At 40.0% G+C, this 1153433-nt stretch overlaps 2 protein-coding genes and 1 long non-coding RNA gene across 3 annotated transcripts; 1 reads left to right on the forward strand and 2 right to left on the reverse strand.

The window, feature by feature from the left end:
- Positions 1 to 112502: 112502 nt before the first annotated feature.
- On the reverse strand, positions 112503 to 895515 carry LOC126456873 (dynein axonemal heavy chain 7-like). Its single transcript, XM_050092694.1, is given in 56 exon segments — positions 112503 to 112834; positions 131273 to 131416; positions 155624 to 155761; positions 164034 to 164185; positions 170333 to 170567; positions 210953 to 211119; positions 222115 to 222271; positions 258171 to 258390; positions 258502 to 258653; positions 277578 to 277730; positions 283518 to 283663; positions 303524 to 303707; positions 339954 to 340145; positions 340224 to 340402; positions 362792 to 363018; positions 373077 to 373268; positions 394428 to 394561; positions 405992 to 406145; positions 452516 to 452744; positions 454620 to 454961; positions 464199 to 464421; positions 476348 to 476575; positions 493754 to 493934; positions 499739 to 499968; positions 514800 to 514958; positions 542274 to 542414; positions 557003 to 557116; positions 584971 to 585129; positions 585131 to 585370; positions 585472 to 585684; positions 607830 to 607977; positions 626041 to 626192; positions 628391 to 628566; positions 639345 to 639468; positions 639545 to 639742; positions 639830 to 640051; positions 640374 to 640505; positions 646669 to 646848; positions 655153 to 655324; positions 661099 to 661259; positions 694207 to 694455; positions 694552 to 694697; positions 695583 to 695748; positions 729262 to 729492; positions 733993 to 734129; positions 750510 to 750651; positions 781234 to 781349; positions 782500 to 782737; positions 808734 to 808932; positions 823958 to 824184; positions 824342 to 824495; positions 825892 to 826304; positions 837068 to 837271; positions 857522 to 857737; positions 857823 to 858126; positions 895303 to 895515. Coding segments are annotated over 56 exon segments (10581 nt in total). The 5' UTR covers positions 895485 to 895515; the 3' UTR covers positions 112503 to 112627.
- LOC126456874 (uncharacterized) lies at positions 563245 to 955873 on the forward strand. The gene is made up of 4 exons (XR_007585395.1): positions 563245 to 563329; positions 926791 to 927013; positions 931102 to 931272; positions 955755 to 955873. It is a non-coding gene; the product is annotated as an uncharacterized LOC126456874 (long non-coding RNA).
- A 128755-nt stretch (positions 955874 to 1084628) lies between these two features.
- LOC126456871 (ankyrin-1-like) lies at positions 1084629 to 1088139 on the reverse strand. The gene has a single exon (XM_050092693.1). The coding sequence runs from the start codon at positions 1087412 to 1087414 to the stop codon at positions 1085399 to 1085401; it is 2016 nt and encodes a 671-aa protein (XP_049948650.1). The 5' UTR covers positions 1087415 to 1088139; the 3' UTR covers positions 1084629 to 1085398.
- Positions 1088140 to 1153433: the final 65294 nt, after the last annotated feature.

Here is a 1153433-nt window from a genome sequence, read left to right on the forward strand (position 1 = left end):
ATGACCACAGATGTTAAGTCCCATAGTGCTCAGAGCCATTTGAACCATTTTTTTTCTGCTATTCAGACACCAAAATAATCCACGCCGGACGGAGCAAGAATGACATACAAAACAGACTAGCACAGGCAAAGCGCCATTCCTGGCGAAAAGAAGTCTGCAAGTATCAAACATAGGTAGTAATTTGAGGAATAAATTTCTGAGAATGTACGTTTGAGGCACAGCATTGTATGGCAGTGAGACATGGACTGTGGGAAAACCGGAACGGAAGAGAACAGAAGCATTTGAGATGTGGTGCTGCAGAAGAATGTTGAAAGTTGGGCAGACTGATAAAATAAGGAATATGGAGGATTTCCACAAAGTAGGTGAGGAAAGGAATATACTGAAATCACTGAAAAGAAGACAGGATGAAAGGACAACTGTGAAGACATCAGGGAATAACTTCCATGGTACTAAAGAGATCTGTGTAGGGTAAAAACTGTAGAGGAAGACAGAGAATGGGATACATCCAGCAAATGCTATGTGTTGTGACTTGGCAAGACAGCCAAGCCACTACGAGGTGAAGCCGAAAGGCACGCGTTTAAGCTCACGCAGGCTGGCGTGAGGTCTGGAACAGGACACGGAAATGAACTAGCAAAAACAGGACGTAGCTGTGGAATACTTAAATTTAATCCATAATTGGTGAACATCGGTCTGACGGTACATGCATCACAAGATAAATAGCAAATGATAATGGCGCCTTGCTAGGTCGTAGCAAATGACGTAGCTGAAGGCTATGTTAACTATCGTCTCGGCAAATGAGAGCGTAATTTGTCAGTGACCATCGCTAGCAAAGTCGGCTGTACAACTGGGCGAGTGCTAGGAAGTGTCTCTAGACCTGCCGTGTGGCGGCGCCCCGTCTGCAATCACTGACAGTGGCGACACGCGGGTCCGACGTATACTAACGGACCGCGGCCGATTTAAGGGCTACCACCTAGCAAGTGTGGTGTCTGGCGGTGACACCACACTATGTACGAGGGTTGCCCAGAAAGTAATGCACCGCATTTTTTTGTCAGATGAGAACAACGATACGAATGAGAAACACTACGTAAGTATTATTTGAAGTCTCCTGAGTTAGCGCGCCAAGTTTCCGCCATTTCCGACAGATAGCATAGCTGCAGAACAGTTTCAAAATGGCGTCTGCAGGTGATGTGCGTTACAAGCAACGTGCCGTCATTGAACTTCTCACTGCAGAGAAAGAAACCGTGGGGAATATTCACAAACGCTTGTGCAAAGCCTATGGAGCATCTGTTGTGGACAGTACAGTTTGTCGCTGGGCACGGAAGGTGAGGTCATCAGAAGGCGGTTCGGTGGAGCTCCACGATTTGCAGCGGTCGGGGAGACCATCCACGACTGTTGCAGCGAGCTGATGTTGGCATTCGCTAGGACAAACGGATTACGAGTCGACAGTTGGCGCTGCATCTGTCAATCTGCAAAGGAAGTGTGGATGCAGGTATCTGCACTCTTGGATATTCAAAAGTGTGTTCAAGATGGGTCTTGTGGTGCCTAATGGGGGATCACAAACTGCGCAGAAAAAAACATTTGTCTTTATTTGTTGCAAGATTTTGAAGCTGGGGGAGTTCTTCTTGTCCCGGATTGTCACAAATGATGAAACCTGGGTTCACCATGTTGAGCCCGAAACAAAACGATAGTCAATGGAGTAGCGATATTCCCACTCCCCACAGAAGAAAAATTCAAAGCTATTGCATCTGCTGGTAAGGTCATGATCACTGTGTTCTGGGAGTGTGAAGGTGTGATTGTCATTTATGTAATGCCAAGAGGCCGTACCATTGATTGAGAAGCATATATCAACACATTAACAAAACACAAGAGGCTGTTCCGACAACACCGGCGCCACAGCAACCCAGGAGATGTTTTGCTGTAACGCTCGGCCTCACAGAAGTCCAAGGACTGCTGAACATATCGGAAAACAAGGTTGGACAATGCTACCCCATCCACCTAACAACCATGACCTAGCCATTGTCAACATATTAACAAAAAACAAGGTGCGAGGTGGCGTAGTGGTTAGCACACTGGACTCGCATTCGGGAGGACGACCGACGGTTCAATCCCGAGTCCGCCCATCTTGATTTAGGTTTTCCGTGATTTCCCTAAATCACTTCAGCTAAATGCCGGGATGGCACCTTTGAAAGGGCATGGCCGACTTCCTACCCCATCCTTCCCTAACCCAATGAGACCGATGACCTCACTGTTTGGTCTCTTCCCCAAACAACCCAACAAAACACAAGACGCGGTTCCGACGACATCGGCGCCACAGCAACCCAGGAGATGTTTTGCTGTAACGTTCGGCCTCGCAGAAGTCCGAAGACTGCTGAACATATCGGAAAACAAGGTTGGACAGCCGTGCGGTTCTAGGCGCTACAGTCTGGAACCGAGCGACCGCTAAGGTCGCATGTTCGAATCCTGCCTCGGGTATGGATGTGTGTGATGTCCTTAGGTTAGTTAGTTTTAATTAGTTCTAAGTTCTAGGCGACTAATGACCTCAGAAGTTAAGTCGCATAGTGCTCAGAGCCATTTGAACCATTTGAAGGTTGGACAGTGCTACCCTATCCACCCAACAGACATGACCTAGCCCCCTCGGACTTCCACTTGTTTGGGCCATTAAAGGATACCAATAGTGGAAGACATTTTGAGGACGATAAGGAGGTGATTCACACAGTGAAGCACTGACACCATCACCAGGACAAGGATTGGTACAGAAACGACATACACGTCCTTGTTTCGTGCTGGAGGAAGGCCGTACAATGGGATGGAGATTATGTGGGAAAATAGGGTGTGTAGATAAGACACCATTCTTTCGTGTGTGTAATTCTCATTATGTTCAATAAAGAATTGTTGAAGAAAAAAATGTGGTACATTACTTCCTGAGAAACCCTCATATCGCTTAAACTGCGTATTTTTGCAGTACACTAGGAGGACTGCTGCTATGTTCATATTCATCACAACATAACCACAGACAGTGGTGGTAGAAGAGAACAGAGATGAAAAATGCCTGCAGATGAGGGTGGAACAAGACAGAACTAAAATAAAATTGTCTGTTATAATAAGTAAGGATTTCGAGAACACACACACACACACACACAATGCAAGTGGCTTATCGTAACATGCAAATATAAATACAGTTTAGAGATCTCTATGAAAATTAGAACTTAGCAGCAAAATAAAAGGGGTTATTTCCCAAAATATGTAAGATTTACAGCACAAAACAAAATTTTGTACGCACAGAACGGAACGGGCTCCTCGTCATGCCGTGAAGGCCAAAGGGATGTCTGCCGGCCGCTGTGTCATCCTGTGCTTTGCTGCGTCATGCCGATGCAGCCGGAGGGGCATGTAGTCAGCACACCGCTCTCCCGGCCGTTCTGCAGACTTTTCAGCCCACGGAGCCGGTACAACACAGTCACGTAGGTCTTCTATTGGCATCTGAGGCAGAGCGCACTACGTATCGATCCTCAAACCAAGGAAAAATCCTCGGCGGCACGGAGAACTTAACCCGGGTCCTCCATATGGCAGCCATCTACGCTGACCTCTCAGCTACGGAGGTAGACAAGCACACAACGGACCCTTAGAATTACATATTTCCATATCTAAATTGTATGTGTTGCTTATAAAAATACCGGCAACACTCTTATTGACACTACTTAAATTTAGTTATAAGTTAGTTGACGACTGCAGTTCGGTCTTAGTGCGACATTAAATTCACTTAAATTGATTGGTAAACACACATGAGCACTACTGTAGTTCTGGCATACAGCCTAAAGTGCATTGAGAATTATCGAGGTAAACCACCAGTTATCTGTACATGCCGGAACACATTTTGCATAGCAGTATGATCAGAATGTAAATGTTTTTTGTTGATATGACAAAATCCTCTGGGAACATGGAGGTGTTTCTTCATCATTTTGTTTCGATGGCACAGTGGAGTAAGTTCATCACTGTTTGGTTAACCACTTAATTTGTCTAGATATGACTTAATATATAAGACCTATCTCACAAGCCAACTGTGTAATAGTCTACTCTCCACCAAAGATACATAGGGTTGGTATCTCGAAGGTGTACTATAAGCAAGTTTGGAAATAAATAATGTTGTTGATATCCTGGATGATGTTGGTCGACCTGACAAATGATCATCATTGGCGATGGTGAGTAAACTAAATTTAAGGGCCATATGTGGGTTATCTAGGAAGTTTTTGTTCGGATGTTGAGCACGTAATAACGCTAGATGTAAGCAAAATCATAATACAGTCCACAAGTAATTGCCTGTTTCACTGCTTCTGCTAACAGATTACATGGTTTCGAGGTAAGCCATACTTTGTGTTACATACACTGAAGCGCCAAAGAAACTGGTATAGGCATGTGTATCAAAATGCAGAGATATGTAAACAGACAGAATACCGCGCTGCGGTACTCTACACAAGACAACAAGTGACCGGCGTAATTATTAGATCGGTTAGTACAATGGCAGGTTATCAAGATTTAAGTGAGTCTGAACGTGGTGCACAAGCGATGGGACAGAGCATCTCCGAGGTAGCGATAGTGGGGATTTTCCCGTACGACCATTTCCCGAGTGTACCATGAACATCAGGAATCCGGTGAAACATCTGATCTCCAACATCGCTGCGGCCGGAAAAAGATCCTGCAAGAACGGGACCATTGATTACTGAAGACAATCGTTCAATGTGACAGAAGTGCAACCCTTCCGAAAATTGCTGCAGATTTCAATGCTGGACCATTAACAAGTGTCAGTGTGCGAACCATTCAAAGAAACATCATAGATTTTGGTTTCCGGAGCTGAAGACCCACTTGTCTACCCTTGTTGACTGCACGACACAAAGCTTTACGCCTCGCTTGGGACCGTCAACACAGACAGGGGACCGTTCATGACTGGAAACATGTTGCCTGGTCGGACGAGTCTCGTTTCAAATTGTATCGAGCAAATGGACGTGTGCGGCTATGGAGACAACCTCGTGAACCTATGAACCCTGTATGTCGGCAGGGGACTGTTCAGTATGGGGGAGGCTCTGTCATGGTGTGGGGTGTGTGCAGTTGGAGTGATATGGGATCCCTGATACGTCTAGATACGACTCTGACACGTGACACGAACGTAAGCATTCTGTCTGATCGCCTGCATCCATTCTTGTCCAATGTGCATTCCGACGTACTTGGGTAATTCTAGTAGGACAATGCGACACCCGTCACGTCCAGAATTGCTTCAGGGTTTTCCAGGAACAGTCTTCCCAGTCATGAACATTACTGAGCATATCTGGGATGCCCTGCAACGTGCTTTTCGGAAGAGATCTCTACTGCCACGTACTCTTACGGGCTCTGCAGGATTCATGGCGCCAATTCCCTCCAGCACTACTTCAGACATTAGTCGAGTCCATGCACGTCGAGTGGCGGTACTTCTACGCGCTCGCTGGCGCCCTGCACGATATTAAGCGGGTGAACCAGCTTCTTTGGCTCTTCAGTGTAGTCGTTTATTTAAGAATTTAAATGGCAGTCACCCTGTAAGCTGACTGTCATTGCCGCACCCAGCAGTATACAAAGTAACAGTGCTCACTCAGTAATCTGACCGTCGATCTCTCCGCTGACCATCATTTTCGACTGACCATCGTTCTTCACAAACTACCGTTCCCCATCCTTTAAACCGACCATCATTGACCCAATGATATCCATTTTTATATTTGAAACCCTTTCGAGGTACCCCGTCAATCCTATCTGGTAAGGATCCCACACCCTACAACAGTATTCTAAAAGAGGACAGACAAGCGTCGTGTAGGCAGTCCCCTTAGTAGATCTTAGTAGAAGTGATAGTCATGGGAGCCTGGAATGGAGTAGTGTTTGAAGGAGCAAAAGAAACGGTAACAGAAGAGAAGGGACTTGCGACAAGGAATGAAATAGGAGAAAGACTACTTGAGTTGTGCAATAAATTTCACCTAGTAATAACGAATTCTCTGTTCAAGAATCACAAGAGGATGAGGTATACTTGGAAAAGGCTGGGTGATACGGGAAGACTTCAGTTACATTACATCATGGTCAGACAGATATTCCGAAATCAGATACTGGATTGTACGGCGTACCCGGGAGCATATATAGACTCCGATCACAGTATAGCAGTGATGAAGAGTAGATTGAGGCTTGCGAGATAAGTTAGGAAGAATCAATACGCAAAGAAGAGGGATACGGTGCACTAATGTGTGGGGCGGCGGGTAAAATTAAAATGTGTGACGGTTGTTTATTACGCCGCCTTTATCTCGCGAGCCTGGCAACTAATTTTGTGGTCAGCCAGAAAGCGAAGGAAAACATACCGACCTTAGTTTCCAGTCTGCACTGCCACATTCTGGTCCAGCCCACTGAAAGAAATGTTTCTATTCTCCTTCTACTTAGCGGGAACAGGACTATGACTTTAAATGAAAGTATAAAGTTCTAGTTCATACATATATTGAGTAAAGTCTGTCACATACACACTTTGAAATTCACTATGTTCAATTGACAGTAACTCTTTCTGTTCTAAGCAGCACTCTTATCAGCTCAGAGGCGACCTGTAAGGTACATTCCTACCATTTTGTCTTTCGCCCTGACTACGAGTACTCAAACAAATGTTCAACATAAATGCTCGCCACAAAAGTGGAAATAATATTCACCACTTGCCCCGCGGTTTTGTAATTATCACGGACGGCACACTAACAGTTACTTTAGCGAATTCTAAGCGATGCAGGACGGTGTACAGTCCTCGCGAGTTCGGTATCCGTTTTTACCCGCAAACAAGTGATTTGTCACAATCCGTCTATGACGTCATCCGAGACAGAGCGCGATCCGATGTTTAACAGACGTGGATCTTACAGTGGCTCAGTGCGAAGTGAACCTTTACTGCCTTTCGGGCTGTATTTATATAGGTACCGCAGGGGACGGCCGAGGGAACATCTGTTGTCTACTGCCTTAACACACGGCAGCAGCTTCAGAACGACCGCTTTCTCGGACACATAATCTTTAACAACATAGTTATGAATTAATGCAGAATATTCTTAGTTTTTACATGTATTTGGGCAAGTTGTTTTAAAGCACACAAAAAGTTTCAGCTCGTTTGAATAAAACCTTTGCATTCTACAATTTTTGTAGTGGAACTAACGATAGATCGTTACCTCTGAACCTTTACCTTTACTAGAACTTGTGTTAGCTGCTATCAATAATACAACTCTAAAATTTTATATAGCTCTATTATTTAGTAGGTTTTATCATCTGCTGTAGCCAAAATTCTTTACTATTACAATAACAGGTACTTCAGCTACTACAAATGGGTCTATTTTAGTTACAAATCTGGTTTTCACTTAATTTCTCAAAAACTATAAGAGGTAACTTAACGTGATCTCTTAGTTATGATTTTGAGGCTGAACTGAAGCATAAAACAAATTTTTACGTTTCGAAGTCCAGTTTTTAGCGCCATACATTTTTCTGAAAAACGTTGATTCCGGTCGTAATTTTCGTTCTTTAGCTTTGAAACTTGCACCACTTATTTATGAGCTCCACAGTCACCTTGTGACCAAATTCTGGCTTTCTAGCTTTATTATTTAGCGTCACTCATTTAAAAAAAAGATAAACGGCATTTTTACGGAACTATCAAGTCTAGGTACATAAGGACTTGATACTTGAAACGATATTACAATAAAATATATGATAACAAAGTTTTAAACGTAAATTTTGACTTTTAATTTATACTTAATTGTGGGGCAATACTTGCGCTCTACGCGCAGACGCGTTAAGGTGACGTGTCACTACTAGCAGTGAACTGGGGTAAGTCCCGGCACACTCGCTCGCCTCTGTATCTCACACACGATACAGAGCTTGGTTTGCTTCATAAGGAACGACGAGACACGCTTGAAGTTGTTTAAGGCTGTAGATACACCAATAAGTAATAGCTCAGAGGGCAGTACAGTTGAAGAGGAATGTTCAAAATGTTCGAATGTGTGTGGAATCTTATGGGACTTAACTGCTAAGGTCATCAGTCCCTAAGCTTACACACTACTTAACCTAAATTATCGTAAGGACAAACACACACACCCATGCCCGAGGGAGGACTAGAACCTCCGCCGGAAACAGCCTCACAGTGAAGAGGAATGGACATCTCTAAAAATGGCCTCACAGAAGTGGGAAAGAAAAACACAGATACAAAGAAGGTACCTGCGAAGAAACCACGGGTAACAGAAGAAATACTTCAGTTGATCGACGAAAGAAGGAAGCACAAAAATTTTCAGGGAAATTCAGGAATACAGAAATAGTCACTGAGGATTGAAATAAATAGGAAGTGCAGGGAAGAAAAGACGAAATGGCTGTATGAAAAATGTGGACTGGCTCAGCATATACTGTTGAATCCTCCCTTGACGTCAAGTATGTGGGGTCTAGGAAACCTGCCTTCTCGGATCGCTAAACAACATTCAAACAAGTCGCATTAATGAGGTTTACTTCGAAATGAACAATAACGGTACTTAACTACTTAACTTTGACAATAACTCGGAAGTGTCGCAAGCAAAGGGAGACATGCAAATAAACAATGTTCTTCATTATATACGATTCCTAAGTCGCAGGCCTTGAAGTGCCTAAAGCCGGCCGGGGTGGCCGAGCGGTTTTAGCCGCTACAGTCTGAAACCGCACGACCGCTACGGTCGCAGGTTCGAATCCTGCCTCGGGCATGGATGTTTGTGATGTCCTTAGGTTAGTTAGGTTTAAGTAGTTCTAAGTTCTAGGGGACTGATGACCTCAGAAGTTAAGTCCCATAGTGCTCAGAGCCATTTGAATTTTTGAAGTGCCTAATCTTGATGCTGTTGTGGAAGTGGCCCACGACCAGTCGGAGCGGCGCTTATGTCTTCTTCGCATAGAGGCCGCTGCCGTCTCGTTGTCGTCCTGGAGAGATGTTGGTCAGCGTGCAATTTTCTGACGTCTTCTTCAGAGCCCTCTCTGCTCTCTCGTTTCCGATGGGCGTGACGGCGCTTGACTTTACGCCGGAACATACACAACAGCCAAAATAACCTTCGGTGAAATTAAAAGCAAGAGTGTTAACATTTAAGAGTGCAATGGGAATTCCGCTGTTAAGTACAGAGGAGAGTGTGTGTAGGTGGAAAGGGCACACTGAAGGCCTTTATGAGGAGGAAGAATTGCCTGATGTGATAGAAGAAGTAACAAGAGTGGATATAGAAGAGATGGGTGATCCAATATTATGATCAGAATTTCAGAGAGCTTTGGAGGAATTATGATCAGAAAGGCAGAAGCGATAAATAACATTCATGATTGGGGGAAGTGGCAACAAAACGACTGTTCAAGTTGCTGTTTAGAATGTATGAGTCTGGCGACATACCATCTGACTTTCGGAAAAATATCATACACACAATTCCGAAGACTGCAAGAGCTGACATGTGCGAGAATTATCGCACAATCAGCTTAACAGCTCATGCATCGAAGCTGCTTACGAGAATAATACACAGAAGATTGGAAAAGAAAATTGAGAATGTGTTAGTTGACGATCAGTTTGGCTTTAGGAAAGTTAAAGGCAACTGAGAGGCAACTCTGACTTGCGGTTGATAATGGAAGGGAGACCAAAGAAAAATCAAGACACGTTCATAGGATTTGTCGATCTGGAAAAGGCGTTCGACAGTGTATAATGGTGCAATATGTTCGAAATTCTAGGAAAATAGGGTTAGGCTATAGGGAGAGACTGGTAATATACAATATTTACAAGAGCCAAGAGGAAATAATAGGAGTGGACGACCAAGAACGAACTGGGCAGATTAAAAAGGCTGTCAGAAAGGGCTGTAGTCTTTCGCCCCTACTGTTCAATCTGTACATCGAAGAAGCAGTGATGGAAATGAAAGAAAGATTTAGGAGTGGAATTAAAATTCAAGATGAGACGAGATCAATGATACGATTCCCTGATGACGTTGTTATCCTGAGTGAAAGTGAAGAACAATTACATGATCTGCTGAATGAACAGTCTAATGAGTGTAGACTATGAACTGAGAGTAAATCGAAGAAAGACGAAAGTAATGAGAATTATCAGAAATGAGGACAAATAACTAATGACGGACGGAGCAAGGAGGATATCAAAAGCAGACTAGCACTGGTAAAAAGAGCATTCCTGGCCAAGGGATGTCTACTGGTATCAAACACAGGACTTCATTTGAGGAAGAAATTTGTGAGAATGTACGTTTGGAGCACAGCAATGTATGGTAGTGAAACATGAACCGTGGGAAAACCGGAACTTCTGTGTATAATCTAAGCAATTGAGATGTGGTGCCACAGGCGAATGTTGAAAATGATGTAGACTGATAAATTAAGGAATGAGGAGGTTCTGCGCAAAATCGGAGAGGAAAAGAATATGTGCAAAACATTGAGAAGGGGAAAGGACAGGACGATATGACATGTGTTAAGATACCAGGGAATGACTTCCATGATACTAGAGGGAGTTGCAGGGAACAAAAACTCCAGAGGTACATGGAGCCTGGAATACATCCAGCAAATGACTGAGGACGTAGGTTGCAAGTGCTACTCCGAGTAAAGAGGTTGGCAGAGGAGAGGAATTCGTGGCGGTCCGCTTCAAACCAGTCAGAAGACTGTTGCTACACAATTCCTCAGTAGTGATCGAGGTAGTCACGACAGTACGTCAGCTGTTCAAGCTTTGAAGGCCCATCATGAACAGGTCGGATAGCTTATCATTTTTTCGAAGTTTTCTCAATCACACGGGTGTTCCTCCTGTGAAGATCGAGAATCCGTGAGGAGAAAATGTGTTTATGATTAGTTGTAACGCCTTTTGGGATGGAAAGGTAATGTGTTAATTGATATTCGCCGTCAATCTGCATAGCGACAGACTTCATCGAGAAAGAGTAAGAACGCTGATGTAAGTCGTAACTATGAAATTGATATCAAATGAAATAGGGTTAACAGATATAGCGAGAACGCCAACATTCACATAGATCTGGGTAAGTGCAACACCTGTTTATGTTTGTGGGGTGCACACTGGCTGAAGAGGAGAAGGGCACACAGATGGTAACACTGAAGATCTCACAGGCACGTATGACACATTCAAATTATCTGAAAACCATCTTCAGCTGGAACAGAATTTCAGACTACCGTGATCACAGTACACGGCTGTTTGAAAGACATTTCGATTGTCTTCCGAGTTGCATCAATATTTGGACTGGGTTCAGAAGAAAGTTTTCCAATTATGTTCCCGCAGCTTCATTATACTTGATAAAATATTTGTAACCTAACGGAGGTTACTTAGAAGTCGTATAAAGCTATTTGGATTTACGTCTCCTATTTTCTCTGTTTTATGAGACAATTTACTGAAATTATTATATCAACATTTTGCGTAAGGATTGACATAGTGTTATAAAAAGAATTGCCCGTATCCATAATTACTGAATAACTATGTTGCTAAAAACGGTAGTGTGAATATTTTTGTAATAACTATAGATCCTGACTTAGTAAAAACATTTTATGCACTCATAATGCAGTGCATACTTCGTCAGGATGATAATTAGATGTGGCAGTGATATGTGGTTAGTTCGGTAACTCACCAGAGGCCAGCAGAATACGTTTTTCAAAGCAAAATTGCAAAAAACTAGAGCTGTAGAGTACGCAGTAAAGACTGCAGAGTTGTAAAGACGAGAGTAAACATTATCAAAGCTCAGGAATTGCAATATCGTGCACACTTGCTGCAGGCGCAATTTCGAGTGCCGCACACGACTTAGTCACAGAACGTTATTACGGCATGAGGATAAACTAAGTTACTCCCAACAGTAAGTAGTACCACGCTAAATACCTAAACAGCCGTTTCACTTGGCCCACTCCAAATTGCGTTACTCTCGAATAAATCTGCCATTTATTCTAAAATTATGAAGTGGAAGCGTAAGAGGAATTTCATTCTCGTTTATGGCGCTGCACAGACGGTCATATGGTTAAACGAAAGATAAAACGTCGTGGCGGTGCGGACGTGACACCGGCCATAAAAAGCCACATTCTGGCCGAATTACACATGTCGCTCGCAATTAAAACCCGCAGCTGCAGCGGCAAATTTTAATTCTCGTTATCTCTTATGTACGCGCCTGCCAAATATCACCCCTTTTTTTTCTTTTTAAGCCACATTGGAACAATGTAAAATAAAAGAATTCACGTTAGTTAAAACTTTATTTCGATAATGAATGATATTTATCTACACTGGAAAATTCACTGATTTTGCAAGGCTCTGTCCACTGAGCGAGGTGACGGACTGCTTATGACGCTGGACTGGTTCTGGGAAGAGTGAGATTCAAATCCTTGTCCCGCATCATAGATTCACGTTTTCCGTTTCGCTCTAAATAGTCGAGATGGTTCCTCTGAAAAGGGTTTGGCCGATTACACTTCCCAGCGGTGTCATATAACTGTGGCCAGGCCATTGTCCAACGATTTCGTCGCCGACTGAACGTCAAAGATTAATGTTCCCTTCTTTTATACTCCCCCCCCCCCCCCCCCCCCCGCCCTCCACCGTTTAGCCCTTTGCACTTATATGTTGTTCTTACTTCAATAAGTTATTTTATATGACTATGAATTTATATATGGCTAGATACTTGGTTGGCACATGTAATCGATGTTATATAACTGATGTGACCTCCTAGATTTGTACTTACGGACGGTCTGTTCATACATTTGTATAGAAGGCTACGTTGGTATGTTCTACATTATATGTGAAGGTACTTTTTGCGTCTTTTAGTCTTCTCATTCTTCCTTCGATTTTATCGTAAACTGTATAAACTTTGATTACACAATCATAATAGTGATACACGAATCCTGCACTTTTGTCATATTAGACACTAAGTTTTAGTTAAGTACATTGACAACGTATTTTTAAATAGTTTTCTATTAATAACTTGAATGAAGTTTTGAGTGTAATATGAACTTTAGGTGTAGGTATACAAGGATATATTACTGTGTGTGTGGTTTTGAAACCTTCCAATGTCACCTCTCCCCCCCCCCCCCCTCCCTCCGCCCTGGATGAGCGCATATTTTACAAACTTAGAGGCTTTGTATAACAGATTGTGTTCTAAATTTATTTTTGTCTCACACTGCTGTGGTTCATTTTCGAATAGTTCGTCTTACAGTTGATCATTGTGCATACATGATGTAGTGGGACGCGAAATTGAAGCGTCACCCATCCACCAGTGTCAGCCCAGTTTGCAGGTGAATATAAGTTAATTTAGTGTTTCTTTTATGTATTTTTGTAATATTTGTAATAGTTGTGAATTGTCTAAAGTTCTGTATTTAAATTTTTATGTTTCATGTACGGAGAGGGCGGCGCAACGAACGGAGACAGCATCTTCACTGCCGGGGCAAGAGAGAAAATTGCTGGCCACTATACGTCGCGGGTCGACAGCCAGAGAGCAACAGAAGATCCTGACACCGAGTTGTTGCGTCGTGCTTCTAAAACTGAAAAAATAAGATTTTGTAATTTTGTACAACAATGATGTCATAGAAAGTTTAATCATGTTGTAAATGGTCGGTCCTATCTTGTCAAGGCTCAGGTTCACGTCTACATGTAGGAAGATAATGCTAAAGTTCAAATACGTGTTCCGAGAATTTATTTATGAAGAATTATGTTAATGAATTATTAATTTATTTGACAAGATTATTAATTGTGACAACGTTCATCGCGAGTTTGAATCTGGAAAGTTTATTCAATGTGGCTCTAATATTTGCAGTAATATAATTTCTGAGAAGAAACAAAACGACATCTAAATTGAAAAAAAAGTTAGCACAAACAAATTGGACTGAGTGACGTAATTCTTCGCATACGACTCAAATGATGATGTTTTACAGTTTCGTTCAAGAACCATTCAGAGACAATTTAAAAAGAATTTAAATAATTTTGAAGTGTGTTGTAACTGACGTTGGTGACGAAGTCTGCGCATGGTCATATGTCAAAAGGAAATCATTTATACAAAACTTACGTCGTTACACTACAATGAGCAAACACGTTCACTCTCAGTATTATTCTTAGAACTGGCTGCTTGTCCACATCCCACCCTGTCCCACGTCCTTTGTGTTAAATAGATTAGTAAATTGTTTGATATATGATTATGTTATGAAGATCTTTATCTAAAATTGCTTTGCTGCCTTGCAACTGAACGTGATCTTACCTCTACTTCTGGATGTGTATTCGTTTAAGACATATTGTACTTCAGTACAGGAGCGAAGGAGGATTTCTTCATACCTTTTGTTGCTTTTGACATCTTGTGCTTCACTACAAGGACGTATGCATTTAATTTCATTACACTAATGAATTATGTAATTATTTCTAATGACTTGACATGGAATTTGGAGCCTATTCACTGTACTTCTGTCGCATTTGGATTGTAATATATTTCCAGGAAGATAATGTTACTGTGATACTTGGCTGCGCTATGTGCTTGATATATTAGGTTTGGGTTTGTGCACAGTTTCTTATAACATGTTTGTATGGCACATATAAGCAAAGAGCATGTGCACGTTATGCTTGTATTTCAATAAAAAATCTTATACTTTATGTCTAGGTTTGTGCAGAGTTTTTGTATTTTATTTGTATGCAATACATATGTAGGTAACATGCGCGTCTCAAACATATATGATGTTCAAGTCCGGGGACTGCGCTGACCAGGGAAGACTGCAGTTCAGTTTCATGCTCCTCATACCACGACTGTACTGCCCGGCTGTGTGAAAGGGTGCGTTATCGTCCTGAAATACGGCATCATTCTTGGGGAACAACATTTGAATCATGGGGTGCACCTGATCACATCCCGGCCGTTGTGGCCGTGCGGTTCTAGGTGCTTCAGTCTGGAACCGCGTGACCGCTACGGTCGCAGGTTCGAATCCTGCCTCGGGCATTGATGTGTGTGATGTTTTTAGGTTAGTTAGGTTTAAGTAGTTCTAAGTTCTAGGGGACTGATGGCCACAGATGTTAAGTCCCATAGTGCTCAGAGCCATTTGAACCTTTTTTTTTTTTTTTGCACATGATCACCTAAAATGTTCACATAATCGATGGCTGTAACACGGCCTTTGATATTAATGACGGGACCAGGCAGAATACCATGGTATGGCTGCCCACACCATCACAGTTCCACCCCCATGTTTAACCGTTGGAATCATGCAATCAGGATTATAGGCTTCTTTTGGCGTTCTCCAGACATAAACCCGGCCCGATATTGGAAATGACGAAAACGTTGACTCGTCGTAACATATGACTGGTTTCCATCGATCAGCCGTCCAGGATTTATACTCCTAACACCAAGTTTTATGCTTCTTTGCGTTGGTTGTCGTCACTAATGTTTTCAGCATAGCAGCTCGTCCATTAATATTCGCTTTATGGAGTTCTCGGCGGACAGTGTCGATAGATACGGGGTCGCGAAGATGGCTACCGAGCTCTGCAGTCACTTTAGCCGCCGTAGTTTTGTGTTGTTTTAACACAATTAGTGTTAGCGCACGACGATCTATCATACTTAGTTGTGATTTGCGCCCACTATTACGTTTACACGATGATGTCTTTCCAAGTTTTGTGTAGGCTGTCATCACTGTTGAAACAGTTGCTTTTGAAACATTCAATAAGGTGGCAGTCTTGGTTACTGATGCTCCAGCTAATTGGGCTCCCATAATCTGCCTTCTTTGGAAATTAGGTCTTTCATTCCACGTCGACCTCGGCCTCTGAATGCAAATACGAAGTGTACACTACTCGTAAACAATCTGCACTCATGCTAATCCGTACTGAACATGCAGAGTTCAGCGCGACACGTGCATTACCTACATTGTTGACCGTCAAACACAACCATCCCATTGTTACCACTGTTCACATTATTTTGTGTTTCCCCTGTATCTGGCTGAGAGCTCGCTGAACTCACGAACGGTAGACACGCTACCCTGCAGTCTCTCAGAGAAACACAACTCAAATAATCCACATTGCATATCTATAACAGTTCACGGAACGTCTGTGCGAAAAGTTAGTTCAAAAATGGTTCAAATGGCTCTGAGCACTATGGGACTTAACACCTATGGTCATCAGTCCCCTAGAACTTAGAACTACTTAAACCTAACTAACCTAAGGACAACACACAACACCCAGTCACCACGAGGCAGAGAAATTCCCTGACCCCGCCGGGAATCGAACCCGGGAACCCGGGCGCGGGAAGCGAGAACGCTACCGCACGACCACGAGCTGCGGACGAAAAGTTAGTAAAGACCAGTTTGCTAGTTAAAGAAAACAAACCTGTAGCAAAAACTCAAAGAGTCGCTTAAAACGGAACAGTCAACTTGAACACAGTTGATTTGCGACTGCGTGAGTACATCTTGGAAACCAGTCTGGTTACTGCACCAGAGATTCACTAGCCGCCTATGACTTCAGGTACACCAAGAAGAAATACACAAAATACCAAAACTCTAACGTGATCAATGTGTATACTCTGCGAACTGTTAAGTGTGGTAGATTTTACTGTACCACGTATTATGGCGTCTTTCCTTTCCATTCACTGGTGGTGCAGGGAGAAATGACTGCTTACACACAGCCGTGTCGGTAGTTACTTGCCTAATTTTATCCCCACAATCTGTTCGTGATAGATGTGTAGGGTCAGAAAGTTCTTGACGTTCCTGAGTAGATTCCTACGAGGTATACGTTGTATCTTAGAGAGTGTGTTAATTAAAATTTTTCGATGTTCCTGTTACACTCACTCGTCAGTCAAATAAGCCCTTTACCACTGGCAGCACCCAGCTCGATATCCACTGAGCCCCCTACGCTCGATCAGTATTCAACTATGGACCGCGTAACCATTTTGTATGCAATCTCTTTCAAGCTGCAGTTTCCCAGTAACCTCTAAATGAAGGGTAGCTTAGCGTTTATCGCCGATAGCGTTTGTAGCCGATGCACTTCCTATCTCTACAGTTGCTACTGGCGAACCTTTGTTGACTTAGTTGTGACTAACGTTGTAGTAAAGGATTCCACACATTTACGTTTCGTGAAGTCGACTTCTTTGCACGCCCTTGCATTAAAAAATCAGTACAGCACTGATATTTTGCCGAGATAACTCGATCTTACTGAAATTTTAAATGGACAGAATTTCCTTTGGTAGCCGAATGTCGAAAGACACCTTTTTTGTTAAATGGAAATGTCGTGTGGGTAGGGCCTCCCGTCGGGTAGACCGTTCGCCTGGTGCAGGTCTTTCGATGTGACGCCACTTCGGCGACCTGCGCGCCGATGGGGATGAAATGATGATGATTAGGACAACACAACACCCAGTCCCTGAGCGAAGAAAATCTCCGACCCAGCCGGGAATCGAACCCGGGCCCTTAAGATTGACAGTCTGTCACGCCGACCACTCAGCTACCGGGCCTGACACCATTTTTGTTAGGACAATAGGACAACAGCTGGGTATGCAACTTCACGTAGAACTAAATTTTGCTACCGTTAAGGGTTTCAGGGATGGGTTAATAATTTAGAATTCCATTCCGCTTTCGCCAGTCAACTTACAGAACGAATTAAAAGTCCTCGAAAACATCGCTCAGAATAATGGATATAATCCCAGTATAGTGAGACAGTTGTTCAACGAAAAAAACACGAAAGAAGACTACCACCCTTTCCAGTTCAGGTACCCACAATCAACACCAGGCAACGAAATACATATCAGTTCCCTTTATAGGTAACGTACCCTATAAGGTAGGTCGTTTATTAAAAAACCTAGGGTGTAAAGTTTCGTACTCTACCACCACCAACCTAAAAAAGAATTTAGTTCATTCTCTGGATAAAGGTACTGATAAATCATCGCTGTCAGGTGTGTATAAGATCACGTGTGCTGAATGTCCTTCTTATTACATTGGCCAGACAGGAAGGGCCCTGTCGGTTAGGTTAAAAGAGCATCTGCCGACAAAAAGCGGTGATGGAACACCAGGATCTACATTTGCCGAACATCTGGTCCAAAAGGCGCATGCTCCCAAGCCTCTAAAAGACGCAGTGCTTTTGCAGAATGAAACCAAGGGATGTAGGCTAGACACCCTCGAAGAATTGCAAATTTTTAAACATCTTATTATTGATAGAGACAACTTACTTAATGATCAGTTGCAACTGAAAAATAGAAGTTATTTCGAAGGATTTCAACTCCAGTGGAGTTGACGCACAGTCCGCTTCGAATGGCCGATGCTGTTTCCCTATCTGCTTTGTCCCTTTATTGTAGTGCGATTGCACATGTCTGTCTTTGTATTTCGTAATATGCTTGTTAATGGCACATAGTTGCTAAGGCGTTTTTATGTTAAAGACATTTTATGCTTAGCACGCATGGTTTCGACACTAATTTTTTAGTTACTGTAGCGGGGCTTCGCCCTCTTACTATAATATTTAAATGTAAAAAAAATTTTATACCTTGGCTTTGTAGTTTGTTCTCAGGTAAATTGTTTAATGTTGCCATACCAATAGATAGGTTTATCCATTTGTAGGACGGCTTTCAGTCACATTTTGTTTACATGTATATTTGCCCTAAATAATTTTGAGACAATTTGTCTCTCGCGCCTGCGCTTGCGCTCGCGCATGCGCTTGGCCGCGGCCGAGCCTCGCCGCGAAACTGCTCGCGACGCCTAGTTTCAGCGCCGCTCACATGTGGTCCTTATTTCTGGCCGGCGTAGCTGCGTCTACGTTCGCCTTAATGGCTTTAATCTTGACAGACATAATCTTATGATTATGCGTCTTTATTGTTATAATTTTTAATCTGTGACATGGCCAGTGTTTGGCTCTCAAAATAATTTAATTTTTTGTAAGTATCACGATTTCTTTATTATTCAATCATTAGACTGATGATGCATTTCAGTGTGTAATATATGTCCGTATGTGGTTTAATTTATAGGTTCTGAAGAAGATTCCATTACTGGAATCGAAACCTAGGTAAACGAGTAAAAATTACCTTGCAACTGAAGGTTGGAAAAAAAATTGTTTATTTTCTAGTAATTTGTTCATTAATGTTAGCACTAGTCATGTAAACAGACCTGTTCCACATCATTTCGATAAAAGAACCGTTCAAGTGACGTATGGAATATGAAAATAAATTACGACACAATCTATTACCATTCTATATACAGGGTGTTTCAAAAATGACCGGTATATTTGAAACGGCAATAAAAACTAAACGAGCAGCGATAGAGAGACACCGTTTGTTGCAATATGCTTGGGACAACAGTACATTTTCAGGCAGACAAACTTTCGAAATTACAGTAGTTACAATTTTCAACAACAGATGGCGCTGCGGTCTGGGAAACTCTATAGTACGATATTTTCCACATATCCACCATGCGTAGCAATAATATGGCGTAGTCTCTGAATGAAATTACCCGAAACCTTTGACAACGTGTCTGGCGGAATGGCTTCACGTGCAGATGAGATGTACTGCTTCAGCTGTTCAATTGTTTCTGGATTCTGGCGGTACACCTGGTCTTTCAAGTGTCCCCACAGAAAGAAGTCACAGGGGTTCATGTCTGGCGAATAGGGAGGCCAATCCACGCCGCCTCCTGTATGCTTCGGATAGCCCAAAGCAATCACACGATCATCGAAATATTCATTCAGGAAATTAAAGACGTCGGCCGTGCGATGTGGCCGGGCACCATCTTGCATAAACCACGATGTGTTCGCAGTGTCGTCTAAGGCAGTTTGTACCGCCACAGATTCACGAAGAATGTCCAGATAGCGTGATGCAGTAATCGTTTCGGATCTGAAAAATGGGCCAATGATTCCTTTGGAAGACATGGCGGCCCAGACCAGTACTTTTTGAGGATGCAGGGACGATGGGACTGCAACATGGGGCTTTTCGGTTCCCCATATGCGCCAATTCTGTTTATTGACGAAGCCGTCCAGGTAAAAATAAGCTTCGTCAGTAAACCAAATGCTGCCCACATGCATATCGCCGTCATCAGTCCTGTGCACTCAATCGTTAGCGAATGTCTCTCGTGCAGCAATGGTAGCGGCACTGAGGGGTTGCCGCGTTTGAATTTTGTATGGATAGAGGTGTAAACTCTGGCGCATGAGACGATACGTGGACGTTGGCGTCATTTGGACCGCAGCTGCAACACGGCGAACGGAAACCCGAGGCCGCTGTTCGATCACCTGCTGCACTAGCTGCGCGTTGCCCTCTGGGGTTGCCGTACGCAGTCGCCCTACCTTTCCAGCACGTTCATCCGTCACGTTCCCAGTCCGTTGAAATTTTTCAAACAGATCCTTTATTGTATCGCTTTTCAGTCCTTTGGTTACATTAAACCTCCGTTGAAAACTTCGTCTTGTTGCAACAACACTGTGTTCTAGGCGGTGGAATTCCAACACCAGAAATATCATCTGTTCTAAGGAATAAACCATGTTGTCTACAGCACACTTGCACGTTGTGAACAGCACACGCTTACAGCAGAAAGACGACGTACATAATGGCGCACCCACAGACTGCGTTGTCTTCTATATCTTTCACATCACTTGCAGCGCCATCTGTTGTTGAAAATTGTAACTACTGTAATTTCGAAAGTTTGTCCGCCTGAAAATGTACTGTTCTCCCAAGCATATTGCAACAAACGGTGTATTTCTATCGCTGCTCGTTTAGTTTTTATTGCCGTTTCAAATATACCGGTCATTTTTGAAACACCCTGTATGTACGAAGATGGTGTCTGTTCTTCCGGACATTTCCGAAAGAACAGATACCATCTTCATATATATAGTTAAGGCTCATAGGCCATTTGACCATCTTCTCGGTGGTAGATTAAGTGAAGACTCAACTTTCGTGTCCGGGATCGGTGGGCCACGGACCTCGTAGCAATGGGAACAGCCCCTCACACTCCGACCGCGCGTGGACGCCGCCAGCAGCCCCGACCGAACTACGCGCCACGGAGACTTCCTCGCAGCTCCACGCCAGCCGACCAACTGACCGCAGACGGCACAGCCGGAACCTATAAGCGCGAGGCCACAGATAGTACAAGGGTGCGAATATCGATACACGCTGCTGCTGCGACACGTGGAGAGAGAGGATAACAACGTAAGCGCGATAACCGCTGGAGACTAATCACAGAATAGCAACCAAGGTCTAATGCAAAGCATAACACGAGCCAACCACGCCTCAGTGGGTTTGAAGTAATTAAATTAATTTTATGTCCAGTTAGCCAACTCAGGGATGATCCACACATGGTCCACTGTTTAATGTCAGATTGCCTTGAACTATCGATAAATGTGGCTCCTCTTGGGTACAGTGCTTACGACTTTCTAGTCGTTTGGCAGACAGAGAACTATCATAGGCTAGCTTGCAGGCGCAAATAGTAAGCAGGCGAAAGTTTGTGATCTCTGGCTCTCAGGATTGTTTATATACTAGAATTAAAACGCCAATCACAATGACTGTTGGCACATGGAAGTGGGGAGTGAGTAGCTCCTGGAACAGTTTGGACCTCTGCTGGATCAGTAGAACTGGAAGGCCGTCTTGCTTGGCAATTTCTTCGTCCCACCTTTGGCGATAGCGTCAATCACCTGGTCCATAGTAATTGCCACCACCAATTAGCGTCCAGGGTTTGTTGTACGTTCCCAGATGTCGCATCATCGCGGTTCTATCGTCGTAGAATTGTCGATAGTGATCAGCAAAGATGGAGATAATAGTCGCCTGTGTCCTGACACGGCCACTGTCTTGCTTGAGGAGGGTAGTGATAAGCTGTTGACGATGATGACGTTCAGATGTGGTATGGAGTATAGATGGTATTTCCTCAGGAGCGATATCCTATATGCATGATCTCACCACCATACCATGCAGCTCATTGCATGTCAACGAAAAGAGCTTGACCTTAATGCATTGTTGTTCCCCATGAGATTTGGGTGATGTAGGTTCGTTGTAGAGTTCCCACAGCATAATTTACTCAAAATTAATGGTGTCGCGGTACCATGCAGCCAATTCCTTTCCACATTGCACCAACTCCCTCGTGATCAGTGGTTTGGCACAATTGAGCCACTACATCAGTGCAGAGGGGTACCTCGGAAGGTGGCGTTCACAGGAGGTCGACAATGGCGTGAGGCCCTATCGTCAAATTGGGTCATGAAGGGGGGGATGTGTTAAGCTTCCACGACCCACGACTGTGACATGCTGATTGCGGTGGAAGTAGGAGGGAGCTGATAAGCGTGCAGCGGACACTTAGGACTGGAAGGTGTTGGAGACATAGATCTATCCTGATTGCAAATGGCTTGTAAGATGTGTGGGGCCATGGACCTCGCCACGGATCTTCTCCTATGTGTCAATAAGGCGGAGTTCTTCCACCATTGTACGTAGAGCTGGGCATGGTGAGTGGCTCAGATGTTGGTCTTTTGGATATAATGAAAGTCGCTTCCAAGTATAGTGTGGTCGAAACAGCGAAGGAATAGGGGATGGGTAGGGGGGGGGGGTGATATCGACATAGTAAAAAACGGAACGCTGACGTCCGTTGGCTGTGACTGTTGGGGCATATGGTTTGAAAACGCTCATTCTGAATGTGGGGTTGGCCGTGCTCTGTGAGGATGGGAGTGTGATCACATCTATGACTGGTAGCCATGGTAGGATGTAGATCTTCATGTCACGCCTGGCGTGATCACAAACAGACTGATACAAGTAGTATCCATTCGTAAATATCCGGAATCGTTGCAATATGCACCTCCTGTAATAGGCCAAAGTCGATGTCTGACGAGCGAATCATGTCTCGGAGTAATTGTATCTTCACTGTACTGAAAATCGTGTTAGTATTGACTGTGCCCACTCTTTACACTTCGCGGGGCTGCTGAAAGTTGATCCACCATCGCTGAGAGGGGTAATGACTTTAGTCAATGGGTGACATTACCCTACCACAACCGACCGTAGGGAGCTAACTGGGTGCGTGGCCCCAGTGGGATCGTCGACACATCTTCTTCATCATCTCCCCATGCCGTTGTAGTGCGGGAGTGTTCGGTGTCCATAGGGTTTTCCACTGTGAGGGAGTAGTTGTAGGATGTAGATGGGGAGTCGACTATTCCCCCCGCGCGTTGTTCGTTGTGCCGTCCACAGAAGGGATGGGTGTCAGAGTAAATCGTCGTGCAAGGTTATCCATGACGGTCACCATTAGCTTACATTGGGAGGTGGGCGTCATCATTATGAGTGACGTCATCGTTCTCGTGCATGGAAGTATCACTATTTCCTCATATAGACCGGCACCTCCGCTTGCGCCGCCTTGGAGAATGTTGCTTGGGAACATGTCCTTCTTCGTCACATGGCGGAAACGAGTCCTGCCGTCAGGCTTCGGAAGCTACCGTCGGCACCACAAGGGAGCCAAATGCGGACACGGTGGCGTCACTGGTTGTGGTGTTAGGTGAGGGAAGCTTCTGTGTGGTGGCCTCCTTGTCTATTTGTCCCTTGGCGTTATCCAAATCGTCATTCTGTGATGGCTGTTGCCAGCTGGGGTGGTTAAGCGGTAGACTTCGTGAAACAGTGGCGGCGGTAAGGGCCACTGCATACATCACCGGCAGAGTAGTCAGGTTCGGTGGTGGCGTCACATTAATAGGTGGTAATTGTGCGATCCGTCGCCATAGACATTCCGACCGATGTACTTCTGTTCATCATCCCGAGCAGCGCGGCTGGCTCTGCAGCCCCCGATACGGAGGCAGGAGAGCACATGGCTACGGAGACCAATACGCACTTGTCGGACACCATTCAAGACGTGGTCGAGGACCATGCCTAAAGAGCGGAGGGCAGTTTTCACACTTCAGCAGGTAGCTCAAAAGGTACCTCGAAAACTTTAATTGTTCGGACGTCCAGACTCACGTGATCGGCGATCACAGTGCCCAAGTTGCCACCTGAGTGGCAGAGGTGGAATTCACTCTTAAGAAACATTCTAGATCAAGTGCTTTGGGTGGTGCAAAGTTGGGGAAAAAGATGAATCGTAGCGTTGCTTTACGTTGTTGGTTCGCCATATTGTCTTGATAGTACAGCCGGCGCTCGTGTAGCGGCCGATTTAAGCAACAAACACAGGCAAGTGTTGCTCTGCGAGCGGAACACAGTCACGCGGCCACACTATAGTGCTGCCTACGGCAGACTATGGCTATCCAAACACGACTCACGACTCGTCCTCACAGCTTCACTTCTGCCAGCACCTCACTTTCTGTCTTCTAAACTTCACAAAAATTGTCCAGCGAAACTTGTGGGACTTGCCCTCCTGCAAAAAAGGATATTGCGGAGACGTGACTCAGCCACAGCCTGGGGGATGTTCCCAGAATGAAATTTTCACTCTGAAGCGAAGTGTGGACTGATATGAAACTTCAGATTAAAACTGTGTGCCGGAGTGAGATTCAACTCGTTAACTTTGCCTTTCGCGATAAGATGTTCTACCGACTGATATACCAAAGCACGACACACGACCCCTCCGCGCGGCACTTGCCCACGAAAGACAAAAGTCTCGAGTTCGAGTCTCAGTCTGTCACACAGTTTCAAGCTGCAAAGAAGTTTCATACCAGCACACACACCGCTGCAGGGTGAAAATTTCATACTGGAACTGATGCTTTAGTTAACCGCAAGATGTCCGATGGAGCTTAAGTCAGGGCACGATTGCTCCTTTCTTAAATTAGTATTACGAAGATGTTACAGAAAAAACGTAAAGGTGGCCACACTGTGAGAAGAAGTTTGTTGTGCGCTCATTTTGCTACCACAACACTTCCATCTGTTTCCACTGTCGCCACATCACACCCAATAGAATACTCTTAGCCAGGCAATCAACAGCTCCACTCAGTCTCTACCGAGTGCCACATCACTAGGGTGACTCATCGACACATAAAACGTTCATCCTATGTTTTACTGGCCATTAATGTTTGCGTCACATTCGCCAGATGTGTCAGTCTTCCTCGAGATCCGTGTCTTCCGGCTAGCAACGAAGCCATTAATAACGGCTCCTTGGCAGGTACAGTGACTAACGCTAATATTCGGGCACTACGCGATTTTTACTTTGTAGTATTATATTTTTACTTTTAACAAAACAAAAAAATGTGAAGTGCTATATTAAAGTAGATGTCCGGTAAATAATTGTATGAAAATTTTTTACACAACTTATAACAGTTGCTAAATAAGACGAGTTGAATAAAATAGTGTTGTATTTCCACGTTAATTTAATACTCGGGTAGATGGCAGTGTATCTCTTGTTTTGATCTTCTACGACACGTTATTAGTCAAAAAATGTTCAAATGTGCGTGAATTCAAAAATCAAATGGCTCTGAGCACTATGGGACTTAACAGCTGAGGTCATCAGTCCCCTAGAACTTAGAACTACTTAAACCTAACTAACCTAAGGACATCACACACATCCATGCCTGAGGCAGGATTCGAACCTGCGACCGCAGCGGTCGCGCGGTTCCAGACTGAAGCGCCGGCCGGCTGCGTAAATTCCTATGGGAACAAACTGCTAAGGTCATCGGTCCCTAGACGTGCAAACTATTTACACTAACTTACGCTAAGAACAACATACACATCCATGCCCGAGGGATGTTATTAGTCGACCACAATACTATTGCACCTGACAGTGAGGGCGCATCGGTCGGTTCGTGTGTTTACCTCTGCGTCTGAAGCCCGTCAGAAACTGCTCATCTGTTCTAACGACCAAACAATTTGCTTGTGATGCTATTCGGATCTCCACAGTTCATACAACAGTCGAAAAATGGATGGTTGGGGGGTTGGGTTGTTTGGGGGAGGAGACCAAACAGCGAGGTCATCGGTCTCATCGGATTAGAAAGTCGGTCTTGCCCTCTCAAAGGAACCATCCCAGCATTTACCTTGAGTGATTTAGGGAAATCATGGAAAACCTAAATCACGATGGCCGGACGCAGGATTGAACCGTCGTCCTCCCGAATGCGAGTCCAGTGTGCTAACCACTTATTTGTAGAAAGCATTTGAATTAGCTAATCTAACTAAGATATATTTCAGAATACCTAGGTGGCAATTGAAACTGAGTTTTACCCAGGACGCATGGTACACACAGCAGGTAGAGCATAGTCGAGCTTTTTCCTGAAAAAGCTGTAACTTTTATTCGAAATGGTTAGCAAAGTTAATGATTTGCAAATGTCCTCTTTGACTAATCGAATCCTTTTGACCCTTGGAGCAAACTTCTGACCTGATTGGTCAAAAATAGTTTGCCCAGTGCTCGATAATTACAGGAGACACAAGTGCATTCTTTTGCTTTTTCCAGCGTACAGGCGACATTTCCTTGACAACAACTGACGTCTTAGATCTGTATTACGTGCTCGCAGTTCCACGCACAATATTTTTCAGTTGAGCATTTCTCCTCTGTAATGTCGCTACTGAGTTCTGTAAACTGGCTTTTTCTGGATCATTACAAATAACTTCATCGGGAAACGTACATTTACCAGCACTTTTCTTCCGTTGTGAAAACTTTTCTAAAGTCACTAAGCTTCTTTCATGGATCTCACGTTTGTTGGAACGATCCGTTCTTCTTAAGGGCGTAGTGAGCTATAACTCGAGCTTCCACCAGAACGCAAATTACACGATGGAAATCCATCACTCTTAAGCACTCGCTTATGCGGTAAAGACTCTAACATAATCAGTTTCTATGAAACGACGGAAGCGTAATCTAGCATTTGCTACATTCACAGCTCTGCTCTACAGCATTTCGACAGCCATATCTATTGCAGACTTGCATCGTTTGGGAATGTACGAATAACTACTTCAGTCCTTTCAATGCTGTGATTGTATTACGCTGAGGTGACAAAGTTCATGGGATAGCGGTATGCACATATACCGCTGGCGGTAATACCGCATACACAAGGTATAAAAGGGCAGTGTGTCGGCAGAGCTGCCATTTGTTCTCAGGTGATCCATGTGAAAAGGTTTCCGATGTGATTATGGCCGCACGATGAGAATTAATGGACTCTGAACAAGGTCAAGAGTGTGAGGAGAATACAAAATTTCAGGCATTACCTCTCGCCACGGACAACGCAGTGGCCGACGGCCTTCGCGTAACGACCGAGAGCAGGAGCGTCTGCATAGTCGGCAGTGCTAAGAGACTAGCAACAGTTCTTGAGATAATAGCAGAAATCAATGTGCGACGTATGACGAACGTATCCTATAGGACAGTGCGTCGAAATTTGTCGTTAATAGGCTATTGCAGCAGACAAACGACGCGAGTGCCTTTGCTAACAGCACGAACATATCCTTTTGGACAGTGCGACGAAATCTATCGTTAATAGGCTGTTGCAGCAGACAAACGACGCGAATGCCTTTGCTAACAGCACTAAATCCCTGCAGCGCCTCTCCTGTCGTTGTCACAGTTTTTACGTACAGACAGACATTACGACCATCTCCGTAACAGCGTTTCGATACTCTTTGCAAAGCAATACAGCTGCGATTCGAATAGTTATTGGTAGGTTTCTAGAGGTATGTGGCACCGCACTTCCCGTAAATTGCGGGCTGGTGGTTTATCGGCGCGGAGGTGACGTCCTGTGGCATCACAGACGAGTTCCATCAGGTGATTTTGGAAGACGAAACTTCAACTACAGTTCACGATCCTCGAACTACTTCCTACTGGAAGACGCCATCGCGTTGTGTAAGATCTGAAGCGAGGAAGGATGTAGATGCTCCATAATAAAGCTCATGTAATCCACAGCTGTCTTGATGATTTCTGTTCCTACTGAAGTCCCCTGGCTGCACCATAGCACAATACCGTTCCCACCAGCATGCTTCCGTAGCGTGTGTCTCGAGCATCCGTTCGCCTGGATGGCTACCATCAACCATTTGTAACGAGAACCGTCATTCATCTTAACAAGCTGCACTATTCCATACATCAATGGTGGTTCAGTCTCAGTACCTCGATGATCCCCTGCCCACTGCAGTCTTAATCGACGATGTCGCTGGATCTACGTGGAAACACGAAGGGCTCATCCACTGCAGAACCCCACATTACGCCATACTCGTTGAACAGTGTGCTCTGTTTGCTCTGAAACAGTTGAGCCAGCACCAGAATTGTACTCTGTCATCAGAGATCGCCACAGACCGGTGCCTAACCTGCTTTACAGCGCAGATAATCCTCCGAACTCAACATTCTATGATTATGCGTAGATGTGCATCACCTCAATGCACAGTCTTGGCTTCACCTTCCTACAACCACTTTCCAAGGATGCTCATGACAATAGTATGCCAACAGCTCACGAGCTACACAGATATCGAGGTGCTCGCTCCCAGACGATTGTGTTCATAATACCAGCTGGTGGTTTGCAGTCTCGCGTTGGGCAGCAGCCATAACATTTTCGACTCACGAATGTACATATATAAAGGGTGCTTTAGCTAGCCGCACCCATAGGTTTTATGCAATCTGCAACACCCCCAAAAACGACTCGTGAAATTTTCATATTCTCTTGCAAATTATTAGTCATACATAAAAAGTGAACAGGGCCTTTTTGTGCGAAATTTAATTAACTTAAATTTTGTAGTGGAATACGTTTTCGCTGGAGACCACCAAGAGCTGTTGCAGGACGAATTGATTATATGGCTCCTTCCGTGTATAGAGATTTGTAGTGGAATACGTTTTCGCTGGAGACCACCAAGAGCTGTTGCAGGACGAATTGATTATATGGCTCCTTCCGTGTATAGAGATTTTATGACTACGACGAGTGGGACCTGAAGATGGCATCAATATAATGCCGAAACTGGTAGCACATAGAAGTTCATGAAATAACATAAATTTCTACAATACACACAGCTGTTGGTAAACTATTGCATCAAGAAGTTCATCCACTCATGTCCATTGTGGATTCCGACGGACTTGGGCAATTCCAGCAGGAGAATGCGACACCCCACACGTCCAGAGTTGCTACGGAGTGGCTCCAGGAACAGTCTTTTCTTATTATAAACACTTCCACTGGCCATCAGTTTCTTTGACTCTTCAGTATATATATATGACATTCTTTCGGAATTATTGAGACCCTCAGCAGAACATTTTTTTAACTCATTTTTTTAACTCCATCCGAACAGGCCTTGGAAGTCCCAACAGTACCGACCGATCACCGTGTCATCCTCAGCCCACAGGCGTCACTGGATGCGGATATGGAGGGACAAGTGGTTAGCACACCACTCTTCCGGCCTTATGTCAGTTTACGAGACCGGAGCCGCTACTTCTCAATGAAGTAGCTCCTCAATTTGCCTCACAAGGGCTGTGTGCACCCCGCTTGCCAACAGCGCTCCGCAGACCGAATGGTCACCCATCCAAGTGTTAGCCCAGCCCGACAGCGCTTAACTTAGGTGATCTGACGGGAACCGGTTTACCACTGCGGCAAGGCCGTTGGCCTCAGGGGAACATACCACGACAAAACTATTCCACTTGCTATGCAAGATAAATGAGATAGGTGAGCTACTCTCAGACCTCAAGAAGAAAATTTTACTCCAAAGATGGCAGATACCGACAGGAAAGACAGGTGGAAGCCGACTTCGAGGAAGATCAATTTGGATTCTGGAGAAAAATTGAAAACATGAGACTACACTGACTCTACGATGTAGCTTATAGGATAGACTGAAGACTTCCTTAGAAGAGACTGAAGAAAGGCAAACCTATGTTTAAGGCATTTGTAGATTTGGAGAATGTTATCAATTTTAACCAGAAGAGACTCTGTAACTGCAGAAATTTGCGGAATGCAGAAAGTTGGGGAGTGAAAGGTTATCTACGACTTGTACAGAAAAATTACTGCGGGTATAACAACTGGACACGTATATTGTGGCAGGAATGTGTACTGAGCAAGGAGCAGAGGAAAGCAAGGAGAGATTTAAAAAGGGAATGAACGTTCAGGAAGAGCAAATAGAAAGTTTGAGATTTCCCTCTGACACAATAATTCTGTCAGAGATTTCAGATGATTGGAATAGGAAGTGTCCTGAAAAGAGGTTGTAAGATATCAACAAAATTAAAAGCAAGATACTGGGATTTAGTCGAGTTAAATCAGGGAATTAGATCAAGAAACGAGCCAATGGAAGTGGTAGTGAGTTTCGTGGTTTGGACTGCAAAATAAGTAACGATGGCCGAAGTAGAGAAGATATAAAAATGCATACTGGCACTGGCAAGAACAGCGATTCGTGAAAAAAGAAATTTGTTAACATTGAGTATAAATATAGTGTTATGAAGTCGTTTCTCAAGTATAGTGTTGTCTTTTATGGAGTCGAAACGTGGACGATAAACAATTCAGACAAGAAGAGAATAAAAGTTTTTGTAATGTGACGCTAAGGAGCAATGCTGAAGATAGGAAGTACTGAATCGAAACGGCGAGAAAATAAACTTACAACACAACTAAAAGCAGGGATTGTATGATGGGATATACCCTGAGCCACCAAAGAATTGTCAGTTTATTAATGGTGGGAAGCGGAGGGGGGAGGAGGTGATAACCCAGATCACATAAGAAACAGATTGACCGTCCTTACGGCGGAACAGGCAACCGTAAAAATAGTTTTCCCGTCGATCAACAGATGTCGCAGGCGACGCTACAATGCTAACTGACCTGTACATGTCGCGGAATTGGCAACGCTGTATCTTCGGTGACGTGAATGACACTGATTTGTGTTCGGCTAGAGCGCTGCGCGCGAAATGCATTCCTCACACAGCTGACTGTAGACCATGATCGGCTATATTTTTTCCCGAGTTTTCAATCGAAGAATGTAGATTAGCTCCTGTAATTCTACAAACCAAGTTTATTTCTACTGTAGGGATGCTTCTCACAATCATATGCGAAATGAAAAGTAATACACAATCTGCACTCGCGCAGACCTGTTACTATAAGCAATGTTGTTTTCAAGTGAAAGGTGTGTGAGGATTATTAGTGCACAGTTAAAAAAAAAATTAAAATAAGCGGCGTCTATAGTTTGCATGCTATGCTCGTTCTCTTCTATCCTCCTCCCTTCATTCCAATATAAACGTTTGTTCACATGTATAAACGAATGGCAGTGAACATTGGCGAATTATCTATGAATACTCTTTTGCAGCAGTGTAAACGAGGTTTTACACTCGTTCACTTCGTTCGCTCTGGTATATACCAGGATTTAGAGGGACCGATGACCTAGCTGTTAGATGACGGCTGTTATTCATTTATTTCACTGTTGCCATCTCAGCTCTAGAGCCATTTTCAAGTACCAAGGGAAAAGTCTTGTATGGCAATGCTTCTTAAATTGTTTACCAAATGTTACTACACTATGCTTTGCATTTTGTTATCCATATCTTATATTGGTTTCAGTTTTCACATTGCACACAAAATCGCCTCTACAGCCAAAATTACGATAGTGAAGGGAATAAACAGTTAGAAAAAAGTCCAAATCGCAGCAAAGATTTCATTTAAAAATTGTATGATATGATTCTCGTACAGGAAGGGCTGCCACGTTATATCAGAATATAAGATCGATAAAATTTAGATAGGATCGAATGCTTAGGGCTCTTTATTAATTCTTACTCGTAACTAATTTATAGATTTACCTGAATTTAAAATCCACTCGCGTAACCTTTCTTCATTTTTGACGGGAATCTGAACATTTTTAGTTCAGGATTTGTTCGTCTACTCCTTCCACAGTTGATATACTCGCAGGCCCTCGGCATGATGACTCGATCCACTACCACCGGTATGTCAGAAACAGCTGTACTTCACAGACGCCAAATAGTGGAAAGCTGCACGCGTTCGGCCGATGTTGCCACATATTTCACAGAATGGAGTGCCATCTAGTGGTTGATTCCACAAGTAAGGGTGTGACGCTGTTGCCGCCTGGTGGCCGTTCCCTGACAAGGGTTGCCTGCTAGACCAAGCAACGAAACTCACTACCTCCTGGAAAGCTTGGATTGCTTGGGCAATCTGTTTCTTACGTGATCTGGGGTGATAAGCATTGTAGAGCGAGGCTAAGGTTTGAGTACGTAATCAGGTTCCAGTATACGACGGGGGACCTAAAAGAAACCGGACTCCCGAGGGCGCTGCCACTCTTAGACGTAGTGCAGGTTTCTCACGCTAGATGGTGTTAGTAGAGACCTTCATGAAACAGCTGTGCAGACGGCGTCAGTGTAGAGCTGAACGTGCAAGTGTGGTATTGTGTTTCTCTGACTGTTGGCGGGTTACCTCTGCGAAGTCGTTATGGCAACTTTAAATGAACAAAGAGTGCGTGTGAAATTTTGTTTCCTGCTTTAAAAAAAACTGCAACGGAGACACACCAAATGCTTCAGGAAGCTTTCCAGGAGGTAGTGAGTTTTGTTGTTTGGACAGCAAAGTAAGTGACGATGGCCGAAGTAGAGAAGAAATAAAAATGCGTACTGGCACTGGCAAGAACAGCGATTCGTGAAAAAAGAAATTTGTTATCATTGAGTATAAATATAGTGTTATGAAGTCTTTTCTCAAGTGTAGTGTTGCCTTTTACGGAGTCGAAACCTGGACGATAAACAATTCAGACAAGAAGAGAATAAAAGTTTTTGTAATGTGACGCTAAGGAGCAATGCTGAAGATAGGAAGTAGTGGAAGAGGACGCTATGAGCTGCACACAGGTTTTCGAGTGGTTTGGGCGTTTTAAACGTGGTGAGACGTGTGTTGAAGACCAAGCTTGTTCTGTACGCCCTTCAACATCGCGAAATGTGGAGAACATTGATAAGGTCCGCCAAAAGATCAACGAGGATCGTCGCCAAACGATCGACCAAATTTCAGCAGAGACAGGAAACAGTTGGAGCTCGTGCCAGCGGATTTTGAGTGAGGATTTGCACATGAGACGTGTTGCTGCTAAATTTGTTTCGCACCTTCTCACACAGGAGCGAAAAACCATCCGCATCAATGTGTGTCAGGAGTTGAAAACAGAGATTGCACGTGATCAAAACTTCTTGAACAAAGTCATTACAGGGGATGAGAGTTGGTGTTACGGGTATGACGCAGAAACCAAGCAAACGTGAAACCAGTGGAGGACTACCAACTCTCCCAGACCAAAAAAAGCAAGGCAAGTGAGGTCAAATGTGAAGACGATGATCATTGCCTTTTTTGATGTTCGTGGAATTGTGCATCGAGAATTCGTACCCAATGGCCAGACTTATCCAGCACTTTTACTTGGATGTTTTAAGGCGTCTGCGAGAGGATGTGAGGAGGAAACGCCCGGAAATTTGGCGATCAGGTGACTGGTTTCTGCCATCACGACAGTGCTCCAGCACAGACGGCCTTACGAGTGACCCACTATTTGGCATCTCAGAGGTGGTCTGTCGTTCCCCACGCTCCGTATTCGCCGGACCTAGCCCCGTGCGACTTTTTCCTATTTCCATGAATGAAAAAAACGCTAAAAGGAGAGCGTTATGACGACATGGAGGCGGTAAAAACAGCTTCGCAAAGGGCACTGGACAATATAAAACTTGAAGAGTCCCAAACATGCTTCCAAAAGTGGGAAAAGAGACTTTACAAGTGCACCGCATGTAATGGAGAGTATTTTGAAGGTGACTGAAGTAATTTTGTAAAAATGTTCATAGATAAATTTTTTATGCCAACAATCCGGTTTCTTTTGGGTCCCCCCTGGTATATAGGTTTCAGATGTTATGCAGAGATGAAGAAGTGTGCATAGGACAGACTAATCAAACCAGGCTGCCAACTGAAGTTCAAGATAAAAACGTGAGAAAGATAGTCCTGAGCTTCGTAAACGTCGCCTTCAGTGCCGGCACTTCTTTGCATGCAATCTGGAACCCCATTTCTACAGTATTTCGTGCAGAAGAGCAAATTAGGAGCCGACATTACGTCGTGCTCCTTTGGTGTGCCCTCTGGTTTCCGTGTGATGGTCTTTTCTACGGGATTCAGTTGTTCTCCGTGAAGACAGGAAGTCGCAATCAGTCCGTTGCGGAGCGAATGCCGGCCCACAGAGGGGCGATAGAGAGGAAGCCCCTGCGATTTCCCACTGCTTTCTGGCGAGGTAATAACATTTTAAAGCCGGAGGAAATGGGTTGCTGGGGCAGGCGGCTAGGTGGCCGCAGCTGCGCCCGCCCAGGAAGTGGCAATCCTTTTATCCGCCTGTCCGGCGCGGCGGCCCGCGTGCGAGGTGCCCGCCCCTGGGAGACCGTCTCTCACTTCTCCCCCCTTCCTGCTTTTCTTTCTTTTATTCCCCGTTCGGCTCCTTGTGTGACTCTTCCGTTCTCTCTTCCTCTGCGAAATCCTGATTTCTTTTCCGCTCGGAATGAGACAAAAGAAGTGTTAGCAAAAGAGTAGTATGTGGTGATCGACGATTTATCGTTCTTTTATTCGTAGCATGTCTCCGTAGTATGTATAGACAAAAACACACACACATATATAAAGTAAGCGTTTCCGGACACATGTCCACATAACATATTTTCTTTCTTTGTGTGTGAGGAATGTTTCCTGAAAGTTTGGCCGTACCTTTTTGTAACACCCTGTATACATATACAAAAACACAAAAAATGGTTCAAATGGCTCTGAGCACTATGGGACTTAACTTCCGAGGTCATCAGTCCCCTAGAACTTAGAACTACTTAAACCTAACTAACCTAAGGACATCACAGACACCCACGCCCGAGGCAGGATTCGAACCTGCGACCGTAGCGGTCGCGCGGTTCCAGACTGTGGCGCCTAGAACCGCTCGGCCACCCAGCCGGCACAAAAACGCACACACTCATATACAGGGTGATCCCTTGTTAGGGACCGGGCAAAATATCTCACGAAATAAGCATCAAACGAAAAAACTACAAAGAACGAAAGCCGTCTAGCTTGAAGGGGGAAACCAGATGGCGCTATGATTGGCCCGCTAGATGGCGCTGTCATAGGTCAAACGGAATAACCGCGGTTTTTGAAATAGGAACCCCCATTTTTTTGTTGCATATTCGTGTAGTACGTAAAGAAATATGAATGTTTTAGTTGGACCACTTTTTTCGCTTTGTGATAGATGGCGCTGTAATAGTCACAAACGTATAAGTACGTGGTATCACGTAACATTCCGCCAGTGCGGACGGTATTTGCTTTGTGATACGTTACCCGTGTTAAAATGGACCGTTTAGCAATTGCGGAAAAGGTCGATATCGTGTGGATGTATGGCTGCTGTGATCATAATGCCCAACGGGTGTGTGCTGTGTATGCTGCTCGGCATCCTGGACGACATCATCCAAGTGTCCGGACCTGTTCGCCAGGTAGTTAAGTTATTTAAGGAAACAGGAAGTGTTCAGCCGCACGTGAAACGTCAACCACGACCTGCAACAAATGATGATGCCCAAGTAGGTGTTTTAGCTGCTGTCGCGGCTAATCCGCACATCAGTAGCAGACAAATTGCGCGAGAATCGGGATTCTCAAAAACGTCGGTCTTGAGAATGGCACATCAACATCGATTGCACCCGTACCATATTTATATGTACCGGGAATTGCATGGCGACGACTTTGAACATCGTGTACAGTTCTACCACTGGGCACAAGGGAAATTACGGGACGATCACAGATTTTTTGCACTCGTTCTATTTAGCGACGAAGCGTCGTCATTCACCAACAGCGGTAACGTAAAGCGGCATAATATGCACTATTGGGCAACGGAAAATCCACGATGGCTGCGACAAGTGGAACATCAGCGACCTTGGCGGGGTAATGTATGGTGCGGCATTATGGAAGGAAGGATAACTGGCCCCATTTTATCGATGGCAATCTAAATGGTGCAATGTATGCTGATTTCCTACGTAATGTTCTACCGATGTTACTACAAGATGTTTCACTGCATGAGAGAATGGCGATGTACTTCTAACATGATGGATGTCCGGCAGATAGCTCGTGTCCGGTTGAAGCGGTATTGAATAGCATTTTTCATGACAGGTGGATTGGTCGTCGAAGCACCATACCATGGCCCGCACGTTTACCGGATCTGACGTCCCCGGATTTGTTTCTGTGGGGAAAGTTGAAGGACATTTGCTATCGTGATCCACAGACAACGCCTGACAACATGCGTCAGAGCATTGTCAATGCATGTGCGAACACTACGGAAGGCGAACTACTCGCTGTTGAGAGGAATGTCGTTACACGTATTGCCAAAAGCATTGAGGTTGACGGACATCATTTTGAGCATTTATTGCATTAATGTGGTATTTACAGGTAATCACGCTCTAACAGCATGCGTTCTCAGAAACGATAAGTTCACAAAGGTACATGTGTCACATTGGAACAACCGAAATAAAATGTTCAAACGTACCTACGTTCTGTATTTTAATTTTAAAAACCTATGTGTTACCAGCTGTTCGTTTGGTGTCACCGCCAGACACCACACCTGCTAGGTGGTAGCCTTTAAATCGGCCGCGGTCCGCTAGTATACGTCGGACCCGCGTGTCGCCACTATCAGTGATTGCAGACCGAACGCCGCCACACGGCAGGTCTAGAGAGACTTCCTAGCACTCGCCCCAGTTGTACAGCCAACTTTGCTAGCGATGGTCCACTGACGAATTACGCTCTCATTTGCCGAGACGATAGTTAGCATAGCCTTCAGCTACGTCATTTGCTACGACCTAGCAAGGCGCCATTATCATTTGCTATTTATCTTGTGATGCATGTACCGTCAGACCGATGTTCACCAATTATGGATTAAAGTAAAGTATTCCAGAAGCTACGTACCTTTTTTGCTAGTCTCTATTCCTTTAACTGTTCCAGACTTCACGCCATCCTGCGTGAGCTTAAACGCGTGCCCTTCGGCCTCCCGTCCTAATGGATTGGCTGTCTTGCCAGTCAACAAAAGTTCGTCTAAAATTGTGAGTCATATTGTGACTATTACAACGCCATTCATCACAAAGCGAAAAAAGAGGTCCAACTAAAACATCCATATTTCTTTACGTACTACACGAATATGTAATAAAAAAATGGGGGTTTCTATTTTAAAAAAACACGGTTGATATCCGTTTGACCTATGGCAGCACCATCTAGGGGGCCAACCACAGCGCCATCTGGTTTCCCCCTTCAAGCTAGACAAGTTTCGTTCTTTGTAGTTTTTTCGTTTGACGCTTATTTCGTGAGATATTTGGCCCCGTCACGATCAATGTACCACCACAGAGACATGCGGCGAATTGTATATTCATCTTTTTTCCTTCCATTCTTTGCTTAGTACTGGCTTCCCATCTAAGATCTTGATATTCATATAGCTATTTCTGTTTCTGACGAAGTCTTTCTTATTTATTTATTTACGAGAGGCGTTCCATAAGTAAGTCTGAAAGCAGGTCAGTTTTCTTCAATATTCCAATTCACCACATTATTACCCACTATTTTGGCTACAAAATCTTATTTTTCAACTTAATCTTCTAGAATGCGACCGTCTTACGTCGCCATACTGTGAGGGCCTGTATGCCCTCATCGCCTGTGACGATGTTGGGCAAAAAATTGTCACGATTAGCCTTGTGTTTGTTGTTGTGGTCTTCAGTCCAGAGACTGGTTTGAAGCAGCTCTTCAAGCTATTCTATCCTGCGCAAGATTCTTCATCTCCCAGTACCTACTCCAACCTACATCATTCTGAATCTGCTTAGTGTATTCATTTCATGGTCTCCCTCTACAATTTTTACCCTCCACGCTGCCCTCCAATACTAAATTGGTGATCCCTTGATGCCTCAGAATATGCCATACCAACCGATCCCTTCTTCTAGTCAAGTTGTGCCACAAACTCCTGTTCTCCTCAGTTCTATTCAATACCTTCTCATTAGTTATGTGATCTACCCATCTAATCTTCAGCATTCTTCTGTAGCACCACATTTCGAAAGCTTCTATTCTCTTCTTGTCCAAACTATTTATCGTCGACGTTTCACTTGCATACATGGCTACACTCCATACAATTACTTTCAGGAAAGACGTCCTGACACTTAAATCTATACTCGATATCAACAAAACTCTCTTCTTCAGAAACGCTTTCCTTGCCATTGCCAGTCTACATCTTACATCCTCCCTACTTCGACCATCATCATTTATTTTTCTCGCCAAACAGCAAAACTCATTTACTACTTTAAGCGTCTGATTTCCTAATCTAATTCCTGCTGCATCACCTGATTTAATTCGACTACATTCCATTATCCTAGTTTTGCTTTTGTTGATATTCATCTTATATCCTCCTTTCAAGGCACTCTCCATTCCGTTCAGCTGCTCTTCCAGATCCTTCACTGTCTCTGAGAGAATTACAATGTCATTTGCAAACCTCAAAGTTTTTATTTCTTCTCCATGGATTTTAATTCCTACTCTGAATTTTTCTTTTGTTTCCTTTAGTGCTTGCTCAATATACAGATGGAATAACATCGGGGATGGGCTACACACCTGTCTCACTCCCTTCCCAACCACTGCTTCTGTTTCATGCCCCTCGACTCTTATGACTGCCATGTGGTTTCTGTACAAATTGTAAGTAGCCTTTCGCTCCCTGTATTTTACACCTGTCACCTTCAGAATTTGAAAGAGAGTATTTCAGTCAACATTGTCAAATGCTTTGTCTAAGTCTACAAATGCTAGAAATGTAGGTTTGCCTTTCCTTGATCTACTTTCTAAGATAAGTCGCAGGGTAAGAAATTCCGCGCAGACGGTCCTTTGTTCCTATTCATAGCCTTCTGTCACGCGGCGAGGAACCCAGTGGGCACACACGTCTCAGTATCCCAACTGGTGGCCCAGTGTGTCAGCACTACCAACAGAAACGTCCAGTTGAGCAGCGAGCTGCTTGAATGTGATTCGTCGATCACCTCTAATAATGGTGGATTCAGTCTTGCCGGAACGTAACCCGCGATTGTAGTGTCGGCGGTCAGAGGAATTCCTGAGGATTCAAACTGTACGGCACGTCAACGTCGAAACTACGACGTGACGTCACATCTGGTTCGTGAAATACCCACTAGAGGCTCTTGTTCGTAATTCATGGTAGATGTAATAAAATGCCGAAATTTAGTTTAAAGCAGCTTGCAATGACTCCTGCAGCACTTGATTATGTGGAACAGAAACAGCAAGCAAAAAGGTCTGTGTGAGAAAAATGTTAAGAAATCGAGACTGTGGAGGAGAGTTCCACCTCTTTATAAAGAGCTGGAAGAGGCGAAATAATCATTCTATTAATATTTCAGAATGTCTAAACATGTTTTTTTACCTGTTAAGCAAGATACAAATAAAAATTACGAAGAGATATTTAAAATTTAGGCGTCCAATGTCACCACGGCAGAAGCTGATGGTTTGCCTAAGGTATGTCTACAAGGGCCGTTTTGCTGAACTAAACAAAACAAATATGGAGTTGCTACTTGTCGGCAGCAACAGGGAAATATCACGTGAATCCGTCAATCACACTTCGAAACATTCTTCCGGAGAAACCTTGACGTGAAGCTCACGTGATGTGACGTGTCGATGACGTTCCGTTGACGGCGTGTGTGAATGCCACCAATTGAACTACAGAGGAGAATCTTTTGACATGACGGATGTGACGGTTGTGGCGTCATTCCTTTCGACACATCGAAATTAAACACATAACCAGTTTGTAGTTGCCAGACACTTCTTTATTACAAACACATGTTGTTAATGAAACCAAGAGTAACACGATTATAATAAAAGGCACATGGCCTACAGAACCACCCACCAACAGTAATCAAATTGGAACATTGATGTATTTAAATGTGACAGCCCCAGATTTCTAAAAATTTACTCAAGCAATTTTCACTAATTAAAACACCATAAAACCCTATTAACAAAATTTAACTGACATAACTGAGTGCTTCATGACTTACATAGGAACTGGCTTCCACATCAAATTCTAAAGGTGCTTCCATGGACTGATTTTAAACAATTGTAATAAATTAAAAGTATTATTGGATTAATGCACTCGACTAAGCTTCTCTTTATTATTACTCAAAGGTACGAGGTTCACACACATTTCATGGCCAGCATATAATAAAAACATATTAAATAGTCTCAGCGTGGAGCCATAAGCAATTTTCACTAATTAAAACAGCGTTCATCAAACCACCATTAACTGACATAACTGAATGCTTCATCACTTACATAGGAACTGGCTGTCATACAACCCATATCAAATTATAAAACTGCTTCCATGGACTGATTTTAAGCAATTATAACAAATTAAAGGTATCAGATTAATGCAATCGACTAAGCAGCTCTTAAGTTTTACTCACAGGTATGAGGTTCACATATATTGCATAGCCAGAATATAATAATAGGATACTAAATGGTCTTAACATGGAACCATTACAATTTTCACGTTGAAAATTAGTGATGGACGCGAGCAGACCGAAAGGTGCTACCATATAGAGGATATTCACGGACGAGAAGGTAAAATGGAGCTATACTCAACTTTGGGCTACAATTAAGCTTCCATAAAACCACAACGGTCCACCGGAAAGATGGAATTGTAGGACACTAACAACGTAACCATAGATACCGATCCAGGTCCTTAAATTTCCCTCTTCCATCATGATATCTCGATCGGAGTTTGCTAGCGTCGACGACTGCCAATAGTCTGAAACATAACCACATCAGTGCCAGACAACATTCTGGCGTATCAGATAGACAAACATATCTGCACAACTTGTTCCAAATAAACCTTTAATTATACACGGCACCAATGAACCCAAGTCTGACTAATCTAGATGAGCACTTGCCCAGTAACGGCTCTTAGAATGTGATTAGCCATTTCTCTAGAACAAAGAAATAAAATAATAACATAGGAACAGGAAATAGGAAAATTATTTCGGGCCCCTCTTGAACGTCAGGCACGGACTTGTGTACTATTTGGCATGACCTCTAGCTACGCATTATGCACGGCCTCGTGCCTATTTGTTGTGCGTAGCTAGTATTCCCTTAAATACCATCAACATATCAGGCGCCCAGACCAAGTACAGTAACAAATAACTGAAACAACCAAGATAGTTTTCAGTGCACTCGGGTATTCAATTAATGTGAACAGAAGGCACCAAGAAACAGTTCGATGACTCCAGTTGATTCACTTTGGGTAACATGTAACAGACGCGAAGGAAATCTGTCTTTCACATCTCCAGGAAATCCCAGTCACCATCGGCAGCGGATCTGCATTCAAACGGCGGAACACGCCGCGGCAGCTGCCCACGCTCCTCCATCGCACAGACTCGGCCACTCGCCAGCGCCACACGTCACTGTACCTCACACAGCTGATACCCGAACGCAAGTCCCTGCAGAGCGCGCGCGCCGCAGTTAAACAGCCATCCGCCAAAGATGCGAAGAGGACAAGCAGGCATCGAAAATCGACTCACAACGATCGGAATGACAATCGATGGAGACTGGCGCCAGCAGCGCACCAGCTCAACCTCCACCCCACGAACACGGGGGAAGCCAAGAAAACGGCGGAATAGACTAGGAGGTGTCCCAGTCCCCGAGCATAAGCTGACTCAGGTGGACTCGAGATTTACAACCAAATACGAGGTCCCTGACCTCATAATTGATGGGGCCCAGAATCTTCACGATCCAGCAAGGACCTCGGAATCGTGGCGTAAGTTCCCCTTAAGACCGAACCCTGTGCTCAGAATGAGATTTTCACTCTGCAGCGGAGTGTGCGCAGATATAAAACTTTCTGGCAGATTAAAACTGTACCGGACCGAGACTCGAACTCGGGACCCTTGCCTTTCGCGAGCAAGTGCTCTACCAATTGAGCTAACCAAGCACGACTCACGCCCCGTCCTCACAGCTTTACTTCTGCCAGTATCTCGACTCCTACCTTCCAAACTTTACAGAAGCTCTCCTGCGAACCTTGCAGAACTAGCACTCCTGAAAGAAAGGATATTGCGGAGAGATGGCTTAGCCACAGCCTGGGGGATGTTTCCAGAATGAGATTTTCACTCTGCAGCGGAGTGTGCGCTGATATGAAGCTTTCTGGCAGATTAAAACTGTGTACCGGACCGAGACTCCAACTCAGGACCTTTGCCTTACGCGGGCAAGTGCTCTACCAACTGAGCTACCCAAGCACGACGCACGCCCCGTTCTCACAGCTTTACTACTGGCAGTACCTCGTCTCCTACCTTCCAAACTTTACAGAAGCTCTCCTGCGGACTTTGCAGAACTAGCACTCCTGAAATAAAGGATATTGCGGAGACATGGCTTAGCCACACCCTGGGGGATGTTTCCAGAATGAGATTTTCACTCTGCAGCGGAGTGTGCGCTGATATGAAACTTTTTGACAGATTAAACCTGTGTGCCGGACCGAGACTCGAACGAGGTACTGGCAGAAGTAAAGCTGTGAGGACGGGGCGTGAGTCGTGCTTGGGTAGCTCAGTTGATAGAGCACTTGCCCGCGAAGGGCAAAGGTCCCGAATTCGAGTCTCGGTCCGGCACACAGTTTTAATCGCCCAGAAAGTTTCGAACCCTGTATTACTGACGACATCCCTCACAATCACGACATCGCCAATCCTCCCCTGAAAGGGACCTCTACCCTCATTGTACCAAGCTGTTTCACGTTGGTGGGCTAGATCGATGTTATGCTTGGCCGGTAGCCAATTCTCGCGCAAGCTAGCAGGGGGACCTGAAGTGGGAGCTCATTAATCACCCGCAAATTAGAGAGAGGGCAGTTGGGAATGTAAGCAAACATCAATCGACTGGGTGCAGTGCCAGTAGACTCGTGCATGGTTGATCCAAGGCAATTTAGTGTCCCATCGAGTAGGTATGCGGGAATAAAACACAGAGAGCGGCCTTAAGATTACAGTTAACACGCTCCCCGAAGGAAGCCTTGGCATAATAGGGGGTGGTAGTTATATGCTTAATCCCGTTAGTAAGACAGAAACCCTTGAAGATCTTAGACGATAATGCGGGAACATTATCACTCAACAAACTCTTCGGAGGACCAAACCAGGAAATTATACGTGACAGCCGCTGTACCGTAATCTCGGCCGTTATGCCTCGGGTGGGTAGAAGCCACGTAAAGGGGGAAAAGGCGTCGACAGCAACATGTACCTGTTTCCCCTCTTGGTATGGGGTAGTGGTCCGATATAATCGATAAAAATGCGGTCAAGAGGATACTGCTCCCTAACAGACTGTAGTAGGCCAACATCCCTCCGTCCAATGGAGCGTTAAACGCTGTTCGTATAAAAAGACCACCTACCGTCACTCAGTGGACGTCCAGTTGCGCTACTGGCGTGCAAATTCCACGCTTCGTCGCCGATGAAGATTAGTCAGCAGGCGCCTGCTGCAAAGGCCCATACACAGTAATGTTTGCTGAAAGGTCGTCGAGGAGACACTGGTGCTAGCCCCTTAGTTCATCGGAGCGGTCAGTTGCTCAACAATCGCACATCTGTTCGCCCGTGCGCATCTCCGCAGCTGTCGTTCATCCCTGTCTCAATGGCCCGTGGTGGGCCACATTCACCCCTCTGCCGTTTTTGGATAGCGCCATTTATGCGCAGTGTACTTCAACCTTGGTGGCACGCGACGGTTTACACACTTAGCCGTTTTGGAAATGACTCCACACTTGGTCCGAAATCTAGATTTCGTGTCCATTTGGATGTCAGATTAATCACCCCGTTTCTGCTTTACGACAACGACTGCACTGTTTTCCGCATCCTTTATACAGGGTACTACAAAAAGGTACGGTTAAACTTTCAGGAAACATTCCTCACACACAAATAAAGAAAAGATGTTATGTGGACATGTGTCCGGAAACGCTTAATTTCCATGTTAGAGCTCATTTTAGTTTCATCAGTAACGTGATCAAATTGTAAATTTTCACAATCAACATGTGTGGGCTGACGAGAATCTGCACGCAATTGTGCAATCACGTCATCAACACAGATTTTCTGTGAACGTTTGGGTAGGCATTGTTGGTGATGTCTTGATTGGGCCCCATGTTCTTCCACCTACGCTCAATGGAGCACGTTATCATGATTTCATACGGGATACTCTACCTGTGCTGCTAGAACATGTGCCCTTACAAGTACGACACAACATGTGGTTCATGCACGATGGAGCTCCTGCACATTTCAGTCGAAGTGTTCGTACGCTTCTCAACAACAGATTCGGTGACCGATGGATTGGTAGAGGCGGACCAATTCCATGCTCTCCTGACTTCAACCCTCTTGACTTTCATATATGGGGGTATTTGAAAGCTCTTGTCTACGCAACCCCGGTACCAAATGTAGAAACTCTTTGTGCTCGTATTGTGGACGGCTGTGATACAATACGCCATTCTCCAGGGCTGCATCAGCGTATCAGGGATTCCGTGCGACGGAGGGTGGATGCATGTATCCTTGCTAACGGAGGACATTTTGAACATTTCCTGTAACAAAGTGTTGGAAGTCACGCTGGTACGTTCTGTTGCTGTGTGTTTCCATTCCATGATTAATGTGATTTGAAGAGAAGTAATAAAATGAGCTCTAACATGTCCACATAACATATTTTTTTTCTTTGTGTGTGAGGAATGTTTCCTGAAAATTTGACCGTACCTTTTTGTAACACCCTGTATACCTTCCACTGCTAGCGGCTCCACCTGGCTCTGAGCACTATGCGACTTAACTTCTGAGGTCATCAGTCGCCTAGAACTTAGAACTACTTGAACCCAACTAACCTAAGGACATCACACACATCCATGCCCGAGGCAGGATTCGAACCTGCGACCGTAGCGGCCACGCGGTTCCAGACTGAAGCGCCTGTAACCGCACGGCCACACCGGCCAGCAGCGGCTCCACCTGCCATGTGTGAGTGGTTATTGTACGTTGACGCGGGACACAGGCGATGGTCACATTTATGTGATCGGAACGTATGTATATAGTGGTATGAGAGGAAGGTGGCGCAGCGAACGTCATGTGACCAGTTCGTAGTGTGAGTAGTTGTTGAAATAGGCATCGGTGCGAAACTCGTTCTGTTTATCAGGCTGCTTGCTTCTTGAAACGTAAATTCCTTTTTATCGTTTCGTCGGTAGTTACATGGCAGGTTTTATAGATTCTGTAATGACTATGTCATTTCCTCTTTTCGTCTACTAACAGTCTAAGGACGGCCACTGACTAGTCGAAAGCGGTTACGGTACTGTGAAATGCTAGTGTGTTTCTGTCGTGGAAATACAGAAAAAACAAAAGACATAGTCAGTCACTCACTATCAAAAAACAGGAAGTTTTTTTGTTTGTTTGTTTTTAGAGGTCGAATGTTCCTGACACCTATCCCGTGGAAGATTCCGAGAAGGAGAAGGACGTAAGGACTCCTCTACCGCATGTCCATCTCGTAAACTATGATCTACTGAACAGGTTTCACGTTATTGCACTGAATACCTTTCACTCTCGAAATACGTACCATGCAACAAAGACAAAGGTCACAGTAAACAGCAGCCCTTTACTTCAAAACCTGCAACTTTCGGGGAAACAGAGGGAGCGACTACAGTCACTTCCAGTACATTGTTCTATTTAACTTGAGGGTGCATATTTTATGATTGAGCCGGCCGGAGTGGCCGAGCGGTTCTAGGCCCTTCAGTCTGGAACCGCGCTACCGCTACTGTCGCAGGTTCGAATCCTGCCTCGGGCTTGGATGCGTTTGATGTCCTTAGTTTAGTTAGGTTCAAGTAGTTCTAAGTTCTAGGAGACTGATGACCTCATAAGTTAAGTCCCATAGTGCTCAGAGCCATTTGGACCATTTTATGTTCGAAAGTGGTAGCCAGCAATGTCTTGGTAACCAACAATCATGTAATTAAATAAGATGCAAAATCTTAAATTCTAAGGTAAACAGAATTTTGCAGTAGATAGTAATTCTGATAAAATGCCAAAACATATTCTGAATCTCTAGTCCAAATAAAGATGTCCGCAGTAGAAATACCATCCCACCTTTATACCATAGTCACACGTTACCGAAATTTTTAAAAAGAAAATTATGACCATTAAGATTTATGAATATGTCATAATGTACCATTCTGAGAAGGAGCTCAACGGAAGTAGCGTGCCAGGTACTAAGTTAGTGGTCAAAATCAGGACCCATCAAAAACTTTGTGGCACAAGACCCATTGAAGCAGAAAAAAAATGTCAAGCTTAATAGGAAAGAGGCTACAGCAAGGTTACTTTCCAATTCATTTATATTGCTTGGGTCTTTATGAACAAATGAAACAGTTGGTGGTGTCATCCAGCTCTTGCTTGATTTCCCTCAAAAAAGAAGACTTTACTAATAACCTAATGAATGCAGTTCGCCACCTCTGTTTCTCGACCAGTACTCCCATGGTACATAAAGAGATACTGAAAAATACACAAGTGCAACATATAAGAACGTTTTGCAAATATTAATGTTGTAGGTTCAATTATTTGCTTACCATAGTTATAAATGTCGGTGAAAGCCTCATAATTATGAAATGGTAAGAACACAAAACCGACCGTGATATTCTTAGATGCAGTATGATTGCTAGAGAACACTGTAAACCAGTACCATAGTTGCTAAACAGTGAATAGTTTAAGTATACACCGCATATGTATGCACTGAACTTATCACTGTTACTCGTGTGTGCTGTTACCCACCTATTCTGCGTCTTTTCTCACGACACTGGTTCGTTAAAAGACCACTTCTTAAACTACGCGGTTACAATATACCTGCAGTGAGACTAGGCCCATAGTCAGGAAGACGACGGTCCAAATCTGCCTCCCGGCCATCCGTATTTAGATTTGACGTGACCTCCACAAAATGCTTTAGACAAATGCCGTGATAGATCCCCTGAATAACCATGACCTAGATGCTGCCAGTATCCGAGGTTGTGTTTCGTCACTAATTACATTGTCGCCCACGGAGTGTTAAGCCCCTATGTTCCTTTTTTCGTACTAAAAGCTTGGAAACAACTCAGAAACAGTAACAAGAGTCGCACTTGTTTCGACTTTGCCGTATCCACCGAATTATAGTTACTGAATACACTTATTTCGTTCGAAGATCTTCTTACCGCAAAGACAAAGAACTACGCTGCTGGATCTTTTAAATGGGAGGAATACTTCGAATGGTTATGGTACTGTGAGAAGCCAGATAGTCTTGCACAGTCTCTTATGCACAAAAACTCTAGTTTTGACTAAACGTACCGATTGAATTACGTGATAATCATGGGTATTTGCTATCTTAAATGTTTCTTGAGAGCCTAATCAGAGAGCAACATGTATGAAATGACACGTACTGTAATAAATTTAACAAGCCTTAAATACTATCTTATCTCTAATAACGCAATGCCTGATTTCTGCATCTGGATTAGTTGCCGTTGTAACGTCTAGTAAGAAACAAAAACAACATATTATGTAGTAACGAGAAAATTATATGTATCATATTGTGTTATTGTATAAAATTATGTATTTTTTTTTATTATTTATTTTTGAGAATATCTGCGTCGGCGAGTAATGAAACCGCCACAGACGCTAAATGTCGAACAAAGATTAAAATAAGTAACTAGTATATAATACGTGACGAATAGCAATTTCTTTGTCTTCTTCATCTGGGATATCCTGTGTCGTAGTAGCGAACGCTAGTGTAGCATTCTTTTGTCGAGACTAAGCAATGTACGCCATTACGTGTGAATTCACAAAGGTCTGTAATCACTGAGATATTTAAAGGTTTTAATAGAGTTGTTTAAATGAAAACTTGTATTATTTATTGTTAAGCTTGCTTGCATATTATCCCATCCTGCTGAGACATTTTTCAGTTATATAAATATTATCTGTGGTGCTGAACTGCGTGGAGAACGAAGAGCCGCTGCCGCGGCGTATTTAAACGACTTACAATATAGTCGAGCATACCGCAAGGAAGCGGTAAAATAATAGTAAAATAATATTATTTCTTTTAGCTCCCAGACTGGCAGTGAAGATCAGCAGATTTTATGATGTGTTGCAGATTGACGCGGGCTGCTGATAGGATATAATTTACAGTGCAAATAATTTAATGTACCTTCAGAATCTGATAGGAATCTTGCTGTGCTCCGTTCTGATCTGGCAAACTTTATAGTGACAACGTATTTTTTAATGAGAGTCTCATGTTCTTGGGCTAGTCGTGGTATGAAATAGCATTTTAACGAGAAATAAAATCCACTGCGAACTTGTGTTTTTGAACGATCACACGGACTGTAACATCAGTGCTCATAACAAAGTAATTTCAACTTTTAATCACTATGAAGTAGGGAAGATATATTGATTCTTAGCATGAGTTGCAGTTACGAAAAATCGTTCCTTAAATTGTAGGCCAGATACAGAACAATAAGACTTCCATATATACATTTTATTCCGCTAAAGGGTAATGATGATAAAGAAAAGCAAAGCACAGCATTATTAACAGATATTTCGCGGCTCTTTTCGTATATGCGATAATAAAAAAACGTGAAACTGTCGCCCAAAAACGCGGGGCCCGAATTTGCAGTGGCCACAAATATAAAATTTTATGTATTTTTCTTTCAGCGTTGATTGTTATGTATGTGTAGATATATATGTATTTAGTGATAAATGTATGTATGTATATCATGATCAATGCTATGTATTAATGAATGTGTAAACACTCTTTCATGACAAAACGTACTACTGCAAACGAGTCTGAGAAGACGATCCTGATAGTACTGAGAAGCGGTAACGACTACGTAATCCGGGGGCAGCCGAACCCCGAGATAAGATAAACTAAAGGTAAGACTACAGTGTAGTAGTCCTGTTTGTAGAAGTCGAGCTCCAGTGAAGTGATCTCATTTCGCTAGTGGTGTGCATATTGTGCGTAGTTTGATGTTAGTGTTTGTGACAGGACAAAGTTGATGGTAGATAGTAATTTTTAGTGTGCAGTTAGTGTAGATAAATTAACGTATTTTGTGTGCAAGGGGCAAAACTGTCAGACTTTGTGGTTTAGTAAGCAATTTATGAATATGGTTAAGTTGCGTAGTCAACGTCCGAGCAATATGGATACTGAGGAACAACAATTAGTTAGTGCAGGAAATGTGGAACCGGGTACCTCAAGTAGTACTAGTACTCTCTTTGAGGATATAACATGTGAGAATGTGGGGGCAGAGGCACAGGAAGTGGTGCCACCGCCCACTAGTCCTCAAGGGGATGTAGAGAAAGAAGTTGTACCACCACCAGAAAAGCAGGAACCAGAGAGTGGTAATCTGCCTGGTGGGTATTTGCTTCAGGCTATATTAGAGCGCGTGCTGAATTACCAGGCAGAATTTGCGCAACAGCAAGTCGAGCGAGACCGCCAGCAAGCTGAGCGAGATCGCCGGCAAGCTGAGCGGGACCAGCAACTTGTGCAATCGTTAGAAAACATGAAAAAAGAGATTGCAGATATGAAACAGAATTATGAGTCGATACCTAAGGCCGTGCAGGAGCTGACTGAACAGGTCAACAACCTGCAAGTAGCAAACACTAACAGGGTAGACGAAATAGGTGTATTAGCCAATCGAGTAGAAAAGCTAGAAACAGATTCCACGCAGCTTGTAGAGCAGAAGTGGAATGAACAAGCAACTAAAATTGAAACAGAATTCAACTCATGGGTAGAAGTGAAGGAGTGTGAGATTGACAAGAACATTAATTCCAAAGTACAAGCAGCCATAGCAAATAGAGGATCCGAATCGTTCAGTACCGCAGTGAATAGTCAGGTACAGAACGACGTGCAAACCATCAAACAAATACTCAGTGAGGATATTCCGCAGTGGCAAGTGAATATGAACAAACGGATATCCGACCTGGAGAAGGGTTTAGCACAAAGCAGAAAACATTTGGAACAGGAACCTCTGTCGCCAACAGCCCATGGTTTTGGCAACGCACAAACTTATACGCGATACAACAATGGGGAATCTGTAGTCGATAATGCGAAGAGCTGTAGCTTCGGTTCGGAGCACACAGCATATGTTCAAGGAGCAAAACCATGTAGTTCAAAAATATTAGTGGAAGAAAGTTTAATCAAAAATAGACAATTTCAAACGTTTACTACTGAACGGAAATCAGTACACCCAGTAGTATTCATAAAAAGCTTTAAAAATATCTTGCCCAGTGTGTGGAACGAAACACAGAAAATTCAATACGTAATGTCGTACATTCAAGGTGATGCAGCGTTGTGGGCTACAGAAGTAGCAGACAGCTGCATGACATATGAACAGTTCGAAAGGGCATTTCTATCGAAATATTGGTCGCCTTGTATACAAGAGCGGCTAAGAAAAGAAGTATATAATCCCGAACCGTACTCACCTCGTCTGGGGAATTTTAGACGGTATTTTGAAAAATATATAAACAAAACACGCTACTGGGACGAGCCTATATCACCAAGAGACATAATAAGACTACTAAAATCACATTTACCCATTCATATCAAAGAGAAATTAATACACGTACCAGAAAGCGATATGGAAAACTTCCTGTCTGTTCTAGATTCTATAGACTTGATACAGGAAGACGCAAAATCAGCGTGTGATCACTCGCGGAATAATGGGTCAGGATGTAAACATGACAGAAATAGTAGTGCACAAAACCACAACCATGGAAATGGTGGGGGTGGTAACAAGCGGCAAGAACATTCGCAAAATGGTAGTAATGGTAGAGGCCAGAACGGGTATGGACAAACAACCTATAACAAAAGGCGTCGATTTGACGACCGGTACGAATCTGGAATGTCAGGGACCAACCGCTGGAAAAATGCGCGAGGTCAGTGGCAGAGCAATTATAGTGATAGTAATCGAAATTGGCAGCAAAATCAGCGAAGAAGCCCAGAGCGACAGGGTAATGACCGGTATGACAACAATAGACCACCGCCGCAAAACGCGCCTATTGCGCAGCCGTGGCGGCCGACAAATCAGAGTGTACATATAGTGGAGGTCGCGGACAATAGCCTTCCAAGTACTTCACAAGCAACTAATCCAACAAACTAGAATCGGCCTCGATATGCTCTCCATCGATGGCCGAGGGATGGAGTGAGAGCAACACGAGTGATAATAATATACCTGGGATACGTATGCTGCGATACAACGATGGTGTCAGTATGGATAAAGATCTACTGAACGAACCACACGAATGTAAGAAAGATAATAACGAAAATGTGCAAGCTATTATCGAAGCGAAAATCAATGATGTTGCAGTGAATATAATCATCGACACAGGTGCCTCATTAAGTGTAATGAGTATGGAGTTATTTAAGGCACTGGGAAAAGGACATAGCATTCCGACTTTCCCGGTTAATAATTGTAAGGTGTCTGGAGCCATTGGTGCACAGAGCCAATCAGTTAAGTACCAGGTGCAGGTGGAGATTTGTAAGGAGGGCGAAGCCATAGTGAGCTCGTTCCTCGTTGTTAAAGGATTGAAGGTGGCCTGCATTCTGGGAGTAGATTTTCTCCGTGAGAGGGACGCATTGATCGACCTCTCCTTGGGGAAATTAAGCATAGTTAATAGGGGTAGGAGGATTGAGTTATCTATGATGAAATCGAAGGAGGTACTTGTGCCGTGTTGTAATCGAATCAATATCAAGGGTAGGAACCCTTGGGTACTACACCTTGATGATTTGTCACATGCAGCAGACCTCTATTACCCGAATTTAGAGGATCGAAATTTTGAAACAAATGTTGAGGCATTTCAAACCAAAGTGCAGGAATCTGAAGGTTTAAGCGGTAAACAAAAGCAACAGTTGACGCAGCTGCTATCGGAATACACTATGGTATTTACCGACCGACCAGGAATAGTCAAAGGGTACCACTATCACATAGAGGTGATGCCCCACAAAACATACTGTCGCGCAACTTACTCCATCCCTTGGTCGAGGAGGGAATTAGTAGCTAAAGAGATTCGTAAGATGTTAGAGTGGGATATCATTGAGCCCTCCTTCTCTCCATACAGTAGTCCTCTTGTAGCAGTGGCGAAAGCCAATGGAAAAATCAGGCTAGTGTTAGATGCGAGGGACATTAACAAAATTATCATACCTGTCCGGACTCGCCCTGAGAATTTAGATGAGCAGATACAAAAATTTCATGGAGAACAGTACTTGACCTCGGTCGATCTGAAAAGTTCATATTGGCAAATTCCCCTTACACCGGAATCCAGGAAGTACACAGCTTTCATATTCGGAGGGCGGAGTTACCAATTCAAGGTACTTCCCTTCGGATTGAATGTGAGTGCTGGAGTGTTTATTACTGCACTAGACACGGTACTGGGTCCAGACTTATTAGAAAAAATCACTGTATATGTTGATGATCTGGTAATCGCTACTGCTACTTGGGACGAACATATGGAATTGTTGCGTAGAGTACTAGAGAGATTTAAGCAAGCAGGTGTGACAGCAAACCTAGAAAAGTCAAAATTTGGACGAAATAAAATTAAATTTTTAGGCCATCTTATTACACCACTTGGTATACGCCCAGACAACAAAAAACTAGAGGCGATCCGAGAATTTCCAAGCCCCCGCACTAAGAGGCAATTGAAAGCATTTCTTGGGCTCACGTCTTTTTTCAGAAGGTTCGTGCACAATCAGTTGTTAAATGACGCGTCGCTACTAAATCTGCTACGAAAAAGTGTGCAGTGGGTTTGGACTGACAAATGTCAACAAGCTTTTGAAGCGATTAAAACCGCCCTACTGAATGCAAATATTTTGCAGCACCCAGATCTGTCAAAAGATTTTTGTCTTGCGACGGATTCATGTTCCAATGGCCTGGGAGCGTGCTTATTTCAGTGGGAGGAAGGAAACGACCCGACAACAATAAAGATTATCGGCTTCGCCAGTAGGACTTTAACTAGCTGCGAGAGAGCCTACTCGGCAACCGAACTGGAAGCACTTGCAGTAGTCTGGGCTGTGAAAAAGTTTAATTATTATTTACAAGGGAAGGAGATTAAAGTGTATAGTGACCACCAGGCGTTAAGTTTTTTGATGTCATGCAAACTGTTCCATACCAGACTGAGGAGATGGATGCTTGTCTTACAAGAATACCGGATAAAGATTATGTACATAAAAGGCCAAGATAACGTAATAGCGGATGCTCTGTCGCGACTGCCGGTAGGATTACCGGATTTAGCAGAAATGTTAGAGCAATCCGCGGAGTATAAAGTGCTGTTAGTGCGTGACAATACTTACATGAAGGATTTTTTATATATATGTAAAAACCTGTGCGAATTACAAAGGGCAGATCCGATGTGGAAAAAAATCATTAATAATATTGAAGAGGGTGTTAACAGTAGAGATGAGCAAGGTTTTAAAATAGTGAACCATATTTTGTATCATAAACTTAATACGAAAGAAGACTGCTGGGCGGTATGTATACCTAACCAGTCGGTAAAAGTTATGATATGGCACACGCACTTGGCATGGGGCCATGCAGGGATTGGAAAGTGTGCAGAGATCATGGCGAGATACTGCTACTTTCCTCGTATGAAACACCAGATTCAGGCAACAGTTAGAACTTGCGTGATATGTCAAAAGGCAAAACATTATAATAGATCCACTAAGTTTGAATTACATCCCATAGTTCCACTCAGGCCGCTTCAAATAGTATCTGTGGATGTAGCCGGTCCTTATCCCATGGCCAGAGGAGGTATGAAATATATACTGGCCTTGTACGATATTTTTTCCAAATACTTGGCAATTTATTGCATAAAATCAGCTACTGCCAAAACCATGGTCAGGCGGATCAGTCAAGAATACTTGCCCCAAGTGGGAAAACCCGAAGCCATAACGACTGATAATGCTTCTTATTTCACGGGTCGAACTTGGAAAAATTACCTACGGGAACAAAATATACAGCATATTCTGGTATCCCGGTTCCATCCCGAAGCCAGTCTAATTGAAAGAATATTCAGAGAATTGAATAAGTTTCTTAGAATCTACATAGGGAACCGACATACAAAATGGCCAGGGCTAGTACCGAAATTTGTAGAAATACACAATTTAACACCCCATTCAAGTACAGGCTATCCACCGGTAGAGATATTGAAGGGATTTAATGAGACACCGAATGAATGGCTCACGCCTTTGCCGAGACTACCAGTCAAGGCAGAAACAAGGGAGGAAAAGATGAAAAAGATATGGAACAGACTAACCAGCTGTGCGGCAAAGAGGAAAAGGAAGTACGACCGAGGTGTAACTAACGAACAGAAATATAATGTAGGAGATCTAGTACTTATTTGTAACCACGCTAAATCCTCAGCCACCTTAAAACAGAATAGTAAGTGGCAATTGCTATATTCAGGGCCTTTTGAAGTAATAAGCGTGCCACACGAATGTAGCTATTTGTTAGCACATCCCCATACGGGGAAGATCAAAGGATTGTATCCACGTAAAGATGTGAAGTTATTTATTCAGTGACATATCATATATAAAGAGTAATAGTTGTAAGAAGATTTTAATTGTGTTTTAGAATATAAGTATGTTAGTATTAAGAAAGAAATTTGTGTGTAATGAAACTTGGAGGAAGTGGATTCAGAAAGTAGGCAATAGCTTACATAGGAAAGATTTTGTTTACAGACAATTAGAGCCATTTAAAAATTATAGGCTCATTAAGCAACGAACAATCTTCTTGTTGATAAAGTGAGGATTAATTTCTTGAATCATTATACAAAGGATTAATTTCTTGAACCATTTTCTATGTGTAGTATGTAAGTGCAATTAATGATGCAATCTAATATAGTAAGGTAACTGTTGTAATTGTATTAGGATAAGGAACCCTGAGAGAGAGAGTCTTGACTAGCCAAACATGGACTCTGTAATATGCAACAATTATGTGATGTTTGCTGCCAGTAGTGATATGAGAACGACACTGGAGCATAAGCTAATCAAAAAACAAGCCCGTTCCGTGGAAAATCCGCTTTGTATATAACAATGCTTCAATTGAAGCCTGTGTACTTGGTACACGCCCTTGAATATTCATTACACGATACGCGAATTAAGTCAACCAATGTGGAACCTACACTGTAGTCATATAGGAAAAATCATTAAAAATAATGCTAGTGCTAAATGAAGTATTTATTGATCAATATGCCCAAGTCAAGCTGTCATGCACATGGTAAAATCTGTTTGATAGATGGGTGATAACCAGGCAAGCTACACTGATAAGAAAATTAGAAAATTTCACAAAAGGGCTATATACGCCTAGTAACAATATGAAAAGTGTGTTGTGATAAGGTAAAAACAAATAGACGCCATGTAGATGAGAGTGAGTATGCGAAGAACAGTTAAAAGGTATTAAAAAATAAACTGTGTGCATAAACAATGGAGGAAAGGACGGAATATTGTGTGTAGCAGGGACAGAAAATGACTGTTGTATCTGCACCAATATATACGTCGATAAGTCTAGTGTTGAGTGACAGACTTTCCTAGTGCAGTGCTCAACGAACAATAGACAGTGTATAAAAACAGTAGTTATTGATCCGTTCGGAGTCGAGTTAAACGAACCTAGCTCGACGGGGACATGTAGTATGTGTGTTACGAAACATTTTCACGTGTTGAAAGACGCTCTGGCAGTGTACCAACCGTGGAGTGAGTGAAAATGTGTAGTACAATGTGCGTGTGACGAACCTTGAATACCAGTGTCACAATGCCACAAGAAACCTGTTATCACGCCAAACCATCCTGTGCATACCAGTGAAGCGACGGCTTACTGAACAATAATCGCTTTTAACAAGTTGCATCTTCTTCCACAGCTAGTAATCTGTGTCCTTAAAGGCAGTACACCGTTGTGGAATGTTTGTTTCATGCGCTACAACGGGGAGCCATGTGGAGAAGCCGAGACGAGTGCCGTGCCGCCAGCCAGCCGGTCGCGGTAAACCACTGCCACTCACCGACATCGGCGAATGGTTCGCCGCGGTTCGCGACTGCTTGGGCGCCACGTCAGCACGACGTCGCTGTTACTGAGAGCAGGTCGTCGAACCCAGCGGCCGTCGGCACGCGGCGTTCCAGACGACGCGACTCAACAATTGCTTCGCGCCGCCAGCTCCGTACAACATTGTTGTCATTCAAATGAACTACCAAATATGTGTTTAATGCACTAACATGAATAGGGTTTAGTGGACACGAAATGACGTGACAAACATTTGTTTTTTTTCTTGAGTTATTCAATACGGACCCAAAGTATTCATTGGTTCAGTGATATATAGATATAATATGTTTTCGTCATGTTAATGAAGTATACTCGCATGAATGCTAGACATTTTAAACCAATTGTCGCGAGTAAGTGCAAGGACGATTCATGATACTACTGTAAAAATGTGTAATAAGTGACTTTCATTACAATCCAAAACACAAATATTATATGGGTAACAAAGAGACTAAAGGTTTAACATGCTCTCACAAATAGCCTTTGTTATATGTGAACATTGGATAGAATCTGAACTTTTTGTGATCAAACTGGGTATTAAAACAAACCAGACGAGATGACCATGGCTCCGGCGCAGTTTTCCCAGGTTTTCTGATCGCACGTAGCCCGAATGGGGGAGCCAAATAAATGTAATGACCCTGGGACTAGGTTTATGGTCACCTCGCAAAGTGTAAGAACAGTACAAAAAGTGTAATTAAACCTACAGTGTAAAAGAACTAAGAAGTTTAAAGTGAATGTTCTAACCAAGGTAACAGACAATAACCAAACAGACGTTAGTGGCAGCATATTGCCGAACATTCTTAACGTTAGTCAATTGCTGCCAGGGGGCATTGTAACGTCTAGTAAGAAACAAAAACAACATATTATGTAGTAACGAGAAAATTATATGTATCATATTGTGTTATTGTATAAAATTATGTATTTTTTTTTATTATTTATTTTTGAGACTATCTGCGTCGGCGAGTAATGAAACCGCCACAGACGATAAATGTCGAACAAAGATTAAAATAAGTAACTAGTATATAATACGTGACGAATAGCAATTTCTTTGTCTTTTTCATCTGGGAGTCGAACGAGTAAGATATCCTGTGTCGTAGTAGCGAACGCTAGTGTAGCATTCTTTTGTCGAGACTAAGCAATGTACGCCATTACGTGTGAATTCACAAAGGTCTGTAATCACTGAGATATTTAAAGGTTTTAATAGAGTTGTTTAAATGAAAACTTGTATTATTTATTGTTAAGCTTGCTTGCATATTATCCCATCCTGTTGAGACATTTTTCAGTTATATAAATATTATCTGTGGTGCTGAACTGCGTGGAGAACGAAGAGCCGCTGCCGCGGCGTATTTAAACGACTTACAATATAGTCGAGCATACCGCAAGGAAGCGGTAAAATAATAGTAAAATAATATTATTTCTTTTAGCTCCCAGACTGGCAGTGAAGATCAGCAGATTTTATGATGTGTTGCAGATTGACGCGGGCTGCTGATAGGATATAATTTACAGTGCAAATAATTTAATGTACCTTCAGAATCTGATAGGAATCTTGCTGTGCTCCGTTCTGATCTGGCAAACTTTATAGTGACAACGTATTTTTTAATGAGAGTCTCATGTTCTTGGGCTAGTCGTGGTATGAAATAGCATTTTAACGAGAAATAAAATCCACTGCGAACTTGTGTTTTTGAACGATCACACGGACTGTAACATCAGTGCTCATAACAAAGTAATTTCAACTTTTAATCACTATGAAGTAGGGAAGATATATTGATTCTTAGCATGAGTTGCAGTTACGAAAAATCGTTCCTTAAATTGTAGGCCAGATACAGAACAATAAGACTTCCATATATACATTTTATTCCGCTAAAGGGTAATGATGATAAAGAAAAGCAAAGCACAGCATTATTAACAGATATTTCGCGGCTCTTTTCGTATATGCGTTATTACGAAAACGCGAAACCGTTTGGAACAATGTTCCCCGGTGGTATAGTGTAATAACGTAGTGTAGTCACATGGCTGTACCTTGAAGCTATTAGAGGACTCACAAGAAAGTAACATTTTGCGGAATGCATAGAAATTAACAACTACTTCCACTTTTTGTTTTCATTCGATGTTACTTTTCTCAGTTTAAAGAAATTGATGTACTTGCACGTTATTCACTGCCTGGGTGCCAAATTTTCTGTTTTCACGTTTTTCGAATTGTCTTCTTGTGCTACTTCTGCACGTGGCATAATGAAGGACATACTGTAGAATGTGTACGTTTCTCCTCTTCCCATGCTCTTTAAGCTAAGAAATAAGTCTTGGCTCACTTCGAATTTTGTTACAAACATTGTCCCATTCAGATAATACTGTCGCGGTGCATCGTTTTCTTTGTCATAGTGTGATTTACCCGTTTCATATCAGAACTGTGAACTGTTCATTTGCATGTTTACTAATTGATTGTTTGATTTCAATCTGTGAAAATGTGTGTGAAATCTTATGGGACTGAAATGCTAAGGTCATCAGTCCCTAAGCTTACACACTGCTTAACCTAAATTATCCTAAGGACAAAAACACACACCCATGCCCGAGGGAGGACTCGAACTTCCGCCGGGACTAGCCGCACAGTCCATGACTGCAGCGCCTTAGACCGCTCGGCTAATCCCGTGCGGCTTTAATCTGTGAACCAACATTATTACCTGCTCTCTGTGCCACCTCATAAGGACCAGGGCATAAGAATGGTGACGAGAACTGTTTGGCACCACAGCGAACACAGCTCTCCACTGAAACTCTTGCTCTTGCAGCTTTGCCAGTTACTGGGACAGCAGTTGCACCATTTAAGCTAGGACACCGCTCGCTTGACATAGCAAGGTTGGAGACAATTCCCCCACGTGCACAGGTGGAACAGCACAGTTTCCGCATAATGCACGGCACCACATCTAAGGTTCTGGAAGGCGTCTCGCCCGACCCGACGTCACACCCCTTCCCCCACCCCACCTTTCTCAGAACACACCACTGCCTTCGCTTCCTCTGGAGTGTTATGGATTCATGGCCTGCCTTCCTTGCTGTAGTGGACCATCTCCTTTGCGTCTCTGCACCTCCCGATGTCTCTCTTCCGGCTATCTCCAGCCAGCACTGGCTGGACACTGACTCTTTAGGTTCTATTACCCTTCCACTCCAGGGTCACTCACTCCACTGCTCCTCTTCCAGCGCCTTCTACTCCGGCGTCTCCTGCTCTGGCGCCACCAACTCTTGCGCCACCTACTCCTGCACATCTGGGACCCACGCCGACAGCCCTAGCACCTCATCAGGTTACAGCGCCATGGCGCCCTCACCATCTGCCAGCCTGATGCTGTCCTTCGTCAGTAACATTCTTGTGCTTCCTGTGTCTTCACCTCCTGTCCCCTTCGGGACCTTACCTTCTCGATCCGCCTCTTCTGATCCAGGCTTGTCACCTCCTTACACATCCTTCGTTGTTCCTCCTTCGTGTCAATGAAGCTTCACACCCGCCCTTCCTCTCTCGAATCTCCATTCTCACTGTGGATCTCGCCTTTTACACATTCTGCCTTCTGTGGGAACCTTCCGGGTGGCACACTGTCCTGTTCGCCACCACTGGATGTCGTACATTGGGGTCATGTCATGCAGCCTCATGAACTTCCCGTGCCTCCTCGGATCTTAGAAAGTAAGTTTTCCAGTTCTGACGCAACCTCTGGCTACACCATCCTCTTTGACCCTAATATCATCTCCAGCTCGGCCATGTCTTCTGGCCTGCTATCTCCTGCGCCACAGGACCCGCTGGCTCCTTCACCAATGGTCCTAGCAGCTCTTCTGAAAAGGCCCCCATTATCTCTTATGTCATAGGTCCCAATGGTTCTTGCGCCATAGGCACCAACGACTCCTGTGCCAAGGGCCCTACCGGATCCAGTGCCACAGACTTCACCTCCATTGCCCTCTTTCACCTCCAGCACCTCTGTCCTCAGTGTGGATCACGCCTGTCTCGTGTTCTCGCCTTCTTCTCTAAGAGGCACCTCTGCAGCTCACATTCTACCTTCTGTAGGAACCTGCCCAGCGCCACCCCATCATGTTCGCCATCACCAGACGTTATTGATGCAGCCTCATGTACTTTCCTCTGCCTCTTGTTCTCTGGTTTTGGAAGATACCTTCTCCAGTTCTGACACAACATCTGGCTCTGACATCCTCTCTGGTTCTATTGTCACTTGTGGCTCAGCCACATCCTCTGACCTACCATCTCCAGTGTTACGGTTCCTGCTGGCTCCTGCACCGGGGGCCCTACTGGCTCCTGTGCAGAGGGCCCATCGTCCCCTGTGCCATGAGTGGCACTGGCTGCTGCGCCGTGGACTCCACTGACTTCTGCGTGAAGGAATCTATGGCACCTCCTTATACATCTCTCGTCATTCTGCCTTCCTTTCTGCTTGTTACTGAAGCTTCACGCCCCTTCCATTACCCTCTTTCGCCTCCCAGACCTCTACTGTTACAGTAGAACTCGTCTGTCTCATGTACTTGCACTTCTGCAACTTGCTTTCTGCCTTCTGAGGGAGCCAGCCCAATACCGCCCTCTCCTGGTCGCTACACCTGAATGTCATTCATTGGAGTCAACTCATGCAGCCTCAAGGCCTTTCCTCGTCCTCTAGTGTTGGAAATTTCACTGCAAAATGTTGCCACACCAGATCTCTCCGCACTTGGCTTTTTCTGACTGTGACTTTGCCTGTCTCTTACTTTCCACATCCACATCCCATCTAACCAAGCCCAACACTGTCATGCCACTTCACCCACACCAAGGCCTGGGCCTACATTTTTCTGTGTGGGGTTTCTCTGTCCTTTTTCTTGAAATGGATCTTCCGTTTTCCTTTCGTGCCTCATCAATGCACATGTTTCTTTTCTGTGTCTTCTTCATGGTCATGTCTTTCCTCCAGAGTCTTTTCTTCACAAGTTCCAATCCCTTTCTTCCTCACACTTCATCAATGCCACAGCCTCTGATGACTTACACTCCCTGGTGCACCCACACCCCACATTTCCTCTGCGTGCTTTGGGTTGACTTTGTGTGCATGATCACTTTTCATTTCCAGCGCCTGCCTCACAACCACCACCCAGGGGCACCTCTCTACCCCACCTGTGCTCCTCCTGTTTCCCTCCAGCCATCTGCAGCCCGATGGCTTCACCATCTCTTTTCAAGGGGAAGGGGCTGTAGTTTCTGGCTACTCATCTGCCGAATACCATTACGAAACACTTTAGTGACCTGTGGGGTGCCATACTCGTCTGTGTCCTCACCAAAGTCAGACATATAAGGTCTTCCCAGTGCTGTTCATATACACCATGTGCTTACAAACAATGGCAGTTGAAAACAGCAACACGCCACTGTGTGTACACGCCAGACTCCACGAGAGGCACCAGCATCACCCGCCAGCAGCGCACACAGCTGTGACATTTACATGTCATGTGGTATCTCGCGAAAATTCTTCCACCAGATTATTTAAGATGTCGCATGACCACTAGCCGACAGCACCCACACGCCAGGCTCAACAGTGCCTGTTCTCTGTGGCTCATCTGTTGGCAGCGTCTCCAGCAGCAATCTTCAGCGCCACCCAGATAACCAAACGGACGTCGACCCAAAGCGGCCCAGGACTCCAACCTAGACACCAACCAGCCTGCACTCAATCGAATCAGACACCAACATGGACATCGGCCAGACTACCATACAGGACATCGAATGGATATCAACCGGACACTGACCAGGCAATGACCATGGACATTGAGCTGTAAAACAGTGAAGGACTTTATCATCTACAATGAGAGACATCATCGTTCGATCAGAAGTGGATATTATTTCCTGTTTCATGTCAGAACTGTGAACTATTATTTGTATTTTTACTAATGAATTTTCCTTTCATTTCAACCTGTGGACCAAAATTATTACTTGCTGTCCTTGCCACGTCATAAGGACTAAGACATAACAAGATGTCCGACCTATTTTAAAATATTAGTTATAAATCTTTAAATATGCAATAGTTCGAATGAAATGTAAATGAAACGCTTGATCCATGACTAAAGAATTCTTGTTGCACTGATGAGTAAGTTCATCATCGCCAACTTTCGTATTGTCCTCCCTTCTAGAAAATGTGCCCTATCGAATGTTGCAGTAACATACGCTTATTACTAGTCAGTAAAGAGGCCAAAGTACCGGGTGATCAAAAAGTCAGTATAAATTTGAATATTTAATAAACCACGGAATAATGTAGATAGAGAGGTAAAAATTGACACACATGCTTGGAATGACATGGGGTTTTATTAGAACAAAAAAAAGAAGTTCACAAAATGTCCAACAGACAGCAAAACGTCAGTAACTGCGCATGAGACTGTAGCGGGTGCGTATATGCACGGGGAAGTCAGCGCTCGTTCAGTCGCACGTCGCACCGGCATTCCGTACGCTACTGTTTGGTTGGCACTGAGGCATACCCTCCGATGCTATCAGTACAAAATCCATCGGCATCATGAACTGTTACCTGTCGATTTAGTGAAGCGGAGGGCATTTGCGGTGTGGGCGTTTCAAAAGATGGCGGAAGGTGACGATTGGTTGAGTAACGTGTTGTGGACCGACGAAGCTTATTTCACGCTCCGAGGGTCTGTCAACGCCCACAACTGCAGAATTTGGGCTACCGAAAATCCTAGAACTACCGTAGAAACTCCACTGCACGACGAGAAAGTCACGGTATGGGTTGGATTTACCACATCTACCGTTGTCGGGCCTTTTTTCTTCGATGTGTGATTCTGGTTTTGTAACTGCCGCCGTAACGGGTGAGAGGTACGCCGATATGTTACAGAATCGCATCATCCCCAGCCTGGCTGATAAACACCTGTTGGAACGTACGATGTTTATGCAGGATGACGCTCCACCCCATATTGCTAGACGATTGAAAGATCTCTTGCGCGCGTCGTTTGGTGATGATCGTGTGCTCAGCCACCACTTTCGTCGTGCTTGGCCTCCCGGGTCCCCAGACCTCAGTCCGTGCGATTATTGGCTTTGGGGTTACCTGAAGTCGCAAGTGTATCATGATCGACTGACATCTCTAGGGATGCTGAAAGACAACATCCGACGCCAATGCATCACCATAACTCCGGACATACTTTACAGTGCTGTTCACAATATTATTCCTCGACTACAGCTATTGTTGAGGAATGATGGTGGACATATTGAGCATTTTCTGTAAAGAACATCATCTTTGGTTTGTCTTGCTTTGTTATGCTAATTATTGCTGTTCTGATCAGATGAAGCGCCATCTGTGGGACATTTTTGAACTTTTTTTTTTGTTCTAATCAAACCCCATGTCATTCCAAGCATGTGTGTCAATTTGTACCTCTCTATCTACATTATTCCGTGATTTATTCAGTTTTCAAATTTACACTGACTTTTTGATCACCCGGTAGATACTTTATGTGTATCTGAAGAAACTTTAGAAACAGTACATTAGCTGATTTAGTCAATGATTTCGCGAGCACCAACACATAATAGAATTCACACTTAGCAACGAAATACTGCATGTATTGAGGCAAATAAATATTGTATGTACTGAGCCAAATATCTTTTTCCCATCTTACCAGAGACACAATGCTCATCATTGGAACTGCTCCTCGATTATGAATATCAAGGATGTATTCGAATTGCGGTCATTTGCTGCCATTTTAAGAACCTTCAGCGTAAATATACAGAAATAATTTCGAACATAAGTACGTGGCAGCTGCTGGTGCCTGTATCAGTAGGCATGCTGATTGCAATAATGGTGACAGATATAATTATATTATGTCATAACAGAGTCTTTCCCCATTCTAAAATTACTTTTACTATGACAACAGTACTATGTTTCTTGCCATTGGTTGTGTTTTATTACTCATACATTACAATGCTAAATAATTTTAAATATAACACATAAATTCCAGATTATGATACCTTTATGCACACTTACAAAAGTTCTTCTCTTCCTTTACCTTGTAAAACAAATATTATAATGCCGTGGAGAATGAGTAGCCCAGCCTCGAGCAACTGAGGTCGGATTCTGTTCACTTTTTGTGCAGGTTTTGCACGAAGTTACAATAATGTGCTGCTGAGACACTCGTTCCAAATTGGCCTTAATCTGTCCTTATGATTCCTTGATGATCATAAGCAAAAATCATCATTTGCTTGAGCTTCGACTGAGCGTGCCAAAATTTTTTTGTACGTGCAGAATCTGAACTCTCCACTCATTGTACTATGATTTCAATTACTGCTCAGAGTCTTCAATCCACGTTTCAATAACGACGACAGTTCGACACAAGAATTCTTAACCTCCACGGTCGAATCGTTGTTTGAGCAAGGTTGCAATGCCCAGGTGTTTCTGCTTCTCTTCAGAAATTAAACGCTGTGGGATCCATCTCGCAGAAATTATTCTCTTCTTCAAATCATTTGTCAGAATACAGAATACTGATGTGCGCGGAATTCCCGTGGCTTCAGAGAGTTCCTCAAAAGTCGCACTGCAATCTTCTTGAAGAGCATCTGCCACAAGTTCCACACTTCGTTCAGCTACTGCCGGTTTGGCCTTCCGTGTCTCGGATTGTCGTCTATCCTGATACGAGCACCACGAAAACGATTAACCAACGAGAAGCTATACTGCCGTACACTATAAAACCACCACACACTTCACTTAACGCACTATGGATTTCTGTTGCATTTTTGTTTCGAGGATGATGTACAATCTCTAGTCTTCAATAGTCATAGCACCCGAAATTCCTTCAGGGTCCATTTCTGCCTCTCGCCAATTTTATGTTAGAGTACACAGCGGGAAAAAAAAAAAAAAAAACGCGTGCTTCTTCCTCAAACTCCCAACTACATCTGACGTAATTTTCGTTGTTGTTGCAACAAACAGTCCACAGTAGTACCAAACTGCGCACTATTTATGAAATGTCCCTCGTATATGTGTTGTAGCAGCAAAAAGTTCTGAGAAAGTGTTTCTGTTCGTAAATACGATATCAGTTTTGTGTAACGCGGCGCCTGATGTGCGGGAATCGTGTTGAAGCACCGTGCTGCAGGTTGTTTAGTTGTTCCATGAGAATGAGGCAAACGGCGGCGGCAGTGGCGGCGGCGTTCACAGAGGCCAGGAGGTCACTGCTCAGAGCCATCAAGCCTGCCGCCCAGAGGCGATGCCCGCCCCTGGAAGGCTGGCAACCCGTGTCACCCCCTAGCTGCCTCCTCGCGGAAAGGAATCGTTAGCGCCAGGATTTCACCGGGAACAGATCCCGACCATTCACCCCCTCCACAGTACGGAACAAGTCCCACCTATTCACCCTCTCTGCAGCGACAATGTATATTCTTTGGAATCTTCCCACAGAGTGCATAGTCTTTGGTGTTCATCGCATGTTTTCAGTTGACCCACGTGGTTTACTGCGTTTGTTTGCACATTATAGTAGCGAGAAATGTTTTACCGCTTTATAGTATTTGTGTATTTGCAGTATTTGTATCTTTTAAACCATTTTCTTGGACATCTTAGCAGAGTACTTGCGCAGTGTATCAGTTTTTGCGCGTTTCCTTTGTGACTTTTACAGCGTTTGCTTTGTTGCTGTACCACTATTTTGCAACAGTGTTTTGAAATGAGTGCTTTTAAATGTGACATTTGAGGAAACGTGTACAGTTACCGTAGGCGTCTTAAGCCGTATATTTCCTCAGCGAACCCACAGAAGCTGAGTGAAATAATGCCTCCTGTTAAAAATAACGAACGTTCGTCTACCTATCGGTGCTACTTATGCGATAAGGATTTTACTTAAAGTAGTTTACAACACCACCAACAAAAATTCGTCGAGAAGGGCAACAGAAACGTTGAAATGTACGATGTGTGCATTTAAAACTGATTCTAAAAAGTGCTGGATAGATCCTTTCCAATCCAAACATGACATATGTGTGAAGAAACATTCCATTCATTGCTGAAACCACACTAGTCTCAGTGTATTTTTCGAAAGTGTACCAAAAATGATATTTGGTACCCTCAAACAACAGTAATCGTTTAATTGGGGTTTTAACTTGTTTGAAAACAATTGAGAAAGATTTAAATTTTACATGAGGCTGGGACACATGCTTTTATCCCTTTAAAAGATCTTCAGTGTTTACTACAGTGAAACAAACTCTGACTATTTCAACCATTTATAATAGAGTTAACAGAATGAAATCATTCATAACCACTGAACTTTTTCATTACTGTTGAGCATATCACACTACTAAAGCCAACTGAAAATTTGAACTATCAGATACCCAATTGCATGTCACCTACAATTTGTTTCCGCATTTGCTTTATTCCAATGTGTTAAGTAGTTAGAAGAATTTTACTGAGTCAATAAAGATTTGAAGTGGAGCCAGTGAAATTCCAATTTAATTTTGTGCTTAACTGTTCATTTATTATTCTCTTGGTAACTTATACACATTAGAATAATATGTAAGAGTGTATGACGTTTTCCACTTCCAGTTTCATCAGTACAGTAAACAATTGCCTTTTCTTCAAGTCATTTTCTTAAATACATAAAGTATGTATTTACCCATTTGTGTGTTTCAGTGTTAATTTACAAAGTCATAACGTACAATTTCTGAAACTGTACAGTGTTTCACACCATAATGAGATGTAATTTATATTTTTACTGGAAACAGGCTGATGAAGGTTTACCCAAAGTGGATAAAAATCATGACTTTTGGTCTGTTATATTTGGTACAAAATGTTACTTTGCTATTGTATTGTTTCAGTAAATCATTTAGAGACTTCGAAAAAATTTCATTCAATATTTGGAAAACGCCTCTTTCCATTTTAGAAACAAGGGAATAAAATAGTTCATTTAACTCATTTACTCCCATAATTTTATATTTAACATAGTAACTGCCAACGGCCACAGCAGAGGCCTCGGGCATGGATGTGTGTGATGTCCTTAGGTTAGTTAGGTTTAATTAGTTCTAAGTTCTAGGCGACTGATGATCTCAGAAGTTAAGTCGCATAGTGCTCAGAGCCATTTGAACCATTTGAACCACAGCAGAGCCTGATGCTGTTTGTCCACCAGTGTGGTTGTGAAAACCCATCAATGGCGTGCTGCATTCAGTGTTCTGTGAAGTAAACACTATAATGCTCTCCAGATTTATTTCAGTGAGATTTTTGTTGTTCATCAAGATGAGGTGAGGAGTGCACACTGAAGTAATGAACAAATTACCATTTATATTGCAATGGCCTACGTAGTTACCAGCCCAGTTTCAGTACCTTAGTATCTGATTATCTGCAACATGAGAAGCTAGGTGTTTACGCATTTAATCAGAAAAAATACGTCAGGAAAAAATCTTGAAGTGGTGGGAATATTCTCTGATGGAACCAAAGAAATCCTTAACTGAAAGTTATTATAACTGAATTCCGGTGGAGGAGATGACAACGACATGCTGGCAAGGTGCAGGTGTGTTGGAGTAATACCAGATCCCTTCAAACACTCAAGTGCACACTCTCTGCACCATCAGGAAACATACAGTTTAAATAATATCATGGTATGGAAATGGCACACTCTTCTCCTTCATACCTAATCCAAGCCAGAGCGGTCAAGAAGAAACACTCAAATTCTTTCATTGCCTGTAGCAGGAGGGAAAATTTTCTTTGTATATGAGCAATGGGTTATTATTAGACTTTTCTTGGACAAGCTGCCAGGAAACAACGTAAAAAAATTATTTAAATTGCTTGACAGAGATGGGAATAAATTTGGATGACCAGGAAAGGATAATACAAGTATATTTGGCAAGAGTCTATCACAGAAACTTGGGAAAGCCTAACTTTTTCTATATTGAAATTAAATGTTTCTCGCTTGATCTGTTATCTTAATGCTCTTCATTTATTCGTAAATGTGACCCTGCACAATGGTTTTAACATTTTTAAGTACATAATTCCAATCCTACAATGTAAGTTACGTGGAAGAGTTACGTCTGTGACGTTAAAATTTACATCTGTCACATTTAACATATTGACTTCCACAGAGCCAGCAGTATGAGTTAATTGCCTTATCTTATATTAACACTTACTTTCAATTTTTTTAGTGGAAAATGAACACAGACTGCATCATGAAATCTTGATTGTATGCTGTTCATATTAAGGTCCAACTACACAAAAATTGCTAGTTTTCAGATTTTATTTTTGTGTTAGTTCCTCACTTTCTATTTTACAAATGTTATGTTCATAAGAATAGAAATTTAAAATTATTCCACCTAAATCTCCCTCACATCCTGTCATCAGCTCTTGGTCAGTGAAACTAATTTAATTCCTAAGTTGTGGAATATCCAATGACAGAACAAACAGTGGCAATGGCTAACATATTACAACGAAAAAGGAAAATGCTTCTTTAGTTACACTGCAGTGAAGTATACATGTACACTGCAGTAGTGTCTTCAATTTGTAAAAAACTGATTTCAGGTCATAATTATGAAATTGCAATACATTAAAAAGTTATGCAAGTGTGTAGAAGAATTTTAATACTTTCTGGAGTGAATGTTAATTTAGTATCTTGTTAGCTGGTAAATTTTGCTACAAAATTACAAGACACATTAGTAGGAAACAGCTGAATTGGCCCTGTACTTTCACAGCAAATGTAGGTGAAGACAGCTTAGTACTGAATTCTTTACCCAATATCTGGGCGAATATCCTATGAAGAAACAAACTCCTGTGTGAGAAAAGTCACCCAAAGCTAAAATCAAAACCTGTACTCACAAAGAATAATTTGAACTAAGAGAAAGTGGAACCACAACATAGTTGAAACTTAAGCTCAGAATTCAGACAGTATGTCTTAAACACCAAGTTTGACTGTAATTCCTAAATGCAGCCAAATTATCTCGTTCTTGTTAGTTCGATGCAAGCCGTTTCTGTGTATGATTCGCTGAGCAGTTCTGCTGGAAAGTTTTAAGGTTGCAAAATGAACTAGTGTAGCTTGAAGAACACAGCCATAAAACACTGCAGCATTTATTTCCTGCAAGCCCACACTGGGAAAACATACACATCACCTTTATCAAAGAAGAAGCGAGAAAAAAGAACTGGTTTGAATGACACAAAACTGCATAAAACTCTTGGTTGACAACAGACTCTACAAATTATAGCAAGAGACTATTTTCCTGAGATGTTTGCAATAGCATGTAGGACACTAACTTATCGCACAGCAACAGCCACAATTCTTTATAGTCCCTAAATTAATCTCATTTATAATGCACAGGGATGACATTGGAAGAATTCAGAAGTTAAAATTCACACATTACACAAGCAAATAGTAATGAAGTAACTCATATGTGTAAATATCTTACTGCTCTCATTAGGCATTTCTACTTTGTCATTCTTATATTCTTTAATTTTCATGAATTAATTGTAGATAGATAAGCAAAACAATTTTTACTTGTTTGTGTGTAATGTTGATTTTAGGCAATCGAGTCACTGATCTGCTTCCTTTGCTTACTACCAACATAACAGGTCCAAGAGCATTTTTTTTCCACATTGTATCACTACACTTACATGCGACACATCCTCTGAAAACGAATTTCAGAAACCCCTTTTCGCCGTCACGTTTACACGTTAAGACTGAAGCGGACTTGCTATCCCAGTTAAATATGACCCCTGGAAAACTGCTGTTACAGTTTCTGATTTAGTCAGCACAATCGCTGTTTCTTTTCAATTAGATAAGGTGTAAAAAGGTTCAGTCCAATATTTCTAATTATAGTTCACTGTACGAAAAGCCACTCTGTCCATATTAGCCGAAAATTTTTAATAAGACAAAACCTGACAGCCCAAGCACGTTTCTAAATCGGTTGCGTTTACATGGGATCGAAAACTGATAGCGGAACTGGAAAACCGGCAACTAGAAACGGATTTCCAGATTCGATTTTGAAGTGTTTGCATTAACAACCAAAAGCGGTATTGGGAAAGATGTTTATGAAATCCGGTTTTGGGAGTTCCATGTAAATGGGGTGTATATTGGCTCTGTTGTTTCCCTAAGGAACATATTAAACTAACTTAATGAAAATTTGTCCTTATTGACATTAACTAACATCACGTTAGTTTTTTTGTTTTCTGTTACTGGTAATATTTTCAATTCACTGTACATATTCTCATTTATTGCAATACGCATTCATATTGTATTGACAGACTTAAATATCTTACTGGTTAGTGAATATCATAACAGTCCTTGGAGGAAGTTTCTTCGACTGACATATCTGTGACGCTGAGATTTTTGATGTAACTTCCAGTAGGCAGAACCGATGGCTGGTAAGGAGCAGGACTTAGACTATGGATATGTATGGAGCGGGGCGAATGGGCAGGACTTGTTCTGGGTGAAATTCTGGCTCTAAGGACTCGACCTCGGAAGGTTGTTCCTGCTCCCTCCCCGACACACAGTAGACGACAGCCGAGCACGAAACCCTGTGTCACCAGTATTGCTGCCCACATGAAGAACCACAAGAAATTGTCCCACAGCGAGCTTGTTGCTGTTCCAGATGTCAGCTTCAGCAGGCGAAAGAAGCGCTTCGAAAGATCCAACGCGATTGCAGGACCTTAGGGATGGAAAAAACCGCCCGGATAAAACCGACACCGCTATTTTGGTTCTAAATAACCTCTGTTTTTCGGTATTTGGTCTCGGCTATAACATGTGTTGTTTCTCATTTTTTACTAATAACCAAGTAAAAAACGATAAATATGTTTCACATTACGTCAGTTGTTGGGGGTGATCTGATAGTTATATCATTTTTGAGGAATCAAGTTTGCCAAGATCCCTAGCAACTATTTCTATTACTATGACCAGTTTCAACAGATCTACACTGTCAACATCAGATCTGGAAGCCACAAAAAGAAACATCCCAAGTGAAGGTGGCTTAAACACATACAATTTCATGTAATCACTGCATACACTACTTCAGTGTTAGAGTATACCTTGCAACATTATGAGATGTACAGGCTTGTTACAATAATGAGAATGACATAGCAAAGTAGCGTCAAATAAAACGTGACAGGCAACATCAGCATGTCACAAATAAAATGATATACTGTCAAAAGATGGTGGCATGGGAATGGGGGAAGTAAATTGGTCTCTTACATGATATTGCAGAGTATGTTCAAGGGATGTAAAAATAGCTGAGCAGGAAGGGAAGATTAGAGCCCTTAAGGCTGAACTGGATAGTGCTAGGGAGGAACTGATGAGGTTAAAGGGGTAGAAGATGTAGTGCTTCGAGAATTTCGGGGTAAATTCGAGAAACACTTGGCTCTCCACCGTCTAGAACACCCGATTTTTTAATGGCGAGGGTGAGACAGCCTTTTTACTGCGCCACACATATCTGTGTGTGCAGGATGGACAGTTGTCACGAGAAGCCAGGAGCTGCGTCAGACGAGCGGCCCCGGCAAGTGGTTACCAACAGCACCCTGGAATTTATGTCAAAAAGTCAAGGAGTGTTTGTATAATATTTTCAACATTAATTTTGAAAACCAACAGCCTCAGTTGCAAAGTTTACCTAGATTTACCTAGGTTTCAGTCAGGATAACCCAGCCTTCTTCAGAATAAAAGTAACTACCGTTTGTCAATAGTGAACATCGTCAAGCTACAACTACAAATTCATAAATTATCGTCAGACTGTAAAAACTTACCTGAAGCTGCCTCGGCCCCACTTCGCGACCGCGATGCGGCAGCCGCGAGTGCTGTATTGGAACTGACCATAGCGTCATTAGGACCGCTTAGGCGGACGCAATACCTTGCGCCTGCATGTAAACTGTGTGATAGGTACTTGTTGGGACAAGACACGAACCTAACTCCTGACCTTGAATTTACTAGTAAAGTGAAATAAAAGAAAGGTACAGCTGAGGAAAAGGACGTGTATGTTATCCTGTGCAGAACGTACTTAGATCGACTGTCTTAACATTTTTGAAGTATTCGTTGGTCATGATATGAGGGTAGACATCACGTGCTGATAATGGCTCTGAGCACTATGGGACTTAACTATTGAGGTCATCAGTCCCCTAGAACTTAGAACTACTTAAACCTAACTATCCTAAGGACATCACACACATCCATGCCCGAGGCAGGATTCGAACCTGCGACCGTAGCGGTCACGCGGTTCCAAACTGACGCGCTTAGAACCGCACGGCCACACCGGCCGGCGTGCTGATAATGTATGGCCTGCTTAAGCACGAATTTAATCACCTAAACAAAAAAGAACTTAGAAGTGGGAAGGATAACATAAAGCCAACATCGTCATTATTATGACTAGGTCTAAAAAATTTTATGAGACGTAAATGTTAAGCATTTGCTTAGCTATGGTTACAACGCATGAACATCCTATTGACTTAGCACACAAATGGTCATGAATGAACTTGAACAAGTCTAGATCTAATCTGTAACATGCGGCAATACAGGCCATGTAAAATAGATGGTCATTATTCAAGATTAGTATATTTGACCTGAAATGGTCTAGAATCAAGTCAAAATAAACTAATGCACGTGCCTGATTGAGCTTCATGACGAAGTTATGCTTATGAGTTGCAGAAAACACTAAAGTAGGGGATAATGTGGTGGCAATGGGGTACTCAATTTGTCTTCATGGAGGTGATCCACACACATACTGTAAAAACTGTGTGCGGAATCCTGCCATCATAATTCAGGTCTGGTGACCACTGCCATTGAACTTAGAGAATGACAGTGGAATTAAATTTAAAGGTAAAGTGTACTTGGCGAACATCGTTCCGGTCAACAAACTTAAAATAATTGACCGACAAAGGTTAATATGTACTTAAAAAGCTAACCTAAACTATGAGAGGATGACGGGAAAATGGTTAAATTATGATGTGATTTGGCGAACAACGCTCCAAAGGACACCTTTAAACGTCATCGAGTAAGATCAATTCAAACTGATTCGGCTAGTCTGAACCAAAACTTCGTATCCAGTAGATTGTGGCAAGGCGACGTTACCCTCCCGTGATACTTATATGGATATGACTGCCATTAATTATGTTAATAAAAAGTTGTGTATGACTAGGTGATGGCATCACTTCTATCATATACACATAATATTGACCGCAATCGGTCATATTGAAGGATTATGTAGTAGCACCTGTATTCTATAATGTGCTAGTGACTTGGTGATCGTCATTCTGATTACTACACGTACATACTATTGACCGACGAAGTTATTATCCGCTAATTAAATCAAGTGTTGAAACCGTTCTTAACTCTAGAACGTGCGTTAAATCAAGTGTTGAAAACGTTCTTAACTCTAGAACGTGCATCCCAAATATCGGTTGACCATCTGTGTGCATGTTCAACGTGTTCAATGCGCCAAATATTAGCCATTTACGCTGCTACCCTATATAATAATGAAATATTAATTAGGTAACTGAATATTCCTATAGACACCTTCATAAATGGATCCAAAAACATTTTACGTTGTCAAACTAATATACCTAGCTATTCCATCTACGGGAGTACAGACAAATGTTGACAAGGGCAAAGCATACCTCGCATTAAGATTACGGTGGATGAAATAATGGTTGTAAACCTTCAAAGAAGCTTCTATTTCGCAGCTACAGTTGGTCGTTAAGAAGGTTGTTTTTGTCATGTAGTAAATGTTTAACAATTTCGATTTCCTCTAAAATGTCTAGTAAATGTTTAACAATTTCGATTTCCTCTAAAATGTCTAACCTTGCACCTTTTATTTCACAATGCAAGAGCTGAGTATTGTAGGGGCGGGGGGTTGGGTGCATGAGCCAACTGAACTAAATGTTCAGCAAATGTCGAACCACGTGTCCAATCTCCAGTTTTAGTCGGAATATGCTCCTTGTACCTTGCTAATAAGGCTCTTCCTACGTGGCCAATGTAAAATTTCGGGCAGTCGCCACACGAGATCTTGTATACTCCGGATAATGACAATTTATCTTTAGACTTTTTTAAACTATGAATCAGATTCTTCTGAAGACTATTATTAGCGGAAAAAACTGTCATAAATCACTGATTTTTTCAAAAGACGCCCAATTTTATACGAAACTTTGCCTATAAAAGGAATATGTACTATGGCAGATGGAATAACATCTGGCACAGTACCTAACGTGAAAGCTGTCATCGTTCTGTTATTGTTTACTTTCTTGTTTTTCGGGCTCATATCCGTTATTTCGGGCTATCGTTTCAAGAGTTACCAGTTCGTGTTCTAAGGCTTCCACGGATAAAGGAACCGACATCGCTCTGTGTAAACTAGAATGAAAAAAATGGCATTTTATGCGCTAGCGGGTGTGCCGAATCAGCAGGCATAATATTATCCGAAAACGTACATTTCCTAAGGATGTCATATTCTATGTGATTATCTTCTGTAGATATCAGATCTAAGTAGTTCAATGTCCTATTGGGCGACTCCTTCTCAAGAGTAAAATTAATTTTCTCATGGAGATCGTTGAAGGCTAAAAATATCTGACCTGTGTCTTCTTGGGACGCGTCAATTATTAAGAGAATATCATCTACATATCTTGCATAGAACTGTATTTTCTTGGCTACTCCTACATTACGTTCAAAAAATTGAGATTCCATCGCGTTCATAAAAAACTCGGAAAGAATGCCTGCTAGCGGGCTACCCATTGCTAGCCTGTATGGCTGGCAATATAAATTATGATTGAAAGAAAAATAGTTATATTTCAGAACGATGTGCAGGGGATTCATGAGCTCGTGAATTTCAACATCTGGTAACTTCTTATGAAAACGTAAGTTGCGCTGTGAAATATTTAAAGACTGATCTACAGGTATATTGAAATATCTGAGGGTAAGGTAAGGAGGAATATCTGAAGGTAAATTACTGTTAATTACATACTATAGCCATTATGAAATATTTTTATTTCTACAGAAGTTGTTAATTTTTCCCCTTTATATCCTCCGGGGTACATCCTGCCCGTACTTCCCAGCTAATAACCTCCACAATTTTTTTCTGACTCTCGCTTTTTCCTATTCTGCTTTCGTATTCAGGATCTCGCAGGTTACACAGTGCTTCATCCGCCTAGTACCTTTCTATAAATTTCGTTGTTGCTGCAACGTACCATGTAAATTTCGATGCCATGCTGTTCATATTGCATATTAATCACCTTGTAGACAAAATTAATTGCAACCTCAGATTTTTTGCGGAAGGTGCAGTTATCTTTAATGAAGTACTATTTGAAACAAGCTACATAAATATGCAGTCTGATGTTGCTAAGATGTCAAAGTGGTGCAAAGATTGGTAGCTTGTTTTAAATGTTCACAAATGTAAAATTTTGCTCTTCAGAAAACTAAAAAACATAGTTTCTTGTGATTGTAATATCAATGAGTCACTTTTTGAGTAGGCCAACTCATACAAATAGCTGGGTGTAGCACTCTGTAGGGATATGAAATGGAATGACCACATAGACTCAGTCGTGGGTACGACTGGTGATAGAATTCTGTTAATTGATAGATTACTTGGGAAGTCAAATCAGTTTACAAAAGGAGATTGTTTACAAATCACTCGTGCGATCAGTTCTGGAATATTGCTCAACTGTGTTGGACTTGTACCACATAGGATTAAAACGGGATATTGAACGAATACAGAGAAAGGCAGCACGAATAGTCATAGGTTTGTCTGGTCTGTGGGAGAGTGTCACAGAGATACTGAAGAAACTGAACTGGCAGACTCTTAAAGATAGACGTAAGTCTACTAACAAAGTTTCAAGAACCGACTCTAAATGATGACTGTAGGAATATACTACAAACCCATATATCGTTCACATAGTTATCGTGAGGATAAGGTTAGAATAATTACAGCATGCACAGAGACATTCAGTCATTCTTCCCGTGGCCCATACGTGAATGGAATGGGAAGAAACCGTAATAACTGGTACAATAGGACGTACTGCCTGCCATGCACTTCACGGTGGTTTGCAGAGTATAGCTGTAAATACAGATGTAGCTGTAGCTGTCAGACAGCTTCAGCGATGCTAGCGTTCCTAGCGGTTACGCTTCTCATTGCAGTAAACAGAAGGCGGTACGATTTCTTTCATCGAATATAAGGCGAGGGCTAGAACTGATCAAATAAATTGGACGAAAGGTGACTTTAGACAGAAGTTCCCTATTACACGACGTCCAGTATAATGGACAAATCAACTCTGTCCAATAAATTTGATAGTGTAATATCAGCCTAAGGTAGGGAAGAGCGATAGTCGATAGCACTATCCATATTTTAGATCTGTCCATGAGCTTGTCGACTATCGACAGTTCGTGTCAGTTTTCGTTGTATGATTGAAAATCAAAATATCCTTCGTTTACACTACATGGTGGTTAGGTTGTGTGTAATTTCATATATGTGATAGGAGGGGGTCTTTAACCCCCCACCCCCTTTGCCTCTTGTTTTAGCGATAGCCGTCCTCCTCAGACTGCGGTCACAGGGGCACTGATATCGGTGGATTTCGCCGACGACCGACATGGGCCGAAGATGGCCGATCGATTCAAATCAATACGCCACGTGCACGGTTACAATGTAGCCATATTTCTGACGACAAAGGGCGAAACGCAAACCAGTTTTTTTTTCGGTAATAATTGCCGACACGACACGGAACATGAAGTGTGAGAAACTGATAAGTTTAGTCAAAGGTGGAGATTACGGCATCCTGGACGTAAAAAAATATAACCAGAATACATTTCGGACTCTATGGATTGAAATCGCAGGTTTATTGAAAAAATCTTCATCAGAAATTTTTGATGTGAATTATAGCTTGGACAAATAATTTGTTCAAGTGACGAGGATGGCTTATCTTTTGCTTAAAGTAACTGTGGTGTCTCCTTTTGGGTTGTGGTATGTGGACATCAGCTGACTACAAATTGTTATTACTGCTTACTGGCGGTGTTTTTATGGCAGTAGGATGGTGATCCTGTTACGTGATTTGCAAATGTGGCGTACGTATTTGTTTCCACTTTTCAGTGCTTTAGGTGTTCAGAGTATCTTACACTCAACTTCATGTCTGTCGATCTCATGCATACTGAATGGCAGTCATTAAACGTTAATTGACGTGTGCCTGCACAAAATCAAATAAATTCAGCAAAACAAATTTCGGTTGAGCCCCTACTTGTAGAGGTGTGATTTGAGGTCTATTAAAAGATCCAATTCTCACAGTAAAGATGCAGTTCTGGTTCAAGTAAAACCAGATGTGACACATTGATATTTGACATCTGTCGATTACATATTTCTAATAATTAGGCCTTACCACGTTCCGAAAAGTACAGTTTCAAAGTTTTTGTGTGATATGTTGGATGTCATACGATGCTCTAAACACTAATTTAAAATCTAATATTGTCACCCTTGCGCCTCAGACACATGTACTAAGAAATTTTTAATTTTTTCTATACCGAATTTTGAAGCTGTGCAACTGCACTAAAAGAGAGTTATATTTTTTATTTTCTTTATTAAAGTACCACTCAACCTGAAACAATGTTGCCTCCAGGAATATCGTTACTTCCTTTCTCAAATCCACCGGGTAAATGCTTAAAGATCAGCGCATTGTACTAGAATCTGATTACCCGAATATCATGCCAATGCTGCATTAATTTTCACGATTTTCAAACAAAGTGAGCTGCTGTGAAACCACAAATCTATCTTTCATTAATCAGATAATACTCGTTTCCTTACAAACAAATTTTATCCACGCATTAGATAACAGAAACATGTACTTTCACCACGTAAATTAACCATTATGTGCTCATAACATCATTGGCAAAAACTTTACAGACCGAAGTCGCACAACCTGCCGCTGTTATCACATTAAACGACACTCTGAATAACGTATTTTGGAGAGATCATTAGCGCAGTGTATCACTAAAACTACATATTTTTGTAGTACACTCGCATACATATGAAGAACATCAATTACGACCTATTAGTTTCTAAGGTGGTGGTTCCTTCTGACGTTAATCGCTGGTGAGACAAGGAAAGTGGCTTCAAAGATAAAGTGTTTTTAACATTTGCGGCATGGTGTTTTTCCCTTCATCTCTTGTATTCTTAAAACTTGTTTGGTACTTCTAGTAACTGAGGAGAGAGTGTACAGTATTTGTCACGTTCGTTTAGAGAGAGATACAGCTCATTGACATGCATCTTTTTATTTATTTATTTCAAATAATTTATTTATTTATTTCAAATTCCATGAATCCATACAGTGATGAAGCACAGGATGAGGAATGAGTCAGCTTTACTTCTGTATAGATTAACAACAAACATTAGTACAATGACAAGAATGTAGCAATATGGTGACATAAGCATGAAGGGTGAACTAAAATTAAATAGATACAATTCAAATAAACATGACGTGACTACCAAAATAACTGTTGGTACAGAAAAAAGAAAATTCGTCCATTAATCGTCTTAGGTACAGAAGACGAATTGCATCTAATATAATATAAACAAAGACCAGAATATAAATAGGAAATACTATAAAAAATTACAAAGGCAGTCACTGATTACACCTACACTGGAGAGTAGAGGACGTATCCCTAAGGCATTTTCTTAGTTTAAATTTATGTGTAGGTGCGGAATTAATGTGGGCTTTGATATCATAAAGTTTTAAACATGGCTGCGTTGTCAGCGACCGTTACAAGGTAAAATTAAAGCAATTACAGACCTCGGTTGCGAAAATGAAGTCTTTCTGACCTAGGCTTCGGCCACTTCTAAGACTACATTCATCAGAAACAAAACATAATTAAATGGCATGTCATGCAATCGAGTTCAATGCTATGATATGCCACCCGATCAGAAAAATAGCGCATTTGTACTTGGTGTTGGCAACTGTACTTCATTTACAAGCAATTTTAGAACATGGAACGAGAGGTTATGTCACGATCGCATGGGTAGAACTGACATAAAAAAATCGATAGAATTGCGAAAAATGACGGAAAATAAGTATAAATTGAGGGAAGATACACTGAAATGCGGGGAAATTGAGGAAGCACTTGCGTGTCTTCTGGTTGGCGCAGAACAATTCTTGTACATGCGAACAAGTATGCGACAACAAGAGGAATCCGAGAAAACGTCGACATGGAAGCGAAGGAAACCAGGGAAACAAGTCACTTTTTTCCGTTGAGGCAGCATTCTACTGTATCTGTATTGAGGTAACAGTGATACTCGCGAGTTGACCACCGTATTTGACGCTTTTCAGGAAAACAGTGAACCATCTGCCTCTTAACTCATATGCACCTGCGTTAAAGGATAGCAGAGAGCGGACCGTGTGATAGATTGAGATGGAGTAGTAATGAGGTACGATTTAATGGCAGACTTATGATGTATTGTAGAGAGGGAAATGTTGCTACAGTTCATACGGCCATTTTTTCAGCTGTTCTTTCAGGATGCATTAGTCGTGCGACATAGCCTGCGTTCAACTCGTATACAACAACGTGTTTTGTATGTTGTGACTTAGAGCACTGTCTACTTGCGATCGATAACAGCGAACCTCTCGGTCATCAGAGAACTTCCATCTCATGTGTGATGAAACCGGAACGTTACCATCCTGTTTCGACACATTCCTCTAAACGAACGAAGATTTACGCCATGTACTTCATTTCCCTGTCGCATCTTGGGTATAAAATCGAGACTTCAGTTTCATAAGTAAGATGATTCTAAGTTAGCGATAGGTGTTTGTGAGACACTGCAATCCCCATGTATACATCTACTTGACAGGTGTGCTGTTCACAGAGTTAGTGGCGGCATGACTTGTAACATCACATGTCGGACGCTGCTGCTATGCGTTTATCTGTTTCCTTGTAAGTGGTATTTTCCGTTACTAACGATCATTTTATATAGTACTGATGTGAGCACAGTATAATTTCTGAACCATGATCGGATGTGAACAGTGGGCGCTATATATCTCTGGAAAGCTATACTGTGCATGTATCACACAGAGCCAATGTTTTAAGGAAGTAGTTTTTCCGTTTTACAATTTGTTATCATAGTTTATCGTAGAGAAACCTGCAAGAAGGATGTATGTCATGTGCTGGAACAATATTGCTTACGTTGAAATATTAACAGCACTGCATTCCACACGACCAACGGATCGGAAACTGAAGCGATCTACCGTTATAGCCTGTTTTAAGTGCAGAACCGTGTAGCCTTATGAGTGTGTGTGAGTGTTTATGTTCTTTCTTACCAACACCCTCCTGGTTCTGATTCCAGACACTTGAACAATACTTTAGAATTGATAACATAGTTGATTTAAGTAAAATGCTTCTAACTTCATCAAAAATGGTTCAAATGGCTCTGAGCACTATGGGACTTAACTGCTGTGGTCATCAGTCCCCTAGAACTTCGAACTACTTAAACCTAACCAACCTAAGAACATCGCACACATGCATGCCCGAGGCTCGATTCCAACCTGCGACCGTAGCGGTCGCGCGGTTCGAGACTGTAGCGCCTAGAACCGCTCGGCTACCCCGGCCGGCTCTTCTAACTTCATCCATTTCACCATTAAGTTAAGCAGTGGTTTTGACTTTGTACATATGTATTGTTAGCGTTTTCCTTTTCTTTTTCGTTTATAAATGTATAGCTATGGTGTTCTTTTAATCATTGACAAAGGTCTTCTTAGGCACTTGTGGGTTTTATTGTTGTTCTGAAGAAGGTCTAGTTATCTACTCCGAAACCTGGGTTAACACTTCATACTTCCCAAAGAAAGCAGGTGTTGACAGATGTGAAAATTACCGAACTATCAGTTTAATAAGTCACAGCTGCAAAACACTAGCACGAATTCTTTACAGACGAATGGAAAAACTAGTAGAAGCCAACCTCGGGGAAGATCCGTTTGGATTCCGTAGAAACACTGGAGCACATGAGGCAATACTGACCTTACGACTTATCTTAGAAGAAAGATTAAGGAAAGGCAAACCCACGTTTCTAGCATTTGTAGACTTAGAGAAAGATTTTGACAATGTTGACTGGAATACTCTCTTTCAAATTCTAAAGGTGGCAGGGGTAAAATACATGGAGCGAAAGGCTATTTACAATTTGTACAGAAAACAGATGGCAGTTATAAGAGTCGAGGGGTATGAAAGGGAAACAGTGGTTGGGAAGGGAGTAAGACAGGGTTGTAGCCTCTCCCCGATGTTGTTCAATCTGTATATTGAGCAAGCAGTAAAGGAAACAAAAGAAAAGTTTGGAGTAGGCATTAAAATGCATGGAGAAGTAATAAAAACTTTGAGGTTCACCGATGACATTGTAATTCTGTCAGAGACAGCAAAGGACTTGGAAGAGCAGTTGAATGGGATGGACAGTGTCTTGAAAGGAGGATATAAGATGAACATCAACAAAAGCAAAACGAGGATAATGGAATGTAGTCGAATTAAGTCGGGTGATGCTGAGGGAATTAGATTAGGAAATGAGACACTTAAAGTAGTAAAGGAGTTTTGCTATTTGGGGAGCAAAATAACTGATGATGGTCGAAGTAGAGATGATATAAAATGTAGACTGGCAATGGCAAGGAAAGCGTTTCTGAAGAATAGAAATTTGTTAACATCGAGTATAGATTTAAGTGTCAGGAAGTCATTTCTGGAAGTATTTGTATGGAGTGTAGCCATGTATGGAAGTGAAACATAGACGATAAATAGTTTGGACAAGAAGAGAATAGAAGCTTTCGAAATGTGGTGCTACAGAAGAATGCTGAAGATTAGATGGGTAGATCACATAACTAATGAGGAAGTATTGAATAGGATTGGGGAGAAGAGAAGTTTGTGGCACAACTTGACCAGAGGAAGGGATCGGTTGGTAGGACATGTTCTGAGGCATCAACGGATCACCAATTTAGTATTGGAGGGCAGCGTGGAGGGTAAAAATCGTAGAGGGAGACCAAGAGATGAATACAGTAAGCAGATTCAGAAGGATGTAGGTTGCAGTAGTTACTGGGAGATGAAGCAGCTTGCACAGGATAGAGTAGCATGGAGAGCTGCATCAAACCAGTCTCAGGACTGAAGACCACAACAACAACAACAACAACAACCTATACACCATAAAGTGGTGCTAACTTCTTCAACATGTGCGCATCTGGAGAAATCTTGTGCACTTGGATGGGTGAGGAGTCAGAAAGGTCCATTCATTCACGAGACGTGGAATGTCGCGGTCTACTTCTGGTCAGTTCCAGATTAAATCGGTGACGGTGCTGCAGGGTGGGTTGATCAAAGACAGTGCGAAGGGGTCTTGAGTCTCTAATTTTATCCTAAGACTGTGCGAATGCTCTGTGACTCCCATCTGCATAGAGACATTATAAGTTATACACTATGCTCGAGGTGCTAGAAATATGTAGACCACTGTCTGGTATACTTTGATGATGTATATGTTCGAGGATTAACAGTGAATGGCTGTACTGCACAGTCATCTATCTGCATTCGCAATGATGCTCGCAAAGTAGAGAATGGGCGGTTTAGGAATGATAATGAAATTGGGAAACATGCTGTCATATCACTGTTCGGTGTTGAAATTACTGTGAAATTGCTAAAATTGTTCACACTATCAACTGTGATGCTTATTATTACAGTGCATTGATGGTGTCTTTTCCATCCCATCCATCCACTGATACTCTGTTGGTCACCACATAATAATTGACTAACATGGTTTTTTGAGATGGAGAAAGAGTTTCAGTGGAGGGGCAACACCTTCTGGAGATGGTTAACACTGAAACAGTGATCACGTATGTGACTACAAATTGAGGAATCAGTCAAAACGAAACACAGAGCCATCAGTTATTCAATCACTGTGACAAATGAGTTTAAATGTAGAAGTTGTCAATCACCTTTGGACTGCATTTTGGAAACGCTCCACAATGCCACCAAACTCTTCCAGTTTCCTTGTGTTGTAACTGTCTTCTATTTAAAATAATCCGATATGTGTGATGTGTTATGGTAGCAGCAGTAACAACATGATTTACATGATGCTACGTCTAGTTTTCTGCAAGGGGCAATGGATCAGAACGTGTTAATGTCGGTTTAGAATCTGACACAGACCTCGAAGTTGTGGTGGAAAAGCAAAATGTATGACAATGTACAAAGCGTTTTACAGTAGAAAAAAAAGCAATGTTTCTAACAATGACACAGGGTTACCGGGGGTGTCTCTTGCGACTTACAGTATAGTCTGTGGGATATGGTCGTCCTCCTACAATACAGGTGATGAAACTTTAAACTGGTTTGTGTATATTTAATAGGATCGTCACATGTGCTTGGTGCCACCACACATGCGCAATTTGTTCTTGATGTATGGGAGGAAAGAGATGAGTTAAAAATCTTATTTAGTTCTCTATCAGATGAAGTTAGTGGAGCCTTCATAGTTCGTAATTTTTCTCTATTGGCTGGTACAGAATAACGATGATAGTTCTTGATATATGGGAGGAAGTTCTTGATATATGGGAGGAAAGAGATGAGGTAAAAATATTATTTAGTTCTCTATCAGATGAAGTTAGTGGGAGCCTTCATAGTTCGTAATTTTTCTTTATTGGCTGGTACAGAATAACGATGATACCATGTTGGAGTGATAGAGGTGAATGAGCCCTGAGGGATGCGAATCTCCTTCGGACTGCAGTATCTGTATGTAGTTTGGAGAAGCACCACAATGCAGTAGCAAAATCCTCATCCTTCTCCCAGTTCCCGTACTGTCGGTTATACTACCTTGTGTTGCAGGAGCGGGCTTCGTTTGGCGCTGACCTTACACATCGTGCACAATTGGCAGAACTACGACAACAAGTTCCCGCTTCCATCGAATGGTCAAAGCACAGTGATGTCACACTAATTCAGCTTGGCCTGTTTCTACACGGGCTGCAGAAGGTGATAGATATAGCTTTCTCTGACTTCTACTCAGTTCTGACTTGAATTGGAACAGCCACATGTGGAAAGCTGCAGGGATGGTAGCGCAGAGTAGCAAGATGCGTAGGGGCTACCTAAAACCACATTGGAATTTTATAGTAGTAGATAGGTGCGAGAAAGGTGACTCGTTTTGACATATGAGTGTGCCAGAAATATGATTCATTAGTGGATGTAATCATTAAAGAACTTCTCCATAAGATCCAACGCAGGTATGTGGTTGAATGGAAAGACTTGATTCCAAATCCCAGACAACATTTATAGTGGATAACGTAACCTGGAGATCTGAAAAGCCTGTGTACATTTCTTACAACCTCAATCAGCACACCATCTACTCTTTGTGATCCTTCTCAATCAACATTCACCTATAACCCAGTCGATATACCACAGAATCTCTGACGTGGCATTGAGACAGAATGTGTTACAAATATTGGAGAAATATCTTGCGGCAGCGTGTGGGAGTTGCAAATACCGGCTTCATACCACGTTCCTTAGCCAAAACACATTCTAAATTCGGTAATTTTATTACAAGGTTGCTCCATCAGCGACGTGTAACCACACTGTTGGTCTGATAATATACACTCCGGGGACCACCATCTATATTCAGTGTTGTGGGATTTGGCTGTAAAAACCACATCATTTGGAGGTATTGCCACACCTCGATTTATAAAGTCAGTATATCTTTTAACATGGATACTTCTCTGCACCTGTAGAACCAAGACTGCTTGTGACAGTAATATGGTTGTTGCAATCCTGTTTTTTCAACATATAGCGGTTTGTAAGACGACTACACATCTGTTTCTAAGACACAGTGGTAGCACTCGCAGGAAAAACTTGTGAGACATATCCACCCATCGCTGATATTCTCTCAATATTGTTTCGTATCATCTGCAATCAGTAGTAGTATACTTAGTAGTAGGGGACGTGTGATAGGTTCGCCATGAGCACCAGGCTTATAGAGTATGTAAGTGTGTTCTCATATGTCAAAGGAAATGACTATGTCCTGTCATAAGGAAGGTATGGATTTGATGTGGAATACTGTGATAGCAAAGAGAAAAGTATGTCATGTCATAAGAATGGTACAGATATTTCTCTTTCCAGGGCCACAGCCATCAGCAGGGTGTATTTCCGTTACTTTGCTCATTGTTGAATGTCGTCCAATTGAGATGGTGATCGTAATATTTAATTGTAAGTATAGTGATCAAATATGTATGTGGTCAGTTTGCTAGGACGATTCTGTCTATATGTGTTTGGCGTACGGCGGCAGCAGTGGCCTGTGGCGGGAATGATTCGTGTTTCCAGCTAATGGTAGGAGCTGTCTGAATGGAGAGGCCTACTGGGATGCATGAATGTAGCTGACTTAACCATGGCGTCCTCTAGATGGCCGAATAGCGGACTAATACTTAGGATGTGTTGGATAACTTTCGTGATCACATGGAAATTTGAGAAGATTCAATATGGACATGTGTTTGCGCTGGACCATTATTCCCTCCCATGTTAATTGCCTGGTTGACTGCTTCTACGCGTTTCGTACCTTTATTTAGTTGAGTGGACATCGATTGTGGTGTGTGCATCTAGCAAGTGAAAGGCGGGTGGAAGACACGTTTGCTGGTTTTTAGACATGCTAAACAACTTAGTTGACTTTGTAAATTATAAGAATGATTTGGAATCTGTTGCATCACCGACATCGGTATTCGCAAGTGGAAATCTCAGTTTCCTCTAATTTTTTTTCTGAGTTCTCATGTAAAGTTCTGACCTTGTGGGACAATCTCTACTGCTACCTACAGTGCATGTGCTTATGCTGTCTGTCTTTGCAGTATATGTACAGGTGTCTGGAGGTTGATAGCTAGATGAATGATCCAAAAGAGGCAATTTTGAATGGTGCAGGATACGAATTGTATGTTTACTACATCGACACAGTATGCAGTGATATATTGTCAGATTGGAGATCGGTTTCACACTCTAATATTCAAGCTTCTGTCCTCAGTGGCAGAGCAGTGTAATTGAGTAAGAGTCTTTCCGTATTTGACGATCTGTAGGCCATTTTTGCAGGGTTTAATTGTCAGTGCCATATGGTGATCTGTACAAAATACATCTGCCACTGAAATTCTCATCTGCAGATAGACAAAAAAAGGCAGACAGTGCTTCCACAGTGACGGCATCAGTAATTTCGAGGGTAAATTCAATAAGAGCTGATCATAATGCTCCATTTGTTCACAATACATCCTTCATGCCAAGACATAGAAGCCTCTACATACCAGTGAGAGCGTTTGCGTTTGAGAGATGTTTGTTGAAAGCAGGACACAATGATTTCCAAGAAGGGTAACACATGATGGACAGGGTGCCACATTACAATCATCAGGAGAAATGCATTCGGTGTTATTCTGGGCTATATTCGTAAGCAGGTTCTGTCAGGACAAGAATTTCCATGCAGACAAGCTGAGACATGACGAAAGCTCCTACAAAAGCGACTATTAACTATTTCTGTGAACTTTACAATTTCCGAGAGGTCAACTTGTCACTTATTTACATAGCCATGTGACATCAGTATAACAATGAGAACCTTTTAGATGCGCCTGCGATGGTGAGGCACTACATGACGATTTTGTGATGATGTGTCAGCCACGCTTGGCAGGTAAAGGCGTGCAATGCCAGACGCAGCTCACATGTTCCATTAGGATCGCTAGGAACTGTGCACCATGAGCTATTTTGGGAAGCATTGGAACAGAATTCTATAGCGCCACCTGTGATGTCAGGATAACATTGAGAACATTTTAGCCACATCTGCAAAGGTGAGCCTCCATGCAAACATGTCTCTCGGCGCTGGACTCACAGCTATATGCCATCGGGCCAGCCATGGTGGTTAGGTGACCATATGCGCATACAGACACATAGACATGTGACTTCAGTATAGCACTCGAAGAATTCTAACTGTATGCCTGAAAATAGATGCGTCTCTCACCTGCTTCTGTAGGCGGCAGCAGCGTGAGAGTGATGGCTGATGCTCCAGCGCTAGCTTGCAACTGACTGGCCCAGCAAAGGGCTTGTCCAGTGTCGGTGCATGCACGCATTGGAACAGTCCGCTGATATATCGCTGTTGATGATAGTTCAAAAGAGTTTTTTACATGCACTGAGTGATTATGCACACCATTATTTTCGGCCGTTTAAGCATTGTGAGTGTGTTTGCAGAGCCTTTATACCTTTTACATTCACTAGTTTTAGACAAGTTTCAAGTTGTTTGCGTGTCTGAAGATCAGTGTACTGCATTATTTCGATAATTAGGAGTAGCTTGCAGGTCTGTAGGCTATGTGGTGCGTTCCAAAGCACATCAGGGCGAGTGTTTTGTATCAGTATAATAAATGAACCACGTGAAATCCATCCCTAAATAAACTGTTCAAAATGAATAAAGTACACTCCTTCCTCTCTCCAGCAGCCCAACACAGGCTGAGTTCTTTTTCCACCATTTTGCCCCCCAGACCGCCATCTTGGATTACATCACAGAAGGGACAACAGCTCTCTCTGGTGGCGGTACTGTGCACTAGGTCAGTTGGACTCCAGACCTCATGGTGAGCAGTTTATATATCTCATACATATATCATATTTGAATGTGCATGCCTATACCAGTTTCTTTGGCGGTTCAGTGTAAAAGGATTGCGACTTTGTAATAATACATTGAAAGTAGACATAAGCTTGTTTGACTTGTTTGTAAATATGAAAAGCAGTCTGACTAAAAGGGACCGTCTCCACTCACAATAATTAGCATGTGTGTAGTCTCTATTTATGAATCCTTGGTCATAATCAGACTCCAAACTATTGCTACAAATACTAGACGAAAAAATATAGTACACTTGTAAGGAATGCTTTTCTCATTGTGCCGTGGTGCAAAGCAAAAAAACTTCCAAGTATTATACAAATTAAGACATGCCACACGAAACTTTGTTTTAGCTCCTTTGTTGTAGCCATTAGCTATGATATTTGACATGACTGAACCTGAAATTTGACTTCCAAATGCCAAATTCGCCCGTAAAACTAGGTGGCCCGTATATTAAAAAAAAATCGTACCCGCAAACAAAATACTCGGCGTGATGGCAACTGTAAAAGCATTTGCCACATACAGTTGCTCCTATGAGACACCATGCCGAGTGTCAACTTTGTTTGTGTGTTTAATACACGTAGCAGCAGAGCCGCCGTCAGTCTTAAGATGTTACTGCACTTGAACTGGCGTCAATGTACAGTTTGCGACACGTGTAATCAGAAATTACCTTTAACTTTCTGAACTACCAACAGTAGTAGTTTTATAAACATGTTACTCTCTAAAGGGAGCTCCGTATTACCACTGTTAACAAGAATCGGCATTTACCCTTCAGTTCGATGTAATTGTCCAATTACTTCGAATTTAGCTATTGACTATACATTTCAGTAACCAATTGTCGTTTTGAACAGCAGTATTGAATGAATACCGTTAAGGAAATACATCAATAGAAGTCGATGACAAATATGGTCAATGGTATGCAGTACTCTTTGCTATCGGCTAATAAACTGGTACAAACCATGATACGTTTCCCACTAACATGAATTTTGAAGTGGAATTAGTCGGCTTTCGATAAAAATTCACTCCGAAACACTCGACGTTTCTAAACAATTAATTATGTGACAGTTAAAGATCCTGTTTGGGGAAAAGGAAGGAACGTTGGTGTTCAATGACTCGCTGAAATGCGGTGGGAAGAATATGATCACTACCCCTCAGAGAAGAATGGAAAGGATATCAGCGTTGACTTAACTGTAGGAACTATTTTAACATGAGCTACAGCAGGTCACAAAGGACTCAGGATTGCTGGGCAGGGATTTGAAGCCCACTTGTCTTAAATGCTAACCTGGCATCTTAATCCCTGGTTTATTATTATTATTATTTGGTGTGGCACACATTTTTTTATCAGCCTGGAAGGTTCAATGAAAGCACTACCAATTAACGAGTTCTTTATTTATCCGTCTTACCTGTGTCACCACTACAACAATAGCACAGGAACACACCCGTCAACTGCACAGAGACGTCATACATGAAATGTGAGCTCCATTTAATTTCCTCAGCAATTGTACGAAACTCCTATGGAAAATTCTCTCTTCCCAGTGAATTTCAAATCCATTTGCCTGGGGTGGCAGGGATGGGGTGGGGGTGGGGAGGGCGAGTGGTTTAGATCGATGCCAACGTGTCTGTAGATGCTTCTGGTGACCCGTACTTCAGGAACTCCTGAAATGACTCATGTGAGTGCCTATTTTGTAATTGTTGAAGTGAGGCTCAGTGATTATCAGAATGTGACGAGAAAGTTACCCTGTTACCTTACCCATCATGGTCAGTCTGCCTAATAGGACATTCCAGCACGATAATGTAAGATCCACACTGTAGTTCCCACCACAAGTACCTTGATCCTCCTTCGCTGGACTGTCCGCTCCCCTGATTCACCACTCATAGACTAGCTGGAATGTGTTGGAAGACTGATACTCCTATTTCCATACCAGCCTCCTGCCAACAATCTTCATGAACTGACAACGTGTGTTGTTCCTCAAAGTGATATTCAGAGGCTGCAACAAAAATATGAGTTAAGTGGGAGGAGGGCACACCTCATACTAATTCTGATGATGCACCTCAATTCCTAATAGAATGAAAGTTTAATCATTTAATGCCATTATGGGATGAACATCACGACAAAGTTTGGTTAAATATCAGATTGGTGCTTCATCATGTAACATCTGCTATTTCAGTCAGTGTTCTTTAAAATGTCTTACATTTTGTCTCAATATGTCCCTTTAGTCATTTTAACCTTTTTCCATTTTTTTACTTTTACAAGGTAATGGGGGAAATGAATACCTGCATAACAGCATCCTGTTTTGTAATCAATGGTGAGACCAATGGAGTAAGATAAAGATAATTCTTTTTTGACTTTCCATATCTATTTCTGAAAATTTTGGCGAGACTATTTCCATTCCGGAAGGAAGTGAAAGGATTTTCTTCTTTTCATTAGCCACATACCGCCCACTGCACCACTCTTTGTTTTTAAGTTTGTAGCAAGTTTTAACATTTGCCATGAACAGGTACCTTCCTTTGGTCATCAGCAGAGCTTGCACTTTCAAGAGTATCAAATCGTAAAACATGCATGCACTCAAGCAGTACCATGTTGTCAAACATGCACGATGAGGCAGCAAAATAACATAAACATGCGGTATCAAAATCCAGTTCAATATTTAATTCTATTTTCTTCTGGAACAGTGCACGTCAACCAATTTCTCCAAATTTTCTTCATTTAGGCTAATTGGGTTATCAGAACATTTTTGTTTACAGAAAATGATCTTTTCTTGTCACAGAAGTGACAGGCACAAACATTAGCGAAGAAATTTTGTACACTGCGTTTTGCGCGTCTGTTTACCTTTTTGTTGAGGATATTAGTGGGTTGACATTGTTGTATTTTAAACATACTGTTTCAGCTACATGATATAACGTGTGGGATAAACACATAACATGCTTTAGGTTAGGATTCAATATTTAAATGGTTTTGTGACCTTCAACCTATGCCAAAAGGACTCTTTCTTATTTAAATTTATTGGCACCAAGTATATTGATTTCTCCCGACATGTAGCAAACAGAAATTGGGTGCTTGTGTTCACTCTGAAGTTTACGGACTGACAAAATTCGCGAAATTCCTTGTCTTCTGCACTTTTGGCATAATTCATGTGAAGAAACACCAATTAAATTGAATTGAATTGAATTGGATTTATTTGCCTGTAGACAACTGTTGTGGTGTATAAGGCATTGTCATTTGTTACACAAATTATACAAATGATAGATACATAATTCTACAGATGGTTATACAAATGATTATACAAAAAGTTAACATATATAGATACTATTACATAAATATTGCATATCTTCTACTCATCCATAATTAGTTACACTGGTTGCACGAACAAATTTTGTTGTATGTCATATGTTACAATTTTGTTAGTTCACAATCACATTCGTTTTTTGTTATATAAAAGAGCATCATATTTTTCATTATATAAAAAAAAGAGTATCATATTTTTCATTGTATAAAAGAACACCAAATTTTGTTGTTATATATGAATTCACTTGTACTCTTCTCTTTCAGCGATGTCTCTACCACCATTTTAAATTTATTTTCATGCAGCTGCCTTGTGTCATTTGAAAGTGTCTTAAAAAATATTTTGCAACCATGTACAAAATTATTTTGGACTTTATTCAAATATGTCCAAGGAATGTCTAAGTTCCTATTTCTAGTTTCATATGAGTGCACATCTGACCTGCTTTCATAAATGTGGGCATTCTGTTTGGCTTGCACAGGTGCTTTGACTATGTACAGGGTGTTACAAAAAGGTACGGCCAAACTTTCAGGAAACATTCCTCACACACAAATAAAGAAAAGATGTTATTTGGACATATGTCCGGAAACGCTTAATTTCCATGTTAGAGCTCATTTTAGTTTCTTCCACCTATGCTCAATGGAGTATGTTATCATGATTTCATATGGGATACTCTACCTCTGCTGCTAGAACATGTGCCTTTACAAGTACGACACAACATGTGGTTCATGCACGATGGAGCTCCTGCACATTTCAGTCAAAGTGTTCGTACGCTTCTCAACAACAGATTCTGTGACCGATGGATTGGTAGAGGCGGACCATTTCCATGCCCTCCACGCTCTCCTGACGTCAACCCTCTTGACTTTCATTTATGGGGGTATTTGAAAGCTCTTGTCTACGCAACCTCAGTACCAAATGTAGAGACTCTTTGTGCTCATATTGTGGATGGCTGTGATACAATACGCCATTCTCCAGGGCTGCATCAGCGCATCAGGGATTCAGGGATTCCATGCGACGGAGGGTGGAGTCATGTATCCTCGCTAACGGAGGACATTTTGAACATTTCCTGTAACAAAGTGTTTGAAGTCATGCTGGTACGTTCTGTTGCTGTGTGTTTCCATTCCATGATTAATGTGATTTGAAGAGAAGTAATAAAATGAGCTTCTAACATGGAAAGTAAGCGTTCCCGGACACATGTCCACATAACATATTTTCTTTCTTTGTGTGTGAGGAATGTTTCCTGAAAGTTTGGCCGTACCTTTTTGTAACACCCTGTATAGACTGGGGACTGTAAGTATTCTGTGCTCAATGAAGTACTGTCTGCAAGAAGTTAATTTGCTCAAACCAAAAATACATGTAATGGCTTTCTTCTGCGAGAGGAAGACGTCTTTTGGCCCAGAAGAGTTTCCCCAAATAAGTATTCCATAATGCAAATGTGTATGGAAAAAGGCATAGTATGCCATAAGCATGCACTCCTTAGTTACACAATCCTTATGTTTCCTAAGGAGATATAAAATGCTTGCCAACTTACTGCAGAGCTCTTCTGTGTGGGTATTCCAGCATAATTTAGTATCCAGATAATAATAATAGTAATAATAATATTTATTCAACATCAAAGAATCAAATACAATCTGTAGAAATAATACAGTTTCAGGACATCATACAGATTATTCTTCTGAATGCGGCAGTTTATAAATTACTGTATCATACTGGTGCAGGTCACAGTTGAAATTTGGATTTATTGTTTTCACAAGCAATATAACTTTCAATATGTATACACCTATAATGGTAAGCACACCTAATTTTGGGTACAGATTCCAACATGATTCTTGAGGTTTGTCACCACAAATAATTCTGATAACTTTTTTCTGTAGTATTAATAATGTACTTAGGTTGGCTTGAGTTGTTGCACCCCATATTTCTACAGCATAGTTTAAGTTTGATGAGAATAGGGCATGGTAGGCAGTTTTTAGTACACACATGTCCTTACAATATTTGCTAATCATATTTATAGCAAACACATTCTTTGACAGCTTACGTGCTAAGGAATCAATATGCATGTCCCATTTGAGGCTGTCCTGGATTGTAATTCCCAAGAACTTAGTCAATTTTTCCTTTTTTACAATGTCATTTCCTATGGATAATTTCATATCAAATTCTATTTGTTTCCTTGTGTTAAATTCCATCATTGCAGTCTTTGAAGCACTTACATTTAGATGGCTTTCATTAAAATACTTGACTATTTCATTAGTTACACTGTTGCACTGTACCTCCAGACTCTCATAGTCTTTGTGTTTACACACTATTGATGTGTCATCTGCACACAATATTTTTGTACAGTTAGGAGAACAATACTGTATATCATTAACATAAATCAAGAAAAGAAGGGGTCCCAAGACAGAACCTTGAGGCACTCCATATTTGATATTAGTAATTTTAGGTTTGTAAGACCCACTGTTTGTTTTAAGCAAGACAAATTGTTTTCTATTGCTCATATACGATTTTATTAGCTCATAGCCAGTTCCTCTGATACCCAGGTTCCACAGCTTGTCAAGTAATATGGTGATGTTGACACAATCAAAAGCTTTTTCTAGATCAAGGAACACTCCAGTTACATACTCCTTGTTCTCTATGGCCGTTATTATTTTGTCTATTAATTGTGCTGCTGCTACTGAAGTTGACATGTTTTTCATAAAGCCATTCTGATTTTCAAATATTAAATTGTGTTGACTCAGGAATGTCATTAGTCTAGTATAAATACCTTTCTCAACTACCTTAGAAAATGCAGGTAAGATTGAGATGGGGCAGTAGTTTTGAATTTTAGATTTATCACCTTTCTTGTAAATCGGGGTTACTTGTGCTATCTTTAGACTATCTGGGAAACAACCTGATGCAATTACATCATTTAATGCTGTGGCCATGGCATCAGATATAGACAATCCATCATAGCCTGCTGATTTTGTATTTTTTAATGACATTGGTATGTTTTTGACTTCCTTGCTATTGGTTGGGGCTAAGTATATGCTTTGTTTGATTGGAATGCCCTTATATTTATGCTGAAGATTCTCAGAATTGACAGATTTTCCAACAGAAGAAAAGTACTCATTGAAAACATTTGCAATCTGACATTGGCATTTCATGATATGCCCTTTATGGTATATGGTAAAATCACTTGTTGATATGTCCATACAATCCCTAAAGCTATTTAGTTCTTAAATTCTACCTTTAGTCTATTATTATTGTTATTATTTATCATTGCATATTGGAAAAGTCTAAGTTTCTCTCTTGCTGTTTTTACTTCATGATTAATCCAGTTTTTTTTGTATCTTTTTGCGGTCATTTACTGTAAAGGTCATTTCTGGGCATGAGACATTGAAGCAATAATCAAAATCTGACGAAAACTCACTGAAAGTAATGCTGTTTTTTTCACCACATTGTAAGCTTTTCAGCAAACTGTTGAAATCTTTAACATTGTTGTCATTGGTGATTATTTTTGTCACATATTGTTACTCTTTGCTATTGACGTGAAGATTTTCAGCTTCTATCAATACCTTTATTGCGTGGTGGTCAGAAATGGCAAGCTTCAGAACTGATGCACTGCATGTAAAGTGGGACATGTTAGTTATAATGTTGTCAATGCATGATTTTACACTATTGACCTCTCTAGTGGGCTCATTTATCAGAAATGTTAAAAGTTAAATTGAGCTAGTATTAGCATTAGTTTTTTAGATACAGAGTCATTGGACAGCAAGTCAATGTTTATATCTCCAGTTAGTATTATGTTAACCTAGTCATTTTTATTGCAGTGTTTACTATCAATGTCAACAAGCAGGTCATTAAGAACATCAAAGAAACTATCTAGGCTACCAGAAGGAGGTCTGTATAGGCCTATAATAATTAAGTTCTCTTTCCCCCACTTATAATTAATTGCTGTAGTTCTATTACACCCTCAATGCTGAAAGCACTTAGATCTGTTACACCATACTTACTACCACTGGCTGCAAAGATAGCTACCCCACCACCACGTTTCTCTTTTCTACTGAAGGCAGAGCAAAAGATCATGGAGAGTGACTTACATATACTAATTAGCTCATCTGTGTACCAGTATTCACTTATAACTCAAACATCAGGGTTATCAATTGCTGCAATGGTATCCAACTCATGCTTATTGCCAAGACTTTGAAAGTGAGTTTGGATTGTTGATGATGTGTTGGTAAATGTGCCAACACCTTGTAGATAGAGGCGGCCTAAATGCACGCTATCTAACGCAGACGGGCGTGAATTCTGGAACAGGATAAATAGTGAATGCTAATAAGAAAAGTATGCAGCTCCTCGAATACTTAACTTTATTCTATCCTTGTGGTACATCGCTCTTGATAATACAAATAAGACTATCTTCAGATACGGTTAATGGCGCCTTGCTAGGTCGTAGTCATGGACTTAGCTGAAGGCTATTCTAACTGTCTCTCGGCAAATGAGAGAAAGGCTTCGTCAGTGTAGTCGCTAGCAAAGTCGTCGTACAACTGGAGCGAGTGCTATCTCGTATCTCGAGACCTGCCTTGTGGTGGCGCTCGGTCTGCGATCACACAGTGGCGACACGCGGGTCCGACATGTACTAAATGGACCGCGGCCGATTTAAGCTACCACCTAGCAAGTGTGGTGTCTGGCGGTGACACCACAGTTGAACACTTAATGGACATGTCACCCTACAAGACTGGTTTTTTTTAAGAGTACAAGGGTTCCCCTGTAAGATATTAGGGCTAAGTTTCTCCTGCTAGGCCATACAGGGAGATTTAGAGCTACCAGGCTGGCTTGTCAGTTGTAGCTCTTTGTGTGGCAAGTCCCGTTTGAGTGGGTTGTGCCATTCCATAGCAATGCACTTATTTATGCCTAACAATTTTACTGAATGTCTTGGTTCTTTTGGTCCATTGTTAATATCTCTAAGGGAAAAGAAAATGTGTTCAGTTTTGTTTTTATTAAATGATAGTCTATTTTCCTGGAACCACTGAGCTGCTTTTTCCATCATTGAGTTGATCATTTGATTGACTACATTCGCGTCACTATGTGATGTTATAAAAGTTATGTCATCGGTATACATTACAGATTTATATGTTGATAAGCTGGGCAGGTCATTCACATACGCAATAAATAAGAAAGGTACAAGTACAGGCCCTTGTGGGACTCTGTATTTCACCATGAGGAGGTCAGATTTGTTATTTGAGTTTAAAACTACCATTTGTTTTCTATTTGCCAAATATGTTTTCAGTAATAATAGTTCTACATCAGTTATTCCATATTTTTCAAGTTTTTTAATTAAAATGCTGTGTGGGACAGTGTCAAATGCCTTGGATACATCTGCTAAAGTTGCATATGTGTGTTCCCTATTTTCAAAACAATTTAATATTGATAATAAAAGATAGTGTAATATATACCATAAATGTCTATTCATGCAGTTATATCTTTGAAATATCCATTTATTCCTCAAATGGCCAAAACATTCAGACATCCCTTTATTATGCTTTTGCATGAAAATCCGGACAGTAGTCATTAGTCTTCTTACTGGCACTTGCACCCAATTATCTCAATTACTTGTTGGATATGTTCCTAGCTCTGACTTCTCCTGCAGTTTTTATCCTATAAAGCTTTTTAAAGTACCACGGCAGTTGTTTCTTTATGTCTTCACACATATCCTGTCACCCTGTCCCTTCTTCTCATCAACTACCAAAATAATGTTTTTACATCAACACTGTCATCTGATTACACTGGAGAAGTGGAATATGTTTTTCTGGATGAATAACTTGTATTACCACAACACAAAGCAGTTCACAAATGGCAATGTTTTCAAGGAGTGGCTGAAACACCAGGTATGGAAGAATAAAAAACTTCTCTTGGTATGAAAAATGTTTGACTGTGATTGGTGATTATGTGGAGAAGTAATATCAATATGTAGGAAATATATTATTAAACATTGCATTTTTTCCTTTTTTGTCATCCAGCTAATTAATTTCTAAGTAGACCTTGAAAAATATCAGAACTGGTTCTCTGTGATTATAATTTAGTTGATTCTAGTCATGAATCATTGTCTCATTAGAGAGAGTTTTTGAAAATAGATATTTTTTATTGCTATCATGATTGACCACTGGGCTCAGTGTTGGGACAATGCTATCACATTACAGAACAGCCTTTCCTAATTGTACTCGATGCAGCTAAACACTTTTGTTGATAAAAAGGAAATCATCTCCAGTAGCCTTAGAATGTGACACAATTTAGGATCACAGGATCACACTGGTACACCCTTGAGAAGAAAAAGAATAATTTTCATGATATGAAGGTCACCAGTGCTGGTTCCTGCCCCAAATATCTTTCTATGTCACACTATTGGGATATATCATACACAAATGTTAGTTTAGTTTGTAAATCAAGAGTGTTTTCTTGTGTTTTAACTAAACGGGGTGAGACTAGTACAGTGCTCTGAAGTTATATTTCAGAATTCGAATGAAAAGGTTGCGTATGAAGAAGAAGACATTATTCCACTGGTAGAATGTAGTCCATTGTCAAGCACATGCAGAATTTCAGTACACAAAAACGTTCCATGTTCGAGAATATAGCATACATTATGTTTGTTTGGCCTCTATCCCTATCAATTACAGCAGATTCATACCTTCAAGGAGGCGATGAAGGTAGACAATTGGAATTTTGTTGTTGCCTAGTTGCAAATAGTTAAGTAACTCTATTAATACTATTTACTGAAAAAGACATGTTCACTCATGGCCATATCTCACGTTAGTGGTCTTACAAAAATCCACATCCCTTTTGCAGGTACATTTTCAAGAATTCTTTCAAATGTATGATATGGTGTGACAGATGATTGGCTGTATCACTTGTGGCTTTATTGCATCATTTTACAGTACTCAGTTATCTAGACTTTTTTGAAAATAAGCTTCCAGCATTATTGGAAGAGGTTCCTATGGCTACAAGGATGTTCTTTCAACGTGAAAGGAACCCTACACATTCTAGTTTTCAATGACACATTATTCATAGCTAACAGATGTCAGAAGATGGATCAGCAGATACGGTCACACTTCTTAGCCACCACAGTCAATGGACCTAATGCCTTTAGATTTTTGCCTTTGGAGAATGGTTGAAAGGCGAAGTGTACAATGAAACAGTAAACACAAGGGACAAATTGATTGCTTGGATTATGAATAGTGCTGTCCCCATTCCAAGAAGACCTCAAGGAAGCTAGACATGGTGTTGCCTTTGCTTAACATCTTCTGTGGAGTAGTATGTTTACAGCTGTATCTCTGAAAAAATGGCATTTGTAATACAGAATGCTTTTAGAATGAGATTTTCACTCTGCAGCGGAGTGTGCACTGATATGAAACTTCCTGGCAGATTAAAACTGTGTGCTGGACCGAGACTCGAACTCTGGAAACATCCCCCAGGCTGTGGCTAAGCCATGTCTCCGCAATATCCTTTCTTTCAGAAGTGCTAGTTCTGCAAGGTTCGCAGGAGAGCTTCTGTAAAGTCTGGAAGGTAGGAGACAAGATACTGGCAGAAGTAAAGCTATGAGGACAGGGCGTGAGTCGTGCTTGGGTAGCTCAGTGGTACAGCACTTGCCCACGAAAGGCAAAGGTCCCGAGTCCGAGTCTCGGTCCAGCACACAGTTTTAATCTGCCAGGAAGTTACAGAATGTTTTTGTTGAATTACTCTATACTACCAGTTTCTTGTATATCACATGTTCCTTTTGAAACTTGGTACAACTGATTGCTTCAGACAATAGGCCTCTTGTTCTTCTAAATTAATTAAAACATAGATATAAACGCATCGATAAATTATGACATTAATAATATGTGAGTTCCATTTGGAGTGTTTTACATTAAAGTCATCTCCAATGAAATTTTTACCCCCAGAATATTTTACCCAAGATGATGCCATCATCATTTACCCGTACAGTAGAGCTTCATGCCCTCAGCAAAAATTATGGCTTTCAGCTGTTTGAAGTACAAGCACAGCAAGGTTGTTTCGGTTGGTGTTACAAGACCAGATCAATCAATTATCCAGACTCTTGCCCCTGCAACTACTGGAAAGGCTGCTGTCCCTCTTCAGGAACAATATGTTTGTCTGACTCTTAACAGAAACCCCTCCATTCTGGTGCACCTGATGTATGGCTATCTGTATCGCTGAAGCACACTGGCTATCTGTATTGCTGAAGCACACTAGCCACCCCACCAATGGTGAGGTCCATGGTTAATGGGGGGATTGCTACCTTAATATTTACACAACCACATTGATATTTATGACAGAACAATACTTATCTATGAGCTATAAGGAAAAGGATCTGTGTACAATGAACGTCTTGCCATGATATTAACTGGAATCTTTAATTCTTGATGAAAGATAAACTTTCAATTCTTTACATAATCATATAAGTTGTAGGGGAGGCAAATAACACCTATTTTTATTTTTATTTTGAATTTATAGCATCTCTCAATTTCCGTCTTCTTGGAAACATTTGCTCTAGTAAGTGGACAGGCACCTGTCGATGAACAAGCTAGATGTAAATTTAAAAATTAAGCTTTAAAGAGCCTCCCACTGTGTCTGGTGAATTCAGTTGTCTTCTAGCTGACAGCCAGCTGGCCACATCAGTCAACCTCAGAAGGAGAAAATGGAGGAATGTTTGGTGCACCTGTAACTGTTATTGACCTGTATCCAGTCTTAACGTAAGAGCTGTGTCATGATTTGTTTCACTTGTAAATATTCAGTTTTGGTACAAATTGTTGCTTGTTTTGGTAGTACATACATTTGCAAAGATAAAAAGATAGTTGATAGATGTTATATTTGAACATTATGGGGTAGTCAGTAATTGGATACTCAAAATCAAGATTTGCCAATAAATGGACACCTATTTATTCACTTGTATGTTTAATATTTTCTTTAAAGCTGATGTAAATGAGGGCTCAATGAATTCTTTACTGCAGCATATATGTTCCAAGTTCAGTTCACAAAATCCTGTCAGTATCTCTGGCCAGTTACTCAACAACATGTGTTCATTCAATGATGGGAGTGGTACCAATTAACACAGATCATGAGATTTTTCCATGATTGATTTCATTCTGCTAAATACAAAATTACTATGCAAATTAAATATCTTTCACAGTTTCTATGCTAAAAATTAAGCCCCGTTCAGAAATGGTTAAAGAGGTGTTTGTAAGAACTTTCAAGAAGTGAAACTTGGTACAACCGATTGCTTCAGACAGTAGGCCCCTTGTTCTTCATGACCTCTTTCAAGTAGTTGGGGCAAATAGGAATAAGAGGTGTGACAAGATGGCGGCACGTATAGACATACTAATAAACCGATCCGTGGAAAATTACAAGTTTTTAAATCCTGTGTGTGTAAAATGTAGTAAGAAGGTGAAATATGGTGTTAAATTATGTTCTTGGTCACAGTCTAAGTTTAAATGCCTTAGAAGAAAAAAACATGACCTGTGACAGTGGAAATGTGCACTGTAACTTTCGTTATATCGTGTGTTTGCAAATGGAATGCGAAGAAGAATGCACTACTTCTTCCTTAAAATACGATATTATGTTAGCTAAACTATATGTAGAGAAGCTTGAATCAGTGATAGATAGTGTACAGAAGCTGGAAGAAGTGATAGACCATTCAAAGTGTAGTGAAACGGTTGTAAATGAACAAAACGGTAACTCTATTAGGCCTAAAAAGTTTTGTCATGTCAATTGTAACGAAAACAACTTTCGTCTCCCAGAAGCAAATAAGTTTGAGTTTTTAACGTATGATGAATATGAAGTATGTGAAAAGAGCCAAAGAAAGGAAGTACTTTCATCAAATGCAGTGACCAAAAATCATTTCAGTAGGCCTACGAAGGCCTGTAATAACAAGCAAGGAATTACCAGAAAATACATGGAACATACTTATCATGCAAACAAGATAACTACCGATACAGGTAAGAAGAACAAGGAAGATATTTTCATACTTTCAGACAGTCATGGAAAGGGCTTAGCCGACAATATGCGTAACATGCAAACTACGTTCAAGGTTAGTGGAATAACGAAACCGGGTGCCCCTTTACGCGAAGTTTTAAAAAATTGTGAACATTCTTTGAAGCCGGGAAGCAACTGTTTAATAATAGGAGGTGCTAATGATGTTTATAGGAATGAGGGCAAACTCGCCAGAAGAGCTCTAAGGAATACATTACAGAAAATTACAGATGTTAACTTCTTCTTTGCCAGTATCCCACAAAGACATGATCTTATAGAACAATCCTGTGTCAACAAAGAAATCACAGTTACTAATAGGGAATTTGAGAAAATCTGCCGAAGCCTCCCAAATGCCACATATGTCTACATACCATCTACAGAGAGAAGTCATTTTACCAGGCATGGGCTTCACAGAAATAAACTCGGAAAATCATTCATTAGTCGAGAAATCCTTAATGCAGTGAAGGCAGTTAAGGACAAGAATAGCATGACCATACCACTTCCACCACCAAACACAGCAACTGAAAATTTCAAAAGGATTAATGGAAAGTCTCATATAAAGATGTGAAACAAATACTAACAAAGAGATAGAGGGGCTGGCCAGTACTTACCTCAGCTCAGTACAGCCGATAGATACACAAAAAACAGAACCGAAAATTACAGAAAGGGAAGTGGCACTAGTAGTACACCAACTAAAAAACAGAACCGAAAATTTTCGGTTCTGTTTTTTGTGTATCTATCGGCTGTACTGAGCTGAGGTAAGTACTGGCCAGCCCCTCTATCTCTTTGTTAGTATTTGTTTCACAACTGAAAATTTCCAACAAGAAAATGAAACTGAATCACTGACAACAGGTCCAGCACTAGAATCTCCACTTTCCTCAAAAGCAGCTGAGATAAATGATGCAACTAGGAGAGAAGTTTCCAAAGCAGCTTCAGCAGAAGCAGCTACATACTACGCAGCTGCATCATTAACAAGAAAAAAATGCCTGATGTGCCAGCAGCCAACGACCTTTCATCAGTATTGGCCCCTCCTCAGTCTTCAACAGTGAAAGACTTTTCACCAGCTTCACCATCATCAGCAGTAACAGAAGCAAACAGAAGAAGCACAAGAACCAGGAAACTTACAACTCTGCAGGACTTTTGGTACCCGACCTCAGTTACAAGACTAACATAAGGCAGATACCTTCAGATGCGCCAACTTCCAAGTCTAACTGGCAACAGACTCACCTCCACTGTCATCAACAGAAGAATAACCGTGCCACCAGCTCATCTAAAGGATTTTTTAGCATCAGGTCTAAAGGGAAGGACGCCACCAAGATAAGTGAAAACAAATGCCTAACAGTGTTTCACCAAAACATTCAAGCCATAAAGGACAAAGCACAATAGCTAGAAGTAGAATTGGAAACTTTTGATAGCCAAATTTTGTGTATCACTGAACACTGGTGCAAAGGAAAAGAAATTGAACACATTGCTTTAGCCTCATATGACCTTGCATGTTACTATAGCAGAATCTCAATGAATGGTGGAAGTCCATGTATCTATGTAAAAAAGGTATGTCATTTAAAGTTAGATATGATCTTTTAGATCTAGGTGAGGACAAACATGTTGAACTTTACGCTGTTGAATTAATATGACCTGGCATAACAAAAAAATTAGTCATATTTCGTGTGTACCACTCTCCCAGTGGAGACGTTGATATACTCTTCTCTAAACTGAATCAAAGCTTAGACAAGGTTTCTGGACCAAAAGCAAATGTAATTATCTGTGGGGACTTAAACATTAATATGATGAAGCCTGATAAGGCTAGCAACATATATGTGAATATTCTAAGCTGTTATGGAATATCCTCCCTTGTTAATTGTCCAACTAGAGTAACAAAAGAATCTTCATCTATAGATCATGTAGCTACAGATATTGATAGTAAAAAATGTCATATTGTTGTCCAAAACCTGGGCCTATCAGACCACCTCTGCCAGATCTTAAAAACAACATTCATGTAGAAACTCCTCCTAAACTGCGTACATACAAAAGAATGTTTTCCGAATCAGCCCTGTATGAGTTTAAATCCCAGCTAGAATATGAAGATTGGGGGGAAATCTATGCAGAAACTATTGCAAATCAGAAATTTATCAAGTTCATGTTAATTTTTAAACTGAGCTTTGAAGAGGTGTTTCCCAAAACTCTTTATCAAATTAAAACTACAAAGAGAAATCAATGGGTGACTACAGGTATCGAAAAATCCTCAGAATCTCTTAGATATCTCAGCTCCATAAAAAATAATCAATCTAACCCAGAAGTTCTGCAATTCTACAAAAAGTACTGGAAAATATACAGAAAGGTGCTGCTAGCCACAAAAAAACTTTCAAACAACAAAATATTACTTCAAGCTGAAAACAGGAGCAAAGCAGCCTGGAACATCATCAAACAGGAAACATCTAGCTCTGCTAAAAAGGACCTCAATTCACATATTAAAAACAAAGATATACCAGTAGGTAACCCTAAAAAATTAGCTGATTTTGTAAACTCATATTTCAGTAGTATTGCAAAAAAATTACAGCAGAAATTTCCAGATATGTATGATTTACTGACTCAGAACCAGCCAACAAACTCAATGGTGCTCTTGCCAACTACAGAAAGGGAAGTGGCACTAGTAGTACACCAACTAAAAAATAAAACTTCAGTAGGACTTGATGAAATCCCAGTCTGTGTAATTAAAGGCCCCATTAACAGACATAATAAATGAATCTTTTGAATCTGGATACTTTCCGGAGTACCTAAAACAAGCAAAAGTTATACCTATCCTTAAAAACGGAGATGTGGAAAATGTAGAGAACTACAGGACGATTTCTATACTGTCTATCATTTCTAAAATAATAGAAATACTAGTCAAAAAGAGACTGCTAAATTACCTGAATAACTATAACCTTCTTTCCAATGACCAATTTGGTTTTATGCCCGGAAAAGGCACACAATCTGCTATAGCACAGTTCACTAAAGTAATTTTAGAAGCATCGGACAAAGGTGAAAATGTAAGTGGTATCTTTTTGATTTGTCAAAGGCCTTTGATACAGCTGACCACAAAATCTTACTTCATAAATTAGGGCCAATAGGAATAAGAAGTGTGACAAAGAAGTGGTTCAAATCATACTTGGAAAACAGAGTTCAACGAGTTGAGATATCACAAGTTTCAAACAATTCCCTTGTAAAACACCTGTCTGACCCAGAATATGTGAATATAGGCCTCCCACAGGGAAGTGTATTAGGCCCAATATTGTTTCTTATATACATTAACGACTTCCCATAAAGTATCAGACATGGAGAAAAAATATTTTTTGCTGATGACAGCAACATAGTAATAACAGGTGAAAATCCAACGCAACTGTCAGAAAGAGCAAACGAAGCTCTCAATGATGTCCACAACTGGTCTTTAAAAAATAAAGTACCCCTAAATGTAAAGAAAACTGACTATATTAACTTCTAATTGAACAAAAAACACAATGCCACTAGAATAAAAGTTAATAACAATGAATTAGAATGTGTAACAAGTATCAAATTCTTAGGGATGAACATAGACAGCCAATTGAAATGGACAAACCATGTCAACATTTTGGCAAAGAAATTATCTACAGCATGCTATGCTCTTAGAATCCTTGCACCGGTATGCAATAATGCCTGTCTTAAAATAACATATTACGGATATCTACACTCAGTCCTCAGCTATGGGATCATGTTTTGGGGAACAACTGCCAGTAACATACAAACTGTGTTCAAAGTACAAAAAAGAGCCATAAGGATAATAACAAACAGCAACAACAGGGCCCACTGTCTAGAATTATTTAGAAAACTAGGGATTCTAACTGTTTCTTGTGAGTATATCTTTCAGAACATAATGTTCATTAAGAAAAATCTCAACATGCATAACACAAACAGACTAATACATGACCATGAAACAAGATCTTGTCACTACCTCCATCTAGATAGAAAGAACAAGGCAAAGACGCAAAAAAGTATATTTTATAATAGGATAAAACTGTATAACAAATTACCACAGCAAAATAAAGAAATAAATGAGCCCTCACTTTCAGACAAAAGCTTCAAACCTTCTTAGTAAGTAAAAGTTGTCATACTGTAAAAGAATATTTAACATAGATGTAGATTATTAGCAACATATGACATGATCACCAAAATTTGATGTAATTATAAATGTGTGTATGACTAGTTATAAAAACTAGACAAAATATGAGAAATCTGTTTCACTGTAAATGTAAATGTATGCTCATGTGTTATAAACTGACAACATCCATACAATATTTATCGTTCCACGGATGGATAAATAAATAAATAAAATAAAAAAAGTTGCTTCTGATGTAAAATACACACTTTCCATGTCTGGGGGAGAACACCTAAACTCTCTTCTTCCAAGACTCTGCAAAGTCTTGTCTTTGCATACAAATAGATCTATGTGAATGAACTTCTCCCTTGAGCACAACCAAAAATGTTCAGTTGTCTGTGTTTCTCTGCGTTCACAATGGTCATCTTCAGAGTATCCAACTTAAACATGTTTAGTTTGCATTTATCTTGCACTTTTGTACCTGGAAGGAGCCTCCATGAATGATTGTTGTAGAGATAACACAATTGCACATTCTTGGAAGTGTTGAGCTAGTGCCAACAGCTAAAGCTTCTTCCAGCACGAAACTTCAGAGAAAAATGAACAAACATTTTCGATTACAACATAAAACTGCTTATCCATCTCTCTCTTCATATAAACCCTTCTGCTGGTAAATACCTTATCAGTTTTCACATTTGTTTTCCCTTTCAAAATTAACCTTAATTTCAACATTTCTTGGAAGTCAGAATGACATTTTATTTGTGGTGACATAATAGGTTTTGTGGGTGACAGTGACATAATAGGTTTTGTGGGTGACACACATAACATACTTTCTTTTCAAAAAAGCATTGTGAAGCAACAGAGATATCACAGTTGATGTACAAGATCACAGTACTTCTATACAAGTAATTTGTTTCTACTAACAGATGGCGTTTTTGTTAATCAACCAAAATTATTTAAAACACTGATATAAACACATCGATAAATTATGACATTAATAATATGTCTCCTTTGGAGTACTTTGCATTAAAGTCATCTCCAATGAAATTTTTTCCCATAGATTGTTAGCAGGATTCCACGAGGGAGGTGTTAGACCACTATAAAGGTGATTTGACCTATTGATGTACTTATAGCAACACCAGTTACTAACATGTTATCTAATTCAGGCAGCTGCACCAGGACGGGTTACAACAATGATGTAGATGGTGGCACCACCTGCTGTTTCTGTACCTGTGTGGTACCAACAGAAGTTCACCGCCTGCACATTTACCTCAGGTTTGACAAGTGTTTCACTGATAAGATAAATCTCAGTTACCTTGTCTCTAAGGAACTGGGGAAGCTCACTAGCCGGAATTATAATTTTGCAGCTCTGGAACCCAGACAGCTGACCCTGTGATTGGTGTATTATCCTTTTGGTAGTGGGTAGTTACTGCATTAATTGCTTACAGAAGTGGACCAAAGAACTGGTGCCTGCCAGTGTAGACACATGCAGGTGTGGACAGCATACAAAACACTTTCCATCACTTCCGCAGAGACAGCAGCTTTCTGAACGACCTCCAAACAAAATCAAACCATTGATGGCAGCAGTGCTTCTCTTTGAAGGCCTGTCAATGAAAAATATGGGCAACAGGGCTTCGGATGAGCAAAAGTTGGTGAGTCAGTCAAACAAACAGCTTGTGCTTGAACTCACATAGAGCCCAGCTACCTGACAACATGATTTGAGCAAGTTCAAGTATGAGCTATTTGTCTATCAATTGGATCCTGAAAATGATGAACCCTTATGTAGGTACAATGATAGTTCCATTTATCTGATGCAAGGGAAAAATCATGCCAGTGATTAAACCAGCCAAAAACTAAATAATCTCAAGAAGTTCACCCCTTTATCACTTCCGCGCCATCTGTTTAACATTCTGGAGAGATGAAGAGAATGATGTTGAAATGAATTTCTGACTCTGCCAACAGGAATTTCATTAAAGAACAATCAGGATTAAGACCAGGGAAGTCATATAATAGTCAAATACTTAATATAATCCAGTTTATTGAGGAAGAGTGTGAAAGAAGGTAGATTACAGGTGTTGCTTCTATCAATCTCACAACTGCCTATGACACCATGAATCCTAAGAAACTAGCAAGAGGCTGTGCACAACAACTGATGTAGTTTATTTAGTGTTTGCTGCACAACAAATGATTTCTTTGTCAATATAAATGACAAGTTTTGTCACCATAAATGATAAAAAGAGCCAATGGACGAGACAGAAAAACAGCCTTCTCCAAGGAAGAGTGCTGTCTCTGATATTATATAACATACTTGACAATGATTAGCCACACAATACTGGAACCCTGTGCACCAACTATGTTGATGACATAGCTGTCACTACTCAGGGAGTGACATCTGAAGAGGAGGGAGGAGGAGGAAACAGAGCACAAGCTCAGGTTAGGAAAGGATGGAGAAGGTTAGCAACCCTGCCCTTTTGAAGGAATCATCCTGGCACTTGCCTTAAGCAATTTTAGGGAAATCATGGAAAACATAAATCAGGATGGCCGGATATGGCCTAAAACCATTGTCCTTCCGAATCTGAATCCAGAGTGTTAACCACTGCTCTCAAGTAACTTTCTATTTACTATGATGACAATCACTTGAAACCAAATATGGATAAAACTCAAGTGCATTCCAACTATGCATTAAGGAGGCAAAAAGAAAACTCAATACCACCTGGAAAGGATGCTGTTTAAATCACTGTGTTCACCACAGATATACAGAGCCTTAAGTTACAAACAACACTGTACAGACATCAGAAAGAAGGTATCATCAGGAATAATCTCATCCGCAAACTGACAAACGTCACACAAGGAATGCAATCCAGCATCTTCCATGCATCCACTCTTGCTTTGTGTTTCTCTGATGCAGAGTATGTGTCTCCAGTCTGGAGGAACTCTGCACATGTTAATAGACTTGATGTGGCTCTTCATGGGACAGGCTGCACATTCACAGGATGTGTAAAACTAATACAAGTCAATAAGATCTTCCCCCTCATGTGAGTATCACCTCTAGCTGTAAGAAGACAGGCAAGGCATAGATTGAAAAGAAGAAGCAAAAAAACAAATCCAAGGTGTCCATTGTTTGAAACCCAGAAAAAAGCTTTCTCTTTGCAACAGCACCAGTTCCAACTTCATCAGAAGCCCACCAAACTGAGCTGTGGAGCCCAAAGTCCTCTGTAGGATTATGGATGGCAAAAGAGAAGCTGTTATTAAGCTGCCATCGCCAATATGGGACTTGACTTGGAGGATCCTCAACAGATTGAGAACATGAGTGAAAAGGTGCAGCCGGCCGCGGTGGCCGTGCGGTTCTAGGCGCTCCAGTCCGGAGCCGCGCTGCTGCTATGGTCACAGGTTCGAATTCTGCCTCGGGCATGGGTGTGTGTGATGTCCTTAGATTAGTTAGGTTTAAGTAGTTCTAAGTTCTAGGGGACTGATGACCACAGTAGTTGAGTCCCATAGTGCTCAGAGCCATTTGAACCGCTTTTTGAAAAGGTGCAAAATTAACTTGAAGATGTGGGTATCAGTGATGTAGATGAATTATGGGCAAAGTTTAAGCAGATTATAAATTGTTGTCTGGAAATATATTTGCTTAGTAAGTGGATAACAGTTGGAAAAGATCCACCATGGTTCAATAACAATATTGAGAAGATGCTGAAGAAGCAGAGGCTGTTACATGCTCAGATAAAAAGAGAATGCAGAAACGCTGACAAGCAAAGGTTAGTAGAGATTCGTGCATCTGTAAAAAGATCTATACATGAAGGATATAACTACCACTGTCACACCTTAGTAAAAGGTCTGCCAGAGAACCCAAGAAAATTCAGGTCCTATCTAAAACTGCTAAATGGGTCTAAGTCTTCCATTCAGTCCCTTGTTGACCAGTCTGGTGTGGCAGTTGAAGATAGCAAAACGAAGCCCAAGTCTTAAATTTCACATTCAAGTAATTGTTTACACAGGATAATTGTGCAAACATACCATTACTTGACCAGACAGATGACATAGTAATAAGTATCCCTGGTGTAGATAAACAAGTAAAAAATTTGAAAGCAAATAAATCACCAGGTCTGGATGGAATCCCATTCGGGTTTTACAAAGAGTACTCTGCACCATTGGTCCCTACCTGGCCTGAATTTATCACAAATCTCTCACCCAGCACAAAGTTCCAAGTGAACAGAAAAAAGTGCAGGTGGCTCCAATATATAAGATGAGTAAAAGAACTGACCCACAAAATTACAAACCAGTATCCCTAACTTCAGTTTACTGGAGAATCCTTGAACATATTCTCCGTTCAAACATAAACTGGTGTCCAAAATTAAATAACAAACTGCTATTCCCTGTCCTGTGCCTAATTCCAACATAATCATACAAACTGTCAACCAGATGTCCATACAATTGTTTTCTGTGTGGAAGATGGCATTCCCATCTGTGGACAACCACCCCAACAATGACAGCAGGGCACCTATTGAATGAGGTAGTGTTTGCCGGGTAGCCCCATATCCAGTCACAGATGGTGTAGTATGATACAGAGAAGATGCCTATAAGACTCTGAGGTGGTGGACCATAGAAAGAAAGGAAGTAGGGCAGTTGCAAACTGATGTGGTCCAATGGCTTAATGCGAATTTTTCTGTTGTTTCTTTGACGTGGTGGCAGTTTATAGAGACCAAAACTGTATCCCAAAGACCACGGCAGGGGCAACCACCTGCGATTTCAGGAGAAGGGACAATTATTTGGCCTTAAGGGCATGAAAGTACTGCATGGCAACTGGCATATAAGCTCACAGCATCCACTGGACATGTGGCTTCAGCAGAGTGGCCTTTATTGTTGGAGACTTGCTGTATTCCTACCTCTGACACATCTTCTCAGAAGGGAACATCTAGGATGGAGTCATCGACATGCCACCTGGACAGTCAAACAAGGGGCCAATGTTGTTTTCACAGATAAGTCCCAATTTAGTCTGGAGAGTGATTCATGATGAATTCACTTCTGGGGGGAATGTGGAACACAGTTTTGGGACCCTAACATTGTGGAAAGAGGCCGATATTGAGGGTGGGCAGGAATTATGTTTACCACTCAAATCCCTCTTAATGAAATTGTACAGGTGAATTGGCAAGGATTAACTGTCAGATATTGTGATGAGATCTTGGGATCTAATCTGCAGTTCTTGCGAGGTGCTGTGGGCCTAGACTTTGTATTGATGTACGATATTCTTGATCTTATAGAGCAGAGGTGGTTGATGTTTTTTTGGAAATTGAAGATATTGCACGCATAGTGTGGCCTGCTTGCTTTCCCAATTTGAATCCCTTAGAGCATGTCTGGGATGCAATGGGGAGATGGCTTGCATCACGTCAGCATCCACCAACCATTCTCCAAGACTGAGCAGCTCTGTGGGAAGAATGGGTATTATTGTCTCAGCATGAGACTGATGAAGTCATTCGCAGCATGCCCCAGGCCTCACTGCTGCCAGAGGTGGTCACATCCGATACTGAGCACATTAACCCATTGTTGGAATGTGTGTGCAAATCTGATAACTTCGAAAATACAAAGAATATTTTTGTCTATCATTATGCATGTTACAGTTGTTTATGTTCCGAATTCTTAACATAGTTTCAACTTTACTGTCACCTGTTTATACTATTTTGTGGCAAAGTAAAAGCACCTTTGCAAAATTTCTTTTTGTTGCTTTAATTTGGACACCAGCTTATTACGCTTTCTCGAGACTGGGAAGCTTACATCCATGAATCAGCACGATGTTAGAACTCATCGCTTGACCGAAACGCAGCTTGCCTTTTTCTCACATGACATACTGAGGACTACGGATGAAGGACAACAGGCAGATTCCATATTTCTGGATTTCCGGAAAGCATTTGAAGCAGTGCCCCATTGTATACCGTTAATGAAGGTATGAACATATGGTATAAATTCACAGATATGTGAGTGGCTCAAAGGCTTCTCAAGCAGTAAAAGCCAGTCCAATATGTTGCCCTTAATGATGAGGGTTCATCAGAGACAAGGGTATCACCAGGAGTGCCCCAGGGAAGTGTGATAGAAAGACTGTTGCTATCTACATACATAAATGATTTGACAGACAGGATGGGCAGCAATCTGCAGTTGTTTCTGATGATGCTGTACTGTTCGGTAATGTATCGAAGTTAAGTGACCGTAGGAAGATACAAGATGACTTAGACAAAATTTCTAATTGGTGTGAGGAATGGTGGCTAGCTCTAAATGTGGAAAAATGTAAGTTAATGTGGATAAATGGAATCTTTGGATACAGTATTACTAGTGTCCTGCTTGACACATTCAAGTCATTTAAATACCTGGGCATACACTGTAAAGTGATATGAAATGGAACAAGCATGTGAGAACTGTAGGGAATGTGTATGATCAACCCTGATTTATTGGAAGAATTTTAGGAAAGAGTGGTTCACCTGTAAAGACAAGGGTGTTTGGGATCTGTACCAGATAAATGGAATCTTTGGATACAGTATTACTAGTGTCCTGCTTGACTCATTCAAGTCATTTAAATACCTGGGCATACACTGTAAAGTGATATGAAATGGAACAAGCATGTGAGAACTGTAGGGAATGTGTATGATCAACCCCGATTTATTGGAAGAATTTTAGGAAAGAGCGGTTCACCTGTAAAGGAGACTGCAAATAGGATGCTGGTGTGATCTATTCTTGAGTACTGCTCAAGTGTTTGGGATCTGTACCAGATTGGATTGAAGGAAGGCATAGAAGCAGTTCAATGGTGGGCTGCTAGATTTGTTACCAGTATGTTCGAGCAACACATAAATGTTGCGGAGATGTTTTGCGAACTCTAATAGGAATCCCTAGGGGGAATGTGATATTCTTTTTAAGAAACACTAGTGAGGAAATTTAGAGAACCAGCATTTGATGCTGTTTGCCAAACGATCTGCTGCTGCCAGCATACATTGTACATAAGAACCACAAAGATAAGATATAAGGAATTAGGGCTCTTACACAGGCATACAGACCGTCTTCTTTCCCTCACTCTGTTTGTAAGTGTAACAGGAAAGGAAATGACTAGTAGTGGTACATGGTACCCTCCGCCATGCATCGTAGGGTGGCTTGCGAAGTATCTTTGCAGATGTAGATGCAAATGTAGAACTTCGTGAATGTGGTGCAAGGCAGGATTCTGAACACTTGTTGATTTGCAGTAATCTGAGAAAACCTATGACATGGAAGACTTGTTTGCAGTGAAAGACCATGCCAATCTAGTTGCAGGACACTGGACCCGCAAACTGTAAAATTCTTTCAGTCATTAATATAAGACCGTAATTTTAATATCACATTGCATTTTGGTGGTTTTTTTTTCCGGGCGGGGAGGGGGGGGGGGGGGGGAGCTTGGATAATTAAATAAATAAAAAATCACCTTCATCTCAGTCTACACAATTAAATTTTCTCCAGTCTCCAGATAATCTATTTTAGGTGTTCCAGTACTCATTTACTTGTTCACTCAATAATGATATACAACCATACACAAATAAGGATTCTTGATCCAGTATTGTAGTGGTCCACTTTTCATATCAGTACCAATGTTTTAGAACAATGTTTTAATTGGAGACCATTTATAAATTCCCGTACTAGTTAAGACTTTTGCAGCCCCTGTGTCGAACCTCCAAGATTAGAAATGTTATCTTGGTGTCAGGAAGGTTGGGTTGCATTGTAGTTTGCACAGTAGGAAACCTAGAGTTGCTTCGAGTAACTGGGTAAGATATCTAAGCAAAGCCAAAATCAAATAATACCAGAGAGGCAAAAACAGTATCATTGTTTATTTTTTGGCAATAATTTAAGCAAAAAACAGTATAATTTGATATTTAAGAAAATATAATAAATTTCTTGTGTGTGCTGTTGCACATTAGCTTCTTTATTACAAAAATAATGCTCATCAATATACAGTTAGATATATAAAGATATATATAAATACATATTTACAAATAAGGGAAAACAAACAAAGTGAAGAACAAAAGCTCTTTTGCTACTGTGACAGCTGACATAACATTGCTACACCTCTTAATATCCAATGCTCGGGTGGTTTAGAAGTTGGTAATAGCATAGCTATCACAAAGTTTGTTGAGTGACCTGTTGTAGATAGCACACCACGTCTCTCAGAAGTTTTGTATACAGGACAAGTGTATGTCTCACCTGGCACAAATTCAGACTTCTCTATAGGTTTGAGCCATATCTGTAATAAATAAGAATTACAAAATATTTAGTTTCTTCACTGGTATATTCAGATATATAAGAAATGTAATGTAACAGTTTGCTGGCGTGACTTAGTGAATGTGGGGCATGGCAAGAATCTGAACAATTATTCATTTGCAATAATCTGAGTGAACCCTGTAACATGGACAATTAGTTTGCAACACATATCTGTGCTATTCTGACTGCTGAAGACTGGACTCAAAAAGTAAGAAATTTTCTCAATCATCGGTATTAGATTTTAGTCTTAGGATTATATTGTCTTTTAGTGTTTCTGTTTTTTCTTGGACTAGGATAAAAAATAAATAAATAAATAAACTGCTACCTTGTTGCTGTTGTTGTTGGTGTGGTGGTGGTGGTTTTCAGCCTATAGACTGGCTTGATGGATGTCTCCACACAACTCTATTCTGTGCAATCATCTTCATCTCTGAATTTGCTTACTGTATTCATCTCTTGGTCTCCCTTTATGATTTTTACACCCCTTCCCTCCCTGAACTTCCATCTGGTACTAAACTGGTGATCCCTTGATGTTTCAGAATGTGCTATTCAATCACTCCCTTCCTGTAGTCAGAATGTGCCACAAATGTACGTTCTCCCCAGTTCTGTTTAGTACCTCCTCATTGGTTATGTCAGTTACCCACCTAATCTTCAGCATTCTTCTCTAGCACCATATTTCAAAAGCTTCTATCCTCTTCTTGTGTAAACTGTTTATCGTTCACATTTCACTTCCATACATGGTTACACTCCATACAAATACTTTCAGAAAAGACTTCCTAACAGTTAAATCTATATTCAATGTTAACAAATTTCTCTTCTTCAGAAATGCTTTTCTTGCCAATCTACATTTTATATTCTCTCTACTTGAGCCATCATCATTTGTTTTGCTGCCCAAGTAACAAAACTCATCTACAATTTTAAATGTGTCGTTTCCTAATATAATTCCATCAGTATCATCTGATTTAATTCAACTATGTTCCATTATCCTTCTTTTGCTTTTAATACTGTTCACCTTATACTGAGGTGACAATAATCATGGAATACCTCCTAATATCATGTCAGATCTCCTTTGCCTGGCATACTGCAGCAACTCTATGTAGCATGGACTCTACAAGTCATTGGAAGTCTCTTGCAGAAATACTGACTCATGTTGCCTCTATAGTCATCCATAATTGCAAAAGTGTTGCCAGTGAAAGATTTTGTGCATGAACTGACCTCTCTTTTATGTCCCATAAATGTTAGATGGGATTTATGTCAGGCAATCTGGGTGACAAAGTCATTCACTCAAACTATGCAGAATGTTCTTCAAATCAATCATGAGCAATTGTAGCACAGTGCATTGTTAGCCATAAAGATTCCACTGTTGTTTGGGAACACAAAGTCTATGAATGGCTGGAAATAATCTCCAAGTAGCCAAACATAAACATTTCCAGTCAAAGATCAGTTCAGTTGGACCAGAAGACCCGGTCCCTCCATGTAAATACGATCCACACCATTATGAAGTCACCACCAGCTTGCACAGTGCCTTGTTGAAAACTTGAGTTCATGGTTTCAAGGGATTTGCGCCACACTCAAGCCCTACCATTAGCTCTGAAATTGGGACTCATCAGACCAGGCAACAGTTTTCCAGTCATATAGGATCAAACGGATACGGTCATGAGCCCACGAGAGGTGCAGCATGTGATGCCATAGCAAAGGCACTCGGATCGATCGTCTGCTGCCATAGCCCATTAACACAAAATTTTGCCACACTCTCCAAATGGATAAGTTTGTCATATGTCCCAATTTGATTTCTGTTGTTATTTCACATAATGTTGCTTGTCTGTCAGTGCTGGCAACACTGCACAAATGCCACTGTTCTTAGTTGTTAAGTGAAGGCCGTCGACCACAGCATTGTCCTTGGTGAGAGGCAATGCCTGAAATTTGGTATACTTGGCACACTCTTGAAACTATGGATCTTGGAACATTGAATTCTGTAATGATTTCTGAAGTGGAATATCCCACGCATCTAGCTTTTCCACATGAATCATCTGAGTACAAATGACAGCTATGCCATTGCACTACCCCTCTATTCCTGTGCATGCAATACTACCATGCTGAAACGTTTGAGTATCTGCTGAAACATTTGAGTTCAGCTACTTATGCTATTAGGGTCATTGCAAATTTTGGCGATATACATCTCATTATATTAACTTACCAAGCCTATTTTCGTTCTCTGCTTTCGTATGGCATCATATTCTGGGGTAACTCATCATTGAGTAAAAGTGTGTTCATTACATAATCTAAAAGCATGTAATCAGAATAATTGCTGGAGCTCATCCAAGATCATCCTGCAGACACTTATTTAAAGAGCTAGAGACCTTCACTGTAGCCTCACAATATATATATTCACTTATGAAATTTGTTATTAACAATCCGAATGAATTCAAAAGTAACAGCAGTGTACATGGCTACAACACTAGGAGAAAGGATGATCTTCACTACTCAAGGTTAAATCTAACTTTGGCTCAGAAGGGAGTAAATTATGCTGCCACAAAAGTCTTTGGTCACTTACGTAATAGCATCAGAAGTCTGACAGATAGCCATATATCTTTTAAAAGGAAATTAAAAGAATTTCTTAATAGCAACTCCTTCTACTCATTAGATGAATTTTTGGATATAGTAAGTGGGTAATTTCCCCAACCCCCAACCCCCCCCCCCCCCCCAAAAAAAATAAAATTATATATATATATATATATATATATATATATATATATATATATATATATATATATATATATATATATATATATATATATATATATATATATATATATATATATATATATATATATATATATATTGGTATATGTGTGGATGGATATGTGTGTGCGTGCGAGTGTATACGCGTCCTTTTTTCCCCTTAAGGTAAGTCTTTCCGCTCCCGGTATTGGAATGACTCCTTAACCTCTCCCTTAAAACCCGCATCCTTTCGTCTTTCCCTCTTCTTCCCTCTTTCCTGATGAGGCAACAGTTTGTTGCGAAAGCTTGAATTTCATGTGTGTGTTTGTGTTTGTTTGTGTGTCTATCAACCTGCCAGCACTTTCGTTCGGTAAGTCACATCATCTGTGTTTTTATACATCTTCATCTCTGAATTTGCTTCCTGTATTCATCTGTTGGTCTCCCTTTATGATTTTTACACCCCTTCCCTCCCTGAAACTTAAGTGTCATGTAATATTTTGTGTAATGTAATATCATCTTATATAGACACCTTTTATTAACCTGACACGTTCCACATCATTATGAAGTGTCATATTCCTGATCTATGGAACAAGTACTAATCTAATCTAATCTAACCACCATTTATACATGTGCATATCACTACCTAAGACTTTTGTCACTTCAGTTTATATCTTTGTTTCAAGACACAGTCCATTCCATTCAATTGCTCTTCCAAGTCCTTTGCTGTCTCTGTCACAATTACAATGTCATATTCAAACCCCAAAATTTTCATTTGTTCTCGCTGAACTTAAATTCCTACTCCAAATCTTTCTTTGGTTTTCTTTATTTCTTGCTAATGTACAGACTGAATGATGTAGGGGAGAGGCTACAACACTGTCTCACTTCCTTCTCAACCACTGCTTCCCTTTCACGCCCCTTGATTCTTATAACTGTCATCTGGTTTCTGCAAAAGTTGTAGCCTTTCACTTCCTGTACTTTACTGCTGTTACCCTCAGAATTTCAAAGACAGTATTCTAGTCAATATTGTCAAAATCTTTCTCTAAGTCTACAAATGCTATAAGCATAGGTTTCCACTTTCGTAACATATTTTCTAAGATACATCATAGGGTCAGTATTGCCTTGGGTATTTCCTACATTTGTTTGACATCCAAACTTATCTTCCCGTAGGTCAGCTTCTATCAGTTTTTTCATTCTTCCACAAAGAATTTTGCAACCATTACTTGTTAAACTGGTAGTTCAAAAATATTCACACCAGTCAGCACTTGCTCTCTTTGGAACTGGAACTGTTACATGCTTCTAAAGTCTGAGGGTATTTCACCCAACTCATACAACTTGCACACCAAGACTATCAGTAGTCCTGATGGAAATCCATCTTCAGTGCTCTGTCAAATTCTTCTCACAGTATTATATCTCCCATCGCATTTTCATGTATATCCTCTTGCATTCCTATAATATTGCTCTCTGGTTCAGCCAACTTGTATAGACCCTCTGTATACTCCTTCCATCTTTCAGCTTTCCCTTCATTGCTTAGGACTGGTTTCCCATCTGAGTGGTTGATTTTCATACAACTGCTCCTCTTTCTTTTAAAGACCTCTTTCATTTTCCTGTAGTTGGTATCTGGTATTCCCCTAGTGCAATATGCTTCTAAAAAATTTCATTTATCCTCGAGCCATTCCTGATTAGCCACTTTTCACATTGCATTTTTATATCTTCTCTTTTCATCAGTTAAATTCAATATATCCTGTGCTATCCAAGGATATCTATTAGGCCTTGTCTTTTTACCTATTTGATCCTCTGCTGCCTTCACTATTTCATCTCTCAAAGTTGCTTGTTCATCTTCTTCTGTATTCCTTTCCATTGTTCCAGCAAATTCTTGCCTAATGCTCACTCTGAAACTGTCAACAACCTCTGGTTCTTTCAACCCATCCAGGTCCCAGCTCCTTCATTTTCTAATTTTTTGCTATTTATTTAGTCTTAATCGGCAATTCATAACCAATAAATTGTGCTCAGAGGAAACATTTACCCATGAAATGCCTTACAACTTAAAATCTGGTTGCAAAATCTCTTCTCCTGCCATTATGTAGTCCATCTCAAAGCTTCCAGTGTCTCCAGGTCTCTTCCACACATGCAGTCTTCTTTCATGTTACTTAAAACAAGTTTCAGTGATGATTACATTATGCTCTGTGCAAGATTCTACTAGGTAGCTTCCTCTTTCATTCATTTCTGCAATCTATATTTACCTACAACATTTCCTTCTCTTCCTTTTCCTGCTATTGGATTCCAAACCCCGTTATGATTAAATTTTAGTTTCCCTTAACTATTTAATGGGACAGAATGGACAGTGTCTTGAAAGGAGGATATAAGATGAACATCAACAAATGCAAAATGAGGATAATGGAATGCAGTCGAATTAAATCGGGTGGTGCTGTGGGAATTAGATTAGGAAATGAGATGCTTAAAGTAGTAAATGAGTTTTGCTGTTTGGGGAGCAAAATAACTGATGATGGTCAAAGTAGAGAGGATATAAAATGTAGACTGGCAATGGCAAGGAAAGTGTTTCTGAAGGAGAAAAATTTGTTAACATTGAGTATAGATTTAAGTGTCAGGAAGCCTTTTCTGAAAATATTTGTATGGAGTGTAGCCATGTATGGAAGTGACACATGGATGATAAATAGTTTAGACAAGAAGAGAATAGAAGCTTTTGAAATGTGGTGCTACAGAAGAAGGCTGAAGATTAGATGAGTAGATCACATAACTAATGAGGAGGTATTGAATAGAATTGGGGAGAAGAGAAATTTGTGGCACAACTTGACTAGAAGAAGGGATCAGTTGGTAGGACATATTCTGAGGCGTCAAGTGATCACCAATTTAGTACTGGAGGGCAGTGTGGAGGGTAAAAATCGTAGAGGGAGACCAAGAGATGAATACACTAAACAGATTCAGAAGGATGTAGGTTGTAGTAAATACTGGGAGATGAAGAAGCTTGCACAGGATAGAGTAGCATGGAGAGCTGCATCAAACCAGTTTCAGGATTGAAGACCACAACAACAACAACAACAACTATTTAATTGATTTTACTCATCATAAATTTTTTCAATCTCTTCATCATCAGCGTAACAAGTTGGAATGTAAGCTTGTACGACTCTTGTGGATGTTGGCTTCATGTTTATCTTGACTACAATTATGCATTCACTATACTGTTCATCGCAGCTCACCTGAATTTTTATATTCTTATTCATTATTAAACCTACTCGTGCATTATACCTATTCCATTTTGTACTTATATGTGTAATTTGCATGATTAGAAGTCCTGCTATCGAACTTCATCAATTCCCACTATATCTAACTTCAACCTATCCATTTTGCTTTTTTAATTTTCTAAGCTACAGGTGCTACTAAGGGATCTAACATTCCACACTCCAATTTGTAGAATGCCAGTTTTGTTTCTCCTGATGAAAGCATCCTCCTGAGTAGTCCCCACCTGTAGATCTGAATGGGAGACTATTTTACCCCCAGAATATTTTACCCAAGATGATGCCATCATCATTTACTCCTACAGCAGAGCATCATGCCCGCAGCAAAAATTATGGCTTTCAGCTGTTTGCAGTACAAGCACAGTAAGGTTGTTTCCTTTGGTGTTACAAGACCAGATCGATGAATCATCCAGACTCTTGCCCCTGCAACTAGTGGAAAGGTTGCTGCCCCTCTTCAGGAACAATATGTTTGTCTGACTCTTAACAGAAACCCCTCCATTCTGGTGCACCTGCAGTATGGCTATGTGTATCGCTGAAGCACACTGGCTATCTGTATTGCTGAAGCACACTAGCCACCCCTCCAATGGTGAGTTCCATGGTTAATGGGGGGGGGGGGGGGGGGGGAGGGGGGGGGTGATTGTACCTTAATATCTACACAACCACATTGATATTTATGATAGAACAATACTTATACAGGGTGTTTCAAAAATGACCGGTATATTTGAAACGGTAATAAAAACTAAACGAGCAGTGATAGAAATACAGCGTTTGTTGCAATATGCTTGGGACAACAGTACATTTTCAGGCAGACAAACTTTTGAAATTACAGTAGTTACAATTTTCAACAACAGATGGCGCTGCGGTCTGGGAAACTCTATAGTACGATATTTTCCACATATCCACCACGTGTAGCAATAATATGGCGTAGTCTCTGAATGAAATTACCCGAAACCTTTGACAACGTGTCTGGCGGAATGGCTTCACATGCAGATGAAATGTACTGCTTCAGCTGTTCAATTGTTTCTGGATTCTGGCGGTACACCTGGTCTTTCAAGTGTCCCCACAGAAAGAAGTCACAGGGGTTCATGTCTGGCGAATAGGGAGGCCAATCCACGCTGCCTCCTGTATGTTTCGGATAGCCCAAAGCAATCACACGATCATCGAAATATTCATTCAGGAAATTAAAGACGTCGGCCGTGCGATGTGGCCGGGGACCATCTTGCATAAACCACGAGGTGTTCGCAGTGTCGTCTAAGGCAGTTTGTACCACCACAAATTCACGAAGAATGTCCAGATAGTGTGATGCAGTAACCGTTTCAGATCTGAAAAATGGGCCAATGATAACTTTGGAAGAAATGGCGGCCCAGACCAGTACTTTTTGAGGATGCAGGGACGATGGGACTGCAACATGGGGCTTTTCGGTTCCCCATATGCGCCAGTTCTGTTTATTGACAAAGCCGTCCAGGTAAAAATAAGCTTCGTCAGTAAACCAAATGCTGCCCACATGCATATCGCCGTCAGCAATCCTGTGCACTATATCGTTAGCGAATGTCTCTCGTGCAGCAATGGTAGCGGCGCTGAGGGGTTGCCGCGTTTGAATTTTGTATGGAAAGAGGTGTAAACTCTGGCGCATGAGACGATACGTGGACGTTGGCGTCATTTGGACCGCAGCTGCAACACGGCGAACGGAAACCCGAGGCCGCTGATGGATCACCTGCTGCACTAGCTGCGCGTTGCCCTCTGTGGTTGCCGTACGCAGTCGCCCTACCTTTCCAGCAAGTTCATCCGTCACGTTCCCAGTCCGTTGAAATTTTTCAAACAGATCCTTTATTGTATCGCTTTTCGGTCCTTTGGTTACATTAAACCTCCATTGAAAACTTCATCTTGTTGCAACAACACTGTGTTCTAGGCGGTGGAATTCCAACACCAGAAAAATCCTCTGTTCTAAGGAATAAACCATGTTGTCTACAGCACAGTTGCACGTTGTGAACAGTACACGCTTACAGCAGAAAGACGACGTACAGAATGGCGCACCCACAGACTGCATTGTCTTCTATATCTTTCACATCACTTGCAGCGCCATCTGTTGTTGAAAATTGTAACTACTGTAATTTCGAAAGTTTGTCCGCCTGAAAATGTACTGTTGTCCCAAGCATATTGCAACAAACGGTGTATTTCTATCGCTGCTCGTTTAGTTTTTATTGCTGTTTCAAATATACCGGTCATTTTTGAAACACCCTGTATATGAGCTATAAGGAAAAGGATGTGTGTACAATGAATGTCTTGCCATGATATTAACTGGAATCTTTAATTCTTGATGTAAGAGAAATTTTCAATCCTTTACATAATCATTTAAGTTGTATGGGAGACCAATAACACTTTTTTTATTTTTATTTTGAATTTATAGCATCTCTCAATTTCCATCTTATTGGAAACATTTGCTCTAGTAAGTGGACAGGCACCTGTGAACGAACAAGCTAGATATAAATTTAAAAATTAAGCTTTAAAGAGCCTCCCACTGTGTCTGGTGAATTCAGTTGTCTTCTAGCTGACAGCCAGCTAGCCACATCTGTCAACTTCAGAAGGAGAAAACAGAGGAATGTTTGGTGCACTTGTAACTGTTATTGACCTCTGTCCAGTCTTAACATAAGAGCTGAGTCATGATTTGTTTCACTTGTAAATATTCAGTTTTGGTACAAATTGTTGCTTGTTTTGGTAGTACGTACATTTGCAAAGATAAAAAGATAGTTGACAGTTGTTATATTTGAACATTATGGGGTAGTCAGTAATTGGATACTGAAAATCAAGATTTGCCAATAAATAAACACCTATTTATTCACTTGTATGTTTAACATATTCTTTAAACCTGATGTAAATGGGGGCTGAATGAACTCTTTACTGCAGCATATATGTTCCAAGTTCAGTTTACAAAATCCTGTCCATGCCCTTGGCCAGTTACTCAACAACATGTGTTCATTCAATGATGGGAGTGGTACCAATTCCCAGTGAATTAACACAGATCAGGACATTTTTTCCATGATTGATTTCACTCAGATAAATACAAAATTATTATGCAAATTAAATATCTGTCACAGTTTCTATTCTTAAAATTAAGCCCCAGTTCAGAAATGGTTGAAGAGGTGTCTGTAAGAACTTTCAAGAAGTGTTTGATGCATAGTTATTTCCTGTAAATTAGCTCTTTTCTATCAGATCAGTCTTGGCCAATTTCCTTTTTTACATATTTCTGATGAAGAATTTCACTTCCAGAGAAAGAGAAGAAAGAATTAACACTTTAAATATTCAATTAGATGAAGTACCAGAGGCACTAAGATTGGGCATCTTGAGTTTAAATAAAGCATTCACACAGTAAAAGCAACATTATCAATAAAACTATATGGCAAAACATTTGAAGGAAGGCACATATGGCCAGCCAGAGTCTTAACAACAGATGAAGAACAGCTGTTGGCAAACTGGATATTAGGAAAATCAAAAACTGGCTTTCCAATGCATCCAGAAAAGTGAAAGATGAGGAATACTGGAATGAAAACTGCTTTTACAAATTGCAGGCTAGGAGAGAATTGGGTGAAACTATTTCTTAAGAGACATCCAACTATTTCACATTGTGATACAGAAACCATATTGGAAGGAAAAGTGACTGGTTTGAGGAATTTCGTGAATACCAAAAATGGTTCAAATGGCTCTGAGCACTATGGGACTTAACATCTATGGTCATCAGTCCCTTAGAACTTAGAACTACTTAAACCTAACTAACCTAAGGACATCACACAACACCCAGCCATCACGAGGCAGAGAAAATCCCTGACCCCGCCGGGAATCGAACCCAGAAACCCGGGCGTGGGAAGCGAGAACATTACCGCACGACCACGAGATGCGGGCTCGTGAATACCTTCAACAAGAAAACTGGCAGGACTTACTTCTTAGCAGTGATTGAATATCAACACTCATGAGACAGGAGTTAAATGTTACCCAAAATTCAAAGAATCTTAGGTAAAAAAACTGTAAGATTATTTTTACCATTCCTCCTGGCAAAGAGAATGAATACATCACTTTATTGGCTATTTTTTGCTAGTGGAAAAATTGTAAAATGATTTATATATTTCCTTATAAAATGATTCCAAAGCATGTTTCTGAATCCATGCCTCCTATTCTCTGTAAGGAAGAGTGAGTCAGGCTGGATGGTTGCACTAACCCTTTATGAGTATGTTACCCACTGTCTTTATCCCTGTTTGTTAGGAAAAAAATAATATCACTTTTCCAGGTTTTGCCTCTTTCAGATGGGCATACATCACATTTAAACTTACATTTATGTAATCCCTGTTCAGAGAAGTGAATATTTATTTGCTACCAACTGTAACAAATGTCCTTCAGCCATACACACATACATACAGCCAAGCAGTTTGTTGAAAATATGGATTTCAACTAACATACACACACTTATCACTGAGAGATCATGAAAGACACATTGAATGAAAGAAAGCTATGTTCACAGAAGAAAGCCCATACATGTCTACAGACTATAGTGTCTAAATTTTCTACAGAGACACTTGAACTGTTCAAAACAGCTCTTCTTGATGAGTCAAGAACCACCAACCACAGTTTTAATCTGCCAGGAAGTTTCATATGAAGACAACATATTGTATCAGAGAGAACAGATAAACGAGATTATTTCAGATCCTAAGACCCATCTGCAGAATATCTTCAGGTATTGTTCAGACTTAAATTGTTGAGGAAATGTAGAAGTACAGAACACTCTAAATAGTTTCTTTCATTATGAATTTTACAGTTTCTGCCTTGAGAAAAGTGGTGAGGAAATTATCATTCATTTACGTTTGTGTTGTCATCAGAAAATAACAAGTACCATAGCCAGAATAATGCTATAAAAGGTTTATCAGTTTGAGTTAATGTGATTTGCAATAATATCTCATTTGTATATCTAAATTATCTGTATTACAGTTTGTGTGTGCATGTGTATGTTGTATATTATCTTATTTTTCTTTTCACATTAATCATATAAGCACAGCCATTTCTGCACTAACTCTGTGGTTTCCTGTGACAGTTATGATTTATTACACTCCTGTTATGATACTCATCAATAAAATATAAAGGTAATTAGATACTTGTGTTTTTATTTACTATAAACTTATAACCGGGCCTTCAAATTGTACTGATAAAATTATGTTCATTAATTGGATAAGGTTGCTCATGTGTTTAGTTATTTTTTACTTCTTCTGTATACACTTTAAAGCTGAGAAATGTGTAGCTTATCCCAGGTCCCAATTTTATACTTATTTGAGCTAGTCTTCAGTTAAAAAGTTCACCAACAATTTTTGTGGTGTCAGGTATGAATTTTTTATTGTAGTTGTTCTCATACCTGTTCATTCACTGGTAATGTTAACCTAGAAGCCCACTCTTCATCCTTGAGACTGAGGCAAAGTGTATGTGGACTTTATTTCTGTGTCATATACTGCAGTAATGTACACCACAATTAAACAAACTGATTTCAACTACTTGAAACACTTACTACTGAACAGTGAATGTACTGCTAAGAAAGTGAGAGAAATTCAAGAACTTAGTGCAGATCTCTGTGAGATGTACTGTTATCTATTTTATAAAGCTTTCTTACTCCTCACTTATGTTACAGAAATACCTGGCAAGAAATAGAATAAAAATATAGTTTTATTCTATTTATTTTTTAATCTTAATTAAAAATTTTAATTCTAATTTGAATAACTGAAACATGTCAATTAGTTAATTGTCTACCACTTTTGTTTGATATGCAGTTTAATACCACAAAAAATTTGCACGTAGTGTTTTATGGAGTGCATGATTATGAGTATCTATTTTTGGCACCAACAGAACACTTTTATTTATTTTCTAAAGCTGCACATCAAGTATCTTTTCATGATTAAAATAAATGTTTGCTATGACCCAGCTGGTTGGTTGGTTTGTGAGATTAAAGGGACCAGACTGACCCAGCTGGTACCTGAGTTGTGTACACTATGGTCAATTATGAGAACTTAATTAATAAGCTTGTGTCACCAGCAAATATTGACCAATCCTTTAAAGTGATTAGCAGATCATGCTGATTCAACTACAAAAAGGAACAGTCCCCACGCAGAATCTAGTGGGACTACACATTTTCTGTCTCTTGTTACAAGACAGGTCACTTGGCTAGCAGCATTATTAATTCAAGTATATTTGGGAAAAGGTACCTGATTTTAGATGAGCATCTCATGGGTTCTTTCAGGACAAAATCACTCAGCAAAAGGAAGGAAGGAAAATTACAGTCTAATTTCTCATCAACAATTAAGTCATTAAACAGAGCAAAAACTAAAGTGGGACAAGAATGGAACAGAAAGTAATCTACAGACTCCTCAAAGGAAGCATCCCAACATCACCATTAACTGATTTGGAAAAAACACAGAAAATCTAAATATGGATGGTCAGAGGAGGTTTTCTACCATATAATTGATAAAGGTGAATTCAGTCTCTGAAACACTGTTCCACCTCACTTGGCAAAGCATAACAAACACTAGTGATTATTCACAAGGGTGGTTATTATGTTTCCATATCCAGCCATAAAATGTTGCTCAACAAAAGTGTTGGAATCGAAACTATGACAGATGCTAGATTTTGTAACAACTCGCTGTAGATATGTGGTGGGATGTGACCATTACTACCAGAGTCACAGCCACAGGAGAAAAACTCTTAGATTGCAACATCCAGTTTGCTGAGTGGCTAATCAATACTCAATTCCATGATAACTCATCATTAGAGAGTAAATTTTGCTTGAACATTTTACACTGTTAATTATAAAAAATAAGGGAAAGGCAACCATTCACTACAGTGGATTGATGCCTTGGTCACAGAAACATGTAACAGAAAACAGTACTTCCATTAGCTTTTGATCACCGGCTCCTTTTCTGCCAAAAGTAAAACACACACACACACACACACACACACACACACACACACATACACATGAGAGGATAACAGGAAAGAGGCAGGTCTTTGGACAGATGACACTGTGGCTGCAAAACAAGATGAAAAAGGTGACAGTACAACAAAAAGAGATGTAGGGAGTGAGGTTGACAAGGGGTAAGAGAGACAGAATGAGGGACAGGGAGAAGGAGAGGCGGAGGTGGAGGGAGACGATGACAGTGAGGCTGAAGGTGAAGGTGAGGGTGAGGGTGAGGGAGAGGAGAGAGAGAGAATGCCCACTGGGGGTATGGAGGGGGGGGGGGGGGGGGGGAGAAGGCAATCCATGAAAGGCAGTGAGGCAGTGCATGAGCTGGACAGAGAAGGAGTGCTGTGGACAAAAGGGAGAAGGGAAAAGGTAAGGTGAGACAGTGGGAACAGGTTATTGGTTATTTAGACCACCTATGTTGGAGAATGTAGTTCAGAGAAACTTTTAATAGGCGAGAGTACCTAAATGGCCTGCATAGTGAAGCACCTGCCAAAGTCTTCTTGCTATGGTTAAGGGAGTGTGCATTTGGGTGTCTGTGTTGGTGTGTTTTGATTTGTGCACTTTTACCAGAAAAAGAGCTGAAAGTTAGTATGAATGCTATTTTCTGTTGTGGATTTCTGTGCTCTACACATCAATCCAACTATAGGTGAATGGTTGTGTTCCCATTATTTTACATACTGCTCCATCCAGGAATTTCCACTATTGTTTGTCACTGTTAGTATATAATGTGAACCAATATTTGATGCTGATTTCTGAGTATTTTTTTTTTTTCTTTTTGCTGAATGATTATAGTTTTATATGAATTTTCTTTTAGATATTTTATCATGCATGACGCAGGTGCAAGACCTGTACAATACACCCATCCAGCACATCCTAATCGAGTCCTGTCACAGACTGAGAGGCAAAGCCATCTCTGGAAGCCGTCATATCATTAACCAGAGCTCTGCCATAATTTTGATACAGCATTTATCATGGGCATGGTCACAAACTAGCTATATGCCAGTATGAATGGTACCACCAAACTGTGGCCAAGAAAAGAACTGCCCAACCTGTGGTAGAATACACTGCTGTTCACAACAGTTCAATTTCACTGGCTGCTTCATAACCTGTGCCATCTGGATCCCCCCGCCAAACACACACACACATACCAGCATCTCTGAATTATGTAGATAGGAGTTGTATTTGCAACACATGCTTCATTCTCATAATCATTCTAGCCACAATTTCCATTATGCCTGGCCCACATCTACCTCTATCTCCACCCTGAACCAGGACCCTAAATTCACTCACCCTGCACCCACACCCACTTCCACAAGTCTCCCCTTCCACTGCTCTGTTGCACCCTCCCTGTCTACTCCCCCAAATCATAATAATGATAATAATCATCATCATCATGTCATTGTCCGCCCTTGGTAGTTGAGTGGCCAGCGAGACAGAATGTCATGCCGAACGGCCCAGGTTACCCAACGGCAGGCCCTAGCCACACGGCATTTCCATTTCCATCATGTCATTGTTACTTTGTATTGTATGATCTCACCAGTGCTGGTATCACATTCCTATCCCATGCACCTGCTGCCTCTCCATCCTGTAGCCCTATCTTGTTCACCTGATGCCTCCCTACCAGCAGTTACAGCTATCAGCCACCCTTCTCAGCTCTCCTTTCAATTCCCCATCTCCTTTCTCCTCTCACGTATTCCACTTGACACAACCCCACACCCACTAAAGCTGTAGAACTTCAGCCCTCGTTCAGGATATTCCGCAACATGCAGGTGTGTATATGTGTGTGGTATGGGGGAGAGGGGGATGCATGCATGTGCTCTAACATGAAACAGGATATGCCTGAAAGCTAGCAAGGTTTTCAGTCCTGTTTATGCCCTGGCAATCAATTCATCTGCTGTTTGGAGAGTTGTTACCTTCATTCCTGAATTGTTATTTAGTTTGTAGCAGAACTTTTAACTGCCAGTGTTTCTTTCTTATTACTAAGTTGTTACTTAGATTCTACCAGAACTTTCCATTGCCAATGTTTCCTTCTACCTATTTTTAAGGAAGATTAATATTTGAGACGAGATATTTTTCATCACTCAGCATTTAGCATGACACAGAAAGTCATACAAATCTTTTACCAGTTACCCAATGGTGTGGAGAACCTTATAGATAACAAAAATAAGCTCAGAAAAAATGAAAAGTCATGTGACTTCTAAATATGTGGTTCTGTACTCCCCCCCTTCCTATCTCTCACTCTCACTCTCTCTCTCTCTCTCTCTCTCTCTCTCTCTCTCTCTCTCTCTCTCTCTCTCGAGCACACATTTAAGTTTAAGTATGTATCATGATACGAAAAAAGAGAAAGTTACAGTTAGCTTAGCTTATAAAATGTACTCGCCAAGTGGTGGCAGAAGAATACACATATAAAGGTATTTAAATTTGCAATCTTTCAGAGCCAGTATTTCCTTCTTCTGGCAGAAAGGTTGAAGGGGAAGGAAGAGGGGTGAAGGAAAAGGGGTGACATTTAGGAAACAGGGAAAGACTGGAAAACTCACTCAGAACCCTGGGTCTGGGGACACTTACCAGGCAACATGAGAAGAAATGACTTCAATGTATTAATCAGCCACTTTGACAAAGCTATGACTTCCTATAACCATGCTATGAAATGAGGTCCATTCTGTATGACATTCTGCCCACCACACCTAGAACAGCTTTTCGTCATCCTCCAAATCTCTGACATATCTTTGTTAGACCCTATGCTCCTTCTGCACCCATTTTCCTACCCTATGGCTCCTACCCCTGTGACCATCTCTGCTGTAAATGGCAAAATGTATACTATCAAAAGGAGAGCCATCTGTGGAATGACACACGTCATGTACAAGTTGTTAAGTAAACACTGTTCAGCCTTCTACATTGACATGATGACTACCAAGTTATCAGTTAGGATGAATAGGCATAGGCAGTGAGTGTATACTGGCAATACGCAGTATGCTGTCGTAGAGCATGCTCTACAACATGACAGGCATTACCTTAGTGCCTGTTTCATCACACACACCGTATGGATTCTTCCCCAGATACCAGTTCCTTGGAACTTCACAGCTGGGAATCAAAGATACAATGTGTCCTTGAATTACATTAATTTCTTGAGTCTCGGCATTTCTTCACAGTAGTATTCCTTTTTTCACTCAAAGAGAGTCTTCTATATCGTTCATTTTCTGACATGTCTATTTTTCCCCAATTCCCACCCTTCCATCTCTATCACATACAGTGCACTTAGCTTTCTGCTTTTATTAACTTGTCCACAATGTTTTGGCAGTATTACCCTACATTTTGGCAGTAATCTCTGTCTTGCATATTATTCTATCTTCCATCTTTAAGCTCTCAGGTTTTCAGATCTCATCCTGTGCAGTGCCCAACAATCAGTCTTTCCTTTTCATCCCATGCAGTAAGTCTCCCCTGACTCGGGTTTTGAGCAACTTTACAAACTCTCCCCATTTCCTAAACCTCATCAATCCTTTCCCTGCACCCCTTTTCCTTCCCCTTCAACCTTCTGCCAGAAGAATGATCCACTGCCTCTGAAAGCTTGCACATTTAAATACCTTTATATGTGTATTCTCTTGCTGCCGCCCGGCGAGTATGTTTTTTATCTCTCCGGTTACATTATACACTCCTGGAAATGGAAAAAAGAACACATTGACACCGGTGTGTCAGACCCACCATACTTGCTCCGGACACTGCGAGAGGGCTGTACAAGCAATGATCACACGCACGGCACAGCGGACACACCAGGAACCGCGGTGTTGGCCGTCGAATGGCGCTAGCTGCGCAGCATTTGTGCACCGCCGCCGTCAGTGTCAGCCAGTTTGCCGTGGCATACGGAGCTCCATCGCAGTCTTTAACACTGGTAGCATGCCGCGACAGTGTGGACGTGAACCGTATGTGCAGTTGACGAACTTTGAGCGAGGGCGTATAGTGGGCATGCGGGAGGCCGGGTGGACGTACTGCCGAATTGCTCAACACGTGGGGCGTGAGGTCTCCACAGTACATCGATGTTGTCGCCAGTTGTCGGCGGAAGGTGCACGTGCCCGTCGACCTGGGACCGGACCGCAGCGACGCATGGATGCACGCCAAGACCGTAGGATCCTACGCAGTGCCGTAGGGGACCGCACCGCCACTTCCCAGCAAATTAGGGACACTGTTGCTCCTGGGGTATCGGCAAGGACCATTCGCAACCGTCTCCATGAAGCTGGGCTACGGTCCCGCACACCGTTAGGCCGTCTTCCGCTCACGCCCCAACATCGTGCAGCCTGCCTCCAGTGGCGTCGCGACAGGCATGAATGGAGGGACGAATGGAGACGTGTCGTCTTCAGCGATGAGAATCGCTTCTGCCTTGGTGCCAATGATGGTCATATGCGTGTTTGGCACCATGCAGGTGAGCGCCACAATCAGGACTGCATACGACCGAGGCACACAGGGCCAACACCCAGCATCATGGTGTGGGGAGCGATCTCCTACACTGGCCGTACACCACTGGTGATCGTCGAGGGGACACTGAATAGTGCACGGTACATCCAAACCGTCATCGAACCCATCGTTCTACCATTCCCAGACCAGCAAGGGAACTTGCTGTTCCAACAGGACAATGCACGTCCGCATGTATCCCGTGCCACCCAACGTGCTCTAGAAGGTGTAAGTCAACTACCCTGGCCAGCAAGATCTCCGGATCTGTCCCCCATTGAGCATGTTTGGGACTGGATGAAGCATCGTCTCACGCGGTCTGCACGTCCAGCACAAACGCTGGTCCAACTGAGGCGCCAGGTGGAAATGGCATGGCAAGCCGTTCCACAGGACTACATCCAGCATCTCTACAATCGTCTCCATGGGAGAATAGCAGCCTGCATTGCTGTGAAAGGTGGATATACACTGTACTAGTGCCGACATTGTGCATGCTCTGTTGCCTGTGTCTATGTGCCTGTGGTTCTGTCAGTGTGATCATGTGATGTATCTGACCCCAGGAATGTGTCAATAAAGTTTCCCCATCCTGGGACAATGAATTCACGGTGTTCTTATTTCAATTTCCAGGAGTGTATTTTCAAAAATTGATAATTTTTGTTGATATAAATTTAGCTTAAGATTCATGTAAAAGATAATACTAAGAACAGTCAGTATGTTACCATACTTCTCACTGAGAAAGCTTACTAGGTTTGTAAATTAACTGACATTTTCATTACAGCAAGACATCACACTTTTCATCTAGTGGACACACAAATAACTAACTAGCTGTTGTAAAAAGGGGTTCTGTTCTGGGTCAAATACTATGACAAGAAACTCACCATGTTAACACTTCACCTGGTTGGATATATTTGAAGGAAATGAGCACAATCAAAGGAAACTGTACATTTCTCTCAGACAATATGACACTAAGCAGCATATGTATGAATCTAAAAGTTAACCATGTGTGGAGGGAGATAATACTTACAACAGGCACAACACTGTAGAGTATTTTAGGCTCTGATTCATCAAGGGAATGAATTTCCTTATTCCACCTTGCTCCATCGAGAAAAAGTCCATCAATATAAACCCCATCATCTGGTGGAGTATCGTATGTCTCCTCTGACATCATCTGGAACAATGTATAAAAATCACAGACAATAGTCATAGATACATGATAGATAGATGAAACTGAAAATTGCTAAAACAGGTTTGGAGGCTGAGGCATGCATGAGAATAATGAGCATATTTGTCATGTAATTAAAATATTATTTTATGCAGTCTTAGATAGAGGGATAAAAACAGACAGACAGATATATTTTTCATACTTTAGGTTCATAGTGATCCTGAAGGATGTAGAATATGTCATGAAAACTAAATATGTAATACATATTTACAGAAAAAGGGATATGCTAATGGTGCTCAATGATGCAGAATAAGCAAACAAAAATGCAACATATTTTGAATTGAAAGTTAATGTCAAACTTGTCTCCCTCCTCCCTCTTAACTCTTTCAGACCCTCTGGCTACAATTGTGTGTGTGTTAGCTGCAACAAAAGTATTTTTTCCCAATGGAAACCTTTTCATCAGGCACAAGTGCTACCAACTATTGGGCACCACTATTAAAATATCAGCAAGCCAATGCAGCAGTGCACAATAGCTTGTGACTACCAGAATACACAGATGTGGTTGCTTTGTTGATTCCATTGTGTAACTGAAGATGCAATTCTTATTTTCCTTGGTAATTACTGAATATTCATTTTACTATTTATTACAACAGAGAATATTTGTAAGTAGTTATTTTAGTCCATAAAATGAAGTCAAGTGTACAAAGTATGTTTTGGAAATGAGCACAAATTTTTGTATTAATCTTGCATCTAAAATAAATTAACAAAATCACCTAAGATTATTCTCATATAAAGAAAAATTTTCCATTCTCCAGAAAAAAACTTCAGGTCTGAATGGGATATCAAGGGAAATTTGTGATTGGATCAAGCATGTTTTGGTAGGGAGAATGCAGCAAGTTATCTTGGATGGAGAGCCACTGACAGATGTAGAAGTAACCCTTGCTGTTCATGTTGTAAATTAATGTTCTTACATACAACATTTATATTAACTTCACACTTTTTGCACATGATGCAACTATCCAAAATGAAATACTGTGTGAAACAATCTACATAAATATTCAGTCAAATCGTGATATAAGATTTCAAAGCAGTGTAAAGATTGGCAACTTGCTTTAAATGTTCAGAGGTGTAAAACTGTGCACTTCACAAAAAACTAGTATTCTATTACTATAATATCAATGAGTGACAGATGCAATCAGTTAACTACACAAATATGTAAGTCTAACACTTTTTAGGAATATAAAATGGAATGATCAGATAGGACAGACTGCTACTTACTGTAAAGATGACTCATTGAGTTTCTGACAGACTGCTACTTACTGTAAAGATGACTCATTGAGTTGCAGACAGGCACAAAGAAAAGACAGTGCTTTCCCCTTGCCCAACCCCCACCCCCTCCTTCCAATGGCCGAATCATAAAATTTACTTTCTGAGGAGCCTCCTCCTTTCACAATGATCTTCGCTTTTTCAGATTCTACCAGTCCCTGTCCCTCACCAACTCGGTACTGCAAGAAACATCACCATGGCACAGGCATACTGGAACCATCTCTGCTCCCTCCACAAGATATTACTACTGTGCAGTCCCTACTATGTGCATCACATCTCAAAAATTGAATCCCTTGCTCTCGAGCATCTGGAAGGGCATTCCAGACACCACCTCCATAAGTTATCCAACACGCCGATATCGTACTGCTGCCTGGGGCACCACTATTCATCCCCGATCCTATTCATACTGTTCATCTTCACCAACCCCTCATAGCACCTAGCTGACCTTTCCAACTTTCCACATCCCCCAAAACAACCTACAAACACTCTACCAAAATCAGAGCTTAAACAATCACAGAACACTGTTGTTAACCTTCCTACCAAAATCCTCAATCCCAGAGAAGATTCATTCCTATCCATAAGCCTCACCTTCAGCCCTACATCCAGATTTAAACATGTTGGACTTGTCAAAGACGTACCCTCATTCTCCCAATCTTCTCCATGGAAATACTTCTTTGCCACTAGTCTTTCCATCCACAGCCAACACAATCCCAAAATTGAACACTGACTCTCCCAGTTCCTAACACCAGTGAACCGTGATCTTCCTGCCCCCCCCCCCCCCCCCTCCCACCTACCCATCCCCTCGTCACCTTCCAGGACTTCCTTACACCCAACGTGGCCTCACCATCCTCCCCACGTCCCTTCCTAAGGAACACCAACAGTTCAGCAAAAGAAAGGACAGCCATAAACAGCATAAAAACAGATCTTAACCTTATCATCCAATTTTCTGTCCAAGGTTTCACCACTGTTATTATGAATCTCAGTGACTACCTAGAGGAAGGCCTCTGCAAATTATCTGACTCCTACACCCATAAGCTCTGAAAGAGTGATCCCATTCCAGAAGCCTTATATAACCACCAATCCCTGCTTAAAGCCTTACACCCTTCCCAAAGACTCTTCCTGAATCCATTTCCCTGCTCACCCCTGTGATGCCTCACACACCCTCCTTCTACATGCACCCAAAAATACACAAACCCAACGATCCTGGACCTCACTGTAGCTGGGTATTGTGCTCCCACTGAAAGAATATTAGCCAAAATTGATCAAAACCTTCCACCAACTGCCCAAAGTCTAGCCTCCCACATCAAAGATACTAATCACTTCCTTCACTGACTCTCCACCATTCCCACCTCTTTAAGACATGGATCCCCACTCATCACTGTTGACACCACTTCCCTATTCACCAACACCTTTCATGTTCATGGCACTGCTGCTATTGACTATTACCTCTCCCAACATCCTTCAGGCTCCAAACCCACTACCGCATTCCTCATACACCTTACTAACTCACACAAGTACTTCCCCTTTGAAGGCAAGGTATACAAACAAATCACAGCACAGCCACGGGCACCAACATGTCACCCTCCTACGCCAAATTGTCTATGGGCCACCTATAGCAAGCATTCCTAGCCTCTCAAACCCCAAATCCCTGGTCCAGTTCAGGTAGATTGTTGGGATCTTCATGATCTGGACACAGGGCCAAGACACCCTGTCTTCAGTCCTTCACAACCTCAACATCACATGGTTCTCCTCAATGTAGTGTATCATCTTCTTGGACGTTGACCACCTCCTTTCTGATGGCTCCATCCACACCCCTGTTCACATTAAACCCTCCAACAACCACCAGTACTAGCATTTTGACAGCTGCCATCTCTTACACACAACACAAGGTACGAGTATCAAATGGCATTTTAAACAGCAGATTGCACAAGTGAAAATGTCAACCCTTGGAATATGGTTCTCTGGGTATGTAGATTGGTCATCAGAAGAGACAGTAAGAATTGTAAATAACAAAATCAAAACTTTATATCAGTGTGGTAATGGAACATAATTACTGCTAAAAATATGTGGTAAATACTAGAGTCCTGCACGACCAAGCAAGCGAGCACAAAATACGAGATGGGGTGAGCACACCCTAACTGGATAGGCTGCCCGCACTAGTTCTAGTGACTGAGCATTGAAGCTGTGACCAAATACATAGCATGTAACTTCAAACACATTACATGTGTCATTATCCGTGTGAGACTGCAGCCAGTACGTGCTTCTCATTTGTGGTGTCTCTCTCTCTGTAATCATGCAGCACAAGGAAGCCAGTGCAGTAAGGCATAAGATTGAAAACAATGTTTACACACTGAATAAACGGGAAGGTTTAAAAAGCCAAGTATGGAGTACATTTCTGTTGGTTGTAGATGAAAACAGTGGGTCTACTGGGTATGTATCATGCATAAACTGCTGCACATTATTTTGTTTCCAGTCAGGAACCACTCATTTACAGAAACACATTTGCAAGAAACCTCACAAAGATACAGCTCCTTCAGGGATACCAGCAGTAATAAAAAATAGTATTACAGCAAGATGTGTTTAAATGTGTGCTAAAGATATGAGACCTTGTAATGCTGTTTTCACTGAAGGTTTCAGAAAACTAGGCCAAGAATTAATACATCTAGGTGTGCATTATGGAGAAGTTAACTTGGCAGATGTCATGCCTCATCCCTCTACTATAAGCAGACATGTCAAAAAACAAGCTGTGCAGTACAAAACAGCATAATGTCTTCTGTTATTGCATGCTGCGATGGTTGATATGTGGACTGATTCGCATAGCATAATCAGGTGCACTATTTGATACTTACAATGCATTACATTAACACAGATTGGTCTCTTGTGAACAACAAAATTCCCGGATGTTAAGAAGACAGGTGTAAATATTATGAAAGAAATTGAAGAGAGGATGGCTGACTGGGACATTTTGCCGGACATGTTGTATGGTTTTGTTTTTGTCTCCAACCAGGGTGCCAATGTAATAAAGGCTCTGGAAAATCACTAAAGGATTCCTTGTGCTGCTCATTGTATAAACACAGCACTTAGCCATGCTTTCGATGAAGATAACTTCTCGTTAAATCATGCCCCGAACATCGCATCAACAATAAATACTGCAAAATACATTGTAAGGTACATTAAGAAAAGTGACCTCTGCTTGTCTTTAAAATCATCATTGAAACAAGAGGTCTGCACACACTGGAACAGCTTGTACACTATGCTGGAATCCACACTTGGTATAACGAAGTTGCTGCTTTGTTGATGGAAATGACTCCACTTACAGATTGCAAGGATATGATAATGAACTTGCAGGAAAAATTGTACATTTTCTGAGACCATTTAAAGAGGCCACATATGAATTAGAAGGCAAAAAAGAACCAACAATCCAGTTAGTTCTTCTTTGGTTTCACAAACTGCAACAAATTTTCAGTGTCAATGACACTGACTTCAGGTGAGTAATTACTGCGTTAAAAGCACTGTTTCATTATGATACATGATAGTTTTATAATTAAATAGCATAATTGATGAGTACTAACCGATATGTATTTTTTAACAGGAGGTACAAAGGATTAAAAATCGAGCCTTGACTTTTTTTTGTGAGAAGATTGTGATCACTTCCAGGCATAAAATTGCTACGTTTCTTTGGCTGTCTTTCCGTGATCTTAATATGCTTGAAATAAATGAAAAGCAGGAAATTCTTAGCAATGTGCAACAAATGCGTGCTACTTACACAGGCACAATATACAATCATTAACATAATAGTTAGTGGATAGTGTACTATAGAGAAACAGGAATGATGTAATTCATATAATATTTCATTAACATAAAACACCTCGTTTTTACAGGAACGTTTCAATGATTTCCACATCAGTTCTGTATTACTTGTCTCTTTTGTTTATTATCATAGATCCTTCAAGTACTGTGTCATCGCCACCCAGAAAGAGAGATCGTTTCAAGGAATGGAGAAACAACAGATCATCTGCAGCAGATCAAGTAGATCTCTACATTTTAATGCACCCGGAGATGATGATGACATCTTAAAGTGGTGGAGTAAACATGAAACAGATCTGCCAGGCCTGGCTGCACTTGCAAGACTTATTTTATGTATCCCAGCAACAAGCGCACCTAGTGAAAGATGCTTTAGTAAAGCCGGCATGTTACTAACAAATCGCTGCAGCCAATTAAATCCAGAACGCCTTAGTGATTTACTGCTGATCAACAATAACTATAATTTTGTTTCTGTTGCAAAGAAATGAAAAGTATGACAAGTTACATCTGTAAATGTTTAACGTTCTTTGTATGCTTTCTTTATGAGGATGGTCGACAAGGAAGATGGAATATTTGGAGTTCCTTTTTCTGAACCTCTGTAACTATAGGAAAATATCTAAATAAATGAGAATAAGGCTAATTTTCTTCTATTTCAAAACTGCAAAAAACTTAAATGTGCCAGCTCAAAAATGTTTAAAAATGTAGTTAGCTATGAGAGGCAATTAGACAATAGTGATGCAAGATGTACCTGATCTGGGTGAAGTGCAAAAAGGGATAAGATTGGTTTACTAGTATGAATACAGGGTATACCTATGACAAGGATAAACAAAGTTAAACCTATAGTGGCGCAACAGCACAGGACATGGCTACAGAAGGGAAGTGATGAAAGAAATGGAGGTAACAGATTTACTTTGTCCTCGATGGACATTTGTTGTGGTGTCAACTGTACAAAACGGCTTCTTCGGGCTCTGCAGCAATGTAGGGTTCATCATTGTCTACAAACTAGTAGATGGGGACTTATATCGCTCTTTCATTGTGGGTCTGGCGGAATGAGAGACATAGAAGGTCATGGTACTATGAGGACATACAATCTGGCCCTAACACTGTGCGTCAGTTACATGGTAACAATGAGGAATGGAGATTGAACTTAAACAATCAATATGCCCAGTGCAGATTGATCTAAGGAGGGCACAGAGAAGAAGAAAAGAAAAACGTAAGTTAAATATTGTAAATAACATTACTGTATAAAAGAATTTGTAAAATGAATATTAAATAACATTTTAAAAAAAGCTGACAAGTATGAGTACTAAACAAATAAAAATAAAAACTTGTTAAGTCTGACCATACAATAAAGGGTATTGACCCCCTTTCAGGCTAAAGACCTAACATAGAAATTGTAATGTAATAGCTACTCTTAGCAGTGAATAAACAAACAATAAACAACCAAAAAAGTGCACAACTACTGTTTACTGTTGTCCAGTAAAGTCAATGTTATCTCGGAGCGGGACTGATGACCTCGCTGTTTAGCCCCATGACTCGCCTCAATCAACCAATCAATCAATCCATATTATCTCAGTTTTTCAATTTATTTAATGTTCTTTTTCTAACAGTTTTCTTTTATTAATCACTTGTGTTGTTTCAGATGCTGCCATGGTGGGACTTTTATGGAGATGCTCCACCTTTTATGTGAAGAAGAAAAGTCTAAACTTGTCTCAAAAAGTATTCAATACAGTGTTTATTATGAGTTTGCAGTAGGGTTTTATTGAGTAGGAGGAAAAACCTATGTCTAATGAGATTCCTACTATGGCATTTTATATCAAGTGGATGAAGCCTTATTAATGTGAGATGATCAAGATCAGAAGAAATTTATTTATCTAGTAAGAGGAAAGCCAAGGAAGAAGATTCCATAGCTGTTACTATTAAGAAAAAATGAGGTACAGTGATAACTTCTGTGGATACTACTTCATAAAACATTAGTAAGAATTAGTAATATTACAGGTAAATGTAACAATAGCAGGTGTTTGGTCTTCTTGAAAGACTTACTATTATTTATAAAAATTTGAAAAAATATATAACTAAATCACATCACCCCACTTCAGTATCTTCAGCTATCTTATGATTTATGTGTAATGAGAAAGTGTAATGTAAACTGATTTTATATTTTGAATTGTAATATTATTCACAACATTCCTGTGTATAATAAACGATTTATTGCAGCAAAATAGCCATTATAGTTATACATTAGATGACAATCATTTGAGAAAGAATTACAAGGATGTGTTGAGTGTCTGCATAATTCTTAGTAGATTACATTCAGTGCAGGTATTATAACAGATTATCATTTGAATCATTTATTGCATAGTCTCTAATTGATCTGGTCCTCTTGTTGCATATTTCTATATGGTATCTCTCACAAGACTGTCCACACAGTGTACACTTGCAAAGGTTTGACAGTTTGTGGTATGTTGTATTTGCACAAGTTTCATGGTGGAATCCGTGTACTGCGAGTCTTGTAAGTACGTGTCTCAACTCAAAATTTGCAGCTGTCCAAGTGCGGTCGATCATGGCCCCGGATCCATAGAATTCTGTTGGTACTTCCTCTCTTTTCTTGAGTAGTGATCTTAGTAGGTTCTCCAATGCTGATGTGTTGGGAAGTAAGAACCTTGCCCTTAGATCCTCGATGAGGAAAGATTCTCGGGCGAGAAGGTAGACTAATATTGATCTTGTGGTTTTTGCTACCCCTAATGCTCTTTTGACATAGGTTGCCTTTACTCTTTCCAATGTTTCTAAGTTCTTTTCATTTAGGTGTATCCATATGATTTCTATCCCATAAGCCAGTATCAGTACTACTTTTGATTTGAAGAGTGCCATAGCTGTGTCTAGATTTAACGTTCTGATGGAACTTATTTCGTTTATCGCTCTGATGGCCTGTGTCGCTTTCTCTGTTGTGTGTTTACTGAAGCACTTTGCGGACGGCTGGAGTGTTATCCCTAGGTATTTGTAATCTTTTGTGATAGATATTTGCTTTCCTTGTAGTGCAATTCTTGTCGTTTTTGGGATTTGCCAGCCTGGTCTGAATACCATCATTTCCGTTTTGTCGGTGTTGATTACAAACTTGTGTTTTGTGCACCATTTTTTCACGTCTTCTATAGTCTCCTGTAGTTTCTTTAAGTTTTTTGAGCCTATCACAATGTCGTCCGCGTAGGCATATGCTTTGACATCTTTGTCATGAGCGATTTCCATAATGTCCTTTGCTGCCAGAATGAACAGGAGCGGGCTTAGTGGGTCTCCTTGGAGTACTCCGTTTGTTTGCCTTATTGGTTCAGACAGGTCGAGGTTGTCCGAGATCCTTATCTCATTCCATTCATTTATGGAGTTTATAATCCTCGTCCAGATGCTGTTTCTTCCCACGGTTTCGTCGAGCATCCTTTTTACTAATGATTGATCGAGGAGGTCAAAGGCCTTTGTGAAGTCTATGAATACAGCATAATATTTTTGCTTCTTATCGATGGTTTCCCATATGTTTTTTAAAAGCAGCTCCACTGCTGTGATAGTGGATCTTTTTTCCCTGAACCCGAATTGAGATTCTGGGAGGTGGTCTTCCAAAGTGTGTCTTATTCTTCCTGTGATTAGTTTTGTGAATACCTTAAAAGGGTTGTTTTCCAAGGCTATTCCTCTGTATTTGTTTGTGTCCTTTGGGTCGCCCTTCCCTTTGTACATTACCCTTACTATTGATTTTCTCCACTGGCCTGGGATTTTTGCTGTTTCAATGCATTTGTTATAAAGTTTTGTCCAGGTTGGTGCTAGCAGATAGGCTGTGTCTTTAAGGTATTCGTTGTAAAGCATGTCGAGTCCCGCTGCTTTCTTCCTTTTTGTTGATTCAATGATGTTTCGGACCTCATTCGGAGTGAGTGGGGACCAGTCTGCCATCTCTCATGGTGTGAGCTCTTGACTTGCTACCTGTGCTCCTTCTCTACCATCTTTGCTGAGAATGTCTTTGAAATGTCTCGTCCATTCTTCCATGCTTATATAGTGTGACTGCCTGCTTTCGGGGGTGGATTGCAATGAATGGGTCTCTCCTGGCTTCTTCAGCTAGTCTTCTTACCTCTTCTTCCCTGTGTGCCATTCTCTTCTCCCTTGTTAGTGTTTTGTAGGATCTTCTTTTCGCAGTGTATGTTTGTAGTAGTGAGTGATTATCTGTGCCCGTTTTTAGTCGGTGTAAAGCTTGGAGTACTTCTTTTCTTTGCTGATAACACTCTTGATCGAACCATGGTTTAGCTCTTCTCACTTTCCTGGGGGTAGTTGCTTGTTTTAAGAGTTTCTCCAATTCAAGTGCTGCCTCCTCTACTTTTGAGTTGTCGATTAAGGACTCAATTTGTTCTATCTGGTCGTGGTATTCTTCCACTTTCCTTGGATCCAGTCTCCTTGAGAGCAGTCTCTTCTCTTGGTTCTCTCTTGCCTTCCAATCACTTTGTATGACTATGTTCATCAGGATGTGTTTTCTTATAGGCCTGTGGTTTGCATTCCAAAGTGGGCTTATGTCCCCTTTTATGTTTCCTCTTATGAGGGCGATATCAATAGCACTTTTGCCATTATGGCAGAAGTATGTTCCTGTGTATATTGTCTATGTATTTCTGGAAGCTATGGCCCAATGTAAAAAATTATATCTATGCAAAAGTTTCACAAACAAAGAGAAGACAGCTGACAAGTATGCTGGCTCAAGACAAGACAGTGTTGTATAAGACACGAAGTTGCGAGTGTGTTGTAATTTTGAGAAAAGTCTGTTACTTTGTGAAAAGAAGAGTTATTTTAGCAGTGTGAAAAGAAGAGTTATTTTAGCAGTGTCCTCCTCAGGGGACACCGCCTTAACGTAGCACTGTCCGTGCGGGCGAGGAGGTTTGCGTGCTCCGGATCCGGAGGGCTATGCCGGCGGTAGCGTAGCTACCAGCAGGGTCACCCATGCCGGACAGGCCAAAGGGGAGGAGCCAGACAAAGTGTGTCCCACAACGATCTATCGCTTCCCTTTCCTATCCCAAACCTGTCCTCACCATTTCCTTTTCCTGTCATTTCCTGGTATATGTACAAAAGGGCAGAAAGACCTCTATAGGCGTGGAGAAGCCAATCTTTCTACGGGAGAAAACCCCGAATGAAAAATCCTGGTCCTCCAGGTTGGGGGTTGGCGACGGGCTACCAACCCGTCCTGGAAAAAATAATCACCGGTACTAGCATCACAGAAGAGCCTCGGATAGGACTGATCTCTGTAAAACGACTTGAGCAAGAACAAGGACTACGGAAAGAAATACAACTAGGGACCTGGAATGTCAGAAGCCTATACCAACCTGGGGCAGATAAGTATTAAATTGATCTATTGGCCCTGCAAGAAACGAGGTGGACAGAAACCGGAGCTACAGAAATGGAAAACTATGTCATATTCCATGGAGCCTCAGAAACAAACCACTCACTAGGAACTGGTTTTGCAGTGAAGAAATCACTCTGTACCACTCTCATAGATTTTAAATCAATCAACCCCAGAATCTCACTCCTAACCATAGACACGGGAAAACACATACTCACATATATAAATTGTCATGCCCCAACCGAAGAAAGCGATGACATCAAAAAAGATATTTTCTACGAGGAATTAGAAACGGTTTTAGACAATGTACCAAGTGAACATTACAAAATTATCCTTGGAGATTTTAATGCGAAAATAGGGAAAGAAGCAGTCTTCATGGGGACCATCGGAAAGCACAGTTTACATGATGTGAGCAGTGATAATGGCACTAGGCTGGTTAGCTTTGCGACTGCAAAAGGCTTGTTTATAAGTAGTACTGATTTCGACAGGAAGAGAATATATAAAGGAACCTGGGTGTCTCCAGATGGGAAAACAGTGAACCAAATTGACCACCTAATTGTAGAGAAGAGAATAAAGAAGTGGATACAAAATGTTAGAACGGCAAGAGGTGCGGAATGTGGAGCAGACGGCTTCCTTGTCAGAGGAAGGATGAAAACAATATGGAGAGCCAGGAAGCACAAAAGAATGCAAAGAGTCACTTGATATGACCATGAGAGTCTGACTGAAGATAATATAAGAAGAACTTTCAAGATAGCACTAACAAACCGTTTTGAGGCTTTGAATGAAGAGGAAGGAGATACTGTGGTACATCAGAACTGGAAGGCAATTGCAGAGACCATTAAAGAAACAGCCCAAGAAGTAATCCCAAAGCGAACTAGGGGAAAAAGAGTGTGGTTCAATGAGGAGTGTGAGGGAGCTATCAGGGAGAGACAACGGGCCAAACTACTGTGGATACAAAGCAATATGCAAGAAGAAGAAAAATCGAAGTTTGAAGAAACACGACGGCAGACCCAAGCCACATTGAGGAAAGCAAAGAGAAAATATGTTAAAAGTATCATGGAGGAAGCTGAACAAGACTTTCATGGAAATAGGTATAAAGAACTTTATAGAAAAGTGAAAAGTTTTAAAGGAGGGACATACCATCAACACAGATTTATAAAAGATGCCGATGGAAGAATGTTAACAGGAGATCAAAAAATTGGAAGAAGATGGATGGAATACTTCAGAGAATTACTTAACTCTGATGAACCAACCGAACTACTTGAGTTTGATGAACCAATAACAGTAGATCCAGAATATCCTCCACCCACCACTGAAGAGATAAGGATCCAGATTAAAAACCTTAAGAATGGTAAAAGTCCAGGTGAGGACGGTATTCCTGCTGAACTTCTCAAGGCTGGAGACGAAATCCTCTGTTTCAAAATCCACAAGCTAATCGAGCAAATTTGGGTAAAACATGAAATACCAGAGGAATGGAAGGTAGCTGTGATATGCCCCATATATAAAAAGAAAGACAAATCCGTATGTGACAACTACAGGGGCATAGCGCTACTCAACACCTGTTATAAGATCTTCTCCAACTGCCTATTAGAACGAATAAAACCTATAGCAACAGACGTAATTGGAGAATACCAAGGAGGTTTCCAGGCAGGGCGATCAACCACGGACCAGATTTTTGTCCTGAAACAGGTCTGTGAAAAAATGTAGGAATACGGATGAGAGATACATCTCCTGTTTGTAGACTTCAAGAAGGCTTATGACAGTATACATAGACCTAGCTTGATTAGAACTATGACATAGTTTGGTATACCAAAGAAGTTGGTCAAACTGGTAGAGGTATGCCTAAATGATACAAAACTTAAGGTTAAGGTAGGCAATCAAATGACAGAAAGCTTCCAAGGTGTAACAGGATTACGCCAAGGAGATGGGCTATCACCTGTCCTCTTCAACCTGGCACTTGAGAAGGTAATGCGGGATTTCAACAAAGAAAACATCAAGGGCATTCAAATTGGTAATGAACACATTACATATCTGGCCTATGCAGACGACATTGCACTATTAGCATGCACACAAGATGATCTGAAGAGAAGTATCCAGACCTTGGAGTTATTGGCCGCTAGGATCGGTCTACAAATTAGCTCTGAAAAGACAGAGTATATGACCATAGGAAGAAAGATCCTGAACTCTCAAGATTTAATTGTGAACAACACCAGGTATAAACATGTGAAAGAGTTCAAATACCTTGGATCATTTTTTACAGAAGTAACATCAACTGAAGCAGAGATAAAAGCACGACTGCAGGCGGGAAACAGATACTATCACTCTCTAGACCCTATATTAAAATGTAGAAGTGTCTCGCAACAACTAAAGCTACGGTTGTATAAGACATTAATAATGCCAGTAGTACTTTATGGTTCTCAGACCTGGAGCACTCGAAAACAAGACCTTAAGCGACTGCTAACATTTGAAAGGAAAGTCCTCAGGAAAATATTTGGACCAGTCAGAGATCAGACTACTGGAGAATGGAGAAGACGCCATAACACTGAATTAGAAGAGCTGTACAAGGAGCCTAACATCTTGGGAGTGATGAGAAGCAAAAGACTGCAATGGGCTGGACATGTTGTTAGAATGGAGGCAACAAGATGGCCCAAAATCACAATGGACTGGATCCCGTCAGGCAGCAGACCAGTGGGAAGACCTAGAAAGAGGTGGATCGATGGAGTGAGAGAAGACCTGTTGCAGCTGGGAGTCACGGAAAACTGGAGACAGATAGCAGAAGACAGAGACGGATGGAGAGCTCTAACTGTGGTGGCGCGCGGTCCTCTGGGCCTGATCGCGTGATGATGATGATGATGATTTTAGCAGTGTAGAAATAATGAACAGTTTGCAGAATACTATTTCCTTGTGATCTACATTGAGCAGCCAAATAAGATTCATTTTCATGATATGAAAGGTGAGCTAGAGACTGAGGTCTTTGTTGGTTCATGTTACTGATGAGTGGAAATTTTACTGGATGCATTCATACATAAATCTGTCATTTACTTCATACAAAACTGTACTTTGTAGTATGAGCGCCAAGCTTCCAGCTAAATACGAGATTAAAGACTATAGTAAATTACTCAAATAAACAAAATTAAATGCCAGATCATGCTGGGAAGGGTAACAGAAGATTTTCTTCAGTTGACAGCTACTCTGGGTTGAGACTACTTACATAGTTGCGATTAACTTTCACTACATTCAAGGATTATGATTAATCTAACTCCAGACAGGATGCAGATTGTTGGATTCCATTATTACATACAATAACTGATATTCATTATTGTGAGTGGTATGAACTTTTCCTACATTAGTCTGCCAACATGCATCAGCAAACATATTCATTTCAGTTGTTCTCTGTATAATGATTTCAGAAAATGTTTTTGAGAAACTCTTCCACACGACAACTTTTTGCATCTTATTGTTAACTGGCAGCATTTAACACTGCATAAATAACTACACTACTTTGTGTATTTTAACTGTTATGTGTTTTATTGTATTCTTTGGTATAAGTGTGTGTAGGTGTAGCTATGTACTGTGTGGGATCGTATCAGTAAGGTGTAAGGAGATAAGCTAACTGCCAGATCTCTGAATGAATAAATCTGCTCGGGCTGGGAGCTTTTTCATATTAAGTGGAATTTGACAGAAGGGACATGGCATGTTGAGTTACATTTAGCCAACAAGGTGTTGTGGAGCCTACATTCTGTGCTGATCTAGTACACATTAGTAGAAGTATAGTTTTCAGAGAATCTAAGATTATATCCAGTGTGGGAAGAATAGAAGCTATGTTCATACTTGGAAATTCAAGCCAAGAGAGGACTGTTTCATGCATACTGATTTGGCTGGACCATTTCTTGGAAGCTACTGGCTCATCCTCATCAAAACTTTCTCCTGATTTTCATTTGTGATACAAATGTCATCGATATCTACCACAAAGGCTATTCAGGCTCAATCAAAGATCTTCTCTACGGAAGAGTTGTTGAAATATATTGTCACTGACAATGGCACCCATTTTCTTCTCAGTAAATTAAACTATTTTGTGAAACCAATGGAATTTCACACTTTAGGACTGCACCATTTCATCCTGAGACCCATGGACTCAATGAAAGATTTGTATGAATTTTTAAGTTGCACATGATGAAAGCTGGTTCAATAGTACAATAAAGGCAATAATTTATTGATCTTCCTATCTCTGTACAGAGCTGCTTCACCCAGTGCATGTTCTCCAGTGGAGAGACTCAATGGGAGATGTCGTCAAACATTAACATCAAATTTAAAGCCACTCATGCATCCACATTCTGAACTTTGAGAACGGTCAAAAAAATTTTTTAAAAAACTTTATGATATGCTACTCATTACAGTGCACAAGTATGGGAAAATACAGGAATAGTCACAGAGAAGCTTGCCAATTCTTTGTGTAAAATTAAATGTTCACATGAAATCACAATGAGCCATAAAAATCAAATTAGGCTGCACCACATTCATGTGCATACACGTTGAACTCCTAGGTTGTTTCCTTTTACAGAATCAGAAGCTAACCATCTGAGGGGCTTTCCAGTGCAGCCGGCAGTCGTCCTCACTAAAGCCTCCAGCAATGGACCCAACTGCATCCAGCATGCAGTGAACCAATGGAAGTGGACATTGTGCCTCTCACCTCAGACCAGCCTATGGACATCAAAATTGTGAGTGCTTGACTGGGCACCCCATAACCATGGTTTTGCACAGGTTTTCTACGACACCACAGATGAATGTCAGTGGAAGCAACATACATGCACCCACCAAATATACATGCTGACAGATTAGGAAATAGCGTGCTAATGAATCCAGCCAGCTTAATCAACATCGCCACCAAGTGGCTTGTTGTTATGTACCAAGCAAGAGGTACATAACAATTACCATGGTAGGCTGCCACCACACAGACACAACCACTTGCTGACATGTTTCACCTCCCTGCAGAAGCCTCCCGATGGCATGCACAATAATAGAGCTCCTCCTGCATCTGCACCACTTCCTCAAGCATGTCATGTGCATCTGCCACGAGTGTGGACAGCTACTATAGGGAGCACTGTCAACCATGAGCTACATCCCTTCTGCCTTGTACTGACAGACATGGAAATTGTTCCACCAAAAGGTATCAAAAACCAGCAATTACACAATTCAGTTGAGTGCCTACAGTTAACTCAGACAGCACTGTGAAGACTACCTTCTGATTTAGTGGTTGCTATATACAGAGAACTTGGAGTATCAAGAGTGTCTGCACAATTACTGTCAGTTATTCATAGACTGCCAAGAGACAGTGAAGTTATTGCAGATATCACTGTATTAAGTTTAGGGCATCAAGTGCCACACACCAAATTATACATAAGTTAAATAGCATTTTGAAACATGCTCATAATAAATGTTATTTCTTTTTGTGTTGTCACCTCTTCATTAATGTGCCACCCCATCAAACAAATGTTTATTTTCAAGTGTGCAAATCACAATTAAGGAATCACAGCAGGGAAACAGTTTTTTGCTACAGTGGATGTTTGGGCTGAATTAATAGCAGCATTCAGTTACTATCTTCACAACACTTATAAAAATGATTAATCATCTGTATCAAACCAAAACAAAAAAAGAAATGAAACAAGACAGAGGAAGAGGCCAGGATTAGCAAAGAAGTTAGACAATAACAACCCCTACCACTGTATTTACTTAATGTGTTAACTGAGAAAGCTATTCAGATCACTATCACTGTATTTACTTGATGTGTTAACTGGGAAAGCTATTCAGATCATGGAAGAGAGCACAAAGGGAACAAAGTCCAAGTTGGAAGAGTACATTGTGTCAGATTTGCTGATAGCCCTATCAGACACTCTTAAACTATGGAAATGAAATGTGAACAAATGAAAAAGAAAAGTAATGGTACAATAGAAAAATATGGGAGGAAAAAATAAAAACCAATACAAATATTGATGATGTCACAGCTGATCAGGTAAGACAATTTTTTTATCTCAGTAGTATAATTGCAGAGGACAACAGACACTTAATAGACTTGAAGAGAAGGACTGCATTGGCAAAACAGGCATTTATGACTGAGAAACATATTTTAAACAGCAAACATATGAATAGTCAGGAGATTCTTTGCAAAATCATCTGCATGCAGTACATTTCTCTATGGATGAGGAAGTTGGACTCTAGATGAAGTAATGCGTGCACACGTGAAAGCCACGTGCATTAGCAGTGTGTTGTCATCCATGAGAGTGCACCACAAAAGAGCAATATCATGAACTTCCAATAGAGCCCACCAGGGGCAAGTGCCTATTTCAATTTGCCGTGCTACACTCATGCTCAGTTATCATGTTAATGCTGCTTGCATGAATTTGCCTTATCTTATTGTGTCCAGTGTATGTTATGGTGCTTGGCATGCATGGCACAGTTCAATAAAGTGGTACTAACAGTCTTGGTTGTGCTGTGTGTCCAAGTTACAACACAAGTGATGATAAGTATGTGATAGTTCTCCACACAGTTTTCAGTCTCTGCAGTCTCTGGTTGGTCCTTCATTGCATCTACAATGTCTGACAGTGCTACTTATGAGTTTTTACACCGGCTGGTTGATCAGCATGGGGTTCTTACTGAGGCATTGCAGAATCTCAGTCAACAGCAGGAACCATTTGCCACAGTGCAACACAATCAAACTCCAAGTATTGCAAACACTAGCCTCTGTTTTGGCCAGTCTGGGTCCATCTCAGTCTATGACACCTGCCGCATCACCCCTTGCACCTCATGTTTTGCCTGTCACTACACTGGTCATTTACTCCCCAACATTTGCGGCTTATGACGAGTCTGTCAAATAATGGGAAGCATACGAAAAATGGTTGTGGCAGCATTTTCATGAATTTGGATTGAAGGATGTTACCTTATGCCCTGCTTTCTTTTTGTTTTGGTTATCACCTCACATGTATCAACTCCTTTGCCAACTGGCCGCTCTGCAGGATCCACCATCTCTTTCTTTTGATAACATGTGTGATCTTCTTTCAGAATACTACTTTAAAACAAATACTAACAAAGAGATAGAGGGGCTGGCCAGTACTTACCTCAGCTCAGTACAGCCGATAGATAACACAAAATAGAACAGAACAGAAAATTTACATTCCTAACTTTCAGAACTTTGTTCCTTTGTCAGGGAGGAGAGAGGGGGAAAAAGGGAAGAAGGGAAAGTGGATTTAGTTACTCACAACCCAGGTTATGAAGCAACAGGGAAAGGTGCTCCCTGTTTACCTTTCCCTGTTGCTTCATAACCTGGGTTGTGAGTAACTAAATCCACTTTCCCTTCTTCCCTTTTTTCCCCTCTCTCCTCCCTGACGAAGGAACAAAGTTCTGAAAGCTAGGACTGTAAATTTTCTGTTCTGTTTTGTGTTATCTATCGGCTGTACTGAGCTGAGGTAAGTACTGGCCAGCCCCTCTATCTCTTTGTTAGTATTTGTTTCACATCTTTATATGAGTTTTTCCATTAATCATTAAAATACTACTTTAAACAGATGCACATCACTGCCTCTCAAGATGAGTTCTATCAGTGTTGCAAGAAACCGGAATGTTCCTAAAAACTTGGCCAGCTGAGCTTCATGGTTTAAGACATCATTGTCACTTTCTCACTGATGTACATATAGAGTCATATACCACACAAAATTTTTCGTAATGGAATCATTCGGTTGGCTCTCTATCATGAGGTTCATAAGCAGGCCCTTCAGTATGAAAACCCCTCCCTATCTGATGTTCTCACTATTGCACAATTTGGGCTTGGTTATTCAAATAGAATGATGGTGTGGGGTTGCAGAAGTTCAACCTGCTTCCCTCCATCATTTGTCAGATGGTTCACAGGAATATGATATGGTGGCAGTGGTCCACATGTGAGCAAAACATCACGGCTGCCTGTCCAAACCACTGAGACAACCACAACCACAGAAGCAGCACAGCAAGACTGGCAATGAACAACAATGCAAGTGCTCTGTGCTTCCCTTTTCTCTGTCATGTTTTGTCCCTCCTGACAGACCAGATTGTCCTAAGCAGTGGGCTGTTGGCTGCCAGTGCAACAAAATGGACCACATTGCTCTTTTTTGTAATGCAAAGTTCCAACAGCTTATTACAGACACTGACATGGATTTTGGTTGTGTATTGGCAATCTCCGTTGCACTCAGTAAGCTTTTTATTGGTGTCAAGGTTTATCAGTAGGTGCTGCCGTGTCATTACTCAGCTTGCAAACATACATGGACTTGGGTCCTCCCCCTTCAGCGCCAGTGTCATGTACATTAGTCACCTATGAATGAACAAAGCATTCCAATACGAGGTACTTTCTCAGCCGCAGTCACATATAAATCTGTGGTTTGTCTGTTGACTTTTCTGGTGTTGAACAACGCATGCACCAAAATTTTGTTTTGATTGGACACCTTTAACTTTTTGGGTTCACTATTGCCAATGAAGTTAATTAGTTTTTTTTTTTTTTTTTTTTTTTTTTTTTTTTTGGACAACTTTAACGTTTTCAGGTTCACTATTTCCAATGAAGTTAATCTCACCTCTGATCAAGTGTTTTATTCACAACTCAACTACTTACACTCTGAATTTTCCACCCTGTTTTCTGTGGGCTTGTGTTGTGCCAATAATTTCAAAGTCCAGATCACCATGAACCCATGAAAGTAGGTTCTTTTGTGAATTTTATGATATTTCTAACTTCATTAGGTGCTGTGTAAGTTTGAAGCTGATACAGCTTTCTGAGTAACTCAGCAGCCACTGTTGCAGACTGATCATTTGGGGGCTCTACAGTTCAACAACAAGGTAAACTGCACTTAATTTTTGGATGCTTCTTTCACATTATTCTCATCTCTCACATCCAAAAGAAATGAATTATCCTTGACTGTTCCCACTTTTTCTCCTCATTTTTCCAATATTGTAAAATTTATAAGCTCACCTTTTGTGTAGCGATAAATATATGATTTCAATGATGTACTTTATTATCTCATAAGGCGTTTTAAGAAATGTACTTATAAGAAACAATATTATGAAAAGGATAGGTGCTACTCAGCATATAGTGGAGATGCTGAGTCACAGATAGCACAACAAAAAGAGTGTCACAAAATAACCTTTCAGTCATAAGATCTTTGTCAAAAATAGATGACACACACACACACACGCGCGCGCACACACACACACACACACACACACACACACACACACACACACACAGAAAGGCAACTCACACACACATGACCACAGTCTCTGGCAGCTGAAACCAGATTATGTGCAGCAGCAGCAGTGCATGATGGGAGAGGCAACAGGATGGGGTAAGGAGGAGGCTGGGGTGGGGAGGAGGAGGAATAGCAGGGTAGAGGTAGGGGATGGTGAAGTGCTGTTTGGGAATGTGCAGGGATGATTTGGAGAGAGGGTAGGGCAGCTAGGTGCAGATGGGAAGTTAGACAGAGGGCAGAGGAAAGGGGGGCGGGGGTTAGTGGAAAAGGAGAGAAGTAAAAAGACTGGGTGCATTCGTGGCTGTGCAGAGGTGGAATAGGAATAAGGAAGGAACTAGATGGATGAGGAGAATTACTAACAAAGGTTGAGACCATGAGGGTTACAGAAATGTAGGATACATTGCAGGGAGAGTTTCCTACCTGTACATTTAAGAAAAGCTGGTGTTTGGGGGATGGATCCATATGGCACAGGTTGTGAAGCAGTCATTAAGATAAAGAATGTCGTGTTGGGTGGTATGCTCAGCAGCAGGGTGGTCCAGTTGTTTCCCGGCCACAGTTTGTCGGCTACAAGGCCACACTGATTGTTGGTGCAGCAGCTTAAGTCCCTCATTACTTCCGCCAATATAATTAATCCTATACCTTCAAATTGATCAATCTCCCTGTGTCACTCTCCCATATTTTTGTGTGTTATTTCCCACACCTTTCCATTGCCACATGATCTTGTACCTCATCCTACCAATGCCTCCCCACCCTCTACTTCTTCTCTGTTTTATCCCAGTTTGAACCTACTAATTTCACCTCATCCAGTCACATCTGCCATCCCCATTCTTGACACTTATCCACACTCAGACCTGCAACCTACAGTAAAATATTTTTTTATTTATATATTTTCTTTGATCTGATTGTTCACGCCAATTCTAATAAGTTTTTGCCTTTCACTATCGTTACACTCCCTCAGATTTCTTCTTGTTCCTCCCTATTTTGTCCATTTCACTATTTTTGCAATTTTTCCCATGTATTTGGGTGTATTTTTGCCATATTTTTTGGACGTAATTCTATGTTATTTATGTATTTTTCACGTTTTTTTCCACTGCTATGGATCCTCACTCCTTCCATCTGCAACAATACAGAAAAATTTCCTTATCCCTAGGAAGAATCCAGTCCCACGTACTGTTCCTTCCTTGTTGCTTGGTTCATTGAATGCTGTCCAAAGGGCCTTACAATCAAATTACCCATCTCTGGCTGCCACCGTTCCCTCCACAATTACCTCCATCTGTTCATATTCTGCCAACATAGTCCTGCAGAACCAAATCAACCAAGTCCAAATACCTTCTATCGATCTGTACAATTCTCCTGATATGCAATCTCAAATTCCTGGAAACACACAACAAACATTGAAACTCTTGCCCTCCAGGAACTAGAGCAACACACACAATGCCATATTACAAAACTCTCCACCCTGCTCACTTCCTACTCCCGCCTTGGAGTACCACTGTTCATCACCTTTACAACAACCTCCAAACCTCCACAATGTCCTCTCATAGCTGACAAGCCCTGTCTCACAGACCTATTACATTTACCCTGCTCTCCAAAACTCCCTCCCACCACCACACAGAATCCAGAACTTAAACAGACCCAAAATACAGTCATGAATCTTTCCTCCAGAAGCCTTAGCCCCGCAGAAATATCAGTCCTTTTCAAATGCCTCACTCCCAGAATCAATTGCACAGGACCTTCTTTCCTTCTCCTGGTCTCTACAGTGGAAACACAGACCAATGTTGAACCCTGCCTGACTCAGTTCACTCCTCCATCCAACCATGCTCCATCTTCACACCCCCCATCACCCCGTGTTAACTTTCCAGAATTTCTTAACCTCAAACCCTGAATCACAATGATTCTCCAAATTCCTCAACATGCAAACTAAACCTGCTATCTGCAAAAGAACTGCAGTCCACCATCTAAAATCTGATCCTACCTGTGGACAAAGGCTCCACCACTATTGTTTTTAACCACATGGATTACATGGCACAAGGACTCCTCTACCTGTCAGATACATCAACCTACAAACCTTTCCACAACAACCCCGCCCCAGAAATCCAGCAGGATCTCCAATCTCACCACAAATCCTTAGGCCCATCCCACAACCTCTCCCTGGAGTCCATCTCTCCCCTCTCCCTACTACTCTCCAAACTCCTACCTTCTACATGCTTCATAAAGACCTTAAACCCAACCACCCAGGATGCCCCACTGTGGCTGGTTACTGTGTCCCCACAGAGAGAATCTCTGCTCTTGTAGATCAACATCTTCAGCCTATTATCCGGAACCTACCCTCCTATACAGATGATACCATCCGTATCCTCCACAGACTCTCCACAGTTCCTGTTCCTCTACCATACAGTGCCCTACTTGTCAATATTATTAACACCACTCTAACATCCCTAAAGCCCATTGTCCTACCACTATTGAACATTACCTTTCCCAATGCCCGACAGATTCCAAACCGATACTCTCCTTCCTAGTCGCCATGACCAACTATATTCTCACCCACAATTACTTCTCTTTTGAAGGCATCACCTACAAACAAATCCAGGGTATGATTATGGGCACCCGCATGACACAATCCTACGCCAACCTATTCATGGGCTATCTATAGGAATCCTTCCTAAACAACCTGTATCAAGGGTGAGGACACCCTGTGCACATTCCTCCAGAACCTCAACAGCTTCTTCCCCATTCACTTTACCTGGTCCCACTGAATCCAACAAGCCACATTCCTAGATGTTGACCTCCACCTCAAAGATCCGTGCATCAGTACCTCTGTCCATATCACACCTACTAACCACCAGCAATATCTCGATTTCGACAGCTGCCACCCATTCCATACCAAGAAGTCCCTTCCATACAGCCTAGCCCCCATGACCATTGCATCTACAGTGACAAGCATTCCTCTCAAAATATACTGAGGGTCACTGTGACCTTTACAGACTGTAGTTACCCTCTCAACCTTGTACAAAAACTAATCTCCCATGCCTTCTCTTTCCAGTCACACACCACTTCCCAAAATTTCACCATGGTCACAGAGGAGCATTCGTCCCATAACTCAGTACTACACAGAACTGGAGTGACTGAATTACATTCTTTGCCAGGGTTTCGACTACCTCTCATCATACCCTGAAATGAGAAATGTCCCGTCCACCATCCATCGTCCCACCCCTCCCAGAGTGGTATTCCACCGTCCACTGAACCTACACAATATACTTGTCTATCCCTCCACAACCCCTGGCCCAACACCTTACTCATGGCTCATAGCCCTGTAAAAGACCCAGATGCAAGACCTGTCCCATACATCCTCCCACCACCACCTACTTCAGTCATGTCACAGACATCACCTATCCCATGAAAGGCAGGGATACCTGTGAACCCAGTCATGTGATCTACAAGCTAAGCTGCAACCACTGTGCTGCATTCTATGTGGGCATGACAATCAACAAGCTGTCCATCCACATGAATGGGCACCAACAAATTGTGTCCAAGAAACAACTGGACCATCCTGTTGCTGAGCCCACCTCTCAACAGGATATTCCTCATTTCAATGACTGCTTCACAGCCTGTGCCACAAGAATCCTTCCCACCAACACCAGCTTTTCTGAATTTTGCACGTGGAAAATTCTCCCTTCAGTATATCCTACATTCCCATAACCCTCCTGGTCTCAATCTTTGTTAGTCATTCTCCTCACCCATTAGGCTCTTCGCTGTTCCCATTCCAGCACTACACAGCCCTCCATTTGACCAATGCACCCAGTCTTTTTTCTATTCCTTTTCCACTACCCCCCCTCCCCTTACCCTTGCCTACTGTGTAACCTCCTGACTCCACCTAGCTGCTCCACTCTCCACCTCATCCCTGCATGGTCCCAGCAGCATTTTACCGTTCCTCACCCCTACCCTGCTATCCTTCCCCCTACCTATTCCAGCCTCCTCCTTACCCCCAACCAGTTACCTCTCCCATTAGCACTGCTGCTGCTGCTGCTTGTAGTCTGGCTTGAGCTGCCAGAGACTGTGATCGTATGTGTGAGTTACGTTTGTTTGAGTGGGTGAGAGTCTGTCATCTATTTTTGACAAGTACCTTGTTGGCTGAAAGGTTATTTTGTGACGATCTTTTTGTTGTGCCTACCTGTGACTCAGCATCTCTGCTATATGGTGAGTAGTAACTATCCTTGTTACAGTATTTATAAGAAAACTATACCTACACACTATGGCATTACAGCAATAACATACATAAGAAAGCATAATTATTCCGCATTATTCAATGAATACCAGAAGAAAGAGATGTGAGAAGCAGAAAACTAATAGCCTTAATTTCATTTTACTTTAGATCAATTATCAAGACAAGATAAACCAAAAATAAAATACTATTGTACAAGCAGAAAGTATACTTCATAATTTGAAAATTAAGAAATTTTAAATCCTTACCTCAAAATCAAATATTAGCAGATCAATGGGAATGGAATATTTTCGAGCATAATTTTGTTGTGCACCAGTCAAGAATGCCTGTGTAAAGAAAAATCCAGAAACCCAGAAGACAGGTGGTGGCCCTTCATCGAACCATTTCTACAAATAAAAAATCAGTGGTTACCATTATATTAAGCTTAGAATGACATGAATTATACAATGTTTACTTATGAAAAAAAGTCTTATATATGTAGTTTAAGTTTACAATATTATCTGCCCTAAGACCATGTATTATGTAGATGTCTCATATGCCTTGATAACTCAGCTTATCAAAAATCTGAATTCTAGCTCTCACTAGACTCAAAGTTTATTCCTAGCATTTATCATTACTGCTACCTCCTTCCAACTTTTATATATTGAACTCAAAAATTGTTTACTGTTCTGTCATACAAGTTCAGACTATTCATGGATGGGTGATGGAAGGGATTCACAGGTAGGAGCAAGGCAGTGGTGCATCATATTTATCAGACCCATATTTAGAAAAATGTTATGATGGCCAACACAACTTTTATATTATTATGCACTGCTTTGAGTTCAAAGAAAGATCTGTTAACCTATCTTAATGCAGAGAATATCAAACAATGGAAAGCCCAGGTTAAAATATCAACAATATTATGAAAAGGATAAATTGCTCTTCACTGTACAGATGATACTTTCAGTTGGAGACAGGCACCAAAAAAAGACCCACGCATGCATGACCACTGTCTCTGGCCAGAGTGGCTGGAGATAGTGGTCATGTGTGTGTCTCAGGTGTGCTTGGTTGTGTGGATGTGTGTGTGTTTTCTCTTCTGAAGAAATCTTTGACTGAAAGATCACTATGTAATAGTCTTTCTGTTGTGCCTGTCCGAAAGTCAATTCATCATCTATATAGTGAGTAGCAATCTATGTTTTACATAATACTGTTAATATAGGATCAATATAATGGAAAGGGTAGTTGCTACTCACCACATAGCGGAGATGCTGAGTTGCAGAAAGGCACAACAAAAAGACTGTCAGAACATTAGCTTTCAGCGAACAACGCCTTTGACAAAAGCCTTGTTAGCCAAAAGCTGATTTTTTGTTGTGCCTTTCTACAACTCAGCATATCTGCTATATAGTGAGTAGCAACTATCCTTTTCATAATATTGTACAAAACCACCATAAATAAAGAACACAATAGTACTGCATTTGCAACAGGCACATTCACAGATTAATTGTTATCAACTGTGCTCATAATCACAGAAACTTCTTACTCCCAGTATCTGTTGTTAATACATACAGATGTCCTACAATGGTGCACGATCTATGTTCTTACTTTTTGATGACCATGTCACAGGATGAATCCGGTATGGTCCCCGACTGTAACCCCCTGCACACCCCCAAACCCACTCCCCAATCTACAAGCACCTATGACTAAGTACCACAATTTCCTCAACCAAAGTGCACAGCTTGTAGGGGCCACTACCACAAAGTGCACAACCTCCCCTTCCCCCTCCCTCCCCTCATTGGCCCCGCCACCTCCCAACTGCTGCCTTTCAATTCCTGTTACGTCCAAGCTGTAGCTTGTTTCTGTGGGCGCAATATTTGCAGGTTCCTTGATTACCAGTGACTCCGCACAATTCACCATCACAGTTGCTCAACTCAAGCCTTCACTCATCATGGAGGCAAGTGAATCATTGCAAGACTACAACAAACTGGCACATTTGATGCCCTGAAAGACCAGCTAATATCATGACTGGCAAATTCACAAATGTGCACCTGCACACTATCTACATTGGAGGAATGTGCTGGCATGTGATCTTCACAACTCCTCTAGTACCTCCATGCACTGGCCAAAATTACGATCATTCCTGAAATGCTGCTACTCATGAAATGGCTTACATATCTGCCTACCTGAGTCACATAGCATAAGCGACACAGGACTATACCAACAATGATGTGACATCCATCACATCAGACAGCATCTTTGAGCCCTTAACCCCCACACCATGCCCACCGCACTGCAAAGAACTGGGCCTTTTGCATAGCCTGCCATATGTAAAGCCCATATCAGCACCCATGTCCTCCACAACCCACACAGTACACCCTCCCTCCCTCCCTCCCCTCCCCCGCCCACAGCCACATGTTCCCATGCCCGTCCTCACCCCACGATGCCTATGACAGCCAACACACATGCTCATGCAGTTGCACACCCCTGCCAACCTGCTAGAGGTGCCCCACACATTTGAGGTGCTGATGGTCCTTGATGGTATCACAAGCATTTCAGAAGTGATACCAGAAACTGCTAGGCACAATGTGCAAGATTCCCAAACACTGCCAGAGGTTGGCAATTGTTTGTGCTGGCAGCTCCGCTATTTCTCAACACCTGTCCATGCACAATTGTTGGAATCCTTCCTCTTCAACAGCCTACCTCTTGATATTGACTCCAGTTTCTCCATCTATCCCTGTTACCCTCCTCTGTCCCCCCCCCCCCCCCTGCCCTCCTCCCCACCAGGGTGAATGGCTCCTAAATCACAACCTACTGCTCCCACACCTGGTCTGTTGACCTCAGCCTCAACAGAGATTTTGCATAGACCTTTTCCACAGCCAGGGTTTGGACCCTATCCTTGGTGCCAACTTTATCCCCATTCAGGACTCCTCCTTACCTGGTGAATTGCTTTATAATCAATGGCACTTCCTGTCATTCAATTCCTTGTAGATCCCTAGATCTCACACTGCCACCCATTTCACCATCAAGCAGATACGATATTCTGGGCCCTTTGCAGACCTTATCACCAAATTTCCTCTCCTCACCTGCCCTTCCAGTAATCCCTTGGAAGTACATCATGATACACTGCACTACACTGCAATGATACCTCCCCCTTCTCCCAGTTTTCTGCAGCCCCTGCCACCCTCCGTTGGTAAGCAAAGGCCCCCACAGACTAAAATTGAGGCTGATACAGTGGCCAGGGCTTTCATGAACTCATGGGTCCCATGTGTCTTTGGTTCCCCACCACCACATGATGATGGAACACATATTACAATTCCAATCCTGCCTGTTTAAACATTCACCAAAACTTGCAGTACAGTCATGCAATTTACAATCAGTTACAAACCTGCCACTTACGGCATGTAAGAGCGATTCCACATGACCCTAAAAGCTGCCTTTACCTCCAATACGTACCTTGGTCTGTGAACCTGCTGCTAGTTCTAGGCTTGTGTGTGTCCCAGAAAACCAACTTGGTTGCATCCACCATCGAAGTTGTGTACGAGCAGCCACTCACTGTCCAAGATGACTTCATCAAGCTGCTGCCCCTGCCAGCCACCATCTGTAACCTGGCCTTCACATAGCAGTTGCATGGATGCATAGCTTGCCTGCACCCAGCAGTCCACAACATCATGATGAGTACAAGTCTTTCACGTATCAGTACCACTCCTTGTATCAGTACCTCTCCTTGTGCACATATGTCATGCTCTGAGTAGACACTACCCAGTGACTACTCTGCCCGCAGAACTCAGGCCTGCAACTTGTCCTCAACCATGTGGAGAAGACCTTTTCTGTACAGCCCAACAGCACAGCCACCATAGTATCCACTGACTGATTCAAGTTGGCATATATGCTCAACCTCCCAGACCTGTCGTGTCACCAATTGTCAAAATTGAGGTTTCACTATGTGACGAAAATGGTATGCTGTCTAAGGCTACCAACCCAGTCGGCAATGCTTGGATCCTGAGAGCAGAGGCTGTCCTTCCATTCACATCACTACCTGGTGCAGCAGAACCACCCACAACACCTGAGGCTTGTCCCCTCCCTGCTGGACTCATCCTCTGTTGTCCTGCATGACTCACGAGATGCCAACACCGAGGCACCTGCCACCACCCCTACAATGTCAGCATACGCCTCCACTACAATGCATGACCCAGTCTACCAGCAAGAAGCAACAGCAACAGGGCCTAGGGTGCAAGCACAGGATGGCATGCATTATTACAACAGTGTGGGGTCTGCTGTGCATTGTTCACCATGTGTGAACTGCCTGAGCACCAGCACACTGCCATGCCTTCTGCCAGGCCCCAGCCCTACACTGCTGCATGCCTGACTATTCCTGCCGATCATGGTGCATTACTGCCTCCCATCATGGATGGTGGTGCAGCAGGGCGTTACCCCAGTCCTAAGCTCATGATGTGATGTCACAGGGGCTGTTTCGTTCCTTGCCAACATGTCCACCGCTGCCAGGAGCACTGGCCTGTCCCTGCCTACACAATGTTGCCACCTGTTGCATCTGCTGATCAATTCAAGCAGCAGCCATTGCATCCTGCAACCTGCCCTCTCTTTATCACACGGGGAAACTGTGGTGATCCACTACAATATGTTTGTGCCTACCATCCGATCTCACACGGTAGCAGAAAATGTGTCACCTGGCAAATAACTGCATTGTGAACTGTATGCATCCAAGGACAAGTGTTTTCTCTGCCACATGCCTCTTTGCCCCAGCACTTGGGATTTTTCCCTAAAGCATGCTACAAGAAGCATCCCTGACTCCTGGCTCATCCCACTTTGGCACTGAGCTGTCTACGCAATGATTACAGTGATTTAATATTCCTTTGGTGTCAATATTAAGTTTAAGCTATTTCATTATCAGAACTTAATGGCTTACTGTAGTGCTAAGAGACAGGTGCATGACCCATGAAGACCTCAATAGTGAGTCAGTTTTGTGAGAACAGCATTGCGGGCTCCAATGATGCCTATAGAGAAGTAACAGGCAAGATTGATACTTTACTTCAAGGAAACATTATTCAGCACCTGCCTCATGATCTCATGGCATGAGTGTGGAGTAGAACTTCTTGGAGCCTATTAACTTATAGCAAGTGCAGCAAGATCCAACCTCTAAACTGATGTGACACCACACTTGTGGCTATTAAAGACATAAATTCCCAATTGTGTTAGATTACTTTCACCTACAATACCTCAAGTCTGTTTACTTGTATTTTGTGTTTGCTGTTGTCACTGTGCTATGTTAGCTTCAGTTATGGTACCTCAAGTTTGTTTATTTGTATAATTCTCTTTGATCACTGTGTTAGATGAGATACACTAACAGTACCTCCAAGTTCATTTATTTGTATTTGCATATTTTATTCATCACTGTGTTAGATTAGCCTTGTTTACACAACACTTCAAGAACATTAATTATGTTTCTCATATGGCTTAAAAAAACTATGTAAACTAATTGTCCACACTTGGACAGTGGGCACCCCATGTGTGTCTCTAACACTTCCATGAATGGTGAAGATTAATGGAGTGTCTTGACTAAGAGTTTTTGTTCATATTTTTTTACGGCACTTTACTTTTGTGAACACAGTCTGGAATTTTAGCCATTCAATAAAAGAACTGTTTAGTATTTCGATGTCTTTTGTTACATTGTTTCCATACTTTACCCATCTGTTTTACCCTCCACAACTATCAAACCAACTGTATCACCTGTAATGTTCAGTGAGGAACACAGTTCCCACATTAGTAAAGAAGTATGAATTAAACATGCTGACAACTTTACAGGAGCTGTATTCACTACGTTGAATTATATTATGGAGTACATACTGACCAATAAAACCATTTTCACAAATATGATGAAGTTCAAAAGTTAAAGAATATATAGCTTTTTGAGAGAGTACTTATATTTTTTCTAAATTTTTCAAATCAACAAATATCTTGTACTACAAACTTTTAAAAGTAGACTATGTTCTTCCTCAGGGTTCAAGCTACCTGCATACCAAGTTTCATTGAAATCAGTTCAGAAAATTAGTTGTGGAAAGGTAACAGACTGAGTGGCTTTTGCATTTATAATACTATAGTATGGATTAAAAACATTTGAGGTTTGTAAGAGCATTGTACTCATAACTTACTTACTTTGTTTTATGCGATCAGGTCCAGAGGACAGCGCACTGATATAGGGTTCCTCCGCCACTCAGTACTGTTTTGTGCCTCCTGGCACCAACAAATTCTCCATACCAATCTGCAGCAAGTCCTCATGGATTCCATCCCTCAATCTCTTCTTCAGTCTTCCTAGTGGGTGTCTTCCACAGGGAGTATAATCCACAGCTTTCAAAGGCCATAGGCATTTATCCATCTGATTGTCATGTCCTGCCCATACAAGGCGCTTGGTTCTCAGCAGTCCTACAATGTTTGGTCTATTGTACATTTCATCTAGTTCACAATTATGTCAGATCTTCCATCCTCCTGTTTTATCATCTTGTACCAGACCAGAGATTTTCCTTAAGACTTTCCGCTCAAAAACAAGATTATTCGTCTTTTTTCCAGACATTCCAAGTTTCACAATTATACAGTACTACAGGTTGAATCATTGTTTTATACAGCTGGAGTTTGAAATTCTTTGAGAGACCACAATGCAAGAAGTTGACTGAGACCAAAGTATGATCAGTTGGCGGATTGGATCCTCACTTTGATCTCTGCTTCACATGCTGTGTCTTCTGTAAAGATTACCCCCAGATATTTTTAGTCACGAACGCTTTTGTAGGACTAGTTTCTGACTATCAAAGGCTGGAGTGGGTCTCTTGAATAAGCATGGGTCCTGGTCATCACCAGATATTCTGTCTTTGATTCATTCACAAGGAATCCAATTTTGCTTGCTTCCACCTCCACGCTTTCACTCATCCACATTAGTTCCTCCTTAGATCTGGACAACAGGGCCACAGCATCAGCTAATGTGAGATGTGTGGTTTTCTCACCTTCTGCCTCTGTACCCTCGAAGCTTCATACTCATTACACTGAATTATATTATGTTGATCATATCAATCAATAAAACCACTGTCACAAATATAATAAAGTTCAAATGTCAAACAAGAAATATCTGTTTGAAGGCAGAATATTTTTCCCTAATTTGCACAATATTCTTCAAATCAATAAAGTAGCCTATGTTCCTCCTCAGGGTTCAAGCTATTTCGATACCAAATCTCATCAAAATCACTTCAGTGGTTTAGTTGGAAAATGTAATAGACAGAGTTACTTTCGCATTTATAATATTATTAAGGATAAATTTCCTGAAGTGAAACTCGAGAGGTTACAAGTCTTTGGATAAAATGGCAATAGAATAGATGAACCACTGGTCTCCGACATAAGCATTGGTCACCAAAGAAAAACTTGACATCTTTGAAATAATAAAGTAGCCTATGTTCCTCCTCAGGGTTCAAGCTATTTCGATACCAAATCTCATCAAAATTACTTCAGTGGTTTAGTTGGAAAATGTAATAGACAGAGTTACTTTTGCATTTATGATATTATTAAGGGTAAATTTCCTGAAGTGAAACTCAAGAGGTTACAAGTCTTTGGATAAAATGGCAATAGAATAGATGAACCACTGGTCTCTGACATAAGCATTGGTCACCAAAGAAAAACTTGACATCCTTGAGATTGATAATAACACTTTGCCTCTCTTGACATTATATGAAACCTGAAGATGCTCTGAGGATCCATTACAAAGTAATGAATAAGTTAGTTATAAAACACTTATGTCATTCAAATGTGAGACATGTGGTTTTCTCACCCTCTGCCTCTATACCCTTGAAGCTTTGTACTCATTACACTGAATTATATTATGTCGACCATATCAATCAATAAAATCACTGTCACAAATATAATAACATTCAAACGTCCAAACAATAAATAGCTGTTTGAAGAATGAATATTTTTCCCTAATTTTCATAATATTCTTCAAATCAATAAAGTAGCTTATGTTCCTCCTCAGGGTTCCAGCTATTTCAGTACTAAATCTCGTCAAAATTGCTTCAGTGGTTTAGTTGTGAAAATGTAACAGAGTTACTTTCGCATTTATAATATTACTATGGATAAATTCCCTGAGTGAAACTCGAGAGGTTACAAGTCTTTGGATAAAGTGGCAATACAATAGACCAACCACTGTCTCTGACATAACCATTGGTCACCAAAGAAAAACTTGACGTCCTTGAAATTGATAATAACACTTTGTCTCTCTTGACATTATATGAAACTTAAAGATGCTCTGAGAATCCATTATAAAGTAATGAATAAGTTAGTCATAAAACACTTATGTCATTCATAAACTATACTCCTATTATGAAGAAGTCTACCATATGTAGGATGAAAATCCTACTGTGTAGTTGCTTATTCTTTTAACTAGAAGATGAAATTAACAGTCTGGGGATCAATGAAAGCACCCATCTTGGAACAGTTAGCACTGATGTGCTTTCAGAGAAGCAATTAAGAATCTGGTCAAAGTTAATCCAAAGTGAGAAGCACAACAACATAGCTCTAACTGGCACCTAAAATGGAAGCTATTACTCATTGTTATACAAAACTGATTTTATATATACTGTGTGTGTGTGTGTGTGTGTGTAAAACTTTTATAACAGTGATTTCACTTACCTGCAGAAACTGCAGCCTAGCTAGAAAGTCATTGACATAACTTCCAAGCGGCTTAAGAGATGGATAAGAATGCTTCTGCCACAAACCTGGAACTCTGCCAGTTAGAATACTAGACACTACTTCTTCCAGTTCAAAAGACATTACAATCAAACCTGTAATACATGTAAAAAGTTAATTTGATAATGGGAAACAACAAATTCACATCAGAAAATTTCCATATCATGGTGCTGCAAAATATTTCTTTTCAACATTCTTTTTTTTTTTTTTTTTTTTTTTTTTTTTTTTAAGTTTAATTTTTAGGAACCTCTTACATGTAACACACATACCTGCTTGCATTTGCATGTATAATGGTAGGGAAAAGAGTCAACTGAACAGCGTAACTGCAACAGCATTAGGCTTGATCAGGGCCATCCAATAATTAAAGAGACAAACATGTATAGTGAATGCAACACCTGATGCAAGAAATAAAATGTTTGTAAGTTTTAGTTGGCAACCTTATGAAGGGTGTAAGTCATTTGCTTCACTAATACTTATGTGAACAAAATTTCTAAGCTTTTAGTTACAGTGGTATACTTGCTCAAGGAAGTACTTTTGAGGAACAGAATTCTGTGATCCTTTCAGAAAGTGTACAACAGTCAGCAGTATTCTCTTGGGCAAGCAAACAATGTGGCATTATCTGCATGAACCGTGTGAGCTTTTATGTGTGGGTGGAAAAGTTTAAAAGTGGTTATAAATGTATAACTGATGTCTGGTGGCAGTATCAACCTTGGCATTGCAGCCTCATATTGAGTCACTTATCCAACAACACCAACAACTTTTAGTTGAACAAGTTGCTGAAAAATATTGAGTAAGTGTTCATACGAGCATTCCACCATTCAAAACAAACTGAGCTGTCATAAATTATATCACTGTTTGTCCAGAGAATAGAATTTGCATTGGTACTGAGCTCAAAAATCATTTCAGTAGTGTAGGTAATGCATTTTTGGACAGAATTTTAACCTTTGGTGGAACTTGTATATCTCACTTTCAGCCAGAGCCCACCTCTAATGGTAAGCAGAGGAAACACCCTACCTGATTCAAAATGCAGCCATCAGCTGGTTGGGTAATTTTAATCATCATTTGTAATGCCAATGTCCTGATTTTGAGCCAATGTTTTAATTTTCTCTGAGTTTTTGGAGGAGCAACACACTATCAGCAGCCTATACTACACTTGGATGATTGAGGACAAAGTCAAGCCCACACTGAAGAGGAAATGATTGGGATGACAGAGGAAATGTGAGCACATTCAAGGCAATGCTTTAAGACAACTGGCAATGGGAACTATGGGCAAAGTGGGTTGGAAGTTCCACTTCATCAACTTAACTTGCCCTTTCCTATCTTTTAAGTGTTTGCTCTGATGAAAAAAGCTTTGCAGGAAATCAAGTTCAATAGCAATGAAGAGATAAGAAAACAGAAAAAACTGACTTAGATAGCAGATAAAGAATTCTGCACTGGGTGGATAAGAAGACTCATAAAATATGGCACGGTTACAAAAAAATGGAGGGGATTACATGGAAGAATAGAAAAAATAACTGGATTTATTTAATAAACATTTTTTACCATATGGATATTTGTTTGTTTAATTATTGAATGACCCTCATATATATAACTACTAGCTGACCTTGATTAACACAATCTTTTTACTAGTGCAGCCAGTAGTGGAGAAAATCAGAACTGCCAATATTTCCACATGGGTCACCACTGGTTTTGTATAAGAACAAAACGTGGGTAATTTTGCCAGAACTGCAGTAAGGAAGTAGCGTTACCCTGCTCTTACCACTCCTCTTTTCTTGGTAGTCATAAGGTGGAGGCAAGGCACACCTCCTGCCAGTCCTGGAATCGACTCCAGGAATTGTCAGTTTATCATGGCCCAACAATAGGCATTCACTAATAAATTATTAACCACAGATGATGATAAAGATGGCAGCGTTTATGAGCAACTACTGGGAAAATCATTTTTCCTCTGACACACAGTTAATATCTTAACAGAAAATAATATCCCAAAATTAAGATATGATCAATTAAAAATACAAAAATATCTATTTAACAAATGACATGGCATGATAGATAAGGGAAAAAGAATAATAGGTGCACTGTTCTGGGCATCAAATGCTCTTCTAAACAGAAAGGAAACACTAGTAAAAAGGCAGCTGTCAATGACTGTGCAGATAACATACCTAGACTAAAATGAATTCTGTAGTCAGTTCTAAAATAACTGGAAACAGCTTTGTACTAATGTAGCATATAATGAAGACTTGTGCAAAACATTTTGCTCTCATCTACCAAACCAAGCAGACCTTGTATTTCACTTGATCCTGTAGGAGGGAGCTCAATCTCATCATTCACACTTCCATGCCAGCACTGGCGCAAACCTACATTATTGGTCCTATGTGCTGACTGTAGTGGGCAAGGGATTTAGTATCTCCACATACAGTGGTTATTGATATCAATGCAGAGACACTACACCTCGCTACAACGACTGCCACCTGTGACTGCATGGAGCAGGAATGGCATGTCACATGGGCCCTATGAGTCCATTTGTCTGTGTGTTTGTTTGCTATGGTCTGGCAAATTGCCTTTATTTGAGGATAGCTTATGTTCAGAGGTTGTTGTCCTTATATGTAGTCTAAGTTCTCAAATTCCTGTATTTCATACACTGCTCATATTATATTCGCGTTATGCTTCTTCTTCTTCTTCAGTAGCTCTACAGCCCTTGGTGAGCCTTGGCTTCTTCAACAATCTTCCTCCACACTTCTCGGTTATTTGCTGCTCTTTTCCACCCCCGGACTCCCATATTGGTGATATCCATTATTACCTCATCGACCCATCTTCTTCTAGGTCTCCCTTTTCGCCTAACTGAATGGATCATACCTTTCATCATTTTCTTTGGAATTCTATCCTCTGCCATTCTCTCCAAGTGTCCTAGCCATCGTATTCGCTGTGATTTCACAAATTTTACTATGTCCCTGCCTTGTATTAACTCTTGTAATTCGGCATTGTAGCGTATTCTCCAGCCTTCTTCCTCCCTTATTGGCCCATAGATTTTGCGTAGTATTTTCCGCTCAGTGCTTCTTAGAGCATTTTTATCGTGTTCTGTCAATGTACATACCTCTGAGCCGTATGTGATAACTGGGCGGACTAGGGAATTATATATTAGCAGTTTAGTTTTTCTTGTAACAAGGCTATTTTTGAAAAGCTGCATATTTGCAAAGTAAGCTCTGTTTCCTGCCTGTATTCTTTCTCTTATAGCCTTTCCAATACTGTTATCATTTGTTATTAGGGCTCCCAAGTAATTAAAAGAGGACACTCCATTGAAGCATTTCCCATTGATGTTTAGGTTTTTAGGGGTTCTTCTGGCCTCAGATTGTGACATTACCATATATTTTGTTTTGTTTTCATTTACTATGAGGCCAATTTTTAAGGCTTCTGTTTCCATTGCCCGGTATGTTTCTAGGAGGGTATTGGTATTTCTTCCTACTATAGCAATGTCATCAGCGTATGCACATATCTGGCTAGTTTTCATAAATATGGTGCCTCTTTTGTTGATTTTATTTACTGCACTATGCAGGGCTATGTTGAATAGGACAGTGGAGAGACTATCCCCTTGCTTCACACCTTTATTAAAGTCAAAGCTATCACTTGTTCTGCTAAGGACCTTTACTTTTGCTCTTGTCTCTGTCATTGTCATTCTGATTAGTCTTATTAATTTAGCACATATTCCAACTTCTTTCAGTACTCTGTATAGTTCCTGCCGATTTATGCTGTCAAAGGCTTGTTTGAAATCGATGAATAAGAAATGCAGATCTATATCATATTCATAGAACTTTTCCATCATTTGCCTTATCACAAATATTTGATCAGTTGTTCCTCTGCCTGGTCAAAAGCCACACTGATATTCCCCTAGTATGCCTTCTGCACACTTCTGTATCCTTTCGTTTAATATACTTGTGAAGATCTTATAAGCTGTACTTAGGAGTGTTACACCTCTATAGTTTTCACATGCTGTTCTGTCCCCTTTCTTATAAATGGGGACTATTATTCCAATTTTCCAATTATCTGGCATAGTTTCTGTTTCCCATATATCTGATATTAGTGTGTGCAGTTCCTTTATTACAGCCTCACCACCAGTTTTTATTAATTCAGCAATTATGCTGTCTTCCCCAGGGGCTCGATTGTTTTTTGACTTGTGCACAGCCTGGGAGACCTCTTGTAGTGTTGGCTTTCTTGCCTCATTGGTTTCATTGTCTACTTCCATCTCCACTCTTCCCTCCTGTGCAGAGGTCTCTTCATCTTCTAGGCTGGTGCTTAGTGTATCTTTGAAATACTCTGCCCATCTTCCCACTATCTGTTCTTCCTCCCTTATCATTTTCCCATCTTTACTGGAGCAGGCCGTTGTTTTTGGTTGGAATCTATTCTTCATTTTGCCTATGGCATGATAGAACTTTCTTATTTCACTCTGTTCCTTTAGTTCTTCCAGTTCTTGAAATTTCTTCTTATTCCACTCTCTTTTCTTTCTCTTGCACAGTCTGTTAGCTCTTCTCCTTAATTCTCTATATTGTTCCACATTATTTCTGGTTTCTCTCTGTAGCACTTTTGTTCTTGCCCTGTTCTTTTCCTCTATTGCTGACCTGCAATCTTCATCAAACCACTCCTGGGTTCTTCTGTTCCTTCTTATGCCTATTATTTCCTCTGCAGCATCCTTAATGGCTTTTTCAAACCTGTTCCACCTTTCATCTACTCCTACTGTGGTCTCTTCATTGCTCAGCTTTGTGCTTAGTGTTACTTGGTATTTTTTTACTTCATCAGGGCTGTTCAGTTTGTCTGTATTCCATTTCATTATCTTTCCCATTCTGTTGCCCTTTGTTAGTGACAGTTTCTCTCTCAAGACTGATTTTATCAAAAAGTGGTCTGAATCACAGTTTGGTCCTCTGCAGCTCCGTACATCCGTAACTGACGTGGAGTGGCGTGCAATCACTAAAATATGGTCAATCTGATTGACTACTCCATTGGCTGCAGACTTCCAAGTACCCAGATGGATCCTTTTATGTGGAAAGCAGGTACTTTTAATAATCATATTATTCCTTGCTGCGAATTGGCATAGTAAGTCTCCATTCTCATTGTTTTCTTCATGTAGTGAATATTTTCCAGAAACTCCATACGGATGTTCATTCCTCCCTATTTTTGCATTAAAATCTCCTATTACTAGCATCAGGTCATATTTAGGTACTGCACAGCATACTTTTTCCAAGTCTTCGTAGAACTGTTCTTTAATTATATCCTCTTTTTCCTCTGTTGGTGCATGTGCACTAACTATTGATATATTCCTAAATTTACCTTTTAGTCTGAGTCTGCACATCCTTTCATTTATAGGTTCAAATTCTAGAAGGCTTTTCCTAACTTCCCTAGTTATTATAAACCCTGTTCCAAGTTGGCCTGTTCTTTCTTCTGGGCCACTATATACCAATGAGTACTCAGGTTTATCTATCTGCCCATTCCCCTGCCATCTTATTTCCTGTAGCCCTACGATATCATATTTGAATTTTAAAATTTCATTGGCTATTTCTTTCATTTTTCCAGGCTGAAGCATTGTCCTCACATTCCACGATGCTACTGTTAGATCCTTTATCCGTTTCCTTTGCCGGGGTCGTGATACATGCTTTCCATCCAGTTTCCGAGGCTTCTGTTGAATTTCCGTAATATTCTTTTTTTTACAGTATGGGGTTATTAGCCCCATGCCCAACCCCCGACCTGGAGGACCAGGATTTGTATGAGGTTTACTCCTCTAGGGAAGCTGGCTTCACTACGCCTCTAGAGCCCTCCCTGCCCTATATTTGTGGGACACACTTTGTCTGGCTCCTCTGTCGAGACCAGTCCGGCTTGGGAGACCCTGCCAGTAGCTATGCTACCACCGGCATAGCTCTCGACTTCACCGAAGCACGCAAACCCTCCCTCCCGCGTTATGCTTGGTTATGTTTAAGTGAGCCTGAAGGGATTTCTTTATTCATCCATCAATAAGTCTTCATCATCAACATCTTATCAACCTAAACAGTGTTTCTGGCCTCTTTCTGTTGATGTGTGAATCTGCTGCTATCTGTTGATTTTTTCCCCTTCCTTTCCTTATTTGAATGGGGATGACATAAATCGGAACAATCATCATATATACTTTCTAAAACATTTCATATATGTGAAATCTGTAAAAATGTGATAGAATAACATCCAAAATGGTAGTAAAGCAAATATGTTTGTGCGATTCACAATACCTTTTATTGCTTTCTGGACATTTCGCAGACTTGATCTAATGCAGCTTAGTAGAAGGTTAAAACGTCCCATTTCTTGTACAAGCACAGTGTTCATTGATTGGTTGTAAGAAACTGGATATTTCCGCATTCCAGCTTCTATGTCATAGTTTTCAGGAAGTTTATTTAGAATGTCACCTGATACATCAAGTACTATTTCATCAGGGGATTTAGCTCCTGTGTCTCCCCCTAATGTGTCCTACAATTTTCAACATGTGCATGTCAGATTCATGTTATGTCATTAAACAAGCTTTGATGACATTATTTACTTGATATTTATTACACATAACTATGAAAGCTAAAAACTACAGGAAGACATTAAGAAAACTCAATACAACCACAGTGGTAAATCTAGTTCAAATAAAGTTATGGTATATTTTTGGGAGCCAACTATAATCCCATGCAACAGTCATTCATACTAATAAAACAATGCATGCTTGTCATTCATTGAATTCAAATGAATGATTAGCCATGACCAGCCAGAACTCTCCCTATTAATTAAAAAAGAAAGAAGCGGTTGATAAAGCTGCTAACAGGGACAGCATAAATGGGTATCACAACAAGAAAAAATAAGTAAACAGCTGTGAGAATGACACTTTCTATGCTGACCTGAGGCTTCCTGCACTGACAGTGGGGAAAAAATCCTCCCCTAAGACTTTTACCATTTGATGAAATTTTTATTACCAATTAGAAAAAAGTTGGGAAAAACTCAGACATATCTGGCATGGTGGGTGGGGGGTGTGCAAGGGGAAGAGGCAGGCGAGAGAGAGACAGAGGGACAGAGACAGAGAGAGAGAGAGAGAGGGTGGGGAGGGAGGGGGAGGGAGAATGAAGGAAGGGAACTAAGGAGGAAATATATTAACTAATATATGACACATGCAGTACCAGAATATTTAGAAACATAAGATATGTTTCCTGAGAGAGTGAATGTGCTTACTGTAGGCCTTCATTTGATAAGTATTACACCATAAGGCTGTATTATGTTCACATATAGCTTACAGAGCTACAGAGAGTTTATATAACTGGAGGACTGGAGGAGAGAAAGTGGGAGTAGTACAGGCATCGCAATACAGTAGTAATTTCAGATGTCACTAATGAAACTAACATTACACTGTAATTTTTGGATGAACATTATTCATATACTGAGTGGTTATAACTAAGCTTATGGTGTTCCAAGTGATGCAGTGCAATGTGTACACATCACAGCATGCTGAAACAATGTAAGTTTGGTCATTAAATGGTATACTCATCCAGTATGATGGAAAAATAATAGTTCCACTTTCTGCCATCAGACGAAACTATGGTTCTGTAAGCAGTCAAAATGAGCAATGTTCCCTGTTTCAACACCAGTATACTGTCGATCATAGTGATGTGGGTTGATTTCTTTAGTGAAGTGACTGTTACTGTAAAGGCTTAAGAAGGTTGAAGGTTTCCACACAAAACACAATGGCTATTGAGAAGAAAGACTGTGCACTACTGGTAAAGTTGTTTTATCAGAATGGCAGCAATGGCAGTGCCACGTTGTGGGAATATTGCTGACGGAAACAGCTTCAAAAAAATTGCACATCAATAAATGGGCTAAAATTTTAAGAAACATGTGAATTAGGTGGTGCAGCAGAGAGAGGGAGGTGGCTCATTTCCATGGGGGTTGTAGCTGAAGTTGCTGTAGCTGCAGCCAACCATGCAGCACATGCCTCAAATTCTGCAGCTGGTACTCAGGCTGTGTCACCAAAATTGTCTCTCCTCTGGTCAATAGTTCAAAAGATTTTGAAGCACATTTTACACTGGTATCCCTACAAGATGCAGAATGTGCATCAAACGAATGCTCAAGATACCCTACACCACCATGACATTACCCTTCATTTTTTGGCATATATAGAAAAGGATGACATGTGGTGGGAGAATATTCTTTGGATGGACAGGGCACATTTTACTCTGCATGGCAGGTATCTTGAATACACAGGACTTTCGCATGTAAGGTTGCACTCCATTAACTCCTTGTGCAACAAAGAATTCCAGCTTTGCAAGAAATCAAGTGTGTCCACACTATTATTTTCAAGCAAGATGTCACTTGCCAGCTGAAAGATTTGCTTTGAGAAACCTTTGGTAAGGACCCTATCACCTCTTTGCAATTTCAAGATGTGGGTCCTTCCAGATCCCCAAACCTAAACCCATGTGACTTCTGGCTTTGAGGATATCTGAAAGATCATGTCTATCACGGATGTATTGAGGCTCTTCCTGATCTGAAGGATAGCACATGATGGCATATCACTCTGATTACACTAGATAAGCTGTGAGCAACTGTCGATCAAGTCATGTTATGGATGCAGCGTGTTGAAATGTGGGTGCAGGATGTTCCTGAATCAGGAGGCTACAGTGAACACATTATGTAATTTGGGACCATATCCTAATAAACATGCCAGAACCACCATTATCATGTGTTTGATCATTAGACTTCACAAAAGCACTGATTAATGAACATACCAACAATGTTTCACCATCCTGCGATGAAAACTACCTGCATTGCAGCACTCAGAACACTGCCAGTTTAACTATAACCAACTGGTATTGACCAAAAATGTTCATGTCACTGAAACGCAGATGACAACTATTAATCTAAGTATGCACTTTTAGCTTATTTAAACAAATGTATTAATAAATAACAAACTATGATGCTATACCACAAGCTTTCAAAACCATAAAAAAACTGGTTCAGAATCTCAACAACAAAAAAAGGAAGATAATGGAACAACATCGAGCAGGCTGCAGCAGAAAGATGCTTCCAATTTTGATGTGTAAAACCCAATCTCCTTGTATCTTGTTTTGAAAGCTATACATCAATTTAATGAGGTTTATGAAATTTGCTTGTTTTCCAAAAGCATCTGATTTAATGGTATTAAAATTTCTTTCAAGAAAACTGGACAGTTATGAATATGTGGAATATTGCTCACATTGTTGTCGCAAGAATCTGGAGTGTACAACAACATGGCCATTAGTGGCATTAAATACTTAAATAATATACGCATGCAGAGAAATTTAGCAGAAATAATGCACCTAAAAGTAATAGATTAATAATGAAGTAGTAACAAAAGTTTTAAAAATAAAAGGCACTGTAAATAAATACAAAATTATAAAAATTCCCAAAAGAAAAATGTGGAAATTGAAATGTTATTTTACCTTTTAAAATCTCCCCATCTAAGATATTGATGGTACGAAAGCTGCATTTCTTTTCATCCACTGATTTCATATGACATCATATTTTGTGATGATTCATCATTAAGAGAAAAAGTATTCATTGCACAAAAGCATGTAATCAGAATAATACCTGGAGCTCACTATTTAAGGAACTCAGAATATTGATAGTACCTTCACAGTACACATATTCACTAATGAAATTTGTTATTAATAACCCATCCTAATTCATAACTAATAGCAAAGAACCATGGACCTTGCCGTTGGTGGGGAGACTTGCGTGCCTCAGTGATACAGATAGCTGTACTGTTGGCGCAACCACAATGGAGGGGTATCTGTCGAGAGGCCAGACGAATGTATGGTTCCTGAAGAGGGGCAGCAGCCTTTTCAGTAGTTGCAGGGGCAACAGTTTGGATGATTGACTGATCTGGCCTTGTAATATTAACCAAAACAGCCTTGCTGTGCTAGTACTGTGAATGGCTGAAAGCAAGGGGAAACTACAGCTGTAATTTTTCCCGTGGGCATGCAGCTTTACTGTAGGGTTAAATGATGATATTATGCTATTGGGTAAAATATTCTGGAGGTAAAATAGTCCCCTGTTTGGATCTCTGGTGTGGGCACTACTCAGGAGGATGTCATTATCAGGAGAAACAAAATTGGCATTCTGCAGATCAGAGCGTGGAATATCAGATCCCTTAATCGGGCAGGTAGGTTAGAAAATTGAAAAAGGAAAATGGACAGATTAAAAGTTAGATATAGTGGGAATTAGTGAAGTTCGGTGGCAGGAGGAACAAGACTTCTGGTCAGGTAACCACAGGGTTATAAATTCAAAATCAAATATGGGTAATGCAGGAGTAGATTTAACAATGAGTAAAAAAATAGGAGTGCGGGTAAGCTACTATGAACAGTATACTGAATGCATTAGTGTAGCCAAGACAGACATGAAGCACATGTCTACCACAGTAGTACAAGTATATACACCAACTAGCAGTGCAGATGACAAAGAGATTGCAGAAATGTATGATGAGATAAAAGAAATTATTCAGAAAGTGAAGGGAGATGAAAATTTAATAGTAATGAGGGTTGGGATTCGGCAGTAGGAAAAACAAGAGAAGGAAAAGTAGTAGGTGAATATGGAATGAGGGTAAGGAATGAAAGAGTAAGCCATCTGGTAGAATTTTGCAAAGATCGTAACATAATTACAGCTAACACTTGGTTTAAGAATCATGAAAGAAGGTTGTATACATGGAAGAGGCCTAGAGACACTGGACAATTTCATATGGATTATGTAATGGTAAGACAGAGATTTAGGAACCAGGTTTTAAATTGTAAGACATTTCCAGGGGCAGATGTGGACTCTGACCATAATTTATTGGTTATGAACTGTAGACTAAAACTGAGGAAACTGCAAAAAGGTAGGAATTTAAGGAGATGAGACCTGGATAAACTGAAAGAACCAGAGGTTGTACAGTGTTTTGGAGAGAGCATTATGGAACAACTGACAAGAAAGGGGGAAAGAAATACAGTAGAAGAAGAATGGGTAGCTTTGGGAGATGAAATAGTGAGGGCAGCAGAGGATCAAGTAGGTAAAAAGATGAGAGCTAGTAGAAATCCTTGGGTAACAGAATAGATATTGAATTTAACTGATGAAAGGAGAAAATATAAAAATGCAGTAAATGAAGCAGGCAAAAAGGAATACAAACATCTCAAAAATGAGTTCGACAGGAAGTGCAAAATGGCTAAGCACTGATGGCTAAAGGATAAATGTAAGGATGTAGAGGCAAACAGCACTAGGGGTAAGACAGAGGCTGCTTACAGGAAAATTAAGGAGAGCTTTGGAGAAAAGAGAACCACCTGTATGAATATCAAGAGCTCAGTTGGAAAACCAGTACCAAGCAAAGAAGGAAAAGCAGGAAGGTGGAAGGAGTATATGGAAGGTTTATACAAGGGCAATGTACTTGAAGGCAATATTTATGGAGGTGGAAGAGGATGTAGATAAATATGAAATGGGAGATATGATACTGCGTGAAGAGTTTGACAGAGCATTGAAAGATCTAAATTGAAAGAAGGCCCCAGGAGTAGACAACATTCCATTAGAACTACTAATAGCCTTGGGAGAGCCAGTCCTGACAAAACTCTTCCATCTAGTGTGAAAGACATATGAGACAGGTGAAATATCTTCAGACTTCAAGAAGAATATAATAATTCCAATCCCAAAGAAAGTAGGTATTGACAAGTGTGAAAATTACCAAATTATCAGTTTAATAAGTCACAGCTGCAAAATACTAACATGAATTCTTTACAGATGAATGGGAAAACTGCTAGAAGCCAACCTCAGTGAAGATCAGTTTGGATTCTGTGGAAATATTGGAATACGTGAGACAATACTGACCCTATGACTTATCTTAGAAGATAGATAAAGGAAAGGCAAATCTACTTTTCTGGCATTTGTAGACTTACAGAATGTTATTGACAATGTTGACTGGAAAACTCTCTTTCAAATTCTGAAGGTGGCAGGGGTCAAATACAGGGAGCAAAAGGCTATTTAGAATTTACACAGGAACCAGATGGCAGAGTTGAGGGGCATGAAAGGGAAGCAGTGGTTGGGAAGGGAGTGAGACAGGGTTGTAGCCTATCCCTGATGTTATTCACTCTATATATTGAGCAAGCAGTAAAGGAAACAAAAGAAAAATTTGGAGTAGCAATTAAAATCCACAGAGAAGAAATAAAAACTTTGAGGTTTGCTGATGACCTTGTCATTCTGTCAGAGACAGCAAAGGACATGGAAGAGCAATTTAACGGAATGGACAGTGTCTTGAAAGGAGGATATAAGATGAACATCAACAAGAGAAAAACAAGGATATTGGAAAGTAGTCAAATTAAATCAGGTGATGCTGAAGGAATTAGATTAGGAAATGAGACACTTAAAGTAGTAAATGAGTTGTGCTATTTGTGAAGCAAAATAACTGATGATGGTCGAAGTAGAGAGGATATAAAAAGAAGACTGGCAATGGCAACGAAAGCATTTCTGAAGAAAAAAAGTTTGTTAACACTGAGTTTAGATTTAAGTGTCAGGAAGTCTTTTCTGAAAGTATTTGTATGGAGTGTAGCTATGTATGGAAGTGAAACATGGACAATAAATGGTTTAGACAAGAAGAAAATAGAAGCTTATGAAATTTGGTGCTGCAGAAGAATGCTGAAGATTAGATGGGTAGATCACATAACAGAATTGGGGAGAACAGGAATTTGTGGCACAATTTGACTAGAAGAAGGGATCGGTTGGCAGGACATGTTCTAGGGCATCAAGGGATCACCAATTTAGTTCTGGATGGCAACATGGAGGGCAAAAATCATAGAGGGAGATCAAGAGATGAATACACTAAGCAGATTCAGAAAGATGTACGTTGCAATAGGTACTTGGAGATGAAGAAGCTTGCACAGGATAGAGTAGCATCGAGAGCTGTGTCAAACCAGTCTCTGGACTGAAGACCACAACAACAGCAAAGTGTACAACTACAACATTAGAAGAAAAGATGATCATTATTCCGGCTTAAATCTGACTTTGGTGTAGAAAGGAGTGAACTATGCTGCCACAAAACTCTTTGGTCATTTGCTGTCAAATTGCATTAAAAGTCAGACAGATAGCCAACCATCATTTAACAACAAATTAAAAAAAATTCTGAATGGCAACTCCTCCTACTCAATAGATGAAATTTTTAGACATGAATTAGTAACTGTAAAAAAATAAGAATTAATATCATGTAAAGAACACTAATATTAAACTGACATGTTGCACATCATTATGGAATGTAGTATTCATCATCTATGGAACAAGTATTAATGTAATGTAATGTCATGATGTTCCTTGAGCATGCCCCCCTCTGATTTATTCATGGTATGTTGAGAATTCAGTACACTTCACTATGTATTAAGACATAACAAAGGTTGTTTCATTTGTATTCCTTTGTCTTAATTTGAGTTCCATAAACCTTAAAAGGTTATGGGCCCAGTTAAATCACAAAATTTCACCACAGAAGTTTATTACTCCTTTCATTTGATATGTGTTTCAACTCATCTCATGCATCATTTTTGTGCTGTATTGGATAAAGGAATCACTAGAAGCATCATGAAATTTGATGGATTGAACTTCCAGCTATGGAAATTTAAACTTCAACTTTGTTTAACACCTATAGCACTCAAGATGTGCTAGATGGCCAGAGGGCAAAACCTCAGGATTTCAAGATGTCACCTGAAAAACTGTGGGTAAAAAACAATGCTTGTGCTATGTGTTGCATTGTGACTACTATCAAGTACTTGCGACTGAAATTTTTGATAACATGCACCACTGTTCATGAAATGTGGGAGAAACTGTTCACAATTTGTGAACAAAATCTCTCTCATGAAAAACTTTCATGAATACTAATCAAGACAAGTGATCCAGTGTCACAGCATATCATAAAAATCAAAAACAATGTGAGTCAACTCACGGTCATGGGTGAAACAGTGGCAGACATAGCAACTGTGGCCAAGATCCTCGGAAGCTTTCTGAGAAAGTTCCACGCCCTAGCCTTGCTCTGGGACAGTGGGCCCAGGGATCACTGAATGATTCTGAAACTCTAAGAACAGCTCATCACCAAAGAAAAATGACTGAACAACATGGAGGAGGAATCCAGTGTCCTGTCAGTGACTTCATTTCAAGGCTGGAAGAAAGAGCAAACAGGCACAAGGAAGAAGAACCTGAATCAGGTAAAGTCAAGAGGAAAATTTTCTCGCTGGACCTGTGGGAAGTAAGGCCATCTGTCAAGAAATTTCCATTCTTAGAAGATGAATTATAGCAAGTAAAATAGAGATAATGTAAATGTGTTTGTTCTTACCAATGGAGAGTCATTTGATAAAGGTTTTCTAGAGTATGCTGAATGCTCACATAAGCCATATCTGGATTACTGACTAGACAGCACATCACTTTTCCGTAGTTCAAACCACTGAAATTTTCCTTGGATATAATGCAAAATGCAAAGCAAATAGTTTCATATCAATTAAAATAAAGTAATTTGTCAATGGGCAGTGGGAAGATATACAAATTGACAAAATGCTGTGTGTCCCAAAAATAAGGAAGAATTTTATTTATGTTCAAATCCACAAGAGTCCATTGTGCAGTGAACATTATATTTTCAGGAAGGAAGAACAGTGATCAGTCACAAACAACCTGAATTTCATTACTGTGACTGATCACTGCTCTTCCTTCCCAAACGAAAAATTTGTATTCTGTCAGCATTCGTAAAATCAAATGTTTTGAGGCGAGATTTTCTGATAAGTTTGTTAACATTTCTCATTATGGATGTGTCACTGCCCAAGGAATAAAACAAGCAAATGAAATTTGCAGACTATTTTTTGTACCAAACACCCAATGTGACATGAATTTGTCAACTGTGAATAGCCTCAAAACCTGGCACAAAAGATTGGGTCTATAAATGTCAAACTGATTGCAAATTTGATTAAAAAAATCTCACCAAGGGAATAAAGACGTCTGTGTGGAGTCATCCTTTTGCAAAGTGTCAATGTGGAAAGTCTTACTATTTGCCTTTCAACAAGAAAGTCAAAGTGAGAAATTCAGAAACTGGCAGTTTTATACACAGCAATGTATGGAGACCAATGCAGGTTATATCACTCAGTGAGGCAAAATATTTTGTAATGTTCATAAATAACGCATTTGATTTTTGTCATCTCTATTTCTTGAGAAATAAATTCTATATTTTTTATTGTTTCAGGGAATTTGAGAAGATGATTTTGACCAGGCTATCCAAAACTACAAAGAGCCTGAGGATTGATCAAGGGGTGCAATACTTGAACAAGAAGATGAAGAGCTATCTCATCAGTTGTGGGATAGCACTTGAGGCAATGGCACCATATAATCCTCAACAAAACAGGGAGGCAGAACATGAAAACAGGACCACTGTCGAGTCCACAAAGTCCATGTCCATTTGGCCAAATATTCCAAAAATTCAGTTGGTGGAGGCAGTTAATATCACTGTTTGTATACTGAATATGACTTCTTTCAGAAAAGGAAGAAATGTGACACTATACGAATTATGATCAGACTGGAAACCCTAGTGAAGACTTTTGGAGCAAAACCATTCATCCATGTTCCTAAACTGTTCCATAAGAAGTCAGATCTGAAGACCAAAGAAGTGATCATGTTCAGGTTGCAGGGAGATTCTTACTATTACTGACTTTTTTGACCAAGAAAAAGAAAATCATCAAATCCCACAACGTGAATTTCAGTGAGGGAATCATGAGCATTCATAAATCTATTTCGAAGCAGGATTGTGTTGATGCACATAATTTGTTCCCTATTTTGGATTAACACCAAAGAATCAGAAGGCAATGATGGAGAACATGATGTTGAGCCACTGGCTGAAGATGACAGAACAGCACAAGGAGAAGGGATTGAGATCCAAATTAACCACACATAGATTGGTAGCAGTCTTACAGGTTTATGTGACAGGAACCAGGTTCAATCCCCAGCTGGGTATGATGAGAACTATGCAGATTGTCTTGAGCCAAACATTTTTGAAGAGGAAATGCAGGCCCAGGCAAAGACAAATGTTCCAAGGCAAAAGGAGTATCTGGACACTTTCACAAAACCATTGAACAAAGATAGATTTTTGATGTTATGAACAAGCTTGAATATTGTCTGAAATAAATTTTAAGATGATCAAACAGTGGCAGTGTTGAAACTGAAATGTTAATTCACTTTTAAAAACTACCCACCTAGGATACTGATGGTGCTCCACTTGCATTTCTTTTGGTGTTCTCTGGATGTAGCTCCATTTTATTTATTCACTGCCTGTCCATCATTCACTACACTGTGCTTTGTGTTTATGTAATGAAAGTTGTTGTTCTTCATTCCCCTGTCTGAATTTGAATTCCATAAACCTTAATAAAATGTCTGTCACATTCAGCTCATTTGAATTAATAAGTTTAAAAAGGGTGCACTCTCATATGTGAAATTGTGGAAGGTAAACTGAGAGTAGGAACAAGTTTTTGAGATCTTCGGTGCATGTTTTTGCCATTACACGAAAAGAGAGAAAGTCTACAACCAAACTATTAACCATCTTCTCATGAGCAAATACTGTGCATTCTGTCAATAATTCAACCACTGATGTGTATACACCACAAGCTCCACAAACTGGTGGTTCTTCCCAATGGGAAAGGAATTCACATGTCCTGCGACAGTTCCTGATTAGAGGCATATTATGAAGACTTCATCTGACTGTAGTCTCTGGAAGGTGTGTCACATAAATTTTCGGTGCCTACAGTATCACGTCTTTCAGTGTCACACAAATTTTTATTTTTAAAGGGGATCACTTAAGACTATTTCCATGGGTTCGGCCCTCAAATTCCTCCCTCATATCACAAAATTTTCATCTGATGTAGTACAAACTGAAAAAATAAATTCCTTTTAAAGCACAGTTTCTTATATAATTTATATTCAAAACCTTACACCTGTGTCACAGAACAAATTCTACATCGAGAATACTTTACACAAGTTTAAGGGAAGAAATGCTTCCGATAATTACAATTGTATTTAAAGAACATCAAAATATGAACAGGCAGAAATGAACAAACAATACATAAGACTATGTTAATCAATTCAACTGCAAAGAGCTAATGAGCATATTATTAGCAAAATGAGAAATATGCAAAAGTGAAATGCCAAAATGAGCACTTCTCAATTGGGAGTAAATCAAAACAATCAGAATGGCTGAAAGAGAGCACAATAACATGAGCCATAAACAAATAAGAGCTAAGCAACCAAGCAAATAAGAGACTGAGCAAAAATGAGATTCCAACAAAATGAGAGCTGGCCGAATTCTGTTGACACTTATATAGGGTTGCGCTCATGGCGGCACCTCGCGGCCCGTACGCAACACGCGTGCCTGCGACCGCAATGCACTCTTACCGCTCGCGGCGGCATCTAGCAGCCCGTACACAAGTTGTGCAATTGCTGTCGCAGGTCGACCCTTAATCTATGATGTTACAAAGGATCTACACCACAGACACATATTAGAGTTTGATTGATCTCAACTTTTATGCTTCACTTACAATCAGAATTCCTTCTACTGACGCACAGTGCTGCTCCTTAACACAGAGAGACCATGACTATCAGTGAGATCTCAGATCGTGTTAACACTACAGGCTTCCTTGCATGTCAAATAAGCTATTTATTTTTATGAATCTCTATGTTTCTGCCACTCAGAAGAATGACGACTCATTTTCTTGGTTTTTCAAGGAAAATAATATTAGCAAATGACTGCTTAAATGCTTCACTTCTGTGTATGGTCTAATTACTCTGTCTTATCTTTATTGCCCCTTTGAAGTGATACATAGGGTATTTCAAGAGTCCACACTTCATACAGTTCCTTGAAATTTTGTATTTGTGCTTTCACAGCACACCAGACATCTGCCTTCAAGCACCTTCAGGTTCAGGGTTTCTGGTGGGTCTGTGATGATCTCACATACGTCAAAGAAATGTGCCATGAGTCAAACAAACATACTTTGTACATGTTCAATATCCCCTGTTAGTCTTAGTTAGCATGAGTCCTGCATGCTTGAGCAAATTTCTAGGATAACTTACACAAGCGTATGCAAACAGTCTTCTATGTAGATGATATTTTTCCACAGTCCAGCCGATGAACCAAAGTTCGACCCCTCCTTTACTTCCAGCTGAGAATGTGTTGCTGTCCCCACAAATTGTTAAATCCAAGCATTTGTATGAGTTACTTGATTCCACATGTGGCTCACTAAAATCATTGTCATAAAACATGTATAACAGAATAGGAGTATTTGTCTGATATGTGTGTATGGTTGTGAAAGTATATTGAGTGCTGTGAAAGCAGATTTGCATTGTGCCCTTATTTTACCTCTATTCATTATCCTAAAGGCCATGTTCTGCATTGTAAAAGTACTATATGGTACTGGAGATTTTGGCAGAGTATTATACTGCAGTTTAGATGGGACTGAATGTAGACATAGTAGACACTTGTAACTGTTTCCATATTGGTACAAGGTTCTGAGTGCTCAAGACATTACAACCATTATCAGTCTTGCATCCCTATACCTAGAAATTTTTTTCGAAGCTTCTTAGCACTGGTTCATTCTTGGTTGAAATGGTAGGTTTACGTGCATCCCTAATCTGATGAGTTTGGAAGTTCGGTACTTCAATATTCTTGTTATTTATGATTAACTGGTTATCATGTGTCCTTCAGTTAATTTTCTTAATGACAGATTTTAGCAACTGCTGTCTCACCTTCTTGAAATTAAGTAAAACAATTGTATCACCAGCTAATAAGATAGTTATATGATCATTCACATTTAGACTCTGATCCTTATATATGGGAGAAATAGAAGGTTCTATAAGCATGGAGGAGGTCACTCTGTTCTAGATATCACACTATGTCTGCATTCAGAATTTATTATAACATTCAACAATGGACAGATTTCATTGTCATTGAGTGGTAATTTTGTGGGTTACTTCCACAAGCCTTCTTGTAGACAAATGTGATGTGAACTTTCTTCCAACAAAAGAGAACAATTTTTGTATGAGGAATGCATCACATATTATTTTACGAAATGGGTTTAATGTGGGTTCAAGTTCTACACAGAAACTGACAGGGATTCCTTTAGCCCCTCTGGTCTTGTCCAATGATAGTGAATTCAGTTACCACTCAGTGACAATGGCACAAATATTTGCATCATTTATCTTTGCTGTGGTGTGAGATTTAAATAGGGGCAGAAGTCCTTTGTGGTGAATGTTTGAAACCAGACATCAGCATTTCTGCTTTTGCATCATCAGTTTAAACTCCTGCGTTATCAGAGTGTGTCTGGACACTAACTTTGGAGCAAGTGACACCTTTTACTCAAGACCAAAATTGCTTTGGGGTTTGATAGTGCTCTGTTTTATAAGACTCTGATATGGTAATCAATAACACTTCAATTCATTGACCTTTTGATAGCCAAATGTGTTCCAGCCACTTTGAACCTTTGCAAATCTTGGGGAGAGACATATCAGTAAGTTGACATATTTTGCAAATTTTCATTCAGTAATGTCTTATGGAATAATGTTCTAAGGTAACTCAGCTAAGAAACAAAATGTTCATTGCTCAAAAATGTGCTGTAAGAGTAATATGTGGTGCTCATACATGTTCATCTCAAAGACAACTGTTTAAGGAGTTAGGCACTTTGACTACTGCCTCATGTATATTTACTCCCTCATGAAGTTTGCAGTAAATAATCTACTGCATTTCAGAGGAACAATGGCATACAAGAAAAAAATGGCATTCATTACTCCACATCAAGGCTGTCTTCAGCACAAGAAATAACATACAAAGCTGGCATCAAAATTTTTGATCACTCACGCAATAATGTAAAATGTCTGACAGACTTGAAAACAAACTGTAAAAGTTTTTCCTTTGCAACTCCTTTTGTTCCATAGAAAAATTCTTATTTTTGTAACACTTAAAAGATAGAGGGTAGGAACTTCTAACTAACAAAAGTATTGGAAAAAAGGACAAAAGGAAACAATTATTGTAAATGGTCAGCATATAGCCATATTTAAATATGAATGTGTAATGTGAATGTAAAAAGACTTGTTCCACATCATCATGATTAATCAGACAAATGGTCCATAGAACATGAAATTGTCTAACTAACCACCAACTTCCAATCAGCTTATCTCTGTATACAGTCATATGCTTTTTTTTTAAATTTTTTTAAATCTATTGTACCACAGTCACTGTACTGTAACCCTAACTTCAGGGCCTGCAATGGTTGCAATGTACGCTTTTCGGCTATCACACTGCAGGCAGCCCAGCACACACTTGTGATCAGTACCTGTGTGAATGCAGCACAAGTGAGATGTACCAGTGCATATTTTGAACAGCTGGCAATTGCTTCTGTGGAGTTCCATCATTACTGCTTGAGCCCCAGTATGGATATGTGACATTTAGTCATTTGTGATGGTCTAAGTAGCAATTCTGCTCTCATAAATATGATGGAAATGTCTAAGATGAATAAGTTAAGAATAGTAGGAATTTTGCTGTGGTAAATGCATTAAGGAAAACATACAAGTTACTGAAGCACGAGACATGGAAATCTCAAAACTGTTTGTGGAAAGATGCTGTTGTGAATGTCACAGATACTTGATAATATAGTCTTTCCATTTTTCATTGGTGAAGCACAGATGAGGAACACTGAACAGCCATAATCACAGCAATATACATGGCTTTAGGGAATACATATGTCTATAAAAGAAAAAATCTAGTGATCTGTGCAGTAACTACATTTTCCTAACCTACTGACATCCCATAATATCACATGAAGCAAAAGTAAGACTTAAGAAACCTTCTCTTTAATTCTGCACAGTTGACTTTTGGTCATTTGAATTATCCAAGAAAAGAGTGCTATATATTGGAGCAGGCTTCAATAAATAGTGGTGCTTCTGGAACTTGTGTCTAGTATACTGCATACCTAGTTCCACAGTTCCATCATTACGGCTTGAGTCCCAGTATGGATATGTGACATTTAGTCATTTGTGATGTTCTCAGTAGCAATTCTGCTCTCAGAAATATGATGGAAATGTCTAAGATGGAACAAGTTAAGTCAGTGCTGTGCAGTGCCTGAATGCCAAAGAGAAAACAGTGCAGAAAGTGCAATGAAAGCAGCACAGACCAGCACAATGCTGGGCCCTGGCACACAAATGTCAAAGAAGATATTTCTACCCTCTCTGAAGTCTGACTTACCTTAAGTACTAGATCCTATTAAGCATGCAAAGAGAAAATAATGTACATGTACGAAGTTTCAAAAACAACTAAACTCAAATTATTACTATTACTAAAGTACTAAATCACAGGTATATGTATGACCAAGCTACATGTCAACATTAAAACTGCAGTGAATGAAGGAAAGAAAAGAGTAAATTTAAGAATAAATCCATGATTTCTGAAAGACAGTTTAAGTGCTGTAATAAAACTAAACTGTTAACTGGAATCAAAGCTAAATGACGTGTTAACTTTTGTGCAATGAGTCGTGCATCAAGTGGGCATTTCTCATTAATAGTTAGACATCAGATCGTGATGTTTTTTACTTTCATTCCTCTAGTGCTCCCTCTCAACCAAATTGAGCTGCAGCATGGGAATGTATATATGTTTCTGCAGCTGGTTTCTATGTGATGAATTACAAAGTATATATCTATTATATGAAATACAGAATATAATATGTATCTACCTAACAGATGATAACCTGTCCAGTTAGTAACAGAAACAGATTTCCCACATCATTTCCATCTTTGACTCCAACTAATTGATTCTTATTGTGAGCCAGGCATCAAGGATTACTTTCTTATCATTTTATATAACCAAAATCTTTAAGATCTGACCTTATCCTTCATATAGGCTTCAACAACATCCAGTCCACAGCTCTGAAGTAACTTCTGTACAGCCTTTTATATAAGCACAACGATCAATCAATTGTCTACCCAACTGAGTGGTGATAGTCAACTAGAGCAGAGCTGAACACCCAATGGCTGCTTTACAACCTGTGCCATCTGCAACTCCCCCCCCCCCCCCCCCCCCCCTTCCACACACACACACACACACCAGCTTCTATGAGTTATGTAGTCAGACACTAACTTTGCAACACAACATTCAGTCAAATAATGCTTCTGACCTTAATCTTTGCTAGATCCTGCCCTGCAACAGAGATGGTGGGCAGCAGGCAACTGCAACTCAGCTGCTTTGCCTACCATTTAAGCCACCCCCACCACCCAGCACAGTGTAGGCTAGTGAGGCCTGAACTATGGATTGACAGGTATAAATACCACCAGCACACAGCAGACACTTCATACCATCAGCACCATCTGATGATGGCAGAATGGTGGTTTGCCGAAATATCATGGAACTTCAACAATTTTATCTGACAGCACATCCAAGAACCTTGGAAGTAGCAGATATGCTGAGAAAGGCTTAGATCACGTTTTCAGTCTTGTTTATGTGTCTATCAATGACTCTCCAAAGTGTATGCTTCCTAATGGAAAATACAAGTAGTGTAATGAGGCATTTTTGTTGGTGGCTCAGGAGTCAATGCAAAAGTTCATTTGGTGCTCACAGGTGGAACAAGTGCATATAACCCTGGAAGAGGGATTTCTCAGAGTTATTTGTCTATACACTTGTTTCACAGCTAATTTGTTGAACCAGGTGCTGTCAGGAAACTTTCTGCCATCTTTGATTGAGTTTCCTCCATCTGCTGTGGTCTTCAGCAAACTCCTCCATTTGTCACAGTATATATTAAATGCACCCATATGATGCTTCACATAATATTTAAAGCACAGTGCTAGTCTTCTAAGCAGTCTCTCACCAAGTGCTATCTTGGTAAGTAGTGTATTAAGGAAGAGAGGTGTAGTCCTTGAGATATAAGTGTCATTGCAAGCAATATTCCTTGAGAGCAGTGGTGACACACAGTAGCTTCTGAGTATTCAGGGCCATCTCATTTATCACATGGTCCCTCCATGTTATGCTTAAAAGTACCACAGATGAAAGGTGCTGAGCTTATGTCTCAGCACAATAGAAGACAGCAGTAGGGTTGGGCTGTTTTGGGAGAAGAGACAAAGCAGCGAGGTCATCAGTCTCATTGGAGCAGGGAAAGATGGGGAAGGCAGTCAGCCATGCCCTTTCAAAGGAACTATCCTGGCATTTGCCTGGAGCGATTTAGGAAAATCACAGAAAACCTAAATCAGGATGGCCAGACTCTGGATTGAACCGCCGTCCTCCCGAATGCAAGTCCAATGTGCTAACCACTGCGCCACCTCGCTCAGTACAGCAGTAGGCATACATGCTTGCTAGACAAGTATTTTTGTGGTCACCAAAAGGTATGACCCATACTCCTGTTCGTAGCTTCCTGAAAGTATTCACCACTGTTCCAATTCTCGCATTTATTTTGTCATTCAGGGAGATCTTCTGACACTAACAAGCTAGGAAAGCAGAATTTGTTGACTACATTCAACAAGGAGACAGTCAATCCTATGGCAGGCATATCCATATACCTTGTGCCATAATCACAATCTTATTTACATTCACAGACATAGAGAAGAGTTTGCACAAAGCAACAAACTGGTCCATAGGCCTTTGAAGGTAATCTTGAGTATGCTGCAATGTTAGGGAATAAAATGTTGCTTTCAAATAAGTCCTAATCATAGATATTGTAAAGTTTCTCATCAGCCCTGGTATATAGATAGACGTCCAGATTTGTTTCACTGAAAGCAACTTTAAGAAGCAGGGAGAAGAATTTATAAAACAAGGTAGGGGACAGTATACAGCCTTGACAAACTCCTTTTTGCACAGTTAAAGGATATGGTACACTTCCCTTACACACACACCCTTCATATCATCATGAACAGCCCTGATCATCTTCAGGAGTTTTGGAGGAAACCCTATCTTCACAAGTGATATATACAGTCCCTTCCTGCTGACTGTTCAAAGTCTTATGTAGATCAATGACAGAAATGAACAAGGAGATTTTCTACTCACAGCATTTTCTCTTTATTTGCTCTGATGGGAAAATAACATTAGTAGTAGATTTCTGAGCTCACAACCCACACTGACATTCAGAGAGTGGTGATGCTGGCATCGTGCAAGTCATGCAGCACAAAACCATCAACCCCCCCCCCCCCCCCCCCCCCCCGCCAAAACAAAAATCCCTTTTTTTCCCACAGTCCATGTTTCACTACCTTACAGTGGTATGCTGTCAAATATTTCTTCCTCAAATTAAGGCCTATGATCAATAGTAGCAGACTTTTCTTGGTCAGGAATGCGCTTTTTGCTAGTGCTGATCTGCTATTGATGTCCTCCTTGCTCCCTCCATCATTGGTCATTTTATTGCCAAGGTAACAGAATTCCTTAGCTACATCTACTTTGTGACCATCAATCCAGATATTAAGTTGCTCGCTGTTCCCATTCATGCTATTTCTCATTACATTTGTCTTTCTTCAAGTTACTGTCAATCCATATTCTGTACTAATTAGACTGTTCAGTCCATTCAGCAGATCACATATTTCTTCTTCACTTTTACTAAGGATAGGTATGTCATCAGTGAATACTACAATTGATATCTCTTTACTTTGAATTTTAATTCCAGTTATGAACCTTTCATTTCTATCATTGCTTTTTCAATATATAGATTGCACAGCAGGGGCAAAAAACTTCATCCCTATCTCATATCCTTTTTAACCTGACACTTTTTCCTTACTCTTCCTCTCTTTTATTCCATCTTGGCTCTTTTATATGTTGTATGTTACCCATCTCTCCTTACAGCTTACCCCTGTTTTCTTAAGAATTTCGAACATCTTGCTCCATTTGACATTGTCAAGCACTTCTTCTAGGTGGACAACCCCTATGAACCTGTCATGATTTTTCTTTAGTCTTGCTTCTGTTTTAAACTACAATGTCAGAATGGCCTCTCTTGTGCCTTTACCTTTCCTAAAGCCAAACTGTCATCTAACACATTCTCAATTTCTATTCCATTCTAGTGTATATTATTCTTGTCAACAACATGGATGCATGAGCTGTAACGTTGATTGTGCGATAATTCTTGCACTTGTCAGTTCTTGGAGTCTTCAAAATTGTGTCAATGATATTTTTCCAAAGCCAGATGGTATATTTCCAGACTAATATATTCTACAAACCAATGTGAAAAGTTGTATGGTTGCCATTTGCATAAATGATTTTAAAAATTCTGATGGAATGTTATCTATCCCTTCTGCCTTGTTGTTGTTGTTGTGGTCTTCAGTCCTGAGACTGGTTTGATGCAGCTCTCCATGCTACTCTATCCTGTGCAAGCTTCTTCATCTCCCAGTACCTACTGCAACCTACATCCTTCTGAATCTGCTTGGTGTATTCATCTCTTGGTCTCCCTCTACAATTTTTACCCTCCACACTGCCCTCCAATACTAAATTGGTGATCCCTTGATGCCTCAGAACATGTCCTACCAACCGATCCCTTCTTCTAGTCAAGTTGTGCCACAAACTTCTCTTCTCCCCAGTCCTACTCAATACCTCCTCATTAGTTATGTGATCTACCCCTCTAATCTTCAGCATTCTTCTGTAGCACCACATTTTGAAAGCTTCTATTCTCTTCTTGTCTAAACTATTTATCGTCCATGTTTCACTTCCATACATGGCTACACTCCATACAAATACTTTCAGAAACGACTTCCTGACACTTAAATCTATACTCGATGTTAACAAATTTCTCTTCTTCAGAAAGGCTTTCCTTGCCATTGCCAGTCTACATTTTATATCCTCTCTACTTTGACCATCATCAGTTATTTTGCTTCCCAAATAGCAAAACTTGTTTACTACTTTAAGTGTCTCATTTCCTAATCTAATTCCCTCAGCATCACCCAACTTAATTCGACTACATTCCATTATCCTCATTTTGCTTTTGTTGATGTTCATCTTATATCCTCCATTCTGCCATATTTGATCTTAAATCTTCCAAAGCTCTTTTAAATTCTGATTCTTATATTAGATCCCCTATCTCATCCATATTGACTCCCGTCTCTTCTTCTATCACACCTATCAAATCTTCCCCCTCATAGAGACCTTCAGTGTATTCTTTCCACCTATCCACTTTCTTCTCTGCATTTAACAGTGGAATTTCCATTGCACTCTTAATGTTACCACTCTTGCTTTTAATTTCATCAAAAGTTGCTTTGACTTTCGTATATGCTGAGTCAGTCCTTCCAACAATCATTTCATTTTCTGTTTCTTCCCTGAACTTCCTACTGATTTCATTCTGAGCGACTCGTACTTCTTTATTCCTGATTCCCCTGAACATTTTTGTACTTTCTTCTTTCATTGACGATCTGTTACACATAGTGTCTTTGCAGTAACCTTCATTGGACCTATGTTTTTCTTTACAACTTCTGTGATTGCCTATTTAGAGGTGTCCATTCCTCCTCAACTCTATTGCCTATTCCATATTGCAGTATCTATAGGATTAGAGAACTCCAAGCGTATCTGGTCATTCCTTAGTACTTCGATGTCCGACTTCTTTTTGTATTGATTCTTTCTGAATAACCTTTAAAACCTTGAGCCTGCTCTTCATAGTTGCTATATTGTGATCTGCTCCAGGGTACATATTGCAATCCAATATCTGGTTTTGGAATCTCTGTCTGACCATGATGTAATCTAACTAAAATCTTCCCATTTCCATGTATACCTCCTCCTCTTGTGATTCTTGAACAGGGTATTTCTTACTACTAGTTGAAATTTATTACAGAACTCAATTAGTCTTTCTCCTCTGTCATTCCTAGTAGGTACCAATCCCATGTTCTCTTGTAACCATTTATTCTACTACTTCCCCTACATCCACTTCCCAAACCTCCATGATTATTAAATTTTCATCTCCCTTTTGTGTCTGCATTACCCATTCAATATCCTCATATACTTTCTCTATCTCATCATATTCAGCTTGTGACATCAGTATGTGTACTTGAACTATCATTGTCGGTGTTGGTTTGCTGTCGATTCTGATGAGAATAACCCTGTCACTGAACTATTCTCTGTAACATCCTCTGCCCTACCTTCCTATTTGTAACGTATCCTACTCCTGTTATACCATTTTCTGCTGCTGCTGATATTACACTATACCTGTATGACCAGAAATCCTTGTCTTCTTTCCATGTCACTTCACTAACCTCTACTATACCTAGATTAAGCCTTTGCATTTCTCTTTTCAGATTTTATAGCTTCCCTACCATGTTTATGCTTCTGACATTCCATGCTCCGACTCGTAGAATGTTATTCTCTCATTGGTTATTCAGTCCTTGTCTCATGGTCATCTCCCCCTTGGCTGACCCTTGTCAGAGATCTGAATGGGGAACTATTCTGGTATCTTTTGCCAATGGAGAGATCATCATGACACTTTTTCAGTTACAGGCCACGTATCCTGTGGATATACATTACGTGTCTTTAATGCAGTGGTTTCCATTGCCTTCTGCATCTTCATGCCATTGATCATTGCTGATTATTCTGTCTTTAGGGGCATTTTCCCACCCCAAGAGCAAGAACTGCCCTGAATATCTGTCTAACCCTTTGTGCTCTTTGACAAGGCTGTTAACAGAATGAGGGTGCCTTCTTGTGCCAGAACTCTTCGGTTGCCAATGCTGATTATTATTCAAAATTTGAGTGGTGGCAGAGTTTGAAACCAGGACCAATGATGTTCTGATTACTATCCCTAGACCATGGGTGTGGCAACTTAACAGTTCAATAAAAGTTTGCAGAGTACTGGGAGGAGCGGTGGAGGTTTGACAAATTCTTTGTAGAGAGTGTCCTTACCAGGCCATTTCTCACATTTAAGCCATGCAATAGCTCTCTGAAGCTCCCCCTGAGAAGACAAAATGTCCAACTCATGGCAAATACAGGCACTGAAGTCACATAGAATGCTCAAATGGTCCCAAGGTGCCTACCTGCACCACTTCGTTGACATGTTCGCAAGAGTGATTCTTTCAGTTTGAAGTCAAGGTGTGCAATGGTGCATTTACAGCTGTCAGTGTCATTGACAAATGCAAAGTCATAATGCATTCTGAGATCAGGCCTTCACTGGCATTGGAAGCAATAATGCCAATACTGTTCTACCTGGGACTGGCAAAATTCTTCCCCTTCCACAAAAATATGTAATTTTCCTCCTAAATTCAACCCTCATCTTGTAGCCTGGTTTCTTGCAAGCCTTTATAGTAGTATTAAGCCTGGCTATTTCTGGGTTGATAATCACTCTTTTGCATGGATGTTGAGAGCTTCCACAGGTGTCCAGGAAGCCTTGCATCATAATGCAGGTATTCAATGTGCCAAAATGTAATGTGACAGGTTTACATTTCTTTTTTTATTTCAGCAGGTGTTGATGTTATGGTCATGACTTCTATCAAAGCTAGTGTTCTGTACACTCAAACAGAACAAAAGGCACCAGGATGGGCCAATACTTAATTGTCTGGGGGCTGCCCAACTTCAAGGTGATAAATTCAGCCACTTAAGATGGGCCCTCCCACTGTTGGTGGCCACAGTTGGGTCCATTTGTGCATGTTTACAACTGGTAAGCTGCCACTAACTGTGTTAATTCTACATTGTTGCATGTGGATGGAGTGTTCTCTTCATGACTGCTACTGTGCCCATGACTTTGTCACTCTCTTGGCCTTGGTGACTAGTTCCACAGAAGTGACAATGCATGATGTGTGGAGTCAGTTTCGCTTAACCAATAAAAACATGCTTAAATGGTCACTGTCTGTTGAGACACTGGATTTGTTTCCAAAAGTGTATGCATAAGCTCTCTACATTGTTCAAAAGAAATAAAAGAGTAATGTGTTGGAAAATAATTGGAGAACTGTAACTAGTAGTGACTACAACAAGCTCTACCCACAAACTAAAATTTGGAGTGTCACAATATACTTCAGTAATTTTGAAATAATCTGATATGCCATAATTATCATGAACTGAAAGTAGCATTATATCGAACAACATTTTCTGACAATAACAAAATGCCTATGAAAATGTACCTGGACCAAAAATACACGAAAGCTGAACAAAGCACTGCCAGGAAAAATATTTTACAATAATGACAAAATTAATATTACAATTTACCTGGATTAAAAATAAATGAAAACTATTCAGATTTACAAAAGCTGTGGAAATGCCCTATGAAGTAACAAGACTTCTCCATTATATAGTCAGTATACCTTATGCAGTTAATCCTGCTGGATTAATCATAAACAATCACATTTATAACATTTTGTTTATTATGTTTTTAAGTTGCAAATTAGTAGATAACAAACAGGAACAAACTGTACTACTTAAGTTCAGTACCTATTTACATGGGCAGGAAACTTTGAAAGCCTCTTTGCAGTGCAACAAAAGTACCATCTCAACAAAAACCACTAAGAAATTATAACTGGATTGACATGCAGTGAAGGAATTATATAACTGGCTTCTTCATGCAGAATATGTACTAAACAGAAATGTACTTACAATTCTGTCCTATGTTGCAAAATAACAATACAAAAATTTAAATGATGGTTTAAAAACATATAAATATTCTTTTAGTTATACAATGTAATGCTTAATTTCTAATGAAACAGTAAATAGTATAAAATAACCAATTTATTTAATTGGATAGATAATTGGAAAACCTACTCACCAGGTGGCAGCAGAACACACACATAAAAGACAGTTGTAATTTGCAAGCTTATTATGTTTTGTAAGTTGCAAATTAGTGGAGAACAAACAGGAATAAAATGTACTACTAAAGTACAGTACCCATTTACATGCACAGAAGGGTTGAGGGCGAAGGAAGAGCGACGAGGGGAAAGGACTGCAGAGGTCTAGGAAAGGGGTAGATTTTCAGAAAGTCACCCAGAACCACAGGTCAGTCTTTCCTTCTCATCCCTTACAGTAAAGTCTCCCCTGACCTGCAGTTCTGGATGACTTTCCCAAAATCTGCCCCTTTTCCTAGACCTCTCCAGTCCTTTTCCTTCACACCTCGTCCTTCCCCTTCACCCCTCTGCCTGAAGGAGGAGCCACTGGCTCCAAAAGCTTGTGAATTACAACCATCTTTTATGTGTGTGTTCTGCTGCCACTTGGTGAGTAGATTTCTTATCTGTCTACTTAAATAATTTTGTCAATAACTGATTGTTTTCATTGTTAAAATAACCAGTTTAATGCAAGACACCATCAAAGTCACATTTATATAAATTCAGATATTAAAATTAAATCTGTATGGCCAATAACTGAAAGAGAAATTGGAACTAAGTTAAGAAATATGAGGACTGCATTACTGAAGAAAACAGACAAATAATAAATTTTATGAGTCAGATAATTCAATGTACACTACTGGCCATTAAAATTGCTACACCACGAAGATGACATGCTACAGACGCAAAATTTAACCGACTAGAAGAAGATGCTGTGATATGCAATGATTAGGTTTTCAGAGCATTCACACAAGGTCGGTGCCGGTGGCAACACCTACAACATGCTGACATGAGGAAAGTTTCCAACCGATTTCTCATACACAAACAGCAGTTGACCGGTGTTGCCTGGTGAAACGTTGCTGTGATGCCTCGTGTAAGGAGGAGAAATGCGTACCATCACGTTTCCAACTTTGATAAAGGTTGGATTGTAGCCTATCACGGTTTATCGTTTCGCGAGAATGCTGCTCGCGTTGGTCGAGATCCAATGACTGTTAGCAGTATATGGAATCGGTGGGTTCAGGAGGGTAATACGGAACGCAGTGCTGGATTCCAACGGCCTTGTATCACTAGCAGTCGAGATGACAGGCATGTTATCCGCATGGCTGTAACGGATCATGTAGCCATTTCTCGATCCCTGAGTCAACAGATGGGGACGTTTGCAAGACAACAACCATCTGCACGAACAGTTCGACGATGTTTTCAGCAGCATGGACTATCACCTTGGAGACCATGGCTGTGGTTACCCTTGACGCTGCATCAGAGACAGGAGCGCCTTTGATGGTGTACTCAATGACAAACCTGGGTGCACGAATGGAAAAACCTCATTTTTTCAGATGAATCCAGGTTCTGTTTACAGCATCATGATGATCGCATCCGATTTTGGCGACATCGCAGTGAACGCACATTGGAAGCGTGTATTCATGATCGCCATACTGGCATATCACCCGGCGTGATGGTATGGGGTGCCATTGGTTACATGTCTCGGTGACCTCTTGTTCGCATTGATGGCACTTTGAACAGTGGACGTTACATTTCAGATGTGTTATGACCTGTGGCTCTACCCTTCATTCAATCCCTGCGAAACCCTACATTCCAGCAGGATAATGCACGACTGCATGTTGTAGGTCCTGTACGGGCCTTTCTGAATACAGAAAATGTTCGACTGCTGGCCTGGCCAGCACATTCTCCAGATCTCTCACCAATCGAAAACGTCTGGTCAATGTTGGCCGAGCAACTGGCTCATCACAATATGCCAGTCACTACTCTTGATGAACTGTGGTATCGTGTTGAAGGTGCATGGGCAGCTGTACCTGTACACACCATCCAGTATCTGTTTGACTAAATGCCCAGGCATATCAAGGCCGTTATTACAGCCAGAGGTGGTTGTTCTGAGTACTGATTTCTCAGGATCTATGCACCCAAATTGCATGAAAATGTAATCACATGTCAGTTCTAGTATAATATATTTGTCCTATGAATACCCGTTTATCATCTGCATTTCTTCTTAGTGTAGCAATTTTAATGGCCAATAGTGTATTTAATAATTGGTTCCTTGTAGTAACTTAGATGATTGATGTTCACAGTTCAATGGGATAAAGCAACAGAATACATACAAGAAGTAATGCTTCAAAGAGACAAATCATAATTACTTAATGGTTTGCCAAAGAAATTAAGACTGTAATGAACTTTCTCAAAGCCAGATACTTTCAGGAAATTGGTAATACCTAGCTACAGTATTAAAATCTTGTTGTTAACACACACACACACACACACACACACACACACACACACACACACACACACACACGCGCGCGCGCGCGTGCGCATATGAAGTTTACCCCATCACATGTGCAATACATCATCATTGCGTGGATATTTCAATACAGAATGAAATATGTTACCTTTCCAGTGTGTTCTTCTCAGTCACATATTTGTGTCATTCTGATTATTTTACTATGATCTTAGAGTGAAGATGTTGTTAATAAAGTGTATATCATTCAAATGTGTGTCTCTAGCACTTCCACCTATGACGCAGTGTTGAAGTGGTGACCTTGTTATTGTTCATTTCTGCATTGCACTGACTTCCCTCAGTCATCACTGCCATTTATTGTGAACATTGTTTCCAGTGCCTACCCGTTGTATCATGTGTCATGCATCAGACATCGCATTCCAACCTCTATATTCGAATGCAGTACAGAATGTCGCCACAAGTATGTCGAACACCATTTTCGACTATGCACTCACAGAACCTCAGGCTGCCTTCATGTTTTCTCGTTTAATTTTGGGACTGACACCTCTCCCTAATCATTGACAGCTGTTTTAGACACTTGAGGCTATAGTGCAATGCAAGTAAGCGATGATCAAACAGGATCCTGCTGTCTTGTCCCTGCATTAGACTGTGCAGCACATGAACATCTACCCTCCCAACCTGTGTCGTTCTTCCAGCCTTTGGGCAGTGCTACCACATCTGCTTTGTTCGAGCATTCCAGACTCTTCCATGATATAAAGGCCACAGCCATTCCTCCTGCACCAGTCGTGTCTTTAGTGCCATCTGTGTTCACACCTACATCATCCATGCCTACCACATCTCCTGTGATGTGTGACATCCCAAAGTGCCCCCCCCCCCCCCCCCCCCATTGTGGCCAAGATGTTGGGCACTGTACCATTGCTGCACGCCACCCTTGCTCTGTCCAGCCCTCATCCAGCACACAGTTTTGTGCTCCGGTGCTGGCTCAGGGCACCCTCTCCCCCTGGCCACTTTCCTAAGCTCCTCCCCTCAACAAGGATAGCTCTCTCACATGGTTCACCCTGGTGGACTCTATTCTGGATGTTAGCTGCATCACCAGAGATAATGCACTCTTTGTATGCTTCACTGGACACTTACATGCTGACCTGGAACTTATCAATGATATCATCCTGAACCCACCTCCTCCCCCCAGATACTTCAATGTGAGGCAGATCATCACTGAGCATCTTTCTCATTCACTGGAGGAAGTAACAGGATGCCCTTATGGCGTCACCTACATTCCCTTGTCAATCCTAACATCCTGCTGCCTGAACACTGCCTTATGGGCCATCTGGATCATCAGGCTTCCATATGAGATCCAGCTACTGCTCTCTTCTTTGTCTACAGAACCACTGGAATATAGAAATGACATGCAGAGTGCTTGTATCAAGTCATGCAGCAATACCAGCTTGTCATCACTTCTGCAAGATCGGATTCTGCTTCCTACATTGGCAGTCTGGCTTTGATATGGCTATCCCTCCTCTTCACCTACCCTGAGTAGGTCATGGGAGATCTCATGCATCACACCATGGAGCAGTGCAGTCACCTAGTGATGAACCAGCTACGCTACACACACTCCATGCCCCCCCCCCCCCCCCCCCCCAATCCTCACCTTCTAATCTTGATGGTGACCAGCACAGCACAGCAGCAGATGTTGGAACTTTACATCTTGCTCCCCAACTCCTCCCATCTGCTATGTTGGTTCCATGCAAACTTTGGAGATTGCATTCATAACTATCACTACCCCCTTGTGTGACAGAAAACTCGTTGTGCTGGCTGTAGTATGCACCGCACCTCATGCTTCTTCTCCAAGGTGCTGCCTTCAAAATCAGTCATCATCCAATGATCAGCTCATGCCTGGATGCCTCTACGTGCTTGACAATTTAACCAACATGTACTTCCTGACTGACACCAGTGCACATGCAAGCATTATCCAGACACATGGTACACTCTGTGCAGCTAATAATTCAGATATTAACGCCCACAGTGCAACCATGCTACAGCTTCAGCTCACCCCTGATCTGCAATTCCCATGGACCTTCCATGTGGTGGGTGATGAGAGTCCTTTTCTCAGAATTGACAGTCCATCTATCATCCAAGTGTACATATCTGATAGCTCAACTTGGCAACTCTCTTGTCAAGCTCTTACTTAAGCATTGTGACATTGATGCCCTTTGTGCCAGCAACAACAAGCTCCATCAGCTGGTTGTGAACACTTCCAATAACCTGACACATGCACATCATGATTACGGTTGATGCTCTTCCCACTGTGATACAGCCTGCTGCAACTTCAGTCAATGACACACTCACTGTCATTCCACAGAACTGACACGTCTGTGACTCCTCTCGTATCAGTGTAGCATGTGATGCCACCGTCATTTCTTCAAGCCTCATGGCTATTTCAAATGTACCTGTCATAGGTTAATGGCCACTGACAGCCCTCCTGTCCATTACAAGGCAGGGTGCCTGACATCTAACAAACTGAACTGTGCTAAGGCTGCTGTGCAATAACTATTAGATGTGCGTATAGTCCACCCCTATTTTAGTAAAAGCTCTTTGCCTATCCATCTGGTCCCTAAAAAACATGGTACCTACAAATTATACAGAGACTACTGCAAACTGAACATGACCACATTAATTGACAATTATCCCATTAGAAACATCCAAGACTTTGCGCAAGACTTGGTGCATGGTGCACGTGAGTTCAGCATCATAGACTGCTGCAAGGCTTACCATCAAATCACTATGAACACTGATGACACCCCAAAAATGGCCATCATTACACTATTTGGCCTATTTGAATAATGTTTTAAGCCTTTCACACCTTATGGATTGAAAAATGCTGCCCAAACCTGGCATCCCTTCATTGTGTCTCCAGTTTTCCCACTGCCATTCTGCTATGCATCTCTGGACAACATCTTTATCTTTTCCTCTTTCAACAAAAAACACAAGAAACTCCTACTGCAAGTGTTACAAGTTCTCATGGACAATGATGTCAAATTTAATCTTGATAAAACTCAACTTCACCTTATAGCATCACCTTCATTTGTCATGAAGTTACCACTGAGGGCACCTGCCTGACTTCTGACCATGTCACCTTCATCTCCGGCCTACCGCTACCTGAAACGTACCATGGCCCACCGCTACCTGAAACCTACCATGATCATCACAAATTTCTGGGTATAATAAACTTTTTCTGACCCCATGTAGACCATGACACTTTATTTAAAGCCCTTCTCATGGATGCTTTAGCAGATAAGAACACATCTGGATCAAATATGGTAAACTATTATGATGCTATGCTACAAGATTTTGAAAATCTCAAGGCTCTGCTCTCCAATGCTGTCACACTCCTGCACCACATCACCGATGCACACATCCCTATTACCAAGGACACTAGGGACTCAATCACATCTAGTCCTAGTACTGTTCATTCCTCCAAAAGACAACTTAGGCATACACTATTTGCCACTCTGTATTATCCTGGTCTTGTCTTGAATGTATTAATCAGCTACTTTGGCAAGCCACCTGTGAAATGATACATCATGTATCACCTGCTATCTAAACACTGTTCAGCCTTTTATATCAGTGTGACTACCACTAAGTTATCAGTTAGGATGAATGGACACAGGCAGAGGGTGTATACTGGCAACACACAATATCTGGTTGCAGAGCATGCTCTACAACATGACAGTCATGACCTCAGTGCCTGTTTCACCCCATGCTGATGGATTCTTCCCACCAGACACAAGTTTCTCACAACTGTGCAGGTGGGAACTGTTGCTGTCTGGCATTAATTTACGTGGATCTCTTTGGTCTCAGCATTTCTTCACAGTTTGTATTCCTTCTCCCTTCTACTTTTCTACATCTTTCATTTTCTGTCCTATCTATTTTTACAATCCCACTCCCACCTCTATCACATACAATGCACTTAGCTTTTCACTCTTCATGCAAAATGTTTTAGCAGTAATCTCTGTCTTGCATATTACCCCATATTCCACCTTCAAGTTCTCACATTTCCAAATCTTGTCTAGTGCAGTCTCTAACAATCAGTCTTTCCTTCTCATCCTGTCCAGTAAGTCTCCCCTGATCCAGGGTTCTGGGAAGCTTTTCTGAACTCTACCCCTTTTCCTAAATGTTGACAATCATTTTCCTACATCCCTCTTCCTTCCCCTTCAACCTTACTACCAGAAGTAGGAGCTACAGGCTCCAAAAGCTTGCATCATGTAATACCTTTTACATATGTGCATTTTCCCTTCACTGCCTGCTGAGTAGATGTTTTATCTATATAGTTCAGAATGGAGTGAGGTATTCAGATTGGATTAAACTAGATGTACTTTTTGTTGCCCACAGAAGTTCATCACAATAACAGCAGATTGATCCTTCACTTGATGACTCATGAAAACTCATGAAAGTCTCTGTATCAGATGAAATGCACGTATGTATTGGCTCAAAGATTTGTTGTTTTTCTGCTGTCATTTAGACTTACAGACAAGATCAAATGGCATAATAGAAACATGCCAATCTCATACATTCACTGTAGCAACAGGGACAAAATGCCTCATACTGTATGTGAAAATATATTAATACAAAACAGTTGCTCACACTTTTTTTGGGGGGTGGGTGGTGGGGGGTGGGAGGGGGGATGCCTAAAAGAAATTTTAATGATGTGACAAGAATAAACAAAATTAATGCTGAGACCAATTACATATGATGAATGCAAAACTACTTTTGTTGTTGCCAAAGATACATTGATGATGAATTCTTTAATTTTGAGCCAATATTTCATAATTTTCAAAGAGTATTACCCAGTTTAGGGTAATTCCATGTCAAGTAAACAAGGGTTTACTACTCACCCATCTTCAACAACTGTAATTTTGTGTAGGTACTAGAACACTTTTGTAGGGACTTGAAATGTATGTTTTTGTGTGTGTGTGTGTGTGTGTGTGTGTGTGTGTGTGTGTGTGTGTGTGTGTGTGTGTGTGGAGGGGGGGGGGGGGGGGTTTGCCTTGCCACACCAGTGTTCCTGAACTAGTCCTGCAAGTTCCCATCCAAACACAATATTTTACACAGAATACAGAAATAACGCAGATAAAAATGAAGATTAGACAGCAATTCACACGGCAAAACCTCTTAATTCACAAAGAAGTTTCCTCACAATGAAGCTTCCCAATACTTTATTTTAACAAGGAACAGATAGTGAGTAAAAGGGGCTGAAACCATAATTATTTGTCAGGGAATTTTTTGCCCACTTGTCATAGAATCAATTAATTATAAACTTTCCTACAAGTGTTTACTCTCTGTTGTTGATCTCTAATATTAACAAAAATGATAAATGTATCAAATTTTTTTATCTTTACACTGTGTATCTTAAAGGTGATACCTTAAAGATGAGCAGTCTGCCCTGAGATAATGGAGTTGGTGGTTGTGTGTGCATGAGGTGTGCTTGCTTGTGTGTGTGTGTGTGTGTGTGTGTGTGTGTGTGTTTCCTTACTGATGAAGGCTGTGGCTGAAAGCTCTGTGTAAATGTCTTTTAAGTACGCCAGTCCACAACTTAACATGTCTTCTTTATGGTAAGTAGCACTCTGTCTTTTCCTACATTGTTGATATACTGCAGGTTTTATAATTCTTAACATAGCTGAAAATAATCTTTTACAAATGCTTATTTTCATTTTTCTCATTTTTGTGCCATTTAAGATGCAAAATTCTTGGTTTTTCCAATACATAAAACATGGTTTCTCTCTCTCTTTTTAAAATTAGTGTCCAATAAAATTTCTGTTCCCCATTCAAAAAGGTGTGTCAGGCATTGTCAACTTACAGATTCAATGTTGTATTAAAATACACTAAACAATGAACTCAGGACTCCATGGCAGATTACTGTTGCGCATTAGTGTGGCTTGAAACTTGTCACATTTACATCAGCAGTTAATTTCTGATATGATAAAAAGAAGACTGATTAAATCTTTCCACCTTTGAAATGTTAATTTCTCTGTATGCCATTTAATTACATACAAAGTCAGTAAACCCCTAAAAACTGTAAAAGAATTTTCTTCAGTAAAACAACAACTCCTTAAACAGCAATGTTGTTCCTGCTTTGAAGAAGATGCTCAGATGTATTTTGATCATGTACCACAACATTTACACAGAAATTTTACAATGATCATGTTGAAACCCTTTTGTCACATGGATCATGTAACACAAACACAATTTAAATGACTGCTCAGCAAACATACAAAACAAATTCTGATAAAAAAAATTCTGGCCAAAAACACTGCTCATCATGCAGAAAAAACTTTTTTGCAAAGAAGACTCTACCACATAAATCAGATGTAATGAATATTTGGGAAGGCATCAGAACAAGCTTATCAACTGTTGGGAGATAAGCACTGAAATTATAAAAATTAGTCCCAGGGAAAAATGGCTATGAAGAATGAAATATGTACCAGGCAGAAGATGTAGTTTATGTAACGAAAAATGTAAATGTTCATTTGTTCAAAATCACAAATCTCTGAAAGTTCTTCACCGATTGCTTTTAAATTCTGTCACAGTGCAACATTTGGATATTCGTGTTTTTATATACATATTGGAGTGCCATGTAGACACACACACACACACACACACACACACACACACACACACACACACACACACACACACACACACACACACAACAAATAACAGTGTAATATATATTTATATACCATATGGCTTACAGCAGATACATAAAAACAGGTGTGTATTAAAATGCAACAAAATGTCAAAATTCCAACGGAATCAGTGAAGAAGTTTCAGAGATTTAAGACTTTGAATAAAAAATACATGGTTTTTGCTAACAACTTATTCCCCAGCCTCTGTAGACCAACACAAATATATAAAGAAAATAAACTTGCATACTACTCTATTTCTACACATGCTGCAATGTGTGTTCTTCCATATCATAAACAAGAAAATTTTAAAATTCACACACAGAAGAGAAAAAAGTCCTGAAACTGGGAATTCTGTGAGCTGGTAATGAAACAAATAGTGTTATTTTGTGTAACAATATAAGATGACCCAATATAAAATACAGTAAATACCAAACATGTAATGAGATTCCATGTAAAATGCAGGCAAACAATTAAGGAGAGACTTTGTTTCAAACATGGTTTCAGACTGCATTTAAAGTGGAATTGTTGGAAGTATTGTCATGGAGTTGGGAAGTATTGTCATGGAGTTGGGGAACAAAATGCTGAAATTTTACATTCAAAACACCGCAAAATACAGAGGTGAATCACTAATTGAAAATCAACTTAAAAAAATAATTTAATGAATTTTAACTTTTTTGCACCACCATAGTGACAGTCAAGTCTTGTGGTGTAGACACAAGCCAGTCGTGCCAGGTCATGCACGCTGTACGGTGAACTTTCCCCCCTGCCCTGTATTTCTCTGTCCATGCTTTCGCACTTGCAGTTTAATCACAATAATAAGACTTTATAACTTATTTTCTGTTTTTTCATGTACAGTAATGTTTAATTTATGTTACATTTCAGTACATTACATTATGGCAATATCACTGCACAGATGTTACATTTCAAAAATTCTTCTGCATATGATAAATCTTGAAACAGAGCAAGGCGTGTAGTGTTGTAGTGCATTCTTTACAACACAACTAAGTGAGGAGCTAAACACATCAATACAAAACTGAAACAAGGTGGAATTCATTAGTGCATCAGAATCTGAAACAACACTTTGAAACTAAATGCAATAGCCGTCTGGTGACTACTGCTAACTACAGTACTCCAGCACAGTCACTGGATGCCACTTAGGTCAAACTTTCATAGAAGTCAAGTGTAGTGAAGCAGAGAAATAACAGGAGAGGAGGAACTGCTACAGCAGTCCACTGACTGAGTAGCACAGGTCACTCTTGACCTCAGAAGCAGTTCACTGGCTGAGTGGCACAGTCCATCCCAACTTCTACAGAAGCTCACTGGTGTGAAAGAGATAAATGTTATGTTACAAATATAAGTTAAAAGTTAAGTGGATGAATAAATTAATAAAAAAACAGGTGTCAGAAAGAGTAAATGAGGAATTGTGTGTATGGAAAACCTGAAGATGTACAGGAACTGGAAGAAGCAGTAGTGTCCAAAAACAATATGCATATAAATGTGATTCACATTGCTGTTGAGCAAAAATAAAACTTGTAAAATTTCTTAAATATATACAGGTTGGAAAAACATTGTGTCACAAAATTTTAACCATGGATAGCTGATGCCAGTAGGAACAAAAATTACTAACGATGAGTAGGTTGACAAGGCACCATTTTTAAACTGTGGAAACTTGGTGCTATGTGCTCCAATTGGCCATGGGATTGCCCTGTTGCCATTTGCCAGTTGACAAGCAGCACTATGGTTGTCAGTTCACACATACAAACATCCCTCACCCTGTCACTGCCCCAACGTGATATGCACATGTGTCGAATATGTTCAGGCCATGCATTGTCCAGAGCATCCAGCAACAGGGCAATCCCTCAGCCAATCGGAGGGTGTGGCGCCAAGTTCCCATAGCTTAAAAATGGTGCAATGTTGACGTACACAACATTAGTAATTTTGTTTCCTACTGGCATCAGCTATCCAGAGTTAAAATTTCGCGATACAATTTTTTTCCAACCTGCATAATGTCTAGATTAGATTAGATTAGATTAATACTAGTTCCATGGATCATGAATACGATATTTCGTAATGATGTGGAACGAGTCGAATTTTCCAATACATGACATAATTAGGTTAATATAACAACATACTTAAGTTAATATAACAACTTTATTTTTTGTGTTTTTTTGTTTTTCTTTATTTTTTATTTTTATTTTTTTTTATTTTTTTAATATTTTTGTTTCGTTTTTTTTCTTTTTTTTTCTTAATTTATATCTAAAAATTCCTCTATGGAGTAGAAGGAGTTGTCATTCAGAAATTCTTTTAATTTCTTCTTAAATACTTGTTGGTTATCTGTCAGACTTTTGATACTATTTGGTAAGTGACCAAAGACTTTAGTGCCAGTATAATTCACCCCTTTCTGTGCCAAAGTTAGATTTAATCTTGAATAGTGAAGATCGTCCTTTCTCCTAGTATTGTAGTTATGCACACTGCTATTACTTTTGAATTGGGTTTGGTTGTTAACAACAAATTTCATAAGACAGTATATATACTGAGAAGCTACTGTGAATATCCCTAGATCCTTAAATAAATGTCTGCAGGATGATCTTGGGTGGACTCCAGCTATTATTCTGATTACACGCTTTTGTGCAATAAATACTTTTTTCCTCGGTGATGAATTACCCCAAAATATGATGCCATATGAAAGCAATGAGTGAAAATAGGCGTAGTAAGCTAATTTACTAAGATGTTTATCACCAAAATTTGCAATGACCCTTATTGCATAAGTAGCTGAACTCAAACGTTTCAGCAGATCATCAATGTGTTTCTTCCAATTTAATCTCTCATCAATAGACATACCTAAAAATTTGGAATATTCTACCTTAGCTATATGCTTCTGATTAAGGTCTATATTTATTAATGGCGTCATACCATTCACTGTACGGAACTGTATGTACTGTGTCTTATCAAAATTCAGTGAGAGTCCGTTTACAAGGAACCACTTAGTAATTTTCTGAAAGACAGTATTGACAGTTTCATCAGTTAATTCTTGTTTCTCAGGTGTGATTACTATACTTGTATCATCAGCGAAGAGAACTAACTTTGCCTCTTCATGAATATAGAATGGCAAGTCATTAATATATAATAAGAACAACAAAGGACCCAAGACTGACACTTGTGGAACCCCATTCTTGATAGTTCCCCAGTTTGAGGAATGTGCTGATCTTTACATGTTACGAGAACTACTTATTTCAACTTTCTGCACTCTTCCAGTTAGGTACGAATTAAACCATTTGTGCACTGTCCCACTCATGCCACAATACTTGAGCTTGTCTAGCAGAATTTCATGATTTACACAATCAAAAGCCTTTGAGAGATCACAAAAAATCCCAATGGGTGGTGTTCGGTTATTCAGATCATTCAAAATTTGACTGGTGAAAGCATATATGGCATTTTCTGTTGAAAAACCTTTCTGGAAACCAAACTGACATTTTGTTAGTACTTCATTTTTACAGATATGTGAAGCTACTCTTGAATACATTACTTTCTCAAAAATTTTGGATAAAGCTGTTAGAAGGGAGATTGGACGGTAATTGTTGACATCAGATCTATCCCCCTTTTTATGCAAAGGTATAACAATAGCATATTTCAGTCTATCAGGGAAAATGCCCTGTTCCAGAGAGCTATTACACAGGTGGCTGAGAATCTTACTTATCTGTTGAGAACAAGCTTTTAGTATTTTGCTGGAAATGCCATCAATTCCATGTGAGTTTTTGCTTTTAAGCAAGTTTATTATTTTCCTACTTTCAGAGGGAGAAGTGGGTGAGATTTCAATTGTATCAAATTGCATAGGTATGGCCTCTTCCATTAACAGCCTAGCATCTTCTAATGAACACCTGGATCCTACTATATCCACAACATTTAGAAAATGATTATTAAAAATATTTTCAACTTCTGACTTTTTGTTCGTAAAGTTTTCATTCAATTTGATGGTAATACTGTCTTCCTCTGCTCTTGGTTGACCTGTTTCTCTTTTAATAATATTCCAAATTGTTTTAATTTTATTATCAGAGTTGCTGATTTCAGACATGATACACATACTCCTGGATTTTTTAATAACTTTTCTTAATATAACACAGTAGTTTTTATAATTTTTGATAGTTTCTGGGTCACTACTCTTTCTTGCTGTCAGATACATTTCCCTTTTCCGGTTACAAGATATTTTTATACCCTTAGTAAGCCATGGTTTGTTACAAGGTTTCTTACGAGTATATTTAAATATTTTCTTGGGGAAGCAGTTTTCAAATGCATTTACAAAAATGTCATGAAATTTATTATATTTTAAATTGGCATCAGGTTCACGGTACACCTCATCCCAGTCTAACTGCTGTAGGCTTTCCCTGAAATTTGCAATTGTTAAATCGTTGACTGAACGTACTACTTTGGAGGACTGTTTAGTATTGCTGAATGGAGCTATGTCATATATTGTAACTAGCTGTGCACCATGATCAGAAAGACCATTCTCAACAGGCTGAGCATTTATCTGGTTAAACTTATCTTGGTCTATAAAGAAGTTATCTATCAGTGAGCTGCTATCCTTTACCACCCGAGTAGGAAAATCAATAACGGGTGTCAAATTGAAAGAACCGAGTAATACTTCAAGGTCATTTTTCCTATTACCCTCTTTCAGAGAATCTACATTGAAGTCCCCACAAATAATAATTTGCTTCCCCCTGTCTGACAGATAGCACAACAAGGAGTCCAAATTTTTCAGAAATAGATGAAAATTTCCTGATGGGGACCTATATACAGTTACAATTATAAATGTGCCTTTATTTAATTTAAGCTCACAGGCACATGCTTCTATATGTTTCTCTACACAAAACTTTTTTGTTTCTATACTTTTTGCACAATGATAACTTTTGACATATATGGCAACTCCTCCTTTCTCCATATTTTCTCTCATTACATGTGCAGAGAGCTTATAACCACTTACATTTACCTTATCCATATCAGTAACAATGTGATGCTCAGACAGGCATAGTATATCTATTTCATTCTCAGCTTCTAAATCTTCTAAACAAACCAGAAGCTCATCTACTTTATTCTTTAAACTCCCAATATTTTGATGAAATATACTTACATTATTTTTAATTATACTTTTATGAGAACCTTTCCTTATTCTAACATTTGCAGTACTCTCCTGTCTGAGTTTCTCATTGTGCTTAGGCCTAGTTCCTATGCCAGTGGTCACATGGTGTTCAGAGAGGCAGATTATGTCAACTGGGTTGGGTGACTTTAATTCATCAATGCACTTACCTAGGACTGAGATACAACTTGGTGGAGATAAAATTTCTGGTGATTGGTGAAAATTTATAATTGATAGCTGTGATTGGTGATCCAATGTGCTAGAATTGTGCTGTTTAATTTCTTTCCTAAACTGAAGATTTGTTTCAATCCTGACCTCTCGTAGAACTTGACATCTTTCTGTCTTACCTATCCTAAAAAAGGTGCTGCTCCAACACCTGTAACCACTGGTATTTTACCATTCATGGCAGTGCCTCCTCCCCTTAAATTTCGTGCTATTACCCCAGCCAGTTTCCCCTTCCCTTTCCTGTTGAGATGTAGGCCGTGCCTGGTATAGTCCCACCTACTGAGATAATCAACAGGAACCACACCAATATGAGCCCCCGCACCTGACCCAAGCAGCCGTTCCAACTCCAAATTAACTCTCCCAACAGAAGAGTTCAAATGAGGTCGGTCATGGCGTCTCAGGACAGATACAAATTCAACATTGGTGTGTCTCGATGCCGACGCAATCTTTACCAGGTCACATTCTATACTGTACCCAGGATCTCTGTCGATGCTGTTCCCTGGCCCTCCCACAATAACCACAGTGTCTTCCCTTGTAAATCCTTTACAGAGTGAACCTAAATCCTCTGTCACCTGATCCAGACTAGCACTTGGTTTGAAAAAATTTGTGACCTGGTATTCTGGTCCTAATTCCTCCTGCAGAAGTTGGCCTACACCTCTGGCATGAGAACTGCCTAACAACAAAACTTTCTTCCTTTTCGATGACTTTCCTACATTCTTTTTCAATTTCCTATTGAAAGTTTGTTGTGTCCTGTCTACACCTAACTCTGCTTGAGGCTCATCAGTTTCTAACTGAAGCAACAGGTCAAACTTATTTTTGACATTCACCACAAAACTGTCAGACTTAGTTCTAGGCCTGTTCCTTCTGCTACCTGTTGCCACTTCCCACCTCTCTTTGCCCTTCTCCCTCCTTAACCTGTCCAGATCTTCCCTAGCCTGATCTAGCTCAGCCTGAAGGGCTGCAATTTTCCCCTCCTGTTCCACTATCTTCCTATCTCTGCTGCAAATCCTACATAACCACTGATGAGCCTGATCCACTTTCCCAACACCCACGCCACTGCAGTCCCCCCAGTGAAAAAAACTACTGCATCCATCACACCAAACCCCGGAACTAACAATTCTATGGCAAGTCAGGCACTTCTCACTCATGGCAAAAATAATACTTTAGTTAGAATAAATCAATTAAATTACCGAAAATCAAAAAAGACGTTACAAGAATTAAGCCTATTCACAAATGTATATAAGCAAGTTTCTGATTTAAAATTCCGCTGTTTTTCTGAGATCTGTATTAAAACAACGAAGGTATACGCTATTTATTATATATTTCACTCGATGGAATGAAAAAAAAGGACAATTAAACGAGATACTTTAACTTTGATTCTCCAAAAACGTTACGAGAATTAGGCCTATAAACAAATGTATATAGGCAAGTTTCTGATATAAAGTTACGCTGTTTTTCTGAAATCTGTATTAAAACAATGAAGTTATACGCTATTTACGGTAGTTTACTTATTTGTTACCGAGAAAGTAGTTAAATTACCGTGAAACAAGAAACAAACACGTTTACAAAATTTAAGCCTAAGCGCGACTTCGCGAAGTTACGATCTTTTCGTGTTTTCTGAAAAAATACGCAAAGAAAAGTCAAACCTTTAACGGCAAGACTAAACGATACACTAATGCACGTATTTAATTTGTTGTCAGCGTTAAACTAAATTATATTCCTGTCTAAATCACTGATGGCGCGCCGCAATTGTTATTGCTACTTCGTGGCGGGGAGTGCATAACTGCTTGTGTAACTCAGTAGTTACCTTGTCAGACTGCCACATGGAGGACATGAGATCAATTTCCTGTACTGCTGGGGATTTTTCCTTGGTAGAAGGACTGGAATGTGGTGCATTTAGCTTCATGAGGTCACCTAAAGCGCTATGTGAATGAAAAGTATATAATAACTTTTGTTCCTGCTGTATATGTTCCCAGCTAGTTATCAAGCAATGTAAACAGAACTTTGGTTACTCTTGTTTAAGAACAATCAGTACAAGATGGAATAACTTAGGATGAAGTTTTAGAAAAAGGTACTAAGTGGTAGATGAAATTGAAGAAATCACACAAATTTTTCCTTAGTTACCATGGTGAGTCACATGATGATATATGTGCAAATAAATGTAACCTCCAATCATTTGCAGCATTCTCCAATACTTCAAGTTACATAATGGTGACAGTATGTTGCTGAAATACATCTTTTCTTCCATTTTATTTGATAGGGAAACAGGAGCCTCTCAGAGACTTAACTCTTGTGTGTGTGTGTGTGTGTGTGTGTGTGTGTGTGTGTGTGTGTGGGTGGGTGGGTGAGTGGGTGGGTGGATGGGTGGGGTGTTGGGGAGGGGGTGGCAGGGGTGGAGGGGGAGAGTGAGTGAGAGAGAGAGAGAGAGAGAGAGAGAGAGAGAGAGAGAGAGAGAGAGAGAGAGAGAAAGTGTGTGTGTACATATGTGTGCATGTGTTCAATTGTTCATACGAACCATACCACTGTTTAGGAAGTTGTATTATACACTGTTAACAAATGTGACTGGGAAGCACTGAAAATCGCAATACATTTAAGGAAAAGTAATTTAAAGATGATACATTCTGTTGTTTGCTTTGCCATCTATAGAAAATACAAAACATATTTTCTTACTGTGTGAACTACAGCTCAGAACAAAAATATGAGGATGTTATTTCACTCTTCATTTCTTCCATAAGAATCAATTTGAAGTTGAATGAGGATCCTCACATTTCTACTTATGAGATTTAATTATAATGTTTACTATAATTACCTGGGTCAGGAGCATGCTGCTGAGGAGAAGATCAGTCTCCTGTTGATCTTTCATAATATCTGCATTTTCATTCATTCCAAAAACTTCTGGGTGTGTAATTAGAGGTAAGGACCGTGTATAGTTTAAATATGCTTCATAGGTTGTTTCTTTTGGAGCATAGTATTTTCCTGTACAAAATTGCAACAGTAAATGTTTGTCAACAGCATGGGAAATCAACTGCTTAATACAGTATGTAAAAATGATTATTTGTGAACATAATAATAATAACAATAATAGTAGCAACACAACAAGTCAGTTCCCTACTGACTATCTTGCAGGAGACCAAGATGCTGACCTACACAACACTGTAGTGACAGTAATTTGGCACTGTCTTACTCTGACTGCTGAATGAAGGGTAACTAGCTTTGCAACATGTGATCAGAAGCAGCTTGTGAGCAACACAACATTTCATTTAAGAGCAGAAAAAAATCTTTCATAACTGCCTCTTCCTTCTGTAGGAACGAATTTCCTCTGTGTGCAAATAACAAATAATTCCACAAGCTAGGAATAGAATTTTTCATCGGTGATACTTGGAATTTCACCTCCTGAAGGTAAGTGACAGCCAGTCAGTCTGTCTCATATTTTACAGTTCTCTCAGGTGAAATTTCCTTTAGATATAACATTTATTCATATCTTTATGGATTAACACAAAATTTAAGGAAATGAGAGATTAACTGTTTTAAATGTAGTAACTGAATGCTGCTATTAATTCAGCCCAGACATTCATGGTAGCAGAAGACTGTTTCCCTACTCTGGTTCCTTAAAGGTGCCTGATTTGCATGCATGCAAATAAACACATGTTTGGCAGGGCAGCTCTATAATAAAGATGAGGCAAAACAATAAGAAATAACAAACAATATTCATCAAGAGTATGTTACAAAATGGCACTAAATTATAGTACAGTTTGATGCGTGGCACTCTTATGTCTAAAGCCTGATACAATGAGGTCCAACAAACATTGTTCTTTCTTGGCAGTCTATATATTGTCACTTCCTCTCTCCATTCAAACAGGAATTTTTGTTACCGGAGCTGCTACTTCTGAATCACATCTCTCCTTAATTGGCCTCACAATGCCATGTGAACCCTGCTTGATAACAGCACTTAGCAGACCCAGAGGGTCACCAAGTGCTAGCCATGCCTGACAGCACTTAACTTTAGTGATCTGACAGTGTTATCACTGTGGCAGGGTCATTAACATATTGTCCTTATAACTTCAGGTAATTGAGGAGGCACTCAGTAGTACAATTATTCCATAAATAGTGGCTGCTAGGTCAGTAGGTAGTCATCAGGACACTGTTATGAGCTGTTGCAGGCACTGATCGGTACAGTCTGATTGCTGGTGTGGAACTATTGAGTGTCTACAGCATGTTGTGTTTTTGTATCTGTCAGCCAGTACGAGGCAGAAGTAAACTAGTCCGTGGTTGACAGTGTTCCCTATGTTGCTGTTCATCCCTTCAGTGGATGAGTACAACAGATGGAGCAAGTAGCACAGGCACAGGAAGGAATCCGGGTTTGGGAACACCATCTGCTTGCTGGTGCACAGACTTGAGAGACAACAGGTGAGTGATTGTGCCTGTGTGGTACCAGCCTCTCTCACAGTATTTGTTGTGAACCTCTCACTTAGAACACATCATCATTCCCTTGGTGTGTGTGTGTGTGTGTGTGTGTGTGTGTGTGTGTGTGTGTGTGTGTTTGTGTGTGTGTGGAGGGAGACCAGCTGGCTTCATTAGCAACCTGCTTCCTTGCTTACTGGTGTGAATATTTGGTGGGTGCACATATATTGCTCTCCTTCGAATTCATCAGTGTCACCATGGGAAACCCATGCAAAACAACACTGAGGGGTCAGCCAATCACGCGTTTACCATTTTGACTTTTGTAACCTGGTCTGAGGTATTATGCATGATGTCCACTTCCATTAGTTTGTTATAGACTGGATGCAGTTGGGGCTTGCTGATGGATGCACTGGTAGAGGCAGCTGCCAGCTGCACTGAAAGGTCTCTCAGATGGCTGTCTGCATTGAGGTCTCCTTGTTCCATAAAAGAAAGCAGCATAGGAGTTCAGCCTATTTGCATGTGAGTGTGGTGCAGCCTGATTTGATTTTTTTGGCTCATTGTGATTCCATGTAAACATTTGATCTTAAACACAGCATTGCCAAACTGCTCTATGACTATGCCTGCTAACCATGTCTTTTTCTCATATTTGTACACTGAGATGAGTACTAGATCATTTAGTTAAAAAAAAAAAAAAATTGTTTTCACCATTGTCATTGCATTTGGATGCATGAGTAGCTTTAAAATTGACATTAATGTCCAATGTGGTCTTCCATAGTGTTTCTCTGTTGTAGATTATGCAACATGTGGAGTAGCTCTATACTGAGATAGGAAGATCAATAAAGCACTGTCTTCATTTTACTGTGAACAAGCTTTCTCATGTGTGACTTCGAAGTTCGTAAGTATTTTTCAGTGAGTCCGTTGGCCTCACGATGAAATGGTGCATTTCTGAAGTGTGAAATGCCATTGGTTTCACAAAACATTGTCAATTCCTGAGAAAAATACTGTGTGCAATTTTAAATGACAATAGATTTCAGCAGTCCTTCAGATGTTAGACAAAGCCTGAATACTCTTCATTGAAGATATCACTGACATCTGCATCACAAATGGAAATTTGGAGAAAGTGTTAATGAGGATGAGCCTGTAGCTTCTGAGAAATTGTCCTGTAAAATCAATATGTAGGCACGGTGAGTGTTCTGATGGCTGTGGCCACAGCACATAGCCAACATCATTTAAATGCCTTGGTCGATATTCTTACAGCAGAAATGCTCTCTGCCAATGTGTTTGGTGCACAGTATGCCCCAATGGCACTGATGTAGCATCTGTAATACCTTAGATTTAAGCACCACAGCAATAACCATTAATGTCTTGCCTGATTCTGAATGTTCCAGGATGGCACCTTTGTATAATTTAAGTGCATGCCTCTATTCCAGTAAGATTTAATCTCAGGATGATTAAGTAACTTCTTGTCATTAGGGCACTCCATTTGAATATAGTATCTGATGTTAGACAAAACAGGATATTTAGGCTCAAGTTTGACAATTAAATTAGAAATTACTGTTAAACCTCCCACAGTGTCTTGACTAATGACATCCACTAAAAAAAAATCTGCTGATGAGTCAAAGCTTTTCTCTTGTCCTATTATCAAATGTGGTATCAAATCCACAATCAAATTTTGTGCTGTGAACCTGAATATAATTTCACAGTCATAATTTAAAAGAAGTGCCCAGCGATGCAACTTTTGTGGTGCCCATGTAAGAACAATATTGTTCAGTGCAAAGATAGCAATTAAAGGTTTGCAATCTGTGAGGAGCATAAATTTACATCCATATTCATGAAATTTCTTAACTGCAAATATAATTGTGAGACCCTCCTTCTTGATCTGACTGTAATTTCATTGTGCCATGGTCAGAATCTTTGAAGAGAATGCAAATGGTCATTCAAAACCATTATGTCAGTGTGACACTGTTATAGTTCTGCCTGGTGCCTTTACATAACAATGTGTGCAGTGGTTGATGACGGAAGCTGCACAAGGGAGAAACTTCTGAAAAACTTTACTTGTCCCACTATGGAATATAACTGCTTGGAGCCAGAAGCTTTTTAATGGCATCATCTGTTTCTTGATGCTGTCCACAGACAGTATTTCACTCTTATTTCTTGAATTTCAAATTTGCTGCTTCTAGAATTTTGGAAATAAGATTCCAAATTCTGTTAAGAGATCCCGTGGGCCTGCACCTGACACAATTATCTCATCAAAGTAGTTCACAGCATTCGGCACTTTGTAAATTAATTGTTCCAAATACTGCAGCAACAAGCTCAGTCTCCTGGCTATTCTGAAGGGTAACCTTTTGAAATGGTGAAAACCAAATTGAGTACTTATTGCCATAAATCTCAGTGTGTCTTTGTCCAAAAGGATTTGCAAATATGCTTCTTCAAGATCCAACTTGGCAAAGTACATACCACCAGCTAATTTTTACATACATTCTTCCAGTTTGGAAATAGGATGTAAACTGAGTCACTTGGTTGTTTTAGTACTACCACAACCAGCATCTTCTATTCAAGACAGTCAAGTTCTTGCCTCACTTCATCTTTCAATACAAAAGTAATGTTGCTTGCTTTGCAAAATTTTGGCACTACATCAGACTTCAGTGTAATGTACACTTTCTAACCTTTGATACTGCATGCTGCTTTGGAGGTGGGGGGGGAATGGGACTTTAATTAGCAGAAGAGTAGTACCTAATCCCACTCTTAACCTCAGAGAAGGAGGCAAACTCTACATGAAAAGTGCTTTGTCTTTTATTTCACAACTGTTTGCATCATAGTTAAGCTGAATTTGATTTTTATTGTTGTCTACAAAAGCCATTACTGTAACAAATTCCAGAAACTGACAGTGTGTTAGATCAAAATGAACCAAGTACCCACATCAATTATGGCAATGAAATAATACAACTGTATCCAACATGCTTATCATAAATTGTCAATTACACATCCAACAGTGAAATCAAACAATGGGAACTCCAGCCTGGAATATCAAGAATATTAGGAAAAGGATAGATTGCTACCCACTGTAAAGATACCATGTAGAGTTGCATATAGGCATAACGAAACGACTGTTACACATTTAGCTTTCGGCCAAAAAGAAAACACATGCACACATTCATACAAGCAAGCACAGCTCACATGCAAATGACCACCATCTCCAGCAGCTCAGACTGGAATGACAACAGTGAAATCAACTGCCCCAATGCTACCCATAGGTAGATTGGTGAATATTAGCATCCATGATCAATTGCTGCTTTGGAGATGAGTTCTCACAGTAAAATGTAGCAGGCAGACAGTAGTGTGGATTTAGCACAGTAGCCCTTGTCCTCCCAACCCCAATATGTGATCTGTTTAACTGGGAAGTGACTGTGACCCAGTTCATACAAGCTGAGTAGTGAATATGACTGATCTCAGCAAATTGCATACCCCCTAATCCCCATGCTATCAGAAATAAATCTTGATGGATGAGCTCCTCACTAACAAATTAACAAATACTCTCTGAGTGGCAGCATGATTTCATTTATGTACTTCAACTGTATGCCTGACCTTAAATACAAGAAAAAAAGCAATCAGATGTGTATCTTCTAGTTGATAGGACTTTTGCTACAATCTGTATGCTTGGCTAACAGCTGGGAGAAAATGTGGGCATTTATAAATATTATTAAAGCAAAAGCAGAATTTTATTATGAACTTTCTAATCTGAGTCAGGACACACTCTTGTCTTTGGTGTGGGAAATTGCCCCTACAGGCAGATGAATCAGCAATGATCAACAGCATGAGCATGCAGAAGGCAATGGAAACTAATGCATTAAAGATACATAAAATGTATCAACAGGAAATTTGGCCTATAATTGAAAAAGTGTGATGATGATCTCTTCAATGGAAAAAGATTCCAGAGCAGTCCCCCATTTGAATCTCTGGGAGGGGTCTGCCAAAGGGGAGGTGACTATGAGAAAAAGATTGAACAACCAATGAAAGGATAATGTTCTACGAGTTACAGCATGGAGTGTCAGAAGGTTGAACATGGTAGCGAAGCTAGAAAATCTGAAAAGGGAAATGTAAAGGCTCAATCTAGATAAACAGGAGTTAATGAAGTGAAATGGAAAGAAAACAAAGATTTATGGTCAGATGAGTATAGGGCAATTTCAACAGCAGCAGAAAATGGTATAACAGGGAGTAGGATTCATTACAAATATGAAGGTAGGGCAGAGTGTGTGTCACTGTGAACAGTTTAGTGGTAGAGTTGTTCTTTTCAGAATCGACAGCAAACCACCACCAACAACGATAGTTCAGGTATAGATGCCAACGTTGTAAGATGAAGATGAAGAGACAGATAAAGTATATGAGGAAAGGGTAATATAGTATATAAACAGAGATGAAAATATAATACTCAAGGGGTACTGGAATGCAGTTGTAGAGGAAGGAGTAGAATAAATGGTTGCAGGAGAATATGGACTTAAGACAAGCAATGAGAGAGAAGAAAGACTAATTGAGTTCTGTAGTAAATTTCAGCTAGTAATAGCGAATACTCCGTCCATGAATCACAAGAGAGGAGGTGTACTTGGAAATGGCTGGGAGATACAGGAACATTTCAGTTATATTACATTATGGTCAGATAGATTTTCCAAAATCAGATACTGGGTTGTAAGGCATGCCCAGGAGCAGATACATACTCTGATCACAGTGTAGCAGTGATGAAGAGTAGGCTGAAGTTTAAGATATTATTCAGGTGGGATCAATATACAAATGACGAGATACCCTTGAAGCTCTCTAACCAGTGGCAGTACAGTTGAAGATGAGTGGACATCTCTAAAAAGGGCAATCACAAAAGTTGGAAAGAAAAACATAGGTACAAAGAATGTAACTGTGAGGAAAACAGGGCATACAGAAGAAATTCTTCAGTTGATTAATGCAAGATTGAAGTACAAAAATGTTAAGGGAACAAAATAAATAGGAAGAAATGATTGTTGGAAGGACTGACTCAGCATATAGGCAAGTCAAAACAACATTCAGCAAAATTAAAAGCTGGGGTGGTAACATTAAGAGTGCAACGAGAAATCCCCTGTTAAATGCAGAAGAGAGAGTGGATAGGTGGAAAGAGTATATTGAAGGCCCCCGTGAGGGGGGACGATTTGTCTGATGCGATAGTAGAAGAAATTGGAGTCAATTTAGAAGAGACAGAGGATACAGTACTAGAATCAGAATATAAAAGATGCCAATGACCTACTCAACTTACTGAAGTTCATTTGATATTGCACAAACAGTGTGGCATTATAGCTGTTGATCATGAGCCTCTTGGCAGACAATAACACATTGTCACATTGTCCTCATAGGACTAAAATGAGCAGGGTATCGACTATCAATAAAAATAAATGGTACACACAGGAACTATGAAAACTTAAAGATCAATGCAACAATTTCTACTACTTTGCAAAGAATTCATCTTATCTGCATGCCAAAGTAAGATACAAAGAAGGCAAATATCAGTACAGAATGGGTATTAAGAAAGCTAAATTAAAATGTAATTACAAATTGGTTGCACAAGCTATTAATAAACCAAAAGAAATGCGGAAAATCATTAATGAGAATCTAGCATCAGGTAGCAAAGAATTTGTATCTAGATCCAAAATTAGTGCTAATAGTTTTAATAATTATTTTGTAAACAGTGTAGATAGTGCAGTGACTAAGATACCTGATAGTAAACATGAACATAGCTAGTATTTGGATGTTGCCTATAAAAACCAAAATGCTAGGGAAAATGTGTTTTATTTTGAACACATTTGTGTAGAAGATGTACACTCTGTCATTCTTTCTCTTAGTAAAAGTGATTCACTGGGTATTTACAATATCAGCTCTAAAATATTGAAACTTAGTGGTCATAATATAGCAGAGGTTCTCTGTCACATCATAAACTACTGCTTTGATGAAAGTTGTTTCCCTAAAAAACTAAAAGTAACTAAAGTAATCCCAGTCCACAAAAAGGTGACAATAATTTGCCTAGCAATTATAGGCCAGTTTCTCTTGTACCTCTTTTATCCAAGGTAATTGGGAAATTAATGAGTATTCAAATAATCAATTTTCTAGATTCTCATCAATTACTTTCAAATAGCCAGTTTGGGTTTAGGAAAAATCTATCAACATGCGATGCTGTTATGAGCTACATATGTAACTGTCTTGAAGCAAAAGAAGAAAAATTTATTGTAAGTACAAACTTTTTTGACTTATCAAAAGCATTTGACACTGTGTGCCACAACACTCTGCTGCTGAAATAAAAAACTGTAGGTTTCTCAGTCTCTGCTGTTAAAATTATTCAGTCATTCTTATCTAATAGATCTCAAACTGTTTACTTCAATAACCAATATTCTAGTTTTTTTACCCGTTAATCACGGTGTTCCTCAAGGGTCAATCTTGGGCCCTCTCTTGTTATATGTTATATACACTCCTGGAAATTGAAATAAGAACACCGTGAATTCATTGTCCCAGGAAGGGGAAACTTTATTGACACATTCCTGGGGTCAGATACATCACATGATCACACTGACAGAACCACAGGCACATAGACACAGGCAACAGAGCATGCACAATGTCGGCACTAGTACAGTGTATATCCACCTTTCGCAGCAATGCAGGCTGCTATTCTCCCATGGAGACGATCGTAGAGATGCTGGATGTAGTCCTGTGGAACGGCTTGCCATGCCATTTCCACCTGGCGCCTCAGTTGGACCAGCGTTCGTGCTGGACGTGCAGACCGCGTGAGACGACGCTTCATCCAGTCCCAAACATGCTCAATGGGGGACAGATCCGGAGATCTTGCTGGCCAGGGTAGTTGACTTACACCTTCTAGAGCACGTTGGGTGGCACTGGATACCTGCGGACGTGCATTGTCCTGTTGGAACAGCAAGTTCCCTTGCCGGTCTAGGAATGGTAGAACGATGGGTTCGATGACGGTTTGGATGTACCGTGCACTATTCAGTGTCCCCTCGACGATCACCAGTGGTGTACGGCCAGTGTAGGAGATCGCTCCCCACACCATGATGCCGGGTGTTGGCCCTATGTGCCTCGGTCGTATGCAGTCCTGATTGTGGCGCTCACCTGCACGGCGCCAAACACGCATACGACTGTCATTGGCACCAAGGCAGAAGCGACTCTCATCGCTGAAGACGACACATCTCCATTCGTCCCTCCATTCACGCCTGTCGCGACACCACTGGAGGCGGGCTGCACGATGTTGGGGCGTGAGCGGAAGACGGCCTAACGGTGTGCGGGACCGTAGCCCAGCTTCATGGAGACGGTTGCGAATGGTCCTCGCCGATACCCCAGGAGCAACAGTGTCCCTAATTTGCTGGGAAGTGGCGGTGTGGTCCCCTACGGCACTGCGTAGGATCCTACGGTCTTGGCGTGCATCCGTGCGTCGCTGCGGTCCGGTCCCAGGTCGACGGGCACGTGCACCTTCCGCCGACCACTGGCGACAACATCGATGTACTGTGGAGACCTCACGCCCCACGTGTTGAGCAATTCAGCGGTACGTCCACCCGGCCTCCCGCATGCCCACTATACGCCCTCGCTCAAAGTCCGTCAACTGCACATACGGTTCACGTCCACGCTGTCGCGGCATGCTACCAGTGTTAAAGACTGCGATGGAGCTCCATATGCCACGGCAAACTGGCTGACACTGACGGCGGCGGTGCACAAATGCTGCGCAGCTAGCGCCATTCGACGGCCAACACCGCGGTTCCTGGTGTGTCCGCTGTGCCGTGCGTGTGATCATTGCTTGTACAGCCCTCTCGCAGTGTCCGGAGCAAGTATGGTGGGTCTGACACACCGGTGTCAATGTGTTCTTTTTTCCATTTCCAGGAGTGTATGAATGACCTACCTAGCAATGTAATAGATGATGCTACAAACTGTTACTTGTATGCAGATGATATCAGTTTAAGTGTTACAGTGCTTACGAACAATAATGTAAGTAACTCTACCTCACGCAAGGTAGATATACTTTCTAACTGGTGCAATGCCAATAGCCTGTCTATGAACATAAATAAAACACAGGAATTAAACATTTCTTATAACAGTAGAATCACCTGACAGACAGTTCCTGGCATGTTTCTTGGCATTGTTTTGCAAAATAATTTAGGCTGGCAGGTACATGTGAATTATTTAACACCAAAAATTTCTAAAGGAATATTTATGCTCAGAAAATTACAAGCAACAGTAGATGAGAAAATTTTGCTTTCTGTCTATTACAGTTATATTCACTCCCATTTGATGTATGGGACAATCTTGTGGGGTAATAATTGCTACTCAAAATGCTTATTTACAGCCCAGAAAAAAGCTGTCATACTGATACATAAAGTACCACCTAGAACTCACTGTAGAGAATTATTTATTAAACTTCGTATTATGACCTTGCCATGTATATACATATTTCAATGTTTCTTTTTAATGTACAATGTCTAGTTTTGATCTGAATTCTGATGTACATAGTTATAACACACGACACTGTAATGATGTAAGAAAAGACTACTGCTCATATACCAAAACTCTAAACACCTTCAGACACACATCTGTAAAGCTATTTAATAAACTACCAGAGTCAGTTAAGAGACTGGAGCTGAAAAAATTTAAAATATTTGTAAGAACTTTATTAATTCAAAATTGTTTTTATACAATGGAAGATTTCTGTGAGCATAATTTCTAACATAGATTAATTATTTGTATATCTATTGCCATTGTTGTTTGTACATTTATTGACGTTGCTTATACAAGCTTTGCATCCCTGTAAATGTTTTGTTTTTGGACAATAAAAATCAATCAATCAATCAATCAATCATAGAGATGGCCACAGTAATAACTAATATGAAATATCAGGTGGTGCATCTACAATGATCAGTCTGTTCATCCTGACTTCACTGCAATGCTCAAAATTACTGCATACCACCATCAACAGTACACACTGTCTGCTTGTATCATGGTAACACAGAGACTGTGTGTGCAGCAATCACCATGTGTCTTCTTCCATGATGATTTGTCAGCCCTCTTCCTGCCAGTTGCCAATAATGGTTGCACTGCCTATGTATCTTATCCTCTGTGGCTGCACCACACTACATTAAATCCGGACCATGTGGGTGACTGACAGCACCCAACTGGCCACAACAACACAACACTGCTATCAAGTTATATGCCTAATGTGGCCTTTCTCTGATATTTTTTCAGGCTCACAGACCATATACAAATAAAGATTTGAAGTGAATACTGTGTTATTATGTCTAGCAAAAGTAACAATAAAATAGTCCATATTTATCAGAACTAAAAGAGTTATGCAACACAGGTTGCAGAACTTTTTATGGGTTCGGGATGCTGTTTTGAAGATGCTAATTGCATGGATCTATTCTTAAAACTTTCAGGCTAGGTAATGTGCCCTGAAAGTGTTATGGATCATCCTGCACTTTAATAGAAAATTTTTTGTCACCCATTTGAGCTGCAAAAGTTTGGTATTAGATCTGTGACTCAATGAAATTGAAAAACATCCATTACCTGTTGGGTCAAATGGATAAAAATCTTCTTCAAGAAGTTCTTTGCAGTAAAACTTGGCAAGAATAGTGTTGAGACATCGTCGATCCCAGTCATCGGTAACACGACCCCCATAATTGCATTCTCCAGTTAAGTAACGAAGAGCATCAAACTGCACATCCTGCAAATAATGAAAACAAAAATTTAACTATTTGTTACAAATACATGTTCTGTTTTATGTGTCACACATCACATTCACATCATATAACACTGTTTTCATTGGTAGAAGAAGTGCTTATGGAAGTGTAACTTCATGATGTGTTCATACATTGCAATGTTTCCTTGACATTCTCTGCTTTGAATCTGTTGATTTCTCATAGTTTTCAGCTGCTCCATAACTATATTTATATCTTGACTATGACAGTGTAAGTCATTCTAGCTTTGTTTTCTTGGCAGTTCTCCAACATACTGCTGATTCTCATAAATAAACAGTATCAGTTTCTTCAGCAACAGTCTCCATTTATTCTTCTATAATCATACAGTAAATCCTTCTACACAAAACTCTCATGGCTTATCTTATCCAGATGTTGCATAAGAGTGACATGAATCGAAACTGTACAATCTTCTACTGTTTCTTCATGGAACACTCCAAGCATTGTTTTCCTGAGTTCTTTTACTCTTGACTTGTCACACTACCCCTAGCTGGGAAGACAGTGCATGGAGTGTGCACAGATGGCAACACAGATACTGCATCTCATGTAGTTACTGCAACACCATCCCACCTTGAAGACATGCAGCATCCCGCAGTGTACTCACAATATGTCATAATTTGTAACAACATTCCAAAACACCTGTGCTCTCCTAAATACTGAATAATTATATCACTTATAGTTCACGAGCATCAATTGTTACATTGTCATAGCGTTACTCATCACTCTACTGTAGTGGTATGTAACATCACATTCCCCCACTCAGACGAATGCTCTCATAACAAGTTACCTAAGCTTAACTAGTAACATAACCAGTGCTATACATAATGGATTTCTTTATCAAGTATGTTTAATATCTTACATACATATCTGCCAACTTCGAGAGACTATAATAGCAATATACTTATTTTGTTTTGTTCGTGCATAATGTTTCGTAGTACTTCTTTCCCATAGTCCAACTACCTAGACAGACAGCTTGTTTTTAACAAGTTTATACTTACTTTTTATTTATTCATATACTGCATAGATATACAACAATTTCTTAACAAAGGTTATATTTATTTTTTACTCACTCATATATTTATTATTTTTTGTATCTTCTAATGCTTTGTGCCCTTCTTGTCCATAGCATTTATCTTCATTTCACAACACCACTTTTTTAAAATCTAATTATAAGAGAAAAGTTCTTTACAATAAGTAGTTTATGCTATTATCACAACTTGTTCCAGCTGCTTCATATATCTTATTTTAATTTCATCTCTTTTGATCACTATGAATATACAGTTGGAGCTTCAATTTGAGTATCTAACATTTAGTATAAAAACTCAGACACTTTTTTCATTTTTCATTATTCCCTAAACTACTATACCTAACAGGCTAGTACACCTCAAGTTTTTAATAAGCTTCAAAATTTTTAACCTCCTTAAAACTATTTTACTTGCAGTGCCTAGTTTCAGAAATGACTCCCATTATCAAATCACCATCTTCATACTAATGTGATACAGCTGTTCATTAACAGACAGGGTATCATTGCACTGGTATATCCATCCACTTTTCCTCTGTATGATGATTCAACTGAGAATTGAGAAGCTTACAAAAAAATACTCATATAGCATTTTTGGCTTTTGGTGTGGCAGACTTGAATTTATGCGAAGCCTTATTTCTCTCGTGGTTTCCACCTAAAGTGTTATCAATTACTGTGTCAGCTTGCCCCTTTGCAAGAACCAGCAGCTCTTACTTTTGAGCACAACTGCAGTTTACAGTTCATCTATCATTGAAAATGAATACATTACATAGCGGCATGAATTGAATTCTACTGATGCCAGAAGAAACCAGACCAGTCATACAGGGTCTGGGCAGCCAAACTTCATGACCTTAGCTGTAAGTGTCAAATCATTACTGGAGCCCTTACTGACTCTGATGCAGACTCTGTAGTACCCGACAAAATTATCTTTTTACCTCTGGACAAGGAAGTGTGCCTGTTGTCAGAAGTTTTGCAAATGGAATAATTTTTTGAAGCTTCTCAGGCAATGGATGACCAAATTGAATGTGGGGTGATGTGGCAGTTGTGTCACAAAGTGTCCCCCCCCCCCCCCCCCCCCCCCCACTAGGACAACAGATAGCTTGCACGAGGAAGAGGCAGTCATTGTAGTAAAGATGTGGGCCCAGTGCCAAGCAGACCAAGGCTGGTCCAAGCAGTCACAGCACCAGCATCAATGTTCTCTGTTACCATCTTGTCATTTCTGTTTTGTCAAGTATAAACAATCGGCATGCCCTAAGCACTACACTATTTGTAATGCTTGCCAGAGGAAAGGCCACATTGCCTCCATGTGCCATTCACCAATGGTTTCTCAGGATATGGACATGGACATAAACTGTGTGACTCCAAAGCTTGTGCCTTCTCCCAAGTTGTTTATTGAGTTAAGTACTTTTCACCAAATGCTCCAGCTACAGATTAACACACGTGCTGCAATGATGTTATTGAATTCTCAAACCTATGTGAGTTTAGGCTTGCTATCGTTGACACCAACCACAAGGAAGCTGGTCAGTTTTAACAAACAGAACAGTGCACTGATGGGACAATTTACAGCATCTACCTCTTACAAATCAATGGTTCATTCTGTTACATATTTGGTGGTTGCTGATGCCAGTGCCAGTGTTAAGAACTTGTTTGGGATGGATGCATTTCTGGCATTTGGATTTGCTATCATTGACACAGTTCACCTTGTATCTGATCAGGTACCTTATTCTCAACTGGAGAAACTCTGTGAGGAATTTTTGGCTTGTTTTGGGAAGCCTTAGGGTGTGCTACAAATTTTGCTGCTCATATTTCTTTGAAATCCATGGCTTGGCCATGCTTTTGTCATGAGCGTCCTATTCTTCTCGCCCTGAAAGATCAGGTGAAAGCAGAAATGGACAGAATTCAATCTCGAGGGATGGTGCAACCTATTATGACTAGTGAATGGTCATCCCCACTGGCTGCATTTCAGAAGTTGTTGGAGAAACTTCATCTCTGTGGAGAGTTCAGTATGACTGTCAATGTTCAGTTGATCGTAGTTACATATCCTCTCCTACCTGGAGGAACTACTGGCAAAACATGTGGAGGCCAGTACTTTTCTTTGTCTGAAGCATATCTGCAGCTTCCTGTGCACAACAAATCTTGGCAGGTTCTGGGTCTGAATACTTTTTGGGCTCTATGAACATTTGTGCCTTGTTTTTGGTGTGGCTAATGCCACTGCTATTTTCCAATGATTTTTAGAGCAACTGACTATGCCTGTCCTGGGTTGTATTAATTATTTGGATGATGACTGTTATTGGCTCTTCCATGGCGATCACTTGAAAAGTTTGTGCACTTCTTTTTCTGTCTTATAGTTCACTGGCTTATAGCATAACCTTGTGAAATCTCAGTTTTTTCAATCTTCCACTGTTTATTTGGGATCTTGCAGGATGGGGTTCAACCACATTCAGTGAAGACAGCCTGCTACCATAAATTCCTGCCTCTCTGAAGCAATTCTGGACATGTTGGGTGTCACATTATCCTGTTGGAATTGCCCAAGTCTGTTGGAATGCACAATGACAGGAACGGATGCAGGTGATCAGACAGGATTCTTACGTAAGTGTCATCTGTCATAGTCATATCTAGACATATCAAGGGTCCCATATCACTCCAAGTGCACGTGCCCCACATCATTACAGAGGTGGCCACAACAACCCACCTGTTGCATGCCTTGTTATGCAAGAATGTACCTTTTTTGCTGTTGCCTACATTGTGAATGTGCTTTTCAAGTATTGAATCCAAACTCCTCTCGGCTCCTTGTTTAGCAAAACAGCACACAGTTTTGGTGACTGACACCTCATAGTATGGCTTCAGTACAGTTCTAGCACACCGATATGCCAACAGCTCTGAACAATCTGTTCCTTTCACCTCTAAATCCCTCACTTCGGCCCAGCGGCATTACTCTTGGGTGGATAAAGCCGCTCTTGCCACAGTCTATGCTCTCCAGAAATTTCATGTTTTCTTGTATGGCTCCAAGTTTCACCTTATTACTGATCATAATACTTTAGTTTCCTTGTTTAACTGTCACACTGGCTTGCCTGACGAAGCAGCATTTTGCCCACAATGCTGGGTACTGTTCTTGTCTTGCTACAGTTATGAAAACCATTTTTGACCTACATCTAATATGTCAATGCAGACATCTTGTACCGCCTGCCTGTGGGTCTTGATCCCAGCTTTGATCATACAGAATTCCTTTGCTTCCATCTTGATGTTGAGATGCAGGTCATGGTTGAAGGTTTCCCAATTATGAGCACATGCATAACAGCTGCCATTGTTGCCAACCCGGCTCTCCGCCAGGTTGTTTGATTTGTTCAACAGGGCTGGCCAGATAAACAACTGGGTCAGGCTTCGACCCCCTGCACAACTACTTTTCCTTACGGTGTTGCTCTTTATTTTTGAGAACTTGTTTGGGATGGTGTTTTGCTGTTGTCCACGGAAGATCTCTCTCCCAAAGCAGTCATTCCAACCACATTACAGCAAGACATTTTATGCCTTCTACAATAGGACCATGAGGAGTTTTGTGCACTAAACTGTTAGCTAGGAGACATGTTTTTTGGTCAGGGATTGATGCAGCTTGTGAGCAGTGTGCCCAGGCAACTCCTAGGGTGTCTGTCCCCTGGCTCGCTTCACACCAGCCATGAGGACATATTCATGTAGACTTTGCAGGTCCCTTCTTGAAATCCTATTGGCTCTTGGTTGTGCATGCATTTTCACAGTTTCCTTACATTCTCTGGAGGGCTTTGATGTCAGCTGATGTAACAATTCATATGTATTTGAGGGTTTTTTCTATTGAGGGCTTTCTTTGTACCTTAGTATCTGATAATGGGCCCCAGTTCATTTATCAAATCTTTCAATTGTTTTGTTCCTGCCACAGCATCAGTCATGTTATGGCTCCAAAATTCCACCCTCAATCAAATGGCAAGGTATACAACTAGTGTGTATATTCAAGTCCCAAATGAAAACCTGGTTGTGGATTCTTAGCCAGCTTAGCTGCTTTCTGAGCACCTATCACTTCATGGCTACGGAGAAAGCAGCCACGCACACTCTTCCATCTTCTGCAGCCCGCACTGCTCCCTCTGCAGTTGGGTTCATCTGGCCACTTTGCTCTGGAATCACCAGTGTGGGTGCGAGGGTTTGTTCACCAGTCCAAGTGGATACCAGTCACTGTTGTCTGTCACTGAGGATGCCATCTTCATGACTTCTGTACAACTGATGGCACACCACTTTGTTCAGTTGCAACTCCACTTGTTGCTGGAAGCTTGTGGTTCACGGGTGTGGCACTCATCACCACTGACCATCCCACAGCCCTCTGCCACTTGCCTATCATGGCCTGCTGCGGAGGTGCCCCTGCCCCATTGGCCACTTCCTGCACTTGCGGTGCCCTGCAGTTCCAGCTTCCTGGTGCTGGGTACCAGTCTGTCTGCTGTTCCGGTTGGGCCACCTCCACTGGCCTCCTCACCATCATCGCCTCAGCCATAGTCATCAATGGGTCTTGCCTCATCTCCTTCACACTGAGACCTTCCTGTTGATGATGATGATGCAGAGATGGTGATGGCACCCTTCTCTCCAGTGCTGTCATTGGGCACTGTGCAGGCCCACCAACCTTGGGCATGCCCGCATCCTCGCACATTCCAGCCCTATGCTCTGGTGCCATTCAGCAATTTGCCCTGCCCCGCCATTGGCACTGTTAGCTCTGCTCCACATCAATGGCTGTGTCTCTTGTTTGGGTACCAGCATCTCTTCTTTTGCCTGGGCAACCTCTTCTCATGAAGGAGGGGTGTGTTGTATCATGTGACTAGTGCATGTGAGTGTGAGTGCACATAATATAGTGTTGCTGCATATGTATACTTAATTAAATGCCAACTGCATCAGTGGAGGCCAACAGCTAGATGCTGCTTGTAGGAACTGTGCACATGGCACAATCTCCCCTGTACCATCTACCAGTCAAATGAAATTTTGTGCGGCGAGGGCCTCCCAGAGGGTAGACCTGATCGCCTGGTGCAGGTCTTTTGAGACAATGCCACTTCGGCAACTTGCATGTCGATGAGTATGAAATGATGATGATGAAGATGACACAAACATCCAGTCCCTGAGCGGAGAAAATCTCCAAAGCAGCCGGGAATCAAACCCTCCACCCCCCTCAGCATGCCAAGCCAGCTACAGTGCCGGACATCTACTGGTTACTCATGCCTAAATACAGGTGGAGCAGCATTGGCTCACATTCACTATGTTCCTTCAGTCTGTTTTAGTTCGTAATGCGCACATCAATTGCTCTGTGTATCACGTATGCTGCACTGTATGTATGATTCTTTTGTCTTGTGACGTGTGGAGTTACGAGAGGCTTATTTCCATTCATGTTCAGAGATTTATGAATAAAGCCATATTTGTGTTACTTGGATTGGCTTGGTTTCATGTATTACTTGGTTACTACAGGTGTCCCAAGTGTGTGCAGTAATGCTGTGCAAAACAATGTGTTATAAGTTACCTGATGCAAACTGTGTAAAGCAAAGAACACTGTATCACAAGGACCATCATCCTGATTTAGGTTTTTCTAATCATTTCAGGCAAATGATGGGATGGTCCTTCACAAAATGGTTCAAATGGGTTTAAGCACTATGGGACTTAACATCTGAGGTCATAAACCCCTAGACTTAGAACTACTTAAACCTAACTAACCTAAGGACATCACACACAGCCATGCCTGAGGCAGGATTCGAGCCTGCGACCACAGCAGCAGTGCGGTTCTGAACTGAAGTGCCTAGAACTGCTTGGCCACAGTAGCCGGCCACAGTTAACTAGCTGTTTTATCCTCCATAAAGCATACTTATATATTCTGTATGTATGCATATTTAGAGTTACTTATTTTGCATGGTATTGTGATGCCAAATCCTACATCACTGTGAAATGAGTAAATAAATAAATTAAAATCACTTATTGAGGGTTTTAAGAAAGATGATGCATGTAATTATCACAGATACTGAAATATGATAATAAATGTCCATGTATTGTCGATTAGGGAAATGCTAAGTTTAATACCAGACACTTTCATTTTTGTAAGTGTTTTGAACAATTAAGAAAAGAAAAGAAAAGAAAAGAAAAGAAAAGAAATCATGGTTGAGCTGCCAGCCATATCATGGTGTATTTAGGTTCACAATAGAGGTATATTACTGTAATGACCATTCATATTACTCACATTAACTAACATTCTCATCACAAAAAGTTCCATATAATCATTATTTGATTAAAATATTATTATTATTATTTATAGGCTTACAACTTTACTTGAGGGAACAAGTCACCTTCTATTGACTTTGTGTCTACAATTGAGAAGTATGACATCAGGATTCATGTGAGACCTCTGAGGGCTTATTTTATATTTGATACTTCTATACACTTGGACAATCAAGGCAGTAAAATACAATGGAGAAATTTGCATATTATAAGATTTATCATTTAAAGAATGTTTTGGGTTCAACTTGAGTATAGTCTCTAATCTAGATGTCAATCCCTCATCTACCTTATTTGCTTTTGTATGTAAGTGATTTTATACAGAATACTTATCACTTTGGCCCTAAAAGGCAAGAGAGCTAATGCTGAATCAATGACACACAGTTTCCCAGCTACAAGCTGAGGCTCGAATATATGCAGAAAGATTCTAGGTCAAAATATACGGTTATACACATATCAAAAAAAGTTTTGCATCGGCCCAGTTCCCAGAACTCCTGAAGATAGACGTTTACTGTGGACACTGTATCACAGACACAGTCCCTCTGACTGTTTAGAGATGTCACTAAACCCAACAAAAGATGTAAACAACAATGCATGAGCAGGGCCGATTAGATGGAGGGGGTTCGACAGCCAATCAGTTCCAGTCATTCCACCAAGAGTACACAGCTTGTGTTGTCTGTAGTTCAACCATGCCTAGATGATCAGCAGTGGTTAGCACACTGGACTCACATTCAGGAGGGCGACGGTTCAATCCCGCGTCTGGCCATCCTGATATAGGTTTTCCGTGATTTCCCTAAATCGCTCCAGGCAAATGCCGGGATGGTTCCTTTGAAAGGGCATGGCCGACTTCCTTCCCCGTCCTCCCCTAATCCGATGAGACCGATGACCTCGCTGTCTGGTCTCCTTCCCCAAAACAACCAACCAACCAACCAACCAACCTAGATGATCAATACTGCAGTTCAATCATGCCCGCATTGTTACTTTGTGCCAGGAAGGGTTCTCAGCAAGGGAAGTGTCTAGGTGTCTCGGAGTGAACCAAAGCGATGTTGTTCAGACATGGAGGAGATACAGAAAGACAGAAACTGTAGATGACATGTCTCGCTCAAGCTGCCGAATGGCTACTACCGCAGTGGATGACTGCTGCCTATGGATTATGGCTCAGAGGAACCCTGGCAGCAATGCCACCATGTTGAATAATGATTTTCGTGCAGCCACAGGATGTCGTGTTACAACTCAAACTGTGCGCAATAGGGTGCATGATGCGCAACTTCACATCTGATGTCCATGGCAAGGTCCAACTTTCCAACCATGACACTGTGCAGTGTGGTACAGATAGGTCCAACAACATGCCGAACGGACTGCTCAGGATTGATATCATGTTCTCTTCATCAATGAGTGTTGCATATGCCTTCAACCAGACAATCATCAGAGATGTGTTTGGAGGCAACCCGGCCAGGCTGAACGCCTGAAACACACTGTCCAGTGAGTGCAGCGAGGTGGAGGTTCCCTGCTGTTTTGAGGCGATATTATGTGGGGCTGGTGGTCATGGAAGGCACTGTAACAGCTGTACAATACATGAAGGGCATCCTCCGACAGATAGTGCAACCATACTGGCAGATTATTGGCGAGGCATTCGTCTTCATAGACGACAATTTGTGCCCCCATCGTGCACATGTTGTGAATGACTTTATTCAGGATAATGATATCACTCGACTAGAATGGCAGTATGTTCTCCAGAGATGAACCCTATCAAATGCGCCTGGGATAGATTGAAAGGGGCTGTTTATGGATGATGTGACCCACAAACCACTCTGAGGGATCTATGCCGAATCACCGTTGAGGAGTGGGACAGTCTGGACCAACGGTGCCTTGATGAACTTGTGGATAGTATGCCATGATGAATACAGACGTGCATCTATGCAAGAAGATGTGGTACTGCGTATTGGAGGTACCGGAGTGTACAGCAATCTGGACACCACCTCTGACGGTCTCACTGTTTGGTGGTTCAACATGCAATGTGTGGTTTTCATGAGCAACAAAAAGGGCGGAAATGATGTTTATGTTGATCTCTTTTCCAATTTTCTGTACACGTTTCGGAACTCCCCAAACTGAGGCAATGCAAAACTTTTTTTGATGTGTGATATTTATTTATTTATTTATTTATTGCTCCAGAAAAAATTATATACATACAATATATTTCAGATGTAGGACATATCTTATAGAACAATCACACTAAAAAAATAATTCCTTAATGAAAAGATTTTAGCAGCTTATTTAATGCATTTATGCATTTGGTATTCTTAATAATTTCTGGCATCTTATTATAGACTGTTACACCAGAGCAATAAACACACTTTAAGATAGACTTGTCCTGGAATAATTTACACATATATTGCCCCTTAATCTGAAATGGTGTTCATATACAGCATTATTTTGGATAGAGAGAGTCTCTTTCTTCATCACAATCCCTTTTTTGCAAAGAGCACAATTGCTGGGATATAAACCCAGGGAAGCAGGAGAATATTTCAATCTTTTCTTAAAGGTTTACATGAACTATCATTTGCTTATCTTATTATTTGGATTATTCTCTTTTGCTTCCTGAATGTTGTTGTGTCAGGAGAAGAATTTCCCTGAAAGATAACACCATAACTTAAAATCAAATGTATCCAAGAAAAATACACAGTTTTTACAGTTTCAAGAGTTGCATTGCTGGATAGTATTCTGATTACATATGTTAGTTTAGACAGTTGGGAGTTTAAGGATGTTATGTGAGAGTTCCATTTTAGATTTTCTTGCAGGCAAAGGCCTACAGATTTTGTCAGGGTGGCATTCTGAATTTCTTGGTTATTCATGTGAATTTCTGTCTTTTGGTATAATCATTTGCTGGGGGCTGAAAGTGTATATTATCAGTTTTTTTGAGAGTTTAAGACAAGCCTGTTCCTATAGAGCCATTGTGAAATTTCATCTGTTATGACACCTGTAGCAGTGATAGGATCTTTATTATTTTCAACTTCAATAAGCAGAGTGGTGTCTTCTGCAAATAGTATTGCTTCTGTTTTCTTTACACATGAGAAGAGGTTATTAATACATGAGGGCAGATTATTAATGTATACTAGAAGAAGGAAGAGTGCTAAGGCAGAGCCCAGTGATATACCATGTGACAGTGAGGATTGCCTGAAAGGTATTTCTGTGTAGTGTTAGTATGTTTGTGTAACCTTAGATTCCCCCCCCCCCCCCCCCCCCCATCTCCTCCACATATGTACCATGGACCTTGCTGTTGGTGTGGAGGCTTGCTTGCTGCAGCAATACACATAGCCATACCACAGGTGCAAGCACAATGAATGGGTATCTGTTGAGAGGTCAGACAAACGTGTGGTTCCTGAAGAGGGGCAGTAGCATTTTCAGTAGTTGCAGGGGCAACTGGCTGGATGATTGACTGATCTGGTCTTGTAACATCAACCAAACCAGCCTTGCTGTGCTGGTACTGCAAATGGCTGGAAGTAAGGGGAACTACAGCCATAATTTTTTCTGAGAGCATGCAGCTCTACTGTATGGTTTAATGATGATGGCACTTCTTGGGCAAAATATTCTGGAGGTAAAATAGACCCCCATTTGGATCTCCAGGTCAGGAGTACTCAGGAGGATTTTATTATCAGGAGAAACAAAACTGGTGTTCTACCAATTGGAATGTGGAATGTCAGATCCCTTAATTGGGCAAGGTCAGAAAGTTTAAAAAAGCAAATGGGTACGTTAGAGGTAGGTATAGTGGGAATTAGCGAAGTTCGGTCACAGGAGGAACATGGCTTCTGGTCAGGTAAACACAGGGTTATAAATACAAAATCAAATAGATGTAATGCACAAGTAGGTTTAATAATGACTAAAAATGTAGGAATGTAAAAGGTGTACAAGTATGCTTCTGCCATTTGTCGATAGGTGGTGACAACGGTAAGTAGCGGTCGAAAGATACAGCTTGCAGATGTCAGGCAGTTAGCTTGGACCTTGGTCAACGAAACCTCATTCAAACATTAGTCAATTTGTGTCTGCGTCATAAAGTTGTTCTTGATTGAAAATGTCAGTTTACGAGCCTAATTCTCGTCATTTGCAGGAGGTGTTACTGTTTTGTTTCTATAAGAAGAAAACAGCAGCTGAGTCTCATCGAATGCTCTCAAGTATGTATGGTAAGGACCCTTCTAGTGAAAGAATGTGTCGTGAGTGGTTTCAATGCTTCAAGAATGGTGATTTTAATGTCGTACATTGGCATAGTGATGGAAGAGAGAATGTTTTCAAAGATACAGAATTGGAGACACTGCTGAGTGAAGACTTGCATCAAACTCAAGAATAATTGGCATGATTAGTGGAACAGACACAGCAAGCCATTTCAAAACGTCTCAAGGCTATGGGCATGATTCAGAAAGAGGAACTTGGGTCCTGTGTGAGCTGAAACCAAGAGACATTGAACAGTGTTTGTGTGTTTGTGAACAGTTGCTTCAGAGGCAAAACTGGAAGGGATTTCTGCATCGCATTGTGAGTGGGGACAAAAAATGGGTTCATTACAATAACCCTAAAAGCAAAAAGTCATGGGGATATCCCAGCCATGCTTCCACGTCGAAGATCAAACTGAATATTCACGGCTCCAAGATCATTCTCTGAATTTGGTGGGACCAGCTCAGCATCATGTACTATGAGGTGTTAAAACCAAGTGAAACAGTCATAGGTGCTCATTATTGAATGCAATTAATGCGTTTGAGCAGAGCATTAAAAGACAAATGGCCACAGTACAGCGAGAGGCATGATGAGGTGGTTTTGCAGCATGACAATGCTCAACCGCATGTTGCAAAAGAGGTCAAAACGTAGTTGAAAATGTTAAAATGGGAGGTCCTACCCCACCCACTGTATTCTCCAGACATTGCTCCCTCTGACTATGACCTGTTCCGATCAATGGAGCATGGCCTGGCTGACCAACACTTCTGATCTCATGAAGAAGTCACAAATTGAATCGATTCATGGATTGCTTCAAAAGACGAACAATTTTTTCGAAACGGTGTTTGTACACTGCCCAAAAGATGGGAGAAAGTAGTGGCTAATAATGGAAAATACTTTGAATGATACATATGTAACCAATTTGTTTCATTAAAGCCTCAAATATTGGGCAAAAACAGCAGAAGCAAAGTTGTACACCTTGTAGATAAGTTGCTATGAAGAGCATAGTGAACACACTGTTGTAGCCAAGACAAGACGCAAAACCCACACCCACCACAGTACTACAAGTTTATATGCCAACCAGTTACACATATGAGGAAGAGATTGAGGAATTGTATGAGAGATAAAAGAAATTATTCAGATAGTTAAGGGAACCAGTGTCAACACCATTGTTGGAGGTGTGACCCCTTTTTTTGCCACATACCATCAAAAGATACTGTGAGGTCATGACTGCCATCATTTTCTTTCACTGCTTCTTCCACAGCTACCTGAATTGACTTCTGTGCTACATCTTCAACTGCAGTTCCTAGTACATAGTTGTAGGCGTCAAACTTCGAAGGTACACTTGGAAGATTTAGAACACCACATAGCATATCACCAGCTGCTTTGCCCTTACCAATTGCTCACAATCCATAAACTAACCTAATATTTACACTATAAAGTTCAGTTTTCTTGCATCCATTATTTGCAGTTATTGAAACAGAACTTGGAAACTTACAACTGTACTAACAAACACTGCATATTAAATTAAACTGGGCAGCCAGGCCAACATGGGAGTCTACTTTCAGAGAAACATTTCCTTGACATTTTTTGCAGCACACACTTGTCTTCAAGAGCTTTGCACAACATACTTGTATCAATGAGTTCAAAAACTTCTTTCCCTTTATCAAGTGAATGATATTTCTCTTCCAAATCTCATAGTTTTTTATGACAAGCACTGCTTTCATTTGGAATAAGTTCGTTCGGTAAATCAGTAGTAAATACAAAATAACTCGACAACAACAACTTTCTTATAGCACACTGTTTACAAAAAACCCCCTCACAAAGTCAAAGAGTAACTTGAGGAAACCAGAGTGAAACATTTTAGACAAATAGTATATAAAGAGTTGCTGGAAAGCGGGATGTTTGGATTCATGTCACATAAATGTACTGCCAAAAAGTTTATGGTCAGCCATGAGAGATGTGTATAACTAAAGCGCAATACCTGATCTCACAAATCTATAAAAATAAAATAGTTATAATTCTAGTAGAGTTATGTATGACACGTCATTTTAAAGAGGAAACATGGCGGAATATAATACGTCAATAAAACAAAAATTGATTTTTTAACCCAAAATCCAATTCTGTATCCCCTTAAGACCGGGCTGGTGATAAGAACTGACATATTGTAATGATAATTCCCACCTACAGAATTCTGAGACACTTGTGTCAGGGAAAGAATACAGATGACATGTGTGATGTAACAGGAACTGTGGTCACAACAGTCAGGTTGTAGAGTACAGTCTGGAACAGGATACTGTGTGTCGCTTGTGTATACCCTTTGTCTATGCCAATTCATCTTAACTGATAACTTGGTGGTCCCATGAGGAAGGGCGAACAATATTTACATAACAACTGGTACATGAAATGGTGGCTCTACCTTTGACAGTATACATTTTGGCAGTTACAGGGTGGTATAGGTGGTGGTAGGAGGGTGCATAGCGCAAGTCTTACAGCAGGGATGGTCACAGGGGTAGGGTAGGTGATGCACTTTCGCTCATGACATGTGTAATTTCGGAAAGCATGTGTCCATATAGTTCACAGGCCTGCTTATAGAGCCACCTGGGTCAGCCCCCTTGTGCACTCTGGTGAGCCACCACAGAATCAGCGTTATTTAAGTGATCACAAATGAGTTGTCAGCCTATTCTTTACACTGTATTACTGTTGTTCAGTCAATGTGTTCAGTGCTATGCACAACCTGTATCTTACGTGTCGTTCTATAAAGTACCATGTTGGCAATGAGTGAGGGCTACGTTTCCTCTGTGCGTTAGTGTCAGTGTTACGTCACCCGACAAATATTTCATAGAATAGATACTTCAATGTATCATTGCCCAGCAGCAAGCTGCTGTGGAACAACACCAGGTGTCTCAGTGAAACCATTCCCCTTTCTGCCATACCTCGAATTGGCTGAAGATTGTGTCTCCTAAAAGACGTGATTATGCCAACATATCCAAGTTTTTAGCATGTGTGATGCAAACCTGCATGGAGCTTTCTTTCTTTCCTGACTTTCACCAAATGTATCAGTTGTTGTGCCAACTTGTGCCTCTGCAAGAAGCAGCCATCTTAGCATTTGATGAAATGTGCTAGCTTCTCTCAACCTATCACTGTGACAGAACACATGTCACTGCAACACATAGAATTTTACCGTAGTCAGAAACACCCAAACCTATCTTACAAAGCCTGGGCTGCAGAATTATTTGGGCTGAGCCATTGTAAATTTGTCACTAGTACCCATCACGAATCCTACATGACCACATAGTGCCTGATGTTGTTATTCATGTGGCCCTAGATAGGGAAGTCTGTGAAAAAACACTACAATGTCAGAATCTGACACTTGCAGATGTGCTCATCATAGCACAGTCCTCTGAAGTGTTTTGGACCTCAAGCGATCAGATTGGTATGTGAGTGGAGGTAATAGAGGTTATTCAGTTAACCCCTGATAGGTAGACTGCAACTGTTTCGGATGATAAGGAACCCACTGCAGTGATACAACCTTTAACTCAGCATTGCATGGGGCAGTGTCAGTTATGGCCACAGCAGCAAAAGGCTGTATCACAACAGTGGCCCTGTGGCTCTCTTCTGTATTGCTTGTAGTTCTTCGTTCAACATAAGCATGCTGTGTGCTCTAAGTGTTGTGCAGTTTGCAGCAAGTGTTGAAAACAAGGCCACATTTCATCAGTGTGTAACCCCTCTTCAAACATGGTGGAAACAGTAGTATTGATGGTCATACACTGTAACTCTACGATGACTGTTTCCTGAACAAAATGTTTATTGACTTATGTGTGCTTAATAAACTGCTAAAAAGGCAAGTGCACACAGTGTAGCGGATCCACCTGCATGCTGATTGGCTGCTGCTGTACTCAATGGCTGCTTCCATAGAACCCACTCACTGATTGGCGGCTTATCTTTCTTTGTTATGAAACTTCAGTACCGATTGGCTGTATCATCACTACACTGTAAACCGCCCTTAATTTCACTTTTCAAACTTCGCAAGTCCTTGCTTATTGTGGTTACGTATAATATGCCTCACCCACCAGGGCACCACATGTAGCGGTTCCACCTGCTTTATTTATTTCATTGATCATTTGTTGCCCTCGGTGTCGACATACTGCGTTGTTGCACTGGCTGAAAAATGGGGTTTGTAATTTGGACACTGACTATGTTAAATAATTGAGCTGACATATACACAATTGCGTTTCATTGTCTCTTACTTTCACTTTTTCACAAATCCCCCCATATACACCTTTATATGGTCAGTACACTATTGTTTAACTGTAGATAAGCTTCATTAACAGTTAGCACGTGAACCATCCACAGATTGCTACAATAGTTTACTGCTGAACATCTATGAGCAGTAATAGCATAACCACCTAATTTACAGTTTTTGAAGAATAAACAGGCATGTATGGAATCAGTCACTGTCATTGTTTTTGCACATGGCCTAATTGTCTGACACTTATTACACTGTTAAGTTCAAGCATTGTTGTTGTTCTAACCTACACAGGTTACTTGTCTGAAACTCGGCCGTGGACTGACTGACTCATGACCAAAAATCGGGCCCTTATATATATCATCACAATAATAGGTACTGAAACTACACATTGTCCAAAGTTAAATTTACAGAAATTACAATTAAATTTAACTCCTTAAATTAACTGAATACATCGAAAAATTGATTCTTTTTAACAGTTTCTTCTACTGCAAGAATTAGGCCGAATTATTTGTTTAAATCATGAAATTAACAAATATAAGTATGCAAACAATACTTTTGACAAAACTATTAATTACTTTAGAATTAATTAAGGGCTGGCTTTGTTAACAAGTTTTTGAAGAGAGCTAAATAGATACTTTAAGATGTTTATAATAATTACAGAATTTATTTGTTGTTTACAAGTCAACAATAGAATTTAAGCTATGAAACAATTTCTGACTTCACCCTATAACAAAAGACACTAACTAGGAGTAGTCAAAATAAATTAGAAAATCAGTTACATATGTAAAACTATGCACAAAATTTGATCTGGTGCTATATTCTTTAAAACTGAGGGCCAGTCTTTCTCTTTTATGAAAATGCGGATTATATTCACTTATGTTAATGCTAATTAGTTAAAATTGAAAAAAAAATACAAATTTAAGTAGGCAGATAACAAAACAAGAGGGGAAATGAAATTATCCCAGCTTGCTTTGTCGCAACAGGAGCTGCAGTGACTTGAGTAAAATCACAACCTCGGCTGCCCTCCCCTCACACAGACTTCACAGAAGTTGGTTAGCTATAGTAAACAACAGATTCTGATCCTAGGTCACTTCTCCATTCCTGTCTCTAACAGATCTGTTGTTTGCCCTCTCACCTTCCATGTTGTGGATCATTCCCATACCGTAGACCTGTTGGGGTTAGATCCATTTAATGCTTTCAGTTTCTCCGTTGCCGAAGATTTAAATTTAATGTCAGATCAGAGTCCCTCTAACCTGATTTTTCATCTCTCTCTTCCTGGACAAGGTTGTGCTACCAGTTTTCAAGCCCACATTACCATGAAAGAGTCCACCCACTCAATTTTTTGCCCCCCCCCCCCCCCCTGGTGCGACAGGTGCCTGTCACATTGTGCAACTCTGTCAAGGCTGAATTAGACTGTTTGACATTACTCAATTCATTCGGCTTATTTCTTCCAGTGAATGGGCTACACCCTGGTCACTGTTAAGAAGCCAATGGGTAAGCTTGTAGTGCCTCGAGAATTTTGGAGTAAATTCTAGAAACACTAGGCCTTCAACCATCTCGAACACCCAATATTTTAGGTACTAGTGTGGGAGAGTGAGAATGTTTCTACCAATCCACGTGTTTCTATGTGCAGGTTAGAAGTTTGTTATAAGAAAACTGTAAGAGGGGTGAATCACTCACGACGACACGTGTTTGCTGCACAGCACTACTGAAGACGTGAAGAGAACTCAACGAATAATTGTGTCATATTCATTGATGTGTTAGTGTCTGTGGTGATTCTAGAAACGACTACTGAACAGTTGAATATAGAGTGCTATGCACTTTCATGCATTGGACTCGCTTGAGACTAGAGACTTTTAAATTATTTCATATCTTGGCTATAAATGAAACAAGACACATATATGCTATTTGAATATGTGCAAATGAGGCTAACGTGTAAGGAATAAGTTAGCTTGCAGAAGTTATTATCTGAGAAAGTTGAAAATATAAAGTGATGGAACTGAAAAGTATTATACGAGTACCAGAATTATATCAAGGATAGAGAAGTATTTTAATAAATTCCCTTAACCAGCGATAGTCTTCAGAGAAGAAACTTGTGGGAGATTGACATAGCTGATTACCCAAAGAAGACGATTGGCTACACACAATGTGCAAGTTAAGTGAATTGAGAGACATGTGTGCCTTGCAACCCAATACCACACTGTTTCTTATCCTCCAAAAACATTAGAATGTGGCAACCTAAGTGACAGGACCTGAGGTGTTGCCATAGCAACCAGGCCTAACAAGATACAAGAACTCTTTCCAGAAATCATATTGAGTCCAATAAACAACTGGAAGAAAGTTGTGAGTGCAACGCTGTAAAACATGTGGGAAAGTAATAGCAAAGAAAACTGGAGAGAAGACCTCAACTTTTTGACTAAGAAGATCAGGTGTGGAGAGTATGCAGTCTTCACCCACGTACATCATGCCGACGCCGATGCAGTAACCAGTCACCAACGCTGACTGCACCAGCTGCTGCTCATCAGTGTTGACTCCGCATCTGCTCACCGATGATGACGCTGAAACCAACATCCGACGCCGCCAGCGCTAGTGCTGCCCTCTGGTGCTGATTACACATTCACTCACCAACACAGTTAGAACTCTATGCCAGATGAGCGAAAAATAATTTTTTGAGAAAAGTTGAGGGGATGAGTGAATAATAAACTTTTAGTGCAGTTATTGTACTCAGTGGTGAATTTTCTTTTAGATTATTACTAGATCTAAGATCAATATAATTATGGATCAAGAACAGCAAAAACTTCAGGACCAGCCATGGCCATGACAGTGACTATGGACATGCCAGACTGGACTGAAGTAGCAAATTTAGTCAAAGGACTAAGTCTAAAGTTAGACTCAGTAAATACTCAACTAAATGCTAGATTAGATGACCAAAGTGCTAAGTTGGATGACCAGAAGTCTGATTCAGCCATTCTGAGTGAAAAATTAAATGCTCAGAATGAAGCCCTAAGGGGAGAAGTAGGTTTAGTACATTCTTGTGTAAATGCTCAGGATTTAACTAAAAAAATTAGAATTTGACAATGAAGATAAATGTAACAATGTAGGAACAGAACTTGCCAAAAAATTAGGATCATTTCAAAGTGTATGCAATGTTACCTTCGATGTTGTAAATCAGAGGTTGCACACACTGAAGAAGAGTATTGAGAAACAAGATAAGCTAATTCCTTTTGTCCAATCACAAATTGCAGGTGTCAACACTAGGGTCAATACTGTGGAAAGAGATTTTCAAGAGAAACTAGCAACCTCAGATACCTTAAATATAAGCAATCTGGAGGAACAAAAAGAAGAGTTAATAGACAGAAAAGTGGCCGATAGGGTAACCCCTAAGAACGTTTCTTCAGATTTAGCTTTGGAACTTAATGATATGAAGAAAGGCTTAGATAGTTTATGGAAAGAATACAAACTTAATCAGGATAAGGTAGACAAAAAAGTGACTTCTTCTAATGTGGTGTTAACCAGTGAGGCAATAACTGACCAACGATGGGGGGCAAATTCAGGGCTATCCAGGCAGTTTCCAAAATTTAAGCCAGATTGGGATGTACACCCAACACATATACTGAAACAGTTTAATCAAGACTTGCCAAAAAACAGGGAAGACTAACAAAAGATAGAATTCACAGTAGGGTACCTTTTAGGAGAGGCTTCAGAATGGGGCACTGTGAACCACTGTGAACATTGAGAATTTTTTGTCCTTCCAGAAAAAGTTTAAGGAGAAGTATTGGTCAGCAAGTGCCCAAGAAAAAATTATTATCTGATTTGTGGGACCCAAAGTATTATAACAGTATGTGGGGAACAATGCGAAGGTATTTTGACTGGCATTTGTCATGGGCAAAGTACTTAGATAAACCCATGGAAGAAGAAGGGTAAGTTAGGATCTTAATAAGGCGATTACCTATCTATGCTAGGAACGATATATTATGTAGTGGGTGGAAGACTGTAGAAGAATTGTTATCCTAAGTCAGAATTTCCAAAGAAATAACAATAGTAGTAATAGTAATTATAAGAGACATGAAGCTAATCTAGTTAGAGTACACCAATGTAGTCAGAATAGTGGTAATGAAAGTTATCAAAAGAAACATTCACCTTCAAATATAGGCCCAGTAAAGTTGCAGGAAATTGTACCTCGTTGCAATAGAGAACAAAGTGGAAATGTAATACCCTGATTTGGTAACCAGCTGGTGATTACAAACAATGAGGAAAACTTTATGCGATCTGGATCCAGGGCCAGGGCCCAGGTCATAGCACTACATTAGGAAGCCTAACTTATAATAAATATGTTTGCTTTATGCATAAATTACTGAGCAAAGAATGGTTGTTGCTAGAAGAACCTAGCTTAACTAACGTTAATCCACAACCAATTATAGTTGGAAACGTAGAAAAGTTTGAAGCTGAAGTGTCACTTACTTCAAATGGTTTCTCTAACACACTATGTACTAAACATAACTTACGGCTATTACTGGTAACATGAGTGTACATAGTAGATATTACTGAGACCAAAAGGAAGTTGTGAAACACGAGACCCAGGTGAACTGCATCATTGGGAATGTACCATTTCGTCAGACACTTTTGGTAGTGGAAAATATCAATAGAGGTGTGTCGTTTGGCATAGACTGGCTATCAGAATTTAATGTCATAATGAGTTTTGAGGAAAATTTTCTTTATTTTGGAGTAGGTGAGGATAAATATTGTGTAAAGTTTGTGACAGACCACTATAAAGGTAAAGAGAAAGCTGACAATCAGTGTTTACGATTAACAGTAACAGCGCAATTGTCGCCAGATACTGAAAACGTAAATCATGCATCACACTGAGATAACATATGAAACAAAGCAAATGAATCCCCAAGTTAACCAACGATGAAAAATTAGATTTATCTGAAATTCTATTGGAACATGAAATGGTATTTTCTGATAGTCTTAGTGACTATGTATGTAAATTTAAGGTCAAAGATAATACTCCATTTTTTTTGTAGACCCTATCCAATACAGGTAAGCCTGAAAGAAGCAGTTAAGGAAGAAATAGACGATTGAAAATAAAATAACAGAACATAGTACAAGTGTTATGAATAACCCTTTAGTAGTGGTAAAAAAGGCTACAAGAGGCGTGCGGTTAGTACTGGATGCACGCACTTTGAATAAGCATATAGAGATGGAACGAGACAAACCAATTAACATCGATGAATTAATGTCCAAATTTGAGAAAGCACAGTATTTTAGCACAATGGATCTGACTTCTGGGTATTGGCAAATTCAGTAACATCATGATTCAAAGAAGTATACAGCATTTCTATTTGATGGGAAATCATATCATTTTAATGTGTTACCATTTGGACTAAATATCTCAGTACCCGTGTTTATATGTGCTCTGGAAGAGGCATTAGGGAGGGAATGGTTAAGAGAATTAATAATATATGTGGATGATATCCTTATAATATCTGCTACATGGGAACAACATATTAAAACCTTAAGAAAAACCCTGAAAAAATTTAAAGAAAAGGGTATTACAGTAAAATTATCTAAATCGCATTTTGTGAGGCAAGAGCTTAAGCTTTTAGGTCATACTGTAGTAGTGCTGGGAATTAAACCCAATCCGGAACATATAAAGGCCATTAAGGAGTATTCACCCACTAGAAACATAAGACAATTGAAGGGATTTGTTGGAATGGCCGGATATTATAGACAATATATATGAACCCCCCCATGAACCATGGACCTTGCCGTTGGTGGGGAGGCTTACGTGCCTCAGCGATACAGATAGCCGTACCGTAGGTGCAACCACAATGGAGGGGTATCTGTTGAGAGACCAGACAAACATGTGGTTCCTGAAGAGGGGCAGCAGCCTTTTCAGTAGTTGCAAGGGCAACAGTCTGGATGATTGACTGATCTGGCCTTGTAACAATAACCAAAACGGCCTTGCTGTGCTGGTACTGCGAACGGCTGAAAGCAAGGGGAAACTACAGCCGTAATTTTTCCCGAGGGCATGCAGCTTTACTGTATGATTACATGATGATGGCGTCCTCTTGGGTAAAATATTACGGAGGTAAAATAGTCGCCCATTTGGATCTATGGGCGGGGACTACTCAAGTGGATGTCGTTATCAGGAGAAAGAAAACTGGTGTTCTACGGATCGGAGCGTGGAATGTCAGATCCCTTAATCGGGCAGGTAGGTTAGAAAATTTAAAAAGGGAAATGGATAGGTTGAAGTTACATATAGTGGGAATTAGTGAAGTTCGGTGGCAGGAGGAACAAGACTTCTGGTCAGGTGACTACAGGGTAATAAACACAAAATCAAATAGTGGTAATGCAGGAGTAGGTTTAACAATGAATAGGAAAATAGGAATGCGGGTAAGCTACTACAAACAGCATAGTGAATGCATTATTGTGGCCAAGATAGATACGAAGCCCACACCTACTACAGTAGTACAAGTTTATATGCCAACTAGCTCTGCAGATGACGAAGAAATTGAAGAAATGTGTGATAAAATAAAAGAAATTATTCAGATTGTGAAGGGAGACAAAAATTTAATAGTCATGTGTGACTGGAATTCGAGTGTAGGAAAAGGGAGAGAAGGAAACATAGTAGGTGAATATGGATTGGGGCTAATAAATGAAAGAGGAAGCCGCCTGGTAGAATTTCGCACAGAGCACAATATAATCATAACTAACACTTGGTTTAAGAATCATGAAAGAAGGTTGTATACATGGAAGAACCCTGGAGATACTAAAAGGTATCAGATAGATTATATAATGGTAAAACAGAGATTTAGGAACCAGGTTTTAAATTGTAAGACATATCCAGGGGCAGATTTGGACTCTGACCACAATCTATTGGTTATGACCTGTAGATTAAAACTGAAGAAACTGCAAAAAGGTGGGAATTTAAGGAGATGGGACATGGATAAACTAAAAGAACCAGAGGTTGTACAGAGATTCAGGGAGAGCATAAGGGAGCAATCGACAGGAATGGGGGAAATAAATACAGTAGAAGAAGAATGGGTAGCTTTGAGGGATGAAGTAGTGAAGGCAGCAGAGGATCAAGTAGGTAAAAAGATGAGAGCTAGTAGAAATCCTTGGGTAACAGAAGAAATATTGAATTTAATTGATGAAAGGAGAAATGAAGCATGCAAAAAGGTATACAAACGTCTCAAAAATGAGATCGACAGGAAGTGCAAATGGCTAAGCAGGGATGGCTAGAGGACAAATGTAAGGATGTAGAGGCCTATCTCACTAGGGGTAAGATAGATACTGCCTACAGGAAAATTAAAGGGACCTTTGGAGAAAAGAGAACGACTTGTATGAATATCAAGAGCTCAGATGGAAACCCAGTTCTAAGCAAAGAAGGGAAAGCAGAAAGGTGGAAGGAGTATATAGAGGGTCTATACAAGGGCGATGTACTTGAGGGCAATATTATGGAAATGGAAGAGGATGTAGATGAAGATGAAATGGGAGATATGATACTGCGTGAAGAGTTTGACAGAGCACTGAAAGACCTGAGTCGAAACAAGGCCCCCGGAGTAGACAATATTCCATTGGAACTACTGATGGCCATGGGAGAGCCAGTCCTGACAAAACTCTACCATCTGGTGAGCAAGATGTATGAAACAGGCGAAATACCCTCAGACTTCAAGAAGAATATAATAATTCCAATCCCAAAGAAAGCAGGTGTTGACAGATGTGAAAATTACCGAACTATCAGTTTAATAAGTGACAGCTGCAAAATACTAACACGATTTCTTTACAGACGAATGGAAAAACTAGTAGAAGCCAACCTCGGGGAAGATCAATTTGGATTCCGTGGAAACACTGGAACACGTGAGGCAATACTGACCTTACGACTTATCTTAGAAGAAAGATTAAGAAAAGGCAAACCTACGTTTCTAGCATTTGTAGACTTAGAGAAAGCTTTTGACAATGTTGACTGGAATACTCTCTTTCAAATTCTAAAGGTGGCAGGGGTAAAATACAGGGAGCGAAAGGCTATTTACAAGTTGTACAGAAACCAGATGGCAGTTATAAGAGTCGAGGGACATGAAAGGGTAGCAGTGGTTGGGAAGGGAGTAAGACAGGGTTGTAGCCTCTCCCCGATGTTGTTCAATCTGTATATTGAGCAAGCAGTAAAGGAAACAAAAGAAAAGTTTGGAGTAGGCATTAAAATGCATGGAGAAGTAATAAAAACTTTGAGGTTCACTGATGACATTGTCATTCTGTCAGAGACAGTAAAGGATTTGGAAGAGCAGTTGAACGGAATGGACAGTGTCTTGAAAGTAGGATATAAGATGAACATCAACAAAAGCAAAACGAGGGTAATGGAATGTAGTCAATTACATCGGGTGTTGCTGAGGGAATTAGAATAGGAAATGAGACACTTAAAGTAGTAAAGGAGTTTTGTTATTTGGGGAGCAAAATAACTGATGATGGTCGAAGTAGAGAGGATATAAAATGTAGGCTGGCAATGGCAAGGAAAGCGTTTCTGAAGAAGAGAAATTTGTTAACATCCAGTATTGATTTAAGTGTCAGGAAGTCATTTCTGAAAGTATTTGTATGGAGTGTAGGCATGTATGGAAGTGAAACATGGACGATAAATAGTTTGGACAAGAAGAGAATAGAAACTTTCGAAATGTGGTGCTACAGAAGAATGCTGAAGATTAGATGGGTAGATCACATAACTAATGAGGAAGTATTGAATAGGATTGGGGAGAAGAGAAGTTTGTGGCACAACTTGACCAGAAGAAGGGATCGGTTGGTAGGACATGTTCTGAGGCATCAAGGGATCACCAATTTAGTATTGGAGGGCAGTGTGGAGGGTAAAAATCGTAGAGGGAGACCAAGAGATGAATACACTAAGCAGATTCAGAAGGATGTAGGTTGCAGTAGGTACTGGGAGATGAAAAAGCTTGCACAGGATAGAGTAGCATGGAGAGCTGCATCAAACCAGTCTCAGGACTGAAGACCACAACAACAACATACACTCCTGGAAATGGAAAAAAGAACACATTGACACCGGTGTGTCAAACCCACCATACTTGCTCCAGACACTGCGAGAGGGCTGTACAAGCAATGATCACACGCACGGCACAGCGGACACACCAGGAACCGCGGTGTTGGCCGTCGAATGGCGCTAGCTGCGCAGCATTTGTCCACCACCGCCGTCAGTGTCAGCCAGTTTGCCGTGGCATACGGAGCTCCATCGCAGTCTTTAACACTGGTAGCATGCCACGACAGCGTGGACGTGAACCGTATGTGCAGTTGACGGACTTTGAGCGAGGGCGTATAGTGGGCATGCGGGAGGCCGGGTGGATGTACCGCCGAATTGCTCAACACGTGGGGCGTGAGGTCTCCACAGTACATCGATGTTGTCGCCAGTGGTCGGCGGAAGGTGCACGTGCCCGTCGACCCGGGACCGGACCGCAGCGACGCACGGATGCACGCCAAGACCGTAGGATCCTACGCAGTGCCGTAGGGGACCGCACCGCCACTTCCCAGCAAATTAGGGACACTGTTGCTCCTGGGGTATCGGCGAGGACCAGTCGCAACCGTCTCCATGAAGCTGGGCTACGGTCCCGCACACCATTAGGCCGTCTTCCGCTCACGCCCCAACATCGTGCAGCCCGCCTCCAATGGTGTCGCGACAGGCGTGAATGGAGGGACGAATGGAGACGTGTCGTCTTCAGCGATGAGAGTCGCTTCTGCCTTGGTGCCAATGATGGTCGTATGCGTGTTTGGCGCCGTGCAGGTGAGCGCCACAATCAGGACTGCATACGACCGAGGCACACAGGGCCAACACCCGGCATCATGGTGTGGGGAGCGATCTCCTACACTGGCCGTACACCACTGGTGATCGTCGAGGGGACACTGAATAGTGCACGGTACATCCAAACCGTCATCGAACCCATCGTTCTACCATTCCTAGACCGGCAAGGGAACTTGCTGTTCCAACAGGACAATGCACGTCCACATGTATCCCGTGCCACCCAACGTGCTCTAGAAGGTGTAAGTCAACTACCCTGGCCAGCAAGATCTCCGGATCTGTCCCCCATTGAGCATGTTTGGGACTGGATGAAGCATCGTCTCACGCGGTCTGCACGTCCAGCACGAACGCTGGTCCAACTGAGGCGCCAGGTGGAAATGGCATGGCAAGCCGTTCCACAGGACTACATCCAGCATCTCTACGATCGTCTCCATGGGAGAATAGCAGCCTGCATTGCTGCAAAAGGTGGATATACACTGTACTAGTGCCGACATTGTGCATGCTCTGTTGCCTGTGTCTATGTGCCTGTGGTTCTGTCAGTGTGATCATGTGATGTATCTGACCCCAGGAATGTGTCAATAAAGTTTCCCCTTCCTGGGACAATGAATTCACGGTGTTCTTATTTCAATTTCCAGGAGTGTATATATGAAGTCAAGAGCTGAATAACCCAAGACTTCTGCATTAATTATGGAAGCGAATACCGTGGAGTTGGGACCAAGAGGCTAATGATACATTTGAAAATGTGGAAAAAGCACAGGTAGAATCACCTATACTACACCATCTGTTTATGGGTGAACTATTTAAAATTTAAACAGATGTATCTGACTATGGTATAGCAGCAGAACTTTTTCAAGATGAATGGGGTCTGGAAAGTACAAATCATGGATCTATAGCTTTTGCTAGCCGAAGTCTTAACAAACATGAATTAAACTATACGGCTACAGAGAAATAACTATTAGCGGTAGTATGGAGTATCCAAAAAATTTCAAACATTAGTATGGGAGTCAGAGATCCATGTATATATGGATCATCAAGCTCTATCATTTTTAATGAGTAGTCACTTATTACATAGTAGACTAATGCAGTGGACATTGTTCCTACAGCAATATGGCATTAAAATACAGTATGTAAAAGGTTCTGAGAATATTGTACCTGACACTTTGTCTAGATGACCAGTAGATATGAAAGACCTAAAATGTACAGAAGGACCTGACGTAACTTTTGCGATCAACTTTATGACAGTAGAATATCCGCACAACAGGGTACAAGAAATGTCTCAAAGAATAAACAACAATATCCATCATGATTCCGACTTTACAGAAATATATGCTATGTGTAATTGAAAATCTTTACCTCCTAATCAGGCAGAGAAATGGAAAATTATAGGGCAACATTTATTTTGGAGAGACAGTATAACATCTGGACAGTGGCATTTATGCATCCCGAAGTTGTTGGGGGATGAAATTGTGTGGTATGTCCATACGGGATATGGATGCTTTTGAATAAAAGAGTGTAGCCCACATGAACAAGTTCTATTATCTTAAAAAGTTGGGACATAAGGTAGCATCTTTAATTAAAACTTGTGAAACCTGGCAGAAAGTATAAGAGTGTAACACTCATGTTAGATACAAAATGTATCCAATCATTCCTAAGGCATTACATGATCTTACAGCAGTGGACTTCTTCGGACCAATTCCGAAAGGAAAAGGAGGACTGGCACACATGTTTGTTCTCTTAGAGTGTTGGTCTAAGTATGTTAAGTTGTATCCTATTAAAAAAGCAAATACACCAACAGTGATACACTGTTTGCAACAATACTTTATCGAGGTGGACAAACCAAAACGATTCCTCTTTGATAATGGAGCACAATTTGTTAGTTACGACTTGAAAGAATTCTTAGTGTGGGATGATATTCTTCAGGTATTAATCTTCAACTATAATCTGCCTTCTAACCCCTGTGAAAGGGTTATGAAAGAAGTTGGGAAATTATGCTGTACATACTGCCATGAAAAACGTACATCATGGGCAATGAAAGTTAAAGACTTTGAGCTTATTTTAAATGAATTACCACATTTATCAACTAGATTAACGTCTTTGGAAGTAACAGGTACACCTTTTGTGGAAGCACCCCTTATTAAATATTTTACTTGGCCAGAACATTCTACTGTTGATTACCAACTTAATCAAACAATAGTTTCTAAAAACTTAGTTAAAATAGCACAACAATGAGTGAGCAAATATAACGAGAAGGCTGTCGAACCTAAGTATAACATTAATGACCTAGTCTTAGTAAAACAGCATCTTCAGAGCTCTACCCTGAAGAAAGAAATACATAAATGTTTTCAAAAGTATGAGGGACCTTACCAAGTGCAAATGGTGGTACACCCCAAGCTTTAGTTTTAGTTGATCATCTAACAGGATCAGAAAAAGGAAAATACAATCTAAAGGACATAAAATTGTATATCTCCCAGGGACGTTAATGTTCCGTGTTAATGAGCAGAGTGATAACCGTTGGATCCCTTGCTGTTTTCGGTGTTTCTTCTGTATTATTTTTCCTGCACTGAATTCCCTTCAAATCTTAAACTATTCTGTAATCTGTTCTTGCATTCTTATACTATCCTATTATCCTATTGCTTCTGCATCCTTGTCTTTACTTGGGTGACAAGCAATGGCTGCTGAAAGTCATTCATATCAAGATCATATTGCTTCTTGTAGTAATAGCAATAAGTGACTGTATCACTATTCATGATCTCAAATGAGTTACATGGGCTTCTGGTCCACGCTATGTAATCAATGTGATAAATTTTGTTGTTGTATCAAATCAGGAGTGAGGCATCTATTAATGTTTTCATAATATGCTCCTTAGAAGCAGTAGGATTCTGATTTGATATATCTGCAATTACATCCAGAACAGTCTGTGTTCTCAGTACTTAGTTGTTAGTGCCCGATAAGTATTTAAGTCGACTGCACACTCCGATCTAGTCAGCGGTGGTCTCGAATCCCAGAATCAGGCACCCACTACTTTTTGAAGATTGATTTGTCAAAGCATACCTCCAGCTCACCTTGGATGAGGCCCCTAGGTGCCTTCTCATTGTCAATACACCTTTTGGGCTATACCAATATAAATGCTTTCCTTTTGGTGTCTGCAACTTTTCACAATTTTTTAGAACAGCTGGGAGTCTCTGTACCTGGCTGCATCGATTACCTTGACAATACTGTTGTTTTGGATTCTTCTACTGAAGACCACCTTTGCAATATCTGATTACTGTTTTCTGCAGGTCTCAATTTTGCTGAATACCAATTTTTTTAATCACCAACTGACTGCCTAATAAAGTTTTGAGGTTTCTTGCACAGGAGTCAAGCTTTTGCATCACCATGTTGATGCAATTATGGCTTTCCTGTGGCTGACCTGCAGGAACTGCAGGCATTTCCAGGTAAAGCTGTGTAACACCATAAGTTTTTACTGGATGCATCCACTGTTGCTCAATGACTGAATGCACTTGTGCATAAATGTGTGCCCTTTTTCAGGTCCACAGCTTGCAACAAAGTGTTCGCTTTGTGTAAATCTAAGATTCAAACTGCCCCATGTCTGGCCACTTTGAAGCTGAGTCAGCATCTCATGTTGCCTACAGAAGCCTCTCAGCACAGTCTTGGCATGGTGCTGGTGCACAAATATGTGGACCGGTCTGAATGACCCTTTGCTTATATTTCTAAGACTTTAACTCCCACTCAGCAGCAGTATTCTCAGACTGAAAAGGAGGCCTTAGTGGTTGTGTTCACCCTTGAGAAATTTCATATCTTCTTGTATGGTCCTAACTTCCATTTCTTCATAGATCACAAGCTGTTGGTTGCTCTTTTTAACCCTGTGGTTTCCATGCTGGACAAAGTAGCACATCGTTTGCAGCAATGGGCTCTCTTTCACTCCTGTTATCATTACCAGGTCCATTACTGGCTAACATCACAACAAGTGAATGCCAATACCTTATCTCTTCTCTCATGGGGCTGGACCCTGTGTTCAATCAGAATAAGTTCCTTTGTTTCTATTGAGATACTGATAACCAGAATGCGATTGAAGGTTTTCCCATCACTAGTGCTGCAACAGCATTGGGTATTGTCATGGATCCTGTACTTAGTTGGGTCCTCTCTTTTGTGCAGTACAGTTGGCCAGAAAGACCCTGGGGCCATGTCTTGGATCCCTTGCATAATTACTTCTCCTTCCAGCATCACCTTTCTGTGTCAGATGTGGTTCTTTTGCTAGTTATGGAGGACACTGCTCCCCGGGTTGTGATTTCTGCTTCCTTACACTATAATGTACTGCAGCCTCTTCATGTCAGTCGTTGGGGGACCTCTGCAACCATGGGTTTCGCATGTTGGCATGTGTATTGGACACGAACAGATGGGGACATTATGCAGCTTATCACCACAGGCATCTTTTCCCCGCTGGATGATGCCACAGTGCCCATGGGAGCATCTACATTTCGATTTTAGACTGTTTTTTGAGTTTGTACCATATCACTCCAGTGAAGGACAAGAGCCCAGCGGAGCTGCTGCATAGATGCCAGCCACAGACCCTCCCTTCACCTGCTGCATCCAACACAGTGGTTTTGGTTGGGTATGCCTGTTTGGGCCCATGGCTTTGTCATCTGCAGTCCTTATGGGTGGACATCCCATCACTTCGACCAGCTGTCACTGTGCATGGAAGGGCCTGCTACAGAGGGCCCATCACCTCCCCCACCCCTGCCACCACACCGATGCCTGTTTCTGTGTCACAGACAGTCTGGTTTGCGCTGCAGAGGCGGTTGCTGCTTGGCAGATAGGTGTCTGGGGTTCCTGCCTTTGACCCCACTCCTCAACTGTCATCACTGATGCCACCTCCACTGCACCTGACACCACCTCTGTTTCTGGGTCATAAGAAGCTGTTGTATCCAATGCCACTCCCCACTCCCGATACCTACAGTGCCAACCAAACACCTTCACAAGGACATTGCTATGGAAATGCCGTTGAATTGAATTGAATTTTATTTGATCCTGTAAGATTACATTGTGTACAGTAAATGTACGTGTAATATAGGACATGTCAAAGTATTAACATTCTTTATCACCTATTTTTCTACACCTTTAGCTTACATTTTTACATTACTGATAATGAGTAACAATATGTACAAATTTAATGGCATAAGTATTCTGCAACATTGTAAAACTCTTTTTCAATGAGATAGTCTTTAAGTTTCTTTGGAAAGTCATTGTGAAGTACACTATCTTGCAAGGTTTTGGGCAGACTTCTTAGTAGTCTGATACCAGAGTGCTGGGGTCCTTTTTCTAGCATTGCCAGTCGGTGGGGTATGCTCCGTACTTCATTCTTCTTTCTTGTATTGTGGATGTGTACACTAGCATTTGTAATCCAGTCCTCACTACCTTTTGTGATGTACATTATTGTTTTGTATATATACAACGATGAAAAAGTTAAGATACCTAAATTCTTGAAACAGTTTCTGCATGTTTCAGAGGTCTTTCTTCTTAAAATGGTCCAAATTGCTTTTTTTTTTTTTTGTAATGTGAATACTCGTTTTGTCTCTCGTTTGTTTGAGTTTCCCCACACAGTCACTCCATACTGTAAGTATGACAGAGCTCAGTTTCTTACAGACATTATTAATATGTTTTTTTTCCATTTCAGTTCATTATCCACAAGAATACCTAAGAATCTAGCAGATTCTACTTCTTCCAGCCTTGTTCCATCAACCACTAAATCCATGTCTACAGCCTTTTCCTTGTTTTTAAACACTGCATACATAGTCTTTTTTAGATTTATAACCAGCTCATTTTCCAACAGCCATTGAGCTGTGACATTTGCAGATATGTATGCTCTTCTCTCAAGCTGTTCCATATTTTGGTCACTACTTAGTATAGTCATGTCATCAGCATACAATATTTTCTTTGCTTCCTCCTCAACACCTATATCATTAACAAATACATTAAATAACAATGGCCCCATTACCGAACCCTGTGGCACTCCATATTTGATGGATTTGGTTTCTGATTGGTACGAGTTTCCTAATGATACATACTGCTTGCGGTTGCACAAGTATGATTTTATCCATTCACGTGGTTGCCCCCAAATACCATAGTTGCTTAATTTTTGTATCAGCATTTCATGGTCAATGGTGTCAAATGCCTTTGAAAGATCCAGAAACATTGCAAAGACAACCTTTTTCTCATCTACGGACTGTAAAATGTATTCTGTTAGACTGACAATTGCTGAGTCTGTTGATTTACCCCTTCTGAAACCATGTTGTGAGGGCATGAGAATGTTATGTTTGTCCAAATAGTTAACTAATCTGGTATACATAAGCATTTCTAGGATTTTTGAGAAACCTGATATCAATGAAACTGGTCTGTAGTTGTTGGGATCATCCTTACACTCTTTCTTGTACACTGGCACTACCTTCGTTATCTTCAGTTTTTCTGGAAAAATTGCATCTCTGAAAGAACAGTTTGCTATGTTCAGCAGTGGTGTTATTATCTCCTCACATACCTGCTTTATTACATGATTTGATATTTCATCATCACCAGCTGATTTCTTGGACTTCAGTTTCTGTATAGTTTTCCGCAATTCATCTTCCATGACTGGTCTTAAGAACATAGTAGTGCATGATCTTTTTGGTACCTTAATACCCTTCTGTTTTTGACTATTTCTTTCCAATTTTAGGTTTTCTACTACACTGATATAGTTATTATTCAGTATGTTTGCTATTTCCATACCACCTGTAACCACTGTGTTGTCTATTTTAATTGACCTAATACCTTCTTCTTTGTTTGACCCATCTTTTTCCTTTCTTTCAGCATTGATTGCATTCCAAGCTGCCTTTGCCTTGTTTTTTGAGTTCGCTATAGTTGTGTCAATTGCTCTTGCTTTCGCTTCTCTTATTGTTTTTCTATACTTCTTTTTTAACATTTTATAGTTTTCAGCTTTGCCCATCCGTCTCACGTCCTGAAGCTTCCTTCGCTGTTCTAGTATTTCACTGGTAATCCACTCTGTTTGATCTTGCTGCCTTTCTTGTCTCTTTACTTTGGGAAATGCTACATTAAAATGGTACTTAATTGTTGAAATAAATGCATCATATTTTTCATTTACATTCGGGGCCTGTAGGGTTTCATTCCAGGTTTCCTTACTAAACATCTAAAGATGTTGATATTTTGTTCACTGATGATCCTAATTTCTTTGGTTGTTTGTTTTGGTTCTGATACTGTGTCATTACTTCTGCAAAAGCTGATTAGTTGTCCATGATGATCAGATATTTCTGTCTGAACTACATGTGACTCATAGTTACACATATTAGTAATTATGTTGTCAATAATTGTCTCACTTTGTGAAGTCACTCTTGTTGGTGCAGTTATTGTCGCTTTCATGTCATGCTGTATTAACAATTCTTCAAAATCCTGTCTTATTTTTGTGTCTTTTCCCATGTCAATGTTGAAGTCTCCACATATAATAAGATTTCTCTTCATATTCATTCTCAATAAGCTAGCAATTTTTTTAGAAAGACGCTAATATTGCCACATGGTGACCTGTACACACAAAACACTCTAAAATCCTCTGCCACTATACCAGTAACTTCAAAGTCTTTTTCTCTAGCTATGGGAAATGTAGCAGCTTCACTGTTTACATTCTTTGATAGAGTACCTGTTTTAATATATATACAAATGCCACCACCCTTATATTTAGATCTGCAGAAGTAACTAGCTAGTTTGTAGTCCTTTATTGCCACATTATGTATTTTACTTTCAGTTAGTCCATGTTCACTTATGCATAATATGTCTGGTCTTACTTCACTCAGGAGTACTTCTGCTTCTAATTTTTTGTTACCAAAGTATTGCATATTTTGATGAAGTACTTTTATGTAATTTTTCTTTTGTTGGTTTACATGTTGTGAGCTGTATTCTGGGGCAAATTCTTTAGTATCATCTTTTTTTGTATGGTGCTTATATTTTTCTTTTCCAGCTGGAGTGTATGATTTTTCACCCCCTTCAGGCCATATTAGTTTCCATTGCATCTAATGATTTTGCAGACATCTGCAAACATTCTGCTGAACGTTACAGACTCCAGGCTATTTAAATGCAAGCCATCCTTCGCTAGCGAGTTTTCACATAGGAATTTGTTTGGGTCTATAAAAATTGCCCCAAGATGATCACATTGTTCTTTAAGAGCACAGTTTATTTTGGCGATATATTTTTCACTCACCGACCTTCTGTTTATGATTCCGCTAAGTATCAGACGAGATCCTGCATACATATTTCTTGCAGAACGAATCGAGTTTCTTGTTTCGCTTGCCATTTCTTCCTCACCGCTGATCCTTAACGAATTCGTTCCAACATGTATAAACACCCCATTATAGTTATGTCTGGTTTCAGAATCTGGTTCTGTAGTATCTTGTCTTGCATTTACCATATTTTAAAAATGTTTACCGAGTTGATGCGTTCTAATACCAGGTCATACGTCGCTCTTGCAATTGGGGACAGCGATATTCTTCAGCAGCGAATCACCAATTATTAAAAAGTCATTTTCCTTTTGTTGCGTATCTGTTGCCTTGTTTTTCCTTTTGCTGTATGTCACCACCTTCCATTTATATATATCTTCCAGTTTTTGGCTTACTGAGTTTACCGAGACATCAACGGGAACACTTGAAATGTTGTTTTTAATGTACGGTCGGTCATTCGTGTTTTCGCAATCTTCTTGCTTTTCCATTTGATGGCTTTTACACACACAGGACTTCTTTTCTTGTATTAATGTATTGTTTTCTTTCTTGATGTTCGAAAGTTTGGTTTTTAATGCCTCAATGTCACTTCGTAGTAACTTTATAATTTCGTTTTTTGTATCAACTGCACTTACAAGATTGGCCGTTTCGTCACGTACACAACCGTGACATGTCCACAGAAAATCATCACTGATGAACTTTAGATTTACTTTTGCGCACTTTTCGTGTAACCAGAAGTTGCATTTGATACACAGAATACCCTTCATCACACGCTTTTTACATTCTCTACACGAAGAACTGTTCATTTTTTGCCTTTTTAACGAGAGAGAAGCATCACTACACTTTCCTATCGGCGCCATCTTAGCATAACAATGAAGATAAAATCTGTCCTGCCCTACAGTCACTCCCGATTAGGGTTATGGTGTGCCAACCTGCCCCTCATCACTTCCACCCCTACCCACTGGTGCCTGCTTGCCACATGCTGCAGCAGCCTTCATCATGATGAAATGGACATCAGCACCATCACTGGTGTTTTGTGTGAATCATAATCTCAGTGCCTTTTCAGAGCAGTCCCCCCTCCCCGCCACACACACACCCACGCACGCGCGCGCGCGCGCACACACACACACACACACACACACACACACACACACACACACACACACACCTGGGGCCAGTGCTTGTCTTTTCTCTACTATACATTTTTCTGTGGTTAGTGTTTTTTTGTATATATGTATGTGGTTTTCACACCCTCTAGAAGGAGCAATGTACCTTCACTCATGATGTGTGTGATTTCAGAGAGCGCGTGCCCGTACAGTTCACAGGCCCACTTACAGAGACCATCTGGGTCAATCTCCTGGTGAGCTGCCAAAGAAACAGCATTACTTAAATGACCACAAATGAGTGCTCAGCCTATTCTTTACCCTGTGTTACTGTTCCCCAGTCAATGTATTCAGTGCTATGTACAATGTGTATCTGACGTGTTGTTTTATAATGTACTACGTTCCACAAATCGTGTTTGTTCTTCCTGTAACAGTATGGAAATAGGTGTAGAAGACAGGGATATTGTGGCACTTTGGAGGGCAAGAAAAGTTATTGTAGGTGTGGTGGGCAAAAAGTAGGGCTGAATGGATCTCATTTCTGGGTATGAGTTTAAGAACTGATGTTACATCATGTACTTGTTTCCTGCCTCTCGCTTGGCCTTAATTTGCATTAATTTTTTTGATCTAAGCATTTCTTCTCAGTGACCGTACCTTTCTTCACTCCCTTTTAGTTTTCTATATCTTTCATTTTCTGGCCTGTCTATCGGCCCTCTTCCCTCTACCACATACAATGCACTCAGCTTTCAGCTCTTATTAACTCATGCACAATGTTTTGTCAGTTATCTGTATCTTGCGTATTACCCTATCGTCCCCCTTTATGCTAGTCGGTTTCCAAATGTCATCCAGTAAAGTCCCCAACAATCAGTCTTTCCTTCTCATCCCATCTTATAAGTCTCCCCTGACACAGGGTTCTGGGTAACTTTTAAGGTACAACTGTAATAGCAATAAAAGTAACAGTAAACTCCTGTATACTTTACCTCATATTGATTTAAGAAAATGTGCAGTTGTCTCACACTGATACGAAGATCAGTCTCATTAAATTCATATGGTATATTCCATCCAAGAGGACCAAATTTTCTCCTTTCTTGTGTCAGTGCATGGAAGAAGCATAATCCAAAAAGGAGTCGCTTAAAATTCAATGGCTGATTGCAGCTTTCGAAGAAGTCTGGATCAGATATTGGATCACTCAAGTATGACCTGAAGATTTTTATTACATATTTTAAAATTTAGTTAAAACAAGTTATTTGTTAATATATCTTTGCATCACTGGACTTATTTAAAAATAAATTACACATTTGTAAAAAATACCTTAATATATTGGCTCTCAAACCCTTTGGAGGCTCGTTTGTCATTTTGACACCATTCTGCAGCACTGTGACTGGAAAGTGATCCGCAGGATAAGATGTTAACCACATTCGAAAATCCGGGTGTGTTGTTTCAGGTGTAAAGCTTTCACAAACCTGTTTTTAACATTTGTGTCATAAAATAAAATTAAATTCAATAAATTTATACAAAATTTAAAACTCAACGGTTAATATTTATAAAGTAAATCTGGAAAGAAACTTGCTTTATAACCAACATGGATGAATACTTAAATTGAAACTATAAATCAAGGTGACCCTTCCATGCTTAATTAGGTCCCACAATCATTATTAATAATTTTGTGATCTAATACACAGACTATTATCATCTTTCTTTAGCTTTTTAATTACATAAAGGTGTTTCAGAGGTATGTTACATTCCACAAAAAGAAAAATGCTGGTACAAGAAATGATTGTGATCTGGCTGCACACACAAAAACTAGTTGACCAACTAAGCTAAAAAGGTAAGAAAACACGTCAGTTTCAGTATCTGAGTGACTACCTTGTATATTATGTTTAACGTCAAATTCAGAAGTGAAGAATGTGTTAAAGAAATATGCCCCATAAAGAAATCAAATAATATCTGCTAATAACAGTGACAACCTCTTTCACACAAGAAACTAGTCATACAGGAGGAGGAGAGGACCAAATATACAACCAGATAGAGAAAGTGATGAAAATGTCTAAGGACAGTGAGAATCTTATTATTTTGGACATGAGTATGCTTCTATATGTGAACGGAAAGATCACAATACAGAGGGTCAATATGATCTTGTTGTGAAAAATGACAGAGGGCAACAACTAACAGACTTCTGTTAACTGAAAGGACTAGTAATTAAACACGCTTTGTTCAAATAGCCCAAAAGAAGAAGTTACACCAGGACTCAAACAGGAAATATTACGATAAGAGTAAAATATGTAAATTAGTTCAGTAATGGAAGAGTTATCCAGGCACCGATGTAATAAGTGACCACAACCCAGAAATGTTTAATCCAAGCATAAGACTAAGAAGGAAGAGGAAGAACTTTCAAAAGAATCTGGATATAGTGCTAGGAAACTGAAACAAGACAGAGCCAAGGAAATATAACAAAAATTTTTAGACATCACAACATAAGAAATGAAAAAAATCCACAAAACAAGTAAAAGAACTATTGATTATAAATCATATGCTTGAACTTCAGGAGGAAAGAAAGAAATTCAGAAAGTCAAAGAGTGGAGAATGAATTACAAATTATAAGAGACCGCAAAATCCTCAAGTGAGAAGCAAGGCAGGCAAAGAAGAGTACACAATGAGACAGTGCAAGGAACTGGATGTAGAATGGAGAAAGGACACATAAAAAAGCATAAAAATTGATTAAGAAGCAATTTGAAAGAAGTAATGGATGGAATAACAGGTTATTAAACAAAAAACGGGAAACTGATATTTGAAAGATGTAGGGGGGGAGAGGGGGAGGGGGGGACCTATACAAAGAGCCATCCCAACTAAAGGATCTTGAAAATGAAAGAACCATAGCAAGCACTTAAATACCTTGAAACTGTGTGCTTGACTGAGACTCGAAATCGGGACCTACGCCTTTTGCGGACAAGTGCTCTACTATCTGAGCTACCTAAACAGGCTATCCTCACAGCTTTAATTCTGCCAGCAGTAAAGCTGTGAGGGCAAGGTATGAGTTGTGCTAGGACAGGTCAGTCAGCAGAGCACTTGCCCACAAAAGGCAAATGTCGGTACACAGTTTTAATCTGCCAGGACGTTTCATATAAGCACACACTCCGCTGCAGGGTAAAAATTTCATTCTGGATGAGTACCTTCCATAAGAAAGGATGACTATCTTAAGGCTGCAAAAGAAATTAAAACTCAGAAAGCACCAGGATATGATGGTGTCATTAAATAAATGGTAAGGGATTGGTTGATGGAACACATGGTTATTTAAAATCACATAAATATATGAAACTAGGGTATTATAGAAGATTTTAAAATAGTATCTCATGATCCCAACATCAAAGAAGCCGGGAACTCTCCAGCTGAATTGTAGCCAGGAAAGCTAGTTACATTTTAATTTGGTGGAGATGAGCTGGGATACGCTGAAAACTTCAAGACAGCATGGTCAATCAAATCTTGAGCTTCAAATACCTTTGTAGCACAAAAACAAAATTTCATGCAAAATTCAAAATTATAAATATGGATAGCAGTATTAACCAGAAGTGAAATGGATGGATGGACAAGGAATGTGATATATGGAAGGGAAATTAATTATATCAAACATCACTAATGGGAAACATAAAAAAAGATAAGTACTTTAAACTTGTCTTTCTTGTGTTAGACAACATCGTTCAACATGGAAAAACAGAAAGAGGAGGCTAAACACTTTTTATGTTATTATTACAAAAATGTAAGTGCAAAATGGCTCACCAGCCATGGCTAGAGGACAAATGTAAGGATGTAGAGGCTTATCTCACGAGGGGTAAGATAGTTACTGCCTACAGGAAAATTAAAGAGACCTTTGGAGAAAAGAGAACCACTTGCATGAATATCAAGAGCTCAGATGGAAACCCAGTTCTAAGCAAAGAAGGGAAAGCAGAAAAGTAGAACGAGTATATAGATGGTGTATAAAGGGGCGATGTTCTTGAGGACAATATTATGGAAATGGAAGAGGATGTAGATGAAGATGAAATGGGGTATATGATACTGCATGAGGAGTTTGACAGAGCACTGAAAGACCTAAGTCGAAACAAGGCCCCGGGAGTACACAACATTCCATTAGAACTACTGACAGCTTTGGGAGAGCCAGTCCTGACAAAACTCTATTATCTGGGGAGCAAGATGTATGAGACAGGAGAAATTCCCTCAGACTTCAAGAAGAATATAATAATTCCAATCCCAAAGAAAGCAGGTGTTGACAGATGTGAAAATTACTGAACTATCAGTTTAATAAGTCACAGCTGCAAAATACTAACGCGAATTCTTTACAGACGAATGGAAAAACTGGTAGAAGCTGATCTCGGGGAATATCAGTTTGGATTCTGTAGAAATGTTGGAACACGTGAGGCAATATTGACCCTACGACTTACCTTAGAAGAAAGATTAAGGAAAGGCAAAACTACTATTCTAGCGTTTGTAGACTTAGAGAAAGCTTGTGACAATGTTGACTGGAATACTCTCTTTCAAATTCTGAAGGTGGCAGGGGTAAAATAAAGGGAACGAAAGGCTATTTACAATTTGTACAGCAAGCAGATGGCAGTTATAAGAGTCGAGGGACATGAAAGGGAAGCAGTGGTTGGGAAATGAGTGAGACAGGGTTGTAGCCTCTCCCCGATGCTATTCAATCAGCATATTGAGCAAGCAGTAAAGGAAACAAAAGAAAAGATCGGAGTAGGCATTAAAATGCATGGAGAAGAAATAAAAACTTTGAGGTTCGCCGATGACGTTGTAATTCTGTCAGAGACAGCAAAGGACTTGGAAGAGCAGTTGAATGGAATGGACAGTGTCTTTAAAGGAGGATATAAGACAAAGATCAACAAAGCAAAATGAGGATAATGCAATGCAGTCAAATTAAATCGGGTGGTGCTGTGGGAATTAGATTAGGAAATGAGATGCTTAAAGTCGTAAATGAGTTTTGCTATTTGGGGAGCAAAATAACTGATGATGGTCAAAGTAGAGAGGATATAAAATGTAGACTGGCAATGGCAGGGGAAGCATTTCTGAAGAGAAGAAATTTGTTAACATTGAGTATTGATTTAAGTGTCAGGAAGTCGTTTCTGAAAGTATTTGTATGGAGTGTAGCCATGTATGCAAGTGAAACATGGACGATAAATAGTTTAGACAAGAAGGGAATAGAAGCTTTCGAAATGTGGTGCTACAGAGGAATGCTGAAGATCGATGGGTAGATCACATAACTAACGAGGAGGTATTGAATAGAATTGGGGAGAAGAGGAGTTTGTGGCACAACTTGACTAGAAGAAGGGATCAGTTAGTAGGACATGTTCTGAGGCATCAAGGGATCACCAATTTAGTACTGGAGGGCAGTGTGGAGGATAAAAATCATAGAGGGTGACCAAGAGATGAATACACTAAGCAGATTCAGAAGGATGTAGGTTGCAGCAGGTACTGGGAGATGAAGAAGCTTGCACAGGATAGAGTAGCATGGAGAGCTGCATCAAACCAGTCTCAGGACTGAAGACCACAACAACAACAACAACAATTTACAAAAGTTAGGTGAACACATAATGAAACTTCTGAAGGAACAATTCAGAATCTTAAAGAATAAGTGGAAATAAAAAATCAGAATAAATACCTTAGGGGTAAAACTGAGGCAATGACACATGGTCTAAATCACAGTTAAGAACAGTCATGGAATGGACTGGAACAATCATTGGGCAATAAAATTAAGGCATCAAAAAGTGAACTAAGACAGTCATACATCTATTATGACCAGTGAAGTAAAAAATTTGAGAAACAAGATTTCAAACCTTTGTAATGAGGTTGTAGAATGAAAACAGAACTTACATTAGAATCAGAGCAGAAAAAAATCAGATGAATGGTTCAGCACTGTAAAAAATAATATTGTTAATGTAGAATTATATCAGACAAATACCATTAAAAACACCTCCATACATAAAACCAATTTTTGTTGAAAAATGCACAAAATACAGTTGTCGGTGTAGGTGGGTTGGCAATAGTAGATGTTTGTCAACAAATTGTGCTCATGTCATGTACAAAATTGCAAATTCTACCAGTTTTTGGCACAATTTTTAGGCAAATGTTAACAAAATACAACTGAAAGCACTGAAATGACTTAAAAATATAGAAAAATGAAAATGAAAAGCATTTACAAGAGCAGAAGTAAGGCGATAGCCAATATCTACATAAAATATTTTTTGAAAGGAAACACTGTAGGACTTGCAGATTAAAATATTGTATAAAGCAAAATTTTATATCAACTACAAGTTACAATGAAAATGTTTATTTACTTAAGAGAATGACAAATGCAAAGATGTCACCATGGGAATCTAATAGTGTTACAGGTTTGTGTAATGCAAATCTGAAATAATAAACAAGTCATTTGAAGAAGGATGCTTCTCAGCTTCTCTAAAGTATGCAGCAGTAAAGCTGTTCAAGAACGGCTCACAGGAAGATGTAGGAAACTGAGAAATAATAAGGCCCTTTGGAATACGCTCCAAAGTATTCGGATAGTTGTTCCAGTCCTGATAAAAAATTTCAAAACAAAATCTAATATAATTACATTAAATCAGTTCAGCTTCTCGAAAAGGAAAAGTACAATTGTTCCATCAACAAATTTGTTGAGAACATCTACCTATCTCTGGACAAACCCTAAAGAGTCACAGGAATTTTCTGTGACCTTACAGAGGCTTTTGACTGTGTAAACCACTCTCTACTGTTACATAATTAGAAAGATCTGGAATAAATGGTAATGCTATGAAATGTTTCAAATCACATATTTAATAGATTGTAAATGAATAATGCTTCTAATGTCAGGTACAAGAAACTATTTCTCAGAATGGAAAATTTATTCACAGGGAGTCCCGAATGATTCCATGTTAGGCCCAATGTCATTTTTATTTTATGTACTTCATTGGCTAGGTAGGTATTTATTCCAATCTTCTATTAGTCTATCTCCTGCTTTCTCCTCTCTCCAGTGGTTCTTACCCCATCAGCGATTATTTCCAGACAGCAAGTGATATGTATACTAAGTTTGGTTGAAATTGATCCTGCAGATTAAGAGCAGATGTGGAACATACACAAACACATATTACATGCACAAACAAAGTTGACATCGGCATTTCCCATTTACAGTCACTCCCATCAGCCACCACGCCGAGTGTCAACTTTGTTTGCGCAAGTAATATGTAAGTACACTGATTCAAAAAATGGAAATATCAAAAAATAATTAATCTAGAGTAATGAAATATAAGAATACATTGGGTTAGGTAAAACATTTAAGTGATCAACATTGCAAGATCACAGGTTAATGTAAACACGAGATATGCCACTGAAAATTTGAAATGCTTGTACAGTAATGACAAGTGTAAATGCCAGAATGTTGAATGAAATCATGTGAATTTGCATGCATTGTGTTGTACGGGTGCCAGATAGCAGTTTGTGGGCTGGAGTTCCATGCCTGTTACATCTGGTTGGTCAATACAGGGATGGTTAATGCTGTTTGTGGATGGCAATATGTGCTTGACTGGAGACAGATCTGGCGATCGAGCATGCCAGGGCAACATATTGGCACTCTGTAGAACATATTAGGTTACAACAGCAGCATTTGGGTGAATGTTATCCTGTGGGAAAACACGTACTGGAATGCTGTTCACGAAGGGCAGCACAACAGGTTGAATCAGCAGACTGATGTACAAATCTCCAGTCACGGTGCATGGGATAACCATGAGAGTGCTCCTGCTGTCATATGAAATCAGTACAGATCATAACTCCAGATGTAGCTCAAGTGTGTCTAGCAAGCTTGCAATTGGCCTTCTCCTAACCAACACATGGCCATCACTGGCAACAAAGCAGAAGCAGTTTTCATTAAAAACACAATAGACCTCCATGCATGCCCTCCAATGAGCTCTCTCATGACACCAGTAAAGTCACAAATGGTATTGGTTTCGGGTCAGTGGAATCCATGCTACAGGGTGTCTGGCTCAGAGGTGTCCTTGAAGTAACCAATTTGTAACATTTCCCTATTGGTAGTGCCATGTGGCTACCTGGAGTCTGGTCTTCTTGTGGTCATATATTCTCATGACCACTACTGCCAGCATTAATGTATAGTGGCTACATTCCCGCCAAGTTTTTCTATAATATGATTGAAGGTACATCCAGCTTCTCATAGCCCTATTACAGAACCGTGTTCAAACTCTGTGAGGTGTTGATAATGGTGTCTCTGTTATCTTAAAGGCATTATTGACTAAGTGTGAGGATAACTGGGCCCACAGCCTTAGTGAAATTTTTAAATGAAATCATTCTCCTTTGGCTGTTAAATTTTTTTTATTGTGATTGCAAATTTGACACTGTGGGATGTTGTAATCCACTCAATAATAAAAAGCTGTGACAAGCTGTGTAAGAGCAGTTGCATGTGATGTTGGGAATTTGTCTGCTGTTCCATATACCATAGACATTAGAAAGATGGTGAAATAATTATATAAACACTTAAGTTTAAATTTTGTGTGGTAAATGGATCACAAAAGTGGCAAAGATGATCCATTTACCAAGCTTGCTAAACTTAAATAGTGTGAAACTAGGTTTACCAATGGTAATATTACACTCCACCACACTGTAAAAATATTATTGACTCTTGGAAATTTTAAATTATGTTTGCACAATAATGAAATAAATTCATAACGAGGTTTTTTCCACACTGTATACATCAGAATTACATTTTTATACTGATAAAGTCTCCTATGCTTTCAATCAATGATTTGTGTATTTACATATGTTGTTGTTGTTGTGGTCTTCAGTCCTGAGACTGGTCTGATGTAACTCTCCATGCTACTCTAGCCTGTGCAAGCTCCTTCATCTCCCAGTACCTACTGCAACCTACATCCTTCTGAATCTGCTTAGTGTATTCATCTCTTGGTCACCCTCTACGATTTTTACCCTCCACGCTGCCCTCCAGCACTAAATTGGTGATCCCTTGATACCTCAGAACATGTCCTACCAACCGATCCCTTCTTCTAGTCAAGTTGTGCTACAAACTCCTCTTCTCCCCAATTCTATTCAATACCTCCTCATTAGTTATGTGATCTACCCATCTAATCTTCAGCATTCTTATGCAGCACCAAATTTCATAAGCTTCTATTTTCTTCTTGTCTAAACCATTTATCATCCATGTTTCACTTCCATACATGGCTACGCTCCATACAAATACTTTCAGAAACGACTTCCTGACACTTAAATCAATACTCGATGTCAACAAATTTCTCTTCTTCAGAAACTCTTTCCTTGCCATTGCCAGTCTACATCTTATATCCTCCCTACTTTGACCATAATCAGTTATTTTGCTCCCCAAATAACAAAACTCCTTTACTACTTTAAGTGTCTCATTTCCTATTCTAATTCCCTCAGCAACACCCGATGTAATTGACTACATTCCATTACCCTCGTTTTGCGTTTGTTGATGTTCATCTTATATCCTACTTTCAAGACACTGTCCATTCCGTTCAACTGCTCTTCCAAATCCTTTGCTGTCTCTGACAGAATTACAATGTTATCTGTGAACCTCAAAGTTTTTATTTCTTCTCCATGCATTTTAATGCCTACTCCAAACTTTTCTTTTGTTTCCTTTACTGCTTGCTTAATATGCAGATTGAATAGCATTGGGGAGAGGTTACAACCCTGTCTCACTCCCTTCCCAACCACTGCTTCCCTTTCATGTCCCTCGACTCTTATAACTGCCATCTGCTTTCTGTACAAATTGTAAATAGCCTTTCACTCCCTGTATTTTACCCATGCCACCTTCAGAATTTGAAAGAGAGTATTCCAGTCAACATTGTCAAAAGCTTTCTCTAAGTTTACAATTGCTAGAAATGTAGGTTTGCCTTTCCTTAATCTTTCTTCTAAGATAAGTCGTAGGGTCAATATTGCCTCACGTGTTCCAACATTTCTACGGAATCCAAACTGATTTTCCCCGAGGTCAGTTTCTACCAGTTTTTCCATTCGTCTGTAAAAAATTCGCGTTAGTATTTTGGAGCTGTGACTTATTAAACTGATAGTTCGGTAATTTTCACACCGTCAACACCTGCTTTCTTTGGGATTGGAATTATTATATTCTTCTTGAAGTCTGAGGGAATTTCTCCTGTCTCATACATCTTGCTCACCAGATGGTAGAGTTTTGTCAGGACTGGCTCTCCCAAGGCTGTCAGTAGTTCTAATGGAATGTTGTCTACTCCCGGGGCCTTGTTTCGACTTAGGTCTTGCAGTGCTCTGTCAAACTCTTCATGCAGTACCATATATCCCATTTCATCTTCATCTACATCCTCTTCCATTTCCATAATATTGTCCTCAAGAACATCGCCCCTTTATACACACTCTATATACTCCTTCCACCTTTCTGCTTTCCCTTCTTTGCTTAGAACTGGGTTTCCATCTGAGCTCTTGATATTCATGCAAGTGGTTCTCTTTTCTCCAGAGGTCTCTTTAATTTTCCTGTAGGCAGTATCTATCTTACCCCTAATGAGATAAGCCTCTACGTCCTTACATTTGTCCTTTAGCCATCCCTGCTTAGCCATTTTGCACTTCCTGTCAATCTCATTTTTGAGACGCTTGTATTCCTTTTTGCCTGCTTCACTTACTGCATTTCTGTATTTTCTCCTTTCATCAATTTACATAATGAGACAATAAAATAATAATTCCGACTCATTAGTCCATTATCTGAAGTACATTTTACTTGGAGCAATGATTAGAGTGAGGAGATTATTTTTCATAACACACAAATGCTGTAACAGGTGAGAACTAAGTCTTATATGAGTAATATTAGGTGTGAACTGGTATAATGTTTGAAACATACTGAAGTTAAAGTTTTGTCAGTTTTGAATCTACTGAACATGTGCTGCATGATTATCATTTGAGAACTGATACACTATGTTCAGAATATTTTATAATTTAGGGACATTAGGTTATGTATTTATGTCGATATATGAGAATTGACTATGAGTAGTACGATAGATATTATGGGTAGGATTACATATGCTGTGATGATGATATGTAGGGATTCTCTTCCTGATTTGATGAGCCACTGATGAAGTGTAGGATGTATTGTAGTATCAAACAATGGAAAACCTGGAATGGTATGACAACAATATTATGAAAACGATAGACTGCTGCTCACCAGATAGAGGAGATGTTGGTACACAGACAGGCCCAAAAAAAGACTGCTACACATTGTAGCTTTCGGCCACAAGCCCTTCTTCTAAAATAGGAGACACACATACTTTCATGCAAGCACAACTCATACACACATGACCATTGTCTGTGACCAATGACACTGGACTGTGGGCACTGAGCCTGAGGGGAGAAGCAGTGGACAGTGGGGGTAAGGTAGAAGCTGAGGTAGGGAAGGGGATGTATAGCAGGATAGGGCTGGGATAGGGTGTACTGCTGCTTGTGGGAGCAAGTAGGGACATGATGGGGAGAGGGTAGGATTGCTAGGTGCATTCATGATGTTTGAGTGTGATGGTGGGAGAGGGGAGCAGAAAAGGAGAGAAACAGAGGTAGGGAAAAAATATGGTCAGTGCATTGGTGGAACAGAAAGCTGTGTAGTGCTGGAGTGAGGCCCCAGATGGTGATTGAGGGCCGGGGAGGGGGGGTGAAGTATAGGTACTAGTGAAGTTTCAGGTCAGGGATATTACAGAAATGTAAGATATGTTGCAGGGTGAGTTCCCACCTATAATTTCGGTATTTGAAGGCCTCAATGATACCCTTGTTTATTTGGGAAGGGAGTGTTCATGACTTTAAATGTGAAGCCAATGGGAGGCTAGGCTCTATGCAAGTGAGTTCTTTGTACAGAATGTGAGGCAGCTGTTGAAGTAGAGGTATTACTGGTGGTTGGTAGGTCTGATATGAGTGATGTAGCCATCTCTGAGGTGGAGGTCAACATCAAAGAAGGTGGCTTGTTCAGCTGAAGAGGGAGCAAATGGGGGAGAAGACGTTAAGGTTCTGGAAGAATGTGGATAGAGTGTCCTCATCAGGCAAGATCATGAAGATGTCATCAATGAATCTGAACCAGGTTAGGGGTTTGGGATTAAGGGTGGTTAGGAAGGACTCCTATAGATGACCCCTTAATAAGTTGTTTAAAGGCACATTTGCAGGATGGGCATTTATGTATTGCAAAAACATAGATGTAAGTTGAGAATATAAATAAAGAATGACTTAAGATATTAATCAGTATAAGCAGTTGTATTGATCGTGGTATGCAACCATTGGAACATTAGAATAATTACGAAGGTCCGTTGTCTTGCCGAGAAGACGGCACCTTTCTTGTTCTTGCAGCGGTCCAGATTGGATGCATATCTGCCATCACTGCAGATAATTATTTGGCACACTGGCATTATTCCTACTTTATTGAGACGCAATATCACTAGGCATACTCATAGTTACACACAGCATCAGAATTAATGTAAGTGTCTATGGTCAAACCTACAATGAACAGACCTTACACAAAAGGCCATAGTCAAGTGCCCAAAGTTTGTGTAAAGCAGCATCAGAAATTTATAATCTGACCACATATTATTATCATTATCTATTAGTATTTGTCTGTTGTCTGATACACTCAAACCAGACAGGAAAAGCCTATGATAAATTAAAGTTGGCATAGGAGAGGGCCATGCAGGTGATTTTGCTATACCATGGATTTGTTTGTAGGTGATGCCTTCAAAGGAAAAGTACCTGCAGATGAGGATATAGTTAATCATGGTGACCAGGAAGGAGATCATAGGATTGGAGTCAGTTGAGCACCAAGAAAGATGGTGTTCAACAGTGGCAAGGCTGTGGTCATTGAAGATGTTAGTATGGAGGGAGGTGGCATTAATAGTGTTGATCAGTGCACCGTATGATAAAGGCACGGAAACTACGAGGAGTCCGTGGAGGAAATGGTTGGTGTCTTTTATATAGGAAGGAAGGTTACATACAGGTACTAGGCAGAAAGTGGTTGGTCCACGAGATCAGAGATTCCCTTCGTGGAGGGACAGTAAACAGTCACATTGGGGCGTCCCATGTAGTTGGATTTATGGGCTTAAGGAAGCATGTAAAAGGTAGGAGTGGAAGGAGTGGTAGGGTTGAGGAGAGAGATGGGCTCCAGGGAGAGGTTCTGGGATCGTGCTAAGGATTTGAGGAGAGACTGGAGTTCCTGTGGGATTTCTGGAGTGGCGTCACTGTGGCAGAGTTTGTGAGTGGATAAATCTGACAGCTGGTGGAGTCCTTCTTTCAGGTAATCCCTGCAGTTCAAAACCACAGTGGTGGAGCCATTGTTGGTAGGTGGGATTATAAGGGGGGATCAGTTTTTAGGTGGTGGATTGCAGTTCTTTCAGTGGATGTAAGCTTCTATGTTGAGGGATTTGGGGAATGATGGTAGGCAACATTTGAGGTTAAGAAATTCTGGAATGTTAACAGAGAGTGATTTAGGGCCAGTGGAGGTGGATCACAGTTTTATGGAGGATTGGACAAAGTCAGGTAGTGTTCAACATTAACTTTAGTTTGAGTCAGGTAAATAGTGTTTGTGGCAGAAAAGTGTTTCCATTGTAAGTCCTGGGAGAAGGAGAGAAGGTCTTTAACAGGTTCAGTATGAACAAATTTGGGAGTGGGGCAAAAGGTGAGGCCTTTGGAAAAGACTAATACTTCTGTGGGACTAAAGACTTTTGGAGGAAAGGTTCATGGCTGTGTTTTGGGATTGTTTAGGTTCTGGATTATGTATGATGGTGGGAGGGAGTTTCTGAGGGTGTGGTAAATATAGTATATCTGTGAGGTAGGGTTTATTGGCTGTGAGAGGATGTGGGGGAGGTTTCAAGGGTGTTGTAGAGGTGGTGGATAGTGGTAGTCCAAGAAGGGAGCAGGAGGTGAATAGGTTGTAGAGTTCTTTTAGGTGGATTTGTGCAGCCTGCTCTAGTTCCTGGCAGCCAACTATTTCAATGTGAAAGATGGGATGCAAGGATTTGGGATTACAAAGCAGGAGAGTTTTACAGATGCAGAGTAGGTGTTGCAAGGAGACATGGGCCTGATTTACATGGTATTGCAGGACTAGGTAAAATTAAACAATGTAAAATGAAGGATAGGATAATGACAATATTATGAAAAGGATAGATTGCCACTCAACATATATAGATGCTGAGTCACAACAAGAACAACAAAAACACTGCTATACATTTGTGCTTTCAGCCAATAGTATTTCTTATAAAGTAAGAAACACACACACATGCACACACACACACACACACACACACACACACACACACACACACACACGACCACTGCGAGCAGTGCGCATGAAAGGAGAAGCAATCCACGGTTGTGATGGTAAGGAGGAGGCTAGGGTGAGGAGGGAAGGGGTGTGGGATGGTGTAATGCTTCTTGTGGAAGCATGCAGGGACATAGTGAGGACAGTGTACAACTGGAAGGTGCAGCTGGTCTGGGGGATGGAAGAACATAGGTGCAATAGAAGGTTGTGTGATATTGGAGTGGGACCAAGGAAGTGGGTAATGGGGGTGAAGGACAGGGACTAGTGAAGGTTGAAGCCAGGGAGTTATGGGAATATAGCATATATTGCAAGGAAAGCTGTAGTCATTGAAGTGAAGTACATTGTGAGGGGAAACATTTCTAGCAAATGGGCTGTCAGTCCATCTGTCTCCTGGTGAAAGCATTCATGAGGATGGACAGCTTGTTGGTTCTCAAGTTCACATGGAAAGCACCAAAATGGTTGCAGCTTAGTTTGTAGATCAAATGACTGCTTTCACCGATAGCCCTGCCTTTGATGGGCTAGGTGGTGCTCACGCCAGGCTGGAGTAAATGGTGGTGGGAGGATGTGTGGGGTAGGTCTTCCATCTAGGTCTGCTGTAGGGATATGAGCCACGAGGCAAGGGGTTGGAGGCAGGGGAGGAGGAGGAGGAGGAGGAGGAAGAGGAGGAGGAGATTAGTGTTTAACGTCCTGTTGACAATGAGGTCATTAGAGACAGAGCAGGAGGAGGAGATTAGTGTTTAACGTCCCGTCGACAACGAGGTCATTAGAGATGGAGCGCAAGCTCGGGTGAGCGAAGGATGGCAAAGGAAATCGGCCGTGCCCTGTCAAAGGAACCATCCCGGCATTTGCCTGAAGCGATTTAGGGAAATCACGGAAAACCTAAATCAGGATGGCCGGAGACGGGATTGAACCGTCGTCCTCCCGAATGCGAGTCCAGTGTGCTAACCACTGCGCCACCTCGCTCGGTGACAGAGCACAAGCTGGGATTAGGGAAGGATAGAGAAGAAAAATGGTCATGAACAGATGAACTGGCAACTCGCAACATCCTGTTGCAGAGCATGCTCTACAACATGACAGTTGTAACCTCAGTGCCTATTTCACCACATGTGCCATCTGGATTCTTGCCCCAGACACCAGCTTCTCAGAACTCTGCTGGCAGGAACTAGCACTACAACATGTCCTTGGTTCTCACGACCCACCTGCCCTTAATTTATGTTATTTTCTTCCGTCTCAGCATTTCTTCAATGTAACTACTCTTTGCTTCACTCTGTTTTAGTTTTCTACATCTCTCATTGTCTTACCCATCTATTTTTCACTGCCCCCCTCCCACCTCTGTTATGTACAATGCATTTAGCTTTCCACTCTTATTAACTCATGCATGATGTTATGCAGTACTCTCTGTCTGCATATTACCCTGTCTTTCACCTTTAAGCTCTCAGGTTTTTCAAAGCTCTTCCGATGCAATCCCCAACAATCAGCCTTTGCTTCTCATCCAATACAGTAACTGTCCCCTGACCTGCGGTTCTAGGTAATTTTACCAAAATTTACCTCTTTTCATAAGCCCCTGCAGTCCTTTTCCTTCACCTCTCTTCCTTTCCCTTCAACCCTTCTGCATGAAGAAGGAGCCACTGGTTCCTGAAGCTTGCCAGTTACAACCATCTTTTATGTGTGTGTTCTGCTGCTACTTGGTGATATATATATATAAAAACAAAGATGATTTGACTTACCAAATGAAAGTGCCGGCAGGTCGACAGATACACAAACAACCACAAACATACACACAAAATTCAAGCTTTTGCAACAAACTGTTGCCTCATCAGGAAAGAGGGAAGGAGAGGGAAAGACGAAAGGAAGTGGGTTTTAAGGGAGAGGGTAAGGAGTCATTCCAATCCCGGGAGCGGAAAGACTTACCTTAGGGGGAAAAAAGGACGGGTATACACTCGCACACACACACATATCCATCCACACATATACAGACACAAGCAGACATATTTAAAGACAAAGAGTTCGGGCAGAGATGTCAGTCGAGGCAGAAGTGCAGAGGCAAAGATGTTGTTGAATGACAGGTGAGGTATGAGTGGCGGCAACTTGAAATTAGCGGAGATTGAGGCCTGGTGGATAACGGGAAGAGAGGATATATTGAAGAGCAAGTTCCCATCTCCGGAGTTCGGATAGGTTGGTGTTAGTGGGAAGTATCCAGATCACCCGGACGGTGTAACACTGTGCCAAGATGTGCTGGTCGTGCACCAATGCATGTTTAGCCACAGGGTGATCCTCATTACCAACAGACACTGTCTGCCTGTGTTCACTCATGCGAATGGACAGTTTGTTGCTGGTCATTCCCACATAGAATGCGTCACAGTGTAGGCAGGTCAGTTGGTAGATCACGTGGGTGCTTTCACACGTGGTTCTGCCTTTGATCGTGTACACCTTCCGGGTTACAGGACTGGAGTAGGTGGTGGTGGGAGGGTGCATGGGACAGGTTTTACACCGGGGGCGGTTACAAGGGTAGGAGCCAGAGGGTAGGGAAGGTGGTTTGGGGATTTCATAGGGATGAACTAAGAGGTTACGAAGGTTAGGTGGACGGCGGAAAGACACTCTTGGTGGAGTGGGGAGGATTTCATGAAGGATGGATCTCATTTCAGGGCAGGATTTGAGGAAGTCGTATCCCTGCTGGAGAGCCACATTCAGAATCTGATCCAGTCCCGGAAAGTATCCTGTCACAAGTGGGGCACTTTTGTGGTTCTTCTGTGGGAGGTTCTGGGTTTGAGAGGATGAGGAAGTGGCTCTGGTTATTTGCTTCTGTACCAGGTCGGGAGGGTAGCTGCGGGATGCGAAAGCTGTTGTCAGGTTGTTGGTGTAATGCTTCAGGGATTCCAGACTGGAGCAGATTCGTTTGCCACGAAGACCTAGGCTGTAGGGAAGGGACCGTTCGATGTGGAATGGGTGGCAGCTGTTGTAATGGAGGTACTGTTGCTTGTTGGTGGGTTTGATGTGGACGGACATGTGAAGCTGGCCACTGGACAGGTGGAGGTCAACATCAAGGAAAGTGGCATGGGATTTGGAGTACGACTAGGTGAATCTGATGGAACCAAAGGAGTTGAGGTTGGAGAGGAAATTCTGGAGTTCTTCTTCACTGTGAGTCCAGATCATGAAGATGTCATCAATAAATCTGTACCAAACTTTGGGTTGGCAGGCCTGGGTAACCAAGAAGGCTTCCTCTAAGCGACCCATGAATAGGTTGGCGTACAAAGGGGCCATCCTGGTACCCATGGCTGTTCCCCTTAATTGTTGGTATGTCTGGCCTTCAAAAGTGAAGAAGTTGTGGGTCAGGATGAAGCTGGCTAAGGTAATGAGGAAAGAGATTTTAGGTAGGGTGGCAGGTGATCGGCGTGAAAGGAAGTGCTCCATCGCAGCGAGGCCCTGGACGTGCAGGATATTTGTGTACAAGGAAGTGGCATCAATGGTTACAAGGATGGTTTCTGGGGGTAACGGATTGGGTAAGGATTCCAGGCGTTCGAGAAAGTGGTTGGTGTCTTTGATGAAGGATGGGAGACTGCACATAATGGGTTGAAGGTGTTGATCTACGTAGGCAGAGATACGTTCTGTGGGGGCTTGCTAACCAGCTACAATGGGGCGGCCGGGATGATTGGGTTTGTGAATTTTAGGAAGAAGGTAGAAGGTAGGGGTGCAGGGTGTCGGTGGGGTCAGGAGGTTGATGGAGTCAGGTGAAAGGTTTTGTAGGGGGCCTAAGTTTCTGAGGATTCCTTGAAGCTCCGCCTGGACATCAGGAATGGGATTACCTTGGCAAACTTTGTATGTGGTGTTGTCTGAAAGCTGACGCAGTCCCTCAGCCACATACTCCCGACGATCAAGTACCATGGTCTCTTTGTCTTTAAATATGTCTGCTTGTGTCTGTATATGTGTGGATGGATATGTGTATGTGTGCGAGTGTATACCCGTCCTTTTTTCCCCCTAAGGTAAGTGGTGTACACGATCAAAGGCAGAGCCACGTGTGAAAGCACCCACGTGATCTACCAACTGACCTGCCTACACTGTGACGCATTCTATGTGGGAATGACCAGCAACAAACTGTCCATTCGCATGAATGGACACAGGCAGACAGTGTTTGTTGGTAATGAGGATCACCCTGTGGCTAAACATGCATTGGTGCATGGCCAGCACATCTTGGCACAGTGTTACACCGTCCCGGTGATCTGGATACTTCCCACTAACACCAACCTATCCGAACTCCGGAGATGGGAACTTGCTCTTCAATATATCCTCTCTTCCCGTTATCCACCAGGCCTCAATCTCCGCTAATTTCAAGTTGCCGCCACTCATACCTCACCTGTCATTCAACAACATCTTTGCCTCTGCACTTCTGCCTCGACTGACATCTCTGCCCGAACTCTTTGTCTTTAAATATGTCTGCTTGTGTCTGTATATGTGTGGATGGATATGTGTGTGTGTGCGAGTGTATACCCGTCCTTTTTTCCCCCTAAGGTAAGTCTTTCCGCTCCCGGGATTGGAATGACTCCTTACCCTCTCCCTTAAAACCCACTTCCTTTCGTCTTTCCCTCTCCTTCCCTCTTTCCTGATGAGGCAACAGTTTGTTGCAAAAGCTTGAATTTTGTGTGTATGTTTGTGGTTGTTTGTGTATCTGTCGACCTGCTAGCACTTTCATTTGGTAAGTCAAATCATCTTTGTTTTTAGATATATATTTCCTACGTGGAATGTTTCCCTCTATTACATATATATATATATATATATGGAACTGTTATTGATGTAGAAAATATGTAGGGTAGGTGGGTTGTATTGTCTGTTAGTACGTCAAATAGTTTTGTTGCTGTGAAATACATTTTCTGTAAACATAATGAACTCAATGGAACACTACTGTCTATAAACACAATTCTGTCATGAAAATCTGGATCCTTCCCAACACCAGCTTTTCTGAATTGCACAGCTGGGAGCTCTCCTTGCAGTATATTCTATGTTCCTGTAACCCTTGTGGCCTTAACCTTTGTTATCCATTGTCCTTACTCATCTGGCCCCTTCCCTGTTCCCATTCCAGCACTACACATCCCTCTATTCGACCAACACATCAGTCTTTTTTCTCTTCTTTTTCTGCTATCCCCCCCACCTTTCCCCTGCCTTCCAGTCTACCTCATGACTGCACCTAGCTGCCCCACTTTCACCTCGGCCCTGCACTCTCCCAGCAGCACTTTACCATCCCCCACCCCTAATCTACTATCACTCATGCTCCCCCATCCTGGCCTCCTGCTTATCCCCACCCAGTTGCCTCTCCCATGATTCTCTGCTGCTTGCAGTCTGGCTCCAGCTGCCAGAGACTGTGGTCATGTGTGTCTGGGTTGCGTTTGTGTGTGTGTGTGTGTGTGTGTGTGTGTGTGTGTGTGTGTGTGTGTGTGTGTGTCTATGTGAGTGTGTGTAAAGGTAACTTTCCGACCTTCTTTTTTTTGTTTTGTTTTTGTGCCTTTCTGTGACTGAGTAGCTCCACTATATGTGAGTAGCAGTATCTTTATATCCCTTTTAATTATACTGTTACATTAAAAATGAAAGTATATGCATTATGATGGATGGGAATTATAGATTATCTTGGCATACGAAATTAATTAAAGAACATGATTTTTAGTGAAAAACTCTCCCATCTCATTAAAAAAATTAATAATAATAATACAAATTCTAACAGGTAGCATTACCCATCTCAATAATCGTATCCAGGTATGAATTCATATTCCGCAACTGCACTTAATGATAGCTATGTGAAGTAATTTGCAATGTTCAACTCATTGTTCACACACGTAACTTCTGTTCAATGATTCTCCTGTTTGGCAGATGATTGCCTTCAGCCACACAATTATTTGAAGTAAATTTCAGGTATTAATGGTATTGAAATATGAGGAGGAATGCTACATAGTGAAAAATTTTCCTATTTTATGAAACTACCACTACTCCCAATCACAGCCATATAGCAATCAAAAGTCTTACTGTATATTACTTTAACAATACTCAATAAAGTGAAATACTTGGAGAATATTACCTTTTCCAAAGATGGCATGAAACTTTTGGCAAGGTGACAGTTTTGTAGCAGTACCCAGCTACCGTTCTTTGAAGCTTCCTCTATTAACTGCAAGGCAATCGGGCCTTGTCCTTGCCCTAAGGATAAAGAGGCCAGCCGGCTTCCACCAAATCCCTGTTCAAAATAATGTGTTTGCCTATGCATAAAAATACACAATACTTACAACAACAGAGCTTAAATTCACCAAGAGTTCAGAATTAGAATAATATCATTCAATGCAAACACATAGTGCCAATGGAGGCAAAAACAGAACAGAAATTTCCGCAGAAAACATATCACAACATTAAGTACCTGTGTCAGTACAGTGGAACTTTGTTTATCCAGATTAATTTGGTCCTTAGATCATCCAGATTTTAAAAAATCAGAATAATCCAGAAATGAGAGAAACTTTACAGTGACATGGATTAAATACCAAAGACAAACAAAACACGCAAATCATACATTATGTTCTCATAAATTTCTACCAATTTTTACATAAATTTCGACCAGATATTGAGATAAGAGACAGACAAATGAGTTATATACACTGAAATAATCAGTAAGTTTATTTTGAGCCAGATTTATATGTCACATATGTGCGCCACAGTGACACAAGTATTTAGCAGCTTTAGTTCAATTGAAGTTGTTTCCACCTATCATTCCAAACATTTTGTACAGCTATGTTTTTGCCTCTGTATGTGTTAATGTCTTCAGACTGAGCTTGTCTTTGCCAGCTGATCAGTCAATATTGATGTCACTGTTTGCATACAAACAAATGGCGATAATTTCTTCATCAGAAATCATTCCATCATGTGCATCACTGTTATTTTGCAGGCAGTCATTTACATCACTAAGATCTACATCTAAGCATCCTATGTGGCCATGGAAACTACCATGTTGTCCTCTACTGTACACAATTGATATATATACACAATGAAGGAAAAGATAGATTGCTACTTACCAAAAAGATAATATGCTAAGTTGCAGACATGCACAGTTAAAAGAGGCTTACACATAAGTTTTTGGCCACAGCCTTTGTCAGAAAAAGAGAAACATACACTATTAATTCACACAAGCAAGCACATATCATGCACATACGACTGCAAACTCTGGCAGCTCAGGCCAGAAAGCATTGTGGCTCAAGCCGCCAGAGTTGGAAGTCATATGTGCATAAGGTGTGGTTTCTCTTTTTCCACAGAAGGCTGTGGCTGGAAGCTTATGAGTAAGTGTATTTTAGCTGTGCCTGTCTGCTGTTATCTTCATGGTAAGTAGCAATCTAATTTTTCCCACAGTGTTGATATTGCCACCTAGAGTTCCCATTGTGTGTGTGTGTGTGTGTGTGTGTGTGTGTGTGTGTGTGTGTGTGTGTGTGCCATTTTGAGCCTTATACACAGAAAATTGTTCTTTAGAAAGTAAGAATTATTCTGTGGCAGATGAAAATGAAACATTGGTGTTCAAGACTTTGATAAAGAGCACTAACATTCACTTCCTGGGTATTCAATAATAATTCAATAATTATTCACTTAACTCAGCATGAGTAAACATATCCATTCTACACTATACAATTACAGTACCATGACATTTAAGAACTTCAGTAAATATCTCCCTCATCTTTGTGTGTATGTGCCTATGTGTACTAGGGTGATTTGCCTATCTGTATGTTTATGAGTTTGTTAGCTTCCACATCCAGCCTTCTCCTAGCCACTGAATCACATATGCCATATATTAGATGGTCCAGAAACATTTAGCTCTCAGCACACTGTGGTTTCCAAAGTGGATTAATAATAAGGTCAATTAAAAACTCATTAAGTTTCAAATTTTGTTACTTCTTTATCCTCACACTGTTTCACTTACGTTTAATTAACCTGTATATCATGGCAATTAAAAACTTCAAATTAATGATATGAATATAATAGAGGGAAACATTCCACGTGGGAAAAATATATCTAAAAAGAAAGGTGATGAAACTTACCAAACAAAAGCGCTGGCAGGTCGATAGACACACAAACAAACACAAACATACACACAAAATTCTAGCTTTCGCAACCAATGGTTGCCTCGTCAGGAAAGAGGGAAGGAGAAGGAAAGACAAAAGGATATGGGCTTTAAGGGAGAGGGTAAGGAGTCATTCCAATCCCGGGAGCGGAAAGACTTACCTTAGGGGGAAAAAAGGACAGGTATACACTCGCACACACACACATATCCATCCACACATACACAGACACAAGCAGACATTTGTAAAGGCAAACTCTTTGCCTTTACAAATGTCTGCTTGTGTCTGTGTATGTGTGGATGGATATGTGTGTGTGTGCGAGTGTATACCTGTCCTTTTTTCCCCCTAAGGTAAGTCTTTCCGCTCCCGGGATTGGAATGACTCCTTACCCTCTCCCTTAAAACCCATATCCTTTTGTCTTTCCTTCTCCTTCCCTCTTTCCTGACGAGGCAACCATTGGTTGCGAAAGCTAGAATTTTGTGTGTATGTTTGTGTTTGTTTGTGTGTCTATCGACCTGCCAGCGCTTTTGTTTGGTAAGTTTCATCATCTTTCTTTTTAGATACAATTAAAAACTTCTTTATAAATTAATAAAACATTTTGCATTGTACTCCAAAGCTCACTTGTTCTGTGGGAACTGCTTCACAGTAATATTCAGCAGGATTCATTGTGGATTATGTTATCATTAGTTTCAACATGGGATGCATGCAGAATGGGGAAACTAAAAAGGCTTCTCTGGTAATGGAAGTGCACAGAAGATAGACCACAGAGAACTTAGAATTCTGAGAAATATCAGGAAGAAGCACTGCTGGCAGATGGGTAAGGTGCAACCCATCACTTACAGCAAGCATTATGAGTAATGTAATGGGTCAAATTTAAAAGTAGAAGTCAGTAGGGTGGTGCAGAAATTAGAATGCAATACCGAGGGGCAAGCAATCATTTGCAAAGAAAGTGACAGCTTTATCTGATTATTGCACTTTACTACACCAAAGCACTAGTAATGGGCAGCTAAGGGCACAATCAACCAATGTCTGGTGAGATTTCACTGGGTATGGCATTTGGACAGTGGGAACACAAAAAAGGAGAGAATTTAAGCAACTGAGTTGTGGCATTATACAGGGTGATTCAAAAAGAATACCACAACTTTAAAAATGTGTATTTAATGAAAGAAACATAATATAACCTTCTGTTATACATCATTACAAAGAGTATTTAAAAAGGTTTTTTTTTTTCACTCAAAAACAAGTTCAGAGATGTTCAATATGGCCCCCTCCAGACACTCGAGCAATATCAACCTGATACTTCAACTCGTTCCACACTCTCTGTAGCATATCAGGCGTAACAGTTTGGATAGCTGCTGTTATTTCTCATTTCAAATCATCAATGGTGGCTGGGAGAGGTGGCCGAAACACCATATCCTTAACATTTAACAGATGAAAATTCATTTAACTATAAAACTACAGTGTAACTTACATTAACAGCATTACAACAGTTTCCAAACTGACTTTAGTTCATGGCTGCTGTAGTCTTCACACCTTCTTACTTTACTCTTGCTATCAGTAGCAAGATGTCTGCCTTTCATGAACCAAGAGGGTACATAGTCCATGGGCTGGAACAACATCAGTGGAGGACCAACCAACTTTATGAACATCAGATTGCTGACTGTGGTAAGATGAAATGAAGCTCTTGTTGGCAAGACAATCAGATTCATTTGGGAAAACCCATGTTCACATTCACTCATTGATATAGGAACACATTTCAGTGCATTCTGAAGAGGAAGGATGGATGCTGCAATTTTCTTCCCCATCAAATACTCCAGAAATCCTCTACATATTTCACTCTCTGAAAGAGCAAAACGACAACATAAAGTTTTGATATTTATTTCAACATATGTTATTCCAGGATTCTCAGGCCAATTTGACGAGTCCAAAACTTTCGCACATTCAGAGATAGCAATATCCTCTGTATGCAGAGGACGATTTTCCATCCGCTGTTTCAGACAATCATAAAATATGCTTGGCTCAAGATGTCCGATAGTTGCCCTCTTTTCCAGTGGAATTCCTCTGAAGCTCAGCTCTTGGACTACTTTGAGAGCTTCACAGCAATGAGGACCACAGTTCAGTTTTCTTTCTTCAAACACCAACAGCTGATTTCTGATCTTCTGTTGGGCAGAATACAGTGTGACATCTCTTGACTGTAGCTCAAGACTTAATTCTGATAATTCTTGAAGGGCATCACACGTTAGAGCCAAGTCGAGAATGAAGTCAACTTTGGTAATGTACTTCAATAAACCACCTTACATACCTCTGTCAGTTGAGTCCCTGCTTTGATCACCTTTTGCAGCTGTGAAGTGAGCAACCAAAGCTTTCAAGTTTTTCCACATTGCTGACACACTTCTGAAGCTTAATGCTATGCATCTGGTGCCCAAGATTCTGCCTATCTTCAGAATTTCAATTTCAAGTAGCTCTGCATGTTGCTTTAACTCTCGGTGACTGGTGGCTCAGTGAATATAGCTAGTCTAAGAAAGTGATTCACATGAGATGGGAAGTCTCTTTTTATTATATTATTAACTGATAACACGAGCCCATGGTTAGCACAATGCCAAACCAAAATCTGTGGGAAATTCTATTTCATTAAGATAACAACTGTTTTTCTTCTTCCCATCATCACAGCTTTGAAATGCTTGAAACAGTCAATGACTTCACTTTTCCCACCAAAAACTGCACTGGTATCATTCGTATTGCAGTTACCAACATGAAAAACTGAAATAAAAAATGTACTTCCGTGAAATAAATCTTTGGCACTCTTCCATCGTAAAAAAATTACTTTGTCGATGAAAACGTTTAGGGGTATACATTCCCCAGCATTTCCCCAGAAAAACAGCACTGACTACAAAACTCTAAGTATCACTCACATAGAGATTACGAGGATAAGATTAGAATAATTACTGCAAGCACGGAAGCATTCAAACAATCATTCTCCCTGTGCTTCACATGTGAATGGAACAGGAAGTATCTCTAATGACTGGAACGATGGAACATACCCTCTGCCATGCACTTCATGATGGTTTGCAGCATATAGATGTAGATTTATATGTAGGAATATAGACACCTGGCATTTCCAATATTACATCCACGTGTATCAAGCAGTGCATCAGTCAATGCAACATCACATATTGCAGCACTGATCAGACTTTGGCAGAAGCATTTACCTTTGCCTGACAGACATATAAGCAGTGGAAGAGTGCAACATCCACATACAGCTCTTGCTTGGTTTTGAAGAGATGGAGTTGTATTGCCCCTACGGATTCTTGACTCTGTTATCAAAGAGCTGGTGATATCTCATCAATCAGAAAACAGTTACCAAATAAGCTCTGCATCATATTTTGTCATAGCGAAAATCTTTGACGAATGCTCCAGCAGTAGCAGGGCACAGAATGGACAAGCAACACCAGCTACATGAGAGTCTTTGATGTGGCTGCCTTTGACAATGTACTATATTTTGGCAAATTCTTGCAGGAAATTAAATAATTTTAACTACCTTCTGACTGGTTTGTCAGGAATTGTTCTACAAACTGTCACTCTATCTAAATAATGCAGCTCTGTATTTGTCCAACAAACTGTTTACTGCATGTCAATAACTACATTCCTTTTTAAGCACAACAAATTGTAGAAAGTTGTGTGTTTTGTATCTTTGTTATTACCCACTACAGAGACATGGGTAGTTTTAATAGTGCTTATACATAGAGTGAGACAACTTTCTGTTCTAATGTGATTTGGAAATTGAAGATATTTCATTTGTATTCTTCCAGACTATATTACTGTACCAAATAATCTGATTAAATCATTTCTGAATGCTCCCAAATTCCACAGTAGCATTTGACAACAAGTGGGAAAAAACAATAGAACTCTAAACTTAAAAATCAACAAACCTGATCATCTGCAAACTTAAGTAGAACAGCAGTAGGATCTGCTCCCGGTGTTAAGATAAATATTAATGGTATGCAGCAGTGTGAATCACAGTAAGATGACGTCAGATCAAAAGGCGGAGGTTCAACAAACTCTTTTCCTAGATTCTCTGAAACACAAATTTTCATCTTCTAATTCTACTCAAGTAAACATGTGAATCATCTATAAGTCATGCACATGTGAAACTTAATTACGATTGTACAGTGTAATTTAGATTCCATCATGAAGGAAACCCTTGGTGCATGTGTACCTGTAAGCAGCAAACATTAATTTTATTTTTCTCATGATACAAGGAAAAACACCATTGATTTTCTCTAAGTATGCTTATGAATCATAGTGAATATTTTTTTTCATTTATTGCTTTTTCTGTAACTTCATGGGAGAACAAATTCATATTTAAGGTTGAAAAACTAGCATACTGTGTTTTGTTTTATTTCAAATCAGTTCGCCTCTTTGGGAGCCATGATTAGGAAACAACTAACTAGTGCCACAAGAGACACTAGTGTGTAGCAAAGTCCATATTAGAAAAAAAAAACTATAAGCACACAGAATCTTTGGTCATGGTATTATGTGAGGAAAGTCAAATAAGTTGATCACTACTTGTGTTGTTAGTCAATGCAAGTGACTGTAGACTGGCATGTCAGACAGCTGAACACATTTTTGGAATGTGTAAACTCACAACACAAAAACATTCACTTCACCATAGAACTTGGTGACAAATTCAGAAGCTTTTTGGATCTTAACACAGAGACCAATACAGGTAGACATTGTAGCAAAATTTACAGGAAACATACAGTAACAAACACTATAATATCTTCTTGTTCACAACATCCAGTAACACACAAACATGCTGCCTTCCATTCTATTGTGTATCGTCTGACATACATACCAATTTCATAACAGGATTTCCAAATAGGACTACAAACAATTAAATTTATTTCATCTGCCAAGGGCTATAAGCCTGACTTTGTTGATAATGTTCAAACAAGAAACAAAGAAGAAATATCTTACCATACTTTTTTTGTCCCATCTACAGTTATACCCTTCACTAAAGTCAACTGGTGTACTACCACATGCATAGGAAAATGATTCAACAAATCAGTCCCCTCTGCAGTTATCCCCACCACCAAAATCAACTGGTGTACTTCCAAATCCTTAGGAAAATGATTCAAAAATCAGCTAAATCCCCCAAATCTTGAAACTATAAAACCTCATTTTAGGAAAGAGGTGCCATAGCTGTAGTCAACAGCAAGCATAAAACTGATATGTTATGCAGCAGTTAAGCTGATAAAAGCACTTGTGCATTGACTGTATGCTGGTCAAAAAGGCAAGGCTATAGAAGATAGACAGACTGAACATGGACATTGTAATGTCAGCACCAATATTTTGTGTCACCAGTGTATGGGACAGTGCTTGAGACCTATGAGTTAACGAATGTTTTTCCAGAAATGACCTTTGAGCCTATATGTGAGAACTGAGAAAATACTTATTATTATACTGTGAAATAACAAAAATATGTTTTATTATTTTATAACCAGTTTCCTACAAAAAATAATCATGTAACAAAAGATAATACTACTAAAAGAATGTATTGGCTTTGTATTGTCTGTGGAATTTTTCCTTCTTCTGTTCTTCTTCCCTATGATGTATGAAGTGGATGAGATTGAAGATAAGCTGAGTTTTGTGTCTGCAGCAGTCCAGACAGTGCTTTGCCTGCCGCTGTTACGTGAGTGTATGGAGTGGCAATTTCAGACTGCAAGAAATAATCAGACACTAATTCTTTCAATAATTATTACAATATTAGAACTCCAAGGACAAGAACCCACAGGAATTTATTATTCTTCTATTCCAACAGTGAAAATAATATTCAGCAGAACAATCTTAGTCTTTACATAAATGAAATAATTTAATGGCTGGTGCATAAGATTAATTTTTCTCAAAATAATTTATCAGTGACTTTAAATAAAAATATTTGTGACACCAGTGTTGTTATGGGTAGGGGTTGTGGAATGATATATTAATTATTTGCTGCATATATTTTAATGTCAAATAAAGAATTATTGAAACTCATTACAGTCGGGCTCAACAGCACATAAATAAGAATTATCAGAGATTACTTATTTCTTTCAAATAATACTATTATTCTTGCTGCTACATTTTCATACTTTTACAATAACATGTATACAACACCATAACAATGTTAAATAGAATCCCATTACACATTACATTGGTGCCTGGTCACGTTGTGCTTGAGTACAAATACTGTAATCTTAATCATAGTAATTAGTGTATTCCTTTTTGTGTATAGATTGCTACTGTAAAGTATTAATGCTTGTTTTGTTTGGTTTTTCATGTACCAACTGAGCATACAAGATACTGCTGTAAATATCAAACTGACACCTGGAAATTTGTAAGCAGCGTGCGGTGCTGTACCACCGATAGCATCGCCTGTCAGCTAAAGGTAGGAACAGGTGCACATATATCACAAGCATGCAACTGACATCTGTTTGTGCGCTACAGTATTTTGCAGCACTTCAGCCAAAATCACTCCAGCCATATGGAGTACAGTATCATATTCTGGCTGTGAGAAGCATTTTCAAATATTTTCTTGTCTCTAGTGAATTGTTGTGTAAACAAACACACATTTAGTTGTAATGATTGTTCCTTTTGTTAGTTAGAGAATGTTTTTGGGGATCTGAATTTATTGCAATTGCTTTATAGCATGAGATATTTGCTGATAAAAATGACTAGGCCTAAGAAGAAGGCTAAAATGAATGAGCAGGCTGATACAGATTTAAAGTCACATGCTCAAGTGAGCCATATTCCGCACACTTCAGTGCAGGAGCTAGATAGCTTGAATGTTGATGATAATATTATTTTACCGGACATGTCAAATGATATTGAAAATGAGGAGTTGCCAGTGTTGAGTGACACTCCGGTGAAAGCTTTAAAATATCAATGCTCAAGTTATGCCACTGCCAGATGGTACTATATTAGCCATGTCACTTCAAAAATTAGAAACGATAGGAAAGCAAGGTAGGGAAGAAGAAGCAACAACGTTTAGAGGCAAAGACTTTAAAAGAAAAGCAATGTAGGGAAGAAGAAGCTCTTAAAGAGCAGCAGCGTTTAGAAGCGAAGGCATTAAAAGCAGAGCAACGTGAATTAAAAGAACAGGAAAGAGAAAGAAAATTCTTAGTATCCAGTGGGACAAATAAATTGCTCAAAATATTAACCAACTGATAATCAACAGGGATAATGCATTGTCAGCACACTTTAATGCAGAGATAAATGCAATTAGACACACAATCCAACCATTAGCAAACATTCCCACCAAAGTATATGATATGCAGACTGAAATCAGTAACTTAGAAACTAGTTTTAAAATGCTGACAACTGCCATAGATGAAATGAAGATAAAATACAAACCTAAGTAAAGAAACAAGTACAAACAGAGCTAGCCAGAGTTTTTAATCTCGACAACTGAAACTCAGGGGTAATGTCAGAATTCAGTAATGAAGAATCTGGTCCTGACAGGGGAACTAAACTTGAAAATTTGCTGACTGCTAGTGTGGCACTGCAAAATAGGCCACAACTTTTGCACATTGGTCATGTTATAAAACAGAGTAATACACAAAGTTTGCCAGCAACCCCTGTTGCAATTTATGATAAGTCAAGCTATGATAGCCAACCTTTATTACCACAGCCACTGGTGCATACAAGAAATTCAAAACTAGAAGCAGACTGTACCTGTAACAAAATGAGGACACCAGCTTCTAATGAGAGCCAATCAATGCATCTGAGTACATTGATGCATGAGGAATGTCTCAGTAAACATAATCAGATTCAGATTTTCAGTGGAGAGAGAAAAAATAATATACATCCAGTCGTATTTACACATAAGTTCAGAAAGGGAAAAACACAGTGAAGAAGATTGCAGTTGCCAATGGTTACAATGCTTCCATGGTTGACACAATCTTAGACAAAATGAAGAGAAACCCAGGTACAAACTGCACCACAGAAGAAAAAGAAAAAAACAAATATATACCTATCATTCCATACATAGGCAATGTATCACAGAAGATTGCAAATATTTTCAAAAATCACAGAGTAAAAATTGGGTTTTCTACATCCAATAAACTACACCAAAAACTAATACATAATATAAAGTGTAATCATGATCCATATTCAGACTCTGGAATATACAAGGTAACATGCCAGGAATGCTCCAAGTTCTACATAGGACAAACAGGCCGAAATATCAACACCAGGTACACAGAGCACATTAGAGCATACACCCACAACAAACACGCTACATCAGCAATAGCAACACACATACATAATACAGGACACCCATTTGGAAAAATAGAGCAAAATGTCAAAGTACTCCACCGACTAGATAAAGGACATAAAATGGATTTGCTTGAAGAACTGGAGATATATTCACATTACAGAAAATATGAAGATAAAATATTAAATGAAAAACTTGAAAGTGAATCAGTGAATTTCTTCAGATGTTTCGATAATATACTTAAATAAAAATAGTAAAACATAGAAATAAGCACAATTGTAAAATCAGTATAAGTAATTCATGAGCCAAATTGTAAAGATAAATTAACCTCTGTACAAAAGCATATCATAATCTGTGGAAGACCTATAATGTTATCTCTGTGAACTACCTATAAGAAGATCTTTGTAACTGTTTTGTTTATATAAGATATTTTCGATGTGTAAAATGTACAAGTTGTGTGTGATGTTAAGTGTGTGTGACTCTCTACACAAATGGACCATTAGAAAATTGTAAGCACAAATTGTTCTCAAACCTTAGCCACTAACCTCACAGAAAATATTGATACCCAACTAAAAATCGCGTTTCTTATGTATTACAGTAAAAGTCAACAAAACGAAGCAGACTCACACACACTGACAACATCAAAAGAAATGGCTTAACACACATCATAAAAACGCACTTGAAAATGGGAATTATTTCTCGAAACGCGTCGTGCAAATAGTAAAATAAAGAAAATCGTGACTGGTAGCAGAAGATTTATTTATTTATAAACAAACCTATTGTATCTACAGTCGCAGGCTTTCAAAATCCATTTATAATGGATCAAATCAGACAATTCCAGGAAGTCTCCACAGCCTTTTCCAAAACTTTACAGTTGCTGAAGCCATTTAAAACTACCATATCCACACTAGACATATGGTATACTACTTGATGTTTTGTCTAACCACTATCTAAAGTTTACAAACAAAAACTCTCTATCTAAAGCGAAAACTGAATGATATGTGGCATTGACTTAGCAGACCAATATTTTGTGTCACCTGGGACAGTGCTTGAGACTTATGAGATAACGAATATTTTTGCAGAAATGACTTTTAAACCTATATGGACAACTGAGAAAAAACTTATTATATTGTGACTTATTATTATAATGTGAAATTAAAAAAAGGTTTTATTATTTTATAACCAGTTTCTTACAAAAAATAATCATATAACAAAATATAACACCACTAAACAAATGTATTGGCTTTGTATTGTCTGTGGAATTTTTTCTTCTTCTGTTCTTCTTCCCTATGATGTATGAAGTGGATGAGATCAAAGATATGCTGAATTTTGTGTCCACAGCAGTTCAGACTGTGCTTTGTCTGCTGCCATTACGTGAGCGTACGGAGTGACAATTTCAAACTGCAGAAATAATCAGACACTAATTCTTTCAATAATTATTACAATATTTGAACTCCAAGGACAAGAACCCACAGGAATTTATTATTTTTCTATTCTAACAGTGAAAATAACATTCAGCAGAACAATCTTATACTTTACGTACATGAAATAATTTAATGGCTGGTGCATAAGATTAATTTTTCTCAGAATAATTTATCAGTGACTTTAAATAAAAATATTTATGACACCATTGTTATTATGGGTAGAGGTTGTGGTGTAATAAAGTCAATGTAAAAGTGCTACATATAGGCAACACATGGAATAATTTGGACTATTAGAAGAACTTTAGGTAAATCAGCACTTAGCTCAAAACCCCACAAACATGTACCATAATATAATTGTAATTATATATCAGTTTGCTTTCCTTACAACTTTCAGTATTAGATTCACACAGCTTGTATATTTTAAGACAGCACATTTGCATTATGTACTCCATTTGATACCATCCATCTTCTAAATTAGGATAAAATTGAGTGCATGCATCCACACACTCTCACACACAAAGACCATTGCTCCTATGGTGAAATTGTTCACCATTAATTATTCAATAGTAAAATAAAACTTCTGTGCTAGAAGGATAAAGATTAGTCTTTTCTGTGAACCAAGTTACACATTGAATATATTCCTGCACTTCAGTTTATTGTAACTTTTTAACCCAGCATACTCTGTTGTTTGGGCACAGAGTCTGAAATGCACAGGAAGTATGAAATTCTCTATGTGATGATTTATTTCCAAATTACACCAAATGTGTTTTAGTGAGATTCAGCTGTAGTCCATTTTGTTAGAACCAGTGACACTTTATTTGATTTTTTTCAGGCACGTCATTTCAATTAGAACTAAGACTGAGTGAATATGAGTAGTAACTGGTGGTTCTTGAACATAGAATAGGAACAGATTGGGACCCTATATCAAACCTTATGGATTCCCCAGAAAATTATTTTACACTCACAGGAGTAATTTCCTGAATCTGATGTTACATTCACTCTTTGCTGAAACACTGTAAAGTACTGTTCATAATAATATACATCTGTAGTATGTGGAAAAGATTCACTTAATTGAATGCTTTTGTCCAGTCACAGAATATTTCTGTGAACTTTTTACTCTTATCTAAAGTGAAACATATCTTCTGAATAAACTACTGATTGTATTTACTGTCCTTCTTTCTTGTTGAAAGCCAAACTGGGTTTTAAAAATTATGTCATTTACTGTGAGAAACTTTTGAATTTGCTTAGCTTTAGTTGAGTTTTTGAAACATCTTTAGAGACGACTAGCAGAAGAGAGATATCTTGTGCTGATCCCACTTGAATAATGGTTTTATCTTGGTGTATATCACTTCTGCCCAAGGAGACCATGAGGAGAGATGGGCAAGAATCAAGGATTAGAGAGCAAGGAAAACCAGCCTTAATCGTTTAAATTCTTGAAAAACATATCCACGATGTTCCATGTCACATCATGAGTTTTAATTGTTCATCTATATCACATGATAATAAATAACCAATGTGTGTTGGACCATGAGCCAGTGACTCACATCTGAACACCTAGCTCACCAAAATAACATATTATTACTACAATCACATTTATTACCTTCTTGTGACAGTTATATTAGCAACTTAATACAGCAGACATAATATGTATGTTGGTGTGCGTGTTTTAAAACCATGTACTGATTCAAAGCTCTAAACATCTTATAGATTCTCCAATGGGAATTTGTTCCTCACTGAACATGACATGCAGATACACTAGTATTACTGGGTGAGCAGGGTAAAAGGTAGCATTAAATCAAGGAACTGTGTGATGAAAGAGCATCTGGATTTGAACAATTCCTTTACTGGAACATTAACAAGGCACAACCAGTTGCAGAAACCTATAAAAATGTCTATGAACAAAGGAATATCAGAATAGTTGGTACACCAGAACATGTCATGAGTGCCTAATGTCCATCTGAAATGTCAGTTAACATTTCTGTTTAGACAACTGAATGGACATCAGTACTATTGTTAGAGAACAGAAAATTTGAATAATTTAACAAAGGAATTCAAGAACTGTGCAACACAATGATAACTGGATTTACACAGGCAACATGATCGTATCTAATCTAACAAAAATGAACAAGGCAAAAATATGTACAATTTATGAATTGAGCATGTAGTGACTAGCAAAAGCAATTGCATGGCACAATAATGAGTTATGGACATATGCAATCTATCTAACAACATTCAGATATTGTCTCTAATGGCTGGATGCATGATGCCACAGTAGGGGTTACTAGTACATGGAGGGATGGATCATACTGCACTCACTGTATCATAATGAACTCCATGAGGCTGATACTCCTCTACCAGCCACACACATAGTACTGCAGCAGGTTACCTAGATCACTAAATGGTTAATTCAACTGCACTCGCTATAATGTTACAGGCTTTGTGATGCAGATACTCCACAATTAGAAAGGCTACAGTGGTGAAGTACTGAATAATTCATGCCTTAAAAAATTGTGTCAGTCCTATGCCAACTAGTTCTCCATAGTTGTCAAGGGGTGCCTGCAATATTGTCTTCTTATAGGCATGCAGAACTGACACGCCTCTGGTGTCCTCACAGCTCATGCATCTGTCTTGAAGCACTACAGCAAGCAGTTAAGATTCAAACATGTAAGAAACATGTAATCACTACACTGGTTATATAGAGAGCTCGGTGTCAGCATTGGATGTGCCAAGGATTGGGAGCATTTCCTATAGCATGCTTTTCGGGTAAAACTCAGGTGCTGTGGTAACGAGGCATGTGGCAGAGAAAACTCTTGCCCTAGGAGGCCTACAGCTCACAATGCAATTTCTGCCAGGTGATGCATCATCTGGTATAGATGTGATCTTGTGCTAGAATAGATGGGGAGGTGGCATAAATGCACAGCAGTGCATCATCTTGTCATCTAAATATGCAGTTCTCTCTATTGAAATAAAATGATCATGTGGCATTGTTGGCCAGGAGGCCCTGTCCAGGGAAATTTGGCCACTGGGTGCAAGTCTTATTTCAGATGAGGCCACATTGGGTGACTTACACATTGGTGATGATGAGCTAATGATGAGCACAAAACAATACCCAGTCTACGGGTGGAGAAAAATCTCCAACCCGCCTGTGAATCGAACCCGAACCCACTGCATCGTAGGCAAGCATGTTACCAGTCAGCTAAGCAGCAGATACTCCCTCTATTAATTTCAAATGTTTCACCATTAGATGTAAAATTCTGTGGTGGAAACTAACAGGAACAGTGAAGGATATTATAGCTATTGCTAATATTAAGATAGAATTTTACTTCGCTCTGACTAAAAATTTTGTCTTGAACAACTTTTGTGGCCAGTTCCACTTAATTCAGAAAGTAGACTTCCTTACTATAATCACTGTCAATTCTAGCTCATTAATTAGTGACAAGTACAGAGATAAAAACTTGATTATAAAATTGTGATGTCAGGCAAGTTTGTATTGACCTTTCTCTTGAAGAGGGAGGTATGTTTAAAGTCACAACCCACTATGTGCTAGGCATATCTCATTACATTAAAAGTAATGAGAACTTATTAACATCCTTTGGCTCACCTAGAATTGATTTACAGTCTATCAGTTCAGTGACATTTAGGAAATACACATTAAATATCCTTGCAAATTCCTGCTTGCCTGTAAGCCCTTAACATAAAATCCCAAGTTATCTCATTTTTATTATTTTGACAGAAACTTAAAAGCCTGAGTATACTCTGGCAACTTAAGAACAGACATTCAAGAAAATAAAGCCTTGCTTATCTCCAGCGGCATTGCATCAGAACAAGTAGCTAAATTATTTTTTTGTACAGTTAAATATTTTAACAGTGTTTTCAATGAGGAGATAGTTGCCTGTTTATTTGTAATCTGATGTCAACTCTAGCTTCAACACATCTAGTAATGAAACTGCATCTCTATTTGAAAATATTTTTTCATAATGATTGTACTGAATGAATGTTCACCATACGAGTAGGGAAAGAAGCCATGATCATTATAAGGAGTAAAACATCATAAAAGGGATGGAAGATTTATGTACTGAACTGAGGACTTCAAAGTTAAAAAAAAATCTGTCACCCAAATAAAAAAATCTGTCTATAATCATAAAAATTTAAACTGGGTGATTGAACTAAAAATTTACTTGGAAAAATTGATAATTCAAGTGTAAAAGAATTAAACATAGGTGAAATACAATAAGAAGTAAGCTTGGTATAGCTTAATAATAATGAAACTAACCCCTTAACATTGATTCTTTTTCTAATTACATTCCAAGAAAGAGTATTTTTTATTAATGAGACACATCCTATAATGAATGATAGTACATACAGACAGATAAGAATAGCTTTTCAAGCTCAAAATAATGATGTTATAAATTTTTGAAGACCATCAGTAATAAAATTCCAAGCATACTCATGTGCTGCACTTTGACTAAAATATCCTGAAACTTAATCATTTATAGTTTCTGTGTAGAAGTAAAGTTCAACTATGATTTCACAGTGGTTTCTTGTGAACAGACGTCAACTCTAGCTTCAACACATCTAGTAATGAAACTGCATCTCTATTTGAAAATATTTTTTCATAATGAATGTACTGAATGAATGTTCACCATACGAGTAGGGAAAGAAGCCATGATCATTATAAGACAGTGGACATAATTATCTCCTACCATTGGTGAGCAGCTCTGAGTCAACTGATGAACTGTCATCACTTTTACTCTTTAATGAAGTAACATCACATTCTTCTTCACTTTATAAGCTGCTAAATTAAATAGCAAACTCAGGATCACTATCTCCACAATTTTTCAGAAGTACTGCCTAAACAACAATACAGGACAGAGGCTGAAACCATATATCTTTTTGTTGAGTACCCATAGCTTTACACAGTAAAGATGATATCGAGTGGCGAACGCCTCAACTTCAACTGAAACAGAACAGTCAGACTCGCAGCTGAACACTTAACAATAAGCACTGAAAAGGACATAAGTAAGGTTTTATTCTTTCAAACATCTCTTCTTAAGTTGCCTGAGTATACTCATGATTTTAAGTTTCTATCAAAGTAACAGAACTGAGTTAGCTTGGGATTTTATGTTAAGGGCTTATAGGTAAACAGGAATTTGAAGGGATATTTAATAAATGTTTCCTAAATGTCACTGAACAGACAGAATGTAGATCAACTCTAGTTGAGGCAAAGGATGTCAACAAGTTTTCATTACTTTTAATGTAATGAAATGTGCCACTGTGAAATCTCTTCTGAAAAAGGTGGAGTCAGAAATGTGAACAACTACATGATAATTTCACCTCTATCTGAATTTTCATAAGTATTTGAAAATGTTTAATGCAAAGAAAGTAAAACAATTTGCCTATTTTTAATGGTCAATAAGAATGTATCAACTGGGCAACAAACCTACATTTGTGAATACCTAAACAAGAATTGTCTGCTAGTGAGTGTATTCTGAGATCAGATTACAATCTTTGATTATACTATCTGATCTTCTGTTAGAGAACTCTCAGTACTATGGCATCAGTGACTTGTTAGGGTAGTTGGTGAAATTCCACCTCATTGCTAGAAAGCTAACTTGAAAGGGGTGGACTGCAAATCAGGAGAAACTCTCACATCAGATTTTGGAGCTGTCCACGATGAAGTACAAAGTTCTATTTTAAGCCCCCTTTTGTTTCTCGTTTATGCCAACAACAGGCAAGCAGCTGTGAATAGCATGTGCAAATTAACAATGTTTGACAAAGACACCAGTTTAGTGACTGAAAATACGCTGGCTAAGGACACTAATAACCTAGTTTCCATGGTCTGCAGCTAATTTACTATCAATTTCCTCCCACACACACTAAGCAAGACTAACATTACTTAGTTTTACTTTAGCTACAAAGATCCAAAGAGATTTACAAATGGCATACAGTAATGAGCAGTTGCATCTTGGAACTAAATAGGGACTTCCACCTACATAAAAATGTGAAAAGATTCAATTAGACTACTTTTTCCTCAAAAGTAGCTTCTCATAGTGGTGACCAGAAAATCACAAAGGCTGCATATTTTGGTTATGAAAATTACATTATGTGCTATGGTAATATTTGTAGGAGCACTCCAAAAAATTGTCCAAAAAATTGTGTCACTCAGAAATGAGTGATAAGAATCACTTGTAGAGTAAGTCCAAGAATACATTGCTGAAAACTATTTATGCAGTTGGGAATACTTTCCAGTGCTTCTAAGTGCATGTTTCCATTCATATCTGGTTTCCCATCTCCCTACAGAACTCAACTCTCAAGCAAAGCAATGCAATGTTCACATTTGCCAACAAAAAAGCTCTCAATTGTGTGTTACATTTTAAGAATACTCAAAAAATCAGTCACAAAATCTGTTCTCATACATGTATATTATGCTTACTTCCATTCTACATTACAGTATGGAATCATGTTTTGGGGGAACTCACCTGGAGGTAGATATATTTTCAAAATGCAAAAACAGGCAATACGTATAATATGTAATCTAAGACATAATGAATCATGCAGACAACATTTCAAAACAAATGGCATTATGACACTGTCCTCTGCTTACATTTATAATATCGTCTCATTTGTCAAGTCATACCTGTTAAACAATGACTGCACACTAAAATTCAATGGAGATATTCATAACTATGCAACAAGGCAGCAATCTGACCTACACATGATTCAGTCCAGAACTACCTGCTACCAAAAAAGTGTTTTAAATGTTGGTATACAAATGTGTAATAATTTACCCAATGAAATCAAAGCAACAAAGAACCCAAGAGCCTTCTCACATAAGTTAAAAAAATATCTCTTGGACTATTGTTTTTATGCAGTTGATCATTTTTTTGAAAGGGGTTAAAAATGTAAACAATATGAGAAATGTTCAATTAGGTCTGAAAATTATATACTGTGCATGTCTATGAAATATACTGGATTATTATATACTGTGCATGTCTATGAAATACACTGGACTACTTTACTATTACATTAGTATTGGCTGTTTGTATTTTACCATACAACATTTGTATTTACTGTTTTGTTAAAGATAGCTAACTTCCTCATTGCAAGATAATGTAAAATCAATTTATTAAATATTACTTGTAAATATGTTCCCTTGACCTGTCCAATATCGTATGTACAACCTTACAGTTCTATGATTTGTATTAACTGCTTTGTTTAAGATAGATAATTTCCTTGCTACAAAATAATGTAAACATCAATTTGTAAAAATTTGTATTAACTGTTTTGTTTAAGATAGATAATTTCCTTGCTACAAAATAATGTAAAAATCAATTTGTAACAATTACTTGTAAATAGCTCTCTTTACTTATCCAATATCATATGTACAGCTGTACAATACTGTGATTGCCTGGATCAATAAAAATACAATACAATACAATGAAAATGGCAGTCACTAGGAATTACAGAACCATAATTGATCCAAGTACATTTTGCAATCACTGATGTTAAAAATTTTCTACCCATTTCCCATGATTTAGATTAGATTAGATTTACTTTCATTCCAATTGATCCATAGTGAGGAGGTCCTCCAGGATGTAGAACATGTCAGAAAAACAACAATACACGAAAAATATTTACAACTAAAACAAATAAGTTAATGTACTATTCCACTGGTCCCAAGTGGAATGATCATCATTTTTTAATGAACACTATACGAAAGAGTCATTTTACAAATACTAATGCACTGAATTTAAAATAAAAAAGTTTTTTTTATTTATTTATACAGTAATAAACGTGTAATACAACTACCTATAATACTTATTTACAATGAAAACATTACTGCACTGAAATGGTGCAGAAGTTAGATTGCACTTACACACACACACACACACACACACACACACACACACACACACACTACACATTACTGCACTGAAATTGTGCAGAAGTTGTATTGTACTTATATACACACACACAAATCAGTTGGTTTTCCTGAGAAATTCATCAATGGAGTAGAAGGAGTTGGCCAACAATAAATCCTTTAGGCTTCTCTTAAACTCAATTTCATTGGTTGTTAAGCTTTTTATGGCCGCTGGCAAGTTATTGAAAATGTGTGTTCCTGAATAATGCACACCTTTTTGTACAAGACTAAGTGACTTTAAATCCTTGTGAAGATTATTCTTATTTCTAGTATTGATTCCATGAACCGAGCTGTTGGTTTGAAAAAGCAATATATTTTTAATGACAAATTTCATTAAGGAATAAATATATTGGGAAGCAGTAGTTAGTATCTCTAGTTCCCTAAACAGGCTTCTGCAGGGTATTCTTGAGTTCACACCACATATAACTCTTACTGCACATTTTTGTGCCCGGAAAACTTAGCTTGGCTTGATGAATTACCCCAAAAAATAATCCCATATGACATTATGCAATGAAAGTAAGCATAGTGTGCCAGCTTCTTCATTTTTATATCCTCTGTGTCTGACAGAATTCGAATTGCAAATAGAGATTTGTTTCGATGCTTCAGCAGTTCTGTGGTGTGCTCCTCCCAGCTGAATTTATTGCCAAGCTGTAATCCCAAGAATTTAACACTGTCCTTTTCTTTATCTGGTTGTCATCGTATGTTAGGCATATACTCGTGGGACACCCCTTAAAGTTCTGAACTGCATGTAGTGTGTGTTTTCAAAGTTTAGTGACAAAGAATTGGCTAGGACCAGTGATTAATGTCCACAAATATTTTATTAGCTCATCTTTCTAAGACTACACTTGATTTGCTATTTATTGCAATGTTTGTATCATTGGCAAACAAAACAAACTTGGCATCTGGTAATGTTACTGATGAAAGATCACTGATACAATCAGGAAAAAGTAAGGGCCCCAAAATGGAACCTTGTGGGACCCCACATGTAATTAGTTCCCAGTTGGATGATGCCTGATAGCTTGATACATGTCTCTTTCCTAATAACACCCTTTGTTTCCTGCCAGAGATATAAGATTTGAACCATTTTGCAGCATTTCCTGTTGGACTATAATATTCTAATTTATTTAAAAGGATATTGTGATTTACACAGTCAAATGCCTTTGACAGATCACAGAATATACCAGTTGCCTGCAATTTTTTGTCTAATGAATTAAGCACATCTTCACTGTAAGTGTAGATAGCCTTCTCAATATCAGAACCCTTTAGAAATCCGAACTGCAACTTTGACAGTATGTTATTTGAGATAGGATGGTTATAAAGCCAATTGTACATTCTTTTTTCTAAAATTTTGGAGAATGCTGGCAACAGTGAAATTGGACATAAATTTGATGCTATTTTTTTATCTCCCATCTTAAACACTGGCTTAACTTCAGCATATTTCAACCATTCAGGAAACATTCCACTGATAAATGACTGGCTACACAGATGGCTTAATATGTTACTTAGCTCAGAATCACATTCTTTAATTAACTTTTTTGATATTTCATCATACCCACTAGATGTTTTTGATTTTAAAGATTATATGATGGACATTATTTCTGCTGGGGTAGTGAGGGTCAAATTCATATTGTGGAAGTTACTTGAAATGTCTGGTCTGAGCAGCATCTACCGAACCTGACAACCTCATCTTTTCAGTAACAATTATAAAATGTTTGTTAAAAAGTTCTGCAACAATATACACATCTGTCACCAATGTATCATTTACTCTTAATGCTATTTTTTCCTCTTCATGTCTGTTTCTACCAGTCTCCTCCTTCACTATATCCCATACTGTCTTTATTTTGTTATCTGATATGACTATCTTTTCCTTGTAATATATTTGCTTTGATGTCCGTATTAAAGTCTTTAATATTTTACAGTATTTCTTGTAATGTGCTATAGCATCAACATCGGAACTGTTTCGGACTGACAGATACAGTATTCTTTTTGTTTTACAAGATACTCCTTGAATAATCCATGGCTTCTTTGTAGGCTTTGCTCTAACCTTGGTAAGTTTTTGGGAAAACAGTGTTTGAATACTTTATTAGCAAAAGTGTTATATGTTTCATTCATGCCATGAGCACTGTAAACATCAGTCCTGTGACTGTCTCTGAGGAGTGTCCTAAAATAATCAATTTTTGGATTATTGATTACCCTCTTGAGCTCAGATTTTATTTCCTGTTCAGTATTAACATTTAACAGAAGGAACTGCATGTCATGATCTGAAAGGCCATTGACTATTGGTTTTGGAATATAATTTTAGGCCACTGACTATTGGTTTTGGAATATAATTTTGTTCATTGGACATTTCTATAAATATATTTTCAATGACTGTTTGTGAGCAGTTGGCTACCCTAGTGGGGAACTTTACAGTGGGAAGTAAGTTGAATAATAGTGTTACTAACTCAAATAAGTTCTTATTGGGAGAGTCTTTAAGGAAATCTGCATTGAAATCACCAGCAACCACTATTTCTTTGTTTTTGGTTGTTAAATGGGCCAGTACAGTTTCAAGGTGGTTTACAAACAGATTAAAGTTACCTGCAGGTGCTCAATATACACTTAATATTATGAATTTATGAAGGATTTTTTGTGAAATTCTACTTCTGTTGCACATGCTTCCATATGCTGCTCTAGGCAAAATTTACAAATATCTATGTTGTTAAATTTATGACAGTTCCTGATGAATGTGGCAACTCCTCCTTTCTCCATTTCTGATCTACAAAAGTGAGATGCTAACCTAAACCCTGTAACACTTAAAAGTTCTATACCAGTGGTCACATGATGTTCAGAGAGGCAGATTATGTCAGCTGGGTTTGAAGACTCTAATTCATCTATGCAGATAGTTAATTCATTAATTTTATTTCTCAGTCCTCGAATATTTTGATGCAATAAAGATAGCTGACATTTCACATTGACTGAGTCAAAATTAGGTGGAGTTAAAATATCTGCTTACTGTTGAAAATTCTTAATCAATAGCTGTTTACGCTGATGTAATAAGCTAGAATTATGTTTTTTGATTTCTTTCTCAAACTGAAGGTTTGTCTCAGTTCTAACCTCTCTTAAAATTTGGTTTCTTTCTGTCCTCCCTACCCTAAAAAAGGGTTTTTTTCTGAACCCTATACCCACTGGTATTTTACCACTCATGACAGTGCCTCCCCCCTTTAACTTTCCTGCTGTTTTCCCAGCCAATTTACCCTTACCCTTCCTGTTGAGGTGAAGGCCATGCCTAGTATAAACCCACCTATTGAGAGAATCAACAGGAACCACACCAATGTGTGACCCTGCACCCGACATAAGCAGCCTTTCCATCTCCAAATTAACTCTCTTGACAGAAGAGTTCAAATGAGGTCGGTCATGGTGCACAGGAACAGATACTTTAGATGCTTTATAACCAGGGAATCTATATTCAGAACAATACCAAGTACATTTTTTTGAACTGCTGACAAAATTTTAAATGCAAGTTTCCAAATTGGGTTATTATCATAAATAATGTCATGTTTTTAAGTGATAATGTAAGTATCAATAATTACTTGTTGTTAATACTTACAACAAATAATTTAAGGAATAAAGGTAGCAGGTCAGCAGATAGTTTCTCTGTAGTGTAATACAGCTTTGAAGAAGGATTTTTCCAAAAGCTACCAATTTTCTCAAATATTTTTATGTGTACAATAGTCTAAAGATTACTTGTTAATTTTACTCCTTACATCATTTATATTTTACAAAAGAATTTCCTTTAGTATATCAATACAAATATTATGTATATAACTTTTTATCATGTACTCATTTTGTAGTTAGTACATACACACCGAAGAGCCAAGAAAACTGGTACACCTTCCTAATATTGTGTAGGGCCCCCATGAGCACACAGAAGCGCCACAACTTGACATGGCATGGACTTAACTATTGTCTGAAGTAGTGCTGGAGGGAACTGACACCATGTCCTGCAAGGCTATCCAGAAATCCATAAGAGTACGAAGGGGTGGAGATCTTTTCTGAACAGCATGTTGCAAGGCATCACAGATATGCTTAATAATATTCACGTGTGAGAAGTTTGGTGGCCAGCGGAAGTTTTTAAACTCAGAAGATTGTTCATGGAGCCACTCTGTAGCAATTCTGGATGTGTGGGGTGTTGCATTGTCTATATGGAATTGCCCAAATCCATCAGAATGCACAATGGACATGAATGGATGCAGGTGATCAGACAGGATGCTTCCGTATGTGTCAACTGCACATGCCTCACACCATTACAGAGCCTCCACCAGCTGGAACAGTCCCCTGCTGACATGCAGGGTCATTGGATTCATGAGATTGTCTCCCTACTCGTAGTCATCAATCCACTTGATACAATTTGAAATGAGACTTGTCCGAACAGGCAACATGTTTCCAGTCATCAACAGTTCAATGTTGGTGTTGATGGACCAAGGAAAGGTGTAAAGGTTTGCGTTGTGCATACGTCAAGGATACAAGAGTAGGCCTTTGGCTCCGAAAGCCCATATTAATGATGTTTCGTTGAATGGTTTGCATGCCGACATTTGTTGATAGCCCAGCCCAGCATTGAAATCTGCAGCAATCTGCAGAATGGTTGCACTTCTCTCATGTTGAACGATTCCCTACAGTCATCATTGGTCATGTTCTTGCAGGATCTTTTTCCAGCCACAACATGTCGCAGATTTGACATTTTACCTGATTCACGATATTCATGGTACACTCATGAGATGGTCGTACAGGAAAATCTCCACTTCATTACTACCTCAAAAATGCTGTGTCCCATTGTTCATGTGCTGTCTATAACAACACATTCAAACTCACTTAAATCTTGATAATCTGCCATTGTAGCAGCAGTAACAAATTTAACAACTGTGCCAGACACTTCTTGTCTTCTATGGGCATTGCCAATTGTAGCACCATATTCTGCCTGTTTACATATCTCTGTATTTGAATAATCATGCATATAACAGTTTCTTCAGCACTACAGTGTATTATTTAACTGATAGATTGGTTTTCCAATGCATCAACCCAGATTACCAAGCAAGTGAAGTGGCCACTTCCAGGACACAGGGAGATGTGCAGGCCCTGGATGAAATCTGGCCAGTGGGGGCCTGGTGTGCCACCCAGCCTGGATATGGTTTTCAGGTGGTTTTCTACACCCAAATAGGTAAATACCAGGCTAGTACTCATGTCACACCTCAGATACTCATACATACTACACATTTACACATTATGCAAACATTTAGAAAAAATTCTCACACTTGAACATGAGATTTACTATAGATGCAGATTGATGAGGCACAGAAATTTAGTTCCGGGGTGGAAGTGGTGGTACCAAGAAGGGAAGCGAGCCACTAACTACCACTAACATTGTCGAAATTGACACAACATGCCAATCCCATAAGGACATGGGACATGGCAAATAAGAAGAAGAAGATGGATTTTCAAATTCAAGTGCAGCTAGTCAGTTGCAGACCTCTTTCATCATTAGGGTCATGGGAAACTCAGCTGCAAAGGAGATTGCTTACAAAGCACTTGTGCAATCCATCATAGAAGATTACTTAAGTGTGGGAAACAGTACTAACATTCAATATTGAGTGTATGCAACAAAGGCCAGCAGGATAACATCAGAGAAATGCTGAGAAACCTGATCTTACAGACACCTGAAGATAACCAACATACAAAGTTTCAAGAGCTAGTATTAAGCAAACAATATGCTACAATCCCTAAAGTATCATTCCCATAGGGATCACAAAGGTACATTAGAATAAATACACTGTGCAAAGAGACATTTAAGCAGTAATTCTTCCCATACTGCATATGCAAACAGCGTGCAAGGGAACCTTAGTACTTTTTACAAGAGGAGCTACCCTCCAGTATGAATTTCAAAGTGGTTTGCAGGGCTCAATGGTAGGTGAAATCTATTCAATAGCTGTCCAGTCAAGTATTATGTTGATGCATACTGTAAGAGTAAATTTTGGAAGCATAATAATGAAAAGTCCCTCGCCCATTCTGTGATGACCACTGTACAATTTATGGAACACATATACAAAAATAAATATAATATTCTTCCCAGCTGACTTAAACTCATCTAATTCATATCTTGACTCAAAGCTTCCATTTATCAATATCTCCCTCTGCTATCCAGACCCTACAAATGTTCTTTCCATATATATTGCTGGAGCAGAGTTCAGTGCTTTACCGATAAATCAGTGATTCAAAATGTAATTTAAAAACACAGAGCCTATAAAATTACTATAGTTCAATGACATTAAAAAATAAATGTGCTGAATATTCGAACATAAATACCAAGGACGAATCTATGGACAGCAGGCACCACTTTATCTGATCGAATGCACCGGAAGATCAACATTTTCTGGAAATTACTCAATTTGTCATTCCAAGGTTTTGGCAATGGGCAATTATGTGGTTCTGGGTCATCAAATACTCTTTTCCATTTATCAATGCTGTCCACAAAATCAACTCGAACGCCCTGCAAAATAAATATAGAGAAAAATATATAACAAAAGTATTATTATTATTATTATTATTATTGTGTGTGTGTGTGTGTGTGTGTGTGTGTGTTGTCCTTGCTGGCCGAAAGCTCACAGTTCTTTTGTTGTGCCAATCTGTGACTCAGCATCTCTGCTATATGGTGAGTAGCAACTATCCTTTTCATAGTACTGTCACATTACATCCTGGATTTTCCATTGTTTAAAAATATTATTGCAATGCACTTAAACACTATGATACTTGGCATATTTAGTAACACTAATGTAAGAGAATATTCTTGAATTGATATGTTTTGAAATAGTTTGATATATTATAATATAAAAAAATCCACGGTTATCATATACATACATTAACAATATATTTAAAAATTGTGACAATGGCTCATAATTTCCACTCATCCATTTTCTGCTGAATGTTGTGACAACAACCTTTATTGGTTATTGTACATAGTAGGAATATCATCATTCATTGTATTTACCTGTTTTATTCATATGCAACCAGTTTAGGTGTTATAAAACATCGTCTTCAGACCCTTCTACAAGTCTGGTTGATCACACTGATAGTGGGAATCACTGCCATATTTCTGTAGAAGGTCAACAAATCTTATTATCACTTGTGAGTTGATGTGCTATGCTGCATATACCATAGACTATAAGAAGTTTAGTTTGACACTGATGTTTCTGGAACTTCTCTAAAAAGTATGATAGTGATTCCCAGTATCAACATGATCATGCAGAGTCATAGAGGGCCATGAAAAGGAGTATTGTAATGCTAAAGCCAGTTGCATATAAATCAAACCAGTAAATACAGCTGATGGTGTTATCCCTACTACACATAAGACACAGCTCATAATTTTCTGCCACCATTATCAAGGGTTAATCCTAAATGCTTGTTTTGTCTTGATGTTGTTTACATTCCTTTATAACATTATTCCAGACGGTTTGCTCTGGGAAATGTAGTAGAAAACAATTTCCTTAACACATTAAATATACAATGAATATACTCTCATAAAATGTTATTTGTTTTTAACTTTACCTAAAACTGGCTCTCCTTTTAGATCCTTTGCAACACCAATATTAGTCTTATGATTATGAAACAAATAATCTGCTACATAACAGAGAACTCTCATTTCAAACCACTCACATTGTGTTTAAAGCTTTCCCAGGGTACTGATTGTTCCGTAAAAACATGGGAGAACTGCCGGATATCAGTAACGTCCTGCCACAATATTTCGGCACAGAGTCTTCTGCCCATCTTCAGGTGAGTGCCACTGTAGTAGTACTGGCAAGTACGCGCTGAGCTCTGCTATTTCAAGCGATACTGAGGTGACATTGTGCATGCGCCCTCAGCATGCGCGTTCATAACAACTCTGTGCGCTGCATCTCGTGCCTTCCACGGTGAAAGCTTGGCGTATCGATATCAGGTCGATTTTCATCTTTACGCAGATAACTATGTCGACTATGAAGTTTCTCTATAACAGGATTCCAAGCAGAGTTTAGCTGATAACCGTTATCTCGATTGATAAGAGTCTCGTTGTCAGACAATCTTATTTCAATAGATTCATTGATAATCGAGCTCCAAAAGTTTGATGTATGGGCCAAAATTTTTGTGTCATTGTAATTCATGGAATGGTCTGTGTATTTCCACAGACCATTCCAGCAGCAAGGTCATCAGTCTCATCAGATTAGGAAAAGACAGGGAAGGAAGTCGGCCATGCCCTTTCAAAGGAACCATACCGGCATTTGCATGGAGCGATTTCGGGAAATGGTTCAAATGGCTCTAAGCACTATGGGACTTAACATCTGAGGTCATCACTCCCCTAGTCTTAGGACTACTTAAACCTAATGACATCACACAAATCCAAGCCCAAGGCAGGGTTCGAACCTGTGACCGTAGCAGCAGTGCAGTTCCAGACTGAAGTGCCTAGAACCACTCAGCCACAGCAGCCAGCTTTAGAGAAATCACAGGAAACCTAAATCAGGATGGCCGGACATGGGATTGAGCCATCGTCCTCCCAAATGCGAGACCAGCGAGCTAACCACTGCACCACCTCGCTCGGTCCAAAGGGTGGTTTGATGCAGCCCTTGATGCAAGTCTATACGGTGCAGGCTTCTTCATCTCTCCATAGCTATTGCAACAAACGTTCATTTCAACTGCCTGGTCAACCCCTGAAACTTTTAATCCCAACACTTCCTCATCACTAAATTAATGATTATTTGATACTGCAGGATGTCCCATCACCTAATCCATACTTTTGGGCAAATTAAACTATAATTTTTGTCTCCATAATTCCACCCTGGACCTCGTCAATAATTACTTGCTCTACCCATTGTAACAACCAAAGGGTAATTGTCTCTGTTTCAAATTGACTCCACTGATTCCAGTCTCACTGTTAATAAACATCTTGATAGCACTTTCTGTCAATACTTGTATAAATCTTGGTTTCTGCTGGGGTGCTGCCTTTTACTGTATTAATTCATTACTTCTACTCTTTTATGCTACTGTATAGTTAACGAAAATCTATTTCTCTAATTTGGAAAATCAATGTCACAAACCAATCTATGTAACTTGTTGGAAAATCATTAGGTTTTAAATTGATTCCATGTGCCAAAGTCTACGTTTTGTCCTTGGGACAGTCTGTGTTAAGTAATGTTTATTTCACCATTCTCTTCAGTTTCATCTCTGTTTTGTAAAGTTATGCCATGCATTAAAGATATGATTATGATTTGAATAACTATCTAATACAAAGTAAGCCAATGTTTGGATTCAAGAGAGACGCCAGAATAAATCATCAATAGTAAAAGAAAATTATGGTTTCAGTCAGTTAAAAATCACAACCTGGCCCAAACAATTTGAAAGTTTTGATAAATGAATTTCAGCCTCCAGAGAGTGAATCCATTAAAAAGATAAGTACAGACTGATGTTTTATATAACTACCTTTTCACTGAACCCTTGTTACCTTCCAAAAGAATACAATGATTCAACAAACACAAGTTGGAAAGTTTTTTTATCATTATTGTCAGTGAACCACTGTGGAAAGTAGCTTATACCATCTAGTCTTCAGCGATATCTGTACATGACACAGTCTCCTTAGTTTGTCTGGCACAAATAACTTGGAGAAAAAATGAAGGAAAACATACTGATTAGGAAGGTGATAGTATTCAAATTGCATTTTGCGTTTATGTACTATTACTCCACATACATGGAAATTCATTCAAAGAATACAATTCTAGTTTTTTTTAAGGGAAGTATAGTTCACTGAACAGTTTATTCTGTATCATTCAGCAAATAGTTGATAAACTGGGTTATCGATAGGCATGTAAACAAGATGAAAAATGTGTTTCCTAAGTTATCGTGGAAGAAAGAATATTCCATCATCATTCAGGTATGCATCAGGAACAGTATTATTTCTTCTTCTGAAAATTCAGCTGATAATCATACAGCCTTCTTAAAGGTGAGTCTGACAGAATTAGAAACCACTGGACACAATACTGTGGAGGGTCAAGCTTTTTGGACTATGTTGCACAAGTTTCACAGGGAAACACACATCCTCTATACAGTCTCAATCTCTCCACATGTGATTTACTTATTTTTGGTGCCCTGAAGAAAGACATCTGTGGCCACTGACTTGTTTCAGATGAAGAAATGGGTACGATCATTTTACGATAGGCAAACACAAACATTTTTCTCTGAAGGCACTGACCATCTTGTCTCACCGTAGGAGACATGTATTAACAATTAAGATGATTGCTTTTTAAATAATAAACAGTTTATTTCTTTCCAACTGTCCCATTTTCATTTGATTGCCCCATATGTATATCACAAGGGCAGAGATCATACTCACACCAGGGCATGCCAATGTTAGTGTCACGACCTACCAAAGGTGAGTAGAGAACTGGAGTTCATAAGTGAAGCAGTTTTTCTTTGTACATGGGCATTTAAGTCCTAGTCAGTCTAGTGATATATTGTCTCCTTAAGTAAGTTGTACTTCCTCTACACATTGATGTCAGGGATAAGTTACTTTTTTGTGATCAAAGTCTTGCTAGTGCTCACCTTGCTTTTCTCTAGCAATATCACCTTGATGATGTCTTCAGTTTCACTGGTAAAAGATGTTAGTGATAAGAGCTTCAGTGTAGAATCAAAATTCAAAACATTTCTTAAAACAGCTCTCATCATGCAGTGCAGATTCTTATTTTTTCATTTAAACACAGATTATTTAAAAACAAAAGTTTCTTACTGTAACAGAGTAGTAAGGCGGTCAAACTTAACAATTTGCCTTATGGTGTAATTTTGAGGGGGCCAGTTCAGTTTTACCCAAATTTCTCCTTCAGTCTACTCCAAGGAAATATGACGGAAACTACCTGTTATTCTGCGATGCAAGTGAAACAACTCTTGCAAGGTCAAATCAAAACTATGTCAGGTACATCTAATTCTCTCTAGAAAGATAATATTTATGAAATGCCTTGTCACTATGGTAAAGGATAGATAGGACAAAAAATATGCACTATACAAGAATAGTGCATCAAACACCAGTGATATGCCCACCTTCAACAATCAACAAATCTGCAATAGCTGGACACTGTACAGGGTGCCTAAAAATGAATATATGAGTTTTAAGGCAATGTAGCATTAATTACATTCAACTTAATATTATAAATAATGCATTAAATGCAAGAGGAAGTCAAACAGCTTTCTTATAAGTGTTCAATGTGAGCATCATTGATCACATGTTGAATCAATAAGTGATTTCCTCACAAACTTTGATCAGTGTGTCTGGAGTAATTGTTGTAACAATGCTGCTTCTAAAGTAGGGTAGATCAGCTGGTAGTAGAGGCACACATACATGAGACTTTGTGAACTCCCAAAAGTAAAAATTGCCTGGTGTCACATCATGTGCAAACATGGAGATCATGCAAAATAAGCTCTGTCATCTGTCCCCTTGCGGCCAATGCAATGGGCACCCACAATGTCATTTAACAATCATATACTGAGTTATGCCAGTGAGTCAGTGCACCATCTTGCTGCCAAATGAAGTTCTGTGGTTCAGCTTCTGCCAGTTGAGGAAAGAGCCATAGTTCCAGTGTATCAAGATAAAAAACACCAGTTACAGCTGCTTCACTGAAAAAGAAAGACCCATAAACTTCCTGCCATGATATGGCATGAAAAACATTCAATTTAGTGGAGTCTTATCGCAACTGTACCATATCATGGGGTTTTGCTGACCTGCAGATTCACACATTATTTGTGTTGATATTTCCAAGCAAGTGGAATATGAATTCATCACTGAAAACAACAAGATCCAGAAAATATTTATCGTCATGCAGCAACATTTTGTTTGCAAAGTTAGCACATTAAACATGGTCTGTTGGCTTTACAACTTGTAAAAACTGCAAATAATAAGAACATAGTTGTAAGCATCTCCTTGAAAGTCTCTCCCTGGAACTGCTAATTCATGACTACCCTTCTGGCCTGATTTCTTGGAGCTACATATAAGAGACTCTCACTCATTCAACACCTTCAGTCACTCTTGCCCATTTCACACTCTTCCCTTTATGCAGAGGTATTCAAACAAATATGTCTGAGTTGCTCTTTCATTCGATGTATTATTTGTAATTGTAAAGTGAATGTAATAATTGCCAAAAGGCCTAAAAATCCTTAGTTCATCTTGAAACATCCTGTGTTTTAACTGGCCATTCCTTGTGTTATGGAACTGGGATTCAGTGATAATGTGAGCTGTGGAAATACAACTTGCTCAACTGAGATGTGGATTTTCTGCAAATAGTGGAAATCCCTCATTATACATCTACACTCTCAAAGGAATGATGGTTTTGATGATCAGCTGTCTTGCATTCCAACATATGCCATCCATATTAATAATTAACAACATAATTCAAAAGCACTGTAGGATTGCTAACTCTGTGCTTGTTACGTTTCATTCTTAGACACACAAAATTTTATCTGTGAGTGACACTCTTGCTGCTGATTGTCATATCTCTGACTCATGTACATTTACTCCAAATACTGTGCTAAGTGGCTTTTAATTCCACCAAAAACTCACTCCGAAGATGGCTGCATGGTTATCAGCTGAATTATTGGTAGAAAAAATCATGCTGTCCTGGATGCATGACCAAAAGGTGATGGAATAAAACTAAAAATGTTGATCATCTTACAAATGAATCCTCTTTCAGACATAATAAAGTACTCATACACACACATACGTTTCTGCAGTGACACTGTTATGGCCAACTATATTATAGCCATTAGTTAATGTGTATTATGTTAGCTCTGCAGAAAGATTTACTAGAGCACTTAGCAGCATATTCATTCTATTGAATGTTTAACATCTCAACTATGCAGTGAGTTATTATCCTTACTACTACCATTATTTATATTCCACCAAAAAGTTTTGCATTGGCATATTTCTATGAATCCTTTATAGACACAAACAATCTACATATTTAGATAATTTATTTGGATGGCTAATGAGAGAAGTTGTAATTATAGAAGATCAACATAGCATCAAGTGTAGCAACTCTTCAGGTGAAGATGAAACTAGTTATCAGTAAAAAAAAAAAAAATTAGACTGCAATAAAAGAAATTCTTTGCAATTTATTATTGAATTCAGAGAAATTCTTTGCAATTTATTATTGAATTCAGAAACTTTATAATGTCACTCTATATGACCTACAAGTGTCCTACTGATCAGTAGTACAAAGAAGTCCACTTTGAATGACTAATTAGAATACAGTCTACTCAAAATCACTTTTAAATCACCTGTCTACATTTATCTAAGCACAGTTCATCTGTAAACAAACTAGAGAAAACTTGAAGTGTGACATGACACTTTTATAAAATTACATGTCCCACTCCCATTATTGGGGATATTGTTCCAATATGTGAAGATAGGAGACAGTTTTGAACACATCAGATCTACAAGGTGGAACAGAAAGTTGTAATGATACATCAATTTCTTTCCTATGCAACCATTACTTGTAATAAAATCAACAGAATGTTAACTCTGAATTTTTGTAAATTGTTCACCACTTGTTTTCATGCATTCTGGTTTTGTTCTGCTACAGCTAGCCTATTCTTACCTGCCTTGGCCATTGCTTATGTAAGCATTTTGCAATGCATAGTTAATAATAATTTCATTAATTGGAAATGGTGCATGGTGTTAATTTTAGGGGTAATAATCACTATTTTCACAGCTGGTAAACCCCATAAGTACTTGTATGGTTTCCAGAATAACAGCTTTCCGACAAATAATTATCAATCATTCTCTACAACTCATGCAGATCACTACTATTGATAGCAAATTTTTCAGACCCTGCAGTTATTATTTCACTAAGAAGTCTGATGTCCAAGCACAAATAACATTGGCATACCTGTAATAATTAATATTCATGCATTAGCAAATTAGAAACTGCGAGCCTATTATCCCAGCAGCGAAGTATGTGTATACCTCTCTTCATTCTCAATTAATTTCTTTTACCAATGCATTAATTGGAAATGGTGTATGCGTGTTTATTTTAAGAGTAATAATCACCATTTTCACAGCTAGTGGACCCTGCAAGAACTTGTAACTATTGTTCTCAGTGAGACAGGGCAAGTTACAGAGTGAATGCCTCCACCTGCTGTGTGGGGTCACTTGTTCCTTGCTGTTGTGGTTTGAAGGTATTTTAGAACACAAGAGAAGAAGAGAAGGCCATGACTACATTGGATGCCACAGAAAATGACTGTCAAACTGGCTTGTGTAGAGAATACTTGTTGTCTTGATTTTATACAAGCTACATCAGTTTTACAAAGATCTGTCAATCCACTTGCATGTGAGATTATATACTAAGACATGGCATTCCTGAAAGTCTTAGACAAGGTTGCAAGTTTAGTCATTTACCTCATTCATATAGCTCAGAAGACAATGCTCTATTTAGCACCAATCCATGGAGAAGGAGAGAAAGTGCTGCTGCAACACAGTTAGGTGGAACTGAGTAACAAGGCTACCTCAGGAAACAAGAATGGTGACCAAGAGAAATATTACTAAGTCTACTGACATAAAACCTTTCATGCTTCAAGATTGCACTCAGAAAATGTAACAATATTGTGAAAAGGGAAGTTTCCACACATCATATAGCAAAGATGCTGAGTCACAGATAGGCACAACAAAAAGACTGTCACAAAGATGGCTTTCAGCCACTCAAGCCTTCATCAAAATTAGACAACAAACACACATATACACACTGATGCAAACACAACTCACACACACGACTGCAAACAGCAACACCAGTGCATGATGGGAGTGGTGACAGGGCGGGGGTAAGGAGGAGGCTGGCGTGGGAAGGGGAAGGGATGGTAGAGTAGAGGTGGTCGACAGTGATGTGATGTTGGGGAGCACACAGGGATGAGGTGGAAAGAGGGTAGGGTAGCTATGGAGGGTAGCAGACCGGTGGGGAGGGGGGAGGGGGGGATAGCAGAAAAGGAGAGAAGTAAAAAAGACTAGCTGCAGTAGAGGAATGAGGGCTGTATTGTGCTGGAATGGGAACAGAGAAGGACTGGATGGGAGAGGACAATGCCTAATGAAGTTTGAGGCCAGGAGGGTTACGGAAACATAGGATATATTTCATGGAAAGTTCCCACCTGCACAATTCAGAAAAGCTGGTGTTGGTGGGAAGGATCCATATAGCACACACAGTGAAGCAGTCACTGAAATGAAGGATGTCACCTCTGCCAGCGTGCTCAGCAACAGGGTGGTCCACTTGTTTCTTGGCCACAGTTTGTCGGTGGCCATTTATGCAGACAGACAGCTTGTTGGTTGTCATGCTCTCATAGAATGCAGCACAATGGTTGTAACATAGCTTGTAGATCACATGACTGATTTCACATGTAGCCCTGCCTTTGATGGAATAGGTGATGTTTGTGAATGGACTGGAGAAGGTGGTGGTAGGATGATGTATAGGACAGGCATCTAGGTCTATTTCAGGGGTATGAACCATGAGGTAAGGAGTGAGGAGCAGGGGTTGTGTGGGGATGGACGAGCATATTGTGTAGGTTCGGGTGACAGCGGGATACCACTGTGGGAGGAGTGGGAAGGACAGTGGGAAGGACATTTCTCAATTCAGGGCATGACAAGATGTAGTCTTAATCATGAACTTTGCCTTTCCATCATTCCCCAAATCCCTCAATATGCAAACTAATCTTTCATCTGCAGAAAGAACTGCAGTCCACCATCCAAAAACGGATTCCAATCTTATAATCCTACCTGTGGATAAAGGCTCCACCAATGTTTTTTTCAACTGGAAGGATTATCTGGCAGAAGGACTCCACCAGCTGTCAGATAGATCCACCTACAGACCTTACCACAGTGACCCCATTCCAGGCCATCCCATGACATCTTCCCTGAATCCACCTCTCTGCTTACCCATACCACTCCCCGCACTCCCACCTTCTACAAGCTTCCTAAAGTCCATTAGCCCAACCAGCCAGGATGCCCCATTGTGGCCGGTTACTGTGCCCCCACTGAGAGAATCTCTGCTGATATAGACCAACATCTTCAGCCTTTTATCCAGAACCTACCCTCCTATATAAAAGATACCAACCATTTCCTCCACTGACTCTCTACCGTTCCTGTCCCTTTACCACACAGTGTCCTGTTCATCAGTATTGATGCCACCTCCCTTTACACTAACATTCCTAATGCCCAGGCCTTGCCACTATTGAACATTACCTTTCCCAAAGCCAGACAGATTCCAAACCAACAACCTCCTTCCACTCGCCACGACCAATTACATCCTCACCCACAATTATTTCTCCTCTGAAGGCATTACCTAAAAACAAATCTAGGGTATGGCTATTGGCACCTGCATGGTAGCATCCTATGCCAACCTATTCACAGGCCATCTAGAGGAATCCTTCCTAAACACTGAGAATCCTAAACCGCTCACCTGGTTCGGATTCACTGATGACACCTTTGTGATTTGGATCGAGGGTGAGGACACCGCATTATTGATTCCTCCAGAACGTCAATAACTTCTCCCCCATTTGCTTCACCTGCTCCTACTCAACCCAACATGCCACCCTCCTAGATGTTGACATAGATCTCAAAGACGGCTAAATCAGTACCTCCATCCATATCAAACCTACTAACCACACGCAATACCTCCACTTTGACACCTGGCACCTGTTCCATACCGAGAAGTCCCTTCCACACAGCCTAACCATCCCTACTCGTCGCATCTGCAGCGACAAGCAGTCCCACTCAGAATATACCAAGGGTCTCACTGAAGCCTTCACAAACTGTAATTACCCTACCAACCTTGTACAAAAACAAATCTCCCATACCTTATCTTTCCAGTCTTCCCCCACCTCACAAAGTCCCACTGTCCGCCCACAGCAGAGCATTCCCCTCATAACTTAGTACCACCCAGGACCGGAGCAACTGAATTACATTTTGGCTACCTTTTGTTGTGCCCTGAATTGAGAAATGCCCTGTCCACTATCCTTCCCACCCCTCTCACAATGGTATTCCACCATCCACCAGACCTACACAATATACTCGTCCATACCTACACAACCCCTGCTCCCAACCCCTTAATCATGGCTCATACCCCTGTGATAGACCTAGATACAAGTCCTGTCCTATACATCCTCCCACCACCACCTACTCCAGTCCGGTCACATTCATCACCTATCTCTTCAAAGGCAGAGCTACCTGTTAAAAACTAGTCATGTTATCTACAAGCTAAGTTACAACCACTGTGCTGCATTCTATGTGAGTATGACAACCAAGACACTGTCTGTCTGCATGAATGGCCACCAACAAATTGTGGCCAAGAAAAAAGTGGACCACTCTGTTGCTGATCATGCTGTCAAACATGACATCCTTCATTTCAATAACTGCTTCACAATCTGTGCCATATGGATCGTTCCCACCAACACCAGCATTTCTGAATTGTGCAGGTGGAGACTTTCCATGCAATATATCCTACGTTCCCGTATCCCTCCTGGCCTCAAACTTTGTTAGTCATTGTCCTCTCCCACCCAGCCCCTTCTCTGTTCCCATTCAGGCACTACAGAGCCCTCATCCTCCATCGTACCCGGTCGATTTACTTCTTTCCTTTTCTGCTATACCCCTCCCCCCCCCCCCCGCCCTCCATCTAACTCTGCTGTCCTCCATCTAACCTATTGACCACACATAGCTGCCCTATCCTCTTTCCACCTCATCCCTGTGCGCTCCCCAACAGCACATCATTGTCCACCACCCCTACCCTATTATCCCTCCCCCTCCCCACCCCAGCCTCCTCCTTATTCCGACCCAATTGCCACTCCCATCATGCACAGGTGCTGCTGCATGCAGTGTGGCCTCAGTTGCCTGAGACTAAGTCATTGCTTTGTGAGTTGCATTTGCATAAGTGTGTACATGTGTGTTTGTCATCTAGGTTTGATGGAGGCCTTACTGGCTAAAGCTACATTTATGACAGTCTTTTTGTTGTGACCATATGTGACTCAGCATCTCCACTATATGATGCATGACAACATTCCTTTTCATAATATTTTTTTTTTTATTCCATTCAGAAAATGTAACATTGGTACAATACCAAGAAACCACCTAAGTTGCATTCCAAACTGTAAAATCAGAATAAGAAGAATGTCTGGTCAGTACCTACCCCCAAAAGGCACTCATGATTGACACACTTAAAAGTAGAGAAATAACTATTAGCTTTCAGAACTGTTGTGGACTGGTTGAATCTCAACATGAGTGACCTGCCCCACCTTTCCAACTAACACAAACCTGTTCCTCTTTCACCCCCAAGGTAAATACTAACAGTCTCAAAAGCTGTGTAAGTGTTTTTGTAGAAGGGAGAAAAAAAAGTACTGTCCAACCATTCCATCTCCTTGTAATTTTACTAGAATGTAATACTGTCAGAGAAATGAAAGTATTTGTTTTGTGCAACTCTAAAGAAACTTATTTCTAAAATTAAAACACCTATAAAGCTAAAGTTCATAGAATACATTAGGAATTACAAGAGGGCATATTGGAAAGTAATTTTCAAAGCAAAATTTGTGAGCTTGATAAGACAGCCTTAAAACAAATCAAAAGCTATTTGGGGCATTGTGAAGACTGAAACAGGGAATGATGTGAAGACCAAGATATCATTCCCAAAAACACAGAAAATGTCACTGTTTCCAAGTAGTATAAACAATTATTTCAGAAATACAACCATTTCATTAAGCTTTAAATTTACAAACCATGAAAAAGAGAGATTTCAAAAGCTGCTTATAGCATCTGGGTAGAGCCAAAAAATGAACAAGAAGTGTTAAAAGTGTAAAAGGCTTGAAACCTAAAATGTCAGCAGGAGTAGATGATGCGGTGGTGTCTATCATAACAATGACAGCTCCACAGATTGCAAGGCCATTTGCATACATGACCAACTTACCATTTAATGAAGGAGTGTCCACCAGAAAGGCTAAAAATCTCAAAAGTGAAGCAATTACTTGAAAATGGCAACCTATATAAGGTAGAAAGCTATTGGCCAATATCACTCCTTCCAGCATTTTCCAAAAATTAGAGAAATTGTTGAAGTACAGGATCAACAAGTATCTAAATAACCGCAAGTTACTAAATTGAAATCAACATGGCTTCCAGGTAGGTAAAAATACAGAAACAGCAGTAATGTACAACACTGATGAAATAATAAAAATCTAGAAAAAGACAATAGCATAATAGTATTAAATTGAGATATCTCCAAAGCATTTGATGAGCATGGCTTTCTTATAGAAAAATTGAATGCATTAGGTATTCAAGGGACAGGGAAAAAGTGGTTTGAATCAGACCTACAAAACAGAACACAGAATGTAGGGCTGACATAAGTATCCACCAACCACAAAACAAATTTTGTATCAGACAGAAAAAAGTGGAAATAGGAGTACCACAAGGCATATTCTAGGTCCCATATAGTTTCTTATAAATAACATCCATATATCAGATGGTGCAGCCAATGTCACACTATTTGCAGATGATATTAGTGTTATAATAAATGCAGTGAAGCAACTGCTGGAAATAACTACTGATCAAGTCCTAAAGAATGTCCACTCTTGTTTCAGTTTGATGTTAAATGCAAATAAAACAAGTTACAAGCAGCTTCGCAAAATACGCCAAAATGCAAATCTTTGATTTGATGTTGGGTGAAAAAGCCATAGACAGAGTGACATGCAAAACTATACACACAGCGACACACAAAACTGCTGGGGATGCATGTTGATAAAAACTTACAATGTTAATGACCATGTAAAAAAATTTTCACAGAAATGTAATTAAGTCAGTTTTTCTCTTGGAATTATTACAAATATATGTACCACAGAGGGTAACAGGATGGTATTTTCTGACTATTTTCAATCTCTTGGAACATATGGAATAATATTCTGGGGTTTCATCACTTTTTTTATACAGAAGAGGGCTATACAAATAATAACTCATGGTCATCCACAGACATACTACAAACCTATATTTTAAAAAATTAGAATGCTAGCAAGACCTTCATTACATATATACAAATGTGTCAGGGCCCACTTTGCAGATTATCATACAAATGCCAACTTCCATAACTACAATACCCAAAATAGTGCAACACTCTATACCTGGTGAACAAGAAGAACAATCATTCAAAGGCTTGAGAGTTATGCTGGCATAAAACTTTGCAACAGACTGCCAGGCAACATCATAAAGTTAGAAGATGAATACAAATTTAAAGTAGTTTTTACAAAAATGTCTTCTCAGGCATTGTTTTTACTTGGTAAATGACTGTGTAGAGCAATAAACATTTTCTGAAATGTTTACATTAAAGCAAAATTGAAAGCATTGTCTATTGGCCTTTGTATTATTTTGTTTGTGCTTTTTCATTTACATATTTGTATGTTCCACTTCCCTGAAATAATTTCGCATAAATCTACATGTACATTTGCGCCTCATCCACGCCTGTAGACCACATAACTTGTTTCACAGGTAGCCTTGCCTTAGATGCGATAGGTGATGTTTGTGGCTGGACTGGAGCATATTGTTGTGGGAGGATGTATGGGACAGGTCTTGCATCTAGTTCTATTACAGTGATATGAGCCATGAGGTAAGGGGTTGGGAGCAGTGGTTGTGTAACAATGGATGAGTATATTGTGTAGGTTTGGTGGACGGCGGAATACCACTGTGGGAAGGGTGCGAATGATAGTGGGCAGGACATTTCTCATTTCTGGTACGATGAGAGGCAATCAAAATGTAATTCAGTTGCTCCAATCTTGGGTGGAATGCTCCTCTGTGGCTGAATGGTGGGACTCTGGGAAGTGGTGGAAGTCTATCCCATCAAAGGCAGGGCTACCTGTGAAACCAGCCATGTGGCCTACAAGCTATGCTGCAACCACTGTGCTGCATTCTATATAGGCACAACAACCAGAGAACTGTGTGTCTGCATGAATGGCCACTGACAAACTGTGGCCAAGAAACAAGTGGACCACCCTGTTGCTGAACATGCTGCCAAACATGATAGTCTTGATTTCAATGACTGCTTCAGAGCCTGTGGCATATGGATCCTTCCTACCAACACCAGCTTTTCTGAATTGCGCAGGTGGGAACTGTCCCTGCAATACATACTACATACCTGTAACTCTCCTGACCACACCCTTTGTTAGTCACTGTCCTCACCCATCCAGCCCCTTCCCTGTTCCCATTCAAGCCCTACACAGCCATCATTCCACCACCATATCCAGTCTTTTTATTTCTCTCCTTTTCTGCTACTCCCCCCCCCCCCTCTCCCACCCCAACCCTCCCCTGTCTTGAGTCTAACCTGCAGCCCTTCGCTGTCCGCCACCCCCATCATACTACCACTCCCCCTCCCCATTCCAGCCTCCTCCTTACCCAAATCCAATCAGCACTCCCATCATGCAGTGGTGCTGCTGCCCACAGTGTGGTTTTAGTTGCCTGAAACTGCAGTCATGTGTGTGACTTGTGTTAGTGTGTGTGTGTGTGTGTGTGTGTGTGTGTGTGTGTGTGTGTGCGTGTGTGCTTGTGTGTGTGCGTATGTCTGTCTATTATTGATGAATGCCTTAACGGGCGAAAGCTATAATTGTGAGAGTCTTTTTCTTGTTCCTATTTGCGACTCAGCATCTCTGCCACATGGTGAGTAGCACCGTTCCTTCTCATAATATTGATAAATGAGATATACTTTTCTAGAATTCTCCCAGTAAACTGAAGTCAGACATTTGTCTTTCTACAACTGTCCTTATATTCTCATTCCATGTTGCATACCTGAGAAACATACAACATATTTCACATCCATGACCTAATTCAGGCAAACGGGTTGCCCTCACAGTCTCAAATGTTATTGAATTTAACTTATATTACAATTTAGGACAAAGTAAAAAAATATTTTATTTTTTGTTTTGTCCAAAAAAAATTCCTGGCCCAAGGTACAAGAGCTGCCAAAGATGATGCCTCAAGCACCATTTAGCATCTCTGGAACAGTCCCTGACGTTATGTTTTTTTTTTTTTACTTTTTATTTATTTTATGTTTTTATTTGAAAGATAATAACTTTATGATTACAATGATATCCTTCATTTGGAAGTACGAGGGCAGTTCAATAAGTAATGCAACACATTTTTTTTCTGAAACAGGGGTTGTTTAATTCAGCATTGAAATACACCAGGTTATTCCCCAATCTTTTAGCTACACAACACTATTTTTCAACGTAATCTCCATTCAATGCTATGGCCTTACGCCACCTTGAAATGAGGGCCTGTATGCCTGCACGGTACCATTCCACTGGTCGATGTCGGAGCCAACGTCGTACTGCATCAATAACTTCTTCATCATCCGCGTCGTGCCTCCCACGGATTGCGCCCTTCATGTGGCCAAACATATGGAAATCCGACGGTGCGAGATCGGGGCTGTAGGGTGAATGAGGAAGAACAGTCCACTGAAGTTTTGTGAGCTCCTCTCGGATGCGAAGACTTGTGTGTGGTCTTGCGTTGTCATGAAGAAGGAGAAGTTCGTTCAGATTTTTGTGCCTACGAACACGCTGAAGTCGTTTCTTCAATTTCTGAAGAGTAGCACAATACACTTCAGAGTTGATCGTTTGACCATGGGGAAGGACATCAAACAGAATAACCCCTTCAGCGTCCCAGAAGACTGTAACCATGACTTTACCGGCTGAGGGTATGGCTTTAAACTTTTTCTTGGTAGGGGAGTGGGTGTGGCGCCACTTCATTGATTGCCGTTTTGTTTCAGGTTCGAAGTGATGAACCCATGTTTCATCGCCTGTAACAATCTTTGACAAGAAATTGTCACCCTCAGCCACATGACGAGCAAGCAGTTCCGCACAGATGGTTCTCCTTTGCTCTTTATGGTGTTCGGTTAGACAACGAGGGACCCAGCGGGAACAAACCTTTGAATATCCCAACTGGTGAACAATTGTGACAGCACTACCAACAGAGATGTCAAGTTGAGCACTGCCCGTTGTTTGCAACGCACATCCGTTACAGACGCCATTTTAACAGCTCCGTACAGCGCTGCCACCTGTCGGAAGCCAATGAAACTATACGAGACGAAGCGGGAATGTTTGAAAATTTTCCACATGAAATTTCCGGTTTTTTCAACCAAAATTGGCCGAGAAAAAAAATGTGTTGCATTACTTATTGAACTGCCCTCGTATGTGTCAAACTTCTCTTGCACAGCCTACTGATGTATTTTTTTAATTTAAAAAAAATTGAAAAGGCATTTTTTTCAACAACTCTGACATTCTGAATTGCAGTTGAACTTGGGGTGCAGATTACTTTTTGTAGCATGTTGCTTTACTAGGACTCCTATACCATAGCAAGGCCCCTTCCCATAGCCAGTAACGCTGTATATCCACTCCATCAGCACAAGTGACTTAATTAATTCAAACAGTAGGTAATAATTTTTTAAATGACTAGGGGCACCATTGGAAATAAAGATGATCTTTTCCGTCTGTGATTACATTTGAAGAATTTTTCATGTTGCCAACAACACAAGTGCTAAGTCATAACATGGTCTTGTTTTCAAAAGATGTCACTCCTATAAAAATTGAAACTTACTCATTACTCCAATGATATCCTTGTACGTTTTGTAGCAGAATCACAGAACAATTCTCAGCAAAATTACAGTGAAGCACTAAACCTAGTTCTTCAGCCTGTACATTTCTCTTCTCTCCTATATTGCATTGTGGTGCAGCTTCTTCAGATTTGGTGTGTTACTGCTTTCACTGTCTACAGCCCAGGTTCATCAATTAGTTTATTTTCCTTCCATGTTGCATATGTAACTTCTGATCTGTAGTGTTATCCAGATGCCAAGCGTCTACAAAGAAAGTCCTACCATTCCACAACAGTCACCATGTTTATGAAACAGAATACTAACGACCTCACACAGTCCATGATGGTGTCATATGTCGCACATTCAAGTTAGTTCTTCAAAGTTGCCATGCAAAGTTTAATATCTGCACAATACACATGTTTCATTCATTTCATTTTCATAAACAGATATCTCTAGATAGGTGTGGAACCAACCAATTAGGTCATAATGCATAAAGTATAAAATTTTGATCTTCCAATGTGTAATTCATGTATTACTTACTGTATATGCCAATATATATTGTAGTGTACTGCTAGTCATGCATCTTTTCACTTTCACCACTTTTTATTCTTCAACTTTTATAGTTACAATGTCTACTTTGTGGCATTCTGGTGAGAATAATCCCGTTTATCTTCTGTATATAAAATGACTGTTATTTATACATCTTCTTCTTTTATAGGTTCACCATAAGAGGGATTTGGTCTTCCAAACACCTCTTTTGCAGACCTCATATTTCTTGTTTTGTCCACCACATATGTAAATGCAGGTGGGATGTGGTACAAAATTGTTTTCTTTGAAAATGTCTCTAGGATAATGGTTAGAACTTGTACCATTTCAATGCAGGATGCACACAATTCAACAACTAAATTGATGTTTGAATAAAATTACTGGCAAGTTGTGCAAGCTTCCTTTGGTTTACTTTCCTCTTAAGATGGAATTTCTACTTTGAAGATTGTGCTTAGAGTTGCTTTGGTGTACTTCACTATAACACCAGTAATTTCTATGTTCTTTCTTGATGCGAACATCTTAGGACTTGACTTGACTTCGCTGATCATGGTTTCTTAACAGGACTCACACATACCTCTATAGCTGACTGAGTCAGAAAATGTAATCATTCTTCTAAAGATGCAAAATTTGCATCATATGGACCATGGGAGACTTCACTTTATTCAGTTATATCATTGTTGATATTCTGTGAAAGTGTTTAGTAGATGAAGTCACCACTGGAAATATCTTGACTCTTGATTTTCAAACAGAGTCTTTAAATTTTTTTTGTTACTGTAAAGTGGGGTGACTTTGAATGGTGAGGCAACTTCGAACAGCAATTTAGCCTCTTTTTAAAATAAATGCTGCACTCTAGTGTGTAAACATGGAACTAAGGCCATAGTCATTAAATATTGCCAGTAATCAATTCTTTCAGATGATATGACAGTCGATATGAAATAACATTGTATACGAATGACAGAAAATAAAATAATTTTCTGGAAGTGTAAGTTCCTTCACAACTGCAAAAACATTTGCCTATTATTAGAAGAATTTTTTGGTTTAGAATTTGAAATGAGTTTTTATGGGCAAGGTTAACACTTGAATGAACATTTACAGAAAGCATAAAATGTTAAATTTATTCTTTGGTGATGTATACAAATAAAATATGAAGGCTTGTCTTTCAAGGGGTGACTTTGAACAGCACCTTCCCAATTATTTGACACATCAGCTCCATGGAAGACACGTTTTAGTGAAGTTTCCTTAAAAGAAAACTGTAAAATAGTGTTGAACATGTTATCACTGATGATGAAATTACACTTCTGAGGAAATGGCATTCCAGGGTGGAATCAGATGAAGTTTTTTGTGTGGCCTAATGTTCCCAATGTGTCAGATTTTGAGAAAGATAACATTTGTAGGATTCTACCTGATTCTAACGTGGACAGAAGGGGAAGGCTTCATTTTGAGTTTAAATTTGATGTCTATGGCATCTGCTAGAGTGGACACTCTTTCGTGGCAGATGTAATTCTTTAAAACGTGATAACTTTTTTTTTCATTTCTTTTATTAACATCATACAGACTGTTTTGAAAAGATATGTTTTTAATTAATTTTCTTATTTCATAAGTAGCTCAGCACCCATTTCCATTATTAGCAAAACTAAGCCATAATCATATGAACAGTTTCAGGTGAATAAAGAAAACTCATAAAAAATACTCAAATTTTTCGAAATAAGTTACTTTCAAAACTATAATTATATACAAAATATCATGCTGTTTCATATGATAGGGGTGTCATTTAACAGTAGTTGACATGACGCCCACAGAATAGGCAAACGTTTCCATGTTCAAAGTGACCCCAACCCATGGGGTGAAATTGAACAGTGAAAAATTTTAAAAAAGTAAAGTAGGCATGGGGAATAAAAATTCTTCTTAATGCTGTCCATTTTCGTTGGTGTATGAAAAGGGTCCCCCCTCCTGAACCATGGACCTTGCTGTTGGTGGGGAGGCTTGCATGCCTCAACGATGCAGATAGCCGTACCGTAGGTGCAACCACAATGGAGGGGTAACTGTGGAGAGGCCAGACAAACATGTGGTTTCTGAAGAGGGGCAGCAGCCTTTTCAGTAGTTGCAGGGGCAACAGTCTGGATGATTGACTGATCCGGCCTTGTAACACTAACCAAAATGGCCTTGCTGTTGTGGTACTGCGAACGGCTGAAAGCAAGGGGAAACTACAGCCATCATTTTTCCTGATGGCATGCAGCTTTATTGTATGATTAAACGATGATGATATTCTGGAGGTAAAATGGTCCCCCATTCAGATCTCCAGGCGGGGACTACTCAGGAGGACGTCATTATCAGGAGAAAGAAAACTGGTGTTCTACGGATCGGAGCATGGAATGTCAGATCCCTTAATCGGGCAGGTAGGTTAGAAAATTTAAAAACGGAAATGGATAGGTTAAAGTTAGATATAGTGGGAATTAGTGAAGTTTGGTGGCCGGGGAAAAATGACTTCTGGTCAGGTGAATACAGGGTTATAAATACAAAATCAAATAGGGGTAATGCAGGAGTAGCTTTAATATTGAATAGGAAAATAGGAGTGCGGGTAAGCTACTACAAACAGCATAGTGAACGCATTATTGTAGCCAAGATAGACACGAAGCCCACGCCTACTACAGTAGTACAAGTTTATATACCAACCAGCTCTGCAGATGATGAAGAAATTGATGAAATGTATGATTAGATAAAAGAAATTATTCAGGTAGTGAAGGGAGACAAAAATTTAATAGTAATGGGTGACTGGAATTTGAGAGTAGGAAAAGAACGAGAAGGAAATGTAGTACGTAAATATAGATTGGGGCTAAGAAATGAAAGAGGAAGCTTCCTGGTAGAATTTTGCACAGAGCATAACTTAATCATAGCTAACACTTGGTTCAAGAATCACGAAAAAAAGGTTGTGTACATGGAAGAACCCTGGAGATACTAGAAGGTATCAGATAGATTATATAATGGTAAGACAGAGATTTGGGAACCGGGTTTCAAATTGTAAGGCATTTCCAGGGGCAGATGTGGACTCTGACCACAATCTATTGGTTATGAACTGTAGATTAAAACTGAAGAAACTGCGAAAAGGTGGGAATATAAGGAGATGGGACCTGGATAAACTGAAAGAACCAGAGGTTGTACAGAGTTTTAGGGAGAGCATAAGGGAACAATTGACAGGAATGGGGGAAAGAAGTACAGTAGAAGAAGAATGGGTAGCTTTGAGGGATGAAATAGTGAAGGCATCGGAGGATCAAGTAGGTAAAAAGACGAGAGCTAGTAGAAATCCTTGGGTAACAGAAGAGATACTGAATTTAATTGACGAAAGGAGAAAATACAAAAATGCAGTAGATGAAGCAGGCAAAAAGGGAATACAAACGTCTCAAAAATGAGATCGACAGGAAGTGCAAAATGGCTAAGCAGGGATGGCTACAGGACAAATGTAAGGATGTAGAGGCTTATCTCATTAGGGGTAAGATAGATACTGCCTACAGGAAAATTAGAGAGACCTTCGGAGAAAAGAGAACCACTTGCATGAGTATCAAGAGCTCAGATGGAAACCCAGTTCTAAGCAAAGAAGGGAAAGCAGAAAGGTGGAAGGTGTATAGAGGGATCTATACAGGGGCGATGTTCTTGAGGACAGTATTATGGAAATGGAAGAGGATGTAGATGAAGATGAAATGGGATATATGATACTGCATGAAGAGTTTGACAGAGCACTGAAAGACCTAAGTCGAAACAAGGCCCTGGGAGTAGACAACATTCCCTTAGAACTACTGACAGCCTTGGGAGAGTCAGTCCTGACAAAACTCTACTTTCTGGGGAGCAAGATGTATCAGACAGGCGAAATTCCCTCAGACTTCAAGAAGAATATAGTAATTCCAATCCCAAAGAAAGCAGATGTTGACAGATGTGAAAATTACCGAACTATCAGTTTAATAAGTCACAGCTGCAAGATACTAACGTGAATTCTTTACAGAAGAATGGAAAAACTGGTAGAAGCCGACCTCAGGGAAGATCAGTTTGGATTCCTTAGAAATATTGGAACACATGAGGCAATACTGACCATACGATTTATCTTAGAAGAAAGATTAAGGAAAGGCAAACCTACATTTCTAGCATTTGTAGACTTAGAGAAAGCTTTTGACAATGCTGACTGGAATACTCTCTTTCAAATTCTGAAGGTGGCAGGGGTAAAATACAGGGAGCGGAAGGTTATTTACAGTTTGTACAGAAAGCAGATGGCAGTTATAAGAGTCAAGGGACATGAAAGAGAAGCAGTGGTTGGGAAGGCAGTGAGACAAGGTTGTAGCCTCTCCCCAATGCTATTCAATCTGTATATTGAGCAAGCACTAAAGGAAACAAACGAAAAGTTCGGAGTAGGTATTAAAATCCATGGAGAAGAAATAAAAACTTTGAGGTTCACCGATGACATTGTAATTCTGTCAGAGACAGCAAAGGACTTGGAAGAGCAGTTGAACGGAATGGACAGTGTCTTGTAAGGAGGGTATAAGATGAACATCAACAAAAGCAAAACAAGCTAATGGAATGTAGTCGAATTAAGTCGGGTGATGCTGAGGGAATTAGATTAGGAAATGAGACACTTAAAGTAGTAAAGGAGTTTTTCTATTTGGGGAGCAAAATAACTGATGATAGTCAAAGTAGAGAGGATATAAAATGTAGACTGGCACGGCAAGGAAAGCGTTTCTGAAGAAGAGAAATTTGTTAACATTGAGTATCGATTTAAGTGTCAGGAAGCTGTTTCTGAAAGTATTTGTATGGAGTGTAGCCATGTATGGAAGTGAAACGTGGACGATAAATTGTTTAGACAAGAAGAGAATAGAAGCTTTCAAAATGTGGTGCTACAGAAGAATGCTGAAGATTAGATGGGTAGATCATATAACTAATGAGGAGGTATTGAATAGAATTGGGGAGAAGAGGAGTTTGTGGCACAACTTGACTAGAAGAAAGGACCGGTTGGTAGGACATGTTCTGAAGCATCAAGGGATCACAAATTTAGCATTGGAGGGCAGCGTGGAGGGTAAAAATCGTAGAGGGAGACCAAGAGATGAGTACACTAAGCAGATCCAGAAGGATGTAGGCTGCAGTAGGTACTGGGAGATGAAGAAGCTTGCACAGGATGGAGTGGCATGGAGAGCTGCATCAAACCAGTCTCAGGACTGAAGACCACAACAACAACATGAAAAGGGTGGTATGAAATATACCAATCTCAATTATTTGTTACACAATGTGTAGACCACTATCAACATATCCTTTATCACACACTACTGTATCTACATTTCCAGGGAACTCAAATTTCTCAAACAAAGTCTTTTCTGGAATTACTTCTGATATTTTCACAACAATAATGTTGCTTAATCGCTAGATGACCTTTACCTTTGCATTTAAAGCATGTTACATCTGTTTTGCCATCTTCAAAATATCTCCATTCTCATCATGATGAAAAATCTTCTTCACATTATGGTTGCTTGAATTTTTCCCCTTTCGTATAATCTGCTTTATCATATTCAGCAACACCTTTTGCAACTTCCCAAAAAGTTTCATGTCAGTATCTTCTGAAGTTTATGTTTAATTTACAAACATCAATTTAAAATGTTCAAAATTACCCTTCTGTTTCAAAATCAAGTCAAGATGTTTCCAGAGGTGACTTCGTCTGCTAAACACTTTCACAGAATATCGACAAAAGACTTTTCCTGCCGAATCACATTCACTGCCAAATGATAAAGTTCCCTCTTGATTTCAGGTAGAACAGCAATTAGTATGTTGTCTCTGACAAATAACCTAAAATAACCAGTGGTGTTATCTACATGTGGCATGAAGGAGTTGGGCACCATAGCACACACCTTGTGATTGACGGGTGTTTGCAAGAAAATTGGATAATACCAATGGCGTTGCCCACTGCAGGGAAAGATAAGTTACAAAATCATTTAGTTAAGAGGACAGGAGCTTATTTTTCTGAAAGTTTTAGGCCTGTGGTTTGGTTTGGAACAATAAGAGCCCTTTTTTGTGTTGTTGTTCAACAAAATTGGAACATTAAACAATTTGGTGTTGAAATGGAAATCATGAATGGTACACTGGAGAATAAATTTACATGTGACACACAAGCTTATGATGGTCATACAGGTGGTATGTGCAAATTGCTTCAAAGCAATGTGTAGGAGTCACCAGTTGCAGACTGGTCACTGTCACTTAGTCTACCCGAGCAGACTAAGTGATAATTTGTTTACTCCTTGATTGATTATTACTCTGTGTAACTGGTTCTATTGACAGTTCATGATACTGTATTAATATTGAAATAAAGATTTTTGTAACATCTTGACATCCTGTGATGTAGATAATTTCACAGCGAATACACAGTGTGTGCTACAAAGTGGTCACCCCACAAAAATGTGAAAACACACAAGCAGACTTGCAAAGCCAGACAATATTGTTGGCACAAGATGTGAGTCAGAGTCAAACCAAGATCTTACAGATCTACAGGACAATTTACAGAGGCAGATAGTACAACTCTAATCAGCAGTAGAGGAACACGAAAATTCATTGGTGAGGTCACCTACAGCTACCAATGATGGAATTACAACGCTCAGAAAACCACAGGTGAAGGTGCAGAAATCATCACAGTTCTCGCCAGAAAAACCAGAACTTTGGTTTGCAATGCTCGAACCAGCATTTCATGAAACGAGATAGCCAATGAGTGAATGAAGTTTGCAGTGGCAGTGTCTGGATTAGATGTTAGGGAGGCCACTATAATTGCAGACATAATACTAAAACCACCACAAGAACAGCATTACATCAGTCTAAGGAAGATGTTAGTCAGCAGATTATCCAAACCACTAGACCAACGAATACAGCAGGTGCTGATGAATGAGCAGATAGGAGACAGAACACCCTCGGAATATTGGCACACTTATGAATACTGTAGGAAAGGCAGAATTGCCTGATGTAATGCTGCAGCACACCTCTATAGTTCAACTACTGGGGGCAGTATAGCCAGCAGTGGTAATGTGCAAAAAGGACAATGCCTACTCAGCAATCGCAGTAGCAGACAAAGTTTATGCAGCAACAGATAGTGCACACACGGTAAGCATAACAACAGTTACCAAGGAAATTGTTACCCAAGAGACTGCAGTTATCCTAAAAGGACATGAATCGGATGGAATAAGCAGACACACTGCCATAAAGAGCTGATTGCCACATTGCAGAAGCAGGTGGTGGGGCTATTAGGAAACAAGAGAACCATGCCCAGGCAGAGCATGAGAGACAACAGCAGACCAAAGCAAAATGAGTCAATACATTGGTTTTGTGGTGGTGCACCTGCATAATCTGCCGATGCAGCATGTGTATTCCTTGCCAGTGGTGGCCGGGCAAATCAAGCATGCCACCATTGCCTGCAGCTAGAACCCTGGTAGACAAATATGAACAAGTCACGCCACTCCCAGCATCCTGGCCAACAAATATGTCAAGACACTGCCATTGAGGTGGCGTCTTACCCACTTACATCTTCTCTACTTTATGCAGATATTCTTGAGTCAGACCAGCTCCTTGCCAGTTTGCGTTCAGTTGAGAATGATAAGAATCTGTATTTAAACTGTTAATGTTATGTTAATGTTTCTCTAACCTTCTCATTATTCACTGTGAAGTTAATAGCTGACGTAATTTTTGTGTATGTAGGGGTTCCCGGTAAAGACTGTAGCTTCAGCAGTTTTGGCAGTGATGTAGATCATTCTGTATGTGTCTTTCACAAGTGAAAAGGATCAAGAATTAGTTCAGCTGCTACAATAAGAGCAGCAACAGCCTGAGCAACAGCAGCAGTAGGTAGACTTGGTTTGTCAATTATTTACAAATTCGCTTGGATTACCAGCTCCCGAGCCTCTGCTGCCTACACACCCTTCAAATCCCCCCTTCCCCCTCTCTCAGCTTTTCTACCATTCTAAGAAGCAAAGGAAGACTGGAACACAGACATGAAACATCTACAGCACCATTTAAAAGCATTTCAGCTAGACAATCCATCACAGCAGAAAGCTTTTTCTTGTCATAGATTGTGACTGAAACATTCCATTTGCTTTGAAAACTTGCCCTACTGAAAGATGCATCACCAAGGTCATTTTCTGAAATGTGTAACACTTAGTGCTTATTACCGTAAACAAACTCACATGGTGGTTTCCCACATGGAGTTCCACCATCAGCTAAAGAAACCAGGCCAGTCCCATCAAGCACAGGCAGCCGACCTCCGTGGGGTAAGCAGGAAGTGCAAATTTGTGTGTACTCACTGCTAACACTTCTATGCCAATTGTCTGATTCACAATGTCACCATTTATTCAGCCCTGGACAGAGAGTCTGTCAGAAGGTGTTAAACTTAAAAGATCCAATGGCTGAGGAGGTTTTGGCTATTGCTAAGGCTTTCAAAATGCCACAAGCTGTATATGAACAGCCTGAGGATGTCATGGACGTTGTCATTGCACTCACTGGCACAACATTAGTGGCATCCTCTGATGTCCTTGATTCCTTCCTCAAATTAATTTGAGTTGCAATTGTATGTTGCTATTTTCCACTCCAGTTTCTCATCATGTCCTGACATTGTGTACACTCCCAGCACTGCTGCCACGTAGGAGCATCATGTGTGCCACTTGCAGTTAACAAGGGCATGTGGGCATGGTCTCTCATAGCTCCCTGCACAGCTGGGCCTCAGATGAGGCTGTGGTGTTCACAGAAGTGCATAGTGTTACATCAGTTATGGCTGCAAGCTCAACGTACCCAGCAAGGTTTACATTCCTTCATTGACTCAGAAACAACCGTTCCTTTTCCAGGTCAACACCAGACCTTCTGTGTCCCTCATGAAACTGAAAATATATGTTCATCTGGGTCAACCTGCTCTCTTCTCCACAAATAACCATTTGGTCTGTTATGGGAACCAGCCCATTCCTGTTCAAGGAGAGTTCACAATTGACAATGAGTATCAACTCACCACAGGGGTGATCAACTTTTAGCACTAGACAATGCGAGGTCAGGGATCATTTTTGGTGTTGATACATTCAAGGTCTTTGAGTTTCAAATTCAAGATGTGTGTGTGTGTGGGGGGGGGGGGGGGGGGGGGGGATTTAAGGGACCAGACTACAAAGGCCATCAGTCTCAAGATATGGTATACCTTGTTTCTGACTCTACTCTGTTCTAGGAACTGGGTGACCTCTACCATGAGACTGGTCCCCTGTTTTACAAGGTTTGGGGGCAGCAAAGGATTTTGAGGTGCATGTTGCCCTCAAACCAATGACCACACCTTACCTTTACACTAGGTAAACAGCTGGTTCTTGCTACAGACATGTCCTATTATGATCTTGGAGCAGTTTTGTCTCACAAGTAAGCTGATGGATCGGAACAACCTATGGCATATGCCTCAAAGACATTGTCACCTACTCAATGCAGTTATTTGGAAATAGAAAAGAAAGTGCTGATGATCATCTACACAGTACGCAAGTTACATGTTTTCCTTTATGGAAACAAATTCCGTCTCATCAATGACCATAAACCACTTGTGGCACTTTTTAGCTCCTATTCTCAGCTTCCTGACAGGACTGCATAGAGACTTCAGCAGTGGGCTTTATTTCTGAGTGCTTATCAATATGAGATTCATTCTTGTCCCACTGCTCATCATGCCAATACAGACATGCTGTCGTGCCTACCTATTGGTCCTGACAGAATTCAGTAAAGCAAAAGCTGTGTTATCAAATTGATGATCATGTGCAGGAGGCATTACATGCAAAGAGAAAGCCACTCTGCAAGAACCAGTGCTCTGTTGGGTGTCTCATTTTGTGTTGAAAGTTTGGCCCAGTTGGCTGCCTGCTAAGGAGTTGGGCCTGCTCCACAATTTTTTCCTTGCTCTTAATTGGCTGGCAGTGAATGTTGGAATACTCCTCCTTAGCATAGATTTGGGCAAAGCCTGTGCTGTCAGCCCACCAGCCCTGTGGTCCCGGATTCTTGTGCTTCTTCACCATGGCCAGTGGGGAATAATATGCATGAAAATCGTAGAAAAGCATTTTGTCTACTGGCCTCACATTGCTCCAGCAATAGAGAAGCTTCTCCATGGATGCAAACAGTGTGCTGAGCATCAGGAAACAAATGGCCCTCCTCACAAGCTTTTGCTCTGAGGCCCCCTCCCAGATCAGCCATGGGTCAGCATCCACATCAATTTTGCGGCTCCTATTAGTCATTCCAGGTGGTTAGTAATGTTGGATGCACTGTCAAATTAGCCATGTATCATGCGCAAGCACTCCACCTCAGCAGAAGCAATTGTGTCAACCCTAAAGCGATCAAAGGATTCCCAAAGATCATCATCTTCGATAATGGCCCACAGTTTGCCTACGCATTGTTCTGAGATTTCTGCCTCCAGAACATTATTACTCACCTCATGTCCAAACCAATTCACCCCAAATCAAATAGCTAGGTTGAACATATGCTGGGAACATTTAAGACACAATTGGCAAACTGCTTGACAGAACCGCTGCCGATATGGTATTACCTCTGTTCCTTAGCATCTGCAGGATTATCCCACTCCACAGCCAGAGCCCAGTGGAGATTTTCAATGATGCTGGAAGAGTGCCACTCTCCTGATATCAGAATTAATTAAGCCCTTAGTGGAACAAAGACCCACCACAGCTGCAGTGGACACTCTTGGAGGGCCTCCTGCAAGTGCCACCCCATCCCAGGGGCTGGGTGCTATGGAGGTTCCTTCCCCTGATGCGCTGGTGGGTGTTCAAGATGTTGAGACAGAGCTGCTGCCCATCCTGGACCCTAAACTGGTGTCTTACAGTGGCTACCTGATGCCTCCCAATCATTGGAGCACAGGGCAGACATTCCCCTGTTGTCAGTCCCCCTCTCTCTTACTGCCACTGGTCCAATGAGTCCCCACACATGGCGCCACCACTGCGCCAAGTGCACAATCATCCTGGCCACTGGAATGGGTACAGCTCATGTTGATGCTGTTGGCAGATGATGTAATTGTGCATGAGCAGCAGAACAAATTCACACCCACCATGGTGGAATGGACCAAAGAGGATACAGCACAAGCAGGAATCACATTGCCATCAACATATCAGACAACACCAAAGGAGAAGCCAGAAACGTGTATAACCCACACCAGAACAGGCCGGAAAAATAAAGTATCCATACATCCCAGGAGCTCTGCTCTACTGCAGGGGGCTGACTGGGCAGTGCCACTGGCAGACTAAATTGCACACAGTACATTTTTTTATCTTCTTTGTTTACTCCTTGAATGATTATTACTCTTTGTAATTGATCCTTTTAACAGTTCATGAAACTATGTCAATAAAGGAATAAAGCCTTTTTTGTGTGGCATCTTGATGTCCTGTGGTCTAGTTAGTTTTGTAACAAATACACAGGAGGCCCACAAAATGGTGAGCCAGCAAAAACATAAAAATACACAAGCAGTCGTGCAAAGTCAGATGATATTGTTGGCACAAGACACGAGTCAGATTCAGACTAAGAGGCAGGTAGCAGATCTACAGGACAATTTGCAGAGGCTGATATGAGGACTTTGGAAAGGAATGCCACAAGTGTTTGAAAGAAAATCTTAAGAAGCCAAGTTTAGGGAGAGTAGAGGTTTCCCATGCATTATTTTGATGAGAATTTAATCATTTTATTGCATGTGGATAGCCTGATAACGGGATCTGGTGACTTTTTATAGCTACACAAAACAATTACAAGAAGAGTTTGATATTGTGATAAGTAAAGTGTATCTTGGCCTTCAAATCCTAAGATTTGAAATCTGTGTGAAGATTAATCAGACTGCATATGCAAAGAGTGCTGGCAAGGTATGGCATGATGAATGCAAATACAATATAATTACCAGCTGAACCAGCACAGATACCTGGCAATTCACTGTCAGATACTGATACAGACAGTAACCAAGAAATTATGTGCAGTAACACATATTTAACGATGGAACCATGTCCATATCTAGCTTACACTGTCAATGTTGATTCAAAGCTACAAGACTCACCTACTCAGATTCATCTTAAATTGATTAAACACATTCTTTGGTATCTGAAAGGTACAGCTGATGATGGAATTCAGTTTATCAAAATAATATGTTTTGCTCTAGAAGCTTATAGCTATGCTGATCAGGCAGATGAAAACTTGACTAGACATTCAACAACAGGAGGTTTAATGACATTTTGTGGCATACCAGTAATGCAGAAAAATAAACTTCAAAAATATGTTGCAGGGTTAGCAATGAAGTTGTATTTGTTGCTACAAGTGAGGAGAGAAAGTCTTTAATGTGGCTAGATAGTAGGTAGTGTCGGAAGTTCCATGCGGCTTTTCGAGGATGATGCTGTAGTATACAGAGAAGTTGCAGAATTAGAAAATTGTAGCAAAATGCAGGAAGATCTGCAGTGGATAGGCACTTGATGCAGGGAGTGGCAACTGACCCTTAACATAGAGAAATGTAATGTATTGCGAATATATAGAAAGAAGGATCCTTTATTGTATGAGTATATGATAGCGGGACAAACACTGGTAGCAGTTACTTCTGTAAAATATCTGGGAGTATGGATGCAGAATAATTTGAAGTAGAATGATCATATAAAATTAATTGTTGGTAAGGCAGGTACCACGTTGAGATTCATTGGGAGAGCCCTTAGAAAATTTAGTCCATCAACAAAGGAGGTGGCTTACAAAACACTCGTTCGACCTATACTTGAATATTACTCATCAGTGTGGGATCCGTAGCAGATCGGTTTGACAGAGGAGATAGAGTAGATCGAAAGAAGAGTGGCGCGTTTCATCACAGGGTTATTTGGTAAGCGTGATAGTGTTACGGAGATGTTTAGCAAACTCAAGTGGCAGACTTTGCAAGAGAGGCTCTCTGCATTGCAGTGTAGCTTGCTGTCCAGGTTTTGAGAGGGTGCATTTCTGGACGAGGTATCGAATATATTGCTTCCCCCTACTTATACCTCCCGAGGAGATCACGAATGTTAAATTAGAGATATTAGAATGCGCACGGCAGTCGTTCTTCCCGCGAACCATACGCAACTGGAACAGGAAAAAAACCTACAAATAAGCAACAAGATTACGCCATTGCTACTTGCCTTAAAGATGTTACAAGGAGCAGCAAACAGGCACAACAAAAAGACAGTTACAAATTGAGCTTTTGCCCAAAGCCTTTTTCAGGAAGAAAAACAAACACACACAGTCACTCAAGCAAGCAAGCCTCATGCACATATGCCTGCGATCTCTGGCCACTTCATCCAGAATGCAGCAGTGTCAGGTTCAACACATGCTGCGCAACCTACATTGGGGCAGGGAAGGGGGTGGGATAGTATGGTACTAGGCTACAGGTGTGGTGGTGGGGGGGGATGTCAGCACTGCTTGGCAGAGTGTGTAACATGCACAGTTCAGAAAAAGTTGTAGGGGAGGATCCAGATAGCCCAGGTTGTGAAGCAACAATTGAAATGTTGCGTTCAGCTGCATGGTGTGCAGCAGAGTGGTCCACTTTGCTCACGGCCACAACTGGCAGTGCCCATTCATCCTGGCGGACAGCTGGTTAGCAGTCACACCAATATAAAAATCTATGCAATGATTGCAGCAGAACTGGTATATGAAATGCCTGCTTCCACAGGTGGTCCAGCCTCTGATGGTGTAGGAAAATCCTTTGACAGGACTGAAATAGAAAGTGGTAGGGGGTGTTGGGCAGGTCTTGCACCTGAGGATATGATTTCTGTGGCAAGGTGTTTGGACTGTGAGTGGTATTGGAATGCACTAGGATGTTGTCGAGGGCCTCTGCCCCAAAGAAGTTTCAGTCCTCTGCAAAGACCTCATCTACAGCCTACCCCAACCAAATTTTTAACCACTTAACCATATTATACCTGTCAAATATCTACTCTCCTCTCCTAATTCCTACAATAAAAACATTTATTTGCCACCAACCTGAGCCCAAAATTGAACCCTGCCTTTCACAGTTCATACCACCATCCACTCCGTGATCCCCCCCCCGCACTTAACACTTAATCACCCCTGCCTGGTCACCTTCCAGAAATTCCTTGCCTTCAACTTGGCCTCACCATTCTTCCCCAAGTCCCTTCCTAAGAACACTAATCTTTCATCAGAAGAAATGACAGCCATACACAGCCACAAAACAGATACCAACCAAATCATCATACTTGGAGACAAAAAGTTCCACCATCACTGTGGTGAATTGCAATCACTACCTGATAGAAAACCTGTTGCAATTGTCTGATTCCTCCAGCTACAAACTCAACCACACCAGAAGTCCAACACATCCTACAATCCCTGCCTTACACTCTTCCAAGAACCTCTCTCCTCATCCCCAAGACAACCCGCACACCCAACTTCTACATGCTTCCCAAAATCCACAACCCAATAATCCTGGATGCCCCCTTATAGCTTGTTATTGTGCTCACACTGCAGGAATTTCAACCCTCTGTGACCAACACCTCCCATCAACTGCCAGAAATCCAGCATCCCATGTCAAAGATACCAATCATATCGTTCACTGACTCTCCAACATCCCCACCCCTTTACTTCCTGGATCCCTACTAGTCACTCTTGACACCACTTCCCTATAGACCAACATCCCTCATGCCCACAGTCTTGCAGCCATTAAACACTACCACTCCCAACATCCTTCAGACTCCAAACTCACAACCTCATTCTTTATATACCTTACTAACTTCATGCTAACACACAACTACTTTTGCTGTGAAGGGAAGGTATGCAAACAAACCTGTGGCACAGCTACAGCCAACCATTTGGCACCCTCCTGTGCTAACCCATTTATAGGCCATCTAGAGGAAACATTCCTAGCCTCCAAAAATCCCAAACCCCTAGTCTGGTTCATGTTCATTGATATCTTCATGATCTTGTCCCTGGGCCAAGACACCTTATCATTATTCCATCGCAGCCTCAAAACATTCTCTGCCATCTGCTTCACATGGTCCTTCTCAGCCTGATGTGCCACCTTCCTGGAAGTTGATCTCCTCCACTCTGGTGGCTCCATCCACACCTCTGTCCACATTAAACACAGCAACCACCAATAGTACCTGTATTTCTACACCTAGCATCCCTTCAACACCAAAAAATCCCTCCCGTATGGTCTCATCACCCAGTGATGTCATATCTGCAGTGGCAAATACTCCCTTGAACAGTAAGCTGAAGGTTTCAAAAAGGATTTTTCAGACAGGTATTATCGCCCAGATCCAATAAACAAATAGATTTCCCATGCCAAATCCCCACACACCCACAATCCATCCCCACCCATGATGGAAATATAATGGACATCTTAAAAGATGTCCACATAAAAACTGGTATCAGTAACCAAGGTGCAGTTGTGGCAACAACGATTCACAAAGTACAAATGACAACTAAAACAAGCAGAAAGATATATATGTTCAGTAAACATGATAAAAAAATTGGTAGTGTCATATCTCAATCAGGAACTTGAAATCTTCAGCAAAGGGCAGGAGCATGTAGTGGAGCTCAAGTTTAAAAGAATAGTTAATCATGCACTGGATAGATAAGTACCCAGTAAAACACTTCATAATGAGAGAGAAACTTTGTGGTACAAGAAACTTTGTGGTACACAGTTACTATAAAGAATCTTCTAAACAAAACAGATTACTGCATAACAGGTGTAAAACAAAGTGTAGAGCTATTGATACAGAGATGCTGAATGAAACACATTTGGCTGTAATGAGAGTAATGCAATATGGCTACTGTAGCAGAATATTGTCAAGTAATCTTTCATAGAAAACAAAGAAATTATGGTTGTATGTAAAGGCTGTTAGTGGCACCAAATGTAGTGTCTAGTCCCTAGCGAATGAGACAGTAACTAAAATTGAGGGTAGCAAAGCAACAGCTGAAATGCTTAACATCATATTCAAATGTTTTTACAAAGGTAAACCAGGAGAATTGCACCAATTTAATCCTCATACTCCTGAAAAGATGAACGAAATAAGTATTAGTGTCAGTGGTGTTAGAAACAGCTGAAATCGTTAAAACTGAACACAGCCCCAGGGTCTGATGGGATCCCTGTCACATTCTATACTGAATTTTCAGCTGAGTTAACTCCTCTTCTAACTATAATCTATTGTAGATCCCTCAAACAAAAGACTATGCTCAGTTCTTGTAAAAGGCACAGGTCATGTCCATCTACAAGAAGGGTAATAAAAGTTATCTACAAAACTACAGTCCTTGACATTGATTTGTTGTGGAATCTAAGAACATATTCTGAGCTCAAACATAATGAGGTAGCTTGAATGGAATGACTCCCTCAATGCCAACCAGCATGGATTTCAAAAACACCGATCATGTGAAACCCAACTTGCACTTTTTTTACATAACATACTGACAGCATTGGATCAAGGTAATCAGATAAATGCAGTATTTCTTGATTTCCAAAAAGTATTTGACTCAGTACCACACCTATGCTTATTGTCAAAAATATGGTAAGTGGTATCAAATGAACTTTGGTATGGAGGAAGCAGTATGTTTTCTTGGATGGAGAGTCATTATCAGATATAGAAGTAACTTTGGATGTGGCCGAGGGAAGTGTGGTGGGACCCTTGCTCTTCATGTTGTGTTTTAATGCTCTTACAGAAAATATCAATAGTAGAATCATGTTTTTTGCAGATGATGCAGTTATCTATACTAAAGTGCCACCTGAATGAAACAGCATAAATATTCAGTCAGATCTTGAAAAGATTTCAAAGTTGTGTGGAGATTAGCAACTTGCTCTTAAATTTTCAGAAATGTAAAATTTTGCAGTTAACAAAATGAAAAAAATGTATTATTGTAAGACTACAATATTAATGACTCACTGTTGGAATTGGCCAACTTATACAAATACCTGGGTGTAACACTTTGTAGGGATATGAAATGCAACGATCACATAGGATCAAGCATGGGTAAAGCTGATGGCAGACTTTGGTTTATTGGTAGAATACTCAGCAAGTGCACTCCATCTACAAAGGAGACTGCTTACAAATCACTTGTGTGACCATTCTTGAATACTGCTCAAGTGTCTGGGACCTGTACCAGATAGGAACAACAGGGGATATTGAACATATACAGTGAAGAACAGCATGAATGGTCACAGGTTGTTTAATCCATGGGAGAGTCACAGACATGCTGAAGGAAATGAGCTGGAAGACTCTTGAAGATAGACATAAACTATCTGGAGAAAGTCTGTTAACAATTTTTCAAGAACTGGCTTTAAATGAGTACTCTAGAAATATATGACAACCTCCTATGTATAACTCACAAAGGGATGGTGAGGGTAAGAATAGAATAATTACTGCATGCACATAGGCATTCAAACAATCATTCTTCACATGCTCCATATATGAGTGGAACAGGAAGAATCCCTAACAACTGGCACAATGGGACCTACTCTATGCCATACTCCACGTAGTGGTTTGCAGAGTATAGATGTAGATGTGGGTGTAGACATATAAGAACTATCAACAAAGGAGTCCCTCCTCATCACTCAATACCATCCCAGACTGGAACAACTGAACCACATTCTTCATCAGAGCTTTAATTATCTATCACCATGCCCTGAAATGTGGAAAATCCTACCCAAGATCCTTCCCACCACTTCTAAAGTAGGGTTCCATCAAACTTCCACAACATCCCCATATTACTCCACATCGCAACTGCTTGCCAGAGGGATCATATCCCTGTGGAAGACCCCTGTACAAAACCTGCTTAATCCACCCTCCTAACACTTCCTATTTCAGCCCTGCCACAGGCTTATCCCACTCCATTAGAGGCTGGGCTGTCTGTGAAAGCAGCCATGTCATATATCAGCTCTGTTGCAATTATTGCACAGCTTTTTATATGGGTATGACTGGGCCAAAGCAAAATGCACCGCCTCATCACACAACATGCAGCTGAACACAACACCCTTAATTTCCATCGCTGCTTGATAACCCAGGCCATCTGGAGCCTCCCCTCCACCACCAGTTTTTGTGAACTGCACAAATAGCAGTTATCCTTACAGCATACTCTATGCTCATGAAATCAACCTGACCTCAATTTACGGTAACCTGCTGTACCCACACCCTCCACCCAACAGTTTCTATCCCCCTCTGTCCAATCACCTCCTTCAAATTCACATCCCAACATCTTCATTGTGTGCAACTTTCTGTAAAAACACATGTACCACAAGTCTTTTTCTCTGCTCTGCTTCTTGTCCCCCCCCCCCATTCCCATTCCCCCCGCCCCATTCCCATACAGACTCCTGATGTTGCACCTGGCAGCCTTCTCCTGTCACCACCCAGTCACTGCACACTCTGCCAAGTAGTAGTGACTCCTTTTCCCCACCGGTACCCTGCTATCCCTCCCCATCGTCTGCCCAGCTCCAGATTGCTGCTGCTGTTAGAACTGAGACAGGTGCATTCTGGCCAGAACAGTTTGAGATAGCAGTGCTTGAGGTTTGATTGCTTGTCATAACAGTTGTTGATATTCAAACTGGACTTTCCATTATTTTATATAATAAAAATACTTTAAGTTCTGTGACTGACCTTAAAGTTTGGGAGATCATTAAGTCTACACAGCTCATCCCATGATTTCTGTGGAAGCCACTTAGCAGGATTTGGATAGGGGTTGTCCAATCCCACACCACCAGTGAGAAAAAACATCCATTCTGCATTGTCCAACTCATTTTTGTTTCGAAGCAAATTCACAGTTAATAAGAGTGAGAATAGCAGTTTGTCCTGGAACACAAATCTTATTTTTAAAAGTAGTCCATGTTTGTTGCTGTTAACTCAAATAAATACAAATCAGTAACATACCTTCTCAAAGAGACTGCGGCATATATTAACATACAGTGAATATGTAAAATTTCTAGTGAGTGACGCAAGCCATTTTTCTATTTCAAACTCTTTTTCTGTGTTATCAATTGCTACTTTGAACAAATTGACAAACCATATCAGAGAATACTGGTACATTGGATTTATGTTATCTAAGTCAACTGTAACAAAAGGAAAACCAATTTCCATTTGCAAAAATATTTTTTTTACCTCATAAATATATGAAGTAGCACAATTAAAATGTTAGCGACACAATCTTCAAAACATAACAATGAAACACTGAGATCTGATTATTATTTGGTATTAAGTCAATTCAGTTACAACTTAGAAGCATAAACAGTATGCTCTCATCAAAATGCCAGTGTAATAGTTCATAATTATAGGTACCCTCCATGGTATAACTTCGGAATAGAGAAATTTTAAAGAAGCAGAAACTACTGCCTAATAGATGTAAAACAAAGCATAGGACTGTAGCTAGAGAGATGCTGAATGAAACACATTTAGTTGTCAAGAGAGCAATGTGTGAAACCTTCAATGACTACCATTGTTGAATGCTGGAAATGATCTTTCACAAAACCTGAAGAAATTTTGGTCATATGTAAAAGGCATCAAAGTTAGTGTCTACTCCTCACAAATGAGACATGAACTGAAATTTAGGTCAGGGAAGCAAAAGTGGAAAGATGTAACTCCATTTACAAATGTTTCTTTAGAGAGGAAAACCTAGGAGAACTACCCCAATTTAATCCTCGTACCACTGAAAAGATAAGTGAAATAAGTGTTAGTGTAAGTTGTATTGGGAAACAGCTGAAGTTGTTAAACTTGAACAAAGCTCCAGAGCTCAATGGAATCCCTATTACATTCTTTACAGAACATGTGGCTGAGTTAGCCCCCCTTGTAATTACAAGCTATTGTATATCACTTGAAAAAAAAAAAAGGAAAAAAAATGTGTCCAATATCCTTGACATCAATTTGTTGTAGAGTCTTAGTATGTATTCTGAGCTCAAACATAATAAGGTATCTCAAACAGAATGATCTCCAAGCCAACCAGCATGGATTCTGAAAACATCGATAATGTGATACCCAACTACCACTTTTCTTACATGACATACTGAAAGCTTTGGATCAAAGCTGTCTAGTATATGCAGTATTTCTTGATTTCCAAAACGCAACTGACTCAGTAACACACAGCATAGCACAAGCATAGCTTATTGTGAAAGGTATAATCATTGAGGTGTATCAAGTGAAATCTGTGACTGGATTGAGGATTTCTTGGTAGAAAGGGTGAAGCAAGTTATACTGAATGGAGAGTTACTGTCAGATGTAGCAATAAGTTTGGGTGTGTTCCACAGAAGTGAGCTGGAATCCTTGCTCTTGATGTTGTATATTAATGCCTTTGTAGACAATATTAATAGTAACCACAGACTTTAAGTGGCACAAAGATAAATGTAAAACCTCGCACTTCACAAAACAAAAAAATGTAGTATTGTATGACTAGAAAATCAACAAGTAACAGTTGGAATCAGACAGCTCATATAAACACCTGGATGTAACACTTTGTAGGGATACGAAATGGAATGATCTTATGGGTTCAGACATGGGTAAAGCAGGTGGCAGATTCCAGTTTATTGGTAGAATACTGGGCAATTCAATCAGTCTACAAAGGAGATTGCTTACAAACCACTCATGCGACCCATTCTAGAAACTTGCTCAAGTCTCTGGGACCTGCACCAAATGTGACTAATAGAGAATATTGGAATTATACAGAAATGGGCAGCATGAATTGTCACAGGTTTGTTTCAATCATGTGAGGGTGTTTCAGAGATGCTGAGAAAACTGAACTGGCAGACCCTTGAAGAGAGGTATAAACTATCCTGAGAAAGCCTACTTACATAGTTTCAAAAACTGGCTTTAATTGATGACTCTAGGAATATACTACAACCCCCCATATATTTCTGACATAGGGATTGTAAGGACAAGATTAGATTAATTGCAGCATGCACTGAGACATTTAAACAATTATTCTTCCCCTGTTCCATATTTGAATGGAATGGGAAGAAACCCTAACAACTGGTATAATGGGATATATGCTTTGCCATGCACTTCACAGTGACTTGCAGAGTACAGATGTGGATGTAGGTTAAGTTATTCACCTCCGGTTTCAAGCAACTCTTTGTTCCTAATACTATATGTGTGTCATAATCTTCAATAAACAACTCTGATTCTGGGAAGTTTCCTTGGATGCTCCTGCAATTTACTAATATCATATTAAGCTATTCTATATCTGATATGCAAGGATGAGCATTCTCTGGGAACATTCTGGCTAATGTATCATTGATTTTGCCTCCAATCCCAAGGGGAGAGGGTCCGCTGTCCTTTGAAAAAGAAAAAAATAATAATTTGCACTCTACATGTAATACACTATACAGGTTGCTATTTCCTGTATGTAATGCACCACTGACCTATTAAAGAGAGCCCTACAGTTGTCCATCCAACAGTGGAGGTTGAGAATTGGCTGAGCATCTGGTTTATATCTTACACTCTGCTCTGAACCCAAGGATAATGATCAACCTTGGGTAAAATGCTACAAATAGTGAGCTTAGCCTGTGCCCCACGTGTAATGCTAGTTGCCTTCACCACATCATCCATATGCTGAAAAGAACTGTGGATGGCCTCAGAGTCCAACAAGCAATATGTGTTATTCATGCTGACCTGCATGAATATTTCCAGCCAATTGCCCCCAGTATGCTTGACAGCTGCCAGCAGAGCCTCCTCCACAACTCGGATGAGAGCCCCTCCCCCAACAAACCAAGTACACACTGATATTCCTTCCCACCCTGCCTGCTATTTCATTGAGGGGCTCCACTACCCACCTAGCACTGGAGCTCCTAGTGACTAGCATACCTGCCCTTTGCACTTGTCTGGACTGGGCAAAAAAATTAGCTGCTGGCCCAACAGGAGAGATATCCTATTCTTGCTTAGGAGGATTATCAGCACTGGGTAGCACCTGTTACCTGTTGCTAAGGCATAAGGAGCCAACCGTGTGGCCCATTATCTCTTTCACCTTCTGGCCAGTGTCATGTGAACCCACTGCTGTCCACCACTTGTCACTGATGCCTTGATTTTGCTGCAGATTTGAGCAGTAGCCAGAAGCCAGCTGACTGTGGTCAATGCAGCTTCCAGCTGTTTACAGACAGCAGCCAATTATCTTTGAGTCCTCCACAACAAGCACAGTCCCTAATCATATTGTACAGAATAAAATCTCAAAAAATACAAAAAAGAAGTCAGGAGTAACTGGGAAAGGACGAATAGACCCCCACAAGAGTGAAAATTACCCAAATGTGGCGCTTTTGAGGTTTCAGTGACCACAAAGTATGATTAAGGAGAATAAACAGACACTAAAATCTACTCTGGACAATTCTCACTATAACATAAGATTATACGATCCACAAGCTCTTAAAACAGAAATAAATTTCTCTATGGGAAACAGATGTATCAACAGTTACTTTTTACTAGAAACTCTCTTTACACAAAAGATACTACAGGAAATAAATATACAGACTCTAAAGCAATGATCCAAACTACACATTGTGCACTGACATTAGATTTAAATGAAGTCACATGACGCAGTAGTTCTGGCAGCCAGATCTACTGTAGAAAGTTGCAACACACTAAGATATGCACTAAAGTTCACAAAAAACTCAGAGACAGTCAGTAAATACTAGTCTACAGAGTAAAATACATAGGTGCAAATTCATTTCCTTGGGGAAGTATATGAGAAACAGAAACTAGACAAAATTACTATGTATCAAACAAACTGGTACAGCTACAGTGACGTCCTCTCTGTTCCACATCTGTGGCTACAATGGAGCTCATACGATAATTCACAAATAAACACTGAACTACCCTGTGGTCCTGCTGCAACAACAGTTGCCAGCTTACTGAGTGATCTGATTGAGTCTAGCTGTTCTAACCAAAACAAACAAATGCCTGGGGGTGCAACTATACACTCAGAGTTATTAAAACACTAGGCTGTGATAACTAGGCACAACCTAGTGTTTTAATAGATGTGAATGTATAGTTGCACTACCTATACCCCCCACCCCCCAGGCATTTGTTTGTTTTGGTTAGAACAGCTAGACTCAATCAGACAAACATGCAAAAAATTTCCAAATTATACTACAATACTAAAGACACAGGTAACGGAAAATAAGTCACTTCTATTTTAGGCTAATACAAATAATTCATGCATTAATACTGTACCTCACTCTAGTGCAGCTGGAACAAGAGCTGCTGGGTTATTACTTTTTCTGATTCAAACAAATTATAATTTTCCTAAAATAATAAGTTAATTTATGAAATGTGCATTCAAAACAGAAAATTTAAGTTTCCAGAAAATTCTTGACACTCTCTTGTAGATTCAAATGCGTGCCAAAACTTCTGCTCCACAAGACAGAACGATTATTTGTACCAGTTCATGAACATCCATATAGTAGTACAACTAGATACTAACTTTGACTAATGGGTTTAATCATTTTTTATGTTTTTGTCTTTTTCATTAATATCTGAATGTAATAGGTTTGTTCTTTTTTCTTCATAGCAGGCACCACAGCAATGAATTTATTAAAAGACAGTGGCATTTTCCACTTCTGCTGCATTAATTTTATATGTTCACATGAATAAAATTAATACAGGAAAATTCAATCTTCTTTTAATAGCTGTGTATTCTAACATTTTGTTATTTCTGTCCTATGTGCATCTTTAAACAGGCATCATGCACAAAGCTATAGTCAGTTGGTACCTAGCACACAACGACTTCAGGTAGTCAGCCAGATATGGTTGAGCCATCAAGATGTATAGCAAATACTGTAGTTAATATGAATAATTAAGTTATCGTTACACTGAGTTATGACCTCATGCATTTGCTTATTAGTCAAACATCTGTATAATGTGAAAAGCCACTTCTGGACTTTAGTTAGGCTACGCAAAGCCTATGTAGCTTACCGGTCAGTACTGTTAAATATACATAGTACAGGGTAAACAAGCAGTCGCCACAGGTAGCTGAGTGGTCAGCGTGACAGAATGTCAATCCTAAGGGCCCAGGTTCGATTCCCGGCTGGGTTGGAGATTTTCTCCGCTCAGGGACTGGGTGTTGTGTTGTCCTAATCATCATTATTTCATCCCCATCAACGCACAAGTCACCAAAGTGGTGTCAAACTGAAAGCCTTCCACCCAGTGAACGGTCTACCTGATGGGAGGCCCTAGTCACACGACATTTATTTTTAGTAAACAAGCAGATGATCAAGAGTGTTTCCACCAAATAAATATGAATAACATGAAAATTAAACTTAATGGTGCCATATACAATCATTTAAATTTGTTTGAAGCATGTAATAATCAACAGAAGAATACTAGCACAGTAGAAAATCTACGAGACTTATGAGGCATAAAACAAGTTAGTACACTTAAGAACTCTGATAACAATATAAGCTATTTTTAGAGTATCACAATGCTGGTTGTGCAGGGTGCTTGTGGATGTAAACTGACAGAGAGTGTAGCTGCTGCCTGGTTGACGGACAGGTAGAACCACACTTGTGTTTATGAATTTAAAACTGATATTACATTTGTCAATTATTAATCATGGAAATTACTGCTGATATGACAACAGTATCCTGCTTTGTGTTGTTTTGCCAAAAGATGATTTTTTATTAAATTTTGTTGTCTATTAAAATGACATGTCTCAGCTGCAATTGATTTCACTTTTCAAGTAGCAGATTTCAAAAGTGATGATCCAAATCTTTCAGCTTCAGTTAATATTGATTGAATGGGACATATTGTTTCATAATAAGAGACATGGCAGCTGTGGTTCTTGGCAAAAGAGAAATAACAGCTAGATGAGTGGGAGTATTACACTCCAGAGTAATTCAACATTACCACAGTTTGTTGCCCAACCTGGATACACATTATCAACACCCTTGAGGATAACAATCACTTTCATGCTGATTCAGGTGGTTGCTACACTTTCAGTTCACATCATCACATAATAGCTCACCACAGCAGCCAACACTTCATATTATGTTACATCATTCATCCAGTTATAACTAATTACCATCTTTCTCTTTATTGGCACAGCAAAAGATAGGTGCCAGATTGATTTTATAAAATTTTTGAGAATATTTCATAGTTTATGAATATGTCAGTAGAAGAACGTGCTCTTCAAATATAAACAGTAGACCTCTCTATAATGCACAATGCCTCTTATGTAGGACATGCCGCTGGAGTTTGTTCTTTTATGCTCTTATGATCCTGTGATAAAACATGGTGCTCTTTCTTGGATATTTTTCTATCTCTTCTATTAATTCAACCTGGTAAGAGTTCCAAACAGATGAGCAATATTCAAGAATCTGTCAAATGAGAGTCCTGTAAGGCACTCCAGTCATGGATGAACTACATTTCCTTAAGTTTCTTTCAATGAATCTCAGCCTCTCATATGATATACCTACAATTATTTTTATGGTTGGTAACTTGATTTGGGGGAGGGCACCAAACAGCGAGGTCATCGATTCCATCAGATGAGTGTAGGATGGGGAAGGAAATTGGCTCTGTCTTTCCAAAGGAACAATGCCAACACTTGCCTGAAGCGATTTAGGGAAATCACGGAAAACCTAAATCATTCATTACCAAAGAAGAATACTTGATGTTGACTGCTCAGGTAGCCCTAGCTTTTTTAAGATTCCTTGTAGTGCCTATAGCCACTGATGTCAATGCTCCTCTATGCTAACTGTTTCAAAAGCTCAGTTTTGTTGTCTGCAGGAGGTCTATGACTTTGTCTCCACAAGTCAGTTTTCTAATTAAATGCTTGAAGTATTTGTCAGAAAAGAAGGTCATGAAAATCTTACACAAATCTCTCTCTCTGACACCTGTTTTAATCGTATAGCTCTCCCATTCTAAAGCTGGCTTGATGAAGTCTTCCACTATTACAATAGCATAATCAGGAAATTTCCATGTGACATTTTCCCCATTTTCTCTGTAGTACTGTGCTACTAGACAAATGAGGCAGCATGTGTCCAAAGCAACTGATTACCATGTTTGGCCCACCACTGATGCTTATCTTCACCCAAATATTTCACATTCAGAATTTATTATAACATTATGGGACATTATCAAGTTCTTTATGACAATAAATACTCTGCCACAATAAGCATCTAGCCCCCTTCCCCCCTTGCCATATGTATTCCAATCTGAATTTAGGATTTCACTGCTACTAACTTCTGGTTTCAGCCATCTTTTTGTTTCTAAAGCTACATGGGCATTATTACCATTAATAAGCACGGCTATGAGATGTTTCCATGGATCCTACTGTAGTTTACTAATACCACATTAACATATTCTCTTACTGATTTGCAAAGATGAATGTTTTCTTCCAAGAGTAACGTAGCTGATCTTTCTTCTATTACGGCAGATGGCAGGTAATTCATCACTGATACGGAAGTGTTCTTCTTTTTTTCAATTAAAAAAAAAAGTGACTGACACATATACTTTATTTTTCATAGTGCACACCTGGTCTGTTGAGGGAAGTCCTACAATTATTAGTCACGTTAGTGGAAGTTGACAAACCTCCATCAAAAGACATTGCAGTATCGTCTGATGCAGGCCTATATTCAAGCAGTTTGGAATTATGACAGTCTTCAGCCAGTATGTGTTTTTATGTCTCATCAGCATGAAAGAAAACCAAGGAGTCTTCAGCATGAGGCAAGATATACACAATCACAATACCCGTAACAAGAGGAGCATCAAAATACCAAGGTGTCAACTGACGGGAACACAAGACAGCTTTCCAGTGGTTGCCCTAAAGATGTTCAACTCACTGCCTCAAGAAGTGCAATCCCTCCCACTAGGAACATTCAGAAGGAGAGTAGCACGGGACCTGAAAGAACGCCCATTGTACTCCATTGGTGAATTCTTTAATAGTGAGCAAAGTGAATGGACAAACAAATATTGTTTCTATTAAGTATAAATGTATTAATTCTGTGAATATTTTTTAAATGTATATATGTAATTAATCTTGATGCAGTCTGTCCAGTCATGGCTGGTAAATGAGACAGATCTAGTGACAAAGTAATAAAGATGCTTTGTTGCCTGCCCAAGATTTTTGCTCCTGGAGCACACTCACACTCTGTAAGTACAATAGAGTTTGCTCAGCACTCTGGGTTCTACCACAACTGCACTATTCCGAGTTGCCCAATGTTGCACATGTGGAAAACTTGGGAAGACGTGTTTGCAACTCGGTGTGATTGCTTCTAAGATGCAAATATCGTGGCACACTCCTATAAGTAGTATTTTTTCAGTAGTGTTTATTTTCAACTTCCTGTTTTTCTACAAAAGTAATAACTTTATTACTTAATTAAAAAAGTATACTACATGGTGCTAATAAGTAGGATTACAAAAAATAAGTTAACTTGAATTGTGATCTTTATAAATTTATAGGCATTTTTATTTTAGAATATGTAATATAGATAGACTAATTTAAAACATGTAACATAGGTGGACCTATGATTTGTGATGCATTTACACACATGTAGTCATGCAAATAAAAATCTCTTAAAACCAAATGTTGGTGGGACCATGTCAATTTCATAGCAAAAAAGGAAACTGTTCACCGACATACACTGAGCCAAACATTGACATAAATTCAGCAACTTTTCTGTGCTGTTGAGGAAACTGCTCTTGGGTAACATTTTATAAGAGTTTGTAGTGGATAGTGTTTTATTCGTCTCATAACATACAATTTCTAATCATATGATTAGTGTACAGGAGTGTACGCCAAAAAATGGATAACACAATTTAGGCCTAATTGGTACAAAGAATTTTAACATTAATATAAATTTTTATTTTCTTTCCTCCCTTTTGTGAAGGACAGCTACAGTTACATACAAGACTATATGTAAATTTATCCTGCTCAAATGTTCAGTTCATCCTTCAAGAACTCCTCAAAAATGTAGTAGCAGTGTTTGACAAGTATATAAAGTATATAATATATCTTTGTTTTCAGTGTCTCTAGGTTCATACTCAGAACATTCTTTCCTTTTAGCTTGTTATGAATTTTCATTGTCATATACTGAGGAGACTGCGTATATAGGTTTAAGTAATGAGTGGGAAGCATAAAATTGTCTTTGTTTCTCATGTTATATGTGTAATTGAAACAGTTTTTCTCAAATAACTCTAAATTGCTGTGTACAATGATGATAATATCATAGATCTATAAGGAGGAAACTGTTAATAACTGTTGTTTTTCAAATAGTGGGCGACATTATGTCCTTTGATGGGCAGTACACATGTTCCTTACTATTCTTTTCTGTAACTTTAGTATGCGCAATATATTGCTTGAATTTTCCCAAAAATTGATACCATACCTTACAAGTGACTGAAAGTAGCTGTGGTATGCAATTTTCCTTGTATTCATGTCTGTTGCACCAGCTAATATTTGCATAGCAAATGCAAAGCTACATAATTTGTTTAACAGGTAGTCAACATGTTTATTCCAATTTAAATTTTTATCCAGGTTTAACCCTAAAAACTTCACAGAATCCACTTCTTCTATATCCTGATTTTCATGAGTTATTTTAATTTCTTGGGGCTTTGACTGGTTTGTTCTGAATTGGACCATGTGGGTTTTGGGGATGTTCAATCTTAATCAATTCAGCTGGAACTATGTTTCTAGTTTGTTCATTGTGTTTATTATGCAGAGAGGGATGTTTTCTGGCTCCTGCTTTTCAATTAATACAGATGTGTCATCTGCAAATAAAATCGATGGAGCATTTATACTGTTCAGTAAGTCATTAACATAGAACAAAAACAAGAATCGATCCTTGAGGGACACCTTGGGCTACTGTTTTCCATTTTGAATAGTAATTTGCTGCATTTGATGGGACAATCACTCTTTGTTTCCTATTTGATAAGTATGAAGTAAGCCAATTTAGAACATTACCCTTGATCCCATACTTGTCAAACTTATAGATGAGCAGTGCATGATTTACAGAGTCAAAGGCTTTTGTGAGATCACTAAAGATTCCTGCAACTTTATTATGGTTGTCTAATGATGTGCTGATCTTGTCAATAAACTTGTTAATTGCATCAATAGTACTTTTGCCACGCTGGAAACCATATTGGTTTTCCGTAATAAAATCATATTTCTCCATAAAATTTCGAATCTGCCTAGCAGCGGCATTTTCAAAGATTTTTGATAAGACTGGAAGGAGGGAGATGAGATGATAATTCCCCATATCCTCTCTTGACCCTTTTTTGAGCAACAGTTTTACTTCTGCATACTTCAGCACCTCTGGGAAGCTTCCTTGTTCAAAGGATTGGTTTATCATTTTAGATAGTGGGTATCCTACTATTTTACACACAAATTTAAGGACCTTTGCTGTATTCCATCCCAACCTGCAGAATTTTTGTTTTTTAGTTTTAATATAATTTTTTTCTACACCTATAGGTGCAACTGTTTTGAATTTTGTGAGGCATTCAGAATTATGATTTAGTCCAAAGGGACATACATTGTTCTCATAATCTGCAACATTAACCTCTGGTTTCACTAAATTAATGAAGAACTCATTGAAGCATTCTGAAATTTGAGCCACACTTACAATGAACTCATCTTCAAGCTTAATTGTACTAATTCCATGTCTAGAGGCTTTGATATCTAATTCATATTTTACAACTGCCCACACTGCCTTTGATTTATTCTCATGTTTTATGATTAATTTATTATTTGTCATTTGCTTTGCTGCTTTGACAACTTTCTTAAATGTACTTTTGTATCGTTTAACATATTCAATAAATTCAATTTTTTTTTATTATGTCTTAGTTCCTTATGTAGCTGCCTTTTCTTAGCGCTGGAGATTTTTATACCTTTAGTGATGCATTTTAATTTAGCCATTTTATTAAAATAAGTTTTTTGTGTAAACATTTAATTGAAAACACTTAGAAAATCCCTTAGAAATGCTTCAAAATTTGCTGTGCATGAAATATATTTATCAAAGTGCCATTCTGTCTCCTTCAGCTTTCCATGGAATAGAGTCAAAGTTTCTTGGTTGAAGATCCTGTTTACATAAGCTTTTTTACATGGGACTTCCCTACCTGCTCTGGGTAGCTCAATGAATAATGCTGAATAATCAGAAGTTCCTAGATCCAGACAAAATTTATATCCATCTTCAAATACGTAATTCATTAAAATATTGTCAATGCATATAGCTGACTGAGCATTTTCTCTTGTAGATTCAGAAAAATTTAATTTGAAGCCATATTTTTTTATTAAGTCTGTAAATTTTGATACCTCACATGTTTCATTCAACACATTGATGTTGAAATCAGCAGCAACTACAATTTATTTCTTCTTTTCTTTACTGAGGCATTCTAACAAACTCTGAAATTTACGTAGGAAATGCTCAGTTGTCACCTTCCCTGGGATTCTATAAATTGATATTATAACAACATTTAAGTCCTTTAACTCAACACAGCAATCCTCAAAAATACACCTTTCATTAAAACAATTGAAGTCACATCTTACATGGTAATCTAAATCAGAATGAATGAGTATGCATGAACCTCCTCGTAACTTATTTATCCTACAAAAGCTGGTAGCTACCTTGAAGTTTTCAATTTTATTTAAGATTTTTATGGTATCACTATTAAGCCAGTGTTCATTTAAACAAATTACTTTAACATTTAGAAATTCAGATAAAAAAAAACTTGTAGCTCATCTAACTTAGAGCTTCTGTCACATGAGTATTCAACACTTAAACCATTTATATTACGATGCATTATATAGTTACTACTAAGATCATCAATTTAATTTTTTAAAGACCTAATATTTAATAATGAGCCATCCTCACAAAAGGGTAAGTCTGGATTCTTCTGTAGCAGCCCATCAGCTTGCTCACTTGGCTTGTACATTTCTTTGTCACTTTGATATTGTGTACTTACATCCATAGTTACATTCTTGATAGCACTGGATCTGGATGGTGCTGAAGTGATTTCCCTGGTGCCAGCCATAAAAAATCACGGTTCCTCTCTGGAGCTTTCCTTGTTCTGGAAGACACACATACAGCAGCTTGTTTGACTTAAATTCCTGGGTTGGACAAACATGTCACTGAGCCATGTATTATGCTGTACATCTATCACCTCAAGTTGGAAGTAATGACAAGGTCAATCAGCATCCAAAAGTGATAATGGTCTAACAAATAAATCAAAATAATTCTTCAATGTGCAAAGTCTTGGAATTTCTTTGAGAACTCTTGATGAAATAAATGAGTTATTGAAATGTAGTCAGTCATGTCTGGTCCACAAATTTGACTCTCGAGTTCTGGGAAATTTTCCATGCCATGAACTTGATGCTGATTTTTCAAAGGATTAATTTTTGTTGCTGTCATCAATCTTGTCCACCATATCTGTTACAAATGGTTTTCCCCTTGTATTAAAAGACTTTATGAGTACAAACAATTTTTGAAGTCAACTATAAAAGATTTTGTCACGGCTCCATTTACCCTTAACACAGTTTTTCTGTAATGGCCACCTTAATTATAGTTGGCATTCACTCTTGTTCATCAGAAGACAAGTGCATCATATCTTCTTTGTGGCTGGTGTTCTAATGATGTTCCAATGAATGTTTTTTCCAGCTCATAATAGTACAATGGCATATTAAACATGTTTCATGGCCTTCAAAACCATATAAAAAGTACAGCAATTCATAATGAAGAACATAAATTAATCTAATTTAACACAACTGGTTTTGTTAACGAACTGTGACAAGCTGATTGTGTTGCTCCACTGGCGTCCAGCTGCAGTCTTTTTCTGTTCCTCCTTGCTCTTCAACTTAACTCACCACTGCACTCAAAGCACTATGCAAGAGCATGGCCAGAGCACTAGTATTCACAGGGTACTATTTGACCAAGACTAGTTTAGACACTCCATCCAGCTTCAAACCTGAGGATTGCTATTGATTCTGGGTATAGTTCTGTAAACAGTGAGCTGTACTCCCACCCCACATGCGAGAGTAACTGTATTACCAATTCACCCAACCATCTAATGCAGGCTGTTGCAGTTATTTAGCCTCCCTGGAGACAGTGGGTTGAGCACAAGGGGGAAAGTGGGGGTGGGGGGGGGGGGGTGGGGGTGGAGGGGGGTCAGGTGTGGTAAACAGCTGACATGTCAGCAATTTTGCTGCCATGTTGTAGCACAGTCTAATGGCAATATGCACACACGGCTGAGCAGCTCAAATGTGTGCAGAACATGTGCAATGGGGCCATCTGGCTTGTAGCCTGTACTACTGCACCTGCCTGTGTAAGTGATAAAGAGCAGGCAGGAGTGCCTGAGCCCCACGGGGCAGTGTTTGAACGGCCTGACCTAACTGAACCAAGGATGGACTCAGATCTGAAGTGGAAAGCATCATTTGTGCTTTTGCATGGAGCCTCTCCCATAGATCAAGATATAAGGTGATGTGAGGCTAGACTTGGTCACTCTCATCTCAATTGCACCAGCTACTTTTCATGACATTGTTGGATCACAACATCAACCAGACCAATCTTGAATTCTGCAATTGGGATTACTTATAACTGATTTTTTGTTTCAGACTATGGTTCACAGTACTACAAGAGATCTGCTCAGCTATGAAATTGAACTGTTGTCATGCTTGTACTTTGTGAGCAGCCCATCAACAAATTTTATTCTTAAATTTGGCTACAAGGTTAAAGGAAGTAATGAATCCAGAACTTAGGAAATGTGATTACAACAGTTGCATGACAACAAAACCAACCAGAGAAGAATTGGGCTGAGCATAAGGAACAGATTACCTTTAAGCAATAAAGGAAGCCACAGCAAATCCTTATCACATATATCTTAACACTGTGGTGACTTTAAAGTGATAATTAATGCCCAAGAAATGAACAACATTTATACCATTATGTACACATAACGACTGCTTGCCAAACTGGGTACCAAATAGATTTCTGATACTGGTATCACAGATGATTACTAGAAAATCCAATTTGATGAACAGTCAGAAGAAATACCAGTGGCTAACATTCCATTTGATTTCTATCACTACAGATGCTCATGATTCAGAGCTGCCAGTGCTTTAGCATTATTCCAAAACATTCCATAGAGGAATAAACATTAAATTCCCTCATGGATTAATTATGTTGATGATATGATGATGGCAGGCATCACTCAACAAGGATATGCAGTAAACTTCAACACAAAATTCCAGAAATTAAAAGCATCTGCATTATGCTGCAGTCTCAACAAAAGTAACTTCTTTCAAGAGAAGTCCACAAACAGCACTCAGCTGCAATACATGAGGGTTGTCCCCAAAGGAAGTTCCATTTCTATCCACAGCAGTGCTACAATAGCAGTTTCGAGCATGTGCGGCAGTTCCTCTGACTCGAGGAGAAGTCGATATGTGCTTTGCAGTGCTTCTTTATGATGTCAGCTGTAATTGAAAATGCCACCGTGTGTGAAATCAGATCTGTGATTCATTTTCTAAATGCAAAGAAAGTTAAACCAAAGGAAATTCACTGGCAAGTCTGCAAGGTTTCTGTACAAAATGCTATGAGTGATTCAATGGTTAGAAGATGGGTCAGACTGTTCAATGAAGGATGTGATCAAGTGCATGGTGAAGAACAAAGTGGATGCCCATCTGTGGTTACTGATGAACTGGTTCACACAATTGAAGAGAAGATTAATCACAACCATAAGTTTACACTTCGTGCCCTTGCTATGGAAGTTCCACAAATCTCACGATCACTAATTCATGAAATTGTTACTGACCAACTGAAGTATCAAAATGCTCACGTTGAGTATCCAAAATTCTTACTGAACAACACAAAAAGCAATGGATGGACAGTACACTTTAGTTTTTGGCACACAACAATGGAGAAGGTGATGGTTTTCTTTCTCAGATAGTCATGGGGGATGAAACTTGGGTATCGTACAACACCCCTGAAACAAATCGGCAATCAATGGAATGGAGGCACACTTCATCTCCAATGAAGGTTAGGCCTAAGCAAATCTTGACACCTCGGAAAGTCATGTGCACTGTTTCTTGGGACAGAAAAGGCATTTTGCTGATTTATTTCTTACCACGAGGCCAAACAATCAATGTACATGGTTATTGCGAGACCATTAAGAAATTGCGCCATGAAATACAGAACAAGCGTTGAGGATTACTGTCAAAACGTGTTGTTTTTTTCCATGACAATGCCCGACCTCACACGGCACATGTGACCAAACAACTCTTATGAGAATTTCACTGGGATGCATTTGATCATCCTCCACACAGCCTGGATCTTGCCCATAGCGATTTTCATCTCTTCTTAACTAAAATCTGTCCTTGGTGGTCAATGCATCAATGATGATGAAAAGCTGAAAGAACATGTTACTACATGGTTGAACACACAGGTGGCAACCTTCTATGAAGAAAGCATACAAAAACTTGAGCCACGCTATGACAAGTGCCTACAAAGTTTCGGAAGCTATGTAGAAAAGTAGTTTAACCGTTGCAGATTTTTGTACAATCGATAACAGAACTTACTTTGTGGACATACCTCATATAAGCTGTTGATATTCAAGAATGTAAAGCAATTGCAGCCATTCATGGCAGCACGCAGAATACACACATACTGAGCCAGCTTCGGAAGAATAACATGTAATCTAAATGTATAATAGTGCTTGACTAACCATTATACACAGCGTGATTGTATTTAAAATATATATTTGTGGCATCCATTTTCATCTAATTACAAATCCCAGCCTGTGTCAGCCATTTTTGGTCCCTGGGATAAGCTATTATAACAGTCAAGATCAGTCCCTTCGACAGTGGGTATTACTGCTCAGCAATAACAATGATGAAATACACTACGAACTGGCCAACAGGCACATAAATACTGGACATCCCAATTCATAATGGATCCTGGACCAAATTCAACAGTAGACCAGAAGAATGATTCAACTCAACTTAATGGCACAAGAAACCAAACAAAACATTCCAATCAGAATGAGGTATCACATGCTACAGCAAGTACTACAATGGCTGAGAAAAAAATGGTGAGTTAGATTACTAATTTCAACTGATGCACCACTATGAACCACGTTCTGCTTTAGACAATGTCTGTTAAGCATTGACAAATTCATTCTATTTACAACAAAAAGAGTAAGCGTTTTGTTGCTGGTACACTGATGTCATAGGAGAATGACCTGGATGAAAAATGGGTATTGACTACATATCAAAACAACTTTCACATGCACCCAGTGTATGAACACCAACCAACTCTTCCTCAGACATTAACTTCTTGGCCTGAAACTTGGAAACCCTGGACAAGAATGTTGGTATCTGGATTTTGCACATCCTTTCTTGAGAAAAAGTTGCTTAAATGTAGGAGATGCACAGTCAAACTATCCTATTGTTGTCAGAATGTGATAGACTACCACAGATGCCACTATAAATTAATAATAAAAATCATGACATTAGAAGGATTATCTTGCACCTTGTAAAAGACAGTGGATGATTCACTTCTCAACTTTTTTCACATTTATCATCAAGCAGTGGTGTCAAACTCAGTTCAGTAGGACCCTTCTAACCATCACCTAATGGTGCATAACGCACGGTTCAAATGTTTGAACAACAGATGACAAAGGCCATGAAGAAATACCCACAGAGGCAGAGCTATACCTTTTCTTCATACTTTTGAAATAATGCCAATCAATGATTGCATGCCTTCCAAAATACATCATGGCTGACAACCATACATGCACCTGCATGTGCTGATATTCCAAGTGTGTTCACTGAGATGATAGAGCCACCAACATCAATGTAACACAGAAGTCATATAGTTTCAGCTCATACTTATGGTCACCTCAAAGGTAACATCCTGTAATGGTCACTAGGTGAAACATCACCTGCTGTAAATAGTTGCAGCAACCAGTTGAGATACAGAGACAATGCTTATCACTTTCTTTACCACAATGGGTTCACAATAGTCCAGCGGGTACATTCACCACTGGACTGATGAATCTTGCTACCCATTTTGGCACAGACCAGAAGTACAGGAAGCTGGCTTCACTTTTACAGTGAAGTGTCTCCCCAAAGTTCAACTCCCTAGGACACTGCAACAAACAGCAATGGAAAGAAAATGCCTGAGGTGATCATACCAGTAACACTTTTCCAACAATTTCCGGCAGACCAGAGCACCCTGCTATATGACTGAGAATTCTCATCAAAGCACAACAGAGAAGACATCCACAAGCAGCCCTGAATTGCTCATTCAGGTTGGCTAGGACACTTGCTATATCTACTAAGTTCCCTCAGTGTAGCCACCAATACACAGACTGACATGCAACACCTGCATTGAAACTTCCTGGCAGATTAAAACTGTATGCCGGACTGAGACTCAAACTCAGGAGCTTTGCCTTTCACGGGCAAGTGCTCTACCAACTGAGCTACCCAAGCATGACTCACAACCTGTCTCCACAACTTTAATTCTGCCAGTACCTCATCTCCTTTCTTCCAGGAGTGCTAATTCTGCAAGGTTCGCAGAAGAGCTTCTGTGAAGTTTGGAAGGTAGGAGACAAGGAGTCTCACACATCAAATGAGACAGAAGGAGAAGCTAGGCCATAGTAAGTCACAGTAATTTCGGACATCAACTTGTTTAGACTGCTAACCTACCTGGCATGGCCTGACTATGCCTGGTTTCTTCTTTGACATTTCTACATTAGAACAAATCAATTAATACAGAAAATCATGAGTGGAATAAAAATAGTGGAAAAAGCAAAGTTTATCACTCACCACATAGCTGAGCCACAGAGTGTTGACAGGTACAAAAACAAGATTGAGAACTTTCCTGAGCTTTATGACGATGTTCTTCGGAAGGAGGACACTGTCCACAACCTCAAGAACATTTTGGTCTTTTCTATGTGCCTGTTAATCACACAATGCTTCAGCTATACGGTGAGTGGTTACCTTTAATCTTTCAATAATGTATAATTATCACAAATGTAGATAGCATAAACAGCACTAGTTATTTTCAGCTAAATTTGGGAAATCTGTAATATATTCAGATGGCACAATATGAGTGATCTGCTTTACTGCATTTTATTTAGCCATAGATTATGTTACGTAGAAAAGGCACAGTGTGATGTAAAACAAGCCAGAATGGAGATATTGGATTTTGTCAGATGAGGTGATGTCACATGTATGTTGGATTAAAGGGGTGGTGTAGGATAAGATGCTCAGTTAAGAATATAATGACATACTAATTTTATAAACAACTGCATCATATAATACAGAAACACTATGTTGGTTTGAAGAATGATAAGACTATAGTTTATTAGTGGAACCAAATATTATTCAAAACAAAGGAAGCTATTGATGTAGGTGAACAAAGAAGCAACGGAACGAGACAGAGTAAAGCTGATCCAGTTAATGATACTGAATTATAAGCATAGGATCACACAATCATTTATATTGCACTCATTTGTAAGCCAGGGAAATTTATTAACTTTATTCTGAAGTTATCCCACAGCTTGATGTTACCCTGAAGCCATTAATTTTTATTGTAGCATAGCAGTAAAACTGTGTATCCAGAGATAAGTGACTGCAGAGATCTTCAGTAATATCAGTTTTTAAGTTTAGTCACAGAACATTTGCACAGAACTACTTCTCTCTATTGGTAATGTTATTCTGCAAAAAAAAAATGAAACACACACACACACACACACACACACACACACACATATATATATATATATATATATATATATATATATATATATATATATATATATATATTGTATTATGACTCCATAGTTAAATATTTCTCTTGTGTCCTTCTGATAAAACCTTGTTCATCATTGCAGAAAGTAAAGTAATTTTCTAAACAGAAAATTATCAACACAAGGAAAAAAGGGTTAGAACAGTTGTGTAAGATAAGTGATGTAGTGACTTTCCAACAGAAGCATCATGAATCACATTAGCAATATATTACATTTATAAACATAGTTCAAACAAGATAAACTGCCTATTGGCTTCTGTCTTGGGTTCTTCTGCCGATGTTCATCTAAATGATTTTACTGACGTTTCGCCAGCATGAGTGGCTGACATTGTCAAAGCTTTACCCCCCATTGCCGGTGGTGAACTGGAGCCAAGCTTGCAGCCGCAGACTATATGTACCTGGTGCGCCAATGTCCGAGGGCTTCTCTGTGGTTATTTCCGGTGCGGTTCTCCTCCTGCTACCTGCGACGGTCGTTTGCTGTGGTAGGGGAAGCCATGATCCATCTACCTTATGGCTTTCCTCTTTCTTGTTGAAACTGTTCGCATGTTTTTGTATTTCTACAGCTTCTCTGAGCAAGCGCATGTGATAGTGCTTCTCTATAGCCAGAACTTCTGTGCCGGTGAATTTTATTATGTGGTCAGTCTCACTCAGAGCGTTATCTGCCATGGCCAATTTCTCCACCTGCCCCAACCTGCAATGTCGCTTATGTTCTTTGATCCTGGTCTTGATCGATCGTCCAGTCATTCCGACACAAGCTTTTCCGCATGTGCATGGTATATGGTACAATCCCGACATTGCAAGTGGGTCCCTTTTTTCCTTTGCCAATCTAAGACACCCTTTGATCTTCCTTGTCTGATTGAAAATTGTCTTTACGCCATGTTTGAGCATTACATGGCCGATTCTGTCCATCACTCTGGGAATGTATGGCAGAAAGGCCATACCCGACACTTCTTTTTCTGATTCCTTACTTCGCTGAGTGTTTGGTTCCGTTACACTTCTAATATAATTTGTGGAGTACCCATTGCTCCTCAGAACACTTTCCAGGTGTTGCATTTCACGTCTGAGGTGCTGTGGCTCACATTTTCATCCTGCTCATGTTACAAGTGTATTAATCATGCCTCTTTCCTGGCTCGGGTGGTGGTTTGATAGTTTGTGTAGGTAATGGTCTGTGTGTTTTGGTTTTCGATGCACGTTGTGTCTCAGGCTTTCGCCATCCCTTGTGACCAGCAAATCTAGAAATGGCAGTTTTTTGTCCTTTTCTACATCCATGGTAAATTTCACAAGTGTCTTAGGAAGTCACCGAGCTGTTCTTCACCATGGCTCCATACAAAGAAAGTATCATTGACGTATCTGTACCACACAATAGGTTTGCAAGTTGCCAAGTATACAATGCACATGCGGAAAAGTTTATGTCTGGATGATCGATCAACACCAGGATCAAAGAACATAAGCGACACTGCAGGTTGAGGCAGGTGGAGAAATTGGCCGTGGCAGAGCACGCACTGAGTGAGACCAACCACGTAATAAAATTCGCCAACACAGAAGTTCTGGCTGTAGAGAAGCACTATCACACACGCTTGTTCAGAGAAGCTGTAGAAATACAAAAACACAACGGATCCTGCCCTCCTGTACCGCAACGAACTGGCATCTCAGGTAGCAAGAGGAGAACCACACTGGATACGACTGCAGAGAAGCCCTCAGACATCGGCGCGCCAGGTACATGTAGTCTGTGGCCACGAGCTCGGCTCCAGTTCACCACCGGCAATGGAGGGTGGAGCTTTGACAATGTCAGCCACTTGTGCTGGCGAAACGTCAGTAAAATCATTAGATGAACGTTGGCTGAAGAACCCGAGACAGAAGCCAATAGGCAGTTTGTCAACAAGTGGCCATGAAAGCCTTAACAAATTTGTCAAACAAGGTAGTCTCACAAATTTCCTACTGGTTCTCCAGGAAACATTTTAGGTTACTTTTGGAATATTTTCTTTATTACAGATATAGTTTATCCTTTTTCCTTCTTGATCCTGTACTTTACTACCTTGGTTTTGGTAAAAGGTGTTGGTTAAAAGCATTATGAGAAAGCATGAAAGTATGTAACACCAATCAAGGCCAGACACTGCTCTGTTTCTCTGTGATTTTGTTTATGTAATGTCGGTAAAATAAGAAGTGAGATTTCTAAACACAATAGTGATTGAATTCAGACACCAAAACTGGATCATATGTGGGAGATGTGAAAGGGAAAATGGAAGTTTACAATTACTGAGCCTTTACTTTTGAAACTTTATGGTCCTTTATCAAAGGGAATAGGAAAGAGCAAGTGGAAAATATGGCAATAGCGTTAAATAAATGTGAAACCTTGAGGTGAAAGATATATTTACCTATATGATAGAAGTCAGATGAAGTGATGGAATACAAAATTAGAGGTTTGAGTTCCAGACCTCTAATTATTAAATTGTAGTAACTGATAGATGTTCCAGACCTCTAATTATTAAATTGTAGTAACTGATAGATGAATGTTAACAGATATATATAAGAGGCATATAAAAGATAAAATTAAATGAAAAATCATAAGAATCGTTCAGTCCTGTGATAGATGGTAGATACTGGCAATTGGTAAATAATGATTCTTTTTATATGTCGTTGTGGGAGTTGCCTTTATCTTTAAAATGTTGTACATTAGGTTTCTTGCTAATATGGTATTTAAATGAAAAAAACTGTAAACCTTGGCCTGAACAGTGAATGAGCCAAGGCAGTAATTCTAGTTACCTTAGGTTTTATTTTCAGAACTAAAAAGAATCAGTTTTTGTTACATAAACTCTGATATGTAAACCATTAGGAAATTGATAAATGAAAAACTGGTCTATAGAGAGACCCAACGATTTAAATTATTGCTTCAGTTAACACTGCATTTAAAACTACTGGTCCACCAACCAAAAGTTACTGTATAAGTTAATATTATGAAAAGGATATACTGTTACTCACCACAAAGTGGAGACAAAAGACTGCTACTCACCATATAGTGGAGATACGTGTGAAGAGAGAAGTGGTCGAGGTGGTGGGGATAAGGAAGAAGCTGGGATGAAATGAGGGAGGGACAGCACGTAGGGGTTGTGGATGAAATAGCAGGGTAGGAGTGGCAACAGTAATGTGCTGCTTGTGGGAGCATACAGGAACATGATGGGGGCAGGGTACGGCATCTAGTTGCATCAGGAGGTTAGACAGTGGGGCTGGATGCAAGGAGGGGAGGGGGGGAAGCAGAAATTAGAGAAGTAAACAGATTGTGGATGCACTGGTGGAACAGAAGGATGTGTAGTGCTGGAGTGGGAGCAGGGAAGGGAATAGCTGGGTGAAGGACAGTGACTAACAAAGGTTGAGGTCAGGGGGGTTATGGGAACATAGGATATATTGCCGGGAGAGTTCCCACCTGCTTACTTCAGAAAAGCTGGTGTTGGTAGGAAGGATCCAGAAGGCACAGGATGCACACTCACTCAGTCACTGAAGTAAAGAATGTTTTGTTAGACAGTGTGCTCAGCAACTGGGTGGTCCAGCTGTCTCTTAGCCACTGTGTGGTAAGTAGTAATCTATCCTTTTCATAATAGTGTCATTATTCCATCTGGATTTTCCATTGTTTGGTTACTGAATATGTGAAATACATCTTTTCATAACTGCTGAAATAATAAACATAACAATAAATTTTTTAAATATTTTTTAAGAGTTACTAAAATGAGTTACCTATACTGAAGAACAAAACTGTAGAGTGAACAGCTATAGGTGTGTACTCCAAACGAGCTTTGTCAATAGTTTTCTCTGTTACTTCAGCCACTGCCTGCTTCTCTTGAATTTCATTGGCCAATACTTTTGAAGAACTTATTACCTGAATAGCTGTTTCATCTTCCAAGATATTTCCTTCTGATGCAGATAACACATGAAGAATTTTGTCTTCTATTTCTTTCAGCATCCTGAATTTTCCACCAACAGACAGAAAAATCAATGTATATGTTTATTCACTTAAGGTGTAAACATCAAGCACAATAATTCTCCAACAGTCTTATTTTTTCTTTTATAACTTCACTTTCTCTCTCCCATTTGTGTGTGTGTGTGTGTGTGTGTGTGTGTGTGTGTGTGTGTGTGTGTGTGCACGTGTGCATGCACGTGTATTATAAGGCTGCTTGTAAGTTTCTCACAAATCAATCAAAGTATATCACTTGTCATGTCGAAAAATGAGCCTGTGTGGTTCTTCAGATCTGCATACATTGTTACTCCCTGGTATATGTGTGTGACACCACGAACTCCAGTTATCACTCACTAACAGTGTGCATGTACAATTTAATATTTGTCTGAATAATAAGAACGTTGCTAGCCTCAGGATCAGTATTTAGTACCACTTTTTCTCAACACTTAAGTATTACTATCTACAATTAATATTGATGAAAATAACCAATAAGTCAACAGATAAAAAATAATCAATAATTGATATAATGGAAGGAAACATTCCACGTGGGAAAAATTATATATAAAAACAAAGATGAGGTGACTTACCGAACAAAAGCGCTGGCAGGTCGATAGACACACAAACAAACACAAACATACACACAAAATTCAAGCTTTCGCAACAAACTGTTGCCTCATCAGGAAAGAGGGAAGGAGAGGGGAAGACGAAAGGAAGTGGGTTTTAAGGGAGAGGGTAAGGAGTCATTCCAATCCCGGGAGCGGAAAGACTTACCTTAGGGGGAAAAAGGACAGGTATACACTCGCACACACGCACATATCCATCCACACATACAGACACCAGCAGACATATATGTGTCTGTATGTGTGGATGGATATGTGCGTGTGTGCGAGTGTATACCTGTCCTTTTTCCCCCTAAGGTAAGTCTTTCCGCTCCCGGGATTGGAATGACTCCTTACCCTCTCCCTTAAAACCCACTTCCTTTCGTCTTCCCCTCTCCTTCCCTCTTTCCTGATGAGGCAACAGTTTGTTGCGAAAGCTTGAATTTTGTGTGTATGTTTGTGTTTGTTTGTGTGTCTATCGACCTGCCAGCGCTTTTGTTCGGTAAGTCACCTCATCTTTGTTTTTATATATAATAATCAATAATTGGATAGATAAAAAAATTGGCTCACCAGGTGGTGGCAGTAGAAAACACATACAAAGTTTAAAGAAATGTGCAAACTTTTAGAGCCAGTGGCTCCTTCCTCTTACATAAAGGTTGAAGGGGAAGGAAGTGGGCTGAAGGAAAATGACTGGTGGTGTTTAGTCAGCTAGAATCCCAGCTGAAGGGACACCTTCCAGACAGGACAAGAAGGAATGAGTGATTGTTGGGGAGGGCTTACAAGTGGAAGACAGGGTACTAAGTAAGACAGAGACTACTGACAAAACATTACCTAAGTGTCAATAGGAGCTGAAAGCTAAGCACATTATACATGGGAGGGATGTGGGGCAGAGAAAAATAGACGGGCCAGGAAAAAAATAAATAAATAAATAAAAAGATACAGAAAACTAAAAGCAATGAAAAAGGTGTAGTTACTGAGAATAAATGCTGGAACCAAAGAAATTAGAGAAAATAGAGTGTGCTCTGTAACAGGTTATTGTGTGCTGCCAGTATGTACCATCTGTTTTGCACACTCATCTCAACTAACAACTTCGTGGCAGTCACACCAATGTAAAAGGCCAAACAGTGTCTATGCAACAGCTGGTACATGACATCAGTCATTCCACAGGTGGATCTCCCTTTAATAGTATATTTTTTACCAGTTACAGTGTTGGTACAGTTAGTGGTAGGAGGGAGCATAAGCAAAGTCTTACAGAAGCGATTGTCAGAGGGATAGGAGTCATAGGATAGGTAACATGAATTTAGGAAGTCATAGTCCTGTCAAAGTAGCTGATTAATACATTAAATAGCTGATACTACTGAGTGATGAGAGGTGTACTCCTAAGATAATTTTTGGAGGGATCAGCAGTACCAGGATTGGCTGTGGTGGCCCAGGAAATCTGCTTTTGAATTAGGCTGGTGGGGCAATTATGACAATTGAAGGCAAGTGAGAATGGTGGAGTATTATGTAAAGAGCTGCACAGACATGAGGCATGTGCTGCACACACAGTTGGTGCCCTCCAAGTGGCTAGTGGTGCCACCCTCAGTAGAACAGCAGTGAAACAATGTATGGCACCTCAAAGATTATTTTCAAACACTCAGGCTGCCCAATTTCCAAAAACATGGTCTTTTAATGAGAGGTGTACTCCTAAGATAATTTTTGGAGGGATCAGCAGTACCAGGATTGGCTGTGGTGGCCCAGGAAATCTGCTTTTGAATTAGGCTGGTGGGGCAATTATGGCAAGTGAAGGCAAGTGAGAATGGTGGAGTGTGTTCCACATCCTAAGATGAAAACTGTTGTCTCACTTAATCAAGTTGTCTACCAACCTAATTTCAATTGCCTCTTTATAAACACTGTTCCAACAACTTGAGGTACTGGTAACTATCATAGTCTCATTAAATTTCATCCCTTGTCCCTTATTTAAGGAACACTCTGCTACTGCCAATTATTCAGGCTGTTGAAGCCTCATGTGACAGCGATGTTCCATACACATGCCCTGAACTATATGAATCAAATGGCCTATGTAACTTTCCTACACTGACAGGAAATTTTGTATACGCCGGACTTCCCAAGTTCCAAATCTTTGAAAGAACTGAGTAGTGCCCTAATTTTGGAATGTAGCTGAACACATTCTTGATGTCAAAACTCATTAAAATTTTTGCAATCTAAAATGCTATGACTCCAGTATAATGAATAAAGGCCACATATTTATGCTCTTCTTCATGCACCTCCAGTCACGGTTCAAACTCCATAGCCCAAGAAATCTGCTTTTTTAACACTCAGTGTGTATGTAACTTGAACAATTCTGCATTTTTGAAACATTTACCTTATTGTCTCTTGCTTTGTAGGCATTAGGTGACATACGAGTTCTCTCTGTTTCACACATTTTGAGAGATTTTCTGTTCATTTTGTGTTCCAAATGTGCAGTGAAGAGGAGAAAAGTTTGGAGAAAATTATTTACACAGTCTTTGATGACTCTACAAATGTGAAAACAAAGTATTTGATGATCTTTCACATTACAAATCATCTGAAAATTGTAGTAAGCCTATACATTTTTGAAGATAAGTTGCTGTATGCATCTACTGTATTATTTTGACAGGCTGCATTACTAAGAAGGATTCTCCTTCAGGTACATCAAGAAATGATTGTGAGCAAAAGATTCCAGTGAATGTGATGTTGGACTGCTTATCGCTCCATGTCTCCATTCCTATCATGCTGTACTCCACTACAAATGCCACATTTTGCTTTTTATCTTGTGATTTGTGGTCCAAAAAACTGAGGCAATTAAAATTAAATTGGCAACATGATTTGATTAATAGACAAAACACTTTTTCTCTTAGCAGGACATGGAACACTATACTATCCCACATCAAAACACAATGCTCTTTTAGATTAGCTTAGATTAGATTCAGTTTTCGTTCCATAGACGCAAAAACTGAGATGATTCTCGTGGGTGTGGAACAGGTCAGAAAGTATAACATAAAAACATAAAACATTTGAATATAATACATACTACCCTGATGATTTGTCAGGAGATTGTTGAAATAGGTGAATACAATGTGGTAAACTGGAACAGCTAATATTTACAGAATTAACATGCTGTCAGAATGAAACGCTGTTATGCACTATTAACAAATTTATCATACACAAAATACCTAATCTTGATTGTTGTGACCAAGTGGTGTCAAAACTGAAATCTAACAGCTATTTTTACTTAAGCTGGCTTAACAGTATCTGTTAAGATATTCATCTACAGAGTAGAAGGAGTTGCCTATCAAAAAGTCTTTCAAACTCTGTTTAAACCGGGCTTTATCTGAAACCAAATTTTTTATGGTTGCTGGCAATTTATTGAAAGTGTGTGTTCCTGAATATTGGACAACTTTTTGGACCAAGGTAAGTGATTTTAGGTGTTTATGTAAATTGTTCTTATTCCTAGAATTGATACTAAGTATTGAGCAATTGGTTGGAAAGAGAGATGTATCACTTGCAACAAATTTCATTAAGGAATAAATATACTGAGAAGCAGTGGTTAGAATACAAAGTTCTTTGATGCGGCTAGCCTGAGTGCTGAAAAAAATCTTTGAGTGCGAAATATCATTGCCCCCGGTGTTCTACTAAGGGCAGTGCCACCAGCCCAGTCTTGGAAGGCAGCAACTGTGGGGTCAGCACATGCCTCATGTACGGTATGGAGGTGTATACAGGATAATGATTTGGGGCCTCGGCATCAATTTTCAGAGGGACTCAGTAGCAGCAGCAGCAGCAGATGCATTGAATTATTTAGTCACACTGATTTTAGAATCCAACAGCAAGCCCGAGGAGACTATCAAGAATTTTTATACTGGGAAATCCTACAAAATCCCAACAGGAATTATGTTAACCACTGTTCAAAAATAATAAAATACTATCTGTTCAAAAAGTTAAAACACTATCCATTCGCTCCCTTTATATATGTGACACGTTGATTTTCTTAAAATAAAAAAATAAAAGAGTAAAACAAAAAACAAAAACATTGTTTAAAGCAGTATGCTCAAACACCAGAGTATATGGGGTTAAAATTCACAATAAAATAAAAGACAGTAATACAAGATGTATCTTAAATAATGGTGTAAGCACACACAGTTGGAAGTACACAATACTAAAAGAAAAAAAAGTAAAGTAAACATGGACTCTAAAATGCATATCTTAAGAGCTATGAGCACTACTTCATCTCTCATATTATGAAACAAACCTCTTCTCCTGTAAGCTCCGCATTTTCATATTTTGAGTCATGGTAGTGCGGATCACAACAATAATAAAATACCCACTAAACATGGGCTTTAAATAACATACCTTAAGGACTATGAGCACTTGTTGCTCTTCACTACAGTAAAATATATCTCTTTTACTAAGCAAGTATGCATAGCTCTTACGATATGCATTTTAGAGCCCATGTTCAGCAGACAATTTTCCTTGTTTTGGTTCATACTACCTACTCCCAAAACATTGAAGATGAAGAGTCTGCACTAGAAGACATTTACTTCACAATATCAAAGATGAAGAAGTGCTCATAGCTCTTCAGGTATGAATTTTAGAGCCCATTTTTAACAAACTTTTTGCTTCTACTATTTTGTAATTTCAACTGCATGCATTTATGCCATTAATTATGACACACCCTGTATATTTAACATAAACTTTATTCAATGACAATATTGCACTTACTCTCCTGGTGGAAAAGTCCTCTTATTCCATTCGAGAATTTGTAGCAACAGTGGAAAATTATCTAGCTGTTGCACCACAATCAGAGAATCCTGCCAGAGTAACATTTGCAACATTTGCATCACTAAAAGCACAACTAACAGTCAGAGCTTACAGAACAGGCCATAGCTCTGCATGAAAAGTACCAACCAACATTGGCATCAAAGCTCAACTTGGAGTTGTAGCTGCTTGCCATCAACCACGAGGGTGTGTTGGTACCACAGACAATTTGGTACAGATGCCAAGAAGTGTAACTGGCCATGTGAAATGAGAAGCAATGACAAGGGCTGAGTGGTGATGGCAACTGGCTCAACAGATAACAGCCGTCACCTTTTCTTCACTAAGCAATACATGAAACAGCCATTCTTGGTACACACTGGAACAGATGTGTCAGTTTACATGGCCAAATGCCTATCTCACTGTAGTCACGATGACTCTCATCTCTTTGACAACAATGGCTCCAACATTCAAATGTATGGACAGGTTACATTAGATCTCAACATGGGTCTCTAACATTGATCCAAAAGGCAATTCATAACTGCTGATGTAGTGCATCTGATATGAGGAGCAGACTTTTTGTCATACTTTGGACTACTTCCAGACCTCAGACAACGTCATGTTCTGGATACAACAACCAACCTAAGCAGCTGAGATCAATTTCATCACAGTGACTATGCTGGAATATGAACAGCAATGGGTGCTTCATGGTATATAGCACTCCTTCAGTACCTCCTTCAGTAGTATCTAGAGATTATGTGGCAGTCATCCAAGCTTACACCGGTACAAAACAATATGGTACACCACATATTAACAACCCCTAGTCCACTGATCTACACACAACCACAGAGTTTGAAACCAGATACATTTAAAGCAGCAAACCAGGAGTTGGCCTTCAAGCTGATGCAGGGAATCAGCCAACCACCTAGCAGCAGCTGGTATTCACCTCTCCAGACATGCTAAAGAAAACAAATGGCTGGCACCCCAGTGACAATTATCATCAGCTCAACAAACAAACTATTCCCAATTGATACCCCGGGCCCCACATTGAGGACTTCACTCACAACACATGGTAAATGCATCTTCTCTACTTCAGATCTAGTGCGGACTTACTGTCAATTACCAGTTGCATCAGAAGACATTCCAAAACAGCAGTGTGTAATCCATTTGGACTTTTTGAATTTACCAGAATGCCGTTTGGACTATGCAATGCTGCCCAAACTTTTCAAAGTTTATGGATGAAGTAATACATGATCCTGATTTCTGTTTCGTCTATATTGACAATGTTTTAGTGATGTCCAGATCAGAGATGGTTCACCTACAGCATTTATACCAGCTTTTCAACTGCCTTCGTACACACAGTTTGCTTACAAACCCAGTGAAGTGTGCTTTTGGAGCACCAGAGGTGCAGTTTCTCAGCCACACCTTCAACACCTATGGAGCACAGCCTGTACAAGAGAGGGTTGAAGTGATCTAGAATTACACGCAACCAATAACATGTGAGTTACACTGATTTCTAGGCGTTACAAAGTTTTATAGGAATTTTGCTCGTAAGCATGCCTCATTCGTGGCACTTATGAGTACCTACAATGGATGCATAAACCTGCTGAGTAAGTGAAGAAGACTGATGGAATGCTACAGGCTTTTCCAAAATTAGTTGGCTCATCCAGCTCCACAAGCACTTCTCACCCTCGTGGTTGATGTCTCCGATACAGCAGTCAGTGCCACGTTGCAGCAACAGATGAACCATTATCATTTTTCAGCAAGAAACTTTTCCTCAGCACAATGAGACAGGTCCACATACAACTGGGAGCTGTTCGCTGCATATCCACTGCAACGAAGTTCTGTTACATGCTTGAGGGCATCAGTTCACCCTGGTTATGGATCACTGACCTCTCGCATGTGCATTTCGACAAAAGCCTGACAAAACCTCACCATGCTAGCTCCACCATTTAGATTTCGTTGGACAATTCACAAACAAGATTGTACATGTCAACAACGAGGAGAATGTGCTGGCTGATGCTCTATCACACATTCAAGAGGTCACACGCACTGTGAGCTTTGACGCCCTTGTAACAGCACAGCAGCTTCATACAGAGCTGTGAGAGATTTTGGCAGAATCCACCAGTCTACAGCTCTGGTGTCATCCATTGCCAACAACCAATGACTGTATATACTGGGATGTGTCAATATCAAGAGCACATCCTTTTGTGTCAAAGGGCTTCTCCCAGCAAGCCACTGCTTCACTGCATCCAGGAGTCTATGGAACCACCAAGCCGGCCAAGCAAAATTTTGTGTGGCCGAGTTTCATTGCAGCCTCCAGGGCTTATGTACATCAATGCACAGTATGCCAGCACAATGAAAATACACAACATGTTCATACACCACTCAGCACATTTCTGCCACCCAATCAACATTTCAAACATATACATTTGGATGTAGTAGGATCTCTCCCACCATCTGAAGGGTTTGATGGCAATCAATTGGTTAAAACATTGGCCAGAGGTTTTTCCCATGGCAGACATCACAGCAGAGACTGTAGTTACCATCCTTTTCAGCAGGTCGATTGCCCATTTCGGGATTCCCCTATGCATTACAATGGATCAAGGGAGACAGACACATCTATTCATGGACCTCGCTTTGCTGCTAGGATTAGAACCATAGTGTGTCACCCAGTGGCAAATGGACTTGGGGAACAACTACTTCAACAGTTAAAGGCATTCTTACATTGTCAAAACTCACAATGTTGGACTGAGTTAGTACCTATTGTTCTATTTGGCATCTGTGCAGCTATCAAGGAGGATGTGGGAGCCACAGTAGCCGAGGTAGTATGTGAACAAATTATTTATCTGCCAAGTGAATTTTTTGACAGTACTCAGGGTGATGTGATTGAGGCTTTGGACTTTGTTATGAAACTGTTGTCACACATGTGATAACTGTGCTCCATGGCACCAAGACAGTGACAGTCTTATCATTCATTTGTATTCCATGAGTTGTCAAGATTTACACAAGTTTTCATTCAGTATTATGCTGTGCACAAACCATTACAGCCACCTTATGATGGACCCTAAAATGTGATCAGTAGGGCAACAAACAACTTAAGGTGGGTGTTGGCGGTAATCTGATGATGATACCAATTGACACATTGAAGCCCATTTACACACCATCTCCACCAGCTGGAACCATGCAACTGGACAATCCCATACAGATACAGCAATACAGCTTCCCATTCCAAACCCAAGTGCAGGTGCCATGCAGCCGAGGTTAACCAACACTGCCGGTGACACTGCAAGCACTGCAAAGCAAATGGTTACATGGTTGGGGTGTTGTGTCAATAGATGATATTGTTGACACTGGTGAGCAGTGGGATCCTTTAGCGATAGCAGAAAATTATCTTGCTGCAAAGTGCTGCTTGTCAAAGAAGTTCATGAGATATTATGTAGTCACAATGTTGTTTATTCTTCGTTTTTACTTTTGGACACTATGTCTGACCAGAGATGTATTTTACACATTGTCTCTGTAGTTGCCCTTCATAAATGTTGAAATAAATCTTGTCAAATACTCAACAAACCCACTGAGGACAGTTTCACTCCTTGAACAAGAGATTATATATTTCATTTTTTGCATGCTGAAAACTAGGTATTTGTATAGCTGTATTTGTGTGGCTCAGAAATGTTTATAATCTCAAATAAACTTTTGTATTTCTCTTTAAATGTTAATAATGCAAAACTAGAAATGTCTCCTATACATAAAATCAAATTATTTGAAATTTGTATTGAACAAAGTGTGGTGAAAGAGGCTAGTTGACAGTGGCCTAAGTGTAAGATTAAACTGTATGTGTTCTATAATGTATTTTGTCATTAGCCCATTATGGATGTCTCCAAAATTTTTCACCTGCAGCAGACACTTGTTGTTTCATATAGGCATTGTCGACTGCAGCATCATGTTCTATCTTTTTACATATCTCTGTATTTGAATATGCATGTCTATACCAGTTTCTTTGGTGCTTCATTGTAGGATATTTAAATAAGTGTGGATATCAGAAACAGCTTTCTCATCCCATCCATGAAAGGGCCTTAGAGTAGTCTGTTGAGACATTTCATTATGAAGTTCTTCTTTATGTCTATCCACCATTCAGTTCTTCCCTAGACCCACTCTTTTCAGAATTTTCAGTAGTATAATAGATTTCAAGGAAAGTTAATGACACCCTACAGTCTTTCATATTACACTCCACAATCAGCAGAAAACAAAGTATCATAATTACCACTCACATTTTATATTCACAGTATTCATTATCATGTAATAATTTCATTAAAAAATGAACTTATGATCTGATATGCACAATACCATTTATAGGATACACTGTATAAATTATTATGTTACATGCTTCTGTTTCTATTGCTTTAAAAGGTTTACAAGATATACTACATACATTCTGTCCATTATTTTCTTCTTCCTTTTCTGAAATAGAACTAAAAATATTATGCCTTTTTAAATATTTCATTACATCAAAGGCAGTGTATTACATACTGCCTTGAAGAAAAGTCTGAATTTCATAGTAGTGTAAGTTTTATTACTGTATTATGAACACTGCTCCAAGTGCAGTAATTTCCACTATGATGAAAAGCACAAAGTTTTCAGAGCAGCCATTTTTCACAAAAGCTCAGGACTCAATGTAATAACAAATAAATCTTACCTTTTATTTTCAGCACCCTGTACAATTAGCTGATTCTTTTCCTCTTCTAAGGCAGGCAATTCTTTCGCCACTACAATGCCTAATAGCTGATCTTGCAGACCAGCAGGTGTAATCATAAAATTTACTAGAGTTACTTTCACAGCAATTTCTGGCAGATAATGAGGATTCCTCAGTTTAGTTGTTATATAGAATCTGCAAAAATTAATAAGTTATGAGCTGCAAATAAACAAATTAGTCATATTATTGCATCATTTCATCTCAATCAATTCAAATATGTAGTTACAAAAAGAGCAGCATATTTTATAGATCAAATAGGGTAAAGAAGAATGGAGGGCCAAAAGAGAAGTGCTTAAATTACCAAAGGAGTGATGCAGTCTGCTGTTTATCCTGTATTCTGAAGAAACAATGAAAGAAATAACAGAAAGGTTGAGAAGTGTGTTTAAAAAAATTTAATCCACTGGTTACACTGACAGCCTCTGTGAAAGAGAGGAAGAAGTACACAAGCCTTTGAATGGGATTAATTCATTCACCCATACATTGTGTTCCATAAATCCATAAAGCCTTCAAAGATATGGAATCAATCCAGTTATGCGTTATCACACAGAAGCAGCCACAGTAAGCTACTCCCCTAAAAAAAAAAAGAAAAGAAAGATAGTCACATTGATAATAATGGGAATTAATTATCGTATATTTCACATACACTGTGGTGACAAGTCATGGGATACCTTCTAATATTGTTTCAGACCTTCTTTTGCCTGGTGTAGTGCAGCAACTTCACATGGCATGGGTTCAACAAGTCATTATCTTCTTCATAAATATTGAATCATGTTGCCTCTACAGCAGTCCATAATTGTGAAAGGGCTGCCAGTGCAGGATTTTGTGCATGAACTGATCTCTTGATTATGTCCCTTAAATGTCTGATGCAATTCATGTCAGGCAGTGTGGATCACCAAATCATTCACTCAAACTGTCTACAATGTTCTTCAAGCCAGTTATGGACAATTGCAGCCCGGTGACATGGCTCATTATCGTCCATAAAAATTACATTCTTTATTTGTGAACATGAGCTCCATGAAAGGCTACAAATGGTCTCCAACTAACCAAACATAGCCATTTCCAGTCAATAATTGGTTCAGTTGGATGAGAGGGCCCAGTCCATTCTATGTTAACACAGCACACGCCATTATGGAGCCACCACAAGCTTGGACAGTGCCTTATTGACAACTTGGGTCCACGGAGTACAAATGACAGCTCCTCCGATGCACTGCCCTTGTATACCTTGTGTACACAATACTACCATTATCTTTATACGTGCCTCTCACTATCCCATGACTTTTGTCTCCTCAGTGTACATAAGCTATATGTATATTAGGAGGAAAACAGTTCCATGGATAACAGCTGTTGTACCTTCTCTTATACTAGTCAGCACTCTTTTTATCTAATACTTCACTGAAAGTGTTTACTACAGTGTATAACTTTACATAGCTGTTAATATGCTGGCAATGTTGAGATTGGTTTAACATTAACATCAGAGCTAAGTCAAATGTACAGCCATGTATTAACATATATAATAAATTGTAGAAGAGATGGTATTCTTCTACTATGTTTTTAAACATCCCCAGATTTAAATTTTTTACCAACAACAATTTAAACACTTGTGCAACAGAATGTAAAAGTCCGTTATGAATCTGAGAGAGAGAAGCAGGGTCCATATGGAAATTACGTTTATAGTTAGTATTGTGCTTTTGAGTATCATGGTTCCTTCTAAATTCATTCATTTTATTGACCAAAACTGTCGTTAACCCAGATACTGGCACATTAGTGTAAAAATCTCTAAAGTTCTGTAGAGGCTTTGGTTAGATCAGGGTCTGCCAAGTATCCCATACTGCACTTGAGCACAATGGGTTGCCCCTACATGCGGTCTGAAGTTCAGCCTCCCTCACTGCTACTGAGTACATCTTGCTTTCATTCAGTTCTTCTCAGAACCACTTGGTACAGCATGATAATTCATTTACCAGTGCGATATGATGCTGTTTCTTCTCCCATTTAGTGAAGAATTTCCATTTGGCATAACTTCCTTGAGTTCAGTAGAATCATAGTATCTGCTCTCTCTACCCTTTATGGTATGAAACAAGTTTACAGGTCCAGAGGCTGTTGGCATAAAAAGGAGCAGTCTCGCAATCTGTCATCACAAGCCTTTAAAAATGAAATTGAATCACAGAGGAACAGAACTCTCAATATCTATGATACAGTCACATAATCGACAGTACAACCAATTTGCCATGGTATGGCATTACAACTTCAGCCAGAAAGAATTTGAAAGTTTAGTTGACAATAAAAAAGCAAAACTCTACTATGACCACTACACAATTTCATTTTTGCTATGGAATTACATTACAACAAGATGCAGAAAGAATTTAAGGATTTAGTTGACAATGCACAATGATCAACAGACAATTTGTGCAGGGTTGCCTGTTCTGTACATCAAGCAGCATCCAGTGATAATTTCCCAACATAGAGAACTTGATAAAATTGATAACATGAATAATACACTCCTGGAAATGGAAAAAAGAACACATTGACACCGGTGTGTCAGACCCACCATACTTGCTCCGGACTCTGCGAGAGGGCTGTACAAGTAATGATCACACGCACGGCACAGCGGACACACCAGGAACCGCGGTGTTGGCCGTCAAATGGCGCTAGCTGCGCAGCATTTGTGCACCGCCGCCGTCAGTGCAGCCAGTTTGCCGTGGCATACGAAGCTCCATCGCAGTCTTTAACACTGGTAGCATGCTGCGACAGCGTGGACGTGAACCGTATGTGCAGTTGACGGACTTTGAGCGAGGGCGTATAGTGGGCATGCGGGAGGCCGGGTGGACGTACCGCCGAATTGCTCAACACGTGGGGCGTGAGGTCTCCACAGTACATCGATGTTGTCGCCAGTGGTCGGCGGAAGGTGCACGTGCTCGTCGACCTGGGACCGGACCGCAGTGACGCACGGATGCACGCCAAGACCGTAGGATCCTACGCAGTTCCGTAGGGGACCGCACCGCCACTTCCCAGCAAATTAGGGACACTGTTGCTCCTGGGGTATCGGCGAGGACCATTCGCAACCGTCTCCATGAAGCTGGGCTACGGTCCCGCACACCGTTAGGCCGTCTTCCGCTCACGCCCCAACATCGTGCAGCCCGCCTCCAGTGGTGTCGCGACAGGTGTGAATGGAGGGACGAATGGAGACGTGTCGTCTTCAGCGATGAGAGTCGCTTCTGCCTTGGTGCCAATGATGGTCGTATGCGTGTTTGGCGCCGTGCAGGTGAGCGCCACAATCAGGACTGCATACGACCGAGGCACACAGGGCCAACACCCGGCATCATGGTGTGGGGAGCGATCTCCTACACTGGCCGTACACCACTGGTGATCGTCGAGGGGACACTGAATAGTGCACGGTACATCCAAACCATCATCGAACCCATCGTTCTACCATTCCTAGACCGGCAAGGGAACTTACTGATCCAACAGGACAATGCACGTCCGCATGTATCCCGTGCCACCCAACGTGCTCTAGAAGGTGTAAGTCAACTACCCTGGCCAGCAAGATCTCCGGATCTGTCCCCCATTGAGCATGTTTGGAACTGGATGAAGCGTCGTCTCACGCGGTCTGCACGTCCAGCACGAACACTGGTCCAACTGAGGCGCCAGGTGGAAATGGCATGGCAAGCCGTTCCACAGGACTACATCCAGCATCTCTACGATCGTCTCCATGGGAGAATAGCAGCCTGCATTGCTGCGAAAGGTGGATATACACTGTACTAGTGCCGACATTGTGCATGCTCTGTTTCCTGTGTCTATGTGCCTGTGGTTCTGTCAGTGTGATCATGTGATGTATCTGACCCCAGGAATGTGTCAATAAAGTTTCCCCTTCCTGGGACAATGAATTCATGGTGTTCTTATTTCAATTTCCAGGAGTGTAAATTGTCTGAAGTCACATGCATTACTACACCATCAGTTTCAACTGTTTTTGATGGAACTGAACAACATGAATAGATGTTATACATTTGTGTAAAATACATTGGTAAAGTCAAGTAGCATGCCTGGAATCATTTTTTTTTTATTTAAGACCCACTATTGTTGAATTTCAGAAGAAAAAGGGAATACAGGAACAACAAACAGAATATCTGGCATGGATTGCAGACCTCCCGTTTCAAGTAGACTTTGCTGTGCACTACCCACAGTAAGACAGTGCAAGGTGAGAAACAACTTATACCTGATTCGATAGAGATGCATTTAAAAAGAAAGTTGCATTATGGAAGGGATATCCCATTTAAAAAGAAGAAGAAGAAGGGCAGCAAGCCCACTGCCGTACTCTATAAGCTCAGTGGCATTAAGCAAACCACAAATTTTGAAGAATTCATTGTGACATTCAAAGAATTACATAAACAGTTTTATAAACATTTAGAGGAAGCTGTCAATCTTACACCCATTTTTTTAGCTGTATCCAAAGCCAATTGCGATTTCAGTTTAAAGTGCTCCATCGTATGTACAGATGAAATGGATCAATCTGCAATGTAATTCTCATTTAAAAGAGAAATTCCTTTATGTTAAAATTATCCAGGAGTCTTATATTGTTCACCTCAGGAAGTGTAACCAATGTTACATTATGAGGTTACAAACATGATACAATGCTTCAATGAACATAAGTGCATCAAAACCTTTTTTTGATTATGAAGCTAAATAAGTCGCAACTGCATTGTAACTTATGTGCTGAATATCTTTGAAATTGATCGCCAGCTCACCAAAAATTATTAAATAATGCTGAAAATTTGTTTTATTTGTGATCTATGCGGTTGATAAACTTACATATGAAACCAAGCAGCATGCAACCCACTCAATGATACTTGCATAACTGCTTTGCTGATTAATGTGGCGCATTTGTAGTTTCCCCATCTTCCTGTTCAGACAGCATGGCATGCAAGTGGGAGAGATGTGCAGCCAGGCAACCAACACCCACCTGCATGTGAGAGCTCCGCTTGCATACATAATTTTTGGCCATATGATTATCAACTCTATATAATACTCGTACTCTTTTAGTAATCTTCTACAGACTAAATTCTTTTTTGTCCTTAGCTACATTGCCTGAGCTCTTTTGTTTACTTATACATATACTGGTGCCATCTCAGTTTATTGCCCATTGGGATGCCTTGGAATATAGCACATGGAGACTCAGCATTTGGAGTTTTTTGCTCTCTTCTTCTGGTACCTATAAGACAATTTCGCTTGGAATTTTAGAGTATGACTTTTTGTAAGATTAAAGGTTAAGCTGTTTGCTGTGAACTTGATGTAATAACCTTCAGTTATTCTCCTGATTGTTGATGGTACGGGTGTGTTCAGACTCTTTAGCAATATATTTGTGTCATGAGCAAAAACAACAGTTTCTTAAGATCCCTTGAACCATCTACAGAGCACATAATATGGAATAAATTATGAAAGTATTGAGTTGTAGCAAAAATGAGATTAAGAGCAAATTTAGCAGCAAAACTGGGGACCACACAGTAAACTCAGTGAAGGAATGCTGCTGCCTTGGAAGCAAAAGAAGGCATGACAGATGAAAAAGGAGGATATAAGAAGAAGACTGGCACAGTCTGATGTAGCAGACTGACATGCACATATTGTTATATGCACTACCACATTAAATGTACCACATGTAAAAAAACTAACACACATGTTTTTGTTTATTCATTTATGTTAACTGCTGATCATCAGAGTGTACATTAGTACAAACATTGTTATTATTATTCGATTATTCTATTTGTTTGTTATGTAAACTTGTCCCCTTCTGTCTTTTTCACAAGCATGGCATGGATTGATAAGAGTTTTTGGATGTATTCCTCAGGGATATCATCACAAACTCTGCCCACTTAGCACATTAGATCATCAAAATCCCAAGGTGGTTGGAGAACCCTGCCCACAATGCTCAAAACGGTGGAGACATTGGGTGACCTTGCCTGGCCGTGGTAGGGTTTGGCAAGCATGAAGACAACCAGTAGAGACTCTTACTGTACAAGGACAGGCATTATCTTGCTGAAATTAAAGACCAGGTTGGCTTGCCATGAAGGGCAACAAAACGAAGCACAGGATATCGTCACATACCACTGTGCTGTAAAGGTGCCACAGATGAGAGTCCAAGAAGTAGTGCTTTGGAAACGAATAGCACCACAGACCACTATTCCTGGTTGTTGGGGCATATAGTGAGTAACAGTCATGTTGGTATCACACTAGCATCTCCCGACACATTTTTGCTGGTCATTTGGGCCCAGTTTGAAGATAACACTGCTCCAGTCAATTAGATTGCAGATTGAAGATGTGTCTGGAGACACCTTGGACAGTAGTGTAATACCAACCTGATTGTCACCCCGTATACAGTCTGACAATTAGGAGTGGTGTTCTGGGGTGACATTTCTTCTCACAGAGGACATCTTTGGTTGTATTATGCAGCATCCTTATAGTACAGTGGTACATTAGTGATGTTCTATGCCCCGTTTTGTTGCTCTTCATAGCAAGCCATTCTAAGCTTTCATTTCAGCAAAATGATGCTCACTTACACAGCAAGAGTTTCTGCAGCTTGTCTTCATGCTTGCTAAACTGTGCCTTAGTCAGCAATGTTGCTGGATCTCTCTGCGATTGACAATGTTCAGAAGATCACAGTCATGGATCTCCAACAAAATCAGGATTCTGACAACCTAATACATCAACTGAACAAATTTGGCACATTATCCCTCAACAGGACATCCAACAACTCTATCAGTCAATGCCAAGCTGAGTAACTGCTTGGATAAAGCCAGAGATGGACCAACACATTACTGACATGGTCAATTTGTGAGGCTCTTTCTCTTGAATAAACCATCTAACTTTTCTGCAATTGTAATCATTTGTTTGCCTATACATGTACATCCATCTAGTGATTTCTGTCCCATTTGGATAAGTCCTTCATTGTGCATTATTCTTTTTTGACTTACAGTCTATCAATGAGTTCCTGTTGGAATCATTCAACTCGAACAAATACCTGGGTATTACGATTTGCAGGGACATGAAATGGATTGAGTACACAGACTCATTCATAGGTAAAGCAGGTGGCACACTTCAGTTTATTGGTAGAATATGAGGAAAATGATTCTGCAAATGATCACCAACCTTTGATATTTTGCATTTGTTTAAATTTGGCATGCTTTTTTCATTGTTTCTGCAACAGTGATCTGGCCCATTTTGTGCACCAAGGGGGATCACCTCCATTGTTTGTTAATTTATTTGGTATAAATTTCTCAATTGCTGTCAATACTATTTTTTCGAATTCAAGCCACATATGGCCTACAATCACATTGTTAATGTGGAAGAAGTGGACATTGTCTCACAGAAAGGTGTCAAAAGAATTTTCATCTGCTCCTCCTGTCAGGTAGTCACTGTGATTCATAACAGCAGCGGTGGAACTATTGTCTGCAAGTAGGATTATTAGGTCAGGATTTGTTTTGATGTAATGTATGGCTATTCAATCATCTACTGAAAGGTTGGTGTTCTGAGGAAGGGACCTAGCGAAGGATGGTGAGACTATCTCAGAGGTAAGGAATTACTGGAAGGTGACCATGGGTGGTTAGGTGGGAGGGTAGGGATGAACACAGTTGGATGGTGGTATGAACTGGAAGCCACAGAGCTCAATGTTAGGTTGGTTTTGGTTGGAGGGACTGGCAGCACAGAAGTGCTTTCATTGCAGGGATCGAGAGAAGGAGAGGAGCTCTATGAGAAGTCCATCATGGTTAAATTTGGGTGTAGGGCTAAAGGTGAGGCTTTTGGATAGGACTGAAACTTCTGTGGAGTGAAGGTTTTAGTGGAAAGGTTAACAATAGTTCTACAGGAATGTGTGGGCTCTGGATTTGGTGGTCGAGTGTTGGTAGGGAGTTTGGCAAGTTGAAAAGATCAGTTAGGCAGTGTTTAAGTGCTATGACGGGTGGACAAGGAGAAACACTATGGGTAGCATAGGGGTTGCATATTGGCACCCTTAGGTAAAAGCAGCATGTCAGAAAGTTGAATAACTTATGGAAATAGTGTCAGGTATGTCCCTCCAGATACTAGAGAGCAAGAGATTTAATTTCAGAGATGTGATGTATGGATTAGGGATTGCAGAGTAGTAGTATTCTGCAGAGGAAGCAGAGGTGGTTGTGGGATGCCATTGTTGTGGTTATGTGTTTTGGCTGTACCAGGTTTGTGATGGCCAGTTACTGGAGGAATCTGAAAAGGTGAATGTCATTGCGAAACGAAAGGAGGGATGAGATTGAGAGAAAGGAATCTTTATGACTATGCCATTTGGGGGGGGGGGGGGGGGGGGGTTCGTGGTTTATCTAGCATTTGAGAAATAAGATGTGTGATTGGGTTTTAGTCAGGGAAAGGGACACTTTTTTGAACTGACGCAGAAAGGTGGAGCATGAGTCCATTGTGGCAAGAATGGCGTAAGGAAAACAGGAATGACTTAGAAATGTGCAAAATAGCTGTTGATGGTTGTGAGAGGAGCTGGATGAGAGGAATGATGCATAAAAATATGTGAACACAAGCAGACACAACTACAGATATGCAAAAATATGCTCAGGTACATAAAAATATGAACAAATATGTAAAAATGTACAGAAACATGGGAGAAAACAAATGATAAGCTATGAGAGTTAATGCATGTTACAGTAAGTGAAGAGAAGGGGAGGGGTGGATGGGTTAGGTTGAATATCATAAGTTTGCGGGTCACGACCAGGTGTGGAAAAAAAAAATGCTAAAGTGCGTGAAGATGAGAGATGAAGCAGGATAAAATCTACAGTAACATACTGTCCCCACAATCTCCATCCAACAGTTTCTACTCCCTCTGTACTACCACCTCTGCCCCATTCTCATCTTCACCCTTTTTATTTGCTGCCTTCTGCCAATGCACCCACCCATCTTTCCCCATCCTCTCTTTTTTCACTCCTTTTTTCCCCAGCTCCCTGTCCTTTAATCACCTGACGTTATGCATGTTGGCATTCTAATACCTGCAGAACCTGCCAGACAGCGTTTGTCTCTCCCACCACCTGTACACTACTATCGCTTCCCTTTCCTACCCCCTCAAGATTACTGCTTGTGTTCCATGTGACAGCTGCATTCTGATCTGAGCTGCTGCAGTTTGCAGTCATGTGTGCATGAGGTGTGCTTGATTGTGTGTATTAATGGTGCATGTCTCTCTTTTACTTAGGAAGTCTGTGGCTGAAATCTTTATTTAAGTATCTTTTAATTGTGCCTGTCTGCAACTCAAAGTGTCTTCTTCACAGCAAGTAGCAATCTGTCTTTTCCTACAATGTTGATAAACTTTAAATTAACATAGAATAATAATGGCTGCAAAGGAGGAGACTTTCAGTGGATGCAGTGCTGGCAGGGCAGGAAATGAGGCTTTTCACAATTGAGATGCTGATGGTGAGGCTCCTCTTTTTGCTGTTTTCAGCTCCATTCCCTTCCACCATTTGTTTGAATGGCACTATATTACAATTGGATCAGGAAACATAGTGGCAGGAAAATAATCAGAATCAGCAATACTAAATGGGACAACACTTGCAATTTACCCTGGATGCACCTGTATGAGCCAATTTGCTGCAGTTTCTTCTTGTTCAGCAGTTAACTTCTCCATCTGAATCTCTGATGTCAGATATTAGGGAGATGATGAAATTTAAATATTTAGGTGAATGGATTGCAGAAAATTGTAATGAAAAGAAATCTGTCAGATCAAGAGTCCAGAAAATGGAGACGGCGTTTCAGTTAACAAAAAACGATTACAACAAAAAGAGTCTCTCGTGGGCAAAATACGACACTACACAACAGTAATTAAAACAGAAGCTCGCTACGCATCTGAGACACTAAACCTTCAACACAGAACACTAAACAGGCAATTAGAAGTGAAAGAACTTAAAATAACGAGGAAAATCCTGGGACCAAGAACTGAAGATGATGTGCTTTATCCAAAACCCAATGCAGAAATATATAAAAATATCTCCAAAATAACAGACACAATGGACATGAGAAGAATCCAATTCATGGGGCATTTAGAAAGAATGAACTCAAACAGGTTAACACACAAAATCCATACAGTTTTATAGAACAAAACTACAAGACCGAACTGGTACAAACAGGTGGAAAAAGACCTGAGAGAATTAGGGTCTCCAAATCTACATGACAGAAATGAAATCAGAAAAATCACAAACACACGGGGAAAAAGACACACACACACACACACACACACACACACACACACACACACACACACACACAGGTTTCCCTAAACACTGCACTATAAACTACGTGCTGAAAATGACACACCACTTCATTGAATAAGTTTGGTGATACGCGATTCAGTCAGGAGGGAACTAGGTTAAGCGCCATAGATGAAAACCTAACTTTAGAAACAAACAATCAGAAATAAGACAATCACAAAGTACAGGCTGCACCACTGACATTCACAAAAATGGGAGAAAGTCAGCACTTGGATGACACTGTAATATATTGCCAAAACTGTACAACACATGTGTTAACATAACAAATGTATCAGTGTGACATGATCTCCCTTAGTGTTCATGTGTTAATAGAGAAACTGAATGCTATAAAACTGAGCTATAGAAACTTTGTAAAAAGTTAAATAATATGTGTTTATTGGATACAAATGAAATGAAGTGTGAAGAACATACCAGGCATTGGCTTCACTTAAACAAAAACAGGAAGCTCAAGTTAGTGAATCAGAAAGGGGGAGTTCATGATGAACTGCCTAGAGCCAAGGACTTAATCATCTCAGACCTGCATTTCTCAATCATTTTCCTTCGCAGCACATGAAAGTAAGTTTCAATCTTTTGTAGCACCCCTGTATGTGTTTTTTCCTAAATATAAAAAAGAAAAGAGGTAAAATGCAACTAGTACATTTTTTATAATTATGCATATAATCATGCATAATGATGCATGGTTTCTTGACGACTTGGCTACTCCAAGAAACAATTTGGTGATAATTTTTTTGTGTTCTTGATATTTTATCTCTGGATTGCTAGAAGACATTAAAAATCCCATGACACACCTGACATGAATGACATGTCACAACACTGTGGTTGGGAAATGCTATCCGAGACTATAATTTCTTAGGTGCAAGAAGGAACATAACAGCATTGAATTAAACACCCTGAATGTTAAAGAACTCTGTTCACATGGAAAAGACAAGTTTGGAAGTGTGTATATTGTCCTTGCAGTGCAGTGAGCAAGATCTTCGAAATAATTCCTTGATTCAGAGTCCCTTATCCCAAAGTGTTATGACTTATACAAAATGAAAGGTAAAAAAAGAAAAGATCATACCCTTTAGCACAGAGCACTCGATATATGCAGTAATAAGCTCAATTTGCTGCAACTGTCCACGGATGAGCATTCACAACAACTATTAGTAATAACGGAACATGGACTGAAAGTTAGTGAAACTGAGTATTCCAAATTACAGCGTTATATGTTCGCAAATAGATATTGCAAGTGAAGGGGGTGAAGTGGAAATATTTGTTAGTGAACATCTAACATTTAAAAGAATCTCATTTCTTGAACAATAAACTCAATAAGGAACAACTGAAAGGTTGATGTTGTTGTCCATATAAATGATCATTCAAGTGGATCAGGTAAACATAAAGTTATTGGAGTTTACTGCCCACCAAATGCTCATGCACTGCACTATTTTGACAGCCTTAACAGGGCTTTAGGCAGTCCCATTGACCTTAGTATAGTTAGAGGCCTAATTCAGACACAAACTCAAACAAACGGAACTGGTAGATACATTAAAATCATGTAATGCTGCAAATATAGTAAGCTCTGACACTATGGTGACAGATTCAAGCCCCAGTAAAACATATCAGCAATGGTCAACATAAATGGAAAAGATAATTTTAACTGCTGATGTGTTGATTTTCATTACTTAGGTCACTAGAGTCAGTTGTTAGAGTATTTAAGCTCTGCTGTTCCAACAACAGCTAAAATAATTAAGAAGAAGCAGATTCTTCAAAACTAAGCCAGCAGAGGAGATAAAGGACATTATTTACCAAGCTAAGGGTTCAGAAAGCAAATGACATGAATTTTATAGGGCTGTGATAAGGTGTTTTGACTAACATTGCCCTTTCAAAAAGAAAGGGGCAACAATAAACTGCCATATTATATTTATTCTTCAATGAAACTTCCACTTAGTCTAATTAAGTTACTGCAAAATATATGTTCTTGACTGTATGATGATGATGAGGTCCCATACTCTGAGGAGCGTAGGGGACGATGCGGGAGACCTGCACCGCCATACTAGGCAAGGTCATAGCGGAGGTGGTTTGCCATTGCCTTCCTCTGACTGTAATGGGGATGAATGATGATGATGAACACAACACAACAACACCCAGTCATCTCGAGGCAGGGAAAATCCCAGACGCTGCCAGGGATCGAACCCGGGACCCCGTGCACAGGAAGCGAGAACGCTACTGCAAGACCATATAAAGGAAATGTTCAATCAAGCCACAAAACAGCCTTTAAGTCAGAACTTTTACACATGAAGGAACAAAATAAATAATTATGCAATAGAGCATTCAGCCAACATAGGTAAGGCATGCTGCACACTAATCAATAAACATCATAAAGCTAGCAGCAAGGTGCAAATTGAAGCAGGTGGCATTACACATGGAGGCCACATAGTGAGAGATCTAAGTGCAATATGTAATTTGTTCAATAAGCACTTTACACTGTATCTCTTCTTTTGACGAACCAGTGGTCATTATATATCTCATTATATATCTAACACTGAGATGCCAAATAGCATCACACGTGATGTGATAGGTGAGCTCATACTGCCGAGTTCTTTGAAAGTTTGGCTCAATATTGTAATCACTGAAATAAACTCACATACTTTCTCACCCAGTCAAATTTCATTTTGTTTCCTCCTCTTTATCTGAACTGAATCACATTGTTTGTCGTGCAGTACACACAGATATCCCAGAGACATCTGGTAGAGATCTTGTAGAAAATTCTATAAATTAGCCTTGCATGTGTACACTAAGGCAATTGTACAATAACAAATAACATATGCAAATCAATATGGAATGATGCAAATGACTTAGCCAAAGACCAAAGTCTATCATTAGTGCTATTCAACTGAGGAGTGATAGACACCACTGTATTAATTCCAGTGTGCGATTTGCATTGCAGGGGGGGATGGAGGGGATTTCATCCCCCCCCCCCCCTCCTGCATCAGACCATCCCCTCCTCTAGTTTTAGTTTATGCATCCCAACCTGGGATGTTTATTTCCCATGCACTTATTTTCATTCACTTATGTCGTATGGTATGTATGGTATTATGTTTTGGGGTAACTCTTCCCATTCTAGAAACGGGCGGTTCGGGCAATAAGTGATGTGAGTTCACGAACCTCTTGTCTACCTCTGTTCACGAGTCTGGGTATTTTGACATTGGCCTCTCAATATGTATATTCCTTATTGTCATTTCTTGTTACCAATATTAGTTTATTTCCAACAATAAGCGGCTTTCACTCGGTTAATACTCAGCAGAAATCAAACCTCCATTTGGATCAGACTTCCTTAACTCTTGTGCAAAATGTGTGCAGTATACTGCTGCATCCATTTTTAATAAGCTGCCACTCGAATTCAAAAATCTTAGCAGTAATCCACGTGCTGTCAAATCGAAACTGAAGGGTTTCCTCATGGGTCACTCCTTCAATTCTGTCGAGGACTTCCTTGAAAAATTAAGCTGATTCTCATTGTATTGCTGATAGCGTTTGCTTAAACTTACGGACTGATTTTCTTTCCGGTTCATGAACATTTATTTTTATCTGTTATTACTTTTATGTTGTAAGTTCATGTACTGACACGTTCCATGACCTTGGAGATTTGCTCCTCAATTTGTTCCTACGGAACTTGACATGTAAATAAATAAATAAATAAACACTGAAACTTTTAATACAGTCTTACTATTAATATGTTTGCTTATTAATTTTGAAAAAATGTCACGTAGTGGGTAAGCATTTCAAAACATTTAGAACTAAATGACAAGACGATGCACGCCTCATTTCCGTAGCATGCCACAATGTTGCAAGACGTTGCCCCAGCATAAACGAGGCTTTACAGCCAGGTTTGTATTGTATGGTGGATGTGATGTGTTGCATACGAAACTAAAACCTGCAATCAGATCCAAACGTCATGGAAAACTGTGAAGAGGTGTTTTCCTGCAGCAAGATAACGCTTGCCCACATTCTGCCAAACGGACAGCTGACACAGTAAAGGAGTTGAGATTCGATGTGCTGAACATCCACCATACAGTCCAGACCTGGTTGCAAGAGATTTTCACATGTTTGGACCCTTAACAGAATCACTACAGGGAAGAAGATTTGAAAGTGATGAAGACGTCATTGCTGCGGTGCAAAATTGGTTACAGAGGCAACCGATAAACGTATTTTCTGATGAAATTAACAAACCCGTAAAACGTCAGGAAAACTGCATTGAAGTCCAGGGAGGTCACGTAGAAAAATAACGCATGTATCAGTTTTCTATCATCAGAATAAGTACAGCTTTTCACAAATGTGCCTTTACTTTTTGAATTCCCCTCGTATACCTGAATGTAGATGATTTAGTAAATAAGCTTTACCTATAATGTACTTTTAACGATATAACCAGGGATGGCTTTTCTGATAGTGCATATGCGTGAATAGTGAGTTTCGACATTAACATCTATTTATAAATAACTGTTTAACCATGGGTAATGCCACAGTCCAAGCTAGTAACATATATAGTTATACTAACCCTCTAAGACATCCCCCCCACTGGTAAAAGCACAAATCGCACACTGATTAATTCAGACAGCTGATGTGTGAACTCTGATGATTGTAGAAATTCTTATCATGTATAAAAATCAGTGTATATTTATGAAACAGATAAAACTGAAATTGAAACAATCATTAATAAAATGCAGAATAAGGTCTCCAGTGGGTGAGATGAAATTTTCTCCATTATTACAGAAAGATGTAAACACTCAATCATTCCTGTTCTGTTGAATGTAAGTTTAAATGAAGGTGTGTTTCCATATGAATAAAAATTTGCAGTAGACAAGCCACTGCATAAAATGATATACCGACAAAGTCAATAACTACTGACCAACAGTTTAAGTCTGAATCCTAGTAAACAATTAAAAAACTATTGCACTAGATTAGAAAACTTTATTGTCAATGAAAAGGTATGATATGAACCCAAAACAACTTTAGGTATGGCTGTTCAACATCAACTGCCACATGCCATCTAGTACTTATAACATTAATGAAATCAGATGAGAAAGAAAGGGTTCCAGGATTGTTCTTGGATCTGTCACATATATTTGACACAGTATCTAATGAGCTGTTACTTGATAAATTGAAAATTTGTGGTATCCGAAGAAGAGCTAAAAGTCTCTCACAATCATACCTATAAGACAGACATCAGGTTCAGCAGACACGCACAAAGTACAGCTCTAGTTCATCTATAATAAAGTGTGGTGTGGCCGAAATATCAGTTCTGTGCTCTTTATTGTTCATATTACATAACAGCAAACCCAACTACACTTCATGATTGCTAAATATGTATAGGAGTTGGATATAAGCCCTAATCTCCTTATGCCTCCTCTCTATTTCCATCTCCTCCTCTCCCTCTCTTTGACCATCTCCTCCTCCTCCTCCCTCTCTTTGGCCATCACTTCCTCCTCCAGATCACCTCCTCTCCCTCATCCATCCTGGATTTTCCATTGTTTATTTTTTTTAAATAACACATGTAACAAGAATGAATATATATGGGAGAAACCATTTGTTTAATCATTTAAATGTCCTGCTATAGCAGTTAAAACTGACTGTGAGAAAGAAAATAAGACCACAATTTTCACAACACAGCACAGAATTTTCTTTTTTGCATTCAGTTTTCACAGAAAACCTGTACATTGCTGTTTAAAACATATAATGCCTATGCCTGTCTGAATGTTTATTAGAGTGTTGTGTACAAATATGAAGTAAATTGGTCAATAACTTTTTCCAGATTTTTGTTAACAACAGAGCCCTATTACATATGAATTAGGTATACAGGGTGGTCAATAACAAACTGAAAAGCCTGTAAGGAGGCTGCAGGGTAGGTTGTGCTGAGATATAATTTTTAAGAAAAAAATTCGACACGTTGCACCATTTCCAAGTCAATTAGAACTGAAGTTAGCCAATCATGCAGTTGTGTCCACAAACTGAAGTGACCCACCACATGCAAACAGTGTTAGTTGTCTCACAAAGTAGATGACAGCACATGAGACTGCTCAGACTTTGACTCAGGTCTGATCCTCACTTCTAACCCATGCCAAAATTTTGTATCACTCCCTTATTCAATTTTAGGAAACCAAATGAAGGGCATGTTTGGCAACACCATCTCTGGCAGGCCACTTTAATTTGCATGCACAATGCCTAACTACAATGCTAATTAACTTTGAAATGATGCAACATTTCAAATTTTTTTTCTTGACAATTATTACTCAGCACAACCTACCCTGCAACACCCTTACAAGCTTTTCAGACTGTTTCAGACACCCTGTACATTTATATACTACATATATTAAAACATGTACGTCCATCCATATGTTTATTATTAGTGTAATGCATAAAAATCTGAAGTAAATCTGTCAAGAATTTTTTGAGACTTTTGATAAAAGCATTTCATCTTTATGTTATATTTATGTATTAAATATATTAAAAATATATATAGCCTATGTCTGTCTGAATGCTCATTACAGTAATATGTCAAAGGTTTAAGTTAATTGGTAAACGTCTTTTCAAGATTTTTGATAACAGTGTTGAACAACAGCCTGTCTTTATATAGAGATTAATGGTTTATCCACACTGCACAGTTTTGAACAACAACCTGTATTTATATAGAGATTAATGGTATACCCACATTGCACAATAACAAGGTACTGAACTATGCGGATGAGAAAACAGTTGTTAACTGTGGCCCAGAGAGATTGATCTGGCCCTGAACTGTTATTACTCTCATGTCTTACTTGGCTTAAATTATTTACAAAATAATTGCTTAAGTTTAAACCTTAGTAAATCAAGTCTAATGGACATTCAAATACACCACCAACCGAATGGAGAGCAATGGAATGACATGTCTGATGACAGTAATAAAATAAAATTGGATAATAAAATTGTCTTCTTTGTTGTAATATCAGACAGGCACCTGTTTAGGGAATCATGTGGTGTTCGCTATCTCTTTCAAGTAAAAAATTATGAAAATCAATTAATACTGTGAGAACAATGTCACAAATTCTGAATTATGAGTAAAATAGTATGACCTACTATGGTTTAGTGTACCCACATCTCACATATGGAACTGAAATATGGGGGTGTTCCACTATCATGCATGTGAATAGGGTATTCATCCCGCATAAAAATGCAGTACGTATTCTGAGCAAGGTAAGTTATAATGAGTCTTGTAAAATGATGTTCAAAAAGAAATTACTAATGCTGCCATCAATATATGTTTATGAACCTGTTGAATTAATTTTGTAATACAAGCACCACAATAGTCTAAATAGAGATGAATATATTTACAATACTAGGAGAGATGTGATAACCATTTATAACAGCATAGCATCTTAATTAGATTTAAAGTGGTGAAAAGATTGGCAAATTGCTATAAATGTTGATAAATGTAAAACTATGCACTTTGCAAAACAAAAAAAAACATAGTATACTATGAATACAATATCAATGAGTCACTGTTGGAAATGCCCACCTCATACAAATACAAATATGAATTGGAATGATCACATAGGCTCAGTTGTGGGTGAAGATGGTGGTAGACTACGGTTTATTGGTAGAATAAGAGGAAAGTGTAATCAGACTACAAAGAGCATTGCTTAAAATTATTCATGTGACCAGTTGTAGAACATTGCTCAAGTGTCTAGTGCCTGTACCATAAAGGACTAACTGACGATATTGAACATATACAGACAAGGGCAGCACAAAGGGTCACAAGTATGTTTGATCCATGGGAGGGTGTCACAGAGATGCTGAAAGAACTGAACTGGCAGACTCTTAAAGACAGACATAAACTATTCTGAAAATATCTACTAAAAAAATTTCAAGAACTTGCTATAAATGATGACTCCAGGAACATATTACAACCCTCTACATATCACTCACATATCGATCTTGAGGACAAGATTAGAATAATTACAGCATGCACAGAGGCATTCAATCATTCTTCCCACACTCCATGAATGAATGGAATTGGAAGAAACTCGAGTAACTAGCACAATGGGACAACCCTCCGACATGAGATTCATGGTGATTTGCAAAGTGTAGATGTAGATGTAGATGTAGCTCTAGATGTAGAACATAAGAGGTGCAGACAACAAGCCCTATTACGTGGGGGTCAAATTTTATAACAAATTAAAAAAAAAAAAAAAAAAAAAAAAAAAAAACTTTGTGGAGGCTGCATTAAAAGAGTCCTGAAAGAGTTTCTTAAAAAAAATATTTTTACAGAAGTAAGGAATTCCTTTCACAGAGGAGTAGGACACTTCAATTTGCACCAATATATTTATAAGTACCAGTAATCAGTATACTGCACATAGAGGTTTTTTTGTTGTTTGTATTGTTCTCACCAAGTTATGTCAGGAACTATAAGATGATAAACTAGTTATTGAAAGAAAGTTGTATGTACATGGAAAATTATTTGTCCATCATCTAAACTGATACTAAATGGTATCATAAATAGCAGGAGGGTTGATGGGAATGTAATCCTGTCAGAGATGGCTAAGATCTTCAAAGACCAATTGAATGCTTTGAACAGTGTCTTGAAGAGGTTATAATATGAACCTCAACAAAAATAAAACAAAGGTAATGGAAAACATTCAAATTAAATCAAATACTGCTGAAAAAATTACATTACAAAATGGCAAACTAAAGGAAGTAGATGAGTTTGCTATTTGTGCAGAAAAATAACTGATAATGGCAAAAATAGAGAGCATATAAAATGTTGTTGGATATAGCAAGAACTAAGTTTCTGGAAAAGAGAAATTTTCTGAAATCAAATATAAATTTAAATGACAGGGAGCATTTTCTAAGGGTATGTGGAGTGTAGACCAGCACAGATGTGAAACATGGACAGTAAACTGTTCACATAACAAGAGAACAGAAACATATGAATTGCAGATTGGCTAACTTATTAAGAGGCACTGAATCAAACTGGGAACAAAAGAAATATGTGGCACTATTTGATTACAATAAGGGTTCAGTTGATAGGAAACATCATGAAGCATCAAGGAATCATTAATTTGGTAATGTCAGGAAGTTGGTGGTGGGCATGAAGTTGCTTGCAAAAGATATACTAACAATCCACTGTTGTTGTTGTTGTGGTCTTCAGTCCTGAGACTCGTTTGATGCAGGTCTCCATGCTACTCTATCCTGTGCAAGCGTCTTCATCTACCAGTACCTAATGCAGCTTACATCCTTCTGAATCTGCTTAGTGTATTCATCTCTCGGTCTCCCTCTATGATTTTTACCCTCCACGCTGCCCTCCAGTACTAAATTGGCGATCCCTTGATGCCTCAGAACATGTCCTACCAACCGACCCCTTCTTCTAGTCAAGTTGTGCCACAAACTCCTCTTCTTCCCAATTCTATTCAATACCTCCTCATTAGTTATGTGCTCTACCCATCTAATCTTCCATCTAATCTTCAGCATTCTTCTGTAACACCACATTTCGAAATTTTCTATTCTCTTCTTGTCTAAACTATTTATCATCCATGTTTCACTTCCATACATGGCTACACTCCATACACATACTTTCAGAAACGACTTCCTGACACTTAAATTAATACTCGATGTTAACAAATTTTTCCTCTTCGGAAACGCTTTCCTTGTCATTGCCAGTCTACATTTTATATCCTCTCCACTTTGACCATCATTTGTTATTTTGCTCCCCAAATAGCAAAACTCCTTTACTACTTTAAGTAACTCACTTCCTAATCTAATTCCCTCAGCAACGCCCGAGTTAATTCGACTACATTCCATTATCCTCGTTTTGCTTTTGTTGATGTTCATGTTATACCCTCCTTTCGAGACACTGTCCATTCCGTTCAACTGCTCTTACAAGTCCTTTGCTGTCTCTGACAGAATTACAATGTCATCGGCGAACCTCAAAGTTTTTATTTTTTCTCCATGGATTTTAATTCCTACTCTGAACTTTTCTTTTGTTTCCTTTACTGCTTACTCAATATACAGATTGAATAGCATCGGGGAGAGGCTACAACCCTGTCTCACTCCCTTCCCAACCACTGCTACCCTTTCATGTCCCTCGACTCTAATAACTGCCATCTGTTTTCGGTACAAATTGTAAATAGCCCTTCGCTCCCTGTATTTTACCCCCGCCACCTTCAGAATTTGAAAGAGAGTATTCCAGTCAACATTGTCAAAAGTTTTCTCTAAGTCTACAAATGCTAGAAATGTAAGTTTGCCTTTCCTTAATCTTTCTTCTAAGATAAGTCGTACGGTCAGGATTGCCCCACGTGTTCCAACATTTCTACGGAATCCAAACCGATCTTCCCTGAGGTCGGCTTCCATCAGTTTTTCCATTTGTCTGTAAAGAATTTGCATTAGTATTTTGCAGCTGTGACTTATTAAACTGATAGTTTGGTAATTTTCACATCTGTCAACATCTGCTTTCTTTGAGATTGGAATTATTATATTCTTCTTGTAGTCTGAGGGAATTTCGCCTGTCTCATACATCTTGCTCCCCAGATAGTAGAGTTTTGTCAGGACTGGCTCTCGCCAGGCTGTCAGTAGTTATAATGGAATGTTGTTGCTCTCGGGGCCTTGTTTCGACTTAGGTCTTTCAGTGCTCTGTCAAACTCTTCAAGCAGTATCGTATCTCCCATTTCATCTACATCCTCTTCAATTTCCATAATACTGTCCTCAAGAATATCGCCCCTGTATAGACTCTCTATATACTCCTTCCACCTTTCTGCTTTCCCTTCTTTGCTTAGAACTGGGTTTCCATCTGAGCTCTTGATATTCATGCAAGTGGTTCTCTTTTCTCCAAAGGTCTCTTTAATTTTCCTGTAGGCAGTATCTATCTTACCCCTCATGAGATAAACCTCTACATCCTTACATTTGTCCTTCTACTATGGAAGGAAAAAAAAAAAAGGTATGTATAATGCTCAGTGTGAAATACTTTGAACTCCAACCAATGAAAATCAAGGGGTTGGGCCTCACAAAATTGTCTTACCTGAAATCCATTGAGTATTCAACAACAGAATCACCTAATTTTATGCAGAGTGCACCTCCTTGCTTAAATGTCTGTCTCAGTAACACTGGCTCCAGCACAGCATCTATTTCTTCACCTATGTTCTCAAGAAGCACCTATAAAAAGAGATGGAATCTTAATTTCACTGTGCTTTTCTATTTTCATTTTTTGAGTCATTAAAACATAAATCTTACCCTACTCTTGAAATTTCTTATTCTTATTTAAATTCCACTCTTTGGTAACTGCGAGACACAAACAGCATCTTATGCATACAATATCAAAAAGTTGCAACTGGAATCAGTCAACTCATAAAAAAACCTGGGTGTAACAGTTTGTAGGGATATGAAATGGAATAATCAGTTACGTTCAGTCACAGGTAAAATGGGTATCAGACTTTGGCTTACTGATGAAGTACTAGGGAAATGCAATCAATCTGCAAAGGGAATTACTTACAAAAAACTCATCTGATCCTTTGTAGAATACTGCTCAAACATTTGGGAACAATAGCAAATATGATGAATGGTCATACGTTTGTTTCACCAACAGGAGTGTCTCACAACAATGCTGAAAAAATATGTAAGAAAAATGCATACTATTCCAAAAAAAAACCTATTTACAAAGTTTCAGGATTGACCTTCAAGTTAAGAAATGAGAAGTATGCTACAACCCCATACGTATCAATTCCATACGGATCATGATGATCCAATTAGACTATTTACAGCACACAGAGAAGTGTTCAACCAGTCATTCTTTCCATGCTCCATACATGAACAAAATCGTAAGGAGCCCTAATTACTGGTACGATGGGAAGTACCTTCTGCCATGCACTTCACAGTGGTTTGTACAGAATGGATGAAGATGGTGGATGTTTTGGAGATGAAAATGCACTACAAGTCTTGAGTGGACATTAGTGTAAAACGTTAATGAAGAAAGTTCACAGAGCATATTTGAAAGTAGGCCTAAACTCAATTTTCAATATCTTAAGTATACACCAAAAAGAAAAAGAGTAAAAACTGACACTGAAATCCGGAAACCAAGTGATGAGGTTTTGTTTTTAGGCCAGTCGAAGTTAATTACTGGATGGATACCAAAATAAATTCACAGTAGTAAAATGGCCTGCAGTGGTTTTAAAAAGTAACTAGAGGTTTTAAAACTAAGCTTCTGATGTGTTTGAAACAAAAGCCTATCTATACCCAGTGTGCACTGACTTACAATAATGTGATGAGTGTGAACAGTTAATTAAAAAAAGTTAACAGAGTACATCTGAAAGCAAGTCTAAAATCATTTACAATATGCAAAGTATACATTAAAATAAAAACTGTAAAATTTGATACTGAAGTCTTACAACCAAATTATGCATTTGTATTTTTACATCAGGTTGAAGATAATTACTGGGTGGATAGCAAAAGAAATTAACAGGAGCAAAAATGCCTTCAGTGATTTTAATAAGTAAATAGAGGTTGTAAACTTAAAGCTTCTGATGTGTCTGAAAACAAAACCTTATACTCAGTGTGCATTGATTTATAACAATGTGACAAGCACTTTTAAAGTGGAAACCATTCAAAAACTGAATATTGCTGAGCCAAAAATGGAGAGACAGTAGAATGAAGAAATGGACCAGGGAACAGACTGGCATACAAGAAAAAAGAAAAATGAACTGGAGATGTGTTTGGAAACATTACCCAAGTAAATGGAGCAATGAAGTTCTCTGCTGTTTCTAAAATATAAGAAAAGAACAAAAAGAATTTGTAAGATGAATACAGGAAATCAGAAGATGTGCAAAAGCTGCATGGATATCCATAGATGAAGACTAGACAAAAAATGCTTGGAAAAGTCTATAGTATGGCTTTATGTAGCAATGGACACCAAATGGCTGATGATGATGATGATGATTATGGTTATGTCCCTATCTGATGGATAAATTTGGAAAGCTAAATAGCCTCTCAGCACCAAAATAACAGGAAATGAAGCAAATGTGGAGCTTTGGAATTACAAAGTGATTTAATTTATTATAAAATCATACAAAACAACTTTTTTTTTATAGATATTTCCTTGTCTTGGATCAATGATAAGAGCTACTTTCAACACTTGACAAACTGCTTTCTTTATACTGTAATGACAGAAGAGCTTCATTTTAAGTTTATTCTGTTGCAGTTTTGATGAGTTAAAAATGATTGATGAATTAAAAATTTAAATTGTGCATCTCTGAACTTACGTGATCAAAAAAAGCTAATTAGTGTAACTAGTAGCACCTCAGTGCAAAGAAAAATTTAATAAACTGTCCCTAAAATTGTTTTGGATAAACTGCGCAAGCAAACATCAAGAATGATGTGCTTTGAATAAGGGATGAAGGGATTCTTCCTTTCTTATTCACAGTTAAACATTTCACACAATTCGAGAGCACTCTTTTCACCTTGTCAGTTAAATCTTGTACACAATAGTCTTGTTTTACTTCCTCCTCAGTTTTCTTAAGTGCAGAATGACCTTTCTCATCCCCAAGCTTGATGATTTCACATTGCATACTGCATGGAACCTCCAAAGTCTCTCTTCTGTCATAGAATTTGAAAAGAATTCCCTTTCATTAAAACATTTTCATAAGTCTGTTCTTTCGGAGTACTCTTGCTTGTTGTCATGTCATCATCCTTCTCTTGGGCTTTCCTGATTCTTGCTATTAAACCACCTACAAAGCCAAACACAACATTCACACAATGACTTAAGGCATCTACGTTTTTCATTCTAGACACTGACTGGAGTCTGATCGGGTAGGAATACTCTTCCACGACTAAACCCAATCTTGCTATTCTTGGTGACAAGTCCTTCTTATCCATAGCCTTTTGGAATGTAGCAAAGTCAGTTACAGTTTTAAAATATATTCCTAGTAAATCCACCCAAAATTACCTTATGGCATTAATGATAGCTAAAACATCTAGCTTGTAATTGCTGTATTTTTCCTCTTAGGGTGTTGTTTTTACTCATATATGAGGCTGAACAGAACTTGAGGTCATCTGATGATTTGTGTACTAGTACAGCTCCAAAACATTCTTCGTATGTGCCCATGTTTAGTTCTGTCTCGTGTTTTGGCCTGAAGATTTTTAATACTGGATCCAAAGAAAAAATATCACTGTACATCTTGAATGCTTATCTCTGTTCTTCTTCAAACTTACATTCACAACTATTCTTCAATAAATCTCTCTGAGGGTTGGCAGTTGCAAAGTAAATTGAGATAAACTTCCTAAAGTATCCTGTTGGATCTAGGAAATTTTGCATTACTCCAACAGATTTCAGTTCTTGAAAGTACTGAATAGCTACGTCTTCTTAGAAGAAGGTCAACTTTGTAGACACTGCATAATGTACTGAAGAAACTCAACAGTTCTCTCCAAAAACTGGCATTTTGAAAAATTTATTTACAAGCCATATTCTGTTGCAGTTTTCAACACTACCATATACCAAGGTGCTAAAGTGCCTCATCATCACCTTTTGTTAATACTATAGTATCATCCATGTAAATAAATAAGATGTTCTCTCAAGCCAGTGCCAAAGAACCAGTGTTTATAAAATTCTGGAACACTATAGATGAATTTGACAAGCCAAACTGACTTTCCTGAAATGAAATTGACCTGAGTGTGTCACAAATGACATATATTTTTGGCTTTCTCATTCAACATCAACCTGGAGAGGGGAAAAAAAACAGTTCTTGAGGTCCAGTGCGGAAAATACACAGGAGTCTTGTAGTTTATCTAAAAGATCTACTAAGAGGGGTATTGGGTAATGATCTTTCACTGTGATAGTGTTTAATTTTCTGTATTCTACACAAACATGATAATATCCATTATTCTTTTTTATAACTACAGTCCGACTAGAATACTCAGATGAACTTGAGTCCATATTGCTTGATCAAGCCCACTCTGGACTTTGTTGTCAAAAATTTCTTTCTCTCCTGGTGAGTATCTTATGGATTTACTATGTATCAGTTATTGTTCTCTCACAATAATCTTCATTCCAACATCAGTGGACTTTGTCTTCATTGGAGTGTAATTACTCACTAAATCTGCAATGTGTTCCTTTGTTTCATCACTAAAAGAGATTTTGATATCTACTTTAATCACTAACAGAGCTTTCAGTATCTAATTATGGTTTGTCTGCCAATATGGATACACATGAGATGACATTCTTGTTTTCATTTCCTAAAAGTAACTCCATCCTTGTTTATTAAAACTTCAGTCTGATCTAGAAAATTGTTTCCAAGTACTATTTCTAAATTCATTTTATCTCTAGAAACCACATAAATATCTGTTTCAATTTTCACATCATCAATCTGAACAATGCCTGTTAAACACCTTTGTGGAGAGACAAAGTTTTAGCCAAATCCTGTCAAGACTACATCTGTTTCTTGGAAACTTAGAGCATCTACAATGTCATAAACATTCTGTTGCAATAAATTAAATTGGCTGCCACAGTCAATCAGATCCTTCACCTCTCAGTTACTTATTAGTATGTTTTCAAATTTACAGTTTTTAATACTCTAAAACAGTGTTTGCATTCATAGTCAACTTTTGATTATTCTTCACCTTTGTGTCATCAGATGAGATTTGGCCAAACTCATCGGTCTTGAAGCATCTCTTTCCCTGTCCGTCCCTGGTAGCTGAGTGGTCAGTGCGACGGGATGTCATACTTAATGGCCTGGGTTCGATTCCTCCACTCAGGGACTGGGTGTTGTATTGTCCTTATTATCATCATTTCATCCCCATGGACATGCAAGTCACCAAAATGGCGTCAACTCGAAAGACTTGCACCAGATGAATGGTCTACCCGATGCGAGGCCCCAGCCACATGGCATTTCCATTTCCATCTCTTTCTCTTGCTCTTGTGGTTGCTGTCACTTGACTTGTGACACTTGCACCACAACTGTAACGCTTTTTGTTTGAATCCCAAGCTGCACTTTTAGTATTTCAGTATTTCTGTTACTTGAATTTTTAGCAACTTTCTTACTGGAGTTTAAAGTTTCATTATGGTAACTTTTGTTATTTCTGTTCCATAAAGACTTCACAGCTCTTTCAAAACACCACATTTTTTCTTTAAACTCTATCACTCTCGCAGCATCATAAAGTAGAAGTTTTGTAACTGAGTCACCTTCTATCTTGGCAAACACATACTGAAATAAATGGGCCATTTTCAATATTAGCACAGCTGACAATTTCCTTCACTATGAGAAAATATATTGAAGAGACTTTTCCATTTGTTTGTTCATCAAGACAACAGATGGTGATCACCGCAGCACTTGTTTTCATATTGAATTCTTACTGTAAGGCTTTCTTCAGTGCAGCCCATACTGTAAGGCCTTTCTCACCCTAAATAAAAAGCTTAGCCAAACTGTAAACTGATTTTTTTATGACAATAATCATTTGCAGTTCACTCCAATCCATTAAAGACACTGTCTCTTCAAAGTCCATTCCAGTTTTTAACTGGACATCCATCACTGCCACTAAATGACTGAAGCACACCCTTGACATCATGAAATTAACAGAGAAAATTTACATTGATCTTTTGAATTTGATGACAATCGTGTTTCACTTCTTATTTCCTGTTTCTAAATTGGAATCTTTCCCTGCCTTCTTTTCAAGTGAACTGATTCTTTTATCACTATCTGTTTGGACTGCATCCTCTTCTTCATCAGCATCACTCTTCACATTCTATTGTCATTAATTTTCATCAGAAGATTTTCAATGTTGGATAAATAGTAACAAAATTCAGCAGACATTTTATTTTTCATCCCACTACTTATACACAACATACTGCAAATTGCTCCTAACTGTGCTTCTGAAAATGATACTTCAATGAATGACCTGTTAGCTTCAAGTTCACCACATGGTGATTGAAAAGTAACACCAGAAAATTCTCACAAGTGTTTCTGATATTTTCTGTTATGTGGAACTGTTCTGAAAATTAACTTATGTAGATATTTGATGGTTTTAACCAGCAGAGAGTTTGTGTTTCTATTTACATTTTTGATTTCAACTAACACTGCAATTTCTAGATCTTCCTTCTTCTTTTTCACCTATTTTTCCATTTGTCACATTTAAAATTTCCTTTCATATACTTTGTTACTTCTAATAACCATTAAAATGTGAATCCTTGTCACATCATCATAAGTCCATGTTGTTACATTGTCACAGGCAAAGAAGTTCGTCTTACACATCATATATATTACACAGTAAAAGTGTGTCATCACTTATTCAGTTGATATGACACAGCCCCAAAATTTGTAGGAAAAACATTTCTAATTTTCATGAAGAAATGATGGAAAATTTTATTAATACATTTATTAATCTCTTAGTTACAACTTTAAAACTGAACATTCAAAACAAACAAAAAAAAAACTTATATCTGCTTTCTTTAGTAATAACATATGAAAATTAAGTTCAAATTAAAAATATATCACTTTGACATAAGGATACCAAGTCCAGAAATGAATTACTCAGAATTTATGGAGACAAAGCTGCTGTGGAATAACTCTGTCAATGGAACAAAAAAATCCAGGTTTGGTTATTTTATCATATAACATAGCAATAGATCTTTCAGGCCAAAATCACATAAAATATTTTTTTATTCAACATAACTGGTTTCAACAGATTATACTATTATCTTCAGGTCTTAAAATCTCCTGTTGTAAAACATGTACATTTTGTGCTGACCTCACGCATAAGATGTCAAGTGGATAAAAAAAGCACATTTCTGCATGAGGTCAGTGTAAAATGAACATGTTTTACAACAAAAGATTTTAAGACCTGAAGATAGCAGCGTAGTCTGTTGAAACCGGTTGCCTTAAAAAAAAAAAAAATAAATAAAAAAATAAAATATATATATATATAATGGAAGGAAACATTCCACGTGGGAAAAATTATATATAAAAACAAAGATGAGGTGACTTACCGAACAAAAGCGCTGGCAGGTCGATAGACACACAAACAAACACAAACACACACACAAAATTCAAGCTTTCGCAACAAACTGTTGCCTCATCAGGAAAGAGGGAAGGAGAGGGGAAGACGAAAGGAAGTGGGTTTTAAGGGAGAGGGTAAGGAGTCATTCCAATCCCGGGAGCGGAAAGACTTACCTTAGGGGGAAAAAAGGACAGGTATACACTCGCACACACGCACATATCCATCCACACATACAGACACAAGCAGCTTGTGTCTGTATGTGTGGATGGATATGTGCGTGTGTGCGAGTGTATACCTGTCCTTTTTTCCCCCTAAGGTAAGTCTTTCCGCTCCTGGGATTGGAATGACTCCTTACCCTCTCCCTTAAAACCCACTTCCTTTCGTCTTCCCCTCTCCTTCCCTCTTTCCTGATGAGGCAACAGTTTGTTGCGAAAGCTTGAATTTTGTGTGTGTGTTTGTGTTTGTTTGTGTGTCTATCGACCTGCCAGCGCTTTTGTTCGCTAAGTCACCTCATCTTTGTTTTTTTATATATATATATATATATATATATATATATATATATATATATATATATATATATATATATAAAAAAAAACAAAGATGAGGTGACTTACCGAACAAAAGCGCTGGCAGGTCGATAGACACACAAACAATATATATATATATATATATATATAAGATTCCATGACTTACCAAACGGGAAAGCGCTGGTAGATAGACACAATAAAAAAACACCAACACACACACAAAATTTCAGCTTTCGCAACCAACGGTTGCTTCATCAGGGAAGAGGGAAGGAGAGGGAAAGATGAAAGGATGTGGGTTTTAAGGGAGAGGGTAAGGAGTCATTCCAATCCTGGGAGCGGAAAGACTTACCTTAGGGGGAGAAAAGGACAGGTATACACTCGCACACACATACATATCCATCCCAAGCCTTGCTTGTCCATGTGGTTGAGCCTTCAGTCAGGGCTCTCTAAGTTGCACATGATATTTTTGTGTGCCATACACTACAGCAAGAAAATCAGTGCAGGAGTACCTGTTACATTCCTGTTATGCACAGAAAGTGCAAGCTTAAATTTCTGCTTACTTCAGATCTTATGATTTGTTTGTGTTGCAGGCCTTACGTTTGATATGCGCTTTCATGCATATTGACTTCTCTCAGATGAAGTCTACTTCACTAGGGACAATAAGCTCAGTAGCCACAACCAATAACCCCACCCATAATTCTTTAAAGATCACACATCTGTGCTCCATTCTACTGTTCTGACAACTTAAAGTGCGAGTGTGAATCTGGGTTACATTGGCTTATTCCACCAAACCACCTTCCACTTTTTTACGAGATGACTTACTTGGAATTTGCAGCCACTCTTCTTTACTGAATAGCCAGCTGCTGGAAACACTCTTTACTTCTTCTCCATCGAATAATGATAGGTACAGGAACTTTTATACTCTTTCTACTTATGAAATATGTAGACATACAAACCTTACTTTTCATCAACTAACGATATATTTGACCCCCATACACAATAAAGATCTCACTTTCCACATGAATATGTAACTCCCTGCAAGTCTTTCATACAGGCTGATGTTAGAAACAAATATTTACAGTTACAAGAAAATCGGCTTGGATACCATGACCTTTCTTAAAATGAATCATAAAATGAGTCTTGCCTCTAACAAGGTTGTGTCAAGAGTCCACAAAAGTACTTTTTCAACTGTTCCTGTTTTAATAACAATAGTCAATGACACAAAAAGCACAGAGCTGCATATAAACTCCATGGTTCTTCCTTACACATGCACTAAAACATCTATGGATTGCCTGACATGTACTTGTTGGTACTGTGTGATCACCGCGTCTACTTTTTTTCCCCACAGCTGATTTTAAACCTGTGCACACGAACATGTGATGCACAATAGGTAGGATTCTACCATCCCACACTCACATCCAGAATATCGTGTGTTCGAGACGTTAGAAGACTGAGTGGGTCTAGAATTTACACATCAATTCTCGAATCACTACATCATTTTAAGAAAAGTAAGTTTTCATGCCAGTCAGTGTTTCTGATATCATACCCCCTGAACTATGTACTGGGTAGTAATAAAATTTTGCAGGTACATCATGTACATTCACGAACATTCAGTGGTATATGTGAATGCTGTCTACAAAAAAGTTGCAGATTGAGTTAAATGGAACTGGCTGATGGGTCACAATTTCATGGCAACCCATAAGACGTGCCTAATGTACTTTGCTTGGGCACACTGCAGTGTATACTGAGTCAGTGACAGTAATGTGTTTTATTTCTCACTGATATTGCTATATTGCTAGGCAGTGCAAAATTTACTTTTTCACAGATCTCAATGTTTATGACATCATATCTCTCGAGATATGTTTTGAAGAATGACACAATTTTGCAGATACATTCAGCACCATATGTGCATGTTATCTGCAAAATACAGGGTGTATCAAAAAGAATCATCTGATTTTAAAAAATCGTAACTGTTATGTTATTTGAGATATGTGTATGAACAATGTACTGTTGGAAAGAGCAAACACTCAAGTTTTACGTGGTTCACACTAGGTAGCAGCAGTCTGTGCCCATTTCATTTCTAGTAAAAATGGTATCAGGACAACAGAAAGCATTTTGTATTCTACATTTTGTGCAGTGTGGGTCAGCAATAAGTGTTTAACGTGACTTTCATACTAGGCATGGTGTGGATCCTTCTACAGCACAGAGCATTAGATGATGGCGTGAACAATTCTGAGAAAGAGGTTATTTGTGTAAAGGCAGATTGTCGGGCCATCCCAAGTGTCTGACACAGACATTGTTTGCATCCACCATAGTTTCACAAGGAGTCTGCAGAAATCCATTCGCTGTGCAGCTCGACAGCTCAACAGGACTCTGATGTCTGACTGGCTTGTGTTGCATTGACTTTTACACATGAAACCATACAAAATTCAGCTACTGCAAGCTCTCTGCGAAGGCGACAAACAACAACATCTGGAGTTCTGTAATTTCGTTCTTGGCAAGATGGAGGGTGACAGTTTTCTTCCTCCCTTAGTGTTTAGTGGTGAGGCAACATTCCATTTAAATGGAAAGGTGAACTGTCATAGTGTGAGAATATGGGGTACAGAACAACCATGTGAAATTGTACAACATGAGAGGGACTTTCCAAAATTAATGTGTTTTGTGCAGTTTCAAGGAAAAAGGTGTGTAATCCATGTTTCTTTTCCAAGAACTCTGTTACAGGAAGGACATATCTCAATATGCTTAAGAACTTTCTTTTCCCACATTTGGAGACTGATTTTAACAACTACATTTACCAACAGGATGGGGCACATTGACATAAGCCATGCATCTCAAGGGGGCATACTGAACACCTATGAAAAGGCGTGAAAAAAAACTTTTTGAGTTTCCTGTTGGTCAAAAAACAAAATTCGTTGTGTATGCTTACTAGTTTCAGAAATATAGAGCAAATGAGATGATTCTTTTTTCAGATGATTCTTTTTGATACACCCTGTATATTGTGAACAGAGTTAGTAGTAAAGAAGTATTAAATTGAAATGTGGTACACAGTGCTGAAGATTTATTGCACAAACAGTGAAAATGTAGTATGGTATGTGTTAAATTTACTTCCTTTCATTATTTTTTACTTTGAGAGAGAGAGAGAGAGAGAGAGAGAGAGAGAGAGAGGGAGAGAGAGAGAGAGAGAGAGAGAGAGAGAGAGAGAGAGAGTTTTGTGTGTGTGTGTGTGTGTGTGTGAGTGTGTGTGTAGGGAGGGAGAGGGGCAGGTCAGTGAGAAAAGGTCTGAAGTTTTTGTTGGAAGTCATAATTGCTCTCATATTCAAATACTGAATGAATATCGTCTGGGTAATTTGCATGTCATCTGTTACACTGCCTCAAGATACAAACACATATTCCAACTTTAATCCCTATTCACGTTAAAGGTTTAATGTAAGATTGTACCTCTTAATGATTAGATTATTACAGCAATTTGAATTTATAAATTCCATGCATCTGCAACAGACACTGGGCAAGAGGAGAAGAGCTCACCTGACACCACATGATATCATCTCATGGAATCATATTCAAAGCACTTAGTTGCGAATGTAGAAGAGCTCTTGGCACAATTTCTGTCTGTGACGCAGTTCAAAGAACAACAAGCTGCTTGAACACATATGACAGAACTTTGCATGATGATGTCACGCATACATAGAAGCTGTGGGATGCCACCTTTAACAGTTATTTTAAATATAGTCAGTCTTGTTGAATTTATGCTGTTGTCAAAAGGGCAACAGTAATTCTGTATTTTCCAGTATTTGCCTGTAAAATTTGATGTAGTACTTTTGAAGCCAGAGTTTTCCATCTCAAATTAATACATTTACACTTCTCTATGACACTTCAAAATTCATATCATTATCAGAGATGTTTACTGATACACTCCGCATCATAATGAATTTCTGAGCATATCCATGGAACAAGCAACAAACCAAAGAATAAAATTCCACAAGCAACAAAACAATGAAGCCAAGTAGCAAACAATGCAATAAATTATGTATACAACACACAATTAAGTTATAATAATGGAAGTGAAAATTTTTCTTACTGGCTGTCCAAATCTGATAGCATTCTCTAATACTCTGACATAATCAGCATTACTTAATCTAATAACACTCAGACGATTTGGTTCCTCCATATTTTTCACCCACTTATTTGCCTGACCTTGAGGATCAATCATGAGAGCAAACCTTCTGGCATTTCTGGAATAAATATGAAATCAATTAGTGCAAAGATATCTGAAATAGTACATATATTTACTTTCTGCTTGACAACATTATCTACAAATTATTTGTTCTTAGATAAGCAATATTAGAAAAATACCATGTTTAATCAGTCTTCCACCTAAGATTTTTTCTGCTTTAGGAGAACGGAAGTGTGTGTGTGTGTGTGTGTGTGTGTGTGTGTGTGTGTGTGTGTGTGTGTGTGTGCGTTTTCTCCTTTATGTTATGGTTAAAGAGTATAATGTGTGAAGAAATGAACTTCCTCAGCTATGTGCTATTTAAAAAGTTTCTACTACTCCTATGAACCCTCCATTTTTGGTTATAGCAACATGTTAGTCAAATCAATAAAGAACAGAGGTTATGTGAAGAGATTTCAAATTTCACTAGTCATACTGAGGCAACCACCTAGAAAAGTTTAAAAACGTAAGAAGCATACCATTTTTTGATTTGGTATTACACATGAAATCTCATGGTAAACAAGTACATTTGTCAAATGTAAAAACTGTTTTATTCAATGATTCCTTAGTAGTAATTGACAGATGTGAAAATTACTGAATTATCAGTTTAATAAGTCACAGCTGCAAAATACTAACGTGAATTCTTTACAGACAAATGGAAAAACTGATAGAAGCCGACCTTGGGGAAGACCAGTTTGGATTCCATAGAAATGTTGGAACACATGAGGCAAAACTGACCCTACGACTTATCTTAGAAGAAAGTTTAAGGAAAGGCAAACCTGCGTTTCTATCATTTGTAGACTTATAGAAAGCTTTTGACAATGTTGACTGGAATACTCTCTTTCAAATTCTGAAAGTGGCATGGGTAAAATGCAGGGAGCGAAAGGCTATTTATAATTTGGGGAGAGAAAGGCTATTTATAATTTGTACAGAAAGCAGATGGCAGTTATAAGAGTCGAGGGGTATGAAAGGGAAGCAGTGGTTGGGAAGGGAGTGAGACAGGGTTGTAGCCTCTCCCCGATGCTATTCAATATGTGTATTGAGCAAGCAATAAAGGAAACAAAAGAAAAGTTCAGAGTTGGTATTAAAATCCATGGAGATGAAATAAAAACTTTGAGGTTCGCCAATGACATTGTAACTCTGTCAGAGGCAGCAAAGGACTCAGAAGAGAAGTTGAACAGAATGGACAGTGTCCTGAAAGAAGGGATAGGATGAACATCAACAAAAGCAAAACGAGAATAATGGAATGTAGTCGAATTAAGTTGGGTGATGCTGAGGGAATTAGATTAGGAAATGAGACACTTAAAGTAGTAAAGGAGTTTTGCTATTTGGGTAGCAAAATAACTGATGATGGTCAAAGTGGAGAGGATATAAAACGTAGATTGGCAATGGCAAGGAGAGCGTTTCTGAAGAAGAAAAAACTGTTAACATCGAGTATAGATTTAAATGACAGGAAGTTGTTTCTGAAAGTATTTGTATGAAGTGTAGCCATGTATGGAAGTGAAACATGGATGATAAATAGAGGAGAATATAAGCTTTTGTAATGTGGTGCTACAGAAGAATGCTGAAGATTAGATGGGTAGATCACATAACTAATGAGAAGGTACTGAATAGAACTGGGGAGAAGAGGAGCATGTGGCACAACTTGACTAGAAGAAGGGATCGGTTGGTAGGACATGTTCTGAGACATCAAGGGATCACCAATTTAGTATTGGAGGGCAGCATGGAGGGTAAAAATCGTAGAGGGAGACCAAGAGATGAATACACTAAGCAGATTCAGAAGAATGTAGGCTGCAGTAGGTACTGGGAGATGAAGAAGCTAGAACAGTATAGAATAGCATGGAGAGCTGCATCAAACCAGTCTCAGGACTGAAGATCACAACAACAACAACAACAATAATTGATCCTCTTTTATGTCTGCCAGACACATGAATGTCAATAAGTGATGGTGTGGTTAACAGCTTCTACACGGTGCTCCTGCAGGTAAGTGACAGACTCCCTTAAGTACCACTAGTGGTGAACCACCTTGGCCATGCCGATGGTCACTGAAGTGTATTGAATAGTATCACCCACCAAAAGGCAGTGGCAAGAAGTGTTCCCCTAGTTACTGGTTAGTTTTCAATTAGTTGCATATCGCAGTGAATTCAAGTTGAATTTTGGCGTTCTTGTAAAGACTCATTGTTGGATTCGGTATTGCTTTTATATAGATGAATTATAGCTTTGAACTTGGTGCTGAGTGACTACATCTACGGTTAATCTGTAACAGATGTATTGGCTACTATTCCAACTTGATATACTCCACTTTGGTTAGTAAAACTGGTGTTGAGTGAAGTGTCACAGAACCATTTCCTCCCTGAGAATGATCAAGACAAAACTAAATATATAGAAATTATTTTCATGTAAGTCCTGTGCTTGGTGACAGTAGCTTGTTCATACACCATCCTAATTTAATATAAAGAGGAAATGTAATAAAGCTTGAACTACTACAAAGATGCAGTCATATAGTTATGTAGGTATCAAGTATAACGAAGAGTTAAATATTGTGTACAATGCTCTCTCTCTCTCTCCCTCTCTCTGTCTCTCTCTCTCTCTCTCTCTCTCTCTCTCTCTCTCTCTCTCTCCCAAAATTAATATTAGACTATTCATTCATAACTTATGGATTGTCATTCCACATTTCAAACATTCTAAATGCTCTGAATACATACCTTAGTTTGATATCAGGACCATGGCAATATTGACATTACACTTTTCATATTCCCCTATTTGTTTGTTTCACAAAGTGTGTGAATATCAGCTAGTGAATAAAGTGTTGAGGTGAGGAAAATAAAAGGAACCAAAAATATCATAGTCATGATATTCCCCAATCCATTGCAGTTTACAGTGGAAGTTTATTATAGAATGGCAGAGGTGTTTCTTTACCGATTTATGGTATATTTTTAAGAACTGATCATCTATGTTATGTAAACAAACCTTGGCTATATACACTGAAGCAACAAAGAAACTGCTATAGGTATAGATATGTAAACAGGCAAAATATGGTGCTGCAGTTGACAATGGCTATATAAGACTACAAGTGTCGGGAGCAGTTGTCAGATCAGTTGATCAGTTACTGTGGCTACAATGGCAGGTTATCAAGATTACAGTGAATTTGAACATGATGTTATAGTTGATTCACAAGTGATGGGACACAGCATCTCAAAGGTAGTAATGAAGAAGGAATTTTCCCATAAAACCATTTCACGAGTGTACCGTGAACACCAGGAATCTGTTAAAATATCAAATCTCGGACATCACTGTGGACAGAAAAAGATCCTGCAAGAACAGGACCAATAGAATTGTTCAAGATGGCAGAAGTGCAATCCTTCCACAAACTGCAGATTTCAATGCTGGGCCATCAACAGGTGTCAGCATGCAAACCATTCAACAAAACATCATCAATATGGGCTTTCAGAGCTAAAGGCCCACTCATATACCCTTTATGACACATGACACAAGGCTTTACACCAGCCTGGGCCTGTCAACACTGCCATTTGACTGTTGAGACTGGAAACATGTTGCCTCATCGGATTAGTCTCAATTAAAAATGTATCGAGCAGATGGACGTGTACGGGCATGAAGACAACCTCACGAATCCATGTACCCTGTATGTCAGCAGCAGACTGTTCAAACTGGTGGGGATTCTGTAGTGGTGCGTGGAATGTGCAGCTGGAGTGACATGGGACCCCTAGTATGTCTAGATTCGACTCTTGACAGGTGACATGTATATAAGCATCTTGTCTGATCCCCTGCATCCATCCATGTCCACTGCGCAGTCCCATGGACTTGGGCAATTCCAGCAACACAATGTGACACCACACACATCCAGAATTGCTACAGAGTGGCTCCAGGAACATTCTTCTGGCCCATTTAACAACCAAAAATAAAGAAAAAGTGGTTTCTGGTGACTTCAATGTAGATTTCCTTAAAGACTCTCCCAATAAGAACTTATTTGAGTTAATAACAGTATCATTCAACTAAATTCCCACTGCAGAGTTCCTAACTAGGGTAGCAAATTGCTCACAAACAGCCATTGATAATATCTTTATAGAAAAGTCCAATGAACAAAATTATATTACAAAACCAATAGCTAATGGCCTCTCAGACCATGACATGCAGTTCCTTCTGTTAAATGTTAATACTGAACAGGATATAAAATCTGTTAAAACTGAACTCAATAGGGTAATCAATAAGCCAAAAATTGATTATTTTAGGACACTCCTCAGAGACATTCACTGGAGTGATGTTTACAGTGCGAATGGCATGAATGGAAAAATATAACACTTTTGCTAGTAAAGTGCTTACCTTATTTGAACATTTTTTCCCCCAAACTAACCAAGGTTAGAGCAAAGTCTACAAAGAAGCCATGTATTACTCAAGTAATAGAGGTATCATGTAAAACAAAAAGAAAACTGTATCTGTCAATCCAAAACAGTTCTGATGTTGATGCTATAGCACATTGCAAAAAATACTGCAAAATATTAATAACTGCAATATGGACAGCAAAGTGAATATATTACAAGGAAAAGAAAGTCATATCAGACAACAAAATGAAGGCGATATGGGATGCAGTGAAGGAGCTGACCGGTAGAACCAGACATGAAGAGAGGCAAATAGTATTAAAAGTAAATGATACAATGGTGATAGATGTGTATAGTGTTGCAGAATTTTTTAACAAGTATTTTATAGCTGTTACTGAAAAGACAGAGTTGTCAGGTTCTGTAGATGCTGCCATGGGATACCTCAGACCAGACATTTCAAGTAACTTCTGTAATATGAATTAGACCCTCACTACCCCAGCGGAAGTAATGTCCATCTTTAAAATCAAAAACATCTAGTGGGTATGATGAAATATCAACAAAGTTAATTAAAGAATGTGATTCTGAGTTAAGTAACATATTAATCTATCTGTGTAATCTGTCATTTATCAGTGTAATATTTCCTGAATGGTTGAAATACGCTGAAGTTAAGCCACTGTTTAAGAAGGGAGGTAATGAAATAGCATCAAATTTCTGTCCAATTTCACTTTTACCAGCATTCTCAAAAATTTTAGAAAAGGTAATGTACAATTGGCTTAATAACCATCTTATGACAAATAACATACTGTGTAAGTTCCAGTTCGGATATCTAAAGGGTTCTGATATTGAGAAGGCTATCTACACTTACAGTGAAAATGTACTTAATTCATTAAACAAAAAATTCGCAGACAAATGGTATACACTACTGACCATTAAAATTGCTACATCACAAAGATGATGTGCTACAGATGTGAAATTTAACTGACAGGAAGAAGATGTTGTGATATGCAAATTATTAGCTTTTCAGAGCATTCACACAAGGTTGGCGCCGGTGGCGATACCTACAATGTGCTGACATGAGGAAAGTTTCCAACCAATTTCTCATACACAAACAGCAGTTGACCGGCATTGCCAGGTGAAACGTTGTTGTGATGCCTCATGAAAGGAGAAGAAATGCGTACCATGACGTTTCTGACTTTTATAAAGGTCGGATTGTAGCCTATCGCGTTTGTGGTTTATCGTATCGCGACATTGCTACTCGCTTTGGTCGAGATCCAATGACTGTTAGCAGAATATGGAATTGGTGAGTTCAGGTGGGTAATACGGAATGCCGTGCTGGATCCCAATGGCCTCGTATCACTAGCAGTCAAGATGACAGGCATCTTATCAGCATGGCTGTAATGGATCGTGCAGCCACGTCTTGATCCCTGAGTCAACAGATGGGGACATTTACAAGACAACAACCATCTGCATGAACAGTTCGATGGCGTTTGCAGCAGCATGGACTATCAGCTCAGAGACCATGGCTGCGGTTACCCCTGGTGCTGCATCACAGACAGGAACGCCTGTGATGGTGTACTCAACGACGAACCTGGGTGCACAAATAGCAAAACGTAGTTTTTTTTTTTTTTCAGATGAATCCAGGTTCTGTTTACAGCATCATGATGGTCGCATCCATGTTTGGCAACATCGCAGTGAACACACATTGGAAGTGTGTATTCGTCATTGCCATACTGACGTATCACCTGGAACGATGTTATGGGGTGCAATTGGTTACACATCTCGGTCACCTCCTGTTCACATTGACAGCATTTTGAACAGTGTACGTTACATTTCAGATGTGTTACGACCCATGGCTCTAACCTTCATTCGATCCCTGCAAAACCCTACATTTCAGCAGGATAATGCACGACCGCATCTTTCAGGTCCTGTATGGTCCTTTCTGGACACAGAAAATGTTCGACTGCTGCCCTGGCCAGCACATTCTCCAGATCTTTCTCCAACTGAAAACATCTGGTCGATGGTGGTCAAACAACTGACGCCAGTCACTACTCTTGATGAACTGTGGTATCTTGTTGAAGCTGCATGGGCAGCTGTACCTGTACAAGCTCTGTTTGACTCAATGCCCAGGCGTATCAAGGCCGTTATTACGGCCAGAGGTGGTTGTTCTGGGTAATGATTTCCCAGGATCTATGCACCCAAATTGCGTGAAAGTGTAACCACATGTCAGTTCTAGTATAATACATTTGTCCAATGAATACCCGTTTATCATCTGCATTTCTTCTTGGTGTAGCAATTTTAATGGCCAGCAGTGTATTTTGTGATCTGTCAAAGGCATTTGACTGTGTAAATCACAATATCCTTTTAAGTAATTTTGAATATTGTGACGTAACAGGAAATGCTGCAAAATGCTTCAAATATTATATCTCTGGCAGGACACAAAGGGTGTTATCAGGATAAAAACATGTATTAAGCTGATAAAAACATGTATTAAGCTATCAGGCATCATCCAACTGGGAACTAATTACATGTCAGGTCCCACAAGGTTCCATCTCTGGGCCCTTACTTTTTCTTGTGTATATCAATGACCTTTCATCAGTAACATTACCACATGCCAAGTTTGTTTTGTTTGCCAATGATACAAACACTGCATTAAATAGCAGATCATGTGTAGTCTTACAACGATCGTCTAGTAAAATATTTGTGGACATTAATCACTGGTTGTTAGCCAATTCTTTGTCACTAAACTTTGAAAAAACACACTATACGCAGTTCAGAACTTGTAAGGGGTGTCCCATGAGTACATGCCTAACATACGATGACAAGCAGATAGAAGAAGTGGACAGTGTTAAATTCTTGGGATTACAGATTGATAATAAATTCAACTGGGAGGAGCACACCACAAAACTGCTGACGCATCTAAACAAATCTCTATTTGCAATTCGAATTCTGTCAGACATAGAGGATATAAAAATGAAGAAGCTGGCATACTATGTTTACTTTCATTCCTTACTGTCACATGGGATGATTTTTTGGGGTAATTCATCATGCTAAGCTAAAGTTCTCCAGGCGCAAAAACATGCAATAAGAACTATATATGGTATCCTAAATTTACAACATTTTGTAATGCTGAACATAACAAATAGTTTCCATTGCATGATTGGCAGAGAATATGGTTCCAACATGATGGTGCACTTCCGCACTCTGGAATTGATGGGTGACAGTATTTGGACAGAACATATCCACCAAAATGGCTCGGACATGGAGAGCCATTTGTATGGCCACTGCATTCACCTGACCTAAATCCCTTGGATTTCTTCCTGTGGGAACACATGAAGGAACATGTGTATTCTACACTGCCGATGAATGTGGAACAATTTGTAGCATGTTTTCATGCTATTCTTGTTACTGTGAATGCAGCTTTATTATGAAGGGTCCAGAACTGTATGATCTGGCGGGTTGTGCAATGTTTGGACGTGCAGGGAGGTTGCCATGTGAAATCTGTCGTTCTGAGGACAACATATTCTGTTGTGAAGGTCATGCAGTCATTAATATGGACATTATTATTGTTGCTGGTAGCTAATGTGGGACATCTGAGCACTAATATTACATGTAGTATAAATGACAAGTAGATGTTGTATCACTTTATTGTGCTATCATCTATGACATCTTGAAATTGATATTGTTTTTGTAGTTATTCTGTCCTATGACAGGTCATTTGTTTCAACTGTCTATTTCTTATTTGTCTAACCACCTATTTGTTATATTCAGTGTTACAAAATGTTGTAAATTTATGAGACATGTGATCTAAGAAGTGGTGTATATTACAGTATGAAATGCCAGAATAAAATTAGCAAATAAAAAAAATGTGTGCAAACCCAGGATCGAACCCTCGATCTCCTGCATACTAACCCAAAACTCTATTCACTGCATCAGCTTTACAGCACAACTAATTTGTGCTGACAGAGGTAGTTACCATACATGTGGTTGCAGTGTTGTCAGATTGCCACTCTTTAACATCCTTTTTCACAAAGATATACTCATCAGACAAAATTTTGTGTGAGACATTTTTTTATCGCTGTCATGCGAGGAGTCGCGCTGCAAAGCCCGAGTGCGCAAATTTAGTTTCACCCTTTATATAAAGTACAATCTAACTTCTGCACTATTTCAGTGCAGTAAGTGTTCATTGTAAATAATTATTGTAGTAATTCTATTATATGTTTATTACCTTATTTAAAAAATTACATTTCTTTTAATAATTTTAAATTCAGTGCATTAATCCAATCTTAGTAAATGAGTGTTGTAAAATGATATTTGTCATGTATTATTGTTTTTCTGACATCCTGGAGGACCTCTTCATTACAGGTCAATTGGAATGAAAGTAAATCTAATCTAATCTAATCCTAAACACTTCCTCTGGCCACCAAACTCACCAGAAATGAACATTACTGAGCATATCTGGGATGCCTTGCAACGTGCTGTTGAGAAGAGACCTCCATCCCATTGTACTATGGATTTATAGACAGCCCTGCAGGATTCATGGTGTCAGTTCCCTCCAGCACTACTTGAGACATCAGTCAAGTCATGGCACATAGTATTGCGGCACTTCTGCATGCTCGTGGGGGCTCTACATGATATTAGGCATGTGTACCACTTTATTTGGCTTTCCAGTGTAATATGTAGTAATTAGAAAGCACAATAAGGCTCCATTTATGAATATATAGCTTTCAGTTATCTCTTCAGTTATCTTGGGCATTAGTAACTACTATTTTAAGGTTTGATGTCACCTCCTAAGTTACTAATAGAAATTATACATGATTACAGACAAAGCTGCTAATGTAACAATTACTAATAGTTTTCTTCTTGTACATAATTTACCGGTAGGTGTCCTCATAGTATGTAGGTACCATTTACAGTTTTTTGTGTTGGTGTTTGCCATGAGTTCAAATACCATTGTCACCCACTATTGTTACATCCCTTCACTATCATTTGGTGTCTGTTTCTGTGTTTTGTGAATTTAATAACAAATAATCAAAATTACATTATTTCACTGAAAAAACACTAATCTATTTTATGTAAATAAACTTTGACTATGTAATATTTAGAAAGCACAATAAGGCTCCATTTATGAATATGTAGCATTTAGTAATCTCTTCAGTTATCTTGGACACTAGTAACTGCTATTCTGAGGTTTGATGTCACCTTCTAAGTTAGTAATGGAAATTATGCCATGATCACAGACAGTGCTGTTAATGTAATAATTACTAATGGTTTTATTCTTGTGTATAATGAGGACACTCCCACATAAAGTGCAGCAACCTTTTTTAAGTCTTCAGTATGAGCTCAAGTACTATTTTCACTCAGTATTTTCATTTCCCTGCTCTATCATTTGATGAGTGTGTCTGTGTTTTGTGAATTTAATAGCAAATATTTAAAATTACAGTATTTCACTGAAAAAAATCTGTAGTTGTCTGAATATTGCAGTAAACATGGAAGTTTCAAATGTTAATCATAGTCAAAAATACTCTCCCTTTTGTGTGCTGTCTTTGACAAAATCTTGCTTCCATATCTCAGTTGTTTATGAGATACAAGGGACATTAAGAATATGTCAGTCTGACTTTTCACTGGCACATGTGATCAGAATGGAGTGCTTTACATATGATCCATTTTCTCAGTATTGGAGGCAAATGGCAATATCCTTCCAAGCTGAAGTAATAATTCAATATGTTAGCTACATTTCATATGTAGTAATATATGACCTAACTACACCAAATGGAAATTCATAATAACCTTTATTTTTGAACGCTAACTTTTTGAATTTTTTGCAGTAGTTTACTTACGCTCAAAATATCACAGTAACTATGAACACTAATGAAATATTCAGTATGGAGTTGATGGGCAAGGCCATAACATGTGTAAGAACAAATTTTTTTTTACCAAACAGTTTCCTTTAAAATCTTTTAAGACTGCATATTGATGTCAGGCACATGACATTCTGTTCCATCTCAAGAGTTAATAGGCATTATGTGAGAGTTGCCTGAGGCTGTAACATCGTACACCAAACAGGGTGTCCAACTGGCCAGTACAGGTAGTATTCAGGGAGTCTTACAAGAAAAGTACCACTGGAGCTATAACAAAAAACATGCAGACCTCCCTGCAAGGCAGCTGGCTAACAGATGACAGAGCCTGCTAGAGCACCATCGCATGAGCCAGGAAGTAAACTTACAGTGAATCTTACTCCATGTAAGATGAGCAGTAAGTCACTTCACCTTTTAGTATTATATTTATGAATGTTGATGTTGATTTTGAATTGTGGATGACTGCAGACAAAGAATTTCGCAAGGGAGTAAATGTACTGTGAGATTCACATCTGTATGAATGGTTGTTCAGAGAGCTATCTGTAAGAGGTTCTGAAGTGTACATCACATTACCTTTATTAAATCTTATGTGCAACAAGCACTTTCTCACTCAGTGACAAGTTAGAGCATAATATGATGTCACAATACATTAGTAAATTATAACAGGCAAAGTAAGTCAATTATTTCACATCTCCACCTCCGAACTCCGATACTATACATAATGCAAAAGTTTCACCACTAAAGACATTTAAGACCTGTAACATATGATTTTCTCTGGCTTAGGTTGTCTACAATATAAACACCCAAGAACTTAGAATATTGTGTTTCATTTATTATTCACTCCAAAGAATTATTTCTTTCCAATGGTGTCTTTCTAAGTTCAGTGATTTCTATTTGTAGTGAACCAGTTAATAACTGTCAATAAAGTTTTATTTATATTTTCAAGTGCTGAAATTTCTCCAACAGATCTGACTGTTATATTGCATTGTCAACAAACAGAAATTCTTCTACTTCAACACAATGTGAAGTTGGATCATTTATATAACAGTGGAACAATGCTATCATAGTGAATATTCTCCTGTTTAAAAGATTCCTGACTGAGAAGTGGAGTACCAGCTGTCTCATTCTAATTTCCACAGCAGTTTTAAAAATCTTCCCAAATATTTTGGCATATGAACATATTCAGTCTTTTTTAGTGGCAGCTGCCGAGCCAAAAGGATGCACAGCAGAGCAGCAGCAGCAGCACTTTGTGATAAACAGTAACTTAATTTAGTCTTTATTTTTTGTTCACATGCTTCTGCGAAGAAGTGAACAGTGTGTGTGTATTTTACTGTGTAGACCAGAGGTTAGAAAATTAATCACAGTTTTTGCCTAAGTTTGTGAATATCCTTGTGTAGGGCAGCTTCCTAGTGTAAATTTTCCATGTAGAGAAATTTATTTCTGTTTCATAGCTTGTGGTCTCAGAGTTCAGTGAGAAATCTGCATACCAGCTTTTAGTGTTACTTTATTCTCCTTTGGTATATTTTCAAACTCAGTAGCACCATTTGAGACCTCATATTTATTCCATACACAGTATAATATGGCTAGGGACTGTGTTTGTTGTAAGCAGACACAAGGAGTGTTGGCTCCTGTCCGTACACAGCTGGAAGCTGCGATGGCTACCGTCAACAAGCTTCTAGCTAATGCTCAAAGTTGCGGTGACGTCGGGGCGCCAGTGATGAGACCTGTAACACCTTTGGTGTCACTGCCGCTTCTGATATGCAGCATCTGACCGCTTCCTCCTCACTCCACAGTGAGGTGGCAGACAGTGGTGGGTTCGTGTCACTGGGTGGAAGGCTAAAGAGGGAGCAAGCCATGAAGTTGGCTCCCTATGTCTTAGCAACAGATAAGAGGTGCTTCCCAGTGTTGATGATAACTCTGAGCCAGCACAGGATGCCTCTCCTGTTGGACCAGTGGTAGACTTTCCTGCCCAGTCCAGACAAGTACAGAGGGTGAGTATGCTGGTCATTGGGAGCTCCAATGTTAGGTGGGTGATGGAGTGCCTCAGGGAGATAGCAGGTAAGGCGAGAAATAATTCCAGTGTGCATTCGGTATGTTTGCTGAGAGGTCTCATCCATGATGTGGAGGAGGCCCTGCCAGCAACTATCGAGTGCACTGGGTGCAACCGGCTGCATGTAGTGGCACATGTCACATAAATTATGCCTGCCACATGGGTTCTGAAGCAATCCTCAGCTTCTTTTGGTTGCTGGATGATTTGGTGAAGGCAACTAGCAACACACGGGATGCAGGCTAAGCTGTCTATCTGCAGCATCGTACCCAGGGTTGATCGTGGTCCTCTGGTTTGGAGCAGAGAGGCTCAGATGGCTCTACGACGGTATCAGATGTGAATTTCTGCACCTCCACTATTGGGTGCAGAATTGTAGGGTTCCCCTTAATAGGTCAGGCATGCACTACATGCAGGAAGCAGCTACTAGGATAGCAGAGTATGTGTGGCGTGCACACGGGGTTTTTTTGGGTTAGAGAACCCCTCCCTTGGGAGCAAACATGATTTGCATGTTAAATCAGCCAAAGTGACCTCAGAGAATCTTGGTCCTCTCAGATCAGAGACAGAAAAGTTTAATATGATTTTAGTAAACTACAGGAGCATCCAAGGAAGGGTCCCAGAATTAGTGTCACTTGTGGAAGGTTATAATGCACAGATAGTACTCAGAACAGCTGGTTGAAGCCAGATGTAAATGACAACGAAATCTTAAGTTCAGACTGGAATGTTTATCATAAAGATAGGTTAGTCGCCAATGGTGGTGGCATTTTTATTGCAGTAAAAAATTCAATAAAATCTAGCGAGGTTATCACAGATTCCGAATATGAATTAATCTGGGTGAAACTGAGTATCAAAGAATGGTCAAAACTGGTGAACAGATGCTTTTATAGACTACCTGGGTCAGGATCTGTAGTTGCAGAGCACTTCAGACAGAGATTGCAGAATGTCATTATTAATTTTCCTGATCATGCCGTTGTAATAGGGGGTGACTTCAATTTGACAGGTATAGATTGGCAGTGTTATGCCATCAAAACTGGTGCCAGAGACAGGGAATTGTGTGGCATTGTTCTGGATGTCTTGTCCGAAAATTACCTTGAGCAGATAGTTAGAGAACCAACTCATGAGGGTAATATCTTAGACCTCGTGGCAAAAAACAGATCTGAACTTATTGAATCAGTTAACGTAGAGGAAGGTTGTGACAGCATCTATGACGTTGGGTCCTACAAGGAATGTTAAGAAAGGTAGAAAGATATATTTGTTCAGAAAGGGAGACAGGATGCAAATTTCAGAATATCTTAGCAGTCACCATCAAATATTCGGGGATGAGGACGAAGATGTAAACAACAAATGGAAAAAATTCAAATGCATCATTCAATATGCCCTAGACAAGCATGTTCTGAGTAAGGTTTTAAGGGATGGGAAAGATCCACCATGGTTTAATAGCTGAGTTAGAAAAGTGGTACAATAACAAGGAGCACTTCATCTCAGATTCAAGAGAAGTAAAAACCTAGCTGACAAACAAAAGCTGAACGAAGCAAAAATGAGGAGAGAAGCGTTTAATGATTCCGAAAGTAAGATGTTGTCAACTGATCTGAGTAAAAACCCTAAGAGATTTTGGTCATATGTAAAATCAGTAATTGGTTCAAAATCATCTATTCGTTCTATCAGCAACCACACTGGCACCTAAACAGAAGATAACAGAGAAAAGGCTGAAATACTGAATTTGGTCTTCAAAAGTTGTTTAACTGCAGAAGATCATAGCATTGTTCCTCCATTCAATCATCGTGCGAATGTCAAAATGGCAGATATTGAGATAACCGATCAAGGAATTGAAAAGCAGCTACAATCGCTTAGTAGTGGAAAGGCTTCAGGACCATGTGAGATACCTATAAGATTCTATAAAGATTATGCGAAAGAATTTGCTCCCCTTCTAGCAGTAATTTGTTGTAGATCGCTTGAGCAATGAAAGATACCTTACAACTGGAAAAAAGTGCAGGTCATTCCCATTTTTAAGAAAGGCCGTAAGACACATTCACACAATTAAAGGCCTATATTGTTGATGTCAATCTGTTGTAGAATTACAGAACACGTTTTATGCTCAAGGATTATGATGTTCTTGGAAAATAAACAGCTTCTCTATAAAAATCAACATGGATTCTGCAAACAGAGATCCTGTGAAACTCAGCTTGCTCTGTTCCTCCATGAGATCCACATTGCAGGGACAGTGGCACTCAGGCTGATGCTGTGTTCCTTGATTTCAGTAAGGCATTTGACACAGTCCCACATTGTTGTTTAGTGAAAAAATATGAGCTTAAGCAGTATCAGAGCAGAGCTGTGATTGGATTCAAGACTTTATTGAAGATACAACTCAACATGTTGCTCTTAATGGAACTAAATCAACAGATGTAAAGGTAATATCTGGAGTACCACAGGGAAGTGTGATAGGACCGTTGCTGTTCACAATATACGTAAATGATCTAGTAGAAAGCGTCAGATGCTCTTTAAGGCTATTCGGAGATGATGCAGTTGTTTATACCAAAGTAGCAACGCCAGAAGATAGTAAGAATTTGCAGAACAACCTGCAGAGAATTGATGAATGGTGCAGAATCTGGCAGTTGACCCTGAATGTAAATAAATGCAACATTTGTGCATACTTAGGAAAATAAATCCACTACTGTACAGTTACACTACTGATGACAAACAGCTGGAGACAGCATCTGCCATAAAATACCTAGGCTTAACTACCCAGAGCAACCTTAAGGGGAATGACCATGTAAAACAGATAGTGGGAAAAGCAGACACACGACTCAGATTCATTGGAAGAATCTTAAGGAAATGTAACTAATCCACGAAAGAAGTGGCTTATAAGGCACTTGTTCACCTGATTCTTGAGTATTGTTCATCTATCTGGGATCCCTATCAGGTAGGACTGATAGAGGAGATAAGATCCAACAAAGATCAGCACATGTCATCACGGGATCATTTAGCTGGCGAGAGAGCATAACAGAGATGCTAAACAAACTCCACTGGCAGACGTTACAAGAGAGACGTTGTGCATCAAGGAAGGATTTACTACTGAAATTTTGGCACAGCACTTTTCAGGAGTCAGACAACATATTACTTCCCATCACAAACATCTTGCATCTTGACCATGAGGAGAAAATTCAAGAAATTAGAGCCAATACAGAGGATTACCGAAATCATTCTTCCCACGCACTATTCACGAGTGGAACAGGGTTGGAGGTATCAGATAGTAGTACCGAAAGTACCCTCCACCACAGACCATTAGGTGGCTTGCAGAGTATGATGTAGATGTAGATGTAATGTGCAGCTCAGTTCTCACTCTCATAAGCTCTCCTAACTATAACTCAACCATACCCTTTAGTCCATCGGTGTTCAGTTGCTCATAACCTAGCACTCCCATTTGCCCATTATCACTCATGCATTCAGCCCAACTCACTCTCATTATCTCTACGTCTCTCTCTGTCACAGTCTTCTGTTTAACAACCACAGTCTCCTTCATTCTGTCTTCCTACTACTATCTCTTCTCACTGTCTCCCTCTTGCTCTCTCTTATTGCTACAGTCTCATTCAATCTTTCCAATTGCTGCTGTTTCTTCTCACTGTCACTGTCACACTCTTCCTCAGTGCTATTGCCATAGATTCTGTCTCTCATTATCACTGGCTCTCACCCACTCCCACCTTCTCCATCTCTTTCTTCCCCTCCCGCTGGCATTGTCTCTTTCACTCTTTTCGTAGCACTCGTCTGCCACTGTCAACTATGTTCCACACTGTGGCCCACCTTGTCTCTCACATTACCATTGTCCCCTTCACTCTTTCTTTACCAAATCCACATTTACTATCTTCCAGGATTTATTACTTTTCTGTCTCTTTTCCACTGCCAGTATCTTCTGCTAAGACTATGATTTGATGTTTTGGACAGCTAGTTTCTTCCATACTGCATTTTATCCAAACCAGGACCCATATCCAGTCACCAGACAGACATTCTTAAGCTTCCCAAGCTCGGAATATTCTTTTCAGCTAACTTTATTTGTTGATGAGCTATTATGACAGTGTATTGTATTTGATTCGATTTGGTTAGTAGGATGTCTGCAACTGAGCCACACAGCAGAGTTAGGTTGTTAAATGCTTCAGCTGTAAACAGTTCTTTTGGTTGAAAATCAAACTGGTTTTGCACAGTTATAAGCCCATCTTTAGGCATACAAGAGAGCAAAAGGGTAAATGAAGAAGCTATAATATGTGACTGTATAACACTTAACACTTGCTTGTTATAGTAATAATGGGGATTCACTGTCCAGCTATAAATATAAGGTTGGTACGGTCAGGTTAGTCAGAACAAAAACACGTACGCCACACCAGATAGAGACAAGACAAAGTGAGTGGTCAAAGGAGGAAAAAAAGGCACAGAAATACTAAAAGAATATCACCAAACAATGTACGATAACTTACACTGTGAAGCACTTGGGTGCCATACACTGTGGACACTAGGCTGTAGGCAGTTGACAGCCACACATGAAGCTGAGATAGAGAATGACAAGGTGGTAGAAAAACTTGGAGTGTCAAGGGAAAAGTGAAGCCATCTAAAGACAAATGGCATAAGAGGTGACTGAGTAGCCCGATCATTAACAAATGGTGAATACACAAGAGAATAGAAGATGGTTAAATGTATATTGTCACAATATAAAAATAAGGCAAAAGTTATGTAGTTTGGAATAAGCAGTGAGAGTGCCCAACTGTTAAACATGGCGACAGATTCAAGTGTTCGTAATATTCCTGTGCGCGAAAATTACAGCTCCGTAGTGAAAACTGGCATTATGTGAATGATAATGGTGTTATAACAAAATTAAATGAACGTATTATCAGCCTACAGAAAATTGTCAAAATGCTTCGTAAAGAAATTTCATGGCTCAAGAAAGAAAATTATGATCTCCGATCAAACAAGGTACGTGCTACACGCGGGACTCGGTGCAAAACATTTCGCCTGCTTCCATAAACTGGAACAAAGCTACATTTAAAAACAACCAAGCTACATTTAAAAACAACAAACAAGAAGTGTTAAATTGTGTGAACAATGACTGCAACGTTAATTTCGTGCACGAAAACTCGTTTGAAGTACTCGCAATTGTAGACAGCGAGGGTAAAACGAGCCGTTACGAGTCGCTTGGGAAGAAAAACATTCAAGATAGTAGGCCTAAAACCACCAGTGAACAGTCTAAACACATCAAAAAATCTCGAAACAGCGATAAAGTGTCGTATGAACTTCATGAGACAATACTGGTACAAAATGACCTTGAAGTACGTCACAAAATACCGATACAAACAGACACTGAAACGAAAAACATTGTAACAGATAACTCGCATAATAAAATACTCATACTTTCAGATAGTCATGGCCATGGACTCGCAAAGAAAATTAAAGAGAAAACTAATAGAAGATTGTGTAGCATAGTAAAACCGGGAGCCCCACTAACGGAAATAATAAAAATGACTGAATCTAGAGAGGTTAAAAATCTACACGATAAAGACTGTGTAATACTCATTGGAGGTTCAAACAATGTATATAAAAATGAAACTGCAAATGCTACACGTTATCTTAAACAGTGTCTGAAGAACCTCACGCATACAAACGTGATAATCGTGAATACACCACATCGGCACGAACTGGATAACCAATCATGTGTAAATACAGAAATACAAAAGGCCAACTATCAGTGTGCCAAAATCTGTAGACATTTTAAAAATGTTAAATGTGTTAATATAAATAATACAGGCCGTAGATTCCATACACAACATGGACTACACTTAAACAGTATTGGGAAAGAATATCTGGCGAACATGATAATGAAGGAATTAAAACTACTTCAAAACACCTTCAACACAAAAACAACTGTTATACCACTATCAGTAATAGAACATTCCACAGTACAAGAAAAATCAACAAAGGCAGTCATCTCGTCGGCAGCAGAACTGACATCAGCAGAACCTTCACCACCACCACCAACAATAAGAACAGGAGACACAGCAACAGTGGGACAGACAACAGCAAAGCCAAGAACAACAGTAGCACCAGAAACGACAGTACCAATGGAGAAGCCACCAGCTAAACCACACCCCCATCAGAAGGAGCCAGAGGACAAGAAAGTACATCACTCCAAAGGAGGATTTTTTATGGTTCAGCACCAAGAGTTGAAAAAAACTGGGACAAACCGGCGCAAAGCATCAGTCACTGTCAACAAAATGCAAACAAAAGATACAGGCAAGGTAAGCTGTGCTCGTTTCTCAGTATTTCATCAAAATATACAATCTATCAGAAGCAAAGTGCAACAATTAGAAGTGGAACTACAAACTTTAAACAGTTCAGTCACATGCATTACTGAACATTGGTGTAGAGGAACTGAAATAACATTAATAAATTTAAACTCATATATACTAGCATTCCATTATAGTAGAACCACCATTAGAGGTGGTGGATCATGTATATATGTTAAGCAAGGAATTGTCTATAAAATTAGAAATGATATTAATTCTGTAAGTGAGGAAAAACACATAGAAATATCAGCCATAGAGATAAGCAAGACAGATGAGGCACAAAGGTTAACTATAATATGTATTTACCGTTCACCCAGTGGTGATAAAGATACTTTCACTGCAAAACTAATCCAGATTCTAGACATGGCTTCGAATCCTAAAGGGAAGGTTCTCATTTGTGGAGACTTAAATATAAACACACAAAACCCAGATAGATTCTGTAACTCATTGTTGAATACATTGCGCTGTTATAAGTTATCACCATTAGTTAACAGAGCCACGAGGATAGCCAAAAACTCATCATCAACAATTGATCACATCATCACAGACATAGATAAAGAAAGTTGTGAAATTATTGTAGATAACCTTGGCCTTTTTGATCACTCCTGTCAAATCCTAAAATTAAACATAAATATAGACAATACAACTAAAACATACACAAACAGAAGGGTTTTCTCCAAACCAAACAGATCAGAATTTGCCAAGCAAATAAACAGTATAACTTGGGAAGAAGTGTAAGCTGAAACTAGTGTAAATAAGAAATTTTCTAAATTCATGTCACTATTTAAACTCAGATTTGATGAAGCATTCCAAAAGGTGCAAAATGCAGTACACTCACACAAAAGAAATACCTGGGTGACCAAAGGAATAAGGAAATCCTCTTCAACACTCACACAACTGAACAGGTTAAAAAACTACCATAGTGATCCTGGTTTCCTAAACTACTACCACACATACAAAAGAATATACAGAAGAGTATTATGAGATGCAAAAAAAGCCCACAATGACAGTATTATAGAAAAGGCAGAAAATAAAATTAAAGCAGCCTGGACTGTTACCAAACAGGAAACAAACAGTAATAAATTAAAAACAGTAAACATTCAAATTAAACATAATGGTGCTATTATATATAACCCAAATACACTAGTAAATACTGTAAATGAGTACTTCAGCAGTGTTGCTACCAAGCTACAGCAAAAGTTTGGTAAAAAATAGCCTGAACAAAAATTGAACTATATGGATAACTCAATGTTACTGTTACCGACTTCTACAGAAGAAGTAAGGATGGTTGTGAAGAATCTAAAGAATAAAACATCAGCAGGTTTAGATGAAGTGCTAGTGTGCTTACTGAAGGACTGCATTGACAGCATACAACATCCTTTGGCACACATCATAAATGAATCTTTCACTGCAGGCTGCTTCCCAGAATACTTAAAATGTGCAAAAGTCCTGCCTCTATTTAAGAAAGGCGATCCAGAAAATATAGAAAACTATAGGCCCATCTCATTACTCTCATCCTTTTCCAAGGTAATAGAAAATATAATGAAAAAAAGACTAATGGATTTCCTAAACAAGTACAACCTACTGTGTAAAGAACAGTTTGGTTTCAGGAAAGGAAGAAGAACTTCACAAATTTTGTCTTAGAAGCACTTGACGAAGGTGAACATGTAACAGGCATATTCCTTGACCGTAGCAAAGCATTTGACATGGTAGACCGCAAAATACTACTAAACAAAAGGGAGGCACTAGGAATAAGGGGAACAGTAAATAATTGGTTTCAATCGTACTTGGAAAATAGGGTACAGTGTGTAGAGATCTCACAAACGAAGTTCAGCAGATTGACAAAACACATTTCCAAACCAGAACATATTACCATAGGAGTCCCTCAGGGAAGTGTGTTAGGGCCAATACTCTTCCTAATACATATCAATGATTTTCCCAGAGTGTCAAATATGGGGAAGCAATACTATTTGCAGATGATAGCAGCATCTTTATCAGTGATGAGTCACCAGGCAAATTGAGAGACAAAGCTGAAGAAACTCTCGATCGTGTATGCAAGTGGGTAGTAAGCAACAAATTAACCCTCAATATTAAAAAAAAAAAAAAAAAAAAAAAAAAAAAGGCCAGTATTAATTTCCACATAAATAAAAAACATAATAGCATAGGCCTAAAAGTTAAAGATGAACTTATAGATTGTGTCACAAACACAAAATTCCTGGGAATGCATGTTGACTCACAGCTTAACTGGACTGACCGTATTGCAGCACTAGAAAAGAAAATTGCTACTGATTGCTATGCACTCCAGATAATTATGTCAGAATGTAATAGTTCATGTGCTAAGACTACATACTTTGCATATGTGCATTCAATAATTAGTTATGGCATAACCTTCTGGGGTACAAATGTGCAGAACATACAAGCAATTTTCAAGCTGCAAAAGAGGGCTGTCCGAATAATAACAAAAAGCAGCAAGAGAGCTCACTGTACTGATTTATTCAAAACAATGGGAATCTTGACAGTACCATGTGAATACATCTTTCAGACTGTGATATATATAAAAAAACACATTGACCAGTACACACAAAACAGATCTATACACCAACACTGGACTAGATCCTGCCACCATTTGCATCTCATACGAAAAAACAAAACAAAAACCCAAAATAGTTTATTATTTAATGGAATAAAAATGTATAATAGACTTCCAGAGGAGATCAAAGCTGAAACTGGAATACATGCCTTTAGGAAAGCTGCAAAACGTTATTTAGCAGATAAATGTTACTATACTGTCAAAGAATACTGTAAATGACATGTGCTCAGCTCAATTCATGCAAGAGTACCTTTGTAAATTTATATTTATCTGTAATTAAGATTGGTGTGTATTTGTTTTGTGTAATCCATGCAAGAATACATTTGTAAATTTATATTTATTTGTAACTAAGATTGGTGTGTATTTGTTTTGTGTACAAACGATTAAGTTGCACCATAGAAATATGTACTACCAGAAGTACTATTATGTATATACTCATTCCATGTATACAGTTGACGACATCCATACAACACAAGTTGTTTACGGATGAATAAATAAATAAAATCTTCTAAAACTGATATAAAATATAAAATTTTAAAAATATAAAAATGCCACATAATGAGCCAATATTGGCAGTTTGGATAAAAATAAAATAAACATTATGACATTACGTATCCACAAAGGAAAAATAGTATCAGTTAGGTGGCTAAAATTAAAGGACAAAATATAATTCCTTTCAGAGTACAACAGAACGTAAAATCATGTATGTCAGTAATTTCTTTATGTGTATCGTTTTATATAAAAATAGCCTTTGACTGCAAGTTTAACAACTAAGAGACTGTTATCTTTGGTCATGTGGGAAGGAGGTGGATCTTTGGAAGAGGTGGTTGGCAGTCTTTTGATCTGGAGCGGGGGTTGGAGGAGGTGGTGATACAGATGTGGTGGAAAACAATGTCTTATTTCATATTAGTGTAGAAGTGTTAAATGTGAATAAATGAATTAAATAGTGATGTGCAAAACTAATTTAATGCTTGCTCTCTAAAAATCAAAATATCACATCGCCCTACAAACCAGTTAGTCTCATCCAAACACAAAGAAAACTGTGGGAACTTCGCAGTGGAATCACCTCTAGACTTCACGAAGAAAACAACGCAGCCATCAATCTGAGTTAAGTACCAGACTATTCGTACTTGTTAATGTCTGTTAAACTTGGGGGCTCGTCCGGGATATTACAGTTAAGTGCGATGAGACTAATTGTGCTTTGTTTGCAGGACAGTACAAACTTTATAATTCGTAAAACATGAATAATATTGTACATGTTTCCTGGACCAGAAAAAGTAGTGTGAGAACCAACAAAGTGCTGGTCTATCGGAGAGGTGGACCTGTGATCGACGTCGTGGTGTGAAAAGATAAGTACAATTCTTCTTTGTTTTAAACTTTTCATCAGACTGTGTCTAAACACATAGTGTCATAATGATGCTATCAGAAGAAATTAAAAAGGAAGTGGCAGAAATGTTAGACTCGAACGTGTGTGGTGTAAGTGACGATCCAGATGACTCACAAAGTGAAAGAAAACTGGATCAACAGGACTGGGTAAGGTTACTCTTTGCCAGAATGGGACAAATGCAGTCCGATTTAACAATGGCAATGAATTCAAATAGTGAATTTCTAGAATCGAAAATAAATGCATCCAGTGAATCGCTAGAATCAAAATTAAACTTAACTAGTGAATCGCTGGAAGCAAAAATTAAAAGCAACGGTGATGTACCGAAAGAAGAGATCTCAAATTTAAACCTTCAATTAGGAGAAAGTTTGAAGGGCGCGAACTCCAAAATTGAGGCTATAGAAAATAAGTTTGTGATCTTAGAAAATAAATTGGCCACAGTTAGCTCAAGTCAAGGGAAAGAGATTGAAAGGTTAACCTCAGCTCAAAGAACTGTGGAGGAGAGGGTAGACAAATTAAGTCTAGATACAGAACCAAAAGTTAATTCCTTAGATGCTGAATTAAATAAGATACAAGAGTCTGTAACATGTAATTTAAGTGTAATAGACAAGAGATTCACTGAAATGCAAGATAATTTTGTGTCTAGAAATTTATGTATGAATGGTGGAAGTATGTGGAGTAATTCACCTGTAAAACGTTTTCCTTGTGATAATTGACAATCTTGTTCCTGGTATGTCTGATAATCTAAAAGATTAAATTTGTCAAAAAATTTCTTGAGGGAGAAGCTTTGTCTTGGGGAAACCAACATTTTGATGAGTGTAAAACGTTTGATGATTTTAAGAAGAGTTTCTTAAATAAGTTTTGGTCTGAGACTGAACAGGGTAGGATAAAAAGTGAACTTTTAAATGGGCCTAGTTTCAAGGGCAGAAACCACTCAATGAAAGACTTTTGCAAGGATCAACTTAGGAAATTGGTGCATCTAGATAAACCCTCCAATGAAATGACGCAAATTGATGCCCTTAAAAGTAGGTTACCTGAAATAATACAGTGGGAATTAGTGCATGGTTCTGATGACTGTTTAGACCAGTTTCTAAAATATATAAACAAATTAGACAGGGCAATGGAGAGAAATGTGCAACAGTTTAGTAATGGAAACCATTACAGTGGGAGGTGGAATTCTGATTACCATGGGGAGAACCCTAGAAGGGACGATAGAGATTTTCGGAATGAACACCAATATGATAGAACAAGAGAGTACAATGGTAATGGGAGAGGGAGAAACTGGGAAAACAATGGTATAACTAGGAACAACAGATGGGAAGGTAACAACAGAATGAATACAAATTGGAGGAGTGACAATAGAGGTAGCCATCCGGAAAACTCCGGACCACCTCAATGAGGGTCCACAGCTTTGGGGCGAACAGATTTAAACATAATAGGACCACTAACTTTCACACAAAACCAAATAGTGTAAATAACTGTACCATTAACAAACAGGTTAAAAACCAGGAATATCAAGTAAATTATATAAGTTTTCATAAAAAAATTTGGGATGCTATGTGGCACAGTAGACCACCACAAAACAAACATAGGAGAGATCAAAGTTCTGATTCAATTCTGGGTGAGGAGATGTTAAGTGATTTTTACAGCTGGGCAAAAAGGGGAGATCAAGCTAATAATGAAGAGAGTAATAAATGTTTTAGTTCAGAATTGGGGGGGGGGGGGGGGTTGTTCACACAAGAAGGTAATAGTGAGTCAGCTGATGATAAACCTAAGCAACAGGAAAATGAATCAACCATAGAAAGTGAGAAACAGAGAGAAACAGATGAAACTGGCACTAAAGTATACCATAGTAGTGATGATGTTAGTATTATTGATGTGAAAAGTATGGTAAGCAAAGCAGAAGGTGAGTGCAATGTTTTTATTGAAATAAATAATGAAGTGTTGAAACTTGATGATAGTTGTGGTGACAAAGCAATGGAATATGATAAGAATAGTGAAGTGACAGCTGAAAATCAATTGTTACATGTCTGTCCTGATCAGTTCATGGTTAATCAAAGTGGTGATAACAAAAGTGAAAATATTGTGAAAAAAGTAGATTTGTGTGATATTACTGAAAGTAAAGGAAGCCAATTTTTAGAAATTCTGTGGAACAAGTATAATGAGAGTTGTAGTAGCAAAGTGTTTTGGTATCATCTAGGTATAATTAGTAGAATTTTATGCCCAAGCTGATGGGAGAGTAAAAGAAAGAGTCTGAGTGAAAGGTACATAAACAGTAGTGAGTTATTTTGTGTACAGCCAAAGTGTAAACTTGATACTAGTAACTTAGAACCTGAAACTCAGGTAAACTTGATGAAGACTGAAAGGGAGGAAGTAGATGGAAATTATAAAGAAATTGAAAAAGATTTATTATATTAAGTTCCCAAGGGGAAGGCAGATGAAAAGGAATTAGGTTGTCCATACATTAAAATAAGAGTAAATCAATGGGAAGGAAATTGTCTTATTGATACAGGAAGCCCCATATGTGCTATATCAGAAAAATTTTGAGATAAAATTAGGAATAATTTGAGCAGGTTTGCCTTGTGGACCCAAGGTTGGAAGAAAATATCATTTTAGTCATGGATTGGGTCTTAAAAGTGGGTGTAAGCTTCTCTTGGGAAGATAAGAGTGTTACAATCACTGAACCTGAGAAAAATAGTATCCTGAAAACAGAAATTTTCATCCTTAGCTGTAGTAATTCTTGTAACCATATCAAAGCTGTTGTAAGCAAGGTAGATAACCAAGCCATAAGTGGTAACACATCCTTTGATCTCATAAAAGAACAAAATTTTGAAGAATTAGCTGAAGTCAAATTGAAGGAAGCTGTAAATCAAAGCGAAAGTCAGACAAATCAGTTAAGAGAAGTGTTATGGGAATTTCAGGATACATTTAGTGAGAGACCAGGAAAGGTAAAAGACTATCAGTGCAGACTTCAACTCAGAGATCATTATCCTTTCTTCCTAAAACCATATGGCATTCCATTCTCCAGGAAGAAAGATGTAGAAAGGGAAATCCAAAAAACGGAAACTTGGGGGATTATAGAAAGAAGTAGAAGTGCATACAACAACCCATTAGTAGTTGTGTCTAAGAGAAATGGTAGGGTTAGACTTGTACTTGATTCTAGGCACCTTGATAAGTTTTTGATTAGTGAAAATGACCATCCTGACAATATGGATGAACTTCTGCACAAATTTGATAATGTAAAATTTATGAGTAGCCTAGACTTGACATATGGTTTTCACCAAATACCACTTGAACTTGATTCTAGGAAGTATACTGCCTTTTTGTATGGTGGCAAAAGTTACCAATATTGTGTTGTCCCTTTTGGATTGAATGTATATGTGGCTGAATTTATCAGAGCATTGGATTTTGTATTAGGTGATGAATTGTCTTCAAAATTAATAGTATATGTAGATGACATTCTTGTAACTGGAAAAACCTGGGAAGATCATCTAAACCTTCTGAGACAAGTCTGTTCAAAATTGAGGGATGGGGGAATGACTCTAAAATTGGAAAAATGTTGTTTTGGAGTTAATGAACTGAAATTTTTGGGGCATAATATTTCAGAAAAGGGAATCTTACCTGATAGGGATAAACTTGAGGCCATTGTAAACTCCTCTACTCCCAAGAAGAAAAAACAACTCAAGTCCTTTTTTGGTCTCACTGGATTCTATAGAAAATTTCTTAGTACCCAAGCTTTAAATGCAAATTGCTTATGTAACTTACTAAAAAAGAATACTGTTTGGGACTGGACACAAGAATGTCAGGATGCATTCATGGAAATAAAACAACAACTGTCCCAAAGTCAGAAGTTGTATAGACCTGTTATGTCATTACCATTCTGTATAATGACAGATAGTAGTGAGACAGGTTTAGGGGCACACTTGTTTCAAAACATAGAAGTAGAAGGAAAATTAGAACACCATTCTATTGCTTTTGCTAGCCATGCTTTACAAAAGTATGAAAAATCATATACAGTCACAGAGAAGGAACTACTTGCCATCCACTGGGCATTCAAGACGTTTAAAAGTTGTCTGTTACGGCACAAGGTAATTGTCTTCTCTGACCATAAAGCTGTATCTTATACTCAGGAGTGCAGACTCTATCATGACTGTATAACAAGGTGGGTTTTATTCCTTCAACAGTTTGACTATGAGATCAAATTTATTCAGGGTAAACATAATGTCATTGCAGATGCCCTTTCCAGACTACCAGTAGGTGCAGACGTTGAAAATACTTATGGAAAAGAGGAGAAAGAGTTCAAACTTACATACTTAAAGGGTGTAAAAGATGAAGCTGAAATACTAAAAATCTGTAATGATATTTGTAGAAACCAAAATCATGATGAAAATTGGAAGTTGGTTAAAAGTTATATAGGGAAAAAGGGAGGAGAAAAAGTTGGTCAGTATTATAAAGTACAAAAAGGGATTTTGTATAGGATACCTAGACCTGACTTAGACAATTGGAAACTATGCTGGCCTGAGCAATGTATTGACACGTTAATCAGTTACATACATGAAAGCTTCGGACACTGCGGAGCAACAAAATGTATACAGAAGATACAGGAAAATGTATACTTCTATAATATCAGTAGGAGAGTGAAGAAAAACTTGAAACTTGTGATCGTTGTCAGAGAGTAGAAGTGAGTAACCAAACATCTAAAGGATTGTTGCAAAACATTGTACCAAATAAAAACCTTAAATTGACAGCTATCAATTTATATGGACCACTACCAAAATCAAGAGGAGGGTACAGTTACATCTTCGTTATAGTTGATGTGTTCTCTAAATTTATAAAATTGTATCCATTAAAGAGAGCAACCAGTAAACAAATTATCATCAAGCTGACGAATCATTATTTCACATATGTTGGTATACCCCAGGCCATCATGTCTGATAACGGGTCACAGTTTACATCTAAATTATGGAAAATTTTTATTGAAGATACAGGAATAAAACATATTTTGATTTTGGTTTGTCAGCCATCAGGTAACCCAGCAGAAAGGTACATGAGGGAAATTTGAAGGCTTTGCAGAACATATTGTAGTAAAAATCATGTTAATTGGATTGAAAATGTTACTGATTTCGAGGATATAATGAACAGCTTACAGCATTCATCCACTGGTTTCTCACCTTATGAAGTAATGTTTAATAGACAACATGCAAATTTGATTTCTGAGAATGTTGATTTCCCACCTTGTCAAACTATGACAACCTATAAAAGAGAGACAGCTGTTAGGAACACTATGAAAAGACAAGGAGAGGTAAGAAAACGGAGACATGATGCAATATGTAAGGAGTACAGTTCAGGACAGGAGATATGGTTTTAGTAAAAACACAGGAAAAATCTAAATTGATGAGTTCAGAAATAAAGAAATTTTTTGACATCTATATAGGCCCCTTTGGAATCAAGGAAAACCCGCACCTTAATGCCTATAGGCTAATCTACCCAAAATCCAAGAAGTTATTTGGACTGCGCAATGTTACAGAGTTAAAACTCTACAAACATGACCCATAAAATAGTCATTAATAAGTAAAACACTGCTCGTAAAGAACAAGTTGACTGGCCCAACTATATCACTTTATTGTTTTATCATCCAAGGAAAACTTCCTGTCAAAGTGTGGTACTATGTTAGCTAAAAGTGTGAAGTAGATTTTGTGTTAATGTGAATTATGTTTGTACTAATTTCTCTTTGCTCTCTAATATACCCATTCATTAAATGAGATAAGATCAGTGTGTCAGACTACAACCATTCTACAGTTTCATAGTAATATCTCTTAACAGAAACCAAAGTTAATGATGTGCACACTTTTAAAGTAATAAGATATTAATAATAATTGTGTGTAAGAAGACAAAACCTTGTCATTTGTAAGCTATGTCAGATGGAACATTATTGTTATAACCTTTAATCACTACTAAAGTGCGTGGAGATACAAAAGTAGAAACACTAGCGGGTTACATGTTACTAACTCCGTATCTGTCATTCGACTGCCGGGCCGTGACATGCGGCCGGCGCCGTTCATAACCAGGTGGCGCTCCCGCGCTCGGCCGAGCTGCGGAGCGCCTCTATCGCCGTGTTCGCGTACAAACGTAGCGGCACTTTTGAATGTCGTGGCACTGTCACAACACTTTTCCCCCCTTGAAAAAAAAAACGCTCACTTTCGTGGAGACACGGACAGTGCGGAGACATCCATGGCCTCTTGGGAGGTCCCGAGAAGATCCCGCGGAGAAACACGAGAGTATGGTCGAAAATGTCCAGGACGGAATCTGGCGCGTGGAACGTGCCTCCTGGACGAGATGATGGGTGAAAACTCCGGAGCAGCATCCATAGGTGTCGTGGACCTGGGGGTGTGCTCCAGCGAGATGGGTCCCGGAGAAGGCGGCGTCGCGACTGGGGCCGGTTCCGGCGTACTCGGAAGCGGTAGCGACGGCGGCGGCAGCAACACGCCCGGAACATCGGCAGCAGCGACAGGACTGGCTTCTCGGGCTGGTGGAGACGAAAAAAGGGGCGGTGGTACCGGCGTGGCCACCACTCGTGGGCGCATCTGGTCGTAATGGCGAACAACCATGCCGTCGTCCGTACGTATTTCACAAAGCCGGCGGCCGCGAAGAGCCTGGACCACCCCTGGAATCCATTTAGGGCGAGATCCATAACCCCGTGCCCACACGTCGGCGCCCACCTGGTATTTTCCCGCACTAGGGGACACAGTACAAGGCCTGACAGGGTGAAGCAGATGCAGTAGGGTGCGCGGTTAGCGGCCATGCAAGAGTTCAGCAGGGCTGCGATCACCCAGAGGCGTGAAGCGATAAGAACTCAGAAATTGCAACAGAGCGTCATCTGTGGAAAAATCACTAAGGAATTTTTTCATTTGGCTTTTAAAAGTGCGGACAAGGCGCTCGACCTCCCCATTCGATTGCGGATGGAAGGGCGGTGCTGCAACATGATGAATCCCTTGTCCAGTACAAAAATCACGGAAGGCCTGCGAAGAGAACTGAGGGCCATTGTCCGTGACAATCGTGGATGGAAGACCTTCTAGCGCAAAGATTTTTGACAAAGCCAGCGTCGTCGCCGCAGTGGTGGGCGACGGACAGCAAACAACAAACGGAAACTTCGAGAAGGCGTCAATCAACAGTAGCCAATAAGTGCCGAGGAAGGGGCCGGCAAAGTCAGCGTGCACCCGTTCCCACGGCTGCGCCGGATCAGGCCACGGAGAGGGCAGAGTACGAGGCACAGCCAGTTGTTGAACACACTGATCACACGCAGCGACCATGTGGGCGATGTCCGAATCGATACCGGGCCAATAAACGTGCCTGCGGGCCAGGGACTTAGTCTGAGAAATCCCCCAATGGCCCCCATGCAATAGTTTGAGAACAGCTTTGCGAAGAGAGGCGGGCACCACAACCCGTGGAGATGCGCCATCCGTGGCCAGAAGAACAACACCCTCACGAACAGACAGACGAAGGCGCAAGGCATGGTAGTTGCGAAGGGGATCCGACGCCCGGCCCTTGGTCCTGTCCGGCCAACCACGCTGAACAAAACTGATCACCTGACGCAGGACCGGGTCCCGCGCAGTAGCCGACGCGACCTGCGAACCTGTAAGTGGAAAACCCTCGACCGCACGACGTTCTTCCTCATCAATGTGGAAACAGAGGAGTTCATCGCGATCGAAAACCGGGTCGGGGCCCATCGGCAAACGCGACAACGCGTCAGCGTTGGCGTGCTGGGCCGTGGGGCGATAGGGAATCTCATAGTGAAAACGAGACAAGTATAAGGCCCAACGTTGCAGGCGGTGAGCTGCCTTATCCGGAAGCGACGCCGAGGGGCTGAACAGAGAGACCAGCGGCTTGTGGTCGGTGATGAGGTGAAACTTAGAACCATACAAAAAAACGCTGAACTTTTTCAGAGCATAAATGATAGCGAGCGCCTCCTTTTCTATTTGAGAGTAACGCCGTTGGGCATCGTTGAGGGTCTTGGAAGCGTAGGCGGTGGGTCGTTCCGACCCATCCTCATACCGATGGGCGAGAACAGGCCCTAGGCCATACTGTGATGCGTCAGTCGCCAGAACCAAGTGCTGACCCGGACAGAATGTGGCAAGACAAGGCGCCGACTGCCAATGAGCCTTCAGGTGGACAAAAGCCTGCTCACACTCGGCGGTCCAACAGAAAGGAACGTTTTTGCGTAACAGCTGATGCAGAGGATGAGCCACCGCCGCCGTGGAGGGAATGAATTTGTGATAATAAGCAACCTTGCCTAGAAACGCCTGAAGTTCTTTGACCGTAGACGGCCGGGGTAGAGCGGTAATGGCCGCAACGTGCTGTCGTAGAGGGCGTATACCCTCACGGGACAAGTGGAAACCAAGATACACAATGGAGGGTTGGAAGGACTGAGACTTGTCCAGATTGCACTTCAACCCTGCTGAATGCAGAACCCGAAACAGTGAACGCAAATTTGGAAGGTGCTCCTCAGTGGAGGCCCCCGTGACAACAATGTCATCCAGGTAGTTGATGCAGCCGGGAACGGAAGCCGTGAGCTGTTCCAAAAACCGCTGAAAAATGGCCGGCGCGCTAGCGACGCCAAATGGTAACTGCTGGTACTGATACAACCCACAAGGAGTGTTGATGACGAGAAATTCCTTGGAAGATGCATCCAACGGCAACTGATGGTACGCCTCCAATAAGTCAAGTTTGGAAAAGAACTGGCCCCCAGCGAGCTTGGTAAATAACTCCTCAGGACGGGGAAGAGGATAAGTGTCAATGAGGCTTTGAGCGTTGACAGTGGCTTTAAAATCACCACACAATCGCAGACTCCCGTTTGGTTTAGAAACCACCACGATGGGCGATGCCCATTCGCTGGAGGTAACAGGAAGGAGAATCCCCGAAGCTGTTAACCTGTCTATCTCAGCTTTGACAGGCGCACGCAACGCCATTGGAATGGGGCGTGCCCGGAAAAACTTAGGGCGAGCCGTAGGTTTAAGAGTAATGTGGGCTTCAAACTCCTTGGCACGACCCAGACCAGCAGAGAACACGGACGAGAATTCAGAACACAAGCCATCCAGCTGTGGATACGGAATGTCCTCAGATATGAGGTGCACATCATCATCAATGGAAAACCTGAACAACTGGAAAGCATCATAACCGAACAGGTTTTCAGTGCCCGCATGATCCATCACATAAAACGTGAGGGGCCTAACAACAGACTTGTAGGCAGTGGAAGCATCAAACTGGCCAACAATAGGAATTTTCTGCTTATTATAAGTTCGTAGATTTCGCGTAACGGGAGACAAGGGAGGGGAGCCCAACTCCAAATACGTGCGAGAATTAATGAGAGTTACTGCAGAGCCAGTGTCCACTTGCATGCGAATGTCTTTATCCAGAACACGAACAGTAACAAACAACTTATTCGTTTGAGAAAGCACACAGTTAACATCCATGTCCGATGCCTCGTCCTCGTCGACAGGAACTTTAGGGGACTGACACACAGAAGCAATGTGGCCTCTTTTCCTACATGAATTACACGTGGCCCAATGTTTTGGACACGCGGCTCTGTCATGCTGTATGAAACAACGTGGACAAGAAGGAAGGGCGGAACGAACCTGCTTCTGTGGCTGCTGTTTTCGCTGCGAGCGTGGCGGCCCAACGCGACGTTGTTGACGCGAGTGCACCGCCGCCACATCGTCGTTTCCCTGTCAAACAGGCACATTGTCTGCGTCGAAAGTGGTCTGGACAGCGCCTACATCACACCACGCGTCTATTTGCACACCAGCAGCGTGAGACACTTCAAAGGATTGAGCGATGCTGAGAACTTCCGACAACGACGGGTTTGGCAATTGTAAGGCACGTTGCCGAACTTCTTTATCAGGAGCAAGCCGTAAAATAGCGTCCCGAACCATTGAATCAGCGTAAGACTCATGATGAGTGTCCGTGACAAACTGACATTTCCGACTCAGACCGTGGAGTTCCGCCGCCCAAGCCTGGTAAGATTGATGGGGCTTTTACGACACCGGTAAAAAGCCACGCGGGCGGCAACGACATGGGTGTTTTTTCGGTAATAGTTAGACAATAAGTCACACATTTCTTGGAAGGACAGAGAGGCAGGTTCCCGCAGAGGGGCTAACTGAGATAGCAGCTGATAGATCCGTGGGGAAATCCAAGATAGAAATAACGACTTACACATAGGAGCGTCGACAACGTCGAAAGCCAAGAAGTGTTGCCGCAAACGCTTCTCATAATCCTCCCAGTCTTCAGCGGCCTCGTCATAAGGAGGGAACGGAGGCGGAGAAGAGGAAGACAGACGATGAGTAAGCGACGTCGACAACGCCTGAATAGCAGCCGTCAGCTGTGTTTGTTGTTCAAGAAGCGCTTGCATAAGCTGTTCCATGTCTGCCCCGACACAAACACACAAGTCCACAACGCAGGAAAAAAAATATCCGACCTCGTCGCCAAAAAGTGTTATAACCTTTAATCACTACTAAAGTGCGTGGAGATACAAAAGTAGAAACACTAGCGGGTTACATGTTACTAACTCCGTATCTGTCATTCGACTGCCGGGCCGTGACATGCGGCCGGCGCCGTTCATAACCAGGTGGCGCTCCCGCGCTCGGCCGAGCTGCGGAGCGCCTCTATCGCCGTGTTCGCGTACAAACGTAGCGGCACTTTTGAATGTCGTGGCACTGTCACAACAATTATTTAATGGATAAAGCAAACTGGAGGTACTTTTCAGATTATCAAAGTGTGCTTTGAAAGACCAGGTATGTTGTAGTGTGTTAAAAATATAGTGGGTAGTCATGAAATTTAATTATGCGAATTAAGAATGTATTGAGGTTTAGAGCATTATGGAGACAGTTGTTGATGTGTTACATTTGAAACTCTTGTGATGGATTGAAGGTTATGTGATACTAATTTTTAGGTTTATATTGTGGGAGAATAATGTGTAATAGTTTAGATAATTTAATGTTAAAGTGAATGAAGAGCTGTTTATCCCATGCTCTGTTACACAATCTGAAATAATTTCTATTCATGGCAGTATGCTATTTGAGCACAGGAGAGCAAATCAAAATGAAACACTGTTTAATAATGATGTAAAGTTAAGGTATAAATACTAACAATCTTACACAATGTAAGTGTAGAGTTTGTCATAATCTGACCTATAAAGCTGACATATATGTACAATGTGAGGATACTGCAATGATAGAGATGCAATCATATAAGGAACGCCTCAGCTACCTTATTATAAAGGAAACATTAAATCATAAATGAGTAAACCAACCTGACTCTGAAAATAGTGCTGATCACACATAATCGAATTTGCACTCGATTCACCATGTGATTACATTCAACACATATACATGAATTTTCCCTAAGAGACAACCATTTAACATTGTGTATAAGTATTACATCATTCTGAACTATGTCTATTTTATGTATGTGGTTAAAAGACCCTGTTTATTTTAGAATAATGATTTCTTTAGATTTAATGGTTGTTTTGGGCACAAGCCATGCCATGAGGTATTTTGTTGAAACACTTATATTAAAAGATTGTGAGAGATGCTTTCATTCCACAGTTCACTTAATATATTCTAAAGAAACCACTGGCAATGTTTATTACTATCAGAAGAGTGAGTTTAACTAAGATGCATTAAGTCAGTATTGAAGTAAACCTGAGTTTATACATATACTATATAATTATGTACCCATCTTAACACGACTCTGCAGCTACCATGATCAATTAAATATAAGGTGCCATATTTTGTTGTTAGCTATAAGTTCATTACACTTATTATTCAATACAGCCAATGTAACCTTTAAATTATATATCATGGAAAGTATATATATATATATATATATATATATATATATATATATATATATATATATATATATAAAACTAAGATCACTTGGGAAATCAATTTTATTACTAACTTTCGGAACTGGAAATTTTATTATGATGTGTGTATTAGATATATTTTATTCCATTGTGACACACGATCCCATGCATGGCATGCATGGATGTGTGTGTGTGTGTGTGTGTGTGTGTGTGTCTGTGTCTGTGTGTGTGTGTGTGTGTGTGTGGGGGGGGGGGGGGGGGGTTACTATAACAGAACATAAAATCATGTATGTCAGTAATTTCTTTACGTGTAATGTTTTATGTAAATATAGCCTTTGACTGCGAGTTTAACAACTAAGAGACTGTTATCTTTGGTCATGTGGGAAGGAGGTGGATCTTTGGAAGAGGTGGTTGGCAGTCTTTTGATCTGGAGCGGGGGTTGGAGGAGGTGGTGATACAGATGTGGTGGAAAACAATGTCTTATTTCATATTAGTGTAGAAGTGTTAAATGTGAATAAATGAATTAAATAGTGATGTGCAAAACTAATTTAATGCTTGCTCTCTAAAAATCAAAATACCACATCGCCCTACAAACCAGTTAGTCTCATCCAAACACAAAGAAAACTGCGGGAACTTTGCAGTGGGATCACCTCTAGACTTCACAAAGACAACAACGCAGCCATCGATATGAGTTGAGTACCAGATTGTTCGTACTTGTTAACAACCTCGGACTATAAATTTGAATCTCCTGTAGTTCCTGAAGTCACCATGTGGACAAAGAAGTAGGACAACTTATAGACTGTGGAAAGTTTAGGAAGAGGTCTGTTAAAAGAGGAAAGTTTCAGGTGCATATTGGTGAGGTTTGAGCACAATCTCCAAAAGGAATAATCATTAAGAAGATACATCTCCTTCAGCCCAGTTGCTTGTGAAGAGCATAAATGAAGAGATCATGTTAATTCCTATTTGCTCTAGTAAATTAATTTTTATTTCCTTTAGTAAATTAGTGATGCAGCCTTTACGGTGATAATACTCGAATCTGCAGTTATGTCACCAATAGAGTATCCATTAGCTGTAAAATGATCATGATTTTCTTTGAATAGGATATTGAAAGTGATGTAGAGGCATTGGGAATTATTACACTTAATTTCGAAAGTGGCAGTTGTGGACCCTAGCTTCATGTTACCTATATTGAAGACTAGTTCTGTTTGGTACAAAAAATGCCTCTGTGACATCAGATTTTTTGAGCCGTTGGGCAACCTCATGTGAGATGGTACATAAGTAGTATATTTTACTGTATGATTTAAATGTAATAATATCTACATCTACACCTACACCTCCATACATACTCAGCAAGCCCCCCTGCTGTGTGTGGCAGGGTGTACCCTGTACCACTACTACTCATTTCCTTTCCTGCTCCTCACACAAATAATGAGGGAAAAATGACTGCCTATTGGTCTCTATGTAAGCCCTAATTTCTCATACCTTATCTTCATGCTCCTTATGAGAAATATCTGTTGGCAGCAGTAAATTGTTCTGCAGACAGCTACAAATTTCAGTTTGCTCAAATTACTCACCAGTGCTCCTTACTAAGATGTTACCTTCCATCCAGGGATTCCCATCCAAGTTCCTGAAGCACCCCATAACACTTGTATGTTGTTCAAACCTACCAGTAACAATTCCAGCAACCTGCCTCTGAACTGCTTCTCTATCTTCCTTTAATCTGACCTAGTACAGATCCAAAACACTCAAGTAGTACTCACGAAAAGGTTGTACTAGATGGCACATGTATTCTCCCTACTAGTTGGGCAACAGTTTCCCAAAATTCTCCCAATATACTGAAGTTCACCATTCACTTTTCCCTACTACAGTAACCATATGGTCATTCCATTTTATATCAGTTTGCATTATTACACACAAGTACTTAAACCATGCGATTGTTTCAAGTAGGGCATTTACTAATACAGTATCTGAACATCATGGTCTTGTTTTTCCTACTCATTCACATTAACTTATATTTTTCTACATTTAGAGCTAGCTATAACTCATTACATCAACCACAAATTTGGTCTAGGTTATCTGGTATATCCTACAGTCAGTCAACTTCAACACCTTCCGGTACACCACTGTATTAGCAGCAAACAGCTGCAGATTTCTGCTCATGCTGTCTGCCAGATCATTTATGAATGTAGATAATAATAGCAGTCCTTTCAGAATTCCCTGAGGCACCTCTGAGGACACCCTTGTCTCTGATGAGCACTTGCTGTTGAGGAAAACATACTGGGTCCAATTACCTAAGGAGTCTTCAAGCCCCTCACATATCTGGGAACCTATTCTCTATGCTCATAACTTTGTTACTGCCTGCTTTCCGGTAATCTAGAAACATGAAATCTGCCTGTTGCCCTTCATTCACAGTCTCCAGTATACCACGTAAGAAGAGAACAAGCTGAGTTTCACATGAGCAATGCTTTCTAAGACCATGCTGACTTGTGGACATCAGTTTCTTGGTCTCAGGAAAATTTATTATATTCAAAATTAGAATGTGTTCAAAGATTCTGCAGCAAACTGACATAAGGGATATTGGTCTGTAATTATGCAGGTTTGTTCATTAACCCTTCTTATATACAGGAGTCACCAGCACTTTTTTCCACTCATTTGGGACTTTACACTGAGTGAGAGACTTGTGATAAGAGAAAACTAAGTAAGGGCCCAATGCCATAGAGCATTCTTTGTAAAACCGAACAGGGATTCCATCCGGACCTGGCAACTTAATTGTTTTCATCTCTTTTAGTTTTTTCTCTATAATAGGGATGGTTATTACAACGCCATTCATACAGGAGTCTGTTCCATGTTCAAACAAATATACATACGTATTATGGGTGTCAAGGTAATCATTTGCTGATTGTAAGTAAGTCCTTTATGCTGCATTTTCTGGATGAGGATGTCCCAGCCTGAATTGGGTAGTCACTACAACTCACAGTGTACCTGATAATTCAAGTCTATTTTTCTATTCCTGTTCAGTAAGGGGTACTTTGGAAGAACGGTGCACCACTGCATGCAGTGCAGCCATATTACATTTCTGCAGGTGATTTGATGAGCTGTGAATTATACTATCAGTCACAATATCTTTTCTAAAAATGTGATAGGTGATTTTACTGTTTTGCAAAATAATTTCTAAATCTAAAAACAATATTATAAAATTACTGTGGTGTTCAGTAAGGGGTACTTTGGAAGAACGGTGCACCACTGCATGCAGTGCAGCCATATTACATTTCTGCAGGTGATTTGATGAGCTGTGAATTATACTATCAGTCACAATATCTTTTCTAAAAATGTGATAGGTAATTTTACTGTTTTGCAAGATAATTTCTAAATCTAAAAACAATATTATAAAATTACTGTGGTGTTCAAATGTAAAATGAATATTATGATCAGATCTTGGTGGAGCTGCTGTAATTGTTCTTTAGCACCACTTAGAGAAGTAAGACAGAAGTGTAGAAAATGGATGTAACATTTAAGCAAACAACAGAATGATCTCCTCAGTGTGATTGTTTAGCATGGATTTCAAAAGCATTGACCATGTGAAACTCAACTCGCACTTTTCTCACATAACATACTGAAAGCTTTGGATCAAGGCAATCAGGTTGAGGCAGTATTTCTTGATTTTCAAAAAGCATTTGACTCAGTAGCACACCTACATTTATTGTCAAAAGTACAGTCATAGAGGGTATCAAGCAAAATTTGTGACTGGATTGAGGACTCTTTGGTAGGGAGGACACAACAGATTATCTAGGATGGAGAGTCATTGTCAGAGTTACAAGTAACTTCGGGCACGCCCCAGGGAAGTGTGTTGGGACCCTTGCTGTCCATGTTATACATTAATGACCTTGCAGACAATATTAATAATAAAATCAGGCAGTTTGCAGATGACACAGTTACCTATAATGAAATACTAACTGGAAGATGCTGTATAAATATTCAGATCTTCACAAGATTTCAAAGTGGTGCAGAGATCGGCTATGAGTTTTAAATGTTTAGAAATGTAAAATTTTGCACTTCACAAAATTTAAAAAAATGTAATGTCCTATGATTATAATATAAATGAGTCATTGCTGGAATCAGCAAACTCATACAAATACCTGGGTGTAACACTTTATAGGGACATGAAACGGAATGATCACATAGGTTCCGTAGTGGGTAAAGCAGCTGGTAGACTTTGGTTTATTGGTAGAATACTGGATAAGTTCAGTCTTTCTACAAAGAAGGTTGCTTACAAATCACTCGTGCAACTGGTTCTAGAATATTGCTCAAGTATGTGGGAGCTGTACCAGATAGGACTAACAAGGGATACTGAAAATATACAGAGAAGGCCAGCACGAATGGTCACAGGACTGTTTAAGCCATAGGAGAGTGACACAGAGAGAATGAAGGATCTGAACTGGAAGACTGTTGAAGACAGATGTAAACTATCCTGAGAAAGTCTATTAACAAAGTTTCAAGAGCCGGCTTTAAATGATTACTCTAGGAATATACTAAAACCCCCTACATATGGCTTATATAGGGATCATGAGGATATGATTAGAATAATTACTGCATGCACAGAGGCATTCAAACCATCATTCTCCCCATGCTCCATACACGAACGGAATGAAAGAAACAATAGGATGTACCCTCTGCCATGCACCTCACAGTGGTTCGTAGGGTATAGATGTAGATGTAGATTATTGAGGCAATGGTGAAAAGATTGAAAGAATTGGTATTCATTTTTGCTGAAGAAATATTGGCAATAATGCTACCTACGAGGGGTCCCACAGCCAGCCCTGATGTCTATTTATAGATGACATTATTAATGTTAAAGTATTTGTGGTTTAGAGACATCTTTAGGAGACGGAGAACTTCATCAATTGCTAGGGATTTCAAGCTAGTGTGTTGCTTTAAATTGGGTTAAATAATCAGGACAACTTCTTTTGATGGAATGTTTGTCTACATGTTGGTGACATCCAAGCTAGTTATATTAGTGTCATGGGTGATGGTAGTCTTACTGTAAAATTAATAATGTCATCTACAATCAGAGAAAGAAAACTGGCGTTCTATGGATCGGAGCGTGGAATGTCAGATCCCTTAATCGGGCAGGTAGGTTAGAAAATTTAAAAAGGGAAATGGATAGGTTGAAGTTAGATATAGTGGGAATTAGTGAAGTTCGGTGGCAGGAGGAACAAGACTTCTGGTCAGGTGACTACAGGGTTATAAACACAAAATCAAATAGGGGTAATGCAGGAGTAGGTTTAATAATGAATAGGAAAATAGGAATGCGGGTAAGCTACTACAAACAGCATAGTGAACGCATTATTGTGGCCAAGATAGAAACGAAGCCCACACCTACTACAGTAATACAAGTTTATATGCCAACTAGCTCTGAAGATGATGAAGAAATTGAAGAAATGTATGATGAAATAAAAGAAATTATTCAGATTGTGAAGGGAGACGAAAATTTAATAGTCATGGGTGACTGGAATTCGAGTGTAGGAAAAGGGAGAGAAGGAAACGTAGTAGGTGAATATGGATTGGGGGACAGAAATGAAAGAGGAAGCCGCCTGGTAGAATTTTGCACAGAGCACAACATAATCATAACTAACACTTGGTTTAAGAATCATGAAAGAAGGTTGTATACATGGAAGAACCCTGGAGATACTAAAAGGTATCAGATAGATTATATAATGGTAAGACACAGATTTAGGAACCAGGTTTTAAATTGTAAGACATTTCCAGGGGCAGATGTGGACTCTGACCACAATCTATTGGTTATGACCTGTAGATTAAAACTGAAGAAACTGCAAAAAGGTGGGAATTTAAGGAGATGGGACCTGGATAAACTAAAAGAACCAGAGGTTGTACAGAGATTCAGGGAGAACATAAGGGAGCAATTGACAGGAATGGAGGAAATAAATACAGTAGAAGAAGAATGGGTAGCTTTGAGGGATGAAGTAGTGAAGGCAGCAGAGGATCAAGTAGGTAAAAAGACGAGGGCTAGTAGAAATCCTTGGGTAACAGAAGAAATATTGAATTTAATTGATGAAAGGAGAAAATATAAAAATGCAGTAAGTGAAACAGGCAAAAAGGAATACAAACGTCTCAAAAATGAGATCGACAGGAAGTGCAAAATGGCTAAGCAGGGATGGCTAGAGGACAAATGTAAGGTTGTAGAGGCCTATCTCACTAGGGGTAAGATAGATACCGCCTACAGGAAAATTAAAGAGACCTTTGGAGATAAGAGAACGACTTGTATGAATATCAAGAGCTCAGATGGAAACCCAGTTCTAAGCAAAGAAGGGAAAGCAGAAAGGTGGAAGGAGTATATAGAGGGTCTATACAAGGGCGATGTACTTGAGGACAATATTATGGAAATGGAAGAGGATGTAGATGAAGATGTAATGGGAGATATGATACTGCGTGAAGAGTTTGACAGAGCACTGAAAGACCTGAGTCGAAACAAGGCCCCTGGAGTAGACAATATTCCATTGGAACTACTGACGGCCGTGGGAGAGCCAGTCCTGACAAAACTCTACCATCTGGTGAGCAAGATGTATGAAACAGGCGAAATACCCTCAGACTTCAAGAAGAATATAATAATTCCAATCCCAAAGAAAGCAGGTGTTGACAGATGTGAAAATTACCGAACTGTCAGCTTAATAAGTCACAGCTGCAAAATACTAACACGAATTCTTTACAGACGAATGGAAAAACTAGTAGAAGCCAACCTCGGGGAAGATCAGTTTGGATTCCGTAGAAACACTGGAACACATGAGGCAATACTGACCTTACTACTTATCTTAGAAGAAAGATTAAGGAAAGGCAAACCTACGTTTCTAGCATTTGTAGACTTAGAGAAAGCTTTTGACAATGTTGACTGGAATGCTCTCTTTCAAATTCTGAAGGTGGCAGGGGTAAAATACAGGGAGCGAAAGGCTATTTGCAATTTGTACAGAAACCAGATGGCAGTTGTAAGAGTCGAGGGACATGAAAGGGAAGCAGTGGTTGGGAAGGGAGTAAGACAGGGTTGTAGCCTCTCCCCGATGTTGTTCAATCTGTATATTGAGCAAGCAGTAAAGGAAACAAAAGAAAAATTTGGAGTAGGTATTAAAATTCATGGAGAAGAAATAAAAACTTTGAGGTTCGCTGATGACATTGTAATTCTGTCAGAGACAGCAAAGGACTTGGAAGAGCAGTTGAATGGAATGGACAGTGTCTTGAAAGGAGGATATAAGATGAACATCAACAAAAGCAAAACAAGGATAATGGAATGTAGTCTAATTAAGTCGGGTGATGCTGAGGGAATTAGATTAGGAAATGAGGTACTTAAAGTAGTAAAGGAGTTTTGCTATTTGGGGAGCAAAATAACTGATGATGGTCAAAGTAGAGAGGATATAAAATGTAGGCTGGCAATGGCAAGGAAAGCGTTTCTGAAGAAGAGAAATTTGTTAACATCGAGTATTGATTTAAGTGTCAGGAAGTCATTTCTGAAAGTATTCGTATGGAGTGTAGCCATGTATGGAAGTGAAACATGGACGATAAATAGTTTGGACAAGAAGAGAGTAGAAGCTTTCGAAATGTGGTGCTACAGAAGAATGCTGAAGATTAGATGGGTAGATCACATAACTAATGAGGAAGTATTGAATAGGATTGGGGAGAAGAGAAGTTTGTGGCACAACTTGACCAGAAGAAGGGATCGGTTGGTAGGACATGTTCTGAGGCATCAAGGGATCACCAATTTAGTATTAGAGGGCAGCGTGGAGGGTAAAAATCGTAGAGGGAGACCAAGAAATGTATACACTAAGCAGATTCAGAAGGATGTAGGTTGCAGTAGGTACGGGGAGATGAAAAAGCTTGCACAGGATAGAGTAGCATGGAGAGCTGCATCAAACCAGTCTCAGGACTGAAGACCACAACAACAACAACATCTACAATCAGACAGAATGGCTGGCCATGGGATCTCCCTTAGATAGCATTATTGCCAATATTTTTGTCAGCAACAATGAATACAAATTCCTTCAATTTTTAGCCCATTACCTCCATAATGTTGTTGCTACAATTGTCAGTTCTTTACAGTGCTGTATTACTTCTCTAGAGTGGTACTACAGAATGAGAACAGCAGTTCCCTCAAGATGTGTTGCATCTAAATATTTAGTTTATGTTACAGCATCACAGTAATTTCATATTAGCATTTTTAGATTTAAAAACCATTTTACAAAACAATACAAAGGTGAATAAAAATAAATAGGATTTCATTAAAAAAAGTACTGAAAAACTAAAGGGAGTTAAATTTTATTTTTCCACATAGTTTCCTGCTTTAAACATACACTTTTCCCAGTGTGAAGAAAAGTTTTGACCACAGCATCATAGAATGAAGCTGGCTACTTCAGGAGCCAACTGTGCACAAATTCCTCCACGCCCTTATCATCTTCAAATGATTGCCCTCCTAGAGCTTCTTTATGCGGTCCAAACAAATGGAAATGTGAGGGTGATAGGTCCCAGGGTGATCACATGGAGTCCAATGCATTTCCTGTAGTTTGGAGGCCATGAGAGCTGCAGTGCAGGGCCTGACATTGCCATGGAGGATGATGAACTGGTCTCACCTTTTGTGACATTATGGATTCCTCACCTTCTTCTACAGCTCACAGCAGTACACAGCAGTGATTGTGCCTTGCTCATACAAAAAAATCAATGAGCAGAATGCAACACTGGTCGAAATAAATGGCTGAAAGAAATTTTCCAGCTGACAGTTGAGTCTTGTCTTTCACTGGCGATCCTTCTCCTTTCCTCCGCCATTCCTTACTGGCTTAATTGGATTTAGGAGCATAGTGGTGGACCTTCAACTTAAAAAAGGAACATCATCTTTTTCAAATCTTTCTGTACACTCTGACAGATCTCAAAATGTCAAAATTTCTGTTTTTCAGTCGATAGGTAAGGGACCTATCTGGAACACACTTTACGCAACTGTAGGTCATTTGTGATGATCACACAACAGCTCTCATAACTTACTCCAAACTATTCTGCAATTTCTCATGCTCTTGCCTGCAGCTGCTTTCAAGAACATCTCAAACTGCACGAATGTTTTTGTCTGTAATGCTAATCTGAGGACACTGATCAGGTTCCTCACTATCCACATGTTCTCATCCTTCCTTGAACTCTTTTCACCATGCAAACATAAACATCGTTGACACTCTTTGATCACAGAACTGAGCAGCAAATCTCAGGAAAATTTCCATCGCTTAAACACCTCCATAAGCAAGAAATGTTATAATTATGTGTTGCACAGTGGAGGGGTTCACCTGTTGTTACAACATCATGAGTGTTAGTGATGAAGCTGTTGGAAGTATGTAATGGCCAACTCTCCACATTCCTGTCCCATCTAACATTACTAGAAGCACAGGTCTAGCCCTACCAACTGTTGATGCTCAGGAACAAAAACACCATTTATATCTGATTCACCCTCATAAGATTATCTACCACATTTTTAGAAAAGAAAATACCACTGACAGTATAATTCACAGCCCATAGAATCACTCATAGAAATATTAGATGGCTGCACAGCATGCAATGGTGCACCATGCTACCCAAGTTCCTCTTAGTGAGCAGGAATATGAAAATAACCTTCAAATTCTCAAGTACATGGTGAGTTCTAATGGCTACCCAATTCAGGCTGTGCATACCCTTAACCAGCAAATGCAGCATAAAGTAGTTCATGAGATTACCTTGACACCCGTCAAGGAGGGCATTTGTTAATTAATACAAATACCCTATTCAGGTACTATCTCAGATAAGGTTGGCTCAGCACTCAAATAGCTGATGTCACAACAGCATTTTTATACAAAACAAATTGGTCTTCACTACTGGCACCATGAAGCTAGGACCTACAACCAACATGTGGGCTCTAGCATTTATCTAATTAAGTGTAATGATAGCCAATGCCTCTATATTAGTCAGACAGAAACTGCAGGACCTTAACAATTCTAAGTCCACTTCATCTAGTTGTTGGAAAGGTAATGGGCATTCTATTGGTGACATAATTACCAATTTGAGTATCCTGTACCATCACGATACAGGCCACATCCTTAATTTATTACAAGAAATAGAAACTATGTACAGTTTAAACAACCCTTCAGTTTATTCCCAGTGAGCAAACCAGGCTGAAGCATGTATATCGTCTATACAATCATTCCTTTCTGAAATAGCGCTCAAGTCTCACTAATATGCACCTCAGGCTTTCCTCTCAAAGGAATTGTATTTTTTTATCCGTTTAACTTTAGTTGCCTAATTGATATTATTTTTCCTTTGTGGATACTTGATGTCATTAAGTTTATTTTATTTTTATCCAACCTGCCATTATAGGTTCGTTTGTGGCATTTTTATATTTTAAAATGTAACCTTTTACATTTTTAACTAATGGTTGAGCACAACCACTACTTATGCTCAAGAATATTATTTTCACCTTATTTTTTATATTGTGACAAAGTATATTTAACCATCTCCTATTCACCATGCGGTGGAACTCTCTGACGAGGCTTCTCCCATGACAAGAAGCTGTCGTAAGGCAGAACACAAAGTAAGTATTCATTAACATATTATGTATTCGGGATAGTAAGTCATCTCTTATGCTAATCATCCCTTGATACCTTCACTTTTCCTTGTAGTATGACAGTTGCTAAGTTTTCTGTCATCATGCCATTCTGTATCTTGGCTTCATGTGTGGCTGGCAATCTTACACTGTTTTCTGGTGTTCTCTTACTGTTAGTATTTCTCTCCCTTTTTTCTTACTTTGAGTGCTCACTTTTCTTAGCTTACTTTATGGCTGTCTGGTGTGACACCTGTGTTTTCATTCTGACTAACCCAACTGTATCAACCTCATATTTATAAGTGATCAGTAATCCCTGTTATTTCCATAACAGACAAGTGTTAAGTGTTCTGCAACATATTATTATAGTTTCTTCATTCTTCCTTTTGCAGTCTTGTACACCTGAAGAAGGGCTGGTAATTGTGTGAAACCAGTTGTGATTTTGAAACAATAAATCCATTTACAACTGAGGCAGTTAATTACCTCAACTCTACTATAGTATTTGAATTTAATATAAGTAAAATTTGCTTAGTTGTTATGTTGCTTTTGTTATTTTGTATCTGCTTAAGAAATATGTAAATTCTACTCACTTTTAAAAATACTAATAAGTCTTAATCATAAGGTTTTACTAAAAATTAATAATCACACATCCAAATGGTAAATGGTTTCAATTTATCAAAAATCATCTTCACATCATTTCTCATTAGATGGTGAACAGAGAAGAAAGCTGGGGCATTGTTAAGTGTCAGAGGACACCACTGGTAACTGCTAACTGCAAACTGATCAGTGTTTTAATTATTTATAGACTGCTGATATTTTCCAGTAATGTTTTCAAAAGTTTTTTTTTCATTTTTTAATATCATCAGTTCATTAGATCAGAATTTGTTTAGCAGTATTTTACATAATTAAATAATAAAGGAACTTTAAATGATGCAGCAGTTTGCGTTAAATGGGAAAATTGTTCTGAAATCCTATTGCTGCACATTCATTGTCTCAAAATTTTCCTGATAGGGCCTGTATTGCAGGTTCAAGCTAGGCACCTACAGATTCTAAATACATCATTGTGGTACACCTCATTTCCACAGACATCATATCATTGTGAACACTACCTGGGTTTCTTAATATGGCACTCTGCATCCTCCTAGACAATATAAAAAACTATTACCAACAATATCAATGGCATCACACTACTAGTGCTTCTCTAGAAAAATACTGTGAACAGCACAGTCAAATGATTCACCAGTTTCACAAAAACCTATGAATAGTCTAGCAAACAGCTTATCAATGATTATATCTTTATATTAAATTACATAAACCAATTTAAGAAGAATAAGACTTCAAACCTCAAACAGAAATCTAATTTATTTAATTGTAGTTTACTTACTTTATAATAATTCCATTATCAACAGAAAATGTGTCAGTGGGAAGCCCACATATGTTCCATGCTCGTATTTCAACTGGTTCACCAAGCACAGCAGTTAGTGCAAAATCATGTGAGCATGTAATACCTAGTTTCTCCACTTTGTTCACCCAACTAGTAATCTGTTGTGCTCGGAACTGCATGGTGAATGGCCCAAGATAGGCTACAACACCAGATGCAATAAGGACATCACCTAATCAAGAGAAGGAATTGAAAATAATAATGTCTTAAATTTCAGTCTTTTTTGTGCGGTGTTAACCAGAAACATTTACTGTCAACACTGCATTATGTTAGTAAAAGATTGTGTTAAATACTAATCTTAACAACTCGTCTAAAATAGCATTTCAAAAGGTCAAAAAAGTTTATTACACCAGAGATAGTACTCAAAATTATGAGATTTACTGAATCAGAAAAAGTGTAACTGAATATAAATGTCTCACAACTTAATCATTTTCAAAATAATTACATGACACATAAAACAGCACAGTCTGTAGTTTATTTAGAATCAATCAACATAGACTGCTGTGAAGCCTGTATATAAGATGTTGCATAAAATAAATGAGACTGCTCAAATTACTAAGACATTATCTATCATAGCATATTAGTGCATAGCATTTTTTCAGCCTTGAATTACATCCGTGTGCAGAAGCAAGTTTCATTCAACTCAGCCATTTCTGCAGCAGTGTATGATTAGTGTCCTAAAGACATGTTCTTGTGCTCAACCAGATAATATCACAAACAAGGTCCGATAAAAAATAATCAAGATCAATGATGGAAGTCGGTATATTCATCAAATATGATCAACTAGTGCCTGAATTGAGAACAACATGGATCTCATTTTTTCTTTCTAGTAGCCAAAACGTTTCTGCCATACATCTTCTGAGGCTGCACAATAGATACAACATTACTACTTGACAACATGGATAAAACAGCACTGTGATGACTGAATTTTTTGTAAAATGTACAGTACTCAAGTCAAAAAAAGAGTCACACTCCCCTATATGATATGAGATACTTTCTTAGTCAAGTTGTGCAGTTTAAGTAGGTGAGAGGAATACTGTTTTGGGAGGGGTGAAAAACATTTTGACAAGAATACTCTTGTTTCTCCATTTTTGCTATTTTAAAGGCCCTATGACTTGTATGCACCGTAATTATATAAGATAGGTATCAGCTTCAGTTTTGGACAAGACACAAAAATAAATTCAATTAAAACTTTGGTAAAGCATATAACTAACATTTTCCTGTAGAAATTCATTGTAAGTCTGAAGCTTTAAATTTCAATTATCAGATTTGGAAATGTATTGATAAGTGTATCACAGCTGTGTTGTTTCAGTTGGAGAAGTTGGAAGGTGATAACTGTTTTTAATGAATTATGACATTAATTTCAAGGCTTCTACATTTTAAGTCTGTTCCAAGATATAACAGTTCAATTCTGTCTTGATATCTCAATCAGATGTGAATTTTCTCCTAACACCCAAATCTGGGTGTCTGAATGGAGTCAGAGTGGAGGTTATTATTTAGCTTATGAAATTAAAGCATGTGAGCCAATGCCTTTTCCAGTTGAACAGAGTCTTTTTTCTTTACAAACGAAGTCATTCTTTCATTAATTTCTTCTGAAGTTTATCTGGTAAATAAGAAAAATATGAATGATTGAATAACTTGGAAGAATACTGAGTTGGTACACAAAATCTTACAAAGTACATTGAATACAGAAATGTCATTAGTAACAGTCACTACAACACAGCTGAATAACAAAGAATTAATATGACACTGATGTGCTCTATGAACTATGAAAGAGAATTAACCCACTATATTTAGATAAAAATTATAACAACAGTGTACAGTATACTTGAAACTATAACAGTTTTGAAGATGAATGTCTGGGATGCATTCTAAACTTATACAGTTTATGCATCATGTGAAATGATGATTATGGTATTGTTATTTCATGGTACATATGAATGAGATTTTCATATTTTTTTGTTGCATCCATATACATCACCAAATATCAGAACACATAATATTATTTATTGCAGTTATCAAAAAGAAAGTCCAAAATGTGTAGTACCTGTTAAAGTGTAGTACTTCTCCCCCAACATATGAGCTGTATTGGACCATCGATTCCTCTCACCACCTAATCCACCAATCAGTTCCTCTGCTCGCTGCAACTTCTTCGCACACAAATCAGCGTCATTTTGCAGTATAGTATACCTATTTTTGTTATCCTCCAAAACTTTTTCGAGATGAGCAAGTTTTGCTTGAACTTCACGCAATTGTGTACGTTTCACTTCCAAAGCGGCCATTGCACAAGCAAATTCTGCTTCTGCCTCTGCCAGCAGAAGTTTCTTTGGGTTAACTACTTTTGCTACTTTATCATACTTTGATATTGCTATCACCCACTTGCAAAGTCCTGTAAGTAATGATTAATAAAAATTAGTTTCTATACAAACAACATTTCACAGACAGCAGCAATAGCCCTGACAGCACAAGGATTGATACAATTACATTACGGTTTTCTTTAAATAGTCAAAAAAATTAAATTATGCCAAATCAACATACAAATAAAATTTAAAACTATAGGAAAAGTCTCATTATAACAGCTGAAGTTCCTCAGTGAGAGAAGACAAATTTAACACACACAAAGCACATTATTGAGACATAATCTTAGAGACATACTCTAAGGTCACAAAGAAAGAGGCAAAACTGATGAAAAATGAAAGCTTAACATAAAAATGGAGAGCTAAAAACATAATGTATGAGCCAAGAAAAAAAGTAGAAAGTACTAACATGAAGTGCAATCAGCCAGAGAGTTTAAGATAGAAACTAAATGTCAGAGATAAACAATATGATGTGAATGAAAACAGCAATGATAAAGAAACATAAAAACAGTGGAAGAAAGCACAGAATTGCAGAGGGTATGAAGCCTTTCATATTGTTAAAACTGCAAGAAAAATTCTGATGATTCTATATCATCACATATAGAGATATTTGCTGTAATTTATCCACCTGAGAGTCAATTTATCAAACTGCTTAATTGCAGTTGCAGCTACCTCTGGTTTTCCTGATTAGAATTTAAAGTAATTACTGTCAGCTAACAATACTTTGAATAAAGTCTGATTGTTGTTATTGGGCGTGAGTGCTGTGTATCAGCTAGCAGTTTGCAGTCAATAGGCAGAGCTATGTCGTAAGAACTGTGTGGTCAGTTTGAGAATATGAGTGGGCCAGCATTGTTTGGTTGAAGTAGCTAATCTGTTTGGTATACAATTATTTGTGCTCCATTATTTCATTTAAGAATGAAAAGACTGATGTCATGTAATGGCACACAGGATATTAATTAACTGAGAATATTTCAAAGTATTTACTATGAATAATTCTTCCAACAGCGAATCGAGCTGTTAGTGCACTGCTAACAATAAATGTTCTGCATAGTACCCATCATTAGCCACTTCCCAATATTATCAATTGTTGAATTACATCTGTGTTTGAATTGCTGAAATTGAGAGAGTTAGCAGTATCATCATAAAGTAGCAAGCACCTAACAGTCGTGCAACACATGTAACCATGACAGGATGTTGTATCCTGCAAAAATCTTTGGATCCAGAGCTGAACTGCAAGTGCCACCGTGTGGTGAGTTAATTTGCATTTTCAATGTCATCTTAACTTCTAAGGAACAAGGAACATGAAAAGATACTTTGATTATATACATTTAAATAACAATGGCTAGCCAAACAGAGAATAGTGATGTAATTAATGGAGAGGACAGTATTAATCAGGACAATGGATCTTGTTAAAAAATTATAACCAGTCAGCAGAATCCAAAATTAAGGAAGGGGAGGATGTGTTAATGTGACTGTTATACAATTTGGACTCCAAACTTGATGCCTATGATAAAAAACTTGACGATAATAATAGAAAACTGAATGAGGATTTAAACAGAAACCTTGATGATGATAAGTGCGATTTGGTTATAAAACTTAATGAAATTAAACAAGAACTCAGCTTGGATTAAAACAAAAAACTCAATGAACATAGTCAAAAATTCGACAGAATGTTGGGTCAAAGGGTACTAGGTATTTGTAATGACTTGCAAGAATTGTTCACAGATTTGAAGTACATAACTATAGGATAAGAGAAAACTGAAATTTCAGATGATGTTCAGAACAGTAAAAAAAAAAAATTATTAAGAAAAAGAATCAGGGCTGACTGAAGTTCAGTGGCCATTAATCTCACAGCAGTGGGAAATTAATCAGTCAATTGAACAGAGTGCAGCAGTTCATAATGCTGCTGTTGACATGCAATGCTCATGAGATGAAAGCAATGTAGAAGCCAAGTTGATTTTTGATGTGCGATAACACTCCCTTTAATTTTAAATTAACACTAATGAGCAGGATTAGTTAGTTAATGGCAAACATAATCACAACGCAGACCATGATCAAAATTTAACATGAGAGGATCTTGATTTGTTGGTGCAGGGAACTTTCTGTGAGGTAAAAAACTGTGAAAAGCTAACAAAAAATTCCTCTGTCTGTGTCATAATAGGTGGTGCAAACGATGTTTATCGTAATGAAAGCCATCATGCAACAAGAGCACTCAAAGAAACTTTGGAAAAACTCTCACATATAAAAGTTTTCGTGCTTAGTGTTCCACATAGGCATGACTTAATAAGTAGCTCGTGTGTTAACCTAGAAATTAACAAAGTCAACAGGAAAATAAGAAAACTCTGCTGCAGTTTCCCACAGGCTACCTTTATTGACGCAAACAGCATGGAGAGAGCTCACTTTACAAAGCATGGTATGCACAGGAACACACAGGGAAAGGAAGCTATGTGCAAACAATTGTTAAATTCTATTAACTGCAACACAGTGGAAGGTCATGCTGTAATCCCTCTGCCAGTATGCTTAATAACAAAAACGAAGAAAATGAATGGATCAGAAGTTTCAGTACCTAGATGCTCAGATGATTCTGTTTCTTCACCAAACAGAGATAACTCAATGGTTACATGTACTGCAGAAGAAGAAAAGGCAGCATTTCCACTCTGTGAACCTACAGCAACACCACTTGTGCACCTGCCTACATGCAGTTCGTCAAAAATATCACTGCCAGCAGAAACACCAGCTGCAACAGCAGTACAACCCCTGGAGCCTACAGCAACAGCAATCTTATTCCCACCTGCAAGCAAGTCAATAGCTTCATCATCTCCAAGGGAATTGACAGCATCAGCTCAAGGTAAATCAACAAGCAAGTCATCAGTTTCATCATCTTCAGTAAAGAAGGAAGCATCTACTGAAGAAAAATCGACATCATCACAGAGAACAGGAGGTAAACGTAAAGTTGTGTGTCCTCCTCATCTGAAGGATTTTTTAACCACAGGCACGAGAAAGAAGAAACCACCAAAATAGGTAATAATCCAAACAACTTCTCCATTTTTCATCAAAACATAAGAGGAATAAGAAGCAAACTAGATCAATTAGAAGTTAACATAAATAACAAAAACTTTATGAACAATGCTCAGATCTTATGTTTCTCAGAACACCATATTACAGAAGGAATTGAAATGTTACATATAGACAGTTATAGCCTTGCCACCTACTACTGTAGAGATAGCATGAGAAAAGGTGGAGTAGTAATTTTCATTAAGAATAATTTAACTTTTAGATCCGTAGATGTAAGGAAATATTGCAGTGACCAACAGTTTGAAGTGTGTGCAATAGAAGTGACATTAAACAGTTCCAAATTAATAGTAGTTACAGTGTACAGGGCACCAGGAACCAATTTCACAGTCTTTATGGTTCAGTTAGAATTGTTACTATCAACCTTATTTTCTAAAAATAATGACATTATCTTACTTGGGGACTTTAATGTCAACTTCGCAATGGAATGCAACAACAAAGTAGAGCTCCAGAATTTGCTGAGTTCCTACAATCTTACATCAGTGGTTGACTTTCCTACTAGGATCACACCTGACTGTCAATCTCTGATAGACAATATATTTTTAGATGTAAATTTATACCAGAACTTCACTGTCACTGCAATAGTAAATGGCATATCAGACCATGATGGACAGCTCCTCACTCTACATGACTACAGACCTGTCAAGAAAGCAGTCCCATCCTGGAAGGCAATCAGACTTATGAACAAAGAGACCCTGGAATTTTTTAACCATAAGCTGCAGCATGAAGATTGGAATTCAGTTCGCAGAGTAGATGATGTTGATACAAAGTTCAACATATTCATAAATGAATTCCTATCCCACTTTGAAGAAGCTTTTCCTAAATATTTCCTCGTCCTTAAAGAAGCCATGGATCACAAAGGGTATTCGAGTGTCATGTAAATATAAGAGAGAACTTTATGTTGCAACCAGAGGGTCAAGGGACAGAGAATTAATCAGCCATTATAACATGTATTGTAAAATCCTAAAGAAAGTTATTCAGACATCAAAAGCACTGTATTATGTAAAATAAATTGATAACTCCAATAATAAAATGAAGACTGTCTGGCAAATAGTTAACAAGGAGACAGGGAACAATAAAAAAAGAGCTGTAGAAAACTTCATAATCAAACATGAAGGGAATCTTGTGCAAAATCCTGAGATCATAGCTGAAATCTTTAATAAACACTTCCTGTCAGTGTCTGAGCAAATAGGCTGCAAGGGTTCTGTGAATGATTCCCTGACCTTTTTGCGAAATGCTTTCCCTAACAAAATCATCCAAATGCATATTAGACCTGTTACAGTATCAGAAATTGAAAGAACAATTGCCTCCATGAAAACCAAGAACTCCTGTGGAGTAGACAATATTTCTAGCAAATTGTTAAAGCAGTGTTGTACTTCTGTAAGCAATATACTGTGTCATATTTTCAATGCCTCTTTGCAGCAAGGAATTGTTCCTGATAGACTAAAGTATGCTATCGTGAAGCCTCTCTTTAAGAAAGGGGAGAAAACTGATGTTAAAAATTTCAGACCAATATCTCTCCTGACTGTGTTTTCAAAGGTACTAGAAAAGCTCATGTATTCTAGAATTTTAGAACACCTACATAAATTCAATATTCTCAGCAAACATCAGTTTGGTTTCCGGAAAGGTCTGTCAACTGAACAAGCAATATATGCTTTTATAGATAAGGTTTTGGAATCTCTAAATGAGAAAATGGTGACAACAGGGTTATTTTGTGATTTATGTAAAGCCTTTGACACTGTGAACCACCAAATACTGTTACTGAAGGCAGACCATCTAGGAATAAGTGGTGTAGCAAATAACTGGCTTCAGTCATACCTGACAGAGAGGAAACAGAAAGTAGTCTTAGATAAGTCAGACAATTTGTGTGGTGGAATGATTTCTTCGGAATGGAGAGACATAAATTGTGGAGTTCCACAGGGCTCTATTCTTGGTCCTTTACTGTTCCTGTTATTTATAAATGATTTACCTTATTCTTCAATGATTCAGTGCAATTTTACCATCTTTGCAGATGATACTAACATAATGGTTAATGGTCTTAAATGTGAAAATGTTCAAGAGTCTGTTAATACTATTCTTATAGATTTAATGAAATGGTTTACTGCAAATGGTCTTTCACTTAACCTGAGTAAGACTAATTATATTCAGTTCACCCCAACTGCCAAAACTGAGGAAGAAATGACTGTTAAATATGCCACACAGGTCATAGAAAGAGTGGAAGTAACAAAGTTTCTAGGCGTGAAGATTGACTGTAGAGTAAACTGGTCCCATCACATTTTAGATCTTTACAAGAGACTCAACTCTTCAGTTTTTGCAATGCGAATCATCTCTGTCAGTGCAAACTTAAGCATTAAAAAAGCTGCATACTATGGTTACTTCCATTCTTTGATGGCATATGGAATTATTTTCTGGGGAAATCAACCTCTTGCAAAGAAAATATTCATTGCTCAGAAGCGTGTTGTAAGAGTGATGTCTGGTGTAGATCCTAGATGCAGCTGCAGAAGCCTATTCCGGAATCTGGGAATTCTTACAACTACTTCTCAATATATATACTCACTTATGTGTTTCATAAGTAAAAACACTGATTTATACAAATGTAACAGTGAATACCATCAGTATAACACAAGGAGGAAACATGATTTCCACACTGAAGGTAAAAATTTGAAGATTGTGCAGAAGGGTGTACAGTCCTCTGGTATAAAGATATTTAATGCTCTTCCTCCAGAAATCAAATGTGAAATTGCCAACAAATCTACATTTAAAGAGCTTCTGAGGCAATTTCTTTTAGCCATGTCATTTTACAGTTTGGAAGAGTTTATGAAACACTGTGAGAAACGGCCTTAAAATAAGATGTATTATCATATAAATTGAACATTAAGCTGAACATTCTTGTCACATATGTAACTCTTTTAGTGTTAACTGCTTATATTTAACAGTCTGGGTTATATGACCTTTTCAGGTTTAATTTACTTTGTTTTATACCTGTAATCTGTAGGTCTAAGGATTCTCATTCCATTATATTGTGTTATGGATCATTGTAGTGGTTAAGTAACTTTATATTCTTTACCTGTAAACATAGTGTACAAGTACTTGTCATTGACAATGTAAAAATTGACACACACTACATCCATGTGAAATTGTCACAGTTGGATCCATGGTGTAAGAAATAAATAAATAAATAAATAAAATAATAAATAAAGTGGTGAATGACAATTTTGCTATATTGTATTGTATTGTATTGTATTTATTGGTCCAGTAAATCTTACATGTACAGTACAGCACATCAGATATTGGACAGGTCAAAGTATATCTTACAATTAAAACACTTTAGAAACTAGAAAATTATGTTCGCAAAATTTTACAGCACTTCATATACTGGGCAAGTCAATGTGTATGTTATAATTAAACCACATTAGAAACTTGAAGTTTACAACTGAATACATGTATAAGCCAATATTAACGATTACAGTATTTGCATGATCCTCACTTAAGCTCTAAGGATTTTTGAGGAACTCTTCTACACTATGAATTGACATGTACACTAGAGAATTACGTTCACAGAATTTTACTTCATATACTGGGCAAGTTGGTATACAACTTATACTTGAACCCCATTAGAAACTTGAGAATTACATCTGAATGTATTTATAGGCCAGTATTAATGGTTACAGTATTTGCATAATCATCACCTAGACTCTCAAGGATTTTGAAGGAACTCTTCCACAATATAAAAGCAATGTGTCAACAGATATTCTTTTAATGCTGCTTTAAAATTTTTTACATCAGTCTTTACTTTAATTTCTCTTGGCAATTTATTGTAGATAATTTCTCCATGGTGAAATGTTCCTTTTTGGCACAAACTGGTTTTTTTATGGAGTACATGAAAGTCAGTTTTCTGTCTTGTATTATGATGATGAACATTTTCATTTTTGGGGAGGATACTAGGATTTATTATTGTATATTTCTTTATAAACATTGCACTTTCAAATAGGAAAATACATGGAAGGGGAAGAATCCCCATCCTTTTAAATAATGGTCTACATGGTTTGTTCCTGTTTATTCCAGCCATGATTCTCACTATTCTTTTTTGCATCCTGAAGAGTTTTAGGCAGGATGGCGAGTTACCCCAGAAAGTGATCCCATATTTTAGGACAGAATGTATATCAGAATAGTAAACTGTCATTAGACAGTCCTTATGACAGCAATTTTCTAGCACTCTTATTAAATAACACATGGAGCTTAGCTTCTTTCATATGTTGTCAATGTGAGTTTCCCATCTAAGATTATCCTGTAGCCAGACCCCCAGAAATTTTGTATTAGGCACACTTGCAATATCTGTGTCTGACATCTGAATTCTTACATCCTCTTCAGTGTTTCTCTTGACATTATGAAAATTTAATGCTACTGTTTTACTTTGATTTATTATTAGTTTGTTTTGGTTGAACAAGTTTACAACATTTGTTAATGCCTCAGACAGTCTTGTCTGTAGTATCTCTGCAGTCTTCCCATTGACTAATATGCTTGTGTCATCTGCAAACTGGATAGTTCTATGGTACTGGTTGGTTGATGTTAGGTCATTTATATATATCAAATATAGGATGGGGCCCAGTACCGAGCCCTGCGGTACTCCATATTTTACTGCTTTATAATCAGAATAGTGTCTTATTGATTTATTTTCTTTGTGAAAATGTATTTCTACTACTTGCTTGCGGTCAGTAAGATATGATCTAAGCCAGTTGTTAGGCATACCTCTGATACCAATTCTTTCAAGCTTCTGCAGCAATAGGGTGTGGTCTATGATGTCGAAAGCCTTAGACAGATCAAGGCATATGCCAGTTACTTTTTGTCCACTATCAATTTTTTCAAGTACTTCACCCAGAAATTCATATATTGCTGTTTCTGTTGATCGGCCTTTCCGGAAGCCATGTTGGGTTGTGGAAAAAAATTTTCTAGCATCTTCGAAAATGTAGATAGCAAGGCAATAGGTCTATAATTGGCTATGTCTTCTTTCTTACCCTTTTTGAACAGTGGTTTCAGTTTCACTGTCTTTAAGCAGGAAGGAAATACTCCATTTGTTAATGAACTGTTGAAAATGTGGGCTAATGGTATTGCAATGAGGTCACCCACATTTTTATGAATAGTGAGTTTAATTTTTTACATGAACAAAATCAAAATTAGACAGATAAGATCAGTTTTTGTGCACAACAAATCTATCTTGGTGACTGCATAGCATGAAATTTCTGCATGAAAACTATTATGATATCAGCATAGTTACAAACAGCATTTCCAAGTGAATATTTATTCAAGGATCAGCAGAACAATGTACACAATTTATTAAGCTATGGCAAGTATGCAAAGATTGCAACCAGAACCTCACTGCAGACTGAAAGATAAATTTAAGTGGAACAGTATATTAAAAAACAGACAGCTCAGAAGTGAAGAAGAATAATTTCATGTCAATGTTTTGTGATGTCAATTAGTGATGATTTCCAAAACCTTGTCTTGTGTAGCAGTTTGCTGACATTTCCATAAGTGTGTGTATTTAAAGTTACATTGTTGCACTATTTTAAACAACTTTTTATGTGTGACACTCATATTTATGTTGTCGACTTTTGTGTTAGAGTGATTCTACCACAGTTTCTTTCTGTTTTGCTGAGCTACCAGCAAGCGACACTATGCCATAGTTATTCGAAGGCCATCCAAGGAGGCGGCATCTGGGAGGCAACTAACAAACACATCACATCAGGTCAACAGTACTCTCTGCAGAGCAGTACACTGAGAAATTAAGTACACAGCAATGACCTATATGCCTGTGCTGGACAAACTGTCTGTGCACCATTTGTCACAAACAATTGAGATAACACATTGGCTGCTGTGTGACTACTGTCAAACAACTTGTGTTATTTTCACTGCATGTGTGATTCCTCTATGACTGAGGAGATAGTTCATTGTAGCTGCTGCCCTGACTTCCATCTTGCACCAAGATCGTGGCTTGTGATGAGTCAACAAACTTGGGACTACCCAGACCCCACTACAAGATACTTTGTACAATATTTTGAAACCTAAATACTGATAATGTATGAAAGTTTGTAGAAAGTTATGCAAATACTACTGTATGTTAAATCTTTCTTGAAAATATTTACAATTTTATTTAATATTTACAATTGTATTTGTAAGTAAATAACAGAAAACACTACCTTCTGCAGCTGTTGATGCACTTCTTATTTTATCTGGATCAAAATTTTCATCAGTCAATATTCTAGCAGTAAGCTGTTTCATAACCTTCTCTGGAATATTATCTTTATCAAATGTTACTAAACTTTCCAAGAATTTTATGTCACCAAGTACACGTTTTGATGGAGGCCAGTAATCTTCTATCATCCTTCCACTTGGATCACGTATACGATCAGGTTTTACATCCTGCAAAAGAGAGATGTTGTGTTGCAGGAAAAATTCACTAGGGGAGCTATAAAAATGTGAGACAGCATTGTTGGTCATTACTTACCCTCAGACGAAATATTTAATACTGCTGATAGACACATATAAAAGTACATTAACCTATCATAGCATCAAAACTTAGTAGTTCCTTCCATAGGAAGGGCAGAGAGGTACAATGGACAAGATTAAAAAAAGAAGGGTAGGCCACACACACTCCCAGATGAGAAAGACTCACATGCTGTGAGGATGAAGGGACAAAGATGAAAGGGTAAGTAGAGAGAAGATCAAACATTGATGATAAGGACAGAGTGAGATGTTCTAAGAAGTGGTTGGTGTCTTTGATGTAGGGTGGGAGGCTCTGTGTGATGAATGATTTTTTTTTTTATGTTGCCCTTTGTAGTACAATGATGAAAGCCATTTTTCATGTTTCCAGAGTGTGAACAAATGAACAAAAATGACAATATAGGGAAATTTAATCCATATTCTATTGGATGAAGGTGAAGACCTTTTTGAACAATTTATGCAGATTATACTGATTACAAGAAAGAGTATCGAATACCAGTCTTTGGATTTCATAATGTATTTTAGATAGGTAATTATTTCTATTAGAATTCCAAAGCCATAAACTATCTCATGAGCCATTTCAGCACAGAGTGGGAAGATATGCAGTCTCATTCTATGTAATCATGACCAGATTGTGAGTATCTGAGTGGGAAACACTGTACTGATAGCAAGTGTTTCTGTTTACTACATCTGAATTTTTTATTGTCATTAAGACTGTCATCTTGATGACTAAACTAACCTGTGAATATATGTTGTACACAATGTGCAATAGTTATGGTATTCGTTGTGTTTCTAATTACAGTACGGACAAGAATACTTCAGACTTCACTTTTCAGTTTTTCAAAGTTTGCCAAATATGCATGAATAATACTCAAACCAGATAGTTTGCACCCATATAATAGTGATCTCACTGTATAGCACAAGATAATCATTATATACATATATCTGATGCAGGGGGTGGACAAAAATATAGAGACATCACTAATACAATACATTACCATACCGACAATGGTGTAAGGAATATGTTGACATTCAAGTTCTGTTTGGTTTTCAAGGGTGTTTTATATCAGTCTTCCTGCAAAATAGTGGTGAGTCCAGGTAACGATGATGGAAGCGGATAGCAATTAAGTGCCATTCTCTCTGAAGTACACCACAGAGGCTCAATAATAATGAGACCAGGTGACTGTGGTGGTCAGGAGAGAAGTGACAATTTACCCCAATGCTCACAAAATCAGTCCTGCATGGTGTAGCTGTGTGAAAAGAGGCTCTGTTGTCTTGGAACATGGCCATGACCATTTTAGGAGGAGTAATCTCATCCTATTGAGGTTTATTTAATGCAACTTAGAATATTGTATGTGTATGTGAAATCTTATGGGACTTAACTGCTAAGGTCATCAGTCCCTAATCTTACACACTACTTAACATCAATTATCCTAAGGACAAACACACACACCCATGCCCGAGGGAGGACTCGAACCTCGGCTGAGACCAGCCGCACAGTCCATGACAATTTAGAATATTAATTGGAGGTTAACATAAGACAAAGTGTGTCAAAATGTTGGCTATAAACCCTATCATTACAGCAAAGATGGCACTCTTATATAGTGGAAGTAACTATTGAGTTTGGAAATACTTATATTGAGTACTGAGTCACAGCAGTTACGTGTGTCATGCAGCTCATTTTGTCCTTGGTGCCTCTGATGTGTACCCCTGTAAACCACATGTCACAAATCATGCAGATGAGTACAAGCACAGCAAAACTGCTGTCTGATGCATGAAGCACAGAAATGATCACCTCAAGTAATGTGTGCTGGCTTAAGCCATCACCAGCACACCGGCCAGCAAAGATGTGACACAAAGATCAATAGTAGGCACTGGATCAACTACGCCTATCACAAGAGAGGCCAGAGACACACTGACAAGCAACACACAGTCAATGCCCTCTTGATAGCAGATATTTAGGCTGCTGTCACTGATCAGAGGGCCTCACTGACACACTTCCAGTTTGGTGTCCATCAGTTCATTGCAGAATGAGCTCAGTTCATGTCGCAGGTTATGGCAGTACATAATGACCAGATTAGTGACTATAGCAAGACCAGCAGAGAGACTAAATTTCGTAATAGCAAGAGCACCAATATTGTCTACAAGAAGAATATTACTGATGAGCTTTTACCACAGCATGTGGACTCTATTCCAGTTATGTAAAAGTTTACAGTTCATGCAAATAAAGAACCACGTTAATCCACATATGCATTTGTGTTGCAGAAACCCATAACAACATCCTCTCCTTTACCTCCTTATGGTACAAGACTACTGTGGTTATGATGATACTGCAGTGGTGAACGAGGATAATTCAATGGTGATTGAAGATAATCAACTTGGCCAAAGATTTTGCTTCCTTCTTTTGTGTTTTAGCTTGCAGGGGTACTCGTTTTCAAGTGTTTCTATTTGCTAATTTGTTGTTTTGTTCTTGCATGTATTCCAAAAAAATGGTTCAAATGGCTCTGAGCACTACGGGACTAAACATCTGTGGTCATCAGTCCCCTAGAACTTAGAACTACATAAATCTAACTAACCTAAGGACATCACACACATCCATGCCCGAGGCAGGATTCGAACCTGCAACCGTAGCAGTCGTGCGGTTCCGGACCGAGCGCCTAGAAATCTCGGCCACCGCAGCCGGTGCATGTATTCCAGGAGGGGAGCCATGGGACTAATCAAATTTCCCTTTTCAGAGACCTCGCTAGCTTTTTGATATAACATATTTGTGTAAACCATGAATTCCCCACCCCCTCCACCCCCTGCCCCCACGCCTCAGCCACAGATGGCCAATGTAATGGATCTAACTCAAGCCTTTCAGTTTCAGAAATAACAAATCACTACCTCACTGACAATGGTACAACAACTGCTGGCTGCACAAGCTGCATCGGCCGTAGAACCACTATCGACCAACCAACTTGCCCAACAAGTGCCGCCAACCAAGATACCTATGTTCCGGCAATTTACCAAAACCAAACAAAATGGATTGAATACCTGATTCAGTTCAAGCACATTGTCAAGTTCATTGTGTTCAAGGTACTGTAAAGTTACAATACTTCCTTTCGATTGTGGGCTCCCCAGTGTTCAGGTTAATACAAAATTATTACCAACCGCATCTCCTGATGAACTCAGCTATGACCAAGTAATCAGTGTATTAACTAAATACTATGACCACCAAGTCCAAGTAACTGAAGCTAGATTTCAGTTCTTTCACTTGCCGAAAAGGCTGGAACAGACATACTTCCTGTAGTACACAGACTTCATAGGCATGGCTAGGAAGTGTAAATTTAAGTGTAGTTGCGGCAAGTTTTACAGTGATTTAATGATCCAGAATGCGATAACATTCAATGTCCCAGATAGTAGAATATGGGAACAGATCTTAAAGTACTCTGATCTATCACTTCCCCAGGTTTTGGATATCTTAGAGCAATATGATTCAGCCATTAAGTTTGACCAGACCCTGATTTGATGGGTTGAGTCATCCCTTGTTCGCGATTGCCCCAGCAGCCACAACAACAAGCACATACACAGCCTTGTCAACAGCTGCATATACATGTAAACAGACCTGCGAATTTAGTGAAGTCTTGCCCTAGATGTTTTGTTCGCTATAAAAGACAGGATTGCACATCATGTAACAAAACGTGTTACATGTTTGGAGAAAAAGCCGTTGTCCAAGAATCTTGTATGCAATGGCACAAAAATGCCAATTTTGACCACTCCCAGAAAAAAACAGGCTCGTGCACATGCAGCGAATGCTGTGTTTTGAAAACCTACAACAGGTCTGACAAAAGTAAACTTTTTCCTTTTGCTCTAGTGCCGTTCAATGACATTCTAAAAGAAAATATTTGTATCATTACGAATTGCTGGCCATTGTGGGACCTTTCAGTTAGACATAGGTTCCTTAGTAACTTTGCTTAATTGTGCCATGCACAAACAGTTAGGCCCACCATGCCTTTCTAAATCTAAATCTAAATCACCTTTCTAAATCTAACAAGCACCTCACTTCTTACAGGCAACAAGACACTCCAGTGCTCAGACAGTGTAGTTGGGTTGCCACTTACAAACCTCACACTACGACAGTGAATTTTACTGTGTTGAAATCTCAGAGACAGTGAGAACATATTAAGTTTAGATGCCTTTGATTTGTTTGGACTTAGCATACAAGACAATGTACTTCCAGTGTCTGATTTTGCGCCAAAAGACAGTGTACCATCTTGCTTAAAGAATTTCCTGAACTATTTTCATAAATAATGGGAAAAGCTAATAACTTTTCAGCCCATGTTACACTGAAAGACAATGCACAGCCTAAATTCTTCTGGGCCCGCCCTGTTGCAAATGCATTAAGAGCCAAAGTAGTGAATTGAAAGAATTGCAAGATCATGGTGCAATTGCTCCCATTCAACTTAGTCAATGGGCAAGTCCTCTCCTTTTGTTGCCTAAACCTTCCAGTTGCAGTTGCATCTATGTTGACTTCAAGTCTACAGTCAACCCACAGACAGAAGTTGACACTTATCCGTTACCTCACCCTCAGGAACTCATGGACAGGCTTGGTGCAGAATGTTACTTTTATAAGATAGGTTTGCATGATGCCTACTTGCAAAATCCATTGGATGAAGCATCACAGAAAGTGTTTGTTGTAAATACACAATTGGGACTGTTCATGTAGTTTGCCCTTCGGCAGTGCCTCTGCACCCACCATTTTTCAAAGTTGTTTGGAACAGCTGACAGCAGAAGTGCCATTTTGTTCAAACTGCTTTGACAATATTGTCAACTCAGTTTGTACACCAGAGGAACACATTGCTAATTTGCGTACTGATTTTCAAGTGTTGTCAGAAGCAGGAATCAAGTGTCATCTCGAAAAGTGTGACTTTTTTCAAACTGAGCTACAGTCCTTGGGTCGTGTGATAAACAGTCAGGGAAAGCACCCCCTCCAATCTCATTTGCTTGCGACCCGTAACCTGCCTGTTACTCGCAATGTGTGTGAACTACAGTCAGTATTAGGCAAGATGACATACTGCATTCGGTTAATAACGAATGCCGTTCAGATCATGGCTCCATTGCATCACAAAAATGTGCCTTTTGTGTGAACCAAAGAGTGTCACAACGCATTTCAGAAACTCAAAAATGCTTTGCTTAGTGACAGACATTTGGTGAATTTTGACCTGTCAAGCCAGTAGTTTTGTAAGCACTGTGTTTTTGCACAGAATTGGTGCAAAAGACAGACATATTGCTTTCGCATTAAAATTATTAACTCAAATTCAGTGCAATTATTCTCAAATAGAAAAAGAAGCTCTCACTATTGTGTAGGGTGTAACTAAGTTCCATTACTATTTATATGGTATCAAGTTCTTTTTAATGGCAGATCACAACCCTTTGCAGTCCTTGTTTCATCCGTCAAAGCCAGTTCCTACAAGCACTGTTCAAAAATTGCAACATTGGGCTTTGTTGCTTTCACAGTATCAGTATGAAATTGTGTACAAACCTATAGCAAAGCATGCCAATGCAAATACCCTATCGCCTTCCAACTGGCCCAGACTCTGATTTTGATGCCTCTGCCGCATCTTGTTGGCAAATTGATGCGCAGGACTCTGAATTGCTGGAATCATTTCCCTCAACCTGTAAAAAAATTGCACAGGCCATGGAAGCAGACCCAGATCTCAAGATTTTGTTGTATTACATTCACACATCCTGGCCTCGTTCATTGAACAGTATCCAAGCTCAGTTGTGCATGGATGTTTTGCATGTTGACATAATCTTTCAGTTCAACAGGATCTGATTCTAGCTCAAAATGACAGTAGACAATCGTGTGTGCTTATTCCCAAAGTGTTGCCAATGGATGTGCTGTGATTTTTCCACCAATGATATTGGGAAATTGTTCACACAAAGCAGTTAGTGCAGCAGCACTGTACTTGGCAGGGTATGGACACCCACATTGAACAGATGGCATCAATATTGTACGTGTGCAGAAAACCAATCTGCTCCACCACAGACATTTGCAGCTTGGCCTATGACTGGCAACGAGTACACGCACACTTTGCAAGACCATTCTGGACCACTCATTGGCTCATAGTGGTAGACTCTCTTAGCAAGTTCCCATTTGTGGTGCCTGTGGCTTCTAACACAGCACATAGCACCATTCAAGCATTGTTCTCCATATTTTTCATACAAAGTTTGCCAGAAGTACTTGTGTTGGACAATGGACCACAGTTCACTTCATGTGATTTTGAACAGTTTTGTGAACACAATGGCATTTGTCATCTAACAAATGCTCCATTTCACCTGCACTCCAACGGAGAAGTAGAATGCTTTGTACACACTTTTAAACACCAGGTGGCCAAGCTTCACACCACCCACACATGGGACCAGGCACTGCAGCTATTCCTCACCTCCTATTGTTCCCACCCATGAGACAGACCATCACCAGTGGCCACTACAATCAGACACTCCTGCACTTGCCACACCCACCACAGCATCCGGTGCCGCCAATGATCCACAAGTATCACTTTGTGCCATGCAATCTCATTATTTTCAGAGTTTATGGCAACTGTGGGTGCTGGGAAAGAGATGTGATCCAGGAAATCATTGGCTCTTTTATATACTTGATTGCAGATCCCGAATATTTGCAGCGCCGCCACCAGAACCAAATTCATGCGTGTCAATTGCCCATGATTCTGCTGCTTTTCTTCCCCAAGATTCATGGCCTCACGAGATTGCGCAGCCTTTGCAGCTGTCCACTGGTGCCACCAGGGCACCACAAGAGGAGAGGATGTACGTACACCCTTGCCCCCGCCATCCCCACTTGTTGAGCCAATGGACGTGGACCCATCATCACCGTCACCATCATTGCACCAGGACATGCCCTCAGGCCTGGACATGAGCCCTGGCAGAAGTTTTCCAGAGGATGTTTCTGTTGCCTCGCAAGCCAGATGGTGGGGCACAGGCAGGATATGCTGTCCTCCACAGTCACAGCTCCCAGCACATCTCTACATTCAGCGTCCTGCCTCCCTCCCAGTTGTCATTTGCATCTTCCCTACACAACAATGGTGCAGCACTTTGGGGAGGAGGAATATGTTAGTGTACGCTGTGCCAGTACACCGGTCAGCTATGATGTAAAGCAAAGATGGATAGTAGGTGCTGGATCAAGCACACCTTTCATGAGAGAGGCCAGAAACACACCGACAAGCAACATGCTGTCATGCCCTCCTGACAGTATGTATTTAGGCTGCTGCCACTGACCAGAGGGCCTCACTGACTCACACTTCTGTCATTACATTGCAGAGCAGGCTCAGTTCACGTCACAGGTTGTGGCAGTACACAGTGGCCAGATTAGCGACTATAGTTGGACCAGCAGTGACACTAAAGTTTGTAATAGCAAGAGTACCAATATCATCTGCAAGGGGACTATTATTAATGAGCTTTCACCATAATACATGGACTCTATTCCAGTTAAGTGGAAACTTACAGTTCTTCTAAATAAAAAACTGTATTAATCCACATCTGCATTTGTGTTGTAGAAAGAAGATACTGGCCACTCATAACAACATCCCCGCACTTGCTTCCTTATGGTATAAGAGTCTACATAATGAGTTGTAATGCTCCTATTGAACATATGGCATAAAGCATGACATGCATTGATTGAACCCAACTTTGCTCAGCCTCAGTGAATTGAGAGCAGTTGTTGAACTTTTATGGATCAGAAGTTTCCTGAATGCTTTTGATGTCTCCAGGAGGGTTTGCAATGACACGTCACTGCCACTATCAGGGCAACTATGTATGTAACTCAATTTCTATTGCTCAACAGTGCCTGAGAGAGAAGAAAACTGACTTATCAATAAAGACATAAATGTACAGTTGATGCAAGGAAAACGAACAACAATATGAGAAAATGTAGCCAGTCAGCTCTAATATAGAGAATGCAACCTTTTACACACAAACTCAGTTGTACACCTGATTTTAGCATGTCACAATGTAGATATTGTGCATGCCATTTGTATTCTTTGAAATTAGTCCTACATATAATTAAATGTGATGAACTTGCAAGAAATGCATACAGGACACAGATACTATATCAATCAAATTTTCAATGTATAAAATCTGTTGCATGTTTAGGGCACTTATTGGGCTCCAGAATAGTATTCTAGGTCGATATTAAACAATTGGTAAGTGCTCCCTGCACAGCAGCAGAGACAGAGTGGAAGTCAAGGCAGGTAAGTGTGCAATATCTACATGTTAATGCTTACCCAGAAGAACAGCCAATATTGCATGTTGTACAGGTACACTAGCAAGTGGGTTGCCACACACCATCTGAAAGCAAATACTGCAGAAAGATCTCACTGAGAGGTCAGTATAATGTCATTCTGGTAACCACATGCAATTAAACAATAACAAGTCAGATGAAATAATAGCTTTACAGCACAATGACACTGCAAAAATAAACAGACCTAAAGCCTGAAAGGAAGGGTTGTGACACTGTGGTCCAGTGCAGAACACTCATTAGCTCAGAAAACTATGGCACATTTGGTCATCTCTGCAGAAGTATAATATCATTTGCATAGCTCGACATGTACAAATACCCAGACTTGTACAGCTAGATTCTCAGTGTTGCAGCTAACCGTTTTGAGGCAGAACATGTAACACTCCCATCTGTCATCAGCTGAGATGACTACAATCTATGATGCCATGGCCAAGTAGATCTGACAGTTTCTATTGCTGCTGATGCTTCATCCTCACCTTCACTGATGGGATTATTTTGGTGTCTAACAACACCAGGCCACTGCTGTTCACACTCATGGTCCCTGGCAAGTTGATCAACTGCTATTATCCTGGGTGAGTGCAGTAACTCCTGGCCTCTGACTCACAGTTAAGACAGAGATTGAAAATACTGCTTCAGCTGTAGAGCTTTAGTTTTCCGATGCTTACACCATAACTGGTTTTGGGCTATTTCATGCCCATCATCATGTGCGATAATATTGTGCTGTGACCTCAAGCACTGCAATGGGGAGCACATGATGCAGTGTACCACCAGTAAGTGCAGAGAACAGCTACGAGCAGACTCCAGCATTTTGGGCTGTTCTCTCTCAGAGGAGCCATGATGTAATTCTTCACAACTATGGCTAATTCATGCACAGTTGGTGGGTGCCATTCCCATGTGCTGCCTCTGATGTAGACAAGAACTCCGAAGAGCTGTAGGCCAGTGGGCAGTGATGTCTGTTCTTGATGTTGCTACTACTACATGAATTACTGCCCCCTTGCAGACACTGAGGGGTGTGCCCACGTCAGTAAATATCAGAAGTTCTTTGAGCAAGAGAAGGCATTAGCCAATTACACAAGTTTGGAATATATTGCATGTGAGGAGATACTGTTGTCTGTCTCACAAAGATTACTGACAGCTTGAGGTTCAAAACCCATCTAAAGTTAATAGAGATCAAGGACCTGGGAGGGGGAAAGGGGGAGTTAGTGATGTGGATTACCTATCTTGTGATCCTGGAAGGGGTTTCAATATGATATTTTGTAAAAGTAGGAATCTCTACCTATGTAAAAGTTTGAATAAAATGTGTTCTTTTAGCTGTGATGTGCTGTATGTTTTGTGTCTTTCCTACAAGTTTTGAGAGTGAGTTACTAGAAAGATTATGTAGGTACATTCAAACAATGTAAACGCTAGGTAGGAAACCAACGATGTAGAAAAAGACAGATTGCTACTTAGTGTAAAGAAGATACATCAAGTTGCAGACATATACAACTATAAGACACTTACACAAGCTTTTGGCCACAGTCTTTATCAGTAAAAGAGAGACACACACCATTCACACACACAAGCAATCACACCACATGCACACATGACCACCAACCCCAGCATCTCGAGCCACAATGTGACTCTCATGTGGGATGCAAGCAGCAGTCTGGAGGGGGCAGGGAAGAGGAAGGGATAGTAGTGTACAGGTGGCAAGAGAGATGAATGCTGTCTGGTGGAGTGTACAGGGGATAGACTGCCAACAGGCACCGTGTCAGGAGGTTGTGGGGCAGGTAGGTGGGGGGAAAAAAGGAGCAAAACAGGAGAGGAGTGGAGAATGATGGGTGGATGTGTTGGCAGGGATGCAAATAAATAGGATGGGAAATGAGAATGGGGAGGAGATGATACGACAGAGAGGGTGGAAACTGTTGGTTGGAGGGTGTGGGCACAGTATGTTACTGTAGGTTGAGGTCAGGATGATTACAAGGGCAGAGAATGTATTGTAAGGATGACTCCCAGTTCAGAAAAGCTGGAGGTGGGCGGAAGGATAAAGATAGCTTGGGTGGTGAAGCAGCCATTTAAATCAAGTATGTTATGTTCAGCTGCGTGATGTGCCACAGGGTGGCATACTTCGTTCTCGGCCACAGTTTGACGGTGACCATTCAACCAGCTGGTTGGTAGTAGTATGAAAATCTGTGCAACGACTGCAGCAGAGCCGGTAAATAACACGGCTGTCTTCACAGGTGGCTCGGACCCTGAAGGAGTGGGATAAACCTGTGACAGGACTGTAACAGGAAGTGCTGGTGGGTTCCACAGAAATATGGCCCATGTGGCAAGGGGTTCGGATTGTGAGTGGCATAGGGATGAACTAGGATGTTGTGGAGGTTGGATGGGCAATGGAATACCACTTTAGGACAGGTGGGAACTATCTTGGGTAGGATGTCCCTCATTTCAGGGTGTGACATTTGATTACCTATTGTCATACACTAAAATGAGGGACATCTTATCCGAGATACTTCCCAAACATCCTAATGTGGTGATCCGTCACCCACTCAACCTCAACAACATCCTAGTCCATCCCTATACCACTCCCAATACCAACCCTATATGGAAGACTCAGGTCCAAAACCTGCACAATCACCCCACCCAGCAATTCCTATTCCAGTCCTGTCACCGGTTTATCCTACCCCATCAGGGGTCAGGCTACCTGTGACAGCAGCCATGTCATTTACCAGCCGTGCTGCAATCATTGTACAGCATTTCATATTGGTATGACTATTGACCAGCTGTCCACCAGGATGAATGGCCACCGCAAAACTATGGCCAAGAGCAAAGTAGACCACCCTTAAGCACAACATGCAGCTGAGCATAACAATCTTGATTTCAATGGCTGCTTCGCTGCCTGGGCCACCTGGACCCTCCCCTCTACCACCAGTTTTTCTGAAAAATGCAAATGTGGGTTATCTTTACAACACATTACCTGCTCCTGTAATTATCCCACCCTCAACCCACAGTAACATACTGTCACACATCCTCCACCCAACAGTTTCCATCCGTCTGTCGTATCATGTCCTCCCCATTCTCATTTCCTATCCTATTTATTTGCAGCAGTCTACTAATTCATCTGTCAGACTTTCCCTGGTCCTCTTCTTTCTTTGCTCCTTTTTTCCCACCTCCCTGCCCCACAAGCTCCTTACCTTGGAATTGTTGGCAGTCTAGTCCCTGCACATTCCACCAGACACCAATCCTATCTCTCCCCACCCATAAACTGCTATTCCTTCCCCTTCCCTGCCCCCTCCAGATTGCTACTTGCATCCCACATGAGAGTTGCACTCCAGTCCAAGAAGCTGGAGCTGGCAGTAGTGTGTGCGTGAGGTGTGCTTACTTGTGTGTGGATGGTTTGTGTCTCTCTGTGGCCAAAAGCTTTATGTAAGAGTCTTTTAATTGTGCTTGTCTGCAACTTGACATGTCTTCATGGTAAGAAGCAATCTGACATTTCTACATGGTAAGTAGGTACATTAAAATACAGCAGCCATATATACAAGTATAATCACAAAACACATTAAAAGAAATTACCTTGAGAATGCAGATAGCTTCCATCACCAATTTCACTCCTTTTGGAGGACTCTTCATTGTTTTTACGATAGTAATATCAGCTGCTGTTAGTGTGTTCAAAGCAGCCAGTGCTGCTTCGAGTATTGGCATTGCTTCAGCTAATCTGCTGTCACATTCATCTTTAATTTCTTGAGCTGCAGCTGCTTGCTGGTTTGCAACTTCTTCTTCAGCTTTCACCACTTTTTCAACCTAAATGCAGAATCTGGCATGATTGCATGAACAATTGTTTTGAACCCAGATAATCTTATACCTTTGAATGCACGAAATGCATTCCACACTGTTAAAAATGTCATTACAGTTTAATGGCATGGCCTTCTAATCAACTCATCAATCTTTTAAATCGGTTTTCTGTGAATTTACTGTCAATAGGTGTGTTGAAAAAATAACAGGAGAGAATTTTATTTATTACATGAATGCTACCCCATTCAAAATAGTTTATATTAGATATTATACATTTACTCCAGAACTCTCTCCCATCCATGAAAAACTTCAGGAACTCTTGGACTAATACAACATGAATACTTACAAAATTCCTATTACTTTTTGAACACACATTGTTTTGTAATTAGGTAAAACAGGAGACCTGAATTCCTCTTTAAAATGATCATATGAGAGCAAATCAGTAAATAAACAATGTAAAGAAAATTTATGAACTGGATGTTTAATATTACTAACTTCTCAGTTGATCAAGCCCAGAAAAGTTTGCATTAAAAAAAGACAAAAGTACTGAATAAACTTGTGAAAACAGGATCATTAAGAAAGAAAGACTCAAAACAATTCAAACATCATTGATGGGTAGAGCAATGTACTATATAATAAACCAGTATTATGAAGATCTTTGACCAATATGGTTTATGATACTATGTGGAATTACCAGTCCTATTCTTTTTTTCCTGTATTTTGTCCAAAAATTGCAAATCTAAAGCCAAAGAGATGAGCCTATGGGATCAATGTATTGAATGGAAATATTTATTTGAATTTCATGCTTTTCCAAGTTGTTTTGTAATACTTTGGAAGATTGCCTTTATTTTAATTTTAAAAGAAATTAATTATCCTATGAATTCCATTTGTTTTATTTTACCTAAATAGCATATATTTCATGCTTTACAGTATTTTCTTAATAAAATTTCTCATAACATTTTACTGCCTATTAAATCAAGAACCGTTAGAATTTTTGGAAATAAATCTCAATTTGCAATTAAAAAATCATTCATATGTACGACAATATAAAATGTTTGTCACATTGGCAATGCGGCACACATCCATAATTTTTACAAAATTCGACTTCAAAATTGTGTACAATAATATACAATTATTTTTATTTTTATAAATTTTACTAACATCAAAAAGCATATTTGCTTTGTGATTGTTTACTCTTGTATGCACAAAACTATATGCAAAACCTAATTTGACCAACTGCTGGTTCTAGAAAATCTAGAGTTTCATGTCATAATACACCATTTGTCATATATGCCAACAGGGGCTCGAGTGGTAAAGTCTTTCTCTAGACACTGAGTTGTAAGTTATTCATTGTGCTATGGACAGAATGTGCACAAAGTTTGAATTATTTACATTGGGAACCAGAAACAAATTTTATGTAAGTCAAATTTAAATTTGTTGTATAAAGAAAGATATACATATTTACTTTATTAATTTATTTATTTATTAGCAGTGTTGGGTTGGTTGGTTGGTTTGGGGGATTAAAGGGACCAGACTGCTACGGTCATCGGTCCCTTGGTCCAAGTACTAAAAAACACCCACAGAGAATAAAAAACGAGGAACAGAATAGAGCACAGACGACACGGAACAAGAGAAACTGAGACAAAGACCAGACAAAACGAACTAAAAGCACACAGAGTGTGACGGTGGTTGGCCGACCAGAGAAATAAAAAAGGAAAAGCCAACCACTTGAAACACATTAAAAAATCAGTGTAAAACCGGAGGCCAAAGGCCAGAATCAACACAAAACAATAAGATAAAAACAGAAACACTCATATTAAAGAATAAAAACCCCCTGCCCGAATAAAACATAAAACTAAGTCAGCCATAGCCGGGTCATCTGTTAAAAGGGCAGGGAGCGAGTCAGGCAGTGCGAACGACTGCCTGAGCGCAGCTAAAAACGGACACTCCAATAAAACATGAACCACGGATAAAACGGAGCCGCAGCGACATAGAGGCGCATCCTCACGGCGCAATAAGTGGCCGTGCGTAAGCCGAGTGTGCCCAATGCGCAGCCGGCAGAGGACAACAGACTCCTTGCGAGAGACCCGCAAGGAGGAGCGCCACACACCGGTAGCCCCCTTGATGGCCCGAAGTTTGTTGCGTGAAGGCAGGGCGCGCCATTCAGTGTCCCAAAGGTCCAGAATTTTGCGGCGTAGGAACGCTCGCAAATCTGTCTCCGGGAGGCCAACGTCCAGAGATGGTGCACTAGTTGCCTCTTTCGCCAGCCGGTCAACATTCTTGTTGCCGGGGATCCCAACATGGCCTGGGGTCCACACGAAGACCGCAGAGCGGCCGCAACGCGCAAGAGTCTGCAGGGACTCATGGATAGCCATCACCAGACGGGAACGAGGAAAACACTGGTCGAGTGCTCGTAAACTGCTCAGGGAATCGCTACAGATAACAAAGGACTCACCTGAGCAGGAGCGGATATACTCTAGGGCTCGAAAGATGGCAACCAGCTCAGCAGTGTAAACGCTGCAGCCAGCCGGCAAGGAACGTTGTTCGGAATGGTCCCCTAGAGTGAGCGCATACCCCACTCGACCAGCAACCATCGAGCCGTCGGTGTAAACAATGCCAGAGCCCTGATACGTAGCCAGGATGGAATAAAAGCAGCGGCGGAAGGCCTCTGGAGGGACTGAGTCCTTCGAGCCCTGTGCCAAGTCTAGCCGAAGGCAAGGGCGAGGAACGCACCACGGGGGTGTACGCAGAGGTGCCCGGAAAGGAGGTGGAACAGGGACAAGCCCAAGCCCGGAGAGAAGCTCCTTGACGCGTATGGCGATCGGACAACCCGACCGGGGCCGACGTTCCGGCAGACGGACGACTGACTGCGGGAACAGGAGACGATAGTTAGGATGCCCGGGCGAGCTTAGAACATGGGCAGCATAAGCGGCCAGCAAACGTTGGCGCCGGAACAGCAGTGGAGGGACACCTGCCTCCACGAGTAAGCTGTCCACAGGGCTGGTGCGGAAAGCACCAGTGGCAAGGCGTATCCCGCTGTGGAGAATTGGGTCCAGCACCCGCAACGCAGACGGGGATGCTGAGCCATATGCCAGGCACCCATAATCCAGACGGGACTGGATTAACGCCTGGTAGAGCCGTAACAGGGTAGAGTGGTCGGCTCCCCAGCGGGTGTGGCTCAAACATCGCAGTGCATTGAGATGCTGCCAACACGTCTGCTTGAGCTGCCGGAGATGAGGCAGCCAAGTCAACCGGGCATCGAAAACCACCCCCAAAAACCTGTGTGATTCCACCACCGAAAGAAGTTCGCCGTTAAGAGAAAGCTGCGGCTCCGGGTGGACAGTACGTCGCCGGCAGAAATGCATAACGCAGGTCTTGGCTGCCGAAAACTGAAACCCATGCGCTACAGCCCAAGACTGCGCCCTACGGATAGCGCCCTGTAGCTGATGTTCAACAGCTGCAATGCCGGGAGAGCTGTAATAAAGGCAGAAGTTGTCAGCATACAGGGAAGCGGAGACAGAGTTTCCCACGGCTGCAGCAAGACCGTTAATGGCTATTAAAAACAGACAGACACTTAAAACGGAACCCTGTGGCACACCGTTCTCCTGGACGTGGGAGGAACTATACGAGGCCGCGACTTGCACGCGGAAGGTTCGACACGACAGAAAATTGCGGATAAAAATTGGCAGAGGACCCCGAAGACCCCATCCATGAAGCGTAGAAAGAATGTGATGATGCCACGTCGTATCGTACGCCTTCCGCATGTCGAAAAAGACAGCGACCAGGTGCTGACGGCGGGAAAAGGCAGTACGGATGGCCGACTACAGGCTCACCAGATTGTCGGCGGCGGAGCGGCCTTTACGGAACCCACCCTGAGATGGAGCCAGAAGGCCCCGAGACTCCAGTACCCAATTCAAGTGCCGGCTCACCATCCGTTCAAGCAACTTGCAAAGAACATTGGTGAGGCTAATGGGACGGTAGCTGTCCACCTCCAGAGGGTTCTTTCCAGGTTTCAAAACGGGGATGACAATGCCTTCCCGCCATTGCGACGGAAACTCCCCCTCGACCCAAAGACGGTTGTAAAGATCGAGAAGGCACCGCTGGCAGTCCACTGTTGGGTTTACATGCCTCCCAAGCAGCACCTCAATGTATAAGTGGTATATGTTATGATCAAAATAAAATTATGTAAGGACATACAGAACACACACTGGCTGATAACAAATTACAATAACACATTACAGTAATGTGCAACAAATACAAGTCCTTTAGATTAATGAGGAGAGGGAGCTAATGAACAGCCCTAATACACTATTTTTGTGATATTTTTATAGCAATGGCATCAGTTATGAAAAGATTAAGGAATGTATAAATGTAGCACTATAGCCTAAGAGACTATGAGACAGTGAAAATGTTCTCTGCTGGAATACACTCAACTGTGTATCCAGATTACAATCACTTAGAAAGTCCATTCAGTTTTGTAAGTAGTTGTAATTTCTGAGATAAAAATAGCAGCGATACTAGTAGAAAATTGGTGTTTAAATTTGATAAGTCTCTTGTGCAAACTCACTTCCTAATGATGATATCACTTACATGAAAAGAATGGGTAATTAAAATCATTTTCTGACTTTTAGTTGTACGAGCAAGATGAGGAGTCTCTCAAGCTAATACTGCGGAGATGATGGGAAATAGCTGTAGCAGAAGTTCACTCCTGCTATAAAATATATTCCATTTGCCATATTACTTTTAGCAATGGCTACACCAGTTTTGTCTGACAAGTAATTGCTAACTCCCCAATGGATACTTTTAGCCTAAGGCTATGTCAGAATACATGGGAATTCACTGCGTAAGTGAGGCTCAAATCAGAAGACAACTCTTACAATAGAAATTTTTGTGACAAATGTTAGATGCCGTCTGCTGCACGTCCAAGATGTAAGACATGATCTTCTGTGGGCAGTGTAAATTAATGTACTGGGAGCCTTTATGTCACTGCAGTTGTTTACTTCTCCTTTGCATGTATACCTTTACTTTAACTTGAGAGATGTGGCTGGACACATTGAAATTTGATGATAAGAAAATTCCTCTTGTGTTATTTGCAAGGTGTTTCAATTATTCATCTTGTCTGACGTCATAGAGTGCTGATACCAAGATGATGCTCACCAAAGTTTCATATACTCAGAATTATTAGGTTTATTTCACTCCATACCATATTGGATTTCATCAAGGACCCCTGAACTTAGGTACTGTACATGTCACAATTTCTCATTCTGGCCAGCTACATACACTTGAATGGTTTAGTGTCTAGGGAGTCTAGCACAGAATTCCCTTCTGTTCAGTGACTGACTCTATTAGTTTTACTGTAACAACCTTTTTGATTCCAGTGAATTGATATGAATCCAATTGTCACCTTAGGCAGATTTTCATACTCTTTTCTTACAAATGGTTTATGCTTTATATTAATAAATTTGCAATTTTAATTGTTGTCACTTTTTGTTGCACAGGCAAATAATTACTGCAACTGTACTATTTGTAATTCTTAGAAATAGTTATACATATTGCTAAAGCTACTCTCTATAGAGCTAAATTGAAGCTGAGTAATTTAGGAATATTTCCCTAAGTAACTTATGAAATTAACTGTGAAACAAAGTGTGATAGGTACTGCTCAAGGTCAATATCAACACATTGTTCAGAAAACAAAACATTTATTATAATGACTAAAAATTAACGTTTGTAGGGGAAAGTCACTTGCAAATGTGATGTGACTTGGCGAAACAGAGGTGTGGGTAGGAATAATGGACACCAAATAGGGCACTCTTCATCCCAGAGTATACACCAGCACAACAATGATTTTTTCAATATGAAGGGTGAACCTAATCATCTCCCATAAAAATGGAAAGGACAAGGTCTGAGTGAAAGGCACAAGGTTATCATATGGGAGTATCAGCAATGATGGGCTGAGCTTGGAACTCAAGACAGTGATGACAAGGGCACTAACACTTGCCAACCAAATGTCTTGCTGTGCAAAACACGGAATTACACACAGGCTACTATGCAGCCCTATAGTAGGTGTGTGGACAGCATGGCATGAGTGAGTTTTAAACTTTATATTGAGTGAATGGGTATGAAATGCGTCACCACATGGCGTGCCCATCATGGTGTAGGTGTGGTGCTGAACTTATAAGACCTGAGCGTGGTGAAAGGCCACCACACAGATTCCCCCCATTCCTCCCCATGAGAATGGAGCTCTGATGGTGAGCAAGGTGGTAATGATGAAGGCTGGTACCAGTGAATTTGTGTGTTGTACCAGTGGTGAGGCCATGGTTAGTGGCATTGATGCTGCAGGTGTTGTTCATGTGGTGGATGCAGGTGCAGGATGTCAGGACGCTGGGAATAGGGTGGGCAGGGTAGCTGGTTTTCACTAGTGTCAGTCTGCAGTCTGCCGCATGACAGCAATCTGTGGTGAGGTACCAGCAGTGGGAACAACGATGAATAAGCAGGCGGCACATGGGGTCGAGGTTGCTGGACTGGGTCATCATGAGCCTGTGTCCAATGCCGTGTGTGCAGGGTTGGCAGGCACTGGAAGGGGCTGCCATTGTGGATCCATGGAGCCAAGGGCACTGCAGCATTGCTGGGTTTTTGCGAGAAGAGCATGTCACTCAGGTGGCCTTGTTCGACAGCTGTGCACATACTAGAGCAACAGTGACCCAACCATTACCATGCTGATTGGCATCATTGTTGCTAAGGGTAAATTTCAAAACTGCACCACAAAAGACTGGTGGCCCAAGCAGGATGACTTGTGCACCTACAAAGTTCTTGGTCTCAATAACAATATTGTCTATTACTTTATACACTATAGGGTGGGTACACCTTCTCCTCCTATAATAATGTGGCAGCTTCTGTGTGAGTGATCCAATGCTGTTGCTCGAGCGGCTGTATGAAGACTGATGCCTTCTTAACAAAATCATTACTTATACAGATGAAACTGTTGCACCCTTGAGCCCCCGCACCACAATGTACGCTTAGCGGTTCTCAGCTGATGCTACCAATCAGAAATTTTCTAAGTTCACTGCTTGTATGTTATCCCGGACGCACGCTGTAGTCTCTTTAGCAGCACGCGTCCCTGTGTGCTTGTCATGTTTGTAAACACAGAGAGATAAGTGGTTACATAATCACTGAGGTCAATGCTCACACAGGGTGCATCCCAGAGTGCCTCAGAGAGTTAAAACACTAAGAAGAATCGCTTCTCAGCTTTTTTTTTTTTTTTTTTTTTTGGAAAGATTAAGGAAAGGAAATAATTTATTTAATTTCCATAATAATGAGTGAGATCACTCACTGCTTTAATTTTTTTACAGTTGGCAACACCTTTGACCCACACTGACACAGATTCAGATTCATTTCTTTTATGGCGATTCCTGATCCTGAGAACCAAGGGATCGAAGACAGCAGTGGGAACAATGATGAATAAGCTGGCAGCACAAGGGGTGCAAGTTGCTGGACAGGTTCGGCATGAGCCTATGTCCAATGCTGTGTGTGCAGGGTTGGCAGGCACTGGGAGGGGCTACCATTGTGGATCCATGGAGCGAAGTGCACTGCAGCATTGTTGGGTGGTTGCGAGAAGTGCCTGTCACTTAGGTGGCCCTGTTCAACAGTTGAAAATGCACACACAGAATACTGTGAGCAGGAATTGATGGTGCCACTGGGCTGAGGATGGACAATCACAGGTCTGGGGCATGGCACTGAGAATTTGTGAAATAACGCTTCTGTGGAAGTAGTGGGTGCTGCAATGTGGTGTGGCAGCATTACTGGCTGTTGGCAGCAGTGGAGGCAAAATCTGTGCATCAGGCATAGGCTGCAGGAGAGGCAGAGGGCTGGGAGCATGAGTATTGTCAGCATGGGGGATGCTGGTGCCTGTGTTGTTGATGACCGTTGCATCGGGGATGGTGCCAGTGTAGCATGGTGGGTTTCTCTCAGTCTCATTGTGTATGCCAGAGTCTCAGGGTCTTTGGTAACAGGTATACTTGGTATGACGTGAGCAGTGGAACTGGCAGAGGTAGTGATGATGCCACTGGAGATGCTGACTTCAGCAGTGGTGTGTTCCTGCAGGGTTTCGATGGAGATGGTAGTTGGGTTGGGAATTGGGAAATTGGGCAGCATATAGACAGGATTCAGCCTTTTGATCAAAACACTGGTAGGGGTGCTGTGAAGATGCATGGTTGTTGTTGGAGTCCCACTTCAGGACCATGTGGTGGCGGAGTAGTGTGGACAAAGGAGGGACTGGTGAACATCAGTGTGCAGCATAACATGAGTGCATGGAATGAGGTCACTGTAAATGAATGCCTGGCATTCACTGTAGTGCTGGGAGGGGTGGACCACAGGTGAGCCATGCAGACCTGCAAAGTGTCACAGAGGTCCCCTTGTGAGTGACGTGGAGGCTTAGAAGTATCAGCAGCAGGGCAAAAGTCCACATGCTGTTGTGACAGACAAGGGCTGCCTAGAATGTGAAATGGAACCATTCCACCATGCCATTGGCAGATGGATGGTAGCTCAATGTCAGGTGCACATCAGTTCTGCAGAGATCTGTTAGCACGCAAAAAAGAGCAGATGTGTAAATTGGCACCTGTGATCTGTTATGACATGGCATGGGCAGCCAAAATGGGCACCCACGTGGAGATGAAGGCAATGCCTACCATGGTGGCGGTGGTGATGTTGGGTATTGGCACTGCTTCAGGCCAGTGGTTGAACCTGTCCAGTATGGTGAGGAGGTAGTGCCAGCTGTCAGAGGAAGGTACGAGGCTCACAATGCCTACTTGAACATGGGCAAAGCAATGCCTGACCTCTGTGAAGGTGGCATGTACATGGCGGTCAACTATGGTGCACTGACAGGCAATGCAGGTGTGACAAACTTGCAGTATTCTCCAGCACTAATATTTGAGTTACTCAGTAAATCTCTGGAGTACATTAATAAGCAAGAGATATTCACATCCATAAATTGTTGTTTCTGTTTAGTTCAAGAGGAGTCAAGATCTATTATACTCTGTGATTTATTTGTACTTAACTGGTGTTTAGTAAAATCTGTGTTGTTGAAGAATCAGACTTACAGAATTTTTACTCACCATCATCTTCTCTTTCTACAATACTGTTTTGTATTTGTTTCCCTTGTATAGCCCTTCTATGTATTATTTCCACTTTTCAGCTTTTGCTTCTTTGCTTGGTTCTGGCTTGCCATCTAAGTGTCTGATAGTCATACTGCATCATCTTTTCTCAAGAAATTATATTTGAAATTAGTCCCACCTATAAACTAAGCTCCTTGCCCTAACTTGGCTCGATAAGATTGTAAGCAGATGTCCACAGCATAATGTTCAGGAGCTATGCTGCCTCCTCACCTCATTTCTTTGCAGTACGGTTCACACCTTAGAGGTTAGAGACTCACCCCTTCATTTTCTATGGACCCTCTTGTACTTATGTACTCCAGTTCACCACACATATCACCCAGCTTATCAAAGACATTAGTAAAGAAACTCTTGCTATGTATTACTGATGTCTAACTGCTGTTTACCTTTTTGTCTCCAAGGAACGATTGCAAAAACAATTAGTGATGGTCAAGAGCATGAGTAAAGACTTTAAAAAGTTAACAGACAATAACATCACAAAGAACTTACACTTTGCGAGCAATCTCCTACAGTGCCTCAATTGATCTAGTATTACATTTTATCTTGCAACTTAATACATACACAATCTCTTTCCTCCCAAACCATTTGCTCTCTTTTCTCACCTCAGCAGATTTTTTTTAAACGTTTGGTTTAAAAAATTTGCAATTTAAAACCTTCTTTCTGTAACTACATCTGCTTTTACATGAAAGTAAGCGTGTTTTGTGCATCTGATTATACTCCAGTGAAAATAGTGAACCAGATTTTATGGAACTTTAATGAATGATTTTGTGATGCCTTCAGCTGTAATTTTCTTTATCTGATGTGCAACTGTACAATTTCAGCCTTAGGCCATTTTCAGGTATCTAAAAGGTTGCATTAATATCATCTATGAAAATAGGAACAAGTCATACCCAAAGGTATACCAAGAGGACCATAACTTACTTTATGAATGATTCATTAATGGTATATTATGCCCTGTATGTCTTTACTCCTAAGATTATATTTAACTGTAGTAAAATAAACTGGAAACAGTTTTTCGTTATTTTAGGAGCATCATTACTTTTGAGCAGTTGTTGCAGAGTTCTTATTGTAAGATTGATGTTTCTAACATAAATACACTAGATAGCTTATGTGGTGGAAGAATTTGAAATTGGCATCCATCTACCAACTGGACAGAGTTTTGAATGAACAAAAAGAGTTGTGAAATGGAAAATTCCTACACCAGTTCCACGATGAAGCATTATAGAACTGCTGAATACATAATCATCACTATATTAAATAATAAATATGACTATACTGCCAAAGACCACACATCATAAAACAGATCATGAAAGGCTGTACTTAATTTTCATGGTTTTCAGTAATATTTCATTAGACTACTGTGATCTCTGTAACAACTGTTCAAAAATGGCATGCTCCCACAATAAGAGAACTAGTATTTCAAAGTTATTTCGTGGAAATTACATGCAAACATATTCACACCAATTGTGAACAATAATTAAATATATTCAAGAATGAAGACATACATAGTTAAAGTAACACATTTTTGTAAAATAATTATAATCTTCCTAGTGTATGAAAATTAAAAGCATTGACTTTAGCTAAGAGCTTTGCAACAACTGCTCAACTGCTCCCGAGAAATTGAAAAACTATTTCGAGTTTAGTTTATGACAGTTATATGCAGTCATAAAAGCAAAGACATACATGGCTTAATATACCATTAACAAGTCCTCTATAAAGTAAGTTATAATACTCCTGGTGTATCTTGTGATATGACTTGTTCCAATGTTAAATTCATAAGTGATATTACTGTACCCAATGTAAAATGCTTCTGTTTTACATACTTCAAAATGGTTTATGTCTGAAATTGTACAATTGTATGTCAAATAAAGAAAATAGCAGCTAAAGGCTTCACAAAATTATTTAGAAAAGCCATTTCAACTGCAGACTACCTTCAAATGAAGATTAATGGAAATTTGTGATTAAAGTTATGGTGAAAGTATCCTCCCCATGAGCAAATCTTTCATTTTTTTTCACTCTTCAAAGTTCTAATGCTACACAAATTTTACTTCATTTGATAATAACATGATTTTTTAAATGACATGAACCACTTTGTATGGGAGATAGCTACGGTGATCTAGCGGACACCAAACCTGGAGGTCCTCATTGTGATCCCTTCTGCACAGCTCAAAATCAAATCAGCTTGGTATCAAATTAGGACTCAGGGATCTTTCCCAGGGATAAAATACAGTCAGGGTGCTGGTCCCCACCCTGCTCCTCATATTGGGGTAGTGAAGCATTCATGTAATCTTCTACTAGTTAGGCCAGTAATCTAATAACAGATTGCATACCATAGACCTTTTCCTTAATTTGTAGTGGAGAATGAAAAGAGGGTAAATAAACAAAAAGCACATCAAAATCTGAAAGAATTTTTGCAACAAAGAACAAGAATTAAAAAAAAAACTATTGTGCATCTATAAATGAAGACAACAGAAGGAATCTGTAAAAAAGCAAATGGATTTTAGAATCCATTAGAATCTTAAATCCCGAACATATGTAAAACTGATATTAAGTTGGTGATGGTGGAATGTATCCAAATGGAACAGGCCGTGAAGCAGTCACTGAAATGAAGAACATCGTGTTGGGCAGTGTGCTTCACAAGTGGGTGGTCTAGCTGTTTCATTGCCACAGTTTGTCAGTGACCATTCATGTCGACAGACAGCTTGTTGGCAACCATGCCCATGTAGAATGCAGCATAGTGGTATCAGCTTAGCTTGTAGATCACATGACTGGTTTCACAGGTAGCCCTGTCTTTGATAGGACAGGTGACGCTTGCGACTGGGCTGGAGTAGGTGGTAGTGGAAATATGTATGATCTACTGCAGGGATATGAGTCATGAGCCAAAGGACTGGGAGCAGGGGTTGTGTAGGATAAGAAAAGGATATTGTGTAGGTTCAGTGGGTGGCAGAATACCACTGTGGGAGGGGTGGGAAGGATAGTGGGTAGGACATTTCTTGTTTCATGGCATGTTTTCTCCAGTCAGGGATGGTACTAAGTCATAAGGGGAAAGTTCCTCTGTGACCAGATGGTGGGACTTTGGAAGGTGGTGAGTGACTGGAGAGATGAGGCAAGGGACATCTCTTTATGTATAAGGTTGGGAGGGTAATTATGATCTGCGAAGGCCTCAGTGAGATCCTTGGTATAGTTCAAGAGGGGCTTCTCATCATTATAGATGTGATGGCCATGGGTGACTAGAATGTATGGAAGGGGATTCTTGGTATGGAATGAGTGGCAGCCGTCATAGTGGAGGTATTGTTGGTGGTCAGTAGGTTTGATACGGATGGAGGTACTGATGAAGCCACTTTTGCTGTGGAGATCAGCAACACAGAAGGTGGCTTGTTGGGCTGAGGAGGACAAGGTGAAGGGAATAGGAGAGAAGATGTTGAAGTTCTGGAGGAATGTGGATAGGGTGTCCTCCAGGACACAAATGTGTCATCAATGAATATGAACCAAATGAGGCACCAGATTCGGGGCGGTTAGAAAGATTCCTCTAGATGGCTCACAAATGGGTTGGCATAGGATGGTGCAATTCTGGTGCTGATAGCCATATGACAGATCTGTTTGTAGGTGATGACTTCAAAGATAAGTAATAGTGGATGAGAATATTGTTGGTCATGGTGACTAGGAAGGAGGTTGATGGTATTGAATCTGACAGGTGTTGGGAAAGGTAACAGTTCAATAGCAACAAGGTCATGGGCATTAGGGGTGTTATTGCAAAAGGGAGGTGGCATCAATAGTGACAAGCAGGATATCATACAGTAAAGGAACAGAAACTGTGGACAGTCGGTAAAGGAAATGGTTGGTTTCTTTTTTATAGGAGGGTAGGTTGCACATAACAGACTGAAGGTGTTGGTCTATGAGAGCAGAGATTCTGTCAGTGGGGGTACAGTAAACAGCCACAATGGGGCATCCTTGGTGGTTGGGTTTATGGACTTTAGGAAGAATGTAGAAGGTAGGAGGCCAGGGAATGGTAGGGGTGAAGAGAGAGATGGACTCCAGGGAGAGATTCTGGAATGGGTCTAAGGGTTTGAGAAGACTGGAGATCCTGCTGGATTTCTGGAACTGGATCACTGTCACAGGGTTTGAATGTGGATCGATCTCACAGCCAGCAAAGTCCTTCTGCCAGGTAATCCTTGCAGTTCAAAACAACAGTGGTAAAGCCTTTGTCAGGAAGTAGAATTATAAGCTTGAGATTAGTATGTTGAAGGATTTGGGTGATTCAAGGTTTCAGGTTAAGAAATTCTGCAAAGTTAACAGGGGGTAATTTGGAGTAGTGGGGATGGATCAGTGTTGGATGGAAGAGTGAAGTGAGTCAGGCAGGGTTCAACATTGGTCTTTGGTGGATCTGATTGGTAGGGTTGGTGGCGAGAAAGATTTTCCATTGTAAGGACTGGCAGAAGGAGAGAAGGTCTTTAACAAGTTCTGCATTGAATTTGGGAGTATGGAAAAATGTGAGGCCATTAGAAAGGACTGATATTTCTATGGGGCTAAGGCTTTTGGAGGAAGGGTTCATGACTCTGTTTTTGATCTATTTAGGTTCTGGATTCTATATGGCAGTGGGAAAGAGTTTTTGAGGGTGGAGTAAATGTAGTAGGTCTGCAAGGCAGGATTTGTCAGCTATGAGGGGATGTGGGGAAGATTTGGAGGTTGTTGTAGAGTTGGTGGGCAGTGGTAGTCCAAGTTGAGAGTAGGAAGTGAACAGGATGGAGAGTTTTTTGAGGTGTCACAGTGCATGTTGCTCTATGTCCTGGAGGGCAAGTGTGTCAGTTTGTGATACGGGATCCATGAAAGTGGAAATGCATAGCAGGAGAATTTTATAGATGGAGAGGAGGTATTTCAAGCAGATTACAGCCTGATTGACACAGTTTTGCAGGACTATGTTGGTGAAGAATAAGAACTGGCAGAATCTGAACAGATGGAGATCATTGTGGAGGTCACAGTGGAAGGAGGCTTTCAAGCCAGAGATGGGTAATTTGATGGTTAGTCCATGTGGGGGGATTCCATGAGCCAAGCAACAATGTAGGAACAGTATGTCAGACTGGGTTCTAGCTAGGGATAAGGAAACTTTTCTGTATTGATACAACCACAGGTTTTTACCTCCTCTCCTTTTCTGCTGCCCCCCCCCCCCCCAACTCTCTGCCTAACATCACAACTGCACCATTGGCCAACCTCATACCTGTATGCTCCCACAGGCACTATCCTATGCCAACTTATTCATGGGCCATCTAGAGAAATCCGTTCTAACCATCCAGTATCCCAAATACCTCACCTGGTTCACATTCACTAATGAAATCTTTGTGTCCTGGATTGAAAGTGAGGACACCCTTATCTACATTCCTCTAAAACCTGAACACCTTCTCCTCCATTCACTTAACTTGGTCCCCCTCAACCCAATATGTCATTTTCCTTGATGTTGACTTCTGTCTCAAAAATGGCTACATCAGTGTATGTGTCCATAACAAAACTAACAACCACCAGCAATACATCCACTTAAGACAGTTGCCACCCATTCCATACCAAGGAGACCATTCCATACAGGCTAGCCACCTATGGCCATTGCATCTGTAATGATTAGCAGTCCCTCTTCAAATATATCAAGGGTCTCACTGAGGCCTTCATGGACAAAAGTTACCTTTCCAACATTGTAGAGAAACAGATCTCCCATGTCTTGTCTCTCCACTCACCTACCACCTCCCAAATTCCCACTGTCTGGCCCCAAAGTAGTGCTCCCTTCATGAGTCAGTACAACTCAGTACTACACATGACTGGAGCAACTGAATCACATTCTCCACCTGGGTTTGGACTACCTCTTGTCATGCCCTGAAATGAGGAATGTGCTTCCCACAATTCTTCCCATCCCTCCCACTGTGGTATTCCACAGTTCATCAGCCCTACACAATATCTTTGTCCATCCCTAGTCCACCCCTGCCTCCAACCCCTTGCCCCTTGCCCCTTGCCTCATAGCCCATAGCCCTATAATAGACCTAAATGGAAGACCTGTCCCATACATCCTCCCACCACCTTCTCCAAACTGGTATCAAGCATGACCTATCTTATCAAAGGCAGCACACAGCAGTCTTGTGATCTACAAACTAAGCTAGAATTGCTGTGCTGCATTCTGCATAGGGCTGACAACCAACAAGCTGTCTGTCCGCATGAGTGGTGACTGACAAACAGTGGCTAACAGATATATGGACCACCTAGTTGCTCAGCATGCTCTCCAACACAATGTGTTTCACTTCAGTGAGTGCTTCACAGCCTATGCCATTTGGAACAGCTTTTCTTAACTACACTGTTGGGAGCCCTCACTGCAGTGTAGCCCACAGTCCCATTACCTCCCTGGCCTTCACCTTCTCTAGTCCCTGTCTTCCACCCACTTATACCTTTCTCTGCTTCCTCTCCAGTATTACACAATCTTCTATTTCACAAATGCACCCACTAGTCTCTCTCTCAACCTCAATATCTCTCTCTACCTCTCTCCCTTTTTTCCTCCTCTAACACTCTTCTTCCCTGCTACACCATCCCCTCCCCCCTCCCCAAATGTCGCAATTGCACCTAGTGGCTTACCCCATCCCTATCATGATTCTGCTTGCTCCCACAAGCAACACTACACCCTCCCCTAACCCTAACCTGTTATCCCTTATCCCTCCCCTTCCTAACCCCAGCCTGCTCCTTAACCCTACCACACATACTGACTCACCCATCAGACTCAGTTGCTTGCAGTCGGATCTCAGAAGTCAGAGACAGTGGTTATGTGTGTGTCAGTTGTTCTTGCATGAATGTGTGTGTTTTTTCTACATTATAACAAGGTATTTGGGCTAGAAGGTCACACTTTTAGCTGTCTTTTTGTCATGCCTGTCTGCAACTCAACATCTCCTCTATGTGGTGATTACCAATCTATTCTTTTCATAATATTGGCATTATTCCATGGTGGATTTTCCATTGTTTAACAATCTACATCATTATTCTTCATGTTTACATATATATTTCGGAGCTTAGGCACAGAAACACATTTCTCCCAATGAGAAACCAATTTGTTGATACTGTCATCGTAGAATGTTTTATCATTTTGTTGAGAAAGCAACCACCTCACCTCTGCTTGCACCACTTCACCACTATAAAAGAGACGTCATCGTGTTTTGGAAACAGATGAAAATTGGACGGGGGCGGAGTGTGGGGGGGGGGGGGGGGGGGGGGCATGTCGGGACTGCATGTCTCAGCATTCACATGTGATCTGGCATTGTCATGCTGAAGAATAGGATGCTCCATGAGTGGATAAATCTTAAAATTCTGAACTTGATGATAGAATACTAATTCTAATGCCCTGACATAGTCACATTACACATCACCATGTTACACACTACAATTCGGAGCCCTCTAGTGGCAGAGCCCTGTAAATATGTACACATGAGCAATAAAGATGCAGAATGTTAATAACATTTGTTTTATTTTAAAAGTTTTAAGAGATATCACACAAAAAATTCAGAAGCATTACTTCTCAGCACACCCTTGTGTAAACTGGAGAGAACAGAGGTACTTAAAAAATGGGTTACTAGAAAAAAAATACAAACCCTGTGTCTGATTGTAAAATAATGATTAATGAGGAAATGTTGAGAAAATTTCAGAAGTAATGGCAAAGGAAGATTAATCTAATTTGGACAACTCTACCAATTGAATGAGTACAGGCTAATGAAGCAAATACTTCGATATTTCTGGAAAAAGAAGTCCACAGTGGGATGAATTACAGAAAAAGGAAAAGGAGAATAGAAAGTTCCTCTTTGTAAAAATATTAAATAACAGAAAGAAACCTTTTTTTAAGAATAAAATACTAAATTAGAAGCCTTTCAAGATAGAAGAAATAAGAAATTTGGAACAACATAGACAGTATGGGAAGAAGATCAAGTAGTGTAATATGTAAGAAATAGTTAGTGTTTCCTTCTGAAACATTTCTTTTTGTCTACCACAAGTTTTTTATGCATACCTCAGCTACATCAGCAGACTCCTTTTGTACAGTCTGCATCATAGCTTCCACTTGCTCAGCAGCAGCAACAAGCTTTGGTTTCAGAGCCGTAAGTTCTTCTTGCATCACTGATACCTGTTCAGCAGCATGATCTAGCTTCTCTATTCCAGCTTCATATCGATGCTTTCCTTTCAGAACTTCTCTACAGAGAAATGCACACAGTGATAGAAGCACTGACTTAAAATTGATATAAATACACATTCAGAATATAGCTGTAAAAACACATTTTTGTGTGAGCATATGCCTGAATACTAAAGAACTTCCAGTTATTACATTAAATGAGGCCGAACCAACACATATTCAAAAATAGTGTTTTATTCTAAAGTAATGACAAGGAATGGAAGTACAAAGAGATCAACCACTGTTTATACATATCTTTTCTTCAGATTGTAATGATATAAAAATATATATAATTTTAAATAAACTTCTTTAATTGGTTTTTGGTTAAGTATAGTAAGATAGCCAAGCAAATTCTTAACGAAATTATAGCTGCACACAGAAATAATTCATAGAATACCAGTCTATTATCTTCAGAAACTGTTTAGTATCCCTATAGCCATCCAAACAAATGTCACATATGTTAGCTTTACACTCTGGTTAGAGTACATAATCGTGCATAAAGAAAAGCACATGAAAAAAGTGCCTCATTGTAAAAATATACTCAAACTAAAGAGCAAAGGACATGCATATTACCCAGAAGCCACATTTGCAATGGAGCAAACAGTCCCATTGGACTAGGGTAAGATGGGGAAGGAAATTAGCTATGCCTTTGCAAAGGAACCATCTTGGCATTTGTATGAAGTGATTTAGGGAAATCATGGAAAACATAAATCACGATGGCCAGACGAGGGCTTGAACTGTCATCCTCCTGAATGCGAGTCCAGTGTGCTAACCACTGTGCCACCTTGCTTGGTTAAAATTATTTCATAAATTTAAAATGCAGATACAGATCTCAAAAAATTCCAAAAACATTTATAAAATTACGAATGTTTATTGTTGCCAGCTAACAAGACTAAGTTCCTCAATGAGAAAATGAATGTGCTCGAGGTTGGAAATCAGAAATATGTAGCCGACACAAACACAGTGAGAGAATAAAGCTCTTCCAATATGTTGTTTTAACAGAATTTAGTTATAATATTATCCTTAGCTAGGACTTCTTGCAGGCATCACAAGCAGCCATAGATTGTGGAGCTCCAGATTTATGAGGCTTTTCCAGCAATCACAAATAATAGAGATTGATCTAGGCAGTTGTTTACTGTTGAAGAAGTTGTTACCTTGCCATCATCAATGACACAAGTTCCAGATGTCAGTCTAGATACACAGTTAAATTGTACAGCTTTTGTCAATCGCAAAAAGCAACTCAGGCTTACAAAATAAATGTGTGTTTCAGAAATGATTATAACTACTGCATGTGGTCAAGGATAAACAGGATCAATAATTGTGACGAGCGGTCACACCTCATCCCTAAAGGTATATGCACAATAACAGCTAAACAAGTACAGGTTGGGCAGCTCAGCATGCTCCACTGCTACTACAGAAAATTCAAGGCAAGGAGCTAGTAATCAAACTGCCAATGGGATATGGCCTGACCAAGGAACAATGTCAGCAGGTGATGGCTATTTACAAATGCTTTCAAATCAACAGTGATGTAAAGACAGACCATGCAGCCTATAGTATAAAAAAATATAACACTGATGATCTTCTACCAATTACCCAGCACTCAAGTAGTGTGACATTGGCTGAATGACGGATAATTTTGGAGTAAGTGGAAAAGATGCTGCAGGATGATATCAGTGAACCTTCAGAGACTCCTTGGTCCTCTCCTGTCATCCTTGTCAGGAAGAAAGATGGCAAATTGTGTTTCTCCATTGACTTCTGATGACTGAACAAAATCATAATGAATCATGTCTACCTGTTGTCATGCTTTGAGAACATCCAAGGCTGATCAAAAGGAACAAAGTTTTTTTCTGCTATGGACCTGCAGGCTGGCTACAGGCAAACTGATGTTGACGGGCTGTCTGGAAACACTGCCTTCATAACTGCTGACGACTTCTATGAGTTTACTGTTACATCATTTGGACTGTGTAAAGCTCCAGCCACCTTCGAATATATGACAGTCAATCTGCTTCAACACCTTAAATGGACCATGTGTCTTTCCTACCTGGATGACATTATCATTTTTTGAAGACATCTGAAGAACATCTTATGCATCTGACAACTGTGCTGAAATGTGTTCAGACTACAAGCCTCCACCTTAATTTGAAAATGTGCTTCTTCACCCCTCCTGAAATAAAAATCTTTGGGCACCTAGTGAATGATGATGGGGTTCATCCTGATCCAGGCAAAATAAAAGCAGTCAAACATTATGTAACTCCTTGTCATATTCATGATATGGGAAGTTTCCTAAGAAAGTGTTCATACTGATGGTAATTCATAAAGAACTTTTGTGCCAAGGCACTTCTCTTGCAAGATGTATTGCAAGGAGATAAGTCTGCAGCTCATGGTCACGCGGTAGCGTTCTTGCTTCCCAAGCAAAGGGTCCCGGGTTCGATTCCCTGCAGGGTCAGGGATTTTCACCTCCCAGGAGATAATTGGGTGTTGTTGTCATCCTCATCATCATCATCATCATTCATAATCATTATGGTCGGAGGAAGGCAGTGGCAAACCACCTCCACTAGGACCTCGACTACTCAGCGGTGCGGGTCTCCCGCATTATCCCCTATGCTCTGTCGAGGAGTATGGGACCTTATCATCATCAACCTTTCTTTTCCCTTAAGGAGGCACTCACAGTTTCTGAAGTCCTAGAATTGTATGACGAGAATTCCAAGATAGAACTTCGCAAAGACATTAGTGGTTTTGGAAGAGGCATAGTTATTGTGTCAATTCAGCGAGGTGCTGAGAAGGTGAAACCTTACACTTGCAGAGTTTCTTCAAGTGTGAGGTGATCTACTTCAATACAGTGAAGGAGCACCTTGCAGTTATTTTGGTCGTCACCAAGTTCCTACTGTAAATTTGGCAAAACCATTCACAACTGTGACAGACAACCATTCTCTATGAAGGCCAACTAGCCTCAAGGAGTATAGGATCAACTGGAAAAATGGGTAGAGTCTTCGAGAGTATGTCACAGTAGTGAACAAAAAGGAAACCAAATACAAGGATGCTCACTGCCTTTCCTGGAATCATTTGGTGCAACACAGCAATATGAATGAATTCCCAGTCATCACTGCATTTAGTGACAATGCTGTTTAAAACAGTCAAGATCTACCACTGTTGAAAATCATACAAGCCTTGAAGAAGGAGAAACGAAATAAAGAAGTATTTCAATAAATAAATGGAGCACTGTATAAGAGTAAGTATGATCCAATGAGATGTAGATGGCTGCTTGTCATTCCAGCTCATCTACAGCCAGTTATACTGAACTTTTTCCACAATGCTCCAAAATCTGGTCACCTGAGATTCATGAAGACTCTAGACAGAATCAGATGCAGGTATCACTGAATAGGTGTCTACCAATCTGTTAAGATACTAAGTGATCCATAATAAGAAATGCAGTCAGACACGTGTATCACTGACCAGGTATATACTGATCTGTTAGGAACTATGTGAGCCATTCTAAGAAATGCCAGTGATGGAAGCACATGCACAGTTACTTCTTGGGCACACTGCTGCAACACCATTCCACTAGATTATAACTGACTTCTTGGGAGATTCCAGAAGTGACATTTCCTAGTTTTCTTGGATATTATGGTGGGATTTTTTCTGTGTTTAACCCTCGAGTTGGTTCACCTCTATGTAAAATGTGCCAATTACAAAAGCACTGTCTTGTACCATTTCACTGTCATTTTATAATAGCAAGGCTGTACCTATTCCTTCATTACTGCTTCTGATAACTCAGTGATAAGCTGTATTACAACAAGTCCAAATGAGCAGCAGTAACATAAAATAAATAGTGAGCTATGCAAGAAAAATTTTATGATCTGTATAAGAAAAGACCCAGATTCTAAGCTAGCAGCACAAACCCACAATGAAGCAGTTACCTACAAGATAATTAGTAATCAAATATGCAGCTGGCAGTAATCTGATACAGCTGCACTGTTTAATGCTTTGAGTGGGACAGTAGTGTGGAGTAACATTTTTACTTGGCAACTGACTGATATAATGAAAGTTTATTTTATTATTGTTTAAGTAAACAGTGATTTAGCTCATGTAATGCAAGTTTATTTTACTCTTGTTTAATTAAAGTAAAATTAAACTGAGACTTTGCTCATACATGTTTATCTTGGTAATATAATGGCAGCTACTCTTTAGATGTGTACAAAGTACGCCATGTCCCCACTTGGATTATGAAAAATGGTACACCTGACTAAGAATTAAAATCCTTAAGCAATGAGAATTACACCATTCTATGTGAAGGTAGCTATTTCAACACTTTTAGGCCATGAAGGAGTTCTTGTAGAAGATCAAGAAGTTTATTATTTTCCTCCATCTTTACAAAAGGAAATCTTCAATAAATACTATGTATTTACAATTTATGATTAGTACTTGTGAATGAAGTGGGATAATAGTGTCAATGAGAATATATAGCGATCAGTGGCATTATAAAAAGACATTTATTACCTGAACTGAACACTGATCAATGGCACATTGTTTAAAAATCCTAATGAATTTACATAGAATGTTTGTTCACCAAAAATGGCCTACCTTATTAAACAGACATGTTTCTTGCATACGTTGCAAATTTTTTATTAGTGTATTTAAAATAATCATAATTAATTATGAGTTTGGCATATGTCTGCTTTTTCTTAACAAAGTTTATGTTAATTGTTTCCTTGTCTGAACTATGACTTTTCAGGATTTTTTATGGTAGTCTTTCATCCTTTATTGTATTTACAATTTATTTTCCATGTTTTTTTCTGTATTAAGTTGTTTTCTGATTAATGTACCTCCAGCTCAATTTGAACATCTTCATCCATTACTAAATATTTTATTGTGCAGCTCTTTACTCTCCACAAGAATCTCATTTCTGCTGCTTATATTTCACTGTCATCTTTCTTTTTATTCATCCAACCATCAGTTTCACACAGCAGTAATGGTACTGCTAAAGTTGAATAAAAATTAATTATTTTTATCTTTTTGGATTTTTTTAGTTGAGTGATGTTGTTTATTGGTGGAAATTTCAGATTTAAAATAATGCAGATCAAATAAGACACAGAATTAGGACCAGTAGTATTGAAAATGTAGATCTATTTCATTACAGGTAACATGTAAGAGAGGTGAATGAAAATGTATTTAACATTTGCAGGAATATTTTTTAATATATAAAAGTAGATGGCTTATATGATTTTTAATGGGTATGGGTAGCAGTTATGGCTAAAATAACTCATCTTGCTTTAAAATATTCAGCTTTCCCACTGTACCATCCCATCATAAACCACTCATTCACCAGTGGGCCTCCTTTTCTTCAGCAATGTCCCTAATTTATTTTAGAAATCATCTATTGTGAAAAGTGAGGATTGTAGTTATTTTATACATGATCATAGCAAGGCCATACAAAATCACCGAGAATGAATATGAGATTGGTTTTTCTGCACTTTTGGTGTAACCATATGCCATATAATGCAAACACAGTCTCTTTTATAACATTCTTGGAAAAAAGCTGAGACACTTCATACATTATTTCCTGTTTTTAATACATATAACAACAACAACAATCAATTACTGATAATATAATGTAAACATTAAATCCTTTTGTGTGGTGAGTAAATTTTTTATCTATGTTTTTATTAGTTCTCCAGTACTTTCACAATGCTCTGTATTTTCCTCCATGCTTAACTTTCACACATTACATTAAAATTTATATTTCAACATATTATGCTTACATCTCTGCAAACACATATTGAATAGAAAACCTTATACATGTACAGGTTACAGAGATAGGATACTTACTCTCGCTTTTTTGATAATAGCTCCTTGAAAGTATTAATCATTTCAAGATATGAAGTAGGTGTAACATAACTGTGCCTCCGCAGGCGCAAGAAGAACTCAGTTGACAGATCCTGAGTAGATGTATGGAATTCTTGACACATATCAATACATGCTTTTCTCTCTTCATCACCTAACTGAACCTCAGACAAGAAACGGGTTGCAACAGCAAGCAAAGCATCCTCAGGCCATGACTGTAAGAAAATGGATGGTTAGCATGAAGGCTTGAAGATAAACAGTGTTATTAGAAATAATAATTAATCCTATGGCAAAACTAGAGGTGAAGAAGTAATGAATTAGAATGTTACATGAGATGAAGTTTTACTGCACACCATTTCAAGCAAACTTGTAACTATATTCAGTGGTATATGGATACGGTGTGCAAAATTTGTTCTGTATAGAATTTGCACTAAAGAAATAATACTGAGCGAGGTGGCGCAGTGGTTAGACACTGGACTCGCATTCGGGAGGATGACGGTTCAATCCTGCGTCCGGCCATCCTGATTTAGGTTTTCCGTGATTTCCCTAAATCACTCCAGGCCAATGCCGGGATGGTTCCTCTGAAAGGGCACGGCTGATTTCCTTCCCCATCCTTCCCTAATCCGATGAGACCGATGACCAAGCTGTCTGGTCTCCTTCCCCAAACCGACCAACCAACCAACCAACCAACCAAAGAAGTAATACATTAAAACGTCATACCCAATGCTGCTATTTTATGACATGAACAGAGGAAATGCAGTAAGTGAAAAGCCTTCCTCCTTTCACCATTCTGCTGCAGTTGTTAGTGAGAAAAACTTTCAAAAAACTTCGAAATTACATGTAAAGTCTGTTGGAAGTGTTAACTGCCCCCATTTTCAAACAATGGATGAATAAAAACCGGCCATTTCCACACCTTCAATTATGTTACCTTGAGACAAACACATAGTTTCTAACTGCAATAATTGTCTTACTTTGTTTATCTTTGACTTGCAATTACACCACTTAATGAGCAGATTATGGCAACATCTCAAATTTTTAGTTTCAATCAACAATTATGCAAAATATCATAAATCAAATTTTTGCTGGCCCTGGCAGCTGTCGAATAGGCAATCTTCAAATGGCCCAGGGCACTGTAACCTGGACTCCGGAAAAGTCATTTAATAATATAGATGTTAGAAGAAGTAAATAATGAAATTAAAGAATTACAAATATGATAACAAGGAAACAAAAAGTAATATAAAAATCGTAACAAGGAAATAAAAAATGAAATGAAAACTCTGTCTTGTCAGATAAGAAATTTAGAAACAAGTCTAACTCAAGGTCAACACAGACTAAAAAATCAGTCTCCCAAAGAAAATTTTAATAACAATGTGAACCAATGGAAAGAATTTGTTAAGAGATGAGGAATTTATATTTCTATATTATTTTACAACTTCACTGTTATGTGTGTTCTGTCCACAATGTGTCTCATTTCCTAGTCTAATTCCTGCAGCATCTCCTCATTTAATTTGACTACATTCCATTATCCTCATTTTGCTTTTGTTGATGTTCATCTTCTATCCTCCTTTCAAGGCAGTGTCCATTCCATTCAACTGCTCTTCTAAGTCCTTCGCTATCTCTGACACAATTACAATGTCATCGGAGTTTAACTCTCACTCCAAATTTAAATTTTGTTTTCTTTACTACTTGTTCAATATACATATTGAATAACATCGGGGATAGGCTACAATCCTGTCTTACTGCCTTCTCAGCCATTGCTTCCCTTTCATGCCATTTGATTCTATATAGCTGCCATCTGGTTTCTGTACAAGTTATAAATAGCCTTTCAATCCCTATATTTTTTCCTTGCCACCCTCAGAATTTCACAGAGAGTATTCCAGTCAACATTATCAAAAGCAGTCTACAAACGCTATAAGTGTAGGTTTGCCTTTCCTTAATGTATCTTCTATGAGAAGTTGTAGAGACAGTATTGCCTTGCGTGTTCCTACATTTCTCCAGAATCCAAACTGATTTTTCCTGAAGTTGGCTTTTACCAGTGTTTCCATTCTTCTGTAAATTATGTGTGTTAGTGTTTTGCAACCATGACTCATTAACCGGATAGTTCAGTAATTTTCACACCTGTAACAGGCTTTCTTTGGAATTGGAATTATTATATTCTTTCTGAAGTGTGAGGGCATTTTGCCTGCCCATACATCTTGCTCACCATATGAGTTCTGTTGTGGCTGGCTCTCCCAAGGCTATCATTAGTTGTAATGTAATGTTGCTTATTCCTGGAGTATTGTTTCAACTTATGTGTTTTATGCTTTGTCAAATTCTTGGAGCAGTACCTTATCTGCTATCTCATCTTCATGTACATCCTCTTCCATTTCTACGATATTGCTTTCAAGTACATCTCCATTGTTCAAACCCTCTAAATACTCCTTCCACCTTTCAGCTTCCCCTACTTTGCTCAGGACTGGGTTCCCACCTGACCTCTTGATATTCATGCAAGTGGTTCTATTTCTCCAATGATCTCCTTAATTTTCCTGTAGGTGGTACCTATGTTCCCCCTGGTAATATAAGCTTCTAAATCCTTACATTTGCCCTCTAGCCATTCCTGCATAGCCATTTTGCACTTCCTGTCAATCTCATTTTTTAGACATTTGTATTCTCCTTCTCCTGTTTCATTTACTGCATTTTTATATTTTCTACTTTCATCAATTAAATTCAATATATCTTGCATTACCCACAGATTTCTGCTAGCCCTCATCTTTCTACCTACTTTATCCTCTGCTGCCTTCACTACTTCCTCTCTCAAAGCTACCCATTCTTTTTCTATTGTAGTCCTTTCCCCTGTTCTTGTCAATCATTCCCTAATGTTCCCTTTGAAACGCTTTACAACCTCTGGTTATTTCAGTTTATTCAGGTCCCACCTCCTTAAATTCCTACCATTTTGCAATTTCTTTGGTTTTAATCTACAGTTCATAACTAATAAAGTGCAGTCAGAGTCCATATCTGCCTCTAGAAATGTCTTACAATTTAAAATCTTGTTCCAAAATTTCTATATTACCATTATATAATCAATCTGAAAGCTCTCAGTGTCTCCAGCTCTCTTCCATGTATACTACCTTCCTTCATGATTCTTAAACCAAGTGTTAGTTTTGATTAAATTATGCTCTGAGCAAAATTCTACCAGGAGGCTTCCTCTTTCATTCCTTTCCTCGAGTCCATATTCACCTACTGTTTTTCCTTCTCTTTCTTTTCCCACTATCAAATTCCAGCCCCCCATGACAACGTATTAAATTTTCATCTCCCTTAACTATCAGAATAATTTCTTTTATCTCATCAAACATTTCCTCTATCTCTTCATTATATGTGGACCTAGTTGGCATTTAAACTTGTACTACCATGGTGGGTGTGGGCTTCATGTCTATCTTGGCTACACTAATGCATTCACTATGATGTTCATTCTAGTGTATCTATGTTCCTATTTCCTTATTCATTATTAAACCTACTCCTGAATTATCTCTGTTTTATTTTGCATTTATAACCCTGTATTCACCCAACCAGACATCCTGTGACTCCTGCCACCAAACTTCACTAACTCCCACTATATCTAAATTTAACCTATTAATTTCCCTTTTTAAATTTTCTAACCTACCTGCCCAATATAAGGAATCTAATGTTCCACACTCCAATCCAAGGAATGCCAACAGAATCAAGAGCACAAAGACTGTCATATTAAATATGTGAAAGAGTATTGGGAGCTTCAGTGGCAGAACCTACTTTGAAAACCAATATAACTCCAAAAGTAAATCACCTATCAGAATTATTTTTTAAGGTCATTGACTAGTTGTTAGTTTTGTACTTTTATAAAACTTTTACTGGTTAATCAACCAAGGAGGAATACTGTACTGACTGATACATAATCCGAAAATACAAGGAACACCACAACTGTGGAATCATCTCTCATTGCAAATAACATTGTACAGTTTGAGTCTTAAACCAATAAAATTTGATAAGAAATGAGGACACATTTGAAAAATTAGCACATTTCAAGAGACTGTTTTAATCACTCAAGCTTGTTTCCTGTATGATTAATCTAAGTTTGTCCCAATTCCTAAACAGAATTTCTGCACCCACCTCCAAAGCTAGAGATGGACAGCCCACTCCTGAATTGATTCAAAGAGACAGATCCTTCTAAAGAGTGGACAATGGGTGATTCAGAAATAATGAATGGTAGCTCATATGATTTCAAAATGTGTCTCTGGTGGCTGCAATGAGTGGGATAAAAATTCTGTGGTAGGCTGCTGCAGCGGCACCCCAATCCATATCCACAAAAAAACGTTTCCGAAGCTACAAAAAATGTGTTTTAGACCATGTGCAAATGTGGATTTGCCTACCTTATTAGTACATGAAGCTTTTCTCATCCACAAAAACTGAATATAAAGGAAGCTCAGTTTTTTTTTTTTTTTTTTTTTTTTTTTTTTTTTTTTTTTTTTTTTTTTTTTTTCAATTTATTGCTGTTGTGCAGCGCCCATTCAGCTACCTCAATAGTAATACTAATTAGGATGATATGAAAGTAAGCATAACACATCACTGAATCTCCAAGTAGAAAAAAATCTTCAACCCAACTGGGAATCGAACCCAGGCCCTTTTGCTTCATATTCAGCTACCAAGCCAAACAAGACCAAAGGGCTGCAGTAGGACACATTAAGGTGGAAAACACTTCCAGCATCATGTTTCCACTCTTGATTTCAAAAGAACATCTCAAGTTTCAGAAGCTCAATAAATGTTTACATACTTTTCAGTAAGTTGTTATTTCTTATCCTCTGACTTAGAATTGCATTCGGAATGTGTTGGCAGCGATTATAAAAGCTGCTGTGTTCGGCCATTGTGCAATCGGAGCATATCGCTCAGTAATTGTTACCAATTTTGGTAATTTGTTGTCTTTCATTCTTGTGACATAATCCTTCCAGTTATTTCTGTGTTCTTTAATCTGCTGTGAGACACAATGTACCCAACAACTCATCTTAGCAACTGGGCTTCTAGTGCTTGTATTCTGATGGGAATGAGTGTTTCTGCTGTGTTGTCCAGGCAAGAGCTTCAAGGTCTAAGGATCAGTAGTTATTATGAGCAGTAGTGGATCAACAATAAGTTTGACCATTTGGACTGCAGCTTCATCCTGTACAGTAAATGCTGAGCTGAAGGATTTTTGACAGCATTGTCAGCTCAAGAAAGAATTTTTCACGTTTACCATCCTTTACATCCATGAAATAATCATTAAGTCTATGTTTTATTTATGGGTCAATGAAGGTTATTGATAAAGTCTGGTTTAGTACCTTGGTTTGGACAATGGTATCAGTTGCAGCTTTACTTAGCTTACTCTTCCCCAGATCACGCCATCTTTTTCATAGAGCATCTGGTCTTTGTTTTAGATTAACGTATAGCCATGTCTTAGTTATCATATCTCTCACATTAATTGACTGTGTTTGCTTTCTGCTTGTAATCAATTTTATTTTCGAGGGTAGGAGGTCATTTGTAAGTCCAACATACAGTGTCTCTGAGATTCGTGAACTGTTTTAGCTCTTCGGCTAGGCAAGATGCAGGTTTTCCCTTCAGGTGTCTGATCTTTGGGGGAGCATATTTATTCTGTAATAAAGTTAGTTTGGTAAAAAATCCATGAAGTTCATCTTTCATGTCCAGGAATGATATGGAAGTCATCTCCCAAATTATCTCTTGCGCCTCCACTGCAAGTTCATGTACACTGATACGCTTAGCCTCTGTATTTTGGCACAGTTTATTCCTTGCATATTTTAGAGAGTAAGTCCCGAAAGTGATGCTCTGAGCTGATATTCCAGGTATGAATTTCTTTGCTCATGGATTTCATTGGCAAATGTATGTATGGGGGCTGACTATAAGCTGCATTATGGGTAGGTGCAAGCTGAAATACTGTTACATTTGGATATGAAACTACACACTTGAATTTGCACATTTTCTTAAGAGACTTGATATTTATGAACATATATTTGACTTGTCTATCTTCATTACTAATGGATGTGAGCAGCACGGTCGATAATAAGTGAAAGTGTTAGTATGCCACTACTCTGCCTGCTCATCTGTTACTTCTGTGGAGTCTTCGGACAGTGGAATCTATTTTTAGGGAACTGGAGTGCCTGCTTGGCTTGAGCCATGTGCCCACGTTCATTAGAAGGACGACACAGATGTCGAAATTCTTAAATATATGGCACAGATCATCGAAATGAGTTGGAAGTGATAGTCAACTATGCTCTACAGTAACAACAGACACTCTGGTAGAACCAGTGGCTGCATGAGTAGACAAGTTCATAGCTCCTAAAGCACAGGCTTTAGAGATCACCTGCACTGCTTTTTTCCAGCCTTCATATGCACCATTATCCTGCCATCTCTTGTTCACATGCTATGTAGTTGATATTCGGATATCACATTATTTTTATCTTCCAGCAGTGAAATCCTCACATATTGTCAGGCTTGTCTTCCTGAGTACCTTAATCACTATGACTGTTTCAGACCTTTTTATACATGATACAAACTTTTTGACTGTGGGTCTAGGTTTTGCAGATTACAAAATTCTATATCCAACTCTATAACTTCTCATAATAGAAAGTTCTGCATGCATATTTGTTCTCACTTTAAGCTTTTATGATTCAAAATGGCTGAGTTAATAGTAAATACTTTAATTTTGTCAGTGTACTTTTCAGTGCTGCACAACAATATGTCATCCACATTGCCTTTGCCTAGAAGAATTACGAGTCATATTTGGTACCATTTTAACAAAGTGGAAGAAAAAGGAAAATTCCGCTATTGTCGGCAGATAATTACCCAGGCCACTGGCTCATCATCACACCTGAAGAGACATATAAGATCGAAGCATTCTACAGTACCCCTGGAATGATGTAGGTCAGGAAGCCGATCAAATTCGCCATCAATCAATACAGGAATTCGAGAAATAATTTCTTGTGAATCGTCCTTGCTGATATCTGCTAACACCTAAGGTGAAGGTATGCTCCCAGAAAGGCATATTGATTCTCAAGTTGTATCCAGTTCATGAGTGTCATCAGGTTGTGGACTAGGCCCTCATTTATTTCCTTTTGTGGTGCCCACACTGTCAACTGCCTTTCATTTAGAACAACCAATAAGTAACTTTTTTTAATATTATAAAGTCGCTCACATTAAATAAAAGTGTGGCATTAGATGTAAAGCTTTTAAAAATGATTTGCAGAGAATACCATTCTTTCTCTACAGTTGAAGAGAAAGAATTTGATATATGCTTTGCCCAAACTATAATTAATCAAGTCGGAAAACATTGTGAAACTCTTTAATGCCCAATTTGCAACATGAGTTATTTTAAAAAATTAAAAATGATTTGACCACTGCAAAGGCAATTTGCGTTACATCTGATGCATGGATGAGTATAAATAACATTAGGTTCTATGCACTCACTGCAGATTTCATAAATGAGAAGAGTGAACTAAAGTCATATGTTTCAGAGTGCTCACAGTTTCAAGACAAGACACATTGCTGAAAACATCTCAAACTGGGTAAAGTCTTTTATCCCAAATACAAAATCAATTTTAAAATCACTTCCATAATAACAGAAAATGTGTCAATATGAAATTAACTGCCATGCTTCAGAAACTTCCACATAGCTTATGCTTTGCACATTCTTGAACCTCACTGCGCAACATGCAGTTCAGAAGTCCATTGATGAGGTCAAATGAGTTGTTATGTTTCTTAAGGAGAGACCATCTGCTTTAAGCAAACTTTCTGAAATGCAAGAAAAACTAAAAGAGGACTGACTGAAACTGAAACAAGGTGTCCCATCCAGATGGAACACTGTTGCAAAGATTTACTTTAAATAAAGAACCCATAATTTCTTGCCTTACTATTTTAGGTGGAAAATTGATCACCTTAAACTTAAAAGGTACAGACTGGGAGATAGTGCAACAGGCTTTACAGATTTTGGAAGTTTTCGATGAGGTAACCAAAGAAGTGTCCTCAGAGAAAACAGTTTCACTTTTAGAAATGAAAATCTTGCCAAGATTGTTGGAATGGCAACTAAAATCTTTTAAAGACAAAAATAAAGAATATCCTCAAGAAATATTCATTGGTTGATAATTTGCTTAAAGGCTTATCTCCAGTACCGAAGTGATTATTCAGGCAACATTACTGGACCCCTGATTCAAAGGCAATGATTTTCAGATGAAAAAACATTTCAGGAATGCTACTTGAAGGCTACTGTGAAAATGGAAATGTTGGTTGTTCAAAAACAACAACAACAACAAAACAAAGCTCTTTTCTCAGCCAATTACCACCACAACACAAGAAACATTCTCAATCTGGGAGGAGTTCCGTGAAACTATTAGTCAGCTTCAAGCAAGTCATGACCCAGAAAGTGTGGAAATTGTTGAACTGGACAAATATTTAGTGAAGGGATATTTGCGTAGAAATAGAAATCCGTTAAACTGATGGGCAACAAGAAAATTGCTGTGGCTTGTGATGCATCAATTGGTTCTAAAAGTATTATGTATCGGAGCAACATCAGTGACCTGTGAATGAATATTTTCAAAAGCAGGACAAATGTGCAATAAGAAGAGGATAAGACTCATGTTGACTAAAATGGGTCAAATTTTATTTATAAATGACAATATTGATTAATTTTTCCTTTATGGGAACATACATCATAATACTGACTGTAAATGACTACTGCAGATACACTTCAATACAGTAGTAATAATTCTTTTTTTTTCACTAAAAGTCTCTAAATATAACAACAGTTTTCAAGTTTGCAAAGATGGCACTGCATGGTAAAACAGTAAATGAGAACAGCTCTGATAAATGTGCGTGTAAAAGTGTTAACAATTGTAAGATGTGCAACAAAAAGGTGATTAAATGTATTCGGTGTAAAGGCTGTCAACGCTGGTTCCACGAGAAGTGCGCAAAATGAAGCATAAAATTTGTAAACGAGGACTACACATGGACTTGTTTCATGTGTGTTAGTGAAGCTGTGGAAAACAAATTTAGAAATGCCATCAAGGAAAAAGACAAAAAAATCAGAGTACTTCAAAGTGATTTACTTACTCTAAACAACAAATACACTACTCTGAAGAATAAGTGTATATGTGGTGCAGAGGTACAGCTTCAATACAAGGAACCAGGTGTAAACAAACCAGACTCCTTCTCGGTAAGAGAAGACGATTTCTTGATTAAGGAAGATTATGGACATAAAGAAACGCCGAAAGAAGTCTTCTCAGCATCGTGTAAAAATGATTCTACAAAGAAGATACAACAGAAGAAGAAGGTGAAAATATTTGGTAACAGTCACGGTCGCAACAAGGCATTGTAAAGCCTGGTGCCAGTTTTGATAATGTGATTAAAAGTGTTAACAAAAATTGCTCAGAACTCACAAAAAAAGACAATGTGGTGATAATAGGAGGTGCAAACAACGTTTACAGAAATGAGGCCACGGCCTTTGTTAAGAAGCTGATCATAGTGCTGCAGTTCCTGCATTTAACAAACGTAATTGTAACAACACTCCCACAAAGGTATGATCTTCTGGACTGGTTGTGTGTTAACGAAGAAATTTGATGAATTAATTAATAAGTTAAAAAGTTTTTGTGCCAAATTTGTAAATGTAAAGCACATAGATATTGATACTTACGAAAGAAATGCCATGGAATGCATCACAACAAACATGGTATGAAAAGGTTAACTGCGAGCATTAATGATGCACTTGAACAGATATCTCATGATAACAAAAACAGACCTGTTATTGCAATGGAAGCTCCTTCACAGGGAAACTAATACAGTGGACCAATTCCTATGGAATTAGAACTAACAAAGAGAGGGACCATACATTAGCAGTAAAGACTCACATAGGTGTAAACTTTGTTGACAGTTTAATAGATACTGTAAGTTCTTCAGTCAGTAAAAATAGCTTCATAATGCACTCAAATATAGGTGGTGTGTCGGGAGAAATGAGGAACAAACTATATGACTTAGAAATACTCTTGGGGCAAATAAACTCTGTAAAAGTCATATGTCTGAATGAACATTGGCTTAAATGGGACAATGTCAAGCTGCTAAATTCACTCTCAGGGTGCAAGTTAGCATCGAGTTTTTGCAGAAAAAAGGGGTATGGGGATCATGTACATCAGTTGAACAAACACAAAACTTTGAAGCCAAAATGACTTTCGATTGTTTAAATGAGGAACAGGTATTCGAAAGCTGTTGCATTGAGCTGTCTGAATACAGTTTACTAATTGTAAGCATATATCATGTCCCGAAATATTGGGCTACTAGGGCATTTCTAAAGAAATTTGAAACTCTGCTAAGTAGGTTTCAGGTAGGGAAACTGTATAAAAAGATTTTAATTTGTTCTGATTTTAATATAGATATAAGACACAAAAACAATTTGTTACCACCCTGAAGGATTTGTTGGCTACAAATGGCTTAACACTAAATTTTACTGAGTACACCAGGGTAACAGCCACTTCTGCCACAAGCATTGATAATATAGTGAGCAGCAAAAATTATGGGAATACAGAAAAACATGAATTAGAATTAGGAATATCTGATCACTCAGCACTTTTTATGTCATTGCCATAAATAGACAAAACATATAGGCCCACAGTAAAATTGGTCAGAAATTTCAGCCAGCCAAATATACACACATTTATCTTGAAATTAAAGGAAACCCACTGGACCTTCAGCAACCAGTGTTCAGTAAACAATAATTACAACACTTTCATATCTGAATTCAAGAACATTTTCAACGAATGGTTTCCCCTCGTATCAACAAGTGATAAATGCAATAAAAGTAACACACGGATTACGGAAGGTATCAGAATCTCAAGTATTAGAAAGAGGGAAATGCATAAGGAAGCAAAAACCAACCATGATGCTGAATTTATTAGGAAGCAAAAACCAACCATGATGCTGAATTTATTAGGTACAAAATCAAATACAAAAAAATATTTGATCGGGTAGTTAAACAAACAAAACAAATGGCAAACAGTAAATATATAGCTAATGCCTCAAATAAATCAAAAGCAGTAAGGCAGGTTGCCAAGAAAGAAACAGGTACTGAAGAAACACAACATTTTAATTACAAACTAGAAATTGGTGGGAGTACTGTTACTAACAATCAGCACATCTGTGAAAAATTTAATAAGTACTTCACAACCACAAACAAAATTCATAACTTCTTGCTTCCACAAATAAGGCCTGATGCAGTACTGCAAGAATCAAGAGAGTTTAAATTTACTGCAGTATCATGTCAGGAAGGAGCTAACATCATACAATCCCTAAAAAATCTTAAATCTATGGGCTGGGATTAAATTCCAACAAATATCATAAAGGCACGAAGTGACAGCATTGAACCTCAACTCTGTAAAACAATAAACCAATTATTTGATGAGGGCTGCTTTCCAGACAGACTGAAATATGCTGAAGTCTGTCCAATCTACAAAAAGGGAAAACAAGATGATTTAGTAAATTTCCACCCAGTGTCTATACTCCCAGTTTTCTATAAAATAGTTGAACAAATATGTAATCAATCAGAAAAGTACAATAAAGAAGGTAATATTATTCTCAATAACCAATATGGGTTTATGAAGGGACGAAACACTTTACAAGCTGTAAATGAACTAATCTCTAAAGTAAGTAAATGCCTCGACAACAAAGTGTATCTGGTATTTCTTGTGGCCTATCAAAGGCATATGACACAGTAAACCATAAGCTACTGCTCCAAAAATTGGGTACCTATGGCTTCCATGGAAATTCTATAAGATGGTTTTCATCTTATCCCAAAAACAGACACCAAAGGGTGGTGATACATCAAAAGGGAGAGAAAACTTGCTCTAGCTGGAAAGAAATACAAGCAGGAGTGCCCCAGGGCTCAATATTAGGACCACTTCTGTTCTTATATTACATAAATGACATGCCTAGCAAAGTAAATACAGATACAATGCTTTACGCAGATGACTCAATTGCTGTAGTCTGCTGCAAAAACACTGAAGAATTAGTATGGACAACGAAACAAACTATACAAGAACTTGAACAATGAATAAAAATTAATGCTATGAAATTAAATCTTGAAAAAACCCAAATCATACACTTCAGGACCAAACAAACTACTGAATGTATATCGCAGATAGAATATTCAGGTAAAGGTAAAGAACCGGCCACAGTTGATTCTTTAAAACTTCTTGGGATAACTTTAAATAAAAACTTGCAATGGACCAACCACGTGGACAGTTTACTGAAGAGATTAAATAGTTGACTTTATGCAATGAGGGTACTAAACAATGTAACAGATTTAATGGTGAAGAAAATTGTATATCACGCTTATTTCATAACAGTTACAAGATATGGAATAATTTTTGGGGGACTGAAAAGACAAACCTCCTTTGAATCTTTTCTTTTTTTTTCTTTTTTTTAAAAAAAAAACCTCTTTGAACAGAATTGAAATACATGTTACCTTGTCACAGACTCACATTATATGAAAATACTCCATATTACATAGCTCTGAAGATCAGAAATAAGATAAGGTCAATATTTGGGGAATCCACATTCGAACCATTAGCATATACCTAAAAAGCAAATGTTATTATAGCCTAGAAGAATTTCTAAATGAATAAAAAGCAAATGTTATAGTTTAGAAGAATTTATAAATAGGAATAGGGAGTAAGGATACAAGTACAATTGGTGTACTTTCAAAGCCATATAGATACAAAGTATACACGTTCACTGTACATTCATGTTTATATATAGAATTACAGTTTGAATGGCGGTTTGTATTCCGTTCAGTACATCCATACTTCATATAGGTGTGTGAAGTCTATGGTAATGATTCGATGAGTTACGAAAAAAATTGCTCTGAGCACTATGGGACTTAACAGCTGTGGTCATCAGTCCCCTAGAACTTAGAACTACTTAAACCTAACTAACCTAAGGACATCACACACATCCATGCCCGAGGCAGGATTCGAACCTGCGACCGTAGCAGTCGCACGGTTCTGGACTGCGCGCCTAGAACCGCGAGACCACCGCGGCCGGCGAGTTACAAAAAGATTTAAAACATAATGATGTATTTTTATTATAATAAGCAATGTATGTATTACATATTTCCTGCAGTGTATAAAATACCGTAACAACTTAGGTTAAAGACTGACGAGTCACCAATGTTCTCAATCGAATGATTGTATAAAAACATGTCATGTGACAATAAAGTATGTTATCTTATCTTGAAATTTTTCTACTTGATAAAAAATATTTAGGTTTTTGTTGTACTATTTATAACTTCTGCTGCAGACAATATTTAAAACTTTTGTATCTGAAAATTACTAGGGACAAAATACAAATTTATTCCCCCTCTTTATACACGCTTTCAAAATAGGACCAAATCAGATAAAAATACAGCTTTAGTGGCCTGATTTAAAAAGGCAATGTACCTTCCTTTTACTTATTTTCGTGAGTGAATGATGAGTGCTGAATCAAGAAAAAAGGCTACTTCATTCCAGTGACTGACCAGTTCTGATCCAATCTCTGAATAGAGCAGTTTTGCCCACCTCTATCCAAAACACCTAAAAAATTTTGCACTTTGTTCAGTGGTGAGAGAAGGCCTCACTTCGAATTTGTCTACAATGCTGCATTATAAACTTCTTAATGTCTAAACCATGTTGACTGCCACATACATTGTGATAGATGTCAGCTGTGATGCTCTGCAGAGGCCACCAGCAGACACACAGCTTTGTGGCAGTCAACATGTTAAGAAGAGAGAAAAGGGAACTATTCCTCTATACATATGAATCTGTATAGCTTTGTTCCACTATTCACTTTCAAGAACTCCATCAATTTTTTGAAGTCATATTTCTCAATTTTCTAGGACTATCTAATGTGAGTGGATGAGTTTACGGTGCACATCTCGGAGGGAGACAGAATTGTTTATAATAAGACTAAAATAATATCTTCTCAAGTGAAATGAACAAACAGAAATAAAAATTTTGCTAACTAACCAAAGATCATAAAAACTTGTTGACAAGGTTTTGTATTTGGAGCAGTTAAAGCTTGGATAGATAACAAAAAACTAAACAGAAAAGTGTAAACACTCTGAAGAAATTTTGCCAAACTGAACTCAATTCTCTTTAAAGTAATCTTCTGGTGTGTCTGAAATGGAATGAGTGCAATTCATGTATTCTGCCAATTCTGATCTGGTTGTAAGACACTGACTTCATAAAACCTGTTCTGTAACAAAATTTTAGTCAGTGGACAAAGGAGAGTTACAGATGACTGGAAGGGACAGGAAAACACATAAATAGGTCAAAGAACAAAGTGAAGTGAAAGCCACATTTATGACTGTAATGAAAATGAAATGGAGATGGGCATGGCATGTAGCCAAGTGAATGGAGATTTGCTGAATGAATGAAGTCCTTAGTTGGATTCTAAGACATCGAAACTATCAAGGAAACAAACTAAGTGAAGGTTGATAGGTGACACTGGAAAACATGTATGAGAACTATCACACATATAATTGATGATCATAGTGCATTTATTCAACAGTGGCTATCAAATGGCTAATGGTCCCCAATACGATAATGCAGTTTAACTTCTTGTGAAAACTGAATTGAAATTGAAGACCTCTGCGAATCCCTTATCCAGTTCTTTTTGGATACTGCTGGAGAGGAATTAAACAGACCATTCTTTAGATTAGCAGTTGGGAAAAAACAATAAATAAATAAAAATGCACTGATGATCAAGTTTCTGATTGACTTATGTTTAAATGTGCATAGATTCTGATGTCTCTCTAATAAATATTGAGGAAATTACAAACATTAAATAGTCACAAATTCAAGAGATATATATTCAAGAAATTCTATGAAATGACATGACTATCTTGATGTCAGTAAGACAATCAATCATTACAAAAGCATCACTGTCTTCATACGTTCATATTAAAAGTGTTTCTAGGCTGACCTAAGAAAAATTTGTTATTCAACACTTAAAAATAACCTATGAACTGCATTACCTGGAACCAGTCAATGGTGCAGCAGTTAATTATTGCTGGAAACTTTCTAATGCTATTTCTAAATCCATCACCAATTGGGCTCATTGCAAGAACAATGTGCAGCTGGTCTCTTACAATTTGTACAAAAAGGTTGAATAGTGCCACTGGACTGCCATCGGTCTAGAAAGAAAATAATCATAGTACAGTAGAAAAAAAAAGTGAAGAAAATAACATAATATAGCAAAAAAAAGTGTAAAATACTGAGTTGCTATAAATTGAAAAGTACAGAAAAAAAAGTGTATTGTATTTCAGGCAAATACACATGACCTTCAGATACACTATGAATTAAAAATGGGGCATGACAACCACAAAAATATTACATGATGAAAATGTAAACAAAATGCAAGGACCTTATTTTAAAGAGTTTAATAATAATAACAGAGATTTCAGTGCTGCCCATTTTCTTATAAAGTACTGCCCAAGGCCTTATTATACATAGTTAAAAAGAAGGTGCACTTCAAACAGCATTTGAGGGGCAGGACTCATAGTGAGCTGATCCTGTGCTGCTTGCTGCTGTTTTTTTGGCACACTACACTTGCCGTAGTGAAGCAAAATTCGTCATGTGCACTGTGTATTCGCAGAGCAGCAGAACTGTCATGTGAGGAAGCACATGACTTGCGTGTGCACAGAAAATTTGTTGTGGTAGGACCTAGGCGTGGTCCCTTTGTGGTGTGGCTGCAGTTGGTTTACTGGCAGCATGGAGATAGCGGCGGTCATGCTGTTCTTGTTTGGAGTTGTCTAATCCGCCACCAACGTGTGCCAGTCAGAAACTGCCACAGGGCATCGTTCCTGCTTCTCAAAGACTAAGGAAATTCCCACACCTGGGCCTGTGGCACTACCCAGATACCCGCATGCATTTTATGCTAGGGCTGGTGCTGATCAGAGAGACCTAATGGTGCCAACAAATGAACATCCAGTGCCCCTTGGCAGTGTCAGTCAGATCATGGTGCACAGCTAGTTACAGTACATGACATAGCTCCATGCAGTATATCAAATCAGACTTTCAAATCAGTGCGTTCAATTAACAATATACATATTGCAAACTTTAGGGAAAGCCTACAGCAGCTAGACTGGGATGAAGTGTATAAGGAACCCGATGCAAACATGAAATATAACTTACTTCACGATACATTTTTAAGGGTATTTGAAAATTGTTTTCCCAAGAAAATAGTTAAACATAATTCCAAGAAAACATATAAAAAACCTTGGCTAACTAAAGGAATAAGAATATCTTGCAACCGTAAAAGAGAACTGTATCTAACAGCAAGAGGGAGTACTGACCCCGAAATTGTTCATTATTATAAATACTATTGTGTGGTACTAAGAAACGTTATTAAAAAGTCCAGAAGCATGTGTATCATGTCTGAGATCAGTAACTCTGATAATAAAATTAAAACAATTTGGAATATTATTGAAAGGGAAACAGGGCAACCAAGAGCACAGGAAGACTTTAGTGCCACAAAACTGAATGACAAGTGTACTAACAAACAATCAGAAATTGAAAATATTTTCTATAATCATTTTTTAAATGTTGTGGAGAAAATAGGATCTAGATCTTCACTAGAAGAGGCAAGGCTACTAATAGAAGAGACCATACCTGTGCAGTTTGAAATAACTGTAATTCCACCAACCTCTCCCTCTGAAATCAGTAAAATAATAAACTCACTGAAAAGTAAAAGCTCTTACGGAATTGATGGCATTTCCAGCAAGGTACTTAAAGCTTGTTCCCCACAGATAAGTAGGATTCTCAGCGACGTATGTAATAGCTCTTTGGAGCAGGGTGTTTTGCACGATAGACTGAAATATGCCGTTGTGGTGAAGAAGAACGAACCCTTCACATCAGGTACCCAGCCTAAACAGAAGAGACACAAGATCCCTCCCATCATAGCTACCATCCAAAATGGCACTATGAAAGTAATCAAGGAGACAGCACTGATGTTAAAAGGTGGCCTGTACATGTCATGCAGGGGCTCATCACTAAAGTTTCAGGCATCCTCACATCCAGACTACAGAACAATAAAAGATTACTTTCAGAGACCATAACATCCCCCATCACAAGTATCCGATGTAGGAACGAGGCACATTCAAGGTAGTGATGAAAGGTCTTCCCCGTGACACAAATCCAGTGGAAATCAAGGTGGGCCTCATCTTCCACAAGTTCAAGGTCATAGAGGTCAAACAAGAAACGCATGCCTCTGACCCGGCAAAACCTGGAGAAGGTCGCAAGAAGCGCACGCCCTTCAAGGTCATTCCCCACCTTGACCAGAAAAACCACGAAGTGTACATGATAAGGCTTATTCTGCATTGCAGAGTCACAATTGAAAAATATCAGCAGCCTGAAGGTCCTGTACAGGGTCACCAGTGCCAGCAGCTCTTCCACAGTGCCGAAAACTGTAACCACTCGCCGAAGTTCATAAAATGCACCGGCCCCCATCCCAGTAACACATGTGCCGAGAAACGGGACATGCCAGCAAAATGCGCTCTCTGCGGCAACAGCCATCCGGCAAACTACTGCCGCTGCCCTACAGACTGAAGCTGTTGGTGAGCTGTCTCCCATGATCATCCCCACGAATTGCTATTGCAGCCGTGGCAATAACCACAAGCTCTACTCCCACAGTACAGCCACAGGCACGAGCTCTGCTGCTGTCAAAAGCTGCAGACCGAAAATGCCAGGGCCAGACTCTTACCCATCACTTCCCCTACCACGCACCCTGATGGCTGTTGCCACCTGGCCACCGCGTACCCCACCACCACAGCCCTCCCAACTCCAGGGCATGGAGGCTGCTACCACACGGTCACAGTCTTCGCTCAGCACTCACCGGCGATGTTCCTTGATGAGCTGAGAGAGCTGCAGCAACTGTTTTCAGGATTCAGCATCATGCCCCTCTTTAACACATTTAAGGACATCTTGGCAAAGCTTCGAGCTCTGCCTGATGCCCTGACAAAATTCATGATTACTGCTGAAGGAGCAACAGCATTAATGGCATGCTTTGATGGATCCCCATAGGTCCACAAGAATAAAAATTGCAACATGGAACACCAATGGCATTAAAACCAGCAAAATCATTTTGGGAGACTATCTAGACTGGCATGCCATTGATATTATAACACACCTGAAGCTCGACAACCGATTCGCTGTCAGAAACTACGCCATCCACCAGTTCGACTGTGGGACTGCCCAGGTGGCGGGACAGTGATATTGGTTAAGGGCAGAAGGTGCTTCTGATCCTTGGAACTCCCAAAGACTCAAACTATCAAGGCTGCAGTTGTAGAGATCAAATTGGCCAAAACCTTTGGCAAGATATTTCGGCGTACCATCTCCCGACTTCAGGTATCACTGCACAAGACCTTCAGGCACTGCTTAAGGGTGGCAAACATGTATTGGTGGGATGGGACCTAAATTCAAAACATAGAGCCTGGGGCTGTCGTGCGAGAATGCAAGTGGCAGGACTCTGCGGGGCTTCATCAAGCGGCATGCCGCCCTGAGTGTCATTGTCCCAGATGAGCCTGTGCATATTCCTGGCAATGCAGACAGAAAATTTGATATATTAGATATTTTTGTAGCAAAAAACTTGGATCTTGATGTGGCAGCCACAGTGCACTACGAGCTGGACTCCAACAACAGTCCTCTTGTGCTGGATCTCACCAGTGTCAAAGATGATGTTGGGAGAATGGCAAACACATAAGTAATCACAAACTGGTGGGAGAGCACATGGAGGAAAACCCCCCACTCCAGACAGAAGGGGACGTGGATGAAGCCATTGAGAAATTCACTGGCATCCTCCATGCCTGTACTCGAGCAACAAGTGTCAGGAAACCACTGATCGCGTTGCCAGGGTCCCCTGCCCCCTGACATCTGGGACCTCATAGTCACCAAAACGCAGGAGGTGTAGGCTGTGACAAAGCTACCATGACCCAGCCAATTGCTGCCTGCTGTGTAGTCTAGAGGACCAGGTGAGGCAACGACTACAAGAGCACAGGAGCCGCTGCTGGGAGGAGAAACTAAGGTCCACCTAAGCAAACATATCCAGACACAAAATCTGAAAAATAAACTGACAACAGAATGATCCCACCAGAGAAAACAAGCCACTCCATGGCAAGAACAGTCTTGCATACGACGAACAAGAAAGGGTGGAAAAAAAGCACTCCGTCTTCAGGCCACAAGTGGCCCATCGGGACCATCCGACCGCCGTATCACCCTCAGCTGGGGATGCGGATAGGAGGGGCGTGTGATCAGCACACCACTCTCCTGGTCGTTATGATGGTTTTCTTTGACCGGAGCCGCTACTATTCGGTCGAATAGCTCCTCAATTGGCATCACGAGGCTGAGTGCACCCCGAAAAATGGCAACAGCGCATGGCAGCTGGATAGTCACCCATCGAAGGGCCAGCCACACCCGACAGTGCTTAACTTCGGTGTTCTCACGGGAACCGGTGTATCCACTGTGGCAAGGCCGTTGCCAAGAAAGGGTGGAAATAATGGCAAAATCACTGGACTCACAATTCCGGACTCTTGTCATCCACGATGAGGTGAGCAATAGGCAGGAGAGAATAGTTACTGGCCGAGTGACTCAGGTAAGAAATACGTGCCCAGTGACAGAGTTCAAGCCCATTAACAAGCCGACAATATGTGCACTCATCAAGCAGCAGGGTAGCCACAAAGCTCCTGGCCCTGACTGCGTCCGCACCCCACTCCTAAAACACCTTCCCCCTCCCACAATATCCTACCTAGCAAGCTTTTAAAATGCCTTCTTGAAACTAACATACTTCATCTCAGTGTGGAAAACTCCAAAGGTCATCACCCTATCCAAACCCAATACAAACTTGCTCCTTCCCAAAAGTTACAGGCCCATCTCTCTCCTAACTGGCCTGAGTAAAATTCTGGAATTAATAATCCTTTCACCTCTCCATCAATACCTGACTGAAAACAACATCCTTATGGCCGAACAGTTTTGTTTCTGCACTGAGCTCTCCTCTGTCCAACAATCCTTTGCTTGGTAGAACACGTGTCTGCCCAAGCCAAGGACACAAGCAACAGGTGTGATGTTCCCAGACATAGAAAAAGTATTTGACTGTGTCTGGCATGATTGCCTAATGTACAAACTTGGCCAGACAGGGTGCCCAGTTCATATAACCTGGATCATTGATTCCTTCCTTACAGGATGTCAGTTCTTTGTAAAGGACGGAGACAAGTCCAGGCAGATACCACAGATTGCAGCAGGAATCCCACAAGGCTCGGTTTTAGGTCCTGTCCTCTATACCATATACATGAATGACATCCCTAGACAGATAGGCAGAGAGATTGCGCTCTATGCGTAAGACACCGCCATATACAGAAGCAGTTGCAGCCTCCTCCTCACACACTGCCACCTCCAGCAGCATCTGCGCGAAATAACCCAGTGATGCAACCATAGAAAATTAAGAACAACCCTACAAACTGCCAAGCAATCTATTTCACCCCTAAAATCAAACTCCCAAACCATCAACTCACAATTGACGGCCATGAGCTAACTTGGAGAAGTTCTATCATCTACCTGGGGGTTGAAATAGATTGCCACCTAACATGGAACAGGCACCTCACTACCACTGCAAACAAGGGCTGCGCCATCTTCTGTAGGCTATATCCACTCCTGAAAGGCAATGGTATAACAATCCAGTGCAAACTCCTTCTTTGGAGCCAGCCCATACTTCCAGTCATCCTGTATGGCTCAGAGATATGGTCTATGGCATCAGACACAGCACTCTCCTGACTGCAACATCTCCAGCACCAAGTTTTCTGTGTCATCTCTGGTGCTAGCAGATACGTCCCCAACACGCACATAAGAGACTTCCTAGGCCAACCCACCATTTACACACTTATTCAACAAAAATCCATAAAATTTTATGAAACAACACAAACTTCACCCCATTTTCTCATACAAAATTTAGGAAATGAACCACCAGAAGCTTTTCACAAACAGGAAACGAACCACCAGAAACTTCTCACAAATGGCCAAAATTAACCCTTACATGGCTCTCGAGAGACCAATGACACATACATAAAACACCAAACACAAACTTAACACAGAAAATACACAAACAACCCCAATCTCTCAGTTTCACGAAAACCCCTAGCGCATTACGAAGTTAGATGGGCACAGCCCAGTGGTACTTCGTGTACAATCAGAACACCCATAGTTTCATCTTCAAACAGTGGAGGCGAAAGTATTGATGCAACAGAAACACCATGAAAAAATTAGGAATAAGTTGGCAAATGTTAATATCAGATAAACCACAACATGCAGCTATATTTTACACAGCCAGTGCCAATATTGTGAATATTTCAGTATTGATAATTGGATAAGTTACTTTTTGTTGGATTATATTAGTTGTGATAAGTGGGTCTCATGGTGCGGGTTACTCAAAATGTGGAAAGAATGTACATTTCCGTTTATGTGCAATGCAACTGTTTCTGGTCTTAGTATTGTAGTCATACTTGGCACCAATTTTTGGCAATGAAACTGAGAGGTGTAGTGGAAGAAAGTGCTAACCATAAATTTAGTAAAAATTCATGTAATCACTTTATCTGCTGCATTTTTTAATGCGCCACATGCTGGTAACAAGTAGTTCCATATCTACTGTTAAAAATGCTGTCCACTATATAAATTGCTTTGTGTTATTCTGTTTACATTCTAACATATAAAATGTGGCAAGTCAAAATACAGTGTTGCAGGTTAGCATCTTCTTCCACTGGCCCCTTCAATTATGGAATATAAATTTATTACAGTGATAAATTATTTGTAATATAACCTAAAATATTCATACGAATAGTACAAAATATTTCCATGAACATACTCTCCAATGGAGTAGAACAAGTTACAAAAAAAGAGATCTTAAAGTCAGTCTTAAATTTTCCACATAATATTTAATATGCTCTTTTAGATGATTAAATATATGTGTACCCACATAACTGTCTTTCTCTACTAATGTTAAAACTATTGACGTAATTTCAGTGACTGCTTTTGGACCTAGTATTGCATTCATGCTTTGCACTAATTTTTCAGAGGAGAATTATTGGTAAGCCAAATGATGTTAATGAATACAGACTCCTCCCAATTATTCAGGGTAAAGTGGGGGGAAAGATGCATGTATAATTGACAAACAAGAATAATCAAGATATCTTAAAACATGTATTCTTTATGCACAGCCTTATCCAAGTTCTGTGTATATGTACTATTGGCCCATATGTCTCTTAAAATAGTCTGTGATGTTGGTCTGCTCCTAAGAGGAGTTGACATTTTCTTTGCAGGATTTCAAATTTTTCTTGTAGCAATAATTTCATTGTACTGAAACTCCCTCTGGCCCATTAATCTAGAAGACTATCAACACATTCCAGTGTGCTGCAATGACTGACAAAGTCAATGTCTTCATCCTCTCTTTCATATTCACTGACATCTTCTTTGCTTTGTTGTGAAGCAGCAGTCCCATTTTCAGCATCACTTGTGCTGGAAGCCAGGTTCACATGCGTCAATCTTCAGCCAGTAATTCAAGTTTTCTTCACTGATATCTTCAAAATCAATTAAACCAGCTGCCAGATTCATTATTTGTGCAGTTGTTATTTCCTCATAACTGAAACCTTGAAAATCACTCCCTTCAATTCCTGGAAGAATTTTCCTCCACAATCGAACTAGCACATGTTGGTCAACTTCCTGACAGGAATCAGAAATCCCATGTTTTGCATCTAGAATTGCAATTTCTTCCACAATGCCACCAATCATCCTCACCAACTAGAATAACCAACAGACTTGCCCGGAAGCATTGTTTTATTGATGCAATTAAGCCTTGGTCCATTGGCTATATAACGGCATCCACATTAGGAGGTAAAATCTTAGTTATGATCCATCATCAGATACAACAATCCTCTCATTGGAATGTGAAGTGGTGTTATCAAGCAACAGAACAGTCATCTGTGGAAACACTTTCTCCACCAGAAATCACTGATCTTGTGATACAAAATGCACTTGGTATCAGCTTTTGAAAATTTTACTACCCATCAGTGCTCCTTTTTGGTTATTATAATGCACAGGGATGTCCTTAGCTGTGATACCCACATATGTTAAAGGTTTTTTTACTTTCCAATCACTAGTAGTCTCACTTCGTGGTTCCCAAAGGCATTAGCAGTGCACGAAACTGTTACATGTTCTTTAGACAACTTATGTGCAGGAGCATGAACTTTGCTCTTAAAAGCAGGGGTTCTAGTGGGTAGACATTTAAAATACAGAGCACTATTGTCTGCATTATAAATATAGTCAGGTGCAAATACAGAGCACTATTGTCTGCATTATAAATATAGTCAGGTGTGAAATTCCATTCTTCCTTGGAAGGATTCAGCTGCTGCAACATTTGAACTAAGGCTTCTTCAACATTTGAACTAAGTCGCTCTCCTTGCATAGTAAGTTCATAAATGTAATATTATTGTTTGAATGTGATTAGCTACCCAGATGAGGCATCCACACTAGGAGGTAAAAACTTAGTTATGATCCATCATCAGATACAACAATCCTCTCATTGGGATGTGAAGTGGTATTATCTCCTTCTAGCCTAGTGCTTCATGAAAAAATTTAGCTTTCCTGGCACACATCGCACACAAAAATATGATAACTTCTGCTTGCTTTTGCCTGTTGTTGTTGTGATCTTCAGTCCTGAGACTGGTTTGAAGGAGCTCTCCATGCTAATCTATCCTGTGCAAGCTCCTTCATCTCCCAGTACGTACTGCAACCTACATCCTTCTGAATCTGCTTAGTGTATTCATCTCTTGGTCTCCCTCTTCGATTTTTACCCTCCACGCTGCCCCCCAATACTAAATTGTTGATCCCTCGATGTCTCAGAACATGTCCTACCAACCACTCCCTTCTTCTAGTCAAGTTGTGCCACAAACTTCTCTTCTCCTCAATCCTATTCAATACCTCCTCATTAGTTACGTGATCTACCCACCTAATCTTCAGCATTCTTCTGTTGCACCACATTTCGAAAGCTTCTATTCTCTTCTTGTTCAAACTATTTATTGTCCATGTTTCACTTCCATACATGGCTACACTCCATACAAATACTTTCAGAAATGACTTCCTCACACTTAAATCTATACTTGATGTTAACAAATTTCTCTTCTTCAGAAATGTTATCCTTGCCATTGCCAGTCTACATTTTATATCCTCTCTACTTCGACCATCATCACTTATTTTGCTCCCCAAATAGCAAAACTCATTTACTACTTTAAGTGTCTCGTTTCCTAATCTGATTCCCTCAGCTTCACCCGACTTAATTTGACTACATTCCATTATCCTCATTTTACTTTTGTTGATGTTCATCTTATATTCTCCTTTCAAGACAATGTCCATTCCGTTCAACTGCTCTTCCAAGTCCTTTGCCATCTCTGACAGAATTACAATGTCATCGGCGAACCTCAAAGTTTTTATTTCTTCTCCCTGGATTTTAATACCTACACCATATTTTTCTTTTGTTTCCTTTACTGCTTGCTCAATATACAGATTGAATGACATCGGGGAGAGGCTACAACCCTGTCTCACTCCCTTCCCAACCACTGCTTCCCTTTCATGTCCCTCGACTCTTATAACTGCCATCTGGTTTCTGTACAAATTGTAAATAGCCTTTCGCTCCCTGTATTTTACCCCTGCCACCTTTGCCTAAACCATTGCAAAAGAGCACCATCTCATTCATTAATTGTAGATATATTCATGTTTTTTTGTGCAGACAGTCTAGAACTAATTGCATTTTTTGACAAAATCCTGTATTTTCTGCTTATTCTTATTACGTCCTGAACAGTCTGGATCCCAATACAATAATCAGCTCTTCATTTTGCAGTGCTTCATCCTGTCTCAAAACTTTCAATTAATTCTAATTTTTGTTTTGATATGAACATACATTCCTTTCAATGCTCCATCATTTCTTTTAGAAATTGCTGATACCATTAAAAACTTTATTCTGTTGTCACATGACTGTCATTTAAACAATGGAAATGGTGCCTATTGTCATTTGGTGAGCTGCTTATTGCTGTTTGCTAGAAGAAATATTGTACTTTCATCTTCTCTCCCGAGAGAGAAAGAGAGAGAGAGAGAGAGAGAGAGAGAGAGAGAGAGAGAGAGTGTACACTGTACATTTATTCATTAACAGCTTACAAAATACCATGCATTTTGAAGATGTCTCTGCAGGATATTCTAAAACTAACACCAGATACTGTAATGTAATTTTAGATACACGAGGGCTATCCACAAAGTACATTACGTTTTTGTTTGTGTCCGTTAGGGGCGGGGCTAGCGCGGCCATCTTGGTGTCATGGCATTCCGCCGCTCAGTCGGCATCCTGCTAGTGAGAGGTTCGTGTTGTACTCCATTGAGTTACTGTGACAGTTTGAAATGTCAGCGTTAATTGAAAATGCCGCAAAGTGTGAAGTGTGTGCCGTAATAAGGTTTCTGACTGCAAAAAACTGTACACCGATAGAAATCTATCGGCAGCTTTGTGAAGTGTATGGGGACAACATAATCATTGAAGGTGGAGTGTGTCATAAAATTTAAAAATGGCCGAACTAACGTTCATTCGAAGAGTGAAGTGGAAGACCCAGCATAGTGACTGCCGAACATGTCAAAAAAGTCGATGCTGCGGTCCGTGAAAACCGTAATTTCACAATAACGGAACTCTCTATGAGTTTTCCACAAATTTCACGAAGTTTGTTGCACAAAATCATTACTGAAAAGCTTGGTTACCACAAATTTTGTGCAAGATGGATACCAAAAATCTTGACAGAGATTCACAAAAATCAGCGAATGGCTGCAGCGTTAACGTTTTTGGACGCTTACGAGAAAGATGGCGACTCATTACTCGATCGGATTGTTACTGGTGACGAAACATGGGTTAAGCATGTGAACTGCGACACAAAATTGCAGTCAATGCAGTGGGGGCACACAAATTCCCCCCAAAAACCCAAGAAATGCATGCTGACAATGTCGGCAAGGAAGGTGATGGCGACTGTCTTTTGGAACAGAAAAGGCGTGATTTTTGTGGATTTCCTGGAAAGAGGCACTACAATAAACTCTCAAAGGCATTGCCAAACTCTGCACAACATCAGAAGAGCAATACAAAACAAGCGCAGGGGAAAATTGGGCTGAAAGACCTTGCTGATTCACGACAACGCCTGGGCCCACGCGGCAAATGCCACTCGTGAAGTTCTCGAATCTTTGAAGTGGGAGATGTTTCCTCATCCACTGTACAGTCCTGACCTGGCACCGAGCGACTTCCACTTATTCCCAGCAATGAAGAAGTGGTTGGCTATGCAGCGTTTTGATGACGATGCACAGCGTCAAGAAGAGGTAACCACGTGGTTGAAGGCGCAGGTGGACGAATTTTATGACGAAGGAATTTCCAAGCTCGTCCATCGCTACGCTAAGTGCCTTAATTTAAATGGCAACTATGTAGAAAAGTAATATTTAAGTGTGGCTTTCATCTGTATATAATAAAAAAATTTCCAATGCTTTATTTATTTTTAATTCCAAAACGTAATGTACTTTGTGGATAGCCCTCGTAGAAAATTCTAGCTCAATAAACTTATTTTTCCAAAAATTATTCCATTGTCTTAGTGAATGAAAATTTGGAAACTAAAGTGGGATTCTCCTGTTTAAATCACCTATAGCAGTTACCACAAATAACCTTGGTGATTTTTGTTTTATTTTAATTTTTATTTTTTACTAGAGTCATGTGTTGCTGTGGTTCAGTGTACTTAAATGCAAAAGAAAGGAAAGAGAAAGCACATGTTTCTCATATGTTTGGGAACTGAATATATGTCCTAATCTTTTTCGCTCCCCTGTATCTGTCCATCTCCTCCTCCCTCTCTTTGTTCATCTTGTTCTTCTTCCCTCTCACCTTGTCCATCTTCCGCTGTTTACCTCTCTCTCTGTCCATCATGTCTTTCCCACTCTCTCTGTTCATTTTCTACTCCCCACTCTCTCTCCACCTCCTCCTGCCCCTCTCACCATTCATCTCTTCCTCCATCTTCTCCTTTCCATTCTCTGCCACCACTTTCTGTCCATCTCCTCCTTTCTGCTATTTCCACTTCCTCTGCCCTTCTGTCCTTCCCCTCTTCCCCAACCTCTCTCTGACATTGAGCCTCATTTACTGTTATTCCAAATTCAGATTCTGTAGTAGGATTCTAATCATAAGCCAATAAGACAGAATACAACTTTCCTGCATGGATGAAATCAAAACAGTCCATTGTTGTGCACACAATTTATGTTAAAATACATATAATGATAATCATTGGTGTGGAAATAACAAAACAGCATACTGTTGTGTATACAATTTATGTTCAAAAGTACATATAATGAGAAAGATAGAATGCTACTCGTCATGAAGATGACACACTGAGTTGCTGACAGGCATAACAAAAAGACTGTTACACACTGAACTTTCACTTATGGCCTTCCTCAGGAAGGAAAACACATACATTTGCACGAGCAAGCACATTTCATGCATACGACTGTTATCTGCTGCTGTTCTGGCCAGAATGCAACGGTGTCATGTCAAATGGCAGCAGTAGTCCTGAGTGGGGCAGGGAAGGGAGAGGGACAGCAGGGTACAAGTGAGGGGAGAGATTGCCTGGAAAAGCTTGCAGGGACTAGACAGTGGACAGCCAAGGCTGCCAAGTGCAGTGTCGAGAGGTGGTTGGGGAGGAAGGGGGAGGAGGGAGTGGGGAATGGAAAATGAGAGGGTGAGGCACTGTGAATTTGGAGGAGGTGATAGGACAGAAGGACAGAAACTGTGGGTGGAGCTTGTGGGGACAGTAGGTTATCCCATCTGTGCAGTTCAGAAAAGCTGGTGGTGGAAGGCAAGATCCATATGGCCTTGGTTGTGAAGCAGCCATTGAAATCAAAGAAGCTGCAACTTGGTCCACTCTGCTCTTGCCACAGTGTGGCAGTGGCCATTCATCCTGCTGGACAGCTGGTTGGTAGTAATACCAATAAAGAAAGCTGTTCAACGATTACATCAGAGCTGATATATGAGGTGGCTGATGTAACAGGCTAAGTCTGTGACAGGATTGGAATAGTAACTGCTTGGTGGGTGGATTTGGCAGGTCCTGCATCTAGGTTTTCCCCAAGGATGTGATACCTGTGGCAAGAGGTTGGGACTGGGAGTAGTATAGGAATGCACTGGGATGTTGTGGAATTTGAGTGGGCAATGGGATACCACTTTAGGAGGGATGGGAGGGATCTTGGGTAGAATGTCCCTATTTTTAGGGCATGATGATAGATAATCAAAGCCCTGAAGAAGGATGTGGTTCAGTTATTACAGTTCAGCATGGTACTGGGTGGCAAAGGGGACACTTACTTGAAGCTTGTTTTTGGGGATAGTGGGAGGTTGGGGAAGTGTGGGAAATTTTTGTGCCATATCCCTTCCACAGAAAAAACTGATCCCATCCAGCCCAGCCACCCATGAACAGTATATCTGTGGTGTGGAGAATTCCCCTGTCCAGCATGCTGAAGGTCTCACCATGGTCTTCATAGCTAGGCACTATCTACCAAATCAAGTCCACATACAAATTTTCCATGTCACATCCTATCACACCACTATGCCTCCCACTGCCCCTAAGAGCCAGTGGCAAATAAGTGTCCCTGTCATCATTCACTATCACCCCAGACTGGAGCAACTGAACCATGTCCTTCGGTAGGGCTCCAGTTGCCTATAATCATGCTCAGAAATGAGGGACATCCTACACACAATCCTTACCACCCTGCCTAAAATGGTATATGGCCACATACTCAATCTACACAACATCCTGGTCCACCCCTATAACACTCCCACTTCCATCCACATACCACAAGAGTCATATACCTGTGGTGGGCCCAGATGCTAGACCAGCTGGTTCACCCAGTCAGCATATCCTTCTACTCCTGTCACAGGCTTATCCTATCCCATCAGAGGCAGGGCCACCTGTGAAAGCAGGCATGTCATATACCAGCTTTGCTGCAATTTCTGCACAGCATGTTATGTGGGAATGACCACCAATCAGCTGTCCACCAGAATGAATGGACATTGCTAAACTATGGCCAAGAGCAGTTTGCCACCCGCATAGAAGACTACAGTGCTGAGCACAACAGGCTTGAGTTCAGTGGCTACATCACAACCTGTGCCATCTCGATTCTTCTCCCATCCCTGGCTTTTCTGAATTTCCCAGATGGGAGTTATCCTTGATCTTCACTCTCATAATCCTACTGGTCTCAGTCTCCACCAGCCCTCTGGACCCACACCCTCAACCCAACAGCCACCCATTCCTCAGTCCTGTCACCCCTTCCCAGTCCACACCTCCATTATCATCATTGCACGCCACACAAATTCATTGGCTCAAATGCCAGTGCACTAATAGCCTTTCTCTTCCCCATCTCTATCCTGCAAGCCTGAGATGTTTGTGTGTGTGTGTGTGTGTGTGTATGTGTGTGTGTGTGTGTGTGTGTGTGTGTGAGGGGGCACAGGCATATATACCTCTAGCTCATCAAAGGATTTGTCCAAAAGCTAGAAAAGTTTCCATTATTTTTTATGTGCTTGTCTGCAATGCAATGTTTCTAGAATTGAGTGAGTGGTCTTTACTCCTAATTATTTAATAGTCTGTGAAGCTCTAGTCGAGTGTGAAAAGGCAATCAACCGAACAATAGAAATCTATAGGTGTGAGATCAACAATCACAAGTGGATGAGAGACCTATGGGTCACCAACTGCCTTGGAGAGCTACAACCCATTCTGAAGACAATGTGTATAAGGATAAATGACCAGCCCAGAAAGGTCGACCCAGTGCCATCAACAGAGATTCATATTATGCTGCAAAGTACCAACTACTCACCAGAAATAGAAATGAGCATACGGCATTGTGGGCCGGGAGCCCCCATTCGGGGAAGTTCGGCTGCCAAGGGCAAGTGCTTATTGCATTTAACACCAAATTGGGCAACTTGTGCATCGGAGATGGGGATGAAATGATGATGAGGACAACACAACACCCAGTCCCTGAACAGAGAAAATCTCCTGCCCCAGCTGGGAATCGAACCCAGACCCCTGGGCATGGCATTTTGCCATGCTGACCACTCAGCTAACGGGGGCTGACTACTCACCAGAGAAATCTACACTCAAGGCACCTTTCCTACTCAAATGAGAAAGAACTTCAGCTAGTGTTTCTTATTTCATGTCCATGCAGAAGGAAGCAGAGAAGGTGCAGCAAGACACCATCATTGAACCATCAGAGCATCCTTGGTCCTATCCTGCAGTCCTTGTGAAGAAGAGAAGTAGCTCATGATGCTTCTGTGTTCATTAAGGGTGTCAGAACAAAAACATTGACAAAGATGTACAAGCTAACTATTACCACAAATTGATGACACCTTGGACTGTTTTAAGAGGGTGAAGTATTTTCCAACTATGGACACAATGGCTAACTGTTGGCAGTCAAGGATGACCAGCAAAGACTACACCCGACAGTCTCTATGAGTTCAGTGTGATATTATGTGGTTTATGCAATGCTCCAGTCACCCTTGACTGCACAGTAGACAATTTGCTTTGACAATTTACATGGATGCATTGTCTTTGCTACCCAGATGCCAGTGATTTTTTCTTAACTCAACTGAGCTGACATATATTCTCACATAAAATAAAGACAACCACTCAGCTTTAGCAGATGATGTGTGGCACATAGATCAATGTATCAGAACATAGAAATAACTAGTTTTTGAGGGCTGGCACTTCTTCTGGTGAAAAGTCCACACATTCACATATACGACGACACAAACACCCTAATGCACAGCTGCGGTGACACTGATATGCAGAGAGCAGTTTTCTCAGCTGATTTATGTAGGGAGGAGATAGGGTAGGGCACAGGAGAAAGAAGGGGGTGGCGGGGTAGTGCAAGGCAGAAACAGAAAAGATGGCCAACTCAGTGGTTGCACAATAAGACAAAAGGAGTTCTGAGGAGTTAGGTGATGTAAGAGATTTACAGTAAAGGACAGGAGGGAGGATAGGGAGAGACAGGAAGGCAGAGAGGGGTAGGGAGGCAGAGATAGGAGAGAAAAGGGAGAGGGATCAAAATGAAAGGGGGGGGCAACAACGGGGATGTGAGAGTGAGTGTCGCCATTGAGGAGAGGGGGAAAAAGAAGAGTGATGGGATAAGGCAGTACATGATGTGGGTGGTGAAAAATTGATATAGACAACAGCAGAAGAGGAAAGGGAAAATGTAAGATGGGGGAGTAGAAACAGGTTAGCAGAGGTTTGGGGCATAGGGACTGCGAGAACACAGCAGATCCAGGAGAGACAATTCCCATCTATGTAGTTCAGGAAGTATCCTAGTGTCTTGCCTTGTAGAGCAGCCGATAAGTCATTTGTCTTGTAATGTACACGATGTCCACCAACTGGTTGGTTAAGTCATTTGTCTTGTAATGTACACCATGTTCACCAGCTGTATGGTTAAGTTTATGGTTTGCTAGAGATCGGCATTGGCCATTCATTCATGTGTGTAGACAGCTGGTTACCCATAATGCCTACATAGGATGATGCACTATAACTGCTGTATAACATGACTATTTCCACACATGGCATTGACTTTTATAGGATAGAAAATGCCTGTGAGTGGATTGCAGTAGCAGATGGTGGATGTGTGCATGGGACAGATCTTGAAACTGAGCCATCCATAAGGGAATGACCCACAGGGTGCACAGTTAGGACCAAGATTGGAATAGGGAGGGACAAGGATATTCTGTAACTTGGTTGTGTGGCGAACACTCCTTGGGATGTTGTCAGTAGGATTTTGGATACAATATCCATCATCTCAGGGCATGATGAGAGGTAATCGAAGATCTGATGAAGGATGTGTTGAATTTTTAATGACCAGGATGATTAGAGGAGTACTGGTCAGCAGCTGTTTCAGGTTTACTGGTGTCAAGAGGAAGAGATGGCATGGGAGATCCATTTATGGATGAGATAGATGGGATTGTCTGTCAATAAAGACTCTGGATTATTAGCATATTTAAACCATTCCTACTTTCCAGTGCAGATCTGGAACCCATGAGTCACTGAGGCTGTAAGGAAGAGACTTTTTGACATGCAACTAGTGAAAGATGTGAAAGTGGAGTTACTGTTGGAATTAGTAGGCTTGATATGAACAGATGTATTTATGGAGTCACATGAGAGGTGGAGACTTGACATCTAGAGAGGAGGCTCTTTGTACTGAGAAGAATCTGGTGAAGCACACTTGGGAATAGGTGTTGGGGTTATGGAGAAAAGAGCAAAGGTTCTCTTTGCCATGAGTCAATATTATGCAAATGTCATAGGGGCTTTAGATGTCGATTGAATAGGAAGAATTTCTCCAGATGGTCAATAAAAAAATTAGCACTGACTGGTACCATATGAGTACCCGTAACAGTACCACAGATTCTTTTATAGATTAGGCCTTCAGATTTGGCCTTCAAAAGTGAAATACAAGGTATGTCCAGAAAGTAAGCACTGTTTTGGACAAAAACACATAAAATATTTTTTTTAACCAAAATTTATTTTTACAAGAAAGAACATTCCTTAATGTATTTTTCTACATAGTTGCCACCAATGTTCACACATTTGTTAAAGACAGAAACTAACTGTTCTTTATAGAAAGATGCCACCAATGAACTCCATGCATGATCGTTGCTATCAAAGCGCCTTCTTTCAAAATCATGCTTCAAATTCAAAAACAACTCATAGTCAGAAGATGCTAGAACAGAGCTGTACAGTGGGCAATCAGACATCTCCCAAACGAATTGTTGCATCACATTTTGAGTGACACCAACAGAATGGGGACATGCATTGTCATGAAGCAAGACAACATTCTGACTAAGCATTCCACGCCCTGTAGCTTTGATAGTCACCACTCAGAAGGAACTCAACAAGCATAATATTTGTCTATCCCAGAACTCAGTGCACACGATTTTCTTTTGTGCTCACATTATTTTGAATTTTTGTTTTATGAGTGATCATGATTACCTCCATTCTACCACAGTTGGTTTGATTCTAGACTGACATGACAAACACAAGTTTCATCAACGGTCACAACTTCACAACTCTTTAAAAACTCATCTCACTCATCATTGCATCACACAAGAAATGTCAAATCACTGACAAATCACTCTGTTTTGTCGACATCCATAAGCATTTTCAGAACCCAATGGGAAAACAATTTGCGAAAGCTTAAGTGATTTGTGAAAATCTCACACAAAAAAGTTTTTGAAATTTGTGGAAACTGATCACAAAACATTCTTATTGTGACCCATCTCTTTTTATGAATTTTCTCATTCACTTTCTCAACCAAACCATCATTGGCAAAAGAAGGCTGCTCACTCGGTACTTTGTCATGAACACTGGTTCATCAGCCATTGAATTCTCTCACTCACATTCTCACCATTCCATCAGTCATTACAGGTTCATCATAAATCTTTAAAAGCTGAAAACCAATTTCTGTAGGCTTCACATTCTTTGCTTTCAAAAATCGAATTACAGAATGTACTTCACAGTTGCTGGGCACAGAGATTGTCTTACACATTTTTGTAATGATCACTAACAACTGTAAACAGAACACAATCTGGGTGTAATGGCATCAGTGGACAGACAATGACTCAGAGAGATGAGTACAAATATGCAGAACTGTTGTACTAGTGTTGCAGTGACTGTAGACATGCTTAGTAACTGTGGGTCAGGATGTGGTTGGCCAGGAGGATTAGGAAAGATGTGGTAACTTTCATATCAGAAGGATGTACATCTACATTTATACTCCGCAAGCCACCCAACAGTGTGTGGCGGAGGGCACTTTACGTGCCACTGTCATTACCTCCCTTTCCAGTTCCACTTGCGTATGGTTTGCGAGAAGAATGACTGTCTGAAAGCCTCTGTGCGCACTCGAATCTCTCTAATTTTACATTCTTGATCTCCTCGGGAGGTATAAGTAGGGGGAAGCAATATATTCGATACCTCATCCAGAAACGCACCCTCTCGAAACCTGACGAGCAAGCTACACCACAATGCAGAGAGCCTCTCTTGCAGAGTCTGCCACTTGAGTTTGCTAAACATCTCCGTACCGCTATCACGGTTACCAAATAACCCTGTGATGAAACGCGCCGCTCTTCTTTGGATCTTCTCTATCTCCTCTGTCAACCCGATCTGGTATTGATCCCACACTGATGAAAATACTCAAGTATAGGTCGAACGAGTGTTTTGTAAGCCACCTCCTTTGTTGATGGACTACATTTTCTAAGGACTCTCCTAATGAATCTCAACCTGGTACCGGCCTTACCAACAATTAATTTTCATTTTTAATTTCCACTTCAAATCGTCCCGTACGCATATTCCCAGATATTTTACAGAAGTAACTGCTACCAGTGTTTGTTCCGCTATCATATAATCATACAATAAAGGATCCTTCTTTCTATGTATTCGCAATACATTACATTTGTCTTTGTTAAGGGTCAGTTTCCACTCCCTGCACCAAATGCCTATCCGCTGCAGATCTTCCTGCATTTCGCTACAATTTTCTATGCTGCAACTTCTCTGTATACTACAGCATCATCCGCGAAAAGCCGCATGGAACTTCCGACACTATCTACTACGTCATTTATACATATAGTGAAAAGCAATGGTCCCATAACACTCCCCTGTGGCACGCCAGAGGTTACTTTAACGTCTGTAGACGTCTCTCCATTGATAACAACTTGCTGTGTTCTGTTTGCTAAAAACTCTTCAATCCAGCCACACAGCTGGTCTGATATTCCGTAGGCTCTTACTTTGTTTATCAGGCGACAGTGCGGAACTGTATCGAACGCCTTCCGGAAGCCAAGGAAAATAGCATCTACCTGGGAGCCTGTATCTAATATTTTCTGGGTCTCATGAACAAATAAAGTGAGTTGGGTCTCACACGATCACTGTTTCCAGAATCCATGTTGATTCCTACAGAGTAGATTCTGGGTTTCCAAAAACGACATGATACGCGAGCAAAAAACATGTTCTAAAATTCTACAACAGAACAACGTCAGAGATATAGGTCTATAGTTTTGCACATCTGCTCGACGACCCTTCTTGAAGACTGGGACTACCTGTGCTCTTTTCCAATCATTTGGAATCTTCCGTTCCTCTAGAGACTTGCGGCACACGGCTGTTAAAAGGGGGGCAAGTTCTTTTGCGTACTCTGTGTAGAATTGAACTGGTATCCTGTCAGGTCCAGTGGACTTTCCTCTGTTGAGTGATTCCAGTTGCTTTTCTATTCCTTGGACACTTATTTCGATGTCAGCCATTTTTTCGTTAGTGCGAGGATTTAGAGAAGGAACTGCAGTGCAGTCTTCCTCTGTGAAACAGCTTTGGAAAAAGGTGTTTAGTATTTCAGCTTTACATGTGTCATCCTCTGTTTCAATGCAATCATCATCCCAGAGTGCCTGGATATGCTGTTTCGAACCACTTACTGATTTAACGTAAGACCAGAACTTCCTAGGATTTTCTGTCAAGTTGGTACATAGAATTTTACTTTTGAATTCACTGAATGCTTCACGCATAGCCCTCCTTATGCTAACTTTGACATCGTTTAGCTTCTGTTTGTCTGAGAGATTTTGGCTGCGTTTAAACTTGGAGTGAAGCTCTCTTTGCTTTCGCAGTAGTTTCCTAACTTTGTTGTTGAACCACGGTGGGTTTTTCCCATCCCTCACAGTTTTATTTGGTACGTACCTGTCTAAAATGCATTTTATGATTGGCTTGAACTTTTTCCATAAACACTCAACATTGTCAGTGTCGGAACAGATATTTTCATTTTGATCTGTTAGGTAGTCTGAAATCTGCCTTCTATTACTCTTGCTAAATGGATAAACCTTCCTCCCTTTTTTTTATATTCCTATTAACTTTTGTATTAAGGGATGCTGCAACGGCCTTATGATCACTGATTCCCTGCTCTGCACTTACAGACCCGAAAAGTTCGGGTCTGTTTGTTATCAGTAGGTCCAAGACGTTATCTCCATGAGTTGGTTCTCTGTTTAATTGCTCGAGGTAATTTTCGGATAGTGCACTCAGTATAATGTCACTCGATGCTCTGTCCCTACCACCTGTCCTAAACATCTGAGTGTCCCAGTCTATATCTGGTAAATTGAAATCTCCACCTAAGACTATAACATGCTGAGAAAATTTATGTGAAATGTATTCCAAATTTTCTCTCAGTTGTTCTGCTGCTAATGCTGCTGAGTCAGGCGGTTGGTAAAAGGAGCCAATTATTAACCTAGCTCGGTTGTTGAGGAAATGTAGTGTTCCATGGCCATAAGGCTATGGGCATGGGGCATGTTGGTGTACAAGGATGTCACATTCACAGTGAATAATAAGGAGACTGGTGGTAATGGGAGAGGAGCCATGTAAAGGCAGTGACAGGAGTGAGCAACACCTTGGATGTAGGATGGGAGATTAAGGTTATGGACAGTTGTTTGGAGGTGTTAAGACTAAAGGCAGAGGGTCATTCTGTGGGAACGCTGTAACCAGCCACAATAAAACAACCAGAAGGTAGACATAAAGGGTTGGCCCACAAGTACTACACTGATCAGCCAGCATCAGCCTGGCTTTGAAAGGCTGAACTCCTCCCTTCACCAAGGCTTTGACAACCATTCACCACACTCTGATGGATATCCAACCCAAAATCCTACTCGTATCACCCAAAGGAGTGTTCCACCACTCAAGCAAGCTGCAGAATATTCTTGTGCATGTCTGTTCAAATTCTGTTCTCAGATCTGCACCCCATGTGTCATTCCCTTGTGCATGACCCATGTGCAAGATCTGTTCCATATACCCACCCATCACCTCCTACCACAGCCGAGTCACATGTATTTCCTACCCCATAAACGGTAAAGCCACATATGACAGCAGCCATGTTATACATCAGCTATGCTACAATTACTGAACAGCTATCTATAGGTATGACAAGTAAACAGCTGTCTATTCACACGAATGGTAATCGACAAACTTGGTAAACCATAATCTTGACCATCCAGTTGCTGAACATGCTGTGCACCACAACAAACATGACTTCAACAGCTGCTTCACTAGGCATGCCATTTCAACACTCTCTTCTAGCAGATGTTTCTCTGAACTACGCAAGTGGGAATTATCTCTCCAATATCTGCTGCAATCCCCCTAGCCTAACCTTCACTAACCTGTTTCCCATTGCCTTGACTTACCTTTTCCCTTTTCTCTTCTGTCACTGTCTACGACACTCCTTCCCCATCGAGATCATGTACTGTCTCCTCCCACCACTTTTCCTTCCCCACCCAATACGGGCATTCTCTGTCTGTCTCTCCTCCCCCCCCCCCCCCCTTCCTCCCCTCTCTCCTTCTCTCTCCCCTCCCTGTCTGCCTCTCCCTCTCCACCTTACTTTCAACCCCCCCCCCCCCCCCCCCCACACACACACACACACACCCTCACAATATCTCCTTTACTACCCTACCCAATCAGAACCCCTTCCATTTTGTTGTGCAGCCACTGAGGCATATGCCCTTCCCACTTCTACCTCACAGCATCTAGCTACCCTCTCCTTGTCTCCTGCATCTTTCCTTTACTCTTTCCCATATTCATCAGTTCAGGCAACTGGTATCTAAGAATCAATGCCACCACAGCCATGGCAGTGTGTGTTTGGGGTCTGTGCGGTATTGCGTGTACATGTGTGCACCTGATGCTAGAATAAGAGCCCATTCTGAAAATCTAGTTAATACTGTATTCTGTTTCAAGTGTCTATGTCTCACACATCAGTTTGCTAAAGGTGGATGGCTACCTTTCCTTCATTTTATATATTGTTCCATCCAGAAGTTTCTGTTACTGTGATATAGCCTTGGTTAACTGGGTGTAAATAAACAAATACTGGCTGTGAAAGGCTACATTCCATATACTGATGTTTGTCCATGATATGTCTCTTTGATGTAATTTCTTATTCTTCCAGAGTACTCTCCAAGTCCAAGAATAATTGCCCTTTGAATGAGAATAAGGCTTCGCAGTATTTGGGCTATCAGTAAGTTCACATGACATATCGTTCATTGTTATGATCATTCTTTTCAAGAGTCACTGAATCTGTAGAAATATGGAATGACAGTAGTATGCAAAAGTGGACACATATACAAGAATACTGTCTTTCACATTATCACAGCACTGGTGATAGCCCATGAGCATTTTAGCCGAACAAAGGGTTGATCAAGTACAATTTTATGTACATAGGTCTTACAGAATGAAGTAGGTGCCAAAATAGAACCTAGATTTCTAAATAGAACATTGTATAAAAGGAATTACAGGCCAATGGAACAGAAATAGCAGCTTGTCACGTTAGCTAATTTATGACAAGACATATTACCAGGTTGCTTGCCAAAGACGTAACTTTGAAGTATGGTCCACCATAAGTAATGATCTCTGATAGTGCAAAATCTTCCAGTCAAGACTGGTTTCAGAAGTGATGTCATGATGCTACATCTTCCATAGGACAACAACTACCTACCACTCTCACTTTCAGACAAATGGCATTACAGAACATTTTGTGAGGTCATTGGCACATACTCTATTGATGTACTGTGGCCTTAAACTAAAAGAACGGGGCATGGTACTGTCCATCATGACTTCCACACACAACACGGCAAAGCAAGACATGGCAGTATTCACATAATTTTCTCTAATCTATAGTTGCAAAGCAGAACTAGCAAAACAGACTTCGCTTCCACTTTAACCTAACAGTGCTCAAGATGATTACATCAAAATGCACGTCATCATAACTGAAGTGGTAAGATAAGTGGCATGCATACACACCCTAGATGCCCAGGATAATGACCACCAATGTTTTAATGCCAAACAACAATCTGTAAGTTACAACCCTGGATTTTCACACCTATGTGGAACATTTAGCTAACAGAAAAGTCATAAAATGCTACTTTAGCCCATACTGAACCCCAAGTTGCTAATGAGACACCACCTACAAGATGATGATGATGGTCCTTGACTGAGTAGACCAAATCAAAGACATGTCATCCATGTTCTTTGCATGAAGCTCTATCACAATCATGAGTCACAGATCAACAACAGGAGCTTCTGAAAAATGCAAATGAAGACTTGCCCAAGAACTGCGATGCCTCAATGGAAGTGGCTTCATATAAATGCCACACTAATTATGAGGACATGACAATGCAATGTGAGGATTCAGAAGTACCACCATATGAAGTAGGTTTGGCCATAAGGTCAGTGTGTAACAGTCTTCTTGATGTGCCTGTATGCAACTCAGTGTGTCATTTTTATAGTGAGTTGCAATCTACCCTTTTCATAATATTGTCAACATTAAAACAAGGTGCTTAAGGTGAGAATGGTGACTGACTCCTCACCCTGCTTATGTGATCCACTGCTGTTTTCACTATTTCAACTCTGAAAGCTACCTATTAGCTTTATATTGTATTCCTTCACCTTGCTTCATTCAATCATTGCCTAATTCTCCTTTGGAAACTCACAATAATTTGTGGTTCTTTCAATTTAAACTAATCTCTCTCCTCGATTTCCAATTGCTTAAGTGGTTTACATCATATGGTTGGAATAATGACTAGTTTCTTACAAAATATTATCATAAAGGAAAATCTTTGTCTTCTGATGGGTTTTATTTAAGATTGTATCTCACAATATTAATTAACTTCTCAATGTCAGCTATTTATTTTTTGCCCCCTGAGTACCTGAAGAAATGTTTTGTCAGACCAATGTTATTAAGTCCATATAAATGGCCAAAAACTATCTGTCTTCTTTCCACAACTGTTCCTGCTATTTTTTCTAGGTTTTGATATATTGCATTATTACTTAATAATCTTGTACTTAGGCACTGTAGTTTTACTGCCAAGTTGTAATTCATTATATTTATATTTCAAGCTACACACCTTTATTGTAAATGTTGTTTTGTTATTCCATGTGTCCTTTCCATTTTGTGACACCTTTCATTTACAGCAAATTATTTTATCCTGTTTTCTTGAATTATCTCACCTATTCTTTTATAATCATGTGTGACTCAGTGATGACACAAATTTAGGTATGCTTCTTTCTTGCTGTGTCAGTCTTATATCTGTTACACTGTTCAGTCACTCATGGAAATAGTGTTGAAGATATACACTAATTTCCACTTTTTCTTGTTTTGTGAAGGTTTAAGTCTGACTGCTGTCAAGTAAGTTAGAATACATACAGATAAATATTCTCATGTTATTCCGTTTCTATACATGGGGTGAGTCAAAAAAAGTTCACAAACTGACATGGCATAATGGGTATACAAAAAGGACCAGTAATCACATAGGAACTGGGGGTTGCAGATGCCATAAGAGGGCACTACAGCCGTGAGAGCACATTGCTATACAAAAACAGGTGGAGAGCATGGAGATTGTGACAATTCCCACCGTGGAAGTGTTGGGAATAACATGGCTAGCAACACATACCATAAAACGGCTGAAACACATTTGATTATAGAGTGGCCAACTGCAGTGGATGAGAAGCTGTGTGATTGTATCACGCGAAATATGGCGATAGAAAGGTACTATGCCACACATTATTCTCCACCCTGCATCACCAACTGTGCAAAACTGGGGCTCATTCCATGACACAAGCCAGATCCTGGCCACCAATGAGCAGCACAGATGGTTGCAACAAAAGAATGTGTTCTCAAAAGGGTGCAGCTTATGCCATCAAAAAGTCCACAAGCTCTATCCCAAGCCACTAATATCCCCCAACCCTGTCTGGCACATTGTATGTGATGAAGGACTACATCTGTTTCATTTCCAATCCATCCAGGCAGTGCAACTGGTGGACTACAAGAAGGGCATGGGATCTGCATGGTGGTTTCTGCAGAAATCCACTGCAGGCCAAAGCTTCAAGCGGGTCCACTTCACCAATGAGAGTGTGATGAATGCTCACAATCTGCATACATGGGCCAATGTGAACCCACAAGCTACATGTATGCTTGCCTCACAACACAAATTTATCCTTAATGTGGGGTCTGGTATTGTCAGTGTCTACTGAATTGGCCTATATATACTCACAGACTAACTTGATAGTCACACATATCTCAGATTCCTGCAAGAGGCTCTGCTGGACATGCTGAATGATGTTCCCATTTATTTGTTTCTGCATTTGATTTCAGCATGATGGAGCCACAAGTATTTCAGCAGGCAAGTGAGGTCACATCTTCAGGCAACCTTTCCCAGCAGCTGGACTGATCACAATGGATCAGTCAAATGGCCACCATGATCACCCGATCTCTCCCTTACTGATTTTTTTTCCTGTGGGGTTATCAAAAGTGCCTTGTGTATGAAACACCTGTTACATTATGGTAGACCTAATGGGCAGGATTGCTGTGGAAACACAATGTCTTTGAGATACACCAGGTATCTTTGAGAGGATGTTCCATTCAATGCAGTGTGTCTTAATGCATCTGGACAAAACTTTGAGCATCTCACACTGTGGGCCTCCATTTGTAGCACGTGATTCCCAGTTCCTATGTGATTACTGCACAGTGTACCACGTCAGTTTGTAACTGTTTCTTTTTTTTATCACCCTCTATAAACACAAATTATGCTGGACAAGGATTAAATCTAGGCTTCTTGTTTGGTATACAGTTTTCACTGTGTTCACATAATGAACTTTCATGTATGAAAGTCTTCTTTGAACAATGGAAAATCAGGGATGGAATAACAACAACATGAATCACAATAGATTGCTACACACAACACAAATAAGCCATTGAGTAGCAGGCAGGAACATATAAAAGTACGCTAAGCTACCAAAGTCTTTTTCAGATGTAGAAAAACACACACACATTCATAGAAGCATAACTCAAACACACACACATGTGACCACTGTTGTATCCAGGCATTAAGTCCTGACTGCAATGAGGTGCAGTTCAGATGCTACCCTCATCAGAAGTCAGTGGCTCTTTGTGTGTGGTGAGTACCAGTCTATCCTAACTTATAACAACTCTTTTGAGTTTCACAACTGAACTCTTGGTACCAATTATGTTTTGAGCTGTTGTGATAAGTTAAAACTCAATGGTAAGGTTGAGACGCAAACCTGGATTTCTGCTTTTCACAGGCATTGCACTATTAACTGAACATCCTTGCATACTTACAGACTGATTATAGATTCTGATGTAAATGTAGTTTCTTAGCAACACAGTACAGTAAGTGTCTGACTGCATAGCCAAAGACCTCAGGTCAAATTTTCAGCTGGGACTAGGATTTTTCTGTCACTTACCGTATTATTTCCTTCACCTTTGATGATCACAATTATCTTCAAAATAACTGTTAACCAAATTTCGATTCATATGTGCTAAAGGGGCTACAATACACTGAAAAATGTTTTCTTGATGATATGATGATGACCAACCTGAACAGATTTATCCCGTTGACGATCAAATACTCGCATTTTTTCACAAATATCTGCTTTTTCATCTGTTGGAAATATATTTGGAACTTCTCCAGAATTCAGAAGGTTGCTGAGATCTTCAAGAAAGGACTCTTCTTTGATCTGACAATTAAAAACGAAATGTTGAATTATTTAACTTAATTATTATTTAAATTACACATCTAACTATACAAATACGAGTTAATCAACTACTGAACTGGTGAATTTTTGCAATAATAAAATGTGAATAAAACTAAATTTGGTAATTGTAAAACATACATCTTATTGCAAGCATAGGCTCCTTGACCTTGTCTACGTATTAACATTCTGAAGCAGTATTAGTCCTATAATTCTGCACAACATGTTTACTGCCACAATTTTTGGGAAGATATGTGATGCATGCCAGCAGTTTTATATGACATCTTAAATTTTGTCACCCTGTGTGATCTAATTAAAAAGTTGGAACACTTTTCTTGTTTCAGCTATGTAACTTCAGCAAGTCACCTATATCACATTCAAAACAGGCTTTGTTGTTTTGAGAAACCTGTAGGCCTGTTTGCACAGCTCCTATCCACTAGTCATATAATTACCAAATTCTTTCGATCTTCTCTTCTGAAAGCTTCTCCTCACACCTGTGGAGAAGGGCTAGGGAAGTTAATAATAAAGATGCCATTTGAGCACTAACATAATAAAATCCCCTTTGAGTTAGAGTGTGCAGATAGATATAACAGACCAGTAAATGGCTGATTTGTAAGTGAGAAATGAAATACAACCGCTCCCCACAGTTGTAACTATCAGTTTTCTAAATAAACTGAGATACTGAATCAATGTCTTTCTTTAAACCCTGAAGACATGAGCTGTACTCTTATTCTGCTATGTTACCAACATGAGAGACTCAATTACTGGTACTACATTCACATACATACTCCACAAGACACAGTATGGTGTGTGGCAGAGGGAACCTTGTACCACTACTTCTTATTTCCTTTACTGTTCCACTCACAAATAAAACAAGGGAAAAATAACTGACCATATGCTGCCATAAAAGTCATTATTTCTCATTGTATCTTATCTTTGTGGTCCATATGTAAAATGAATGTTGGTGGCAGCAGAACTGTTCTGCAGTCAATTTGAAATGCTGGTTGTCTAAGTTTTCTTAACATTGTTCCTCAAAAAGAACATTGTCTTCCCTCCAGAAATTCCCATTTTTGTTTCCGAAGCACCTCCATAATATATGTGAGTCAATATTTAAATGATATGGCTGTGTCAAGCAGGGCACTACTAACATGGTATCTGAAAACTATGGGTTTGTTTTTCCAACTCAACCACACTAATTTACATTTTTCTACATTTAGAGCTACCCGCCATCATCACACCAACTATAAATTTTGTCTAAGTCATCTTGTGTTCTCCTGCAGTCACCCAAGCTAATAAGGGGCCAATGCTGTAGAGTATCCTTTTCAAAACTGAATTTTGGTCCCATTTGGACCTGGCAGCTTTTTATATTTACAAGTCTTTCAGTTCCTGTACACGAAAGCATCTTCAGCAAACAACAGCAGATTATTGCCCATTCTGTCTACCACAACAGTGATGTATATAGAATATAATGGGGTCCTATCAAACGTCTCTGGGGCACTCCTGAAGATAACACTTGTCTATGATGAACACTTTCCATTGAGGACAACATGCTGGGTCTATTACTTAAGACATCTTTGAGCCACTCAAATTTCTGTTAACTTACTTTCATATGAATTCAGTTCCTGCAGTGGGGTACAATGTAAAATTTCAGAACACCAGAAATATGGAATCTGTCCCTTGTCGCCGGCTGTTGTGGCTGAGCGGTTCTAGACGCTTCAGTCTGGAACTGCGTGACTGCTATTGTCGCAGGTTCGAATCGTACCTCGGGCATGGATGTGTGTGATGTCCTTAGGTTAGTTATGTTTAAGTAGTTCTAGGGGACTGATGACCTCATATGTTAAGTCCCATAGTGCTCAGAGCCATTTGAACCATTTTTTTGTCCCTTGTCCTCCATCCATAGTTCATAGTATATTATCTGAGAAAAGGGTAAGTTGAATTTCACACAAATGATGATTTTTAAAACCATACTGTTCCCTGGATGTTAGCTATATTGTATTCAGAATCATAATATGTTCAAGAATTCTGCAACAAAGCAATGTTAAGGGTATTAGTCTGTAATTTTGCATGTCCATTCTTTTACCCTTCTTATATACAGGAGTCACCTGTGCTTTTTTCTACCCACTTGTGACTTTGTGATGGGCGAGAAATTTGTTATAAATGCAAGCTAATAAGGGGCCAATGCTGCAGAATATTCTTTTCAAAACTGAATTAGGGGTCCATCTGGATGTGGCTGCTTATTTGTTTTTCAACTCCTTCGGTTGTTTTTCTATGCCAGGGATACATATTACTATGTATATCATTCATATGGGAACTGTGCATTTTTTGAAGGACGGTATGTTTGTAAGATCCTCCTGCAAGGCAGATTTCTTAAAAATGAAATTTAAAACTTCGGCTTCTGTATTACTATCTTCTGCTGTCACACCAGACTGGTCAACGAGTAGCTGGATGGAAGCCTTGGACCTCCTTAGCAATTTTTCAGAGCAACGTAATTTTCTTACGTTCACAGTCAGCTCTATTTCTAAGGTATGACAGTGGTAGTTGTATAGTATGCTTCATGCATAATTCTTTCCACAGATGCACAAATCTCCACTAACCTTTGCCTGAGGTCAATTATGAGTTATCTTTCTGACCAAGAGTGCAACAGCCTTTGCTTCCTCAGCATTTTCTGAATCTCGTTGCTGAAACATGGAAGGCCTTTACCATCCTTAATCCACTTAGTAGGCACATACTTTTTCAGATCCTGATCTACAGTCTATTTAAAATTTGAACATAATTCCATTTTGCCACAAAGTGGAATCAGACTATGTCACTTCACTGTCTAAGTGAAATGCTGACAACTGCTTTGCTGCCCTTTGTAGCAGAGAGACTCTCACTTGCCTTCTTGACTGATTTATTCACTTTCATAATCATATTTGCTATGGTGACATCCTGATCACTAATACCCACCTCTCTACTGACATAATTGACAAGATCCAGACTGTTTGTAGCTACAATGTCTAAGATATTTCCACTGCAAGTGAACAACTGAAGTAGCCGCTCGCTCATAACAGTTTTCAGAAAACATATTCAAAAGCATTTTCCAAAACTGTCTGTCTGTACGCCATGCAGCAAATCCATAGACGTTGCAGCCTACACTAAGCAGATTTAAGTCACCTCCAGCTAGTACTGTATGATCTGGGAATTTACACACTGCTTTTTTCTTTGAATGACTCTGGAACTGCCATAGTGGAATCAGGTGTCTGGTAGAAACATCCAACAATTAACTTCATTTCACCTAGACCTGTTATATGCAACCAGATAACTTCAGTGTCACATTCAATTTCGACTTCAATAGACGCAATATTTTTGTCAACTGCAATGGAAATGCTCCCTCCTATGGCATCTAACCTGTCTTTCTGATATACATTCCAAGACTTGCTAAATATATCAGAGTTTCTACTTTGGTCCCAAGAATAATTTGAGTGTGAGAACTTTTCTGGAAGGCAGTAACGTTGGGAACTTTGTTACAAAAACTTTGACAATTTAGTGACAAAATTCTGACAATCAAAGCGTCTGGATAGGATCTGATTTTGCTATCTGTGTATCAACTGATATGTGTTCATCAAAGCACCTCAAACCATAGCCTAGCCTTAAAAACCTATATGTGTACTTCTTAAGTAGTCTGCTACTTGAGTAGCTGCTTCATTTTTGTACTGCACCTCTGACCTATCAAGGGGAGTCCTCCAGTTTATCACATGAGAATGCAGGTCCATAAATCTGCAGCCGAGACTGTCACAGAGTTGAAAAACCTTTTGGTTGAGAGCCTCCCCTCAGCTCCAAACCAGAGTACCACGATCAACTCCAGGAACATGAATGCATCTCGTGCACGAGGCCAGAAACATTCACCACCTTCATCCAACATCTGTATGAACTGAGGATGGCCTAAGAACCCAAGCAACAGGCATCGTTGGTGCCAATCTGAGCCACAACTTGTGGATGACTGCATCCTGCATGTTGGCAGCCACAGGCAAGGCCATCTCAACATCTTGTATGAGGCCCCCAATAGACATACTGAGTGCACATTAGCTTCCTTACCAGCCCTGAGCGCTATCTTCCTAAGGGGCTCCATAGCACACCTAACATTGGAGCTCCCAGTAACTAGAAGACCCCTGCCCATGTGTGTCAGCTCAGACGTTACTGAAAGAACAGCCTCCTGTTCACTCAGTGTGTGAATAGGTGATACCAGTCAGCCAGCCTCTACACTAGCCCCCTGCCTCAAGCAATATGGATGTGTTACCACCTGCATTTCGCCCTGCCATAAGGGCTGATTCACCACATTGGGTTTCTAGGAGTTGCCTTGCCAGCAGTTCCATTGGCCAAAACAAGCAACATGTGAGGTGTCCCACATGACATGCCAGAATTCCTGCTACAGCTACATCCTGATCCAGCAGCTTGAACGTGGCTGACCATAGCCAAAAGCACATTCAGCTGTTCACAAACTTCAGCTAGCTCCTCCCATGTCTGCACACAGTATGCACTCTTCCTACCTATCCTAGTGTAACTAACTGAAGTAGTAAGCTGTAAAAGCACATGGAAACCTAGTTATGTAACTTCCTACCCTCCTGAAATGTCACCAATGAACGTTGATGCCTTAATGATTATGTAGCTGGCTGTTCAGAGAAAATGAAAACTGCACTACAGACTGGCTGAATTTACACTTACAGTTAAAAATATGAGATGAAATGTGTCAAACAGGAAAACACAAAAGAAATTTAAGAAATATATTAATAGGAAAAGACAGGAAAAGCTAAATATGAAACTTTTCACTCTACAGCTGAGGGCCTGACAGACTGGCTTAGTAAACCAACAGATTCTTGTCTTTAAACCACAAGAAATGCACTACCACTGTGCTATGGACTGAATTTACACTTGCAGTTACAAAATGCAAGATCAAACATCTGTAACAGAAAAACATGCATGAAATTTAAAAGTACTACTAAGAAAACACAGGAAAAGCTAAATACATAATTTGTCCCTACCCTATGGCTCCTACCTCTGTGACTGACCCCACTGCAACACTTGCCCTATGCACTTTTCTACCACCACCTATACCAGTCCTGAGACTGGCAAAACATATACTATCAAAGAGAGAGCCACCTGTGAAATGACACATCATATAACATCTGTTATGTGAATACTGTTCAGCCTTCCACATCACCAAGTTATCAGTTAGGATGAATGGGCAAAGGCAGAGCTTGCATACTGGCAACACATAATATCCTGTTGTACAGCATACCCTACAATATGACGGTCATGACCTCAGTGCCACCTGCATTCTTGCCTTGAACACCAGTTTCTTAGATCTCTGTAGGTGGGATCTGGCACTACAGCAGGTCCTTGGTTGTTGCAACACACCTGGCCTTAATATATAGTAATTTCTTTAGTATCAGCATTTTTTTACACTAGCAATTCCTTTCTTCACTTCCTTTTAGTTTTTTACTTCTTGTATTTTCTGACATGTCTATTTTTTCGCTCCCCCTCCCACCTCTGTCACATCCAATGCACTTAGTCTCTCACGCCTATTAACTCATGATTGATATTTTAGCAGAAAGCTCTGTCTTGTATATTACCCTATCTTCCACCTTTAAGCTTCCAGGTGTTCAAAACTTGTCTGGTGCAGCACCCAATGATCAGTCTCCCCTGATGCAGGTTCTGGGCCACTTTTCTGAACTATACCACTTTTCCTAAATCTCACCAGTCCTTTCCCTTCACCCCTCGTCCTGCCCATTACTTTTGTTAATATAAATACATGACCTGTCGCTCTGGAGATGTGAACGGGTAACAGCTGAGGGCTTATCATTTACATGAGTTTAATTATGAAATTTCATAAAGAAGCATGTGAAAAAGTGAGGTATCATATATCAGCAGAGTCCAATACTGATAACAAATCCACTGAATGATTTATATTTCTATTCTTGTTGTGCTCCTATGTTATTTTGGTTTTCGTTAAAGTTATTTTCCACTTATTATTTGTTTTCTTAATGAAATTTAATAAACAAGCATGCAAATAGGGATATGATCAATCTCCTACATCACAACTGATCTTGTTGTGAAAAACACCTGGCTCAACAGAAGATTAAGCATAGAAATGTGAAACAAGTTGTCTTATATTCATGTTATACATCCAAATGTATATATGGCTGCAAGCAGATTATCTACAGTTTTCTTAGTACTGTTGTGAGACAATAAATCCCACCCATCACCTTTTATGCAATACAAAAGTATAAATTCTTCTGTGGAGATAAGAGCAGTTGTCAAGAAGGAACCTTTTCAGTTTGTATTTAAATTTAAGATTGCTGTCTATTGGACATTTTAAACCTTTGCTAAGTGATCAAAAATTTTGGTGGCTGCATTGTGCACCCCCGTTTTGTGCTAAAGGCAACATTGACGTGGTGTAATGAGTGACATTTTTTCTTCTGGGATTGTAACTATGTACACCACTGCAGTAGCCATCAGAAAGATTGCAGGAGGTGCACATCGGCACGGCGTGTCACAGACGGTAGTTGCCGCAAGTAGAGTCCCGTCCACCAGAGGGCACGCGAGAATTCGGACGCGACCTCTGCCAGTGGAACAATAGCAACAACAACAACTCAGGCAGCACGGGCCATGCCCATTCAGTTCACATCGGGCATGCCTAGGACACAGTCCCAGTCTACGCTAAGTGAAGTGCGATGGAAAATGTGAACACTGTTACTACACAATTGGCAATGAGTAGGGCCGTTCTTTCGCCTGTTGCGTCGTTGTTCCGGTTTCGCAGCTTATCCACGGCATGGAGGATTTAGTGCGGGTTTTGGTCGAGCACCAGATGGAGCTCATGGCCACCATGAAACAAGTGCTTCTGGTGTTGCTCTCCACGCAGTTTGCTCAAGCGCCATTCCCTCCTCCCTTTCCCCCGTATGACAAGACGGCGGAGGATTGGGACGCATTCCCAGGTGTTTCATGTTGCCGATGCAGAGGTATGTCGTGCTCTTTTCTTGTCTTGGATATCTCCCTCGCTGTATCAAGTTTTGCGGCAGCTAGCGCCGTTGAAGGAACCCTCGTTTTTGTCTTTTGAAGCATTGCTTTCATTGCTGTCTTCATATTATCGCCGCCGCATGCATGTTGTGGCGGCTAGGGTCGAGTTCTATCAATTCATGAAACAACCCCATCAGTCTTACCGGGCGTGGGCCGCTACCCTGCACGGTCTTAGTCGCAAGTGTCAGTTTGTCATGGAGCAGTCGCGAGAGTCATATGCCCACGTTATGGTATGCAACGTCATTGTACATTCGGCCCCTGATAGGGAGGTCCGGCAACAGGCCCTGCAGTTAGAAGACCCTTCCCTTGAGGAAGTCCTGTCCATTGTTCAATCGTATGAAGTCTCTCACAGTTGGAAGCGTGGTGCGACGTCGCGGTGGTTCAGGGTGGTGCGGCCGCGTCCACTGTGTCCAGGGTGGATGATGTGCGAGCGGTACAATCCAGCCATTACGACCGCTCCTGCACGTTGCATAAACAGAGTTCCGGCCGCCGGCTCCTGTTACCGTCCTGTGCGTCGTGCTATATACATCATGATCGGTCAGAGTGCCCCCAGCGTTGGGCCGTTTGCCACAAATGTAATAAAAAAGAGACATTGCTAAAGTTTGCCACTCAGCCTCAAAAGAATCAAAGGAAGCAGGTACAGAGGACATGGACGTTGACATTCAAGAAGTTTCATCGGGCCAGGCTCCCGATGCATCGGCACACAAACTCTTTAGCGAGGTGTCGGTTCGGTCACGCCGATTACAACTGCAGGTAGATACGGGCGAGGCAGTTTCTTTGTTGAATGCACAAACTTACTCTGACCTTGGATTGCCCCCGTTGGCGCCAGTTTACTGGCGTCTACGCAGTTATGGTAAACAGTTCATTCCCCTTCTGGGTCAATTCACTACCGACGTGACTTACAAATCGGTCACTCGGCCTATTACTTTTATTGTTGTCAGTGATGCAAGCTAAGCTAACCTTTTTGGCCTGGATGCCTTTCAAGCTTTCGGTTTTTCTATCGCTGACACCATACAGTTGGTCTCCGAAGACATTCCCTATCAATCATTGGAATCTTTGATCTCAGACTTTCCAGATATCTTTGAGGAGGGCCTGGGGCGTGTTTCGGACTTTGAAGCTCACTTAACGTTGAAGGCGTCAGGCTTGCCCGCGTTTTCTACGTGCGAGGCAGATCCCCTTGGCTCTCCGCCCTCAGGTAAAAGAAGAGCTAGACCGGCTGACAGCTCTAGGGGTCGTTCTTCCCATTTTTTCTAGTGAGTGGGCTTCGCCCCTCATTATTGTCACGAAACCCTCGGGAAAATTACGTCTTTGTGGCGATTTCAAGGCCACCATTAATTTCCTATTGGTGGTGGACACCTAGCCTTTGCCTCGTGCTGATGAATTGTTCTCCGCCGTGGCGGGAGGCCAATATTTTTCGAAAATCGATCTTTCAGACGCTTATCATCAGATACCACTTGATGAGGACTCCAAATGGCTAGTGGTCGTCAACACCCCGTTTGGCCTTTACCAATACCAGCGGTTGGCCTTCGGAATATCCAGTGTCCCGGCGATATTCCAGCGTTATCTTGAGCATGTCAATCACCGGCCGCAGCATGAAGGAACACTTGCACAACCATCACACCCTCTTTCTCAAATTCAGGTCCGTGGGCTTGCGTTGCAACCTGCGTAAGTCAAACTTCTTCCAGCCGTCCATTGAGTATGTGGGCTACACCATCTCTCGGCATGGCGTCCAGCCGCCAGAAAATTTGGTCCAAGGTATCATTGACCTCCCTCGGCCCGCTTTGCTGAAGGAGTTACAAACTTTTTTAGGCAAGATTGCCTATTACCACCAGTTCATTCCCAGGGCAGCATCCTCTTCATGGCCACCTGAAACCCAAGCATGGGAGCGTGTTCACATTGATTTTGCGGGTCCGTTTCTCAATGGCTTTTGGCTCATTGTCATTGATGCTTATTCCCGATTCCCATATGTGGTTCGCTGCTCCTCAACCACTTCAGAAGTTGTAATCCAGGCACTAGGAAAAATCTTTTCTGTGGAAGGTCTGCCAGTCACCCTGGTCTCGGACAATGGACCTCAGTTTATTTCACAGATCTTCCAGGAGTTTTGTAGGCACTTCGGTATTTGGCACGTTTGCTCTCCCCCCTTTCATCCACAATCGAATGGGGAAGCCGAGCACATGGTCCGCACATTTAAGATGCAGATGAAAAACTATGTGCATGAATTTCCTGCAGAGGAGGCATTGACGTTTTTCCTGGCGGCATACAGGACCACACCAATGGAAGAACACAGCCCCGCAGAGCTCCTCCACGGGCGCCAACCTAGGACTTTGCTGCACCTCCTCCAGCCTGGTCCTCGCCAGTGTTCGCAAAATGGAGTACCTGGCTTTCCACTGGGTATGTCAGTCTGGGCACGTGGGTTTGGTCATAATCCATGTTGGATACCGGTGGTGGTCCTGCGCCGAAATGGCCGCCGGCTCTATACCTTGTGGGCGCGGAACCGGGAGGTACGTCATCACCAAAATCAGCTACATCCATGTTTGGGCACCCACCCTCCGACTACTCAGGCACCAGCTTCCCCATTGCCGGCACCCGTGTTGGTTTCTCAGAAGACGTTACCGCCTCTCCCCACTGTGACTCCGCCGCACTGCGATGGTTCTCAGCCTTGGTAGCCTCCAGTAGCTCCAGCAATGGCATCACCATTGTTAGAGATGCCCCAGCGAGAGCCGGCCCCCCTTGCAGGCTCGGTTTCTCAGGAGGCTGGTTCACCTGTGGTCGTCCCTTCCCCATCGTCCCCGCAACTGGGTCTTGCCCCTCCCGAGGTGGATCAGGAAAGGAAATCGACGGCTTGTCTCCCATTCTGTCCCGGGCTCCGGTGGTGGGACGACGGGGGCCTCTTCGTGTGGGTCACTTCCAGCTGTATTCGAAGGTTCCGACTCGAGGGTTGGCAGATCCCCTCAACTCTAGCCTTCCGATGGACGTGGAGGTCATCGCTCCTGCCCAACACTCCACCTTCCAACGCAGTGGATCACAGTGGCTTCACCCCCCCGAAGGAGGAGGAGTGCAGTAGCCATCAGACAGATTGCGGGAGGCGCACGTTGGCACGGCGCGTCACAGATGGTAGTTGCCGCAAGTAGAGTCCCATCCACCAGAGGGCACGCGAGAATTCGGACGCGACCTCTGCCGGCGGAACAACAACAAAAACAACAACAACAACAACAACAACTCAGGCAGCATGGGCCATGCCCATTCAGTTGACATCGGGCATGCCTAGGACACAGTCCCGGTCTACGCTAAGTGAAGTGCGACGGAAAACGTGAACAGTGTTACTACAACCACCATTCCTCTTGAGCTGCAGTGGATTATTCACTACAAACTTCAGAAGTGAATAAATATATTGTGGGATCAGTCAGTACTCATGATGCCCAGGCCCTTACAGTGTTCTGCAAGATGATCATGGGTGAGCACCACATATTAGTCTTACAGCAAATTTCTAAGTAATCAACACTTTATTTCTTAAAGCTGAGTTGCCCCAGAACATTACTCCATAAGACATTACTGAATAAAAATACTCAAAATATGTCAACTTACTGATTTGTCTCTACCCATGATTTGGAATGATTCCAACTGCAAATGTGCCTGAAATAAGTTTGTTTAGGAGCTACAAAATGTGTTTTGATAGTTTAAATTCTCATTAATATGGAACACTTAAAAATCTGGACGTTTGTACCCTAGTGATTATTTACTCACCATGTGTTATACATATCACTGGTGGAGTACTTCCAGATGTGCAGAACTGAATATGTTGTATCTTTTTAAATAAATAGTAAGATTATTCACAGAAAAACACTCAATAATACTTTTAAGAAAGTATTTGCAAATTCTGCTGTTGCTGTATGTGTATTTGGATTGATTACAAACTAGTGTCATATTAAAATGGAATAATTATGCTTCTTGTATTTTAGACAAAAGGTCATTAACAAATATGAGAAACAATAGTGGATTTGAGTTTGATGCTTCTGGAACCCTATAAGAGATTTCGACCCAGCCAGAAAAATTTCCCCTGCTTACACTGGTTGAAGTATTAAATATTACATTCTGTTTACTTTTAGTTACATACACCATTATCCACTGGTTTCCTGTACCATAAATTCCATAAAACCTCAGTTTGTCAGGGAGAATATTATGGTTACCGCACAAAGGAACAGTCCAATCCGACATGTCAAAACAAGTCCTGAAATTTTGTACACAGGAAGCAAACACCTAAAGCAACACTTTGTCAAAATTTTAGCTGCTAAGTTGCAATTCAAGTATTTTTCTTTTTTTTTATATTGAAAAACAACAAATTCACAGCTTGCCAGACAGCTGGAGGAATGTACACGCCTACCATAGCTGTAGCACACTGTGTACATGCAATATGGCAGGTGCATAGTCTTGTTTGATGGTGAGTCAGTAAAAAGATAACACCACATGATGCATTCATAATTTGTAAGGTGAATTTGAGTTCCTGCTGATAATTTCTCTGACACAACTTTCAACGTCTACTATTTTTGAATTTGCAACTCATTTAATATCCACAATAATTAGCTAAGTGTTAAATATGGAGATAAAACTGAATTAATAAAACTGAACTAATTTCCCTTGTTTTTTTTTCATATATGCTTGCTAATAGGATAAGTGTTCATGCAGCTTCCAGAGTTTCACAATAATGTGGAATCCAGTCAACATTTTCAACCTTGCACTGATGAAATATGAGGAATGTAATATACAACTTAAATTACCCACTTCTTCTGAAAAACTACATATGTATTATTTAGTAATTAATTTCCTGAACTTTCATTTGAATGATGTCGACATTTCGTTAGAAATTCAGGAAACAGGAAAGAAGAAACATTATAAATACTCTACCGTATCTTTGAACTGTGGTTCAAATAATGATTGTTGTGCTAACTAAAGTCCAAAACAAAAAGACAGTGCCTTTCTAGCTCAAAGAAAACATTACAGTAATAGTTTTCAGTGACAGAAAGAAAGGCTGTAAATGTTTTGGTTAAACGGGCGAGGAAGAAAATCCTTATAGTTAGGCAATGCACAAAGCTGGTTTCATTTCATAAAATTTGAATGCAAATTATACAAATGGAAGACAGATTTACAAAAACTTTGAAATATGCACCAAAATGAAACTTGCAGAAGGGTGAAAGAAAAACTATTCTAAAGATATTAAACTGCTCATGTCAGTCAGTTTACTGTTACCAGGGGAGATCTGTGAGACAGGGTCCTCTGAACTGCAAATGAGATGAACAATACTAATATACCGGCTTCTTAAATATAGTTAATCAGCTTCAGGAAATTGTCCAGAAATGGAAATTGCAAAATTATGAAGTTGCCTCAAGTAAATGTATAGAGGACACATCATTAACGAGCAATACTATAGATAAAATCATAGCTGACATGATATGATACTTTATGTTATCTCCTAAAAATCAGCCAGGTTTTGAGCAAGAACTGTGTGCAAATTGCACATTATCATTTCAAATGAGGAAAGACAGAGTCACTTTGCAGCTGGTGAATACTATGACACATTAGCATATAACAGTGCCCGAGGTGTGTATCAGTGGATTACTCTTTCCACAGCGATATATATCTTTCTTCAGGAAACTCAGGCAAATTATGACCAAAAAAAAATAAAAAACCAACCATTCAGTTGCAAAAATCTTGTAACTGATACGGCAAAATCCAGAAAAATGGGAGAGAATAAGTTGCAATATTATATTCAAAATGTTTTCTTACCAGTTGCAGAAAATAATTGCTGGCTCTTGGCCTGGACATAAAAACATCTCCATCTTAGAAGGACGATGAAAAGAAGTTTAATATAATTCGGATTCCATGCAGAACTAACAGTGTGATTCAGCCTCTCAATAAAGAAACTTTTCAACAATGTAAAGCATTTTGCAGAAAATTGTTGGACAATACAATTTCTGAAAGCCCTTTGTCACTTCAAGTTCATCAATAGAACAGTATCGTTAATTCTCAGACATTTGTGCACCATCATTACGCATAACCATGTTTTCATCAAGTACATCTCATAATCAGCCCAGTATGCAAACCCAAGAACCAATTTCCTAGAGTTCATTCACCCAGTATTTGAGAATGATAGCAGTAGGCGACTTCCATTAAACTTAACACATAATTTGAAACCTCTGCAAAAAATTTTATCACTGAGACCCCCACAAAATGTGTTCATATAGAAAAACCTCACCATCAGGAGTAACATCTTAAATTATTACTTCTTTAATACTAATCTTATTTGCAACACATTTTTCAGACAGTATCCACTTATACTACTGAACGTAGCAGCAAAAATTTATAATTGTTTGACACATCCTTCAGGAGACATAACATCATAAATACTGAAAGAAGCCAAAAACAAACTTTTGCTTAAAATGGAGCACAAATTAGCCAAATTACACTCTTCCAGTGTTCGATAATGAAAGCACTTAGTGACTTCCAATGAACTTTATACATAATTTCAAATCTTTTCTAAATTCTTTCTCACTTACATGTTTAAGGACACTATTTAACACATTATCCCTTTGCAAAGTAATCATTGGAGTACAATTCTTTAAAGAACTGGGGGTGGTAGGTTTATTGGTGTTGAGTAAGCTCTGAATTAAAAGGGGGTAGATAATCCAGTCTGGATTATCTGTACATAGTTCCACAGTTTTTGAAAAAATGAAACCAAAGTCTGAAGTACAGGGTGTACATAAAGTCCAGGAACAGTTTCAATTATTCATTGCACAAGAACTAAACATTGTACAGATGTCATACATATTGCATTTTGAAGAGAAACTCTGAAAGAGTTTTTTGTACAAACATTGAATATGCAAACACTGAGTGACCTGCCAGATGTCAATACGGTAATCGAATTCTTGCCATACCCACCCCAGCATGGCATCGTCGACTGTGGCAGTCGCTTCCCGTATTCTCTCCCGGACCTCTGCTACATCACATGGTAGAGGTGGTACATACACCAGATCTTTAATGTGTTCCCACAAAAAAAGTCACATGGAGTGAGATCTGGTGATCGGGGATGCCATTTCAGGAAACAGCTCCATCTGTAGCATGGCACCCGCACTCACCAACTTTGCGACTAGCCCTGACTATCGCCAAATTACCAAGCTATGCTGTGGCAGTATACACAGAGGAAAAAGATGCCACTTTCCTGTTTATACATTTACCTAGCCTTTTCCCTAGGAGCTAAAGTTTGATTATTTCCTGGAAGCAACTGATATGAAATACTCTTTGTAAATAAGGTGTATATTTCCAGTAAGTGACCTTGAAGTAATGAAGTGTACTTTAACTGTGACATTTAGCATGTTTTGTAAAACTATAAAACAGCAATTTCTGGTAAAAACTTGTGCATTTTTGATTATCCATGTCTTAAAATTACCTATGAAGCCTCAAGTTCACATAAACTTGAATAACTGGGAATTTACTGTATGTTAAGAAGAAAAATATCTGATACATACCTGAGAGTCTGTGAACAGAAATACAACATGCTGATCAGAAGAACATGTCCGTTTCAAAATTGTTTTTATGTCTTCATGCCATTCTGTCATCCCATATAATTTTGTTATTTCAACCTATGAGTAATAACCAGAAAGAAAGTTAATTATATTTTATTCAAACAAAGAATAATATCAATTTATTTTCATCTACCGTACAAATGTATGTAATACATCAAGAAGAAAAGAAAGAAATTATATTTTCTATGACACGGTATCAAAAAGTTATTCTTTCGATAAATCCTGGTGGTTTGGGACACATGTAAAGTAATTTTTATTCTGTGGTACAAAATAAATATGTTAGCGATTAATGTGTATGATTTATGACAAATTCTAAGTGAATCAAGAGACAGTTCACTAAAATAAACACTAAGCCTTACAGCATTAACCCTAAATCACTTTCCTCAGATCATTATCATCACAGACAGGGAATTTCAATGAAGAAAGTATACAAAAATGCTTTCCAAGCTATAGCGTTAGTCTCCAGAGTTGAGGCAGTTTTGCAGAAAACTAGACATACTTACATCTACAGCAAACACTATAGCTCAAGTACTTTCTTTTATTCCATTATCAGTAATCTTATTATTTATAAGGTTCAGGTACCTCAGACAGTAAAAACAGAGTTCCTGTAGGACCACAAGGTAGTCTGTCTGTGTGTATGTCTGTACATCTGTTAGGATCCTTTTTCCTCTGATAAATGGGTGGATATATTAAGCTGAAATTTAAGTTAAATACTAAGGTGTATGGTCACTTGGCAGTGTAAATAATTTAAGATTCTAAAACAATGCAGTCATAGACCATGGACCTTGCCGTTGGTGGGAGGCTTGCGTGCCTCAGCGATACAGATAGCCGTACCGTAGGTACAACCACAATGGAGGGGTATCTGTTGGGAGGCCAGACAAATGTGTGGTTCCTGAAGAGGGGCAGCAGCCTTTTCAGTAGTTGCAAGGGCAACAGTCTGGATGACTGACTCATATGGTCTTGTAACACTAACCAAAACGGCCTTCTTGTGCTGGTACTGCGAACGGCTGAAAGCAAGGGGAAACTACGGCCATAATTTTTTGAGAGGGCATGCAGCTTTACTGTATGGTTAAATGATGATGGTGCCATTTTGGGTAAAATATTCCGGAGGTAAAATAGTCCCCCATTCGGATCTCCGGGCAGGGACTACTCAAGAGGATCAGGAAAAAGAAAACTGGCGTTCTACGGATCGGAGCGTGGAATGTCAGATCCCTTAATCGGGCAGGTAGGTTAGAAAATTTAAAAAGGGAAATGGATAGGTTAAAGTTTGATTTAGTGGGAATTAGTGAAGTTTGGTGGAAGGAGGAACAAGACTTCTGGTCAGGTGACTACAGGGTTATAAACACAAAATCAACTAGGGGTAATGCAGGAGTAGGTTTAATAATGAATAGCAAAATAGGAATGTGGGTAAGCTACTACAAACAGCATAGTGAACACATTATTGTGGCCAAGATAGATACGAAGCCCACACCTACTACAGTAGTACAAGTATATATGCCAACTAGCTCTGCAGATGAAGAAGAAATTGAAGAAATGTATGATGAAATAAAAGAAATTATTCAGATTGTGAAGGGAGACGAAAATTTAATAGTCATGGGTGACTGGAATTCAGCAGTAGGAAAAGGGAGAGAAGGAAACATAGTGGGTGAATATGGATTGGGAATAAGAAATGAAAGAGGAAGCTGCCTGGTAGAATTTTGCACGGAGCGCAACTTAATCATAACTAACATTTGGTTCAAGAATCATGAAAGAAGGTTGTATACATGGAAGAAACCTGGAGATACTGACAGGTTTCAGATAGATTGTATAATGGTAAGACAGAGATTTAGGAACCAGGTTTTAAATTGTAAGACATTTCCAGGGGCAGATGTGGATTCTGACCACAATCTATTGGTTATGACCTGTAGATTAAAACTGAAGAAACTGCAAAAAGGTGGGAATTTAAGGAGATGGGACCTGGATAAACTGACTAAACCAGAGGTTGTACAGAGTTTCAGGGAGAGCATAAGGGAATAATTGACAGGAATGGGGGAAAGAAATACAGTAGAAGACGAATGGGTAGCTTTGAGGGATGAAGTAGTGAAGGCAGCAGAGGATCAAGTAGGTAAAAAGACGAGGGCTAGTAGAAATCCTTGGGTGACGGAAGAAATACTGAATTTAATTGATGAAAGGAGAAAATATAAAAATCCAGTAAATGAAGCAGGCAAAAAGGAAGTGCAAAATGGCTAAGCAGGCATGGCTAGAGGACAAATGTAAGGTTGTAGAGGCTTATCTCACTAGGGGTAAGATATATATAGCCTACAGAAAAATTAAAGAGACCTTCGAGAAAAGAGAACCACTTATATGGAAATCAAAAGCTCAGATGGAAACCCAATTCTAAGCAAAGAAGGAAAAGCAGAAAGGTGGAAGGAGTATATAGAGGGTCTATACAAGGGCAATGTACTTGAGGACAACATTATGGAAACGGAAGAGGATGTAGATGAAGATGAAATGGGAGATATAATACTGCGTGAAGAGTTTGAGAGAGCACTGAAAGACCTGAGTCGAAATAAGGCCCCGGGAGTAGACAACATTCCATTAGAAATACTGAAAGCCTTGGGAGAGCAAGGCCTGACGAAACTCTACCATCTGGTGAGCAAGATCTTTCAAACAGGCGAAATACCCTCAGACTTCAAGAAGAATATAATAATTCCAATCCCAAAGAAAGCAGGTGCTGACAAATGTGAAAATTACTGAACTATCAGTTTAATAAGTCACGGCTGCAAAATACTAACACGGATTCTTTACAGACGAATGGAAAAACTTATAGAAGCCGACCTCAGGGAAGATCAGTTTGGATTCCGTAGAAATGTTGGAACACGTGAGGCAATGCTGACCCTACGACTTATCTTAGAAGATAGATTAAGGAAAGGCAAACCTACGTTTCTAGCATTTGTAGACTTAGAGAAAGCTTTTGACAATGTTGATTGGAATACTCTCTTTCAATTTATGAAGGTGGCAGGGGTAAAATACAGGGAGCGAAAGGCTATTTACAATTTTTACAGAAACCAGATGGCAGTTATAGGGGTCGAGGGGTATGAAAGGGAAACAGTGGTTGGGAAGGGAGTGAGACAGGGTTGTAGCCTGTCCCCAATGTTATTCAATCTGTATATTGAGCAAGCATTGAAGGAAACTAAAGAAATATTTGGAGTAGGTATTAAAATCCATGGAGAAGAAATAAAAACTTTGAGGTTCGCAGATGACATTGTAATTCTGTCAGAGACAGCAAAGGACTTGGAAGAGCAGTTGAATGGAATGGATAGTGTCTTGAAAGGAGGGTATAAGATGAACATTAACAAAAGCAAAACGAGGATAATGGAATGTTGTCGAATTAAGTCGGGTGATGCTGAGGGAATTAGATTAGGAAATGAGACACTTAAAGTAGTAAAGGAGTTTTGCTATTTGGGGAGCAAAATAACTCATGATGGTCAAAGTAGAGAGGATATAAAACGTAGACTGGCAATGGCAAGGAAAGCATTTCTGAAGAAGAGAAATTTGTTAACATCGAGTATAGATTTAAGTGTCAGGAAGTCGATTCTGAAAGTATTTGTATGGAGTGTAGCCATGTATGGAAGTGAAACATGGACGATAAATAGTTTGGACAAGAACAGAATAGAAGCTTTTGAAATGTGGTGCTACAGAAGAATGTTGAAGATTAGGTGGGTAGATCACGTAACTAATGAGGAGGTATTGAATAGGATTGAGGAGAAGAGAAGTTTGTGGCATAACTTGACTAGAAGAAGGGATCGGTTGGTACGACATGTCCTGAGGCATCAAGGGATCACAAATTTAGCATTGGAGGGCAGCTGCAGCGTGGAGGGTAAAAATTGTAGAGGGAGACCAAGAGATGAATACACTAAGCAGATTCAGAAGGATGTAGGTTGCAGTAGGTACTGGGAGATGAAGAAGCGTGCACAGGATAGAGTAGCATGGAGAGCTGCATCAAACCAGTCTCAGGACTGAAGACCACAACAACAACAACAACAACAACAACAACAACAACAGCTTGTATGTGGAAACATGTTATTTTATTTATTTATGTTGTATGGCAAGTTGTTGATGTATTATTTTTGCTACATTGTCTTGCCTTCTGGTGTATTCTGTATTTGCTAGTATTGTACATCCACTTGTGATGTGATCTACTGTTTTTATTTGTTGTTTGCAAAGTCTGCATTTATCTGTTGTGGTATTGGGATCTTTAATATATGCTTGCTGTGATATCTGTTGTTTATTGTTTGATCTTGTATTGCAATCATGAATCCTTCCAGCTCGCTGTATATATTGCCTTTTCGTAGCCATGTTGATCGATGTGTGGCTGTGTTAGATGATACGGGTGCTTGCCATGTAGTGTTTTCTTTTTCCAATTTATTTTCTTTGTATCTGTTGATGTTGTGTGATTTAAAGGGTTGTAGAAGTGGGTATGAAATTGCAATGGTGTAGCCGATGTATTTATATGAGTGATTGCTTTGTGTATTTTGCTAGTTTCTGCTCGTTCTATGAAGAATTTTCTTAAATTGTCTACCTGTCCGTAATGTAGGTTTCTTTATGTCGATAAATCCCCTTCCTCCTTCCTTTCTGCTTAATGTGAATCTCTCTGTTGCTGAATGTATGTGATGTATTCTATATTTGTGGCATTGTGACCGTGTAAGTGTATTGAGTGCTTCTAGGTCTGTGTTACTCCATTTCACTACTCCAAATGAGTAGGTCAATATGGGTATAACATAAGTATTTATGGCTTTTGTCTTGTTTCTTGCTGTCAATTCTATTTTCAGTATTTTTGTTAGTCTATGTCTATATTTTTCTTTTAGTTCTTCTTTAATATTTGTATTATCTATTCCAATTTTTTGTCTGTATCCTAGATATTTGTAGGCATCTGTTTTTTCCATCGCTTCTATGCAGTCGCTGTGGTTATCCAAAATGTAATCTTCTTGTTTAGTGTGTTTTCCCTTGACTATGCTATTTTTCTTACATTTGTCTGTTCCAAAAGCCATATTTATATTACTGCAGAATACTTCTGTTATATTTAGTAATTGGTTGAGTTGTTGATTTGTTGCTGCCAGTAGTTTTAGATCATCCATGTATAGCAAATGTGTGATTTTGTGTTGGTATGTTCCAGTAATATTATATCCATAATTTGTATTATTTAGCATGTTAGATACTGGGTTCAGAGCAAGGCGGAACCAGAAAGGACTTAATGAGTCTCCTTGGTATATTCCATGCTTAAACTGTATTGGTTGTGATGTGATATTATTTGAATTTGTTTGGATATTAAGTGTGGTTTTCCAATTTTTCATTACTATGTTTAGGAACTGTATCAATTTAGGATCTACTTTGCATATTTCCAATATTTGTAGTAACCATGAGTGGGATACACTATCAAAAGCTTTTTGGTAATCAATGTATGCGTAGTGTAGTGACCTTTGTATGGTTTTAGCTCGATATGTCACCTCTGCATCTATTATCAGTTGCTCTTTACATCCTCATGCTCCTTTGCAGCAGCCTTTTTGTTCTTCATTTATAATTTTGTTCTGTGTTGTATGTGTCATTAATTTCTGTGTAATGACTGAAGTTAATATTTTGTGTATTGTTGGTAGGCATGTTATGGGGTGATATTTTGCTGGGTTTGCTATGTCTGCTTGATCTTTAGGTTTCAGATAAGTTATTCCATGTGTAAGTGTATCAGGGACTGTTTATGGGTCTGAAATGTAACTGTTAAATAATTTATGATATGGTTATAATAGAGGGAAACATTCCACGTAGGAAAAATATATCTAAAAACAAAGATGATGTGACTTACCAAATGAAAGTGCTGGCAGGTCGACAGACACACAAACAAACACAAACATACACACAAAATTCAAGCTTTCGCAACAAACTGTTGCCTCATCAGGAAAGAGGAAAGGAGAGGGAAAGACGAAAGGATGTGGGTTTTAAGGGAGAGGGTAAGGAGTCATTCCAATCCTGGGAGCGGAAAGACTTACCTTAGGGGGAAAAAAGGATGGGTATACACTCGCACACACACACACATATCCATCCACACATATACCATAAGTCTTTCCGCTCCCAGGATTGGAATGACTCCTTACCCTCTCCCTTAAAACCCACATCCTTTCGTCTTTCCCTCTCCTTCCCTCTTTCCCGATGAGGCAACAGTTTGTTGCGAAAGCTTGAATTTTGTGTGTATGTTTGTGTTTGTTTGTGTGTCTGTCGACCTGCCAGCACTTTCATTTGGTAAGTCACATCATCTTTGTTTTTAGATATGTTAAATAATTTAGTTAGATGTGAATGTGTTGAGGTGAACTACTTTAGCCAGAAATTTGCTAGTTTATCTTTTCCAGGGGCTTTCCAATTGTGCGTAAAATTAACTGTTCAGGTGGCTTCATGTTACAAAATTATCACTTCAGGCATTTGTGGTATCATCTTGTATGTGTCTGTTTCTGCTTGTATCCACCGTACATGTCTCTTATGTTGTACCAGGTTTGACCATATATTGCTCCAGAAGTGTTCCATGTCTGTTATGTTTGGTGGATTGTCTATTTTAATGTGTGTGTTATCTATTGTTTGGTAAAATTTCTTTTGGTTTGTGTTGAATGGTTGGTTTTGTTTCCTTCTATTTTCACTTTTTTTATATCTTCTAAGTCGTTTGGCCAATGTTTGTAATTTCTGCTTCTTTTCATCTAATTGCTCTATCGCTTCTTGTGAGATTTTACCTAAACTTTTTCGTTTTTTGCCTGATATTTCAAGTCTTATAAATTGTGTTAGCTGTCCAATGTCTTTTCTCAGTTTTTCTATTCTGATCTGCAGCCTATGTTGCCATGCTGGTTTTGTGGGTTTCTTCTGTGTGTTGGTTGGTTCTGATCTCTGCCTAGTGTGTATATTTAGTGTAGTGAGTGCTCCTATATAAACCAGTAGTTGTAACTCTTCCACAGTTGTATTTTCATTTATTTTGTTGTGTATGATTGTGTTGATAGTTGTTATTGTTGTTTCAACTTGTGGGTTATTTGGTGGTCTATGCAAGAATAGTCTAATGTCTGTATTTGTGTCTGTGTATTCGATATATGACAGCTGAAATTTTTCTTCTATATCTAACATGTGTGTCACTTCGTGTTCTATTTGTGCTTGTTCTGGTGGCTGTCTTAAGATTTCGTTTTCCTCTGATTGTTTAATTGATGTGTGTTGCTCTTTGTTTGTTTGCTCTGGGATGTTTGAGTCCATTACTGTATTTTCTTCGTCTTCTGATTGCACATTATTTTGTTCCAATATTTGTTGTACTTGTTGTTTGATGTTTTCTAATTCTGACTAGGGTATCCTGTTATTTTTTATTATTACACGGATCTGACCAGCTAGTTGTTGTTCTGTTAAAAATTTTAATTCTGGGTATCTGGTAATAAATGTTGTGTATACTTGTGATCTGTATCTGGTTGTGTTGGTTCCTAAGTTTGTTGCTTGGTAATAACAGAACATAAGGTGTCGGTTAACTTCATCTGACCATCACATCCTCTGTCTTTGTTTTCTTCTAGAGCGGTTGCAGGAAGCATATCCTGTAAAACACCTCTATTAGGATTTAAATGATTTTCCGTATGGCTAGCAGTGTCGCTACCATTGTGGACGGGCATAGGGTTCAAGCAGTGTCCCCGACCATGACAGCGCTTGTCCGAGGCTTCATTAGTTCTGTCCTGAACCAACTAATCCCACTAAAAGAGGGTTTAGCACTATTAGTGGTTTGTTCTTTTCGTCGCCTTTTACGACTGGCAGAACATACCAGAGGCCTATTCTTTTCCCGGGCCTCCACGGGGTTTATTATTATTATTATTATTATTACTATTATCTATGTACAAAATTAAGTTTGTAGGAAATCTTCAGAGCGTGAGTCCTGCTCACACTAGACTTGTCCGTGGGCTTTCATTTATTTTTTAAATTTTTTAAATGAAATTGAAGTTACTTTCTCAATGATCCTCACAGATCTTTATTATATAGCTGTTCACTATTTTTTCTTAAATCACTGCTACTAGAAGCTCAACACTTAGAACTTGTAAAACAATGTTCAGTGTCAATTTCAATAAAACCTATACTGAAATGATCTATTTTAAACCATTAGTGCCCAGATTCAGATTAATGGTACATAATTAACTTGTTGTTGTTTTAGTTGTGGTCTTCAGTCCTGAGACTGGCTTGATGCAGCTCTCCATGCTACTCCATCCTGTGCAAGCTTCTTCATCTCCCAGTACCTACTGCAGCCTACATCATTCTGAATCTGCTTAGTGTATTCATCTCTTGGTCTCCCTCTATGATTTTTACCCTCCACGCTGCCCTCCAATACTAAATTGGTGATCCCTTGATGCCTCAGAACATGTCCTACCAACCAATCCCTTCTTCTGGTCAAGTTGTGCCACAAACTTCTCTTCTCCCCAATCCTATTCAATACTTCCTCATTAGTTATGTGATCTACCCATCTAATCTTCAGCATTCTTCTATAGCATCACATTTCAAAAGCTCCTATTCTCTTCTTGTCTAAACTACTTATCGTCCATGTTTCACTTCCATACATGGCTACACTCCATACAAATACTTGCAGAATCGACTTCCTGACACTTAAATCAATACTCGATGTTAACAAATTACTTTTCTTGAGAACCGCTTTCCTTGCCATTGCCAGTCTACATTTTATATCCTCTCTACTTCGACCATCATGAGTTATTTTGCTCCCCAAATAGCAAAACTCCTTTATTACTTTAAGTGTCTCATTTCCTAACATAATTCCCTCAGCATCACCCGACTTAATTCGACTACATTCCATTATCCTCGTTTTGCTTTTGTTGATGTTCATCTTATACCCTCCTTTCAAGACACTGTCCATTCCGTTCAACTGCTCTTCCAAGTCCTTTGCTGTCTCTGACAGAATTACAATGTCATCGGCGAACCTCAAAGTTTTTATTTCTTCTCCATGGATTTTAATACCTACTCAAAACTTTTCTTCTGTTTCCTTTACTGCTTGCTCAATATACAGATTGAGTAGCATCGCGGAGAGGCTACAACCCTGTCTCACTCCCTTCCCAAGCACTGCTTTTCATGTCCCTCGACTCTTATAACTGCCATCTTGTTTCTGTGCAAATTGTAAATAGCCTTTCGCTCCCTGTATTTTACCCCTGCCACCTTCAGAATTTAATTAACTTGTTATGCTTATTTTAACTTGTTATGCTTATTTCAGCAATGTTGAACATCAGTTCTTTCATTCCTGTGCTAGTTGGCATCAGGTGCAATCCACTATTGGGAACAACTTGGTAACAGAATGCAAACATTTTTTTCTATAACCTTAACATCATCATGTGATGTTTCTGTCTTTTGGTACAAAAGTATGAAACCTGTTGATATAAATGTATGAAGGTATGTTGGAACAAAATGCCTCCAAATTTTTTGTGTGATAATTCATATAGCTTTTTTTAAATTAAACAAATTCTATTAACATTCTACATCTTTATTCTTCATATCTACATATTTATTTCTCACCATAGTCACTCTAGCAATAAACAATACCTCAAAATGAAAGTCCAGTTTGTTGATACTGTCACTGTAGAACATTTGACTTTGTTGATGGAGCCACAACGTCTCCTCTGCTTGCACTGCTTCATCACTATCAAAGTGAAGTCCTTGAAGGACGGAGATGAAAATTGAATGGGACCATGTCAGGACAGGGGGCATCATGATCAATGACAGTGAACCCAAGGCACTGGATTGTTCCACATGTCATAGTGCTCATGTATGGTCTGGCATTGGCACACTGAAGCAGAAGGTGTTCCATGTATGTACAAACTCTTTGGACTCGAAACTCGATTACAGCATGCTGTTTCTCGACCACCAACATCGTTACATTAGACACCACCATGTTACACGCTACAATTCAGAGCCCTCTAGTGGCAGTAATACAAATATGTAAACATGAAGAATAAAGATGTAGAATTTTAATAATATTTGATTTATTTAAAAATCTTCAAGAGTTTTCACATAAAAAATGCAGAGATATTAATTTTCAGCAAGCCCTCATATGTTTTGTTCTGAACACTACTACAATCACATATATGTTGACACATCATATTAAAACTAGAAAGGTAAAAACTGCTTTTTCACTTGAAATGCTTTTCTCAACGTAGCAAACAAGCAAAAAGTGATAAACGTAAAAAGATAATAATGTGGGCACTAATGGGTAAAACAATGTAGATGATTTTATTCAGAAAAATGGCATTAAGGCAATGTATTTCCTTAATTTTAATATGTTATTTATTCCATCAATTATATTGTTTGCCTTCTGCACATCTTTGAGTGAGTTAATATGGTTAGTATGTAAGTAAGTAGCGTAACTTTTTTCTTCTGATTATGGTGACTATAATAACCAGGTAATTATGTTTTACATACTTTAATATGTTCATATTCACAATTTCATGAGTAATATGGTATTAAATGTGTTCCCATTTCTTTTTACATGTTCCACATCCTTGTTGAGTGATTTTGTTACAAAATTACCAACTAAGCAAGTTTGGGAGTCACAACCATTTAGTGTGAATGTAAAGCATAAGCAGTTCTATTCTGAAAATGTAAAACTAAAATGAAAATAGACAGAGAGGAATAATATGGATCAAACATGAAAAGTGAAATGAAAAGACAGCTAGGGAGAGAAAACACTCTTCAGAATGTTTTTGTTTCCTCTTTTACAGATTTTAGAACCAACAGAGATGACAAGTCATGTTAGGAAAATCCTAAGATCTTAATCAAAATTTTACACTGTGGTTTTATTGCAGTTTCTCCTAAGCACAAATTAATGTATTAGTAAGTGCATCATTGCCATGTGTCACAGAAAGAAGAATGATAAGACTTCGCAGTAAGTAAGCATTAAGACAGTGAGGCAGCAGACAAAGGAGACAGCAGAAAATCATGGAAAAGGTAAACTGCAGAAAGTCATATATGTTTCATTTGTGTCACCATTTATAACATACTCTAAATCATGATGTAATATATGCAATATCTTGTATTCTTCTGATAGTCCCTAACACCACAAAACCATTCTCACTGACACTTCAATTGCAGTATTTAGTATTAGTAGTGGTAGTTTTATTCAGTAATGGATCATTTTTATGAGTTTATTCGATGGTCATGTTATTACAGTTACACAACAAGAAAATGTGTAATTCAGATATACAGGCATTACATACTGGTCTAGTTTGACATGGGTAGGACAGTTAGTTGGCCATGGCCTTACTGTAGGAACCATTGGCACTTCTGTGAAGTAACTTAGGAAAACCACAAGAAATCTACATCAAGATGGCTGGATGCAGATTAGAGCCTCCATCCTCCATTAGCATCCTTCCACAATGAATTAGGTGTTGAAATCAAAAAGAAGACAATTTTTTTATTTACCGGGTGATCAAAAAGTCAGTATAAATTTGAAAACTTAATAAACCACGGAATAATGTAGATGGAGAGGTAAAAATTGACACACACGCTTGGAATGACATGGGGTTTTATTAGGGGAAAAAAAAAAAAAAAAAAAAAAAAAAGTTCACAAAATGTCCGACAGATGGAGCTGGACAGCAGAACGTCAGTGACTGTGCATGACAATCGTGTATGAAACGAGCTGTAATGAGAGAGAGAATCAGATGCGCCAGCAGTCGCAGCATGTTGATGTTACCTGAAAAGGCGCTTTTAGTGAAACTGTATTATCAGAATGGGAAATGTGCTAGTTCAGCGTTACATTCCTATCACCATAGGAAGGGGATTCGAATGGATAAAGGTCTGTTGACAAATGCAGCTGTGGTGAGAATGATTTCAAAGTTCGAAGCCACGGATTGTTTAGATGATAGATCCCGCAGTGGCCGACTGAGCACAAGGCATAATGCTGCTGAGACAGTTCAGGAAGACATGGAGACTCTAGCGGGTTCGTCTATGCATGGGGAAGTCAGCACTCGTGCAGTTGAACGTCGCAACGGCATTCCATACACTACTGTTTGTTTGGCACTGAGGCGTACCCTCCGATGCTATCCGTACAAAATCCATCGGCATCATGAACTGTTACCTCACGATTTAGTGAAGCGGAGGGTATTTGCGGTGAGGGAGTTTCAAAAGATGGTGGAAGATGATGATTGGTTGAGTAACATGTTGTGGACCTTCAAAGCTCATTTCACGCTCCGAGTGTCTGTCAATGCCCACAACTGCAGAATTTGGGCTACCGAAAACCCTACAACTGTCGTGGAAACTTCACTGCACGACGAGAAAGTCACGGTATGGGTTGGATTTACCACATCTACCATTACTGGGCCGTTTTTCTTCGAGGAAATGCTTGATTCTGGTTTTGTAACTGCTACCGTGATGGGTGAGAGGTATGCCAATATTTTACGGAATCGCATCACCCCCAGCCTGGCTGATACACACCTGCTGGAACGTATGATGATTATGCAGGATGGCGCTCAACCCCATATTGCTAGACGCGTGAAAAATCTCTTGCGCGTGTCGTTTGGTGATGATCGTGTGCTCAGCTGCCACTTTCGTCATGCTTGGCCTTCCAGGTCCCCAGACCTCAGTCCGTGCGATTATTGGCTTTGGGGTTACCTGAAGTCGCAAGTGTATCGTGATCGACCGACATCTCTAGGGATGCTGAAAGACAACATATGACGCCAATGCCTCACCATAACTCCGGACATGCTTTACAGTGCTGTTCACAACATTATTCCCTGACTACAGCTATTGTTGAGGAATGATGGTGGACATATTGAGCATTTCCTCTAAAGAACATCATCTTTGCTTTGTCTTACTTAGTTATGCTAATTATTGCTGTTCTGATCAGATTAAGCGCCATCTGTCGGACATTTTTTGAACTTTTGTATTTTTTTGGTTCTAAAAAAAATCATGTCATTCCAAGTATGTGTGTCAATTTGTACCTCTCTATCTACATTATTCCATGATTTCTTCAGTTTTCAAATTTATACTGACTTTTTGATCACCTGGTATTATTGATTGCAGAGCCTTGGTGTATAGTTTTCTAGAAAATACAAATGAACATTATGGTGCAATAATGTGCTGTGAAATGACAGAGGTGTTTTATTATTAATTAGTTGTATTACATTTTTTACTGAAACCCTACTCTGGGTTATCAATGTAGTCCTACACTGTATACAGCATATTGCTCAACAGATACTTTTAACTGTCTTTTAAATAAGTTTGAGTAATATCGTTAATCTCCTTGGGCAATTAAATGCACAACTTTATTCCATTATAGACAAAGATGTTTTGAGTTTTAGGTTTCTTCTTTCTTGGTAAATGTAAATTTAGTTAGAATCATTTGTGCAGTAATTGTCAAGGGAGTTTTTTATAGGCATAAGTGACTGGTAAATGTACTCATACAGTGCAGATAGCATCCCCATTGTTTTGAATAGATCTTTACAATGAGCCTGAATTCTATTTTTGGTTATTATTCACATGGTCCCATTCTGTAGCTTGGGAAGTCATTGATACATATTAGGTAAGTTATTCACCAAAGCTTAGCTTTATTTGAGGTTTGTGTTATCTGTACTCTTTCTACTCTAAATCTTACCACAGGTGGAGGGGTGGGATACAGCGGGAAGAACAGATGAAAATTTGAAATGCTATGTCATGGAACTATAGTGTGCAACAATAACTGTTTGGTGGAGGAACAGGAAAGGAAAGTCTGTGCCATTCATGTACAGTCAGAGGAAGCACAGAAGGGACTAATCAGGATCAAGGCGGACAGATGGAAGGAGGATGGTTAGAATTTACCAGCTGTTAGGAAGGAAGGTAGGACAAGAACATGATCAGATAATTTCATCATAAACACTGGAAACAGTGTCAAACAGTTTGAGACTTAAGCAGAGAAGAACCTTAGATAGCACTAGGAACAGGAAATGAGCAGCACACTACAATCATGAGCAAGAAGCCTAGGAGAGTTCAGAATGTTAGCAAGAAGAAAATACTGCAGATAGGTAGTAGCCAAGAATGAAATGTATGCCTCCATTTTAGGGAAATCAATGGGTATTGTAATAAGCTGCCAGTGTATTCAAACTAGGTGCAGTGAAAAGGGAGGGCGAGAACTTAGTGTCTTTAATTAGGATTTTACAAAGGAGGGCAAAAGAGGAGATAGTTATTGGAGTTGGAAAACACTTTGGACATGAATAGTACCTAATAATTTAGGTGGTGATCTGGAAATGATAGGCACCCTTAGTTATGGCACCAATGTGACCTTTGCCAACTTATTTTGGGATTATGATTGGCCACACATTAACAGAGCTGAGAGGTAAGTTAATGTAGGAAAAGAAACAGTATTGATCTCAGCTGAATCTGTGCATGTTGCAATGGTGCCAGTCAGAATTATTGATACATGTCATTTCACTATGCATGTCCTATACCTACAGAGGACAGAGAATGGAAACTAGGTACAGCTCATACATGAAAGTATAAGAGATGGCTCTTGGGCCACATTTTCTGTCCTGCTCACCATAGGTAGAACACAGTTTGTGGCAAATCACACTGGTGGTAACGCAGAGATGGCAGAATGAAAGAGCCAATTCCAGTGGTAAATGACAGCTGATTTTACAAAGCAAACAGATAAACAACATAAGTTCAGAGTGTATCAAAGTTATCTCAAGTGTATACAATAATCCAGGGAGTGATCCAAACCACAAACATAAATCAGGCAACATTGAGACTCTACTAATCAACGGTGAATAATTACAGGCTTCAGAGACCAGTGAGAGACTGTCTAGCAAGAGCCAGGCTAAGTTATTACATGGAAAACACTTGTCAGAGGCACCACAACCTGGTATGATTGGCACAGCTGCTGCACTTCATGTAGGTCTCCCTCTGAAGACACCACTTTCTAACCCAGCCAGAAGCCTCTGGCAGTATTCCTGCATCACTGTCCCCCATTCCTTGGTGAAGTTGGCTCAGGCCAGGGTGTTTTGATCCCTAGTGCCAGTAAGGGTGGGAGGGGTTTGGTACACAATGGTGTTATCGATTTCCCAGGCAGGCTAGCCTGAGTATCAGTAATGTGTTCTCCCTTCAACACTTGGGCTAGGTTGGAAACCCATAACACCATTGGATACCAAACCCCTTCCACCCTTAACTGCCACTTGGGGCCAATACACTCCGGCCTGAACCAACTTCACCAAGGAAGGGGAGAAAGTGATACAGGAATACCCACCAGAGACTCCTGGCTGGGTTAGAAAGTGGTGCCTTCAAGGGGAGACCGGCCAATCAACAGGATCTGGGACACAGCTAGGCCAGCCTGCAGGGGAGTGGGTGCCAGGATGTGATGGAGATAGGACCAATGGTTCAGCCACCATGAGCACCACAGGCTCAAAACACTTAACCTCTGTCAGTGATAAGGGGAGGGGTCAACACTGGTGAGGGTTGGAGCTAGAAGCACCACAGGGGCAGGAAGTAGTTCCATCTCTATAGACTCCCATTACCAGTAATTATCACTTTCCTGTCAATGACTAACATTAGGGCAGAGACTGTAGTGGTAAGAGGCAGGTTGCTTGTCCCTGGAGTGGTTGTGGAGGTCATGCCCAGTTGACATTAGAGGGGAAACGGCGGCAGGAGGGTACATAATGTTGCAGCCAGAGCTGATTCCGATGCCAGACAAGCTGCTCCTGACTAGTCACAATCTCAAACATCTGTGATTCCAACCTTGATGTCCTGCGTCCACCCACGGTTTTGGCTGAAAACATGAGTCCAGAAGTTGGAGCCCGTGCAGCAAAACTGTGGACAGGGGTTGTAAGCCCACTGAGATGAGCACAGCAGATTGAACATGGTGTGGAGTCTGCACCCAAATAAAATTTCAGCATCGTTACGTGGACTAGTAGGTGGCAAGGAAGGTGGTGAGTGCTTCCCCAGCGTCAGGTGTGGTAATTACTTTTTGCATTTGCATTTTGAATGTCCTGACCACTGGCTGTGCTTTTCAACTGGATGCACTATATCTGAGGGTTGGAACTTTAATAGTGGCAACTATTTATTTACAGCTCGTACAAAACAGATACATGTTTCAAAGTTTTACAAACCTTCTCTTAGCAGTGCCAGTTGTGTTGACAGTTTGAGTAGTGCTGTCTATTGCCTGACAAATTTGTAGCAGTTCTGAAGCAAATGTCGTAAAGTGATTCCTTCAGTTTAGAAATCGAGTTGAACTCACAAGGGCTAATATATTTGTTGGGCAATAGACCATGACGCTTGAACTGTCAACACAACTGGCACTGCTAAGAGAATCGTACGACTTCTACATCACTGGCAATGGGTTATACACAATGCTGGTGACTACTTTGAAGGTCAGTAAAACTTTGAAACATGTATCTATTTTGTACGAGTTGTAAATAAATAGTTGCCACTATTAAAGTTCCAACCCTCATATATGTGGGTGCAGGTCAGGTGCTCAATGCTGAAACACAGGTGGCATGAACAGAGAGCCTTTGTCAGACACCAAGGTGGAATGTGCCCCCCCCCCCCCCCTCCCTGGCACCCCTCCATTGCAAATGTGGTGGAGAGGTCATGGATAGTAGCTGCTGTAATAGTTGCAGCTATCTGTGTGCCATGTGGAAAGTTAGAGAGGCATCAACAACTAGCAATGACATTGCCCTCCTGACTGGGCCAGCAAAATCACCATGCATTCTTTGCAAGGGATGGTCAAGAACATAGCCAAAAGGTTGAAATGTTGTGCTGGAACTGACCAGTTGTGGGTGCAGGCATCACATTGCAGGATGGTGGGTTCAATGGCAATGTCAATCCCTGCCCAATACACATGACACTTGACTATTGCCCTCATTTTGCAATACCCCAATGTGCAATGTGGAGGAGATTTAGTGTACAGGGGTAGAGCATGGGAGAAACTACTGACTGGCATTCATTAAAGTCCATAGCTAACAAAATGACTCTCTCTGTGGCATGAAGCCTGTGCTGTAAGGAAACATAGGCATGCCATTCCAGGTCAGTGTCTTTAGGCAAGTACTCATAACTACTACATCATACATCATCATACAGCAGGTATCCCTCTGCAGTGCAGAGGATCACAGCCCATTTCTACAGCTGCTTGATGGACCTCATATGAGGTGCATGTAGAAAGTAAGTTTCCCGATGTTGTTCCCTTTAAAGTTGATGTATTTAGTTGGGAAAATTGCACGTGCGCAACGTAACTATGACATAACAATCAAATTCTGATTGACGTGGCAGTGACCCAAAATGGTGTCTCTTATTCATTCTCCCACTGCCTGCAAGGTTTGGTCAGTGATAAATACCTTAATGCACAAAACATAGCGCCCATCAAAAATCATTGTCAGCTCTGTCAGGTCTATAGCCAGATCATCATGAGCAAACAGATGATGTGTTGCTGGTGTAGGCTTTTCTCTGAAGGTCATCAAAGTGTCAATGATGAAGAGTGCAGAGTGTTACTGTCCCTCATCACTGATCAATTGGTCGAGCTGGTATGGAAGCATATCCTACAAAACTCTCACTTCATGATTATGGAGTTCAGCAGCCATTTTCCACAGATATCACAATCCTTGTTCCATGAAATTGTCACTACGTATCTGCTGTTCAAGAAATTGTGTGTCAGGTGAGTGCCAAATAATCTGATACCCAGGCATAAAATGAAACACTTTGGAGCAACACTGACATTTCTGCAGAGGTATCATGATGATGCTGATGAGTTCCTAGACAGGACCATCACAGACAATGAGCCATGCATTTCTCACTTGAGCCCGGAAACCAAGCAGATGTCGATGTGTTGGCATCACAGTAGATCTCTGGTCAAGACAAAATTCAGACTATGTTGCTGCAGAGCGAGATGTGCACAGTGTTCTGCGATAGGAAGGGCATTCTGCTCATTGACTTCTTACCCAGAGATGAAATACTGAACGCTGACCATTACCGCGAAACAATGTGGAATCTGCAATGTGCCATTCAGAACAAGATGCTTGGAATGTTTCCTGCAGGGGTTGTGCTGCTCTGTGACAATGCATGTCCCCATGCTGGTCAGCACATTGCAACTGTTTTGCAGAAGTTTGGCTGAAAGTAGTTTGATCATTCAGCATACAGTCCATGTTTTCTTGCACCGTGCACCTCAAGAAATTCCTGATCTATGAGCAGCATTTTGATAGTGATGAAGAGCTGAAGATGACTGTCACATGCTGGTTCCATTCACAGGCAGCAGACTTCTATGACACAGGAATACAAAAGTCAATCCCATGATACAACAAGCTTCTCACTTCTTTTGGTGACTGTTGAAAAATAGCTCAAACACTGCTGTACCTGATCCCAATAAAGTTTTTCATGTAAGAATGTTGTCCTGTAAGAATCTGGACGTCTGGCTGAAAATGACTTACAAGTTCGTGGCACCCTCCACTGGTAATGCTGGAATTCAATATGGTGTTGGTCCACCCTTAGCCTTGAGGACAGCTTCCATCTGGCAGGAATATGTTCAATAAGGTGCAGAAAGGTTTCTTGGGGAATGGCAGCCCATTCTTCACAGATTGCTGCACTGAGGAGAGGTATCGATGTCGGTCGGTGAGGCCTGGCATGAAGTTGGTGTTCCAAAACATCCCAAAGGTATTCTATAGGATTCAGCTCAGGACTCTGTCAGGGCAGTCCATTACAGGGATGTTACTGTTGTGTAACCACTCCACCACAGGCTGTGCATTATGAACAGGTGCTCGATCATGTTGAAACAAGCAATTTCCATCCTCGAATTGCTCTTCAACAGAGGGAAGCAAGAAGGTGCTTAAAACATCAATGTAGGCCTGTGGTGTGACAGTGCCATTAAAAAACAACTAGGGGTGCAAGCCCCCTTCATGAAAAACATGACCATACCATAACACCACCACCTCCGAATTTTACTGTTGGCACTACACCTGCTGGTAGAAGACGTTCACTGTGCATTCGCCATACCCACACCCTGCCATCAGACCGTGATTTGTCACTTGACACAATGTTTTTCCACTGTTCAGTAGTTCAGTGTTTACACTCCTTCCACCAAGCGAAGTGTCATTTGGCATTTACCAGCGTGATGTGTGGCATATGAGCAGCTGCTTGACAATAAAATCCACATTTTTTCACCTCCCCCTAACTGTCATAGTACTTGCAGTGGATCCTGATGCAGTTTCGAATTCCTCTGTGATGGTATTGATAGATGTCTGCATATTACACGTTATGACCCTCTTCAACTGTTGGCGGTCTCTGTCAGTAAACAGATGAAGTTGGCCTATACACTTTTGTGCTGTATGTGTCCCTTCATGTTTCCACTTCATTATCACATCAGAAACAGTGGAGCCAGGGATGTTAAGGAGTGTTGGAAATCTTGCAAACAGACATATTACACACGTGACGCTGTATAACCTGACTACATTCGAAGTCCGTAAGTTTCGCAGAGTGCCCCATTCAGCTCTCTCACGATGTCTAATGACTACTGAAGTCACTGATATGGAGTACCTGGTAGTAAGTGGCAGCACAATATGCCTAATATGATAAACGTATGTTGTTGCAGTGTAGTGCCCCTAGAATTTTACAAAAGTCTGGAGACACTTGTGTTCCAGCCATTGCGAACACGCGTTATTTATTGTTTGTGCAGCCGAAACTGGAAGGGAGGTAATTCGTCAGCGCTGGTAAGTGTTCAGCGCGACCTGCCAAGAAAGCTAACACGGCCCGGAAGCTCTATGGTTGGCTGCAAAGAGTAATGTAGCTTTGTATTGTTAAAAAACAAATGGAGAGACTCGAAATAGTGACTGTTTATTAGACATTGAACTGCTGTTGACAGTACGTTTTTCTGTACAAAGTGGAAATAAATATGTTCTGGTGCATTTAATGATATTCCAAGAGTAGCGTATTTTTTTTTTTTTAAATAAGAAGAGAGAGAGCGAGAGAGTGAAAATTTCCCCTTCCTAGCAGTGAAATCTTCGGAGAAGCATCCGGTGCAAGCAGAATACATCGGCACTGCAAGAAAGCAGAACCATCATTCTTCAACAAGTAAGTTCACGAAAACGCTTAAGCTGTATAGCAAGAACATGGTGACCGTAAAGAAAGGACCTGAGAAAGAAGGGGAAATATTAAAGAAGGAAAATCGCACAATGCTGCAGTTAGTCTCAAATCGCCGATGCCACCATCTATAAATGCTGACGGCGCCGCACACCAACGGCGACGCTACCGTACACCAATGCCGACGCCGCCATACATCAATGCCGACGTCACTTCACACCAACGCTGACACTGCCGTCCGCAAAAACCGCCGCCGCCGTCTACCAATGCGACGCCGCCGTACACCAATGCCAACATTGCATCACACCAACGCCAATGCAGCCATCCACAAAAGCCAATGCCTTCGCCCACCTATGCCGATGCCACCGCCCATCGATGCTGACACCGCTGTACACTGGTACCGACGCCGCCTTCCACCAACGCCGGGTGAGCTACTACTGACCTTTGATTGTTTGTGAAGTGTGGGGGGTTGTGGAAATAAGCGAGTGTACTTTTAATGATAACTAGATTAAAGGCAAAACAAAACACAATGGAAAAAGAACATCAATCCGTAGAGTCTGTTGGGGCTATGGGAATTGAAACACAGGGGCCAGATTTAGGCGAATTAATGAGGTTTACCAAAGCGCAGTTTGAATCACAGAACACGAAACAGGACAAACTGAAGGCAGAATTAAAGTCTAAGTTAGATTTGCAAAACACAAAACTAGAGGCTCAAGTTATTACCCTAAGTAATCAGACGCAAGAATGGAAAAAAGAATTGAAAAAAGAATTGTCCGATTCCCTGAGTAAACAGACAAATACTTTATTTAAGGATTTAGAACAAATAAATGAAGCTCATCTAAAAGGGTTAGTTCAAAAACTAGAATATGATGTAGACTGTAAATGTAGTAATTTGGAAACACAATTTAATGAAAGATACGACTCTTTGAAAAATGTATGTAATGTTACATTTGATGTGGTCGAACGAGAATTAATTATGCTAAAAACCAATGTCCAGAAACAAGATAAGTTGTTGCCCCTAGCATATTTCAGGGGTCAAATCACGGGTGGAAACTGCAGAACAGAACTTCAAAGAAAAGTTAATGACTGCAGAGCTTATAAATTTGAATAGCTTAGAAGTACAAGTAGAAGAATTAATAGCATTAAATTTAAAGAGAAACTAAGTGTTGATATCTCTTCGCCTATAGTAACTTCCAATTTAGATAACACCAAGAAAGACTTAGAAACTTTGAGGAAAGAATTTAAGCTTATGCAGGAGAAACTACAGAAAGGCACAGTTTCCCAAAATATTATATTAAATAAGGACATGATAACTGATTTGCAATGGGGATCAAATTCAGGCTTGTCGAGACCGTTTCCTATACACCAAAAAACCCTATATTTAGTAGATCCTGTGACGGGAGAGGAAAAGGGAATGTACAATGTTAAGGATATAAAACGGTATGTACAAAACCCCCAGGGACATTGGCGTTCTGTGTCAATGGGCGGAATGACGTCTGCCGGTTCCTGAGATGGGTTCGGTGTTACTTCCATATTAGTTGTCCTACAGCGAACTCCTTCAAATGCCGGAACAATTGTGGTGCACAACTTGTGCTCACACAGTTACTTCGTGAGATTTGGCAATTTTTAACACATCACTCCACGTTGGATAAGGTGCCTCTAAAGCCTTTATAGTAATTTCTTCATCAGGTGCAAGATGGATAATAACAACAAAGATTACAAAGGCCGCATATTATGCACACTGTTTACAGGAAACATCACACTTGCATGCCGAGGCCTGTAAGTCAGCAGCCCATGGTGTGTAGGACTGCTTATGGTGCTTAACACTTAGGCCTAGCTGCAATGACATGAGTTTGGTGACCATAATGGTTGGTCAGCAATCCACAAACACCATAAAAAATCAAAACAGTGGGATCCAACAGTGGGCATAGTTTTGCACTACTTTGCACAGTTTTCTTCTAGAAGATGGAAGAGCATATTCTGATGTTCAAGGTAATGTAAATGACTTGCCTTATGATGAAGAACAAAATGACATAAACAGACCTCCCAACTCTCAGTCATGTCATCAAAACAAGCGAATGGTGGACTAGGTGGTGAGAAAACTGCAGCCATTGACTGTCGTTAATTTTGCAGCAGCTACAACAGCAATCTGAGCTGTTGCTGGCAGAATTTCCATAATTTTTCTTTCTTTTTCTGCATTTGTTTTTGTTTATGGGAGTCCTACTGATTTTCTTGCTGTTGCTGTTGTCAGTGCTGCTGCAGTTGCTATTGCTGTTGCTACAATTTTAGAAAATCACGCTCCATCCTTCAGTGGAATAGCTGCACATTGAGAAAGTTCCCGTCATTATTTTTCTATCCTACACCACATATGTGAAACGAAATTTATGATAAAACCCCCTGGTGGTAATGTAGAGACCAGCAGAATGAAACAGGCAATTCCTGAGGTATGTGACAGTGGAGTTCACAAAGTGAACAGATAACCAGAACAAGTCCAGAGTGTAGCAGTTTCCTTAAACATATGCAACAGGGAGCAATACAAATCACAAGTATAAATTAGGCAAGATAAAGACTCTGCTACTGAATGGCGTGTAACAAGGGATTCAGAGACTAACAAGAAACTGGCTAACAAGAGCTGGGCTACAGTATTTAGCAGTAAACACTCATCAGAGGGTTGTGCCACTTGACATTTTTGCCTTGGGTACTGAGCCTTGTGCAGACATAAGCTGCAGCTGTGGTATGTAACCCAAGTACCTCTAACATGTGCTCCCTATCAATATTCAGGCAAGGTGGGGAATTCATATCACTGTCAGATACTATTCCATGCATTGGTAGTACAAATAGGATACATCCAGACAACAAGTTAGCTGGCCTAAACAGAATCTCCATCTGTTTGAAATCTTCTGCAGCAAGAACTCACAGGTAAGAATCTGACACTGCAATATTCATATGCACTAGATGTTTTAAAGGAAAAATAAACCAGTGGGACAAATAAGATTCCTGTGCACTCAAACAATGAAAACTGCAGGTAGAAACACCAATAATGTAGAAGAAGATAGATTACCATGTACTGTAAAGGAAACACATTAAGTTTCAGACAGGAAGACACTTACCTAAAGCTTTTGGCCACAGCCTTCATCAGCAAAAGAGAAACACACAAGCAACCACACCTCATGCACACATGATCACCAACTCTGGCAGCTCAGACTGGAATGCAGATGTAGGATGCAAGCAGCAATCTGGAGGGGGAAGGGAAGAGGAAGGGATAGTAATGTATAGGTGGGACGAGAGACGAACGCTGTCTGGCAGAGTGTGCAGGGGCTAGAATGCCAACAGGCACAGAGTCAGGAGGTTGTGAGGCAGGGAGGTGTGGAAAAAGGAGTGAAAAAGGAGAGGGGTGGGGAAAAATGGGCAGGAGCACTAGCAGATGGCAGAAAACAAAGACGGTGGGGGAAAGAAATGGGAAGGAGATGATACGACAGAGGGAGAGGAAACTGTTTGGTATAGGGTGAGGGAACAGTAAGTTACTGTAGATTGAGTCTGGGATACAGTCAAGAGTGGAGTATGTGATGTACAAATAACTCCCAACCGTACAGTTCAGAAAAACTGGTGGTGGAGGGCTGGATCCAGATGGATCAGTAGTGAAGTAGCCATTGAAATAAAGCATGTTATGCTCAGCTGCATGTTGTCAGGCTGTATACGTGGACAAGGAAAAAAAATTCCCGGATTTTTCCTGGATTTCCCGGTTAAAAATACACTTTCTCCCGGGTGAAAAGACACTTTTCTGTGACAGTATACTCTTCCATGGCAATGTAAAACTCATCAATCCTTTGAATGTTTATGGTTTTATATACGGACGTAGAATTTCCCGGCACTTTAGAAAATGAAACACAGGAGGGAAAAACACGTTTTGAAAGACCTTCGATGTGCAGCGACATGTATGCTGCATATTTCCGTATTACGAAGGTATAAATTTGAATTCCGCCAAACACCACATGTCACTTTCCGAAAACATTGAAATCAAGATTGCAATGCGCTTTTGTAAACCAGTCATAGCTCATGTCACATGATCTCGCCAGCTGATGACGGCATAGGACACGTGATGTAGTCAGCCAATAGCAGCAAGATCACTCTTAAGTAGCGCGAATACACAAATAGAAAAATTAATGGTTTAAATTAAAGCTGGAAGAGAAGCTAAGCTTCCACATGTAATGTTGATCTTTTTTGCACGTGTACACTTTAAGATACATCACACAAATGTGCTAGTAAAATTTTTAATAATGACGTAAATGTCTGATCTTCAGGGCTCGAAATTCTTCTAAATGGTCATCCTCAAAGAATTGATTTTTAAATGAGAGTCAAACGGTTCGTGATTTAAGAATTTCGTCGTACATTCTCGCACACAGTTGATCTTGTGTAAAAGGAAATTTGGTCTGAATGTAAAGCTTTTCAAACCACCATTCGCAATATTTTCCTGCGACCTGTTAGAAATAGATTCATTTCAGCAGTTGGAACATAGCGGCAGATAATAGGCGTCACCGCGCTTACGCAGCTATGACGACGTAGGAAGTCCATATGTTCGTACATGTAAAACATTAAAAGATCTTACATTATGTCATAAAAGAAACAAGACATCAGAGGATAATTCAAGAGCATCAGTATTTTGTGAACCATACTAAAATGGATAATTCGGCTTAAAATGCACATTCGTATGTCCAGATTCATATGTAAATTTTCTTGGAGTACCAGTACTGTATTCTCGTGTTTGGTTCTTTATTATGGCATAGTGCCATACGTGCACTTGAAATGCAGCGAACAGTTGAAACTAGCCAATAGTGTGAAATTAAACATTTCGTTTCAAATAAATTGACTGCCTCAGCAGAAAAGATTAATGAAAGCCAAATCTCTTTAGAAAACCGACAAAAATGACTTCATTGTTGTACAAGGCGATTAATGCTTGACTGTCAGGAAGGTGGAAATTAAAACTAATGACATATTTCAGCTTTCCATAATTCATCTGATAACTCCCAGATGCAAAAATCTGTTCGTTATCATTTAACGTGAAAGCAATAAACGTAGAGGAAGCAACAAAATCACTGAACGTAAACACAAGTCACGTGGTGATGACCCATCTCCCCACCGGAACTGGTCTGTGCATCAGCCCAATATTTACTATATTTCCGAACCGGGGCAATATTAGTAGTGGCGCCCAGCCATACTTCCTGTAACCAGAAGTGAAAAAAGGTACAACTCATACGTGAGTCAACTGCTCAAACGAGTCTAATTTAAACAGTTGTCACGTCATGCTCATCGGAGACAATTTGTTGTTATGAAGCATTGCATAGTCTTCCTTAAGCCTTTGACACACTTTGCTGTTGGCAGAATCTTGTATGATCACTGTGTTTTGTTGTTGTATACGGCGCATTTCCTTCTTCTTCTTCTTCTTTTTTTTTTTTGCTGCTGCTGCTGCAGTCGGATGAAAAAATTCCCCGGTTTTTCCTGGAACTCCCGGTTGTCCCAGGTTGTATACGCCCTGGTTGTGCTACATGTTGGTCTACTTTGCTCTTGGCCACAGTTTGGCAGTGGCCCTTCATTCTGATGGACAGCTGGCTGATAGTCATACCAATATAAAAAGCTGTGCAGTGATTGCAGCAGAGCTGGTAAATAGCTTGGCTTCTTTCACAGGTGGCCCAGCCCCTGATGGGGTAGGATAAACCTGTGACAGGACTGGACACGGAAGTGATGGGTGGGTGGATTGGGCAAGTCTTACACGTGGGTCTTCCACAGGGGTATGATTCTTGCGACAAGGCACTGGGATTGGGAGTAGCATAGGGCTAAACTAGGTTGTTGTGAAGGTTGGTTGAGCAATGGAACACCACTTTAGGAGTGACAGGAAGGATCTTGGGTAGGATGTCCTTCATTTCAGGGCTTGGTGATAGGTAATCAAAGCCTTGGCAAAGGATGTAGTTCAGTTGGTCCAGTCTGTGGTACTACTGCCTGAGGGAGGGCCACTCCTTTGTGACTGGTTCTTGGGACTAGTGGGAGGATTGGGGTACAATGGGAAATGGCACGGGAGATCTGTTTCCAGCCTACGTCTGGGGTCTAGTGCCTGTCTAAGAAGACACTGGTGTGAGACTCAGCATATTGGACCAGTCACAATGGGGCATCCAGGCTTGTTGGGTTTGTGGATTTTAGGGAGCACATAGAAGGTGAGTGAGTGGGGTGCCATAGGGCTAGAAGGGAAATGGATTCAGGGGAAAAGTTCTGGGCAGGTCCTAATACTTCAAGCAGAACTGCAGATTGTGTTGAACTTCTGGGATGAGATCACTCTGGCAAAGTTTATGCGTGGAGGAGTCAGATACTTGGCAGAACTGTCTGCCACCTTGCCACAAGGATCATATCCCTGTGGGAGGCCCAGTTGTAAGACCTGCCCAATCCACTGACCCAGCACTTCCCAGTCCAGTCCTGTCACAGGTTTATCCTAGCCCATCAGGGGCCGCACCACCTGTGAAACAGTCATGTCATTTACCAGCTCTGCTGCAATCACTGCACAGCATTTTATATTGGTATGACTACCAACCAGCTGTCCACCAGGATTAATGGCCACTGCCAAACTGTGACCAAGAGCAAAGTAGACCACCCTGTGGCACAACATGCAGTGGAGCATAACAATCTTGATTTGAATGGCTGCTTCACTACACAGGCAAACTGGCTCCTCCACTGTACCATCAGTTTTACTGAAATGCACAGATGGGAGCTATCCTTGTCTTCACACTCTCCACCAAACAGCTTTCAACTCCTCTGTTCTATCATCTCCTCCCCATTCTTGTCTCCAGCAATCTTTGTTTGCCATGCTCTGCCAATGCATCTGTGCATCTTTCCCTGCTCCTATTATTTTTGCTCCTTTTTTCCCCATCTCCCTGCCCCACTACCTTCTGCCAGTTCACCTGTTGGTATTCTAGTCCCTGCACACTCTGCCAGACAGTGTTTGCCTCTCCCCCTCCTGTACACTACTATCCCTTCCCCTTCAAGGCCACCTCCAGATTGCTGCGTGCATCCCAGATGAAAGCTGCATTCTGGCTGAGCTGCTGCAGTTGGCAGTCATGTGTGCATGATGTGTGCTTGCTTTTGTGTATGAATGGTGTGTGTTTCTCTTTTGCTGACGAAGGCTGCAGCCAAAAGCTATAGGTAACTATCTTTTAATTGTGCCTGTCTGCAACTAAATGTGTCTTCTATATGGTAAGTAGCATTCCTTAATGATCGTTCATCAAAACAAGTAATTAATAAAAAGTAAAACACAGCAACTTGAAGTTGTGCTCAAAATTGGTCTGTGTTGTAATGTGTGTTACGGAGCATGCGTTTAAAGATGTAGAAACCCAATATTCAGTATTATCACTCTAGGAAATGGTGGTTTCTTACTAAACATGGTTTAAATGAAGGCAAATGCTTTGAAATATCAGATATTTAATTAACAGGGATTCAATCAATAAAAAATTAATCATTTTGTGTATTTATGGATTACCCAGTGGTAGCGTAGCATTATATATATATAGAAGTTCTACATAAAATCCAGGCAGAAATATTAACATAATTATATGTGAAGACACAAACACAAATATCACCGATGAAACAAGTAGTATTCTCATAGCATCCTTCGCAATTTTTGCTTATCTGTACACTTCGTTTTAATGGATATATTACTATGAAAATCCTGAGTGTACTTTTATTTCTATACCTCACAATAGTTTTGAAATTTGAAAAGTTGGCTATGAGAGTCTGATAAAAAGAGTACTAAAATTGTAAAGTTCAATTGGTATAATCATAATCAATGTTTGAATCGTAAAAATTTTAATGAATACCTGAAACAGCTCATACTCAGATATATGAGATGCGAGACGTGTAAGGGACTGCCTCCCAGAGCCTCCAACACCAACTAACAGACCATGGCTGCGAGGCTGTTTTAAAATACGACACAAACGAGAAAGATGTTCTATTGCAAACCTGCAAAAGCATTTTTTTACTAAACATTATTGAAAATGTTCTTTACCAAGTGATTTCCATATTGTAGATGTATTTAAATAATTACCTGAAGAGAACAAGATTCATAGGCTTCTTTGACATGTTGTTGAATTCTGCAAGATATCCTTCACATACTGAGCGCAAGTGATCTAAATCTAAAACCTCAAGGTAATTTCTTGAGTCTGCTTTAGGATTTGCGAAATCACAGTAAATAAGATTTCTTAATTCACTTTCACCAACCTGTCAGTATAAAGTAAGAGGCCAAAAAGCATTAGCCAAGGTTAAGTCTTAAAAGTCTGAAGCCTAAATCATCATGATGATAAAATGGAACATCCAGTTACCCTTTTTTGTCCTTTTGGTAGCAGGTGCTTAAACATTTTATCAAGGTCTTCATTCAGATGTTCAGCTACAACATCATGTAAGGTATCAAAAATCCAGTCTCTGTCAGCATCATCCACCAATCTGTCATAGTAAACCCGGAGCACCTCATGGACCCACAATCGCTTCATTGAAAGCAGATCTTCTGTTGCTTCAGGCACAGATAAAAGGACACCCTAGATAAACACACATACAATGCATATTAATGTAAGAGAGGGTGAATGCACCAGGATACACTTTGGGGACAAGAATTAAATTTAAGGATTTATGCATGAAATAATTAAATATTTTTCTTAACTGACATTTTTACAGTGTTAAATTTGCAATAAAAAATTTTGTTGTGAATATATGTCAATCACAATTATTATCTTACCTGCCGAGTTCCATTCTGAGATTATCAGACAGACACATAGAGAATCTATTCTGTTCTCTCCTAACTAGTATTGATCACAATTCTAAAGAGGCCAATAATATTTCAAAATTAATAATGAAAGTTACTGACAAAATATTTCTCACTTTAGGCAAAACAAATGGATAATGGCACAAAGAATTAACACTATTATTTTCTGGCATTTTAAATATACCATACATTTTCTGTATGATGTAAGCTGATAAGATAAAAATTAGTCACCTGGCATGTTAGAGCAAATGGTTACTTCAGGAACTTCTACAAATTATAGAAACAAGTACAGCGAAGGGCACATCTTTTAAAAGTACACATCATTACTTGGGATGTCATCAAGGAGGTATGTAACAGTGCTTGTGTCATTCATTGTTTGTAACCCAGGATGTAAGACTGATGTGTTAAGAGTGGCAAAATGGATGACTACATTTGAGCACAATAAAGCTTATGAGGAAAGTGATGGGTATTGAATGTCAGCATTCCTGTGACACTCTTCCATGGGTCAAACAAACACGTGTCCCTTTGGGCATCCTTTTGTTCACTTTGTTAAATAGTGCATGTTAGTAAATTTTATTATACAAAACTAGAAAATTTCTTTTGCCCCACCTGCAAATGGATCAAGAAGAAGGGGAAATGATGACTGCACTCTGTGACACACTGCCTTTGCAGAATTTTTTTGAGCTGAGATGTATGTGTAGATGTGGAAGGGTCTTAGTTCAGTTACTTCCATGTTCCATGGATCATAATTGCAGTCTCTCACTATGATGAGTCATTTTTATAATTATACTACATCTTCTCAGCGAAAAATATGATATCTTGGAGGATATCTACTCTCTCTGTCTCTTACTCCCAAACACACACACACAACAATGTTTTAAACATTAATAAATATCTCTTTTGAGTAGAATGAGCTGTCAAGTACATATGATTTCAGTTAATTTATTATCAGTTAACTTACAAACATCACTGGGTAACTGAACTGACTCAAAAATTTTATGGCTAATTGCCTCACTCATTACTGTGCCACACTAAGGCTGGGTAAAGGATAATGTAGGTCTTTTATCATATTCATCATATTAATGTGGTTTTTGAATTATGATTTAATGTTGACAATTTCATAATGCAGTAAATTCACTGGAAAGCTGTTGTCAGTATGCCCACCAATTTAAACAGCTGTCTACAAGAGATTATAGTGTAGGCACCACATGTTATCCATAGTACAAGCTTCAGTGCAATAAACATTTTCTTCCTCAATTACATATTGCCCCAGAATATGATGGCTTATGATATTAGAGTATTACAGTAAAAAAAGTATGTCAACTTTTGACATTTTCATCTTCAAAGTCGGATTTTATCTGTAACACACACATTGCAGAGCTAACAAGACACTTCAGAAAATCTGTAATTCATAACTTCCAATATAGTTCCTTATTGATATAAACATTACAGAATTTAGAATATTCTTTTTCAATTAGTGTTTTACATCCACAAATTATTTGTAATGTTGTTGTTAGGCCTTGTGGAGTATAGAATCACATGTTCTGCAGTTTATTAAGGTTTAGAGAAAGTCCATTTGCAGAGAACCGGTCATTAATTTTTAGTAAAATTTCATTTACATTTTCAAGAGGTAAGGTTGCTTCATTAGCCTTTTTGTAATAATACTTGCATTGTCACTTGCATTGTCAGCAAAGAAAACTATTTTTGCTTCTTGGATATATGATGGCATATCATTTACATATAACAACAACAGCAAAGTAAATACCAATCCTTGTGGAACACTGGTAGTAATTATTCACCATTCTTAAGGAACTGCTTGTTTTTGTACACTCAGTGGATTTATTAATACAACACACTGCATCCTTTCAATAATGAAAACCATTGCTGGAATGATTTCTAATATCATAATATTTTAACTTCTCTGCGAAAATATCGTGAACTTCACAATCAAACTGAAAGTATTCACACCGGATGGTCACCTACGTAATGAGCTACATATTGTGCTCTATGCCCAGCAATCATGTTGTTTATTAGGTTTCTGCTGCACGAGACAATTGTCAATAAATGTTACTGCATGCTTTTTTTCTTATATCTGACATTATATATAGACAGGATGTTGAAATACTACTTAGGTTGCAGTCTTAACAACATCTTGTTTCTTTTGGCTTAGTGCTTTACCTCTACATAGTTATATTCCTTATATATTTCAGCTTTTACCTGCTTTAAAAAAGTATATAACCTACAGCACATAACATTTTTTATTGAAACTGTCTCTTTCAACTTATTGTTTTACCTCTGTGAAGTAACGTATGCTCTTGATGTTCTGGAAAATATTTTAGCATCTTCCTGCTACAAAAATTTTATAATTGTATACCAGTTATCATAGTTATATGAAAGTTATGTAACTGAAACTGCAATTGACAGTGCCATGAAAACACAAGCAACCTCTAGTGGGACTAAATGTCAATATGTTCCCTAGTAACTTTCACTCTGTGTTAGTTCAGTAGTGATCTTGATCAGTGATGTACCCTGTTGCTTGTAATATGTGGCAGATGCACTTTGACGTGCCAAAGCATTTTACATCAGCTAAGATATCGAGTACATTTACATCTCTAAACAGGCACTTGTATTAACCTTTACTGAAGTAAGTGTAAGAATAATTCAATCTATATATTTGTGATGCTTTACACTTCTGTACACTGTTCACAGATCAGATGATGGTAACTCTTTTTTTAAAAAAAATCAGTAATTGTAAACAAAGCTTTTACAAATGCGATCTAAGCCAGAAGTTGCCCTCCTTCAAATTGAAATAACTGTGAATTTTGATAAGATTCATTTGGTACTGTTATAGCAGCACTACCATGATGCTGGGGCTACACTAGATGACGTGATGACTGGTGCCTCCAGCTGCAGCCATGGATTCATGACTGGGCCATGTTAGCCACCCCTCTTACTAAAGTCTGCCCTTGGTGACTTGGTGGCACAGTGCAGAGGACCTGCAATCTGTACCAACTGCTGCCAGAGCCCTGCCAGGAGGCATAAGGTCATGGCTTGTGGATGGTAGTTATCTCTCCCATGGGAAGACGGGTACCAGAAGACAGATGCACCAAGGAGGAAGAGTGCACCACTGACAGGGCCTTGGCCTACTGACAGGTCACCAGCTCACTGCCCAGGTCTGATGTCAACATTGAAGGGGATCAACACAAGTACCGTCCCACTGGGGCAGAGGCCAGTTGCCACTACCACCATCAGCCTGCCATATCAGAGTGGAGTGGACCTGCCTCTCACTGATAATGGAGAAATGTTATTTATAAAAGGTCTAATGAAGCAACAGAGGATGTTTCAGATGGAACTAGAGAAAATAATGAGCCTATGTATGAATTAAAACAGAGTAATGAGGTGAACAAGGTGCTGTTACAGGACGCCAAGCAAAGAGCACTCGATGCATTCCTGAGGGGTTTGGCATTGGAAATCTAAGAGGGTGCACACTGGTGCACCTATGGATCTCCATGCAGCAGTGAGACTGGCAATGGAATTTGCAGTAAATGATGTTGCAACAGGAGTGAGAGATGCAGGAAGTATGTTTATGGCTAAGGTAAAATGTTTTAACTATATGTGTACAGGGCATGTACCAATGCAGTGCTGCCAACACAGCAGGAGTGGTATGAACCATCAGCATTATTATGGGAATAACAATAGGGGTTCACAGGATGGTAATAAGTTCACATTAAACTCATAGGTGAAACCTTGGAACTGCCAAAAGGCATTCCCATTAAAAATGAATGCAGGAAATAAAAATACACTCTGGCAGAATGCGTCATAGTGGGCATAGTAGGTGGAAGAACGTATAAGTGTGTTGGACAGAGGGTCCCATATGCTAGTGGCTTGGGTGATTCTTTTGTAGGTTGGAGGCAACGGGACCCACCACGTTACAGTTTGCACGGGGCAGGGGATAACGATGTACGGCCATTGGAGTTGGCAATGGTAAATTTTCAATTGGAGGCAACTAAGTTTAAAAGCAGTCTCTCATGTAAGCGAGGGCTACAGCACAATACTAGTGTTACACTTTCTGCATCACCATCATGTCATAATTGACCTTTGACAGTATGAAGCGAAACTTAGTGGGAAGACATTCCAGTGAGGGGAAGCTGTTTTCAATGTTGACCTGTTGTGAGGAGCATCTGCAGTAGGAGGTGATCCAATTAAACCACAAGTAATGACATGAAGCTTTAATTCCATGACTGTGTGTCAAATGACATTATGAAGACACTGTGGGTGAGTGTGGAGCCTGACTTACTAGCTGGTATGATGTGTATAATGGAAACACTAGAGAGTAGTGATTTATTGGGTGTAGCACATTGCTCAGTGAGACGGAGTGTTGTACATGTACAGGAAAAGGGCAGAAGCAAGATAATATGCATCAATGTGGATAATTTTGGCATCTAGAAGGTTAAGCAGTTAAAGTAAACACTAGTGGCAACACATTAAAGATTCAAGAAGAGGAAGATTGCTACACAGAAGGTGTGATCTACAAACAGGTACAAGACTCTCTAAGACCACAATGCACGATAAGTATTGATTCACTTTGGTAGATGTCTTAGGATGGTTTAACTGAACTCCAGCACGGAATCATTTTGTGCTGACTATAACAATCAATTTCTCTCATTATATAGATATGGTGCTGATGCTGGACAAGCAGGCTGCCACATTTGGTGAACAGATGGGTGTTGAAGTTTGGGTGACCAGAGACAGTCTTCATGTAGGACATGATGAAGGAGAGATGTTGGTTGTTGAGAGTAAAAACTTAAGCACTAGCCCACTTCATCCTCAACCAAATAGAAGGATGGAGTGGGTTCACTGAATGATGAGGAGGATACTTATTGATTACATCAACTACCACCATAGGGCCTGAGATGTGTATTTACCTTTTGTGGGGAGCTGTATAATTTGAAAGTGGACATCAGCACATGGTTGTCATTATCTCAGGTGGTGTATGGTAAAAAGATACTGTCACCATTAGACATTATTAAGCATAAAGGGAGTGGGAACAGAGATTCTGTATGGGTGTTCACAAGTTTGGAAGAGGGTCCAAAAAGTAAGCACCAAGACACTGGAGATGCAAGAGGAGGCAGTGAAGTCCACAGGAAACTTGCCTCAGTACAAGATGGGCCACATATGGTGAAGGGTGAATTTGTGAATGTGAGGACAGGTTTGTGGCCTCGTCTACTGATTCTATGAGCGCATAAGCAGTAGAAACTGAGCAGGCTAATGGTGAGAGTGGTTTGTCAGTTATCAGATCAGAAGCTTCAACACTATGTGTGTTATAGAGTCCCTCTGGGGCTAGAAAGAATTTCTGCCAATGGTCCTCATTCAAGATGTGGAGAAAGTCTTGTTTGTGACTACTGAAGGTGCGTCTTTTGAAAGCTATAGCTCACACCAACATCACCTATCACCAGATCTCATTCTTCAAGAGTTCTCTGAATGTGACAATCCACAGGTAAAGAGAAAATTAGACAAATCAATGGTGAAGCACCAGATTAGCACTGGAGACCATCAACAAATAAGCCAGAGAGCATACTGTGTTTCAGCAATGGAACGGCAAATAATTCGTGATGAGGTAGAGAAAATTATGAAGAATGACATCATTCAGCCTTCGCAGAGCCCATGTCATCACCAGTGGTCCTTGTCATGAAGAAGGATGGCAGTTGGGACTTTTGTGTTGATTACAGGAAGCTTAATAAGATAACTAAAAAGGGCATTTAGACTCTTTCACGAATTGATGATACACGAGATTGTCTGAAGGGGGCTAAGTTTTTCTCAACCATGGCATGTACTCAAGATACTGGCAAATCGAAGTAGATGAGGCTGATCATGAGAAAACTGCATTCATCACCCCTGGGAGCCTGTATGAGTTTAAGGTAATGCCATTTGGTTTGTGTAATGCACCAGCAACTTTTGAATGGATAATGGATAATCTTCTAAGGCACCTGAAGTGAACGATACGTCTTTGTTATTTAGATGACATTATAGTGTTCTCAGAGACATTTGATGAACATATAAAAAGACTGAGGGCTGTTCTTAAGTGTCTCCAACAAGGCAGACTGAAACTTAATCCAAGAAAGTGTCTCTTTGGAGCAAAAGAAATCAAAATACTTGGACACCTTGAGTCAAACGAAGGTGTGCGGCCAGACACAGAAAAGGTGAAATCTATAATGGAATTTCCTATTCCTAAAAGTATTAGAGATGTGAGAAGCTTCCTCGGATTATATTCTTGTTGCTGTTGTGGTCTTCAGTCCTGATGCAGCTCTCCATGCTACTCTATCCTGTGCAAGCTTCTTCATCTCCCAGTACCTACTACACCCAACATCCTTCTGAATCTTATTACTGTCATTTTATCAAAGACTTTTGTATCAAAGCCAGGCCACTCCAAGAGTTGTTAAAAGCTGATGCTAAATTTGTCTGGAGTGGTGCTCAACAAGATTCTTTCAACGTGCTGCAAAAAGCTCTGATGACTGACCCTGTACTAGGTCTGTATGATGAGAGAGCACCTACGGAACTACACACAGATGCCAGCGGGTATGGGATCGGTGCTGTTCTGGTGCAAATTTCGGGTGGAAAAGAGAAGGTTATAGCCTATGCTTCTAGGACACTAACACAAGCTGAGAGAAACTACTCAACTAGAGAAAGAGAATGTCTTGCTGTGATCTGAGCCATGTGAAAATTTTGACAGTATCTCTATGGAACTGATGGCCTTGGGAGAGCCAGTCCTGACAAAACTCTACCATCTGGTAAGCAAGATGTATGAAACAGGCAAAATACCCTCAGACTTCAAGAAGAATATAATAATTCCAATCCCAAAGAAAGCAGGTGTTGACAGATGTGAAAATTACCGAACTATCAATTTAATAAGTCACAGCTGCAAAACACTAACACGAATTCTTTACAGACGAATGGAAAAACTAGTAGAAGCCAACGTCAGGGAAGATCAGTTTGGATTCCGTAGAAACACTGGAACACGTGAGGCAATACTGACCTTACGACTTATCTTAGAAGAAAGATTAAGGAAAGGCAAACCTACGTTTCTAGCATTTGTAGACTTAGAGAAAGCTTTTGACAATGTTGACTGGAATGCTCTCTTTCAAATTCTGAAGGTGGCAGGGGTAAAATACAGGGAGCGAAAGGCTATTTGCAATTTGTACAGAAACCAGATGGCAGTTGTAAGAGTGGAGGGACATGAAAGGGAAGCAGTGGTTGGGAAGGGAGTAAGACAGGGTTGTAGCCTCTCCCCGATGTTGTTCAATCTGTATATTGAGCAAGCAGTAAAGGAAACAAAAGAAAAATTTGGAGTAGGTATTAAAATCCATGGAGAAGAAATAAAAACTTTGAGGTTCGCTGATGACATTGTAATTCTGTCAGAGACAGCAAAGGACTTGGAAGAGCAGTTGAATGGAATGGACAGTGTCTTGAAAGGAGGATATAAGATGAACATCAACAAAAGCAAAACAAGGATAATGGAATGTAGTCTAATTAAGTCGGGTGATGCTGAGGGAATTAGATTAGGAAATGAGGCACTTAAAGTAGTAAAGGAGTTTTGCTATTTGGGGAGCAAAATAACTGATGATGGTCGAAGTAGAGAGGATATAAAATGTAGGCTGGCAATGGCAAGGAAAGCGTTTCTGAAGAAGAGAAATTTGTTAACATCCAGTATTGATTTAAGTGTCAGGAAGTCATTTCTGAAAGTATTCGTATGGAGTGTAGCCATGTATGGAAGTGAAACATGGACGATAAATAGTTTGGACAAGAAGAGAATAGAAGCTTTCGAAATGTGGTGCTACAGAAGAATGCTGAAGATTGGATGAGTAGATCACATAACTAATGAGGAAGTATTGAATAGGATTGGGGAGAAGAGAAGTTTGTGGCACAACTTGACCAGAAGAAGGGATTGGTTGGTAGGACATGTTCTGAGGCATCAAGGGATCACCAATTTAGTATTGGAGGGCAGCGTGGAGGGTAAAAATCATAGAGGGAGACCAAGAGATGAATACACTAAGCAGATTCAGAAGGATGTGGGCTGCAATAGGTACTGGGAGATGAAAAAGCTTGCACAGGATAGAGTAGCATGGAGAGCTGCATCAAACCAGTCTCAGGACTAAAGACCACAACAACAACAACAACAACAACAACTCTATGGAAGGCCATTCACAGTTGTTACAGACCATCATTCACTTTGTTTGTTGTCAGGTCTTAAGGATCCAACAGGACGACTTGCCAGGTGGGCACTATGCCTTCAAGACATACATTACCATAGTGTAAAAAAGTGGAAGGAAACACCAAGATGCCAACTGTCTCTCAGAAAACCTTGTGCAAGACCATCAAGACTTTGATGAAGATAGTGACTCTCTCACTGAACTCCAGGATCTCTCTGCTGAGCAGAAGAAGGACACCAAGATATCTCAAATTATGCTTGCCTTAAATTGCTCAGATGATGTGAAAGGACAATTTCAGGTAGTTAATGGATTACTTTGCAAGAAAAACTTTGATCCATTTGGAAAGAGGTGACTACCAATGATTCCTAAACACACGCGCTTAGATGTTCTACAGAAATTCCATGACACACCTGGGGCTGGTCATTTAGGATTTATTAAGGCATACAATAGAATCCGCAAGAGATTTTTCTGGCCAGGTTTATTTAGGAGTTACCGCCACTATGTGTTGCACTGTTGGGAGTGCCAGAGGAGAAAGGCAGTTCCTCAGAAACCACCTGGCCGACTGATACCAATTCCACCAGCCAAAACACACTTTCCAGCATGTTGGGATTGACCTCCTTGGACGATTCCCAGCATCTGCTAGTGGCAATAGATGGATTATTGTTTGCACTCATTATCTGATATGCTATGCCATTACAAGAGCCGTGAAAACAGCCGAAGCATCCAAGGTAGCCAAATTCATTGTGGAAGACATTGTATTAAAACACAGTGCCCCAAGGTCGTTAATTATGGATCGTGGTAAAGATTTGCAATCAAATCTTGTGACAGAGATAAACCGTCGGTGCAATGTTACTCGCCACCTGATGACTGCCTACCACCTGCAAACTAATGGGCTTAATGAATGCCTTAGTAAGACCTTGGCCGACATGCTATCAATGTTCATCAATGTTGAGCAGAGAAACTGGGGTGAGGCGCTACCTTTCATGACGTTTGCCTACAACACCGCCAAACAAGACACCACAGGATTTACGTCATTTTTCCTGGTGCCTGGGCATGAGGCGACTACGATGATGGACACTGTGTCTCCGTTACATACTGATGATATGGACGATGACTACATTAGCCAGATGTTAACCAGAGATAAGGAAGCTTGGTAGTTAGCTTGACTCTGCATGCTGCAGGCTCAAGAAAAAAAATCGCCGAAGGTATGATGTGAGTCACCGCCCTGCTGTCTACCAGCCTGGTTACCTCGTCTGGATCTTCACTCCTGTTCAGAAGGTTGGTCTCTTTGAGAAGCTCCTCAGGCGCTACTTTGGACCTTATAAGGCATATGGGTAGATCACATAACTAATGAGGAGGTATCGAATAGAATTAGGGAGAAGAGGAATTTGTGGCACACCTTGACTAGAAGAATGAATCGGTTGGTAGGACATGTTCTGATTGGAGGGCAGCGTGGAGGGTAAAAATTGTAGAGGGAGACCTAGAGATGAATACACTAAGCAGATTTAGAAGGATGTAGGTTGCAGTAGGTACTGGGAGATGAAGCTTGCACAGGAGAGAGTAGCATGGAGAGCTGCATCAAACCAGTCTCTAGACTGAAGACCACAACAACAACAAGAAGGTTGTAATAGAGTTGTCTGACATTACTTATGAAGTAGAAGATTTTGACCCCGACACAAAACGACAAAAGATCAGAGATGCGGTCCACGTCCTTCAAATGACATCCTATAAGGATCTTGCAACCCAGCGGAAAGGTGACGAAGAGCATAGCAGGAAAAGAAGTTCTAAGTAGATCACCGCCAGAGCAAGAATCAGTCATCAGGAGTAGGAGTAAGCAGGACTGATGACTCGTTCTCGGACTAGGAGGATGTAACATGAAGATGCTGTTCTCTTAAGTAGGGAGAAATGTCACAGAAGAAGCTGAGTAGCACTGTGGTTTAGTGGTTATGATACTAAACAGATGCATGGAGGTTCGTGAGTTCAGAACTCACCTGGACTGTACAGTTTTAATTTCTGTATTTGGTTTGAATACATTCTAGAAGTATCCACAAATATCAAGAATCATTGTACTGGAATGTTCTGTAGCTGCATATATACTGTATGTGCTCTGGCCGGAGGCAGTTCGTTCCAACCTCTTGCATGTGCAAGTGCTGAATAAACCTTCGTTAAGTGAAGTTGGTGTTCATCATTCATCTAATTGCACCTTCTTCTATGTGACAATATTTGTGTTTGACTTCTGCACCCGCCATTTTCCAACTGTATTTGGAACAGGTGATTGCACAAGTGTCAAACTGTTCAAACTATTTGGACGATATTGTCGTAGCAGGTCATTCACCTGAAGAACATATTGCAAATTTTCATGCTTTGTTTTGCATGTTATCTGATTCAGGACTTTGCATGTTATCTGATTCAGGACTAAAGTGTAGACTGGACAAATGAGATTTTTTTTAAACCTGAGTGACAGTATCTTGGTCATGTCATAAACAGTCAAGGTGTACATACCTTTCAGTCACATTTGTTAGCCTTATGAGATTTGCCAGTTCCTTGCAAGTCACAGAATTGTAGTCAGTCTTAGGGAAAATGAACTATTATATTTGGTTCATACCAAACGCTGCACAAATGCAGCTCCACTGCATCACTTGCGTTGAAAGAATGTCCCCTTTGTTTGGACAGATGAGTGTTAAGTAGCTTTTTAAAAACTTAAAGATGCATTGCTCAGTGATCGATGCTTAGTTTGCTTTGATCCTGACAAACCAGTTGTATTCCTCTTATGAAGTCAGTGCACTGCTTTCACACAGAATTGGTGATAAAGACAGGCCTACTGCTTTCGCATCAAAAGTGTTATCAAAAGTTCAGTGTCATATTCAGAAATCGAGAAAGAGGCTTTGGCTATTGTGTATGGAGTCATCAAATTCCACCACTAATTGTATGGCAGAAAATTCTACTTAGTAATGGATCACAAGCCTTCGTAGTCTTTGTTTCCTCCAATGAAACCAGTTCCTGTACAAACTGTCCAAAAATTGCAAAGATGTGCTTTGTTGTTGCCTCAATACCAGTACAAGATTGTGTATTGTCCGATAGCTCAACATGGTAATGCGGAACCACTTTCACTGATTGGCCCTCATACAGGCTTTGACTCTTCTGCTGCATCTTGTTGTCACATCGATGCTCAGGATTCTGAATTTCTTCAGTCTTTTCCACTGAATTATAAGAAAATTGCACAGGCCATAGAAGCTGATCCAGATTTGAACGTTTTGCTAACATACATTCCCACATCTTGGCCTCACTCATTGAATAGCGTAAAGAACTCTGTCCTGCACTGATACTTTGAACATCAGCATAGCCTCACTGTCCAGAAAGATGTAGTTCTTGTTCAAAATGATGTAGACAGTCACTTGTGTTGATCCCTAAAGCTTTGCAAAAGGAAGTGTTGCAGTTACTTCACCAAGGACACTGTGTGATTGTTTGTATGAAACAGTTGACACATCGACACTGTACTTGACAGGATTTGGACACCCATATAGAACAGATGATGTCACAGTGTCATCCACGCATGTGTGGAAAATCAGTCCGCTCCACCAAAAAAATTCTCTGCTTGGCCTAAGTCACAATCGCCATGGCAATGTGTGGACATAGACTTTGCAGGACCTTTTTGGAACACTCAATGGTTGATTGTGGTTGACTCGTGTAGTAAGCTTCGTTTTGCTGAGCCAATGAACTCAACAATGTCACTAGCACAATTCAGGTGTTGTCCTCTATTTTTTGCCTTGAAAGTTTACCTGGAGTAATAGTGTCAGAGAGCAGGTCACAGTTCACGTCAAATGAATTTTCAAACATTCTGTGAACACAATAGCATACAGCATCTAACTAGTGCACCGCTCCATCCACAGTCAAACGGCAAAGTAGAATGTTTTGTCAGAACCTTTAAGTGGCAGGTGACCAACCTTCACCCCGCAGTCACCAGTGATCAAGCATTACAACTGTTTCTCGCCTCATATTGTTCGCACCCACAAGATGGGCCATCGCCTGTGGAATTGCTTCATGGTTGCCACCATTGGACATTGCTCCACCTGCTCCACCCTCCTCAGCATCCGGCACTGAAGGAAGGCCCCAAGTATCGCTTCTCATTGCATAATATTCCCTTTTACAGGGTTTTTAGCAGCCATCAGACGGTGGGCACAGGGTGAGATTGTCTATGACTTTGCACTTACATGTACCTTATTTCAGGTCCATATGCTTGCAGTGCCGACATCAAACTGAACTTCGCCTCTCTCATGCACACAATGATCTTGCTGTGTCTCTTCCCCCAGATTCACAGGTTCAGACGACAGCATGGCCACAACAGCCGCCAGAGGGTGTCCTTACCACACCGCGGGACAACCCCATGGAGACGGAGACTTCGCCTACTCCGCCTCCTCTCGTCCTACTGATAGAGCTGGAACTGCCCATACCATAGCATCTGCCGCCTTCTTAATCTAGTTCCTGGCATCAGGAGGTGGACACATACCCTTCTGATTGTTTTCCATGGACATTTCTGCCAGAGAGCAGGCCAGATGGTGGGGTACAACCAGAAGCTTGACATCCCCTGCAGCCAAAGCTTGCAGTCATGCAAGGCATCCACCCTCCTGCCTCCCCTGCTATGGTCACACTCCCTACATGATGACAGTCCACTGCTTTGGGGGTAAGGTATGTTCTGGCATATCAACAAGTGCCAGCATAGAGATGAAGAACACAAGAGGAGAGAAGGCTGTGAGACAATGACAGCCAACAGCTTACAGGCTAGGACCACACCACGACAGCAGCGGCTTTTACAAGAAAGGAATACAAATGCTGCTCCTGCCAGCCACAGCCGCACAGTACTAGATGCAGCCTAGCAGAGAGCGCTATGATAGCAGTTATTGATAATTCATCGTCATTGCTTGTATGGACATTGCGTGTCACCCATCACTTGCAACACCGTTTTAAATACAAAGTTAAGTATTCTCGATCTTCTTTATAGTAATAAAAACTATTAATGTGATTTGCTTGAATTGTTGTATATCTATCCGAGAGTGCAGCATCCTTTAGGCACCCTATAAGCGATGAGTGTGCAGGACCCCACAGTATCACCTATAAGAAACATGTGGTACAGCAAAGGGCATCCACATAGTACCACGCTATGCAAACCTATTCATCGGCCATCTACATAATTCAATACCTTCCCTTGCTGACAGTATGGGTAATGTAACGGATGATGATAAAAAGAAGGCCAAAATTTATAACCTAGCTTTCAAAAACTTGTTTATGGTATAGGACTGCAGCACCATTCCCCTTTTCAATTATCAAACAAACACAAGGATGGCTGACATAGTGTTTAGTGTATCTGGGATTGTAAAACAGTTAAGATCCTTAGATGTCAGGAAGGCATCTGGCCCAGATGGTACCCCTGTGAGATTATATGTTGACTATGCTACAGATATAGCACCATTCTTATCCATCATCTATCAGAGGTCATTGGAACAGCAGAAAGCTCCACAGGACTGGAAGAAGGCCCAGGTCATAACAATCTATAAAAAGGGTAGAAAATCAGATGCACATAGTTACCGTCCAATTTCACTGACATCGATTTGTTGTAGAATCATGGAACATATTTTGTGTTCAGACATAATGACCTTTCTAGGCTCTGAGAAGCTCATCTGCAGAAACCAGCACAATTTTAGGAAACAGCAGTCATGCGAGGCACAGCTGGCCCTCTTTGTGCATGATATACAACAGGCTCTGAATACCGGTTTCCAGGCTGATGCCACATTTCTCTACTTTCAAAAGACATTCCACTCAGTTCTACACTGTCGCTTGCTCCAAAAAGTGCGCGCTTTTGGTCTATCCGATGACATACGCGGTTGAATAGAAAGTTTTCTAACAGACAGAGAGCATTTACATATGTCTGCCTGTGTCTGTATATGTTCAGATGGATATGTGTGTGTGTGTGTGTGTGCGAGTGTATACCTGTCCTTTTTCCCCCTAAGGTAAGTCTTTCTGCTCCCGGGATTGGAATGACTCCTTACCATCTCCCTTAAAACCCACATCCTTTCGTCCTTCCCTCTCCTTCTCCCTTTCCTGTTGAAGCAACCGTGGGTTGCAAAAGCTTAATTTGTGTGTGTGTGTTTGTGTGTTTTTTGTCTCTATCAACATACCAATGCTTTCGTTTGGTAAGTTACAGCATCTTTGTTTTAGATATATTTTTCCCACGTGGAATGTTTCCCTCTATTTTTTTTCCCCCTCCTGAGGCAAGCTGGCCCACAACTGTTGTAACTGGTCCTCAATATTGTAGATACTGGCAGTGAGATGGAGTTCATGTTTCAGCTGGCCCCACACATGTTCTATCATGGCAGATCTGGGGATCTTGCTGGCCACTGGAGTACCTCAATGTCATGCAGACAGTTCATAGAGACAGATGATATGCGAAAGTGAGCATTGTCCTGATGAAAAATAGTATCACAGTAATACAACCTCTCCCCAGGTTGCCACAGTGCTTACAGATAATTGTCATCCAGGGTACTGGTGAACTTTGATTCATCACTGAGCACAATATGATGCCATTCACCAGCAGTCCATACCTCCCTGTTACAACATCATTCCAAACACACCCATTTGTGTTGAGCTAATGGCAGCCTATGCATGAAGTGTTCATTCCTTAGTCTGGCTGCTGCTAGTCTGCAAACAAAGATGTGTGGGATGACACAGAATGTTGCAGAGAGTCCGTTACCTGTCCTCAAAAGGCAAACACATATGTGAAGGGGTGCTTGGGGCACAGTACAGAGATCACCCCCTTGTGGTGATCAGACATGGCTGACTGGAACCTTGACAATGAGTTTTACTGCCCTCATATAACCATGCAGCCCAACATCAGACCACTATAACATCAGAATGCCTCCCAAATCTTGATATTGCATAATTCAACCTTCTGAACAACTGGAGATCCACCCTCAAACGCTGTCAGGTGCTGAAAACGATGTGTCAAACAAGTATGCGGTGTCTCCTTGTTCTCCACAGTGATCACTCAACATCCAATTCTGCTCACACCCCTCATATACCATATCAGGCCTGACAGTAACATTGAACATGAATAACGCTGATGCACCCTGTTGACCATTTTACCAATCACAGAGAATTGCTGCTCTACTTAGTTACATGCACATTGCTGATGTATACATGAACGAAGTTATCTTTATGTCTGTCTGCTGGGTCCTTCACTTTTTTGTCAGGTACAGGAGCTACAGTACATGTAAAATGTTGGTAACGCTACCTTCTTTTTATTATTGCACATGCCTTCATGTAACTAATTCATTGGTAAAAAATTATCTTTCAATTGTCTGTTGTTACATGTACAAACTGTTCAGTACTGTGATTTCTTTGATAAGCACAAGTATCATTGACTACAGCAGCTTGCTCAGTAATGTGTAGCAATCACAATTACAAATTAAAGTCAGCCTGGAGGTGCCTCTGGACACATAGGTTAAGAAACTAGACTTAAGTGAAACTAAATGTTTGTCTAATTTTACATGAAAACTTTGGTGATATAATGTTTCATTTAGAATTACTTTTGTTACACAGAACTACAAAAAAAAAAACTACATTAGATTAGATTAGATTAGATTTACTTTCATTCCAATTGATCCGTAGTGAGGAGGTCCTCCAGGATGTGGAACATGTCAGAAAAACAACAATACATGACAAATATTTAAACTAAAACAAATAAGCTAATGTACCATTCCACAGGCCCAAGTGGAATGATCGTCATTTTTTAATGAACACTAAGAGTCATTTTACAAATACTATTGCACTGAATTTAAAATAAAAAAGTTTTATATTTATTTATAAGGTAAGATACATGTAATACAACTACTGTAATACTTATTTACAATGAACACATTACTGCACTGAAATGGTGCAGAAGTTAGATTATACTTACACACACACACACACACACACTCACACACAAATTTTCAGTGAACACATTACTGCACTGAAATTGTGCAGAAGTTATGTTGTACTTATATACAAATCAGTTGGTTTTCCTCAGAAATTCATCAATGGAGTAGAAGGAGTTGGCCACCAATAAATCCTTTAGGCTTCTCTTAAACTGAATTTCATTGGTTGTTAAGCTTTTTATGGCTGCTGGCAAGTTATTGAAAATGTGTGTTCCTGAATAATGCACACCTTTTTGTACAAGACTAAGTGACTTTAAATCCTTGTGAAGATTATTCTTATTTCTGGTATTGATTCCATGAATTGAGCTGTTGGTTTGAAAAAGTGATATATTTTTTAATGACAAATTTCATTAAGGAATAAATATATTGGGAAGCTGTAGTTAGTATCCCTAGTTCCCTAAACAGGCTTCTGCAGGATGTTCTTGAGTTCACACCACATATAATTCTTACTGCACGTTTTTGTGCCCGGAAAACTTTAGCTTGGCTTGATGAATTACCCCAGAAAATAATCCCATATGACATTATGGAATGAAAGTAAGCATAGTATGCCAGCTTTTTCATTTTTATATCCCCTATGTCTGACAAAATTCGCATTGCAAACAGAGATTTGTTAAGACGCTTCAGCAGTTCTGTGGTGTGCTCCTCCCAGTTGAATTTATTATCAAGCTGTAATCCCAAGAATTTAACACCGTCCATTTCTTCTATCTTCTTGTCATCATATGTTAGACATATACTCTTGGGACACCCCTTACAAGTTCTGAACTGCATGTAGTGTGTTTTTTCAAAGTTTAGTGACAAAGAATTGGCTAGGAACCAGTGATTAACGTCTACAAATATTTTATTGGCTGATCTTTCTAAGACTACACTTGATTTGCTATTTATTGCAATGTTTGTATCATCAGCAAACAAAACAAACTTGGCATCTGGTAATGTTACTGATGAAAGGTCATTGATATACACAAGAAAAAGTAAGGGCCCCAAAATGGAACCTTGTGGGACCCCACATGTAATTAGTTCCCAGTTGGATGATGCCTGATAGCTTGATACATGTCTCTTTCCTAATAACACCCTTTGTTTCCTGCCAGAGATATAAGATTTGAACCATTTTGCAGCATTTCCTGTTACACTATAATATTCTAGTTTACTTAAAAGGATATTGTGATTTACACAGTCAAATGCCTTTGACAGATCACAAAATATACCAGTTGCCTGCAATTTTTTGTCTAATGAATTAAGTACATTTTCACTGTAAGTGTAGATAGCCTTCTCAATATCAGAACCTTTTAGAAATCCAAACTGTGACTTTGACAGTATGTTATTTGAGATAAGATGGTTATAAAGACGACTGTACATTACTTTTTCGAAAATTTTTGAGAATGCTGGCAACAGTGAAATTGGACGGAAATTTGATGCTATTTCTTTATCTCCCTTCTTAAACAGTGGCTTAACTTCAGCATATTTCAGCCATTCGGGAAATATTCCACTGATAAACGACTGGTTACACAGATAGCTTAATATGTTACTTAGCTCAGAATCACATTCTTTAATTAACTTTGTTGATATTTCACCATACCCACTAGATGTTTTTGATTTTAAAGATTTTATGATGGACATTATTTCTGTTGGGGTAGTGAGGGTCAAATTCATATTATGGAAGTTACTTGAAATGTCTGGTCTAAGGTAATCCATAGCAGCATCTACCAAACCTGACAACCCCATCTTTTCAGTAACAGTTATAAAATGTTTGTTAAAAAGTTCTGCAACACTATACACATCTGTCACCAATGCATCATTTACTCTTAATGCTATTTGTTCCTCTTCATGTCTGGTTCTACCAGTCTCCTCCTTCACTATATCCCATATTGTCTTTATTTTGTTATCTGATATGACTATCTTTTCCTTGTAATATATTTGCTTTGACATCCGTATTACAGTCTTTAATATTTTGCAGTATTTCTTATAATGTGCTATAGCATCAACATTGGAAATGTTTCGGATTGACAGATACAGTTTTCTTTTTGTTTTACAAGATACCCCTATTCCTCGAGTAATCCATGGCTTCTTTGTAGACTTTGCTCTAACCTTGGTAAGTTTTGGGGGAAAGCAGTGTTCAAATAAGGTAAGCACTTTATTAGCAAAAATGTTATATTTTTCATTCATGCCATGAGCACTGTAAACATCAGTCCAGTGAATGTCTCTGAGGAGTGTCCTAAAATAATCAATTTTTGGCTTACTGATTATCCTCTTGAGCTCAGATTTAACAGATTTTATATCCTGTTCAGTATTAACATTTAACAGAAGGAACTGCATGTCATGGTCTGAGAGGCCATTGACTATTGGTTTTGTAATATAATTTTGTTCATTTGACTTTTCTATAAAGATATTATCAATGGCTGTTTGTGAGCAAGTGGTTATCCTAGTGGGGAACTTTACTGTGGGAATTAAGTTGAATGATAGTGTTACTAACTCAAATAGGTTCTTATTGGGAGAGTCTTTAAGGAAATCTACATTGAAATCACCAGCAACCACTATTTCTTTGTTTTTGGTTGTTAAATGGGCCAGTACAGCTTCAAGGTGGTTTACAAACAGATTAAAGTTACCTGCAGGTGCTCGATATACACTTAATATTATGAAAGATTTTTTGTGAAAATCTAATTCTGTTGCACATGCTTCCATATGCTGTTCTAGGCAAAATTTATGAATGTCTATGTTCTTAAATTTATGACAGTTCCTGATGAATGTGGCAACTCCTCCTTTCTCCATTTCTGATCTACAATAGTGAGATGCTAACCTAAACCCTGTAACACTTAAAAGTTCTATACCAGTGGTCACATGATGTTCAGAGAGGCAGATTATGTCAGCTGGGTTTGAAGACTCTAATTCATCTATGCAGATAGTTAATTCATTAATTTTATTTCTCAGTCCTCGAATATTTTGATGCAATAAAGATAGCTGACATTTCACATTGACTGACTTAAAATTGGATGGAGTTAAAATATCTGCTGACAGTTGAAAATTCTTAACCAATGGCTGTTTATGTTGATGTAATAAGCTGGAATTATGTTTTTTGATTTCTTTCTCAAACTGAAGGTTTGTCTCAGTTCTAACCTCTCTTAAAATTTGTTTTCTTTCTGTCCTCCCTACCCTAAAAAAAGGGTCTTTTCTGAATCCTATAACCACTGGTATTTTACCACTCATGACAGTGCCTCCCCCCTTTAACTTTCCTGCTATTTCCCCAGCCAATTTACCCTTCCCCTTCCTGTTGAGGTGAAGGCCATGCCTAGTATAATCCCACCTACTGACAGAATCAACATGAACCACACCAATGTGTGACCCCGCACCCGACATGAGCAGCCGTTCCAGCTCCAAATTAACTCTCTTGACAGAAGAGTTCAAATGAGGTCGGTCATGGCGCCCAAGAACAGATACAAACTCAACACTGGTATGCCTCGATGCTGATGCAATCTTCGCCAGGTCACACTCTATGCTGTACCCAGGATCTCTGTCAATACTGTTACCTGCCCCACCCACTATAACCACGGTGTCTTCCTTAGTGAAATCTTTGCAAAGTGATCCTAAATCCTCTGTCACCTGCTCCAGACCAGCACTAGGTTTAAAAAAATTGGTGACCTGGTATTCTGATCCTAGTTCATCCTGCAAGAGTTGGCCAACACCTCTTCCATGGGAACTACCTAACAACAACACTTTCTTTCTCTTTACTGATTTCCCTACATTCTTACTTTTCAATTTGCTGCTGAAAGTTTGTTGTGCCCTGTCTACGCCTGTAACTGCTTGAGGCTCACCAGCTTCTAACTGAAGCAACAGGTCAAATCTATTTTCCACATTCACCATAAAGCTGTCAGACAAAGTTCTAGGCCTGTTCCTCCTGTTGCCTGTTGCCACTTCCCACCTCTCTTTACCCTTCTCCCTCCTTAACCTGTCAAGATCTCCCCTGGCCTTGTCTAACTCAGCCTGAAGGGCAGCAATTTTCCCCTCCTGTTCCAGTATCTTCCTATCTCTACTACAAATCCTACAAAACCACTGATGAGTCTCATTTACTTCCCCTATTCCCACGCCACTACAGTCACCCACATGGAAAAAACTACAGCACCCATCACACCAAAGCCCCGACCTAACAATTCTACGGCAAGTCAAGCACTTTTCACTCATGATAAACGTAATAATTTATTAAGAATAAGTCAGTTAAATTACAGATAAACACGAAAATATGGTTACACAAATTTGGCCTATACGCAACTGTGTGTAAACAAAAACAAAAGTGCAAAGTTTCTGAAACAACAAGTTAAACTTTACGCTACTTTCCGGAAATGCTAGTTAAATAATGAAGAGGTACGCTAAGTTAAATTGCTGGAGAGAGCAAGGAACAACTAAACGAAATTCTATAGATTTGCTGCAGCAGAACGTAAACAGAAAATACGACTGTACGGTCTTTTCGCGTTTTCTGCTATATTACGTAATGAGAAATGAAACCTTTAATGGTACACTTAAACGGCACACTAATACACTTATTTACCACGTAATCAGTACTAATCTATGTTTTTTATAATCTAAAATAACTTATCTTTACGAGAACACCAAACCTCGCGCTAGTCGCTTGGCTGCAGGGCTGCCAACCTTGTATAATCTGACAGCAATATTCTATATCTACATCTATGTACATACTCTACAAACAACAGTATGGTGTAGAGTGGAGGGTACAATGTACCACTATTAGCCATTTCCCTTCTTGTTCCACACACAACTGGAGCGAGCAAAAAATGACTTTCTATAAGCCTCCGTATAAGCTGTAATTTTCCTCATCTTACATTCGTGGTCCTTAGGCAAAATTTAAATTGCAGCAGAATAATTGTTCTACAATCACTTTCAAATACCAGCTCTCTAAATTTTCTCAACATCATTCCTCATAAAGGATGTCGCATTCCCTCTGCGGATTCCATTATAGTTCCCAAGGCATCTCAGCAAAACTTGCATGTCAACTGAATCTACTAGTAACAAATCTAGCAGCTCAGCTCTGAATTGATTCAATGTCTTCCTTTAATCCAATCTGGTGGGGATGCCAAACATTCAAGCAGTTCTCAACAGAGGGTCACATTAGTATACTATATGCATTCTCCTCCCTAGATGGACCACACTTCCCTAAAACTCTCCCAATAAACTGAAGTCAACTATTTGCCTTCCTCACCAAAATTTTTACATGCACATTCCACTTCATATCACTTTTCATTGTTACACCTAGATATTAAATCAATGTGACTGTGTCAAGTAGCATACTATTAATGCTGTATTCAAACATTATGGGTTTATTTTCCTAGTCATCTGCATTAACTTACATTTTTTTTTTTTTTTTTACTTTTATAGCTAGATGTCATTCATCACACCAAAAAGTCATCTTATATTCTGCTACAGTCACCCAACAACAATTCCTTCCTGTACACCACTCCATCACCAGCAAATCGCCACAGACTGCTGTTCACCCTGTCCATCAGGTATAATGGATATTATAAACAGAAAGGAGAGGGTGACTAATCCATTGTGTATTGATAATTGATATGATAAACAGAAGTGAAAGGGTGACTAATCCATTGTGTACTGATGTTTCTAACAGAAATTACATTTTGTGCACCAGCTACAGCCACACTTTCTTTGGTGTCATTAAAACTACAAGGGCACTTACTTCAGTCTAACAAACAACGGTACTGCATTTAATCACTACATTACCTTACCTGAATAACTCTTGCAAAATCCCTGAGGTTGAAAAGATAATGAGATTTTGTTGGGGTTGGCAGTAAGTTAGCTCGGGACTGTTTATATATTTCGAGTGTTGCTCCAACAATTTCAGTAATACATGGATCAAATTCCTTACTGAAACCTCTGTAAAAAGGAATGATTGAAAAAATAAAATCAGTAATATATGCAAAAACATCTTTTTAATGTTGAAAAATGTGTGATAAATGAGAATTGATCTCTATATTTCTTTTGTCAGTACGTAATAAGCAACAACACAAATAACTGAAAACACAACATACTGAGAGTGCGTGAAAAAGATAAATTACAACATAGTTAATTATTGTACTCAGCTACATTATACAAATACAAAGAGAGCCAAAAACGTAAAACTAAATGTTAAGTGGATAAGTTTTCATCAATCAGATTTATTTTGCAAATAGAAGTAGTAGGCAAAAGATATATATGTCAGGCATATACCAAGCCACGAGAATATATGAAGAACAAGGAACAAATGAAGTGAATTAAAAAGAAAGGGAATGTACATGATACTAATACCAGGGATCAGAAAATACTAATATAGGAACAAATGGAAGATAGTTAACCCTTGAGTAACAGAGGAAGAACTGTGGATAACAGTAATCATATAATCGGTATGCATGGAACAACACATGCTACCAATACGTTTCACAGCACAACACACAAAAAAAGGTATTTTTCTGGGGCTCATACAACAGGTTCTATGTGTGAGAGAAAAGTAGGGTCAAGTATTTTGGATAGTTCTTGGGCTAGGAATGATTTGTATACCCAACAGAAGGATTGTATTACTGTAACTAACCTATAATATAGGGTAAAAGTTTGAATATTACCACTTTCTCCAGCTTACGATGAGCAAATTGGTTACTTTTTGTTGCATTAAATGTGGTTATGGTGCACCTGAAGGGTCTAATGGAGGTACCATTTAGATCATAGGCAGTTCCGAGGAGAAACCAAAAAAGTTTTCTTGATATCTTTATCCATTTCTGAGATACAGATTTCAAAGTTGCACTACTTTGAACTTAAAATACGCATATAAAATCTGGTATGAAGTAAAAAATAGTTTATAAAGTGATGCAGCATGCAGGGCTATGCTGTAAGGTGTCTCTGTTATCACCAGAAGAGTTCTGGGAACCCAATATTGTATTACTGAAACACATACAAAATTTTTGTGCACAAAAAATATGGTCTGACATGTCAGTTTTGCGTTATTTAAATTTCACATAAGTAAATTATCGTCATTTTACTGATCTATAAAGTTATTTTCATATGCATGACATGCTCTGCTGTAGAAGGAAAAGAAACCAGTTGAAAAATGCTCATGTTGGAGCACTAAAAAGGTGAATATGCTCCTGTTTAACAGATTCTGACTAAAAAGTGGGGCACCAGCTGCCTCATTCCACCTTCCTCAGCACATTATAATTTTTTTTCCAGCATGTGAACATACTCATACTTTTTTATCTGAGAGAGAGACAGTGGCTGTGGGCAAGATATGGAAAAGTAAGAAGTACTGGAAGATAGTAGACAGTGGTTGTGATATAGAAAATGCAAAGGACACAATGGCAGTATGAGAGAAGAACAGCACTAGGAAAAGAGTGAAGGAGACAGTGCCAGTGGGAGAGGAATAAAGAAAAGGAGAAAGTGGAAGTGTCTGAGAACCAGTGAGAATGAGAGACAGAGTCTGTGACAATGGCAATGAGGAAGAGAGAGGTAGTGACAGTGAGAAGAGACAGGAGCAATGGGAAGAAATGACTGACAGCAGCATTAAGAGAGAACAAGAATGATACAGTGATAGTAAGAGGAGGCAGTAGCAGTAGGACAGAACGGAGGAGCCTGTGGCTGTGAGATAGGAGACAGTGACAAAATTAGAGAGATTCAAACCGATAACAACAATGAGTTGGGTTGAATGAGTGAGTGAGAATGGGCAAGTGGGACTGAATGGGTTGAGTGACTTACAGCAATGAACTAGTGGATATGAGTGAGCTACAGATTGGCTAGTTTATGGGAGTGAGAGGTGAGCTGCATGTTAAAAAAGAGTGTGAATATGTTTAAAGCCAAAATTTTTGGAAAATTTTTTACAGGTGCTGAGGAAGGTAGAACATGTAGCCAGTACCTCAGTTTTCAGTCAGAGTATTTTAAGCAGGGGCATATTTGCCTTTTTTGTGCTCTGATATGAGCATTTTTCTAGCGAAAAGTTGTATATTTGGTACTGAATTTTCAAACAGCTACTGAAAAAAAAATCTGGATACTGATTTCCAGTCAAGATGAATGGCATAGTTGTTGGTGTGCCATAGAAACAGTTTGTGAAATATAGTCATTTGTATGGTAAAGTTGCAAACTCTTAAAAACTTGAGTGATTGGTACATTTAACACAAATGTAGCTGTGGAGCTGAGCAATTGATAGCTGAGAACCAACACAGATGAATAAGGCTTGGAATTTTGAAAGTAATACTATGAACTTACAAATAAATTTGTGTCATCAACAGTAAGCGGAAAAGTTACTCTTTGGCATATTTCATATCATAAGAATGTCACTGATGACCTCCATTACTGAGAGAAGAATTGTAGAAACCCATTCTCACCTTAATAGGTCTGTATACTACACATATGAAGGAATTACTATGGTAGTGGAGTGGGTGTGGCCTGCACGTGTGGGTTTTTAGGCTGGAGTTATCCCTCCATAGGTCCAATAAGACAAGTTCTAATTAGAGACAGGAAAGAATGCTATCCCCATTAATTAAAGAGAGTAATGTTTGTCATGAAGATTGGAGAAAGAAAATGTTGATGTGGTATTAGATAACGGCAGGGGCATCCAAGGAAAATTCTCACGTCTAGTGTTTCTTAAAAATGGCACCAATGTCTACATAGTACTTGATACTGTAACCGGGCTAAAACCCGATTTTAATAGCAATGTAATACAAAATTCAGGTTCGAATGTACACTGGTGAGCACAACTTAAGGCCGAAACCATGTCTTACACGATGTGTGTCTACCAAGTAATATAGCTCATACCTACATGCATCATCATGCCTTACCACACTATAATAACTGAAGGAACAAAATGATCATATTTGAAATGTCCCTGGATGCATTGCATACTCCTACCTCTTATCATTTGACAATTCATTCATTGTTGTCAACCATAATCATTTGGTGGTCCAGATGTTATAGCAAGAGGAGGCATACTGTTGCATGAGTGTACTGATCTCCACATTTTGAATATGGTACACACACCAGTCAAAGTTAGTGTCATACTGTACACCTTTCCCATGTGTGTCTTTCCAAGAGTATACTCAGCCCTGATTTCATTTTTAGGGATAACAATGCACGGCTGCATCAAACAGCACAGTTGGAGGAGCTCTTGGAATGGGAGAATATTCGCTGAATGGACTGGCTTGCCCATTTCCCCATCTTAAATCCAATCAACCACATGAGGGATGCATTGGGGAGACATATCACAGCACGTCTACATGCACCAACAATCATCCAGCAGTTGTCAACTGCACTGGTGGAGGAACAGAATGCCTTGCCACAAGAGCTCATTCCCAACTTTGTAGCCAGCACGGCAGCTTATTGCAGAACATGCACTGTTGTATGTGGTGATCGCACACCCTATTAAGCCTAAGTTTTTTCAATCTATGTTACTTGGCAGTGACCTGTCATGCAAAGCTTACTTTTCTCCAGAGGAGGCTGGAGCTCTGCTGTTGGTAGGGCCCAGGTAAAAAATGAATGAACTTTATAATGGAATTGTTCTGAACTGTTTGTTATATAAGCTTAATTTATGTCATACTGCTTAAAAAAACACTAGAAAAATAGTAAATATGATAATTATACAGTTGTAGATATGTAGATATAGGCCTAATCCACAAAATACTTTAGCCAATAATAAAGTGTAAACAGAAGTGAACTCATCCCTGCTCCCCCTCCCCCCCCCCCCCCCCTCGTATACATAATATTGATGAGCACCTAACTGATTGATTACTATCTTCTCTTGCATACTTAAAAATTGAAAGGATATTTTCGTAAATAAATTACTTTATTCATTTTAGAACCGCTTTAATAATCCTAGAATTTTAAATACACAGCTCCATAATATGGAACACTACTGAGAGGTAGCCCCATTTACATTTGGCTACAGGAATCTACATAAAGTGATGCAAAAACTGAGCAGTTAAAAGAAAGGGAAAAAGATGATTTCAGAATTAGCTAGAAGAGGCACTTGAATTCTTCTACACAATATATTATCTATGACTGCAAGAACAAGCCTCTTAATAAGCGTGCGCGCTGCTGTCACAATGTCATTTATTCCAGGTAGTACATAAAAAATTACTGTTACCGAATATTATGTGTCAACAGTACCCTTGGTACATAAAGCCACTGCCTATACAGTTAGCTCATTTTCAACAATGGCATTTTTGCTGCTGCTTGGCTTAAATATTGTAGGATCTCAAGGGTTGGTCACAGGTGCTGTTTAACTCAAGGCTTCCCATTTTTGCTGATTTCTGCCAACTGAGGACTAGAGTGAAACTATTTAATGTAAGCTGCTACATATATTTGATAGAATAATAACTGAAATGAGAAACAGATTTCTCATCTAACACACTTTTGATCTAGCATTAATTTCCTGTCAGGAAAGCATTAAATGAGAGCTTCATACTTTGTTTTGAAAAATGTTGAGCACATTTGCATGACAAATAAAACAGATATCAATACAGTAGAGCTAGTAAATGAAATAGCTGCTTTTAAATTCCACTAGAAAGAGCTGTTGCAGAGCATGATTCCCATTTAGATATGCGATTCCTCCCACCCCCATCGCAAAGTAAGGTTATGAGTGCTTAACCAAATACTGAATTAGCTTTGAGCATATGTATGATAATTTCTTTGCAATTACAAATGATAGTAAATTTACGTAAGGTCAAGTATCGGTGAAGCAGGCATCAAATTGAGCTATCTTGTCTATAGAATATGACACAGCTGCTAAATTTGACTTCAATGAAATTATCAATGAATTTTCTGTGCTCAAAGCAAGGAAATGGACAGTAAAATTGTAATAAGTACACAATTCTTGGGAAAGAGTATGTTGTCATCTCTTAAGTATAGAACTTTTTATTTTATTTTCTATTAACAACTCATACAGTGTTTATAATTTAATTGAAACAAATAAATTTTATTCTTTGTTATACGTCATAATTAATTCGGCACACATTAGCTGCTACAAACAATTATGACACACATTTTGTTTTGCATTCCATTGTTTTAGGAAGTTTGTACAATTTTTAATTTATCTACTACAATGATACATTTAATTTGCTGCATGAAATATTTTTCATCTACATAGTTCACTTGCCAAAATTGCTTCATTTTCATTAAACCTACCTTACAAATTACAAAATTTCCTTTATTTGTGTAGAAAAATTGCAGAAAGGTGCTTTTCCCTGGGGTAGTGGGGGCAGGGGGGGGGGGGGGGGGGGGAAGTGCAGCTTTGGTTCTGCCAGCGGTGCAGGATCATCTCAGTATGACTCTGGCTAGAGACCCAAGGCTGCTGGCCCCAAGCACTGTGCAGATGTACAGACAAGTGGACAAGGGTGGGGACGAGACACCATGGAAATGGAGATAGGCATGAGCTGGTCCACCCAGCGGGTCCACCTGAGATGGCCCTGAGATAAGGTATGGCGAGAGGTGATGTCAAGAAATTGAAAGATGTTGTTCACATCACTATGACTCAAATTTTAGGGGCCAGGGGTGTGTAGGTGAGTATGGACCATCTCACACTGGCCCTCACTCTCGTGTGTGGAGAGGAAAACAGGTTAGTCACAGTTGAAGAATGTGCTGGGGGGAGGGGGGGAGGGGGGAGTGAAAGAGTGGCAGCAAGACCTGGTCTGGCTACTGGCAGCTCAGAATAACTCTGTGTCTCTGCATCAGAGCAGTGGAAACTGGACCTCATCACCTCTGGTCTCTATCTCTTGTACTACACCAAAATCATGTCATACTCAAACTTTTTGATACAATACTGGAAAAATACATGCTATAAAATTATATCACAATATTCCTAGTGGGGCCATACCCCTGCGGCACTTAAGAAAGAGCTGCCCTGCTTTTGTACTTGTTTTGCACACCAGTCTGCAAAGATAGGCTGAGTGCCAGTGGTAGTTTGGGTTAAGATAAATGTTGGAGGTGCATTGAATATAGTCACCAGATGCTCTTATAGAATGCCTACTCAGGAGCAGTATTGGTGGAATATCTGAGATGAAACTTGGAGAATATTTCATGTAAATTTCCCAGTAATCAGGTGAAATTATTCTAAATGCCTCACTTGAAAATTACTTTGAGCAGCTAATCAGAGAAGCGACTCATGAAGGCAACACATTTTATCTCCTGGTCGCCAACAGATCAAAACTCTTTGACTCAGTTGGTTTAGCACAGGAAATCAATTATCATAAGGTTCTTACAGAATCACTGGATATAGCTGCAAGTAGGAATCTAAAAAAAGGTAGGAAGATTTTTGCTAAGGTAGAGTGACAAGAAACGGATATCAGATAACTTGAGCAGTCGACATGAAACTTTAATTTCCAGCATTGACAATGTTGAGCACCAATAGACAAATTTCAACAGTTTTGTACAAAATACTATATACACATATGCACCAAGCTGTGAGAGATGGAAAGACCCCCAGAGGATTAACAGCCATGTTTCAGAGCTGTTACTAAAGCAAAGAGAGAACCTCACTGTAAATTTAATTCTAGCCAAAGCACCACAAACAAACAGAAAGTGAATGAAGTAAATATTAGTGCAAGGAGAGCCAAGCACGGAGAATTCAACAGATCTGAAAGTAAAATTCAACACTTGACAGAAAATTCTAAGAAGTTTTGGTCTTATGGTAAATTGGTAAATGGATTGAAGTCTTGTGTTCAGACCCTCTGTGACCAAAATAGCTTTGAAACACAGGATTGCACAGAGAAAGCCAAAATACTAAATTTTTTTTCCAAAACTATATCACTGAGGAAGATCACACTGTAGTTCCCTTTTTAAATCACTGCATGAACACCAGAATGAGAGAGACTGAAATAAGTGGCCATGCAATAGAAAAACAACTGAAACTTCTCAACAGAGGAAAGGCCAATGGACTGGTGGGATACTAAGATGAGATTCTCCATGCAGTATGCAAAGGAATTTGCTCCACTTCTAGCAGAATTGTACAGCAGGTCACTGAACAGGTGAAGCATTCCTAATGATTCGAAATAAAAAGCTCATTCCCATTTTCAAGAAGAGGCATCGAATAAATGCATGTAGCGCTATATCTCAGATGTCAGTCTATTGTCAAATTTTGGAACATGTTTCATTTCTAGAGACTGAAAATCTCCTCTGTAGGAATCAGCATTGTTTTCAGAACCAACAACCATGCAAAACTCAGCTCTCTCTGTTCATCCACGAAAACTAGAAGGCAGTATACACTGACACCCACATAGGTACCACATTCTTTGGTTTCCAAAAGGTGTTCAGTGCAGTCCACACAGCAACCTAATGAACAAAATATGAGTGTATGGAACATTACACTAGCTGTGTGAGTTGACTGAAGAGTTTCTACGAAACAGAACACAGTATGCCATTTTCAATGGAGAAAAATCTTCAGTCATAAAAGTAATTTTGGGTTAATTACCTAGTGGATAATAATAGAAGTTCTGCGAGGCTTTCTGCAGATGCTACTGTTGTATACACAGATGTTGTAATGCTAGAGACTTGTAGCGAAATGAAGGAAAACCTGCAGAGGATCAAAGATTTGTGTAGGGATTGGCAATTCATCTTCAACATCAACAAATGTAATGTATTGAGCACAAATAGGCAGAAAGATCAATTATCATATCATTACATGATTGCAGAACAATCACTGGGTGCAGTCACTTCCAGAAACACTTGGGATCATGAATACAGAGAGAGTTAAAGTGGAATGAGCACATGAAACTAATTACAAATGAGGCAGATGTCACACTGAGATTCACTGAACGAATCCTCAGAAAATGTGGGCTACCCGAAAAGAAGGTAGCTTACAAAACCCTTTGTTGACCAATACTTGACTATCACTTGTCAGTCTGAGATCCATAGTAAATATGATTCACAGGAAAATTGGAGAAGATCCAAGGAAGTGCAGAACACTCTTCCCCGAGGTCGACTTCCACCAGTTCTTCCATTCGTCTGTAAAGAATTCACGTAAGTATTTGGAAGCTGTGATTTATTAAACTGATAGTTCGGTAATTTTCACATCTGTCAACACCTGATTTCTTTGGGATTGGAATTATTATATTGTTCTTGAAGTCTGAGGGTATTTCGCCTGTCTCATACATCTTCCTCACCAGATGGTAGAGTTTTGTCAAGACTGGCTCTCCCAAGGCCATCAGTAGTTCTAAGGGAATGTTGTCTACTCCTGGGGCCTTCTTTCGACTCAGGTCTTTCAGTGCTCTGTCAAACTCTTCACGCAGTACCGTATCTCCCATTTCATCTTCATCTACATCCTCTTCCATTTCTATGATATTGTCCTCAAGTACACCGCCCTTGTATAGGCCCTCTATATACTCCTTCCATCTTTCTGCTTTCCCTTCTTTGCTTAGAACTGGGTTACCATCTGAGCTCTTGATATTCATACAAGTGGCTCTCTTTTCTCCAAAGGTCTCTCTAATTTTCCTGTAGGCAGTATCTATCTTGCCCCTAGTGAGATAAGCCTCCACATCCTTACATTTGTCCTCTAGCCATCCCTGCTTAGCCATTTTGCACACTCTGTCAATCTCATTTTTGAGACGTTTGTATTCCATTTTGCCTACTTCATTTACTGCATTTTTATATTTTCTCCTTTCATCAATTAAATTCAATATTTCTTCTGTTACCCAAGGATTTCTACTAGCCCTCGTCTTTTTACTTACTTGATCCTCTGCTGCCTTCACTACTTCATCCCTCAGAGCTACCCATTCGTCTTCTACTGTATTTCTTTCCCATATTCCTGTCAATTGTTCCCTTATGCTCCCCCTGAAACTCTGTACAACCTCTGGTTTAGTCAGTTTATCCAGGTCCCATCTCCTTAAATTCCCACCTTTTTGCAGTTTCTTCAGTTTTAATTTACAGTTCATAACCAATACATTGTGGTCAGAATCCACATCTGCCCCTAGAAATGTCTTACAATTTAAAACCTGGTTCCTAAATCTCTGCCTTACCATTATATAATCTATCTGATACCTTCTAGTATCTCCAGGATTCTTCCATGTATACAACCTTCTTTTATGATTCTTGAACCAAGTGTTAGCTATGATTAAGTTTTGCTCTGTACAAAATTCTACCAGACAGCTTCCTCTCTCATTTCTTAGCCCCAATCCATATTCACCTACTATGTTCCCTTCTCTCCCTTTTCCTACTCTCGAATTCCAATCACCCATGACTATTAAATTTTTGTCTCCCTTCACTACCTCAATAATTTCTTTTGTCTCATCATACATTTCATCAATTTCTTCATCATCTGCAGAGCTAGTTGGCCCATAAACTTGGACTACTGTAGTAGGCATGGGCTTCGTGTCTATCTTGGCCACAATAATGCGTTCACTATGCTGTTTGTAGTAGCTTACCCTCACTCCTATTTTTTTATTCATTATTAAACCTACTCCTGCATTACCCCTAGTTGATTTTGTATTTATAACCCTGTATTCACCTGACCAAAAGTCTTGTTCCTCCTGCCACCGAACTTCACTAATTCCCACTATATCTAACTTTAACCTATCCATTTCCCTTTTTAAATTTTCTAACCTACCTGCCCACCTAAGGGATCTGACATTCCACACTCCGATCCGTAGAATGCCAGTTTTCTTTCTCCTGATAACGACGTCCTCTTGAGTAGTCACTGCCCGGAGATCCGAATGGGGGACTATTTTACCTCTGGAATATTTTGCCCAAGAGGACGCAATCATCATTTAACCATATAGTAAAGCTGCATGCCCTCGGGCATTCTTCTTAGTATTCTGTAAACATGGCGTATTAAGCTGATGGTTTGGTAACATTCACACTTTGTGTGTGTAATTCTGACTCAAGAAATAAGTACCTACAGATATAAAATCATAGACAAACTGAAAAAGTTGTAAGCAATGTAACAATGTAAAGAGATACACACAATAATGGGGGGGGGGGGGGGGGGAGGAAGAGAGAGAGAGAGAGGAGACAATATGCTTTCTTGTCATTCTGGCCACTTCCTCTAACTGCTCATACCATTTTTAGATGTACTTTTTGACAATCAATGAGTTAACAAGATTATGAAAAGGAAAGTTGCTACATGCTTCAAGATTCACTGATGTAGTAAAGAAATATGATTCCAAATTGAATTCCTTTGAATCTACCAGAGGTAATGGGCAATCAGCAACATGTATTGACAGTGTTCTAACTAATTATGTATATGAAGATGTGTATAAATTTTGTCTAAACCTAGGTATTTCAGAACATTGTGGATTGTTCATTGAGCTGCCACAGACAGACAGGAACATTTCACAAATGAGAACCCATGTGAGCAGGAACTTTAGAAAGAAAATTTGCTAACATAAATGTGAGAAGCTAAAATAGAAATATGGCCTATTGGTCATTGTAACTCAAGCGATGAAAACTTTGAGAAATTCCTAAATAGTTTTCTTGGTGTCTTTAATGAAACATTTCCACCTAGACTATGTAGCAATAATATAAGGCATAAAAATTTCCAGTGTAAGGAAAAGGCAGCTGCACAGAGAAGTAAAATATAATAAAGATATTGATTTCATTAAATATGTTAGACAAGAGAAATAAGGTGGCACGCATTATCTGTGGCCTCGGCCTCAAAAAGGCGTGTGATTCTGTAAACCATGCATTGCTTGTTTACAAACTTGAAAAGTATGGTATTAGTGGCAGTGCCCTCCAATGGCTTAAATCCTACTTACTCAACACAAAGCAAAGAGTTAGCTTTTCTTCAAATGGCACATATTATTTTTCTGACTGGAAAAAAATATCTCGGAGTGTTCCACAAAGGCTACATATTAGGCCCAGTCCTATTTCTCTTTCATGTTAATGACTTACCATTAAATATCAGCTCCCAATCAGTTCTATTAGCAGATGGTACTTCTGTCTTAGCTGAAGATCAGGATTCGGAAAAAATTCCCAAATCTTTGATCAGTACCCTCAGTACCATAGAAACTTGATTTCAGCTAAATGGGTTGAATCTAAACATATCTAAGACCCACGTGATGCAGTTCAAAACAAAACAGTCAAAATGTGAGCAGGTTAAGATTGTACATAACAACCAAGGTATAGAAGAAGCTGACTCAGTCAAAACTTAGGTTAAAATGAAGATAAAAATTTGAGCTGGCCGGCACACATCGAAAACCTGGCAGACAAACCGAGCACCTTTGCATTTGCAATGAAAATATTCTCAACTACAACTGACATGGACACATGAAAAGTAGCAAATACAAGCTACATCAAATCCATTATTAGGTATGGTATTGCGTTTTGGGGTAACTCGACAAACATAGTGCGGATACTAAAAATACAGAAAAAAATCATTTGAAATAAGTGCACTGCAAATCACAAAGAACCATGTCGACCATTACTTAGAAAACTTAAAATACTAACTGTGCCATCATTATACATTTATAAGATTATGATATTTTTGTACACTAGACATGAATTTTATGAGGGAAACCATTTTTTTCCAATCACATGATACTAGAAACAAAGAAAATTTTATGCTCCCCATCCACCACCTCAGATGGTATGCCCAGGCACCTCAATACATGGGAATGAAAATTTGTAATAAATTAAAAGGGAACAAGTTGATGCAGATGAATTTAGGTTCACTTAAAAGAAAGCTATATGAGGTACTGACACTGAAGTTTTATTACTCAATTCATGCAGGACAAACTGGAAATTTGAGCTGGAAATAGTGTGTTACATATTCCAAGAAATATCCTTATAGTGTTATTATTTATTATAGTGCTGTTATTTGTTAATGTGAAAACCATCGTAACTGTTAAATAAATTTTTGACATGTCTCCTGTACCCAAACCAAATAGATTGCAAATGTACGCCATGAGATGAATAAAAATAACAATTCACAGTTCACCATACAGCAAAGATTTTGAATCACAGATAGGCACAACAAAAGACTATAAAAATAGATGTCATGCACACACACACACACACACACACACACACACACACACACACACACACACACACACAGATTCACGGAAATATAACTCACACACATGACTGCAGTCATGCGTGTGTTAGTTGCATTTGCCTAAGTATCTCTGTGTGTGCGCGTGTGTGCATGTCACCTATTTTCAACAAAGGCCTCATTGGCCGAAAGCTTTTTTGTGACAGTCTATTTTTTTTGTACTGTCTACAACTTAGCATCTCTACCATATGGTGAGTAGTGACTTTCTTTTTCATAATATTGTTACAATCCATCCTGGTTTTTCCAATGTTTAATCAATGACCTCTTTTGTGTTAATGTCTCTGTAAAAAACACAGGGAAAACATATCTTATTCTTCAAGAACTTTTAATTTGTAGAGCGATTAATATCTACAGCTATACTTCACAACCACCTTACGGTGTGTGCCAACAATGTTCCATGTATCACATGCCCTGTTGAAGTCTTGAATGATTCAAGAGAAGAACAATTACTGGTAAGCCTCCATATGAGCTCAAATCTCTCCGATTTTACCACCATTGTCTCTTTGCGAGATATACATAGGAGGAAGCAGCATATTGGTTGAGTCTTCTATGGTTGTATACTATAGGAACTTTAACAGTAAACCACACCATGATGCAGAACCTCACTTGCAGCATCTAGCACTGGAATCAACTGAACATTTTCATGACTCTTTTGTACTTACTGAATGAAATGTTGGATCATGTGAGGCAATACTGACCTTACGACTTTACTTAGAAGAAAGATTAAGGAAAGGCAAACCTATGTTTCTAGCATTTATAGACTTAGAGAAAGCTTTTGACAATGCAGACTGGAATACTTTCTTTCAAATTCTGAAGGTGGCAGTGGTAAAATACAAGGAGCGAAGGGCTATTTACGATTTGTACAGAAACCAGATGGCAGTTATAAGAGTTGAGGGACATGAAAGGGAAGTAGTGATTGGGAAGGGAGTGAGACATGGTTCTGGCCTCTCCCCGATGTTATTCAATCTGTATATTGAGCAAGCAGTGAAGGAAACAAAAGAAAAATTCGGAGTAGGTATTAAAATTGATGGAGAAGAACTAAAAAGGTTGAGTTTCGCCGATGACACTGTAATTCTGTCAGAGACAGCAAAGGACTTGGAAGAGCAGTTGAATGGAATGGACAGTGTCTCGAAAGGAGGATATAAGATGAACATCAACAAAAGCAAAATGAGGATAATGGAATGTAGTCGAATTAAGTCTGGTGATGCTGAGGGAATTAGATTAGGAAATGAGACACTTAAAGTAGTAAAGGAGGTTTGCTATTTGGGGAGCAAAAATAACTGATGATGGTTGAAGTAGAGAGGATATAAAACATAGACTGGCAATGGCAAGGAAAGCGTTTCTGAAGAAGAGAAATTTATTAACATCAGTTATAGATTTAAGTGTCAGGAAATCGTTTTCTGAAAGTATTTGTATGGAGTGTAGCCATGTATGGAAGTGAAAAGTGGACGATAAATAGTTTGGACAAGAAGAGAATAGAAGCTTTCGAAATGTGGTGCTACAGAAGAATGCTGAAGATTAGATGGGTAGATCACATAACTAATGAGGAGGTATTGAATAGAATTGGGGAGAAGAGGAGTTTGTGGCACAACTTGACAAGAAGAAGGGACCGGTTGGTAGGACCTGTTCTGAGGCATTAGGGAATCACAAATTCAGCATTGGAGGACAGCGTGGAGGGTAAAAATTGTAGAGGGAGACCAATAGATGAATACACTAAGCAGATTCAGAAGGATGTAGGTTGCAGTAAGTACTGGGAAATGAAGAAGCTTGCACAGGATAGAGTAGCATGGAGAGCTGCATCAAACCAGTCTCAGGACTGAAGACAACAACAACAACAACAACAACAACAACAATTACTTTAGAATGGATAAACTGATAGAACCCAACCTGAGATAAGCTCAGTTTGGATTCTGGATCAATGTAGGAACACACGAGACAATACTGACCTTATGACTTATATCAGAATATAGGTTTAAGAAAGGCAAACCTATGTCAATAGCATTTGTACATTCAGATAAAGCTTTGACAGTGTTGACTGGAATATACTCCGTGAAGTTCTTAAGGCAGCAAGGATAAATTCAGGGAGTGAAAGGTTATCTACAACTTGTACAGAAACTTAACTATGTTTGTAAGAGCCAAAGGAAGTGAAAGGTAGACAGTACTTGAGAAGAAGGAGAGACAAAGTTATAGTCTTTCTTCTATGCTATCCGATTTGTACTGAGAGCAGGCAGTAAAGGAAACCAAGCACTAGTTTGAAAAGGTCATTAAGTTCAGGCAGAAGAAATGAAAACTTTGAGGTATGCTGATAGCGATGTAATGTGGTCAGCAAGAATAAGGACTTGGTATATCAGTTGTGTGGAATGAGAATTTGTGTTGAACAGCAATAAGAATAAAACAATGGTAATGGCTTTCTGACAACACTGTCAAGACGAGAACATCTTACCAAGGTTTGCGGTGATTCGACATGCAGTAAAATCTAAGAAGACCGACCAGATATTACTACAAGCAGGAATGACGCTACCGCCTGGCTGGAGACCCAAGAAATCTTCATCGACATTCATATTCTTCCTTGTCACAAATATTTTGTAGGTTGCACAACCACATATCCATTCCCCTAAAGAGTTATTGCTACAACTGAGATTCTCCTGTCACTAACATGTCCATAAACAGTAACTTTTTACTATAGCAATCAACAAATCAACAGCCTCATTCCTGGTCACCTTCACTGTGCCACCACGTAGTGATTTTGATAGTTCCTGCAAAAATTAGTATCAAACATACTCGACCCATCGTCACTGCACAGTGAAGCTAAATAATGTTGCAAGTTGTGTGGACAACATCAATCAAGGATTACATCGGCATTTCCTTTCTCACGTCTTGCCTTCCTGCAACAGCCTAAAATATTCACTTAACTTTGACATCAGTCACGGAGTGACCCGTCTGTCTTTGGTGTCACTTATAACTCATTTAGTCACATCAAAAGTTCAATATGAAGAAAACTGGATGAAGTCAAGTAAGACTTTGAGTGAAAACAATGAATCTAGTAAACCTTACTAGCGGGAAACACAAAATTAGGAAATTTTTAGCACTGATCATATAGGTTTTCCACAGAGGCTATGAAATTATGCAGTAGAAACACATTAAACATAAAATTGGAGAATGTAAAATCTAAGTTAATTTTTTTGTATTATATGTTATGTGTAGTTGTGTCCATTTTCAATGAAGGAACTGTGAGAACATTTCTTGTCCCATTATTTCTTTCTGCAGACCCAGTCCTGTGTGAGCCAGTGCATGGCACAAGTTGAGCTAAGATGTAGCAGAACAGTGAGGAGCATATTTCCCACAAATTATTCTGCTAACAAACAAACAGAAAGGTTGGACATTTTACATTCTATAATGTCCAGTTTATAGGTTTCATGTTCATCTTTTATATACTTCAGATTCACTTTTACACATTTATGGTTGTACCATGACTTGCAGGTGATACACAGGATACCTCACTTAACCTTTTTACACAAATTTTACACACATCACTATCACATTTTATAGTAACTGAGACATCATTACATGAGGAGGTTCCATCCAGTGCCATGTTTACCAAACATCAAACATGGTTCCAGATGTCCTCAATTAAGCTCAACAAGAAGTTCCACTCCACAGAAATCACTGTGACTGAAACAATATTGTCGACGCAGAAGTTCTTTCAGTTTTCAAAGGACAAAGAAATTTCTGAGCATCACAACTAACGAATTAGGCAGATATGGTTAGATTTTGCAACTAATGAGTAAACATAGCATAAGAGTTCCTTGAGAGATTCAAATGGGCACAATTTTGTGGAGGAGTTGCACACCTCTTGCAGTCACTCCTGCTTTTACTGCATTATCTCAGCTGACAGGTGAGTCATAATATTTTATAAATACTGTGCTGTAATAGTCTATCCCTGGGTTATGGAATTTGGCAGGTATTGAAAAAGGAACATTTTTGTATGACAATATTATGGCTGCATTGTCAAAGGATTTATGGGGAGGGTTTTATGGATGCCTTGCTAAGCCCAGGGCTCACACAAGTCATGTATCACAATACACACATGCAGTTTTGAGGACTGTATCGAAAAATTGCCTGTGTTTGTGTCAAAATAGTCTTGAATATAATGGACAGTAGTCAGTAATCAACATACCCAGATTTTCCATGAAATGTTTAGGGTTCACGTTCACTTGAAAAGCCTACGATACTGAAGCAATGGTCTCCTGAGTGATGGTGTGAACTACCAAGCCAGAGTAAGCTTCACCTCCTGTACTTTTGTGAGCACATTTAAGCAAATTAACCTAAAATAAACAATTGCCATCGGTGGTAGAGAGATGAATACTGGCCATTTTAGTTTCATTCTGTGCAACTATAAAACAATTAAAACAAAAATCTTTCACTGCAGCAAAGCACTCATTATTCTCCATTTCTGTGGCACTTAACACTGTATATGATGTGTCTATGTGAAACATTCAACATAAATGTTAGAAAATGCTAACAAACATATCAAAACTAGGTATGCCCTGCCTCATGTAGCTGTGGCTCAGTCTGGTTAAAAGGAAAAGAAAAAAAAGAGAAAACAGATGTTTCTAATATGCATGGGTACTGGATATATATCCCAATCCCCTTCTCCCCCCTCTCTCTGCCCATCTTCTCCTCCCCCTTTCTGTCCACCTCTTCCTGTCCCTCTCTCTGTCCATCTCCTCCTTTCCACTCTCTATGTCCATTTTTCCTACCGCTCTGTCTATCTCCTCTTTGTCCCCCTCCCTTCTTTCTCTGACCCTGAGCCTTGTTTATTCTTTTTGCAAATTTACGTTCTGTAGTAGTGTTCTAATCACAAGCCAGTAAACCAAGAATATAACTTTCCTTTTTTTCTGTGAAAACCATCTGCAAGAAAGAAAACAAAACTGCACAATGTTGCATATTCAATTTATGTTTAAAAATATATTTATATATAATGGCAAAGAATGTATATGTGAAATGTAATTTGTCTAATGGTTGCTACTGTAGTTAAAACTGACTGTGAGAAAGAAAAAAACCGAAGGTTTCTACAGCAGTCAGTTTCAATAGAAAACATGTACACTGTTGTTTGAAAAGATATATATTCTATCTCTGCCTGAATGTTTAAGTATACAGTCTGTAGCTGGTCATAATGATCAATAGCATATCACAATTTTAAGTAAATTTGTCTAGAATGTTTCAAGAGTTTTGGTAATAATATTTCCCATTTTTGTAACACATATAATTTACAAATATTAAAAATAGGCGTATAAAAACACATGTATTTGAATGAAACATTGTGTCAAAATTTAAAGTCAAGTGGTGGAGTAATTTTTGAGTTTTGCAAGCACAAACATACACAGGTTGAATTTTTTTATTTTTTATTTTTTTTATTATTATTATTATTATTATTATTATTATTATTATTTTTTTCTTTTTTTTTTTTTTTTTTTTTTTTTTTTTTTTTTTTTTTTTTTTTTTTTTTTTTTTTTTTTTTTTTTACATGTACAAATCTCTGCTGCTGTTTGGTAGACACTTAGATCACTTATCCAACTGCCCTTATTGTGTGTGTGAGTGTGTGTGTGTGTGTGTGTGTGTGTGTGTGTGTGTGTGTGCGTGTGTGTGTGAAATAAAAAAGCTGCCACTTGCAGCCCTTTCAGTAAGAGATGATACTACTAAAAGTGGATGTGTTCCCTGTGGAGCAAAGGTATAAAGAGAAGATGATGTTACTTTAACTACAGTTGCAATCAGTAACTCTTCTTCACCTTCTTTTAATGGTCTTGTATTCTACTTACATAAAATGCTCTGGGATGGCTACTGATATTTTTAATTTAGTACTATTGCAACTTATAGCACTCTTCTAATGATGTAGAACAGGTGTATCACAATCAGAAATACCTTTCTGAGATTTTTTTTACCTTGTGTCGAGATGCCACAACATAATTTTGCTGAATATTGTCAACATTGTTGAATCATCAAATTCATCAATACAGAGAACATTAAAATGGCGAAGAAATCGAGGTGTGACTGTGTTAGCCCCACCTGTTGCTGGACCCATGGCACACACTATCTGAAAGCAAAAAAGAAAAAAGAAACAGGAAAAATTAGTATATAAACCCTTTTCTGGCAGTGAGTATAGTTAAGTAAATTATGAAAGGATGGGCACTAGCTTGTGATGTAACAGTTATAGGGGTGTTGTATTTGGATGTCACATATGTGAGTGTTTCTTTGACTATGAAAAAAGCTAAACCTAATGAGATTTTCTGATGTGTTGTATGCATGTCCATGTGTCACCCATTATTAAGTTACTGGTGAGTGTTCACCTTTGTTGCTTCCATCATAGAAATTATTTACAAAGATAAAAAGGGACAGCTAACACTTACCTTCCACTGCTTAGAGAAATATTTTAATACAAGAACAAACTGTTCACAGCTTTCAGAACTAACAGTTCCTTCCACTGGGAGGAAAGAGGGATAACTTGAGGAAGGTGAGATAGAAGGAACAGATAGCTCAGGCTTCAAGATGAGGGGATCCCTCCTGTTGTGTTATTCTTGCAGCAGCTGGGTCCTTCTTATTCTGGGGTCTGAGGGACATCAAGCCCCTTCTTTCTAATCTTTCTAACCTTCACCAATCTACCTCTGTATCCTCCATGAGAAAGGAATTAATAGTTTGAAAATTTAGAAATATCTTCATCACTTTTAAATGTGTACTACGTGTGTGTGTGTGTGTGTGTGTGTGTGTGTGTGTGTGTGTGTGTGTGTGCGCGCGCATGTGCACCCAACAAGAAGAGGAAGTATAATTAAAAATTTAATGCAAGAAAGAAGTTCATAAAACTTGAGAAATAAAAAAATGACAACACATTCTCCGTTCCCGTGACTACCCCGCCTCAATGTGAGGTAACAGACCATCCCCACAGCCTCCACCCAACAGCTTCCAACCCCTCTCTCCAATCGTCTCCTCTCCATTCTCATCTCTGAGCCTGTTTTTTTGCCACCCTCTGCCAATGCAGTCACCCATCTTTCCCTGGTCCTCTCCTTTTTTCCCCACCTCCGCACCCCACACCCTCCTGATGCTGCGCTTGTTGGCTCTAGTCCCTTCACACTCCACCAGAAAGCATTCACCTCTCTCCCCACCAGTACACTACTATCCCTTCACCTTCCCCACCCCCTCCAGATTGCTGCTAGTGATAGAGCAATTCACAGTGAAAATTAACAGAGAGTCATCTGACACTCCAACCAATAGCTTTATTCTGTCATATCTGTCTGAGGCATACACTTGAGGTTACTTTTAGAATATTTAGCATTGACTTTTGAGAAAGTTTGACTAAGACAAGAGCACTTAGCCACAGTAGTTTTTATTATGAGTAGCACAAAGCAAACACAAGAAGTATTACATTAAGAAGGGCAGCTACATACTTCTGAGCATACAAATTTCTTTTAGGGAGGATCAGAATCAGAAATACTGGCCCAATGTTGCCTGGGTATGCCACAGCTTGAGTGTGAGGCACGGCACAGAAAAAGAGAGCACATTGGCCCTGCCAGAAAAGTATTCTCCATCCTTTTCTGCACAGAAGACATAATGCAACAACTTTCTTAAGTGCACCTCACTGTAGTTGGTCTGAAAGGTGAGAGTACTGTTGTTATTGTTTTTTATGCATTTCTATAAAGTGTACTGAGTTTTGCATCTCTTAAAAGTATGTACTGGGCAGTCCAACTATTTTTTTTAAATTAAAGATATTTTTGACAGTAAGTTTCCTTGTTATAAAATTATTGATTCCATTTGAGCAGTTTTACTCTTTAATGCATGTTCAGATTACATATTTGAAAATTATCCCCCAAATTTGAGTGATTCTTAGTGCAAACTTTTCCTAGTCTCATCTGCTGTTCCATTTACACAACGAGTATTATAATAAGCATTTAAGATTTCTGATTATGGCATCATTGGAATCACATTTAATGAGACTTATTTATAATTTTCAACACCATATTTTCATTTTCACTGCTCTTATATTTATGAATACTCCTACTACAAAAACTGCTACATCTAACAATGACATGATAATAAGTACCATTATTTCACTACATTTTACTCCCCGTCATTATTAAATCTAACTAAGTACGCTGGTGGTTGAGGTAAGCATTTCCAGCATGAGAGTTATTTCAATTTGTCCGATTTCTTCCTTTCAATGGCTACCAAATATGATGCAATTACTGAGTAGAGAGAGCCTCCTTTATTATTTGCATCCTTAAGCAATACTGATTGACATACCTGGACATCAATTAGTTTCATTGGTACTATTTCCTTCCTGTCATACCATGTCCAATGGTCCAGCCACTGTCTCAGAATTTCTATTGGAGGCTGGGCACCATATGTTTCTTTCAAAGGCATATTCACATCATCAACAAATACAACAAGTTTTTTGCCCAGTGGTGGCCCAAACACTCCTGAGATAGAAAAATAAAATAATAGATATTAAAAATATGAGCAAAAGTAGAACTAAAGTTATAGTGCTGCATCACATGAGGAGCATACATTAAACTGAAAAACTTAAAAGAAATTACAAGGTGGCAAATTTGGCAGACATCAGACTTCATATAAAAATAAAAATATAAAAGCATTATCCTTGATCATGTAAAGCACTATTATCAGTTACTGATCATAATCACGTGTTATTCACAGTGAAGTTATCATTACTGAATATGCAGACCAATAGGGAAATTTGATAGATTTGGTCCAAATCGCGATATCCATGTTATATGAGCAATAAAATATTTATTTCTTTTGCTCTTCTGAAACTGTTAACATTCTTGAATTGTCTGTAATAGACAATGGCACAGAGTGTTGTCTTGAAACAGAAATTTACATTTTTTTTCCAATAGTGAAAGTGCAACAAAGGAAAATCCACAGTTATCACTTTCCTGTATCAACATCTACACTCTGCAAGTCACTTTGTGGTGTGTGTAATTAGTCTTTGGGATGATTTACTGCACCCTATATTCCACTGCTCTCTATCTGCATCCAGTTTCTTCAGTTGGTAGTAATTTCTGCATTATTTGTGTTTCAAAAGTTTTCACTCTGTACTTTTCACCAGTATTTCAACAAGCATTCACATTTTACTAGGTACTCAATGTACTCTAGAGGTTCTCTGAGAATGAACCACAGGTCTAGTGAATTTAATTGCCTCAATAGGCACTCATTTATTAATGTGTACTTGAGCCATGCTTTTAACATTAAGATCTGTCAGATTATTTTCATTAATAAATTTGTTAAGTCCAAACAAAATATATTTACAAATCATTTCAATATCAAATTTTGTAAATAATTTTCATTGTATATATAACAATTAAATTTTACAATATGAAATAAGAAGGCACAAAAACATTATTTAAAATTATGCCTCTCTATTGACAGTGAACAATTATATTTGGAAATCCTGTGAGCATTACCTTTAAATGCACAATCCCTAGATAAATAATTCATGTTTTTTTTATTACTGCTAATATGTAGGACTATGGATACTGAGGCCGATTTATCAGAAATAGAAGGCAGTGCAAGGAGTGTTACCACGTAACAGACTGTGCTATTGTCTACATAAAAAACTGGTGATCGTCTTTTTTTCTCTTTTCCTTTCTCTCTTCTTTTATGTAGTGATTGCCCCCTATTAATATACAATGTAACAAAATGAGTAGATAAACAGCTGATTCTAAATCTTTGTTGATTAAACAGTTCATGATTTTATATTTATGACTCTGTCACATTAAGGAACTTGCAACGAAAAATCTATAAAAATAAATTCTTGCAAACCAGCCATCTATTGCCTAAAATTTTCATCTTAACTTTGAGATGTTTCCCAAAATAAACTGTGTAATGCAGGGGTGTAGAGACTCTCAAGTACCATGGCCTGCAAACCCATTTCTTTTGTGTATGTGTGTGTGTGTGTGTGTGTGTGTGTGTGTGTGTGTGTGTGTGTGTGTGAGTGGGCGGGATAGCCACATACATAATTAGTTCACGTAATTTGTTTCACAAATATTCAGTTTATTTAAGAAATATAATTACAACTTCTTTTTTTTTTTATTTTTTTTTTTTTTAATTAGAAAAACATTAATTACACAATTTAATTTGAAACACTCCACAGATTTCACAGTTGCTTGATGTTTGGTCCAGTTTGTCAAAGACAAGTGCAAAATTGTCATACATCAAGTGATCCCTAGTTTTTGATTTGTTAATGTGCATTTAGGAAAAGTTGATTCACATACATGAGTTAACACAAGGTGGACACCTGCCTGAAAATGACTTACAAGTCCATGGTGCCCTCCATCTGTAATGCTGGAATTCAATATGGTGCTGGTCCGCCCTTAGCCTTGATGACAGCTTCCACTCTCGTATGTATACATTCAATCATGTCCTGGAAGGTTTCTTGGGGAATGGCAGTCCATTCTTCATGGAGAGCTGCACTGAGGAGAGGCATCAATGTTGGGCAGTGAGGTCTGGCATGAAGTCAGCAATCCAAAACATCCCAAAGGTGTTCTATAGGATTCAGGTCAGGACTCCGTGCAGGCCAGTCCATTACAGGGATGTTATTGTTGTGTAACCACTCCACCACAGGTCATGCATTGTGAACAAGTGCTCGATCAGGTTGAAAAGATGCAATCACCATCCCCAAATTGCTCTTCAAGTGTGGGAAGCAAGAAGGTGCTTAAAACAACAATGTAGGCCTGTGCTGTGATAGTGTCACGCAAAACAACAAGGGGTGCAAGCCCCCTCCATGCAAAACATGACCACACCATAACACCACTGCCTCCGAATTTTAGTGTTGGCACCACAAATGCTGACAGATGATGTTCATGGGGCATTCGCCATACCCACACCCTGCCATCAGATCACCACATCGTGTACCGTGATTCATCACTCCACACAATGTTTTTCCACTGTTCAATTATCCAATGTTTATGCTCCTTACACCAAGTGAGACATTGTTTGGCATTTACCAGCGTGACGTGTGGCTTACGAGCAGCCGCTCGACCATGAAATCCAAGTTTTCTAATCTCCCGCCTCTCATAGTACTTGGAGTGGATCTTGATGGAGTTTAGAATTCCTGTGTGATGGTCTGAGTAAATGTCTGGCTATTACACATTACGACCCTCTTCAGCTGTCGGCGGTCTCTGTCAGTCAATAGACAAGAAGGCCTAGATGCTTTTGTGCTGCATGTGTCCCTTCACGTTTCCACTTCACTAACACATTGGAAACAGTGGAGTTAGGGATGTTTATGAGTGTGGAAATCTCATGTACAGATGTATGACAAAAGTGACACCAAATTACCTGACCAAATTCAAAGTCTGTGAGTTCTGCAGAGCACCCCATTCTGCTCTCTCACGATGTCTAATGACTACTGAGGTTGCTAATATGGAGTACCTGGCAGTAGGTGGCAGCACAATGCACCCAATATGGAGGGTGTCCAGATACTTTTGTGTATTTTAATGCATTACCTACCAATGAGTTGTTATGGTTTCTACTGACACAATGAAGGAAATTCAACAGACTTGCTGCAGAGAATTCCATGTACAGAGTCTCATCATTATGAATGTCAGTGAGTTCCATTTGCTATGCTTCATGCACATTCTCAGACACAATGGCGCAAGGGTTGCAAAATAAATCTAACAATAACTTTGCCTTGTGAAAATCAGTGAAACAGGCCTTGGAGGGATCTCAAGCTACCAACTATTTTATCACATATGCTCTTGTAGTTGGTTTGTTTCTTTCCTAATTCATTTTAGTAATTATGAAAATAGATGTACTGTATTTACTCGAATCTAAGCCGCACTCGAATCTAAGCCGCACCCAAAAAATGAGACTCGAAATAAAGGAAAAAAAAATTTCCCGAATCTAAGCTGCACCTGAAATTTGAGACTCGAAATTCAAGGGAAGAGAAAAGTTTTAGGCCGCACCTCGAAATCGAATCAAAGTTGGTCCATTGTAATATGAGACACAATTTAGGTCTAATGAATGGCGATACAGCTACAGTAGTTTGGTTCGAGTCGTAAGCTTAGCAGTTAAGCTTTACCAGGTAGCCATTGCTATGCGTCAGGCGCTCCGTCCGTATTTATACGGGTACCGTTCCTTTTTCACGTGCTTCGTCTGGTTTGAATCTATTGCTTACTTTGCTTCGATCTGATAAGTGCTGTTTTCTTTGTTATAGGTGTTTATGTCACTCTAAGCTGAAAATGCATTACTGTACTGTGTCATACATTGTTTGTCGCATTCTGATAGTGCGTGTTCACGGACTGTCGCCGCTCGCGGCATGGCTTGCTATTGTGCGCGCTACTGCCGCTAACAATAAAAAAAAGAGAGAGGAATCGTCTCATTAGCGAAACAATGGCAAGAGACTGCTATTTGTTGTTACTTACACTGCTGCTTTCTTTGATAATGATCAACAAGAACCAAATAATAGACTGCATATGATAGAACATGTTCTGAACAAGAGTTAGGCGAAAATTTTTCTCCGTTTGAAAATCTTTGTGGCCGCTTCTTTAGTGCATCAAATTCTGCACAGAAATTAGAATTAGATTTGAAAATCAAGCCAGTTGCCGCGCTTCATTTCTGACTGTATCACTTAATACGAATATAAACATGACACGATACATATATTCTTTCGCGTTTGCTGTTGTCTCACTCTAGTTTCGTAGTTTATTAGGCAGGCAGGATTTAAATGAGATAGCAGCAAACATGAAAGAAAACATGGCAAAATGTTTATTTTCGTATTATTCTTATGGTGAAGAGAATACTGCATGTGATTCACAACTCATAAAAGTTCCTATTAGCAACCATCTCTTGTCACAGGCAGGAAAAATTTCAGAACGTAGAGTTGGCCATATTGACAAACATTCCAGTCGGATTTTCTTAGTACACTGAAAATCTGCTACATTCGAAGATGAACAATACGGAGTTTGTATTTACTTTGTTGGATAATGTATGAAAATGCAGTGGTCGAATCTCGGGGTGGAGAAAAAAAGCTCGTCTTCCACCTTTTTTTTTTAATTTATTTACTGCCGCAGAGGTTTTGGCACCAGTATTTATCTTTGTGCCTACAAACCATGCCTGTGTAGCGCTACATATATTCGACGGCAGAAGTTTGTTGTGGCGGCACCTACCAACATTTTTCAGAATTCCCGCATGCTTTGCACTCGATTCTAAGCCGCAAGCGGTTTTTTGGATTACAAAAACCAGAAAAAAAGTGCGGCTTAGATTTGAGTAAATACGGTAACTGCCTGAATTCAGTTAGGTTTGCAACATATTTAACTTACAGTGAAAAGACATAATATGGCCATAAAATTGAGTAAGTAATTGATTTCTGATTTGAAGCCATATAATTAATGTATTTAAATGATTAGTAACATAGGTCAAAAATGCTAAGTCACACCAAAAATCTGAATTTTTTGATATGGAGATATTTCCAATCTTTTTAGTCATAAAAAATTCAATCTCATGTGTCAAATTCAGAAACTGCTCCAGCATTTTACCCTGATACAGTCATCTCATTTCTGCATAAAAAAATAAAATCTTCATATACATGGGAAATGTCTTCAGAAAGGGCTTTAAATTTCAATGAAATGAACACCCTTAGCTGCTTACAGGCATTGACATACGTTAACGGGGACAGATGAAAATGTGTGCCCCGACCGGGACTCGAATCCGGGATCTCCTGCTTACATGCAGACGCTCTATCCGTCTGAGCCACCGAGGACACAGAGGATAGTGCGACTGCAGGGATATATCTCTGGCACGCCTCCCGCGAAACCCACATTTTCAACGTATTGTCCCGCACTACATTCATAGTGCCTCCGTTTGTAATTTCATTATAACGAGCTGCTTGGTCACCGATGGTATCTGTTCTTTCGGACATGTCCGAAAGAACAGATACCATTTTAGTAAATAGGGCTTTAAATGTCTGTGATTGTCTCTCTTCCTATAACGTCATCACGCCTAGGCCCTTATCTTGGAAACGGATCAATCAGGGAACTATTAAGCCAATACATCCATATTCAGATCTGTCGAATCACAGTTCCATGACTTTACTGATGATTAAAATGATACAAATGAATCAGTATGTAGCCACCATGCTCAAAAGTATCTCAATGACCTGTATTATCCATCACAAATACAAACAAAAAATGTTGTCAATAGGCACAGGTGAAAGGAAGAAAACTTGCTAGCTTTCAGGTTTATCCTTCGACAAGCTAGAGTAAAATACACATGGAAAAACACACACACACGTGTACACCTCTCCATGGTCCCAACTGGAATAACAGTCCTAATGCTTGTATTTTGATAGGTGGGCTGGTTGTGGAATGGGTAGTGTCAGGTGGGATGGATAGAAGGTGAGGGAGGCAGGATGCAGGGAGAGGTACTGTGGCTGGAAGGCTACCAGCTCAGATGGAAGCAGTCCACTTGCTGGCTAGCAATGTGAGAACGAGAGGTGACAGGTATATAGGCTAGGCTTTGTAATCCACAGTTGTAGGGGCTAGTGGGTAGTGGCCCATGCTGAACGTGACATTTGGACATGAATTTAGGGAGGGTGATAGGATGGAGGAATGGAAACTGTTGGGTGGAGGGTGCAGAGACAGTGGATTGCTTGAGATTGAGGTCAGGATGATTAAGGGAGTAGAGGATGTGTTGTAAGAATGACTCCCTACTGCATAGTGCAGAGAAGCTGGTTATGGAGGAAATAGTACAGATGACCCATGTTGTGAAGCAGCCACAGGGATCTTATTATTCTCCAACGGGTTGCCAGTGGGAGTGACATAGGGATGGAGTAGGATGTTGCGTAGCTTGGGTGGGAAACAGCATACCACTTTAGGTGGGGAGCGAAGGATCTTGGGTAGGATGTCACTCATTTCAGGTCACGATGATAGGTAATCAAAGCCCTGGCAAAGGATATGGTTCAGACGTTCCAGTCAATGGTGATACCAAGTGACAGGGTGGAGGGGGCGAGGGGGGGGGGGAGGCACTCCTTCATAGCTCATTATCAGGGATGGTGGGAGAGTTGGTGTTGCGTGAGGATATGGTATGGGAAATTTGCCTGTGGTCTAAGCTTGGCAGTTATTTCAGGTCTGTGAAGACCATCGTGAGACATTAAGCATACTGGGTAAGGAGTTCTCCTCACAGAAGGTACATCTTCTGCAGGTGGCTAGGCTGTACGGGAGTGAATTTTTTGGGGTCGAAGCAATGGCAGCTGTTTAAATACAGGTACTGTTGGTGGTAAGTGCGTCTAATGTGACCAGAGGTGTGAATCAATTAATGAGAGAAGTGGATGTCAACATCCAGAAAAGTGGCACATTGAGCAGAGGTGGCCCAGATGAAATGGATGGGAGAGAAAGTGTTGAGATCATGAAGGTATGTGGATAGCATACCTTGGCCTAGAGTTCTGATCATGAAGATATCATCAATGAACCTGAACCAGACTAGTGGTTCAGAGTTGTAGAGGACAAGGAAGGTTTGCTCTCGAGGGCCACTGAATAGGTTGGTATACGAAGTTGCTCTACAGGTGCCCATGGCTGTGTTGCAGATTTGATTGTATACTTTCCCTCCAAAGGAAAAGTAGTTTTGTGACAGGGTACAGTTGGTGAGGTGCATGAGGAATGAAGTGGTGGGTTTTGAGTCTGAAAGATGTTGGGAGAGATAGTGTTAGATAGTGGAAGTCAATGGACACGAGGGATGTTGGTGTATGTGGAGTTGGCATCAACAGTGATGAGCAGGGATCCAGGAGGTAAAGCATTGGGGATTGTGGAATGTCACTGAAGGAAGTGGTTGGTATCTTTAATGTGGGATGCTAGGTTTCATGTAACTGGTTGCAGGTGTTTAACAACAATGCAGAAATTCTTTCACTGCGAGGACAATATCCAGATACAAATGAACATCCAGGATTTTTGGGTTTGTGGATTTTGGGAAGCATGTATAAAGTTGGTGCATGGGGTGTTTTTGGGGTGTGGAGAGAGATGGACTCCCAAGGAGAGATCCCCAGTGATGGCACCAACTTTTTGAATGTTGAAGGTTAAGATCCCAGGTATCAAACCCTGCAGCCATTCATCCTAGTGAGTCCTCATTAGTGAGTAATCAATGAAAAAAATATCTGCAATTTTGTAGTACACTCTATAGCTTTACAATAGGAATAATATAATTCGATAGACAAAAAAATCTAATCATCAAGTGGTGGCAGAACACACACATAGAATAAGATTATTATTCAGCAAGATTTCAGTGCCAGTGGCTCCTTTTCCAGGCAGAAGGGTTGAAGGGGAAGGAAGAGGGGTGAAGGAAAAGGACTGGAGAGGTCAAGCGAAAGGGGTAGATTTTGGGAAAATCATCCATAATCACAGGTCAGGGGAAACTTAACAGATGGGATGAGAAAGAAAGAGTTTCAAAAAGTCAGTCCCGCTGCTAGGGACTTCAGCTTGTCAGAGGAAAGGTTATAGGAAAGGCCTATGGGTTTCAGGAGGGATTGGAGGTTATGTTGGACTTCTGGAATGGTATCATTCTGGCAGAGCTTGTAGGTGGAGGAGTCAAACTGCTGGCAGAGGCCTTCCATCCAGTAGTTACTGGGACTCATCACGTCATTGGTGGAACTTTTGTCTGCAGGGGCGGGGATTAGACCAGGATCTACTCTTAGGGTGTGCCTGGCTGTCCTGTCTTCTGATGAAAGGTTGATGTTCTTAGGAATGGACCTAGGGAATGCTCATGAGACCAATAACTACGTGCAATCAAATATCCTCATGCCACAAAACCATCCTATTGCCCCCAGCACAATTTATCAAATTTTCTCATTGTGGTCATTTCACAAGACATATGGGGGAAGAGGTGTACGTTGTTCAGCTCTCCCCAGAATGTAGTCTCCCAGGTCTTAACAGACCTGGGCTGTACTATGTATAATATGTTCTGTAATCAATCAATGGAAAATCCAGGATGGAATGTAACAATATTATGAAAGGAAAGTTGATGCTCACCACATAGCAGAGATGCTGAGTCGCAGATAGGCAAAACAAAAATATTCTCACAATTAAAGCTTTCAGCCATTAAGGCCTTCGTCAACAATAGATGACAGACATACACACACACACACACACACACACACACCCATGCACGCAAATGCAACTCACACACACAACTGCAGTCTCAGGCAACTGAAACCACGCAGCAAGCAGCAGCACCAATGCATTGTGGGGTGGTGGAAAGTGAAGTGCTGCAGGTTAGATGGAGGAATGGGGAGAGGTGGGCGGATTAATGGAAAAGTAGAGAAATAAAAAGACTGGGTGTGATGATGGAATGATGGTTGTGTAGTGCTGGAATGGGAACAGGGAAGGGGCTGGATGGGTGAGGACAGTGACTGATGAAGGTTGAGGCCAGGAGGGTTGGAACACGGGATGTATTGCAGGGAAAGTTCCCACCTGCACAGTTCAGAAAAGCTGGTGATGGTGGGAAGGATCCATATGGCACAGGCTGTGAAGCAGTCATTGAAATGAAGGATATCATGTTTGACAGCGTGTTCAGCACCAGGGTGGTCCACTTGTTTCTTGGCCACAGTTTGTCGGTGGTCATTCACATGGACAGACAGCTTGTTGGTTGTCATGCCTGCATAGAATCCAGCACAGTGGCTGCAGCTTAGCTTGTAGTTTACATGACTGGTTTCACAGGTAGCCCTGCCTTTGATGGGGTAGGTAATGTTAGTGACCGGACTGTAGTAGGTGGTGGTGGGAGGATGTAATGGACAGGTCATGCATCTAAGTCTATTACAGGCATAGGAGCCATGAGGTAAGGAATTGGGAGCAGGGGTTGTGTAAGGATGGACGAGTATGTTCCCTAATTCTACACCTGATAAATTCTAGACCTGATTGATGTCAGTACTCAGAGTTGTAATATCTAAGAACTATTTCATCATTCAGTGTGAACTTAATGTGTACTTCTTAAGTTTGTTGGTCATGAAACTGCTGAGTTGCAGTGTGCTTATATGCTGAAAAGGTACCTCATCTGTGGTTGGTTTGTACGTGTCTATGATTACAACCTCTGTTGAATACTCATTAAAGTAAGACATAAATATTTTTATACTGTCCATACTTGCAGCCATTCTTCCACAGTTGCTATTCTTACTGATATGATAAACATACTAAATGTTCACTCTCTTTGCTGCAAATAAACCTTCACTCTGTTGTCAGTTTCTCTATTCATTACTATGTCTACTCCTGCTCTACCATCATTCAACCCAGTATATCCCCACTACAAAAGTTTTCCTCATCTGGTCATTGGATAATACTGATTCCTAAAATATTTATCTGCATCCTTTCCATATCTACATTTATTGTTTCCCACAGTGCCTTAATGTTATAAGATCTAATGTGGACATCCTAATTAGAATTCTGTTTTTGTGTGACAGTTCATCTACAATAGTGCCTAGTGCATGTATGTATATCTGAATAGGGACCCATAGGGACCTATTTCACTCCTGGAATGCTTTATCCAAGTGGAAGCCATTATGATATTTTTAGCACAGAAATGCATGTACTAGGTGATTATAATTTGGTGGTTTCCCTCGGCTCTCCATAGTGTAATCCTGCAAGCCTTACATTCATCCCAACTATGGTACTGCGTACCACATGTCACAGTTACTGTATCAATCTCATTTCTATTATACCAACAGTGGCTACTGGAGGAATGTCTATCTTTCTCCAGAATGAAGCTTCATTGTATATTGACCCCAACAGCTACTGCTTTCATTCTGTGAGCCATATTGGTGGTTTTCTGGTCCTGTTCACCTTAAACACTGTTGAGGTCTTCACTGGAATTCTGAATATGGATCCTTACAAGACACTACCAAGCAGACAAGTTGGAATAACCATTTTTATGAAGGTTTCACTACTTCATCACTCCCCTTTATCCTGATTTGTAACAGATAGAACCTGACCTTCCAATACAGACTTTAGGTTGGTAGATAATTATGGTCATACATTAAATGAAACTTGATGAGTAAAAAAAATATATATATATATATATATATAAAATTTAAATAGTATACACCAACTGATAAGATGTCAAGAGTTGTAAAGACTACTTGTTATAAATACTGGTTGTCTGTAATGAGTCAATATATTATGATCCTGTTTCAGCAAATTAGTCTATTCCAAGAAGGGTTCTGACAACCAGTCCAGTAACACGAAAAATGAAAAGATGTTTTTACCTTTCTTTCGCTTATCAAGTTTACTCATAATTATATCTTGAGTCTGATTTGCAGTAGTCTGTGCAGAAAAATTAATAAACAATGGCTTGTAAACGTTTCCATCCACTTTGTGCAACAACAGGTCCTGTAAAATTTCACTTCTGTTGGTTAGTTATTCATGAACAATGCACAATTGCTCTAAAATACTATATGGTACTGACTGTTATGTAGGCAGATTTTCCTGTTCCTGTTGGGCCAACAAACATAGCTGGCTTCTGGTGAGTAATTAAGAGTTGAAGAACAGCAGAGTTTCGTATTGTTTCAACAGTAATCACAATTATCTGATTAACTGGTATATCTCGGGGAATAGGTGGAGCAGTTTCAAGTTCTTCTGTCCATGGTCTCCAACGCCCTATGCCCTGCAGAGTTTGTCATTATATACAATAAGTCTGTAATTATGATACAAAATGCTTCTATTTGTATGTGATTATGTCAAATTTTCTTACCTCCTTAAAGTATCTGTAGTCATACACAAGACCTTCTGATGGAATGAGAGTAATATATGGTTTGAATGGTGGTGGAACATCTTCCAGAAGCCCAAAATCAGTTTTCAAATCTGCAGGAAACTCCTTAGCTAAAAGACCTCTAAAAAGCAAGTCAAACTTTAGACGCCCTGTGGAACCAAGTGTGCCACCCAAGGACCAAACACTAGAGAAGAAAAATATTCCCTGAAACACAAAAATGTATACTTGTACCATTAACATGTTTCAAATAATATGGGATGTTTGAATGTGCATTTGGCACATGAAAAGCGAGAACATGTAAATGATTGCATACTAAGCAGAAAGTTTATCACAACACAGATAGCTTTTTAGATATGAGTAAAAACCATATGAGAGACCAAAAACTAATGGTGAACATAGTCCTTCTAATTGGTACAATTTCACTTCCTAATTTCAAGGCATCACATATTTATTATTTTTTTATCTATTTTCATTTATTTTTTGTTATCAGTTATTATTTATTCAACAAGTACAAATAATATACTACCTCTAATTGAGCTCTCATGTTAAGATGTGATATTTCTTCCATGTATTTTTCATCCTTAAAATCTTCAATGAAGCAATCAAACATATTCATTGTTGCTCGGACCATGTTTGATTCTGATGTAGAACATAATTCCTGAGGATCAAAAAAGGAATTAATTACATACATTTGTGTGAAGATTAGAGTCTTATTACACACAGAAATATTTGTATTTGACTGTAATACACGAGAATCAATTGTATGAATTAACACACATTAGAAATACATTTAAAGTTTCAGTTTACTATGAATAAAGTTAAAGCACAAAAATCAATTGAAAATCTGACCAAATATGAAATATTAGAAAGAATTAACGAAGACACCTACAACAACTAAAACACATATCTTGTCACCATTCATCTATTGTGTAATGTATAAAGTAGCATTAGTAAACATGAATGATTTACAGTGATATATCTTGATATTTACAGATTAGAGTTATAATGAATGCTATGTGATATTACTACTTTTAGCTGAACCAAAACACAAAATGAAAGTTGTTATGGAAAGGGAAACTGAACACAAGTAGAGAGATTTTCATATTATGTGACTTTTGTTTTCTTCCTTTTTCACTAGCTTCTTCTAAGCATAGCTAAGTATGGTATGAAAGCACCAGACTGTTTTCACTGTCACACACCAATGATCAGAATTGCACTTCATTCAGAATGGTTCAAACAGCACTCACTGACACTACTAGACTGTATGAAACATCAGAATATTGCCGTATAAACATAGTTGTGTCTAGCTTTCAATTAATTCTTGTTGCAGTATAACTGGCAAGTAGTACTGCAACACAAAGAAGGATAGCAAATAACAAAATTTTACTTATTGTGTGCATACAGTATACAGTAATAAAAATACTGTGATCAAATTTGTGGGTGATGTGGCAGTGTACATGGTGCAAAATTTAGTATACTGGGCTGTTGCCTCTGGATGGGGATCAAGTCAAACTGAACTTTACTGACACCTATCCATGCTGCTTCATCTCAATGCAAGAGTTTGTCACTAGTGGCTGGCAAGTGGTAGTATACCAGTCTCCTGGTAACCAATGTCCAGATATTTTCAATCGCTGAGAGGTATGGAAAATCTGCTCACAGTGGCAACTGTCAAACACCATCTGTATTATCAAGGGTTAGGAAATTTCTTGAAAATACTACTTATTCCCCAGATGATATTTTTGTAAGAGATACAGATATGGAACAATATTATGAAAAGGATAGTTGCTGCTCACCATATAGCGGAGCTGCTGAGTCGCAAATAGGCACAACGAAAAGACCGTCAGAAAGTGAGCTTTCGGCCAACGGGCCTTCATCAGAAACACACAACATACTCACATACATTCAGGCAAATGCAATTCACACATACATGACCACAGTCTCTAGCTGCAGAGGCCAAATATATGACAGACGTGATTTTCCACATGTTTTTGTTTCATGTTTCTGTGCTAACTATATATGTTATATCAATTATCTTCTTCATGTTATACAACACATAATACTAGTGTTTCTTACTAGATAAATCAAAATGAATCTTTATGTAAGTTTATAGTTATGTTTGCATTTATCTCTGTGTGTACTGATAAAAATTAGGGTGTAAACTAATGGAAATAAATTGTATATAAACTGATGTTATGTAAATGGCAGGCATCACAATTTACAATTCACAACGATAAATTACAAGCTTTGACTTGTTCCTTATCCTTACAGACTTGTGCCTACAAGCACTTCTCAGTCTATGGAATATGCATAAGAAATACAAAAATAAACATACAGTCCTGCACTATTAACAATGTCCAATCAAATACAGTCACATAGCCAGTGTGTGTCAATAAGTGGGACACTGTGGACAGTCTAGTAGTTTACAGCATCATTGTTCTGATCTGATGCCCTCTTGGTTGCAATAGTAGATTTAGATCGTTTTGTATCTTGGAGAATATGTGACTGACTCATTTGTGATGAGAGTGTCACGATGACAGGAAGTAACAGTCATCACCTGTGCTTCATTAATTCTGATAAATGCATTCATAACTTTGTGTCATTGCAGTATTGAATGCACACCTCTCAAATTGTATGACACTGGGGATCAATAATACATTAAGATTTTACCAGATTTGTTTGCTCCTCATTTTCTGGTGTACCAACCTCACTGTGTTGGAGTAATGTGGCACTGGAGTTCACCTGTTTGGGCACAGTGTATGAACAACAACACTCTCTGGTAAGTAACAGGTTGAGTATGTGCAAGTGGACTTTGAACTTGCAATACCAACATGTAGGTCTGTGTTGCCAACAAGTCACGCACCTCTGTTAGGCTTCCATGTTCTGGAGCAGGCAGTTTGTTCCATAGTATGTTGTCAGAGAGTGTTTGGCAGTTATTTACTTTTGTTGCAAGCCATATATTTTATACTAACTAGGACCAAATGAGCTAAATCCAACCAACTTCAAATACAAGAGAATATAAGATGTGCCACGGTCATTGACCTAGATTTGGAAGGGTTACCTCCAAATTCCTTAATTGGGCAACTGAAGAAATGGAAGAAGGAAAGGAATGGCAAATTTGTGTGGAATTTTGTATTGTAATATCGCAGCAGGATGGTGACATCTGGCAAGATATCAAAGTGGCTTGATAAATATGAAGTAAGGCAAAAATGTATTAGGCTGGTGGATAAGTTCACAGCATTTTTGTTTTGCATGTTTTTAGTTCACTGTTGCTATTTGAGATTAGGTCTCGTCATTTTGTCATTTGGGGATAGTGAGTGGAGCTCTGGACACTAGAAAATACAGTGCTAAGATAAGAAATCAGAACATTTCCAACATATTCTTCTGTTTGAGATCAACAGAGGGGTGATAGCAGTGGAGCAAGCTGCAAACATTTTCATCATGTATGGGGATAACACCATTGGATGGAGAATGGCAAGAAATAGTCTTTCTCATTTTCAGGAGAATTGTTTTGAGATTATTGCCTCTCCATGTTCAGAAAGACCTTTGGAGATTGATGAAGATCATTTTAACACATTACCCTAATGGTGTACTAGGGAACTGGGAAATGTGATGAACTGTGATCATTCCACCAATGTGTGACATTTGCATGCAACAGGGAATATTCAAAAATTGAATGTATGGGTACCGCATGCTCTAACCCAAAATCTCAAAAATTTGCGGCTGGCCAAATGTGACTCTTTGCTTTTTTGGCGTGAATTAGTCATGAACAACAGTGACCATTCCAATCATGTGTCATTACTAATGATGGGAAATGGTGTCTTTAATACTAACATGAGGAAAACAAAGGAATTGTTGAGCCCAAACAAAGCAGCAACTCCATGTACAAAGACCTGTGCCCATCTACAAAAGATAATGTTATGTATCTGGTGGACCAGGAATAGTGTGATGTACTACAAATTGCTTCTCCCAGGCATAACCATCACTGTCAACATTTATTGGCAACAACTGAGATGTCTTGCAGATGCACTCCATAAACAATGAAACAAAAAACTGTGTGAAGTGATGCTACTTCATGATAACATCTGCCTGCATTGTTCCAGACCGACCAAAAAAAAAAAAAAAAAACAAAAAACAACCTACACAGGAGTTGGGTTGGGCCGTCATTCCACACTCACCTCATTCACCTGATGTTGTGACCTCAGATTAACACTTTTTCTGCTCACTATTGAATAACCTTCAATGAACCTCCTTTCCAGATGAAAATTTGCTCCAAACATGGCTCAAGAAGTTCTTCACCAAAAGCCATGTGATTTCTGTGGTCATGGAACCAAAAAGTTACCCCAGTGTTGGCAGGCTGTTGTAAATACTACTGATGACTAAAGTCTCTGTTATGTGATCTGTTGTGTTTATTACACTTAGGCAAAAATTCTACAAACTTGCACACCAACCCAATAACTGACAAATCCATTAAGGATGGTTAACTTCAACTGTGATTCAAATTAGTGGATTACATAGGTATAATATGTAAGTCATCTAGCTTTTAATTTGATATGATTTATGAATCACTGCTGGTGTTACACGAACATTATTTTGTAGATCACATGCAGCCAGACACTGTGGTCATCACCCTGGCAGAAATATTGCGAGTTTAGGCATAAGTTTCAATGTGGTTTTGTTTCCTAAACACTCCAAGTGTCCAGTGGGTTGAAAAGTATTTAATAGTATGTGAATTCATATCACATTCAAAAATGTGACTAGATGCATATTATATATAAACTGGTACCAGGGAAATGAGGGCCCGAAAGTCAAGTATGTTGTGCTCAGCAGCATTGTTCTGATACTGGGTTACCAACTCCGCATTTTATCACAGTTTGACTGTGGACATACCTGGATGCTCAGTCGATTGCTGGTCATAACCACACAAAAAACTGTGCGCACACGTTATAACAGAGCAAGTATGTAACATAAGTACTTCTGCTTTGGTAATACTGGAATAGGATGTGTTGGGTAAGAGCATATGACAGGACTTACACATTTCTCTTCCAAAGAGATGTGGCCAATTTGCAAGTCGTTGGAAGCAGATGTGGCATAAGGATGGACCAGAATATTACACATGTTGGGTGAGGGGGTCAGAATATCTTTCTGGGAAGGTGAGAGGGATCGTTTATAGGATGCTCCTCATTACAGGGAATGTTGAAAGGTAGTCAAAGCTCTAGCAAAGGATGTGTTTAAGTTGTTCAGGTCTGATGCGATACTGGGAAATGATGGGGTGGGGATACTCCTCTGCAGCAACTTTAAGAGGGTGGATATGGCTCACCATACTTATTAATAGAAGACATCAGTGTATGTCATATAACCATGGGATGGCAACTTAATTAGTGTGATTTTGTATCCTCTTTTATGGCAACCTTAACCAGCATGACAGTAAGACATCAGTTTTGATGGCACTACAATGACGTGATTTATAAAGTTATAAACATACATAAAATGTACAGGGTGACAATTATTGAACTATGTGAAAAAAAAGGTATATTAGTTACAAACTACAGCATGCACACACTTTGTTCAACATGTAAACAATACTACAGACATTTGGATTTAGGTCATGACATGTTCAATGTGCCTACCACATTGGTGATGATGTGGTGCACATAAATAGCGAAATTCTGCATGACCCGCTGAAGTGTCAGAACACTGTTGCTGTTGATGACCTCCTGAATGGCTGTTGGATTTATTGTTGTACACCTTGTCTTTAATACAGCCCCACAAAAAGGTGTCAGCATGTGTTCAGATCTGGAGAATATGGCAGTCAATCAAGTCCCATGCTAGTGGTCTCTGGGTACCCCAGAGCCAGAATGCAGTCCCAAAATTGCTCCTCCAGGACATCAAACACTGTCCTGCTCTGATGGGGTGGAGATCTGCCTTGCATGAAACACATCTTGTTGAAATCAGAGTCACTTTGGATAATAGGGATGCAATCATCTTCCAAAATCTTCACATACCATTTGGTAGTCACCATGAAACCGAGAAATATCGCACTAATTATTCTGTGACTGGACACTGCACGCCACGTAGTCACCTGTTGAGCGTGAAGAGACTTTTCAATTGCGAAATGCAGATTCTTAGTCCCCCCAAATGCACCAGTTTTGCTTACTGACGAACCCATCCAAATGAAAGCAGGCCTGTCGCTAAACCAAAGTGTACTAATTCTCATCATGCCCCCCAACAGTCCAGTTTGAACATCCTAATGCAAACCGTTCAGAAGATAAGGCAAACTGTTCAGAAGATATGATGATTTTATTTCACATAGTTCAACAGTAGTCACACTGCATCAAACATTGTAATATCCAGGATGGAATGTAGCAGTACTATGAAAAGCGGAGATGCTGAGTCGCTGATAGGCACAAAAAAAAAGACCGGCGGAAAGCGAGCTATCAGCTAGCGCAGTCTTCATCAAAATAGACGACATAAACACAAACACACTCATGTAAATGCACACATGACCACAGTCTCTGGCAACTGAAGCCAGAGTCTCTCTCTCTCTCTCTCTTTACGGTAAGTAGCAATCTATTTTTTCCTACATTGTTGATACAACACAATCTTCAAATGAATGGATCAACTGAAAGAGCAAGATACATTATACTCCATCAGCATCTATCACTACAACAGGGACATGAATGATTAGTGTAAACTGTTTCCTTATGTCCCATTGACTTTTCTCTCTCTCTTCATCTTAATAATTTCTTTTCATTCTCCACAGTTCTGAATAGAATTACATTGTGAAATCTATATTCAAAATATTTAAAACTGAAACTTCTTACCCTGTATCCACCTTTTCTAACAAAGTAAAGCAACGGTGGGCAGAAACGATTGAAAAGTGCTGCTACAACTGCACGATGTAGCTCAGGTAGACCTGATGGAAGTGTATTCATCCAAGACATAAGTAAGGGCTGCCATCCAAGAGTAACAGGTTCCATATAAATCATTCCACAGCGTGAAACCTGAAAAATATACATAATGACACAATTAACTAAAAATTAGAGGATATTATCCATAGAATAGAAGTGGAAAAATATATATGTAGGTACAATAGTAAAAAAGCTCTTGTCAGAAACATTTTATTTAGCACCAAAGTTACGCCAAGTTTTCGTATTTCTTAACTTGTATCCAAAGGGATTGACTGAAAGAGGAAAGTAAGTCATAAAAAACCAATGCCACTTGCTCACTACAACAGGGGCATGTATGAGCAGTGGAAATTGTTTCCCTTTTGTTTCACTGATTTCTTTCATCTCTCCCTCCAAATTAAGGTAACATTAGACAGAAAATGTGAAGTCTAATGCTGTATGAACGATAAATGATATGAGGAAAAGATAGTTGAAGTTTGCTGCTAAAATGTAGAATAAGGTAAAGTAGACTGCCCAGTTGGTTCTAAGAATTGCAAGACCACCACAGTATTGATGAAAGAAGTTACAGAAGAATTAGAGAAACTAGGAGTTAACCATACAAGACATGATGGGCAGGAACGAGCACAGAATAATAACAGAGTAATAGACACACACAAACAGTTCAAGAAGCCTGTTAAATAGAAGAGGACCTAGACTGAATGACAGAGAAAGCCTAGAAAATTACAACCTAAAGAGAGTTTGAGAGTGTAAAAGGCAGGAAACTGAAAAGCATAAGTCAAAAAAAGTGTGGCTGCAGAAGTATTATTCCCACAAAAATCTCAAATGTGGTCCACAATATGTCCAAACAGACATTAAAGAAAAATGTAACATATCCTATGTAAGGACTAAATAAATCATTAAAACAAATTTCTGATACATTTGGCTTTTATGTACAAAGCACTCAAGTGAAATGATAATCAGTGATACGTATCTGTACATAACTTGCATAAGAGAAGTAGACTGAATTCAAGAATAACATAAAAATATGTACCAATCAGCACATAAATGAAAGAAAATGCAAATATTACTTGGGCTTCCAATTTTTGGACCAATTTTTCCCAGTCGTCATACAACAAAACATTGAGTTGACTTGAAAATTACATCAGTTACAAATACCTTATCTTCTGGATCAATAGTTGAACAGTTGCTTGTTTCAACTGTATTCACCTATGACAACACATGATTATTGGAAAGCAAAAAAATGGAGAAAAATGGAGAAAGAAGAAGATGCACATAGCACTGTTATTATACGAGTGTGGTTTGAAAAGATCTTGGAACAGAATAGAAAAAAAGTACTTACATCACTGAAACTTTTTTTTATTTTTCAATCTAGTCTCCTTGTAGATTAATGCACTTGGTTCAACAATGTTTCAGTGTCTTGACCCCCATCTCGAAAATGAGTTTCCTCCAGGTCAGCAAAATAGTTATCAACTTTGGCTATCAATTCTTTCTTTGAAGTCAATCTTTGCCCACCAAGAAAAATTTAAAGTTTTGGGAAAAGATGGAAGTCTCACAGGTGAATATGGTGGGTGTGGCAACAATTCATACCTTAGTTCATGTAATTTTGCCATGGCAATAGCACATGTGTGCAGGTGCATATTGTCTCGATGGAAGATGACTTTCTTCCTGGCTTTTTTCACATGCCTTCTGTTGCAATTTGTCCAGGGAGTTAGCATAGTATTCTCCAGCAATTTTTTGCCCAGTAGGGAGATAATCTACAAATAGAATCCCCTTTGCATCCCAGAACACTGATGACATGACCTTTCCTGCCGAAGGACTTGTCTTTGCTTTCTTTGGTGATGGAGAATCAGCATGTTTCCACTGCTTTGACTGTTGATTTGTCTCTGGGGTATAGTATTGCACCCAAGTTTCATTTGTGGCCACAAACTGGTGCAAAAAATCTTGTTCATTTCTCATAAAACAGGCCAAACTTGGTTCCGATATGTCCATTCTCATGTATTTTTGATCCAACGTCAAGAATCGCAGCACCCATCTTGCAGATAATTTTTTCATTTCTAATTCTTCAGTTAAAATGTAATATACCCTTTCAGATGACATCTGGCAAGCGTGAGCAATTTCACGCACTTTCAATGACAATCGTCCATGAACATTTTGTGCACTTTTGCAGTGATTTATGGAGTAGTGACACATCTTGGTCGACAATTACACGGATCATCATCTAAGCTCTCCTGACTAAATTTAAATTCATTTGTCCACCTGGCAACAATTGGATGTGAAGGAGCCAAGTCCCCCATTGTATTCTGGTAATCGACATGGATGTTCTTTGCTCTCATACCTTTCTTTACGAAGTACTTAATCACTGTTCAAATCTCAATTTTTCAATTTTTGCAAATCACTATGTGGGGACAACAACAGAGCCACATTACTGCCACAGCTCTCTTCCAAGAATACTGATGTGGCACGTGTTTACAGGAAACAGTCCGATGAATATCATGTGAACTGCTCATTGCACTAGTGCTGACCTCTCATGGTGATTCTGAGAACCTTTCAAACAACTCTCATATTCAACAAGTTCTATGTACCCATAAACATAACATTTGCTGGATTTTTTGCTCAGCATCCTCACACATTTCTCCACTTTGTGTATATATTGGCCATACTCCTACAAATTTTGGATGCTCTGTTTCTTCATTCCTGCAAGCCACAAATACAACATTTATAATACTTCTGATTTAAATTGCTTCCTAGTATTTTACTGACAATGTGAGGCTACCTAAGTGACTTAAAGCCTTTATGTAGAACAAAACTATCCAGATTGTTCAGATTTGGTTAAGAATGGCCAAATATTGCTGAGGTGATGGATTAAGGTGCATGCTTCCTTTTTTTGCAGAAACTTATATAATTGAAAAAATGGTCAGGCATAGTTTTTACTCAGTTGATGAGAGAAGTGCCAATTATTCCAAAGTGCTGTGAACTGAAAGTAACAGTTTTTCTACAAGAATAAATGAAGACACATTAGATCATTTGCTCTTGAAATCAGTCAAAACTAATATGAAATACTACTTTAGTGGAATTTTACACTCATACATGGCATCATTATTCATAACTTAAACTAGTTCTGTGGGAACATAAGAGAGGAGGGTATAATTACTGTGAGAGTTAATGATTTAAAGTTATTTATGTAACAGCATGCCCACATATGCTGTAGCCATGACTGCAATGTTAGTATCTGGTGCCATCACAAGAAGGTGCCTGCTTCACTTGAGGGCAGCACCACCACTGGACGACTGTTCTTGGCAGCGTGGCCTCACTCGCTTGTGCATGAGTCATGCTTGGTGAAGGATCAACACACAGATTTGGACATTTACGTGTCATTATTTGTGATCAGACACTACTTGCACTTGTATTCTAGTTTTCACTGATGAGGTTGTTTAGTTTCCACATCTTCCACAGATACAATGGATTCAGTGTTGGTTCAGTTACAGCAACAGCAGTAGCAGCTTATTCAGCAGCAATGGCAATTTGAACAACAGCAGCAGTAGTTAGAATTTGTCCGTCAGTTGGTTTCAAATTTGCACAGTGCAGAGGGCCCTCCCAATCTTCCCTCGACATACCTGTGCACTCCCGCATCTTTTCCACCATTTCATAAAGCAAAGGAAGGTTGGAACCCATACATAACGGGCAATGTTTTGCCCAATTTCTGGTAGAAGACTTTTCTTTGCAACATGCTTTCTTTTCATCTTGGGCTAGGTCCAAAACATTTCATTCACTTCAAAAACTTGTTCCATTGAAGGACCCAGCAGTGTTGTCTTTTCTGAACTGAGTAAGTTGCTCAGAGCATATTGTGAAAAGCAAACCCATATCATTGCTTCCCATATGGAGTTTTACCAGTGGTTTTTTTTTAAAAAAAAAAGAAGAGACCAGTCCTGACGTGCATAGGTAGCCAACCTCCACAGTTTAAGTAGGAAATTTCCATCAGTAGTCCTATGCAGATACTTTGATACATTATATCATGGTCCATTCTGCTCCAGACTAGAAGGTAGTAGTAGTGAGGCTTTGTGCTAAGAAGATCTGAGAGTGGAGGAGGTTTTTGCTATCACTCCCAAATGTTTGAGGTATCTCAGGCTGTGAAGGAACACTATGAAGATGTCTTGGATGTTGCACTGGTGTGTGCTTTTCCAGTGTAAAAATGTCATTCAACGACATGTTCAATGACACCATCATGATCATCGGGTTCATGCTGGTTGCAGTTGGACAGTGATGTCAGCTGATGCTGGTAACCCTTGTGATGTGATTGTTTTTGTGGCACACCCACAGTCACTGCCCACTCCATAGATACAGTGCGTGGTATATCGTAAATAAGGGCAGGCATCAGCTCTCTACTGTAGCTGTTCATGGAACCAGTTCTTGGTCAGGGCATGGAGTTTACAGAAGTCCATACTGTTATGCCCAAGCATGGTCAGAATCTTGGTATTCCCAGCAAGATCTGTATTAGACTGCACATTCAGTTACAGCTGTTCTGTTTCCAGGTCGATACCAGTGCCTCTGTATCCCTACTAAATATTGAAACCTATCATCACTTGTGTTGCCCCACTCTTAGCTCAACAGATCATCATGTGGTCATTATGGATAGCAGCTCATTCCTGTTCATGGGCAGTTCACTGAAACTGCATATCAGCTTGTGCAAGGGCAATCACATATTTGGCAATTGACAGAGTGAATCAGAAATTGGTCTTGACACATTAACAGCTTTTGGATTTCGCATTCAGCATTCCAAGTGGATTCCATTCCAGGCATTGGACAAGCTCTGCCACAAGTTCAGGTCTCAGTTTTCACTTGAACTGGGTACCATGAAGGACTATAAGGCTCACGTTATCCTTAAACCTGTAGCTATACCCAATTCTATAACGCTCAGCCAATACCTTTTGCTCTGTGACCAGCTCTCAATGATGAACTGGACAGGTTGCTCTGTGACCAGCTCTCAATGATGAACTGGACAGGTTGCAAGACCTGGGCACCTTTGAATCAGTTCCTTCTAGCCAGAGGACTACACCTCTGGTGGTTCTTCATAAGCCTACATGGTGCTGGGATTTTAAGTCCACTATTAATGCCGAATTGATAGTCAATTGCTACCCAAATCCATGCACTGACGAAATCCTCACAACATTGGTGGACAATGACATGATGTCGTTTTTTGAAAATTGACTTCATAAAGGTGTACCTGCAGATTCATCTCAATTCTACCTCTAAGGCAGTTATTGACATTAACACACCATTCTTCTTATATTTATATATGTGACCGCCTTTCGGCTTCATGCGTGACCTGCCTTTTTAAGAGATTTTTGGAACAGGTAACGGGAGATGTACCATGTTGTGCATATTTTCTTGCTGACAGCACTGTCACTGATCCCTCATGGCAGGTTCATCTTGCTAACTTTCATATCCCACTCACATAACTGCAAGCAGTAGGCATTAAACACAATTTGCAAAAGTCAAAATTTCTTCAGATGGAAATCAAATATCTGGGGTCACCTTCTTTGAAGGACGGCATATAACCTATGGAACAGCATGTGACAGGGATTGCCAAGCTATCTCCACTATGGAACCTGAAGAAACTTGAGGGTTTTGTGGTGAAGTCAGTTATTATTCCAAATCTCTCCCCAGCATGGCAAACATCATTTATCCACTCAATAATTTGTGTAAAAAAGGTGCTTCTTTCATTTGGCTGGCAGATTGCAACAGAGTGTTCAACCACATGAAGTTGCTGCTCAAGTCATTGCCATGCATCTGTGCTCTTGTGCACAACACAATTATTTTCAAATAGAGATCAATGCTCTGGCCAGTGCGTACACAGTCCAGAAGTTCACATCTTCCTTCATGGCAACAAATTCCATCTCATCACTGACAATTAGCTACTTGTAGTACTTCTTGGCCCTCATTCACACCTTCCTGACAGGACTGTGCAACTCCAGAATTGAGATTTGTTTCTGAGCGTTTATCACTAACAGATCGACACCACAGCATGCAAGGTGGATGTGTTGTTGCACTTGTCCATGGGGCCTAACTCAGCCTTGACAAAGCTAAGGTTATCTTTTTTCGTGTCAATAACTGTTTGCAGCAAGCAGTTGAAAGATGTCCACTAATGGCCCATTTCATAGCCCTTGCAATGACTCAGAATCCCGCACTCTGTCAGGTGGTTCAGTTTGTGTGTGATGGCTGGCCTCAGCATTTGGCTGGCCTAGATGTCGGGTTCACTCCACAACTATTTCCTCCTCCATCACTGGCTGCAGTCACCGATGGCATGTTCCACCTTAGGACTGATCTTGACAATCTCTGAATCACTGTCCCTCTGGTCCTGCAAGCTCATATAATTTTCTCCTACATCACGGCCACTGGGGCATGACATACATGAAGGTCCTCACATGGCAATTTATCTACTAGCTCGGCACTGATTTGGAAATAGAAATGGTCCTTCATGAGTACAAACATGGCATTGTGCAGCAGGTGGCACCATGACACCTACACTCCATGGCCTACGCCCTGTCAGCCATGGGACCATGCCCACATCAATTTGTGGGCCCTTCCTATAATTCTATGTGGTTGACAGTATTTGATGCACTGTCCAACTGGCATATGTCATGCAGATGTGCTCCACAAAGTCAGAAACTACTGTATGTGCTCCCACCCAGGTTTTCATGACCAAAGGGCTGTCTCTGATAATGGCCAACAGTGTACTTTGGCATTGTTTCAGATTCCTGCACTGACAATGGTATTACCCTCCTTACCTCCACTCCATTTCACCTGCAGTCAAAAGGGGAGGCAAGGCTCATGGTGCGCCCATTTGAGACTCAGTTTAAGAAGTGCTTCACAGATTCATCAGCAGTCTCAGTCTTGCCTTTGTTTATCAGCACCTATAGGACCATCCCACTGAATGGCTGCAGCCCGGCACAAATCCTCCCTGTTTATCAGCCCCAGATGCTGCTTCATCTGCTCTGCCCTGTGCTGCGACCTGATGTGTGTCTGCAACCTTTGTGTTGCACTCCAGGCATTCCTGTCTGCACAATATTTCAGTACAAATGTACACTCACACTTGGCATTGATTGTTTGTGACTTAAACTGGTTCTGTGAAAAGATAGGGAGGTGAGAGGAGGGAAGGGTATAAAAGCTGTGAAAGTCAGTAATGGAAAGAGGTTTATGTGGTGGCACACCTGCATATGCTGCCACTATGACCACATCATTTGTATTTGGCACCACCAATGACAAGGCAATATGAGTGCACCTTCTTCACTCCATGGCAGCATCATCACCAGACAAGTGTTCCTGGTAGCACGTCAATAACACAGTTTTGCTCTCTTGTACATCAGCCACAGTACGTGAAGGTTCATCTCACAGAGCTGGACATTTACATGTCATTATAGGACAATATATCATATGATAAGACTTTATCTGGGCTTTTATTCTTCAGTGAGTTTCCTCTCATGCTTGTGGTATCCCAGTGCTCAGCTCACTGCACTTGTGTGTTGTTGTTGTCAATAAAGAACTGTAGATACTACAGTTTACTTGATAAAAAATTATTTCCATCAACGTGCAGAATATAAATGTGCAATAATATAACTGATTCTCTGAATGACAGAAAGAAAAATTAATGTATGCACTAAGGACATCAAAGATAATGTCTTTCAAGGTACTTAGGTATACTGAGACGAAATTTCAAGATAACTAATCAAGGAATGAAGTACATCTTGAATTGCCACATCACTGAAAGATCTGTAGGAATGGAGATCATTTATTCATGTCATGTGTACAAGATTAGGGAGATGAACCATGTGAACATTTCTGAAAAGATGTTGGGAGATCTTCAATATAGCAAACTATCTCCATCACAACAAAACCTGTCACTTGCAGAATATATCTCAAGGCAGAGATAATTAATATTACACTTTTGATATGGCTCATATCTTAAGAAAAGATGCAGCAAACTGATACATATCAGTAAACTCAAAAAATATTGTACTCTGTCACAATTTGCATTAAAATTTCTTTCTGCAGATCTCAGGAACTATTCACGACCAAAACCAGAAATTGTAATGCAGGTTTTATACTGGGACTGTTGATGGAAATAAAACTTTTTTCAAATAAATAAGAATATTACACCACCTAATAAGTGAAATAAAGCTGTTCATGAACAAAAACTATTCAAACAGTGTTTGTGTGTGTGTGTGTGTGTGTGTGTGTGTGTGTGTGTGTGTGTTTGCATGCTTCAGTTGGTAGTGTTTTAGTAGTTAGTAACTGTGTATTGGTCTAATCTCTCAAATACGTTCAAAATATTAATAACTACAAAATTAACACAAAACTGATAACTCATAAAATAGTATTATCTGAGGGAATTAGGTGAATTACTGTGGCTGGTGAAGCTACTTCAAGGTCCATAGGTTCGAAGATCAAGTTTGTAGTAGGAGCTAACTGAATAATTTCTCCTGACATCAGACATAATTTTTTGTTATCGTCTAGAACAGTATTCATATTCTCAATCCAGACAGCATCCACTGGTCCATCAAATATCAGCCATTTTCTGAAACAAGTACACATCTGGTTCAGAACATATAGTTGCAAACAAAAAATCAGTTATATTTTATAGATTTATAATAGCAGAGTAATAATGACCATGCATCATGTTCTTTTTTCTTTACACACAGATTACACAAGAATTCTTCAATGAAGCATGTGCAAGACAGCGAGAGAGAGAGAGAGAGAGAGAGAGAGAGAGAGAGAGAGAGAGAGTGAGAGTGAGAGAGAGAGAGAGAACAAATGCTGAAATTATATATTTAATTAGTTCAAATATTATGAAAAGGACAGCAATACTCACTACATAGAGGAAACATTGAGTTGCAGACAGCCACAACAGAAGACATTTAGTGTTTTGTGGGACTCGGCTGTTTGCTACAGGATGTCAAATCAAACACCTTTCAGCCTTGTAATTTCCAAACTATTATTTTATTTGGCTACTAGTTTCTATGATTTACTACACCACCTTCAGGTCCCTGACCAATGTGTAGGAGGATTCCAGCCTCAGTTCCAGTCAAAATAGGGGTCAGCATTCAAATACTGGTATCTGTAGACTTCTGCTTACTACAGTGATCACTTCAGCGATCAACTGAGTCAGCAGATGATGGTTGAAGTGATCACTGTAGCAAGCGGAAATCTACAGATACCTACCAAAACTGGTACCCAAATAAAATAACAGTTTCGAAATTAGATAGCTGAAAGGTGATTGATTGTACACCCTATTCAAAAGCCATTTGAGCTTTCTGCCAAAACTGCTTCCTCCAAATAAATAAATAAATAAAACAAATAAAAAATATATAAATAAAAAATAAATATTACACACACACATTCATACAAGCCCAATTCACACACATGCACGACCTCTGTTTCAAACTGCTTTGGCCGGACACAGACTGCAATTATGCCTGATGAGAACAGCAATTTGTCTTGTGTGGTAGGTTGGGTTGGTTGGGGTTGCTTAGGGGAAGAGACCAAACAGCGAGGTCATCGGTCTCATCGGATTAGGGAAGGATGGGGAAGGAAGTCGGCCGTGCCCGTTCAAAGGAACCACCCTGGCATTTGCCTGGAGCGATTTAGGGAAATCACGGAAAACCTAAATCAGGATGGCTGGACGCGGGATTGAACCCTCATCCTCCCGAATGCGAGTCCAGTGTGCTAACCATTGCGCCACCTCCCTCGGTTTGTGTGGTAGGATGGTAGGAGTAAGGAGTAGGTATGGGTCAGGCAGGGGAGGGGAGGGATGGGAGGGGCGGGGGGGGGGGGGGGGGGGCAAGATGCAGTAGTGGTGCTTGAGGAAGCATGCAGTGCTGTGGTGGAGGCAGGGCAGGGTTGCTAGGTGTAACTGGAAGGATTTTTTATTTTTTGTTTCTTTACTTTTTTGGGGGGGTGGGGGGGGGGGGGAGGAGGGGAGGTGTGGGGACGGAACCAGAAAATGAGAGATATAGAGAAGGGGAAAAGGCTAGCAGTACACAGCCTTTTATTCTGCCAATGCACCTGCTATGTAGTCTTTTTACCCTCTCTACTTCTCTCCTTATCTCTCTCCACCCAAAACTCCATCTCATGCTCTTGCACACCAGCCACAGAGGACAGGGACTGTGGTCATGTCTGTGTATGTTGTGCTAGTGTGAATGTGTGTGTGTTTTATATTTTAGTTGAAGGCTCTTTGGCTGAAAGCTTGAAATGTGTAGCGGTCCTTTTGTCGTCTGCTACTCAACCTCTCCTCTATATGGTGAGTAGCACACTGTTCTTTTTATAATACTGTTGTTGCTCTATCCCGGGCTTTCCACTGTTGGCTTATTTCAAATACAATGCTTAGTCTAGATTTTTTTTGATGTTCTGTGGTTCATATTCATGAATATGGCAGCAGCTTTACAAAAAATAATCAGTTTCACTGTGAAAACCTGGCTGCATGTTGGCCATTTGCGCAACTGGATTTTTTCAGTCATAACCTACAACAAAATTTAATAAATCATACATAATCACAGTGATCTTTCGAGTACATGGAGTTGTCAATCACAGATGATTTCAGTTTCTTTTGAAAACTTTAATTATCTGCTGCCGTCTTTAATTCAGAAGAGAAATGGTTAAATATTTTACATGGCTACTTAGTTTGCTTCTTTCTGTGCAAGAATTAGGTTAAGTTGTGGGCAGTGGAGGTTGTTTTACTTCTAGTGATTCCACGCATTCCTGCTCCCCTGAAACCAAAGACTACTACTCGTCACTACCACATGAGTGATGTGTTGTTCTCACTACCACATAAATGATTTGTTATCACCTTCAAAATATTAAATGACGTTAAGTAGTCTACAATAAGAAAGAAAAGGAATTCATTTCATGTTTTTCTAAATCTTTAAAATGCCAGAAGAACTAGGTGGGTTTACATGTCATTTTCTGTTACCTCTTTTTCCCTTATCAAGATCATGTCACATTTGTTTCCATTATGTTTTATATTTATTATAAATATTTTTGTATAACAAACAAATGGTGCTGAATTACTCCCACAAGTATGTAACAATAAAAATAAAAGAAGGCTTCAGGAACAATATGTTGGTGCAGAAATTATTAATAGTATCGTCTGTGGTCCAAATTTGACCAACTGCTTCAGTGGACCTCATCTGTGATAGCAAATGTCATGTATCTTCAAGTGTCCAAAATTTTTGCTGCAGAACTGATCGATGGCAAATGCTGCATTGTAGCTATGCGTATTCTAGAAATAATCTTTGATTTCTCTTTAATTGTTTAATCATTTGAAGGGAGTCTTTGATACACTGCATTGAAAAATAAATTTTGTGTTAATGGCGGCATATTAACTTTTTCCTTATGACAACACAACGTGAGTGGCTTTGTATCACCTAAAGTCACTTCACACACAAAATGATTTGCATTACAAAATCTGCACTATAAATTCATCAAACTGCAATCGCAGTTCTCAAAATTATTTGAATTTAAGTTCAGTGCACATTTAAATGCATCCTTCAAAACAACAATAGAATTATCATATCAGCATCTGCATTATCCCAATTACTTTCTCTACACAAAAATTGTCTCTCTCTAGCTCTTTGCCTTTCAGTCTGACCTGTTTACATTCTCCTTCGAGGAAAAGCCTAAAAAAAGTATAGTTTCCTTTTAATAATGGATGTTGCAGCTACTCAAAATGAAGATACTGAAAATTAGGAACACACTAAATTTTTTGGTGATAGCAACAAATGAAAATAGTTCTGTTTACTCTTAGATCAAAGAAGTGGAAAAACAATGCTAATAAGCAATGTTTGTTGTACTCTAGACAGCTTTGTTACTACGTTTTGTTTTCCATTGTTGCCAACATCAACGACGTAGCAGTTGCGGCATTGTAGCTGTCTGGTACACGTTCGTTACTGCAAATGAACTGTCTGAGCATTTAAACATAAACATACTTAGAATGCAACTTCACAAAACATTGTTAACTTTCATGTGTGGTTTCTACCATAGCACCTGACTGTTACGCATTGTAAAAGTTGGTACCAATATCATAGGAAAACTTTTTCTCGTGTGTGTGTGTGTGTGTGTGTGTGTGTGTGTGTGTGTGTGTGTGTATGTGTGTGAGTGAGAGAGAGAGAGAGAGAGAGAGAGAGAGAGATTTCTCTCCTCATGACTAAGTATATACATGATTTTTTTCTTTTGTACACATCTACGACAAAGGTTCCTTCCAAATTATATAAGTTTCATTGGCCTCATTGTACAATTAACTTTAAAATAAAGTACTTCATTTTTCAATGCTCTGGTATTAATATTATGATCATTGAATAAAACAGATGCATTATCATTATGAATGTCCACATTTTGGTTACTTTCTCTATGTCAAAGTTGTGTCTGCCTAGCTTTGTGTCTTTCACTCGAACCCCTTGGCATTCTCCTTCTAGGCATACCCTAAAAAAATGTAGTTTCCATACAAAAGTGGAAGTCAGAAGTTGTAGTTATTCAAAATGTAGAAATTAAAAATTAGAAACTTACTTCAGATTTTCTCGTAATGGCAGAAATGACCACACAGTTACTCTTATAGTAAAGTAAGTGAAATAACGACGCCAATATACAATGTTATTTACAGACTTCATAACTATGATATGTTGATTTTCACTGCTGACATCATCATCGACCTAGCAGTTGTTGCATTGCAGCTGCCCGGTATGCATGTATTACTGCAAATGAAGCATGTAAACATGGAAGCCCCTAGAACACAATTTCACAAAATGTTGTTACTTTCGTGTGCCATTTCTACCATAGCACCTGATCACTGCACTGGGTAGATCTTGGTAGCTCTTCAGTTTTCAATGTTCAGGTACCAGAGATTTTAATGTATGGTACAGAATGTAATATCATTGTTATGAATCTGAAAGCTTCTACATCCTTTTACCACTCTTAATGGCTACACACATATGCATCATTTTTTCTTTGTGCATATCTAAGGCAAAGTATTTTCCAAATTATATAAAGATCATTGGTCTCCCTGTACAATTAATACTAAAAATTGGTACTTCAGTTTTTGCATTCACATATTATGTTGTGACCGACCCAGATTGCAATACATGGCCCCATAAACCCACCCACCATCTCTCACAGCAGTCCAGTCACAGGCATTTCCTATCCTATAAAAGGCAGGCTCAAATGTGAATACTGCCAAGATATACATCAACTATGCTGCAATTACAGTGTAGCATTTTATGTATGCATGACAAGTAACCAAGTGTTTACTCACATTAGTGGCCACTTCCAAACTGTGGCGGACACAGACTTGACTTTCAAGTTCAAAATTTGTTGTGCACCATGGCACAAATGACTTCATCCCCCCACCACCCAATGCAGCCATATTCTCTCTATTTATTTGTTTGCCCTTTGGTAGCTAATGGCCATTTAGTCAGCTTAAAGTTAAATAAGAGATATGTAGTATAAACCAAAAATTGATGACTTAACAGTCATGCACGTATAACAACATCAATGATTAACACTGTTGCAGTGGCACAAATATAAATGAAGATAAACGTATACCTTTAACAAAATGTTGAATATGCTATGTATCAATTTTATATGGCACTAATAGTTTGTAAATAAAATGGAAAAAATAGGAGCACTAGAAATACAACTGTTCAAGGCCTAAACTGATATAACTACACATACAAAATACCTACAAAATATGTATTAACACTCCATCCCCCATATTTCACTCTTCTCCATTTCTCTTCCCCCCCCCCCCCCCCCAAAAAAAAATCTCTTTCTTCATCTCCATGCTTGTCTCCTTTCCTCCCCTCCCTTTCCTCTACACTCCCCACCGCTTCCCTAGCCCTACCACATACATGCTCTAGCCTCTGACTCTGAACCGCTCTAGGCTTTTTGTTCAACTGCTGACTCAACCATTGAACGACCTTCCTCCTTGCCTCATGCATCTTTCCCTACCTCTTCCCCATCTCCATTTAGCCAGGCAACTGCCCTCAATAACTGCTAATAAACAGTCAGTCTAACTGTCATATGTTTGTATATCTGAATATGAATGTGTGTGATTTTGCTAGAAAAAAGACAAGAGCTCATAAGCTAGTTAAATGTTGTATTCTGCTGAGTTTTTCTATGTGCCATACATCAGTCAGCTTTGGATGAGTAGTTGTCTTTCCTTTATTTTATGTAAGTTTCAAATATTTTACATTAAGCAATGAAAATGTATTATATTGGTGTGTGTCATTTCTCTCAAAGCTTACATCGCTAAAGTAGTTAATTCATCATGCATTTAACAGATTACATTCATTATTTTCATACCTGTTCAAGTTAGGAGAAATTGCAAATTGTCTGTAGCTAACAGCCAATACACCATCAGACCACTCATGGGAAACTGGGTCAAACTGACCATATAGCTGCCCAATTGTAATTGATTTAGGATTTATCACAATTATTTCTACTTTATGTTCATCCATTTCACCCTAGAACAAGAGGTACATAAAACTGAAAATTTTAAGCAGACCAATCAACAGAATATAAGGATCCAGGTTTTGAACCTCTGTCTGGACCAAAAAGCACAATATATTTTAATAAGTTATCAGCAACAGTACAAAATGTAGTCTCTAATAAAGCACATTTTGAGACTGGGAGTTGGCTTCTACTTCATTAACAAATTTCTTAGTAGAATTAATTATGCACAACTTACTAAGAATGTCACATGTGAGTTCTGTGTTGTATTCAAGCATGCGTGAGTCTGTACGTTTCAGATGTTCAACAGCATGCTTTTATAATTTGCACACTAGTAATATTCTAACTCTGCACATCTTAACCAAATAGAGAGAAAAACTTAAAAATTAATTTTGTCTACTACAGTATGTAGAGTTACATGCTGATCCCTCCTAAAAACAATGTATGAGTACAATACCTGTCCTTAGTATTACCCCGATCTTGAATGTGTTACTCACCTACTCTGACAAGACCATGACTTCCTAAAATCATGCCCTAAAATGAGTTTCATTCTGTCCAATTGACTTCCCACCACACCTAGAACAGTTTTTTTCATCCTCCCAATCTCTGCAATATCATTGTCAGACTCTATACCACTTCTGCACTTATTTACCTACCCTATGGCTCCCACCCCTGTGACCATCCCCACTGCAAGACTTGAAGTATGCACCTACCACCATCTGTACCAGCCCTGTGATGCAAAACATATACTATCAAATGGAGAGCCACCTGTAAAATGACATGTCATATACCAAATGTTATATAAGCACTGTTCGATCTTTTACATCACCATGACTACCACCAAATTATCAGTTAGAATGAATGGACATAGGCAGACGGTGTATAGTGGTAACACTCAAGAGCATGCACAACAACATAGCAGTTGTGATCACTATGCCTGTTTCATCGCAGCTGCCGTCTGAATTTTTCCCCCAGACACCGTTTGGCAGAACTCCACAGGTGAGACCTGGCCCTAATTTATGTTAATTTCTTCAGTCTCAGCATTTCTTCACAGTAAAGTTTCCTTTCTTCACCTTGTTTTAGTTTTCTACATCTTTCTTTTTGCCGGCCGTGGTGGCCGAGCGATTCTAGGCGCTTCAGTCTGGAACCGCGTGACCGCTACGGTCGCAGGTTCGAATCCTGCCTCGGGCATGGATGTGTGTGATGTTCTAGGGGACTGATGACCTGAGATGTTAAGTCCCATAGTGCTCAGAGCCATTTGAACCATCTTTCTTTTTCTGAAATTCTATTCTTCGCTGTCCCCCTCCCACCTCTATCACACACAATACACTTTTCCTTTCTTCTTATTAACTCATGCATGATGTTTTAGCAGTAATCTCTGACTTACATACTACCTGTCTTCCTCCTTTAAGCTCTTTAACATTTTCAAATCTTGTTCAGTGTCGTCTCCAACAATCAGTCTTTCCTTCCCATCACATCTGGTAAGTCTCCTCTGACCTGGGATTCTGGGCGACTTTTCCAAACTCTGCACCATTCCCTAAACTGCACCAGTCATTTTCCTTGACCCCTCTTCCTTCCCCTTCAACCCTTCTGCCAGAAGAAGAAGCCAATGGATCCGAAAGTTTACATAAATAATACTTTTTACAGGGGTGTTCTCCTGCTGCCGCTTAGTGAGTAGACTTTTTCAAAGTCTGCATCTTGCAAAAGACGCTTTAAGAAAAAACAAGATTACTAAATTCCTATGCACAAGTTCTCTGTCACACATCCACACTATATCAATGATAAGATGTGGGGCATAGAGCGCCATAAATATCGATATTTGTTCAGTGTATAAGTGTGCTATCTTTGAGGAGAGGGCTTTGGGAGGATGTTGGCCGCTAATTGCAGTTAGCCTCCGGACTTGTATCTGTGTAGAAGCGAAGTGCTAATACATCTGTATCTGAGAGAATTCTAGTTGTTTACCTACAACTATATCCTATTCCCTCACTGGTGACACCGTTTTTTGTGCAATACATGTCCGAGTTACCGCCCGAAGGTTATTTGTGCGCCTACCATGTTGGGTTTCTTCGCGATCGCGAGGGCCATTGTTCAGCTTCAGACAATGCCCTTTCAGCACTCACTGCCACCCGGATTTCAGCAACATCTCTCCAGCACTCCTACCATCGTAGTGGACATGCCGCAAGACTCTTCGGAATCTTTCAGCCCGAACATGCAGCGGAATTCATCGAGTGCCACCAGTTTCTTCCAACCACCAATGGTCGCGGACTCTGGCTTTGTTAACCTGGACCTTTTCATGTGTTCTCCATGGAGTGTTGTTCAGAACATTCCTACTCCTGTGTCGAATGCACAATTCAATACAGCTCGTGGCGTCGAGCGAAGTTTTGCTACTTTGGAAAATCCAGTAGTAAATTCAAACTCGAATCAGTTCCCTCCACGTGTGTATCCTTCCACGCTGGCTAGTCAACAGGTTCTCAATTCTCACCAAACAGCAAATATCACACTGAGTGTGCATCCTAGTGGACATGTGTGGGATCCTTGTGTTGCTTCTAATCAAGTCAACAATTCAGTGCTGGACAGTAATTACCCGGACATCTACAACCAGCCCCACCACTCACGGTCGTGTGAATACAGTGTGCATAACAGACATTTGCCGGCGTACTTAAGTACTTGTGACTTCTGTCCGAGCTACCACGCCAATGAGAATGCACATTTTGACTATGATCCCCTCCCCCTCCCCCCCGGCGTCAAGTGAATTTCACGATTTCCGCATTACGGGATGCCAATATTTCGAACTCGCTATCTTCTGCATGCTCTACTTCCGTCCAAAGAAATAGGTGCACCTCCGCAGTGACTGCAGTTCCGAATCTGTGAGACTTCAAACCCGGAATTCTGGTTTAACCTGGTTCAGCAAACATTCAATGTCTGTGTGTTGGATGATGACGCATGCTTCGCCTGCCTCATTAACCATATTCATGAGCGCGTCGATTTAATTCACGATCTGGTCAAAGCACCCCCCGCCCTCCCCCCCCCCCCAATTCACAGGGACATATTCCATACTACGCGGTGGGGGGGGAGGGGGGTGGTAAGTGGCATAAGAAGTGGCATATAGCGTCATAAATATCGATATTTGTTCAGTGTATAAGTGTGCTATCTTTGAGGAGAGGGTTTTGGGAGGATGTTGGCTGCTAACGGCAGTTAGACTCCGGACTTGTATCTGTGAAGAAGCGAAGTGCTAATAAATCTGTATCTGAGAGAATTCTAGTTGTTTACCTACAACTGTATCCTATTCCCTCAGATGTCTTCTGTATATCTGGAGTCTAAACTTTCTTGACAGCCTATGTGATGTAAGTTAATAACTACTACTTCAGTAAGGATCCTAGGATTCATCTCTATCGAGCATGATACATCCTCTGTGAAAATTGCTCCAACTACCTGAATTCTCTGTCTCTTTCATAGGACCATCTTCCCATAATCAGTGGCAGGAGTTTACCTATTCCCCTATCTTAACATCTATCAATTATGAGATATTCTAGTTTTAACTTGATTATAGGGAGACTATTCCTGCATACAGCAGTATCCATAGACTCACTCAACTGCCAGTTCTTCCATAAAACAGGAAAATATGGCTACACATTAGCATATGTCAGCTGAGCAATGTTTGTATTGGTGAACCATTCTCTGTTCTTGAACGTTTCTCCGATAATTTTTATTAGTGTAATTGTGACAACACTGTCTTAAATACAGTAATTATATTAAAAGGGTAGTTGTTACTCACCATATAGCCTGAGTCACAGATAGGCACATTGAAATGAATGCCAGAAAGTGAGTTTTTGTCCAACAAGGCTTTCATCAAAAATATAACACACACACACACACACACACACACATACACATCTACAGTCTTTTGCTGCTGAGGCCAGACTGCGAGCAGCAGTGCATGACGGGAGTCTTAACCAGGCGGTCGGAGTAAGGAGGGGGCTGGGGTGGGGAGGGGGGCAAATGGCAGGGTAGGAGCTGATTGTGGGAGTGGCGATGAGGTGGAGAGAGGGTAGGGCAGCTAGGTGCAGACATGAGGTAGGAGGTTAGTCAAAGATTGGAGGGTGGGGGGGGGGGGGGGGGGTAATGGTAAAGGAGGGAAGTAAAAAGGCTGAGGGTGTGATGGTGGAAGAGATGACTATGTAGTGCTGGAATGGGAACAGGGAAGGAGCTAGATGAGTAAGGACAATGACTAACAAAGATTGAGGCCAGGAGGGCTACAGGAACGTTGGATATATTCCAAGGAGAGTTCCTATCTCTGGAATTCAGAAAAGCTAGATTTGGTAGGAAGGATCCAGATGTCAGAGGCTGTGAAACAGTCACTGAAATGAAGAATATTGTATTGAGGGGCATGCTCAGCTATAGGGTGGTTCAGCTGTTTCTTGGCCATTATTTGTCTATGGTCATTCATGTGGACAGACAGCTTGTTGGTAGTCATGCCCACGCAGAATGCAACACAGCGGTTGCGTAGCGATTCAATAATTTCTGTGTAAATTCTAGAACCACTCAGCCTTCTACAGGTGTGTACAATATCAAATATAATGATGTAAGACAGGTAATGTACTTTGAAAGAGAGTGTAGATAAGCATAATGAATTAATGCCAATCATTCAATCGCAAATTACAGGTGTTAATTCCCAGGTAGATAATGCAGAAAGGAATTTCAAAGCGAAAATAGCTACCTCTTATATTATAAATGTAATTAGTTTGGAGGAACATTTTGGAAAAATATAGAAGGAAATGTTACTGAGAGAATAACATCTGGGAATGTATCGCCTATTCCTTCTTCCAGTAGTAGACAACATTCCAGAGTAGACAACATTCCATTAGAACTACTGACAGCCTTGGGAGAGCCAATCCTGACAAAACTCTACCATCTGGTGAGCAAGATGTATGAGACAGGCGAAATACCCTCAGACTTCAAGAAGAATATAATAATTCCAATCCCAAAGAAAGCAGGTGTTGACAGATGTGAAAATTACTGAACTATCAGTTTAATAAGTCACAGCTACAAAATACTAATGCGAATTCTTTACAGACAAATGGAAAAACTGGTAGAAGCCGACCTCGGGGAAGATCATTTTGGATACCATAGAAATGCTGGAACACGTGAGGCAATACTGACCCTACGTCTTATCTTAGAAGAAAGATTAAGGAAAGGCAAACCTACGTTTCTAGCATTTGTAGACTTAGAGAAAGCTTTTGACAATGTTGATTGGAATACTCTCTTTCAATTTATGAAGGTGGCAGGGGTAAAATACAGGGAGCGAAAGGCTATTTACAATTTTTACAGAAACCAGATGGCAGTTATAGGGGTCGAGGGGTATGAAAGGGAAACAGTGGTTGGGAAGGGAGTGAGACAGGGTTGTAGCCTGTCCCCAATGTTATTCAATCTGTATATTGAGCAAGCATTGAAGGAAACTAAAGAAATATTTGGAGTAGGTATTAAAATCCATGGAGAAGAAATAAAAACTTTGAGGTTCGCAGATGACATTGTAATTCTGTCAGAGACAGCAAAGGACTTGGAAGAGCAGTTGAATGGAATGGATAGTGTCTTGAAAGGAGGGTATAAGATGAACATTAACAAAAGCAAAACGAGGATAATGGAATGTTGTCGAATTAAGTCGGGTGATGCTGAGGGAATTAGATTAGGAAATGAGACACTTAAAGTAGTAAAGGAGTTTTGCTATTTGGGGAGCAAAATAACTCATGATGGTCAAAGTAGAGAGGATATAAAACGTAGACTGGCAATGGCAAGGAAAGCATTTCTGAAGAAGAGAAATTTGTTAACATCGAGTATAGATTTAAGTGTCAGGAAGTCGTTTCTGAAAGTATTTGTATGGAGTGTAGCCATGTATGGAAGTGAAACATGGACGATATTCATATCAGCGCACACTCCGCTGCAGAGTGAAAATCTCATTCTGGACGACAAATAGTTTAGACAAGAAGAGAATAGAAGCTTTTGAAATGTGGTGCTACAGAAGAATGCTGAAGATTAGATGGATAGATCATATAACTAATGAGGAGGTATTGAATAGAATGGGGGAGAAGAGGAGTTTGTGGCACAACTTGACCAGAAGAAGGGACCGGTTGGTAGGACAGGTTATGAGGCATCAAGGGATCACCAATTTAGTACTGGAGGGCAGCGTGGAGGGTAAAAATCATAGAAGGAGACCAAGAGATGAATACACTAAGCAGATTCAGAAGGATGTGGGCTGCAATAGGTACTGGGAGATGAAGAAGCTTGCACAGGATAGAGTAGCAGGAGAGCTGCATCAAACCAGTCTCAGGACTGAAGACCACAACAACAACAACAACATTCCTTCTTCCAAACTTAATAATACCAGGAAGGCTATGGATGATATGTGGAGAGAAATTAAGCTTATCTAAGACAAAGTAGAAAAAAGGGTAACTTCACTTAATGTTGTGTTAACTAGTGAAGTGGTGACTGATTTGCAATGGGGAGCTAATTCAGGGTTATCTAGACAATTCCCTAAACTTAAGCCAGATGGAGATGTACATCTGACCCATTTTTTAAAAAAGATTTAACCAAGCTTTGCCAAAAAATTTGCTGTGTGGTACATTCTAGGGGAAGCCTCAGAATAGGGAACAGTAAATATTGAGAATTCTTCCTCTTGGAAAGACTTCCAAAAAAATTTAAAGAGAAGTACCGGTCTGCCAGTGCCCAAGAAAAGTTAATATCAGATCTGATCGATGCTAACGGGGGGAGGGGGGGGGGGTGCAATGTAAAGGATGTAAGATTGTATATCCCCCAAGAACGTTAACATTCCAAGTTAACGGGCGGAGTAACGACAGTCGGATCCCAAGTTGTTTTCGGTGTTTCTTCCAAAATAGTTTTCTTGCACTGAATTCCTTCAAAACCTTAAACTATTCTGTCATCTATCCCCCAGGGACATTAACATTCTAAGTTAATGGGTGGAGTAACGACAGTAGGATCCCAAATTGGTTTTGGTGTTTTTTCCAGATAGTTTCCTGCACCAAATTCCTTTAAAATCTAGAACTATTCTGTAATCTTACTGCTTAGAAAACTGGATATGACTATCAAATAGAGAACAACGTAAGAGGATCACAGAAAAAAGTGATACCTAGATGAAATAAACTAAATAGTTATATTTGTGGAAAATGTAATAAGATGTGACTAGCTGAATGACTGTTATACAATAGTGTATAGATTTTCTATTTTGTGTAAAGTATTTTATACGTTCTAATGATATCAATATAATAGAAGGAAACATTCCACGTGGGAAAAATTATATATAAAATCAAAGATGAGGTGACTTACCGAACGAAAGCGCTGGCAGGTCGATAGACACACAAACAAACACAAACATACACACAAAATTCAAGCTTTCGCAACAAACTGTTGCCTCATCAGGAAAGAGGGAAGGAGAGGGGAAGACGAAAGGAAGTGGGTTTTAAGGGAGAGGGTAAGGAGTCATTCCAATCCCGGGAGCGGAAAGACTTACCTTAGGGGGAAAAAAGGACAGGTATACACTCGCACACACGCACATATCCACTTCTCATGTATTTTATACATTTTATGAGATGTGATATAGATGGGAGTGTTTGTATAAATTTTGAAGGGGGTGGATATTGTACTAAAAGCATGATTTACAAGAACAGATAAATCATGACTAACACAAAACACCTTTCAAACAACCCTCACAAACAAGTGTGCCTGATCTTTTATCATTTGCGATTTTCATAGGATTGCTAGGATTTCCTTCAGGGACCTCAAAGAGTGAAGATGAGACAAGTCCATTCGGTAGGAGACAATTTAACACCAAACCTCCTCCGGTGTCTCACTCAAGTATCTGAGGGGTAGGGATCCAAGGGAAGGGGGGTGGGAAGGGTTTCCTGTCTTTGGGGAGGGATCCAAGGGAAGGGGGGTGGGAAGGGTTTCCTGTCTTTGGGGCTATCTTCTTTCTCTTCTTTGATCCTAGCATCCATATCTATTTTTTCCTATCTTATTTCTCATTTGAGGACCTGTCTATTTTTCCCTCTTTACATATTCACAAACTTCTATCGCTGAAGTCATTCCCTATTTCTGTGGTTACTAAAAACCTAAATCTTATCTTTACATAAGAAGGCCGAAGAGTCAGACTACATGAACACACATCCACATATACACAAATGTACACTTCTACAGAAACATTAAATCACATAAGAGGAAGCCTGTTACGATGTGAGAACCGCCAGGTGTTGTAGGGAAAATGTGTGTACATATGGAAATATGTGCACATACATAGGAAGCTATGACAGTTCTACATCGAATATACTTAAGAAGAGGTGTACATACATAAAGAATAACTATAAAGTAGCAATGAGTAAATAAGAGATAGGCGTGAGCAAAGAAAGAAAACAAAAGTAGGAGTAGAATTAGTCAGGTTGATCATTAAGAAATGTCAGCATAATGAGTACTCTGCTGAAATGAAGAATAGTGGATGTAAATAGTATATGCAGACATAATATCTATTGAAAATATAGAAGTCGATAAGTAGTGGAGGAGTCTAGGGAGTAAATGATAAATTAAAGAATGAATGCAAAGTTTAAGACAGATTTATAGCTTTACCAGAAGATACTTAACTATGATATACATTGAAATACATACTAGGGTAATGAATCACGAGGCCTACTCAGAAAGGATAAGGGGGTCATCCGGCATTCACTAAGTACAAAGGGCAGGTGTACCTACGTGGAGATAGGATGATCTGCGGCCTAAAAAATGGAGATGCTTTGTAAGGGGCGTACCTACCAGAATGGAAAGAGGGATGCTTTCTTAAGGTCAACCCACAAGCAAGGAATAGGTGCTGATCCTACGAGAAGGAAACAGTATCGTGTCAACAGTCACAAATTTTATCAAGATTATTCTGGGAAGTGTGAATTATATGAACAACTAGCATTATTATGTTTTGTGGAACTAAATGAAAGTCAAATGAACACTTTCATTTCGTCCAAGCTATGAATAATGAAAATAGTACATATTAGGAAGAAGGTAGTACAGAAGATAAGAATAGAAAATAATTTACTCATGTGTCATAAACACCTAAAGTTTAAGATTGGGAAGAAGGAAAAAATATTAGTAAAGCTGACTAAAACCATGAGTAAATGCTCATGTCTTAATAACAAAGTAAAACAAGAAAAGAGCAGAGAAACAGTAAGTGAAAGATTGTTCAAGAGACAACAGAGAATTGGTATGGAAAGGAAAGATATGTATATAAACTTATGTAAGAAATGTATACTGTTAAGATATGAAATGTTATTATGACTGATTTATTTGCATAATGATTATCTATAAAATATCGCGTGTTTGATCTGAGGCAGGCATATGTTGTGATTAGAGAATTTCTGTGTAAATTTAGAACCACTCAGCCTTCTACCGTCTCAAACACACAATATTCTGCATATGAGTGTGCAATGGTAGAATCCTACCTACTGCGCATCACATGTTTGTGTGTGCAGGTTTAAAATCAGTTGCGTGGAGAAAGTAGACGCAATGGTCCGACAGCACCAACAAGTACCTGTTGGGCAATCTATAGACGTTTTAGTGATTGTGTAAGGAAGAACCATGGAGTTTATATTCAGCTCTGTGCTTATTGTGTCACTGACTATTGTTATTAAAACAAGAACAATTGATAAAATACTCATGTAGACTCTTGAAGCAACCTTGTTAGAGGCAAGACTCATTTATGATTCCTGTTAAGAAAGGTCATGGTATCCAAGCCAACTTAAGTGTAACTCAATTTGTTTCTAACATCAAACTGTATGACAGACTTGCAGGAAGTTACATATTCATGCCATTTTTATTGTGGATGGAGGTCAAATACATGGTTAGTCAATGTTTTTATGTCTGCCTATTTCATAAGTAGAAAGAGTCTAAAAATTCCTGTAACTAGTGTAATTTGACCCAGAAGAAGTCAAGAGGGTTTCCAGCAGCAGGTTACTCAGTAAAGAAAAGTGGATATGAATTCCAAGTAAGTCATCTTGTAAAGAAGTCGTAAAGAAGTCAATAGGGTTTCCAGCAGCCAGCTATACAGTAAAGAAGAGTGGCTGCAAATTCCAAGTAAGTCATCTCGTAAAAAAGTGGAAGGTAGTTTGGGGGAATAAGCCGACATACCCCAGATCCACACTCACACTTTATGTCATCAGAATGTTAGAGTCGCAGCTTAGTTTATAGATCACATGACTGGTTTCACACATAGCCCTGCCTTCGATGGGATACGTGATGCTTTTGACCAGAATTGAGTAGAGGCTGGTGAGAGGATGCATGGGACAGGTTTTGCATCTAGGTCTATTACAGGGTTATGAGCCATGATGCAAGTGGTTGGGAGCTGGGGTTGTGTAGGGATGGATGAAGATACTGTGCAGGTTCAGTGGGTGGCAGAATACCACTGTGGGAGGGATGGGAAGGATAGTGGGTAGGACATTCCTCATTTCAGGGAAGACATAGTCGAAACCCTGGTGGAGAATGTGATTCAGTTGTTCCAGTCCTAGTGGTACTGAGTCACAAGGGGTATGCTCCTCTGTGGCCGGACAGTGGGACTTAGGGAGGTGGTGGGTAACTGGAGAGATAAGGCACAGTTGATCTGTTTCTGTACAACATTGGGAGGGTAATTATGACCTGTCAAGTCTCAGTGAGACCCTTGGTATGGTTCTAACTGCTCGTCACTACAGATGTGACAATCACAGGTGGTTAATCTGGAAGGAAGGGACTTCTTGGTACTGAGTTGGTGGCAATGGTTGAATTGGAAGTATTGCAGGTGGTTGGTTGGTTTGATATGTGTGTAGATACTGATGTAACCATTTTTGATATGAAGGTCAATGTCGAGGGAGTTGGCTTGTTGGTTGAGTAGGACCAGGTGAGGTGAATGGGGTAGAAGGTGTTGAGGTTCTGGAGGAATGTGGATAGAGTGTCCGTACCCTCAATCCAGATCACAAAGATAGGTTGGGAATGGCTAATGCCAACTAGAACAATAATATTCTCAATAATTAGAAATATAGAACACTGTATTAGAAAGACTGAGGCTACTAGTCATAAAAATAACAAAATAATTTTAACAAAAAAAAAAAAAATCATATAAATGGTGCCAAAAGATGCAGAAAAAAAAGAAGGAAAATTAGGGTTTAATGTCCCATTGACATCAAGGTCATAATAGATGAGGCAATGGCCTTGCCGCAGTGGCTACACTGGTTCCCGTGAGAGCACCCAAGTTAAGCGCTGTCGGGCGTGGCCGGCACTTGGATGGGTGACCATCCAGCCGCCATGCGCTGTTGCCATTTTTCGGGGTGTACTCAGCCTCGTGATGCCAATTGAGGAGCTACTCAACCAAACAGTAGCGGCTCCGGTCAAAGGAAACCATCATAACGACCGGGAGAGCGGTGTGCTGACCACACGCCCCTCCTATTCGCATCCTCTCCTGAGGATGACACAGCGGTCGGATGGCCCCGATGGGCCACTTGTGGCCTGAAGACAGAGTGCTTTCATTATAGATGACCAAAAGATATATCTACATCTACACCTATGTATAAATGTACTCTCTGCAAACCACTTTAAAGTGTATGGGAGAAGGTACTTCCCAGTGTACCAGTTATTAGTACTGCTTCCTGCTCCATATGGAGTGCAGCAAGAATGACTGCTTAAATGCCTCTGCACACACTGTAGTTAATCTACTCTAGTCCTCAGTATCTGTATATGAGTGATACATAGGGGTCATATTATACACTTATATTCGTCATTTAAAGTTGGTTCTTGAAATTTTGCATGTAGGCTTACTTGGCTCAGTTTGCATCTATCTTGAAGCATATGCCAGTTCAGTTTGTTTTGCATCTGCATGACACTCTCCCATTATCAAATGTATAACCTTCCATGGCGTCTTTGCCTGTATAAGATGAATACCGCTGTTAGTTCTGGGTACGGATCCAACACACTTCAGCAATATACTAGGCTGTGTCACAGGAGTGTTTTATAAGCAATCTCCTTTGTAGACTGCATTTCCCAGAATTCTACCAACAACAAAGGCTACCACTTACTTTACCAACAACACAGCCTATGTGATAAATCCACTTCAAATTTCTACAAACTGTTACACAAGGATTTGTAGATTTGAACAATTCCAACTGTAATTCATTGATAATTGTAGCCACAGGATATTAAGTTCTTCACTTTGTGGAGTGTAAAAATTCAGTATTTCTGAACATTTAAAGCAAGATGCCAATCTTAGCACCAGCTTGAAATCTTATCCAGTTCTGACTGAATATTTGCACAGCTTTTTCCAGACAGTACTTCATGGCAGATAACTCCATCATCTGCAAGAAGTCAGAGGTTACAAATAACATTGTCTGCAGTGTCATGCCACCAAGAATAACTCCACAAGTAGGATAGGAGCTGAAAAGTTTGTGGGACAAATATTGCATGGGACAACAAGGGTCATAATATGACATTGATTTTTTGTTCCTAGGTGGGGTCGCTTCAGAGATGTGAAGGTCAACCCTTTTTTTTTTAATTACTTATTTTCTGATAGCGGCTATCTAGATTAATCCAATCATGTGTAACAGTAAAATCACAAAGGTGGCATGAACATTCATTTACAGAAGGTGTTTGAAGTGATGACCATTGGTATTAATACAGTGCTGCAATCTTCTTATCATGGATTGAATGGTATTCCTTGTCACATTGGCACTTATCAAAGCACATGCTCTAACAACTCTCTCTTGCATATCTTCAGGTGTGGTTGCAGTGTGTTTATAAACAATGTCTTTTAGAAATCCCCAAAAGAAAAAATTTAGAGGCTTCAAGTCTGGCAAACAAGCCGGCCATGACACATCTCCTCTGTGTCTAATCCAACTACACTCCTGGAAATTGAAATAAGAACACCGTGAATTCATTGTCCCAGGAAGGGGAAACTTTATTGACACATTCCTGGGGTCAGATACATCACATGATCACACTGACAGAACCACAGGCACATAGACACAGGCAACAGAGCATGCACAATGTCGCCACTAGTACAGTGTATATCCACCTTTCGCAGCAATGCAGGCTGCTATTCTCCCATGGAGACGATCGTAGAGATGCTGGATGTAGTCCTGTGGAACGGCTTGCCATGCCATTTCCACCTGGCGCCTCAGTTGGACCAGCGTTCGTGCTGGACGTGCAGACCGCGTGAGACGACGCTTCATCCAGTCCCAAACATGCTCAATGGGGGACAGATCCGGAGATCTTGCTGGCCAGGGTAGTTGACTTACACCTTCTAGAGCACGTTGGGTGGCACGGGATACATGCGGACGTGCATTGTCCTGTTGGAACAGCAAGTTCCCTTGCCGGTCTAGGAATGGTAGAACGATGGGTTCGATGACGGTTTGAATGTACCGTGCACTATTCAGTGTCCCCTCGACGATCACCAGTGGTGTACAGCCAGTGTCGGAGATCGCTCCCCACACCATGATGCCGGGTGTTGGCCCTGTGTGCCTCGGTCATACGCAGTCCTGATTGTGGCGCTCACCTGCACGGCGCCAAACACGCATACGACCATCATTGGCACCAAGGCAGAAGCGACTCTCATCGCTGAAGACGACACGTCTCCATTCGTCCCTCCATTCACGCCTGTCGCGACACCACTGGAGGCGGGCTGCACGATGTTGGGGCGTGAGCGGAAGACGGCCTAACGGTGTGCGGGACCGTAGCCCAGCTTCATGGAGACGGTTACGAATGGTCCTCGCTGATACCCCAGGAGCAACAGTGTCCCTAATTTGCTGGGAAGTGGCGGTGCGGTCCCCTACGGCACTGCGTAGGATCCTACGGTCTTGGCGTGCATCCGTGCGTCGCTGCGGTCCGGTCCCAGGTCGACGGGCACGTGCACCTTCCGCCGACCACTGGCGACAACATCGATGTACTGTGGAGACCTCACGCCCCACGTGTTGAGCAATTCGGCGGTACGTCCACCCGGCCTCCCGCATGCCCACTATATGCCCTCGCTCAAAGTCCGTCAACTGCACATACGGTTCACGTCCACGCTGTCGCGGCATGCTACCAGTGTTAAAGACTGCGATGGAGCTCCGTATGCCACGGCAAACTGGCTGACACTGATGGCGGCGGTGCACAAATGCTGCGCAACTAGCGCCATTCGCCGGCCAACACCACGGTTCCTGGTGTGTCCGCTGTGCCGTGCGTGTGATCATTGCTTGTACAGCCCTCTCGCAGTGTCCGGAGCAAGTATGGTGGGTCTGACACACCGGTGTCAATGTGTTCTTTTTTCCATTTCCAGGAGTGTATCTGGGAATTGTCTCTGCATTTCATTTCTAGGGATCAGCGAAAAATGTGTGAGACACCCATCGTGTTGATACCACACTCTATTCCTTGTTCCTAAAGGTATTTCTTCTAATAACAGACCGAATGTTTCTTGCAGGAATGTGGTGTACTTCCCATCATTAAGACTTCCTTCGATGAAATAGGGGCCTATAATTCTGTGCTCCAGGATTTCACATCATAGATTCACCGACCACAGTTTTTCGTGTGCAACTTGCTGCAGCCAACATGGATTTTCAGTTGCCCAGTAATGCATGTTATACAAATTAACATTTCATGGTTCGTGAATGTAGCCTCGTCAGTAAATAAAATCAAATTAATAAATGTGTCATCCCTCTGAATCTGAAGTCAAGCCCATCAGCAGAATTCAATGTGATGCACACAACCCATACCTGTTAATTCTTGGTGGAGACTGATATGGTAAGGATTATACTTATGGCGACGTAGAATACTACCCCTACAGTATGCACGTTTATTTATATATAAAAGCCAACTTCGAAATTTTCCTGTGTGTGAGACCATGTGTACAAGATTTGTGTTTGCCGATTTGAACTAGATTGTCATATTACACTGTTCTCAACACTTCTGCATAATCATCAATTGTTATCAGACCTATTTGTATTGTGATATATAGTGAAATTTGTGATATATAGCGAAATTTCACAAACGCTGCAATAAACCCATACTGTTATCATCAATTCTTGTCTTAAACTAAATTGGGTTCTTTTAAAACATTTGAGAACAATAGGGCTACCCTTGGTCAAAACAATCGTTCTCTAATTTTGTTGTACAAGCATGTGAGAATAAGGCTATTTTTGAGAATTTTCGGATGCTTACAAAACTACATTTTTGTAAGTTACTGGTACAAGTGTTTTCAACACTTAATTTATTTCATACCAAACAACGCAAATAATCAGAGGTTTTCAACAAATTTCAAAAGCTACCATTGTCCTTTCCATAATCTATGAGCAATTTCTACTAAATTGGCGTTTGTGTTTTATTTACTGTAGCAGATATTCTAACTAACATATAGTGTTACATCTAGTTTTCCCTTAAAGGTCAGCTGCCCTTAAGTTATCTGCATTTATGATACATTAACTCTGTTTTCAAGTTTGCTTGTTAATGTCAAAATGTTTTATGAAACTAGTAATTTTTATAACATATTTTTATATTCCCTTAATAGAAATCTCGTTTTGTGAATCTGTTTCAATTCTTGTAGGGAATTAACAACTTTTCAGCTCAATAGATTAAAAAATAGTCAGTGGGCTTAATTTAAAGTTATTTTTCCCCTGCCTTGTAATACATTTCACCAGCCAAAATGAGCCCTACTGTGATGCTGTTCTTGAACACGGGATGAGTTGGTTGCCCTTCATAAGCAGCTGGAAATAGCTCTGACTATTATCAAACGATTCACAGCTGCTGCAAATCAGTGTGTTGGGAGAACTCCTGGAGTCATGTACCTTCAATGCCAGTACCAGAGGTTTCTCAAGCACTGTCCTCTCCTGTGGATCCTGTCTCCTCTGCAGAAAATACTGAATCTGTCATTACTTGTTAGCTTGACTGCAATTCGCTTGTCAATGGCTGATAGGTGTGCTGCACAGGGTGGATGGGCCCAGGGTGGACTCAGGGAGTTGTACTGATCCCCATAACCAACAAGTCTGAGGTGCTGTCTCTCTCTCACTGAAACTGAAACTGAGCCAGTGGAACTCACTTCCCAGGTTTTGGGGAAACCTATTTTGTCTGGTGTCAAGATGAGACAAACACAAAGTGGTAGGGGTCTACTCATTGTCAGCAGCTCAAACATAAGGTGAATGATGGTACTGCTTAGGGAAATGGCAGCAAGGAACAGGAAAGTACACCAGGTGCACTCGGTGTGTATGTCTGGAGGGCTCATTCAACATGTTGAAGAGGCTATGCCAGCAGCCATTGAGAGAACAGGATGCAACCAACTGCAGTATGTGGCATTTATTGGAACAAATGATGCCTATTGTCTCAACTTCGAGGTCATATTTGGATCATTCCAGTAAATGGCAGAGAAGGGGGAGAAGACCAAAATTGTGCAAGGAGTTTCAACAAAGCTCACAATTTGCAGCATTGACCCCAGAACTGATTGTGGATCTTTGGTTCTGAGTCAAGTGGCAGGACTGAACCAGAGACTTCAAGGTTCTGTGACAAACTAGGTTGCAACTTCCTGGACTTTCACCAAAGGATTGAGAACTGTAGAGTGCCTGCCCCTAAATGGGTCGGTCAGGTGTGCACTATACATCAGGAGCAGCTACTTGTGTGTGGGGTGCACACAAAGTATTTTCTTGGATTAGGTGACTCTCCATCATATCCAGGTAATTGTAGCTGTAAGAAACCCAGAAGTATCAGTATAAGATCAAAAGAAATGCCTCTCAAAGGTGATAGTATTTAAATCCTAGTGGTAAACTGCCTAAGCAATCACAACAAAGTGCCAGAGTTTGAAGCATTCATGAAAAGTACTGAAGCTCACATAATACTAGATACAGAAAGTGATACTAACGAGATTATTGGGAAAATTTTAATTGTATATCAAAAGGACAGACAAATGGGATATGGAGGTGATATATTTGTTACAGTAGTCAAGAAACTCAAATCCACCAAGAAAGGAATTGAGGTGTATGTGAGATTGTTTGAGCAAGACTCAGTATCAGGGGTGGGCATAAAATAATAATTGTATCCTTCTATCACCCTCCACACTCATCTCCCAATGTAACTGAAAATTTTAGAGAAAATCTCAGTTCACTGGTATGTAAGTTCTCCAATCATACTGTAATCACTGGTGGAGACTTTAATCATCCAACAATTAATTGGAAAAAATACTGTTCTGTTCGTAGAGGACATGATAAGATATCATGTGAAACATTACTAAATGTCTCCTTTGAAAACTACCAAGAACAGATAGTTAGGAACCCCAGTTGTGATGGAAATATATTGGATATAATGGTAACAAATAGACCTGACCTTTTTGAGGATGTCCACATTGAAATTGGTATTAGTGACCATGACACAGTTGTGGCAATAATGATATCCATAGTACAAAGGACAACTAAAACAAGCAGAATGTTACAAATGTTCAGTAAACTAGACAAAACATCAGTAGTGCCAAATCTCAATGAGAAACTTTCAGCACATGACAGGAGCATGTAGAGGAACTACAGATCAAGTTTAAAACAATAGTTGACCATGCCCTGGGTAGATATGTACCCAGCAGAACAGTCCATAATGGATGGGAACCTCCATGGCATACAGCAACTGTAAAGAAACTTCTAAACTTCTAAGGAACCAGAGATTATTGCATGATCAGTGTGCAACAATATATATATATATATATATATATATATATATATATATATATATATATATATATATATATATATATATATGCTAAATGGACATGTTTGATGTTTGGTTGTCAGGAGAGCAATACATGATGCCTTCAATGACTATCGCAGCAGAATACTGTCGAATGATCTTTCACAGCACCCAAAAAAATTCTGGCCATATGTCAAGGCTGTTAGTGGCACAAAAATTAGGGTCCAGTCCCTAGAAAAAGCTGAATTGCTTAACTCCATTTTCAAATGTTCCTTTACATAGGAAACCCCAAGAGAAATCCTCATACTGCTGAAAAGATTAATGAAATAAGTATTAGTATAGTGTTGAGAAACAGCTGAAATTGTTAAAATTGAACAAAGCTCCAGGGGCTGATGGAATCAGTGTCAAATTCTACACTGAATTTGTGGCTGAGTTAGCCCCTCTTCTAACTCTAATATACAGTAGATCCCTTGAACAAAAAACTGTGCTCAGTTCTTGGAAAAAAGCACAGGTGACATACACTTGCAAGAAGAGTAGTGGAAGTGATCCACAAAACTACCGTCCGATATCCTTGACATCAATTTGTTGTAGACTCTTAGAACGTATTCTGAGCCCAAACATAATGAAGCATCTTGAACACAATGACCTTCCTAATGCCAACCAGCGTGGATTACGAAAAAATCAATCATGTGAAACCCAACTCGCACATTTGTCATATGACATGCTGGAACATTTGGATGAAGGCAGTCAGTTAGATGCAGTATTTTTTATTTCTGAAAGGCATTTGACTCAGTACCACAACAGTGCTTATTAACAAAAGTATGATCATAGGGGGTATCAAGTGAAATATGTGGCTGGAATGAATACTTTGGCTATGAAGGACGCAGCACGTCATCTTGGATGGAGAGTCATCATCAGTAGAACTCACTTCGCTTTTTGCAGATGATGCAGTTATCTGTAATAAAGTACTGCCTGAAAGAAGCTGCATAAATACTCAGTCAGGCCTTGATATGATTTCAAAGTGGCGCAAAGATTGTCAACTTGCTTTTAATGTTCAGAAATGTAAAACTGTCCTACAAAACAAAAGAACCTTAGTATCCTACAATAATATTATCAATGAATCACAGTTGGAATTGGGCAAGTCATAGGTATCTCTATGTGTAACACATCATATGGATATTAATTGGAATGATCACATTCTTGGCAGCGCAAGAAGCAGGTGGTAGATTTCAGTGTAGTAGTAGAATACTGGGGAAGGGCAATCAGTTTACAAAGGTGATTTCTTACAAATCACTCGTCTGACCCAGCTTAGAATATTGCTCAAATGTGTGGGATCCATACCAAATACCACTAACTGGAGACTTTAAACATATACAGAGAAGGCTTGCATGAACAATTACAGGTTTGTTTAATCTGTGAGAGAGTGTCACAGACATACTGAAGGAACTGAATTGGAAGACTCTTGAAGATAGACATAAACTATCTCAAGAAAGTTTATTAACAAAGTTTTAAGAACCAGCTTTAAATGATACCTCTAGGACTAAACTACAATACCCTACATTTTACGCACATAAGGATCATGACGATAAGATTAGAATAATTACTGCACACACAGAAGCATTCACACAGTCATTCTTCCTGCACTCCATACACAAATGGAATGGCAAGAAACCCTAATAATTTGTACAATGGACACAATGGGACATAACTTATGCCAGGCACCTTGTGGTGATTTGCAGAGTATAGATTTAAATGTATTGTGACAAATTCACCACCTCCACTTACCAGTAGCCTACCCTAAGGACACACAATTAATTTTTCCCCAAAAATCTCACTGTAGTCAATACATCATTTTAACCAGCTTCTATACAATGTTATGTGAGCTCCAATGCTTCTTAGGAGCACTTCAAACTCAGGCACTTAGTTGGAAATGTTTCAGCAGTTAATTTCAAAGATTTTAATAATCTTACATGAAGGCAGGTTTTCCTTGGATCTTTTATTGACACTTCTGGGTCTCCCACAGATATTGTTATCCATACTGTACACACTGTCCCATCTAGAGGGACCAAATAGTTCTCAACCCCACAGTACAAGTCTAGAAAGTCACAGCTAGCTTGTTACAGAACCTTCAAAGCGTCTGGTTCAAACCTTCTATTTGACAAGAACCACAGGGGCCACAAACAGTTTTGGGGAAAATGCTGCAAATTGAGAGCTTCTTTGAAAATCCATGTGCAAGGCTGGTCTTCTCAAACTTCTCTGCCAGTCAGTGGAATGACCCAAGTATGACTTTGGAGCCCACACGACAGGCACAGCTTTTTCCTAAGTGTACCACAATTGACAGTTGGTGGTATTCAGTCCCCTCAATGGCCACTGAAATTGCCTCTTCAACATGCTGAATGAAGCCCATGTGCTTGCTGAGTGCACATGGTGCCTTCCCTTCCTTACTGCCAGTTCACTATGGAATACCATTATTCGCCACTTATTTGAACTGCCAATGATCAGTAGAATCCTACCATTTCGCACTTACCTCCTCTTGACATAGGACACAGCAGGTTTCCCAACAAAAGGTGTGAGCCTCACTTCATCAGTTTCTGTTACAGTGGAAGATTGTGTTGTACATTCAAAAAATTCTATAGATAGCCAGAAAAGGCACAGATAAACTAAATAACAATTCTCTCTCTCTCTCTCTCTCTCTCTCTCTCTCTCTCTCTCTCTCTCTGTCCAAAAAGTCTTGAAAGACTCTAACAGTGCTGACTGACCACCATGTCATTCACAGCCTACAGGCATCACTGGATGCCGATATGGAGGGATGTGTGGTCAGCAGACTGTTCTTCCAGCTGTTGTCAGTTTTTGTGACCAGAACTGCTACCTCTGAATCAAGTAGCTCCTCAATGTGCCTCACAAGGGCTGAGTGCACCTCACTTGCCAACAGCATTTGGCAGACAATAACAATAAACACAAATAATTACTATTACAGGCTTATTTTTCTGTAAATTCATTCAATAAATATTGCTTATATTTATCTAACACTGGCAATAATTCTAAGTTCCTACCATTTGTAAAGCTACATACTGCCTCAGATGGAAAAAGACCTTCACAAACCTGATCAGCTGTCCAAAACTGTTACAGATTTGTGCAACTTGTGATAGCAAGCGTAATTGGCACTGAAGTCTATAAGTAGTACTTGGTTAGGTTGTGCTGGTATAGAAATTCTGTCCTTATTTATTAAATAATTTTATTTTTAGCTGCAGTTTCTGTTTCTGACAGAGTTTGCTTTGCTTTTGACAACAACTAATAGAGATCTTAATTTAACATAATTTTTACTTATAATCAACCTGATTGGCAGTGTGTTGTCCAACAGAGGTAAGACATGACTGCTTTTTTTGAAGGGCAACATCATCACTTATTTTATGGAATATTTGTTCCACTATATTACTTATTGTGTGGAATATTTGTTGCAAAACATATGGCCATGGTTTCCTTATGGGACCTACTCTTATGAATTGGACTGATTTTGTTTGAAGGAATTACTTTTTTTATTATTTGAGTCACAGGTGCAAATCTACATGGACATTAACACCCTTAGGCAATTAAACTATTCACATCTGTCAGCACTTACCTTTTTTGGAATTGGAATTATTACATTGTTAATGAAGTCTGAGGGTATTTTGCCTGTCTCACATATCCTGTACAACAGGTGGAATAGTTGTGTCATGGCTGGCTTTCCAGAGGATCTCAGTAATTCTGTGGGAATACCATTTACTCATTGGGCCTTGTTTCAACTCAGATCTTTCAGGCTCTGGTTAAATTATTCTTGCAGCATCACATCTCACATCTATTCTTCATCTACTTCTTCTTTCCTTTCTATACTTCGAGTTCTCTTTGTTCTATATATTCCTTCCAGGTTTCAGCCCCTTTGCTTAGTACAGCTTTCCATCTGTGGTCTTGATATTAATACAGGTGCTCCTTTTTCTAATGGTCAACGGCCTTGCCGCAGTGGATACACCGGTTCCTGTCAGATCACCAAAATTAAGAGCTGTCAGGTGTGGCCAGCACTTGGATGGGTGACCATCCGGACTGCCATGTGCTGTTGGCATTTTTCGGGGTGCGCTCAGCCTCGTGATGCCAATTGAGGAGCTACTCAACCGAATAGTAGTGGCTCCGGTCAAATAAAACCATCATAACGACCGGGGGAGCGGTGTGCTGACCACATGCCCCTCCTATCTGCATCCTCAGCTGAGGATGACATGGCGGTCGGATGGTCCCGATGGGCCACTTGTGGCCTGAAGACGGAGTGCCTCTTCTTCTTTTATTATTTTTATTCATTATTAGTCCTACTCTTGCATTTCCCCTAACTGAATTTGCATTTAGAGTCCTGTACTCACTTGACCAGAAGTCCTCCTCCTTCTGCCACTATACTTCAGTAATTTCCACAAAATGTATCTTCTACCTATCCAGTGACTATTTCTGTGCTGGTGTGAGCTGTCACCAGCACACTGGTCAGAAAAGATGTAGCAAGAAGATTGGTAGTAGGTGCGGGATCAAACATATCAGGAAAGACACCAAAGACAGACTTGCAAGTAACACGCTGCCAATGCCTTAAAGATAAGTAGCTTCCTGTATGTAAATAAAGAACCCTGTTAATACATGTGAGCAGTTGCATTGCAGAAAAAGGATACCGGCCACCAGAAAACATCCTCTCCCTAGATTCCTATGGTACAAGACTCTACAGTGGTGATGAGGACACAACAATTCCACTATCCAAGCCGTATGGATCCTCCCCTCCATCACAACTTTTCTAAACTGCACAGATGGGAGCTATCCTTACAACACATTCTCCACTCCTGAAATTAACCTGGCCTCAACCTATGGTAATCTACTGTCCCCACACCCTCCATCCAACAGTTCCCACATCCTCCTTATTCTCATTCTGTCACCCTCTTTGTGTGCCAGTCTCTGCCAGTGCACCCCCTGTCTTTCTGCTTCCCCCTCCTCTTCTTTATCACTCCCCTCCACCCCCCACCCCACCCCCCAAACTACCCTGTCCCACAGCCTCCTGACGCTGTGCCTGTTGGCCGTTTGATCCCTACACACTCTGGCAGAAAGTGATTTTCTCTCCATCCACCAATACCCTGCTATCCCTTCCTCGCCCCCTCCACACTGCTCCTTCCATTCCATGTAACAGTCGCATTTTGGTTCAAGCAGCTGGAGATGGTGGTAATGTGTGCATGAGGTGGACTTGCTTCGGTGAATGAATGTGTGTGTTTCCTTTTCTGGTGATGGCTTTGGGCAAGAGCTAACGTGTAAGTGTCTTTTTCATTGTGCCTGTCAGTGACTTAAACATGTCACCTATATGGTAAATAGCAATCAGTATTTTCCTTATATTGTTGAGTTTTCAATTTCCTTTTTAAATTCACTAACCTGTCTAACCAATTAGGCAATCTAACATTCCAGCTCTAACCAATAGAATGCCAGCAGTTCTTCCTGATAACAACGTTCTCCTAACTAGTCCTTGCACTGAGATCCAAATGGAGAACTATGTTTACCTCCAGAATATTTTATTCAAGAGGATATCATCATCATTCAACCGTACAGTTGAACTACATGCTTTAAGGAAAAATAACAGCTGTATTTTCTGCTTGTTTTATTTGTTTACAATACCTGCATAGCAAGATGGCTAATGTTACAAGGCTGTATCAGTCAGTTATTCATTCTTTCTCTTGCTCCTGAAGGAGTCCTAAACTCAAACAGTTCTCTTCCAGTACATTGAACAACCTGTCCTGCTACATTGTTTTTCTTTTTATTGTTAAAGGGTGTATCATCATCTTACAGTATCTCCTTCCGTCGTTCCTGATGAGGCAACAGTTTGTTGCGAAAGCTTGAATTTTGTATGTATGTATGTGTCTGTTTGTGTTTCTATCGACCTGCCAGTGCTTTCGTATAGTAAGTCACATCATCTTTGTTTTTAAATATATTTTTCCCGTGTGGAATGTTTCCCTCTATTATATTGATATCATTAATTTGAACCCAACAATTACGATTGTTATTGTCACTGTTGAATTTCGAAATCTTTTCTGTCGTCTTATTTTCTCTTTCTGTTTTTACCAGTAGTTTCACTTTGTATTCACCTTCTCCTTTTTACCGTAATCTGCTATACAATTTTATCCCGCCTATATATACTCAATAATACGTAACCCACTTCCAAACCATAACCAAAAAAAAAATTTTGCCGCTTTCAACACTACTGCCGCTATAAAATCCATCATTTCTAGTTCACAAACAGTTCCTTTCACCTTTTAAACAACCATTTCGGCTAGTTCTAATAACTTTCACTTTATTTCCATTTCCGTTTTTCCCACATCACTGATAATTTTTAGCCGCTTCCCACAGGTTTTAACGTCATTATTTCTTCGTCAGACAATTGTTAGCGTCATTTTCATAATCTGCCACCACAAAACCACTCCTTTTAATATATTACACGCAGTTTCTACGAAATATTCCCGAATTTCTCCGTCCTCTAACGTGTTTTGGCGGCAACACAACCACCTAACCTTTGTGCACATCGCTGTCTACCAACCCAAGTCCAGCTGTAGCCCAGCTGTAACCAACACCTTTTCGCCTTTTTTCACACCAGATCTCCAGTTACTTTCCAGTCCACCTGTATCCCTCCCCATATATTTTTATTTTCATTTTCATTTCCTCATGTTACACTTTCCACCTTCAAATACCATGTCACCCTCACAACGACCCCATTAAGTTTTATTTACATTCCCTCCGCAAACATGCCTTCGCCCTAGCCAGATTACGCTCCCATATTCTATTTTCTCAGGCTTGTCTGACATTTGGCATTACCCCCAAAGGCCTCACACTTAAAGTTCCCATCTCTGGCTGCAACCCTTCTTTCCATCAGTCCCTATACCAGTTCCAAACTGAACAATCCATTGCCCTCACCCACCTAATCCTTCACCTACACATCAACTCAGCCAATGAACACACCCGTCAACTCCTATCCTTAATAAAAGTCCTTAATCTTTCCTCTCCCACATCCACAACGGCTGTTCAGAGCATCCTCCTACAGGCCAACCGTAAATTAGAACAGCATGCCATCCTCCACCTCAAAACACTATCCAATCTCCTGGTTTCCCACCTCCGGAAAGGCAACTCACTCACCCTTCACAACCTTTCCAGCAAACCTCAACCTCCTCTCATTGCACACAAACGCAGTCTCTCCCATCTACTCAATCTCCCACTTCCAGCTCCACTCCCTCCAAAACCTCAAAATTCCAATCAACACAATCTGGAACCACAACACCCTAATTCAGTAGTTAACCTTTCCTCCAAACCTTTCTCCCAATCCGAAACCTCTGTCCTATCCAAAGGCCTCACCTTCAGCCCCACTCCCAGATTCAACCAAACAGCCCTCGTCAAAGATTTACTGTCCTACAGTCGTACTCTCTGCTGGAAATATCACTTTGCCACGAAGAAAAATGATCCTAATCCTACTCCTAATGATCCAACTCCCGAAGACACCATCCAAATTGAACCCTGCCTGGAACAGTTCCGTCCTCCGTCGCAGCGGGATCCACCTCCTCTTCCTCAAAATCACCCTCTCCAAACCTTCCAGGAATTTCTGACTTCCAGCCTTGCATCTCAATCCTTCTTAAAAAAACCTTAATCCTACTCACAACATCACCACTGCTGAAGCCCAGGCTATCCGTGATCTGAAGGCTGACCGATCCATCATCATTCTTCCGGCAGACAAGGGTTCCACGACCGTGGTACTTGATCATCGGAAGTATGTGGCTGAGGGACTGCGTCAGCTTTCAGACAACACCACATACAAAGTTTGCCAAGGTAACCCCATTCCCGATGTCCAGGTGGAGCTTCAAGGAATCCTCAGAACCTTAGGCCCCCTGCAAAACCTTTCACCTGACTCCATCAACCTCCTGACCCCATCGACACCCCGCACCCCTACCTTCTACCTTCTTCCTAAAATCCACAAACCCAATCATCCCGGCTGCCCCATTGTAGCTGGTTACCAAGCCCCCACAGAACATATCTCTGCCTACGTAGATCAACACCTTCAACCCATTACATGCAGTCTCCCATCCTTCATCAAATACACCAACCACTTTCTCGAACGCCTGGAATCCTTACCCAATGTGTTACCCCCGGAAACCATCCTTGTAACCATTGATGCCACTTCTTTATACACAAATATTCCGCACGTCCAGGGCCTCGCTGCGATGGAGCATTTCCTTTCACACCAATCACCTGCCACCCTACCTAAAACCTCTTTCCTCATCATCTTAGCCAGCTTCATCCTGACCCACAACTTCTTCACTTTTGAAGGCCAGACATACCAACAACTAAAGGGAACAGCCATGGGTACCAGGATGGCCCCCTTGTATGCCAACCTATTCATGGGTTGCTTAGAGAAAGCCTTCTTGGTTACCCAGGCCTGCCAACCCAAAGTTTGGTACAGATTTATTGGTAACATCTTCATGATCTGGACTCACAGTGAAGAAGAACTCCAGAATTTCCTCTCCAACCTCAACTCCTTTGGTTCCATCAGATTCACCTGGTCCTACTCCAAATCCCATGCCACTTTCCTTGACGTTGACCTCCACCTGTCCAATGGCCAGCTTCACACGTCCGTCCACATCAAACCCACCAACAAGCATCAGTACCTCTATTATGACAGCTGCCACCCATTCCACATCAAACGGTCCCTTCCCTACAGCCTAGGTCTTCATGGCAAACGAATCTGCTCCAGTCCGGAATCCCTGAACCATTACACCAACAACCTGACAACAGCTTTCGCATCCCGCAACTACCCTCCTGACCTGGTACAGAAGCAAATAACCAGAGCCACTTCCTCATCCCCTCAAACCCAGAATCCCCCACAGAAGAACCACAAAAGTGCCCCACTTGTGACAGGATACTTTCCGGGACTGGACCAGACTCTGAATGTGGCTGTCCAGCAGGGATAAGACTTCCTCAAATCCTGCCCTGAAATGAGATCCATCCTTCATGAAATCCTCCCCACTCCACCAAGAGTGTCTTTCCGGCGTCCACCTAACCTTCGTAACCTGTTAGTTCATCCCTATGAAATCCCCAAACCACCTTCCCTACCCTCTGGCTCCTATCCCTGTAACCGCCCCCGGTGTAAAACCTGTCCCATGCACCCTCCCACCACCATCTACTCCAGTCCTGTAACCCGGAAGGTGTACACGATCAAAGGCAGAGCCACATGTGAAAGCACCCACATGATTTACCAACTGACCTGCCTACACTGTGATGCATTCTATGTGGGAATGACCAGCAACAAACTGTCCATTCGCATGAATGGACACAGGCAGACAGTGTTTGTTGGTAATGAGGATCACCCTGTGGCTAAACATGCCTTGGTGCACGGCCAGCACATCTTGGCACAGTGTTACACCGTCCAGGTTATCTGGATACTTCCCACCAACACCAACCTATCCGAACTCCGGAGATGGGAACTTGCTCTTCAATATATCCTCTCTTCCCGTTACCCACCAGGCCTCAATCTCCGCTAATTTCAAGTTGCCGCCACTCATACCTCACCAGTCATTCAACATCATCTTTGCCTCTGCACTTCTGCCTCGACTGACATCTCTGCCCAAACTCTTTGTCTTTAAATATGTCTGCTTGTGTCTGTATATGTGTGGATGGATATGTGTGTGTGTGTGAGCGTATACCCGTCCTTTTTTCCCCCTAAGGTAAGTCTTTCCACTCCCGGGATTGGAATGACTCCTTACCCTCTCCCTTAAAACCCACTTCCTTTCGTCTTTCCCTCTCCTTCCCTCTTTCCTGATGAGGCAACAGTTTGTTGCGAAAGCTTGAATTTTGTGTGTATGTATGTGTCTGTTTGTGTTTCTATCGACCTGCCAGCGCTTTCGTATGGCAAGTCACATCATCTTTGTTTTTAAATATATTTTTTCCGCGTGGAATATTTCCCTCTATTATATTAATTTGCTGTTTTGGTATAATGATATGAGCAAAGTGAAGATAAGTCCAAATATTCTAGTATTGTAGGAGTGGATAGTAAGTTATTCTTCCTCTTTAATTTTGAATATCTGATAATTTTCAGTTTCCTAGTTGATGTCTACCAATAAACCTGTTATAGAGTTAACCCGTTATAGATTTTTGTTTGAGAATATAGATGGGAGAGCATGAAAATTATGTAGGGAAGCCTGCCTACAGGTCTAAGTGAAAAAGATGCAAAACTGAGCATTTTGGTTAACATATATACAATATGGAGCCACCTCACTTTATTATCGATTTGGATGTCAAGGAACTTCAAACATGGAGCTTCATGGCTACTGATCTGTGCTTCTGGTACCTTTAACTCACTTTTATTCACTTAGAAGCACATGAAATGAGTTTTTGCAAGATCATCATCATTTGGTTAATTTGATGAAAATTTCTTGGTTCTACAGGCAGGTGCAAGTTGAGATACAACAACATTTTGACAAGTGTCATACTCATCATTCAGCAGAATGTATTATTGTGTCATCAGCAAATACAGTATCATTTGTTATGAAGAATACTCCATTCTTCTGAGTAAATAATTTATGTAGGTCAAGATCCAAAACTTGTGGACACCATATTTAATGTTTCTACACTACAATATAAACTTATTTCTATGGTATCATATGTTAATGTAGCCCTTCATTTTATACTGTTAGGATATTATTTCACCTGTTAGACACCCCTGCAGAGTAATGTGATCCACACAATCAAATAAGTTGCAATGATCACAGAAAACATTAACATCACAATTTCTCTTGTTTAATTCTATCAGAACTGCCAAAACTGAGTTTGTGAGGTCATATAATATTGCTGTCTCTGTAGTGAATTCTTTACAGAGGCCAAAGTACACTGATAAATCGTTATTGTTAGAAAAGTGGTTAAATATTTTTTGGTCTCTTTTACAGTTATTTTCACAAAATTCATATATTCTGTTCAAGCAGGCAATGCCTTTTCATGTAGGTGTAATGGATATCTGTTTTTTTTTTTTTTTTTCAGATTCATTGAAGTTATTGGCCAATGAACTGAATTTAATATGTAATGTGACCTGTCTCATTGCTACTGTAATCAGGAAACTGGTTATTTGTTGCCAAGTTAAGAATTCTGCAATGTTACTCATACTGCATCTTCATAACCTGGATTATAGCTGGTTAGCTGCATTAAGTGAAGTTCTCTGTACCCAAGATAAATCACTTTGTTTCCAGGTATTAGTTACAAAATCTCTGGGCTACCATTGCCTGACAATTACCGTATTTACTCGAATCTAAGCCGCACTCGAATCTAAGCCGCACCTGAAAAATGAGACTCGTAATCAAGGAAAAAAAATTTTCCCGAATCTAAGCTGCAACTGAAATTTGAGACTCGAAATTCAAGGGGAGAGAAAGTTTTAGGTCGCACCTCCAAATCGAAACAAAGTTCGTCTAATTGTAATATGAGACACAATTTAGGTCGAATGAATGACGATACAGCTGCAGTAGTTTGGTTCAAGTCGTAAGCTTAGCAGTTACGGTTTACCAGGTAGCCATTGCTACGCGTCACGCGCTCCGTCCGTATTTATACGGATATCCTTCCTTTTTCACGTGCTTCGTCTGGTTTGAATTGATTGCTTATTTTTCTTTGATCTGATAAGCGCCGTTTTCTTTGTTATAGGTGTTTACGTCACTCTAAGCTGAAAATGCATTACTGTACTGTGTCATGCATTGGTTGTCGCATTCTGATAATGACTGTTTACGGCCTGTCGCCGCTCGCGGCGTGGCTTGCTTTTGTGCGCGCTACCGCCGCTTACAAATAAAAAATAGAGTGGAATCGTCTCATTAGCGAAACATTTGTTGTTACTTACACAACTGCTTTCTTTGATAATGATCAACAAGAACCAAATAATAGACTGCGTATGATAGATGATGTTCTGAACGAAATTTTAGCGAAAATTTTTCTCCGTTTGAAAATCTTTACAGGCGTCTTTAGTCCATTACATTCTGCACAGAAATTAGAGTCATCTTAGATTTAAAAATCTAGTCAGTTGCCGTGCTTCATTTCTGACTGTATCATTATCAGGCATAAGAATAATACGAATATAAACATGACATGATATGCAGGGTCTAGTGCAGCAGGGGATACAACCCGTTGGCTTTGAACAATGACGTCATTCCTTAGTCATAGATAGTAGACCCGATATGTATATTCTTCTGCGTTTGCTGTTGTCTCACTCTAGTTTCGTAGTTTATTAGGCAGACAGGATTTAAATGAGATAGTAGCAAACACGAAACAATACATGGCAAAATGTTTATATTCGTATTAATCTTATAGCGAAGAGAATACTGCATGTGATTCACAATTCATAAAAGTTCGTATTAGCAACCATCTCTTCTCACAGGTAGGAAAAAATTCAGAACGTAGAGTTGGCCATATTGACAAACATCCCAAACAGTTTTGCCAGTAGGATTTTCGTAGTACATTGAAATGCTGCTACATTCGAAGATCAACAATACAGAATTTGTATTTACTTCGTTGGATAATGTACCAAAATACAGTGGTCGAAACTCTGGGTGGAGGAAAAAGGCTCGTCTTCCACTTTTTTTTTAATTTATTTACTGACGCAGAGATTTTGGTGCCAGTATTTATCTTTGTGCCTACAAAGCATGCCTGTGTAGCGCTACATATATTCAACGGCAGAAGTTAGTTGTGGCGGCACCCACCAAATTTTTTTCAGAACTCTGGCTTGCTTTGCACTCGATTCTAAGCCGCAGACGATTTTTTGGATTACAAAAACCGGAAAAAAGTGCGGCTTAGAGTCGAGTAAATACGGTAAGTGTGATTAGCAGATATCCATGTAGATTTAGATGTAGAATACTTTGCAAACAAAATTTGATCTGTAGTATTGAATAATATTTTCAGCAAAAATTAAATTTGTCATCTACTGTGTATCCTGGGGACTAATCGTCAACATTCATCAAGTAAACTGTCACTGAGTGCCCAATTATGATCTTACAAAACTGTATAAGGGCATGCTGAAAAGTAGTGCCTTTGAATTTTCTATGTGAAAACTCTTAAAACATTTTAAAGAAAGGAAACATTATTAACATTCTATATCTTTATTGTTCATCACCACATATTTGCAGACTTCAAGCACTAGAGGGCTCCAAATTGTAGCATATAACATGGCAGTGTGTAATGTAACAATGTTGGTTTGTGAGAAACCGTGCACTTTAGTTGAGTTTCGAATTTGAAGAGTTCGTCCACACATGGAGCACCCTCTCATTCAGCATTACAATGCCAGACCATACACAAGAACTGCTGGATCTGCAACAATCGACTTGTCTCCATCCAATTTTCATCTGTCTTCAAAACAAATAACACCTTCGAGGAATTATCTCCGATAATGATGAAACAGTGCTAGCAGAGGTGAGGTTGTGGCCCTATCAGCAAAGTGAAACATTCTACACTGTTAATATCAAAAAACTGATGTCTTGTTGGAAGAAACGTGTTCATTGCCAGAGCAGCTATGTTGAGAAATAAATATATAGACACTAAGAATAAAGATGTAGAATGTTAATAATGTTTGTTTTATTTAAAAGGCTTTAAGAGTTTTCATGTAAAAAATTTGGAGTCATTACTTTTCAGCATGTTCTTATATTTTTCCCTTCTTGGCTAAACCTGGTTGATGAGATGCAGTATTACTGCCATTTGAAAATTACAATCAGATAAAACAGCATATTAGTAATTTACAGTTCATTTTGGTTGAAGAATTTGGTAACTGTTTCACATCTTTCACTGGTTTCTCCTGATCTTACTGTCTTTTTGTTGGCATGAGATCCAAATTAACTTTTACTGTGATTTTGTTCTTACCTTTCGAAATTTTGTTCCTTAAAATTCTCAAACATTGTTTCTACTTTTACAGCAATGTGCAATTTAGATTTACGGTAGGAAATATGTTGCATCCTATTCTTGTATACAACAATAAAGACATTTAATGTAGCAACATGTTAACTGGTATACACCTTAATAGAAAATAACTGACAACATTCAATGTGCCAGTCACGCAACAGCAAATATGTCACACCTACATTTCCAAACAGACTCCACAAGCCATCACATGGTGTATGGCACATGGTACTTTGTACCACTACTAGCCATTCCCTTTCCTGTTCCCTTGCAAATGCAGCAAGGGAAAACAGCCATCTATATGCCTTCAATATGAGCACTAGTTTCTCTTATCCAACTGTCACAAGTCAATGCTACTTCAGAACATTTGTAATTACACTTGTCTGTAGGAATATCTGAACACGTCTCAAAAGCTAAAATCTGAACAGTATTTTCAATATCCTTCATATGTTATAAAACTGATACAGACCATAAAATCTAAATTGAATTTTCAATCTCTTTTATATATTATAAAACTGAAATAGAGCATATACTACCTTACCTGTAACTAATCTATTTCATATATTATAAAACTGAAATAGACCATAAACTACCTTAACTGTAACTAAACTAAATTTCTTTTAATATAAAAAGAAGAAAGTGCATAATAGTTTATTTTTACTTGCTAATACTTCGTCCTTTCAGGAGTGTTATGTGGACACTTTATCATGGTATTTTTAGGTTAGGAGGGTGGGGGTGGGGGGCTGGGGGGGGGGGGGGATATGTTTCGAACTATAGTTTCTTAGTATGTTGGTGGATGCTGGGACTGAACTACCATATATATGTCATTACCAACCACAGAATGCCAGTTTCAGGTGAAGAGTGTTTTGAACTATGGTTGCTTAGAATACTAGTAAAGGCCAGGCCTGAACTATGATGTTTATGACTCTGCCACCCTCATCAAACAATTGTTTGCTTTATGTACTCTGCTTTGCTATGTGTTGAGTGTTCCTTGTTGTTTTATTTTCTTAGTTTCAAATGAGTGAAGAGACTAAGCATGCCCCTAATGAGGTCTGAGTATTTCCCTCACAACACAACACCAAAAGAGATCAGTAATTCCTATGACCATTTTGTCATTTCTGCTTTTTCAGAACACAGAACTCAAGACACTGGATGGCAGCCTTCTGAGAGGGTGAGAGGGCTTCATCCTCCACTTCATTCCTCTCCCCTTGGACAGTGTTTGTTTACACTCTGCCATTACATAGCTTCCATACTCTTATAGTGTTTTCACATGCACCAAGAAATTATTTTCTTACTGATTTATTTGTTATCACTTGACTATCTTACCTTTTCCTCAATCAGTGCTAGACCAGCAGCTAACATGCGGTAAGCTGTAGTTTTCCCACCAAATGGAAAACCAACTATCATGAAACCATGTCGTACTATCATCATTTCATATATTTGCTGCACCTTTTCAAGAAAAGGTTCTGTGCACTGTATGTTGTGTGTTTCACAAGCTGTCTCAACTTCTCTGTTTAAAATTGTGTAATCTGGTGCTGGAAGTTCTACACCAGGAAATAAATCTGAAGTAATGCCCTGAAAATTTATTTTTGCTTCATCATTTATTTCCAGTATTGTAAAACAATAAATTAGAAATGTATCAACAGTTAATTCATAAACAATACTATATACCTGGAATAAAGGAAGATCATGTGTAAGAAACTTAGGCAAATTAACATCCTTGATTGATCGTAGCATTAGAATGTCCTCTGATTCTTGTGGATATTTCAGTTTTAAGTTTCCAGCTGCAGTTAACACAGATTTCACTGCTCGCATCCCTAAGAACACATAATTTTATATTTTCACTTTCATCTCAGCAAAATACATAGTAGCACATACATGAAACAAATTTAATACAAAAATAAAATTACACTGTAGGCTTGATGACACATCTGAAAAGTAACTTAGTTGTGTCACGTGTTTAGAACTGCAGTCCGAAAACATAAGACAGAACAAAACAGCTTAGGAATTTCCATTTGTATAAAAGGTTAATTTCAAGCTTATAATCTCCAAAAAAGCAGTTATAAGGCTCATTTGTGAAGAACCACGTTTTTACTCTCCATTTTGACACACCTGGGTCAAAGCCACAAATTCAACTTTGTAAATAATGTCAAATGGGACTGAATTCCACAGCACTGGCTACCTTGATAAAAGGAAGCCTTGGGAAACAGAGAAAAACGTGGTTGGTCTGATGGCCCACAATATTTGACCAAAATATGACAACCCTAATTAAATATCTGCAGTAAGACCAATGTTGAGACTTATGGGGCCTCGTTTCTGAATCTGACACTCTCTCTCTTCATTCTCTGCAGTCTATAAGTAATCCAATATATCTTATCACATATAAATAATAAAAAATCTGATTTCTAGTGCAAAAATATGGCTTGTAAACAAACTCAACTTTCTGTTTCTCATCAATATGAAAACTAGCAATATTAGTCATACAGTGAGTTATATAAATCAAATTTCTATACTACAGCATTTATTGACGTTTAACTACAGCATTTATTTACATTTAACTGCCATAAAAATGTGCCTGAGAAGTAGTTTAAGAGTGTGGAATGTAGACTGTTGGTAATGGGTGCTTTTTATGTTCATGGTTTGGATTTGAATTTCTATGTGTAAATTACACTGCAATAGAATGAGAGTCACAAGATACATACCATAATCATAATGATGCTGAGATGACAGTTGCTCTGAACAAAGCCTGTAGGTTGCCACAATTTTAACTGCTAAAGGCCGTGCACTTACAAAGCCAAAGGAATACAGAACAATTTCAGAAATCAAAGCATAATCTGGAACCATCATTGCTACAGATCGAAACAATGCCTGAAATTTAAAAAGGGATAATTATACATTTTATTGATTTGCTGCCAGTCCATATTTTATTTTGGTTATTCTGTCCTAAGTAAGCACATGATGCTCATTCTGAGTTGACTGTTGTCAAGACACACTTGGAAGTTCTTCAATACTGAATTTGAAGAAATACGTAGAGTTTTCAGTAAAAGCTTTTAATGTCGCATTTGTAACATTCATTTGCTATTACCATTACTATAGGACTGTATAATTAAGTAACCTGATACAATATAAATGTTAATACTTAGTTTCATGTTCCATGGTTCATTCGCATGATAAATAGTAATGATTTTGAACAAGTCATTTTATATTCATATCACAAATTGGTTTGTAAATATGACTATGTGCTGATCACATAATGCCTGATGAAGACATTAACCAATTTGATGTTCTTGCAGATTTTGTCCAATATCTCAATAGGAAACCTGTATTATGATTTCTTGACACATACGAAACCATCCTCAAAAACTTGCTCATAAACTTTTTTGCTCAATCTGTCACTGTTCTTGTCAGTTTACATGAGCTTTGGAGGAGTAAACACTGATTAAAATACATGACCTGGTTAACATGTAAGTAATGCTACTCTGATGTATCATTGGCATAACTTATTTCAGTTTTTCTGCAATAAATAAATAATAAATAAACAGAACAGCATGTTTATTTGTGTAAAGTGTCTTAACTTAAAAGAAATGATTCTATATTATGCAGGAAGAACTCCACTCTGTTTTAACTATAGTTTGTACTGTTCGTCTGCATAAAAGTTTAAAAAGGCCAATAAACACAGAAAAAGTTGAGTGTTTAATTAATGAACAATATTTCAGTAATTAAATGGTAGTCATAAATGGTCTCATAAATGATGCCAAGACAGCATTTATGTCTGACAGCCAAGTAAGAAATCCCAAGATCCAATAAGACTTAATGTACATAAAGTCATCAAATTGCAAAAGGCTTCCCACATATTTAATGTTTATAACTTTCCAGACTATTTCAATCTCTCTGGTAGTTACTGGTACCTGTTTCTGTGCACCAGCTGCAAAATGAGCATTACTCATGTTTCTATTTGTGCATGTGTTAATGTAATGGAGAAAACAGGGAATAAATTACATCTGATGTTCAATAATATGATATTTCATGAAAGATTGATACAAAAAGTAAACACAATACATCCCACAGAGAGAAGGGTTGCAAGTTCTAAGCTTAGCAACAAAACACTCAAAAAACTGAAATCATGGAAAGTGGCACCATGGAAAAAACCTATATATCAAAGCAGACTGGATACAGCCTTTCATTTCCAAGGAACACACAATGCAAATACATAAAAGTGTAACCTATGGCAACTGAAAATAGTGCCTATAATTCGTTGGGCCAAGGAATACATAATCATTACCCTTGTACGAAATATATTGCTGAAAAGAATATGGAGGAACATGCACATCATAGCCTCTTCAGGAAGAATACACTATTGCAAATCAGACATCTGCAGCATGACTGTAGAAAGTAGACTGCTTATCTAAACGAAGACTAAAGCTTAAAATACATGCAGTCCAGCTGACTACTTCTTCGTACAATGTTGGCATTTATAGACACGGAAAATCCTTCTCACCAAGGTTAAATGCTCATCATAAAAACAATATTAACTGAAATGCAACTGCTAGACAAAGACAAAGTGTTTTGGTTCCAAAACCTACCTGACTATTCATAACTCATCATTAATCCTACCAAAAAATCATTACAGTTATATATTAAGTAAAGTGCAAAATAGTCCTCACTGTTCACAGAATAGTGTACCTCCTACCATTAACATGCACTGAAACAAATACAAATCAAATTATTTCAGTGAAGCACAAATATTGATTTAAACATCAATGTAGTAAATGCGGTAAGTTCACACAGTGAATAAAATAAGTAAGAGATCATTCACATATAATACAGAGACAAATTTGTAAACATAAAATAGTAAGAATGGAGTGAAAATTAAAGATAGCACCAAAACAAAGAAGGTGTAGGGGAAGAATTTAATCCCTTTAGTCACACAACTGAAGCAGGTAATGTATGGTTTTTACTGCTTTCAAGTCCATCATTTGGCGAGCCAGCTTTTACTGCTGCACCCTTGCACTAAGTTCAGAGTGTAAGCTCAGGTGACAGTAACTGATCAAACAAATGATTACATAATATTACATTTATTGACAACAGTTGGTGCAAAAAAAAACTTGCAGAAATACTGTCTGAAATGTCCACATGACTGCGATAAATAGCTCGACTGCTGATCCCAGATGGTGCACACTCCTTACAAGTTCAGTGCATAGTATGGCCTTGCAGCTGCAGAGAGACATAGGGAGTGAGTCCATTTGAATGCACAAATTACCTCTCATCTCCTGGGGCACCACTTAATTTGCAGACATGATGGGACAGAGCAAACAATTGGCACCTGTTCTAATTTTGTCACTGCATTGATGGAGTGCACGCTTTGTACTCAATTCACACAGCGCATGGATGACAGAATCTGAGATCAGCATAAATGTCCACAAGGCATGGGGGTCTAGCTCGCACTGGTTTTCCCTTTTGTTTCTTCTTCAGTCATGGGCACTAAAAAGTTGCCAAAGGTTGGCCTAACAATAAAATCAGCGCTCGCGGGCAAATGCTAGTACGCTGTTGTCTACATGATTCTGTGGTACAGCTACGACATAGATCCCCATTTGAGAACAGAGCTCTGTAGCTGCCAATAGTTGAAGCAATACGTCTGCATCCAGCAAATGTTTGTGTCTTGCATTCTTGTGTTTATGTCAGTCCAAGTCCCATGGCAGCAGGCCAGTCAGTTGTGATTGGGTGGCAGCACATGGTGTCATCTGTGTCTGGCTGGACGCATAGTGCGTTTGTGCTTGCATGGCTCACTAGTGACAGCAGTGACTTCTGGGAGCTGTCCGTGGTAATTTGTGGTTTGAAATGTTCAATGCAGAGATGTCAACTTGGAGGACGCTGGCACACAAACAAAGTATGGTTAAACATGAATAAAAGACATGAAGAAAAATGTTCACATAGATGTACTATAAATATTGCATTGAGTTCTTGAAACACCTGATACATAAACTTGGTGTGACAATCAATGGGTCCTTGATGCACGCAGCAGCGGGGACATAGAGACTATGGAGAGACTAGGTCTGCACAAATGCAGTGTCATCAGGACTCAAATGCAGATCCTCAAACTGCAGTGGACAAGCCCTGTAGTGTGAGAGATGGTGTCCGGATCTCAATTGGAACAGGCACAGAGACTGGATTGGGAGTTGATCCAACCTCCACACCCGATGCGTCAGAGGCAGAGAGATGTGACCTGGTGGCCCGGTGGAGACAAGTGCCTCAATGGCAGGCAGCAGGTAGCTGCGTAATGCAGTGTGACATCATCATGATGCACCATGGGCATTTGAAATCGACTGGCGGCCAGTTCATATGACATAGTCCACTAGCTGCTGTGGTGGGGGTGACCATTGCCCATGTGTGGGGCATGGTCTGTGTGTCATCAGTGGCTACAGGAGCGGGCTCTGCCTGACTGCTTCTCTGCCAGTTGAAGAACTGAACGATGATGAGAGTGGTCACGACATAAGGTCGTTGGACTCTATCGATTGAGAATGTAGTCAGTTTGCCATTACATTCGATCTGCAGAGTCTTCTTATTGCTGGTGATCAAATGGTGTGGTCCCAAGTAGGGCTGCCTGAGCGGTGGTTGTCCATGTCCATGCACAACATAAAATGCATGCAGCATTGTAAACCAGCATGAAAAAATACTCTGCTGGTACTGTGCTGCATCAGTGCAGGTGGTCAGAGGTCAGCCATGTGACTGTACAGATGTTCTTCAAGTGGTGGGGCTGAGGTATTGGGTGGCGATGGTACCTCCTTCATGAATTCACTGGGGATGGCGAGCAACTGATTGTAGATGAGGTCTACAAGTGAGATGCAGAACTAGTACTTCAGTGTTAGTCACAGGCTCAGGAGTATGAGTGGAAGCGCCTCCATCCAGGCGATGTTGTGAAATGTCAAGGAGAATTTCAGCATCCTCTGGACAGCTCAACCATGCTGTTAGATGCTTGGTGGTAACTGGTCATTTGATGTAGCCACACACCACACAGATGGGTGATGTGTAAACAGCACGCTGTCGAACTGGCTGCCATGGTCTGTTGTTTGTGACTGCTGAAGCCTACCACCCAGGAGTCAACAAAGGTAGTGGCAATGGTCTCAGTGGTGACATCCACTATTGGCACTGCCTCTGGTCAGTGCACAAAATGGTCCACCACTTAAGTAGACACCACTTCCCTTTGGACAGAGGAAGGGGGCCCAAAATGTCCTTGTGGATGTGTGCAAAACAGTGTGTTATGTCAGGGAAGGCACCAATGGAAGCATGGGGATGGATATCATTTAGATGCACTGCATCAGAATTTCTCTTGGAGAAATGGGTGATGTACACTTTTTGAAACATCAACCAAAGCTTGCAGGAGGAATCAGGAAAGGGCACTAGTTCCAGTTGTAGGCTACTGGAGGTGTCATGTTGGAAGCTGCCCACTTGCTCATCATTTTCCTGTTCTTGGGCGACATCCCCAAACTACAAAGGTGAAGGAGATAACCGTGCAACTGTGAACAAGCAGTTGGCGATGACATTGTCCATCCCAGAAATGTTGCATATGTCGGTGGGGAACTGTAACACGTATCCCAGCTGTTGTAGTTGTGATGGTGAACAGTTGATGTTGTTGCTCCAAAACCTGAGTTACCAGCTTGTGGTCAGTCAAAATAATGAAAGACTGGGCTTCTACTGATGAACAGAAGTAATTCACTGCCTGGTACACCACAAGCAACTTGCAGTCATATGCAACCCACAAGCATTTTGATTCCAATAATGTGCACAAAAACAAAGCGAGTAGCTGTTGCCTACCATGAACCAATTGTTTAAGTGCAGCACACATAGTAGTCTGTCCGGGATCTGCAACTATGCCCAGATTATTCTTTCTCGTATCTACACAGAAATTCCAATAAACACAGGCACAGTAGACGCCCTTTATGCTACCACTAATTAGAGTCATGTTTTGGACATCTTTCATCAGTCTAGTAACATGCTTTATAACAACATGTACCACTACAATGGGGATCTGTGTGTATGCCACCTGGCAACTGACCTTGCTGAATACAGTCAAGCACAGCAATGCATAGCTAAAATCAAGCTAGTAGGGCCCCAAGTAGCTGTCTGGCACTGTCCTTGAATGCAGTGCATGGTAGTCCCCACATGGGCACCACAAATTATCCTTCCTCGGTACTAAATGTAAGATAGAAGACCGCAGACTACTTGATGGTCATACGATGGCATGTGGCAGGTGGCGTCAAACTCAGCTTTTGTTACCATGAGCCTATTGGGTGCAAGGTGACATGGGCGGCGTGAGCTGGGGGAGGGAGGGGGTTATGCATGGTAATATTGTGGTGGAGTGTCTTATGTTTGACTTCCCTCGGTGCCCCAGATGGGCGAGTAATCTCTGGGAATATCTCCAGGATATCTATGTAAATGTTCAGTGCATGCTATAGGTTTTATGCTGAAGAATACTACTTGCTGTCACTGATCAACTATCCTCAAACTCATTGTGGAGTCTATCATCTGCTCATTTGAAGTGTCAGAAAGCAGCTTGTAGTGGCCAAAGAAATCCACGCCCAGGGTCGGCTCATTGATGTTGGCCACAGTGGACCTCCACCTCAAATGTGCGTCAAAGTCCAAGGTCCACATTCCAGTGATTAGTACCATATGTTTTTATGGCAGGATTGTTTGCCAACATGAGGTGCACAGTTTTGGCTTTGCTATGATCTCTTAACAATGTCTGCAGGAAAAATGGATAAATCAGGGTACCTCAGGCCCCACCCCATTCCACTATGAACTGATGCTTTGATACTGGATTGCAATTGGGTATGTATAGCCTGGTCATAGCTGGTACTTGGGTGTGAGCATGGTGAATGACACTTGGTGGGTTTGCTGCCAAAATGGGCAGGGTACCAACAGTTGCCGCTTGAAGGTGGTTCCACTGTTAGCACGTTACCGACAGAATGGCTTTTGTTCTCTTGCCGAGTGCATGGGTTGGGTTGCCCGTAGCCAGATTGGCTGTTGCTGTGATAAGTGCTGCCCTCTGGCTGTAAGAGTGCCAACCGATGGACTTTAATGGTAAGTGCTGCCATCTGGGTGGCCAAGTTCTGCACTAGAATGTGTAGGTCAGAGACCATGTGTGCTGTTGTGGAGGCAGGGGTATGGTGTGGCCTCAGTACTAGGCACTGTTGCCAGTGCATTATGTACTGATTGTCCAAGTTTGCAACAGCATCCAGCTGCATGTTTGTGTGCACGGCAATTACTGTTTGCACCTGTACAGAGGGACTGCACACCCAGACAGTGTGCAACAACATGTCTGGGACAATTTCAGACTCTGTAAGGCTCCATAGGTGGCACAGGAGCTGAGGAGGTCTCCGGTTGCTGCATTCCTCTTATTGCAGTAACTGGTGCACCCATTGCTTAATGGCCAATGAAATCCATCAGATCAATCTCTCCTACAGATAGTTATACAAGGACTGCATTGGTGAGGTGGTGATTATGTCCTTCATAGTTTTGATCAAGCTTTCTCTCGATATGTCCAAATTTGGCAAGGTCATAAGTGACACTGTTACTTCAAAAAAACTCTTCCATTTGGCTAAATCACATGAACAGGTAATGAAGCCAAAAGTAGGATACTGCAAACAACGCTTGTCCTGTGCTAGTTGTCATGCCAGCAACATTGAGTGGCTCAGTTTGGCACTGTTTTGCACATGCAAATTTTCATGAGGTGGCTCCACATAAGCTAGGACCATGTGTACAGGCCATGTCTGTAGCTCACTCTCCATGAGCCGACTGTGTCCCGACAGATCTTCTGTTGCCTTTTGGAGTTACTCCAACGTCATTATAATAAAATAGCTAAGTTCTCACACACAAGAAAGAAGAACATTCTGCTGCTAGGTAGTTTGCACAGTAGAGGTGTGGGCCAGCAGTTGCAGGAAGTATTGGAGAATGAATACCAGGTCACCACATTGTGAAGCCTAGTGCAGGGTTGTCTCAGGTGACTGACAGCATAAAGGAGCTATGTAGGAAGTTCACGAAAGAGGAACAGGTAATGATTGTGGGTGGAGATGGGAATAGTCTTGATAGGGACAGGGGACGTGATGTAGGTGGTAACTTCAGACCATGATGCACAAAGTCTAATACTAAAAGGCTTTTGTACTCAAACAAATGTTACATATAATTACAAACTATGTAGGAAAGCTAATCCAATGGCAATAGAGAGTTTTTTAAACCTCGTTCAGTAACATGAGTGGCAGGGTGTTTATAGTGCTGATAACACAGATGACAAATATAATGCTTTCCTTAACACATTTCTTATGCTCTTTGAGAGCTGCTTTCCTTTATAACATTCTAAACAGGAATCTAGCAGTAAAAGGCAGGCTGGGTGGCTGATATCATGTAGATATCTGGATATCATGTAGAACAAAGTGGGGATTATATCAAAATGTTAGACGTAAACATTATCGAGATACAGTAGCCCATTACAAACAGTGTTGTAAAGTGCTTAAAAATGTTATTAGGAAGCCAAACAGTTTGTGGTACACAATTAGAATAGCTAATTCACAGGATAAAATTAGAGCCATACGGTCAGTTGTGAATGAAGTGTCTGATCAGCAGCAAAAGATCGGTGATATAAAGTCAGTTCATAGTAAAAATATTTCTGTTAATAGTAAGTCAGATACATGTACAGTATTTAACAACCATTTTCTGAGCATTGCTGGTGAATTACATAAAAACTTAGTTTCTACAGGGAATCATACAAATCTCTTAGAAAATGCCTTTGCCAGATTGATATCTGAAATACTCATCTGTGATACTGACAAGGGGGAGACTGAGTCAATAATTAAACCACTGAAGACTAAGGATTTTTATGAACATGATGGAATGCCTAGTAGAATATTAAAATACTGTGCTGCACATGTTAGCCCTGTACTTAGCCATGCTTGTAGTTTTTCCTTTAAGAATGGTCAGTTTCCCGAACAATTAAAATACTCAGTAGTAAAGCTGCTTTATAATAAGGGAGAAAGGGATATTGAAGACAATTTTAGACCTATTTCTATGGCGTCAGTATTTATTAAAAGTTGCTGAAAAGGTTGGTATGCAAAGATAATTGATCATTTTATATCAAATGTACAGTTCAGTTAGAAGTGGATTAACAACTGAAAATTCTATATTCTTTTTTTTCTGCGAGGTACTGGATGAATTAAACATAATATTTTGAAAGCTAGGCATCATTATTGATTTGACTAAGGTGTTTGATTTTGTTGATCACAAAATACTGTTCCAGAAGCTGGATTGTTATGGAATATGGGGAGCAGCTCACAACTGGTTCACCTCTTACTTTAACAACAGACAGCAAATGGTCATTATTCACAGTGTTGAGACTGGTTGTGATGTGGGGTCTGAGGGGGCACAGTCAAATGAGGAGGGGGGGGGGGGGTGTTTCCCCAGGGATCAGTGTTGGGAACACTCCTCCTTCTTATTTATATAAATGATATGCCCTCTAATATTACACGTAATTCTAAAATATTTTTGCTTGCAGATGACACCAGTTTGGTAGTAAAGGACATTTGGCTGAGTTTCAAATAGTGCAGTTCATGGCATAAGCTCATGCCTTGTAGAAAATAAGCTAATGCTGAATCACAGTAAGACTCAGTTTTTACAGTTTCTAACACGCAATTCAATGAAACCTGATGTTTTAGTTTCGCGGAATAGGTATATGATCATTGTAACTGAACAGTTCAGTTTTCTACGTGTTCAGATACATAGCAAACTGTCATGGAAAGTCCATGTTCAGGGTCTTGTTCAAAGACTCAATGCTGCCATTTTTACTATTTGAATGGTATATGATGTAACAGATCGTTCAACATGAAAAGTAATCTACTTTGCTTATTTCCATTCACTTATGTCATATAGTATTATATTTTGGAGTAACTCTTCCCGTTCTCAAAGGATATTTTTGGTTCAGAAACAGGCAGTTTGGGCAATAAATGATTAAGTTTGCAAACTTCTTGTCAACCCCTGTTCACTAGTCTCAGTATTCTGACATTGGCCTCTCAATATATATATTCTTTAGTGTCATTTCTTGTTAACAATATCAGCTTATTCCCAGAAATTAGCAGCTTTCACTCAGTTAATACTAGGCAGAAATCCAATCTGCATTTGGATCTCACTTCCTTAACTCTTGTGCACAAAAGTGTGCAGTATTCTGCTGCATCTATTTTCAATAAGCTACCAAAAGTACTCAAAAATCTTAGCAGTAACCCATGTGCTTTCAAATCAAACTGAAGCAATTCCTCATGGGTCATTTCTTCTATTCTGCCGAGGAGTTTCTTGAGAAATTAAGCTGATTCCTTTGTGATACGGTTGATTGCATTTACTTAAACTTATGGCTTGACTTTCTTGGGTTCACAAATGTTTCATTTTATAAGCTATTACTTTGATATTGTAATTTCATGTGCTGACACATTCCATGACTTTGGAGAGTTGCTCCTCAATTTGATCCTATGGAACAAGATGTGTAAATAAATAAAATAAAAGGGAAAGCGCTTACTATGAGTATCACAACACACACGAAGATGACATGCATACAAAAAGAATAAATGTTCCACTTCAAACCACACATGCCACGTGGCTATGGGCAAGACAGAAATGTTTGTGTGGGGATCCACTCATGGTTCCATGTCACATCTATTGATAAAGACTATCACACCATGTTTTGCCTGCAGATCACGTCAGTGCCGCCGTTGAAGTGGGAACTGAGTGATTTTTTACTGTTTTCACATCTGTCAAGTGGTGAGTTGGCTTTTACTGCCCATACCCATTCACCAAGTTCAGGGTGTAGACTCAGGCAACAGTAATTGATCAAATATGTAATTACATAACAATACATTTATTGTCAATGGTTGGTACACTAAAAAATTTGTAGAGGTACTGTCTGAAATGTTCACATGCAGCAGTCACTGACAAACAGCCGGTGAGACGGGTGGTGATATCCGGAGCTTGATTGGAGATGAGAGTGGAGCTGGAGAGATGGCTCACGAGATACAATGTCTCAATGGCAGGTACCACATGGGGTGTGTGCTGGCTACCGTATTTACTCGAATCTAAGCCGCACTCAAATCTAAGCCACACCTGAAAATGAGACTCAAAATAAAGGAAAAAAAATTTCCCGAATCTAAGCCGCACCTGAAATTTGAGACTCGAAATTCAAGGGGAGAGAAAAGTTTTAGGCCGCACCTCCAAATCAAATCAAAGTTGGTCCACTGTAATATGAGACACAATTTAGTTCGAATGAATGACGATACAGCTACAGTAGTTTGGTTAGAGTCGTAAGCTTAGCAGTTAAGCTTTACCAGGTAGCCATTGCTATGCATCAGGCGCTCCCTCCATATTTGTATGGGTACACTTCCTTTTTCACGTGCTTCGTCTGGTTTCAATCTATTGCTTATTTTGCTTTGATCTGATAAGTGCCATTTTCTTTGTTATAGGTGTATACATCACTCTAAGCTGAAAATGCATTACTGTACTGTGTCATGCATTGTTTGTCGCATTCTGATAGTGCATGTTTACGGTCTGTCGCTGCTCACGGCATGGCTTGCTTTTGTGTGCGCTACTGCCGCTAACAATAAAAAAAAAAAAAGAGAGAGGAATCGTCTCATTAGCGAAACAATGGCAAGAGACTGCTATTTGTTGTTACTTACACTGCTGCTATCTTTGATAATGATCAACAAGAACCAAATAATAGACTGCGTATGATAGAACATGTTCTGAACGAGAGTTAAGCGAAAATTTTTCTCTGTTTGAAAATCTTTGCGGCCGCTTCTTTAGTACATCAAATTCTGCACAGAAATTAGAGTCATCTTAGATTTGAAAATCTAGTCAGCTGCCGTGCTTCACTTCTGACTGTATCACTTAATACGAATATAAACATGACACGATACGTATATTCTTCCGCGTTTGCTGTTGTCTCACTCTAGTTTCGTAGTTTATTAGGCAGGCAGGATTTAAATGAGATAGCAGCAAACATGAAAGAAAACATGGCAAAATGTTTATATTCGTATTATTCTTATGGTGAAGAGAATACTGCGTGTGATTCAAAATTCATAAAAGTTCCTATTAGCAACTATCTCTTGTCACAGGTAGGAAAAATTTCAGAACGTAGAGTTGGCCATATTGACAAACATCCCAAACAGTCTTGCCAGTCGGATTTTCATAGTACACTGAAATTCTGCTACATTCGAAGATGAACAATACGGAGTTTGTATTTACTTCGTTGGATAATGTATGAAAATGCAGTGGTCGCAACTCGTCTTCCACCTTTTTTTTTTTTTTAATTTATTTACTGACGCAGAGGTTTTGGCACCAGTATTTATCTTTGTGCCTACAAACCATGCCTGTGTAACGCTACATATATTCCATGGCAGTTCGTTGTGGCGGCACCTACCAACATTTTTCAGAACTTCCGCTTGCTTTGCACTCGATTCTAAGCTGCAGGCGGTTTTTTGGATTACAAAAACCGGAAAAAAAGTGTGGCTTAGATTCAAGTAAATATGGTACTTTGTGCACTGAGACTTCATTATGACAAAGCTAGGACATTTGAAATGTCTGCACAGTCGACTCATGAAAAGTAGACCACTGGCTGCTGTTGTGGGGGTGCCAGTGCTCCTGTGTGGGGCATGGCCCAGGCAACTGCCTGGGTGGGGTTGGGGGTAGGCTGATATGCACATTGCTGCATGGTGACAACTCACGGGCTATGCATGTCACCAGCGACTATGGGAGTGAGCTCTGCCTGACTAGTTGCATGGGGAGTATCGTCCTTTGACAGGTACTCCACAAGGTCAAAGAAATGAATGGAAGCCATAGTGGTCAAGAAGTAAGTCAGCTTGGCTCAATCAGTCAAGACTTTAGTCAGCTTGCTGTTACATTTGATCTGAAGAGTCTCCTCATCATGGGAGATCATGCAGTGCAGTCCAGACTAGGGCGGCATAATTGTGGCTGTATCACATGAACCATTGCATGATTGATAGCACATCCCACATCTCCTGGAACATGACCTTTGGCATGAAATGGGTGTGGCATATTTGCCATGAGTGATGTTGACGCTGTTTTCAAAGAGAGGCAGTGAGTGAAGCAGCTTGGATAGTGCAGACCTGTGGGGCAATGGACTGGTTGTTTAGTCTACCACATCTATGACTTTCAAGTTTGTCTGGATGGGCATTTTCTGGACAAGAGGGACATGCACCAGAAACAAGAGTGGACACATTATGCATTTGGTTGACCAGATTTAGAAGCAGGTAGTGGGTCATTAATATCCATGCTTCTCCTGGTGGCTCCAAGCTTTTACACTGCTACTCACTGCACAGTGGCTTTGGATGCTCAGTAAGCTACTTTTAGTTCATTGATTTGGTGAGACCATGTGGCTTTCATAAAGATTGATCCTTCTCCGTGCTGTGAATGTGATAATCGTTACTGATTCACTTCCTTGCTTATGTTTCTGTATTTCTGCTTCTATGTCAGACTCTGTTCAGCCTCCTGCATTGTTGTTGTTCCCTGTTCCTGTGTCTGGCCAGGCAATTTGAGGAGTGTGTTGCTCATATGGAAACATAATAACCTCAATTTCGTGATTGTCATAGAGTTGTGATTCGTGTGTTTTAAATTATTGGGGTTTTGGGCTCCTTGGGATTATGTAAATTTTTGTTAAATGTTTTAAATTACTGGGGTTTATGGCTCCTTGGGGTAATGTAAATTTTTGTTATGTTCAATGTTTCATTATATGTGATGTTCAAAATACTTTTTTGCCTGGTACATTGTGCACTAATCACCAACTCGCTTCCTTCAGTTATTGGGAGCCCAGAAGCTTATGCATCTTATGGGGACAAATTTTGTTGCATGTATTTTGGAGGGTTATACTTCGCAGGCAATCTTTTGTTTAACTTAGGTTGAGTTCACCAGCCAACTGTTCATGTCTCCCTTTCACCTATGTTTTCCATCCCACATGACAGTTAAGTATATACTGTTTCCACCTTGTGTGATTTGAAGCTGAATCTTGGTTGGCCACTGAACTTCTTAACTATCAGGTGTAAGTGGGGATGGTTGCCTTGGCCAGTATCCTTATTATCATTTAGTGACTTACCACAACTGTTTTTTCTATACAGCCAGCGTATATCCTTATCTGATGACTAAGTTTTTACTCATTTCACTTAAAGTTGCTACTCTGTTCATCAGGCTATCTTTGTATGTTATGCCTTGGGATGTGTAGCCACTGGCTGCTTAGGAGGAGTGTGGTGAGCAGCATATTGGACCTGTGTTATGTAATTTTGGGGCCGTTTGTCCAGACTACATTGCAGTGGTTTCACGTCAACCAGTTTTAATTGTTTTTCTTTTAATGAAATCCTTTTAGATAAACCTGAATTATTTGTTGTACTTTATTCAAACATACACTAAACATGTTTACTGCCTGCCTGGTTTGAAGACTGTTTATCTGTCATGTTATACTGGTATAGAACACTGTTATTTGGGGCATTCTTGAATTTTGTACTTAATCGTATAGCTTTTTAACACAGGAAAAGAACCTTTCAAGAGACTGTTTTATCAATTGCCAGTAATTGTTCTCAAATTGTTGTATATAATGGATGGTTTTGTCTTAATATATCAAGGTCCTATTGACCTAATTGGTAAAGTTACTTTTCCTGAGGAGCATTACCAAAAATCATGGTATGAATGTTGTTCTATCCTTATTTTACCCATCCCTCTCACTCCCAGGCAACATAACATCAATAGTGTGTACCATTCCGGTAGCTACAGCCTTCTACACGATGAAAGGATTCCATCAGTTGGTAGATAAAATGCTCACTGAGGGTGTTATAAGGCCGTCCACCTCACTGTATGCATCAACAATATTCATCTTGCCTAAAAATAGTGGGGGCAAAGGGGGGGGGGGGGGGGTTTCCACTGTTGACTATTGTGTCCTTAATCTGAAAGTGATCTTTGAATCTGTCCTCCTTCCTGACCTACAGGGGTGTTTCACACTTCTCCCCAGAGCCCACTATTTTTCCACTTTCAGTCTTAACCAGATGTATTACAAGAATCTCCTTGCCAAAGAACCAAACGTGGCCACTGCCTTTTGCACTGATTGGAACTTCTATGAATTCAACTGGGTGCCTTCTGACATTTCTACCAGGTCAGCAGTTCTTTCTAGGTTACTCGATTCCATGCTCTTGAGATCTGAAGTTCAAGTGTGTGTATAACTACTTGGATAGTGTTGTCATTTAGAGCACTAGTTTCTCCAAGCATTTGGAGCATTTGTGACTGTTTTTGGATGGTCTGAGGCAAGCAAGGCTAACTGTCAAACATCTTAAGTTACAAACTGCCTATCGGCTTCTGTCTCGGGTTCTTCGGCTAATGTTCTTTTGATGATTTTGCTGATGTTTCGCCAGCACGAGTGGCTGGTATTGTCAAAGCTTCACCCCCCACTGCCGGTGATGGAGGGTGAAGCTTTGACAATGCCAGCCATTTGTGCTGGTGAAAAGTCAATAAAATCATCAGATGAATGTCAGTCAAAGAATCCAAGACAGAAGCCAATAGGCAGTTTGTCAACAAGTGGCCACATAAGCCTTAACAATTTCATATCTAAAGTTACCTTAGCTCGACATGCGATACCTTTTCTCAGGCATCTAGTATTGGCTGATGGTATCAGGACTGATCAGTCTGGGGCCTGAGATATTTACAGTTTCTGCCCTCCTATGACTACGAAATGGGTAGCTCATTTCATCTGAAAGGCAAACTTCTTCCAAAAATTCATTCCAAAGTTTGCTGAGCTAGCTGCTCCATAAACCTGTTGGACAAAAAAGGGTGAGCCATTTGTCTGGAACCACAGTCAGCAGGTTGTGTTTAATGTGCTTAAGCTCACGTGCACCAGTTCTGGTCATTCCTGACTTCAGTAAACCCTTTGCGATCCAAGCCAATGCCACTAACTCTTGGGTTGCTGCAATGTTTGCTTCAGGTGCAAGTTGGCGAGTAGATTCCTTAGCCTATGCCTCTAGGTGCCTGTCTCCAGCCAATACAGCTGAGAAGAAATACTCTACTCATGAGTTGGAAATGTTGGCCATCCTCTTTGCGCTAGAGAAATTTAAGTATTACCTCAAACACTGAGAATTCACATTGGAAACAGACAACCAGGCCCTTAGTTGGATTCTGGCTTGCATGGATAAAAATGGCTGTCCAAATTTCCACCTTCTGATTCAACATGCGCCACATTAGGGGGTGTGGTAATATTGTAGCAGATACATAGAGCAGAACATTCAAAGAGAAGGAGAAGGGTTCATCTCTCCACAGTGTCAAGGTGGCCCAAGGTATTGTTAATTCAGTGCTTACTGGGGTTCCAGTATTGTTTGCTTACCTTGCACAACCACAAGAGCAGAACACCAAGTTGGGCTCAATTTGGGAGCAGTTGAGAGCTGGTCAGCAAGTTCCTGGGTACAAACTGCAGAAGGACATTCTCTGCCGCTGTGGGCACCAGGAAGAAGAGCTGAAAATCTGTCTGCCTGCCATGCTTGTCCTGGGTGTTTTCAAATATTATCATAATTCTGTTGTGTGTTTGTGTGTGTGTGTGTGTGTGTGTGTGTATGTGTGTGTGTGTGGAGAGAGGGGGGTGGGTGTCATCTGAGGACCACTTGGACCACCCTGTATTATGATGTTAGAAAAGTTTTTAGTCAGTGTTAGGAATTCAAGATGGCTAAGGGTAATTCCAATGGGTTTAAGGGGTTGCTTCAATCCACTTGGGTAGAAGATCCCATGGACCATCTTACATGGACCCAAGGTGGGCAGCACTATATATTTGCAGTGGCTGATGGTTTTATTTGGTTCAGCTGGCTGCTCCCCAGCAGCAGTATTACTGCCAGCCAAAGTATTAGGTATTTGAGTAAGATTTTCTCTTGGTTCAGTCCTCAGAAGGTCACTGTCAGCAATCATGCACCTTGTTTCTCTTTGAGGGAATTTTTGGAACTTCTGTTTTTCGATCAGCAATTAAACACATCACCACAACACCTTATTACCCCCCAACCTTCATTTGTGGAGCAGGTTAATCATAACTTAGAGTCTTCTCTGATTGTTTTTCACTCTGAGGCTCAAATTAAATGAGATCTTCCTTTACCATTGCTGAAACTAGCATTTAATACTCTCAGACATGAGGCACCAAAGCTACCTATGTTTCTCTCATGTTTTCCTATACCCTTAGTTCCTCTTTATCAAATATTGGGCCATACATGGCCTGTTGCACAATGATATTAGTCCTCAGTTAATCAAGGATAACTGTCATAGAGTCATGGTAAATATTCAGAGAGTCCATAAAAGGAAAGCAGAATGGTAAAACAGGGCCAACATCAAGGGAACGTTCAGTTCGGTGATGTAGCCTTCATATTAAATTTTGGGGGTAGAGACTCTACAAATTAAGGCATCCAGAAAACTGTCACATCACTTTGTGGGACTGGAGGTATCCACTTCGGTCACTCCATGAAGAGAGTGGAAAAAAGTTGTAGGTGCAGTGTAGCTAAGTTAAGAGAGGTAGTATTAATTAAGTCTTCCTTGTGAGCCCTAAATTGTCGTGCGATCAATAGCTTGCACCATGTCTCCTGAAACACTATCTTTGGCATGAAGGGGGCTTGGCACATTTGCCACAACTGGCAATGAGACCATTTTGTGGGAGAGGCAATGAGTGAAGCAGCACGGGCAGCACAAGTCTGGGGTGCAACGGACTGGCTGTCGGTTCTACCACTTTTATGACTTCCAAGTTTGCCTGGCTGAGCTTCTACTGGACATGAGGGACATGCACTAGAAACAGGAGCGGACATATTGTTCCTGTGGCTGATCACATTTGGAGTGGGCAGTGCAGTGGGTCATTGTCACCCATGAATCTCCTGGTGGCTACAAGATTTTCCATTGTCTGTCACTGCACAATGGCTTTGGAAGGTCAGTAAGCTACTTTTAGTTTGTTGCTTTGGTGTCAAGACCACTGGGCACTCAGATAGATTGATTTGCTCCCTGCTCTGAGCTTGATAATTATGACTGGTTTTGTTTCTGCATGTGTTTGCATCTTGCTGCTGCTACACAGACTTGGTTCAGCCTCCTCCTGTTGTTGTTCCCTGTTCCTATGTCTGGCCAGGCGATTTGAGGGGTGTGTCACTCATACGAAAACATAATAGCTTCAATTGGTACCTGTCATGACAGTTGTAATTTGTTCTAAATTATTGGGATTTTGGACTGTTTGTATTTATGGTCAGTGTGTCATTATTTGTGACATTTAAAATATTTCTTTTGTCTGGTAGATTGTGTGTTAAATTGCCATGACACTTTCTTTAGTTATTGGGAGCCTACAAGCTTATGCACCTTACAGGGACAAATATTGTTGCATGTATTCTGAAATATGTTTTCTCTACCACGTAACAGTTAAGTATTTACCATTTCCAACTCATGGCATGACTTGAAGCTGAAGCTCAGCTGGCTGCTTAACTTCTTTACAATCAAGTGTAAGTGGGGGTAGTTGCCTTGGCCAGCTACCTTATTATCTTTTAGCGACTTATCAAAACTGTTTTGCCTATGCTGCCAGCATATAGCCTAATCTGATGACTTGTGTTTTTACTTGTTTTACTTAAAAGTTACTTCTCTGTTCATCAGGCTATAATTGTATGTTGTGTCTTGGTGCATCATGTACCCACTTAGAAGAGGAGGCATGTGAAGAGCAGCATATCGCAGCCTGCCCTAAGTAATTTTGGGGCCGTTTGTCCAGACCACATTGCCCAATCTGTAGTGGTTTCTTATCAAGCAGCTTTAATCATTTCTCTTTCCTTTTAATGAACTCCTTTTAGGTAAACCTGCATTTTTTGTTGTATTTTAGTCGAACACATTCTAAAGGTGTTCATTGATCGCCTATTAGTGGAGGCAGTCTCGAGTATTGTACTTAATTGTTTATCCTTTTAACAAAGGAAAAGACCCTTTGAAGAAATTGTTTATCAATTATTAGTAACTGTTCTCAAATTTATTTATCTAATTGGATGATTTTGTCCTAATATGTGAAGATACTGTTGACCTAATTGGTAAAGTTACTTTTCCTGAGCATTTTTAACAAAAATTTTGATAACATAGATGTCCAGACATTATTTTGCCTGGCTCTTCCACTTCCAGACAACATTACACCAGTAGTGCATACCACCACAACCATGTGCAACACAAAATGCATGCAGCACTGTAAATCAGCTTGAACAAATAATATCCCAGTGCCATGCTGTGTCCGTGTGTGGCTCAATGGCAAGCCAATGGTCAGGCTGTGGCACTGTGTGGTGGTGGTTGTTGTTCCTCCTCCGTAAATTCTTCAAGGATGGCAAGTACTGAACATAGACAAGGTCTGCAGGTCAAACACCGATTTTGTCCTTCTGTGTTAACTCACAAGCTGAGCAGTAAGAATGGGAGTTCTTGAGTCCAGGTGATGATGTGACACATCAGGGACACTTTCAGTGTCCAATAGAGCTGCTGCATCAAGCCTTTAGGTGCTGGTGATAGCTGGTCTTTCAATGTAGCCACATGCCACACACTCATGTGACCTGTGTATTCAGCACTGTTGAACTGGCAGCCGTGGTGTTGTTATGTGACTGTGGCAGCTGAAGTATGCCACCAGGTGTTGATGAAGGCAGTGGCAATGGTCTCGGTGGTGATGTACACGATTCGTATTGTCTCTGGCCAGCATGTGATACTGGTCACTATGTCACTAGATACTGCTCGCCTTGGGACAGAGGAAGGGGGCCCACAATGACCACATGGATGTGTGCGAAGCAGCAGGTTGCATCAGGGAAGTCACCCATGGGTGCATGGGTTTAAGAAACAAGATACATACAATAAAGTTATTATAGTTTTACAGCTCTGGCTTTGAGCCATCAGCAGATTGAGTGAGATGGCTTGGCCTTTTCTAACACCAGCACACTGGTCAGTCAGTCAGTTGGTCGCTAAGAGAGTGGTATCAGACGCATGACGAACCAGGGCAGCAGAAATCTGGCCTAAGCTCTCGCCCACTATCTGGGGAGAGGACACAGGCCCACAGATGGACTGAACTACAACAGATAAAAATACTAAATCAACAAATTTTTAAATGCAAGGACGATGAATTACTAATGTGGAACAAACCAATTCGACTTAAGGAAGTGAGTGTTATGTTTCTACATTAGTCTGCACAAACAGTGTCTTTTCACATCAGCAATGGCTTTGAATTAAAGCTTCAAGAAACTGGGAACTCAGCCATAATTCAGGCAATTAATGTAGTTTCCAGAACATCAATAATGTCCATCAAATTCAGAGTAGAATATTTGGCTTATAAGAGCACAGTGATTTGTCTAACAGTCATGATTATAAAGCATTTTGACTATCACATATTATGCTGCGCTGGAACAATGGCTGTTGTAACGGGTGGATTACCAGTACTGTTTTCCTGGGGGAATGCTAGGGATGCGTACCCCTAAACTTTTTCATCGACAAAGTAATTCTTTTGTGGTGTTGAGAACTTGGATGGGTACCAAAGATTTATTTCAAGGGCACCAAAGATTTATTTCACAGACGTAAACTTTTTATTTCATTTTTTCGTGTTGATAATTGCAATACAAACAATACCAGTGCAGTTTTTGGTGGGAAAAGCAATGTCATTCACTGTTTCAAGCATTTCAAAGCTGCAGCAACCATTCTCGACAACTGAATCACAGGCAGCCAGTTCAGGAGTATTTGATGGAGAAGAAAACTCCAGTATCCCTCCTTCCTCTTTAGAATGTACTGAAATGTGTTCCTATATCAACGAGTGAATGTGAACCTGGGTTTTCCCAAATGAATATGATCGTCTCGCCAACAAGAGCTTCATTTCATCTTTCCACAGTCAGCAATCTGATGTTCATAAAGTTGGTTGGTCCTCCACTGATATTGTTCCAGCCCATGGACTATGTACGCTCTTGGTTCATGAAAGGCAGACATCTTGCTACTGATAGCAAGAGTAAAGTAAGAAGGCATGAAGACTACAGCAGCCATGAACTAAAGTCAGTTTGGAAACGGTTGTAATGCTATTAATGTAAGTTACACTGTAGTTTTATAGTTAAATGAATTTTCATCTGTATTAAAAATTGGGTCAGTTGAAGATCAGGATACCACCCATCATCTGTGCCATTTCGGGAGCCAAACAAGGTTACAAAAGATTTTTGTAGTGTAGTTTCTATTTATGTTCATGATAGGTGTGGATGGTTTTTGTTGTATTGTATCTTTTAGTGGTGTTTTATAGGTTGAAATACGTGTTCCGTAATATTTCCTTGTATTGTTTTGTATGTCGGAGGGTTGATTGGACTCACCTGTTTCATTTGAGGTGTATTATAGGTCAATTGAAGTGTACGATACCATTTTCTTTTGTTGTTCAGGGGTTGATGGGAATCACATGCTTCATTTGAGATGATGTAAACTGAAGTGTTCGATACCACATTCTCTTGTATGTCTGGGTGTTTCCTGCTACTGCCTGGTTCATTTGAGCTATAAAGTCATCTGAAGAGTCCATCACAATTTTTTTGTATGACGTCATGGCTAATAGCAGACGGGTGTATCCCACGCTTCAGTTATAAGTAATTTTAACTGCATTATATCCAATGTCGGAGTACCCTCAAACTTTTTTTTAGAAAAAAAGCACTGTGGATTACTGTGCCTCAACAAATGCTAGAACTCCACTAAAATTACAAAGCACAGCAGGATATTGTCCTTTACATGTAAACATGCAATTATCAGTTTAAATGTCTTACCAGCCTCAGAAACAGGAACTGGCCACATGCACTGCCGAGCAGTCCTGGATGGAAATCAGCACCAGAAGGTTGTCACTCCACCCAGTGGTGATACTGGCTCCAAATACCACATATGCCAACACAGAGGCAGCAATCCCACTGAGCAAGGCTTGGTCCCTTTCCTCAGCTCTGCACACACCACTCGCCACATACTCCCCAAGTTCCTCTCCTTTTCACAGTGCAGCACCCCTTATATGCCCCATAGCCTCACTTGTTGCTAATGTACCACTTGTGCCCTCTCTCGGACCTTCCTCATACCACCAAACAGCCAATTCTGCATGCTAGGAACATGAACCAAAATGCTAGCACTATACTGAATCAAGTGCCATGGATCATTCTTGAAGAGCCAAAGGGGCTGATGATCACTGTTTTTTGTATGTCTTCCAGTGCCACAGGAATATCCATTTACATCTTTGGGTGGTTGATCTTGCTGAATATATTTGAGCCCACCAACACGTACCTAAAAATCTAGCAAGAGTGGCACTGGGTATCTACTGGCACCATCTTTGAATTCAGTATGAAATAGTCCCCACATGGGCACTATGAATTGTTCTTTTTTGCAACTAAATGTAACACAGAGGACCACAGACTGCCCGAGGATCGCATGGTGCCTTGCCGCAGCATGGCCTCACACTCTGCCTTTCATATTGCAGGCTGATCAGGTGTGAGGGAATGTGACAACACGAGGTGTAGGGTTTGGGTATGGTAATACAGTGGTGATATTTGACTTCCCTCAGTGTCCCAGACAGGTGAGGGAATTTCTCCAGGATGCCTGTTCACAGTCTGGAGCATGCCATGGGTTTTGCGGTGAAGAACACCGCCTGCTGTTCTTGTCCCACTACCCTCAAGCTCTCGTGTTGGAGTCAATCATGTGACTGATTGACTTGTGTGGTAAGTGTTGCCACCTGGGTGGCCAACTTCTGCACTGGATGGTGTAGGCCAGAGTCTAAGGCAGAAGTTGCTGGAGGTGTATGCTGCCATGGAGGTGTGGGTGTGGCGTCATAGGCTGCTGTGACCGTGGTACTCGGCACTGTTGCCAGCATGTTGTGTAACAATCAGCAAAGTTTGCAGTGGCATCCAGCTGCATGTGTGTCTGCTTGGTCAATACCACTTTCACATGTTTGGTGTGGCTGCACACAGAGATAGTGCATAACAGCGAGTCTGGGACCATGTCAGACTGTGGGAGGCTCCGCAGGTGGTACAGAAACTGAAAAGGTCTAAGGCCCGCATTTCTGTTCGCACAGAAATTGGAGCAACTGTCGTTCTTTCGATACTGAAATCCATCAGATCACTCCCTCCGTCAGACATTTATATGTGGACTGCATTGGTGGGGTGGTGATTATGTCCTGCTCTTCAGTTGCGTAGTTTTGATCAAGCTGGCTCATGATGTGTCCAAATTTGATGAGATCAAAAGTGAAGTTGTTACTAAGAAAAACTGTTTCTAGTTGGGTAAACGACATACTGGTCATTGGGCCAAAAGCAGAGCACACTAACCAACATGTGCCTGGCACTAGTTGTCACCACAGCAATGGCAGGTGGCATCTGTGTGGTGCTGTTTAGCGCATGAAAATTTTCATGAGCTGGTTCCACATGAGTCAGATCCATGTGTGCAGTTCATAAGTGTAGCTCATTCTCCAGGAGCTGACTGCATACTCACAGCTCTTCTATTGCCTCCATAGTCATCAGAATGCGCTGGCCGGAGTGGCCAAGCAGTTCTAGGTGCAACAGTCTGGAACCACGCGACCGCTACGGTCGCAGGTTCGAATCCTGCCTTGGGCATGGATGTGTGTGATGTCCTTAGGTTAGTTAGGTTTAAGTAGTTCTAAGTTCTAGGGGACTGATGACCTCAGAAGTTAAGTCCCATAGTGCTCAGAGCCATTTTTCATCAGAATGCAATAGCTAAGTTCTCACGCACAGAGGTAAACACACACTAAAGGTAATGCGACAAAAACATGAAAAATCACCCACAAAACAAGAATAAAAATTCTGTGTTCAAATCGTGTGTGTGTGTGTGTGTGTGTGTGTGTGTGTGTGTGTGTGTGTGTAAGCACAGAAACATTGGAGTCTTCTTGGAGTTCCGCATCACTTCCACTGATCAAGTGCATCACCATGTGTTTTGCCTGCAGATCATGTTGGAACCACCAGTGAAGTGGAAAATGGATGTTTTTTACTGAATTCAAGTCCATCATGTGGTGAGCTGGCTTTTAGTGCTGCTCCCACACACTAAGTTCAGGGTTTGAGCCCAGGTGATGGTAACTGATCAAACACGTGAATACATAATAATTCATTTACTGAAACTGGTTGGTACACCAATTGCAGAGTTATTGTCCTAAATGTTCTCTTGCCACAGTCACGTGCCTGCAGTAAAAAGCTTGATCTCTGATGCTGGAGAGTGCACAGTCCTCAGTGATCAAGCACATAGTCTGGTCTTGTGGCTGTGGAAAGACAGAGAACATGTGTCTGGCTAAATATGTAAATTACGTCTCTTAACAAGGAACACCATTTAATTCATGGACACTACAGGATGGAGCAAATGACTGGCTCCTTTTCCATTTTCACATACGCATCGGTTGGGCGTGTACATTCTGCTCAACCCACACAGTCTGCAGCTAACAGAATCTGCGATTGGTGTAAATGTCCACAGGGTACAGAGGTACAGGTCACATTGGTTTTCGCTTTTGTCTCTTGCGACTCCATGGACACTGCACCATTGCCAAAGGGTGGTCTATGGTAAAATCTGCACTTGCAGGCGAATACTGGTGTGCTGCTGTTCATGCAATTCTGTGGTACAAGTGCCACAAATTCATTTGGTCATGCAGTGCCGTAGTGTTTTTGACAGCAGGTAGTAATTGTATTGTTACAACTGTAGACAGGCAGGCCCACAATCACCTACTTTCTCTGGTACCATGTTAAATACTACCAGTATTGCAGAACCTAATGGTATGTGGCTTTTCTTTCAATGTCTACACACCGGCAATGCATTTGTGTCTGGAATTCAAACAAGAACATGCTCCCATCCAGGTTATAACATGGGAGCATTCTCTGGCACACGGATGGAAAAATTTCTTGCTAGACTAGGTTTGGTGGGAAAAAAAAGGTGCACAAATGCTTAAATCAGTCATGCCTGTTAGGGTGGGAAACTATTCCTATTGGGGCACAAAATGGTACTAATGAATCTGACAGAAAGACTAAAGAATGTAGTGGGGATTGCAACATAAAAATGACATTGAATAATTGTTATGTACAGCTAGAACACCCCATAGTCACCAATTGCATCTTGTAAGTTACAAAGCCCTGGTGGATGATTTAAAGATCTATCCAAAATACCATCTTAAAAAGTAACACTTAGGAAACGTACATCTATAAATAATGCCATCCTCAAATAGTGTCTTTAAATGTTCTTCCTATAAAATTACAGCTCCAAACAGGTCAGTACTGAACCTTTTTCTCATGGGCATGTCACAGAATAATCAGCATAACCATGACTCTCATAAAGTTATATGCTAATCTATTTTCTTCTTGGCGCACGTACACCGAAAAATCTCTATTCAAAATGTGAAATTAGCGATCTTCACACTTTTTTTATCTTACTACATTTAAAATCCAGTCCACACAAAAACCATCTCTATAAATTCTGACTGAGTGAGGTAGAACACTGGACTCATATCTGGGAGGATGACAGCTCAAATCTGCAACTGGCCACCGTGGTTTTGGTTTTCTGTAATATGCTCCAGGCAAATCCAGGGATAGTTCCTTTGAAAGGGCACAATTAATTTCCTTCCACATCCTCAACAAAATATGAACTTATGCTCCATCTGTAATGACCTCAATAATGACAAGACATTAAACCATACTCTTTCTTCTTTCTCCAGATTAAGCATAACAGCAATATCACAAAATTATAAAACAAAAGTAGGTTTCTCCATGTTATCGATACCTGCCATTGTCAGCTAGATGGCAGAAAAGCGAAAGAGTTGCAACACAATCTTGTAGGTAAAAATGGGACAATGTAAATGCAGGCAGCTGAGCATGTGCCACTTGTGTGGCAGCAGAGCACCAATGGCAGTGAGATAGAAGTGTATTGGATCAAAGACAGATCCCTCTGACAGAGCAGTTGCAGCCAAACTGCAGGGCTGCATGGCAAGTGTGGCCATTCCAGATTGTACACCGGTGTGCTGTGGCACCCACAGCACATTAATAATGGTGGTGCGGCACTCTAAAATTGTCACCCAACACAGAGGACCAAACATGAATCAAAATGTTGTGGCATCCCTTCAGGCCAGACATGAGAGGACGTCGTTTATATTAAGTTAGCTGGTCACTGATCCTGAAAAACAAGAGTCAGACATGAGTGACCTAGTCATCTGCTCTGTAGAAAACTATAAGAGAGGTGGGGGGAGGGGGGGGGGGGGGGTGGCATAAAGCTGTCTACTGTGAAAGAAGGCATGAACACAAGAGAGCGTTTCTGTGTTGGAAGGCTGGAAACAAAGAGAGAGACTATATTTTGCTTTGCCCTCCAAAATGCAACCAGTAACCACAAATGATTCATTTCCCACATTTCCTATTGGTCACTAGCTTAGCCTGTTTAGCTGGTTTTATCAGCAAATGAGGAAAGGGTAGCATGATGCTGATAGTCACAGGTTCTGTCAGGCAAATAAGAACTATGGGAAGTTGCACTGGGAAAATGTTTGAAAGATGAGACTGTTTCATTTGAAATAAAACATAGTATAAAAACATTTTAATATGTTCAGACTCGTTAGCCATCTTGTCAAAGGGGCCACAATCGATTGATCATAATACATTTTTATTTGATGAAGCGCAATAATTCAGTATGAGAATATAAACTGACTGAATATTCTGAAGAAACAGTAGTTTTCAGTGCAGCAATGGACCCTAAACAAAATAATTTTGTCTCAAAAAATGAACAACGAGATCTCTGTGGTAAAGATATACTGTCTCTACTGAAACGATGACATTAGTAGGAGAAAGATCATAGAGAGAAAGACAATCCTTATAAATGACATGTTCATCTGTTGTTAAGTGACTGGAGCAGCTGAAGCATGCTACTTAGGAGAAGATGAAGGCCATGGTGATGGTCTCAGTGGTGATGTCTGCTATTGGCATCATCTCTGGTCAGCGCATGAAATGCTCCAGTATAATTAGCAGAAACTGCTTGCCTTGGGAGAGAAGAATGTCTATATGAGAATGTCTACATGTGAAATGGGACTACCTTTCCATTCCTATCTGAAATTCCTTCCTCATGTCAACATCCTCTGGACAGGTCAATTTAGCTCAAATTTTTAACTTTCTGGACATTATGATATTATGTCCATACCCAGTTCCAGTAGTAAACTCATCATCATCATCATCATCATCATTTAAGACTGATTATGCCTTTCAGCGTTCAGTCTGGAGCATAGCCCCCCTTATACAGTTCCTCCATGATCCCTTATTCAGTGCTAACATTGGTGCCTCTTCTGATGTTAAACCTATTACTTCAAAATCATTCTTAACCGAATCCGGTACCTTCTCCTCGGTCTGCCCCGACTCCTCCTACCCTCTACTGCTGAATCCATGAGTCTCTTGGGTAACCTTGCTTCTCCCATGCGTGTAACATGACCCCACCATCTAAGCCTGTTCGCCCTGACTGCTACATTTATACAGTTCATTCCCAGTTTTTCTTTGATTTCCTCATTGTGGACACCCTCCTGCCATTGTTCCCATCTACTAGTACCTGCAATCATCCTAGCTACTTTCATATCCGTAACCTCAACCATGTTGATAAGGTAACCTGAATCCACCCAGCTTTCGCTCCCGTACAACAAAGTTGGTCGAAAGATTGAACGGTGCACAGATAACTTAGTCTTGGTACTGACTTCCTTCTTACAGAAGAGAGTAGATCGTAGCTGAGTGCTCACTGCATTAGCTTTACTACACCTCGCTTCCAGTTCTTTCACTATATTGCCATCCTGTGAGAATATGCATCCTAAGTACTTGAAACCATCAACCTGTTCTAACTTTGTTCCTCCTATTTGGCACTCAATCCGTTTATATTTCTTTCCCACTGACATTACTTTCGTTTTGGAGATGCTAATCTTCATACCATAGTCCTTACATTTCTGATCTAGCTCTGAAATATTACTTTGCAAACTTTCAATCGAATCTGCCATCACAACTAAGTCATCCGCATATGCAAGACTGCTTATATTGTGTTCACATATCTTAATCTCACCCAGCCAGTCTATTGTTTTCAACATATGATCCATAAATAATATGAACAACAGTGGAGACAGGTTGCAGCCTTGTCTTACCCCTGAAACTACTCTGAACCATGAACTCAATTTACCGTCAACTCTAACTGCTGTCTGACTATCCATGTAAAGACCTTTAATTGCTTGCAAAAGTTTGCCTCCTATTCCATAATCTTGTAGAACAGACAATAACTTCCTCCTAGGAACCCGGTCATATGCCTTTTCTAGATCTATAAAGCATAGAGACAATTCCCTGTTCCACTCATAACACTTCTCCATTATTTGCCGTAAGCTAAAGATCTGGTCCTGACAACCTCTAAGAGGCTTAAACCCACAATGATTTTCATCCAATTGGTCCTCAACTAATACTCGCACTTTCCTTTCAACAATACCTGAGAAGATTTTACCCACAACGCTGATTAAAGAAATACCTCTATAGTTGTTACAATCTTTTCTGTTTCCATGTTTAAAGATTGGTGTGATTACTGCTTTTGTCCAGTCTGATGGAACCTGTCTCGACTCCCAGGCCATTTCAATTATCCTGTGTAGCCATTTAAGACCTGACATTCCACTGTATTTGATGAGTTCCGACTTAATTTCATCCGCCCCAGCCGCGTTATTGCACTGCAATCTATTGACCATTTTTTCCACTTCTTCAAATTTGATCCTATTTCCATCATCATTCCTATCCCATTCTACCTCGAAATCTGAAACATTACTGATCGCATTTTCACCTACATTGAGCAACTCTTCAAAATATCCCCTCCATCTGCCCAAGGCATCCACAGGATTCACCAGCAGTTTTCCTGACCTGTCCAAAATACTTGTCATTTCCTTCTTACCTCCCTTTCGAAGACTGCTAATTACACTCCAGAATGGTTTTCCAGCAGCTTGACCCACAGTCTCCAACCTGTTTCCAAAGTCTTCCCATGATTTCTTCTTGGATGCTGCAATTATCTGTCTGGCTTTGTTTCTTTCTTCAACATAACTTTCTCTGTCTACCTGGGTTCTGGTTTGTAGCCATTTTTGATACGCTTTCTTTTTCCTTTTACAGGCTGCCTTGACTGTATCATTCCACCAAGCTGTTTGCTTCATCCTACTTTTACACACTACTGTTCCAAGACATTCTTTAGCCACTTCTAGTACTGTGTCCCTGTACCTTGTCCATTCCTTTTCCAATGACTGTAATTGACTACATTCAACTAACTGGTACCTTTCTGAGATCGCTGTTATGTACTTGTGCCTGATTTCCTTATCCTGAAGTTTCTCCACTCTTATCCTCCTACATATGGACCTGACCTCCTGCACTTTCGGCCTCACAATCCCAATTTCACTGCAGATTAAATAATGATCAGTGTCATCAAAGAATCCCCTGAATACACGTGTGTCCCTCACAGCCTTCCTGAATTCCTGATCTGTTATTATATAGTCAACGACAGATCTGGTTCCCCTGCCTTCCCAAGTATACCGGTGAATGTTCTTATGTTTAAAAAAGGAGTTTGTGATTACTAATCCCATACTGGCACAGAAATCCAAGAGTTGTTTCCCGTTCCTGTTGGCCTCCATATCCTCTCCAAATTTACCCATAACCTTTTCATACCCTTCTGTTCGATTTCCAATCCTGGCATTAAAATCACCCATGAGCAGAACACTGTCCTTGTCCTTTACTCTAACAACTACATCACTGAGTGCCTCATAAAATCTATCCATCTTATCTTGATCTGTCCCTTCACAATGCGAATATACTGACACAATCCTAATTTTCTTGCTAGACGCTGTCAAATCTATCCACATCAGTCGTTCGTTTACATACCTTATTGCAACTACACTGGTTTCCATTTCTTTCCTGATGTAAAGCCCTACACCCCATTGTGCTATTCCTGCTTTGACTCCTGACAGGTAGACCTTGTATTCTCCCACTTCCTCTTCTTTCTCACCCCTTACCCGAATGTCACTAACACCTAAAACGTCCAGCCCCATCTTACTTGCAGCCTCTGCCAGCTCTACCTTCTTCCCAGAGTAGCCCCCATTGATATTAATAGCTCCCCATCTCATTGCCATTTGTTTGCCAAGTCGTATTTTTGGAGTCCCTGGTTTGTCAGTTAGAGGTGGGGCTCCATCACCTCCAAAGGTCCGAGGCATTTTGCTCTGATTGTTGCCAGCATCATATTTAAAGTACCAGGGAAGCAGGTTGCTAGCATTACTTGCCCCGAGTCCCATTGGGTTTTACCCCTAACGGCTGAGGGACTAACCGGTGGATTTGGTAGTCTTTGCCGTATGAGCACAAAGGTGACCACGACTCAGAATATGTCCGAGATGCCCAGCCTTATTCCAAATTAACTGGTATCCCGACTGTCGGGACCACTTACTTGGCCACTCATACGTTGCCCGTGGTTCATGAACTAGGACATGACTACAGGAACCCACACCATGAACCACCAGTAGTAAACTGCCCTTTAAAAAATTAGTGTAAATAAGTTTACTATCTCAGATTACACCATGGACCTTGCCATTGGTGGGGAGGCTTGCGTGCCTCAGCGATGCAGATGGCGGTACCGAAGGTACAACCACAACGAAGCGGTATCTGTTGGGAGGCCAGACAAACGTGTGGTTCCTGAAGAGGGGCAGCAGCCTTTTCAGTAGTTGCAGGGGCAACAGGCTGGATGATTGACTGATCTGGCCTTGTAACACTAATCAAAACGGCCTAGCTGTGCTGGTACTGAGAACGGCTGAAAGCATGGGGAAACTACGGCCATAATTTTTCCGGAGGGCATTCAGCTTTGCTGTATGGTTAAATGCTGATGGCGTCCTCTTGGATAAAATATTCCGGAGGTAAAATAGTCCCCCATTCGGATCTTCAGGCGGGGACCACTCAGGAGGACGTCGTTATCAGGAGAAAGAAAACTGGTGTTCTACGGATCGGAGCGTGGAATGTCAGATACCTTAATCGGGCAGGTAGGTTAGAAAATTTAAAAAGGGAAATGGATAGGTTAAAGTTAGATATAGTGGGAATTAGTGTAGTTCGGTGGCAGGAGGAACAAGACTTTTGGTCAGGCAAATACAGGGTTATAAATATGAAATCAAATAGGGGTAATGGAAGAGTAGGTATAATAATGAATGAAAAATAGGAGTGTGGGTAAGCTACTACAAACAGCATAGTGAACGCATTATTATGGCCAAGATAGACACGAAGCCCATGCTACTACAGTAGTACAAGTTTATATGCCAACTAGCTCTGCAGGTGATGAAGAAATTGATGAAATATATGATGAGATAAAAGAAATTATTCAGGTAGTGAAGGGAGACGAAAATTTGATAGTCATGGGTGACTGGAATGTGAGAGTAGGAAAAGGGAGAGAAGAAACGTAGTAGGTGAATATGGATTGGGGCTAAGAAATCAAAGACGAAGCCACCTGATAGAATTTTGCACAGAGCACAACTTAATCATAGCTAACACTTGGTTCAAGAATCATTAAAGAAGGTTGTATACATGGAACAATCCTGGAAATACGAGAAGGTATCAGAAAGATTATATAATGGTAAGACAGAGATTTAGGAACCAGGTTTTAAATTGTAAGACATTTCCAGGAGCAGATGTGGACTCTGACCACAATCTATTGGTTATGAACTGTAGATTAAAACTGAAGAAACTGCAAAAAGGTGGGAATTTGAGGAGATAGGACCTGGATAAAGTGAAAGAACCAGAGGTTGTAGAGAGCTTCACGGAGAGCATTAGGGAACGACTGACAAGTATGGGGAAAAGAATTACAGTAGAAGACCAATGGGTAGCTTTGAGAGATGAAATAGTGAAGGTACCAGAGGATCAAGTAGGTACGAAGACGAGGGCTCCTTGGGTAACAGAAGAGATATTGAACTTAATTGATGAAAGGAGAAAATATAAAAATGCTGTAAATGAAGCAGGTAAAAAGGAATACAAACGTCTCAAAAATGAGATCAACAGGAAGTGCAAAATAGCTAAGCAAGGATGGCTAGAGGACAAATGTAAGGATGTAGAGGCTTATCTCACTAGGGGTAAGATAGATACTGCCTACAGGAAAATTTAATTTTCCTTTGGAGAAAAGAGAGCCACTTGCAAGAATATCTAGAGCTCAGATAGAAACCCAGTTATAAGGAAAGAAGGGAAAGTAGAAAGATGGAAGGAGTACATAGAGGGTCTATACAAGGGCGATGTACTTGAGGACAATATTATGGAAATGGAGGAGGATGTAGATGAGGATGAGATGGGAGATACGATACTGCGTGAAGAGTTTGACAGAGCACTGAAAGACCTGAGTCGAAACAAGGCCCCGGGATTAGACAACATTCCATTAGAACTACTAACGGCCCTGGGAGAGCCAGTCCTGACAAAACTCTACCATCTGGTGAGCAAGATATATGAGACAGGCGAAATACCTTCAGACTTCAAGAAGAATATAAAAATTCCAATCCCAAAGAAAGCAGGGTTGACAGATGTGAAAATTAACGAACTATCAGTTTAATAAGTCACAGCTGCAAAATACTAACGTGAATTCTTTACAGACGAATGGAAAAACTTGTAGAAGCCGACCTCAGATCAGTTTGGATTCCGTAGAAATGTCGGAACACGTGAGGCAATACTGACCTTACAACTTATCTAAGAAGAAAGATTAAGGAAATGCAAACCTACATTTCTAGCATTTGTATACTTAGAGAAAGCTTTTGACAATGTTGACTGGAATACTCTCTTTCAAATTATGAAGGTGGCAGTGGTAAAATACAGGGAGCGAAAGGCTATTTACAAGTTGTACAAAAACCGGATGGCAGTTATAAGAGTTGAGGGACATGAAAGGGAAGCAGTGGTTGGGAAGGGAGTGAGACAGGGTTTTAGTCTCTCCCCGATGTTATTCAATCTGTATATTGAGCAAGCAGTGAAGGAAACAAAAGAAAAATTCAGTGCAGGTATTAAAATCCATGGACAAGAAATAAAAACTTTGAGGTTCACCGATGACATTGTAATTCTGTCAGAGACAGCAAAGGACTTAGAAGAGCAGTTGAACAGAATGGACAGTGTCTTGAAAGGAGGATATAAGATGAACATCAACAAAATCAAAACGAGGATAATGCAATGTAGTCAAATTAAGTCGGGTGATGCTGAGGGAATTAGATTAGGAAATGAGACACTTAAAGTAGTAAAGGAGTTTTGCTATTTGGGGAGCAAAATAACTGATGATGGTTGAAGTAGAGAGGATATAAAATGTAGACTGGCAATGGCAAGGAAAGCGTTTCTGAAGAAGAGAAATTTGTTAACATCAAGTATAGATTTAAGTGTCAGGAAGTCGTTTCTGAAAGTATTTGTATGGAGTGTAGCCATGTATGGAAGTGAAACATGGACAATAAATAGTTTGGACAAGAAGAGAATAGAAGCTATCGAAATGTGGTGCTACAGAAGAATGCTGAAGATTAGATGGGTAGATCACATAACTAATGAGGAGGTATTGAATAGAATTGGGGAGAAGAGGAGTTTGTGGCACAACTTGACAAGAAGAAGGGACCGGTTGGTAGGACATGTTCTGAGGCATCAAGAGATCACAAATTTAGCATTGGAGGGCAGCGTGGAGGGTAAAAATCGTAGAGGGAGACCAAGAGACGAATAAACTAAGCAGATTCAGAAGGCTGTAGGTTGTAGTAAGTACTGGGAGTTGAAGAAGCTTGCACAGGATAGAGTAGCATGGAGAGCTGCATCAAACCAGTCTCAGGACTGAAGACTACTACTACTACAACAACAACAACAACATCTCAGATTAAATTTGACATTAATATGTTACCTGATTTATATTAGCAGCTAAGGGAGTAAGCCATTTGTTAACAATCCAGCTTTGAAATTTCGTGGAAGGAACTGTGTGGTCATGTTGCACAACAACTTCTTTACATGTGTACAAAGTATGCCAGCACTTGCTCATGATATAAAAAATAGCATGCACCCTCGACGGTTAAGATAATGTCACACCTCATAGTGAAAGTGAGATGGGGCATCATCATGCATAAAAATAGAAGCACTGGAATCTTGATGAAGTTGACGAAATAACCAATTTTGTAGTAAGTTAAGGTATGACATTCCTGTCACAGTTTTCTCCACAAAAAATAAAGATGCATGAACTTTGTCAAGAGCAATGGCACAAAATGCATTCCATTTTGATGACTTCTCTGGAATTTAAAAAAGAAAGCAAGGAAAGTGCACATATTTTAACACTACTCATGCTTATCTTTCTACGTTTTCTATGTATCTTACATTATTTACATACCTTTAGATTGTCAGGCAGTTCTGATCGTCCAGCATAACCTGGATTCATTGTTATAAATACAGCACAAGTTGGATCCAACTTTATTTCAGTTCCTTCAAAAACTAATGACACAACACCTGCATTTACTGCCCTCTGTATTGTTAGTATCTGTTGGGCAACAACAGACAATACTTCAAGGTCAATTCGATTGAACTCATCAAAACATGACCATGCTCCACAAGAAGCTAGTCCCTGTAGAGATAATAATTCAGATTATTGAAGCCTGATAAACATCTGTCAAGAAAAGAAATGTCTAAATCAGAAGCAAACCAGAACAAGAACTGCATAATGAAACTCTTTTAAATGAAAATTATAACACCTATTTACAATGGATTTATGCTTGTTTGCACATGGATGAATAGGGAAACATAAACAAAATAAATGATTTAATGTTTTTAAAATAACTACATTGTAAAAAGTGCAATGCTGAAGTTCAAGAATGTATTTTAATTTATTGATAAGAGGGTAATCATAAAATATAGTGTCAAAAGTGTTTAGGTGTGGGGCAGTAGGGTACTGCAATCCCATGTAAATACAACATTTTTCACATTTGTAAGTAATATTAGACATGTTGTAGATGGTAGGTGAAAACATGATTGTTAATAGTAAAAGAATTTGGCTAACCATCAACCATTCAGTACCCTCAATCCTCCCTCTGCAGCCTTCCTTCCAATCTTGCATTTCATAGGCTGTTATTTTGTGCAGATGTAAGACTTGTCATATAAAAGCACATTCCAACTCTTACTTCAGTCACAAGTATGCCCTGTCTAGCAAAAGGTATAGCCATGTGTGACAGCAGTCACATCATATATACTGCTTGCACATCAATTAGTCAAAAATATTCATGTGGGAATGCTAGTTAACCAGCTGTCTACAAAGTCAAGTAACATAAACTATACTCAGGTTAACTGTAAACCACTCAATTCCTGAAATACTGCACAGCAAAATATCAATGATATCAACAGCTGCTTGAGAACCTTTGTTTTTTGGATTGTTCCCCCAGCACAAGGTGCTCTTAACTGCACAACTAGGAACAATTCCTCCAATATATCCTCCGTTCTGGCAAAACCCTTTTTCCAACTCGCATGCTGCCTGTCTTAACTGTGTACTCCCCTTTAGAATGTATATAAAGCTTATTTTTCCATTGTTACAAGCCTGCAGCCTCTTCTCTTTTCCCTCCCCATCCACAAACACCTCACTAAGCTTCTTTGTCCCCACATCTCTCACCACTCACTCTCAGTTACCACACTCCTTTCTTACTCCTAATCTCCCCACCGCCCAACTACCCATTTGCCTAGGCAGCCACTCAGTCAATGACATTGTGGTCATAAAGTATGCGTTTGTGTGTGTGTTTTCCTAAAATTAAAAATGAGTGCTACTTCAATTGAAAGCTAATGAAATATTCTCAGAATATTCAGAGAAACTAATTAAATGTTGTTTCAGATATTAGAATTTGGCAGATACTTTACTAGAAAGAAATGAATCATGAGTCACTAGGAACAACCATGAGGAGGAGGTTAATTTTAGAATTATGATTCTGTCAGTTAATCACAACAAATCGCTCACTTTAAATAATGTTCTGATACCATACACACACAGTACAATTTTTCACATGTAGATGACTGGGGACGATTACAGCAGAAATTCAGGGTGATTGTTATTTAAGTTCCAGCTTTAAAACACTGTAAATAAAGAACCACTGTTCAAAATGCTGTCAACTGCAAACAGAATATTATGTCAGAAGAGGTAAAAACAACAACATTTATAATAATAGTAGTAGTAGTAGTAGTAATATTACTGAAAATTTTATGACTTGATGGCACTATGAGTGGTAGCATATGCAAAAAAAAAAGATGTGGAGTACATGCCTGTTTCTCAGTTTGCACCTGAGATGCTCAACGTGATGGTCTTGATACAGGATTGCACACTGCTGGTAACGCTCTTTTACAAGAATAATCACTGTGTGCCAGTAGCTCAGGAGAAATTTGAGACCCTTGAGGATACAAAAAAAAGGCAGAAAATTATTATGAAATTTCAAAAGACAGATTCTTTTGAAGTGCAATGAGCAAAACAACTGATCCAACACCAGTAGAAGATGTGGCCACCGCATTATAGGGGGGACTGAGTGACAATGTTCATACAAACAGTGCACAGGGAATTGCCTGAACTCTGGACATGCCTCTGAGAGGGCACATAAAATTCTGCATAACATCCTACATTGCTATCCATGCAAAATTACCCATGTTCAGGAGTTGCTTCAAGCTGATATGCCAGTACGATAACGTTTGCCCTAGAAGTTCTTGTGCACATGGAAGTGTACAACGAATAGCTGTAGAACATTCTCTGTACAGACGAAGCCCATTTCCATCTCCAAGGACATGTCAATACACAGAATTGGAGAACATGCCCAATGTAAAATCTGCTTGCACATCAACCAGTATGCTTCATTCTACAATGATAACTGTGTAGTGTTGATTGATAGTATTGGTTATCATAGGGCCATATTCTATTGAAGAGATGGGTTCTGCGAGTCCTGTTACCTGTAAAAGCAGTGGTAAATGCTATGAGAGTCATTTGTCTGCCAACATCATTCCAACTCTTCAACAGAGTGGATCTATGGTATGATCATTTTCATGCAAAATAGCGCTTCTCCACACATTGTGTTGCCAGTGAATCAGCTGCTGCAAAGGCATTATCAGCCATCATTTCCCTACAGCCTGCCTGTCCAGGTCACCTGGTCTTAACCTATTTGACTTCTGGCTGTGGGGTTATCTGATGGGTGCTGTATTCAGTGCTCTGATTACAAATCTAGTGAAATGAAGCCACATTCTGTGCAAAGCATTTTGAATGTGACCCCTGAGGCATTTCGATCTGTTGTGGAACATGCTGTATCTCCGTCTCAGCTTGTGGTAGAAAACGGCGGACAGCATACTGAACACATCTCATGCCAGTCTCACAACAACTAAAAACTGATTTCATTGTTGCTTTTATGCAGTTCCTACCCTCAGTACAATTAAAAACTGATGCCATTGTTGCTTCTTACATGGGTTATGGGCATCAGGGCAATTAAAAACCAACTTATCCCATGCATTGCCATACAACCTAGCCATGGTGGAGAGGCTTACCTAACTAACAGTGCCACAATGGTTAAATGTTGAACTTGTGCAGCCATGTAGATTACACAGCAGATTTGGTTCAATTTGCAGCTCACTCCATAGGCATTGAACTGTGAGTCATGTGTCATTTGCAACTGAATCCACTTACGTTATGATACTTATAGTGCCATCTATTGGGAAAATTTACATTCCACCCCCACCCCCATAATGTTTCTCCTCCTTCAATAATATTTTGTTAAAATTTTATGTCTTCTGTGCAGAGGTTCATTTTTGTACGGTGTTTTGAAACTGGAACTTTTAATCACCCCGTACTTAGTAAGCAAAATGAACTGGATCTATTACAACAGCACTCCAGGACAGAAGGGAACACAAAAGAGAAAACGAGCCTGTTGATGGGAGAATTTACATTTTGCAACAAGTTATTTACTACCATTCAAACAAAAATATGTTTAAGATTTTTTTATTTATTCACCATTCCTCTTGGGATCTGTGGAAGGTACATTAGCATATTTGTTTATCTTTGTAAATATTTATTGTCTACTCCTGTTTTTCTGACATTTTCTACATCCTACAGTATCTCCTCACTATGGATGTACTGGAATGAAAAATAAACCTAATCTATTCTAAACATACTGTATGCTAAACATATTTGATAATTGTGATTGCTCTATTCTCTCAATGGTATTTGACAGAGGACATAAAAATTAAATAACAGCAAATGAGAGCTATGTTCATAGCAAGTGATAAGTTTAAATATTATGTAGTATATCAAATTTAGTACATTTCTCCAAATTAGTCACATCAGTCTAACAGAGCAGTGCAAACCCCCACCCCCTTGCCCCCGCAAAAAAAAGGGGCTATGTGCTGGAACCTGGAAAGAAGCTTAAGAAGCTTCTGTATCCAAATTTTCCATTCATTTATGATAGAAATGCTGTTATATTCAATAAAAAGTTTATTAATGTATATGCATGCACAAAGTTAAGCTTTTGGTTGCTGAGCTAGGGTTAGCAATGAACTTCCTGAATGCAGTATGGCATGCCTCATACCAGTCCAAGCTGGTCATTCCATGCAACTGAAACTGTAAACAGACTGGAGGAAAATTCTCTCTGTTGTCAGCATTTTCTTAGTTGACTTCAGTTTCAAACTGCTTTGTAATATGACCCAACACTGTAATCCCACTAAAATGAAAGAAAGACAGATAAAAAAGCTTCATCTGCCATCTAAAACCAATACTGGGGTTATTACTATAACGTACACTGTCATGACACACTTTAGGTGTAGTCATATATTAATGCTGTGTTAAAACATCTAAATGAATATATACGACATTTGAGGCCGAAGCACTATTGACCCCTGCCGCATGTACACATCACTGGCATAGAGGGCTTGCAAGTTTGTGACAGACATATACATTCAAAGCAGTTGAACTGTTAATAATCACAAAAAATATTAATATTCTACCCAACAAACAGCAGCAGCAGCAGTTAAAGTGCAGAGCATAGGTAATAGTTCAAACAAAAATCTGTTGTACAGCACTCAGTTTTATCAAAGAAAATGTTTTGGGTTACTGATATACCTTAAAAAATTTTCCTAAGGCAAGGTAGTCAAGCCCATCTGAGCAGTTGAATACAACACACTGTTTTGCAACAGCTTTGGCCAAATCCTTTGTTGTTTCAGTTTTTCCTGTGCCTGCAGGACCTTCTGGGGCACCACCTAAATGTCAAGACATATTTTGTTTTGAAAAGTTACATGTAGGGTACATAAAAAAACATCAACTATAAAAAATTAATTAACACATCTGACACAAAAATAATTACCTAAAATGTGTTTCTCTGTTTAAGATGAGAAACTTATCCATATAAAACAAAAACTGTTAACATATGTTACCAAAAAGACAGCTTTGCACTGGGCTAAATATACATAATACAGAAACGAAAATTTCAAAACCACTTCTGCAGTGGCCACCAGCTTCTATGATCAGAGTGTCTAATGAAGGTGGGTTGTACTGATACAGGTAGAGTTAGAAGTTACAGTGCTTCCTAACAGCAGCTCCAGGACATATGCAGAACTGTTGCATATCTAGAATTTGTTTCTGACCATCACCAGAAGTCATGCCTACTGACAAAAAGACATTTTTAAGGATAATAATTCCCTCAATATAGAACATTCATGTCCCAGTAACTCACCCATGGCAGTAGGGCTTCTCATGAAACTTCACACACTACATTTGCCAACCTGGGCGCAAAGAGTTGGCAAGACTTGTGAATAATGATAAACTTTAGCAGAGATAGGCAGATGCGTTCTCACCCTTAGACTGAGTGCTTCTAAATCTCAGAAACTAGTGTCAATATTACCAGTCGGCATACTGTTTATGAACCATCACAGCCGACTAGTCTCCCACTTTATATCAAAATTTGGAAATGAGTCTTCTTATCCCACTTGTAATATACAGGGTGATTCAAAAAGAATACCACAACTTTAAGAATTTAAAACTCTGCAACGACAAAAGGCAGAGCTAAGCACTATCTGTCGGTGAATTAAGGGAGCTATAAAGTTTCATTTAGTTGTACATTCGTTCGCCATTTCAGCCAATAAAGTTTTTGGTCCCTTTTTCTTCGAAGGTGCTACTGTAACTGGACTACAGTATCTGGAGATGTTAGAGAATTGGCTGTTCCCTCAGCATGAACAAGAAGCACAACAATTCATATTTCAGCAGGATGGAGCGCCACCACATTGGCACTTATCTGTCCATAACTACCTGAACGTCAACTACCTGAGGCGATGGATCGGCCGCCAGGCAGCCCGTGACAGAGCACTTCATCACTGGCCTCCAAGAAGCCCTGATCTTACCCCCTGCGATTTTTTCTTATGGGGGTATGTTAAGGATATGGTGTTTCGGCCACCTCTCCCAGCCACCATTGATGATTTGAAACGAGAAATAACAGCAGCTATCCAAACTGTTACGCCTGATATGCTACAGAGAGTGTGGAACAAGTTGGAGTATCGGGTTGACATTGCTCGTGTGTCTGGAGGGGGCCATATTGAAAATCTCTGAACTTGTTTTTGAGTGAAAAAAAAAACCTTTTTAAATACTCTTTGTAATGATGTATAACAGAAGGTTATATTATGTTTCTTTCATTAAATACACATTTTTAAAGTTGTGGTATTCTTTTTGAATCACCCTGTATTTGGTTGAGCCAGTAGCAAAAATTAACTCACCACACAGTCCACTGTGTAGCTTAGTGAGCATAGGTTCACCAATACTGAGTCCAGCTAAGTATGTGTTGTCACTTTATAACATGCAGGGGCAGTTTTACAAACTTTCAGTATGCCATCTGCTTTTCAAGGTGTAATGAAGACAGTTGTATTCACAGTGCTTTCTTCTAAATCTTCATGGAATATTTCTGGCTTAGATTCTTTTGACATTTTTGGATTGTCAATCCACAATAAGTGCTGGAAATTTCAACAGATGTGCCTACAAATTTAGTGAACTTTTTAGTGATAGTCTTGGTTGTACAAACAATTTTTTACCTCACATGTACCGAAAGGCAATGCACAGTTGTGTTGAGCTAGACAAGTGCGCATGCCCATTAGGGAAAAGGTCACTGAAAAATTACAGTAATGGCAAGCTGATGGGGTCATTTATCCTTTGCAAGCCTTCAGGATGACTTCAACTACGTGTTGATTTTAAGTCGACGACTCTCAGACATGATGTGACGAAGCAAGCTGGGATATTTTTACTTCACCTATTGTTTTGCCACCTGCCTCCTTAAAATTCATTTCTTCATTTTTGACTAATTACCATTAACGTACATGAGTATAATCTGCATTTCCATAAAAGAGAAAGGTTGACCCTCAGTATTAAAGAATATACCACCAGATTTAATTTTGTGCTTAGTTTTATGTATGTAATTGATTTTCTAATTTATTTTGGCTATTATTAGTTAGTATGTTTTGTTATAGGGTGAAATTAGTAATTGTTTCGTAACTTAAATTCTATAATTGACTTATAAACAAATATAAATTCTGTACTAATTATAAACATTTGGAGGACAAACTAATACTATTCTTAAAGGGTCTATTTGAATCTATTCGAAAACATGTTAGCAAAGCCAGCCCTTAATTGATTCCCAAGTAATTAAAAGTTTTGTCAAAAGTATTGTTTGCATAACTACATCTGTTAATTTCATGATTTAAACAAATAATTCACCCTAACTCTTGTAGTAGAAGAAACTGTTAAAAAGACGGAATTTTTTTCATGTGTTCAGTTAATTGAATGAGGTATGTTTTAATGGTAATTTCTGTAAATTAAACACCACAAAATGTGTAATTTCTGTGCCTATTATTGTGAGAATATATAAGGGCCCAATTTTTGGTCACGAAACAGTGAGTCCACAGCCAAATTTCAGATGAGAAACCCATAATGGTTAGATCAACAACAATGCATCCACTTAACTGTGAAATAAGTGTAATAGGCCGCATGCTAAAAGAATGAAAGCGTCTGTTCAATATGTACCGTAATATTCAGCAAGAACTGTGTGGTTAGGCTTTTACTGCTTGTAGATGTTCAACAGTAAACTGTTGTAGCTGTTTGTGGATATTTGCTTGCAACCTATTAATGAGGCTTATCGAAAGTTAAACAATAGTACATTGGCCATATAACTGTGTAATATTGCGGGGTTGTGAACAATGAAAGTAAAGAACTGTGAAACCCAACTGTGCACTTGTTGGCTACATCTTTTACAGTAGTTGGTACTGCACTTCCAATCCCTATTTTTTCATTCAGTATCACAACACAGTACGTCAACACTGAGGACCATCAACAAAGAAATAAAGCAGGTGAACTTCACATATGGAGCCCTGGGCACTATTGTAGTTGGGCACCATAAACTAGGACTCACGAACTTTGAATAGTGAACATATGAAGGAAGTGCAACAGCCAATCAGTGCATGGGTCTCATGGTCACAGTATAACAGCAGCCAATCAGTGAGTGGGTTCTATGGAAGCAGCCACTGAGTACAGGAGCAGCCAATCAGCATGCAGGTCCACACAGCTGAGCAGGATAAACAAGACACATCGCTGACAGAATTACTACCTGCAGCCGCCATGCAGATGACAAATTGAGATGACAAATGCAGCAGCAGTAGGTGAGTGATTAAAAACAAGGCAATTTCGTAGCAAAAGTTGTTTTATATTAAATGATACATAATGAGTGGTCATAATGAACAAGACAGTGTGATGGTAGACAAGGGACAACAGAAGGAATTAATGGGGACTGGTTCTGTAGATGACAGTGGGTTTGAATCAGATGTGAATGTAACTTTGAATGATGGGGACAAAAGTCCTATTGTAGATGAAATGATAAAAGCGTCATCTACAGTGTATGGTGAGGTGAGTGAAATGGATGAGAACAGTACTGAAGTGGATGAAATTGTTAAGGCTAAGGGGGAGGAACCTAGTAGCGAAAGTCAGCAGGGGAAAGTGTTTATGGCAGATGGGAAAGTGGAAGTGATGTTAAGGCAAATTATGAGTAGTTTCAGTAATATGAGTACGAAAGAAGACATTAGTAGGGTGGAAAACAGTGAGACATTAGTAGTTTTAAAACTGACATCACTAGCTTAAAGGATGAACTAAAGAAAGAAATTAAAAAGGAAATTAAGGTAGTCAGCTCTAATTTTTCAGAATTAAATTAGTAGGTTCAGGCAGTAGTTAAAGACTGTGGTGATATGATAAAGAAAGTAGAGCAGAATACTAATGAGAAACTAACATTAATCAGTAGTAAATGTATAGAAGACAGAAAGAAACATTGTGATGACTGTAGTAGGAGGATGGAGACTTCCAAAAAACAGTGTAAAGATGAAGCCAAAGCTGCCAGGAAATTTTGTGTTGAAGACAGGGTTAAACTTGAGAACCAAATTGATCAGATTAAAAATGATTTTGAAACCGAGGATTGAAACCAAGTGTGCAGTAGTGGTAGAGGAAAAAAACTGATAAATGTAAATAAAAATGTAGATTCAAAATTGAACCATATGGGGAAGTGCATCCACTGGATTTCATTAGATAATTTAATGATTTGCCTGAAACATGGAATGACAAAGAAAAAATGTCATTTGTGAGAGGTTTTTTGAAAGGGGATGCTTATGGGTGGGCAGCTCAGGTAGCTGATAGTTGTACTTCATAGCAAAGCTTTGAGTAAGCATTTTCAGATGAATATTGTTCCAAAGAGAAGCAGCAGAGACTTTTGAGTGAATTTTGGGGAGGAGAGAGATTTGACTTCAGGAAGGATACTGTGAAAGGTTTCTGTCAACTTTGGACAAACAAACTGAAATATTTGGACAAAGAGCTAGGCAGTGAATCAACAATTATGGGTTTAGAAACTATGGTGCCTCTGAAAGTTAGAGTATTGCTTGTACCTGCCCCTAGGGGTAATATTAGTGATTTCTTGAATAATGCTGGTAAATTGGAGAGGGGGAAACCCTCAGTGGAAGATCGTAGGAGGAATTCTGATGACAATAATCAATCAGGGAGACAATTTCAGGTAAATAGGATTAACAGGACTGATTACAGTAGATATTCAAGGAATGGTTGGGTGGAGGATAGCCAGAATCAGCACGGAAATAATAGGAGAATTTCAGGTAACAAAAATAGAGGAGATGATTTTAATTCTGAAACAAACCATCTGAACTAGATAATACTCCAGTTTTGGCTCACACTAGGGCAGGTAGTGATGAAGAACCATATGTCTGTAAATGTGCTGTAATAACAGGTGAGGGTAATGTAAATGATAGTAGTAAGATGAGTGTAATTTCTAACTCTAGTGAGATGTTGAATGATGGTACAGGTAGCAATATTTATCTCATAAAAGGAGAGGAGGAACTTACTGTAATGTGCATTGAATCAGAAGTAAGACCTACAAGCAAGTAGGGGGTTCAACATTATGTGTTGGATTCATTATGTGACGATAATGCTTACACCAGCTGGTTGTCTCATTTTTCATGTTTCCTGAGGCAGTCAAACTCTTCTCCTATCCTATCTGTAGTTTATAAGTGAATCAGAATTATTCTACTTTGACTGTCATGCGATTTTGTGCAGCAGGATACTTTAAGTATAGAAATATTTTAGAAAAAGATTTCTCCATGGTTATCTATGTATATATTTTATTATGTTGTAGTAGTTATAAGTAATGGGATCACAAGAGGATTGAAGAAAGTAAATTGGTACCATGGTTAAGGAATTTCTGTCAAATAAAGAGGTAAGATAAACTGAAAATGAAAGGTATGAGCATATGTGGACTATAATTAAAGTCTGAAGTAATCAGCTCATGTGTGAAATTAGTAGAACTTGGTGCAGCAGCAGAGGCAATACGCAGTAAAACCGATTTTGGATATTATGTCTTATCATTAATTGTGGTATAATAGAAGTGTTTGTGTTCAGTGCAATAAGTATATGCAGATATCTACCCTTAGAAGTGTGTCATGGTACAGCCTTTTCTAACATTAAGGAATTACAACTTCAAACATATGAGGGTTGACTGAAAAGTAGTGCCTCCACCTTAGTAACTCCTTAACAGTTGGCAGCATTGGTACGCGGCAGGTACTGGCTTGTTCCATAGCCTCTTCTTTACAGCTCCAGTTGGACGAAAGCCTTAGCATTGAATGGTTGTGTTGCTACAGTGTAAATTATGGAACCCCACGCAGATGGTAAGTCAATGCGATTTAAGCCACATGCAGTCACTGAATTCTTTACAACAGAAGGTGTCACCCCAAAGGAGATTCAACTGAGAATGAAAGGGGTTTATGGTGATTGTGTTGATGTGAGTACTGTGCATTGTTGGGCGAGTAAGTTTAAAGATGTTGAGGCAGGAACATCTGACCTGCATGACAAACAAAGAGTTGGAGAGTTGGACATCCTGTGACAGCAACCACTGAGTTTCACAAGAAAAATGTCAACAGATTGATTCAGGATGATTGTCGTATCAGTCAGAGAGAAACTGCAAGCACAATCGGAATTTCACAAAAAAGTGTGGGTCTGATTATTGCTTTGCTTGGCTATCGGAAGATCTGGGCATGATGGGTACCCTGGATGCTGACTCCTGAAATGCACTCAGTCTTGAAATTTGCCAGGAACTCCTCTCACGTTGTGAGAATGAAGGTGACACCTTTCTTCACTCAATCGTGACAGGAGACAAAATGTGGGTATGTCATTATGACCCGGAGATGAAACGTCAGTCTATAGGATATCAACACAAACACTCTCCCCAGAAAAAGGAATTCAAGACGTAGCCCTCAGCTGGAAAAATCATGGCCACAGTGTTCTGGGACACAGATGGTGTTATCTATGATGATTTCCTTGATCATGGAACAACAATAAATTCAGAGCATTACATCACAATGCTGCAAATGATGCCTAAAAAGGGTCTGAAAGGAAAAGGGAAATGTTTTCCTGCAGCATAGCAATGCCAAACCTCACACTTCACATGCCGCCAGAGCAGAACTTCAGAGACTGAATGTCACCACCATATGGCATCTTCCATACAGTCCAGATTTAGCACTGTCTGGCCTCTATCTGTTCCCGATAACGAAAGGCTATCTGCGGGGACATCACTGTGAGACTGTGGTTGAGGAAACAGTGTCAAATTCTTCCGTGATATCTTCAGAAATCTTGTTCATCATTGGCAGAAATGAATCTAATTAGCTGGTGATTATGTGCAAAAGTGAATATTGGTAATTAAAGATCACATTCTAAGTATTATTACTGTGTTTGATTTATTAAAATATTCCTATCCAAATCCAATTAACGAAGGTGGAGGCATTACTTTTCATTCAACCCTCATAGTTGCCAGAAGTAATGTGTGGAAAGAATAAGCAAGAGTTGTATGTAATTTGCCCTTCAGGCTATAATTTTAAGCAATTTGACGGAATGCAGTGAAATAATAGTTTTTCTAAGTGATAATTTTGCCTGATTAGTAATGAGAGTTATGTTTGCCTTATAATAAGGCGCTGTTACTGTGGACTGTTTTTCAGTAGATTCAATTTTGCATTGGCTAAGCAGAGCAGGTGTTTATTTCTTAGTTAATGAAGCAATAATGAAATAACAAAATAATGAATAATGTTAGGGTCTTAATGGTTAGGGAGCCTGTCTCTGTAGTAGAAATATTTTTTGAGAATGCACTCCACTAGCTAACGAGGTAAGAAAGGTAAGTAAAATAATGGAGCTGACAGACATGACTAATGCAAAAGAGTACTGTACGCAAACAAATGTGGTGTAACTGTATTGATGATCTAATTTTGAACTATGCAACGTGGGTACTATGCAAATTGTGTAATTCATGACACTGTAGCTGGGAATGAGAGATTAACAGAAAGAGCAATATTTTAGTGAGGTACATGCCATTGGATCTATAGGTTACCTGAAAACTTCTATTTGTGTTCCAAGGAATTTGAGCTTAAAGTGGTAATACTGGAATGAAGAACAGTAATTTTGCTGATTAACTGATAACTGTGGTGCTAGACTGATGTGAATATTCTGACAGTTAAACTATTTGGTAACTTTTTGTGAGGATTTAATTTTCTGATTGAATGAGAGTAGTACTCAGAGTTGAGTGGAGAAGTAGACCTGTCTGCTTGTGTCTGTGTATGTGCGGATGGATATGTGTGTGTGTGCGCGCGAGTGTATACCTGTCCTTTTTTCCCCCTAAGGTAAGTCTTTCCGCTCCCGGGATTGGAATGACTCCTTACCCTCTCCCTTAAAACCCACATCCTTTCGTCTTTCCCTCTCCTTCCCTCTTTCCTGATGAGGCAACAGTTTGTTGCAAAAGCTTGAATTTCGTGTGTATGTTTGTGTTTGTTTGTGTGTCTATCGACCTGCCACCACTTTCGTTTGGTAAGTCACATCATCTGTGTTTTTAGATATATTTTTCCCACGTGGAATGTTTCCCTCTATCATATTCAATCATTAATTTGTGCTTAGTTTTATGTATGTAATTGATTTTCTAATTTATTTTAACTATTACTAGTTAGTATCTTTTGTTATAGGGTGTAATTAGTAATTATTTCATAAATCAAATGTGTGTGAAATCTTACGGGACTTAACTGCTAAGGTCATCAGTCCCTAAGCTTACACACTACTTAACCTAAATTATCCTAAGGACAGACACACACACCCATGCCCGAAGGAGGACCCAAACCTCCGCCGGGACCAGTCGCACAGTCCATGACTGGAGCACCTTAGACCGCTCGGCTAATCCCGCACGGCAATTTTTTTCATAACTTAAATTCTATTGTTGACCTATAAACAAATATAAATTCTGTACTAGTTATAAATATTTGGTGGAAAAACTAATAGTACCCGTGAAGGAACTATTTGACTCTATTCAAAAACATGTTAGCCAAGTCAGCCTTTAATTCATTACCAAGCAATTAACAGTTTTGTCAAAGTGGTGTTTGCATAACTATGTCTGTTAATTTCATGATTTAAATAAATAATTCACCCTAACTCTTGTAGTAGAAGAAACCGTTAAAAAAAATGGAATTTTTCCAAGTTTTCAGTTAATTGAATGAGGTATGGTTCAGTTTTAATTTCTGTAAATTAAATATCAGAAAATGTGTAGTTTCAGTTCCTATTATTGTGAAGATATATAAGGGCCCGATTTTTGGTCACGAGACCGGAATTTTTACATCATATGAATTCCATACATGAAAATATTAAGTTCACTATGGAAACTGCAAAAGATGGTTGTTTGCCATTTTTAGATGTTCTGGTATGGCGCAAGAATGATGGCACACTTGGTCATTCGGTGTATAGGAAACCGACCCATACAGATTTGTATCTGCAAGCTACCAGTTGCCACCATCTGGCACAAACAGTGGGTGTCCTTAAAACTTTAATCCACTGTGCCCATACTATTTCTGATGTCGACAGTCTTCAAGCAGAACTGAAACACCTGCAAAAAGTATTCCTGATGAATGGCTTTTCAACTAACCAAGTGAACAGAGCTATGCAGTCCTACAAATGACGCAACAAGGAAGAAGAAGAGGTCTTCTGGTCAACGGCTTATCTACCTTTTATTGGGAACATCTCGTCACAGATAGGTAGAATATTGAGGAAGCATCAAGTTAGAGTCATTTTTCGCCCTCCTCCCAAAATATCATCACTGGTGGGATCCGTTAAAGACGACCTGGACCTATGTAAATCGAGTGTCTACAAAATTCCGTGTGATTGCAGCAAGTCATATATAGGGCAGACAACAAGAACGGTGCAGGAACGTATTGTGGAACACCAGCGGCATACTCGCCTTCTCCAACCCACCAAGTCCGCAATCGCTGAACATTGCATTTCTACTGGCCATTCTATGAATTACAATGATACAAAAATTGTGGCTCAAACATCAAATTTCTGGAGTTCAATTATAAATGAATCCATAGAAATAAAATTGTCAGACAGCGAGACTCTTTTATCAATCGAGATAGTGGTTACCAGTTAAATTCTGCTTGGAACCCCATTGTAGAGAAACTTTGTAGTCAACGTAGTTATCGGTATAAAGATGAAGATCAATCTGATATCGAAATGCCAAGTTTTCACCACGGAGGGCGCCAGGCGCAGCACCCGGAGTTGTGAATGTGCACGCTAAACAGTACATGCGCAGCGCATGCGCAATGCAGCCCCCTTTGGCTTTAAATAGCAGAGCTCAGCGCGTATTCACCAGTACTTCTCTAGCTGTACTCACCTGAAGATGGCCAAAAGACTTTGTGCTGAAATATCGTGGCTAGATGTTACTGACTTACGGCAGTTCTCCCGTGTTTTTATGGAACAATCAGTACGCCGGGAAAATTTCAAACATCACATACTTGGTGGATGCTTGCCTCCAATGGCCTTTGGATAACTATGCAAAGAAATTTTTGGTTATTACCACTCATCTCGAGCTATTAGAACTTCAATGCATGCCCTTCAGCAGTGCCTCAGCACTGGCAATCTTGCTCAAATGTCCTGGATGACACTGTCATGTATGGACATTCTGCAGAAGAACCTTTAGGCAGTCTCAAGAGCCTTTTTCAATTACTGTTATTGGCAGGCTTCAAGCATCACAAAGGTGAATGCTCTTATTTCCAGATGGAAATGTAATATCTCGGACACGTCATTTATGTCACCATCAAAGATTTCCTGGGTCCCAGAACCCTAAAATAACTGCAAGAAGAGTTAGGCAACCTGGACAACAACTTCAAATTCATTCCTCGTGCCTCTCTGATTGCAGCTCTGCTTCACAAGCTATGGCTGTTCCATTTGCATGGACCAAGGAATGTCAGATGGCTTTTGATCAGTTGAAATGGGCACTACGTAGTAACATGTACTCCATACATTTTTATCCAAATAAACCAGTTGTGTTAGTGGTTGATGCTTCTTCTATTGGCCTATGTGCCATTCTGTTGCATCGTGTCAGATCAGCAGATCATCCAATAGAATTTGCCTCCAAACTTCTGACTAAGACTTAGGCAAATTACAGTCACATTGAAAAAGAAGCACTGGCAATCATTTATGGTGTAACCAGGTTTCATCATTAACTCTATGGAAGGACGTTCTGCTTGGTCATGGATAATAGGCCGCTAACTTCCCTCTTCCACCACGCCAAGCCTATTCCACCATGGTCTTTACTGCTGTTGAATTACAGAACTACCACTACAGAATCTTGATGTGTTGTCAACGTCACCAGTGGACAAGGATGATCAGTTTGACTCCTCTGAACCATTATGTTGTCAGGTAGATGTTCTGGATCGTTCCACAGTTCACAATTTTCCCATGGACTTTCGTTCATAGCACAGGTGACAGCTGTAGATACATATTCACGAATTTTGCTGAATTGCTTGTGCACAATGTGGCCAAGTAGAGTGAAAGACATAGTTCATCCACAAGTACGTCAATACTTGGGTCACCATCAAGCCTGTCAGTACAGCATGGTGTTTTATAGTTAAACACTAAGAATGACCAGGCCCAGGTCATCATCCCATGCACCATTCAGCAGGATGTTTTAAAGTTTTTGCATCAGGGACACTAGGGTATAGTGAAGACAAAGCAGTTTGCTTGAAGTCATTGTTCTTGGCCAGGGATAGATGTCCAGACTGAAGACATGATGTCACGCTGCGCTGCTTGCATGGAGTAACTAGCATTTTCACCTCAGAAAAGAATGACCATGGCCCAGCGGTCCAACAAAATGTATCCACAATGATTTTGCTGTACCTTTCTGGAACACACAATGGCTTATTTTAGTGGGTGCCTTCAGTCATTTACCCTTTGTGGTTCCAATGGACTCTATGATGTCTACCAGTACTATTAGAACACTTACTTCAATTTTTTGCATCAACGGCTTGCAGGAAGTGTTTGTGTCAAATAATGCACAGAAATGTTAGTGTCAGATGGTGCACTTCAGTTCACCACACAGGAAATTGAACAGTTTTGCACAGCCAACGGTACTGAACATGTGACCACAGCACCGTTTCATCAGCACTCAAATGGTGGAGCTGAACTTTTCGTGTGAACGTTCAAGGTGTGGATGAGTCAGTTCTGTGGAACTCACTCATGGGAGCAAGCCTTGCAACTGTTTCTGTCCACCTACTGTGTGATGCCTCAAGATGGACCTCCCCAGTTGAACTCCTGCAGAGCCATTGGCATTGCACCCTGTTTCTTCATCTGCTGGTCAGTAAAACGTTTCTCATTTTCAGATCTAGGACACAGTACTCTATGTCCTTTGACACAACATGTTCTTGGTTTCTCCCCTACAGGGTCGCTGCTCAAAAGACACTGGAACCAGCTTCGTCCTCTGAGATTCTGTCAGCCTGCTGCTGTGTTTTGTTTTACAGATTCACCATGCAGCCTGGAGCTAGGGTTGTGGCTATCCACTGTCTGCCACCCCTCTTTGAAGGGTGCCCTCCGGCGATCAACACTCCGGCCCTGGATGTAGGAGTATGCCCTTCCTGCCATTTGCCAGGGGTTCCCGTAGGGGCTGAGGGAGAATGCCAGTGCATGGACAGAGGCCTGTTGCCAGCTTCAGTCCTGGTTCCCATCCCATCTGCTGCATCTGCACTAAAGCTAGCCCTTGCCATCAGTTCACACCACAACCATATCAGACGATGACCAGGAGATCTGCGGCATCTGGGGGAGGGAAGGGGGGACGGGGGGGGGGGGGGGGGGGGGGGAGTGTGGCGGTGTAAGCACAGCGCACACCATAATGCAGCACTGTAGGTGTTGATAGGTTGACAACCCACTCCAGAGATGGCATATAGCCCAGTGATTGCTGCACCAAGAGTTTCAGTAGAAGTGATGTGCACCAGCACCACAGCAAAGTGGGCAATTCAAAGGCAGCTCAATTATCAAAAAGACGTCCTTCTACTTGTATACATCACACCACATCATATGCTTCTAGCAAGTCCACACCAGCATGTCTTCAGTGAACATTCTAATGGGATAAGAACTGTTTATTGTCCAGCCTTAACTTCTGATAGCAGTTAAACTTCAGGATCTGCTGGCTGAACTGTTTGTGAAAATTTGAGTATTTGTCAATGTACGTGTTCTTGTCACCAATCACTATCAGTCTCTCAGTTTTCTCATTGTTCTCCTCTCATAGTGTTTCCCTCAGAGCACTATAAATAGCTGAGGGTGGCAACGAGTAAAATCTCCTTCTGTGGTTGTATCAAAAGTATAATACAATACAAAATATGATTACTGTAATGAAAAATCAAGGCACAATTGCAAGAACTGACAGAGACTAGTGAATCCTTTGAAAGAATAGAATTGTGTGTTCCTGTTGAACCATTACCTAAGACTACAGTACCAAAGGACCACATTAGATCATCTTTTCAGATACCTTCTTATGATACCAATACCAAGTCAGAGAGATGAGACTGCAGCTAAAATTTTTTTTTAAAGAGTGAATGCTGAAGCTTAGGTTATCATTAAGCACCATAAGTGATCAAGGAATGAATTTTAGAAATGAACTGCTTAATCAGACTTGTAGGCTGATGGACATGACTGAACTTAGAACTACTTAGAACTATACTAGCACACTCTGTTGGAAATGGACACATCTGGTGAATCCACAGACTGGTCATTAAGATGGTTAGCCTCTAAGAGAGCAGCAAGTGTGATACCTATGACATTTGTCTGTTATATGCTGTGGTGCTGACAAAGCAAAAATGCCCATGTCCACTGGCCTTAGACTGTATGAAATCCTGTATGGAAGGAGGACACATTCACCATTCACCCCTGGACTTTGGCCACCACTGGAACTAGCAATTAACACTTACAAAAGTTAGTATGTACGAGGGCCGTTCAGAAAGTAACCTCCGGTTGATTTAAAAAAATACACCAAGTTAAATAAAAATATTTTAATATATACATCTTACAACTACATCTTTGCACTATTTTTCTACATAGTCTCCATAGCGATTGAGGCACTTATCGTATCTCTTCACAAGCTTTGAAATTCCTTCTGCATAAAAATCACCCGCTTGTGCCTGGAGCCAGCCTGTGACCGCATCTTTGAGCTCTTCGTCGTCATCAAACCGCTGTGACCTGAGCCATTTCTTCAAGTGCATGAAGAGGTGATAATCACTTGGCGCCAGGTCTAGGCTATAAGGTGGATGGTTGATAACGTCCCACTTGAAGGACTCAAGAAGGGCCGTTGTTCTGCGAGCATAGTGAGGATGGGCGTTATCGTGCAAAAAAACGATACCGGAAGTCAGCATACCACGGCGTTTGTTCTGTATAGCCCGTCGTAACTTTTTTATTGTTTCGCAGTACACGTCTTGATTAATGGTCATACCACGTTCCATGAATTCAACCAACAACACCCCTTTGGCATCCCAAAACACTGTTGCCATCAGTTTTCTGGCAGAAAAATCTTGCGAGGCTTTTCTTGGTTTGGTAGGCGAATTTGAATGTGCCCACATCTTTGATTGTTCTTTTGTCTCAGGGTTCACGTACTTAATCCAGGTTTCGTCACCGGTCACGATTCTGTTTAACAATGGTTCTCCTTCGTCCTCATAACGTGACAGAAAGTCTAATGCAGAGGCCATTCTTTGAGTTTTGTGGTGGTCGGTAAGAATTTTGGGCACCCATCGTGCACAGAGCTTACGGTAACCCAATCTTGCTGTCACTATCTCGTACAAGAGAGTCTTAGAAATCTGTGGAAAACCAGTAGACAACTCCGACATTGAGAAACGTCGATTTTCACAAACTTTTGCATCAACTGTCTGAACGAGTTCGTCAGTCACCAATGATGGTCTACCACTCCTCTCTTCATCATGAATGTTTTCTCGTCCACTTTTAAATAAACGTACCCATTCACGGACAACTCCTTCACTCATAACTCTTGGTCCGTACATGGCACAAAGCTCACGATGAATAGCTGCTGCAGAATATCCTTTGGCTGTAAAAAACCTTATGACAGCACGCACTTCACATTTGGCGGGGTTTTCTATTGCAGCACACATTTCAAACTGCCACAAAAACTAAACTAGCGCAGGTACGACGTTCACTCGACCACGGCTTGATGCCGACTGACCTGTTGAGTGCGTGAATGCACAGATGGCGTCGCTACTCCCCCCACAACCCCCACTGTGACCAATCGGAGGTTACTTTCTGAACCGCCCTCGTATACTAAAGGAGGCATAGAAGGGAGTGAAACAGTGAATTCATCAGTCATTCCTTCAGAAAGCAAAATTACACAATCATAGTACATTATTGGAATGGAGATCTGAGCAATGTAGTGTTAAAGGAGAGTCAGGTCAGAAAGTTTAGAAAATACTGCAAATGACCACACTCATTCTTGGAGCCGCTGTCACCAGTCATTACAGCTGCCTTTTCACTTGATTTCAGTTCATGTCAATCATGTGGGTAGACATCCTAAAGCAACACCAACAAATAACAAGGAACAATTGAGGTGTAGACCAGCTGTTCCCAAATCCAGGAAGTGAGCACTGTTAAGTCATAGTCCAGACTTTGAGACCGAGATGTACCACACTCCAAGTGAACCAGCTCCAGACACCCCTACAGTTTCCTTTGGCACGGTAAAATGATCAAGTGCAAGGCATATGTTTATTTTCAGACATGTCCATATGTAAATGTGTTGTGCAAATACAGAACTGTATATAATGTAACATATCACTTTGATGGAGTGATGTGTTGTACAAGCATTTTTTGAACTGGTGAATGATTACCACCATGATAAAAAGTTTATTTTTGGAATATATCAGATGAACTACTGTTTGGATGTATGTTTTAATTATGTGCATGTATCAAGAGAGGGATGGACACAGTGTATCTGTAAGCTGGAATGTCAATAAACATCATACCATGTTCGTGTTACCTACTGATCAGGTGGTTTATTCCATGTCATAAGTTCCTGCCTTGGAGACATAGTGCGTACCATAAATGGTGAAAATTAAATGTTTGGCATTCACAAACTCAATGCCTATGTTGCTGAGGACAAGCAATTATATTGTGCTATTTGCTAAAGAGAAGCAGCATGACCTCACAGCTTGAAGTAATGATGTTGAGTGACAAACTATTCAATGCTAACCTGCTACAGCTTTACAGTGAGTGGCTTCTTCAAGGAGACCATGCAATCACTCAAGAGGTCCTTAAGTCCTTAATATCCATGTTTTGCAATGGATCCTTAATCTCTGGAACAGAAGCTCAGATGGATCCAAAATAAAATGATTCTAAAACTGCTGCATATCCAACGTCATAGATGGCTCAGGAAAAATGGCAGTACATTATGATACTTATGAATTCTGCAGCTTGAATGAGGTTATTAACCAGTGTTATTCCACTAAATCCATTACACATAATGTGTGATAGGGTTTGAAATCATGAAATCACGTAACTGTAATCCATATTTTTTACTTTTTCCTTAAAGAAATAATATATCCCTATGGTACATTCTGTATCCTAAACCAAACTTCCATGACAACCGTGATTATCAAATTTAGTAACATAAAGATTTGTTCTTAAAGATATACTTGTGTTATAAAAAAATCTGTGCAGAAAATTAGAATTAAACCCACTGAGAGTGCAGAAAAAGTTTGTTTGATGGTACTTACCTAAATGTAGATGTAAGGCACCAAACAGTGTCCTGTAGCATCTATCAGTGAGTGGCGTTATAACAAGCCTTGGTGAGTTGCCCAGGTATTCATAGCCATACATTAACTGGGAATTTATCATGCGAGTAACCATCTGGCCCTCCTATGGAAACATAAAACAAATATTTATAATGTATCCATAATATGTACTGGGAGAATAACTTTGATTAAAAAATGCCATTGTACATTTTGTGTAGCACTATAATTACAACTACCAATGGCAATACTATAAATTTACAACATGTGTTTTCCTTGTTACTTACTACTTTCATTGAAATATAACTGGAGTAAGATACTTAGATAAACAAAGAAATGTAGTTACAAAGTACAGAAAAAGGTATGTAAATCTATGAAAAGTATCACTGAACTGTAAACATACATAATATAGCTAAAGAAAATCATCACAGGGTTGCTACATAGCTCAAGAAAAGAAATACTCACCAAGCAGCAGCAGCAGGTAGAAATGTATAGCATGATATAAAAATTTCAGCTTTCATAACTAAGGGTCTCCTACTGGGGAAGATAGGATACAGTTGCAAGAAAAGAGAATGGTACAGCTTACAGATATAAAAATCTCACTGTAAACACCAACCAGGTCATCGTGCCAAGGGAAACTTTCTGGAAATGGTCCAGTGGAAAACTGAATTGTTTACATTACCATGAGATCTGAAAATTTGATAAGCTACATGTGGTTGAGATGGTGGTACGCAAAATAAAGATGACTGGGAATATACAGGGTATTTCAAAATGAATATATGGGTTTTAAGGATTTGGAGTATTGATTACATTCAACTAACAATTATAAATAATACATCAAATGAAAGAGCAACTCACACTGTTTTTCTTACAAGTATTCAATATGAACACCATTTATATCACATCTAGTCAATATGAGAGTTGTTCCAATGTCATGATCAGTGCAACAAGGCTATTTTGAAAGTTGGCTAGATCAGATGGTAGCAGAGACACTAATCATGATGGTTTATGAACCCTCAAAGGTAAAAATCGCATGGCGTCAGATTGGATGTGAAGATGGAGGTCATGCAAAACAGTCTCTGTTATCCGACCCCCTGTGACCAGTTCAGCAGTCAGGCACAACGTCATTTAATCAACTGTGTACTGAGTTATGACAGGCAGGTGGCACACCATCTTGCTGCCAAGTAAAGTTCTGTATTTCACATTCTTCCAGTTGGATAAGCTTCCCGCCTCGATATGACAGATAAAACATTTAATCTAGGAGAACCTTACTGCATCTGTACCATCGATTTAGTGGCTCCAAGATGTGCACATTATGTGTGGTGACTTTTCCACTTAGGTGAAATGTCAATTCATCACTGAAGACGACAGTATTCAGAAAATCTTCATCGTCATGCAGTAAAATTTAGTTTGCAAAGTTGGATGTAAACCGTGGATCTGTAGGCTTTAACGTCTGTAACAACTGCAAATGATAAGGATGTAGTTGAAAGTATCTTGCTAAAAGCCTCCATACATACCTTACTGGAACTGCTAGTTCACTACGACTGGCCTAGCAAACTGATATCTTGGGGCTGCTCATGAAAGTCTCTTTCACTTGCTCAACATGTTCTCCACTCACTTGGTGGCTCCATACTCTTCCATTTGTGCAGTGGTACACAAACAAAAATATTTAAGCTGCTCTTTCATTTGATGTATTATTTATAATTGTAAACTGAATGTAATAAATGCTAGAAAGCTTTTAAAGCCATATATTCATTTTGAAACACCCTGTATAATAAAAGAGACACAAAAGAGAGAGACACTACATGCAAGAAAAACTGGAGAGAAAGGGAAAAATTAGTTAAATGAGAAATAATCATCTGAACATGTACACTTTTCTTAATAACAGAAAACATTAGAGATCCATGCACACTACTTGTGAAGGTGATATATTAGTCTAAGTAGTATTTCCACATTACAAAAGTTGAACATATGCAGTCAGAGGGATACAAACTAAATACACCATACCAAAAAGAAGGTGAAGGTGATTATTTAAATTACACAGAATTAAAATGTCATACATTAGGTTCCAGTGGTGTATGGCATTTAGTACTGCACTAACCCACTAAATGCATAAATCTACTGGACTTGAACACTGTCATTTCATAAAGTTCAAGAATTCTAGCAGGTACTGTCATCTGCTATCTCTTGATGCACGATATGTGAAAAAAGTTATTAACTCCATAGCAGTAGTTGCTGATCATGTTATGTCAATAATTTAATCCTAATTTTTGTCATATGAATTAGTTACTTATAATGGAAAAAATTTCTAACTTAATTAACATCCAATGTATGTTGCAATAGTGCCAAATACTAGTGTTAAATGTGGTAAAGTCTCATTTCACCAACGAGGTACAGCATTAGGACTGAACAGAGAAAATAAGCTATTTTGAGGTCACGAAGGCTTCTAGAAGACATATGCTATTAGATATTCTGAAAAAAAGTATATTTGAGCCACCAGATGTACAATTGTACGTTTATTCTCTACCAGTTTAAATAAATATAGTATCTTCATAGGAGAAAACAGAGTACACTAATGGATGAAAAATACGATTACATTAAATATGACCCAACCAAGTGTGGAACATACATAACTGTACTAATAGCCTGTGTTAACAAGGTCCATATAATTGTGCTTTGCCTTGGTGCAATTACAGCCAGCAAGTTTATGGATCACCAAGTATGCATTATTGTATCTGTGCCACGGCACAGCATGTTTTATGGCCTATGTTATGACAGACTATTATGAGAGTTACGTATATTCTACATTTGGTTGGGTCATACTGATGAAAAAGTATTTTTGATCCATTGATGTAGACTATTTTTCTCCCATGAATATGATTGTAGCAATTGAAACCAGTATAGAATAAGCATACAATTGTACAGCTGATGGCAGAAATATACTTTTTTCTGGAACTTGCTATTTGCATCTTTATTTTACATTTGCATGAACAGAACAATTTGCCTTGAGTGAGATTAGTAAAGAAGGAAGATTACAGATTAACACAGTGTAGATGACAAAACTGTTAGAGATGGAATCAAAGTTCGCATTATGTGCAGTTAGTTTAACTCATTTCTTGACACTGAGATGTTTTATGTTAATTTGGTTACCACAAATATTATCATTACTGCCCATATTAAATGGTTGGAAATGTAGAGTTTTGCCATTTGAATAGCACATTAACAAAGAAGCTTCTCTCACAATCCACAAGTAGAAAATGAGGGGTGCTGGCTGCCTCAAGATCATTGATTATATTTATTTGTAGCCTTGGTCTTTCGCAGATAAATATTCTACTGATGGCCAATGTAAGTAAAACTCAGAACCCACCCTCACAGGTTTACTTCCATCAGTACCTCATCTCTTACCTCCCACACCCCACAGAATTTCTGCTGCATACCCTCTGATGGGAATAGCATATTGAACTCCAGGAAAAAAGTTACTGCAGCAATGTGGCTTAGACACAGTCTTGGGATTGTTTTCAGAACTGATTTTCACTTCACAGCAGGGTATGCACTGATTTTAAACTTCTGGCAGATTAAACATTGCAAGGATGAGCCATTAGTCTCTTGGATAGCTGAGTTAGTAGAGTGGTGTCTGCAAAAGTCGCAAAGGTCCCAGGTTTGAGTACCAGTCTGTAACATAGTTTTAATCTGCCAGGAAGTTTCAGATCACTGTACATTTCACTGCAGAGTGAAAATTCCTTCTGAGAACCATCCCCTAGACTTTGGCTATGCCACATCTCTACAGTTACATTTCTTCCAAGAGTAGTAGTCCCACAATGTATCCAGGAGGGTTTTTTGAAGCTTGGAAGGTAGAAGATATGATAGAGGTGGAAGTAAAGCTGTGATGGCAAGTGAGATCAGTCAGTATAGCATCTCTCCATGAAAGCCTAAGGACCCAGGTTTGACACAGGTTGTACGGTACCCAGGAGACAGTGTCTAAAGTTAAAGGACATGGCCCAGCACACAGTTTTAACCCAACAGGAAGCTTCACATCAGCACAAACTTCACTGCAGAGTGAAAACTCATTCTGGGAACATGTGATTCTGAACCGATTACAGATGGCTCATTGTGGATATTGTGTAATCAGACCGTGTACACATCCATTCAACCATGAGGAGGATGCACTCACGCCACAAAGTTTATAAAGCTTTAGACAACATTGATATTAATGTTAATAGTGTTAATAGGCAGGTGTTTTTGCATGGCCCTTGTGTTTTTGTGGTGAAGTGTTTAATTTCACTCTACAAAATAATGATCAGAATAGAGCTGGCAATGGATGGGTGACCATAGCAACTGTACGGTACCCAGGAGACAAAGTGTCTAAGTTCAAGGACATGGCCCAGCACACAGTTTTAACCCAACAGGAAGCTTCACATCAGCACAAACTTCACTGCAGAGTGAAAAATCATTCTGGGAACATGTGATTCTGAACTGATTGCAGATGGCTCATTGTGGATATTGTGTAATCAGATCATGTACACTTCCATTCAAACATTTTCTCAGCTTTAGATCCTTGTAGTCTACAAATTATTAGTCAAAGTATCTATAGGAAAAGTATTAGCACACAACTTGCAACTGCAGGTGGCACAGCATGGTTAGTTTCAATGAATAACATCATTTATTTATTAACTGTAAATTTGCAAACAATGCCGGCCAAATAACTGTTATTAATTATAACTGACTGCAAGTCCTCAAGTTCAATTGGTATATGTCAAGTTCCAATTACACAAACTGATACCTAGTCAGCATATGTTTCATAACAATTTATAAAGCCAAAGTTCAATTTCTGTTGTCTGATAAAACAGTATCAGGACCATATTAGGCAGTTGTCTACATAAAGAGAATCTCTGATAAAAATTTCAAAGTCCAAAAAGAATATATGATGCTTGACTCTTAAAAGTCCAATAGTGACACCCACGGAAATTTCTAAGTTGAGCCAAGCAATTATCCTCTCAGTGTTACAGTGCAATTTTACCAAATCCTGAGGCTGAATCTCTGCTGCCACAAAAGTGGCCTGACATCCTCCGAGAGCAAAAGCTGTTAAAAATATCTGCAATGGGACACACCATCACAAATGGGCTCACTTCCACCTCACTAATGACTTGCTTCAACAGATCCATGTAAAATTAAGAAAATGGTCATTAATTAAAATGTAGACAAAAAGTAAATTATTTTTGTCTTTCCATGCTTGTTAGTTTGATCTACTATGATTGGTTCTATTTTTGCTCATTCTCTTTCAATAACAAGAATGCTAAATCTATAAATCTATAAAAAAATAAATCAAGTAAGGTAAACATATCTAGATATTATTCTACTGAGTAATATGGCATGACATTCTGAAGCATCTCTTCACACACTTGTTGATAAATTTGACATATTACACACCCTTTTTAATAATCAATATGTCCATCAAATGGTTATTTTACCATGAAATCAGCCTTGCATCCATAATCTTTCTACTATATGGATGTGTCTGAACTACATCATCCTAGCAGAACTTGCATATTGTTTATAATTAATTGATGTAGTAGCATTTGAACTGTTTAGTGAATCACTGAGATATTTTTGCTGGATATAGATTTTGACAGTAGTAATTGTTTGAAACAGTTTCTGTTTTTGTAGCTATATTAATGTAATAGTAATTGAAGTTCTATTGACTGAAGTAATGGTATATTTAGTCTAAATAGTGTAACTCTGCGAGTTTTCATCATAAGGTCTCGTGTGAAATGTTAATGAACATAGAAGCATCTCACTGATGCTATTAACAATATGTGTTTACATGTTTTATAGCATTAATGTTTCATACACAATTTGATTCTCAGTGGATAGAATAGTTAGCCCTTTCACAAGCCTTGTGCCACCAATAGTTAAGATACAAGAAGGATATTCCACAGAACATAACCTCCTTCTCCAATAAAGGCACACTTTGGAAGCAAATGTCAAAACTCTGTCTCAGATAACTGCCCCAGCACAATTAGCCCTGCCTCTGGCTCTACTGTACAGACCACTGACTGATCCTCACCTAATGGCATTACATGCCCCTCAACCAGTGACACAGCTCTGCAGTGATAGAGCTTGCTGTCTCTTTGCCTACCACATCTGGCCATTACTTCATAACCTGTAGAAGCAGTGTCATCTGTATCCTACAGCTCTATTGTCAGGGTGGGTGAAGCTAATCTTTTCAAGCAAGTTCGGACTTGCTTAAAAAGTATTCCATCAAAGCACCTACCTAATATCGAAACTACTGTTGTTTGCTGATGATGATACATAAAGCAAATTGTGGTTTTGACTTGGTTTGAGTTTTAGGGCTGCTTGTAAAAGTCTCTCTGACTGGAGATTGGTTTATATGTTAGTTCAGAAAATGAACCCAACATTTATGAAAGTTATCACTGAACTGTAAACATACATAATATAGCTAAAGAAAATCCTTGACACCCCTTTGTTGTAGAATCATAGAACATATTCTGTAGTCAAACGTAATGAAATATATCAAACAGAATGACCTTCCTTATGCAACCTGCATCAATTCTGAAAACATTCAAGTGAAACCCAACTTTCTTTGTATGACATTAGATCCCAAAAATCCATAGATCAAGGCAGTCAGGTACATGAAGTATTTCTTGATTTCTGAAATGCAATCAAACTCAATACCATATCTACACTTATTATCAAAAGTATCAAGTAAACTTAGTGAGGTTTGAGGATCTTTTGGTAGGGAGAATGCAGCACGTTATCTCGAATGGAGAACCAGTGATGGATGTAGAAGTATCCTGGGTGTCCTCCACAAAGGTGTGTTTTGACTGTTGCTGCTCATGTTATATATTAATGCCCTTCCAGACGATATTAATAGTAACCTATGACTTTTCGCAGATGATGAGGTTATCTATAAGGAAGAATTCTCTGAAAAAAGTTACACAAATTTTCACTTGGATCTTGACAAGTTTTCAAAGGGGCATAGGGATTGGCAACTTGCTGTAAATGTTCAGAAATGTAAAATTGTAACTTCACAAAATGGAAAATACATAGGATCCTGTGACAACAATATCAAGGGGCCACATTTGGAATCAGACAAGTCATACAAATACCTAGCCCATAGCAATTTGTTGGGATATGAAATAGAACAATCACAGAGTCTCAGTCATAAGTAAAGCAGGTGGCAGACATTGATTCACAAGTGGAATACTAGGGAAATACAACCAGCGTACAAAAGAGACTGCGTACAAAAAACTTGTACAACCCACACTACAATACTGCTTAAGGGTGAGAGATTCATATGAAATAGGAGAATCAGGGGGTATTGAACACATAAAGAGGAAGGCAGCACAAAGATTTATTTGACCTATGGGAGATTGTCATGGAGATGCTGAAGATTCTGAAATGACTGATGATTGAAGATAAATGAAAATTATCTAGAAAAAGCCTACTTATGAAGTTTCAAGAACCAGCTTCAAATCACAAATCCAAGAATATACAACGACCTCTTACATATCGCTCATGTATGGATTGCAAGGGCAAGATTAGACTAATGTGCACAGAGATGTTTAAACAATCATTCTTCCCATGTTCCATATATGAATGAAAGGAGAAGAAGTGTAATAAATGGTACTATGGGAAGTACCCTGTGCATGCATTTCACAGTCAATTGCAGATTATGGATGTACATGTAGTGGTAGATTAGAATAATGGATTAGCGTTCAATTTGTGTCTCTCTGACAGGGAACAAAGAGCATCAACAGAAAGGATTTCTTCACAAAGCATCATCCAAGTGGGTATGGTATTCCACGAGACTTCATCTTACAACCCTTAGTTTTTTCTTGTGTGTAATAATGATGTTCCATGAGTATCACCGGGATAGGTTAATTTTGTCTGCAGATTACACAAATATTACGATAAATAGTAGATCAAGTATAATTTTAGAAAGATTGGTTAATGAAAATTTCAGAGACATTAATAAATGGTTCATAGCTAATTCTGTACCACTAGGACATATAATAAGCTGTTCAGAACTTGTTTCGTCCCAGCGAATGTCAAAAATATGATGACAAGCAGAGTGAACAAGATGGTAGTATTAAACTTTTGGGATTACAACTTGATTATAAATTGATTTATGAGAAACACACGACAGAACTGCTTAAGGATCCGAACAAATCTTTATTTGCAATGCTGATTTTGTTACACATGGGATATTTAAAAATTTATAAAAGGCTTGTGTACTTCATTTACTTCCGTTCCATAATGAAAAGCAGGGTTGTCTTTTGGGGTAACTTACCAATCCAAGCTGTAATTTTAGCAGTTCAAAAGTGTTTAATACAAATTATTAGTGACGTGAGCTCAAGAAAATTCTACAGATGCATGTGTGAGGAACTGGCAATACCAGCTATGGCTTTCCAATATATTCATTCTTCAAGAAAATTTGTAGTAAATTATTTATCTTTTTTCAAACTAAGAACTTAATTCATGAGATCAATTTCATAAATAAGAGTAATCTTAGCAAATAATTTACTGTGTACCAGAAAGGTGTCAATTGTTCTGGAACATACATCTTCAGTAACTTGCCAGAAGCCATACAAAGTTTAATTATTCATAAAATTTCGGTTTAAGAGGAGCCTAAAGGATTTATTGATGGCCAACTCCTTCTACTCCACTGACAAATTTCTTATTAGAGTCAATTAAGGTATACATTATTAAGAATTTCAAACAACTTGAGTGTTACATAAAGTTTTATTTCCACATATCACATATCTTCAGTGCAGTAATGTGGTAAATATAAATAACCAGCCAAATGCTTTTCTGTTTGATGAGACATGGCTACAATAGCCTAAGAATTTTAATATGCATCCTATTGTAATGTACATTTAGATGTTTTTGCGACAAGTTTGTTATTGCCTTTTAAATGACTACTACATGGCAATGAGGACCATTACACTTAGTATCTACAGAAAGTCTATCAGCATTTAAACAAATTCGCATTACTGTTCTGTAACACATTCTGCACCCTTGAGTATCTCCTCACTACAGATCTATGGAACAAGAATTATACACATTGTCTGATCAAAGAAAAGTAGAGCACTTCATAGGTTGAAATGGTATGCGAAGCTATTACAGTGATTACAAAATCGAGTTAAATTTAAGAAAACTTGGCAGTATAAGCCCATTTATCAGTATGACACTGCATCCCCCCCTCCACCTCGCCTGGATGTATGCACTGATTTGGTTGGGAAGGGTATCAAATCTAAATGCCCCACAAATATGGATATTTCAAGCTTAAACCAGGTAGCCAAATGGAGGTCTACAATAAGGCCCCTTTCACATTCCCTCAGGTGCTGATAGCATTGTACGCAGCATCTCTGTGTCCTTCACAGTGATCACTTAGTATCTTATGCTGTTCATGCCCCTTACACGCCACACCATGCCTAGTAACAACACCAAACATGCACAAGACTAATGCACTCTAATGGCCATCCTATCTATCAAGAGAATTGCAGAATTAATCATCTAAATGCCTGCTGATGATGTGTACATGTACAAAGTGAGATTGTTATCTGAAAATATCTTCCGTGTGCATCACTGTGATTAATCCACTCTAGTCTACAACCGACCGTCTGACGTCTCTTCCTATTACTAAGGATCAATAATGGAAGCTTTCTTCTAAGTGTTCCACCACTTCAATACTTGAATTTTTGTACTTAATTTTTTGCCCACCTTTCATGGTTAACTGTATTCACATAATTTTCAATTATGACCCTATATTAGATAGTACCGAGTTCTTCATGGCACTCCACCATCATTTGTGTGCAGATCATCATTTGGTACATATTCAATCCATAATACTTCCCTAAAAGGGAACAGTTTTCTGTTAAAAGTAGTAGAAACACAATTAGCACAGGACCCCCAAGTTACAGTTGCAATTAGACAATAATAACAGTGTTAATGATATGTCACATGTATCTGAAACTGAACACAAAGAATATCAGATTTCTCATTTATGTTTTGATCAAAAGTTTTGGAATACTATGGTTAATTATGGTGATGTAGGTGCTAATCACAAACCAGAATGAGAGAGTAGTGAGAATTTTGATGTAGTATGTACTAATGATTTCTTCTCTTTGTCAGAAAACAGTGTTATTGATGTATGTAAATCAGGTGACAACTGTATTGGATCTGAACTAGGTGATATTTTTTATGTAGACATGAATGAGGGCTGTGAAACAACTAAGGTTGGTAAGGGTGAGACGTGTGGCTTATTGCAAATGAATGTAGGTGAGGTAAGTGACTTTCACGGAGATGAGACTTGTAGTGTTAGTAATGTTATTGATGAAATAATTGTGGAGGAATATGATGATGATGAGCATCAGGTATTTGTGAAATTTAAGAATAATGAAGTTTCAGAGTTGTTTGTGAATGAAGTTTACAATACAGGTAAAGTAAGTGAAAGTCATGGAATACCAGTCCCAGCAAAAAAAATTTTTCATTAATGTCATGCAGAGTAATGATCCCAACAGTAAAGGTGAGTTATCTGTGAGCTTAGAGAATCAAGCTGAAAAATTTTTGAAGTTTGTTTGGGACCAGATTGATCATAACATAGATAAATGTGCATTCTAGAATAAGTTAGCTGTGGTTAGTCAAAATTTGTATCCCAATTGGTGGAATCAGATGAAAGGAAATCTAAGCAGGAAGTGTAATTTTGACAGTAATCCATTTTGTGTTCCTTCTGTAGCAAGTGATGTTGGTTTGCTATGGAATCCATTCATTCATTGTGTTTCTTTACTTAATGACATGAGTAACCAAAGTAATATCATGATACCATTAAAGTTGAAAAAACCATGTAAAGACAGTGTGGATGTAGCATTTGATGAAACTGAGAGTGATTTTTTCATGAGGTGTCTGAAAAAAAAAAGACGATTCAGATTTTGGGTGTCCTTACTTTAAAATAAAGATTGATCAGTCAGAAGGTAACTGTTTTATTGATACAGGTAGCCTGATTTGTGGTATATCTGAACAATTTTGAGACAAGATCAAGTATAGTAAGAATTTAGTGGAAATGCTCATTGTAGGTGTAAAGATAAAAGAAGCTACAGGTAAGCAAAGCAAATTGGTAAACTCTCAGGTACTTTTAGTATAGAAGACAAAAGCTTTGAACGTGAATGCTTAGTGATCCCTAGTTTGGAAGACAATATAATTCTCGGTATGGATTGGATAGTGATAGTTGAAGCTTGTTTTGGATGGAATGCTAAAGAATTGTTTACCTTGGAAACCAAAATTAATACTTACAAAAAAACTAATTTCTGTATTTTAAACTGTGGGGAAACTAGTAACTATTTGTAAAACATTGTGAACTAAAGTGATTACCAATTGTTTGATGATGATATAGATTTTGACAAGACAGAGAACGAAGATTTTGAAAGTGTAGTAGATTCTAAAGTAAGGGAAGCTGCAACCCTTAGTGACCAACAAAAAGAACAACTTAGGAATTTGTTATTGGAGTTCATAAATGTGTTCAGTGAAAGACCAGGGAAAGTGAGAGGCTATCAGTGCATGCTTTACCTTACAGACCATCAACCTTTCTTTCTCAAGCTGTATAATATACCATTTTCAAAAAGGAAAGATGCTGAGAAAGAAATTCAGAAAATGGAAATGTGGCAGGTAATTGAGAGAAGTAGGAGTGCTTACAATAATTCTTTAGTTGTGGTAAACAAGAGAAATGGTGGAGTGAGAATTGTTTTGGATTCTGACATCTTAATAAGTTTCTTATCAGAGAGAATGACCTTCCTGAGAACATGGACAGGCTGTTACACAAATTTGATTATGTAAAATACATGAGAAATTTGGACTTGACCTCTGTATTTCATCATATCCCACTTGAAATTAATTCTAGAAAGTTTACTGCATTTTTGTATGGAGGTAGGTGTTTACAATACTGTGTGGTGCCATTTGAACTAAATGTATTTGCAGCTCACTTTATAAGAGCACTGGATTCTGTCTTGGGAAGTGTAGTGAGTTCAAAATTGTGTATGTTGATGACATTTTGGTCACTCAAAAGACTTGGGAATAACATTTCAATCCGTTAAGAGATGTGTTTTCAGAGGTGGATCAGAAGGTATGACTTCGAAAATAGGTAAGTGTATAACAGAACATAAAATCATTTATTTCTGTAATTTCTTTACATGTAATATTTTATGTAAATTTTGTCTTTGACTTCAAGTTGAACAACTCAAAGAGACTGTTATCTTTGGTCATGCGGGGAGGAAGTGGATCTTTGGAACATGAGGTTCGCGGTCTTTTTATATCTAGCGTCGGTTGGGTGAGGTGGTGATACAGATATGGCGGAAGACTATGTGTTAGTTTATATTGGTGTAGAAGTGTTAAATGTGAGATTTATTAAATATGTGATGTGCATAAACTAAAATAACTTTTTCTATAAAAAACAAAATACCATGTTACCGAGCAAACCTGTTAGTCTCATCCTAACATAAAGAAAACTGCGGGAACCTCTCAGTGGAATCACTCCTAGACTTAACGACGCCAAGATACACTATTAAGACAATAATGAAGAGATCATTGTAACAGCTAAGTACCAACACTGTTCGTACTTGTTAACAACCTCTGACTATAAATTTGAACCTCCTGTAGTACCTAAAGTCAGTATGTGGACAAAGGAGTAGGACAACTTATAGACTGTGGAAATTTAGGAAGGAAGAGGTCTGTTAAAAATGTAAATTTTGTATGGAAGAAGTTAAATTTTTAGGACATGTATCTAAGAAAGGAATTGCACCTCACAAAGAGAAACTTGATGCTATTGCTAATTTTCCTGCTTCTTGCAACAAAAAACAGCTTAAATCTTTTTTGGGTTAACTGGAGTGCTTAGAAAATTTTGTAGCAGCAAACCTTTGAATGCTTCATGCCTGTGTGAACTTTTGAAGAATAATACCATTTGGGATTAGAATCAGGAATGTCAGGATGCTTTTGATGAGTTCTAAGGACAGTTATGTCAAAATCAGATATCATTCAGACCAGATTTTCTTTCTTTTTGTATTGTGACAGACAGCAGTGATATTGGTTTGGCTGCTCATTTATTTCATGAGATTGAAATTGATGGTGTTAATGAACATAGGTCTCTTAAATTTGCTAGCAGAGTATTGAAGAAGCATTAAAAGACATACACTGTAACTGAGAAAGAACTTTTGGCTGTACATTGGGTATTCAATAAGTTTAAAAATTATCTACTAGGTCACAAAGTCATCATCTATACTGATCACAAAGCATTGTTATCTTCAGGTGTGTAATCTGTACAGTAACAGGATTACTCACTGGGCCTTGTTTTTACAGCAACTCAATTATAAAATCAGATACATTGTGGGCACAGACAATGTAGTCACTGATGCTTTGTCTAGGTTACCTTCATGCAAAGACATCCACAGGTATCGAAATCATGATCAAAATTGGAAATTGGTTAAGAGCATATTGGGTAAGAAAGGAGGACAAAAGACAGAACAATATTATAAGGTACACATGGGTATTTTATTCAGGAGACATAAGGTTGACTCAGATGATTGGAAACTATGTTCATCACAGAACAATGTATTGATACTTTAATTACTTGTATACATGAGAATTTTGGTCATTGTGGACCAACCAGATGTACACAAAAGATTCAGGAAAACATCTGTTTTTATAACATAGGAAGGAGACTCAAGAAGAAGATTGCAAGCTGTGGCAGATGTCAAAATCAAACAAGTAGAGGCCAAATGCAAAACATAATAGTAATCTAGATCTCATGTCTGAGGACGTTTATGGACCTTTTCCCAAGTCGAAGAATAGATTTTGTTATGTTTTTGTGGTGGTTGATGTATTTTTTGAAGTTCATAAAGCTGTTTCCTCTTAAGAAAGCTACCAGTAAGCAAATCATGTCTAAATTTGAAAACACAAATTTTTGTCAGGTGGGTATTCTTAAAACAATTTTATCTGACAATGGTTCTCAGTTTACACTTAGGTGACGTTCGGGTTGGTTATACCAAACGACACCCATTTAGCACTAGTTCATTTGTTCATCTAAACACATGCGAGGCTCATAAAGAACTGAACATGGTGGAACAGAACAAAGACAATGCTTAGAGTCCAAAGATGATGTTCAGAGTCTGAAGACGAACGCATATTGATGCTGGTGTAAACCTCATCAGCACCACATAGCCCCCCCATGCAGTACACTTGAGAGGCCGAGGGGGAGGGGGGGTGACTAAGGCGTCGGCAAGGGTGGTCCGCGGGAGCTGGACCACGGTCAGCTCGACACCGTCATTGGGGAGCTGTGTGGGTACATGTCGTGAAAGAAGGTTCGGCCACCAAAACTGGAAGTTGTTGAAGTGAGCTGGGCGTCGTACTGGGCGTGCTGGTCGTGCGGTGACAGGTAGGCTGGTGGTTTGCGGGTTGAATGGAGCGATGACGACGATGACTCTGGTGGGTGTGGTGGACACATGAAGCATGTCCAAGTCGACATCAGGCGGGAGGGGAACACATTTCAACAGGTGGCAAGAAATGGTGGAGGTTGTGTCATGAGCACTGGATGAAGAGAAACACACAACGAACAGTGTATAATCACGCAGTATTATTGAGATGTAGTGGATTATGTCCAGGGGGACAGGCACAACACCTTGAGTGAGGGCACATTCAAGATGAGGTGGCGTGAGAAACCTCGACAGGGTGAGGCAGGCGGTGGTGGAGAGGTCGAAGGGACCAGTGAAGGGCCCAGCAGGGAGAGCGTGATTGTAGCTGCTCAACATGGGGAGCATGTGGTCACTCAACAGAGTGCATGAGACCGGAGTAGAGGGCGAGGTCAGAGGAGAGCTTGACGATTGGAACTGGAAGTCACTCGACGGAGTGTGTGAGACCGGCGTAGAGGGCAAGGTCAGAGGAGAGCTCGACGATTGGAGTTGGAAGTCACTCGATGGAGTGTGTGAGACAGGCGTAGAGGGTGAGGTCAGAGGGGAACTTGACGATTGGAGCTGGAAGTCACTCGATTGGGTGTGTAAGTCCGATGTGGAGGGAGTGGTCAGAGGGTCATGAGCCATGACAGTGAGTGGTGTGCTTGTGGCTTGAAGGGGGGTAGAAGAAGGTTCGACATGGGCAGGCTTAAGTCTGTTGAGAGAGACTGTAACAGGTGAATCTTTCATATGATAGCATAAGTGTTGGCTGAGCGCTGGAGAACTCGGTATGGGACAGTATATGGAGGTTGGAGGGGAGCACGGACAGTGTCATATCGGAGCATGACGTACTCGCAATTGTCCAGAGATTTCTGGACGTGAACCATAGGGCAGGAATGGCTGGCGGGTGGAGGGATATGAAGGTTGATGAAGTAGCATCTGACAGTCAACGAAGGAAGGTAAGTCAGACTGAGGGAGAGAAGTGGAAGGGCTCACAAATTCGCCAGGGAGAACAGTGTTCTGGCCGTATACAAACTCGGCTATTGTGCCTTTGAGGTCTTCCTTAGGGATCGTACAAATGCCAAGTAGCACAAGGGAAAAGGCCTGTGTCCATAGAAAATCGTGGCATCGAAGAGCTGCCTTAATAGTGCGGTGCCAGCACTCGACTAGCCCATTACTTTGCGGATGATATGCTGTGGTACGGATGAGCCGGATGCTGCAAATGTTACAAATCCCAAATTGTCTGCCCTGGTCAGTCATGATGATAGCTGGACATCCGAAACGCGATACTCATGACCCAACGAAAGCTCGAGCAACAGTTTCTGCCGTAATATTGGGGAGGGGGACAGCCACGACCCAGCAAGTTGTTCGGTCGATAGATGAGAGAACATAACAAAAACCGTTAGAGGGGGAGAGAGGGCTGACAATGACAATATGAATATGCTGGAAATGCCCAGGAGGGATGGAAAAGGTGCCGACGGGGGGTGAAGTGTGGTTGTGTACTTTGCAGCGTGCCCATTGCTGGCAGTCCTTGTTGACATTTCTCCGGGGTGGACTAAATTATGCAACGTGTTGAAGACAGCTTGACAGAGCGTGGTTGGGATGAGGAGGCGTAACGTGCCTGTACTGTCGTCACACCAGATCTCGCCAGAAATGCCAGGGAAGGTGGTGCGGATGAAGTGTAGTGAAGAAGTAGAGTCTGAAATCAGGTTTTGTGTTTCCTCATCAGCGGGTTGGAGGTTAGGCAGTTCAGAGAGGTCTAAAGTGAATGGATGGCATCAACACATGAAAGGAAATCAGTAACTATATTGTCAGCACCCTTTATGTGTCTGACATCAGTGGTGAACTGAGATATGTCCATGTATCAAAAGCGGCGAGGAGGGTGGGTCAGCTGGTGGGTTTGTAATGGCTGCAGCTGGGGGTTTGTGGTCCGTTAAAACATAGATAGGACGTCCCTCAACGTCAGTCTTAAAATACTTGATCGCTTTGTAGACCACGAGCAACTCCCTGTCAAACGCAGAATATTTCCGTTGTGCATTGGTGAACTTGCGCGAGAAGAACTGCTGAGGCGAAGTTTGGCCCTCGATTGTCTGCCTAAGGACAGCGCCGATGGCAGTATCACTCGTGTCTGTGGTGATGAAAAGATGCACATTGGGATGAGAATGTGGGATGGTGCAGACCTCGGCAAGAAGATTTTTGAGGGCAGTGAAAGAGTCAGTCATAGCAGGTGCCCATGGAACGGGCCGAGAGCCAGAAGTGTTGGTGCCTGGCAAGGCATCCATCAGAGGAGCCTGAACCTCCGCAGCCCGAGGTAGATGTTGACGATAATAATTAACCGTGCCCAGAAAGTGCCGGAGATCTTTGAAAGACGAAGGTCTGGATAGGTTTAGTATTGTTTGCACTTTCTCAGGGGGGCGGTAAAATGCCGTCGGCAGAGACCCGAAAACCAAGAAAAGTGACAGCGGGTTGATGTAGCTGCAATTTTTCCTGGTTCATCTTTATGCCTGCTGCCGCAAGAGTGTTCATAACAGTTTGTACATATCGAATGTTGTCGCTGACGGAGGAGCTGAACACAAGAATGTCATCAAGACATGCAAAGCAGAATTTTAGGTCGAATAGCACTTCGTTGATGAAGTGTTGCCAGGTCTGGGTTGCGTTTTTTGACCAAAGGGCATGAATCGAAACTGAAATAACCTGATCAGGGTGGTGATTGCTTTCTTCTCGATGTCTTCAGGTGCCATGGGGATCTGGTGGTAGGCCCGTTTGCAATCAATGACAGAGAACGTGGTCGCACCTGCAAGGTAACTGGTAAGGTCGGCAATGTTGGGTATGGGTAGGTGTCCATTAATGTTCGTGCGTTTAGTCGACGGTAGTCTCCGCACATTTGCCAGGACCTGTCTTTCTTGGGTGTCATAAGTATGGGCGTAGACGAGCTACTAGCAGAGGGTTCAATGACGCTGGAACTTAGTAGTTCAGAAATCTGATTTTTAAGGTCGGAGAGGCGCTCGGGACAAAGTCGACATGGTTTACTGGAGATCGGGGGACCTGGCGTGAGGCAAAGCTTGTGAACCGTGCCATTGGTGATGACAGAAATGTAGCCGGTGGCACGGGAGACAGTTTGTTTACAAAGTGTGGCAGGCAGGGAAGGCGAGGCGTGGTCTTGGTGTTCGGAGCCACTCAGCGGATCCAACGGGAGCTGAGGCAGCAAAGTGTCCCAGGGGTCAACACAACAAGATGGCCGCCGGCCCGAATCAGTGGCACTATGGTCAGGTGAGCTCGGTAGAGCTCATAAGCCATTAGTGAGTCCACTGTCCGAGGGCGCGGCCTGTGGCAGCACGGTCGTGGGCGAAATGTTTGGTGCGAGTACACTGTTTGTGTTGTCAGTGGTGGTCACACAGCAGCGCGCAGAAGCCGAAGTTGCCTACTTTGAGGTGCTGTCCACAAGGGGTGGGGTAGGTAACGTCAGTTTGGGAACACATGACGCTGGTTGCACATGCGCACTGGTGTCCAGCCGAGTGTCAAACGCTGCCATGTTAGGAGGGTGTGGCCCTGCGGAACTGTCAGTACATGTTATGGCAGTCTTGATAGCACAGTTGTGAGGGGTAGCGAGAGGTAAACACATGGAGGCTCGATTGCTGGGACTGCAAGCAGATTTGGTGCACTTACTGACCTCGCTTTGTCCTTGCTGTAGTGTCTGTAATTCCTTTACTGCATCGGAAAGCTGGAACTGTGTTTCATGGAGCCGGAGGGAGAGCTTGAAGTTCTCCTTACGTAGGCAAGCAATGTGATCAAGCTCGACAAGGCACTTGTGCGTGGTTTCTTGTAACATCGTCGACAGAGACAAGCATGTACGGATGAGATGAGCCCGGACCGATGTGACATCGGGGGGTTTGCTCGACGGAGCACAGGGGAAGTGAGTCTTGGGACAAATGATTAAACATGGTGTTTCGTACTACGTCCGGTGAAAGTTTATGGTGTCGCAAGAAGTCAATGCCTAGTATAGGTTCATCAATTTCGCACACTAAAAAAGTCCACTCGAGTTTGCAGTTTGCGGAGAGTGAGATGATGTGGGAAGTTGAACCCGAGCATTGTAGGTTTAGTTGAATTCAGGGCTTGCAGTGAAGTATGATGAGGGCGAACGTAGGCAGCAGCGAAACATTGGCACCTGTGTCCACTAGGAAAAGGTATCCCGATGAAATGTCTTTAATGTAAAGTCATCTGCAATTATCCGGTCATTCCCGGACAGCGGCACCCGGACCTACCTGCGATTGGCGTTTGGGAAGTAGCAGGGTGGTCTGCAGTTCCGTGCCGCCCCACCAAACCATGTGTGGAAGTAACAGTACGGGTAGTGCGGTTGCATTTCCTGCGAAAAATTCGATGCCAGTGGCGGTGGGTGAGGTTCGGTGGCCACAGCAGGTTCAGTTGCAGGAGGGGGTGTGACCATGAGCGGAGCCGCTGACATCCCAGTTGCTTGTTTACTGCTTCCTGGAGCGAGCGGAACAGTCGGCACAGTACTGCCCTGGCCACGTCCAGCCACAGGACGATGAGCCTGTACCTGAGACTTGTCAGGTAGGCAGTGGCTGGCGAAATAGAGCAGCGATACATCGTGTAGCTTGTCAGCAACTGTCATTCTTTGCTCGCCAGGTTCGGGAGACCTTTGAGCCAGACCAAAGCGGATGTGAGGAGATAGTTTATCTGACCAGATGGCGAGGAGAGCTGTGTCAGAGAATAGATAGGCGCTGACCAGGTCACGTAGCCATCTCCAGAGTTGAGAAGGTTTGTCATTGCCTAGTTGCTCAATGTGGAGCACTTGCCGTATTGCTGCCTAGTTGAGCGTGCAAACTGACGTGGAACTGTCTTTTTGGCTAGAGTGTACCAGGTAGATGAGTCCGGGGCAGCAATCAAGTCATCTTGGTCAAGTAGGTGGGTGATGACGCACAGAAACCTGGTTGACTCGTCGAGATTGTAATGGTCGAACAATTCGTCCACAACTTTGAACCAGGTTGTTGCTCTGTTGGGATTAAATGGCGACAGCATCTGTAAGCATTGTAGAATGTTTGGAAGAACAGGTGGAGTTGAGTTTGTTGGGGCACTGCCTGAATCGAACTGTTATTGCTGTAGTTTTCCAGGAGAGTGTGCCTCCAGGGGGTGTGGCAACGACGGCTGTTCGGGTGGCAGAGTGAAGATGATACGTTGTGGTTGAGTGCGATCCGTCACGATGCGGAAGGCCGACGCGGGTGAGACACCGTCATGTGTCGATTGCGGTTGCGGTAGCTCAACACGTTGCGGGTGTGTTCAGATTGACGTGTCGCAGAAGACTGACATGGACGAGGCACCGAGATGTGCCGAGAACGGTAGCAGAAGCTCGACTGGAGCCGGTGCGGGGGAGACAGGTGAGAAAAAGTTCAAAGTTTGAGAACGCATGTTAGTCAGCAGAAAGCTCAACGTATGATCAGAGCTGGAGCCACATGTGTTGCAGGGAGGCTGCGTAGGTGCAGGCTGTCCAGAAATACAGTGTGGGAAATGATGTCAAACGTGGGATGGAATGTGTGAATGTTCACTGTTCATAGTCACTCCACTCAATATGGTATGCGGATAAGGTGAATGTCGTGGCACAAAACACTGAGGCGTAGTGGTGGGACGGAGGTGGAGGTTGGGCACAGATAACAAGTTTTTGTTCCTGTTGCAGGCTGAGGTATTGAAGTAGGAAGGCATGTGTTGATGCTGAACCAATGCAGGCACGGGCGTGGTCGAATGCTGAGGAGGTAGACCTGTGAACAAAGCAGTTCCGGCCACGTACAGGTATCCGTATGGTACTGCACGGATTTCAGCATTGCAAATTGTTACCCTGGCGGTAGTAGATTGTCCGACGAAGCATTTGCAGAAATCGACATTGGTCCCGCACTGCATGGAGATCCATAAGAGGTAACTGCACAGTCGATGAGGGAGATCACATGTGGCAGGAAGAAAGGCATTTGATAGCAGGAATCATGCGCACTCCTAACCTCACCTATTGTTGCAGGCTCGAAAACGTCCGGCAAAATTGGCGGAATCATCGAGTGAGAGGCATCGTGTTGCAGTCCGGGCAGGTGTACATTGCCCGCAACACGATGCATGTCGATCACAAAATCTGGCATTAGGCGCTGGGCCGAAGTCATTGTTCGAATGATGTGTTAATGTAATTCGCACGAAAATAACCAACGTGGAGGTCGCGGACACAGTAAAACAGCAAAAACGGAAGACGTTACAACTTGGGGTCACCAATGAGGTGAGGTTCAGGTTGGTTACACCACCCAACACCCACTTAGCAGTAGTTCATTTATTCACATAAACACATGCAAGGCTCAAAAACAACTGAACATGGTGGAACAGAACAATGACAATGTTCAGAGTCCAAAGACGATGCTTAGAGTCTGAAAATGAACACATATCGATGCTGGTGTCAACCTCATCAGTGCCATATCATCACTAGGTTGGAAAGATTTTGTTGATCACACAAAAACAAGGCATATCCTAACCTCGGTGCACCTTCCTTTGAGTAACCCTGTAGAAAGATATATGAGAGAAATTGGAAGACTGTTTAGAACATATTGTACTAAGAACCATACCCCCAGATAGATTATGTCAGTGAGTTTCAGGATATTATGAACAGCTTACAACATTCGAATGGTTTTTCATCATATGAAACCATGTTTAATCACAGACCAGCTAACTTCATTTCTGAGAATGTAGAGTTTCCTTCAAGTAAAATTCTGTCACTGCAAGAGAGAGAAGAGTGTGTTAGAGAGATGATCAAAAAGTAGGGGGATAGGAGAAGGAAGGGACATGATGGAAGAGGCAGATTCTCTAAGTTGAGGTAGGAGATCTGGTGTGGGTGAAAGCCATAGAGAAATCTAAAGTGTTGACATCTCAGATAAAGAAATTTTTTCGATATTTATATAGGACCATTCAAAATTCTTGAAAATCCGCATCCTGATGCATACAGACTTGTGTATCCTAAATCTAAGAAATTTTTTGGATTACGCAATATTGCTCAACTGAAAGCTTATAGGCATGAACCACAAGTATAAATTTTTTTTTGTTTTCTCTTTTTTCCTCCATTGTCAAGAATGTAGTATGTAAGATGATGTGATTTCTAGAGTTCTGAGTGAGGTTAAATATATGACACACCATGTTTGCAACGAAAACAATCAATTATTGATAAAATTATTTAATTGGATAGATAAAAAAGTCTACTCGCCAAGTGGCGGCAGATGTGATATACCTTCTGCATTTCTTGCTTTTATGTTTTCGTTTTCTTTAAAGGCAAAGAGAAAAGGTGAAATGGTAGCCCAGCATAGAGTCTGAGCCTACCGTCATGTATGGTTGATTCTCAAATGTTAAAAATCATAAGATGTTTTTCTGTTTCTCGGTTACAGGAAGGACTCTCTCTCGGCTAATGAACATAGACACACTTTATTTTAGAGCGTAATTGGCGGTAGCCAGTTTGGTTATGAGAATAAGTGAAAAGTCTATATTTTTTGTGTGTAGAAGAAATAATACATTCGTATTTTGTTAGTGACAAATTGAGTTATTATTCCAAGTATTACTGTAATATAGAAGAATTGAAGAAGCCCACCTGTGTACTTCGGAGTTATCATGAAGATCTGATTACCATTTCATGGACACAGTGAAGATTTTGCAGGTAGATATGGCGATCAGACATAGTAGTAGTAGTAGTAGTAGCTTTATTCATCTGTGGATCTCTTTTTACAACGATATAGGGCATGTCAAAGTATTTGCAAGTTTTGACCAATTTAAAAATAAGCTAATCTGTATACACATGCAATTACAGATTTCTAGTTAGAGACAATCATTAGATTTATTCTTGGTACACAATACTATTTTTTTTAGAAATAACTTATTAAAAATGTAATGCTACACTGTCCACTCATATCTCACCATCAGTCACTGCACACACTATACACACAATGTTTCGTAACACTTCAATCACTACACACACAAACACACACACACACACACACACACACACACACTGGTGATCTCTGGGCCATTTTCTATACCACAACTTCCCAAACTGAGCCAGCACCCTTCTATAATGAATGAGATGTTGAGCTCAGAAAGAGGAAGAGGTGTTAGTACTGTGCTATGCATAGCTTGGAGGTAAGTTTTTCTAGAAAAGGGAAAAAAGGAAAAAAAAACATAGTGTAAAGGTGTTATGTGAAATGTTGGATGTTTTATAATTATTATTATTTATTTGTATAACATTTTTTTACAAAACCCCTATTCTGTTTTATCTAAGTAATCCTTCAGTGCATAAAATGTACTGCATAGCAGCTACTTTATAGCTGCCTTTCAAATAAGTGTATTTTTGCAATTTCTTGTATCTGTTTTGGTAATTTATTGTACAGTTTTATTCCTTGGTAGAAAATGCTGTTTTGAGTTTTATGTTTATTTTTTATTGGCAAAAGTAAGTTGAGTCTAGCTCTTGTTCCATGGCAGTATTATTAATTGGCAAGCATAAATCTACAACAAGAGAAAGACAGTTTCATCCATGCAGAACCAATATGAACCCATTTAGAGGCATAGCCCAGCTTACTGTGCTTCTCCGAGTGCTGAAAAATTAGTCTCATTATTCCCATATACCTAAACTTGTTTCTTACATATTTATTATTATCTTATAAAGTGGCGATAGGTGACAGGCACGGTACATAGTGGGCAAAATTGTGAGCACTAGTACTGTTAAGACAATGAATACACATGTATGTTAATAATTTCTGTGTGGTTCATGTACACTGATGACATGACGGAGATGATGATGTAACATCGGAAAAATACCAACAGAAATAAAAGAAATAATAAATAAATTACAAGGAAGAAGACAACAATACCAAGAGTGGACAAGAAAGTACAACAGAGGTGAGTACCAATTACAAGACAACAATAAGGTAGGACCGCACAATGCATGTAGAAAATGCATTCCTAGTAGACCTATTAGAAAATCCAAGGACCTGTTTCCTAAAATCCAGAACCTAAAGCTTCAGAGGCTAACACAATTGCAATCAAGTAGAGCGAATGACATTTCTTTATCAATATGAAAAACATATTGAGTGAACAACAACTGAGAGTACAATTACGTATAGCTGTATATGTAGTCCGTTGCACAAGAAATAGGGCAGAAGTAAAATCCAAACAGGGAACATATTAATTTTGGTAACTTCAGAGGCATAAAGAATTCTATAATTGATGGACAAAACTATATGGAATGTAGTAGACATGCATTTGCAAAACGTAACAATAAGTAGTTTGGAACTGTCAAGTAATTATTATTTGGATGCTGGGCGCAAACATGCAATTGTTGCACTCGACACCCGTGAATACAGAACATTTCATTACAAGCAATATGTTGATTACAGTAGATGAAATTATTGACAGCTCAAGGCAAAGGAATATTTTAAATAAAAGTAGTACGTGTAGTACAGATGCAGATGCTGACAGGCATGGGTCAGAAGTGACTAGGAAAGGTATGTCTGTTAAACAGACATAAATTCAAAAATGTCTGATTTAGAGACCAATGTGAACATAGTAAATTCAAAAATGTTGGGTTTAGAGACTAATTTGAACACAACAAATTCAAAGACGTCATGTTTAGACACAATACAAACAGACATGACTAATATGACAGCAGACATGACCACAGTGAAGTCCAAGATTGGAAAGGTAAATACAAGCATGACACATTTCAGGCAAGGTAAAAAATTTGTGCACAGAACTCAATAATAATCTGGATACGAAGTTTACACAGCAGATTTTGCAAATCTCCAAGGAAGTGGATAGGAAAATTGACAAATAAGTACAAACTTCAGTTCACGATATGAGTGAGAAATTAAAAGGCACAGTGGAAGAAAAATTTGAAATACTCACACTCACGTATGAACAGGAGCTACCCGGAATCAGAGAACCTCAGGATAATTTACAGGTAATGCAAAAGAATATGCAGGTTAACATAGACAATGTGCAATCAGAAGTAGCAAAGCTGCATTCTTTCTGTGACAACTTACCAGAAAATGTAGAAAAAATCACAGTGGAGATACGATTACTTAAGTTAGAACATAAAAGAAACAACTTATACATTGTGTAACTTTATGAAACACTAAAGGATAATACAGAGATGAAAACAAAATGTTCACGAAAAAATGGATATGTGAACAGCATACTCACGTGGAAGCAGTAAAGGAAGTAATGGGGGACAAGGATGTAGAAATTTTAAAACGTGTAGAACATGATATCAATGAACAAAGATTAATGGACAAAATAGTTAACAAACAAACTACAGCTGCTCTTCCACGTCCTTTGCTGTCTCTGACAGAATTACAATGTCATCGGTGAACCTCAAAGTTTTTATTCCTTCTCCATGGATTTTAATAGCTACTCCAAATTTTTCTTTTGTTTCCTTTACTGCTTGCTCAATATACAGATTGAATAACATCGGGGAAAGGCTACAACCCTGTCTCACTCCCTTCCCAACCACTGCTTCCCTTTCAGACCCTCTACTTGACTCTTCTAACTGCTATCTGGTTTCTGCCCAAATAGTAAATAGCCTTTCGCTCCCTGTATTTTACCCCTGCCACCCACCTTCAGGATTTGAAAGAGAGTATTCCAGTCAGCATTGTCAAAAGCTTTCTCTAAGTCTACAAATGCTAAAAATGTAGGTTTGCCTTTTCTTAATCTATTTTCTAAGATAAGTCATAGGGTTAGTATTGCCTCACATGTTCCAACATTTCTACAGAATGCAAACTGATCTTCCCCGAGGTCGGCTGCTACCAGTCTTTCCATTCGTCTGTAAAGAATTCGTGTTAGTATTTTGCAGCCGTGGCTTATTAAACTGATATTTCGGTAAGTCTGAGGGTATTTCACCCGTCTCATACATCTTGCTCACTAGATGGTAGAGTTTTGTTAGGCCTGGCACTCCCAAGGCTGCCAGTAGTTCTAATGGAATGTTGTCTACTCCCAGGGCCTTGTTTCGACTTTTGTGTTTCAGTGCTCTGTCAAACTCTTCACACAGTATCATGTCTCCCATTTCAACTTCATCTACATTCTCTTCCATTCCTATAATATTGTTCTCAAGAACATCGCCCTTGTGTAGACCCTCTATATACTCCTTCCACCTTTTTGCTTTCCCTTCTTTGCTTAGAACTGGTTTTCCATCTGAGCTCTTGATATTCATGCAAGTGGTTCTCTTTTCTCCGAAAGTCTCCTTAATTTTCCTGTAGGCAGTATCTATCTTACCCCTAATGATACGCCCCTCTACATCCTTACATTTGTCCTCTAGCCATCCCTGCTTAGCCATTTTGCACTTCCTGTCAATCTCATTTTTGAGACATTTGTATTCCTTTTAGCCTGTTTCATTTACTGCATTTTTATATTTTTTTCCTTGCATCAATTAAATTCAATATGTCTTCTGCTACCCAATAATTTCTATTAGCCCTCGTCTTTTTACCTACTTCATCCTCTGCTACCTTCACTATTTCATCTCTCAAAGCTACCCATTCTTCTTCTACTGTATTTCTTTCCCCCATTCTTGTCAATCATTCACTAATGCTCTCCCTGAAGCTCTCTACAACCTCTGGTTCTTTCAGTTTATCCAGGTCCTATCTCCTCAGATCTCAACCTTTTTGCAGCTTCTTTAGTTTCAATCTACAGTTCACAACCAATACATTGTTGTCAGAGTCCACATCTGCCCCTGGAAATGTCTTACAATTTAAAACCTGGTTCCTAAATCTCTGTCTTACCATTATATAATCTATCTGATACCTTCTAGTATCTCCAGGATTCTTCCATGTATACAACCTTCTTTTATGATTCTTGAACCAAGTGTTAGCTATGATTAAGTTACGCTCTGTGCAAAATTCTACCAGGCGGCGTCCTCTTTCACTCCTTACTCCCATTACATATTCACCTACTACATTTCCTTCTCTTCCTTTCCCTGCTATCGAGTTCCAGTCACCCATGACTATTAAATTTTCGTCTCCATTCACTATCTGAATAATTTCTTTTATCAAACAATGGAAAATCCAGGATGGAATGTAACAATCCGAGAGAAGGAAAGTTGCTACTCACCATATAGCGGAGATGCTGAGCCACAATAGACACAGTAAAAAGATTCACACAATCATAGCTTTTGGACATTAAGGCCTTTGTCAGCAATAGACAAACATACACACACGCACACACACACTCACACATACTCACGCAAGCGCAACTTGCACACATATCCGCATCTCAGAGAGCTGAAATTACTCTGCGAGCAGCAGCATTATGGGAGTGGCGACCGGGTGGGGGTAAGGAGGATGTTGGGGCGGGGAGGGGAGGGATAGTATTGTGGGAGTGGTGGATTGTGAAGTGTTGCAATTTAGATGGAGGGTAGGAGAGAAGGGAGGGGGTAAGTAGCAGAAAGGAGAGAAACAAAAATAAAAGAAATTAAAAGACTGGGTGTAGCGGTGAAATGACGGCTGTGTAGTGCTGGAATGGGAACAGGGAGGGGGCTAGATGGGTGAGTACAGTGACTAACGAAGGTTGAGGCTGGGAGGGTTAAGGGAACATAGGATGTATTGCAGGGAAAGTTCCCACCTGTGCAATTCAGAAAAGCTGGTGTTGGTGGGAAGGATCCATTTGCCACAGGCTGTGAAGCAGTCATTGAGATGAGGAGTACCATGTTTGGCAGCGTGTTCTGCTACAGGGTGGTCCACTTGTTTTTCGGTCACAGTTTGTCAGTGGCCATTCATGTGGACAGACAGTTTGTTGATTGGCATGCCTACATAGATTGCAGCACAGTGGTTGCAACTTAGCTTGTAGATCATATGACTGGTTTCACTTGTAGCCCTGCCTTTGATGTGATAGGTAATGTTAGTGACCGGACTGGAGTAGGTGGTGGTAGGAGGATGTATGGGACAGATCTTGCATCTAGGTCTATTATAGGGGTATGAGCCATGAGGTAAGGGATTGGGAGCAAGGGTTGTGTAAGGATGGACAAGTATATTGTGTAGGTTTGGTGGTTGGCGGAATATGACGGTAGGAGGGGTGGGAAGGATAGTGGGTAGGACATTTCTCATTTCAAGGCACGACGAGAGGTAATTGAAACCCTGGCAAGAATGTAATTCAGTTGCTCCAGTCCCAGATGGTACTGAGTTACGAGGGGAATGCTCCTCTGTGGCTGGACTGTGTGACTTTGGAAGGTGGTGGGAGACTGGAAAGATAAGGCACGGGAGATTTGTTTTTGTAGAAGGATGGGAGGATAATTACAGTCAGTGAAGGCTTCAGTGAGACCCTCGTTATGTTTAGAGAGGGACTGCTCATCACTGCAGATGAAATGACCACGGGTGGCTAGGCTGTAAGGAAGGGACTTCTTGGTATGAAATGGGTGGCAGCTGTCAAAGTGGAGGTATTGCTGGCAGTTAGTAGGTTTGATATGGATGGAGGTACTGATGTAGCCATCTCTGAGGCGGAGGTCAACATCTAGGAAGGTGGCTTGTTGGGTTGAGTAGGACGAGGTGAAGTAAATGGGGGAGAAGTTGTTGTGGTTCTGGAGGAATGTGAATAAGGTGTTCTCACCTTCAATCCAGATAGCAAAGATATCATCAATGAATCTGAACAGCTTGTAGATCACATGACTGGTTTCACAGGTAGCCCTGCCTTTGATGTGTAGCTTGCAGATCACAAGATTCATTGATGACATCTTTGCTATCTGGATTGAAGGTGAGGACACCTTATTCACATTCCTCCAGAACCTCAACAACTTCTCCCCCATTTGCTTCACCTAGTCCTAGTCATCCCAACAAGAGAAATGTCCACAGAAAATAAGTGTCAAATTACAGTTCACAAATCTCAGTAAAATTTTCACTGACCAGCATTTCTAATGCTCTGGCACACAACAGGTTTAAAAAATGCTCTACAACACTATTGGTTTTATTAGTACACCAATAGCTCCTCTCAACATTTTGGAACATACACACAAAATAAACCTACAAAAAAGGAAAAATTATTGGGGTTTCATGGCTCATCAACAATGAATTCATTAGAGATGGAACTCAAAGTAGATGAGTTTAATAAAGTGAATCATATGTGGCCTTTTCAAACAAACCATCCTGATATTAACCTTAGCTAACCCAGACATAACACAGAAAACATAAAATCTGGATGACCAGATAAGATTTGGACTTGAAAATGAATCCAGTGCCATAGGCCCTAATCACTTCATCTTCTCATTTCTCAGAAACAACCAAATAATAATACTCCGTCAAGAACAAACATAGGATGAAATGAAATGTCGTGTGGCTAGGGCCTCCCGTCGGGTAGACCGTTCGCCTGGTGCAGGTCTTTCGAGTTGACGCCACTTCGGCGACCTGCGCGTCAATGGGGATGAAATGATGATGATTAGGACAACACAACACCCAGTCCCTGAGCGGAGAAAATCTCCGACCCAGCCGGGAATCGAACCCGGGACCTTAGGGTTAACATTCCGTCACGCTGACCACTCAGCTACCGGGGCCAAACACAAGCATAGGATAACATATACTGACTTTAAAATTCTTTTTTCATAGCCCAATACTGACTGTAAAGCTCCACTTTGTAATTGATAATAATTAGAATAGAATCAATTTGTAAAGTGGCTCTGATCTATCATAGATCCAAAAGCTTACAGCTCTACAAACAAAAGCTAATAGTAAATGCTTTATCTGATCTTGATGAACAAATAATCACAGTTAAATCACATGACGGAATGAAAACAGTTCAAGTATCAGAAGTATTCCTCATGATATGGACACATTCCTGGAGATAAAATAAAGTTGCATCTAGAAAGAGATTTTGAAGTGAAATGAAATGTGTGTCAGAGGAAGGGAAAAATCCAGTATATGGAATAATTCAGTGCTCTATATTATTTTCTCCTTAATCAATCTATGACCATTTGTCCTTGGCATGAAAAGTACCCCATTTTACAAAAAAGCTAGCCAGCTATCATGGCATAGACTGGAAGGGTTGTGTGATTATAAATCCCATGTGGTCCAAGTCACTTAAAATAGATTTCAAATGTTATTTATTTCTACACAATTTCTGTTCAGGAAGGAGCTGGTTATGCTACAGGCATTGGGATGATGTACATAGCTGCAGTAAACTTTCAATAAGGTAACTGTTAAGGTCATCCATTGTGTTGAAACAAAAACAACTGTAATCTCAGTACTGGGATGTGCTGATAATGACCCTGGAATTAATTCCAAAAGTGGATTATAAATGTAAACAAGAACACTTAAAAGTGCAAAAGCAGTTCATTGAGCTGTATAATGCACGAGAATTTAAATGTCACTTGTTATTGATCAGTCATGTGCATTTCCCTCCCAATATCACTGCTTCTGGACATAGGTGCAAACTGGCATTCCATCAGGTGTGTGGCTCCTGCCATCTACATGAATATAATTCACACCACTGTCAACATGTTTAGTTCTTCTGTTCTCACCCAAGCCTTGATTTCTCCCATTATTATTATTCTCCTCAGGTATTTAAATTAATTTATGTCCTACTCTAAAAAAATTTTTTGTATATTTTTACAATTTATTTCTTTAAAAGTTTATTTTTCTTACTTATTATAATTACACTTAGTTCTCACATTTGTATCTATCTTCTGACAGCCCCTCCAGAAAGACCAGTTACTTTCTCCTTACAATCTTCTGCATTTACTTTTCCTTCATTTCCATTTCTACCCCATTTAGCCCAAACTCTGATGTACGGCTTACAAAGTGGTGTAATTATTATTAAATAATAATATGAATTTTGACTGTTAATCCTTTACTATTTTGGTTTTCCTAATCCACAGTTTGTCTTCCCTTAAGCACTTCAGCACTAACACTTTCTTCTTCCATTTTTCTCAACTTTCTACTAATAAAACAATTTTAAGAATTTCCAAATGATAGAGATTCAAACACTTCTAAATATAGTCCTATCTGGGTAGTTGGGGGAAGATGATACTCTTCTGTTACTACTTAATTTGCAAGAATGAGACTAAGCATAAAACTGTGTGTTCACCTAGAAAAACATCTCAAAATGAAAGAGTAACATTATAAACCATATGAGAAATACTGGTTGTGCTTTTACGAATCTTAACAGTCTTAACATATTAGAAGTTCATTCTAAGTTGCCAACATCAAAATTATCTTTAATGATTTCTTAGTTAGAAAAGTAAATTCCTTGCTAAGAGTTACCTCCCAATAATAACGAAGTTGACATAACCACTGGAAGTCATCATCTTTTAAAACATTCTTGTCAATAATCCCTGCAAGCACGTCCCTAGCATGGACATCCAAAACCACAAGAGCACCTGCAATAATTTAATGTTATTGTCATCAAATATTGCAGCACATGTCTGAAATGCAGTACAGCCACAGGAATACACACTAAACTAATGTTTAAAACTAGACCGATGAACATAATATGCATAGCTTCCTACAAACATATGTAAAATGTGGTTAAATGAAAAAAATCATAAAAGACTAGTGACACATCATGATTTTGCACATAAAATAAGGGTCTTCCCTTATCCAAAGAATGGGTAACTCTTAAAAGCAATAATGTGCACTCCACCAATAGGTACCAGCTTCTATTCATACAGTAAAAGTATCACAGATGGTGGTGGGAGGTCTCACTGAGATTTTTGTGGTCATTCTAATGCAATGTTCAAATCACAATATTCTTTTGCAGAAGCTTGGGACTGCATTTGTCATGAGGACCAGCCTCTGTAAACAGTCACAAATTTTGAACCAGTGAATGATAGACTGTCTGTATCAGAAATCAAACATGCCAAAATAACTTACACCCTACTTAACACACATACCCCTACCACACATACCCCTTCAATGGATAGAAACAAATGAGATCTGCTGGATGAAACACAAGTTAAAGTACCTAACACCATGTGAAGTTTCTTAAGGGTGATTTCAATGCTCAACTTGGTTGAGAACAAAAGTAAAAGAAACTGATCGGAAACTGTCCCCCCTTCGCAAGAGCCAACCAAAATGGCTATAGATTGGTCTCCATTTGTAAAAGTCACAACCTGATGGTCATATCCACTCACAGATTAAAGAAACACATCAACAAAGATAGGAAAGCTACAGTTATAAAATAAAAATAAAATAAAAAACATGAAATGATGCAAAAAAAGTTACTTTCAAGCTCACTTTGTTGCAGCTTTCACCTTTGGAGAATGGACTGACTTCCCTTCAATGCTATTCTGTACACATAAATTGAAGTTTTTTTTTTTTTTTTTTTTTTTTTTTTTTTTTTTTTTTTTTTTTTTTTTTTTTTTTTTGACATCTCTCTTTTTTCCAAACTTTAGACCAGTTCCACTTCTCATTTTGGTGAATATTCTTTGTGACAAATGGGATATTTATGCTTTTGTATGTGAAGAGCTGTCTGCAAACTATAAAATCAGTTATTTTAAATAAATCATTTACAATAAAATTTAAAAATACCTAGAGTAATCCTGTTCTGCAAAGACAGTTTTCCTCTAACTAAGTCAATTATTCTGTCTATCTGTTCATTACTCATATCAAGATATTGACTGAGGCCCATAGGACCTTTCCTGATTGCTTCATGTACTTCTGAAGTCCAGAAAGTCATTGAAACTGCTAATACAGTTTGACCTGGCCATTCCAGAACCCATTCATCTCTCTTCTTTGTTGGATATGCCAGCAAAGATTCTTTCACTTTCTGAAAAAGAACAAAGATTTTAATTTGTGTAACATGAAAGTCATTTCCACAAAAAATACCAAATTTATTTTAAGTAATGAATTTCCTTTATGGTGATGGTGATAAAACTTGTTTCTGAATTATGAATGAATTGTAAGGAATAATATGTCTCTTATGTGTTACTCTGTGTATGTAGATCAGTGTTTATTATAACTTGCACTGCAGGTAACATGGATACCAGCAGAATGAAACAGATGGTATAGGAGGTAAATGACCCTGGAGATCACCAAGTAAATAATTATCTGAAACGAATCCAGTGTGTAGCAATGTCATCTTAAGCTTACGCAATAATCCAGGGACAAATCCAAATCAACATCATTAATCAGATGAGGTCTAAACGCAACTATTCAATGGTGCACAATGAAAGGCTTCAATGACTAGTAAGAGGCTGGCTAGCAATAACTGTGCTGCTGTTTTTGGAGCAATAACTGTGCTTCAGTTTTTGGAGGTAAACACTTGCCGGAGGGCGGCAACACCAGAGATACTTGTCACAGCTGCTGCACCTCACGTGAAAGCAAGTTGGACGTATCACTGGAGCCCAAGTATCTCTGATATCTTCTGCCAATCGATGGAGTCTAGGGTGAAGCTTGGGCCAGTCTGATGGGCAGTAGGTGCTGGATATGGTGGATATGGGTCCTGCAGTTCAGTCTCCATGGGCACTTCAGGCCAAAAGTCTTCAGCCTTCATCAGTGGTGAGGGGAGGGGTCCACCAGTGGCTGAGGTGGGTAATGGAAATGGTGTAGGGAGAAGACGGGTTTCTACCTCTTTGGGCTTCTGTCACTGGTCATCATTGACTTCCTGTTGATGTCAAATGTACGGTGGAAGTCATAGTAATAAAGGGCAGACTGGTGGGTTGGCTTGTCCCTGAAATTGTTGCAGATGGCATTCCCACTCAGTAGTGGAGTAGGGGTGGTACATCACATTGTACGCAGAGCTGCTCCTCTCTGGCATCTACCTCAAACATCTGCCTGCCCCTGTTGCTGGTGGCGACATCTTGGGGCCACTCAATGTCCTGGCCAAAATTACGAGCCCAGGCATGGGAGCCTACATGGTAATGTGTTTCTGCCTGTGAAGGGTGAGCCTGCTGAGTCCAGTGCAGCAGCTTGAATAGGGTGTGGGGTTGGCACCCATGTAGAATTTTGTCTGGGCTACATCCATTTACGAGGTGGACCAGTAGGTGGGAAAGAATATGGTGTGTGTGCTTCCCTGGGTTCTGCTGTCATCGGTAGTTTGCAAATCTGAATATTCAGTGTCCTTACCATCTCCTTGGATTCCAAATTGAATGCAGGATGTAAAGGGATGGTGGTCAGGTGCTCAGTGCTACACCATTGACAAAATCCTGAAGTGGTGATACAGTGAACTGAGGGCCATAGCCAGAAATCTGAGTGAAAGGTGCCCCTCTATTGCAAATATGATGGACATGGCACGGATAGTAGCTGCTGTAATGGATGTAGACACCCTTTTGACATATGGAAAATTAGGGAGGTCACTGACAACTAGCAACCATGTTGCTCCCCTGAAATCAATATGTGCTCTTTGCCAGAAGCAGTCAGGGTGTGGCCAACTGCATTGAACCTGATGGGCTGTGGGCCCATGCACGGCAGTTATGGGTGGTGCATTCAATGGTGGTGTCTTCTCCAGGCCAACACACATGACACCACACTATTGCCTCCATTTTGTACATTTCCCAATGTGCAGGTGGAAGAGGTTCAGGACAGGGGGCAGAGCATGGGAGGAACTACTACCTGGCATTCATCATCATCTTTAGTTAACAAAATGACCCCCTCAGTTATTCTAAGCCTGTGCCATAAGGAAAAATCGGTGCACCATTCCGGATCAGTGACCTTAGGCAACCTCCCCTCCCCACAACACACACACACACACACACACACACACACACACACACACATGCAGCAGACAATACCCTGCAGTGGAGTGAATCATGATGGACTGTTTCTCCTCCTACTTCACATGCTGTAATCAGAAATTATTTAAGGTCGTGCTGCTGATTTGCATCTAAAGCAAAACACTGCACTTGATGCCCACCTGAACTGCATGGCAAACGAGAAAATGAATCAGACTCAGAGTGACATGTGGTGATTAGTCACCAGTTGAAACTTAGCACCATAGAAATGCATATTCAACTTCTAGAAATACATATGACACTTCTGGATGCCATATATGATAGTCAACACTTCCTTCTGAATGTACAAGTAATTCCTCTGCACCACATTTAAATGATTTTGATGTAAATGCAATGAGCTGTTCTGTGCTATCAGTATATTTATGGGACAGTACAGTACCACACAAATTTAATACCTTTTTATGCAGTTCATTGAGCAGATGGAAAATGTGGTCAACATTGGGAACAAACTTGGAATATTAATTTACTTTGCTGAGAAACGACTGTAGTTCTTTGAGGTTCTTAGGAGCCACTAAGTTAGTGATTGCATACACATGATCCTGTGAGGGTGTGAGCCCATCTCTACTTAATACATATATGTCCTAGGAACTTGACACTCGCCTCAAAGAAATCATATTTGTTGAGGTGACAATGCAGACCATAGAGTTTGAGCCACTCAAACAATATCTGTAGAATGCGCAGCTGCTGCTCCCACTTGGCCCCGGTAACACACTGGATACACTGAATGAATTGCTCAAGATATCTCTGAAATACTGTAGGCATGTTTGCAAACATAATGGCAATCTGTTATCATCTACATGGATGAATGAACAGATTCCTGAATGTGCCCGGGGCCACAACTACTCTTAATGGGCTTATACAGATTAGGCCTATAGTTTCACTCAAAATCTGTCTCGGTCACCCTCAACCCACCGCTGTTACACTTTCAGAAAATAGAAGAATAAAATTAGGCAATAGACAAGGAAAAAGATTGAGAAAATGCCACTTGTTTTGCTTTGTTTAAAGTGGATCTCAGCCTGCTAATACATAATCTATACACAATGCTTCTGCAGCCATTCTCCATGGATCATGGTAGCATGAGCCAGGTCATGCCAAGATAAAGACTGCAATGTATTAGCAAACTTGAGTTACGCATTTGTAGCCAATCAGCATGGCATAGCCTTAGCCACAAATGCAGTGATTTGAAACTTAAGTACAGTTAAACATTCATTATTACATCTTATTAGAACTGATTTGTTTTTGGACATTCCTGTTTTGTCTCAGTTGATACAAGGGTATTTACTTGACTAGGCATTATTATCCCCTACACTTTATATTTACAGTATATCCCCTTTTAGCCACTATCAGGGTTGAGACTTGTTTTAAACAAGTGTATTACACAAGGCCTACAAAATTATGAAAAGGATAGTTCCTACTCACCATATAGTGGAGAAGCTGAGTTGCAGATAGGCACAACAAAAAGACTGAGTGTGGCCTTAGCAGCTACAGACTGCAGTCATGTATGTGTATGTATGTGTGAGTTGCATTTGCATGAGTGTGTGTGTGTGCGTGTGTGTGTGTGTGTGTGTGTGTGGGTACGTTTTATTTCCAACGAAGGCCTTTTTGGCCAAAATCTCATTTTCTGACAGTCTTTTTGTTGTGCCTATCTGCCGTCAGCATCTCTGCTATATGGTGAGCAGCAGCTATCCTTTTTGTAATACTGTTACATTCCAGCCTGGATTCTACATTGTTGAACCTAAAAAAATCTTACTTGGAAAGCCATAGATGGTGCAGCAAATAATATACCAAAAGCAAGAGAGAAATGACCACAGAAAATAAGCTGCAAGGTAGTGTGTAGTGTGCTGATGGCCAAATTTGTTGAAGCATGCCAGCCAAGGCAAACAGTTGAGTGGTATCCTGGCTTTCAGTGTACAAAACAGATTATGTCCAAGAAAGAGCAGTGACGCCATTGATGATGTGGGCTGCAGTCTGGATATGATTGATGGCACACACTTTTTTGTGGTCTTTTGACAACAATGGGGAGCAAAACATTGCACAAGCCTCAGCTTAGTTCAGTACACTCCAGCAGCAAACTTCTACTGATGAGGATGAGGGATTGCTGCACTAAACTACTGAATCTTGTGTTGCTGGACTATCAGTGCTCTGTAAATCGGATGATGATGTGGATTGGAAGTGATCGGCTGATCACGGAGCATGATGGTAACTGATGCTACCAACAATGACAACAAATAGCTTCCATTGGCAGAAATACTTTGTGGGCTTTGGTAATTTTTAAGATAGCACTCAAGGTAGGATCAGATGCATCTATAGCCTTGCACTAATTTCTTGATCGGGAGTGCGATTGATAATAGCATTATGGATTAATGAGTTAACATGTGCTGTGCCACACTGTTTACAGGAAAAATCACACTTGAATGCCAAGCCTCATAAGTCAGCAGCTCATGTTGCATAGGGTTTCTTATATTGCTTAACACACTGATTATACTTGAGCCTTGCTGCAATGACTTGAGTTTGGCACAGTTTTTCAGCAAACCACAAACACCAGAAAAAGTAAAGCTACTATAATCTGGAAGAGGTTGTAATTTTTGCACCACTTTTCGTAGCTTACTACTAGAAGATCTTAAAGAATGCATACTGATGTTTACAGTCACTTATTAGACTTGTGTTGCAAGAACTGCAGCAGCGGTGTCTGCTGTTTCTGGTAGAATTCCCACTACTTTTCTTGCTGTTACTGTTGCTGCAGTTGTTGCTGCTGTTGTTGCAAGTGCTTCTGCCACAAGTTTAGAAACTGGGGTTCCAAGCCTGACTGGAATAATTGCACAGTGAGGATGTTCTCATCACCACTCTTTTATACTACTTTGTGAAAGTAGGACATTGTTTATGATACTCTCACTGATGAAATGACAGTGGTGGACACAAAATGAACAAAAAAACCAAAGTGCGGCAACATTGTTTTAGGCATATACAACAATCCAGGGAGCACTCCAAATCAGGCAGAGTCAAAACTCAACTATTCAATGGTGCATAACTAAAGGCTTCAATGACTAGCGCGAAACTGGCTAGCAGTAGCTGAACTGCGATATTTAGCAGTAAACACTTGTCACAGGTTGGTACCATGTGACTTGGTTGCCATGGCTGCTGCATATCACACATGTACAAGTTATGACTATTGCCTGGAGCCTGAGAATCTTTGACATGTTCTCCCTATTGATACTTGGGTGATGCAGAGAATCCACATCACCTTGGAGACTGAAGTATCAATGGAAAAGATGATGTTTTACATTTCAGGTGCTCTTTAATTATTTCCCCTTTCTTTATCACATAGAATAGTCAAGTCTGTGCACACTAAAAGCAAGGAAATAAAAGGCAAGAAGAAGGGAAATTTCACCAAGATTGTAAATGTGAAGACTACTATTACTATGTTTGGAAAAGCAGCAGATACCTTTCAATACAATGTAACTTTGAATAATTGCTTTAGAGAGAAATGTTACAGCCCATGCACAAAGCCCCAGTTTGAAAGCATTTCAGTCTGTCAGAAAGTTGAAAAACAAAGAATGCTCTTCTGATGAGTGAAAGCTGCATTTTACTCCAACAGCACATCCTATGAAAAGTGATCATTACTTCATTTTGAAAGACAGTTCTTATACAGGTACTAGCTCAGTGCTCAATGCTTTGCTCATTTTTTATGACTCATCAGTTGATCAATGGCATAATAGAAGAGTAGTAATCCTTGAGGAGCTGGATTTGTAATTGTACCAATAGATGGATTGAAGAAGTATTGCTTCTGCTGCAACTACCACCATTTGAACAGTGAGGCTCTGACAGATGCTTATCTCATTCCAAACATCGTAGAAATCAATGATAACCTTAGGCAGCATATTTCTTGACAATGTACCTGAGAGTGGCTCCGTAGGATAGAGCAAGTCTGGATTTTCAGAAACTTTGGAATATTGTCAGTATAGAAGACTGCTGTTTGGTTTAAAGAACACACCAGCACATTCCAGTGTTTGTTGGATGGAGTGTTGAAAGGATTGAAGCCTTGTCAATGTTTAGTGTACCTGGATGACATAACTGTTTTTTTCAAGAGATAAACAGGAACACAGACTGCAAATTTAACACTGAGTAATGAAAAATGCCACTTTGCATGGGAAGAAGTGAATTATTTGGGTCATGTAATTAGTAAGGAAGTGGGAAGGACTGATCCAAGACTGATCCAAGTGGTGGATCATTTTCCAATACCAGGAACAAACAAAGAGTTGCAGCCTTTACTGGGTCTTGCAATTACTATTGAAAATTTGTGTGTGTGTGTGGGGGGGGGGGGGGGGGGGGGGTTGCAGATACAGCACAACCACGTATGCAGTTACTAATGAATAGTATAAAATTTTGTGGGCTGAGGAGTGTCAGAAAGCATTAATTAAGCTGAAGGAAGTATTGATGTCACATACAGTGTTGGTGTTCCTGGATTTTCAGATGGAATTTGTATTATCATGTGATACGTAGAACCATGCTCTCTGTTGTGTTTTGAGCCACAAGGTTGATGGAGATGAACAGCCTATTGCTTTTGCACTGATTCAATTGAATGGAGCTGACAGGAATTTTTCTACCAGAGAGAGAGAGAGAGAGAGGGAGGGAGATGCTTTGCCGGTGTATAGAGAAATGTACTGGAGGAAGTTTAAAGTAGTGACTGACAATGCTGTTTTAAAGTGGTTATTATGTTTGGAAGATCCATGTAATAGACTGACAAGGTAGGTATTAAAACTCAGTGAATTTGAGTATGAAGTAATCCACAAACCAGAGAAGAAACATGAATATGAAGACACACTAAGAACGAGGGTAACAGTGATGCAAGCACTGGGCTAGAACCTTGCTGAGTGGCAAGCAGCACAGAGCATTGACAGGGAATGTAAGCAGCACCGTTAGCAGCAGCAGTTCAGTATGTGTGACAGCTTGTTGTGTGGAAAGATGAGACTAGGACCATAAGTGGTTGTACCATTGAAGTTAATGGAAGAAGTACTGAGAGAAATGCATGATTTTGTTTTGAGGCTGCAGAACAGTGAATTGGAGGATGGTAGAGATGAACAGGTGGAAAGGAAGAAAAAGTGATGTTGATCACTATGTCAACAGCCGTGTACAGCGTGCACAACATACAGATTTTAGATGAAAACAAGTATTATTGTAGAGATTGCCAGAAGCCACAGAACAGTTTAGATTTATTAGGGTGGATGTGTTAGGACCATTTAACCAAACTCCATCAGGGGATCATTTTGTGTTGACTATAATGGACATTTCTCCCATTGTATAGAGATGCTGCTTATGCCGAACCAGCAGCCTACCACAGTCGTACAAATGTTGGTGAATAAATGAGTACTGAAGTTTGGGATGACACACACAATAACTAAGATCAAAGGAAGAACTTCATGTCAGACCAGACAAAGGAATTGTGTCAGCTGTTGAGAGTGAAATAATCAAGAAAAAGTCCACTTCATCATCAATTAATGGAAGGATGGAGTGCATTCACTGAATGATCAAGAGGATGCTTAGTCATCCCACCATATGATTTGGGCCAAACAATTATATTTTGTGTTGAGTGCATATAATTTGAAGATACATAACAGCACCAACTAGTCGCCATTCAAGTTGGTGAATGTTGTATGGTAAAAAGGTGCCATTGCATTTGATACAATTAAGAAGAAAGGGAGCAGGAACAGAGAGTCAGACTGAGAGTTCATGAGAACTGTGAGAAAAGTTTGAAAGAGGGTGCAACAAGTGATCACTAAGGCATTGGAAAGGCAAAAGGAGGCAGCAAAGTGTATGGCAACTTTATCTCAGTACAAGGTGGGCCAGAGGGTGATGTGTGTTACGTTTTCAAGTCTGTATTCTCCAAAAGGGAAGACAATGAGGTTTGTCATACATTACCAGGAACAATACCACCTGTGAATGTGAAGCTACAGATGCCAACAAGATCAGCAACTGTACATGTCAGATGTTTGCAAACTTTTGTAATGTATCATATTATCATTATTATTATTTTCTTTTCTTTTCTCCCTCATTCTTTTCTTTTATACCATAGATAACATTGGCATACAAACAAAACAAGTAGAGATATGCTCTTCAATTTTTTAAATTCTTTATATTCATCTGTTTATCCCTATAAGAGGTAGCGGATAGACTTGTTACAAGTTCACTAAGTTAATACTGTTAAAAGATCTATTTATCCTATAAGTGGTAGCAGGCAGAGATATGAAGAGTTCTGCCCATTAATATTGTTCAAAAATGTCTACTCTAACAGGACATTAAAGAAGTGTTATAAAAGTTATTTGGGAGATGTAGTTTATTAAAAAACCATCTGTTCATCATTCCACGATGTACTGAGTATCCTGCATCAAGAGGATCGAAGCAAACATGAGCAGAAGATGGTCGATCGTCATAACCAGCTCTATGCACAATGGCAATAACATGAAGTATTTAAATTTAAATGGTGAATGTTCATCTTAAATGCATTGAATATTGAAGGTCTGTTGATATTAGTGCCAGTTAAAGTTCACTCAAGATATAGGTGCCTTCCAATTTCTTTCAATTATTTTTTCAAAATTTCCCTTTTAATTATTTAAGCAGCAATTTTTAATCAGTTTCTATCATATATTACCTATTTGTTCCCCTTGCGACTATTCAGTGGTGACCGTTCAAAGGACGGCACCGAGAGGAATATGAGCAGACCTTTCAATTGTTGAGATAAATTTTTTTTTAGATAAATGATCCATTTTATTGTTACAAGAAACTAATGAGGTCTTTGTTGCAATTGTTACACATCTGTGAGATTGGAACTATTAACAACTTGAAGGAGCAAATTAAAATTTAGTACTGCCTACAAATAAGACGCACCAGGAATGCGGATTTCAGTGGTAAAAGGTAGGGAGCTGCTACGCTGTATGCTTATACGGCCGTGCTTGGCACTGTCTCTCTCAAAGTAAATAATCTCTTTTCCTTCCAATTAATATCCATTACGGAAAGTGCATTTCTATAGGAAAGACAAAAGTTTGTGTAAAGTCAACATTTAAGTGCAAAATCATTCATTCAAATTCTGTAAGACTGTATAAGAGAACAGTAAGGTTCATTAATGAATATGCATATAAAACTGCTTTAATTGAAAAGTACCAGTATAAACAAAATTTTCTTTTTGAAAATTTTTTTTCTTTTCATAATTTTGGTAAACATTGTTCACAGCAGAGTCAAATGAAATGGCCATTGTTGAAAATTCATTACAAATTGCAATACGCAAAGATGGCGGAAATCCGAGCTTGGCAACAGTTGAAAGTAACGTGCCAACTCGTCAACTAGCCAATGGCTACTAAAAGAACCAGGTTGGCATCCCACTATTAATAAATTATGACACTGGTAATATAGCTAATCATGATGTTACTTTAATGATGCTCGATGGGACAATTTCTCAGGTCACACTGGGAAACATTTTTTCAAATAGAGAAACTGAAGTGCTTGACAGTGAAAATTCCTTTGATTACTTGCTCACGACATTGCAAACGCAAGAACAGGGAACAGTTCAAAAAAGCAATGTAAATACTAGTGACACCCACAATTTGACACAAGTCATGTAACTAATAACACAACAGCTTAACCCATCAAGCGTGTGCGACGGCTTATGCTGTCCACCACCGACTGCTCATCCAGCGTGTGCGACGTCGTATGCCTTCTGCGCTTTTTGTATTCATTTATCCTCTCCGGCAATGCAGTTTGAATGACAGCCACTAGATGGCAGTGCCATACATTCCTTAGCTTCATGTTGATGGAGTTAGGGAGTTAGCATTTGTGATTCACGTGGGTTACGAAAGTTTTTGTCTTTGTGTGGGTGATGATTCTCTGCAGGTTGTGCGCAATAGCTGGGCTGATGGAAGATGAAGTTCTGCAACTTTTGATGGAGAGTGATATTGAGGAAGATGAGTTGTCATTGTCTTTTGATGATTCGTCAGATGATGAATCTACTGTGCAGGATGCAGTCTTGCCTAAATGGAAGGAATGTGACACTATTTCTGCACCTACTGCATTTACATTGAGTATTGCTGAAGATAGGCTGAAACTCCGAATTCCTGGTAATGCAGGGCCATTAGCTTATTTTGAATTGTTCTTTGACAATGAAATAATAGAAATGATTGTCAAAGAAATAAATAAATATGTGGAATTCTTTTCACAAAAGGAAAGTGAAAAAATACTTTCTCTGAATAAATCACGATTTGTAAAGTGGTTTCCGACTGATGGTGGTGAAGTCAGAGTTCTTTTAGCTTTAATTTTACTGATGGGGATTGTGTGTAAAAGACTGACTAAAATGTATTTTACCAGATGGAACACGCTAGAAACGCCCCTCTTCCCTAATGTTATGAGTGAAGAAAGATTTCATCTCCTGACAAGATTTCTACATTTTGCTGACAACACAGAACACCAAAATGTAAGTGGCAGTAAAACCATTTATAAAATTATGCCTGTGATAAAGCAAAGATTTCAGAGAGTTTATGAGCCAGGACGTAACATAATTTGACGAATCCTTGTTGCTGTGGAAAGGGAGACACTCTTGGAAGCAGTGCATACCTTTGAAAACAGCAAGCTTTGGGATGAAATTTTTCGAACTGTGTGACAAGAATGGGTATTTATGGAACTTTATTTTGTACACTGGAAAAGATACTGATCTTCACTGTCAAATAACAAAGGATGATGATATACAGTCAACAAAGGTGGTGTTAAATTTGTGTGAAAATTTGTTAGGTGTAGGTAGGTGCGTGTATATGGACAATTACTATTCAAGTCCTGACTTGTTACAAAGACTTGTGGACAGGCGTACTGGTGCAGTATAAACAGTTAAAACTTCTAGGAAAGGAATACCATATATTGTAAATAGGAAGTTACCAAAAGGACAGATCATCAGTGCACAAAGGGGAAATTGGTGGCTCTGAAATGGAAGGATAAAAGGGAAGTTACACTGCTAACAACAAACCATCAACAGTAGATGTGCAAAGAAGAGTTAATGGGAGAGAGGTGCAAGTGACCCAGATACCTCTCTGTGTTTCTGACTACAACCAGAACATGGGGGGAATGGACTTGAAAGACCAGTTACTGGAATCGTTCCTTGTGGAAAGAGCAAAACAAGGTTTAGTACAAAAAACTTTATAAGCATTGGCTGAATGTGGCTGTTTTAAATGCTTATAAACTGTATGGTCAGAATGAAAATAAGAAGGACCATTTAGATCTTAGAGTGACACTCATAGATGAGCTCATAACTAATTATCATCACAGTGCCATTGAACAGAAGCAAGGGAGACCTTCTGATGTTGTCAGTGACTGTCACAGACTTACTCGTAGACACTTCCCAGAAGAAAATCCAGCAACAAAAACAGAAGGGCCTAATGAGATGTGTGCTGTGTGCAACAAAACAGCAAAGAAGAGAGACATCATATAGATGTAAAACCTGCCCTGCACACCCAGCATTATGTATTGTGCTGTGCTTTGAACTTCATCACTCTCAAAAAGCCTTGTAAACAATTAATTTTTATAACATGATTAAACTTCTTGTGCCTAAAGTGATTTCATCTATTTCATCCATATAGTTTTATGTGTTCGCCTTAATTTTTTCACAATTTTATTTTCAGTACTGTATTAGATATAGCATTTGCAGATGTGCACAACAGATGTCATGCTGCAGGTGCAGACAGGTGGAGGGCACCATCACACTTGAGGGGTTAAGGGTGTAACACAGCAGCTCACAATACATCAGGAAAATATGGGGCAACAGTTTACACAGCAAAAACAGGCATTCAACGATTTCAAGAACAGTATTAGTCAACAGTTCAGTGAAGTGAGCTATCTGACGAACTATCTGGGCAGTTGACACAGCTCAGTAAACAACTACAAGAAATAATTACCAATATGTTCCACAATATATATACGTTAATGGAAAAGGTAACATCCGTAGGCTGTAAACAGGAACAATTTGCAGGTGAGTTGCAATACCTCAGTGAAGCATATTCTCAAATTCAGGAGGCGCAATCTCAAGTGGATGCATCCGTAAAAAATGTGACGAACGCAGTCAGCAAGCTGCAAGATGTACGCAAAAACCTAGCAACAGAAATGCACAAGTTGAGTCTAAGAGTAGATCAGTTAAGTTTAGATTCAGAATTTGCCAAAACAGAGAGATAAGTTATGTGCAGATGTACAGGAAATAACTGAAAAAGTTGAAACCTGGATGCTGGATATGGGCAGCACCTTTGCTGAAAAGGTAGTGTCAGAATGCAAAATTTATGTAGTTACTGTAAAAGAAGATCGAATAGAGAAGGAAAATAAACTTCTAGCCCAAATAGACTTGGGTTTAAGGGAAGCAGAAGAAATGTTATGAGGCAGTGTTGCTAAAACTACTGACATTCCAAAACAGCATATGACAGAAAACAAACCTATGCTTTTAGAGAAGTTAGATACCTTCACTGGTTACGTGCAATATGGGTTTAGCCTGTCGAAAGAAAATAGCGAAGGTCACACAATGCAACAACGCTTGCCAGCAGTTGCATTTGTCAAGCAAGCACAGTTGCCATACGCTACCCCATAAGCTAACATAAACACGCCTATCACTGACAGTGCAGCGTGTTTGTCAACATTGCTTGCAGATGAGGGATTACTTAGGCATTGAAAAATTCTGATATTTACTCCTGAAAGGAAAAGAACACACCCTGTGGTCCTTATCAGAACATTTCAAAATGTTTTACCTCATACCTGGACTGAAGCCCAGAAAATTAGATTTGTTACTGGATATACACTGGGTGACATTCTGCTATGGGCTATGGACATGGCGGAACATTGCCACTATAATGAACAGTTTGAGAGAGCATTTCTGGATAAGTATTGGTCTGCGACCATACAAGAGAGGCTCAGATGTGAAGTATTCAACCCAGCTCCATTCAATAGCAAGTATGGAAGACTAAGGGGCTATTTTGAAAAATATTTGAATAAAACCAGATATTGAATGAACCCGGTATCTCAAGTAGATGTGCTGAAAATTTTAAAGAGTCGTCTTCCTATCCACATTAGGGAAAAATTCATTACCATCCTGGAACACGACACTGAATACCTTCTATCTGTACTGGACTCAATAGGTTTAATATACAAAGAGAGACCAGTACAACTTAAGCCTGTTAATATGCTGATAGCGACACAGAGATTTACGGACCAACAAGTAAACAACGGATTAGTAGTACAACATGGATGGCAACCTTATCCCACCCAGACCTATGATAATGGTAACAGTAATCACAATGGCAATGGAGAAAGCCATAAATACAAAGGTGGATATAAAAGAAATGGGCAAAGACTTAGCAAAAACAATTACATCAGGCGAGTAGTGTATGGCCGGCCTGTACAATACATACAGACACAAGCTACCAGCAATGATCAGCCAATCACTTGGCAAATGCAAAACAATAACAGACACCCAAATAACCCACAGACAGTGGTATTCAGCCAGCAAAGAAACACACATACGCCGAATAACATGCAGAGGCGAACAGAATTTCAGTCGTGAGCCTCTCAGGACACTAGTTTTCGTAACCAAACACCAATGGTCCACATAGTGGAAGTTACGCCTAACCCAGAGACCGAGGCCACCATGACACCGGAAAACTTGAACCGGTCACAGTACGCCCCCATTCTGTGACCTTGGAGGGGGGTGGGAGCACAAGCTTGATCAACACTTGCTTTATCAGATATGATCAAGGTAGGTATACTCTCTAAGTTGTATGTATGAATAATAATATTAGATTTAGGATGCTGGAAAATCACATTCCAGAATTCATGTTGTTAGTTGATAACGAAAATTTTGTTTGCGTTTTTTTTTTCTTTTGTTACATGTAAAATGTGTAAATGATATGGTGAATGGATGTAACAAGGAAGAATTTAACTTTTATGTGTCTAGAGATGATGATACTTTAACACAACATTTTGCCTTGCACGTAGCCCAGTCGTAAATGAATAAACTAACTTGTGAAATGCACAGCAATACACAACTCGCCACAATGTTAGCGGTAACATAGCAATCCAGTGCTTGTGCATTGGGAAGAAAGCATGTCAACCAACTGCCAGTGTGTGTGCACCAGACAGACACAGCTGAAAGTGTTGGAGCCTGCACTAACATTTTTAAAGTCAATTGCATAAACTGGGGCATAGAAAATAAGGGAGAGTCTAGGCTACAACAGCGACTATCTATACAATACACACAAACAAAGATAAGCTAAGGGGTTATATGCACGGCAAGGGATCCTAAACTACAAAATATTTACTGAAGTTACACTTCTATATAGATTATATCTTATATTTACAAATTTATGTATTGAAAGCACACACACTAATTATAATTAAGGGACCAGAAAATCCTTGCTGCAGGTAAACAAGTGAGTACAATATGAGTGGTGATCTGAATAAGATGTTGCACCATGCTGATAACACATGTTATCTTCTAGATTTACAAGGTAAGCAGATACCCACACATGACATTAAATGAGTTTGTGATAGCACAACTGCACACTAAAGTAAATGAATACATGGTTGAATATATGAAAGAGGCATTAATGACCATTGAGCCACTGTACACTTATCTATGAAGATTTAGTTTTAAATTAGTATTAAGTTTTTTCTTCCAGGGAACGATGCATCAACACGCCCTAAAGTGAAGAAAGGTAAATGTTTGTTGAATGTTAGCTACCATATAAACATTAGAAAGGCCCGCAACACAAGTAAATATGGTTGTAAGTTATGATATTTATGAAAGTGATAGTGTGAAAATATGTGTAGAAGAATACAGTTGCAGTACGTCGCATATCACGATGCTGAAGTAAGGTGGAGTACTACCAAATAATCAAGGGGTCGAAACCTAACAAATGTGAGTGTAGACTACTAATGAAAGCGTCAAACACCTGATTGTTTTTATACTTACATAAACACTGTTTTACACTCATTGTATTGATGATACAGCTCTGTATACCTCAGCATATGTAATGGTTATGCTTTATACAATGAACGTAACAAGTAAATATTGAGGTGCACTTTAAACACTGAATAAGTATTCAATACAATTGGTATCATCACGTTTGCATTGTGTTTATAAACAATGAACTATTCTGTTATTGGGATCACAATTAAATCTAGTAACAAGGTGTAACTGAGCACATAAATGCCTTTCTGTGAAATTTCCTCAACCCTGTAGTGTGTAGATCCATCCCGGAGAATGACAGAGAGGTGAGGCCATATGTAGTTATTTAAGCAGCACATAGAATCTGTTGTAGCGACTATTGTTTACTTCTTTATTTCTTTGAAATTGATAAATATACTCCAACAAGAAGTCACTGTGAATTGGAATGAAATGTATGTCAATTTATGACATAAAGGAAAAACAAATCTATTACTGTATGAATGTTACGTAAAGAATGTAAAACAAAACAAAAGCAAAAAATGAATTCATATAATTGGAATTGAACAATGTAATGAAATTATAACTTAGCAAAATGTACTAAACAAAATGACAATCAGACTGAAATTATATGAGCAACGATAATGGCATGTCAGCAAATGAATGGGATAAGTTTATTTTTGTAGTTGTATTTTTATTTTATTTTATTTTTGTTTTTTATGTGCATGGTATGTGGAAAGGACACTACAGAAGTTTTGTGTAATGCAACAGTATGAAAGACACTCAAAAACAAAGCACAAAAACTTACGAAACCTGCCCGCAAAGTGTTAAGTGTGCATGTGAGATATGTAGGTGAGGCATGATGAAGGAAACATGACAATACTTCATAAAAACATGAATTTTCTGTGCTTGACAACATCGTAGGCATGACAAGAAACTTACCTTGTTGGTAGATGTCGGATGAACAGCTGGTGAACCCACAGAATAAGTGTAAGCGACAGGGTGAAATACATTTCTAGGGCTACTGATATGGAAACCAGTTGCCCCACATCAAAGATTTCATGAAGGATCACACAGATTTCATGAAGGATCACACCGCTGAAAATGAGCTTCACCAATTTGTGCAGTGAAGACAACGTGAATGCACCACAAGGGCACTCTGACTTTGTATTAAACATGTGAAAGCGAGCAGGAATGGTAACAGACATCGAGCTGAGCAAGCATGTTTCATAAGCTAAACACTGGACAGATACTGACTGACAATAATAGGACTATATGGTTACAGCAAGCACTTTGTTTTGAAGGAAAACTTGTGTCTGTGTTAAGGGAGCTAACAAGCCTATGTAAATTGATGATCATATAGGATATATTCGTGGCGCCCTCCACTGGTTATGCTGGAATTCAATGTGGTAGTGGCCCACCCTTAGACTTGATGACAGCTTTCACTCTCACAGGCATATGTTCAATCAGGTGCTGGAAGGTTTCTTGGGGTATTGCAGCCCATTTTTCACTGAGTGCAGCACTGAGGAGAGGTATCGATGTCGGTCGGTGAGGCCTGGCACAAAATCGGCATACCAAAACATCCCAAATGTGTTCTATAGGATTTAGGTCAGGACTCTGTGGAGGCCAGTCCATTACAGGGATGTTATTCTCTTGTAACCACTCCGCCACAGGCCATGCATTATGAACAGGTGCTCGATCTTGTTTAAAGATGTAATCACCATCCCCGAATTGCTCTTCAAAAGTGGAATGCAAGAAGGTGCTTAAAACATCAATGTAGGCCTGTGCTTTGATAGTACCACGTGAAGAAATAAGGGGTGCAAGCCCCGTCCATGAAATACACAACCACATCATAATGCCACCGCCTCCGAATTTTACTGTTGGCACTACACACCCTGGCAGATGACATTCACGAGGCATTGGCCATACCCACACCCTGCCATCAGATCACCACGTTGTGTACCATGATTTATGCAATGAAGGAGCCTCCCCGAAGATTGCGACAGCAAGATACAAACGAGAACCACAATCGGGCGCACCCCAGGCAACGTTGATTTATCAGCGGCTAATCCTTCAACAAGCAGAACGGACTTCTGAGAAAATGAAGACCAATAAGACCCTACCCCACTTGTGATGATGTCGATAAATATTGAAGGAATATCGAGAGACAAAGAAGTTTTATTATCTGACTTGTGTAAAGAATATCAATGTGACTTCCTCCTGATTCAAGAAACTCATCGGGGCAGTGCAAGACCCACACCCAAAATAGATGGAATGAAGATGATCTTGGAGAGACCACATGAATGATACGGTAGTGCCATCTTCGCCAGGCCAGGAATTAGAGTCACTTCTGCATCATTAACTGACAGGCAAGACATCGAGATATTAACTGTTTTAACTCAGCAGTATAACGTTATCTCTGTGTACAAACCCCCAGAATCAGATTTTGTCTTCACTGAGCCTGGAAATTTCAGTTACCAAGAGTTTAATTTTGTATTGGGCGATTTCAACTGTCAGAGCACTACATGGGGCTACAAAGAAACTAACAGCAGCAGAGTGGAACTAGAGACCTGGGCTGAGGTACATGATCTACTGCTCATACATGACCCAAAACTGCCAAGCTCCTTTAATAGTGGCAGATGGAAGAAAGGGTACAATCCCGATAACATCTTTGTTAGCAAGAGACTCGCTGGCCAACGTGGAAAACTGACTGGGGAGCCAATTCCCCATACGCAGCATCGGCCCAAATAATCAAGTACGGTCAATGCATTTGTTAAGCCTGAACAAGTTCCTTTCAAAAGAAGGTTCAATTTTAAAAAGGCCAATTGGAAGAAATTTAGAGAGCTCATTGATGCAGAAATAACAAAAATTCCCCCCACAACCTGAGATGTACGACTCTTTTGTCAAACTCGTTCAGAAGGTGTCTAGGAAAACAATACCTCGAGGATGCAGAACACAGTATATTATGGGACTGTCTGAGGACACAAAGCCACTACTGCAAAGATACCTGAAGCTCTTCGATAACGACCCATTTGATGATGAGACACTTCTAGCAGGCAATGAACTCATGTCAGTCATAGCTGAAAACCGCAAAGCCAAATGGTGTGACCTCATGGACAACCTGGACATGAAAGTGAACAGTAGACGGGCTTGGAAACTGTTAAAGAACCTTAACGGTGATGCCACAAACTCAAATGATAAATTTACTAACATCACAGCAGACCAAGTCACCACTACACTCACTCATGAATGGCAAAACCCATGGCAGAAAGTACCAGGAACCATTAGCACATGATCCGGCAGAGGAAAATCATCACCTCAAAGCACCATTTACAATGTCAGAACTCACTGCAGTCATTTCCAGCTTGAAGATTAACAGAGCTCCTGGTATCGATGAACTTAGAGTCGAGCAAATTAAAAACTTTGGAAGTAATACCCTACAGTGGCTGCTAGATTTGATAAATGCATGTGTAGAAAGGCTCCATATTCCAAAGATGTGGAGGAAATCCCGAGCGGTTGCACTTCTGAAACCAGGAAAAGACTCTGATGATCCAAAAACTTCTGACCTGTGTCTCTTTTATGTCATTGTTTTAAGATCTTGGAAAGCCTGACGCTAAGTCGCATAGAAAGCGTCCTGGAACAACAGATCATCCCACAGCAGGCAGGTTTCCAACCAGGCAAATCGTGCTGCGGTAAAGTCCTGAACCTGACCCAACATATCGAGGATGGGTTTGAGAGGAAAGAGATCACAGGAGTGGCATTCATAGGCCTTTCAGCTGCATATGATACCGTAAACCATCGGAGGCTCCTTAGGAAAGTAAATAATGTGACAAGAGATTACCATTTAATATCACTGATAGGTACTTTCCTGCATAGCAGGAGATTTTTCGTCTGTCTCCAGAGCAAGAAGAGCAGGTGGAGAAATCAGAGGAATGGCCTACCTCAGGGAAGCATCCTCGCCCCAGCTCTGTATAATATATATACAAATGACCAACTCGTGCCAAACATCACACACCAATTTATGTATGCCGATGACACTGCAGTTGCAGCCCAAGGTAACAATTTTATGGATGTAGAGGAGAAATTAACCAGTACTTTGGAAGCTCTCTCCCAGTATTATGAGGCAAACCACCTAAGGCCAAACCCTTCACGCAGGTCTGTGCATTCCGTTTAAAGAACAGGGAGGCAAATTGTGAATTAAATGTAATATAGAGAGGTGAACGTCTCGAGCATTGTAAAACGCCCAAATATCTTGGTGTCACCTTGGATCGCACACTGACTTATAAACATCATTGTAATGCCACAAGGGAAAAAGTCTCAACTAGAAACAACATCATCAGGAAACTAACCAGGGGATCCTGGGGTGCAAACCCAGAAGTCCTGAGAACTTCAGCGCTTGCGCTCAGTGTGTCAGCCACGGAATACGCCGCTCCGGTATGGTCTGTATCAACACACATGAGAAAAGTTGATGTCGCGGTGAATGAAATGGCACGCATTGTTACCGGATGCTTGAGGCCAACCCCAGTGCACAAGATGTACTTAATCACGGGGATCGCACCGCCAAACATACGACGTGACATCGCTGCCGAAGGCGAAAAAACCAAGCAAGAAAAGGACATGCGTCATCCTTTATATGGACACCAGCCTGCTGACCGATGGCTTTGTTCGAGGAAGAGTTTCCTGTCATGTACCCAAGCGCTGGAAGGGTCAGTTGGAGAGAATTGTTTGCAAAGGTGGGAAATAGACCTGAGAAACCCCCATAAAGATGTAAAAGAAGAACTGGCGCCTGGTGGAGACCTACCATACACAGTCTGGAGAACCCTAAACCGTATGAGGGTAGAAGTGCCAAAGTGCAAGACAAACCTACAGCAATGGGGTTTCCTAAAAGAGAATGAGAACACTCTCTGTCTATGTGGCTCTGTCCAGGATCCTCAACACTGCTTATCTGTCCATATTTAGACCAGCCCTGCACGATGAATGACTTATGGGAGGCAAATGACAAGGCCATATTGCCTGCTGATTTTTGGAAGTCTGAAGTCTAGTTCCAGATACGGAAAGTAAGAAAGACTCCACACAATGTTTTTCCACTGTTCAATTGTTCAATGTTTACACTCCTTACACGAAGCAAAGCATTCTTTGGCATTTACCAGTGAGATGTGTGGCTTATGAACAGTCCCTCGAACATGAAATCCAAGTTTCCTCACCTCACACCTAACTGTCATAGTACTTGCAGTGGATCCTGATGCCATTTGGAATTCGTGTCTCATGGTCTGGATAGATGTCTGCCTATTACAAATTACGACCCTCTTCAACTATCAGCGGTCTCTCTCAGTCAACAGATGAGGTCGGCCTGCACACTTTTGTGGTGTACATGTCCCCTCACATTTCCACTTCACTATCACATCATAAACAGTGGACCTATGAATGTTTAGGAGTGTGGAAATCTTGCACACAGATGTATGACACAAGAGGCACCCAATCATCTGACCATGTTTGAAGTCCGTGAGTTCCATGAAGCTCCCCATCCTGCTGTTTCACAAGGTCTAATGACTACTGAGGTTGCTCATATGGCGTAGCTGGCATCACAATGCACCTAATATGAAAAACATATGTTTTTGGGGGTGTCCAGATACTTTTGATCACATAGTGTAGATGTATACCTAGTAGGTCCCTCAATGTGTGAATGGTTCGAAGACTTCTTAAATAATAGAATCCAGCAAATCGTCCTAAACAGTAAGTGTTTATCAGAGATAGGTGTATCATCAGGAGTCCCCCCAGGAAGTGTGATAGCACCACTGTTATTCTCGACATACATTGTACAAAAAAAGTGCTTTTGTTCAGTGACTATAGGGGACACAAGATAAAATTTCTAGTTGGTGTGATGAATTGCAACTGGCTGGAAATGTAGACAAATGTAAGTTAAATGCAGATGAGTAAGAAAAACAATTCCATAACCCTAAAGTAAAGCATTAGTAGTGTGCTGCCTGACACAGTCTCATCAAATGGTTCAAACGGCTCTGAGGACTTCTGAGGTCATCAGTCCCCGAGAACTTAGAACTAATTAAACCTAATTAACCTAAAGACATCACACACATCCATGCCCAAGGCAGGATTCGAACCTGTGACCGTAGTGGTCGTGCGATTCCAGACTGTAGCATCTAGAACCGATCGGCCACCCCAGCCGGCCAGTCTCATCAATCTTGGCGTAATATTGAAATGGATTGAGCATGTAAGGATTGTAGTATGGAGGGCAAATGGTTGACTTTGGTTATTGGGAGAATGACACAGATGAGCTAGAGTGGCTCTCATGTCAGAGTAGTGAACCAAACTGTCACAGATGCAGGGGCAGAACCACTGACCCAGTTGTTTACTTGCCAGTGGTGATAGGCCAGGTCCACTTTGTACACTGGCATTGACCACTCAGACCTGGCCTTCACATCATGCCATGTTCTTTGTTCCATGTGCTAGTTGTTCAGTCATTCAGGGAATTTCCATTTTGTGCTTTTCTTCAGTCTCATCTCTCTGTGGTGTTCAAACTCGCTGGTCCTCCTCAGATTGACACATACGTTGAGTTTGTTTTACTCTTCTGTGGTCCAGTTCATCAGCTTTCATAGTTGTATCACCATCAACTAGATTTGTTACACTTGTGTAGGCAGGATACTTTCTCATTTTTGCCATGTGCATGCAGGAACAAAGTGTTGATAGAGTGCATTTTTAGATGTGAGGCACTTTTATTTTTTTCATGATGTTAATTTGTGAATCATAGATCCAACATTTTGAAATGCTGGCAGGAACAGTTGCACATCCAGGAGCAGCAACAACAGCTGAGCAGGAGCAGATGCAAGAGATGCTCAAATGGAATGTGCAATTGCTGTGCTCTCATTTTGTGCTGGTGCTGGGCCATGTGCCTGCAGAGAAGCCTTTTCCCCCACCGCCCCTGATACCATCGCTAGTTTAAATGAGTCTATGGAAATGTGGGAGAATTACCAATGCCAGTTCTTGTTGCACTGGCAGGCAAGACATACTGCAAATCAGAAGACCTTCACTGAGCTCGAAAAACTTAACTATGAGGAACTCTGTGAACTGTTCATGTCATATTATGGACATCACAACCCCGTGATGGTAGCATAGTTACAGTTTAGCCAGCATCGCAAGTGCCTCTTGCTGACATACATGGCCTGGAACACCGACCTGCAAAGTCTCTCACGCAAGTGTTGGTTACAGGCCGTCCCCAATTAGTTACATGATACGCAGACTCACTAATCAGAGATGTGAATGGCTGTTCAGAACCAGACCCTGAGGTCCAAAGTAGGGCACTGTCCTTGTCTGACCCTTCTTTAGATGAAGTTGCTCATATTGCTGAATCACATGAATATATGACAGTGGCAAGAGACTTTTTTTTCAGCAATTAGCAGGTGGGAAAAGTTGGATATGCACAGTAAACAGCCCCCAGTACCCCATGGGGTTAGCAAGGCAACCTTGCATTCACTGAGCCACCTGTGATAGCACCATTGGTAATTTGAGTGTGGTGTTGTCTCAACATTACCCAACTTTGCTGATGGTGAGCAATATTTTCTGGGTTAATGGTTAATTCACTGTTAATGCTGAACATTTTCGGGCTCACAACTTCATTGTTTATGGCTTCTAGACTGTTGACAAAGTCCAATTACTGTCTCAGTGGGTCCGGCTTTCAAGATCTGTATTCTTTATTACAGTTGCGTGGTCATCTGTTTGAGATACTTTGGGTCAGGCAGAAAATTTCAGGACCCACATCTCCCATAAGCCATCACAGATAACAAAATTTTCCCACAAACCACACATTCCATTCGCCATGCATGACAAGGTTAAGGCCGAGTTGCAGCTTTGGTAGGAACTTGAAAGCATTTCTCCTATTTCATCTAGTCTGTAGTGATTCAGAAGCCAAATGGCATTGTGCACCTTTGTGGCTAATTTAAACAGACTGTCAACTTGCACTGTATTGTAGTTTGTACCCCATTCTGTATCTGGATGAGTTGTTGCCAAAGTTATCAGGGGGCAAGTATTTTTCTCACATCAGCTTCTGCAACACACACCTGTAAGCTGCCACTGAAGGCCTCTTCTCAGTGTTTTTTCATACTCAACACCCCCTTTTGGCTTTTAACAGTTTTAATAGCTTGCCCTTCAGAATTTCATATGCCTCACATATTTATCAAAGGTATCTGGAGCATATGATTAAGGACATTCCATGTTGTGCCAACAACCTCAATGACATCTGGGTCATGGACTCCATGCAAGAAGAGCATCTGCAAAATCTATAGGTGGTTTTCCAATGCTTTCTGGAGAATGGCCTTTGCTGCAAATTGGTAAACAGAAGCTTTCATTTCCCCAAGGTGCATTTTTTGAGTCATGTGGTTAGCAAAGAGGGCCTTATCTGTATGAGCAGGGCAAAGCCATTGTGAACCTGTCAACACCCAGGAACCTGAAGGAGCTCCAGTCCTTTTTTGGGCAAAATTTTTTACTGGGCTAAGTTCATGCCCCAGCCACTTCACATCTGCCGTCTTCTTCACCAAAAGAGCCTAAAATTTGTATGGTTTGCAGATTTTCAATTGGCTTTCCAATCACTCCAGCAGTGTTTGTGCTCTATTCCCTGTTTGGCTTCCTTTACAACAAGTAAACCATTAAGCCTGGCCACCAGTGCATTCCAGTATTGCATTGGTGCAGTTCTGCCATGTTGCAATGCCAATGGCACTGAGCAGCCCATCTCTTATGCATCAAAGACACTCTTAGCAGGCAGTGTAACTATTCACAGGTGGGAAAGGAGGTGCTGGCCATCATTTTTTGCACTCTTTCTCAGTAATTACTGCTATGACATTTGTTATCACTCCCCCACCCAGCATGCTACTACAGATGCTCTATCATGACTGCCTGCAGGACCCAACCCAGAGTCTGAATGAAAGGAGACACTCTTTTTCACGTTGGGGAATACCTTGCAGCAGAAATTGCTGATTTTCCTTTGGCAACAAGGGAGGTCATGGTTACCAAAGCCACAGACTAGTATTTCTGAAAATTTGTTTCACAGTTCAGAGGGAATGGTCTGAGAACAGTCCTTCTGTAACAAATTCAGCATGACATATGTTTTTCCTACTAGGTGACCACCTCATCATTGTCCATGGGGTCCTTATGATTGCCACAAAGGAGTAAAGCTGCCAAGTGGTCATCATGTGTACTCACATACTCCAGCTGCTCCATATGTCACACTGTGTAAGTCTTGTATGGATGCTATGGCAAGCCATCACATATAATGGCCAGCAAGTGATCATGATATTAAACATCTTGCATGACCTGTGCACCGTGTTCGACTGCTGCATCCGTTTATCCTTTCTGAGAAGCGTATGGTTGTTGGTGGTGGATGTCTGGTCCAGTTTTCCATATGCTGCCAAAATGTCTTCATGATGTCAACAGAAATTATTCACACACTGTCAGCTATTTTTGTACTGAGGGTTCCCCATGGACCTTCACATTCCATATCAGTTGGTAGTTTTAAGATTTTTGCATTGGCAATGGCATCATCTAACCAGCAGCTCATTTTAACTGCTTTCTAAATCAGAGGTACAATGCTTCATGTGAATATTCACGACTGAAATGAAGAAATGAAGAAGTCCATGTCTTCCTTGTCCCATAGTGATGCATTGTCTAGTTTTCTAGCCACACAATGGGTGGCAATGATTAATGGGTGCAGTCCAGCCCTATGTTTGCTTGGGCGGCAGTCATTGGGTTCTTGGACTTGTTGAACCCCGAGTTGCATGTCCCCAATCAACATGAACCCACTGCTTTTCGCTGCTATTTTGGCCTGGTCATTGGACCAGCAGTAGGAATAGCAACTAGGTGCAGTGTTTGGGGTGGATGTTGGTTGGGAGTTGCTGACTCATCATTTAAACCAATTGCACTCATGACATGTTAAACACATTACACTGCTGTCTCCATGTCAGCCAGGTAACTGTGTCATTTGTGGCATTTCCCTGTGGCAAGCTCTCAACTGTGGCAATATGCACACTTGCCAGTGACAATCACTCCTGTGACCACCTGTTAGGCTCTCCTTTGGATGAGTCCTCACTCCTGCTGATGTAGGTGGGCCAGCTGTTACACCAGCCTCTACAATTTTTGGGTGTTCTGGCAGAGTTGCTGAATCGGTGTTGCCTACGTCAGTCAGAGACCCAATGCCGAGAAATCTAACACCCTGTCTGGTTTTGTGATGGAGGTAGTGGCAGAATCCTGGCTACGTGTGGCTCTAAGTAGCCTTTTAAGGGGGGGTATTTAGCATCACTATCAGTGGACATCAATACGGATGCAAATGAGTTGGTAGGAGTCTCACAGGAGAGTAGTGGGGCAATTCATCATGGACAGCATGCGAAAAGTTTTCTATGGGCAGACCTGCTGAACCAGGTGTTTCCTTGGTGGCAGTGATACGCCAAGCCCGTCGGTCCTTATGCTGACATCACTGAATTCATACTTGGCCTTCGAATTGCATTGAGCTCTTGGTTCTGTGTGTCAGTTGTTCAGTCATTTTCACTGGTCACATTTTGTTCTTTTCTCTGTGCTTGTGTCTATCCAGTGTTTAGCCTCTCCGCTCCTAAGTAGACAGACTTGCATGTCAAGTTCGTTTTCCTGTTCCGGGATCCAGCTACCCAGCTTCCTCAGTCAACCCTCCAGCAACTAGATTTGTTACATTTGTGCCAAAATGTCAGTTTCACAGCATTGTCATGTCAGTAGAGATGTAAAAGCTTTTGTATCCATAACAATGTAAATACAAATATGGAGTGTCATACAGCCCTTGTTTTTGTTAGTAGATAATTTTTGCTTCAGTTTTCAAATATGTAAACTCAGGATTAGGATGCAACTGTAATTTACTTTTATATACTGTAACAAATCTGAAGACGGGCAACAGTATTTTCCAGGAATAAGGATCATTACTGACAAGTATGTTCAGTTTTGAAAAATAAAAAAATTCGATGAACTCAAAAAATTTCATATTTATCAGTGTAGCCTATGAAAGAGTGTTCCAAAATAATGAGAAAATAATAGAACACTTCACATTTACAAACCGTGTGAACACTTTTCTTCATGTCCCCCTCAAGTTCCAACAGCCACTTCTCAACTTGTCCACGTGCCAGAGATGTGGAAATTACATCAACAAGGGCTACCTCCTCCCCTTCACTTGATTTCATAGAAGTTACATCCAATTCTTCTGTAAAGTGCAGTTTTGCTATTCCTTCAAAACACTTCTTCAGATGAACTTGGACTCTGTTACAACAGACATGAAAATAGACTCCAAAGTTACTGAGCAGATTATATTAATGTTATGCTACCAGTTGATGCTTATAAATATGATACATATATTTCTTTCTAAATTAGTGCAGAGTCTAAGTGGAAATACAAATGTGTATTATATTGTCTCCTCTGATTTACCTTATAAACTGTATGTTTCATGCAGGAACATTCCATAATGCCATGAAATCCACAATTGTTCTTCCAATTTATAAAAAGGGGCATAAAAATAGTTACAAATCAATATCCCTGATTTCCATAATATCTAAGGTCACAGAATGCTTCATGAAAGAGCAACTATGGAACTACTACGACAAAAATTTCTTCTCTGTATGGCTTGCGGCCTGGTCTATCCAACACTGAATATATACCAGGTGTACCAGTATGAAATGAGCGTTTTTTGAAAATGAAACACTAATTTTGAATTGAAAAGTAAAAACATTTTATTCAAAGTACTGACCATTGCTATCTATACATTCTGACCACCTTCCTGGAAATTTGTGGACACCACACCAATAGAAATGTTCGTCTTTTGAAGCAAACAAATCAGACACCCAATTTCCAATTTCTTCATAGGAATTGAAGTGTTCCTCAGCCAATGCGTGTCCCATTAATGAAAACAAATGGCAGTCGGAAGGGGCCAAGTCTGGCGAATACAGCAGGTGGGGTAGCAGCTCCCAGCCAAGTGTTTTGATTGTATCCTGAACCAGTTTTGCTTTATGTGCAGGTGCATTGTCATGTAAAAAAAATAATTTTGCCATGTCTTCTGGCGCATTATTGTCTTTTTTCGATCACTGCATAGTTCAGATGGATAATTTGTTGTCTGTAGCAATTAGTATCCACAGTTTCACCGGGTTTTAGAAGCTCATGATACACCACACCTTTCTGATCCCACCAAACACAGAGCATTGTCTTCTCGCCGAATCGATCTGGTTTTGCAGTCGATGTTGATGGTTGTCCCAGATTAACCCATGATTTTTCCCATTTAGGATTCTTAAATTAAATCCATTTTTCATCGCCAGTAACAATTCGATGCAAAATTGATTTTCTTTCATGTCTCTGAAGCAAAATTTGACAAATGGTTTTTCAGTTTTCCATCTGTCTTTCATTCAATTCATGCGGCACCCATTTTCCACACTTTTGGATCTTTCCCATAGCTTTCAAACGGTCAGAAATTGTTTGTTGTGCAACATTTAACATTGCTGCCATTTGCTTCTGACTCAAAGTATCATCTTCATCCAATATTGCTTGCAATTCAGCGTCTTTGAACTTTTTTGGTGGTCTTCCACGTTCTTCATTTCTTACATCAAAATTATTATTTCTGAACCATTGAAACCATCTTTTGCATGTTGCTTCTGATAGAGCATGATCACCATATGCCTCGACAAGCATTTGATGCGACTCTGCAGCACATTTTTTCAAATGAAAACAAAAAATTAATGCTTTCCGCAAATCATCACTTTCTGGTACAAAATTCGACATTGTTAACACGATGAAAACATATGATGTTATTTGTTCCATGACTTGATGTATAATAAATATCTTTGAAGATGTCATACCAACCAAACAAAAAAAAGTTAAGGCTCATTCACAATAAATGTTCCCTATTGACACATTTGTATCTTAATGCTCATTTCATACCGGTACACCTGGTAAAATTTATCATTACAGATGTTCTGCAATGTTTTGTGTTACAGGTGTTCTGCAGTGCTTTGACAGCTACTTATTTGCCTGTACTACGCTCCCTGATCTGAGCAAAGCATTTGACTCTGTATCACTTGATATCCTAATATACAGATTTAAAAAAAATATGAAATGAAGTATAATGAACTATCATTAACCAAATCATATCTCTAAATAGAAAACAAGTTTTTAGAGTAAATAACTGAAGCTCAAATGTCCTACATGATATTTTTTATGCCCGGCCAATACACAGGCCTGTGGGACCAAACTTTACTGCAAGAGGTCCTCAAATGACTGACATGCAGAAGCCACAGTACATTACAGTGTAAGGAAGTGGGAACCACAACCTGGGGAGTGGTGTCCTCTGTTATCTAACAAAAGAACCCTTTAAAACAAAGAAAGGCAATGCTGAAGGGAGAAGTAATTATGTGAGGGATCTGAGGCATGGCAGAGGGCTTTTCCGGCCAACTGTGCTACACAAGAGAGAGGACCCAACTAGGTACAGTATCCACAGTGATGGCTGATGCTATTGTGGCACTAGTGATGAGAAAACCATCAACCGCATTCTGGATCACAATATATAAATAGAAACAAAGCAACTCATCCTGATTGAACACTGGGTCTAGCCTGATCAGAAGGCGAGATAAGGCATTGATGTTGGCATGTTGTGTCGTCAGCCAGCAATGGATCTGATGATGACAACAGGGGAGGCAGAAACCCAACGCTACAAATGATGTGCTGCCTTGTCCGGCACAGAAGCCAAATGGTTGAAAAGAGTAACATATTTATGCACATATTTGTGCACCAACACTGTGCTGAGAGTCATCTGAAGCCAACACAAGATGCTGACCCAGCTGAAAAGTGACAGACTGAAGCTTAGATTTAAGCAAAGTGAATGCTCAGTCACAAGCTGGGGACCAGAAAAAAAGGCACATTATTACACAAAAGCACATGCAAAGGCTGAGCAACAGTGGTTGCATCAGGTAAAAGTGTATGGTAGTACACAACTGTACCTAGAACACCCACAGTTCCTAAACAGATTTTGGCCACAGTAAGGCCACAATTGAGTAAACATGGTGACGTAACAGTTTGCCCCTGTCTCACAAATCTCAAAATATAGATATTCAATTGACACATGAAAAAATTAAGATTTGGTGAGATTGCACTTGAGACATGCAGACTGCAAAATAGAAAACAATGACTGGAGCTTTATAAGGTGGTCTTACGTGGAAGAGCCCAAAATGATGATATCATCAAAGTAATTGATGCAGCCTGGCATAGAGTCTGTCAGATGTTCTAAAAAAAGCTGAAAAATTGCAAGTGTTTTAGTGACGCCAAAAGGCAAGTGTTGATATTGGTATAGGCCGAAAGGTGTATCCACAATGAGAAGGTGCTTAGTGACCTCATCCAAGGGGAGCTGGAGATATGCTTTCAACAAATCTATCTCATAAAAGTAGTGGCCGCATGACAACTTAGTGAACAACCTGTTAGGACTGTGCTTCAATCTTGAAAAAATTGCCAGAGAGACAAATCTTACCCATCAGCTTCTTAATGATGATCAGTGGTGTAGCCCATTCACTTCAAGAAACATGCCGAATGACTATGAGCAATGTCAAATGGTCTAATTTGGCCTTGACAGTATTATGCAGGTGGACTCTTTCGTGGTAATGTGTGCCTAAAACTGGTAGAATAGGCAATCCCAGGGGTAAACATAGACGAAAACTCAGTACAGAGGGACTCCAGTTTCTGATACGGACCGTGATCTGACATTAAATTTACCTCATTGGCAATGGAGAAACTGAAAACGTTAAATTCATTTAAACCAAACAGGTCTGTGGTATGGAAATGATCGGCAACATGGAAGGTGAGAGGGAGAACAACAGATTTGTAACAGACAGGAGCAAGGAACTGACCTAGGATTGGATTCTGACTAAACACATGTAAGTCAATAAACAATTTGTTCAGGGAATCAGTAATTGTAGAGATGCTGTTTATGTCCATCAGACTTCTGTGTCCGCCACATCTGAAGAGGAGTTACACAGTGATTCAAAGTGGCTTTTCTTTTGACACTTGTTGGAAACAACCTAATGCTTAGGGCATGCTGAATACTCACGTTGCACGAAGCAATACAGGCAAGACAGAATGGGGCACATGGCTGCTGTTGTGATGCAGCTTGTTGCTACTGTAGTTGTAATCAACACTGCCCTATGTGATGCTAAGACAAAGGTTTTACTACTGCAGTGGCTTCCCTATCATCTGAACACTTGCAGCATGCCTAACAGGGTCTCACAGAGCAACTTCCGATATCTCCCCCCCCCCCCCCCCCCACACACACACACTTGGCAATCTGATCGCCTGTGGCCCGTGACACTTCAAAGAACTGCACTATATTGAGCACATCCATACGCATCAGATTCTCATACTGAAGTGCTTTTTTGTGGACTTCCCTATCTGTGGCCAGATGAATAAGAACATCATGCACCATGTGATTAGCACAGGATTCGTGATGGCTACTAGTGACAGATTTACAATGATGGCTCAACCCATGTAATTCAGCAGCCCAGGCAGTGTAAGAGTGATTTGACATCTCTGACAATGGTAAAATTCTACATGCATCACAATGCCATGCATCCTCTCACAGTAATAGGTTGAGAGAAGGTTGAACATTTCATCACATGATAAGCTGGCTGGTTCTTCCAAAATTGGCACAGCTGATACATGTGTGATGAAAGCAAGGAAAGAAAGAAAACCCTATCCAGGTTTGCATCGCCTGTCCAAAAAACCTGGAAATGTTGGCATAACTGTGTCCTGTAGGAGTCCCAGTTTTCAGCTGATTCATCATATACCGGAAAGGGCAACAGTTGCACTGACAGGAGGGTACCCTACTGCAAATACACAGATGCCACTTCGTTTACAGCGATGGAAAGAGCCAGCTGCTGTTCCATGAAAGCTTGCTGCTGTGCAATGAGATGTTGGAGTAATTCTTCCTTTGAGATGTTTGGCAGGTGCCTTAGCACTGACACTAACATTCAGTTACTAACACTCGTCGCCAAGTTTGTTATGGCAAGAATAAACAGTTTATGGAATGTAGTACTTCATAGAAAAACACGTAAGATACAATGAAGTACAGGTTGTGCATAGCATGGAACACATTGACTGAAAACAGTAATACAGTGTCCAGAATGGGCTGAGCAATCAGTTGTGATTGCTTATAAATACTGTTTCTTAGTGGTTCACCAGAGTGTGCCAGGGATGGACCCAGGTGGCCTCTATAAGCTGCCCTGTGAACTGAGAATGGATGATCTCTCAAATTCTGCATGTCATGAGTGAAGATACATCAGCTTTATTGCTGGTACCTCAGGTGCCATTTCTAGACTGTGTGATGAAACTAAGTTCTGTGTAATGTTGGATTGTCTTGACAAACCACATAACCCTCATCCTAAATTCTACTTGACTGAAATTACTGTGCAGAGCATACCTGTTGAATTTAGTCATAGTAATTAAGTTATGAGACAGACAATAGTCTCATTTTATGAAGTCATTTAAATGTAAACTGACCTCATGCTAGAAATTACTGCTTAAAAACTTATTTGAACATATAAACACTGCTTCTACACTATTACAGGTTTCACTGATATAGTTTATGTCTCCAAATATCAGTAACTGACAGATTTTCTGTAAACAGGGCCACTCAATGCAATTGTAAGTGTTTTGTAGTTACTTTTGGTAGATCATATTAATAATCTTCTCTTAACTGCTACTTTGAAGAGAGTAGTACCTGTAATATGAAGTCTCCTTCAAAGATCTTGCTTTATTTGCCTGTTGAAACATCCTGTAAACTTAAAATGTTGAAATGTTTGTTCAGCTGGTGTCTCCTGATTCTGGACAGACATCTCTTAGGGAATTTGGCACCAGCACATTTTTCAAAAGTGAATTGCACATAACATGGATTTAACTTTTTCATTCGGTTTTCCATTTCTGTGAAGCCTTAGTTTCTTCTTACCCTATTTCCATTGGACTTCCTTCTCTAGGTGCAGCACATTTGATATATGAATATGGCGTGGATAGTCCTAGGTGGGACATCAGTAATTTAACGAGTAAAGGTAACAACTCATCATACAGATGAAGCACTGAGTCGTCAATGGGCACATAAGCATGACTGAGAATGTTTCTAGCTTTCCAGCTTCAGTTGCATTGAACACACATATACATTTATGGCTACACTGTCCTGGCTGATGGTATTGTGCCCGCACCGATGCTCGGCTGGGGTGAGGAGGGGTTGTGTCAGGTGAAGTGGGCAACAGGAAAAAGAAGGCTGGTGTGTGGATGGTGAGGTGTGGGTAAAGGTGGGGGGGAGGGGGGGGGCAATGGCAGAAAGAGAAAGGCAGGTTGGGGAATGGCAGCTGACACAGAGTCACAGTCATACAGGATAGGAATATAGCACTGCTGATCTTCTAGCCACAGGCAGAGGATTTGCATGCAGCCTGCTTAGCTGGGTGGTAACATTCTTGTCTCCCACACAAGCTGGCCCGAGTTGATTCCTGGCCGGGTTGGAGACTTTCTCCACTCATGGACTGGGTGTTGTGTTGTCCTCTTCATCATTTCATCCTCATCATTGGCAGGTAAGTTTTCCAATGTGGCGTCGACTGAAATAAGACTTGCACTTGGCGGCTAAACTTCCCCAGATGGGGTCTCCTGGCCAACAATGCCATCCGCTCATTGCATTTTTTTTGCACACAGGACACAGTGGCGTGGATGAGTCGATTGGGATGGGAGACTGTGGAGAAGATGGTGTGAGTTAGGGTTGTTAGGGATATGGAGTAGGAGTGGTGATGAGTATGGGGCTACTGGAGACTGAGGCCAGGAGGTTTACAGGATCGAAGGTTTATTGCAGGCTGATGTTGAGGAGGGGGTACAATCTAATTGGTGTTGGATGTTGTAAAGCTGCAATTTCAATTCAGCAGGTTACACTCAGTGGGTGTTCTGGCACTGGGTGGTCAACACTGCTCTTGGGCACAACTTCACAGTGGCCATGCAGTTGTGTGGATAGCTGGTTGGCAGTTATGCTGACCAAGCATGTGCAGAAATTATAGCACAAGCAGTATATGATGTAAATGCGTAAATGCGTTCAGAAGTCGCCCTGTTTCTGATGGGGTACAATAAGCCCGTGATGGGACTGTAGTAACATGTGGAGGTTACCACACCTGGGTCTTCCACAGGGGTATGATCCATGTGGCTATGGATTGGTAGCAGGTACAGAATAAGGATGGATTAATATAGTGCATAGACTGGATCAGTGGTGGAATAGCACTTTGGGAATGGGTTGGAAGGATGGTGTGTAGGATGTTCTTCATTGCCAGGCACAATGGTAAGTAATCAAAGTTTTGACAAAGGTTATGGTTCAGATGATCCAGTCTAGATTGGTACTGAGTCCTGAAGGCTTTCAGCTGATTCCTAGGGATGGGCAGAGGATTAGTGGCCTGTGGGGATATGGCACAGGAAATTGTTTTCAGTGATGGTTTGTGTATCAGACCTTCATTATTCCAGGCAAGGGACTCCTCATCATTGCACCTGTACGTCCCAAGGGTGGGCAGATTGTATGGGAGAGCGTTTCAAATGAATGTCAACTATCAAAATGAAAGTACTATTGCTGGTTAGTGGGCTTTATATGGACCGAGGTTTGGATGGAGGTGGAGATGGAAGCCAATGAACAGGATGGTGTCACGATGGGCTGAGGAGGACTAGGTGAAACAGATGGGAGAGAAGGATAGCGTCTTGGCCCAGATCATGAAGATACAACCAATGAAACTGAGCCAGAGAGGGGTTGTTGAGTAGCTAGGAACACTACCTCCAGGCAGCACACAAACAGGTGCACATGCAAGGGTGCAGTGCAGGTGCCTGTGGCCATGCCGAGGATTTTTATGAACATACACTATGTGGTCAAAAGTATCCGGACACCTAGCTGAAAATGACTACATGTTCGTGGCACCCTCCATCAGTAATGCTGGAAGTCAATATGGTAGTGGCCCACCCTTAGCCTTGATGACAGCTTTCACTCTCACAGGCATACGTTCAATCAGGTGCTGGAAGGATTCTTGGGGAACAGCAGCCCATTCTTCATGGAGTGCTGCACCGAGAGGGGGGGGGGGGGGGGGGGGGGGAGGGGTATTAATGTCGGTTGGTGAGGCCCAGGATGAAGTCGGCATTCCAAAACATTGCAAAGGTGTTCTATAGGATTCAGGTCAGGACTCTGTGCAGGCCCATCCAATATAGGTATGTTATTGTCATGTAATCACTCCGCCACAGCCCGTGCATTATGAACAGGTGGTCGGCCATGTTGAAAGATGCGATCACCATCCCTGAATTGCCCTTCAACAGTAGGAAGCAAGAAGGAGCTTAAGACATCAATGTAGGCCTGTGCTGTGATAGTGCCACACAAAACAACAAGGGGTGCAAGCCCTGTCCATGAAAAACAGATCACAAGATAACACCACCACCTCCAAATTTTGGCACACGCTGCCAGATGATGTTCACCGGCCATTCGCTATACACTGGATCACCACATTGAGTACCATGATTCGTGACTCCACACAACATTTTTCCACAGTTCAATCATCCAATGTTTATGCTCCTTACACCAAGTGAGGCATCATTTGGCTTTTACCAGCATGATGTGTGACTTATGAGCAACTGCTCAAACATGAAATCCAAGTTTTCTCACCTCACACCTCACTATCATAGTACTTGCAGTGGATCCTGACGAAGTTTGGAATTCCTGTGTCATGGTCTGGGCAGATGTCTGCCTATTACACATTACGACCCTCTTCAACTGTCGGTGGTCTCTGTCGGTCAACAGACGAGGTCGGCCTATGCTCTTTTATGCTGTACATGTCCCTTCACATTTCTGCTTCATTATCACATTATAAACAGTGGACCTAGGGATGTTTAGGACTGTGGAAATCTTGTGCACAGATGTCTGAGACAAGTGACACCCAATCAACTGACCAAGTTTGAAGTCCATGAATTCCACGGAGCACCCTATTCTGCTGTCTCACGATGTCTAATAACTACTGAGTTTGCAGATATGGAGTACCTGGCAGTAAGTGGTAGCACAATGCACCTAATATGAAAAACATATGTTTTTGGGGTGTCCGGATCTTTTGAACACATAGTATATTACTCTCAAACGAGAAATATTTATGTGTAAGAATACCCCCCCCCCCCCCCCATGAACCATGGACCTTGCCGTTGGTGGGGAGGCTTGCGTGCTTCAGCGATACAGATGGCCGTACTGTAGGTGCAACCACAACGGAGGGGTATCTGTTGAGAAGCCAGACAAACATGTGGTTCCTGAAGAGGGGCAGCAGCATTTTCAGTAGTTGCAGGGGCAACAGTCTGGATGATTGACTGATCTGGCCTTGTAACATTAACCAAAACGGCTTTGCTGTGCTGGTACTGCGAACGGCTGAAAGCAAGGGGAAACTACAGCCGTAATTTTTCCCGAGGACATGCAGCTTTACTGTATGATTAAATGATGATGGTGTCCTCTTGGGTAAAATATTCCGGAGGTAAAATAGTCCCCCATTCGGATCTCCGGGCGGGGACTACTCAAGAGGACGTCGTTATCAGGAGAAAGAAAACTGGCGTTCTACGGATCGGAGCGTGGAATGTCAGATCCCTTAATCGGGCAGGTAGGTTAGAAAATTTAAAAAGGGAAATGGATAGGTTAGATATAGTGGGAATTAGTGAAGTTCGGTGGCAGGAGGAACAAGACTTTTGGTCAGGTGATTACAGGGTTATAAATACAAAATCAAATAGGGGTAATGCAGGAGTAGGTTTGATAATGAATAAAAAAAATAGGAGTGTGGGTAAGCTACTACAAACAGCATAGTGAACGCATTATTGTGGCCAAGATAGACACAAAGCCCATGCCTACTACAGTAGTACAAGTTTATATGCCAACTAGCTCTGCAGATGATGAAGGAATTGATGAAATGTATGACGAGATAAAAGAAATTATTCAGGTAGTGAAGGGAGACGAAAATTTAATAGTCATGGGTGACTGGAATTCATCAGTAGGAAAAGGGAGAGAAGGAAACATAGTAGGTGAATATGGATTGGGGCAAAGAAATGAAAGAGGAAGCCGCCTTGTAGAATTTTGCACAGAGCATAACTTAATCATAGCTAACACTTGGTTCAAGAATCATAAAAGAAGGTTGTATACCTGGAAGAATCCTGGAGATACTAAAAGGTATCAGATAGATTATACAATGGTAAGACAGAGATTTAGGAACCAGGTTTTAAATTGTAAGACATTTCCAGGGGCAGATGTGAACTCTGACCACAATCTATTGGTTATGAACTGCAGATTGAAACTGAAGAAACTGCAAAAAGGTGGGAATTTAAAGAGATGGGACCTGGATAAACTGAAAGAACCAGAGGTTGTAGAGAGTTTGAGGGAGAGCATAAGGGAACAATTGACAGGAATGGGGGAAAGAAATACAGTAGAAGAAGAATGGGTAGCTCTGAGGGATGAAGTAGTGAAGGCAGCAGACGATCAAGTAGGTAAAAAGACGAGGGCTAATAGAAATCCTTGGGTAACAGAAGAAATATTGAATTTAATTGATGAAAGGAGAAAATATAAAAATGCAGTAAATGAAGCAGGCAAAAAGGAATACAAACGTCTCAAAAATGAGATCGACAGGAAGTGCAAAATGGCTAAGCAGGGATGGCTAGAGGACAAATGTAAGAATGTAGAGGCTTGTCTCACTAGGGGTAAGATAGATACTGGCTACAGGAAAATTAGAGAGACCTTTGGAGAGAAGAGAACCACTTGTATGAATATCAAGAGCTCAGATGGCAACCCAGTTCTAAGCAAAGAAGGGAAGGCAGAAAGGTGGAAGGAGTATATAGAGGGTTTATACAAGGGCGATGTACTTGAGGACAATATTATGGAAATGGAAGAGGATGTAGATGAAGACGAAATGGGAGATAAGATACTGCGTGAAGAGTTTGACAGAGCACTGAAAGACCTGAGTCGAAACAAGGCCCCAGGAATAGACAACATTCCATTAGAACTACTGATGGCCTTGGGAGAGCCAGTCATGACAAAACTCTACCATCTGGTGAGCAAGATGTATGAGACAGGCGAAATACCCTCAGACTTCAAGAAGAATATAATAATTCCAATCCCAAAGAAAGCAGGTGTTGACAGATGTGAAAATTACCGAACTATCAGTTTAATAAGTCACAGCTGCAAAATACTAATGCGAATTCTTTACAGACAAATGGAAAAACTGGTAGAAGCGGACCTCGGGGAAGATCAGTTTGGATTCCGTAGAAATGTTGGAACACGTGAGGCAATACTAACCTTACGACTTATCTTAGAAGAAAGATTAAGAAAAGGCAAACCTATGTTTCTAGCATTTGTAGACTTAGAGAAAGCTTTTGACAATGTTAACTGGAATACTCTCTTTCAAATTCTGAAGGTGGCAGGGTTAAAATACAGGGAGCGAAAGGCTATTTACAATTTGTACAGAAACCAGATGGCAGTTATAAGAGTCGAGGGGCATGAAAGGGAAGCAGTGGTTGGGAAAGGAGTGAGACAGGGTTGTAGCCTGTCCCCGATGTTATTCAATCTGTATATTGAGCAAGCAGTAAAGGAAACAAAAGAAAAATTTGGAGTAGGTATTAAAATTCATGGAGAAGAAGTAAAAACTTTGAGGTTCGCCGATGACATTGTAATTCTGACAGAGACAGCAAAGGACTTGGAAGAGCAGTTTGTGGCACAACTTGACTAGAAGAAGGGATCGGTTGGTAGGACATGTCTTGCGACATCAAGGGATCACAAATTTAGCATTGGAGGGCAGCGTGGAGGGTAAAAATCGTAGAGGGAGACCAAGAGATGAATACACTAAGCAGATTCAGAAGGATGTAGGTTGCAGTAGGTACTGGGAGATGAAGAAGCTTGCGCAGGATAGAGTAGCATTGAGAGCTGCATCAAACCAGTCTCAGGACTGAAGACCACAACAACAACAAGAATACAATTTGTCGGTAGTAGATCTGAAGTTGGTATGACGCTGAGAGAGGTAGTGTTACGTAGTGGCAGCGCCATGGGCATGGGGGTGTTGGTATACAGGAAGACTATGTCAACAGTGATAACTAGGGGTTCAGATGGCATTGGTGTGGGGATGGCTGGGAATCCATGAAGCAAGTTTCTTGTAGCTACGGTATGAGAAGCTGAGTTGTGGACTACTGGATGGAGGTGTTGACCGAGAAAAGCCTAATTATTTCTTTGAGAGTACAGTAACCAGTTGTAATTTTCTGTCCTTGACTGTTAAGGTTATGGGTTTTGGGAAGCATGTTGACAAAGAATGTGGAAGGATGGGATAGTTGGGTTGAGGAAGAAGACCGATTTTGGAAAGAGTTTCAGGTGTGGGCCTATAGATTTGAGAAGAGATTGGAGGTTATGCTGGACTTTCAGGATGAGATCACTATGGAATCAGTTGCAGGTGGAGTAGTAAGGCAGTGGGCAATTACTTTCTACCATGTAACCATTGCAGTTCATCACAACCGTGGTGATGCCTTTGTGTGCAGGGAGGATGACTATATCAAGGCCTATCTCATGATTGTGAATGGTTGTTGAGAGGTTAGTGTTCATGGGAAGAGAGCTAAGAATAGAGAGTGTGGACAAGTTGGAGGTAAGAAATTCATGGAAGGTAATCAGGGATTGGTTAGGTGGGGCTCAGGGAGGGTCATGGTTGGATGAAAATATGAACTGGGAGGGCCAAGATTCAGTTTAGGGGTTTGGTTAGCTTTGGTTATAGAGGTTTGGAGGCAATATAGAGGTTCCCATTGTGCCTATCAGGAGGAGGGCCAGTCTCTGATAATTCCAGCATGGTTGAAACTTCCTGACAGAGACAAGGCAACTTGCGAAAGTAGCGCTGTAAATATTGACCAACATCAATCTGAATGGATGGCTACGGCCAAACTGTGGTCAAGACCAAAGCTGATCACCCAATGGCAGATCACAATGCTGTGTGTAACGTGCTTAATTTCAGTGGGTGCTTCACAACTCATGCCATCTAGATCCTTAACTACAGCACCACCTTCTCTGAATTATGTTGATGGGAGCCATCCTAGCAATGCATTCTTCAATCTTGTAATCATCCTGGCCTTGATCTCCAATAGTCTCTGCCCCGCACCCACTTCCACTTCCACCAGCCCCAGCATCCGAATGTCACTCATTCTGAACTTACTCCCTCTTCTCTACAGTCACCCTCTTCCTCAGTTCTATATCCTCTTCCCAATCCACTTCTCCATGTCACTCTTTTCTGTGCACAAGTCACCATGTCACACAAGCCCAATGGTGTCACATTCCTATCCCACACACCTGTTCCTCTGTCCCAGGCATCTTTCACCAACCATCCCTCCTTCAACAGTACTCCCCACCCCCCACCCCCCACCCCCTTGCACACACACACGCACACACTACTTCCTTTCTCCTCTTAACCATTCCATATGACATAACTGTCACCCACTACAGTCAGTCAGGACAGGGTAGCAATACAAGTGCATGTGTGCGTATATAAATGTGTTTGCACGGATGTGTATGCTACACCTCTGATGAAGAATTTGCCCTAAAGCTAGTGACATTCTCAGCCTTTTTATGTGCCTATCAACAACTCAGCCCATCAGCACTTGTGAATGAACAATCAAATGTATCACTCCCCCAGTTTTGTCATAATGATTACCAGAGTTTACAGATAAAAAGAATTTTCTTTATGTGTAGGTTGCACAATTCCATACAGCCTAAAGTTGCAATACAGCAACAGAATTATTTTCGTAATACATTTCATCCAATGCACTAGTAAAATTCTACTTAGCTATGAGCAATGGGTCACTGCACTTTTCTAATGGCACCATCTAGAACTCCATCGTCAACAATATCAACATATGAGTGGGTTCAAACAAGAGAGAACGATTTGTGTTTGGGGAATGAGTTCATCACAAGCTGCCATTTCAGCTGCTTCAGGGCATGTTCCTGTGACTTTTATGAGTGTGTGAAGCAGTTGATAGAACAAGGGACGTATACTAAGGGTATCCAGAAAGTAACAGACATTTTGAAATAAATAATAATACGGAAAAGACAAATTTTATTAAATACAATTTAAAGGTACCTCCTAAGCTATTTTTCTACATAATCACCATTCAAATTGAGGCACTTACCATATCATGGCATAGGTTTTTCAATACCAGCTCTGTAGAAATCTCCCACCTGCAATTGCAATCACTGGCTTATACCAGCATGCAGTTCAGTGTCAGTATCAAAGCAGTGTGTAGTGAGCCATGTCCTCATTGTGGAAAAAGTTGGTAGTTGCTCAGTGCCAAATCTGTGCTTTATGGTGGATGACCAAATGCCTCACATAGGAAGTCTCAGGTGCAACTGGCTATTTGTGGACATGCGTTGTAGTGAGAAAACAAAACTTTTATGCTAAGTTTTCCCTGGTGCTTATTTCGTATCACCTGCCTTAACTTTGACAGTGTCTGACAATACCTGCCTGAGTTAATTGTTGAGCCATCCTCAAGGAAATCAACAAGAATCACTCCCCTTAGAGTCACAAAACACAGTACTCAAGATCTTTCTCACTGACAGCATTTGCAAAGGCTTCCTTGTTTCTTGGGAGAATGTGTGTGTCCCCAGTTTCATGTAGCAAACTCTGTGAAATTTGGAGAAAATGTTGTAAACTTTCTGTAATCACGAAATGATGATTTTCACAAACTTTGTCATTGATTTTCATCACTAGTTCATCAGTCACAAGGCTATGCCTACCACTGGCATGACCATTTTTACAATTAATGCACCACTGCCCCACTCAGCATTCATTCATTAGTCCTTTTCTGTACACATCACAAAGATCGCAATAAATTTCAATTGGTTTGCAATTATTTCCTAGCAAAAGCCTAATCACAGAAGGCACTTCACATGTTGCAGGATTTTCTATGGCAGTGCACATTTTAACACATCACAGAAAGCAAAGTAGTAGAAACACAGATCACAAGGTACCACCGCTGGATTCGTACAGAGTGTAGGAATGTTATGGCCACAACATGGCAGCTGTAACCTCTTCATTGCTGTGACAGACTGAAATGTCTGTTACTTTCTGGATAGCCCTTGTCCGTACACAATGACCACAGCACAGAATAACTACCATCTTGACTACTTAATTATAATGAACCCGACAGCTTTGACACAAGTGATGTGCCTTCTGTATTCACACAAATCTTTTTAGAAGTAAAAATGTATATAATTGCTTACCTTGTTGGGTCCTTTGTTTCTGACAGAATTTCAAGCAGTTCATCATTTGACAAGAAAAAGAATCTTGGGAAGTATATTCTTTTCTTATCCAAGTAGTCATTTAGTCCACGCTGTATCATCTCCAATAAAGAATTGCATTTCTTTAAGCGTTCTAACATTTTATCAATTTCAATAACAGCCAACACTTTTGTATCAAGCAAAACTGTTTTCATTATATCACGCCATATCTACAAAACAAAACAGTACAGAGTTTATTTAGACTCTTTCGAATACCTCTGTAGCATTGAGGCATGCAAACACACACACACACACACACACACACACACACACACACACGCACACACACACACCAAAGAATCTGAAATAGCGATTTTCATTATCCACCTTATCAACGGCACTGAATTTTCTTCCTTCTTCAGGCATCTGGCTTTGAATATCTGGTGAAGAGAAAATAGGCTCCAAATATAGCCATGTGCACTGAACTCTAAGCCAGTCATCTAATATTTCCTGCAACAATATCAGTTTTCCTTCCCACTGTCTGCAAGAAAAGTAAATTCATTTCAGTACTTCATAGCTGAAAGTCACCTAGAGCAGCACAATGCTATATTCATTATTTTATATAGTCTACAGAAAGAGGCTTCTAACGTACTGAGAGTTTCAGAGTACTAGTGAATTTAAAGATTTTGTTTTTTATGTAAAATCAAAACAATAATTTTTGACTGAATCGCATTTGCATACAGGGAAAGGTGGCTCACAAATATGAAAACTGATTAACTGATGAGGAATCACTTGGTTTCATGTCAGCAATGAACATGCCTGCAAATCTTTCATTTTTTCTCTGCATTCACATCATAGATGATATAACAGCAGCACACCTATCAGAATGATTGCAGTAAGCAACTGATGTTATTTCCTAAGATATGTCAATAACTGTGGTAAACCAATAACTTTTTCACACTATGTAATGAAAGTTACAGCATGATGTGTATAAAGTTAACTCTACTGAGAGCACCTAATTACATTGTAGTAAGACCTCACAAAACTTAAGCACATTTTAGTCACATGTAAAGGCTGTCACTGGCACAATAGTTTGTGGCTAAGCCATGTTTCCGCAATATCCTTTGTTCCAGGAGTGCTAGTTCTGCAAGGTTCGCAGGAGAGCTTCTGTGAAGTTTGGAAGGTAGGAGATAATGTTCTGGTGGAACTAAATCTGTGAGGACAGTGCATGAGTCATACTTGGGTAGCTCAGATGGTAGAGTATTTGCCCGCAGAAGGCAAAGGTTCTGAGTTCAAGTCTCAGTCTGGCACACAGTTTTAATCTGCCAGGTAGTTTCACATCAGCACACACTCCACTGCAGAGTGAAACTCTCATTCTAGAGTACTCAAAATACTTGAAATCAATTAACATATGAGACAGACTGATAGCTTTATTTTAAATGACCACACACAACTTCCTCTTTTTAACCCTATTAAGTAAATGTTAAATTACAACAACAAATTTAATATCATGTTTCATTTTTGTTAAATGTAATGGTTTCCACATACTATAAAGAAGTATCACTTCTTTTTTAAATGTCTGTATCTGATCTGAATCCATAACATCTGATCAACAGTTGCAGCATTCAGTTGTCATCTGACACTGGATTAAGAAGCAGAAGCTGGTTTGTAATCAAATAAAAATATTAGCAGAATATCACGAAAGTTCTTTTTTTTTCAGTATCATTACCATGTTCTGCAAGTAAATATAAGGCAATACTGTTAGGGTTACATATGTATCATGCTTATCATAAAAAAAAACACTGTAACAGGAAAATGCAAATAAAAATGAATACCAGTGGGCACAATGATGTCACAGTCCATGTTTAAGCAATAGAGGGAAAAGGTATTATATGTAATTTGCTTAATACTCACAGTGTACTTTCTAACAAACTTACAGTATTTCAGCTTCGAAAGGCTTAATGTATGGTGAGCTCTTCATAGTCTGTGTTTTAACAATATGATCATCCAGCAAAACTTGAATGTCATCAACTGCTGATAAAATGTGAGTTCCACTGTCACGATATGGAATCGCTGCAAACTCCATATCAGCCCATTCTTTCTTCATCTTCTCCAGAGCTCTCTCCAAATTGTTTTCTTTTGTTGCAGACTCACTTATAGCTTCAAATCGTGGGATAAAATCTTCTAGGCCAAAATCTATAACTTTGGATAATGAGAGTTCGAAATCTGGTTTTATGGGAAAGCCAACTATCTCTGACACTTTTTCCCAGTGACGTTCCTTCATGCCAGGATTTCCAAGAGTCTGTATAATTGGCATGTTTTCACGAAACTTTTCTATTTGAACACGTACCTAGAAAAAAAAGAAAGTCCATAAATGAAACATAGGTAGGTAATCTATATTCAAATATACTTTGCCTAATTGAAAAGTAAAAACTGAGGAATACATTTTGACAACAGAGTGAATTATATTCAGATATGTCTCTCACAAACACTGACAAAAAATAAAGAATGTTTGATATTGCTGCAGATGTTATTACAAAACTAAGCCAAATTTACAAAGAACTTGGAAGTATGAACCAACATTTCAGCATGACACTGTACATGCTCTGGCCTACATGCATAGACTGATTCCATTGACAGGGGTGTCATAAATTTGCTGTATCCTCTCCTGAGGAAAGCTGGCCAATGACTGTCTCAACTGGTCGTCATTACATGGATACTGGTTCTGGGATGAACTGACATCTGAGATGGTCCCACACGGATTCTGTTAGGGATAGATCTTGGAACCTTGTTGGCCATGGGATTATCTTGACATCACACGTACAGTTCACAGGCACACATGCAATGTGTGTACAAGCACTGCCCCATTAAAAACGATACCACAATACTGCCGCAGGACAGGAGGATGAAAGATGTGTGTGATATACCACTTTGCCATCAGAGGCCCCTTAACCACTACCTACTGTGACCTGAGGCCATACCCAATGTCTCCCCATACCATTATGCCAGGAGTAACACCTCTGTGCCTCATCAAAACATTGTTATAATGGAACCTCTCCTCAAGGTGCTACCAAACTAATTGACAATGATCATCCACGATAATGCAGAACTGCTGTTAATCACTGCACACAATCAGGCACCATTCAACAGCATTCCATGCTTCCTGGTTGTGGTACAATTGCAAATACAGCCATTTCTGTTGTGTTAACACCAGCATAAACATGGGGCAGTAATTTCATAGTCTGAGTGTGGGTAGTCTGTGACCTACAGTGCGGAATGAGACATGAAGATGCAGGGAGTCCGTAACTTATTCTCAGGCGGTAGGTACAGATGTGAAGGGGTTATAATGTGCTTAGTGCACAATACAGTGATTCTTCCTTGTGGTGGTGAGACATGGTGGACCAGTACCTTGACGATGAGTATGCCAGCCCTCATTTTTCAATGCAGTCCAACATCGAGCCTCTGTCACAACTGAATGCCTCACAAATCTGTATATTGCACTATCTAAAAATGCAGCCAAATGGAGAACCACAATGGTGTCCTTGTCAGATGCTAATAGCACTGTTTCACACAATTACACAGTATCTCTGTGTCCTTCATAGTGGTTGCTCAACATCTAATGCTACTCTAGCCCCTTATATACCTAATGGACTCTGGTGGCCATTCTGCCTTCCACAGAAAATTGTAACTCTTAATCATTTACATTCCTACATTTGAGTGTATATGTACAAAGTTACACTGACAGCTGACCATGTCTTCTGGGTGCTTAATTTTTTCGACAGGCAGTATTTTGCAATGAATACTTATATAAAACATTACATAGTCTTCAGAAATGGGTTCTGTATCAGAAGTTCTTGGAAATTTTTCAACTACCGTATTTACTCGAATCTAAGCCGCACTTGAATCTAAGCCGCACCTGAAAAATGAGACTCGAAATCAAGGGAAAAAAATTTTCCCTAATCTAAGCCGCAACTGAAATTTGAGACTCAAAATTCAAGGGAGAGAAAAGTTTTAGGCCGCACTTCCAAATCAAAACAAAGTTGGTCTATTGTAATATGAGACACAATTTAGGTCGAATGAATGACGATACAGCTACAGTAGTTTGGTTCGAGTCGTAAGCTTAGCAGTTAAGCTTTACCAGGTAGCCATTGCTATGCATCAGGCCCATATTTATACGTGTACCCTTCCTTTTTCACGTGCTTCATCTGGTTTGAATCGATTGCTTATTTTTCTTTGAACTGATAAGTGCTGTTCTCTTTGTTATAGGTGTTTACGTCACTCTAAGCTGAAAATGCGTAATTGTACTGTGTCATGCATTGTTAGTCGCATTCTGATAATGTGTGTTTATGACCTGTCGCCGCTCACAGCATGGCTTGCTTTTGTGCGCGCTACCGCCGCTTACGAGAAAAAAAAAAAAAAAAAGAAAAGAGGAATTGTCTCATTAGCGAAACAATGGCAAGAGATTGCTATTTCTTGTTACTTACACTGCTGCTTTCTTTGATAATGATCAACAAGAACCAAATAATAGACTGCGTATGATAGAAGATGTTCTGAACGAGAGTTTAGCTAAAATTTTTCGCCATTTGAAAATCTTTGCAGGCGCCTCTTTTGTACATTACATTCTGCACAGAAATTAGAGTCATCTTAGATTTAAAAATCTAGTCAATTGCCGTGCTTCATCTCTGACTATCACTATTAGGCATAAGAATGATACGAATATAAACATGACATGATATGTACATTCTTCCGCGTTTGCTGTTGTCTCACACTAGTTTCATAGTTTATTAGGCAGACAAGATTTAAATGAGAAAGCAGCAAACACGAAAGAATACATGGTAAAATGGTTATATTCGTACTATTCTTATGGTGAAGAGAATACTGCATGTGATTCACAATTCATAAAAGTTCCTATTAGCAACCATCTCTTCTCACAGGTAGGAAAAAATTCAGAACGTAGAGTTGGCCATATTGACAAACATCTCAAACAGTCTTGCCAGTCGGATTTTCATAGTACATTGAAATGCTGCTGCATTCAAAGATGAACAATATGGGATTTGTGTTTACTTCGTTGAATAATGTATGAAAATGCAGTGGTCGAAACTCAAGGCAGAGAAAAAAGTTCGTCTTCCACCTTTTTTTAAATTTATTTACTGAATCAGAGGTTTTGGTGACAGTATTTATCTTTGTGCCTGCAAAGCATGCCTGTGTAGCGCTACATATATTCAACGGCAGAAGTTAGTTGTGGCGGCACCTACCAACATTTTTCAGAGCTTCCACTTACTTTGCACTCGATTCTAAGCCGCAGGAAGTTTTTTGGATTACAGAAACCGGAAAAAAAGTGCGGCTTGGATTCGAGTAAATATGGTACATTATTTGCATGGCCATGGGGTCAATCACAACTCTACAATACTGAACACAACCACAACACCAGCAAGCCATCTTTACAATGGTTCACAGCTGATAGTACTATTGTATTCCCAGTCACAGAAAACATTTACATGAAATCTTACTTTCCTGTTCAAGGTGCTGTGTGTGCTGTAGAGGCCATTGTCTGATGTCTTCACTGTAAGCCATGACAGCTTGCTACTTACATCATTCAATTTTTCTCATGGAGGGGGGAGGAGTGACCCAGAAACTAACAAACATTATAAAAACTACTGTGCTACATTAAGAAAAGTTATTAAAAAACACAGAAGTACGTGTATCATGTCTAAAAACAGCAACTCTGATAATAAAATTAAAACAATTTAGAATATTATTAAAAGAGAAACAGGTCAACCAAGAGCACAGGAAGACGGTATTACCATCAAATTGAATGAAAACTTTACGAACAAAAAGTCAGAAGTTGAAAATATTTTTAATAATCATTTTCTAAATGTTGTGGATGTAGTAGGATCCAGGTGTTCATTAGAAGATGCTAGGCTGTTAATGGAAGAGGCCATACCTATGCAATTTGATACAATTGAAATCTCACCCACTTCTCCCTCTGAAATTAGGAAAATAATATACTTACTTAAAAGCAAAAACTCACATGGAATTGATGGCATTTCCAGCAAAATACTAAAAGCTTGTTCTCAACAGATAAGTAAGATTCTCAGCCACCTGTGTAATAGCTCTCTGGAACAGTGCATTTTCCCTGATAAGACTGAAATATGCTATTGTTATACCTTTGCATAAAAAAGGGGATAGATCTGATGTCAACAATTACCATCCAATCTCCCTTCTAACAGCTTTAACCAAAATTTTTGAGAAAGTAATGTATTCAAGAGTAGCTTCACATATCTGTAAAAATGAAGTACTAACAAAATGTCAGTTTGGTTTCCAGAAAGGTTTTTCAACAGAAAGTGCCATATATCCTTTCACCAATCAAATTTTGAATGATTTGAATAACCGAACACCACCCATTGGGATTTTTTGTGATCTCTCAAAGGCTTTTGATTGTGTAAATCATGAAATTCTGCTAGACAAGCTCAAGTATTCCGGCATGAGTGGGACAGTGCACAAATGGTTTAATTTGTACCTAACTGGTAGAGTGCAGAAAGCTGAAATAAGCAGTTCTCATAATATGCAAAGATCAGCACATTCCTCAAACCGGGGAACTATCAAGAATGGGGTTCCACAAGGGTCGGTCTTGGGTCCTTTGTTGTTCTTAATATATATTAATGACTTGCCATTCTATATTCATGAAGAGGCAAAGTTAGTTCTCTTTGCTGATGATACAAGTATAGTAATTACATCTGACAAACAAGAATTAACTGATGAAATTGTCAATAATGTCTTTCAGAAAATTACTAAGTGGTTCCTTGTAAACCGACTCTCACTGAAATTTGATAAGACACAGTACATACAGTTCTGTACAGTAAATGGTATGATGCCATTAATAAATATAGACCTTAATCAGAAGCATATAGCTAAGGTAGAATATTCCAAATTTTTAGGTGTGTCCATTGATGAGAGATTAAATTGGAAGAACACATTGATGATCTGCTGAAACGTTTGAGTTCAGCTACTTATGCAGTAAGGGTCATTGCAAATTTTGCTGATAAACATCTTAGTAAATTAGCTTACTACGCCTATTTTCACTCATTGCTTGCATATGGCATCATATTTTGGGGTAATTCATCGCTGAGGAATAAAGTATTTATTGCACAAAAGCGTGTAACCAGAATAATAGGTGGAGTCCACCCAAGTCCATCCGCAGACATTTATTTAAGGATCTAGGGATATTCGCAGTAGCTTCTCAGTGTATTTACTCTCTTATGAAATTTGTTATTAACAACCAAACCCAATTCAAAAGTAATAGCAGTGTGCATAACTACAATACTAGGAGGAAGGATGATCTTCACTATTCAAGATTAAATCTAACTTTGGCACAGAAAGGGGTGAATTAACTGCCACTAAAGTCTTTGGTTACTTACCAAATAGTATCAAAAGTCTGACAGATAACCAACAAGTATTTAAGAAGAAATTAGAAGAATTTCTGAATGACAACTCCTTCTACTCCATAGAGGAATTTTTAGATACAAATTAAGAAAAAAAAAGAAAAAACCAAACAAACAAAAATTATAAATAAAATTAAAAAGATAAAAATAAAAATGTTGTTATATTAACTTAATTATGTCATGTATTGGAAAATTTTACTCGTTCCACACCATTACGAAATATCGTATTCATGATCCATGGAACTAGTATTAATCTAATCAAATCTCTACTACAGAAAAAGAAGACAATGGAATGTCCACACAAAATCTTAAATCTAAGTAAGTCAATGATATTGCAGCAGAATGAAAATAACAATGGAATTAGGGCCAAATATAAATCACAATGAAAAAGAATGTGTGAAGAACCAATGTGCTCACCATTAGCAATCCACTGATGATATATAGTGATAAAAATAAGTGTTACATAATGCTTTATTGTCAATACTGGGCATAACAGGAAACAAAATTGATTTTATTTTGTCATATAAACCCATAAGAATACAAAAATAAAAGAAAAAGATAGACACATTTCCACTCAATAAATACAACCAAAAAACAAAAACAAGAAAGATTAATGCTTCACATGGCTTTCACTTCTGCCAGGCATCTTTTGATTTCTTCAGTTATTATTGTACAATTTACTATGGATTTCTCTTCCAAATTCTGACTGAATCTTGTAAACTTATGAATCCCTCTTTTCTTATGTCACACATTACCAAATATCCATTCATTTCATAGCAGACATGTCTAGTAATACTTCAACTTCCTAATTTCTGTCATATTTTGGTATGTGGGAATGGTGTGTATAAAGGACTTTTTTATCATAAATATTGACAATGCTTTTTTCCCACAGTAGCATTGTAAATTATTCCATGCAAAATAACACACTGAATGTAAATGCAATACACAGTTTTTCTGGAGTCCATATGACAGGTGTCTGATAGGAGAGAGAAGATCTACGGGCTTTTTTTAATCAGACGTTTGTTTAGTCAGCACATTATCATTAAAGAAATTCTCAACATTCACGAGACATATGCTACAGGAGAGGTGTTGTGCATTACAAGAAGAATTCCTCTCAAAATTCCAAAAACCCATATTCGAATACAAGTCAAGAAAAATATTCATTTGTCATACTTACATTTCATGTAATATTCATGGAGGTAAAATAAGATATATTCTGCAGCATACAGAGGATACTGGGACTAAAGTGTCAACTGCAAGTAAGAATGCATAAAGAGCCATACTTGCCAGTAATATTTTTCTTACTTAAAACAGTGACAAATAAGAACTTAAAACCAAATCATTTGTCAAATATGTGCTAAGCAGTGTTTCATTGTCCCTGATTCCACAGCTCTGTAGTTTGTGTAGAAGTAAGTAGCAGTTTGAATTGAGCTTTAGTCAGATCATAGAAAAATCATATGATTCTTTATTCCTCTAATGAAAAGCTAATCTTATCCATAAAATCTCTCATTGTGGATGCAATTTTTTTAATATTTTCTGTAAGACCTTTTTTTTTATTAGGTTCAGTGTACTTTTTTAATTGCTTTAGAGAAAACTGGGAAGACATAGATTGATTGTGATTATTTCCTATTTCTTCTGTCACATAGTTTTTAAGCTGCGGCTTTATCTCTGTCCATGTTAGACCATATGATAAACACTCCTAGTCAAAGAGATGTTTGGTAATCACAGCCAACTGTGTGAAATAATCTCTGTATACAAAAGGCAATCTTCCCACTGACTGACTCATTCACTGACTCATCATCACCCAGCCCAAACTGCTAAGGTCAGAAATTTGAAACTTGGAGAGGGTGTTGATGTTACACAGCAGGCTTCATTTAAGAAGAGATTTTTTTTAAATTCCACCCCTAAGGGGATGAAACAGGGGATTAAATTTTCCTGAAAATATGTTGCTATTAAGGCAATTCTACACCCATGAAAATTGGTGTTTGTTTTCTCGGTCTGAAATAAAGGAGTATGTGTATGCATTTTCGTAAATTTAACCCATATTGGGTAGAGATGGGCAAAACTGTTCTTTTCAGAGATCGGATCAGAACTGTTCACTCCCTGAAATGAACTAGCTCTTTTTCATGACTCACCATTCATTCACAACAGAAAATAAATGGAAGGCACATTGCCCTTTAAACTTGGTTTATTCCAGTACTATACCTGTATTTTGATCTTATTTGATCCTATTTTGAAGTAACACAGATAATGAGTAAGAATTTTGTATTGTTTATTGAAATTTCCACGATATGACAAAGTTTTTGATTATTGATTTATTTTGCACTATCGTGGTTTTTTGGGTGATTGGAAAATGTTGTAACTTGAGATTTACATTAACAATATATTTAGCTATAATGTATTAAAATTTCATTAACCTCGTACAAATACATCGCAAGCCATATATTTTTAAAGTGAACATTTCCTTCCAAAGACGCCTAAAATCGCAAAATCCGTACTACAATAAGAAAAAAATATATAAATTTGACTGTAAGACCAAAGTGCTGCATATAGCCTTCCGCAGAATAAAACAAGGAAAAATTGGTGTACCACTTTTGCTATACGTTTATCGGTTCGCTCGTAATTAAAGTGTAAATTCGAGTGACCATAATAAAAAATCCTATAGTAAGAGGAGCCATCACATCTACATCTACATCTACATCTATACTCCGCGAGCCACCTTACGGTGTGTGGCGGAGGGTACTTATTGTACCACTATCTGATCCCCCCTTCCCTGTTCCATTCACGAATTGTGCGTGGGAAGAACGACTGCTTGTAAGTCTCCGTATTTGCTCTAATTTCTCGGATCTTTTCGTTGTGATCATTACGCGAGATATATGTGGGCGGTAGTAATATGTTGCCCATCTCTTCCCGGAATGTGCTCTCTCGTAATTTCGATAATAAACCTCTCCGTATTGCGTAACGCCTTTCTTGAAGTGTCCGCCACTGGAGCTTGTTCAGCATCTCCGTAACGCTCTCGCGCTGACTAAATGTCCCCATGACGAATCGCGCTGCTTTTCGCTGGATCATGTCTATCTCTTCTATTAATCCAACCTGGTAAGGGTCCCATACTGATGAGCAATACTCAAGAATCGGACGAACAAGCGTTTTGTAAGGAAGCTAATCTGATCAGTTCAAACAAATAAAAATAAAATGAAAACGAATGATGTATACATAACATAATTATGTAATATACATAACGGTATTACTACGAAGAACAATATCCAGTAGAGACGAACTCCGATGCAGAGGCGCTGAGTCAAGCAGGTCGAGCCGCGAGCTGTATTACTGTGCGAGCTAAGACCGCAGAGACCAGAGTGACACCTGAGTTGCTTTGCTCAACGCTCTGGCTGGAGTCGAGAATGGTGGGGTGAGCGTTGAGCAGGCGAGTTCCGAGGGTGGGGGCAGCGGTGAACGGCCACCACTCACCTGCTCCGAGACAAATCGTCCGTTCTCTTGCGAGCAGGTTGTTGAAAGTAGTTCTTATGTTCTTCGCTAGGAGGCTCTCTGTCCTGTTGCTCGCATCAACTGCCCAGAGGGCAGGATGTGCGACTGAAACGATCGCTGACGGAGTGCGATGCTAAGTTAAGGCCAGACACTGCACGCGGCAGAGGAAGCACGGAGACGGCACAGCATGTGTGAAACACAAAATCCAATGGGGCACTGCACAATGCAGGCAGCCAAGGCAGAAGCAGGGTAGAGGCCGGCGCTGGCTGTGTTGTGTGGCGTGCAGTGTGCTCTGACCAGCAGAGGCCCCACTGGTCTGCTCCGACTCTCTCTCTCTCTCTCTCTCTCTCTCTCTCTCTATCTCTCTCTCTCTCTGCTGTGGGAAATGTTTGGAGCTACCATTCTTTTTTTCTGAATCACTGATTGTTCACTCCTTTGAAAGATTCAACTCTATGAATTAGTTCAGGAGAGAATCCCCCATCTCTATTATGGGGAGTGACATTGTAAGTGAATGTTCTTTTTTTCATTATTATAGGACTACTAAATTATTTTTAAAGCTACATCTATGAAAACTGGTATTTGACTTCACAGTTACAAATTTTAAAAAATTAGTGTTTCAATGTGAAATATTTTATGGAAATATTTCAATCTGCAAGCACTTTTGAAGTTAAATGGATAAAAAATTGTATTTGGCTTCTCTGTGAGAAAAGGAAAAAATTGTATTTCAGTGTTTTTGGTGGTTCACCTTCCGAATGTGTGAAATCAGGGGCGAAATACTTATGAAAAAATTTCTTTGTAAGAGCATTTTTAAAGCTAAATTGTTGAAAAATGATGTTTGACTTCTAAGTTAGAAATGGAAAAAAATGTGTTCCACTGTTTCTGGAAATCCAACCTCTAAGGGGACGAAAATTTGTAAGGAAATATTTTGTTACACGGGTATACTAATACCTGTTTAAAGCTAAATCTATGAAAGCTGGTATTTCACTTCTTTGTTAGACATAAAGAAAATGTGTTAGGGATAAAGGCTTCTATGGAAACATCTCCACAAGAATTCAAAACGCATATTAATGAAACCTTGGACTCCAGTTATCAGACTCACTTTTTGGTCACTAGTACATTCAGAAAAGACAATGCTTCTATGGCCAAAATTAGTATGAAAATTTAGAAAGTGTTGCAGTTTGTGAACAACACAAAAATTTGGTTACAGGAAAAGGGAAAAAAAGTGTGTGCAGACAATACAGACTACATGTGTGAAGAAGTGGGTGCTAAGCCAGTATTTTATATGCAGCCTTGATTACAGTGGTAGGCATTCAGTCCCATCCATTTTTTAAAAATGTATATACCCTGAAGAGAACATGAACTATGGATAATCACTGTAAAGATGTGCAGTGCATGCTGTAGATGTATGCTGTGGATGATTTACAAAAATATATCTCATTCGTAAGATAAACTATTACTAATTCATAGTGTCTGCAGTATAACTGATGACACTTTGCAAATAATGAGACAGGCATCTAGTAAAATGTAATCAGTGAGATTGAAAAATACTGTATGGTAAATAGTGTACTTAGTGGAGAGGAAGAAAGTTAAGATGTCCTCAACCTAAAAGTTTACTGAACTCACTTGTGATGTGCTATCTGTGATCTGAAAATCAATCACTGAACTACGAAGCTACAATAATGTATGCAATGTCATGGAAGATGTTACCTCTCATATTTATAAACCACTGCTCATCTTTCCAAGAACATGATTAAAAATGATAAGACTTTTAATGCTAAGTTAACTATTGCAATTCTTTTCAATAAAGGAAATATGCCTCCTGGAATTATTGGCCAAACTTACTAAAAATAATGTTTGATTTTGGTTTCTGATTAGAATTTCAATCTTGCTCATTTGATAGAACAGATGATAATCATGACAAGTTTTTCAATCCTAAAAACTGCAATCACAGCAATGAAATCAAGAACTTTCTTTTCATGTAACTTTTAAGTAAAAATTAGGACATATGCTTAATTGAGAAGAACTTATATCTTACTACCACAGATACATACAGCAAAACAACATAAAAGAATAAATGTGGTTATCCAAATTACTGAAATTGTTTCCCAGAAACAAACAGTAACTGTGAGTCATAACTCAAAATTAAAATTAAGTGTAATCTATCTGAATCAAATTAGCTACATACTGTGTTAGCCAGGTCCTTTGCTGGTGGAACATCTCCAAACTGCTTTTCTAATTTATATATTGTTCTGTATAAAGTTGAAACCTCTTGATCTATATCATCAGGATTGAATGAACCAACTTTACTTGTCATCCATAATTCATGCTTTTCTATAAATTCTGTAGCATTTTCATACAGCTTCTTATAAGGCGCTAATTTGTCAGCAATCTGGTAAAAAAATGTGAGTGTTAATGTCACACATGTAAGGCATGTAATTGTACATCTTAAAAATAGAGCACAGTAATTTTTCTTGTGTCCCACTATTAGTGACAAGCCATTTGGATAATTCGCACAGTCAACAGGTTCATTTGTTGATAACTGCTTATAGTGGAATGATCAGAGCCACAAGCAAGGAGTGTTATCTTACACAAAGAAACTCTGCCATCCTTATCTTCACCATTTCATCAGAAAGAGTGGTAGTTATGTACTTTTGCAAAACACCTGTCGAAATATGCATGCAACTCTTACCTGTGGTTGGAGGTTAAATTACTCCCTATGCCCATAAACCACCCATGTTCTGCTGTAGTATGGGATGCATTCAATCAGAGAAGTTTTATGTTCTTACTTTCCTTGCATTCTTTGATTCCATAAAGTATCATCAGAGACAAACTGAAGTATCATCAATAAAATTTAAGACATAATCATCATCAGCATTTGACATAAACTTACTAGTTTTCTTAAGTTTTTCCCCTTCTACACATTTTTTCTCAAGTTGTCAGATTCTAGTGTGTTATAGTTGGCTGCAATGTTCTACATTTGCATTAATGAAAAGAGCTCTTGCTTTTAATAGAACAACTTCAGGCATATGGAAAGAGGTATCGGCCATTTTAATTGGTTTCTTAACAGTGATGGAAAAGATAGAGCAGAAGCTACAGCCTATTATGCAGATTTTCTTCATCTCCATATCATGTAGTTTCAATTTATTCTTTTCTTTTACAACACAGAATAGTTGATCCTACACACCACGCCTTTTCCTAAAATTTCAAGCAGATCCATGGAGACAAGAATTATGTATTGTGATAAGTCTTGCACGTCATTCATCATTTGAAAGGCACTGCGATAAGACAATATTTCTTGCAATTAAAGCATTTTGTTGATTCCATAAATAGTTTTATCTTAAGACACAAAAGTTCTTCTTTGCTCTACTCTAGTAGAACTATAATGTTAAAAGTTAAAATTAATTACTATCATAGGTATCAGTCCCTTCATGTCACATCATTTTTACAGTTAAGGGTATCAGATATGCTTGCAAGTACTTCATTTTCATTGTCTGACAGAATATATCAACATGAAGTTGGTACCAGATTTTCTAGTTGGTACAAACTTCATCACATATCCTCTCCTGTCTCTCTATTGCAATGAAGAAATTCTGATATAAAGTGTATGTACTGTTACTTTCATTACATTTGATCACATGGACTCATCTTTGGTTGGTTGGTTGGGAGTTAGGGGACTAAATTGCTATGTCACCAGTCCCTCACTCAAAGAGTAGTTGATAGTTAGTTACTACAGACAGAGATTGTTTGAATTGCAACAGTACATATAAGTAAGAAAATAAATACACTAAAAGCAACAGTGATAATTTACAGAGACGTAAAAGTATATGGTTCAGGCCAGAGTGCAGACAATGATGTCGTAATCGAATTAAATCAGTTGATGCTAAGGGAATTACATTAGGAAATGATACACTTAAAGTAGTAAATGAGTTTTGCTATTTGGGGAGCAAAATAACTCATGATGGTTGAAGTAGAGAGGATATAAAATGAAGACTGGCAATGGCAAGGAAAGTGTTTCTGAAGAAGAGAAATTTGTTAACATCGAGTATAGATTTAAGTGTCAGAAAGTCGTTTCTGGAAGTATTTGTATGGAGTGCAGCCATGTATGGAAGTGAAATATGGACAATAAATAGTTTAGACAAGAAGAGAATAGAAGTTTTCTAAATGTGGTGCTACAGACGAATGCTGAAGATTAGATGGGCAGATCACATAACTAATGAGGAGTTACTGAATAGAATTGTGGAGAAGAGTAATGTGTGGCGCAACTTGACTAGAAGAAGGCATTGGTTGGTAGGACATGTTCTGAGGCATCAAGGGATCACAAATTTAGTATTGCAGGGCAGTGTGGAGGATAAAAATCATAAAGGGAGACTGAGAGAATACACTAAACAGATTCAGAAGGATGTAGGTTGCAGTAGGTACTGGGAGATGAAGAAGCTTGCACATAATAGAATAGCGTGGAGAGCTGCATCAAACCACTCTCTGGGCTGAACACCACCACAACAACAACAACAATAAAAATGCCCTTCTTGTTAAAACTATTCATCTACAAATTTTGCTTGTAGGTCATCATGAGACTACCAGATAAAAGTGTTTAAGAAAACAAATTTATTTTCCATCTGTTGATTAGTGTTTGACTTATTTCAAACTGACTGGCTTTGGGCAACGTCATTCATCTTCAGACATGTTGAACTATATAAAAAGAAATGACAACTTGACTGTATTACAGAGCTAAAAGAATCCAACTAATTACAAAACACTGTAGAGTGAGACCGACTACAGTAAGCCATCTCACATGTGCATAGATTGCAGCACTATATGTAGAAAATGTAATATAGCTTGACAGCAGAAGGTAAGACAATAAAAAATCTGTCTTGGCCATAATGCAGCCTGTTATCTATTACACAAAAAAACAATTGAAAATATTATAATTGTTGCATCTAAGCTTGGTAAGAAAGCATACATCAGAGCAGCCTTAGAGGTGCATCACATTATGCACATAAACTACAAGGTTAAGGGATAAAGAGGTAAAGGGGGAGGGGGAGGGAAACTCGTCTGGGGTACTCTATGGAAACTAGTGTAAAGGATCCCAAAAAGTAACAAAAATAAAAACCTAGCAAAAAATATTACAGTGTCAGTGATGTATGGTAAACACAAAATGGTGTCAGAAGGTGACAAAAATGGTTAACCTAAGATCCCGAATAACACAATAATTGCTTTAAAATTATTTTATTAAAATATTAGCACACATCTGGAAAAATCATTCTGAATTACGGACAATAAATCTCAGAAAATATGCCCAGGCCATGGATTAGGTGCCTAAAGGATAACTGGCGTAATGGATACTGACGCTATGAATATTTTATTTAGCATGTTTCATACATTTGGCAAAACAGTTTGGAATTGTATTATTATAACTGGAGCATGTTCTCAGTATTTTGACAAGACTGAGACAAGACTGATGTGTAGTTGTATTTCTGGGAGTATGCAATTTATATTGTTCAAATAATATGGTTCTTTGTGTATACTTGTTGTACAATTACGTGCTTTACTATATTAACATCATTCTATCCAGATCCGAGAATATGAGGACAGCAGATAGTTAATGTAGAAATCGGTCATGAAATAAATATATGGGTTAATCTGGTATAACCAATGTGGGAACAAGCAGTATTGTGGTTTCCTCCTGGAAGGAACTAAAGGAGGAGTGTTATGGGGCTGTAGTTCATTGAGAGTGTGGAGTTTATTAGAGGGGCCAGTAAGCCCACCAGATGTTGCTCCATATCTGAGTGAGTACAGGTCTTATATCCATCTGCAAATCTGCACCTGGGGTTGTCAAAGTGAATGTTGGGTGAGCAATTGTTGAGCAATGGGAGATGTGAAAGCATACCTCATCCTCTCAATAGTCTTGCAGCCTACAGTGTATATGATGCTAGCACCCTCAGACTCACAGAGAATTGAAAGCTACAGAAGCTGAAAGATCCTGGGGGCAATAGAAACTTTTGGTTCTTGAACAGACTGGTTCTAATTCATGGTCTGGCTACTAAACATGGAGGAGTGCCTGGGAAAACATGGGAAATGCAATGTAAGGGGAGCAGGCGGAGGTCCCAAAAGACAATCTTGAAGAATATTCTATGTGGTAAACCCACCAGTTGGTGAGTGTCAGGGAGTTGACACTGTTATGTGAATTTAAGTATTTCATAAGTTGGATGCTCAGGACACTGTCATATGGGGATTAAAAAATTAACTAAGAGTTGGTATTGTAAGGCCTAAAGAGGTAATATCCCTGCTTTTGGAGAGGAGACTGTCCACAAGATAGATGCCAGCAGTCAGTCAAGCTCCATGGTGACGTATTGAGTCCAATTATTTCAGAGCCAAAAGTCCACTGAGTCATAAACCTGGCAACCATAGTCCAGTTGTGACAAGACAAGGACCTGATAAATACTGTGTAGAGTAGCAATATTTGCACCATAAGTGATGTGGGCAAGAAATAAGAGAGCATTCAACTTTCACATGCAGCTACTCTTAAGCAGCTACTCTTAAGTTGACAAACATGGAGCAGCTATGTCAGCTTTCTAGCAAAGAGGAACCCCAAAAATCAGGACTGCACAACAGTGTGCAAGTGTTGGGTACCCATAACTCTATCCAAGTAGAGTTATGAAGTTATGAGTCAGGATGAACCTTGGTACAATAACAGAGATACATGACATGTGTTTTCACAGGAGGAAATTGGAAGCATGAGGAAGGGTTCAACTGGAGGCCATTTGGCTTCTCGGAGCTGGTTTTCAACTGAGGCTACAGATCGATAGCTATACCAAAAGCAAAAGCAGAGTGATAAAGACTGACAGATAAAATGTAGTAGGGAGCCTCAAAAACTTCAGTCATTAAGGGTAAGTACAATGTGATGGTGTCAAGTAGTGTCATGTGCCTTATGTAAGTCGGTAGAGAATGCAGTCTGATGTTGGCATTTAGAAAATACCAGTTTGCAATCTAAACAAATGGTCAGCTGTGAATTGTGGCATCCAGAAATCACACTGATAGAGGGTCAAAAGGCCTTGTAATTTGATAGCCCAACATAGCTGTCAGACCAACATCCTAGAACTAGTCTGAAGAGCATATTGGTGATTCTAATTAATCTCTAGGTATTGATGGATGGTGGGTTTTTGTCTGGTTAAATGATGGGAGAATGAAATGATCTCTCCACTGCAAAGGAAAAGCACCTTCAGTCAAATATGTTGAAGACCACAAGTAGATGGAGTCTGTGAATCACATTCAGATGTTACATCCTCTAATTATGGATCAAATCAGTCAACAGCATGAAGCAATTCCCAGTTGGTGAAAGCTTCATTTTATAATTCAGGGATATGGGAGTAAAGATAGGGAGATGTCTTAAACTTGTCTTTCATTTCTACAGCCTGAGGAAGGTTGCTTGCAACAGGACCAAAATGTCAGTAGTTTTATATATATTGACAATGCAGTTACAAACCCAGAAAAATTTTATTGACTGTGACAGTGGCCATGGAAGCCAACATTTATATTGTCTTTCATTTATCTGAAAGGTAGCCAAGTAAGAAGAACACAGATGCTGTCATAAATCGGGTCCCACAGCGTTCAGCAAAAACCAATGCATAAGTGGAAATACTGCCATGTAGAAGGAGTCGTAGAACAGTGGCTACGTTTGGAAGCTCAGTGGACTACTGAGATTGGTACACACATAACGTGAAGACCTTTTTACCATATTTAATTAGGTAGCAAGCCTTTGCATGGACCCACTTAAAAAGTGATGTGGGCATTCTGTAAAGACTGTCACTCAAGACATAGCAGGTCCCTTTGATGATCCTCAACAGCTACTGCAGTACCTTTGGTCCATCATGGTACCAGCCACTGATAAGGCAACTGGTCCAAGGATATGACATGCTCACCAGAAAGCGATCAAGCAGTCATTGTCACAAATAGTGTCATATAGTGATCATTTTAGTGACGTCATGAGATTTGTGGAAGATATTGTAAGGTCTGTAGCCAGAAAGGTGCTATGGACATCACTAGAGTGGGAAGGGAAACAGTCACTGAGGACATGCAGCTCAAGATCAGACAAAAGTTGGTCAATCAGAAGGGGGGGAGGGGGGGGGGATGAGTTATGGTAGTAATCTCAAGGTTCTCAAGGTAAAAAAGTGGACATGGACAAATAAACAAACACATTAACCACTGGGATTGTTCATACACCCATTGCTCTCTTAAGTTACACTGCTTCCTATATTGCACAAAAGGGAATTCAATCACCAATAACATCTATGTGAAAAAACATACAGACCACTCCAGAAACCCTATCATGGGCAGTGAGGTTCTGGTAGAATGCACAGTAACCTCAAAGGGTGGGAGAATGGTCATCAGGGAAATGTGTTTCTTGGAGAGCAACACAGATCACTGGCAGACCCCATCGGAGGGCGTGGCTTCTCCAGCTGGATGCAGGGGGAGTAGAGGGTCCAGAAGACGGTGCTATGGTGGAAGCACAAGAGGAGAGGGACTACCTCCTGCCTGCGTGACTAACAGAGATTGATTCTGAGGAAATTGAGAGAATAAGAACCCAAGGTACTGCCAATAATCTGGTCACAGTTGTGGCAAAAGTTGATAGCATGGGATGGAAAAGAAGCAGTCATAGCTTTTTCCAAGCTTCAAAGTATCATAGGCAATTGGAGACCTGGTTTTATAGGCAATATGTTTTATATGAGTTAATTAGGGTAGAATATTTTGGGGATCAGGTAGGATGATCATCTTCACAGGTGACAGAGAAATGCAGCTGCCCACATGGTAAGTTTTCATGAGGCTGCTGATCACCATATCACCAAATTGGGTTGTTCATCCACAGGGAAGACATGTACCTGAGGCACTGGCATTCAGAGCACTGCGTTGAGGATGGAAAATATGGCACATCATACCAGTAGACCACGAATTTGACTTTCTTAGGAAGTGAATCCTGCTGAATAGCAAGGATGAAAGCTCCAGTGTCAATCTTGTTTTCCAGTGGTCACCTACAGGCATGACTTATGAAATGAACCCTTTGCTTCTCCAAGTTTTAGTGGAATTCCTCATCTGTATTTGGTGTAATTCCTGGTGAGGTTCTTATGGGGTGTTATGGTAATAGGTAACATTCCCCACAAAAAAATCTGCTTAGTAGATGAAAATGGCACTCCATTTGTCCATATTCAAACTAGGAACTGCAGTTCACTTGATTTAGCTTTCTTCCCATGGCATGGCCATGGAGGGAAAGTTCTTAGGCTCATAGCAATCTGCACTGAAGAATTCAGGAGTGTCTGAAGCGACTGCCAGGACCTCACGGTCACCAACCGTAAACTTTGGTTTACTCATCATGCCACATATCTGTCACAATGCTGCTACTCCAAATGAGGGTTCTCCTCATGTCACTGCCCACACAGAGCAATGATGGCCATTGCCTGCAGTCCTGTTGCTCACAAATGGACAGGTATGTGCAGCTTGGCATGCACAGGGAGTAACAGCTCAGGCGTCAATAGTGCATTCTACACATAGCAAAGGGGCCACCACTTACAGGTACCTAACACATCCCGCACCACCACCACAAACACCTGTACTAGCTACCATGTTGTGTAAAGGGTGACCTCCACCAAAATGCCAAACTTCTTCACATTTAAAAAAAAAAAAAAAAAAAAAAGTAGAGGTCATCGAACTTTCCTTTTTCCTGGCCTTTATCTCATATCTTCCTGGGGTGGCATGTTAATTATTGGAGTTGGTGGGGTTAGAGGTAGAGTGTTTCCAGATGCCTTTCAGATGGTGGAAAATAAATAGTGCGGTAAAAACATCAACATTGTAGGAAAAGACAAATTGATAGTTACCAAAAAAAAAGACACGTCAAGTTGCAGACAGGCACAATTAAAAGACACTTACACAAAGCTTTCAGCCACAGCCTTCATCAGTAAAAGAGATACACCCACCATTCACAAAAAAAGCAAGCATACCTCACACACAAACAACTGTCAACTCCAGCATCTCAGGCCGGAATGCAACTATCACATGGGATCATGCGGTGCTAGCAGCAATCCAGGAGGAGGCAGGGAAGGGGAAGGAACCCTGTGCTTGTCAAGCACATAGTCACAAAAGAGTTGTAAGCCCCTTGCAGGGGGGGGGGGGAGTAAACAAGCTCACTTTTCAGATTTCCATGTCAATTTGGTTGTCAAGATCTCTCTGATGGCCTAACTGAGGCATTATCGTCTTTCTTGTTCTAACTTTTGGAGTCTGCACTTGTCGCACAGAAAGTCAGGAAAACAGGTATTGAAGTTCTTCCATACTATTTCACTCTCTACTTTTTTGTTAACAGATGTTTACTCCAATCTCATGATGTAGATAATAAAGCCAAGACCCCTGTGACCTGAAACTCACAATGGTGCACCACAGTCCCTTACACACTCAGTCGCATCAGTTTGGTGTGAGAGGCTTCACCATTCCGTTACCAAGCCAATACCAGGAGTACAATACAAATATTTTTCATGATTTAATAAAGCAGACTGGGAAAGCATGGCTCATAAGCATTCCACTCCAACAAGCTAGGTCCCCACCGCCAACAACCTTACTCACACAGAGCTGTCATAGCCTCGCCACAACCTATGGTTTTCTCATTTATCTATACTATATGAACAGATACTCACTTTAGTTCCTTTGCTCAGAACAACAGGTTTGGATGTTTACAAAATGATGCTTTCATTCTATCCAGAAAAGAAAGATGCTGCTGCTTTTTGACTTCATGCACACAAGATCAGTACCCAAAACTTGCTGCCTTTGTTCTTACAGTAAAAATCAATACGTAGTTGTGAGATACATTTTCTTCAAAAAAGTGCATTAAATCTACTTAGCATTGATGAGTGAGTTGTTGGAAAATCAGCTCCATTTCACTACCAGTCAAACAGACTCAATATTACTGAACTTGTCAAAACCAAGTAAATAGATTCAATGTAAATATTTAAATTTTAATGTAACAATGGAAAATCCAGGATGGAATGTAACAATATTATGAGAAGGAAAGTTGCTACTCACCATACAGCAGAGATGCTGAGTGGCAGATTGGCACAACAAAGAGACTCACAATTATACCTTTCAGCCAATAAGGCCTTTGTCAACGAAAGACAGATATATGCTCTCTCTCTCTCTCTCTCTCTCTCTCTCTCTCTCTCTCTCTCTCTCTCTCTCTCTCTCTCTCTCTCTCTCACACACACACACACACACACACACACACACACACACACACACACATCTTCTGTAATATCCTCCAAGACTCTCATCACAGCTTTTTGGACATCTTGTTTTGTTGGAAAATGGTGTCCCTTGACCGCTGTTTTAACTCATGGAAATAGAAAAAAGTCGCACGAAGCGATATCTGGTGAATAAGGTGGCTGTGGCAGTACTAAAATTTGTTTTGAGGTTACAAATTGCTGTACTGACAGAGCAGTATGGTATGGCACATTATCGTGATGCAGAATCTAATTATCAGCAATGTTGGCACGGACACAAAGAACTCTTTTACGAAGTCTTTCTAAAAAAATTTCTTTGTAGTAACATTGGTTAACTGTTTGTCCAGCAGGCACCTCACTCTTTATGAACAATTCCTTGGAATGAGGTTGATGGTCGTCCACTGCGGTCTTCATCTTCAACATTCGTTCTGCCTTCACTAAAGATTTTATGCCGATGAAAAACTTGAGCTCTTGACATAACCTCCTCTCAAAAAGACTTCTGAAGCTTACCATAAGTTGTCGTCACATTTTCATCCAATTTAATGCAAAAAGAAATGGCATATTGTTGCACAACATTATTCTGTTCCATTTCCATGACGAGTGACACAAACACATGTTAACTTATTGCAGCACAACTCACGACTGAGCAGTTGCATCAATGTGCCGCTTGGACTAGAAGCAGCTTATAGACCAAGGTAAAAAATATTGTGCCCACACAAGTGAGCAGGGTTGCCACATCTTGCAAAGAAAATCAGTCTCATTACTTTATTGTCGCTCTTCGTATTTGTAATTTTTCCTTCAGGAATGGTCAGTTCCCTGAACAATTTAAGTACTCAGTAGTAAAGCTGCTTCACAGAAAGGGAGAAATGGATAACATAGACAATTTTAGTACTATTTCTATGCCATCAGTGTTTGCTAAAGTTATTGAAAAGGCTGTGTATGTAAGGATAATTGATCATTTTATATCATATAATTTGCTATCAAATGTACAGTTCAGCTTTAGAAGTCGTTTAACAACTGAAACTGTTATGTTCTCTTTTCTCTGGATGGGTTAAATAAAAGGTTTTGAACACTAGGCATATTTTAAGATTTAACTAAGGCATTTGATTGCGTTGATCACACAGTATTGCTCCAGAAGTTGAACCATTACAGAATATGGGGCATAGCTCACAACTGTTTCCCCACTTACTTTAACAACAGACAGCAAAAGGTCATTATTCACAGTGTTGAGAAAGGCTGTGATGTGGGGTCTGAGTGAGGTACGGTCAAATGGGGGGTGCCCCAGGGATCAGTGTTGGGGCGCTCCTTTTCCTTATATATACAAATGATATGCCCTCTAGTATTATGGGTAACTCTGAAATATTTCTGTTTGCTGATGACACTAGCTTGGTAGTAAAGGATGTTGGGTGCGACACTGGCTCAGTTTCAAACAGTGCAGTTCATGATGTAAGTTCATGGCTTGCAGAAAATAAAACAATGCTAAATCACAGCAAGACTAAGTTTTTGCGGTTTCTAACACATAATTCAACAAAACCTAATGTTTTAATTTCACAGAATGGGCATATGATTAGAGAAACTGAACAGTTCAAATTTCAAGATGTTCAGATAGATAGTAAACTGTGGTGGAAAGCCCACTTTCAGGGTCTTGTTCAAAGACTTAATGCTGCCAAGTTTACTATTCGAATGGTATCTGAAGTAAGTGATCATTCGACATAAAAATTAGTCTACTTTGCTATTTTCATTTGCTTATGTTGTATGGTGTTATATTTTGGGGTAACTCTTGCCATTCTCAATTTAGATTGGACTTCCTTAACTCCTGTGCAGCATCCATTTTCATCCATCATAGCAGTAATCCACGCACTTTCAAATCAAAACTGAATAGCTTCCTCATGGCTCACTCTTTCTATTCTGTTGAAGAGTTCCTTGTAAAATTAAGCAGATTCTTATGTTGTTGGCTGCATTTACTGAAACTTATGGCTTGACTTTTTTGGGTTTGTCTGTTATTATTTTTATGATGCAATTTCATGTACTGATACATTCGTCGTAAATGCTAGGAACAATGTATACTCAAAACACACACATTCAAAGAATGAGAAAGAATGAGTGCTCCAAAACACAAGAAGACTGCAGCAATGGGTATAGACAGACGACATTGGACAAATGGCTGCTGAAAACACCAGGTAAAGCTGATTCTTCCCAGGCTCCCAGTACATGGAAACAGACCAACTTGAATCAATGGATAGTGAAAAATACCAAACCCAATCTGTCAACTGATATTTCTTTTTTAGGGATAAATGTATAAGTGGTTCTGGTAGGGTGACACGTTCATCAAGCGTTCAACAATCCAAGCTCACTTTCAAATTAATTCAGCAGAACTTTCAAAGTCTTGGCAATAAGCACAACGAGTTAGATACCATTGTAGCAATTGATAACCCTGATGTTTTAGTTATAAGCAAACACTGGTACACAGATGAGCTAATTAGTGTATGTAAGCCACTTTCCATGATCTTTTGCTCTGCCTTCAGTAGAAAAGAGAAACGTGGTGGTGGGGTAGCTATCTTTGCAGCCAGTGGTAATAATTATAGTGTAATAGATGTAAGTGCTTTCAGCATTGAGGGTGTAATAGGACTAGCAGCAATTAATTATAAGTGGGGGAAAGAACACCAAAGAAACTATCTAGGCTACCAGATGGAGGTCTGTATAGGCCTATAATGATTAAGTAATCATTATAGGCCTATACAGACCTCCATCTGGTAGGTCTGTATAGGCCTATAATGTTTAAGTAATCATTATAGGCCTATACAGACCTCCATCTGGTAGCCTAGATAGTTTCTTTGGAGTTCTTAATGACTTGCTTGTTGACATTGACAGTAAACACTGCAATAAAAATGGCTGGGTTAACATAATACTAACTGGAGATATAAACATTGACTTGCAGTCCAATGACTCTGTATCTAAAAAACTAACGCTAATACTAGCTCAATTTAACTTAGCATTTCTGATAAACGAGCCCACTAGAGACATCAATAGTGTAAAATCATGCACTGACAACATTATAACTAACATGTCCCACTTTACATGCAGTGCATCAATTCTGAAGCTTGCCATTTCTGACCACCATGCAGTACAGGTATTGATAGAAGCTGAAAATCTTCATATCAATAGAAAAGAGAAACAATATGTGACAAAAAGAATGACCAATGATGACAATGTTAAAGATTTCAACAGTTTGCTAAAAAGCCTACAATGGGGTGAAAAAAACAGCATTACTTTCAGTGAGTTTTCACCAGATTTTTATTGTTGCTTCAATGTCTCATGTCCAGAAATGACCTTTACAGTAAATGACTGCAAAAAGATACAAAAAAATAACTGGATAAATCATGAAGTAAAAACAGCAAGAGAGAAACTTAGACTTTTCCAATATGCAATGATAAATAATAACAATAATAATAGACTAAAGGTAGAATTTAAGAACTATCAGGATTACTATAAAGATCTTCTGCTAGAAACTAAAAGTAAATATGTAGCCACAATGTTAAGAAACTCTACTAACACAGGTTTAGCTGTTTGGAAAGTAATAAATAGCTTTAGGGATTGTAAGGACAGATCAACAAATGATTTTACTATAAACCATAAAGGGCATATCATGAAATGTCAATGTCAGATTGCAAATGTTTTTAATGAGTACTTTTCTTCTGTTGGAAAATCTGTCAATGACCATTTGAAGAATCTTCAGCATAGATATAGGGGCATTCCAATCAAACAAACCATATACTTGGCCCCAACCAATAACAAGGAAGTCAAAAACATGGTAATGTCATTAAAAAATAAAAAATCAGCAGGCTATGATGGATTGTCTATCAGTACACTGAAAAGATGCATAGACAACATATCTGATGCCATGGCCACAGCAGTAAATGATGTAATTGTATCAGGTTGTTTCCCAGATAGTCTAAAGACAGCACAAGTAACCCCGATTCACAAGAAAGGTTATAAATCTAAAATTGAAAACTACCGCCCCATCTCAATCTTACCTGCATTTTCTAAGGTAGTTGAGAAAGTTATTTATACTAGACTAATGACATTCCTGAGTCAACACAATTTAATATTTGAAAATCAGAATGGCTTTATGAAAAACAAGTCAACATCAGTAGCAGCAGTACAATTAATAGACAAAATAATAACGGCCATAGAGAACAAGGGGTATATAACTGGAGTGTTCCTTGATCTAGAAAAAGCTTTTGATTGTGTCAACATCACCATATTACTTGACAAGCTGTGGAACCTGGGTATCAGAGGAACTGGCTATGAGCTAATAAAATCGTATATGAGCAATAGAAAACAATTTGTCTTGCTTAAAATAAACAGTGGGTCTTCCAAATCTAAAATTACTAATATCAAATATGGAGTGCCTCAAGGTTCTGTCTTGGGACCCCTTCTTTTCTTGAATTATGTTAATGATATACAGTATTGTTCTCCTAACTGTACAAAAATATTATATGCAGATGACACATCAATAGTGTGTAAACACAAAGACTATGAGAGTCTGGAGGTACAGTGCAACAGTGTAACTAATGAAATAGTCAAGTATTTTAATGAAAGCCATCTAAATGTAAGTGCTTCAAAGACTGCAATGATGGAATTTAACACAAGGAAACAAATAGAATTTGACATGAAATTATCCATAGGAAACGACATTGTAAAAAAGGAAAAATTGACAAAGTTCTTGGGAATTACAATCCAGGACAGCCTCAAATGGTACATGCATATTGATTCCTTAGCATGTAAGCTGTCAAAGAATGTGTTTGCTATAAATATGATTAGCAAATATTGTAAGGACATGTGTGTACTAAAAACTGCTTACCATGCCCTATTCTCATCAAACTTAAACTATGCTGTAGAAATATGGGGTGCAACAACTCAAGCAACCTAAGTACATTATTAATACTACAGAAAAAAGTTATCAGAATTATTTGTGGTGCCAAACCTCGAGAATCATGTCGGAATCTGTTCCCAAAATTAGGTGTGCTTGCCATTATAGGTGTATACATATTGAAAGTTATATTGCTTGTGAAAACAATAAATCCAAATTTCAACTGTGACCTGCACCAGTATGATACAAGGCAAAAGTCACTAGAACAGCCTCATATGAAAAAAATGCACTTCATGCTGGGCTGAAGCTAGCCAATGCCCTATCAAAAAGTCTCACAGCCCTTCCTACTAACAAATTAAAAGATCAGATAAAAAGAATTCTAATTGAAAACCCTTTTTATCCTCTAGACGATTATTATATCCATATGAAAAGTGCTTCACAAGTATGTCAAGCTCATAGTTTTAAGTAACCTACAACTAATATAATGTTGATAAGAACAATATTTGTAATATCATGATTGTATACTACCAAATGTAAAATCCATCAAAATGTAAAATTTATTAATACAAACAAATCTTTAGTTTGTAATTTATAAACCGACGTATTCAGAAGAATTATCTGTATGATGTCCTGAAACTGTATTATTTCTAGGGATTGTATTTGATTATCCAATGTTGAATAAATATTATTATTATTATTATTATTATTATTATTATTATTATTATTATTCCATGACCTTGGAGATTTTCTCCTGAATTTGGTCCTACGAAACTTGACGTGTAAATAAAAAATAAAAAACATTATCAATCACAGTGGCTGGTATTTGGTGGCAAGCCACTCTCTTGGCAAGCGAAGATCGGATGTTTTCGATAGACGAGAGATCTGAATGCACTCACCAGGCAACAGTTTAACCCCCTCTGTACCAAGCTAGGCCAGGACAGCTTGACAACATGTGGTCTTGTGTTATTTTGTTGAAAGACAATATCATGGAGACTTCAAAGGTAGGGCAAAAGACATAAGTGTTAACACATCAGAAATGAAACAGTTGAAATAAGTATTAATGTTAGTGGTATTGTGAAACTGCTGAAATTATTTAAATTGAACATAGCTCCAAGACCTGATGGTATCCCTGTCAGATTCTATACTGAATTTGCCACTGAGTTAGCCCCTCTCCCAATTATAATCTATCATAGATCCTTCAAACAAAAGACTGTGCCCAGTTCTTGGAAGAAAGCACAGATCACACCCATCTACAAGAAGTTAGTAGAAGTCATTCACAAAACTACCGTCCAGTATTCTTGACATCAACTTGTTGCAGAATCTTAGAAAATATTCTGAGCGTTAACATAATGAGGTATCTTGAACAGAATGATGTCCTCAATGCCAAGCAACCTGGATTCCAGAAACATTGATCATGTGAAACCCTACTCACACTTGTCTCACATGACATACTGAAAGCTTTGGTTCAAAGCAATAGTGAAGGTGCAGTAGTTCTTGATTTCTGAAAAGCATTTGACTCAGTACCATACCTACGATTATTGTCAAAAGTGTGGCCATATGGGGTATCAAGTCAAATTTATGATTGGATTGTGGACTTACTAATAGGGAGGATACAGCGTGTCATCTTGGATGCAAAGTCATCATCAGATGTAGTAGTACTGACTGCACCACAGGGAAGTGTGTGGGGACCCTTCTGTTCATGTTGTATATTGATAACCTTGCAGACAATGATAACAGTAAAATCAGGCATTTTGCAGATGATGCAGTTATATATAATGAAGTAGTATCTGAAAGAAGCTGCATGCATATTCAGTCACATCTCGATAAGATTTGAAAGTGGTGCAAAGATTGGCAGCTTGCTTAAATGTTCAGAAATGTAAAATTGTTGCACTTCACAAAATGAAAAAAATGTAGTATCCAATGATTATAATATCAATGAGTCATTGTTGGAATCCGCAAACTCGTACAAATACCTGGGTGTAATACATTGTAGGGAAATGAAATGGAATAATCACAAAGGCTCAGTCATGGGTAAAGCTGGTGGTAGACTTTGGTTTGTTGGTAGAATACTGGGGAAATGCAATCAGACTACAAAGAAGATTGCTTATGAATCACTGGTACAGACAGTTCTAGACTATTGCTCCAGTTTGTGGGACCAATATCAAATATGACTGACAGGTAATATTGACTGAAATAGAGAAGAGTAGCAGGAATGCTCACAGGTTTGTTTGAACCATGGGAGAGAGTTGGAGAGACACTGAAGGATCTGAACTGGAGACTCTTGAGGATAGATGTAAACAATCCCAAGAAAGTCTATTAACTAAGTTTCAAGAACCAGCTTTAGATTATGGTTCTAGGAAAAACTACAAGTCCTTATGTATTGCTCACATAAGGATCAGAATAACTGCTGCCTGCAGAGAAGCATTCAAACAATCACTCTTCCTGTGCTCCAAATGTGAATGAAATGGGAAGAAACACAGTGGAACATACCCTCTGCTATACACCCACAGTGGTTTTGATAATACAGATGTAGATGTAGACATGTAACAACTGCTACCAAATTACTGGTTATATGAACAAGAGGATGTTGCATTGTGTAGCTAGTGGCACAACGTACCAGGTGCTGGACCAGTTTGACACTGACAAATATGATAGGAAACTTATGTACTGTGCATGCTGCCTAACCAGTCCGGTATTCATTTCACATTTTTCATTTTAATATTTTTTTGCAATGTGTAAATATAATTCAGTGTGGCTTATGTGCCAATAGGATCACCATTTTGGGGGATGTTTATTCTTGTGGAACATAGTTTGATGACAAGCTGCCCACTATGTACCTGTTGCAGGTAGCGTGGGAGAGGAGCCATATACTGACTGCTGGCTGTGCAAGAGAGCAGCAACTCTTTCTGACACTGGCTTGCAAATAGCAATTATGTAATTCTTTTCTATACTTTTTTTGGACTTAGTTACAACATAAAAATGAAATTCATCTTGTGGCTAGTGACCTTGCTGACCTGGGTACACCCATCTGTATACTCTACATTGAATACAAATGGTTTTGTTATTTCTTAACCAGCTTTTTCATTCATAAATCCCTCAAGATGCAAACACCAGAATTATATTGCTATGTCCTGGATGAAAAACAATGGCAACAAATTTCAAATATCAGATAAGCATTTAAAGTAGGCTACTTAATTTTTCTTTATGTTCAATGGTTTTGTACTATGGAAGTTGTTGTTCTGTAACAAACATAAAAGCTAAAAATCATGTCAATATAATGTATCCCTGATCTAGGAACCTCAGAAGAGATCTACCTCTAGCATATCTGTAATATCATTAACACATGCCCCACACATAATGGAGTAATGTTGCAGTCACTGGTTGTCCAAGGTTGCAGGTACATTTTTATGACTGAAGTGATCCTATCTTTATAAATATTGCACAGTACAGAAACAATAATTAAGTGCAAAGCACTGAGAAATCTTGCTGCATCAGTGGTACCACCCTAACAAGAGGCAAAAACAACTTCAGCAGCATCTTGAAAACACACACACACCTGTAGCAGTCAAAGCATCCACTTCATGCACCTGCCCCACAATCCTCATACAACTTCCCTATCACCACACCTTCAGCTGGGGCTGCTGTTTTTATTCCAGTGATTTGTAACGACATTCTAACAGCGTCAAACAAACACTGTGTCAGAATTATGATGTGTGCTATGAATCAAATGAAGTTTAATATAATTTTAAGCTATGTTAATGACCAGGTATATGTATCTTTCGCACAAGTCCCACGTACTTTACACCAATGACTTATGCATTTGTGTCATGGTACAATATAATTTTGATTGTGATTCATTTAGATGACACAGAGAGTCCTTTATAAATTTATGGTTCTGTTCACATGCAAATTATGATTATAAGATGTTGATTGAGCTGTATTGAAAAGGGATAACAGGGCTAAAAATCTACAAAAACAAAACAAATACATGTTAATTGGAGCAGAGAATTAAGAAACCAAAATTGTACTATGACAGCTTTCAGTGTTATCTTTATGAGTATTTTAATTCAAGACACAGAGGAATTAATGACATAAGCTGCCAGGGGCATTGATTTAAATCAATGGGGAAAGTTGAAAATTTGTGCCAGACTGGGATTTGAATCTGGGTCTCCTGCTAGAGGCAGATGGGCTGTCCACTGAATCGTCCAAACACAGTGGTCATCACAACTGCACAGACTAACACAGCATGCCTCCTGTCAAACCTAAATTCTCAACTTATCCACACACTACCAATGTGCCCCTTGCCCATCATCCTAACTAATCATGGCATTTTGCTGATTTCCATAAGAGTTCAAGCATGGTGTGCATCCCCACTGAAGTGATTAAATGGTCGTCCTTACCTTAGTTGTGTGGTGTTTTTTCTTTTGGACAACCAACTAACCACTTCAGTGCTGATGCAAACCACCTCAACTCTTGTGGGAATCAGCAAAATGTGTGAGTAATGAAGATAATGGGCAAGGGGCACTACATCAGTAGTGTGTGGGTAAGTTGAGAATTTGGCCTGAGGGGACATCTGCTGGATAGTCCATGCAGTTGTGATGACCACTGTGTCTGGATGGTGCATGGGCAGTGCATCTGCCCAGTAAGCAGGAGACCTGGATTTGAATCCCAGTCTGGCACAAATTTTCAACTTCCCCCTTTGATTTAAATCAATGACTTCCTGGCAGCTAATATCATTAATTCCTTCGTGCCTCATTCGTGGCTGCAGGATCAAAATGGTGTCCATTCTTTCAGATGACCAGACATCACATTCATAATGTTTTAATAATTAATAGTAATTAAAAAGTCATCTTTTAAGTAAAACTAGTTACTAGAAACAAGGTCTTTTGACCTCTTGGTTTGACTGAAATACATTAATTGCTTCAAAAGTCCTTTCTAAAAATGTTAAAATTGAATTGATCAGTTTTGTCATGTCAAGTTTTGCAGGATTACAAGATGGAAGGAGCCTCCAATAAAATTTATTATGGCATTGTCAATAAAAGGTGGTTCTGATTCCCAATATATGTTGGTAGAGCTAGGGTTAATTTCTGAAAAAGAAACTGTGTATAAGAACTTTGTTGTTGTCTCAACAACAACAACAAAGTTAAATATAGTTAAATATAGTTAAAAATAGTAATGTGTACAATAACAATAACTATACAGTAGTAGTAATAAACTTTACACAGAGTGGTTACTTTTCCTTTACAGCTGTACATTAATATACATATTGTCACAGTAGGTTATAAGTACAAATGATGAAGTAAAACTTTAACCAAACAAAGAAAGGCTACAGCTTACAAAACAGTTTACAACTGAAGCAATAAAACTGAACAGAGTGAGTGATTGTGATCAATCATGAATTTATGAAAGAGTGTGAGCTCAATAGAATTATATCATAGCATACATGATATTCTGGCAAACAAATATCATTCAAATTGATTTCTGAATGCCAAACATGCCTCTTATATACAGAATGTAGATGGCCTTACCTTGCCTACCTACCAGTAGTTGTGCTGAAATGTTAATCATTTGCATATCTAAGCATGTAGCACATTTGATGCCAATTTTATGCTTGTTTCATGATGCCTAAAGGATGTTGCAATTTTAATGTACAGCATTGCACAATAAAAAACAGTAATGTGTACAATAACAATAACTATGCAGTAATGGTAATAAACTTTACACAGAGTGGTTACTTTTCCTTTACAGCTGTACATTAATATACAAATTGTCACAGTAGGTTGTAAGTACAAATGATGAAGTAATGGCTTAAACGATTACCTAAAATAAGGAAACAATTAACTGAAGTTTCCAACTTTTTGTGGAACATGAGAACTCCAAATAAAACATTTTATATATTTCCAGAAAAGAATCTTCTACAGAATAAAACCAGGAGCCAAATAGGTACTTCTTTAAATTATCATAAAACAGAATTATACTACTTATTGTATCATTGATATCATAAGGCAGTGAACCAAATATTTCAGCACCAATATTCTTTACCCATTTAATACAAGCAGTAAGCACTTCAGCTCAGAATGGAGATTATTTTTCCTTCTAAAATTATGGTCATGATACCACCAATATGTTCCATACTGAGTAGCATTAATTATGACAAAACACATCAAAGCCTATACGTACTGAGATGCTGTACTTGTTATACTAAATTATTTGCAAAAATATGGCATGAGTTTCAGGGAGGAACACACAAAGTAGGAATCATAAAAGTTACTCCACTCATAATGATTAAAACTTACATCAATATTTTCGTGTCAACGTCAACCAACCCTTAATATTCTATACTACCATCCATAATATTCTAAACTACAATCCTTTCTGTTTTACATAATGTATTTTAGTGTTTAATGTCACAAAACTTCAGTAATTAAAGCAGACTATTTTACTTTCCTGAAAGAACAAACTAAAAAATCCTAGAATAATGTAAAAAAAAAAAGTGCAGTACAAAACTCACCTTTTTTCGTAGAGGATACTGGGATAATTCCCAACCAAATGCTTGTTCTTCTTCATTGAAACGATCAATCTGCTCAAGAGCTTTCTGAACACGTGCATCTAAACGTTGGGCTTTCTTCAAATACTTTGGCAGTTTATCAAGTTCTCCAAATGTTTCAAATTCATCTGCTCGTTTGTCATATAACTCTAAGTCCTCTTCAAAAGCTTTAATTTTAGTCTGTGTCATCAACAAAATTATATGAGCATTATTCAGTAATTGATAATACAAAAAGTTGCTACAGCATGTAATAGAGAAAAAATACCTTAAGGGCCTCTTGGAATTCCAAAGTTTTTTGTTCTACAATAGCACGATGCTCATCAAAAACACTGGGCATGCGCCTAAACCATTCAAATGTAATGGCATTCTGTTCCATTTCCAAAGGTGTGAATGTTGTGTAGTCGACAAGGAAAAGCAAGTAGCGACATACTTCACGAATTCGTTCCTCCATTTCAAAATCAGTCTGACTTTCCATAACCCGGACCTTTGCAATGTATTCCATCAATTCAGCAGTATTACCAGGTGCTGTCAAAGCTTCATTTGACATTTTTTCATATTCCTCTCCTAACCTACAATTTCAATAACACATTTAGAAAGTTGAAATCCTTGATGTACATATCAGAAACCACAAGTACTTCAGAAATCATACTATAAAAAAGGTTGTGATGAATTAATTCTTTCTTAAAACTTGTAAAATTGTATCTTGTTGGTGCAAAAGTTGTGGTTTGTTTTTGGTTTGATAACCATTTATGTTGTGAACACTGGAGCATAATTAATCCAAAATACATACAATTCCATTGCCACACACATCTATGTTAGACCAGCCACTCAGTTCTACATTTAAAGTTATCCACAGTTACGAAGTTCTAGTCATAAACACAAATATGAAAACTATCTTATTCATTAAATGAAATTCCTGAAAGATTGTTGAATACAGAAAAGATTAAAGTCAGCAGTTGGAAGATCAGAAGAATATTGATAAACCTGGAATTACATCCAAAATGAGTATTAGTTGTTATAGTAGTAGTAATAGTCTGGAATTACCTCCAAAATGAGTATTAGTAGCAGCAGCAGCAGTAGTAGTAATAGTAGTAGTAGAAGAAGAAGAATTTGTTGTTGTTGTTGTTTAATTCATCAGTGGGTTACTTTTACATGGATATTGGACATATCATGGAGTTACAATTTGTCACTGTTGCTGTAGTCTTCAGTCCTAAGACTGGTTTGATGCAGCAGTAAACAACAGTCTATCCTGTACAAGCCTCTTTATCTGTGCATAACCATGGCAACCTACGTCTTTCTGAATCTGCTTGCTTTATTCAAGCATTGATCATCACTGCACATTTTTACACCCCACACCTCCTTCTGTTACCAAATCAAAGATTCCTTGGAGCCTCAGGATGTGTCCTACCAACCAATCCCTTCTCTTAGTCAACTTACAAAACAAATTTCTTTTTTCCCACATTCAATACACTCTCTCCTCACCAGTTATTCGATCTACCCATTTAATCTTCATTATTTTTGGTAGTGAAACATGGACTGTGGGAAAACCGGAACAGAAGAGAATTGAAGCATTTGAGATGTGGTGCAATAGACGAATGTTGAAAATTAGGTGGACTGATAAGGTAAGGAATGAGGAGGTTCTACGCAGAATCGGAGAGGAAAGGAATATGTGGAAAACACTGACAAGGAGAAGGGACAGGATTATAGGACATCTGCTAAGACATGAGGGAATGACTTCCATGGTACTAGAGGGAGCTGTAGAGGGCAAAAACTGTAGAGGAAGACAGAGATTGGAATACGTCAAGCAAATAATTGAGGACGTAGGTTGCAAGTGCTACTCTGAGATGAAGAGGTTAGCACAGGAAAGGAATTCGTGGCGGGCCGCATCAAACCAGTCAGTAGACTGATGACCAAAAAAAAAAAAAATTCTTCTGTAGCACCAGATTTGAAGAGTTTGATTTTCTTCTTGTCTGAACTAATTAACATGCACATTTCATTACCATACCAAGCTACAATCCACACAAAGGCCTCCAGAAAAGAATTGCTAACTTTTAAATTCCTGTTCACTGTTCACAAATTTTTATTTTTCAGAATCACTTTTCTTTTTATTGCCAATCTGCATTTGACGTCCTCTCTATATCAGGCACTCTCAGTTATTTCAAAATCTTAAACATGGCTGCAAAATAGCAGCTGTGTAATTCTGAAGAGATTGAAAACTGGTTGGCTGATTTTTCAATCTCTTCACTATCAGTTATTTTGCTGCCCAAATATCAAAACCCATCCACTGCTTTTTGTTTCTCACCTCCTAATTTAATTTTATCCACATCATCTGATATAACTTGACTGGGTAAAGTTCTCATTGTTTTACATTTATTGATGTTAATCTTTTAACCTCTTTTCAAGAAATTATCCATTCTATCCCACTGGTCTTCCAAGTCCTTTGCACTCAATGTCACCAGCAAATCTCAGAGTTTATATTTCTTCAATTACTTTCAAAAATTTCTGCTTGGTAGCCTTAATTGTTTCTTCAGTGTACAGCTTAATCTTTCAGAGCACATCAAATTCTTCTCACAGTATCATCTCTCCCATTTCATCTTCATCTACCTCCCCTTCTCTTTCTATAAAGTTGTCTTCAAATTTGTTTCCCTTGCATAGGCTCTCTATGTATTCCTTCCACCTTTCAGCCTTACTTTCTTTGCTTGCCATCCATTCTCTTTTCTCTAAAGACCTCTTTAATTATTCAATAGGCAGCATCTATAATTCCCATAGTCATGGGTGCTTCTACAGCCTCACATTTCTTGTCTACTTTGTCATTTTGCACTTACCGCCAATCTAATTTTTTATACATTCACATTCTTTTTTGTCTGAATATTTAAATTTCCTTCTTTAGTCAGATACAGTTAGTATCTCTTGTGTACAGAGTGCGGGCATGCTCTGGTGGAGGATGATGAATCATGATGAGTTAGAAGCCACTCAGAAGCTTATAATCCCTTTATTACATATAGCAAAGGTTTGTAGTAAGACTCAGGTCATTTCTTTGCTTAGTGTGGCCCACAAATGGCCCTATCTTGTGTAGGGCTGATGCAGCAGACTGACATGGTCTGCTGAGAATGGAACACAATCCTGTGCAGCTGTGGCGAGTGAAGGGTATAGACATCCAGGCAGTGAATGCCAGATCAGTGGCTGTCTGGTGCTGCCTGGTGCTAGTGAGTGCCCCAGTGTCTCAGCAGCTAGGGGGGCTACAGTTTGACTATTGCCCATTATATTTCTGTTGGACCCCTCGGCCCATGGTCCTGATAGGTTGACTGCAGGACATTGCCGACCGCACTACGGAGGCCAACACTATGACAGTTAGCTACTCAATGATTTGCTGCTTCAATGCATGGCCAGCCTATCCAGACAGCCAGTATTTGTTTGTAGCAAAACAAGTTTGTTAGGGTGTGTGGCTGTATAGATGTCAAATATGCCAAGCGTCAAAGTGTCTCTGGTTATGGTTACTGTCTGGGCATTGTTCAGAAGAAGAACGGCGATGCCTGGTGAGCACTCTGGTGCAATGTTGGGTTAGTGTATTGCCATAAGTTATCTGCTTTACAGCATCAAGCCTCTCTACATAGGCTGATGTCATTACACACTTCTCCTCTTTAAAAAACTCAACCCATCGAATTCTCCCTTTTGCTGAATCTGGAACTAGTTAATTCCTTACAGTTCACTGTGGACACATCTTGTCTGTCTATAGCTCACAACATCTATCAGAGTTCATATGCGACACTTCAACAGTTAAAGGCCCCTGATAACAATCAAACTTGTTTGTCATTTCACTGTTTTATACCCATGTGTCTGTAAAACAAGCACACGGATATAACAATACAGTTTGTCAAATTTAACCTCACTTTTAAAGCAGCTGTCACGCTGCATTTATCAAGTGATTAAGTAATATTGACACTAGTGAGGGTGACTACAAATGCAAATAAAGCATTTCTTGCATTGACTTTAGCACTATGTGTAAAGAAGATAAAGAAAATAATGTGCTGGTCCAGGAAATGGCTGAAACTGAGAGGTAAATATACCAATGAAAATCTGCTAGAGGAGGTATTCCATTTAGATTGTGATGATTACAACAACTTTCTCCAAATGGACAAAACACCACTATGTGGGGACATATACATTGTCCATGAATGAATTGAGAGTTTTGATTTATTTCATTTAATTGCATTCTTGGTTGTATGTTGTGTGTAAAATATTCAGTTTCTTCTTAATGTCTTCCTACATAATATATGGCTGAGAAACATGCAACACCATTAGCGTTTTGGAAATTGCCAGTACTCTTTTGTTTTTATCCTCGATTACAGTTTGCAAAACTGTGGAAACTCATAAGTCAGTGAATAAATTGCCATTAAAACTCTTTCTCACAGGAAGTGCATGTCAAAATGTTAAAACAAATGATAGCCACCATTTTGTCACATCAGTCATCAATCAAAATTTAGTTGCAAACTACAAAATAATTTGACAAAACTAATGAAACTGAAGAAATTGTTTGATTAGTTACAGATGCCTTAAGACAAACACACAGACATATGACATGTTTGAAAGACTTCAAAGGTTCCAGGGTTCCAGTCACTGCCTGTCCCTGAAAACTAACACTAGTCGTGAGAACAAATACCAGAAATGTGTTATCACACTTTCACTACACACGCCTACATTCCCTTTTGTGGTTCATTCACCTGCAGCACTCTCCAAGCTATAATATGAATGCGTGGTGTCTGTTCTTTCAGGCACGTACTAAAGAACAGACACCATGTATAATTCTCAGCTGTTATACATTATATGTAAATTGAAGGTGGAGAGGGGAAGAAAGGAATAGAAAGGAAAGGTGAGAGATCACTGCTGTCAGCTGTACTGGGACATTACGCAGAATCGGCGGCGATGAGGGAAAATCTGTACCAGACTGAGATTCGAACCCGGGATCTCCTGCTTGCCAGGCGGGTCCAATAACCACTATGCCACTTGGGACACAATGTTATCGCAACTGTACGGACTACCTCAGCTCACCTCATGGTTAATACACACTCCCATTGAGCGCCACCTATCTGTAGCCCCTGTCCATTTCATCCATATTTGCTCTTTCAAGATTCCTGCAGGAGGTCGGACATGTTTGTGCATCTGCACTGAAGGAGGTGGATTCATTGCCCAGCTAGTCCTATCAAGTTATATGAATGTGAGCTGTCTGTTCTTTTGGACATGTCCTAAAGAACAGATACCATGCAGAACCGCAGCTGTTATACATTATATGTAAACTGAAGGTGGAGAGGGGAAGAAAGGAAATGGAAGGGATCACTGCTGTCAGCTGCACTGGAACATTATGCAGAATCGGCAGCGATGGGTGAAAATGTGTACCAGACTAGGATTCAAACCCAGAATGTCTTGCTTACTGGGTATGCAGTAACCACTGCGCCAACGATGATACAGTGTTATCACAACTGTTCTTAGGACTGGTCTCTGCACGTTCTGTTCTTAGGCGGAGCAATCATCGCAAAATAAATGAGTCAGAGTCTGTGTCTGTATGGGTTAAAGCAGCTCTTAATTGCAGCAAGATTAAAGTTGCTATATCGGCTCGTCTCACGACCCATCCACACTCCCAGTGAGTGCCACCTATCCACAGCAACTGTTAATTTCCTCCACATTCATTCTTGCAATATTCCCACAGGAGGTCAGATGTATTTGTGCAGCTGCACTGAAGAAGGTGCATTCATTGCCCAGCTAGGCCTATCAAGTTATATGAATGTGTGGTGTCTGTTTTTTCGGACATGGGGCCACTTTCTGGCATCAAGGCATCAAGTGTCATGGCTTTTCTTTTATCCAGAGGTTTCTACTGGGCCTTCTTCTTTTTGCCTATTAGACCCTCTGCTGTCATCACTATTTCGTCCTTCAAAATCACCCATCCATATTTTATTGTACTGCTTTCCTCCATTTCAGTCCTTCATTGCCTAATGCAATTTTTGAAACCTCGTGTTGTTTCAATTTATCAAGGTTTTCGTTTTTGGATATTATTATTATAATTATTTATTTGTCAGATTCTGCAAAACCATATAATCAAGAGCTACTGGGTCATGGAGTGAGTCAGAACATAGTTGACACAATGGTGATTTGGAAATTTATAAACAAAGAATTAAAGAATTAATAAAACATGAAAAAACGAGAAATCATGAATAAATAACACATTACAGAGAAATGTTCTCAAGTACTGTGAGTAGCTTCTGTGCAGAATAGAATTTGTGTGCTGCAGGGCAACGTTTCAACTTGGATTTGAATACTTAGGGTATATCATGCAGTTTTTTCAGTTCTGAAAATGAAACGTTCTGAACAGTGCACCCTTTCAGTGCAATGCTGAAGGAAAAATTGTCCAAGTTCCCTGAATGAATGTTGCAGTTTCTTCTGAATAAGTCAACACTGTCAACAACAATAAATCCCAAGATGTTATATATGTACAATTAGAATCAGGAGGCACCTGAACAACAATCTACATGAAGTTCATGAACTGGCACCACAGATCAATGACTGCCCATTTTCAGGCTAAGAATATCCTCATTGAGTGCACACCATAGTACCGTACAGAACACCATAAAAGATAATAAATCAAACTCAGCATTGCAAATAAATCTTTGTGTTTCAGTGTCAAAGACACTGGAAATCATTCTTAAGGTTCTAATGGTTTCGGTGACAAGAGAAGCAGTGCAAAACTGGATTGCGAACTTCACACTTCTCTTACTACAGTTGACTTACTTTCAATGTTTAGCCAATCCTTTTCTCTGGCTATGCAGCTGTGTCGATTCCATAACTTCTCCTCTGAAGAAATAATGCTGGTTAGAGGAACTAAAAAATTACTATCTCACTCAGTTGAAATAACTCGGTACTCTCATACTTCAGTTCAGCTCAGGTGGATTTTCCTTTCCATAAGATTCATATAAGCATACAAACTCTTGCAAGTCACCTACACTGATACCCATTAAATACAATTAAATATAATCACAATTGACTGGTTTTAACAACCAAATAATTTATAGACATCCCATGCGTCCTGCTTCGTTCAGAGCTAAGACATGAAGTAAGTTAAAAGTCTATAGTCAAATGTTTGATATTCTTTTTTCAACAATCACATTCACTAACACACAAAGAATAGCATTTAATTACTCCATGTCCTCTCACACAGCGTCTGTGGCTCTTGCGGCAAACACTTATCGGCATCCTTTGACTGCCCCGCTTATCATCTTCTCATTACGAACTTCCAATATGCACACGGAAACTGGCAGCGCAGTAGATACGTTTCCGCTCTCATACTTACTTTTAAAATATTGGGTGATGAAGACAGTGGAAGGCTGAGTGTCTCTAGAATTTACACCGAAATTCTTGAGTCACTACATATCCCTCCCCTTAGCTCGAACACGCGATATTTTATACATATTCATTATGTACTTTAATATCTCATATAACTCTAATTTACATTTTAAACAGTATACATTTCTTTTTGTAATCGTGTCCTTAATATCTAGCTCTTCTTTCTTCATTTTGATAATAACTATCTGAGCAAATCGCCTAATGTTGGGGTTAGTACTCCAGGTGTCATAAGTCCTTAATTGTTTCTTTCTTCATTCTAATTCTCTGTACAATTTTTCCTTTAGTACATAATAGTTTTATTACCTACAGTAGCTTGTAGTCTGGAGGAACTCTGGGCAAATGAAATTGTTCTTTTCGACACTTATAAATACAAAACATAATAATACTAGTGGAATAGAGAATTCAAATTTACCAGAATAATTCCTACAAAATGCGTGACTTCTGCCATGATACTGTCCTTTTCCCTTTAGGTACAGTACCTACACCTTACATATGGGTTGACCCTATGACTGCACTTCCTCCTTCTGTTTTGGTAGGTATGCCCCTCTTAATTCCTATTTTCCTATGGTACACATCAATCCCCTTCTTGGTGCCCCTGGCCGCACAGTATAGGCCAGCCTTTCTCAGGTCTGCCTATCTGCCCTTTATATTCAATAAATACTGGGTGTGCCCCCCCCCCCCCCCCCCCCTTAGCCTTCCTGAGTAGGACTCATGCCTCATTTCCCAAGTATACATCTTCATGCACACTATAATTAAATATCCTCTGGAAAATAAAATCTATTTCACACTTAACACTCACTTCCTAATGCTTCACTTAATACCCTAGAGTCTTCCACTACTCTTCCACTTCTAAGCTTCCAGTAGACACCACATTTATATGCACTATTCAATATATCATACATTTACTTATGCTATACTTGTACTAATATCCTACAAATCAATAGAACAAACGTTAGACTGGCATTCCTGAATAATTATCACAATTAGTTCCTCCCTGGCTTAGGCTCTCCTTAATTTTTTTATATTCTTATGTACATATGCAATATATAGTTTCTTTCACGTACCTAGGCAATGTACAGATGTCATAGTGAACGACAATGTGTGCCTATTACCCTAAAATGTCCCTATATAACCATGTGAGTGATGTAGAACCATCACAGTAAATGACAGCATGTGCATCCTTTACCCCTACAACCCTTGAAAGTTCTCCCCTTTTGATGAGTAAGATTATTGTTTGCATAGTCGTATTTTTTGCACGTATGCATAAGTGTGTATGCGTAGCCTAATTCTTTGGCCTACTTATATAAAATAAGTTGAAGGTTATTGGAAACCACGGAAAATGGGAATGACTTCTGCGATAGAAGTATACAAATATGTAAAGAGGAAAAGATAGAGAGGTACTCAAATGAGAAGTAAGAAAGGAAAAAGTAGATATGGTTGCTACGATCGAAGAAGAGAAAGAAGGTAGCCCCAAAGACAGGAAACCCTTCCCATCCCCCTTCCCCAGGATCCCTACCTCACCAGTACTTGAGTGAGAAGCTGGAGGAGGTATGGTGTTAATCGTCTTCTACACAATGGACATTCGCACCTTCACCCTATAGGTCCACAAAGAATAATCTTATCAATATCTATTGAATGGCAAATGGGGAAGAATCAGTCACACTTGTTTGCGAGGGGCATTTGGGAGGTGTGGTGTGTGTTCTGTGTTAGCCATGTTTGTATTTACACTACCCACTCCTCCAAAAAGATATAAACTCTCCCCTATACATCACATTTCATAAAAGGTAAAAAAACATTCTGCATTACATATAAAATTATGTATCATATTATCACAATTATGTTATTTTTCACACAAAATCATATTTTCTATGAATCTAATATTCTTTGCAGTTTATTAATCTGCACCCAGGTCTGCGTAGACCAACTACACTCATGCTCATAAATTACGGATAATTGGAGACTGTAAGTCCACAGTATTGGTGATAAGTTGAGAAAACTGTCCCAAAACACAAGTGCTATGAAACGCAACTGTTTCCTTCACATGTACCCCAACATCAATATGGGATATGACTACCATGCACACATACACAGGCCACACAATGGGTTGGCATACTCTGAATCAGGTGGTCGAGCAGCTGCAGGGGTATAGCCTCCCATTCTTGCACCAGTGCCTGTCGGAGCTCCTGAAGTACCCTAGGGGTTTGAAGATGCGCAGCAATACGTTGACCGAGAGCATCCCAGATGTTCTCGATGGGGTTTAGGTCTGGAGAACAGGCAGGCCACTCCATTCGCCTGATATCTTCTGTTTCAAGTAACTGCTCCACGATGGCAGTTCAGTGGGGCTGTGCATTATCATCCATCAGGAGGAAGGCGGCACCCACTGCACCCCTGAAAAGGCGGACGAACTGGTGCAAAATGATGTCCCGATATACCTGACTTGTTACAGTTCCTCTGTCAAAGACATGCAGGGGTGTACGTGCACCAATCACAGTCCCACCCCACTCCACCAAACCATGACCTCCATACAGAACCCTTTCAAGGACATTAAGGGGTTGGTATCTGGTTCCTGGTACACGCCAGATGAAAACCGGGTGAAAATCACAGTTCAGACTATACCTGGACTCGTCTGTGAACATAACCTAGGACCACTGTTCCAATGACCATGTACTGTGTTCTTGACACCAGGCTTTACAGGCTCTCTTGTGACCAGGGGTCAGTGGAATGTACCTTGCAGGTCTCTGCGTGAATGAACCATGTCTGTTCAGTCGTCTGTAAACTTTGTGTATGGAGATAACTGTTCCAGTGGCTGCGGTAAGGTCCTGATAAAGGCTACCTGTAGTACTGCAAGGCCGTCTGCGGGCACTGATGCTGAGATATTGGTCTTCTTGTGGTGTTGTACACTGTGGACGTCCCGTAATGTAGTGCCTGGACACATTTCCTGTCTGCTGGAATCGTTGCCATAATCTTGAAATCACACTTTGTGGCACACGGAGGGCCCATGCTACGACCTGCTGTGTCTGACCAGCCTCCAGTCGCCCTAGTATTCTATCCCTCATAACGTCATCTATACGTGTTCTTTGAGCCATTTTCAACCCACAGTCACCATTAGCATGTTTGAAAACGTCTGCACGCTTACACCGTACTCTGACACGCACCAACACACCTCTGCATAAGTGGACTGGTGCCAGCACCACCGTGTGACAATCGCATGTAAAATACATTGCATGGTCATACCCCGAGGTGATTTAATCCCGCAAACTGCCCACCAGAGCATTGTTTCACCATGTAGTAGCATTATCCTTAATTTAAAAGCATGAGTGTAGATAAGAGATTACTTTCAAAGAACAGCTTAGGCAAAAATAAGACCTAACTATATGTGGATAGTGGAAGAGACTGGCTGACTAGGCGAAAATAAGATCTAACTATATGTGGAGAGCATCGGCTGTTGTCAGCATTACAATTGAGACCACCACTGACTAGAGCGGAGTGTGACGGCAACTTAACAGGCACAATCCTCTAACAACTGAGGACGACTTCTCCTAATGGTGGATGATAAGGATAGTATAAGAAGTAGAGTGATAGCATAAGAAGCTGGGGGATAGTGTAAGAAGTTGGGGGAATTCAGTGCAGGAAAATTTTATTGCAGAAGAAACACCGAAAACAACTAGGGATCCGATGGTCGTCACTCTGCCCATTAACACAGAACGTTAACATCCTTGGGAGATATACAACTTTATATCCTTAACATTGTATTTCCCTTTTTCTGATCCTGTTACAGGATTTACTAAAAATAAGGCTTTGGGATGTATTACCGCTTGCACTCAGTAAGGTCCTTCATATTTTTGGAAAAATTTATGTGTCTTCTTCTTCAGAGCAGAGCTTTGAGGATACCGTTTTACAAGAACTAGGTCATTGACCTTGTACTGAGGTCTGATAGCCTTCTCATTACGTCTACTCACTTGTTGTTGTGTCTTGTCAACTAGATTCTTTGAGACTATTTCCTGTTTAAGTTGGTAATCATCAGTAGGTTGTTCAGGCCAAATGAAACATTTAATAAGAGGATCCCCTACAAAAGGTATGCCTATTACTTCTAAAGGTGTTAATCCAGTTGATGAATGTGGTAGTTCATTCAAAGTCTTTGATTTTCATTGCCCATAATGTATGGTTTTCATGGCATAAAGTGCGGCATAATTTCCAAATCTCTTCCATTACTCAGTCACATGTTTCTGAAGATGGGTTATAGTTCGATATTAATACTTGGCGAATATCCTCCCATGCTAGAAATTCTTTAAATTCGTTACTGACAAATTGTGCCCCATTATCAGTGAGAAATCATTTTAGCTTGCCTACCTCGAGAAAGTATTGTTGCAGACAGTGTATCACAGTCGGTGTATTTGATTTCTTAATAGGATACAACTTAACATACTTCAACCAACACTCTATGAGGATAAAAATATATGACACTTCTCCCTTTCCTTCCGGCAGTGGTCCAAAGAAATCTACTGCTGTAAGATCGTGTATTGTCTTAGGAATGATTGGATACATTTTGTATTTAATATGAGTGTTACTCTCTTTCACCTTCTAACAGATTTCACAAGTCCTAATTAAAGATGCTACCTAATGTCCTAGCTTCGTAAAACAATAGAAATTATTAATATGAGCTATACATTTCTTCATGCCGAAATGTCCATATCCAATATGAACATACCACACAATCTCATCCTCTATTAACTTCGGGATGCATAAACGCCAATGTTGCGATGTTATACTGTCTCTCCAAAACAAATTATTCCCTATAACCTTCCATTTCTCTGCTTGATTAGGAGGTAAAGACTTTCTAACAAACATAGCAAATATTTCTGTAAAACAGTGATCATGATGGATGTTTTATGTAATGTGCATATTCTACTGTCAAAAAGTTAACTGCAAAAATTACGCCAGGCCCTTCTGAATGTTTTAACTCTTTCATGCCTACAGGTAACCTAGACAAAGCGTCAGGTACAATATTTTCAGAACCTTTTATATACTGTATTTTAATGTCATATTCCTGTAGGAACAACATCCACTGAATTAATATACTACGTAATAACCGACTATTCATTAAAAAGGATAGAGCCTGGTGATCCATATATATGTGTATTTCTGACCTCCAAACTTGTGTTTGGAATTTTTGGAATCCCCATGCTATTACTAATAGTTCTTTTTCAGTGGCCAAATTGTAGAGGAAACGTACAATGTAATAGAGAGAATAATGGACGAAAATAAAAAATGCTGCAAAATAGTAATGGGAGACTGGAACGCCATTGTGGGAGAAGGGAAAGAGGGAAACATAGTAGGCAGTCATGGTCTTGGAAAGAGAAATGACAGAGGTGAATGGTTAATTGACTTCTGCAGGGAAAGGCAGCTGATAGTGGCAAACACATGGTTCAAGAACCATAAGAGGAGGCTCTACACTTGGAAATCACCAGGGGATAAATATAGAAACCAAATCGATTTTATACTGGTAGAAGAAAGATACAGGAATGGAATCAAGAAGGTGCACACATTACCAGGTGCAGATATTAATAGTGACCACAACTTACTTATGGCAGAAATAGAAATAAGAATGAAAAAACTGAAAAAGGCGACAAGAAGAAATGGGATCTAGAGAAGATAAGGTCCAACAAAGAACAAATTACAGAAATGCTGTCTCGGGACTTTCTAAACACATTACGAGACAAAGAAGCACCTGATAATGCCAACGAGTACTGGAATATGCTGAAAGAAGGAATCATTAAAGCAGGACAGCAAAATATAGGATATGTAAAAGGGAAAAGGTCAAAAAAACCATGGGTCACACAAGAAATGATTTCCAAGATGGAGGAGAGAAGAAAATTGAAAAACAAGAACACTGAAGATGCAAGAAAGATATACCGAAGGTTAAATAACGAACTGCGAAGAGAAACAGAGCACGCTAGGAAAAAATGGCTAAAAGAGGAATGTGATGAAATTGAAGAACTGGACAGGAAAGGAAGATACGACTTACTATACAACAGAGTAAAGACTATGACATGGGAACAAAACAGAGCAGGAAGTGCTACTATGGAAATTTTGAGTAAAGACGAAGAGGTAGTGTATAAAGATCGTGACGATGTCCTCCAGAGATGGGAAGAATATATAAAAGAGCTATATGACACAAATAGCAAACCAGAAACTCTGGAACTTGAATCACACAACAGTGTAAGTGATGAAGAGAAAGGACCGACCATCATAATGGAAGAAGTAAAGTCTGCTATTGCTGCAATGAAAAATGGCAAAGCAGTAGGTACAGATACAATACCGGGAGAAATACTAAAATGCTTGAACCACGATGGAATAAGAGAAATATTGAGGTTATGTAATAAAATATATGACAGTGGTGAATGGCCTGAGGACTTTTTGACAACAGTAATGATTCCATTGCCGAAAAAACAAGGAACCAAGAAATGCAGCGAGCACAGGACAATCAGCCTCATTTCACATGCAGCCAAAGTAATGTTAAGAATAATTAATAAAAGACTTGAAAAAGTAATAGAGGAGAATCTCGGCGAGGAGCAATTTGGCTTTAGACGGAATACGGGCACCAGAGATGCAATAGGGCTCCTACGAATCTTAGGAGAAAGGTTTATTGAAAAAGGAAGAGACCTATATATGTGCTTCATCGATTTAGAAAAGGCATTTGACAATGTGGTTTGGGACAAGCTGGCGACTATTATGAGGGAAAAGAGAGTGGACTGGAAAACCAGGAGACTTATAAACTCATTGTACCTTAATCAAAAAGTTTCAGTTAAAGTGAGAGGAGAAAGTACAAACTGGATCAGACTAGGGAAAGGAGTAAGACAAGGATGCTGTTTATCACCTACTCTTTTCAATCTGTACTTGGAAAATATGATTGACCAATGCTCATTAGATGACAAAGGAGTAGAAATTGGAGGAAGAAGAGTAGGGTGCTTGAGATTTGCTGATGACATGGTCCTTCTAGCCACAGAGGAAAAAGAATTACAGGATTTGGTGGACACCATTGCAACTAACGGAAAAAAATATGGAATGAAAATTAACACAAATAAAACAAAAGTATTGGCAATAGGAGGAAATAAGGAACTAAAAATTGTGCTGAATGGAGAAAAACTAGAACAGGTGCAAAATTTTAAGTATCTTGGAAGCAGGATAGACACCGACTGGAAGTGCACCACAGAAATTAAAACAAGGATAGCAATGGCAAAAGAGGCGTTTTATAAGAAAAGGAGAATCTTCTGCAGCGGTATGGACAGAGAACTCAGAAAGAGACTCATAAAATGTCTTGTATGGAGTGTTCTTCTATATGGCGCTGAAACATGGACTATGAGGAAAAAAGACAGAGAAAGGCTGGAGGCTTTTGAGATCTGGACATGGCGGAAGATGGAAGGAATAAGTTGGATAGACAGAGTAAAAAATGAAGAGGTACTGAGAAGAGTGGGAGAGAAAAGGCAGTTACTAGATGTAATAAAGAGAAGAAAAAGAAATTGGATTGGGCATATATTAAGAAAGAATGACGGACTGATAAAAACAGTTTTAGAAGGTTATGTAGAAGGGAAAAGGAAGCGAGGAAGGAAGAGATTCCAGATACTGGATGACATGATGGACGGTACAACATACAGCAGCCTTAAGAAGGAAGCAATGGATCGCAGAAAATGGAGAGGCAAAGGACCTGCTAATATAGCAGATAACTGATGATGATGATGATAGTGTAATTCACGTTTGTCGAGACTGCGGCTAGCAAAAGCTACAGATATGTGATTTGTACTTTCCAGACCCCACTCTCCTAGGAAAAGTTCTGCTGTGTAGGCGTCACTGCCAGATGTTGATGTTGGCATGTGGTAAAGGAATGTAGAACATGGATGGAAACTGTCAGGATGCACCTTATTGTAACTCGGCCGTAATCTTCAAATGTTTTATTATTCCCTGCTACAGTGCCACGTTCCCCTCTGTCGGCATCACAGGGTCCCGCAATGCTGAGGACACCACTTTGCTGTCTGCAAAACAGCTTGGTGAGGAATGGCTACCTCAGCAACCCGTGCAATGTACTGCAGAATACCGGCCATGCACAGCCACCATGTTTTGATGACGTCAGGATGCGCCGGCAGCCGACTCAGTGGTCTCCATCCCCCTTGCCTCTGCACCACTCTGCTGTGAGCAACAGGGAGCCCCGCTGCATGCTTCTTTGCCATTGTGGTTAAGGTTGCGGCAACAATAAGCACCTGCGATCCAACAGCCAAATCTGTGGCCCTTGCCTCGGGATGCCTGCAGCTTGTGTTGGGAGGCAACAAGACTGCCTGCAGTAACAAGCCGTCGAGTGGCCCACCACTGGCTGGCTACGGACCCCGCGTTGGTCTCAGAGGGTTGAAACAGCTACCCGCTGTGGACTGGAACGCTGGGGCCCCATCTGCTGCTGTGTGTACCTGGTGGTGTGACATGCCCCGCCGTCCAAGAGAGATGCCACACTTGAATCCCCCTCGTTAGAAAGCCGGTACCTATTTATATGTGGTTGTGTGCCTTTTTTTTTGCTAACACGCCACTCTGAGTCACGTATTCATAACACCTAGGTTGCACCAGTAGGTCCCTTCTGTCTGTAACTTGTGCCATACAATCCGCTGCGTTTACTCTTTTCTGTGGTTCAACGCTGGTCAGTGTAATTTACTGTCAAAAGGGCCACGCCTAGCAGTAACTTGTGCGCTCAGAAATATTGCGGATCTAACTTTTTCCTATTTTAAACGGTGGTGCCGCTTCGCCTAGCAGTAACTTGTGCGCTCAGAAATATTGCGGATCTAACTTTTTCCTATTTTAAACGGTGGTGCCGCTTCATTATTCCCCCCCTTCGGAAAGACCCGGTACCCGGGTCGACCTCTAACTACTCATAAACTTGTTTGGGTTGGCACGTTCTTATGCATTTTTACTACTTCTATTAGAAAACTTAGATGTGGTCTACTCCTCTTAAAACACATGACATGAGACAAAACATAAAAATTCCTTACTGGATGACCACTCCACTTAATGCTCAATCAACCCCTTACCTACCCGTCTTACGCCCTCGGTATCCAATCCACTGGGATTTGGACTACCATCGGTTCCCTCCTGGAACTGGTTCTATGCCTGATCAGAATGAAAAAAACACACAACAAAGTTAAGGCTGCGATGGCACTTGGCACAGAAGTGCTCCAAACAATTGTTACTTATCATTGCCTTTTGCTATATTGAGCTACATGCTGCACATGCTGCTTGGCTGATATGCGCCCCTCTCACTCAGAATGAACTAGATTACGGATCTCAACAGACCTTTGATTTAACAAAGTTTGATTTAACAAAGTCAGATTATGCCTTGACAAAAACTCTTAAGTTGCTTATGGCCAGTGCAGCTGTGGCTGTGTAACATTCAATTGTATGACTCCTGGAACTGACACTGGCAGATGGAAGGTTGGTCCTATTATGTTGCACGCAGTTCCATTGATTAAAACTCTGCTCCCCTCAAGCTCTATATGTTTTGCTTCTGCATATACTCCCTGTTCAAAACAACTTGCTACTACTATCAAATTTTCATAGGTGGAGAAGATCCAATGCGTTCTGGCCTGTTGCAAGCTCAATTTTGGCTCCTCGATGTCCCTTGGACACTCTATTTCTTTCCTCCTGGCTAAAAATAACTGCACTGTGCATGAGTCCAGATTGGTACTTTTCACCCTGGCTGGACATACCATTACCTTCCCACTACGGCAGCTCCATAATTCCTCCCTTGTCATCTCAGCGCACTGGCTTTTAACTGCCAAGATCAGCAATACCTCCTCAGTTTTTTACTTCTACCAACTTGCTCAATCCTCCCCTTTTCAGTGACCTGAGGACAGTGATCACCATCACCCTTCATCCCTCTTCAAAAAGATTGCTGTCCCCAGCAGACTCACAATACCTGAAAACACATACAACATATGAAAATACAATGCCTAATTAACTTACGCAAAGCCAATGATACATAACAAAAAAAAAAAAAACTACAAATACTCTACTACTTGCTGTACTGCAAAGCATATGGTACATCGTGCTGTACTCTATCTTCCTGGTTTTCCCTGCACTTCACACCTCTCTCCACTCTCCATTTCTTCCTCTTCTCTTCCTGTGACAACCCTTAAATGGCCGCAACTGCCCAATGTGCACTATCGTTGTTCTAGTTGGCAGCTGAAGCTTAACATTAATGGGGGAGGTGGTTTCAACACCTTGGTATGGTCCTTGATACCTCGTGACTAACTTCTTTGTTTCCCCTTTTGGCATATAGGGGCTGGATAGCATTACCCATTTTCCCTGCTCTATACTGCAGTAAACTTCTTTTCCGCTTCACTGCGTCTTCCTGCCTTTCCAGAGCCTTCATATTTTCTCCTTTTGTACCCGTTTCCAAACATCCCAAATTGTCCTCGCGAATTGACGCAAAGATTCACCGGCCCTTACTTTCTGTAGCTTCACTAAATGAAACAGTGTCAGCATTTTTTGCCCATACACTACCTCAAACGGAGACAAACTGGTATTGGTATGCACTTTCACAATGTATGCGCTTACAATATGCTTCAAATACTCGTCCCACTGATGGTGATGAGAATCCACATAAAAATTCAGCATCTTCCTGATTGTGCTGTGTACCTGTTCTGTCCTTCCGTTCACCTGTAGATGCAACATGCTTGTCCTCAACTTCTTTATATTCAACAATTTACGCAGTTCCTTCATTAAATCCGACATGAAGTTGATCCTTGGTCAGTCATTATTGTCTCTGGTACACCAAACTTCAAAATACAATTGTTTATTAACGTTTGCATGACCACTACTGTCTGTTGTTTTGGCATAGCCACCATCTCCACGTACCTTGAAAAATGGTCTATTATTGTCAGAACGAATCTATTCCCTGATGGTGTTTGACTGAAAGACCCGGTGACATCAATTCCCATCACAGATAATGGACATGTCGTTTCTGGCAATCATTGCAGCTGTATCCGTTGCCAACTCAGATCTGCTCTCTGTGCACATGGTATACAATTCTTGACATACTGATACACATCCACTTTCCTACATCTCCACCAATACCTCTCCGCCACTCTCCTATTCATCGCTCTTCTCCTCCATGACCAGATAACATGTGATCATGTGCTTCTTTTAAAACCTCATCTCTCAGCTTCGCTGGCACTACTACTCTTGGCCCTAACTTCATTTCCCTGCACAGAAGACCATCGTACATATTAAATGGTGGCTGTGTCTGATACAATTTACAATTGTTGTCAGCGTCCTGTAATTCTTGTCATACTGCTAGATCATAACCTATAACTTCTACTTTTGCCAACTTCCTACTCAGAGCATCTGCATTACCGTCCTTCTTCCCAGACTTGTGCACCACCTCTTAGTTGAATTCACTAAGCCCCACATCCCACCTAGCGAGTCTATTGGACGGATCCTTCAACCCCAACAACCACAACAATGCATCATGATCTGTCACTACCCGAAATCCTCTCCCATACAAATAACATTTAAAATATGTGATTCCATAGATTACACTAAGCATCTCCCTCTCTGTTGTTGCGTAATTCCTCTCTGCTGCATTCAACTGCCTAGACGCTACAGGATGTTCTCTCCCATCAGTTTCCTAAGAACACACCCTAATGCTTGACTCGATGCATTGCATGCTACAGTAAATTCCTTTTCAAAATATGGAAACACAAGAACTGGACTTGATGTTAACACTTCTTTCAGTTTGTAAAATGCTTTTGACACTCTTCTGTCCACTCAAATTTCACACCCTTCCGTAACAATCACGTCAATGGATGTACTAAATCTACAAAACCCTTCATGAACTTTCGACAGAAATTGCAAATTCCGACAAATGATTGCACTTCCTTAACTGTTTTCGGCTCCCGAAAATCCCTTACAGCCTGTACCAACCTTGGATCTGTTCACACTCTGTCCTTACTGATGATGACGACTTAAATATTTCACTTCTTCCAATGCAAAATGACACTTCTCCAGGCTCAACATCAAACGAGCTGCCCTTAACCTCATAAAGACTTCCCTTAACTGCTGTCTATGCTGCTCCGTACTTCTTGAAACACTATAATGTCATCCAAATAGACAAGACACTGCCGTGGTTTCAAACCCCTGGCATTCTGATTTACTGGTAACAGTCTTCAGGAGTAGAGAAAGCAGTTTTTGGACGATCCTCTGGAGCCACCTCTAACTGATGATAACCACTTGTCAGATTCATCATAGAAAAGTACTGGCACTGTCCTAAGCGACCCAAAGTCTCTGATATGTTTGGAATGTGGTATGCGTCTATACTGTCTTATTACTGAGGTATCGGTAGTCACAACAGAACCTATATTTCTTAGTTCCGTCTATAGATTTTTTAGGCACAATGACAATGCCCGATCCCCAGCAACTATCACTATGCTCTATAATAACATCCGCAAATCCTCCACAATCAGCTGCAAATACCTCGGTATTCTGTATGGTTTATGGTAAATAGGTGCTTCATTCCCTGTTGGTATCCTATGTTGAACTAATGGATTTGCCGGTAACAGCCCTCATGGAAAAAACAAATCCTTAAATTCCCACAACAAATGCTCTTTTTCTCCTCCTTTTAAATGCTTAACTTTGTTACCCAATGCAGTTCTATCAGCAGTTAGTGGTTGATCATTATCCTACCTCTTGAACACCAGTCTTTGTCATCTGGTACATCCAAATTCTCTACTAAAACTCTTCCCAAATTCGTGTCTACAGCACAAAAATTATCCATGTTCACGGGGACTGCTTGCCCGACTTTTCCCTCTTGTATACATACAATACTATGTTTCACGAAACAACCTAATGGATCCAAAACTTCATTATCCTCCAATGGTTCAATAACACATACCATACTCACAGGTAGACTTCACTCTACACTTACCCAGAGCGACTTTCCGGTGCCACTAGACACACATTCATGTGAATTAAGCCTTAATGCTAAAGTAAGCAGCTCAGTTGGTTAGTTCATTATGTTGAACGCCCCTCACAACAGCTCTGCACTGACAACAGTTTCCACTAGTTGAAATAACATTCCACCAAGTTCCACAGTTCATTGTCCAAGGTCGATTTTGGAATGATGTTGATGCAAGAAATCTACTCCTAGGATCATGTCGTAGCCCTTGCTTACCCATGGTACTACCTCCATGCATGCATCAAATTGGATCTTCCCTATGCGAAAGTCAACTGCAATGGACCCCAAAGGTTTTACTTCCTTATCCCCCACTCCACGTAACCTATAATGTGGTGTTTCTAACTTCCTTCGTCCCATTAAACTATTAGTAGCCACTCACTCTTGCACCCCTGTGTCCAACAAAATCTTAAACTTTTTAATTCCTATGGACCCCCCCCATTGGTGGGGAGGCTTGAGTGTCTCAGCGATACAGATAGCTGTACCGTAGGTGCAACGACAATGGAGGGATATGTGTTGAGAGGCTAGACAAATATGTGGTTCCTGAAGAGGGGCAGCAGCCTTTTCAGTTTCAGGGGCATCAGTCTGGATGATTGACTGACTGACCTGGCCTCGTAACACTAACCAAAACGTCCTTGCTGTGCTGGTACTGCGAACGGCTGAAAGCAAGGGGAAACTACAGCCATAATTTTTCCAAAGGGCATGCAGCTTTACTGAATGGTTAATTGATGATGGCGTCCTCTTGGGTAAAATATTCCAGAGGTAAAATAGTCCCCCATTCGGATCTCCAGGCGGGGACTACTCAAGAGGATGTCGTTATCAGGAGAAAGAAAACTGGCGCTCTATGGATTGGAGCATGGAATGTCAGATCCCTTAATTGGGCAGGTAGGTTAGAAAATTTAAAAACGGAAATGGATAGGTTAAAGTTAGATATAGTGGGAATTAGTGAAGTTCAGTGGCAGGAAGAACAAGACTTTTGGTCAGGTGAATACAGAGTTATAAATACAAAATCAAAAACGGGTCATGCAGAAGCAGGTTTAATACTGAAAAAAAAAAAATAGGAGTGCAGGTAAGCTACTACAAACAGCATAGTGAATGCATTATTGTGGGCAATATAGACACGAAGCCCACACCTACTACAGTAGTACAAGTTTATATGCCAACTAGCTCTGCAGATGACGAAGAAATTGATGAAATGTGTGATGAGGTAAAGGAAATTATTCAGATAGTGAAGGGAGATGAAAATTGAATAGCCATGGGTGACTGGAACTCGATAGTAGGAAAAGGAAGAGAAGGAAACGTAGTAGGTGAATATGGATTGGGGGTAAGAAATGAAAGAGGAAGCCGCCTGGTAGAATTTTGCACAGCGCATAACTTGATCATAGCTAACACTTGGTTCAAGAATCATAAAAGAAGGTTGTATACATGGAAGAATCCTGGAGATACTAGAAGGTATCAGATAGATTATATAATGGTTAGACAGAGATTTAGGAACCAGGTTTTAAATTGTAAGACATTTCCAGGGTCAGATGTGGACTCTGACCACAATCTATTGGTTATGAACTGTAGATTAAAACTGAAGAAACTGCAAAAAGGTGGGAATTTAAGGAGATGGGACCTGGATAAACTGACTAAACCAGAGGTTGTAGAGAGTTTCAGGGAGAGCATAAGCGAACAATTGACAGGAATGGGGGAAAGAAGTACAGTAGAAGAAGAATGGGTGGCTCTGAGGGATGAAGTAGTGAAGGCAGCAGAGGCTCAAGTAGGTAAAAAGACGAGGGCTAGTAGAAATCCTTGGGTAACAGAAGAAATATTGAATTTAATTGATGAAAGGAGGAAACATAAAAATGCAGGAAATGAAGCAGGCAAAAAGAAATACAAACGTCTCAAAAATGAGATCGACAGAAAGTGCAAAATGGCTAAGCAGGGATGGCTAGAGGACAAATGTCAGGATGTAGAGGCTTATCTCACTAGGGATAAGATAGATACTGCCTACAGGAAAATTTAATTTTCCTTTGGAGAAAAGAGAGCCACTTGTATGAATATCAAGAGCTCAGATGGAAACCCAGTTCTAAGCAAAGAACGGAAAGCAGAGAAGTGGAAATAGTACACAGAGGGTCTATACAAGGGTGATGTTCTTGAGGACAATATTATAGAAAAGGTAGAGAAAGTAGATGATGATGAAATAGAAGATATGATACTGCATGAAGAGTTTGACAGAGCACTGAAGGACCTAAGTGGAAACAAGGCCCCGGGAGTAGACAACATTCCATTAGAACTACTGACAGCCTTGGGAGAGCCAGTCCTGACAAAACTCTACCATCTGGTGAGCAAGATGTATGAGACAGGCATTGAAATTAAACGGGAGCTTCCATAGGTGGTCTTGGGCCCCCTCTGCCGTTTAACGATTGTCCACCTCTACTACCTCCACTTCTCCATCCTCCATGCTGCTGATTTCCACCTCTTCCTCTATTCCTCAGTGACTGGGAACAGTGCCTTTACACATGTCCCGTACGACCACACTCATAAAATTTTATACCCACTGTAAACACTGTTTGTCTATCATGTACCCCCACTGCCAAGTCTATTTCCTCACATTGGATTGCCAGCTGAATGACTGAATACAAATCTTATGGAGTCCCTTCACGCACTTTCCGTGCCATATGTGACAGTAACCCCCTAATAAATACATCAAGTGCCCTTTGCTCAGCCTCCTGCAACAGAACACCATTTGCTTCATCACTCTGACCCAACTCGTAAGTATAATTGTTAATTTCTCTTATTCTGTCCACAAATTTCTCTACTGTATCCCCCTGCCTCTTTGTCATTGTACTCAACCTCTCCCTAAAGTACCGAGCGCTATTCTGTTTGTTGTACCTCTGTAAAAGCCCCTCATTCAACTGCTTAAACTGTGCTGCCTTCCTTAAGGCCTGAGAACACCTTAAATATGTCTTCGCTTTACCTGTTAATCTAATCTTGGCTACACATTAACAACTGTTCATCAGTTCCAACCATTCATCGCAGATGAAGTTTCCAAGTCCTCCACAAATGAATGCACATCCTCAGATGCCTTGCCAGAAAACGGAATAATCAAACTCGCGGCAGCTGGATCAGTCTCCTAGGCAACAATGACTGATCACATGTTTCCCCCTCACTCCTAGATGTTAATTCACTTCTCAGCTGTGTATTGTCCATTGTTAATTGTGCTACCTTTTCTAACAAAATCCATACCGCTTCTAGTTCTGACACACCTTGCGTCCTTGACTCTGCCATTGTGTTGCCTTCGTTCCCAATTAGTCCCACTTCCAGCTCAGTATCTCATCTTCAGTTTTAGGAGGAGATAAATAAAGCATCATACTCAACCCAATACAAAAGTAATTAAATGCCATGAAAGAAAAAAAAATCTTACTGACCCACCTAGGTTGTGCCAGTGGGCCGCTTCTGCCTGTAACTTGCGCCATGTAAACCACTGCATTTACTTTTTTCTGTGGTTCAATGGCCCTGTGGGCTCCATTCTACTTTGCAACCGCTGGTCAGCATAACTCACTGTCAACAGGCCCGCACCTAGCAGTAACTTGTGCGCTCAGAAATAGTGCACCATATCTAACTTTTTCCTATCTTAAACGGTGGTGCCGCTACAGCTCATATACCATAGTCGGATGCATCTGTTGAAACCGGATGGTGTAATACGGGTGATTCGACCAGTGCTCTTTTTATATTTTCAAACGCATCATTGGCATCTTGGTCCCAAATCCATGGTATCCCCTTCCTTAATAAATGTAAAAGTCTTGGGACATTCAGCTTCTGACTTCGTGTATATTGTCTATAGTACCCAGCCATTCCAATAAATCCCTTCAATTGTCTTATGTTTTTAGGGAGTGGACACTCCTTAATGGTTTTTATACGTTCCAGATCTGGTCTAATTACCTGCACTCCTATGATATGCCATAAAAATGTAAGCCCTTGCCTTGAAAAGTGTGATTTAGACAATTTTACAGTAATACCTTTTTCTTTAAACCTTTTCAGAGTTTTACTCAAGGTCAGGCAGTGCTATTCCCAGGTAGATGAGATTACTAGTATGTCATCTAAATATATTATTAAACCCTTCCTAATGCCTCATCCAGTGCATGTATAAACCCGGATACTGAGATATTTGGTCCAAATGGTAACACATGAAAATGATACAATTTCTCATCAAATAGGAATGTTGTATATTTATTTGATTCAGGATGTAACCGAATTTGCCAGTATCCATCAGACAGGTCCATTGTGCTAAAATACTTTGCTTTCTTAAATTTGGACAGTAATTCTTCAAAGTTAATGGGTCTGTTTTGTTCCATCTCAATATGCTTATTCAAAGTACGCATGTCTAGTACCAACAGCACACCTCCTGTAGCCTTTTTTACTACTACCAGGGGGTTATTCATAATGCATGAGCTACATTCTGTTATGTTATTGTCAATCATTTTGTGCATTTCTTCCTTAACTGCTTCTTTTAAACTTACTGGTATTGGATAAGGCTTACAGAAAAATGGAGTACCATCTTTGATTTTAAATTTACATACATAGTCACTAATACTACCCGGACAATCAGAAAATACCATTTCATATTCCAATAGAATTTTAGATAAATCTAATTTTTCATCATTGGTTAACATTGAGGAATCATTTACTTTATTTTGTATGTCAGCACAGTGTGGTATATGACTCACGTTTTCGCTGGTGACAATCTCGCTGTAGCAGTTAATCTCAGACATCGACTCTCAGTTGTTTGTTTACCAATATGGCTGTCTGTCACAAACTTTACAGAGTATTTGTAGTCACCTTTTCCAAAATAAAGAAAATTCTCCTCAAAATTCAATATGATGTTAAATTCTGATAGCTAGTCTAGGCCAAATAACATATCCCTATTGTTATTTTCTACTACTAAAAGTGTCTCATGAAATGGGATATTCCCAATGTTGGCAGTTCACCTGGGTCTCATGTTTTACAACTTTGCGCTTTGTTCCAGTAATACCAACTATGTACACTCCCGTTACTGGTAATATCGGTAAGTGATATTTCATTCATAATGTGTTAAAGAAAGCGCTAAAAATAAGTGACACTTCACTCCTGGAATCTATAAGTATGTTAACTTCAAAATCCTCCACTTTTCCTATTATTATTGGTTGTGTATTAATGGTAGTTAAGCTCGGTTCTTCCAGTAACAAACATTCTTTGATTGGTATTTTATGCATGAAATTAACATACCTATTATAAGCCAGGCTTCCTAATGTATTTCTACGACCTGGGACCTGGCCCTGGATCCAGATTACACTATGTTTTCCTCATTATTGGTGATCACTGGTTGGTTACCAAATCAGGGTATTACATTACCATTTTGTACTCTTTTACTACTTGGTACCAATTCTTGCAAAGTAACTGGATCTAAATTCGGAGGAGGATGCTTTTTCTGATAATCTTCATTACCCTTATTCCGGTTTCACTGGTGTACTCTAGCTAAGTTGGCCTCATGTCTCTTTTGCTATTGTTGTTATTACTACCTCTTCTGAAATTCCGATTTTCATTTAGAATTACTTTCTCATTGCAGCCTTTAAGGCAGCAAGTGTGTCTACAAAGGATAATAATTCTCCTACGGTTTTCCACCCGCTACATAATATATCCTTCATTGCATAAATGGTTAAACATCTTATTAAAATTCGCACCAACACTTCTTCCTCCATGGGCTTATCTAAGTACTTCATTCTCGTTAAATGCCAGTCAAAATATTTTTGCATTGTATCCCACAAATTGTTGTAATATTTTGGGTCCCACAAGTCAGATATTAGTTTTTCCTGGGCACCTACTGACCAATACTCCTCCTTAAACTTTTTCTGGAAGTCTGCCCAAGACGAAAAATTCTCTATGTTCACTGTGCCCCACTCTGAAGCTTCTCCTAAAAGGTACCCCAACACAAATTCAATCTTTTTTGAATCTTTCGAAGTTTTGGGCAAGGCTTGATTGAACGTTTCAAAACATGAGTAGGGTGTACTTCCTCAGCTGGCTTAAACTTAGGGAACTGTCTAGATAACCCTGAATTTGCTCCCCATTGTGAATATGTCATTACTTCACTAGTTAACACTACATTGTGGGAAGTCAATCTACTTTCTCCTGCATAAGTTTGAATTCTTTCCAAAGTTCATCTACATTTCTCTTTGGTATTACTAAGTTCAGAATATAAAACTGGAGACATGACGTTGGAAGACACTCTCACGGCAACTTTTTTATCACCTCTTCTACTTGTTCCTCCATGACTGCTTATATTTATTGTGTCTGATGTTGCTAGTTTCTCTTTAAAAATCCTTTCCACATTATCAACTCGAGTGTTAATGCCTGCAATTTGCGATTGGAGTATAGGAATTGGCTTGTCCTGTTTCTCAACACTTTCCCCTAAATTGTGTAGTCTCTGCTTTACCACATCAAATGTAAAATTACATATTCTTTGAAATGATTCTAATTTTTTACTAAATTCAGAATCTACATTATTACATTTATCTTCAATATCAAATTCTAGTTTTTTAGCTAAGTCCTGAAATCGGTTACTCTGGGTCTGACTAAAGTCAGTGAACAGCTGGTTTACATGGATACTCAAGGAACTGCTTAATTCATTCATTAAATCTAATTGCAAACTCTCCACTTTATCATTTAAGGCATTGAACTTAGCATTTAAAACCTCACCCTGTGCTTCTAGTTTTTCACTTAAAGTAGCACTTAGTTCATTTCTTATAGCAGCTGAATCTGTCTTCTGTTCATCTAATCCATCATTTAACTGAGTATTTACTGCATCTTAAGACTTATTTCTTGTCTTAAAGTGGCTGAATTTGCACTCTGTGTATCTAATTTTTCACTTAAAGTTGCAATTTGAGCATTCGCAGCTGCACTTTCATCATCTAATCTAGCATTTAGTTGAGTATTCATTGAGTCTAATTTAAGACAGTGCTTTAATTAAATTTGTTACCTCAGTCCAGCCTGGCATTTCTTTTGTCACTGTCATGGCCATGGCTGGTACTGATGTTTCCCCAGTTTTTTGAGTATTATCCATATTTTTCTTACTTCTAGAATGAGTTATCATTTAAAAAATTTCAGCTCTGAGTATAATAACTATACTAACAGCCTATTATTGAACAGTGTCCTTAACTTTGCTCTCAATTACTTGTCTTTCGCTCACACAGTTAGAGTTTTAGGCTGCATTGGTGAGCAGGTGTGGAATCAGCGCCGGTGAACAGCATGGGCACCAACAGCATCAAAGGTTGGTTTCAGCATCGGTGTCAGTGAACGGATTTGTAGTCAGCACCGGTGAGCAGCAGCTAGTGTCATTGGCGTCGGTTGCTAGTTACGGGGTCCTCGCCCCCGCAATGTGTGTGAGGGCTGCTTACTCTCCACACTGGATCTTCCATCATAGAATAGATTTCATTGTAACTCTTCTTAGTCTACACTGTTGAGATCTTCCTTGTGTCTTTTCTTGTATGATATTTATTAATTTTCACCCTTTTATACCGTTTATGCAGAATCCAACTCTGTGAAACAATTTCCCTGCCTTGTTACTATTGGTTGCTATAGCAACTCACAATATCTTTTCATTTTGATTTCATTTGAAAATTCCTCTTTCTTCAAGTCCTGATCACCTCAGACGCTACATTCTAATGGTTTTGGTGACAAGAAAAGCGGTGCAAAACTGGACTGCGAACTACACACTTCTCTTACTACAGTTGACTTACTTGAAACGTTTAGCCGATCCCCTTCTCTGGATATGTGGCTGTGTCGATCTCCATAACTTCTTCTCCAAAGAAATAATGCTCGTGAGAGGAACCAAAAAATTCCTATCCCTCTCACTTGAAATAACTCGGTACTCTCATACTTTCAGTTCAGTTCAGGTGGTTTTTCCTTTCCACAAGTTTCATATAAGCATACAAACTCTTGCCAGTCAACTACATCGATACCCATTAGATACAATTAAATATAATCACAACTGCCTGGTTTTAACAACCAAATAATTTATAGACTCCCATGTGTCTTGCTTCGTTCAGAGCCAAGACATGAAGTAAGTTAAAAGTCTATAGTCAAATGTTCATTTTTCTTTTATTTCCAACAATTACATTCTCTAACACAGCAAAGAATAGCATTTAATTACTTCATGTCCTCTCACACAGCGTCTGTGGCTCCTGTGGCAAACACTTGTCAGCATCGTTCGACTGCCCGCTTATCGTCTTCTCATTACAGCCTGCACACAGAAACCGGCAGCGCAGTAGGTACGTTTCCGCACTCTTACTTACTTTTAAAATATCGGGTGTTCAAGATGGTGGAAGGCTGAGTGTCTCTAGAATTTACACCGAAATTCTCGAGTCACTAAAAAGTGAAGAGAGAAGAATTCAATCACTGAACAAGATCTTGGTCAAGATACTTCCAATAAAGCTACATTCTAAGAATTTAAAAAGGTTTTCATTCCCTGGTTGACCACCTTCCAATAACAAAATTTAGTTGTTGCTAGAATTCTGCAACAAAAACTGAATGCAATGTATTTTGTTGCTGTCATGCATTAATCTTTTCTGTGGAAGCCACAAGCTGATGTTACCAACTACCCTATTAGCTATATCATTTATATTACATTCAACATCTATTGCAATGACACCTGTGTCATCTGCATTTTTTTGGTGGCACCTCATTGATACACATCAAGAAAAGCAATGGACCCAGAACAGAACTCTTTAACACCCCCACTTTACGTGACACTAGCCAGATTCAAACCTCTTCCATGTTGATTGACACTGGAGGACAACCTTTTGGTTCCTATTTTCCAGATATGAAATGAACCATTTTTCCCTAATCCCATAATGTTCCAATTTATGCAGAAGTATTGTATAACCCACATAATCAAATGCTTTTGTTCAATCAAAAAAAATACCTACTGTCCTCGACTGACCACTTAGTCCTGCTAGTGCCTCACACAAAAAAAGAATAAACACCATTTTCTTTCCATATTTCTGAAACCAAACTGAGAACCTGGCAGCAAATTACGTATTCTGAGACGTAATTTTTCTCACACTCTACATATAACCTAAAAAATAATCTATGAAGCCATTGTCTATGATCATGCTGCTGCTACCAAGTACTCTAGTAGGGAAGTATACTGTCTGTATAAGGTAGAGCAATTCCAGTAAATCCTTTAACATTCTTTTTTCTGGAGAATCAGACAGAAAGTTTATACAAAAGCCCCATACAAAATCATACTCATGGTTTTCTTAAGAACAGAGGCTAGCACAGCATCAAGTCTGGAGAGGAAAAACCTGAAGTGTGAACTGGAGGATCTGTAGAAGCCCATATGAAAAGATTTTTTCCTGAAAATTCAAACTGTTCTGCATAACCTTCAAATATTAGATCTTCACAGTGTTTCGACATGTCAACTTTTTTGAATGAGATGTTACGTTACATAAACGGACACTCCGTCCCACAATTAATGCCTTATGTAAAAATCAGATATAATGTTCCCCTCACAGAAGCATAAACAATGATCAGATATACAAATAACCTCAATATCAATTTAATCAAAGAATTGAAAATCCAGGATGGAATGTAACAATATTATGAGAAGGAAAGTCTGCTACTCACCATACAGCAGAGATGCTGAGTCGCAGATAGGCGCAACGAAAAGGTTTTCACACTTAAAGCTTTTGACCAATGGCCTTTGTCAACAATAGACACATGTACGCATGCGCATGCGTGCACACACACACACACACACACACACACACACACACACACACACACACACACACACGACTGCAGTCTCAGGCAAATGAAACTGCACTAAATTGTATCGCCACCCACTATTACTTCTCCTTTGAAGGCATTACCTGCAAACAAATCCAAGATACAGCTGCAGGCACCTGCATGGCACCATCCTAAACCAACCTATTCATGGACCATATAGAGGTATCCTTCCTAAACACCCAAAAGCCTAAACGCCAACCTGGTTTAGGTTCATTGATCACATCATTGCTATCTGGATATAAGGTGAGACACCTATCCACATTCCTCCACAACAACAACAACTTCTCCCCCATTTGCTTCACCTGGTCATACTCAAACCAACAAGCCACCTTAATAGTGCTGACCTCCACCTCAAAGATGGCTATATCAACCCTCCGTCCATATCAAACCTACTAACCACCAGCAATACCTCCACTTCAACAGCTGCCACCCATTCCATACCATGAAGTCCCTTCCGTACAGCCTAGTCACCTGTGATAGTCACACCTGCAGTGACGAGCAGTCCCTCTCGAAATATACCGAGGGTCTCACTGAAGCCTTCACTGACCATAAGTATCCTCCAAACCATGTACAAAAACAAATCTTCCATGCCTTATCTTTCCAGTCTCCCACCACCTCCCCTAAGTCCCACCATCCGACCACAGAGGAGCATTCCCCTCGAACCTCAGTACCACCCGGGACTGGAGCAACTGAATTACTCTCTCTGCCAGGGCTTTGATTACCTCTCATCGTGCCCTGAAATGAGAAATGTCGTGTCCACTATCCTTCCCACCCCTCCCACAGAGGTATTCCACTGTCTTCCGAATCTACTCAGTATACTTGTCCATCCTTACATAACCCTTGTTTCCAATTCCTTGCCTCCTGGGCCATACCCCTGTGAAACAGACCTAGATGCAAGACCTGTCCCATACACCCTCCCACCAACACCTACTCCAGTCTGGTCACTAACATCACCTATCCCATCAAAGGCAGGGCTACCTGTGAAACCATTCATATGGTCTACAAGCTAAGCTGCAACCACTGTGCTGCATTCTATGTAGGCATGACAACCAACAAGCTGTCTGTCCACATGAATGGCCACCAACAAACTGTGGCCAAGAAACAAGTGGACCACCCTGTTCCTGAACACACTGCCAAATATTATCTCCTTCATTTCAAAGACTCCTTCACGGCCTGTGCCATACGGATCCTTCCCACCAACACCAGCTTTCCTGAATTGCGCAGGTGGGAACTTTCACTTGCAATACATCATACGTTCCTGTAACCATCCTGGCTTCAACCTTTGTTAGTCACCGTCCTCATCCATCCAGCCCTTTTCTTGCTTCCATTCCAGCACTACACAGCTGTCATTCCACCACCGCACCCAGTATTTTTTATTTATTTTATTTCATTTTTTTATTATTTATTTCTCTCTATTTCTCTCCTTTTCTGCTACTTGCCCCCCCCCCCCCTTTCCCACCTCTCCCCTGCTCACCACCCAATCTGCAGCACTTCACTGTCCGCCACCCCCACCATACTATCCCTCCCCCTCCCTGCCCCAGCCTCCTCCTTTCCCTCATCCAGTCACCACTCCCATCATGCACTGGTGCTGCTGCTTGCACTGTGATTTCAGTTGCCTGAGACTGCAGTCGCGTGTGCGTGTGTGTGTGTGTTTGTGTGTGTGTGTATTGTTGACGAAGGCCATTGGCCAAAAGCATTAAGTGTGAAATATCTTTTTGTTGTGCCTATCTGCGACTCAGCATCTCCACTATATGGAAAATAAGTTGCAGACAAGATATGCACTAGAGAAAAAGGTATGTATATCCAGGCCTTTGCCCCTGATACACAGCAGGACATTTGATGCTCATTATATCTCAGCAATGATGATTCATCAAAGGCATTACATATTTTCAAAAAATGAAAAATCCAGGAAGGAATTAACGAATTTAGGAACAGGATAGTTGCTACTCACCATATAGTGGAGATGCTGAATCACAGATAGGCACAACAAAAAGACTATATGAAAGTGACCTTTCAGCCAACAAGTCCTCCATCAAAAATATGCATGTACACACACACACACACACACACACACATATACAAATGCAACTTACACGCACATGATCCCAGTCTCAGGCAGCTGAGCTAGACTGTGAGCAGCAGCACGTCATTGGAGAGGCAACCAGGTTGTGGGAGTAGGAGGAGGCTGAGGCAAGGAGGGGGAGGGATAGCAAGGTAGGGATAGGGGACAGTAAAGTGCTGCTTGGAGGAGGGAGCAGGATCAGGTGGAGAAAGGGTAGGCATCTAGGTGCAGATGGAAGGTCAGACGATGGACTGGCGAGGGGGGAGGAGGGGGTAGCAGAAAAGGCAAGAAATAAAAAGACTGGGTGCATTGATGAAATAGAGAGCTGTGTAGTGCTGGAATGGGAACAGGGAAGGGCTAAATGGGTAAGAACAAGGACTAACGAAGGTTGGGACCAGGAGGGTTATGGGAATGTAGGATATATTGAAGTGGGAGTTCCCGCCTGTGCAATTCAGAAAAGTTGGTGTTGGTGGGAAGGACCCAGATGGCACTAGCTGTGAAGCAGTCATTTTGTTGGTGGTCACTTATGCTGACAGACAACTTGTTGGTTGTCATGCCCACATACAATGCAGCACAGTGATTGCCGTTTAACTTTTAGATCATATGACTGGTTTCACAGGTAACCATGCTTCTGATGGGATAGGTGGTGTTTGTGACCGGACTGGAGTAGGTGGTGGTGGTGGGAGGGCATATGGGACTGGTCTTGCACCTAGGTCATATTACAGGGATATGAGACATGAGGCAAGGGATTTGGAGCAGGGGTTGTGTAGGGATGGATGAAAATACTGTGTAGGTTTGGTGGGTTCCCGAATACCACTGTGGAAGGGGTGTGAAGGGTAGTGGGTAGGATGTTTCTCTTTTCAGTCCTGAGGGGAATGCTCCTCTGTTGCTGGACAGAGGGACTTTTTGGTGGGCTGATGGGTGACTAGAAAGATAGGGCACAGAAGATCTGTTTCTGTGCAGGAATGGGAAGGTAATTATGATCTGTCAAGGCCTCAGTGAGACCCTTTGTATATTTTGAGAAGGACTGCTCATCGCTATAGATGTGATGACCACGAGTTGCTAGGCTGTATGGAAGGGGCTTCTTGGTATGGAATGAGTGGCCACTGTTGAAGTGGAGGTATTGCTGGTGGTTGGCAGATTTTATATGGACAGAGGTACTGCCATTTTTAAGGTAGTAAAGTACTGCCAGCTTGAAGGTGGAGGCCAACATCAAGGAATGTGGCTTGTTGGATTGAATAGTACCAAGTGAAGCAAATGGAGGAGAAGGTGTTGAGGTTCGGGAGGCATATGGATAAGGTCTCCTCACCCTCAATCCAGATCATGAAGATACCATTACTGAATCTGAACCAGATTATAGGTTTGGGACTCTGCGGTGTCTAGGAAGGCTTCTTCTAGATGGCCCAAGAATAGGTTGGCATTGGATGGTGCCATGCAGGTGCACATAGCTGTACCTTGGATCCTTGGATTTGTTTGTTGGTAATGCCTTCAAAGGAGAAGTAATTGTGGGTGAGGATATATTTGGTCATGGTGATTAGGAAGGAGGTTATTGGTTTGGAATCCATCAGCCATTGGGAAGGATGGTGTTCTATAGTGGTAAGGCCATGGGTGTTAGGGATGTTATTGTAAATGGAAGTGGCATCAATAGTAATGAGCAGGGCACTGTATGGTAAAGGAACAGGGAATGTAGAGTGTCAAAAAGGAAATGGTTGGTATCTTTTATACAGGATGGTTGGTAGGAACTAGAGCAATATACACAATGCCACCTCGAAAAACTCTCTACCCTGCTCACTCCCTCCTCCCACCTTGAACTACCACTATCCACCACTTCTACAATCTCCAAACCTCCTCCATGTCCCCTAATAGCTGAAAAATGATATCTCACAGACCTACTATATTTATTTCCACCCTCAAACACTCCCTCACACTGCCACACAGAATCCAGAACCTAAACAGATCCAAAACGCAGTTATGAACCTCATCTCCAAAAGCCTTAGCCCCACAGATGTATCAGTCCTTTCCAAAGGTCTCACCTTTTGTTCCACTCTGAAATTCAGTCATGCAGGATTTGTTAAAGACCTTTTCTCCTTCTCTCAGCCCCTACAGTGGAAACATTTTTTCATCAGCAATTCTGCCAATCAGGCTCAACCAGACCAATGTTGAACCCTGCCTGACTCGTTCACTTCTTCATCCATCCCTGATCCATCCCCACTGCCCCCTGATCACCCCATAATCTCTTAACATCGAATCTTGCCACACCACCAGTCCCCAAACTTTTCAACATGCAAACTAACCTTACATCTGCAGAAATAGCTGCAACCCATCACCTAAAAACTGATCCTGACCTTATAATCCTACCTGCTACAAAGGTTCCACCACTGTTGTTCTGAATCACCATCCATCAGATTCATCCACCTATAAACCCCGCCACAGTGACCCCATTCCAGAAACCCAGCATGATCTCCAGTCTCTCCTAAAATCCTTAACCCCACACCAGAACCTCTCCCCAGAGTTCATCTCTACCTTACCCACAAAACTCCCCATCCATCCTAAAATCCATAAAACCAATCACCCAGAATGCCCCACTGTGGCCGGTTACAGGGCCTCCACTGAGAGAATCTCTGCTCTCACACACCAGCACCTTCAGCCTATTACCACAACCTATTCTCCTAAATAAAAGATACCAACCATTTCCTCCAGTGGCTCTCCACAGTTCCTGTTCCTTTACCAAACAGTGCCCGGCTCGTCACTAATGATGCCTCCTCCCTTTACACTAACATGCCTAATGCTCATAGCCTTACCACTAATGAACATTACCTTTTTCAGCACACTACAGATTCCAAACCAATAACCTCCTTCCTAGTCACCACGACCAACTATATCTTCACCCACTATTACTTCTCCTTTGAAGGCATTACCTGCAAACAAATCCAAGATACAGCTGCGGGCAACTGCACATCACCAGGTCAGATTCATTTATGACATTTTCAGTATTTGGATCAATGAGAGGACACACTATCCACTTTCCCCAAGAACATCAATATGTTCTCGTCAATTTGCTTCACTTGGTCCTACTCAACCCAACAAGCCACCTTCCTTGATGTTAACCTCCATTCAAAGATGGATACATCAGTACCTCTGTCCATATCAAACTTACCAGCCACCAGCAATATCCCCAGTTCAACAGCTGCCACCCATTCCACACCAAGAAGTACCTTCCTTACAGCCTAGCTATGTGTGGTCATTACATCTATAGCGAAGAACAGTCCCTCTCACAAGATACCTAGGGTCTCACTGAGTCCTTCATAGACTGTAATTACACTCCCTACCTTGTACAAAAACAGATCTCCCTTGCCATATCTCTCCAGTCATATGACCTACAAGTTAAGCTGCAACCACTGTGCTGCATGTGGGCATGACAACCAACAAGCTGTCTGTCTGTATGTATCGTCATCGACAAACTGTGGTCAAGAAACAGGCGGACCACCCAACACGATGTTCTACATTTCAATGACTGCTTCGCAGCCTGTGCCATATAGATTCTTCTCATCAACACCAGCTTTTCTGAAATGCACAGATGGGAACTCCCCTTTAAGATATCCCACATTCCAGTAACCCCCTTGTCTCAACTTTCATCAACTTGCCTGTTTCCTGGTCCCATTCCAGCACTACACAGTCCTCTATTCCACCAACACATGCAGTCTTTTTATTTTTCTCCTTTACTGTTATCCCCTCCTCCCCTCTCCCCTGTCCTCTGTCCAACTTCCCAATTGCACCTGAATGCCCACCCTTTTCTCTCATCCCTGCTCACTCCCACAAGCAGCACTTTACTGTCCTCCACCCCTACCTTGCTATCCCTCCCCCTCCTTCCCTTAGCCTCCTCCTACCCCCACAACCCGGGGCGTCTCCCATGATGTGCTGCTGCTCGCAGTCCAGTTTCAGCTGTCAGAGACTTGGTCATGTGCGTGAGAGTTGCATTTGTAGGTGTGTGTGTGTGTGTGTGTGTGTGTGTGTGTGTGTGTGTGTGTGTGTGTGTGTGTGTGTGTGTATGTGCTGTCTATTCTCGACAAAGGCCTTGTTGACCAAAAGCTCACTTTCCTACAGTATTTTGTTGTGCTTATCTGTAACTCAGTGTCTCCACTATATGGTGGGTAGCAACTATACTTTTCATAATGGAATTTCATATTTCTACTCACCATATAGCAGAGATGTTGAATCGCAAACAGGCACAACAAAAAGGCTGTCAAACAAGTAAGCTTTTGGCCAAAAAGGCCTTCTTCTGAATTACACAAAAAAACACACACACATCCAAAAGCAACTCACATATACACATGACCATTATCTCTCCGAATGGGGAAAAAAGATTAAACTGGTGGAGTAGGCCAGTAGTAAAAGACGAAAATCAACTGAAATCAACGTAAAAACAAGAGATCAATAAAAATATAAATAAAGACACTGTAATACGGTTTGCAGGTCTGTGTGTGGATATGTATGAAGGGGGGACAGAAAAGTAACTAGATTAGGTGACGTTTGTATGTGAGAACTGGAATAAGAGAGGAGAAGGAGTGGGGGGTGGAGAGGACTTGGTAGGTCAAGGTACAAGTTCATGTGGCACAGGAAGGTATGGAAACTATCACATGAAAATACATGACAGTGGTGCAAGGAGCGTGATCAAATTGTAGGTTTAGGCTTAACAATATAGGTGAGAGTAACGCAGGGCATGAAATGCTGCATCAACAATTAGCGTGGTCTTGTAGCCATGTGTTGTGCGTGGGCAAGATGGTTGATATAGTGTAACTTATAAGTAAGACCATGTGATGTGGTTTGAATGGTGGCAGACATGTATGTGTGAGCTGAGCTCATGTGTGTGTGTGTGTGTGTGTGTGTGTGTGTAAGTCGTCCAATTCGAAAGAAGGTCTTTTTAACTGAATGCTTACTTTTTTGACAGTCTTTTTGTTCCACCTATCTGTGACACAACATCTGTGCTATATTATTTTTAATATTGCATTACTCCATCCTGGATTTTCTGTTGTTAGATTTTGAATTATACGACTCAGTACACAGTTTCAGGTTTTAAGAGCTATTACATGTGAATTATGTAAAGTAGATCTGATTTTCACAACTGAAAGGAACTGTTTTCTGCTGTCTCACAGAAAATGAATTAAAATATGTACTGAACACCTTAGTGTGAAGACTCATTTGAAAATAGATTATTCCAAGATATTTTACCAAAGATAGATATTGCTGCCATTGAAAGTTTTCTATAACATAAAACTCTTTGGTATTGTGTGATATTGTCATCAAATAATTTCTATAACTTAAACTAAACACTTATAAGGAAACCACATTGCAGTGAAAGAGCTAATATCAAAGAAAGAGAAATTTATGATGTACAATGATTGGGAACTTCAGGATGCATTTAAAATATGGTTGCACACATAACAAATGACTGAACACTCTAATGCCTCACTTTTAACAGAAGCATTTAATACTTACTGTTTACACATCTCTTGATAGTAAGATGCCATTTTTGCCAAAATCTGATCTCTCTGTGATCGTGATTGCATAACCAAATTATGTATTAAGCCTTCTCGGTGGATTTCATACATTGACATCGTAACAACATGCATTGTCTTACATGGAATTTGAAGGGAGAGATCATGGAATTTTACAACCATTTCAGTATATTCTTCAAAATCATGTTGAGAAGTTAAGAATTCATCAACTTCTGTTTGTGACTGGAAGAAAAATAAAATTATTGACATCATTTTAGTGGTCTGGGAATAACACATAGCCAGCTGATGAACATACATTGGCTTCAGTGGACAATTACTGAAAAGGAGCAAGCCAGTGGTAAGTTATTGAAATTATCTATTTATTATTATGAAATAAAATTATTATCTTATTTGGCTTTCATTTCACTTCATTTAATATATACATCCCTTTACTGTACACATGGGGGAAAACTAATCAAACAGAGTGGAAAACATTTTCAATACTTTTGAGCAATACACAAAATAAGTTTTCCAAACTAAGATTACATTTTTAACTGTTCATTCTAAGAAGATTCTTATCATGGTAGTTGAGGTGATTAGGTGTATTGAGTAAAACTGAATGGCTTCAGTCTGTTCTGACAGCTTTCTTGTTGTCTCCAACCTAATTACCTGTGTTAGACTGGTGTATAAGTTCATAACATTATTGTTTTGCTTGTTGGTATTCCAGCTACTATGGATTCATTATCAATTGTCATTTTTTATCTGTAGTTCACTGTTACTATTTGAGTTTACATATTGTATTTTGTCATTTAGATATAGTCAGTGGAGCTGTGGCACTAGAAAATGGAGTGCTAAGTGGAGAAATCAGAACAGTTTTGATATATTCTTCTGTTTGAGTTCAGTAGAGTGGTGACAGGAGTGGAGACAGCCAGAAACATTTGCACATGTTTGGAGATAATGTCACTGGACAGAGCACAGCAAGAGCATGGTTCTCTCATTTTAAAGAGGATTGCCGGCCGGTGTGGCTGAGCGGTTCTAGGTGCTTCAGTCTGGAACCGTGTGACCACTACGGTCGCAGGTTTGAATCCTGCCTCAGGCGTGGATGTGTGTAATGTCCTTAGGTTGGTTAGGTTTAAGTAGTTTTAAGTTCTAGGGTACTGATGACCTCAGATGTTAAGTCCCATAGTGCTCAGAGCCATTTAAAGAGCATTTTTGTGACATTATTGACTCTCTATGTTCAGGAAGACCTCTGGGGTTTAATGGAGATCATTTAAATGCATTAATCCAAAATTATCTGCATCAGTTTATTCAAGGACTAGCAAAAGTAATGAACTGTGACCATTCCACTGTCATGTGACATTTGCTTGCACTGGGGAGATTCAAAACTTGGGTGTAAAGGTACTGCAAATCACAAAACCAAAGTTGGTGGCCATATGTGCATCTCCACTTGCTCATCATTAACTGGTTCATGAACAACACCAACTATTCCTATCCTGTTTCATTACTGCTGATGAGAAACGGTATCTTTATGCTAACATAAGGAAAAGAAAGGAATAGTAGAGCCCACACAGAGCAGCAACTGCCTGTGCAAACACCTGAGCACATACACAAAAGATAATGTTATGTATCTCATGGAACAGTGACAGTGTGGTGTGCTATGAAATGCTTCCCCAAGGTGTAACAATCACTGCTGACATTTTTTGTCAACATTGGAGATGTCTTGCAAACACAGTTCAAGAACGGTGACCGTGATGACTGCATGAAGTGATGCTACTCAATGATAACACATTCCCATATTCTGTTAGACTGACAAAAAACACTATATATGAGTTGGGTTCGAAGCCATTCTACATCCACCTTATTCACCTGTTCTCATGCCCTCAGATTTTCACTTTTTCCTCTCTGTATTAAACAACCTTCAAGGAATACAATGTAAGCTTTCACGGCCAGTATTGTCTTCACTTAAAACATCCGGGCTGATAGGCCGTGGTCGAAGTATAAAACTCTCTCCTGATGTTTCGTCTCCAACTGCTGGAGACATCCTCGGAGGTAAAGCAGTTCACCTCTTTACCTCCGAGTTTGTCTCCTGCAATCGGAGATGAAACGTCAGGAGAGAGTTTTATACTTCGACCACGGCCTATCAGCCTGGAAGTTTTAAGTGAAGAACCTTCAAGGAACTTTATTTCTGCATGAAAATGCACTCTGAACATGGCTTGAAGAGTCCATCGTCTCAAAACTGGGTGATTTCTACAGCCGCGAAATCAAAAAGTTATGCCAACAATGACGGACTGTTGTAAGCAATGAAGCAGAATATATTATTGGTAACTACAAGTCTCTATTATGTGCATCTGTTGTGCTTGTTATACTTATGGATAAACGCTACAAACTTATGGATCAGCCAATAAATGACAGCAAGGTCAGTGCCTCAGTTTAATCATAGACAAAACTGCACTTTTAGTTAGTGCTCAGATGTTGGATGCAAATGTTACTATTAATCTAGCCCAAATATCCACAGAAGCAGAAAACTTGTTCACTGCTACAGTTCATTAAATTGGGTAATAGGCTGCATGCTACTATCATTAATTAAACACATGCTTGACAGGGTGGCACTAGAACAGAAATGTGGTAACACAATAACAAATAACAAGTAACAAATAAGGGTTATGATACACACTCTGCTTTACTTTCGTTAACAGTTTGATGAATTTCATTTTATCTTGGGTATCTAATACAATAAAATCTAATTAATTTTGCAGTCTATTCTCAGTCTATGATATTGTCACTATGACTGAAAGTAATTGTGTGCAGACTTTCGTTTGATTACATCTATTGCTCCATAAATAGCGATTGCTAAGACAGAACTGTTGTCTTCAAAAAAACAACCCATGAAACTGTGCTCTATAGCATAATGCAGGAAATGCTGGCACAGTAGGAATGGCTGTGCTGCAGGAACTGAACTGAGCTGGCTGCGGGCACTGAAGTGAGAGAGCATCCACAACACGTTATCTTTTCTGCCTGTTGGTGTAATTACCTCAATCTCCACCAGTACTAGGCAAAAGCAAGCTATTCCCTGGTTCACAGTGCTCTTTTTGGTGGCTGGAAACACTATTGGTTGATGAATATGACACTATGATGGATGTGGTGCGGAAGCTAAAGATATTCTCAGTTAATGAGTGCCTTTTGCAGCTGGTGCTTGGACTTGAGAAGGCACAAGGCGACGACCGCCTGTGTGTTGGTGGCCTCTTATGGTTTTCTTGCTTTTCGAGCCAGGTACAAATCAATTACAAATATTCTGTGGAGGATGCCCATTGCATATGATTATAATCACTGAGCAAAGTTAACTTGAACACATAAGCAAAATAGTGGCAATTGGGTGAGGCACATTAGTTCAGCTCGCAAGAATTGTGGAGGTGTTATTACACAGCTGGGCTGTTCTATATATACCACAAGAACCATGTGGTGAGTGCCTAGTGTCATTTAGCTTTTGATTCTGAAAATCCGTAACCTGGAATTGTGTTTAAAATGGATAACCAATGAACAATGTGCAGCATCGCATAACCAGTTCGCAGATGAACTGACATCGGGATCTGTGGCCACACCACCTGGCATTGCTGATGTCATTGCACTCATGAAGACTGAGTTGAGTGCCACACTACAGTTAAGAGACATGGTTGGGCTCATTGTATGGACCACCACTGATGCTGTCACTGCACCAGTGATGGCCAAAATATAGGAGACTCTGGAGATGAATGCAAGCGAGGTCTGTGCTCTGAACAAATCTTTAAAAGAAAAAAGAAAACGACGATAGGGCACAATTGCTTAAACAGAAGCTGAAAGAAAAATCTGACATAGTTGAACAATATCAGAAATGCAATAATCTCAGACTTTTTGGGATTCCTGAACACCAGAGACAATTCTGATGGATGACTTAGTAATCAGTTTTGCCTGAGAGAAGCTACGCCTGCACATGACACTGAATGACATAGACAGAAGTCTAGAATGGGGTGTAAGGCACTAGGATCTTCAAAACCTAGTGCCATAATACTGAAGTTCTTGTCATACAGTAAAAGATATGAAATCTTCAGAATGAAGAACAAACTCATGATGTCAGGTTTGACAATATGCTAGGATATCACTTCTGAAAAACTAAAGATTTTGAACAGCACACTATCAAGATTTGGGCTACAAAATGTGTGGACAAAGGACGGCAGGATAATGGTGAAGACTAAAAGTGGGAAAAGATCAGTCTGCAATGCAGATAAACCCAAATGTCTGTGCCTCAGGAGCTAGAAACATGCCAACTCTTGCTGCCTCTAGTTTGCGTGTTTGCTTTTGTCTTCATTTTGTAAAGCTATTTTTTGTAATATTTTCCTTAAAACAGTTTCCTGGTGTCATCATCTTTTGTTTGTTTAGATTTACTTTTAGTACTAATTATAAATTTTCTGTTCAATTTTCATACTTCCACTACCAAAACAGTTTGTTATTCCATTAGTACCTCATTATTCTCACGGTGCTCTCATTCAGATGTTCAATTCACTGCTTTATTTCCATTTTTATTTATCAACTTATCATCATATTGGTATTGTTACTCATCATAGAACTGTCAATAGTACACTCTCTTCATATTCTGTTTATCTTGCTATCAATACTGTTGTGCACAGACTATTGTAACTCTGTTTACCAAGTTTCTCATCCTGTCTACAGGTAGCTGTTCAATTGTTGCAAAGCCTGCTGGCCTTGGCCACAAAACCTCTCTTTTCCTTGATGATAACTGCCTCCTTTCTTTCCGGAAACCCCACTCCCCTAACACAAAGTACCCCAGTATGCTTTGTTCCCCCACGCTCACTGGCACAGAGTCTCTAATATCCAGCAGCGATAGCCTCAGGAGTTTTGTACGAGAGCACACTAAGATCCATATTGCATACACAAATGTCTAGTCTTTACAGCTCATCTCAATCAATTCCATCAAATATTTCAAGACACAGATGCCTATGTAAGACTTGTATCAGAGACCTGCCTCAAACCAAGTATTCCCACAAGTTCTGTAAACCTAAATGTCTACATTTTTCTAAGACATGACAATTTTAAATGACACAGAGATGAAGTAGGGGCATAGGTACACTCTGATTTATCATTTACTGTGCTATGCAAACCCAACAGGAACAAAGACAAATAAGTGGAATACATGCTCGTTGGGATATAATTCCTTAACAGAAAGTGTCAGATACGTATCCTCTACAAACCTGCTAAAGTAGGTGGGTTTGCCTGCTTTGAAACTGCTCTTTCATGTCTCAAATCGACATATGAGCATATAATTATAACTGGTGACACTAAAATAAAATTTCTGTACAACAGTCCTTCCAGCATCAAATTTAAGTGAATGTTTTCTTCTTCAAATGTGTTGCTACTTCAATTTCTCCCAACCATCATATGAACAGCAGTCACACTCTCATAGATATATTTGCAATGAAACCTCAGAGTAATTCATGCCTCTCAAACATTTGCTCCAAGCATGTTGTGAAGACATCACTACTTGCAACCTATATAAGAATTTTTTTTCTTTTTTCTTTCTTGCTTTTTTCTGTTTTCTTGGTTGCACATGAATTTCTGGTGATATAGTATAGTGTTTATTTTGTTCTATAATGTAATGAGTAACTGCTTGTTGAAAATAATAATATTCAATTGATATTATTTCCCTTTGGGACACTTGTAATTCAGTTTTCTTGTCTACTAAATACGTAAAATATTTTGATTCTTTGTTTATCATTTATTGCAATAACTTTGATTGGAATGACTTTGTAAAGTTAAATGTATACTGAGATATTGTACAAGCAGAGCAAGAGCGATCAGGATATTGATTGTGAGGATTGAACAGTGTGAGTAGAGCATGTGTGGACTCATGTTGGTACTGAGAAGGAGGAAGGAGATTACAAGTGTGCTGACTATGTCGTGTTGTGCAACAAATGGTATGAACGAAACTGATTAATGATGAGATACATTTCTGCTCCTTCCTGTACTGGAATGTAAAAACGTTTAAAGCTGACAGAGAAGTTGGACTGTGTAAAACTGGCAAACAAACTGTGTCGCATAACTACGACAATATAGCTATGACCAGACAACATTGTAGTTACAGTATTCTGGAAAGAACTGCGTATTCTGCAACTGTGCCATGTGTATTTTAAATTCTTTTTTATTTTGATGCATGTTCACAATGTTGCTGACTACTGTGTGCATGAACCATTAATTATGCCACAGGCATATAGAAACTGCTTATTATAAATGTGCATGTTACCACCAATAGTGACGAGTTTGCGGTCGCATTATTCGCTTGGTAAACGAACAGGCCGCAATTCCGTGATCAAAATAACTTTAAAACCCTCTATTGAACTGTGTTACTTCAGTGTTGTGCATGAGAGACATAATAAATTGCTCATGTAAAGCTGAATTTTGGCAACAACTGCAACAGCATCCAAGTATCCAGTGGCCTGTAATACGCCACTGATGAAATTGTCGCCAAGCAGAAGCTAAAATTCCACATGAGATAATCCATCTGTAGCATCTACACCTGACAGAGCTGATTTCAACATTCTGTCTGCAATGATAAGCTGCCGACGACATTGCATGCCACTGCCTGCATGGTAACAGGCTTTAGCTCCTGCCAAAGGCTAAAACAACTATTAAAATTGTAAATTTTCTTTTTGGAACTTGTTCAAAGAAACTAATCTAAATTAGCTTCTTATTTAAAATAAATGGCACATTAGTGAAATTTTTAAATTAATGTAGACATTGTTGACCTCCATTACTGTAGTTGTTTCTTATCTTATGCCTACTTCTTTCATTCATATTTTAGTGCTGCTGCCACTGTTTGCTTTTGGCAAGTGTGAAACACATTTGCACTGTAAATTTCAGTGAACGAATTTAATGTGCAATTATTTAGGCATCGCATTTGTTCAAAGTGTGGCATCCACCATTAAGGTGAATGCAACAGCCAATGGCAGCAGAGCTGCTTCCACTTGACTGGTGCAATATACGCACATGCGAGTAAACATAGTAACAAGTGTCAGACTGAGCACTGTGTGTTCACTTAGAAGTAAATGTTCTATTGCCACATCATCATAGCCATACATGCATGCAGTTGTACCACATTTAACTGTGCATGCAGAACTAAATGTTAGACAAAACGGTCAAATGTTTGTTAGTAGAAATCAGAGAGTGTTTCTTTTCACACCACACCAGATTTGCAATGAGCAGGATTGACTCAGTGTTTTATGGTAGTTTGGTGAAATTTAGTGGCAGGGCTAAGTCACAATCACTACATATGGCTTGATTCATTACTGAACTAGATAACATGGCAGATTAGGTCTTAATTTTGTTAGCCATGTGTAGCTGGATCACTACAATGTCCACAACTGACATAATTTTCAGGACATACTTGCTAGAATGTCCCAGAAAGAAACTGCAACTGACTACATATTGAGACTTCAAACACATTAATTTACCAGAACCTGCAAATGAGGTGCAAGAAATAGTTTGCAGAGCATTTTCTATTCCCTTCTAAGACATAAAAAGAAACCCTCATGGATTTTCTTACAAACTTGCTCAGTTACATGACAAATATGCTCCCATAAAGAGCTGAACAATAAGAAGGAAACTTGCATCTAGGCTAACTGTTTTAACAGTTCCAGAATCTCAGAGATGATGCTTATTGGACATACAAACTACATGCCACTCATGGAAACCATATCATTTACAAGCAGAAGCGCAACACAATCAGTCAAGTTCTGAGAAATGCAGAAATTAGGCATGCCCACACATTAACAGACAACAGAGGCAGACCAGCTGTCATATGGAAAACCATGCATGGTCTTGGTACAGGGAAAGTAAAAGCTGAAGCTGATCCCATTGTCCCAGCTGAAGAACTGAACCAGTACTTTACATACCATACAACCACAATCAAACCACAAATGAAACAGGGACTCATTGATCACTTCTTGGGAGTGAACAATTGTAACCACAAAGAAGTCTACCTAAGGCTTGTTACTTGCAGTACCTTCAAAAATGCTATCATGAGTATCAGTCAGTACCTGCTGCACACAATGGTATCATGATCCAAATTGACCCACTATGCTCACTATAACAGATATCTTCAGCCACTCCTTAACCACAAGTGTTTTCCCTGAGGACTGGAAACAGGGACTAGTTAACTCATTACCTATAAAGTACATTGGGACAGTGCCCTATGGTTACTGATCTATTGGTGTTCATCCTGCACTGTCCAAGGCCTTAGAATACATAGACCATGCCCAACTTACAATCTGTCTAAATAAAAACTAGTTACTAGATGAGTACCAATCAGATTTCCATAAACATCACAGCAGAACATCTGCCTTAATAAATGTAACAGATGATGTGACGCTTGTCATGGACGCACAAGAAGAAACTATCATGTGCTTCTTAGACTTCAGCAAAGCCACTGGCATTGCCACCTTTGAAATTTTACTTGCCAAATTAAGCAGCCTAATTTCTCACCAAGTGCAGTGCAATGGTTTCCCAAATACCTAACATCTTGCCAGCAGTGGGTCATGTCCAGCGTCATAAGGTCACAATGCAGGCATTTAGTTTCAGGCATCCCACATGGTTCAGTATTAGGTCCTGTACTATTTTCATTTTATATAAATGATGCGCCATCGGTTTTGTTCTGGTGCTAATACCACGTATACACTGATGATGTCCAGTTGTATCTAAGTGCAAAACCAATAAACCTGACAACTGGTATTGAAAATCTAAATACCAACCAACCCATGTGCAGTTTCAAAATGGGCACACAATACAGGGTTGAAGCCTAACCCATACAAAACCCAAGCAGTACTAGTTGGTCATTCTAGGCTCACTAGCCTAAAATTTTGGGACTCTTACCGTCTTTAACCTGAAATGGGCAAATATCAACTCCTCTCCTTCAGCAAACACTCCAGGAGTAGTAATAGATTAAAATCTTAGGTGGACTGAGCAAGAAATTGCAATACACAAGAATGCATCAGCATCTCTCCATGCCCTACAAAAATATAAAAAGCTCATCTCTCTTGACATGGAAAAGAAAGTTGTACAAACACTTATACTTCCAATTATCGATGTTACCCTGTAAGGACTTTCTAGGAAAGCTCATATGCCTGGAACTTGTTATGAATGCCTGCATACATTATATCAAACAATTGAAAATCCAGGGTGGAATGTAACAATACTGTGAAAAGGAAAGTTGCCACTCACTATATAGCAGAGATGCTGAGTTGCAGATAGGCACAACAAAAAGACTGTCGTCACAAACATAGCTTTCAGCCAGTAAGGTCTTCGTCAAAATTAGATGACACACACACACACACATACACGCTCATGCAAATCCGAAGTGTGGCCTCAGTTGCCTGAGACTACAGTCATTTGTGGGTGAGTTGTGTTTGCATGAGTGTGTATATGTTTTTGTCGGCTAATTTTGATGAAGGCCTTACTAGCCAAAAGCTATATTTGTGACAATCTTTTTGTTGTGCCTATCTGCGACTCAGCATTTCTGCTATATGGTGAGTAGCAACTTTCATTTTCACAGTATTGTGTACATTATATCAGTGATGTCATCTTTTTAGTCATATTTCACCATCATATGCACAGTTATCCTGGCTGCATGCAGACAAGGACAAGGATTTCCACACACTCTGTCTGCTCTACTGTCTTATCTATGAACAGTGTCCCTCATATCAATCTTCAACCTTAACCCTCTTGTCTGAACAACATGGTAGAAATAACCCATTCCATCACAGCACACAGATTCTCCCTAGCTGACCTTACAATTTGCCACATCCCTCAAAACTGTATACCAACCCTCCACCAAATCCAGAGCAAAAAAAATTCTGAAACCCTGTTGTTAACCTTCCCACCTAAATCCTCAGCCCAAAGAAGTTTCAGTCCTATCCAAAGGCCTCACCTTCAGCCCTACACCCAAATTTAACCTAGCTGGACTTGTCAAAGACCTACTCTACTTCTCCCAATCCGTGCTATGGAAACACTTCTTTGCCACCAGTCCCACGAACCAAAGCCAATATAATCCCAACACTGAACCCTACCTCTCCCAGATCATATCACCATCCAATCATGATCCCATCACGATTCCCCCCCCCCCCCCCCCCCCCCCACTACCACTGATATCTAAACATTCTCTGATCACCTTCCAGGAATTCTTTACCTCCATCTTGGCCTGATCATCCTTCCCCCAGGCCCCATCCTAAGAACACAAATCTTTCAGCAGAAGAAAGGACAGCCATACATGTCTCAAAACAGATCGTCATCCAATCATTCTACCAGCAGAGAAAGGTTCCACCACCGTCATTATGAATCACAATGACTACCTGGCAGAAGACCTTTGGTAAATGTCTGACTCCTCCATCTATGAACTCTGTCAGAGTGATCCCATCGCAGAAGCTCAACATAGCCTCCACTCCCTGCACAAAGCCTTACGCCATTCCCAGAACCTCTCACCCGAATTCATTTTCCTCCTCACTGCCATTACACTCTGCACACCCACCTTCACATGCTCCCCAAAATTCTGGGTGCCCCATTGCAGGTAGTTATTGTTGCCCCAATGAAAGAATTTCAGTTCTCACTGACCAACATCTTTAACCAGCTGCCCAAAATCTAGTTCTCACATTAAAGATACCAACCAATTCCTTCACTGACTCTCCACCATCCCCACTCCTTTACCTCCTGGGTGACACTTATCACTTTAATACCACTTCCCTATACACCAACATCCCTCATGCAAATAGTCTTATTGCTAATGAACACTACCTCTACCAATGTGCTTCAGACTCCAAACCCACTATCTCATTCCGCACACACCCTACTAACTCTATCCTAACTACTTCTCCTTTGACAGGAAGGTATACCAACAAATCTGCGTCACAGCTATGGACACCCACATGGCATCCTGCTATGTCAACCTGTTTATCGCACATCTAGAGGAAGCCTTCGTAACCCCCCAAAACCCTGGTCTGGTTCCAGTTCATTGATGACATCTTCATGATCTGGACTCAGGGCCAAGACACCCTATCCTTACTACACCGGTCAACATAGGCCTACATGTGACTGTGGAACTGAGTGCAACGGTCTTGAAACTGCATTTGAAATGTGCAACACTGGACTCAAAATAAGTGTGAGGGAAGAACTGCAAAGTGACTTAAGTAAAGCTAGACAATATGCAGAAATGCTGAAAAGTTTGATCGACTATATGGACCTTCCCACAGATACGCAAACAGGCAAACGAGAGTGTGTATATACTAGGCCTAAGAAAATCTCTCGACCTGTCTTAAATACCAATGTTTTTCGTGTTCCACTAATGAATAAATACGATGTTCTAAGTGCAGACAGCTCAGAATCACGGACAAAAAATCTCAGTGTAACAGGTAACTGCTCGGAAAGATCTGTTGAACAAAAAAGTGCCAGCAGAAACACGTTACCATCGAATACTATTAAACGAAAAAATCGTGTGAGAGCAACTTGTAATAAAACTGAACACAAGACAAAAAAGGAAACAGAGAAGAAGAAGGAAGAAATATACATATTATCGACGAGTCATGGCAAGGGACTGGCTACAATCATGTCTGATATGCAGTCCGAATATAAAGTGATTGGAATTTCGAAACCTGGTGCTCCTCTACGAGAAGTGCTGAAAAACTGTGAAAGTTCCGTGAAAAGCGACGTCAACTGTGTCATAATCGGAGGGGGAAACGATGTCCATAAAAATGAAAGCAGCCTTGCTGTAAGAACACTGAAAGAATCGCTAGGAAAAATTTCACAGGCGAAGGTATTAGTTGTAAACATTCCCTACAGACACGACTTAACGGAGGACTCGTGTGTAAACAAAGAAATCATCGCGACAAATCAGAAATTCAGGAAGATTTGTAGCGGTTTTGTGCACACAACTTTCATTGAAGCAACGAGTTCAGTAAGAGAGCATTTTACTAGACATGGACTGCACAGAAACAACCTAGGCAAGAAAGTGCTGGTGAAAGAAATTCTCCAGGTGATAAAGACAGCAGGAGTGGGTGCCTATGTAAAAATAGCACTACCTGCAACAGGTTTTCTGCCAATGACAACAGAAAAGAAAAGTGCACCAACAGCATATGAGGAAGAAACATCTGCAGATACACCCTATGATGAAAAAATTACAACTGTGCAAACATGTAAAGCGTCACAGTCACCAGTGGCATTATCAGTAGCAGCAGTGGAAAAGGAAGTAACAGTAGCATCAACAGCAGAAGTTTCACCAGCAACAGTAACTATAGTGCCTCTAAAAGGAGAAATGAGAATTGCAGCAGAAGAAGCAGCATCAAGTGTTACGTGTAGACGGAAAACAGCACCTCCTGTCCGTCTAAATGATTTTTTAGTGGAAGGCAGCAGGATGAAGCAGCCCAGGAGATAAGTAGTGTAACAAATTTCACAACACCTCACCAAAACGTTCAATCTAAAATAAACAACAATTATGATCTTAAAATTTGCTATCTGAATGTTCAAGGACTAATAGATAAAGAATTTATTGTAAACAGTTTTGGACTAGATAACAAATTTGATATTTTCTGTCTGAGTGAACATTGGGTTACTGAGAGTGTACTTACAGTTGTCAAACTTGATAACTATAATGTAGCAAATAGTTACTGTAGAAAACTGCATATAAGAGGTGGTGTGGCAATATATATTAATCAGTCATTCAGCTGCTCCATTGTTAAGTTGGACCTAGATTATTTATGTGAGGAACAGAACTTTGAAGCCACTGGTATAGTTATGGACAGTCTTAAGTTAGTAATAGTATCCCTTTACAGGTCACCTAAGGGTATCATCAATGTATTTCTAGAAAAATTGGACATGCTGTTAGATGTACTAAGAGGGACCAGATGGTTGCATTATGACATAGTAATTGGTGGAGATCTGAATGCAGATTTTGATATAACAACACATAAACGTACTGTGACTGAGTTGAAAAACCTTTTAAGACAGTGCAATTTGCACTCAATCAATAAAAGGCCCACAAGAGATAAAGCATGTCTTGACAATATTTTTGTCAACTTTAAAACTACAGAAGAATCATGTGCTGTTACAGCGTTTCCATTTTCAGATCATGACTCTGTATCTTTAAACTATACAAGTAGGTTCTGTATTGATAATAGTAATATTCCTAAGCCTGTCCCAAAAGTTAATCACCAGGCCTGTCACAGATGACAAAATTGTTCAGCTCTGTAAGTCCCTTGCTGAGAGAGACTGGTTCAACCAATGTCATGGTGACACAAGTTATAGTCTTAGTGCTGATTTGTCAGGGAAACTATTATTTGAGAGATTTTTTAAAACATTTCTGACACAATTTAATGACAATATCCCCATAAAGAAATGCAAATTAACTGACAAAGGCTTTACAAACAGGGCTACAAACAAACAAAATTCATGGTTCACTAAACAATTATCAAGTATGAAAAACCAAGTTATGGTGTTGCACAATATATGTAGCAATCAGAAAACAGAACATGCCAGATTAGCCTATATAAAATGCAGGAATGAGTATAAAAAAGCCATCGTGGAAGCCAAAAAAGCACATAATTTCAATACCATTGATAATTCTACAAATAAGTGCAAAGCTGCATGGAAATTAATAAATGGTGTTGCTAAAGATGTAAGAAGCAAAAAAATTAATTTAAGTCCCCAAAAATTCAATGATTTCTTTATTAAATCTGTTGAAAATGTAGGAAATACTATAATCAAACCTGATATCAATTCATCAGAGTTACTTTCTAAAAATGTTTGCAGAACACCAACAGACACAGGTACGTTTATGTTCTCCGAGGTCTCACCTAGTCATGTCCTAAGCATTGTAAAACGGATGAAATCTTCAGACAGTGTAGATATATACGACATATCCTGTAATTTACTAAAGAAAGTAATAGACCATATTGTGTACCCCTTAACATTCTGTATAAATAAATGCATATCTGAAGGATATTTTCCCAAAGAACTCAAAGTGGCTAGGGTAATTCCAATATATAAAAAGGGACATATGGACTCATCTTGCAGTTACAGACCAATCTCCATAGTCCCAGCTTTTTCTAAAATACTGGAATGTGTAATTTACCAACAGCTATCTGTCTATTTTGAAAAATTAGGAATAATTAGTGAATCTCAGTATGGTTTTAGGAAAAAGTTGTCTACTGTGGATGCTATAGACTTTGTAGTCAAATACTTACATCAAGTGTTTGAGGATAAGGGCTATGCTCAACTCACATTTTGTGATCTAAGCAAAGCTTTTGACTGTGTAAAGCATAAGCCACTCCTAGAAAAACTGGAATTCTATGGCATTAGACATAACAGCCTTAAATTAATAAAATCATATCTTCAGAATCGTAAGCAAGTTGTTTGTGTAGGGAGAGAAATGTCGAGTATAGAGCAAGTCAACGTAGGTGTTCTGCAGGGATCTGTGCTGGGCCCCTTTTTGTTCCTGATAATGATAAATGATCTGCCGTCATTTATCAAGTCCACCACTGTGTTGTATGCAGATGATACAACATTTCTTCATGCTAGTGAGGATTTCAATAGCCTTAAAACTTGTGCAGCAAAGACAATTGACCAAGCATCCTATTGGTTCAAGGCAAATGGATTCCTGCTGAATGAAAACAAAACACAGCAGATGGTCTGTAGTCTTAGAGACAAGCTTCTGTCAGACAATCCAAGTTATGTCAAATTTTTGGGGGTATACATTGATGATAAATTAACTTGGGGTCAACATGTACAATATATTAGTGGTAAATTGTCTAGAGTTATTTACCTGTTAAGGCGACTTATGGATTGTGTTCCTGAAAAATATGTTAGAACATCCTATTTTTCATTCTTTCAGAGTATAATAACATATGGAATTATTTTGTGGGGGAACTCTAGCTGTGTACATGACATATTAATACTGCAAAAAAAAGCTATTAGGATAATTACTGGTTCTGCATATAAGGCACACTGTAAACCATTGTTCTGTGAACAGAAAATCATGACTGTTATAAACTTGTACATATACTATGTTCTAATTTATACGAAGAAGAAATTATCAGAAACAAAAACCAGAGAAAATGTACACAGCCACAATACAAGAAGGAATAGGTGCATCTATATTCCTTACCACAGGTTGTCAAAGTCACTCAACAGCTACGAAATCATGGGGTACAAATTATTTAATAAACTTCCTCAATCTGTTCAAGAATTACCTGAACAATTATTCAAACAAACAATTCATGACTGGCTAGTCCTCCACCCATTCTATGACATAAGAGAATTTATCAACTGTAATATAATACTATAATGTTAACAAGAAACCTGTTGTTTCTTTCAAACTATTAATTGTATTTTAGTATGTATATGACGTTGTCTATTGCTGTAATGGCCGAATGACAATAAAATTATTATTATTATTATCTTCACTTTCTCAGACGTTAAGTCCGGTTGAAAATGGAGTGACGCGGACCTTGATCAAGCGTCACTTCCTTTTAACTGTACGGTATGTGTTATATTGCATTTAGGAACTTTCGGGTAATTGAACATGTATCAATAATTACGGATTTCTGTAGTTGTATATATATGTTTGGATGTAGCTGTATTGCATTGATGTACTGGTGGATATTGTGTGGTATGACTCCTGTAGTTGATAGTATAATTGGTATGATGTCAACTTTATCCTGATGCCACATGTCTTTGACTTCCTCAGCCAGTTGGATGTATTTTTCAATTTTTTCTCCTGTTTTCTTTTGTATATTTGTTGTATTGGGTATGGATATTTCGATTAGTTGTGTTAATTTCTTCTTTTTATTGGTGAGTACGATGTCAGGTTTGTTATGTGGCGTTGTTTTATCTGTTATAATGGTTCTGTTCCAGTATAATTTGTATTCATCATTCTCCAGTATATTTTGTGGTGTATACTTGTATGTAGGAACGTGTTGTTTTAAAAGTTTATGTTGTAAGGCAAGCTGTTGATGTATTATTTTTGCGACATTGTCATGTCTTCTGGGGTATTCTGTATTTGCTAGTATTGTACATCCGCTTGTGATGTGATCTACTGTTTCTATTTGTTGTTTACAAAGTCTGCATTTATCCGTTGTGGTATTGGGATCTTTAATAATATGCTTGCTGTAATACCTGGTGTTTATTGTTTGATCCTGTATTGCAATCATGAATCCTTCTGTCTCACTGTATATATTGCCTTTTCTTAGCCATGTGTTGGATGCGTCTTGATCGATGTGTGGCTGTGTTAGATGATACGGGTGCTTGCCATGAAGTGTTTTCTTTTTCCAATTTACTTTCTTCGTATCTGTTGATGTTATGTGATCTAAAGGGTTGTAGAAGTGGTTATGAAATTGCAGTGGTGTAGCCGATGTATTTATATGAGTGATTGCCTTGTGTATTTTGCTTGTTTCTGCTCGTTCTAGAAAGAATTTTCTTAAATTGTCTACCTGTCCATAATGTAGGTTTATTATTATTATTATTATTATTATTATTATTATTATTATTTTACAATCTCAACACCTTCTCACCCACCCGCTTCACCTGGACCCCCAACACTTGCGCTGCCTTCCTGGACTTTGACCTTCTCCTCTCTGATGTCTCTCTCCACACCTCTGTCCACATTAAATCCACCAATCATCAATACTACCTGCAATTTGACAGCCGCCATCCCTTCTACACCAAAAAATCCCTTGCATATAGCTTGGCCACCCGGGGACAGCATACTTGCAGTGACAGAAACTTCCTTGCCCAGGTCTTACAAAGCCCTTCACAGATAGGCACTATTACCCAGATCTAGTCCACAAGCAGATTTCTCATGACATCTTCACACATCCCAAATCCTCTCACAAACCCAAAGGACCAGCTACAAAGAAGTGTCCCCATCATCACCCACTACCTCCTCAGACTGGAAGCATAGAACCACATCCTCCATCAGGGCTTTGATTATCTATCATCATGCCCTGTAATGAGGAACATGCTTCTCAAGATCCTTCCCACCTCTTCTAAAGTAGTGATCTGTCATGCACTCAACTTCCTGGGCATCCTAGTCCGTCTCTATGCCACTCCCAAACTCATCCCCTTCTTACAGGAATTGTAACCCTCTGGAATATCCATGTGCAAGACCTGCCCAATCCAACCACTCAGCATTTCATATTCCAGTCCTATCACAGGCTTATTCCACCCGACCAGACATCAGACCACCTGTGAAAACAGCTTTGGCACATACCAGCTCTGCTCCTATCACTGCACAGCTTTTTATACTGGTATGACTACCAACCAGCAGAATGAATGAACAATGCCAAAGTATGGCCAAGATCGAATAGAACATCCTGTGGCACAACTGCCAGCTGAATATAACATGCTTTAGTTTAATTGCTGTTTCATAACCTGCACCATATGGATCCTCCTCTCCGCCACCACCTTTTCTGAATTTCGTAGATGGGAGTTATCCTCACAACACATTCTCTGCTCTCAAAATTATTCCAGTCTCAACCCATGATAACCTACTCTTTCCACACCCTACACACAATGGTTTCCGCCACATCTGTCCTACGATCTTCTCTCAATTAATGTCTCCTCACCCTCATTGGGCTTGCTCCGTGTCAATGCACCCACCTGTCATTTCCCCTCCCTGCTCCTCTCTTTTTCCGCTCCTCTCCTACCCAACAGCCTGGAGTTTATAAAAAGATGACATTAAAGACAAGAGAGTCCCAATAGCACTAACAGGGGAAAAAGGTCAACAGCTGCTTTAAGTAATCAATCTAGATGTGTTTATTGCTGGCAATATTTTCGGTCATGTATTAAATATTCCCTTTGTAGACAGCAGTGTGTATGGTGTGTACAGAATTTAGCCACTTCCTGTTGAAGCAGATGCAAGGAAATAGTTATTTACATGTATATCACCAGAAAAGGAAATACTGTTAATAGATGCAAAAAGACAATATGTAATGCTGAGTAATGGTCAAGTCATTGATTGTGAAAACAGACGTTTGTCCTTTTTGTCTACCTATGATCACCAGATGTGTGAAGCAAGGATGTTACAGTCTGTTGTGAAGATACTCAAAGATTATTTATGTTACTAAATGAAAGTGTTTGGACACAAATAAGGGGTAATGACTGATTATTTTCTGCACAAAAAGATGAAGGTCTTACAGTGTTACATGGTGATAATGAAGCCACTGATGTAGCTGTTGAGGGTAAAGCAAATTGAAATTTTTGGATAAATGTAGTGGTCGTGGTGCTCAAATACTGATAAAATCAAAAGATATTATTAGAACAAACATAACGACTAAGAATATAGTTCTGATTTTGAATATGAATACAGACTGTTGTATTGTTAATCAAGAAAAAAGGAATATAACAAAACTTATTTATTATAGTGGTTTACATATTTGTGGACAATGTACATGTTGTAGAGATTGCTTTTGCTCCATGTGTAGAACTGTGGGTGATGACAGCTCCAAGAAAATATGTATGCAGAATAATACAGAAATCAGTATGCCGTTAAATAATTGGTCAGGTACCAGTCTGCTCAGAGATTTAGGAAAAGGTGAAGGAGTTATATTTCAGAGAATGCCCATTAGATATGAAGGTAGAGAAAGTGGTAATGTAATGTATCAAAGAAGTTTTGTACCAATGAGATATTTGGATGATGTAGAGAGGAGATGGATGTGAATGCTGATGTTAAAAACAGATAAAAGATAACCTGAAAAGCTAAAGTGTTAGTAAAACTAAAAGAATATACTTGTGTTGTGATCATAATGAAAGTGCAGCCAAAATGATATTGTTGTGCAATATTGACATAGATCATGATATGATAAGAGCTGCTTTCTACAAATGCATAGATTACAAGGAATATTCATGATAAAATGATAATATTGTGACCTTGACAAAAAGGGATCATGACATATTCTTTACAAAAGAGTTTGATTTGATTTGATTGGTGCAAATACACTGTCCAGTCCAAATTAATGCGACCACTTGTGAAAAACCTGAATAACAACCACCTTTCACAGCATAGGCCACAGTGAGGCAAGCAGGATGAGAGGCAGTGAGGTTCTCGAAAGAACTGACAAGGATGTGAAGCCACACTGACTCTATTGCAGGCTGAGGACCGATGGTGCAAACAGCCGGGTTGAGCTGGTCCCACAGATTCTCAATTGGGTTTAAATCCAGGCAGTTTGGTGACCAGGGGAATAGAGTAAACTCACCCTTGCGCTCTTCAGACCACACATATACACTGTGAGCTGTCTGACATGTTGCACTGTCCTGCTGGTAGATGCCATTGTGCTGAGGAAAAACAAACTGTATGTAGGGATCAACACGGTCCCCAAGGATAATTGCATACTTCAGTTGATCCATTGCACCTCTCAGAATGGGAAGATAACCCAGGGAGTGCCACAAAAATATTCCCCAGACTATAATGCTCCCACCTCCAGCCTGGAACCTACTAACAGTTATTGCAGGGCACTTGGTTTAAGATGTTTCACACTGATGGAGCACAAAAAGTGATCCATATGAAAAGACTACCTTTTGCATTCAGTTGATGTCCAACTGCAGTATTGGCATGTAAATTCCAGCCTTCATTGCTGATGAACAGTAGTCAGCATGAGTTTATGAATCAGGCACTTGCTGTTGAGGCATTTATGCAACAACATTTGATATGCAACAACATTTGCTGAGAAGATACTGTTGGTAGCTCCTTGGTTCATCTGGACAATCAGCTGCTCAATAGTTGCATGTCTATTTGCCTCTACACATCTCCGCAGCCATCATTCACCCCTGTCATCTATGGTTCATGGTGCATGACAGTTGCCTCAGTGCCAGTTTTGGTTAGTTACATTTTGCCATCCACATATCCTTTAATCACAGTAGCACACTGACAGTTTACAAATTTAGCCATTTTGGAAATGCTTCCGCCCTTGGCCCAGAAGCCATGATTGTACCTTTTGGATGACAAATAAATCAAAATAAATCACTCCATTTCCACCTTATGACAATGACTACAGTTTTCCACATACCCCCCGCCCCGACACACTTCATATATACATTCCACTGCTAGTGCTGACACCTGCTTTCTGTGACTGATTATTGCATGTTGACACCAAAAATAGGTGGTGGTCACTTTCATGTGACTGGACTGTGTGTCAGTACTATACACTGTCTATTCATAAAGTGTTTACGATAAAATGGTAATGTACGTTTCCATTTATAAGTAGATGATAATGATGTGTGCATGGTAAATGAGTTGGTTTGTGCAAATATATGCACTCTAAAGAAATTGTTTAATATATGATGAAGAGTTATTACTGCTGTGTGCAGATACAAGCACTGCAAGAGAGTATCTGTAATTCAAAGTGATAAAATTATTCTGGATAGCATATGCTGATAGCGACATATCATTGACAGTGCATTTGTTCTGTAATCTTACATACTTTGATTGTCATAAAAAGAACTGCACCCAGAAGGACCCAACTGATCCACCGCAAACTGAATGGGTATGTTGTATACCATCAGTAATATCAATGATTACTTCTACATTTGGGGAGCATGGGTGGAGCTGCGACACTATGCCCACCATCTGATAGAGCAGAGCCCCTCAAATGGGCTTGCTTGTCAGTATGACAGCATGTAGCATCCCTAGTGCATCACCTGAACCTGAACATGCACAATACTCAGGTGACATGTTCTACAGTAGTTTGCCCACCTAGATGATTTTGAGAGGGGCTGCATCATGGGGCTGCAAGAGGCTGAGTGGTACTATTATCTTATTGTATGCCACATTAGTTACAAACCATCACTGCCCATTGTTGGTGGCAATGGATACAGAAAGGCAAGCATGCACTACTTATCAGATCTCGACTCTCAGTGCTCTAAGATGGTTTGAATATGAAACACAAAATCTCTTGGGATGCCCATATTGCTCAATTTTTGTGTTAAAATTTCAGCATTAAGATATGCAATCTTAATGTCAATAAATACCACCATTAGATGATGCCTATTGTTGAATATCTGAAGAATTTCAGAGTGCAGAATAACAAAGCTGCCTATGGTTTCTTTACCCTTCTGAAATTCACACTGGTTTCGAAAAGTAAATCCATAGATTTGAGGCACGGCACCACTCTAAATGGACCTTAACAAGTCTTTCAAGCATTTTTCTGATACATCAGGATAGTCATGTTTGTCAACAATCTTCATACGGAAAACTGTTTAAGCAGCGTTCCACACACTGACAACGATACATTTTACACTTTCACAAGAAAAGATAAGCTACTGCATACTGTTAGCAGTTGAATGTGCTAATCTTGCATATTGAGATAACATTATCCACCATTTCTTTCAAAGATGGTATACAAGTTGTCAGACAACTTACAGGCTGTTATACACACATCAAAGAAAGTTTTGCATTACCCCAGTTCCCAGAACTCCTGAAGATAGATGTTGACTGTGGATATAGTATCACAGGCACAGTCCCTTTGACTGTTTAGAGATATCACTAAACCTGTCAAAATATGTAAACAACCATGCATGAGCAGTGCCTATTAGATGGAGGGGGTCCAACAGCCGGTCAGTTCCAGCCATTCCTCCAGGAAGGTGGTACATGGCTCATGTTGTCTTTAGTTCAATCATGCCTAGACGGTCAATACCATACTTTGATCATGTCTGCATTCTTACTTTGCATCAGAAAGGGCTCTCAACAAGGGAAGTGTCCAGGCGTCTCAGAGTGAACCGAAGCGATGTTGTTCAGACATGGAGGACATACAGAGAGACAGGAACTGTCGATGACGTGCCTCACTCAGGCTGCCCAAGGGCTACTACTGCAGTGGATGACCACTACCTATGGGTTAAGGCTCAGAGGAACCCTGACAGCAGTGCCACCATGTTGAATAATGCTTTTTGTGCAGCCACAGGATGTCATGTTACAACTCAAAACGGTGCGCAATAGGCTGCATGATGCGCAACTTCACTCCCAATGTCCATGGCGAGATCCATCTTTGCAACCATGACACCATGCAGTGTGGTACAGATGGGCCCAATAACATGCTGAATGGACTGCTCAGTATTGGCATCACGTTCTCTTCATGATGAGTGTCGCATATGCCTTCAACCAGACAATCGTTGGAGACATGTTTGAAGGCAACCCAGTCAGGCTGAATGCCTTAGACACACTGTCCAGGGAGTGCAGAAAGGTGGAGGTTCTTTGCTGTTTTGGGGTGGCATTATGTGGGGCCAATGTATGCTGCTGGTGGTCATGGAAGGTGCCATAATGGGTGTACAATACATGAATGCCATTCTCTGACTGATAGTGCAACCATACCAGCAGCATACTGGTGAGGCATTTATCTTCATGGACAACAATTCAAGCCCCCATCATGCACATCTTGTGAATGACTTCCTTCAGGATAACAACATCACTCGACTAGAGTGGCCAGCATGTTCTCCAGACAGGGACCCAATTGAACATGTCTGGGATGGATTGAAAAGGGCTGTTTATGGATGACATGACCCAGCAACAACTCTGAGGATCTATGCCGAATCGCCACTGAGGAGTGGGACAATCTGGACTAACAGTGCCTTGATGAACTTGTGGATAGTATGCCACAACGAATACAGGCATACATCAATCAAAGAGGACATGCTACTGGGTATTAGAGATACCGGTGTGTCCAGTAATCTGGACCACCACTTCAGAAGGTCTTGCTGTATGGTGGTACAACATGCAATGTGTGGTTTTCATGAGCAATGAAAAGGGCAGAAATTATGTTTATGTTAATCTCTATTCCAGTTTTCTGTACAAGTTTCAGAACTCTCAGAACCAAGGTGATGCATAACTTTTTTTGATGTGTGCAGTTAGGTAACGTATAGTAAGACCAGACATATCTGACAGATGAAAAACAACATCCTTTTCCAAATTTTCTCCCTGGTGATCTGAAGTACAATATCAATAAGTGTAATGGAATAAGTGATTGACACATAAATCTTTTTCATTTAGCCATGGAATTTATAATTCCTAGTAGAACAAAAGAGATACAACTTAGTAATCTACAATTTCTGGTAGAATAATAGGACTATGGCATGCTCTAGTACATTCATTTGATATACTATTAATATTTGCCATTTTAGTCTAAATTTGAAATCTAAAGCCATACCTTGCAGCAATAAATTTAACAATTCATTTGAAAATGCAATGAAAATACATGATTCAATCTTTTACATCAAGCTCTCCAGTGTAGTGTAACAGACTGGTTACAATTACCGAAGTTAACATTTAAAGTAAGAATTAATAATTTACCTCTCCATTTAGAAGATGTATGTAGTCATCAAAGTCTGAGACTCTCATTTCTGGACCTATTCTCTCATCTTCTAATGTATTCGCAATAGCACTCTTTGCTTTCTGCATGTAATCCTCAGGAATTACTGGCTGCAACAAGAGAATAAAAATGTATGAACATAATTTCCTAAAGGATGAAGTACTTGAGCATATCAAGAGTTCTCACACAAATTGTTAAATGGAGTGACTGTAACAATAATGTCAGGAGCACTACAAATTCACAACTGATCAGGTTACAGAGAAAAATTTTAAGAAAATCAGAATATTATTAGAAGAATATGACCAACATTATTAAATTATATGGTAAAGAAGGAAGGAAGATTAAGGTTTAATGTCCCATCAACAACAAAACCAATAGAGGTGGAAATAATGTACAGTTCAAAGAGTGCCAAATTATTTTAAATGTTTGCAAAATGCAAAAACATGGTATCCTATGGCTGCATTATCAGTGAGTCACAATTGTAATCAGTCAACTCAACAAATACAAGGGAGTAATAATTTGTAGCAGGTCACAGATAAAGCAGGTGGCAGACTTCTGTTTCCCGGCAGGGTACTGGGAAAATGCAGTGAGTTCAAAAGAGTTTGCTTACAAAACACTCACTTGGCCCATACTAGAATATTGCTTAAGTGTATGGGACCCATAATAAATAGAGCGAAGAGGAGGTATTGAAAATATATGAAGGTTTGTGTTTAATATGCCTCAGATGACTAGAATGATCCCAATTGTGAAAAACAAATTCTTATTTGTTTGCCAAATGCAAGAAACACCACAGCTGCCTAAATTCATTGCCAGATTAGTGAAGTCTATGGAGAAACACTATGAGCATTGGAATGGTTCGGAAATGGTATAGTCTATTTAAAGATGGCCTTAAAATTGTGCGCAATGAGAAACAAAGTTGGCAACTGTCTGTCATTATTGATGGCATGGTGTCGAAAGTCGACAAAAAAATTCTAAACGACAGATGCTACATGATTTCCTTTATCTGAAGTCTTTCCTCACAATTGAAGAAGTGTTCTGTATGAAACTGTGGCAAAATGCTTACAGTGTGTGCAGACTGGGTTCCAAAAATGATAACTGTGTTGCACAGAACCAATTGTATAGCCATGAAATGACTTTCCTCAAGAGGTATTGTATCAAAGGGAATAAAATTTCAAACCAAACTGCCAATGGTGACAAAATGTGGCTTGCACACATTACACTGGAATCAAAACAACAGTCCTTAGAATGGAAGCATTCAACCTTCCCCAAGAAACTGAAGTTCCAGCAAACAATTTCAGCCTGGAAAACCACGTTTACTGTTTTTTGGTATAGGCAGGCTGTTTTGTTTGTCGAGATTTTTATCTTGAGGTCAATGCAGACAAATATTGTGATATCTTAAAGAAACTGTGTCATGCTATCCAAAACAAAGGGCATGGTATGCTCAGTGGAGGGAGCCATCAACTGGGCTAAGATGTAACAGCTGCCAACGAGCTTTCTATCAACATAGCTCTACTGCCAAGCAACATGCATCCACTACTGCTGACTGGATCCACACACCGCTCACCTGACTGAGCTGCCAGTGCCTGTGGAAGACAATCCTGTACTTCTGAATGATAAATGTTTCATTGTGGATGAATAGATCATTGCACCTTGCTTGGGACCATCTTGGCCCCCATATCTGACATCAGGAGTGGCTGACACTGCTACATCAGGGGCCAGTGAGTGGCTGCCAGCGGTAGAGACATTTTCACTTGGTGACACACTCAAACGTTTACAGCAGCAGCAGCTGGCATTATCTGCACAGCTCTGTTGTAAGATCAACAGCTACAGATAACAGTTCCTTATGATATGGTGCAGTGAGTGATGGATATTTGTTGGGCTTCTTTTTGTGTCTTTGGCTGTGTCCATGTTGAATGTAAGGACCTCAAAAGCATATAAAAGTGTTGATTCTTAGGCTGCAATAACCTGCAGGTTTGTCTTTGTTTTGTGGTAGTACTACGGAAATTTACCCGAGCAAGTGAAATGCCTGTATTGCAGTTTATCCAGGCATGACTTGTCATGTGTTCATGCCATGCCAGTCACATTCAGGACATGTTGAAGGCTTGGTCAGAAGACACAACACAGAACAGAGTACCACTGGACCATGACAGTGCAAAGATTGGGTACTGTTTGTTCTTTTTTATTTATTAGATGTACCGTTTCTGTATTTTTATTGTATAACAGCAGATGAGGTTTACACAAATGTCATAAACACAGGCAGCAACTGTGATCGAAATGGTGGAAGCCCTGAAGGGACAAATAGCCAAATTCTTAGAGACTATAGCAAGAAAATGAGGCATTAGAGAAATAGGAAGCTCCTGGAGGGCAAGTACTGTCTGATTTGGGAGAGAACAAAACTGTGTTAAGAGTAACTGCCCCACCATCTGTTGATCACACAGCAGCTAACTTTACACCGCCATTTTCAGGAAATGCAACTGAAGATGTATCTACTTCTGAGCAGCAATCTGAGCAGCCGTCTTCAGTTGTTTGCAGATGATGCTGTTGTTTATCGACTAATAAAGTCATCAGAGGATCAAAACAAACTGCAAAACGATTTAGAAAAGATATCTGAATGGTGTCAAAATTAGCAGTTGACCCCGAATAACGAAAAGTGTGAGGTCATCCACATGAGTGATAAAAGGAACGCATTAAACTTCGGTTACATGATAAATCAGTCTAATCTAAAAGCCGTAAATTCAATTAAATATCTAGGTATTACAATTATGAACAATTTAAATTGGAAGGAACACACAGAAAATGTTGTGGGGAAGGCTAACCAAAGACTGCGTTTTATTGGCAGGACACTTAGAAAATGTAACAGACCTACTAAGGAGACTGCCTACACTACAATTGTCCATCCTCTTTTAGAATACTGCTGCGCGGTGTGGGATCATTACCTGATAGGACTGACGGAGTACATCAAAAAAGTTCAAAGAAAGGCAGCACGTTTTGTATTAGCGCGAAATATGGGAGAGACTGGCACTGAAATGTTCCGGAATTTAAGACTGGACGTCATTAAAAGAAAGGCATTTTTCGTTGCGACGGAATCTTCTCACAAAATTCCAATCACCAACTTTCTCCTCCGAATGTGAAAATATTTTGTTGACACCAACCTACACATGGAGAAACGATCATCACGATAAAATAAGGGAAATCAGATTTTGTACGGAAAGATATAGGTGTTCACTGTTTCCGCGCGCTATATGAAATTAGAATAATGGAGAATTGTGCAGGTGGTTCGATGAACCCTCTGCCAGGCACTTAAATGTGATTTGCAGAGTATCCATGTAGATGTAGATGTAGATGTAGATGTACTTTATTACTGATATGAAATCTGCTGACAAATTGGAAAAACTGTCAGAAGAAGTAGCCTTGAATGTGGCTAAACTGTGGTTAATAGGCAACATGAAAATGTACATTATGTATCACAAGACTCCGTGTAAGGCCTCAACATTTAATAATCTGGCTGATGGTCTTCACCGGCACTATCATAAGCAAAACAGTGCAAGGCTTTTCAGGATGGAACACAATGGACACAGTGAATCAGAATGCATCCACCACTTTTCAAAGATTATTTGATGGATTACTCAGAGGACTGAAGCTGAGGCAATGTATGGTGTATCTTGATGACATTGTAGTCTTCACAAAGAACATGAAGAAGCTTATACAATGGTTGGAGGAAGTGTTCAAGACTGATGACAGTGTGGCTAAAACTCAGCATTGATAAGTGTAATTTTGTACCAACAAGGGTAAATTATCTTGGGCACGTAATAAGTCAGGAATAAGCGAGTACCCATGCATGCTTAATCTTAGAAGCTCGGAGCTTCTCGCCGCTGTTAACAATTAAACTATTGCAATCTTTTGTAGGTCTCTGTAATTATTACTATAAATTTGTAAAGAACTTTGCTGAAATTGCCAAACCTTTGAATTGTTTGTTATGAAAGGAGAAAAATTTGAATGGTCTACTGAACGTCAAACACTATTCAATACTTTGAAACAAATGTTGACATCAGGCCCAGTTTTGATATTTCCAAACTCTGAAAATTAATTCATTCTGTCTTGTGATGCAAGCAATAAAGTGCTTAGTCAGAATATAAGTAACAGAGAATATCCTGTAGCACACATGTCCCAACAGCTGAACAAAGCAGAGGAAAATTATTTCATGACTCAGAAGGAAATGTTGGCAGTTATCTATGGTATCTCTTACTTTTGCTATTATTCATATGGCCAAAAGTTCAAAGCAGTGAGGGATCATTCCATATTAAAATGGTTATGAGGATTAATGGATTCTTCCAGCAGATTGATAAGGTGGGTCTTGTGATTGAGCAAATTTGATTACAAAGTAGTTCACAAGCCACAAAAAGAGGCACATCAAAACAGATTGTATGCCAAAATTGCTGCTCTGCAAGCACTGGGCAGAAGCATTGTTGAGTGGTAAAAGGCCCAGTCAGGTGATGTAGATGGTCAAATATTCAAGTAGCAATGACAGTTCATCAACTATGATGGGTTATTATGCAGGATGATGAAGTTTTGAAACAAGTACATGTCCAGGTGTTGTCAGGCCACAGTGGGCGAAACACAACTGTTAGATGCGCTTTCGAGAAATTGTGGTGGAGGACAACAAAAGGAGATGTCGATCAATATATCAGAAACAGTGTACTATGTATGCAATGGGCTCATCTCAGCCACTAACCGATTCCATTACAAAGACTACCAGTTATCTCAACTGTTTCAATTGCTGGGAATGGATATTTTAGGTCCTCTTAATAGGACACCAACAGCAAATATATACACATTGACCATAATAGACCTTTTCTCATGATATATCATGATGATTGCACTCCCTGTCAAATACGCAAGTACAGTTGCCCAAACAATGGTGAACAATTGGTTTCACACATTTGGTGTCCTACATACCATAATCACAGATTAGGGCACTAATTTTATGTAATACCTGATGAAGCAATTGTGTACTCTTTTCCACATCTGCAAGTTGTGGACAAGCCCCTTCCATCCTCAAGCCGATGAGAGAACAGGATGAGTTCACTGTACAATTTTGATGATATTGAGCTATGATCTTAATACAGGGTGTATACACAGACAAGAAAAAAAGTCCAGGAGTGTTCCTGGATCTCCCAGTTAAAAAAGCACTTTTTCCCACATGAAAATACACTTTTTCCAATGTGAAAATGCACTTTTTCCATGATAATAGACAATGTACTTCCCATCTGAGCTGTAAAAACATCAATCCTTTGAATGGTAAAGGTTTTGTACACCAGCAAGAACTTCCTGGCGCTTCACAAAACGAAACTTGGCAAGGAGAGGGGGAAAAAAAGGTGTTTTGGAAAGATCCTTGATGTGCAGCAACATGTACACTGCATATTTTCATATTACGAAAGTATAAACTTGAATTCCACCGAATACAGCACGTTAGTTTCTGAAGCATTGAAACAGAGATTGCAATGCGCTATTGTAAGCCAAAATTCGAATTCCACCAAACACAGCACGTTAGTTTCCAAAGCACTGAAACAGAGATTGCAATGCGCTATTGTAGGCCAATCATAGCTCATATCATGTGATCTCATCAGCCAATCACAGCTGACATTCAGAGCATAGGACACATGATGTAGTAAGCTAACAGCAGTATCACTGTTAAGTAGTGTGAACACAAAAATATGAAAAGTTAATGCTTTAAGTTAATGTACATAATATAGCTACAAGAAAAGCTAAGTTTTCACATATAATACTGGTCTTGAAGATTAATAAGCTACAAGAAAAGACAAGCTTTCACAAGTAACATTGGTACTTTTAGTGTGTGTTGCACTTTAAGATACATCACACAAATGTACCAATAAAATTTTAAACAATGACATTGATGTCTGGTCTTCTGAGATCAAAATTATTCTAAGTGCTTCATCCTGAAAGTTTTAAGTCTTAAATGATAGTGAAATGCTCTGTGACTTCAGAAATTCATTGCACACTATCACACATAACATAGTTCATCTTGCATAAAAGAAAATTTCTTCTGAAAATAACGCTTTTTGAAGAACCATTCGCAATATTTTCCCACGACCTCTAAGACATGAGTTCATTTCAGCAGCTGCCAGAGAGCACCAGAAAATAGACATTACAGCATGTGGGCAGCTATGATGATGTAGGAAGCACACATATTTGTACACATGTAGCATTAAGAGATCTTACATGACATTATAAAAGAAAGAGGACATCAGAGGATACTCCAAGAGCATAGGAATTTCGTAAACCATACTAAAGTGCATAATTCGGCTTCAAGGAGAGATTCATATGTCCAGATTCACAATGAAGTAGGCCACAACATATTAAGCTTTTCAGTGTGCTTTTCAGGATGCAAATTTTCTTGGAGTACCAGTACTGTATTGTCTCATGTTTGATTCTTTGTTATGGCATAATGCCATAGGTGCCAGAAGATGAACATGTGCACTTGAAATTCAGTGAACAGTTGAAACTAGTCAACAGTGTTGCATGAAACACTTTGTTTCTTATAAATTGACTTCATTTGCAGAAAAGAGTAGTAAAAGTTAAATTTATTTAGCAAACCAACAAAAATAACTTCAGTGTTGTGCAAGACAATTAATGCTTGACTGCCGAAAATGTGGAAATAAAATCAAATTAGAAAACTGAAACTAACAACAGCCTTCCATAATTATGTGAATGTATTTTAATTCACTTGATAGCTCCCACCCACAGAAATCCATTTTGTTTTCATTTGACATGTGAACTGTAAAAGAAGAAGAAACAGCACATCAGGAAACAGCAAAATCACTAAACGTACACACAGGGCATTGTCCCCTCCCCATTAAAACCCATGCCAGAAAAATTATTCTGTGTAGCATGACTGCTTCTTGCTACTGCTGCAGCCACACTTCAAGTAGCCAGAAGTGGGAGAAGGCACTGTACACACGCAGCTCAACTGCGAATGCATACGACCCCACTGGCAACTGCTCAAAATGAACTTAATGTAAACAGTTGTGACATCACACTCATCAGAAGCAATTTGCTCTTATGAAGTATTCCATAGTCTTTATCGTAAGGTCTTTGACACATTTTGCTGTTTATCAGTTTTTACCAGTCAAAATTAAAAACTTAACCAAACACTAAAATGATGAAAATTTGTGGAATTCTAGAAAATTCGTTTTTCCTGGATAAAAAAATTCCCGGGTTTTTCCCAGATTTCCCAGTTCTCCTGGAGTGTATACACCCTGTAATAGTAATCATGAAAACTGGGGTGTGTTCCTTAGTTGTGTGACCAATGCATACAATTCCACAAGCCACATGCCGTTCACCATACAAGATAATACATAGGGGACAAATGCTTTCGCCTTTCCAAGTGATTAAACTAAAACTTGGAACTGATGCTGTGAAAAAATTTGCAAAATGGTTGCAAAATGTTTGACAACAAGAGAAATGAGCAAAATCAACAGCTTTAAAGCACCAGGAGCAGATAGGACAAAGTGTGAAGAAATTGTCACAATATTGGGTTGGCCAGTGGATACTGGTGACAAACCCACACACACCTAAGGGTAAAACACAGAAATTCATGACTTGATACTACAGATTGTACCAAATCATGGAAATGACATCACCTGTCAACATTAAGATATAGAGGACAAAATGCTTGGATTATTCATGTGGGGCAAATTAAGTTATTCAAGAGACCTGTGGATTCCTTGCCATAAGTACCATCACCATCTCCAGTGAGGAATATGAAATCTAGGATGCGAAAGACGACTTGCAAGTGAAGTATGTCTGAAACGTATTATGCACTTCAACAACATTGATAGCATTTCAGACTACTGTTTTGTTATATTTCACTGTGTTTCTTTTATCTAGGATAAATAGGGGTTTTATGACTTCTTGTTGTTGTTCTATTCACAGCATGTTTGGGATGTTTATTTACTTTTCATTCTTAGTTCATAACTTCTGTTCACGAATAGACTCAATATTACTTCTGTATATGAGGGTTCTGTAGTTTTGTCCAGTTAACCTCATCTTTTGCTGGAGGGAGAAGTAATGATAACGGTTCCTTTCCGCAGGTGGCAAAATGCAAAATGGATCCTGGAGGAATGAAGTGGGAAGCTGCAAAGAAATGGGTACAGGTACAAACTAAGGAATTACAGAGCAAAGAGAAGCTAGACCCTGATATTGCTTGAAGACTTACGGGGATGTCAGATGAAAAGCATTATGATCCACCTGAGTACAATGATACAAATTGGCATATGAATATGCAAAGTAAAGGTCATCCTCAGACAAGCTGAAGTGAGTGAATGTTAAATGGAAGTGTTAATGCTGCAGCCACATTTCCAGAGAGCAGGCACACATTGGGTCTACTCATTTATTATTATTTCTTTCCTTTCTCAGACGTTATGTCTGATTAAAAATGGAAAGTGACGCAGACCTTGATCAAGCGTGACTTCCTTTTAACTGTACGGTGTATGTTACATTGCATTTAGGAACTTTTGGGTAATTGAACATATATAAATAATTACAGATTTCTGTAGTTGTATATATAAGTTTGGATGTAGCTGTATTGCGTTGATGTACTGGTGAATATTGTGTGGTATGACTCCTGTAGTTCATAGTATAATTGGTATAATGTCAACTTTATCCTGATGCCACATGTCCTTGACTTCCTCAGCCAGTTGGATGTATTTTTCAATTTTTTCTCCTGTTTTCTTTTGTATATTTGTTGTATTGGGTATGGATATTTAGATTAGCTGTGTTAATTTCTTCTTTTTATTGGTGAGTATGATGTCAGGTTTGTTATGTGGTGTTGTTTTATCTGTTCTAATGGTTCTGTTCCAGTATAATTTGTTTTCATCATTCTCCAGTACACTTTGTGGTGCATACTTGTACGTGGGAATGTGTTGTTTTATTAGTTTATGTTGTAAGGCAAGCTGTTGATGTATTATTTTTGCTACATTGCCATGTCTTCTGAGGTATTCTGTATTTGCTAGTATTGTACATCCGCTTGTTATGTGATCTACTGTTTCTATTTGTTGTTTGCAAAGTCTGCGTTTATCTGTTGTGGTATTGGGATCTTTAATAATATGCTTGCTGTAATATCTGGTGTTTATTGTTTGATCCTGTATTGCAATCATGAATCCTTCCGTCTCACTATATATATTATTATTGCCAGAAATGGTAAATGTAAATTCTTACAATCATGGAAAACCAAAGGGCATGGCTAGAATGGAATTACAGAACAATGTAGTATTAATAAATAGTATGGCTTGTGACATAGCAAACATGACATTTCATTTACCATCTACCAGGTATAATCCTGGTACAAACACACCTAAGTAAACACAACCTACATTGTACTGACCTGAGAAGCTGCTAGAAATTGTGCCTATCCAAAACTTTTAACCTTCCTGAATAATACTCTAAACCCATGCGTCCTACGTAGTAAAACAGAAAGAGGGAAATACAGCAGAGTGAATGCTCTGGCACATATAGGAATATCATGATAGGCAACATCATAGTATCACATCTGTAAGTGTGACATCATCAGTGTTGTAATAGTTCTGATTGTGATTTGTGTAATCTAGGGGAAGTCAATACATTAGTCAGATTAGCTGTGCAACAGATATCCATTGGTTGGTTCACAAATAAAGTTAAGAAAAAGTAAGAGAGTATGTGTAAGATGTTAGATAAATTTGTAATTAAATATAATTTGTATCAGTGAGTAAGAAATAGCTTCAATAAAGATCAAGGTACAATAAAGATCAAACTCGATGAGTTTGGACATAGAATATAAGAAATGAAGCTCAATCCATGATATCAAGTGATTCAGTTCAGTGAGTGTAGAAGAAAAATTAAATTATTTTTAAATGTTACTGTAAAATGTGGATGATAAGACCATTTCAGAGATACTCTAAGTAGAAATATTTGAAGTGAATTTTTTGAAAGGAAGGAAAAGTATTTCACCCAGGAATAGTCTTGCAAGCTAACATTTGTTACATCTACACAATTACTCTGCAATTCACAGTTAAGTGCCTGGCAGAGGGTTTATCAAACCATCTTCAAGCTCTTTCTCTACCATTTCACTTATCAATGTCACAGAGGAAAAAGGAGCACTTGAATTTTTCTATGTGAGTTCTGATTTCTCTTATTTTATCACAATTATCATTCATTCCTAAGTAGTTGGGTGTCAATAGAATATTTTCGCAATCAGATGAGAAAGTTAATGATTTAAATCTCCGTCTTTGGTTTGCTTTACCCATAAAATTATCTATGAGACTGTTCCCGCAATGTTTTTGAGTATCAAGAGCAGTGCAAGAAGTATTGAGCACCACAGAGATACTGCACACCAAACTGGTATCACGAGTCACCAATGAGATGCTAGGAAGAAGCTGTGCCTCTTGTAGTTCTGAAGCATCACCACAATGTCTCTGTCCTGAAATATGTCACCAGAGGCCAGGAAGGCAGTTCTGTTTGAGGTCAGATCCTGCCCACTTCTAGGAAGTTCCTATCAGAGTAATGCTGTTGTGCATCCAAGTTGCTGTGACACAGTTTGTGACAACCATCGGGGAGTGAAGAGACTTCCAACTCCTGTGAACTGTGCTTATGTGCCAACACTATTCGAACAGTGTCAACAAGTGTCTATGATTTGTGTTTTCTAGTGACTGTAGTGAAGCCACAGTATGGCCGTTCTGAACTTCTATAATTCGCCACTCAGTAATTAAGGCTCATTTAGTGAGTTCTGATCAACAAATCTTCATGTGCAGTCTCATACCTACAGCTGAGTCTAGGAAGCAAAATGTAAGTTTTGTTGTAATTAATAAAGTACAAATTATTCACAGAGTTCTAATTAGCTGAATTATTACTTGATACCTCAGTGTCCAAGAGGTCAGACACAACAAGTAAAATGACACCAAGGATAGAGCTTGAAATTAGGTCATTGCAGCATATTGTGTAACAAACTCTCTCTTGCAGCAGTGCTATTTTTCTGTTTGTGTGTGTTGTTATGAGGGTTAGAACTTAAATAGTGGCAACTATTTATTCACAACTGATACATAAGAGTGACATATTTGCACCTGTCACTGTCCTTCAAAGTAGTCACCAGCATTGTGTAGAACCCTTTGCCAGCGATGTGGAAGGCACAGTATACCATTAGCAGGGCATGCTCTGTCAATAGTGCAAATGGAGAGGCCTACTGCATGTCGAATTTCTGCAACAGTTCTGAAGTAAATGCCACGAAATGGTTCCTTCAGCTTCAAAATCAAATCAAAGTCACAAGGACTTTAGTCTGGGGAGTATGGTGGATGGTACAGTACTTCTCAGTCCCATCGACCAAACAGAGCAGCCACAGCTTGCACTGTATGCACCAACACATTGTCGAGCAAAATGATGGGTGGGTTGCACAGAAAGTGTCACCACTTCTTTTGCAAAGCTGGTCACAGGTGAAGCTCCAAAAATGAACAGCAATTCTGTGCATTGACTGTCTGTCATGGAGGAACATAATGGGTTATGATAACACCATCACAGTCATACACGAGACTCACCATAACTTTCACCATACTGGGGCTCTGACACTCTTTCAACTTTCACGGCAACCCATAATGACGCCATTCGTTGGATTGGCATTTCAGTTTTGGCTCATACAATGAGGCCTGTGTCTCATCCAGTGTTATGATATGGCGTAAGAAAGCCTCTCCTTTGCGCTCATAGAGCTCCAACTCGTCATAATGCTCCATTTCTGCATTTCCGTCAAGTCATGCGGAATCCATTGTGATGCAATTTTTCAGGTGCCCAAGCATTCCTTCAGGATGCAAAACACTGTCGGATGCATTAATCTGGTTTTGTGAGAGAGCTCACGAATTGTATAGAGTCAATCACTGTCCACTATCGCGGCAACAGCATGCAGTTCTTCTTCAGAGACGCTAGGACAGCCTGCCCAATGCATGCCTGCCACAGTTTGCCGACCTTCGTTTAAGACCTTTACCCAACGTACCACTATTCTGTATGGCAATGCATGATGACACTGTCATGCATATGACCTCTGGCACATTCAATCTTGATCTAGCTCCATTGTTCCTGTTTCAAAAACATAGTGACACTGTTACATAAGACCACTCGCTCACAAGTGACAGTGTTTCCCTCAATTGCACGCACACCGGTGACATGGGACGGGCGAGTCCATTTGCTCGGTGGTAAGGTATGTATGTCAACAACGTGTGCTATCAGTGACAAAAGTAGATTCCATTGCATAGTGTCTCCACAGCAGTGTTGCCACTATTTATGTTCCAACCAATGTATACTGACTGTTCATGATGTCCCTTCTGGATGTGTCTTTAATGCAAGGTATAAAATTGCGGGGACAAAGGACTGGACATCTATTACAGGCACTGCAAGAAATTACAGCAGCATGATGACTGCCACCCCAGCCTGTTCAATTGGAAACAACTCAACAAACAGTTCAAGCACCTAAATTCAGAGAGTTTATGAGGCAAAGTGAAGACTAGGCTGATATGTTGCACATCTGATGGCTTATTTCAGCACCTACAGCATAACAGGTAACCAACATATTTACCATTTTCTCTCCATTGTAAACTTGGATGTATTCTGGTTGGCAACAAAACTGTTTTCAGATCACCAACCTCTTGAGGTCCCCTATGACGAGTTAGATGCTAAATTGTCAAATCATTTTAAATCACAAGTGCATGTAGCAACTGCTTATCACAAGTTTTTCAGATTAAAACAGCAGCCAGGACAATCCTTCAAACAATGGGTATCAACACTTCATGGCCTTACTAGGCAACGTCACTTTCAGTGTACATGAGGGTTAAGTTACAGTGATGTCATGATGAGCAACATGGGTACTCAGAACAAGTCTGATACCCGTATTCATGCTCCCATAACAAAACATCCAAACTCTGACCTCAGTACAGTATTGTCAAATACTGAGTCACAGGACTTGATTTTCAATTAACTGCAGCACAGCCTTCACAAGTCTTGTCTTCACTTTCGAATACAAGATAGGACAAAGTGCCCATGCTGCAAGGTCAAGGATTTCCCATGTGGCAAACAAGGCCGCATACAGTTGCTATGCTTAAGTACAGATGGTGTTAGGCAGCTTTCAAATTCCAAGTCAGACAGTGATTCTAATGATGCCTATATTGTGTCTGCTGCACAGCAGTCCACCGATCCTGTTGTTATTTTGCCAGATTCCCAGGATACAAACTCTGAACTTATCAATCACCAATCCAATATGTTGTACATTCAGTAGTGTGTGTTCAACAAGTATCTTAATTTCCAGTTAGATACTGGTGCTACTGTTCAACTACACTATGTATGAATGGTTAGGCAGTGCACAGCTTCAGCAATCACATAGCTCAATCACTTAACCCATTGTCAGCATACAATGAACAACCTATTCCAGGGCTTTGCAGTGCGCAGTACCACGGTACTACTAAAACAGTGTTATTTTGTGTGTTGTACTCCTGCAAGTCTAGTTTTGGCATAGATAGTTTTGACCTTTTTGGTCTGTCAGTTCATAGAAAGGTGTTACAAATTAATCCATCTGTTTTTCTGGCCAATATTAATGCATTATCTGACAAGTGCAATTCTGTTCTATGGTAGTTTAGACAAGACAAAAGGGTTCAAGGCCCACTTGTCAGTGAAAGACAATATGCAGCCCAAGTTTTTTTGTGCTCATACTGACCCTTACGCATTAGGGGACCGGGCCACCACAGAGTTGCCATGGTTGCAGGACAGTGATGTCATCAAACCAGTGTCAGCCAGCCAATGGGGATCACCCTGGCAGTCCTAGCTAAACAGTCAAGCAGGTGGAGACTCTGCAGATTTCAAATCCACTGTCAACCAATAAAATGTTGTTGATTCTCTTCCACTGTCCCACCCTAACAACAGGATAGACAAATTACGTCATGGTTATTTCTTTTCAAAAATTGATCTCCTGGAGGCCTACTTGCAACTGCCTTTAGATGAAGAGTCAAAGAAGATTTTTGTGATCAACACACACAAGCAATTATGCCAGTTTCTGCAACTTCCATTCAGAAGCACTTCTGCCCCAGCTACTTTCCAAAGGTACCTTGACCAATTGACGATGCAAGTATCTTCTTGTCCTAACTGTTTAGATGCTATAGCAGTCTCTAGTTGTATGCTTGTAGAACACTTATAAAATTTAGAGGCATTGTTTCAGATGTTGTCCACAGCGAGACTGACATTGAACCATTCTAAGTGTTCCTTCTTTTTCACTGAAATTAAGTATCTGGGTCACGTGATTAATGCGCACGGCATCCATCCATCACAGTCACACTTAGTGGCCATTCCTGATTTACCTGTGCCAACCAATGTATCAGAATTTCAAGCTGTAATGGGAAAGCTAACCTATTACATCCATTTTACCCCAAATGCCACTCAGATGATGGCAACTCTAAGTCGGTTGCATCACAAGGGTATTTCATTCATATGGTCAGCTGAATGTCAGTCCATTTTCCAGCAGCTGATAGATGTATACTAAGTGATCAGTGTTTGCTCACTTTGATCCCAGCAAACCTGTCATTCTTGCATGAGATGCCTTATTTACAGCAGTGGTGCAATGTTGTCACACCGAGTGGGCTCCAATGACAGGCCAACTGTGTTTGTGTCAAAGACATTAATCAAGGCCCAATGCAACTACAGCCAACTTGAAAAGAAGGTGTTGGCTATCCTTTATGAGGTCACACACTTCCATCAGTACCTACACAGCCAACACTTATTTCTAGTTACAGAACAAAGACCACTGATGGCTCTGTTCAGGTCCTCCCAGCTCATATAGTGCAGAAGATGCAAAGGTGGGCCCTTCTCTTGTCCAATTATCGGTACAATTTGGCATTTCAGCCCACTGTCAAAGACTCCAACAGTGACCTCCTTTCAAGGCTTCCTTTTAGCTCCAATATTGCATTTGACCCCTCTGAGGACTCCTGTCATCACATGATTCAGAAGAAATCTGGCTTTTGGAAGATTTTCTGGTCACCTTTCACTGTGTGGTGCAGGAAACAGCATCGGACGTGGCACTGCAGATGGTGCTCAAGTTCCTTTGTTGTGGGTGGCTGCAGAGTCTGAAGGAGATCCACCACCCGGTGGTTCACTGCTACTTTGCTCATCAGTGTGCCATCTCTGCATAGATGAATGTTCTCTTGATGCACACCAAAAAAGGCAATGCAAGTGTCATGGCCCCTCAGTAGGAAGTTCTTCGGTTCTTGCACTAACAACATTGGGATATTGCACACACAAAGCAGTTGGAGAAGTGCCTTTGTACTTGACCAGGAATGGCTGCACAAACAGAGGCCATGTGTGCAGAGTATCAATCTGGTCCCCCATCAACAGTACTTTGAGTGCCCACATTCTGATGGACTTTGGCAATGCCTGCTTATAGATTCTGTTGAGCTATTGGTTGTCAGTACATGTAACAAGTGCCCCTTCATCATTCTGAAATCTATTACATCAGTCAGCACAGTATCATCTCTTACGTCGATCTTCTGCACTGAATGCTAACCTGAGATGATAGTGTCAGATAATAAGTCACAGTTCACCAGCAGAGCTCCTGCATGATTGATGCCACAGGACTCTGCTCCATTTGCTATGTCTGCTGCAGAGACCTTATGACCCTCCTTCTGAGTTACAATTTCAGCCTTGATGAGCAGCGATCTTTCATGTGTTTACATCATCCACAGTGTGACAGGGTTGAAGAGGCAGCATCAGACCCAGCTTCAGCCAATCCACTTGGGAGATTCTGCCACTCCCTTTCCGTTCACAGATTCAGCATACAGCCAGGACATGCAGCAGCCAATGTCACAGTTGCAGTCATTGCTTCTGGCAGCACTGTTATCTCTACAGTGGGAGACGCCCATGGACGTTGATCTTGTGCTGCCACCAACATCACAGTCATGCTGGCAGCCCATGACACAGCTATATCAGATTCGTACCCAGTAACTCAGTTGGATGCCCTGGAGGACTCAGATATCATCTCTAATGGCCTGTCATCTTGTCTGCACCTACTTCCGGAATTGCATTGGTGGTCCCCCCTGCTGTCATGTCCCATCTTCATATCTAACGTTGGGACAGATGTTTGGGAGGGGAGGGGGAATGCAGTGCCATCAACTACTAACATTGGCACAAGAATTATTGACCACCACAGAGATACTGCACACCAAAGTGGTAACACGAGGCATTGATGAGGAGCTAGGAGGAAGCCATGCCTTCCGTATTTCCAAGGCACCACTGCTGTGCCTCTGTATGGAAATAGCGTCACCAGAAGCCAGGACTGCAATTTTGTTTGCAGTCACATCTTGCCCACTTCTAGGAAGTTCCTGTCAGAGTAACATTGTTGTGCTGCCTAGTTGCCATGACAGAGCTTGTGCCAACTGTCGAGGAGTGAAGAGACTTCCAACTCCCGTGAACTGTGCCTATGTGCCAACTCTATCAGCATTATATCAACAAGTGTCTATGAACTTGTGTTTTCTATTGACTGTATTGAAACCACAGTATGGCTGTTCTGAATTGTATGAATTTGCCACTCAGCAATGATGGCTCATTTAGTGTGTCCCGAACCGCAAGTCCATGTGTGCAGTCTCATAGTTACCCCTGAGCCTGGTGAGCAAACATAAGTTTTGTTGTAGTTGATAAAGTAATACATATTCAGAGTGTTCTAATTAACTGAATTATTAATAGCGACCCCAAGTGTCCAAGAAGTCAGACACAACAGTTCCAATTTAAGTTATTCATTGGTGACACCAGAAGTAAGCCGCCTCAGTCAATAATTGGCAAACCGCTAGCTAGGAAAAAATGCTGAGCAAGCCAAGGTGAACAGCGAAGCGACTGCGACAAGTGAGACTGGCCAAGCACACCTGTCCACAAGAGAACCACCATGACATCATGGCAACAGACGAGTAGCATCGTACTGGGGACAGAGCATAGTGTCACAAGAAAGCCCAGTTATAACACGATAGAAAATATTCAGCCACTGTTGAAGCAGAAATGAATGTATGAAAGACAAAGTTATAAAAGTCTGAAGCCATTAGGAGAGCTGTCCACATGAGAAAACTAGCATACATGATGTTGGTCCTACCCCCGACTGCAGCAGAGCATACACAAAGCGCCAGCACAAATAATACACCTTTCTTATTCTCACTCTCAGCTGCAGCTGCCTCACGGTACAGGGGAGGCTACATCAGTTGACTCTTTGCAACCTAACTGTCTATAAACATCTACGGAGTCTCAAGTCTCGCTGGAAGGACTTTGCTACAGCAAGCTGCAGTGCCACCTTCCCAGTCATCACTGAAGGTGTGCAGTGACTGCCATCATGCTGCTGACCTACTAAAAGCTTGAGCAGCATGGTGAAGAAGCTGCACACCATCTGTCAATGTGAAAGAGAGTCACTGCTGCTGTTCACCCACTCCTACAGCTGACACTGATGCTGCTGCCACCTGCCTCCTAACTGGAGATTGCAGGCCGAACTCTACATGACAACAAATACTAAAGGCTGGGCTGGAAGGTGATTGTCCTGGGCACACGTCCTCAATGTGAGCACCTTTGGGATCACCTGGCACAGGCTGCTGTCTGACACAGTGCATTGAAAGTCACACAAGCCTTCCACTGACACAGCAACTACTGCTAAGCAATACAAACCCACTACAGTTGACTTGTCTGCACACCACTCACCTGATTGAGCTGTATTTTTGATTGATAAATGTTTCACTGTGAGTAATGTTTTCTTGATGTTCTCGACCATGAAAAGAGCCTCCTCACTCCACCCTGCTCAGCACAATTACCATAGAGGTCTTAGACTGGAACCCTATACTATGCATGAGTGACTATAATCAGTCTCTTTTGTAGACAGACTGCATTTTCTCAGTATCCTATCAAATAACCAAAGTCTGGCACTGGCCTTACATAGAATTTAATCTATGTGATAATTCTATTTCATAACCTTACAAATTATTACACCCAATATTTGTATCACCTAATTGATTGTAATTGAGCCTCTTTAATATTGGAATCATAGGATATCACTTTTTTTAAGAGCACTATTTTACAATTCTGAACAATTAAAACAAGTTGTCATCTTTGCATCACTTTCATAACATATGCAATTGTGACTAAATACATGTGTCTCTTTTCTGATAGAATTCATTACAGATGACTGCATCAGCTGCATAAGTTTTATGTTACTATTGCCAGACAGGTCATTAATACACAACATGAACAAAAAGGGTACCAACACACTTCCCTGCAGCATGCCTGAAGCTGATTCTACTTCAAACAATCAAAAATCCAGGATTGAATATAACAGTATTATGAGAAGGGAAGTTGCTACTCACCATGTAGCGGAGATGCAGAGTCGCAGATACGCACAGCAAAAAGACTTTCACAATTAAAGCTTTCAGCCATTGGCCTTCATCAACAATATACACACATACGCGCGCGCACACACACACTCACACAAATGCAACTCACACACACAACTGCAGCTTCAGGCAACAGAAACCACACTGCGAACAGCAGCACCAGTGCATGATGGGAGTAGTGATTGGGTGGGGGTAATGAGAAGGCTGGGGTGCGGGAGGGGAGAGATAGTATGGTAGGGGTGTTGGACAGTGAAGTGTTGCCAAGTTAGACAGAGGGCAGGGAAGATGTGGGAAGTAGTGGCAAAAGAGAGACATAAAAAGATTGTGTGTGGTGGTGGAATTACAGCTGTGTAGTGCCTGAATGGGAACAGGGAAGGAGCTGGATGGGTGAGGATAGTCAAAGTTCCCACCTGCGCAATTCAGAAAAGCTGAGTTTGGTGAGAAGGATCCATATGGCACAGGCTATGAAGCAGTCATTGAAATGAAGAATATCATATTTGGGAACATGTTCAGTAACAGGGTGGTCAACTTGATTCTTGTTCACAGTTTATCGGTAACCATTCATGTGGACAGACAGCTTTTTGGTTGTCATGCCTACATAGAATGTAGCACAGTGGTTGCAGCTTAGCTTGTAGACCACATGACTGATTTCACAGGTAGAGAGTGAAGATTTCATTTTTCTTTAGAAGTGTGTGTGTGTCAGGTCAAGTGAACATAGATGGGCCACTTTGCCTCGTCTTTCAAGCTTCTGTATCAGAAGTTTAAGAGTCATGACAAGGAGCTGTGTAATATGTCCAAGTGTGGTCACTTTTGCTAACGCGCCGTGAGCGGCCGAAGGGGAGAAGCATGCCGAGAACTGATGGACACCTGCAGCCATTAGGATGGAATGCTAAGAACGTTATGCACGGAAACATCTGAGTTCTTCTGGCCTGGTGGCAGTCATTTTACCTGCCTTAGAATGCAGGAATGTGCCGACGGGTCCACCAACCCATGGGCACTTGAGGAGCGTACACAAACCACAGGGCATTGGTGCATGGAGACTTGTGAAAGAAGTCAGCGTTCTTCAGAATATGTTTTTCTCAATAGTGAGAACATTCCTCATAAATCACAGACGCCAGCAGTTTTTGAGACGGAGCCCAAACATGAATCTGCCCATGCCTCACGCAGAGAGAGTGGTTATAAAGAAGTGTTGTGTAGCTGCTCTCCCAACAGCCTCAGAATGCTGGAAAACATCTTAAGAATATGAATCAAGAGAAAGATGCCAGTTCTTAAGGTACATGTCAGCCCAGGTCAGGTAGGAAATTTCCATCCCACACAGAGAGGCATGGCGATGAAACGGCGATCTGTCATTGGGCTGCACTGAAACTTCCCCCCGCCAATGACAGCACTGAAAGGAAGAATATTTCAAAGAAGAGTTGAGCTGAGAGATGGATGAGAAGCAAGAGGGGAGTCATGGGAGGCACCACGGAAGCAAGATGACATGGGCGCTCCTCCATCCATCCCCAACATCTGCCTTGCAACACTGTGATAGCACAGCTTCTGCCACACAACCAATAATGGGCAGACAACATGGAGATCGTACCTGGGACCCACTGCATCACTGCAGTTGCTGATGAGTGCAGCTGACTTGCACAGCACAGCTCCAAGGTGACGTGCAGTACCGATGCAGTGCCTACTGTTGACAGCAGTGTACAAAAATTGATAATGAAGAATGGTGAGATGATTTGTTCCCTCCTCCTTCCCCCTAATAACTGTGTCCATGCCCAGTCAAATCAGCCCTGGGATTTGTAATTTTGTTTTGGTTTGTGTAAACAGCACAAAAATAAATACATTTCTTTCATGGTTTGATCATATAAGCAATCTTTTACATCCATACATGAATACCCTAGTTTCATACCATTTGTTTTTGATTTCATTTAATTATAGGTATCAGTTAATTGTTGGCTCCTAACGTGGGACAATCTCATCAGTCATCTGCTCGCCATTTCATATATGACAGCCAAAGTGGGGTGACCTGATCGGTAATTTTCATGGTGTCTGATGTCACAAAATAATTTATCAAGTTCGCTACAAGATCTATTACAGGGGTATGAGCCATGAGGTAAGGGATTGCGAGCAGGGGTTGTGTAAGGATGGATGAGTATACTGTGTAGGTTCGGTGGACAGTGGAATACCACTGTGCGAGGGGTGGGAAGGATAGTGGGCAGGACATTTCTCATTTAGGGCACGATGAGAGGTAATTGAAACCCTGTCAGAGAATGTAAATCAGTTGCTCCAACCCTGGGTGGTACTGAGGTATGAGGGGGTGCTCCTCTGAGGCCAGACGGTGGACTTTGGGAGGTGGTGGGAGACTGGAAAGATAAGGCATGGGAGATTTGTTTTTGTACAAGTTTGGGACAATAATTACGGTCAGTGAAGGCTTCAGTCAGACCCTCAGTACATTTTGAGAGGGACTGCTCGTCACTTCAGATGCGATGACCACGGGTGGCTAGGCTGTACAGAAGGGACTTTTTGGTATGGAATGGGTGGCCACTGTCGAAGCAGGGGTTGGATAGACACATATATGCATGTGTGCGAGTTGCATCTGAGTGTGTGTGTGTGTGTGTGTGTGTGTGTGTGTGTGTGTTGACGAAGGCCAGTGACCAAAAGCTTTAATTGTGAAAGTATTTTTTTGTGCCTATCTGCCACTCAGCATCTCCGCTATATGGTGAGTAGCAGCTTTCCTTCTCATAATACAGTTACATTCAATCCTGGATTTTCCATGGTTTGATTTTTGCCTGACGACTTTTCTTTGATCCTAACCCAGTGCTGTCCTCCTTTGTTACTATTTTATTTTGCATCACTATATTTAATATCCATCCTATTTCTCTTCTTTCCTGTGTTTCTGTTGTTGCCTTACAAACCACACTGCATGCTCTAGTTACGAACCACACCGTATCAACTGTCTCGGCTAAACACAACAGACCACTACAAGGCCGCACTGATTGTTTGTACAGCATCTTATGTCCCATGTTACTCCCGCCAAAATAATTAATCTTATACTTTGAAGTTGATGACTCTCCCTGCGTCATTTCCCATATTTTTTCATGTTAACTCCTGCACCTTTCTGGTGCCACATGATACTGTATCTCATCCTACAAACCCCTCCCCACCCTCCCCACATTTTATCCATTCCATCCCAGCTCACATCCACTAATTCCACCATTCAGTCACATCTGCCGTCCCCCTTTTTCACACTTATCCTCACTCAGACCTGATACCCACTGTAATATATATCTTTTATGAGTTATTCCTTACTTTGATCCTTGTGACTTCTCACCAATTTTAGTGATTTTCCGCATTTAGCTGTCGTCATCTCCTTCAGATTTCATCTTGTTTCCACCTTTTTCATCCATTTCATCCTTTTCTACACAATTTTTCGCATTTTTCCACCACCATGGATCCTTGATCCTTCCATCTACGTCAACACAGAAAAGTTTTCTTATATCTAGCCAGATTCCAGTCCCACATGGTTGCTTGGCTCATGGAATCCACCCTAATGGCCTTACCATCAAATTACCTTCCTTCCACAATGCCCCCCACCTGTTCAAATTCCGCCATTCCTTAGCCCTCACTAACATAGCCCTGCAACACAATGTCAACCAAGCTCATACCTCCTTGCAGTATCTTCTCTCTATTTGCAATATTCTCCTGCTATGAAATCCCAAATTCCTGGAACCCATAACACACATTGAAACTCTTGCCCTGCAGGAACGTGAGCAACATGCATAACACCATTTCAAAAGGCACTCCATCCTGCTTACTTCCTCCTCCTGCCTCAGAGTACCACTTTCCACCACCTCTACAACAACCTCCAAACCTCCACCATTCCCCTCATAGCTGACAAACCCTGTCTCACAACCTACTACACTTACCCCACCCTACGAAACTCCCTCTCACCACCACACAGGAAATAGAATCTCAACAGCTCTGCAACACAGTCATGAACCTTTCCTCCAGAAGCCTTAGCCCCACAGAAATATCAGTCCTTTCCAAAGGCCTCATCTTTTGCCCCACACCCAAATTCAAGACTTGTTGAAGACCTTCTTTCCTTCTCCCGGTCCCTACAGTGGAAACACTTTTCACCACCAACCCTACCAATCAGACTCAACCAAAGACCAGTACTGAACCTTGCCTAGCTCAGTTCACTCCTCCATCCAACCGTGATCCATCCCCACTGCCCCCAAACCCCCTGTCAACTTTCCAGAATTTCTTAACCTCAAACCTTGCCTCACCATCATTCCCCAAATCCCCCAACATGCAGACTAACCTTACAGCCACTGAAAGAACCGCAGTCCATCATCTAAAAACTGATCCTGACCTTATAATCCTACCTGCCAACAAAGCCTCCACCACTGTTGTTTTGAACTGCAAGGATTACCTAGCAGAAGGACTCCACCAGCTCTCAGATACTTCCACCTACAAACCTTGCCGCAGTGAGCCCATTCCAGTAATCCAACAGGATCTCCAGTCACTACTCAAATCCTTAGGCCCATCCCAGAACCTCTACCTAGAGTCCATCTCTCTACTCACCCCAACCACTCCCCACACTACTACCTTCAACATGCTACCTAAAGTCTATAAACCTAACCACACAGGTTGCCCCATTGTGGCCAGTTACTGAGCCCCCACTGAGAGAATCTCTGCTCTCGTAGACCAACACCTACCACCTATTACCTGGAACCTAACCTCCTATATAATAGATACTAACCATTTTCTCCACTGACTCTTCACAGTTCCTGATCCTTTACTACATGGTGCCCTGATCATCACAATTTATGCCACCTCCCTGTACACTATCATTCCTAATGCATGCCCATGCACTTACTCCTACTGAACTCTACCTTTCCCAATGCCCAATGGATTACCTTCTTCCTAGTCACCATGACCAACTATATTCTCACCATCAATTACTTCTCCTTTGAAGGCATTACCTACAAATGAATCCGGGGTATGGCTATGATAACACACATGGCACCATTGTATGACTAACCTAATCATGCCATCTAGAGGAATCCTTCCTAAAAACCCAGAATCCTAAACCCTTCACCTGGTTCAGATTCACTGATGACATGTTTGCTATCTGGATTGAAGGTGAGGACACCTATCCACATTCCTCCAGAACCTCAACAACTTCTCCCCATTCACTTCACCTAGTCCTAATTAACCCAACAAGCCATCTTCCTAGATCTTGACCTCCACCCCAAAGATGGCTACATCAGTACCTCCATCCACAACAAACCAACTAACCACCAAGAATACATCCACTTTGACAGTCCCCACCTGTTCCATGCAAGAAGTCCCTTCCACATATCCTAGCCACCCGTGGTCATTGCATCTGCACTGATGAGCAGTCCCTCTCAAAATATACCATAGGCCTCACTGAAGCAATCACTGACCATAATTATACTCCCATCCTTGTACAAGAACAAATCTCCTGTGCCTTATCTTTCCAGGCTTCCTAAACCTCCCAAAGTCCCACCATCTGGCCACAGAGGAGCACTCCCCTCGTAACTCAGTACCACCCATGACTGGAGCAACTGAATTATATTCTCTGCCAGGGTTTCTATTACCTCTCATTGCGTCCTGAAATGAGAAATGTCCTGTCCACTATCCTTCCCACCCCTCCCACAGTAGTATTCCGCCATTCTCCAAATCTGCTCAGTATACTTGTCCGTACTTTCACAACCCCTGCTCCCAACCCCTTGACTTATGGCTCACACCGCTGTAATAGACCTAGATGCAAGACCTGTCCCACACATTCTCCCACCACCACTTACTCCAGTCCTGTCACTAACATCACCTATCCCATCAAAGGAAGAGCTACCTGTGAAACTAGTCTTGTGGTCTACAAGCTAAACTGCAGCCAGTGTGGTGCATTATATGTAGGCATGACTACCAACAACCTGTCTTCTGCATGAATGGCCACAAACAAACTGTGGCCAAGAAATAAGTGGACCACCCTTTTGCTGAACACACTGCCAAACATGATAGCCTTCATTTTCAATTACTGCTTCACAGTCTGTGCCATAATGATCCTTCCCACCAACACCATCTTTTCTAATTGTGCAGGTGGGAACTTTCCCTGCAATACATCCTACATTCCCATAACCCTCCTGGCCTCAACCTTCGTTGTTAGTCACTGTCCTCACCCATACAGCCCCTTCCCTGTTCCCATTCAGGCACTACACAGCCGTCATTCCACCACCACACCCAATCTTTTTATTTATCTCCTTTTCTGTTACTTCCCACATCTTCCCTGCCCTCCGTCTAACTTATAGGACTTCACTGTCCACCGCCCCTACCACACTATCTCTCCCCTCCCCCACCCCAGCCTCCTCCTTACCCCCACCCAGTAGCCACTCCCATCATGCACTGGTGCTGCTGTTCGCAGTGTGGTTTCTGTTGCCTGAAACTGCAGTCGTGTGTGTGAGTTGTGTTTGCAGAGTGTGTGTGTGTGTGTGTGTGTGTTGTCAATGAAGGCCAATGGCTGAAAGCTGTAATTGTGAAAGTATTTTTGTCGTGCGTATCTGCGACTCAGCATCTCTGCTATATGGTGATTAGCAACTTACATCTCATAATATGCTGATTATATTTCTGTTGATAAACATCCATCCAAAATAACACATGACAAGTGTCTCCCTTATCAAGAAATCCTCAATTCAGTTACAAATTTTATTTGATACCAAATATAATTGTATAAGGTCATTATAAGTGACTGAAGTGATTCCATAAATTTGCTGTACCTACAATGACATAGAGGGCATTGTCACAAAACACAATACTCATGAAGAAAACCTCAAAAAGTTTTGTATTGTTGCAGTGGCACTTCAGATTTCTGCCACAAAAGCACAGATGTGAGCAGTTAGGGAAGATGGCTGAAAGTGCCATGAAAACAGATGATATGCCTGATAGGGATTCACATCAGTCTGCCATAACAGTGCAAGAACACTTCAGAATGAAGTTCAACAAGTATCCACCAATTGCCAACTCCATTTGGCAATGATACGTGCAGTTTACAGCTTCAAGGCGTCTCAGCTAAGGGAAATCAACAGGTCAAGTGAAGAAATGGTTGACTGTGTGTGGGAAAGTTTGACATAGCATGTGGGTAAGTTTTGCATATAGCCACAGAAGTCGACAAACACAGCAAGCGGACAGCTGAACTTACCACAGCCAACTGTTAGGAACATCTCAAGGAAACAATTGAAGCTGAAGTCTTACCACTTGCAATTTCTACAAGCCTCCCAATGACGAAGTTAGGCACTCTGAATTTATGGCACAGTTGCAAAAGCTTATTAAGAGGGTGGGTATTGTGAGAAACTCACCTTCAATGATGGAGCAACATTTTTTGTGAATAGCACAGTGAACAGGCAAAATGTGCCAATCTGGGTTTTTTGCGGGGTGTACGGGTGTGGGTGGGTGAGGAGTAGGGGGGGGGGGGGGGGGGGGAGGTTATGTGAATGATTCAGTGCATACATCTACTCTATCAACAAACCTACCACAACTGCAAGCTCACATCGAAAGTACCTCTGAACATACTGGTAGGGGCATGCTACACTAAATATGGGATGAACTCAATTATTGATTTTGTATCTACAGATTCAGTAGGGGGCACAATATGGTGAACTTGCAATATGTCAACAAAAAAAACTTTTTGTGTTTTTCTATGTGTGCAAAGCTTCAATCATTTATAATAACCTTGTACTCTTTGTAATGTTTGTGTCTTACTGAGTAAAATGCTTTTAAGAAATCAAGACTATGCATTTATCTATTTGAGTTGATCCATGGCATTCAGGATGTCATGTTCAAGTTGGGTTTTGCATGAGTGATGTTCCTGGAATCCATTCTGAATGGCATGGGGAAGGTCATTGTTTTCCATACACCTCATTATTTTTGAGCTCAGAATATTATCTAGATATCTACAACAGATGACTGTCAATGAGAGAGGACAGTAGCTTTGTGGATCACATCTGAGATCTTTCTTACATGCAGGTATCACCTGTGCTTTCTTCCAATCACTGGAAACAGCTTTTGTTCCAAGTATCTACAGTACATTCAGATTAAAATGGGAGCTAACTCTTGTGTGTCCCAGTTGGTAACAGATGCTGTAAATATGAAACTATCTCTAGAGACAGACAACAATAACACAAGAGGGCACTGGTGAGGCAGGAGTACAGTTAGCAGTCTTTGGGCTAATGAATGGTTGCTGTGTGACTCTGCTGCAGACTGCCTTACAGACTAACATGTGAGTGCTGCCCCAGGACTTTGCTTCAGACTGCTGCCAGACTGTGTATGTGAATTTCCTGTGATGAGAGTGCAACAAATACTTCAAACATCTATGCCAAAAATTCAGTACATAATCTCACAGATAATCCATCAAGTTCTGAAGCCTTGTTTAATTTTAGTGATTTAGCTATTTCTCAATGCCATTGACATTAATATCTGTGTAACAAATCTCTGGAATGGTGTGAGTAGTAACCTGGGGCATTATTCCTGAATCTTCCTTAGTAAAAACATTTGAAAAAGAATTCATCATGTCTGTTTTCCCTCTGATACCTCCAATTTCATTTCCAGTGCCACTCATTAGCACATGGACACTACATTTTGTGCCTAATGTTCTATGGGAGTAGCTATTGAAAGCTTCATGCATTGCCCTCTTGACAGTCCAATGTGTTTCATTTAGCATTTCTCTATTTATAGCTCTATGCTCTGTTTTACACTTATTATGCAGTAATCACTGTTTCTTTAGAGGTTTCTTTACAGCTACTGTGTACCTGAGTGGATCCTCCCATTGTGAATTGTTCTAGCAGATACATATATACCCTGTGTATGGCCAACAATTTCTTTTAAACTTCTATATGTCCTCATCCAAAATTTCCTATGTAGCAGAGACGCTGAATTGCAGATAGGCACAACGAAAAGACTGTCATAACATTGTTATATTCCATCTTGGATTTTCCATTGTTTGATTATTTTTATTTCCTCTTTCCAACAAAACATTACTGCCTCTTTACCTAGTTCAGTGAACATGTAAATCTTCCTATCTTTTTTGGCTGCCACTTGAATTTCTATAATCACAGTTGCTACACTGTCTCATGGTCACTGATACTAGTTTCAAAAGGGACATACTCAAAGACATCAGGTATATTTTTTGGCATTATCTCTCATACATTTCCATCATGAGTGGGCCTCCAAACAATATGTTCTAGGTAGTTTTCAGACAAATTATTCGGTAATGTTTTGCAGGAACACACATATCACATAAAAACTGTAGTTTTCCCAATCATGCGTTAGATGACTTAAGTCTCTTCCAGTGACAATAGTATGGCTGAGAAACTGGCACTGTACTTAAAAGATTTTCACACAAATGATCAACTCAGGTAAAATGTTTCGTGGTTATGCAGTGAAAGGTAAAGCTGAATAAAAGGGGGCTAATATAAAGCCTTGTCACAGCCAGTTTTGCAGTTTTCTCAATTTACTGATCAAATTCATCTTGAATACCTAGATTTGTTTATTAGAAAGCATACAGTTATGATAACTTCAGGAGCTTGAATATAATTCTGCCTTTGTAATCAGTGTCAAAAGCTGCTGTGATACTCAACATTATAGACACAGTATTCAGTTTCTCATGATACCATAAATTATTCATATTGTTAGCGAGAAGACCTCGCCTTCTGAGCTGTGTCCTGCTCTGAGAATTGCTTGTGAAATGGTCAGAAAGGTAAGAGCAACTGAGCTTATTCAAGTGTAAAAGAATTTCTCTGTCTCTATCTCCCTTTTATTTCTCTGATTTCCTTTTAGTGTTTAAGTGCATTATCCATTTCACTTATTAATTCTCTTCCTCTATCTATCTATAATTCTCAATCTGTTCTTATATCATCTCTAGACTGAAGCTGATACATTGCTTATCTATTATCAGTGATTGTCTAATCTGTCTCAGCGCCCCCCCCCCCCCCCCTCCCCCGTCTATCTTTGTTTCCTCTTGTCACCACAAAGCTGTGTCCCTTCCATTCTGGGGTCTAAGTGACATGCCCCTCCTCTCTAACTTTCAACCTAGCAAGCATTATTTCCTTGCTATGCATGGAACTGATAATCGCAAAAGCAAGGAATGGTTCCCCCTCCCCCCCCCCCCCCCCCCCCCAATTTAAATGTGTCTATTGGAAGTCCTAAAATTTTGACTGCTCTAAATACTGGCTGACGTTCTGCCTCTTTGTAATTTTGTAGTAAATTCATTAAGAACTATGACAAATGCTGGAGATTTGCATAGTTATAGTTTAGAAAGGCTGTCATATTTGCTCCTACAATGAAAGATGAGATTTATACACATATAATGCCCCATAATAAGCCAGTTAAATTTTAATTTTTCATGTGTATCCTTTGTCGTTTACTCCTAATATCGGCACTATCTGTTTCACTATTATCTTCTCAAGTGAGGTGAAGTTTTTTGTAACAAATATTTAATGTCCAACTTTCAGACTGCTGCAATGTTACTTTTGCCACAGTCCATAATACTAATATAATCACTCCCCACATCTGACCAATAATTTTTCAGAAATACATTATTTCACTATTCTCATTTTAGCATGGAATTATATTCCAGCATGACATTATACGCAAAATAAGGGAACAGAAACCACTCACCTATAGTAGGCTGATATATGTCACTCAGAAACATGTAACAGGGAACAGTGTTCACACTACCTTTTGAGCTCTTGCTCTTTTTCTAGTAAAGTACACACATTCACACATACAATCACACAGATACTCAAACAAGCCCCTCTGCAGTAGTGTTGGACTGATTATTGAGAGCAGCTGCCTGGGTGGTGGGGAAGTGGCATGAAAGGCCACATGAGGCAAGGATGGGTTAGCAGGATAGTGTGATGGAGGTCTTTTGACAAGTGACTCAGGAGCTGCACGACAAGATGAAAGGTGTTCAGAGAGTATACAGTATGTAAGAGAAAGAGAGAGGGAGAGGTTGATTGGTGGGGGAGGGGGCAGAGGGAGGTGGAAATGAAGAGGACGAGAGGGAGGTGAGAGAAAATGGGCGAGGGGTGGAAGTGTGGGAGGGAGCGGATGAACTGGAGGAGAGAGGGGGGGGAGTGGGTGGGGAGAATGCCTACATGCAGAGAGGGGAGGAGAGGAAGAGTGGTGGGAAAAGGCAGAATGCTCACAACAACATAACTTGAATAGCTGACTTACTGCACAAGCCATTTGGATGCTTTCCTCCTGTGCAAGTTTCTCTGAACTATGCAGGTGGGAATTGCCTCTGCAGCATATTCTGCACCCCTCACAATCCCTCTGGTCTAAACCTTCACTAACATGTTTCCCGCTACCTCACCTTACCTTTCATCTTTTGTCCACACCACTCCTCCATTCATTCCTTGCCCCCTCCCCTCCCAACCAACACATGCACATCCCCCCCTCTCTCTCTCTTCCTCCTCCCTTTCCCACCCATCTGCCTTTCTCTCTCTCTTCATTTCCACCTTTCTCTTCTTTCCTCTCCTCTCTTTTCCCCTGTCCTCCCCCTCCCCCCCTCCCTCTCGCTCTCTCTCTTAATATATTCTCCCCTCTGAACTTCTTTTGTCTTGTTGTGCAGCCACTGAGTCATCTGTCAAAAGACCTGCCTCACACTGAACTGCTACTCCTCCTTGCCTCATTCATTCTCCCCTACCCCCCTCCCTTCCAAACACCATCTGCTGAGGCAAGTGCTCTCAATAACCAGTCTCACCAGGAGTGCAAGAGTTAACATTTAGGAGTCTGTGTGAATGTATGTATGAATTTGTGTGCTTTCACTAGAGAAAGAGCAAGGACTCCAAAGGTACTACGAATAATGTTTATGAGCACCTTGCATCAGTCTGATGTATGTAAGTGGTTGCTTTTCCCTCATTTTACATATTTTTCCATACAGGAGCTTCCTTTATTGTTATAGAGCAGCGCATTATTATTTTCATGTACTTTTTTAATTTTTTTAAAGATGACGTAACTATATGATTGGAAATCTGGTAGTCGTCAGAAATGTCAGCATTGGTTGTTACGTCATCTGTCATTTTTATTGCACTGTAGATCTAGATAGATGATGTTACGACCAATGCAGACCTTCTTTCTGTCCTGGATTGGGCATCACAGTCAGTGGGCACAATCATTCCAATCAAACTAATCATGATACCTGGTAGTCCTTGCAAGTGTTATGTATTACAGATATTTGAATTTAACAGCTGTTAGAAGGAAAAAGGTTGAGATGAATTGGATCAGTAAAATTTCTCATGAGAAATATAAATAACTTGTTAAGTGCACACACAAGTGGTTCTTATCTTACGAGGTGCATTCAAGTTGTAAGGCCTCCGATTTTTCTTCTAATTAACTACTCACCCGAAATCGATGAAACTGGCATTACTTCTCGACGTAATCGCCCTGCAGACGTACACATTTTTCACAACGCTGACGCCATGATTCCATGGCAGCGGCGAAGGTTTCTTTAGGAGTCTGTTTTGACCACTGGAAAATCGCTGAGGCAATAGCAGCACAGCTGGTGAATGTGCGGCCACGGAGAGTGTCTTTCATTGTTGGAAAAAGCCAAAAGTCACTAGGAGCCAGGTCAGGTTAGCAGGGAGCATGAGGAATCACTTCAAAGTTGTTATCACGAAGAAACTGCTGCGTAACATTAGCAATCAATAATCAACGAAAGGATAATGTTCTACGAGTCGGGGCGTGGAATGTCAGAAGCTTGAACGTGGTAGGGAAACTAGAAAATCAGAAAAGGGAAATGCAAAAGCTCAATCTAGATATAGTAGGGGTCAGTGAAGTGAAGTGGAAGGAAGACAAGGATTTCTGGTCAGATGAGTATCGGGTAATATCAACAGCAGCAGAAAATGGTATAACAGGTGTAGGATTCGTTATGAAAAGGAAGGTTGGGCAGAGGGTGTGTTACTGTGAACAGTTCAGTGACCGGGTTGTTCTAATCAGAATCGACAGCAGACCAACACCAACAACGATAGTTCAGGTATACATGCCGACATCGCAAGCTGAAGATGAACAGGTAGAGAAAGTGTATGAGGATATTTAAAGGGTAATGCAGTATGTAAAGGGGGACGAAAATCTAATAGTCATGGGCGACTGGAATGCAGTTGTAGGGGAAGGAGTAGAAGAAAAGGTTACAGGAGCATACAGGCTTGGGGCAAGGAATGAAAGAGGTGAAAGACTAATTGAGTTCTGTAACAAGTTTCAGCTGGTAATAGTGAATACCCTGTTCGAGAATCACAAGAGGAGGAGGTATACTTGGAAAAGGCCGGGAGATACGGGAAGATTTCAATTAGATTACATCATGGTCAGACAGAGATTCCGAAATCAGATACTGGATTGTAAGGCGTACCCAGGAGCAGATATAGACTCAGATCACAATATAGTAGTGATGAAGAGTAGGCTGAAGTTCAAGGCATTAGTCAGGAAGAATCAATACGCAAAGAAGTGGGATACGGAAGTACTAAGGAATGACGAGATACGTTTGAAGTTCTCTAACGCTATAGATACAGCAATAAGGAATAGCGCAGTAGGCAGTACAGTTGAAGAGGAATGGACATCTCTAAAAAGGGCCATCACAGAAGTTGGGAAGGAAAACATAGGTATAAAGAAGGTAGCTGCGAAGAAACCATGGGTAACAGAAGAAATACTTCAGTTGATTGATGAAAGGAGGAAGTACAAACATGTTCCGGGAAAATCAGGAATACAGAAATACAAGTCACTGAGGAATGAAATAAATAGGAAGTGCAGGGAAGCTAAGACGAAATGGCTGCAGGAAAAATGTGAAGACATCGAAAAAGATATGATTGTCGGAAGGACAGACTCAGCATACAGGAAAATCAAAACAACCTTTGGTGACATTAAAAGCAACGGTGGTAACATTAAGAGTGCAATGGGAATTCCACTGTTAAATGCAGGGGAGAGAGCAGATAGGTGGAAAGAATACATTGAAAGCCTCTATGAGGGTGAAGATTTGTCTGATGTGATAGAAGAAGAAACAGAAGTCAATTTAGAAGAGATAGGGGATCCAGTATTAGAATCGGAATTTAAAAGAGCTTTGGAGGACTTACGGTCAAATAAGGCACAAGGGATAGAAAACATACCATCAGAATTTCTAAAATCATTGGAGGAAGTGGCAACAAAATGACTATTCACGTTGGTGTGTAGAATATATGAGTCTGGCGATATACCATCTGACCTTCGGAAAAGCATCATCCACACAATTCCGAAGATGGCAAGGGCTGACAAGTGCGAGACTTATCGCACAATCAGCTTAACAGCTCATGCATCGAAGCTGCTTACAAGAATAATATACAGAAGAATGGAAAAGAAAATTGAGAATGCGCTAGGTGACAATCAGTTTGGCTTTAGGAAAAGTAAAGGGACGAGAGAGGCAATTCTGACGTTACGGCTAATAATGGAAGCAAGGCTAAAGAAAAATCAAGACACTTTCATAGGATTTGTCAACCTGGAAAAAGCGTTTGACAATATAAAATGGTGCAAGCTGTTCGAGATTCTCAAAAAAAGTAGGGGTAAGCTATAGGGAGAGATGGATCATATACAATATGTACAACAACCAAGAGGGATAAATAAGAGTGGACGATCAAGAACGAAGTGCTCATATTAAGAAGGGTGTAAGACAAGGCTGTAGCCTTTCGCCCCTACTCTTCAATCTGTACATCGAGGAAGCAACGATGGAAATAAAAGAAAGGTTCAGGAGTGGAATTAAAATACAAGGTGAAAGGATATCAATGATACGATTCGCTGATGACATTGCTATTCTGAGTGAAAGTGAAGAAGAATTAAATGATCTGCTGAACGGAATGAACAGTCTATTGAGTACACAGTATGGTTTGAGAGTAAATTGGAGAAAGACAAAGGTAATGAGAAGTAGTAGAAATGAGAACAGCGAGAAACTTAACATCGGGATTGATGGTCACGAAGTCAATGAAGATAAGGAATTCTGCTACCTAGGCAGTAAAATAAACAATGATGGACGGAGCAAGGAGGACATCGAAAGCAGACTTGCTATGGCAAAAAAGGCATTTCTGGCCAAGAGCAGTCTACTAATATCAAATACCAGCCTTAATTTGAGAAAGAAATTTCTGAGGATGCACATCTGGAGTACAGCATTGTATGGTAGTGAAACATGGACTGTGGGAAAACCGGAACAGAAGAGAATCGAAGCATTTGAGATGTGGTGCTATAGACGAATGTTGAAAATTAGGTGGACTGATAAGGTAAGGAATGAGGAGGTTCTACGCAGAATCGGAGAGGAAAGGAATATGTGGAAAACACTGATAAGGAGAAGGGACAGGATGATAGGACATCTGCTAAGACATGAGGGAATGACTTCCATGGTACTAGAGGGAGCTGTAGAGGGCAAAAACTGTAGAGGAAGACAGAGATTGGAATACGTCAAGCAAATAATTTATGACGTAGGTTGCAAGTGCTACTCTGAGATGAAGAGGTTAGCACAGGAAAGGAATTCGTGGCGGGCCGCATCAAACCAGTCAGTAGACTGATGACCAAAAAAAAAAAAAACGTTAGCTCGATGTGCGGGTGTGTTGTCTTGGTGAAACAGCACACGCGCAGCCCTTCCCGGACATTTTTGTTGCAGTGCAGGAAGTAATTTGTTCTTCAAAACATTTTCGTAGGGTGCACCTGTTACCGAAGTGCCCTTTGGAATGCAATGGGTAAGGATTACGCCCTCGCTGTCCCAGAACATGGACACCATCATTTTTTCAGCACTGGCGGTTACCCCAAAATTTTTTGGTGGCAGTGAATCTGTGTGCTTCCATTGAGCTGACTGGTGCTTTGTTTCTGGATTGAAAAATGGCATCCACGTCTCATCCATTGTCACAACCGACGAAAAGAAAGTCCCATTCATGCTGTCATTGCGCGTCAACATGCCACATGAGCAGCCATGTGGTCGTCCGTCAGCATTCGTGGCACCCACCTAGATGACACTTTTCGTATTTTCAGGTTGTCATGCAGGATTGTGTGCACAGAACCCACAGAAATGCCAACTCTGGAGGTGATCTGTTCAACAGTCATTCGGCGATCCCCCAAAACAATTCTCTCCACTTTCTCGATCACGTCGTCGGACTGGCTTGTGCAAGCCCGAGGTTGTTTCGGTTTGTTGTCACACGATGTTCTGCCTTCATTAAACTGTCGCACCCACGAATGCACTTTCGACACATCCATAACTCCATCACCACATGTCTCCCTCAACTGTCGATGAATTTCAATTGGTTTCACACCACGCAAATTCAGAAAACGAATGATTGCACGATGTTCAAGTAAGGAAAACGTCGCCATTTTAAGTATTTAAAACAGTTCTCATTCTCGCCGCTGGCGGTAAAATTCCATTTGCCATACGGTGCTGCCATCTCTGGGACGTATTGACAATGAACGCAGCCTCATTTTAAAACAATGCGCATGTTTCTATCTCTTTCAAGTCCGGAGAAAAAAAATCGGAGGCCTTAGAACTTGAATGCACCCCGTAGTTTTTCAGATTATTTTAATAGGCTTGTAGTCAGTTACTACCTTCACTACAAAGAGTAAAATTTTAAAATAATGGGTATTAAGTGTTACTAAAGAAAAGGGTGAAACACGAGAGATAAGCACAAGACGGCTGCTTCTTTCTTCAGAGGGAAAAAAGATATTAATATGACTGTTACATTCATTACACACCTTTCTGTGAAAGCCAGTACATAAATTACAATGCACACACACCACACATTTGTCAAATGCAGGACATGTGAGAACACCAGCAAAACTTAAATTCTTTGGGAATGCTTCATGTTAGTTTCAATTATTTTAAACAGCTGCTGTCCCATATCACATACTGGAATCTATTACTTTAAAATTCTTCATGATGATAATACATTTGACGATATATTCCATATTGTTGTACCATTAGTATCAGTCAACACTCTCATACAGAGTTGATTTGTGTCCACTATTTGTAAGATATCACTGTGAAAAAGCAAGCTGTGTTTCACAAAAGTGGTGTTTCCTGTACCTGTGTTCATTCCCTGTGAGCAATTTCTTCCCTCTTTTGTTTTTGAGGTTTTTTGCATGTTCGAGTTTAAAATATGCACATGGAACACACAACAGACACATACTAGTGATATAGATGCATAACAGTCTGTTTTCCACCTTCTTTTGAATGGAAGGAACCCACTCTTTTTCCTGGCCATGTGGGACCATTCACTGTGTGAGACATTCTTTATGATCATGGTCTTGCAAGGGGGGCACTTCCATAGTATATTCAGTGTAATTCCATTACTGCCAAACACTTGTAGCACATTAACCATAAATTCTAAACAGAATTACTTAATGCCTGGCACCTTGCTTGGTTTGAGTAGTTTCAACTCGTTTTCAGTACACATGCGCTTATTTCAAAATAACTCATGTTTGAACATGATTGGTGATTAAGCACTGGCACAGCTGCACTCAGATTCTATTTATGTTTATTATTTCTCTTTTTACACCAGACTGATCTGTAAGAGAAATGACAGAAGATTTAAATCTGTTAATTGTCTTTACCATGCACCAGTACTTCATAAAATGTTTTAGGTGATTGTGGGAATTGCCATAGACCATTCTTTTGTGTATATGGGTTGTTTTGAATTGTTGTTAATCAATTTCCTTAAGTTCACTTTTGAAGTGAAATGTTCACCAAATGGTATGATCAAACCAAGTTGTGTCTTTCTATCATTTTATGTGATACATGTTTATCTGGAATGTAAATATTGATGTGTCTAGTAGTAAATCTTCTCAGTTTGTTACTTAGATAGGATACTGGCTTGTCTGTCCTGCTGAAACAAAACTAATTTATTAATCTTCTTGATAAACATTTACTTTTGGTGATCACTGTCACTAAAACAATACCTTGATAACTAGTCTCCGTCTTGTTTATGGGACTGTCATCAGTATTAGGTCAGCTTGTAGCCAGGAGATCTTAAATGCTTACTAACTGATCGACACAGTTATCTGATAGTATATTCTAAATTATTCTACATCATCATTTCAATTTACCACTGATAATGTATGCCATTCTTCCACAGTCTCAGAAGTGTCCTTTATTTTGTGTTAGATCTTGTCCTTGGTATTTTACGGTGGACTGCTGAAAAATATCTGTTGTAAATTGCTTGTCTGCTGCTATGTACTGGCCAAACAATTTGAAACTCAGCACATAAGGACACAGTTCAAGGCCAAGCAAACAACACTCTAATATGTTATGACAAATACTTATGTAGTAAGGTAAAGAGTATCATTTCTATTTTCTTTATATGACACTTGTAGATGAAGATTTAGACAGATGCAGGAACAGCACTCAACTGAAAATAGTGTGAATTTTCAATGGTGAAATGTCTTGCAGCACAAAACTACATATTATTACGTGAACAAACAAGTATCTTCCTCTGAGCTATTCTAACTTAAGACAGTACTTGGATGTTTCTTGGCAATTACACTTTGAACCACATGCATTTTAGTCTGAAATAGTGGTAAAGTCTGTTAACTGTTATAAAATAGCAACCAATTTCTGAACATTATAATACATTTATTTTTCTTACTTTTAGGTACTCTCTGCCTTCCCAGTCTGCATAAAGTTCTTCTTCCAGTCTTGGAAGCGTACTGACAGCAGTAATCATTGTATCATATACATTCTGAAGAGCTTCACTAAATGCATTAAATGATGGTTCAAACATTATAACTTTATTTCTCTGCAGAACTTTTATCACAAAACCAGGATTTGTGTGCTGTAAAAACACAGAAAATAGAAAGAATATTTTATCAAAGAATTAACAAAGCGAAAAGAGGATCAAAATTATTACAACCTAAAAGTACACTGACGAGAAAAAATATCACAATGCCAAGAAGAAGTTGTGAGACGCAAAAAAAAGTTTGTTTGTGTTTTTACATCTGAAATGTAATGTCTATTCAAATTTCATGCCAGTGGCATAAGAGTGGCACTAGTAGCGCCATTATGAGGATGAAAATCATGTTTCCTGGTTCAGTCATGAGCGTTAATTACCTGTGAAATTGGACGTGATGCATTGATGTCATTCAAGAATGCCTTTACGGTGACAAAGAAGCCATTGTCAATACATCACTGAATTTGATTAAGGTGATGTAATAGGGCTATGAGAAGCTGGATGTTGTTTCTGCCCACTGCACATGATTGCTGGCACCACTGGGCATGAGATCATATGGTCACAAGAAGACTGGACTCTAGCAGGTCACGTTGCAGCACTAACAGGAAAGACCGTCATTTTAGATGTATGGCTCTGGTGCAGAACACTGCATTTGTAGCAACAATTTGAGCTGCAGTTGGTACCACAGTGACACAAAAAACTGTTACAAGTCGCTTACTTCAAGAACAGCTCTGAGCCAGATGCCCTCTAGTGCACATTCCACTGACCCCCAACCACTGTCATTTGTGACTTCTGTGGTGTCAAGCGAGAGCTCACTGGAGGGTAGGGTGGACGTTTGATGTGCTTTCTGATAAAAGCTGCTTCTGTCCCAGCACCAGTGGTGGCTCTGCATTCATTAGAAGGTGGCCAGTTGAGGGCCTGCAACTAACCTGCCTGCGAGCTGCACACATTGAATGTACACCTGGAGTTATAGCCTGGGGTGCAATTTCATACAAAAGCAGGAGCACTCTCATAGCTATCCCATACATCCTGACTGCAAAACCATATGTCAGTCTAATGATTTCAGCTGTTATGCTGCCATCAATGAACAGCATTCCAGGGGGTGTTTTCCTGCTGGATGATGCTCGCACACATACTACTGTTGTAATGCAACATGCTCCACAGTGTATCGGCATGTTGCTTTAGCCTGCTGGAACACCTTATCTGCCTCGAGTTGAGCACATCTGGGACATCATCAGATGACAACTCCAGCATCATCCACAAACAGCAGTCAAGTGCAACAGGCATGGAACTCCATCCCACAAACTGACATTTAGCACCTGTACAATACAATGCATGAACATTTGCATTCAACATTCTGATACTTGCACCAGTTAGTATTCTACCAGCATTTCAAATTTTCAATGGATTATTTAGAGTTCACATTAACATGTGACTTTTTAATATTAATCACATAAATATATTACCTAGACAAATGTACTCAAAATGTTCATTACTTTATAGTAATTACGTTTTGGTGTTTCGGTTTGCTTTCTGTCAGTCTATTTTGCTTATTGGATATTTCAGTGATGGGTTTGGTAATTAGATTAATGATAACACATTTTTGGTAAACAAAAGCATATGGCATCAGCATAAATATTATATACATCTAGAACTCTAGGCTAATAGTAGGCGGGCTGCAGAGACAAAAGTGAATATGCCATGTAAAGAAATTGGCTAAAACAGTCACCGATATCCAGTTGCCGGTTGCCTAACTAACAGCTTGCACAGCCAGAAAAAATTTATTTCCAATATCTCATATAATTAGTAACTAAATTTAAAAATTTAAAATGTAGTCATTGAGAGGTACAATCTTACATTAAAGATTTAACACAATAATTCAAATATTAAGATCGGCAATAACTCAAATTATCCAGACAATATTCACCAAATTTTTGAGAATGAGAGCACTTAGCCACTACCAACACACTTTACATGTAATTTTAAACATTTTTGGAACTCTTTCTTACTGACACCACCCCCTCTCCCTCCCAAACCTCAAAATTATCAGGAAAAATGTTTATCGCTTACACATTTTCACTGCACATGCAGCAAAATTTCAGCAATCAAGTGTGACATCTTACTTCATTATTTCTTTACTACTAACACTATTTACTGTTTCCCAAAAAGGTCTCATATGAACATAAAAAGCAGTTCTCACTTTTTTTTGACAGTTTTGGTTTTGACTTCTTCATTAGTCTATGGGCAAATAATCTGAACCTAATGAAACCAACATAATAATGGTTTCGAATATTCAGCCATAAAGGTTCCATATGCTTCACACCACATCAAATATTTAACACATCAAATCATTTGTACAGTAATCAGACATTGAAGCTATTTTACACATGAGAATTTGATTCTTAAAAAGAATCGGAGGTGGAAGGTTAGGCCACAGCCCACAAGCTGGTTGGCCCTTGTTTCATGCAACAAGCATGGCTCCTTCAGTGGTGGCCATATTGGCACTTTTCTCATCCAGTATGAACCCCAGGGAAATCCAATTACAAGATAATTGGTGCAAGCTTCAGCAAAGTTTACTTTGTTACATGTCAACCATAAGCACAATTTGATTAAATAATAATGCAGTCCTTGCATTATGCGTTGTGATAGTTGTCCACAGGTGTCAGCAATGGAGACGTGAGAATAAATACTGGGTTCATCCTATAATAAGTGAGAGGGCAACAATGGGAAAGTTTTTGCTCCTACACAGCATATGGATGCCAAATCCACACAAGTTATTCAAATGCTACATAGACGATGTCTGTTAACTCATTTGAAATGCATTTGAGAATGGTCAGAGATGGAATTTCTAAAAGGAATACACACATGAGGAAACCTATCAGCACAGAAGAAAACCTTGATGTAACTTTAAGAGGTCCTGGACATGAATAGGTAAACATTTTCACTCCTGGTCTTTGAGACTACAATACTCTCACAATTCCATGTCAACACTGCATAAATTTAGGTAAAGCACTATTAAAAATTATATTTATTTATGTATGATATTAATGTAATGGAAGGAAACATTCCACGTGGGAAAAATTATATATAAAAACAAAGATGAGGTGACTTACCGAACAAAAGCGCTGGCAGGTCGATAGACACACAAACAAACACAAACATACACACAAAATTCAAGCTTTCGCAACAAACTGTTGCCTCATCAGGAAAGAGGGAAGGAGAGGGGAAGACGAAAGGAAGTGGGTTTTAAGGGAGAGGGTAAGGAGTCATTCCAATCCCGGGAGCGGAAAGACTTACCTTAGGGGGAAAAAAGGACAGGTATACACTCGCACACACGCACATATCCATCCACACATACAGACACAAGCCTGGAGAAGGTGAATACAAAGTGAAACTACTGGCAAAAACAGAAAGAGGAAAATAAGACGACAGAAAAGATTTCGAAATGCAACAGTGACAATAACAAACGTAATTGTTGGATTCAAATTAATGATATCAATGTAATGGAAGGAAACATTCCACGTGGGAAAAATTATATATAAAAACAAAGATGAGGTGACTTACCGAACAAAAGCGCTGGCAGGTCGATAGACACACAAACAAACACAAACATACACACAAAATTCAAGCTTTCGCAACAAACTGTTGCCTCATCAGGAAAGAGGGAAGGAGAGGGGAAGACGAAAGGAAGTGGGTTTTAAGGGAGAGGGTAAGGAGTCATTCCAATCCCGGGAGCGGAAAGACTTACCTTAGGGGGAAAAAAGGACAGGTATACACTCGCACACATGCACATATCCATCCACACATACAGACACATGTGTGGATGGATATGTGCGTGTGTGCGAGTGTATACCTGTCCTTTTTTCCCCCTAAGGTAAGTCTTTCCGCTCCCGGGATTGGAATGACTCCTTACCCTCTCCCTTAAAACCCACTTCCTTTTGTCTTCCCCTTTCCTTCCCTCTTTCCTGATGAGGCAACAGTTTGTTGCGAAAGCTTGAATTTTGTGTGTATGTTTGTGTTTGTTTGTGTGTCTATCGACCTGCCAGCGCTTTTGTTCGGTAAGTCACCTCATCTTTGTTTTTATATATGTATGATATTATAACAACAATCAGTTTTTGACATGAATTTGAATGCACATTTAGTTTCCAGTACAATTACCTATGACATAATGCTTATAATATAGCTCAAACTGTGGTAGTCTGCTCTCAACTTCCATTAAAATATATCTCATCGTATGGAGTATAATCGAGGAAGTCAGAACAATTTATTTCATCTAACCTTCATATTGTTTAAAAATTACCTTCAACAATGAGATGTAGTGGACCCATTTTGACAGCTGACTACAATGAATTATGTTAGTGTTGCCCAATTTCTGCGAAGAAGTGCACATCCAGTTATAAGTCAGACTCAAAGGTTCAAGTGTAAGAACTTGTGCTGTATGGATTGTGCTGAGTGCATCAATGTACAGATGTTACCACAAGGTTTACCTGGAATTAATGTAATTTGTAATGTGTGTGCTGTATATGTGATTTTGCACACCAAATCTGTAGTTACTCGCTTCTCTGGCTACATCATTATTACTGTCACAGTTTGAGTTATATTGCTGACATGATGTTACAGGTAACAGTACTGCAAACAAGCCACTTATTCAAAATTCACCTTGTAGACTAATTACTGCGATAATTGAACTGCTATACTTAAATAAACACAAATTCTAATACCGGCTTATCTAACGTTATGCAGTATTTACATAGAACCACAACTTTCTTGGCGATTAAAAGTAACGTAGTCTCAAAGTAACTGCCCTGCTAGACAGGTAACAGATTCTTACTCATCCTGTATTGTCATTTTTCCTGGGAGGCCACTTCCCCCAGTACTGCTTACTTCTCAGATTACAGGCAGATCCATAAAATGCAATGCATTTTGCAGATGTGCAGCCAGTACCAAGTGGCCTACAGCATGAAAAAAAAAGTAGAATAAATGCACCCCATCATGTTCGTCTGCACGAATGCAGCAGTCTAGGAGCACACCACATGTGAAAACACATCATGCAGCCAGCCCCATTCAACAAACAGTGGTATACATTGTCAGCATGAATTCCAGTACAAACACACATGAAAAAAATGCTAGTGTCACTGTAGGCCTACTGGTTATACTATGGCACCTATGTTTAAAATTTTGAACCCAGTGGACTGACTGTCTTATTGTGTTGGTTAACTTCATTTGATTAAACAATTATATACTAGGGCCTGCTGTTATGCATTTGTTGTCTTAGAGAAAGTACATACATTGATTGTGTATAAGCAAGAGTATGATTATAGTCTTTGTAATTAAGGTCTTTGATAACAATCATGCTAATACAGTAGACAATAGATAACATTGTAAATAAGCACTACTCTTGGCTATGAGGGCCTCGTCCTGATTAAATTAGCTGCAAAATATTGTTATTTATTTATTTTTTTAATTACTTATTTGAGCTAGTAGAAATTATGAACTCCATATACCAAGAAGAAAATTTCAGATAAAACTGCAACCATAGATAGGAAAATTAAAATTATTTATGTTTGGTACTTGTTCAGACTTAGTGAAGTGTTTGACATGGTTACTAATGGAAAAGTATTTAATAAAGCCAAACATTATGTCATACAAACGCTTGGACATGTAATTCCAAACATTCTTAGAAAATAATAAACAAATGATCTCACTAAGGTGGTTATTGGGTGGTCTTCTGTCTGAAGAGTGTTTTCATACAGCTTTCCATGCTACTCTAACCTGTGCAAACTTCTGATCTCTGAATTACTACAGCAACCTACTACAATTTCAACACCCCCCCCCCCCCCCCCAAACACGTACACGCACAAAACAAACACATGAGCGCTTCATGCCTCAGGATGTATCCTATCCTTCGATCCCTTGTTCTAGACACATTGCACCACAAATTTCTATTTTCTCCAATTCAATTCAGTACCTCCCCATTATTTACTAGATCTACCTATCTAATTCTCAGCATTATTCTGTAGCACTACACTTTAAGAGTTTCCATTCTCTTCTTTCCCTAACTCCATATCAACCACATTTCACTTCCATACAAGGCTAAACTGCAAACATACTTTCAAGGAAAGACTTGCTAATATTTAAATCTACATTATATGTTAACAAATTCCTTCAGTTTGTAAATGCTTTTCTTACTGTAACTAGTGTGCAATTTATATCATCTCCACTTTGGTCATCAGTAGTTATCGTGTTGCTGAAACAGCAAAATCCACCTACTTCTTTCAGTGCCTCATTTCATAATCTACTTCCTTCAGCATCATCTGATTTAAATCAGCTATATTCCATTAGCCTTGCTGTATGTTTATTAATGTACAACTGATAATGTCTTTTCAAGGCACTATCCATTCCATTCAGGTGGTCCTCCCCATACTTTGACAATTACAATGTCACCAGCAAACCTCAAAGTTAATGGTGGGCTTCTGGTTGTTCTGTTAAGTTTCTGTTTCCTCTTTATTCACAATATTTTGATTACTGACCCAGCTATTTTCTTCAGATGCTGCAAGTTTTGCTGTTATATGTGATCACTGCCCGGACTCCAATCAGAGGTGCTGTGTGCAAATCTGTCATATGGAAACAACAAGAAAAAGTCAAGTGAATCAGCAGATTTATTTATTTATTGTCTTTTTTTGCGTATAGTCACCAACTGGTGACTTTTGCAAATGCCATAGCATTTTTATACAATTTTTGTACAAACAGTAGGAATTTGCAATTCACATGTAAGAAGCCACTTATGGGTGATGCACTTGGCAATATATGGTACGGTACTTCATAATGCAACATACACTAGTTTCATGGTATAGGTATTTGAATTTACAGCATGTTGTTACAAAAATAATACATATTACAATCACCTCAGAATAGTACATCGTATAGATAGAAGAGTTAGGCCTACATTTAAGAATAGATACATTTTAATATCAGTTGCCATTCCTCAGATGCTAGTTTACATTTAAAAGCATTAATGTTTTTCTCTTTGAGCATTCTTTTGTGTTCTACGACCTGAGTCCTTTCTTGGGTGCTGGTGTGTTCATTGTCTACAAATTGACATTTGTGGTCTGAGTAGTGAAGTCACATTCCACCATCTAATACTATCTTTTACCTCTTTACTTCATATTATGTAGTCTATTCTTCTACAAGTAGACTGAGTTACTCTTGTATCTGAATTTACTGCATTCATAAGATTATAGGAGTTAAGGGTATCGATTAGCCTGCTGTTAGGGTTATTGCAAGATGTTGCCTCTATATTCAAGTCACCAAGTATTGTTACCTCATTTGGGTAACTGTGTCCCACTATTCTACTAAAAATATCTACGAAACGCCCTACCTCTGATTATGGTGAACGATAAATTCCAATAATTTTCTGTTTCACCATGCCCTTTCCACAACCTTTGATACGGAGTTCAATACCTGTCACTTCAGTCAAGCCTTCATCATTATACAGATCTAGAAGGTTTAATTTATTTTCTCGAGCTGCTCTCTAACGAATACTGATACACCTCCACCTTTATGATGCTTTCTACAGTAGCTATTTCCTAGGAAATAGCCATCTAGTTTAAAGTAAATAATTTCCCCAGATTCCAGTCCATGCTCAGTTAACACAACTACATGAGGTGAATGATCATTTACAAAAGTCTGCAAATCATTGAGCTTATTTCTAAGATATTGTACATTTAAGTGCATGAGCCTTAATGGTACTTTTAGTTTGTCTCTTTGAATTTCCTCCTGTTCTGGATTCTTTATACTGGGTCAAATCCGGTTGGAGTTGCCCCTTTCCATTAGTTTCCCTGTGTGTTGGGATTTAGGACGATAGTCCATCTGTTTTCACAGCTCTTTTCACAAATTATTACATCAATAGCTTTGTTTATGTCTGGCGCAAGTCTCTTTTTATCAGATAGATTTAAATGTTGACCATGTGTTGTGAAACTAGTGGCTTCATAGCTGTTGACATCTATAAGTCTTACGTTTTTAAACATGGAGCAGAAATGTTGTAATTTTTTATTTGTTCATCGAATTTCACTATGTACACAAGAACAGACCGCCATATCAAATCTCAGAGGTAAATTCACTACTATCACATTTGTAGTCGATAGCAACTGCACGATAACAATCAGATTTCTTAAAAATACACTAGCCTCGTTGGAGTAAACATCGTTTGATCCCGCTATGAGAACAACACAGTCACTTTCAGTGGAACTGGCACATTCTTTTTATATATTGCTGGTTACATTTATGAATTTCACTCCAGGCTTAACAACAGCTGACACACTCACATTCTCCTTAGCAGAGTTTGATACAAAATTTGAAACATTGCATGCATGGCTGTCTCTGAATATTTTTAATTTGAATCCATGATGTATTTGTTTTTGCATGGCTGAAGAATTGTTCTTTGGAGATTTTGTGTTTGTTTTGTGATTTTTAACTCTGCAGAACTGTCTTCAACATTGTCAGACACAAGTTTTTTTTTGTTTGGGTTTTGAATATTTATGGAACATTGGTGCTCGTCTGCTATTCATACATTAATTTCACCTGAATTGTCGTTTTCTATTTTTTCAGCTGCTGCACATTTCTTGCGTTCATGTGATTTAACAGTTACAGTACATTTGTTTTCATTCACTTTTAAATTATTGCTGCTCCCGAGGATTTTGCTTTTGTGTTCTAAAGCCGCACACTTTATTTTTAGAGCTTCAATATCACTTTGCAACATTTCATTTCAGTTACTGAATCCTTGTCTCTGATAATGTTTATATACTTCTTGTCACACATTTCTGTTAGATGTTGCTTTTAGAGACAAAACTATGAGACACTAGTCTTTTTGTTGTCCCCACTATCAATCTCAACAGCACACAAAGCACTTTACTACACACAATAATGGCTGCTACAATGATACATACAGTATTGTTACTGTGCCTACTTTGCTCTTGAGAACTGAAATTCTGAATATTAGAAAGTTAAGCAGGAGCACATCCTTTTTTGCCCCTACCAAAGGTCTCAACTTCAGTCTTGCACCCTGATTTCGTCATGCTGTTGGGGGTTCTGACTCAATATTTTTTTCTTTTAGCCAGTGTATCTTTCTACCTTTATTGGATAACTTCTTATATAATCCTCGAGTGGGTGCACCTATGTATAAAGCGCACAAACCATAAATAAAATTGTTTTGCACCATTTCATTGTTGTTTCACATTTGTGAGCCCATACCTATTCCTTGATTATTGTTTCAGATAACACAGTGACAAACAGTGTTGCCATATATCCAAATGAGCAGCATTAATATATAATAAACAGCGAGTTGGGTGAAAAAATTTATGTTCCGTGCAGGGAAATGACCAAGATTATGAGCTAGCAGATCAGTCCCACAATGGGTCAGTTGTCTATGAGATCATTACTAATCAGATAAGCAACTGGCTCTGATCTGATGCAACTGCATTGGTTAATGCTGCAAGTGGGGTATTACAGTGCGTAGGACTTGTCCATGTAAACAGAGCCATACAATAAAAGTTTATAACTGTTTAATCAAACAGTGCTTTTAATATAATGTAGTCTATTTTTGTTATATTAAACTGAGATTAAAGGGTAATTTTGCTCATACAAGCTTACCTTGATAACATAAAGACAGCTGTTCTTTACATTTGTATAAAGTACATCATGTGCCTGCTTGTGTTATGAAAAATGCTCGAGGTTAAGATTCTGATGCATTCAATTTTTACTAAAGTAAGATTATTCTTTAAGAATGAGATTTTCACTCTGCAGCGATGTGTGAGCTGATATGAAACTTCCTGGCAGATTAAAACTGTGTGCCGGACCGAGACTCGAACTCGGGAACTTTGCCTTTCGCAGGCAAGTGCTCTACCAACTGAGCTACCCAAGCATGTGCTTTTCTTTTAAAAACATAATTTTATTTTTCTTTGAATAATTGTAATGGGTTTTTATATAGAGCAAATAGCTACTGTACAAACAGGTCATGAATTTATTTTAATACTACAAAGTAATTGGTTTTATTGTCACTTCAATTTGTTACACATGCTGAAATCTAGCTCCAGCATATCATAATCTTATCCTGCCCTCATCTACAAAAAAAATTACTAATGTCACCATCATTTGATCCCTATCAATTAAGCAGTTAAAGCAAATCTCCACCACTTCAGGGGTTAGCTTCTAGCTAATTATTCTTCCAACTGTTGTCACAATTAATAAGGAAACCCAATTCAGCTTATTGGTAAGTTCCTACTAATCCCGTATGCCATTCCTTTTAATGGTCTCTCATAACCATACAAAGTACAAATTTAGTTTAACGGTGAATATAGTTTGGCAACAATTAAAACTCCCTGGTGCTTCACACTAGTCCCACCTATAACAACAAATTTGCTCTTGAGTGTATCATGAGCACTCAAGGCAATTCTACAAATTGTTCCCACTAGAAAGGACAGAAACCACTCTTAACAAATATGGTTGAGGGTATGCCAACCACATCTAATCAAAATTCAATTGGAACTTACCTAGTCTCAATTCTCTATTCCATACACCAAGAACATAACAGATTACCATGCCTAATCCAGTGTAGGTAAACCAGTGGCATTTGAAACAGCTTCCATTCATCTTGGAATGGATAATTACAAGTCCTGTATGGTTTTCAAGGGAATATTAGATCATTCTTACTGGAAAATAGCGGTAATTTCAGGTAACACTGATGGCAGTGTATAGCGATCAGACATCCTTCTCTCCAAAATAGACCACAAAGGCTCAATAACATTGAGATCTGGTAACTGTGGTGGCCAGGGATATGCGACAATTCATCCTTGTGCACACATAAACAGTCCTGCGTGACGTAAGCTGTGTGAAGAGGGACTGTGTCATTTTGGAACACAGCATCACCATTGGGGAACAAACACTGCACCATGGGATGGACTTGACCAGCCAAAACTGTCTCATAATCCTTGGCAGTAATGTGACCTTGAAGAATACCCATGGGGCTCCTGGAATACCAAAACATGGCTGCCCAAATCATCACCAAACTGCAGTCATATTTCACTTTTGGGGGTGTACACTCGACCAGAAGTTGGAAACAATGAGCAACAAGACTCATCCATCCAAATGAAATTCTTTCATTACTCCATAGCACAGGTTTTATGTCTTCAGAACCATATTTACGCATTATGGGCGTTTGCAATACTGACGAGTGGTTTCTAAATTCCAGCTCATCCTGCAATTCCCTCCTTATGGAGCTCCCCTCGTGTTCTCTTGGTACTGACAGAATTTGCAAGTGCAACATCCAGTTCTGTGGTGACTTTTGCAGCCATTGTCCTATTATTTTTTGTGACAACTCTCTTGAATGGCATGCTCACAGTATAGTATTTGCTGCCACACAGTTTCGGCACAGATGGCTACCATCAGCACTAACAGCATGTGGCATCATTTTGTACAAATTTCACATCAAGAAATCAAAATAAAATCACAGAGACTAATAATTCACATATTAGTGTCAGTTTGTCTCATTACAGCCACCATGCAAATCTTGGCACTTAACATCTTTTTACCAATACTGTTTAAAAATGAACATTCAACATTTCCTCTACCAGTTCATACATACCCCTTCTCCAGCTGTGACCCTCCACACACTACCACCCAACCACCCCCTGGTTACCTTCCAGGAATTCCCAACCTGCTACCTTCCTTTCCTAGACCACTTTTCAATAGCATAAACTTCTCCACAAAGGACAGAGCAGTAATCCACAATCTTAAAGCAGACTCTGATTTTGTCATCCTCCCTGCAGATGAAGACTCAATTACTTTTGTGATGAATGATAGTACATAAATGACAGAAAGTATTCACCAAATGTATGACTGTTATATCTTCAAGTCCAGTCACATTGGTTCCATCCCTAAAGTCCAGCACTATCTGCAATACTTACTCAAACTCCTAGGTTCATCCAAGAATCACCTCCTTGAATCAATCTCCCCCCCCCCCCCCCCCAAACACACACACATACATACACACACACACACACACACACACACACACACACACACACACACAAAAGAAACACCAACCAACCAACTCTTACACACTTCCTAATCTTCATAAATTTAACCACCCTTGACATCCTACAGTGGCTAGTTACTAGCCACACATGGAAAAAGCTTGGATCATGGTTACAAACCCTTTGTCCTTACTCTAACTTCCTGTATAAAGGGGACAAACTCACTTTCTTCATCACCTCTCAACTATTCCTTTAACAAACTCTCGTTGTCAGTTTTGTAAGGCCTCATTGCTACTGCTGTGGAGGCCGAGTTTCTGTTGTTGCAGTAGGCTGACTTTTTAAGTTCGCGAAATAGCTTCTGGTGCAGTACACCACTAAGACAATTTATCCCTACCACTTTTACACAGCTATGCCCCAGGGTCTGGTAACAGAACAGGAGAACGAAGGTTCTACAACACTCCAACAGATAAATAAATAAATGTCGTGTGACTAGGACCTCCCATCGGGTAGACCATTCGCAGGATGTAAGTCTTTCGATTTGACACCACTTCGGCGACTTGTGTGTCAATGGGAATGAAATTATGATGATGATGATGACAACACAACACTCAGTCCCTGAATGGAGAAAAATCTCCGATTCGGCTGGGAATCGTACCCGGGCCCTTAGGATTGACTTCCTGTTGCGCTGACCACTCAGCAACCGGGGACAGACACTCTAACAGATTAGTAGCAAAGTCACACAAATTTGTTAAAAAGGTTTACTTATCTTTGTGACTTGTCATATAATGAAGTCGGCAACACTGCATGTAATATAACTCAAAAAAGGCCCTAAGAGGCTAAGTACAAATAATAAAAGTGAAACTTCACAATACATAGAAAACGCAATTTACAACAACAGTCCGTTCACTTCTAAGAGTCCACTACAGGACATTCCCTGTCCCACTCAGTCCTGGACAGTAATCTATAAACAAGTGGCCCAGAGCTGCTCTTCTGTCTTCCAAGTAGGCTGCTGTCCATTGTTGTCCAGTCATTGGTAGATTGTACTCGGCTGGCAGTTGGCTGAGGCAAAGTCGGTATCTTCATCCTCGGCATTACCTGTGGCAGTGGTGGAACTCGTGCAAGTGGCGAGTCTCTATGGCAAGGGCACCAGCTCGCATCTTTGCTTCTGTGCTGCTTTTGCTGTAGCTATGTCTTGTTTGGATGACACAGCAATCCTGTCTCATTAAGACCTGTAACCTGGTTTGTTACTGTTGACGCTATCTCCCTATGCAATAACATTCCCCATGTCGCTGAGTACATTCTCTCCCAATGAGCTGCCAACTACAAATCCATCACCTCATTCCTTATAAATGGACTAACTATACCACCATATACACTACACTATTAGCCATTAAGAATCACAACACCAACAAGATGACATCCAATAAATGTTAAATTGGCATGAAGTGTATGTACATATGTTGGATATGCAAATGATCAGCATTTCAGCACAATCACAAAAAGTAAGTTGCAGTGATGCCATCTACATTCTGTATACAATAAAATATTTCTCATTCCAATACTGGGTTTTAATGTTGTTTATTTTTGAGATAATGTTGTGCCTCATACAAGGAGGAAGGAGGAAGGACGAGAAACATCTGCCAGGATGAAAGAGAATTTGACAGGGGCAGGATCGTGGCCTATTGAGATTGCATTTTGTCATTCCATGGTATCTATGCATGCACTGGTTGGGATCTCGTGAGAGTTTTGTGAATACAGTGTCAACAGGTTTAGGAGAACTATACTCAGTACCATGCAAAATCACGAGGATAGACATTCTGTTCACTCAGTTGTGCAGGATTGGACAGCAAGAAAGTACCAATACAGATTGTGTAATGACATCTGAAGAGACATGAACTGTCAGTATTGTGCCGAAGGTTGTGCCTTCCCTGCACATGTTGTTGTTGTCTTCAGACCTGATGCAGCTCTCCATGCTACTCTATCCTGTGCAAGCTTTTTCATCTCCCAGTACTTACTGCAACCTACATCCTTCTGAATCTGCTTAGTGTATTCATCTCTTGGTCTCCCTCTACGATTTTTACCCTCCACGCTGCCCTCCAATGCTAAATTTGTGATCTCTTGATGCCTCAGAACATGTCCTACTAACCGGTCCCTTCTTCTTGTCTGTGCCACAAACTCCTCTTTTCCCCAATTCTATTCAATACCTCCTCATTAGTTATGTGATCTACCCATCTAATCTTCAGCATTCTTCTGTAGCACCACATTTTGAAAGCTTCTATTCTATACTTGTCCAAACTATTTATCATCCATGTTTCACTTCCATACATGGCGACACTCCATACAAATGCTTTCAGAAACGACTTCCTGACACTTAAATCTATACTCGATGTTAACAAATTTCTCTTCTTCAGAAACGCTTTCCTTGCCATTGCCAGTCTACATTTTATATCCTCTCTACTTCGGCCATCATCAGTTATTTTGCTCCCCAAACAGCAAGACTCCTTTACTACTTTAAGTGTCTCATTTCCTAATCTAATTCCCTCAGCATCACTCGACTTAATTTGACTACATTCCATTATCCTCGTTTTGCTTCTGTTTATGTTCCTCTTATATTCTCCTTTCAAGACACTGTCCATTCCATTCAACTGCTCTTCCAAGTCCTTTGCTGTCTCTGACAGAATTACAATGTCATCAGCGAACCTCAACGTTTTTATTTCTTCTCCATGGACTTTAATACCTACTTCGAATTTTTCTTTTGTTTCCTTTACTGCTTGCTCAATATACAGACTGAATAACATCGGGGACAGGCTACAACCCTGTCTCACTCCCTTCCCAAGCGCTGCTTCCCTTTCATGCCCCTCGACTCTTATAACTGCTATCTGGTTCGCTCCCTGTATTTTACCCCTGCCACCTTTAGAATTTGAAAGAGAGTATTCCAGTCAACATTGTCAAAAGCATTCTCTAAGTCTACAAATGCTAGAAATGTAGGTTTGCCTTTCCTTAATCTATTTTCTAAGATAAGGCATAGTGTCAGTATTGCCTCGCGTGTTCCAACATTTCTGCACAATCCAAACTGATCTTTGCCGAGGTCGGCTTCTACCAGGTTTTCCATTCGTCTGTAAAGAATTGCGTTAGTATTTTGCAGTTCGGTAATTTTCACATCTGTCAACACCTGCTTTCTTTGGGATTGGAATTATTATATTCTTCTTGAAGTCTGAGGGTATTTCGCCTGTCTCATACATCTTGCTCACCAGATGGTAGAGTTTCGTCAGGACTGGCTCCCCCAAGGCCGTCAGTAGTTCCAATGGAATGTTGTCTACTCCTGGGGCCTTGTTTCGACTTAGGTCTTTCAGTGCTCTGTCAAACTCTTCACGCAATATCGTATCTCACATTTCATCTTCATCTACATCCTCTTCCATTTCCATAATATTGTCCTCAAGTACATCACCCTTGTATAGACCCTCTATATACTCCTTCCACCTTTCTGCTTTCCGTTCTTTGCTTAGAACTGGGTTTCCATCTGCGCTCTTGATATTCATACAAGTGGCTCTCTTCTCTCCAAATGTCTCTTTTATTTTCCTGTAGGCAGTATCTATCTTACCCCTAGTGAGATAAGCCTCTACATCCTTACATTTGTCCTCTAGCCATCCTTGCTTAGCCATTTTGCACTTCCCGTTGATCTCACATCTGAGAAGTTTGTATTCCTTTTTGCCTGCTTCATTTACTGCGTTTTTATATTTTCTCATTTCATCAATTAAATTCAATATTTCTTCTGTTACCCAAGGATTTCTACTAGCCCTCATCTGTTTACCTACTTGAGCCTCTGCTGCCTTCACTACTTCACCCCTCAGAGCCACCCATTCTTCTTCTACTGTATTTCTTTCCCACATTCCTGTCAATTGTTCCCTTATGATCTCCCTGAAACTCTGTACAACCTCTGGTTTAGTCAGTTTATCCAGGTCCCATCTCCTTAAATTCCCACCTTTTTCCAGTTTCTTCAGTTTTAATCTACAGTTCATAACCAATAGATTGTGGTCAGAGTCCACATCTGCCCCTGGAAATGTCTTACAATTTAAAACCTGGTTCCTAAATCTCTGTCTTACCATTATATAATCTATCTGATACCTTCTAGTATCTCCAGGATTCTTCTACGTATACAACCTTCTTTTATGATTCTTGAACCAAGTGTTAGCTATGATTAAGTTATGCTCTGTGCAAAATTCTACCAGACGGCTTCCTCTTTCATTTCTCTCCCCCAATCCATATTCACCCACTATGTTTCCTTCCCTCCCTTTTCCTACTCTCAAATTCCAGTCACCCATGATTATTAAATTTTCATCTCCTTTCACTACCTGAATAATTTCTTTTATCTCATCATACATTTTCTTCATCATCTGCAGAGCTAGTTGGCATATAAACTTGTACTACTGTAGTAGGCTTGGGCTTCGTGTCTATCTTGGCCACAATAATGCGTTCACTATGCTGTTTGTAGTAGCTTACCCGCACTCCTATTTTCCTATTCATTATTAAACCTACTTCTGCATTACCCCTATTTGATTTTGTATCTATAACCCTGTTTTCACCTGACCAAAAGTCTTGTTCCTCCTGCCACCGAACTTCAATAATTCCCACTATATCTAACTTCAACCTATCCATTTCCCTTTTTAAACTTTCTAACCTACCTGCCCGATCAAGGGATCTGATATTCCACACTCCGATCTGTAGAACACTAGTTTTCTTTCTCCTGATAATGACTTCCTCCTGAGTAGTCCCTGCCCGGAGATCAGAATGGGTGACTATTTTACCTCCGGAATATTTTACCCAAGAGGATGCCATCATCATTTAACCATACAGTAAAGCTGCATGCCCTTGGGAAAAATTACGGCTGCAGTTACCCCTTGCTTTCAGCTGTTTGCAGTTCCAGCATATCAAGGCTGTTTTGGTTAGTGTTGCAAGGCCAGATCAGTCAATTATCCTGACTGTTGCCCCTGCAACTACTGAAAAGGCTGCTGCCCCTCTTCAGGAACCACATGTTTGCACATGGCAGCAGAGAATGGCATACCGACAATGGGGCACCCAGTGACAGCACCAGAAACAAGAGTGTCACCACGTCATCTTCTCAAATGAGTTTTATTCTGCATACATCACAATGAATGATTGTTAAGGCTGCCAATGGGTATACAATATGATCACCTCTAGTTTGCAACACAAGTAATTTGGACCGCAGCTGTTGTATTTCTCAGTGTTAGTGCGTGAAAGTACAGAATTCAGGGGAATTATATTCCTAAATTTAATTATAAACATTAGAACTGCAAAATTTTCTGTGCATTCATCATCTATAAATGAGCAAATGTCTGTACAATTAGTTTTGTTATAGTTCTAATAAAAATGGAATAGGGCCAAAGAAGTTCCAAAAGGTGTTATGTGTGTAGATGATATTTTGTATATATCCAAATATTTGTTTTTTACTTTACTACACGTTTGGCAGTTCCTTGGGCAGTGTGTAGCAGATAGGGGTTCGTCAGCACGTGCCGCCTGCAGCTATCAGTGCTCTATGGAGTAAGCGCAGGAATCTCTAGAGTACTACATCATCATGACACTCATCAATGAAGACTAAAGACAACAATGTTGTTAAGAAAAACAAAAGAACAAATTTATGTAAATGCAGTTGGTCAGGTTCAAGCTTAGTATTTGTTCATATCATGTGCCTGCACTCAGTCACGGAAGTTCAATGTTATTGAAAACTGTTGGACATTATTTTGAAGACAATAATAGAAGGTAAGATTTTATGATTAATGGACAATGATATACCCAGAAATTTTGCCACCTTTCACATGGTGACCGTGTTAGAAGCTAATCTGAGCTAACTGCATCAATGTAACAGAAGAAATGTGAAAGGGTTCAACTTGGATAAACAATGTACAGTTTCAAAAATTCAGAGTGAAATAAAGACTTATTGAAAAGCCATTGTATAATATATTACCATTCTCACATAGTGACCATGATGGAAGATGAATGACTCTGCAATAATTTAAGGAATTCAGACTATGCCGCTACACCTGGAAGTGATACAGTACAGTGATCAAGACTGAGCAGGTGTAAAACATAAAAAGAAAAGAGGACTGTTTGATAATTTCAGATTTATGTAAAACTAAAGACTGGACTGAATGCTTCATTTTTAATGCAAAATTACAGATTTCCTTAAAGTGATATTGAAGTACCCTCGAGCAGACACACCTGTGTATTGCGTGAGTCAACCACAAATAACATTGTATTGTACCATTCCACTGCTGCTTTACAATTGCCAGACAGTATCTATTCCTTCATTATTGCTTCAGCTAAAACAGTGCTAAATTGTGCTGTCGTACATCCAAGTAAGTAGCAAATCGCATCACATGCACAAGTCATGTTGTTGACTGACAACATGACTTGTGCATGTGATGTGACTTGTATGTATTTGATGATGCTGGTGCTGATTCTGCATTTAATAGTTGACTATGCTACTATGGCTGCAGTGCATTAGGACTTTGATTTTATGAGACAGATCTGATGATGGTCATTAAAGACAGAAACCGGTAATCTGTCAAACAGAACAAAATTGAGACCATAGACGAAAATTAAAGGAAACTTATTACATATACGGGTCACTGTGTTTTCTCGTGACAATGTCGCAGCTTGTGAAATCTGTAACCAAATAAGCCATTGGCTGGGATCTGATACATTTCCACTGTTTAATGCTTTGAATGGATCATTACTGTGTGGTAACACTTTTACTCAGCAACAGAGTGATATAATGAAAGTTAATTTTATTACTGTTTAATTAAATGGTGATAATGGTGATTCAGCTCATATAATGTAAGTTTATTTTATATTTGTTTAATTAAACTGTGATTTTGCTTTTACATGTTAACCTTATGTTTTTCAATCTCTGAATTGGAATTTCCTGAATGTTATGCTAGAGCAATGTATTAAGCACTAATGTAACAAACCATTATTATACTGGAAAATTTCATATGTTTTACTGTTACAAAATAATTTATTATTATGATACTCAAACATTTTTATATTCTTTATTGATATTATTTAAATAGTAGGTATCTCTGATATGTGAAAATTGGGGCTACTGGGATGTTATACTTGGTCGGGGAAGAGAGGGAGGCAGGAAGGAAGGAGTGGGATGAGACTGTAATTAACTGTAACCCCACCCCTAACCCTTGCACCAAACCCTGGTTCCATGCTTGTTGATGATTATGCTTTATTGCTGCCATCTGAACAACACAGTCACACAAACAATTTATTATGGGGATCATATCTACTTTCTGAAAGACACTGGTATTCTGAAGTCAATTATCAATTTCTATTGAGCTATAGGCTGTTAAAGTAACAGTTTTTCTATCTCTTTGAATATTACTAGCAGATGTAGTTTATTTTATAATAGCTACTTTTCTCTACAGAAGAATTCCATGAAGTCTTCCATTTGTCTCACATATATAATATGTTTTGTGTACTTATACATATACAGTGGAACTTTGATTTTAAATTCTCTGATTTTATATTTTTTGTGATTCTACACCTTACATTCATAGACCTTGTGAAAAACCAATAGATCAGTGCTAAAAATTCCCTGATTTTATGTTTCTTCCTAGTAAGATTTATCTCAGTTCTAAGTTCTTACTCGACAGCTCACTTGACTTTGTGCCATTTTCTTCCTATTGACATTTGATGTGACTGAACAAGTTATCAGTGGCACAAAAGACAGACAGTTCTCTCCACAGGTGGTGGCGGAGTTGAGGTTAGGTCATTGCAGAGAGGGGAGACATGAGACAGGAAATGCCGATGTAACCCACAATTGGCACTGCTAATGCAACTTGCAATGTTTAGCTTCACCACGCAATTATGATACTGCTACAGCTAAATTGCAGCACCAATGGAAAAACAAGACAGCCAATGCATGATGAATGGGACTAGCCCTAGCCTTTTCTTGTGGCACTTATCACTCACTCTCATTTTTTTGCATGTATTTCCGATGTATTGTATTCAGCAGCAAAATCAATCATCAACCTTTTAAATTGAAACACTGAATCTCAAAGAAAATGCTCAATCATAATAAAGGCAACATCAGCCATTTCTGGCTAGTGAGCTCTTATTGACATATAGCCACCACACCACACTAACACACATAAAATGAGCTTGCCTGCTAGATGTATGAAGCGTGCAGATAGGGGTGAAAGCATTTTGTGAAGTGCTGAAAATATACTTCCCATGTAGAGACATTAGAGCGCGCACGGAGGCTTTCAGACAGTCATTCTTCCTGCGAACCATACGCGACTGGAACAGGAAAGGAAGGTAATGACAGTGGCACGTAAAGTGCCCTCCGCCACACACCGTTGGGTGGCTTGCGGAGTATAAATGTAGATGTAGATGTACAAGATGTGCTATGTCAGAGATGTCACATGGAAACAGAGCAAGAGTTTTGTGACAGCACATTTTAAAGACTTTTGTGTTGAAATCTGGCATGATACAGCTGCAACGACTACATAGACTACTCACATATATACTTTGTACCACTTGCTGCGGATCATAAAGATTGGCAACAGTGATAGCATAAAGCAAAACTGTAAAGCCTGAACTTTCTTTCAAATTAACATTTTACACAGCATACATAAATTCACTGAGCCAACTTCTAATAAGCTTTTAATGTCAACTGGGGAAGTAAACTCATTTTTTCACATCTCTGTTTTTTTCATCAAGCCTAAAATACCACTTTGATCATAGTGAGCATCTAAAGTGAGGCTCATAAGAAAATCATTAAACAGTAACAGCAATGGTGACAAACTTTATCATTGAGCAGATTTCTGCATTTATGCTTATGATTTAACCACTTTGCTGCTGTGATTTTTCCTTTTAATTCACCATGTTCATCAATTATTGTTTTTGTTTGCATGAACACAAATGAAAGATCTATCAGAATCATGTGTTTTGGGGTATAATTTATGGTAATAGCATGTCAGAAAATAGCTTAATTACCTTGTACCAGACACCAATTTCAATTTTTTATGAGTTTTTGCTTGCTGTTACACACTGATGAAATTCATTACCACAAATTATTGTATGAACATGTTACTGTATACTTAATTTCCTTAACTTATACGGATTCATACAATGTATTGGAGAGGACTGCGATTTTAACCAGATATGCCAACGAAGTGTGTTATTGCTCATATTTTGGGAGGTTTTTAACATTTTCCTCGATTCTGCATTTTCTTCAGTTTTGCGTATTTTAAGTCTGGAGCACACAAAAACATAAAATAGGGGTTTCACTGTATATCTCTTTGTTTCCACTTACCTTGACATCACAAATAAGCTCAGTGTAGTCATTAACTGAACTTAAAAATAGCGACTGTAACTGAAGTGACATAAGAGTAGATACACAGTTATAAAAGCTTGTCATTTTCTTTCGATGCTTAGGATTTGGTAGTAATTTCTTCTTGCTTCCCTGAAACAGAAAATCAACACTATATGTTAAGTAAAATCATATAACAGAAATATTATGAAAAAGCTACATTGGTACTCACCATATAGTGGAGATGTTGAGTCACAGACGGGCACAACAAAAAGACTACTAAGCACATAAGCTTTCAGCCAGGAGGCCTTCTTCTGAAATAGACAACATACACACACACTTTCATGCAAATGCAGCTCACACACAGTTGGTCATGGTCTCTGGTTGCTAGGGCCCCAGCAACGGGAGACAGTGACCAACTGTGTGCGAGTTGCATTTGCATGAATGTGTGTGTGTATGTTGTCTATTTCAGAACAAGGCCTTCCACCTGTAAGCTTAGTTGTTTAGTAGTCTTTTTGCTGTGCCTGTCTGTGACTCAACATCTCCACTGCCTGGTGAGAAGAAATCTATTCTCTTCATAATATTGCTAAACTAGACATTTACGTTGAGAACATAGTCCTGTTTTTCACTCTAAATAAAAAGTACAAAAAAGAGAGAGTTTCATGTTTACCAAAATGTCTTTTCATTACTCACTAGATTGAGGCATCTGTTGGTGTTTGCCCTCGGACAATGTGAAGACAACAGATTTTACAAGGCACAAAGCACTGTGGATTAGGCTGGATTGGATGTTCAGAATCTGTAGCATCAGTTTTTGAGGCATAAGAAGCTAGAAGCATAATAATGCTAGAACTGGGGGCTATAGCACTGAGCAAATACTTTACATAAAATTCAAAGGATAAGGGTAGATGATTGTCTAAGATGGGGAAAAGACATGTTGAACTACTGAACAAAACACTTTGTTTTAAGAATGCTTAAGGACCACTGTAACTGGGTACTTACTATGAAGGAATGTCAATGTCACGTACATGCATACAGCCAAGTCACAATAGCTCCATGCTGTGGGGAAAAATGCAATGAACTTCCTAAAAAGCCAAAACCCTCATTAAGTTTATAATATCTCAAGTAAAGTATTAAAATTCACCTATGTAATATATCACTATCACAACAGCTATTTGCAGACAGACTGAAATATGCCATTGTCAGACTCCTTCATGAGAAGTGTTGTAAGTCACATATCAACAATTACTAATCAGTCTCACTATTTACCTCCTTGTTGAAGGTAGTGGATAACATTATGTAAGTAACAACCATAATACACCTCTATCAAAATAAGTTACCTCGTCAGTCTCAATATGGGTTACAAAAATGGTCTCTCCATAAAAAATATTATTTTTAAATTCACAAATAAGATTATAGGGAACTTAACTGACAAAATACTGCCAACTGGTATTTTCAGTGATCTTTCAAATGCATTTCATTCTGTAAATCACATTATTCTCCTACAGAAGCTCAAATACTATGGTATCAAAGATCTTGCTGGTAACCAGGTTTCATCCTAACTAAAGGATGTTGTGTTGCATTAAGAAACTCAGGGAGCATACACAGTGCAGCAGAATCTTTGAAATGATGAATAATCACTACAAGAATTGATATCGGGTCCACTGCTTCTCTTGTTATATATAAATGATCTTCCATCATCTTCCATTCTCAAAGATTCATATTGGGTACTCCGTTGCTCTTGTTGTACATAAATGATCTTCCATCACTTATTCAAGAAGCGGAAATAGTTCTCTGTGCTGATAACTACAGTCAAGTGTAATGGAGTAACTTCAACACTTGAAAATATAAATAATATTTTCTTGAAAATTAATAACTGCTTCTGTGCAAATGTATTACCACTGGGTTTAAATTTTAAAAAAATTGGGTCATCACCACTGCTCTTCAACCTTGTTCTGGATAAAGTCATCCAAGAATGGGAGAAAGAACTGAAAACCCAGGACCACTGGAAACCCATTCAACTTGGACGAAAGAATGGTGACATCAAGGTCAGTTGTTTAACCTTCGCAGATGACCTAGTGATACTAGCGGCCTGCAAAAATACAGTGAACAGACAGACTGAAGTCCTCAAGGAATGCGCTGAGAAAACTGGACTACAAATTTCATTCAAGAAGACCAAGTTCATTTGCATTAAATTCGACATCAGGAACTGAACCCAAAATACAGGCAGATCAAATGAGTCCGCACTTCAAATATCTCGGTGAGATCATAGAACCAACAGGGTTGGAAAAGCAAGCACAGAAAGCTCGGTTACAAAAGCTCAAATGAGCATATGTGAGAAAGTGTGAAATATACAACAAGAAATGTGTGACCATTCACACAAAGACCAAACATTATAACACAATGATGAAACCTGAAGTGCTGTACGTGAGCAAAACCTTGGTACTTAATAGAAAAGGCAATTTGGAGAACATCTTGAAGGAGGAAAGAAAGATTGTGAGGAAAATGCTGGGACCAGATAAAACAGAACAGGGGTATAGACTCAAATCGCACAGAGCAACAGAAGAACTGTCCAAACATGCCAGAGACATCTGGAAACGAAGGTTGAAATTCTAGGGAAACTTTCATAGACTCCCATCTTCCAAGGCTAACTCACAAGATTTTGACATACACTGCAAAACTGAAGAACATTTAATGGATAGAAGAAGTCAAATATGACTTGGAAAAGTCACAGATAGGAACAATGGACATATTAGACAGGAAACTTTACCATCAGAAGATAAACAGATTGGTAGTAAAGCCAAAGACTGAAGTCCCTAAAACCAGGGACCAAGGGTCAGAATAAACGAAGAAAGCACATAGCGAAAGCATGAAAGCTATATGGGCTATTAGAAAGGCGAATCATAAATGTAATGTGTGATCCGACAGGGTCCATATGCACATAATAATAATAATGATAATAATAATAATAATAATAATAATAATAATACATACATACATACAATTCAGTACAGCCACTAGCTCTGCACACCATTAAAAATTATTCGTAATATTAAATTAACAAATGAAACAGAATAGTCTAAATTCTTAGGTGTTTATATTACGAAATTGAACTAAAGAGACTCAGTGGTAACTCATCACTTGGAAATAAAGTGTTTGTTGCATATAAGTGTGTAATAAGTACACAATGTGGTGTCCAGTCCAGAACATCTTGCAATCAGCTTTTAAACAGCATGGCATACTGGCAACAGCCTCACAGTACAGTTATTACTCATGAAATTTGGTTTCAATAATCATAGTTTGAACATTCATAAACATAATACTAGAAGATTAATTTGCACTAATCATCATCCATGCTTAGTGTCACACAAAAGGAGTGCAGTATTCAGCCATAAAAATCTTTGATCATCTAGTTAGTGATGTCATCCTCATCACCATCAGTATTCTGCCCTAGGGCAGATCTTCACATGTAGCTCTCCTTGCAGACCTGTCTGCATCTACATCTACATTGATACTCCGCAAGCCACCCAACGGTGTGTGGCGGAGGGCACTTTATGTGCCACTGTCATTACCTCCCTTTCCTGTTCCAGTCGCGTATGGTTCGCGGGAAGAACGACTGTCTGAAAGCCTCCGTGTGCGCTCTAATCTCTCTAATTTTACATTCGTGATCTCCTCGGGAGGTATAAGTAGGGGGAAGCAATATATTCGATACCTCATCCAGAAACGCACCCTCTCGAAACCTGGCGAGCAAGCTACACCGCGATGCAGAGCGCCTCTCTTGCAGAGTCTGCCACTTGATTTTATTAAACATCTCCGTAACGCTATCACGGTTACCAAATAACCCTGTGACGAAACGCGCCGCTCTTCTTTGGATCTTCTCTATCTCCTCCGTCAGACCGATCTGGTACGGATCCCACACTGATGAGCAATACTCAAGTATAGGTCGAACGAGTGTTTTGTAAGCCACCTCCTTTGTTGATGGACTACATTTTCTAAGCACTCTCCCAATGAATCTCAACCTGGTACCCGCCTTACCAACAATTAATTTTATATGATCATTCCACTTCAAATGGTTCTGCACGCATACTCCCAGATATTTTACAGAAGTAACTGCTACCAGTGTTTGTTCCGCTACCATATAATCATACAATAAAGGATCCTTCTTTCTATGTATTCGCAATACATTACATTTGCTACCCTCCTCATTTTCTCATATTTGTTTCCTATCTTTATACCACCACTTGGTATCTTGTGTGTCTCCTTCTTCTTCTTCCATTCTCTGTTCCTTCCATAGCATCAATCAGTAAACAATCTCTTCTCATCCAATGTCCAAGCGAATTGTGTTTCCTCTTCCTGATTACCTTTACAATTTCTCTCTCTTCCCCAACTCTTCTCAACACCTCCTCATTTCTCACTTTGTCAACCCATTTTCCCACTCATCTCAGCACCTCCTAGTTTCTCATTTTGTTAACCCGTTTTATCCCTTCCATCCTTTTCCAAATCCACATCTCAAATGCTTCTGTTCTTTCTTCCTCTTTCCTTGGGCCCATGTCTCGCTTCCGTATAATGCCACACTCCATACACAGCACTTTGTCAGTGTCTTCCTCAGGTCCATGCATCCACATAATAGAAGCCTCCTTATTATGTCACATGCCATCCATAATTATGCTTCCCAGATATTTGAAAGCACTAACTTGTTCTATATCTTCTGTCCTGCTTTTATAGCTGTTCATACATGTCTTGCTCTTATCACCATACATCTTGTCTTTTTCTTATTAATTCACATTCTGAATTCCTCACACGTTTTATCCTTTTAACATTCCAATCATAGTTCTTTTGCTCTCTGCCAATTACACCATATCTGCCAAATGAATACATTATGTCCTCTTACCACCAACCTGCATTCCTCTTTTTCATTTCAAACATTTCTGAATAATATGTTTCAAACACATGTTGAACAGTATTTGGGAAAGACAGTGGCCTTGCCTCACTCCCGTTCAAACTGTTCTTTCCTCTGGCATCTCATTCACAATTTGTACTTGTATTTACTGTTGTAGGTATAGGTTCATAATCAGCCTTATATCACCCAGTTGACACCATCCTTCCTTGGAATGTCCATTAATTTACTCCGCTGCACTCTATCAAAGGTTTCCTCCAAGTCAGTGACAACAGTATAAACTCCTCTTCCTCTTTCAGTGTATCTCTCACCTACAATTCTCAGCAGTCCAATTGCATCTCTTGTACCTTTCCCTCTTCTACATCCATATTGTTCCTCAGCAATACTTTTTCCCAGTCTTCTGTGAAGTCTTCTATTCATAACTCTTAGTACAACTTTTGTGGCATGAGAAATCAAACCTAAAGTTGAAAATTTCTCATGTTTCTTGGCATTACTTTTCTTCCCAATCAGTATCACTACTGCGAAGAGAAAGTCATCTGCCCATTCACCTTTTGCATATACCTTATTACACAGATAAGTTAACTCTTTCACACCATTACTCCCAAGGCTCTTAAACAATTCTGCTGGTAATCCATCAGTTCCACTTGCTTTATGCTTCTAAGCCCTTTCTACTTCTTCTTCCAAGATGCAACATCCTTTGTCCACTTCTATAACTCTTCTCTCCTCTTCTATTTCAATATTGTTCGGTTTTTGATCACCCTCATATAGGCACTTCATATATTCTTCCTGCCTTCCCAACATTTCTTCCAGTTTATGAAACATTGTATCATCACTTCTCTCTATTCTCATACTTTTCCTCTCATTGCATCATAGAGTAGGTCAGCAGGTAACCTGTGTATCATTTCATATTTTCCTTCCTTTTCTACTTTCTCTGTTTCTTTAATCTCTCTTTCACCCATGTCTTCCTTGCCTTCTGTTTGTCTCCCTAATTCATTATACAGCTTTCTGTACATTCTTTTCTTTTTCTGTTCCTACCATCTTCCATTTCCTTCTTTCTTCCATCTTCTCCGGCACTCTTTGTTACCCATTCTTCCCTTATTCTTTCAAACTTTCTGACCCCTACAATTTCCTCTGTAGATTCCTTAAGTTTTGTTTCGTTCTCTTCCAGTTCTCATTTCCACTCTCTCTGTTGGGCCCTTGATCTCACTTTGACATAAATATGCTTCCCGACTCAGCATCCTTACCTTCTTCCTTCAGTCTTTCTAGGTCAAATTTCTCTCTTGGTTTTCCTCCTCTCTCCTCTCCCTTCAATCTTATTTGCAAGTCTGCCACCACCAAGTCATGGTCTGAATCTATGTATGCTCTGGCATTCTTCAGGCAGTTTTTGTATCTATTCTGAATTATATTATCAGTTTGGTGTAATCAACCTAGACAACCAGTCATATCTTTGTCTTTCATGATGTTCAAACAATGTGTTTCCAATCACAAGTGAATTTAAACTGCAGAAATTTTTGCGTGTATATCTGTATTAAAATGACATCCTTCTTGTTGTGTCTTAATCTAATGTACTCCACTTTCAAAACATCTTTCATCAGCCATTTTCCTATTACAGTTGTCAGTCACATCATAGCTACCACTCTTCTCCCTGCCTCAGTAAAAGAATTTGTACTCTCCACTACCCAGCTCTCCCTTAGTTCCCCATCTCACTTCACATATACCTAACACATCCAGTCTATTCTTCATCATTTCCTATTTCACATTTTCCATCTTGCCAGCCTGCAACAGAGTGAGCACACTCCACATTCCAGTCATTAACTACCCAACCCTCTTCCTAATCTATATCACCTTTCCTTCTACATCCTCCTCCAGCACTTCTGTATTTGATCTCAATGTAATCCCTGAGCGATATAAACAATTTAATGGATACTAAAAGTAACTTCAAACACAAACTAAAATCGTGTCTACTTGACAACCCTTTCTGCTCTGCAGAAGAATTTATGAATGTACGATAGCAAGATTTTGTACTATAATTGTTAATTCATTCTTTCACACATTGTGTTCCATCAGTCCCATCATGAAGGAGACATTTCTGGTATGAGAAACTGGTTAAGTTATACATTAGCAGGCAAAAGGAACAACTGCTGGCAAAAAATCTTGAATGGTTGGTGCTCCACATCTTTAAAGGTATTTATTAAAGGATACCTATACTCAAAGAGGAAACAGTTCTGGCTGGGGGAGCATGAAGGGATAGGAAGAGCTGGGTGGGTGAATTGCGCAGTTCTTTCATCAGGGGCTTCCACAGGAATATGAACCCTGTGATTGGGAGTGGTGTAGGGATAGATTAGGATGTTGTGGAGGTTGGGTGGGCAACAGAACACCACTTTAGGAGGGGTGGGAAGGGTCTCAGGTAGGATGACACTAATTTCATGACCTGATGATAGATAATCAAAGCCTGACAAAGGGTGCAGTTCAGGTAGGATGACACTAATTTCATGACCTGATGATAGATAATCAAAGCCTGACAAAGGATGCAGTTCAATGCTTCCAATCAATGTTGCTATTAGGCAACTGGGGGGGATGTTCCTTTGTAGCTTGTTTGTAGCTCCCCTTCCCCACACCATTACAGATAGTTGCTTCTGTCCAACGTATTTCAGTTTCAGTATGGCCTGAGCAGCCAGAGATATTGTGTGTGTGTGTGTGTGTGTGTGTGTGTGTGTGTGTGTGTGTGTGTGTGCGTGAAGTGTGAAGTGTGCTTGCTTATGTAAATGTGTGTGTGTGTCTTCATCCTTAATGTGTAACAGTCTTTTCATTGTGCCTGTCTGCACCTCAACATGTCATGTTTACAGTGAGTAGCACTCTATCCTTTTCATAACTGTTAAGATAATGTTTATATATAGCTGTGATACACATTCATATAAGTAAAATACAATCTTTCCACAACTGGGTTATGAAGGTTAAATATAGAAAAGGATAGATTTCTCCTCGCCTTAAACTTGACCTTTGAGTTGCAGACAGACAAAAGAGTGTTACACATTATAGCTTTCAGCCTAAGCCTTCTTCATCAAAGAAAACATACACACATTCACACAGGCAAGCACATCCCAGCTCATACACACTGAACCACTACCACTGGCAACTCTGACCAGAAAGTGACTGTCACATGAGAAGCAATCTGCAGTAAAGCGAGGAAGGGGAGTGGCAGGTGCAACACTGGGATGTGAGATGGGGGGAGGGGTAGCAAAAAAAAGGGAGGGGCTAGGGCATAAAAAGAGAGGAGCAAGAAGGGGAAAGGACAGGCAGGTGCTTTGGCAGAGGACAGCACTCAATGAGGGTGAGGGGATGTGAACAGGTAGGAGCTGATAGGACAGAGGGGATGGGAACTGGTGCATGGAGGGTGTGGGGACAGTAGGTTACTGCAGGTTAAGGCTGGAATACTCTTGGGAGTGGAGAATGTGTTATAACTACCACCTGCGCAGTTCAGAAAAGATGGTGGAGGAGGGGAAGATCTAGATGGCCCAGGTTGTGAAGCAGCCATTTAAATCAAGCATGTTACATTCAGCTGCATGTTGTGTCACTGTGTGGCCTACTTCGCTTTTGGCCAGTTTGTTGGTGGTCGTTCATCCTGGTGGACAGCCGTTTGGTAGTCATGCCAATATGAAAAGCTGTACAAAGGTTGCATGGAGCTCGTATATGAGAATGCTGCTTTCAGAGGTGACCCACCCTTTGATGTGGTAAGATAAACCTGTAACAGAACTGGAATAGCAACCTGTGGCAAGGGGTTGGGTTTGAGATTTGCATGGGAATGGACTAAGATGTTGTAGAAGTTGGATGGGTGATGGAACACCACTATCATGATAGATAATCGAAGCCCTGAGTAAGGATGTGGTTCAGTTGTCCCAATCCGGGATGGTACTGAGTAATGACGGGAGCGCTCTTCTGTAACAAGATCTTGGGGGTTGTGGAAAGACTGGGGTTGTGCAGTGAAATGGCAAGGGACATCTGTTTGTGGACTAGGTGCAGGAAATAGTGCCTGTCTGTAAAGGCCCTGCTGAAACTTTCAGTATACGGGAACATGGAGTTCTTGCCACTGAAGGCACACCATCCCCAGATGGTCAGGCAGTGTGAGAGGGATTTTTGGTGTGCAAAGGGGTTGCAGCTGTTAAAACTCAGGTACTATTGGTGCTTTGTTGGTTTAATGTGGACAAAGGAGTGGATGGAGTCATCAGAGAGGAGGGGGTCAACGTCCAGGAAGGTGGCACGCTGGGTCGAGAAGGACCAGGTGAAGTGGAGAAGCAAATGGGAGGGAATGCGTCAAGGCTGTGAGGGAATGAGCAATTGGTGTCTTGGCCCTGAGTCCAGATCATGAAGATATCATTGGTGAATCTGAACCAGACGAGGGATTTGGAGTTATGGGAGGCTAGGAAGGTTTCCTCTAGATGGCCCATAAACATGTTAGCACAGGAGGGTGCCATACAGATGACCATAACTATGCTGCAGATTTGTTTGTACACCTTCTCTTCAAATGAGTTGTTATGTGTTAGGATAAAGTTAGCTAAATCTATGAGGATGAGGTAGTGTGTTTGGAGTCCGAAGGATGTTGGGGCAGATCGTATTCAATTGGAGTGAGCATTCAATTGCAGTGAGGCCATGTGCATGAGGGATGTTAGTGTAAAGGGAAGTGGTGTCAACAATGATCAGCAGGGAACCAGGAGGTAAAGGGTTGGGGAGGATGGAGAGTCAGTAGAGGAAGTGATTGGTATCTTTGATGTGGCAGGCTAAATTATGGGCAATTGGTTGAAGGTGTTGGCCAATGAGGGCTGAAAACATTTCAGTGAGGACACAGTAACCAGCTACACGAGGATGTCCTGGATCGTTGGGTTTGTGGAGTTTGAGGAGCATGTAGAACATCAGTGTGCGGGTGAACACAGAAATGGATTTAGGGGAGAGGTTCTGGGAAGTTCCGAATGCTTTAAGCAGTGATTGGAGTTATGTTGGACTTCTGGGATGGGATCTCACTGGCAGAGTTTATAGGTGGATGAGTCAGACAATTGGCAGAGGCCTTCCACCAGGGACCCACTGACACTCATCAAGATAGCAGAGAAGACTTCATCTGCAGGGAGGAACATTAGGTCAGAATCTGTTTTGAGACTGCGTATGACTGCTTTTCCTCAGCTGTAAGGTTGCTTTCTTCAGAAGGGACTGTCAAAGGGTGGTGAGTTGGAGGTAAGGAGTTCCTGCAAGGTGATCAGGTTGCTATGTGGGATGGGGTAGGTACAATAGTTGGATGGTGGTATGAACTTGGAGAGGCAGGATTCAATGCTGAAATTAGGCTGGCTTTGATTGGGAGGTCGGTGGCAGAGAAGTGTTTCCACTGCAGGGATTGGAAGAAGAAGAGTAGGTCTTTGACAAGAGGACATGGTTAAATTTAGACGCAGGGCTGAAGGTGAGCCCTTTCATTAGACCGGGACCTTCTGTGGGGCTGAAGATTTTGGAGTAAAGGTTATCAAAAGTGTTTTGGGATTGTTTAGATTCTGGATCTGGATTTCGAGTGCTGGTAGGAAGTTTCGAGGGATGTGGCAAGTTGAAAAGGTCTGTTTGGCAGGTACTGGGTGCTATGAGGGGTTGACAAGGAGAGCGCTGTGGCTAGAATAGGGGCTGGATAGTGGTTCTCCTAGACAGCAGAAGGATATCAGTAGGTTGGATAACTTACAGAGGTGGTGTCTGCAATGCTCCCTCATGTGCTGGAAAGCAGGGGATTCTATTTCAGAGATGTGATGCAACCTTCCTTCAGACAAAGGTCAGTCACAGTGATTACCTGGTGGAAGGCGTCTGCCAATTGTCTGTCTCGTCCACCTATAAGCTCTGCTAGAGTGATGCCATCCCAGAAGTCCAACATAACCACTGAACCCCTGCTTAAAGGCTTATGACCTTCCCAGAACCCCTCCCCCAAATCCATTTACTTCCTCACCCCTATGACACCCTGCACACCCACCTTCTATGTGCTCCCCAAAATTCAAAAACCCAACAATCCAGGATGCCCCATTGTAGCTGGTTAATCTGCCCCCACTGAAAGGATTTCGATCTTCATTGCCCAACACCTCCAACCAATGGTCCATAAGTTAGCCTCCCACATCAAAGATACTTCCTCCACTGACTCTCCACCATCCATACCCCCTTATTTCCTGCTTCTCTACTGGTCACTGTTGACACCACTTCCCTATACACCAACATCCCTATGCACATGATCTACTGCAATTGAACAATATCTGCCCCAACATTCTTCCGACTCCAAACACACTACCTCATTCCTCATGACCTAACTAACTTGATCCTAAGAAACAACTACGCCTTTGAAGGGAAGGTATACAAACAAATCCACGGCACAGCCATGGTCATCTGCTTGGCTCCCTCCTATGCCAACCCGATTGTGGTCCATCTAAAGGAAGTATCCCTAGACTCCCAAAATCCCAAACTCTTGGTATGGTTTGAGCTCACTGATGATATCTTCGTGATCTGGACTCAGGGCCAAGGCACTCTATCCTCATTCCTTCAAAACACTAACACCTCTCCCATTCATTTCATCTGGTCCTCTTCAACCCAGTGTGCCACCTTCCTGGATGTTGACTTTATTTTCTTTCACAAATGACTTATTGCGTCATAAATGTGATCCAGTATTGCAAGTTTAAAAACTTATATTTGTCTGCTAGTTTTCTCTTTTCTGATGTGATCTGATTTCTATTCTTATTATGTTCTTTCTTTTTTTGCGTATAATTTCATAACTAGTTTTAGGTCATAGACATTCTGCGATGCTACCTTGAACCAGTGTATGTAATTCAGCGTTAATATGCACCTTGTTTAAAGGGTATCTGATTAACCTGTCCATCACTGAGCAGAAATATGCCTCTTCATGGGATCTCTGTTTACTTGATCTGTGACTTTCATGTATTGCATCATCCTTGAAATATATTTGTTCAACTTGAAGTTATAACAATTGGCAACAAGGATGGGATTTTTCTTTTCCATTGTTGACCCACATATTTCCATGGCTACTTTAGAGCAACTATTGCAAGGTCTCATAGAACAGCAAATGCTTCTCACACATGCGATTTGTGATTTCGTCGTGGCATCAAATGCGGGGCATCTCTCGTCGTCGTCTCTACCTCCTTTTCCTCCTTACGACGAGACGGCGGAAGTCTGGTCTGATTACGAAAAACGTCTTCGACAGCACTTCTTGGCATTTCATGTCGGAGATGAACAAACATGTAAGTCTCTGTTCCTTTCATGGATTTCACCTCAAATATATTGGTTGTTGTCGAAATTGGCTCCTTTGAAAGATACTGCATCTTTGTCCTTTGCTGAAATGTGTTCACTTCTCTCCATCTATTTTCAAAAGCAAACGCATGTGATAACCTCTCGTGTTGCCTTTTATCGTTGTCAAAAACAATCGAATCAATCCTATCGCGCTTGGGCTGCTGAACTTCACGTTCTCAGTAGAAAGTGTCAATTTGTTACTGAAGTTCACAAAGAATCCTACGCCGATTCCATGGTACAGGATGCTATTATCCGATCGGTGCCTGACAAAGAAGTTAGGTAATGTGCCCTTCAGTTGTCAAATCCGACTCTAGATGAAGTCCTAACCATCACTCAGTCTTTTGAAATTTCTCGCACTGCTGGAGCGCAAATAGAGGCATGGGGTGATGTCGGGGAAATACAACCTCTGTGCGATGGGGACGAAGCGTGTGGCGTGTCCCCGCCGGCCGACATGGCCGCAGTACACTCCCAAGCGCAGCCTCAGCCTAACCGTAAACAAACCTCTAAGAAATTGCAGCAAATCCCACGGCAACTTCCTTCATGTCCACGGTGTTTTATGAAACATTCACGAGAAGATTGTCCACAACGTGTGTCACAAATTCAAAAAAAAAGGGTCATGTGTCATCCGTTTGCAAATCCGACCGCATACATGACGTTCATAAACATGATGCTGATTCTGATTCTGTGTTGCCTGTCAATTGTACTTCTTCCCTTTCAGGGAAGTTATTTCTCACTGTCCAAATACTTGCTCGAGATGTTCGCATGCAGGTGGATACCAGTTCCGCTGCCACTATCACCAATTTTCAGACGTATCTTCAGTTGTGTTATCCAATCATGTCACCTGTCACTAGGCAATTACGGACTTACAATGAACAGAAGACATCTCTCTTGGGACAATTTGATGCTGAGGTATCTTACAAATCTGTCATTCACACTGTTCCCATATTTGTGGTCGACCATAGTAACGTGGAGAATCTTTTGGGTTTTGATGCCTTTCACGTTTTTGGGTTCTCCATAGATGACTCTGACAATATCGTCTGTGATGCTATTCCTTATGCTCAATTGGATTCCTTGTCAATGACATTTTCATCCCTTTTTTCTCCTGGGTTACACCGTGCAAACGACTTTGAAGGTCATATTATGCTCAAACCCACTGCTCAGCATAAGTTTTTTCAGGCTCAGCCCATTCCTGTGGCCCTTCGTGATCAGGTCAAACGGGAGCTGGATCATCTCACTGCTTCAGGGCTCTTGCTTACTGTCACTTCAGTGAGTGGTCCTCTCCTGTAATTGTCATTGCTAAGCCAAATGGTGATATTCGTCTTTGTGGTGATTTCAAAGTCACTGTAAATGCTCAATGCCTTATCAACACTTACCCTATGCCTCAACCTGAAGAATTGTTCACTAAGCTTGCTGGAGGCCAGTATTTTCTAAACTTGACCTGTCAGAAGCTTATCATCAACTTCCTCTCGACGCTGCTTCCCAGCAGTTTCTGGTCCTTAAGACGCCTTTCGGGGTTGCCAGTGCCCCTGCTCTCTTTCAGCAATTCTTGGAACAGTTATTGCTCACTGTCCCTGGGTGTATAAATTACCAGGACGACATTGTTGTCGCTGGCTCCACCACTAACGAACATCTTCAAAATCTCCGCACACTTTTTCATGTCTTACAGACTGCCGGTCTTGAGTGTAATCTTCAGAAATCAAAATTTTTCAGGCATCTATCACGTACTTGGGGTTTCAACTCTTTCGGGATGGTATTCATCCGCTTCAGCAAACTGTTGCTGCGATTGATGCCTTTCCTTGCCCTACATCTGTTAAGGAACTGCAGGCCTTCTTGGGGAAAATAGCATACTATCACAAGTTTTTACCATCTGCTGCTTCGGTGGCTCAGCCGTTGCATCGCCTGTTGCATAAAAATGTGCCTTTTCACTGGTCTGCGTCTTGCGAAGCGGCTTTCCGGAAATTGAAGACTATGCTGAAACAGGCCCCGTGCCTGGCTACTTATCAACCTGGCCAACATCTTGTTCTTGCCATGGATGCCTATCAATACGGGGTCAGTGCAGTCCTTGCGCGCCATTTTTCTGACGGTTCTGGACAACCCATTGCTTATGCCTCCAAAACGCTCACGGATGCCCAACAATAGTATTCTCAAATTGAAAAATAAGCTTTGGCCATTATTTATGCTCTTCATAAGTTTGGTGTTTGTCTCTATGGATCCAAATTTCATCTTGTTACTGATCACAAACCACTTGTTTCCTTGTTTCATCCATCAACGTCACTTCCCGACAAGGCTGCACACCGCCTCCAGCGTTGGGCTCTTTACTTGTCTCGTTTCAATAATGAGATTCATTTCCGGCCGACGGTTCAACATGCGAATGCTGATGCACTGTCTCGCCTTCCCATGGGTCCTGATCTGGCATTTGATAGGGACAAACTTTTGTGTTTCCACCTGGATGTTGCCGAGCAGCGCGTTGTGGATGGGTTCCCCATCACCAGGGACTGGCTGGCGGCTGCTACGGGTTGTGACCCTACCCTCTCCCGGGTTTTACGCTGTATTCAGAAGGGTTGGCCAGATCGTCCATCCGCTAAGACTTCTGATCCGTTGCGGAACTACTATGCATTGCGTTATCGCCTCACAGCTAAGGATGGTGTTATCCTCCTTTCCACCGAAAATGCTTCACCATGTGTTGTGGTACCTGCGTCTTTGCGTGCTTCGGTCTTGCGCCTCCTTCCCCAATGCCACTGAAGTGTCTCTCGCACAAAATCTCAGGCGCACTGTCATGTGTACTGGCCTAGCATCGACTCTGAAATCGCGCACATGGTCGCTGCCTGCAGCCCTTGTGCGTCACAGGCCGCTGCCCCGAAGTCATCTTTGTCACCGTGGCCTTCGCCTGAGAAGCCCTGGGAGCGTACCCATGCTGACTTCGTGGGACCTTTTTTCGGTACTTATTGGCTTCTCGTTATTGACGCCTACCCTATCTTTCCTTTCATTGTCCGTTGCATGTCGCCTACCACCGCAGCAACCACCAATGCTCTAGCTCACATTTTCTCTTTGGAAGGCCTTCCCTCTACTCTTGTTACTGATACTGGTCCGCAATTTACCTCTTCCGATTTTGCGGATTTTTGTGCCCGTCATGGCATCATACATGTCACGGCCCCTCCGTTCCATCCACAGTTAAACGGTGAGGCTGAACGACTGGTCCGCACAATTAAGGGCCAGATGAGGAAACTCCCGATTTCTTCTGCTGATGATGTGCTTCTCCAATTTCTGGCTTCTTACCGTTTCACCCCCATGGGCAACCACAGCCCAGCTGAGCTCTTACATGGCCGACAACCCCGCACGCTACTTCATCTTCTGTGGCCTTCCACCTCACGGCCGAGGGTACCTTCGCTAGGCCGGTTCACCGCCGACAATCTTTTATGGGTACGGGGATATGGCAGGCGGCCAAAATGAAGTTCTGGCCACATCTTACGACACTGTGGCCAATGAATGTATGAAATCCAGATGGACACGGGTGTTGCAGTGCGTCATTCGGACCAGCTTCGGCCTCATGTGCCAGCACCGCCTGTTCCGGATGCCGCTACACCACCTTCGGCTCTACCTGACACTCGGGGTATTGGAATCTCTCATTACTCAACGCAGTCCTCTCACCATCATAACGGTGCCAGTACAAGAACTGACGCCACCAGGAGACATGCCCATACAGCAACCAGATGACCATCATCTGTCGGAGCAACTCTACTCGCCTCCTTCTCCTACGGACGCAGACACATCACCCATGTCTCCTGTTATAACAACCAGACTTGCCGCAATGGGCAGAATGATGCATGGGGCCCCAGCAGATTCGACCCCCACATCTCCTGTCATCTCGACCCATTATCATGGGGGACACTTCCGTCCGTACAGGAAGCCTCCTCCTCAAGACTTTATAGACAGTCAAACAACACCTGTGGACGTTAGCAATCTACAGGCCACCTCCATCAAGACCTGTGCAAAAACTTCAAAGGGGGGAAAAGAGTTGTGACTCACCGATCTTTCAAAGTGCCGCCACACAGTTACGCGTGTCCTCTACATGCGGCGCTGTCTGCCAGCCATGCAGCAGCAGCGCCACCTAAGCGGCCAGCCAGCCATGGCCACTAGACTTGGACTCAGTTATGATTTGACTGTTAAAGTGTACACACGTCTTACTCTGTTTACTTCATCTGTGACTTTCATGTATTGCGTCTTCCTTGAAATATATTTGTTCAATTTGAAGTTATTACACTGATCCCTATCCATTGTTCAAAACAACTTTTGTATAAACCACAATAGCCAAGCCTCATTTGCAAATGTAAGACAATCACTATATTACTCTATTAAACAATGTAAAAACGTTGACTTTAGCAGCAACAGTTTACTCTGTGAGTATAGGATGACCTTGTATTTTTTGAATGACAAATTCGGGAATAAAACCTCGTATTATAATCAGGTGAACACAGTATTATTAATCAGAAAGGTAAGAGGAATGCCAAATGTTTGTTTCTAGATGGTGTTCAAGATGCCATAGAGATCTTCCCTGTAAGAGCTACGTATGTTTGTGAGCCCTCTGTATATAGTTCGGCAGGTAAACTGTTTCCACTTAAAAGATAAATTACTTAGGTATGTTACAGAAAGTGTTTTCAGAAGTTGCACTATCTAGTGTGGAGGTAGCAGCAGCTTCACACTTAGTGCTATCAATAAAAGATTCATTTAGTATTTCTGGTAATATAGGAGTTCCTTGTCTGTTTTTATGTTTCTCCACTACTGTATTTATTATGTTCCAGACAACTTTATGTTTGTTGCTAGAATTTTCAATGAAAGCATCACTGGCCCTTTGCTTTTCTGACTGTACTTCAGTCCCGTGCTTCCTTCCCACTCCTTTGTACCTCTTCTTTAATTCTGTGTTACCAGTTTTTGCCATTTTATGTACAGCAATGACAGTGTTTCTAAGGTCATGTAGTTCAGGTGTGAGCCAGTTTTTCTGCTTCTTTTTTTATTTTTTGTGCACCATCTATTTCCAGGTTTTTAGTTGCTCATGGGCAACAGTTTTACACTAAGCTCTTTAGTATATTAATAAATAAGCTAAAAGAGTTATTATTGTTGTCATAAATATATACACTATTTCACTCAAGTTCTGATAATTTTTCTCTCAGCTGTGTAATGTTGCCTGGATATACCTGAGTGATCCTGTTAATGTGATGGGGTTTCTGAATAGAATAGTTTTTACAGTTGACCATCAGCCATATGCTGTGATGACCAGATAACACTGGGTCTATCACTCCATACTGATATTCATCTTTCTTCAATTTGGAGATTACATTATCCATGCATGCATCTAATCAAGTTGGGTTGTCATTCACACAGTACAAGTTTTGGATCTTAGCAGGTTTTTAAGATGGGTGACAGTAGATGTTTTATTTATGTTGTCAGTATTAACATCACCAATGCATGTTATCTTGTGGTGGCTGTACTTTGATAGCAGGTACTTATTTATAGTCTCCATTTTATCAATAAACTGATTCACATCAAGTAGAGATAAGCACTAACTTCGGTTTAATAATAATACTGCAACAATTTCAATAGTTGTTCCTTGCAAAACTGATCAACTTTTTGTGTTACACATTCAGTGTTCAAGTTTTTCTTTACAAAAACAGCAACTCCTCCACGTCTACTTTTGCTACTACAGTATGAGCTAGATAATTTTGATCCTTCTGGGATGTACAAAGCAGTCTTGTTAGGTGTGAGTCACTCTTCATTTACACAAAAAAAAAAAACATGACAGGGGTTTGAGTATAATAATACATCTATTTTGTTTCTAACTGATTGGACATTTAGATGCATAATTAAAATTCTGTTGTCAGCAAGGTATGATAAAGAGTCTAATGTTTCTCCATTTATAGTTTTGGTGGCACTGGCTGGGACATGACAGTCCATGAAAATCGTCACAGCAGCTACTCATATATCACTGCTTCTGGTGGATGGGCTTATCTAGATTATCATGTCACCTCAGTTTATTATCCATCTCAGTATCCAAGATCTACGGGCACTCATTCTCATCCAGTCTATGCCCCTGTTTTCTACTTCTGGTACCTGTAGGTCATTTTTATTTGTTTTGAAATGTATAACATGAATTTCTACAAATAAAAGTTTGAGAGGTTGGCTGTGAACCAATTGTAAGCCTGTTTCATTATTCTCTTGGTCATATCTGGAATGGATGTGTTTGGACTTTTTATCAATATACTTGACTCCTCAGAAAAAATTACAGTTTTTATAGTTTTCTACAGCATCCCTATTAAATCATATAAACAGACCAAGAACAACAGTGTACCAGGCACCAAACTTTGCAGCACGCCGTATCTAATACTCCCTACCCTGAATTTAATCTTCTTCCTGTTGTATCATTGTTAGTGTGACCCTTTATTCTACTATTTGAGATATGACTCCATCCATGCAAGAGGAAGAACTTTAAAGCCATACTATTTTAGTTTCATAGCAGAATTTTATTATATACACACTCAAAGGTCTTGGAAAGGTCACAGAGAATAGCAACAGGGTGATTTTTTATTATTTCTACTACAATTGAGTGTGAGAGATCTTGTCTGGCAATCTCACTTTAGACTGCCTTTGCAAAACCCCAATTGCACTGTTGTTAAAATGTTATTCTCAATTATTGTGGTGCAAAAAGTAGCAATTGACTCTAAAAAATAGAAAATGTGAGGTCCCAACATTAATAATAAAAGGAATCTGCTAAATTTTGGTTCCACAACAAACCACACAAAATAAAGGTTGTCAATTCAACTAGATACCTAGGAATTACAGTTATGAACAACTTAAACTGGAATGATCACATGAATAGTGTTGCGGGGAAGGCAAACCAAAAATTGTATTTTATTGGCAGAACACATAGAAGATGCATCAAACCAACTAAAGGGACTGCCTAAACTACACTTGTCAATCCTGCCCTAGAGTACTGCTGTGTGGCATGGGGTCCTCAAGAGATAGGATTGACAAAGGACATAGAAAAAGTTCAAAAAAGGGTAGCTCACTTTTCATTATCATGAAATGTTATGGATATAATTTGTGAGTTGCATTGGCAATGATTAAAACAAAAAAGTTTTTAATTGCAGTGAGATCTTTCCATGAAATTTCAATCACCAATTATCTTCTCCAAATGTGAAAATATTTTGTTGATGCCCACCATCATCATAATAAAATTTGAGATATCTGAGCCCAAACAGAAAGATTTAAGGATACATTTTTCCTGCACACTATTCAAGAGTAGAACAGTAGAGAAATAGTCTGAAGGTGATCCAGTGAGCCCTCCGCCAAGCATTTAATTATGAACCACACAGTAGTCATGTAGATTTACATGTAGATGTAATATGGCTCAGTTCTCTCTTGTGGGGCTTACTCACAAAATTATGAGAACATGGGAAGGCTAGAGACTGGTCTACAAATAGAGATCAGATGCGATTTTTACATTTGTATTTTGGTGTTACCATTGCATACTTCAGACTTTCAGCAAATATTCCGTGATTCATCAAACATAGCTCGATGGTGGCACTATAAAACAACACAAGATATTAATACTTTGCCTTTGATACCATCATAGGCAGAAAAGTTTTACTCACCTAATGATTTTGTGATCTCTCCAACAGCTGACTCGGTGAAACTGATGTCTGGTGGTGGAGTATACACAATCTGTCTAAGGAAGTTCATTTGATTTGGTTCGACAGATAACTTTTTGTCTGTGTTTTTTCAGCTACTGTTGGAAGAATTCATTGAATTTGCTAGACAACAATTTTGTTTTGCATCATCTGTCTTGCTGTTACTTTCATCTGGGAGTACAGTATCATTTGTATTGCAAATTTTATTAGTTTCATCCCTAATAAAACTCCACATTTCCTTTCCTTGTCTTGAAATTTTGAATTTTTTGTGCATAGTACACTGTTTTGCCTATTTAATGATATTAAGTCTTTACTAAAGCTAGTCCTTTGCATTAATAAAGCTCTCTCTTCCCACCACAAAATATTTTGATTCCAAATGTTACCTACACTTTTTCTTAGCCTCTGATGTAAATGTCTGTGACACAAAGCAAAGAAACCAGAATTCATAATGATCTAAAAATACACTGAGTGCTTCAAACTAGAAAATGCACTGTGAAGGAATTATCTGAATGGGATGTAAAATGGAAATCAGTAGAGGTGATGTACATGTACAGACAAACAATGATTATTATAGTTTCAGAAAAATCGGATGATTTATTCAAGAGAATGAGCTTCATAAATTAAGCAAGTCACTAACACACTGGTCCACCTTTACCCTTATGGAAGCAATTATTTGGCTTGGCACTGAGTGATAAGGGTTGTTAGATGTACTCCTAAGGGATTCGTGCCAGACTCCGACAAATTGTTGTGTTTGATTGTCAAAATCCCCAGCTGGCCCATAATCTTCGAAACGTTCTCAATTAGGGAGAGATCTGGCGATCTTTCTGGCCAAACTATTGTTTTACAAGCATGAAGACAAGCAGTAGAACCTATTACCACATGTGAGCAGGCATTATGTTGCTGTCTTGCTATGAAGAGTAACAAAACAGGGCACAGAATATCATTATGATACCACTGTGCTGTAAGGATGCCCCAGATGATAACCAAATGGGTACTGAAGTCCTGCTATGAAATGAAATGGCACACCAGATCATCACTCCTGGCTGTCAAGTCATATGCTGGATACAGTCAGGTTGGTAAACTATTATTGTCCAGAGCATCTCCAGACAAGTCTTTGGCCTGGAATGTCATTGACCAAAGTACAATTGTATTCAGTGATGAGCCCCACTTTGAACTGAGTCCCGACAAACAGTGAAGACATGTCTGGAGAAGCCCCGAACAGCAGAGGGACACCAAGCTGCCTGTCACCTGCCATACTGCCTGACATCCAGCGGTGATGGTCTGGGGAGCCATTTCATTCCATAGCAGGACCCCTATAATTGTCATCTGTGGCAACCCCACAGTGCAGCAGTATATCAGTGATATTCTACACTCCATTTTGTTGCCCTTAATGGAAAGCCATCCTGGGCTTACATTTTAGCAAAATAATACACACCCACATACACAGCCAGAGTTTCTACCAGTTGTCTTCATGTTTTTGAACATTATCTTGGCCAGCAAGGTTGCCAGATGTCTCCCCAATAAAGAATGTTTGGAGCACTATGGGCATGTCCCCCCCCCCCCCCCCAACTAACTCTGGATTTTGATGATCTAACATGTCTGTTGGGCACAATCTGGAATGATATCTCTCAGGAAGATACCCAACAACGTTGTCAATCAGTGCAAAGCTGAGCAGCTGCTGACAATGGCCAGAAGTGGACCAATGTCTTATTAAGTTGCTCAATTTGCGAAGCTCATTCTCTTGTTTAAATCATTCAGTTTTTCTGAAATTATAATCATTTGTTTTACTGTACAATTATGTCACATCTCCTGATTTACATCCCATTCAGATAATTCCTTTGTGATGCATCAATTTTTCAAAATAGAGTTCATTTTCGAGGAAATAATTAAATTTCTGACCTGCTGTGTGTGGCCTTGGTTAAGTTTTTTCCCATTTTTATCCTGTAAATTCTCACTGTGAATATTGTAGCTGAGCCAGGATTTACAGTTCTTTGCAATTTTACTTTTGTTTTCTTAGTTAATCCTCACTGCTTGGGCTACCAGTGCACGTCCATATAAATGGAAACGAAATGGCAGATGAAGCAGCCATGGATACATTTCATGATAATCAGATAGTTCCGTGTACCTCTACATGCTACCAGTTCACTATTGAGGTACAGAGTCATGTATGGAAGGAAAGAAATGTGGCTGGGAGTGACAGATAATAAGCACTGCCTAATAAAATCAACGATTGGGCATGCCATACCTCCTTCCATATAAATGGATGGAATGAGCTCCTTCTCACTCATCTTCACATAAACATGACCTTGTGAAACATGGCTTCCAAAGTGTGATGCTTGGCGTACGCATCCCAATGTATCACATTTTAGTAGCATGTGTTTTAGACTGCCAGACAAGAGGGCAGCAGCTAATTCACCATTAGATTTTCCTTCTACTTTAACTTACAATGACACAAATATGGTATGACTTTTAAAATTCTGTGCAATGTCTGACTTGTTTCCTACAATTTTAGGGAGAGTCAGTTTGAGAACATCTGACCACATTTAAACTATCTTCAATGATGTAAGATAGTGTGATTTTGCAGCTAACAGTAAATGAGATTGGGAGAGAGGGAGTGTAATTATTTGAGACTTACTCTTACTTGTTTTGTAAAACTTTAAAGATTCTAACTACACTCACTTCTGCTGTTTTCCATAAGGGCACTGGTAACCCTTCTGCTGTAAAGCCCTGATAAAGAAAGTATCACCAACTTCATAGCAGCCGCCGTTCCAGACCCAAGCGGCTATAGCAGAGGAAGAATGTTGTCAGAAATTGTTAAACGATTTTTCAAATTCTTCTGAACATGAGCTACATCAGGCATGAAATATAGTTTCTTAACACCATCCTTGCAATTCATCTCAGACTGACCAAATGTAAAATGAAGGTGATAAATGAAAATTGATACTGAAATGTAATATGATCTGGAATTTTTATTATGAATAAAGTAAACTTAAGGAGACAGTAAAATTAAGCAAAAGAGTGGGAAGGAATACGGGAAACAAATGAACTGAACTGAATGAGGTTCAAGTCTTGTGAACCTTTAACTTGAAACCAAGCATGCTACTCATTGTGCCACAAAGGAAACTGTCTTAGCAAATGCTAAATTATTGGATATGAAAGGTCACTGTTATTTAATTTTCAATGAGATATATATTTATTTCACATAGTCTGCCAAACTCGTATGGCAATGTATCTTTCCTTCCAATTTGATGCTGCCATAATTTTGCATCTTTCCACATACTACCTATCATCTTGTCAAGTTCTGAGAAGTCTACTACCACACTCTGCCCTTGAATAGCAATTTACTGCACAACACTGCAGCTTTCTTCACAGCAGAAAGTTGACACATTTTTGTGGGCTCTTAATTTAATATAAAATGAGTCTTTCAGTCTCACATACCCCTATTTACTAAAATATCTGCTAATTGGATCAATTCTTCCACTTATTCTCAAGTACTACTTGAGTTTAAAATTCTGACATAAAAGGTTGGGCTACTTTTTATATTCAGAACTTCGTGTTGCTGAATGCCCGCGTGTCCCCCCCCTCTCCCCTCCCCCCCAACACACACACACACACACACACACACACACACACACACACGCGCGCGCGCGCGCACGCGACATGATATTGGTATCAGTACACAATTTATGGATGAAACTCATATTCCACTATGTTATTTGCAAACGTTACTGTCTTCACTAACTGTTATGCTGCTGCTACTGTACTAAATATTTTCCATGAAAGATGATGTTTCCTGCATATGATTAAACTGCCACTATTGCTAAGATTGAGATCAGGTTAAGTTGTATTTGCTACACAAGTATAAAGTGAACAAACCTTTTGTAAAACATAGTAAGCTGTTATTTTGATAATTAGAATACCACACTATTCCATAAGTATTACTACTACCACTATTTGACTCAAAATTGCCAGTTCTGTAATTACACATATGGTGTGCTAACATTTCTGCAGCTGTGGCTGCACTAAAATAAACTTCTGTCTAAACTTAGTGGTATTCACAAGTTTCAGTGATGTTTGCAATTTCACTGTTACCCAGTTACCAACACAACCGAATGAATACTGACTCATCCCATAACATAGTGCGATGTCACCCTTATGTTGCACAGAGTAATATAGCTTAAGTGGATAGATAACAAACATACTCACCAAGCAGTGGCAGGGGAACACTCACAAAAAAATGATTTAACTTTTACAAGCTTTTGAAGCCTGTGGCTCCTTCTGGCAGAAGAGTTGAAGGGGAAGGAAGAGGGGTGAAGGAAAAAGACTAGAGAGGTTTAGGGAAAGGGGTACAGTTCAGAAAAGTCATACAGAACCCCAGGTCAGGGGAGACAGGATGAGAAGGAAAGATTGATTGTTGGGGACACCACCAGATGAGATTAAAAAACCAGAGAGCGTAAAGGTGGAAGACAGGGTAATATGCAAGACAGAGATTACTACTAAAACGTCATGCATGACTTAATAAGAGTGAAAAGCTAAGTGCATTGTATGTGACAGAGATGGGAGGGGGGGCAGAGAAAAACAGGCAAGTCAGAAAATAAAAGATGTAGAAAGCTAAAATGGGGTGAAGGAAAGGGGTAGTTATGGTGAATAAATGCTGAGACAGAAGGAATTAACGTAAATTAAGGCCAGGTGGGTGGCAAGAACCAAGGAGATGCTGTAGTGCTGGTTCCCACCTGCAGAGTTCTGAGAAACAGGTGTCTGGGGAAGAACTCAGATGGCGCGTGTGGTAACATAGTATGCTTTAACAAATAAATGTCAAGAATGTTGGAATGCAGTTTTGTGAACCACTTCTGACACTATAATTCTTGTAACAGGTGTGACCTATGCTTTTTTCAAACATGGTTTTTCTTGAGAGATGTACAGTTTATTAATGTATGTCTGCATGATGCCTCTTTCCTTACACACAGTCTGCTGTTGAATCCCATCTTTGCTTGGGAGATTATGCTGTGTTTATTCTGATGAAAATTCAATAGAAAAAGAAAATACATGGACATATTTAGGTAAAACAACAGGTATCTAAATGACAGGGGAATGAGAAATGTAAAGGGATGACAATGTTTTGTCTGCAAATTTCAGGAAGTCACAGCTAGATTTTAGATTTTCTGCTTGTGGGCTGCAGCAACAAGATTAGTAACAAGTTTTATTAGCTGGTAATTGGTGACTTATATAACAGTTTGAATTATTTATTTTGCATTTGAAAATAAAAAAAAAAACCTCAGTTATTATTCTTACAACAGTATAAGATTATATTCACCTCACTGAACTCCACAAATTTGGAAATGTCACAAACGCCACGATCCTCTAGAACAGAGGTTGTGCTTTCAATTTTGTATGTCTTGCATCATCAATTACCTCAATTTCAATTTCTAGTGTGGTAGTATGTTGAGGAGCTAAGGTAAATTAACCCATAACTTCTTTAGTTCAGATGTCAGACACCTCTGTTGTTTTGCTATAAAGGCACCATAGCATGAATATTCATCCATATTATTCACATACGCTTTTCATAAGTCTGCAGGCTAATTGTTCTTGCTTTCCTACTTCACAATTTATGTATTCTTATACTTCACAGTAATGTGCTTTGAGATTTTTTATCTAATATTCATAACTTGAGACACTATGTCTCAAATTTTTATTCAGATAATCTGAAGTGGCATTCTATATGACTTCTCTTGGTCTGTAATCATCTACAAATTGTAGCATGCTTTCTCTTGAGTCTACAGACATTACTGCTTGTGAAGCACCTTAGCATGACCTCAACACACTAGACAATGAAACACAGGGGCTGCATCTTAATGTCATTTGCTAAACAGTGCAAGTGATTCCCACTAAACCCATGAAGCAATGCACTTTTATGGTGTGTGTCAATTTGCAAATAAACTTCCACAAGTTGCTTGCAGAAGCTGCAAGTTGTTTGAAATGAAACAACCTAGCAAGTCGACTTTGTAAGTTTCATCAACTTGCAGGGGTAGCTTCCTCAGGTTAGTGGAAACAGTTTCTTGTATCTTGCTGCAAGTACTTACTGAACTTGCCAGTTGCTCAACATCTTTTTCAAAGTTGTAGAAGTTTTGTGTGTTTAATAGTGGTACAAAAATGTCAATGTCGAAAAGGAGACTGGCGCAGTGACATATGGGCAGAAATTAATGTACCATTCGAACCCTAAACATATGTAGGGGATACCACAGTCAAGGAATTTGACATTAATTTACAAATTACTTTGTTTCACTCGTAGGAAAAGTAGAATCACAGTAGACATGTCTTTATATTTCAACTGATTTTTTAATGTTAGCATAGATATAAATAGACATAAATGCATTACACTTTTAATTTTAGTATCTACACAGGCATGACAAATCCACGTCATTACACGTTAGTGCGGATACTTCATGGCCCAATGGAGGCTTGATAAGCCATGGCTCAGGACACTGTGAGGGGGAAAGGAACCCACCACGCAAATCAGTCTATATGGGAAGCAGAGAGTCTGAACTCACATAGAGACAAGCACATAGAGAACTCAGCACACGGTTGGCATGGACAGCTAAAGGCTAAGCACTCAGCACAAAACATGGCACGATACTCTAAACGAGGTCCACAGTGGTCAAACTCTGAGTAAACACTGACTTGACTAGCCTAATGCAGCCCACAGGTAAACATCTCCACCAGCAAGCCTGGCCATCCTACATGTCATGTGTGATTTCCATGTCAGGTTTCTGCATTATCCAGCTGCATTACCCACACCAGTTTGTCTGCCTCCATCATGATGTCCGATTGTCAGGATACTAAATACGTCCCCCCTGGAAAGTCTATGTAGAACTGAAACTGACCTGGCTTGAATCACAACCTCCAGTGCAGAACTGGAGAGATCTATTGAGAACCCGAAAGTGGACAACCCACCAAAGGAGGCAACAGCGATACTGCTGGCTTCGTTGAAAGGACAGAAGGCCACAGAGGCTGCAACAACAGGGGGTCCACCCGGCAGCAGCAGATGCGATGCCACCTCCATTGGCAAGTCTAGAGGGAGGGGAAGGAGGAGGGTGGATCAACATCCATGGGCTCCACATCAGCTAGTGTAGGTGCTGGCTTCACTGGCACCCACTGAAGCAGGTTATGGGAGGACAGCAGAATGTGTGGAGAGGGTGGCAATGGGAAAACAAGGCGCTGCACATGGAAGCCCTCAACATTTTGACCCAACCTGCCACTGACAGACCAGGAGACCATTGTGGTGATGTTACAACATGGTGCAGGCGTAGCTGATTGGCCTGGCAGGTCAGCTGGTCCCTACCTACATCCACCACAACACTGCCGACCTTTCTGGCCAAACACAACATCTGGCAGCCACCCATGCTACCAGCCAAAGGACCGGGCCCAAACAGCATCCCTGGGTGGAAAACGTGGCAGCCCGCACCAGCCCATGGCATGTGACCCACGGTACTGCAAATTCAGGAGACCCTGCAGTTGGCACCCATGCACAAATACTGCCGGTGTCACCTAGTAGATATCTAGAAAGATCACCAAGGCATTATCGCGGGATGTGGCAGACAAGAATATCTTATGGGCATCTTAATTTGGGTTTTAAATGTATGCACAAAGTGAGAAGCAGTGTGAAATGGAACAGTAGTCAGATGTCAGATACCACTGAGAATGCAAAAGTCCTCCAAGTGCTCTTACACAAACTGCCAACCACTGTAAGATACCACGGTCATGAAGGATCCATCAATGGAAAAAAAAGAGAGAGAGAGAAAATTATGGACGAATTATACAATGCATCAACCACCAAGAACCACAAGCTGACCGAAAATTTTCTGGCGAAATGAAAGTGCACCCTGTCCCAAGCCAAGGGCGCTGCGGGATTGGCCAGGGAGAGATCTGGTGCAGCAGTGCAACCTGGTTCTGTGCACAAGCTCTGCAAGAATGCATCAGATGTTCGATGTCACAATCAGTTACAAGTCAGTAGATGTAATGTCACATCAATGCCTTCATGTGTGTCATACCCCAGTGTGAAGCATGCAGCTGGAGTATGAGAGGTTGCAACACCAGGGTAAGGAGACATGACAGAATTGCTCCTCTGTGCAAACATGAGAAACCACTGGACAACACACAGCCCTTCATGTAGAAAGGAATTCATGCACCACACCTGATACACACCTGAAGAGATGCACTCCAACAACCTAAATGGACCACTGAAGTGATGCTCTGGAAATGCAGGTCAGCAGCAATGGTGGCTGCAACTTTGCAAGACACCAGTAGGAAGTCCAAGAGGGTTTGCTGCAAGGTATCATCCAACATAACACAAGAGCCTCCTGCCAATTGACCTCAGGATTTGGTCCTACCAGTAGTTGTGATAGTGCATCAGCATTGGCATGCTGAGCCATGGAGCAGTAACAATTGTCATATGAGTAGTTACTGAGAAAGAGGGTCCACTGCTGCAACTGGTGGGCAGTCCTCTCCTGAAGCTAGTAACGAGAGCCAAATAAGGAAACGAACAGCTGGTTGTTGGTGATGAGGAGGAACCTTGCCATGAGCAGGAAGAAATGGAACTTCTTAATCCCAAAAATAATAGCTAGCACTTACTTTTCCACCTGTGAATAATTATGATGTGCAGTGGAAAGTGTCTATGATGCATAAGCAATGAGCTGTATTTTGCTATCTGGGTTCCAACAGGACAGGATGGCACCAATGCCATAATGGGATGTATAAAAGGCCAGGGTTAAAAGTTTACCTGGTGTTAAGAAAACCAGACCAGGAGCAGAGCAAAAATGCTGCTTGATAGACTGAAAAGCCCACTGACAATTTGCAGCTCAGGCAAATACAACATCCTTTTGTTGTAGCTGGTTAAGAGTCTAGCTGATGTGCATGACCCAGGGAATGAACTGAGCATAATACGAAATCTAACTTAAAAAAGAATGGACGTCTTTCAGGTTCTTCAGTGTCAGAAAGTTGACAATGGCCTTGATGTGGATGGTCATGGGGACAAGACCATCTTTCCTGACCACGGCCCCAAAAAAAAAAAGGAAGCTTTGGGGAGAAAAAACCGCACTTTTCTAGCTTGCAATGAGGGTCATTCACCAGTAAGTGTTGGAAAGCTGACTGAAGGTTTTGTAAATGCCACTCCCAAGTAGGGCCATAAGCCAGATGTCATCGAGGTAATTGACACAACTGGGAATATCCTGAATGAACTGCTCCAAATACTGTTCATACATACCTGACACGGAAGAGATTGCAAAAGGCAAGTGATTAAACTGCTAAAACCCAAGGGGGTGCTCAGGACCAGGAAAAAGCTGGGAAACAGCAAAAAAGCAACTGCAGGTAAGCATCGCAAAAGTTGATGTGGGAAAAATACTGGTTTCCCTGACAACTTTGTCAACAACTCACTCTGCTGGAAAATGGCATACAAATCTGTGACACATTGTTAATTGACCATGTGTTTAAAATTGCTGCAAAGGCACAGGGTGCTATCAGGCTTTTGGATCACCACCAAAGGGTTGGCCCACTAACTCTATGATATAGGTGAAGTGCTGTTATCATTTTGCCAATGCTGCAACTCAGCCTTCACCTTGTTGTGCATAGTGAAGAGAATGCGGCAAGAATGAAAAAAATTGGGTACCACTGACAGCTTAATGGATTGAGACACTAAATGTACCATGTCAATGATTTGGAAGCCAAAAACAGAAAAGGCATTGAGTCCAAAGGTACTTTCCACCAACTGTGAATTGGCCACTAACAAAGTAATTTGCCATTCCACATTCTTATAATGCACAGAGATGGAGAATGCTCTGTTTACTATAAGATACAACAAGACAGACTGACTGTTGCAACTCAGGGCATCCCAAGAACCTGCACAAGGCTGACTGTTGCTTCCTTGTCTACATGAAATTCAACTGGCCACCCAGCCACTACCAACATCATCAAAATATGCTGGGGAAACACATGCAGGGTGTCTTGGGCAGCCCCAGACTCCAGTGGAAACACTGGCGCATCCAGTGACTGACTCATAGCTCATAGACTGGCACAAACAGTTGCCAAATTACCTATCCACCAGCATACACCACACATTGCCTCCATGTGCGGGCAGTTGTGTTGAACTTGCAACAATGACAAAGAGGTCAGGACCATTGGCTCACCCAAAGAATTGGAGGATAACTCTGCTGACAACTTGAAAAATACTGCAGGCACAATTATGATGCTATGAATAGAGCAAAATCCTTAGAGCTTGGCTCAGGCAAGAATGAACAGTGCTGCAATACCACTGCACCAGAATCATCAACTGCTGCAACACATGGCAACTCTGCAGGAGGCAAGGCCGCCTGGGGTATCCAGTGGGGCACTGGGGGCTGTTTACCATGCACACCCAATTGAGCCACCTGCCAATAATCAGAAAGGACTTCTCTTGTCACCACTGTAAGCCAATGCAATTCAAAAATTTCGGCAACATCAGCTAAATAATTCTGAGAAGGTCAACGCTCTAGTCTGAACCTCATGATCAGGAGGTTACCTGACTATTACATCCTGTATAAAAGGAAATACATTTGGGACACTCAAAATAATGCTTGTGTTAGAGATCCTGTGATCCAGGCTGCATATGACTCCTCAGAGCACTTGACATGCTGGTTAAGCTGCAGCCATGCCATCATCACATAGATTTGATGTTCAAAATATTGTGTAAGCATCTGAAAAAGCTCCTCAAAGGGAAGATACTTACATTCAGTGGAGGGCTTCACATTTTGGTCAACTTCATATAAACTTGTGTCGTTGGACAACAAGGCAACCTTATCCAACTGGACCAATGATACACCTTACCTGGCAGTGCAGCCAAGACCTGCTGCAGGTAATTCTTTCACCTTTCTGTTGAGTCACTGAAACTGACAAAAGGTGTCAGGGATGGTGCGGGCAATGTAGAAAAAGTAACAGTGGATGCCTCTTCTGCCCCCCCCCCCCCTCACCACCTCCTTCCCCCATTCCAGCAACTAGACAAGAGCACGAAGCAAGTCTGCATTCTGGTATATCTTTCCTCCTTTCCTCCATCTTTTCCAGCATGATGATCCATGGTTTCCTAACTCCCTTTGCTTCCCTCCCAACTTCACTCTTTAATGTATTCCATAAAACGTGTTTATTATTTTGCCATTGTTCATCCACATTTTCACTTGTATTTGCACCTCTCATTTCCCTAAATTGTTGCTCTGATGATTCTCTTACTGCCTCATTGTCCTTTCTTAGCTTTTCCAGGTCCCATCTCTTCTTTCTTCTCCCATGTTGTCGTATCCTCTTCAATCTTGTACTAATGTCTGCAACCAAAAGGTTGTGATCAAAATCAGCATCAGCAGCTGGTAGAGTCTTAGCAGCTTTCACACTACCCCAAAGCTGGGTAACAGCCTCTTGTGCATCGAGCACACCTGATCCATTTTGAAGGTGGAGGAAGGGGACTGGTGGTACTAAAACTCTCAGCCCAAAGGCACATGTTCAGGAAGTCATAGCCTGGCTTGTCACAGAATCTCCAAATTCCCTGGTTCAGGCCTTCCAACCAGCTCTAAACCAGAGGCTTCTGATCATTTCTGTGATCCATGCTGCATATTGTGGATCTTGTTGAGACTCTGTGAGCAAAGCTGGTCATTTCAACTCTCTCTGCAAATCACTGGAACAATTGAAAATGACCTCAAAGCCCAGACACTGGGCATTTTTGTTACAATGTGCAGATAGTTGCATCTTGTTCTCTCAGTTTCTGTTGGAAAAGCCTTTTCAACATGCTGAATGAGGCCTCTGGGCATACACACAGAGTACGTAGGGTGATCATTCCCATCTCTTGCTCCCATTTCCTTTAGGGGTGCAATTATTTGGCAAACATTTGAATTGTTGACAGTTGTCAGGCTTCAGTTCTTTTGCATTTGCTTCCCCCGGACACAGGTCATGAAGGGTTTCCCAACGAGTAAACTGTGTCACTGCCTTAGTTTAGTTTCAATGGAATGCAGCACAGAGGGATCAGTATAGCACCCTGAGTCCTCTCTGGTTCCTATCTACCACGTACAGTACATTTACACCTACCACTGACACACTACTCACAGTGAAGTGATGTCCAGTATTTCCTGCAGAGGAGACAGTCTCCTTTGGAAAATCAATGCATTTCAACCAATTGACCCATTAAAAGCAGTGTCCTGTTACTTCACAGCAGTCAGAGCGATATACGGCTGCTTGCAAAGAGCAACTAACTCATTCCCTTGCCTGATAAATTTATTTAAAGCGGGGCTGCATTCTGACTAGTGTCATGTTTATCTGAACGCCCAACAGTTAACAATCAACTATTCTCAGCAATAGTATTTTAATATCAGTATCAGTTACATTACAAGTCTTACAATTTCCTTTTATGAACTGAAGCTACAACACTCAAGAAAATGGTTTTTGCACATAATGAGAGAAAAACCAAGTGTAAAACTTACTGAGTCTTCGAAGCTGTCTTCATATCTTGAACTTTTGTTGAGTCATGCTCTTTACATCTATGAGACTGCTCTAGAATTCACACTGAAGTGCCTGACAGAGAGTTCATCAACCCACTTTCACACTATTTCTCTACCTTTCCACTCATGGACAAAGGAATACTTAAATATTTCCATGAGAGCTATGATTTATTTTTTTATGATGAACATTTCTTGGCCGGCCACAGTGGCTGAGTGGTTCTAGACACTCCAGTCTGGAACTGCGTGACCACTATGGTTGCAGGTTCACATCCTGCCTCGGGCATGGTTGTATGTGATGTCCTTAGGTTAGTTAGGTTTAAATAGCTCTAAGTTCCAGGGAACTGATGACCTCAGATGTTAAGTCTCATAGTGCTCAGAGCCATTTGAACCATTTTTTGAACAGTTCTTGCCATATAGGTGAACATCAACAAAATATTCTTGCATTCAGAGGAGAAAGTTGTAGTCTGACATTTTGTGGAAAGATATCACCACACTGAAGAATAAATTTGTTTTAATCATTAGCACTGCAACTCGTGTATGGTATCGATGTCACAGTCTCCCTTATTTCATGGTAATACAAAATGAGTTGACCTTCTCAGAATTTTTTTGATGTCCTCCTTCAATCGCTCATAGTAAGGATTCCATACCACACAGCAATACTCTAGCACAGGATATATAAGCACGGTTTAGGCAGTCTCTTTAGTTGATCTGTAGCAACTTCTAGGTGTCTGCCAATATAACACAGTCTTTGGTTTGCCTTCCCACAACTTTATCTATGTGATCATTCCAATTTAAGTTGTGGGGAAACACTGATGGCCACGTCCGCTGGTAGTCTCTCTCAATTACCCTGCCTGTGTTCCCTGGTTGGTACTAAGTGAGCAACAACTATCAAGATGAGAAAAAATTGTCTTAAACCAACTCTTAGTCACAGACAACAAAGGAAAGATACCTGAACAGGTGCTTTCCAGGACACTCAGGTCTGTAAGACTGGACCTTCAATATTGATTTACCAACTTGGTTTAAGCAGGGCAAAGAATGGATGTTTATCCACAACACTGGAAGACCCTGAAATTGATATCATCTGACTCCAAGAAACCCACATAGAAGAGGATGCACAACTTCACAGCATATGAAGGATTCCAGGGTTTAAGCTTGTAACTGCTAACAATGATCCAAATAGGGCTTGGAAACTTATGTAAGAAACAACATTTGTAACTATGAAGCCTTGCCATCAACTTCAGATTACGAACATTTTCACAGTCACATTTAAAGTGGGGAAATTAATGATAGTCAAGCCGCACAAATCACCAGGATATAACTGTTCTTCTCCACCTTTGCCCTCACCTCAATACCCCATTATTATCTCCGGACACTTCAACAGCCACCATAAACACTGGAGATATCAATAATGTGATGAAAATGGACAAAACCTTGCTGACTGGATGGAAACAGAAAACCTCAAACTTATATTTGATCCAAAATACAAGGTTACTTTCTTTTCCTGCTGATGGAGTAAGAGCTACACACCTGGCCTATGCTTTATCATGCAGTCTCCAAACATGCCCAGTGAAGAGCACCACAGTCCCAACCAGATTCCTCCACAGTCAGTATTCTCCAGTAATTTTCCAGACAAGATTGTTCATACCCTTCATCTAGTCCTATCCAAAACCAAGATGGAACTTTACAAAGGCCAACTGGTCTTAATTTTCCAAACAAACAGATGCCAACATAAAATGGATGAAACACAGCTTCACCAACCGCAACAGACTTATTCGTGTACTGAAAGGTGCAGCACAATGACGTAGTCCACAAAAGGTTATCACAAAGAATATATTCTTGGCTGGAATGAAGACGGTGAAGGACTTCTCACGGAATACGAAGACAGTGGTGACCCTACTACTGTTTATGACAATCTACAGTCAATAAATGAGAGCAAACAAAACAGATGGAAAGAAACAGTAGCTTCCTTGGGTCATACTCACTCCAGCAGGAAGGCCTGGTCCTTAGACAATTAGGAGAACCGACATTTGAAGCTGACTGCTGAATGATTCTACTGCCACCAACTTTCATTGCATGCAAAGACCAAGAAGATAAGATACGAGAAATTAAGGCTCACATGGAGGCGTACAGATAATTGTCTTTCCCTCGCTCTCTTTGTGTGTGGAACAGGGGAGGGAATGGCTAGTAGTGGTACATGGTACCCTCCGCCATGCAATGTATAGTGATTTGTGGAGTACCTATGTAGATGTAGATGAATCAGAAATCTGGATACAGCAAACATCGCCACCTGACAAAAATATATTGCTCTGATTGCTCAGAATCAAAGCTCTAGGGATGTTGAAGTAACACTATATCAGACCTGAAGATGCTGGATCAATACTTAAAACATAACCCTCTCTGACCAAATCCTCAAAAGATAGTTGTATCAAACTTCCACCAACAAAATAAGCAAGCAAACTGCAAACCTTCCTTCACATGTACAGATCAGACTCTCCAATACTGCAATACTCCAAAGTACCTAGGTGTGAACTACATATGTCTTTGACATACAAAATCCATAACCAGAATGTGGCAGTTACAATCAAAACTTGGAAAAATATACTCCAGAAGTTAAGATGGAACTGCCTGGGGTGCCACTGCAACAGTCCTCAGATCATCAGCTCTATTTCTTTCATACACAGTCACAGAATACTGGTATTCCACGTAGCTAAACAGTGCTCACCATCAAATAATTGACCCATAACTCGACCAAGCAATGTACATCATCACAGGGTGTATTTGTCCCACAAACACACACTGGCTGCCAGTACTTGTAACATACCATCACTGCCCATAAGAAGATCACATTCATTGCTGAATATGTGGGCAAAATAAAGAAACATACCAGAATTACCAATTCAATAAGAAATTTCATCATCAGATCCCCAGCAACTGAGGTCTATAAAACCATCATGGTGCACAGCAATAAGCCTGCAGGATACTAAATTCAACATGCAAGAAGCTTGGAACAATCAACGGCAGGAGTGATCTTCCATAAAGCATCTTGGGAGTGGCTGACATGTTTTCATCTATCCTGACAACATTAGTGCATACTGAATCAGAACAGAATTGAAAGGGGCAGGTGTGGAATATTTCTGCACCAATCAGAATGGAATTCTTCCCCTGAATGTGAATTGTAGTGATGAACAGCAAACAGTACATCACATAACATTTGAATGTTCCCTCAGAGCATTTAAAGAGACCATGGAAGAACCAGACAATTTGTCTGCAGAAGTTTCTCAGTGGCTTTCCAACCTGGACTTAGAGCTACAAACCCGTCAAAAACTTTAGATTGTGTGTATCTGTATAGAAAAGTATATTCAGGTATTTGCTGGAAAAGGTTGTCTATATTTCTCTGTCATCATATGATAAATAAATAAGTAGATTTAAGTTGTTCATTATTGTAAATTCTAGGTATTTAGTGTTTTATGTGATTTACTTTGTAACTGAAATTTAATGGATCCTTTTTAGTATTTATGTGAATGACTTCACACTATTCATTATTAGGGATCAATTGCCAAATTTTGCAGCATACAGATATTTTGTCTAAATCATTTTGAAATTGGGTTTGATCTTCTAATGACTTTGCTAGATTGTACCTGACAGAAGAATCTGCAAACAATCTAAGATGGCTCCTGATATTGTCTCCTAAATCTATATAAATAAAAATTGAATGCTGTTATTTGGCAGGCACATCAACTGAGAATGGCCGGATAAATTTGGGTGTTTTTTAAAACATGTTCGCAATAGTCCGAATATGGCTTTTAGGGCAAGAACAAATGGAAAATTTGCCCAGAAAATTTGAAAATTGGGGAAAACTTCAAAGTGCTTTTCGCTATGGAATTTTTGTGTGAACTCAAGACCATTTATTAATGACTGGTTCTCGACTGCTTGTTCATTATCAAATCATCCATAAACATAAATCTTGTTACATTTCTCACAAAAGTGAAAAACTGTTTACGATTACATTTGTTTTTACTTTTGTCCAACAATTTTAATTATTTTATTTCTATTCCAATTGCAATTTATTTTACTACCTCATGCACAAATGTTACTTGACAGCTGATTATCAAATTGTGAATCAAGCTAATGGGTTACATACTGAAGAAAAACTGATTCAGTTGTTTATTTTTACTTGAATTGTGATTGTGTTGTAAACTCATCAGAATAGTTTCATGAAATGAATTAGGATCCACCATTTTATCCCAAGCAAAGTAACAGATTTACCTAACAAACATTGTGGATTTTAAAGTGACAAACCATTATACTGCAACAACAAAAGTGAATAGAAAAGTTGTTCATTTTCAGTGTAATTGTGATTATAAGCATCACACATAGTGTCACTATCAACACAAATGTATCGAGACATAGTTTAATCAAACTGAAATGCTGGCAATAATATGGGGCAACTCAGGTTGCAGAACTCTCAATGCTACAAATGAAACTGATTTTCGAACTAATCTAACTGCAGAACAATGTGAAGAGTGAAACGAAATTGAATGGAATTGATTATCAGAACACATTCAACATGTACACAAGAGAAAACAGAAAATGCAAATGAAATTGGTATGCATAAAATGAGATGTCACCAGTCAGTAGAAACCAATCACATGACAATGACTTGATAATCATGCTAGAAGAAAAATGTCCTATTGAATACTCATTGAGCTGCATTACGTTATAGTGACAACTGATTACAGTGCACACCAAACTGTTGCTATTGTGTCAATGATCATTCTGTGCCCACACTGTAATACATTGAAATACAGAAATGAAACCTGTGGATCATGCAATGCAGGTGCGAAGTCTAATTAGCGTCAGTGGTCCCACCACCAGAGCCACTGCACTCATTTGTTTCTGTGAGAGTAACAGATTCCACACATTTCCTAACACAAATCCACAAATACAACTGATTCCAAATGAGTTCATTTGGTGCACAAAATGTGCAAAAATTACGAAATGCGCAAGAATTCATCTTGCACGTAAAATTTTCCATTGGCATACTTCTGAATGCACTTCTCCTCAAATTGAATATCCATTACCATAATCGTTAACACAAACAATGATCACCCAAAAATACCTTTTCTTCTTATTTTTACTTTGTTTACACATTTCCAACAGTTTTTTACAAAAACATAAAATAAATAAAAACAAATTTATTGAAATCTGGGCACGACAATGTCTTTGGGTCAGCTAGTCATTTATGTAGATTAGGAACAGCAGAGGACTAAAACACTTCTTTAGGGAACATCAGATATATCTTCCAGTTTACTTGATGACTTTCTGTCAATTACTATGAAGTGTGACCTTTCTGACAAGTAATCATGAAACTGGTAACACAACTGATATTATACTCCATATGCATGCAATTTCATTAAAAGTCACTTGTGAGGAATGGTACCAAAGCTTTCTGGGAATATAGGAATATGGAATCAATGTGAGCTCCCCTGTTGTAAAAAGCTAGTTGTGTTGCAGAGGAACAATATGTGCTGAATCCGTGCTGGCTGTGTCTCAATATATCATTTTCTTCAAGGTAATTCATAATGTTCAAAGACTGTAATGTCCCAAAATCCTACTACAAATCAGCATCAGTGATATGGCTCTGTAATTCAGTGGATTTATTGTAAAGAATAAAGTTATAAATGCATCATTGAGAATCTTGGACAATTACAAGTTGGTCGCAGCCAGTGAAGGGGCTGAGTGGTAATGATTTGGTTTGTGGGGCACTCCATGGAATTGTTCTCAGCACCCATACAAATTCCCAATCTCTTCACTGTCCAATCTTGCCATTCCTGAATGATGACAAAATGATGAGGACAACACAATCAACCAGTGCCCGGGTGGAGGAAATCCCTGACCCAGCCAGGAATCAAACCCGGGACCCCATGAACCAGGGGCAGCAACTTTAGCCACTAGGTCACAAGCTGCAGGAAGTGATCAGTAACTTCACAACACTATTGTGACAATATACAACACTTGCTGCCGATGCATGCTTCAGCCTGCAGGAGCATTGCGACCCAGTTATGACAGACAGGTCACCGATACATTCTACATGGTTTGGCACGGCATACTAACCATGGCAAACAACAGAAATCAGCATAGAGAAGCAGTATTTAAGGATGTTCAAATCAGCCTGTCGTCACCAAACAGCTGTGGGAAGTGATGTTATGTCGAGCCTGTGAAACTCCATGCTGCGCCGCTGACAGGTTCGCTTCTGTCTCAGCTGGGAAACAAACTACTGCCCACTGCCTAATCCTCTAGGCACCAGGGGCAGGTATTCACTCTGCCACCATCCCGAAAGTACCACACCAGGATCCAACTGTCTCCTCCCTTCACTGGGCACCAACAGAAGACCACTATGCTCCGAGCCTGGAACATGATGCAAGCTGATGGCCCTGTGGTTGCTGCTGCCATTCACACTCATTTTGGTCAAGAAGCATGGAAACCTGGCAATGCACCACCAGCAATGGAATATAGTCAGCAGCCACAAGTCTTCGCCTCTGGGGAGACGCTGTCATATTCTCTGATCCACCAGTAACGATTATAATGAAGCCTCAATAAAGAAGTCTTTTAACCGTCATTGAACATTCTTCAGCTGCCAAACATTCTCCCTCAGCAGACCACAGCCCAGACTAAGCTACTGGAGCCATCCTGTTATAATTGGTGTCAGCATGGCTGCTAAGGATGAACTTAAAGAAGGAGATGGACAGGCAGAAGACAGCAACCAGAACCTTGGATCTTCTGCAGCAAGGAAATCCTATGCAACAATACAAGTTAATGTTGAATTCAAAGTTTTGTTTGAGCATATATGGTTGTCTTTCCACCCTTTCTTCATCCTTTCATTGTTTGGGTATACTGATATTTGGGTCAGTAGTAAGTTGGTAACACAGAGGGGCAAATTTTGGCTCAGGATGCTGTACAGCAGATAATAAATCAAGTAGCTCAGCTACATGCAGAATTAGGGCAACTAAAGGCAGAAAGCAGGAAATGGGCAATTCCTGGTACACGTATCATGGAGACCAACACCACTGCATTGGTTACACTATTTTCATGTAAGTCAAGGGAGGATATCTTTCTATTATTTGACAATTTCGACATAGCTGCTGGGTGGGGAAATTGGAGTAATAAGCAGCTGTTCAGAGTAGCCAACCCAAAACTAGCAGGGGATGCTAGGACTTATGTCATGTATCATGAAAAGTTAAGGGAAACACTGTCGTCCGACATCTGGGAAGGGTTAGTAAGCAGATAAAGGAGGAAGAATACATCAAGGTACTACTGTGAGCAACTGACCAGTATGTTTCAAAAGCATGGACAAATCAATAGAGAATTTTGCAGCCCGTATTTGCAAATTTAATGTCAATACATAAGGAGTTCATAGAAAATAATAATGTTAATGAAGCCATCTTGCAGGAAGCTGAGCAGAGAGCTTTGGATGTGTCTTTACAGGGGTTACAGCCAGAAATATCTCAAAGTGTTCAGATGGGATCTTCAAAGACTAAATGAAGTAGTAGCAACAGCGTCTGTGTTACATGAAACTGATGTGGTCACAGAGCCTCAAGAAACAAAGGTCACATTTAATACAGACATTACAATGTTTTAGATTTGGACATACAGGGCATATGAGCTGTAATTGCAGAGAACAGAATTGGCAGATACATGAGCAATTTGTACATTCTGAGCTGATTGTAGGAACAGATATTCACAGAGAAGAAGACCGCCACAGGGTACACCTCACTCCTTGCAGTTTAATGAGGCATGGGGCAGTGTGCCCACTGTACAACGCTCCCATTTCTCATTGAAATTCACACTAAATTTTGAGTTTCTGTAAAACTTCACCATCCTAATTGATGTTACAGTACTCAGTCTCACTACAATGACCTTGTGGTCACTAACCCCTGTATCTTTCCTGATGCTGCCATTCACTCAGGATTATTTGTTGCTCAGAGGTCAAGTATGTTTTCATAACCATTTACACTTCAAATGAGCTCGTGAACTGAAAGCTCAAAATAATTTTTGGAGACAGTATTTAGAACAATTTCAGATATTATTTTACACCTTCCACTGACTTTGAACGTGTATTTTTGTAAATACATCAAGGGTAGATTTCAATCACCACTATTTATAACTGCATGACTGGGGCACGTATTTGAGATGATACTCAATTTTTAACCTTTCAGCACCTGTGTCATCTTAGTCGGTGGGTGGTGGGTGGGGTGGGAAGTGGGGGGAGGTCAGTAAAAGGAACCAATTATTAACTTATTCTGGTTGTCAAGTACAACCTCTATCCTTACTAAGTCACAGGAACTATCTGCTTCAATTACGCTATATTCTGCTTCCTATAGCAACAAACATGCCACCACCAACAGTATTTAATCTATCCTTTCTGAACACTGTTAGGCCTTTGTAAAAATTTCAGCTAAAAGTATCTCCATCTTTAGCTAGCTTTTAATACCTACAAAAATTAGAACTTGAGTGCCTTCTATCGGTATTTGGGGCTTTGGTTCTTTCCTAACACAACTACAATACTTTACTTCTGCATTACCTATGATTCCTAGGTTTACCCTTATCCTGTGTTTGTCCTGTACCCTTTGAGACTGAAGCCATTTTTGTTCTTTTCCAAGACTTTCTAACATAAAATACCGCTGGGTCCAGTATCACAGTACTCACTACCTATGTAGCTGCCTCCTGTGTGTAAGTGTCCCCTGACCTATTAAGTGGCGTCTGATGCCCCAACATCCTAAGGCACAAGTCAAGGAATCTGCAGCCTACATGGTCACAGAATTATTTAAATCTCTGATTTAGATCCTCCCTTCAGCTCTGTACAAAAGGTCCATATTCAGTCTTACGGACAATGCTACAGATGGGTGAGCTCTGCTTCCATCTTGCAAGCAAAACTGGCAGTCTTTATCACTTGAGATAGCCAACCAAAACCAAAGTGAATCTCTTTTGATCCAAAGTGACACATATCATCAGCACTGACATGAGCCACCACGTGCAGAATTGTGTAACAGTATCGAAAACAGAACTAATGCACGACAAATAACATTACTGCTAAAGTGGGAAATTAAAAACATAATATTAAAATGCTGCAGCTGACTTCATAAGAGCTAAATTTATCCATCAGAATCATTAAAGTCTCAAACATTGACCTTCAGATCATCAGGCACCAGTATCTTAAAGTAGTTTACAACAGTGTATATGGCAATGTTAAAACTATGGCATCCAATAACATAAAAGTCACCCTGCATCAACTACTATCAACGTGTTCTACTTTTTTGAGAGGAGGCACTTTTGGGTTCACCCAAGGAAGATTTGATGCTCCACAAGGCTGGAGTTGACAAGTACCCTCACTTTCCACACATCGAGCAGATGGCACACACATCGAGCAGATGGCACACACACTCCATGAACATCAAAGGCACAGTCTCCTCTCGTATCTCAATAAATGAGATACAGAAATGCACTGCATCAATACTGGCCATACTATGAAGTATGACAATACCAAAATTCCAGCATCAGCTTCATCATTGATGGTGGAGGATTTAATTAATAGAGACAGCAGTGTCAACCTGGGCACAGTAAAGAATCCTATTATGGATCAAGCATCTGACCATAGATTCAGTTCAACACAGCTGCAAGTGCTATAGCTTCAGTCTCTTAGCTCACTTTAAAAAAAAGCCAAAAGATATACAGCTAAAATATCAGTTGACAAAGTGAAATTTCTGTGGCTACAAGGCTAAAAATCTAATGATCAGACAGCTGAATCTGTGGAAGGCAAACATAGATGATGTAGGGTTCCTGGTTATGAATGGCAACAAGATAGGGAAGGTCTGAAACACATTAAGAAACATTAGTTATTGTACCAAAATTAAACATGAACAAGTCAGGAAAAATGAGCCCAGGACACATATTAAGCACAAAAGTCCAAGGATGATTTAAGGAGATAGAAACTTGAAAAATTTGGGCATTCATTAAATAAAGAATAAAATTCAAAACTACTGCTGTAAAGTACAGAAAAGAACTCTTCAACAGATGCTCAAGCATACAAACCATAGAACAAGTAAACTTGAAACATTAACAATAAACTTGATGCTTATCTACACAATATCAAATCCAACTACGTGTCCAAGTTCTCCCAATACATCACAACAATTCCAAAAGAATTATTTCAGCCTGCAGTCATTTTGTAAGTTACGGTAATATGATAATGTCCAATATGGTAAGCTGACACTAACAACAGGCATGTCTTGACACTGATATACATTATTTTCAACAGTAGTTACTAAGAGCAGACAGAAGGAGCAGCCATGGTGAGTCCACTTTCACCAGTTGTCACCAGCATGCATATGGAACATTTCAAGGTGGTAGACCTGGAATGAGCCCAATGGAAACCAACTTGATTTCCCAATATAACAATGACACATTCATCATATGGCCCAATGACAGTGAGTAGCTGAATGATTTTCTTATATATCTCAACTGCATACAACAGAATATTATAGTGTCGCGGAATAGTAAAGAGTTGGAAACGTGGAATATTGTCAAAGTTTCGTTGCCTATGCCGAGAGCCAGAGGCAGTAGGTTAGCCAAGAGGTAAGGAATGTGTCGTCACGCAGGGGCAATGGCCTGGTTACGCACAACAGGCAAGAGAGAATTGCTTGGCACGCGAGTTTGTGTTAGACGGAGACTTTCGTAGAGTGCAAGACAGAGGTATAGCGTCAGCTGTATTGCATTTCACAACTTCGCGTAAGTCTGCCGCAACAACACGTAACTCTGTCACAAGAACACCTAAGGGGCGAGTACGACAGATGAATCAGCAGTATAAGTGGGACGAATGCGGTCATTACAAACGAGCATAACGTCAGGACGTCGCTCGTGCTTCCTTTAAATACGCCAGCTTTGATAGCAACAAGACACTCGCACTCACAGTTAAACTGGCAGTTAGATGTGTACTGGGTCGATGCGTAGCGCTCAGCTCAGTGATTGACATGTTAATCTTTATTAAGGAGATGTTGCAGTACGAGTGGACCATCCAGCAGCAGACATGAGGGGACTACCAGCTCTGGTCCTCTCTGCTGCCGCTGTCAATCATCAACCCAGGATTAGCAGACATCATGGCAGACTTGCTCGCCACCAATGCTGACCACATCAGTGAGCCATCATCGAGGTCGTGCGGGGCCTACGCCCTGTGCATTCGCCGTCACAACCAGGTGAGCCGACGACGCTGGGGGACTGCAGCCCGTTCCGCCTGTCCACCATGGATGAGCCACCAGGAGAAGCAGGGAAGAAGACGGGGTGGGATGGAGTACACTCCGCACTACGAGAACGCTTCTCGTGCCGACAGCACCGGGACTCCAACCCAGAGCCTTCACACCCAGCTGCTTGCTGTCCGCAGTCGAGCTGCCGCTCAGCCGGGCACTGCCAGCCATGCGCAGCCGACGTAAGGACATTCCTCAGCTACGTCACAGCACGCGGCACTGCGCTAGCAAGACTGCGTGGCCCGGATCTGGTGTCATCACTATGAGTCAGCGAGGACTCGGGGAAGGTAGTTGATATCACCAAGCCACATTGTACTCGGCAGGAATAAAGTTGGTATGAATGAATAATGTTTCTTTGGCGTTTCTGACGCTTCTACAGCAATTTCCTAGCATCCTGACAACTGGAGAGGTCACCGCTCGGCCATCCAGTCCACCGTAGGCGACCGGGACCTCCGGGGCACCTACAATATCAAGTTCTCCATGGAAGTCAAAGTGGATGGAGTCCTACCCTTCCTAGATGTCCTGATAAAAAGGAGAACTGACAGTATGTTGGGCCAGCATGTACTGAGAAATAGTGCACACCAATCCATACATACCTACATGCAGACAGCTGCAACCAGCTGGTGCGAAGAAACAGAGACTTCAAAACATTGGTACATAGGGCTTGCACCCTATCCAACCTGAGAGTATCAACAAGAATTTGAACATCTGAGGAAGGTGTTTTGGAAGAATGGCTACAAAGAGAGGCAATTCAAAGAGCCCTACATCATACACTGACTGTACAATTTGTGGAAACAGAAGAGGTTTCTCACAAGAATGTGGCCATTGTGTTTATTAATTTTGTGGCACATTATCTAGAAAGATAGGATGAACTGCGGGAAACACCCTTTGAAGACTGTCTTCTGCGCACCAGCTAAAACACCGGCACTGCTCAATACCGATACGAATTATCTCAGACCACAGATGTCTAGGGTCAATCAGATTCCTGCCAATGTGATATACATAAGTTGAATGGTGCATACTGATGAAGATCATTGCCGTGAACACCAACATCACGCCAAACTGTTGCAACCTAACAAGATGTCTGTTGTGGAACACTGTCTATCAGAATTACATCTAACTTCTGGGACTGTATCATAAAGAATCTATTGAGACTAATTGTGATAGTGGCTCACATATTTTGAAGCTATTTTGAGTAAGTTCCAGAAGTTTCACTGAGAAACCCTTGCACATCCTAAGTACAGTCCCAGTCTCTCCCAATTTTGGAACCTTGATCAATGAATTCTTGGCTGTCGATTTGCTCCAAAAATTTTTTATGAAGGCATTGATTGTTTTATCTCACAGTTGGATTAATGTATTAATTGTTATGGTGATTGGTGATTACTTTTGAAATAATAAACAGTTTACTTAGTTTCTTCCCCTCTGTCTCCTTTTCATTTGATTGTCTTTTATACAACTCGATGGAAAGCAAGACCATAAATTAGCACAGAAGTCAAACAACTCATCAACCCCCTCCCCCCCCCCCCCCCCTCCCCAAGGAAATATGCTGGTAATGCATAATACCGCTTCTATCCCTGAAAATGACCTCAATTCAGTCAGGAAGAAAGCCCACAAGCTTCCTAAGGTATGCCATATTCAAATGTTCCAAACAGGCCCAAACATTTTCCACAGGATTTCGATCAGGTGATTTAGCAGATCAGTGAAAGCAAGATGGTGTGTGTGAGAGTTCATTAAACCAGGAACATTTGTGTGCACTTTGAGAACACAGCTGTTATCATGGGAGTGTCCACAGAATCATTTGGGATCATTTTCAGATTAACATAAATGAGTGTGCCGAATTCACAGTATGAAAACTATCCCAAAACATCATGGCACCATCTCTGGCCTGGCTTACACCCTCTACACATGGCACATTAAATGCCTCACTGGGCCATTGGCGCACTTCGCTTCGCATAATCTGAAAAGAGGCAAATCTTGACTTGCTGGACACATTAAATGCCTCCAGTCTGCTACAGCTCAGTTTCTGTGTTGTTTGGCCCACTGGAGCTGAGCAGCCTTTGTGTGAGACACCCAATACCAAATGTCCATCAGCCACCATTCCCTTAACAATGTTCAGTCAGAAAGTGATTGACACACACCTGCATCCACTGGCAATAGTAATTCCTATTTGGTTTGAAATTCACTGTCATTGACAAGGTATGTCACTCATCTCTGGTCCCTGTCGCTCAGGATCTTTTTATGAACACAGTTCCCATGCCACATTACGTGGCTGTGTTTGGTGAAACATTCCTCCTTATAGACACCTTGGACAGTCTACATTGATACACCAAACAGTCAGGTAACTTTGCTCACATTGTGTTATTGGACTTGTACAAATGCTGGAGCTTTTTTGTAATATTCCGTCACATCTGCACTGATTCCATACCACCTACGACTGACTGGCATGCCCGCACACACACACACACACACACACACACACACACACACACACACAGAGCAATGAAGCATATGAGTGTGGGATTTGTGTCTGTGCTGAGACGCCATGATTGGCCTCATTTGAACTCTTCCGTCAGGAGGGTGAACTTGGGAGTTGGAGTGGCTGCTTAGGACAGGTATAGGGTCCCATATTGGTTTGATTCCTGTGGATGCTATCGATAGGTGGGACTACACAAGGCATGGCCTTCACCTCAATAGGAAAGGGAAGGGAAAACCGTCTGGGTTGATTGCAGAAAACTTAAGGGGGGACACTGTCACAAGTGGTAAAATACCAGTGGTCACAGGTGTCAGGAGGATGCCTTTTTTAGGATAAGGAAGAGGAAAAGAAAACGAGTTTGGAGAGAGATTGGCAGACACACTCAGTTTGAGAAAACAGATGAACAGGAGTAAAACTTTAGCATACAGCCTCCATTTAAACAATGTTTAACAGAAAGTAATCAGAAACTGCCAGTTCATCTTCGCCAAAGCAGTTATAATCCCATTAGTATGCAGTATCAGTTATCTTTATTACACCAGAACATTCTGGGACTCAGAAATAAAGTTGATGAACTACTCATTTGTATTGATGAAATGAATTCATCTAACCAGATTGACATAATCTGCCTCTCTGAACATCAAGTGACCTCTGGTACAGATATGTTACAGATTTCAGGACTTAAGCTAGCTTCCTAGTTCTGCAGAGTAGATAAGGATGGAGGATGAGTTGCCACATTTATTAAAAACTGCCATAAATTCAAGAACATTGACATTAATAAATTCTCTTTAGAGCAGCATCTAGAAGCATGTGCAACAGAAGCAGAGTTCCATAACAGATCCTATATAATAGTAACTATTTACCGAGCACATGCAGGAAATTATAATCTATTTATAAATCATCTAGAAGCTCTTTTGGGTTATTTAACTGGAACAAACAAAGAAATTTTGATTGCTGGTGACTTTAATACAGATTTTCTAATGAAGTCTTCCAGTAAACATTTACTGCAGTTAGTAATGTTGTCTTTCAATCTGACTCACGCTGTAAACTTTCCAACTAGGATCATTAAATCCTCAAGGACAGCTGTTGACAACATTTTTATAGACAAATCAAAGGAACAAAATCATATCGTAAAACCTGTAATAAATAGACTATCAGATCACGACATGCAGCTCCTTGTTTTAGATGTAAATTCTAAGCAGATTATCAAGACTGCTAAATCTGAGTACAGGATAGTAGTTAGTCAACCAAAGCCTGAGTGTTTTAGAAAAATACTCAAAGATATGAACTGGATAGATGTTTATAGTGCTCATGACATGAATGAAAAATATAACACATTCACGAACAATGTCAGTAGCATGTTTGAAAACTGTTTTCCTCTAAAAGTTACTCAAATTAAACAGAAGTCTATAATAAAACCATGGATTACACAAGGAATAAAGATTTCCTGTAAGACAAAAAGGAAAATGTATCTGTCCACCAAGAATAGCTCCAATGCTGATGATCTAGCTAAATACAAGGAATACTGTAAAATATTTAAAAAAGTAATTCAGACATCTAAACAAATGCACTACAAGAAGAAGATAGCAATGTCAGGGAACAAAATAAAAACAATATGGGATATAGTGAAAGAGGAGACTAGTAGAAACAGAAAGGAACAGGAGCAAACAGCATTAAGGGTAGAAGACACATTAGTAACCGATGGGCATAGTGTCACAAATCTATTTAACAAGTACTTTATAATGGAAGGAAACAATCCATGTGGGAAAAATTATATATATAAACAAAGATGAGGTGACTTACCGAACAAAAGCACTGGCTGGTCGATACACACACAAACAAACACAAACATACACACAAAATTCAAGCTTTTGCAACAAACTGTTGCCTCATCAGGAAAGAGGGAAGGAGAGGGGAAGACGAAAGGAAGTGGGTTTTAAAGGAGAGGGTAAGGAGTTATTCCAATCCCGGGAGCGGAAAGACTTACCTTAGGGGGAAAAAAGGACAGGTATACACTCGCACACACGCACATATCCATCCACACATTTGGTGTCTGTATGTGTGGATGGATATGTGCGTGTGTGCGAGTGTATACCTGTCCTTTTTTCCCCCTAAGGTAAGTCTTTCCGCTCCCGGGATTGGAATGACTCCTTACCCTCTCCTTTAAAACCCACTTCCTTTCGTCTTCCCCTCTCCTTCCCTCTTTCCTGATGAGGCAACAGTTTGTTGCGAAAGCTTGAATTTTGTGTGTATGTTTGTGTTTGTTTGTGTGTCTATCGACCAGCCAGCGCTTTTGTTCGGTAAGTCACCTCATCTTTGTTTTTATATATAACAAGTACTTTATATCCGTTACTGATACAATGGGATTGTCAGGATCAGTAAATAATGCCCTTGAATATCTGAAACTAGCCTTTACAAATAGCTTCAGGTACATGAATATGTCACTCACTTCAAAAAAAGAAATAACTTCCATAATAAAATCTTTAAAACCAAAGCATTCTAGTGGTTACAATGAAATATCAACAAAGTTAATTAAGGCATGTTCTTGTGAGTTTAGTGCAATTCTAAGTTACTTGTGTAACCAGCCAATTATAACTGGGACATTTCCTGACTGGCTAAAATATGCAGATGTTAAGCCTCTGTTCAAGAAAGGGGATAAAGAGATACCATCAAACTACAGACCGTCATCAGTCATCATCAGAATGGGAAGAAATTACATGTGGTGTCCCACAAGGATCCATCTTAGGGCCACTGCTTTTTCTTGTGTACATTAATGATCTCTCATCAGTTACACTGCCAGAAGCACAGTTCGTTTTGTTTTCAGATGACATTGGTATTGCAATAAATAGTATGTCGAGAGTAGTTCTAGAAAGATCTGCTAATGATATTTTCATGGATATTAATAAATGGTTTAAAGCCAACTCACTGACATTAAACTTTGAAAAGACTCACTATATGCAATTCAGAACCTGTAAGAGGTTTCCACCCAGCATATGCATAAAGTATGACAAAGAGCAGATAGAAGTGGTTGACAGTCGTAAATTCCTGGGATTACAACTTGATGGTAAATTCAGTTGGGAGGAGCACACCACAGAACTGCAGAAACGCCTTAACAAATCTGTATTTGCAATTCCACTGTTAGCTGACACAGGCGACATAAAAATGAAAAAAACTTGCATACTTTGCCTACTTTCATTCCATAATGTCATATGGTATAATATTTTGGGGTATTTCTTCAAGTCAAACAAAAGTTTTCAGAGTCCAAAAGCATGTAATACGATTTATTTGTGGAGTAAATTCACGGACATCCTGTAGAAACCTCTTCAAAGAACTGGGTATACTAACTACTGCCTCTCAGTATATTTACTCCTTAATTAAATTTGTCCTAAATAAGATATCTCTTTTTCCAACAAACAGCTCAGTTCATACATACAATAACAGCAACAAAAATTATCTGCACAAGGACTTAAAAGCACTTACTTTAGTTCAAAAAGGGGTCCACTACTCAGGAACACTCATCTTCAATAATTTGCCGGCAAACATAAAAAATTTAGTTACAAATAAAGATCAGTTTAAAAGGAGCCTGAAAGACTTGCTAGTGGCCAACTCCTTCTACTCCATTGATGAATTTTTTAATAGAAACAAATGATGTATATATTCATACTATTGGTATAAAAAAAAAAAAAGAAAGAAAAATGACATGTTCCACATCCACGAGGATCTCCTCAGCATGGATCTATGGAATGAAAAACTACTCTAATCTAATCTAATCACTTCACTTTCATGACTTATGCCAGCTATGGAAGGTCACATGTCAACCTGCTACCAGCTCTACACAATCTACAGCAGTCCAAAGTGACCGGAGTGCTCTTTTTTAGGAGGTGCCTAATATTCTGTCTGGGGAGTGTGAGCTTATCATATAGCAAAAATGAATGATGACCACAACTTTGAGGGAACTAGGAAAGTCCCAATGGATGATAAACTGTTTGCAATTCATCTAACAAACTTAGCTCCCCCACCGCACCCGCCCACCCCCTGATCTCCACAACATGCTATCTCACTGTTTGCTAGGAACATAGACTCATGCGACATAGACCACCATCAGGCATGTGCTGGCCAAGTATCAACACAGCTACACCTAATGCCATTACAACAGCAGAAATTCTAAATCCCGTTTATTTTTCACATCCCATTATGAAGAGAAACACTGTTAATTGGCTAAAAGGAGAGACTATACAGTACACTTCAATGAAAGAAGAGAAGAACAAGGAGGACTTTCGCATATACCTGATACTACAGTACCTCAAATTCAAATAAATAAAAAAGCACAATGAAGAATTCATCATTTTTAAACCAAATTATACCATAAATATAACAAAACAAAAATTATGCACCCTGTAAAATTCCCTGATGTATAACGACCTCAATATTTACTTTGCCTCTCTCTCAAAATTTTACATCCATATTCCATACTATGAGAAAATACGATTTGAGTTACTTACCCTACATAATAAGAACTGTTGTGCATTTGATTTTAGGCAGAGGAGGTTAAAATCAATCAAAGACAATTACTGCCATTCTCTACATAACACTTGAATACATACTGCTGCACCAGGCTGTCTGCATGCTACACTTTGAAGATTCCACTGACGGCATCTGCACATGCTGGCCACTGGAGGCTGCCTGCAGTGGGTCACACAACTTGTAAACATGGCATGGCATCCACCACGCCATCTAAAGAACCCTGCTCTTTATACGTACTGTGCAGTAGGCACTCGCCCTCGTATTGTGTTCATACTTATTGTCAGCAACTGCCTGTAGCAGTACCTGGATTGTTTCTATATTTGTATCTATGTTCTCAATTGCTATTTGCTTGTATGAGGAAGAAGAATAAACTTGGGTTCACTATGGCTGTGTTGTTTGTTTGTGTCTTACAGTACAAAACAAATGGCAGAAGAAGCCAGGAAGGCATCCTCGCCTGCAATGGAAATATGAGCACTGTAACTACATATAAAGGCAGTTTTTGAATCTCTCTTCTGGGCAGGGGAGAGAAGTGAAAGGGGGGGGGGGGGGGCTGAATCGTGTAATGTGGCAGTCATTTCATTTCTGTCTTTTGGTTTCATAATTTATAAACAGTGGGCAAGTATCAGATTGCTAATCCAAAGGTGGTAGTCTGAATTGCTTTCTTGCTTCTGCCAATAATATGAACAGTTTTAATTATATGTTCAATTGTACGTCCCCTATAACTGTCTGGGTAAGTCAGTTGAAAATATGCCCACAAATAGTGAAGCACTGCAGTCTTCAAATAGTTCCATTCCTCTTCTAATATCACTTCATCTTCTTAATCCTCATGATTGTGGCAGATGTCTTTAACTATTCCAATTGGTGTTTGTTAATAGTAATACAATAACAGTGACAAAATTCTATACCACAAAATTAAACATCCTGTAGGTACCTGGAAAAATATGTTTTGTATCTGTGGAAACCAAACTGTTTGCAATGAAGACTTCACTGCCTCAATCTGCTTGATGATAGTTTGTTGAAAATCTCCCAAGTCCCATGCTCTCCTGTTGGTTGTAAATTCATCAATATTGATTAGCCTCAGATCACTGGAAGAGAAATGGAAATCAAATATGACTGTGTTTATTTAAGTAAATGATTCAATTTATTTAAAATTATGCTGACATTCATTTTTTATGATTTCAATAATTGGCCAATAGAGGCAAATTTAGTTCATGTATGGTAAATAGTTAAAATTAAACACTGTTAAATGTTTATACAAGAGGAATAAATACTACAACAAAACTTTGCAGTTATTGCAAGTGTATGATATTATTTCAAAGTAAACATCATGTCATAATTGCTGCACTGCTTTACAACTCAGCATTATTAACACAACTGTATACATCACTACACGAACAAAACTGGCATTTGACTATGCTGACGAAGACAGTAGCCATGTGTTTTCATAGCTATGCTTTTTTGTCCTTCTTCACTTGGTTGACCAATATAATGTTTCCTAATGTCCAACTGATTCTTCATTTTTGTGTGCAATATTTCTATGAGTGGCTAGCCACCTCCTTAATGTGCTAATAACGTCTTAAAAAAGTAAACAGGCCACTCATTACAATACTGTTTGTGAACCTGCAATCATCAGCTTAATAAGAGATCTGATAACATACTATCAATAAAGAATCTCATATTGAAGAACCTTATAAAAGAACTATCTTTCTGTCTGAGGTCTCAGACAACTGTCATATGTAAAAAATCACAAACTGATACATAGTCACAGTTGCAACTAACATTTGAAAAGAGTGTTCACTTATGTCTTCAGTAATCATGGTTAGACAGTTTCAAAATAACAATCACAGGTTTCATTAGTCAGGTTCTGTATATAACAAAAAGAAAATTTGGGAAAGGGAAAACATCAAGACATCAATTAACAAAGGGCAAGAAAATCATCCAAACTTAATCGGTGTACTGTATTAACATGACTATACTGTTCATGTTTACGCCCAATAAATGGCAAAATGGTGTAAAATCGTGAAAGAGGCATCCCTGCACTTGCAGATCAGTATGAGTGCAATTTCACTCACAGCATAAGGAGTTCACCCTGCAAGGTGTCAACTGCCACTTCAAAGGACAGATGAACAGGAAGATGGCAGCAGCTGATCCAGAATGAGTGGCTGCAAACAATACCTGACCCAGACAAGGGACAGAACCTGGTTGGGACCCCTTCTGCCTGAGTGGAAAGAAGTGGGAAGCAATCACGCTACTGTTTCCTTAGACATGCACTGTACTTACGTTCATGCAAGAGATTCTGAACTTAAAATATCTCCTTACGTAGATCTTCAAGAGGAGGAATACATTGAGGCCACATACTGAAAGTTAGAAATTCAGAAGAAATTAAGTAAAAAGAGGGAATGGGCTGCCATAAATAGAAAATTGAATACATTGATACATCTATCTCAAGGCAAATTATAAAATTCCATACATGAGAAAAATTGTATATAAAAACAAAGATGAGGTGACTTACCGAACAAAAGCGCTGGCAGGTCGATAGACACACAAACAAACACAAACATACACACAAAATTCAAGCTTTCGCAACAAACTGTTGCCTCATCAGGAAAGAGGGAAGGAAAGGGGAAGACAAAAGGAAGTGGGTTTTAAGGGAGAGGGTAAGGAGTCATTCCAATCCCGGGAGCGGAAAGACTTACCTTAGGGGGAAAAAAGGACAGCTATACACTCGCACACACGCACATATCCATCCACACATACAGACACCAAATGTGTGGATGGATATGTGCGTGTGTGCGAGTGTATACCTGTCCTTTTTTCCCCCTAAGGTAAGTCTTTCCGCTCCCGGGATTGGAATGACTCCTTACCCTCTCCCTTAAAACCCACTTCCTTTCGTCTTCCCCTTTCCTTCCCTCTTTCCTGATGAGGCAACAGTTTGTTGCGAAAGCTTGAATTTTGTGTGTATGTTTGTGTTTGTTTGTGTGTCTATCGACCTGCCAGCGCTTTTGTTCGGTAAGTCACCTCATCTTTGTTTTTATATATAATTTTTCCCACGTGGAATGTTTCCTTCCATTATATTCATACATGAGAAAATACAGACAAAAAACTGAATGTACTTACTACAGCCAAAATAATAATAATAGTTGAGATAATCAATTTTACTACTCATGACAGACAGAGTTACAGAGTTGGGATACAACAGGCAAGAGAATGAAAGGCAATTTATGAAACTAAGATATTTAAATAACAATAATGAAAAATTCTGTGAGGTAGCAATGCATAAAATAAAGGCAAGGCAATCACTTGCCTATGGTGATTCAATGCATGGAGCACAGTAACAGGTAACAGAAAACAGCATTCACATTAGCTTTCGACCACTAGCTCGTTTTCTAGTAATAGTACACTCATTCACACACAGAACCACACAGACTTTGAAATGCACACTCCCATGCACACACCACTAATTTGAGTATTTATTAATCCAACAAAGATACAAAAATAGAGAGATGCAAGAAGTTACCTACAGATTACAGAAAGAGGGAAAAACTAAGACAACAGAAGACTATTTTGTAGGAAATTCAGCATGGTTTAACCAGGTAACATCAATAAAAGATGGGAAAAAATGTAAAAAATATTTAAATAAGAAAGCAATACAAGTGCTAAGATTAAGGCCTAGAGAGAGAATGTGGAAAGTGTAGATAACTGACCAAAGATCAATAAACTGACAGAAATGGCGAAGTAGAAAAACGTAAACATGGAAAAATGAAAAAGAATATACAAGAGTTTAAATAATGAATTAAGAAGGCAGGCAGACTGAGTCACATAGAAATGGATGAGGAAGCAATGTAACAACTTAGTTAACAGAGAGAGATGACAGGTATGAGTATATAGGAGTGTTGGGGTTGATGTTGGATGAGGGACAAAGAAATCATACAGATAGAGAGGGTGAATGGTGGGATGGTGCACAGCCCATGTGAAATTGAACAGATGTGGAAAGAAATACTGAGAAATTATATGAAGGGGAAAGATGATAGTAGACAGAATAACTTGAACTGTAAGTGTAGTAAATGAAGTAATAAAGGGCTATAACATTCCAAAGAGTGAACTGGAGACAGCTTTTAAGGAAATGAAAACTGGAAAGGCTACAGTGATTGATGAGATCCAACAGCAACACTAATAATGGAAATATACTCAAAGAGAGAGTGGCCCAATGGCATCTTGAAATCAATATTTCTATCTCTCACAAAGAAGACAACACCAGAAAATGTGAGGAACATAGGTATTTTAAGTCTGAAACCACATGTAGCCAAGGTTTAACTGAGAATGGTGAACATATGGGTGTATAGTAAGCTAAACAGCATCATGGGACAAAAGTACCACTTCAGAACAGGTGTAAAGTAAGTAAATTGATATGTGATGATTGGCTAAGAGTCCATTACGAGGGATTTTCAGCCAACTGTGTGCAAGTTCTTTCAACTGGATGCCATTTTGGTGACTTATGCTTCCTTAACCTCCCTCAGTATTCCTACCAGGGAAAGAGAATCTACAGTTAAATATGGAATCCAAATCACATGTTGTTCTTAGCATATCTTCACATCACTGAGAGATGAAGGCTAGCACAAAGACAGACTGAAGAAGATGGGGGCACAATAGGTATTACATCCTTACTTTTACTTCAAACCTCAGGAAACAGGTACATAGAAAATAACAGGAAGGTTTATTCTGTTTTTATTTATTTGCCATAAGGTTTTGACTGAATAAGGTGGGATGGACTCATTTTTATTACAAGAAAATATGGCATCAACTGGAAACAAATATTACTGATTTAGTAGTTATACATTAAGCAAAATTGGCAGAAACTTAATGGAGGGAATAGGAATCAAGGAAGGATGTTCCATTTCACCTATGCTATTTAACATCTACCCAGAAGAGATTCTAGCACAGTGCATGGATGAAATGAGAGGAGTGAGTGTAGGAGGCCAAAGGTGACATATATATGTTGTGCTGACAACATGTTAGTTTTAGTGAGTCCAAGAAAGTGCTTAATGAAATGGTGGAAGGTCTAAACAGCAAATGCTAAGAATTCCAATTCCAATGACTTGGGAAATATTATAAAACAGAATCTAAAAAATGGCAGAGATTTCATGAGATATACATAGGAGGAAGCATATATTGACTGACTCTTCTAAGAAAACACACTCTCCGAACTCCAACAGTACCCGCAGCATGATGCAAAACAGCTCTAATGCAGTGGCTGGCCCTGGAGTTAGCTGAGCATCTCTGCAATGTTTTCATGCTTACCAAATGAACTGTAACAAAATGTGCTGCTCTTCTTTGGCTCTGCTCTAATTCCTTTATCAATCCTATCTGGAACTGATCCTGGACTGCCAAACAATATTAAAAGTTTCACTGAACAAAGGTTTTATAAGCTACCTCCTTTGCTGGTGAAGTACATTTCCTGAGGGTTCTTCCAACAAATCTCATTATCGCATCTGCCTCACTTGTGGTTAATTTTATGTGGTCATTCCATTTTAAATATGTGAATGGACTCATTCACATATTCCTAGACACTTTTTAGAAGTAAGTGCAGCTAGTGATGTTCTGTAATCATGTAATCATACAATGAAGTGTCTTTTTGTGTAGATATATTCAATATGTTACATTTGTTTGTTCTGAGAATCAACTGCCACTCCCAGCACCAAGTATTGATACTCTGTCGGTCTTCCTGCATTTCACTACAAATTTCCAAAATTGCAAAGTCTCTGTATACAACAGCACCATGTACATAAAAGCCTCATGGAAATTCTGCCACTATCTACTTGGTCATTTGTATATATTGCAAAAAGTACTAACTTCAATGTCTGCTTGTATCAGTTGACTACTATACCAGTAACATCATACAGAGGTGAAGCATTAACATTTAGAAAGAAAGATAAAGAAAAACTGTGAAAGCTCAAAGGAAAAATAGTCAGAAAAGTTTTTGAACTGGTGTATGATGGAAATAGTATGAAATAAAAGTGAAGAAAAAAATGAAGAATTAAGAGAGCTGTACAAATACTGTAACAATGATGTTACAGTAAAGAAGAGACAGCTGAACTGGGCAGGCCATATAACAAGAATGACAAAAAACAGACTACATAAAACAACATTCAGCAGGATAACAGATGGAATGAGAGGAAGGTTGAGACACAGAATTAAATGGCAAGATAACATCCATGAGAACATGGCTAGGATAAACATAAAGACCAAATGGACAAACAGTGCACTCAATAGAATAAAATGGAAGAGGCTTGTAGAGCAGGGGTATAGCTGAAAAGGCCCTTGCCACATGTAGAACACAAATTAAAGTAAGTGAAAAGTAATGGTTCGAAAACACTACCTCGGTGTACATCCGAAGTTATTTATCACATCCAAATACTTCTCTTTACCAAGAATGCCATACTGTGTTCTGTTTATTAGGAACTCCTCAGCCTAATCACATACTTGGCCTGATATTCCATACGCTTATGTTTTGTTTGCTAGATGGCAGCATGTAACTGAATCAAGAACCTTTCTGAAGTCATGGAACACAATATCAACCAGAGTACTGTATCTACTGCTTTCTGGGTCTCGTGGATGAACACAGTGAGCTGGATTTCACACGATTGTTGTTCCCAGAACCCATGTTGATTCTAACACAGAAGATTTTCAAACATCAGATATACAGGGTGATTTTTTCCATGTACAAACTATAGGGAATTGTTGATAAGAGGATATGGTACAAAAAGATCCAATGGTATTATGTCTGGAACTGCATAATTTCCAGACTAGAGAACATTTATCCAATCATACATTCTTACAGAGACTACAGTCTAATATGCTCTGTACCATGCAGCCACAGTTACAGTATGGTTTGAAAACGGTTTCCATGTGTCTCAATGCATGCATCTACGCATGTAACATGTTCTGTCTCACACACTTACAATGGCCAGGCTGCACCTGAACAGTGTCACAGACAGCATGAATGTGCTGCTCCTGTGTCTCCACATCTGGAATAGACTCTGCATACACAATACCTTTGAAATCGCCCAATGACCAGAAATCGCATGGGTTGAGATCCAGTGAATGAGCAGGCCATGCAACTGGACCCCCTCATCCTATTCATTGATCAGGAAGACACAGTTGAGATGCAAAGTGGGCTGGAGCACCATCATGTAGCAGCCACACAATCGAATCATCAACAGCACTTCTTGTACCAGGGGAGGCAAAGTCATCCACAAGACATACCAATAGTTCCAGCCTATTAGGCAATGCGGAACAAAGACTGGTCCCAAAATATGGTTGCCAATTATCCTAGCCCACACATTCCAGCTGCGTCAATGCTGATGATTTGCTGTCGCCATACCATGAGGCCCTGCATACTTTTTCACAGATTACTGTTGTGAAAGTTGAAGATAGCAGTCTGCATAAAGGTGGCCTCATCTGTGAATAGGTTGGATGACACAGATCCCAGAATTGAGGTTGCCTGGTGAAGAAACCAGTGACAAAACTACTCCCAATGCGGAAAGTCTGTCGTTAGTAAGCCCTGCACACACTGTTAATGGTGAGGGCAGTATCAGTTGTCAAAGATAATGTTCCACACGGTCGTCTGGCTTTACCCTGTACTGGCAGGGCAATGGTCCAAATATGGAACAATTGTGTACAACACTATCACATCCACTACAAGGTGAGCCACCAAGAGAAGTGAATTGCACATCCTCCACAAAGTGAGTCAGCGAGAGAAGTGGATTGGACACAATGTTGCCAATTCCTATGGCAGGAGGGACACTACAGCATGACATATGAGGAGCAGTACAATCCTCTAGGAGGAAATCAGGCACACTGTAACTGTGGCTGCATGATACAGCGCATATTAGACTGGAATCTCTGTAACAAAGTATGACTGAATAAAAGGTCTCTAGCAGAAACCATGCATTTCCAGACATAAATTCACTAGACCTCTTTTGTTCTGTATCCTCTCATCGATCAATGCCTACAGTTTGTACACAATGGAAAAAAATCACCCCATATACAACTATAGTTTTGTGCATCTCTTTGATGATACTTCTTGAAAATGGGAATGGCCTGTGCTTTATTCCAGTCATCAGGAACATTTCACTCCTCCAGAGACCTATGGACACTGCTGCTAGAAGAAAAGAAACTTCTTTCACATACTTTATGTAGAGACATACTGGTGTCCCAGCAGGTCCAGTGGCCTTTCGTCTGATGGGCAATTTCAGTTGCTTTTTTATTCAATGGTTTCTTACTTTGATATCTGTCATTTTGTCATTTGTGTGGAAATTTTGAGGGGAGCTACAGTGTGATCAACCTCTGTGAAACAGTTTTGGAAAAATATGTTATTTCATCCTTTTATGTGTCTTCCTCTATTTCAATGCCATTGTGGTCGCAGAATGTCTGGGTAGATGGCTTCCATCCATTTGCTGATTAACATATGACCAAAACTACTTACGATTTTCTGAGAAGTTGGTAGCTACAATCTCACAGTGAAATTCATTGAAAACTACAGGCATGGGTCTCCTTATATTAACTGTGGCTTCATTTAGTTTTTATTTGCCTGTGAGGCTTTGGCTATGTTTAAATTTGCAGTGAGCCTCTCTTTACTTTCATAGCAGCTTTCCAATACATTTGCCAAACCACACTGGATCTTTTCCATCCATCATAACTTTGCACAGCATATAGCTTTCTAAAGCATATTGTACAATGCTCCTGAACTTTGTCCACTCACACTCAACACTGTCAGTGTGTACACCCTCAACGTAATGTTTTGTATATGGCATTTAGAACAATTTCACATGATTTCCTCATCTCTATTACTTTAATCATTTGAGTCTCCCAGACTACAGCAGCTAGGTTGAAATCTTCACCTAAAGCTATAAAATGACCAGAAAAGTTACGCAAAATATTCTCCAAGTTTCCCCACCGATGAGGCAGGGATCACACAAAGAATTTTTCTTTCTAAATCTGTACTAATCTGAATAGACATTATCGTATTTTTTATGATTATAAAAATACCTTCACCACCAGCATTCAACATATATTTCAATAACATAGTTCTCTAGTACTAGTACCTTGTATTGAGATTGTGTAGATCACAGTTCAGCTGCAACTTTCACTGTCAGAAACAAAAACCATAAAGGAAGCGAGGCATAAAATTATTGTAACAGCCCCAATATTTTTGATCCTTTTTCTGGGGCTGACGAAGAGGGGTAAGGATCCACATGACACACCACCAGAGCTGATGCTGCATTATCAGCATTGATGTTGTGGTGCTTCCCAGGTGATCAATGAGTTTTTACCAATAAGATCGTGTGAGTTTTAGCAACAGTGAACCTAGGGGGGCAGCTCTCTCTCTCTCTCTCTCTCTCTCTCTCTCTCTCTCTCACTCTCTCTCTCTCTCTTTCTGTCCTTAGGATATATCTCATCAGTCTTGGAGAGACTGAAGTTATCTGCAATACCTCCTCCCCTATGCAGGACCTACATATCCCTTCTTTCCCATAAGTCACTTTGTTGTCAATTATGCATCCTTATTATTATTCACAGTCTGTCCTTTTTAAAAATCTTCCAAATATCACGAGCTGCACTTATTTGTCGCACCATTATTCGGGTGTATAACACATCCCTCACAGTCCGTGATGGATCCATCAGTGGCAACTGATACAGAGGTGCCAACAACTGCATGTAAATCAATTTCTACAACATGACAACTGTCATGGCAGGTGAGTCTCGTAACATAACAGCTAGGAGTTTTCCTCTTCACCAGATTCTCACTCACATTAATTAATTTGAAAGCTAATAACTTGTCAATAATAATCCTAAGCTTAATCAAATATTGGCAATACATGTATACAACACTTTGGGAATTGTTATAACGTAATAAACCTGTACAAAGTATTCTTTAGGCCTCAAGTAGGAATATCTGACTACTTTCAATGTGAATGAGACTGTAGTCCGACAAGGTTCATAAACTGTGTAATGGTATTTTATGTTATGATTTATACTCTGTTAATTTCTAATATGAGTCGAAATTCACTGTATGTCATTAATTTTCTGTTTTAACGATCACCAAAATTCCAGCAAAATCTATATAAGGCGCATCTGGGACCACTGTTATAAGCTCTTTCTGCTCAGTCTTTTGAGGTGGCCTCCTTGGCACTCTGATTTGTAAATATGCAATCAATTCTTAGAGGCACTGTTGTACCATTGTTTGTTTCATTACTCAAATGACTTCAAGACAGAACCAATTACGTTGAAACTCATAATCACATGTGACATGAATCAATCTGAGCATCTTACCCACTTCGGCCAGTTATTGTTATACCACAATTTGCACATTTTTCTTTTCTACAGCAACAGCTGCACATCAGCTTTACAATGCAGATAACTCCAATTAAGTGTATGTTCAACAAGCTCACCTAACAATTCATTTTCTACAGATACTGATAATTAACTGATAACTTCAAGAATCTTTATTAATGAATTATTAAATTTACTAACTTTATTAAGTGTATTGTATTAATTGACTTTCAAGTATTTGATCCCAGCCAGGGAGACTTTTCAGTTGGTGGTGGAGATGGGATCAACATTAAGTTCTCACTGGAGTGCTTACTCAATTCTGAATTTTTGGGTATATTTCAGTGACATACTGTAAACCATCAGTATCTGAAACAAAATTTGGACAAAGAAAAGAATAAAGAAGGATGAACAACTGTTTTTATAAAATGTGATGCAAGTTTTAACTGTGATCATGGCAAACTACAACACTGTACAACTGAACCAGCAGCAACATCATCATTTGCAACAAGGTATTTCCAACAATGTTATTTATTTTTATTCAAAGTGATAGTGAGTGCAGGTTTTTTAATTTTATTTTAAGTGGTATTTCTGAGTAGTTAAATATTTGAGAAATATAGGGGATGTAAATGTAGAAAATGTCAATGAAAGAAGGGTGAGGAGGAGTATCTGGATTTACGGAAGAATAATGACAATGTAGTGAGAAGATTCACAGTAGTGTAGAGTCTGAAGATGAAGCAGTAGATCACACAGTAAGTAATGTCTGTACACCTTTATTTGGGTTTGATGAGACAGAAGGCATGAACAGTAGGAGTAGCAACAGTTTGTTTGATAGAATAGCGAATTTAATAAAAGAAACTTCAGAAAAACAGAGTCAGAAACTTGATAAATAGAATAAACAAGTCAATGACAGGTTTTAAAACCTAGAAAATTGTGTTATGAGGCAAGCAGAAGCTTTGAATGTAGTGAATAAAGACTTAACTAAAACAAAAATCAAAATAAGGCAAACAGTAGAAAAACAGAAAGGCTTCAGAACACTATGGTTAATTTAAAAGAGGTTTTCAGAAATGAACATCACAAATGCAGTGAAAATATTCAGGGAGTAGAGATTAGGACCAAAAGGTCAGAAACAACAATAGTTCATGAACTCAACAGTAATGATACAAATTTCAAGTAAAAAATGAAACACAAACTCTAAATAGAAAAGTAGAATACAATTAAAAGTTTTAATGACAATTTTTAGAAATTTGATGTTGATGCATGTGTGAGCAGTATTAAAAATGTAAACCAAAAGTAGGTTAGCTTGAAGAAAGTATTGTAACTAGAAATTTTTACAGTAATAATAATAATATCTGGAGTACTATTAACATCAAAAAGTTTCCAAGTGATGATAAAATCCACCCAGTAGATTTCACTTGCCAATGTACAGATAAAGTTTTCACCAATATGTCAGGTAACTTGAAAATCAAAGTTGTAAAAAAAATTTAGACAGTGAGACCCTGTCATGAGCAAATCAGATTATTAATCCAGATATGCATTTGGAAAAATATGAAAGATGTTTGAGGAGCTACTTTTGGTCAGAAACCAAACAATAAAAAATAAAGCCAGAGTCTTCTAAATGGAGCTTGCTTTAGAGGTGGTAGGTCACAGAATGAAAACCGTTTGTGAAGAACAGATTAAAACATAAGTGCACCTAGAAAAACCTTTATACAAAATGAATCGAAATCAAGAATGGCAGCCAAAAAAATTGGTCTCGTGTGTATGAACTGCATTTGTGTGAGTGTGTGTGTTTGTGTTTTCCATTTCAGAAGAAGGTCTTCTGGCCGAAAGCTTATGTGTTTAGTATCTTTTGTTGTGCCTGAAAGATTTGGACATTGTGGCTCAGTTCACTGAAGTGTATTCAAAAAATTCGGAAAACCATGTATTTTCAGAAATCTGACAAAAGAGTCAGAAGGTTTCTTGCTAACTGCGGTAAATGTCAAAGAGTAAAGGTTAGTAACAAAATGATTAGAGGCTATTTGCAAAGTATTATATCCAATAAACACATGGGTTTAGGAGGCATTGACTTGTTTGAAAAACTGCCAAGTGGTAAAATTGGTTTCCAATACATATTTGTTATGGCAGTTTTGTTCTCAAAACATGTAAAATTTTATGCTTTGAAGAATGCAACCAGCACGAAAATCATTACTAAAATCACAAAGCACTATTTTCACACAGTAGGCAAACCAAAAAGAATTTTATCTGATAATGGAAACCAATGCACACCAAACCTACGGAAAGAATTTATCGATGACTACAACATTAAATATACTCATTTCCACTTACTCATCAAGTTGTAACCCGAATGAACAATACATTAGAGAAATAAACCATTTATCTAGAACCTACTGCAGTAAGGATAATTCAGATTGGTTAGAATAAATCAGTAGTTTTGAAGATGTATTAAATAGCTTACATCATACCACACCAGGATTCTCATCTTACAAAGTTTTGTATAACAAGAAACTCACTCACGGACGGCGGAGGGAGCGCGCCGCGGGCGGAGGGTATTTAAATCTGCCGCCGTCGCGACCGAACCCAGTTCCCTCTGAGCAGCCATAGCGTACAGATCTCCGTGCCAGCACGCTCACAGGAGCTCAGTCCGTCAGTTCACCTGATGATAGCGACATGTATGATCGCCGAAATATTGTGCCCGTTGGACACTATAGACTGGCAGCATACCCGTGGATATTTTGATTATCAAATACGCCGGAAGAAACTCAAGAATCAACTCACTTATCTCGTTAGTGAACTCACTGAATTCCCAGTATGCAAAAGCATATCTGTCACTGACAGAGAGGATATTGCAAGAGAAACTATGAAACAGTATTATAGTAAGAGAAAGCAGAGACATGATAGGAAAATAAAACCCGCACAATTTAAAATTGGAGATTTAGTGTTATCAAAAAGTTATAGAAAATCCAAAGCAGTAAGCAACGAAATTAAGAATTTTTTTTATATTCACATAAGACATAGTGAAATTGATGAAAACCCATATCCTAATGCTCACAGGCTCACTTACCCAAAATCAAAGAAGTTTTATGGGTTCAACTGAAAAACAAGTGAAACTATACAATCATCCTAAGTTGATATCTTTTAGACGCCAGTTTCTTTATTCAGAAATTTTATACCACTCTGGAATTTTATTCACACACATCTAATCATTACATATACCCTGTAGGGAAAGAAAGAGAAGAATACCCTCAGGGGGACGCATTAGGTGTGGGCCAAGCACAGCACCCTAGCCATGTGACATTTTCTTCATCATAAACACAGTTTTTGATGTCACATTCCTCTCTTTTCCTATTGTTCATACCCTTTCTATACACACACAACAGCACACATACCCACACAAAACTTGAAATATACAGTTCACATACACTTGGAAACTCTTCATGCACATACTGATTTGAAATTCCTGGCACTCGTTTTGCACATATACATCAACCGCTCATATTACCAAAATATACAGTGTGAGCACAAAGTCTTGCCCTGATTTGACATAATAATTTACATTTGATGCCGTTACATAGGTTAGTGTTACTAGCTATTTTTCAGACCACTTACGTTAGTAAACCTCAACATTGTGTTCCCTTGGTAGCTTGGAGAAAGTCGAGGTGGTATTCCAGTTCCCGCCAGGTGTTTCGTAACATAGGTTCTGTCACAGTAACTGAAGCAGCTTGTATCCTAGCCTTCAGTTCATTGATGTCAGCAACTGGTGTGACGAAGATTCTGTTCTTGATATAGCCCCAGGAAAAAACGTCAAGGGCCGTAATGTCTGGAGGGGGAGTAATGTCCGGATCGATGGATTGGAACGAACGGTCTAACACCCTGGCCAACCCGCTCTCCGGACATTACGCCCCTTGACTTTTTTCTCTGGGGCTATATCAAGGACATAGTCTTCATCACCCCAGTTGCTGATGCCGATGAACTGAAGGCTAGGATACAAGCTGCTGTGGGTACTGTGACAGAACACATGTTATGAAACACTTGGCAGGAACTGGAATACCACCTCGACATTCTCCGAGCTACCAAGGGAGCACACGTTGAGGTTTACTAATGTAAGTGGTCTTTAAAAAAAAACTAGTAGCACTAACCTATGTAACAGCATCAAATATAAATTATTATGTCAAACAGTTATTCTGTAATAAATTGTTAAAGTCAGGGCAAGACTTTGTGCTCACCCTGTATATTCCTTTTGGATGTAGCCTGCCAGTATGCTGATTGTGTCAAGGATGGAAACAAATCCACATGTCCATTCCTTTAGGCATGAGAAAACAGATAATAAATCATCTATACTCACCTACCTGAAAGTATTTGCAGAATGTATTGCTTACAAAAACCAACATTCGTCACTTTGGTTATTGTCAACTGATTTATTACATACAAAGTTGTATTGATTCTACAGTACTTTGCATATTCCTCACTCCTGTCTGTATTAAACCAACACATGTTCTTTGCTTACTGTCATTCAATTTATTACACACAGGGTTATATGAATTCTGTAGCAATTCCCTTTTTATTCACATGCTTATGAAAACTTACTCTTGTCGCTTAGTTTATATATTTGGTTGGTTAGACCTACATTTGGCCTTTAGACTGCTTATATGAAGCTACACTTGCGGCTTTGCTTAACTTCACTCCGTTAATTACACACTTAGTTGCATAAACCTACAATTGTCACAATGCTTGGAGAGTTACTTGAAATTGTATAAAGTTACACTTATATGGATGTCGATTACCTATACAAATATATGAATGAACTTCTGCCTCTTTCATTACATACAATAATTTATGAACATTCAGTTTGCTTTTACATATTACATGGAAAAACCATACACACATACACATATTTGCAATTTTGGGAGATCCTAGTATGTTGTTGCATAATTTGTTGAGTGAGTTTCTCATCCTATTACACTAGCATATACACTGTGTCACTATCCTTCACACACTTTGATGACCTGGTATCCCAAAAGCAGTTAATAGATTAAATATGAACTGAGGTAACACACTTGTTTTCTCATTGTATAAAGCTATGAGACTTTGATAATATTGAAGTTAAGAACAATAGTAACCTGAAGTGATGAGATTTTGCTTACTCTATGTTATTTATTTGTAACTTTGAAGACACATTTACTTGATATGATGAAGAAATTTGTACCCACCTTGAACATTACTTTGAAATTTACACTAATCATACATTGCATTCTGTTACATTGTCATGACGACTATGACATCACTCATAAGAAGTGGTAGATAGAACAAAGCAATATTGTTAATACTTTGATTACTACAGCTCTAAAAGTTTATTCTGTAATGCGAGACTGATTAATTATCGTACATATAAATACATACATTCATGATTTGCTGTGCAGAGATTTACCATGTTGCACAGAGACATTTAATATGAGGCATACAAAAGAGATTTGTAATTAGTAATTCTACAGTTGCGAGTGAAAAATTAAATAGTGCACTGAGAAATTGCAACATAATTCGCAATGTATGCTGAAAAAAGGTCATATGACTTTGCATTTGCTTGTGGAAGAAGGATTGCCTTAAGGTTAACATCTTTTGTCTGTACTGGATACATACTCTGATGTCTAACATTGATGATATTTTCTTGGAAGTTTCATTTGGCTGAGCTGTCTCTGACCAAAAATAATGATTACAATAATAGAAGTAGGGGGAGATTTGAGTTTTGCCCATGATATGAAAAGTTTGCTTACATTTTAAAACAAGTATGCAACAACATCACTTCTGGATAAGGAAGTAATAGGATGTAATGTGAAAAAGTTACTGTAAAAGTAAGTACATATTTAATTTATTAACTGGAGTTAACAGTACTATGATTCATATATATATTTTTTTGTTAATGAGCCATGTTTTGTAAATGAAAGACACATTTTACAAATACATAGACTAAAGATTGGGGCCTCCTGGCCAACAATGCCATATGATTTTTTTTAACTCTTTATTAGACAGAGACTTGATTATTCTGATATAAAATGATACATGATCTTTGAAGTTGGGCCTTACTTGGGATAGTGAAAGATTGCTATTATGATGCACTATGCTGTGAATCTTGGGAAAAAGTAGACTGAGAGTAAATTACTTGTTAGTAGGATTACTGTACCTGCATCCTACACAATTTTTTAAAAAAATAAAATGGAAACTGAAAGATTATTAATGAGCATAAAACATTTGCAAAATGAAATATGTTACAAATGAACAGCGACTAACATCAAAGTTAGAAGTTTTGCTTCCTGCCTCCTCAGATTCCAAAGATTGAAAAACCAGGTATTTTTTTTCTTTGCAACACCAATTGAACTGCCATTCTCATTTGAATGTAAAGTTTTATTACCTGTCGTATTATGTAAACTGCATAATTAAGAATAACTTATTTTACACTTAATATCTGTACTTGTCAGAATAATGAAACGTCTTGTCACTTGAATTACAGTAGCAAGTGTTACCTGAAATCTAATTAGCAATCAATAAACTGCATATGGAATATTATTATAGGACGTCCATTACTTGATACTTATTAATGTGTTACATTATTACCTGCAAGCCTATAAACACAAAACAATGCCAGTAATCATACTTGTCTGCAATATCGTCATTACTTCTTTCGATTTTGAATCATACTGGTATAATGACAATGTGAAAGTTCACTCAATTTTATCTTGAAGTCCTAAAATTCATACCTGTTCATCAGATTTAATTAGGAATGATACAACTAATATAATAATGTTTGGTGCATATGTGGGCCTTGTAAATTTGTGCCAAGTTAGAAAGCATACATTGCACCTTTCATTCAAATAGTACAGTTTCACAGGAATGTTTATGCCATTGGTATGCTGAGACTGTTGTCTAACAAGGTTCATATACTGCATAACAGTATTTTATTTTGCTATCTACACTATTTTATTATCTATTCTGTGTCAAAATTTACTGTATTTCATTAAATTTCAGTTTTAACAATTACCAAAATTCCAGAAAAAAAATGTATACAGGACCCATGCTGGACCACTGTTATAAGCCAGTTTTGCTCAATCTTTTGAGGTGGCCTCTGATTTGTAAACATGTAATCGATTCTTAGAGGCACTCACTGTACCAATTTAATTCTGTAGTACCATGGCTTGTTTCATTACTTGAATGACTTCAAGACAGAAATAAAATATGTTGAAACTAAAAAACATGTGTGGCATGAATTAATATGAGCATATTGTCCTCTAAGGTCAGTCATTTTTGTACCAGAATTTGAACTGTTTTTCTTTTCTACAGCAACAGCAGCAAATCAACTCTGCAATGCGGATAACTCAAGTTAAGTATATGTTCCATGAGTTCACCCACTAATTCATAACTTCAAGAATGTTTATTACAGCATTATTAATTTCATTAACTTTGTAAGTATATTGTATTAATTGACTTTCAGGTATTTGACCCCAGTTGGTGATGGAGCTGGGATCAACATAAAGTCCTCACCAGAGTGCTTACTCAATTTTGAATTTTCGGGCATATTTCAATGACATATTGTAAACGATCAAGATCTGAAACAAATATTTCGATAAAAGAAAGAATGAACAACTGTTTGTACATAATATGATGCAAGTTTCAACTGTGAGCACAGCAAATTACAACACTGTACAACTGAGCCAGCAGCAACATCATCATTTGCCACAAGGTATTTCCAACAATTATTTCTACTTTCCTTCAAAATGATAGAGAGTGTAGGTCATATGAAGAACTTTGTTTTAAGTGATATTTCTGAGTAGTTAAATATTTGGGAAATATGGGAGGTGTAAATGTCGAAAATGTTAATGAAAGAAGGGAGGAAGAGGAGGAAGCAGATTTACAGCAGAATAATGACAATGTAAGAGAGGAGAGTCACAGTAATGCATTGTCTGAGGAGGAAGCAGTAGATCACAAAGTACAAAGAGTCTGTACACTTTTACTAGCTCAAATGGCTGTGAGCACTATGGGACTTAACTACTGTGGTCATCAGTCCCCTAGAACTTAGAACTACTTAAACCTAACTAACCTAAGGACATCACACACATCCATGCCCGAGGCAGGATTTGAACCTGCTACCGCAGCGGTCGCGCGGTTCCAGACTGTAGCACCTAGAACCGCTTGGCCACCCCGGCCGGCACACTTTTACTCAGGTATGATGTGACAGAAGGCATGAACAGTAGCAGTAGCAATAGTTTGTTTGAGACAGTAGTGAATTTCATAAAAGAAAATTCAGAAAAACAGAGCCAGAAAGTTTGATAAGGAAGAAAATTATGGTATGAGATAAGTAGAAGCTATGAAGGTAGTGAAAAATGACTTAATTAAAACAAAAATCAAAGTAAGGCAAACAGTAGAAAAAACATAAAGACTGAGATATGTTATCAAAAGTAAGGGAAAATTGAATCATTCAGAACACTAGGTATAATTTATGCCATACTATCAATTGGTCTGCCATGAGGAGAATAATGAAACAGACACTTTTTGCATTCTTGTGATTGCTTCATACACTCTGTAATAAAGCCTTGTGCATTGCAATAGCTTCAGTGTTTTCACTGCTTTCTACTCCACCTGGAAAGCACGTAGACTTCTGTGTGACTTCAGGATGATACCAAAACCCTATAGGCATAATAAAATGACCTAGAATCATATGCTCTTTGGAATCAGACTTGACTCATCATTATCCACTATAACCAGAAAATTCCTTTTCGACCTTCCATGACCAAGCAGGGTTGCCAGGTATCCTTATTGAGGCAGGACTGTCCCAAATTTTCACTTGAAAACTCAGTTCCCAATTAAACCTTGTCAAAAATACATAAAAATCCTGATCACACAAAAATGAACATCATTTCATATGATATTATGGCTTCACATTGTGGACCTAAAACTGAGGTGCAGTCTTATAAAAATTACTGAACTTTACAATTCTGCTTTTAGTTTTAGTCAGAGAGCTAAAACGGCAAACCTAACTCAACAGCAGTTGTTTTCAAATGGCAAGTTAGAAGTCAATGATAAAGCACTTACTTGTTCTCTGCAAGAAAAACTAAGTGGTGTTGTGGAGTTTCCTTCCTCCTTAGTCATCAGTAAATGATGACACTGGAAAACAATTTGTCTTTGAAGAGAGTGCTTACAAATCTTTCAAACCATTTTCATTAACAGGCAAACAATATTCAATTTCAGAATTCATGGAAGTGACTTCTCAATATGACCTTCATGTAGACAAGGACTTGATGTTCGAATAATGTGTGCAATTAAACATCTTTCTCAAGCAAGAAGAGGAGAACATTTTTAAGCTGAAGTCTGAAAAGTGGATGAAATTTTTTAATCACTGTGAAAACCTTTTCAAAGTTGTCAGTTTTGTGTTTTCTGTATCTCTCTCGACTACTGCTCTAGAAAGAGTTTTCAGCTTCATGAGGAACACTTGGCAGATTCAGAGAGAGAAACTATCTGTCAATGGCTACATTAAAGTTGAAGATGAATTACTCATTTATGTGCCCGAGTTTCATAATTTTTTTTGATGGGGAAGAAAGGGAGGTCCTACTAATGACCACACAGAAATATCAATGAGGTAAAATGCAGTGCTTTGTTGTGTATTGTTTTGAATTTTAGTCCTGTATGTGTTTTGTCTAGGTTTGGTAAAAAAAAAGGAAAAGCTGGCAACCCCAAGAATAGTATACCTATTCCCTTTCACCAAAAATATTTATCACTAAACCAGACTCCATAGTTTCTATGTTTACGTTTTGCTAAGCATAACTGCTTTATACATTTATGTCAGACCTGCAGTGAAGTTAATCGAACCACTATCACATAGAACCCTCCACCCACACAACAGTACCACTACAATTCCCCTATAATGGTTGATATTTGTTCTACAGAAGATTCTCTGATCTCCCACTGAAGAGTGGAAAACTGGTGAATCATACAGCAGGAATCATTGATAATGTGTCATACCCTTTTCACATTGGGATTTTCCATGCTGAATTCAATTTCTTTATGCATGTTGATCTTACAAGCAAACTTCACAATGCCGTAAGCTTGGTGCTGTCTTGTAAACTAGCTGACAACAAACAAACTCCTGCTCAAACACATGCAAGTGTCATATGTCATGTCGCACTATTGTACTCAGCTTGGCAATTCTGCCGCTCTTCAGCACCCTTATGCTTTACTAGGAACCATCAATTTTTATTTTGTTCTTGCATGTTTTCCATCTATCAATTTAACATTTTGCTGTATCTCATTACCTCCATGCACAGTAGCGGTACCTTGCGCAGGGAGCAGTGGTGGTTCTGGGATGGCAGTGACATGGAGATGTGTTTTTGCAGTAACAGTTTTCTGACAGAACAGGGCTGCTGGAATATGAAAAGGTGATGGTAGGCTGTTGGCAGGATTTCACGGTTCAGGCAGCTCTTAAGGAACAGGGTTTCAGTCAGGGAAAGGGGCACTTTTCTGAACTGGTGCAGAAACATGGAGCAGGAGTCCATTGTGGCAGGGATGGCATAGGGGAAATAGGAAATGACATTGAAATGGGCAAATGAAGGTGTTAGGTGGTTGTGAGGGGAGCTGGATAGCGGAAAAAGACATGTAAAAATACGTATAAAAATGCAAAAATACGTAAAAATATGCACAAACATGCACAAATGCGTGGAAAAATGTAAAAAATGCACAAACAAAGGAAAAAAGGATGGATGGATCAGATGACGTATGGGAATATGTGGCTTGGATAGGTATGGAAAATAACATGGGAAACTATGCAAGGAAGAGGGAGGAAATGGTATCAACAGCAATAATTATACTTCCACATGGGAAGAATTTGGGGCATGAGAAGCTGCCCCAACAACTCGTGTGGTCACGTGGTGATGTGTTGTGAGCAGGTTGAGACCATTGATACATTGTGTCTTGGATGTCAGAGCATGTGCGGTTTGTAAGGCAATGAAAAAATGCAGTAAGAAGAGCAAGAAAGGACAATGATTAATACTTTAAAGAACACCAACGTAAAAAAACATCAGAAGGTTGTGGGATGGAAGAAAAGCCATTAGGCATAATCAAAAAATGGGAAGTACAGGTTGGAGTATCAAAAATCATAAAATGGATCTACATCTACATATATACTCCACGAGCCACCATATGGTACATGGTGGAGGGTACTCTTTACCACAACTATTTGTTTCCTTTCCTGTTCCACTCACAGACAGAGTGAGGGAAAAACGATTATCTATATGCCTCCGTATGAGCCCAAGTTTCTCATGGTCTTTATGAAAAATGTATGTTGGCAGCACTAGGATCATTCTACAGTGTAGTAGTAGTAGTAGTAGTAGTAGTAGTAGCTTTATTCATCCGCAGATCTCTTTTCACAAGGATATAGGACATGTTAAAGTATTTACAACTTTAGATCAATTTAAAATAAGCTAATTCGTACACACATATATTTACAGACTTCTAGTTAGAGACAATCATTAAATTTACTCCTGGTATACAATAACTTTTACAGATAACTTATTAAATAATGTAATACCACATTGTTCACACAATCAGTCATAGTACACACTATATACACATTTTTTCATAACACTTCACTCACTAAACACACACGCACACACGCACACACACACACACACACACACACACACACACACACACACACACACACACATATATATATATATATATATACACACTGGTCATCTCTGGGCCATTTTCTGTACTGCAACTTCCCATCTGCTACCCTGAAAAACTGAGTCAGCATCCCTCCATAATGAGTGAGATGTTAAGCTCAGAAAGAGGAAGAGGTATTAGTATTGTGCTATGCATAGCTTGAGGGTAATTATTTCTAGAAAGGAAAAAACATAAAGTGAAGGTGTTATGTGGAATGCTGGATATTTTATAATCATCATCATTATTATTATTATTTATTTATATAGTAGAGTCACGAATATCCGACCTAAACCGGCTGTGGCAAGGTCGGATAAGTGGGAAGGTTGGATAACACGGAAAGTAATAAAAAAAAACACAAAAATTAAACTAAAGTAGGCCAAATGAGTTAAACATTTAATACAATACAAATCAAATTAGACAATAGATATTTACTGTGCGAAGAAGTTAGTAATTGTCTTTTGTTTGCCTGCTGTTTGCCATTTTTTTGCCGCTAAATCACGTAGTCTCATAAGAATTAAAACCTCGGTAGACGATGTTTTCTCCAGTTGCTCTGCACATTTTAAAGCAGTTTCTAAGGCCTTGTGTCCTTCGTTGCGAGAGATCTTGGGCGCACTTTCCTCCACTACAACCACTTCTTCATCTTCTTCTTTTTCGTTTACCATGTTGACTATTTCTTCATCTGTCACTTCAAATTCTTCATCTTGGACAATCCATTCATTTATGTCATCTTCAGTGGCGTCAGCACATCCCAGAACTTTTTGTAACAATGAAAGCAGGGTAGTATTTTCCGGTTCCGTCTGCTGCTGTAGATTTTCATCATACGGAGAATTGTCTTGATTTTCCCGTAGCAAAATTTTCCAGGATTTTGCAATTGTATTTGTTCCAACACTCTCCCAAGATTTGGCCACGTCACAAGCTACATCTTTCAAATTAATATGGCGCAACTGCTCAAGCGTGTCTTCTCCCTTGTCCATTGCATTAATTAAAGAGGAAAGCAAGTTTCTGCAGTAGTTTCTCTTCAGTGTCTCTAAGGTCCCTTGGTCCCTAGGCTGACATAAGGATGTGACATTTGGAGGCAAAAACATGGCCTTTATATCTTGATCTTGAAGTTCATCTTCATTAGGATGACAAGTGGCATTGTCTAGAAGCAACAGTGCTCTGCGGGGCAAGTTATTGGCTTTCAAAAACTTTTCAGTTTGTGGCACGAACTCATTAAAAAAGCATTCTTTAAAAATGTCTGTGCTAATCCATCATTTTTTGGTTGTAATATTTCACCGGTAAATCATTTTTAGATACATTTTTAAATGCTCTCGGTTTTTTGGCTTACCTAACATAGACAGTTTCATTTTCAAATTTGCTGTGGCGTTACTGCATGCAAGAATTGTCGCTCTTTCTTTGCTACATTTGTAGCCTGGCACTGCGTTTTCAGCCTTTGACACTAATTTTTTTTTTTTTTTTTCCGGTAACATTTTTTAATTGCGACCAGTCTCATCACAGTTAAAAATTTGAGTTCCTGTTAAGTTTCCCTTGGCCAATACCTTGTGAAGTTTATTGCTAAACAATTGAACAGCTTCAAAATTTGCTGAAAGCTTTTCACCACAGACATTAAGTTGCCGAATTCTGTATCTTTTCTTCCATCTATCGAGCCAGCCTACACTAGCTATCAAATCAGGTTCACCTTCGTTTAGTTGGTTATGAAACTTTAAGGCTTTTTCCTGCAAAATTGGTCCTGACATGGGTACAGCTTTATCTCTATGTTGAGTAAACCATAGGAACAAAGCTTCACTTAATTTTTCATTATAACATTTTTTCATGGTTTTCCGATCTTCCAAAACAGCCAAGGTTACTCAATGAGAACACCACTTCTCAATTTTATTGCGGTTCCTTTTCCAGTCTGCAACTGTTGTTTTCCTGACGTTATAATCTTGCGCCACTTTTAATAAAGTTTCACCATTGTCTATTCTTTTTAAATGTTTAAGTTTTTCTTCCATTGAAATGACCACCTTTTTCCGTTTTGAAGCCATCACCACAAATTTTTACAATAAACAAATGCAATACGTCCACTCCACTACAGATCTAAGTTAGCACTGAGGAGTGAGGAGTAGCAGACAGCGACAATGAACTGAGTATCAACAAACTGAGTATCAACAAACAACACATTAGTCACTGACCTGTCATCGGCTGGCGCACGTCCGGCACGTTGAAAGTGTCGGATAACACAGAAGGTCAGATAACTGAAGATCGGATAATTGAGACTCTACTGTATAACATTTTTTATCAAACACCTACTCTGTTTTAGCTAAGTAATTCTTCAATGTATGAAATGTATTGCATAACAGGTACTTTTCAGCTGCCTTATTAAATAAGTGTATTTTGGCAATTTCTTTAATCACTTTTGGTAATTTATTGTACAGTTTTATTTGTCAGTAATAAATCCTGTCTGGAGTTTTATGTTTATTTCTTCTTGGTAAATGTAAGTTGAGTCTATTTCTTGTTGCATGGTCATGGACAGAGCTGTTTGTGCAGTAATTACCAATGTTATTTTTGATGTGTACAACTGACTGGTAAATGTATTCACATGGAGCAGTTAAAATCCTAAGTGTTCTGAACAGATCTTTACAATGAGCTCGACTAGTATTGTTGGTTATTATTCTTATATCTCTTTTCTGGAGTTTGAAAACTGTGTTCATATTTTGTGCATTTGTTCCCCCAAAAAAATGCTATAGCTAAGAATTGAGTGTACATATGAGTAATATGTAACTAAAAGACACTGCATGCTACACACTGATGATAGGATTCTAAGGGCATAACATGCTGATGACATTCTGTTTGCAAGTACCTTTGTGTGTTCACACCACTTCAACTGAGAATCAATATTCATTCCTAGAAATTTTGCATTTGTTACACAGTCTATAGAGGTGCGATCTACATTTAATTTAACATTGTCATTTTTCCTCTTCAAAGTGAAATTCATGGCATTAGTTTTCTTTATGTTCAATGTCACTTCATTACTTATTGACCAATGATAAACTTCCTTGAGAGTTTCATTGGCTTCCTCGGCAAGGAGTTCTCTTGTTATCTCAGTGGCTATAATATTGCTGTCATCAGCGAAGAGGATTTTTTCACCATTAGTAACACTACTGGGAAAGTCATTGATGTATATCAGGAACAGTATTGGTCCTAATATGCTACCTTGTGGAACCCCTATATTAATGTATTTTGGTTCTGGTAAGTGTTTTACTAAATGTTTGGATCTATTTGAAGTATGTGTTATCTCTACTCTTTGTACCCTATCTGTTAGATATGATCGAAACCAGTCGTTACCTAACTCTCTTATTCCTAATGCTTCTAACTTATTTAATAGAATCTTGTGGTCAATTGTATCAAGACCTAGAAAGATCCAAAAATATGCCTGTGGCACACTCATCTTTATCAAGAGCATCAAGTACAACTTTTGTGAATTCTACTATCGCTGACTCCGTATTTTTGCCACTTCGGAAACCAAACTGTGATTCACTTAAAAAGATTGTATTTATTCAGGTAATTCATTAATCTGTCTTTCACAATTGCTTGTATTATTTTTGAGAATGCTGACAGCAGGGAAATGGGCCGGTAATTTTCTACGTCTTCTGCATTACCTGTCTTATGCAAAGGTACAACTCTTGCCTGTTTTAACTGCTCTGGAAATGTCCCTGATGTGAAGGATTCAATTATTATATTTGTTAAGGGGCCTTGTATAATCCCTATGCATTGTTTCAGTACACACATTGGTACTTCATCTAAGCCTACTGACTTAATATTTTTTTGGTTTTGAATTGTTTTACTGACTTAATTCTCTGTGGTTGGAAGTAACAGCATTGTATTTAGTGCAACATTATTTACAGGTGTTATATTTGTTTGGGGGAATTTTTGCTGTAACTTCTCTGCAATATTTGAAAAATGCTCGTTCACATAGTTTGCTAAGTGCTGTGGATCATTTATTACTTTATCCCACTCCCTTAGCAGTATGTTATCCTGTGTTTGTTTGCTTCTCCCCGTTTCCCTTTTTATAATATCCCAGACTGCTTTGCTTTTATTCTCTGCATTGTAGATCATTTTGTCATTAAATGACTTTTTTGCAGCAATCAGCACCTTCCTATAGGCCTAGATCTTTTTGTATCTATGATAGAAATTTAAGAATTCTGGATCATTGTGTATCTTTTTCAAGGAACTAAGGTGTTTTAGTGTTTGGAAGAACTTCTTAATACCTGCTGTTATCCATCTGTTATTGTGAGATGTTGATACAGACATGCATATATTTGGAAATGCCTTTTCAAAGTTCAATTTAAACAATGTGGAAAATTTAGTGAATTTCATATTCACATTGGTTTCCTTATACACTTCATCCCCGCATTGTTTTTCTACTTCTTTTGAAAAATCTTTTATTTTGATTTCTGATAGATGTCGTTTGTAGGCTCGTAGTTTAGGGAATGATTTGATGCTTGACTTTACTGTTGTTATTTGACAGAGATAGTCTGATAGTCCAAGATCTTTTACAGCTACATCACATTTTTCCCTGTCTATATTTGTGGCCATGTGATCAACTACTGATGAAGTCATTGTGGTAACCCTTGTTGCACTATTGACCAATAGGGACATGCCAAAACTTTGAAGGATGTTTATGAAGGTGCTGCTGGATTCATTTATAATGTTAGTGTTGATGTTAATGTCCACACACAGAATTATGTTGACCTTTGTACTTGAGACTGTATCTAGAACTTTTGTTAACTTATTGAAAAAGGTTTCCACACTACCACTAGGAGATCTATACACACACAAAATGATTAATTTCTTGGTGATTTCAAGCCCTCTTAATTCAATAGCTGATATTTCAAATTGTTTCTCCTCACTTACGGTACTGAGGTCATGTCTTGATTTGAACATTTCTGATATAAATGCATGATCCTCCACCCCTTGAAGTAGTTCTGCAGTAAAAGTTTGCCTTTTCATACAATGATAATACTATATGTTGGATTTCTGTGTCTCTACACCAGTGCTCAGTAATACAAACTACTGCGCAGTTCAAAGATTGGAGCTCAACTTCTAATAGTTGTATTTTATTTTTTATTGATTGCATGTTTTGATTAAGGATTCTCAAGTCTGTGAAATTCCCCATGTCACTCTTTCCCATGGTTTGTTTTTCTTTATGACATCTGATATATGTCATGTTTGAGGTGTTAAAATCTGTGCTGTGAGTGATTGTTTCATTATTTTTTAAAGTGCTGGAGATACTCTTTAGGCAGGGGAACCTGTTGTCTGGATTTATCCTAAAAAAGACCTACTTTTCCTACCTATGACAACAGGTATTTGACCATGTGTGGCCCGAGATCCACCCCCTATACTTTCATGAAGCAGCTGTACCAATCTTTCCATCACAGTCCTGTTTAACTGTAGGCCATGCCTAGTGAAACCCCACCCGTTTATAGTCCCAAGGGGCACCAGAGAAACATGAGCCATCCCTAACCCCACATTGGTTCGCCTCACAGCTCCATCTAGGTGTGGTCGATCATGATGCCAGAACAGCTCAACAAAGTGTACATTGGTGCCATGAATCAGGGAAGCTATCTTGTCCAGGTCACCACCTATGTCATATGCCCCATCCCTGTCCAAACTGTTTCCCGCTCCACCCACTATCACTACATGGTCCTCTTTTGTAAAGTCCTCACATAAAGACCCTAGGTCCTCTATTACATGACTTTGCCCTGCATTTGGTTTGAAGATACTGGTGGCCTGGTACGCTGCCCATAAACTTTCCTGTAACTGAGGGCCTACACCTCACCCATGGCTACTACCTAGCAGCAGCACTTTCTTCTTCCTGACACTTTGTACATTTCTAGGCTTCTTGGCCTTGATTGAAGCGTGCTGCACATTTCCTGCTCCTCGTTCTACCTGAGGCTCTTCTCCACTTAACTCTGGCAGTGGTAGATACCTGTTTTTTGTGTTGATGATAAAACTGTCCGATTGCGTTCTCTTTCTTCCTATCCTCCTACCACCTGCCATTTCCCAACCACCCTCCTCCCCCTTATCTCCCTTGATCTTTGTGAGTTCCTTCCTTGCTTCCTGCAACTGTGCCTGAAGGGCACAGATTTTCCTTTCCTGTTCCTCAATCAAAATGTTCCTACTGCATACTCCGCAGTTCCAGGAGAGAGCCTCTTCTGTTCTCCCAACATTCTCCCCACTGCATCCCAACCCCCACCCCCCACCACCAGTGACAATATTTCCTACAAGATTGGCAACAAATCCCTCTACTCACTACCCTATAACAGCTCCTACCTTTCTCACTCATGGTCAGTTGCGAAAGAATAATTAAGTTTAAAGAATGTTTTAAATCTGTCAAGGACGCGAGATTGGCAGTGGTTTTTTTTTTTTTTTTTTTTTTTTTTTTTACAGATACAATGACAGAAGAATGAATTTGTAATTAATTTGCTTTTATAGAATTTACGTTATCAGGCATGTTTGGTCAGGTTTTTAAAAGTTTCTAACTCGGAAAATTTAGGCCTAGATCACATCTATCTAACTAGTAAACAATACGAAATATGTTAGTTAAATACGATTCAGAAATGTTTAATTACACTTTTATTGTGACAATAGACACTGATGAAACTAGTAGCTGTCTTTCTTAAACGAATTTTGCACTATCAAGAAAACTTGAATAGAATTTTTTGTGTTTATGTCACGCAAAATTTCGGGTTATGTCGCGATTATCGGGATTCAGCTAAAGAACAAGGTTTTTTTTTCAAGAACAAGCACTGCTGGGACGCTAATATTCAGCGGTGTGATAAGAACGGTCACTACAGCAAGTATACAAAACAAAACAAAAAAATTTTAATTTGACACTATTTCCTCTTAAATAAGTTCTTTTAGCGGCCGAAGAAAATACCTGTGATCTCACTCGGCGGCCATCTTGACGTCTTGCAAGTGAATTTCAAATGCCAGTTCTCTAAACTTTCCTAGTAATTTTCTTCGAAATGAATGTCTTCTTCCCTAGAGGGATTCCCACTTGAGCTCCTGAAGCATATCCATAACACTTGCATGCTGATCGAGCCTACCAGTAACAAATCTAGCAGCTTGTGTCTGAATTGCTTCGGTGTCTTCTTTCAATCTGACATGGTGCAGATCCCAAACACTCTAGCAGTACTCATGAATATGTCACACTAGCATGCTGTATGCAGTCCCCTTTACAGAAGAACCACACTTTCCCAGGATTCTCCCATTCACTTTCTCTACCACAATCCTCACATGCTCACTCCATGTCATATTGATTCACAACATTAGACCCAGTTATTTAAATGATGTGACTGTGTCAAGCTGGACACTGCTAATGCAGTATCCAAACATTATGTGTTTGTTTTTCCTACTCATCCGCATTAACTAGCATTTTTCTACATTAAGTGCCAGCTGCCATTCATCACACCAATTAGAAAATTTGCCTACATCATCTTATATCAATCTACAGTCACTATCTTCGAAACCTCCCTGTACACCACAGCATCATCAGTGAACAACTGCAGATTGCTGCCCACCCTGTCTGCCTTATTTCTCTACATACAAAACAGCAACAGTCCTATCATACTTCTCCGAGGCATTCCTGATGGATCCCGTCATCGAGGACAACAAATTGGGTTCTATTACTTAAGAAGTTTTCGAGCCAGTCACATATCTGGGAGCCTATTCTGCATGCACAGTCTGCAGTGGGGTACAATGTCGAATGCTATTCAGAAATATAGAAATATGGAATCTGCCTGTTGCCCTTTATCCATAGTTTGCAATGAATCGTGTGAGGAAAGAGCAAGCAGGATTTTGCACTAGCGGTGCCTTCTAAAGTGGACATGAGCTTTTTGATATGCAGGAAATTTATTATATTTGAACGCATAATATGCTCTACCATTCTGCACCAAACTGATGTTACGGATATTGGTCTGTAATTTTGTTGGTCTGTTCTTTTATCCTTCTTGTATACAGGAGTCACCTGCACTTTTTTCCAGTTGCGTGGCACTTTGTGCTGGTCGAGAGATTCACGATAAAAGCGAACTAAGTAAGGGGCCCTCATCTTATATCAATCTACAGTCACTATCTTCGAAACCTCCCTGTACACCACAGCATCATCAGTGGACAACTGCAGATTGCTGCCCACCCTGTCTGCCTTATTTCTCTACATACAAAATAGCAACAGTCCTATCACATTTCTCTGAGGCATTCCTGATGGATCCCATCATTGAGGACAAAAAATTGGGTTCTATTACTTAAGAAGTTTTCGAGCCAGTCACATATCTGGGAGCCTATTCCGCATGCACAGTCTGCACTCTTTGTAAAACTGAAACGGAATTCCATCTGGACCTGGCAACTTATTTGTTTTCTTCAACTCTTTCATTTGTTTCACTATGCCAGAGATGCGTATTACTATGTCATCCATATGGAACTCTGTGCGATGGTCAAACGACAGTATGATTGCACAATTCTCCTATACAAACAATTTCTTAAACATGGAATTTAAAACTTGGGCCTTCCTTTCACTATCTTCTACTGCTAAACAAGGCTGGTCAATGAGCCTGGATGGAGGCCTTAGACCCACTCAAGAGATTTTACATAGGACCACGGTAAGACGTGGTAGCTATTCTATGCTACATCCACACAGATGCACAAATCTAATTAACCTTTGCCTGTTGTCATTTGCACACCCTTTTTGAACTGAAAGTGCTTCCTCAGCATTTTCTGAGTTTCGTTATTAAACCATGGTGAGTGTCTTCTGTCCTTAATCCACTTACTAGGCACACACCTGTCCAGAGCATGATTTAAAATCTGTTTAAATTTTGCCCATAATTCCTCTATGGCCATCATTCTGTAACTAAATTATTGCAGTTCATTGCCTAATTGGGATACTAACAACTTTTTATCTGCTCTACCTAGCAGAAACACTATCCTAGCCCACTTGACTGATTTATTAACTTTCGTAACAATAGTTGGTATGATGATATCATGATCACTAATCCCCATCTCTATACTAATGCCATCAATATGATCCAGCCTGTTTGTAGCTGCAAGGTCCAAGATACTTCCACTGCATGTAGGCTGCCAAACTAGCTACTCAAGACAGTTTTTGGAAAATACTCACTGTAAAGGTGACACATTGAGTTGCGGACAGGCACAACAAAAAGACTGTTACACACTGAGCTTTTCGCCAAAACCTTCTTCAGAAAAGGAAGAAAAACGCACACAAAGTCACACAAGCTGGCACACTTCTTGCACAAATGAGCCCCCCCCCCCCCCCCCCATCTCTAGCTACTCTGTAGCTATAGGGTTAAACGAAAGCAGCAGTCCTTAGTGGGGCAGAGAAGGGGGGAGGGACAGCAGGGTACAGGTGGTGTGTGTGTGTGTGTGTGTGTGTGTGTGTGTGTGTGTGTGTGTGTGTGTTGGGCGGGGGGGGGGGGGGGGGGGGGGGGAGGAGGAGACGAGACCATAATGTTGTGTAGGTACGCTGGGTGACAGAACACCACTTTAGGAGGGGTGGGAATAATCCTGAGTAGGATGTCACTCATTTCAGGGTATTAAGATAGACAATCAAAGCCCTGATGAAGGATGTGATTCGGTTGTTTCAGTCTGGGGTGGTGCTGAGTGACAAATGGGTGCGCTCCTTTATTCTTGGTGGGTGGTGTAGACTGAGGGTGTATGGGTTTATGGCACAGGAAATCTGTTTGTGGACTAGGCCTGGGAGTAATACGTACCAGTGGAAGCCTTTGTGTGACCTTCAGCATACAGGGCGAGGAAGTTTTTTCACTGCAGATACGCCATCCATGGGTGCTCAGGCTGCATGGCACGGATTTTTTGGTGGGGTAGGGATGGCTGTTGAAATACAGGTACTGTTAATGTGTGGTGGATTTAATGTGGACAGAAGTGTGGATTGAGCCATCAGAGGGGAGGAGGTCAATGTCTAGTAAGGTGGCACACTGAGTTTAGGGGCACCAGGTGAAGCAGATTGGAGAGAAAGTGTTGATGTTGTGAAGGAATGAAGATAGGGTGTTTGGCCCTGAGTCCATGCCATGAAGACATCATCAATGAACCTGAGCCAGACCAGGGGTTTGTGGTGACTAGGAAGGTATCCTCTCGATGGAACCTTAAACTGGTTGGCATTGGGTGGTGCTGCATGGGTGCCCATGGCTGTGCCGTAGATTTGTCTGTATACCTTCCCTTCAAAGGAGACATAGCTGTGTGGCACAACGTGCAGATGAACATAAAATGCTTGACTTCAATAGCTGTTTCACCATCTGGATCCTCCCTTTCACCGCCAGCTTTTCTAAACTGTGCAGATTGGAGTTTCTTTACATCTCACTCTCCAGTCTTGACATTATCCCGGTCACAACCTAAGGTAACCAACTGCCCTCACACCCATTACTCAACAGTTTCAAACCCCTATGTCCTTTCACCCTGCATCCCCTCTGTTTACTTTTCAAACGTGGTGCTGGCGCCTCATACCACCCGACGTCACTCGGGCCCGTGGCGGGCTGGACCTGTTACAAGTTGCCCAACTTGCCTTCCGTGCACGCATCTTTTCAGCCCTCTCTGGTTGGTGCCAGTGGCTGTAATCATAGGTATATGAGCAGGAAATAGTGCCAGTCCCTGCAGTCGGTAGTTGTACTCCTAACAACGATGGCGGAGCTATCCATCGAGAGCTCAAGAATTTTATTGGAATTGACGCTCCTTGGAAAACCGAGACGATTTTATCCAGTCATGCTGCCACAAAAAACTCCGAGGACACAATAACAACATCATCTACAGTGACAAACAGGGATGAGTATTGTTTTCAACAAACAACTTTTCACAATGTTCACAAACCTTAATCAGGTCTATGTTTGATAACCACTGACAGAATTGTGACTGTGCTTTCATTATGTCACTTAATTAACAATATTTCAATTATAGGCAGGGCAGGATTCCATCAGACCTGGGGAATTGTTCCAGAATCCTGTATTGTGAACAATGTGTTAACCTTGTTTATGATTTTCAACATAAAACTTTGTGTGGATATTAAATACTGCAGCAAAAAAGATGATGAAAGTACTGGATCTGGATGTGTAAACTATCTTCAAGAGAGCACAAAACAGTAAAAGGTAATTAAAATGGGCAAAGGACTGAAAGAAAATGGGACATAGCATGAACAAAGATAAGTGCAAATCCAAGTTTACATTTTTCTGTTTCGAATCATATATTTAGGTAATCAAAATGGCAGACAGTAAAGAAGAAGTAGTTTTAATTTGATGACTGAAGCTGTAATGCACATTTTGCATTTTGGTTGCTCTGGAAGGAAGAACTGGGCCATAAGAGACCAAACATCATTGATAATGTTCATACCGTACATGTCAACACAATTTATTAAACTCACAACAATTACAATTAAAGCAGATCATGTTAATTTTAAAAAAGACAAGATCCAAATATTGAATGCCGAGATTTTCCAAATAATTTAAAAACAAATTAATTTAATACAATTTGGCAATTCAATACAGTGTTAATTAAGAAAAGCTTTAATGATTTAAATAAACCTAATAAAATTAATCAATAGGAAAGAGTCTTTAAAAACTTCAGCCAAAATTTAAAAATAAATTCCTACTGCTCTCTTGTGAGAGACAATACCAAATTGCAGAAACTAGCTCCCTGTTGCCCAACAATCAGGAAGTGCGGCTTCAATTTCACAAATCACAAAAACAAAACATTGGGATACCGTGCAACACAGGCAACTTGGGGATTACGCAACACTGCATTAAAACAGTTTTTAAGTAAGATACCAGCCACAAAGGGAGGAGTGAACAGTAGAGGCACTACAAAACTCAACCTAAGCAAACACCATCCAAGCAGAATACAATACACAATATACCAAAACTAGTAGTTTACACGCCCCATTTGTGAACACACAAGGACTATGATGCTGCCTTATGATACCAAAGTTAAATTACACAGTAATATGCTTTCATCATGTAACAGACAAAGGGGAGTTTACAGTACCACAATGAAACCTAGACTTTTAAAATACCTCTTCACATAAAATATGCCATGTGGGATGAAACACACTTCAGTACAAAATATAAGCATTAGCAACTTTTAATTTAAAAAAGTCTTAAAAGGCCAAGGCTTATTAGGCTGTATGGCTGAGTAGGGGGGGGGGGGGGGGGGAGGGGGGGGGGTTATGAAAAATGGCCAGTGTGAGGGACCAAAATAAAGGAGGACAATTTCACTCCAAGTAGCAAAGAATTAGCCAGCACACAAACATCAGAGCTTCTCCCAGCAACTTGGCTAAGTGGCTTACTAATGGCCAAGCAGTATTGCAAAACCCACTAACAATATAATTTCTAGAGTGATGTTTTGGCACAAAAATGCCAGTGTAGACACAAGCAGTGACCATGGCAGTCACCAATCAAAGGAAGAGACACAATTGGCAACAAGAGATCTGCAGCAGAAAACTCCACTAGGAAGATGTATGATCCTGAGCCCTTTCGAGGAACTTCTCCTCTTGTACACAAGAACATGCCCTGCACATCTCACCTCAGTAATGGACTCTGTATATGGCACTATCCATGCCTCACAACTCGACCTAGCAGTCTCACCATCCCCAGCCCTGCCCGGACTCTCTGTCGCAAGACCCTGCCAGCCACACAATGAGAGTCACCACATGTCTTGGCAGTGTGACCACACATCTACCTTCTTGGGCAAAGACATGACATGACCATCTATTGTGGTACAGCTCTGAAATGTTAGCCAAAATGAAGGATTTGCGATCAACAACTAACTGCCGTTAACAAATCTTTCATGCCTAAAATTGGAAAATTAGAAAATACAATTAACTCCAGTGACAAAGAAACTAGAAACAAACTGAAAGCAATTTACTTTAAACTCAAATTTGTTGTCAGAAAAGAGCAAACAATTGAAACAGACAGTAGCAATCTTGTTGGACAGGAAACCTATGTGAAGATTTTACCAACTGCAACGAACTCTAACTGAGATTTACGGTACAGCTGCAACGAAACGAGATAAATTCCTATATTCTGTTTAAGCAGTATATACTTATAAGCCAATGAGCTTTCCACAATTATGGTGTAAAACTGTTGACAAAAAATGAATAGGAGTAATTTACCTATGAAATACTGAAATATAGTGTATGGGAGTCAGGCTTAAAATAACCATAACTGTCTGTGTGAATACAGTCAGTGAATAATTTTACAGTGTGAGAAATGGGGCAGTTCCAAACAAAAATATAATGGTTCAAATGGCTCTGAGCACTATGGCACTTAACATCTCAGGTCATCAGTCAAACAAAAATATAAGATTAACTTCTACAATCTACATCAATTTGTCCAGCTACGTTTGTTCTTGGGAGAAAATGTTTATTAGAGCTACTGTCAGATCCAAGGAAATACTATGCGATGTCTGAGAACTGCTAGGTAATGTGCTATTTGAGTAAAAATAGATGGTGTTGTCATGAGTGGCGCACACTGATTATTTGTGGAACATTATTTAATTTGGGCATTATCAGGATGAATGGTTTGGGCATTTTGAAGACATATGATACTGTGATGATGCAAGTTGAAGTTTATGTGACACAGAATATTGAGGTGTTGCTTATGATGTATATCACACTGATCTACAAAGATGGCACTAAGACATGGCCACTCCCAAGATAATGAGACACACCACTTAATGCGATGATATTAGGGTTGATGATGTTGTTACACTGAGGATGTGTTAGGGACATAATGATACTATGTTATGTAATTTATATTACTCTCACTCATGATAGTATGCTGTGTGTAATGAAGAGAAATGTCATGGCGGGTTAGTGTTGCCTGCTGGACTAAAACTTTGATATGTGATTAACAAGTTTCTGAAGTAACGATTGTTTGTCTGGCATATCTACAGCATGTACATCTTCGCTGTATCATTACAGAATTGGAATAGGAGTTATTTGAATAAAACAAGCACAATGATAGGATGTATTGATGACCATGATGATGCACATAACTATAAGTAACTGATAACAAAAAATATTTAAATCAAGATATTGATCTGACTAAGCAGTTACAAGATTGAAATTAAGGGAAAATATGAGATTGAATCAACTGTGGGTTCTTGGTCAAACATCGCAAATTAACTAAACAAACACTGTTTTTGGCCTTGTTTCACAATTTTATCATTAATATTACAGCACATCCGAGGTTTCGGGTTATACGCCCATTTTGAAGTACATTACTGATTCTGAAAGATGATAATGCACAAATAAAAATGATGACAAGGCAAAGATAATAATCTCAACTTCTCAAGGTATTGATCCATAGCTTAATGTGCCACTACATCACTGACTGTTTTTTAATAAATTAACTACATTATTACACATCCAGCAATTACACTACAATGACTGGACTAAAGTTATACATCAGCCACGAGCTTTTTAAATACGACAGACTGGGGCCCAGAGTTTTCCTTCTATCCTGGGGTTTTGACTTCATCTAGAAAAGGTGAATAACTTAACTGGGTTTGCTTGTTTCATAATAGGTGTGAGGATGTACACAGTTGTCTTTTCATTTCTAAAATTTCTAATTGGTTGAGTTTGGCCCGCTTTTCCTCTGTGCATAGGACTTGTACATCTATTATGTATTTGTGGTTATTGTTCAGGCAATGTTCTGCAAAAGCAGAATCAGGCTTCTTCAATCTGTTGCTTCTGTGGTGTACTTTAAGCCTGATACGGACTGACCTTCCTGTCAGTCACGCGTAGCAGGACTGACACTCACAGCCTGTGATTTTATAAACTTCACTATTTGTGATAGCTGGTTGTTTGTCTTTTGCATTGAACAAGAAACTGCCTACTGTCTGAGAGACATAGAAAAGCACAGAGAAACCCTTTGCAATCAATATGTTACTTATGCTATTTGATGATGTCCCTATAAAAGGTAACCTGCACAATTTCTTTTCCAGTTTGTCTGTGTTTTTCATTGGGGACAGTAAGGACCCAGACTACTTCTCACCGTTTTACCTTTTTTTTGTTTCTGCTTGTGAAATCAGTTTAAAATAATTTTCAGTTTAGAAAAAAACACTTTGTAATTTTGTACAGTGCGTTCATGTGATATAATATAGACCAGCTTTTTAAAATTTGAGTTTTAATGTGAATAAACATTTTACTGAGAATCATCATTATTCTTGTGAAACATTTCTTTTTGTGTGGATAAAACTCCAAGTACCATTCATCAGGACCGCCCGGCTAGCCACGTGGTCTAATGTGCCGGTCCCCAGCACGAATCCGCCCAGCAGATTAGTGTCAAGGTCCACTGTGCCGGCCAGCCTGTAGATGGTTTTTAAGGTGGTTTTCCATCTGCCTCGGAGAATGCGGGCTGGTTCCCATTATTCTGCCTCAGTTACACTATGTTGGCGATTGCTGCACAAGCACTGCCTCCACGTATGCATACACCATAATTACTCTATCACACAAACATTTGGGGTTACACTCGTCTGGTATGGGATGTTCCCAAAGGGGAGGGGGGGGGGGGAGAGGTTTGAGAGCAAGGGACTTCTGTACATACTAAAAATTATTATTTTTGTGAAGGACAGAGGAACTTGTATAACAATACGTGAAGAGTACTGAATCTGTAGAGACAAGAATCTTTGATTATCACAAGTAGCAAAAGTTAAGAACCAAAGAAATCAATTGGAATTTTGATTTAATATTAGTTTTTTAGAGTATTACACCAATTTATGTGTACAAGTAATAAATGTTTAATTTCCAGTTGAGTCAAAGTCTTAACCAAATTGCAATTTCCTTACATCGTTTCATCCACAACATTCTCTGCCCAAGGCTCAAGCACAATAATATAAGACCTGTCTGCAGCCACATATGATATGTAACAGGTGTACTGTAGATGAAGATTTGTGTAAGCGTTAGTGTTGCCATAAGTACTTTACACTGTCTGAACAATGAGTGGCGATGCTGACTTGCTAAAGAACATGTAGCTTCAAGAGGCAGGTGTATAATATTGGCTCCAGGTGGCGCAATCAGCCAACTAATAAATGAAAACAGTTTTAATTATTACCGTGTGATGTACATGACGTTGGGTGATCAAACTTGTGGCCCTCCATACTGCCTTCGTTGTGTGTGTTACATATCACCAGTTAGTCCTATGTGATAAGCTCACAAACACTAGAGCAGTATTCGAGGATGAGTTGCGCAAATGTTTGTAATTACTTTTGTAGACTGACTGAATTTTTCAGGTGTCCTACCAAAGAGCCAAAGTCTGCCACCAGTTTCACTTACAAATGACCTTGTCTGATCATTACCTTTATAACAATCGACACGTGCAAATGCAACTCGCACACATGATCACTGTCTCTGACTGCCAAGGCCAGGTTGCAATCGGCTGTGCATGTGGGAGAAGTTATCTGAATGGTGGGGGTAAGGAGGAGGAGGATGGGGTGGGGTGGGGAGGGGGGGATGCTAGAGTAGGGGTGGCGGACAGTAAAGTGTTGCTTGCAGGAGCACAGACGGACAGAGAGGACAGAGGGTATGACAGCTAGGTGCAGTCAGGAGATTAGACAGAGGGCTGGCACCAGGGGGGGGGGGGGGGGGGAATAAAAAGACAGTGGGTGTGTTGGTGGAATAGAGGGCTGTGTATTGTTGGAGTGGGAACAGAAAAGGGGATAGGTGAGTGAAAGACAATGACTAATGAAGGTTGAGGTCAGGAGGATTACGAGAATGCACGATATATTGCAGGAAGATTTCCCACCTGTGCAGTTCAGAAGAGCTGCTGTTGGTAGGAAGAGTCTGGGCAGCACAGACTGCAAAGCAGTCATTAAAATGAAGAATGTTGTGTCAGGCAACGTGCTCAGCAACTGGGTGGTCCAACTGTTTCTTGGCGACAGTTTGTTGGTGGCCATTTCTGCCGACGGACAGCTTGTTGGTTGTCATGCCCACAAGGAATGAAGCAAATTGGCTGCAGCTTAGCTTTTAGATCACATGAATGGTTTCACAGGTAGCCCTGCCTTTTATGGAAAAGGCGACACTGTGATTGGACTGGAGTGGTTGGTGGTGGGGGGATGTATGGGACAGGTCTTGCATCTATATCTATTACAGGGATACGCACCATGGGCAAGGGGTTGGGATCGGGGTTGTGTAGGAATGGACAAGGATACTGTGTAGGTCTGCTGGACAGCAGAATATCACAGTACAAGGGGTAGGATGGAGAGTGAGTAGGACATTCCTTATTTTAGGGAACAATGAGAGGTAGTCAAAAGTCTGGTGGAGAGTGTGATTCAGTTGCTCCAGTTCTGGGTGGTACTGAGTCACAAGGGGAATGCTCCTCTGTGGGCAAACAGTGGGACTTGGGTTGGTGTAGGGTGACTGGAGAGACAAGGAACTATATCTGTTTCTGTACAAGATTGGCGGGGTAATTATGGTTTGTGAAGGCCCCAGTGAGACCCTTGGTATATTTCAAAAGGGACTGCTTGTCACTGCAGATGCAACTGCCATAGGTGGATAGACTGTATGGAAGGGACTTCTGGGTACGGAATGGGTGGCAGCTGTCAAAATGGAGGTATCCTGGTGGTTGACAGGTTTGATATGGCCTGGAGACATAGACAGGGTCTCCTCACCATCAATCCAGATCACGAAGATGTCATTAATGAATCTGAACCAGGTGAGGTGCTTGGAATTCTGGATGATTAGAAAGGTTCGTCTGCATGGCCCTTGAATAGGCTGGCATAGGATGGTGCCATGTGGGTGGCCATCTGTACCCCAGATGCCTTCATAGGGGAAGTAGTCATGGGAGAGGTGACAATTGGTCATGGTGACCAGGAAGGAGATTGTAGGTTTGGAATTCTTTGGGCGTTGGTAAAGATAGTGCTCCACAGCAGCTATGCCATGGACATTAGGGACAAGAGTGCAAAGGAAGGTGGCATCTACAGTGATGAGCTTCACCTGTCCCATCAAAGGAAGAGCTACCTGTGAAACAAGTCACGTGATCCACAAATTAAGCAGCAACCAATGTGCTGTGTTCTGTGTGCGCATGACAACCAACAAGCTGTCTGTCTGCATGAATGGCCACCAATAAACTGTGGCCAAGAAACAGTTGGACCATCCAGTTGCTGAGCACGCTAACCAACACAACATTCTTCATTTTAATGATGGCTTCACAGCCTGTGCCATCTGGATCCTTCCAAACAACATTAGCTTTTCAGAATTGCGCAAGTGGGAACTCTCCCAGAAATATATCCGATGTTCCCATAACCCTCCTGGCCTCGATCTTCATTAGTCACTGTCCTTCACTCACCTATACCCTTTGCGGCTCACATTCCAGCACAACACAGCCCTCTAATTCTACCAACGCACCTACAGTATTTTATTTCTCTTCTTTTCCTGCTCCGCCGCTACCCCTCCCTCCCCACCCCTGCCCCTTCTAACCTCCCGACTGCACCTAGCTGCCCTACACTCTCTCTACCTCATCCCTGTATGCTCCCACAATAAGTAATTCACCGTCCACCCCCTTACCCTACTATCTCTGCCCGTCTCAGCTTCCTCCTTACCCCCACACCCCAGATTTCTCCCCCTGGATGCAAAGTTGCTTGCAGTCTGCCCTCGACAGCCAGAGACAGCAGTTATATGTGTGGGAATTGCATTTGTGTGTGTGTGTTATGTCTAATTCGGAAGGCCTTTTTGGATGAAAACTTACTTGTTTTGACAGTCTCTTTGTTGTGCCTATCTATGACTCAACGTCTCTACATGGTGAATAACAATCCAGCATTTTCATAATATTGTCATTATCCCATTCTGGATTTCCCATTGTTTCACTGTTACACCCACGTATTTGCATAAAATGACTGATATACAACTATGACTCATTGATATCATAGTTACAGGCTATAAAACTTCTGCATAAAATTGTTGTCAGTGGCTGAACTATTTCGAAATCTTATCAAAATCTGCCCCCCCCCCCCCCCCCCCATGAACACTGGACCTTGCCAATGGTGGGGAGGCTTGCATGCCTCAACGACAAATATAGTCGTACCGTAGGTGTAACCACAATGGAGGGGTATCTGTTGTGAGGCCAGACAAATGTGTGGTTCCTGAAGAGGGGTAGCAGCCTTTTCAGTAGTTGCAGGGGCAACAGTCTGGATGATAGACTGACCTGGCCGTGTAACACTAACCAAAACGGCCTTGCTGTGCTGGTACTGCAGACGGCTGAAAGCAAGGGGAAACTACAGCCGTAATTTTTCCCGAGGGCATGCAGCTTTACTATATGGTTAAATGATGATGGCGTCCTCTTGGGTAAAATATTCCAGAGGTAAAATAGTCCCCCATTCTGATCTCCGGGCGGGGACTACTCAGGAGGAAGTCGTTATCAGGAGAAAGAAAACTGGTGTTCTACAGATCGGAGCACGGAATATCAGATCCCTTGATCGGGCAGGTAGGTTAGAAAATTTAAAAAGGGAAATGGATAGGTTAAAGTTAGATATAGTGGGAATTAGTGAAGTTCAGTGGCAGGAGGAACAAGACTTCTGCTCAGGTTAATACAGGGTTATAAATACAAAATCAAATAGGGGTAATGCAGGAGTAGGTTTAATAATGAATAGGAAAATAGGAGTGCAGGTAAGCTACTGCAAACAGCATAGTGAACACATTATTGTGGCCAAGATAGATACAAAGCCCACACCCACCACAGTAGTACAAGCTCATATGCCAACTAGCTCCACAGATGATGAACAGATTGATGAAATGTATGATGTGATAAAATAAATTATTCAGATAGTGAACGGAGACAAAAATTTAATAGTCATGGATGACTGGAACTCTATAGTAGGAAAAGGAAGAGAAGGACACGTAGTAGGTGAATATGGAATGGGAGTAAGGAATGAAAGAGGAAGCTGCCTGCTAGAATTTTGCACAGAGCATAACTTAATCATAGTTAACACTTGGTTCAAGAATCATGACAGAATATTGTATACATGGAAGAAGCCTGGTGATACTGGAAGGTCTCAGATAGATTATATAATGATAAGACAGAGATTCGGGAACCAGGTTTTAAATTGTAAGACATTTCCAGGTGCAGATGTGGACTCTGACCACAATCTATTGGTTATGAACTACAGATTAAAACTGAAGAAACTGCAAAAAGGTGGGAATTTAAGGAGATGGGACCTGGATAAACTGAAAGAACCAGAGGTTGTAGAGAGCTTCAGGGAGAGCATTAGGAAACGAATGACAGGAATGGGGGAAAGAAATACAGTAGAAGACGAATGGGTAGCTTTGAGAGATGAAATAGTGAAGGTAGCAGAGGATCAAGTAGGTAAAAAGACGAGGGCTAATAGAAATCCTTGGGTAACAGAAGAAATATTGAATTTAATTGATGAAATGAGAAAATATAAAAATGCAGTAAATGAAGTAGGCAAAAAGGAATACATACATCTCAAAAATGAGATCGACAGGAATTGCAAAATGGTTAAGCAGGGATAGCTAGGGGACAAACGTAAGGATGTGGAGGCTTACCTCACCAGGGGCAAGATAGATACTGCCTACAGGAAAATTAAAGAGACTTTTGGAGAAAAGAGAGCCACTTGTATGAATATCAAGAGCTCACATGGAAACCCAGTTCTAAGCACAGAAGGGAAAGCAGAAAGGTGGAAGGAGTATATAGAGGGTCTATACAAGGGTGATGTTCTTGAGGACAATATAATAGAAAAGGTAGGGAATGTAGATGATGATGAAACAGGAGATATGATACTGTGTGAAGAGTTTGACAGAGCACTGAAAGACCTAAGTTGAAATAAGGCCCCGGGAGTAGATAGCATTCCTTTAGAACTACTGAAAGCCTTTGGAGAGCCAGGGCTAACAAAACTCTACCACCTAGTGAGCAAGTGTATGAGACAGGTGAAATACCCTCAGGCTTCAAGAAGAATATAATAATTCCAATCCCAAAGAAAGCAGATGTTGACAGATGTGAAAATTACCGAACTCTCAGTTAAATAAGCCACGGCTGCAAAATACTAACATGAATTCTTTACAGACGAATGGAAAAACTGGTAGAAGCCGACCTCGGGGAGGATCTGTTTGGATTCCATAGAAATGTTGGAACACATGAAGCAATACTGACCCTACGACGTATCTTAGAAAATAGATTAAGGCGAGGCAAACCTACGTTTCTAGCATTTGTAGATTTAGAGAAAGCTTTTGACAATGTTGACTGGAATACTCTCTTTCAAATTCTGAAGGTGGCAGGGATAAAATACAGGGAGCGAAAGGCTATTTACAATTTGTACAGAAACCAGACGGCAGTTATAAGAGTCGAGGGACATGAAAGGGAAGCAGTTGTTGGGAAGGGAGTAAGACAGGGTTGTAGCCTCTCCCCGATGTTGATCAATCTGTACATTGAGCAAGCAGTAAAGGAAACAAAAGAAAAATTCAGAGTAGGAATTAAAATCCATGGAGAGGAAATAAAAACTATGAGGTTCAAAAAAAATGGTTCAAATGGCTCTGAGCACTATGGGACTTAACTGCTGAGGTCATCAGTCCCCTAGAATTTACAACTACTTAAACCTAACTAACCTAAGGACATCACACACATCCATGCCCGAGGCAGGATTCGAACCTGCGACCATAGCTGTCACGCAGTTCCAGACTGTAGCACCTAGAACCGCTCGGCCACCCCGGCTGGCCTATGAGGTTCGCCGATGACATTGTAATTCTGTCAGAGACAGTAAAGGACCTGGAAGAGCAGTTGAACGGAATGGACAGTGTCTTGAAATCAGGATATAAGATGAACATCAATAAAAGCAAAACAAGGATAATGGAATGTAGGCGGATTAAATCGAGTGACACTGTGGGAATTAGATTAGGGAATGAGACACTTAAAGTAGTAAAGGAGTTTTGCTATTTGGGAAGCAAAATAACTGATAATGGTCAAAGTAGAGAGGATATAAAATGTAGACTGGCAATGGCAAGGAAAGCATTTCTGAAGAAGAGAAATTTGTTAACATTGAGTATAGATTTAAGTGTCAGGAAGTTGTTTCTGAAAGTATGTGTATGGAGTGTAGCCATGTATGGGACTGAAACGTGGACGATAAATAGTTTAGACAAGAAGAGAATAGAAGCTTTTGAAATGTGGTGCTACAGAAGAATGCTGAAAATGATGATGGGTAGATCATATAACTAATGAGGAGGTATTTAAAAGTTTTGGAGAGAAATTTGTGGCACAACTTGACTAGAAGAAGGGCTCAGTTGGTAGGACATGTGCTGAGGCATCAAGGGATCACCAATTTAGTATTGGAGGGCAGCACGGAGGGTAAAAATCATAGAGGGAGACCAAGAGATGAATACACTAAGCAGATTCAGAAGGATGTAGGTTGCAGTAGGTACTGGGAGATGAAAAAGCTTGCACAGGATAGAGTAGCATGGAGAGCTGCATCAAACCAGTCTCTGGACTGAAGACCATAATAAAAACATCAAAATCTGATTTTTCACAATTTTCTTCAGACAGCACATCATTATGGAGAACCATATCATCTGTAAAGTGTCTGAGGTTATTATTAAAATTGTCGGCCAGTTTATTGATATACAGCATGAAATCAAATGGTCCAACAAATTCGCTGGGGTTTGACTGAAGTTGCTTGTATCTCTGCTCATGAGTTTTCATCCAATAACATGTTGCACTCTCTCTACTAAGAAATCCTCAATCCCGTCACAAACAGTTGCCTGATACTGGATATGATGATAACGTCAATAAAAAATTCATTCCTTGATTCACGGTTTGAGAATGTCATGTGAGAAAAGTTGCTGTTGTTGCGGTCTTCAGTCCTGAGACTGGTTTGATGCAGCTCTCCATGCTACTATATCCTGTGCAAGCTCCTTCATCTCCCAGTACCTACTGCAACCTACATCCTTCTGAATCTGATTAGTGTATTGATCTCTTGGTCTCCCTCTGCGATTTTTACCCTCCACGCTGCCCTCCAATACTAAATTGGTGATCCCTTGATGCCTCAGAATATGTCCTACCAACCGATCCCTTCTTCTAGTCAAGTTGTGCCACAAACTTCTCTTCTCTCCAATCCTACTGAATACTTCCTCATTAGTTATGTGATCTACCCATCTAATCTTCAGCATTCTTCTGTAGCACCACATTTTGAAAGCTTCTATTCTCTTCTTATCCAAACTATTTATCATCCATGTTTCACTTCCATACATGGCTACACTCCATACAAATACTTTAAGAAACGACTTCCTGACACTTAAATCTATACTCGATGTTAACAAATTTCTCTTCCTCAGAAATGCTTTCCTTGCCGTTGCCAGTCTACATTTTATATCCTCTCTACTTCGACCATCATCAGTTATTTTGCTCCCCAAATAGCTAAACTCCTTTACTACTTTAAGTGTCTTATTTCCTAATCTAATTCCCTCAGCATCACCCGACTTAATTCCACTACATTCCATTACCCTCGTTTTGCTTTTGTTGATGTTCATCTTATATCCTCCTTTCAAGACCCTGTCCATTCCATTCAACTGCTCTTCCAAGTCCTTTGCTGTCTCTGACAGAATTACAATGTCATTGGCAAACCTCAAAGTTTTTATTTCTTCTCCATGGATTTTAATACCTACTCCGAATTTTTCTTTTGTTTCCTTCACTCCTTGCTCAATATAGAGATTGAAGAACATCGGGGAGAGGCTACAACCCTGTCTCACTCCCTTCCCAACCACAGCTTCCCTTTGATGTCCCTCGACTCTTATAACTGCCATATGGTTACTGTACAAATTGTAAATAGCTTTTCGCTCCTTGTATTTTACCCCTGCCACCTTTAGAATTTGAAAGAGAGTATTCCAGGCAATATTGTCAAAAGCTTTCTCTAAGTCTACAAATGCTAGAAACTTAGGTTTCCATTTCCTTAATCTAGCTTCTAAGATAAGTCGTAGGGTCAGTATTGCCTCACGTGTTCCGATATATATCTATAAAACACTAAAAAAATTTAAAAAACGCTATTACTATGCACAACGAAACCCCTATTTTACATTTTTGTGCAGTTCAGGCTTAAAAATGCAAAATTGAGGAAAAGCAGATTTGAGGAAAATGTTAAAACCCCCCAAAATATGAGCAAAAACATGTGAAATTGGGATATATGATTAAAAATTGCAGTCCTCTCCAACACTACGTATAAAATCAGTCTAAGTGAAGGAAATTAAATTTACAATACAATGTCTATACAATAACTTGTGCTAATGAAATCCATCAGTTCTTGAAAAAATCACAGATGTGGAACAGCATGTAAAGACTAATCAAAAAATTGAAATTGGTATCTGGCTACAGGGTAATCAAGCTGTTTTACGACATGCTGCAACTTCAAATTATACATTCAAAACACATATTTTTGAGAGATGATCCTTTATGCTCAGCCGGTAAAAACCAAGCACTGATGAATATGTTGAATTAAACTAAAAGCATCACAGCAGTTAAGTGTTTAAACCATAAGCATAAATGTGGACACCTGATTAATGACATACTTCGTCACCTTTGCTGTTAATGTTAAATGCTTTTCTTATGAGCTGCACTTCATATTCTCACCACCATTGAAGTGTTATTTTAAGCTTGATGACAGAAACAAAGACATGAAAAAATGAGTTACTTCCACAATCGAAATTATTAGAAACTGGCTCAGAGAATTTCTGTACACTGTGGAAAATGTAAATTTGAAATAAAGCTCAGGTGCTATAGTTTTGCCTCATGCCCTCTATCACTGTCGTCAGTCTTTACGATCTACAGTGTGTGGTGTATGTGATGCAAATTATGTACATGAGTTGTTGTTGTTGTTGCGGTCTTCAGTCCTGAGACTGGTTTGATGCAGCTCTCCATGCTACTCTAGCCTGTGCAAGCTTTTTCATCTCCCAGTACCTATTGCAACCTACATCCTTCTGAATCTGCTTAGTGTATTCATCTCTTGGTTTCCCATTACGATTTTTACCCTCCACGCTGCCGTCCAATACTAAATTGGTGATCCCCTGATGCCTCAGAACATGTCCTACCAACCGATCCCTTCTTCTGGTCAAGTTGTGCCACAAACTTCTCTTCTCCCCAATCCTATTCAATACTTCCTCATTAGTTATGTGATCTATCCAACTAATCTTCAGCATTCTTCTGTAGCACCACATTTCGAAAGCTTCTATTCTCTTCTTGTCCAAACTATTTATCGTCCATGTTTCACTTCCATACATGGCTACACTCCATACGAATACTTTCAGAAATGACTTCCTGACACTTAAATCAATACTGGATGTTAACAAATTTCTCTTCTTCAGAAACGCTTTCCTTGCTATTGCCAGCCTACATTTTATATCCTCTCTACTTTGACCATCATCAGTTATTTTGCTCCCCAAATAGCTAAACTCCTTTACTACTTTAAGTGCCTCATTTCCTAATCTAATTCCCTCAGCATCACCCGACTTAATTAGACTACATTCCATTATCCTTGTTTTGCTTTTGTTGATGTTCATCTTATATCCTCCTTTCAAGACACTGTCCATTCCATTCAACTGCTCTTCCAAGTCCTTTGCTGTCTCTGACAGAATTACAATGTCATCGGCGAACCTCAAAGTTTTTATTTCTTCTCCATGAATTTTAATACCTACTCCGAATTTTTCTTTTGTTTCCTTTACTGCTTGCTCAATATACAGATTGAACAACATCGGGGAGAGGCTACAACCTTGTCTTACTCCCTTCCCAACAACTGCTTCCCTTTCATGTCCCTCGACTCTTATAACTGCCATCTGGTTTCTGTACGAATTGTAAATAGCCTTTCACTCCCTGTATTTTACCCTTGCCACCTTTAGAATTTGAAAGAGAGTATTCCAGTCAACATTGTCAAAAGCTTTCTCTAAGTCTACAAATGTTAGAAACGTGGGTTTACCTTTCCTTAATCTATTTTCTAAGATAAGTCGTAAGGTCAGTATTGCCTCACGTGTTCCAGTGTTTCTACGGAATCCAAACTGATCTTCCCCGAGGTTGGCTTCTACTAGTTTTTCCATTCGTCTGTAAAGAATTCGTGTTAGTATTTTGCAGCTGTGACTTATTAAACTGATAGTTCGGTAATTTTCACATCTGTCAACACCTGCTTTCTTTGGGATTGGAATTATTATACTCTTCTGGAAATCTGAGGGTATTTCGCCTGCTTCATACATCTTGCTCACCAGATGGTAGCGTTTTGTCAGGACTGGCTCTCCCAAGATGGTCATTAGTTCCAATGGAATGTTGTCTACTCCGGGGGCCTTGTTTCGACTCAGGTCTTTCAGTGCTCTGTCAAACTCTTCACGCAGTATCACATCTCCCATTTCATCTTCATCTACATCCTCTTCCATTTCCATAATATTGTCCTCAAGTACATCGCCCTTGTATAGACCCTCTATATACTCCTTCCACCTTTCTGCTTTCCCTTCTTTGCTTAGAACTGGGTTTCCATCTGAGCTCTTGATATTCATACAAGTCGTTCTCTTATCTCCAACGGTCTCTTTAATTTTCCTGTAGGCAGTATCTATCTTACCCCTAGTGAGATAGGCCTCTACATCCTTACATTTGTCCTCTAGCCATCCCTGCTTAGCCATTTTGCACTTCCTGTCGATCTCATTTTTGAGACGTTTGTATTCCCTTTTGCCTGCTTCATTTACTGCATTTTTATATTTTCTCCTTTCATCAATTAAATTCAATATTTCTTCTGTTACCCTAGGATTTCTACTAGCCCTCGTCTTTTTACCTACTTGATCCTCTGCTGCCTTCGCTACTTCATCCCTCAAAGCTACCCATTCTTCGTCTACTGTATTTCTTTCCCCCATTCCTGTCAATTGTTCCCTTATGCTCTCCCTGAAACTCTGTACAACCTCTGGTTCTTTCAGTTTATCCAAGTCCCGTCTCCTTAAATTCCCACCTTTTTGCAGTTTCTTCAGTTTTAATCTACAGGTCATAACCAATAGATTGTGGTCAGAGTCCACATCTGCCCCTGGAAATGTCTTACAATTTAAAACCTGGTTCCTAAATCTCTGTCTTACCATTATATAATCTATCTGATACCTTTTAGTATCTCCAGGGTTCTTCCATGTATACAACCTTCTTTCATGATTCTTAAACCAAGTGTTAGTTATGATTATGTTGTGCTCTGTGCAAAATTCTACCAGGCGGCTTCCTCTTTCATTTCTTAGCCCCAATCCATAGTCACCTACTATGTTTCCTTCTCTCTCTTTTCCTACACTCGAATTCCAGTCACCCATGACTATTAAATTTTCGTCTCCCTTCACAATCTGAATAATTTCTTTTATTTCATCATACATTTCTTCAATTTCTTTGTCATCTGCAGAGCTAGTTGGCATATAAACTTGTACTACTGTAGTAGGTGTGGGCTTTGTATCTATCTTGGCCACAATAATGCGTTCACTATGCTGTTTGTAGTAGCTTACCCACATTCCTATTTTCCTATTCATTATTAAACCTACTCCTGCATTACCCCTAGTTGATTTTGTGTTTATAACCCTGTAGTCACCTGACCAGAAGTCTTGTTCCTCCTGCCACCGAACTTCACTAATTCCCACTATATCTAACTTTAACCTATCCATTTCCCTTTTTAAATTTTCTAACCTACCTACCCGATTAAGGGATCTGACATTCCACGCTCCGATCCGTAGAACGCCAGTTTTCTTTCTCCTGATAACGACATCCTCTTGAGTAGTCCCCGCCCGGAGATCCGAATGGGGGACTATTTTACCTTCGGAATATTTTACCCAAGAGTACGCCATCATCATTTAATCATACAGTAAAGCTGCATGCCCTCGGGAAAAATTACGGCTGTAGTTTCCCCTTGCTTTCAGCCGTTCGCAGTACCAGCACAGCAAGGTCGTTTTGGTTATTGTTACAAGGCCAGATCAGTCAATCATCCAGGCTGTTGCCCTTGCAACTACTAAAAAGGCTGCTGCCCCTCTTCTACATGAGTAGTTTATGTATTTGCTGCAATTTTATCATGTTAAATTTGAACACAAAAGTCTTTAAAACATGCTATCACAAAACCTTTGTTCTACTTCTGTGTGACTTCTTTGTCATAGCACATCATCTGCATGAAAAGTACGTTTTTAGCTTTCACCCCTACCTGCACTCCCGTCACCATAGGGCCACTCCTCCTCTCCACACCTCCAGTAGTTGAGGTCATTTTACGTGTGTTACTGTGGTGTGGTGGCTATGCTGACTATTGGATGACTTAACAAGTCGCCAGCCAATAAGAGATCACGCAGACCACCGGCAGTACACCCAATTCAATGAGATCTCACAAAATTGCCAGGAAAGTCTAAGAACTACAAGAGTTCACTAGCCAGAAATGGGCAACATGCCCTTGATTATGACTGGGCATATTCTTTGAGACTCAGAGTTTGAATTTAAATGGTTGATTATTGATATTGCTGCAGAATACAGAAGATAAATGTTGCAAGCTATGCTGGCAGCACCTCTCTCACATCTCCCCTCTCCACAACGGCCAATATTCCCTTAATTCTGCCACCACCCATAGTGCAAACCAACTGTCTTTTGAGCCATTTACCATTTGTTCAGTCACATCAAATGTCAATTGGAAGAAAATGGGATGAAGTCAAGCGAGATGCCAAGTAAAAATTTAGAACCGAAGTAAATCTTACTAGGAACAAATGTAACATCACGGAATTTTTAGCATTGATCTTATGGGTTTTTCACATGGGCTACAAATTTCTGGTGTACAATTATGAAAAACATAAAAATCAGAAACTGTAAAATCAAATTTCCAGGCATATATATTTATAAATTCTTTTATGCAGAAGGAGCTGTTAAGCAGATTTGATTTCAGTTTATGTTTGGATATAACAAAATTTTCTATTACATTCTCTACTTTATGGGGTAAGTAGTTAAAAATTTTCATGGCTGCATACCTCACTTCTTTCTGTATCACGAGTGATAACACAAGTCACTTCTTCTTCAAATATTATAATGTGGTTTTGGAATCATCATTGATCATTGACAACTAACTTAACAAAGGAATTAATGTACCACGAGGCTGTTGTCGGTAGGCCGGCTGTTTAAAGGTCTAACTACAAGAGGTTCTAGATTAGACACTACTCATTATCCTTATTAAGTTGGTTCAAATGGCTCTGAGCACTATGGGACTTAACTTCTGAGGTCATCAGTCCCCTAGAACTTAGAACTAATTAAACCTAACTAACCTAAGGACATCACACACATCCATGCCCGAGGCAGGATTCAAACCTGTGACCGTAGCGGTCGTGCGGCTCCAGAGTGTAGCGCCTAGAACCGCTCGACCACTTCGGCCGGCCCTTATTAAGTGATTCTGAGCAACTACTACTTTCTTCATAAAGGCAAGTTACCTCAGAATATGATACGATAAGAGGTTAGAGGGTGAAAACACGAAAAGTAAGGCAACCTTCTGACAATGTCATCTCCAAAATCTGTAATTATCTGTAACACGAAAGTTCCAGAGCTTAGGCACTGAAAGACGATCTATAACATATGATTTTCGGTTCAGATTCTTTTTAATATAAACATCTATGAATTTAGAACATTCTATTTCATTTACTGATTTGTCCTTGTCCATTTTCTGTAGAATGTGTTAATAAATACTCAACTAGTGGCTCATTGTCCGAGGATATTTTAATGTTGATTTTTTATTGCCTGATAGTACTGATTAAGGATGGCTATAGTTGTTGATATGCAGCTGTGATTTGTTTGGTAAGATAAATTTCCCAGTGTAAATTGAAGGTCATAGTGCAACAGCTACTAATAAGTTGTTCTTCACCAAAATACTGTCTGTGATTTGGGTGTAAATTCTCTTATAAATAGTTTACCTGACCTTGTTGGTCAAATGACCAACATCTACTTCTACATCAACTTACATACTCTGCAAGCCATGATACCACTACTAGTCATTTCAGTTACTGTTCTTTACACAAATGGAGCAAGAAAGAGAGAACTGTCTCTATTCCTCCATATAAGCCCTAATTTCTCTCTTCTTGTCTTTGCAGTCTGTAAGTGAAATGTATGTTGACAGCAACAGAATTGTTCTCCAATCAGCTGCAGGTATTTGTGCTCCAAATTGTCTCAATAGTGTTTCATGAAAGAATGTCATCTTCATTCGAGGGATGCCCATCTGAGGTCACAAAACATCTCTGTAACACTTGCATGTTGATAGAACCTACCAATAACAAATCGAGCAGCAACCTCTGAACTGCTTTGGTGTCATCCTTTACAACCTGATGGTGACGTCATCCTTTACAACCTGTTCCTTATGCAGTCTCCTTTATAGATGAGCGAGACTTTCCTAAAACTTGCCCAATAAACCGAAGTTCGTCTTTCCACCTTCCTTATCACCATCCTTACATGCTCATTCCAGGTGATATCACATTGCAACATTAGGCCTAGATATTTCGTAGAAATGACTCTGCCGTACAGCACACAACATACACTGTATTCAAACATTACAGGATTGTTTTTACTATTCGTTTGCATTAACTTACATTTTTCAACATTTAAAGCAAGTTGCCATTCATTGCACCAAATAGAAATTCTGTGTAAGTCATCATAAGTCCCTCTACAGTTACTCAGTGACAATACAGGGTCATCAGCAAACAGTTGCGCTCACCTATTGGATCATTTACGTGTATAGAGAATAAGAGAGGTCCTACCACACTCTTCTGGGGCAACAAAACAGGCTCAGATAATAATAGAAAATTGCATGGTTCTACTGTTCATTATATGCCTTAAATCGACTGTTTGTAACAAGTCAAAATCAGTACCCTATAAACATATATGTAAAAACCACAGCCACTTTAAAATCGCAGAAATTTTGTGCACCATAAAAAGATAAATATTATGATCCTATTGTCCTTCCAGGTGAGTTGACTGAGTTTCCAGCAAGGTGAAACCACCGATGCCAGAAGAAACTGGGAATCATCATTCACTGAAATATAAAAGGATTTCAGTGCATTCACTCAAGTGGAATACATAAAATGCTACACAAGGAAACTACTGTACAACAAAACCATAACCATTCAGAGAGTAGAAGAATTATGGAAAAATAGAAGAGAACTACAAACTATAAAGCAAACAACGTCGACAAATAATCTATTTTTTAAACATTTCTGACAGTACTTTGAGCCCTGTTTTTCTAAAAGCAAACAAGGGTAGAGTGCAATAAAAGCAGGGAAAATGGGTGGATAACACCTGCAATTAAGTTATCTTGCATCAGGAATACAGAGCTCTACTTAATTTAGAGGAAAAGCTGTAGAGAAAAATCCATTACCAATGGTATTTTTAAGTCCTCCAAGCTGTTATCTGAGAGGCTGAATCATGTACTATGCAAAATGATAAAACATTAAAAAAACAAAGCAAAAATTAACTTGAAGCATTGTTACACAAAGAAACAAAATAAAATAAAAAATAAAAACAACCAACAAATGAATCAAAGCCAAGTAAATGAATCTAAGATCCCACATCACTGTGACAATGACTCACTGAAATTCTTGGCCACAAATATATTAATTAGTTGCTCATGATAGCAGCAAACATTGCACCTGGTAATAAAAAACTGAACACGTGTGAAACAGACTCAACCAAGTACGCACTGTAAACACCATAACAGACACCAGTGTGAAATATACTACCCACAACAAGATAACAAAACCATTAGGTCACTGACACAGGTAAATCTTTCAGCTATGTTTTAAAATGCCACCCATGACTTTTGTGATTAGTCACTTGCTAGAAGCATCTGTAAAAACTGATACACCCAAATCAGCAAATTGCAAATCCATTTCACTCATTCTAGTTTTGGTCTAAACATTTTCAGAAAGTGATTTACAAGATAATACTAACTCATTCTGAGCAAATCTGCTTGACTGCTTCTCAGATTTGCTCTCATAATGGAATCTCCACTGAGAAAGCCATATTTATCCAAACAACTAAAACCATGGCAGACTTCACAACAAAAATTACCCTGCTACTATGTTCTATTACTTCACCAAGCTTTGGATTAGGTGAACCATAAAATTGTATTAGTTTAATACAAACACAACAGCCTTAATGGCAAAATGCAATTACATGTATAGAGAATCACAGCAAAACAGAACATAGATCACACTGATAAAAAGTATTGAGTCCCATAAGATTCAGCGTTGGATCTGCTTCTGGTCCAACCCCATATAAAGGAGCTCCTACCAACTTAAAATTGTTGTTTGCAAACTATTATTTGATGATAATAAGCATGTTCGCCTGGTGCAAGTCTTTCGAGTTGACACCACTTTGACAACTCGCATGTCAATGGGGATGAAATGACGGTGATAAGGACAACACAACAGCCAGTCCCTGAGCAGAGAAAATCTCTGACCCAGCCGAGAATCGAACCCGGGCCATTACGCATGAAATTCCATCATGCTGACCACTCAGCTACCAAGAGCTGACAACTCAATAATAATAAACTCAGATTAGGCAACTACTGCACAGGCCTACATGATTCACAGAAAACAGTTTAACCCTTCATCTTACAAACAGAAATATTATGCAATTCTGAAACTATAATAGTTGAAAAAAATAAACATTAAAGGTCAATCACCACATGAAAACTTTGTACAAAATTATTTGGTTAACACCAAAATGGAGTCACATAAATCAAGAGCCTCTTGAAGACAACAGTATTAATTTATTTTACATACACTCATTCCTTGTAGACTGGGGGAATACAAACTGTTGTATAACCACCAAAACTTAAAATGGAGCTATCAGAATCACAAGCAATGTAAAGGTACAAGATTCATCTCATCTTCTTTCCCTTCATTAAAGATATTAATCCTTCCAAAGCTGTATGGTTACAAAACAACAGTCATTCTAACGGGATTCTTAAAAACCTCCAATGCGTATCACCTTCCAAAGCTGTATGGTTACAAAACAACAGTCATTCTAACGGGATTCTTAAAAACCTCCAATGCATATCAGCAAAACAGTTCTGTGCACACTCATAGAACAAGAAATTGCAAGAATATTCTTGTCTCCCATGCCAGAACATCTGTCTTAATCAGAATAGTCTCCTTTACAGTGGAACACAATTATACATTCATATTCCTAACACCAAGTTGGTAAAGAAAGAAAGCCAGTTTAAAAATGGCCTAAGTCAATTACAATAGATCAGAGTTTCTACTCTGTAAATGAATTCCCCACCCAAGGAATTGGAATTTTGTAATGTACAATTATCAGCCATATTATATCAGTCATGTTTGTGATACATTTTATGATTGAAAGACTGTATTGACATAGTCATTTGTATTTATAGTCAAACTTGTCCACAGTAGTCACCCGACATAAATTGCATTAATGTAGTTACAGACTTGCAATGTTCATCTCCTTATTTTCTATCTGCACATCTGTATAAGATGTCACAAAACCAAAACAAAATCAATAAATAATGAAATTGTATTCTGAGGCTATGAATCTTAAGGAAATAACACAAAATAGTCTCTTCGAAGATGGTAACCGTGTATCTTGATTAGTGCTTTTCAGAGACATTGGAGATCCTACTCTCACTTACAAATACACATTTCCTATATTATGATATTTGGTAACAATAAACTGTTTCAAATAAACCGTAATTTACACAATCTGATCTTACCCCGTTGGCAATATTCGGGATGGGTTGCGTATTCTGGTACACAGGTCTTCAACAGTGACCTAATGAATGAAATTCGGAAGCCCTATACATCAAAAATAAATTAAAAAATCACTCACTTTTCACTCATTCCATGAAACACCTAATCATTGAAATTCAAGAACTGATGTTTCCTGTTGAATGGTTGACAATTAGCAATAGCCACTTGAATAAGCTTCTACAGTTACAGGTTTCTAAATATAACCTACCAACAGGAGATATACAACAGTTACTTAGTACATCTGAGGTAATAGTTTCCCCTCTCTTTGCAAAGTAGCGGATTCTTTCCTAATTTTATTATGTTAAATATAGCAGGAGAGAGAGAGAGAGATTATAAGAGGTCTTCTGAATATATAAGATACTCTTGATAATCTACAGCTACCAGCTACTACAAGTATATATTAGTGTTCACATCTACATGAAACCACATTTGTAAAATGTTCGGTGTGGAGATGGACAACAAAACCTATATGTTTATTTTCCAAAAGGTATTGAACCTCCCATACCCTATACTATCTTTCAGTACATTCCTTTATGGTTTTTCTGAGAGAGCCCACTAATGTTAACCAGTTACCTTCATCATCTGATAGTTGGTTTGTAATGGAACCTCTATAAAGAAAGAATAACTAGAAGTATATATTAGTGTTCACATCTACATGAAACCACATTTGTAAAATGTTAGGTGTGGAGATGGACAACAGTACACCCCTTTACAGGTTTTCTGTTAGAGCCCACTAATGTTAACCAGTTACCTTCATCATCTGATAGTTTGTATGTACTGGAACCACTATAAAGAAAGAATAATCTAGCACATAATTTTACGCTTTCACTATCAAAAAGCTTTTCTTTAATGTCACACACAAATGGAAAATGACAAATATTGAAGTATGTCTTTTACAGTATTTGGATTAAAATAACATCACTGTATTTGGATGACATTCCCATTTGTATGCATCACTTCTTGTTAATTTCAATTCTGATTACTACTGTAGTTATCTACACCTGAATCGCAGTTCCTAATTGTATAATTATGGACACTGTACCTATTTTCAATGTCAGATCCGTACAAGTCATAAGTAGTAGCTAGAGTATATAACGGTACAGAATTACACATTCATATTTCAATACAGGGCATGTATTTTTATTATTTTAAATACAGTTTAAACATCAAACTTCATACATTCTTAAATGCCAACATATGAACATGTTTTGCACAATTAATGGAGTGATTAACTGAGGCACTGTTAGAAAATCACATGCATTGTGGGGCTGTAAAGAAATATTTAACATACTAATTATTTTCACATGCTTCTAACAGTGAAGTGAGAGAGAACATTAAACATACACAGGAACAATACATAAGACTGTATCAGTTCTCTAATAAAAACACTAATATTTTGAAAATTTATGCATGAATCTAGACTTTAAGCTTCTGAAGTGCTTTACATCAGAAAATGCTTTGTGGTAAATATTAACATGAATACTGATGCTTAGGGGCATTCATACCAATCTGATAAGCAATACCAGATTTTCAAACCTTAATGTTGTTTAAACACTTTATAGATTACAGGACACTAAAATATCCCTTGACAGAGTACAAAATCTCAGGAAATCAATATCAAGTCATGAAACTTGAACTACTTCAGTCAAATCATTCACTGCCATAAATGAGTAATAACAAAATAATCTACTCTATTAAAATGAGTAATAACGAAGCACTCTACATTATTACAAATCACACAACAATTTACAAAGTTCCTCATACCCATTTTTTGAAGCTATTTGTGTCAGAGTTTCTTTATTTATATTTTTGCAGTTTTTTATGGCAAGAAATTCGGCATATTGTGTGCCCTTCAATTCATTTAACTCTTTTAGCACCGTATTATCCTTTTTCCTTATTCTGGTAAACATACTTCTAATCAGTTTTAGAGTCTCTGAAACTTCTTTATTTCCTCCTTCTTGGGCGAAATGTAGAGGTGTTTTTTTGCCCGTTTTGGTTTTGGCATTATACACTGCACCGTGTTTCAGTAAGGTGCACAATATTTCATGATGTCCAAATTTTGCTGCATAATGTAAAGGAGTAATGCCATTACTGTTGCTGAGATTAATATCAACCCCATTCTTAAGCAAAACATTAACAACGGCTAACTGTCCTTTCCAACATGCATACGTAAGTGATGTTTCATACTTGATACTTCTGCTGTTGACTGGTGCCCCTTCTTGAACACATTTTTCAATTTCAGCGCAGTTAGCTGTTTTCACTGCTTGAAACAGCTTTCCGATTGTGTGCAATACAGCGCTTATGTTCTCGTTTCTTTGTTTCGCAGCAATCTCTGAAACGGTAAAGTTACCAAACTGAGACAAGGCCTTCGCATCGTAATATGCACCATTCTCTAACAGGCACCGAGCAACTACCGGATCGTTGGCCTTTACAGCTAGGTGCAGAGCTGTTTCATCATTGTTTCGTTTGGCATTTATATCTGCTCCATTTTCAATGAGAGTTTTCACGGTATTTAGTTTCGAATCTCGGCCCTGTGCACGACATTGTTCCGACTTTCGGAGAGAACCGTCTTCTGCTGCTAAATGAAGTGGCGTACAGTTTTTGTTATCAGTTACATTAACTTCGGCTCCTTTAGCCAAAAGATATTTAACTACGTCGGCATGCCGGTAGATTGCTGCGAAATGCAATGCTGTTGTCTGCTCGCAAGTCCTCGCATTAACTTCAGCACCATTGGCGATAAGAATTTTTATAGTATCCAAACAGCCTGTAACAGCTGCACTGTGCAATGATGTCCACTTTCGATCGTCAGTGGCATTAACGTCAGCTTTATTCTCGATCAGGATGTTCGTTATATCAACGGAATCGTACATTGCAGCAAGGTTCAAGGGTGTTATTCCAGTCCTGTCCCTTGCATTCACGTTAGCTCCTTTCGCAATCAAAAGTCTGGCGGTTTCTGCTGGGTATCCGCTCTGTGCTGTGTTATGCAAAGGAGTCCTCCAGCCCACGTCATCTCTTTCATTCACATCTGCTCCACAGTTAATCAAAAACTGACTTACTGCAGACTGTCTGTTATGTGTGGCCGCATGCAATGGGGTAATGCCTGCCAAATTCTTTGCATTAATCTCAGCCTCGTTCTGGATCAGCAGCTTTGTTATGTTAATATTTCCCTTTTCTGCTGCGAAATGCAATGGTGTCGAACGGTCTGAATTTCTAGCATTTATAACAGCACCCTGTAGTATAAGAAATCTGGCTACGTCTTCAAAATTCTGCGCCGCAGCACAAAATAAAGGAGTATGTTTTTTGTCGTCCTCAGCATTTACGTCTGCATTCGCAGAAACCAACGCTTCCACTATGGGCAAACGGCCGTTCTGCGCTGCAACGTGCAGCGGAAACACTCCGGAGCTACTCTTGGCGTTCACATTAGCGCCGGCATCAATCAAAGTGAGCGCGAGGTTCGGGTTAGCATTTTTAGCTGCTATATGTAACGGCGTCATGCCCCGCTCCAATTTCTTCGACATTGGAGTTGGGACGGACGCCTGTGCATTTACATTACAACCTCGTGTTATAAGTGTTTTAAGAATGTCCAAATGGCCCTGTTCGGCAGCGATATGTATCGGTCGTACCTTGAACAAGTCTGCGGCTTCGACGTCTGCTCCTCTCGCCAACATTTCCATGACACCTTGCAAGTTGCCGGCTTCTACTTCCGCATGGAGGAGTGCTGTCACGATGTCGATCGCGTACATGGTTCACAAAATACGTCGTGGACAAGGGAAACAGCTTAATCAAACACAACCTTTTCCTGAACAAACTCTTGAAATTTCTACCACAGTCCACCGTCGTATGAAAAGCTGCTTGCGAATCCCTAACACAAGCACTCAAACAAATGAAAATACATCTCTCAGGTACTCCAATATCGGCGACATTAATCCACGTCGGTAGTTCAAAATCAAGAAAAATGTATCTACGAAGTGGTCAAACTGATACTACCGCAAAATAACACTACAATCATTGCACAATCTCATTGAAATAATAGCAATACACAACACTTCAAAACTCACACTCCGCTCCTCGAACAGCCCTATTCAAATATGAATAGTACTGCCGACACGTCGAATCCTTCAAAAATGTGTGTACTTGGTGAATCCCCTTCGCGGCGTCAACAGGTACACCAAATTTTACAGACGGACTTGTGTGATTAACAACTACACACGTAATACACCTCCACTATCGCAAAATGCAAAGAGAACTGTAATATCACAAATCCGTATGTGTGTTGTGACAGCTATGGCGAACATTCAAACGTACACTCTGCACTCAATATGTGCACGTAAACTCTCGGAATCTGGCGCCAACTGTCGAGACAAAACTATCGCCTCGGATCCACCCCTGTGCTCGGATCTGCCGACAACGCCTTGCGTTTTCCCCACCAGATACCGCTCGTGCTGCTTACTCCACAGCTGATTTTAACTGATGCTTATTGACCGGTCCGTTGCCGGTCCACACACAACGATTTGTCTGCGCTCATCACAACTGCGCAGACAAAGTGTAGCACGCGGACCGGAAATTTGCGCATATATGACATGCACCCAAGTTGGAGGTTATCTGAGAAATCTGTGCACACAAATCACATCTACGCAAATATATCGCGTTTGGACAGGTGATCGCCGCAATCCTGGCGTGCGAAACGCTTTTGATTCAACTGTTCGTTCTTCAGTCTAGTGAGCAGCGAAAGGGTTAAACACGGAGTTGCTTACAATACTGTAATTGAGTAGTTATACAAAATAAAAATAAAAACATTCTTTTACCACAGAGAAGGCAACGAAGTCTATTCGATCCAGAGACTGGGAACATCAAATATATACGCAAGCTTGTGTTATTTTGAATTTCTCTGATTACTGACCAATCGGGAAACACAGAGAGCCAGTACGAACACTATTGATTGTTTGACAAACGTCTAATCAAACAATAACAGACCTTGCCGCTTATTTGCTGTACACACACTACGATTTATTTATTTACGTTTAGGTCCAACTGCCAACTGAACCTTCCAACGTTATCCGCTAGGCGATAGTGAGCAGTAATGTTCTTAAAATAGTCCCTTGTGGTATGCCAGACGCTATTTTTACATCGGATCATATCTCTCCGTTCAGAAAGACAAATTGGGTACTATTTTCTAGTAATTCTTCAGCCTAGTCACATAGCTGGTCTGATCGTCTGGTAAGCTGGTATTTCGTTCATGAGGTAATTAGGGAATTGCATCGAACGCAAGAGGGGGGTGAGATTGCAAACAAGATAATCCGCCCCCCCCCCCCCCCCCCCAACACCCAACATGAATCTGGAGTACAGACTTCTTGTTCAGTGCAGAAGACTCATACACATATAGAAATAAGTGTGTAGGTTCCGCTAGAATGTAAGTTTAGACAATATGAGCTGAATGTGGACGACTAGAATGAAAAATACTATGGCTTTAGCAATTGTTACATTGGTCCCTACAATGTTCATGGGAAATTGCGCCATTTCCTCCGGCGCACTTAAAGTTTCACTCTGACCTAAAGTCAAGACAGATGCAGCGCTGGAATGGGGCGCCAAATCTCTCTCTCTCTCTCTCTCTCTCTCTCTTATCGACTCTCCCCGTACCTGCTGTTCGGATACAACCCGACGCAAAGACTTCTACAAAGCAGATCGTAGGGCTAACCCCTGAAAAAAAGCGGCCGTGCTTGTTTCAAACACAATAAAGCCACTGCAAAAAAAATCGTCAGTTGTCGGAAAAGTACGGTAGTTTTTTGAAACATTTGCTTACACGTTTTTATCTGGTACATATTCCACACTTAGCGTGACAGTAGCGATTTTGTACCCACACTTTGCGCGACAGTAGTGCTTTTGCACTAAAGTTCTCATTTTTCGACTTTTTTAGAAAAATTATTCGTTTACAACTCGCCTTAAATTGTTATAACAGTATTCTGGGCGTTTTAAGGTTTTTTGAGGTGCATAATCAGAGTTTTTATGCTTTACGTAGCTAAAGGCCACTGCCAGTCAGGGTGAGCCCCATTCATGGTGCCCTGATTTGAGTAGAAAAAGTACATCACAACATTGTCAACCTTTGAATGTATGTCGATGGAACCGTATTTTAGTTTCGACGAAAGCAGCTCCGTTTTACTACATTGTACGCCTATGCGCACTGCATGCCTTCTAGTCAACTTGGCAACCAGTGTCGAAGAAGGCAATAATGGAAGACGGCATAGCACAAAGGAGCGGTTTATTTCCCGCCTCCCTTTGTTACGCGGTACAGCAGCGAACTCAGAAACAAGGAAGGAAGAATGAACCACAAAGGAAGCAAGCATCCGCTCCGTACAACGTATGTTTGTCAGATTCGTTGTTTCCTAACCACCGCATTCGTGAAACAAGCACACAGTCGTACCAACACAGTTTGTTAAATTTGATTTCACTCTGAGGCAACAGCCACGTTGTGTGTATCGTGTTGCTAAGTGATTTGACACTGTACGCTATTCATACTAAGGGCGGCAATTGATCATCGGTCTTAGCACACGTTCACGGCCGTTGTCACGCCATTGCAAGTAGGCCCAAATTATGTTAATTTAGTTTAATTTGTGGTGAGGTCTTATGGGACCAAACTGCTGAGGTCATGGGTCCCTAAGCTTACGCACTACTTAATCTAACTTTAACTTACGTTAAGGACAACACTCACACCCAACCTTCGACGGGGGAAGTCACGCGGACCGTGACACGGCGTTCTACACCGCGTGGCCCCAAATTATGTATTAAATATTTACCGTTAATGAAACTTTTAAGAGGTTCTAAAGCAAGGTTACACAAATCACAAGTAGTCCAGGGCCAAATCAAAACTAGAAACTAAATCACGGGCCACAGCATCAATAATGTTGGATATAATATTTGAAATCAATGAAAATTGTTCATTATTCCAATTATTAATTATTTTATTATATGTTTTCGTTGAACTGTGACACAGAAATAGCCGACATGCTGTACAGATATATAAACTTGGTGAAATCAAACAAATATTATTTTTAAACTCATGAATAAATACATTGTTTTCAAAATATTTTTATTAAAAGACACATTTAATAACGGCGAGGAATACCTATTTTAACAGCACACTAGCATGACAAACGGTTACGGTTTTCATAAACAGTATAAAAATAGTAGTAAAGGAGTTTTGCTATTTGGGGAGCAAAATAACATGATGGTCGAAGTAGAGAGGATATAAAATGTAGACTGGCAATGGCAAGGAAAGCATTTCTGAAGAAGAGAAATTTGTTAACATCGAGTATAGATTTAAGTGTCAGGAAGTCGTTTCTGAAAGCATTTGTATGGAGTGTAGCCATGTATGGAAGTGAAACATGGACAATAAATAGTTTGGATAAGAAGAGAATAGAAGCTTTCGAAATGTGGTGCTACAGAAGAATGCTGAAGATTAGATGGGTAGATCACATAACTAATGAGGAGGTATTGAATAGAATTGGGGAGGAGTTTGTGGCACAACTTGACAAGAAGAAGGGACCGGTTGGTAGGACATGTTCTGAGGCATCAAGGGATCACAAATTTAGCATTGGAGGGTATCGTGGAGGGTAAAAATCGTACAGGGAGACCAAGAGATGAATACACTAAGCAGATTAAGAAGGATATAGGTTGCAGTAAGTACTGGGAGATGAAGAAGCTTGCACAGGATAGAGTAGCATGGAGAGCTGCATCAAACCAGTCTCAGGACTGAAGGCAACAACAACAACAACAACAAAGAACAACATAAAAATATACTAAACTGAAACAAAGCTTTAATGTGAGACGTTGCATCTCACGTCAGCTGACAAGTTTTTCAAAGTCTGGAGTCATATTTGACGTTGAGATTTTAAGTTCTGTTTTCTAAACGTTCTCCAGTTACACAAGGGCGAAATTTGCTTTTGTTTAAGTTCAGAACAGAAAATATTTGTTTGCATATGTAAGTGATGTAAAACATGCTGAATGCTTTAACTGCTGGATCTCTTAGGTTATTAAATTTATTTCTGTCCAAGTGTTTACAGATATCCAGAAGACCACACTCTTTGTGCTTGGTTTTATACCTTGGAGAACACTTAATTTCTATTATCTCCACATGTAAGTCCATAGGTGTCTTTCCTGGGATTATAGAAAAAGGATCTTCAACACCATGAACACTGTTTCCTCCGCTTTTGACAACGCAAACCTCTTGTGTTCTTCAACTAATTTATCAACGCAGCGAAAAATGTCATTGCCAGCACAGCATGTTTCTCTGAAGAAATTATTTTGCAAGCATGAAAATGTATAGGCCATGTCTCCTTTCCGTAATCGGTTTTTGAAGTGTGCAAGTTTCATTTTGAAAGCACATACAGCTTCCAATGAATTTACCTGTAGTTTTGAGTCCAGCTCATTTAAGTGTGCCGTCATATCATTGAGAAAACATGTCACTGACCCAATCTTCATTTTTCAGTTCAGGAAGGTCATCTGCATCGATTTTCATAAATTCTACTATTTCCTCTATCAGAGAGAAAAAACACTGTAATACTTTCCCATGACTTAGCCAACTAATGTCCGTATGATACAATAAAATCACGAATTTCTTGCTCACTGTCTATTCAAGAAATCCACGATATGTTCATTTTTAAGCCCTCTTGAACGGATGTAGTTTATAACAGAAACATGATATAGTCGGACCCCAGAATTTTGCTACATAACACTTATTGATGAACAATATAGTGGAATTTGGTTATTGTTTATCCGGCTTCTTCTTCCAATGGTGTTATTGCATATAACGTCTCCAGATTCAGACATTAAAGACTGTGTGATTTTTGTAACTTTTTTAGTAAAATGTCTGAAGTGTACAGTAATTATTTTTCGTCAAATGCATAGTCTGAACAATATAGCTACTATCCCTGACAACTGCAATTATACATAATAGTATCTTTTCTTGTTTTATAAAAAAGCGCTCGTAATAGCCACTACGTCTTCTGTTCGTCTTACTTCCGTTTCCCTTGTTCTTGGAGAATGTGTCATTTACGTTGAGTAAGTGTGTATGCTGTATTAGCCTTGTAACTATTGAAAGTAAACTTCTGATCCCTCATGTCAATGTTTTGAACATTTAAACAATTTCTAGCAATTTGCAGCTGATGCACCGCCGGGAAACAGAACGTCGCTAGTGTCAATTGTGTCAACAAACAGCCGCCATTATAAAGCACTTTAAAATGTTGCAAAATATTTCATGTGTTTTCCCACAGCTGCAGCCACAAAGAAGTTTAAAGTTTTTCAATTAATAATAGGCTGCATAGCAGAGAGCTTGTTTTATTACAGTGTCAGTATTTACAATATTTTAGATCCAAGTTATATACAGCAGCTTTGGCCTTGACTACGAACGAAAGAATCTCAAAATATAGACTATAAATTGTTTAGACGCTTCTTACGATAAAAGTGAAGCCACCAACAAAACGTAAATGCAAAACCAGTATTCTATTCTCTTTACATATTCTTATTTCATTGGCTTGCCTACGGAAGTCTGACCTCTAACGTATGCAAATTTACGTCCTTTATAGCCAGGCTTGGTATCGGAATATCAATTAACGGACCCGTAAGCAAGAATAAAATGAAATAACTGGCACCCTTTTACGTGGAGCCAGAACAATTGATACGGAAATATTAACACATACAGGGTGGTACATTGATAGTGATCGGCCCAAATATCTCACGAAATAAGCATCAAACGAAAAAACTACAAAGAACGAAACTCGTCTAGCTTGAAGGGGGAAACCAGATGGCGCTATGGTTGGCCCGCTAGATGGCGCTGCCAAAGGTCAAACGGATATCAACTGCGGTTTTTTTTTCTTTTTTTTTTATAGGAACCCGCATATTTTATTACATATTCGTGTAATACGTAAAGAAATATGAATGTTTTAATTGGACCACTTTTTTGCTTTGTGATAGATGGCGCTGTAGTAGTCACAAGCGTATAAGTACGTGGTATCACGTAACATTCCGCCAGTGCGGACGGTATTTGCTTCGTGATACATTACCCGTGTTCAAATGGACCGTTTACCAATTGCGGAAAAGGTCGTTATCATGTTGATGTATGGCTATTGTGATCAAAATGCCCAACTGGCGTGTGCTATGTATGCTGCTCGGTATCCTGGACGAAATCATCCAAGTGTCCGGACTGTTCGCCGAATAGTTACGTTATTTAAGGAAATAGGAAGTGTTCAGTCACATGTGGAACGTCAACCATGACCTGCAAAAAATGATGCCGAAGTAGGTGTTTTAGCTGCTGTCGCGGCTAATCCGCACATCAGTAGCAGACAAATTGCGCGAGAATTGGGAATCTAAAAAACGTCGGTGTTGAGAATGCTAAATCAACATCGATTGCACCCGTACCGTATTTCTATGCACCAGGAATTGCATGACGACGACTTTGAACGTCGTGTACAGTTCTGCCACTGCGCATAAGAGAACGTACGGGACGATGACAGATTTTTTGCACGCATTCTATTTAGCGACGAAGCGTCATTCACCAATAGTGGTAACGTAAACCGGCATAATATGCACTGTTGGGCAACGGAAAATCCACGATGGCTGCGAAAAGTGGAACATCAGCGATCTTGGCGGGTTAATGTATGGTGCGGCATTATGGGAGGAAGGATAATTGGCCCCCATTTTATCGATGGCAATCTAAATGGTGCAACGTATGCTGCTTTCCTACGTAATGTTCTACCGATGTTACTACAAGATGTTTTACTGCATGACAGAATGGGGATGTACTTCCAACATGATGGATGTCCGGCACATAGCTCGCGTGCGGTTGAAGCGGTATTGAATAGCATATTTCATGACAGGTGGATTGGACGTCGAAGCACCATACCATGGCCCGCACGTTCACCGGATCTGACGTCCCCGGATTTCTTTCTGTGGGGAAAGTTGAATGATATTTGCTATCGTGATCCACTGACAACGCCTGACAACATGCGCCAGCGTATTGTCAATGTATGTGCGAACATTACGGAAGGCGAACTACTCGCAGTTGAGAGGAATGTCGTTACACGTACTGCCAAATGCATTGAGGTTGACGGACATCATTTTGAGCATTTATTGCATTAATGTGGTATTTACAGGTAATCACGCTGTAACAGCATGCGTTCTCAGAAATGATAAATCACAAAGGTACATGTATCATATTGGAACAACCGAAATAAAATGTTCAAACGTACCTACGTTCTGTATTTTAATTTAAAAAACCTACCTGTTACTAACTGTTCGCCTAAAATTGTGAGCCATATGTTTGTGACTATTACAGCGCCATCTATTACAAAGCGAAAAAAGTGGTCCAAGTAAAACATTCATATTTCTTTACGTACTACACGAATATGTAATCAAATATAGGGGTTACTATCTTAAAAAAACGCAATTGACATCCGTTTGACCTATGACAGCGCCGTCTAGCTGCCCAACCAAATAGCCATCTGGTTTCCCCCTTCAAGCTAGACAAGTTTCGTTCTTTGTAGTTTTTTCGTTTGACGCTTATTTCGTGATATATTTGGCCCGGTCACTATCAATGGACCACCATGTATAGACGTATAAATCTATTTATGTGTATGTTGTGTGTGATTATGTATATGTACTAACTAGACAAAATTTTTCTTTCCTGCTCAAACTACACTGGAGAACAAGAATCTAATATTATTGATGAACTGAATAAAGTACCTTGAGATGAGAAATATAAAATATTTTACAGATGAAATCGAATAAAGAAACGCATCCGGTAAGGAGCTCTGTTTTCGAAGGATTTTTTTCCAGAAATATAGTACAGTAGATAGTTCAATGGTGCAATGGTGTGCAGTAATACTTCAAAGGAATTTTGCACCGAAAGTACTAAGTACTAAGTAATTAAGTACATAGTTGATTTTTTCCCAACTTTTTTTTTTTTTTTAACATAGAGGTGCATATCAGATGTTGAATTTTTGTGTTACTGGTCGTTGCTGCTGCTTTATTGAAAGTGATTATATGTATGTAACTCTTGTGAAGTTATACTGTAATTTTTGATCAGTTATGGTTAAGGTTTGAAGGAATATAAATTCACAGCCTAGCTCAGATTTCGTGATGCACGAAAACATGCAAGAAATAAGCAATGTAAGACACGAAAGTGTAGTCACTACAGCAACTAGCACCATGCAGAGTGCTAGTGACGATAATCAGTTACAATCCACTCTACCGATGACTAGGCAGGATGTAGATCAAACAGATCAGTCAGCACATACACCAACGACTAGCAGGCTGGAAGTAGATGAAACGACGGCGGCACCGGTGTGTTCACCACTGCCAAATTCTTCTGCTGAATTTTTGCGAAAGCTTCAAGAATGAGATAGACTATTAAAACAAAAATTAGCAGAGAGAGAAAGAAAATGAAAGAGCCGATAGCGAGAAGGAAAGAGCTAGCTTATTAGAACAAAAATCAGCAGGAGAGAAAAAGAAAGAGCCGGAAGAGAAAAAGAAACGAGGGGGTGAAAGAGGCCGGCGACAAGCCGAAAGAAATACGGAACTTGCCGAAAAGATTAACAAGCAGTTTCAAAAATTTCAATCGGAGGTATCTGAAATGAAAAAGGCGTATGGCGAGTTACCAAATTTGGCCAATAAGCTTGTGAGTGATCTACAAAATTTGCAGATTGCCCATGAGCAAAAGGCAACCACTGAACAGCACCTTACTGAACAAGCAAAGACGGTAGAAAAGAAATTTAGTGATTGGTTAATGGCAAAGGATGTCGAAATTGCGTCAAAGATTGACAATAAGGTAAAACATGCTATACAGCAAGCAAGTAATGGTACAGCTTTCAGTAATAACAATGAAGCTGAAATAAACAAAACCGATTTAGGACACACTAACGACAAACTTAAGGATGAGCTACCACGCTAAGAACGTGAAGTGCCACGGCATGTTTCCGATTTGGAACGCGAAAGCTCGCTTATCAAGAAACCTGAAAGTAGCACTGCACATGGCAGAAACATTTACAGCTACGCAGCAAGCATTTTTGGAGCTCACGAACCGCCATATGCATATAATACGGGGAGTTTTAGCCCGCGAAGACAACCGCAGATAAATGATAATATTATATGTATTATATGTATCTAGTATGATGACAGAAGCAAGCCTCATAAAGCACAGACAATTTCGGACCTTCAATGCAGAAAAGAAGTCTGTCCACCCTGTTATATTTATCAAAGGGTTAAGGAATATACCATTTGAAGCTTGCCTAGAGAAACAAAAATAACCAGTTCATTGTTTCCCACATACAAGGCGATGCTGCACTGTGGGAAAACGAGATGGTAAATAGGTGTCACACTGTTGACCAATTTGAAAGAGCATTTTTAACGAAGTGCTGGTCGCCTTCAATACAAGAATGATTTAGAATGGAAGTCTACAGAGCCTCGACGAGACATATATTCCCAAACAGGGAACTTCACGAAAGTAGTTTGAGAAATATATAAATAAGACCAGGTACTGGGACGAACTAATTTCGAATCGAGATGTGATTAGGATATTGAAATTAAGACTACCGAGTCACGGCAAAGATAAATTAATAAATGTGTCGCAAGATGATCCAGAAAAGTATCTTTCACTGCTAGACGCCACTGACCTGGCACAGGATTGCACAAAAGCAAGCAGAGAGCACGGGAATAATTAATCGTCTCCGTGCAAACATGAAAACCGAAATGCTCATTCCAACAAAGGAAATGGCAATGGGAGGATGAATGAGCAACAATAATGTAATGGTCATACGCTGTTTAACAGGAAACGGCGCTATAATGACAGATTTAATCCAGGCTATTAACATCAATAATACTAATCAGCGGAGGAGGAATGACGGAAATCAATGGAACGATAACAGTAATTATCCAGTATACTGAACCCAGGGCACAGGACCACCATCACATGATAATAAACCTGCGTATCGAAATGACAGCAGAAACTCAGGACAGAATGTAAACCTCCACCAAGCTGTTGGAACCGCTCGCGGCCGCTCGACCGCAATACGCCCCCCACTGTTGGCCGACTGGCAGAGAGGGGACACATCTCATGACAAGAACACGAATACACAAATCCTGAGGTACAAGGATGGTGTCGATATGCAGAAAGATCTACTAATGGAAACGGGAGATACAAGAGTACCGAAGCTGAGATAGTGCAGGCAATAGTCGAAGCACGTACGCGTAGCAGACTTGGGGACGCATATATTAACACAAGAGCAATAGCCAGTTTCCTGAGCTCTGATTTTTTTAAGGCCGTAAATAATTCACAAAAATTGCCCACGTAATCCAGTGCAGAACTGTACGGTGACCGGGGCCATTCGTACACAGGCACAAGCTATTAAGTACCAGGTGCAGGTAGGTATTTTCATAGGAGAATAAGCCATGAATTGCTCTTTCCTTGTGGTTAAGGGATTAACGGTGGCGTGTATGCTGGGGTGTGACTTCTTACGTTAGGGAAAGGCAAATATTTACCTCTCGATCGGAGAATTCAGCACAGTGAATGAAGGTACGAGAACTGTTTTGGATTTCATGCGAACCAAGAAGATACACGGGAAGTAATGTCAGAGTACCCATGTAAAGTGCAAGGGGCTACAAATACTACAGATTAGCAGCGACTTAACTGGCAAGGAATTTTATTATTCGGACACTGTCGAAGTCGTTGCTCTTCATAGGATAAATTTGATCAACACCACGGTGCAAGAGTCGGGTTATTTGGGTCTGGAACAACAAAAGCAATTGACTCAGCTATTAAATGGTTATTTAGATGTTTCTTTTAGGAGAAACCAGGTACAATTAAAGGTTATGTCTACAATATTACGGTGGTGCCTCACAAAACATTTTGTCACGCAACTTACTCCGTTCCGTGGACGAAAGAAGACATAGTTACCAAAGAAATAAGAAAAGTGATGCAATGGAGTACAATAGAACCAGCTTTTTTGCCATATAGCAATCCATTAGTCGCTGTAGAAAGTCGGGAGAAAAACTTACGTTGGTTTTGGACGCCAGAGACATTAACAAGATTATTGTACCTGTACGTACAAGGCCCGAGAGTTTGGTAGAGCAGATACAGAAATTCTATGGAGTTAAGTATCTAACCACGATTCATTTACATTTTTGACTGTAGTTGTAAGTTCTCATTGCTTATTGCATTATTCGTGAACTGTTTTGTGCCAATTGTCTAGCGCATTTGTGCAGATAAGTTTGCAATGGGCAGTTGTGCCTAAGCCATAATCATTTTTAAAGAGTTAATCGCATATTGCCTTGGAGAGTAGTAGTTACTATTGAGGATTAATAAGTGCCGGCCGGGGTGGCCGTACGGTTCTAGGCGCGTCAGACTGGAACCGCGTGACCGCTACGGTCGCAGGTTCGAATCCTGCCTCGGGCATGGATGTGTGTGATGTCCTTAGGTTAGTTAGGTTTAAGTAGTTCTAAGTTCTAGGGGCCTGATGACCTCAGATGTTAAGTTTCATTGTGCTCAGAGCCATTTGAACCATTTGATTAATAAGTAGGTGAGAAAAGGACCTTATGCTTGTACTGAAATTTCTTTGTTTATTATTTCAGTTTCAAATGTAATTCTAGTTCTTTGAAACAGTGATACAGAAGCCGTGTCAGGTTTTCATAACTCGTAGTTATATTTATGTTCCAATCACGCTAACGAAAACAGAAAGAGACTTTAATGAGATCAGTGGAGGAAATAATTGTGTTTGTAAAGCAGTGAAAATGGCAAATATCATGAATCATTTGTGTTGCTAAGTTAGTAAAACATGTAGGATCACCCGTTTTAGTTGTGTCATGCCATTTGAGCACATGAACTTGTTAAGTTTTGGCCCTATGATCTAAATTTAACTTAGCGATAGGATCTGCGGTTCGCTACTTGAGTACAAACCAAGAACTGCTTGGCGATCCTATAAAGATAAATGTAATTATAAAAATGTGACTTGGTTTGAAAATAAGGTAGAAATATTGTAAAGTCAGGCCAGAGTCTTGTTACCAGTCTTAATAATCAACTGATCACAAACCCCTCTTGATATGGGGTGCTATAAGTAATAACAAGTAATCACAAATAAATATGTACCTAGATGTTCATTCACAAGATGTACTAAAAATGTGAACTGTGGCACAGAAAGGAACATAATGTTTCAAAGTAATTCCAGCCAAACCTGCTAAGCTAACATGAACATTAAAATGAAGTATGTTGGTGAAAATAATTAAAATGTGATTATTTGTAGTAACGGTGACTGTGAATTAACTATGGTTAATGACAAGAAGTGTAATATTGAACGATGGCCGTATTATGTACAAACTTCGCTAAGACGTCAGTATGCACAAGAAAACGCGAAACGTTAACATGGTGATAGTGTAGAACCAAAACATTGAAGTCAATGTGTTTGGAATGGACGCGAGTTGCAACCATCAACAATGTTAGTTTCTGCTTCGCTGCAGACAGGCTGAAATTAACGGCTAACGGGTGCGTGTGAAATGTTTGTGGAACCGTGTGTCGGAAGCAAACTGTCAGTGCAGACGATCGCTTATGAAATGCCTATGTAGTGACGTGCATCGTAATTTCACAAACATAACGAATTAATAATTGTTTTACAAACTGTCTGTGTACCGTTTGTGAACTAACTTATGTCGTACGTATTAAAGGAACTACACTTCGGAAAATGAAGACACTAAATGCTCACGCAAGTGTAGTGTAAGAGAGAGTGACGGAAACTGTGCCTGTACGGAACAATGAATAGTAGATTAATCAAATTCTGCCCTTCAACAAAATAACATCTGCGCGTAGTCAGAATTCTATACCACGTTTAAGTTAATTTTCATGAACCCGTGCCGAATCGATCTGACATGCTGAGCATCGAAGCGTAGGACGTGGGCCCACGCGATTCCGACCGGCGACTTTCCAGACCAAGCAGCAGCATGTCTGCGGGTTCCGACTTCCGAGACTTGAATGCGTGTTCCGGCCGGGCGTTGGCTGACCTCACCGACGACATCGGTTTCCAGCCGATACACCGCCACTCTGGTCAGCATAGACTTATGATGACGTACGGCGACGCATCAAGACAACGACATTCAATAAAATACTTAAATACATACAGAAAATAAGAGACTTTCACCACACAACAAATTTTGGAAACAAATAATAACGGTAACAAAAAAAACTTTAATTTGAAAATGTAGTGATCACATATGTGCCCACAGTAACAAATTTTGAACAAACTGCCAACAGAAAACAAAAACCGAAATATAGAAAAAATTAAACCTTAACACTGCCAATTGAAAAACTTTTGTCATGTGCCATGTAATGTCATGTGATGTAGAGATGATATCCTTTGCATTATTCATTGTAGTATTTTCAGTTCTGTTTCTGTAAAACTGTTTTAATTTCGCGTTTACATATGGGAAACAAAAGCATAAAGTGAAAGAAATGAATGGTTTTGTCTGTCTGCTCTACGGAGATTTTCTGGGGCTCTCCTGTCGGCCCACTTCGAAATGGATGAGCATCCAACGAAAATTATTCCCCAGCATACAGTAAGCATACAGTAACCTACAGTTTATACTCAACTGAACAAATAATTATATAGAAATATATGATGTTTTTAGTCATTGTGGCTATGTAACACTAATGAAATCAAGTCGAGATTCAAAGACACTATCAACACAAATACGTTTCTGAAGGTGTGTACGAAAATTGTAGTGTATGTGAATCTTCGAATTAAGGGGATATCCTGGCCAATAAATGCCATACGATCAATTCATTTCATTTCGAACTTGTGAACAAGAACTCATACTATTTGTGTAATAAAGTGACACTGAACGCTTAAGTGGATTGCCACTCACAAACTGTGAACATGTATGCTTCTGGAATTCCACCAACACGACATGGCATGGTCTCGACTAATGTCTGAAAAGTAGTGCTGGAGGGAACTAACACCATGAATCCTGCAGGGCTGTTCATAAATCCGCAAGAGCACGAGGGGGATGGAGGTATCTTCTGAACAGCATGTTGCAAGGCATCCAAGATGTGCTCATGTCTGAGGAGTTTGGAGGCCAGCGAAAGTGTTTAAACTCAGAAGAGTGTTCCTAGAGCCACTCCGTAGCAATTCTGGACGTGTGGGGTGTCACGTTGTCCCGTTGAAATTGTCCAAGTCCGTCGGAATACACAGTGACATGAATGGATGAAGGTGATCAGACAGAACGCTTATGTACATGTCACCTGTCAGAGCCGTATCTAGACATATCAGAGGTTCCATATCACTCCAATCAACCTCCACCAGCTTGAATAGTCCCCAGCTGATATGCATGGTCCATGGATTCATGAGGTTGTCTCCACACCCGACCATGTCCATCCGCTCAATACAATTTGAAATGAGAGTCGTCCAACCAGGCAACATGTTTCCAGTCATCAATACTCCAATGTCGGTGTTGGCGGGTTCAGGTGAAGCGTAAAGCTTTGTGTCGTGCAGTTATTAAGGGTACACGTGTGGGCCTTCGGCTCTGAAAGCCCATATCGATGATGTTTCGTTGAATGGTTCGCACGCTAACGCGTCTTAGTGGCTCTGCGTTGAAATCTGCAGCAATTTGCGGAATGTCTGCGGGAGTCTGACTTCTTATTATATGCAAGTTTACATAAATTATGGGCAGGCTTGGTGTCAGAATATCAGTTAATGGACCCGTAAGTAAGAATAAATAAAAGATGCACCAATCTTCTTTCCAAACATAGAAGGTGCTCCATCGATACAAATGGCCACAGTGTTTTCAAAAGTCAAACCTACATCTTCGTGACACGTTCTTTCACTTCGTTAGAGATTTCTCCATCGTCATGGAACACAACCCTGCCAGTTCTTCTATGACATTTAAATTGTTATTAACACCACCAATGAAAACTAAAAGCTGTGCAGTATCATTTATGTCACTACAGTCCGTGGATAATGAGTAGTACTTGAATTCTAAAGGTTTCTTTTTTAACTCATCATGAAGGTAGGTATAGATACCGTACGGTATTCTTTGAACTGTCATCCTGGACCAGCTCATGCTTTCAATCATATGATTTTTCTCTATACATAATTCTAATACGGCAATCATAGTGCACATTTTTGCGAAATCACCTTCTGTGAAAGGTTTTCCAGCAGCAGCAATTTCTTTAGAAATTACGAAATCTACTTTTTAGCCAGTTTACGGACTATATGTCCACAGCATATCCTATCCAGTTCTCCTATGTGAGTAAACAAAATAACTTCAATTAACTTGTGCTGATATAGTGTAGTTACTTCTAGTTTATTAAATGAGTACTTATTTGACGTTGTTAAGTGAATCATTATGTAAAAATGCTCGAAATCTGGAACTTTCAACTGTCTATCACAGTGAAGATGTTGCTCCAAGTGTAACATGCTGTCAGTATGTATTCCACTATTTCCGTTCCATTGTCTGCCATACCAGTGATTGGACTTCTTCCCACAGCGTGAGGGGTATCAAATGCATTATCCTACCCTCAGCTCTCCCAACATCTCAACAGGCCCAGAAGCTTAAACTGGCTCACTATGCAACAGAAGTAGGCCACCTAGGTGTTATGGAACTTGAGATATTTCAGTATAAGTGAAGCAATGTGTTATAGCAGATTACTGTTCTGGACTTGAACATGACCTGTTCCATTCTATCAGAACATTCACATGTGCCTTGCAAGGCATGCTGAGCATATGTGATAAGTGACTTCACTCGGTGGTGATCTCCAATCTACAAGTGCCAGCAGTTTCTGAATGAAAATGATTTATGCAGTCTACTAGTAGCACAATTAATGGCAAAACAAGTGCAATCACTTTCTGAACATTCATTAACTTACAACTGAGTGATTGCAACACAGTTACATGGCTTTTCAATGTTCTGTCAAAGATAAACAGCATAAAGTTGCTACATTGACCAATCCAACATCTTTCTCATCAAAACTACATAGATCACTGCCATCGCAATTACAAATTAAAACACCTCCCAGCCATTGTTTATAGGAACGTATTTTATGTAATTGGACATTTAACAACTGCATGTAAATACTCACTCAATAAACTCAAAATAACTCCACTATATCAACACGAACACTGACATAAGAGAACTGGACAGGAAATGATGTTAAGTAAACTCTGTCTGTAAACTGAAAATCAAGCAATGTTGGTAGTGGGGGAAGTAATTGTTCCTAGAAGAATGTAGTAACTACCATACTGGTTTACTAAAAATCAACTTCCCCTCTAGCATATGATCAGTGTGCAGAAATTTATGAAGAATCTGTCCATAAGCATTTCGACAGTTAGTTTTATTAGTAACTCATATCTGTATTCCACATGGTGTTAACACACTTCATGTAAAACAAACACTCCTGTGTGTGTGTGTGTGTGTGTGTGTGTGTGTGTGTGTGTGTGCATTACATCCCTAGTGATTCATAAGGCGAGCTGTGGAAAGGTCAGTATAACCTTGTGACACACGCTGTAGTTGCTTGCTGTGACATAGTGGAATAAATGAGAATGGGGTGCCACCTCATCACTCTTCAGTATGCAAACTATCAAGGAGGGAAGTGCATGGCCACAATTTGGAGAGCTACCTTCCCTCGCACTTCTACCCCTCCCATCCCCCCCCCCCCCCCCCCCATCCACCCACTTACATGCCCAGAACATAATTTATCCCTTAATATGGCTCTACTGCACTTGGAAGTTTTACGCTCATTTAATATTTGTTTTTAACCCACATCATTGAAAGAAAAGATAAACATCAATTTTATACCATTAAAAGAATATTTTAATAATCTGCAATTTTCCATCACCTACATTAGTCCTAAGAAAAAAATAATGGGACCTCTTTTGCAGGAAATTTTATACAGTTTAATTTTGTAATGGGAAACATTTACACTATAAGCCACTGTTTTTGAATTGTCTATGACAAACATAAAAATGTTACTTTTAAAAGTGCCACTACCCCCACACTCACTCCCCCTGGTCATGATTTTTAGTATGCTGTTCATGGCACTCCCCTCTACCACTGTACAAAAATTTTTGACTACATGAATTTTTTCTGCTACTTGACTTTTCATTGACTGTGCTACCCCGTACATCATTCTGAATGGAGTTCGTAAGAGGCAAGGGTGTCATCACGAGTGCCGCAGACAAATGTTACAGGACTGCTCTTGTTCACTGTATTCAGAAACAATCTGATGGAAAGGGTGAGCAGCAATCTGCAGCTGTTTGCTAATGATGCTGTCGTGTATGGGAAGGTGTCATCTTTGAGTGACTGTAGGAGGATACAGGACAAGTAAAACAGAATTTCTATTTGGTATGATGAATGGCAGCTTGCTCTAAATAAAGAAAAAAGAACATTAATGCAGATGTGTAGGAAATGCAATCCGGTGGTGGTCAAATACAGTAACAGTGGCATGGTTGTGTGACACATTCACCTCCATTAAATATCTAGGAGTAACATTGCAAAACAGTATGAAATGGAATAAGCACGAGGTAGGTAGAGGGGAGGGCAGATGATCAACTTCAGTATATTGGGAGAGATGTAGGGAACTGTAGCTCATCAACAGGGTGTGCCTGAAAAGTTTGATGAATTGGCTCAGAAAATAAAGGAAACAAGAGTTTCAAATAAAATACCTTTACTAACCTCCAATGTAATCACCACTAGATACAACACATTTGTGGCACTGGTTGTAAAGCTGTTGGAAACCATCAGCAAACACATCTTGTGGAATCATTCAAAGTATCGTGGTCATTTGCTTTTGGATATCTGCAACATCTGCTAATGTTCGTGACCAATAGTGCTTACATTTTATCTGCTTATCTTCAACTCTTCTGCTCTCATTCTCAAAGACAACCACCAATCATCCATAAGCATGGAGACCACATATAGAACACTACCGTGACCCATTTGTGAGTAGTATTCGAGTGTTTGGATTCCCCACCATATCAGACAAAAGGAATGTACAGAAGCAATGCAGGGGCCTGTCGCTAGATTTGTTACCAGTTACACAGGAGCGTTGCGGAGATACTTTAGGAGTTCAAATGGGAATCCCTGGAGGGGGTGTGGATGAAGGGAGGGAGACAATGTTCTTTTCGTAGCAAAACGCTAGACAACAGAATTGGAGCTCATACAGAGGCATATCATGTCATTTTTTCCTCAGTCTATTTGTGAATAGAAGAGAAATGGAAACTCTGGTAACGTTACAAGGTGTGCACACATAATCAAACACTACACAATACAAGTGCCTCCACGGCCAGCCTAAAGAAGTCACCCTCACAACCTGGACAGATGGTGAAACATGTTTTGTTTCTTGGTATGATGCACAGCCAACATGTGAATGGAAGAAATTCTTCAATGTCTTCTTGAAAAACAACGAGCTCTCAGTGACCAGCATCAGGCTCTCAAAGTAGCACTAAATAATTTGGCAGCCTAGCTGATGTGCTAGGTTCCCCTGCCGTTGATGCAACCCCCACCATTTACTCTAAGTGACTGATTCTGCTGAAGATGGGATGCATAAGAAAAACATCTTCAGCAACATTTTCAAGCTTTTGTAGTCCCCTATCCTTATTTGTGTAGTGCTTTATTATTGCCATGGATTTCTCATCATTTTTACAATCTTCAGGAACATGCCAATCCCTCTTTTGATGAAATGTGTCACTTGCTCTCCAATTATCATTGCAAACATACATTATTTGCTATTCATGTTGAGTTCTACCATTGTCAAAAGCGGCTGCAACAGTCATACAGAGCTTGGGCAGCATAACTTCATGGGCTTAGACATATTGCCAGTTTGTTACTGAGGCCAACCAGGACTCAGATGCTGATTTGATGGTTCATGATGCTGTAACAGGCATTGGCACCTGATAGGGAAATTTGTGAATGTGCTTTACAATGTGAAAATCCCTCTCTCACTGATGTTCTGAACACTGCTCAGCCCTTTTGAAGCACTTAGGGCCGTGGGAAATCAGACAGAGCAAAGTACAAAGTAACTGCCTTTGCTTCCTCAGCTGCTGTTGGGTAGCTAAAAGGAGAAAACAATGTCACAGCCATGCAACCACGGCATCCATGCAGCATAGGGAAGTGCCTCACTAATCAGCAGCAGCAGACAGCGTCACAACAGCGACCACATGTTCCTCTTCCATCATGCCCTTATTGTCTTGTTCAACAGGAGGAGCCTGCGTGCCCAAAGCATTGGGCAACAAACCATTATATATAAACAAAGATGATATAACTTACCAAACGAAAGTGCTGGCATGTTGATAGACACACAAACATACACACAAAATTCAAGCTTTTGGTACCAACGGTTGCTTCATCAGGAAAGAGGGAAGGAGAGGGAAAGACAAAAGGATGTGGGTTTTAAGGGAGAGGGTAAGGAGTCATTCCAATCCCGGGAGCGGAAAGACTTACCTTAGGGGGAAAAAAGGACAGGTATACACTCGCGCACACACACACACACACACACACACATATCCATCCGCACGTACACAGACAAAAGCAGACATTTGTAAAGGCAAAGAGTTTGGGCCCAAACTCTTTGCCTTTACAAATGTCTGCTTGTGTCTGTGTATGTGCGGATGGATATGTGTGTGTGTGCGAGTGTATACCTGTCCTTTTTTCCCCCTAATGTAAGTCTTTCTGCTCCCGGGATTGGAATGACTCCTTACCCTCTCCCTTAAAACCCACATCCTTTCGTCTTTCCCTCTCCTTCCCTCTTTCCTGATGAAGCAAACATTGGTACTGAAAGCTTGAATTCTGTGTGTATGTTTGTGTTTGTTTGTGTGTCTATCAACATGTCAGTGCTTTCGTTTGGTAAGTTACATCATCTTTGTTTTTATATATATATCATGAACATGGACGCGAACAGTGTTTCCCAAGTGATGGCCACCCTAAACAAACTCTACAGTGAAGTGTGTGTGATGGACAAGATGTTAAAAAAGCGAGTGGACATGGGAGCAGAAGTGACTTTGTTAAATTCTGAAACCTATGTGAATCTTGGATCACCAGTGTTGTCCCATATCTCTTCTCATTTGGTGAGTTACAACAAACAACAAATACCCATACTAGGACAGTTTCCTACTTTCAGTTGTCTGACCTTGGAACCTTCTAGTAGCAGATGATGCCAACACTGATTTAGTTAGAAAGCTTCAAAATTTTTTGGTTCTCTATTTCTGGTAAAGTGCATCTGATGTCAGATCAAGTTACACACTAACAACTGCTCTACTCGGAAAAGTCCTCCCTGTTTTAGCAAGGTTTAGGGTGTGCTACTGACTTCAAGCCTCATATCACAATGAAACTGAGGTGCACCCATTTCTTTCTTTTTTTTGTGCCTGCCCAGATCCAATATCTTAATGAGAGAAAATCAAATTGGAACTAGATCAGCTTATGTCTTTGGGTGTTACCATGCCTATCTCTTCAAGGGAATAGTCTACTCAACTGGTAATTGTTAAAAACCTAACAGCAATATTTGGCTGCATGGTGATTTTAAAGTGTCTGTCAATTTAGACTATTACTGATATCTATCCCTTACTCTGTCAGGGAAAATTCTTAGCACAACTTTTGGGGGCCAACATTTTTTCAAAATAGACTTATCAGAACCCTACTTACCACTGTCTCTAGATGATGATTCCAAATGTGTCCTCATAGTAATATTCCCTTCAGATTATATCAAAACCAGTGCTTGCCATTTGGTGTGGCTAACACCCCCTGCTTTTTCCCCAACAATTTTTGGAGCAACTAACGGCCTCTGTGCTTAGATGTATTAACTACCTGGATGAGATTGTGGTCTCAGGTTCCTCAACAGATGAACATCTGCAGAACTTTCATGCCTTTTTCACAGTGCTACATGTCGCTAGTCTGAAATGTAACCTGGGTAAATTACAATTTTTTCAGTTGTCTATTATCTGTCTCAGTTTTGAAGTCTTTCATGGTGGCATCAAGCCTTTATGCCAGTTGCTGATGCCATTATAACCTTTGCCTCATCCTACCAATTTCAAAGAGTTACCAGCCTTTCTCAGAAAGACTGCATTTTATCACAAATTTCTTCCTCGTGCAACCACATTGGCCCAGCCACTTCATGCTCCTCCATAAAAATGTTCATTTCACTGGTTGCCCACATGCTTTTACACTATTAAGGTCAATTGGCACCTTGCTTGGTTACCTTGCAAAAGGCCACAAACACCTCCCTGTATGACAAGCAGGCCATTCTTGCACACAAATATGCAGACTGTTTGAAATAGCTTATTGTGTACACTTCAAGAACTCTGACTCAGGCACAACAGTGCTACTTACATATAGAAAAAGAAGCCCTTGTTATTGTGTACATACTCAAAAAATTTCATGTTTTCCTATACAGTTCTCAGTTTCATTTGATCACTGATCATAAACCTCTGGTTTCTCTTTTATATATTTTGGCATCTTCACCAGACATAGCGGTCTATTGCCTGTAATTCTGGGCAGTGTTTTTGTCACACTACAACTGTGATGTCCATTTCCAACCCACAGCACAACACACCAATGCGGATGCTCAACTTGATTGCCAATTGGCCCAGATCCAGCGTTTAATCAGGATGAACTGTTGCGTTTCTATTTACATGTTGAAGTCCAAAACACTGTGGATGGTTTTTCCATTACCAGTTCTGAGATTCCTGTGGCTATCATTCCCAATCCTATCTTACATAAGGTAGCCCAATTTGTCCACCATAGCTGGCTGGATAAACCACTGGGACCAAGCATTGGATCCTTTGCATAATTAATACACTCTCTGCCACAGCCTCTCAGTTCATTATGTTGTGTTCCTGTTGTTTACTGAAGAATTGGTGCCCATTGTTGTGATCCCATCCACACTATGGTGGTAAGTCATGTACCTTCTCCACCTGTACCACTGGGATGGTCGTCATGCAAAATTGCTGCTCTGGCGTCACACGTTTTGGCCGGGTGTTGACAATGAGATCACGCCTGTTGTGACAGCCTGCCTGCAATGTGCCACCCATCCAGTGGCACCTCAGGCCTCTTCTTCCCTGCAGCCTGCATCCAGCGTCCCTGGGAGCATATTCATGCTGATTCTGTAGGTCCCCTCCTTAATGTCTTTTGTCTTGTAGTAGTTGGCACTTTGTCAAAATTTTCTTATGTGGTTCATTGCCCATCCATGTCTATGGTAGCTATAGTCACAGCCCTTTCAAAGATTGCTTGTGGCTAACATTTGCCCACAGTTTGTGCCTCAAGAGCTGAAGATTTGTGTACAAAGAGTGGCACCTGCCATGTTACAGACCCTTCTTTTCATCCCCCAATACAATGTAGAGGCAGAGTGGTTTGTTTGTACACTGAACACCCTGATGAAAAGATATATCATTCATTCACCTCTCAAGGAAGCCCTCAATATGTTCTTGAGTTCATACAGGTTCACTCCAATGAGCTATCATAGCTCAATTGACCTGCCTCATATCCGGCAGCCCCATCTGCTCCATCTGCTCTGGCTGATGCCTAGCCACCCACCAGTACCTGTCTCACAGGAATTCTACATGGGCTCCACTGCCTGGGCCTGCTGGTTTAGCCAGTGCCCTAAGTGGAAACCAGTGATCGTCCATTGCTGCCAAGGCTGCCACCTCTGCGTTGTGCCTATCTATAATGGCTTGGTGCCATGACACTACGACCAGCTCCATTCAAGCGTGACCAACCATGCAGCAGAGAGCCCTCTGCCCTCATAACAAAAAAAAATGGCTCTGAGCACTATGGGACTTAACAGCTGTGGTCATCAGTCTCCTAGAACTTAGAACTACTTAAACCTAACTAAGCTAAGGACATCACACACATCCATGCCCGAGGCAGGATTCGAACCTGCGACCGTAGCAGTTGCGCGGTTCCAGACTGCGCGCCTAGAACCGTGAGAGCCCCCGTAACAGCACCCACTATCTGTGCTGGCACCCGCAGCACTGTTTATGCCTCCTCCAGCTCCTGCACCTTCTTTGCTCTGGGTGCCACTGCCACCTGGCAGAGAAGTCAGTGCCAGGCCACCTCCATCTCGACAGACCCTGTTTCCACCTTCTTCTCTGCTGCCTCTATTACAGAGTGCTCGCCCAGATGTGGACATGGATACAGCACCACCATCACCAGTGCTCCCTTACAGCATCTTGTAAGGGACCACACCTGCCCGTGCCCATTCCATTCCACACCATATTCTCCTTTGCCAGTACAACACCTGCTCCAGCAGTTGTCACCTATCAATGAAGTTATGGACATCTCCAGATTGAACACTTTTCCCCGAGGGGAAAGGACTGTTGTAACCCTATTATGTGAGTGCACGTAATCAAAGAGCATGCAATACAAGAGCCTCCATGGCCGGCATAGAGAGATCATCTCACAACCTGGACAGGTAGTGCAGCAAGCACCGTGCTGTGCACATGTCAACCCAATGTAAGCCAGGCACACTGGGCCCTTGCCCTCACTTATGTTTACTTACTTATTGTATGCTCACCTACGAGACTGACTGTATATTGAAACCTTGTACCGCTCTCTACGTCATTCAGTGTTACTGAGAATCTCTTTATGTGGAAGCAGAATAAAGCTTGGTTTTGTGTTACTTCTGATATTGTGTCTTGTACAATGTTACAAGAGAAATGACTAGTAGTGGTATGAGGTACACTTTGCCATGCACTGTATAGTGGCTGCAGAGTGTGTATGTGCACATAGATGTAATGTGGGAAAGAATGCAGTAAGAGCCATGCATAGCCCACTGCAACTGTCAGGGATCTCCATATGCCAACTCTACTAAGACTCTTGATCATGTTTTATTAACTGTCATGGCTGCTTTCATCTTCATATTTAACATCAGAAATAAAAACATTAGATACTTTCTAACATCTAATTGTAAGAAGCCACAAAAAACTCCCTGATAAACCCATCAGAGACTGCTTATTGTTATAGCAATGTGGGACTCCCAACTGACACTAATGTCATGTCTCTGACAAACTATCACATTTTATCATGGAGGTCTTTGTGTCATGTTATTTGTAATACTGCACACCAGCTGATGACAGAGGCAGTAAGAGCCAAGTTATTTTAGTTTTAAATCTGACGTTTGTCTACTTCAGCCAAAACTGCTCAAAACAGTTAATTAAATGAGATATAGTGTACTTACTTAGTTTGGTTACAGTTAAAATAAGATATTTTTAAAATCAAAGTGTTAATGTTTGCTCACACACAAAACTCAACTTTTTCAACTTGCAAAGAATCCGTTGCTCATAGTGATGTTACTAAATCAAGTTGAGCACCTTAATAACTCAAATTCTTTCCACATTTTAATCTCACTGATTCATTTAGTCATAAACTCTACAGTAAAATTTATTAAGTAGTAGTGAACCTCAAATTCTGTGTTATAGACTGTTAATTCAAAGATTGCTCTAAAAGCTCTCTCTGTTGCTTAGTTACCTCAAAAGCTTTCCTGGTAGTGCTTGCAACGCAGGTTCACCTAAGGGTCTATAGACTGTAAATAGGGCCTGATGTGACACAACCTCTCAGCTACAGGTTAAACTCGGTTCAAAATTACAAAAGAGCTGTGCACTACAAAGGATGTAGTGGGATGAGATTCACATGCAATCACATCAGGCATTTATTCAGTCGCAGTGGCAGCCCATACTGCGACCATGGCAACATACTATAGGCCCCTACCAATGGCACAAACAAAAAGGGTCGCATAAGCTGACCACAAAAGAGGATGATTTAAGAATTAACTGAGAGTCACATGAGTTCTTCTATCTCTTGTATTCATATCTTCTGTATCTTCTACCTATGAGATGAAGCCCTCCCCTTGGTCAGCAACTGTAAACATGTATTTGTATGTCCATCCTTTTAGCAGGAGGTCTCTGGGATGACGGCCGTTTACTATCGTGACAAATTAAAACACCTACAGCCATCCTTATGATTTTATTGTATTTTGTCGCTACCAGTTTCAACGCTTCAGTGCCTCATCTTCAGGGATTATATCAACCTGTACCACATCAAAAACAGCCTGAAGATGATGCACTGAAGTGTTGAAACTGGTAGCGACAAAATAAAATAAAATCATAAGGACAGCTGTAGGTGGTTTTATTTGTCACAATAGTAAACACATATTGTTGTCATAGTGTAATTTCATCCAAGAAAGAGCTACTACCGAACAGACATCTGTCGCTAAAATAGTTTATGTGGAACAGTGTGCTTGCTTCAAAGTGAGGCCCGTGCTTTAGCTTTCAACTACTGTGCACAGTTATTCATTTGAGGATCTTTTGTATATTATGATAAAGAGAGTTCCTAACTCAGTAAAAAATTCTCTATACAATCTATAAACGGATTTCATCATGCTCTGAAGCAGTGCAAAATTTTAGTGATTTCAGTTCTTTCTGTGTGCCACTGATACTAATATCTATCAGAATGAAACTGGGGCAATACTCCTAGATTTTCCTTTGTGAAGGAATTTTTAAAATGGAGTTCAGCATGTCTGCTTTTGCTTTATTCCCCTCAATTTCAGTCCTTTTGTCATTCATGAACATTAACTTTGCTGCCACTGACTGTTACTACATATGAGCAGGATTTCTTCGATTTTTTTTTTTTTTTTTTTTTTTTTTTTGCTGTGGCAGGCATTGATGGCAGTTTATTTATTTATATACTTGTTCCATAGATCTGTAAATGTGAGCAAGTCACTCACATGTGGAACACGTCAATGTACATAATAAAATACATAGAATAAAGACATTGTTATAGTATTAATAACAGTGCACAAAAGTCATACTTATTAGCTTAAAAACTAGTCAACATAAATGTGAAGATAGCAGTTTCCTATTTAGGGCATTATTGGATCTATTTTAACCTTGAACAGTAATCAAAACTTCCCACTTTGGGTTTAAAAGTGACCCAAAAACGGAAATGAGAAAAACAGGAATTTTTACATTAGGGCATTATTACATTAGTTTAACAGTAAACAGTGTCAAAAAATTTAAAAACATCTTTTCAATCTGGGTTTTACTTATTTCTCTGAAAGAATTCCTCTAGTGAATAAAGTGAGGCCTCAGGTAAATAATTTTTCAAGCTACGTTTAAATACTGATGTACTACTCCTTATACTTTTGATGCTGTTGGGTAGAGAATTGAAAATTTTTGTTCCAGCGTACTTTACCCCTTTCTGAATAAGTGTCAAGTTCTTTAACTCACAGTGGAAATCCTCTTTTCTTCTGGTGTTATGTTCATGATGTAGGCAATTCGTTTCATACAGAGTGGGGTTACTTATTATGAAGCACATCAGTGAATATATGTACTGAGATGTTGCTGTCAGTATTTCAAGTCGTTTAAACAGATTTCGACATGAGGTTCGTGGGGCTACACCACAAATGATTCTTATTGCTCTTTTTTGTGCTGTGAGGATTTTCTTTGCGGCAGGTGTATTGCCCCAGAAGATGATGCCATAACACATGACTGAATGAAAATAGCCAAAGTAAGCTGACTTTGAGATGGTAATGTCATTGAAGTGTGACAAAATTTGTAAAGCAAATGTTGCCGACGTCAGCCGTTTTAGTGTTTGTAGAACGTGATGTTCCCAGTTCAGCCTACTGTCCATGTATACGCCTAGGAATTTTGATAAGTACACTTGCTTTATCATCTGATCATTCTGTGTGATAACTATTTCTTTTGGGTTTTTGTGGGTTGTCTGGAACTGGATAAAATTGGTTTTTTTCAGGTTTATTGGAAGAGAGTTAATACTAAACCAACCCAGAACTTCTTTAAGGATATCACTGACCTCGGATTCTAAGTCAGTAGTTGACACATTATCCACCACAATGCTCGTATCATCAGCGAACATTGTAAATTTACACTGCTTATTGATGGATAAAGGCAGGTCATTAACATGTATGAGGAACAGCAAGGGCCCAAGCACTGATCCCTGTGGCACTCCATGCTGCACAATTCCCCACTCAGAGTCCACTATATATTGTGATACACTATCTGAAACATCTAGAATAATCTTCTGCTTCCTATTTTCGAGGTACGATTTTAACCAGTTCCCTACAGGTCCTGTAATTCCATAATGACAGGCCTTCTTGAAGAGTATCTGGTGATCTACACAGTCGAACACCTTTGATAGGTCGCATAAGACACCAATTGGCAGCCTCTTGCTGTTTATAGACTCTAGAATATCATTTGTGAATGAGAAAATTGCGTTATCTATTGAAACTCCCTTTTGAAAACCAAACCGCTGACTGTTAATGATGTTCAGGTCAACAAGGTGTGCCACAATCCTGTTGTACAGAGCTTTTTCTAGGACTTTTGAAAATGTTGTTAATAGAGAGATAGGGCGATAGTCTGGCACATTTGTAGCATCCCCTGCTTTGTACAGGGGCCTGACAACAGAGTATTTCATTCTGTCTGGAAACACTCCTTGTTGCATGGATGTGTTGCAGATGTGAGACAAAACTTCGGTCACTTCACTACAGCAAGCCTTCAACAGCTTGCTTGAAATATCGTCGATACCAGCAGAATGTTTATTTTTCAAAGACTGTATGATTTTTTGATTTCATTGGCAGTAATGGGAAGCACACTTATTTGACTGAAAGGTTCTGGAAAATTATTTTTCATTATACAGGCAGCTTTATCTACAGAACCATGGCACCCTATCTGTGTTGGGACAGTTAAAAAATGTTGGTTAAAGATTTCAGCAATTTCCTCACTATTAGTTATCTCTGAGTTGTCAACAGTTAAAACAATTTTTTTGTCTTTGGTGTAGTTTACAGTCCCTGTTTCTCTCTTTATCACATTCCAGATTGTTTTAATTTTATTTTCAGAATTAGTAATTTCAAATGCTATACACATACTTTTAGAGTTTTTAATTACTTTGGCAAGAATTTTACAGTAGAGTTTATAATGTTTTAGCTGAGCAGGGTTGTTAGAAGTCTTTGATGCTATGTAGAGTTGTCGTTTTCTCTGACAGGAAGCTATGATGCCCTTAGTGAGCCATAGTTTTTTTGCAGACCTAGTAGGTTGGACTCTGTATGACTTTTTTGGAAATACACTTTCAAAGGTACCTGCTATCTCATTTGTGAATAAATTGTATTTTGAATTAGCAGTTTCTGCTAGATAAACAGGTGTCCAGTCAGTATGCTGAAGACATGATCTGAACGTTTGAATAGGTTCCTCACTTATTTTCCTTACTGTTTTCCATCTAAGTGAGGTGTCACTCAGAGGAATTCCCAAGCTGTTGAAAGTAACTCGTTGTCCGTCATGGTCAGACAGACCATTTATAACCATTTCAATATTAATATGGTTGACTTTACTCTGATCAACAAAAACGTTATCAATGAGAGTACTGGAAGAGATTGTGGTTCTGGTGGGCGAGCTAACCAGGGGAACAAGGTTGTACGTGCACATGAGATTTTCAAACTCCACCTTGTAGGGAGAATTAACCAAGAAATCTATGTCAAAATCCCCAACAACTACCATGCCCCTATTTTTTCTACTTAAGTACAACAAAAGAGTATCCCATTGTTTAACAAACACTTTAAAATTACCAGATGGTGCCCTGTAAACTGCCACAACTGTTAATCTGGAGACATTGTCTGGCACCTCTATACCACATACTTCAAAATGTAGCTCAAAGCAGAATCTTTGTACATCTATTGCCGTGAACAAGACATTGTTTTTTACATATACAGCTACTCCTTCTTTGTCCATATAGTTCCTGCAATAAGACGCTGCCAAAACATAGTTGGGAATAGGGACCACTTCAATACCAGCAGTGATGTGGTGTTCTGTTAGACACAGAATGTGTGCACTGTTTATACCTTTTGTGTCTTCTATATTTGCTGTGAACTGATCCAGCTTGCAGTATAGGCCTCTTATGTTCTGATGAAACACTGTTAACTTTTGTTTGTCTTTAATTGTATTGCTGTTTGAGTGAACTTTCGTTTGAGTATTAATTACTTGTTGCAGATTTTCGTTACTGGACCAAATCCTGTTAAGAGTTGGCCCAGCTCACTAGTTTCCCTCGTTAGTTAGGGCTATGACTGGTCTGCTTACATTATCGTTATTGTTTAGGCCTATTATTTCATGAAAAGCTTTTCCAATGTCTGCTGCTAGTTTATTTTTGCCAAACTGATTTAGATGTAGTCCATGCTTTGTGAAGCAGTGTCTCTCATACCTGTCTGTATCCAGTAGTGTCACATTAGTAAACTTAGTGCAAAAGTGTTTCAGTTTACTATTCGTTAGGCGAATTTCTCTGTTCACACAAGACCAGTCTGCCAGGTCATATCTCGTGGGCACAGTTGTTAGTATTATGTTTGTATGCTGTAATAACTGCAGCAATACGAGTAGCTTTTTAATGAAAGTGCTGGCCTTGTTGCAATAAACATCGTTTGCTCCTGCGATTATCGCAACACAGTCTTTTTCCGTGAATTTAGCACATTCTGTGTGTATGTCTTCTACCACATTCACGAATTTTGCTCCTGGTTTAACAATTGCTGATATACACGAACCATCTTGAGCAGAGTTCGATACGCATGTCGAAATATTGCGAGCAAGACTGTCTCCAAATATTTTTAGGTTATTTTTCCGTTGTGTTTGTTTACGTACGCAATCTGAACTTTTTCTTATGCAACCACGCGTGTCATGGAAGGCTTCACACATAACTCTTTTGACAGCCAAAAACATTATGTTTAACATTGACAGCCAAAAACATTATGTTTAACATTCTCTACCTATAGGATAACAATATTATGAAAAGGACAGATAGCTACTCATCACGTAGTAGACACACTGAGTTGCAGATAGGCACAAAGAATATACTACTATACATTTAGGCTTTTGGCCAAACATTGTGCTTGTGCTTGTGTGCATGTGTGTGTGTTTTCTACTTCAGAAAAGGACTTATAGGCAAAAGCTTTAATTTTTAGCAGTCTTTCTGCTGAGCATATCTGCAACTTAATGTTTCCTCTACATGGTGAGTAGCAATTTTTTTCTTGCGTATTTCTTTCATCATATAATATTAATATTACATGATACAATAATCAAGTCATGTGTGAAAATACAAACAGGAAAAGTAAATTTTAAAAATGTAATGCACTACAATCTACTTTCTGTTACAAGCATATCTCTTTAGTGAACACACAACCAAGATTGGTCTGTAATAGTAGGGTGCTGAGACAACTTTTCGGGGAATGTGTGGGTGATGTTGGTGACCTTTCTGTAAGATTGATGACCACCACTATCTTCCAGCCCATCAGTGACGAACCCCCCCCCCCCCCCCCCCCCCCTCACTCTGGGAGGGATCCAGGGCTGGAGTGTGGGAAAGATATATGTCTTTGGGGCTGCCATCTACATTTCTTAGATTTTTGCATTCCTGACACCTTTCATCCCTTTCTTACTTCCCTCTTTAGGGTATTGGTTCTATCCTCCATCTTTCCATATTCAACAGTCCCCTCATAATGAGACCCTTCTTTTTTGCCAGTTTGTTTCCCTAGGAATTTATTTCTTTGTAGGAATTTCCCAGGCAGGACAACAAATTCACAGACAGAAATGTTTATATGGAAGCATGGATTGTTGCACTACATTCAATAATAAGAAGCCTGGTTTGGGAATTGACAATAGCGAAAGCATCACTTGCTCTTGCAAGCATTACAAACCTTTTGAAGCATAAAGGATGCATACAAAAAAGTAATATCCATTCATATTTTCTACACTAGCCTTCTTGGAAACAAACATAGATTCAATCAGAATGCCAACATCCATTAATAATTTTTATAAATATTTTTGTATTGCTATATATACTCTACAGAGGATGGAAATTAGTTAATTAGCAAGCATGGAAAGATATTTATTGCGTTTTGGTCCCTCCTCAAAATACACATTTGCCCTGCAGTATATTGTGGCGAGCAACACAAAATGCAGTTGATAGTAACATCATGCTTACAAAGGGAAAATTAGGACAGGTGAAAAGGGTTTGAGTTAAATCTTGATTAATGACATGCTAATATACAGGTTAGACTAAAAGAATTATGATAATAAATAACAATATGAGTTGACACAGTTTGAAGATAATATATTCCAATGAGTAACCAAAGGATAACAAGTATTACAAATAATCTTGGCTCACATATGTGTCTGTGCATTTGTCCACAATCTCCTCCTGAAGCAATGGATTGATTTCAATCAATAGAAGTAGAAATATGGGTGAAAATGGATTTCAAGCTGTGATATCTAGGCTGCCCTAAAGAACAATTGTATTTTGCGGGTAGGCATGATTTGCAGGGGATATACATATGGATAGGCAGGGCTGAGCAGAGAATAATTGGAGAAGGAGACGGACAGTGAGAAGGGGAAGGTCTAGATGGACAGAGAAAGAGGAAAAGGAGAGGGACAGATAGGGAAGCTGGAGTGGCAGATGGATAAAGAGAGAGGAGGAGGAGGAGGAGGAGGAGGAGGAGATGGAGAGAGAGAAGGGGTGGAGGAGATGGAGAGAGAGAAGGGGTGGAGGAGATGGACACAGAAGGAGAAAGAAGAGGAGGTAAATGATACAGACAGGGAGAGGAGGAGGTGCACAGAAAGAGGGGGGAGGAGAAGATGGCAGAGACATGCGAGAATGAGATGGACAGAGATAGGGGAGACACAGATAGTTGGGGGAGAGGACATAGACACAGAGGCCATGGAGGGGGAGAGGGACAGGTTCATGTTACACATTTTAAAGGGACTACAGGTACACCTACCATGGTGACAAGATGCCACAATAGCCGATACGGTGTAAGGGAAGTCTTCAGCTGTGAAGCACTATTCATTAAATCAAAATTATAGCCATCAACACTGTACCAGCAACACTGAAGTGTTTCCATCACTGGGACAATGGTCATCAACATAGCTTGAACAACACTGAGGTTGTACCACTGACATATCACTTTCACAGATTAAAGAGGTAACAACAAAATGATCGTAGGAGCTGTGGTAATCCTAGGTGGAGAGTTTGGCAAACTCTGATGATCATTGGAAATATGATCAACATATTTGTGAAAAATTCTTTTTTGAGGAGACATGTGCAAAAAGTAACAATGAAACAAAACATGAGATTACATCTGAGGGATAAAACACTGCACAGATGTTCTCTGAAAAACTACTAGCAATTGGAGAAAGTAGAATATCTGTCAAATCATCCAGCAGTATACAACTGCCATCTCACTTTTGCACTCTGGTGTCTTTCATTGCAGAGGTCATTATGTACTCAACCCAGATATTTCAGAGAACTTTCACACTAAGCACTGGTGTGATAGAGAATTGAAGACATAACCAAAATAAACAGAAAAGTACTAGACATGTTACAAAGTGCAGTTATTGAGAACAAGTTTGTTGATACAGTGCTAGATGCGAGTCAGGCCATACAGTTCCCAACAGTGTTCCTGAAATCACTTGATTCTGCCGGTCTGCCACTGCATCACCTTTAACTCAATGGGGGAGCACCAATTGATGTACTGAAACATTGCAATGGATCAAGGCTGTGTGTTATGAAGATGCTGGACAATGTCATTGAGGCTGCCATGTTAACAGGAAAGAAAGGGAGAGAAACAGTGTGAATACCATGAATACCAGTTATTTCAACAGACCTCCCCTTCACCTTCTGGAGAGAACTATGTGATGCATTTTTTATTACAATAAATAAGGCGAGAGGACAAGCTGTTACATACTGTGTAATGGGTCTGTCATCACCATGTTTACCCATGAGCATTTATACGTCATTTTCTTTAGGGTGGGCTCACTCCAGAATTAATTTATCCCAGCACCCGTAGATGTAACAAACATTGAGTACCATCAGATCTCAAGTTAAATAAATAGTGCACTGGACTGTATATATTGTGTACTACTTTGTGGATGATGTACCTGCTATAGACAACCTTGGGGGTCGAGGGGTGGCTATGACATCAGGATGGCATGCAGCAGAGGGTTATGGTAGGGCCCAGAGAGATGCAGCTGTCAAAATTAATGCCTCATGCATTGATGCTGCATTGATTCCAGGTAGCCATCATGCCTCCACTCCACAGGAAGAGAGCAAGATGACAATCAGCATCGAGGCAGCTGGCTGCAACACTTGCGCCCAGCTTTGCTGACACCTGTACTCAGTGCATGTCATGTGACCATCTGTATGCATTATGCCACAAACAACTAGCATGAGCAGCACACAAAGATGGTCATCAATCTTGCTGTGGTGGATGACAACATCCTGGCAGCCATTGGTGCACCACATGGAGGTGCACCGACCACTTTGGTAGGAGATGGCTGCAGCTGATGGGATTCAACCCTCAGCCCCCCTGAACAGGAGTCAGGCTTCTGCTGGAGTGAGACTGAAAGGCACTTTGCACTGTGGCACTAAGTCCAGAGGTCAGACTTAATGCTGGAAGCTGGTACCGTGACAGACACCCCAGGTTGGTTGGTTGGTTGGTTGGTTTGTGGGGGTTGAAGGGACCAGACTACAAAGGCCATTCGTCCCTACAGACACCCCAACTCATGACTTCTGCTTCTGCTTCACATTGTGCCTTCATCTGCATTGTCTCCAGATCCTGATAAAACTGTTGGGCTGTGAATGAAACTGTTACAAAAATAAAAACTTTTTGTACAAGATAACTGTGCACCTGCAATGCCAATGCACTGCTTCTAGTCTCGTTCTTGGTAACACCACTGAAACTGGGTGATTGCAAAATGCCCTAGCCTGTGATATGTCTTAGCACAGTGCTGGCAGGTTTCACCAAGTGAGCGTGACCCATCTCCCAATAATTCAACAGCTCATTTTCTGTAATTGAAATGACAACACCCTGCACTCACCAGCCACCAGCCGCTGCTGCAATACTCCTTCACATGCTCTCACAGCTTTACCCATGAAATTATAGTGACACGTCACTACCCCTCTCCATGGAAAGACCTGACCCCTCGAGTCTCAGTTAAAGCCAATCTATAACTGTGTATCACAGGTACAGAACTAGTTTCTACAACAGGTGTGTTTGGCAGCTCAACCTACAAGGTTCAGAGACCACATTAAACTTACAAATCTTAGTTGCTGGATTTCCTCTTGCACTACTAAGCTGCTCACTTCTACCCCACTCAACAGATAATCAGGTCCTTTGGAACACACATCACATTCTGCCTTTATACTATTGCATCATGCCAGTCATGTGCCCTTGGCAAATCTCTTTACTAGCACTCACAGCCTGTTTCATAGTGTCATATCCTCTTAAACTCTAGGATATACATTTCTCATAGACATTCACATGACATTATTTCACATTCACTCACTTTAATGCTCTAAGGGTCCTTTCTTCCAGAATCTGTACTACTGGTTCAATGGGTTGATGGGCAGCACTTTGCCTCATATAGATGTAGGCAGCCAGCAGAGTTGGAGCCATTACGCCACACTGTATCTTGACATTCAATGTCATGGTCACTTGTCCTTACCCTTCCCTAAATTGTTTAACATACTGCATCAACTGTTCTGCTAAAGTATGCATTTGTTACATTCCTATTAATTAGGTCAGGTCCAGGTTCCTGATTAAGGAAGGTTAGATTATTCACCAGGAGTGCCTCTAGTGATATGGCACACAAAAGTGGGCAGCAATCTGCAGTTGTTTGCTGATGATACTGTGGTGTACAGTAAGGTGTTGAAGTTGAGTGGCTGTAGGACACAAGATGACTTAGACAAATTTTCTTGTTGGTGTGCTGATGGCTGCTAGCTCTAAATACAGAAAAACGTAAGTTAATGTGGATGAGTAGGAAAAACAAACCCATAATGTTTGGATACAGCATTAGTAGTGTCCAGCTTGGTACAGTCACATTGTTTAAATATCTGGGCATAATGCTGCAAAGCGATATGAAATGGAACAAGCATGTGAGGGTTGTGGTATGAAAGGAGAAGTGTGGTTCATCTGTGAAGGAAACTGCATATTGGATGCTAGTTCAACATATTCTTGAGTACTGCTCGAGTGTTTGGGATTTGTTCTGTCTGATTAAAGGAAAATTTAGAGACAGGATGCTATATTTGTTACTGATTGGTTCAAAAAAGATGAAAGTGTGATGCTTTGGGAACTCAAATGGGAATTCCTGGAGGAAAGGCAACATTCTTTTCGAGGAACACTAGTGAAAAAATTTAGAGAACTTGTGTTTGAAGCTGACTGCAGAATGATTCTGTTGCATCCAATATACATTGCGCATAAGGACAATGAAAATAAGATACAGAGGCACATAGGCAGTTGTTTTTCTCTTGTTCTATTTGCAAATGGAACAGGAAAGGATATGACTAGTAGTGGTATGGGGTACGCTCTGTGATACACTGTAAGATATACTGCAGAGTATTGATGTATGTTTAGGTGTACTTGTTTGTCATGTTCAGCTGGGTAATTTCCATAACCATGGCTGGTAGATGGAAGGTTGGCTCCTTACGTCACTTTCTACTCCATTAATCAACGATCCACTACCTCTCACCTCCATCTGTCTTGCTGCTGTAAGCATTCCATGCTTGTAGCACTTACCACCACTACCACATTGCCACACTTGGAATAAATGCCGTGTAACCTTGCTTGCTGGATATAAGGTTTAGGCTTCACAATGTCCCTTGGACAATCCTGTGTTTCTATTATGGCCATGAATAGCTGCACCTCACATGTGTTTGTGTTGGTTCAAATCACCTGGGTAGGACACACAGTAATCTTCTCTCTCCAACAATGCTGCAGTTTCTCTTCTGTCATCACCACAAGCCTGCCCCCTCTTTAAAGATCAACACTACATCAACCTTTCTCACTTGTACACACTTTCCTGTGGCTCCCCCCCCCCCCCTCCTCCCCCCTCCCCCCTCCCATTTCAACAAATAGAGGTGAATGGTGCAACATTTGTATTGCATGCTTCCCCACTACTGGGAACCTAACCAGGTGGTCAGTCCTCACCTGCACTGATGCTATATAGTAGCAAAAAGGTAAACTTTGCCTACTGGACCCTGCTTTCAGTCTCAGCCCCAATGGCAGACCCTCCCCCCACATCTTTAACAAGTGCTCTGGTCATAATAATAAGACAGAAATCAAATGCCTGTGTAATTTGTGATGGTTAGCTTCCCGTAAGTTTGCCATTGCCACTTGTGCATCCCGTACACCATCTGAGAATGGTTGTATCAGCTTTGTCGTAGTGACTTGTATCCAGCACATCCACTTGTGCGTACACAACTCCACAGTACTTCAACTTCACTCCAAATGAAGAGGTTAATCACTGCCACGATTAGCATCCTTCCCACTTTTAGTCTCAGTTCACAGCAATCTGAGAGAGGGACTACCATCATCCTCCCTCCCTCCTCACAAAGCTGCTGGCACCAGTGAGCACTTAACACAGAAAATCAAAAGAACCCTTACTCTAATCTCAGAACTTATTCCTCTACTGCCAATATATTACTACCAAACACCTCACACATAATACCCTAACCAGTCATCAATAAACACAATAAAAATACTTCTGTCACTTCCTCGATCTAAATATATACAGTACCTTCCACAAGGTACTGAGTCCTCCCTCATCCCTGTCCACCCTGCACAGGATGCCTAGATCTGCCATTGATGTGCCACTCAGTCAAATGGACAGATAATGACATATCCTGTACTTCGTGCTGAGGAGACAGGATCCACCAGAGAGGATAATACTAAAAGTACCTTTGGTACAGGTATCACAGGTACATGACCCTTGGGAGCTCTTTCAACAGAGTGATTCGCAGCAGCTGCTAATCATTAGACAGTAGTCAGGGCGATTTCCAGCTGCTTACAAACGTCAACCAACGCATCTTATGTATGAGAACAGCATTCACAGTGGGGCTGCATTTTGGCTGGTGCAGTGCACTACAAGGCAGTGAAAAAATTACTTTAAATTAAGCCTGCTGATTGTCTTTTAATCTGTTGAGCTAAAAAGTTGCTAACTCCCTTTAAGAACTGAAAAAGATGTACAAAAATGAGATTTCTCATACGGCAACATGAAAACCTTTGTTAAAAATTACTAGTTTCCTGAAATGTTTTGATGTTAATCATTGTTGTTAGCAAACCTTAAAACAGAGGTAATTTACAATACATGCAGATAATGTATAGGGGTACTGCTATTTAAGGGAAAACTAGGTGTAACACAATAGGGTAGTTAGAAAATGTGCTACAGTAAATAAATCACAAATGCCGATTTTCTACAAATTGCTCGTAGATTATGCAATGGATAATGGTAGCTTCAGACAATTCTCAAAAATGCATGTTTATTTGCATTGATATGCAACGAAATTTACAGGTAATGTATTCTTTGGCTGAATTGTAAACCACAAATGCTGATTTGATGCGAAATAAATTATGTGTCCAAACCACTCGTATTGGTAACTTACGAAAATATAGTTTTGCAAGCGTCCAAAAATTCTCAGACTAATGTATTTCTCATGTAATTGTAATATGAAATAGGAGAATGATTGTTTTGAATGAAAATAGGTCAACTGTTCTGAAATTTTTTAAACAGAGCACTGCTTAGTTTCAGCCTAGACTGACAATAACAGAACCAGTACTAGTTTATCGCGGCACTCACGAATGTTCGAAATTTCACAACATACCACAGTACAAACGTGTATTGATACAGTCAATGAAAAGTTACGCAGAAGAAACGTGAACAATAAAATATGCAAATACAGAACTTTACATTGGCGCACGATCTTGTACAAGCAGTCTCACACAGGAGAAAATTCCTAAGTCGGTTCTCACAATAAATAAATGAGCGCATTGCATGGATTTTTCACTTAGCTGATTCTGTGCACTCTTCTGCTCTGGTGTTCCAAGGAAAAACACTGCAGCATTAAATCTACCTCAATCAAAATCGCTAAAATGTGCAGCACCAAGAAAGCATGTCTTCTGCCTGTTGCAGCCAACAATGTGAATAGTTCATAGTTTTTTTGGCTGCAGTCTCAATTACATGGGAATGTCATTTTGTAGATATGGCTTCACAAAGAGATATCACATTATTTCATTTACAATTTATTATAGATTGAAATAAATAAATATTTCACACCTTCTTCACAGAGAGAGGGGATGAGGAAGGGATGGACAGAGAGAGGGGGAGGAGGTGGTGTGTAAAATTTTACTCCATCTGTTTGGATATAATGTTAAAAAGTAATGAATTTTATATATAACCATTATTAATGTAATATAAGCTGTTTCTCATAAAGGAATTTTACTTTATATTTAAGAGTCAGAAAAGGAGAGTTAACTAAAATGTTGTAGCAGACTGAAGTTAAATGCTATGGATGGTAACAAAACGAAGTGTTTATATACATAAAATAAAAATAAATGAATGAGTACACAGTATCTGCTACATGATGGTTAATGGAGCAACAAAGATTGCTTTGGAGGTTTTCTAGGCTATGCTACATCCCGTCTGCCTCCACACATTCACAACAATACTTTGAAGACTAATTTTTTTATTTGATTCCTGCCTGACAGGGTGGTGCTTTTTAAATCCCCAATTCCAGGTGATTCAAATTTGATCCTCATTCTATTTCAATGACTCTACCAAATTACCAATAAATCTGAGGAAGAATTATACTGAGGTTACTTGGTAGGCCGTTCAGAACTGAAAGAGCATTTTATCAAAGTGCTCAATTTCCTAAGTAGTTCACCTTCTTCACAAAGTGAACTGAGTATTTGACATGCTTGAGACAACTCTCAAACATCTGTTCTGCCCGTAGGGGAAATCTCAAAAGAACTCATCCTACCAGGCAATTACCAAGGAAGACTACATGTTGTATACCACTAAGAAAATGATTTCAAACGTGCCTACAGAATCACTTTATTAAGAGAAAAATGTTACTCTCTCCTGCAAAACAAATAAGTCCCTCCTGTACAGTATGATACCAAATTACAATTATCTGCATAGGGCAAGAATTTTCCAAGCAAATATATCATGCTTACATTGGCCGTTAGCTGAAATATGACAATTTGTTCTGGTGCCTGAGTGGCAATTTTTGGTTTTTCATGTTAAAAAAATTCGTAATAACATGAAAATTGCATTAACAATTTCTTCACAGAATATCTTTGGTAATAGGGAATTCCAACCTTTATTTGATGTTACACCAGCTATTATTTATTTGAGATATGAAATATCATTATTAAACATAAGGTCACTTTCAAAGACTTAACGTAAAAACACAGAAAGAGAAATTTTCTGATTACACTCTATTTGTAATATCGAAATAACTTATTTAGAAGGAGGTAGTATGTAAAATAACTTACTTGAAAGATTTGTGCCACAGATCTAATATCTGAGACAAACATGGATTAATAGCATGCAGGTTCTTATATATCTTCGACTTGGCATCCTGATGTGCAGCATGCCAAGTTTTAGACATTTCTTTCAGCTCTTGCCTATGTGGTGAATCAAATTCTTTCATTTTATTATTCCCTTCTGTTGGGTCCTGCAGCACAAAATCTACAACTGCTTTCTTCATATTTAATATGAAATCTTCTTTTACTTCAGCAGTAGTTTCTTCAATTAGGGAACCCCATTTTTTAAGTTTGTTTGGGATACGTGTTTGTATATTTCTTATCCATTCATTTTCCAAAGGTGGCACATGAACTGTGTCAATGCCATGATGGATGTAGTAATAGTAACGCAAGACTTCTTTCTCTTCAGCTGATAAACTGTCGTCATATGATGTGTCTCCACCCTCTTTTTTGAGGATGAGATTCACCAATTTTTTCCTAAATTCTTCTCTTTCTTTCCTCATCGCCATATATGATCCTTCACGCATCTGCAAAGTGTCCATTATCAAAAAATAAATTAGTTTTGCAATCAGTATAAACTATACACATGACATACATACTTGATTTAAATTTAGAATCCAAACTATACAGAGCATACAACTTTTCTTTAGTTGAGACGAAATGTAAATTTGTTTACTATATTTTAAAACTAAAGTACAAGACGAGGAACTACAGACCATCCTGGCATTTGCTTGGTGAAGAAACACATGATTTCTTTTTTAGTTTCTGAACCAAGTGCCTGAATATACATAGTGCATCCAAAAAGCTTCTAAACATATTTCTAGCGCAAGTAAAGTCTGATAAAACACATACTGGGATGTTGAGAACATTCTCTTGAAATAAAGTCACAGATACCAACATAACAATGATAAAGATTGCATAGATTCTAAGTCAATAATTGAAAGATAATACTAATAAATAAGACAATAATAACTTAATAAATACTCAAACAAATTATAATTATCCTTGTGGCTATGCAGCAGTGGAGCATAATGAAGAAAATATAGAGATTAAACAGTAGTCCTATTTACTTTCAGGAGGTTCAACTTGCAGTATTGGTAATAGAAACATTTAAAATACAAAAGCATGTTCCCAATTTTTGAAACAAATAGCTTACTCATTCAGGGAGGAAACCGAAATTGTTTATGGGGAACTGGAGAAAGGTGAACGTTAAAAGTACAGTATGAGTAGGAACAGAGGCGAAGATGCAGAAAAGAGAAGCAGAGATCTAGAGATAGTGGAAGATCAAAGACAGTACATTAATCAGCATTTTTCCCTTTCTTTTTCTTCTATATTTGCATTATTATTCCATTTCTATCTTCTACTCTGACAGCATTTCTTGACTTCCAGAAAGCATTAAACTCAAAACCACACCAACACATATTAACAAAACTACATTCATATGGCCAATAAGGCCATCATCGGAAATAGACAAAACATGCACACGCACACACACACACACACACACACACACACACACACACACATGCAAATGCAATTCACACACACATGACTACAGTCTCTGACTGGTGTGTGTGTGTGTGTGTGTGTGTGTGAATTAGTGAGTTTGTGCATTTTCTGAGGTTCTTTGGAAGGCCTTGTTGGTGGAGATCTCACTTTCTGACACTGTTCCTATTGCTGTGCCTATCTGTGACTCATCGTCTCCACTATATGGTGAGTAGCAACTATCCTTTTTGTAGTATTGTTACATTTCATCCTGGATTTTCCATTCTAAGATCATATGGGATAATCAATATAATTTATAAATAGCTAGAGAATTGTGGCTGGTTACTGTGTCCCCACTAAAAGAATTTCAGCCCTGACTGACCAACACTTCCAACCAGTTGGCCATAATATAGCCTCCCACATCAAAGATACCCACCATTTCCTTCACCAACTCTCCACCAATCCTACACCTTTACTGCCCCGGATTCCTACTTGTCACTGATGATGCCACCTCCCTATACACCAACATCCCTCATATCCATAGTCTTATCACTATTGAAGACTACCTTCCCCAATGTCCTTCAGACTCCAAACCCACTACTTGATGCCTAGCACACCTTACTATCTTTATCCTGACCCACAATTACTTCTCCTTTGAAGAGGAGGTATACAAACAAATGTGCGGCACAGCCATGAGCACCCGCATATTGCCCTCCTGTTCAAACTGCCTAGCAGAGACCTTCCTAGCTTCCCAAAATGCCAAACCCTAACCTGATTGAGGTTAATTGGTGATATTTTCATGATCTGGACTCAATGTCAACAAACTATATCCTCATTCCTTCACAACCCCAACACCTCTCCAAACAGCTTCACCTGGTCTCCTCAACCCAGTGTGGCACCTTTCTAGACATTGACTCCCTCCTCTTTAATGGCTCCATCTGCACGTCTGTCCACCTTAAACCCATCAACCACCTGCAGTACCTGCATTTGGACAGCTGTTGTCTATCTGACACCAAAAAGTCCTTCTCATACAGCTTGGCTACCCAGAGACAGCATATCTGCAGTGATGAGAACTTCCTTGCCCAGCATGCTGACGATCTCATGAAGGCCTTCACAAACAGATACTATCCTCCAACCCTAGTCTGCAAACAGATCTCCTGTACCATTTCCCTTCTCGCCCCCAATCTTCCGCCATTCCTAAGAACCAGTCACAAAGGAGTGCCCCTTCTTCACCCAACACCACCCTGGACTGGAACAACTGAACCACATTTTTCACCAGTGCTTTGATGCCCTGAAATGAGGGACATCCTGTCCAAGATCCTTCTCAACCCTCCTAAAGTGGTGTTCCATTGCCCACCCAACCTCTGAAACATCCCAGACCTTCCCTACGCCACTCCCAATCCAAACCCCTTGCCACAAGGATCATATCCCTGAGGAAGATCGATGTGTATGACCCGTCCAGTCCACCCACCCAGCACTTCCTTTTCCAGTCCTGTCACAGGTTTATCCTACTCCATCAGGGGCCGGGCCACCTGTGTAAGCAGATATGTCATTTACCAGCTTTGCTGCAGCAATTGTACAGCTTTTTATATTGGCATGACTATGATCCAGCTGTCCACCAGGATGAATGACCACTGTCCACCAGAATGAACGACCACCACCAAGCTGTGGCCAAGAGTAAAGTAGACCATCCTGCGGTATAACATGCAGCTGAACATAACATCCTTGATTTCGATGGCTGCTTCCCTACCCGAGCCATCTGTATCCTCCCCTCCACCACCAGCTTTTCCTAAATTACCAGATGGAAGCTGTACTTACAACACATTTTCCACTCCTGTAATTATCCCGGCCTCACCCTCCAGTAACATGCTTCCATCCCCTCTGTCCTATCACCTCCTCCTAATTCCCGTTTCCTGCACTCTTTGTTTGCCATCCTCTGCCAATGCACTCGTTCATCTTTCCCCACTCCTCTCCTTTTTCAGTCCATTTTCCCCACCTCTGTGACTCACGCCTTGATGCTGTGCCTGTTGGCATTCTAGTCCCTGCACACTCTGTCAGACAGTGCCCCTCCATTCCCCCACTTGTACACTGTTATCCTTTCCCCTTCCCTGTCCCCTCCAGATTGCTGCTCCATTCCACATGATAGTTGCATTCTGGCCTGAGCTGCCTGAGTTGGTGGCTATGTCTGCATAAGGTGTGCTTGCTTGTATGAGTGGATGGTGCTTGTTTCTCTCTTTCCAATAAAGACTGTGGCCAAAAGATTACATGTAAGTGTCTTTTAATTGTGCAGGACTGCAATGTAAAGTGTTATCTTTACAGCAAGTAGCAACCTACCTTTTCCTACATTGTTGTTATTCCCACCTAGAGTTTCCATTGTCTGATTCTTCTGAACGGCCTTTCTTCAGTCCTCTAACCCTGTGACGTTTTTTTATTATTCTCTGTAGCGTTAGTCTTCTCAGAGTCCCTCCTTTCTCTCCTTTCCTGTGTTTTTTCACCACCCTCCAAACTGCATCTACTTCCCAGGCACAATGTGTCAACAATCATCGACACACAACACAGGCTTTGTGACCAAGCGAACTGTTGATGCAGCATCTGATGCTCCAGATTATTTCCTGTGATAATTGTAATTATATTTATTCCTGAAACTTCCTGGCAGATCAAAACTGTGTGCCGGACCGAGACTCGAGCTCGGGACCTTTGCCTTTCGCGGGCAAGTGCTCAACCAACTGAGCTACCCAAGCACGACTCATACCCCATCCTCACAGCTTTACTTCTGCCAGTACCTTGCCTCCTACCTTCCAAACTTTGCAGAAGTTCTCCTCCGAACCTAGCAGAACTAGCACTCCTGAAAGAAAGGATATTGCGGAGACATGGCTTAGCCGCAGCCTGGTGGATATTTCCAGAATGAGATTTTCACTCTGCAGCGGAGTGTGCTTGGGTAGCTCAGTTGGTTGAGCACTTGCCCGCAAAAGGCAAAGGTCCCGAGTTCGAGTCTCGGTCCGGCGCACAGTTTTAATCTGCCAGGAAATTTCATATCAGTGCACACTCCGCTGCAGAGTCAAAATCTCATTCTCGAAACATCCCCCAGGCTGTGGCTAAGCCATGTGTCTGCAATATCCTTTCTTTCAGGAGTGTTAGTTCTGCAGGTTCGCAGGAGACCTTGTGCAAAGTTTGGAAGGTAGGAGGTGAGGTACTGGCAGAAGTAAAGCTGTGAGGACGGGGCGTGAGTCGTGCTTGGGTAGCTTAGTTGGTTGAGCACTTGCCCGTGAAAGGCAAAGGTCCCGAGTTCGAGTCTCGGTCCGGCACACAGTTTTAATCTGCCAGGAAGTTTCATATCAGCGCACACTCCGCTGCAGAGTGAAAATCTCATTCTGGAAATATTTATTCCTGTTCATCCCAATTCATCCCTTGTCCTGATGTACTTGAGCATTTTATTTTCCACGCCTGCCTGTGCCACATGAACTTGGGTCCTCAACCTAACCCATCCCCCTCCACCTCTCTCCCCTAATTGCAAAATAAACATACTCCCATACCTCATCTGTTCCTTTTCTCTCACATTTCTCCATTTCTCTACATTTTTGGAATATTTGTGCCTGTTTTTACATATTTGTACGTATTTTTGGGTCTCTGTGTGCGTGTTTTTGGTGGCCTTTATGAATTTTTTACACATCTTTTCTGTTATCCAGCTCCTCTTATAACCATCAAATTCTATTTTGCCCATTTCCACACCTTTCCCATTTCCTTTACATCATTCCCTGCACAATGGACTCCTGCTCCATCGATCTGCGCTAGTTCAGAAAAGTATTTCCTTCCCTGGCTAAAATCCAGTCCTGCATCCTATTTCTTAAATGCTGCGTAAACCATGGAATCCCTCCACAAATAGCCTTGCCAAAAAGTACCTTTCTCTGGATCCTGTCTCTCCTTTCACAATGACCTTTACTTTTTCAGATTCTGCCAGTCCTGGCGCTCACAAACCTGGTGCTGCAAATACACATCTTGATGGCACAGGCATCACAGAACCACCTCTGCTCCTGCCGCAAGATACTGCTACTGTGCAATCCTGGCTCCATACATCACATCTACGAAACTATATTCCTTGCTCTCCAGCACCTGGAGGAGCATTCCAGGCATCACCTCCATAAGTCATCCAACCTGCTGGCATCCTACTGCTGCCTTGCAGCACCACTTTCCAACCCATATCCTACACACAGTGTTCCTCCTTGTCCAACCCTCACAGCACCTAAACCTTGCCTAGCTGACTTTTTCAATTGCCACATCTCCAAAACTCTCTATCCAAAACTGCACCAAATCAAGAGCCGAAATATTCCCATAACACTGTTGTTAACCTTTCCACCAAAACCCTCAGCTCAACAGAAGTTTCAGCCCTATCCAAAGGCCTCACCTGTAACTACACACCCAAATTTAACCTTGCTCGACTTTTCAAAGACATACTCTCCTTCTCCTAGTCCCTGCAATGGACACACTTCCTTGCAGCAGATACCTCCAACCAAAGCCAATTTAATTCCAGCATTGGACCCTGCCTCTCCCAGTTCACATCATCATCCTCCCCATACCACCTAACCACTCGCTGGTCACCTTCCAGGAATTCCTTACCTCCAACTTAGCCTCACCATCCTAGCTCCCTTCCTCAGTGCACCAACTTTTCAGCAGAAAAAGGAATAGCCATACACAATCTCAAAACTAATCCTGACCTAATAATTGTATCTGCCAACAAGGTTCCACCACTGTTGTTATGAATCACAGTGACTACCTGGCAGAAGGCCTTTGCCAATTATTTGAGTCCTCCACCTAAAATCTCTGCCAGAGTGATACCATCCCAGAAGTCCAACACGACCTCTAACCAGGCTTAAAGCCTTAGGCCATTTCTAGAACCTCTCCCCTGAATACAATTCCCTCCTCACCCCTATGACCCCTATAATCCCCCCCCCCCCCCCCCCCAAACACACACACGCACCTTCTACATGTTCCCCAAAATCCAAAAACCCAACAATCCTGGATGCCCCACTGTGACTAGTTATTCTGCCCACACTGAAGAATTGTGGTCCTCATTCACCAACACCTCCAACCAATTGCCCATAATCTAGCCTTCCACATCAAAGATACCAATCACTTTGTTCACTGACTCTCCACCATCCCCACCCTTTACCTTCTGGATCCCAACTCATCACTGTTGACACCACAATTAATAAAACATTCCAGGCTATTATGCTGTGATCAAATGGATTTCACCTCAAATCCCTGTGTTTTGTCCTCATCTGCGGAGAACATTTTCAAGGGGGTAGCTTTGCTGAATGTCAGATTCACATGCTGGCCTCCGCAGATGGGGACGAAATGTTTTAAGGTGAAATCCATTTGATCACGGCATAATAGTATGGTATATTTTATTAATTGTGACAATTCTGGTTGTGAAAGTTTACATTTTACAACTGTTGGCATCACCTCCCTGTACACCAACATCTCTCATATCCATAGTCTTACCACCACTGAGCGCTACCTTTTCCAACATCCTTCAGACTCCAAACCCACTACTCATTCCTCATACACTTTACTAACTTTATCCTAACCCACAACTACTTCTCCTCTAAATGGAAGGCATGCAACAATGTTCGGTCTAATTTGCAGTGTTGCCTTTAGAAGAAGTAGTAAATGGTAAGCCATTACAGCCATATTATAGTTAAGTCTCAAGAGGTTTCTTATAATTGCAGTGTTACCTTCTATTAGTTATATTCTTTTTTAGGTTCAGCTTAGTTCATTATTTCATTTACAGGTATTATTTTCTGCAGAAGGAATGCACATGGAAGGGAGACTGAAAGAATTAGAAATTAGCCTCCTGAGGTTTTGGCAGGAGTGACCATGAAGATGACTATGATGATGAACGTGGAAAAAGTGTAGATGAGCTAGAAGAGCAAGCTGAGAATTCTAATAAAGAACAAGAGGTGTCTGATGGTGAAGATGCTATTGACAATATCACAAATGGTGCAGTGTATGTTGGAAAAGATCTTGTTAAATATTGGAAAAATAACATGTACCTCCAAAAATGTTAGAACCAGGTCCAAAAATATAATAAGCCATTTTTCTGTTGTAAAGCCTATTGTAAAACATATGAAAGCCAAAACTGAAATTTGTAAGCACTTTTTTTTATTCATGATATTATCAGTACTGTAGTAGGAAAGCAAACCTGTTTATCAAGTTCCAGAGAGGAAACTTTTCCAGAGAAGGGACTGCAGCACTACAACAGCAAGTGAAATTCAAGCTCTAATAGGTTTACTGTATTTGTCTGCAATGATGATGACTAATTATCTGAATGTAGATGGAAGACTGATGGCACATGGGTAGAAATATTCAGGCTCACTATACCACTGTTTAGATTTCACTTCCTTCTCAGTTATCTGTCATTTGACGACAAGTTAAAAGAGATAAAATATTCAAATATAATAGGTTAGTTCCAATATGAAACATTTTTATGTGTTTGTTCAAAATTGCAAAAACAACATATACTCACTTTGAATACCTCACAACCGATGAGAAGTTATAGAGATATTTCGAGGAAATTGTGGTTTATACAGTATACCCAAGCAAGTAGAACAAATACAAAATAAAAATATTTGTCCTTTGTTACAGCAGGATGTATTATACTATGGATATGGAAGTGTATCTTGGAACACAACCAAGGGCCCATATTATGTAAGTATTGCCCAGCTGTTGTTAAGAGACTTTGTATCTCCAACAAAGGAACCGACAGGAATATCACAGTGGATATCTATTTTACCAGTCTTCTGTTGACTGAATCACTGAAAAATGATTTTTGGCTAACTTTACTTGGAACAATGTGAAAAAAAAGAAGGAATTGCCATTTGAATTCAAGAAGCCAAGTAAGTGCCACATGGGTTCAAATATGCTTGCCTTCTGAAAAATCTTGTACTCTTGTATCACATATTCCCAAGAAAGGTAAAAATGTTGTACTTATATCCAGTCTTCACCGTGATGATACTCTTGACAAAGAGATGGGCAAAGCAGAAATGATAGTTATGTATCGCAAGACGAAAGGAGAAGTACACATTTGTGACTAGTTGTGTACTGTCTACAACTGTACAAGACACACTTGCCAAAGAACTTCAATCATATTTTATTCCCTACTGAATCCTGGAAGCATAATTTTTTAGTGTTTCTTGCTGCTAACAACCCAGACAGCTGCGCTCAGTGAAGAGATTTTCTGTGCCAGTTGTCTTATCAGCTTGTTTTAGAACGTGTGGAAGTTCAAGCTGCCATGAGTAACATACCGTTTAATATTCCTTCAAGAATTTATGAAATTTTCGAAACTGAAGCAAAGGCAAGGCCCACTGTACATCCTAACAAACAGAAAGGCACTGTGATACTGTGACAGGAGAAAGAACTTACCTACCAGATACAGCTGCTGCAAATGTAGTAAATATCATGGTTTGGAACATGCAAGTCTTATTTTTCCAGAATGCTTAAAAACAGAAGACTGTGACTGAATTGTATGAACTGAAGAATTGTACGAACCAATGTGAGCATTTCATCCTGTTTTCGATATTATTACAAATCTTTTTCATTTCCACAAATAAATATTGTAAGACATTAAGGAACTTACAATTTAAGTGGAAATGGAGAGAATTTTTGGCTTTATAAAAGGAATGTACTCTGTAAATTAAAATTTAAACATGTAAATTTCTTAGTCTCAAATATCTCATTGATTTGTTTGTACTTATAAATCTCTATTTATCTCCCATGCAGACTGACAGTCCACAGCAACTACTAACAGTATGAAATATGGCATGATTACTGCAGGATTAAGACCACATTATTGTGTACCACCAAGGCAGTATGGCCTTCCAAAAATTCATAAGGAAAATGTTCCTTTATATTCAATAGTGAGAAACATTGGAGCTTCTAAATATGATTTAGCTAACATCTCACTCCTTTGCTGACACCATTTGTGAGCAAATGCTCACGTCACATTGGGACACTCTGTCTAAGCAGTTCTGACTGACTGGTTAGCTGTGATGTGGTATCACATTTTACAAAGGTGCCTCTTGCAGATTTCTTGGCATTAGTTGACAAAACGTTTCAAGTGGACATCACTACTTTGTTTTGACATGCTCTAGTCGCAACCGATTTTATGTTCAACCAAGAATATTTTGTACAGATTGACAGTGTCGCCATGGCCAGCCCTCTGTCTCCCTTGGTGGCCAACATTTTTAAGGAGAACTTTGAGAAGAAAGTACTTGAATCAGCTGCCCTGTATTTTGGGGGTATGTGGATGACACGTTCATAGCGTTGCCTCGTGAAGAAGATAAAGTGATCAAGTTTCTTCAGCTATTCATTCATAACAACATTCAGTTTACTATGGAAATGGTGATAGGTGGTTTCCTGCCTCTCTTGGTTGTCTTGATTAGACAAAAGAATGATGGTTCCCTGGGGCATTCTGTTTATCGTAAGCCCATTCATACTGATTTGTATTTGCTAGTGTCAAGTTGTCATCACCAGTCACAAACTATTAGCATGCTTAAAATTCTCATACACAGAGCTCACACTGTCTCAAATCTTGATAGTTTGCCTAAGAGCTTCCTCACCTAAAGACAATGTTCAGAAAAAATGGATATTTCACCCAGCAGTTTAACAGGGCATTGTCAGTTAAAACAAATAATCAAGAGGTTGATAAAGAGGAGAACACACTGGCAAAATATTCAGCTTTTCCTCCTTTTGAGGGTAACATTTTGCTTAAAATACCAAGTATCGTCTGTAAATTTCAAGTGAAAATGATTTTCCATCCACCATCTAAGATTGCAGACCTTAAGGGATCAGTGAAGGATGACGTTATTGCAGAAAGCCAGAATTTACAAAATATCTTGTGTGGTATCCCTTACATAGGACAGACAACATGCACTGTGAAAGAACCCTGCACTGAATGTCAACATTGTGCTCGCCTTTTGCAACCAAACAAGTCTGCTATTGCTAAACACTGTATTTCCACTGGATATTCAATGCAGTATGACAGAACTATGATTCTGACCACAGCGACATCTTTTTGGGACTCCATTGTTACAGAAGGAAACACATTTCGCAGAAAAGCTGATGAACTGTGGTAGTAGCCACCAGTTGGACAATACATGGAATCCCCATTATCTCCATTATTTCTTCTAAATGAAAACAACATAGTAAGCCAACAACTGCACTAAATGGTTATGAAGAAGACAGCTGAGATCTCTGGTTCCACCAATGAAGGCACTATCGCCAGGTAGTGTGTTCTTCTGTCAATTTAATTCTGATGCATCGCAGAATACCCACAGCACACATTATATTGAGGAATGGAGAAAATCTTCATCAGTCCTTGGTGGCTAATCTGAAAATGACTGGCAGATTCCCAATCAAAATATTGTGTGATGAATTACATAATGACCAGCTCCAAGCCCAAAATTTGTTTCAACATGTTTGGTATTGCTTTATGCTGAAATGGATGGATAGATTTTGATTAAATTTGGATGGAAAACGATCAGTGGTGCATAAGTTTAAAACGGCTCTTGAGAAGAGATAAAAGCTGCCAGGTGGCGATCCATGTGGACTGTGTGTTGAGCAGGCAGTACATACACTGGCCACCCCGAGATCATGGCTTCTTCCGTGATGCTCTACAGTACCCCATTATGTTTTGGGAAGGGCAAGAGGGGTATCACTTCAGTATCCCTCAAATGAATTCAACAACTTTGCAACTGAACCTGAACAAAAAAAGTGTCATCTCATGCATTGATTCATGAGCATTTCACCAGATGGTCCGCAAACATGACTCAACTTGCTGCTGCTGTGCAGGGACACATAGTGAGGGCGGAAGAGAAAAAGTATTGGTGAAAGAGAAAGAGATGAATGAAGACAAAAGCAGTGGAGAACCAGAGAAAGAGAGAGGAGATATTGATTGTTAGTGAAAGACAGTGGCAGTAAAAGAGAACGAGAGATGGATGGAGACAGAAGTAGTGGGAGCAAAAGAGAGAGGAGACAGTGGAAATGAAAAATACAGATGTGTGGTGGCCAATACATCGGCTTGCGGAATCTGGATCCTGCCATTTTGGTGAACTTTAACACACAGGTATAGAGGACCAAATTTTTAAACAGGTGGATAAAGGAGAAAACATAGTTGGACCATACAGAATTTTTGATTTGCCTAAGTACGGTGGTGATAGTGGCAGTGGGGCAGATTGACAAAATGAGACTGTTAATGTCTGAGAGCAGACAGTGGCAATGGGATATACAGTCAATCAGTGGGACACAGTGAGGGAGACCCATATATAGACAGTGGCAATGAGAGGGAGATGCGGAGTATGAAGGGTTAACTACAAGGAGATCCTGCGTTAAAAGAGTGTGAATATGTTCACATGTTAAACTTTTTGGGTGAGGAAGGCAGAATATGTTCACATGCTAAACTTTTTCGGTGCGGAAGGCAAAATGATGATTGAGGCAAGCTGCCTTTTCATTTTTCTGTTGGTCTTTTAAAGGGGAACATATTTGCCTTTCTTGTGCTCTGACAGAAGCATTTTTCCACTGATAAAATACAGTCCCACAAAGGTCAGGGGTAAGTCTGTGAGGGAAGGGGGTAGGGGGGAGGGGGGGGGGGGAGGTGATTGGTAGGTAGGATACATCAGGATAATATATTAGCCTTATGTGTAAAAGAATATGAAGGGTAATATGAAAACTGAGAGATACTGTTACTACAAAATACAAATGAATTTAGTGTAAGACAAAATGTTCATCAGCACTATACCAGGGATAAACTGATGGTTGGTATTCCAAGGCACAGGAAAGCAACCCACCCAACCAGTCAGCTCCATAACAGCTTTTACTAAATTACTGTTTTTGGCTTGATTCAATTATACAATGTTGTTAGGAATTCAATTTTACAGTACACCAAATTCTTTGATTTAGTTAATTTAAATTCAAAGTGTATCTCTGCCTGTAATTATGCAGAGTCAGTTAATCCTCTTTCTTTGTATAAGATCAATGGTGGCTAAACAACATTGATTTATTGTTAGGACTGCTGATAAAATGACACTAGGCAATTAGTTATGATATTTAAAATTGGGAATTTGATCTAAAATAGTTCGTACAAAAAGAAATTGTAACATTTAAACAATTAATATTACTATTAAGTCATTTAGTTTGCTCATATGCGCACAAATTGAATGTAATTCCAGAGAGGAAGGAAGCTAAATGGCATATGTCAATTTAAAACTAAGCTAGACAGTAGTGTCATTTTTTTCCTTTCTTTGCTGTGGGAAGAGGGTTACGTTGCAGATCACATGAATGTTTTATAGTGAAAAGATGACCAACAAAATGTGAATCTGTCTTTTGTACTGTCCAGCATCTTTCATGATCAAGCAACCCAACTCAAGTTCAAAAACAAGTATATTTTATAACGGTCAGCAAACAGAAATTGTACTTGTGAATTAATACTTAAAAATAGTTCGCTTGTAATTGTACATAGATCTCCACTGCAATATAGTGAACTGTTTATGAGGTATTTGGGTTCCTCAATGTGTGATCTACCTGTCAGATGGTAGTAAGTGGTTAACAGTTTGCGATGATTTCAATGTAGATTTTCTAAAGGATTCTGAAGGTTGATTTGGAAACCTTATTTGGATACTAAATTTTAATCTCAGTAATTAAATACCCAACTTGGGTGGATAAAGACAGTAGGTATATCTAACTGATTACATTTTCCTTTATGAAGATCAAAGTAAGAAAATAACTGCATACCCAGTCACAAACGCTCTTTCTGGTCATAATGCACACTTAGAATCAATAAGATAGTGCCTTACAATACTGATACTGCTCAGTGGAAATCAGTTAGAATAATTAATGCCTCCAGAAATTTTTTTTCAGAATAGTTTACAAGTGATGACCTCAGATGAAATTTGTAATGAATCAAATGCTGACATAAAATGTAATCTATTCCATGATAAATTCATATCTTTATTTGAAAATACCTTTCTGTATAAGCTCATCAGAAAGAACATTACCGTATTTCCTCGAATCTAAGCCGCACTCGAATCTAAGCCGCACCTGAAAAATGATACTCGAAATAAAGGAAAAAAAAATTTCCCGAATCTAAGCCGCACCTGAAATTTGAGACTCGAAATTCAAGGGAAGAGAAAAGTTTTAGGCCGCACCTCCAAATCGAAACAAAGTTGATCCATTGTAATATGAGACACAATTTAGGTCGAATGAATGACGATACAGCTACAGTAGTTCGGTTCGAGTCGTAAGCTTAGCAGTTAAGCTATACCAGGTAGCCATTGCTATGCGTCAGGCGCCCTGTCCGTATTTATACGGGTACCCTTCCTTTTTCACGTGCTTCGTCTGGTTTGAATCGATTTCGTTATTTTGCTTTGATCTGATAAGTGCCGTTTTCTTTGTTATACGTGTTTACGTCACTCTAAGCTGAAAATGCGTTACTGTACCTGTACTGTGTCATGAATTGTTTGTCGCATTCTGATAGTGCGTGTTTACGGCCTGTCGCCGCTCGCTTTTGTGCGCGCTACCGCCGCTTACAGAAAAAAAAAAAAAAAAAAAAAAAAAAAAAAAAAAAAAAAAAAAAAAAGAGAGAGAGAGAGAGAGAGAGAGAGAGAGAGAGAGAGAGAGAGAGAGAGAGAGAGAGAGAGCAATCGTCTCATTAGCGAAACAATGGCAAGAGACTGTTATTTGTTGTTACCTACACTGCTGCTTTCTTTGATAATGATCAACAAGAACCAAATGATAGAGGATGTTCTGAATGAGAGTTTAGCGAAAATTTTTCTCCGTTTGAAAATCTTTGCGGCCGCTTCTTTAGTACGTCAAATTCTGCACAGAAATTAGTCATCTTAGATTTAAAAATCTAGTCAGTTACCGTGCTTCATTTCTGACAGTATCACTATTACGCATAAGAATAATACGAATATAAACATGACATGATACGTATATTCTTCCGCGTTTGCTGTTGTCTCACTCTAGTTTCGTAGTTTATTGGGCAGACAGAATTTAAATAAGATAGCAGCAAACACGAAAGAATACATGGCAAAATGTTTATATTCGTATTATTCTTATGGTGAAGAGAATACTGCATGTGATTCACATTTCATCAGGTTCCTATTAGCAACCACCTCTTCTCGCAGGTAGGAAAAAATTCTGAACGTAGAGTTGGTCATATTGACAAACATCCCAAACAGTCTTACCTGTTGGATTTTCGTAGTAAATTGAAATTCTGCTACATTCGAAGATGAACAATACGAAATTTGTATTTACTTCGTTGGATAATGTATGAAAATGCAGTGGTCGAAACTCGGGGCGGAGAAAAAAAAGCTCGTCTTCCACCTTTTTTTAAAATTTATTTACTGACGCAGAGGTTTTGGTGCCAGTATTTATCTTTGAGCCTATAAAGCATGCCTTTGTAGCGCTACATATATTCGACGGCAGAAGTTAGTTGTGGCGGCACCTACCAACATTTTTAAGAACCTCCGCTTGCTTTGCACTCGATTGTAAGACGCAGGCGGTTTTTTGGATTACAAAAACCGGAAAAAAGTGCAGATTGGATTCGAGTAAATACGGTAAAAAGTCATGTAAAAAAAAAAACATGGATCACTTGAGGGATTTAAAGTATCTTGCGAAAGGAAAAGAGAAATATACCTCTTGGTAAGAATAAGTAGAGATGCTGTAGTAGTTGCACACGTAAAAAACTACCCAGAATTACTAAGAAAGTTATTAAAACATCAAGGAACATGCATGCTATGTCAGAATTCAGTAATTCCAAGAACAGACTTAAGGCTATATGGAATGCAGTGAAATGAGAGACGGGACAACCAGCCACAGAACAGGATAACATCACTATTGAATTAAATCGAAGGCTTATTAATAATCAGTCACAGGTAGCAAATATGTTGAATAATGGTTTCTTAAATATGGTATAAAATATAGGGACAAATAGTTCAAGAGCAAAATCACACCAGTATGTCGAAAAAGCAATTCTCACAAAAGTCAGTCACATGAGTGTAACATCAAATCTTTCTTCTGAAATTGAGAGAATTATGTATTCTCTCAAAACTAAAAGCTTATCTAGATTTTATGGTTTTATTTTGTTTTAGAGGGCAAAAACAACTAGGGTCATACACGCAGATGTCAGAACTGCAGAAGACGACCACAAAGAGAGAAGTTGAAAACGACTACACATTCATCCCAATTGATGGAAGAGAAGACAGCTAAAAATAGGGACATGGAGAAATGTCTATAAAATATGCCATAGAGAAACGGAGATCATGAACCAAAAATTACCTGTCCTATGCCATATTGCTACAATGGATAAAATGAAAAACGTGGTCAACAGCCTATGCATCGTTCGCCAGAACGGCTGATAACTCAGACAGCAAACACAAGCAAAAACATAAGTGGTTTAAAAAAGGGCATTCCAACAGGAAGTGGTGGACCATCAGAGGTTGAACACAATGAGCACAAAGTGGTGGAGGAGCACCACTTAACAAATGTCGATGGCTAAAATGACAGTGTCCATTACGCAACCAGCTAGAATGATCTCCTCATGGTGAGAGGACCAAGTGGAGGTTGTCCAAGCCACTGGGAGAGGCTTAATAACCTGGAGCTTGTTCCCATGACAGGAGGACCAGTGGTGATGCCAAAGTAATGCCATCTGCAGACAGACGGCAACAGAGAGATCATCAGATGGAATGTAAGAACTTGTGGGCTGAGGTACAAGAATTGCAGCCTTGGCAGCAGCACCAGCCGCCAAGTTTCCTGTCAGACAGACGTGACCAGGAACCCACATAAACATCACAGTGGCTGCATCAAGAGTAAGCAAGTGACAGCTTTCCTGAACCTATTGCACTAAGGGATGGACAGTGTACAGCACACATAGGCTTTGAAGGGCATTGAGAGAGTCAGAGCAGATGATACAATTGAAAAGCCTATGTTGCTGGATGTACTGCATGGCCTGATGCAGGGCTCTCCTGAAAATACCGAGCAGTGTTCCGGAATCCAATACTAAAAAACACTGGTGCGAATTATGAAGGCACACCTGACACCAAGATCAGTCCCAGAGCTATCAGTGTACACAAAGGCTGGAGTAATGCCTTTAGGAGGTGAATGAAGGTGAACATGGGCCGTCACATGAAGCCAAGGTGGTGAAGAGTTCACACCCACTGGGAAAGTGGCAGGTAGCGTGAAGTTAAGCTCCCAGAGCAAGAGCCGAGAGTGAACTTCAGGAGGTAACAGAGAAGAGGACACACCATATACTGGCATTCAAAGGAGTCACCGAAGAAGGAGGCATAGGATGGGTGGCCATGCATGGCAGACAAATGGCGTGCATGCCTGCTGAGGAGAAAGTCATGGCGACAGGACAGTGGTAGTTTGGCAGCTTCTGCATACAGACTCTCGACCAGGCTAGAGTAAAAGGCACCAGTGGCCAAGCAGATGCCATGATGGTGGATACTACTGAGACAACATGAGAGGGACAGACATGCAGATGCATAAACGAAACACCCACAGTCAAGTTTCGAATGGACAAGGGACCAGTACAAATGGAGGGTGGTTCGTCGATCTGCTCCCCACAAAGTACCACTGAGGAGACATAGGACGCTGAGGGACTGCATATAGCATGCTGCCAGATAAGACATGTGGGAGGACCATGAAACTTTCCTATCAAGCATGAGCCCCAGAAATTTCACTGTTTCAGCAAACAGAAGAGCACCAGGCCCAAGACGAAAGATGGTGGAAGAAACCAATTGCGCCACCAGAAATCCAAACAAACTGCTTCGTCAGTTGAAAAACAAAAGCCATTGACAATGCCCCATGAGTAAAGATGATTGAGACATTGCTGAAGGCACTGCTCAGTGAGACAAGTTCATGGAAAACTGCAATAGATGGCAAAATTGTCAATGTAAATGAAGCCGGAGATACCTGGTGGGAGACAGGTCATTATAGCATTAATTGCTATAGCAAAGAGGTCAACATTCAGGATGGAGCCCTGAGGCACACCTTTTTCCAGGACAAAGGTGTCTGACAAGGCAGAACTCACATGTACCTTTGAAACTCGTTATTTTAAAATTTCGTGATGGAAACAGGGCATGAGGTCGCAAAAGAACAATGTGTAGAGAGTACAGAGGATACCAGTCCTCCAGCATGTGTCATAGGTTTTCTCCAAATCGAAAAACATAGCCACAATCTGGGATTTCTGCAGAAAACCATTCATAACATGGGTGGACAAAGTGATGAGATGGTCAACTGCAGAAAGGCATGCTCAAAACTACATACCAGCCGGGCATGAATCATATGTCCCATCACCTTGCAAACACAGCTGGTGAGAAAAATGTGACAGTAGCTGGAAGGAAGGTGTTGCTCCTTACTGGGCTTAGGTATGAGAATGACAGTGGTTTCACACCAGAGTCTGGGAAATGTGCCCTGTGCCCAGATGCTGTTGCATATATCAAGCAGAAAGAGCTTGCCCACAAGAGAAAGATGCTGCAACATCTGAATGTGAACATCTTCTGGTCATGGTGTGGAGGAGCAGGATGAAGTGGGAGCATGATCTAGCTCCCTCATAGCAAAGGCGGCATTGTAGCACTCGTGATTCTGAGAAGAGAAGTGTATTGCCTGAGCCTCCTCCACTTGTTTCCGTTGGAGGAAGGCAGGGTGATAGTGGGAGGAGCCTGAAATCTCCACGAAATGGTGACCCAAGGCATTGGAGATCATCTGCTACTATCAGGCCGCAAATTGGGGAATGAATCTTTGTCCCAGAGAGCCATTGGAGGTTGGCCCACATGATGGAATAGGGAGTGGAACTGTTAAAAGAACTATTGAATGAGATCCAGCCAGCTTTTTTGCTATCCCGAAAAATGCAACAACACTGTGCACGCAACTGTTTATAAGGAATGATGCACGCAACTGTTTATAAGGAATGCAGCTTGCCATCGTAGGATGATGATTAAAAACATGGAGAGCACATTTCCACACACAAATTACATTGTGGCACATCTCAACCCACCGAGGGACTGGGACATGGCATGGTAAATAGGAAGTGCGAGGAATGGAACGTTCTGCAGCGATAAGTATAATGTTTGTAAGAGATTCTACCTAGTCATCACAACTGTGGAAATGTTGAATCTTCAGGTTTTCGCGGCGCAAAGACTGCTCCATTAAATTTCGGGAATGCAGCCGCATAAATTCTGCTTCTTCTTCTAATATTTCGGCTGTATATCTTTCAGCCATCTTCAGAGAGAGCCGTACGACTGACGCTCCAGCGCTCGCTCCATCCTTTTAAACTCGCGGACCGCGCCACTGCGCATGCGGCCACAGATGAACAAGGCGCCAGTGATGTTGATCGGCGGCAAAGACGTAACATATGCATGAGTTACGTCTGTGGCTGCGCATTCGATCCATGCTGGGAGATCGATGTATTACTGGGAGCTGAACTGTAGCGACGTCTTTGTAAGTTCAATATTGAAAGTGCCGGATTCCATGATTTATCTAATGTGAAACCGCTGTCTCTATTAATTAAATTCTTCGCCAAGCGGATTTCAATGGCCTCTTTTACTACGGAGTCCCAGAAAGATGAAACAGAAGTCAGAATTTCGACATTTTCATGTACCATAGAGTGACCAGAATCAATACAATGCTCTGCCACAGCCGATTTACTGGGTTGTAAGAGCCGAGTGTACCTGCGATGTTCCGTACACCTCTCTTGGACTGTACGATTCGTTTGTCCGATATATGAAAGGCCACATTCACATGGTATCTTGTAAACTCCAGGTTTGCGGAGTAGTAAGTCATCTTTAACGGAACCCAGGAGTGCAGCCGTCTTCGCCGGTGGACGAAAAATCACTTTTACTTTATGTTTAGTGAGGATCCGTCCTATTTTGGATGAAAGGCTTCCCACATACGGCAGGACAGCCATGGATTTAAATGTTTCCTCGTCATCTTCTGCACTCCTTACGGACACCTTAGGTTTTATTTGTGGTGCCTTACGTATCTGTTGTGGAGAATACCCGTTGTCCTCAAAAACTCTCTTCAAATGTAAAAGTTCGTCTTTTAAACTACTTTCATCAGATATGACGTGTGCTCGGTATACCAAAGCTCTTAGAACACTACTCGTCTGCGAAGGATGGTGACAGCTATTTGCATGTAAATATAAGTCTTCCATTTTTGGATGTCTTGGTTCGGCGTAAAGAAGATGGCACTCTGGGTCATGCAGTATATCGGAAACCAACCCATACGGACTTATATTTACATGCAAATAGCTGTCACCATCCTTCGCAGACGAGTAGTGTTCTAAGAGCTTTGGTATACCGAGCACACGTCATATCTGATGAAAGTAGTTTAAAAGACGAACTTTTACATTTGAAGAGAGTTTTTGAGGACAACGGGTATTCTCCACAACAGATACGTAAGGCACTACAAATAAAACCTAAGGTGTCCGTAAGGAATGCAGAAGATGACGAGGAAACAATTAAATCCATGGCTGTCCTGCCGTATGTGGGAAGCCTTTCATCCAAAATAGGACGGATCCTCACTAAACATAAAGTAAAAGTGATTTTTCGTCCACCGGCGAAGACGGCTGCACTCCTGGGTTCCGTTAAAGATGACTTACTACTCCGCAAACCTGGAGTTTACAAGATACCATGTGAATGTGGCCTTTCATATATCGGACAAACGAATCGTACAGTCCAAGAGAGGTGTACGGAACATCGCAGGTACACTCGGCTCTTACAACCCAGTAAATCGGCTGTGGCAGAGCATTGTATTGATTCTGGTCACTCTATGGTATATGAAAATGTCGAAACTCTGACTTCTGTTTCATCTTTCTGGGACTCCGTAGTAATAGAGGCCATTGAAATCCGCTTGGCAAAGAATTTAATTAATAGAGACAGCGGTTTCACATTAGATAAATCATGGAATCTGCCACTTTCAATATTGAACTTACAAAGACGTCGCTACAGTTCAGCTCCCAGTAATACATCGATCTCCCAGCATGGATCGAATGCGCAGCCACAGACGTAACTCATGCATATGTTACGTCTTTGCCGCCGATCAACATCACTGGCGCCTTGTTCATCTGTGGCCGCATGCGCAGTGGCGCGGTCCGCGAGTTTAAAAGGATGGAGCGAGCGCTGGAGCATCAGTCGTACGGCTCTCTCTGAGAATGGCTGAAAGATATACAGCCGAAATATTAGAAGAAGAAGCAGAATTTATGCGGGTGCATTCCCGAAATTTAATGGAGCTGTGGAAATGTTGTTTGTCAAAGACTGCCAGGGAGGAGTAAAGCCTCCAGTCAGCCTTAGTAAGCTGTCATATGGGGGAGCACACAGTTGGGGTAGGAGTCAGCAAACGGATAGCACAGGGTGATGTAGATGGGTTGACTATGAACATCATCCTGTATGAGCAGCATGACTCCCCCATGAGATGGAATGCCATCCTCAGGGGGAAGGCCAAAACAGACTGGGAAGAAATGTGGGAGCCCAAAGCAGTCGTGAGGACACAATTTTGATTCCTGGAGGCAGAGAACAAGTGAGCACTGCAGTTCTAAGAGCAGCCATAAATCCTCTTAGTTGGATCAAAGGCCTCAAATGACGAAAGGGGAGGAGGGAAAAAATGAAGCAGTGTCACCTCGGTGGCTACCGAGTGCCAGCCTTCAGAGACTTACTGCTAGAGGGTGCAGAGGCTGGAAGATCTTGCTCCATGAGATCTACAGAGGCACTGACAGTCTCCCTCTGTCTGTCTGCAGAGTCCAGGGCAGAAAAACAGTTGGCAGTGCGCACCGGTGCCTCGGAGGTCAGACAGGCGAGGGTGTCACATGGCGACACCACTAAAGAGGATCTCTGAGTCACCAAAGGAGAAGACTGTTTTCCTTTGTTTGACTTCTTGGAGCCTTTGCTATTGGCAGAGGAAGACTCAGATGTTTGTTGGCTGGAGGGACATAGGAAGTCTTCACAGGAATATTCCTACTGTCCTTTCCAGCCTACCAGTTGTGTAGCAGGTGACTTTGCCCTATGAGGCGAAAGTTTGATGGCTTGTTGCACAGCTGGATGAGGAGACGGAAAAGCTGCCATGATACTGGGCAATTTCACAACCACAGAGCTGATTTTGAGGTCACATGTCTGCATGGCCATAGCCTTCATGGAGCGAGATGTAGCAAGAACAGTACTGTACATGCCAGATGGTAGAATGCAGGGTTTGTGACTAGCCAGTAACGTTTGAGGGACTGGGTAAGGCACTTTTTCCTTTACCTGGATCTCTTGAACAGCCTGCTCATCAAGATACATGGGAAAATCAAGAAGGTAGCATGGTCACCATTGCAGTTGATACAGCGGGAAGAAGGAGGCAGACAATCGCATCGTGAGTATCCCTACCACAGGTTACACATTTGGACATTTCGAGTGTCGTTGAAATGATGACACTGGCAGCAGAGCATTGGGTTCGGAATGTACCATCTGGACTGTGATAACTTCATAGCCTGCTTTAATTTTGGACAGAAGCACCACTCTATCAAAAGTGAGAAAAAGAGTGTGTGTGGCAGTAAGGATGCATCTACCTTTTTCATCACCCAATGGACTGCTATGACATCCTGATCAGAGTGGTACATTTGGATTTCTGCCTTAGTCAGGCCATCATGCATCCTAGAGTAAATAACACCACAGGAAGAATTCATAGTGCTATGGGCCTCAACACAAACAAGAGAGCCATGGAGAAGTGAAGCAGCAAGCAGTTGTTGAGCTTGAGAATCAGAAGTAGTCTCTAAAAGCAAAGTGCCATTGTGTAAACAAGGGCAGGATTTCACAAGGCCGGCAATTGCATCAACAGCTTTCAGAATAAGAAACAGATTTATCATTGCAAAGGACTGACCATCTTCAGTACGTGAAACCACAAGGAACTGTGGTGCAGCTGGGAGGGTTTTTGAATCAGGAGCTTCATTGCGTTTATGTTTGGTAGATTTTGACTGCAAAGATGATGATTGGCTCATTGTGAGACAAACCCCATGATTGCTGACATCTCCAATGGCATGCTCCTTGGGGTCCATCCTCAGAGGGGGCTCACCCACCTTAGGTGATTGTTCACACCTCAGGTCACATCTCCTGAACACCTAACAGAGGGATCAATTGGCAATTTAGGAAGGTGGCAGCTCAGACAATCACTCATCCATGGGCCTGGCCTGTACCAGGGGGTATGTGCAGACCCTAAGGTGGCAGCTCAGGCAATCACCCATCCCTGTGCTTGGCCTGTACCAGGGGGTATGTGCGGATCCTACTTGTTCACCTGTGGCTGGGAATTACGTTACCCAGTCACCTATTATGCTTGACATACGGGCCGGCCTTCAGGAGCTCATAGCGAGGAAGAAGAAAAAGAGGAACCTCAAACACTGAAGCAGAGGAAGGATAGGAGAAGGTAAACGAAGAAAGAAAAAAGGAAAAAAAAAACAGTGGTGAGATGGTTCTGATGTCAGCAACTGCAAATGAGGAACACATTCCCAAAAACATCCCAGACATGTTCCCCAAAGGAGGGGAAAAGGAATAGCAAGAGGACAGACATGCGGCACAGAAATGAAAAGATGCTGCAAAGGCTGGGGACCCATGGTAGCCAAGCATGAACCTGCCAAAGAGTGGCAAGCCCCCTGGAGGGTGAGGGGTGGGGATATTATGGTGTTTCCAACAGACTACTAAAAGATTTTATCCCATGTAATAAGCCCTGTAGAACCTGAATTATATAATGCATTGCTAACACAATAAATTTTTCCAGACAGTGTGAAATATACCATTGTTAAAACCCTTGATAGTTGATAGGAGAGTTGTAATAACTACCGCCTCATTTCACTACTGACATCATTTTCTAAATTTTTGAGAAGGTCGTGTGTTCTAGAATAGTATCTCATCTGAGGAACAATAATATCCTCAGTAAATAATGTGTGTTTATGGTCTATGGTTCTCAGCATCAATGTTATCAGTGCCACATGAAGATTAGTAGAAACAAATGTGGTTAAAATGTAGGGAAGTGTAATAAAAGAAATAAAAAACAATCAAGAGATAAAAATGCATCCACTCTTTCCCACGCTAACCCATGATTACCCGCACAATCACACTAGCTCACACCTAGTAACATAGCCTTAGCAATGTGGATAAGTTTTAAAACTATCAAATGAAACACAAGTAAGACAAGAGGAAAACTAAAATAGGTTTATAGGCGTATGTGGCTACCTGCTCACTTACAAAAGACATGGATGAGCCAGCAACTCTGAAAACACATTACAACTGTACCCCAAAATTTTATGGAACACATGTCATGTCACTGACATTTGGAATGGAGGACAAATTGGTTGACAAAAGCACTATGCCCTCTTGTCTGAATACAAAATAAGATCTACTAAAATGTGGCACACTATGATCTGCATACCACAAGCATTGCACATTGGTGGGTCCCCACTCTGGAGCAAGAAGCCATACTCCTGTGACTCGTCGATCTTTCAAAGTGCCACCGCGCAGTTACTCTACATGTGGCGCTGTCCGCCAGCCATGCAGCAGCAGCGCCACCTAAGCGGCCAGCCAGTCAGGGACCGCTACACTTGGACTCAGTTATGATTTGACTGTTAAAGTGTACACATGTCTTACTCTGTTTACTTGATCTCTGACTTTCATGTATTGTGTCTTCCTTGAAATATATTTGTTCAACTTGACGTTATTACAATTGGCGACAAGGTTAGTGATTTTTCTTTTCCATCGTTGACCCACATGTTTCCATGGCTACTTTAGAGCAACTATTGCAAGGTCTCATATAACAGCAAACGCTTCTCACAAATGCGATTCATGATTCCGTCGCGGCATTGTCGTTGTATCTATGTACTTTTCCTCCTTACGATATGATGGCGGAAGACTGGTCTGATTACGAAAAACGTCTTCGACAGCACTTCTTGGCATTTCATGTCGCGGACGAACAAACATGTTAAGTCTCTGTTCCTTTCATGGATTTCACCTCAAATTTATCGGTTGTTGTCGTAATTGGCTCCTTTGAAAGATCCTGCATCTTTGTCCTTTGCTGAAATGTGCTCACTTCTGTCCGTCTATTTTCAAAAGCAAACGCATGTGGTAGCCTCTCATGTTGCCTTTTATCATTGTCAAAAACAACCGAATCAATCCTATCACGCTTGGGCTGCTGAACGTCAAGGCCTCAGTAGAAAGTGTCAATTTGTTACTGAAGTTCACAAAGAATCCTACGCCGATTCCATGGTACAGGATGCTATTATCCGATCGCACCCGACAAAGAAGTTAGGCAACGTGCCCTTCAGTTGTCAAATGTGACTATAGATGAAGTCCTATCCATCGCTCAGTCTTTTGAAATTTCTCGCGCCGCTGGAGCGCGAATAGAGGCATGGGGCGACGTCGGGGAAATACAACCTCTGTGTGATGTTGACGAAGCCGGCCGACGTGGCCGCAGTACGCTCCCAAGCGCAGCCTCGGCCTAACCATAAACAAACCTCTAAGAAACTGCAGCAAAACCCATGGCAACTTCCTTCATGTCCGCGGTGTTTTACAAAACATTCACGAGAAGATTGTCCACAACGTTGGGCCGTGTGTCACAAATGCAAAAAAAAAAGGGTCATGTGTCATCCATTTGCAAATCCGACCGCAAACATGATGTTCATGAACATGACGCTGATTCTGATTCTGTGTTGTCTGTCAACTGTACTTCTTCCCTTTCAGGGAAGTTATTCCTCACTGTCCAAATACTTGGTCGAGATGTTCGCATGCAGGAGGATATTGGTTCTGCTGCCACTATCATCAGTTCTCAGACCTATTCTCAGACATATCTTCAGTTGGGTTCTCCAATCCTGTCACCTGTCACTAGGAAATTACGGACTTACAATAAACAGAAGATTTCTCTCTTGGGACAATTTGATGCTGAGGTATCTTACAAATCTGTCGTTCGCACTGTTCTCATATTTGTGGTCGACCATAGTAATGTGGAGAATCTTTTTGGTTTCAATGCCTTTCGCGTTTATGGGTTCTCCATAGATGACTCTGTCAATATTGTCTCTGATGCTATTCCTTATACTCAATTGGCTTCCTTGTTGACAACATTTTCGTCCCTTTTTTCTCCTGGGTTAGGCCGTGCAAACTACTTTGAGCTCATATCACGCTCAAAACCCAATGCTTGGCTTAAGTTTTTCGGGCTCGGCCCATTCCTGTGGCCCTTCGTGATCAGGTCAAGCGAGAGCTGGATCGTCTCACTGCTTCAGGGGTCTTGCTTCCTGTCACTTCCAGTGAGTGGTCCTCTCCTGTCGTCATTGTTGCTACGCCAAATGGTGATATTTGTCTCTGTGGCAATTTCAAAGCCACTGTAAATGCTCAATGCCTTATCGACACTTACCCTATGCCTCGACCTGAAGAATTGTTCACTAAACTTGCTGGAGGACAGTATCTTTCTAAACTTGACCTGTCAGAAGCTTATCATCAACTTCCTTTCGATGCTGCTTCCCGGCAGTTTCTGGTCCTTAACATGCCTTTCGGCCTCTATCAATACCAACGATTGCCATTCGGGGTTGCCAGCGCCCCTGCTCTCTTTCAGCGATTCTTGGAACAGTTATTGCTCACTCTCCCTGGGTGTATAAATTACCAGGACAACATTGTTGTCACTGGCTCCACCACTGACGAACATCTTCAAAATCTCCACACACTTTTTCATGTCTTACAGACTGCCGGTCTTATGTGTAATCTTCAGAAATCAAAATTTTTTGAGGCATCTATCACATCCTTGGGGTTTCAACTCTCTCAGGATGGTATTCATCCACTTCAGCAAACTGTCGCTGTGATCGATGCCCTTCCTCGCCCTGCATCTGTTAAGGAACTGCAGGCCTTCTTGGGGAAAATAGTATACTATCAAAAGCTTTTACCATCTGCTGCTTCGGTGGC

Source organism: Schistocerca serialis, chromosome 2 (assembly GCF_023864345.2).
Source record: "Schistocerca serialis cubense isolate TAMUIC-IGC-003099 chromosome 2, iqSchSeri2.2, whole genome shotgun sequence".
Taxonomy (NCBI): domain Eukaryota; kingdom Metazoa; phylum Arthropoda; class Insecta; order Orthoptera; family Acrididae; genus Schistocerca; species Schistocerca serialis.

What these genes read in the sequence shown, in the direction of transcription:
- LOC126456871 (XM_050092693.1), bottom strand. Translation starts at nt 1,087,414, where the DNA reads ATGTACGCGATCGACATCGTGACAGCACTCCTCCATGCGGAAGTAGAA.